The 1,011,337-nt window shown below is 38.4% G+C and overlaps 13 protein-coding genes and 1 long non-coding RNA gene across 52 annotated transcripts; 7 read left to right on the forward strand and 7 right to left on the reverse strand.

The window, feature by feature from the left end:
- Positions 1-160,699: 160,699 nt before the first annotated feature.
- Positions 160,700-236,424, forward strand: ADGRL4 (adhesion G protein-coupled receptor L4). 5 transcript variants are annotated; one of them, XM_048312988.1, is made up of 17 exons: positions 162,811-162,901; positions 163,181-163,342; positions 198,204-198,303; positions 198,400-198,552; positions 204,500-204,655; positions 205,161-205,231; positions 206,900-207,067; positions 207,157-207,340; positions 209,587-209,703; positions 210,782-210,975; positions 212,237-212,404; positions 213,919-214,122; positions 215,127-215,347; positions 215,442-215,508; positions 232,446-232,537; positions 234,107-234,275; positions 234,719-236,424. In XM_048312988.1, exons 3-17 carry the CDS (start codon positions 198,261-198,263, stop codon positions 234,779-234,781), a joined length of 2,070 nt encoding a protein of 689 aa, XP_048168945.1. In that variant the 5' UTR covers positions 162,811-162,901; positions 163,181-163,342; positions 198,204-198,260; the 3' UTR covers positions 234,782-236,424. The 5 variants fall into 5 exon arrangements, with proteins under 5 accessions (XP_048168943.1, XP_048168944.1, XP_048168942.1 ...); XM_048312985.1 differs by lacking the exons at positions 163,181-163,342; positions 198,204-198,303 and adding an exon at positions 160,702-161,330 and having other exon boundaries at positions 162,752-162,901; XM_048312989.1 differs by lacking the exon at positions 163,181-163,342 and having other exon boundaries at positions 162,819-162,901.
- Positions 236,425-269,903: 33,479 nt separating this feature from the next.
- Positions 269,904-314,291, forward strand: LOC125330263 (vitellogenin-1-like). The gene is made up of 36 exons (XM_048313232.1): positions 269,904-269,943; positions 270,250-270,270; positions 270,496-270,647; positions 273,088-273,339; positions 275,494-275,655; positions 276,347-276,498; positions 279,197-279,347; positions 279,446-279,603; positions 279,703-279,868; positions 280,956-281,078; positions 282,637-282,855; positions 284,903-285,120; positions 285,201-285,298; positions 289,620-289,744; positions 289,831-289,932; positions 290,015-290,134; positions 290,386-290,575; positions 290,664-290,757; positions 290,870-291,055; positions 297,301-297,445; positions 298,977-299,196; positions 300,091-300,260; positions 300,903-301,341; positions 301,510-301,769; positions 301,852-301,908; positions 302,744-302,944; positions 303,966-304,172; positions 305,340-305,482; positions 306,006-306,144; positions 307,327-307,462; positions 308,167-308,353; positions 308,756-308,853; positions 309,432-309,526; positions 309,632-309,791; positions 310,978-311,139; positions 314,110-314,291. The coding sequence occupies exons 1-36, from the start codon at positions 269,904-269,906 to the stop codon at positions 314,226-314,228; spliced, it is 5,667 nt and encodes a 1,888-aa protein (XP_048169189.1). The 3' UTR covers positions 314,229-314,291.
- Positions 314,292-378,722: 64,431 nt separating this feature from the next.
- On the reverse strand, positions 378,723-399,388 carry PTGFR (prostaglandin F receptor). 4 transcript variants are annotated; one of them, XM_048313443.1, is made up of 3 exons: positions 399,180-399,388; positions 396,946-397,793; positions 378,723-380,922 (listed from the first exon to the last, which is right to left on the reverse strand). In XM_048313443.1, exons 2-3 carry the CDS (start codon positions 397,732-397,734, stop codon positions 380,617-380,619), a joined length of 1,095 nt encoding a protein of 364 aa, XP_048169400.1. In that variant the 5' UTR covers positions 397,735-397,793; positions 399,180-399,388; the 3' UTR covers positions 378,723-380,616. The 4 variants fall into 4 exon arrangements, with proteins under 4 accessions (XP_048169400.1, XP_048169402.1, XP_048169399.1 ...); XM_048313445.1 differs by lacking the exon at positions 399,180-399,388 and adding an exon at positions 398,890-398,997 and having other exon boundaries at positions 397,267-397,793; XM_048313442.1 differs by lacking the exon at positions 399,180-399,388 and adding an exon at positions 398,890-398,997.
- Positions 399,389-470,863: 71,475 nt separating this feature from the next.
- Positions 470,864-500,242, reverse strand: GIPC2 (GIPC PDZ domain containing family member 2). 3 transcript variants are annotated; one of them, XM_048312300.1, is made up of 6 exons: positions 497,174-500,242; positions 487,719-487,904; positions 484,109-484,289; positions 480,731-480,840; positions 479,942-480,023; positions 470,864-472,198 (listed from the first exon to the last, which is right to left on the reverse strand). In XM_048312300.1, exons 2-6 carry the CDS (start codon positions 487,899-487,901, stop codon positions 472,044-472,046), a joined length of 711 nt encoding a protein of 236 aa, XP_048168257.1. In that variant the 5' UTR covers positions 487,902-487,904; positions 497,174-500,242; the 3' UTR covers positions 470,864-472,043. The 3 variants fall into 3 exon arrangements, with proteins under 3 accessions (XP_048168257.1, XP_048168255.1, XP_048168256.1); XM_048312298.1 differs by lacking the exon at positions 497,174-500,242 and adding an exon at positions 496,338-496,663; XM_048312299.1 differs by lacking the exon at positions 497,174-500,242 and adding an exon at positions 496,172-496,316.
- An 89-nt stretch (positions 500,243-500,331) lies between these two features.
- Positions 500,332-525,048, reverse strand: DNAJB4 (DnaJ heat shock protein family (Hsp40) member B4). Its single transcript, XM_048312297.1, has 4 exons — positions 524,952-525,048; positions 508,900-509,185; positions 505,977-506,551; positions 500,332-504,417 (listed from the first exon to the last, which is right to left on the reverse strand). The coding sequence occupies exons 2-4, from the start codon at positions 509,108-509,110 to the stop codon at positions 504,184-504,186; spliced, it is 1,020 nt and encodes a 339-aa protein (XP_048168254.1). The 5' UTR covers positions 509,111-509,185; positions 524,952-525,048; the 3' UTR covers positions 500,332-504,183.
- Positions 525,049-525,349: 301 nt separating this feature from the next.
- On the forward strand, positions 525,350-568,329 carry FUBP1 (far upstream element binding protein 1). Of its 15 annotated transcripts, XR_007205510.1 has the most exons (24): positions 525,351-525,547; positions 526,521-526,611; positions 527,598-527,660; positions 528,497-528,535; positions 528,870-528,909; positions 529,713-529,762; positions 529,857-529,928; positions 530,222-530,279; positions 530,734-530,896; positions 530,976-531,074; positions 531,158-531,259; positions 531,941-532,043; positions 532,128-532,228; positions 532,819-532,960; positions 533,753-533,913; positions 534,697-534,851; positions 534,939-535,018; positions 537,825-537,953; positions 538,550-538,624; positions 543,486-543,631; positions 545,167-545,264; positions 546,130-546,177; positions 547,080-547,219; positions 558,660-559,606. XR_007205510.1 is itself a non-coding variant. In XM_048313516.1 (22 exons), the coding sequence occupies exons 1-22, from the start codon at positions 525,434-525,436 to the stop codon at positions 558,675-558,677; spliced, it is 2,001 nt and encodes a 666-aa protein (XP_048169473.1). In that variant the 5' UTR covers positions 525,350-525,433; the 3' UTR covers positions 558,678-559,606. The 15 variants fall into 15 exon arrangements, 6 of the variants coding, with proteins under 6 accessions (XP_048169473.1, XP_048169471.1, XP_048169472.1 ...); XR_007205505.1 differs by lacking the exons at positions 545,167-545,264; positions 547,080-547,219 and adding an exon at positions 563,982-568,329 and having other exon boundaries at positions 558,660-558,890; XR_007205509.1 differs by having other exon boundaries at positions 545,167-546,177.
- NEXN (nexilin F-actin binding protein) lies at positions 549,508-565,253 on the reverse strand. 8 transcript variants are annotated; one of them, XM_048313509.1, is made up of 13 exons: positions 565,178-565,253; positions 563,911-564,102; positions 563,688-563,769; positions 563,453-563,601; positions 562,034-562,075; positions 560,722-560,916; positions 560,469-560,642; positions 557,948-558,133; positions 553,828-554,028; positions 552,301-552,522; positions 551,031-551,216; positions 550,098-550,455; positions 549,508-549,989 (listed from the first exon to the last, which is right to left on the reverse strand). In XM_048313509.1, exons 1-13 carry the CDS (start codon positions 565,202-565,204, stop codon positions 549,976-549,978), a joined length of 2,028 nt encoding a protein of 675 aa, XP_048169466.1. In that variant the 5' UTR covers positions 565,205-565,253; the 3' UTR covers positions 549,508-549,975. The 8 variants fall into 8 exon arrangements, with proteins under 8 accessions (XP_048169466.1, XP_048169462.1, XP_048169469.1 ...); XM_048313505.1 differs by having other exon boundaries at positions 553,828-554,025; positions 565,178-565,249; XM_048313512.1 differs by lacking the exon at positions 563,911-564,102.
- Positions 568,330-573,787: 5,458 nt separating the features above from the next.
- Positions 573,788-609,642, reverse strand: MIGA1 (mitoguardin 1). The gene is made up of 16 exons (XM_048313520.1): positions 609,534-609,642; positions 608,628-608,797; positions 606,698-606,875; positions 605,561-605,697; positions 605,179-605,305; positions 604,603-604,739; positions 603,733-603,856; positions 587,373-587,473; positions 579,193-579,311; positions 578,928-579,000; positions 578,507-578,593; positions 578,288-578,386; positions 577,836-577,970; positions 576,608-576,661; positions 575,843-575,959; positions 573,788-575,504 (listed from the first exon to the last, which is right to left on the reverse strand). The coding sequence occupies exons 2-16, from the start codon at positions 608,748-608,750 to the stop codon at positions 575,286-575,288; spliced, it is 1,830 nt and encodes a 609-aa protein (XP_048169477.1). The 5' UTR covers positions 608,751-608,797; positions 609,534-609,642; the 3' UTR covers positions 573,788-575,285.
- Positions 609,643-609,870: 228 nt separating this feature from the next.
- On the forward strand, positions 609,871-648,314 carry USP33 (ubiquitin specific peptidase 33). Of its 3 annotated transcripts, none has more exons than XM_048313502.1 (24): positions 609,871-610,052; positions 615,590-615,728; positions 616,743-616,796; positions 618,881-618,943; positions 620,840-620,992; positions 622,195-622,294; positions 625,265-625,334; positions 626,617-626,730; positions 627,403-627,481; positions 629,571-629,991; positions 630,389-630,529; positions 632,015-632,127; positions 633,886-634,058; positions 634,161-634,264; positions 634,849-634,882; positions 635,674-635,719; positions 636,386-636,566; positions 637,823-637,949; positions 639,272-639,441; positions 640,810-640,891; positions 642,192-642,300; positions 643,922-644,024; positions 644,757-644,825; positions 647,128-648,314. In XM_048313502.1, exons 2-24 carry the CDS (start codon positions 615,648-615,650, stop codon positions 647,283-647,285), a joined length of 2,745 nt encoding a protein of 914 aa, XP_048169459.1. In that variant the 5' UTR covers positions 609,871-610,052; positions 615,590-615,647; the 3' UTR covers positions 647,286-648,314. The 3 variants fall into 3 exon arrangements, with proteins under 3 accessions (XP_048169459.1, XP_048169460.1, XP_048169461.1); XM_048313503.1 differs by having other exon boundaries at positions 634,170-634,264; XM_048313504.1 differs by having other exon boundaries at positions 634,194-634,264.
- Positions 648,315-659,438: 11,124 nt separating this feature from the next.
- ZZZ3 (zinc finger ZZ-type containing 3) lies at positions 659,439-716,597 on the forward strand. 4 transcript variants are annotated; one of them, XM_048313358.1, is made up of 13 exons: positions 659,439-659,523; positions 683,262-683,415; positions 685,838-687,399; positions 701,348-701,486; positions 702,861-703,008; positions 703,093-703,208; positions 703,511-703,582; positions 703,755-703,856; positions 704,890-704,985; positions 709,104-709,256; positions 712,086-712,220; positions 714,799-714,899; positions 715,269-716,597. In XM_048313358.1, the coding sequence occupies exons 3-13, from the start codon at positions 685,889-685,891 to the stop codon at positions 715,411-715,413; spliced, it is 2,718 nt and encodes a 905-aa protein (XP_048169315.1). In that variant the 5' UTR covers positions 659,439-659,523; positions 683,262-683,415; positions 685,838-685,888; the 3' UTR covers positions 715,414-716,597. The 4 variants fall into 4 exon arrangements, with proteins under 4 accessions (XP_048169315.1, XP_048169316.1, XP_048169313.1 ...); XM_048313356.1 differs by having other exon boundaries at positions 659,440-659,523; positions 703,090-703,208; XM_048313357.1 differs by lacking the exon at positions 659,439-659,523 and adding an exon at positions 659,936-659,982 and having other exon boundaries at positions 703,090-703,208.
- Positions 716,598-718,460: 1,863 nt separating this feature from the next.
- Positions 718,461-818,539, reverse strand: AK5 (adenylate kinase 5). 2 transcript variants are annotated; one of them, XM_048313362.1, is made up of 14 exons: positions 818,136-818,539; positions 800,683-800,869; positions 799,528-799,695; positions 793,916-794,085; positions 793,683-793,796; positions 782,682-782,873; positions 762,456-762,546; positions 756,175-756,251; positions 742,501-742,543; positions 741,345-741,389; positions 732,894-733,057; positions 731,761-731,877; positions 727,737-727,925; positions 718,461-719,857 (listed from the first exon to the last, which is right to left on the reverse strand). In XM_048313362.1, exons 2-14 carry the CDS (start codon positions 800,849-800,851, stop codon positions 719,747-719,749), a joined length of 1,650 nt encoding a protein of 549 aa, XP_048169319.1. In that variant the 5' UTR covers positions 800,852-800,869; positions 818,136-818,539; the 3' UTR covers positions 718,461-719,746. The 2 variants fall into 2 exon arrangements, with proteins under 2 accessions (XP_048169319.1, XP_048169318.1); XM_048313361.1 differs by lacking the exon at positions 818,136-818,539 and adding an exon at positions 802,596-802,748.
- On the forward strand, positions 818,539-883,736 carry PIGK (phosphatidylinositol glycan anchor biosynthesis class K). Of its 2 annotated transcripts, none has more exons than XM_048313364.1 (11): positions 818,539-818,809; positions 820,312-820,365; positions 822,374-822,465; positions 824,479-824,614; positions 825,850-825,961; positions 826,307-826,403; positions 826,748-826,865; positions 827,615-827,725; positions 832,235-832,407; positions 860,626-860,701; positions 861,348-863,784. In XM_048313364.1, the coding sequence occupies exons 1-11, from the start codon at positions 818,711-818,713 to the stop codon at positions 861,588-861,590; spliced, it is 1,311 nt and encodes a 436-aa protein (XP_048169321.1). In that variant the 5' UTR covers positions 818,539-818,710; the 3' UTR covers positions 861,591-863,784. The 2 variants fall into 2 exon arrangements, with proteins under 2 accessions (XP_048169321.1, XP_048169320.1); XM_048313363.1 differs by lacking the exon at positions 861,348-863,784 and adding an exon at positions 882,509-883,736 and having other exon boundaries at positions 818,685-818,809.
- An 8,541-nt stretch (positions 883,737-892,277) lies between these two features.
- Positions 892,278-962,167, reverse strand: ST6GALNAC5 (ST6 N-acetylgalactosaminide alpha-2,6-sialyltransferase 5). 2 transcript variants are annotated; one of them, XM_048313365.1, is made up of 5 exons: positions 961,877-962,162; positions 961,037-961,258; positions 906,565-906,974; positions 901,375-901,482; positions 892,278-894,621 (listed from the first exon to the last, which is right to left on the reverse strand). In XM_048313365.1, exons 1-5 carry the CDS (start codon positions 961,940-961,942, stop codon positions 894,390-894,392), a joined length of 1,038 nt encoding a protein of 345 aa, XP_048169322.1. In that variant the 5' UTR covers positions 961,943-962,162; the 3' UTR covers positions 892,278-894,389. The 2 variants fall into 2 exon arrangements, with proteins under 2 accessions (XP_048169322.1, XP_048169323.1); XM_048313366.1 differs by lacking the exon at positions 901,375-901,482 and having other exon boundaries at positions 961,877-962,167.
- On the forward strand, positions 894,620-906,188 carry LOC125330344. Its single transcript, XR_007205471.1, has 2 exons — positions 894,620-900,023; positions 904,482-906,188. It is a non-coding gene; the product is annotated as an uncharacterized LOC125330344 (long non-coding RNA).
- Positions 962,168-1,011,337: the final 49,170 nt, after the last annotated feature.

Here is a 1,011,337-nt window from a genome sequence, read left to right on the forward strand (position 1 = left end):
CAGCCCTAAACTGTGTGAATTGGAACCAAAATGGTGATTTCACAGTTCAATTATTGGCAAATATAATATATCTAAAAAATGTCCCAAATAATCATTATCTGGCACAAAACCTTGACCAGGGTATCTGTAGACTAGTTCTCCATCAGTACAATGTTTTTATCATCATCCATGTCTGTAAATTCTTGTTTTCAAGGGCTTTTTCAGTTAGTAGAGCATCCCAGACTGGCAAATGTCTTCTTGTATTATTGCTACATAATATTATTTAATCTTTTGAAATCTTACTGACATGGAGAAAAATTCTTATTCTTGTCCTGGTACCTACCTAGCATCTATCTTTTAAACAATAATACCAATATATGGTTGAGAGTGCTGCATGGATACCAGATTTACCAAGCTACTTAATAACAGTAGTGAAGAAAAGAACCAGACTGAACAGACGGCAACTTTCTCTGAAAACCTTGTTAAACTTTCCATGATTAAACTCTCTCCACTGTAAACTTCCTGTAAGGTCAGGTTTTGAAGAATAAGGAGCTGTTTCATTACTAAAATTTCCAGTAAAAAGTTAAACGTCAGAAAACTGACAGCAGTTTTTCTTGAAAACTGTAAGAATGTTTCTCATAATGGTACTTCAGTCTAACTTAAAATAATAATAATAATAATAAATTAAAATCTACCCTTTGAGACTTAAATTTGGATTTCAAGTTTCTTGAACAGCTCAGGTTTACTGGTATACCTAGAATATTCAAGACAACCTACTTTAATTTGAACCCTTCTAGTTCCATCTTTTCAGTGGCCATTAGTGGAATTTTTATGTGTTATTCAAGTGTTGGAGCTTGAAAACTTCTATTTTAAATTAACACATTTCATAAAATTAAATTATGCAAAGCTCAAGGTTCAATTATTTGTGTAGTCTATTGGTTTGTGAAAACTAAAAGTGGGACCTGCAAGTCATTGGATTTAATCTTCACTATAGAGGCATTCAATTGTTTTGAATATAAAAAGCAGGACAGTCAGCTTATTGTATATACTGGTATGAAAAGAGAGGGGAAAATGTATGCTCACTAAAGGTTTAATTCTCTTTTACTTGAAATATAGGTCAGATTTGACCCTATACTCTTCTGATATATATTTCATGTTGAGATAAATTTTTTTCATAGTTCTACTTAAAAAAACAATTTTGGAGAAAAGATGAGTGGTTATGAATGCCAATTACATGCCAATTAACATTTTCGTCTCCAGATCAATCCACCTTTGAAGGTTCTTGGTATTCCTTGTCTTTTTAAAAGCTTTAGTTTGCTTGTAAGAATGTGCAGTTGGATTCTTCAATAAACATGTATTTGCATGTATAAATATTCCTAATTCCTGCTTTCAACAAGCACTTAACTTCCTTTTGTGTAAATATTACCATTTATTTTGCATGCAGTTGCACATTTTTTGAATACTTTTAAAATATAGTTTCTATTTAAAACTGTCCACTGGAAGGAAAATTCCATGTTATGTTTCAGAATGTTGGTGAGTTAAAATCCTGAAATGTTCTATATTTATAAAAATATAATAATTGCTTTTCTCTTTTAAAATCATATTTGCTGACATTTATATATGCTGCTAATGTATCTCTTAACATTGCAGTTTCTGATATATTTGAAATCTACGAGAATGAATCTCTGTGACTTTTAAAATACCATCAAGCCAATTCTATTCTTCTCTTAAAAGGCTTTTCAAAATATGAATGTTCCAATATTTGATTGGAAACATCTGGACTTTCCACATAGATTTAAAAATTAGCCAATCCCATCTTTTATCCCAGTCCTAACTGTATATTTTTTGTCTCCTTTTTCTTTGTTTACAGTGCTCATCAGACTGCTGAAATTGCCCAGTTTCATTGAGGTTTAGACTTTACAAAGAGAAAAGTACCAAAATATGCAAAGAAAAGCATGGCAGATACAGGACTACAGGGTTTGAAAAAGCCAATGATTTGAGGAATCTTCACCTGCACAAGAGCAGGAGTGTGGTTAAAGAAAATGGTATTCTGTCCTGTGCAAAACACAATCAAGGAAACTTTGGAATATTCATCTGCCTTTCATATGTTGCACAGAACTGGTATATCTTCCTTCAAACATCTCTTAAATGGTTTGTGCAAAGAAGTTTAGGTGTCTGTTGACTAAATAATCATCTGGGAATCCTACGTAGCATCTCAACACAGTTGCAATTGTGGTACATATGGATACATTTACAGACTAATCCCACTCTTGAATTTTTTTGTTTCTGGGATAAAAAGCAGGTAAAATCACAGCTTTTTATCTGCTATTTCTGATTATACACAACCATACAAGAGGAGCACACAGGAAAATTCAAATTCTTAACACTGAACAGTATGGAATGATTCTTTTATATAGGTGTAAATCCTAACTCTGAAAGACAGAAATATTGTATGTGCTATTCTTAAACAACAACCTAATTTAACTGCAGCTGCAATTGAACTGCAGTTGCATTTTAAACGCAACTACATTTTTAACATTCTTTTGAAAATCCTAAGCCAACTCAAAGCCACTTGAGCTGATGAACTTTTTATACATGGATTTGCACTTCGCAAGCCCTAAGAATCCTTGCAAGGACAATGTTTAAAGAGTAATTAAGTGCCACTCGCCACTTGTGGATCTCTGCACCATTATGCACACTCTTTGACACACAGTAAAACTTTTTTCACATCAAATTTAAATTGTAAGCAGTTGTGCTCTCTGTCTTACACATGATAGGATATGGTACCCAGAACAGTACACGGGCTGCTGCACATCTCACTGTTCTGCTGTTGTTGCAAACTATTGCTCTTGGGAACAATATGAACAATTTCATATCGTTACATGGCATTCTTTGTTCTAAACAAGTACTGCATTTCCATTGTCCAGGAACTGACACCTGTTGAAAGGTTTAATTTACTGGCACTGGAACATCAGTTTTTACTGTTGCTGCCAACCTTAGTTTGGAAACATGCAAGAAATATCCACCATGAAACATGTCAAAACAAAGTTTCTCACAAGATGGTTTGTCCAAAAACATGCTAGAAGAATGGAAGTCTTTTTCAGTTCAGTCCTGTGTGCTGTGCAATACTAGTTTATATATAGCATTAATTCAGAATATGCTATCCATCTGTTTCCTGTAATTGTTCTAGGATGCTTGGTTTTGGAAAAGTGCCAACTGTTGCAGCAGCTTGATAACATATGAACATAAGTGTATTCCCAGACTGAAGGTACTTCAGGTACTTGATTGTGATCAAATAACTTTTAATTTGTCAAGTAATCAGTGGCAGAGACAGAAATAAAATGAGGGATTCTGTGATTCTAACACCCTACTGCAACTTCTGAAATGCATTCTTGAAAATGAAACCTTACTGGCAGGATATTTTCTTGTATAAGTTCATAAAGTAAATTGCTTCACCATCTTTAAAAACACACAGTTTATATGTCAGGTATTTGCTGCTCATCTTTCCACAGATCACTAAGATGTGAATTGAAAGAAGTCCTCCTTTCCTTAACTTTGCTTTTCTTTTCTCTATCCCAACTCCCCTTCTTTGATGATTAACTTTTGAGATTGTCTCTGGAGGGATCATGTGGAATGTAGTTTTTGTAAAGTTCCTAGAAAATTAATGAAAGCATTCTGCAATCTGCAGAACTCTAGACATACTTTGAAACGTTTTTATAACTTGTTTTTCTTTTGAATACTCATGACTTTGATTGTTGGCACTGACATGAAGAAATAGACTTTATAGGTCTCTAGATCCCATGTCTCTAAATTGCGCTTTCTGAAAAACTGGCAATTTCTGTACACAACACAAAGATTGAATGCAAGGCTGTAATTCAGCTTTGGTTTTCTGCTGATGATATAAACCACAAAATCTTGTTGGTTTATGAACAGCAGCAACGACAATACAGAGACACTATATTATTGCCTGTGTATTCAATTAGATATAAAGAGGCATTGCCCACAATCCAAAATAATATGCATTTGCAATTTCCAATTTAATTACAAACAGATAAATGGAGACTACTTAAAGTGTAATAAATGAATGAAAATGGCTGACTAGTCTGTGACATGCTGCCTAAAACGTGGCTAATTTAGACCAAAAAAAAAAAAATCAATTTATATTTAATAAATTTCTGTTGGCACCTTTTTTCCTTCTGTTCTGTCTTCAGCTAGAAGAGACATTTCCAGACCAGGGACTCCATTATAACAGACTAGCACTGTATATGGCTGGTGCTGAGGTATCCTTCCCCTAAATGTCTTTGAGACAATTGGTGACATCACAGCAGCACTAGCTAAATTTAGAGCCATCTCTGTAAGTGCATGTGATATAATATAGCACCTCCTTGGGAATACTCTTTTCCAAGTCCTTCATGTTCCTGCACAGATTTCTGAACCAGTAGGTAGGAAATAAGTGACATTTGCCAAATACAAACAAACTTTTAACCAAGTTTTCTTTTATACATCCTGGCAGCAGTGAGGAGGAAAAAAAACACCTTTTTTTGATTGAATCTTATTATCTTCTACTTAGGTGACAAGTCTGCAACGGGCTTAGCAGAGTGGCCCTAGCAGAAAATCATCTTGTAGAAGAATTTCAGTGGAAAAATGGTTTTTATGTGATTAGTGCGTCTTATCCATTAATTCTCTCAGTATGTGACTGTTACTATAGTCCCTATTTGGGTGTGAAAGTCTCTTCTTTCATCATTATTTGCTTGACAACACAGTAAAAAAAGCCTTTAAATATTCTTTCATAAAATGCCATTTATATTTTATATGCTACAGTGCTCATTTGCCACTAGTGCCTATCATATTAACTACTAAACAAGCAACGAAATTTGTCTGGGAACCTTTAACCAGCCAGAATATATGCTGAAGGAACTGAGCACCTCAGTCACCAGAACACAGGTTCAGCACATGCTCGATTACTAATGCCAGGAGGTTATCTGGTTGTATTGAACCCCACCGCTACTCAAATCATTACATGGAAATAATGCATTTATTTATAAGATGTAGAATATACCATAAGCTAAGAAAAATTTATGAAAGCTAATTGAAGAAATAAATAAAAACAAACACACAAAACAAACCATGCTGTTACCACTTAAGTATACGTCTGTAGTGCTCTCTTTACTCCTTTTGTCAAGCTGACTTTTCTGCAGAATCCAGACACATGATCCCATATTCTGTGTTTTTTCCTGCCCACATTGCGTGCTTTAGAGAAGGGCATCTTCTGTAGAAACCCTTTCACTTTTATAACTAACGATCTTCTGGGACTCCTCCAGGAAGTCTGAATTTCTTCCCTCTAAAGTTATTCATTTCTTTATTATTCAGCTAGTAGTCTGGAAACTTAAATAAACATTCTCTTCACTGCTGGGTGCTGCAAACCACATTTTGCTACACAAGTTGTCATGTCATGAATCTGACCATTTATAACTTTCCTCAAAGGGCAGGAGTACTCTCCCTGCATGCCCTGATGAGTCATGATAAAGTGTCTCTCTCAGTTTGACATTTGATATCAACTGTTACATTAACAGACACAGTTGAAAGGAATATCTAAATGGAATAATGCATATAGTTCACTCTTCACTGAAAGTAGACATGACAGTAATCAACAACTTCTGAGTCAGCCACAAGCTTTAAGTGCTTTGCCCTCAGAGACCTTTCTTCTGGGCATTGTAACACCTATAAGCCACAGCCATGAAGAAGGCGGTGTGTGAGAAGCTATAAACATCAGCAAAGAAGGATAGCAATCTAAATAGAAATTATTATCTTGGATGCTGACAGGAAGATGTGCTCAATGGAACAGGGCTATAGCTCTTCAGGATAGGAAGTGTTATAGTTAATAAAAGCTACTGAGAGTGTTTGATGTCTCAGAATCTAAGAGATTTAGGGATTACAGTGAGGTGCTTTGGTTTGATAGCTTTTTGGGATTTTGCAGAAAGTGAGGAACAGCAAAGTAGACAGCTATCAAGGTAGAAAGTCTGAAAGTGAAATTTAAAAAACTAGTGATGGAGGTAAGCATGTTATAATGAGGGCAGGAAGGTAAGCAGAGAAAGGGAGGTAGTGGAAGTATGGTAAGAGAGCTGACGTGGTCAGAGTGGCAAAACATTAAAACGATCTTCATACTACATGAATGGGACAAGATTGTATTTTTCAAGAGTCCAGGGAAAAGGATAATGCTGTAATTGAGATGAAAAGTGTTGAATGTCTGAATGGAAGTATTGCCTGTTTAAATTGAAAGGCCATACCTTAAAAATGTTATGCAGAAAACATAGCCTAGCTATTCCGCTGACAGACAATATTGTGCAGTTATAATTGAAAAGACAGGGAGTGGGGAAGGGAAGTGAGTTTGAGTGGCAGAGAAAAGTACAGAGGGTTTGAAAGTTTTTTGTTTATGCACAAGGATACAGCCCAGTGAAGGTGGGGAAAGATGTGTGTAGTTGTTAACAGCACCACATAACAGGGGAAAGCACTGTGCTTGAAGAAGGCTCTTCTTTTCCAGGCTGCCTCTCCTTCATTAAATTTACATGTGAGAAGAACAGGTGCATTAAAATGAGCTTTTTAGCATTATATAAACTAATTATGTGGGCAGGTTTGTAGACCAACCAAAAATATTACATGAAAAAGGTAACAGATAAATAGGAATGTATCTATGTAGGAGAGAGAGGGGTACATGTCCTCTGTAAACTGTAAGGTGAATATGTTCCCTGGGGTAAAAAAGCTGCTTCATTCTTCCTGAGATTTCAGGTAATAATCATGTAACATTAATTTAAGGTCATACTTGCCAAAAAACCAAAAATTTATTAGATTGGAAAAGATTTTCCTCTCTTTTCTTTTTCTGTAATGGTTGCGTTATTTTACTGTATTTGGAACATCAGTCTCTACCTAGAAAGCTGTGAAATACTTTCTGCTTCTGTTAATGTCATTCTGAAGAAATTAGAACCAGAATTTGAGACGAGGATGCTTAGAATACTGTGGTTGTAATTTAAAAATTAAGTCATTAAAGTCACATTTTCCCCAACATTCCCCATCAAATGTAACTTGCTGGAAGTGACTCTTGAATTAAATTACTCAAAAGAATTTTAAAAATTGAGAAAACATTATCTGATTAAGAGTGAACTACGTCACTGTCTTACAAAAAGCTGCAACACACAAGAGACATAGCTTACAGAGAAAGAAGGGTTAGGGCCACAGCGCCTAAAATCTGAGAGAAATAGCATGCCTCATTTTTATTTGAAAACTTTTAAATAGACTTTCTCATGGCACTTACACTAATTTTACTAAATGCGGAGTTTGGTAGCATTATCTTGATGATCTTTGCACAAATGGATGAATTCATATAATTGTGAGTCCAACAAAATTTTCCCAATGTATTTCAATCAGTGTTAGCTCTCTATCTCATATTAGTGGTTACACCAATTCATAGCTAATTAATAACATTTCCACAATGTATAGAGAATCAAAAAATAGTTTTGTTGGTTTGGTTTGTTGTTTGCTCAGACTGTTTTTTTTAGTGTGGAACCTTTAGAAAATACTGGACTTATTTGAAACAGCTTTCATTATTTCTTTTTAAGAAATCTGTAGTTTTGGCACTGATCTCTTTAGTATTTAACAAGACAGCTTATTTACAGGGCCTGTAAATTAGAGATTTTGGAAATGTCAAAATACACTTGCAAATGAGCCCAGATTGGTTCCTGCTAGAAATTATGAGAATAATCAAGAAACACTCAGATTTAACTTTTTTTGTAAGAAAATGATCTGAATTAGTTCTCAGAAAAAGCTGTGGTTTCCTGGTGCAGCACTCACTTGTAAGGTAAATCCTACCTTTGCAGAATTTGCAAGTGCTTAGCTTACCTTTTTATGTAAAGGCATTTTGGTGAGCATGCCGTTTCCCTTGAGATTCCTCTAAGCACTCAAGGGGCAACTGCTCAATCTTCTCTTCCATCAAGAGCCAGTCATAGAAGAGTGTTTTAGACATAAACACAAATAACAGAAAGAACAATATTAACTCTCAATGGGTATTATTGAACTGCAATTCCTTCCAAGGCTCATACAAAGTCATATGTTATAGGAGCCAGTTCAAGAAGTTTGGTCATAAGAATTCTGACTTGAAATGATGAAATGGTGAAATGACAGGCTTTATAATCTAAAAGGATTTTCTTTTTGTATTGTAGGGATACAGCATTTTAGCCATTTCCTTCCTTTTATCCCACATCAGGAAATCTCAGTGCTATTAGAAAACTGAAAAACATTATGCAAGGGTTTGGAAAATGTATGAAAAACAGGGAAGGAAAAAACCTGATATTATACCAAAGCTATCATAGCATCAGCTAGGCAAGGTACTTTTGATCAAGTCTGGACTTAAAGTAAATGCTTTCATAATCTGAACCATGAGATAGCTTTTTGGAAGAGTGAATAAAAAGCTTCTAAAACACAGATTAGTAGAACCTAGTCATCATCCCCTTAAGTATGTGGTAGACCTTTCTAACTAGATGTATAAGATATATTTCTTGTATTAAATGTCACAGTAGCTAAACAAGCTAATGCAACTGAATAACAGAGAATAAAAGTAAATGCCAGGGGATCCTGTAAAACTGCTATTTATTTTTTTCCCAGGGCTTCTGTAATGTCATAATTAAAGTAAAAGTAAAAGTAAACTAGAGAAGTTAGTTGATAAAAACCCTACAGAAAATAAGAGCTCTGACAATATTCTTTAGTGTGTATGAATTATATTCAACACACTATTGTCCTTTAGCCTAAAATAACTTGAAATAACCTATCATTAAAATCTTGAAAACTACCACAGAATTTTGGTTCTATTTTTCCTCCTAAAAATCTAATATTTTATATTAATTGTACAGATTATATTGTTACACATTGGCATTTACATGAATGTTCTGTATCAGGTGACTGTGGCTAAAAAACACCTGCAGTGAACATTTTATAGGTTGTTTATAGGGTAATCTTCACAATAGAGTCCTAAAACAATTGTTAGATTAATATTTGCAAGAAATAGCATTTTAAAAAGTGGCTTTCTTCTTCTACTCATTCTGTAAATATTAATTGATGAAGACATATATTTATGATGAATGCTGTTGAGTCTGGTTGACTGTTTCCTCACTATAGAAGAGTTTTCTTATCGTTGGATATGCCATACTAACAAGTTGCCACAGTTGAACAGAAATTCTCTTCAAAAGCAACCTAATTTGGCTTATATATGTATTTATATATTTCAAGATTTGATCTTATAGAAGTAGCAGTTGTTGGAAACATCTTTTGCCTTGAATTTTGATTAAATTTTTTACTCCATGTATTTCAGTTGTCTGCAGTTAATTAACAGCTGACCGAACGACCACTAAATCCACTGGATTGATATTTAGAATCCGTCTGTTTCAGTGCTATCAGAAATCTTGAATCTTTGTCTAACATCAAGAAGATGGTGTACGTACTGCATCCTCAAATTGCTGAGTGCAAGACACAGCTTTGTGGAACAGACATGCAATGTCAGATATATCTGCAACGAGCATAACTATGAAAGGAAGAAATTGGGCAAAGTGCTATTCTAGGGGTTAATGTTTTTCATTTTAGGAGACCTAAAGGTTTTTCTTTTTTTGTGAGAAATATGATGGATCATAGAAATAACAGTTATTCCTCCTACACTGGCATAAGATTTAAATGCTTTCCCATGTGTTATATTCCTACGCAATTTTTCATTGATCAGTTTTCTTTCAAATATTTGAAATGTTAGCAATTGTTTTAATAAATCTGTTTTGAATTGTTTATTTAGGGTTTGACGCAGTGTCATTATATCACTGATGTTATATGAAGTGTTCGCTGCAAAAGGATGGAAAGATGTTTTTCTGTCAAAGATTTTAAGGTATTGAAGGTAATTAGCTGACAACACTATGATATACTGTAATGGAAACTCAGTTGCCCTTTCTGAGGCAGATCTATTTTAAAGTTCATGCTGAACTAATGTTTCTATTTGTCTTTGTGGCCATTACTCACCGCATTGGCATTAGCAAATATGCTGTAGATCTGCCAGTCATTGCTCCAATAGTAAAAAACTAAAAAATTACTAACAATCTGCAGATCAGCGAAAGGATAATTATTATCCACAAAACATCCAGTAGTAAACTTCCTTCTTCTTAAAGAATTGCATGCATAATTAAAATGCAATTAAAAAGGTAAAATTGTTATAAAGATTTTCATTTACCCAATGCTAAAAAAAGAAAAAGAGCATTTCAAGGCTGCTTGGACAAAGGACTTATTTCATCACTGCTTTAATTTTCACTGGCAAGTGTTAACCAGAAATCAGTATTTTCACTGCAGCTTCCAAAGGTATTAAACAAACAGCAATTGAATTGCTACTTCCTAGTTTGCTGCAAGGACTCCAGCAATACAAATCAAAATCTGTTGGGCCAGAAATATAATACATCATCAGAGCATTTCTAAAATCATTTGAGAGGACTGATCCAGATAATGGTGGGATAAAATAAGGAATTTCTTTTTGTACAAGCTCTATATGAAACGCATATGGTTCAATATTTTGAATCCGCAAGTTACTTAAGCACGTGAATAACTTCAGCTACAGTCATATGTATTTAATAAATTAATATGCTTCCTTCAACTGGTTTATGTAGCTGACCACCTCCTATGGAATAAAAATTTTAAAGGAAGTTGTAATGTCCTGGAAATACACAACCTTCTCTTATACTTATGGAAATTCATATTGATTTATGAATAATGGGGCACCAGTACATCTAATTCATTGTGATCTATTTCTTATTTTCTATAAATTATGGATTTAATATAGTAATTCTGGTTTTGCCTATTGCAAAATCTGGTTTCCTGTTGGTGTTAATTTCCAAACTGCTAATTTTCTGAGATCAGAGGAAAACACTCAATAAGACAGATGCTAAAATGAAGGTGTTCATTGGCTTATACTACAGTACTAAAGATTTCATTTATTTATAGTTCATAAAGGTTTACTATATGATACATAGGAGTTTAAGTAGTAGACAAACAAATAGTACGTACTACAAAATGCAGGGAAATTACAGGGAATAACTGATTCAAATATGGTTATAACTGATTTACACTGGGATACTAAAAAATAAAAAATACATAAATAAAATTAAGAAAGGTATATTGTGTTTAGTAGAAAGAGTTTTATTCAAATGATCAATTGAATGATAGAGAGTTAAATTCTCTAAATTACTACAGTGGTCACATATATCTAATATTATCTACTCCAAAGATAACCTTAACTTATTAATCCTTTCTCAAAGACAAAATATATTCCTTTTTTTCTCCCTGAATAACACTGTGTTAGATGCTTTCAGACTGGGAATACTACTTTCTTCACTGCATTCATTTTTGTCCTTGTATACCCTTCAGGTTCCAGACAGATTATTGCTTCCATCAGAAAAGGGATTTGATTAATCACCAGATCATATGTTTTATTCAAAGCCAGTGCCCTCCATCCTTCATTCAGAGTAAATTAATGAAAAATTCACATAATTTGTGCAGAATATTTTATTAACTGCTGGGTTGTTTTTTTTTTTAGTTTTGTTTGCAGCTTCAGAATAAAATATAAAAATCAGGAAAGAAGAGAACTACATTTAGGATCTTGATTTTTAGAGTGAGTTGAAATGAAGTTATATTTCATCAGATTCTCTTAGATAATTAACTGACTACATAAATTAGCCTTCACTAGCAAAGCACTTGGGGATTTGAAACGCCCCTTACTTGATTTTTCCATCCCACATACCACTGTGTTTTACTGAACAATCTGTCTTTTGGGGTGCAAGGATTATACACTAACAAGCTGGTGAAGCACGGCATTGAGATTTCAAGCCCCAGTGTTATGGATGTTTCCATCTTATAAGTGCAAAAAGTATGACTTTGGAGTCCTTAGCAGGTTATATGTTGAACATTAGGACAAATATAGCAAAAGGCAAAAATTCTCCTTTGTAGCTATGTGTTTCTTCTCAGTTAATGTAACATACTGACTTTGTAATTTAGAAATGTTAAGAGACATCTCCTACCATAGAGAAAAACTAAATATTACTGTAAATATCTAAGATAAAAAATTGCTCCTAAATAACAACAGTCTCTCATCTTAATTTCTCATAATTTTTCCTTTTGATAATTATTGAGACAGATATTTAATCTGTCCATGTTCAATTTATCTGCATCCTGAAGTGAAGAAATTCAATTGTATTTTGACATCTGAAAGAGCCAGCAACCTGTCTTAAAAGGAGCAAAAAGGGTTTAATGTGTCACTGCTCTTAATATCCACCTTCAAACTGCATCTATCCAACACAATGAACACCGAATATCTGTGCAGGAGAAACTCAAGGCTGAGTCTTTTTGGGCCAAATCCATTTGATTTGCTCCTAGACAGTCAAATAAGCCATAGCTTTTAAGATCATCCACAATTTGCTAAGGTGTGTATATGCTAAATGCCCAGGATACAAGGCCAGCCAAAAAAGGGGAACTGCCCAAAGCTATCAGTCTCTTCAAAAATCTGTTAAAGACGTTCCTGAGTGGACAGATACAGTTTACCAGAGAAAAAAAAAGGTGACTCTTGCAATATGAACATGACTGAATGTTGTTTGAAAAAAAAAGTAGTAGATTGATTATTGCTCATCACAGATGATTTTGAACAAAGCAGCTTCATTGGGCTACATTACAGTTCTGTCTATCATTGAATAAGAAAATAATTGTTCCTATATAAAATATTGCCAATCATGAGTTAAAAGAAATTTTATGAAAAAATTGTAAATCAATGTTTAGCATCTTGACTTTCCAAATACTATCTCCCTAACTTGGAATTTATTCAGCCTTTTGTCTAGAACATATACCTATTGTGAACAGAATGATTGCTCTTAGTGTTGTAACTTAAGATAGTGAAGGAAATTTATGTCCCACCCATAGAAGAGGAACTGTGACCCCAAGAAGTGGTTTGTTCACATTTGCACAGCTGCAGTTGGTCAGTTGCATTAAGTGTCATGGAATCATGGAATATTCTGAGTCAGAAGGGACCCTCAGGGGTCATCAAAGTGTCACCATGCTTTGTCTTAAAATGAGTATCATCTTTACCCTTGTGTCTGCTTTTGAAATAATAACTTTTTCAAAGTGGAAAACTATGAGCAAATCTTTTGAATATGATCAGCCAGTACAGGTCACTAGTGATACTGAATGTGTAATAACGATATTTTTTTGAATGATTTATGAAAGGCTGTAAATTATTTTCCAAATTTGTTGGACTGGAGCTATTTCCTTGACTGAAGTATTGAATGGTTAATAAGAGTTACTGACAAAATTTTCTTCACATTACACAGTCGTCTTGAGACTGAGAAGAAAAAAAATGTCCCTGAAACTAGTTACGGATCGCCCCACCAAGAGCTATGGATTGAAGGGATTGTTTGATATTATAAGCTAGAATAACTGGAAAGACACCTTCGTGGGGAAGTATGATATGACAGGCATATCAAAAGAGCTGATTTCTGGTTTGGGCTTGAAAGATAGGGCCTAGGGGAAGGAGAAAAAGACAGAAAAGAGTGAGAAGGGAGAAGCAATCTCTGGGTGTGCTGACAAAGGAGGGTCAAAAATTGATTGATTTCAGGAGACAGATGTTTTCCTTTTCATTTTAATGTAATTAAATATTATCTGTTATTGATTATATTGTTTGAATTTATGATTTTTACCCAAGTGGTTTTTATTATTTCTGCATTTTCTGTATTGTTTTAAAGACTTTGATATGTGCATTTTTGAAGAGTATATACTAAAAGAAAGAGAAACACTTCCCATGTCCTGAGAACAGATGAAAAAAAATTATATTTTAATACAAGATCTCAATTTACCAAGTTGAAGGGAATCAGAGAAGACTTAACTGAAAATAGGAAGCTAAAATGATGATGTCCATTCTGAGGAATATTAGGGCCCATTTTCTGTGAACATTTGTAGGTGAATAGCAGAAAATGGAAGTGTATTGAACTAAAATTCTGTTTAGATGGTTAATATTCCTTGGTTAAGGTTTTTTTAAATATCTTTTTAAAATAGCACAATAAGATGCAAACTAAACTGTGTATAGTAACACTCCTATGCTGAAAATGAAAGTTCTACTTGATAATAATTTTTAAATGGATCTGTATCCAAACTGAAAGAAAAGTTTTCTTCAAAATACAGATGAATATCTGTGGTCTTTACATTTGAGGGTTTGAATTATCACATATAAAGATATGAAGATTTTTAAAACTCGAATTTAAAAGTCATTTTTAAATTTAAAAATTAGACATTATATTTAGTCAGTGTCTGAAATCAGTGTGTCAACATTATCATTATTTGGAGTCCTATTTTAAAGGAAAATATCAAAGAAAATGTACTAATCTTGCCATGGAGTTTCATTTCAATATAATTTAGTAATATTAGATATGGTGACAATTTCTCTTATTGCTATTTACTCACTATGGTTGCATTGCTTTGAATGTTCTTAAGCATTTCCAAAACTGATCTAAAGGAATCTGTGTGACAGTTTTGTAAATTGAAGCAAAAAGAATGGAAGACTTTCGGGAACCAACACCAAGAGGAAGGTTTATACTGAACACGGTGTCCTTCTTGGGAAAGAGACCAGGCATGCAGAGCCAGTCCTACAGTATTTCTATGCAGAGATATTGTGAATGTCATCCAGCAGTCACTCTCCAGACTCTAAGTTGGCCTTTCCACCCTTCAGGCAAGTCACTTTTCTCTTCTGTCAGTACATATTAGTAAGACAGAAAAAAAAAACAGTAATTGAAATGAACACGGCACTGACCAATTAGTAACTTAAGGATAAAATTATAATGTGACGCAAATTCACTCCATCAGTTCTGCCAAATCATTTCTATCCTGATTGCTCTGAATGATATGACCACAAGTCTCCTTTTATTACTAAGAGTCAGAATTATGAGCAGCCAGAGGGACTAGGTACCAGAGAAATATCTCTTGTTCTCTAAAGCTTGTTATAATTAGTACCCCAATGATAGAGACCAAAGAAATCAGTTAGTAGAGATTTCCTCCAGAATATACAAAGGATGCTTGTCTGCAAGGCTATCAACAATTTTCTCTAAAAACAGCCCTAAATTTGAAAACTCCTTAATAAAATTAATAAATATTTAGTGACTACTCTTCATAATGGAAGTAAATTGTTCTATTTCTTCTATTCCTGGGGTGTCAATTTTTCCTGAGTCTTTAGAACCCGTCAGCAAAGCCTGTCCACCCATGGATTCGTGTGTGTTTTCTCAAGGACTTAGAAACTATGGCTGCAAATGCAATATTGTTTATTTTTTTTGTTGTGTTGTGGTTTGGTGGTGTTGGTGTGTATATGTGTGTAGTTTGTTGGTTTTCTTTGAAGAAAAGTCCTAAGTCACGTGAAGAAAAATAATGGTTTGCTAAATACATATGCTTTTTATTTTCATTAGTTAAGTTTGCATCTTCAACCTTTAAAAGTTATTTAGCTAAGAAAAGATACCGTTTCAGGCAAGGAGAGGTGCTGTTGTTCTCACCAAATTAGCAATAAGATTGTATTTGGTTTCATGAATGCAGAAGTAGATCCATGTTTATCCAGCTGATCAGCCAAAAAACTGCTAGCACCCACACAGATAATAGGTCAGATGGAGATTAAACTCTTCTATCTGTTAGCAAACCATAGAAAAATTACAACATCAAATCTTTGCTCTCCATCCTAAGTACTTCTGTATTCATTTATCTGAGCACAACCACCTATTCTGCCTCCATGAGCCCTTCACACCCAATGACAAGTCACTCTGCCTAATAGTGACAAATGAAGCAATATTGAAGAGTGTATACTAAAAGACTAAATTTTATATATATATATATGTATATGTATACTAAAATGATATTATTGTTAGTTAAAAATTAAGCTAAAAAGGCCCTGGCATTTCAAACCAGTGGAAGCTGACAAAGTGCTTTGATCTGGAGTGCTTTTTTAACTCTTTAAATTCAAACAAGGTGTAAAAAAAAAAAATAAATTCAAATCTTTCAAATAAAAAATAGTAATAATAGTACCCAAATCCATCATTTAGAATATGTTAGAATTAATATTTCATCCAAAGAAGATACAATATGGGAACACAACACACGTGCGAATCATTTCAGTGCTGCCTAGTCTTGAGCAGCGTGTTAAAAGCTTTGCCCTGTTTTATTCTGAGATCCCCTCCACAAATAATATTCCCCTATTCCCTCACTCTTACTATATCTTTACTCAAATGCTTACTCTCTTTCACTTTGAATAGGTTTCCTAGACTGATCTTCATATTCTCACCCATTAATGAAAAGTTGGCAAACCTGCAACTTTGAGAAGCTAAAAGAAGACAGAAACTTAGTATTTTCTACAGCTCTTAAAGAAAAAAAAGATAAAGTCTAGGGCTTATTCTTTGTCCATCTGCAAAGGAGCACAGAAACAGGGGTTTGCAGGACACCCTTCTCCCTTTTGCATGTCTCCTCTCCCAGGGGAGACTATGTGCAATTTATCAGTGTTGCACAGGCAGGAAAATACAAGACTCTCAGAAGCTGTGGATCATTTTGGCCTGAAGTAGTTTTGAGGAATTCTGTCTGTACTCAATCAGAATGAATTCTAAATATGCCGGCTTGTTATTGTGTTTCTGCTGAGCACAACTCTGTGTCAGATAGGAAATACCATTTGGAGTTCAACAATATTTTATGTATTATATTTATGTATAAAATATTACACTGATTTTTTTTTTAAGGAAGGGTTTAAGAATGTAGCTGTAAAACCTCTTCTTTATGGCAGTTAGGGTAGGTTGCCTTAATAAATTTTCATTTTTAATTCTTATCTAGAGTTTCACAGAACTTATCCCAACGAAATGGCGCTTCTAAACAAGTAATTCAGTTATTTATGAGAGTCTGGTACTTTTCCAAAGTGAAATTATTTTTAAAAATATTCTTGACTTCTCTTGTTTTGTATCTTTTAATTTTTCCAGGCTTCTCCACATGTCTGTCATTAAAATAATGTCAAAAATATTAATCTGGTAGCAAGGAAGAACCCTATTCACAACAGAGGTAAGATATATCCCACAAAATTATACATGGAAGTTTGCATCTGTGCAAGGCAGCATCTTCCCATTCTGCTTGAATGCAGAGCTGCAAGTGCTCTGTCTGCACAGCAAGGTGCAGCAGATGAGCTGTACAAGATACTTCCCATGCAAATCCTTGCAGTTTGCCACCCTGGTGACATCACGGCTGCATGTCAGCCTCAATATCTGGTTAAATATAAATATATTGCCAGGAAGGAAAATTTGAGTACATTTCTGCACTTTTCCCCAGCATGTAAAAACATTTTAAGCAACTTTCTGAAAACTTGGATGAACCATGACAAAAACCATCTTCATGTAAATCTGTTTTGATTATCCTGCTACACTCCAGCTCTACCTTCCTAAACTGAAGTTTTGGTATAATGATTCTTTTCTTGAAATAAGTAAGGAAACCACTTTTTACTCCTAATCTACTCTTCCAGTTCCTTTGTTTCCCTGGTTTGGTGCTTTCCCTTGATTTTCACTGCTTGTTCTTCCAGCTTGCTATCTCCTTGTTTGGAACCATGGTGGTTTTATTCATGGCAAGGCTTCTTTGATGTGTACAGTGGAAGTTAATGAGCTCTCCCAGTACATGCTGGTCTTCTGTGAAATCTTTGTAGAGTATGAGGAAGCTGATTTTACTTAAAAGTCCAGCCACATGTAGAGTGAGAATCTTCTGAAGACATAAAACAAACATTATGTATATGTCTTCCTTTTGCTGTTCGTAACCTTGGAAACTGTTATACAGCATTATCTTTTGAAAGTGGCATTTCTACACACGCAGTTCTGTACAGTAGTTTCTTCTCTGTCACTATCTGAGGCTGGCAGAATACATACCTTTGGTCCATGCCAAGGAACTGAAGTTTTTTCTTCACAGAAAAGGAATTTTTCTTTGATTTCACCATGATCTTCCTTATCTTCTCATAGCTGTTGTTTTTCCTGGCTTACTTTAGTATAAATGCTACTTTTCATTATCTAAAGTCTTTTACTGGTTAACTTTCCTCAGTTCCTGTTCCCCTGTCTTATTCTTGGTTTACTACTGTTTTGCTGCTATGTTTCCTGCGGCTTAGCTTTTCTAGCAGTTGGTTTTCTAACTTACTCTTGTCTCACTGCTATTTGTGAATTTTCTTGAAAGTATCCTACTGTTTAACTTTTTCAAGCAATTTTTTCTAGGTTTGTTTTTCCACTTCTTGAATTTGTTTTAAAAGCCACCTGCTATTTGTGATCTTCCAAGTATTGGCTCTGTAGAGCATTCTCTTCTCCCAAACATTCAGTACATTCTATTTCCACACCAGATTCAGGTTTGAATTCAGAGGAATTCTATATAGCCAGGTTGATCTGAGCATGAGGAAGAGAGAGATCATATGTGATCCTTATGTGTTTTCTTGCAACTATGTTTTTAAATTTAATACAAATAACTTCAAGTTAATTCCCTGCAATTGAAAGTAGCCATTCTTCAGCTTCAAGGTTAGTCTAGAAAATAATTTTCCATTTATAGGCTTTTCATCCTTAATAAAGTAGAATGCTTACTCTTTCTAAAATATCTTAGGTATGAGTTTTCAAGATAGGAATCAGAAGCTTTCAGAATTTCAAATCACAACTGATGTTTTATTTCTGATAATTAAAATAATTCTGAACTCTCACTGATACTTAACAGAAGAACATTCATGCAGGGTCAAATGTGGACTCATCACTTTGCCAGGGCACTGAAGAGAGGCAGTGAGAGTGAGACTTTATTAAAAACTCTTTCTGGTGTTATTCCATCTTTAGTAACTTACTCAATTGGCCAAAGACAGCAGCAGTATTCAATAGACAATATTCAAGGCACTCACTTGGAAAGAGGAAGTCAGTAGTTCATATCTTTGCTCTAATAAACATTTAATTATTGATATGAAGTGGAACAGCTCCAGATGGAAATGGTGAGAAATATTCATCTCAAAATACCTTGTAACCCACTACCTTATGAAGTGCAGCTTGAAATTCACCCAGAGTTTTCACATCTGAAGCAATTAACAACTCAGTTATTCTGAATTGGGCTTTATTGTTGTCATTTATTTTGCAAAGTATTTCAAAAAGTCCTGACTCAATCCCAGTAGGTAATGAGGCATGAAAAATATCCAGATTTTCATAGAATATTTCATACTCACTCCAGTTGGCCTTATTATAAATTCTAGTGTCTTCTTGACCTAGCTGGCTTACAGTTAGTTTGTTATGTGGCTTGTAAAAATCTAATTTCTCAATGAGCACTTGACTAGTTTGATACTAAACTACTAAATTAAGGACCAGTTGGAATGTCTTATATTCCAAGGATCTTTATGGATCTTTAATGAAAGGAAGTGCTTTATGTGACAGTATTTTTTTCTTGCATCTTTATGGTATGAATAACAATCTTTTGCCTAACACATTATAAAATCCTTATTCTAAGAAAGATTCCAAAACTTATTTTTATAATAGTCACGTACACTACAAAATAGTTGCAGAAGTTGCTAAATACTTCTGCAAATTAATGTAACCACATGATTATAATATAAAAGTGAAAAAGTTATTAAATGCTTTTGAAAGTAATACAAGAAAATATAGTATTCTCCTTATACACAATTTTTATTATTAAAACATTCTCTCTGCAGCCCTAAAAATCATTTTTTGTCATCACTAGAATTTCCATAACTGGAAGACACTGAACTGAGTGAAATGGTACTTCCTGCTTGGTACCTTCCATGCAGTACCAGACACTGACTCAATTTTAAGACGTGTTAGCTGAGCAGAACTATTTTCACCCCCATGCCATTTCAGCTTTGAGGTGCAAACCTGGCCTCAGCAAGCACCTGCTGCTTTTGCAAATGACCAATTTTTTGAGTTATGGACCTTTAACATTTCAGTCTCTCACAGTATAGTTTCTAAATTCCACTCAGTAGCTCCCTGCCTTAAAATTTGTAAAGATACAGCTTGCTTTTCTTACAGGGAAATTTATAGTAGTTCATTAATCTTTTTTCCCTAAGGTGTATTTTAGTTTTGTTAGCAAAGCCTTTATTTGTTCTCCCAAAGAAACCACCTTTAGAGCCTGACATTTCTGGAAGACCAGTAATGAAGCAAGAGAAGTTCCATAGCAGAAGCAATAGCTTGGATAGCATCATCCTCATGAGAGCTGACCAGAAGCAGCTCGTTTTGGTGTCTTTTTATTTTTTTATTTTCCCCACATTAATCTCCAAGTTCTCTGACCTTTCTTTGTTTATCAGAATAGAAAATAGAAAACTGAGGTACTGTTGGGGTAGTGAAGAACAGAAAGAGAGGTATTCAGGACAAGTATTTTATGTTTTTAATCAAATCTTTTCAACACAGTCAGTTCAGTTATGTTTTTTGTTTCCTTGTTTGTTTTTAATTAAAATGAGTATTTTTTCCCATAGGGAACAATAGCTTTTAAATTAAAAAATGCCATCTCACAGTATGAACACTGTTAACATGCCTCTTCTGTAAAGACAATCTGTATTTAAGACCACTTGAGCCAGTTGCACCTTGTAGAAGGAGAGTGGGAACAGGTTTCACAGAATCAGAGTGTCATAGAATGGTTTTGGTTAGAAGGGACCTTAAATATCATCCAGTTCCAACTCACTGCCATGGGCAGGGACACCTTCCACTAGACCACGTTGCACAGAGGCCCCCATCAACCTGGCCTTGAACCCATCAGGGATAGCCCTGGGCAACCTCATCCATTCTCTCAGCACCCTCACAGTGAAGAATTCCTTCCTGATATCTAATCTAAATCTACCCTCTTTCAGTTTAAAGCCATTACTCCTTGTCCTATAACTACATGACCTTGTCAAAATTCTCTCTTTGGTTTTCCTGTAGCCCCTTTTAGGTACAGGAACGCTGTTACAAGTCCTCCTCCGAGACCTTTGTCAGTAGCTTTTTTCTCAGTAGCTTATAATTTACTAATGCCAGAATGTAAGAACAACTCATTGGTTTCAAAATTCAGGCCTGCCTTCCAAGATACTTGCCTTCCAATTCCAGCAATGAATGCCTGAGGCATTCACAAAGGCTATTTGCATAATCAATGTGGCACTGGATCCAACCTATAAAAGGGAGGCTTTTACTCACTTGTAACTAACAGCAGAAATGAATCTACACTTCCAAAGATGAATTCTTTAGCTGTCAAGATTTTAGACAGCATCACAAACAAAATGTGTATATATTTTTTTGACAAAGGCACAACCACACATCCTGATACAGTTATGGCTTGAAAGCATATTCTTAACTATTGAAAAGGTCTTTGAACAAGAAAATTGTGAAGCTTTCAGTTTTAATAATGCCTTGGTAAAGAATGAAGCAAGAAACTAAAATATCTCAAAAAAACTCATTTCTTATAGCCTTAAGTGTCAAGGGCATTCATTGTGTTCTTGATAACCACAAACATTGATATCACTGGTGTTCCAGATCAACAGCAGTATATTTACTTGGTATGATATTTCCTCTCATATGAGTGAAAGCAGAGTGAAAAGGTCATATAAAGTAAGCTGCAGCGGATGTTGACTATTTTTTTGGTTTCAGAAAACTAGAAAAAGTCTCCTTTTTTATTCCCATTGCTTCCAATGTTTTTTTTCTATTTCAGTACTAAGAAAAAAAATTGTCCAAAGGAAATGGAGCTTAAAGTTATGGGAAGAGAGAATGAAATGACATAAAAAAGGTCAAGGACCCAACTTCTATGGACTTTGAATAGTAACTGGATCCTCAATTGCCCTTACTTGCCTTGAATATCTCTCAGTTCACTTACTGTAGTATTTCTGTGATTTTAATGAGTGAGGAATAATAGGAATGTCATCATGTTGAGCAGGAGGATAAATTAGAATGGGGGTAGAAGTTGTAAAGGAAGCTGAAGATGAATAGGGTGGGGCTTAAAAGTTGTCTTAGGGCAGGAAAGAAAATCTTGCAACTGTCTAAATTTGTGTTCTGAGTCCAAAAATGTTAACCAGACTATTTTGGGTAACTTCAGAATTCCTTATTTCTAGTTACCAATGTTCATTTAGCATTTCTGGTCTGGCCATGCATGTTCCTGATATCTTTTATCTACTTCAAGTAATTAGCAAGGAAAAGGAGCAAGTTCAAATTTAAAGAAATATCTTCTTAACACCACTGTAAGCCCTGACCTCAAAAAAACTGGAGACTTTCTGAAGCTCAGCAGACCACAACTCAAAAATTGAATGGAATTCAAAAAAAAAAAAAAAAAACCAAACCAAGAAGCTGCATCAACAGGAATAAATTAAAAATACAGCTGAATTCTGCATTTTTAAGTCTGCTTTGCTGAATTTAGCTGAGCAGCTACTGGACCACCTGGTTGCTTTTCCCCCTTCTGCAGCAACATCTTACTCACAGCATGCAATTGTCAAATCTGGAGGTCTTGTCACTTTTCCTGCTGGGTGGCAATGCACAGTTCCAGCTGCCACTGATCTTGTAAAATCAGCTGTTTCCTCATTTCACTAGCCATTCATTGCCCTGCTTCATTAGAGCACTGTTTTTTAAAGTTTTGATCATTTCATCTTTTATGATTAGTTCATGGTGAAAACTAACACAGTTTTGAGATTCTTAAGATATTTCTTCATCCCACCACATAATAAAATCCTCTTAAAGTATTTTTCCTTTGTTTCTAGGTCTTACCTTTGCAGTGTGAGGTTGAGGTTCTTGGATATAGCAACCATTCAGCCTAGATGTAGACTTACTCTTACAATTTTTTTGCTTTTTTTCATGCCTCTTGCCTTCAGTTGAAATGCTTCCCCAACACAACCAGTTAACAATATCACAACAGTAGAAATTTCCAGTGGCTCCTCTTGGAGCCACCTTCTTATGAGTGGTTACAAGTCTTACAAAACCTACTCTCTAGATTCTGTAAAGTGTCAGCAATTCAAACACATCTCTCATTTTTGAAATAGAGGCATAACTATTAGCCAACAATAAAAGAACTATGAGTGGAGATACCTCCAAGGCCCCTTCTTAAAACTAAGGAGCTCTACAACTGAGCATGAAATGTTTCACCACCTAGGGAAGCGAGTCAAATTCCCTAACCTAAATGTTAAATTATTTATCCAGAAAAGCTTTATTTCTGGTTTGGAAGATTCCTTATTCATCTTCCATTAGATGGATATTTAATATGAAATCCAAACTAGACAGCTAACAGCAGCCAGCTCTCCCCTCTTCCGTAAGGTCAAGTAACAAAGTAGCCACCTGAGATGAGAGACCTTGTTCCAACTGGTATGAGTTTACACTAACTGTAAGAGTTTTAGCAGTAGAATTTCACTATTAGCTGCAATAATTTCTCAGGAAGAGAGAGGCCTGGATATGTCCAGATCACGGAGAATGAGAATCCAAAAGGCATCTGACAATATTTCAAGTCAGCTTTTCAAGATCTGAAGTATCAGAGGGACTTTTCCCCTGGGATGAGGATGGGAATGATTTAATGTTCAGAAGAGCTAAATGCTCTCAATGAGCAGAGTCAGGTGCCTTACAGAGTTTGATATTAGCTTGGCTTTTCAGCTTTTGAAGTCTGTTTAGAGATATTTCCTCTCTTCATGTAATTTTTGAGCCTTCCTGTGGGTCTGATTATCAGGAAAGTGACATAAAGCATAAGTATTCCCATGTAAAATTCCTCAGGGTATACAGTACCTGTATATCTTTAAAACTCTGGCCCAAGTGTGTGTCTGCAAGATCTGCAGGGATCTTTTGGAATTAATATAACATGTTATACAAGCTGTGGGCTATCTTGTTTTCTTCCTGTGATTATAAAAGCTTCCCTCATGTATAGAGGCAGTGTTAGCTGAAGTTTTATTTTAGAGAGCTACGTGCTAGGGGCACTTTTGTCAAGAGCTTTTTCTTGAGAAATATTGCTTCATCTATATTATACTATATTATACTATATGTAATATACTATATTGTGACTTGCATAGATTCGATCTATGGAAATGGTCTTTAGTGGCTTTAAAAATCTACATGGGTTGCAACTAATCTTATGACCATGAAAAGTAAGAAATTATAGATAATCCCTACCACAGCAAAATTGCTGTTCACCAGAGTGACTAACAATACCACTCACAGTTTTGGACGTGCTTAGTTTAACAGCAACTTTTAAACTTAAGGAGAACTTAAACTTGCCTAACCTGTCGAACACATAACACAGTCTTTGGAGTTTTCTTGGTGTTTTTTTTCCCTTTTCTCTAAGAATTAAGAGCAATTACTAAATATTTATTTTTATTGAAAATTCTGTCTCTATTCAGTAAAATCAACCCTAGTCTTTTTAACGTCTCCAGCTCAAGTAATCCATAGCATGTGGAGTTTAGTCTTTTCTTTATTGTAAACAAAGTCATTTACTGAAGTCCAGTTAGTTACACTGTGATTGTCTGGGGATTCTGATATCAACATAAACTGATGCATATAAATCTTTTTTAAAAGTCATTTTTACCAATGTTTTTCTTGAAAATCATACTTTAAACACCAGAACTTTCAAATCTAATAGGCTAATAACCAAATAATAAAAATTAATTAAATACAAATGGAATATAATTTCTTTCCCTATCTGGCAGTTCATTAAATAACATTAGTCCATAACTGAAACAGATATATCTGAGATCTGTGCTTCTGTACAACTCCTTTATTATTTGTTTTAGGCTATCATTTCTGCAACTAAACATTTAGTTAAACATTTTTATATGGCTGAAAAAGAAGACCTGCCTCAGAAAATGCATGTTAGAGTGGAGATACAACCATAAGTTAAGATTCATCAGGTATGTAAAGTTAAATTTGTTCTAGTGCACAGAAAAAGAAAAAAGCTGCGGTGTTTGGTTTTGTTTAGTTTTTGTTGTTATTATTGTTGTTGTTTGTGGGGTTTTTTAGGGGGGTTTTGGGTTTTTTTGAGATTCAGGAGTGAAAATGTATTTTTAAAGTGCTTGAAAAGAGCTATGCCTGGAATATATTTCCTTTTGGTTTCTACTATTACAGTGCTACTATGAAGTTTAGTTGATGTATTTAAGCCATCCTTCTAGGAAAGAATCTATGAAAAAATAATCACCTCTCAGGAGAAAAACCATCAGCACTTTGATTGGCATTTCTATTTTGTCTTAAAAGAGCTTGCAACTCTGCCCTTGAGGGTTATCCTTCACATTGTCTTCTGAAAAAGATGCTACTCCAAAATATGTTCACACTGCAGAGAGTACACATAAGCTTCAAAATACTTTCTGCTTACAAGTACCCAAAGTTAACTAGCTTATAACTGACTTTTATTTTTTTAATGAAATTAATTTCTTTTTTTTTTTCTTTTTTCTTTTTTCTTTTTTTTCTTTATTTTTTTTTGCTAGTCATCTACTGGAGAATCTGGTTCTTAATAAGAAAATTATTTGCATAAGCCTGGATGTTATTTTAGTTTGATTAATCCTTGCTTAGACAAGTCTCATACTGCTCAGAGAACTCACTAAGGCTGTTTTGGTTATGGTATGTTCCAAGTAAACTATTCATAGCAACTTCTCATTATATGAGGTAATGTTGGCTACTGACCACTTAAACCCAGATGCTTTTCAAAGACTGATAGATTTATGTTTAAATCTGATCCTGAGAAGTGTAAGATTGTTAAAAGCCACCCCAGTTCTCCTCGACTGCGTGGCATTGGGAAGTAGCTCAGTTGCTTTGTCATGTGAATGAATGTTCAGGGACAGCACAAGAGCTTAAAGCAACCTTGTCTTTTGGTGAAGGTGGCATTGATGAGGGAGGTTAGACTAAAGCAAAGATGGAAGGATGCATTACTGGGGCCTGACAGTCAAATTGCTCTGAATCCACAGCACAGCCATTCTGTCTAAAGAATCTTGGGCCTTTTCCTCACTTATTAGCATGATCAAGATAGGTCCTTAGGTCAAAGACCATAAAACTGTTTTATAAGGCAGATCATTTTGTTGCATGGCCACAATAAGATGATTTTAGTTCTTTGAAAATTTTTTGAATCAGCGAACATGCCGATAAAAAATCCTTGATATTGCCGCAGGGTGAAATAAGAACTTCTAGCCTTTAAAGTGAATTCAATAAGCAAGCTCATGCTTTTAGGTTTTATCAAAATAGACCTTAGAGAAAACTTCCTTACAAGTTTATTTGTAACACATATATTAGGACAGTTGCATAAGTATATGTAACAGACACTGCAGGAAAAAAGAAAATTGTGAAAATTTTCATATTGCAGCATATATATAAAGCAGTAACTTTTTTATTCTTCTTATTTCTACTGAAAAGACAGGCACAATCAGCATAGCCAGTGCTGTGTGATTCCTCTAGTATGCCTTTTAAAAGACAATTGATTTTTGCATGTGCACATCCCTAATCTGATTAGTGAACACCCTAGCCAAATTAATGCAGATTGATTACCCATAAAAAGTGGATTAATTGAATAATAGACATTGATATAAATGGCTAGTAGATATTTTACTACATGTATGTATGAAGTTGACATATTTTGCTGTTAAATAAAATATAGTGAAAACAAGAATATTGATTCACATTAAAGTTGATTAATCTTTTCATTAGTGTAATTTAATTGTCTGTAAAAATAGTGGCTAAACAGTAGGGAAAAAATCTGTTATTATAATTTTCTGTGTTACAGTAAAGGAATGATTTTATTGAGTGTTACACAAATAAATCCAAATTTCCCAACTATATGTATTAGAACAAAGGATGGTGTCATTGCAATTACAGGAAATTCTATGAAATTATAACAAACAGCTATTCACATTATCAGCTTAGTTACTTGTCAGACTCACTGTATTGAGCAGTCCACGTTATAGAGCAGCTTAAAGTGAAAGCCACATAAAAGAATTCATTATCAATAGGAAAAAAGAGGACCTAATTGAGGAATGTCAGCCACTGTTTGCATCCTCAATAGAAGAAAAATGGACTCTATCACAAAATGCCAACTGTGGCCATGTTCTCCAATTTTCTTTTCGAGGACACGAAGCAGTAGATCGGATTAAAAAGGAACTGCCAAACCCATTATCTTTAACTTTCAATATAAGTGCACTGTGTCCAAATGAAAAATGCCAGACATCATCCCTCCTTTCTTGAGGAAAATAGTGGAACCAATTAAAAAAATCCTGGTCTATAAATCTTTTACATTTTAAGCTTTCTAGGAAAGAGCAATAGAACACTATGTCATTTAACAACTGCAGTAGGAAAAGAAAATTCTCATGAACTGCAAATGAAAAATGAGATGGGAGAACAGGACATCAAAACAAAATTAAAGGTTGGAAATATGGCCACCCTTTAGGTCTGATTTGACTAGGTTTGGTATTCCTCATAGATGTAAAACGCCATTTTAGTTCTGGGAGGGAGGATCTTTAAGAAATGTCTGCACTGAAACCTAAAATAGCTATTTTGTTTCACTGGATTTCAAAATAGGAATAGCCATATGCTAAAATTCCATAAACCAAACAAAAGTGTTTAATCCTACCACATGTGGATTACTTGCACTCTCTCAACAAAAAATGACATATTAAGGACATTTATATTCTTATTCAGGAAAATCCAGAAGCCTTTGCTAACCATAAGTTATAAATGCAACAGTATCCAAGTAGGAAAGTTTTATCAACAGTGCTCATCACAGTTACTTTCCTTTCAAAGAGATTCCTAAAACCAACCCCTAATATTCTGTTGTCAGGTTAAAAATTGTGTCTATTTTATTTCTGATTTTAATTTGTGCTGGATAGAAGAAACTCCCAGTTCCTGGTCATCATTTGGGAGAAGAATGAGCTAACTTCATCTTTTGTTATCCATTGACTCAAGCAGTTTCCTTTTTGCCTTGGGATTTCATGCAGGAAGAGGAATGTCATGGTGTTTCAGGCCCTGTATAATCTTGCAGCTCCAGAATAGCTTCCGTGTGTACCCAGGAACATTCACAGTCAGCTGCTGACTTCACTTTACCAGGTGGTATGTTCTGCATGAATTTCATTTTGCACTTCAGTTTAGAAGTATCTATATGAAGACTTCCCTTTATCACTTTGCAGTCTCGCTACTAAGGTGGAAGTTGTAAAAACACAATTCATGTCTGAAAGATATGTCGCAAGTTCATTGGCTACACATCATAAAATAAAGGCCACACTCTTCTCTGTGCTCCTCCAAGATCAGCTGGGAAGCAGGGCATTTGCAGACTGAAAAGGTAAGAGAAGTTATTCTCTATCTGAGAAGTTATTCAGTAGATGCTGCGTTTAAAAAAACTCCCTTTTGTGATCTCAGCAGTCTGCCACTCCCTCTTACAGAGAAAACAAAACCTAGCTAAGTATGCCTGCAGCTATTCTCTGCCATTCTGCAGCAGAGCAGACTAGGAGAGAATTACAGTTTGCTTTTGACCTCATTATGTCTCATAATGACCTTGATTCCTTGTCTCCGTCCTTTTCTTAAGTAACTTTTTGTGCACAAATCCACAAAGGATTTGAAAAATACTATCACTGAAAGGGAAGGTTTGTGCTGGCACGAATTCCTGTAAAACAATGCCATACCTCTGCTGAACAGATGCTTTCCCCTTTTCTGAGCCCTCAAAATAGCAATTTGGTAATGAAAGTTTTGAAGTACCAACCCTGAGACATCCATTCATGCCACTGCTAAATCACACTATCTGTCACTTGTTGACAATAAGTCACAGCAACAGCACCAGGTCTCACTAACGGCAGATAGCCATGCACTGCTTACACTCCAGCACTCATGACTCTCAGAACAGCTGCTCTTCACTCCTAAGGGGATAAATAAATAAATAAACAAATACATATATAAAGCCTTTTTGTTGGTGATAATTAATCAGTAATATCCATTTTCTGTGCAATTGTGGTAATATTCGCTTAGTAGGTTTCTTGAGGGTTTTTTTTAATGCTAGTCATTCACTTGGTGATTCTCAGGCATTTATCACCAGCCAGCCAGAGTTCAAGAAGTGTTTGGACAGTGCTCTGAGGTATATGGTGTGACTCTTGGGGATGTCCTGTGCAGGGCTGGGGCTGGACTCGATGATTCTTGTTGGTCCCTTCCAAACTGGGATGTTCTATGATAATGTAAATCCTCTTCAGTTAGTTATTGTTGCTGTGGATTTTGTGAGATGATAACTTTATGAAATAAAAAAAAGCAGAAAAAGAGGTACTTTCCTGGATCTCACAAACATTTCTCACACGTGCCATTTTTCTCTTCTCAGCATATTTATCTGAATATCTATTTTCAAAACTTATATTCTCTACAGAAAAACTGCTGGATATAAAGGTCTAGTATCCTTCTATTAATCTTTTCATAGGTTTCTAATGTTGGGTGGGTGGCTTGTGTGTAAGAGAGAATTCATGCTGACTTACTCAAAGACTACTTGTTCCCAGACAGTTCTTTTTTTGATCCACATATACAATAAACACAGAAGAAAGGAATTTTTGAAGTTCAAATTTCTCTCGGAACTGACAGTTTAAGAAGAAACCGTGGTTCTCAGTTACCACCCAATTATAATTTATACAATATAAGTCTTTGAAAAAAGGACTGAAAAGCACAGGTACGCTTCATACTAGGAGACTATCATCTTCATTTAATCAATACTACAAAGAAAATACATCACAAAAATTGTATTCTGCAAATGCCCCTGTAGAGTGCTATAATAATTTTCTTCAATGAAGGTCATTACACACACATGTTTGTTTGGATAATTGATAATAAGATGAGTTAGTACATATTAGGGCGGAATTTTTTGTTGCTGGGGGAAGGTAGCAGTGTTTTGCTTTCCACAGAATTTATACACTTGGTTACTCAACTAATAATTGATTCATTAGCCATCTATTAGACTTTACTTTTGTACTTTACTTTCCAGAAAGTTAAATAATCTTGTTCGTGGCAGTGATGGTTCAGTCAGTTTCAGAAACATTGTCATCTGAGGAGAGCTATAAAGAGTGGCAGGTTATTTTTTATGAACCTTTACAATGAGTATCATAAATATCTGATGATTTTAATTGAGTCTTATTAAGATATTTAATCTCTCCTGATTACATGACAAATAATAAAATTGTATCTATTTAACACCTGTGAAAGTCAAAGTAGGTAATTTATTACATATATTTTAACATTAAGTAAATACATGCAGTAACACCTTGGGGGTTATGTATTTAAAACACAGTTGTTGCATTTTTTATGCTTTTCACCAGCCCAAAAACCTTAGAACAGATATTTCAAACAGCTGCATGGTACAGTATTGGTTAAAAATCAACTGAATACCCAAAATATATTAAATGAGATTTTGAACCCATCACATTGGTATGTGTCTGTTATGTAGCCACTTATCATCAGTAAGTGGTTTATTTAAATATTGCTAATCATGAACATTTAGTATTCAATATAAGGGTGCTGTCTCAATGAAAAATTAAATTCTTTGGGAGACTGTATTCAGCACAAAGATTTACTACAACATTCTTATAAGCTTATAAACATCTGTGTTAATATAGAGGAGAGAACAGTATTGCAAGTAACCAGTTATCTTCATCTTGAGCCTTCTCAAGTTCACATCAGGAAAATGCTGGTGATTTTAGATTGGTTATCCATAAAAATTAAAGTTCTGTAAATCTAAAGTTTGCATAAACTTCAGTCAAGCATAAATGTTGAATGCAATTTACTGGATAAAGCTCTGGTATGCCTTACAAATGTGGAGAGCAAATATAGCAGATTGACCCCAAAATTTTTCAGGTTCATTCTCTGAGACCCCATTCTTTCTCATGCCATCTCTTCCCTATGACCTAGGTATCCGCTCCTTTTCTCTGGAACACACAGTCCATTTCTTTTTTAGCAACACTTAGTTTTCATTTACAAATACCAAAAGCAAAGCTCGTTACTTCCTTGCTGGAGAGGAGTACTAACCTGTATGGAACAGAGTGCATTGCCCCAGCTCTCAAGGTGTTGTGTTTCAGGAGTGAGAATAGACTTGGCTACTTTCCTGGTAGCCCCAGTACTAATAATGAGATCTTTCACACTTCAGGCCAAAGACAGAGGAGGGAGCACCCATGTGGAACTCCTGTAGGATTAGGTGCTCATAGGACTGGGGGCTAAGAACACAGTCTGCCTTGATTGAAGCTTGTTAGGGATTCAAAGTAACATTTTTAATGGAGTGCTTCATGATACAGGGATTTAGGGAGTGCTTCAGTTAACTACCACTTATTTCTTATTCTCTTCTCTAAAATATTCTCTTGGTTCAAGGGAGACATCTCTCTTTGATCACCTGTGCTAGGTGGCTTATATATCAAGCACAGCATAGGTTAATAAATATGATTTCTGAAATGATTGCAAAGTTTCCTGGTGTTTGAAGCCAGAAGGGATCCTCAGATCATCTATACCAGGTCATTAAGGTTTACCAAGGCTTCATTCTAGACTTAAAGGTGTTCATTAGAACAAAGAATTTTAGACCTCATGAGGTTTAACCACACTATAGGCAAAGACTGGAACTAATCCCTAATGTCCTTGCAATGGTAGGAAATTAATTAGATTAAATATGCCTCGATAAGCCGAGAAAATAATCTCGATAATGGTGCTGAGGAAGGCAAAAAAAAAAAAGGGTCCAGCTTCAACCTCTAATCCTTGGATTTTGTTACATCTTGATAATTAAAGATAGATAGCAGTCGATTACTGGAAATCTTCTCCTTCTGTAACTACATATAAAAAGTAATCCCACTGCCTTAATTTTTTTTTTTTTAAACCAACTGAATACATCAAATTTAGTCTTGCATAACAAAATTTATTTTCTAGTGTAAGGGTCATTTTGGTAACTCCTTTATAAGTTTTATCTGTGATTTCTACCTGCCTTATGAACTAGATTTTTATTGAGATCTTACAAGACTCAGTTCCAGTACCTTGCCTCCAGTACCTACAAAGAAAATAAAACTTTGCTATTTTTACTTTATGTATGACTTTTGGATCAAACTTGTTATATGACACCACTGCACCAATGGGATCATTATCCTGGATGATTCCTAAATACATATTGAAGACACAAACAGGGGTAAGCATTTATCTAGGGAAACTTCTCCAGTAATAACTTTAAATTCTATAATGAAGGAAACAAACATAATCTTCATTGCCAAGACAACCGTACTGGTGACAAATGCAACAGCACTAAGCAGCTGACATTTGTAGATACTTTAGAAATGGACTTAGTTTAAGACATTTTAGCCCTACATTTGTCAGTGGATTTCTTGTTTGATATATTCTGGTAATTATTAATGTTTCTTGGGTTTGCATTACAGTTTTTAGTTCAGGTAGCTTTCCCTGGTGCCTGAGCATTTGATGTCAGCCACATGCTGATTGACTTAATATTTTTTAAAAATGTCTCTTATTTACTTGATTTGCCTCGTATCATTCACAATTGTAAACCATATTTCATAGGCTTTGCTATTTTTGTGAATGTATGGGCATTTAAGTTTTATTTTGGGCTTTTTCTAGATGTCATAAGGATTTTGTCCTTTAATGTAGGTGTTTAGCTGCCTCTTAATGTTAATTACTTGTTTCATTGTCACCATTTAAATGCATGCACTCCTTTCTGTTTCCCACTGGGATCAGAATATATTTCTAAAGATTCAGTCTGTCTTTTAAGATCTTTGTGAAAGGGGAAAGTAGAGAGGAGCTGCTGATACTCCTACTGAATTAAAAGTTCAGAAGAAATTCTGAATAAACCTGAAATGAAGCCAAGGCTGAAACACACTCTAAACACATTCATATGCATGTACCAGGCTCCAAGTATTCTGCAGCAGTCTCAGTCTAAGGTCTGGTGCCTTTGGTTTTTTTTCCTTTGTTTACCACATGTTTACTTGGAGATATAACATCAGGAGCAGAATGTCATTTGATCCCCTAAGATAAGCAATATCCAGTTAGGTTGGTGTGTGAAAAGATGGTGTCCCTGGGAAATCTCAGCTGTTTGTTGAAAGTAGCATATTTCAGTATGTGCCATTCTTGCTGAAAATTGAACTCAGCTTTGGTCATATATTTTAAAAAATTGATCTGAATTTGAATTCCTGGAGTTTTTTTGTCCAGGTGAGTCTCATGGGAGTGGGAATTCTGAGATGCATAGTTCTGTGCTCAGTAGGGCAATATCCTGGAGTTAGTTCAGGGAGTGTCAGCGTCAGTCACACTCTGATTGATGCTGGCATTGGATAACTGCATGTGTACCCAATTTTGATTAGCTTTGAAGCAGAATTAGAAGGCATACTGCCTTTGATAATCCTTCTAATCCACTCAGACTTCATGTGAGTGACAAGGCAGCTGTTAAGAGTGTGAGAAGCAAACTTAAAATGGTGATAGAAACTTTCTCCTGCATCTCAGTCTTTGTTCATTTCACTTAGGATCCTCACCACTGCGTTCTAATTGCATTCTTAGTATTTCTAAGCTGCAGCCCTTTGCAAATGCCACTTGAAGGAGATTTTTGGTCAATGAGCCTATTTGTACAAGCTGGAATTCTTCTCTTTTTGTGCTTCAGCCTCTTCATCACAAACAATGAAATATTTCTTAAAATAAAAAAGATTCAACTCCATCCATTTGATTTTCAGAAAAGACAGTAGCTCTCTGTAAAACAATACATATATTTGCCCATAGGATGGTTCAGTGAGAGTCAGCTTCCATAGCCCTCACACAGGTTTACACGTGGATGTGTAAACTTCATACCACATAGCGTGCTTGTTTCAGTGAATGGCTTACTGATTTTGGTTTTTTGCTTTTTATGCTTTGTTAGTATCTATATGTTTTATTAAACCTTTCAAGCTAAGAACTATTGGAAAGAGCACTGTTTCAAAAAAGATATAAGACTTGGGCGCAGTAAAGGGAAATGAGAAGCCCTGGGTTTGTGAAGTCATTTTCACTGTTGTTAAATAGAGAGTGCACTGGAGTACAAGACACCCGGTTTCACTTTCGTCTACAAGAACTTCACCTATATGCAATTTCAAACATGGATGTGTTGATTGTACTGAAAAATCTGTTAGAAAACTGTTTAGAAAAAACAATTGACCTCTTTGCTCCAGTTGGTAGGCAAGGGTGAAAAATAATCAAAACTCCAGCTCCAATTGTGAAGTTTTTCATCCATGATAAAATTGACCCTTTTGATCTTTGGGTATAGGCCTGTTCTGTCAAGGTGGCATGCAAGAGATCACAAACATGCCCTGAGGGCAAAAATCCATCCTGAATTGCCAAGGTAAACAGACAAACAAGACATACTGATCCTGCTTCCTTTTGTCAGAAAACTGTAAATTTTATCAAGTTTAAATTAAATTAAATTAAATTTTAAATTAAATATGTGTGATTAACATAGGGACCTACAGGGAGCTGCCTCAAAACAGGATTATCATCTTGATTTTTCATTCATTTTTCAGTATTGTTAAGAGATAATGTGCTAGACAAGGTGTTACTCCTATTAGTGAAACATTATTTAGATATCAAAGGTAAAACAATTTTTAAGCCTATAAGTGAAAAGAAAGAGGTTTACATCAGGTGTACTTTTGGTTGTTGAAATCAGGAATGAAAAAATAGTGGGTGAGGCATTTATGATTTACAGTGTTCAAAAATCCACACAAACTTAATGTGACAATAAATAAAAACCAGAAATATAGTTCCACTTTCACACATCTTCACTATCTTCATAAGCCAGGTTTCTGAATCTCCAGTTTCACGTTTATGGCTGTAGGAATAAAATTCAGTATGAAAGTGTTTTTGTCTCAGGTGAGTGAGTTTTCTATACCAAGTGAAATAATAGTATAGAATTTCAAGCCATTGACAAGGAGAGGGCTTAACCTACTGACTTAATTGTCGATGAAGAAGCAAAATTTGTAAATCATTATTAATGCTGAGGTAATGCTTTGAGCATATTGCTGGTCCTTAGAGTTTATATAATAAAAGCTGTGTCTATTTAGAAGTTCAGAAAACAGTTAATTACTCTCACTATGTAGTTTACTTGTTAAGCATGCTTCCAGATTACATTGTCCAATTTGAAAAATTATCCTGAGTATTAAAGTGTTCAATATCTTCCTCTTTACGCAATTATTCTGTATTTCATTCAAGTAATGGTAAAGATCTTTTCTCCGTCATTAATTAATAAACTTGTTGGTGCACCCTCTTCAGAACCACAGCCCCCTTCATTACCTAACCATGATGGGAATATAGAAAAATGACTTGGATTGCACAGAGCCTTACAAACCCCTTCCCATCTTAAGGATTACAACATGGAAATGAGCTATCCATAAATATTAAAAATTATCTGCTTCTCACAGATGTTCCTTCTGCCTATTATCTGCAAAATTTCTGGATCAAGTGTTCAATATGAATATGTTAGTATCCACTAAAGATTGCTTTTGGCAGCATATGTGTTGATATCAGCAGGAAATAAATAGGAAAACATTAAAAGGTATAAAACTTTAAAACAATAGCTTAAAGGTGTTTTATAAACTGCAGATGTCTTATATCGTTCAAGTGGATGTCTGGTGTAGAATTAGAAACAGAGAAGACTGGAAGAAAACTTGAAAATGACTGGAAATAATGGGTCCCATGCAATATGTTGTATTTAAAGTAGAGATAAGCAAAATGAAAATTGCTGCTCTTTTCTTGTACAGATAGTGAGGCCATGCTAGCAGTTGTGAATGAGTGGTCCACCATTTTTTAATATCATGTTCTATAGCATGGTACTTGTCACTCTGGATCCTGTCCAAAAAGGCGATGCTATCAACACTGGATTGATCCTTTTTCTGTTCTCACTCACAAGTCTCAGCCATTGAATTTACATAAAGAAATTGTTCATCCCATGTAGAAGAACTGTCAATATCTATACATAAAATGGGAGCTAGATGAAGCAGACTTCCTTTTGTCAAATTATTAGTATTCTCTGTAATACCAGTGCTACTCTCTGTCTCTAAGCTTGAGACAATCAGTGAAGTCTCTTTGCAGAAGAGCCATTTGGAAGTGTTTATGGTTGAACATGGATCAAGCTTACAGGTTGCAACATTTGTCTCCTAAAATACCCCGGCACTGTGAGCTCATCGCACTGCAGGCAGCAAGAATGAGGAAGGAATTAGCACACACAGAGAAAAAGAATATCACTGAAAGAGCAAGGGGAAAGCAAGCTAGTTGTGTTTTTACAGGCTGGTGTGAGCAGAATGGGAAGGCTGAGTAGGCACAGTGTGGATAACTGACAGCCAGAAGCTGCAAAACAAGCCATACAGAGTAGGCACTGTTAATAAGGCAATATACATATAAGAAAATATTGTGTGATAGTGAGACATTTCACTCTGGAAAAACTTTACTGATGCTCCAAAATAAAAGAGAAAAAGTTCGTTTTGGTTGGGGCTTTTTTAATGATTAAAAAAAGATATTCACGTGTTTGGTCATTAAACCTCTGCCATCTATCTAGAGAATAAAGAGCCTCTTTCTCCTGATGAAATTGCAGCACTGATAATTAGCATCTTGATACTTTTCTTATTTTCTTTTCCTTTCTGTAAACCATTGTGCTGCTTATAACAGCTGTTTTGTTGCACTGTATTAAGTGAGATGCAGTGTGTGAAGTGTGGGGTCTGCATTTTGTATACGATTACGCTGATTAAAAGGCACTGCAGAGAGGTGCAGTGACCGATAGCATGGATGTCGATCATCACTGAACTTCACAGAATCACAGAATAAACTCAGTTGGAAGGGACCCACAAAGATCATGGAGTCCAGTTCCTGGCCCTGCACATCACCATTCCCAAGAGCCACACCGTGTACTGGAATCTATTGTCCAAACACTTCTTGAACTCTGTCAGGCAGTTTGCATTAGGATTTAATGTGAATTCTGCACCCTAGACATAACTTTTTTTTTTTTATTTTTGCATTTAGGTCAAATACCACTTCTATGGAAGGTCTAAATGAAGTCTGTACACAGAGTGCAGTAGCAACCCTTTTCCTTGCTGTCCTCAAAGACCTGGCACTTGTATATAACTTGTGGAGACCACACTTGTCTGCTGAGTGCTTCTCCAGTGCAAACAAAATACTAGAATCTGAGCTGTGGATTTTGATATTTTATAACCACTTGCCTGAGACTTCTGAACAAGGTTTTTCCATTTATTCAGCATTCTTTGAATACAACCTTACAAGCAGAGGCAGCTGAGGTGTCTCAGTAGTGGTTACGTTGGCAGGATTGATTGCATTTACCTCAGTAGAAAATCCTCTAGCAGCTGCACTGAGGGAAAATTTCGTTTAATGGCTGACAGTAAGTCATGTCCCCTGATCACCAGTTCCTACAGAGAGACAAGAGTTTACTTTCCTCACTTTAACAAAATATTCTGTTCTAACTAAATATGACACCCATTTAGCCTTTTATATGTGCCAGAGAAGACATTTTTTATCCAAAGCAGAAGGCCAGTGTAAGAACATGGCCAGAATCAGTCATTCATGTGCCACTGAAGTCTCACTGTGCCAAAAAAAATAGCATTTACCTTAACTCTAATAGTTCCTGCCTGTTGGGAATCAGTCTCACCATAAGACCTCTTTTCAAATGCTGTGCAATCTACTCACCTTCCTACATCAATGGTTTCACCAGCTTGTGGGATCACTTGAAAAAAAACTCAAAAGGAGCCTATGCATATATATATATATATATTTATATATATGTATATGCGCATATACATATATATATGTATATATACTATATATATATATATATTATAGCATATATAGCATATATGCTATAATATAGAGTCCTCACACTCTGATAAGTGGGTGTTGGGACAGTCTTTTCAGACTGAAGCATCTTACTCCAAGGCTTCATCACAGAAATGCCAGAAAGTAACCAAGCTGCACACTCAACACAAGAGCAATTGTTACTTGGACATTAACAACCACAGAGGTTCATTTCCAACCTAAAGGCTCAAATAAGGTCCCGAAATTAGGAATTGTGCTGTAGGTGTTCAAGAGAGACACACTGAGATATACACAGGATGTGATTCTGTTTCTAGAAGATGATCAAAATTGCAGCTTCAAAGAAACAAACATGCTCAAAACACTTTATCTTTAGTTATGCTTTGGACAGATGATATAATTTCAAAGGTGAAATTGTTATTTACCAGAACCTGTGTCCAAATGGTAGGTTTAATAAATTTGACAGGTAGAAACAGTACAAGAAAAAAAGTGTTTGTCAATTTAAGGCTTTTGAAAATGTTCTCCAGAGAAAGGCCTTTGGGTCAGGTTAGTCAGGCAAAGCAGTCAGTGGATTTGATAGAAAGGTTCTAAACTTCATGTTTTACCATTGTGAAAAAAAGCCACAAACAACCCCACAATATTTAGGGTCAGACAAAGATGCAAATGGGAGGCACAGAAAAGGAGCTTAATTTTTAAAATATTGTAAAAATATTGTTAGTACTGCTTCGAAAATTACTTTAGGGGGAAGTGCCCCGCACTTTCTTTTAAAAATCCTAAATTATTTGGCTGTGACTATATACTGGAAGTCAGGTGCTTTCTAGTAACTCCCTATCCCAGTGTCCCCATAGAACAGACAAATACACCTACTGAAGAGAGCCATGATTGCTTTATGGTTTTTATGTCTGCATTCACTGTTGAAGGAAAACCATGGTGTGGTAGATAGACAATATCCTATGTCTATGTCTCAGTCCCCTTTGCAGTTAAAACACAGCTGGAATTGCACATCTGGACTCAGAAATTTATGAGCTCTCTCTGCACCACAGTTTAGGCTGAGTGAGTCAAACAGCAACAGTTAAAACTATTTTTGTATATTCATAGCTTTGATATAATCCATGAGTGACAAAAATCACACAATACTACACTTAGAGTTGTACAATATGGTTTGTTTTCCCATGCTACTCAAAAATCAGAACTCTCCACATGTAATTGTGCTATAAGTATATGGCAAATATACGGTAGGAAAATATTCAGGTCCTTGTCAAAGGCAAGATATGCAATAGGCTGGTTAAAACCTTTGATCTTTGGAACAAAAATAGTTTTATACCATTACTTACATTTTCAACATTCTGAATAAAACAGACAAGTTAACAAGAAATCATATACAAGTTATGTCACATTATTTCATTCTCTTAGCAATGCCACGCTTACAGCCAATTCAAAGCATCATACTAAATTCACTGAAATGTTTTCCATGGAATTCATTCTAAGGCTTATGAATGCATTGTTTGAATGGCAATTAGTGCTGTATTATCCATGGCTTTTCCTTTTATCATCTGGGTTCCTGTTTTCTAACTTCAATTTCTACAAGCACAGAGCTGTGGCTCCTTAAACATTACAAAATAATAAGAAAAAAATGTAAAAGGCTTTCATTTAAGTAGAAAGAAGGTTAGAGAGATCTATTTCTGTAACAAGAACAAGTGGAAGATGCAGACTTTGTAGACTGACCTTGCTTATTCAAAATAAGCATAGACCTGTAGACAAAGAACTAGAGCATCTCATGGTAAATACCTCTGCTCTGGGATTTTTTTTTACTGTCAGTCATTACTTTTCTATTTTTAGCTTCAAGGCACCTTCTGCCTCCAGGCACTTAACGGAGAATCTTGATGTCCCAGAGTCTGTGACCATCATTGACTTCACTACCCCACAGAGCAAAGCTTAAAACATAACATAGATACTTTCTCGTACAGCTTTTGATTCATACTTTAAAACAAAGCTTCCTCTTATTTATTGATTGTTAGGACTTTTGGGAACAGGTTATCAACCTTTTCCCTGCCTGCAGCACTGCTTTAGCAGAATAAAGGACAAGGAAATCTCTCCCTATTAAACTGTAGGGCAAAGACCCATCAGAGCTGTGTTTAGCCTTTGAACTGGACCTGTTTTCGGTGTCATTACCATCCTTGCAGCCGGTGAGGAGATAGGGATGCCTCCAAAGATCCATTCAAATCCAGAGAATGCAATCTGAAGCCCTTGATAACATCTCCATCTACTCACCGATTTTAGAGGCACACTGATTTTAGTGGCAAAATGCTAATTTAGGAGACTGCAGTTTAAGCTATACCTACCTATGTCTAGTGTGATGAGACATGAGGGAAGAAACATCATAGCACATTAACTGCAAAAGTCTTTGCAGAGCAATCATAGTCACTACCATTTGAAACAGCCCAGGATGCTTCCTATGCGAAAGCATTTCATCCCTCAGCCAGATTCGGGAGCACATTTTAAAATTTCAATATCCTGGAGCACAAATGCAACATTTATCACATGAATGTAATTTGATCCTATCTCAGCTGTGAAGAGGGTCACATTTCTTCTGAAAATATCAAAAAACTTTCATTCAAAGTCTTCTAAAAGTTTTCAATTGAGTTTATTCACTTTTAGTCATATTAAAACCTTGCCAAAAATAGCTCAGTGCACATTGTAGTACCATGAAATCTGATAAATCTCATTGTCATGATATTTTAACAGTGCTATGAAGACAGAGTAGGAACATCTGTGATTATTAAATTGTGTTATTTTTGAAGGCGTTCTGGATAACATTTACAAATGTTACAGAACTGCACCAAATCAAAACACCCTCGAGCTGAAAAATTGATTTCCTTGGAGCTACTGCACGGAAACATGAGACTATAGCATATTAAATGTTGACTTTCATGTATTAGACTGTTTTGTAGGGCTTCAGAGGATTCTGATAATAGCTGATGCTTCCTTATAAATACATTTGGATTTTTAAAATGGAACACTTTAAATGTGATTTTTCATCTGTATTGTAATCAAAAATTTCTTGTGTTCTCCAAAATAAGGTACCCAAAGAGAATTTCACTGTCAAAACACAAATTATAGCATACTGTGTCCCATGTACAATTAACCCATCCATTTCACTGGGTTTTTTTATTAATGCACAATTCAGAAAACATCATAGTAACAGGCATTTCAGTAGCTTCAGAATCAATTTGAAATTCACATTAATTGGACAAATACTTTACACTCCTTTTATATAAGTGATACATTTTTTTCTAGATAGAGTTGGAAGAAAGTATGTGTCTTAAAATACTCTGATTAGATGTAAACTCAAGAGTTCAGCTAATTTCTGTCTCCTGATCCAGAAGATACCATGCTAAAAGAGTTAAAACAAGCAGCCCATTGTAGCGCTGCTTTTGCAGATTGAAGCTGAAAGTGAGACTGCTGAACTGTGAGCTTGCTAAGGAGCCTGATAACTTGAACTGCTAATTCAGTGGGAAGTTGCCCCTCTAAATTTCAGAATTCCAGGAGAAAATAATTGGATTTGACTTTAAAAATGGAACTTAACAATATGCTAGCAATTGTCATCACCTCAGTCGAAATACTTTGGATAGCTTGATAAGTTCAGTTTGCCTTTAACATTTCTAATTTTTCATTTTTTTCTTTATGGAATATATTTACATTAAAAAAGAAAAGAAACTGAGCTATTGTTTAACTTGTAACAGAAATAAAGCTTTCAAATAACTATGTTGCTTCAGTTTTTCCCTGAGTAAATTTATGTACATATGTGTAAGGACAACAAAAAGTTTGATCTTTAAAAAATGCAGAGCAGACAAAACCATCATAAAGTTATACTGGCAGGCTTGGGTAATTTTTTTCTAATCCTATAACAAATTGTCAAATGTTCTTTTTCACTGCTATAGAAATGGTGATATAAAAGATGGCTATGTTTCAGCAGAAGGAGGGAGAGCGTGCTGAACATTCAGTCTGAAGAACACTCAGTAGATTAAGATATATACTTTGTGATGAATACATTTGTAAAAATAATATTACATTATCTGTGCTTTTCCCATGTTGTTTGGAGAGCAACCTGATATTTTTAAATAGTAATCTGCAGCAAGGCAATTCTACTCAGTTTCTGAAAACACAGTTTCTGATATCAGAATCCCAGAGTTACATTAATAACCATAATGGAAAGAAAAGCATTGCTCATTCTCCTTCCATAGTAATGAAAATTCACATCTAGTGCGTTTGGTGAATTTAACAGTAGTGTCCTTAAATTATGCCCTTTAAAATAGTCTAAACTCATGCATGTCCAAAATTATTCTTTAATTAAATTCAGGAAAAGGAGAGACATTACTTACCATTTTCTATTCCATCTCCATCTGGATTCACCCCAAGACATTATCATATATCGCTGCTGTCCCAATCATACTTTCAAAAACGGGCTTTTTATAACAACTTAAACCTAAACATCTGTTCATCAGCCAGTATGGAACAGTGTCCTTGACATGCTTTTGTGTTTTGTGATAAACAAATACATTGGGGTTGCCTGCAAGCATTGCAGAGACAAGCTTTGCTTTGGTCCTTTCACAGAAGCATTGACAAAGTTTTGAGTGTAATGTACAGATCAAGAACAGCTGAAATGTACAACAGAGAACATAATTCCCTCTCACTTTACAGCATTTCCTCCTGTGAAGCAAGATACCTGTTGTGCCCAGATTCCTCTTGCCTCACTGAATTTTGGTTTATTTTAGCAGGATAATAAGGCAGCACACTTGGCTAGAAAGACAAACACACTTGCAAATTTGTGGCTCTCTTGATCTGATACAATTCTATAAATCCTGAGGCAGAAGAGGTTGGCTGTTTGCTTCTGAAATTGTTCAACAGAGAATGAGAGAAGCATGGATGTTTCTGGTGACTCAGAATTGTATTGGCTCATCTAACTAGCAAATAGTGCTGACTTTCATCCTGAGAGTGGGACATCTTTTTCTTTCAAAATGTGAAAACAGGACACATGATGTTACGTGTAAATGAGTGTAAAGGGTGATAACAGTCGTATTGCAAGGTGGTGAAATTAACCATGTAAGAAATTATACAGTATGGCATAAAATTTTGCAAATAATTTTTTATTCGTCCTAATCTCCTGATCTGGTCCCTGTGTTAACCCAGTTGTCTTGGAATTTATTGTAAGATTGCAACTTTTTAGTTACTTAGTTACAATTTAAAGTTACTTTTTTAAACAGTCAGTGTCTTTCTCCACCTTTTCCACAAATTTGAAATCTTGAAAAAATGTGTGCATATTCAAGGACACAAGCAGATTATGCTGTGGGATGATCTAAAGCCTCCTTATCTTAAAACCCTGCAGGTCTAAAATGGCATCTTTCCACCTCTGAAAAGGATCATTACCAGGACTTCACTGGGTATATTGCACTCTGAAAATGCATTTTTGATGCACAGAAGTTATTTTAGGTCTCATTTAGTGTCTTTTTTCATGACTACTTCCTTACCCTGCATAAAAGTAGAACAATTATAACTTTGATATTAGGGGTCAGGAACTTTAAAAATGTGTTTCAATTTAAATTAAAGTAGCAAGTTCCTTCTCCCTAAAACAGTAGTGAAAAAACATTATCATTATGTTTTATAGGGTTTTATTGCATTTATTAAGTATGGTCTCCTTCAGAACAGGTACACATCAAATAAAATTTGTGTCACTAAAAGACTCCATATTGCCAGAAAAATTATAGATTTTTTACTATTGATATCCTTATGATAAATTGTGAAGTGATTAATTTGATTAATACTGTCCCATTTTCTATATTTAATACTTATACTCTGTTCAGTATTATTTTCTGAATTAGAGCTCAGAAATGGACAGTGGTTTAGTGGTATTTCATGATTTTCCATCATTCGTTTTGGATATTTGAAGATTATGAAGAGAAATAATTACACAGTCCGTTAAAAAGTAGTCCAAATGGAGAGTGTTGCTAGAGAAATAGGTGAGGCTACCTAGGTGCAGATTCTTAAGTAGCTGCTGATAGCTAACATAAAGTTTATTATTAAGGATTCTATGGCACCACACCCTGAAGACAGAAAACTTTATCCCTACATGAGCTTTCATATCACAGAATCATTTCAGTTGGAAAAGACCCCTACGACCACCAAGTCTAACCCTTCATCCAGGACAGCTGCTACCCTTTAAACACCTCCAGTGATGGCGACTCAATCACTTCCCTGGCAGCCTGTTCCAGTGCTTGACAGTCCTTTTGGTGATGAAATTTTACCTAATATTCAATCTAAACCTCCCGTGGTGAAGCTTGAGGCCATTTCCTCTTTCCTATCACTTGTTACCTGGAAGAGGCCAACCCCCACCTGGCTGCACCATCCTTTAGGGTGCTGCAGAGAGTGATAAGGTCCCTCCTGAGCTTCCTTTTCTCCAGGCTAAACATCCCCAGGTTCCCCAGCTGTTCCTCGTGGGACTTGTGTTCCAGGCCCTTCACCGGATCCATTGTCCTCCTCTGGACTCACTCCAGCTCCTCAATGTCTGTCTTGTAGTGAGGGTCCAGAACTGATCACAAGATTCAAGGTGTGGCCTCACCAGTGCCAAGTACCTTGGAATGATCATTTCCATTGGAAAATATCTTTCCCTTCGCTGTGGAGTTGGTGCTTAATATAAGAATTGCTTAAAACATGATGTCTGATAGAATATCTGTGGGTGGAGATATTAACATTCTTAGTATCAAGGTTCCCATACTAAATATGACATTTAGGGAAAAATTCAATTCCTTGTTACAATGAAATTAAGACAAGGCAGGAGAAAGAGGGAAGAAGGAGAGAGAAAATTATTAAGAACCACAAAACGGCAGTTACTCAAAATAGTTAGAAAATTCCCGTGGGACATAATGATTCAATGTCTTTTTCTGTTTAAATCAGGAACTACTTCAATTTTTCAGTCTCACATGAGTCACATCACTGCTGTATATCATATATTCTGGTCCAAGTATAGGGCCAGAAAAAGAAAGTCTTTTTTCTATTTATGGCTGATACATTTAAATTCATCTAACTTCACACTTTGTGTCAATGTAGGGATGTTTCCCACTGAAGAATTTCAAGCAAGGTCTATGCAGGCTTATACTCAGTAAAATACAACTCAGCAGTTTATCTTAGAAATGGGTGACCTGACCTTTACATTGGTGGTCATATGTCTAAAAACTGCACAACAACTTAATGACTTCAATTTAAAGTCTGTAGCCAGTGGTGCAAAAAGCAGAGAAGTAAAAGAGCTTGTGGAATGCTATGATAGGACAATACCAGCCTACAGAGAAAGGCTGAAAGTGAAAGAACAGTAAAAGTAAGCTGAAAGCTTATCCACAAGCCCAATTAGGAGAGAAGAAGAAAAAATTTTTTAAAGGAAGTGAAAAAAATTTTAAAAAAGACAGATGGAGTTATGGAGTTCAGTTGGCTAATTTTCTACCTGACTGCCTGGATGAAAAACAGAAGTGTACTGACCTTGTCCATCTGTATTTCTGAGAAGCTCAAATAGTCAATCTGCTTCAGTTAACCAAAAAGCCTAGGTTGAATAGTTACTAACTGAACCCTAATCACTCATAAAATGTTTCTTAGTACTACAAAAAGGTCAGAATTGTTCCTTGCATGTATGTTCTACTATTCATCCTGAAAATATCACTTTCCAATATCAGATGGCTGAATGGCTTTAGCGAAAATAAGGACAGAATCTAAACTGCCACTAAAAGCTAACAGTAAATCTTTTTTTTTCTTAATTTTCCCCCAAATTTCAAAAGAAATTTGTACCTCACTGACTTGTTTTTCACTTTCCCTTTTTGCTTCCTACTTCTGGCCAGGGCCAGAGGACAAGGTTGTTTTTTAGATTAGAATAATTCAGATAAATGAAGCCCTCAGCTCCTCTTGACTATGACTTTCTAATCTAATTAGAAAAGAAAATTACTAAAAATATTAAACTCTTATATGCATCCAAAAGAAGAACACAAGGATGGTGAAGGGTCTGGAAGAGAAGCCAGATGAGGAGCAGCTGAGGTCACTTGGTTTGTTCAGCCTGGAGAAGAGGAGACTGATGGGAGACCTCACTGCAGTTACAACTTCCTCGTGAGGGGAAGAGGAGGGGCAGGCACTGATCTGTTCTCTGTGGTGGCCAGTGACAGGACCCGAGGGAATGGCCTGAAGTTGTGTCAGGGGAGGTTTAGGTTGGATATCAGGAAAAGGTTCTTCACCCAGGGGGAGGTTGGGCACTGGAACAGCTCCCCAGGGCAGTGGTCCCAGCACCAGCCTGACAGAGCTCAAGGAGAATTTGGCCAATGTTTTCAGGCACATGGTGTGACTCTTGGGGTGTCCTGTGCATGGTAATTGGGCTCAATGACCCTGATAGGTCCCTTCCAACTCAGCATGTTCTATGTTTCTATGATTCTATTATATTTGCAGTTCATTTTTTTCTATTTTACCACAATTAAATAAAACTTACTTATTTTTATCAATATTTTAAATAATTTTAAGTTCCTCCATCCTTTAAAAGTGTTAATAATGGTTTGTGTAATGTTAAGCTTAATGATCTCTCTTCTTCCAATAAAAATAGTGTCTGAATTACAATGGGATTGACAGACTGAAAATTACTATAGATGGACTGGACGAATGTTGCACCTAATATTCTGCACAAAGTTCTCTGGTGCTTTTCCATTTTTCTTTTTCTGAGCATCATTGCAGGGACCTGGAAATGTCCATTTCTGAGATATTGAGCAAGTTCCCAAAAGTGTTATTTTCTAGAGCTGCTAGTTTATGAAGTAGAGATAGAGGATGGACACGTAGACTCAATTTCAAACTGTACCCACATATTTCCAGGTTAGTTTGTTTTAGTATGTTTCCAGGTTTTTTCCTCTAACGTATACTTGCAAGAATAAATTTTCCATGCCAATTAATTTCTTCCTAATGCTAAAGTAAAGTTTACAAGCCCCTTGTTAAGGATTTGGAAAGAGTTTTAATGTCATTTGTCGAGAAACCAAACACCTATCAAGAGTTTAATTTTGCTTCAGTTCATACAGGTGACCCTAATTTTAATCACAAGATCAGTGATTTATAGAACAGGTGCCAAAGAGGTTTTTCTGAATCTCAGGCGGGTTTGGGACTGGCAGCACAAAGAGTCATCTTCCTCATTACTGCTTATTCCTGAGTTCTACAGGAATGGAATCTCCTAATTTATGATGAGGAAAGGTACTGGAAATGCATTATGGCACCTCTGAGAGGCACTTCGTGTCTTCATATGACGTGAGCATAAATTATGAATCATTTATGGTAGATGTAAACCCATTATATTATCCTGTAGTAAATATCTACATCATGCAAAACTCTTAAACTCCAGCCACTTTCGAGAGCACGGACTTTTTTCCTAATTTTTAAAAATAAAATATAGTGGGGTTTTTCTAATTTATTTCAGCCAAATTAAAAAAAAAAATTTAAAAATTCAGACTTTATTCCATAAATATCAAGAGACAGCCCCAGTAAGTCTACCTGATTGCCAGTAAGGAAAACAGAAGTACTTCTCACCATTTGGGTGGTTTTTTTCTAGGAGTTTGAGTAGTCCTGACAGTTTTAGTTTCCTCTGAACCTCTCAGTTGTTCTAGGACAACTAACAGTATTTGGATCATTCTTTTATCACATGCTCCTACACTTGCCTCTGCTCTTCTCAGTGCCCCAAACTGCCCATGCTTTCTTGCTGTGCCTTAAATTGTTATGTGGTGCCTTGGTAATTCAAGTATTAACCACATACCAATCACTCCTGCTTTAGAGATTTATTCCTCTGAGCTATTTACATCTTGGATTTGTTAAAGGGTTGGGAACAGCCTGATTCCAGCTGCTACTGCTCACGTTCACAAGTTGTTTATTTTCTACTATGCTTTCCTGTTTAGGATTCTTGGCCATTTCTTGGATTGAAGGACAGGTCTATGTGTCTTGGCCACCCATGAAGTTATTCCCTATTTTTTCCCTTGAATAGGATTGGTCTGACTAAAGTATTGCCATTTTTTTTCTATTTCTCCCAGGGGAAACCTATTTTTGTTGTTTGGCTTTTTATTTTATTTGATGCTTCCCAATCCTGATATATATCTTTTAACTTTACTGTCAACTTTAACCTTCTCTGTCTTTTTTATGTTCTATCTTGCATAAGTAATTTTTTTATTAAATTTCACCAGTTCTGTGCATGTTCTGTGGCATTTCAAAAGGAGCCAATGTACCAAAAGAGTAAAATGTCACCTTCCTCCAAAAGTAAATGACTGTTCCTGTTGTTGCTGCTCTGTTTGACATTTTTGGCAGTGAGATAGTTAACATTACTGATAAAAAAGGGGGATTTGGATGGTCATGGCCATGTTATACCTTATCATGTGTTCTTAATACAGAAGTGATGAGGTCCACAGTGCCTAAACCTAGGAAATGGACTTCTGAGAAATGTAGTCTTGCATATAATGTTGTGCTCCCAACTGAGAAAATGTAACTGCTCTGTGCTGAAAAGTGGGCAGCCTACTGTGTGTCTGAGACAGGCAGTGCAGCAGCAGTAAATTCCATCATGCTTAGTGTGTGACCATATTTATAGATCCTCACAATTTATCATGTTGTAAACCAACATTTGCCTTGTCTCTGAGGAAAGACTTAAAAGACAAAAAAACGAACCAACAAAGAAGTTAGTCAGAATATTTTAAAATATTTAATATGTTTTTCTTCTTTCATTTTCCACTTATTTCCTTTTGGTCTATCTCTACTTGTGACAAGCATGACTGATCTGTTTTAATAAAGGCAGTAGCATTTTGCTCAGTATAGGCAGATGATTTAAACTGAGACCATTTGGGAATTCTTAGTCCTAAAATGACTGTGGATCATCACGGCTTACTGTAATGTAGAAGGAAAGAAAGTCCTAATCAGCGTTGCTGTTGATGCTTGTGGTAGTGAACTGCAAGTTCTTTGAGCATCTTTTCCTATAGACTTGAAACTGGCTGATGGCCATTTCCAGAAAACACTTTGAATTTAACCTGCCAACAGGGGATTTTGTTTCCCCCTTTCTTATTTTGTAACATATATTTGAATTATGTGCAGTAGAAATTAAACTTAAAACCACCATGACATAATGATTATAAATGTTAAAGCATCAGCAGGTTTAGTATGAAAATATGTTTAAAAATAATATTAAATGATTCTTTTGGAGTTACATACTCAGAAACACAGCAGTAATGCTGATAACAGTGAGATTTTTCATTCTGCTCATTGAAAAATGAGTCTTTTCACCAGCACTCCTTTGGATTCCCAAGAGTTGTAGAACTTACAGGCTGATTTCAGTGATGTTTAACAAAGAGACAATTTTTAAAAGTTCCCACAAGCATAAAGGTAAGCAAGATCCACATTATTCCTCTACAGGAAAAGTTGTTCTATTTGGTGTTCTAAGAAAATCAGTGTCATCCTAATAGGCACATGTCAGTTTGAAGTGAGGAAAAAGGTAAACTGCCTCTAGTCTAACCAATAAAAAGGGAATCCAGCATACTGACAGAGAGAGAAGACAGTTTTGAAGAGCTGCTCTAAGTATGGAAAATACAGAGTCACTGAAAAATGTAAGATGTCTGTAAGAAAAGAGACATCATTGGTCCTACTGCTCGTTGAATAACTCTATCCCTTCCTTTTTTTTTTTCCCATTTTAGTCCACTTATTTGTTTTGGCTATAGCTAACTACCAAATGAACTCAGTAAGTACACTTCAACCATTCTAGAAAAAACAGTTTGAAACCTCCTTTAGACGTTCTTTAAAATCCATCTACTAAGGAGAAAAACTGAACAATGAACAGTGATAGAAAGACACCATGATCAAGTAAAAGTTACTTTAGTGACCCCCGGAAAGGTTTCTAAATAGCAGTGTCTGTTATGAGCCATGTGTGTCTAGAAGGGTACACAAAGTGCAGTAGGGACCTAGATGTTGTGTGTGGGATTTGGAACTGTATTAGATGCCAGTTCTTACAGATTATAGTTAAATGTATGCACTGATGCTTTTTAAAGCATTATATAAAAATAAATTAAGCAGTTGTCCGTCTCCCATGAAAGGGAAGGTTAATTGATCATCCAAATTCCCGAGCAACTTTGAAAACATCAAAGCCATTCCTATTTATAAAAAAAAGTGCAATGGTATCTACAAAGTATAACTGTTTGAGTTCTAATAGTGCAGGGGGCTAAATTGAGCAGAATTTGGTTAAGTACAGGACAAGTATGATGTTTTTATAAAAGAGAAGGAATTTTTATTTCATTTAAATGTTGGAAGAAAAACAGTTTTGAAATATATTGATGCTGTCATAAATTAGGGCCAGGAACCAGGTAACTAATTCACTACATATTTACATTTTCATCTTAATTCAAACTACAAGAATCGTACATATAGCGAAAAAAAAAGCAACAACAACAAAACAACAACAACAACAAACCAACCAGAACTCAGTCACTCTTCTCATTAAAAGCCTGGGTCATGTTATCTGGCTTAATATGGATTTCCTGTAGCTATTTCTCACTGGTTTCACATACAGTTTTGCTTGAGCCATCTGCCAAGCTGCTGAGAGCTCTGGAGTCAGTTTTGAAGTAAATTCTAATCAGAACCATGTCAAGGATTGAATCTATTGCACTTCCCTTTCCTTGCATTAATGGGGGCAAAGAAGTGGTTCATGGTTAGTCTGTGAAAGGTGCAAGACTCCACAGGCTAATTTCATTACAATCGGTATCAGTCTGATGCCACTTTTCCTTCAGAGTCCTCTGACTACTAAATTAAATGCAGTAAAGCTTACTTCTTTTTTGCCTTTCCCTTTTCCTTATTTCAGCCTTCACTCTTCACTCTCACAGGGGAGACGCTTATGAAATGAAGGAAAAATATACTTTCTTTTTTCATATACAGAAGGTCTGGAATCCAGAATTTTAGTTGATCTGGGACAGTGAAAGAAAACAAAAATTAGAGGTTAAAAAAAATCTCATGAGATATTTTAAGGTAAACAGAAAAGAAGTGTGAAATGGGGAAATATGGCAGTGAAATATTAGAACTGAAAATAGAAAATGAAAGGTTGATGGAAGACAGGAAAAGACAGGAAACAGCATTTAAATGTGAGAGAAAAAAGAAATGTGAAGAAAAGGCAAAATCTGGAGGGCGACAAAGAGGTTTGATGGATCATGTTATTTAATCAAACAATAGTTCCAAACATTCTTGCAAGTTGCTGGAGAATACAGCATTTCTTTCATGATGCTGCACGGGTCTGAGCTCCAATGAAATATCAGGTATTCAAGTGGCAGCAAGGGTTTAGACATGCAAGAAGGAAATAAATAAGAGAAGCCATTATAATACTTCTGAACTATTTTTTGTCAATCAACATTCTGGGAGGAACAAGTGAAAGGTTTAAAGAATTTAGTTCCCACTTATATTGGAAAATTATTCTCCGTAGTCCTCCTCTCTCTAAAAACCCCAGATGAGACTGAGGCAAACTCATGCTCTGTCTTATCAAGAGAAAAAAAATTAACAGTGGGTTGAAGGGATTGAATTAGAATTCAGGTGTAATGAGAAAAATTTATTATGGGGGAAAAAAAGAAAATAAAAAGGAAAATAATTTAATACATTTGTAATAAGAAAAATGAAAGATGAGAAAAATTCAGTGGTTTATTTTACAACATAATATATATGAAAATGGATGGAACCATCAAAGCACAGTATCTTGAAGAACTAATTTAAAAAAGGCCTTGGAGAATTTGAAATTTTATGAACAGCTATTCAGCACTACTGGAAACTTTGAAAAGTCTCTGAAACCACAAACAGCTGAAAGAAGGAGCCATGCACAGGCTAGAGATTAGCACACATATAACAGCAGAAATGAGGAAACAGTATAAGTTCATATTTGGTTTATTGCATGTAAGATTTGGTGCCAAATAATTACAATAAAATGCAGAATGTTTAAATGCGGTATATAAACTTGAGAAGTTGGGAATGTGAGGCAACATTTACTGTGTTCTTTTTTGCATGTAGTAAATTATAATTCTGCAGTCCTAGCAGAGCACATGCAGTCACTTCTAAAAATATTTTAGTATTTTTATATGCTCAGAATTATGCATAATTGCCTCAGTGAAAAGAATTGCACATATATTTGCTAATAAAGCAAAGGCCACTTCTACTCCAAGACATAAAAGAAATGTCGCCAACCTAATACTTAACGCCATTGTCCCACTTAAGGGTCTGTATCTATCCATGAAAATGTGTCAGTAGTGATTTACATTAAATCAGTGTGTTCTGTTCAGAATCCTATTTTGTACTTTGCACTCGGTCAGTGCAAGCAGCAGAGCAGGGCAGAACATGATTTTGCAGATTTCCTTCGACTCTTCTCTGCTTTGAGCCTGCCTTGTACCTGGGCCTGTGCTTTCTTGTGGCTCAGGAAAGGAGGAATCAGGATTTGATGCTCACTGTTCTTTCCTCCCAGTTCCTGTTCTTAGAGTTTTCTGTAGGAATTTGGGGGGTTTTTCCATAAAGCAGTGTAGGACAGAGAGAGAGAGAGAACCATCTAAAATTATCCTGAGTTGCATTGCAATTATTTTGTAAACTCATTCCAGTGAACACTTTTATCAGAATTTTCAAGTAAAAAGGTTAAACCAAGCAATGTGCACTTACTCTGGTGACTTTAAAAGTGAACATCCAGAAAAGTACAGCAAAATTAGAGACATTAAAGAGTTTTCTAGCAGCAAACAGATTTTAGCCAAATTGATGACAATAACTATTTTAGCTTTTGTTTGAGGAGTAAGAATGATACTAACATGATTCTGTAAGTAGTAGCACAGTGACCCAGAAGATGTAGGATGTTAAGGGCTTTTAATGCCCTCCTAAAAGGAATAAAGTACCAGAAATACAGTGGTTGCAGTGAAGGGAAGGGAAGGAGTTGCTACCATATTAATGAGTTTTCCCATAAACACAAAAATGAATTTGCACACAGATCATCCAGTTTCTTGAATTTCACACGGCTGTTTCTGTTTTGACCAGATGGATTTGGCCTTTTAAAAATCTCTTTTCTACATGCATATTCTAATTTTTCCCAGCCTTTCAAGGAGTAGTCATATTAAGAAATACCTGAAAATATTAGCTGAGAGAACAATTTAGCCAGAGGGAAATAAATTCAAAGAGGATGTCTGGAGCATCAGAAAGTTAATCTAACTTTCACCCTGAAGATTTCAAAGCTTTTAACTTTATCACCTGTGGCAACCACATTTGCGATGGCTTTTAGAGTTTTGACGTCACTTTGCTTTTTCTGTAGCTTTTCTAGGTTGTGGGTAATAGTGAGGGTATTTTGCCTCCTTTGCAATACATTCCTAGGTCCCTCTTGGAAATAATATTCCAGGTACCCAATGTGTAAAATTTCATCTGACAAAATCAATTCTCTGTAATTATTGCTGAAAACACTGCAGCTATAACTCGCTGATTGTGCCTTCTGCTCTCACCTGCCAAGCCACATTACACTGGTGCCTGTTGCCACTCCAGCCAAAAGAACCCAAGGGAAAAATTTTTGGAGCCTAATCAACAAAGCTGTGAGACTAGACACAGGTAAGGTTTGAATGTGGTATTTAAATACACAACAGAATGTGCTGCTTTCATAATATTGGCTTGATCCCCATTGCAAGTAGGATTAAAATTCTGTTTCTGACCTGTGGCTTTCATTACTTTTAAGGGTTTGTCTGAGGTTATTAACATAATTTTATTGCAGTACTACTATGTAAATTATAGAAAAAGTGTAATATGCCAGATACTATGTAATTACTCCTCCACATTCACAATAAAGCACAATTGAACATATGGCAGACGTGGTTAACTGTACTTTATGCTAATCTCTGCATACTATTTAGTTCACCTAATTAACTATACGTGGTATACTACACACTGCCTCGCAGCAGAAAATCAAGGAGGAACCTTCTGGATGAAGCACTAAATGCCTAAGAGAAGAGGCAAATCAATATTATACTCTATTATGACTTCCCTTTCTTCCACCTAACTGTCTGTTTCTTTATTTTTAAACATCTATTCTTTCTTCAGTGGCCAAGACAAAGAAAATTTTGACTAGACCTGGCCTTTTTTATCCATAGAATACTGTCAGCTCCTCTAATATTCATATTATTGGAGAATGCTCAGGAAAAACAAATGTTGAAGTACTTAAACATTCTTATCAGAATGTTCACTTCCAGTAAGGGAACCACAATCAGTTCCAATTGACTTATACATGCAATAAAACCAAGTAACTGCTTTTTTTTAATGGCAAGTCTGGTTTTGAACTAGATTCAAATCTTAACATGTAAATTGCAAATTTATTATAGGAAATCACTGAATTCAAAATATATGGTCATTGAGAATTTCTGCTTACTTAGTTGTCAGAGGTTATTAAGAAGCAAAAATTTTCCAGAAGAATATACCTTATTTATTTGAATGTAGATAAAGGTCAAATAAAAAAAAAAATTATTCATAGTCTCAAAATTCTTAGTATGGTTACCAATATACAAATAGCAAATAGTACCCAACTGTCCTTAGAATGCAGAGTACAATCTGTTGCAAGGAACACAGTAGACTCCATGGATAACTATACACCTGCTGACCACTTTCAAAAGTGTTGCAGAAAAAAACATCTAGCAATGATGGACCAAGCTGGGGAAGAGGTGTCCTGGCTAACAGAGGTGGGAAAGTAGCTCCAGAACTAGGGGGACCCACTGTGGCCTGTTCCCACGTACACAACTGCTCTTAGCTTGAGCTGCCCCCTGAATCGTGTTCTGTAGTTTGGTTATGGGAAAAAGCCCCCTTTTTGGTAGCCTCCTTCACATGCTGGTGGTTTAAATTGTTGACAGCAAGTTCAGAGCCCACCTTGAATGCATTTGCAGGCTCATCAAGTATATATTACTCTTCTCATTAATTTTATTTTCTCAAGTCTCCAAACTTAACCTTTATCTAGAGATTGTTGCAGAAACACTATTTTTGAGGTATCAAGGATGTTCTCAGCCAGTGAGAGCAATCACAGGCCTCTGTCTCTTGATAGAATATATCTATCAAGTTAGATATATTGATATATATCTATATATCAATATATATATATCTATATATATATATAGATATATATATCTATATATATATATATAGATATATATATCTATATATATATATATAGATATATATATCTATATATCATATATATATATAGAATATATCTATCAAGTTGCCTGTTGCCACTGTCTGACCTTGCACTGTAACAGTCACACCCCATAGGGCAATCTTGACAAGTCAATGATCAATATATCCATGCAATTAAAGGAGCAAGTATTGCCTTTACCATTTCCTCCAGCCGGCTTCAATTGCTTCAGTCTTGTCTAGGGGATGACTTTCCATCTTGTACTAAAACACACACCGGTGTTGGACCCTTTCACCAATTCACCAACACTATTTCCTTGAGAAACCTTAGATAAAATACCAAGCATTATAGAAATCAGACTGGCAAAAGCTTCTGGGAAAACATAAAACATGCAAGAAAAGGCTTTTTTTTTCTTGTTTGGGCTTTTTGTTTGGTTTTGGGGTTGGCTTTCCTATTGGTAGTGCTTACAATTCAGATTTCTGCCATGGAGTTCCAAACAGTCTTCACAACAGCATGGTTGGCTACAGAAACCCTTCGACTAACACAGGGTTTGTGTGCTTGCTGTATAACAGTGATAGCCTCGTGGAAACCTCACACTACCAAGATACAGCATTGTTTGATTTAACAAACAGCTTTTCTTCCCTTTGTTGTCTGTGTGCTGAATGTGCTTGCTTCTTCATGAACTTTATGCTGCTGCGGTAGAGGGTTATGACTTAATTAAATGTCTCTTCCTCTTTTGTTAAGGTTTTATTTCAGGACTTTTAAAAGAAAAGATAAAATAAATAAAGGCAGTCAACTGCTTGCCTCTGATTCACTTTTATCCCTCTCATTTACAATCTGAGGGAAAATGAGCACACTGGATACCTCCTAGTGAGTGGCTGACAACTAAAGATGAGCAAAAACTAATACTTTGTTATTATCTAGCCTAGAGAAAAGTTTACAGGATAACCAGCTATTGACCTTTTCAAGTAAACATATTTAAGAATTCAGTGGTTGTGGGGAGCTTAGACAAGACACAGCATGAACCCTTCAGAAAAATGTCCAAATGTTTGTACTTGAAGTTTAAGTGTATCACTGAAACAAGTCTTCTTTTTTACAGTTTGTCTAACATTTCAGACAAAAGCAATGAAGCTGAGGTTCCATTTTCACATTATATATATGATGAACCAGGTATACAGTTTGAACATTTCTCAAATGCCAACGAGTCCGCTTTAAACACTACCCTTCACTCCCTACACTTGCAGAAATGATGCTGTAGTGCTATCTGAAAGTACACACTAGTGAGGAAATTATGATCGCTTTGAAGTGTAACACCAATAGACCTCCCCTGGTCTCCTTCCTTCCATTCGCTCTGGATTGCTTTCTTTTTCTTTCTTTCTCTCCCTATATCTTCTTTTTATTTTGTTTTTTCTTCATTCTCTTTGTCATCTACGTTTCTTTTTCTTTATCTCCCTTTCTCTCTTTTATTTAATTTATTTCTCTTGTAAAAGGAAGAGCATTTCCAAATTAACTCATTTAAATTAGGTTTCCATTAAATTGACTATAGCCAAGATTAAAGTAGGGGTTTTATTTTTACAAAGTGAAAAAAGAGAAAAAAGAGTGGTTTTGTCAATTGCTGCCCATTTGCCATGGTGAGTTCTTTGGCACATGTTGATTTAGAGAGAGCAAGGAATTGTTTTCTGACATGAGTAACCAGAACAGATGAGCTTTTCAAGGTTGCTGCTTTCCTTAACTCTTCAGGAAAAAAAAATGGTTGAAAATTCGCACAAATCTCATTAACTGTGAATAACTTTGATTTATATAAGCTTCTATCAGTTGCCTTGAAGTTTTTCCATACCTCTCTATTCATATATGTAAATATACATCCAAATTGAGGATACCGACATTGTTTTCTTTCTCTCTAGAATGTTGCACTTTAGTTGTTCTCTTAAATTCCTGAGGACAGCAGCACACAATGAGATGTTTTATGTCTGATTGCATTACTTTATGTGTTCTGGTACTCCTTATTCCTGCAGATTGGGATTTGGTTATTTGGGGATCTTTTGTTTTAAAAATAAACAAGCTACCTTGTTTATTTTTATGCTAGCTACACCGTAGTGTATCATTCCTAGTTAATGTTTGCAAGCTGAAGCATACATGTGTCACAAATCCTGACAGTAAATAATTAAAGTATTTAAATAAACGTGTGTTTGTGTGGTAGGTTTGTGGTTGTACAGATTTGTAGAGCAAGATCTTATACTGATCTATAATTATAACTGCCACTGACTAGCATGATCCTTACTGAGTCAGATTAATTTACACATTAAGCAGCCATCTGTAGAAATTTTCATAGTACCTTGTTTGCAATGCCAGGGCTCACATGGGGATTTAAAAACTAACTTGGCCTCTAGGGATTTTTTTTAGCACTGCTATTGGATGCATTTGCTGTGAACACATTTTTCTAGGCACTGACACCTTGTACTCTTTGTCACTGTTTTATATCAGCAGAGGCTTTTTAATATTTTGCATATATAATAACATAAAAATTGGTAATCTAAGAACAGTATTTTATATATACATACATGTATATTTATATTTTTTAAAGTCTTTGACTCTGTGTTAAAACTCTTTGCAATACTTCTGAACCAGAACAGATTTGCCATCATCTGTAGTCATAAAATATAAAAACACAACGTATTTTGGCTACAGTAAGAAACATATTGCAAGCGTGTTGATGCTAATTCTCTAAAAAAAGGATAATAACTGCAATGTACTGTGTAAAAGTCTTCTTATGCATGAGTGTTTTGTAAGTAAGCACAACTTGTGTGCTATAAAGGGGATATAGCAAAACTTATTTTACCTGATACAAAAATAAATTGTAAGAAGTATAAATACAGTTTGTAAACCCAGTTTTCAAAGATGAACACTGTATTCTGTTATATTCAATCAAATGGGTGAATAAAAAAGAGCTGATGGAGTTAGCAAATCATAGAATCATAGAACATGCTGAGTTGGAAGGAATTCATCAGGATCATTGAGCCCAACTCCAGGGCCTGCACAGGACACCCCAAGAGTCACACCATGTGCCTGAAAACATTGGCCAAATTCTCCTTGAGCTCTGTCAGGCTGGTGCTGGGACCACTGCCCTGGGGAGCTGTTCCAGTGCCCAACCTCCCCCTGGGTGAAGAACCTTTTCCTGATATCCAACCTAAACCTCCCCTGACACAACTTCAGGCCATTCCATTGGGTCCTGTCACTGGCCACCACAGAGAACAGATCAGTGCCTGCCCCTCCTCTTCCCCTCACGAGGAAGTTGTAACTGCAGTGAGGTCTCCCCTCAGTCTCCTCCTCTCCAGGCTGAACAGACCCAGTGCCCTCAGACCCTCCTCATACAGTTTCTCTTCCAGACCCTTCACCACCTTTCTTACCCTCCTTTGGACACTCTCCAATAGTTTCATGTCTTTCTTACTTTGTGGCCCCCAAAACCGCCCCCAGGACTCAAGGTGAGGCAGCCCCAGTGCAGAGCAGAGCAGGACAATCCCCCCCCTTGCCCAGCTGGCAATGCTGTGCCTGATGTCCCCAGGACATAGTTGCCCCTCCCTGCTGCCAGGGCATTGCTGACCCAACTTGTCATCAACCAGGACCCACAGGTTCCTTTCCACAGTTGCCCTCCAGCATCTAATTTCCCAGTCTATGCAGGCTTACCCAGGTGCCAAATCTGGCACTTGCCCTTGTTAAAATTCATACAGTTGGTGATTGACCATCTCTAATTTGTCGAGGTATCTCTGCAGGGCCTACATGCCTTTGAGAGAGTCAACAGCTCTTCCCAATTTAGTGTCATAGGCAAACTTACTTATTATTCCTTTGAGTCCTGCATCCAAGCCATTAATGAAAATGCTGCCATGGTTATTCAACTGTGGGCCAGACGTTTTGTCCAGAAAGATACTGTGAGAAATGGTATCAAAAGCTTTGCTAAAGTCCAAAATGATTACAACTACTGTAATTTCTATCATCAACATGCCCTGTAATGGTGAGCAAGTCAGTTCATTGCTCTGCTATGCTTTGCCTTTCTCACTTTTGTCTGTTTTACCTGTTTGGACCACCAGTGCTTTCAGACAGCAAAGAGTCTTCTAGTTCTGCTAAAGCATCTACCACCAAAGGGGTTCAGCCCACAGGGGGGTTCTGAGCATTATTGTAACACTAGTAAAAATAACTGTAATGAAACAGCAAAAGCACAATCATCTGCCAAATTCAGTCACAAAAATGGGCTCACTAATATATAGAGAGTGTTCTGCTATGCAATAAAATATTCATGGTACTGAGACCAAGAAAGTCATGGATATTCATGGAACAGATCCAATAATAATAGATTAAGTCATTTTCCATGACTTAGAACAGGGCTTTTAAACAGAGGTAGAATGATTTAGGGTAACTCTATAATATTTAGGAGGTTCTACCCATGGCAACACTGAATCCACTATGCCCACTTTCTGACTCAACAGTATATGAAAAGTGGTAGCAGGAGTCCATCCAAGACAATTAAATCTGATTAACAAATAAACTGGAAGAAATCAAGATAATCTGTACACACATGCACACACAGGAGAGCTTAATGCCAGTGAATAATTGTCTAGCTTTTGTTAGTATTTCCAAAAAACGTCAGCTAATCAGAGGCCTAAGGATAGTAACAGAGGTCCCAGTTACTACAGTGAGTAGAGGGATCAGACCAAATCAACCAGAAGCTTATTCCCAGCCACTGGTGGTCAGATGCAGATTTTTAGGGAAAAGAACAGGACAAACGATCTACCCCTCCACTATGGCTTTCTAGGTTGTGATTCATTGGTTTTGGACTTTCTGAGCCTCCCATCTAACATGCTTAATGGAACCAGCAGGGATTTTCTTTAAAATAATTCACATCCCTTTCTGAATTAATTTTAATCTTGCTGTCTCCAGCAGCCCGTCTTAGTGGATCCACAATCGCAAGCTATGTGAAAAAGTACTCTCTTTGTTGATTTATTTTTTTTGTTTAAAGTCTATCATCTGATCATTTAATTAAAATACTTCAATTCTTATTTAATTAGAAATATTGAATAATATTATTTTCTACTTATTTTCTCACCATCTATGGCTGTATGGGCATCTCAGTCATATTTTACAGAGCAAATTCTAAAACTAAATTTTCTAATTTTCTCCTCATAGAGAGACCCACCCAGCCCTTCAATAATTCTGTTCTTTAACCAAGAAATCTTCCATTCCACACATGTTCTTTATGCAGACAGAATGGCCAGAATGGCACACAGTATTTGAGAGGAGTAAGACCTGTAAAATGACATGACTATCTTTTCTGGTTTGCAGCCTTCCAACAATTCCTAACCTTCCAATTATTTTTAACATAATGTTTTTCTTTCAGAGTGCTCATGAGCACAGCTTTGAAATTTTTGAAGGACCATCCACAGCATTGTCCACTTTGGATGCTTTTATTCCTACATGAATTGAATGCTCTCCTGGTAGTCAGTTTTCAGTATATTTTCTGAGTGATATCATCAGGAAAACGTTTTTTGCTTTGCTATTCATCCACCTTTCCAGATGATGTAAAAATTTGTTGAATAACTCATGTTCCAGTATCAGTCCCTAGAGGATCCACTTAGAAAACTCTCTCTGTTATTAAAAGCACTCCTGCACCTCGCTTCTCCCCTTTGAACCAGTATATGAAAACATTCCTTTCTATTCCATAGCACCTTATTTTCTTTGGGAAGATCTTGTGAGAGAACGGTTGTGGAGAGAATAAGCAGGCCATTCCTTTTCTTACGGATTCTCAATTAATTCTGCCTGGCTACATAAAGCAGGACTTTTTCTATTGGTCTTCCTAGATCTACTAACTCTGTGTTATTTGTTTTGGCAGAAAAAGTCAGATATAGCTAACAAACCTGTAGTTGTACTAGTCACACCTGGAACCTGGATACTGACATCAGCACTGATTTAAGCAGCAGGTTAGGCACCGCAGTTTACTGAGCAGCTATTTCATATTTGTAGCCCTTTAAAACTCACAAAGAACATCTGGAAATGTGCTGTCATTTGCTTCAATGGTTTGTTCTTAAAATTCTTCTTCACATACTTCCCTCTGAGGCTCGACCTCTCCTTACCATTCTTTATTGCCCCATTTCCTGGGGTTCCTTTTTTATTTCAGTCTTGTATAAAGTCTGATAGACATTCCATAAAATTGTATTTGTGTTAATATTAATCATGACAATATTTAGCTTTTGTTATTATTGCTTTCTTCATCTGATAATTGCTTTCACTTTTGATTTCTAAGAAATTCTACTATGAAGAAATTCCTTTACTCTATGGTTTTACCAGGTTAATTTTATCAAGATTTGTTTCAGTCTTATTTTTTTCTTTTTAGTGATGCGTACTTTACTGACGGCCCCTTGATGCTGAAAACCATGAAATAAAGTTGGTGAACAAAAAATGCATCTTGCAATACAGCTTATGTTGAGAATTATGTCCTGTTAATGTCATGAAACCTTCAGAACTCTGCTTGATAATTATAAATTGATACCACAGAAGCATTTTACCAGGGAGCACAGCGATGGCTAATGCACTGTCACCCGTGTTTTGCATATTCAGGGCACTGCAGACTCTCTGCCTCCCAAACAGTTCCCTCCATGCCTTAGCATTTTGTTTGTAACCAAAAAAAGGGGGTTTTTATTTTTTCTTGGACTAATCCTACTCACAAATCTCAGCAGAATCTTTGAGAAAAATCTCCCTATTAGATGGAACAAGACGTTTGTGGAATTTTCTTCTCATCAACACCGATATCAAGGCTTACAGTGGGTGTGCTAGGATCACAGAACATTTTTTGCAGTATTCAATTTATTCCAAAGCATTTGGCCATATTACTCTTTTGTTGGATGAGATGATGACTGTACACGTTAAATATGGTGCTAATTTAGAAACAGACTGGGTCTAAGCAAAGAAACTAAGGTTCATAAGGGTAATATATACTGGTTATTATAATAAAAATTGATTAGATTATTAGGAAATAGTATAGTATAGTATAGTACAGTATAGCATAGTATAGTACAGTATATCTTCCTTGAAAATTAACTTAGTAGAAAATATCTGCTTTGGAAATAAAAATCTAATAAGGCAATTTAGCCTAGGCTATAGGAAATGGTAAATAGATAAAAGATAAAAAATGCAGTGTGAAATTCTGTGCATGGAAACAAGAACAACTGACTGGTAAAGGAGAGCTTTGTTTCAATTTGAAGAAATTTGGGACAAAAGCCTAGAGATTACATAAAAATTCTAATTGAAATCTACTTTTCTGACCAACTCCATGAGTTAAAACAGAATATAAGGGACCGTACGCAAGATTACCTTTTCTTCATGGGAAGAGCTATAAAGCAAGAACTACAATAGCCTTATGAATAGGGAACATAGGAAACCTCAACATAGTGATCTGACAAGACCAATTTTCTCAACAGTCAGTGTGGTATCCCAGTATATGTAATTCTAAATAACTTGGGAAGGTGAAACCCTCTTGAGATATGTGCACAAATAAGGTTAACACACAAAACTGTACTTTGTCATTACAAGACTGACAATTACCATCACACTTTGAATACAATTTCCAAAAAATTCTACACTAATTCCAGCTACAGGAATAATATCACTACAGGGTATTCCTACTGTATGATCATTCTATTCTGCATTGCTGGTTTGCTATGCCCGCTATGATGATTTCAAAATATTCATGTACGTGCTCTAATCATGTATTTCTACACTTGAACAAGAGAATGTTAATAAAAATGTGCATAGCAACATGAAAACCTTAATGGCTGCCTGGAGAGTTAAGGAACACATTTCCAAATGTACATTAGCCTTTGCTTAGGCTGCTTTCCTAAAATACAATTTGTCACACAGGATTCAGAGAAGCCATAATTTCCAAGACCTTCTTCTAACATATGGAATAACTATCTACACAGTTCCCAGTCCAAAGCTATCAACGGTTTAGTCTCAGATTTCTCAGAAGAAATAGATTGTGGCAGGATCAAGCAATTGACCCAGGAACTAAACAGGATTTAAGTTCATCTAAAATTACAGCCCCCAAGGCCTGTACTCCAACTCACCTTATCTAAGAAATACCTAAAATTTACTATGTGCTTCCTTAGGGCATTGCATCAAAGCCTGCCTTCCAGATCTAACTGCTGTGCATTGGGAATGACAGTCAGAGTGTGCAAAAGCAGGGCAGGCAGCACCTCTGTGCAGGCAGACCTGCAGGCAGCACAAGAACCTGCCAGGCAAAGCTGTAACGTGAGTGAGTTCAGGTGATTCTTAGATGTCTTGTTGAGGTTTTGCATTTTGCCTTTTTGGACCCATAATCTTGGTTTCACTGAGAGTATCCTTTCTTGCAATCTGATCTAAAGCCAATTTCTGCACACTGAAATCCTGGAAAACTCAAAATCAAGTGTGCACAAGTATGTCCCCAAAAAATTACTTAAATAGAGAACAGCAGAGTTTATAGTGTTACCTGTATTAAGCATGGCCGAGAGCAAGGAAATATTGCAGATGCAGGTGAGTTATCCTCTGTCTGGTGGAAAATTAGTAAGATTTGAAAGGTCATTTCTGGGCTCCTTTGCCTGGCAAATATCCTTCATGTGATAATATTTGAAACCATGATTTCAGGATTATTAACCACCTCATATGCCAATAACCATTACTCTTACTGGAAAGTTAAAATATAGGGAATGTTTGAAGAGTAAAACTAGAAAAGGTGGTCCTAATCTAGGTCAATTGGGAAGACAAACTAAAATTTAAAAATCTATACGATCTGAAAACCAGATGGCTCAGAGGGGGATTTAATTTTAATACATAAAATCTAATATGCTGCAGACACAGTCAATCCCAGTTACTATTTTTCCCCTAAAATAAATATTGCAGTAAGAGGAAATACTGTAAATTGAAATTACAGAAGTACTCTAAGACACAGGGAAGCAATTTTTTCCTTAACTAAAAAATATTCTGCAAGACAAATGCACAAAAAAATCCTACTGCAGACTTCTAGAAATAATCAAATGTTATTATAAGGGAAAGCTGGGTTAGAAAAGTATGCCTAGATTTGTCAGCTGTTTTGCATTAAATCCAAGTTTTTAAGCCATTATATTTTTTTCATACTGTGCACACACATAAACAGGGAAGTTCAATTGTATGACAGTTTGGAGATTCTATAAAGAATTGCAATAAAAAGGGAAAATATAAAAGGTTGTGTGAGAGAGATGATATTTATTTATTTTCTGTAATAAAATTTATTTGAGGAACCCAAGAACATGGAAATGTGCAGACAGTCACAACCTTACTCAGCCGGTTCCCTAAGGTAGCAGGGAACGTGCCAGATTTGATCCAGCACTGTATGACCATCCAGTGTGCTTGAGGTAAAAAGTTCTGCTGCAAGATCTGTCTGCATCCATCTTTGTAGATATGTCCTAAGTAAAAAAAAAACGAACAAAAAAATTCCAGTGTGATATACTCTGAAAAATTCCTTGAGTTTGGCAGTGAAACTCTCCAATGATTCTTCAGCATTAGACAAGTGCTATTCTTGGGCTGAGTGGGACTCACTACAATTTTCTCTGCATCTATAGCAGTAAGAGACACCTGTGGGGAGCCTGAGCTCTGCTGCCTGTGCTGGTGAAAGGACAGGCAGCAGGGTGTGCCAAGGCCAGCGCTCTGGGGCACACAGAGCCCAGCGCTGCGCTGAGCACACTCGCTGCGGAGGGCAGAAAGGCCACGTCTGGGTACCACAGCAGGGAACACATTTGGCCACACTGCTCAGATCCATGCACCCCAGGGAGCTCAGTCCAGACTCTTGAGTATTACTGAGCCACCAGAAGTAGGCTCTGAAACTTCCTGGGGGCTTTCTGCCCCTTGCCCCCCCATGCCAGGCAGGCAGTGGCATTATCCTGCTCAAAGCTGTTCTCCTTGCTTAGGAACAGGCGCAATTGCAGGGGACCCACAGACCTTACAGCACCTGCCTGGCCTCCCTGGAGCTCCCAGGGCCCAGGACCCATCTGCAACCCTCAGGGACATCTGTCTCTGCCCCAGCCATGCCACAGCAGTACCCACCAGCCATGGGACCACATCCCAGGGAGATAGCTGCTGCCCAGGGCTGCAGCTGCCCCATCCTGCCTGCTGCCTTGCAGGGCCATGGGACCGACCCAAGGACCCCTGTGACCCCAGCCCCCATGGCTGTTCTGTGCACGGGCAGGGATTGAGTCTAAACCCCCTGCACCATGACCCTGCTTGCAGTAGGGACTGAGCAGGGCTTTGCAGTGTTGCTGGTGGGTGCTTCAGCTTTTCAGCATTTTCTGGTGTTCCTGGTGTACCCTGCCATTGAAGTGTGCACCCAGGTCATACCTGCTCATGAATTGCCCTGTAAATCCTTCAGCCAGTCCTAAGCAGTGAGCTCGGCTCAGCACAGAGCATCTCAAAACATCAGCACCAAGACCACAGGCACTACAGCCACAGACTTTCCCCCAGACTACAGCCAGCATTATAGTGAAGAAACAGCCATTGCTGGAGTGTTTAACCTTCTTTCTGCTTACATTGTATAAAGAAACCTAAATAGAAAATAAATATCTCATTTTCAAGTATTTGTCTCTATTAATGTAATTTCTAAGAATCACAGTCATTACCAGAAAAGAAAGAAAAAAAAAGACCAAACTTTTAAGGATTTTAAATCCTTTGTAGCATCATCCATACACTACTGTTTAGGGAGATGAGGCTCCATTGAAGTAATGAACTTATTTAGAGAAGAAAAGATCAGACAGTTTCTTCTTCAAAACTCTATAGAAAGGAAATGTTTTTCCAACTATTTAATTGATGGCATTTTATTGTTAACATCTGGTAAGTAGAAATTTAACAGAAATTTCCATTTAACTGTTTGTCCTAAATGTCTCATGAACTGTTGCCTGAGAAACAAGGACAAATTGATGGAAATGCATGGAAAAGCATTCAAGAAGAGCCTGGAAGAAAAGAGCAAAGACCTAAGATTTTACTCATACATTTCAGGCAGAAGGGATTGAGTAACACTATTTTCAAGTCCATTTGTGGACACCAGCAAAAATTTTAAAATCCCATTCCAGAAATTGTCTGCAATAATAATAATGATACTTTCTAAAGAGTCACGAACTAAAACATGGACACGTGTGAGGTGTAAAGGGATTCAAATCAATCCTGTCAGACCTTGAGTCAAAGTACCTCTTTTCCCATTCTCATTGCATTCTTTAGGTATGAAGAATGTCAAACAAGCACTGTTTGCCACTAGTAGGAAGGGAATTTGAGGGTTTGAGTCCATATGCACAGATGTTTAACTTTTGCTTAGGTGACTACCCCCGTGTCCATCGGTGGGATGAAGCTATGGGTATAGATTTTGGCTGTCCTGCTTGTGCAAACGCAGCCGTGATGTGCCACGTGGACACACACAGAAGTGCAAGTTTAGCTAGCTGGGATTCCTCTGCCTGTGCACCCTTCTAGCTGCTTTGAGGCCTTCAGGGGCTCCTAGCCAGTCAGAAACGTCAGATTAAGGAGCCTATGCTGAGTTGAAGCCATCCAAATCTGCTCCAAAGTCTCATCATTACTACACCTGTAGAAGCGCAGATCAGGAAATTCACTCTAGCTATTCATTTTATTCAGCCGTTTTCATCATTTCTGTGCACTTTTTCATTCCCCAAATTGCCAATAATGTGTATCAACCACAAAGGCAGCATGGTAAATCACAGCAATGTAGCACAGATCAAGCCTTCAAAATCCAGCACATTCATTAGAAATCTTGACAGTATGTTATGCTGGTAAAGCCAGTAAGGTGGTGCTGCTTGCAGCAACGTGGCTAATCAATGCACACACATCTCTTCCTGCAAGGTTGCTCAAATTATCAACAGTGATACAGGGAACTAGAAAGCAAAACTGAAAAATAATGTGTATCAGCTACAAACCAGTCAAACATAAGGACAGCAGGGTACAGAAAATTCTTGGCTAGAAGACTCTTTCTTCATGGGGGATTTTAGCTGCTCATAAATCTGTTGGGAAACAGATACATCCAAGCATGCTGTGTCAAAGAGGGAATTTCATCACTTGCAAAAAGAGGCAAAACTGCCCTAGGTCTAATTCTTACTGTGAGGATGGATTTGCCTAAAGACATGAAAATAAAGGAATATGCTGGAGCCAAATTCCATAAGCTTTTTAAATTAAGTATGGCAAATGATGGATCCATTGCAGAACACAAAGACAAATGAGAAATTTTTTATTCGGACATCTAAGCTAAGTTCTTGGTCATTTCAAAGTCCATATCAATGTTGTCATTGACTCCAGGGGATCTAGAATTTGATTTCTGATTAATAAAATGCATTGAAGATGCAGATGAGGGATAATAAAATCTCCGTATTTTCTACAGATCTTAATCAAAGAATCAACTGAGGTGTCTTCACAAGAAAAGAACTGGTACAACATAAAAATTCTACTGAAATTAGAAGGTAACTAGATTAGATTACTCTGTAACCAACAGATCATCCTCTATCAGTGTAGGATAAAAGTTGTAAAATAAAAGAATAAAAAAGAAATGTTTAGGGGCTGTGAGAACAAAAAAGATTTAAAGTGTTCCTAAAATTTCTAAAGAGAAAGAAAGTCCTTTCAATAGAAAAGGAAGATTATGTTAATAGCAATTCAGAATTATAACAGTGATGAACTATTATTTAAAAATACACCCTTAACAATAATAAAAATGAAAAAGAATGGAAGACAGTAAAGATAAATGTGAACAATTAATAAAAAGGGCTTCATATTAATTGACTTTTACAAAAGAGCAGATAAGAACATGTTTTACAGATTTGAACACAGTTGAGTCAGCCCTCCTTAATCTTACTATCCTCTGATATTAAGAGATTCTACAAACATGTTTTGTATCATTGACAAATATTTGTTGAAAAGCTACTGGAAGAAAGGAGGAAGTTTGTCTACAAGAAAATTGCAGGAAGCCTAGCAATTACCTTCTACTTAGATTAATCACTGAAGTTTTTGTCCTGGAAGTCATGGCTCAGTTTATTCAGAGGCAGGTATATGTCTTCCTGAGGGCCAAGACTTCCAAAAAACCAAACCAAACCAGTAACAATAACAAAATTAAACAGTAAATAAATAAATAAATCTCTTATTCAGGCACAAACAGTTAAGAGAATGACTGTAAAGAATCAAACTTGCCAGAGTATTTAATGTAAGTTGGAATTGCTAGGTATCTCAGTGTGTTAAATTTAGGCTCAAATAGAGAATAAGAAGGATTCAGTCATAAAAAAGAGCAAAATCAGGAAGGAAAGTAGCCAGTTAAATAGAGTTCAATAAAAATGTGTAATTCCTCCACTGACACAACGATGATGCTGAAATCTCTCTGCTGTCTTTATGCCTGTAAAAAATTTTGGTCCCAGCCTTTTTTCAGCAGGAACTACTCCTCTCCTTGATTTCTAACAGCCTCTTTTTCCTTATCACTTTAGGCATTAACAGTCAGGAATCTGTTAATCTGCAGAGCAATGATTCCACTTGATCAACATTAACAATGTATCACCACTTCTTACTGGTTGAGTTTCTGACAAGGGAAATTTAATGACTCCTCACCTGGCTTTGTTATCCACCTTTTGTTTCAGTTTAAAATGTAATGAAAAGTGCACAAAATGTTCTTTCACTTTTACAAATGAGGAGGTTCCTCAGCTCAGCATGATCAGATGTCCCTGTCACAGGAGTGATGTCAAGCTGGAATGGCAGCAGCTCCCAGTCTTTAGGAAAGACACCATAGGCTCCAAAGGGAAGCTCTGTGCTTTCTATACCCTGCTTAACCTTTTCCCCAAGGCCATAACAGGACGATAACTGTGTGACATGGGAAGAGACTGGTATTAATGTATTTTTATATACATATATATATTATCGACACCTACTCTCTTGCTCTTGCATTCCTCCAGGCCAGTCCCTTCCAGTGGCACCATGAATCTCACATTTGGGAACAGCTGCTGTAATTTCACTGCAGACTGAGAAAAAAGAAGCACTCTTTCAACTTGAACTTTTGAAATACTGAGGTCTGCAAACACAGTAAACAATTGCGACAAATTCATAGTCCTCTTCAAGGTAAGTTCATACAATCCAAACTGTAATTACCTGTAGGCTGTACCTATATTAACTCAGACTGATCTTGCAAAATAATTCTCATAGAAACACAAATGCTCAGCATGTTTGTTAATATGAAGATGCACGGAAGGTATTCTGATAAATAGCCCTGGGATGCAAGTAGGACTTTTCCAGAAATAATCTACGCTATGACAAAATGAAGGCTACAGAGTTGTTGTGATATTAAATATGAAAGACCTTTCCAATTTACTTACAGCATCCAGTATAAGGGATTTATTAGCAGCTCCTAACTTTATGGTAAATGATGCATATATGATGGCAAAGGTGTACAAGACAACTGTATAAAGACTCTTGCAGTGTGAGTAAGTTGGTTGAGTGCCAGCTCTTCTAAGGGTGAATGGTTCCACTGACTTGTCTAGGGCATATCATGCAATGATGGATGTAAAATTACAGCATTTTAGAATGGCAACAGTTCAAGGGAAAATTCCAATTTTATGAGGGACAACACTCTTATTCGAATAAACCAAACACGTGGCCTGAGCCTCTCCCTGAAGCAGAATAATTTTTCTGTTCTAAGGCAGGAGAGGTGGAACAAAGCACTTTGTATGCACAAGAACTCAATTTTATTGCATAAAGCTGAAGACCAGACAAAGACTTATTTTCTGGGGTTTTTTCATAGCTATACCTGCGTATTTAAGGCAATCATGTCCACGTGTAACAATGTCTTTTTGAAATGAGACCAGCATTCCAGTAAGCTTTCTGCAAAATTCACAGGGTTTTTTGCACCATAGTCCATTGCCATTTCCACAGGGCTTTTATAATATACATAAGGAAAGCGTCAATTCAAATTCAAAGACAGAGAATACCTTTTTTGATGAAGCATCCTGTATATCATGTACTAGCTGGAGGTGTTCTCTGCTGCCTGACGGGGAACAATGACATGACAAGCAGGGAGAGAAGGAGCTTTTAACCAGTTTAATGTACAGAGAGTTGGCACTCACTGAAAAGTCATTTGCCTGTTTCCTTTTTTTTTTTAAGTATGTCTCTTTCCTTTGACTTGTCATTACTCCTGTAATATACAATTTTGTTTTCTGTTTGTAATTTTCTGCTGCAGTGATTTCAAAGGCTCAAAATAATCTCTATCTTACTAGAAAAAAGATAAGGAAATATGTATCTTAATAGTTTGCTTATTTCAAAACCTAGATGAAGTCCCATTTAGTATACCTTTCATTGCCAGGCTTTTCTTACTGCTGCTGCAGACGCCTTGCAAGAGTATTACAGAGCTTGTGCTCTATGCTTTTCATACTACCTGGAAGTCATTTGAGCAAAAGGCATTTTTCATAAAAGAAAATGGTCAAGATTTCTTCTAAATGGCATTCTGTTAAGCACTGTTCTGTGGACAAAAAAAATAAAAGTCAGAAAGTCATTGCCCTTTTCTTCTGGGAGAGAAAATTAGTCTATTAAATGTGAGGCAACTCAGAATTCTACTTGAAGCTAAATAACATATTTTGAACAGTTATCAGGCACATTACGTGGCATTAAAGATAAAATTTAAGAATTGGTGAATTTTTACCATGCAGTTTATTTTTCAAGTTAAGCTTTCAAATATTGAAAGTTCACATTCAGTGCCTTGATCAAAAATGATAAATGAACTACTGAATTAGAAGAAGATGCTGCTATTATTTTAACCAGTAAACTAACTCAGGGTTAATCTGGGTGCTATTCAGCCTATTGAAAGTGTTTTGAGTGAACATATGGTTTCTATTGTGAAATCAAGGCACAGTTTTAACTATGAATATAGATAATTACCCTTTGGACTTTAAACATTTATATGTGTCACGTTATGTTGGAGCATTTTTCATGGTCAATAGGTTGAAAGGTTACAGAGTCGAATATGTAAATTGAGTGTGTTTCACTAAAACTAGCCAGTGTAATGATAGTACAATTCACTACTGCTCTCTCTTGGAAAGAGGTAGCAATAACACTCCGTGAGCATGAGCAATGTAACAGGCTATTTATTTAAATACCGATTGTTATGGTAAAAGATTTTAATATGAGAATTACAGGAATTCAACCGTGGCATATATTGCTAGAACATCCCTGGTTACTGGAGCTTCATTTGATATATACACACGGGATGTTTGGGGACCTAATTGCAATGCTAAAAATAAAACTTTTAAATAAACTCTGCGTGCACGTACAAACGTGTGTGTGAGTGCACGCGCCTCAGAGCCAGGGGCATTGCTTCAACCCACTCTTGATTTAGTCTTGAAAATCTGTTTAGTTTTACTGCCTGAGTGTAGCCCTTGGCAACATCCCCTTCCAAGGAGCCAGGTGTTGTGTCTGCACTGAGGGTGAGGGAAGGACCCAGCGAGTAGGTGCAAGGAGCACTCGAGTCCAGACTGTGCCGAGGCTGAGCTGCAGCAGCCCCACCTCCACCACACATCCCCTTCAGCCCAGGACACCAATTCATCAGGGCTCTAACACCTCTTAGTAAACCATTCAGAGTGAGGGAAAGTCAAAGTGCTCTGGTCTGGGCAGAGGGAGGTTCAGTTTCACCCTGCCTTAACAGATGGAGTCATTTTGGGTGAGGTGAGCAGCTTCTTGCTTTGCCTCATGGGTCGCTAAAATGCTGAGCACTATGGCTACACTTCTCAGCAAGCCAGCTCCTGAACATGAACTTACTTCTTCAGGACTAGCATGCACTTATCTGGACACCAGTGCCCACTCCAGCAGGGATGTACCTTACTGTTAACTGCCTGTACTACCTCTGTGGAACTTCCAGCCATGGACAATCCGAGAAATGCATCACCAAAACCAGATCAATCAAAATCAGCTAATTTCTTATTAATAATTAAGATTTTCAGAATATCTAATGTGCATCATCAAACACAGAGTAAGGCATTAGATCACAAAGAGTTGCTACAAGGACTTCCAAAAAAACCCCACAAGTGAAATTTTTGTTGTTGTGATTTCTCTTCTATATATGTTAATTGTCTTTTATTATATTTTAAATATGTATTTCTATGAATTGCATTAGATTTTAAAAGAGAATACAGCCTTTCTCCAGGCACACTAAAGAAAAATTAAATCCCTTTTTTCCCTGCCCACATATGCTTTATGGAGCCATTTACTGAGTCATTTTAATTACAGCACAGTTCTATTTTTGCTATTTCCCATTTCCAGAAATACACACTCAAAGAAATATTTTTTAGTCATTTCTAGAAGTATGCATATTGAAAATATCCTTTGCTTACTCTTTACACCATTGAACTGCACCAAAATCTGCTTCACCTATTACTTTCCTGTTTTTTAGTACTTTCCAACATTGCTTTCTAACTTCTGAAGAATTACTTCTCTCCCTTCTTCCTTACCACAGTAGGTGGTCACTCCCTGTCACTTTCAGTGTAGGAACTACAGAATTAGGTTATTGCTACTATGTAATAATGGTTCCTCAGTAAGGGCAATTAGCAAAAATTAATTACTCTGTGAAAATCCCTAGTAGCTACCTTTTGGGTTGTTATCTTGAAGCAAAATAAAATGTTACTTTTTTTTTTCATAGATTTTTAGAGGTAGGGAATTTTTCTTCATTGGAAAAGATAGGGTTTCAGGATTTATATGGAGATATATATATATATATATATATATATATATATAGTTTAAAGTCAGCTCAATACTCAACTGTGTGGCCCTAAACAGTTGTTCTTTTGGAGTCTAACAGACAGTCTAGCTGGACTTCAACTTCAAATAAGCCCAAGCTGCTGAGTGGCAAATGGATTATGCTATTTAAAAGATGAATTCCCATGAATCCATGTGTAGGTTATGAAATGCAGCTTCTGAAGTGTTTGGGATCAGTTCAGGTAGAAAGCATTTTTATTTTGGATGAATTGGGATTTAAGATGGTTTTCTCTTCCAGTTTTCCTGACAGCAAAATTGAATATCATTGGCCTAGTTGAACTGTGTCAGTGTCACAGAACTGCCATTTGCTGTTAAAAATGTTAAGGTGAAAAATTATTGAGCAGCTTTTCCAACTGTTGCCATTACTGCTCTTCACTGTTTGTGCTACAGTAATATAAAGAGGCACAAACAGAGAGAAAGACTCTATTTTGCTAGACATTGCAAAAATATATAATAAGAGATCTTTCCCAAGAGAGTTGAGAGTACTTATAGAGAAGGTAAGATTGAGGACGGGGAGCAGAAGAAATTGAAAAGTGGAGCAGATATGTCGCAGTACAAGAAATGGAAACTTTTATTTTACTTTGCTTTATTTTTAAACCTCAATTTGGTATTCCTTCAAAATCAGCCTTTTTGGTACTTTAAAAAATGCATTTTGTGTATTGTCTGTCTGTGTGTCACATTGCCTTTTTTTGTGTCACTCCTTTTATTCTTTTACTTTCCCTCTCCTTTCTCAATTGCATCATCTGATAATTGTTTCCCTAAAACATTCAGTTGTACCATACCATTTAATCTATTCTCCTTTTTTATATCAACTCTTGGACCAGTGTATATACCTCCTCTCTAAGGAAGTCAGTCTTTGTTGTTCCACTCCCTTACAAAATTTTTTGGTTTTGCCTGCTGTTTTTATCATTGTTATTTTTGTGCAGACAGGGCTTTTAGATTCCTTGATTAGAGATGTGCAAACTCTTGGGGAAAAAGAGAAAAAGGGCCCCTGAAGATTTTATAACCCAATGGGAGAGAAAACAGATTACCATACTTTTCTTTTAATGGGAAAAAGAAAGAAAGGATCTACCAGTACTCAACAGAAGTTGTGTCTTCCCACTAGCTGGCACTGGAGGTGAGCCTGAAAAGAAATGACGATTGCCTTTTGTCTCTGCACTTTGAATGGATTTCTGGTGAATACTGCAATTACATCAAAACAACTCCTGCATGGAAAGATACTTTCAAATACACAGGAAATTTTTTGGTTGTGAATTTTCAAGATGCTGAAATGACCAGTGTATTTTAGATAATATCAGAATAGGAAGTTTCCCAGAAGTTGGCCCTGGCCTGTCTGTCACTGTTTGTGGTTCTCTGTGACACCATAAGGTGCAGCTGAAAAAATTCTGAAAATGGGGCCAATACAGGTTTTAATCCCTCCCTCTTCCTCCCACTGGAAAGATCTATTTTTTTGCCATGCAAATATTCATTCCTATTTCTCTCCTAATAAGCTTATCTTCCTGATAGTTTGACTAAGCTCATGTTGTATTCAAAACTCAAAGTTTCCTAATTAAAGACCAATTCCAGTATTCCTCCTTACATATTCAGTGCTTCTGCATACTGTGAAGAAAGATATTTTTAGAAAATATGGGCCACTTAATTCCCGTTAAGTTTTCTGTAACAGATGGTATAGTTATTTGATTTATGCATTCACCTTCACGTGGCCCTGCTGACTGCCAGGTTTTTTTAAACCTCCAAAATTCTTTTTTGTTATGCACTGAAACTTCACCCTTTCCCCTGCATGAAATATTAGTTTTACTTAGAAAATCTAACTGCGTGCAATTTTCATGTTACTGAAATTGTGCATGGTCTGGTGATTAATTGTATTGTCTTGATCACAGCCTCAGCCTGATGTTCAGGGCTCATTACAGCTGGAGGAATTCAGCAGAAAAAGAATCTTAACCAGGTGTGGCTTATTAAAGTGGCAGTGCCCAATTTAAAGACCATAAAGGATTTGTATCAAAATTGATGCTTTTAGCTACATTCCCCTCCCAGGATCCTAGAGCTGTAATACTATAAGGACACTGTAGCTTGCTCATGAAAATCATTCACATCCATCATGTGAAAAGGCAGCTCAGGTCTGTTCCTCCCTTGAGTGGGAAGAGTTGCACTACATTTTTAGTACAGCACGCTCATACCAAGCATCTTCAAAACTTTCCTTAGTTTGACACAGATTAGAGTTCTGAATGTACAAGTTGCATTTTGTAGTGAATTGTGCATTTCTCATCTCTGAGGAAAATGTTTTCCTTTCCTCTGAAGATGCCCTTACAGCATCAGGACAAAAACTGAGAGGAGGCAAACTTTGTAGGAAGCTATCAACAGCGTTTATCTGGAATTCAACCCGCACTTCATAATTTTATTCCATTTTTCAGATAGTCTAATCTGACGTGGGAAAAAACAGTGCAGGGAGGGGGAGTGGGAAGGGAGAGGAAAGAAAAGAAAACTTTTTATTACAGGATGAACCTATATTCATCGCAAGTGTGAGAGCTGGTCCCTCACAGCTGACATGAGTAAGCTGGTGATAAGCTGCCAGGTGGCCAGCAAGGCTCATTACCTACCAGAGAAGCCAGACACCTTGCTGTTTACTCAAATTTTGGGAAACTTGCAGGACAGAGAAGGTTTAAGTGGGAGTGTTGCCCCCTCTCACGAGCTTTGGATGAGTGATGTGAGTTGGATGTGCTTTTGCTGCTACTGTTGTGGGAAACAATAGCCTGACACTTCTCTACCTCAGAAATGTGAGTAAAACTTTACACTTCCCCATAAGTAAAAAAAAAAAAACAAAATCTGCGTAAATTCAAAATTTTAGTTTGTTGCCATTTCATTGTGCTCTGTTGGTGTCAGGTGAAAGTTTCAAATGCAGCCATTCATTCATCAGTTGTTGTGTTTGAAGTAGCTGTTCCTCATAGGGCAGTTCTGGTTTGTGCTTTCTTAAATCTAATAAGTGTTTTCCTACCATCAAGAATGGGACTGGGCATGTTGTAAGGGTTGCAAAAGAAAGAGACTTCTGGGACTTTGTTTATGACTATAAATTATTTCAACAGGTGACTTCATATGCATTTTCTCAACATATATGCCTCCGAAGTGCTTACAAGCAGAAAACAGTCTGGGACCTCCATAATCTTAGTGTAAATATTCTGTGTTTAAGGACAGTGACTAATAAATGACTTGTTTCCTTGTTACAAGGGAAAGCCAAGTGTTCTGGTTTGGAACGGGACAGAGTTGACTTTCTCCCTAGTAGCTAGTATGGGGCTGTGTTTGGGATTTGTGTTGGAAGCAGCATTGATAACACAGGGATGTTTCAGTAATTGCTGAGCAGGGCTTACACAGCAACAAGGCTTTTTGTGCTCCTCACACCACCCCACTAGTGGAGGGGCTGGGAGGGCACAAGGAGCTGTGAGAGGACACAGCCAGGACAGCTGACCCCAGCTGACAACAAGGATATTCCATAACATCATACTCAGCATATAAAGATGGGAGAAATAGGAGGAAGGGGCTGGCACATCCAGACTGGTGACATCTTTGTGTTTTCAAGTAACCATGCGTGATGAGGCCCTACTTTCTTGGGGATGGCTGAACCTCTGCCCCCATGGAAAGTGCTGAATGAATGCCTTTTTTTTTGTTTGTTTTGCTTGTGTTTTCTGGATTAAACTGTCTTTGTATCATCTCACTTTTTTTTTCTTTTACCCTTCTGATTCTCCCCCCAGCTCAGTGAGAGGCAGGGGGTGGTGAGCAAGATGCTCTGTGGTGCTTAGTCACCAGCTGAGGTTAAACCATGACACAAGGAAAGAAGCAAAACATCTTTGAAATGTGGTTGAGGCTTAATCCTCAACAAATCCGGAACTTTACACAAGGTGATGCATTCCTTTTTCTGTATTCTGCGTGTTTTAGCACTAGACCTAAATGAGCTGCAGACAAGCAAAGAGGACTACTGTGTTCCACAGCCATGAGAAGAGTGATCTGATATGCATTCGCTAGTCAGTGAAAGGAAGATGATTATGAGAAGCAACCAGTTACATTAAAGCTATTGGAGATATATCACCTCAATGCCTTCTTTACTTTCAGAAGGATTGCATTGAAATTCTCCTTAAAACTTAAAAATTAAGGATGGAGTGCATACATTTTTTTGAAGGTGGTTCATTACTCAGGTCGTGTATGTGACAAATGCTTTGATCCATTAATTACACGTGTCTGACCAAGAATTTTGGCAACAGATACTGCTTCTCTGAAAAGGAGTAAGCTGTTGAGTGGAAAATCAACCTTGCCAACAGTTGTTGTCATGGGAAGCTCAAATAAGGAAGAGGGAGAAGGGCAACGCCTGTTGAGAACAGTGAGATCTGACGTGGGCTGGTGAGAAAGGGAATTCCCAGGCAGCAAAGGCTGAAACAAAGCGAAGGTGCATGTCCTGGCAGGCTTTAAATACAGCAGAGTACAACTGAAAGCTTACACAGCTTCAGTGGAAGCAGGGCCTAAGGAATTAGTGAGTCAGTCCAAAGCAGATCCCAGAGGAAAAGCAGAGCTGTTTCAAAGCATAAGAGAATTATCTCAGTGGGCAAGGAGGGAAATGCTGGCAAGATTGTATGGAGAGCTGCCCTAAGGTGCAGCAATGCACTGCACACATGCATTACACTGCTGGGCTCCCACATGGAGTTGGTAACTGTACAGTAAGATTACCCATCCTTCTCTCAAGCCTGTAATTCCAAAATCTTGTATGGGCTGTTCATTTTAGTGCCTCTAAGTGAGTGTGGAAATCTAGACTGTGGCTGGTGCTATGGTATATGTTTCTTTAAGAAGGTGCTCTATAGAGATATCTTAGAATTAGCATGTGTATTGTGAGACATAGAGGTTGCCATGGTAAGTACACATTTTTTAATTGAATAGCAGACTAATAGGCACATAAAACCTCCATAACTTGTTGGCACATAAATTACCTCTCCTGGGGCTGTAGGCAATTAAACATACCTCTTTGCTGAAATTCTTTCCAAGTCTTTTTCTCTGTTTTTGTTTAGACTGAGGCCTCTCATTTCTTTCCCATTTTCCCTCAACAATGCTTCTTGTTTTACTTTTGTCCCTTCTAGATTATCTGTCTCTCTCTCCAGCCTTCTCTTGAATGTCATATGCTTCATGGAGCAGGGAAATTAAGAGGATATAGAGATATAAAAGTGGGCTGGTTGGTTGGGGGTTTTTTTTAATTATTCTTATTTTTTAAAGCATAATTTGGTATATTTCATATTTGTGGAATTCTCTGAGTGTTTTGTAGTGTGAGGCTTGTACAATATTACTTGTTGGGACAAATATCTAGAAGTATCCATCCAATCCCAAAAGGTGTGTTCAAATCAAATATATCCGTTAATATGCTACAATTTAAGTAGGTATTTTAATAATCTTCTTTATGCAGCTCTTCTAAAGGCACATGCTCTCCTCAGAACACAAGTTCCTGACATTTTGTAACTAGAAAACTGTAAATCTTGTCTGTTTTGTATTATTTGAACTATTCTGACCTGGACTTGCTGGCCCAGAGATCTTTTGATGTTATTCTCTTTCCTGACAATACTTTCCTCATTGAGCATGGTTTATTTGGTTCTTCCAGTGGTGTAATGAATACATCATTTGACTATGTGCGTTGTTTCAAAAGTGGGTATTGTCTCTAATCTCTTCAGCAATACAATAAATCACAAGCTGAGGCGCTGCCTTCTCACTCCAGTTTTTAAAGATTATTTTTTCTTTTTTCCAGTTACACAGTTGTTATAGAGAAGTAAATCAAGAGAAGGTTATTTGTACTTGCTCATACCTCAGTTATTTTTAGAACCCCTATTGACAAATTTTCAAATGGCATTGTATTCCATAAAGAGTGCTGCCCTGAAATCACTGTGGCTTGAACAATAAGAAAATCCAGGACTCTAGGAGGCCAACACAACAGGATATCCATAAGCAGCAACGCCTACTTATCAACAAGGGGTGAGCTTAACAGACCTGTTCCTGGCTGTGACAAACAGTGAGCAGAATTCCTAGTGAGCCGGAGAGCAGCGAATAAATGCACAAGATAACTCTGAAGAAAGATTAAGCGTGCCTGACTTGGCCTGTTCCTTTGCACAAATCAAGAGCAATTTAAAACAATAATGACTGATACTTTTCCACAAACATCATGACTTTTATCCTATTGCAGTACAGAGTTCATCCACCTTTGGTTTTTTGCTTTGATTTCGGTGTTCATTTTTTATGATGTTCATTTTTTATGATGAAAGTGGTCTTGTCTTGAAGGAATAGATGAGTAGTCTTTGTTTTTTGGTTGGGTTTTTGTCTGTCTTTCCCCTGAGTAGTTCAAAGATACCTGTAACAGCTTGGAACAAAAGGAAATTACTGTACAGATCAAGGGATTACAAAGCAATGTTTTTACAGATTTAAAATAAAATATAAACAGATGTTGAGAGATGAATGGCACAGAGACAGTTGTTGCCAATTCATTAATAATGCCAACACAAATCCACTCTGTTTATTATGTTTTTAACCCATATTTGTCAATAGGGAAAACAGTCATAGCTTGAACTTGTAAAAGTAATGAATGTGTACCAGACAAGCTCATTTGCCATCTATGTATGTGTAATCAATATTTTCTAACACTGTAATGAGAAACAGCTCATTTATATCCTGGCCCCTTTGGCCCAAACAATTAGTCACTGTTTGTAGCCATGTAGGTTTGCCTGCATCAGGAAGGAAGCAGAGAATATCTCAGTCACATATGTGAGTGCAGCCTGTCTCTAGCCGGAAGGAATTTCCGCAAAGTCTGTTTCCTCAAGTGTGACAGAAACAAAGACATCACTAGCCCTCCCGGGACATGGGAAGCTTTGAGGCAGAGCTCAGGTGCTCTGCTCTCTCTGGACTATTCACTCAACTTTTCTCCTTGCTACTTTCTCTTCCAGTAGTTTACAGGGTGCCAAAGTGTCCGTCCTCACCACCATTTCATCATGGAGCTCCCTGACTGCCACAGTGGCCCAAGCAGCCCAGCGCCCTCTGCTCCCTTTGGCTGCGGGAAGGCAGTGAAGTCCTCCCCCTGCACTCAGAAGGATGTTTAACACTCTCGTGGGTGTCCTCAAAGCTGTGCCGTTCAATGGGAAATTGGGTAGCTTCTATTAAAACTTTACCATAGCAGAATTTCCTTGATGTAGTCTCTCCACCACACTACAAATACTGCTTTCTTATGAAAGCATGGCAGTGTGGTCCAGCTGGAGTTCTTTGAGGCTTTAAGAGCAAAGAGAAGGGACCTGAGTCACACAGGAATTGCTTCCTCGTCTCTTCCTAAGGGCATTGTCATTGTGTAATAACTTGTAGCTAAACAAGTTCCTGTAGGACTCTGAATATAGAACACAGATTTTGTAATGGAATGATAAATTACATCAGGCCCTAATCTCACAGCTCTGTAACAGCTCTCTCGCATAGAAAACACTTAATTTCAGTGTATGTTTATAGCATTTTTCAGGCTATAAACTGCAGGAATTAGGTTCTCAAATAGATGAGAATTTGATTTTTTTGTCCATGGAGGTCTTGCTATCTCTGTATCTGTAAGGCATGTAACAAAAAGATAAACTACAATCTCTGAATGATAAGTACAGTACGTAACAATCCATACTGCAGAGTTCTTTCTCTTTGAAAAATAGCTTTCTATAATTGAATAGATTTATATAAAGCTTTCTATAAAATTTCTAAATTGCCCTTATCTGTATACTAGAGAATTACAACTTTCAGTTTTGGACAATCAATTCTGAAGATTTTTCAGATTTTATTGGCTAATGTTGAAATCATACAGGTCTTAAGGTTTTAGTAAGCAATGGTTTGGGCTGATGTTAATTGTCTGCTGCTCTTTTCCTGGAATGCCATTAAATCAGTTCATATATTTTCTAAATAACCTCCCAAGTGTCAATGTTCTTGTTTCTTGAAGTGACACTTACCAGATAAATGTATTTAAGGGATCCAACAATATGTGAAAGGTAGATAGGATGCACTGGGGTTTTGCTTGTTTTGAATTTCTTGTTGATATTAAGACCACCTTCCTGAGGAAGCCTTGCTGAGTTCTTAATACTTGTCACTGGCTATCAGATCCCTCCATTGCTGGCAGCAATCAGCACAAAGGTGGCATGTGCTATTCATGCAGGTTTACTTGGTGGAGAGTAGCAATGAAAATTGCATGTATTCGGGTTGAGCCAATTTGTTCAGAACTGCTGACAGGGTATGTATGTGATGTACATATGTGAGCCAAGGCAAGAAGTGCAAATTATCATCAAGGAAACTGATGTCCATGCTGAGATTCCCAAAGGGATGTAAAAAGGAACATTAACTGCTCAAATATGAACAAAATCTTGCTGTACCAATTAAGATATTTGCATCCTTTGGTGGATGCAGATAGATGTCTAGACACCAAAGGACAATGACCATCTCTGTTTGGAATGAGATAACAGATGGGAAGTGTAGAAAGAGGTAGTTAATTCTTGGCAAGCTGGATGATGCTTTCATTTTATTTATTAACTAAGTATTCCAGGCTTTATACTGCTACTATTTATAGTCTTAACAGTTCCTTTTCTCTAAGTAATTCTGTTGTCCCCAGTGCAAGAGAGGACAGTAAACAGAGCTTCAGCACTTCCTCAAAATTCCTTTTCCATCACCACTCAGCACTTCACTTAAATAAGCCATATTAAAGTGCCATGGGAGACTTAAAAAGCAGTTTTCTCCCCTTACCCCCAGGTGTTTCTTCTACTATAAAATAATTTAGCCATGTTTTATCAGCAACATTAATAGTAAATGCTTACTCAGTAATCCTTCCTGGGAGCATATATTTAGTATATCTACTAGCATGCAATTATGACTGATGGAAAGGGATCTTATCTCTGATAAGATATCTGAGAAAATCAAAGTTTTTCTTTCTCTTACAGTGGCCTAAAACCCTCTACAACTACTAAAATGGATAAATTTACAGTAAATATGTTCTTGGACACGTGCTCAATTTAACCTCTTCCATTTACAATACCAATATATAAAAGTGCCTTGGTTTTGCAATATTTACTTCAGGCCTATTAAATGGAGCTAATTGATGGGAAATACAGAACCTATCCAGAAACCTACAACCCCTGTAAATGTTTTATCTTGGATACCAATACAATCTCTTGAAACTTTTCCTCTTTTGGAAGCCTAAGCTGCTCAGAGTTTAATGAATGCTGCATAAACCAAAGTTGTGTGACTGTTTCTCCTGCTGTGCCAGTAATGAAATTTGTAACCAATTTTCTTACCTGGCAAGTACCTGAAGAACACATCTGAACAGCACAGATACATCTAGTTTTCCACTGTAATGTAAGGAAAATGGTTTGCAAAGACTCAGTTTCATTTGGCTGTTATCTATACGTTTTTCTGTCTCATCTAGTGACCTCTTGCTTCAGATACTGAAGCATAAGCACTAAAACAACAACAAAAAAATTAACTAATATATATATCTGCTCTCAATTTTCTGGGTACTCGTATTCAGTACTTAAATGTTGGTTTGCATGCTGGATTTCTCTAGGCAGTTTTTGTAAGTTTCTCTCTTTAGAATAATTATTTGTGAAAGGTCTCTGTTTCATAACTGCACCAAAGGACACATTTGTGCCATCTCTTGCACTTGGCACCGATCCATTCTGAAGTGTGTGAATAAAAGTTGCTGCCCAGGAGTGCAGGAATTCTTAACACTGGATATAAGATGGTGCTCATATGAACAAGTTTGGGGGGATTTTTCCTTAATGAATGTACCCCACACGTGATTTCTATGTACCCTGATCTCTTCTGAACCCAGACCTGCTGCTGTGCCAAAAGAGGCAGTTAGTATTTCTCCATCATGGAAAAGTGATGCTGATCATCCTACCCAAAGAACCTCTTGTACCAAGTTTGGGGTGTGAATGACTCTCAGGCAGCAGAACAGTCCTGTTAGGTCTTGCACATAGAGGTCGTGCCAGGTTGGCATTTGGGCAGCTATTTACCAGTTGCCTAAACAGCTACAAACTTCTTTTTTTCCTCATAGCTTTTATTTCCAGGCACTTTAAGCCCCTTAAACTCATCTCACCCCTACTATTTGTCAAATTATCTAGGGACAGTTGTGGGGATGGATTGGGTTTCACTTTTCTGACACTCTAGATGCTTTGGGTTTTTAAGAAATCTGAAAATATCTTGTTCAACACCATCACAACCAGTGTCTTTATGTAATATGACTTCTAGTCTGTCAGTTTGTCATAAAGTGACAAATATGACAAATACTTGCTCTAAATATTTTAATATAATTAATTTAAGCACAGTAAGTGCAGTTTCATAACAGATTATGTTTATTGATAGAAAGTGAAAATTTGTAGCATTTGATGTGAAATGACAACTCTTGTCACATAGCCACTGATTAATATTTTTAATGAGGTTTATTTTTTCAGAAATATTCACTGCTCAAATAGAACACACAATCTTCTGACACTGACAGTTGGTCTATTTTAAAGCAACTTTTATTCCAAACTAATAAACATATACCTTTTTGATGAATTTTATGGAGCTGGGTCCTTCTCTCTAATGAGCTTTGTCATTATTTTTCAGAGCTCAGTTCACTGAACTATGGCAGTGCAGTATAGTGGCCACATTCCTTCTTAGGGTCTTAGGGTTTGTGTTGTTCTTGTCCTTTCTCTGCATATATGGATAGATCCTAATAGAAGAAAAGTATTAAGTGCAGGCCTCGGGGGAATGTGAAGTGCAATATATATGCCAAGAGCAGATGTAAGGTTGCCCAGAGGAAGGTGTGGGTGGCAGCCACACATGTAGAGGCGATCCCAGGTGTCCCCTCCAAAAAAAGAAAGGAACCTACCATCTCCTCTGCCCTGAAGGATTACATTATTATCTCTGATATATTATAAGAGAAAGTAATTAACTCCCAGTACCTCTGAGGGTAACTTTCTCAAGGCTACTTAACCAATTTGTGTGCTCTGACTCTGTATTATCCAAGTGAATTTAAGACCCATTGTGCAACACCAAGCACAGGATTTGTTCACAAAGTGCCACAGTCTGAGAAGTGTGAGGCTGGCTACAAACTGCAACATGTCAGACAACTTAAATTGCACAAATTAGTCAACAGCTGCTTCAAGGAGTCTTGATTGTACAGCTGGTCTGTGTATTTCCATTTCTCCAAAACTTCCAGGATTAAGACAGATCCTCATTCTGCAATGACACCTTTAATGGCATAGTTATAGGAGATGTCTCTGACTAGGGTTTTTGTGCCTTTGGTGCATGACCCTCTCAGGCTCCAATCCCTCTTAAGCACAAGATAATCCTTTTCCTTATGACAGGTTTCTCATTTCTGTTGCTTTCAGCATAACAACCCAGAATTTCTTCCTTGCCATCTTCTGAATCAATAACTTTAAAATAATATTGCTGTTCCCATCTGAACGCAGGTCTGGAAATGTGATCCAGTGAAAGATGAATATTGAGGACCAAAAAGGGGTAAAGAGAGGCCTAATTTTCATCAGATTAATTCACTGAAATTGTAACCTGGACTTCTCTTGGTATAATTTAAAAATGCTGCCAAATATATGGTGTGACCTTTACTGTATAAGAGATATTAAAAAAGGCAAAGAAGAAGGAAAAACTTTTTCTCTGAAGATTTATAGAAGCCTACTTCTTAATCTCCTTCTCAGCCTTCTCTTTTTGGGATGAGTTCTTCATTCTGGGGCACTTTACAGATTCACTTAAAAATAAGTTTTAAAAAAAATAATCCAGAGAGATTGTCTAAACTCCTAGCCAGCTTTTACCATCGTGCACGCAAGATACTGTGCACTTTAAAATCTCAAACTGATGTCACCACACTTAGAAGCAGTTACAGAGGTGGCATTCTCATGGCAAAGGTCATCTGCTGTTTTGCAAAACAGGTTAGTACTCAGGGAATTTTTTATGAGATTTTTAGAACAGAGCACATCAGCAAAGCTCTCTAAAACACATCAAGGAATATTAACTTTTCACTAAAGCAAGAAGAGCAACAGGTTTCCATGTTCTGGCACAGCTGATGAGAGCCAGTGTCCATCAGCAGTGATGCTGTGAATAAACATTTACCCTACACAACAGAAAGTTTTCCCTAGGGAATATTCCCCAAAAACCACCATATTTCACCATTTGTTTTGATTTCATACTCTGTTCAAGACAAAACATGTTGTTGCAATGAGTTACAGCTTCAGTACCTACATTTTTATCGTGAGCTAGGGATTACAATTAGTGGGATCTGGACAGTAGTAGACTAAATGTGGGTCAAATGCACTTACCTATGACAATGCACCACTTGCATTTGTGTGTGCATACACATTTTATATACTCGTGCTGTTTCCTGCTGCCTACAAAAGAGCCCTACTGACTGGTGGTTGCCCTGTAGCTGTCAACTCCTCCCAGTCAAGCAGAAGACAAAGTGAAATGAGGAATGACAGACAGGAGCAGGTTCTTTTGGAATTATGGTAGTATTACTAAGCACATCTCAACCGGAAAGACAAAATTCTGTAATACTCTTTACTTAATCTTTTTTCTTACTCAAAAAGTGGATACAAACCCACTTTATATTTTACAGTTTTACATGGCTATATTATGAATTTTCTCTGTAATGGTAATTTTAATTTTTCCAGCAGTTTTTTCCATTTTGCAATTCATGCAAATTCAACTGTCATACAAATGCCATCAAAAGTTAGTGCATGCTTCATGTCAGCATTGACTGTGACTCTGTGGTATTTGGAAAGTAGTGCTAAGTGCAGCCATATCAGAGAATGTTTAGGAGGAAGGAATGTTCTCATTAAAACAAAACTAGATTTCCTTTTTTAAAGGTTTTAGTACAGGAAAGAATAATCTTTACTTTCCCGCCCCAAAAATGCTTTAGTTTGTTGACCATTTTGTTACATGCTCCAGGGTTTTACCCTTCAAGTTTTAATTTAAAAACTATTTTAAGCAATAAAAATAAGATTTTGAAAGGAATATTTCCATTAAGCATACTTGTATAAAGTTTTCTCTTGAAAAATCGTCCAGTGTGTGGATTTAGGGTTTTTTGGATGGGGATGAGGGAAAATAGAAAGGAATAGATTTTCCTCTGAAATATGAGTGTCTTTCAACTAAATTATTAGAATCATAGAATAGGTTGGAAAGAACCCTAAAGATCACCTAGTTCCAACCCCCTGCCATGGGCAGGAGCACCTTTCACTAGACCAGGTTCCTCCAAGCCCCATCCAACCTGACCTGGAACACCTCCAAGGATGGAGCACCCACGGCTTCTCTGGGCAACCCATTCCAGTGCCTCACCACCCTCACAGTGAAGAATTGCTTCCTAATATCTAATCCAAGCCAGCTTTCAGTTTGAAGCCATTCCCCCTTGTCCTCCCACTACAGGCCTTGTGAAAAGTCCCGCTCCAGCTTTCTTATAGGCCCAGTTTAGGTACTGAAATGTTGCTATAAGGTCTCCCCAGAGCCTTCTCAAGCCTGGACAATCCTAGTTATCTCAGCCTTTCCTTGGAGGAATCCCTCTAATCATCTTCATGGCCTCCTCTGTACTTACTCCAACAGGTCCATGTCTTTCCTGCTCTGGGGACCCCAGAGTGGGATGTAGCACTCCTGGTGTGGTCTCACGAGAGGGGAGCAGAGGGAGTGGAGTTTGGTCACATCAACTGAGCCATTTGCCCTCATGCTGTACCTGGAAGGTTTTGCTGTGATCTCTGTAGGGCTCTCATCCCATGTACCTACTGATGAGAGAGACTGAGGCAGACAGCATGGTAAAAGTCTGTGTTACGTGACCGTGTCTTTATTGAGACATCTGGGAGAAAGCTGTCCAGAGATGAGAGATGGAGTTAGCTGCAGGGATGAATCAAAGTGTGTTGAATCATGGTGTCTAACCCTCATTTCTTCAATACCCGTGTCCGGCACTGACAGCTCTCTGCTCCTGTTACAGGGATAGGATGTAAAGCCAAAGTGCCAGAACAACAACAAAAAAAAAAACTCTTCAAGTGACTAGAATCCAGCCAAAAATTCAGCCAGTGGTGCTGTCATTCAATGCAGAAAAAATACCCAAATTATTTGTACAGTCCAATGAATGACAGATAAAGTCCTTCTGGGGTGTTCCATATCTTTTTAACATACAGGCTGGGAAAAGCTGGTTCTCTTGCCAGTGCCTTGGGGACCAGGGCTGAGCCCACCACTGCTGTGCCCACCACTGCTGTACCCATCACTGCTGCACCTCCTGTCCCTGGGGCTGCTCAGGGCTGGGATGGGTCTGGGTGCTGGGGAGGGTAACTGCCAACAGCCAAAGTGCAGGAGTGTTTCAAATACATCTTTACTCCAGTAGTGACTCTATATAAGATGTACCTGCAGGCAAAAGGGTGGCATGCAGCCAGGTATGTCAGTATTAATCCCTTTAGGGATTTCTCTGTATCAAAGTTCCTCAGGTGTGACAGGTTTACATGTACTCTGCATCACCAAAGAGATCAGTATCTGTCCTAAAATGCACCTTGCTGTTAGAAAAGCCAAATGAGTTACTGCAAAGTAATGTTGCATTAATTAAAAGAACATAATTGTCTGTTCCTAAAATGTGTCTTTCGGTTCTAGCTTATTTCAGATTAACTGGTTTACCTCAGTACTCTTCAGACCATTAGAGGAAAGAAGCAAATTACAGCAATAGAGTGTAACCAAATATAATTCTCCAAATTACTCTTATTACATGCAGTTGGGCCGCAGGTTAGTGGAGAGAGAGAGATGAGTTTACAATTGGCAAAGTTTATAGAAATGTGGAACCCCTTATGTTCACAAAAAAAAAAAAAAAAGAGTGAAACATATGTTTTTAATTACAAGTCTTCCAGATAGTAAATTATAGTAAGATGTGACATTCAGGGGAAAAATCTGACTGCTACTACAGCTGAAATGCAGGCCATGCCATTGCACCGCATCTTGTTACAGGAGATATAACTTGATATATCCATATCCTAGAATCCTGTAACTGATTTTATTTGGTCATGTTTTCTCATAAATGAAAGAGGTCGAGATTAGTGATGGTTGAACCTCCAATAGTTTAGAAGTTTGGATCAGCAAACCTTAATCCTAAATTTCTTACTGCTTACCTGAACCCCTTGATGTATTTTTCCTTCTTTCCTATTCCATGCAGTGCCCACCACAAAGCTGAGGCTTTGCCCTTTCTTTCTGCTCATCCAGCCTAATCCTCCCACCCATCAGTTTTATTGTTTCCAGGTTCTTACAGAAAGCATTATATGCCCACCTACATTCCCAAATCGGGGTGCCTGCCCCATTTGCTTATCCCACCTGTACTGCTTTTCCCTCTTTCTTTTGGCCTGTTGTATGGTGGTTTCAAGCAGTCTGGTCTGGATTTCCCAGCTGTCTTCCTGGCAACTCCTGAGCAAAGAAAGGGCTACAGTTGATCAAGAGTACAGTCCATGGAAAAGAATTATCACTAGAAATCATTCTTTTGGGTGGAAAACATTGGCCAAGTGGATAAAGTTGGAAAACTGAAGAGGAAACTCAGAGCAGAGGCAAAAAGCAATTGATATGTAGGGGAATGAGGAGGAAAAATGTCTGAGGCACAGACAATGAAATGGTGGCCAAGAAAAGGGGCTTTTATTATATGAACTAGAAAGTGATTAATTATCCTGTGTATCATGCAGGTCATGTTGAACAAATGCCTTTGTGAGTTTGATTTGAAAATACATCAGTATAAAGTAATATAAATATTAGTAGCTCTGGTAAAAAACAAACTACTTACATAGCAGATTCTGCAGGAAAATTTATATTTTGTCAAAGCATAGAGGACGGATTTGGGGTTCTTCAAACTACAAGATTCCTAATTTACACTGTGACCACAATTCTCTACACTAAGTGCAGTTTATCAGTTTAATGGCATAAAGTTTACCCTAGCCTGTGCCCAGGACAAAGGCAGTCTGTCTGTAATGCTGACACAACTGCCCTAAATCCTCTGTACCACAATGTGGTACAACCATGCTTACATTTTGGGAAGGGTTCATTTGAGGTTGGGAGTTTTGCTTCCTTGTTTGCCTTTTCTTCTGCTGTTATACCAGAGAAGCTGAGACTTTGACCAATGTGGTATGACAAGTATTTGTTATCACATTTCATTGCCCTGCAATGATAGTTCAAATAAAATCCAGGTTTTGCATGCTCAGCCCATCCAGGCTGAACGATTCCGTCTGTGACATCCTTCCACCACAGTCAGTGTGGTGCATCAGGAGAGTCAGTGTCTATATGAAGAGTCAGACTTTTGCAAGGAAGTCTTATATTTTCAGTTAAAGATGTCTGTCATACCCGAAAAACACTAACCTAAGACCACCCCACACCACAGCAACCCACTGCTCACAGCCTAACCCAAACTCGAGCAAACTTCATTCAGTCCAAACATTTGAGATGGGCATCCAAGTCCTTTTGTTTTTATTTCTCATCACAAACAACAAATGGTTGCTACATGACAGGTAGTCTCAATAGCAGAAATGCAATAAGAAATATTAAAGAAAACTTTTGATTGTCTGTCAGCATGTCCCCTTAGGAAAAACTGACACATAATAGTTGACACTGGTCCTGGCTCCACACACTTGTGCCATTTGTTTTGATGTGAAGGATGTGAAGCACAGCGAGTTGCAGCTGGCAGATGTTATTGCAATATTGAAGTATTTCACAGAATAAAGGCACATACAGGCAGCATGGCATATTCCTAAGAGTTTCTGTGTACTTTAAGTTCAGATATATGGTTCCAAATACAGATACTGAAGTGCTCTCTGCATTTAATTGACAAGATCTGTGCAGTGATACAGTATGTTATTTTCCTTAACACTGCTCAGGTAAGCTGACAGTGGAAGTATAATAAGTATAAATAAGCTATAGACCATATAGGCCATATGAAAACCTGCAGAAGTATGTGGAGCAAGACTAAAAGCCTGAAATTTCATGAGAGAATCTTAGTGGAATTTTTTGGGGCAGGCTGTGGAGGTATTCTGCATGCAGCCAGTTGCTCAGTATTTCAGTTTTGGAAAAAAGCAGAAACTATGAAGCCAAAGAACAATGAAGTTTAACAAACCCTGAGTTGATTTAACCCATGTTTCTTAGCATACCTTTCTTGAACTTAAATCCCTTTTGTCACTCAGAACCAGCAGTGTCATGTACCAGCAAAGAGGCCTAGCTGCAGAGAAGGTTTTATCTCAAGATAAGTCAAGCATTGTGGCTTTCAAAGGTCAGTCTTTTAATGGAGATTATTTTGTTCTGCTGTTTTAAAATAGAAATGAATTAGGGTTACATTTAACATCCAGCATTTAATGCATTCATGCAGTGTTTGTTTGGGTAAGCTGCTTGCCAAATCTGAGAGCTAGAAAACCTGTGAGAGAAAAGAGAGGAAAAAATAATCTAGAGAATCTGTCCTACAGAAAGGTCAATAATACTTTTTAAGAGGCCAAGGGAACTGAACACCCTCAGTGCTTGTGGATGAGTGTATGAGGAGTAACTACCTATTTGCAACATTCTGAAGTCTTAAAGTTTAGAATTTTTCCCAAACTTGGAGCAACAGAACAGCTCAAATATGTTTTTCTAGCTTGGGCAGGATGAAAAAATATCCAGACATCAGTGCTTCACAGTCTATGCACCCACACACACACACACTGCCCCCTCATTCGGTATCAAGTGAATGTTTGGAAACCCTGGAGAAGGGGTGAGAGCTGCTGAGGAAACTCTCTGCCATCCTCCAGCAGATTGCCGGAGCACCATGAGGCCTCGAGGCAGGGGGCAGTGGTCCTTCCACGAGAGCTGCTGATGCAATAAAAAGTTTCCTTTTACCCTCAGAAAGAAGGAATGTTGAAATTTTAATGTTTAGGTTCCTTACAAAACTTCAAGAAATAAAAATTTGAAACACTTTCTATCAACTCTTGTTACATTAAAACAAGTGGAAATACTAGCTCAGCAAGTTGTCTCAATCATGATCCATCTGGAATTTACAAGAAATCGATGTACAGCTGTGAATAGTTTCAAATGTATCAAATTATCATTTTCTGGTGGAAAAACTGTTTCACTGGAAAAACTTCTGCAAGCTTCAGAACAGAATTCCCCGGACAATTATACAGTCCAATAGCTCAGCAAGAGTATCTCTCTTGCCTTTTTATATTCTTTTGATGAAAGCTTCTACCTCCTATGGTTTTTGCAATGTGCTCTTCTACTTTCTCAGTGTATCTAGTCAATAGAAGTGCTCTTTCCAAACACTAGAGAATATTCCAAAATAAGAAAGCTGTGGGTATCTGTTTCAGTTGTGCATGAAGTTGCTTTGGGCTAATGCCTTTCTTTGCGTTATCCCATAGGAAGGCAAGTTTTAAGGCCAAATGTTTATGTATTACACGAGAAGGTGCTTGTAGGGAGAGTACAGATTCACTCCCTGCCTCACTGCAGAGAACAGACTCCCCTCACACAGCTGAGTGACCACAAATAACCAGTGCCATTGAGATTCAATATATATTATCATATTTTTGAGTAGTTTGCTATTAGACTGTAAAAAGGGGGAAAATAACTTGAATAAATCAAGGGAAACAGACTGTCTTAGAATGTAGGGGGGGAGAAAAACCCACCAGATAGGATGGGTAAATAGACCATTATGAACTACTAGCTAACATTTGGAGTTCTTATACAAGTGTTTATTAAGGATGTTTAAACTTTACAGTGGATTAATAGCTTAATCACAATGTTAATGTGATTGTAGATATTTGTCCATTGGTTTGCCAAGTGCCTGCTTGCTACCTTTCTCATGAAAATGATTCTTTGGCTCTTTTACTAAGAAACAAAAGTAGTTAATGGTTTTATTCATTAATTGTTCAATTGATTTTTTGTATGTCTGTAGAGGAATGGAAGGTTTTTAAATGCAGCAGTTTTGTCGAATTTTCTCCTCCAAATAACCTTTAAATATGCATTAATTTATATGCTTTTTTCAGCAAAAGTGGCTATTCTACTGAATGTGAGAATTTGTTTTAGAAACGGCTCTTTCTTCTGAAAAAAACCAAAAAACTAGCAGAAGTGGAGAAAATTCAAATATCAGAAGCTCCTTCCTTGGTCTAACAGAGAAAAACACCATCAAAGAGAGTACATTTATCCTGTGGATGTCATAAGTTCTAGGTTTAGGTCTGCATAATTCTGGAGAGGGGCTTTAATTTTTTACCTCTAATTTTTTTCTTTGTTACTTCAGTTTCTGTAGATAAGTAGCTGAAATTCAGGGAGAAAGGGCCTCTGCAACCCCTCTGCGATGTGGAAGACCTTGCTCAAAGCAAGTATGTGCAGAAGAGATTCATACAGAGCAGAGCTTCCTCCCAGCAAGGAAGGAGGCTCACTTGCAAGATCCAGCTGCATTAGGAGAGGTCAAGGGGCAGGCTCAAAAAAGCAGATCTGCTGATCTGGAAAGCCAGGATGCCTCAGGACTCCTATTCACACCTGACAGCACAGGCACCCTGGGCAAGACTTCATCATCTCAAAGAACTGGGAGCAACTGGAAAGCTCTGAGACCGTAGGCATTGTGCCATATAAGTCTCACCAATCTCTGAGGAGGCTGAAAAGATAAAATTTAAATCCCTACCAGTAAATACAGATCTGCCAAAGAGATCAGTCTGGCTTTGGGTTATGGGGTGTACCACAGGGAAGTAGAGAAAATATGGATTTCTCAGGGGCTTGCTCCTTGCTGTAAAGTAGGATGGAAGGAGCTATTCAGTGTATATCACTTGACAGTTTGTCATGATCATTTTTCATGTAATAGTGCTATTTGTCAAGAAGAAAGATGGCAGGTGCTCTGGGACTGGAGATGAATTCAGGGGGGTGATGTGTTTGAGGGGCCAAGCCCTGTAGAGGTATGGAGCAGCAGTTAGACCAGAACCAAAAACCTCAAGGCTGTTATTGCAAGCAGTGGAAAGCACAGGAAAGTCAGCCTGAATGGTAAGTACCAGTCCCAAATCAAGCTCCAGGGCAAAGTCTTTCAAATGGCAGCAACTGCGGGGAAATCCCTCCTGGAGGTCAGGCACTGTATGTGAGAACTCTCCAATGTCCCCAGGGATAAGAAGTCTGGATGTGGTTGAAGAGGGAACTATATTTTCTCAAATTAATTTGCTTTAATAGCTCCTAAGTGTCTGCTCAGAAGGCATTAAAAGGTTTCAATAAGCATGAGAAATTTAAAATGTCATCTTCATTCTTCACAAAAGCATGTACTTTTGGTTCCCCAACACCCAGATGAATAAAGCACTTGCTATGTACACGTATTATAATTTGCTATTTGGTCCAACAACCTTCACATTGAACACTTTTACACTTTTGATGTGCTGCTAAACATCATAAAATTAAAAGGACCACATAAGCTTAGTACCCTTGGAGTGAAAAAGGTAATAAATAGTGCAGTGTGTAGTATCTTATATTTTCAGTGGAGAATTATAAAAAAACCTTAATTTTTATGCTTGGATTCATGGCAGCTGCACACATATGCCCTGTTGGCTCCATAAATACTAACCTGGCTTGTGCTTCATTGAGAGGGACTGTTAAAACAGGCACTACAGTTTCATTGACAGTCATGCAAGACGCTGTAGAATGAGTTAAAGGGTACTTGACCATCACAGCTGATTCCACATATTCACTTCCCATCCCTCTGTCTTTCCCAGATGCTCCCTACTTGGTTTTGAATTGTCATATTTAACCTCGACAAGCTGTCAGTGTTGATTGTACAGGTTCACTGCACTGCTCAGGGCTGCTCAGCTCAGGAGGGAGCAAATAGGGTAGGAGGGGGTGCAGAGAAAAGATAAAGAAAAACAAATTAAAAACCCAAATTAAAAGACCTTTTCCATATGAAGTGAGGATGTGTGTTTCTTGTAAAGTGTTCTTTTGACAAGAGTTATAATAAACTCTGAGAGAAATAAATCTTTCTTGTAAGAGAAACCACTACCACTTGATATTAATACGTGTATGTGTAATAAGCAACTAGGAATTTATTGATATTTCCAATAATTTAAGATGGGTTATCCTGTAGGTTTTAGTTCAATTTCTTTTGGATGTACTCTTGCAATTATGCCTTGCAACAGAAATCCGTGCTTGAAGCCCCAGGAAGGCTTCTACTGTGTCTCCTGTCTTAGAATCTGTGTGCCTGGATAAGTTCTCCAAATGATCTGTGGGGCAGACATTTCCATCAGCCTACCTCCTACATCTAGTGAAAAGATCATGAGAAGAGAGAAATAATTTCTGACTTAATCATTTTCACACCAGTCTATGGCCATTAATCTTTGCCTCCAAGTTTCTTATGGTATGCTACTCCTCCACATGTGCTGACCTGTGGACAGAGGAAGCCAAATCCTATTTTAAAATCAGACAATCAGAACCATATGCTTAATAGAATACTAAGCAGAAGTCAGTTTGTATCTGCCATTCCAACACCTTTACATTTTTACTCCCACTGGGTATCTCTCTCCTGGGTTTATTGCATTGCAGGTATTTTGAGTGCTCCCTGGATGGTCTTAGTTGTTCCTTCTCTCCTTTTCAAAATACCTTGTCAAACTAGGAGCTTTTTTCTACATCTGTGGCTGGAGAAATCTTCTCCAAAAAATATCTTAAAACTAGAATGAAAAAATGAGTATTTCTAAGATAAAAATTAGCTTCTCTTGAGGGCATGTTATGTCCATCTTAAGACAGTTGTTGAACTGCCAATTTCTATGCTCTGACTGTAATGAACTCTAGGTAAACATTTCAAACATAGAAGGCTATGCTTTACACTGAGACACCATTTAGCCATTGTACTAAGTTTTATCTGCCGGGGAAGAACTCTTATTTGTGAACTTTCAAGATGTTTATAAACCTTATTTCAGATCCTTTGTATGGACAAAGTTTACAGTCCTACAATCTCTGCAAAAATCTCAGCCTCTTCTCATCCAGTTTGTGTACTGCAGTTTTTCTCTTCGCCACTTCTTTTTCACTTTTTTTTTTTGCTTTTGAACATATTCATGTTTTATAATTATCAGCAAGAAAAAAAAACAAAACCATGAAGTGTGTGTGTGTGAAATAAAATGGTCTAGAGAAAAGCCAAGAGGAAAATATTTGTAAATAGACAATGACCTGGCAGCTCTGGAGTCAAAAGAGCTTCAGACTGGAAGACAAGAAAGGCCATATCCATGAGTATACAAAGTAGGGACCTGAAAGAGAAAAGAGGGACCCCATCATGGCAGCAAAAAAAGAACAAAATGATAGGGCTACTTTAATTTTTTTTTTTTTCCTTGCACATTTAAAAAACTTGTCTTGAGCTAGAAAATGCAATTTCTTTCTTAGCATTTCTGTCCTTCATTCAGCAAATATTTTGTCTGGCTGCCTTATGTTTGCTTCTCTCTTGAGCAATCAGAAACTCTGCCATCAGCTCTGGAAACAGTAGCAGTCACTTTCCTGACCCATCAGCTGACATTTAGGTCACGAGTTTTGAGGATCTCAGATTCAGGGGGTGGATAACATTCAGTCCACTCTGACTTTACCACTCACTTTTGTAGGTAGTTATTTATAATTCACCTTTCTGCAGAGGAGAGGGGTTTTCATTATGAAAACAAGCTGATGGAAATGTGTCCATTTAACCTGAGCAATCTGACACTTTTTCATATTAACCAGGCTCTTCTGAGGGTGTGATATCAGTGTCTGTAACAACACAGTAAGAAAAAATATCATGAGAGTGATGTGATGGATTTGGTTGTTAAAATAGATACATTTGATTTATCATATGCATGTCTAAACCTCGTGTGATGCTGCTGCCCAGCTGAAAACCCTCTTGGAAACTAATCTGCTATGAAAGTGAGTATATTCTTAGCAGCCTGGGTGTCACACACCAGGGCTCACACTTCAGGGCCTGCACACCTGTAAGAACTGGCTGAGTCTCTGTAGAGGGAGAAGACTGAAAAACCTTCACTAGAAAAGAGATGCAAAATGTCATCAACTGTTTAAAGAAATATAGGAATGACCCCAGGAGAAGAAGCTCCTCAAATTTAAATCCAGTATGTAGATGTGAAACTAGTCCAGGTATGACCTGACAGTTTGCCTTCATATCATGCAGAATTGGGACCAAACTACCCAATTTTTGTGCTAGCATGCCAAGGTAAATACAGTCAGAGGCAGAAAGGAGAATTGGGACTGAAGTGCAGTGAATGCAAAGAAGTCATCAGGTATTTTTTTAATTGAAATTATTTTCCTCTGCAATTTAGGGGAACTGTATTTCTCTGAGTAAATGGCATTCTACAGAAATCTTTGTTTATTAGTAGAAAAAAAGTGATACATTTTTTCAAACTAATTATTCCAATAGATCAAAACTGAGGGAAACAAAACAACCAAAACCCAGAAACATTTGGTTTTCATCAAGCTGACACAGCTGTCAGTTTGAGTTACCACAATATCTTACGTAAGTTAAATTGCAACATTTTAATGTTACCATATTTTGTATATTGGTTTTTGGTGTGTCATCCTGAAAAAGGAAAATGGAATGATAAACCATTTGTGTGCTAATGATGTGCATAACACTTCAGTGACACAGATTTGTACTGAAATGACCCCATTTTGCTTAGTTTAATTGATTCTTAACATTTTGATGCTGGAATATGACATTACGGTTTTTTGAAAAGAAAGAACCCAAAAATATCATTTCTGAATTTCCATTTTTCATTTTAAATATAAATATGCTTTCAGAAAGAAAGCAAATTTTCATTCTGATTCAGGGAGAAAAGTCAGAAATTTCCCATGAACCTGAAATTCAGATCTTTATTAATATTTGTCTTTGAGCTGCATGAATCAAGATCCCCTTCTTGCCGGATAATACAGTGGTTAGATACTGGCATTGCTTTTACTTAGTGGAGTCCGTGTTAAGTGATTGGAGTTTTTGCTTGGTTTGGTTTTTCTCAGTGTTGTGTGTTGGGGAGGGTACTCTGACATAAATGACGATACTTGACATTTCTAACCCTTTTAACTGTGAAAGACTGAATCAAATTTTAGAGGGTTATTACTCTGGAGGAGATAAGATTGTAGTATGCCCTTTTTTTAGGCCACCCAGAGTCTACGTCCTACAGAGTTTACACTATAGAATATACTTCTTATCCCTCTGCCTCTAAGCTGACTTCTACATCCAGCCTGAAACAGTTTATACTGTTCAAAAACAAAAGAGGCCAGAAAGTTTGAAGAAGAGGAGCTAATAACCATCTCAAATGTTGCTAAAAGTGAACATATATTAATACTTTCAATAACGGAATATATTGCAAGTTCTGAAGAATTAAAACCAGTTTTAAAGGTTCTAAAGATCAAATTAATTTCTTGACTAGAACTAGAAATGTCCCTTTCAGGATAAAAAGCCACTGGAAAATCTCCTTGATACTTTTCGAATTTTCCTCAATACTTTTCTTATTCTTTTCTTTTACTATAAAAGATTTATCTCTTATTTAAATAGCACTAGATTCATTTCATATAGAAAACCAGCTTCAAAAGTGTGAACCTTTCTTCTTACCAGCAATTATTAAAGCCCTGCAAGTGTTTAGTCTTCTACAAAATTACAGAAAACTCCTTAGGTTTTTTACAGATGCAGGGGTCTTATTTACCCAAGAAATTCACCTTCAATCTCAAAAGACCTATCTGCTCATGGCAGGGTGATTTTTAGTTTAACTGTCCTCCTTCCCTGAGGTTTATAATCCCTATGTAGTTGTGTATAAACCAGGAATTTTTTAAGGTTCTGTAAATATCTAAATGAGGACCATTGACTTATTTTCCTGAAATTATGTCATGACATAGACCTTTTACAAATGGAAAATGTAAGTATTTTCCTAATGATCTTTAAAGGATGTAGGATTTGTTGCCCTCATTGCAACCAGGCTCCAGGACCAGCTGGTACTCACTGCTCCCCCACAGACAGCCTGACCAAATACTGGGGGGATAAATGCAGGTGGCTTCTGAGAGATGAAGGCTTGTAGCACTGCTGCAAACATGAAGCCTTTGAAAATCAATTCAGACTTGTGTTTCTTCTACTCTCTCTCTTTCTGAGATTTATTTCAGCTGAATGCTGTCAGTGCTCTCAGTATTACTGGCTCTTGGAGCCTAGAGTTGCTTTAGCAAACCAACTCTGTCTGACTCTGTCTTCAGTATGTTTTGAAGTTGTTTTGGCTGAAGGAGGAACTGGTGATTGCAGAAAAAGCCCCTTTTTCTCCAAGCCATTGCTGGGCTTTACATTTTCTAATGCTGGAAACAGATCAGAAAAGAGGAGGGGAGGCAAGCTCCTCAAAGCCCTTCTGTAGGACTGCTCTGCTCCCACCCTCAGGACAGGCTATCTGTGAAGATCAGCTCACATCTGAGATGCTGCAGCTTCTCAACACGTGCCAGCAGAATCCGCAGAGTCCTGGCAGAAGCATGCTAATGTCTTTGGGGTAGCTACTTTATGTTCATTTAAAATGCAATTAAACAGAACAAATACTGTGAGGAAATGGACAAGATTTTACATTTACATACAAAAATTAGGGGGAAGATCTTTTCATCACATTATAAATTTTATATAAACATTTTGGAAGGGAAATAATATGTGGCGATAATATAGACTGATATAATGAAATAACTAGAATGATGGTATTGTCGTCCATGGGGTCAAAAATTGTTCCCAGGAAAGAATTAATAATTTATGGAAATGTTTATCTCTGTAATTAAATGCTGGAATTGGGAGCCACATCCTGCCAAGTTGTTTTAAATCCACAAAATTTAACTCTAAACTCTAGAAATAGAGACTTGTATGAAAAAATAACTTTAGAATGTTATTGTACTTTTGTCTAAAAAGGCTCCTTTGCTCTGATTTATAATGGGATGCACCTTATTTTCAGACAAAATGCAGGATGTAAGCAAGTGAAACCATGGGATTTGTCTTGGAAAGGAAATTGAAAATGAGCTACGAATCTACGCTTTTGTACATGTAGTGCAGTTGTACCAAATGGTAATTACATATTTCAACATATTTATTAACAAGTTTATGGTCTGTAGGGCTAGACACTGTCAGCTGGAGCACACCTGCCCACCCACTGATATACATGACAAAGTTCCTGGTTAGGTGTTCTTGAGCTTGAACAAGGAATTTTCTTTATAAGGTCACAGAACTAAAATTGTAATAAAGCATTTATGTTGATTACTACTTTTCTTCAAGAATCTTCTGAGCCAGTATGGCTTGTACAGCTCTTTGAATACACCAGGAGTTCAATTCTAATCCAGACTAAAGGGATGAATTCCCATTTCAATGAACTTTACTGAATGAATGAAAAAGTGAAGGCTTAGTTTTTGGCAGGCTACCTCCTGTATTTTTTTCTGAATAATGTTAATGAATTTGATATTATCATTATGTAACCACTGCATTTCATTTTTAATCTGAATAATTGAAAAAAAAAAAAAAAATCTGGAGGCAGAGGGAGAATGGGGGAAGGGGAAAGTTACTTGAAATGCAATCTGCCTTGGTTGCAACTCGTAGGTACTAATCTTTCTTGGCAAGTAGAATGCACTGAATTTGTGGCGTTGAATATAAGTGGGAGAGAGCAGAGGTGAGTGGGAGAAAAACACGAATTCCCACTTGCCCTTGAACAACTTGGCCAAAAAGTTCAGCCCTAATATTCCTTATGCCCCATAAATCCACACAAAGGTAGGCACAGGGGAAAGCTGTTTCTCTAAATAGCCAAGAAATATTACTAGCAAGAGGGTTTGGAAACACTGTGTGCCTGTGGGAGCAATGAGGAAATGCTGAAGGACCAAATCCCTCATGCTTCCTCTGCGTTTGGAAGGCCGTGAGGTTGAATATGATACTGTGGGAGTCACACTTACCCAGAAAATATCTGCCTGGATCCCCCAAACCCTCAAGCCCTCAATGAGCCTGGTAAAAGTCCCATCTTTCCTCATTATCACCACAGAAACACACGATTACAAGTGTCACAACTGGGCACTATTAAAAAAATCCCTTTTTGTCCAGTGAGCACTGACTGATACAGCTATGGGGTCATCATACAAAAGCAATCCATTATTTTGATTAGTGTAACACTTAAAGGCCAGCTTCCACATTAACTATTTTAATTGTCAACTACAACAGCACTGTGGTGTAACATTAAAGGTGCTCTAAAGTTTGCTGCTTGCTGACAGTGCAAGACAGTTCTGCAAACCATAACACTTTCACAAATGCTCTGAGGCAGGCAATATATATTTTATTTTTTTGCCTGTGTAGTTTGATTTAACATGAGTTTGTCTGAGAAAAGTCCAGATGGCTGGATTGTTATTAGTCACCCACACACACTGTTCTCTTGTAGAATGAAAATTTAAATTCTGAAAAAATAAGGATGAGGTTGTTTTGTGTTCAAGTCTTTTGTTGATTTGCTTTTTAAATAAGATTACATCAATTCCTTGATGAAAATGTTATTTTTCTTTAATTTGAATGAAATTTCAAGGAAGCTGCTCTAAATTTATTCAGTAGAGGACCAGTCCCCTCCCTCATAAATGGTCATACGTCTGGTCTCCTCAGCTGCCTTTAGATGTTTCTCTGAATAAGTCCTATATTTTGATATTCCCTTAACCCTTAAAGGTTAGAGTGAATTTTCCAAGGAGTCTCTTGCTTGTTTTCCTGCCCTCAGGCAATGGTCTGCCTCTGACACCTTTATCATCTTCCTGCATCACCACCTGGGACAACACGAAGTGGCCTTGTTTCCTTAAAGCACGGAATAAATACTAATGATGGATTTTTCTCTCTGAATCCCACCACTGTCCTCTGAGGCAGCCTTCTTCCCTCAGGTCTCTTTCATCCTTTTTTTTTTCTTTTTCTAGCCTATAGTCAGATAATTTATTTTTTAAACATCATTATGAGGTCAAACAGGCCAGTCAGTATCTGCTGGAGCTGCTGGCTGCCCCTGCAGTCAAATCAAGTCTTCTGCCATCACATATCCTCTAAACTCTTATTTCTTTGATGCCAGCATTTGAATTCAGAGTTTATTTTGTAGTTTTTTAGTCTTGATGAGATTATGGAAGAGATTTTTCAAAGGCATAAACAAGACTTACATGACCAAGTCCCTTTGGCTTCCAGCAGGACTAGTCAGTGCCAGAAGCATTTTGTGCCCTTGACAATCTTCCCCTATTTATCAAACAAAGATGGGACAAATAAAAGGTTCTTTCATTTTAAAGGAATTTGTAGAGATCATAAATTGAGGCTTAGATAGATAAACAATTCAAATCCAGTGTGCTTTGTAGTGGAACTATGCCCCAGAGTGCACTGCATACAAAGACCCAGAGCATGTCGGATGCAACAGCAGTCAGGGCCTCTGCTGGTTGAATGCCAAATGTGCCAGACCCACAGGATCTCCAAATGCAGGGAGTGGGGTGAGAGAGGATGTTGCTGGGGTGGGACAGTGGCAACCAGTGAGGGACTGGGAGGAGGGAGGTGTCCAGTGTGAGGAAATGGAATATTTATGGAGAAAACAGATGGAGTAAGGATCTCTATTCCTATCTTGCTTCTCTCTTAATTTGGGAAGGTCTCTCTCTGCAATACGGCATGACACAAAATTTGGCATTTGTGGTGACTACTGAAGGAGGAGACTGCTAATAATATGAAGCTTCCAGCAGAGGAAAAAGCAATTGGATATGAGCTGCTTTCTCCACCTCTCACCTCCACAGATCGAAGTACTTAAGTGTATACCATTCATTAAGTAAAATCCCACTGCTGAATACTGTTTACCTGATAAAGAGTCTTTTTTGTCACTGTTCCAACTAATCAGTGTTTCCTGTGCAAATGGAAAGAATCTCTAAGCTCTGAATCATCTAGTGAGTCCCCTGCTGTTGCAGATAATAGCAGGGTGTGGGTGGGCATGGCTGAATAATATGCCTTTAAATTCCCTTTGGGTTATAAGCTCTTGAGGCATAATGACTTTTTAGGTACTCTCTCATATGTCATAATGTCACATCATATAAGGTAAATATGACTCATGTAATCCAGTTTGATACATTGCCATTAGAATATGCTGAAGGGTTTTTTATGCAGTGAATTACTCCATGGGAAGGGTTCTTCCCCTGCATTTTACTGTTTCAGGTGGCAGTGTTTGCAGGAATGCAACCAATTCCTCCCATTAACCCTCAGACAGAGGAATCTCAAGAGCCTTTTCAGAGTCTCTTGATGTGGCAGAGCACAGCACAGTTAAAAAGACCTGCTGAAAACGGTGTAAAAGTCGCAAGTTTTGACCCTCAGGAAGAGAAAAATATGGCTATTTTAAGCGACAGACCCTCTTAAATCTCTCTGGTAAACAGCAGGATCTGCAGTCTGTCAGTGTCTCGAACTCTCTGAAATCTGCTGAACCATTTGGCACTGCCTTATAGTTGAAAATGTTTTTTCTTCATATGATAACAGGAAAAGGAGAGATTTTGTTTCTTGTTTTTTTTGTTTTGTGTTTGCTTTTATTTGTTTTGTATGTAACATCGAGGAGATGCCTCAGAGTAGTAAAAAACTGTCCCAAGTAGGTATTTTTTTCTATATTTGCTTGCCAGGTAATCACAGCAGTGATTTGGCATTCTAGCTAACAGGAGGTAAACACAGAAATAAGGAAGCATTTAGGCAAGCAGGTCACAGCTCTCTCTTAAAAGAACTGTCTAAAATAAATTTAAAAAAAAAAAAGTTCTTCCATAAGCCCCTGGAACAATAGATCATTATTTTCTCACCCGTTTTGGTGGGGGTGGAGTTGCTGAGATGGAGCCGATTACGCCAGCTGCAGGGCAGTGTGGCATTGCACAAACAGCAGAGCACAGGCTGTGCTTTCCAAGGAGAACCTTTGGATTGTTTGGAGTCCACCAGGAAGTCAACTCTGCCCTGGTTTCCGATGTGATTCAATAGGTTATTTTCCAGAGATGTCTGGAGCCAGAATAAAACCCGTCTAACAGGGCCATCCAGAATATTCCCATGATTATAAAACCACAGAGGGACAACTTGTTTTGGGAGGGGTACTGACAACGAACAACAAACAGGGTATGCATTATCAAGCAGATATTGTGTTCTTGAATAAAAGACTGATAATGCCTGGACACAAAGGGCTGCTTTCTGCTCACAGCTATAAACAGACTACTTCTACTGACTTCAGACAGCTGTATGTAACTCAGAGGAGAAACTCAAAGTTTTTTGTCTGAGGTGTACTTTATTATTAATTCTCTCTGCACCCTCCACATTTCATGACTCACTTCTGCAATGCATTCACTTCTTTGATCTGGGCTGTAGCCTCATGCACCTCCAAGAAGAGGGGTATGACGTGAAGAGGTTTGGCTTCTGAACTGTTAACTGATGTAGTCACAGGAGAGACAGTGATACTTGTCCTTTTGGCACCGGTTTTCCCTTTCCTACCTACTTCCCCTATAATGGTGACACAAGTTATTGGGGCACCACTGCCCTCTGCCCCGCCCCTTCTCACAGGTGCCTTTGACACACAGGGTAGTCACAGTCTCCCTTCTCACTTGCTGTCCTGCCCTGTAAATTCATACTAACCTCTGAATATCTGGGATGCTTGTGGCTGTGCTTTTCTTCTCTCCCCTGGTGTTTATTTCTTTGGTTTATGATGCTTCCTGCCAGGTACATGTTATTGCAGTCAAAAGGGCCTTGCAGATATGAATATGTAGCCCTTGTCTCGAGTGAACCTTTGTTACAGTCATTGCCACAGAGGCATCTGGATGTGCACAGATCCATCTGACTCAAGTGGAGCAGTCACAGTACCTTTTACTTTGTTCACCTACTTAACACCACTGAGTGATGCTTGTTAAGAGCTCCTCCTTTGGGGTGAGGCTGAGTAAGTCCAAGTATGTAGCATGTTTTCCTTGTGGAGGTATTAATGTATCCTGAAATCCTACTCCTTCCCCTTTGGGCACAAAAGGACTTAACAACTGCAGATTCTTCTGTGCATGATGGCTGAGAGAGAGAGACAGTGATACAGGAACATTTAGGAACAGTATTCAGTGTTATTTTGTAATGATGCTGAACAGGAAGAACAAGGGTATTCAGTTCATCTGGTAATTTGGAGACAGACTTCCTTGCAGTGGGATGGACCAGGATTGCTTAAGTATCTGGAATATTAATTTGTGTCTGTGAAATAACTTGAGAAAATAATGGTAACAATTGAAACTATTCTAAATTTCAAGTCTTGTCAAGGACATATGCACAACTCCCACTCTGAATAGTGGCTATGGAAACAAAATAAGCATCTGGAGCACTCATGTCCTTTATTGTGTATGATGCTGAACAAAGAGCAAAGAAAAAATCCTGCACCACTGAAAGCAAACGATGCAATTCTGATAGACTTGCTGGAGATATTGTACTCACTGTTTATTATTATTTCCCCATCTAATATCCTTTTTATCAAATACCTTCGCAGCAAAATGTTAGACTGTTTCACTCTGTCAGTTTTTAATTGGGAGAATGTGATCAGCAGTAGTATCAGTTCCAAGAAACACAGATAGCAGTTTAAGAACTTGTCTGTTGCTTCTGCCAAGTACTTCTTTCAGAGAGGAGAAAGATGTTTCGTCTTTCACTGAAAGCAATGGGAATCAGAGCAGCTCTCCTGAGATCACCTTCCTGTCTGTTGCAATGATCAGCAGCAGAGAAAGAGTGGCTTTTAAAAAGACTACTGGCACATGGGCAACACAAAGGAAGCTGCACATTGTGACATTCCTAAAGAAAGAAGCAAGAGGTTCAATGGTTGCTTTATGAATCTCACAGCTGGATCACTAAGGTAGGAAACATAAGCAAGCTATCATGTCACTCTTACAGGAGTGGAGAAAAGATGTTCCTCTCACTGCCTAGAGAAGCTGAGCTGCTGCAGTACTTTTCTAATCCATGCAAGTCATATGCATATTTCCGAGCTTCAGCTTTAAAAAATAAAACCATAAAAATGCAGTGTGCTGCAGCATGAGTGAGTTTGTGTTTGGATTGCAAAAGAATTTTAGATGAGTTTTTTCTGTTAGCACACAACCTTGCTGCTGTGCAGCTAGACTGACGGGAGTATTTAAAGGGGAAAAATTTAAAAATTGCTTAAGGGTTTAAAGATTAATAAGCATGGCAAAATCTTCCATAACTAGGCAACAGTTGCTGGCCTTGGTGCTCGCATGTCTTTTCTGATTCTTTTCTCTAATCCTATTTCACTGCATATGGATGTGGGGTGGAAAAACAGTGTATGATGTCAGGACAGAGATTATCAGTAGAAATTAGTTAAACTTTCTGTGTTCTCACAAAGCAACCATTTCCATTCTGCAACAGAAGACTCCCTTGCTGTTATTCCCATGGCATGATGATGAGCATTACCAGCTGCTCTGTTCTGAGTGATGGAGATACACAAACTGTAGAAGAGAAATACCACTATATTTTTTCCGGAGATTTCAGACTGAGCAGTGTTTTCCAAGTAGCATCTCTCACTAAAGCCTTTGGATTTTGTGTTACTTGAGAACAGAAATGACTCCTCTTTCCCTTTATGACTTGTATATACGGGCTTGCACACAAGCACACAAACACACTTCTCTCTCTTTCACTTGCCAACCAGTAATATACTTGACAATTAAAATGTTTCTCTCTCAAATTACTCAATGACACATGGTCCTCCAGTATCTTTCTGTTCACATTCAGAAGAGGAGCGATGCCTTGGAACTTCCGAAGAAACAAAGAAAAAAATTGGCATTTTTGATTTTTTATAATGAAGGAGAGAGTGGTTTACTAAAATTCAGATGTACTTTTTTTTCCCATGAAAATACAAAACTTCTAAAATGGAAAAATTATTTTAAACATCTCCTTAAACCATTCCTCATGGCATGTCTTTCAGAGTTTTGTATCTAAGAGCTTTGCTTTTTTTAACCAAATACAAAAAGCCACATTGAACAGTCATAATACTAGTACTCAGCTTATGTCTCTGAATGCTGAAATTAATTCTGTTCAGGATTTAGCAAACATCCACCTTCAAAGAAATCAGTCTGTTTGAACTCAATTTAGGCTACAGTAAATGCACAGGGCTAATGCATGTGGAAGAAAAGGCTATGCTTCTCCACATCTAAAACTGTATAATGTGTAAAGGCCCAGAGGCTTTTATGGGCCGATACTTTCAAAATATTCAATTGCCAATCAAAAATGTAGAGGAAATCATGTCCTAAAGAGGTGTAAATCTTTAGTGAGTTAAACTCACGATACTGAATGGGAAGCATAATTTCTGGATCTGGTCAGAGTTAGGTATATATTCATGTTGGGAATATGTACACTAAAGTGCTCATGAAGAGAAGTAAGAGTAAAAATACAGCTTGAAGGTTAAGTGAAAAGCAGTGGTGTTAACTTCTCTGACTGACCTTAAAATTCTGTGAGAAGGATATATAAAGTCTCCTAATGCAGGGAATGGTTGCATAGGGAAATGAGAAGGAGATTAATGATGGTGTGGAAGGGTGAATGAGTTCAACAAATGCCAAACAGTGATTTTTAAGTATATTTATAGTTCTACAGAACTCACTTTTTAGAATTCCCAGGGATTAATGAATTTGTTACATTGATGTGTCTGTTCTACTGAAATAATATTACTTATGTAGGTAGTTTTTGTTGGGCTTTTCGTTTGGTCTTTTTTTATCAGGGTGGTTAAGACAGATCCTAAGACTGACTCACCCAAAGGAGTTCTGGGTGGATTGGTAGAAAAATGCACTTCAGTATTTATTATGATGACATTTTTTGTGTGGGGCAACATACATGGCATAACCACTGAAAAGCCCGTGCAGGAGAGAGAAAACAGCTATGATTTCCTGAGGAAGGTGGGAATGAAAATAATGTTTTCTGTAGAAGTTATGAAAATAAATCTTTTGTGGGAATGGTGTCCAGGAGAAGGTTGTGTAGGGAGCCAGGCTGCAGACAGAGGCAGGATGTTCTGCAGTCAGTGCCCAATCTCCCAAAGGGCCCATGGCGGTGCAAGGGGATTCCACTGCAGCCTGGGCAATTTTTGCAACCTCTTCCACAAACTGCCTGTTTAACAGAAGATTGTTTTACGTAGGGATTTTTATCAGCTCTTTTCATGCAACTTCCATACCTATTAGATTAGGTTCAAGTTTCACTTGCATTCACACTGTATCCAGACAACATGGATAAACTGTCCAGGCCTTCTGCTGTTCTGCACATTAATTAAGATCCACAGTGGCCTAACGGAGCATGTGGCTGCCTGGCTCCCACTTCCTACCACTTTCTCAGCATCACTATGAGCCATAAAGGGGAACACATCTGTTAAAAGGTACCTTTTGCTAATTGAGGGTGAAGTGTCCCAGCCACAAAGGACAGATGTTACTGTACAGAGGCTCTGTCTCTAGACCTAGATTATTCAGCAGAGCATTTGTTCCTGCATTGTTATTTTTTCTTAAACTTTGAAATCCCGCACTCATTCAAGAAACTCAAAGTGTTAGGAAAATCCTTCATGTTTCAGTAAATGTACAAGAGGTTCAGGGAACTGGCTACCACATTAAACAGTTACCCTGTGGCCTGCACTGTAAATGAAGAGGAATAACAGCAGTTATTGAAAGTTGTTCTACTTTGTCACAGAGCTACTGGAGTTGCCTGAGCAGCATTGCTTGCTTTTTTGAAACCCTAGAGGAGAATATGACCTAGGAACAGTCATACCTTTGTAGTCCAATTGTTCCCATGCTTTAAAAAAAAAAAATTGTGAAGGGAAAAGTGATCAGGGTAGCAATATTGTGCAATGTGGCTATGTTTTAAAGTTACTCAGAAAGTCTATATACTGTTACATTGCTTTCAGACACAATAAAAGGCCAGTTATTAATCCTGCAATTACCTAGCCTTATCACTGCTATCCACACAGGCTGACTGAGGCTGGACTTCTAGATGATACTGTTTTCATTACAGTAACCAAAGTGAAATTTAATTAGAGACCCATCTCTCAAACTGACAATTAAAAAATATAAGGATTAGGAAATTAATATTCATACTTAATTACAATGAGATATTTTGCCATTCTGGATTGGGGATTTTTGATAGTCTGGGTAGGTCTTCTATCAGAAGACCTTCTATCAGAACACCCTCTTTAGTGGCTGTAAAGCATGATTATGGGGATGGGAAGAAATGCTGTTCATGACATTAAAAAGCATATCCTTCTTGTCAGCTCTGAGCATGGAACAGGAATATCTAATCAAAAGGGTTTGCACTGGATCATATCACTTCCTGACTGAAAACTCTAAATCCACATTGTAGGAGCAAGACAAAATGTTCTACAGGTAACAGAAATGGAAAAAATGAATTGATAGGGAGATCAGACTGTGACTAAATGGAAGCAGGGAGGCTGAAAGGCAGTATTTTAATAAGGAAGGCTTTTGTACGGTTTTCAGGTACAATTGGGCAGATTTGTATAAAACAAAATTTCATCCTGGAGACCATTTAAATTTCATTGATAAGAATGGACTTCATTGCTTCATTTAGAAACTTCCATTCTGGCTTTTTCCCCCTTATTTCTTTGTATAAAAATAAGAACCATCTGTAGAAAAAAAAAAAACCCACCACACAACTTGTTTGTGTGACTGCTTTGCTGTTGTTGTTTAGATTTCTAGGAAACAGATGCATGTTTCTCATTTGGGGAAAGCATACATCTGTTCTGCCAAATTCTCTCCAGAAATTCTTAATTTTCCAGTAAGAGTGTATTCAAATACATTTGAAAATAAGAAACTTTCCCTCCATCATCAGTGTGCACACAGATGTGTTACAAGGAAAGATGGTCATTTTGACATGGTAAGGAATTGTTTTCTCAACAAATCCATAAGTGTTTGCAAAATGCTATATAATAATTTAGATTAGAAGAACAAAAGAGAGGGTAGCAACTAATTTACTTCTGTAATATGTGAAAGAATATTTGCACAGTAGGAGCTCTTACAGTCTCATATTGAAGAGTGACATACAATTCAAAAAAGCCAAAACGAATAAAAATTCATGTGCAAGGTTTAATAAAGATGTAATTATGTCTACAAATTACTTAAACCATTGAGTGGAATTCTATAGTAGCGTTATTATGTTCTTTCATGGCTTAAATATTTTGTAGGGAGGTTATCACTCTCTGTTACATTTACAGCTCTTCTCCAGAAAAGGGAAAAGGGGAAATAATTTCAAGAGTTCTAAATGTTAGTCTACTTTTGGATCTACTTCAAAACATTACATTGTATATTTTTCCATTGTTTCTTGTTTTGAAAAGAAAAAAGGACTACAACATAGTTGTAGTCTGGTAACAGCACAGGACTCATGTTCATATGTGCCCATTTCAGGGTTTGGATTAAAGTGCCTTGCATTAAGGTATCTTCCTTTGCCTAGGGGATTTTTATCTTCAGCTTAGAAATAGAAGATGAAAAAATGCATAATCAGTAGTCAAATCCTAGTGCAGAAGGAATCTCTGAGTACATCAAGTAGAGCAGACCTATTAACTTGTTCACCTTCAGGGAGAAGATCCTACAGCAGCAATGCATTTTGGAAATAAATTTGAAGCAGGTGGACAGAGCAGCAGGAGGGCAGTATCAGGCTAATACAGCAGGAAGGCAACACCAGCCAGTTAGAAAAAAGTGAATCATATGGACTGTGGGGAGCTGCACATTAAAATTGCCAAACCGACTATTTCCTACTGCAGGTCTTAAATAAATTAGACCTGCACAGAAATGCAGGCAGTGATATCTCCCCACATGGCACAAATAACAGTGGAAATGAAAGCAGCCCATGTATGCTCCAGTAAAGCCCTGAATGCTCAGGTGGGGTGTTGCTTCAGTCCCATTCAAGCCTGTCACTGTAAGTGAAGCTTGTGGCCGGATGTAAATGTCCCCATAGGTATTTCTTAATGTTGCTGGTATTGGCTACATAGCAGTGAATTTCTTTCAGTGCAACAAATACAGCTCCTTTTGCTTTATATTCCTGTCTAAATCCAGTACTGGTGCTGTCAGGTGGTGGTGGTGTGGGACTGGTAGGAGACAAGTGCTCAGCAGGGAGGTCACAGCTTCCTGAAGGAATGACAGGAATGGAGAGGCATCTCTGAATACACTAGAGAGTGAGAAAGCTGTGCTAAGCTGCTGCTGCAGCATGTCCAGCCGAGGCACCCTGCAGCCTCCAGAAATCCTTTCCCAGGTCACCACAGGGACTCTGTTTTCCCTTGAGCAGCAGATATAAAGAGCTGCCTTGAGTTAAAAGTGAGTCTTCAAGTGGCAATACAGGGCTGGAGACTTCTGTGCAGGGCCACAGAAAGAAACTTCACGCTTCAGAAAGGGGTGGAAGGGGTGGCTTTGTTCAGACACTCTAATAGACTTAAAATGGCCCTTGAGTGTACTACCCAGGATGCCACTTGAAGCAGGACAGATCCACTCATCCTCAACCTTCATCTTGCCAGAATAGCCCCCGACTGCCTTGATTTGTCACGCTAGTTAATGTGTGGCTGCTTGCACTGAAGTGCATCAGTTTGTTCATGTATCCACACCTCTGCTGCTCTGCTTCTGGAGGTCTGTGCTGTTGGCTGGTGCTCCTCGGGCTGCTGTTGGCAGTAGCTCTGCCTGGATGTTGCCCACCTGCCTGTCTGTCCAGAGATGGCTGATATTCCGCCTGCTGTCACTCTGGCTGTATCTTTTTTTTTTGTCTGTGGCAGCTGGCCTGGTTGCAGGTTGATTTGTTGCATGCAGTGTTTTTTCTCCCCTGACTGCATACCTTAGGCTACAAATTATACTCTGAATTTTCCATCCCACAAGGTTGCAATGGAAAGACAGTTGTATGCAGAATAAATCTCCTGCTGACTTCAATGGGACAGTAATCATATCCCAAATCACCAGTGCTACAGGGTTCATCATGAAGTTTAGCTCTTTCCTCAAAATAATGCACATTTGAGAATAGTTTCCAGCAAATTATATTTTTGTGGAAATGTCCCTGCTCCCTTATAGAGGCTTCTTAGCATTTGTGCTTCTAGGCCTCACCTCTTCTTAAGAAGCACTCTTGAGAATGTGTCTTTAGCAATTTCAGTCTGCAGAAAGTTCCTCCTAAAGAGTATTGGTCTGCATTTCATTTCATTCAACCAGTGAAAATGATTTCTTGCTGCTGAAGGAAGTATTCTTTCAAGGCTGACATTGTCCCTTTAGTCTCCTGAGAAGGGAGCTGAATTTTTGAAAGAGCAAACTTCTCTGCTGCACATTTTGAGAGTCATTGGAGTTTGCCTGAGGTTCCTCTTCATTCTCCCAGCAAACTACACAAATTAATGAGACAGCATTTGGAACTCTGTCCTCTTTATTTCACTACTTTACAGAGAAGCTTGAGATACTGGGAGGGTCTGCCCACAGATGAGTCCCCAGCAAACAGAGGTCCCTTAACAGTATTTCATAGTTACAGGATTTGATTATGCAATGTTGTACCATGGGTCCATTTACAATGACCTTCTTGTGAAATTCTTTCCACTGTAATTACTGGAACATCAATGTTTGTCATCTAACCATGGTTTTAGAAAAGGTTTAACACTCAGCTATAAATCATCGTCTGAAAACTGGCAAGTATGTTAGTGCAGAAACATGTTTCTAAAACTTTGATGTGATGAGTTTGCTGTGATTAGTTTAAAGAAGGATGGAAATAGAGGCATCAAACAGATTTAGGTGGGGTTTTTTTCTATTTTGATAAAGAAAAAAACTTAAGATCAAAGTTAATTCACCATAATGCTAACCTTGGAGCTTTTGGGATGTCTTGTGGTAATGAAATGAGATGTCAGAATGGAGCCTCAGGACAAGTGTGCTGGGGGCTATCCAGCCACGTAGGTTGGGTAGTGCAGCTTGTGATTCAGGTGCCCTGTGCGGACCCCATCTACTCCCACCTGCAGCACCACAGACCATGCAGAAAGCAAAAACCCTTGCAAAATTGAGGTTATTATGTCATACTCTCAATTGTGATGACATCACTTCCCAGAAGTCTCTACTTTCAGACCACCTAAGGAATAAAATAATTTCCCTAATGAAAAAAGGGAAGATCTCCTTTGCAAATAATTGTAATGAGGTTTGAGATTTTCAGTTCTTACAAGTAAAAAAATTATATAGCCATTGTACATAACAAAGGTGATCTATGCTAATTCAATTTTATGTTCATAAAAGCCATTAGTGGACAGTCATCATTAATCTTCCAGCAAAAAATGGCTTTTGGCTTCTGCTCCATGATCTGCTTTATTTCTTGGGGTACACACCTTGTCTCAAGGTCATAAGCTTTAAAAGTTTTCAAGGGGCTTGTGCTGATTGTCCTTCACAAGGTCTGGTTGTTCACAAGGTCTGTACTGAATGTGTCAATATTAATTTATTTCTTATCATGCTAAGGTTTAGTTAAGGATTTTTTTGCTTGAGAGTTTGGGTTGCAGTTTATTTGCACAGGATAGTTTGGCTGACATCATTATTAACTTAAAAAAAAATGTGGTAGTGACTATGGTGTCAGGTAAAAGTCCCAACTTACAGCCAATTAATAAGGTAGAAACTACATTAAAAAATGAAACTTCTACAGTTGGTCTATTGTGAAGCTAATCTGGAGCATAAAGTTTACCTACAGGATGGAGCTACTGTTGTCAATAATTACTGGAGGTTCTGCACAGTAAGTGACTGCTTTGGCAGGTTAAACAGTTTGAATGTATTATCTCAGGAGCAAAGGGTCAGCTCTGCCAGTTCTGTGAAAGACTTTTGCTGGGAATCCTGTGGACACAAGCTCTAGTTTCATCCATGCCAGTCAAGAGAAAAATTTGGTGGTACACTCCTCAGACTAGGCTAAGGAAATAGGATGAAGATGGAGTTAAAAACAGAATTTAATGAGTTAAAAACAACAAAACCCCAAAAGAGTTTAAGTTGAATCTATTCCTTTTCATAGCACTCCTAAAGTGTGGTGGGTGACTGAGGGATAGAAAATCAAAGTCCCTTTCTTCAGCAATAGGTTGATTTTATCACTTGAAAAATATACAAATTTCAAACCTGGAGTCAGGATTAAAATAGTTATTGTGGGTGTGCTAATAGGAAATCAAACTTTCTGAAATTGTTCTTTTTTAAAAGCAAACTCCCTCCAAAATATTGATTTTAGGGAATTGACTTTAGGGAAAATATGGAATTCTGAAAAGATGAACAGATTCAAAGTCTGTTTTAACCAATGGGGTCAGGTATTCCCCTTGTTTTCTAGATATTCACACAATGAAAAGAGTAGAAAACAGAAGTGCAGTACAATCACTGATGAATGAGAAAGAAAATCAAAAGCAGGGCAAAAAGTCTCATACACAAATGATAAAAAATTTACCTGCTTCACCTGACACTTCACTATTGACTTTACATAATGTGGAAAACAATCATAACAGAAATAATAATATACAGTGTTGGTAACTGAAAGCAGCACAAATTGAGTGCAAACAACACGAAAAGAGAAAGTCACCAGTCCAGTTAGTCAATAAAGATCACAATTTTCAAGGGCCATGTTTGAATCCCTGTTGTTAATCAGGCTCCCAATTTACAACAGATGATATTGTGCAGCTGGTGATTGATAATCCTTTCGGGCCTAATGTCGGTTCTTCCTTGAACCATGAAGACACAGCTTGTGTGTGTTTGAGAACTCATAGATTGGTGAGCTCCACAGTTCACCAGCTGCCCAAATTACTTTCTATTGAAAAAAATGTGTTTATATGGGGGAAGGGGAGGAATGAATTTTAATATTTCTCTGGGTTTTTTGAGGTATGGAGGAAAATTTGCAACACTTTGAACATAAAAGTGAAAGCTATTAGAAGCAATAATATTGCTAGAACACAAACATCTGTCACTCATGCAGACATCATCCTGTAAACCCACCTATGTATCTCTGTTTTCCCTTATGATTGTATTGGGGTAGCTTGTGGCATGACAGTGATTTGAGTGACAGATGTCCAACCTGGAACAGAGCTATGCATATTTATATTTGTTTACAGGGCCTCCTCACTCCTGAAAGATGTAAATTTTAAAATTTGCTTTTATTGAGAAAAGGAATGGTGAGGAAAAGGTTGTTACCTTGGAATGCAGAGTCAAAGTTATTGTAGGGCTCCGGCTTTCATAAAAATTTTACCAAGTTTTTAAATTGACTAATGAAAATAAGCATGAATAATTTAAATGGAGACCGCATTTTCTATATTAGAACCATACTATACCAATACAACAGAAGAGACAACACTTGAGACACAGCTTAACTTAATCCTCTTCCTCCCAGACTTTGATTACAATCTTCAAAACTGCTACAGAACCTCTATATTAAAGGCAGATTTTCCCCTATCTTCATGCTAAATTATTGTTAGATTACTGGAATGCAACCTTAATAAGTTTAATCAATGAGATTTTAATTTTTGTATGTGGCCTCAATGATAAAATGAAAATTGGATAATTATTTAAACTTTTAGATATAGACCACTGGAGACTTTTGCGTTTCAAGATATTAAAACCTTTCCATGAAATTTTTTGTTGTTGTTGTTATATATCAACTATAACAAATTAATTCCCAATTCCGACAGGTCTATGAAGAATCAGGCAGGTTTTTTGTTGGCATGGGCATGACAATCCAAATACTTAAACTTTTAGTCCTATTTGACCATATCTGTTTTTTCTTTACTGTGTACCAGATGTAATGGGTCACATATCCCATATAAACTAAGCTTTCTGCCCAGAGATCTTAAATGTGGGCAAAATACGGTCCTTTGCCAGTAAAACCATGCTCCCTCTTTAATGATACCAATCTGTAAAGTTGGCATTTTGCATTATGTGCTTATTTGTCAAGTAGTAAATTGATTTGTTCAAGAGAGAAAGAGAATAATGTGCAACCTAATAATCCTGAACTACTGTAGTATATGACAGAAAGGTTTAGGTGCTTATTTTCCAAAGGCCACGCTCGCATTTTAAATCGGTGCTCTTTGACCTGAGACAAGAAAGAAGGGGAAAGAAAGGTAATTTCTACCTGATCAGTGCTACCCTATCCTGGGCCCTCTAATCTGGTGTCCATCAGGCAATCAGCACAGTCAGCTGGCCTCTTTCAAAACTGCATCCATTTTCTCTTTCTTGCCTGTGGGTTTTTGCATAGGTAGCCTGTGAAGAGCAGAGAGAAGAAGGTGAAGTGCAGGTCAATATCTTGCAAGGGGTCTCTAGATGAAGTTTTTCACAAGGCAGGAGAGAAAGCTGTCTCAATTAAAATTATTAGGAAAAAATTTAACTAAATGAAAGTAATATTTAATCAATTTTAGCGATTAGTTTTAAATTAGAGATGCAATCTTTATACAGTGAGCCAGAATATATAATCTTAAATATTTGCCCAGGATACTGGACCAACAAATATTTATAACTATAGCTGGCTATACTTTTTGTGATAACCACTGATTCTGTGATAACAATGCTTGTTTTCACAGAAATGAAAAGCTTCTGTCTTGAACAGTTTTTCATTCTGAAGCCTGTGTTACCTTAAATCAGGTACTAAATGACTAGTGTCTGATTTTCCCACAGTAATAGTGAAGCAGCCTTCCCCAGCGGCTTCCTTCTCCCCAGACGTCGCTGATTTATGGCCAGTTCTGGAGCACCAGTTTCTGTCATGTCTATTGCTTATTTTATTTCTTTTAAATTATTGTTACTGTTGTGATAGAGCACAGAGTATCTTGTTGCAAACCCTATGGGCACTGGTTAAAAAAATAGAACACTTCCCTTTCTTTATCAAGTTTAAAATTACTCCATCTGAAGATAGAAACTGTGTGAGAAAAACTAAAGCTATTGCAAGAAATAACAGCGTAATAGTGAAATGATTATGCTTCCCATCACAGAGGTGGTCCGAAATGTGAAAATGTCATCAAGTGTCTTGGAAAAGACATTTTTTGAAATTACAGCCAGATCTACACTTCAGCCAACAGAACAGGCAAAATGAGATGTACTCTGACTCTTTATACAGAGAAAAATTGAGGTCTCTTAAATATCTGTTAGTCTGAGGTAGAAATTTTGGAGCTGCAATTTTGTGCTTGAATTAAACTGTTCCCATTCCTAATTTTATTATAGGCTTTGTAAGAGGAATGGCTAAATGTCTGCTCATTAGTACTGATCTCAATCTTTATCTCAGGAGACTTTTATCATAATTAGTGTTAATTCTATTAAATTAATTGAGAGGTTGTTATTTTCATCTCTAAATGGTGTGTATTTTTGATTGACTGGTCAATGACAAGTCTCTTTTCATTTTCCACTATAATAAGGCTACGAAAAAGAAAAGAAGTGGAATGGTTGGCCAATTAAATTATACAATAATGACAAGGTCAGGCCAAAGAAGGCACATTGTGGTAGTTTACAAATTACTAAGGCATTTGAGTTTTTCATGTTCCTTACAGAAATTGTAATGAAAATAAAATGTGACACATGAATTCATTGACATGACAGCACAATAAAAGGGAGGAGAAATAATTTTAAGCCTACAAGTATACATCAAAATAGTTTGAAGGGATCAGAGACAAAACCACAAGAGAATTCTGATTCTTTCCAAATAAGACAATACACCACAGAATATATACATTCTTCATCCCGTCCTAAATCCATGTCTTTCCCAGTTAGTTTCCTGTATTTCAGGAATGTTTTTCCTTGCTTTATCTCTGTGATCTGGCCTACCTCTGAGTAAGACCTCTGAGTCATCCAAAGATGGTTCTATTCATTGAAATCTAGATGTTGGTGTAATGAATATGTTGCTTTGCCAAGGAAAGAGCATCTCTCATAAAAAATGTGTGAAGCTGTGCCAGTAAAAAGTGACACATTTATAAATATGGAACAATGTAGTCATATTAAACCTATGCCTGCAAACATCCTGCATATTACATCACCCTGATTGAACTGCTTTACCCAATAGACTTATGGAATTCATTTGCTGAAAAAGAAAGAGCTGAGCTCCTGTCTTAAAGTTTAGCAGAGATAAAAAAGTTTTGAGGAGGAGAGTTGTACCATTAGCTGTTTGCAGCATTTTTTGTGGCTAAGGTGCAAGCACATTGTATTACAAAACAATCATGAAGGATTTGTTCTGGTTTACTTTTATGAAATAAGACAAAAATATTACTTCATCTGAACATCTCATCAAATGATGTAAATGACCTCTTCAAACATCTGGGATAGTCTAGGCTTTCTAACATTAAATTTAGTATTGTCCATCATTTATCTTGCATGGTACCTGCACAGGAAGATCATGTGAATGGATTACAAGGATCTCTCCTTATTGTACTAAGGGCAGAAAAGATAAAAGGTGGGCTTCATGCTGACTTTCCCTGAGATCTTTGCTTCAAATGAAGGTGATCCCTAAAATACATAGGGAAGTTAAGAAATCTTTTAAAGTCTGCTGAATGGGGGAGATCCTTCTGAGTCTGCTGTGCTCTAACAGCACAGCTCACTCTGCCCCTGGCCAGAGCCTTTCTTGTGAGCCGACCTTGCAATGTTCCCAACGACTGTGGGTGGCATAGCCCTGCCTACATCAAAGAAATCCCCAGCTCTCCTGTTAAAATAGCTCTTCATTCTCTTGGCACTGATGGCAGAGTAGAAAGGAGATAGTCAGGGTCAAACCTCAACCCTTCATTGAAGAATATTCTCACACTGATGCTCAGTTTATGCAGGTACAGCAGATTTATCTGGGGCCCTTAGATTATTTTGCAAATATAGAGTAAAACAAACTGTGTATTTGCAGATCTTGACTCCATCTGATGCAAGCAAGTGCTGCCCAAGGTCAAGATCCTGAAGGGATCTTATGTCTGCTTTTGCCAGGGAACATGTATGGTCTTGCAGAGAGCATGGTGACTGCTCCAAACCATTGTTTTACAAATACTCTAGACTAATACAATCATTTTCCCAGCACCATTGCTCTCTTTGGATGCCTTATGTAAATGCAACAAATTAGCCTTGCTGCTACTGTTGCAGTGTTCTAAAATAACAGAACGCACAGCTTTCTGCAAGCTGAGTCTGTAGCACATCCCATCCAAGCTGACACTTAGGGTGTCAGGTTTCAGACTGTTCAGCTATCTCCTGTTCTTGTGATAGCAAATTTTGTGGGATTTTGACACCTTGTCTTTCAGTCTCTCTCTCACTCATCCTTTCTTGCCTTTTGGGAATGAAGAAGAAACTTTCCATCCTGTGTCTCTGTGCAGAACAGAGCAGATCTCTGAGTGATTCCCCCAAGACAGCTCACGAGTTCTCTGGCAAAGGAAGAATGAATAAATGTGGAATTTTTTTCCTGTCTTAATATTAAAAGGGAAAAACTACATCTATTTATGTATCATCAGCAAAATTCATTGACTACATTCAGATTTTGTGTGTCTTTTCACTGAACACAGCTGCTATCTCCAAACAATATTTGATAAATCTGTTCTTGCAGTAGATGGTATTATCTCTTAGAAAAAGATATTAATGTGCTGGTTTTGTCGCTCATTATGAATTTGAGAACCTGGTAAGGGTAAAGATCATCAAGTATCTGAGCTGCAATAAATCTATTGGTTTTTTTCCCCTAGGAAGTTTCTGTGAGGTTTTAAAAAATTCATGGTAAGCTCTGGCCTCTTAATCATAGAGTAGTTAAGGTGGGCAGAGATGCCCCTCTGGAGATCACCTACTGCAAATACCTGCCCAAAGCAGGGTCAGTGAGAGCATGTTGCTCCGGGCATGGTCAGGTGGATTTTGAATATCTGCACAGATGGAGACTCTTAACTTTCTCTGTTTAACCTGTTCCTACTTTTGATCATCTGCACAGGAGAAAAATACTATTTTTTTCTTATATTTGAATGGAATATCCAGTATTTCAGTTCATTTGTCCTGTAGACACCATGAAGAAGACTCTGACTACCTCTTCTTTACTCCCTCCCATCAGGTGTTTTTTACACATTGGTGAGAGCCCCTTGAGCCATTTGTTCTCCAGGCTGAAGAGCCCCAGTGTCTCTTCACATAGTGATGTACATAGGATGCCCCAGTTCATCTGCCATCTTCATGCCTCCTTGCAAATATTTATTAATGTTAGGGATCTGTGTGTCACCAAATTAGACACCAGTTAAGATCACATCCCAGACAAGCTCATGTCTTCTCTGGAGAGAAAGGGGCATCCCTGGAGCTTTTTGATTGCAGAGGATGGAATTCTACATTGAAATAGATAAGCTTTTTTCTGGTAACAATCTCCATGTAAATGCTATTCTTAGGAAACTGTGATCTATAATCTGATAAATGAATTTACCTGTGTTTTCCTCAGAATAAAGAAGCACAGATTAGGTAGTATTTTTACAAGTACCTTATTTGATTGTACTTTAGAAGAACATAAATAATTTTCACTCCAAACACTGGAAGAATAAGAGATGGATGGTAAAGTCAGCTTGCAGGGTTAAAATATGACTCAGCTGACAAAAGAGTTGGTTTGCAGTGTTCCTATCTAAATCATATACTGATGGCAATAACGATCTGTCAAAACATATATCTTTATAGTAATTTCCCCCCTACTCATTCAGATGTCAGGAACCTAACACAGAAAGAGAAGGTATGACTAGAACAATAGGTGACAGAATCACTTACACAGCCCAAGCTTTCTGACCCTTAGTCTTCCAGATGGACATTGTCCTCTTGTAAACATTCTTTGAGTTATTTTTTCATAAATAATGTTGGGTAGATGCTTACTGAATACTCAGTTGTGTTTTCACAGCTTCTGGACTGCAGTAAAAAATATTCTTTCTCCCAGGCAAGGATGATAAAGAATGCAAAAAGGCAGCACATCTCAATTCTCTGTCACTACTGGCTTCTTGAGCATGAGCTCACACACACCACGGACTTTGAAGATTGAATCTGTGCAGAGTGGAGGGAAAAGATATTTGAATTCTATAACTTAACATTGTTTTTATCAGGGACTAATATAGGACATTAAAATTCACCATGGATGAAAACCCATGGTTAAATGTGTTAAAGCCTTTTTTCTCTAAAGTGTGTTTTATAGGATTTTTTTTCATAAATAATAACAGAATAGAGCATAAAACAATGATGCAAGCCAGTGTCACTGTATGGTGTGAAGTATAATTGATGCACTGTGACAGAGAAAGCAAAAAAGTATGCCCAAGGATAAATTTCTCACTAAATTGACTAAAGGACAGCAAAAGCCATGGAAAAGAGAAGCTAGAAAAAATGTTTATGAGAAATATTTTATTTATATTCAAATATGCTGCCACTTTTGTACTCTCACTAAGCCTAACACACACAATATTTGCAAAAACATGTTTCTACCATACTTTAGCTCAATATTCTATATTGCTATTTTCTTGTCCCCCATACAATCAGTAATTTTAATTATTTCCATTATCATGTACTCAGCTAATAGTTTAGTTTCACTAGATTAGACTGAATCAGTTTGCTTTCATTATTTGTTATTTGTTCCACTTACTGCAAATTGTTCTCTTTGGTTGTTATTATTTGTGGAAGGTATCTTTTCAACTTTATACCGGCTAGCGCTTATATTTCAATGCCTTAGAAAGCCTCGAGCAGCCTTGAGAGGTAGCAAGGGCGATCTAGCACTTTAGTAGCTCTAAAATCGGTACCTGAATCAGCTGCAGAGCAAATACCATCAGCAGAAGCAAAGAGGGAGAAATATAGCTCCCTGCTCGCTCAATTCCCTGCAGTTAGAAGCCTTCAAATGAGACAGACGACCAGAGATGTTTACAGGAAGGTAGCTGAGCTGAGAGAGGGCGTTTGCCTCCCCTCGACCATCTTTTATTCGGAGAAGGGGAAAGGGGATGACTGGGGGCGGACCCGGGGTGAGCAGCCAATCAGACACTGCTGAAGAGTCTGAGTTACATTTGGCTTTGCCCGCGCTTGGAACAAAGGAACTCGGAGCACATGTCTTTGGGAGGGGGGATGGGAAGCTCAAAACAGGCAGCAACAATTATTTTTCATTAAGTTCTTTGAAGTCTTTGAATCCTTTCTTGGAATACCCAGAAATGCACATATTTAAACTAAGTCTGTTTTCAAAAGTTATTTTATGTTTTTAGTTTTCACTGCAAGAAAGCCAGAAACGAAATGACAACGTTACTTAATTCCTCTATTCTAAAATCTAACACCCAGTATCCTGGGGGGAGAAAGTCACTTTCCTTCCTCATGCAACTGTTCCAGCATAGTTATGTTTTTTCTTCTCCTCTACTACAATATGATTTCTTAATACTGGAGATGTTGTCTTCTCTTTTAGCCTCCTGATGCAAAGTTTATGTATGTATTACCTTTCTCTTTCTTACAACGTGGAGTGAGACTCAAGATATTCATCTAGTTTCCTCAGCAGGGAAAAGTACGTGAGGCTCAGCCAAAGGCAACAAAAAGGCAACAGAAGACCCTCAAGCAAAGTAACACCTCTTCTGAGCCCACGACATGGCATGTCCAACAAAAAAAAATGTAGAAACAGCCATGTATCTTCTGCTTTTCCCCAGGTTTGTGAGATACAGAAACCTCCATGGCTGTTGCAACTGTCCTCCTCCTGTACGTGACTGCGTTCTGAGCTCTGGTAGCTGAGTGGCTCTGTCTCTACAGCCTGCTCCAGCTGCTTCTGAAGTACAGGGGGCCTCTGCAAAGGTCTGTGTCTCAGCAAACTTTGATTTGTAGAGCTTGATGTCTCACCTTCTTGAAGCACCTCAGGACAAGGGTGCTGGCAGTCCCTGCATTGTGAGATGCAGCTGTAACTCACAGCCTAAGCCGGAGTCTCTCCAGACCAGGCTGCATTCACATGAGAGTTGGTTCCTCAAATCAAATATCTGTAAACAAATTACTAACTATTGCAACTCCCTTGTCAATCTTACAAAAGATCAAGATTCCCAGCTTAGCTGGCAGTGTTTTTTCTTCGCACAATCAATTTCTTTTGGTTCAGTCTGTTTTATCACAAGTTTTACATCTACTATTTACAAGAGAATTTAAACTATATAGGTTATTTGCTTATAAAATACTTTTTGCAAAGATGGATCCAGGAAGGTTTTGGAGATAGATACTGGATCATTGCTTATTCTCATTCTGTAAGCACTGAAATTTTCTGTAAAGTACAAAACTTTTTGCCACAGTTGTCGTGGATTTCTGTCATCCCATGCAATAGTAATTTAATATCTGTAACAAGAAATAAGAGGCAAAGATGCACTGAATGAGCATGTAGTCAAAAACACCTCAGAAATAACTGACTTAAGTGATTAAAGAAGTTGAAAGTATGCAGTAGACTATAGCTTTATCTGGCTTTAGAGCAGAGGCAACATTGACTGGCTGGGCATAGCACAGCACAAGTCATCTCAAGTATATAAATAACGAATGTCACTGTTAAAAAATTATTTTCTGTGTGACTGTCAACAAAGTATGAAAGAAAAGATAGAAGAGAGCAGATTCAACAGCAGAGAGGCATCTCCATGTGGAAATACTAACATTTTGGTGTGAGGTAATTTCAAGCAACAAGTCCTGGATGTGCTTGTAATGATTCAACTCAGTCCGTTTCCTATCACACTGAAAAAATGTGACAAGGAATGAAAAAATGGCAGAACTTCTCTGCAAATACCAGTGAATCTTGGTTGTGCTTTCAGCTCAAGGCACAGCTGAACCTGTGAATGGAGCAAGTCCTTGAAGACATCTCAACATAGCAGACACATGCAGAACTGCCCAGGAGCTTCAGTGAGGTGGATGGGGGGAGGAACCGAATTCCACAGGTTGGCTTTTTATTAACACACATGAAGAATAAATGTACAAATTTTTATACTTTTTTCAGATATCTTAACATTACATTGATATTCAGTCATTAATATTAAGAGTCTAAAATTTGGAAACAGTGTGCTTTTTCAAGCAATACTTTTTTTTTAAAGCACATGGCTGTCATGTTTTTCTGATCCTATTCTTCCTCCCTGAAATCCTGCTGTTTCTTTCTCATTACCTTTTTAATTGTCTTCATCTATTGGTTCAAAAGCTGAGCCTGTAAAACCCTGGTCTTTAAGTGTACAATACCTAACACGAAAATTCGTACTAATTGCAACAGAAAAATAATGTAATCATAGTATAGAACTAGCAAATTTGCATTAATCCAGTCAGACCAATGCTGCATAGCTGCACACAACACTGTCTCACAAATTCACATCACTTCTCCCAGGAATTACTCCTTTGTTTGCAGCAACTTGCACACGAGAAAAACTGATGGGCACGTGTTTATTTAAGCCAGGTGTGCCATCACACTGCAACAGTGTGCTGCTGAGGAGAATTGGATGGGTCAGTATTGTCTGAAGGACGAGGCATAAACATTAACCTGCACGTTTCCTAAGTGAGACAAACCAGTTTGTGATGTGTTAATTTACAAATGTGAGTTTTTGACAAGGCATTCAACTTATATCCCATAAGCTGGGCCATTGGGCAAGAAGAGAAACAGATGAGAAAGGGCAGGAGGGAGTGTTTAAGTTTCTATGACTCTATAAAGGGGAGGAAAGGGCAATTTAACTTTGAGAGTGTGCTAAGAGGGTTAATTCAGGAGAAGTTCTGCAATTTATTCTCTTTCTCCATAACGTTGGACCTTTGGGCTTAATGTAATGGAATGTGATTTAGAGTTCTGAACGTGCTAATTTTGTAATTCAGGTGTCCTGTGGAGAGGCTGTGTTCATGCCAGCTGTCTGGGGACTTAAATGCAGCTGATTTGTGTTGGGGAAAATGTGCGGTTTGCTTCAGGCCAAAATTGTTGTAAAATTTAAACCAGTGTATTTTTCTCTCTCCTTAATTTAAAGTATGGGATATAGGTGGGCCTGAGGGGACTTACCAAGGGCTCCCACATACTTCCTGATGTTTAGTATAGAAAATTCTCATATTGCAAATTGCAGCTCTTGATAACCAGCACAAACCAGTTTTATTTAGAACACTGCTCTTCTGTTTTCCTTTTCTCTTGCTCTGCTTTTGGTGTTCCATCTTCATCAAAGACTAATTACAGTAGAATTTTTGAGTCTCATGCTCTCTGCAAGAATGAGATGTCTATCTAATGGCCAATTTCTTCAGAAGAAACTCTTGTACTAAGCAGCAATTTGATATTCCTCCATGATAGAGATCTGGGGTGGCAAAGTGGTTTCCATAATATTCTTGAGTCAAACTGGATATTTATTGATACTGCTGTGAAATTGTGAGTTAATGGCGCCTGTCAACTGTAAGGGCTGTGCTCGAGTGTTGGCTCAGCACAGCAAGTTGAGCTTGCCAGGTGAACAACGCAGCCCTGAATTATTTATTTATTTCAAATCATATCCTCGGGATATTAGGAAATGTGGTTCTGGAAACACGGGACCGTGTTTTCAGTTTATGTAAATCAGAGTTGCTCCATTTGGTTCAGTGCAACTGCACTGATTTATGCCAGCTGAAGAGCTGGGCCTCTGTTCCTTGGGCTATGAAAATGCTTGTTGCTTTAGAAATGACTCTGCAACTGAATGGCATGATCACACCATAACACCTGACCTGAGAGGTGAAATTGGTTACTTTTATTGAAATCAAAACAATTATATGTCTATCTTTACTGCTTTCTTTGAGCTGCCTCAGGAGAACATTTTAGGAAAGCAGGAAGATGAAGTTGCCTCTCTCTATGTTTTTGCAAGAGTACTGATTTTTGGAAATACAGAAAAGACCTCTTAAATAGAAAAGTTGGTGAACAGAAAGTAAAAGGTGTTTGCTTTGGCTTTTTCTTTACCTCCATCTTAGTCTCTTTATCGTGTCTTTGTGCAGATAGGCATGAGTAAAATCTCTTGATATTAAAAGCAAAATGCTGGGAGAACAGAAAACTCAAAGATGCTAATAGCAAAGCACAGTGAATAAAAACATCTACCCAAACCAGCATCTGGAAGTATGGCAATTCAGACATCTAGTACATGATACCTATGTCCATCGGACATGTTTTATGATGTGCTTTTAAGCAGCAATATTCTATATTTGATGATTTTGCTAGAGGGGAGATGGAGATTGCAGAAAATACAAAGGAAGCAGTGTGCAGAAGTGATGTATATGCTCCAAAGTAACATTAAAATCAATGTCTGTTATACAGAGAATATATATGAGCTGATTTTATTTTGTTCTGTTTAAGCACGACTTAAAATATCTTCTTCACAAAATCATTTTAAGATGCCAGTGTGTGAGAATGTGGGCACATACTAATATTCCACTAATAGCTGACAGATAAAATTTCATTTCTAAAAGGGCAACACCTGACACCATGGTACAAACACCTTATTTCAGAGTGGATAAAATAAAAGATGAAAGGGTCCCTTAATGGAAATCAAAATTGTTTAAAATTGAAAAATTTTCGCGCTCTGACTTGACCGTGTTTCAAAGCTCTGCATGTTGATACATTTAGTCCCTGCCTTTACATTCATTCAAAATTCAAGAAATTTGTGATAATTCACCCACTTCCTTTTATATTGCCAATGACTGTTGAACTTAGTATTGGTTTTAAGTAATCTGGATGTAATCCTCTTCTTGTCACTGCCTAGTTAAATTATCCAGTCAATAGCTTAAGCAGGTTTCTTCCCGTGTCACTTTTGTAAAGAACACCTTTCCCTGTTTTTAAATTGTCAATGAAATGCTTCCCCAGAAGTGAGAGGTCAGTTAGTCACTATTGAATAAGACCTTATCTGCATGACTACGAGAAAATTAATCTGAATTAGCCATTTAAATAGTGGAGCTAAATCACTTTAACATCTTATTGTGGACAGTTGTATTCAAAATTAAATTGGTGTTAATTTGATTTTATTTCCTTCACATATGACAATATGACAACACTTTGTTACACCACTTTCTACTGTAATCCTATCAGACTTTTTAAATGGGCAGAAAAATATGCTGTAGGAAGGGGCACAAGTTATTCAATGCACATCATTTCAGCATCCAGTTGTAATTAAATTAAAGATGAAGAAAAGTATTTGGGGTAATAAGCTATTGAATGTGAAAATGCTAAATGTGAAATTGAGGTCTTGACCACTTTGCATAAAAGTATGTCCAGACTACATCTCCTAAGTGCTATTGCTGTTTCCACTGGAGAATAGTCTTCCCACCTGATTAAACTTCTGTGGATTGTTTTTGAGTTTCTCACCAGGGCAGTTTTATTTCAGCTTGTAATTATCTACTCTCCATTGTTTGCATAAGTGAAATCATGTTTGTAAGTCATTCTGGTGTCTTCAGAAAAAGCAGCTACCGAAGAACAAACTCTTACTTACCTCATCCAAGACAGACACTGGGCATCATGACAAAATATTCTGGGCTTTTTCTCACATGTGAGTTTATCAGAATATAATTGTGTTAGATGCTTCATCTGCAGATCAGATCATAAATTTAATCCAAGCCTTTTTTATTAGTGCTAACATATTTCACCTTCAGTCAGAAATTTGCTGTTGCTACCACTGGTTATGCCCAAGGATTATTAATATTTGGAGTCAAGTTCAATTTTATTTGGTGACTGTAACAGAGATCAACCTTGTTTGATCTCTTGCTTTTTCTTCAGTGAAATTAATTCCAAATGATGCAGCTGAATTGAAGAACTGAGAATTTAAATTTATCTTCTCTGCTGGGTGAAGGAGGATGCATATTTATAACATGAATAGCAAACTCTATATCTTGGCTTCCAGTATTTTATTACTTACCACCAGTAGCAAAACTTCAATGCTCTCAGCAACCTCATTTCTAGTAGGTATTTAGGGGGGTTTGTAAACTCTCATATCTAAGAGCTAATAGTTCAGTCAGAGAATTTGATAAAGGAATATTCTTCTGCTTTTCTTAATTGATTTAATCTTTGTCTTGAATTTTGTCGTAGATGGGTGAAAAAGAAATGTTCTGTCCCCCATTATTTCTATCTGTTCTTCCTGCCTTGTTCAAAGAGTGTCCAGGTTCTTCAAGTGTAGTTCAGATACTGTTTCTTTGCTCTGTCTGCATGTCAGATACTGACACAGAATTCATTTGTAAATCTCTTTGAAGGTTACTAATGAAAAAAGACAACACTGAAAATTAGTTGACAGTATTAATATTGTTTCATTTGGCCTAAATATGAAAAGTAATTTGTTCGAGCCGTTTTACAACCTCCCCCACCAAAGAACATTTTCTTGTGAGCTGCACCAGTCGCCTTTGGGTATGAGACTGATGGGCTCTTCCTCTTCAACCCTAGAGAGCCCCCACCTTTTCTCTTGCCTGTCAGCTTGAGTGATAGAGCAGACATATGCTCTCATCTTCCTACATCAATGTAATTAGCTTTTTTACTTGGGTTTTTTGTACCTCCTTCACAACTCTTTTCCTTCATCCCCTGGTCCATGGTAGGGCATATAGTAAACCTCACTGTTTTACCTTCATGTCACCTCTCCTACAAACACAGCTTCCGGAAAAGTCCTGGAAATGTGTCTAGTGAGAAAAATGGGCTTAGTCAGAAAATCCCTTCCTTCTAGTCTATCTAGACTTGTATTTTCTTTCCCACAATGACTCCCATGTTGAAAACAGGATTAGTCATAGAGGTAAGAGGCAAAGTTCTTGAACACAGCAGGACGGGTGCCTTGAGCTTTTCCTGGGTATGATGGTTCTACACAAATCCCCTGCTGATGGGTGGTAATTAGTGTAGCTGGTAGAGATGGGGCATAATCCCTACAAAAAATTCATCCATGCAAAAGGAGGAAGAGGAGAGCCAGCACCCTGATGTGTGCTGCATGTTGGTGAAGGAATTCTGTCTGATGCCAGCTCCCTTAGGATACTCCTTATGTTTTAATCTTAAATTCAGTAAATGCAACAATCTGTCCTGTCCTGACTCACCATAATTAGCTGGGCCAGCAACGGATACCAGCAATGAATTTAGGGACAAAGTTGTTACTAATGATTAGAATACGTTCTGCCACGTTTTGCTTTCTTGGCAGCATCATAGGGAGAAATGTATGGTTATTTCAAGGCCTTTTGACACTGAGCTTCCACAAGACATTCAAGCATTCTGAGCAACAGACCCCAATTGTGCTTTTTTTTCTGCTTACAGAGCCAGTTTTGGTAATAACTACAAAACATTTAAAATGTCTATAAAATTGATAGGACATTAAAATGACATGGTTCCAAGGTGTCTTTTTATTACTGCTCTGAGTCGCCCATGGCCATGCCCACTATGTTATAGAACAATTCGGCAGATCTGCCCAGATGATGATGATGTTTTTTCAAAAATCACTTTGGATTTAGAATAATAACCACAATCTGCTACAAGACAAATGTTGATGAAAAGAGAATGCCAGCAACAGAAAATGTGACAGAGCTGGAATTTCTATTAGCAAAGCTGTGTGTGCAGAAGTGTTATTCACACTTCGAAATGCAATCTCCCTCAGATAGCACTGCCTTCTGATATGCAGTGTGGGCCTGATCTAAAGCTTATTTAGTTCAGTGGACTGATTCTCAATGACTTTAATGGGCTTTGGATTACACTCTAATTGCACTGATGTTCCTTTTAGTAAAGCTCTTAGTTATAATGAAGCTCAACAATGCTGTTTGTTTTTCCCTCATTTCCAGGTGTTAATATTTTCCCTCTCTCTCCATCTAAGCAAAGTGTCAATTATCAGGGAGGAGAGGAAAAAGCCCACATTTTTCATCAACTGCAGTGGTCTGCTGCACATAGATCACTAATGCTCAGTGCTGAGTCACAGCAAGCAAGGTGATGATTATCATGTAAAGGCACTTAATAAAAGCAAAAGCACAGTGGCATTTCAAGCCTGATTTGACAAGAAATGTCTCCATGCGTGAATGGCCCACTCTAGTGAGAGAACCCAAAGTACCTGTGAAATAGGAAATGACCGAATATGAAATGGGACCAGAGTTCAGGGGGAGGAAAGATCTTAAGAGAATCAATGAGGGAATTTCTCCTTTGCTCATAAAAACATAAAGAAAACAACTCATAGTTCGCAGAGGCACTGACAGTTTCTGGAACTTTTCTCTAAAAAGTATAAGCAACAAAAATCCTGCCCTGCTATGCCTTTTTTGAACAGGTCTTGCATATGTTGGGGTAAATTGCCCTTCCCGCTCTGGTGGGCAGCTCCCATGAGGATAGGGCTGTATCCTTCCACTATAAACAAAAGCTAGATAAAATGTCCTGTGCCTATTCCCATGATGTAAAGCAGGATTTCTGACAAAATACCAACATTTACAGCACTAAATTCTCATCTGACAACTAAAAATCATCGTCCCACTAGTCCCTGGCTGCCTCGACTTCTTTAGTAAGATGGGATACTCCTGTGACAGCTACTTGCTAACTAAACATATTGACACAAGCTGCCTATAAATTAATTAACTGCTTAAGCAAATTAAACAGATGGAAAATAGGGAATCGGCTATGAGGGAGGGAGGGATGGATGGACAGTCAGGGACACTCATAGGCACGCTGCTGATGACAGCATTCCCCATCCTCTTCCTGTGGTCTTTTCCTTTCTAAACAGAGAATATAGAGTTTTGTTCATTCAATAAACACTGTGGTCCAGCTGAAGTAAAGCGGTAAAGACCAATGAATGTGAGTGTTTCTTGTTTAAATTTTTCAGCTTACAGGGTAGCACAGTTGTTCTTGTAAAACAAAAAATGTATTTATCAGTAATATTGTATAAAACTGTGATAAATGACATCTAAACATTTGTTTAGTTTTTAAGTAATTTATAAGAGACACTGACTGTCCTGTTTTTCATAGGGAATTTCCTATCTCCTCCTAGGTTTTTGCTGTATATACTGTGCAATAGCTGGGTAAGACGTGCACATCTCAGTGAAATGTATTTCAGACTTAAAATCCCACACATGGCACCTTGATCTCTTAGATTCATATTACTTAACTAGTTGTGTATGCCACACCCTTTACATACCTAACCCTTCAATATTAAAGCAACCATGCAGTATTTACTAATTTTAGGTTCTCTTCGGTATATGATGCAGGACAGGAATTAAATTGTGAGCCCTAGCTTAATAAAGGCCACAAGACAAACCTATAGTTCAATTTCTGTTGCAGCCAAAATAACTTTCAAATGTTTCCATAAAAAAAAAAAATTTAATTAAGTTACCATGGAAATATTTAAGTCCTGTATCTAAATATTCGTTCCTTCAATTGTCTCCTACTTTGCCTATACTGCATCACCGGGCATTTTTCTGACAGTCACTTGCTTTCCCTTCCATGACCTGCAGCACTTCATTGTCATTTGCACTCAAAGTGCACCAGTGGTGTCTCTTTTGCAGCCAGTTAGGGCTTCTGAATAGGTAATTTACGTGTTCCTTTGGTCTATGCTTGGCCTGGCAGGTTTTCTCTTTAAATTCTGCTGCATCAGTGGAAGCTACAACAAATAATCAAATGCTTTTTATATTAGGGATAACTGAAATCTTAAAATTTCCGTTTGATTTTAAAATCATGCAAATATTTAAGTTACTTAACATTGATAAGCTGTAATTCCAGTAACACCGAAATGAGTAAAGGGCCCATGGTGAACCACACACTGTTTAGTATGGGTTTTGTTTGATCTTGGTCATAGATGTATTATTTTCTTCTGAAGTCTAAATGTAATTTACTTGTCAGGTTGAATGGTCAGAAAGAAAGTTGTTCATTGACCCAAAGAAATGTATGGTGTCTTCATGATGATGAAGAACATAAAAGAGACTCCTTCTTGGGAAATATTAGAGTTGATAGGGAGTGTTTGAAGAATAATGTGTCAAAGAGACTGACAGCAACACGGACAAAAGGAGGAAGTGAAATAGAAGATGAGAGGCTGAATTTGTTCTCTTTAGGCTTTCACATTTAGGAATTTTAACAAAGAAAGGGTCATTATCTGGGCAGCATAACTTCCTGGACCCATCTTTTATCTCTTCTTGTCCTTTTATGTAATTGATAAAAAAGGGTCTTTCACACAGACAAACAGTAGAGGAACTGGAGGAAACATGATGGACAGAGGAGAAAATCCCTGTGGAACAGCTTTTCAGTGCTTCTCATGGGGCGGGATGTGGCGACCTCTCACTTGCACCCAAGGTTCATTGCTCTTTGGAGTCTCCCTGCCCTTCTAAAGCTGGGAACTATTTGTTGCGCTCGTTTAATGTTCTTCTCTCTCTGTTTGGTTTTTTTTTTTTTTTGCTAACTGCTAGGCTTCTCAAGAACTGTACTAGTTCTTTCCACAAGCTGTTTGATCTGGGGCTACTCGTTTACCAATCCAGCACTACTTATCAAAGAGAAAATCCACCCATTAGTCATAATCCAATTGTAATATTATACATTGAATCAAATATTTCCTATACTGTGTGAAGTCCATACAGGTTTGTTGTTTGCTTTCTTTTCGATGGATGGAGTTATTGGATTGCACATCCCGATAATACCAGCTGTGAAAGGCAAATAAGCTCTGAAGTTACATGATATTCTGCTGGCATTTGATTTATTATTTCCCTCCTTGGCCTCTTTTTTAACCCTACCCACCTTAAACCTAGTCTAATACAAATCCTTACCTCTTGCCTGGCTTCAATCTGGTGAATTTTCTGGCTTAGTACAAAAGAAACAACTCACATCAGAGTGGTGAAGTGGTTTGGGGCTGTCGTGCAGCAGGGAGTTCAGCCCTTGGAATAAAAAAGGTGAGGAAGTGAAGGAATTATGAGGCTAACAGGAGATTTGCAATGAAAATATTCAATGTAGGAATGAAGAACTGCATACTTACTCAGATCCTATCCAATTTTCAATTTCACAACCCACTTTTCCAGTCCTTATGATTCGCTGTGGGTCAGTTCTCTAATTCTCTTACATTGTTATTCATCTCTAAAACAAAACAGTGTTATTTTCCCATAACAGTTATCATGTCATTTTTATGGACCAAAGTGTGCAATCATAAAAATCCATGATTTTAACAACAAGTTTTAATACAAAAGTTACGATATTATATATGTGATGAGCTGCTCAGCTCCATACAGGGAAAAAGGACGAGTGAACCCAAGGAACAAGGGACCTATTTTAAACTCAAGCTCCTGGATGAAGGGTCTCCTCTACATGCAGCTCCAGTAGGCTGGTTGGCTGGTTTGGCAAAACAGCAGTTTGTGCTTCATCCAGAATTTCCAGAGTGTCTATGTTGGCAGTAAATTACCAGGTAAAAAATACCTGAAGGGCTGTAAGGTGTGCACATACACATATATGTACTTAGGTATTTCTGAAGTTTGCTGGACTTGAGGACTGTAAAATCCAAGAAAATGAGACACAAAAAGAAAGCTGTTTCCTTTGCAACTTTCCTTTGCAAATATTTAATAACTGTGTAGTAAATATTTACTAAAGAAAATAGCAAACAAAATTCTTCTCTGAAGTTTACTGTGCCAAATTTAGAGACTACTCAGCCATTAAAGTGTGAAACAAGGGTGTTTCAGCCTTGATTTGAATGCAAATCTCAACCCAATCTTAACTAGGGAGTCATTAGTAATGCACCATTATAAAAGAAATCATTCAGTGTATTTACAGTGCTGCTTTCATGCCATCCTCCCTCCCTCAGGGTACCATTCACGAGGAAGGAGAGGTTTCTACCTGATAAGGCATTGGAAAAAAGATGCTACTGGCCAAAATCCAATCCTTCTGGTTATAAAGGTTTTACATGAAATTCTCCTGTTTCTTCCAGATATATTTTTAACTTTTATATATGACTGATGACACAATTCATGTTGAAAAGTATGTAACATTTATATCTCCTGTGTACCTTTGTAATGACCAATGTTCATGCAAAAAGTAATACACTTTTTTTGAGTGTGTGTGTGAAATACACAACAGATTTGCTACAACATGTTAATTCATAAATGCTCACAGACAATCAGATGTTTAGCCCTTTCTCTTGTCTGAGGTTTTGGCTGCCGACTGTTTAGGGCAGTATTTTGTTTTATGGAGTGTTTAAATTCAGCTCTACACTACTGAGGAAATTCGGCATTTTAGTTTCTGGTCCAGGTAAACAAGATGTGTAAGAACTACTCTTGTTTTAGACTTGCACTTACAGATCTTTTTTCTCACCTTAGCTGGTCAATGGAGTGCAAACTCTTCCAACTGACTTGCAAGTTTCCATTTATACAATGGTCCATCATACCATTTCTGATGGTCTTGACTATTTGTTGTCAGTCCAGTTGTAAAGCCAGCTTGCATGAAGGCAAGACTTTAAACATAGATTTTTCAGTTTAATGCCCAATCAATTTCATATGACAGCTTAATTGGCTCTACTATAGTTTTTTAGTGGGTAAAGGAGCAGTTTCAAGGACTGTTCATGAAATAAAAAAGAAATACTTTGATGTTATGAGAGAAAGGATCTTGATCATCAATCTACAGATTCCAGCCCTGATCTGATGTACATGAATGCTCAAAGGTCTTCCATGAAAGTGTTTCTGAGTCTTAATTATCTCTTACAAGGAGCTAAAAATGGTATCAAAGCAGGAGGGTCCCAGGCAAGACAGGTATAAGCACTTAACCTCTCTCTCAGTTTAACACCTGGGATTCAGCTCCTGAGAAATGCCATTCATTGAAAACTCTGGGATGAGGTAATTCAATCTCCCAGGCTGCAGGCCTGGGGCCTGAATCAGAGTTAAGTTTACAGAAGAAATGCTAGGACTAGTATTTATGTGTCATAATGCATACATATATACATACCTATATATGCACATATATAAGGGAAAGAGAATGAAAGGTGTGTCATCAGAATTTCAGTGTTACTGGGAATTGCTGTCAGTAGAATGAAATAGAAACTTAAGGTAAACATGTGATCCTCATACATTGCCTACATTGGAATGTAGATTTTGGCTTATTTTATAGTCTTTCATTATTTGAATATATTTATTCATTTTTAATCAGTGTGCTTCATTTTGGAATAGCTTTGTACTTTTCCTCCATGCTAACACTTTATTTAAAAGTGCTTGATAGAAGTGAATATCTGATTATGGAAACCCATTGCAAAACACTGCCTGCTTACTCATTGTAAAAACAAATCAAACATCCAAACATGATTTTTAATACAAGCTTGAGATCAAAGGACAAAGTGGCTATGTTCTTAAGAATACAGCAATGAATACTTATTTTAATGTATTTGAATAGGGCAGGTGGCACCAGCAAATTACATTACAGTCCCTGGGTAATACAACAGGGAAAATAAGCAATAAAATACGCCTTATTTGAACCCAAATCTACAGTGAAGAGTTGGTTTTGTTTTAAAAAGCTCTGTCCTTGTCAGTGTATTGTCACTAAAGACAAAAATTTCTTGGGACTTGCTCACATCTTACAACCTTTTCTTTTCAAGTAAGGATCCTGCACAGCTATATCTTAGCTAGATCTTATTTAAAGATTTATTAGCAAGGCTTTCAGGTAGTAAGTAGATCACAGGTAACAGTTTCTTATGGGCCCCCTAATTTGTTTAGGGTGTGATTTTTGAGATGTAGGGCTCCAGAGAGTTTGGAATAATTCTAATGGGATGTATGATCCACCAAAGCAATGCTCAGAGGAAGTGTACCACCTGCATCCCCAGAAATTTTGAGCCCACAAGAGTGGACCAGACATCAGAGAAGCAGACAGGGGAAGGTAAAGCAACCACCAGGTTAAAAATAGCCTGAGTTGTTGGTCTTGACAGCGTGCAAGTAGGAAATCTGGGGAAAGAACAGAAGCTAGGGTGGTATCTGCAGAGACAGAAACCTACCACAGTTTATGTTCATGATAGGGAAAGAAATCTTGTTCAATTTGTTGTAGGAAGAGTTCTGCTGGGAGCCTGAAGTAAAAGACTAAATTATATCTGATCATTTCTTTCTCCAGAACTCTAAATTCTTCATGCATTGGAGAGAAAATGGCTCCAAATAACTGCCAGAAATCACTGGTTTTTGGGGAAGGGAGAAGTGGGGAGGTTAGGAAGGCATTTCAGAGTTTCATAACATTTCTATAGCTTTTACTGGAAATATTAATGTATATTGCTTTATTCCTGATCTAAAACTCACCCATATATGTAAGATGTGCCATAAAAGACTGAGCCATAAAAATAGATAAATAAATAAATGGCATTGAAATTGTACTTGATAAAAAATGAATTAAATCCAGTAAAATTTAACTTGACTCAGAGCCAAAACACTTCTTTTCTTTGGATTCGGCTCCTAGCTGAAGATGAAAACAAAACAGATGCTAGAAATGTCAGTTAAACACATTTTTCAATATGTTTTTTTATAGTTTTTATCTCTTTATACATGGACAGACTTCTGCTTTCAAATCAGACACTAGCCCTTTTTATTTTTTTTTATATAAAAGGAATCATTTCTCCCATGCAACATGACTCAGTGTATATACAATTAGCTTGCTCCCACAAGACTATTTTGCATATCATTTTCCAGCATTCAATAATTTTTTCTATTTAATCATAAGTCTGTTAGAGCTATCACTTGTATTTCCACAATGTCTAGTGCAAATTACTGCTACCTCTACTGTTCACCTGCTTCCTGCTGTACTATAAATATGAATTATAGAGTTAGATCCCTATAATATCTGCTCTGAAGACTCATTGTAAGATGAGAATCTGAAGAAATTATACCTAAAAGACTTCAAAATTTTCATTCACTTTTCACTTCTTATTCTATTGGTGTCAGTTTTCTTGAAGTAAACAGTACGACCTCAGAAGTCTAGTTTATTGTTTACTTCCCTGTTACATGTGTCTTGTGAGGAAGATTTGACAGAGTTTTCTAAAGAATTAGTACATCAAAAGCTTAGAAAATATATACAAATTGCTTTTTTTGATTTTGGGGGTTGTTTTAAAAAGGACTCTTGCAAAGTGTCAATCAGGATCTGTATTTGATCTCTCTATTTTTCTAAAGGCATGGTTAATTCTTTGGTAGAGTGGTTTGAAAGGTTTGACATTTAAACTTCTAACAGTCTGGCAGGTGATTGTGTAAAGAGGCAGCTGAATTTGGTGCTGAATTTTGTGCATGTTCTGTAGTGGTACAGGGAGGGGAGGAGAGGCTGCACCTCCTTCCTTCCACCGCTCCTGTGGGCAAAACTCATTGCAGTCACATAGCAATCCACCACAACGCGTTGTAGCTCTGGGGAGAATTGGCCCGGAACCTCAAACCATTATTTGCAACTTGACTATTCACAGCTGGAATAGCTATGGGTTTGTTATTTGTAAAACATCCATGAATTTCACCACAAGCCTTTCTAGCAATACAGAAGCATCTGTGAGTCAAACTGTTCCCCAGCTGTTCGCTCCCTACGCGCGGCTGCTCCGGCTCTGCAGCCGGTTCATGCCGATGGTTCCACCGCGCTCCCGGAGCGCTCCTGCCGCACGCCCCCGCTCGCTCCGCAAATTCCCAGTGGGAAGGAGACTCTTGCTTCTTCCAATAAAAAATTCTTGCCAATGGTTTGACTCCTTGCCGGTGTTTGCTGGCAGCTATTGATGTTTAAGTGTCAGCCATTGTCTCAGTCTAGTCTTTGCAAGCCACTCAGAAGCACACAAGGTGATTTTCTGTCTTAAAAAGAAGAAGAAAAAGAAAAAAAAAACCTGTTTCCATTAGGAAAGGGGGAAATGAAAAGAGGCTGTGGAGAATTGAATGAATATCCAACAAATGTTTTTCAAAGCTTATCTTCAAATGAGCAAATCAGCTCTGAAGTCCTTAATAAATGGTGTTATCAATAAACCTCAGAAATTACAATTTCTTTTTACAATGTGGATATATTTTAGTTTTTATTTAAAAGCTTTTACTGATAACTAAATCATAGTAATCGGTTACTTATTTTTAAGAAACACATCACAATTACAGATTGGTGAAAACTGTTTGAAGCTTTATTTAGTTGGTTCACTGTTAGACAAGGGCAATGGAAAAAAAGATCAGAGACAAACCAGTGACTTCACACTTGAAGAGAATTCCTTGACTTTTCAAGAGTACCTATTGTTATTTTAAATTACTAGCACAGGATATCTGAAGACTGTCATGTTCAGATAGGGATTCAGAGACTTAAGAACTTTTCTAGCTTTCATTGGAGTCTGCCTAAGATCAAATCTGACCATGAATGTTTTAGGTTTCATCCTGCAAGACACAGGGAAGTGCTTTTATTTAGAAAACTTAAACAAAATTAATTAGTCTGTTCTGTTGATCAGAGAAATATGTGGTCTTCCTCTTTGTGATGGAGAAGTTCTAGTTCCTCCATGCACTGGAACAGAAACCTGTAATTTTATGATGAGAACTGCCAGGCCTGAAGTGTAATAGGTTCTTACTGGCTTTAAGGGATTTTGTATTTGATGATGTCATCATTTTCTTTACTCGCAAGAGATCTGCAGATTTTTTCCAAGGCAGGAAGTCACATCCTAAATGTTAGTTCATGATTTAAAATACATTAAACTTCTCAGGTGGCAGTGACAGTGTAAAAGCAATTAGTGAATTAAAAGCTGGGATTGTTCTTTCATATTTTTTTAATCTTGTTTTTTTAGAGGTAATTTTGTCATGGGAGGTAGCAGAATTCTCTTGCTATTCTTCTGTCTCCCTGGGCAGGAGGTAGAAAGCTGAGATAACACATACACCATGTCTGACACAGCCTTTGAAAAGAGCCATCAAATGCTGGCAACATGCACCCTCTGTGAGACATATTTGCCTGGAAACTGAAGTAAAACGGATTGATATTTGCCCAAACACTTAGCTAGGAAAGAGCTTTTTGCTTGTTGTACAGAGAAACTGTGCCACTGATGTGAAGAGTTAGAATTTCCCGCATTAACGTGTGTGACTTTCTTCTCTTTTCATACGTGACCAAACGTATAATTTTTTTTTTACTAATAGTAGTAGTAGTATTATGTTCTTATTTGGGGGGGACAAGTTTACAAAAATACTATGTTATTCACTTTACTGTGGGCAGTGATCATCAAGTTCTCATTGAGGGAACCTTCACACAGTCTTCAGTGATTACACTGCATGTATTGGTTCTCTACTTCTTAAGATACATACTAAGTATCTTCTCTGTGAATGTTTGGTATCAGCAGGAAACACCACTGCTTTAAAAAAAAATTAAAATCCACTGTGTCACAGTTTTGGAACTCTGTTCTTGGTGATAGCATATGACCCAAGAAAAGGCTTTAGTCCTTAAAATTCAGAGAGAAGAAAATGACCAGCTGAGTAAACCTGCCATGGTTTCGTTTTAGTTTTAAATTTAAAAACAAACAAATAAGTCAAACAGAAACCCTCAGTCAGTGTTTGTTGTTTTATTCTAGTTTTGCTGTAATTTTTCTTTGGTATTAGGATACCTAGATTGATTAGATCATCTCAGATCATTTAACAGTGAAGGGGATCTATTTATTTATTTTGAAGCGGTCATTTACTTCCTTTTTTTTCTGTTCTTCAGATTTGTGTTCTGACCTTCCTCAGCTAAAGGTGTTGGATGCTTTTTCTTAAGTTCTCTGAGGAATTTTTTTATATTAGTTTTTGTATCAAAGGCAATGCCAGAGAATTCAAATCACTTTTATTTCAAAGACTTTTAACCTAACTAAAACATTACATTAGGTACATGAGAACACATGGCATTCATGTGTTTGTCCCTCTTCTCCTCCCTCCCCAGGTAATATTTCTGTTATACTGATATAAATGAAGATACACTGTAAACATATAAAGATATATTTTTTGTACCATTGTCTCACAATGCACTTTAATGTATAGATTTAGCAGAGAAAATGGGAACAAAATAGCTGGGTGGTCATCATTCTTTCTGCCATTAGCAGAGTACCTTTGCACAGGTCTCAAACACAACTGCCTCACCCCCCAGCTTGGGTGCTGCAGCCCCATGCACACCCTGCTGCTGGACCAGCTCCGAGTGCTGCAATGGTTTTCCCAGGGCAAAGCCCTCTCCAGGCTCAGCTAACAACCATTAATGACTGTGCACAGCTGTGTGACTGCAGCTCTTGTCTTAAGAAAATGTCTGGGAAAAGTTTTTCATTTTTCTCAATGAATCAGTGATCATTTTTGTTCCCTCCATTTAGAAAACGAGGATTAAGAGGAACATCATACCACAGTAATTATTAGACAAAAACAATGGATATTAAGCCATTGTTTGTGCATTAGCAAATTTTCCCCAGGTAGGCTCTATCATTTCAAGACATTTTGTTTTGTGTTGTTCTTCTTTTTTTTGTCTAATCACCTCTAAAATTATGAACACTCCAAGAATAAAACATCCTGAATAGTAAAGCAGTTTGAAATATTCATAACTAAGAATGCAACTGGTAATGCTCATAAACAAAGTTGTTTGGAGACCCCTTTATTAATTTTTAATTTATTTTCAGTCAATTCCTTATTACTTCCAAATTCCTGTAGGGGATTCTGTTAATTAGTCATGTGTAAAATATTCATTAAAAACAGCTTCCTATTTTCTTCTTTTATTGCAAATTTACATTTCTAATCTTATAACCAAAATAAATGCCATTGGGTAGAGAGACCACATTAATTTTGATCAAACTGTTGAAACAGAAACCCAGAGAACAAAAGATATGGTAATAAAATCATAGTTATATTGTGCTTTCAACTCACTAGAACAGGTATGCATATTTTAAACTGGTGTCTTCTTCAGATGTAAACAACAGATATTTTAGATTATTTTAGGAATTCTTGTTAGGGGAGAAAAAAAACATCAAAAAGCAAATGGGAAATCACAGTCTTCCACTGGCACTTTCCATGGGCACTTACCTTTCTGAATTTGATAAAGGTACTGTTTTTGAAATCTGGCCCCAAAATGGAAGGAAAAACATTTTCAAACAAATTGAAGTTTTTCTTCAATCTCACTTTTTATCTAATGATTAAATAGAGGAAATGTGCTCTTGTAATTTAGTTGGATCTCAGAGGTCTGAAATCAATTTTTTTTCTGATATATAGTCACTGCCTGGCAACTGCATCCCTCTGGACCTCAATTCTCTCCATGTAAACCCTGACTCATATTTCTGGCCTTGTGAGTTCTTAGGTCTTATACTCAACTTTAAATATGCGATGAGTGGAAAGGTTTGATTACTGTTAGCAGTAGGAGTTAAACCTGTGCACAAATGTTTCTGGGTCTTTGTGCTCTGTTCCAATGGGTAGGAAAAGGAGATGTTTGTCTTTAAACTGTATCAAGAAATGTGAACTCCACGTGTTTGAACCATGATCTTGTAATATTGTGTTTCTATTACATTATTGCATTTACATTATGGTATGCTATGATATAGGTCCCTTTTGTGGAAGTAAGGCTAAACCAATATTTCTTCTTTTTCCCATCTACTTTGGTGTCTGTCAGCATAAGCATAGAGGAATAATTCCAACAAACCTGTGAGCATCGATAAATGTTCTGTGTGCAGATCAGAAGCCAAGCCCATAGCCTGGCATAGATGTCCATAAAATCAGGGACTATTATTTCCTCTCAATGGGGCACATCTCCCACTGATATAAGGCATATGGTTAATTTACTAAAATAAAGCCAACTTGGTTTCTTTCTCTTTTGTTGTCAGGATGTCTGACACTCCAAAAAAAATGTTAGTATTTTTCTTCATTTTCCTGGCAAATAGACACTAAAAAAGCAGGGAAAAATACTCTGGAAACAGTACCTACTGTTGAGAAGAAAACTCTGTGAGATAAATAATGGCAAAATATTGTCCAAAGTCACTGTCTTGACTCTTTAATCTCTTTTCTACACTAAACACAGAGAGGCTGATGCAGTTTCCTGCCAGGAAGTGGACTCAGGAAAAAGTAAAAACACATCCTGCTAGAGGTGTGGGAATACAAAATTTTGTATATATAAAGGAAAAATCAAGAAAACATTGAACAACAAAGATTATTATTCCAGTTCCAGCAGATCTGGACTGGAACTGAAATGACTGATTTCTGAATGAGCATACTGACGCAAATCAGCATAACTGCTACTGCCAGCATTTCTGGGTTTGAAATCTTTCTTCCCCCATGAAACCAATCCAGTGGTAAGAAAGTAGGGCTGATACAGAGCGTTCATAAGGTGATCAGTGTCTCTCGAGCTGTTATCCATTCTTCTACAAGTATCCTGAACACCTGAAAGGTGACTAGCGTGGGAAATAGAAAGACAAATAGTCCAGAGGCTGTTCCCTACCTGTGGAGAAGCAGCTAAGTCTCAGTGCAGCACTAAATATGCCAGGGCTGTTGAACCTTCCCCCTACCCAACTGCAAATTAATTATTTCAATCTCCAAGTAGTAATGTACTTTCCTCTTCTCTAAATCCTAGCCTGGGCAATAAAGTGGAGGACAAAGAATAGGGCTGTGTGGAATGGTGCTGCTGGCATGCAAAGTGGAGCCTTTGTAAGACTGTTGTGGAGAAGGAGGCTCAATGGCATCTGGACTAGGGAAATCTGCATTTCATGTTAAATTTCCATTTCATGAACCACTTCTCCCATGTGATGTCATTCACAAAAAATCTACTGGACATAGAATGCATATTTTATGGTATTCTAAATGTAATTGAGGCCATTTAGAATTGCTTTGAAGCTTCTTTCTGAATTGGGAATGCTGCTGACCTGAATTCTCTGCTCAGTACCACACACAGTCTGTCACACTCCTGGAAGCAGTGAGGAACTGCAAGCGCTTCTGCTTGGTGGTGTTTTGTACTCAGCTCAAGCTGAGAACACATTACTATGCAAGAAGCATAGCTTACGTCCTTCTGTACTGATCCCAGGAGGAAACTGGCTTTTCAATGGCGATTTCATGTGTATTCTTTCCCTTCTTTATTCACTGCTTTTCCCCCATCACTATATTTGTAATCATTTTCTAAGTAACACTTAAAAAATTGTTTTATAAACTGTGACTCACCATCTCTTCCATTCCTTGACATAAGAGTTCATAACTGCTGCTCCATCAATACCCAGGGTCCCTCTCAGATGCTTTTAATGTATAAAACAGTAACTCTAAGGAAATATTTATTGCTGCTCCCAATTCCAGCAATAGATTTGACCAAGACCAAATTAATCACTGCTTTAAAATCACTAGAGATTATGTAGTACGTTGCTGGCTGAGCTGAACCATGACTCCACCTGATAATACTCTATCTGAAAACTAATCACTATCCACCATATCATCATCTTGAGCCAGAAATTCATCTCCATTATCTCAGTGGCTCTTCTGATTGCAACTAGATCAAAACATCTTGCTTCAGTCCAGATTAATTTTACCTCATTCTTTTTTGCTCAATTCAGTATGTGGAAAAAGTCGATCGGTAATGTTAGCCTGAGTTCAGCAAACACAAGCTGATTCTGCTGAGATGCTTTCTACTCCATCAGTTCTCATAAATTAATTCCTCTGTGATCCTTTCAAGTTCTTCACCTGGAACAAAAGCCAGGTTAAAAGTTTACATGTCCCGGTCACTCATTATTTCCTCTCTGTTTAAACTCAAGAGCTACATTTTGTTTCACTTTTGGGTGGTGGAGCCTGATCTGCCCCCTGCTATCGTCTCTGCTAGTTGCTTGTCCCCAAGTAGCAAACCCCTTCAGATCCTGAAATCTCCTTTGGTTAACTTAAATATATGTTTACATTCCCTTCACTGAAGATCAGTTTTATCTTTTTCCTTTGTTTTCTTCGATTTTGCATCCAATACTTCTTTGCTTCTGATTAATTCCTATTATAAGTGTGAAGAGAAGTGTTTACACAGTAGTTTTGCCATGCCTAAGTCCTTGGTGATAGTTTCTCCTTCTCTGTTATCCAAAAATCTTACCCAGTCTTTTGTTTTTCTTTCCCCTGAACATTTTTGAAAATTCTGTTCTTTTTTCTTTAATATTAGAGCACAGGAGTTCATCATATTTTGAAGCATGTCATTTTCCTCCTTCAGTTCTTGACTGCTAGCAGGTATTTTAGGTGTTGTGGGGGCATTTTTAATCATGCTCTCTCTCTAAGAAGTCTTATGCAAATCTGTTCTGTACTTAATACTCTTCTATTCTGAAGGAGAAGCTTTTTAATGTTTCAGTTGAAATTCTTCAAATACAAAATCTACAATACAAAAATGTTAAATAATAAAAAGTGTGACTTTACATCTCAGCAAAAGTTTTAACAAGGGACTTCCATAGGTCTAAATGAAATAATTAAGAAAGGAGCCATGAAATATATTATTCCTTTGGCAAAGTTGCAAAGTACATCTCTTTGGAGACATTGTGTACGTATTTGCACAGAAACCAAGACAAGTTCCAATTAGGCTCACATTTTGATTCCTTTGCCCTTTTAATCTGGTCAGCCAGTACAGGGACAATTTGGTAGGGTTGAGAGCAAGAATGGCTGTTTTAATTCTCTGTTTGGGGTTTGGTGAAGATTTTCTATTTTTCAGTGTTTTCTCTGTATTGATGTTTCCTTTTACCTACCTCTTTATTTATTCTTGATTTCATACTAGTGTGCTAGGAGGATAATTGTGCTGGGAATTTTATACAAAACACATGTTAATTTTTTCAAGGATATTGTGCATATGCTGTAGGCTATAATTGTTTTGGAAGATTGCACTGAATTAGAAAGAGTACTTCGATTCAAAATGAGACAATATTGTGCCCTCTAGGACTCTCAAGATGTATATTTAGATCCTGCCTTCACAAAGACTTTGTACATAACCTTGGCATGTCCTCTCATCTCTCTGTTCTTCATGTTTCCAGCTACCCAGCCAAGACAGAAACACCCCCCACCTCTCATATCTTTGGGATAGACTGTAGCATGCTTTGGTGTTTTGCACAATTTTTTCCCCAGAACAATCATTTTGATTTTAGTGGGATATCTTCAGTGCATGAAAGCTCTGCCAAAGGCATTTTTTTTTTCTAGCACTGGACCTCATCAGATGCTTAAGAGGTTTATAAAGCTTTATCCAAAATAATTTTAGTGCTATATGACATATGCTCTCTCCAAGAAAACATTAAATAAATTTGTAACTAATGTGTCTTAATTAAAAGCTTTAATTTAATGATGTTACACTCTGAAATGAAAACTATCCAACAATTTTCTTATGAAAAGGCATAAATTTTGAGCTTTTCCCGTGTAAGCTTGAATCCTTTCCCTTAGCTCATAACATCACTGTCCAGTTGTTTTCTTTCACAAGTGTATATCCCTGTCATGAGAAGGCATGTTATTTCTATCCAAAGTGCTTAATATACCATATTGTAAAAACTTTCCCAAAAGAATCAATCTTCAGCCTTAAAGGTTATTTCACTTTAGTGTGCAATATACCCCAATTTCTGCTGTTTGATCTGTTTGAGCCAGGGAGTTGGTAAGATTATACATGGTTTGTACTGCATGGATTTTTAATGTTTCACACATTAGCTTTTAAAAATTGCCTTCATATTCCCTGTATTGATTTTTGTGGCTCCCAACATACAGCACCTGCTGAGTGGCTTTGCCAAACTCTCCTGATGAAAAGATGATATAGGAATCCTCAGCAGGGGCAAAGACAACCATAGATTAAAAAACCTAGCATCCAGTTGACCATTTTTCTTAAGCCTCATTGTAAGCTTTTTCTATTTTTTTTTCTTCTTTTTATGATGGCATGCACACTATAACTGCCTAAGGGCACACTTATTATAGACTGTATTTTAAAGCTGATTAAAAATAAATTCTCCATGCCTGTCTGAAACTTATTCCACAGAGAATCTTGTTTCATATCGGACGAGTAAAAGGATCTGTTGCTTATGTTCACCTTTTACCTCAGCCCACATTTAAAAACTGATATCAAGTTTCCATTACACTTTATTATCCAGTCTTTCTACTTTTATCAGAGAAAGCATTATAATGACTGTGACTTTGAAAACTTTTATAATTAATGTGCGCATGTGTACATATATATTTATATATTATTATATTTTATTTATACTCCATACAAAAATTAGGCTATCAAGTCTGACAGAAAGATCTCGGTACCATAATAAACAGACCTCTCTTCACAATCATTCTGCAGCACACAGGACTTGGCAAACTGTCAGATGGCAGGATGAAGAGGTAAAGCACAGAATCTGCAAATTCTGGCTGTGCACATGGGAATAGGTTCTGGGCTTTCCAAGAACTTGTGGAGAAAATGAAACTTGGCAGGATCAATTCGGAAATTCATTTCATCTGTTTTCATTTTACACTGTCTGTCATCTAGTTTTTGATCACTAAATGAAAAAGAAAAATGAAGTTCTGCCATATGCATTCTATAAATTTCAATTTAGCTATCAGGTGTCACACCTGCCACAATTTTGCTTTTTGCTGCGTTTCAGACAACAGACATAATCATTTGTTTGTGTTACCGATGTTGGTTCAGGAAAGTTTATTTATGGTGGTATTTGCAGTAAATCTGCTCATTTCCAACCATTGCTGTATAAAACTACCACTTGAAATATAGACAGTTATGTCAGCCTGTATAGGAAACATATTGTACAGTGTTAATTAAAGGGCATGATTTGTGATCTCTGCTCCTCCACTGAAATGCCCTGAACCCTGAAACTGGCTGCTATGACATTTTGAACAAAGCCACACTCTACAAGTTTCAGACCCATTTCCTCTGCACGGGGAGGAGTGGTTCACATGTCCTGCGTCTGGCCTGTCTGTCTGCACCAAGCATGCATTGCCCTGCAAGGACAGGCGGCAGCCAGGTTTGCTGCCCTCCAGGGGACTCCTTTTCCCTGACCCCACAGGGTTTGTTTGGGTGAGGTCAGTGATGGGCTCTTGGGTGCGGCCATTCCAAATTTCATGTTGCTGCAGTTGCTCTGCAGAAACGTTGGCTGGAGCCTTTCCCACATCATCCCTCTCAGGTGCCACAGCCCCACCATGGCTTCAGTCTCTGCTCCCTGTGATGCTGCCCACACCCACCCCACACCCACAAAGCCTCAATGCACCTGCATTGTAGCAAGTCACTCACTTTTTATTTAATATATCCAAACTTGACTGTTCATACCTTAGAAGGAGGACTCTGTGCAGGGTAAATTTATTCTGTTATTAGCCAGCAGGATTAATAGCAGCAAGTTATCTCTGCATGAGCTGTCTAATATATTTGTGCTGGAACTTCTTGACCAGTTGTGGTTACTTTTTTTCTATAGAAAAACGTAAAAACTAAAGTTGAAAAATTCATAAATAAATTAATCTCCTTGCCAAGTATCAGGAGAAAGCTAGGGGCAGGTCAAATTTTGTTGGAAAACACTGATTGGGTGGCAATGAATTTTTCCTTGGCTCCATTTCAATTTCTCTGAATTGTTAGGGTCAAGAAGAGATTGATGGAAATTTAAATAAAAACTGAAATAGAAGTTAAAGTGCTTTGCTCTGATTCAATATCTTGATATTCCAGTATTCCAAATTGAAAGGATTTTCTACTTGAAGATTTTTTTCTTTACCATTTTAATTTTTAAACTGCTATCTTATGTTTTCAGGTAGTTCATGCTTTCTCATTCTGACTCGGGTGGTTTGGAACTGTTTCGGGCTTTTTGGAATTGCTGGAAAATCAGAAAGGGTTCAAATGGTTCTACACAGAGTAGAAACATAAGCCTATTGATTTAACTTTTTTATTTCCTCTTTTCATATTCTCTTCTTTAAAGAATAAATATATGAGCCATAATGTGAGATCAGGTATGCAATGCAAAATGCAAGATCTATTAAATATTATTCCAGTAATAAAACACGAGCCATATAGCTGTCTTATTAATGAAACAGTGTGATACCATGTGTCATGATGTACACCTGAGTATTGTTATGTTGGACTGTAGGACCATGAAGTTTTTGTTTTTTGGGGTTTTTTTTTAAGTTTGGGTATAGGAGGGAAGATTAACAAAAGCATTCTAGTTCAGCTTTAATTTATACCATAATTTTTAATAACATTTCACTGCAGGGTTTTATACTTTCCCTTGGATAGGTAAGGAATATAAAAACCCTCAGTTAACTACAGTAATTTTGCAAAGTTCCAATTTATGTTCTGATAAATTTTGGTCCAGGATTTCAGAAAAATAGAATGCACATTGAGGAAATAAGACAGAGGATTCGTAGGGTGACAGTGAATATCTGTAGGGTGACTTACTGGATATATAATTTTGAAACTAACCTACTTGAGTTATAATGAGAAAGCAGCTGTGGGGGAAGTTGGCACATTAAGCTTGAGCATACTGATAAGCAGAGGGGCCGACACCCTCCTCACACACATACACCCATACATTCTGTCATACTCATCAAAAGGGGAGCACACCTCTCAGTGCAGGATTTATAAATCTGTTAGCTTCTTAGAGCAGAAATTTGGGAAAATGGTGATGAAATTAAAACAGCAATTAGCCTAAGGGAGTGGCATTTTTTTTCTTATTCCTTCTCTAATTTCGTGGTATTTTACAGCCTGTGTTTATTACAATTTATTGTAATTTCTTTCATAGAGCAATGGCAGACCTCTACATGTCGCTGGTATTGAGTGACTGTCAGCCCCAGTGCTGCTGCTGCCCAGCTCTGCAGCCTCGGCAGCTCAGCTGTGCCGGCAGTGCCAGCGCCCCACGGGCAGGCACGTTCCTGCTCACCTTGTGAGTCACAGGAAATCTGCTCAAGTGTAAAAATATACAGTGTGTTATACCTGCACCTCTAAGGAAGCTGGGGCACCATATAGCTATTAATAAAACTGTTGGGAGTCAAGTATATCAGAGCATGTTTCTCTGGCTTTTTTAGAAACTGACAGATTTAATCAATTAAACTCCAATGCTCTATTCATAGCTCAGGTTTTTTATGGTACAAAGATTTGCATTCCAATTAGTGCTTGCAAGAAGTTTTCATGTTAACCTGATCAGTAATATTTTCCCCTCCCTGGTGTCTATCTTATTCCATTGAGACTGCAGCGATGTGTCAGACAGAGCATCTCTGTTACCTTCTGATTGAACAAAACTCTCTTAGGGTTCCTTTGAAATCTTGAGGGCTTGTCACTTGAGGCATTATTTTTTTAAGCATGAACAAATCTTGTCAGACTAAGCTGAGAAATCAGCTGTATTTTATCAGTACTTTGGGATCAAACTTCATGTTCAGTATTCAGCACTGGGTGCTGTGTGTGAGACAAAACTAGAGGTTACACTATGCTTTAGAAAGACCACCTCTGGTGACAGGGGGATCAGTTTATTACTGTTTCCAGAACACGTTTACAAAAAAAATAACTCAGGTACTTTTGCTAGTGTGCTATATAATGTGCTTAATATCTTTCAACACTTGCTTATTTATGTAGGCATATTATGTTGAATTAGCTACAGCTTCTTTGACTTAAAGTGCCTTGAATCTACACACAACTTTTTAAAGAGAATTAATTGGCATCATAGGTCTCTTGTAATTAATCCTCCTTAAGACTGAGGTAATGCTGCTTTGCAGCAGGTCTATCACTTACCCAATTACTCACTGATTGCTGTGCACTCTAGTCTTCCATCTGGACATCTGGAGAGCTCTGGGACTCAAATAGATGCTTGTTCAGTCCCATCTGGAAGGGTGTCACAAAAGCAAATGTCTACAAGATGTTGTTGGAGTAAATAAAACTGAGATGGTAATTCCTGCTCCTAGTCCATGTGCCAAGTCAAAGGAAAAATATTCTGTGGTAGTGACTGAAGACAAGATAGGACCAAGCCTCAGTCAGTGCTCCAACACCTTCCTGTTTTCTTGGAAAACAGAGAGCACTTTGGCAAGGTGTTCTATCACTGTACACTTCCAGTGTGCTTACCAACATGCTGGAAAGTTTCTCAAAAATTGTTGTAGCCAAACAGGAACCCAAGAAAAGGTGACCAATTCCCAAGATACCATAATGAGAGAAAAGCATCCTTTCTACATAAATGCTGAGATCTGACCAGGAGGAAACTTTCCACAGTGATCATAAGCTATATGACCTTGCAGACAAGTGAGAGCTCTTCATGCACATCATTTCTGTGTCTGTGTTGTGATGTTTGTAAATGTCAGGGCTGGAATTTCACTTCCAAGACTGAGCTGTGAATCAGTGCTATAGTGCAGAGAGAGAGCACTGGGGCTGAAACTCTGCATTGATGGGCTAGTGTTTGAAGTAGGAGCACTTCTTGAGAAATTGTAATAATTTTAAAACATTCTCTATACTGAGGGTTCAAAGTGAGATGTGTAGGAGTGGGTGTCATGAAGGACAGCTCATGGCAAAACAGAGAGTCTGTTTTAGCATACTCATTTCAAGACAGGTGTTGTGCATTGTCCAGGTCTTCCTCCATTTCTGAGGAAGTCATTTCTCACCCAGGGGCAGCACAACATATTACAGACCTAGGCAAATGTCCTTAATGTCTGTAGGGGACATCCATGATACCCAGTACGTTCCCCAGTTGTTGCTGCTGCTTTTCAAGCTTTTCCTTTTTCAGTATTTTAGGCAAGAACGGTATTAAACTATAAGGAGATAAAGGTTTTCATGTGGATATTCTGTACCTTCTAATGAGCAACAAACAGCTTAGTGGGATCATCACCTTCTCCGGCATAAAATACTTCAGCAGTGCTTTTCCTCCCAGGAATTCATCTTACCAGACATTGACAGCTTGCCAAGGAAAGCAGCAACGTTGCAGTTTCTGAAGGTACTTGCAGAGAGAGGCCTCCAAAGAAAAAATGAAAAAACAAAAGACAAAAAACAAAAGCAAAAACAAAAACACAAACAAACAAAACCCAAACCCAAAACTACCAAAAACACAACAAACCGCGCATTGCTTTTTAGTTCATCCTCCAGAGCTCTTCCTTCTGAAATCACAATGTTGCTCCTCCAAAGCTACAAAGCCAAATCCATCTGACTGCATGAGTGCCAGTACAAGACATTATCTTGTTTATATTAAAGACTGCTGTAAGTGAGCAGTGTGTCTTCCAGGCTGCTCTCATGGCAGTTTAGAAATGGAGCTGGCAAAACACAGCTGAGTTATGGGAAAAGCATCATGGCAGTTTAACACAGTCAGTCTCAGGCCTACTGCCAGTTGTAGGAGGCATCTCATAAAGCACGGTGAGAAAAATCACAAAGCTGACATGCAAAAGTTTGCACTGGGTTCCTAGCCAAAATTGCCAACTATGAAGTCAAAAAAACAGAATCTGTAAATGAAATGGTTAACATGGTAATTTCTGTAAATCAGCTCTAGGAAGTGGAGTGGAAGCCCCGCTTCCATTTAACATAGTCTAGCACTGACTTCTTTGCCTCGTTCTAAAATTCCCATGTAGGCAAACCCAACATGCTAAAAAAATACCAAGATAGCTTAAAGTTTAGAAGGCATTATTTTTATGTAGAGTAGCTTAAATCAGTTTCTTTTGGCCTTCTATACCTTACACCAGAGGGCAAGAAATAACAAAAAATTGTTATTTCATCTAGTGTCTTGAACACACAGATAAATATATATTTTAAATATATGCTTAAAACATTTTTTTCTTACAATGTAGATCATTGTGAGAACCCTGAGAAAAGAATAAATTACAAGCATGCGTAACAACCACATGTCAGTTTAAAAACCATGCAATAGTCAAGCATGAAGGGGGGAATTAAAGGATTATATGTAGAAGAAGTAACTCTAAAATTGATATTATTCTAGGTTTAAGTCCCACCATTATAATTGTTTTTAGTGGTGTTTTTATATGCCATTGAGTAATAGTTTGTCCACACCCTGGCTTTTATCTAAGGAACTGCTTGCAGAGCGATTGTGCTGATAATAACGTCTAATACAGCTGTGGTCACTTAATTAAACGATTTGGAAGCTTATTTTAGGTGACATTTAAAATTGAAATTTCAAGTACGTTATTCTATCATGTTCTCTCTTGGTATTGTTCAGTAAAATACTGTATTCAAGGAAATCCATGAAATTACAATTCAAAGACTGTGATAAGAGTGGATTATTTTTGTACCATTTTTAGCTCTCATTACAATTTTTGTTGCAAGACTAAGTCTACAGATCGAGTATAAAGTATATCAAGCTTTAAATTCAGTGATAAGTCATTGTTAGGACAGAGAATTTTGTGATAACACAGGCAGTAGATTAATCCACTCTGATGACAGGCTTGCTAGTCTATGAGGAACGGAACACAGAGCAAGATTTATCCATTGCATTGACAAGGACAGTGAGGGGAATGGGAAATGGAACAAAATTAGTCCATTTGCATGACAGCCTAAGACTATAATCATATGGTTCCACTCAAATCCTACAGTAATGGAACATAAAGAAAAAAGCATGAACAAGGCACATCATTTTAAACTATATTGTACTCATCAACCTTTCCAGTGTCTGCAGAAAACATAATCAGGGAAGAAAAATTAATTTCATTCTGCTAAATTGCACTGTAAATACAAATGGGATACAACAGAATTGTTCAAACTTATTCATGTGGCTTTCATACGTTTGGATAAATGCTTTCTGCTCTGTATTCACTAAGATGAGACTATCAGACTAAATCCCCAGCTTGCATAAAGCAGCATAGTTCCCTTGACTTCAGTGAACTCAAAATCTCAAAATCTCCAAGGAAACCCTCTTCTTGATAGGGAGGCTTCAAAAATACTGAAATAAAAGATAGTTCAAGATACCTAGGGGAGAATTTTTTAAAATGAAGATTGACAAACAATGTGAAATATAGAATAGCAAATGTATATGTTCATCTTCCACAACCCTGTAGCTCTCTGAAACACACTGAAACTTCTCACGGTCATCTATTTATGCAACCAGATGTTTCTAGGATCATGGCTTTGAGGCTGTAGGAAAGGGCTTTGTGAGCTGAAGTCCAGCATATCATCATTTGAACTAATTAAAGCAACTGTGATGAGTGTAAGGGTTATAACATATCTACTATATAATGCATGTAGCATAAATCTATAGTTGGTTTATTCTTTAAGAAATTAAACTGCAAACTAAAGCATAGGCACCAAGTAATTATGATGTCATTACTGGAAAGCTCTTAAATGCTTTGGCTGAAGGTCAAAGTCACAATTACATTAATTTAGTCATGAACCTTTGCACTTTCTCATCTAAACAATGGAATCTCATTTTAATTTCCTTTCTTTTTCCACTTTAAATACAGGCATTTCTGTGAAGGAAGTTGCATATCTGCACGTCTCCTTTCCTGCAATCTTATGAAAAAAGCTGTATCATATGGTGGAATCAGCACTGACTGTGCCACATACATACAGCAGCAGTGTGTTTTGAAAATATTTTAAATATTTAATCTGAAAACATCTGATTTAGTAAGCAAAGACTTCAGTGTATTGGTGAAAGCAGTTCATGAATAGACTTATCGTATTCCAGTTCTTTTAAAGAACAACTCCTATAGCCATGCATGAGCAAAATTTCCACTAAATTTAGCTTGCAGGCAGGAGTTTATTCAGGAAATGCCTGCCACACCTGGGTGTTCACACACAGAACTGCATATGACTAAGACAAACACATATTTCTTGCTCTTTAAGTACTGCAAACTATTCCATCCTGGTTTTGTCATTATACTAATGTGTGGAGCAGACCTTCAAACAGTTTAGGCTAATCACCCAAAAGGCCAAATTGTCCACTGTGAGTGTGTGTGTGTGACACTGTGTTCACGTGAAGCTAAATATGGAACATGGATTTGAATTTACTGAAGAGACTCTTTTCCTTATATGTACATTTAACAGAGTATTGATACCATTTTAAAAGAATAAGGAATAAAGGATGGGGGCAATCAAATTAAACTGCTCACTAGATACCTCCATTCTACCTCCTCTTGGCATTTGGCAGAAAAATCAATTTAACCACTTGGCTACAACATTTCTCATGCACTGTGTCACAGTACTGTAGATTCCCTGCCTCATTCACAAGCCTTGCTTCTGTTTCTCTCTTTTTAGCATCTACATGGATTCCAAAGATAACCTTGATCTAGGTTAGTGCTGCTGTGCAACCCATAACAGAATTTCTAACAGACTGGATGGGTTCTTAACTGCTATTATAAAAATAGCTCATTGTTTTATGGTCTTGATTTATGATAACATCTCATTATGTTGTTTCAGAAATGCACAGGGTAATGTTTAAAAAGGAGCTGTGCTTGATGCAAGCAGTGCAACCTCTGCTGTACGGGTGAGGGAGGCTCTTGCTTCTTGAAATGGTGAAGGTGGCCAGGGACCCACGAGGGATGGTGACCTGCCCAAAGCTTTGTCTGGGTGTGCAGCTGCAGAGCAGAGCAGGGCCCATGGCCAGCAGCCTGCACATGGCTCAGCTGACCATGGCCAGGCAGGACCAATGCTGGCAGCGAGTCCATGATGCCCTACCAGACAGGACTGGACCAGGATGCCAGGATGCATGGAATAGCCAATCCATAAGCCGAACTAGCTGAAAATATGGTCAGGAGCCCATGCAGATGGCAACAGAAGGCTGGTCGGGTTTGCAGGTCTTTGCTTGTAGTTGGGTGAATGCCAGTGCAGATGTTGGAGGGGATATGTCAGAAATGCAGTTCTCTCCTCATTTGCCTTGTGTCAGATTGTCTCTTCATGAGAAAGGGATAGGTCTTTCAAAATATACTCTTAGCTTCTGGGATTCTGTCCCCTCTCCAGAGATATCTCCTCTACTCCTGAAACATGAGTTTTGTCTAGAAATATGCAGGTGGAGATTTTTGGAGGGATTATTTGCATATGGGAATAAAACGTGAATCTTCTGTATGCATTCACACTAGTAAAGCTTTAGCACTCAGTTGTTTGCAAAAAGTGAACAAGGGCTAGTCACGAATGCTGTGGAAATGGAATTTGCTTTTAACTTCAAATGAATATTCATGAATAATTTCCTCCGCTATTTGCTCACCAGTCATATTTAATGATATGGGAAATTGAATGAATAACAAGGTGCTGAAATTTGCTGACAATACACAATTATCTAAGTTAATATAAACCAAGGAGCAAAGTAAGGAATTTCAGGAGGAGCTAGTAGAACCTGAGTGACTGACTAACAAGACACCAGATGAAGTTCACTGCAGACAGGTACAAGATAATGAGCACTGTAAGAAATCATTTAAACTACTTATATGTATTGATGGGGTCTGAATTAGCTCTAACCTCTGGGTTAGGATGGATGCACAATCCAGCAGCAGTGAGGAAGGAAAAGTGCTGTAAGCCAGGGGGGAGGGTAAGTCCAGATCAGAAATATCTCTTCAGTCTTACTGCAGCCATGAGCAGGGCTCATGTAAAATAGAAATAGTGACCTCTAGATGTGTATGAAGAATTCCAAGCTAAGAAAAAAATAATAATGGCTATGATTATTTATAATTGTTTATTTATAATTAATTTCTCATTTTGGGGAGGAAATTACATCAATTTAAGCTAAAAGGCAACTCTGAAAGGACAGAGACAAACAACTCCAGATGAAATGGCAGGCACATGTGAGAAAGGGTCTGAAGGATGCAAGTTAAACTTGCAAGTTTACTTTCAAAGTCAAGAGAGCATCAAGAGCACCAGTGTGCTCAAAATACACGATTCTGTGAGGGGCCTATTTTGAGTTTCTTCAAGACATGCCACGATCCAATGCCTAGCACGAGAGAACAGACAGAGAGGTTTAGCAATGAGTTATTAGGCTTATATTAAGGTGTTAACCATTTCAGCATACTTCAGGCTTTAATTTTAAACTGCTTCAACAGGACTTGCCAGTGCTCAGCCATCAGTGCCCCAATACCAGAGAAATGTGACCTTGTACCATGAGTGAGGGAGAACATGGCTCTAAGCCACTGGCTCAAACAAAAAAGTCTGAACTTTTCCATTGCTGTTACTAACTCTCTGCTGTGAGTACTGGGGTCCAGAGAAAGCCCTTTCTGGAGTCAGTTCACATGAAGAACATACCTAATCAAGTGACTGGTAAGACAGAAAAGCAGGGTTGCCTGAGGACCTGTTCCTCCTGTTCATGCTCTCTCTCAAAGCATTATCTATGCTGTCATTGAATGGAGAGGCTTCACTTACACTCTGTGTGCTACAGCCAACTTTTCTCCAAACATTACAACTTCCCAGCAAATTCCCATGTTCCTGAAGGCTTCAAGGAAGGAGATGATATCACAGAGAAGGACTGTTACAGAATAATTGTTTTATTGGCCCATGCACCACAGAGTACTTTCTGCCTAGGAAGGGGTAATGCAAAAAGTCAGTGATTATATGATTGTTGTTTGTAATGCAGATGTTTGGGTTTGACTTAAAGCACTCTTGGCAGCTCATAGGATGAACTTTTCACTCTCAGTCCTAAATGATCATTCATTATTTTCCTCTTCTGAGTATTATTTCATCTCCTGTCATGGTCCTCAAGCATTTTTCCTTCTGCAAGGGTTCTCAGATAGGAAATGCACAAATTCTTGAGGAGTCACTGGGAGAAAGGATGAAGGGATGCAGCTGGAGTAAAGTGGTAAGGAAGGAAAGAGGGCAGGGGGAAGAGGGTCCTGGCCTTGGCAGGACTGGGAGAAGTGAGGCAGAACATGATAGCAGCAGAGCGCCAGAAATTTTATGAGCTGTTATCCAGGACATCTGTAACTGTGAGGGACTGAGAGGATGGAAAAGAGCATCTTCTTTCCAGTATTGAGAATACCTCATTTTGACCACAGTCCTGTCCATCCCTGTGGCCAGATCTAGCTGGCCACACCTCCTCCTCCGGTCCCTTTGACCCTCATTTCTGCAAGATACAACCCCAAGGCACACCAAGGTTCCTGGGAAGTGCAGGACCAAATCCTGATATCCTCTTTTAGACTCTAGTCATTCTTCAATAGACATGGAGGTTAATTGGTAAGGACCCAAACCCGTGTCATAATTTAAACATTTTTCAGAGTGTTACATGAAGAGAAAAAATTCAATGTGTCTTTTGTGGGATATTGCTCTGCTGGGAGATTGACTGTAGTGTTTTGAGGGTAAACACCTGGACAGATCAGGACAGGGACTGCCAGTCTAGGACTCTGTGGTAGGCAAACGAGAAGTGTCAGAACTCTTCTCCAATGTGAAAAACACAAAGATGTAATTGTGGGCCTGTAGGACCCAGTCTGGTTTCCCGCTGGTTAAGATGTTATCCCTGTAAGAGCCCTTCACTTCTGATGCTCTGGTATAAAATGAGTTTGTTAAAAGAAACTGGTAGTCTGGCATTTCATTGGTGTAATTATTCATGGAGTTCACTCTACCCCTCCTGCAGAGATGTGACTATTGTTACAATTTCACTGTAGCATGACCAGGAGAACACAAACAGACATGGAAACTGAATTACTTTATCCATTTTAGCTGTGGGGATCTTTATACTCAATGTGTATATCTCTGCTGTATTTTAGCAGATGCAGAAACGGAGCCCAATTTCAGGGCAGTTAATCTGGCTTTCAGAAACAATGTATTCACTTTAAATTCCCTTATTTCATGACTTCATCCAAGGTGAAACAAAAAGAAGAAAGGAACTGGCTCTGAGCACTGAAATGTGCCATTTCCTTCAGATGGACCTAGCTACGCAGATTTAGGAGGATGTGTGCATGCATATGTTTATGTGAGTTTGTGTGTTTATTGCTTCAGAATTGCCTAGAGTTACATCATCCCAAGAGATCTATTCAGCCCTGTATGCTCAGATGGAATATGATGTTTGCACATAAAATGATAAGGATTTGTAAAGCACTCAGACAGGAAGGTGAGGTAAGACAGTTATAAAACAGATGCTGACACTACTTTTGAGCTGGAGTCCTCTGAGATAGGCTGCCCTGTGATTGACTAGTCTGTGTTTGACAAATACTTTCCATGGATTTTTTTTATTTGAAAATAATTTTAACCAATAATGGAAATTCATTATTTTGCTCTGACATTTAAGTACATTTTCAATTGTATCCAGATTTAAGTGACTAGAAGAAAAAACCCTATAATTGTTCTAGTGACAAGGATAAATGAAACATTTCTGAAGTATTATAAAGACCATCTAAATTCTTGAAGTGATAGGACTTGATTTGAAACCAATAAATAAATTTGATATAAAAAAAACACAGCAAGCATGAGAGGAAAAGCTTTATCCAATGCATTTGTGCATCTTCTGTCTGTTTTACATCATAGTTTTCTTTTGGCAGAAAACTTGATGACTGAAGAGAACAGTCATTTGTCAAAAAAAAAGCAAAGACTGAAAGATCATGATCATAATTTTATTATTGGCATTAAATATTTATTATCCCAATTCAGTAACTGATACATGTACGTGCTTATGTGATAGAGATAAATATGTGTGTGCATGTACATGCCTTTGGCTGTTCTGCACATACAGGGTGGATTATACCACAGCACACTGTGATGGGTGAGATACCGGCATTTGAGGGTGCTGAAAATACACAGAACACACCACCAAGGAGGCTGAAGATGTATAAACCCTATCTGGAGCATTCAGGATGTCTCAATCTGATACACCCTCTCACCATCTCCTTTAGGATGACCTGTTGTGGTCTGAAAGTGGGGCCAGCAACCTACGGCAAACTGCAAATTTGGTGAGATTCTTTCTTGTGTATTCAGCTAGCAGTCCAAATTTGATCACATCAAACTAATCAATATCTTTAATACAGTAGATCATGCTTCTGCTCATTTAAGAAAACACACCCAATACTAGTACTGTTCAGTTTTTGCTCCTTTGTTGGCACTATAGGCAGTTTCTGGAATGAAAGCAGTGCTCTGTATTTATCTATATTTATCTTTTGAAAGCTACCTAAGACTGAGCTCTAGGAAGCCATCAGCTGTGCATATTAGTTTCATAACATTGTTTGCACAATCAACATCCCAATTACCTTTAAAAAATGAACAAATATGTTTTTTCATGATGCAAAGCTTGGAAAATATCCAATAATTTATAAAAGCAGGCTGATGTCTTCCTATCAGGTCACCAGCAAAAAAACAAACTTGAGAATTCTACAGTCACACATAAGATGTTGTAATCACAGTGATCAATAATCAGAAATGTGGGGTTTGAAGTTAAGCATGTTAACCTGTGTTATTCATTTACTTATATCCATTTACTTATGCCTTCTTAACTCAGTCTTGCAAAGATAAATGAGCTCATTTATAAAATGAGCAGCACATTTAAGTATAGAACTGGGGCTTTGCTCTCCATATATAAGAATGGAAAGACTGCCTTTTGAAATATTTCCACAAACTATTTATTTTTACTGTTTCTTAATGAGGGATTCTGCAGTACTGACATTCCACATCCTGGTCCCCATTTTACTTAGTTTAGACATATTCTCCACTCTCTCAGGAATATGCACATTTGTGCATATCCCTCCTTCCTGCCTATAAAGACGGGCACCCATCAATACTTCAGTTTTGTGACACCTCAATATTTTTTTCTCAGCATTTTTTGAAATTTTTGACAGCACAAATTTGAAAGTGTCTGCTTTTTCATGTGTTCACCTGCTCATCTCCACTTGTTTAACTCCCATCCCTGTATGCCAATAGATATTATCAGTAAATCCTTCTGGTTTAATCTCCAAAATGTTTCAGAAATCTCTTCGTTCCTCTTCATTCTCCCCATAAAATCTTTGTCAAGTCCATCCTTCTTCACATCCATTCCTATTGCGACCTTGCTGTCTTCAGCCTCTGACACTCACATTAGCCAGTTTTTAAAGTAGTGTAATGCAAAAGTAATCCACTGCTCCCAGTATTGAGATCTCATTAAGATATTCCTAAATCCCTCTTCTTCACTGTCTCCCTATTGCCTTCTAAATCTGATCGAAGCTGCTCTTATCACCCAGAGTTGCTCTTCACCTAGCCTACCTTCTCCTGTCCTTGCTCTGTTCTTCCACATCTTTCTTCCTTATGTGCTCCCTCCTCACCCATTGCCAGTCACAGTGTAAACCACTTGCCAATTAGACCTGTGCACTGCCTTCCATGTCATCCATTATACCTGTGAGTGCAGTGAGCAGTTCAACAACACCATTCCAGATGGAAAATATCCTGATGTGATTGGCATAGACCCCTTTATAAGTTTGAATCAATGACTAGTGAAAAGATGTTATTGAGTGCTTTTCTAAAAAAAGAAAAGGAGGCATTTGTCTTCCAATAGTAAGATTATGCTGTTTCTTTCTGAGTCATGCACAATTTTTTCTGTGTCCTTAGGCCTTGAATCAGAAAAGGAATTAAAGTTGTTACGATAAATTTACTTTCACTGAGGTTGCGAAATTGCTCTCCAACCAGCCTATCTGGACACCCCTCGCAGAAAGCTGATGTTTAGACAAATTTGAAATATATATCTCTGACGTTTAAAAAATATGTTTCCTGCTCTTAAGACCTGAATCTTAGGTTGTAACTTCTTGCTTTCTTGCTTAATGTTAAAATGTTTTTGTGGCTTTTGTCGAGGCGGACATAAAAGCACACGCTAGTTGTAATCCATAGTCAAGAGAGGTAGAAAGATTTTTTATTTTCTCTACTCCTATACCTCTTCACAATGACTGTGGCCTAATTGAGATTGGCTGCTTAGCAAACAATGACAAGGATGTCTAAGAAACAATGACCACTCAAGCAGTAAAACAATCAGCTCTGCAAGCAAAAGTATAGTTGCTACATATTATCCACAAGTTCTTCCTTGTGCACTCTTAATGTCCCATAACAAGAACATCCTCCCCTTGTGTCAAGAACATCTTCTCTTGTTGATTATCTTGGCTTCCTCTGTGGGTTTCACTGAAGCTGCAAAATGTCACTGTAACATTCTCACAGGTAAATTCTGACTGGTTTCGGGTCTGACTGTGAGACCCCCAGACCAGCTGTCAGTCTCATCACCTTTTATCTTGATTTTGGGGAGTAAAAAGACATGGAACAATGACATATTTTCTGCATTATAGGTTTTCAGCCCCTATTAGTCCACTGAAGTTTAGCAGCAGGATCTGTAAGTTAGTACACACCAGCTGAGCTTACAGTACAGCACATGCCAGCACAAGGGCAGGATGTGCAGATCAAAGTTGTCCTCAGGTCAGCTGATTTTCTGTTCCTCTGTGTCTCCATGCATTAGATTACGGGAAAACGTAACAAAACAAACTGATTCCTGGTCCCTTCCTCTCTTACCCTTTAAGTTCTCCCCCCATCACAAAGTCAAACAGAAGGGAAAAAGGTCTTCCTACACCTGGACCCTTTGTTCATTATTCTGCAGTTCATCAGAAATTAACATCCGGTTCCTGGAGCTTCCTCTCTCTTTGCCAAGGTGCTCCAGAGGTACTTTGTGCCAACCAGACACCTATGTGCTATTTCTACATGCCTCACACCTCCCTGGCTTGAGTAGATTAACCCACTGAACTTCAGCCAGCAGTGATCATGAGGCTGGAAAATGGTGGTGAGCAAATAGATACTAAAAAGTTTACAAAAAAATGTTGCCACATCTAGAGATAATTCCCAAGAGCAGACTGACGCTTTCCCATCACCAAAATCCCAGCCTCAAAACTTTTTAGTCAGACATGATATGTTTTGTCACAGTGACATTCCACAGCCTCATGTGTTTTACTTACCTTAGAGGGATTCTCCACTCTCCCAGCAGCATGGCTGTTTGTGCATGTCCCTCAGCTTGCATCTATAAGGACAGGCACATTTCATTGTTTGTTTTACAATGCTTCAACATGAGAGTCATCACCTCCAGGAAGCTGGGAAAAGGCTGTAGGCACATTGTCCATGGCAAGATTAGAGAAAATATTGCCATATCAAGCATGATATAAGTACATGCTGAAGTGTCATTAGGATGTCTTAATGAGAACAAAACTGCTCTCATGTCAAGCACAAAGACATGCCAAACGCTATATTGAATATGTCCTATTACGCAACCCATGAACTCATAGAAATTTGGTCTCCTTCAGTTCCCGAGTTTCCTGCCTCTTTCCTCCCTGTCTATGTCTTTGTTTTCCTCACAAAGCCGAGTTCAGAGATTTCCTGTACCTCCCTCACATTCCATTAACCTTAAAGCAACATTGCTTGACTGTAGTAAAGATCCATCTCAAAACTGAAGACAGCAGTAAGAGCAACAGAAGTTAGCCAAGACTGATTCCAAACAAAGAGTCTCAGGGCTAACATATACTCATGTCAGCAGGAAAAAGGTGGAAGGAAACATGTAGACCGTTACCTCTGAGCTCATAAACACTGAGCAAGTTACTATTCTCCTCCACCTCCTCCTCACCCTCCCTCATCTGCTCCACCTGCTCCATTCTGCTGCTGCTGCTCCTGTACTGCCAGCAGGCTGAAGTCACCCCTTCCAGCTGCACCCTCCCCCTGCCCCAGCCACTTCCCAAACAGCTCCATGCTCCTCTAACCTCCTCACCCCTCTGATATCCTCTGCAAGACGCAGCCTCTTGCTTCCCTTTTACTTTCTCATTGTTTTCCCATTTGCCAGAAGACCAGGTCCTCAGCCTCTCCTGACCCTTCCTGTCCTACCTGTGAGCCTCAGGAACTTTTGGAAGCGTGAGGCTTGGGACGAAAGCCAGTGTCAGGGCTGCCCCTGCACCAGGACACCACTTTCCTGATAGGCATATGTGCGTATTTTGCACACGGTCAGATATTTTAAAGCGGGAAGGTTTTTCTGTGACACAGGGGCTCTGCACCAGGCACGGCACAGCAACAGCATCACCAATGAAACTGCTTCCATTCCTAGGTAGGTGAAATCTCTGTCTCTGGGGAGCGTGTGGCGGGTGAGAATGGAGTGGGATCTGGCAAGGAGAAATTATTATATCGGGGATGGTTGAAAGCTGCTGGATACACAGGACTGGAAGTCCCTGTAGCTTTGATCAGTTCTGCTACTGGATTTGGTAATTGTATGGTTAGTACCATCCCACAGCCAAACCCCAAAACACCTGTCTATCTCACTGTGGCTTTTGTACTGAAAAAGACAGGAACTTTGTGGGTTTCTGTGCATTTGGTTTTGGGTTTTTTTTTCCTTATCTCTCTCCATCTGCTTGGGAAATTTTCGGATTTCACATGCTGAAAACAGTAAAATGACAACAGAATCCCACAGGTTTCTGTTTTAATCCCTGTGGAAGAAGATCTCTCTTCTCAGAAACATAGAGCAAATGTGAAATTTGTTGACCACTAAGTTGACTTGGATTATATATAATTATTTTAAAATTGTCTGTAATTTTCAGTCTTTTGAATTTTTCATGAAGTCTTAATTTGTCTAAGAAAACAGCATCTCAGTGAGATTTCATGAGGCAATGAAACTGTAACATTAGGCTAGCAAATATCCAGAATAACATTTAGGTAGGGAAAAGCAGAACTGCAGGGGAAGATAGCATTCAGTAGGATCTCTGTGTTCTGCAACTTTCACTACGTTCTGCTAAAAATTTATAAACTACAAAGTAAAAAACTTACTTTCCCTTCTGAGTTAAATGCCTCATATCTTATCTGTTGGGTGTGTGTGATAGTACGGTGATCTGTAAGCTTTCTCAAAATAAGAGATTCCTTTTTTTCTTTGTATTGAAAACCATATACATTCATACAATGGGAAAGTAGTTATGGTATTTTAAGAGATTAAATTTAAATAATTTGCCACACCATAAATAACTTTTGAACTGCGCTGTCATAATGCTGTAAATATGTGATATTTCATCTTGATCTACCAGACCATGCCTATGTGTTAGCTACAGAAGTATGGGAGTGTTTATAAAAATAAGAAGTCTGCTATGGGGAACCCTCTTTGGTATTTTTCCCTCGGAGGTGTAGGGCAGTTTGGATTATGCTCAATACATAATTCAGAGTGCAAATAAATGCTTGTGCTTTACTGGAAACTACTAGAGAGCTTTGAAAGCCATCCAAATGTTTCCCCTAGATCACTGAGTAACTTCTAAGCTGTTTACCAATTTTATACTGGTTAAGAACACACTAGAGTTCTTTATCTACCGTGTCTGGTGTTTTACCACAGAAACCCCTGTAGCTGGTGGCTCTTCCCTATCATGCAGTACAGCTGAGTCTGTGATGTTAAGTTTACTGGAATACACCCATTTTGTGGAAACCTTTGGCTCAGAGCTCAGAATAAAGTTTTTAGACAATGAAAATAAGTCTGATTTTCCTTTGTTCCAGTTCTGATTTCCAGTCTGCTGGACTATGGCTGCACTTCTCCAAGCTGCAACATGACGTGCCACAAAGACGCCAGGTGTGAAGTTCAGGGTGGGACAACAGGCTGCTATTGTTCCCAAGGATACACAGGAAATGGCATAACAGTGTGTAAAGGTAAACAGATTTTACCTATATGTTTTTTTGTTATATGCTCACTTGGAAAACTTACTCAAGAGCCCACTAGTTCAAGGATTAAACTTTATGTCACAACAGTGTCGTACACTAACATGCTTTCAAAGACAAAAACGTTACCCTTTTTTGAGAAATTGTCCCATTTACGCTCAGCCTAGTGTTTTGATACAGCATGCTATGCATCTCAGTTGTGTATGACCTGTTTTCCAGCTTTCCTTTTCCATGAGAGTTGATAATGCATCTTTGCTGATTTACCTTCAGCAATTTCCCCTGTGACTCAGGATTTCTGAAGCTTACGGCTGTTGTGGTGGCTACTGCACAGCCCTCAGCTCCCTGCCCCACACACACAGCACTTGGCCACTCTTCCCAGCAGCTGATCACCATCAAATAACAGCTCCTGGACTGCTCTAGAAAACCAAGGAGGTGTGTATGCCACAGAGACATGCCAGTGTTGATTTTTCTACTACAGCTTCTTGCAAGAGAAATATGCCAGAAATCCTATTAAGGGATCTGCTTTTGGATGACTCTATCTTTCATCCAAAGAAAAGGATGTTTTTCCTGCCTTCATTTTTGAGTTTTCTTCTACTATGAATGTCTCTAATACTTATTTTCACTGTTAGGTATGGTTATGTCCAGCTGCAGATAGGCTGAAATTCATATGAATCTTGTCACTTTTCAGTACCCTGAGAAGTAGTTATGAGTAGCAACCATCTACCAGGTCAGTTTTTGTGTTTCAAGCGTTTTGGGAAATTTAGCAGTTACTGCTTAGCAGGAACATTTTGGTTTGGTATGAGTACAGGAAAGCAGCCCACAGGTATTTTGGATTTTTATAGCTCATTTGCCATGCTGTGCTTGGAAGTATGTTTAGGAAAATTTAGAAATGCAAAGGCATTTTTCTAAGAAACATGTCTACGCTTTTATGAGGTGGTAATGTTTAAACAGAAGTATAGATAGCTAAAATAATAAAAAATAAATCGAAAAATCATAAAATAATTTAGTTTGGAAGAGACTTCTGGAGGTCATCTCATCCAGCTCCCCTCTCAGAGCAGATTAAACTTAGAGCAGGTGTCTTAGAGCTTTGGCCAGCTGAGTTTTGAGTATCTCCAAGGATGAAACCTGCACATCTCTGGGCCATTGTTTCAGTTTCTGACCACCATAATTGTGAAAACATTTTTTCTGATGTCTGGTTGAGGTTTTTTGTTTGCAGCTTGTAAATGTTCCTTCCCATGTGCACTTACCACATTTCTAATAATAGTTTAGCTTCATCTCCTCCATAAGCCCTCGTGACCTCCCATTAGATAGTGTAGGCAGCATTATTATTTGCCCTTTGCCTTCCCTTCTAAAGTCTGAACAAACATTGTTCTGTCAGTTTCTTATTTGCATCAAGTTTGATGTAGTTTCTAAACATATTTCTTGAATTTAGTGTTATCTTTGCCCTGATAGGTTAATCATTATTTGTCTATCAAGCTGTTCAAAAGAAATTAAGAAATGGCCTTCACAACACTGGTTTTGCTCTTGCACTAGTTCAGTTTTAGTACCATGAAAAAGTCAGCTGATTTGAACGATAAGTGCACATCATGTTTGCAGAGTCAAGGGCCTACATTTGTGAATAATGCAGAGAAAGAAGAAAACCAAGTCAATTTTAGCAATACTACCTGGAATAAATCAAACTAGCATTTACTTACCTAGTAGCATCTGGCACCCACTACATTGTCTGTACTGGTCTAGAAAGTCTTTGATCATGAATCATCAATGAAATTTGCAGTAAATATACCTGGTTTTCTCACTGCCATGACTGATGTTCTTAAATCCCTCCATTATATATGTACCCATTATAATGTTATTAAATCCAAATTTGTGAGCACAGATTTATCTTACCTTCCATGCTTTTTTTCCTCATACAGTACCTTTTCTTACTTTCTCTTTTATCTGTCTTTTCTTACAGAAATCTACATTCAAATTTCATAAAAACATTTATTGAGCATTTAAAGAAAATTCAGTGCAGTGAAATATGCATTCACAAATCTTGTTAATCCATTAATTTTTTATTAAGAATTATACCCAGTGTTTGAAAACTCAGTCTTTAAAATAAAATTTCCAATGTCAGTCCAGGCAAACAAGATACTAGATGTATTTGTGGCGCTTTGCAGTTAAGTGGCAATGGTTTGAAGCAAGCCTCATGTCAGGAGACCAACATTTTCTCTGGTAAAATACCTCAACAGCCACAAAAGTCACTTACCCTCCAGCAAAGCAGCAAAGTTTATATCAGAACTGTGTGGCTGCTGGCCCTGAAAGAGAGACAATGTTTCTCTAGGGCAGCATGTAACACGGTGCATTATTAATATTGTGCAGTAGTCCTCTAATGGCATAAAAAAGTAACCAGAATTTTAATTGGGTAGGTTCTATAAAGGATTAGAAATATAGGCTACACCCTATCATAAATAGTTTAAAGCTGTGAAAACGTAAAGCAAAGCCTCAGTTGTTTAATGATGTATGAGATCTTGCTGTTCTGTGTGGCGAAAGCAGCAGGTGTATCTGCTGTTCTAGAGATAGCTACCCATTTTTATTCAGTTAATAATCTTGGGCTTTTACAATGATAGTGCAGTCACCTTCAAAGGAGATCATCAATTATGTGCTAATACAGGCATTTTCTAAAGAGCCTATATAGTGCATTGTGTTTACATATTTGCCCTTTTAGTTATTTAGCTGGGTTGTCAGAGTCATAATTGCTGCCAAAAACATTAGTAATTTTGCATAACTTAGATCCAGCTTCTTCATTGTGCTTATCCTGGTAGACAATTAAAGCAGAACAGTCATTGTTTTGAGACTTTATTCTGAAACAAGCAATTCAAATTCTTTCTCCTTATAAACGTGTTGAACAGAAAGTGTTAGTTTTCAGGTTAGTCCTCTTAAACTTTCATAGCTGAGAAACTCTTCATTTTTATTTATAGCTACATTCTTACAGTTTTTGAAAGGTTTACATTTGTTTCTCTATTTTCACTTGCTTGTAACACCTCTTAAATACTTGTAAAAGTTATTTCTTTGCTAGCCCTGTCTTTTCAATGTGACACACTTAGACATTTTCCCTTGGGTTTTCTGTGCTGCAAAAGGCAATAATGCCCTCTTACATTTATTTCCTAGCACCATTATTGATGAATCATGAATCACTGATGTCAACATACCTTAGGAATGGGGTTTGTTAGTTTTGACTTTGCTCCCTTTGCCAGCTGGCTAAGTGACTGCAGAGAGCTCAAGATTATTGGATTTGCTGTGTATAGATAAAAACACATAGATATGAATTTAATTTCCTGGTGTCAAAGTCATGGCTTTTAAAATAATTATCCTCTTACAATCTTTCCCACAAGATTTCAACCACTTTAAATTAGGTCATGTTTTGGACTTTCTGAAGGCATACTTTGGCCACTCTAACAAAAAGCTAATCCTCTTCATAATCTCATTGTCTTCAGCAAGAATATGTGCAGGAATGCACATAGTCAGGAGAATAACTGATTGTGGTATCTGGCCTCTTTTATATATTGGAATTATAGCCTACATAGCAATAAATTCCCTCTGTACAGGATCTTCCAGAAAGCCATAAATGAGTCACCTTGTCAAGCTTTACACCTCTGAGGTACAAAATACTATCCCAGTCTTTTTACATTTTCTTTTGTATTTATATTCCTTGCTTTATGTAGTATTAGATGAGAGAGAATGACCTCTGATAGCACATCTATTTGCTTTTTAGGACTGTTCTTGGGCAGATGTGTATTCTGTACGTAATGCATGAGGCTTTAGCTTGACAGTACCACACACCTAATTGAAGTAACATGGGCTAAAGCTCTTGGCATAAAAAATAAAGATATACCCAGAAACAACTGATTTATAGACAAGTTAACTTCCTTTCATGCAAAAATGCCACAGATTTTTTACAGATAAATAGAATATATTTGCCATAGTTGTAAATGCATTTCTTTATATAAAAAGAGTTGGACATATAAATTAGGTGTTGTTCATAATTCCAGCTTTCTTCCAAAAGAAAATTAAAGGAAACAAACAAAATTTCAGATCCTTTAGAAAAGATAGGGGTAGAAGTAAAACTTCATAGAAGCCAATATTTTATTTTTAAAACAAAGGGGAAAATGAGTTGGCATCAGTGATGCTTTCCTAAGCAGCTCTGCTGTTTCAATGCTGGCTGCTTCTTGATTGCTGACTGCCAATTTGCTGCTTTGCTGGCACACTGCAGGAAATTAAAGTAAACAGTGTGATCACAGTGTTTACTTTAACTTTGTAAAATACGGAAGGAAAATGAAGCAGTGCTGTTTGTTCCAGGAGGGTAGGCAGGCAAGCAGGAAAAGCCTGAACACAATATCCCTCCCAGATATCCCTACACAATATTCCCTTGTAAATGTCACTTGCAAATTACACTGCAAGATTAATCAGTCTTACTTGTAAAATAGTTACAGCTCTTCCAGAAATATTGAGCGGGGTCTTAGGCTGTCAGGGAAACTTTCTGTTGGAGTAAGGCAGTAGCTCTGTTTCTGAAGTGCAGTGTGGGAGGATTTATCATTGTACAGAGGTAAAAAATACCTCAGTGAAAAGTGGTGTTTTGTATCAAAATACAAAATCCCTGTTAGAACACAGGGCAATTTGTATAAATCCAGCTGAATCAAATTGAAAGCATGCTCAATATCTGAACACAAACATATTTTCTTGTTTTATGGAGGATCAGACAACCAACTCTCTGGCTTTTGCCAGCTATAAAAAGGAGTTTTCCTGTAAGACCTCAGTTCCTTGTTCTAACGTGATATTGCTGAGTCCCACCATTGACTTTTATTGCAGTCACTGAATTTGTTTGGATTCACTGGTGTCACTGTTACCATCCTGCAGCACCCAATTTGTGTATTGTTTTGAGGGATTTTTGCTTTCAAATTAAAATGACCCTGTAAAGCCACTGTGTATAATCATTTTATTCTACCCAGAAGTGCTCTTCAATAGAAAATTATCTAATTCAAGTGCTGGTTCACTAAAGGAGAATTTTTTTTTTTTTTTTTTTTGTTACCAGCAGGCATACATCACTGGATGTCACTTCTGTGTTTACCAAATAGTCTGAAATCACTGATATGGAAGATCCAATCCACACACTTCCTAAATTTATTTCACCGCTATCAGTTACCACAAGCTATAAAAAGGCAAATTGCAGCTGCTCTAACATAGCACAGCAGGAGAAAGATATGCCTTAGCCAAATGCTAATAACAGGGCTCAACTCAGCGTGTGACAGCTTGGAAAACTTGGAATGTGCTATACAGGGGGCCAAAGATGACCACTAATTCCCAGCCCTTCTGACATACTCCTTACCATTTTTCCTTTCCCCTTCTCCTCCTGCATCTCCTAATCTCTGCTGCTTTGCCTCTATATTCTGCTGGAGCTTTTACATGGTTTCGGGGTGGAGCATGGTAAAAACAGTGTGGGCTGTGTGAAAGAGCAGGAGTCACCTTTGAATTCAGAATTCCTACTGCAGGTTTAGGTGTCTGGCATTTTGGTTATCCCAAGATTTGTTAGGAGGCACCTCCCTGTTTGTTGCATATTTAGGTATTATATTTAACTAAGCCTGTGGCCTCAGGGTTCCTCTTCAGGGGACAGAATGTTTTCTTCCCTTATGTCTTCTTTGGTGATAATGTAGCTGGATGTTTTTTCACTTCTCTTGAAGTGCAGAGATTGACTGCTGAGCTGTGAGATGTTACCCAGCTGAGTTATCTCAATTTCACATTCCAGATTAAAACTGTAGGCAAATCATGCAATTGAAATTCTGGACAAATTAACTGGGAGGATTTGATTTGCTGGTGCATGACAGTCCACTTGCCCAGGAAAGTGCTGGTGTTAATGTTAACTCAGCAGGTTCCTGGCCATTTGGGGACCTACAGCTTTATGTATGGCTTTTGCCTTTTCATGTGCAAGATGTCACACTTTTCTTGGAATTTGGGAAGGGCTTGATGTCTGTGATGTCTGTAGGTTGCAGGGGACTAACCAGCTGCTGTATGGTTGCCTTCCAGCCACAAAGGATGGAGTTATGTTTATGTTCCTGAAAATAGCCATACCCTTGGCTAATAGCATTAGTCAAAACAGCTTCTGTAGCCTTGAATTTACTTTTGATAGCTACTATTTAAATTATATTTTAGTTGAATTTTTTTGAGAGTAGTTCAGGCCTTTGAAAGGGGAGCATGTGTTACAAGAGTGCCTGGTGATGCATGAGAACATGAGTCAGAAAGAAAGCAGTGCAGGATGTCTGCAGTCATACAACCCTGTTGAATAAGGCATGGTGGAGGCTGTCTCACTCCAATTGTCTTACCTCTGTACATGGCTGAGTCCAAGACATTTTGACTCAAAACATTTTTTGCATCCAAAGTGTCAAATCCGGTTTTCTCTCTCATATGAAAAAAATCCCTCCCTGTTTCCCACCCGAATGAGAGAGGGTCTTCAGAGGGTTAGCTCTTCTCCCTACTGCCAGAAAACACAGTTCACCTGGGCCGAAGACACAGCCCACAATAACCATTTGTAAGATTGACACTAACTTTAAGAAGCCTTAGACAAAGTCCATTTCAGGGACTTTTTAGATAGACTCATTACATCCACAGATTGGAGCCAAAAAAAAAAAAAGGCCCCTCTATTTTTTCCATGTCTTTTGTTTACATTTTCTTGAAATGGTACTTTGAGCATGACTAAAATGCAGTAATGCATTTTTGAAAGGACCAGAAAGAAACAAAACTTCCTTTTGTTATATCTTTAATCATATCCAGACTCTCTTTTCAATTAGTCCTGTTAGTATCTAAAAAGAGTTTTTAAAATGTGTGTAGATGATGTGGTAGAAAAAAGTTATTTATCTCTCTCAAAAATTTACCCAAACTTTTAGGCTGATCATCTGCACTTGGATGGTTTCTTACTTGTTTAATTCAAAATGTGTTTTAACCCTTGCCAAATAATGCTAATTTCCTTTCTTGAGAAAATACTCCTTTCATCCTGCTTTATGTACTAGGAATCAATATGTTACAAGTTTAGAGGATGTGGGAAAATTCATTTAAGGAGCTTTAAACTTATTATGTCAGAGTTTGCTTACTCTCTGTTTACCAGAGATATGATTCCCTTCCTGTGTCTCTAACATCTGAAGTAGTCCCAGGAGATCCAACAGTAACAATATGTTCTTCTCACTTACTGGTTTGAAGTAAAAGGATGAAAAGTATTTCCTGAACATGTCTACTCATACATGTGTATTAAATACACAAGGCCATGTACACAGGGAGCTGTGTATAGGTAGGCATGTGAATAAAAAGCAGACTTTTCTATGAAAAAAATGTAAGGCAATCTCAAAATTGTCAGTTTTACTCATTCTGTGGTTGTATAGACAAAATTAGCTTTTGCTAAGGAAAGACCAGGACTTATTGTAAAGAAATTGCTTCCATGCATTCCATTTCCTTGAGACTTCTCAATCCAGACTTGCCCATGGTAGGGGCTGCTGCAGCCATCAGGCTCTGAGCTGCCTTTGGGGCTATGAAGTCAGTGTCACCCACAGAAGAAGGGATGTATCATCAGGAATTACACACATAAAAGATTATGTCATTTCTGCACAGCTATGCTGATTTACGTATAATATCCCACTAATCTTGTACACTCATTTAACTTTTTTCTCTCTGACTCTATACTGAACTCATAGAGTTCAATTGCAGAAAAGTGTTCCACTTAGGATTTTGGGGTTTTTGCCTTTTTTTAAATTGTTGGGTTTTATTTTCTTCTGCCAGAACATACTGGTCAAGAGTGGTGAAGTTGTATGTAACCACATTTGAAATGTGTAATTTATCCAGGATGATATGCTGGTGCACAATTTTTCTGTGTATGACTGTGAAAAATTGCCGACTGAGCTGTTGGCAGACAGAATATCAAACCCAGCTCAGCCCTGTGTGTATGAAAGAGTTTAAGAAAGTAATTGACACTTTGGGCCTCTATTTGCCAAAGAAAGAGATAATGACGTTCTCCAAGAAGATTAGAATCTAACCAAACATTGTGCTCTAAATATAGAGCACAAAGACAGGTGATGTTTGTGAAAATGCTGCTGGGCTGCAGGAGAAGGAGGGGGATGAAGGACTTCAATTTTGTACTGTATATTTTTTAGGTACACAGATTTAATTTAGAGATTGTGGCTTGAAAATGAAATTTACAGTATGTGTGTTTTTTGGTGATAAGAAATTGATTTTGTGACCTTGGTACACACTAATTGAAATATCTGGCACTGTGTTTTGCTGAGGTTAAAGAAAGCCATACATGCCTGGAACCACATTCTTCTTTCACCTTGAACTGTGCGGTTAATCACAGCCCCAATCACAGGCAGGAAGGAAGCTGCAGTTCCACTGGGGTACAAGGAAGCTGAATAATCTCTGCTCATTGTCTAAGGGATAGCTTGTTGTGTGATTACTTCTGGCTGGGTTTAGGAGATTCACAATTGCTTTAAAATGGAGAATTCTGGTGGAATTAACATTCAGGGAGCACCAGAGGCCAGAGCCTCACCAGCTGCGGTACCACAGCCAGAGCAGACACACTGAGGCTCAGGGGGTTCTCCTTCCACCTGCCCATCACAAACCTGGCTGCTCCTTTAGGGCTGAGACAGCTCTGTCCTGTGCTCTTTGCCACTGTGCCAGGATGGGAAACAGGGGAAAGCTTCTCTGGCTGTGCTCTGCTGTGTGCTGTTCCAGCAGCAGGGACCGCTCTGCCCCCGGACTGCTCCTCCTGTGTATCCTCCTGCTCAAAAGGCGGGTTGCAACATTAAGGAACAGCAGCGATGTCCCAAGGGACTCCACTGGTGGAGTTTTAATATGTCTGCTTCATTTAACTGGGTTTCTGTCTTAGCTTGGACATGTACAGCTGTGACACTCTGAGGTTGTCTATAAACTAGTCTGGCAGGGTGTCCCTTTATTTTGCTTACTACTTAATGTTACACATTTGTTAGGTTGGCACAGGACCTTGTTTTTCAAAAGGGAAAATGAAAGCTCCTGAAAAGCCTTGACAATAAACGGTTATTTGTTCAGAACAGCCAAGTCTAATCTTTGTTTATGTTACTAGGCTTCGTGTAATGTTGTTGCAATAAAGAAAAATAGTTCTTCAGGATATGCACCGGCTTTTATGTTTTATTTGTAATGAAAGCTATGCACATAGGCAGCAATCTACATAAGTTACAGTGAGGGAGAGCATAAGCTTGGGTGGTGACTTGCATGTTTATATATTTACATTTTATTTGCAGCAAAGTGTCTGAATCTCAATTTTAAAAAATGTGAAATTAGTCTGAGGTATTGCAGGTTTCATTCCCAGAATTTTACCAGTGGAAGACTAAGAGAAAAGGTGAGTTCATCCTGCACTAGGAGACCACTGCTTCTCTCCTGCCCCATCTGTGCAGATGAGCTGTGGGTCCATTCCCACAACCATTGTCCTGTCTTCTCATGTTCAGTACCCAGCTGGGACAAGGTACAGTAATCTTCACTGCCCTCCAACATTATAGTGGGTTTTGGGTATCCCCAAAGCTCAAAAGGGCTGAGGGTAACACAGCTTTGTCTCACAGTTTGCATTGGGAGTGTCATGGGGGGCAGGGAGCTATGGCAGCAATAATCTATGCATCACATGGCAGTCTTCATCACTGATCCCTGTAACATCAGAGGCCCTAAAGACATGCCAGAGAAACTTCAGGATGTTGGCATGGACTGAAAGAGAAGTTCAGCTAAGCTCTGCAGGCCGAAATAGGAACTCTGAGTCCTGCATTTGTTCCTTGTGGTGATGGGAAAGGAGTAGGTGGAAAATTGTATTATGATGAAGGCTTTGCCTTACTTTTTCTCTTGAATAAATCATTTTCATGGGTAGTATTGATCCTGAGGAAGCTCTACCTTTCCGAAATCAGCCCGTAAGGAGTTCAGAAGGGAGAGGAAGCTGGAGGTACTCAGACGAACAGTTTCAGGCCCTTTGTTCCTATCCAAAGTGTTCCATTATTTAGAGCTATGATGAAGCATGCATCAATTCATAAATATGACCACTGTGCAATACAAAAATATCAGTATTTCTCTCCCATTGTGTAAGGGATATCTGGTGCATACAGAAAGACTTTCGTCTCCTTAGCTACCACAGAGAAAATGGGAAAGGCAAATAGCCTTCAAAAGTGACTTGAAAACAGAGATGAGAAGTTTCTAAAACTTAACACAGCTTTTCATCTGAGCAGATCAAAATAGAAACTGTGCAGGGTGACAGTTGTAAACAATGCAGAACTACAATTTGGCTTCTTTTTCAGTGTTGTCATGCAAATCTTGGTATGGTGATTCCGTAACTCTTTCATCATACTCAGCTCCATGGTTAAGACCTAGGAAACTCTTAGTAAAGCTGTCTTTAGAAAATGAGGTCACTTCAGGGATGTATTATATGACACCACTGGTCTCACAGAAGTCAAATATTTAGTCCTAGGTGTGTCAGGACACAGCAGTGGGGTACACAAGTGTTGAGCTCCATTGGTATCATTTTGCACACAAGGCCTGAGATTTAAGTGGATGTCAAAGGAGAGACTGGGATAATATTTACACAGCTGTAGACTGCAGAAAAAAAGAACTGCTAACTGAACTTTTTGTATTTCCTCTTGAATAAACAGGTAGTATGTTAATACCACCAAATGCTTCTTGTTTGAGTGGAGGGATGTGCTAAAAAACCTCTGGGCTTTATTCTCTGTTCTCAGAGAAAGATAGTGCAGCTTCATTAGCTCCAAACTGCTCTTGAAACTCAAGTTTTGGTCTTAGACTGATGACCATTAAGAAAACATTTAGCCTGGCAATGGCATGTTACCCTCAAGGAATGCCATGCAGACAGCAACATTCCATTTTGAGCTTGATATTCGAGCTAGTAAGGAGTCTGTGCCGCAATATGGACATCTGGCTTCGAGTGCTGCAAGAGAAATCCAAGAGCACAGCTATTGCTGCTTTCACTGGCAGCATGGTAAAAATAGACCTGCTGCCTGTGTTCTTGCAGCAGCAAGCAGTGGCAAGAGCACAGATGAGTACAGTAAGGTATTTTATTATAGCTTCCTGCAGAAGGGGTGATGCTGATGACATTCCTCCAGCAGGGAGGTAGGTGACTTACGTTTGGGTCTTGCTAGTCACAATGGCTGTAGGACACAAAGCCACAGTTAGGGATGGATTTTCCAAAGAAATATATGTTGAGCACTTTTGAACTGTCTGGCTCTATCGGAGGTGCCTAAAGGAGGACTGGGTTGTTTCAAAAGAATACTCCCAGCTGTGGATGCCAAGCAATTGAAAATCTGTCCCTGAAGTGCCTTTTATTTTCCTATCATCTGATGGCAGTTTGGGCTTTTGATTGATTTATTTCTTTATTTTTAACTGTAAAGACCTTTTAATTAGGGAGAGGAGCTATGTGAATGAGCTGGAGCTGCTGGTGGTAGCAGCTCCTTGCCATTAGAGATTGGGTCATTAAATAAGTAGATAATATCCTCCTTATTGAGAAGATTTAGAAAATCATAAGGACTTTGCATTATTACAGTGTTTAGCATTCACAAATGGACTAAAAAACCCCATAATGGCAATTTTCATTAGCTGCAATGCATGTGGAGGCTTCTTTTCTTTCTTTGAACAGCCAAGCACTAAACAATTCCTAAATCCCTCCTTGTTACTTATGTTTTCTTCTTGGTGGTTAAAAACCCCATAAAGCAGAAATTGAAGACTTGCTATTAAAATACTTGCTGACAGCTCCATTCAAAACATCCTTTCAAATAGTGCTATATCACATTGTGATTCATCTGCTATTCTGATAGAGTTGCTTTAACTAGTACCTTCCTTCTTAGTTAGGGCCCATCTCTTTTTACTGGAAAATTCTTCCTTTAAACACTTTACTGACTCTCTGCTGTAAACAAGCCTCTTTTTGGTGCAGCACTGTTTGTGCTGCAGAACACATGTAACCCCTAAAAAACACGGTGACAGGCTTATTGGGGATGAAAAAGGACAAAACAATAAGAGAAAGAAACCCTTTTTCCCCTCCTCACCTGTGTTGTATGGGTGTGAGCACCCTGTGCAATTAGCACAAATCAGGGTTTCTGGCTCAGCATCATGTCCCCACATCCCTGTGTCCCCAGGAGGGCACACGGCCCTGCAGGGCTGCCACATCTCCTGGCACTGCCTCTGCCAGGGCCAGACCCTGCAAAGCAGCACCCCTGCAGCACCAGTAGGCAGCCTCCACCAGCTGAAGACCAAACCCAGGAGCATCCTGGGGATAAGTGGTCCCCAGTGAAGCGGGGTGAATTTCACTGTTGAAGTTAGAATTATTTACAGTCACTTTAACAGGACAACAGCTGCTCTTTACCTAGAGATGAGCCAAGAGCACTGAAAGAATTTGGATCTGAATTGCAGATGGATGGATTTCAATTTGATTCAAGTAGCTGGACTGCACGATTCTGTACTGTAAGCTCTCAAAGTCAGAGCTTGAGAGAAAAATCATTAATTTGGAAGCTGATACCCTGAAAGACTTTTATGAAGCAATATATTTTCATAGCAGACACAGATCAATTTAAAAGTAGTAATCAAGAGCCATGTGCTACGTGTTCACAGACAAAAAATGTAGGGAATCCAGCCAGATCCAGACACTTAACATTCAGAGCATTCAGACTAGCACTGAAGATATTGCCTCTATGGAAAATAGTAGGGTTCAGAATTAAAGTATTGTGAATTTGTGAGATAATCACAATGCTGTGCAGATATAAAGATGCTGCTGGATTGCTGCCAGAAACTAGCTCAACGTAACTTTTCTAGGCAAATTTGGGTTTAACTTCTGTAGAAACTTTGGAGCAAGGAAGAATCTCTGCAAATATTCCACTGAAAAGATGTGTTAAACTCTCGAGACGAGAGAAAATTATAACAGGACCCATTAAAAAAACTTTTTATCATATTTGAAAGGCCTTCTCTAAATTCAAAGTTACTACACAAGCTTTCACCAAATGAGATTTAGGCCCAGGGATTTTTCCCTTGCCAGTCCTAAGAATTTTTAGGTGTAACATTCCATTAAAAAATAAAGCATCCACACATTAGTGCTTTGTGTCACACAAGTAATTGCATTGTACAAAATCAAAAATTTATATTTACTTGGATAGTACTACAACTAAACTCCTCCTGGAAATTTTTAACCTTGCTTCCTAAGTAGTCTCTTTGGCAATACTTACAGGAAAAAAATAGTAGCCACTAGCAGTAGTAGGTATTTCAAAAGGTGGATTAAAATGATCTCTTATCAGATTTTCAAACATTCAGGATTTGTACTTGGAGCCAGGCATGGTTTTCACTCCTCTGCTGAAATCATCCTCTGTCATGACTTAACGCAATCTGAAGAGACTTTCGTGTGTGTTACATACACTTTCTTAGGTTGATTTGGCTCCAGTTTACCATGTCAGTCGTTACCAGTCAGGAAGTAAAGTAGGGAATAACTTAATCTTTAATGGACACCTTTGTTTTAGCTGACACGTTAAGGCTTTTTGTGTGTCATGGTTTAACTCCAGCCAGTGACTCAGCCCCACACAGCTGCTGCTTTGCTTTCCCCAGTGGGGTGGGGGAGAGAATCAGAAAAGTAAAAGTACAGCAAAAGCTGTGCACACAAGAAAAGAAAAACAGGGCTTTCATTCACCACTGCCATGAGCAGGCAGGTATTCAGCCATTCCAGGACAGCAGGGCTTCATCATCTGTAACTAGTGAAAACAAAAGCCATCACTCAGAATGGCCCTTCTTCCTCCTTCTTCCTCCAGCTATATGTGCTGAGCAAGACACAATCTGGTATGGAAAAGTATGGTGTAGTTAAGCACTCTGCACATATTGCCATTAAACTAGATAAGGACAGTGGCATATTTTCATGGGTGTTTCCATAGCACACAGAGCACAGTGCTTGGAAAAAACCTTATTTTTCATGAGGAGCCTGGTCTAGTGAAAGGTACCCCTGCTCATCGCTGAGCCGTTCGAACTAGATCCTTATGGTCCCTTCAAATCCGAACCATTCTCTGATGGTTCTATGATTCTGTAACATAAGACCTATTGGGCACATGCAGAATTTATTTTTGCTTTTATATCTCTAGACAGATTCCATTTAGGTGTATTGTTTTGCTTGTGGAGAGTGAAATTCCTAAAAGGGCTTATTGCTTCTGTCAATTTTTATTACTTCTGTTCTCATCATGTTGATAGTACATTCAAAGAAGTCATGAAAAGAAAATGGTGAGATTTTTACCACTGGTTTCTCCCCAGAAAAGAGACATTATAAATTGATATGAGACACATGGCTTTGTATTACATTGCTACATGCCACTTTGTAGTATGAAACTACACAAAATCTTAGAAAACCCCAAACATTGAAATTTATTGAGACTAGAAAATGAGATATCTGGGATCTTTGGGAGAAATATTATAATTAATAATTACCTCCTAGCTGATTTTAATGTTATTTCTCTGCTTCAGCCTTTGACAGACCAGAGGCAAACTGATTTTGGCTGGGCTTACAGTGGCCTCCCATTATTATGAGTTGGGACATAAAACCCCTCCTCACATATTTGTATAGGTGAGTCTGGTCACAGACTCTTCCTGTTCCCATCCTCTCTGCTTTCCCTCTATAGAATAACTCTGTCCTAATTGATATGAAAAGCATCTAGTAATTTAGTATCACCCATGAATTTAATTCTCAGAATGGTCATCTCTTTTTCCAGGGCATCAATAAATATGTTAAATGAAACTGGGCTTAAAAGGAGCTCCTGGGGAACCCCAACTGGATACCCCTTCACAGCTCAGTGGAGTGCAGTTTGTCATGACCCACTATCCTCTGTTTACATTCCTGCAGCCAGTTTGCAATCCCCATGACAGCACTCTTATCCAAGACATTATAAGATATTTTTCTAATAAGATTTTGTGAGCCACTGTATCAAATGCTATGCTACATCCCAGATATATCATGTTCTCAGCCATTGCTGAGGTTCACAGCTAAGGTTTTCAGGCAAAGGGGGTGGTAAATCCCAACTCATACTTCAGCAATGGTAATTTCATATGGGCAGTGCCACCTGAAAATGAGGAAAGGCAGAGAGATGGGACTAGCTACAATTTAGGAGATGCAGTCAGAAGGAAAGGACAGAAAGATATGGTGTAGCTGATAGCAGGGGGAGGTCTGAACAGAAGAAAGGAGAAGGGCAAGCCAAAGAGAGTCTCAAAACTGAGAATCAACTTGATGGGGGAATTCTGGACCTGTCAGCTCTAAAGGAGGATCTCTAAGCTGTCATTAATTCAGTGTTTTTGTTTGATTCTGTTCAAACCAGGAGCCATGCCTTACTCTCTTTCATAGTGATTCTTCTGATGCTGCTGTTTGCATCACATGCCACTTGTGGATTTGGGAAACAATTTGAAAAGTATCCAGCAATTCTCTGCATGAATTCAGATGGAGGCATCCTTTGTGTGCATTGTGCAGTTTGTATCTGTAGGACATCTCATGCCATCGAGGCCATGTGGATTGGTGGGGACAGGAGGTTTTGCTCTCATAGCCCCATGTTTGGGGCTTGTCCCTTACTCAAAACAGAAATACATGGACAGACCTAGCACAGGCTTTACCAAGAGCTATTCCTGCCTGAAAATGGCAAGATCACACTGAGGATCAAATCCTCTTTCTGAAGGGATTACACTTCCTGCCAAATATGTGACATGGTTCAGTTTCAAGCACATACAAAATATATCTCCATCAAGACAGACATTTAACAGTGGCTTAGTATCCAGGACTGTCATGGGAGACAGCTCTCAGCATCCAGTCTAACAGGATCTTCTGGCCAATGTCTGCAAGACCTTGGGCTCTACCTCTCTTAAATAATTTATAGAGATAGTAGCTAATTAAGCTTTTGTATTAATTTATATGTACTGCACAAATGTGGATAAGAAGAGTTAAATTTTTGGGGGAGATGACTTCTGAGAAGCCACTTCAAAAGACACTAGTTTTCCTTCCTGTCAATTCTTGTCACTGCTTGCAAATCTTCACTCTCTTTGTGTCACTTACCCATGTTCATCCTTGGACTTTAAAATGCATTCATCAAAGAGATAACAGGTTTCATTTTGTACATCACAAGGATTATCCTGTGAAAACAATGCTACTGACAATATGTGATGGCTGATTTTTAAGGAATGTGCGGCAGCTTTGTGCATATTACAAAAATTTCAGTCCAGCTCCTGGAAAAAAAAAGAAGCAGTATAATCTTGCTCAAGAGATTCCTGTTTCTGGCAGTGCTGGGTGCCTGTTCTGAGAGCTCCCAAAAGTCATACTTCCTGTGCTGGGACAATCAGAGGCAGATGTTGTTATTTCCACTCTGGAAACTAACTGCTAATATCATTAATACCCTGCTCAGAATACTCACTTAGGAAAGTATGGGTAGTAGTTTAATGAGATTTTTTTCCTTATGAAAATATGCAAAAACAAAAGAAGAAAGAAAAAAAAATATAAGGATGTTTTAAACCAGATATGGCAGCCTTTAAAATTTTGCACCACCTTCTTCCTCTCAAAATAAAGAATGTGTAAAGCAGACTAACTTGAGGTGTGTTGGCATGTCTATGTGATCCCAAGATCCAATCCATACTTCAGGATTGCACTGATTGGAAAAATGCTCTCATGAATAAAATAATGCAGGATAAAGTGTTGTTTATGATTTCTTTTCTCAGCAGATTAGCTATGTACATCTTGTAACACAGGCTGGCTCTGTGGAACATCAAACACTTCAAGAAACCTGTTAAAAAATGAATTACGTTATCCAGCCAAAGCAATATCAGAAACGTCCCAGAGTCTACACTATCTTAATGTTGATTTAAAATCATATATTCATATTACCTTTTTATGTCTAGTAAAGCAATGTGATGGAGCCTTTCTTTTGCCAAAGTTGTATTATCTCATTTCTCTGAGTTAGGTAAACTGTAATGTGTCTGCTTTACAGATGGGTAAACTTAGCATAAAGAGAGGGAAGGCACTGTTTTGAGTCAAGAAAGCCTAAATGTAAGCACTTTCATCTATATTGGTCAGCCATAGTGGCAGTGGCTCCTAAAATGAGCCTCTTTCCATTCATTCATTTATATGACAGATTATTTTACTTTAAACAATTCTTGGATAAAATACATTAGGCATCCCTAGGGCAGGAACGTGAAATCAAGACTGGCACAGGAGACATTAACTGCCTAGCTGGAGAGATGCACTCCTGTGCTCAGGGTGATTGAACTGCTCTTGCCAACTGAACTAGCCTCAACAGGAGGGATTGGGTGAAATTCTGCCTGCAGCTGGCTGATTGGGGTGTTTTTCAGGACTAGGGGAGGGCAGGTTTGTTTAGGACTGCCTCGAAACTCCTTCATGCTAAAACACAGTCACTGAAGAGCACATTGCCACTACCTACATGTCTCTTCTTTTCTTCTTCCTGTGTTTCAATAGAAGTGACTGCAGCTGTGTTGATCATAGCACAAGCTCCCATAGGTGTTTATAGGACCTCAACCCCTTGTCAAAGAGCTCCCAGTGGAACTGAGGCATCATTACAAAATAAAGACTGACCCCCCTTATTGTTGGCAGGGTCAAGACAGTCCTGAGCATATCAAGAAGCACAACACAGGCATTTGTCAAAGTTCTTTTGGTGCCAAAATCATTTTTTCAAGTTGTGATTAAAGAAGTAGTCACAGAGAAAGGAATTAGAGTACCCCAGTCAGTAGCCAGTCTTTTCCAGCCAGCATTTTGAGAAATGTTGTATAAATTATAGTATAGTATAAATTATAGGCATGTAAATTACAACTAGTATTATGAAACATTGGACCTGCTGGGGGTTTTAGCCTGCATATATGGAATAGTCAACATACTGTTTCCATCATTTTAATAACCTATATGGAGCAGGTGGCTGATGCAGTTAATGCTGGCATCATTTTTCTTTCCCTATGTGATGACAGTTCTGTCATTTCATTTTGACTATTTAAGGCTATTAGGAAGCATTTTTAGGCAATCATCTAGCATAGTTATTTTCAAGCATGCCTAAAGCATATAGGGTGTCACCACCTTTCCCACTGCATATTTCTAAATAAGTATATAATATATTCTGTGTTAATCTATGAAAAAACTATGGACAAGATCACCAGCTGTGATAAACTGCCTTGCTTCATTTAGTTAGATGGAGTTAATTCCAGATGGAGATCAAGTCCAACATTGTACAATTGCAGATTTCAAAGCAGTGAAATATTTCTAAGATCATTGAAATATATATTTTGCATTTCAAAGATAAAATACCAATATGTCATCAAACCATTTAATTTTCTTCCAAGTCTGAAAGTAAATTGACGAGAGATCAGCAATTGGCAGGAAAACAAATGAAACATATTGAAAGAGCCAATTTGGTGGTGTCGAGGGAGGCAGATGCATCAGTTTTACATCTGCTTGAGCAAAGTCCTTGTTGTTGTTTTTCTCCCTCCACCTTTCAAAAAATATTTCATTACCTAAAGGTTTCATTATTAGATAATTGAATAATCCTTGATAAGTGGCCAAGTAGCACTCTGTTCATTTAAGAGCCCCTTTCATTGCCATGCTGTGACTCAGGCAGTTGCAGTTCATTTGTGGAAGTTTCTGATTTTTTTTCTCAGAACTCATCACACCTGACACACACGAGATTTCAATTGCAGGTGAGCAGTTTCCTGAGCCCCAATATTCCAGATACCAATCTACTACCTCTTTCCTGAACTAGTTATTAAATGAGAAGGAAGTGGAAACAGCACTGAGATTTCCACTGACAGTCTGTTTCAGGGTATAGGCAGAAAGCATGGCAGGGAGCAGCAGCAGCAGCAGCAGAAGGAACAAAAAAAGCAGGAAGGGTAAGTGCTTCCATGTTTTTAAATACAGACAGCAAGGTGGGACCCTTAGACTGTTATTTTCTCTGTGAAGCAGGTAGACAGACATGAGCTAAGCCTGTCAGTAGGTGTTAGTCAGAGCTGCAAGTTTGAAGTGTGTCAGAAGCTGTTTGAAGAAATATGTACGGATAATGAAATGAGTGATTCCCTGCCACTGACTTTTGCTCGATTATTTTCTGGTCTCTGCCTTCTTTATTGTTAGTTTATAATTTGTTACATTCTTTTGAGGAGGCTTTCAAAAATGCATCAACAAAAAAAGGAGGCATTATTTAACTCAATATTTTATTAATTTTCAAGAGACCTGATAGGTGGTATGCCCAGGGTGTGTCTGCAAAATTGAAAAACCAAATTTCATGAGACAAATGGTAGGACCACTGGATTTGTAGAACCTTTTCGTAGAACCAAGTTATGTATCTGTGAATCAGACCTCATGTATGCATTATCCTACAAAACAGGAAAGTGGAACCATGAAAATACTTGACTTTCTTTTACGTAGATTAAAATTTCTGTTGCCAGGAGCTGATGATACTTTTAAGTATTAGAGTTGTTAATGTGATTTCAGGAGCTAAAGCTTTAAGTAAAAAAAAAATACTGACTATTGTAAAAGTATTCATTTCATATACTGGAGGCATTTCTAAAGACTGAGCACTTTGGCCTTGAGGTGCCCATTGATGCATAAAAATAACAAGAAATTCTGCTCAAAACAGACTATCACAACCCTCTTTTTGTCTGAAATTTTGACCTTGAATTCTACATTAGAACATTTTTTTCCATAGGAGAAGGAACTTTTCTTTAGAGTAGGGTTTAATCTGCTTGAGAAGGTTACTACAGGGAGGGCATCTGTTGACTGGGCTAGAGGACCTCACCTCTGTGTCTGCAGATCATCTCCAGTGCTCAACAAGGGAAACAACAGTACAGGGCTTAGAGACAAGCATGGGCAACGTGTAACTTCTCTGCAATATCAAAAGGGTATTCAAGGTTAAACCTCCCAGCCACTCAAATCCATGACAGAATATCTTTTTTAGCTCTGCTTTTTAATGGGGTAATAAGGTACATTTCTAACTATGCAACTTAATCTTGTACCATCCTTTGCTCAAAGTAAAAACATTCTGGAGAGCAGTGTTTGAAAGGAAGTTTCAGTTTGTTTCATTTCTTAGGATTCATTATGTGGTTTAGGCTTACCCAAACAAGATCAAGGTGCCAAATGAGTTCATATTGCTATCAAAGCAAATGTGACCTTTAAGGGTTTGAGCTTGTTTTGTTTAAATCAAAACAGACAAGGTAAATGAAAGGATTTTGTAGGTGGGGAACTGAGACAAAGGCAGATTAAGTGATTCCACAGCCTTCCACAGGCTTCCACCCACAGTCTATAGGAAAGTCAATAAATTAAAATGAAATCTGTAAGTCTCTTAAGGTCACACAATCAAGGGCGCAACCAGCTCACAACCTCCGGTTGTGGAGGTGGCTTCAGGAGGATGTATGGAGGTTGAAAATATGGAAAGGAGACTGCTGTGTGAAGGAAGTAATGTACCTTTTGCATCTGGGAATTACTTAGGGGCTGGAGGTTGGGGAGGTGGAGGCATAGCAGGGAGAGGTGTCATTATGTCAGGGCTGTTGGACTGAGCATCAGTGGAAATGCCTCGACTCCCTAGTGGCGCATGACATGTGTGGAATTATGAAGCTCAACAGAGATGCTGGTATTTGCCAGAACAGTTTACACCTGCTTACTTTGCTCTTTGTTATCAGGGGCAACCCCTTGCTGAGTAGCCACCAAAGATGAGATTTCCCGATGGGTTAATGACTTTTAATTTTGCTGTTCCTTTTATCATTCCAACAACATCCCCCATCACAAAGCGGTGTACTAGAGCCCTGCTGGCGTAAAAGATGTGGACAGTATTTGTCATGCAGTCCACTGGAGAGTCCAGAGCACTTCCCTGTGCTTAGTATAGATGGGAAATCTTCAGTAGCAGTAGGAAAATGTTGAATTATTAAATTATGTCTACAGCACTTCATATAATTTTTGCCCAAGTGATAGTACAGCGAGATAAGCCTGGTGTCGACAAGCAGACTTTTCCACCTTCGGAGTTTGGTTAACAGGCTGGCTATTTTAAAATTCAAGAAAAGTCCACTCTCTCAGGAAGAATTTAAATAGAAAATTAAATGGGTTTGCATATTGCTCTGCATGTCAGATTCTTTAGCTAGCCTTCAAAGTCTGCATGATCTAACCAAGCATGTGGAAGCAAGATACATATTTCTGAGTGCTATAATTGTTGTTATTGTGAAAAATTATTAAAGGTAAGCAGTTACCCCAAATGTTATTTTAATTCACTAAATATTCTGTGGATTAATAATACTGTATGTGGAATGGCTGAAATCATTTTTGGGTGGCTTCTCAGCTGGCTGCTTTCAGAGGCAATTCACTCTCTGGTGATCTTTCCTTCCTCAAGGAAAACTATTTAGACATGAGATGACTCCACAATTATGTCTTGGCTAGAAATTACTGTGGCAGAAACTCTGTTTGCTCTTCCCATTCCTTTCTGATAAAGTGCCGTTAGTACATCCCTTGGCTCACTCTGTGAGATGTTTGTGGGCAGGGGTGTTGTGAGGGAACATAAGCTGCTACCACAGCCATTCTCTAAACATGCAGTTGGAAACGACAGCTCTGCCCTGGTGACAGAAAACATCAAAGCAACAAAACATGCTGTTTTATCTGATGGGGGTAACAATATCTCAGTTAATAAAATGGCTGTCATCCCTGTCTATTGTATAGATAAGGAAGCTGAGGACTTTGGGATGCTCTTTGTTGGTATGCCAAGTTGCAATTATCCTATGACAGAGCCCTTCTGGGCTATGATTGATGAAACATTTTGAGGGGGAAAGCACCTCAATAAGTGAATTTCATTGGATTTGATGATGACATTGCTTGCACAATGGCTGGCAAAAACAAAAACATTTTGAGTGGAACTAGGAAAATGTGGCCTTATTTAATCTGCCTGAGATGTCCTTGCCACATTCATTTATTTGTATTTTATGTTGGATGTAAACAAGTCTAATTCTGAAGTTCTTATGTTGACCTTTTCTGGCATTGAGATCAAAGTACTGTCTGCAATAAAGATGAGAAGACTTTAAAGACTTTGGTGGCTTGTCAGAGTAGGGTACGTTTAAACATAAAATATCACAACACAGCAGCCGTTGGCTAAAACAGGCACCAAATGAAGTTCTAAAGAAATTTGTTGCTCCTCAAAAAACCCATCGTTATCTTGCAGTTTAACGGCCTAAAAGTGGGGCCTGCTTAGAAAACAGTTTTTCCTTCTTGCCTGAGCCTTAACTCACAGCGTGACTCTGCCAGTTGTCTCTAGCAGCTGTAACATGGATGTCACCAGTTAAGAGGAAAAGCATGCCCTTTCTTTACTCAAATTCCTACCTAGATTTTAGGACTCCTCTGAACAATAGTCAGCCCTCTGTAAAATATCAGCCTTCCCAAAGCATGGCATGCTGTCCAATCCCCAGCATGCCCTTTTCCCTGGCTCCAGCTGTTCTGTATCCCAGATCTTTCAGTGAGTCTCTGGAAGAGGTCCTGGAGGTTAACTTTACAGTGGCTGATCTGGAGCCAAGGCAGCTGGTGTAAGAATTTGAACTCTAATACATTATTTTCTTATATAACAGCTTGACCATTTGAAAATAAATGTCTTTTTAAAAACTGCTTTTTGTGTCCATAGTCTGAATTTAGATTTGAGGTATAAACCTACTCCAAGTGAAATGTTTAATGCTTACAATAACATAAAATTTGCAAAAATTCCAAGCACCGAGAACCTTTCCCAGCAAATTGAAACTGGGATTTTCAGTACTTTGACTGTGCTAGGACTTTTGGAGCAAAATTGAGGATATCCTATAGAACTGCCTGTGCTGGTGCATTCACACACAGGTGCAGAGGACCAAAGGCAATGACTTCTTTTGATGAATAAAACATTTGATAGATTATATAACAGTTTTCCTGGACTAAAAACAAAGTAACCATCTTTACTGCAGCTTGCAGCACTGTGCCACATTTCTAATAGATGGCCCAATTTTCAGGAATACTTAACATGCTGTAGAAATCTACCCAATGCTTCCACAAGTTCAGTCGATTCGGTAATTGAAATATTTATCTTGATTATTTTTGCTTGAACTTAGTTTTAGGCACTTACTTTAACGGGTTTATTTCAATATGCAAAGTATTTTTGAGTGATTTTCTTGGCTAGCAAGTTTTTAGCCTCTCCAACTGAGAACTTTGCAGCTGCATAATACTCAATGAACAATACTAGCGAAAGTTTCTGCAGTGCCTCCCTCTCGGATGGAACCTCAGCATGGCAGTCTGTGGAAATCTGTTGTGTTCTACATGCATTTATTCAGCACCTTATGACAATCCTCCTTTTGTGTCATCTTAGCATGTAAATTATACCCCTCACCTTACTCAGTGGCAGCAGTGTTTTCTCTGTGCTTTGTAACTGGGACTTTGTCTCCGACTGTCTGCTGTGCTGACAGAGTGCAGTGCTGGATAAACCAAGTCAAGCGACAGCGAGCAGTGGTGTGGCTGTGCTGCAATGGCGCGGCTAACAGAGACTGGATTTCAGGGGCTAATTAACCTGGCTAGACAGTGGCATTACTGTAGCGTCACTGCCTGCAGTAGGACACACCTCTGAGCTCTTGAAGCCCTTCAGTGTGGCATACAGCTTATCTCCTGTTGCCAAAAGATACACAGCATTTATGCAACACATTCACACCCTCCTGCCTGTCTGTATTCCCAGACACAAAATGCACATAACAACACTTTATGTGGGAGGTTGTATTATGGCAGACAAACTTAAAAGTGTTTTCATCTCTGACTTGTGCCACATTTCAACTTTATTCCATGGTATAAGTATTACTTCTGTCCAAACTAGATATGTTTTTAATGGAACGTTGTATTTTTGCCTACTAAGTGTTTTGTTTCTTTGGGATAACAAAGTCCTTAACCCCTGTTTCTAAGAATAAAAACCTTCACTAGAAAATGACAAATTTATGCAGACAACAGTGATTATGAATAAACAGAATATTTCAACCTAGGATGTATTAACTAATGAAGAGTAGGGTTGTTGGTGTAGTCAGCAAGGGAGAAGCCGCTTTAGATTGATTTAGGATGCTATGTACTCCCCTCACACTCAAAATTCATTAAGAGACCTGAGTAGGTTAACTCATTCTGCTGTTTGACATGAAACTAAAGTTTTACAGAAAAAAGGGTCCAGAAAGAGCTACCCAGACTATTTGGCATGAGGAGACTATGGGTTCCATCACTTCAAAGCTGTAAGTTTCAGGAGGGAGAGATGAAAGAGGAAATTTGGCCTTAAGACTAGTCTGGTTTTTGGAAGAGGTTGCTGCAGAAAGGAGGAGGGTTAGATGCTTTTCAAATTAACAAATTCCACTAAGATGATATTTGGCTAATATATGGTAAAACTATTATAATCATCCAAAAACCTGGAACTTTTCAACTGAGCCAAGCAGCACCACAGACCTAACTTCTGAGTTTTATAACCTCCCGTTCCACTTGCATCATTACATTTAGCTTTAATTCACATCAGAAGATAAAAAAAGGGGGGGCAGTGGGGAGTACACAACATCAAAACCTGTATGATTTTATAGTGATCCCCTGGGGTCAGTCTCTGAGAATATCACTGTCAGTAGTTAAGAGGTTTTCACCATGGAGTTAAATACTTGCAGCATTGACAGTAGCTGGAAATACTTCAGTGGTTATTGTTGTAGTCGTTAGTCCAGCTGAAATAATGCTGGCATGTTTTCCCTCTGGGTAGAATTCCTCAGCCTAATTGTCTCCTCCTTGCCAGACCATATTTGATATCTTCAGGTTTGGAGACTGGATGTTTTCCAGCAATTAATGGCTTTTCTCTGTTATAGATTGAAATTATTTCCTTTTGTGATTTAGTCTATTATCCAGAAGTGAAGCTATTGAATTCCAGAACATTTAAATGGGATAACTCACAAATAGGGCTAATATAAAAAGCACAGTCATCAAGCCACATGAAAGCTGTGTGGGACACTGTAGAAGATGGATATTTCACATGTAATTTTTTACTTTAAAAATAAAATAAATAAATCCATTCTTTACTATTGCGGTATCTTCTTCTAATGACTTAACCTTAGTATTAGCTTAGAGCAGTATAGGTTCAAGTGTCTCATAGGGCAGGATTATTAGGTCACCTCATCTAACCTCCTGAAGTGTACTGGCAATCAAATTTCATTGAGATACTTCTGTCTTTAGTACTGTAACTTGGGTTTGACAAAAGTACAGAGTGATCTCTGTGTCTCTGATGCCCAGACCAGACTCCTTAAGGTACTTTGTCCACTCAGAGCATAATTAGCCTGTGGTTTCAGAAATCAATGAACACTGTTCCACAATGGAAAAAAAAAAAAAATAGCTTCTGTAGTCACTGTTTTATGGCTTTCCATGTTATTTGAGCTATTACTTCTCTCAAAGAAATTTTACCACATCTTTTATTGTATTTTTCTTTTTAGATCCAAAATGGAACATACTACACATCTCAAAAGCAAGAAATGTTTTTAATACTGTTTCAGATATGTTACAGGAAATTATCTGCAATAAATTTGTCCTTTGGAAAATAATGTAACACAAATGACACCTGAGCTTCATAAAGTACTACCTGTTTTTAAGCAGCAGATTCAAAAGCATAAAGAGGAACTTTTAGCTGAACACCGAGGAGCCCAGTTGTTCTTTCTACATGTCTAGCTGTCCTTGTAGCCCAAATAAAGTCTTCATGCTACGGTTCTCGAATTAGGATTTAACAAAAACCTTCTCAGTAAAATTCAGTTCTTTTCTCTTCCAAAAATGTTGGTAAAATGGTAAATGTAAACTGACAGAGTTTATCTCCCCAGGGCCAGGAAGGTAATCTGGAAATGTGAGATGCAGGAATTCGTGTTCACCCCAACCTCCAGCTTTGTGTTTCACTTGATGTTAGATGGGCCATTGTTGAGGAAGCTAGAGAGATCTCTGCCTATGACTGATACCCTCGTATAACTGTCCATAGGAGACATCCATCTAGTAGCTTTTGGGATTTAGATGTGAACAGAGTAATCCTGATATGGTTATACTGTCTTTCTTTAAATGCATTTAACATCTGTTGCGTGCAGATCGGATAGATCACAAGATTTGGTGCATGGTAATGTACAACATCTTTGCAGCTACTGGAGAGCTATGTCCTCTACAAGAGTGTTTATGGTTCTGATGTATCATGCAAAAAATTGTGTCATACTGTTTATGTGTTTCAGAAAGTTCTGTAACAGAGTTTTGAGAAATTAGTGTTGGAAATAACAAGAACCAGGTGCATTGGTAATTTAACAACTTTGAGACTTATTTTTGTTAATACTAGTATACAGTGGCTGCTGGAGTATTGGACATATATGTGTACACAGAATAAATAAACACATATTATTTATATGAACTGAAGAAAGGTAATGTAATCAAGACTGCACTCGCACATTCTGATACATCAACTTTCATGGGTGGTGCTGATTCTATGCCATCATTATAGGAAATGGAAAACGCAATGGGAAATCTGCAAGAAATTACAATGCAGATATTGTCTGGCTGTAGTTTGTTTGGAGTTTGGTTGGATTTCTGGTTTTGTTTGTTAGTTCTTTTAATGCAGTTTTATTTGCAGTGCTGAAACAGAACTTCTACCTGGGCTTCCATTTAGTTCCACAGCGGGGGCATAGCTATATGCTGGCAAATCCCTCTTAGTAGGGGACTGCTGTGTGCTGCTCACTTTCCTTTAAGCAAAAATATTTTGATTGTGCATGTGCTGTTTTACTCTTCAGTTAAAGGATGATTTTCAGTGAAAACAAGCAAATTAGCAACAAAAATGAAAGCTAGATTGGAAATCATGTAATTTAATAACAGTGAAGTTTCTAAAACACTTCTGCTAGTAGTGCTCAGAAAAACATTGACACCTGCACACTGCCAGCAGTTCAAATCCAGCATATCCCCATTCAACTGCATTTCACCTTGTGTTAATTCCTTGTTTTTGAAGGAGAAAAACCAAGAAACTAATGACATGTCTCAATTGCATTCTGTCTAATCCTGAAGCAGCAAGCTTGACACAGGGTGTCTGCCAGGATGTTGAGGTTGGGTTCTGTAATTAGATCAGTGTGGGGTGAGGAAAGGAAGAGCAACGTGATCTTTATTCTTGACTTCTGCTCTTGGCAGGTTTTGCCCCTTTGCTCCTATAACAGCAAAGGTGTGGGTTAATGGGAGTCACTCCTTGGGCATTCATGTGTTTGAGGTCAGGCTCTTTTATGGAAACAGACTTTTCACACACACGAGCATGTTCACTTGGAAATAAATGCAGAAACAGTCCTGGTACTTCGGAGCCTGCCACAAGGAGCAATGGAGCAAGTCAGCTAGGGGAAAGCCTGCTTCAGAATTAGATACGAACCTGAGCTTGTGCTTCACTTCAAACACACCTGTCTGCCCACTCCAGGGAGGAAGTCAGCAACCGGGTCTTAACTTCTGGCTCCCAAACATATAATATGAACCACCCCAAACAAATGACAGTCAAGGAATCCCATCAGCTCCAATTAAAAGTACCTTTAACAACTAGCTCTGTGCTTCAGCAGTTATTTCATGAATCATTGCAGAGCTCCACATACTTACTCATTTTTGTCCATCACTGTGTGCTACCTGTGCAATGAGCTCACATGCCTTGCAGGGTCACTGACATTAAATATTTGATACTGCCTTTGTGCTTTGCACTGGCTCCCAGGGCAGCACAGTTGCATCTGGGTTCTGCTTCCAGCCCCAGCTGCCTGGCACCGAGGGAACACAGTGCTGCTGCTTCCATATGACATTCCAGACCCCAGGATGTAGTTGTGTGTGACTGAAGGATGATAAGCCCATACCCTGACATAGAACAGCACCATTTCTTATCATAGCCTTTGCTGCATGTTTGTAGTGAGTTTGATAAAGCTCATCAGATAATGCTCGGTTTTCCCCTACCTCAGTCAAGCTGCATTGTCTCTCACTTACACCTTCTCCACATCTTGCTCACCCATACCATGATGGCCCCACTCTGGATTTCATATATAACATGTAAAGTGCTGATGCATTTCCTGGCTGTGTTTTCCGAATAAATATCTTCCTTTTCTTGTTTTGAAATTTAGGAAAGTGTTGCCTGGAAGCCTTTCTTCCCCCTTAATCAGACTGTTTCCTAAGCTGTTTTCCTTCTGTCTAATCTCTTGCATGGGACCAAAATGTTTAGATTTGAATGGCGACATCTCACTCATTCACATCCTGTCAGATGGGAGCATTGCGTTGTTTGAGTTCACAGTATAGCCAACCAGGAGCTGCATGTGACTGGTACTGAAATTTGGATGATTTTTTATCCACTCCTATTCAGTATCTATTAGCTAATTTTCCAAATAATTCACCTAGTCACAACTTCTCACCTCAAAAGGCAGTCTTGGAACTCCAACAGACCATCTTCAGCCTGTTTTGGGGTTTTTTCCTGCCGTACTATCTCTGACATTACTCTGCTACAATCTCTCTCCTTCTTTAGCTTTACATTTTAACAGCTCAGCTGGTAAATTAATGCCATGTTCTTGGGAGAAAGGCAGAAGGGGATCCTGGAGTGCTCCAGATACAGGGAGGTCATGGTCTGCTACCCTGAAAAGTGAGTGGAAGCTTCTCGTCCGTTGTGCCTGAACTGCCACTTGGGCTGGGCTCTACACCCACACACTGACAGGCACCTGGGACTCTGCTCTCCACAGTCAGGGGTTGCCTGACCAGCTCTGAGGATTACCTGCCGCAGAAAGGATGAATCTTCATAGCACTCCCAGGTCTTCCCCTCATGACCTGGTCAGGGAAGGGGTGTCAGTCAAATAATAAATCACTAATTTTTGGTTTAGGCACCCAAACTGATGCTCTCCACTTGCAGCACTGAAGCTTTCTTGCTGAGTTGCTGTTGGTCAAGGCAGCAATAAGGTCTCTTCTGGGACAGTGGTGGGGGGGTGTTGATGCACTGCACATAGACCTCTGTTCTCCAGAGGTGCAGGGGAGGCAGTGATGGGGAAAAGGTGGGACAAGAGCACTCAATATTTTTGCCCTCCTTCAATTATTTATTCTCCCCTTTTACTTTTGTTTCACTAATTTAAGCACCTTGTTCCTTTTTATTCTCAAATTCTTGCACATGCCTCTCTGGGTAAATGGTTCGTTGCCAGTCAAGGACTAGTAACTTTAATGATATATACCCCACCACAACCCCGTTCTTCACATATGAGTGATCACAAATTATATATTTCCTTTTTCTGATATTTCACAAGTGTTGAAAAGGCAGGACATTCTGTGTGGCTAAACAAATGACAATTTCATCACTCGCTCTTACCCGATAATAAATGCTGTTCATGTTTAATTTATAATGTCTGGAAATATCAGCAAGAGATGAGGGAAACAGTTTAGATAATATATTAACCTCTCCAAACCTTTTCAGTTCTCTGAAACTCAACCTGAGGGTGACTTTAATATGTAGGAAACTTTCCTTTCCTTCTTCTTTTAGACTGTTCTGTCCTGTTCCTTAAACTGAGACCAAGAGAATTTTTCTTTTGTGAGGCCCTTTAGTTCCTCCAGACATGAAAGAAATGCTGATCTGAAATCATCTCTGCATATACAGATAGCCTGTGAAGAATGTGAGAGAGAGTATTTGTATGCTGTGCTAAGACTTTATAGCAGACCAGCTAATTGCAGAGCCACCAAGTTAAAACCAGTTAAAAATTCCTGCCAAGCTACAAAAACAGCCTGAGAAGGCATTGTGAAAAGCTCTTGAAGAGGGTAGGGAAATGTGAAATTTTAACAAAGCAGAGTTTGCAGTGGCAAGATTTCCTATGCAGCAACTGCATGGTTCCCTGCCCAGGTGTAGGACAAAGATGAATCAGGCCCATTATGAAAGCAATTCATATTTAAATGAGATTTCCAGCCCAGTTTCTACAGTGTCGAGTGGTTATTCTAAGCATCTGCTCTTTCATGCTGATTTAGACCAAGCTCGAATGCTGAATCTTTGGAGAATCATAAACAAATTGTGTTAAATTGCCATTAACAGAAACAAATCGCAAGAAAGGAAAGGCAAGGTTGTTAATGGTATCGCTGTTCTTAGCTCAGGCTTTGATGGCAGTAGATGCAGTCCTGCAGCACAGAAATAATGTATGTAAGATCACCCACTGCTCTGAGACCTCCAGACAAGCTAAGCACAGCAGGGTGAGTAGCACTGGAATTTGTTTTACAGGAAGCCTTTCATTTCCTTGCTTTTGAGGGGTTAAGTGAGGCACTTCAAGCCCTGCTTTCCCATGAGGGTTACACTAGGGAAGGGTAGTTTTCGTTTCCCCAGGGGCTCCATAGCAGCTCTAGCAGAAGAGGCTACTGTCAGAAGAGAACAGCTGGATGCAATGAATCAATGTATTCCCCAGCCGCCCCGGCTGCATTTCCTTCCTACCCACTGCTCCCCACCTCTAAGACTGCTCTGTCCGAGAAATAAAGTGTCCATCTTGACAGATGGGTATGCCCCAGAGGCCTCCAACTTTGGTTTCCACAGACAGGCCTGGATTGGGGCAAAATTAACTGTTGATATTTTAATTGCATTAACTTTATTTCATACGGGGAATGCACTAAATAGGATGTGCATATATTACACAAAGTGTAGGGTAAGAGATGCTTGTAGTCCTTAGTAACATCAGGCTTCATTAAACTTATGAAAATCACACTATTGGGCCTATGCTTGTTCCAGTGTGCTTTTGGGAAAACTTAGGTTATCAAATTCAAGCTCTGGTTAGGAATCCTTAATTCAATAAAATTCTTCTATTCTCTTCACTTCTACAAAAATCTCATTTTGCACGGATTGGGGAGGACTGAAAGTGCACAAATCATTCTGTTTAACTTTGGGGACTTCCACCTCGTTTGTTTGTTACTTGAAGTGAAGGGAGGAACAATTTATTTCAAAATTTGTAAGAAGGAAAACAAGAAAAACTTCTGTGTGTTTGTGAATCAATATGACACCCCAAAACTAGCTCTTCATATTATATGTCATCATAATATCAAAAGTCTATCACGGAGATGTGCCATGAAAATGCAATGAAATTAATGCAATGAAAGTCTTTCATAGCTGTTTGATAAATCCACTACCATAAGACTTTTCCTTGTGACATTTTTCATGTAAAATACACAAACAGCATTACAAAAATCTTCTATCCAAAACTGATAACTCAAAGAACTTTCCAGTGCTTGTCACAAAAATAACAAATTTTGTAATTTTGTAGCTCTTTTCCAATTGTAGGTTATAATTTCATAACCACACATTATTAAAATACCATAAATGACTTGGTAAATCTTGCACTTTAATAGGGATACGGAATACAACAAAAGAAATGTTCCAGGTTGGTTTTTTTCCCCCTATAGTCTTATCAGATTCCTCTATCTTCCAACTGCATCATGGCCCTAAAGTCCACAAATCATTCTTCCTGTCTGTGTTGTGTTTTAAAGTTTCTAAAAGAATTGAATTCTCTCTATACAAAAATGTATTCATATTAATGAGCACAAGTGTTTTAATAGAGTATTATCTCAAATCAAGCTCAAATTATTAGCTCAAATCAAAATGGAGCTCTATTGGGGTATATGTTTTCTACTTTTTTTTCTTTTTTTTTTGCTTTTGAAAATCCTTAATACATTCTCAAGAGACTAGTAGAGGTATGATTACATGTGGCTTCTAGTTGATTCTATCTAACCATAATGACATTTATGTACAGCAAAATACATGCTAGCTGTAATTTTAAGGTAAAAATGGAAAATAGATTTTATTATACTGTACCATATAAACACCCTACCAGTATTCAGGTACACATTCCTATATCCTCCACATATCTTTGAGTTACTTAACACAAATTTCCTTGGAAATTATTTATAACCTTCCTTACATTTTGGTTGGTAATGACAAGATTTTAGAGCAAACCAAATCATAGAACTGCTGTGTAAAAAATAACTAACCAAAAATGGAAGGCAACCCAAAAAAAACAACCAAGCCTACCATCCCAAACAACCTGCTCCCCACTGGCATCTCTCAAGATAGTGAAGCTGTTCAGGAAATGCCTTGTGTATCAAGGAGTCTTGAATGTAGCATTACTATTTAGCCATGATAATTAACCTTGTCATTTGGCCAGTCCTGTCTCTAAAGTCTCCAAATTTGTCATAATTTACTAGAGACAAAAAATCTTTAAAGAAATGTTTATTCCCAACATAGTGCCTGCAGTGTTCAATGAGTATCTATGCAGCATTGAACGCACATGCTGTAATTAAATTAGGTAGCAACAAAGCAGGTGGATTATATGAGTGCTGTCATTTAAAGTATCCTTTCTGCATAGGCAGAAAATTTTGTTAAAAAAACAACATTTTTTCATCTATAAATCCCATTGTTTTTTTCCTGGCATCCTTTAAATCACAAATTCAATGATATTATAAATCATGTAAAATTTGGAATATTACTTTAAGCCCCTGGGCTTCTCATTGGAGTGCTGTCTGAACAAAAAATTCAGGTTGTTTACACAGAGAACTCGATAATATTTTTGCCATCATTTTTTATCTTGTAGGATATTTTGTGTAAAAAAATACATTTAGATAAACTGTACATGAAAATCCTTTCTGTTTTTTTCAAACCTCTTCTCTTGCCTTTCTCATTAACCTAGTAGTTTTCCATAGCCTACTTACGTCAGTAACTTTTTCATCATTAATTTCAATGGAAGCAGGATGTGGTCCAGTAAATTATCCCCCAGCATGGTCTGCTCAGTATTACATTAGACCATGGGAATAGTGAAAAGAAACTCCATATGAATTTAACCCTTTAAAATATTCATTCTTGTGTTTCCAATGTAAGTTACTGCTGCTTTTCAATGTTCAAAATTTTTCTCTAATGATCTGAAAGATCCCTCAATAAGCAAGCTCACTAAGGCCATATAGTCACCGTTAAATCCCTTGCAGACATCATAAATATTGAGGAAAAACACTAATAATCCAGTGAAGTTATTTTAGCATAATTGTAGAGAATTTATTGATAACCACTGTATGAGTCATTTTAATATTGTTTATAAATCCTTTGGACCACCTGAAAAAGGTAATATTGTTGGATATCGAGGACTATAGCTGAACTCCTAGAAAAAAAATCCCAAAGTTCTTGCATGTAGCCTTTAGACTCCTTAGCTCTGTTATTCCTCTGCTTTAAATCAAGTTGTGCCATCATCAGTGACCTTCTACTTCTCATCTTCCAAGACTACTATCCCATGAGCTTTCCAAAGTCAACACATAGTCTTTTCTAGAATCTGTAATATTTTCCCAAGACCAAATTTACTTTACAACTATAATAGGGTAGTCCACTCTTTTTTCATTGTCATTAAATGCTAGAGTCTGGGAGCAAATTTGGGTTACAAAGGAGTCAGACACACACAAATTACATTAGAAGTGGACCTTGTGATCAAGATTTGCTAAGTTTTCTGGGACCTGGTCTCTGCGATGCTACGTGACAAACCAGATTTTTCATATTCTCATGCTTTTGAACTTGGATCAACACCACACTTTTTCCTCCCTATCATAATTCCACTTAGGCTAATTAGGTTTTACTTTGGCATTCTTTAAGATCCAAAGCATACACATTCTCTGCTGTATTCTCATGAATACCAAAGCTGTAGAATAAATATTGTTGACGTGAGTTGGAAAAGTGCTTTTATACTTGGATTCCTCATTAAATTACAATAAATTCTAGTTTTAATGAGCATAATCCATTTTATAGTGTTGACCCAAATTCCCCTGAGGAAAAATGCAGCTCTGAATTGATATTTGCATGTTTGAGTCAACTGAGTCACATTCAAAATCATGTCAGAATTTAAATCTAAAAAGTATCCTGTTCGAGTTATGCTGGGGCTTGTGACTCAGTTATATTCCAGAAATGTATTCCTACAAGGCTTTATGGCTCTTGCTGTACTTTAATCTTGTCACTGCCCCAGCTTACGTGACACTTTCCTTATCTGCACCCTATCTCTGTAAACAGCTTATGAGAACACTGGCCATCAGGAAGCAGGAGCACCTTTCTAAAGCTCATCCTTGGCTGTCTTTTCTGAAATCATATTTCTTCTCCCTGTCATGCTCCTTAATCATTTCTCTTCTGCAATAAATTGTTATTTCTCTCCCTGTTAGAATTCTTTCCTGTCATTCATCATGTTAGGAGTACATTTTGCTTGAGAACAGGAACAAAATCCCAGTACACTTCAGGAAGTCTTTAACTCTTTTCCTTTCTCATGATGCAGAAAATGGAGAATTCCACTCAGAGAGTCTCCTTCTTTGGGAGACTTTCATTGATTTCTTTGTTTCAAAGTTTTGAGGTACTTTAAAAGAAATGGGCTATTGGAAAGATGGATTTATCAGTGTTGTGAGTTTCTCTCAGTTTGATAAGTAGTGTGCCTGGATAAGAAAGCTTTTGAAATTTTTTTCAAGTTTGGTCTGAAATTTATTATTTAATAAACAACAGAAACCTTGAAGATTTTGAAGAGGAAATGGTTTTATTGAGTCATTGCAGGACATCAACTGTGCAGTTCAAAGCACGAGCTTATGATTTTGTTTGACCTTTGATTAAGACAGCTGGATCCCCATGCCCATAATGACAGCACATGCTGAGGCTCTGCAGAGATTACATAGTCTCAAACTTGTGTATGTCATTCCTTTTCACTGTATCATTGGAGGCCTGGGATTAGCCCTACAAAATTGTTTGTGTGAATTTCCAGGTACAAAAATGATGATTTGCAGAGCAATTGCTGAAAAGTAAGGCTCAAGACATGAATCTTTCTCATCTCTTTGTCAAGATCTTTGAGATAACTAAGAAAAAACAATATGCTTGAAAACTCAGCCCAGTCATTAGGATGAATTTGCAAATTTTTTTTCCCAGTAATGCTGAGAAATACCACATTATGTCTTTAAAAACAGGCCATAAAAAATGTGCATTTAGCTATAGTGGTTCTGCTTTGATGTTAGAGAATGAAAGGGGTGATGTCTTTATATCCTTTTGACCTCCGTTTTTTATAATTCTGAATTCCCAGACACATCCTCAGAGTGACTTTCCACCTGTAGATTTTTGGATAGGAAAAATCTGTTATTTATTACAACCATGGCAGAACAAGAACATGCGTTTGTCTCAATCCTTTATTCCAAGTGTATATCCAATTAAACCATTCATTTCAGTATCCCACTGATTCTCTCACTTGTTGATTCACACAGGACGAGGACAGAGTGCTGCTGAACACCTGATTACATCCTTGGCAATGGGAAAACTATATGGACAAACACCAAGAGTGCCAGCTCAGCATTCCAAACTTATACAAGTGAAATACCAGAGCCAAATTAAGCTTATACGATACTGTTTTCTTCAATCGTCAAATGTAAATATATTTCTCCATAATTTATGTCTTGGCAGATGATAATGAGTGTGAAAATGCTACTCAGCCTTGTGGAGAGCATGCCAATTGCACAAACACAGAGGGAAGTTATTACTGCACGTGTATGCCTGGTTTCAAACCCAGCAATGGTCAACAAATTTTTGTTCCTAATGATGGAACCTCCTGCGTGGGTAAGTTATTACTGTCTGCCAGATATCTTTACATTGTCACTCTTTTCCTATTGCTTCTCTTAATTATAGAAATCTTGCAAAATGCATTCATAATTGTGAAGTTTGGAGTCTGGGTATAAAATTCCTACAATTTGGACTGAACAAGCTTACTTAATGTTCAGGCCCACACTTCTCCCTGACAACAGAGCAGCTGCCATTGCTTTCAGTAACACTTCAACCTTGACTCTGCTTGCAATACATTTAAACCCACATGTCACAGATTTACACAATAAATATATATTTAAGGCAACATTGGAAATCACCAATTCACCCACTTATGCCACTGTTTCACTGATCTGTGAGCAAGGTGGTGATATTCTCAAAAAAAAATGACAAAATAGTCTGCAGTCAGATCTGGATCAACAAAATTCTCTTTACATTTGACCTAGTATACTTCAAATATCTTTTGTTTTGAAACTTGGTTGGGATATTTTGGTAATTTTTCAAGTCTTATCAAAAACAATGAGCAAGATCAGTGGTTCTCCTACCCCCTGTGCCATTCATCAGCCTCTGTTTCTGAACATGTTCAAGATTACAGGGGAGGAAAAGTTCTCTGGAAAAATGTTATTTCTGAACAACCATGCAATCCTTTAGGATTTCCTCTGAATGGAAGAACTTTAACTATTTCTCTTTTTTTCAAACTCCTGGTAATTTTCTCTGTATGTTGCAAAAGTCCTCAGGGAATGGGAAAATGAAAAATAAATCTATTGCCCTCTACACCTTTATGCTGACTGTGTCTCATTCTAGGTATGTCTCCTGTGAGTCTGTGAGTCCTGACAACCTTTCTTCTTACTGCTCTTAATATCAGCAGAGTGGTTGCATATTAAGCCAGAAAGTGATCTAATCGACATTTCTTGCCCATTGCTCACATCCATCTAAAAGTGCTCTGCTTTATCCAGCTGCTATGAATCATTCTTAAATTAGCTGGGATGGAGACAGTTAGCACATTGAGCTGTAAATATTCGCACCATTTCTGCTCCAGGTTTTGATTTTTACGTTATGATATTTCCTCAGCTTCAGAAGTTTGTCTTCAAAGTTATTTCTCTGACTAGTTTTGTGTCACTTTAACTTCTTATCATTAGCTTGATAATTTCTCTTTTTTTTCCCTCTTTACTGGGCATATTGATCTTTTTTTATCCTCTACTAGGGTTTAGTTTAGTACTTCTTTTTGAAAATCCACATGGAGGAGCCAAGAGCTTTCAAAACTCACACTGAAATAAAATAATTACCTGTGGGCACCTTTTCTCATTAAACAAGTGTACCAATTACTTTACCAAGATGTGAGTCCTAAAGACAACCTTTTGATCCACAATTAATTTTTGGCTTTATCCATCGGGGAAACTATAATAGGGTATTTTGTACCCAATGGACCTGCTGCTGCGGGTAGCAGATATGACTTGCACAAAAGCAGCTGAGAGTTGTGTATTCAGGGTGACAGCTGAAGCAAATGCCAACATTTCATCATAAATACAGTGCAAGTTATTTAGTACAAATCACAGGACAGAACTACCAGGCACCCATCCTACACAAGTTTATAGGACCCCACAATATATTTTCAGATTCTGCAAAGTCTTAAATCTTCTTTTTAATGTATGTATCTATGTACATCGCAGTAACTTTAAAAAAACAATGTTTGAATTTTGGAGAGTATGCCATTATGAACCCTCTTTGTTTATTCCCTCAAACCTATCTGGATTTTCCAGTAGTGCAAGTGTGGTACACAACTCTGTGTGTGAGAGTCCCTTTCAAAGTCCATGCACATACATGCATGTTCTCTTTTTGGAAACTACAGTAAGCTCCCAAGTAAAAAGTGATAATGTTCCTCAAGGCAGTAGATTAAAAGAAAGCTTGGGACAATGGCTTTGAGAAAGGTTGGTTCACCCTTAATCCAGTCAGAATGCTGAGTTTTGAGTTGAGGGTCAAAAGTATTTCACGCATGTTATCAGGTAGAATTGGTGAAGAGCTGACAAAGAAACATGCAGACAGAGAAGGAACTGGAGGGAAGGAAGGGAAAAAGAGGAGAATAGAAGGATAAAGGAAATGGAGAAGAAAAAATAGGAATGCAGAAATGTTACATTTCTGAAGACATTTTTCTGCTGTCCTGAAAGCGAGTTATTAAAATCTACTGTTTGATTTGTGTAAAAGCCATACTTTTCCCTAGACTTCACATTTTATTGAATGTTCAGCTGCAGATAAAAAACTGAAATATAAACCTACTTTTTTCACCCCAGTCAACAGAGTAAAAATGTGAAAATGACCATCTGTGAAATGAAAGTGACATCCACGCCACTCTGCCTTTTCTGGGAACATGCTATTAGTTCTCTTCAGGTATTTCTGAGAGCACTGGGAAGGCACCCATTCTCCATCTCATCCTTTGCTGTGACAAGGGAGCTGTACAGTGGATGGAATCTGGTGTTGGGCCACATTGCTAACTTTTCTTTTACCTTTGCCATTCATAGCCTTTTTCATTTCTACTTTGTGTGTGCTGCTGCCTTCCACAGTATGGAGACACGGGGAGGGAACATCTAGTCCTTTGCAATTGGACTTTTCAATCACTTGCAAGCTACTAATGAGCAGAAGGTATAATGTAGACATCAAGCTGTCTTGACTGGCTGGTGAAGAATCAAAGCGATGTAGGTACAATCCTGTAATTGGCAAGACTGAACATAATAACTGTTCTCAGTACTTTTAATTTAATTGGAATTTCCTTGCCTGCTGCAGTAAATGAGGAGTGACAAAGCACAGAAATAAAATAAAAGGTTATAAATCTATTTTCACACTAGCCTAAGTGGTGTTGTACATACTATTTTTCTGATCGCACCTTTTATAAAAGCATCAAAGTTCAGCTCCAGGATTTGTTTTGAATATTTACTGAAGGGCCAGAGATTTTTTTACAGAGGTATGGCAAATGCTCATCTGTTTAAAAAGCTGCTGTTCCTCAACCTTTGCTCAGGAATGCTGTCTGTAAAGACTGCTCACACAAGCCTTGGCACCCCACTCCTGTTCCCACAGCACATCGAGTAGGAGAGTTTGGGACCTCACCCCAAAGCTCCACTAAAATTGGATTGCTGAAAGCACTAGCAAGCTGTTGTCCATGTGTGGTCCAAGAATTGCATATTTGGTTAAAAAGGCATAGCTACAAAATATAAAGAAACAAAAGCCTACAGCTACTGCACACAGCATTTCAAAGCAGGAACTTAAAAGCTGCATCCTTGCAACTGTCACAAACTGTTGGCTGCCCCTGAAAATCTCATTGATTTAAAAGGGATAGGAAGCTGATTAGTACCTTGCAAGATCAGGCATATTGCCTTTTAATTTTGTTATCCAGGAGTTGTTTTTTTCTTCTGGAAACAGTAAATTAAATAGGCGTGATATGGACTCATTCCATATGGACAACTCAACTGCAGAAAATCTATTTGCATATACTCAACAGGGTGTCTCTATCAGACTTTAAATAGCAGTTCTGCTGCCAGAGATGTGCCAAAATACTTGAATTTCTGCTGTTGTTTTGGATAATCCTGTCTTCTCATTAAAATCTCCATTACGCTTAATATCTGATATAATTACAAAAGGAATTTGCATGACTGCCCAATAATAACAAAGGAATGATTTACTGATCTAAAAGTCTATGATAAGAAAAATGGCATTACAATTTTGAAATACTTGTATCAGTAAACCATATGGAAACCTGATACCTAGTAACAGTATTCTGAAAAGCATTCAAATATTATTTTTTTTGTTTATAGGTTATTGTAAGTTTTGGCAAAGACTGTTGTCAATTCCTGGTGTTTTAGCACTCCATTACACGATGAATGGCTTGTTCAGATGTACATGTCTTCCATGTAGTTGACAAGGCCAAAGAAATCTTTTGTCTAAGGGTGATGTGTTTTCTTGTTAGACAAACTGGCTTTGTCATGATTTTCACCCTTGCCACTTCAATTCATTCAAAGTCTCTCATACAGAGTCACACAACAAGGCACTGACAGACACCCACTTGTTTCAAACAGCTTTATAATTTACTGATGTGAGAGGTTATTTAAATGCCAAGAGTAAGAACTTTAGCCTTATTTCTTTAAATGACAGCATTTAATTATGAGGTATCCTGTGTGCAGCACTACATCACACTATTTTCCTTCCCTTTTGCCAGGTTGGTTCATGTATAAGGTGGTTAGCTCCGTGACTATGAATACTGAGGTCACAGAAACCATACAAATACCGACAATGCAGAACTCAGTTCCTTAAAGAGACACATTTGGGTCATTAAATATGGAAATAAACTATTGCCCTAATGCAGACAATCATAATTTAACCTTCTGCTTTAAACTTCCATGCTGGCACCAAGCCATTCAAACACATTGCTTTCTTGGTGGCTCTTCCTGCAGAGCAGCGGTGGTTGTGCTGGGGAAGGCAAATGCACCTCCAGCCCCACATCTCCTTCCTGTCTGTGTAGGAGTCTGAACAGCTTTTCTGTGGGAGCTTTTGAACCTCAGGCTTAAAACACAGCCTATCAGAGCTGATGGCTCATTGAGAAAAATAGATATATGAGTGAGGTGGGACTTCAGCCTTGAATCCCAGGGAGACCTCTGTCCAAATAGACACATGGCCCCCCAGGTATCCTTCAGGTATTTTTTTGAGTTCCCTCGATATATCTATATACATGCAGTATAGCTTTCCGTTTTTTAATAATGACCTTATTTCACAGGCATTATTGATCCTTTTTGTGCTCCTTTTTGAAAAGCACCAAGATTCTTGTATCAAAAGCAGAGTGCAAAACTAGTTCCTATATGCTAATAGTGTATTTCCAGCCACCCCATATCTGCTTTCTGTTTGTTCTTAACACCCATCTGGCTGAGACGAGGCTTCCTATCAATTCAGATAGCTCTTCTCATCCACCGATCAATTAATCACTGTTCTTTTTTCCACCAATTTCTTTCCAAAATTAAGCATCATACCAGTTCTTGACAGGAGTTGTCATCCTCTCTCCTCCATTCCCTCTGCCATCTTTCCTTTCCTTCAGGTTGGTTCTCAGGCTGTTACTTTAAACCTGCTCATGTACCACTTCATTTTTCAGATATGCCTGTCCCAAAGCTGTTCACTTTTTTCTCCTTTCCAGCACTTCACAGTCCATTACTTCATTCTCCAGAATTATTTGGTATACTTCCCAGTTTGCTTTCTCCACTGAGTTATTTGATCTTTATCCTTAGCCAACCAAATAATGCAAAATAATCTGTACTTTAGCCAGGGAGTTAGTACCCAGCTCTCCTAAATTAATCAATTCATGGATTCCCTTACTGGAACTCATTGGTTTTACTTTTGGACTGTGCCCCACCCAGTTACTGAACTTGTCTACCTAATGGCAATTTATTTAGAAGCACAAAAGACATTTTAGGCAAATGTAATTTAAATGTGGATTTAAAAAAAAAGGTTATGCCAAGCACTTTAAAGGGCACAGAGTTTAATTCTTAGATTAACAAGATGGACAGAGTGAGTTTTGCAGCATCTTTTTCAAAGCTGCAATTTAAAAGACAAGTCTGTAGGTTGTTTTTTTCTTTTTCTAACTGAGCTGAGAAAATCTATTTAGTCTAATCTCTGAAAAATAGATTTCAGATGATTTGCATCATGCCAACCATTTTGTTATGATAGAATTAATATGGTTTTAAAACACAAGCAATGTAGTATTATATAGTAATAAAAGTGGTGGTATAAAAATATGATCAATTATGATTTAGCCTTCTAATCCCTAAGCATTATAATTGGCAGGGGATTGCAGGTCTATTTTTTGCTTTTTTTTATTATATGAAATTTTATTATGAAACTGCTTGTAGTGTGTGGGGCTATTATCAACAAAGCAGCAAGGTGTTAGTCTGTAAATACTTAATAAAAATTCAATTTCTCACGATATTTGCAGATGTAGATGAGTGCAGCAATGAAGGAACTCTTGCCTGTGGAGATCATGCAAAATGTGAAAACGTGGATGGAGGCTTTAACTGCTCCTGTAAGGAAGGTTATCAACCATCCACAGGAAAATTGCAGTTTAAGCCAAATGATGGCACTTCCTGCCAAGGTACATGATATTATAAAGGTTTATGTGTTATTATAGAGATATATCTTCTGAGAAACCCACCAGTGCCTATTTATCTTCAGTTAGAATAATCAGCAAGACATGAAAAAGAGGCAAGGCTGTGGCATCTACAATTCCTGAGAATAGAATAATTTTGTAAATATATTTTTGTTAAACAGTGTGATGAAATCCATTTGAAATAATGATTACCCCCTCATAGTTGTCAGATCTGTTCTCCTCTCTGTAAATTCAAGCTGTCTCTACTCCACCTGTGGAAGTCCCATAAAAGGGACCAAACTCTCCACCTGAATAAAACAGCTCATTCAATGCTATAACCTTGACCAAGATAAAGCCTTTGAAGTTTGGCAACGGTGTGCTGTGATTTATGTGCATAAATTCAGAATGCTGGGGGTTTGGAGAATGACCTAGACAAGAGATTTTGCTATTAGTATATATTGAATATTGATTGAACTGCAATGTAGAATTAGTTTCCTTTTTATTTCTACAGAAAATCCAAAGGCCAAGTGCGAGTTATTCAGAGACTGTATAGCTGAACATATTAATAGAACTTTAGCCAGAGTAAGTAACATTGGTTTGTAGATTAATTTTCAAACCTTTTAATTGTTTCTGTTTGAAACTGCTATTTCAATTATAATAGTTCTTAAACAGCTTTTAACAAAGGCTTGAAGCATACAATTGAACTTAAGCATGTTTACAGAAGTCATTTTAATAATTTCAAATTATTTGAACTGGATTGTATGTTCTAATCATGATAATAACTTGCTGGGAATCTACGTGTTCTCTTTCCAGCAAAGTGAGTCATGATGCATGAAAAATTCAGAAGTGTGGTAATCACTCAGATGTTTCTGTAATTTCTGGAGTTACACACTGCTGCATTTACTGATGTGCAATTATTTGCTTGTTCAGAAGGAAAGGCAGTAAGATAGCTTACAAAAGTAATGTCAACAAGTGACTAAATAGAAAACGGAGCCATGACATCTTGGTACGCTGGTTTATTTACTCCTCAAAGGAGAGTGTGTAAAGTGATACAGGATTTATAGAAACAAATACTCTGGACTCCATTTTTTTTCACCAGAAACAGAGATTCCTGAAGAAAATTACAAATATGTTAATGAATGCACTATTCATTATTCTACAGCTACGGTATTGTCTAATTTTAAAGGATAAATGAAGCACAAGCATAAATAAATTAAAAGCAATTGTATATGTTTGCATCTGATATTAAGCAGTTTGATTGTTACTAGATCAAAATTTAAAGAATCCTATTAACCTAGTGTTATATATACATTGTGTTAACATACTTTTTATGTTTACCTGCAATGTAATACATTGTATCAAATATAATACCTGCTTATCACACTTAGGTGCAAATGTTACAGTAGAATCTTAGAGTGAGATTTTTTTAAATATGTACTCAAACTAAAATTAAAAAGTCAAAATACTTTCATGTAAATAACTGTCAGACTTTTAGCCTGTTTTCCAGTTCTACTCAGTTGCAGTCAAAGACAAAGTAAGCCCCATAAAAGCTGTTCAACAGTAGAGAGTAGAGATCATACAAAATCAAATGTTGGGTGTTTTCTTAATTAGATTTCAATATTGTGAAGCAAGAATTCTTTTCTTATTCAGCCATGAGACTGAAATGTGGAAGCTCAATCTTCATGTCAGCCTCTCCTGCCTATATTTTTAAACTAGCTGTTTTATGTAAGTGCATTTAGCAGTTTATAAGCTGAAGCACTGAAGGAGAAATAGGCAGTACAGTTCACTCAACTACATGCTATATAATTTGCATTTGAGAAAAAACAACTTAAAAATATACAAATACTTCCCATCTGTTCCCACCTCTTCAGATAAAATTTAAAAGAGAAGTCAATAGATTAATACAGAAGCAGAATAATCATAACACTGAAACTTAATTAGTTTTGTGGAATATTTACTAGTTCACTTTGGATCATCAGGATAAATAAAACTGAGCTGCTGTAGGGAAAAAATGCGTAATGATAGCACATGACTTCTTTTAATTATGGTTGCTTGTTAAGGTTATACTAGACATGTTTAACATCAATACTTTATAGGTCAACCAGTTGATTGAGTAGGGGTGTTTATGCACAAGTGTCTTATAAACCAGTATGTTAATTAGCAGAAATCAGTGGTTTGTATTGGATTGATTTTCACCTGCAGAAATATGTCTTTACTTGTTTCATTAAGATGAGTTCTGGCATTTTTCAGATTAGTCATTTAAAAACACCTCTGGAGAAGTTGCAAGAAGTTAATAAAAATACTTTGGGGCCACTTTTACCTGTAGAAGTTGTTTCATATGTTGAAGCACTGTCCTATTCATCGTGGAATGCCATGAGTGACTCTGACAATGAAGCCCTTCAAAACACCACCATTAACGTGAGTGGATCAAGCCTTGGAGTTGTGGTGTTTATCCTTATTCCAAAGACAGCATATGACTCTTCTCAAGCACGTGCTTTTACTTACAGGTCTTGGTCAACACTGTGAACAATTTTTTACAAAAAGACAAAATTACAGTCTGGGAAGCTTTACCTGTAGATAACCAAAGGCAGAGCCTGACTAAGCTGCTGCACACTGCAGAGCAGGCGACACTTGTCATGTCACAGAGCTTCAAAAAGACAACCCAGCTGGATGCTAATGCAAGTGACATAGGTAAGATAAAGAATATTAATCTAAGATATACTTTAGATGTGGATTAAACTGAGGAATTTTTCAGCACAATTATGAAGATTAGAAATTGTGTTATGTGAAAGACACAGGTGTTAATTTGTATGATTTTCATAACTAACACCTGACTTTCAGTGTAGGTATCATAATTTTCAGAGACTAAACACTTGAGTCTAGAGCACAAAAATAAATTGAAAGTCTGTGGGAACTTGTTTTCAGATTCTCTTTAAATCTCTCATTATGGCCATACTCACACAATCTGGATTCACTTTATAAGCACAAAATTATCCTATTCATCTTATGTGCATAAAAAACACCAGTGGAACAAAATATGGACTTGCTCTCTACAGATTTTTTTTTATCTCTTTTAGATTCAGTGAAGTTATTATAAATGAACTTGGAATAAGAATTGTTCCTAGTGAATTCAGTCTTGAGTGGCTTTAACTCAACAGGAATTTCTCATTTTAAGAGGAATTCCCCAGGAGGACAATTGGTTAGTCTCAGCTGTCCCATTTTGCTCTCCTACCTTCTCCCTGTGTCCTGGTGTCTTCCCACTAATACCTGCTGATTTTACTGTGGTAATAACAGTTTTACTATTCCTTCACTGAGAGTAGAGTAAGGCTAACATCAGCCACTTTTGAAAATCCCAATAAAGCATGGCTGATTCCTTTGTCAATGGCCACCCTTTCATCTTTATTTTTCTAAATGTCCCCAAACTGCATGTGATCTGATTTCTTATTTTAGATTTAGTACAGTCCTTCAGTATTGCACCCTGGCTTGTTGTTTCATATGATGACATGATGTGAAAGATTCCTACTGTGGTCTCAAGGCAGGTCAAACTTCCTGTTCTTCCCCCACCTTTCTTAAAGTAAATTAGACAGAGTGATGGAAAAGTAGGGAGGGATTTGTTCTATGACCTAGACTCTGTAGGATCACTTACATTATTGCAGAGCACCTCTGGGTCTGCAGCAGGTCCAGAGCAGTGCCAGGTGCTGGCTATAAAGCCCCTGTGCCCCACTCCTCATACGTCCCTTGCTTGAAAGCAGAGGCTCTCATGGCCACAGAGCTGAGGCCATGAAAGTCAAGAAGAGAGGATTTGGGTGCAGTCTCCAGTGGAACTGCAGATATCAGTCACCAAGGTGACAGAAAAAGCTGATAAAGAGAACAGGGAGGAATTCCCATGTTGAAAGGTTAATGATTATATTCCTTGGTTTTGTTCTAAAATGGTAAACTGTACGAGCTCATTTCCAGATTGGACCCAAACACTAACATTTTTTGTTATTGTTTCTCAGCATGAATAAATTTTTCACAGGTCTCACATGTGCCACACACAACTATTTTGGGACAAGACCTACAACATCATCCCTCTCTCTCTACTGCTTCTTTTGGTGCAAGCTCTTGAACTATGAGCTTTTCAGAACTCTAGCCAAAGAAAACTATTTCTTATGCCCTGACAAATATTTTCTGACAGCTGGTCTATTGAATAGCTTATATTATTTTTGTGTGCTGTGCTATAAGCAATGCAGATGGTCTAGCTTAGTGATATTCCTCCATCAGTCAAGTTTTACATTTGTTTGCTCTTGTTTTGTTTTGTTTTTTTAAAAAGGCCTGATTGACTTATTTTTGTTCCCATCCTGGGTGATTGAAACTCAGCACCGTAATGAAGCAAGTAAAGAGCTCAATAGACTCTAATGTAGTTTTTGTCCTAAGGGGTGATGCTTGTTTGTTTGCTTTTTGACAAGACACATCATTAGTTCATAGTGCAATGTATATTTGGTAGTGTGGATAGATAACCATAAAATATATACTTTTCAAAAATTGGCTTTTATCAAATGTTACTATTCAGTGGAGAATTTTATGCTCTTCTTTTTATAATTGTGATTTGTTGCCCCTTTCAGAAATACATTTTTAATAAAGCAATAGCTCTTCCCAAAGTAAACTACATTGTTTTTCCCAGTACCTAATTTAAGGCAAGGTAAATAAGAGACTATATTTTTCATGGAAAGAGTAGAAAGTATGAAAGCAAAATGTATGCATGAAAATAACAAAACATAGACATTTAAACAAACATGTTATATTAATGACATCTTTCTTGAAATATTTTGCCTGATGGTAGAGTCTTAAAATTCACAGTAATTATGCAATCCAATAGCACATTTATTAACCCCATTCTAAATTGTGGTAGGCCATAATGGAGCTGCGATTTGTACAGTATTTTTCTTCTTTTACAGCACTCAAGGTTTTTGCTTTTGATTCACACCACATGAAACACATCCACCCTCATGTATACACAGGGGGAGATTACATAAAGATCTCTCCGAAGAAGAGAAGGGAACCTCATCCAAATGGTAAGAAACAAAGGTTGGAGAGTAGGTGGGTTAATAAACACCTTGGATAGACTTGTACCCACTAGAACACAACCAAATGTGAAGTTTATCAAGGCTGAATTTCCACACTGCTAACTACAAAGGATCAAGGTATTTTATCACCCTTTCCCCTTTATTGTCCCAAGACTGATATTTGTAACATATCCGGCGGCACAGTGAGTATCCAATGAGTTTTCACATTGGATATTGGTACCACAGACCTGAGCTTTATCCTTTTCTAAGACACAGGTCTGCTTTATGACTTTGGACTGGCCCTTTCAACCCTTTGTGCTACTTCAAAAACTGGCGCATCTTTTCCATTCAGAGAGTAGCTCACTGGGGCAAGAACATGAAATCTTTAGTACCAAAACCAGGACCCAAATGTACCTGAGAGTGCTACAGAAAGGACTTAAAGTACTATCATCACTAAGTAGAGACGTGTATAAACAGCTCTGGAATTAAACCACATAATTTAATAAACATGGAAAAGATTTTTTAAATCCTCACCTTCCATCTAGTCTGTATCTCACCGCCTATCAGTATCTAAAAATTTGGTTTATTTTGGTACCAGGGAGAAAGTCACTACATTTTTAAGATCAGCACTGTATCCTAAAATACCTTTTTCTTTTTCCCTACTTGTATTCCATCCTGGGTCTGCTGTAATGGAAATCAAAGCAAGCCAGGTACTTCAGAAAGGCCCAGTATTTACTTCAGGTCTGACACATTTTACTTTATGACTTGACACCACGTGTGTAACCAGTTGCAGAACAGCAGCAAGCATATATTATTCTAGGAAAAATATATATGTAAATATCTAATTAATATTGCCAGTGCGAACACACATTTTTATTTCTAATTCCAGTTACATTATTTTAAATAAAGCTATATTTCATTGTCTCTAAAACATTTTTTATAAGTATTCCACAAAGATTCCATCTGCTTTGCATATTTTATACAATAGCAGCAATAATGTCTATTGTTTATTGTTTCCTTAATGTCTTCAATTTTGTTCTCCCATAAAAACCCCCAAACTCCTAACCATGGCCTGTTTGATTGATAGGCACTGTTGCAGTTGTCTTTCTGCGGTACAGCAATATCGGTTCTCTTCTTTCATCGCCCAAAAACCGCTCCTCCAAAGATCCTTCAGAGCAGAGGCAGACAGTAAGCTCAGCAGTTATAGCTGTTGCAATTAGCTCAAATCCACCTACACTCTATGAGCTTGAGAAAATAACATTTACCCTAAAGTATGCCAAGGTAAGGGGGTTTTTTATTATCAACTTCAAGTAAAACAAAACCTTAGCTAATCATTTTATGTGATGTAAGCATACCTGCAGCATATGATAAACTAAGACATAATTCTGTTGTTTGCTGATGTGAGGTTACCATTTATTACTCTAATAAGATTAATCTCATATGTGACATCTTAAGTGCAATATACTAAATATGATACAGAGGAAAATTGCTGTGGGACTAAAACAAGGGCAATAATGCCATCTTTGCTGGGTTGTAGCATGGATAAAATGTAGATGCCTGAACCAGAGCATATTACAGGATCTTGATTGTTTTGTACTTAGGTGGGGGTTTTTCTGGAAGTTTATCAGACAGTTAAGCATGTATACTGGGAAGAGAAGAAATGCTTCAAGGTTAATGTGAAAAGGTGACCTGGAATTAGGGGATAATAGCAGAACCTATAGTTTTGAAGCTTTGTTATTTCTGAAATCTGAACACATTTATTTAAAACTGAGGTTTACTTCCAGCAAATACAGATTTTTGCTGGCTACACTCATATGTAGACAATCACCTTACTTGGCACAAAGAATCATCAGAAACACAACAAGAAAGCAGCTCTGTAGAGAGGTGAGCAATGGGACAAGGTTCTAACCTGGGTTACATAGCTTTTAAATTTGTTACTTCCTTTCTGAGTTAGAAATCACCTTTATATAAATTTCGATATATTTAAAAAGCCTATAGTACAGTGGAGACTTAATCTTTGACTAGATTTAGTAAGCATTAACTGTACTAAATAATACTAACAGTCTTACTCTTCACTGTTGTGTAGCAGGTGATATAGCAGGTGTGATATGACCTTGGCTTTATCCCAGATTGCTTTGTAAAATGCACAGAATAAGTCGCAGTTTTTGAACTGCTCATTTGGAATGGATAAGCAATGTGGCTGTAACCTTGGAGTCTATTCCATGTTCAGCAGGTGCAAGTGTATATATAACAATGTTTTCAATAGGTAAAAATTCCAACATCTTTGCAAGTGCCAAAAGGGTTCAGTAATCTGATTAGACTACATGTTTGGTGGGGTTTTAGCTGTGTGGATAAATTGCTTCCATCCTCAGCCATGTTTTAATTGCTTGGAAAAGGCCTTGCAGAATGTGTTTTTCATTTCTCAACCTTCCAAAGATAACAAGCAATTTTTAATGAATTGCGCAGTCTAGCGTAAGAAAGGTCTCTTGATGGGAAATATCCTGCCTTTTGCCATCAGTAAAACATCTTGTTTCTGTTCCAGACTGCAGATAAAGACATTAAATGTGCATTTTGGAACTACTCAGACACAATGAATGGCAACTGGGCTACAGAAGGCTGTGAGCTGACACATTCCAACTCCACTCATATCTCATGCAAATGTAATCATCTGACTCATTTTGCTGTTTTGATGTCCTCAGGTGGCTCTGTTGTAAGTGCTATTTTAATTTAGTGTTTTACCTGATACTTTCTTCTGTTTTCATTCCTTATGTTCCTATTTTAGTGCAAACTACACGCATTACCCTCCTTTAGGTTGTCCTGGTTTTGTTCAGCAAACACACAATTTATTGTGCACAAAGCAAACAAAATTCCTCCCATATGTGTTTGAATTTCCTTATGTCCTTTCTGCAGTATTACAGAGCAGTGATGCAGCAAAGTATCTTGTTCCAAAAACACAGTCTGTTGTGCTTATTTTTGGAGCATTGCTTTTCATTTTAAATCTCACTTTAAGACTGCTGTGGGATTTATCTGCCATTCATTGGTGGTCAGTAAACATATGGCCCTGAATTTCTGTCTCACAATACTTTGCCACCCATTTGTCTAACCTTGGCATCTAAAAATCTGCTTTAAATTCTCTCTGGAGAGTTTGAAGCAGCATAATCAATCTGAAGTTTATGACTATTAAACATGGACACTCACGACCAGCACAAAACTGGGAGAATGGACATTCAATTTATGTCCTTCTTATATTAAGAAGTCCCATAGATTTCCAGGGTCTCAGTGGGGATCTGCAGGAGCTCAGGTCCTGCCTCAGGAGGCAGCTTTATAAGGTATCAGAACTGACAGCAAGCAGAATATTAGCATGAATATACTGTATTGAGACAGTTCTCTCACACTGTGAATTTCACGCTGATAGAGGCTGTTTCCTGGTTGCTAAATAGCATCCTAAGTCTTCAGTTCAAATTTAAAACCTTTGCAGATACTTATATAGTTATTTTGAAAAGAAAGGCTGGGAGATGAATAATGTCTTATCCTTTATTTAGTAAAAAAATACTTAGATACATTTTATGGTCAGCTGAATACTATCCTTTTGCTGATGTACAGTCATCTATTTCAGAGTTACTTTGTTCAAATAGCAAACAGCAAAAGAAATTGTATTCTTACACAGAAAATATTCACATCCGGTATTGAAATATCTTGTGTTTCTTTGAAGAAAGTTCATGTTACATATCTGGAATAGCATTTGCTTGAAGTGATTGTTATTTCAGAGTCTTGTTTTGATCATGTTGCAAATTCAGTAAGACAGTTATTCAGTTTTGCTTATCTAAGTCACTGCTGTGATAAGTCCTTTTATATTAGAAAATGTTCATGTCATATTAATATATGTCCTACTGCCAGTGTATTTGTCATTCACTAAAATAATCTGATTTTGAAAATCTCATTAGGAGATACTGATGTTAATAAAAAGTTTTGTTAAGACATATCAGAAAATGCAGGAGCAGGAATATATAGAGTTTATTACTAATTTCCCCTAGAATTATATCTGTCTCACAAAAACCCAATACTTTTTAGATTATCCAAAGTGTACATTTCTAGTGAAACTCTACAAACATTTTTGATTAATATTTTGTCTAAAAGAAGAAAAGAGCTGTATTATAGAATGAGGTTTTTCTTGAGAAGGTACAAAGCTGTTTTTTTAAATACTATATTATAATTTTCCCCCAGGGTGTTACAAATTATAGCATTCTTACAAGAATCACTCAGCTAGGAATAATTATTTCGTTGATTTGCCTCTCCATGTGCATTTTCACATTCTGGTTCTTCAGTGAAATTCAAAGCACTAGAACAACAATTCACAAAAACCTCTGCTGCAGCCTTTTCCTGGCGGAACTTATTTTTCTGATTGGAATTAATATGAACAATAATAAGGTGGGTAGCTTTCACTTGTGTCTTGATTTTGTATTGCAAAGTAAATATGCAGTGTAAGATACGATCTTCCTTCTACTCCCCACATATCCTACCTACAATAGTGACCCTGACTTCCCAGTACAGTTAGAGGAAATACAAAATGGTCGTTTAAAGAAGCAGGGCCTTCGTCTGAGCTGGTGTGTATTGACTTTGCTCCATGGGTTTCATTTAAAATTTGTCACCTTTATCAAGACTGTGATCCCAATGTGTTTAGCATTTTCACTTCTCAAATCCCTTAGGAAGCTGTACAAAGCCACATTGGTGGCTCCCAGGGTAACAGTTTTCCCTAAAATCCAGGCCAGAGCTGCTATCTCAAGCTGACATCTGAGACGCTGAGCTGCTAGCTGCAGGACTACATTGCTTCCTGTATGTGAGGTCTTCACCTGTCCCTTTTGCTTTTCAGAAAGCTAAGCTTGCAAATTTTGCATCTCAGATTAGTTTTAGGAAATAAAATTATGCATAAATTATCAAAATAGCCTACTATAATAGCTGAATAGGATTTAAAATCACTTGAAAAAGTATGAGCTGCTCTCCCTGAGGTAGCACTCCAGTACTGACAGATTGAAAAATATCATTTTGCAAACACTTTGTATAACAAAAGCTATTTCAAAAATGATTCCTCATGATGCCTAATTACAATGTTATCAAAAACATAAAAATGTAGATCAAGCATGTAGACTACTCAGCTATAACAATAGGACCAACTTTGTCAAACCATTTATACAGTTTTTCTGGGAAGACACACACCAATTTTAAAAGTTGAATGTAGTCTATTTTACCATTTGCTACAGAAAACACTAATGAATGAATGTGCAAATGGGTGCTGTTAACTAACATTACAGCTAGGCTGAATCACCACTTGAGAGTCACTCAGTTGCTGTGCATGTACTGTTATATTATAATATATATAGAAGAAGGCCTATTAATAGAATTATGACTACTGCTTTCTCTGCTTGAATTTCTAGCTCTTCTGTTCAATTACTGCTGGACTACTCCATTATTTCCTTCTAGCTGCTTTTGCATGGATGTGCATTGAAGGTATTCACCTCTACCTTATAGTTGTGGGAGTCATCTACAACAAGGGTTTCTTGCACAAGAATTTCTATGTCTTTGGCTATGTCAGCCCAGCCGTGGTCGTTGGAATCTCTGCTGCACTGGGATACAAGTACTATGGCACCACAGAAGTGTAAGTCACTATTTCTGTGTCCAAATCATAGTACAGAAGGAGACAGTAATTGAAAAAGCACATTTCAAGGCATTTTCTGCTGTTTAATTTTCAGATGTTGGCTCAGCACTAAGAATAACTTTATATGGAGTTTTATAGGACCAGCATGTCTAATAATTCTTGTAAGTATAATTTTAATTTTTTATTGTAGTACATAAAGCCAATAATAAAAGGGATTTAATAATCACCCACCCACTGCCAGCATAGCTGTGAGTGCTAATTATAGGGCAGAATCGACTAATTTAGACCTTTTTATAGTACCTCTAAATTATTTATATGCTGTACATCTAAATACTTTACTAGTCTGAAAAATGAATGTTTGACAAAAAAAGTTCAATATACTATCAGAGGGGTTTTTTCTTACTCTCCTTCTTTTATCCCAATGGTTTGAGAAATTCTGTGAAGCATTTCTGGTTTTTACAAAGCATCTCTGTATGTCACTGGCATCTCAGCATGGCTCAGCAGGAGGTGTACACAGACACCATCCTAGCAGACAGATAATCTGGTTTTTCAAATGTTGTGTGACTTAATCTCTTATCAGTGATCGGTCATCTTTGTAAGATTAGACTGTCATCTTTGTGGTTTTATCATTCGCATGTACCCTGTCATCATCAAAGCCATTTTAAACTAAATTGCGACGTCAGAGAAAAGAACCCGCTATTTCACATGGGCAGACAAGTCAAGTATTGATAGCCCTATTTCAGCTGTGAAGAGGGCCTTTTTAATTCTTATTGGAAGTGGTTTCAAACCACAAATTTGGCAGGTATTATATGTTCAATGCTGAATCGAAATGGTTTTGGTGTCTCAAGAGCATTTCTAAGTGCTATAAAGTTTAAGGAACCATTCTAGCTGTAATGGGGCTTTATTGTGTATGACTGTGTTGACAGTGATAGCTGGAGCTAACAGAAGGAGAAGGTGCAATAGTGAGGCCTCACAACATCTATGGTCAAGTCAGTTACAACTGTGTTGCTTTTTAAGCTGTTTGGTAATGATGTGAGGATTTGTAAAAAAGAAGTGGAAGATCGTAACACATAAAACTTGGTAGTGGAACAGTTTTATTTCAAGGCATTATCCATTTCAAAACTTAATAAACTATCAGGTATAATTCTAGTCAAATTCCACCCCAAAATCCCGCTGCATATTGGGTACAGCTGGAAACAACCTGCCAGATAGGTGATGCCTCCCATCTCACCCTTCTTGTGAGCACAGCAGATTTTGAGAAGCAAAGCACCATGACCTCCCTTCACGCAGTGCTTCTGGGGTCAGATAGCCCTGGTGTCTGACAGGTTACCAAGATGGAACAAAATCATGGGGAGACATCATCCTTTACTAGGAAATTCTTACAATTCTTAGGTATAAGTTTACAATTTCCTATTTCCTCTTTGGACCTTATCTCTTTCTTTCATGGAGGCAGCACAGCTGGGGTTTTGTTGTTGTTTCTCTCATACCTGTTCCTCATCTGCCTTCAAGTAAAGATTTATGCACAGTGGTGTATCTCTACACTGTTAGCACATGAAAATCTCATTATCAAAACATACAAAATGCTCCAAGTGTAGGTATCTGTGACCTTGTTTTCAGCTCCAGCTGCGCTGTACCTAATGGGGATCTCAGGTACACAGCGCGGAGGCAGAGCAGGTCTGCAGTGGCTTTGCTGTAAATCTGGCTGGCTGCAGAAGCAAATCCTGCAAGCTGGGCTCTGAGGCCTGTAGACATTCTTTGAGCACTCCAGATCTTCCATCATTCCCTGCAAATTAAAAGGAAAAAGGGAGGTGCTAGAAGTTGATCCAGGCCTGCGTGCCAGGGCAGCCCTCCTACGGATGAGGAAAGCAGCCAGCGAGTTTCTTTTCCTCTCACTCATTTGCCTAAGTGAAGCCATGCCAAAGACCTGTAGCTGGACAGCAAAGAACCCCGTGGTTGTTCAGCTACTTTTTGTGTGTTATAGGAATATTTTGTGCTAACTTGTTTTCACAGTATTCACATACCTTTATTTAGTGTCTCTTCATAATCATGCTCCACTAGACCGGGGGGCAAAGACAACCCACTGTCAGCAAGGTGCTTCAGCTGCTCCAGGGTTTTTTTGAGGGTTTGGACAGCTTGCTTTGATGAAGTGATAGCAAACTGAAGCATGAACTGCAAGAGGGTTTTCTAAGGGTGCAGGGAGCTAAGTAATTTGCTTATGCTCTATCTAGATAATAAAGGGAAATACGGAAAGCCTATGAAAATAGGCACTGACACTAGAAGATGAAGTTGGTGTCAAATGTCTTCACCGTGGAAGGCACATTGGTGGTGGTAATTCTGTTTCCATTGTCCAACCTTCCTCTTGAGAGCAGTGCATGGGCTCCAACATGACAAAGATTAAACTCTTTCCAAAGTAGTGCCACCCAGGAAGTCCTTTTAATTGCAGGAGCCAATCTTTTCCCAATATTTCCATTCTGCCTACAGCTAATTAAAGAGAAAGAGGGGAAAAAATGCTAATTAAGGACTCTGACGAGGAAATGTCACTTTTGTTCTGGAATAACCAGATAGGGCACTACAACCCTCATACTGAAAGCTGAAAAATCTGGCAGCTTCAAGTTTACCTTTAATCCTGAGCTTCATCTACAAATAGCATTGAATTTGCAGGTTTTCAAAGATAGTCTGGAGAGTGTGGATAGCAATTCTCTGGAGGGCTACTCACCACAAAATTCTTGCACAAAAGCATTAAAGTTATTGTCATGACAAATGCCCACGTACCCAATGGTGTTTTCCATTTCTGTGAGTGGGGGCCCAGGAGATTTGTGGTTTGGATTATACTGTAATCCGCCTTTGAGACAGCATGTAAATGATGAGAACAGAACCATTCCTGTACCAGTGGGTTATCTGTCTCAGGGCACATTGTTTCAAACGTGCTCTTGGGCTGTAAATCTGCAGTAATAATGAAGCATAGGGAGCTCAAGTGTTTTTATCAGGAGTACAAATTAAGTTCTCCTCTGATTGCCTAAGCACAAACACTGCTTCTGAAGGTGTTTGCTTATTAAAATTAAGGTTCTATTAGAAGTCTTAAGTGCAAAGCAATGGCCTTATTGATCCCATCTAAAAATTATTATTATTATTATTATATTGGTGACTGTACATGAAAAGAAATGGGTCAGAAGCTCTTTAGATGGACTTAGCCAAGAAAGAGCATTTTAAACCTTTAAAAAGCAGGCTGCAAACTGAAGATAATTTCTACAACTTATTTCTTCCTCCTAATATTTGTAATCTTTAGAACCACAACCATTTTAACTAAAACTATGCAGTAGATTAGATCAAAGCATACAAGTATGGAGAAATTATTTATAACTAGTATTTAAACTTTTTAATAGAAAAGTGAGTTTATCTCAAGCTTTAAGGGACAAACATTAACACACACCGCAACCCAAGCCTGATTGAGGCAAAGACAAATATAAACCCCAGAGATAAAAGTATGAAAAGGGGGGGGGGGGGGGAGAGAAGAGAATAAAAAGAAGCCCTAGAAGGCTTTCTTTTCTATTGTAATACGGTCTTAAAATAATAATCTCCCTGTAATAAGTGTGCAGAATGGAAATGACTATTTGCCGCGGGGGTGACGTGGCTGCAGTTTTGATTAGCATGTAATGTCAGTCAATAACAAACTCCTTCCCATTGAGGAGGATCTCAGCATGGCTTTCCCCACCTCTGGCATCATAGCTTTTTGAGTGGGAGCTGACCTATGTAAGGGCTTTATTCTGCATCCCTGGTGTTTTTGGAAACTTCACCTTTTAAATTCTGTGGACACAGCACAAGTCCTTCCACTTGTACCTATTTTGAGGGCCAGCTGTATATTAGTTATCCAAGTGGGAGTAGAAATGATGTCTGGAAGGGTTAGCCAAAGGCTATTAACACTGTAGTTATAAAAATGTACGAGACATTAAAAGGAAAATTTGGAAAATAATCACTGCTACTCCAAGTGCAGCTATAGCCAACCCTCTAATATACCTGTCTCCCACAATGTTCTCCCATCAAATCTATTCAGCTGAGCTTTGTGCAGCAAGTTCAAAGTCACCCATGAAAACATGATTTGTACCTTTACAGTATCGACAGAGTCATGCAAACTTGACTGTTGTACCTACTGCCACTGCCACAATAAATTGGCACACCTCTGTGAGGAACCAGGACTCAGAAGTGTGACGTGTTGTAACTTTAATAGGTGCAATTTGCCATTTGACAGTATAAATCTATCAGTATCATTTGTTGAGAACACCTCCGTAATAACAAAATACAGACTTGCTCTTTGACGTTGGAACATTTCCAAAATTGAACATCATCCAGATAATCCTCTCTGTGTCTTTTATCCAAACATCCCAGCGCCATGCAGTGAGAAGGTAGCTCCTGTATGCTATTCCTTGTTTTACTCTTCTAATGAATGTTTTTAGGGACATCGAAGGTTTCTGGCTTGGCTTCAAGTTCCAGTTTCTTGAAACAATTGGTAATTGTAGTGTTTACAACTACAATGGCTTAAACACAAACCCTGCAATTTTCAGAGCATTCTTGTGCACTTGACTTGGAACATACAAGCCAAGAATAATTCTTGGGAGCGGTGTCCCCAGAAAATCCAAGCCCTTTTTAAAAAATGTAATGGATAATCAACTGTAAAGCAAAAATATTCTAAGAACTTCAGTGATTGATTAACCATACTGTTTTGAACCTTTCTTGTGTAAATGAATGGGTAAATGAATAAAATATACAGATTGCAGTTGCAAAATACAAAAAAGTGACATATGAGTGATGAAAGCAGGCTAACAGTAGAGTAATGCTTTTCATTAAGGAACTGCCTGTATATTCATTAGAGCTAGTCGATTACTTAAAAAATACATTCATCAGGTAATTTATTTGATGGATTTTACCATTATTTGTCAAATAATTTATTCAACAAAAAAAGGTAAAATTAATGGAGTAGTGCATTTATCAAATCTTAATGGACAGCTCTAATACTTATTCAGTTCTGTACATTTAGGTTGATTCAGGATTAGTAATACTGCTGCAATCAATGCAGAAAAATTTCTTGGCAAATCCATTACTCTGTTGTTTTCTCATATACACACAAATTTCATGTACTTCATCTAGGCTATTCAAACTGAACATCTTATAGAAAAAAAATTCAAAGAATCTAAGATAAAGAACGTGGTCTGACAGATCATTGTTACCATTTAAAAATAAAAATTAAAAAAAAAAAAGAAAGAAAAAGGAAAAAGCAGTCCCTCTGAGGTGAGTCACATCACACTGGTGTCAAGTCCACTGCCTATTTGGGTTCCTCACTTTATTATCCCTGCTCTTCAGTGAAATGTTCAATGCATGTTCAGTATTCCTGACATTTCTTGATATTCTAAGAATTTTTATCAAAAAATTGCTTGACCTCTGACTTCTACCACAACAAAACATAACACCACCTCACTTTTTTTTTTGTGAATATTTATGCTTTGAAAAGCTCTGTGGGTTTTTTATAACTAAGCAAATGCTTAGTTATGCTTCTTAGATAGATGTGAAAGATATACTCTACCATCTACTGTATGTTTTTCAGAAAATAGCTGTTTTAAACAATTTTTACATCTACTGTTATTCCTCAGTCTGCCTTTTTAGTGGAAATAAATTCCTACAGGGACTAGAAATGCCTTTATTATTCTTTATTAAAGAGTAATAGTCCCCTTTTCATTAGCCCCTCTGTGGCTTCAGTTGAAGGTGTCTCCATGGCATTTCTTATGCCATAGTGGATAAAGTGGAGAGAATTAATTATATAGCAGCATTAAAGACTGAGTCTGCAAATTTGCTTGAAACAGATTAGTTCAAAGCACAGTGCTGTTCAGCAACAACAATACCTGCTGTGCTAAATAATAACTGAGTCACAAAATACTTGCCCTGTTCAGTGGACAGGATCAGCTTAAATCTCCAAGCCACAGCTTCCATATTGCCATACTCAGTGGATGTAATTTCTCAGCAAGACCAGAGCTTTCACATGAATTAAGGTTTTATCTTCCTTTTCTCTGCCATTAAAGCTCCAATTCTAAGGTCCCTGGAAATACTTTGAAAAAAGAGGGTGTGGCCATTAGTCTACAACGTGAAAATTGCTAGATCCTATGTTATTGCAGAGTAACAAATTCATCACATAAGGCTGAAGGGTCCTTGAAGGATGTTCCAAATAAAAGTGGGGTTTTTTTAAAAAAAACCAACTTAGTAGTTCTGTAATAAAAAGTATATTAAGTTCTCCCTTTCAGTCACTGAAAGGACATTAGACTTGAAACTCAAGCATGTCCTCTGTCACCCAGAGTGAACCAAGCAGAAACAGCAGGTGAGGGAGTACAGGTGGATGTCGGGGGAAAGAGGGAGAACACCTGCCTGTGCCAGCTGGCTGTGCAGATTTCCTGAGGTGTTCCACAGCTCAGTGCAGATTAATGTCTCACACATCCTCCTTCAATTCTAGGAAGATAAACAGTGCCCATTCTTTTAACGGATCCATGTATAATCAGCTTCTATGGATGGTTTTTTCAGGAAAGCCACACAACTGACTGAAATAGGTTGGCGTTTTTGTTTTTTATTTTTAGGGTTTTTTAATTGTTTAATATCTTCTTGGTGATTATGTACATTTCCTTGTTACAAGCACATTTACTATAAACATATATGCTTACCCTAAATTGTTCATTGAAAGGACAACATAGGTTTGCTTTAGGCAGTAAACATGGACTGATGATGTCTTTTGGACTTTCTTAGCAATTACGTAGTGACTTCATCCACATGACATATTTTCTCACTCGAATCAGATTTTCTTCCACTATTCTACTGCCCTTTTGATTCATCCCTGACAGCCATTTAGAGAGGCGAATTTAAATTCACAGTAGTAATAGCACAGGAATACTTTGCTTGGAAATCTCACTTGGTCACTGAAAGAAGCTTTTGTGGTTTTGAATAAATCACACCATGGGATTTTGCGACCATGTCCACAGCAGAATTGTGGATATTTCTGAAAAAGCAAAAAGCCAAATCCTCAAGAGCATTTGGCAAATTGTGGAAGGTATGGATATCTTTCTGCCAAGTATTCACGCCTCCAAAATGGCAAATACAGCTTGTTCTCAGACTTGACATCTCAGTCATGCTCCTGATACTTTCTCCTTCCAGGTAGCTCATCCATTCACTGAAGCTAGTTGTGTTAAAAGATAATACTCAACTATGTCACTCCTCTTTGCCATGCAAAACTCCTTCTGCAGGGCTCCTGTATAAGGCTCCAGATGCACCCTAAGAAAGGTTTCCATCTATGCAAAGAAACCATAGGACAGGAGCAAGGTGTAGTCTGAACTTTTTGATGCACCTTGAATCAGTTCATTAAACAGCCTGATTTACGTCACTCCTAACACGCTTTCCCAAAAGCTTCTTGGAAAAGGAGAAGAGTAAACCTAGTAATTATTCACACTGCAAGCAGAATAGACCCCAGTCCTACCACTGGATCTAATTGGGCTAATAATTCTGGCTGAGGTCAGGTGCAGATCAATTGGTTCATTCTTCCTGCCCTTGGCTGCAGAACTGAGGGTGAATAATGTGTTTAGTTTTGCAATCCAGTAAGAAACACTGAATCCGTAAGTCTGCAAAGCTATTTACCCTGATGAAAAGCATAGAAACCTCATTTATTTATTTATTTACATCTTCTTTTAAGTGATATAAAGTGACATAAAGGAAACACTTAATTGAGTCTAAATCTATAGCTTGAAGTATGCAAAGGAAATCTTTGAAGTATTCATAAATAAAAAGCAATCCTATGTGAACATTTTTTATTTCCTGAGTCAGGATTTGAAATAAACCCATTTGGCTGTGTTTTAACTTTTAAAACAAGGGAAATCATTAAAGTCTTAGAACTATAAGATTCTACCCCTGAATAATGGAAAATATTTCCCAAAAATAGAGCCTAAAGGGGGTTCATTAAGGTTTTTGTTCCATTTCCTACTCCCAGATAAGACTCCTGTTGTATACTTAAAGCATTCAAGAAGATATATTCACTGGGGACATGGTAATGAGATAAATCAGTCAGGAGACAAACCCTGACTGTTTGACTGCCAGCTTGTGTCCAATTTTATGCAATTAATATAGCATACATTTTCATTTTGAAGCTTAAACTGTTGTATTGTTAATAGCTTAATTCCGTTCTCCCCTGACTGAAATAATGATGACCCACTGAATGTTGTCATTTTACCCAGCCATTAGCCATCCAGCCAGAAAGACAGAAATGTATTGCTCTCTGTGGCAGAACTCAGACCATCACAAGCTCATTAATTCAAACGCTCATAATGAGGGTCATTGTACAGACTGATACAGATACAGCTGCTCTGAACTTCAGACATTTTTTGAAAGAGCCAAATTCAATATGATATATGTAAAAAATTCAAGTATATGCCTAAGAGAGCAGCAGGAGAAATTTTCTCATTCTTTTTTGTGAGATCTGACATCAGCATATAGATGGTTTCATCAATTATTGAGCCAGAGACTAAGAAAGGAAAAGGGAATGATTTGGGGGTTTCATTTTTGAAGTTTGAATGTAAAGTGCTCAGACTGAATCAGAACTAGTATGTCTGAGTCTTTAGAATTAGCTACCTCTTTCTTATACCTTCTCTTCTTTGTAACACTAGAGAGCCTTTAAAGGCTGGTATTTGAAATGTTTTAATAACTTTTGAAAGGCTGGGGTGTATCTTTTGCGCAAAGATATCCTACATGAAATTACCAATTCCTTTTTCATTCTATAAATAATGTGTATTGGAAATAGCCTCAAAACCTCAGTCTCGTATTAAACAATTACAGCAGTGTTTAAAAAACAAAACTGTCTTTAGATAATTCCTGGATGAGGAACTGGGGGGTGAGGGAAATCCAGGTCTCTCTGCTCCAGTGAATATTTAATTATTTATATGGCATGGAATAGATCCATCAGTAGCAGGGAATGGAGAGAATTCAGAGCCTGGAGAAACCAAGGGTCATAGCCTAGTCTGAATATTAAGGAAAACAGAAAACTGTGCCCCATGTCTCCAACATCCTATACAAATGCACAGTCCACCGGGATTTTCATTGTTCAGGAGTGTCCTTTCTGGTTTTATTCAGAAAAGCTATCCTAGTCAGGAAGCGTTTCCTGGTGAAAACATAGTCTAAAACAGTAAATGTCTTTTAGTGCTAATGAACTGACATTTTTCAAGAAAAAAAGTATTAGACAAAATTTTTTTGAATGCCCTGTCCTGATCCATTTCATTTCACCAGAAGTCCAGGTGCTAACTGAGCTACCGCCATGAAAGACACACCATTCCCCTCTGAGCTTTCAAGTGCTCTTTGTCTTGCTTTAAAAAAGGAAGCAGGGCGGGAGGAGAAGGAAAAAAGACGTCTTAGTTGTCAAATTTGACAGCTGTCAGCTATCTTGATGGGGCAAAATGATGATAGATCACTTCACTCAGTGTCTTACAATTTAATTGTAATTAATTATGAAAGAAATTACAGCTCTTCAACTTGAGTGCAAATATTTTTATTTGCAAGTTTTATTAAATTTTGTGTAGTTCATCCTATTCAGTGTTCAACTAACAATAACTATCATTCTGTATCTACACAGAGGGAGTTCCATGCAGTGTGAAGCACTAACATGGTATTTACTTGAGGGCAGAACACTGTGTTACTCTTCCAGTATGTCAAATGCGCACCTTTAAGACTGGAACTAAGGACCTATTTTAAATATAGCAATTGCTAGGCATTGTGCCATTAGCAGAACTCCAGCAGCCTGGAGCACTTAGGATTTTAGGACCTATATGCTCATTTTTATATTATTACTAACTTTCCAAAATACAGTTAACAATCAGCAGAGAAGTTTGTAATTTGCTTAGACAATAGATGAGATTGTTCCTCAGTGCTCTCTGCTGGGGCAGTCCCAGACCTGGGAGGAGTAGAAGCCAGAGCAGCAGTGTCTTGCTCTGCCCATGCCCAGCTTTCCTTCCTTGCAGAAGCACCTGTTCAGGTAACCATGGCAGTAGGGACAGAGAGGGGGGGATGCAAATCTGCAAACAGATTTCCAGAGCCATCCAAGATGTAGGTGAAGGTAGGTTAACTCCACACACTGCTTTTCCCATCTTATTCTAAGACACATATGATTGGTTGAACAGACCTCCCCAGGCTAATTCCTTTGGCAAAGCCTCCTTATTGTTGACAAGATGATTAGGAGAGCACCAGGAAATTTCTTTGAATTCTCAATTACTTTTTCTCTCCTACAAGAGGAAATTATCAAGAGCAATGCTGTGGGTCAGATCTGGTCCTAGGACTTGTACCACTCCAGATAGCTCTGAACTCTTCCTTGTGTGCCTGCTGGACCTAACCCACCAACATCACAATTCTGAACATGGGAACTGTATCATGGAGATCCCCAAAACAGCTGCAGGGCAATTTCACTGTCCTGCTCTATACTACAGTGTGCATCCATGACACACCTAAGTGCTAATCTGCAGAGCAAAACCTGCACCAGTGTCCACTGTTGCCTGTGAATCCCTTGGGATTGCCATTCTCTGTGGTGTGTAGTGATAAAGCTTTGACAATCCTGGTGACAGTGGGAGTTTTACTATTTAACTGGAGTTCTGCATATTGGCTTAATGGGGCCAGAAGCCACTCCAAAACCTTAAATGTTGCAGTGGGGATACTGCAACACGCATATATCAAACCAGGAGTCCCGTGGAAAGGAAATATATATGGACAGACAGATTCTTGATAGCTGTTTCAGAGAGATGTTTATTTCTCCAGCCGCATGGCCGGAGCTCTGCCCAGGAACTGTTCCAGTCACGGGACCAAGGGTCCTTCTGCCCGCGCAGGGAACACAAACCAACCAATGGGAACGAGGCTGAGCAGGGGCAGGGAAGCCCCGTGCCTGTGCCCTCAGGGCCCCTCTCCCAGGGCTACACGGCGGGGGAGGGACCCCAACACCTCACCCGTTTTATTTTAATAAAAGGAGAATGAAAACAGCTGGATAAACATAACAAGAACAGTTTCAAGACAAAACAAGCCACCCTCCTGAGTCTTTAAATGTCCAAACAGATTCTGTGGAACATCTTAGGGCTGACAGAAGGGAGACAGAATTCTCTGAGCATGCTTTGTGGGGAAACTGAGGCAGGAGAGGGTTTAACTTCTTCCCTCCCCCTTTTCATCCCCCACTCGGCATTGGAAAGGGATTTTTGGGGAAACAATTGGCAAAAGCATGGTTTTGTGAGGGAAACCATGGGTGAAAAAACGGATTGGGAATACACTGGGGGTAATAGGACATAGGGTAAAAGGGAAAGGTGGGATTAGGAAAGGGAAACTGTAGGGGGGGCTTACAATGGAGATACTGTCTAACATGACTACGATTTTTTGCATATATACTGCCTTTTACAGGAACACCATCAGGCCCAGTGACCTGCAATGCTTGTAACCCTTTTCTCCCTAGCACAATATTAAATTCCACCACCTCTCCATCTCCCAAGCTTGGGATGCATTTTTCAGGGTTATTCTTTTTAATAGCAGTTCTATGCACGAATATGTCTTGCTGGTTGTCACACCTTGTTATAAAACCATAATTTTGCTTAACATTATACCATTTTACTATCCCTAAGATCTTAGTTACTATGATCTTTTCCTTTTTCCGAGTGGCTGCTGTTTTCTGTCTCGCTGCGTCTTTGCTCTCTCTTTCGGTCGCTCCCGTGTTGGAATTGTCGGGGCTGCTGGTGCCTGCGCGCTCTTCCCGGGGTCGCGTTCGCGGCTGCGCGGGCCGGGCCGGGCCGCGCCGCTCAGTTCTCCGTGCGTCGCCTCCTCTGGTCGCAGCTTCGCTGCCGCTGCCGGGCGCTGCACCCACATCTCGGCCGGGCCCCCGAGCGATGACTCCCCCGCGCCCCGCTCCAGCGCACGTCTCGGCTGGGTGCGGCTCCGCTCCACCGCCATCGCCGCCAGCCGCTGCCCGCGCGCCGCCCCTCTCGGTCGGGCATTCACGGGGCTCGCTCCACCACGCGCTGCGCCGTGGGGGCACCGCCGGGTCCCACCGCTCCCGCCGCGCCTCTCTCCGCCACCGACACTGCGGCTCGCGTGGCTCCGCCCGCACGCGGGAACTGCCTCGCTGCTGCTCTCAGAGCGCTCGGTGCACGTGGCCTGGGCCGCACGGTCCCTGCGCCAGGCTTCCCTTCGCCAGGACACAGCTGACATTGCTCAACAGTCTCGGTAACTAAATAATATTCACGAAAATATTCTTCCATCGGCATATATTTTGACTCCAGTATTAACTGTGTCCAAACAGTTTTCCAAAAGCCCTTGGTAAGAATTAAATCCCAAGAAACATAGAAAAAGTTCTTAAACAACCATGCCAGGAAGTGTTTCAGTTCTTTTTGAGCTTGAATCAAGCTAAAATTTACAAATCGTTGTTCAAGAATCATTTTAAGTTTAAGATAAATGTCCATATGCGGCTCTGAGAGCCAAGAGTCTTCCCACCGTTCCTCCATAGTTTAGATATGGAATAGCAAAGCAAAACCAAGAAGAGGAATCCAAAGTTTCCAGGGTTTACTCACACAAATCAGTCGCTTAGGGATCGGGGATCGTTCTGCTCTCAATTCTCCACCATTTGTTGCAGTGGTGATCCTGCAACACGCATATATCAAACCAGGAGTCCCGTGGAAAGGAAATATATACGGACAGACAGATTCTTGATAGCTGTTTCAGAGAGATGTTTATTTCTCCAGCCGCATGGCCGGAGCTCTGCCCAGGAACTGTTCCAGTCACGGGACCAAGGGTCCTTCTGCCCGCGCAGGGAACACAAACCAACCAACGGGAACGAGGCTGAGCAGGGGCAGGGAAGCCCCGTGTCTGTGCCCTCAGGGCCCCTCTCCCAGGGCTACACGGCGGGGGAGGGACCCCAACACTTAAATCCTTCTGACCCTTTTCATATGTGATCTCCCAGAGAGAGATGTACCAAACACTTACCATCCTTTCTCTAAACTCCTTCTCGGGTGTACAATAAAACTCAGCTCATGCAGATTTGTGTCTCCTCAGAGATTATCCAGAGTTATACAGCTACATAAATGTAGTTGCCCATATCTACAGAGTCCTGATTTCATGGCATCCTAATAATTGCTCTTATTCAATGTCTATTTCACAGAAATATATTTTAAGTTTTTCATTTGTTCATAAATATACCACAACATTTCAAGAATTTAAGAAGGCTAAAAATACTTTTACAAATATCTTTAAGGAGACTTGATTCCCTGAAGATGTTGTGAGTGGAGGCTTTTTCTGTATCAGTCCTTGACTTTGATTAACCACTTAAAAAAAAAAAAAAAAGGAATAGATTAATTATTAAAATTAGTCCTGTAGTGCACCTGAGCAATGATGAGTGAAACATGATTCCCACTGAATTGCAGAGGAGGCAGGGTTGAGGATGCTCAGCACTTCAGAGAATTGGGCTGGTGGGGAGAAAGTCAGAGGTTTCCTTTGTAAAATGGTGAGGACTGAGTGCACTGTTTGCCCAATAGCAGTTTGGGGTGGTTTGTTAAATAAATAAAATACAAAAAATTATTCAGTTCAGGGCTTGGAATCAATGCAATTCCCCTCTAGTATATTAGACTTGCCAAGAAGCCCCTCTCAGGACATGCAGCAGTTTCTCTGACTGCTCAACCATGTAATAGCACTGAAAACAAAGGCACCAGAACTTGCTGTGTCACACTGTAACATCGTTATTCACTTGATAAAACTGTGGCCATGCCACAGCATTTCACGCTCTGGGTTTGCCCCAAGCTGCAGTGTAACTCTGCTCATTATTCAGGTAACTCGTCCCCAGGCTGGCCCTTCCCAGCCCTGTGCAGAGCCTGTCCTGGCTCGGCTTCACAGCTGCCTGCACATCCTGCTCTGCTCCAGCTTGCTCCCTCTCCGGAGACAGCATGCCTTATGCTTGCCATTTCATTCTCATTCACCTTGCCTGTCACCTTAAGGCAGTCTTAATTATAATATCATTGAAGGTTTATTCAACAAGATCTTAAGACCGTGGTTTAATTACAAAAATGAAAACACATGATTACAACTAAAGCAAGAATAAAACAATATTTGGCTGTAAGTAGCTGTTGAAACTTTTTAGATGTTTCAGTGTCTCTCATCCAGAAGCCCCTCTGTTTGATCCAGGATTTCTTGTGTACATCTATATTTTAGATTACTTTTACAGCCTACCACCTCCATTTCTGCTCATTTGAAACTCAGTTTTGGATACAAATTCAAATGCCTTAAATGTTTGTATCTTTGGCCAGGCATTTTAAGTGATTTGACTTCCCATATCATTTGCTGGAACACATATGGCTCTTTGGGGATATCAGTTCTATTTCCTCTTTAGTCCTAATAAATCCAACTTATTAGTGTTCCTAACTCAGTCCTGCCATCCAACATGAACTTTTTACTTTCTGTTTCCCAGAAATAGTTGAGGCCATTGGTATGTTCATAGCAAAGAACATGCAGAGTATCAGGTTGAAGCAGAATGCATCAATTTTAGGATACCTTTTGGGATTCCTTTTGGATTACCATTTTTCTCCAAAGGCCACACTTGACATGTTGTTTACATTAGCTGTTTTTTTCTCTGGGATTTACCCATGAATTCATGCTGTTGTTTTCCTGCAAGTTTTGCTTCACTTCCATGTCTCAGGATAGTTACTAATACTTTGGTTTTATCCATTTCATCCCCCTCAAAGGACAAAATGCTGTTCCAGAGGCTTCCAGCTTTGGTTGAAGCATTATGTAAAGCCAGACTATGCACTTCTGCTTCCCTATAGAAATTTTTTTATTAATGGAGTGCTTCAAAATGGGGCAAAGACTGACTTAAGATTTTATAAATCTTGGAAATGAGCAGGTGTTTTAGAAGTTAAGTTCACCCTCATTACCCTGTAACACTACCTCCTGTGAGGCTACCTGAGACATATTGTACAGTAATTGTGTTCTGGCAGCTGACTCTGAGAAGCCAGTGTTAACCTCTCCCGTTCCCCTGATACATACAGATTATTCCCATTAGAATGGGCTGCTGAATGAAAAGATCATAGTTAATGGGTATTACTTTAATGCAGAAGGCCAAATCCTATTATCCTGTGCAACGGACAGTGCAAATAGTATTTGTGTAAAGGAGCTCCACTGGGACAAGGAGAAATGGAGCCTGCTGCCTGCGCCATCCTTGCTCAGCAAAGCCTTGCCAGTTCTGCAGCTGTTATTGTGAGTAAGGGGGGGTTGGCCCATAGAGCTTCTCACAGAACCTATTTCTGGCAATAGGAAGGTGCTCACTGACATTAGTAATCCTACTGAGGGGCTGGCACAGAGGAAGGTTGGCTGCATGGTTTGTGCTGCCATCTCCAATGCAGTTTCTGAAGAAGTAGCAGTGTGCACTCCATGCTCACGGTACTTTGATCACATTTCCCGCTACCTTTTTCAAATTAATAAGTACATTAGCTGGGTTATGCAGATTAAAGTGTGTGCACAAACTTATTTGATATATTACTCACCAACAAATATAAGATAAAAAGTAAGTCTGCATATAATTATCCACAACTGCTGACTGACTTATAATTAACTTTGAAAAATTGCTGGTTTAGGAGATACCATAGATTACAATTTTAAATATAAGGAGCTTCAGAATAGCTCTCACGATCAGCACTAGTACAAGGTATTCAATGAAGGACTAATTCCCTAAACTGCTAATCAACTCTATCTCCTGTCCTTATCAAATTGTAAATATATTATGCTTCATTAAACTATGAGCATGTAGCTAATTAAAGCAGAGCCTGCTTTAATATCAGATACTCCCCCCTTGACACAACAAAAATGTTCTAAGGACATACCTAATGAGTGTTAACAAATGAAAATTATTCCTTTTCAAGTGATGCTGTGCTCCAACAGCTTTTAGTTTTCATTTCAGAGATTTTTGTTTTAGTTTGGTTTGGATTTTGTGTTTGGTTTGGTTTTTTTAAATAAAAAGAAGCAGGGGAAAAACCATACAGTCTTTCTGGAGAAACAGCTTGGGGAAGGCATTAATTCTATTCATTCTACAGCTGGAAGCCCACAGGAACTGACCAAGGGATCGCAACCAAAAGTTTACAAACAGTACCTCAATGACACAGAGCTAAAATTTAGTACATTCACTGACATTTTAAATAGATTCTGATGTTAAGTGCTACAAAGTAAGAGAGCAACCATCCACATTTTTAAAGGAATGCAGTATAAATTTAAATGAAAGATCAGTGAAGCCTAGCCAAGCAAAGAGAGGATCAGAACCACAATTGAGCATCATTTGCAAAACTGCTTCTTTTAGTCACTTTTCTTCGTTTCAAACTCAAATAAAGCAATGCCATTTTACAAAAATCAAGGAAAAAAATACCAAAATTATTCATCTGTGACGAAAAACCATAAAATATAAGAGAGAATATGCAGCAAGGAGCCTTTCAACAGAAGCTAGATTTTTTTTAATTATTTGTGTAAGCCTCTAAGATTTTTGTGTCACTTGAAAGTCTTCACACCCCAAAGTCCTCATAACGAATGATGTTATTAATGTTATTCAGCAACAAAAGACACACGTTTCAAGATCAACATGATACAGTACAACAGAAAACCCATAGGGTACAGGGTTTTTCAGCAGTTTCTCCATTTCCCTTTCCATTTTTTTAATTCTTTCCCTTTCCCTTTCCTTTTCCTTTTCATTCCTTTCCTTTCCGTTCCTCCATCTCTACTTAGGAAAAATAATCTCAGCAGGAAATCGAAGAGATTTACCGATAAAATCAATAAACATTTGCAGACTGTTGGTAGTGATACTGTTGAGATAAGGTAGGGTTACATCCCTGTTTGATCAGTGTTTATTTCAGGGCTCATATTTTTTAATAGAAGTGAATCAGAACAGGGTGGGTTTTTTCCCCTCCTGGCACGGGATTCCATAAGTTTCAGATACCCAGAAACTCTATCTGACTTGTTTCATTTAAAAGTTTAACAGTTATTGGCATTCAAGAGTATCCTTGTTTGAACTAAAAGTTCCTTTCTTTGCTCCCCTCAGGTTAATTTGTTGGCTTTTGGAGTGATTATTTATAAAGTATTTCGACACACTGCAATGTTAAAGCCAGAAGTCAGTTGTTATGAAAATATAAGGTAAGTTTGCCATTCAATACAAATTCTACCTTCTGTAGGTTTAAATACCAACAGAGATGATAGTGACTATTCAAAAATAACTGTTTAATCTCCTGAGATTTGTATAAAAATAAAGATTTTTTTTTCTGTTATTACCCTTACCTATATTTAGACATAAATTTTGCAATCATTATTCCCATTGAGCAATACCTTGTATGCTGGGGTGTGTGTGAGAGGTGTACAAGGAAAACAAGTGGGCCATATCAACCAGAGGGTGAAGGCTGACGGCAAAGTTAAAGAAGAGATTGTCCTTTTTTCTTAAGTATTTTCCACAGCCTCTATGCAAGCCAAAACAGATTTCAAAACTTACTCCTGAAATGGGACCAAAATATTTGCCTTGAAGTAACAAGTAATTCAGTGATAAGAGATTGGAGGCATTCGTGTTGCTTGGGAAAAGTCTGCAGTAGGACGTTGTGTTTCTGTGGCACTGGGGGAATGGAGCGGATTCTCTCCAGGATTTCACTTTGCATGCTGCTATGATTTTTCCATCAACTCACTCTCTTTAAAACTGATTTATAGGGACCTTGAAAACCGTTTGTGCAGGAAAAGCTGAAGTGTACTACAGGGAACATTGAAAACAACTTACTGTTTGTGTTGCTTAGGAACACTCCTGCAGTTTCAATGCATTGAACTAGATTTATAGTCAGGATTTAGCAATTGTTTGATTGATTACTTTCTCTTATTCCTCACCTTTCATAGCTTCATGTGGTGACCTGTTTCTAATGAAGTTGAAAATTATTCATTTTCAGGGGAACAGTACTAAAAATTTCTGCTGTACAAAGGAAGTCCTGCAATGACTGAGCTGAGAATGAATAAGAAAGTAATCAGTGGCTTCATTTCCAAGACAACATGCTGTAATTTGCTCAAGCCTGTGTACAGTGCTCTACAGCATCTTGGAAAAAAAATTTTAGCCCATCAGTTCCTACAATTTTAGTGCATCAATATGCTGACCCAGGAACTATTTGAGAGTACTTGTGCTCTAAAAACAATTTCTTGGGGTTTTTTTAAGAGAAAGAATTTTAAAAGAATCTGATTTTACAACTGGCACCATCATCTGCAGTGAACCTGAGAGGCAGCCTGGGAATCCTTTGATGTCATGCACATGCACTGACCTAAGAGCATACTGAACATTTTTCTGGGTTATTTTTTTGAGGAAGATAAGGGGGAGGAGGAAAATTGGGGGAATGCTTCATAACAGACATATGTTTTTCCTTGGGGAATTACACTAACAGTAGATTTAAATCAAATCATATGGTGCTGCAGTACACTAGAGAAAACATATTTGAAGATTAAAGAAGCCAGTGTTTTAAGGCCCTCCAGTTTTACTCCTTTGCTCTTCCATAGTGATTATGTGAGTTTGTTCATGCTAAAGTGCTACAGCACACCCTGAAGAGCAGTCCTTGCATTTGCACTTCTCAGGCCTTTGCAGCTCTGAAAAACTTTCCAAGGCAGCATTCACCACCCAAAGTGGAGAAGAAAGGGGAATAGCATGTGCCTGCATGTTGGTCACAACGTTTTCTTCCTGTCTAGATCCTGTGCCCGAGGTGCCCTTGCTCTCCTGTTTCTCCTTGGAGCTACCTGGATTTTTGGGGTCCTCCATGTGGTCCAGGGATCCGTGGTTACTGCCTATCTTTTTACAATCTTCAATGCCTTCCAGGGGATGTTCATCTTCATATTTCTTTGTGTATTGTCTAGGAAGGTAAGTGTCCTACTTCTTGTGGGAAATGACTCAGTCTCATGTCCCTACACAGTCAGGTGCCCAGCCCTGAAATTGAGATTTTGCCTTCAGTGGTGGCAGAACCACTTTCCAGCTTTTGTGTTCTCACATATTACCTCCAGTTTTGAAACTGAGGCATGAAACATGGAAAAATGGGGCTTTTTAACTGTAAAACTGGTTATAGTGTCATTAACCTGATGAAATAATACAATGTGTGTAATAAAATTTCCTTCCAGTCTTTTCAATGAGCAGCAAGATTCACCCACACTACCCTTGGATGATACTTTCTTCAGTGTTCTGTCCTAAAGAAAAATTCAGCCCCACCTTAAAACATCTAGTGATGGGAGCAGTACAAAATGAATTCAAATACATATAGATCTATCAATAAATCTATTTCATAAATACATTCAATCTTTTTATTTCAGATTCAGGAGGAGTATTACAGATTGTTCAAAAATGTTCCTTGCTGTTTCGGCTGCTTGAGATAAAGGGAACGAAAACACCCAAAAGCATCTCAGCAGAAGAAGGAAGCAACCTACATGCTATTGTTATGGATAATACTGCAAAATATGGTATTGTGAAAGTATGAAATGACCCAGTGAGCAGGCATATCTCTTAGCTGAATTACTGGTTTTGTACATACATTTGTGCATTTGTGCAGAACATCTATTTTATTCTGTATAAAAACAGTATACAAAACAAACTGGATCACTGCAAAACAAATATTAATAAAGACAAGGGAAAGCAGCAAATTTCTAAAGAACCTCAAGACTTTGTGACTGAGGTTTTGTTTCTAATATTAAAAATATCTGCAGTTCTTGAAAGCAAGATACCAAGAACCAACTGGCACAGCAGATTTTATGAAGTGCTTTGCTAGTGGAAACATGTTCACCATCCTTTTGTAGTAATGAACTTCTTACATTAAGTTGTATGTGACCATCTGCAGGGAATGGGTTCCATTAAAGAGTCAATAGATAAAGATCTGCTTCAGCCTAGTCTTTTGAAAACATTTCTTTTAATTTAAAGTAGATTAAAAAAGGGATTTGTTTAATATTATTCTCTTATCACTCTGAAATATATATTTGTATATTAATCAATCCTTTATTTTTATAACTTCTAAAGAATTGTTTAGATCTAAAGAGCTGAGGTCAGATCTGATACAAGAATGGTGGGACAGTCATTTTATTACTGAAAGATTATTTTGTGAATACTTTGAAACAGATCTGGTTCTTGTTTTATTTAATTGCCAAAAAGACTGAGATCTGCTTAACTGGCACTATGATTTTGGAGGCTGTGGGAAGAAGATGCTTTCACAGGTTTGTCACTTCATAGAGATACTTGGAATCCAGGCCTTGTAAGACCAAATTAAAATGATAGGAATCACCCACACAGAAGGATACAGATTTAAATTCAAGGTAATTTGCCTCTACATTGTGTAAAATTGCAATTACAACAGTTTTCTCTACTCTTGACTCTACTGAGTCAAGCTGTTGTCTTCCTCTGAGGCTCCTGGGTTTTAAATAATCCTGCACTTAACCTTAGGAGTATGTACAGAACTACTGAAATCAAAGGGAGGATCGAGGTGCAAGTTTGGCAGAGCATAAACACATTGCATCAACCATTCCACCTATGGCATCTGACTTATTTGAAAAGTATGCTTTAATTTCACCCTTTTAGCACCTAAATTGTGTGAAGTGCTGAGCAATCTCCTGTCCATGTTGCTTTCTCAGGAAGTGTCTAGGATCTCAGATGAAGCCCAGTATTTTTACCAGTGAGACACTGTAAATATGTAGTTGTTAATAAATCCCACTGTTGTGTTGTCTGTTAAAATAAAGCACTACTCAGAATTTTATTTATATTACAGGAAATCTGGTTTTAGTAATGGTCAACTTTGGTTTTTATCTTTTTTCCATGTACACAAGGTTTTCATTGTATGCACTGCAATGACAGGCTTCATTAAGTATATTCCATGGCTCTGTCAAGTTTTTTGAAAAAAGAGGAGTCTATTTTTCAAAAAAATACTAAAGAAATCTCCTGATCTTTTGAATGTAAAATATGTGAATAAACTGGAGTGCTTTGCTTCCACATTTTGACATTTCCATTCATTTAAATAAATACAGTGGTAAAAGTTCTCATTGTTACATATCATTTGCCCTCAATTATTTGCTGTATTTCCTTTGCTGTTGTATATTTTGTTCTAAGGTTGGGACATGCAGACACATATTACTTAAAAGAGTATTTTTAGAAGGATATCTACCAGCCCATCATTTTTAATCTCCTGCAGAACTGTAACCTATAGTAAGCTGATCTGGACAAAGCATCTCTAGTAACTATATAATGACTTCAGCATGCTCAGGGAGATTGAAAAAATTTCCTTGGAAAGAAAATATATCATAAATGTTTAGCTTACAATAGTCTTTGTAATGAAAGAACATCTTTTATAGGAATACTGCTCTACTGTCTCTGGGTCAGATCTTCATTGAAACTCTGTTTTCCTTACATGCAAGGATGAGTTTTCATCTTTTAAAACAGCACATAAAGAGCAGAAATTTTTTTTTAGATTCCCTGCCTCAGACCCTGAAGGATATTGCAATTGTCCTTCCTAGTGCATGCAGATGTACTGACAAGAAATTAAAGCATTTATTTGTCACAGCCCTTAGTTACACAAGCCCCAACCCAGCAGAGTGAGGAGAGACATTGGACTTAAATTGAAAAAGAGAGGTTTCAGCAAGATGTGAGGAAAAACCTTTTCACTATGAGGACAGTCAAGTATTGGAAAGGGTTGCCCAGAGATCTTGTGTGGTTGTGTCAAAATCTTTGGAGGTTTTTAAGACTGGATAAAGTTCTCAGCAACCTGATCTCATGCCTGACCCTGCCTTGAGCAGGAAGGTGGATGAGATGACCCTCTGAGATCCCTTCCATCCTTGATTGTTCTAGGACTCAATGGTATCAAATCAGAAAAATAATAATCAGGCATTAGTTACAATTTTGTTATGCAAACTTGCACTCAAGTGCTATGCAAACTGTTTTTCCAAAAGTAAATTAATGTAATCTAATTATCAGATAAACTAGCTGACTGGTTTGAAAACTAAGAATTCTGTTCAACACTTTTTAAGATTACACACTTTTTGGAGGCATATGACATGTCCAGTGGGGCCAACAGGAAAAATAAAAAAGTAAAAACATCAGGGATTGACCAGCAAGATAAAAAGCAAAATGTTATGGTTTCACTCTGAAAGTAAATGCCTGATGAAGAAATTTTTTCCATTAAACCAAACAGAAACACGTGTTCAGTGTTGCATTTCAAGGTGTACTTCAGAATACAACAAATAAGGTAAAGACTCATCTATTCTGAAATAAATATTCCCTCAAAGAATTAGAGTTGTATTTCAAAGAAACTGCAATATTATCACCATAGCCTTTGGGAGGTTCAGTCTGCTGAAGCTGTGCTAATAAACAGATCATCTGTTTACCTATGGAATGAAGCAGGTAGTCATTTAAAACAAGATAAATACAGTGCAAATTTATCTCAGACTTTTCTCTAGCCTCCTGTTGTCACAGACCTTCAACTCAGAACATGGTGATGCTCTGAAGCCAGGAATTTGGAGACTTGTGCACCTTGTTGACCACACATATAAAACAACTCTGCACATGATTATGTGAAGCAGAACAAATATTTTCAGGGCTGATTCCTCCAGCTGCTACACCTACAGCATCACTTTTCTCATCAATAATATCACTTTTTATATCTTTATCATAATAGTTCCTTAAAGCCCAGTTCATAATCACACTCTTGCAATGTGCCAGTTAATCCCAGGAGAAGCCCTACCTCCTTCTTTGAAATCTGTGGAGATGAGATAAAAAAGTCAAAACCCATGAAGAAAATTAAAACTTTCTTTCCTCTGGGAAAAGAGGTGGTAGGAGGAGGGCCCGGCCAACAACCTGCTCCAGCCTGTGTCATTCTCTTCCCTTTGTTCTCATACATTCAGTGCTGCGCTGTGAGATTACAGGAGTGACGATGCCACCTCACCAAAGTCACCCCCCATGCAATTTTTATATAAAATTAAGCCTTTAAGATGGATGCAGACTTGAAAACAGCTGATCATCAATGCATTGATAGTCCATTTAAACACAACCAAATTGTCAATTGCAAATGTGCTGAAGCATTTTCACAAGTTGCCTGGCTCCCTGCCAGCTCAGCCCTCACGGCCATTGCTGTGGGCAGCCTGTCCACGGAGATGCAGTCACAGAAGGACAGGACTGCTGTTTTAAAACCCTGTATTTCCATGACAACCTGCCTGAACAACCTTAAGGAGAGGCAAGAGCCCTTGACATATCCAGACGTTGCCAGGAGTCAGATCTACGGCCACACATGGAACCTGGAGGCCCTGGAACTGCTGTTTCAAAACAAGCTGCAAGATGTGACTCATATGAAGTACAATAATTCCATCAGCTTTACTGCTACACAGCAATATTGACAGCAGCAATCCTACGGGGTCAGAAGAACAGAAAGTATGAAAAAAAATCCATACCCAACAAAAAGTAACAGTAAAACTGACTGTTGAGAATGAACTCTTTTTTTCCAAGTGGAACAAAAAAAAAATGCTTAAAAAGCACACTGAAATTAAGCTGAAACATAAACATAAATTATGACTGATTCTATTTATGATAACAATTACGTTTTGTAGAGGCCTTATTTTACATCTTCCCAATGCAGGGTTGCACTTTTCCCAGAATTCCTTTTCCAGAACTATCCCTTTAAAAGTGGAAGAAGCTTTACTTCTACAGATGTTGTTTTACAGCTTTTTGGTTTTTTCTTGTCTTGCTGGTAAGTACTTAAATTTTATTGTATTTACTCTTCTGGATTCCCAAGGAAAAATTGTATTTTCATCAAATTTCATAACATAGGGGAGCTCCTCTGTTTCCCGAAGCATTGCCAAATATTCTAATTAAAACTAGCTCCAAGACTGACCATCAGTCTTCAGTGCAGTGCAATAGGCACCTCCCTCCAATGTAAGCCTTTGTATTTATTGTAACTATTTATATAAATGCTGCAGTCAGCTCTGAATCCCCATAAACCTAACGCCATTTAAATTAATTTTGTAAGACTTTTGTGAGACACTGCTGAATAATTTTGCTGAATCCAAGTTGATTATAAACTGTTCTTCTTTATAATAACTAAGTTTGAAAACCATATTTTTAAGAGACAATCCAGTTTACTTTGTTAAAATCAGTTCTCTTTTAATCTGGGCAGGGACATTTTCCTCCTATGCCTGGCCCACCATTATTTAGTCTAATGGATTGAGTTAAAGGCAACAATCTTCAAAATCCCTTTCCTCTCTCTCTTTGAATGTTTCTGCACTATGCAGACTTCTGGCATCACCTTGGCTTCTGTTGGGTTTCAGAAATAATTGTTGATGATACAGTAAATTTGTTTTCTCTCCCTTGTGTTTAAATCCCAGTCTTACAAACACTCATGTATTTGCTCAGTTTTATGCACGACTAAGTCTTTGGCGTTAATGAGGCTGCTCATGTGCATAAAGTTAAGCATATGTGCAAGTGTTGTATGATCAGGGTCTTAGGATGCCAATTTGCAGTAATAACAGATTTGCATAAACTCACGATCCCAAGCACTGGGCTTCCTGCTCATTATCAGTAGTGGAATTCATTTAGCTGTTTTTCATTCCATGATGTTTATGAGCCTTTTCTTTTTTTTTTAGTGAACTTCAAGTTGTTTTTCTTACCACTCCTCAGCCATTTTTAATTTTGTCTGTCACTTAATATATGTGGGCTTTTTCCCTCCACTTACAAATACCCACCTTAGGTGTGTTAGTATGAGCTCATTTATGCTCAAGATGAAAGATTGGGTCACATTCCTTAAGCTGAAAATATGCTCCTCACTGTGTAAGAGAGCTGAAGAAATACCAATTGCAAATACCCAGGTAGGACTCATCAAAATCCTGTGCACAAGTCATGGCTTCTGTTGTCAAGGGGTTAGGCCCTAAATGAGTTGAGTAGCAGCTGTAACCCATTTAATATAGATGCCAGCTAAGGGAGAGGCAGCTTGTACTCCTCTCTGGCAGGTGGGTCGCATTGAAGCAGAAAAAAGACAAGTATATCCTCACTGAAATTACAAGGCCTGTCCTACTGAAGGATAATCTCTCTTCTGATGCTCAGCTCTGCTTTGTCTTCATCACAATTGACACTTAATACCTATAATATAACTCGTAAAGACTCTGGGGTTTGATGCCTTGTTCTCAGAAGCAGTGGTGCATACACTCTCTGTCCAAATGGATGGGGCAGGACCAGGTGTCCATCCTCCCCTGGCAGGTACTGATGAGGACACGCCTACCCAGAGACCTTCCCTCTGGAATGCACCCAGCACCCACAGCTGACGTTCAGTTGCCTTCCAGTCTAAGCCACCAGCACAGCTGAGAAGGCTTGAGTGTGATATTTGGTTTTGGAGTGAGCAAGGGATATCAGTGCTGCAATAGGAAAACAAGGGTAAAAACAGTGATATTTGGTGAGTAGCAAAACAAAGGCATGAATGTATCCTAACCCTAATATATAAGGTTTTCAAAGCCAGGAAAAAAAGATGAAAGAATAATTTCTGGGACAAAATTGATAGTTGAGAGCTATCATTTAAAGAACATCATGGTTCCCTCCATGAATAATTGTATTTGCCAAAAGGAAAGGGGAATAGTGCTGGGGGAGAGGAGGTGTTAGCACTCAAGGGAGGCTCAGGGTCTGGGGGCAACACAGGTTATGGATTATTGGGAAAATGAGAGTAGTATCAAATGGTAATTTTGCAAGGATGTCTTCTCTGAAGCTAAAAATGTGAAAAAAAAAAAGAAACTGATTCTTGGAGAAACTTTGAACTATATCCTATATGTAATCTTTTTAATGAATGACTTGTGTGCAACATTTCTAGACTAAAAATATTACACATTACTGAATCAGACAGCATAATCTTGCAGGAACATCACGAAGACGTTTACAGTAAGAGAGAAAAAGGGAAAGACCCTGTGGTTCTGCATGGCTTTCATGAGACCACGTGAGCCTGTGAGATCTGCTTATACTGTTGCACGGTGTGAATGGTCTTGTTTAGTTGTTTTTTCTCCTTTAAAACTACTGTTTTCTTCAGAAAGACATTGTGTGCATGGAATACATGTTCTGTGAGCTACAAATGAGTAGCATCCCTCTGGATCTGGCAACCCTAGGCTGCATCCATCGTTGGATCATTGTATGTCTGTGCAGAAAAGATGGACAGAAACGTGCTCTCTGGTCATGCACAGGGTACAATAGTTACATAAAACCATGTTTTAAAGTAAGCTATCCTTTCAAGTGGTCAGTGTTATCTTAACTACTTGAATGACCAAAAAGTTAGATTCTCTTTACTATATACCCTCTACTTCAAGCCTATTCACAAATATTTCTATGTTTTGCATTGGTTTTGGTCTGAGAGGAGGCCTGAAGTAGCCACAATACTAATGGAGGATGGTACAAGTGACAAGTCTCTTCTATGCACAAAAGACGCTGGTGAAGAGCTGTGTGTGATGACAATGAAGCAATAATCTCTTCTCCAAGCCCTGTATAGTGCCAGTGCAGGCTGACCTCAGAGGCTTTACCTGTCAGGTTCTGCATACAAGTGGTATGGGCTGGTTGACAAAGCAAATGTCCTATCCAGGAGTGCAGCCACGTTTCAGGTCTCCCCTTTCTATATCAGGAAAAGAAGAAGGGAGTTTGTAACAAAGGCATGCTTCAGAGGTGGTTCTCAAGTGTGCTGCATGGAGAGGATGAAAAATTCTGTCCACTTTCAAGACAAAAGCAGTGGCTGAGATGTGTTCTGTTTCAGGTTACTTTAGATGCCTGTTGTAATAATTGTACTGGAATAGGAGGGCTGATTCCAGGAAAGAATCAGTGCCTGGCTCTGGCTGGGGCTGTGCCATCAGGACAGAGGGAAGCCTGTGGGATGCAGCTCAGGGGACAGTGCTGCCAGGCCCGTTCCCAGCGAGCAGTGAGGCACCATGCTGTGGGGCTCTGGGGGAGCTGCAAAAGTCAAGAGGGAGGCTCCCAGGAAAAGCTGCGCTGGAACTCTGTGACAAAGTGGAGAGGGGAAAGGAAAGTAGTGTTGGCTTTATTAAGCCTCGTGTTCAGCATTACATGAGGGCGTGTTTTCTGTGATCTGTACCCTGGCACGGTTAAGAGTGCTTCTGTGGGTTCCTAGGATTTCACAATTCTTTACTTCAGGGACCCTACATTTCAAATTGTAACTCCCACATCTGTCACTAATGAGGACAGCAAAACTTTGGAGATTTCTGAAAGCCAGCTGGAGCCACAGAGAGCAGTATCTCTGGAGGCCAGCCCAGGAGGAAGGTATTAACCCTCTTAGTGCTGGTGGAGAAGCAGGAAAGCCAGGTAATGGTACTAAATAAATGAGTCTCTGTGTGTCTCAAAGTCTTAACTGCAATTATTTTCAGTACAGCATGCTTTCTTTACCAGCCCAGGGCCCTTGAACACACAGTCACAAGGAGAGTGCACAAAGAGGCTTCGCTGTCTCTTTGCAGCTGCTGCAGAGTGGAGGGTCTGGAGCACAGGTCTGCCAGGGCCAGAAACGGCAGCAAGGAGCATCCCATTGTGTCCTGTCTTTTGCCAGGCAGGAACTCCCCTTTCTTAAACAGCTTTGTTCCCCTACCAGGGGATGCTCTCTGAGGGTGCAACTGATTGTAGTTTCCAAGTTCTGGCTTGACTCTTGCAGACGCTATTCCTGTAACAGACAAGCCTGCTACTCAGCCACGTATTTGTTTAAACGGGTTCAAAAGTTCTCAGCTTCCTGACAGCTTTTTTTTCTGCCTTTGTTTTATACCAATCAGTTAATTTGCTAACATCACCCTCCATATCTTCTGATCTTAGGCAAGCTGGCTGGGTTTACTGGTGCTTTATCGCCACATTACAGCCAGCAGTGAGGAATGCAGGTCAGAAGGGAAATAAGAAGGGACGGCTCTTTTGAAATGGGGAGGAACAAGGTCAGGGTTGTGGGGCAAACAGGAGAGGGTGAAAGTGTAGAAAAGGGATGTACTTTAAAAACAAACTCATGCTGCACTAATCCGACTGCTATTCAGCTTTATCCCCCTCTGCTTATACATTGCTAGAAATCTCTTTTTATCTTTGCCTCTTTTTCTTATTCTATTATAAAGTCTTCACAAAACCACCTATTTTTCTTATACATTTTATAAAATGCTCTGAGTATTTCACAACACACTTTTATTAACTTCTGATCAAAAAGTCTGTTTCAAACGAAAACATTAGAACTGATCAGAAATGGAAACATTTTTCACAAAAGATGATGGTTTTTGTTTTGAGAACACTTTACTTTTTAGTCAGAATTTTTGTCCTAGCCAACAAAGAGCTTTTTTATCTCTTTTCCAGTTACTCCAGATTTACAAGAGTGAGAATGAAAACAGACTGCAATTTTAGTCCTCATTACAAAAGGAACAGAGATTTAGAAGAAAAAGATTCATTGAGCAGTTATATTAAAATAAAATTGTGCTGTTTGGTAGCTTTGTGCTTGTTTATATCAGTGCAATGATCAGAGACACTCATATTTTGTTTTTTCCACTGCTCTGCATGTCCTTGATGAACAGGACAGTCCTGCTTTATCTCTCACAATGTTCTTCCAGGTCATGGTTGAGCACAGAGGCATGACCACAAGGAAACTTGCCTTTACTTCTGCCAATCACATACCAGTCGATAAAGAGAAATCCATTTTCTTTCTACCTAGCACTAAAGTGAGAGAAGAAAGAAAGGTTCTCTCTTCTTTTTTCCTTTTTTTTGTGTGTGTGTGTGTGTGTGTGCAGCAAAGCAAACAAAAGCTTAAAGTAAACTTTTTCAAATAACTCTTTTTCCTGGCAGAACTTTCTCTGCCTTCTGCTGGCTGAAGGGCATTGTAATTCATGCAATAAAAGGGGAAAAGATCTGCTGCTAGAGATTGTTTACTTTAAACTCCTGTTTGTTTTGCCTCCACTCTGGGAAAGAATGCAATATTCCTATGAAGCTCTGTTAATTTTTTTTTCTTCCTTTGACTGACTTGAGCACTGGAGAAAGCACCCGATCAACAAACAGGAAACCAAAGGACTTTCCATCCCTGTAGGACAGAGACAGCATGAACTGTTGCACCGCAAGCTGCTTTTAACCGATCCTCTTTGTGAGTGAATGGATGTTACCTGGTAATAACCCATATATTTGGGTCAAAATTTTCAAACCAGTCTCCTAAGCTCAAGCACCCCACTGAAATCTGTGGTGGAGCTACTAAACCACTTCAGATAATAATTTTTAAGTAAAATAAGGTACATAAGCACCAAACTGTGGGTGTAATTAGCAGGTCACCATTGGTGGAAATACTGTCAGTTTGAAAGCTGGGTTTCAGGTCCGGTTTCCAGGCTGACAGACCAGACGTGCAGATCTAGGAGCTGCTCCTCACACAGGAGCAGATGTCCATCAGAGGCCAAAGTCCCACGGTGGTTGCAGACCTCTAGCATTGGTTTGAGGTGCCTCATCCCTTTGAGGGCAGCAGCTCACAAGTTGCCCACCCTAAAGCAACCAGAAACTGAGTTTCCCTTTCCCCTTGTCACTTGCTGTGGACTCTGTGTGTGGGTGTTTTCTTTCCTCCTTACTGAAAGACGTTGAGGCTGAGAACATGGAAAGGGTCATGTGGATAAAATGCTCAGTCCAGAGTGATGTTTTTCAGGGTGGTGTGGTATCTGATACATTGTATTTTTTTCTCATATATACCAACTAGTTTAGAAAAAGAGGATCACAGGGTTAGTCTGTCTTTTTAACACAAATGTGAATACCAGGAAGGCAATTGCTGGCATTGTGTGCTAGATCCAGCATTTCTGGGAGATGTAACCTACATCCAGTTGCATAATAACAGAGAAAGGGTTGTTTTTATATTCATAGCCAGCTGCAATGGTGACACTGATCCACTTATCCTGAAGTGCCTAGCAACTGGGAGCAGTGGGTCCGGGTAGTATATGCTCCAGCTCCTGTTAGGGTTCAAATCTACATCTCTGACTTTTTGGGAGTGTTTGCCAGAAACCTGCCCATGAGCTGCTACTCAGCACAGTAGGGGTATGTTTTCCTGACAAATGTCAGCTGCTGAAGCAAGAAATCGTGGGCCCAAGAGGGGCCCGAATGTCTCTCCCTTTGGAAGTGCCTGAGACAGTAGGTGGAAGCCAGTGCTCTGACAGCTCCTTCCAAAACTTCCCCCACCCCACCCCCACCTCCTCATTTATCACTGCTACGAGTGAGCAGGAAAAGAGCAGGAAGAGCAACCGAACAAAAATAGCCCTGAGACTGGAGACCAGGAGTCAGGGCTCCTTCTTGCTGCTTTCTCATCTGTGCAGCTTTACTGACAGTAAGGTGCTCTGGCTTTCTTACCCACAAAGATGTGTCAGGGAAGGGACAAGCAATTCTTCTGCTTCCCTTTCTCTTTCTGCTAGAAGGGTAAAGTTGACACTATGATGTTTTTGAGGCACTCTGTGGTCATGGTCAGAGGTGTTCACTGGCCTCCCCCCTCAAACAGTGCCAGGCAGGAGACTTGAGCGTCACTCAGTCACACATCCCCATTTACCTGCTCCTCTCTGTGCAAATGCATGCCTGCACAGCTTGGATTCAGGCAGGGAGATACCTGGGGTTGCAAGAAGAATGTTGAGAGCAGATTTGGTGGTCTTACTGCCCATATTGGCAGTTGGTCTTTAAAAATCTTGATTTGCCTAAAGCTTCTGTAAGATCTGACCCTGAAAATTGATCTAGAAAGTGTCAGATTTATTTCAGCAATATGGGCTCCATCCCCAGGATGTTCAGGAACATAGATCTTCAGAGCCAGAAAGGATTAAAAATTTCAACTCCTGTGTAATGAAAAACTAAGAACCTTATCCAAAAATGTCTGCCTCGAGCTTGCAGCTTGTGACAAGATATTGCAAGACTCTTAAAATTCCAGGATCTCAAGAACTCTTGCCCATTCAGCCTCTTTCTCTTTCTCCAGTCTGCCGCAGTTCTTGAATAAAAAGCTCCTGAAAATATGTATGTAAATGCAGGGCATTTTACAACATGCTTGCAAGGCAGGCAAACGGGTCAGGCCTTCGAGGAAGCATGAATAGGTTAGGATTATAATTCATTGTAATGTCATGGCAAGATGCAGTTTCAAAGGCCTAAGTTCTCCAATTTTAGTCAATAAAAAATTTAAAGGGACAAAAACCCAATTTGCTTTATAATCCATAAAATGTACAACTTCTTTATCTTTTTCGAAGAGGCTGTCAGTTGCAGTCAACCATTGTCAACAGGCTGTTTGATCTATCAGTAAAACAAATCATTACAAGGAACACAGCACTGCTGCTGTGGCTTTTGTGGTGTTTTTAATGAGGACTGGCAATACTTCTATTTCATTACAAGATTTGAAAGTGAATTTGTTGGAGACACACCCAGGCTTAAGGTATGAGCGTGAGGTTTAAAAATAATTAACTCTGCTGTTCCAAATAACTTGATAGATTAAGGATTCGTTCACAATAAAGCAATTCCCTGTCTCTATGATTGGTATTTAAATCTGGGATGGCATTAAGTGCTGGTCTGCTTCAGCCTAACCTTGGGACTGCACAGGATTAGAGGGCACGCATGGCTGCTCTCGCATGGGGTAGCTGAGAGGAATGAAGTGTCTGAGCACTGAACAAAATGAGAAAGGAAAGAGGAGAAAATGTGACTGAATGGGAGGGGCTGAGGGGCTGTTTGGCAGTTGTTTCACACCACGGTTGTGGCCATGCCTGTACACAGTGGCCCTGGAGCTCATGCTGTCACCCAGCACCATCGCATCCCTGAGGTGTGTAAGCTGGACACCCCTGGAAAGGGGACCCTTCCCTGCCATGCATGTATTGCTGCCTCAGGCCCTCCACAGCTGTCCTCTGTGTTTCTCTGTTCTCCTCCCTGTAGGTGCTGGGTCATATAATAAGGTGGTGAAGGTAAGATAGGGCAGGCTGAAGCCATGGACATGGCTTCTTTAGACATGTTTCCCCATTAGGATCTCCCCCAACTCCATGGCATCCCTCCTATGGCACCATGGCTACTCACCACATCCAGCTGCTGACACATGAGGGTCAGGACAGGATTTCCTTCCTTTCAGACCTGAGGGAAAATGTGCAGCCTTGAGAGAAGGGATACCTTGGGATTAAAACAGATCTGAGGCTGAGATGATAAATGTGGGACAAAAGCTCCTGTGAAAGGCACCTTCCTAATTCGAAGGTAATGCTAATGGAAGTCATACCCTTAGGTCACGTAATTCCTGAAATAATCTACAGAGTAGCCCAGTAAGTCAAGGAGAACTGATTTGAAGCTTCTCTTCCACCTCAGACTGCTTTTTTAGGCACTTAACTCATAAGAAAAAATCTCATCCACCTGGCAACATGCAGGGGGCTGGGAACAGCAGCACCTCTGACGAGTCTCGCCTGTAGTCTTTGCTTTGGGGTGGGAGTGCACCCCAAACAGAACAGATAACTCTGCCCCCAGGAAAAGGGATGCCCTGGGAAGTGACTGTGGACAGTCAGCAATGCCCTGGCCACGTCTTCCTGAATAGCCAGGTTTAGGATCCCCCTCTGAAGCCTTCAGAAGCTGCTTGAAGCTGGATGGGACCCAGAATCGTCAACAAGCTGAGTAGCCTCTCACAGTCCTGCTGTGAGCTGATTATCACATCTAACAAAATAATGTGCTGGAACAAATAACACTTCAGGCTCTATTGTTTCAGGTGAAACTCAGTCCTACTAAATATAAATTTATAGTAAGAGCCACAGCACTATGAGTTTCCCAACAGTCAGATTTAATTCAAATGCATAATTCAGACCCTTACGGGGACGCTCTCATCTTTGTATGCTGGAATTTGGGGATTTACACACATAATTCCCATTAACACGAGTAGGAGTTACAGTATGCATATATATATTCCCCTCTCGATGCAGGCATTTCCTCCTGGGGATAATAACAGTGCTTTAAATTCCCCTTCCGTGAGGGTTTGCAGTGATGCCGCATATGCTCAGCCGTGAGCCTCCGCTCCCTCCGGGAAGGGCGCACCCGCCTCGGGCTGTCCCCGGCAGCGTGGCGTGACCTCCCCCCCAACACGGCCGGCTCGCCCGCGGGACACTCCCGACAGATGCTGCTGTCGGCGATTTAAGCCCAGAAGGCGCCGCTCCGCCCCGTCCCGGCGCTGCAGAGCGCGTCCGCCCGCGCCCCGTCCCTGCGCCCCGAGGCGCGGAGCCCGAGTGCCACCTGCCGGGGACCGCCGCAGCTGGAAACCGCTGGCACAGCGGGGCGCGGGGGCCCGGCGGAAAACCGAGACCGAGGGCCGTAATGGGGCTGGAGCAATGGAAGAGGGGTAGCATCGGGAGGATGCTTGGTGGATGAGGAAGAAGAATTCCCTCTAATTCCAGGCAGAGTTCATGCGCGTGGAAAAAAAACTGGGAATAGGTTTTTTTGGAGTAGTTAGCTGAAAGAAAATGAGAGCTGACCTTATTCTGTTTCCTGACAATTTTTTTTTGCAGTCATTAAGAGCACTGCTGCAAAACCTCTACAAGGCACTTCACTTAAAAAGGATTTAACCTGATGTTTAAACAAGCTGCCCAATCAAGGCCTGGAGCATCCCAGAATATCCTCTCTGGAAGTGTACTCATTACACTCTGTTGCATTTGTAATGTTTTGCAAATGCCTGCTTGTCTAACGAGATCTACTCACATAAAATGAATCTGTAGCATAACTGTGGTGGGGAAGAAAGGCCATAAATATTGTACCGTGCCTGACCAAAATATATTCATTGTGTTCTGTTCCCTTTTTAGTAAGTTTGAAGTTGACTCTGTTGAATTTAATAGGCTGATGCCCTTACAAAGCATGCGTGACAGATAAACTGGATTATGCAGAGGTTGACGGGGCAGTTGCTTTTGAGAGAGTTTTTGGGGTTGTTTTTTGATGCTGAAAGCTTCAGTGATATTCACTGCACTGGTAGCTGCAGTGCTCCTCTCGCAGGCCCACTTTGCTGTCAGAGCAGGCTGGTCCCAGCTTGCACAGCATGGAAGAGCTGAAGGCAGAGTCTCACTGATCCAGACAGCCCTGCGTTGTGCGTAAAGCTGAGATGATGACATAAACTTTGTAGCACTCTGATTGCTGAACTAGTCTTAGCCACAGCTCTTTCATGAACTCAGAAATATAATTCTGTTGTGTGTATGGATTACTAATAAGAATTTACCATAACTCCGTATGTAAAAGGCATGACCCAAATTTATCTGGCAACAGAATGTGGAATGCCCATATCGCCTTTTTTAATAGTTGTGCTTTAACCTAAACAGAACTGTAAAGCTACAACCATTTTGTCAGGTTTTTCTGGCACCTTTGAAGATCTGTTCTCATAGAACTACCAAGTGGTACATGGAAAAGATGTGTCCCCATGTGCAGACACACCCCACCCCAGAATTCACCCCTTCTTCATACACTAGGCTTCACTTCTTCATGAAAGCTAAAAATTTGGCTTTCTGTATAATTCTCTATCTGCAAACAGAAAATCTTTGTTAATAAATTTCTTCTATATGCTATGAAATGCTGGAAGATCTCACAGCTCATTGCAATTATGTGTATTTTAGATCAGAGAAGTGATGGCTTATACTTAGAGGCTCTGCAGAGAGTGTTGCATGTTATGCTAGCAACACAGCTTTGGCCACAGGCCCTGATCCAAAGCCAGTTGCAATCAAACGGTCAAAGGTCATGCCTCCACAACAGAAAGAAGTTGTAATTGTAGCTTGCCCCAGGATTACCCTTGGTAGTTTAAGCCTGCCAGCCTGAGAAGTAATAACACAAGCAAATGTGTAGCTGAGAGCTACCAGAATACAAAGGTCTCTAATGTGGGTTGGTGGTGCCTCCTGGAGCCCATCTCCCTACACTTGCAGAAACAGTTCAGGTCTGTGACCAGTGCTGGCCACCAGCGCACCCTGGCACCTCCACCCCCACGTGGCAGCCCTGGTCACAGGGACATCAGGACCTCCTGCCACCACCCTGCTTCCAGGACACTGTGGCCAGGACCCACCTCCTCCCTGCCCCAGCTTCCACTGCAATCCCCTGTGAATCACACAAGGCCATGAGTGCCAGAACAGGTGTACCAACTGCCCTTTGCCCCCAGATCAGGATAAGGTTGTCCACATACTAGCAGGGTAGCTGCTGAAATGTGATGATTGGTGCCAGCTGCCATTTGAGGGGAAAAAAGTCTAATCTCCATAGGCTGGGGGAGGGTCAGAGCTTGAGAACGTGAATGAATTTTCAGAAAAAGACAAAGCAGGTCCTTAAAAAGAATTTTAAAATGTATTATTCATATAAAGATATATGTGTAATATATATAGATGTCTCTATAAATATTTTGCAGAATTTGAATGATTTTTTTAATGTCCATAATTTAGGGTTCCAAGTCATTATTTCAAACACACCTAGTTTTAACAGGATGGGATGTCTTTTTCCAATAGTGAGAAGTAGAAAAAAAAAGTTGGTGAGCTACACTCTTCCCATTCCAGTGTCCAAACTTTTCCTCTTGAAAGAAAGTTTCTTACTACCATATCTCTAAGTAGTTGATGTTCAGAGTGTATTTTATTGCAATATATTAAGAAAATGGCCATGGATCTTTATATCATTATGCAAAAGCAAGGGGATCTCATACTTCTACTTTAAAAATGCAGAAAAAACATATATTTCTGCAGTATCTGCCTTAGAAATGGTTTGCTATGAACAAAGTCACTGACTATTTTAGCTCAATATCTATTAATGCTGATGGGTCACCCTGAAATTTAGGAGAGTGATGGGAAGGAAAGAAAACAAAGGTAGAAGAAAAGAAAGGGAAAGAAGCTTTGCATTGCTGCCCTTTCTTGAAAGCAGACATTCAGCAGATCACTTTGACCTGTCTGCTGTCTACCTGTCAAAATGATTATTTGTTCTTTCACAGTGCCTAGAACAACTGCAGGGTAAGGGTTTGTTTACTCTTTTGCATCATATTGAAATCATTTACTTTTATAATTGTGGACAGCTGGAAAAGGAGTTAGGGAATAAGATAGGGACAAAAATTAAGAGGACTGGCAAGAAGGTGAAGGATTTTAAGACAGGGCACCAACCAATTTTAATGCTTGAGATGACATAACAAAACTCTTATTGAACACCAAAGACCAACATACAACTTCCGTAGCTGAAAAGCGAATGACAGTTTTAATCAAATATCTTTCTCTCACTAGAATAGTAATAAACATGAGCAGATATGTTTATCTTTTACCCACACCTTTATCAGAATCAAAAAACTTAGAGCAAGGAAAGTTACTATCATCTGTCCTTGATGTAAAACATGTATCTATTAAGTAAACTTCTGAAAAGCTCATTTAAATGCTCTGGTCTCTGCTCTTAGCCATTATGTGTGTTCAGCCCCATGTAAACCCTTGCAAAGCAAAACAAGAGCTCCTTTGCAAAGCCTCCTCTCCATTTCCCAGAGTTGGTTTTTTCTAAAGCCATTGTTTTTTCTCCTGCGTATGATATCATTGTTTTTATCTTGTTGCACTGTTTCTTAGCAGATGTTTTAAGAACAATAACAAAACACTTAGGAATAATAACTCCCCTATCTCACGTTGGCACTGCTGTTCTTACTCACAAAGCCACACATACTGTCTGTAACTAGAATACAATACCTTAGAATGAACTTCAGAAAATAGCAGGTATTTATATTTTGTCAGGGTTGTCACCGGGGGCATTGGGTCTTTTTTGGTCCAAGTGGGAATAGCTCTGTATTAGCCTTAGTAGCAATTTGTTTCAGAAGATTTCCAATTATTCATGGAAATTTTTCCATGTTGTGCTTAGTGATACACTCAGTACAGAGGAATCTCCTTTTGTTTTGAAACTGCTGTTTGCACTTTTGTTTGATTTGCCCCAGTTTTCTTACTAGAATACAAAGTGAGCCATTGTTTCCGATTGGTACCTAATCTGTCCATAATTACAAAATAGTCAGGTTGGTTAATGGTTTCGTTTTTTACTGGAAAAACAAAATTCCCCCATAATATCCTTACAATTAGAATGCCAAGAGAACTTTTTTTCACAATTTTCTATGCCAGTATAGATAGAGCTGGGATATATGCTTATATTTGAACAGTTGTCTATAATGCTTCTTTAGTTTAATCAGAATTACCTGCTCACAAGGGTCCAGCATCAGAGAGTGCAATACTAACTTATGCCAAATTAATCTTTCAAGATTTTTTATAAGTGTTCATTGATATTTAGGTTGATTTTCCTTTTCCTCCCCTTAGAAGAGAGGACTTTGCAGCTCCTATGCATACAATGCTGCTTGTCTGTAGTCCCCTCCTTAGAGCTCCTGACATGTTCCGATTTCTGGTTGGGCCCTTTAAAAAGGATCACAAAAGTCTGTGAAACTATTTCATTTTCTTTATTCACAGAGCAGGTATATGAGAACACTAAAGCTATATGCCCTTATTGATTGGGGTTTAGTGAAATCAGAGTAGAAACTCATGTACCAGCTGATTTTCAGACAGCCACTACCACAGAGCAATTCACTGATGGATGTCGCCAAACAGGAGGTCACACCACAGCACATGCACTTGGTTGTGCTGTGCAGTGACTTCATTTGTATTCAGCAGGGACAGTGAAGCATGGGGCTGCCTCTGGAGGGAACAGTCAATTCTGCAAACATTTATGACACTGCAGACTAGTCCAGGGAAGTTTACCTTGCCCTTGTCTTTGTAAAATGTTTTGTCGATCAAGGTTATCTGGTCAGAGCTTTCCAGGAGTCTCAGCACAACCAGTTCAAGGAGCAAAGGGGTGGAGGGACATTAGAGAGAGTCTTTATAGTGTGTCTGGTGGAATATTTTTCAGAAAAGCCACTGTAGCAGGACTTGGGATTTCTGATCCCATTTTCCAGGGATTGCTTTGGACAAACAAGAAAACTTTAGCTTTTCTGTGTCTTTCCACATCTTAAGAACAGGATGCAGATCTTCTCTCTCCACCATGTAAGGTCACCTCATTAATTCTTCCTGGTGTGCGTGGGACCCTGATTGTAACTTGGGTCTATAGATATAATTTTATATCATGTTGAATAATGAACATGTAAATAAACTCTTATTGAATGTTTGTCTGAATAAATTGCATGAGGACAGGAAAGGAAAGGTAGATTCATGTCTGAACTGCAGCTTTGGTAGAGGGGAAATCTAAGCCGTGGTTTCCCACAACCCAGATTTTTTTCCTGCTCCATTTTGTGAAAGGTGCCAACATTATTTGTTCTTCTCTTTCTTCTATTTTAGTAGTGCTGCTTAAATGCCTATCAGTCAATCCCTTTATTTTCAAGCACTTATTTTATTTTCTAAGATCTCAGAGAATACCTCAAATCAAAGCTTAAAAAATAATTCAGATAAAACAAACATTTTTATTTAATCCCAGGCAATATTTGTTTCAATTGTGGATAATTCTAGGGAAAAAAAATTAGGTTCAGGTGAACATCCAACTTGTTGGGGACTTTTAAGAAATTTCATTGGTGAATCAGAAAAATGAGTTCTTTTCACAACTCTTTTCTTAGATCTTTATTCATACAACCTACAGGTCTGTCATTCATTTCTCTGCCTCTTTCCTTTTTTTTTCTTTTTTTGTACTTCTTCATCTTCTCCAGGATCATTTGTGAGAAGAGTCATCTCAGGTTTGCATTTTCATATGTATTGCTTGTTATCTTACAATCTGCAAGCAAATAGTCTTTTGTATCTCCTCTATCCCACTGAGGTCAAATGTTAAAGAAACGAGGCCACAGCAGCTTCTCTTAAATATAGTTTCAATGGCAAAGGGGGATCTAACTATTTGCCTTTTCATTTATTGTTTTCCTGAGGAAATAAAGAAACCGTTTGTTAAGTTTCACTGGGTTTTGGTCACAAAAAATGGCTTTTTTTAATGAAAGACATTCAGATTTTGTTGGTTGGTTGGTTGGTTGGTTGGTGAGTTTTTCATAAGCCAGCAATATTTTTGTTGTTGTTGTACAAGGTGTTATAACCAGACACACCGAGTACCATGATGAAACTGAGATAGAAATAAGTGTGTCCAGAGAGCCCAGGGGGTTCACCCAAGCCATTCCTGGGTGAAGCCTGCTCTTGTCCAACCTGGGGTGTGCAGAGCTGTGTGTGGGTACAGGTGGCTGCATACAGAGACAAGAAAATTGGCTGGAGAGGAACCAAAACAGCAAAAGGCACATGCATATCCATGCTTATGTGGAGAGTTGGAGACAAAATAAAAGCTGGTAAAGAAGGAAAACGTCCTTAAGGACAGGTGGCTTTCAAGAGAGGAGTCAGCAGCAGTGAAGAGAAGGACATGCCAGTGAGAAGTTTCATTAGTGATTGAGGGCCAGCCAGGACAACAGAGTTTGATGAGTTTTCCTCCACAACAGCTCTGGCTTCACAAGTTAGGCTGAAGTCCACATTCACAGCTTTCATTTTCTCCCTATGAATCTTGTGGGCACACAGTTACCCTGAGTCTGGGCATTTGGATGTCTGCCTGACCAGTGCTGTGTGCTTATTTCTCATGTGGGAATAGAAGCACAGGGTTTGCTCATGGAAAGAAGTGAATGAACTCATTTGCAGGTGCAAACTTAATGTATTCTTAAAGTGCTGGCCTCTTTGCCTTTCCCAGTTCATTTTTATAGGGCTGGACTGGGGTTGGTTTTTTTTTGCTTGGGTTATTTAACAAAAATAGTCCAAAATGTTTCCTAACAGAAATCTCTTTAATCTCCCAGAATCTTTTTAACTGGACTGGCCCAATGCTTAACAGTGATAGAGAAAAGAGGAGTGCAGAGAAGAAAGGTGCACAGGATCATTAGACCATTGGCATTTGGTTCTGAACTTCAGAGTAAATGTCTATATTCTTTCTGGTAACATAACTTTCCAATCATGTAAAGTACAGCACGCCAGAAAACTTTGCAGCAGTTAATTCATTTCTGTGGAGTTCCCTACTGCCAAAAGTCAAGGGAGCAAACAAGAACATAGTGTAAGCCACAGTTCACATGGCTGTGCTATAGACCACAGAGACAGCTGATTGATGCAGTGTGAGTTTACCCTCCAGGATACAGCTGAGGTTATTGGTGGGACAAGGAACTGAAGATTGTGTTGCAGCTATTGGCTTCATTCATGAATTGTTAATGTAGAAGAATAAAAGAATTCACTCAAGGCAATCAATTTCCCTTTAAAAATACAACAATTCACCCCAAAAGAGTGAAAGAAGGCTTAAGTGATAAATTGCAGGAATATTGCTTTCACATTTGACACCCATTAGACCTGTTTTATATTGGGAAAGTAGCATCATTAAGCAAAGTAGACAGTGCTTTACAACTATTAGCTTATGAAAAGATACAGCTACTACATAAAGATAACTGTTATTAAATAAGAACATTTTGCAAAACCTTTAAAGAATAAGAAGCGAGAAGAGTTGTCTTTGGTAGTATAAGTCTTTTCCTACATGCTTTCACCAAAAAAAAAAAGGCAGAACAATTGGAACTATTTGAGTTGAGAGGCACTTAATGGGAAGCTAGATTCCCTTAGCAATAAATACAAGTGCAGGTATAAACTAAAGGAAGTTTCTGTCATCCTCCAAAAACACTAGAGTGAAGTAATCACTGTGTGCTGAAATCCCCCCAAGGAGTGGTAGCAACTACTGCTCCTCCCCAGGGGAGCCATGGAGCAGATGTAGGGTGGTCAGCATCCATTTCTCCAGGGTTCAGAGCCCTAAACAGTGCCTCCTTCATCGTTGCCAGCCTTTCAGACATAAGCTGAAACCATTCACCAGCAACTTACATCCCATAGTCCTTTTCCAACACAGATTATAAACACTCACTCAATCTTATAATACACTATCTTGTAAACTGTTAAACAAAAATATGTGACTGAGTTTCAAATACCCTGCCAAACAAACTTTCCTCCTAATGTCCAGAAACTGCTGTCCTTTCTGTCTCCATGTCTAATTTGAGGCAGATAAAACCAACTTCTCACTGTGTTTTAACCATCTGTAACATGTCTTCCCACCACATTATACCCCAAATGTCCCTTAGAGAAGCAAGAATATAACACTGATAGAGAGGGGGCAGTTCATTTTCTAATTTACGCCATCTCTCTTCAGAACAAAAAGCATACATATCTTCTGAAACCATTAGTCCTCATCCCATGTGCCAGGTTATGTCCTAGAAGCAATTCACAGTGATACTGCAGATGGAGGGATTTTTGAAAGGAAAGGATGAGAGAAGTAAGATGGCGAGGTCTGCATGAAGCATCAAGCACAGGAACAAGGTGATGGGAATTCAAAGCAAGGGTTAGTTTTTGCCCTGAATGTTGGCTAGATAAAAGAGAGCCTTAGAGCTCTCATCCTTGATTGCTTATGCTCTCTCCACGCTTCCTGAACTCTGGATACTTCTGTACATACCAAGCTGGTTTTTTTCCCTTAATAATTAGCCCTATATTTGGGTTATTTTTGAGGTGAAAGCAACATTTTCTAATTCCCTGAGAACTTTCTGTTCTAGCTAGTACCAGATGGTAAAGTGGAAAGCACTTGGGATAAGCCCTTCACCATCTGCAGACCAGAATATCTCCACCAGTTCATTTTCTTCCATCAGCTCCTCCTCCTTTCTGTTTTCCCTCACATCTCTGGTTCATTTTCTTCTTTGATCTTTATCAGCAAGCAGGAGCTGTCTGCCCCCAACGCAGCTAAGTGCAGAAGAAAATCTGTGTACCCAATCTCACATCTGAGATAAGCTCCAGCAACTAGGGGAGGTTGGGAAGAGACAGAAATATTTGGTTTTGTTATTGATCAGTATTTCTAATATAGGAATACTTCAGCCTCTCAGTCAAAGATAGATATTTCTTTGAGGTAGATGCCGAATCTTCACCTAGTGAGAGATTTTCCCTGCCTTAAAATGTTTATAGTCCAACAGGCATGACATACTACCCACATTTCGTATTAACTGTGATTTGCTCCAAGACCGACATGGATCCATAAATTGAAACCAGTTCTTCTCAGGCTTTATCTACTGCCTCAACCACAAAACCAAGTTTTCTGACTCCTGCAGGCCATTTAGCAATTGGAACTCAGAAGTATTTCACAGTTTCTTTTTCTTAATAGCTGTAAACTGGGTCTCACTGAAGTCAAAAGTGTTGTTTCATTCTAGTGATGTTTGTAGCTTGGCTGTGTTTTGCCATGTTTGAATCAAAGCTTATATACCACTCTAACTTTTCTGTGATAAATAAGAATGCCATTTTTCATCAGTACCAAACTATTAAAAATGTTTAAAAAATTAGGTCCAGAAATGCACTTCTCCTTAAACTGTGCTGCACCAAGTAACTCCAATATATTTTGTTTGCCTTATCTTCAAATCTGCATCAGAAAATTTTAGGCTGGATATCAGGAAAAAGTTCACCTAGAGGGTGGTCAGGCACTGGAACAGCTCCCCAGGGCAGTGGTCCCAGCACCAGCCTGACAGTTCAAGAAGCTTTTGGACAATGGTCTCGGGAACATGGGGTTACTCTTGGGGATGGTGCTGTGCAGGGCCAGGAGTGGGACTCTATGATCCTTGAGGGTACCTTCCAACACAGCTTATTCAGTGATTCTGTGATGTCACTCTTTTGCATGAAGCTTTGCATTAGAGCTTCTGGGTAATCAGGAAAGGTGCTGCTTGGACCTTCAGATACCTGTCATATGCATATCCAAGTGATCCAAACTGTACCTCTGTATACTACAATTACTCTGTTCTACCCCATATATTTCATTCTGGCCTCAAGCAAATGAGCAGCTCTTTTCCCCCAACCAAGCATTTGTATTGTTGTGCTGTAAATCTGAACTCATACCTTCATCATTTTCTTCTACATCTTGCCCAAGTTTTATTCAAGTTATGCCTCGTTCTCTTCTTTCCACATCAAGGGCATATATTATACTTGCAGTTCCATGTGATTGACAGCAAGGATGCTATTATGCACTAAGCAATCTGAAAAAGTAGGTCGCATAAATTTTCAGAGTGTAGTTTGCTGAAAACCTGTGGAGATTTACATATAGCATATTGTATGGATTTGTTCTGAGCATCCTTTGTCCGTGTTGTGCTTTAGAATGATGTGGTGGATGGGAATGTTCTTCTAGCCAAACACCCTTCATACTTTCTATAGGATTGTCCTGATGCCAGAGCTAGTGTGCCTTGAAATTTGAACATGAGCTGGGAAGTGAGTATAAATGGCATAAAGTGATTTGAGGGCCAAGAATATAATAAAGATTTTGGAAACAAATACAAAAAACCTATAGGAAAAAAGAGATTTCTGACTTAATTTATGCAAATTTTTGTCAAATATAATTAAATGGAAGAGAAAACTCTCATCTCATCCTCTAATACTTCTGTAGCTCTCACAGTGCATCCATGTGAGCAGTATAGAGGGCCAAACTGAAACTCAGCCTAACACCACTGATGTAACTCTGAATTATCAAGTTAGATAGAGGAAACATTGTGCAGAAATCTAAAAAAGCCTGTGTTGCTGAGGCCCCCAGTTAGGTACCATAATGGTTTCTTTTGGCCTGTGAACCTTTGAAACGATCGTTTTGCTTTTTAAAGACTCTTAAACATCTAGAGGTCATTGCATTGGGTTACAATTGCAGGTATAAAATGACCAGTAACAAACCAAACACATTTCTTTTCACTTTTCTGAAACATGCTTCTTATGCTGCAGACGCTGCTTCTCTCACTCATTATAGTGAGATCCCTTATTGCCCAGCATTGTACTAACTCTGTCTGGTCTATTGTATTGTGATGACACTCCTTTGCCCATTGTATTAGGTTAGCACCTCCTTGGCTATAATAAGTATGAAAAAAAAATTCAAGGTTTGGCTTGTCAAATGGAACTTTTCAGTGACTTATTAAAAGAACCCCTGCGGTATTACAAAATGCAGGTTTTCTGTCATCTAACCAAAAGATGCCTTTAGAAACCTTCATTTTTTATGTGTGTAAAGACAATTTCTTCTAGTGAAACTCTTTGATTCTTCCCTGAATGAAATCAAGTGTTTTAAAACTTTTTGAGTTGCCCCGAAGGCTCACTTCTATACTATGGAACGTGAAAGTCTGTGAACCACTCACATAATCATCACATAGACACTTTGCAGTGTGCTCCTGGCAGCAGCCATTCATTACATACTGCAGACTTTCATAAAAAAAAAAAAAACCACCAACCAAAAAAAAATGAAGAAAATCAGGGAGAAGAAAACTGTGAAATGTGTCTTTCTTCATCATAAGAATTGAGGGAAAGCAAAGCTGGAGAGAAAGCAGTTGTCAGAGATTGCTAATGAGGTTATGATAAATTGTTGCTGGAGAGATCTTACCTAATGAAATAGAATGAGAAACAGAAATGTGAGGGGAGATGGCATTCCTGTTAACCTCCTTCAAGCAGATACACCTCAAGTAGTGTTGTCTCTGGTACTTTACAAGCAAACAGTAATGTATTTGGAGGAGTGGAGCTCATAAGTCAGAATTCTACTCTCTGTCCTTACACCCCTGCAAAGAGCATCTTCCTCCCACTGCAACACATGAATTACCACGAGCAAATGAATCAGGTCTTTGGACTCTCTTCTTATATATTTGCTATTTCTCACTTTCTGTTTACCCCTTGTGCTATAATGCTGAGGTGAAGTTGGGGTTTTTTGCCTTTTGGCATCCCTGTGGCAGCTATTAACATCCATGGTAATCAACACAGCACACACACAAGGAAGGCAACTCTGCTTTGGTCTTTCTGGGGTTCTTTGGTTGAGTTTTTAGGTCTGGTTTTGAGGGGGTTTGGGGTTTTTTTTGCTTATTCATTTGTTAGCGATGCCTATGATGAGCACAAGTCATTTTGTGAGCAGGCTGGGAAGACAGAGTTCCCGCATCTTGTGTGAGCTCAAAAAGGAGGGAGGGGAAGTGGCAAGGTCAGTGTCCAACTCTGTAACAAAATAGTCAGAGCACCACAAAAGGAGGCAGCAACACCTAAAGGATTACTTAAATGGAACTCCTCTTCCACTCTCTGGATATCTAACAGGAGCACCTATCTCTCTCTAATTTTATTCAGTTTTCCTTGAAGACCCCATGAAGCAATGTATATTAGTGAGAGGTTTAGAGAACTGCAGAATGGGCTGCTTAAGAGAGAAAAAAGCTGTCTGAGGAATACTGTTGGTCTCATTTGACTTTGAGTTTGAGACAGAGTCACTGTGTATAGAGTGCAACAAAGCAAGAGACAAGCTAAAAATGGTGGCAGATGTTAAAATACATTTTCTAGATAAGAAAGAAAAGCTAACTGGAAAAAACAGAATATATAAAATTCAGGGGTCTTCCAGAAGTGCAAGACTAAGAAAAAGAAAATATCTGACACTCTCTTATATTGTTCTGAAGGATCTGTGAAGGGGTCAAAGAGAAAAATAAAGGGAGTTTTCTGGTTCCTTTTTTTCTGCATTGTACACTTGCTCCTGGCTTCAGATAAGAGACTGAAGTAGACATCTTTTCCCAGCCTTCTAATCTGAAGTATATTAAATGGACTTCAAAATGGAAAAGTAGAATTTTCTATATATCTCTATCTTTTTTATTGTGTAGCTTCAAATTTTTCTCATTTGCTTCCAGAGTAATTTTTACTGTGTATTTATCTAAACTGTTTAAAGCCTCTCTATTGTCTTTCATATTCAAGGGCAAATCCAAATCGTTTTTCCCCAAGACAGAGAGACAAAAATAAACTACTTAATACTGAGGTAATAACATGGACAAAATGTCACCTGTGTCTTTCAGTTTAAATCCCTTTTTACCTCATGCTATTTTGATCCACCTATTGAGGAGACCTAAGAGTCTCTCTGCAAAAACAATAGGTTTCCAATTAAGTATCATTAGTGAGACAAAACTACCTGCTTTGGGTTAAAGATCTTATAAGGCTCCAGAGCAAAATGAGTGACAGTGAGGGTGAAGTGCTCTGATGAGAAATCGAACAACTCCTTCCCTGAGAAGTCCATCGTCCCTTCCCGCTCTCCAGATCAATCTGAAGCTGCTGTCAGCATCTTGTGTGTCTCATGCTTTTTAGCACCATACACTCCTCTTATATCTTGGGGTCAGGGAATGCCCTCATGAAAAAACTGGCTGCTTCTCTGAAGCTGCACTTCCATAGAGTTGTCACAAATCTTCTCCTCACACCTTTTTCCACCTTTCGCCACCTTTCATGGCAGACAGCTCAAGCCTATTTCAGAATTATTCTTCCCGCTGCTTCTGTAGAAGCACATTGCCTCCTTTTGGCTTTGGTTGTGGTCCTTGCACCTTATTTCTCATAGCTGGAGGTTCATCAGCTCAGTCCAGGTCCATTTTAAAGGATCTGTCCACAAGTCTAACTGTTCTTACAAGAGAAAATTCACCCATTAAATGGCAATGAACTCTTATTTGGTGTAACTTCAGGATGGAAAGGCAGACAGTTTCAAACCCATTGCTAAACTGCTCCTTGGAGTCAGAGAACTGTATCTAGAAATGCCTATAATGGTCTTCATTTCAATGTGCTTTGAACCTCCTGCTCCAATAATCTTCAATGATAAGGTTGGCTCACATATCTGTGGTTCCATGTGTGCTATAGAGAGTTCTATAATTTTAGAGCCTATTAACCACTAACTTAAAAGTCTATGGTACTTTTATTTTATGAATGCTTTGTGAGGCTTAGACTGATAGCCTACTTTCTTGGTTTGCCTTTTTTTCTTGTTTGCCAGGTGACTGGCCTGGCTTTTCAAAGTGTACTGTGAGATTTGTTTCTATTCTTTGCTTCATTAAGACAGAACATTTGTTACCCTCTCTTCAGACATTGCCTAAGTCTGGGTACATGCACTGTTGTCACTCCCTTTTATCTTTTTCTATACATTTCCCAGCACGTTGAGTGAGTGGAAATTTAGGGAGGGAGCTGCTGATGTGCTTTCATGGAGAGAGTATTTTCTTTTACAGATGTATGTCTCATATTTTAATTTTCCTTTGTTGATACCAGCAGTTACTTTTATGCCTGGAAGACAAGCCGTTCCCACACTCCTCCATAGTTTCTCCTAGCAACATTTCTTCGTAGATTGGTTGGTGAGGAGAGCTGAAAGGTTATAGGGTTGCTACCATCCAGAAAGACACTGAATTATTTAGTATCACCACTTCTACCTAAAATGATAGCATCTTTAACTCCAAGTTCAACAGTGGCGTTGCCATGATCTTCTGAAGCACTCTGTTGCTAGAGAAAGCCCAGGAGCCGTCTAGAGAGGCTAAACATGGGCAGATTTGAAAAAATCTGTAATGCTTATAAGTAATAGTTACACTAAGAAAGATAGTTGAGCTTTATAAACACGAAAATCTTGTGTTAAGTGTCTTGGCTGTGTTAATAGGCAGTTCTGCTGTGACTCTGTGTGAGGTGGCAGCCACTGGCACCTGCACTGAAGAGTAAAAGCCTGTGGTGGCTGGACCAAAAACACAAGTGGTATACAATGTTTGTAAAACTAATCTGGAGTTAAAAAAATATATATGCTTAAATGCACATATTTATTACACCTGATAGTGGTATATGCTGCATATATTTAGAAGTGCACAAGTACAGAATGGAGTGGAAAATAAACATTCACTTCTGAAAACTCACAGACATATGAATCCAAATAGTTTTATTTGCTGTAGGAAAGATCTTAAATCAATCTTTAAATCAAGAGGAAGACAAATTTCCATTCACTTGTGTCACAGTGTCCAGAAATTCTGGGAAAATGAATAGGAATGCTTGAATCATTTACTAGATAGTACTTATGGTTCTTTGTATTTTGCAGTATAAATCCTCAATTAGAGGGTTTATGCACTAATAATCAGTTCCAGGGAACTTAGTTGGCTCTTAGAAAGTCTCTAGAAAAACAAGTAGTATCAACCAACATTTTCCTGTGTTGAAAACTGTAAAATACTAAATACACAGCTGGAGTAAACTGACCCAATTCCATTTAATTGGAGCTACATCAATTTATTCCAGAAGAAATTCAGCCAGTGAATGAACGAATAAATTTTCAGAGGGGAAAGGAAAGCCAACAAGACAAAACCACAGAAAATATCCATGGGATCTCTCTGGCTTCATTCTATTGCCTTCTCTGAAGAATTAAAAAATGGATAATTATGTCCAATTTAAGTTTTGAGAGATATTGTTTGTTGATCAGTGCAGTTCTTGAAAATTTAATTCAAAAGTTTCTTTCTCAGTCATTTGTCTTTGAAAACCAAGAAAACAACAATGTTCCTAGTGTTTTCTCCAAAGATGAGCATAACAAAATTAATTTAGGTATTATTATAAAAAAAATAATTGAACAGTTTTAAAATTGGATGGTTTCTGAAATAAAGTCTCATGGAACATTTTTAATGTTCTGAGACATACCTATGCTAGAGCAGACTTTCAAGCCCTATTCATACTGAGAACTATTTTATTCCTTGACTGTTTGCACTGAAGTTACAGTGAATTCTCAAAGAGCAAATTAGTGTCAGCATACACTAGATATAGCTCCAGTTAAACTCCATTAACAGATACCATTAACTTCAGTGCAGGGTAGAGAGAGTAGAGAGCAGGGGCCTGCCTTTAACTTTTTCCTATATTCATATTTAAAAGTCTTGAAAATAGAATTTGAGTAGTTACACATCAGGGCTGCACATTCCACACTGGAGAAGAGCGTTTTAGTGATGTATGTTCTTCTTGGGGGAAAAGTCTTTATTATAAGTGTTAGAATTGTTCCCCATCAAATGGTTAAGAGACTTTCTGCATGATGGGAGAAAATGCAGTTGTGTGTGTAAGACAGCAAGCCTGGATCTGCACTCAGATCCCACTTCCCCTGGATATACAAATTTGTTCAGCCTTCATTCTTTATACTAGGGGGATTAAATTAAATCTTCATGGTTTTAGCCAAAGGTGTGTTCAAGAGTTAGTTTGTCCTCTGATTTTTATGGGCAATGTTGAACCATAGTGCTGCAGTCCTTGATAAGCAGATATGAATATCAGTGCTCCATTTAGAGTTTAAAATATTAACTGTCATATACAGAAAATATTACGATGATTAATACATATTGTTGTGGGAATAACCATGTAACAACTTTCTTTTAAAGTGATGAAACATGATGCTCAATTTATTACTGAACTAGCTTTCACACTAACTTAAAAACAAAATGTGGTCCTATTTGTATATGAATAGGCCTTTTATACTTTAGAAGTCATAGTCATTCATTAAATACTGGTAGATGATTTTGCCTTTTTTACCTTTTGTTGTGAGGGTAAAGTCAATGCCTGTTGTTTGAACTGGCTGGGTATTATCTGCTCCTTCCTCAGGAATAATACACTGCTTATCTTATCTGACCCATGACCTAATGTCACAGTGACCCAGTGCTCTGAAACTAAGGTATCACACACCTCATATATTCTGTACTGAGGGTAAGTTCATACTGAGCTTCCTCCTGACACCATAAATCTTTCTGTTACTCTGACTCTAGAAAGGGATGATCCAGACCTGTCCTGTTCTTGCAGTGGTTCTGTGATGTAACAGAATAAATTACATAGATGAAGGTCTATGAAACAAACAAATAATCATCATTATACATAATATAAGTAGCAATGCTGAGAAATTATTATATATTTTTATAACTCCACACTTTGAAAAAAAAACAATAAGCCCAATTCCTTTTTTGGGAGAATCTGAAGTTTTGCAATGTAATACACTTGGACTGTTGTAAAGAAAAAAGCCTTGGGAATTTTCTTCTTTTTAAAATTCTTCCACCACTGACTTGGTCATTGTTCCTCCAGGGATAGAAAGGCATCCTGATGCAATGTGACAGAGGATCATGGGTTGTTTTCTGAAGTAGCAGCTGTTTTGTGTGTTCACAGTGCTTCCTGAAAAAGGGTTGGGATGCTGAGTCCGCTAAACCAGGTGTGTTCCCTCTTCCTGCTTTCAATCCTGAGGCACGTGGGGTGGTCTGGGTTCTCCTCACCTCCCTGCAGCAGTGCCCACACTTTATACAGTCATAGTTCATCAAAATAAACATTAGACAAGTATTCTCCCCTTCAGATAAGTTAGCAACCATGACAGCTGTAGCCAAGCATGCAATCACCAGCAGTACCTCAGCCTACAGAACAAGGCCTAATCAGTGCAGGGCACAGAGCTCTCCATGTCCTATCTGTGGTGTCACCATGTCATCCCCAAACTGACTGAGCTGGAGTCATGACACAGCTAAATTTCAGGGCTACCTGGTTTCCTGTCAGCACCAACGCCACAGGAGCTAATCACTCTGTGACCGTGAAGTCTAAGGGTTAAGATAAACTTATTAGTTATCTTCTAGTGCAATGGAATTACATAGTAAACACCAGTCCTCAAATATGAAGTGACTCAAATCTCAGATGCAAGTTGTCTAACATTTAACCCTACTGAATGACTTGGGAAATAGTATGTCCTCAAAGGGAAGGGGAAATCCTGAAGCCACTGAAAACAGTATGCTGGCTGATGAGCCAATGATTATAGCTGCAGTGGTGGACTGTAAGGCTTCAGAATGTGTTTTCCATATCTGAATACAAATAAAACCCTTTGAGCTTCTTAGTAAAACTAAGTTGTGTCAAAACAATCTGTTTTCAGATTGAGAATGTCAGATTCCACACTCCTCTTCTTAATTTCATTCTTTTATCTGGAAATGACAGGCAATGCACATGACACATTAGGAAGAGTCCCACCAACTACTTCACAAAATGCACAAAGATGTGGCTTTATCTTAACAGCATATAATAGCAAAAATAAAATTTATATACAGCTATTCTATAAATCTAGACCAACAGTATCTTTCAAAACATGCATACACCAAAAGCTAGACAATATATAAATAGCATTCCTACCTGTTTTAGGTTTCAAACCTTGTATCCAATTCCCACAGTTATCACTCCATTGGTGGTGTGCCAACATCAAACTGGGATAACATTCAAAAAAAACCAAAAAGTACCTTTTAAAGCAATCTAATGTTTAAAAAATCCCTTTGTGAATGTACTAGAATAAGCATATGGCAATTTAGCCCAACCTAGAACACATTCTTATTCATTAGACAATGTCTCTGGAGAGAATATCAAACATTATCTTGGAGGCTATGCCACACTTACAGATGCTGAATGTTTTGAGCAAAACATTCAAGGAGTGAATGTTAAATATGAAATAGGTGTGAAGCTTTCTTTTAAAAATCTTTTGAAATGAGGAAAACTGAAGGCTAAAAATCACTTTGCTTAGCCAACTGATTATATCTATTTTATCCTGCTACGGTTGCTTGGGAGCTGTTTGGCTAATCTCTGCTTTGTAGTTAGGCTATCCATTAGCAGGATGGAAATGGCATCACTGCACCATAATTCAGCAATGTGAATACAGAACAAGGAGAGTGCAGAGCTATCTGTGGCAGTACAGCAGCAGGTAATAAGACTCTGTTACTCAAGCAGAATGTGTTATGTAAAGACAATTGCTGTGTAAAAGCTCTAATCAGGTTAATTAGGCTGTATTCATGTTTCATCTATGGTGCAAGTGCCCTGTAAATTCAAAGCAGTCTACCTCCTCTTACTGCACTCCTTATACAGCCATCACATTCTCCATAACACTCAACACCATATATTTTCTTCTTAAAAAGAAAAAAATCCGAAGATATTCCCCATTGCTTTTTAACAATTCCTTTTCTACATTGTTTATGCCTAAAAGAAGAAAAAAGGAAAAGACACTGGTTATGTATAAAGCCTATGCCCACATTAAATTGCCTTCCTCTGCAACCAAATTAGGCACTTGGAAGTTGTTTGTGGAGGGTCTGTTTAATTGTGGTTTATTTATTTTTCGCATATTTTCTTGTTCATTAACATGACCTGTTGAATGTGTAAGAAAAATTGTATTTCTTTTAAAATGTATGGCTCTTACCTTTCCTCCTTTTGTCCATTTCCTTAAAGTGATAAATCTCCTGTTTATTCCCTCAGAACTAGCTGGAATGAGGTGTCCACTTTGAAGAAAAGATTAGAGCCCAGTGCTGTGACCCTCAAACTCTAGCTGTGTCTCCTCTATACTTACTGAATTTATTAGGTAGTTCCTTTAAAGTAATAATGGGTAAAACAGTTCTGAGATCACTTTCTCTTCTCCCCCAAGAAAAAAAGCCTGGGTAGAGAGGAGTTATTTAAAAGAGAGAGTACATCCTGCAGATGAAGAGAAAATGGCAGCCTGCACCATCTTAATTATTGTAGTTGTTATTTTAGCAATCGGGTATCCACATGCTGATTGTAAGCTTGGACTCAGTGTGCTTCATTAGAAAAAAGAAATGCAGTATTTTCACTACCCATTTGGAACAAATCTATTCATGTTACACCTTAATTATAAAACCTTTTATTAGACTTGAAAAATGCTGTAGTTCTGTTTTAATATGTATGTGTCCCTCACACGGTATTTCAACGTGCTATTAATAACAATGCTTAAGTAAATATTCTCTCTCATACAGTTCTGTATAAAATAAAAACTTATATATTCTGTCCTGTGGAATTGAGCTAGTTGAGCTCAGTATGATAGCACAATATTACTGCAGAGGTCAAGCTGTGGCATTGATGAGCAGTGTCATAAAAGCAGGGTGATCGAAGCAGGAGTTTTGCATGTTACCACTTACAGTATTACTTTGCTGCTGTGCATTTACTTCCATTCTGGCTGCAAAAAATGTAACTGTTTGTAAGGAATTTCTGACTACATCTGACAGCACCAAGGTGTGCTGCTGGATTTCACAGGGCTCGCTAACATGGTGTGTCTTGTCACAGCTCACAGAACTCAGCACCCTAGGAGAAAACATCGAGGCAAATCTGTGTGCACTTAATTTTCACCACCTGAGCTCACATTGAACCAACAACACAATTATTAATCTCTTGAATTGGTTCATATGTCTACCATATATTTTAATATTTTACTAGAGAAATTTAATTTCAGGGAAGGTCTGACTACCCATCCAGTTCTGTATCATTCCCTTCATGAAGGAAACCTGTGATATTAAAATCCTCAGGATTTCAAGAGGTTTCGGTAGTGAAGGAGCCTAAGAAAGGGAGCCCTCACTTGACTCCTGGTGGAGCAATGATGGAGTAGAGGGACCATGCAGCTCCATCCCTCGCTCCAGCTCAGGTGCCCTGGCACCACAATAATGAACTTCATTATTCCTCAGTCAGGTGGCACCACTCCAAGTAAATGAAGAAATCACGTAAAGGACTGTTTGATGGGGCCTGCAGTAAATGTACCTTCAGGCCTAAAGGTGAAGACCTTAGTACCTGAGTTTAGGTTTCACCTTTCTCCTCCCTGAAGAACAATACTAGCAGAGAAATCATTGTTCTCCTCCTGGAAGATAAAGTCTGGTTGCCTGACTTAATGCAGTATTTGCTGTGTTGCACCTTCCACAGCCTCAAGGAAATACCAGGTATACATTCCTGAGCTCTCCTTCCTGTCCCCTCCGTAACCTTTGTAAGCAGGTGGTTTTTTACATGATATTTAATTTATCATTTGACCAAAAGACAAGCTTAAATTCAAAGTAAATGTTAAACACTTGCAAAAATTATGTATAACTGAAGTTAGGGAGCAAACTCCCTCCTGACATAATTTTGCTAAGGATTGATCTAAATGTTATTGCTGCAAGTGGGAAATTCTGGATATATCTCCCCAAGAGTGACAGCGGCAAAAACCCCATGAGAACCTACTGAGAAGCTTCCAATGCTCCCAACTCACTGAGGTCCTGCTGGAAACGTAACTCACTTTTTATTAGATTCTCCTTAAAAACAAAGAGATTAATTTCCCTCCTGTTTTCATAGTATAAGCTTCCACTATTAGCCACAGGCTAATGTGATGGTTGTACTGACAAGCTTTGTCTTTCCAGGTGTGGGTAATAAGATATGCTTGCAAAGACAGACATGGTAGATACCATGGAAAGGCAGTTTCTCGTTGCATGGCTATGAGCTCTAAGGGGTCTCAAGCCTACATCTATAAATCAACCGGAAATTCTCCTCTAAAAGTAGAGTTTCAATATGAGCAAGGTTTGTCTCCAAAGCAGTGACCCTTATGAAGAGTAAAATATCAGGAGATTGAAGACATGACTGGAAAAAAAGCTAAATTATTTCAGTTATGATGGAGGAACTATATTTGCATAATTTAAATTTTAGGGGATTTTTACTGTGTAAATAAAATGTAGAGAAATGGGGAAAAGTAGGAAGCAGGATATTTTGAAAATAAAACCTGTTTTCAGCACATACCTGCCAAGGTATGCTGCTGAATTTCACGGGGCTTGCAAACATGGTGAACTACACAGAAAGTAAGGTAGCTGAAATCATGAGGTGATTTGAAGTTGTCAGCATTCATGACCTCAGAAATGTTTATTTTTTGATTGATCAATATGTATTCTAGAATACACTTATTTGTCAAACTAATGTGCCAAAAGAAACATGTGATATCACATGCCTTTATAAAAGAAAAACCCATCACGTTCACCTTTACTTTATCCCCATCATGAGGGGCTTGATATTAGCCCTGGTTTTAACCCTGGTGGGTAAGTATGCAACTTATCTGCTTTGATGAATTTAAAATTGTATATTCAGGAAAAGGTTTCAGAATCTGAATACAGTTCACTTGCAGACATGAACTTTAAAATGTTGTAGGAAAAACACTTTATTAATTCTTTTGTTGTTTAGGGAACAAAAGGCATTTAGCTAGTGCTGAAATAGAAGTTAATTAGAAAGGGTTATGCTATATGTGCAAGATGAGATCTAGCCTTTTATACCACAATACGTTAATATTTTGGAGTTGGTTTGGGTTTGTTTTGTCATTTCATGCCTCTATTTTTTTTCTCTTTCAGGGAGCCAGCATCTTAATTACCGTAAGTAATTTTCCTATCAACTAATATAATTATAATGAGTGAAATTAAAAATAGAATCTGAAAAGTATATCAATGTTTAATATAGCTTTACAACAGCTAATTTTGTTCAGGTGCAATGCAAAAATGAACAAATTCATCTTTTTTTGTTCCATACATTCTAATACAGGTAGTTTAATATGTTCTGTACCTTCTGTATAATATTTTATGGGAACCATTTCTTTGCAGAACCCGATTTCAGTGAAAACAAGGTTTATACATTTAATTATGAAACCATGCTTCTCAGTGGACTTCCAGAGAAAAGACTTGCAAGAGCTGGAATAAGAATAAAAAGTAAAGTGGAAATTAGTGGTATTGGGCCAAAACTTTGTCTTATTAGGGTAAGAAAATGTATTCAATTTGAAAGGTAAAATTCTCATCATACTTAGCTTCTTTTTTAAGCTTTTGTGAAGTAATTAGGTTTCATCGTGTGTTATGCTTACGAAGGGATAATGTAACTAACACTGTTATTTTTTTATACAGTGCCCTAAATTCTATTTGCACTTTGCCAGGTAATTCTCAGCTCAAGCCAGCCTTGGGCTTGAAGGATTTCTTCTGCTTTGTGGTCAGGGAGACAATGGAATGTAATTTGAAATGCACAATAATTTATTACTGGATCAATCAAATTGTTCCGAACTATACAACCTAGGATTATTTAATCAACTGATTTCATAACCAGCAGACAAAAGTCAATAAAACATGCCACAGTAGTTGCATGTGATTCAATATTTAGCATAATTAGTGTCATCTGGTAGCTTCTTTTTCTGAAGGGTCCTGAGTGACATTCTTTTCATCCTCAGTTGTATATTTTTACTGCATGCAGAGTAGTTACTAAGGGTTTTGATTATGTGAAATTTACTTTTGCCTTTAATAGGAGCCTATCCCCACTTATAATGAGTGTATAGAAATGCACACCTCAACTGCTTTACACAAACTCCACTTAGTCTTCTGTATACAGGGAAGAAAAATGATCATTCTAAAAGCTTTAATTTGGCAAATTGAAAACTTTAGATTAAAAAGTGCAGTGACTGTCTCATAAATGCTTGTAAATGTTGTAGCCTTCCAGCCTGAATTAGCCTGCTGTTACTAGGTATTTTTGTAAGCTCAAATTATAATAGATCTAGATGGGAAACAGTTTTTCCATGACATTTGTAAGGGGATGGATTTCAAAACATAAAAAACAAGGAAATAAGAGTCATACATATGAAGTGGTGACTAGAAAGCTTCCCCATCAGAAAAGAGGAAGAAGCAGTCTTGTCCTTACCCCAGATCCTCCTTCATTCCTGCTTAAACAGCTCTTGGTGTGCCAGGGTGAGTCTTCACCGAAAATTGACTCCTGTTCTCTAAAACCTGCTAACATGATTTTACTGGCCCTACTGCATTTGTGAAAAGTTTCCATTTCAGAAATAATTTCGGGCAAGAAAAAGAGAAAAGACAAAAAACCACAACAACTTTCGGGGCAAGTTCTAAGCTAAAGGTAATAGTACATTTATTCCCTTCTTCTCTGGGAAAAGTTTATTTTGCTGCTGTTATATTTAAATTAGACAGTTTGGAAGGATGGTTCAGGGAATTAAACTTTCATCTGCAGCCTACTAGTTCACATTCAGCCCAAACAAAAAGCTCTGTTCCCTGGGCAGTTTCCAGCTGACAATTTTTTCATCACAAACCTACAAGTAAGAATTGCCAGCTGTGTTCAAAACCAAGCACACAGCCTAAGTCCTGCCTGGGCCCCGAGGGCTGGGGAAAACTACCTCGCCCTGACCCTGCAGAGCAGTCCCAAACCTGCCTGTATGCAATATGCCAGAAGCATGTCCAAGAGGCAGCATGAGGGATTTGCTCTGTAACAGCCTTCCCTGTAAGCTTCAGTTACTGGGGTTGGCAGTGATCTCCACCAACAATAACAAAAATAAATATGACAGTGCCGTCTCCAGTGATTTGCTGTATGAGAATTTAGTTTGTGTGGCTTTTTGAGAAACTAATCCACATCTTGCACCACATTGCCAGCCAGAGGTGTCAGAGAAAAGTCTCTTTAAATTGTCAAAATGTATAGAAGGGAAGGGTCCTCTGAGAAACTAAGCTAAACATGCCTGTTCCCATGGGGTAGGAATTATTCAAGTTATGCATAGTTTAGCACAACTTTCTACTTGTTTGGATGTGCCCCAGTTTGAGGCTGGAGCATGAAGTGCAGAGTGGGGTTGGAGACAGTGCCTCAGCCTCTGGTTCCACAGCAAAATGTGTAGGGAAGTACAATTTCTGTAGCCTGCTGTCCGCTGCTCAAACTAATTCCGTGTGTCTGGCTGGTCTAGAGGCCGCGTGTTTATTAGTTTCAGGTTGCTGCCTGTGCTCTGTGACCTCAGTGAGGGAAATGGCAGAGTTCACAACAGGAGTTAATGATGCATTATGCAACATTAACTTTCTCCTGCAATTTCCTGCAGACCTTCCACACCGCTTTTGGGTAGCAGCCTGCTTCATGTGGTTCTTCTCTGGCTCATTTCTTTGTACAAGTCAACCTTTGGCAATACGGATTGTCTATGAAACAGAATAGAGTGCAGTGGCTGTAGAAATACAGCCTGTAGAAATACTTCCTTTCATATATGGAAATACGTGTATTAACACTAGTTATGCTAAATGACAACTTCTAAGTTTCCCCTTTGAAGAGTTTTTGTGTTCTATAAACATGTATTTTTAATGTGATTAAAGCTCTAGATGCTTATTTATAATGAAAAAAAGTTAACTGGGGAAAAGAAATGAAAGAGGAATTGTATTTCCCCTTTGTTCTAGATTCACTCAATCGAAGCTGCAGAGTACAATGGTGTCTGGCCCACGAGCTCATTCTCTCGATCACTCAAACTGACCCAGGCCCTGACTGGGCTGCTCAGTATCCCCGTCAAGTTTGAGTACAGCAATGGCCACGTGGGAAACATTATGGCTCCTGATTCTGTCTCGGATGATGGGCTGAACATCTACAGAGGGATTATGAACGTGCTGGAGTTGAGCATAAAGAAGATGCAGAATTCATACAGTTTACAGGAGGTGAGTTTGGGGTTTGGCCATGGTGGCGGATCTGTAAATGCATAAAATTTCACTTCAGAGTCTTCTACCGCATTTTCTGAATTCATCCTTGATATGAACCTCAATTATAAGAAAGACCTAAGTGTGGGAAATCATGATTAATTTTCATATGGGACAACATTTGATAGAGATGTGATTAAACAGGACAACAGAACAGCAGATTTTTAAACTGGTTGATGAAAGTATTTCAGAAAATGCATTTGCAGAATTAAACCCTTAGAAAATCTGGCTTCTAATTTCAGAGAAAGTAAAATGTGAAAGATGAAGCCTACATAAAATGTGAACACTGTATAAAACAAGCTTAACAATACAGTTTAATATTAACTTTAAAATAACAGTAATTTGACTTTTTCTACCAATCATATATACTTTAATCTCTTCTAGCTCCTCTTTTAGGAAGAAAATAGTATATATGTCATAACATTACTGTAACAGCTTTGACAGTTGCAGTTGATGCTCTGTTCGAATTTCCACTGTTTTTCAAGTTTTAATATATTAGTCAAGGTTAATCATCTGATATTACTATTCACCACAGAAATTGCAATGTGTTTAGTTTCTGTGAAACCATATTTACATTGATTAGACTACATTCAATTCAGAGATCAGCAAAAACCTTGAAATTATTATACTTTTATGTACTTTTATTGAAACTGTAGACCAGAGTAACCCTAAATTTTTTTAATTTATTTTTATGTAAGTAGAGTTGTTTCTGGGAAACGAAATGTATGATTTAATTTTTTTCACGCTGTTTGCCGCACATAAAAATCTGTGTGGTGTTGTTGGATATTCTGTGGCACTATTTTCTCATATCTAGTTTCGCATCTTAATTCTTTCTAATTCAGTTAGCAGTATATACTACTCTCACTGCTAGGCAATAGATGTGACTTCATCTCCTAGAATAATTTCCAAGTTTTCTTTGCTTTTCTCAGACAACTGATTAATGAGTTTTGGCAGCCTTGCTTGACAATCTCGAGTCACTCTGCAAAGGAAGATCAACATTAGAAGTCCCAAAAATCTGAGCTGCAGAAAGGTTTAAAGGACAAAGCTGGGAAAGTGTACATCCCATCCTGTGGGTTCAGGGTTAGCCTATCTGAGCCAGCCATAAACTGCAGCCAGGAAGTTCACTTAGGCAGGAGTGTGCTTCATCCCACTAAATTCTCTGGGCTGGACATTCCCATTTGAAGTCTGGATGTCTCTACCACACCCTGCAGTGTGCAGAGCCCCACACTTGTATTTGCAGAGTACAAGTCTTTCAGAAAGCTTGGGCAATTCCTATTTCTAGCCTTTACTAAAGACACAGTGTCTCAGGGAATTCTGTTAAGCTGAAGATGAAGTGGGTATGTCTTGCCTCCTAAACACCACGTGACCATTTCACTGCTCTCACATAGCCCAGAGCTGGTCTCTGCACTAGCTATGCTATCCATAACAATAAAAAAAAACCAGGAAAATAACTCTTCCTCCTAAAATGCAATCAAGCATTTTTTCTCTACAAAAATCTCACTGACTGTAGAAACTTAAAAGCTCTTATAAATGTATATTCTAAAAATATTATCGAAGAGCTCAGCTGAAACTGTGAACTCAAGAAAACCCACAATCAAAACGCTGTTATCCTGAAATTCTTTTTAATTATTGCTGGTCATATTGTGACAGATCACCTGATATTGCAAGGCCTGTTCCATAGGCATTTGTAAGCTGTCTATGAAAGCAAGTTTGGAGGGCAGAATGTCATCTCCAACCTTGAAATACTTTGCTGTTAAGATTTCATTCTGACTGGTCAAATTATTTTGGCACTTTTTTATTAATATTCCTCAAATCATATTTCATAATCAACAGCTCTAACTGAAAACTGTTACTCCCCTTTCCTGAGGCTCCAAGTGAAACTTTGGGGAGATTTAGTTCTCTCAGTGGGACTCTGATTTGGCTTACTGAAAACCTGTACATGTAAAAAAAAAGATGAAAGTAATGATCATCATGATTTTGCTTCTGGAGAGTATAATGAAAAAAAAGGTATTCATTTCTACTGGTGATTTTGAAAATGCAGAATTAAACAGGAAATTTCATGTGGTGAAGTGAAGCTTTGCATAACTTCTCTGATCCTGTTCTCGTTTTTGCCAGGCTGGGATTGGAGGTATTTGTAATACAACATATGCAATTCAGGAAAACAAGAGAGCAAACCTAGTCTATGTGACCAAATCCAAGGACCTGAACAGCTGTGAAAAGAAAGTTCAAGTTGTCACAGGTTCAGCATACACTCATCCATGCAAGACCTGCCAGGAGGTAAATCAGAGTGGTATTATGTACATGTATTTTATATTCTTAGGCAGAACACCATTTGATATCCACATAATCTCTTCATTTGAAATACTAAAAATGAGGGAAGAATCAGATCTGCTGTATCCAGTTGTCAATATTTTCTTTCTGTATGAACATGATCCCACAGAGAAGCAGAGGTCTCTGCTGCACACTGTCATGTACTGCAAGCACACTTGAGCTAGCTCAGACTAGCTGGCTTGGAAACTGTTAATTATCAGCATGAGTTAATTCACCTATTCTGTTGAGTGAAAAAAATACTCACAATGTCCACTTTCTGCTATTCAAGACAGGTACTGCTGCATTTTACTATAATCCTGTCTTTGAAATAAAAAAATGTGTGGTTTATGCAGCTGCTCTCCTCCTTAGAAAATGTGTCTCCTTCTCAAGGGAATGAACAATTACTTATATTTGGGAAAAGGAAAAAGCAGCTAACACTTCTTAGCAGTAGAAGTAATGGAGAAAGGCAGCATGCCTGACCTCTCCCATGGAAGTGAGTGTGAAGAATTCACATTGATTGCTCTTATGGCCAATGAACAAAACAGCCCTGGATAATAAATGGGTTGAAGTGGGTGAGGTAACATCCTCTAGTCACAGAATTTCGAAGCTCAATAACTTTTTATTTTCTTTGTTTCTTTCCTTTTTTTATATTGTAAAGAGGAACAAGAATTCCCAGGCAACTGCTACTTACAATTACAAAATTAAATATGCACGTAGTGAAGCTGTAATTATACAAGCTGATGTCGAAGAAATCCACCAGTTTGCACCCTTCAATGAGATAACAGGAGGGAATGCTATTGTAGAAGCAAGGTACCATACATATTCCTTTAATTCAGCAACTAATTCAGCAACCCAGTAATCTGAGTAAAACTCCATAAGTGAAATAAATCCTTTACTTCCGCAGCCTATTGTTTGCCAGTATTTAATTACATAAAATCCCAAACAGCTCATAAAAACAACCTTCACTGTTAGTTATAAACCTGAAACATGCACATCACTATCCAAAGTTTGTTAGCTAAACTTGGCAGGACTTGACTATTTTATTTCTCAGGGAAATTTGATTTATGCCGTAAAAGCCAAAACAAATGTAATTCCATCTGAGAAATTGTGAACTAATATATTTGAAGTAAAATACTTTGAAAGACAGTTACTCAAGAAAGAGAATTCCCTGGAAAACAATAATGCAGTAAGAGGTCCTTGGAGACTAGTTCACAAGAAACCTAGATAGGACTTTGGATTCCTAAATACCATGGGCTGCTTGCAAATCTGCCATCAAAATGGTTTCTTGATAGGAAATTGGGTTTTATTGCAAAACAATTGGGCACAAAGCATGTTAAATGCATTTGCTTTTTTACAGCAAATTTTGCATATTTCATAAAGAAATTTGGGGCAAAACAAGAATATGGTTGTCTATGAAATTGTGCTCCTAGCTCAAGCACTCAAACATTTAGTATTTGAAAATTTTTTCATCTATAAAATTCATCTACTGAAAAAAATTTCAGCTACCCATTTAATTGTGAGCTCTGTAAATAGGAGTGCCCTACTGAAGGGAGAGGTTTTTGCATAAATGTCACTGTGAAGAAGGTGTTCTTCAATCCTACCCTACAGCTGCTGTAATCTTCATTGCTCCATTATCTTCTGCAAGGATCTGTTGGTATAATATATGGTTTTGGAAACAGCAACATCAGAAAGTTCATGTCAATAACTCCCTGAATAACTTCATTTATATAATGATCATGTTCAATTTGGCTAACCAAGCAAAGAAAAAAACAAACAGAACAGTGAAAGTGGCTTTTTTATCTTTTGCAATCAAGGTGTAGATAGACACAACTGCAGTGCTCTTACTGAATTATAGGTTGTTGTGAGTCACCTACAGTCTGGAGACAATGGACTTATGACGTTTTACACTCCCCTTCTGCAGCCTGTAGAGAATGTCTTCCTTAAGTTCTTTCTCAGCTCTCAGAAGGGTAGTACCTTTACTTTTCCCATTTTCTCTGCATTTTTATCATTACCCAGCTGAAGGGGACAAATATAAGATAGTTGGAAAGATGTGAATATCTCACTCAAGTCTTCAGGAGTTATTTCCACAATGCATTCTCTGTTTTAAAAAAAAAAAAAACCTATCAAGGCCTTAAAACACCTGGATCTGAGTTTTCAGGCCTGTTCAGCATAAGACTCTTGTAGCACATTTCAAGGCCAAGAGAGGTTTTGCTATTGTTTCACCACTTTAATCCTATCTTTAGCACTCACTTTCTCTTCTCTTCAGAATATAACATTTTCCCATCTATTCTAGGCAGCTATATCACTTCCCAAAACAATGAAAATGAAGACATAATAGATGCATCATGATTTGAAGGGGAAGTTAAATCTGAACAAGTGTACCTGATGTTATACTTTCTGACCCAAATGCCCTTTCAATAATATTGTACAAAATGTCAAGAGATAAAAAATCTCTGCTGATTCTGTAGCGATTTCTATTCAAATTCTTGAATTCTTGAAAGCTGCTTGTCTGTAAAGCAGCTATATGCTATTTTTCTGCAGCCGTTCTCTGCAATCCATATGGAAGGAGCGAATAGAAATGATACAGAAGATCATAGAGATTCCAAAATAAACACACCAATTTTCTGCAGAGATTTTGAGATACTCTGTAGTACAGCAATATTGCTTTTGGAATGTTTTCAGTTGTTCAGTACAAATGCCTGACTTTATTATAGTGTCCTAAATGACCCATTTTAAACATAATTGGTAGGATAGGTTGCATATCTTTAGCTGAAAATGTAAAAAGATAGCAAATATTTGTAGAGACAGTCTCTCAATGAAATTATCCTTAATAACAAATGATGAAGGTTTGTTGCTTCTTAAAAAGTTTTCAGAAGGTTGAGCACTTTTCGAAAGACTAATCCTGAATGTATGTGGCCCTTTTTGTTTGGTAAATCCAATTTAAAGCTTCAGGAGAACCTTCTTTTGTAGTCCCGAGGATATTCAGCTTACCAAACAAAATGGGGAGGGAATTGTAATAGTGCAAGTAAAACTATTGTAGCATTTCTTATTGTATCTAAAAACTTTCCATTTGAAGCTTCCAGGAGACACAGACACATAACAGCTTTTATGAACTTCTTAAAATATTTAAATTAAATTATAATTTCTGAGCAAGTTTCCCATCTGTGTTTTTCTACAGTCCATAATTTACTCCTTAAGACGCAACACATCCTTCCTGTGATATTCTTCAGGCCACAGCTTCTCACCTCCCTCTTCTTCCATAAACTCTCAAGCCAGGTTATTCCCAAAGGAAGGCAAAGGCTGGCTCTGATCGGAGCCCCGCTGTGCAAGTGCATACCTCCTCAGAGTATGGTTCTGAGCATCGCATCCAAATGCATCTCTTTGTAAATATCTTTGCCCTGACAATAACAAAACCTTTTGCAGTTGTGGGGAAGTACAATTACTGGGGTTTTTTTTAGTTTGTACCCTGCATCTTGTGATGTTTTCTTTCTGGGGTTCTCCATTCCAGGCAGAGACTTGCTTTGACTGATGTGCAGAAGCAGAGGGCAGAGGTCCCACCAAAAGAGTACCAGAATCGTGGGTCCCTTCAGTACCAGTTTGGCAGTGAACTGCTTCAGCTTCCTGTCCACTTATTCAAAATAAAAGATGTGGAAAGCCAGGTAAACTCAGCCACTGGACAGATTCTTTGTTGGAGGTTAAAATCTGTGCATGTGGGATACAATGCATGTGAGCTTCCTGCATTTTCATCTTTCTGCAGATAGAGGAAAGCCTGCAAGAATTAGTAGAGGTGACCTCTGACCAGCTTCCCAGTGATGCACCCGCAAAAGCCCTCAAGCTTCTGCACCTCTTCCGTGCAGCAAATGAGGAGAATTACGAGTCGGTGTGGAAGCAATTCTCCAGTCGGCCAGCATACAGGTACAGGCAACAAAGGTGGTGCTTTTCTGCCGGAGAACCTCTGGAAAGCCTGCCTCCAGAGGCAGATCTGGAAAATGCTGCTTGTCTTTCCCATTACAGGCGCCACATTTTGGATATAATTCCTGCAGTGGCCAGTCACCGTGCACTCAGGTTCCTGCGGCATAAAATGGAGAGGCAAGAGCTCACCAACTGGGAAGTGACTCAAGCAGTGCTTGTGGCTCTGCACTCCAGCACTCCAACTCAGGATGTGATGGAGGAAGCAACGGTAGGATTCTCTAAACACTCTCTATCCACTCTTTGCTGATTCTAACATCTGTTGTATTTATTCCTTTGACAAGATAGTAAAGGCTTTGAAAGTATAAAGGTTTTATATCCTCTAGTGAGGTTGAAAGGGCTTTGTTTCCTGGCTGTCTTAAGGGGAGGAGAATGCAAATCAAAAGGGCAAAAATTACTCCAGAATGAAACAGGAAATAAAGAGCCAAATAACCCCTGTCTCTGAGGGGTATTGCTGCATGCAGTGGACTCTAGTTGCTCTTTTTCCAAATGTGCTTTATAGTTACATCAAATTAGTTCTCTGACTGTCTACAAAGACAAGGGAGCAAGAAATACATATTTGTTATATCCGTGTGTTTGTCCTAATTGACCTAGAAGGATGGGTATGAATTTGAGAAGATCTGTCAAAACCAAGGGAATTATGTCAATGTGAAGGCCACGTAGGAGAAAGTGTAATTATTTTTGCAATTTTTTCTATATGAAACCCTATATGCAGGGTTTCATCCCAGTCTCAGATGCAAGAATTTATCTTTGCCTACCCTAGGTAGAGACAAGGAACCTCAGACCAGGGTTTTACCCTCAGCGAAAGCCATGACAGCCTGGTTGTTACTGTGTGGTGGTGCTCAGCTTCCCACACGAGAAAGCAGCGGGCTGATGCCTCCTGTCAGCTCCTACATTTATACAAAGTATTCCTGTCTGCCCAAAGCACTGAGGTCCATTCACAACAAATCTCAAATTCATTGTATCTACAGCTGAGGCAATCATAAAACATGATGAATGTTTCTTCAATAATGTGCATTTTTCTGTTCCATAACGGGGTGATTTCCTCCCTTTGGATTATAGCCTATGCCAAATTTAAATCTGAAACACTATAAAGGCAACAGATCTGCCTTCCAGATGTTACTTGGAATTGCTTTACAATTACACTATCAAATACAGTACTATCCACTGATTAACAGAAAATCCATCAACAAAAAAAATATCAAAAGCCTGGTTTTGTCTTTCATTGGGCAGAAACATATTTTTCAATAATGTTTCTCTTCATTAATGGGGGTAATAAACAACTGCCTTCTCCCCAGCTCATTGTAAAAAAGCATTGCCCGCGCTCGACCTCTGTGCTTGGGAAGGTTTGCCATCTCAGCTACGCCTCACTGTGCCACAAACAGTGTTCCTCATCTGACTCCTGCTCCGAGTGTCTCCAGGTAATCACACTGTTATTTATCATTTAAAAGAAAAGTTAAGCCTTGAGTTCTTTCTTCATTATTCAGAAAGCTGTATTTCACTTCACTGCAGTGTTTCCTTTGGGGAAAGGAACCCCAGTTGGTTAAATACAACATTTTTATCTTTAGATTAGCACACAAAAGAGAGTGAGAGGAAGAAGCAAACAATTCATAACACTTTTTATCTGAGTATCTCTGAGTGCTTTATTGCCAATTATTAATGAAGTCCCATGACATTGCTCAAAAATACTTTAAATACAGGTATTATGCATATTTCTAAATTAACTAAGTGACACAAAAGTCTAGGTTTTTGTCAGAATTAATGTATCCCAGCCAGAAACAGAGCCCAGTCATCAACACAGACTATAAGGTTGTTACAACAGTAATACCCTCCCTGTTCTGCACTGCTTTTAATCAGCAGGCCTCAAAACAATTTGAGTAGTCATTAAATAGCATTTCCCAGTTCTAAAAACGCATGTCGTGGTTCACAGAGGCCAACCACTCAGCCAGTAACAAGAAAGGAAAGAGAAATGTGTGTTCAGTCTTTGGCACCCATCAATCCACCATCCCCAGTGAGAGCAGGGTGTTCCAGAAACACTGTGTGCCTGACATGATTTTTTTTTCCTGTAGTACATAGGCATGGGCAACCTTCCTACACGTTGCCTGTGTTACAACTGCCACCAGTGCTCTTGAGCTAATTAAATCTGAGAAGCCCTATGTAAGAGAATGAAAATCCTTTCCCGAAGCAAGTGATTGTATAGGCTTATTCAATGAATTCAAATGTCCCTTCATTTGATTAGCTATATCAAGTAGACTGTTTCTGCACCATCAAGGGATCTCAAATGTGTTCTTTTAAAGTACAGAATCTGTATTTAAATTATTCTCTAATATCTCAGTTTCTTTTTTAGAGCCATTTGTTATCATTTTAAACTGTTATCTATCAGGATTTAGTTCTTTTCTCTTATTCAGCTTTCAGACAACTACTTCTAATCTTGCCACGCTAATGGAAGTGTGATCCAGTTGCTTACAATGAAGGCTGTAAAAAGATTTTTTGGCAATGATCTCATTTTCCAGCTATTAATCCACACTGAAAAGAGGCTGTCATAGCTGGTTAAGGGCACCACCACTAGCCATATATTCAGGGATCTTTTTTAAGGGTCTGAAGATTTAATTGTATCTGTATTTTTGCACCTGTCTTCAACCATGAGACAGAGATGCTCAACCATCATTGTTTCAGGGTTCCCAATTAACCCTGAGAGGCAGTGGGAACTAGGTCCTAGCCATTATTTTTTCTTTTAAAAATCTTAACTGATAACTTTAAGGTAGAGTGATGAAGAAGCTGTTCATTGCAGCTGTCTTGGCTATACTTGTTCTATGAATAAAATGTTCTATTCATGAGGGAAAAAAAGACTTTGAAAATACTTAAAATAAATGAATTGAACAAACTGAAATTATGGAAGTCAAACCCCTGAATAGGCTGGTGGATGGAATATAGATAAGAGCTGGAATTGAACTCAACATATTTGTTTTCATTTTTCAGCTTCTTCATGGCTTTGCAGGAGAGGCGTTGAGCAAGTCTAGCACAGAAGAAATTTCCCTGGCTTTGAAAGCCCTTGGGAATGTAGGACATCCAGCCAGCATCAAGCACATCAAGAAGTTTTTGCCAGGATATGCAACTGGTGCCTCGGATTTGCCACTCAGGGTCCATGCGACTGCTGTGATGGCCCTGAAAAACATAGGCCTAAAAGACCCCAAAATGGTAAGAAAACAAAGCTTCCTCCTTTGCCCTTGTGACTTGCACTCACAAGGCTGCTAATAATGGGTGATGAAGGAAAAACAGGTCTTTTTTTCAAATATTGCATTATTTTTCAAAAAAAAAATACTTAGCCATTCCTTGTTTGGCATGCCTTGTTTCTTTTGACATTAACCTCCAATATTTCAGACTGCAACAAAAAAATCCCATTAAAAGGATACATTCATTGTTGATGAAGACAAATCAGCATTTCCATTGCAAACATTTCGTTTCCAAGGACATTAGACAGAAAACTAAATTATTGATCCAGATGTGTTTAGTACTACTTCACCTTTGGTATGTGAGAGAACCACAAAACAAGGTTTTCAGGGAATTGACATTGAATGCTGAGTGCCACATCTAATCGTAATTCAAGACCAGATTTTATTGTAAATAGACACCAAGGGCTTGCATCCTAATTACAAATTTACAGACATTGTGCGGGTTTAAGTCATAAACAGAGCATTTACTAAATGTGACTTGTGTCCCTCACTGGGATAATTATTAGATCCCACATACAATGGCTACACCAGCATACTCTCATCTACCACAGACATCACTTTACAATCATTTTCACTTTAAAGCAGTCTGCTTTTAAAAGGAAACCTTTTCAAGGTTTCCAAGATTTTGGTCCTGATGTTGAAATTTTTTGTTTTATATAAGTAAAATCTTAATATAAAAAGTAAAATAAAAGCTTTCATTAACTATTCACCCACTAATCAGTATCAGGGTTTCCATTACACTCATTTTTTGCATGTGACTCCCAGTTTGAGTGCACATATTGATCCACAGACAATAGTGCGCCAGGATATGCTTTTAACAAAAAGAATAAAGAAACAATTTAGTAGAGTGCAGGAGCTGGATGGGGAAATGCAGGGGAGGAAGGGAGAGAATTGCAAGGGTAGGAGTTAAGGTGTTTGCTGGGGAAGAAAAAAAAAACCAATTTGGTGTTTGAGAACAACACTGCATCTCTGATTGCTCTTTGGCCTGGCTTTCCACATGTGCCCCAGACCACTCAGTTTCATTTTCTATGCATTTTCTTTGGAGAAAATTGATCTGCAGCAAGTTAATGATTGTGACCACTTTTTTCATTGTTCAAAAAGCAGTCTAATACCTGGTTTGTAGCTAGGTACACACCAGTATTTGGATTAAGCATACTTAATTCATGGCCTTTTTTACTGTTTTTTTTGAAAAGCCTCGTTTAGGAAGAGGCCTACTGCATCTTTGTCACCTCTTATACATTGGTATTTGATCACCATATTCAAATTAATAAAACCAATCAGGGTTTTTCCAAAGTTTGCTGAAGTTTTCTGGATCATTCTTCATTACAGCTCATGGACGTGCACTCTCCCTGGCAGGATGGTTTGCCAGAACAGTGGCGCATCATCCACACCCATTTTAAAGCTTAGGACCAAAGGCCTCAGTCCCCGCCCTGGAAACTGCAAATATTCCAGTTCAAAATTAGTCTTGGTAGTGAATATTGCTGAGGTCAAACACATCAACCACAAGTAGTACTGAGGAACTTATATTTATTGCATTAAATTTTGGTTTAAGCTGCCGATATGGCATAGAGATTTCTGGTAATAAATCAGGTTTTGTTTGTTTCATTCTAATTCTATTATTTAGCAGAAGATTCCCCAGAAGATCAAATTATTAGAAATAAGTTATACCTTTATGAGTAGGGATAAGTGATCACTGAAATCACTTCTCAGGTACGGAATGGATTCATGAAATCTTTTACCTAGAGTCAGATAGCTCAAAGAGGTGTAAAAGACTTGATGTAGAAGTTATCCAGTGAAGTTCCTCAGCTTTGATTGTATAGGAAGTCAGACTACATTACCATAATGTCGCTTCCAGCCCTCAGACTATGAAACCAGGAACAGTGTTGCCATAATAATTAAATAATCCAAATTTTTACTGCGCTAGTGATGAAACAGATCATTCATTGGTGTTGAGTGGTTATCAGCAAAATGTTCAAACATACAGTAAAACTGAATATATCTATTGTTTTCAGGTCCAGGCTATTACCCTTGAGATTTTCCTGAATCACAAAATTCATCCTCGAATCCGAATGTTAGCTGCAGTGGTTTTGCTTGAAACCAAGCCAGGTCTTCCAATAGTGATGACATTAGCTGATGCTGTGCTGAAGGAGCCTAGCATGCAAGTGGCAAGTTTCATCTACTCTCACTTGAGGGCCCTGGGTAGAAGCACAGCTCCAGATCTTCAAGTGATGTAAGGAAAATTCCTTTCCTAGAAGAAAAACCTTGTTGCAAACTAATTGAAACGTTAATGTGCTCACTAAACTTTTTCAGGGCTTCTGCCTGCAGAATGGCTATCAGAGCACTAAGTCCCAAATTTGACAGATCTGGGTATCAGTTCAGCAAGGTTTTCCGCTTCAGTATCTTTAAAGGTAAGATCCAGAAGATTTTGTAGAGAAATATATACTGGTGAATGTGTGAAAAAAAAAAATTGTATAGTATGAGAGCCCAGTTCTCCTATCCAGCTGTTAGGCTGCATGCTGTTCCTCCATATTTACCTATCTTCAGTGAAAAAACTATAATCTCAGGCTCTCCATTTGAAGAGTGTTTAGGTCCCTGTGTGTTTTGCATTGTACACTGCCAGCATGAAATTACCAGAGGGGTTGTGGGGCTCTAACCCTCTGTTTTCATTAGTCGGGGAGGCACATGCTCCTGTATCAAACACCATAGTCTCAGTGGTGCTTAACAATTTCATACTATTGTTCAGCACCAAACAAACAGAAGGGACCTAAATTACTGCTGAAGTGGATTAATTTCTGCAGGTGTTGAACACCTACAACTTCTGCTGCATTCAAATGTGATGCTAAATACTCTTCACCCTAACTGTGCCCAGTGAAACAGACAACTCTGAAAACATTCAGATGTGACAATTCATTGCACCCATGAGCAGCTACGTCAGGCTTACTGTCTAAAGATTTTTCTTGCATCTTCCTACCAAGATTCTTTACTAGAATGAGCAGATCCATGTGTGATATCTGGAGACTGGCCAGCTACATCAGAGGGAGTTGCACATAAAAATGTAGTGAAAGCAGGGAAGGACCAGATTAGAAGACAGATCCTTGCTGGGCCACATTGTAGTTTTTGCTATTTTCCGTGTGTGTTATTTTTCTCAGTAGATTTTTTAAGCAACTCCCTTATGTAAATGACCACGACAGCCTCAGAGATTTGGCATATGTATCTGGCAGACTAGGGAGATTAAATCTCCAAACACAGTTTCCTTACACATGCTGTTTATCTATCAGGACTTGGATTTTTTTAGCACTTTTGTTATTCACTGGTATGTGTTAAGATTCTTTTCAAAGTAATCGATATTAAGAGACTCTGAAACATCTGAAATCCACAGGGCTTGAGTGTACAAGTACTTCTGCCTTCTTTTTAGAGACAGGGGTGTGGTTTGAAGGACTTTTGTAAATCTTATTATTGTCCTGCCCCAGTTTTGTGGGTTTTACTTGACAATTTAATGTGCTCTATAATAGAAATAAATATAATTCATACTGCAAGTAGCACAGTAAAATGCTATACACATGCTTGCTGCCTCAGTGATGGAGACAGCAAGTGCCCAAAGAAATACAGTCACTAATATACACCATGTGAATTTTGTACTACTTAGAATACATTCAGGGATAGATACATTTTCCATTAATATGAAGATACTTGTTTCTTGGTTTAGGTACTCATTTTGTGTTCTTATTTTTGCTTTTAAAATTAAGCCATCTAAATTTTCACACAGTGAGAAAGAAGGGTGCAATATGCATGAGGGATGCCGGCGGGGGGCTATGTGAAATGGAATACTTTATTCTGGCTGTAGCCTGGAAATGCAGTACATCAGGGAATTGCTGTTACTTCCTGGTGAAGCCCATTGTCAGAAATTTGGCTACCACACCTAGGTAGGTCCTCATCCTGAAGAAAAAAAACAAGATCTTTTTCTCACACATGCTAAACTTAGACTTGGATAACTCAGCTAAATTAAGTCAATCTCCTACTACACTGGTATGGGAAGAGGACCCATCCTCCAGCTTTCTGATTTGATTTGTTTCCACTAGCCACAGGTAAAACGTGTTTCAGTGAGTCCATTCTGGAGGAGTTACCATAGTGATGGCTGTAATGCAGTACCTACCTCCTTGATAAAAACAAAAATCTGCCCTCAGCATCACAGATCTTTGTGGTACTAGATGCTGAATTTTTAATCACAGGCAATAATGTCAGCTGAATCTACCTCTAATCTGGAATTTGTCACACACGACCACCACAAATAGTGCTTCATGCTCTACACATTGCTACTGAAATCAAAGGGGTGACCCAGGTTCTTCTCAGTGTGAGGACTGAGAGAATCTGACTCTCAGTATGCACAGATTCATATATTTAAATGTGGACTAATGCTTATATTTACAAAAGACTGCTTTCTTTGCTCACTAAGTTTTCTTTCCCTCATCTTTGGGGCAAGACACTTAATCAGATATATGCAGGTGTCATCAAACTCTCACAGTGATGCAGCAAATATATTCTTAGATCATTAGCACTGTGTAATGCCTGAGGTATGGAAAATATTGCTGCTGTCTTCAAGTCAATGAATTCTATACAATCATTTAATCATTTATAAGCAGTACTTCTTATTAAGTATCAGGAAGTACCACGGAGTTTTTAACTAACAGTTTTTGTGGTTAGAACATAAAAGATAGCTTTAACAACTTCAGTAAAAGTATTGTGCCTTAGTTTTAGTGTCCTGTCCATGAAGCATCTACGATTGCTCTGGCTAAGCTCATTCAGAGAAAAACTAGTCTTCACATTGCCAAGTTTCCTGTCAACTCACTAGTAATGTCCCAGTGTGGCATCATTTTTCTTTTTTATTTTTTATAGGATCACCATTACTATCTACTGAATGTTCTCCACTTATTCCTCTGTCCAAAGTGGGGTGGCATAAATACCTGTGTCTTGATTGCATGAGCTGTTTCTGAACCTCACATGTTGTAGGTAGATAGTGCCCAGCGTTTTGGATAGACCAGCAGATTCCTACAGCAAAACAGTGAAGGCACTGTAGTAAAATTACAGTTCATACATACTTCCTTATCCTCCAAATGGTGTAGGAACAGGGGAGGAGGGCTAGAAGGAAGCACAGCAAGGGTGCCTACATTTCCTGTCAGCCTTGTTCCTCTTGAAACCTAAGGAATCTTAGAAAAGCTGTAGGATTACTTTAACTCATAAAACAGGACAGGATATAACTGTGCCAAGACCCAGAAGAATTCCCGACTGTGCTCTGCACTGATTATCGGTACCTAAGAACATTATAGATGATAAATCTAAGTAGAGACATAAAGAGAAACAAATTGTTTGCTCAAAGTTCACTCAATAGTTAACAATAATTTAACAATTGGTGCATTTCATGTGAGGGTTACAGCATTTGGAACTAGATGTATTAAATTGCTTCTGAGTCATTTGAGAGACAAATCTATAGCTCACCATCTGTCCTTACAGGACATCTGTATCACTTTCCCTAAACTATTAGCAAAGGATGGCAAATCTGTTTTCATTTCTCATCTCCTTTGTCAAGGTGCCCTAAATGATGTCTCATAAAAGCATTTCATAAGCTGATTTTACAGAGTGTGACGGGATGTAAATGATATGGACGGGCATATTTTCTGTACTTGGATAAGCTCAAGAGGTGGGTCCATAGGAATCTCTGGAGGTTTAACAAGACCAAGTGCAAGATGCTGCACGTGGGTCAGGGCAGCCCTCCACATAAATCCAGGCTGAGAATGAACAGATCAAAAGAGCCTTGCCAAGAAGGACTCAAGGTGCTGGAGAGGGAGAGTCTGGACCTGAGCCAGCATGTGCACTTGCAGCCCAGAACGGCAATCATGTCCTGGGTTTCAGCAAAAGAAGCCTGACAAGGGAGGAGATTCCGCACTTCTCCTCCGTTCTTGTGAGACCCCACCTGCAGTGCTGCATCCAGCTCTGGGGTCCCCAGCACAGCAAGGACATAAACCTGTTGGAGCAAGTCTTAAGGAGGACCAGCATGATGATCAGATGGATTGAACACCTCTCCTATGAGAAAGGCTAAGAGAACTGGGATTGTTCAGTCTGGAGAAGAGGCAGCTTTGGGGTGACCTAACTGTGGCCTTCCAGCACCTGAAGGGAGCATGCAAGAGACCTGGAGAGAGGCTTTACACAGAGGCATGGAGTGACAGGATAAGGGGGAATGGATTCAAACTCAAAGGGAGTAGGTTTATATTAGATATTAGGAAAAAATTCTTTACTGTGAGGGTTATGAGACACTGGCAGAGGTTGCCCAGAGAAGTTGTGGACACCCCAGTTCTGGAACTGTTCAAGACCAGGTTGGATTCAGCTTTGAGCAAATTGGTTTACTGGAGGGAGCCCATGCCCATGGCAGGGGGTTGGAACTAGATTATCCTTGAGGTCCCTTTCAACCCAAACCGTAATAAGATTCTATGATATAGCAGAAGCAACTGGAAAATGGCATAACCACCATACAATCAGTGAGATTATAGCTTTGCCCATTATTAGTTAAAAAATGCAGAATATTCTGTTTATAACTGTTATATAACATCAGTTTTATAGCTGGGTTTTCTGGCCTTGCTCATATGATGCTGATTATTAAATTAGTAAACAGATATGATCTGCACACTCTGACCTAGAAACTAACTGTGCTGTGTCTTACTGCCTATTTATCTGCAGATTTCCTTATGAGTGGGCTGGCAGCTAAATATTTGGTATTGAATAATGCGGGTACCTTAATTCCAACTGTGGCAATGTCTCAGCTGAGGACACATTTCCTTGGAAGAGTGGCTGATCCTTGGGAGGTAATTCAGCCTACCCACAGTTTGCCCTCTAATCCCTTTTTACAACCATCATCCAACTGGTATTTGTACTTTACTTCTTCCCACAGGTGGGAATAACAGTTGAAGGACTGCAGGAGATATTTGCTAAAGGTTACTCTCCTGAGAGGGACTGGGAGACAGACTATGACTTCAAGAAAATCCTGAAAACGGTAAATTCTGAGGGAAAATAAAATCTTATATTGCTTTCTCAAATGCTATGAAGAATCAGGCTTTTTTCATCTTTTCACACAGCTCTCTGACTGGAAGGCATTCTCCAGTGACAAACCTTTTGCATCAGGTTACTTGAAGATGTTTGGCCAAGAGTTGTTTTTTGGTGGACTTGATAAAAACGCCATCCAAAATGCACTGCAGGTATCATTTTTAAAGCACCACTACCCAAGCATCAAAAGCTCTAAAATACTGTTACTTCCATACATTCTCTCCTTTTTTAAATTCATGGTTGAGTTTTTGTCTCTAGTATTAATCAAGGCAAATAAGGTCAAGCTTTGATCAGGGTTATTTACAATCATTGCTGGCAGAATTTCCCCTGAGGCATAGTTAATGACACGGATCATGATATTCAAGTTCTGCTTATTTAGACATGTTGAACTCTGTAATTGCAGGCATGGTATGGATCTGATGAAAAAATCCCTTCACTAAGGAGAATAATCAGTAGCCTCCAAAGTGGTGTAGGGAGGCAGTGGACCAAAGCTCTCCTGTCCTCTGAGATCCGTCGCATTGTGCCCACCTGCACCGGCTTCCCAACAGAGACCAGCTTCTATTACTCTTCTATCACAAAAGTGGCAGGAAATGGTAACATATCTCATTGCTTGAGCAATACAAATGTACTTTCTAGGACCAGAGGGCATTTTTAATGCTTTCTTTGCTTTCTTTGTAATAGTTCAGGCACAGATTACACCTTCTCCAAAGTCTGATTTCAGATTAACTGAGTTACTAAACGCCAACATTAGGCTGAGATCAAAACTGAGTCTAAGGTAAGTATTTAGTATAAAATAAAAGAATAATATTTTCAAGTGACAGAGGCCATAAAAATTCAGCAGCTGTTCACTGCGTGAACATAATTATACCCTCACTCTACCTTTTCAGCATGGCCAAGGAGATGACCTTTGTAATGGGAATCAACACACGCGCAGTCCAGGCAGGCCTGGAAGCACACACCAAAATGAATGGTCATGTACCTGTGAATGTTGTTGCCACTATCCAGATGAGGGAAAAAAAAGTCAAAATTGAAATGCCACCATGTAAAGATGAGACAAACATAATTAGCATAAGGTAAGACATAGCACTTAGTATCTTTCTATGTAGCAAAGCAGAGTCTTCTAAGTAAACTGAAATATATTTAGGAATCTTGTCTTTGACTTACAGCTTGGATAAGTGGTGTTGATTGGTATAGTTTATGTTTCTTTTAAATGAAGTGACATGCACTAAAGCTTTGCTTGAAAATATGTGTTACTTTCTGTGGTCTTCACCTGAAAATCCTCCTTTGGGCTATATCTCAGTTGTGGAGACCCATAAGCTATCTGAAACACAAATGACATAAAATTTCTATCTTGATACAATTATTTGAACTGGAAACACTAGGTAAGATATAAGCCAGCTGAATCCTATCAGTTAGAACAGTTAACCCGTCTATATTTGCATTTGATGCGTGTAGTGGTTTAGTCCAAAATACTCATTACTGTTTATCTTCTGTGACATAAGAATTAGGAGAAACACAAAGCAGGCACCAAACTTGAAAGAATATAAAGAAATTTATAAAGAAGAAAAAAAATCATACCACACCTTCAAAACTCTTCTCCTCCCCCTACCTTTCTCCCTTCTCCCACTGACAATGTAAAAAGACAACCCTTGAGATGTTCCGTCTGTTTACCACTTCCATAATAACCTTGTTCAGTCCATTTAGGAAGAGGAGTCTCTCTGCTCGCATGTGAGTCCCTTCCCCCAACTTGCAGCTTTTCCCACAACTGCTTTCGAGGGTCCACTCTTGAAGGTTTTTGGGGTACAATTTTAAGGTTGAGCTGTTCAGAAACAAAAGTTCTCTTCACCCATCTCTGGGAGCATTTCATCTCTAAGAACAGAAGCCTTTCTCCTTCCCTGGGAGCAAAGGGTCTTCCTCATCTTCATCTTTAGGACTATCTCTGGGAGCATCTCTAGGAACTGAGGTTTTCTCCTTTCCCATTTGGAGCAAAAGTCCTCATCACTTCCATCTCTCCCCATCCAAACTTCTCATGAAATTACAGCTGCTTCAGCATCTGCCTATCTCAGCACAGGTGCTTTTGCTCACAAGCACGAGTTGAACCTCCCCCTCCCCCATGCCTTCATGAAATTACAACGGGTACTCTGACATATCATAGCTTCACAACAGAATTTCAGCTTTAAGCATCTCCTCTTTCTCTTCCCTCAGGTTTTCAGCTCTTCACAGCACTAAAAGGGTTAATCTCACCCAGGCCTTGCAGCTGGAATGTGGCTTATTGCAGTGGGGATGGGGAGAGCCGAGCTGCTCCGGCTGCCCACCGCAGAGCTGTGGGGGGTTCCGTGGGTGGAACAGGGCCCATCGGCTCCAGGATGGCCGTGGCCCGGCCCGGCCTGGCCCAAACAGAGCCTGGGTTGGGCCCACTGGCCCCCACACGGGGCCCCCAGCCACCTGTCCCAGCACCAGAAAAACGAGACAGACCCTCTGCCTCGGGGTTTCTATTCTTAAGTGTGGATCACAGAGGCAGTCACAATTTTAAGTGGCTCAAAGAATTGTCCATATTCAAACTGGCCAGCTGATAGGTTCTGTCAGGTCATAGAGGAAGCTGTAAGCACCCCTTTGCAAGCCGGGACTATGCCTGCTAACCTATGACAATGCCTTGAAGCATAGAGGGTTTGGTGTTTCTTATGGTTTTACCTTGTTCCCCTGTGGCTGCCATTTGGTTTTCTTATCTGTTAGGTCTCCTTGATTTATTATCAGTGCATGCAATTACAATACACTCTGGAAAACTGTTGTAGCCAGATGCCAAACAAATGAAAACAGATGGAAATACAAGTGCAAAGAGTGGGAGGAAACAGAAAGTCCAAGGAATCAAAGCAGTAGACCAAACTTAGAAAACCTTTACACGCCCATACATGAAAAAAAACCTGAGAAAGAGAAGCTGAAAATTCATCACCAAGGAAAAAGCTTCACTGACAACAGAAATCGGCGATTATACAAACCACTGAAATGTTAACAAGTTTCTACTCTAGGAATACAGCTGTAACAAAAGAGCTCAGTTGCTTGATCCAGCTGCAATTAGCATTCATGGCTGCTGGCCCAGAGATGCTCTGCAGGTCTCCTCAATTTAGCCACCAGTTAGGCTAATCATTATTTTCCCTTGCCCTTTGATAGTCACAGACCATTTGACGTGCATTTGACATCTCATCCTCCTCCCTAGACAATTCCTCCACTCTGTCAAGTGTGATTGTAATCAGGTCCTCTCCGTGCAGAGTAGGGAGTGTCTCAGCATTTCAGAGATCAAAAGTTAGCTGCATGGGTTTTTTGGTTCAGTTTCTTATGGAGGCCAGGACAGTCTGCTTCTAAGGTCATCAGGGACAGCAGGCACCAACTCTCACTAGTTCTCACTGTTAGAGAGGGTGAGGCAGATATTAATGAACTCAATAAGGACACTGAACTGAAATGAGAATATTGAATACTGATAGGGAGTTTAGAGCCTCAAGCAGAGCTAGAAATATTAGAAGGAGGATCTTCCCTGCAAACAAATAAAAAATATTTTCCTCCTTTGACTTAAGGGGAGATCAAATGAGACACAAAAAAGGGTTAAATGCATTGCCATAAAGCAGAAAGCAAGTCAGTATCAGAAACAAGCTATTACAGCAGAAAAGCCCATGAGTTCCAGCACAAGCCCTGCTCTAGACCCTGCAGCATTACCATTTATAAAGCGAAGTAGTCACTTGGAAATAGCTCCATAATGCCAAGTATATGAGAAAGCTAATACTCCCTAGATGACTTCTAGCACCATCAATTTCTCTCCAAAAAGCATTCCCATTCACTGTTACAAAACAAATGGCCAGTGGAAACCACACAGAGCAATGAAACAGCAATGAGTGCAAGTGAAGGCAAAGCAATAACTAGAGAATGTAACATCAAAGCACATCACTGAGAAGGTCAAAGACCAAGCAAAGTAAAATCTTAAAGGTGTGAAGGCACGGTAGAGAGAAAGGAGATAGAGAGAGAGAGAGAGACAGAGGGATGTGCTGTATAGAGTGGATTAAAAATTTTAGTGTAACATAGTCTTTTTCTTCCTTTTGCGTAGATCTAACAAATAATAAAGATCCAATTGAAGTCAATGTTTTAGAGATATTGTGACACTTTCCCTTGTTAGCTTTAATTTCACCATTTAAAGAAATAGTTCTAGAAAGCTATTGATCTTTCATGTGTTTGTGAGCTCTGTTCACAATACTTTAGTATTGGGCACTGTCTTGATGGTCAGCGGGTTACCTTCTACAGTCCCATGTCATTAAAGCTAGGTAGGATGTGATATTATTTTCCCCATCATCTCTCACATTCAGACACAGGAAGCAAACAGTTTTCAATAGCATTAAGTTCATTTATATCCTACACACCATACAGGTTATAACCCGTCACAGCAGTGGGATTTATATAAATTTTCAAGAGCCAAAGAGAAATTCAGGTAAGTAATCACAGACTCAAAAGGAAAAAAAAAGAAAACTTTGGTGATAGAGAGATTGCATTCCCAAGACAAATCAGCACATTATGGGCTCAACTCTCTCTGTAGCAAAAATCAGAGCAAAGTAATTAATCGTACTATGGAGAGAATATATAGCATGTGTTTCAATTCAATCCTATCAAAGTTAAATTTAATTAAAAATAATGGTTATTTTTAAGACTCTTTTAACATAATTATTTAGTATATTACAGATGGTTACTTCAACATACTTTTAAACAAAATTTACAAAAAGTAAAAATCAAATAAATTTCAGGGGAAATTAGAGCTTTGTGATTAAAGTATAAATATGGAGAAAGAATGCACTTTGCTAGTATTCATAATGACATATGCACATATTCATAATGACAGACTATGGAAGTATATGCATAATCTTGAATAGAGCTTGTATCATAAGGTTTTTTGCTTGTTTTAACTGTAGGATAACCAGAAATTGCTTCACATAGGCATCTTATAAATAAGATGAACCAGGAAATTAGAAAATTCTTTGTCCAACATGTTTACACCACGTGTAGCAGAAAATGCAGAAGAGGCAGTGTACATTGTGATATTGTGAGGCAGCAAGGTGTGTTTGGGGGGCAGAAAAGGGAAACACCTGGGCCTCCAAGTCTCTGTTTTCGTAACACCTTTGCACTAAAGTTGGAAGGAAGATGCGTAGGAAAGGCAGAAGGTTTTGTTTCACCACAGCAGAAAGAGAGCTAAAGATCTGGCTGGCTGATTTTCTCTTGCATCTCACTTATTTAGATGTGATGTCATGCTGTGTTTTAAAACCTGGGAAAATAGTTTTTTGTTGATTTTTTTTTTGTATTAAACAGACATTTGAACTCTTCTGTCCCCATGTTAGGGAGTGTGGCATGTAAGGCCACACTCTCTGAAACATCAGTGGGTCCAACGTAGCTGAGTTGCTTGTCCCTTACCCCTGCAGTGAGTTTGGCTTATATTATAGCACAGCTTCTTCTCTCATCCAAAAAATACACTAATACATATTGGAAAATCTTCTTTTTATTTTTTCTCCCTTGTGCGGGATCAGAGAGAACAGATTCTTTCATACCATAGCTTTAGGCCTTCTTTGTGACTGTTTTTTCTTGTTAAAGCACCAGAGCAGGCACTTGTAGCCTATTTTTACTGTTCCATGTGATTCTGACATGTGTCACCTGTGATGCAGCTACATTTGTCGGCTCTCTGTGCTCAACAGGGAGGAATCGATCCTCCACTTTCATTAGGTGGCAGGAGTAGACTATTGGCATAAAAATACTAAAAAAAATTGGAAGAGAAACCCCAGGGCTTTCTGCTTGGGGATCCAGCCCACAGTTCAGTGGTCATTTGAATTATTGAATGGTATTAAAATAAAACCATTTCCCTTTTTGTCTCTTTACCCAGATGAACCACCTGAAATGCAAGTTGATTTGTATTTTCTTTTATCCCTCAGCTTGTTAGGGAGAATATTTTATTTCAGATTCCATTCTTCAAGGTTCTCCTATCACCCAGCGCGGAGCATTGCTGTCATGTCCTTATCTAAAAAAAGAGAGAGATGGAAAAGAAAACAAAGCCCACAGGTGACACACGTTTTATTGAGGTGTTCCACATGAAGAGCAATTGTGCGCTTTACACTGCACACAGCACGGTAGGAGCCTTCAAGAGGAAGAGAGGGCTATCAAATGAATACAAATTCATCTTTCAAATAGGTTAGATCGGAATTGCTCAGGCTAGTACAGTGTGGACCGTATTAAAATAGAGACCATTTTGAGACCATCTTTCCATTCACTGTCACATCAGCCACCTCCATTGGCAGACCACAAAAGCCCCAGGGCAAAGAGATCAGCTTCATCCTTGAGAAAGAGCACATGGGGAATTTCGAGATGGACGTTAACTGATAAATGGCTAATAAGATAGAGCTAGCACAGTGTTAATAGCTGAGAGAAATAGGCTTTCGTCTCTCAAAAGCACACAGCATTCGAGATGTTTCTCTGTCCCAAAACAAAACTCATAGTTCACAGCACTGGAACAAGTTCCATGAAGAATGTGGGTATGAAGCCAGGGGCTCAGGATATTTTGCTGTGAGAGCCTCGGTCTCATGCTGCACTTTTTATCACTTATCCTGGATCCTGACTAATACAATTGGAGTTTACAACACTGGAAACAATGTACTGAATGTATTTACATAAAATAGGCTCTTTAACCTTCCTGCACAACTCTCCATGATGTCTTGCCAAGTCATGGCCAAGCCATGAGTACCAGTGAATTTAAATCAAGCTGGAGACACTTAATGATTACATGCTCCTTTCTTCAATAAAAATTATACAGGAAACAGCTTTGAGTAGCCACCAGTCCCCAGACTGTTTTTGAAGTTACGGTAGTATTTTTCCAAATATAATGTTAAATTAGAACTAAGGCTAGTGCAGCGAACACACAGAAGATGAGTTTAAAAATTTAAAAGTCCAGGAGATCAAAATAGGAGACTCAAAAATTTAATAATGTAATCCATAGCCAGGCTTCTAAGTGTGCTGTTTTTCATGGAATTAGGGTATGAAGATCTGACCAACTGCAATGTTTTTAACCTGTACGCATGGTTCTAAAAGCCTAACTGAGCTATCTGCCCCTGAGATTGGTCTGGGTCTTTATTTACTCTTAGCAGTCCTTGAAACCACAGCTAACAGGAAGGATGCTGTAAATATCTGTAATGCAATTTGCAAGGTATGATACTTTGTGCTGAGTGCAGGCTACAAGGCATTATTCAGGTCTTTTCCTCAGCAGTGCTTTATCAACACGTTTCCTCTAATGTTTATTCTGCAGGTCTAAGACATTTGCTGTTACACGAAATATTGGGGATTTGACTGCTAGTAAGATGACTGCAGTTCTTTTACCTGAAGCAGTGCCCGACATAATGAAGACGTCCTTCAATTCAGATTCTGCATCAGACGAGACTGATAACATCAGGGTAACTGATGTAGTGTTTGACTACTCTTTTTTGGGCTTTTAAACAGGAGGGAACCATTTCTTTTCTCTTTGGGAAAGGGCACAATTCATCTCTGACCAATGCTGCTTCACTCAAAATAAGTCAAGTTCAATCTAATAACACAAATAGCCCTATAGTAACATTATTTTAAAATCTGGAGTGTAATACATCAGACTTACAACACTTTTTCTAGAGCAAAAGTATTTTCTTTGGTAATTAATTTTGCACTGCCATCTACAGGCTCACGATCTTTAAAGGACTTTGCAACCATTATGCAAGTATCACATTCCTGCAACAGTCACAAATGTTCCACAAGATGCTCCACTGCTCAACTTGTACAGCTGAATTTAATGCTTATAAGTATCCTGATTCAAGGACAGATTGCAGTTTGTGTCACAACTTCCTGAGCCAGGTTTCCATAAAAGTTAGGATAGGCTTTCTAAGATGGGCAGCGTTGTGAAGGCGTCGTGTGACCATTCGTTCAGTGAAAGACTGACAGAAGCGAGGAATACACTGTCTTGTTCTGGTTTTGTTGTCGTCCTGCAACTCTGAAGGGTTTTCAGATAAAATAAGAGATGCACAGAGGACAAGAGCAGCACTTTCCTATGAAGAAGTCAATAGACAAATGTGCTATCAGTGATAGCAGTTTCCAATATCCTGGAACAAGCTTTCTCCTGCTTTGTGTCTCTGTGCTGCCCTTCCTGAAAACTCAGCACTCCGCAGTTATTCTTAAATGAACAGCAACTGAAAAATGGCACTGAGTGGAGAATTCCCAATATCACTAGAAATTACAGGGGTTTTGGTAGGGCTCATGCAAGGCTGGAATCTTGAGAGACATTATAAACTGCATAAAAAATTAATTGCAAACCTGAATTACATGTGAAATGAAAGCTTATGATTATGTGTCTTTAGGTATTTGCTTCATTGCTTCAGGAAATCATAGTTTTCATTTCATGGATTTGATTCCGATTTTAATTAATTTCAATTTGTTCTTCTGCAAGCATTGCTTAGTACATGTAAATTACATAGTTTTTAGAGGAAAGTTTTAATATATGATATGTTTTGACCGTTTAATTGATACAGTATCACATTCATGTCAGACCTCATCTGAGTCAGAATTTTTGTGGATGTAGTCGAAAGTTGTCTGACACATTAAAAATCAAAAGAAAGACTCCAGTCAGTCTAAAGCACACTCAGTTTTTTCAAGAACATGTTAACACTGTCTAATATTCCAGGAAAACAAAATTAAATATTTAGAATTAATTTGTGATATAATTTTCCATTCTTATAGCCTGAAGCTCTTTTTACAGTAGGTAGTCTAATTGACCCGTTCAGATGATAATTTTGTCCAATTTAAAACCAAATTGTCCTATGTCATGGCCTTGCTATCTCGAATAAACTGGTTAATTCCCCCTGCAGAATACATATAATGATTACCAAAATATGATGCATAACATCCAGGTATTCCTCTCACTGTTGTCTGAGTTAACTTGACATATGTGCTACCTAACAGGACAGACAGTCTGCAGCAGATGTGTCATCAGGAAATCTTTTTTCTTCTGGACACTCTTCTTCCCGAAAAGAGCCATTTGTTCAGTCCGTGTGCTTCAATGCAAGTACATTTGGAATTCAAGTGTGCATTGAGAAGAAAAGTGTACACGCAGCATTTATCAAAAATGTGCCTCTTTATTACCTAGTTGGAGAGCATGCCCTGAAAGTGAGCTTCAAGCCAGGTAAATACAACTGGGCACAAAAAAGAAAATAATGTGTGGGTGGTAGAAGCGTGTGTATATACACACAGATATATATAGATAGATAGATATAGATGTATATATACATATGTATTTTTTTGCATCTTAAGTACCACTAAATCTACCATTGGAAGTACCAGGCCTGCCAGTATTGGCCAACAGACTATGTTCACAGCAGAAATCCATTTCTCCCCCACTTGCCTGAGCAGCAATTTCCCAGCTCTCCCAGCAATGTCGCTCAGCATGGCCAGCGTCAAGCAGAGCTGATCTGTGCCTGCAGAGTGTGTCTGATGCATCCTGAATCATCGGATTTGGGATGCAAGCATGAAGCAATTGGACATGGGCAACAGATCTGATGCAGTGTCCTGTAGCTACATTCTAAAACCCAGACTCTAAAAGGGAATTATGGATTAACCCTGCCAGGATCTAGTCCTTAATGTCTTAATCCAAGATCATAAGAAATAAAAGCACAGCAGGCCACTGAATCTGGGTCTCCTAAGTATCAAACTAACGGCCTAACCATTGGGCCATTCTTTAGAGCTCAAGTGTTGAGCCTCAATTCCTCTCTGACGTTTACTTCTCTAACCCATGGTTTATCTCTTTAAGCAATCCAATTCGGTCAACTTAAATCTGCAAGATTATTCTGTTTATTGATTTGAAAAGAATCCAGTATCATGGTAATATTTTAAAATTTGGTTGTCAGTATGTGCTTTAGCTATTAGAGAAAATTTTATAACAAAGTTGCTCAATACCAATAATAATCATTGAACACTTATATTTGAGGAAAAAATGGCTAAATAAATGCTGGTAAAATTGTCTTATTCTCTCATTCAGTTGCTAATAGTAACAGTAATATTAATTGTCATGCAATTTCAGTTTACACAGAGGCACCTGTTGAAAAAATACAAGTCACAATTCAAGCAGGAGACCAAGCTCCTACAAAAATGGTACGTCTAGTAACATTTGAAGATCCAGAGACACAAGCATCTTCCAGAAAAGAAGCAATTAAAAAAGTGAAGAAAATCCTTGGTGACACTGATGATCAGGTACTGCTGCAAAATTCCACTTCTGGATTTGTGGGAGACATTACACAAAGTTTATTTATATTTCTTTTACTAAGTAGCTTCCTTTGTTTAGGTATTATGCCAAAATGGAAAATAAAGACAGGGTTTTGGGCACACAAGTCTTTCTGCAGGTCTTTTGTTTGCACTCATCCTTTCTGCAAGTGAAAGACATTAGAAAGAGCAGGTTGGTTTTGTATGCTTTTCTGAAAATCTCTTGTAAGAGATTAAATAGCTGTTGTGTGGCCAAAAAGTAGTCTGTTATTTCCAGCTACTGCAGCTGCAGCAAAATGCTCTGACACCAGCTATACAACCTGCCCTGAGACAGTGACAGCTACAACATTGTCATTACTGATACCAGTTACATGTACTTGTGCAGTCAACAACTGCTGCATGTGCTTCTTTTCACAAAAGTGTTTGGGGTATTGGTCTGCTTATGTGTGGGTTTAACACATTATTATGAAATTGCCTTTGAGTGATTGTGATGTGTTGCAAGAAGATTATCAAGCATACACCTTGTCTTCTAAGGCAGCAGAGATTCAGAGGTGTCTGCATCTGATTTTACTTATGCCGTTCTGCAGGAACACAAGAAAATAATTTTGTTTTTCCAATGTTACCCTTGACTAGAGGACAAGAAAATACAGAAGCTCGTCCAGTGCCAGCAGCGCTAGTGGAAGTGCCGAGAGTACAAAGAGCAGCCCTTCCAGCAGCGACTCTGATGACAGAGCATCACAGGGAGGCACCCAGATAAATCTGAAAACAGGGCAGTCCAAAGCCAAAGAAAAGAAGTTCTACCCTTTTGGGGACAGTGGCAGTAGCAGCAGTAGTGGTAGTAGCAGCAGTAGCAGCAGCAAAAGCAGTAGCAGTGGCAGTAGTAGTGATAGTAGTAGTAGTAGCAGTGGCAGTAGTAGTGGTAGTAGTAGCAGCAAGGGCAGCAGTAGTAGCAGCAAGGGCAGCAGTAGTAGTAGTAAGAGCAGTAGTAGTAACAGTAAGAGCAGCAGCAGTAGTAGTAAGAGCAGCAGTAGTAGCAGTAAGAGCAGCAGCAGTAGCAGTAAGAGCAGTAGTAGTAGCAGTAGCAAAAGCAGTAGTAGTAGCAGTAGCAAAAGCAGTAGTAGTAAGAATAGCAGCAGCAAGCATAGCAGCAGTAGGAGCAGCAGAAGCAGGAGTGACAGCAGCCAGGGCAGCAGCAGCAGCAGTAATAGCAGCAGCAAAGGCAGTACTAGAGGCAGTGCAGGTAGCAGCAGCAAAGCATCTGGTATAAAGCATAAAGCTAAGAAGCAGTCCAAGACCACATCATTTCCACTTACCAGTGCTGCTGAAGGAGAGAGAAGTGTCCGTGAGCAGAAGCCTAAAACACAGAGTAGCAGCAGGAGCAGCAGCAGCGAATGCTCTGGTGCTTCCCATCATCACAGCAAATCTGACAAACGAGCTGAGACAAAACACATCAAGTCCCAAGTGAACAGTGGCAGCGGTCAGGACATTTCTACAGAATGGGTAAAATGCCTAATACTTTGACTTCTACTAGGAGGTGATCTTGACTGAGCTGTAGGTAATAACTTCTTTTGGAATTTTGCAGGACATTCACCTTCCAAAAGTCTACAGTCTCCGCTTCAGGTCTGCTCACATCCATTGGGTAGGTGCCTAATTCAAGTGCACATTGCCATGGTAGCTACAGTTGATGTGATCAAGCCTGTTGCTGAAGGGCTTTGTTTGGGCCATTTCCCTTGACCACTCCATAATGACCAATAACAATATTGATGATGAACAAAAAAAGCAGATTTATTACTAAAATGCTATTACACTACATTTTTTTGGTGTTGCAGCACTTGCAATCCTCAACTTTGGGTCAGGACACGCAAAAGTTCAATGCAGCCAAAGCTAGGTTAACAAAGACGATGGGGAAATGATAAAACAGCTGGACCTTCCAATGCAAACAGTTATGTCCACAGTTCTTAGGCAACCATGGCAAAATCATTACATGGATTTTTTTCAGAAACCAGGTTCAGTATGCATTATGGCACAAGTTATTTTCAGCATATATTAGAAGGGTGATAATGGAGTGGCTTTTGTACGTGTTACCTGTTACATCTATTACATATCCTGCTTGTGAAAGAGGAAGATGATGATTTATAGTGTTTTTCATAAATTGTAGTATCTTTTTTTTCTGGGTATGGATATATTTGACCACTTATTGAATGCCACTTTTCACTGTCCCTAGCATTAGACCTGAACAGTGTGATGTTGCCGTCTGCAATCAGTGTCTATGCAGTCTTTCTTTCAGCAGAAATGTCGAGGTGGATCCGAGGCACATTCCAAGCCAACATATTTCATGTTTATATATGAAAATAAAAGTAACACTCTAGATATGTCTGTCACCTATAAAGGGAGGCTGACATCTCTGATTTTGATAGTTACACTGTAAAACTAGAGGCCATCTCATACATTTTTAACCTATTTTTATTTCATAGCATCCAGATCATAAAGGATCAAGCAGTTCATCATCATCTTCCTCTGAGTCAGGAAGCAGCCAGAGAAACAGCAGCAGTAGCAGTAGCAGCAGCAGTAGCAGCAGCAGCTACCATCATGGAGAAAATTCTGCCCACAACTCGAGGAGGAGCAAAAGAGTCAGCATCCACCACCACAGACATGGCTCCAGCCTGACACACGAGGTACAGCTCTGTGTGTGGTAGCCAAGAGTAGCCAGGCTTAGCTGGCTGCTGAGCGGGAGCTGTAGATGTGCTGGCACTAACCAGCTGAGGGGGTTAGGCTCAGGAGGGACACTAAAAGTCAAGTCTGTAAATTGAAAGTCAAAGTTCATTGAGATATTTCCTCTCCCCCCAAAAAAATTTTCAAGTTCCCTTGTGTTCAGGTTTTTGTTTGCTGGTTTCTTTTCCTTCATTTCTGAAGGTGTTTGCAGTATGTGAAAGCCTGGATTTGGAAATTATAAAAGTTGAAGGGAATGTAGCTGTGAGGGAAAAGAATGTTCTTTTTCCCATGAAAGCCCAGAATGCAAAATCAGTTGCTTTAGGTAAAAAGGAGGAGGAAATAAATAAGTCTGCCTAATTATTTCTAAATGTAGATTGGGGGTCATGAGTGCATGCAGAGTATAACTAAAATCAGATTTTCCATGGACATTACTGGTTGGTAAATGTGAAGGCCCATTATGCACAGATCATCTTTACCTTTTGTCACCCCAAGACAATTATGCACTTAGTATTCTATAATTGTACTGCATAAAGGTATCTACATAATAATAGAACAAATAGCTCTGCAAATGCAGGCAATGTCTAGGGGAATTCTGGTACTAAGAAGGATTTCAAAATATTTGATTGGCTTGAAGAAACTGTAGTATAGTAAAATAAGCTGTGAATGTGTATACTGCTCTGAATGTCTCTAGTAGACACTGTAGGCAGCTATTTGAAACAATAGAATAATGAACAAAATCTTACTATGCATAAAGATAGCTTAGAAGAGTCTTGGATCCCTCATCAAAATAACCATATCTTTAAATAATTAAGTTTCCAACCATATTTATCCTTAACTGTTGGGGATATGGAAATATGTGCTGCAAACTAAACTGATGAAGGACAAGGGCTGCTGCCTGCGATCAGCACACATTAACTGGACTGCAGGCTCTCCAGTGAATACACAGAAATACTTAAGCACAGATGGTTGGGGGCTGTTTTTCAGCGCAGCTTCCTGGGAGATGTAATTCCACCCGGCATTACGATTGTGGCACAGGCAGTAAGGAGTGACAACAGAAATCAAGGTTATCAAGCTACAGCATATGTTCGTTCTGATGCTGCCAAAGTTGATGTGCAACTAGTTGTGGTTCAGCTGGCTGAAACCAATTGGAAAGCGTGTGCTGATGCTGTGATACTGCCTCTGAAAGCACAGGTAAGTGCACAGGCAGCTTTGCACAGAAAGACATCTACAAAGCCCAGAGTAAGCACAGAGAACCTGCTGATTAGGAGTATTAAACAGGAAAGGCATACTTATTTTTAAATGTTTCACAAAGTTGGTGAAGTTTCAGAAAATGTTCCTCGCTTTCACCATTCTTTTGAATTAGAAATAGATTAAGAGTAAAAAAAAATTTACTCAGACACTTTAAAATCTGGCAAAAAATATTGATTTTCAAGATAAATCAAAATATAACCAGTAGAAGCATAAAAATATTTGAAAAATTGACTTCTTCACCACTATTTATTATTTGCTCTACTATGAGTTTTCTTGTCCAGGAATCTGCCTGTTTTTCTGTATATAATTTATTGACCCCTGGATTAGCTCAGCTGGTTAGAGCATGGTATTAATAACAAGGACCCTGGATTTGATCCCTGTATGGGCCGTTCACTTAGTAGTTTAACTCCTTCTGGATGGAGTTTTATGATCCTTCTCAGTCCCTTCCAAGTCAGACTATACTGTGATTTCAAAAGACTCATAATGCAAATGCATTTACAGTGTTGTATTTCTTAGGATTTCTATGAAAAGATGGAAAAAGCAAAGCTGGATAATGGGTTGATGCCTGAGAGAGCATCATAAATGAAGGAACAGGTCTTTCCTTTTTTTGCATATCCCTGTGTTTCCCATGACCCTTTTAGAGTAAGAGATCTTTGTGCAGAAATTTACAAACCTTTGCTCTTTGCAGCTGTAATTAACAAATTCAGCATGATATTCAGTATTGAAGAAAGTGGGGTGGGCTCAAATCAGGAGGTCTTGGGGAAGGTGAAGAGAAATTTTAGGGCAGCTCTCTTCTAGGAAAAAGTACATATTGATTAAGAAGTTACCACATCTAAGGAAATCTCACCATGTTTCAGTGGCTGTTTTGAGACAGGAACATGTACATGTACTTCTGCACAGACCACAAAACCTTTTTCCTACTATGCCTCAGATTTTGCATGAAGAAGTCAAAATTTCTCTGTCAGCCTGTTTTGAGCAAAAGAAAGATTGGAAATATTAAGCATCAATGCACAAATTGGTGAAAGAAAATTTTGTGGTTTGAAATGGTCAAGGTGTGTTCTGGGATTCTTTTCTGAAATTTGGCTGACTGTTTCCCTGTTTATAAAGGCCAGACTGAGGTGGGGCAAGGAGTGCCGGGATTACAGGATAGCAGCCGTGGCTACTACAGGACAACTGGCAAGGAAGCCAGCTGCACAGCTGAAGGTGCAATGGGAAAAGCTTCCATCCTGGATAAAAAAGACAAGCTCAGTGTATGTAATTCATTCTTTCATAAGTGTTTATTTTACTTTTTTACTGTATTTGGCATTTGAAAAAACACTGAAAGAATGGGATGAAATTTCTTAACCCAAACATACTTGTCCGGGCAGTGTTTGGATGGAAACCACAAGTTCAGTGGCACACAAGTCTTTTATGAATGTGTTCTACTTTGTCCACATGTTTCATATTAAATGATAGCCTCCAAATATTTAAAAGCTTAGTATGCTTGATTTCATTTTCCTTATTTAATCATTTCATATTTCAGTTCAAAATGCCTTTTTGTTTTAAAAAGTTCTTCTATTCAATCTCAAAAAATAACCATTTTAAACAGGCAAAATAAAACCAATGTATTTCTTCTGGATAAAATCAACCACTTAATTTGACCCAAAGTATTATTTCCTTGACTTTTCAGTTCTTCCATTTTTTCCTGATTTTTCAGATCTGTCAGTAGTTCTTACCATCCCATGTGTGCTTTTGTTCATGTACTTGAGTTTGTCACATCTTGTTTATCTCTAGATTCATGCAATACGTTCCTGGTGCAGCACTCGTGTTGGGCTTCTCAGAAATACATCAGAGAAATCCATCTCATGAATTTGTAGTAAGAGCAGCTGCAACATCTCCACGAACAATTGATACAGTAATTAAAGCTCCTGCGGTACCTTAAATTTATGTTTTCCTATTCTTACCTTGAATTATTTTCAACTTAGAATGTTTTGACACTTAATGTAAAGAAACAAAAAGCAAAATACTCCCTTTTAGAGAAGCTGCTATATACCTGACTACATTAGGTGGGTGTTGAAATACATACAACAGTTCTCTTGATTTTGTGCTGCTTTGGTCCAGTGTAGTAGTGAGCTGAAAATCAGACTCTGTAGTCAAATACTTTATTTGCGTTCTGAGAACAGCAGTGAGGCCCAAATTGTCTCAAGTATGACTGCTCTGTACTCACACCTGTATGCATTTTACCCAGCGTGACTAGTTCTTGAATGAGGGTCTCAGAGCAGATGGTGGGGGCCTTGAGAACACTTTACACTCTGCTGCACCCACAAACAGCATCTGTGTGTGTTGGCACTCCAGTCCCACATTTGCAGTAACCATGCCTGATGTGACTGGTCTGAGAAAGCCACAAATACAAATCTGCCCTAACCAAACTGGAGTAGTTACCCACCCTCTCAGAGCAGCTTGCACAGGCAGGGTCTGAAGACTCCCACTGATTAATTGGTCTTTCTCCACCAAATCCCTCTGCGCTTCTTTGAAAAATTTCCCCTATGGATCTCTGGTAAATTAATAACAGCTAGCTATTCACACACAGAAATTAGTGTGTCTTTAACCCTCCATGGTGCTTCAGTATTGCAGGATCTTTAATGTGTGATAATGAAGAGGTAGGCACATTAGGCATTCATTTGATTCTCTTGGCAAATATAATTTGTAGCTACAGTGAAGGATCTTACCCCAGTGCTGAACATGCTGGTTTTCAGCCCTTAATCGATGATATTCATTTTTCCAAACACATCCATCATCTCAGTTACTCAACTTATTACCTTATTTTTTAAGTCACTCAAATATCACTTAAACTCATCTCCATCAGTTACTCTTCAATGTTCTTAACAATTTCTCAAAAAGTCAGGAAGTATGACTAGAAGAGATGATAATGATTCCTCACAAAAGGTGAAGGTTTGGTTGCATTCTGCAGAGACTAACACAACTGCAATCATAGAAATACATCTTCAAGAATTTTTTTTTTTTTTTTTCAAGAAAAGAGTAGGGCTTTTTTGCAGTCATATCTTGAGCATATGGTTCAATTTATCTTAATGTATTTTCATTTCTGCTTTTTCAGGTAACACTTTATTGTCAGGGATTCCGATTGCCATTCACTCTGCCTTTAGGCCCATCTTCAGCTTACGAGACTCGAGATATCACTGCCTGGAATTTATTTCCTGAAATAGCTTCACAAATAGCACAAGAAGATCAATGTAAATGTTACTTATATGTTTGTCTCATGAATAAGCAATGTGTGTAGATCCATACTCTGCCATGGCTGGGCCTTGCCTTTTCTTGTGATGGTCTTTCAGGGAAGTATAGCATCTCTAGCCCTGCTTTCAGCAGTGCATTCCCTCATGGAGAAGCAGGTTTTCTGGCAGGTGAATGAAGAGACTTCAAACTGCTGTAAACATGCAGAGTTTGGAAGTCACTCCTGTCTTCAAGGACTATAGGTTGTTTTTTGCCTCTCCTGAGAAGGTGCCAACTCTGCATTGAGAGGCATGAGATGATGGGTACAGGAGAGTCCCTGTAGTTTTCTGCCCAGTTGATTTTATTCAAAAAGGAGGCAGCTGTGTGAGTCTTACCTGGTTGGTGCCTACACTCCTGTGGGAAATGGGGAGTTTTTATCACAGTTTGCTATGGCTTCCAGTTTCTCAAGAATTTCGTACATTTTAGTCCCTGTTAGATGGAGTTTTGCGTTTGGCACATAATCAAAATCAATACTAGTATAGCCTATGGCAGGTAGTTATTTTGTAGTGCTCTCATGTCCTTGCAGACTCTGGCTTCCGCCAAGAAGGTGAGGGAGTTTCCTTCCTGTTTGCTGGCTAGTTCAGCCTCATAGGGGTGTCTTTCAATAGTTCACAGCAGCATAAACAGTGGCCATATCTGCCATTTCTTTTCTGGTTTTGTTTTGCAGCTACTTGTGAAATCAGGGGGAGAGATTTCAAAACATTTGATCATGTGAGCCATTCATATTCTTTCAATAAAAGCTGTAACCTGGTGGTGGTTCAAGACTGTACTGAACACCCAAAATTCATCATTACTACAAGAAAGGTTGATCCTCAGTCTTTCTCAAGAGAGGTTCACATAAATACAACATCAGCGTAAGTGTGGTTTATACTGAAGGCTCAGAAATGAAGTATAAAGTTTCAGGGAGTTAGTCTGGGAGTGGGAGATTTCTAGTTCCAAGGTGAAGCTGATTTTCAATGAGACATCTGGGGAAAGACAGAATTTCCAGAAGGGATCCTCATCTGAGGCTCTTTGGTGTAGTTGCTCTTGTCTTGAATTCCACAGCCACCAATATCTGATAACTTGCTCACTAAGTCCTCCTGCTGTCTTTTTTTAAAAGGTTGAATATTAAAGCCCAAAGTACCAATGAATTTTGCACTTTGGAAAGAAAACTGCTTGTTCTTCCATTCAAAATTCAGATAGTCACAAATATCTGTACTTTTCACATTTTAAATTAACCACTAATTTAACCTCTTTGATTTTTGCTTTTTCTGAAGGAACATCACAATTTGTCCTGCCTCAAATTCATCTCTCCTTGTGGCATGCAATGAAGAACGAGTTCTATCATACAGTGGAGGTTCTGAGTATGAAAAAGGTAAGCTGTGATACCCAGTTTTCCAAGACTGACCTGGGAACTAAATATCAAGTTTTTATAAATTTCACAGAAAAATCTCAGTGTAAAGAAAACACAATTGGAATTAATTTGAAGAAAAACTAAAGACTACTTTCTTAAGATTTGTATTGACTTACGTTCATGTTTCCTGTGGTATATACACTCTTACCTTCCTCCAGCATAAGTGACAGGTGAATAAATCAAGCCCTTTCTTATCATATACCCAGGCTGGTGATTGTTCAGAAAAAATGTTCATGTTTAGTCACAGAGAGATGCTTTGGTTCAGACATTTAGCTGGAGCACCACCATTGTCATCATCATTTCAAAATTTAGCACACTGGATACAGAAGTCAGTTCCAACTATAGGTAACAGCAGTAGAATATATTTGAAAATATGTTATTTCTTCTATTTTTGGTTTTCCTCTCCATTTATATATATATATTTAACTGTAGCAGCAAAATGATCATTGTGAAGGAAAACACTTTGTGGTGAGTTTTGTGCTACACAGTTTCTCCATTAATTTAAGATGATCACTGTATGTTTCACCATCTTTTTACAGACAATGTTAAAATTTATAAAAATGGAGCAACCGTTACTGTGGAAGTTCCAGCACTGGGACTGAAGAAGGTGACTTTTGATGGTGTAAATCTTAAGGTACTGCACTCACTTTCAAGGTTACCACTTTCTTTCTGCCCAGTACCTTGCCAGTGTGATAGACCAGCACTACAGCATTCACGAAAAAGATGTGCTATTTTGCAGGTTACTGTTGCTTCATGGATGAGAGGAAAGACCTGTGGAGTTTGTGGTAATAATGACAGGGAAAAGGCCAATGAACTCCTCATGCCAAACCATAGGCTGGCACACAGCTGTTCTGCATTTGTTCATTCGTGGGTACTGCTAGAAGAAACCTGTTCTGGTGGTGAGTGTATCTGGAAAAACTTCATGCTTGGATAGATTATAATTTCACTTTTCCTCTGCTCAAAGCTAGAAAATAGGGGTTTTTTTAAGGAGCAGATATCTTTTACTTAGAAATTTCAATAGCAATATGTATCCATTTTAGCTTTATTAACCACTGACTGTTTAAAACACAGCTTGTGAATATATACTCCAGCAAAAGTCTTTGTCTCTTGTGCAATTCAATGTTAAATACTTTATTTTTATTTCTTACACTGAGTAGCTTTTTTCTTGAGAGGCAAAATCAGCCCTAATCCTGCTCCCACTGAAAAAAAGTACAATTTTCACCACTGTATCAAAACTGTTTCAGCTGTTGCCTGCAGACTTAATTTAACCACACAAGTTGCAAACTATGAATGCAGTGTCAGATCATACATTACTGTAAATTTCCAAAGCACAAAAATTTTCACTTTTGTTCTGCACCACATGAGGAAATGTGGTGCAGAACAAAATCTCAGGAAAATATTTAGAACTACTCCTTCAGTAAAGAGCTTCATCTCACATGTAGATGGAAAAACAATGTTAGACTCCCATAAGATCAATACAGTTTTGTTTGGTAGGTCTCCATTTACCTTGGACCTGAAATAATTTTATTGAAGTTAATGGTTGCTTTCTCCTTGACTTCAGTGGCAGCAGAATTGTACTTATCTGTGTGTCAGGAAACAGTCATAGCTGAATCCTGTTAAGTTACATTATACCTTTCTAGTGAGATAATTGCAGCATTATAAAAATCATCCAATACAAAAATTATTCTTGATGTTATTATATAAATGCTGCCTTTTTTTTAATCCATTCACTACGGTTGACATTTTTCCTAATGCAATGAAGTAGCCATTGTGCTTGCAGTATCTATTCTTAATAGCTTTCAGACATGAGAGGTTATTTTCTGTGTATTATGTAGTTCTAAAAAACTGAGTATACATGATTCCATTTGGGTTATATTGTGCAATTAGATTTTAAAAATAGCTCCCCTTTCAGACTCTTTCCTCAACTTATTATTGTCCTATCTTGATAACCTCACTACTGTGAAAATGGTTTGTCAGATACCTGTGTTTTAATAAAAGCTGAGGAGAAAATATGGACCTTTATTATTGCAAGGATCGATTAGGATTTATTTCTACAATTTTAACTACCTTTCCTTTTCCTCTTAGGGTGCAAGCTGCAGCGCAGCTATGTGAAGCTGAATCGAAATCCCACTATTGATGGTGAGGAATCCACGTGCTACTCTGTTGACCCAGTACTGAAATGTATAAAAGACTGTACTCCAATCGAAAAAGCTTCAGTAAAGGTTGGCTTCCACTGCTTCCCAAAAGGTATGGTATTTTTCTCCCTCTGCATGTCACGTACTGCAGGAGCTGTCAGAGCACTCAAAAGAACAAAACACAGCACAGCCATGCACAGACCTGTATTGCTCCAGCTCCTCTCCAAGCTGCTGTTTTTAATCCCATTAGTATTTGCTATAACTGCTGACAGTGCTGGCCAGCTAAAAGCTGGGTTAGGTGATGGCAGGTAGCATCATCTGAGAAAAACACTTGAGCTGGTAGAAGGGGCAGCAGCGATCAATAAAATCACAAAATAAAATTTGTCATGTCTTCAGGACCTCCATAAAGTTGAGATAAGCAACACTGAGTCCTTTTATGCACATTACAGCCTGCAATTTTGTGTAGACCAGGGCAAGCAAAGCAATCCAAAGTCAGTCAAGTAGTGTGACATGACTGCTGTGATTGGACTGCCATGCTATGCCACTGTGCAATACATCAGCAAAAACACATTGCTGGAAGTTTCTCTAGCTTGTTCTAAAAAAATGGTTTGTATTTTAAGGTACTTTATACACACACTCTCATACCTTTAAAAAAAAAAAAACACCACAGGCCTTTTTCTCCTTTCATTTATATCAGGATATGAGGCACTGTCTAACACAGGTTCACACTGAAGTTATATAATCATGGAAGGAGAGTCCAGCCTGGAACCTACAGATATTTCTGGTGCATTCTTTCCAAATCTTTCAATTAAATACCTATATAGCTTAGAGCAAAACCTACCATTAGGAAGTATCTAGCAAAGTGGTTTCTTCTCTGTTAACCATTGTTGGCGAAATCCATTGTTAGCTGGGATAATCCAGTGTAGTTTCGCTGGAGCCAATGCACCCCTCTGTTGAGTAGTACTGGAGAGGACAGGGTATTTTATGTCTGAATTTAAACATCTGTGTAGAACTTTGCACTTTGCTTGTGTTATTAATACCTGCAATGTGCTGAATCAGCAGCCATAACAGCAGAGAGAATCTCTCTATAATAGTCATCTGCAACAGCCTATTCAACAAGTAGCACAGTGATAGTGTTAATAGTTTTCTGATGGCTCCCTGAAATGAGAATAGATGCATTCTTTCATGAATAGAAAAACCCACCCTCAACAAAAAAAAACCCTTCCAAAATCTTGTTATATCCATGTTTCACAGATTTCTATTGTGTATCCCAGTCTGTATCTCTGAAGTGTCATAACCCTAGACCACTCACTGCCTCAGAATATTAGGCTATAATAAAGCTGTCTCATTCTCTCACAAAACTGTTTGAGAAAAGAGGAAAATCAGAAAAAAAGATGTTAGTTGTTGCAGCCAGTCCTGCTTTTAGAGGAACTGCAGGCTTCTCTGGTTCATTTACCAAAGCAGAGACTGGGAAGTCTGCTATCAACACTTCTAATCAAGGGCTTATTTATTTATTTATTTGTCTCTTTATCCTGAGGAGGAGATAGAAAAAGAGGAGAAGGGAGAGAAGGAAGAAGAAGGATGCCATTTATTGTTCTTTAGCTTGGTAAATCGATTGCTTTTTCTTAGGCTAAGGATCAATAGAAATACAAGGCCAGCACTTAAAAACTGTTCTGTCTTTGCCTGATGATTTGGAGAAGCAGTAGAAGCAGTAGAAGTCCTCATCTTTCTCACTCTAGGAACATACATACACTGGACGAAGAATTTTTCTCTGCTCTTTATATGAGAACTCAGACATGATAGTTTGATGTTTCAAAATAGAAGCACCCCATCACTGCCACCAGCAGAGAAAGGATAAAATGAACTACAAGGATGCAGAATTTCTCCTGTTGTACTCAAATCAGCAAGACTGTAGCCTTAGGAACTTGACTGAGGCAGGCATCACTCCAAGTTTAAGTCCACATATTGGTTTATATTTCAAACATGCCACAAGGCCTACCCATGGGGATCACAGCTACTTAGCCATGATCCAGTTTGTGAGGAAACTATTTCTACATGGATATGAATGTGCTGAGACCCACAGTGTGCCCAAGAGAAAGAGACATAATGTATATCAAAAACAGAATTCAGACATTTTATAGCATTTCTCATCTCACAGCCTGAAAATATAATATATATCTTTTAAAAGCATCTCCAGCATCTTTCTGGGAAATATTTATTATCCATTTTATTATTCAAAACCCGTGCTTAATGTTGGACAGTAATTTAGCCAAGGAGAGTGTTAACCTTTCAGAAGATAAGTGACTGATACAACCTGAACTCATACAGCAGTCTCCATATTTCCCTGTGATGAGAGATGGCATGTTATAAATGTACTGTCCAACTAAGGAATAAAACAAATGGAAGTAAAATTATGAAAGCTTTATGCATTCTCATTATACAAACTTAATCTAAATGGATGTCCTAATATTCTTTCAGATGCAATGATAAACCTCCAACTAGCTAGGAATATTTATTGGGAGGATGAATATCATTATTCCATTTAGATTATTTGAGCATTAAGGGATATGGCTTGTTCAAGCTGCTGTTGATAAAGCAGTGTGGTAAGGTTAATACTGCAACTGACAATGCTCTGCCAGATTTCACAGTATATGGAAAACTTTAATTAGAAGCTTATGAACCTCTGAAAATTCTCCAAAGGGCTTACCCTTCAGAAGTGAACTTCGACAAATAGTCAGCTGAAATACCTGGTGATATGCAGCACTAACATAAAAAGCGATTGCTGATGTGGATTGGTACGTGGTGGTCTTACATTGACAGGGGCTACCTCCAGCACTTTCACAGCCTCCTGTTGTCTTTGTGCTTCATGAAATGTAATTCATTTTGGTTTTAGGGAAGTATTACAGTAATTATATCATGGATGAAAATCTTGTTCCAAGTCAATGAGTCAGTTAGATGTCAGTCGTGAGGGCAGGATTTCATTCTTTACTTGATGAGGGAGTTGACAGCCATCAAAACTGTATTTTTTGAAATGTGTTAATTTGCTTGATGTTAGTTAACAATGGCTTCACTCCTCTGACAGAAACTGCTGTAAGCCTGTTGGAATGGCAGAAAAGCAGCGATAAGAAATCTGCATTTGAGGATGTTGTGGAGTCTGTGGATGCTGACATTGATTGTACCTGCACTGGCGGCTGTAGTTAAGCTAAACTCTTTGGCGTTGTGCTATAGACATACCACACAAATAATTGAATAGCTGGACAGATAAGAAGGGAACATAATAGCTGTAGTAAAATATTAAGAAAGGTGCTTGAAGAGAATAAGCCTATTGCAAAGTCAAATGCATTATGTACAGTCTGCACTGCTTAATAAATATGTTCATTAAATAAGTATTCATGTGGTCTCTCTATTTTTCCCTATCAACAAAACAATCAGGCCGACTCTAATATTATACAGAAATTCTGCTCCCTTTTATCTGTGATATAATTACAGCAGTCCTCTCTTAAAATTACATTCACTAGGTGATGAAAGGAAAACATGATTATGGCTACTGCTAACATTCCATTGTGCAAAGAATTTCATATTTAGCATACTAAAGACACAGTAAGCATTTGTTTTCTTTTATGTTTTCTGGTAAAGAGCAACGTCTGTTCCTGGCACCGTTCTGCAAAAAAGTATATTTTACTCCCAGCAAGACCATTAGCCTTAGTACATTCTACAAAGGAATGAATTGGACTGCTAGACTCCCACTGTAGCTTTCCAGAGAGCTATAGTGTGTGACACAGTCCCCATTTTCATTTAAATTTCAATGGATGTGCTGTTGCTTCGTGAACTAACTGAAAGTGTGAATAGGAACTTTTTTTTTGCTTTACCATCTCCTATTGTATATTTATGAAAATGATGGCTTCAAAAACTTCAGGGAACAATAATGCATCAAGTAGCATTCCAAATACTCCAAAAAGCAATATATAGAAAGATATGTAAGATCAATAGCATCATAAAGCTAAAATAAAATACAAGCAGGACAGTCAGACTGTGTTTAACCTGTAAAGAGTCAATCTGCTAGCTTTCACTGTGCAGAAAGGTAATTCCCTCCCACCCCAGGGGACTAGGAATAGGTGGCACCTTCAAACCCCGAGCAATGGCACAATATCTCTTCACCCTGTGTCACAAATCAGCCTTGCACCAAACCCTGGTATGTGTTCCATAACAGGCAATAGCAGCCAGCACACTCTTCCAAGAGAAGCCTTAGCATGGGCAAGGTACAGCTGAACCCAAACCCTGGCAGGAAACTGTCATTAAAGAAAATAAATTTCTTTCTAACTAAAAACTGATCTATCAGAAAGATGATTGAAGACTAAATAGTTGAACAATTACAGCATAACATTTCACAGTGCTGTTCTTTTAAGAGCAGAAACATGAGTAATGTATGGTGGTACTCCTTTTACTCTCTCTCAAGTTGCAGCTTGCCACCAACTTCAAGTCAGAAAAGGCCCGGTTTTTCTCCATGTACAGCCACAACATCATTACTTCCAGAAGTAAGCTATTACAAGTTTGTTCAAACCAGATGGCTGGTGCACACCCTGGGGCAAGCGCATTTGCCTCTGCCCCAAACCTTTCTCCTGAGGATAACCTACAAAAGGCAAAAGGTGGTTACCTGCCTCTTTCTCTTGCCCCAGCCTTAATTTAGCCTATATATTGTATTTGAAAATATATGCAAATAGCCAGCACTGTATTCAATAGCTTTTTTCATGCATGTATCTTTAAACTAAGTCCAGTAACATGAATTCTTGCCCTGTGCTTTTATTTGTTATAAAGCATTCACAAATTCCCTGTACAAAAGCTGTGTTTTACTAGCTCATCAGAAGTGCCAGACTGCAAAACAGATAGCCTCAAACACAAGGGGAGATGAAGAATATTGCATTCCGCTTTCTTTTAAACTCATACTAGTCTTTTCTTCCTGGTATTGTTTTCACTGTGGCTTATGGGAGATTTGACATTGACTTTCATAGGATCAGACTGTCATCTTTAATCCAACACCTTTCTCTTTAATCCGTTTGTTTACAAAAGAGAAACTTTTGCCAGTCAACCACTTCAGATAAGACAAAGGTAGTAGGGAGAGAAGAAAAATGAAGTTTCATGCTCAACTACTAGAACAGGAATTTAGTAACAGCAAAGAGCCATCTTTAAGAGAAGAAATTCTGCTCACAGGGCAGGGAATTCCCCCACCATCACCCCACCAGCACTGCAGCCTGAGCTGCAGTGCAGGCTCAGCCAGGAGGAGAGCAGTCACAGGCACAGACCTTTCTCTGGTCTGCACAGGGCACAGGTGGGACACAGCTCTCGTTATTTCCATTTTGTAGGGGCAGCTTTCCTTTCTCTCCAGCTCCTGTTCGTTAGTGCCCTCTTGCTGAGACAGCTGAATGCCTTTGACTGACTGAAAGGCTTCACTGCAGCTGTAAAATCACAACGTAATGAACGTTGGTAAAGCCTGAGGTTGGCAGTGAGCACAGCAAAGCAAAAGACTTAGAACCAGCTCATTTTGCCAAAGGAATTAAGAACATTAGCAGTACAAGTGTGAAAAAGCCCTTCTGGAATTTCTAATGCACCACACAGACATTTCCAATCCATCTGGGAGAATATCTGCAGTCCAGACTTAAATCTCATTTGGAAATCATGCCTGTCCTATCTTATAAAGCAAACCAAAGCTATGTACCCAACTGAGTATTAAAATGTGTACTACATGGACTGAGCTTTTATGCATTCTACTTTTCATTCCTAGTGCTTCTCAATGATATGTATTAATGAATTCTGGACTTCACTGCAGTGACCAAGTAATATAATCTTGCAATTATGGTACTCTAGTATTGTTTAAATAAAAGTGTCAGAAAAAAGATGCAGACCTAAGCACAAGCCAGGCTTGTGTCCTAATCCTGCCCTTGCAGCTCTGTAATGTGGTTTTGCAGGAGCCTGGGGACTTCTGTGTCTCATTTTCTACATCAGAAAGATATGACTACTTGCCTACTTGATGGAGTCAGAAATGCTTATGAATTTATAGTCCCATATGTCTTTTGCAAGTTCTTCAGTGATTCTAGAAATGAAAAGTAAATTTTTCCACTAGATCTCCTAACCACATGAGTATATTTTATTGCTAAGTTGAAGGTTTTCATTTTCAGATTCATCCAACTGTAAAATAAATATACATTTGGAAAAAAATCAAAACAATATTCTTAATTTGTTCACGGTCAGCTTTGGTTAAACCTTAGTGGATTATTCATAAAAGCCTAGAATTGGATGGTGCTATTACAGAGAGATAGGCAAAAGGCTATTGGAGAGACAGCCTTTTGTATCCTAGACAAAGAAAACAAACCTTTTGTCCATCAGACCTGGCTCTTTTGATTCACTAATTTTAAAAGACACAGTGACTCTCAGGAAAGCATGATCATTCTGCTCCAGAGAAAGGAGCTGCAGTGTGATAGGAAAGGACAAAACCACTAATACCAGACCCCTCCTGGAAATGAAATACCAGCTCCGCAGTGTGAGCATTAAAAAAAAATAGCATCTACAATTCTAACCCCACTGAAGCCAATGGTTAAACTCAACAGAGCTAGGCTTTTACTCAGCATGTTTGAATGAGTTATTAAATGAACTTTAGTTGTCCCTAAAAATAAATGTACTGTGTGGATCTAAGTGCAGCTGATGAATAAGAAACCTCAGGAATCTAGCAAATACGATAGTTAGGGCTAAAACCAGAGACAGCTCAGAAGGTTGCAGAAGTGAGTAGCTATTAGCGGCCAGCTGAGCTTTATGTCGAATCTCAAGGTCTCTCATGCCATCTACTGGCGCTTTTATTTAGTTACAATGGTTTAAACCTTTTTCCTTTAGGTTTATTTATAGGTTTGATACATTCCAGGTAGTTTTACATAAAGTCCAATCAAGCTTTGGGGTGGGGTGTTTTTCCTTCTAATCTCCACACTTGATTACTTTGTGGTTTTTTTCCTGCAAGTACATAACAGTTTGGTACCATTCTGAATACCATTTCACATTGTCCCCAGAGGAAAAAGACATTGCAGAAGACATTCTTATTTCTGTTATTGCTGGCTAGGCAATAATTATACTGCAAGCAGTACTGGAAGAACAGTTTACTAAGAAAATCCAGAGCTTTTCAAAAATAGTACTTACAGTTCATCCTGAATCAATATGAGAAAGTTGTTATTTTGGTACCTGAAAATGCTTAATGTACAAAAAAATCTGGTTATCACTCTTTTTTGCTTGCAGCTCACTCTAGCTGTAATTCACAGCAAACGCTTCTGTACTAACATTACTAAGTTGCCTTTCAGATGGGGTTTGGGCAGCAGGAATTAATTATCTATATCAACAGATCTGACACAGAGCTTTCCCTTCATTATCTGTAGCCTGTTTCTTCCTGCCATCCCAGCTTTCCTTCCCTATTTATGTGTCCACTGGTCTGGTCAGGACAAAAGCAGGCACCTCAACACACCCTCACCTGCTCCTGGGAGAGCAGGCAGTGCTACAGCTGTGCACAGTGCCCCATCTGTTCAGGCATCTTCAGAATTCACAATGTACCCCAGGTTAAAATATCAATGAGCTGAAGATTTTGGAGCTTTACAGACTTGATCCCTCTCCTCTCTGGACTTTCTTTCTGCAGTGTCTTCCACTGATCTGTGATCACAAACAGGCTGAGTCAAGGGCACTTGTGACACAGTAGTTGTTGTAAAGGTGATGTTGATGTAATGCAAGGTTGGAGTTCAGGCCCCAGAACACCCAAGTTTGAACATCCAAAATTTCTGTGGATTACTGTGGATGACACCAATTGCCATCTGCATACCATAGGCAAAATTAACTCAAAATCTTTACAGTAGCAGCTAACCCAAGTATATTTGGGTCCTCTTACTGAAAAGCCATATTCTCCACCATCTTTGATGTATTTGGTCTTTTTGAGAGTGCTTTGGAGAAAAATACTAATTGGATACTTGCACCATCAAACCCCAAGTCCTGCATAAACTCTGCAAGGGTCACTGTAACAGCCATAGTGCTAAACTAGGGTGCTGAAATAATAATCCTCAGGCTTTTGCCACGTCTGTTTTGTTTCACTTGGAAAAATGATCTTTTCATACTAAAGTGTCAGGACATTTGCGTGACTCTTAAAATCTTCTTGGGAATGAAATTAATTTCAAAACAGAGTAAATGGTGAGAAACACATTAAATGTTGTAACTAGCTCCTCTCAAACTTATCTCCATTTTTTTTTTACATTATTTCCTCCATGTATCTTTTTAACTTTCACAAGTAGAAGCAACTCAACATTCCTTATACACATTATATGAAACAATCTTTAAATGCCTTGTGTAACCATGGTCATATCTGTCTCTTATATGGTTGAGAATTTACTCTAATTAGAGCTGCTTTGATGCTTTGTTTTTGCCAGCTGATAAAAAAGATAATTACAGCAAAAGAAACAAAGCCAAGAATTTGAGCTGAATAAGCTAACATGCTAGAATTCTACTCAGATTCCTGCTTCTGTGGTCAAAACAAAACTATTAATATTCAAGATCTGTTCATGGTTTGGGGGATGATATACAGATTAGATTCACTATGGGCATGAGAGATTAACAGAGGCTCAGGCTGGGGCTAGAACTGGCAGACAAATGCTTGTCTCACCATGACATTAACCTGCCTACATTACTGCAGACTCAATGCAGATACATCAGTACCTCTGAACTTCATTTCACCTTTGAGAAATACCACCACTTCCTTTTGATCTACACCATGAGTCACCACTGTCTCTGGCACTGGGAGTCACTGTATTACGAGACCCGATTTTCATGTGTCTGAAGCCAGAGCTCAGGGTTGTCCCCAGAGCAATGTACTGAATTCTGTTATTAAGGACAGTTAAGCACTTAAGGTGGGATCCAAGGTACCGTCCCCTCCAGCCTGACACCTACCAAGACTTCAGTAGGAAATGCTGAAGGTGTTGTCATACACATCCCATTTCACAGGGTCCTGGGCTCCCTGGGAACAGGTTTCCATACCTGACATCACCTTCCAGGTTTTGGCACCTACATTGCCCATTCTGAAACAGAGCCAGGGGATGGTGGGCCAGGGAAGGAGGCTCACATCTCGGATGATTGTTCAACCTGTTAAATCATTGAATGAAAATAGGCAGGAACACTGAATAAGCATAATCACAGGTGCTCTGCTTTAGAGGGGTTTACTGGTAGAAATTAAGGGGTACAGAGAGAAGAGCAAGTTGTGTGGTCCTTTTCATGGCTTACATGTGAGAAGGGGCTGAGCCCTGCAGATTTTCCACCATTTCTGAGCAGAGGCAAGGCTCCTTTTTAGGGTGCTGGAGAGCTCTACAGCTTGTGAAAGTTAGGCACTAAAAGAATTTGCTATTTAAAGGTATAGAAGGGAGTATTAAGGATTTCAGTCTTGAGTATAAGCACCTGCATCGTACCTAAGTCTTTTTCTTTCCTCTGTGAAGCTGGGCATCAATCTCTACAACACTACAGCTTCACATTGGAAAATCCTAATGCAACCAAAATGAAATGCTCCAGAGGAATTAATTGGTGACCTTGCCTGACAGACCAAAATAAATCTGGCAGGCAGGTTGCCCCCTTTGCCAAGTCCTCAGATCCCCAGCTGCAGCCATACGGATTACACTGCTCCCTGGGCCGGGTAAGCTTGCCAACTCCAAGTCCAGCTACCAGCCAACTCCCCCGCGCTGCCTCCTGCCTTCAGCTTGGCTCTGCAGGCTCCTAAGCATGCCCAGGGCCAGCTGGTTAGCACCAGGCAGACAGGGAACCTGGCACTGCCCCCATCCTTTGGCCAGCTGGTAGATCGACAAAATGGATTGCTCCACTCATGAGAAATGCTGGGATGCCGATGTCCCCCTCCTGCACAGAGCGAGGCACAATGTGACAGCCCCAAACTGCCCTGGGAAGAGGATTCTTTCTGCAGCACCTGCAGGCTGCTCTCTGCCTCACCTTCTTCACTCAGGCAGGGGACAGAGGAACTTTTCAAGGGTGCTGAGATGAAGTTATTTCATTTACATTTCTCAAAGGAACTGAAGCACTCAAAGCACTAAATTTTTGCACAATGTTTGGCAATTCAGCTTTCTCTTAATGAGTAGGCACAGACTGGCTGAATTAAAGGTCATGGTTTAGGTTATAGGCACAGGCAAAGCTCTGTGCTCTGTGTTCTACCAAATCTGCAGCTTTACATGAACAAGCATCTACAGAGAGAACCCTGTCCTGGCCGAGCAGAATCATAGCTCAGACTAGAGTACGGCTCTATATCATGTCAATATAAATATAAAAATAATTAAGGAGGATTTCTCATTGCTTTCACAGCTTCTATTATCAATTCTAAGGGTAAATCCTTTATGGTACAAACATTTGAATGTCACTTTCACTCACCTGCCTCATGTTTTCAGCGTGGTGCTGAAGAATAGTTGAAATGTGTAAGTTTTGCTCCTCCTGAGCTTGTTCCTCCTTAAAAGTTTCATTTTAAAATAAGTTTTTTAATTATTTATATATGCATCTGATTTTTTTTGAGATTAGATGATCGGGACTCTATGCCTGAATGGCCCCGTAAGAGCAATAGAAATATTTCCTGTAATTGTGTCCATCCCTTCACCATTGTTCCAGTCATCAAGTCCCCTTTTAACTGCAGCTCCATATGGAGCAGAAGAAGCAAGCAGTGCCACAACAGCTTACATTTGCATAACCTCTGGGCTGTAGACAGTGTGAGATTTTCACAACTGCTGGCTGGAAACGTATTTGTTTAGCCAAGCTGCCAAAACTCATATTTTAGCTTGGGAAGTCTCTCATCCAATAAGGCTCTCATTACACTTCCACTGCTCTACAAGCACTTCATCCTAAGGCAATCAAGGCAGTAATAAATAGTGCTTTTTAAGAACCAATGGCCCTGAGTCATGGGTGTCTGGAATACAGATGGAGTGGGATCACCCAGAGTCAGCCCCCTCAGGAAGATACCTGGTAATTTCCTCATTACATCATCCTTAAATGTCAACCATTTCCTCTATAGTTGCACTAACACTGAAAACATGAGCCTTGCTGTTTACCTCCACATCAATATGCACTTAAGGAAAAAAGGAGAAAAAGTTTCTTCTGCTGCAAAAATGTTGCTAGATATTTTAAAGCAGTATGTGAGGAATAAAATGTGTGGCATAGTCTGCCTTGCTATACTAATGTCTCAAGACTGAAAACTGCAATAATTTTTCTGAATGACAAACCAAGCGGTTTTCTTGCTTGGTGATCAACACAGCAATTTCACAGCTACTAGGTTTCATCACCCTCTTCCCTCCCCAGAAGATTTCATTCATATGAAAAGACCTTTCCCACTTTAAGTTCTTCTCTTTGCCCGAATTCTGCATTATGCTATTTGCAGGGCTTGTTTTTCCCTTGTTAGTTTTTAAGTAGGGTTGTCAGGAAAGCACTACAAAATCAAGTGCATCTCAACAAGCTGAACCGATTCCTACAGCAAACCCTCAGGAAACCAAACAGCAGCCCCCTCTGCTCCTACCAGCTGCTGCTGCTTTTACCTTCTAGATAAGCGATTCGGTGATCTCCTCTACGGTTTTACCCTTGAGGGAATGGAGCAGCAGGAAATAGGTTTACTCACACTTCACCCTGACCTCTAGGTGAGAGGAAGCCTTCTCTATACAGTTATATGCTCACAGTAGAGGCTGATAAATAGACAGAACCATAAAACAAACAACAGAGTTAAATAAAATCCATTAGTGATATTCTGAGTTCCTCTTGGCTGCTTCCTGGGGGTCCCTCAGCTGCAAACTCACTGCCACTAGAGGGCAAACCAAGCATTTAACAAAATTAATCCCTGTACATTAATATATAATCAGTTTTCATTATGGCTAATTTTGCCTACCTGTACCTTCAGAAAAGATACAGTGATGGTATCTTCTACCAGAGATGCTGATGTCAGACACACTAAAAATATTCATGGTTGGAACTCTCCCAAAACACATTGACACTTCATTACATGTGTCCCTAAAAAATTTTATAACTGCAAGCAAGCCAAACACTCTCCTCAAATACTCAAGTAAAAATGTGGTATATGTATTAATGTTCTTCAAACCAAAGCAAATGAAAACAAACTATATATTGTACATCCTATGGAAGATAATTATTCTGAAAAAATATAGTCACAGTAACTAGTCAGAAACCTTCCAGAAAATTGTTGAGATCCCATTCTAAGTGTTTCCTATTAATGTAAGGGGTGATACAATGAGACATCCAGACTGACTCACTCTACAAGGCACTTGTCTGGCTTTTATCTCATTCTGAATGAGCACATAGGCAGCTCAAGTCTTGTTCAATAACTCTTCATAATGGCTTCAGGGTCTGTATGTGGAGTTATTCATTATCACATAATATGGGCATTTAGCTATTCAACTATTAGAGATACAGAGGGTAGTTTCTGGTGCAGCAAAGTGAAAGGAAGAAAGTAAAGAACACTGTGTAGGGAATCATTCAAGACGTAATTTAAACTATGAAGAGGAAGCAGTATTTGTTTGATAATTTCTTGAAAGATTTGTGCAGGTGATTTTTCTAATGGAAAGAAATGATAGGTTTAGAAAGATCCTGCAGAATTGGTATCAGAGTTCAGAAGCTGGTGACTCTGTTTTCCCTTTAATGCAAGCAAGGCAATATTTTTTGTTAACAGGAGGTCCAGCTCCCTAACTACAATGAGATTCAGGCTCTGGAGTTGCATTTGCCTCTGGTATCAGTAAGTGACCCACCAACATCAGAATTTTACAAAGATTAGCCCTGGAAGCACATAAAATGTCAAAAGCAACAGAAATTTTCAGCATTTTCCTCCAGCTTCTCAGAAGGAAAGTTGTCAAAGTAGCTGTCTGCTAAACATATCATCTGACTTACTATAGAAAGAAGGATGTCAACACTGTATGTCAAATCCAACACTGAGATATATTTTTTAATGGGCAGGATCTGACTTAGACAGATCCCAAATCTCTCTGCAATTACCTGCATCTGCAGGAAAGGCACAAAAGGACTTATCTTAAAGAGCTCTCAAACTATCTTCTAGCTGTTCTTTTTGTGGAAAAAGCAAAGTAAAAATCTTAGGAAAATATTTTCAAAGGCACTGTTTGAGGAGACTGTGTTAGCTGCTCCCTTGCCCTCACACCAGCAATGGTGCCACTTGGATGCAGTTTGGCTGATGACATTTGCTCTCAACCACCACCCCTTTCCTGGGGGTCTGGAGACCCTACCCACATAAGCTCCAGCCCTTTGTCAGCACCCAGACACCAGGACACATGGCAGCTTTCAGGAAACAGGCTGCTCACAGGTGGGTTAATGCCACCAGAACTATTCACCTACTACAGCAGCCAATAACCTTCAGAGAAATTGTTTGGGATAATGCAATGAGAATTGAAATTATTCTCTCTGAACCGTCCCTTAGCCCTCCCTCCAAACATAGGCACAGAAATGCGAGAATATTAAAAATAAAAGCTGGGCACTTTCAAAGTATTTCAGCTTGATGAGTGTAACCTGTTGAGTGTGTCAGTGGTCCCCTGACATGGCCACCAAGGACATGCCACAGCAGTGGGAACAGACACTGCTTCCTGAAGCCAGTGTTCACACAAGTGTAAGAAGCAAATTGATTCATTCCTGCCAACATGGACTATCATCTGCTCCCTGCTAGGTTTTCTTCCTGTTCAAAAGCAAGCAGTAATGTGACCTGAAGTCTAAACTGTGCTACAAGGACAGTCATGGCAGCCAGATGTGAGAGACACCATGTTTCACAGCTGGTGTCTCAGCTATCCCCCTGTAGACGGTCACTCCAGAGCTGTATCCAGCCACTACAACTAATTAATCACCCAGTATTAGCCCAAGAGCAGGTCTAGAGATGCAAAGCACTAATGAGGGCACTTTAGGATTATGACAAGTGATCATTTACATCCTTCTTTTTGTGTGTCATTTTTACACCCACACAAGGTATGTACCGAGCCCTAATGTGTCTTTTTACAAAAACTTCATGAATGTACACAGAAGGGAAAAAGAGAAGACACAAGCCCTTCAGGTTCAAGCAAAATCTTTGCCTTGGTAACTAACACTCTCCTGGATTAGATTCACCCAGCATACAAAATGTGTTTTGGTGGCCCAAGAAAGAAAAGCTCTAGACAGGTTTTGCAAGGACCCCTAATGAATCTTAAGTGGAACATGAGGGAATGCTCATATTTAAGCCAGCAGTGTGCAGATGTTAGGCAATGAGACAGTACATCATCTAAGAGCCAGCACACCTCACTCCCTTTCTCCTTCTTTCCTTAATTATACATGAGAATTAAAAAAAAAAAAAAAAAAAAAAAAAAAAAAGAAAGGAAAAAGTAGAGGGAGTTTTTTAGAATGTGATTGTCCAAAAACATATTAACAAGATTTTGTTCATTCTAGGGAAATCCTCAGCTGGATGGGTAAATTCCTGCCATTCTTGATTGGGCTGGATGCAGCAAGACATGCTAGCCTTTACTTTTCCTAAGCTTGTCTTTTTCTCTGCTACCAGAAGACAATTTATTCTTTAAGGAATATGCATCATTTCAGCATATCTTAATTTTTTAGAAGGTGAGAAAAGACTTTGAATTGTCACATGACTTATGTATTCAGAGTATGGTGATGATCACTAATGAGACAAAAGTATGGCAGAAATAGAGTACAACTGCATTGTCCTTCTCAGCTGATGTGCTTGAGTATGTGGTCTGAGCACCTTCATCAAAAGAAGGAAATGTTTTCCTCATTCTAAAGGAAAGCATGCTCTGGCACCAAACAAATGGGCAACCTTCTAGGAACTGCTCCCCAGGAAGCCTCTCAGCAATTGCTTCTGGTTGAAGATCACACAAGAATTCAGTTTTTCACAAAGGCATTAGTTAGAAAAGCTTTAATTATTAAAAGAGTGTGAATTAAGCAGCCACTGTGCTGCACCTACAGTGCCTTGGTGAGAAGGCGCTCTGTAAACAGAATTATTATTTCATCAACACAGTAGACTCCTCACTTAATGGCTCACTAACTGGGCCAGAGATGAGATTCGATGTGAAGAAATCAATGATTCAAAGCAAGAGATTCAGCAAATATGAAACACCTAGCACTTAGCTCTTAGGATTGCATATTGTCTCCTGTGGAAGTGACTTGTATCATGCAGGGAGAAAATAACACTCCTGCTGCTGCATGCAACTGTATCCATAGGAGATAAGACTGAACTGGTGCTTGCTAGCACTACAGTCCCATACTTTAGAGGGGGGTTATTTGCTTTTAGGTGTTCTTCTTCTGTGCTATATCTGCTAAATTAGTAAGCATTGCTACTTCATGTTTTCAAAATGGTCTTACTGCTTTCTTTCTTCTTTTTGTAATTCATGACATCAAAGTCAGTATTTCTTAGTAATGGTAGCCTTATTTTGGTGTCCACCAGATGTATACATCAATCAGAATGACTCTGCTGTACCGCAGAGCCAAAGCACCAAAGGGCATCCTGCAAAATTAAATGGGGAGAATAATGAAAGTCCTTCACAATTCCTCTCTGTTCTAACCATTATAACAACTTGAGAGAGCAGAGGAGATATTTTCAACATGTGGCTATAGGTGCATGACTCTTCTTCAGACAGCTGGCTAGAGGGTAAATGGCAAGAGCAATAAGTATCTATCTCTCCTCCCCAGGAGTGAGCATGATTCATGGATGAAGAATACTTTATTTTCCTACTCACCAGCACACTGAAGCTTTACTGTGAAATTACTTCTTAAGTTTTCCCCTTTTCTCCAGTGCTAATTTAGGGATATAAAACTCACCATGCCAGCTAACTTCTCACTGAAGTGATTTCAGCTTCGCTTCCAGATTCTCAGGGAAAATCTCAGCTTTACATTCATCAGCTCCTAATGAAAAACAGCAAATCTGACTCTGTAAAGAAAGGTTCCTGGTGTAGTGAGGAGTGTCTGTGCAAAGAGGGAGAGATGAGTTAAACTGCATAGGAAATCCTACATTAATAGTACCAAAGGACTGCAAAAACCCAACTAATTCTCTGAACGAAAGAAGGATTAATATCCCATTTTATAGGAAAGGAAGTGAGATAACAGAGCAAACACCCAGAAAAATTAACAGACAGGATCACTGCGGCTTCAGTTCCACATCCATTCCCGTGGGTGGAGAGCCAAATTTGGGCAGAATCTCTTCTATTGGTACGGCAGTTTGTTTATTTGTTGCACTAGAAGGAACAGCCCAGCAAAATTTCTCACAAGCAATTTTTTTCAGAAAATCCTGCCATTTCTTGTTTGAAGTTTTTAACTATCAACATGTGTCTTTACCAAACAGGAGAGTTAACAGTTAATGTGACAGAAAACAATTATAAATTGCGCAAAACTGTGTTGAAATCAGACTGACACCTTTCATGTGTTTTTGAAGATAATGTCTTTCTGACACACCTTTCTGTCTGCTTTTTGTAGGGAGGAATAATACAGCACAGAAATACAGCACTGAAAAATGGCAGCTTACAGTGCCTTCCTCAAAAAAAGCAATAACCTTTTTCTACACGTAATTGCACTAAATTCACCAAGAGCACATAATGGACAGGAATACAAAATGAATCACAGCATTTCTATATGAAACAGATGTTCCATGAACTGGCCATGTTCCATGAAATGATGATTTTTGACTATATGACTGCATCTGTAGTTTGGAAACAATTAGCCAGGAGCAATTATTTATCTTGAGTTGTCACATTTGTTTTATCAGCTCTTTAGGGGGTTCTCTTGTAATCATAGAACTTGGAGAGCTGAAAAAGCAGCCTTTTCCTACTGCAGTTGGACCAAGAAATAAAATGCAAATCAATGACAGCGTGTTTAAATAAAATTTGTGACATCCAATTTCATCCATCATTTTCTTCCTTTCCTTGTTAAAACAAAAAAAATATTACATTCTCACTAAGACTCAGGGGATCTCAAAATATATTTAGTAGTCACACCAGCATACTGGAATCAGGAGAATGCAAATAAATCCTATCCTTCATTGCCTCATACTTTCCACTCCTCTAATTTGCAGTGGTAAATTTGAAATCCGAATAGTGTCATTTTTCAGCAAGCACTGAGCACTCCTGGGTGCCTTTTGCTGCCACTGGGACATGCAGCTGTGACATCCAACACCTATGCAAATCTGGGCTGAGTTATCTGCAGTGAGACAACTAATGCAGCTGAGAAAAAGAGTTGCTTTACCATCTCACAAGGGAATGAAATCTCAGTAGTGAGCTGCTGGCTCTGTTAGAGGTAACTCAACAACTTTACAATAACGTAAGCAGCCTCAGGAATAGGCTAAAAGTCATTAGGAGGTTGGTTTTCAGAGCATATCAGGAGACGATACAGGGCATTGGCACGCATTCAGGAAATCATGTTCAGGTTTTATAAACCACATATGTAAATAAGGCCTGGCAATCCTCATGCTATGAACACATTAATAGATTTAGTATGTGTAAACCATTGTGTAACTCAGTTGCAGAATTAATACTGTCTGGGAAAAGATGCCAGAATAGTAAGAAGTTTCTGAGTACCCAGGACAGATATATCAGGCTTTCTAATTCCACATGTCTGAGACAAGAACCAAGACACAAATGTTGTTGGCATTAGACATCATTTCCCAGGACATGGGGAGCAGTTAGCCAAGTGCAGCATAGCTGCACAAAAGAACTTGCTGTTGCTTGTTATTATCTGGCTGCTTAGGTATGGGCCACAGCCTCTGGACAGTCACTCTTAGTGTGTAAGCAATAAGCATCACTTTTCAGGAAACTAACAAGGGTGAGACGTTAACTGCCCAAGTGTGTATTAAAAGGCTGTTTCCTTTCACAACTGAATTAAAATTTGGGCTTATACAGTTTTTTCAAAATTAACCTCTTTGTTCTATCTATAACCTTTTTTCTCCTTTTTTTTTTTTTTTTTTTTTTTTAGAAGCAGCTTTTGAACATGTCAGCAGACTGGGAATCTGTTTGTGCTTTCCGTCTTGATACATTCACCAGTCTCCCGTTCTGAATATTGATTCACTGGGTGCGGTCCTCTGCCAGGCTTGTGCCCTCTAACAGTCCAGCACTACTCCTGCTCTCACTGCACTGCTGCTCTTTGGCCACAAATCCTTTTACAGGAAAGGGGCCCTGGGTGCAGCTGCTATAGGTGCACAGGACAGGCAAAGAACCTCATCCTGAATGCCAAACACGAATACTCCGCCTCACAGCTCAGGGGGTAATGAAAACTGAAGACACAAAGGGATTTTGCACTAGATTTCTGAAAAATCCAAGCTGAGCTGACAATCTAAGCACTTCTCTGTCAACAAAGGCTGCTTGGGATTTACAAACTAGCTGTCCCTCCTGAAGAGCCTGATTTATTTGGTATGCTTTGAGCAATCTTAATGTATACCAAGTTTTTATTCACAGACGTGGCCTTTTACATAATACCCGAATAGAGTGTTTGCTCAGGAAGTGGTAGACCTGAATTCCAGGCTTTTCCCTGCTGAGGAGAGCTGAAACTACTGCTTCTACTTCCTGGGTGAAAATGCAGAGCCTGCAAAGAAGGACAAACCTGGATTTGAGTATAAGAGACCTGGGACCCAGTTTCTGCTCCCTCGGATGTTCAAATATCTAACATTAGATGGCATCTGGATTAAAAAACAGATACAAGCCAGAAATAATCAAGGACATAGAGACTGGGACCAGGAATACCTCACTCTTGGCCAAGCTCCATAATCACTAGGTTAGATAATGATGCCAATCCTCTTGGCAGACCTTATTTGCAACGTGCTAGTACAATTATATTATTTCAGTTCTGCAGCAGCTTGAATGTCTCTGCATTGCCCCTCCATGGCACAGTGCAGACGTACTTTCTTCTCTTCCACTGAAGTAGTTTGGTACAAGCTATTATATTTCCTGGGTCAGAGAGAAGTTATGTGTAATAGTAACATTAATGTAACTACTGCAGCCTCACTACCGTTAGGCATTCCTTTTGGGGACAGTACATATCCTTGGTATCCGTGGTACTGCCAGCACCTGGAACAGGAATCCTTTCCATTAAATTTAAAAAATGTTCTATCGTTACAGCAGTCATCCATTTAATTGGGGCATCATACCCCCCATTTCAAGTAATATTTAATTAGGTTGCAGTAAAAGGAAAGCAAAATTGATAATCCCCTATCCAGGAATGAATAACCTAAAGGATTTTAGAAAAAATATCCTCGAGTATTTTAGAGTAAAGATGATTTGACAAGGAATAATATGCTATAACTCACCTGCCCTTATCTTTTCTAACACACCTTACCCTCCCTAAAATGGGGATGAGATTTTCTGGACAGCTGCATTTCCAGGTCAGCATCCCAAGATCAGAGAGCATGAGGCACTGCTTCATTCGTCCTCCTCCCTGGGTGGAGCTTGTGGTGTACAAAGATTTCCGCCTCTCACTCAAAGTGCCTATGTGGGGGAAAGGAGATTTCCTCCTGGCCTACTGAAGTGGCTCTGAGTACACCAGCTTCCAAGAATTCCACCCTCAAGCCCTACTGATCCTGTGGGGTATCAGGACAATCAAGAGTTACATGTCTCGACTGCAAGCATAAGAACTCTTGTATGTCCTTAGAGAATTAGCCCCCATTTTCACTCTGCAATATCCCATCTAACTGAAGCAGTTTGGGCATAGAGGCACTCAGCCTTCAAGGCACTTGGATTTCATATGAATGGACAAGCAACTAAAATTCAAGTATCAAAGACAACTAAACGACCTCCTAGGAGAACATGAATGTACTTTAGTTAGTTCCCAAGAGAAGCCACTTTCCCAGCCACAGTCAAGAGTAGCTGCTGCAAGGACTATCTGCCATGCAATTTGTGTCCATGTCAGACACTTGTCAGGAGACAGAGCAGTGAAACATTCAAAGTGGATCACCAGAGTTTTTTAAGTTAGCCTGCCTTTGACTCACATTCCACCAGATTTAGGTCATTTCCAAAGAAGTCTGTCACACTGAATGTGCAGTTTTTTAAACCTGATGTTATGGCTATGCTATTATTGCGCAGCATGTGTTGCTTGCACAGCAAGATTAGAGATTCATTTCCAAAATGAGGGTCAAATTTATAATCCTGCATACCGTGCATTGTCTTTAATAGGCTATTTTTCCTTTGCACTCTTTCCTGTTTAATGCAAAGTGAAACTCCATTTCATCTTCAGCAAACCTTTCAGCTGGAATATAATTTTTACCAATAAAACAACTATAAACACCATCACTTTTATTATGCATGGCTGTACCTTGATAACAACACTTGGCATGACTGACAGCAGCGAGGTAACCATGGACACTGCTCTTATTAAGAAGAGATAAAAAATTACATTCCAGTAATTTAGAAATACTTCTTTTCTCTTGAAAGGGAAAGTGAAAAAAAGTATTTCCAGATATATTTCCCATTTCAGATGCCTTGCCTATTACTGATAATATTAATATTGTTATAGTTTTAACTGCAGTGCTTCGAAACACCAGCCTGAGGTCTGGGCTACTGAGGTCAGAGAGATGCCTGAACAGAAATTATGGTCCTTGAAATTCAAGGCCCAGGGTTGGAACAAACAAGGCACACAAGAGTAAAGGAAACTGTTTTATGTCCATTTTTAAGATAAAGGAAAAGAAACACAAGAAGACAAATCTTTACCTAGTCTCAAGGACTTTGTCATCTTTGGAATGACTTTTTCTGTATCTATTAAGCATAACAAAGGCATCAAAAAGTGCTAGACTAGTCAGTCCTGAACAAGTAAAATCATATCCATGTCCTCGCTAATATTTTGCATTACTTATAAACTTTTTATAGACATATTTTAAATAACAGTTTCTATAAAGACTGATCATGCAGCAGACTGTTGTGCTGACATTTTTATGGTCTACAAAAAGCTCTTGAGATCTGGAATTTCAGCAAGCTGCAGCCCCTAGGGAGCACATCAATTTTATCTGTGCATTTTTCTAGCCAACTTGCATTTTCCTCTTTGTGCATGGGTGTCAAAAACTAGAATATGGGTTGACCCAGCTCAAACCAGTTGTAAGTTTTCTTGTTTGAATTATTTTTCTATCACACCCTGCTTTTGCCCTTTGCCCTTCTCCATACTGACAGCTTTGCCAAATAAATCTTCGCTGTTCAGCCAGATGAGGAAACAGCCAGCAAACAAGGTTATTGTCCTTTTTTGCCCAGGTATGAATAGCCCAGACTGCTAAGTCCTGATCAGTGGTTCAGGCTGTTTTCATATCTATTATTCTGTGTTATCAAAAGTTGTCTTTGAGTCATCTACCTCTAAGTAAACCAAAATTTTGATAAAGATGCTAAAAAATAAATCTTCACGTGGCAGGATGTTTTGTCTCAAATACGTACAACGTTATCTCCTCTCAGTCCCAGATAATTTAAAATAATCTTTCCAAGATTCCCTGAGTAACCTAAATCCAGGCAGAATAAAAATGATACAAAAGATATAAAAGGTAATAAACCTGTAGTTCATCGTAGCCCACGGAGTGCTCCCTAACACTTGTTGTTTTGAAATTACTTCTGTCACAGTGGCGAGCAAGTGTCTGTGCTTTCATCTGGAAACAAAGACTGAATTATTGTCTCTGATGTCAAGGGAATGTTTTAATTTCTTGTGCTACTGTTGCTTGAAAGTGTGTCCCCTAGCCTGCAGACAGAGAGAAAGGGCTGGGGTTACACACTCAGTAGTGTTCCCCACGGAGATTTGTGGCTGCTCTCTGTCTGAAACGCATCACTCTGGTTCTCACAGATAAAGCATGATTTCATAAATACAAGCGTTGGGTTCAGCTATTCAGTGATAGACCTCACTGTGTGTTTCTTGAAAATGTTCCTTATAGGGGCTATTTCTTTGGAAAATTATATTTCTTCATGCAGTATTTGCTTCTAAAGAGGTGTCTTCTTCCACTCTGCACAAACCGTGAGATACCAGTTTCGTTATGTCGCATGCCTTCTTAAAACTATCACTGGAGAAAGGATGGGATTTCCACTAAGATTTTAGCTGATCAGAGAATGGGATGCAGAAAAGCCCTCCCTGAGATGGCTGAAAATGTCTAGCAGTAATATTAAGGCCCCAGTCACCAATTCTATGTATATATACACACTAAAACACATAAATAGATTCTGAACCAATGGAAGTCAAGGGTTCATAGCCCATTCTTTTGTATTTATAACAGCATTTAACCAGTATGAAATTTAAATGCAACTCTTTCCACATCTATATAATATCTATGTAGACATGGCTCATCCATTTCATTTTTAAAGACATCAGGTTTGCTGAGACTCCCTTGCCTTTCCTCTCACACATACCTTGCAGTCCCCTTTATAAAGAGGATTGTGAAGTTCCTCTGGATGCCACTTGGTTTCTTTCATCTCTGTGTTGAAAAAAATGTACGCAGCTAAGAGTGAATACTCTCAGTCTGGTCTGCAGCTTTGGACTCTGAAGCAATTTGCGGTTAATATTTTTTGTTACAGGGTACTTTTTTCACTGTGGAGGCTTGGATTTCCTTAAACCTCAAATCCACAGCTCTATAGCATTTATCTACGTCTTTCAGTGAGCAGGAGTGAGTCAGTGAGGGTTGGGCTCTGTCCTGGACATCCCCATGGTCTGTAAGTTTCAACACAGAAATGAAAACACCAGCAGCTTGAAGGGGCAGAAAACAACAGAATGAATAGCAGGATGCCAAAATGAGATGGCTTTCACTGTTACCAGCTGCAAAGAAAGAAGATTCATTAACCTGGTTCCTCAGTTTGGTAGCTGGGTGACAATGTGTTTACATACAGCCCGGTCCAGGCAGGCAATATTTTGTTCCAGTAGCTCAAACCTAATGAGGATCTCCCTTCACAGTATATGTAGGCTTTAGAAACAGAAGAGGGTGACAACATTTGTACTGACTCTTTTGCTGGCACAATGCTATTTAAATAGACATCAGTATTATCTGTAAAGTCATTTTGTAATAAAACATGCACCACAGCAAATGTTCTCAGGTTGTATAAGAAAACCTTACATAAGAACACCTGACACTAAGAAACATCTTCTTCCTCGATATATATAGAACACAGAAAGTCCCTTTACATGTTCATCAACACCTCACTTACAAGTAAGTAGCTATGTAAGCATAGGTAGCAAAGTACTAACACCTCAAAAGTCTAGACACCCTCAGGAGGATGGGGAGCCCCATCCATCTCTCCCAGCAAAGGGGACAGCATAGCAGATCAACAAATGGGCAAATTCAAAGTGCTCGCAGCAAAACCGTGTTTTGCTACAGTTGTGTGCTCAACAACAAATACATTCTTGTCTCTGTCCTCTGCAGGTGCCTTGTTCCCAGAAAACAACTCTTGCTGCAACAGGGCTCAGAAAACAGAGATCACAGTCCTTTGTCTTCCCAAACTAATGTTCAAAGTGAGAAATAACAGGAAAGTTAGAAGCCAAAAATTCATGCAAATGTATTCTATGGAATTCAGGGAATTCAATGCCACAGGATATCAACAAACTGAGATACTGCAGATAGTTCCACTGCTTACACAACATACAGGCAAAAGCTCATCAGAACTCCTGCAAAATCTAAGGGATGAGAAAATGAGGTTCCTTTCTCTTCTGTAGTGTGGTGGTGGGTGCAGTGCTGGGCACACAAATGCTGCTTGCCCTGAAGCACTGCAGTGGTCACCTCCCGATGTTCCCAGGTCTGTGGTTTGAACAGGCATAGAAGTTCCTGTGACCCACAGCTCTCCAGAGACAAATCATTGATACAAATTGTAAAGTTCAAATGTTTGTTCCTCAAACTTTGTTTTCACTTCCACCGTGTTCCATTTAAGTATTTTGCCAGCACACATTGTACCTCACATCTCTAACGCTTTTTTTCTGGTTTGGAGCATGTCTTTTAACCTAAGCACATAAAAGTTACATTGCTATTAATAGACTATGAACCACTAATGCAATTATCATTTTAAGCAAAAAATAAAATCATTTTTTTAAGTTACTAATCCACCATATGTACTATTAGAAAGAACAATATAATTTCCTGCATATTTAAAAAAATTAATTAGAACTTCACTTCTTCAATTCTTACTAATTAAAAAAAAATCCCACAGATTAAAAATGGGGAATATAAAGATATTTTAATATCTTTATTGCCTTCAAGGCACTGTAATTTTAGATAATGTTATTCTCCTGAACTTTAAGTTGTACTAATTCTTCTCTCTCTACTTCCATATTATTCTCCTCGGGCACAGATCATGCATTTCCTCCATCTTATGCTTCTACTTCAAGTTTGATTTTTCCTAGGGAATGCTTTGTTCAGCAGCAAGCAGGCAGTCATTTTAGCGTCTTTATTCCCCTTATCCCCCATTCTCTTTTGTGGATCTAAATGATACACCTAAGGTGAGTTGAGACACTATTTGTGAGATCTTTCTGTCCACCCCCACCCCAAGAACAATAATCACAGACAAGGTGTCCTTGTTCTTTCCTTGCTACCAGAACATTCAAGATTGACAACTCTATACCAAGTTGCTCAGTTAATCATACATGTTCTGGTGGAAATTATCACCTTTATTGCAAAGCTGTGTATAGATAGAATTAAATGCTCATCGTTGCAATAAAGAATGTGCTCTTCTGTAAAATAATTACTCCATTATCAGGTCTGCTCTAAGTATTGTGAAGTTGCTAGTAATTTTTCTCATTCTGTGAGGATTATAAAGACAACCTGAATTTCCAAAGTACAGGATTTAAGACTATCAATTATTTCCTTCATGGATCCCTCCCTTTCCAAAAGAAAATAATCTCCTCTGAAGAAGGTGTCATTCTTATGACAACAGAAGGATTGCAATATCACACTTTCAATGAGAATGTTAGACCTGATTCAAAGTCCAAAAATCCGAACTACATGAAAAGTGTCCTATTAACATCAGTGAGCTGTTCATCAGCTCTACTGAACAAAAGCTTCCCCTCACTTAAGGTCCTGCTGATAGCTGTCAGGCCCTTGAAAGTTTTGACATCCTGGTTCCAGTTACATCACCTCCCCCAGTAAGATTTATGCAGATTTTCTGCCCATCTTCACTGGTTAGGTATATTCCTCTTTCCTCGCTTCAGAAGCATGTTTTATACAGCTTAACTTTTAAAAGTCTATTAAAATGACAAGCATTATAAGAGACTGTGCTAGCAGTAATACCCAAAGTCATAGCCCTTTTAAGATATATAAATTTTTGAAACCAATGTTTCCCCCATGCCTTGCAATACATGTGATAGTAAAACTTGAAAGAAATTACTGCTGTATAATTATCATTTTCTGAAAAAAAATACCACTAAAATAACTTACAATTGTGAATATTAGGTGTGGCTGAACATATTTACGCCTTCAGAAACATCAGGAAGTTTTTTTTATTCTATAAACACCTTTGAGAACTGATGGGCTAAACAAGGCTTCCCTGCCAGGTGTACTCTTTTATGAAATAAAGCATCACAGGAGCATGTCAAGAAAAAACACAATTAAGACACTTACAAGTACTGGGTGCAGACAAAAGAGAAATAAATACTCTGGCACAAGAACACAAAACAGGAAATCCAGCCAGGAAAATGACAGTTAGGTAACAGGCCTTACAAGTAAAGCAGATAAAGGAAAGAAAATAACATATGCACGTTGTCATGATATCCAATCCCCCACAAACCAATTACTTCCATTCTTTTGCATCCAGAATCATTGTTGCAAAATTTTGTGATTTAGAAATGGAAGGGAAAACAGAAATCATGCTGAAAACAAAACTGCACTGGAAAACGTCCCTATCCAACTGAGCACTAAATATTTATCCCCCAGAGGAGAAAAAAGGCCTTAATCAAAGCTAGTCCAAAACCCACAAACTTTCAATCCTCTCTGCTGAAAGGCAGCAAACAGCAATAATTCAACCCACATGAACCAAAGCTGAAACATTGTCCCTGCCTGTTCCCAAAAAGAAGAATCACAGTATGAGATACCCAGGACTTTTCACAAAGGGTTGATTTTTGGTTCACCATAATCTGTAACACCACCACAGGCTTCCCCCCACCACCCTCACAGCCACTGCAGCACCACAGAAATTCTGTCAGAGCCAGGATAGAGCGGGTAATGCCAGCTGAACCCAGAAAAGCCAAGCCATAAAACCAGCAGCAGCTGCAGCATTCAGCCCCCAGCCAGGCTTGCTGACCTTGCCAGGGCAGCGGCTGAGCCCCTGCGGTCACAGCCTGACCACCTCCAGCTCCCATGTGTGCTCCCTGGTGCTGCACAGGAGGAGCAATGGGTACCTTGGGATGACACTGCAGACAGCAGGAAACTCTCCCATGGTTTGTGTTGGGAAAGATGAAACAGGAAAGCCTTATAAATATGATTGCCTGACAAAAGATTTTGGGAATATGAAAACTACGGGCGACATCGAAATGAAAGCCACTTTTGAAATACCAAATCTTAGTTACTGAACAACTGGAAAACAATGGTATGGCCGACTGAAGGTAATCCCCTCTTGATTGAACAATACCCTCTGCTTGCAGGCAGGTCCAAGGGTCAGAGCAGACCCTACTAGCTCAGCAGAAGGGGTCCAAAGAGTAGTTTTTAGAAGTTAAGATGTAACACTCTATGGTAATATAAGAACTCTTATAGGCTGTATGTAAATGCTATAGGATTTGTATCTTGTATTAGATTGGTTAGTGACAATTAGAATATTCAGTACAGAAGATGATTTATTGTATTGTAACCAAGACTTCACCATTCCACTCTTACTCACACTCTTACTACACTCTCTCTCACTTCTTCACTCTCATTCCTCTCTCTCGTTACTTACCTGCTCACTCTCTTGCTCTCTTGGGCCTGCTCAGAGCTGCCAGCTGCAGCTCTAAGCAGTGCCCCTATACCCACGCCCTTTGCAATAAACCGCATGTTCCAAGATCTGACTATAGAGATCTCTCGTCACCGACCATCCAAGCCACCCCAGCTCCTACAGTTTGGAGCACAGGGTCTTTCTGGACATGTTGGCCATAGTGTTTTCTGGATAGTCACCATCCCCTTGAAGGACATGCTGGTATTTTGATCCCAGATGGATGCATTCTGCTCCTCCAGCTCATTAATGCCAATCTCTTCTACAATAAATAAGCTCAGTATCTGGTCTTCTCTGGCCTCTCCTGCATGATTTATGTCATGGGCTTGCAATAAGTCATGCTGAAGTTTCTCTGACCTAGATTCACTCCAATGTTGTACCTAGTTTGGTGACTTCTTTCCAGTCTTTCAAATCCATTATTCAGCAAGCTGGTGCTGATGATGCACTTTCAGCCAGGTTGCTTTCATCTTTCATTTTATTAAATGCAAATTGGATTTGAAAATGAAGGCGGACACTGCTGTAATCATACTGGCAGGTAACAGTGTTACTCAGCTGTCAACAGAATTCAGCCTAAATAGATCATGGCACAAGAAAGAAATTGTATCAGTGACTTTGCTTTGCTTGTATTTAAATGTTACATCAAACCTATACTGTCACAGGGGACAAAAAAGTGAACACAAGCTGCAAAAATAGCACTCATTCTATATCCTTTCTCTTTTCCCTTCCTCCTTCTCCTTAGCTAATCTAAGGGGAGTTATTGCAGCGTGAAATTTGTGTATTGCTTGCCAAAAAGGTAGCAGGATAATAATAAACTAGACAGCACCAATGCCATGGGTTCCACTTTCTATCACTGGTTTAGATAAACTAATTAATTAAAATACCAAGAGTGTGTTTTACACATGAATATTCTTGAGTTCCGGAGAGCTAAAAGTAAATCAATATAAAACACTAGCTACAGATATACACTGCTAACACTGATTTGCTTGCCCGTATGTTATTTTGTAATAAATAACATTATGGTCTGCTTTTGTAAAAGTAACTATTAATAATTAATTAATTGCATTAACACCTTCTGAGCAATATCCTTATGTAAAATAAGAGACAGCTGTGGCACAGTCAAAAATATCAATGAGTATTAACCAGATTTCAGCAATTAATTTGATGAGGCCTCATTCATGAATTGGACTGTGTTAATTTTTCCTATCTTTGCTAACATTTTAATACTAAGGAACATGTCAGTGCTCATTGTTCTTTGCTATTGATATGAAAATATACTGAGACTTTTGTTAGAGAGCGTAGTATATAATAGTACATAGATGTTTGACTGTATTTTTTTGCAAAAGGGCAATTATTCCCTAGAAGGAGGCAGGCAATGCAACTACAATGCCCCCAAAGAACAGACCAAACACTCTGAAACGTCTCAGCACAGGACACAGCATTTAGCACAGTCCCAGATGGGAAAAACCCCATATTTTCTTTAAGTGGGGACATTTTATTAACAAGTGGCAATATCATAAGAAGATGGGAGGGTAAACATCTGCTCTGAGGTCTGGCAAGATTGTCCTAAAGCTTTAGATATGTTGTCAGAATAATTCCTGACATGTCTCATTTATTCTGTTCTTCACAGCACCAAAGTCTGCTGTCAAGAGTCTGTCTCACTTTGATTGCAGCAAGCAGCTTTCTCACCCACTACAGAGCTATAATTTTGTGTGCTCACCACTTACTACAAATGCTCTCAGGAATGGAAATGAAATGAAGTACTTACATTCTGCCATCCTTCCAGTGCAATGAAAAAGCAGAAGGGAGTAAACAATCCTGTTGGTATGGTGAGAAAGGGGACTCAGACTCTTGCCTTGACTTTCTCCTGGCCAAGACACAAAACCCAGCAGCACAGTCCATTCACAACAAGCTCCCCCCATACCCAAAGGGTTTCAGAGGTGGCTGCTGCCCTAAGCAGGGTCATTGATTCCTCATTCCTCTGCACAATTTCCCTGAGAAAACTGAAATCAGGTTTCTCCATCTTCTGGGGAAAACTTCAACTAGCTTAAAAAAAGTCATGAAGCCAAGCTGCACAAATTTACCTCAGAGTCAAGTACCTTTTCCCTTCCAAAAGCTGCAGAAATGTGTCAAAATGCCCCCTTAAGTCCTCACATACACCTGTGCTGACAGAGTCCCAAGCGAGTTTGGACCCAGGTGTCTTGCAGTTGAAGGATCTTGATTGTTACAGGGGTAAAGAAAGAAATAGATATGCATATATGCAAAGTTGATCGATCTAAATATTTGTTCTTTCATCTGAAGAAAATTTTTATTTATTTGAAACAGTTCTAATCTGAATTTCTTAAGGGTTCCTTTTCTTTATTTTAATTCCTTACCAGACCATTCAAAAACATAAGAAAGTGTGCTGTGTACACAAATTATATACATATATCCAGTGCACTTTCTACACGGCTCTGTACTCCATCTCTGAGGGCCTCAGTGATTCAGCATTACAAGAAAAATCACAATATCTCTATTAAGTATTCTATACTTGTGTAATTCTATACTCTGACAGGTAGATGCAAGAAATCCTTCTGGCTTCTTAAAAAATACAAATTCTTAAATACATTTTAATGCCACAACTCACTCAGCTCACAATCCCTCTACTGTGTCAGGGATTTCTTTGCACATGGACACACTTCAGTGCTGTGGTCTGGCTCCCTGAGCAGTACCTACTTTCCCAGCTGATGCAGAGCAGACCGAGGGCTCTGCTGTGATTCGAATCAAGAGCCTGCAGCAGAGGGCACTGTGAAAGCACCAGAGCTGCAGCGCTGCACAGAAAGAGCTGGAAAGGGAGAAGGGACATCCCCTCCAGGGGACACGTGTACCATTCTAACCGATGCTGCTCTCATTTCCCCTCCAGGAAAGCTGATGGTCATTCCTCTGAGCAGGTGTCCAGGAGCCAGGCTGTGTTATCACACCATGATACAAGGCCAGCTGAGCATTGACTGAAAGGCTGCTTTGCTGAAAGCTTATCCCAGGTGAGGTCTCTCCTGGTCTGGTTCATGCCTAGTGCAGACAGCCTCTCTCCAGAGCAGGCAGTTCACCTGAGAAGGTGGGCAGAGAGCTATAAAACTGTGACTCTGGGAGCTGGTACCCACACTACCAGTGAGTGACATGTGCCTGTACAACCCATGGATGTGCCTGGTCCATAAAATCTGTTTGGGACTTTGCTGACTTAACTTCCAAATGTTCGTGGGAGAGACAATGCCATTAAAATACAGATTTTATAATCAGTCATTTTCATTTGGAAGTTGAAGGCAGCTCTCCCCTGTTCTGCTTTTATACTCTGCACTATCAGATATTCCCAAACACTCTACAAAGAGGCTAAGCCTGCAGAGCTGAGATAGTGAATATTTACAGCAGTGCTCAGCAGCCAGCATCTCTGAATCTATCAGCAGCTCCTTGCAGGAGGAATCAACCTTGTCTTTCCCCATCTGCACAAGTACTTTAAAGAATAATTTTAGGAAGCAAATGAACCATTGCAGAGCCATTAAAAGAATTAAATAACCCATAAGCAGCAGTTAAACAGTACAATAAGGAACACTTAATGTTATTAGAAAAGTCAGTTGTGTGTGGACAAAGGCTGACTGACAAATGAGAAAAATATTTGTTCACTGTAAGTGATCTACAGCAGACCTGCAGCCAATGGTACCAGATGGTGGGGCTGGTATTTTGTAAACGCACCTCTTCTAGAACCAAAAAAGCCTGGTTAATTGACCATGGATCATAGTCCCACATAAAATAAGCAAAGCTGTGCCTGTCCAGCACCATTGGCAGACGGTTCCCATTAGGAAAGCAGTAAAGTTCCTGGGTTCTTTGGGAGGCATCTGGATTTACTGGGAAGCACACAAAAAAAGGAAATGGAGTCATTCTGAATAGATCAGGTGATACAGAGAAGATCATATTCAACTGCCCGTGTCTGTGTTGGATAATACATTTAATTTGAATGGACAGTCTTCCTTTTAATTCATCATTTTTAGTCTTTCATCAAGAACACAGGGATACAGAAATAAAGAGGTGTGCAGCTGAGAACTCCATCTCACACAGACTGGGTTCATTGTGACAACCATGCAAAGGATGTTGGTTCTCGGTTTGAACTGTTATTTGACAACAAATAATAGCATTCTTAACTCTAGCACTGTGATGGTATTTAATCCGTGGATTTCAAAAAAGCTTTTATACAATTTAGAGGATGAAAGAAATTTCCAAAGCAAATAGTTATAAAATATTCATCAAGGGAAAACTCTGAATCTAGTTACTAATCTACAACAGCCTTCCCAGCACGTGGAACATCTTATTTTGTTTACTGGCATGGGATCACAGCTAATCATGCTGTCACTTGAGTATTAATGATCCAATTAATGACCAGCAGCAGAGCAGCTCTATCTGTTACAGCATATCACAATCAATTTCTAATTTTGACCCTCTGGAGGAAAGGGATGCCATCCAGAGTGACCTTGACAAGCTGGAGAGGTGGGTCTGTGTAACCTTCAAAGAAGCTGAGCAAGGCCAAGCGCAAGGTGATGCATCTGGGTCAGGGCAATCCCAAGCCCAAACACAGGTGGGGCAGACAATGGATCAAGTGCAGCCTTGGGAGAGGAACTTGGGGTTGTTGGTGGATGAGAAGCTCAACATGATCCATCAATGTGCATTTGCAGCCCAGAAAGCCAACTGTGTCCTGAGCTGCGTCAAAGGCAGCGCGGGCAGCAGGCTGAGGGAGCGGATTCTACCTCTCTACCCTGCCCTTGTGGGACCCCACCTGGAGCCCCAGCTCTGGGGCCCCAGCATAAGCACAGGGGCTTGCTGGAGTGAGTCCAGAGGAGTCCCCAAAGTACCTCTCCTAAGAAAACAGGAGAGAGTTGTGGTTGTTCAGCCTGGAGAAAATAAAAAAGCACTGAAGAGACCTTAACATCAGTTTCCAGTTCATAAAGGAGGCTACAAGAGAGCTGAAAAGAGACTTTTCACGAGGTCCTGTAGTGATGGAACAAAGGGGAATGGCTTTAAACTGAAATAGTAGGTTTAGAGATTAGAAAGAAATTTGTTACTGTGAGGGTGTTGAGGCACTGGAATTGTTTACCCAGAGAAACTTTGATGCCCTATCCCTGGAAGAGTTCAAGGCCAGGTTGGATGGGGCTTTGAGTAACCTGGTCTAGTAGAAGGTGTCCCTTTCCATGGCAGGGAGGTCGGAGCTATGTGGCCTTTAAGGTCCCTTCCAACCCAAACCATTCTGAGGTTCTAAGAATTACAATGTAGCTGACAGTATCTTCAAGTACATAAAAAAATTTCTGGGAATTTTTTTTTTTTGCTGTGCTCACAGAGAATAAACTGTCTCTGACCACAAGATGGCCCTCAAGGTATATTGTCTGTGCCGTGGTACACAATATGCTTGCCTTATTCATCATGCATAGCTTGCAATATTCTAGTTTCACTTCATTTATATATATGTATAGTCTATTTCTCCCTGCTACCTTCTGTTAGCAGAAGAAAAAGCAAAATTCCTGAATCTGTCAGATTAATTCACACGCTCTGGGGCCAGTCAGGCCAAGTTTGTGGCTGTGCTGTCCCAACATCCTGGCCCCAGCACAGTCACGAGCACACGCTGTCACTCCCCACTTCAACCTCCACATGGGCACACAGCCCACAGCGTAACTACTGCACACCCATGGCCACTGGGAGAGAGAGCTGGAGAAGAGTCCTTTCCCATCACAAGGGCTGTCTGCCACCACATCAGATGCGGGGTAAGCAGCGCTCCTCCTCACTCTCCCATCATGATGTTTTGCATCTCCTACTTGTCACTGTTTTCTTAAGGATTCTTGGTATTGCTTGGCATATTTGACCTGGCATTGTTTCATTTCCTGTGTTTTCTCCCCCAAATGCCACGTGATTGGGCACAGTGATGTCAAGCAAGGAAAAGAAATTGTTTCGTTCCGTCTCTGGCTTACACTTCAGCTGTAGTGACAGGGCTAGGGGATATCTCTTTTTAAGGCTTCTGCTGGTCTAAAATTGGGGAATTTCCATAACATTTCCTGAAAGGTTAGATTAAGGTGATTCAAAGCAGGCCAAGCAATTAAATATATTGCCTCCTGCCTAGAAACCTACTAGTTTCCTGACTGTGTGTGTTCAACATTGTAACATGCTACAACAAGGAGTGCCAGCAGGATGAAGGACAGCCCTGTCTCAGCCCAGCTGAGCTGGGATCATTTCAGGACAACATGATGCTGATTTGGTAAAGCGTAGGAATATCCTAGAATAGGATGGGGTACCAATCACACTTCAAATGTGTCTCTTGAACAAAAGATCAGCAATAACTTATGGTCCATATGTCAGGCATGCCTGTTTCCCGTGGGCCTCCAGTGGTCCAAAATGGTGACAACAAGAACAGTTGAAAAAAAACAAAGAAACCACTACAAATTTCACTAGAGAATGTTTTGTTGTTTCTAATTCCACACTGTGGCGACAATCTTTAGGACTTGTCTGTTACACATGGCAAGAAAATAAACTGCAGGTCTTTCCATCCTTTTTAGAAATTGACTTGAGTGCTGAGGTTTTGGGGATGCCAAACCTGCCAGGTTCACCCTCTCCAACTTCAGTCTGTAACTCATCTCTGATCTGTGCCTGCAGCTAAAATGTAGATAATTCAGCCAGTAATGGTAATCTTTGCCAGTATATTTTTTACCAATATCTGCATGGCTGACTGCTGATCATGAATCATTCAGTATAATGAAAAGCTTGTGAGAGTATAAGAAAACAGCAGTTCTTTAAAGGATGCATCCTTGAGCAGTTCCAGAAAACTTAGCAGAAGTATTGAAGACACACTGAAACAATTATTTCTTGATTATCACCCCAAAACATAACTTGAATACAAAAGCAAAGCACTGTATTCTGTTAAAGAGCAATAAATTTTAGATCTGTAAAACTAGAATAAATTCTTTGTAGATAGATAACCTGCCAAAACCAGTTATAGTTAAACAGCACAGTTATCATTTAATGCAATCAGTGTATTTTTACATCCCTTTCAGACAGCTGAGGATGTTGACTGATGCCAGTAATGCAAACTAGGAGTTCTCTATAAGGAATAAAATCTAATTCCCTCCTTCCCTAAGGAAAAAAAATTTACTTGTTCAGCTTTGAGGAGCCAAGTTATGATATTTTCATGGCATATCAGCTCTTAAATTTCTGACCTGTAAAAGAGTTTGGAATACCAAGAGAAGCCAAGCATTAAATGTCCATATATCAGACCAAAGTCAATTTAGCTCTGTACTCTCTCTTGGGTTAGTGACCATCCAACAAAGGGTGGAAGAAGGGAGGAAGCATCCTCCCCTGCAGCTCTCTCCTGGCACTGTTAATGCTGCTACTGGGCCTGCTGAACTCTGCCAGTACTGAGTTCAAACCTAAAGGCTGCATATTTCTCTCAGCATTATTAGTTCACACACACATCAGTAGGAGGCTTCTACAGTCCTAAGCACAGGATGATTTATAAAGTGCAAGTCTCTTGCACTTTATAGATCACAAGTATTGCACAAGGAAATCTAGGTCTAAAAGAAATTTTCCTTTGTTTCATGGCAAATCTGAAAATTAGCCTTGGGTTTTTTCATTGTTTTTCTTTCTTCCTTTTTTTTTTTTTTTTTTTTTTTTAAAGAGTTCTTGAAGGTCTCCCATGAATTTGTAAGTCACAATGAATCAAGCTGCGTGTTTACATGAACTTAGAGTACACTCAGCACCCTTATATGCTTACAATCAGTAACCTGGCTTCATGTCTTCAGTTTGTTAGAGACTGAGTTTGAGCTTTTAGGTCACTCTGAATGTAAACCATGGAGGGGAGAAAATTCAAAGCAAAAAACAAATCAGCAAATCCCCACAGAAGATGTGCTTCATTGGTTCATTCCAATGCCAGCAAAACATGTCTGGATCTAGATCTGAACTGAGATTATTCACTATTGCAAAGAAAATTCATTGATGACACTTTCTCACCAAGTGTAATAAACCAAGGGTAGCTACAGAGAACTATAGAATAAACATTAAAATGGCACCATATAATTTTTGCACTACTTCAGAAAGAAAAGATGCAATTAAATCACTTCAGGCTTTTCTTGAAAAAAGAGCCCATAAAGGTACCAGTAACAGGAATTAAACACCTGTTCTTTAAAACCCCTTTTTTTTTTTTTTCTTTTAAAGAAAAAAATATGTTTTCAATTTCAGGTTATTCTGAAGTGAGCTTCAATTTTTAGTGGGAAAGCTGGCTGACCTGAAAGAATTTGTTTAGAGAACATATTATGTTATTTTCTACCTGTTTGAGACATGGGTTTCAACCACAAATTAAATTCCATTCTCAGGAGCTTTGATTTGAAAAAAAAATTCCAGAAAACTCCAAGACAGCCACTGCCATTACTAGCAGCTTTCAGCATTCCAGCTCCCACAGCTCTCTTCTACTGCTGAAATAAGACTGTGAGTTATCCAAAATGATTGTGTAATACTGGCAGCTAGAATAAACATTGCACTGAAACCACTGAAACTAATTCCTTTCCGTGATGTCTTGAATGATACAAGACATTGTATCACATTGCACCCACCAATATTTTGCAGACCATTTCTCTTAGTGATGATATTTTATCACAGGTCTTCTGTTGAGAGGATAATATCTGTCAACAGAGACTCTCTCTCTGCACACCAACAGAGAACCACAGCACAAGGGTGCATCTGAGAGGAAGAAGGCTGGAGAATGCCCTGAATGCACACCTTGCACCAGAGTACCATGGCACAGTGTAGTACACCCTCATCTCGATCAACATTAGATGGAAACACTTTTTGACTAATCCATTATGGTTAATGCACTAGCTCTCCTTAGTCTTGTGATAGTACAAATCAAGAGTAATGGTCCAAAAAATAATATTAGTACACAACCAAGAAATTAACATAAGCTGGTGAAAATCAGAACGAAAACTGAGCAGCTTGACTGAGTCTTCAGTGAAGATCAGCCTGTCAAAATATTATATATTATCAATTATTATTACTTTGTTCTGCTGTGATTATTCTGCTTTCTTGCAAAAAATATCACAGCTTTTCAGAAACACTGAAACATGTTAAAACTACAGTCTGCCTTTTAAAAATCCACATCCTCAAAATTTTACTTGTTCAGTCTGCCAGTTTGAAGCAATACTTCTTTGAGAACACCTTTAAGGTCAGCTCTTGTAGAATGACTGGCTATTTGGGGATTCTTGAAAATCATTTGCTCTGTTATTCCCATATTCACTTCTCTGAAGAAATGTAATATTCATACCCACGTGTATATATAAAATCTATACTCACATATGTATACTTATTTATATAAACATCCTCATACTCTGGCTTTGTTTGATGGTCTTTTGTGGCTTGTGTCCATGGAAATGAACAGTTGCATTTGTTCCAGCAACATCCATCACAGAAATCCTTCTTGATGCTGGGAACAAATAAACCAGCAGCAGCTCCCAGTTCCTGTGCCCTTGCACCTGGGACAGGTGTGGGAAGCAGCTGACTGTAGCAGTTACACGATTTACACTCTGTACAAGGGCCATGAAAGCCTCTTCAGCACCTGTAGTACAGGCGAGCAGAGCTTAGGCACTGCTGGGGTACTTAGATTTTGAGGGTTTTGAACAAAACTGGGGACAGATTTGGGTACTTGTTGAAACAATTTGCTCCACTAAGCCCCAGAAAGGTGGTTCTCAGGGGAGGGCAGAGGGAAACATGTTATGGCAGAAAGGGAGGGGTATGGAGTACACAGAGCACCCTCTAGCAGAAATGTCCTTTTGAGACAGCCATCCCTTTGAGCTGCAGCCAGGAGCCCTTGACTATCTCAAATTAACAATGAAAGCATGCAGAAGCCTGCACCAAGTGTTAGATTATGACATGTGAAGGTTAAAAAATAAAATCTTGGAGATATATACATCTCTCTATGAAGAATAGTTTCTTTTTCAGTATTTCTGCAGCATCATACTTATCAGTTATTTCCCTAATCTTTGCCTTAAGAAACATAGCCATACCACTTCACTGTAGCCCTAAGACCATTTCCTATTCCACTGAGTATCAGCCTTTTCCTCCTCCAGGGTATCTATTATTCTGCAGTGCTGCCTGGTAGCAGCCCAGTTTTGCTCCTGTTTTGATGCTACCAGACCATCAGAAAAGGTTACACACTTTTGTGGGAGCATAATTTGACCTGATGACCACTTATTACTGGTAATGAAATAAAGAACACGATTTTACTTCCACGGCGAAAAATTAATTTGCTAGGCTGGCAGTTACAGGAAAAAAAAATATTTCCATTTATGTACTGAAGATTTTTTTCTTTAGTTCCTGGCACATCATTTTAATAGACCTCTGAAACATATTTGAGATTGAAATAGGCCTTTAATGTAGATCAAATATGGGAGACAAGGAACTCTCTGGTTTCAATATTTCAAAGTTATCCTTCCTAAGTTGCAATAAATGTCCTTACTCTCTTTCCAGACTCACTTTGCCCAGTGTTCTGGTGTTAACCTATTTAGCTGCCTGTCTGACAGTGATTAGAGAAAAGGCATCGTTTTTGTGGATGTTTGATTGAACAAAATCTTGGGCAATGTCCTTTGACAAGAACTTCAAGAAAGGAAAGAATAAAACTTTGTAGAGCTTAGAGTCCAAGGACAATACACCCTACTCCATCACAGCAGGTTTTCCTAGGGCATGCTGAGCATTTCCTCACTGCCCCTGAGGGAACCTGCACATGACCGTGCAATTTTGATTGCCAGTGCTGAGAAGTAAAAGACAAACCAGCCCAATTTCAGACACGAAGCAAACATGTCAAAAGTGAGCTTACGTTTTCTTCTTGGATACTCTGAATTGGTGTGACTAAAAGAATGAGGGTGAGCCATGATTAAACTCATTTCTACTGTTAAATCTGTTTGATCTGGCTGTGTGAGGTGCCTAAGACCTATCTATATCCACATATTATTCCCCTTGCCAACCATGAGGTTCAGTCTCTGACTGCTTTTTGTTCTGTCAAATATATTTATAGTCAAGAAGACTGAAAGAAACTGAACTTCAACAAGACATCAGAAATTCACAGCATACTACTAATACTACTACTAGTAGTAATAATAATAAAAATAATAAAGGATATAATACTATGAGTTGTGTTTGGAAAGCTCGGTGGAAACTCCAGTACTGCCATGATTTACTTTGCTGGGATCCAGTATTCATAGCCAAATGCACAGCACTTTATTGTAGGACTCCTCTATAGAAAGGAAGCTTCTCACTTGTTCAGAAATATGACTTAATTATGCCAGAGAAACAAAAAAGCACTTTGAGAATCCAATAGCTTGAAACACACTGTTGCTTTTTCCAGCTCTAGGTTCATTATAGCTAGAGACCAGAGTTTTAAAGTGAAATGTTTTGGGGTCAATATTTGGAGAAGCACATGCCTCTGCTCCTGGCTCACTTTTTGAGTATTCACTGTACCATTCCTCACAGCTAAACAGCTGCCCAAGAAGGATCATCACTACATCTATTTAATCACATTATTCAAAAACATGTGCTTTCCAGATATCTTATGGAATGAAGAACTTCAGAACATTGTTAAGTTCTAAATGTGTCTTCTCAGTCCTTCCATTTATATCACCAAATGCTAACTCCATAGATTCCCTCCTTAACTTCCCAAACTTCCCTAATAGCAATCCTTTTTATAAAGGCTACTCTAGCTAGACTGCAGCCTTGGATCCGGTTTCTCCTCACTTCCTCAAGGATATGTGGATTTTCTGGTGAAAGCAGCACATCAGCACTTCTAATGTGTTATCATTTGCCTTAGTTCTTTTATAAAAGATAAATTATCATATCTTAGTTTAGGAGAACTGTATGCATTAGTGGATATTTAAGGTAACTTAGAAATAGACTTATTAAACCCAAATATCCTACATGCATCTTCCATCTGGCTACATAGGCAATTCATAGGTTTAATCTATAGCATAAAATCTCATTTTTTTCTACAATGAAACTGTCTAATTCTCGGTGGATAGTATGAGTTTTATTCCCTTCTTTAAATATTCCTACATAAAACAGTAAGTTGAAATTTTGTTGAAGCCACTTACTTTGCCCTAATCCCTTACATAAGCCATCTTTTGGAAGAGTATTCAAGTAGAGTATCAATTCCTCACCTGCATGGGGTGTTTTAGGCAATACTTTTCCTTTGTGTTACACCAGTGAGTGCTACAATGCCAGTCCCAGCAAGCTCATTTTCCTTTTTAACTTCATTTTTCTAGTTGTACTTTTTGTGGCAAGTTCCCTGATGCTAACCAACGTGTCTCACATCACACGTGGTGGAAAAATCATCCTTCCTCCCTGCTCAGTGTACACTTTACCACTATATTCAATACTATTAGGTTCTCACTCAGAGATAGCACAAAGAGCCCATTCACCCTTTCTCCTCAAGGTGCAGAGGGAAAGGACTTCATGAGTACATCTCAGTTCTAAACATTTCCAAGATGACAGAGGAGTTCATGGTTTCTTTTTTCTCATTTAAACACTTTAAAAAGGGCCATAGGTCAGATTCGTATTAAGGTCCTTTTCTTTGGAAATGCTCTGGTTCCTACAGGAAGCACAATGGCTCATATGACTTAATTCTACCTCAAAAACTAACAAGTAAATGAACAGAGAATACCTGAATAGCTTTTCAGTGATCAAATTGAGTCTTTTACCAGACAGGGTCTAACTTATGCAGCTTTCTTTTGTGTGTGAAAAATCCATTTTTCTTTGCTCATTTAACAGTGAAAGTCACCAGTCCCAGGCGGTCACTGAGGCAGTTATTACTTGCTCTGGGTTTTAAAGCAGTGCTCTTAACAACGTTATGAAACTGCACTACCTCAAAGAAGCTTTCCCACTTTCCTAGGAAGGGCCAAACAAATTATGGGGGTAGAAGAAAAGAAAAATAAGCACAGCTGGTGAGTGACAAGAGTATCATTCAAAATGGAATTTAAGGTTTTGACACTTATTAATGTCAAATCCCTTCTCCTAAAAGACAGAGACTCCTGATAAGACAGATTTATATATTCCACTTTGTAATTTGTTCATATAGAGTGGAAGAGATCCACATTTAAGGGCCTGCTCTGTTCTTCAGGACTGGAATCTCATTCTCGCATAAACTCCATAGCTGTCCCATTAGAGGAGCTTTGGCACCCCTCTCTGTTCTCTAAAAATTATTAACTACTCCTATCAAGCCTTTACATGGAAAATATTCTCAAATATTTATGTGCGTATGCATAAAGTGAGGCTGTAAAAGTACGAAATTATTGAAAACAGCAAAAACATAATAAATATTTTTAAAAGGGGGGGGACCGGAGAAGGGAGGCAGGTTTCTTGGCTTGCTGAACACTTTTAATTGAAAATTTGGCAAAAACAAGAACGAGAAAAGGTACATTTCCAGATGAATCTGCTCTTCCTAAATCTGGTTTGGGAGGAAGCCAGCAGAACAGAGAAATTAGAAAAGCAATATGACTACACATTTCCCACACTACAGGTCACAGGAAAATTGAATGGTTTTCCTGATATTAGATGCTCAGTCCCACTCCTCACTGGTACCCTGGTGATGTAAAGTTCTATGAGGAGAAAAATGTTGAGAAATAAGTTTGTTTCCACAGAACCCTGTCCACTGCTAAAAAGAGCATCTGAAAACAATGAACCCCAAAACAGACATGAGAAAGTAAAATTTGTGTTTTACCTTTGAAATATCATCTCAGATGTATGCTGTGATTTTGAAAGAACAAAGATCTCACCAAATATATATATTATTAACTTTTTTAAAATTAGATTCCATGTCTGAAGTAGTTTTGCCATCTCTTGCTTTACTGCAGCATAGAAGAAGCAAAGCAACATTTCCAATGTGTTATCTTTTGCCTTAGTTCTTCTATAAAAGATATATTATCATAGCTTAGTTTAGGAGAACTGTATACATTAATGGAAATTTACAGTAACTTAGTAGAAATAGATTTATTAAATGAAATATCCTATATGCATCTGTACACTAGATAGACACTAGCATTTATAGAGCTAAAATGTGTGTTGAAAGAATTTCAGATGTGTAAACATAGCTAGTAGAAATAAACTCTGAACAGATAACTGCACTGAGATCTTTCCAGATGTGCACAACCAGTATACACTCTACCAAAAATAAAAAAGAACAAAAGCACATCCTAGTGCTTTAATCCTTCAGTATTATATGCCAGTGTCTTATTATTCAATCCATTTAACCTTATTTTTGAGGTTAATTTCTGTCAGTAAAAAGACAGACATATTGAGACTCTCTTCAAACTTACAGCAATATCCCTCCGAAACCAAAGTCCCCAAAGTTCAAACACGAAATAGAACACAGTTTTACAGAGATGTGCATCAAAATTGGCTTGTCAGGATAATTTGAAGTTAGTGGACTACACAGCAGCAATACTGATGAGATATTTACTAGTGATTAAATTATTCAATACTGATTGTTTCTTTACATGAAAACATCCCTTGAGTCCTGACTACTACTTTTTCATCATGCCATTCGAGGCTACACAGCTTTGAAAATCCAACTTCTTATTGAGGTCTTTCCCAAGCCACTGATTCATCACAGCAATCTCAACTCTGGTAACCACCTGAAAGTTGAGTGTTAGACTGGTTTTTCTCCTAAAATACATCCAGCCCTAGCTCTGCACCACAGAAATCAAAGAGCATTTTTCACTGATGTTACAATTTCCATCCTTGAGGATAATCAGAATTTGACTGTGCAAGGCCCTAAGCAACCAGATCTAAAGTTAGACCTACTTAGACTGATGGTTTGGAACAAGCAACTTCCTGAGGTCTCTTCCTACCTACATTATTTTCTGATTCCCTAGAAAAAGAAAAAACAGTAGCTGAAATGAAAAGTTGCAGAAGCAGAACATGAGAGGTTTTCACAGTGTACAACAGAAATGTTGAATAATATTGCTAGAAATAAAATTTTTAAGTGAAGGGACAGAAATAACAGCTGGAAAATATTTTGTTGAAGTGTTACTCGAGAGTTACTTAAAATGGTCAAGTGAGCCTTTCAAGGCACATGGTAACACAGACTTTATACACGTAAATTCCTCTCTTTCTCCAGCATTTTAAAACAGATGTTTTGATGTTCTACTTTTTCCCCTTTCCACATACATGAAAGACAGGACTGCCCAGGTTACCTGAGTTAACTTCTATTTCTTTTTTTTATGTTCTGATTATAATCAAGCAGCAAAATATCTAAAGGGTACATTACAAATTCTTTGAACTCAAGGGGGTTGAAAATATTGGAACACACTAAATACCTTTTTTCTTAGCTGAGCACTAGGATGTGTGCAACAATTCCAGGACTTTGCATTTCAAATTTAAAAATTTGAATTTAAAAATTCGAAGTTCACAGGGGAATGGTAAGGAAAGTGCATGGACATTTCTGGTTCAAATATGTCAATCTTGGTAGTTTCACTGACAAGCACAACAAAGAGCAATAACGTGAAGTTCACTTCTTCACAGGGCAATGCCTACAAGTCTCAGAGCAGAAAATATTGGAATATTTATCAGCAAGAAATACTGCGCTCTAAAGCAGATAGTTAAGGATAATTTACATGCCAATATAAGAGCAACATTTTTTTCAGGAATTGCCAGTGAGAATTTTTACTTATGGGGGAAAAAAAAGATCTATTGAAGACTTAGATGTGAACTGATAGAAAAAGAATCATCAACAATTGGGAAATGAGATTGAGTTGTGGAAGTTCTGATTAAAGAGACAGGCTGAATATTGGATTTTTCTACAGAAATCCAGCTCTCCTGCAACAAAAAAGAAGCTTGAACTGAGAACATACGATTAAAAAGAGAACTCTACTCTCACCTTTAATTTTTGGCAAGATACTTTTGTTCCTTTGTCATAGTTTCCTGGCTCATTAAAAGTTTTAAACTGGTTTATTTTTCCATGTCCCACTCTGTCTCACCAAGGTTTGGTGTTCAGGTGCTCACACCTATGTTTAGAAGCTCATCACATATTGCTGCCAAAACAAAGTCCAGAAGGGATGTCAGCAGCACCTTCCTCTCCCAGGCTCCAGCAAACCACCACTGAAGCACCTGAGCAGCAGAACCAAGCACAGTAAAAGCCTCAGCTGCACCCAAGACAAGGCAGAAACAATCACAGCCAAAAGGGAGAAAGAGCAACTCCATGACTCTGACTTTTGGTTACAGTGACCAGAATGGAAAACTAAACACGCAGAAACAAGGACAAGATACGTGACTGTGAGGCAAGACAGAACTTCCCAGCAGATCCATACCCACCTGTGGGAGGGGGCTGGGTACTCCCCCCTCTGCAGCTGCCTTGCATGCACCTCTCACTTCAGCCAGACAAAAAAACCCCTCACTCTCTTCATTCCCACCCATGCCTTATCAGCTGAAACTCCTGATTAACTTGCATGCCAGATTGTAGCCCAGAGCTCATGCTCTCTTAGAGAGCATCTCAATTATGCCAACTGAATACAAAGCAGTCCTGCTTAATTACAGCAAATCACAGTCACATGTTATGGCTTTGATATGACTCTAGAGCCCTTCAAAATGAAAAGAAAACCACAGAATACTGGAGGAAATCCAAAGGGCCTTCTCTTGACCAAGGATAAAACATCACTATGAAATGAAATTATCATCTGATAGTACACTGCCACCACTTCTAATCATGCATTTCAAGCAGGCTTCTAAAAATGTTTTCATGTTAAAAAGAAATTCCCTACCCGAGTAACAGTGGCTTAAGAGTTTACTAGACATTCATAAGTTAGAAAGCAGGAAAATGACAAATGCTCTTTATAAAGATCAAGTATGGCAACATCACCCAAAAGAGAGAATAGTCCCACGTAAAATTCAGATTAAACCCATTCCATCAGGATCCTAAGGTCAGAGTTCATGGCAATGTTTGTTTACTCTTGGTCCCTCACAGCCCTTGCCACATCTTTACATAGTCATAAATAGCAGATTCTCACTCAAATTTTTGAGAGAAATATGCCACACCTTGCTGCAATATGCAGCCTGTCCTCCAAGGAAGTTTTCTGCTTCAGATCCTGAGTGGACCATTATGCCAACTACCATCAAAACTGAAGGTTTAGTGCTCTCCTCCACACTTGTGTCAAAATCCCAGAATGTTGTCTGCTGAGCATGGAATGCAAGTATGTCACAGCACAGAGTGCAGTAAATTTTATTTTTTTTTTTAAAAGACATCTTCGCAGAAATTTAAATTAGCATTTCCTGACTATTGTGCTAATTTTTGAGATAGTATTTTGGTAAGTTATATTTGTAGTTCCTCTTATGTCTACTTAAGAAAGGTTATGAAGAACACAAATTATCTGATTTACTCTGAGAGTTTTGGTAGAGGATTTAATAGTTGATGAAGATGCAAGAATTGTGGAGGTTATTTATTTACTTCTGATTTCTTCAAGATCTTCCCAAGGCTCTGCACAGATGCCCCAAAACTATGTCCACTCATCTTTTTATATAAATGACAGCCTGGCAGGGAACTGGGGAATTTTCTGCTATCCTTCTTCCTGAGGATGCTCACCAAACAAGATAATTTTCCTGTTCAAAATCTATTTCTCAATTTTCAGAATTAAAAACATCTGGGTTTTCCATGTCAACTTGTGACGTTTTGAAACTGTTCTGAAATAAATGAAAGATCATTTTTCCACTGCTGAATATTCTGACCAAGGCTGAAGAGTAATTTTGCAGTAATTGGAAACCAAATATTATTGATTGTAAAACAAGAATTTGAAATTGAATTGGCTTATTAAGTCAACATGTTTTTCAGCAGCAATCCATAATATTAGTTTCAGTAATGCTCCTAGAAAAGGTCAGTGAGTGTAACTGGGCTATTTCTGCCCAGGGCACAGGACTAGGCCCCAGTAGAACCATGTTCTATTTCCCATTTAAGGTGACTGACCTTCAGCACATCAGTGTCTCCCTGAGGAACAGGGATGCTGACTTGCAAAGGGCTTTGTGATGAGCAGGTGAAAAACACTTTATCACCCCTTAGTCTAATCCTTACTAATTAATGACATAATAATTAGTTTGGTCTTGTTGCTCATTAAGTCTTGATGTGTTTTATAGTGATGGCTTTATTGAATAGAGCACTTCCATGAGATGAATTTCCCATCAATGAATAATACACAACCCATTTTCTTACAGCCATGTAAAGCATGTGTGTAAGGCTGTATGACACTGGCTTTATGAGTACAGTCTGAAGTACTACAAAACCAAATTTGATCTTCATCCAGTTAGTTCTTTCAGACACAAGATGTGTGAACCTTGTTATATTAATTCACTGACAGAGTGGAGGTTTCTCCACCCATGACAAATCCTATCTTCCAATTCTCAAGCCAGTAATAAGGCATAAAATTCAGTAAAAGAGCCTAGTTTCTTTACTGTGAGTCCTCTGAATCCTTCCTGAAACTCTACTGTTCTAAAATTTTCCTCCTGCATAAGTGATCCTAAATCAATGTTATGCAAAGATGTAGGAATTTCCTTCACAACATGTAAAAGAAAACACCTCTAAGGTACAGAAACTGTTATTTTACTAATAAATTAATTGCCCTTTTCCCAAAAACATTATTTTAAAATACTGCTCTGATCCTAAGAAAGAGAATATAAAACATGAAAAGTGATATCCTTCAGCTGAACTTCCTTTCTGAAATGATTCTCTATTTTTAAGTGGATATCAGATATGACTCACAGTATTAAGATATGCAGTTTGTCTGAGACTTTGAAGAACAAGAGATACCATTAATTTCTCTTCAGACTGAGATAATTCATACAGGGCTTTGTGCATGACAAATAGAAACTGCTTTTCCAGTCTAAAGCAAGCAGGAGATACTCAAATGAGTGTACTGTAGCCAGGGCTGAGAAGAGCAAACAAATTTGAATTCCAAATAAATACTGGGTCCTCCTGATGTTTTTTCCTTGCCCACCTCCCCATGTCAGTCAGCACACAGCCACCACAGAAGCCAGAGCACCAGAGCTCTCTCGATCCTTGCCCTCCTACACAGCCCTGACACAGCTCTACTCTCTCCCCTAGGCCTTTCCCTGCCTCAACTCTTCTTTGGTAAGGACAGAAATAGCAACGAGCCAGGCAAAAGCACGCAATTATATTTCTGCTGGGTCTTTTGATGCTCCCTGATTCCCAGCAATTTATAGGTTTCTCCTCATATTTTACTCTATTTTTTCTTACTACAACAGTTGGAATGCACTAGACTCGTTTTTTGTGTCTGCTCCCCACTTACATTTCTGGCTGTTCAAGTGGATTGCAGATGGTCCTAGAAATTTTCTCCACGCTTTTTTCATCTATATAATCTTGAATTTGTCCCAATTCTTTTTAATTCATAGCAAAGACAAAAGACTACTTGGAGATGTTCTGAAGCAATTTTCAATCATTTTGAAAGTATCTACTCTAACATACTGAACCACTGCCAGGCCAGAGCATTGAAATCAAAGATTAAAAAACAAAATAACTCATGCTTTTTTCATAATTAGGAGGAAGCAGTGTTTGCATTGTTTCAGGACATTATTTCAACACAGCACTATATTGCCCCATGTTCTCTATTACAGCATTACCATGTAACTATCCATCGTGTCCATTAGAAATAAAAAATACACCAGTAATTAATTATAGTCAATATATTATTAACTCTAATATTTAATACATAGGAATTATGCCTAATTAGCATGAAGAAATGAATGCCAAAACCCAGAGAGTGCACTAACACCCAGGGAAACATGGATCTTAATCAGGGCAGAGCAAAAGTGAGAACTTGCCATCAAGCTCCTATCTTTATCATGAGTAAGACAGTGTCCTAGCAGCCACTGTGTGTTTAAACACAAACACGGTATCAAACAACTGAAAACCCACTCTATCTTCTGTATTTATGTAATACATAAATTACCTTTTTTTTTTTCTGTTGCCCAGGAAAAGGAAAAGTGAAAAATTAAAAATTTGTAGATATATATATATATATAACATGCAAAAGTTATAGCATCTTTTTCCCCCTTTTTTGTAGATATTCATTGGTTCTGAAGGATAATACCACCATAGCTTTTACTGTAACACCTAAGAACAAGAGGAAATGAAAATGAAGCAGGGAAGAGCTGAGAGAGAGAGAGTATGAAACAGAAGAAAAGGCAGACTTAGAGAAGAGAGAAAATTAAACAGAAGGAAAAAATAGTTTGTCTTGACACTTTTTTCATTGCAGTTTCATTTCATTCTGGTCTCTACACTAAAGAGAGAGATGCTAGCTGAGGATAGTATCTTCACAGCTGATTGGAAGAATCAACCATTTTTAGTTTACTAAGAGGAGCAAATATATTTACTGAACCAGCCACAGCACACACATGAAATGTGCTATTGTGAAAAGGCACTCAGTGCAACTGGTGGCATAGAGAAGCTCTCAAGAGAGATCTATGAAAGTTCTTGCACAAAATATAAATCACATCACCAAAGCAAAGCAAGCAAAGAGCAATTGTTCCAGACACCTGCATTCTGCTCATCAGTTCGCTGATCACGGCCTCGTGATTCAGTTTTGTTAGAAACCTGATGATCTCCACGACAGCCTCTCATTAAGCACTAAAACCTCCACACCCAAATTTGTTCAAGCATTAGAAAACATATGGCACAAATTTGTAATTTGAGTTTTGTGCCTTTGCTGTTGCTGTTAGAGGCCACCTTTCTCCTCTAACCCCAGATGGAGAAAAGAAGTAAACACAGACCCAGTGATTTCCTGCTGGGATTGCCTTGTTATGGGTTTTCTAGTTTATTTTGTCATGTAAACACTTTCACACGTCTGACCACCTCCTCTAGTTCCATTATATTCCTCTTCTCAGCAGCAGATTCTTTGTGCTGGGGATTGCTTACTTGGGGTGAATGTTTGCTCCTTTTTGCATGGAGCACTCACAGATGTTGAGGTTGTTATAGATTTGTGTCTTAAAGGCCAAGTTCTCTCCCCATATGGCCATGCCACCCCATCTCCTGCGCATGGTGAGCAAAAACAAAATCACAGGCAGAAAACAAAACAGAAGAAAGCAGCAGAAGACTGAAAGAGCAAGTGTCAAGTGACATAGAAACTTAGAAATCCTTTGAAGCAAGTCTACATCAGACTGTGTGAAACTGTGGAAAAACAAATCACAGTAGGCAAGAGCAAGCTAAGACTTTTTAAAAATGTCCCAACAGAGTAAAAGTAACATAAAATGTGGGAACAGCAGAAGCAGAGGCTTTCAGCAAGCAATGGGAGTGAGTGAGAAAAAAGATAAGCAGAAGGTAGTTTTATTCCTGGAGATTTCTATTTCTGAAACTGTTTTCTCTAAGCCTTGCTCTGGTTAGATGGACAATTAACTGAGATACTATGTACTGACACATGACATCTACCACACTCAAACTTACAAGATATCCTTTTAGAAAGTATAAAATGGAAGTAAACTGTGACTATTTTAAAAGTGAAGACTCTGAGCTCTTTCAGACTGTATTACATTTTGGGTCTACCATAGGAGATTCAGAAGGACTAGAAATCTTAGGAATTATTTGCTGGCAAGCAAAAGTTAGTCAAGTTTAAAGCTGAATATATCTTGACACCAAGAACAAGAAAGAATTAAAAATAATGTGGGAGATAAAGAGAGAAATTTGAACTTCAATCCTCAAGACAGCGAAACAAAACAGAAGGGTAAAACATCACTAAACAAATTGCTGTATTTGGGGGAAGATGCAAAAACTTCAAAGGATTCTATCGCTTTGCAAGAATTTGGGAATATCAACAGAGTTTTCACAGCATAAACAGAAAGGATAACCAGAGCAACAGTAACTCCAAGGAATTTTTCAGTAACTGGTGAATAATATTACAGCAGAAGACAAATGGACTACAATCTGAAAGGCAGTACAACGTTTAAATTTAAAGGCATACATTCTTGGCTTCACAGTAAGCAGGCTCAAAAGCCAAGCCAAAGGAACACTCCAAAGTGCCAAAAAGCTTCCAGATCAAACTGATCTTTGCACATTTCTACTGCTTCTCATTATCTGGAATTTATCATATTCTTCCTGCACAATAAATATAAAAACTAAGTTTTCCTCCAATTTATTCTAGCAGATGCTTTTTTTCAGGCACCTTAAAGCCTCAGTTAAAAATAGATTCAAATCTGGAAGAAGCTATAATGAAGTGCTTGCCAGATCTGATAGCACACTGTCACGCAGTGGCATGAATTTAAGCAGCTCTCAGCATAGTGTCATTTCAGATGTGTTACTCCAGTTCTCTGACAGAATTAGATGAACCATCTTTATCAATGTTTTTCAAACTGCAAAAACTACAAAGCTCTATCTCAAAGCGAACAATGTCATTAACTAAGTTTTATTTAACTAAAACCTCAAAATATCTGGTCACATTACTGAGAAAATGCAAATACAGAATAAAAGGAATGCAAAAATAAAATCCACATGACAGGGGTCTGCACTTAAAGCTAATACTACTGTTGTGGATATACAACAGCAAACAGTATTTTCAAATACACTTACTAATATACTCCTTGGTCTTTAAATTCACCCTTAAAAACGTAAGCTATTTAGTTGGTGAACAAAATAGAGCAGGTACCTCCCAGATGACAAAATTTCCATGTGCTGTTGCATGTGCAATGATTATGGGATACCCAAATATGCCCAAAGAGGAACCTTTTGTAATTTATTTCACAAATTATTATAGCTATAACATTAAAATTCAGCTGCAGAGCATTTCCAAATGCCTACCAACAAACCTATATTTCACATACCACAGAGAACACACACACCCAAGAAATCTGACAGGGAAAAATAAGAAAAACATGTGACATCCCCCAGTAAGATTTGTTTAATAATCTTTGTGACTAGAGTTATCCTCTAAAATGTGAAACTGGAAGACTTACACAGGCAGCAAAGTTTTAGGCCCTATCTGGTTTGTATTTTCCAGGAACATTATTATATAGACACTGTACAAAGGCAGCATTATATTGGACACATAGTTTCCAGGCAATGCAAAAGAATCCCAAAATAAAATTAGGTTAAAGTTACTTCACACTGGATTTTGCCATTCTCTTTCAAAAATGATGAAGAAAGTATTTCCTTACCATCTGCCCTGGTACAACTCTGTTTATACATCATGTCAAATTTACAAACCTCCCTTCATTTGATTTGTTGACACAGGGTCCAGTAAAATATTCTGGATCATTAACCAGACCTAAATATTTTTTTCTGTTTTGTTTTACATAAACATGTGGTTGGTTGGTTGGTTTTAATTCAGAATTTTTCAGTCATTCTAAAAATGATACAATATGCTTAAGGCATGCTTGAGAATAATTTTACAAATAGGGATTTTCCTGTTTTACACATTAAACCTGTGGATCAGATGGAAAGTATGACCAACAGCTTGTTTCTTGTTCTGCTCTAGACATTTTCAGGACTTAGGAAAAAGAAGCTGATTTTCTCTTTTTAAATATCTGAGACACACAGCATATCTCCAGCTGTTCCTGCCATCACCCAGACAGACTTTGGCTGTTCCTCTCCACATGAGGAATTTTATCACTGATGCAAAGCGAACAAGATGAACTGATGGTCCCACAAGAGCAGCAATTCATGATTCCATCTTTCTTCATGGGCAACAGGTTTCCACTGCCTCTCTACAGTTACCCATTGGGCTCTGGCTTCATAACTGTTTGTGTCTTCCTTGCTGAGAGCTGGGCTTTAGGCACCCTGTCATAATTTCAAAATCTAACAGATATAGTGATAGTTTCTAGTGACTCCATCTGTTCAGCTATGAGCTTCATCCTACTGGGATTGTAAATGCAGATGGGAAAGAAAATTACACTCAATTGCTTTGGGTTTGGGATTTTTATCTGTACAATCTCCTGAGTGCAAGTGCACTCCCTTCAAGGTCCTTTAGGGTACCACAATGGAGAGCTGGACACACCAGTACTTTGCTAATTGGTCCTATTGTCTGAAGCCACTTCTCACAACATTAAAAGGAAAACCAATGTCATCTGGTTAGGGATAGCTAGAAATTTATCATATTAGGAAATATTGACTCAGAAAGAAGAAAAAGAACAGTATTTTTAATAAAATATTTTTCAAAAAAATCCCAGTTGAAATCATCATCCCTCTTTAGTCAAAAAGAGGTAAAACACATTCAGACTTACTGTTCCTGGTCCAAGTTATTTGTCTATGGGCTTACCTGAAAAACAACACACAGCTGAAGGAATTACAGAATTACGCACAATAATTCAAAATGCATCAAAATTCCTGTAATACAAAGGCTTTGGGTTTTCAGCTGCAGCATTTTAAAGGTCAGGGTTTTTTCTCTGACAGTAACCAGCAAAACAGAAAACAAACAATTTCATTTAGAAATAACAGTAGCAAAATTAATAGAGATCAGACTGCAGGAAAGAATAAATATATCTTCATCTTTTTCTGTGTTTAAAACTGACTTAGAACAGTGCAATGCCTTGCACTTCTATAGGCAAAGTATCACATTTCCCATGTGATTTCCTAATCATAACTGAGTAAAAAGATGGTCAAAATTGCATACAATGAAATTATTTATTAGGTAAATTGAAATCAGTGCAGAGTCAAAACAACCTTCCAAGATGAACTTACAACATAAGTAATAAAAGTATTCCAGACGAGGATAAAAATACGTCAGGCTAAAATGATGCAAATAAGAATCCTTTTTACAGAGAACAGAAAAGTTTTGTTCTTCCCTCTGCAGCAATAAAAGTTCCAGATGGCTTGTACATTGATGTATTTTATTTACACAGATTGTTTTCACATAATTAATTGTTCCACACAGAATGTGTCCCTTCTCTTGACACACAAGCCATTTTAATAATTATAAATGGGAGGGCAAGGCTTAGATCTTTCTTCAATTCTTTTAAATTTAAACTTTTATGCTGTGTTATACATACCTATCTCTGTGTGTTCACATTTGTTTATGTACAGACACACTCCATTCAGGAGAAAAAAAATGTTTAAATAATTTGTCTCTTTCACTACTTGAATAGCAATATTAATTAATAGCAATTAATAAATAGCAATTAATAGCTATTATTAGTAGCAATAACATTGGTATTAATTTTTAACATTGCATATACATTATCATTTGGTGTATGATCCCAAGAAAGTATATATATCTGTGATAAAAATATGAACATCTAGAAATAGTTAGATGTGATTAGTTTGCTGCTGGTAGTTATGGGACTAGCAGTACCTTATTTGAAAGCAGATAAAAGGTGGGGGGAGGGGGGGATGGATAATTGGAAGCAATATTTTTTCTCAAATCAAAGTTTTCTATATAGTCTTAATTTTTTCTTTATGTATAATCTGATTAAAATTTATTCTGTAGAACTAGGAAACAGAGGAAGCAGGAAAACGGTTATTTTTTAAGAACTAAAAATATTTCCTTTCCAACAAAGAATGCTAGAAGTTTTATGAGCTTTTAATATTTTTTTGTGCTCAAAAGTAAATTTTATTTCCAAAAAAAACCCCTGTCCTTTTGACTTAAAAATTTTGTCTCCTAAAATATAGAAGATAAGAATTTACCTCTTCATCATAACTGCATCAATGGAGTAATTCAGTGATGGAGGTTCTCCTGTCAAAAAGGTGTTTTTACACCACAGCCTCCATTTTTACACCAAGCCTGAAGTTCAGGCTGCCAGCAAGCAGCACTCCAAGGACCAGGACCTGTGTGGTGCTCCTTAACCTGAGTCCCAAACCTCCTCATTTCCCACACAACCCTGTGTGCTATCTACCACAGCCTGTCCCTTCCACAGGAACTTCCTACATTGTTCCCTTCATGAAAGGCACAAACGTGTTGCAATTCCAGAGCAATTCAGAATGGATACAGCCCAAAGAAAGACTATCTACTTTCTGTCTGGTGAACACCTCAGATAATTTCTGATGGGGTTTTATGTTAATCAAGTTTTTTTATGAAGGCAAGTTTTTTATCACATTTACAACTAATTTAAAACTTCGTTAAAGACATGAAGATTTTAAAATTAAGCTCTCAGAAGTTAGAAAATTCCTAATAATTTAGACAGCCTTTGCAGCCAAACTTCATGGTTCACGTACATATGCACCACAAAACAATCCTTCGCTTTTTTTCCCACCGGCTGTGAGCCAAATAACATATCATTCCCCAGTCCTGTCTTCACAGACAGCTGAACCACTTTAGCTGATTTTTTTCCCAAAAAGACTCCCTTCAGGACGCCATCCAACACAACTATTTCAAGCAAAAGGTTAAAGTTTCAAACTTCAGCAAGTGCAACTGCTGGTTGTATTTGGAGTTCTCACGAGGTCTCCCAGATGGGCTCATTGCCACCTCCTTGCAAACACGTAGACAACAAACATCCTTTGTGAGAATTCAGGGACAGAGAATTCATTAGAAGAGAAAAGGGTCCAGCCAGTGCCCCGCTCACCCACTCTCCCCTGCCATACCCGGAGCAGGAAGGGGCTGGGATAGGTGATTAGGGACATTACACTCGGGCCACTGAGTTCCTTCAGGACTGAGATCACGTTGCCTGAGCCTGATCCATGCAGATGCTCATGACAACACCTTGAATGACTCTGAGCCACCTGCCCGTTTTGAGATCTGCCTCAGCTGCTATGAGTCCTTACTCAGTTGTGCTAACCTGTCCCACACTGTCCTGTTTCGTGCCTGCTATCAAGACAGACTACATGTATGTGCTCAGCAAGCCTGGCTGCCACTGTTTATAAACCATATTTCTGCTTGCTCTCTCTGTTCAAGTCAACATTATACTGCTATTTCATATTTGTAGCAAAAAAATAACCAAAGACAGGCAGGTTTCTTCTGCCATTTGAACTAGAAATCGTATCAGAATTCCTGCCCCATATAATCCAACCTAATAAGAGGTCTGTATTAAATTTCATAAAAAGGACTTGCAAATAAATCTTATCTCTCTTGTAATTATTAAATCTACTACTAAGTAATATGATTGTGTATCATTTGTATGATGTGACTTAGATTACCTATTAACTCCATAATTTCAATTCAGCTAGAACATAGAACCAAATGAGTCAATTTTACAGCATACTAATTTCTTTCATGTTCATTTAAACCATGTACATTTATTATGAGCCAATTTCCTGAATAAATTCAAGGCCATCTCTTGGATTCCATTACAAAATGCCTGCCTGCCTTGCAAGGCTTCATACTGCACAGGCACTGTTCCTGATACTCCTGCTACATTATTTGAACTGAGATAAGGTATCACTCCACTGCACACTGGAGCACAAAGTGTTGGCATATCCTTAAATTGCTTGGTGTGGTTTCTTTTTCCATTAAATGCTTTTTATTTCCATCACTATGAGAAGAGAATCAAATCCAAGACTGAATCTTTCTGCAGATTTAATCATGCCTCCCTCATTTTAATAGCCATTTAAAAGCATATTAATACCTATTTACATACCTATCTTTATTGTACCAGCTCAAATAAGTAATTTCCTGCCTTCAACAAATTATTCCAAGGCAGATAAAAGAAGTACAAGTCAATGCTTTAGAAAGTGCAGATGTGGCTGAAGTGCTCACACACTGCTGGTAGCAGTCAGAATTTCCTAATGGCATCTAGATAAGGGATTCACTTCTAGCTCCTTATTGTTCTCACAATTTGGACTCTGAACTTTTATAGTCTGCTCTTACACAAATGGGGCTGTTCCTCCCAAGTAAACACAACTTAAGTGATGGAGACCAAGGTCTCTTTCAGTTTACTTTCAGGGGGTTTTTTTATTTCAAGTTGTTTTCCTTTCAAGGCATGAGAGATAAATACTGCTCTATTCACCACACATACTGACTGTATAGTGTTGCAGTGGGGATCCTGCAACACGCATATATCAAACCAGGAGTCCCGTGGAAAGGAAATATATATACGGACAGACAGATTCTTGCTAGCTGTTTCAGAGAGATGTTTATTTCTCCAGCCGCATGGCCGGAGCTCTGCTCAGGAACTGTTCCAGTCACGGGACCAAGGGTCCTTCTCCCGCGCAGGGAACACAAACCAACCAATGGGAACGAGGCTGAGCAGGGACAGGGAACCCCGTGTCTGTGCCCTCAGGGCCCCTCTCCCAGGGCTACACGGCAGGGGAGGGACCCCAACACCTCACCCGTTTTATTTTAATAAAAGGAGAATGAAAACAACTGGATAAACATAACAAGAACAGTTTCAAAACAAAACAAGCCACCCTCCTGAGTCTTTAAATGTCCAAACAGATTCTCTGGAACATCTTAGGGCTGACAGAAGGGAGACAGAATTCTCTGAGCATGCTTTGTGGGGAAACTGAGGCAGGAGAGGGTTTAACTTCTTCCCTCCCCCTTTTCATCCCCCACTCGGCATTGGAAAGGGATTTTTGGGGACACAATTGGCAAAAGCATGGTTTTGTGAGGGAAACCATGGATGAAAAAGCGGATTGGGAATACACTGGGGGTAATAGGACATAGGGTAAAAGGGAAAGGTGGGATTAGGAAAGGGAAACTGTAGGGGGGACTTACAATGGAGATACTGTCTAACATGACTACGATTTTTTGCATATATACTGCCTTTTACAGGAACACCATCAGGCCCAGTGACCTGCAATGCTTGTAACCCTTTTCTCCCTAGTACAATATTAAATTCCACCACCTCTCCATCTCCCAAGCTTGGGATGCATTTTTCAGGGTTATTCTTTTTAATAGCAGTTCTATGCACGAATATGTCTTGCTGGTTGTCACACCTTGTTATAAAACCATAATTTTGCTTAACATTATACCATTTTACTATCCCTAAGGTCTTAGTTGCTATGATCTTTTCCTTTTTCCGAGTGGCTGCTGTTTTCTGTCTCGCTGCGTCTTTGCTCTCTCCTTCGGTCGCTCCCGTGTTGGAATTGTCGGGGCTGCTCGTGCCTGCGCGCTCTTCCCGGGGTCGCGTTCGGGGCTGCGCGGGCCGGGCCGGGCCGTGCCGCTCAGTTCTCCGTGCGTCGCCTCCTCTGGTCGCAGCTTCGCTGCCGCTGCCGGGCGCTGCACCCACGTCTCGGCCGGGCCCCCGAGCGAGGACTCCCCCGCGCCCCGCTCCAGCGCGCGTCTCGGCTGGGCGCGGCTCCGTTCCACCGCCATCGCCGCCAGCCGCTGCCCGCGTGCCGCCCCTCTCGGTCGGGCGTTCACGGGGCTCGCTCCACCACGCGCTGTGCTGCGCCGTGCGGGTCCCGCCGGGTCCCGCCGCGCCTCACTCCGCCACCGACACTGCGGCTCGCGTGGCTCCGCCCGCGCGCGGGAACTGCCTCGCTGCTGCTCGCAGAGCGCTCGGTGCACGTGGCCTGGGCCGCACGGTCCCTGCGCCAGGATTCCTTTCACCAGGACACAGCTGACATTGCTCAACAGTCTCGGTAACTAAATAATATTCACGAAAATATTCTTCCATCGGCATATATTTTGACTCTAGTATTAACTGTGTCCAAACGGTTTTCCAAAAGCCCTTGGTAAGAATTAAATCCCAAGAAACATAGAAAAAGTTCTTAAACAACCATGCCAGGAAGTGTTTCAGTTCTTTTTGAGCTTGAATCAAGCTAAAATTTACAAATCGTTGTTCAAGAATCATTTTAAGTTTAAGATAAATGTCCATATGCGGCTCTGAGAGCCAAGAGTCTTCCCACGGTTCCTCCATAGTTCAGATATGGAATAGCAAAGCAAAACCAAGAAGAGGAATCCAAAGTTTCCAGGGTTTACTCACACAAATCAGTCGCTTAGGGATCGGGGATCGTTCTGCTCACAAATCTCCACCATTTGTTGCAGTGGGGATACTGCAACACGCATATATCAAACCAGGAGTCCCGTGGAAAGGAAATATATATGGACAGACAGATTCTTGCTAGATGTTTCAGAGAGATGTTTATTTCTCCAGCCGCATGGCCGGAGCTCTGCCGAGGAACTGTCCCAGTCACGGGACCAAGGGTCCTCCTGCCCGCGCAGGGGACACAAACCAACCAATGGGAACGAGGCTGAGCAGGGACAGGGAAACCCCGTGTCTGTGCCCTCAGGGCCCCTCTCCCAGGGCTACACGGCAGGGGAGGGACCCCAACAGTATAGCACACAGAGTCCACAGCTTGTGATGGTAACAAGGAGATCAGCTTACTTTGATAGAAGGTGGATGTGAAAGTTCTCTTGCCTTCTGAGACTTAAAAATACAGCCCTCCATTTCCTCAGGACTTTTGCTTTTCAAATATAAAAGCTCATAGGGCTTTTTGTGGCTGAGTTTGAATAATATTTTTTAAATTAAAATCCTGTGAGCCTCTTTGCCTGTTTTGACTGCTGTATCATTAAGCATCTGTTGATTTACTGACATATAACTGAAAGGAAATCCCTTTATCTTCTCACTGAGAATAATGAAATTAAGATAAGGTGAATGTCATTAAAAAATATCTCCATGGCTTCAGTGCCCAAATATATTCCTAAACATTCAAGAGAATCAAAAGCCTTATTTCTTGGTACATTAAAAAAAGAAAAAGAAAATTTAAAAATCAACTATGGCACCAACACAAAGGACAGCACTTGAATTTCCACACCAAATAAGTGAAAAAGTAAAATAAATTGTGTTTCCGCCATTTCTGAATTCTGAAGTGTAATGGGAAGTTGAACTTCACATAAATCTTTATCACACCTTTCCGGTTATTTCAAGAAACATTTTCTATTAAAATAGAATACAAATGAAATGAAAACTAGGTGTTAGTAAAAGGAATTCTCACTAGTGCCTTCAGAACTCTGTGTCTCATTCTACATTTACTGAGAATGCCAAGATCCCACAAGCCAAAAACAGTGTGGATAGTTAGGGAACATCTTACCCTTGGCATTTCACCCTGAGTGCTCCAGTGATACAACATACAGGTTATATGGCCATTAAAAACAGTAATACATGACATTTTCCAGCTTCCAATGAACATGGACTCTTATTATATACTACTCAGTTGGGACTGAATAGCAATTTGTGCCCATTACTAATATTTTGAAAATAAAAAAAGTGGGTTTTTTAATAAAAATGTTAATTTTCATTAGCTTTCAAAATCTCTTAAAGCTGCCTAAAGAAAATCTTCATTCTGTCTTGCTTTTCTTACCCAATCCCAGCTTTTTCCTTCTGCTTAGAGTCCCACAACACTTTTAACTTGAAAGATTCAAGTTAGTTACAATTATCATGCAAAGAGTTTTGAATAAATTAGGAAAACATGCACTCTGGAGGAATGAAGCTGGCTGGAAGATTTGGATGTTGGCATTACAACATCCAGTTTGGGCCCCAAAGAAGGCATCTGTGTTTTGTTGTTGGATGAAAGACAATAAAGTCTTCTAATGGGCTCATTTACAGCCTTGGGATATTTTTAAAGACTCAAGGATCTATTTTTGTGTTTTGTCATGTTGTGTCAAAAGGATACCTGTCAGATTAGTCTTTTAGTGCACATGGGATTTTGTTCAGAGATTAATAAATTTAGAGTAATTGCAAAGATTTTGATAAATATTTGTCAGATCCCTGCCGCTGTAGGGAATTTTTAATTAAAAATTATTTTAAATATAAATAAGTTGTGCTCTATCCAATCAAAAAAAAAAAAGAGCAGAGTCAAAGAAAGAGACAGAAATGTACATTTTTAGTGGTGCAAAAACAGCCAGAAACCTGTGGAGCCTGTGTTCTGTAACTGCATTTTTTCTTGCATCCCCCAAATTGTTTTGGTGAAGAGTAGAATAGTGGCATGTTGCCTCACACATACAGAGCTATTAGCAAATACTGAACAAGTGTATGTCTACTTATGCATCTTCCCTAGACAAGCAGAAACTTCCCTCATAACCACAACTGAAGAACTCACTCAGACCCTCCTTTCCTCTGGATGGAAAAACTTGAACATACTGTCTTCAGCACAAGAGACATTACTGAGCATCATTGTTTTAACCCTACTCAGGCATTTATTTTTATCTTAGGCAGGCTATGCAGTTGTGGACTGTCGTGTTTACTTGAGGCATTAAAGAGGCGAGCAGACACGAGGCACTCATGAAAGATTGTGATGTGAATCATCATGGGTTAGTAGCAGTGGAATCCATCACAGTAAATATAACTCATCCCCAACGCAGAATAAGCCACTTGAAACTGGTAGCAGAGTTTATGGCAACTTGAAAAGACACTGGAGAACCCATTTTCAGAGCATGACCACCGTCATCTCCCATTTTGTCTGCAAGCAGTAATAAATGTTTGTTAATACAGGGGAAGAAAAAAAAGGAATTAGCAAGCACAGCTCATAAAAGTAATTTAATTAGTGGCACAGTCCTCATTTCCCCTCATGTTCTCACCGTTGTTCCTGGTGGAAAAAGCAGGGGAAACACAGCAAAGCTGTTGGGATTCCTCTGGCCAAGCAGACCCTCCTAGTGAGGGGATGGGACTACAGGCACTGTTCATGCCCCCCCAGGTGAGACTTAGTTCTGTCCAGCATGTGCCCTCCAAGGAGAAATATTCTCAAAAAGGTGACAGTCACAACACTGGTCCTTGCACTCCTTGATCTGCACAGCAGATAGGCTCAGAGGACAGCAACTGTGAATGTACAGTACAAAGAACTGTAACATCATGTTGCACTCAGTCCTCTGCCATGTGTGTTTGACTGATGGTGGTTCTCAGTTTGTTTATTCTGTTGTAACTCAGTGTTTTTACATCACTTCTTATTCTGAAAGACACTGTACACTGAGTTTGCTGGTAGCTGCTTATGAAAAAAATGGTGGAGGAGATGAGCATTTCATCATCCCAAAGATAAGCAGTAGAGATGGACAGCTGGGAAAGGAACTAGGACACAAAAGCGTACCAGAAGGGTAACAGGGTCAGTTCTCATTACACCTGCCATAAATCCCCACCAAAGACAATGAAAATACAAAGCACTTAAAACAGAGAAGAGGCATAAAAATAGAAGAAAGATGAAAAATAGAAATTACAAGACAGCTTGGCAATAGGAGTGCTGAATGAAGTGCTAGGGGTAGCTTTTCCTCTTTCTAATGGATTGCTTTGGTGGTCGTTTCTTCTGTAGTAGACTATGATTACCAATTACTGTTTTTCCATGTGAGTAAAAATGATTCAGTCCCAATTGGGCAACATTTGCATTTAATAAACCTGAATTTGAAGGGACATTGTTACTGTATGTGGATTTATAGAACCTGAGGTCTCCTCAGAAATGAGTCCCACTTTCATAACAAATGAAATGAAAAAGAATATTTCTCTCCTATCAGGTATAATACAACAGAAGAAAGACCATCACAAAATCACCCAGACTCTCTTTAATTTCTCTTCAAATTCACAAAAGTAGTAGTACTTTCCACAGAAAATGCTAATGTCCCTTGAATTTATGTAGACTTTTTACTCGTGTCTACTCACCTCTCTCTGACATTGCTACACTCCAGGTGAACACCTTGACAAGAAATACTGACCACATTGCAGAATGATTTTATTAAGTCATCTGGGGCAGGAAAACCAAGTGCATCAAGTAAATAAGGAACTCCTGTTCTGCTCCCAAGAGCTGCCCCTACCTTCCACACAGGCTTGTTTGAGAAATTTCTTTGTTCTGACTGCACATAGTCAGTAAGACTTGAGATAAGTAGGAACATTTATAATTTTTTATTACTCTCAAGTGGCCTCAGTCTCCCTGAGGAATGAGTACCTTACCAGTGCTGCCCCCTGGGTAGCAGGTTCTTACAGAACTGTATTTCAAATGAAATGTTCTACTATTTTTAAAAAATCTACTACAGGAGTGACTTTTTCCCCTCCTTTTTCACAATCATCTCACCATCCCGGCTTTAGGCCAATGTTTCTCATCCTGGCTGAGCATAAGAGATTTCACCCACCATGCAAGTTGCAGAGTGGATCTGCAGATGTCGGAGGCTGGCAGGACTTTCTGCTGCCTCACCCAGCCTCCCGAGGATGCTCACACGTCACAGCAGCTGTGCTCAGCAATGTCCCTCAGCCCCAAAGGGCTTCCTTGGCGTCCTGCCACTGCTGAAGCATCACATCCCGACCCCTGCAGCATCACTCAGAAGGCCGTGGGGAGTGCTGACATGTGGGATTTATCTGGGGGCTCTGTGAAGCAACCTGCAGCATGAAACAGATGGGAAACGCTGCCACACGGCCTTGACTCCTGGCCAGAGCACAGGCACAAACAGGGGCTCCTCTGATGGGGCTCGGCTGCCATGTGTGTGACACCATCATTTAACCTGCTTTAGACAACTTTCCTTGTCCCCAGCCAAGTTTTTCCTTGTTTGGAGATATGGGTTAAGATATGAAGATAGGGACTAAGCTCATCCATTCAGGTCAGGGCACTGGACTCTCTCAAAAGCTGGTTTGAAATGCAGGGTAGCTACAGCTGTAACTTTCCCCATCTGTTCTTTGCATAATTCTTCTGAAAACAAGTATACCAGACAACAACACACTTGAGAGTTTTTTTACCTTGTATGAAGTCTTATTGGCTTAGTTTTGTCATCCAGGATTTTTCCAGATGTTCTGTGATCTCACTCACAATTAACATATCCAGGATCCAAGTCTCACACTAGCACTGAGATCAGACTTAGACATGTACTTTCTAGAGTATGACATGATTCTTGATTTGATTTACATTTCCTAAGCCTTTTCTAAGTAAGAAAATTTTCTATGTAAGAAAATTAAAGAGGCATGCAAATAATGACTTTGAATATCATTGGCAACTCCTAATCTATTTCACTGCTGAACCTTTACACTACAAAATTATCATAATTCTGTATTTCTTTGGAAAACATGCTGTGCACAGACACATTCATCCTGGGTTGAGTCACCTGTTATTCACAGCTCTAAGATTAAAATGGCATTTCTAATTTTTATATCTGAGAAAGAAAAATGAACTAAGCAAAACATAGTATGCATGACCTTACAACACTAATTACTCACTGGCAGGAGCCACCAGCACTCACATATAGCTATAACAAGGCTTTGACTCAGGATGTTATTTTTCTGCAGATTACCACCCTAAACTCAGACCATTTATCATGAACTGCTGACATTTCAGCACTAGCACAACAATACACAGCACAAACTGCTGACCAAAAACGAGCACAGCTTTTTGATGCAGTAGATGATAGTTCATTATTGGGATATCCCCATAATAATAATTCATTTTCCCTTGACAAAAATATCATCCTCTAAAATTAGTTACAGTGAGTTGGATAATTCTTAATAAAGAAGAGGCATGCAAGTTAGAAGAACCACCCCTGCTTAATTACAGCAAAAAGCAGAGTTCCTGCTTGATGACCTGAAGTGCTTTAAGAACAAAAGCAAATTTTAAAATATGAATGATGCTAATTTTCACTTGGCTTTTTTTTTTTACTTTCTTTGAAATCAGAACTTTTTGAAACAGCTTGCAAAGGCTCCATGGAGAAACCTGGTTGTCCTCTATGTATTTGCAAACCATATAGTGCATTCCTTTTAGATCACCGGAAGCATGTAAACTATTTCTTGGGAAATAAATTGTTTTCCAAGATGACACTTAGGAGAGCAAAACCCAGCAGCCAAACATGGTGAAATGTGAACATTTGTTTGGGAGTGAAATGAAGCAGTGAGTGATATTTTATGGAATTATCTTGTGTCAAGTTTTCAGTTATTTGGTAGAAGGAAGTAATTTCAAAACATATCAGTATTTCTTCAAGCAGGGAATGTTTTGCTACAGCTCTGTCAAATCTTCTAGAACTGAAAACCATTCCATCAAAGTCAATGTGAACTCTGACAGTGGTTACAAGAGGAATAGGCTTGCAGTAAGCATACCACATAAAATGTAATTTTTAACAAAATAATTTTACTTTAAAAGGGATTGCATTTCTTTCTTGAAGATTTTGCTACATTTCTCAAGAATCCTCACTATTTGCACAACATGAGTCCTTGCATGATGGTTGTAAATGAGGGAGGCAGAGGACCAGTAAGGCACCATATGTAAGATTAAGATTCAGACGCCTTAGATTATTTTCTAAATCACTCAGAAAGAAAATGTTTTTCATTTCAGCTTTACCCAAAAAGACTTTTACATTGTTCTTCCATATGCTATTAATCTGCAAGTTTCGATTCTACAGACTGCTGTAGAGCAGTAAAAAGTATCTCCAGGTTAAACGTATTTGCAAAGAATCAGGTAACACATGGGTGCATTTGGAGGAGACAAATCTGAAGGAGATATTTTATTTTACACTGTGTAAAATTTGATACTGCCATTGCATTCTCATAAAAGTGATTATTCTCTTCTAGGAAATGATGTAAAACAATAAAGGAGTGGTGTTAATGTGCTCTGTTAAATGTTTCAGGATGTGCAATCAAAGAGGTTGTTTGGTTTGCGCTGCACAAAGCTGAAACTAAAGGGGATCACTGCTGAAGTCCCATGGTTGCAGGCAACACAGCTGCAAGAAGGGTAACCACAAAGAATTTCACTTATCAGAAATACAGAGTGCACCTGTCAGAAGGCACAAGTGTGTCCAAAAGTAAGCACAGCAACAAGAAATCCTGTTCTATCAACCACAAATACGGATTAGAATTAGCTGCACTGAAAACAAGTCTGATTTGGGACACGTGGCTAAGAATTTGTGCAAGAAACATAAAATAATTTAGAAACATAACCCCCTGCCCACCTTCCACTAGACCAGGTTTCTCAGAGCCCTATCCAGTCTGATCCCAAACACTTCCAAGAATGGGGCATCCACAAATTCTCTGGGCAACCTGTGCCAGTGCCTCACCGCCCTCACAGGAAAGAACTTCTTCCCAATATCTAATCTAAATCTACCCTCTTTCAGTTTAAAGACAAAACAAAATATCTTCCACAGAGATGAAAAATGCCAAATTACTCTTTTAGGAAGCAGGGGTTGAATTCCTTCAGGCAATCATGGAGTAAAGTTCTGTGTTCTTCATCTTCCTCTTGTGCCTGTGTTACATAGACCAGGAGCGGCAGATAGCACATGGTGTTTCAGGCACTTGGGGAACTTCATGGATAAAAATTAAGGCATCCTAGAAATTACTAGATGTCACTGCTGGTCAGGAATTATAAAAATAAATTTGAATCCTGAAATTAAACTTAGACTTTCTCATTTGGCCAAGTGTCATTGCAAAAGTTCCACTCTAGGCTACCAGGCTGCTTTGGTGTGGAGTGTTCTACTGCTGGAGCCCTCACTTCCACACAGCTCTGCCTTCAGCATGTCTGAAGCAAAAATAGGACTGAAAGATGCAATCCAATTAAGAAATTGTTTCAGATGATAAATATCTTATTTATAATTTACAACAGAATTTAAAGTATTTTTCTGCTGCTGCCTTTAGAAGAAAGTAAATACACACACATAAACTTCTGCTGGGAAGGATAGCTGCTTTGTAGAGATGTTTTACTGTAACAATTTTTTGCCTCAAGTATTTTAACTTGTCAACCTCCTACTGAAAGTATGTTGGTTTTTTAAAAAAAATTGAAATGGATTAATTTTCATAAACTTCTGTAGAAAGTATTTATTTTGCAACCATGGTGCTGAAATTAAACAGCTAGATAGATACATGTTTATATTCCTGCAACCACAGGACTTCTTTTTAAAGCCTCCATGAATGTGTTGCTAAGAAACCAAGTCTTTCGTATATCTATGTCACTCTTTAACTTACCCTAATTATAAACAGTTTTTTAAATTGCATTTGAAATTATATTTTTAATATCTAGCCATTGTCCAATCACTTCAGATGTCAATTTATTTACAGGAGGCAGCAGAAAGGGACAAGTGAAGTAAATAGGGTTTTTCTTAAAGTTTACTTAAAGTTTTCTTGGAGTTGCTGAAGTGTTTACAGGAAGCCTTTCCCCCACACGAGGAGGGTCAGATCTATTACAGCAAACAGTTGTGATTGACTCGACCTTTGGCATTTTTGTGTTATTAATTCTTCCTGTAACTTGCTGCAAATATTACGTTTGTTTGTTTTCTGTTTCTTATGAATAAATTGTACTGAGTAAGAACCTAATGGTTTAGGGCTTGCACAATTTTCAGGCTCTCTGCTCAAATCCCTGTTTCCGCCAGCAGATCTATTCCTCGATTGCACTGCCTACCTCTTCTAAACATAAATCACTTCTGCATTTCTCCAGAGCTGGATGGAACTTTTTCCTATGGCATCCCTTAAGGGAACAAAAGAAACTAAAAAAAACTAACAAACTTTGTACTCAGAGGTAGCATTCAAGACACTTGAACCAGAAACTGTAGACCACATATGTGTATTGCATCCATCTGCATAAAAGCAGAGCACCAGCTACAAAAGGTTCTGTTTTGATTTCCCAGACACTATTAAAGTGAACTGGAAACCAGAAAAAGTACGGATTACTACTTACCAAAGACAAGCCAATAACAGACAATAAAGACCTGCAACTGTCATTGCCTTTCAGCCTTCACCATAAAAAACTGAGAGCTAATTAAATAACCAGGAAAGCTTGGAAAGCCTAAAGAAAGTACGAGCCAAAGAATCTGTGAGTTACATTTAAGGATCTCTAATGATAAGCAAGTGTAGGTCCTGCTCACTAGCTGGACCTCTTCCCACCAAGGGCATGGGGTCCCAAAACAACTGAGTAAAAATAACAGCAAACATTTTGGTGTAGAGAGAGCAGTTTACTTGATAGTCTGAATTGTTCTGTTTAGAACATAAAAATGTCTGCCTCCAAATTATCCATCTGGATGTATTAATGGTCACCAGAAAGCAAGCTGTGATAGTGGCTGTTCCATGCAGACAATCAAATATGATATTTTACATGTTGTTTGCCCAGCTCCAGTGTCCAAGACAAGAAGCTGTGTGACACACAACACCTGTCACCACCAATCCCCACACTGCTGCAGCCACTGGTAAGGAGCAAAACACCTTTAAAAAGTCGTTTTTATGAGAATACAAAGCATGTTGCTACTGAACCAATCAACACAGCACCAATGGGCAACATTTTCCACCTGAGATACACCCTCAATACGAGCTGATGGCCAAGGAGTACTGGAACTCATGATGGGTTTTTTTTCCTTGCAGCTATTCCTCACCATAGCAGTAAATTTGGGGTTATCTCAAGAACACAAAATGCATTTTAAACAGCCCCTCTTTTATCTCACTTTTGAAACAGCATTACACTATTAGTATTTTAAAATTTCCTAGTACCAAAATTAACTGACATTCAGCAGGAAAACATTGTCTGTTCAAGGAGTAAATACTTCCATCAATATAATGCAGGAACCCTTAACAGAAAGTCATTGTTTGCTGGAATGAAAGACCAGTTTTGCCATTTTTAATGGTGGCAGATTGCAGAAGTTAAAATTGAAAAGCATCTGGGGTTTTTCAAGGAAGCAATAAAAGTCACCATGGGCATTGTAAATTCCCTTGGCATTTGAGCACTTTTCCCAAGAAAATCAAATCTCATTCCAATCTATGCCATTACTCAGTGAAGTGCTGTGTTACCTGGAACATCCTGGAGCAGTGCATTGGCAGATAAGGCACATCTGAAAGGTCCCAACATCTTGTCCTAAAGTATCACCATGGCTACAGAACTGGTACATATTGCTCTTCCTGAAATTGTTGCTAATGCATCAGACTAAACTAATAAAAACACTTAATATACAGATATCTGAAAATAAACACACAAGGTGGACCCTTTGTCTCAAGAATCACATCTAAAAGATCTTGAACCTTGCTCTCCATCTTTGTATCCAGGTAACAAACTACAGGTATTTGCATAATAGTGATGAGCATAACCAGTGATGAGCAACTGGTTACTGATGATTTCTTTCCTTCAGCAGGCTGATTCAGGCCAGGCCAGGACCTCATTTTAGGATAACGTGCCTCCTTATATAGCTTGCCGTTGCTTAAAATCCCAATTAGATTAAAATATTCTCCCACCCTGAGGATTTCCTCAGTCATTAGTCAGAAATGAGATTCACTTTCGTCCCACCAGAGCACTTATTGCCCCGGCGTGCTCTGGAGGCACTAAATATTGCCAGCAGTAAATCGGCAGCTCATGACTGCTCACATCGTTAGCCACCCTCTAAGGAGATCATCAGCACATCACTGAGCAGCCTGTCCTTTGCTCCCTGTCTGGCCAATACTCAGATCCTAATGTGAAGCCATCCCACTGTTTTTTTAATAAACTCATATTCCATAAAACATATAACTTGCTAATCATACAACACAGCACATTGCTGGCTCTCCTGTGAGATGAAATGAAATGATAATCCAATCACTTTCAGTGGTAACAGGTCCTTGGGTGATTGTATCCTGAGCTGCCTCTGCAGGTTCTCACATCACTGAGAAAGGCAAAATATTAACAGCAAAACTCATATTTTTTTCAGGATTCATAGTATATGTGAAACACAGGCAGATATTTGGATAAAAATACTTTCATCCCAAGCACTAAACTGCCTCAGTTCTGCTTTTATTTGCATTTTCTAAGCATGGGTCATCAGAACGTGACCTTGTCTGCCTCAGACCACCAACTGCCCTGAGCTGCTCGTGTGAGAGCTGTGTACAAACACTGGTACCTCTTACCTGAATTCTCCCTGGCTTCCTCTCTGCCTCCACAACTGATAGCACATGTGGAAATGTTAGTGGTTGGCTGTAATCAAGTGTGAGGTTTTTTGTCATAAGGATTATTTTTAATAACTTGGGATCTTTTTTGTTACACAAAAACACCGTAACAGCATACAGTTTGATAACTTTAATGAGGCTTTGCAATTTACATTCAATGTGTATTAGTACACAAAATATAAGAAATCACATATACACATAAACTTTGCTTTGTTGTTTTACAAACCAACCAGAATGAACTACACAAGCTACATCTATTCACATAACAAAATGGAACATTTTCAAGCTTTCTTCACCGATCAAATATCTCAACAACTTATGGACCAACATTATTTTTCAGCTGCTAAAACAACAATCTGCCATAAGGAACAAATAATTTATGTCAACAGATACACTGACATCGCATTCTACGAAATCAAAAGCCAAGCTGAGCACTGACTGAATGCTTCCAGATTTCAGCAGAACTCACGTGAAGCAATAGTGCAGAACTTACACTAACATCAAATCTCTCCACAGTTTATCAGCCCTATGACTGAGAAAAAAAAAAAATCACATACAGAAATTCTTTAGGGTAAATGAAGCCATTTCATTACAGGGTTATTTAACCCACTTATTTTTCAACCTTTTTAAAACAAAAAGGAAATAGCTTTAAAAAAATTTTTTTAAAAAGAAATACTTAAACCTTTTGGGTTTTCATTTGCTGACTTATAAACTATATTCACATACAACATGAATTTGTACCTTGTGAATAGTTTTGGTCCCTCAGACTGTCTTATTAGTGAATCTGTTTTTAACTACTTTGTTCAAATATACCAACACTTCACTAATATAGTTATTTAAAGTTAAGTAGGTAAAAATAACATAGACCTATCTTAAAACAGTATCTCTCATTTTTGGCTTCTGAACAGCACACAGTCACAAAAACCAAAGCTTCTTTTAGCAGCATTAAAGGTGAAGTGTGAACTTCTGTGTGAAGCTGTCCTAAAAATTTTCTGGTACTTTCAAATATATTGAATGCGCTCAGCTCTTCAGACACAGACCCTGCAAAACCTGAGCATCCAGCTTGCTTTCACAAACAAAACCCTGCTCCCAGAGCAGTTCCCTGCAGAGGTGCTCATTTGGTCACACACATTTTCACGACACACATGTGACTTTTTACAAATGAAACCAATGTACCACATGAGTATTTCAGTACATGCACTAGGGGAACGCTTCCAGAATCATCCTTCAGTTTGGTAAGGAGGGGAAAACTACAATTTTCACAGACTAACCACTGCTTTATTCCTGCTAGTTTCAACAAAATGTGTTGAAAGGACTAAAAGCTCACCAATACATCTCAAAATATAACTGTAAGGCAGCTGAGCTCCTCTGCTTCTGTGTTCCCACAGGGAACCTCAGGTTTTGTCAGTGATTTGAAAGGAACACTAACACTGATGAAGTTTGCAGCTCTCCCAAAAATTCATAGAACAGTAAATAATTAAGAGGCCAAGTCAATGAACCAAGCAGAGTGGACCATTTAATAAACTGGGCATAAGCAAAGTGTCTTTCATACACACTATTGGTAAATTCAATGCCTAGAAGTATAGAATACCCTTATGGAAAGGATGCTTGACTTTGTTCTAGAAAACAGTGGCTCTGCAAAGGATTTGGGGGTATCTCTGGCAGAAAAAAATCTACGCCTTTCAAAAATCACCCTGGAGATCACTTTTGCACTTGTACAAGTCTGTTAAGGTGAAAGGCTTGGTGGGGAGTGTTGTAAGGGGCCTCTTCACTTTAGCACATGGAAGAGAAAAAATATAGATGATTTAACATTCCACTACCAGTTTTGGAAGTGAATTAAAACATTCAAGGGCATCTTTTGGAGCAGCAATATCAAACTGGTAAGCAACAATAACAAACCACTCACAATTTAAAACAAATGCCAAACCACTGAGCCTTGGAACTCATTTTAAGGTACTGCCCACGTAGGAGCGTTGCCTCCATCATCTCTTCGTAGACTGAGCTAAACTTTATTGTCCCATAGAGCTGAGAGGCTGTTGGTTTATCTGTTTGGAACTTACTGGTGACTCTGATATTGCTGCAACCTTCAGAGAATTCTTGATGGAGCTGAGTTCCCACATGTGTAAGTTTATGACGTGCACACCACAACATCCACTTGTGATCTTGTACAGGTTTTTAAGAACAGCCTTCCGGAGAAGAATGTACACCCAGGGATCTAAAATCTGATTCCACGTGGCCATTCGGAGAGCAAAAAGTATCGTCTCACAGGTCTCCTTTGAGCGACCCTCGTTAATCCCAATTCTGGCCATTGTCACCTGAAAAGGCAGTATTTTAGAATTATGCATCAAAAAATACACCAAGAGAGCATTTAAATTACCTGAAAATCACGTATTTTAAAACCATATATTAAAAAATATACCAAGAGAGCATGAGTGAAATTGTTTCAACGTTGTCTCTAACTTCACACCTTCACAGCACCAGTGCATCCCAAATTGCAATGTAAATACTTTCAGGCATATAACATTTATCACCCTAGAAATCCTCTAAAATGTTTTACAAAGGACATACATGTGCCTCTGCTGAATTACTTCTGCAGAACTTTGAGCAGAGGATGGCAACCAGGGATTGATCTGAGCAACAAGTAAAAATTTAATCCAGAATTTGATCTAACAAAGCATGCCAATATTGTTCCAGAAATGGATTTTCTCAAGGGCAGAATCCACTTGTAGGTCAGCACGTTTTTTATAAAAGCTATTTATTTTTTCACATTTTCCTAATTAAAGGCTGCATAAGGAACACAGTACCTTGATTTCAACAAGAAGATTCATGTTTTACACTGCAGCAGAACACAATTTATTGACACCAGAAGATTTAGAGGTCTGAAGGAAAATTTAAGCCATGGTGACAAAAGCCACTGATACCCCTCCACTTGTCAATGGAGATGCAGAGGGTTTCATTCACCTCTGGAGGTGCTGCACATGGACAGACCTCCACCAGCAACAACACTACCAGAGACAATAATTCCACATGGTGGAATTCCAGAATGGCTCAGCAGGACAGCATCTGGCAGAGGATACCCAAGGGCTACAGCAGCCCAGCAAGCTGTGGCTCTGGCCTCCCTGCTCTGCAGAGCAGCAAGCTGGGCTGTGAGACACAGCCCCAGTGAAACTCAGGCCACTGGGACTCCTGCCCTGCAGAGACCTCCTTTACAGGCTGGCTGCCACTGGGGGTTTGTAACCTAAGTTCCTGTGTGAAGAAAGCCTGATCTGCCAAGCCAGGAATCTGCCAGAAGATGGTAAATTATCTCTCCCTGTTATTAATGTTAAAACCACATGAAGACTTTTTTGGTAGAAAGATGAAACACTGCAATGCTTTTAGTTCCAAAGCCTTTAAAGTGCTGCAGTTATTTAACTAAGAAACGGGATATTTTACAACTGATGCTGTGAGTACACTGATTTATTGAGCAATGAGAGGTAGGGTCAGTCTGTCTAAGTGCAGGGTCGTAGTTTCAAAAAGAGGCACTGAAAAAAAAACTCAACAGAAAAACTAAAAAATAATAATGAAGGAAGAGAAAACTAAAGCTCAGCATTCCAGCAAACCTATTTCACTCCTTTTTAAATGCTTCTCTGTATTTCCAGACCCTACCTATAGCTTGCAGGTCACCACATCTGAGTATAAACTTGAATGGCACAAAGTGAATGCATAAAAGGACACTGAACTTGTTTGGCGAAGCATTTGATCCAGTGTTTCTGTATGGCTTCTATGGGAGCAGCAGAGGAAGCCCCTCGGAACATTGCTAAGGAAGCTGGTAGGGCTGGCAGGAGCACAGCTGGGAACTGGTGTGGAAAGGAGGAGGAATGTCTGAGCACCAAGCCAACACAAACACAAGCCAGTTCCCTGAATCTGCTCTTCACCCCACAACCACCGGGCACATTCCTCTGACATCAGCAGCCCACCCAAACTTGAACGGCTCCTTTGGCTTCGCATGGGATGTTTTTCAGGACAGTCTACATTTTATTTATTAGAGGTCTAATACCACAAGGCAAACTCAGACAGTATACTCTTTACTCTGCAAATAGGACTAGGCAACAAATGACAGCTCAACAACGCCCACAAGACCAATGTCCTTATCCCATACAGCATGTTTGACTTAACACAGACATTCAGGTTCCTAATCCGCCTCTTGATGTACTTAAAAATTCATTTGCTGTTCCTCTCTCACATTCTCTAGAGTTAATAAATGCCAAATCCAACGCAATGTCATGTCCAGAAAAACAAGCAGTAGATGTTGCTAATAAGTAGCTCTATCCAGATTTTGTAAAACTTATTTTCTCATGTTACCTAGAACACTTGTGAGATTCCCTTGCATTTAGAAGCAATCACCTCTAAGTGAATCTATTCATTTGCTGTTCAACATAAACATACCTCTGCTTTGATTACAGATTTGCATGAAGTAAATCAGGACAACAAGGAAAACTGATACATAATTTATGGATTCTGACACTTGGGGGAGAAGCTTCATCCAGAACATTTCAGTTGCCTCTTCTGAACATCGGACATGCAAAAAATAATACATCTGAACTCAGGCAGAGCAAGTAGAGCTTATATACACAGTCACATGTTTAAGCAATTCAGCTGTGGGTCCCTGGATTTGAAATAATAAGATAAAATCTAATTATCTTCAAATTTTGTTTTATAAAATAAGATTTTCCTAACCATATTACTTACATTATTTGGGAGTATTACGCAGAAATTAAAAAATATTTTCTTTCTTGTATCTCAAAAAGTAATGTAAAATAATATCCAGCTTTTTGAAGTTCTGAGAGGCCGAGATTTCCATACAGAAAGACTGAGAATCTCATTGCAGCCCTCAGCATGAGCATTTTTATCCTAAAATACTTGTGGCAGAGCAGCAGAACATGTTGCCATCACTTTGAGTATGAAGTGAGAGAGTTTCTCACTCCTCCAAAGGGACTGCCCTGCCCTGGGGGCTTTCACATTTTCTGAAAAATCTTGGAAGAAAACTGCAAGCAACTGAATCAACTGCACCAACACTGCAATGAGGAGACTGTGTCCTGGAGCCTTTCTAAAATCATCTGCTGATTCCCAGAACAAGACCTAAACTTCAGTGGAAGAGGGGTGGAATGGAATAAATTATTATTTCTATCACATTTTCATAGTCAATTTGTTCTATTTAAATTTAAATTCTTAAAATACTGTTCCAAAATCAGTTTGAAAACATAAATTCTTAAAAGGACTAATACACTAGCAGCTGTTAAATAAAGGATTTCATTGAAGCAATGCATGCAGACAGTCTGTATTTGCTCCCTGGGTGTGAGAAATTCGTGTCACTGAAATGGTTCAAGTCATCAGCTCAGAAATTGCCACCAGAACTTGGTGCAGTGCCAAGTGGACTTTTGAGAGCGGGACCACCTCGACAGGCACAAAAAGAACATTTCTTTTCTTCTTATTTGAGTATTAGTGGTCAATAATTGGTTCAAAGTCAGGAAACCAACTCAAACACTTTTTGCCATTCCCTGTAGGCCCAGCAGGCAGGTAGGACAAAGGAATTCTGTTCTCTGTAGCCAGCAACACACAAGTGGGCAGGAGGCAGCACTATTGCATCATATCTAACCATCTTTGATCTCCACAACTAAAGTTAATATTCATGCAGATTCAGCAGTGTGACTCAAAAAATTAATCCCCAGCTGGTAAATAAAAAACGTAACTCATGACATTTTCTAACTTATCTAGAAATGTAAGAATCCAAGTAGCACTTTGCTGATTTATACACTGTTTATATGAAGACAGCTGTAGTATGTCTCCCTGGTTTGCAAAAAAAGAAAAAGTATCACGTGATGTAACTATGACAATTCAAACTTTCTTTAGAAAAGGTACTACAAAAGGATAACTGTAAAAGCCATTTTAAACCAAGGGTACCTGTTTGTAAGATATAAAGTTACTCTGACTCCTACTAGTCCTTACTGGTTTAAGAAAAGACCAGAGAATTCCGTGTCCCTAAAAATAGATAGAGAGAAATCAAATTTGTGTCAAGAAAGGACTTGACACAATACATTAAACTTCTACATACTTTTTGTCCAATTTTAAGCTTCATTAAAGCCAAAGCTCATTTTGCAAGATCCAGAAAGTCTGACGGAAAATTTTTTAAAACAATTTAAAATTGTTGACTTCTTCAATTTTGCACCTAGCAGACAGCATCAGAGAATTACCATTTCCCTTCAGGACAAACCTCAGTGCAATAAACAAAAAAGTTGCTCCAAGGCTTCACACCACTCACCAAACATAAACAGCACTAATTTAATTTTCTTTCCAATTGGGTCTACACAAGAACAACCAATAGGCTAAAAAGCTCTGCTGCTTACTCACATTCCTGTTAGTACTCAAGGACAGCCAGCCAAAACAAGAAGCAGACTTTAGAGCTAGTTAAGAAGAAAGACAAAAATGCAACTTTGATGCATTTCACCTCACAGGCTCTAAATCCAGGTTCTATCCTTGACTTCAGGAAACTAGATAAAAACCAGTCACCAAGAGATTGACATGGAAGGCAGAGTAGACAAATATCGGAAATTCTTGTCTTCTGCAGCTCAGCCTTTGGACTCCATTTCCCTGTGGGAACCTTGCAGACCCTCCCAAGCCTCTTCCTCTTCCTTTGGATTTCCTTTAGTTCTGAGGATTTCCATTAATGGAAGAAAGCCCATGGATTTTTCAGTATTTGCGGAACACTTATGTTTTGTCACTACTGCCTATGCTGAACCCTGAGGTGCAAATCCCCTTCTCCTACACCACAGAGGTTTCAAGGCAGAACTTTACTGATTACGTGCCAAACCATGGAAACAAAAAATATACACTTATTTTGAATTTCTAGAGTTTTTGGAACTTTCACTTTTTGTGTCAAAAAAGCAGCTTCAGTCTAAGAGGCAAGGGATCATACAAGATGCCACTTTGTTGTACTCTATAGACTTTAAGAAAATAAATTTGCAAAATAGTGGGAGAAAGAAATAAAAATGCATAAATCTGCACATTTTATGTACCATTTTACATCTCCCAAGTAGAGCTAATAAAAAAGAAACAGACAGCAAATTGCCTCTACCATTGCTATATTGATCTTGCAGTATACAAGCCAAGCAATTGTTGCAACAAAGTTGAGTATGCTTCATTTTATTTTTTATGTGATTCTGCAAGTCAGTTTAAAAACAAGAGCTTCCAAGAACAATATGCAGTGCACCACTTCTGCCATCAAAATGTTAGTACACACACTGTTCTACTTATGCCACATAATGCTTTTTATGTTCTAGATCTGCAACATGTTTTTCCCCTAATGCTTTCCTTTCCCTTTCTAAAACAAAAACATTAACTATATCTTCAACTTTTATATACCAGATGATCACTTAGCTCAGCAATTAAATTTTAACTGAACATAGCGATTTTATAAAAAAAGTCAATTTAAAAAGGAATTGTAGACAACAAAATACATGAGCCAGCTTTCCATCACATTAAAGTCCAGAGGGTACTTTTAAGGGCACATGTAATAATTCCTTACGTAAAATTTTGCAGGACCAGCCCTTGAGAAGTAGCAGCAGAATAAGGGAGTCTCCTTTTGTCTCGTGTATTTCTGTGATAAAATAAGAATGCCACTAAAAATTAAGAGTGGATCCACTGGCTCACTATTTTCCCCCCTTAAAAAGGAATTGCATAAACATTTTGAAGGTATTGTTGAGCTAAAGGTGCTCAGGGGTGTAGAAAGTCCAAAAAGAATAGAGAAAATAGGAAAAACACAGTTTTTTGCAAAGCAAATAAACATATTTTCTCATATTTCTTTCTCAGACACAGCTTAGTCTGTGACCAGGGAATTTCTCACTGAAGTTTACAGGAATGAAATTATGAAGCAAGCCTGCTTCACTTTATTACCAGCAGGGAGGTGTGGGGGGTGTGTGCACATGAACTTGCAAACATTAACTGAAAGTGAAGTTTTTATTTTCTGTCATCTTTCCCCTTAGACACTACCTATTTTGCATCAGTTTTGCAGTAGCATAAATTCCTGTTGGGCTTGAATAAAACATTCCAGGTCACCTCTTTGTTTCTCCTAAATAATCCAAATATTTCTATCTTGGATTGACAGCCTCTTTCTTTATTTCCTTTCCTTGCCAGCAAAATAAGAAATACTTTAGTTCAACTAGATGGCAATGTCATTACTCTCACAGCTTAATTGATAACTCATTTGAAAGGAAAGCATTGTGGATATGGATAGAAAAGATTCTAGCATTGGAAACAGTAGATGACTCACTTCATAATGAAAAGACATAGCGTCCATACCAAAGTCAAATAAACAACCTGTTTCCTGAGCTACATGTTTTAAAGCTACAAGAAAGCCTGTTTCCACAGTGTGAGGAATGTATTCCTGCCTAAGAACAAGGCCTATAACAAAAAATCTCTTGCACAAAATAATTAATTTTATAGATAAAATCCATATATTCTTTAACCAGCAGTGCTAGAGAAGCTTTACAGGACAATTTTAAGGACCAGAAAACAATAGAATATTTCTAATATGTATAATAAGGACCATCTTTAGGGAGGCAAGGACTGTAAGTATTTGGGATTCTTCTTCCATTAGGGTCAGTTGGGTAAAGCTTCAAATCCTGGAAATGACCTATTACTTCTCTATTGTTGCTTTGCTTTTCCAGGTTTTCACACCCATTTGGAAAAAAAAAAAAATCACATTTTTAATGGTTAAATAAATATTCTAATTTATTTAGGAACAACAGAAGTTCTCTCACTAATACCCTACAAATATCCAAAGGAAGAATCACAAATAACACTTGATACTGGGGAGGAAGAGAACTGTCTGAATGAAGAAAAAAAGAGACAATATACAGACAGCCTGGGGGGAAGAGGAGCTGCAGAGGTCCACAGCTATAGAACAGGCTGAAAAGATTGGAAGAGACCTCTACGGTCATCAAGTCCAACCATTAACCCAGCACCACCATGCTCACTACTAAAGTTTTCCATATGCCCAAGTGCCACACCCACATGCCTTTTGAACACTTCCAGGGACGGTGATTCCAGCACTTCCCTGGGCAGCCTATTCCAATGCTTGATCACCCTTTCAATGAAGATATGTTTTCCTAATTTCTATTTAAAACTCTCCTGGCGATCCTGTCCTTATTGAAGATGGACTGGAGTCACAGTCACCTAATCACTTGGTGCTACCTCATTTGCAGTGTTTGAAAAATCTGACTGGAGGCAAAAAAAGACATGATGCATTGCTTTTACATTATTCTTTTTAGATCACCTTTGTTAAAGTGACTTATTCTATGTATCATTCTGGAGGAGTAAACTAAGCAGCTATGATCAGAAATATCAAGACTAATGAATTAGCAATGTATCTACCAAGTTGGGATATACAATTTGCAGTCACTTTTTCTCTTTTATGTTGGCAAATAAACTGAAAGGGCCTGCAGCTCAACCACCTTTCAGGAGGAGGATGGAAGAGAAAAATCAAGTCTCCATTTAAAAGTGATTTATTTCTCATTATTTCTGCAAATGCACACTTCTGGTAAAACATGGATTCAAGTTTATTACCAATTCACTAATGAACTGTAAATCCTAAACCAAATTGCTACCACTTACAGGGATCCTCACCTCCTTTCTGCTTCACTTTTGTCTTTCCCCATGCAGTGAAGCAGATGGGCATATAGCTGGTCACATCCTTCTCAGCACAAGAATCTTCCTCCCCACATACTCATGCCCTGATGTCAGCCGTAACATGGGTCATGAGGTCACTCTTGAGCAGATTCACTACATCCTTTTCATCCTACCCCACTCCTTTAACTTCGGGACCCCAAACCTCCTCAGGGGCAGCACAAAGGTCCAGCACAAGAGGAGGGGAACCAGCTGGAGAGCAGTCATAAACTTCCAATACTCCAGTGACAATCTTTTGTTTCTGCGAGTTTAGTATTGAGGCCCAACTATCTTAAAAACCTCAGTTCAGGACATCCCTTACACAAAGGTTAATTTTCAGCCTTCTTTGGGCAATCATGCAGAAGCACAGCTCTCATGCCACTCAAACCTGCCCTTCAGCCCATGGCTCTGACTGAAGAGCTAAGAGCAAGTTTAGGAGCTGCTCTCCACTCCTGCTCTGCCTGGACATTAATCCTTGAGGAGAGGGTACAGTACCTACAAAGCAGCTCCAGTTCATTCCACCATTCCTCTATTTCACCTCATCCAATACAAAAATGAATCCCAAAGACTGAGTCACGATTACTACAACTTCACTGTCACCCCCGGTGTAAACCCTTTCTGCAGTGTTCTGCTCCCTGCCCATTGCTGTTCCTAAAAGCACACCCACAGAAGCTGTGATGGGACCATGCTCTGCACTGCCGGGCACTGGGCACATAGGGAATCTCTGTCCTCAGGGAGCTTGCAACCTAAACTGCAACTCAGCAATTCCTCCCAGACATTAACAAATTCCACAGCACTAGTGAGACAAGTAACTTACACCAGAAAGCACCATGCCACACCTCAAATTGTGAATTACACCATAATAATTATCGCACAGAATATATGAATGTATATTACACCCTGATGTCTGTCATTAAACCTGGTGAGGATGAAGGACTTTCTGGAGTTTTTCCATGTGAGTGTATTACTCCCCGAGATTTTTCAGCAACAACTTTACCATTTAAAGTGTTTAGATAGTCAGGAAAGACAGCTTTCCTAAAATAACCATCCAAAAATGGTTATACCATGTATGATATTTCCCAAAGATGGTTATGACATTTTCAAGTAAGAAATGCCTGAATAAGTGTAATATCTAGGAAATAGGAAGAATTCTCTTATATCAAACAACAGAATGAATGTCAAACTGACTTACTTTTTAATATCAAACACAGAATCCAAAAACCTACCCAAGTGAAATAAACAAGGAAAGGTTATGAATGGCAAATTTATTTCGGTGAAGTTTTTAGAATTTGATTTCTTGAGATGGCAACTTCAAAATTGAAAAAAAATTTCTGTGAAAGTCACTGGCATCCATTTGAAACAAAATATTGTGTTTCAATTTATAGATCTTCATGGTTTAATTCTGTATAAAGCATCTAAATTTAAAAATCAAGAAGCAAACAATTATGAAAGAAAACCAGAACCACATTATTCTGAAAATGCCACGTTCTCACACGACTGGAAACCTACCTTTCCTACTTTTTCTCTCCAAAATAAACAATCTTATTGTATTCTGATAGCACTGCATTTTCAAAAAAGGCTTTACGTACATTTTTCCGAACAGCACAAGTAAACACAGATAACAAAAACTATATTTATGCTTCCCTGAAAGCCTCTGGTAAAGGGCAGTATGTCAATATCAGCCCTCCTTCCTTCCCTGCTTTATATCACTACCACTGCCCAGTTCTTCTCCAGCACTGTGCTGTTGGAAGAGCATCTCAGCCCCCTGACTTCTGTGAGAGGGAGGTAAACACTTGAATTACAAATATAGCCACGATTAATATACAGTTTCTAAGTACTCTATGATAAACTACGCCCTGGCCCACACTTATAAACATTTTTGTTAAAATGATTCCTATTTCTCAGAAAGGACAAGGCCTGTAAGATCTCTATGTACTGTAAAAGATGAAAATAGGAACAGACCAATTCTAAACACCAGAACAGTATCTTTAAAATTCAGTATCATTTTAGGTAGGTATAGTCAAAAATTAATCTCATTCCTTTTCTCATCTAACCTGGTGGAATTAGGCAGTTGTGCCACTTAAGAATACTAAATAAAAGAAAGTTCTCTACAACCAATAGTAAAAGCATGAACATCTAATCCAAAGGTTTCTAGTATCATAGAAACACATCTGAATAGGTGGATTGGACTTTTAAATGCATTGTATTAAACTGTTACTCACACGTGCAAATTCTCTCCAGGAGTATTTTCATGGGGACAAAGAAAAGCACACTCAAATTGTCTGAGCTGCTGAATAAACTTTATTCCATGGGGAGCTAAGCTGGAAAGAAACTTCTGTCTAACAAATTAACTAACTTCTGAGACTAATATAAACCTCAATCAAAAATGAGTGTTCTCTTTCCTCCTAACCTATAAAATGAGTTATGTATTTTAAAATAACTTTAGGGCCATAATATTAGCAATGACAGTAATCTTTCAGCAATTTAACCTTGAGTTATCAAACACTAGGAGAAACTCAAGCAAGAACAGTAATTGAATTTGCACAGAGTTAATGGATGTATTGAGAAACTCAGCAAACAATCAAAGGACCGTGACAGGAGGGAGAGCTCTTTCTCTAATGTAGCTCAAAAAGACAATCAAACACGAGAATTTTTCCTTTTCAGAGGAATTTAGGGAGCATTTTATTCATTCAAACTGACACTCCTGATCTCCTCTGACACAGCAAAGTCTGGAAGAGAAATAACTACCTACAGTCAGCAATAACTATCACTGTATTGATGCTTCGGACTAGAGATAAAGAGGTGTAGCTAGCAGGCCTGCTGCTGGCAAAAAGCTTTTTTTCCTTTCCCCATGAAACTGGTTCATTTATTAAAATCATTGTGACAGAAGTGGGCTCCTAAAATGGGTTTGCACCCACCCTCAAATATGCACAGACAGCGTCCAAGGAGTTCTCCCATGGGAGACTTGCCGCAGGTCACCTCCCCTACCACAGGCAGGGTGTGAGGTGTTCCAGACCCAACACAAACCACTCTGCTGACAGTGCATCCTGTCTTTGTGTGGTGTCAGCAGACAAACGTTCTAGCAAGAACTCAATGGCAAAAGCCAGCACAAGCATAGGAATTATCACTGATTATCTTCTTTAAAATCTGAGCTCTGAAAAGGACAGGTAAGTGTCATATTTCCCACTGAAAGTTTACAGCAGCATTCAAAGCTGCAAGGTTAGCTGAACATATTCAAGAGTATCTCCTCCTTCACTCTTCAGAAACACAGGACTGGAAACTAAAAGCCTAATTTATTCTATTTCAAAAGAAAAGATCACTCTCCCTGTTGACTGTGCCTGTGCAGGCAAAACAAGCTCACGGTGGCTGCAGCTTTGACTAATAAAGAGTAAGACAATAATAGGCTTCTGCCGAGCAGCCCCCCATGAGAGATGAGTCCTCAGTGGCAGAGCATGGACCTGCATCTTGGGACATCTCCCTGCTTCTCCTCAGCTGCACTTTCTGATTATGAGAAATCACCAGTCATAAGAGCACAAGGGATAAATTTTTCAGTAACTCTTCTGTTGTAGGGACAATACAACCAGCAATGAAGGCATACAAACAGCATTAATAAAGCAACAAGCCCATATACATGATGCCCATCACACACATAAGCATAAGGTAGTGTAACAGAACCATAAACTACCAGCTTATTAAAGACAGAAAACAAGAATGGAGGGAGAGACTTCAAGAGTAACACAGATATGAACTCCTGGCAAAGTGTGTACATGGCTACACATGCAAAAATACTCAAATGAGATGCACAGAGGATTGCCTTGTACATCAAACTACCTTATACTGTACCCAACGATGTGGCCCAGAACTTACTTAGTGTAAAACCTGCAACAAACTGACCTCCTTCAGCACACACCAACCGTGAGCCTGTCTCTGCACCCAAAACAGCTGGTGGAGCAACTAGGGTAGGATGGGGCAAGGGTATTCCAACAAAAGCCTCCCTGTTAGTACATCACTGCCCTTCTCACCAGTTCCAGAGCACATTCTCTGAAAGGACCACTCAGACCAGCACCAGCAGCTTCTGAGTTGAAGTGATTCAGTAAATTGCAAGCCCTAGGTGCAGGAAAAGCAGTCATCAAGCCTCACTGCGTGAGACAATCTGAGGACAAGAAAAAGTCAGAGCAAGTTCAGAGAGACACAATTAGCATAACAAATTGGAAAGAGAAGAATTACATGAGAAGGGACTGATAAAAATTAATCTAAGCAGTAAAAAAAAAAAAAACTGAATAAGAGTTGATTTATTCATATGAAATAAACAGAGCTCTTTCCAAAAAAAACAGGAATGGCTATTTTCTGCAGTAGAGGGGAGGTAAAGCTGGAATGAAATTAATCAGTTAACTGCATGGAAAAAGATCTTAACAAGAATAATTTGAATGTAGAAGTATTTTTCTCAGGCTGTGTTTCACACATGAAAAAGTTTAGAAATTTTTCCAGATCATAATTTGTTCCTGTAAATAAATTCACTCTGAAATAACTCTCTCCTGTCCATAGTTACAGGAAGTTCTCTTTGCTACTCCAAAAAAACAAATTTTATAAGAGGTTTATCCCTTGAGTCCTACAGAATACGACATACCGATGTCAGAATCTGCTCATACAAACACAGCTCCAAACCAAGCTGTTTCATGACACGCCAGATGTCAAGTCACAGCCAAGAAACAGCTTTATATAACAATGCATTTCATCAGAGGTGCTTGTCACAAAATGCTCCCATCCAACTATTTGCTTTGGGAATCCAATCCCTGGGGACCAAATTCATCCAACAAAATTGACATACCCTTAAGCAAAGGGCTAAGGCTCTCGCAAGGATGAGAACTACACAGAGAAGATGATGTTACTATCTTCAGAACATATTTACCTGGAATTACCCATCACAAAGCAAAATTATTTGAACCATCAGAACAAATGTGCCTCTGCAACTCATTGACTACATATATTATTATAAAAATCATGAATTTCACTTGTTTGGGGTTTTTTGTGAATTTTCTCTCGCTCTCAACTCCTCAAAAGGAGATCAGTGTTCCCCCTTAAGGGAAGGAGCAGGGAGCACCTCTCATTCCCATACTTCATTAAGGAAAGATTCTCTCACAGTGGCAGAAAAGTTGAAAAAGCTGCTTATTTTCCAAAAACAGATGAGATGGAGCTTTGGGGAAAAAATCAAAAGGCAAAAAAAAGAAATCAGAAGGAGTTCCCTGTCCAAGAGCTCCAGGCAGAGCTCTACAAGAGCCATGCCATGGGCTCTGCTTTTGAAAAACACCCCATACCTTCAGGAATCTTAAGACAGAGGTGGTTATTGATTACAATAATATATATTATTATTTATAATATTAAGTGTTAGTTATATATACATTTAAACACATATATAAATAGGCATCAAAACAACTTCACTACCACTGAGCAGATGCAGAAGTCAAGCTCAGTTCCACACCAGACACTATAAAGGACAATCCAGGGTCTTGTGACTTTAATGACATCTGAAAGTGATATTATCACAGGACAGTGACAATGTCTGAATATTAACTCCACTTGGAAAAGAAATAAAATTAATTTAAAATCTAATAGTGAAGTGAATCTGCAGTTGGATTACAGTATTGGACAGACTGATTATGGTAGCCATACACATATGTCAATGGACATACCAGACTAGATTGAAAACAGATGGGGAATAAACAAAGTAAACCCCCCATCAGATGGAGAATCACACAAATGAATCCAAACTCTTGTATCTGCAAACCACATGTGGTATAAAACGCATTGCCTTCCTCCACTTTCTCTTCCAGAAGTTTGTTTGGTTTCTAATTGCTTTGGTTTACTTTGAGGCAATTGACTCCCACGAAACATTTTGTTCTGTATACTCTTTGGGATAGAGAACATAGGTAGAACTCACAATTCAAAGTCTAGACTTCAAATTCTGACTTTTAGATTTAGCTTGGAGAAAAAAAAGTAAAGAAGCAAATGACTGCAGAACAAGCATGTATTTATGTCCTTTTCCAGATAATTTCACCTATGAACACCTGCTCGTACATACGTCAAGAACTTATTTTGGTAGATGCTGATTATATTATAGAATGTAAACCATTCTTTTCACAAATTAAAAGCCCTGAGACCTTTCAGATACATCAGACAAGTAGGTTTGAATCAGCAATTAATCATAAAGCATACAATTTGATAAACCCTGGATCAATTTAATGTAGCACTTCAGCAGTACATTCCTGACAAGACTTTACTCAACTGCAGGCCAAAAAATCTTGCTAAATTAACGCCACACTTGTAATTTTGTTTGTGTTCTGTTGCTATCAAAACAAGGAATGGGTACATAACTCAGCAAATTAACTGATATAAACTCTATGATCATAACAGCTGAGAAAGGAAATACCAATAGAAGACCCCATCCCATTTCCCAGTGAAACTCTCTGGCTAAAACAGTAATTGTTCACTTCCTTGAAACTTTGTCTCAAGAATTCAATCCCACTTTACACCAACTTTTTTTTTTTTTTTTAACTCTTCCTTTCTAACTTAAATTTATCCATATTGCAGAACTACTTTCCATAGCACCAGGCTGATTACAGTGTAAGTTTGCCTTATCTCATTTCAAAAGAGGCAAAGCAGCACAAGCCTGGATCAGACAGAGAGCATCAGCAGATTTGCCACCCCGTGAACCAGAATTCCTTGATTACCAGCTCCCCTCTGCAACACAGTCCCAAAAAATACCAAGTACAAAATTAAGCAAGAAGTCATTCACTGGCCTGTATTGTAAGCTGAAGCAAACACCAAACTCCAAAAAGGGTCTGAAAAAAATTCCTTCTATAATAATAATTCATCTTCAACTACAACTCAGATGAAGTTAAATACTTTAACAAAACCGCTGCTGTGATTTCACTAGATTGCCTGCCATGATTTCTAAAATTATCATTTTATCTATATTTAATATATAGCAATATTAAAATTGAATGGTATAACAAAATTACCAACATCGAAAGAACAACCATAGTAGTTGCAATTTAGTGCTCCTTAATGCATTAAATAAATTAAGTATCTCCGTTGAACTAAAAAAGTTTACAGTTCTTCTGACACCCAAGGGTTTATAAAAACCAAATTAATCCCTACTTTTAAGAACAATTATTTTAAATCAAAATAAATGCCACCAGAGGATAATAATGCTGCTTTTTCATGGAAAGTAAAGTCATCACCTGAGATGCTTTTCTTGAAAACCATTCTGTGGCTTGCCCCAAACTTCAGATGGTGTCTAAACTGTAAAGAAGTTCCCTACAAAACTTGCTATACTGCTCTGACAACTTGGTTTATGCTCCACACACTACAGCCAGGACACGGACAGAAGCCAACATGAATTCAAACTACACTGCAGAGCAAGACTAGAAGAATTCTCTGTGATTTGAACAGAAGTGAAAGAGTTTTTGTGCATTTCAGTGATTGCAGACATTTATATACAGACTTTCTCCTTGAAGCCTGAGATACTGGATTAATTAAATGCTACCTGCCAGATATACCAAACTGCTGCAGCTAGGCTGGTATCAGTATCTAATCTAGAACTAACTCAGGTAACTTCAGAATCTACCATAAGCAGTGAGCAGATGAGATATAGCTGTATCTAATACAGATATCAGATTTAAATGTCAGTATTTGTTACCTCGAACCAAAATTGCCCCTCATTTTTAACACTGGAAAACTACAGGACCCTGTTTCTAGGGAAGAAACTAAGATTTCATATGACTTGTGATTTTAACCCTCTGACCCTAGCAAAAAAACTAAATTTCTTCAGGCACGTTTACAACACTAAAAGGAGACAAAGCTAGTATGAGCTTTATAATGCCATGATACAGTAGGATCTGTCAAATTCTTTCCCATATCACAATCCCACTTCCTTTGATCCTGCTCACTGACAGAGCACGTGCTAACAGCAGTGGCACTGACCTTCTGGGAGTCACAGCAGGGACAGTCCTACACCACCTGCCCACAGCAGCTCTGCTGCTCATCTGTCCACATTACAAACCCAGCTTGCTTAGGTCTAAACCCAACGTTGATTTCAACCCACGGCCAATCACTGCTTTTCAACACGACTCTAAAGCAAAACCCTTAACACCCTGTTAATAGAGGGGAGGATTTTTAGGTTCTTAACTGCCCTAACACAGCTCACAAATAGCAGTAAACTGTTAAAATAACAGCAATCAGACTGCCATGAATAAAAAAATTATTTACACTGTACAGAGTAAAAAGACTTCCCAATCCTAAATTCCCAAATTCACTGAATTTTTGGAACAGCTCAATATTTGTTCTGAATTATTCTAGCAATGATTCTGCTACCACTGTCTGCTTTACAGCATTGGAATTACAATCCTCACAACCCCTATATATTTAGCATAATGTAATATTGATCAGAAGTGGAGAATAGCTACCAGTTTTTATAGACGCATAGGTACATACATTATGGGCAATATGCTATAAAATTATTATTATTGAGTGAGTGGAGCTGTTATCACAGTTTAAGTGCTTTAAAACCTGGAGATAAAAAAGTATAACTTTTATACAGTGATGTGCATTAAACATTGGCAAACACATTAGGCTCTTACCAGGAATGGACTCCAGCAAATGCAAGAAACACACATTATAGCCAAGAGCTGAATGATCATTTCAAAATGATGAGATCTGCCTTGTCTTTGTTGACTTTTAAATTTGACTCTTAAGAGGGTAATTCCTGTGACAGCATTGCACAGGAATGAAATAGCAAGGGCCAGGAACCCAAGGCAAGAAAAAAGTAAGAGATAAAATCTGTCTTCCCAGTCCTCAACATGTTCTGTTTTATAGAAGCACCAGGTCCTCGATGCTTGAATTTGGTAGGCTCTAAACCTAAGAATAGGTAGCAAAGCTATAAGAACAGCAAACAGACATACCATAGTCAACATCATTTTCACATGTCTAGAAGTCATTTTTGTAGAGTGAAATATTGGCTTAGTGACTCCAATGCACCGTTCAACAGCCATCACACTGCCCAGGAAGAGCGGGCACAAACCAAAGAAAACCATGCAGATGCCAAAAACACTGCAAAGAATGTTGGACTGGTTAAATCGAATCCAGTCTTTATCTGATGCATACACAAACACTGCAATGGCTCCATTGATGAGGTGACCAAAGAGATCTGTGACAACCAAACCACTGGCAAGGAGCAAAAAGGAAGCTTTTGATTTCTGTCTGAATCTCTGGTATGCCTTCATGAGAATTACTATTGCAAGACTGTTGGACAAAATTCCCACTGTCATGAAGATTATTGAAAAGAAAACTGAAATCTTTTTCTCCGTGTGGCACGTTGTGTTTTTCAAGACTCCAAATCCAGCCAGCCCTTGTGATTTTGAACTGTTCATGATTAGGAAAGGAGATGCAGCCCTCAAAGCATTTCAGCAGTCTTGCAGTCAAAAGGCATCTGCAATATTAAAAACAAATATACACAATGCTGTAAAAGGCATACCACTGTTCAAATGGCATTTGAAGCAGAAATTCCACAATATTAGTACAAATCTAATTTCTGGTCTTCTGAGTGATATGATATGGCATCACATTTTAAGCCCATCACTCAAAGGGTAAAACAATTATCTGCATGCATTACACAATGCAAACGTAGCCTACAGGAAATTTAGAGTCTCTGCATGGATAATATATACAAAATAATGTATAAAATACATAATGGTTATGTACATATAGTAACAGAAACAATACAAACAATTCTGGTGGTTAAACTACGCTAAACGTTTTTGTAACAAACTCCTAGAATGACAATATTTAGCCAGCCCATCTACAGTGAAAAGGGAAATACTGAAACTGAAGCATTTAGAGATCATAATCACACTCCATTTCAAAACATTTATTCTCAAAACAATGTCTTAGCATCTTCTAAACAATTCTTCTCCCACAACTTCATGTTTCAAAGCTTTAACCTAACCAGCACTGAAGCCTTCAACTTCCCAGCGCCCTCGCTGAAGCACAAACTTTGTTTTTAGATGCGCCATAATTCAGAAACCAATTCCTCAAGTTACTTTACAGCTTATCTCCCATCTCTACTCCAAGGACATTCCTAATAGCAAAACCTTCCCAGGCAGGAAAACGAAAAAAAGGGAAAAAAAGATAGGAAAAAAAAAAAAAAGGCAAGCGTTAATAAGCCGTATTACGAACGGCCGCTGAAGCCTCTCGGTTCCTGAGCTACATCGGGAACGGGGCACGCCGGAGCCAGAGGCACCTCTACCGTTCGGGAGCGCTCAGCGGAGCGCAGCCGGCGACGTCCTCAGACGGAGCCGCGCACCGCAACCTCCCTGCGCGGCTCCCCGCGCTCCGCGGGCACAGACAGGCGGGCACAGACAGGCGGGCACACGCAGGTGAGCAGCCCCGGTGCCGGGGGAGCAGCGCCCCGCTCGCCCTTAAGCGCTGCCCCCGCCGGGGGCGGGGCGAGCCCGGCTCGCCGGGCACAAGTGCCACGCTCCCCACCGGCCCGGACCAGCCCCACCGCGCCACCGCTCCTTCCCTACCCCGGTCTCGGTGTCCGTCCCGGCCCCGCCGCCGCTCCCGTCCGCTTCGCCCCGCGGGGCCGGAGAGAGGCGCAGCGCGGAGCTCCGCCGGCCGCCACCGCTGCCGAGCCCCACTCCCGCCGGCACCGCCCGCGCCCGCCCTCCCTCCGCCTTCCCACCCGGCCTCCCGTCCTCCCTCCCCGCCCGCCGCCCCCGGCACGCGGTCCGGCTCCGTCCCGGGACCCGGGCAGCGGCGCTGCCCGCCCGTGTCGCCGCCAGGGCCGCGGTTCCGACGCCCCGGGCACGCTCACCTCGCCCCGCTGTCCCGGGAGGCGCAGCCCCTGCGCTCGTCTTTACCCCCGTGGGAGCAGGAGCGCTGCGGGAGCGCGGAGCGGCTGCCCGGCTCTGCCAGGGTGCGGCGGTGTCTCCGGAAAGGAGAGCCAGGCTGCCGTGTCCCATCACATCACAGCGACGGGCGACAGGGCCACCCCACCCAGGCAGGGCGAGTTCGTGCCCACCAGGCTGCAGCCAAGAGGCCACATCTGTCCTCAGCCACAGCTTCACCTCTTCTTCACTTCCCACGTGCTTCTTCCCAACTACGCACTTCTGCAGAACGCAGGGAGCTCGGGAAGGGGTAGCCCCAGGAAAACTGTCAGGGATGCAGCTGGGCACATCATTAGACACACAGCCCCTTGCACCTACCTCCCTGGTCAAGCAGAGCTAATAGTGCTCTACTTGGAGCATTTCTCCACTGAAGAAATACAGTGAGAACACATCCAGATGAGGCATTAATGATAGATAAGTCCGGATATTCAAAGGTTCTTTTTTTCCCATTATGCACTCAAGCCGTTACAACTTGAAGTTATATAGATGACTTTTAAGTTCTTTCATCCATCAATGTCCAGGACTGCCAAACGGGCCTGAATGGGAACTTTTATTAATAACTCTTACAATAGAAATAAGCCAAAATATAAAATCAACATCAAATTATAAAACAAAACTGTAAAATATTATGGAATTTTTCATGGGCTACAATGATGAAGATCTTAAACTTGTTTTCATTGACATACAGCCTTGACCTGTACTACTCCTGGCACCACAAGACAATTACTTAAAAATTAAAATTCTCAAATATACTACAGTTTTTGCTTACCTTCATACCTTGGATACTATGGGTACAAATTTCCTCTCTCTAATCCACCAGTGAGGAAATACAGGCCAGCTAAATCTATTTCTTCAAGTAGTATTTAAAGTCACTTGCATAAACAGTTAAAAGCACCACATGATGGCCTTCTTCTTCAAAATGCTTGTCAGATTTTGGCATTTTATCATACAATGAGCAAAAATGCTCAATGTGGTCTGATTGGGACCTATAAATTCCCATAAGTTCTTTTTTAAGACAACAGTAAAACATAAAAACATTTCAAAATACATTATTGCCTGTTGAAGTTCAGAGAAAGAGAGTTTATTTTATGTTCCCCTGACCAGGAATAAATGGAGATGGAGATCTCAAACTACAAAAGGCTTGCTCCATGCCCTTCTTCCCTAGCCAGGTTTCCTCACCCAAAGATCCTGAAAAGGGGAGCAATTTTGCTTGAAAAGAAGCAATGAAGTTGATATTTCAAGACTGCAGTGTGGGTGGTAAAAGCTAAGACAGCATTATCAGGTAGATCAAGACGAAGGAAAGAACAGAAAAACCTCAAGACAGCTGTTTCAGTGTGCTTGTAAAACTGTAGTTAGGGAAAGGAAGGGAAAGGCAGGCTTGTAGAGTGCATCCTGAGTAAAGCAGTAGTCTGCCAAAAGGAGGGAGTGGCATTTCAGCTGCTGCAAAGATGGAGAAAAAAGGCAAGAAATAGCATTAGGAAAGTAAATGTAAGCTTCCATCTCGCTTTTCAGACGAGAGGTATTGAAGAGTGCTCCTGCACCTGTACAGCTCAAAGAGCACAAAGAGCCACATCCCAGTTTTGTGCTGTGAGCAAGGCAGCAGCTTGTATGCATCAGCATAAGCAGGACAGCTATGTCTGGGACTCAGCCCTCTACACATTTGTGTGCTCCTGGTACAAGAATAACTTAAATAATGCCTTCTCTGGAATGGGCTGGGTTTGTATGTGGGATTATGGCTAAGTAGGATGGAGATTTCAGAAGGTGTTGGAGGGGTGAAAACTGGCAGTGACACCAGCAGAAGTAAGTTTTTCATACTGACCAATGGTCAGCTCCTTTCATTTCCTATTATTGGTGAAAACAGAAGGAGTGGCCAAAATTGTCCCATCACAGCCTCTGCTGTGGGTCCTGAATGGGCAGCCACTGCTTTCTTAGGGGGGAGCAGTCTTTTCACAGGTCAAAACCTGGGCAAGAGCTGTGGGAAAGGAAAGGAAGGATTAATGTCCTCTTTCTCAGGGCAGTGGCTCCTCCTTTCATCAACAGTTTGACAGTCAACCATTATGGAGCTGGGTTTGATTGAGGTCATTTTCATGTCTGAGAAGAAAAGCTGTAGGTGCAGGAGCCACAGTGGAGTGTTTTCTAAAGCCTTTGTTGCTCTGGTTGTTCAAAGACTGCAAAAGGCTGAAGAACTGAGGTGGTGCCTTGGCTTAGCTCACTGACTTCAGCAGTTCTTAATGTGTTGGGCTGCTTGTGTTTGTTGCAAAATCCTGACTCCCAGATACTCCAAGAATCAAGAAGATAAATACTCTTTTTGCTGCAAGTATCAACCAGCATTCCCTGCTCACATTCAATAGGTTTAAATTCAAGAGCAATAGTTTAATATGCAGAGAGAGAAAGAGATACAGATATAAAAAGACATCTCTTGTCCTGTGACAATTGGAGTCCACCCATTGGTTACCAAACAGTGGAAAGAAAATGTAAAAAAAACTTCTGGATGGAGAGGCATGTTGCTGGTTGCCAAATGAAGTGTACAGTAATCAAATCCTCAAAGCCTTCTGTTACAAATCCAGGAACATACTCAAATGTTGCACTAATTTTTTGCTAAATACCAGCTCCAAACAACCTTGCTGTAAATGAACAGGTAGGCATTTCAGCAGCAACAACAGAGTTGGTAGAATGCAAATAAAAACAATATCTCTTCCTCCTTTTTCATCCACTCATAAATTTCTTGTGCAGCCTTCAGTAACAGTTACTATATATGTTTAGTGTATTCACAGTTCTTGCTGCAAAACATTGGAAACCTTTTCCTTTTTGTACATAACAACAGTAAGTGTCATCTTTCCATTTAGTGAAATAGCAGTGATATAAAAGCCTCTATATTTCGGAGACAAAAGTAGTAAATCAAAATAGCTATAGAGGGAAATTATTAATATAGGATCAGATCTGGGGCACCTCAGTCAGATAAAACTGTCAGTGAAAATCCATCTGTTAAATGCCATGTTGTTCAGCCCATAATCGTTTGAGACAAAAAAGACTTCTGAGGCCACAGGCACTGACAATGAGTCCTACAGTACCTGTCCCATGGAGGGTTAGAGTTACTGCCTTCCACTTCTTCAAAATTAGCAATCCTTCAGGACTTCCTTCTTCTGTAGAATTAGTGTTATCCCTGCCACCCTAAAGAGAAACTTCTGTCAAAGGTCCAACTGTACAAGATGAATGAGCTATTCAAGTGAAAAAGCTGATATCCAGATGAACGTACAAAAGGAGATTTAGAGTAGATGGGATTTACATCAGAAAGATATACATTTTTTGATGCATACATACCATTCTAAGTATTATTTGGCTGAGAAAAAAAATTAAATTAATGCAAATGATGAGTTTCAAAAAGTCAATAACCAGTGCTGAGAGGTTGAGCAGAGGTTTGCTCTGTTCTGAAGTAAGCAATAGTCAGACAGCAGAAACACGGAGATGAAAAATTATAGTCTTGGAAAATCTGAGTCATTTGTTAAGAACTCCAGCATTACTAATTCTTCTTGTATTTTTAGTGGTGTTTTTTAGTATTCTCATTATGAAACAAAGAATTATTTCCATGTCTTTTTTAAGGTTGTTAATTTGGTTTTACAGCAGATTTTCAAAGAGACTGATTTTAAATTACATATAAGTGAAGGACAGTTTGCAATCTCATTTCATTAAACAGTTAAGACTGATAAGGACTAATTTTGCATTAGATATTAATTACACCTCCTGTGTGGAAAATGCAATCAGAAAATTAGGTCAGTAATGTGGAAGGTGATCATGTACATAGTAAAATGGCAGTAAGTGCACAATAAAGGATGTCACAAATTCTTAGGTTTTTGAAGGCTCATCTAAATTAGCAAATAAAGCTTTCTTAAAAGCATTATGTGACTGTTGTGTATCCTCAGGGTCCTGGCTTGATAGTGTTAAGACAAAACAGTAAGTTCCTGCCCAAGCTAGGAAATAGATTTTGGAAGAACACATGCACGGTCATACTGGTGTGCAGTTAGACCGTGTAGGTATCTGAACAAGTAATGGAAGTCAGAATATGTCTCCTTAAAGATCTGGTCTCAGGATCCTGGGTTTGCTTGATTCTTGAGAAGGGTGGATAAAATACTTGCTGTATCCTGTCATATTCAAAATACACATTTTAAAATACGTTAAGACAATTCACCAAGTTAAAAAAAGTGTGGTTCAGCAGAATGCAGACAACTCAGCCATGGCTTTGTCATTCCTATAACCACCACTCTGACCTTCATACCTCACCACGAAGCAGTAAAACAGTCACAAATTGTGGCTTATGTACTGCCTGAATTGGGACACTGGCCAGTGCAGCTAAAGGAGGAAATTCCTAGGTAGTTAAACATAAATAAAATGGTGTTTTGCAACAAGCCCCAGATCAGTTCAGGAGTTTAAAACCACCAACATGCCAGTAAGCATTCACTATCAGAGTGAAATAAAACCAAGAATGGTCATCAGGAATCATAACAACAAACATGCATCTTTCTGCTGAGATTTCCACCTGCCGATATCTAACAAGGGACTGTTTGCTCTTACTGGAAGTACAGCTGTGAATAATGGCATTTTATTTTCTAAACATCCCTATCATCAAGGAAGTTAAATTCTTTGCTTCTTGATAATGAGACACAGCTCCTGGCAAATGAGGTAAGAGTTCCTGCATACAGAACAAAGAGGAATTATTCTCAATTTCCCTGGTGAGGTTTTGAGGCGGGAAGGGGACACAGAGGTTTGCTATAATTTGTGACATTCATATTTGCATTGCAGTTCTTTTCAATAGAAAGAGCAAAGACAGATTTTCTGTTTTAATGTGATCTCACAAGAAGAATCCAAGAAGTCCATTCAGAGGCAACTTTAACCAAGGAATTGATCATCAGATGGCTGATGGTGTTGATACGAAGCAAACGGATTGTTTCTGAGATACCAGCAGACCTGCAAAGCAATTCCTTGATAGGCAAATCCAAAACTAAACTGCTAAACTGCTGAAACAGCTAAATTTGACTGAGTCATCATTGCCAACTGTGTTAGCAGAGGAGGAGAGAGCTCAAGTATCCATCATCCAGCTATCAAAGACACAGACAAAACTTCCAAATGGAAAAAAATTACTAATTGCAGAAATTTCCAGTCTAAGTCAGAATATTTGCAATCTTCCAGGATATTCAATACAACAACAACAAAAAAAATTGATTCTATGCTGCCTTATTCACATTTGTTCAGAGCAATGTTTACACAAGCATAAAAATTAAGATGTTGCATATTAGTCAAATGATTCCATAATGGAGCATGACAACCAATGCTAAATATTAGCAGCGGCTACTGAAACCTCTCATTACATCAGTTTACTGATTTGCATTTATTCCTGCTTAGAGATACACTTTCATCTTAATCACACTGTTACCCTAAAATTATCTGATTGCTACAAATAGTGACTAATTTGGCTGTGTCAGAAAGAACTGCAGGACAATAATTCCCCTTTTTTCTTCATTTGCAAACCTTGTATATCTGGTACTTTCTTGAACTCTTTTTTTTCTGGTATCATGCTACAAGGCATACATGGGAGATGATTAGGATCCTTCTGAGTGTGGTTTGATTCTTTTTTATGTGCAGTTTTATGCAATACTTTGTACAAGTATAGCCCTTAGAAATGGGGGAAGAGGAATAGAGTAGTAGCAATGTGATTATGTAGCAGGTGTATCACTGAGGATGTTCCTCCTATAAACCTATGAATTTGAAAGCGTTCCCTTCAAGAATTTATAAGAAGTTTCATGTAGTAGCTCTGTATCCATCTATCTGACTAATGAATAGCAGATCAAACATTTTTAACATATTTTTTAAAGTTCCATTTCACATTTCAGAACCAAGGGTTGCCTCCTTTATGATTATATAAAGCGTACATTTTTTGTACTACTACAGACACAAATTTTTAAAAGGCCTGAGGAGACATATGTTGCCATTACTGACTGAATCTTGCCTGTTCAGGCTGGGATAATTTGTAGTAAGTGGGCTTAATCAGGAGTGGAAGTACAGTTCTACGCATAACAATAAAAATGTAATTTTCTTTTATTTTAAATATGTGGGACAAAATGTTCTCTTTTATGACTCACCTCTTTAGTATTTGGAGACATAAGAACAAACATCCTACAAAATGATACTAAATTAACTTCTTTTAACTTCATAGTATCTCTTTTTCTCTTCTTCCATTCTCCAGGATGGAGACACTGCAAAAACAAGCCAGAAGAAGTCTTTCATCAAGTATTCTTTTCAATCAGTCTGCTCATGTGAAATTAAATAAATAATTTCCTTCAAATTGTCCCAACCTATTATATTTAATTACTCCTCAAGCAATGGTTGATACCCCAAGCTTGTCAATATTTAAGAGTCATTTGGAAACATCGGTAAAAACATGCTTGAACTTGGTCAGTCCTGAAGTGATCAGGCAGTTTGACTAGATGATCACTTTATATCCCTTCTAGCTTCTGTTCCATTCTCTTCTATTCTCTTGAAATATTCTATGCTATCCTATTCTAATATATCCTGCTGTGCAGGAAGGTTCATTTGGTTTTCTGGTGGTTTTTTTCCCTCTGATTGTCCTCTTATCATTTTTCATGTTTCAAAGTAAAACTACTTCAGTGTTGTTCTTTAAGTATATCATAAAATATAAATTCAAAGTCCATTAAAAAGCAGTAAGAAGATTTCAAGTAACATCACGAGGCTCTAGGCTACAAACAAAGTAAATGGCAGTTGCTTAGCAGAAAAAGCAGCCCCAGAATAGCCAGTGATTACATTTCAAATTAACAGTTCCCTCCCTGAGCAATGTCACCACAGCTAGAGATTGCTAGGGTTGCAAAAATATGTGATTTCTCCAGATAGATAATAAAAAGTTATCTGAGTGTCTTATCATCTAAAAGTGAGGAGAAATAAATTTTTATGATATACCAAAGTAAACTAAAGGAACTTAGAGTAAGACAACAGCTTAGGCAAGCAAATCTAATTTTAGAAAAAAGCTTCATGTTTTCACAACATTATTTTTTCCCTAGAATCATACTTATCTTAAAACAAAGTAGGAGCTTTAGACTCAACAACAAACCACAACCAGAAGCAGCCTCAAGGCTTTCAACTAAGTGAAAGTGTTTGAATTTCCTGGCAGAAGATAATTTTTTGATGAAGAAATAAATTCATCCTAATGAAAAGAAAGAGCACTCATTTATGATGTGGAGAGATCTCTCTGTGGAGGGATTTAATTAAGAATTATCTAATTTTTTTATAAGTAGTTCTCACAGTGTTGGCTTACTTCAAGTAAAATCTGTGCTACAGAAAGCTGGTAAACAAGTTTATATCCTTAATTAGAATATATTAATGTGATAGGCAGCCATGTAACCATTGAGCTCTTACTAAATTAATACAATCTGCATAGTTATAGCCTTAAGCCAAGCAGAAAAATTACCTATGAAATCTCAGTAAGCCAGTTACTCTTGATAAACAGGATTTGATAAGTAGAGAGCTAATGAAAGATAATGGTATTTTCAATAATTGCATTAATGGAGTTTCACTGGAGAGAAGAGAGAAGAACAAGAAGGTATTTGGAGAGGAACAAAAGAGTCAAAGCCTGAGAGCTTATTGTGAAGGAGGAGAGCAAAGGGGACTTCACGTGCAGTACATGTCAACACACTGGTTTTCTTTGGCTCATGTCCTGGGGTGAGGTTATGAAGCCGCTTTATTCCTGAACCGTCCGCTCAATGCCCAAGGACGCTGTGCCTTTAGGATGGCCCCGGGGGGCGGGGCCGCAGGACCGAGTGCGGGGCGGTTCAACGGCTCAGCCCAACGGCTCGGCTCGGAGCTCTGGGGGCTCTGGAGGGAGTGTGCTGGGAGCACTGTGCTGCTTTTTGCTTTCTTTTGTGTTCCAGCTAGTTGGGAAAAGGTTCTGTTGGTTTTTCTTGTTCTTTTTTCCCTTTCCTTCCTCTTGCATCACTGGCTCCCTTCCCTCCTTGCCGGTGCGGGAGGCCCGCGGGGTGGCCCCGGCTGGTCCAAGCCCACGTGTGTGTTCCCTCTCCGGGAATTTGTTGTGTTTTGAGGGGGTTTTTTTTATCCTGTTTTACCCTGTTTTGTTTGTGTGTTAATAAACAGTTTGGTTTCTTTTTCCCACTTTCACTCCTTGTGACCCATTTGTCTCATTGACGGAGGAAAAGGGGAGGAACGCTCATTCCAGAGTGTTTGTTTTCTCCTGAAGTTTTGTCTCAAAAACCGGGACAGCTTTCTTTTCTGAAGGGCAGAGGGCCGAATTTCTAGGACAAAGGAAATGTTCCAGTTCAGTAAGGAACCTCTACATGACCAGATTGACCGAGCAAGTTTCACATGCAAGGATTTAGTAATCAGTAGGGCCCATGTGCCTCTGAAGGTCCAGGGGCAGAGGCTAAACATCTGTGAGCCACAGATTTTCAACCACACTCTCCAGGTACAGGTGCTTGATGAGAAAGTTTGACTTTATGGACTCAGAACAAAAAGTGTCCTAGAGGTTCTTAGGGGCCAGCAACATTTGTTTATACATAGATATAAGTGAGAGAAGCACAGAAAGAGTGAGTCTGACTTCTGACTTTTAAAGAGTTAATAACTGGGCTTTCTTCAGCAGCTGTGAATCCATGAGTAACACTACAAGTTGTAAAAACATGAGAAGGACTTATTTTTTCTTAATCTCTAATTAGGAACAAAACAATTAATAGCATTTTAACATTCTGATTGCCTGGGGTCATAGCTAGTTAATAGTAAGCCAAGAAATTATGCATCAGAGTTCTACTTTCTAGCTCAGGAAACTGAACTAGGCAGGGCTGTTTACTGTAGAACAGTAAAAAACATTTTACTTGCAGTAGTAAAATGAAAAAAAGGTACAAAATTAATCCATAATAGTAGCACTATGTAGCACTGGAGTGAAAACAAGACAGCCATTGAGTAGCCTGATTTGGGTTAGAAAAGTACTAAATGGATGAGTCTGTAAGGCTGCTGGACAAGTACCATTTCTGCTGAAATTTGCCTAAATAATCAACTATCAAGACATTTATAAGAGGACGTTTCATCCCAACCCGAGTAACAGCTTTGATTCTTCTACTTTCCTTTTTAACTTTAATTTGCTAGTATGAGATCAGAGTTATTTCCTTCTGACAGTAACTTAGCCCTTAGGATGAAGGGTAAACATTGAGCCCTTACTGTTTCAGGTCCTGGTGCACCTGAGCTGTATTTGAGGAGTGAAAACTGACAGTGAGTCTCCATGTTTCATTTTGAATGGCTCTCAGCCTTTGATTTAATTTTCAAGATGATCAGTCTTTCCTATGTTTTTTTGTTAGCTTTCACAGCTAATTATGCACTCTCCTCTGAGGTCTTCTGAAGGTCTTCCGTTATGTCTGATAAAAGCTGATAAAAAAGGAATTATTTACGAAAATGTGTTACTGTTTCCTCACAGCTAGAAAAATTTAAATTGCTCTGTCTTGCTACTACAGATGACCAAGAGACTGGAAATAATTAAATAAGGGTAAGGATTAAGGGGTTGGAATGAAAAATGTGAATTTTGAGGGAATGCTGTAAATAAATCAAGCCTGGCTAAGCAGAAATTAAGTGGGAGAAGAAATTATATTCTACAGCAGCATAAATACCAAAACCAAGGAAGAAAATGCTAAGGGTGAAGCCCAAGCAGACAAAACTAGTGCTAACTGGACTAAATTGGGCAATGAAAAATATCAGAAGAATGTAGTAAAGATGAGAGGTGAGCAGCTGTGATGTGTTCTGGTAAGATACTGATGCAGTACTGAACAGGAGAGCCAAACCTGACAGCCCAGTTCAACCACACAAATTTCATTTCAGTTTTTTTTCAATTTATGAAATTAATTATTTTTTACCCTGGGACAGGTTGTTTGTTGTTTGGTTGGGATTTTTTTTATTTTGCTTTTTTTGCATTTATATGATTCTTTTCATCTGGAAGGCCAGGAATAAAAAAAAGACTGAATCATGGCAGGTAAGACTTGCATGAGTAGATTTGGTTTCATATGAGAATGGAAAGGTAAAATTTATAGAAAGACATTGTGGTTCACAGTGGTAACACAGGCCACTGGAGTTTTTGGGAAGACACTTGCAAGCTATGAAAGACAAGAAAAGAAATTTCAATGCTTGAAAAGAAAATATTTTTACTTAATATTTCCTACTTTCTGAAAATAAACACTATCAGTTTTTAAAAAAACTGGTTCTTAAATAATAACAGCTACATCCTAAATTAGGAATATAAAATCACCCATAACAATATTACACTTTTAGACTGATTACAGAACTTCTATTTTTTCTAAGAGCATATCAATTTAAAATTGGCTATTTTTTGTTTATTGAGTATATTATGTGAAATGTATTTCCTTGGCAGCTCTATTTTTCAGACGTATTGATTGACTGATCAGAATGAATGAAATCATGGGGTTTTACTTTTACTGAACTATTAAGTCCCAAGTTAATGTGGGACTGAACATCCCATGAAAACATCATACTTTATACAGATCAATGAATAGTAATTCTTTTAAAAATTCCATACTTGAATGAAATGAATACAAATGGAGAACTTGTGGCCTCCTGAAACCACTGACTCTTTTATGATACTTTCAATGACCACAGACCAGGAAAAGTTACCATTTTCAAATCTCATGTTTCCATGTTTTTCTTTGAAAAAATTTTTTTCACTGTTTGAGTGTGAAAACAGAGTATTCCAGCAAGGCCGGTACCCACAGTAAATGTCACAGGCAGAGGAGCACATATCATAAGCAATGTACAGTATTAAAAAGGAATAGGCCAAAGTGACTCAGAGGTTTGTAAGATCATTGAGCACAATGTCCTTTGTTTGCCAGAACCTTCTCTTGGATGAAATTCATTATGATCTGATATTTTTCATCACCTGTTTACAGCAAGTATTATTTAATGTTTTGCTTAAATTCTCTGTCCTTATGTTTGATGAGGCATACTGACAACAGAATAAAATCTGGAGGTAAATTGCTGGGGCCCTGATTAGTTGTGTAGCAGTTTAGCTATATTCAGAGTCACCTGTGGATGGAGTGCATCAATATCCATGAGTTGTTAATACCTTCATAAGATGTATGGTATCTTTTTTGGGAGCAGATAAATTGTAGCTGAATCCATGAAGAGAGAAAAGTTTTTCTAACTGAGCTGACATTTAAAAAAAAAATCAAACAAAAAAAAAACTAGCAAAAACCAAACCCTAAAACAACAACAACAACAAAAACCCTAATAGTAATAGGCTGTGGGACAATCTTCTTTTTAAAAATTCAGTAATGACCCAAAACATAATGATCCAAACAAATGGCCCTGCTATTGCCTCATCATCTTGAGCAAACAGCAAATTAGTCTGCACTCTCTATAAAGAGAGCTCCCAATTGCACACAGGATTTGGTGCCAATCTTCTGTTGTGTATGGCACAATCCTCTTGTCACAAACTGTCACACTGTCACACGGCTGAGTCAGGTTTTCAGGTTAGCCACTGCAGTTTTAAACATGCTAATAGAAAAAGAAAAAATCTATTTAAAATACTAAAGTCTGTTAAAGAACTATTTTCCTTAGAATTAGTGGCTGTCTGAGTCAGAGGGAAAATGAGTTGCAGATTGGAGCACAGAGTATAAGCATGCAGCAGCATCACATTGATTTAGGCTTTGCTAACCGAGTAATTAAGTTATTCACCATTGCACAATTAAGGCTTTACTAAAACAGAGGAAAATCATGTTACATTCCCGAAAATGTTTCTTCGGACAAGCTGTACCCAAGGGTCTTGCTGGTGCAGAAGGCAAAAGAGAGAAGCAGTAGTTAAAATTTTCTTCGTAGAAATACTAGCAAGGAAGTCAGCCATGCTACTGAATTTCAGGTGTGGATACAGACAATAAAATGAGGCCTACATAAATAATTTGGTTTAACAATACAGGACATCAACAACAACTTTCTAATAAATAATAATTATTTAGGCAGTGAATCAATGAAGTAATAAAAATATTAAAGCTTGTGGACCATATTCATTTAAATGAGAAATTATGGGCATGCAGAATCTCCATTTCACTTTATTTTTGAAAGAAAAAAAATTGCGTGACATTTCTGTACAGAGTTCAAGAACTTAATCAGCTGTTCTCTAGAAAAATCCTATTCCAAACTAATGGAGATGGGGTAAAGAGAACAATTCTGTAGCAGAGTATTTTTTTACATTTTTTCACATTTTTTCATGCTTTCATGCATAATCACAATGAGGTGGCCATTTGGTAGTGACCTGATAAACTACAGGATTGAAGTATATAATTTTTTGGCTAGATCTACAGCCAGGGTTTTCCCAAGAAAAGTGTTCCAGCTGTGCAGTTCAATTGCTCCTTCCCTGGGCTGACATTCATCTCTGGGTAGGTTTCACTCACTAATTCCAGTGGTGCTAGTTCAATACCATCATTTCCAACACCAGTTCTGACTCTCATTTATTAATGAGAGTATTTTTTTAAATGCAACCTTCTAGGATCAGGAAAAAAGAAAACTCTTTTATATGCTTTGCAGCATGAGAATACTTAGCAACAGGGCAGGAGAGTGCAGGAATAGAAAATCAGGAGTGATACAAGTGTGGGAACTGCACCTTGCTGCTTGATTTGAATGCCTGTAGTGCAACAGGGTTCTGTGCAGACTCAGCATATAGATCATCCAGGTCACATTTAGCTATAAACCAGAACTGCCTCTAGATCTCTTCCTCTGGATGCTAAGGTTGTACACTTTTAACCACTTAGGACCATGCTTAAGTTCTCCTGGTGACCACTTAGGCAAAGTGGAAAGACAAGTTACTGAATTTGGGGAAAACTGTAATACTAAGAAACAATTTGGGTTTTGTTTTGTAGGAGAATTCAGGCTTGAACATCAGAAAAAAAAAAGAACCTAAAAATCACTTATACCAAGCAATACACCAAAATCCCTCCCCTGTTCAGAAAACTGATCTAAAAATAGGGGTAGAAAATATATTACCTGTTTTAGTAAACTGTAAGGGACATTTCTTCATTAAATATTATACCTAAATCCGCTCATATTTGCAATTATGCTGAAATATAGTTAATTAAAGGTCAAATTCATGCTACTACATATTTTTCCCATGTGTATGATGTTGACAGGAGCATATCCGCATCAGAAATTTAATTTCTGCCTTCTTTTTTCCAGTAGGCCTGAATTTGACTGAGTTCAGGAAGGAATTCACTCAGGAATAATTTGCCTGTAAATTATTGCCCTGAGTAAATAATTCACTCAGGAAGGAATTAAAATTCTAACACAGTGTTACTTTTTCTACAACCAGGCACTGTTACAGCTGACATTTATATTTCATGCTCCTTGTTTTCTCATACTTCACACAAAACCTATCCTTAGAATGCAAGGGACCTAAACACTTGAATCACATTGAGGATGTTGCGAATCAGACTCTCAGCAGAGAGCCTGATTGCATTTGGAAAAGAGTAATTCCAACAGGTTTGAACAGCTGTAGTCTACATCTCATCCCTTTCCCTGAAATTTTGATTGAATGTCATCGAGTGCATTATCACTGGTGTTCTGTATTGACCATAACATTAACCTCCATGAAGGTTCACAGCTCGGCAGGCTGAGGTTTTGCTGTCTCAACCACTTTATCATGACACATGAAAACCAGGATCAGGACCCTTCACCAATAAATGTAAATAGTGCTCACCTACTGCTTCTGAACCGTCTGCCAAAGGAACTGCAGAGGAGCTGCAGGTCATCTGGATCAGACATTTGTCTGGTTTTGTCCTTTTTGCAGGGAAAGAAGTTGCATCCAATGCTTTACCTTGGCCATAGAGTAACAGTTCCCAGGGATCGCCTGATTCAAACATTTTTATTTTGTTCAAATGTCCAGATTGCCTCCTTGTGATCACTTCAGACATAGTCATCGAGACAGCCTCAGAATAAATACTGCACTTCATATTTAAAAAATTCCTTTACTTGACTATTCTTTGTTACAGTTCAGTACTAGACACACTATCCATCTTTACCTGATTTTTTTTCTTAAAAATTTTCTCCCTTGGAGAACAGTAACAATCAAATGTTGAGGCATGAAAGGATTCCTGATTCTCCTTCAATATATATTTCAATAGATATTAAATGGTTCTGATCATCACCTGCCTACTGAAGTAATCAGTGTCACCACTGGATCTAGTTTGGCTGGCTGAATCTTACAGAAATTAAATTATTGCTTTAAAATAATGTGTGCCTATCCAAATAACTTGCTTATCCAAATCTAAAATGTTCTTTCTAATGAAATCTACATAGTTTCTTGGGTGAGCAAAGAAATGGTACATGTAATAGCTAAAGTAGCCTTTTTTAGGATGGAGTTCATTCTTCCACTAACTCTTCTGTCTCCATAAATGGTACCTAATTCTGCTAAGAGCTGATGAGAAGTTTGTCTTCTGTGAAATTATTTCTGACCAGGAATTTTTTTTTTTTTTTAAAGGAGAAGAGAATAAAATCCTTAATAACAGCCTCAGTGAAGCCTCTTTTCCCCTGAAGGTTCTTTAGAGTACAAAAGAATACACAGCTACTGAGACATCATCTGCAAACTGCCTGTATTGTGGTGTGGATTTCTTGTTTCTGTGGCAATCACTTATAGATTCCTAATTTATTAATGTAGTTCTTCGAGGAGGAAATAATCCAAACTGACTATTCACTATCTACTTGAAAACTGTGCACCAGAAAATTCTGAAAGGTTAGTCATGAGCTCAACCTTACTTTTACTATACCTAAGCAGAATGTCCAATTCTCCATCAGCAGCACCGGACCAAGCAAAAGACACAAAATCTCCAAAGCAGTCTTACCAGAAAAATTGAGAGTAGTCTCATTTTCAAAAGTGGTCAAGTAAACCAAGGACCTGGCTTTCATCATAGTTGATAGCAATAAAGCAGTGAAATCATTGAAACATTTGAAAACAAAGCGAGTAGTCTGCCAACCCCATTCTAGGGAGAAAAATCCTATCTACTTATCAAAACAGAATTTGCACTATGTGCTCCCATTATCCCTATTCCCAATTCTGAGAAGTCAAATTGCAATACATTGTGTGGGAACTCACTGAGAGGAAGAGCACAAGGGAGGTCACTGGTGGGAAGATACTTTGTTAGCCAACAAAAATTGCAGCTTTTGGATTCCAGCCCAACCTGTTTGGAGCCAGTGTTGCTTTACAGGTTCCATAGAGCAGAGCCCTTGTATGAGCTGAGATTTCCTGCCACAACTGAAAACAGACTATGCATTACAATATCAACATCTTATCTGATAATTTATCTTTGCAATGAGCACGTGTTTTGACCTTGTCAACAACATAGAGAAAAATCTGATAAAAGAAAAGGTATAGAGATTGGACATAGTTTTGGGGTTTGTTTTTTTCCGCCAAAAAATGCACATCATTTTCAAGCAGATATTAGAAATATCACCTTTAAACGCAGCAGAACACTCATCCTGACAGATGCAGCTGCACCATAAATTATTGGCAAGATTCATATAAAGCAGGATGATGGGTAAAATTGAGAAATAATATTCTGGTATTGGAGCCTATATTAGTCTTGGAGATAAATGATGCATGTCAAGAATTCTTGTGCTATGTTGAAGGGCTGGGAGAGAGAAATTGTGTAGGTACCAAAACTGTTGATAAGGAAATAGGGAAAAGAGCTGGCCTAGAATAATCACCACTCACCTGCCAGAAGACAAAACAGTGTATACCTTGGCCAAATACATCATCCTGCCCTTCCCAAAGGATTTGTGAGAACAGCTTTAGGATACTGTTCACCTGTGATGTGTTCTGTGTAAATATATTTTTTAAAATAGTTACATGAGGTGATAAGCCTGACAAAGAAAAGAAATCATTGCCAAAGAAAAGAGAAGAGGGAGTGAAGGGCAAGTGGACACATTAATAAGATAGGAGGGATGCAGGTGTTGTTTTACTGAAGAGTAACAGAGATCAGGAAGGTTACAGAATTTTGGGGAGGCAATAAAGTGGGAGGCTTACTCCCTTGCCTTCACTCCTTCACTCTTCCCTATATTCCAATGTTAGAGTAGAAAGAAATGTATGCAAGTCTAAAATTTCTATATCTGTATTTACCTGACAGACATTAAACAAACATTTAATGTTCTTTTGGGAAGCAAGAGAAATTTAGACATTTATATTTAAAAAGACACAAGTTTTCATGATTATGAAATACCAGAAAGGGCTCAGGTGAAGTACTTTCAAATGTTTCTTTATTCCTATATTTTGGCTGCTGAATAACACCAAAAAAAAAAAAAAAAGAACAAAAAATTTATAAATTGTTTAGATGAAGAATATTGTCTTCCATTGTAGTCAATTCATGGACAGTCCTGCATTTGGACACATGTGGATGTGGCTGCCATTGGACACCAGAAGACACGTTCAACTCTCTCATCACATAAGCAGAGCTGGCTGAATTACCAGCAATGCCAGTTTTGCAGACAGATTTAATCAAATCCATGGCTTTAGCTGCTGTCGCTGGGGACTTTCTGACACTGGTTTGAGGCATAGGCTGAAAGTCAAGTCATGGAAGTCAAAGACAGAACCCTTATTGACTTCAGCAGGATTTCACTCAAGCAAATAAATGAATGGTTATTAACCCACAGGCAAAACACAGACCAGTCTGTGCATCCGTCACTACAGCAGAGCCATGGAAGGAATAATGCTGGCAACATGTAGGCCTAAATTTAGTGCAGCTAAGAAAACCTTCATTGAAAACTGAGGAAAAAAGCAGAAATTGTTTTGGAATTAATCTGATGGTAACTGAAGTATATAAGTACCTAAGGAAAAAAAGAAGATGGAAGACAAATTGTGTCTGTACAGTCACTGTACTGAAGCCATATCCTGACTGATGTCCAGGAGCTGTTTGTCCTGGAACCAAGGTGAGGAATGCACTGTCACTGTAAAAATTAAGAGTATCACTACAGTGTATTCAAGGTGTTAAACAATACTTACAATCTAGTAAGGATCCATAATACTCAGCATAAACAGTTTGATTTGACTTGATTTTTGATTTTTAAGCACAGTTTTTTCCCATTACTTACTTGAGCAACATCCTTTGCAGACGATAGCAGCTCGGCGACACTTGGCTCTTGCAACAGGACACTCTTTGTAAGTTTAAGAATGTTGCACAAAAGTGGTTTTCTTTCTTTTTCTTTTATTTTTTCCTCAAGAAAGAACTGGGAAGTGAAGGAAGTGAGTAAAATTTTTAACATTAGCAGATTGTTTGCTTTTATGTAAACAGCCTCAGGGGATTAGTTGAGATGCAGTATTCAAACAAGCAGATTTTGTTTCATCATAAATGAGCTTTTAAATTATTCTGACATATTCAATCACACAAACAAGTTTTCCCCAATTCAGAAAAACTTCTCCTTACATCTTACATCTCTTACATCTTCGTTTTCCTTACATCAGCAAATAACCTCACTTTTCTCCTCAGATAACTTACTTGATTTTGTCCTGAGTCTTGTGATCTCACTTTCATTTACATCAACCAATCCTATCCTTAGGATTTAGAGATTTATAAACATTTCATGGTAATCTTGATAATGTATTTGTGATGTATTGAATCCAGTCCTAATGAAGGTTTGTTTTAAAGAAATGTAAACAAGAGGGACTTGTTCTCATCTAATGCAATTTGGCAGCAGAGTCTCCTACAGAGAGGAAATGAGCTGTCCCACGGTTAGCATCCTGGTCTGGAACTCAGAAATTCCTGATTTAGTTCTCTCTTCTGCTGTAGACTTCCTGAATGACCTTAAATAAATTTCTCTCTACTTCTGATCCCCCCGTGTAAAATGAAATAATAATAATATTTGTTTCCTGGTTAACAGATGAGAGAAGATGAAACACAGCTGAAAAGTGCTCAATGTCTGTCAGCCCAGTAGAGCTCTTCTTATTCAGATTGTGTGTTTGCTCATCCTTTCACCTCATCTCTATCTGCAGTTTTCATGTATGAACAAACCTTTAACAATGCAGCAAATGCCTTTCTTGTCTTTTTTCCACCCCAGTAATCTTTTCTGGTCTTTCCTCTGTTCTCTATATATCTTTGACTGCCTTATCCTCCGCCTGTTGCAATGAGTTTGCCTTCATCCTTGAACAAGCAGCCATCACTGACATCAGTTTTCAGGTACAAAACCAGGTAATTTTATAGTCTAATAGAGCCAAATGGTTCACTCTGTTCTTCTTCATAAGCTTCTGGAAACTAAAACATATATAAGACAAGATTAAACCCTTTAAACCAGTCTTGTAAATTCTACCTAACCTAACATGCATTTCATCCTGGATGCTGGAATGGGGGTGTTCTTTCAGAGGCAGAGTACTGGACAGAGTACTTAGAAATCTTCAGTTCACAATGTTCCATAATCAGAGGTACACCACACAGTGTTTGCCTTTAGAGATATTTCTTTTTAAACACTATTAACCATATATATGCCATTAATAAATATAGAACATTTTATAATATAACGTAAAAATATGCATGTAAAGTGTCAACATCAAGAGAAGATGTAATAAATATCCAGACTAATTAATGCTTTCAAAAGTATTCTTTGAGAGAAATTGAAGGAACTTTGATAACTCAAACTATTGAAAACCAGACTGTTGGTTTCTTAAAAATAATATTTCCATTGTAACCACATGTAAAGCTACTCTTTATAAACTCAGCTACCTTCAGTCTGAGATTACTAGGGAAATAAAACACAGATTCTCCAACATCTATTTTGTAAAAAAAAAAAATAAAAACCAACCATATTGGAAATCCAATCTTGAGAGAGACACATATTTTGTTCCATTCTAGACTTTGGTCCATGTGCATGTATGACTAGCTTTTTGGGATGTTTTTAACATTCCTAATCCCAGCTTCAAAGTCTTTGAATCTGTTAGATCTGTTAGCCATGTACCAAAGGCTGTGTATATGGTTACTGCTAATGGAGTTCACAATTACAGAGGAAAGAAGCGACTCAGACCAAAGGTTAATATTCCGATCATAGAATGCCAAGCAGGAAGGGATTTTAAGGATCATCTGGTCCAACCTTTCTTGGCAAAAACACAGTAGAGACAAGATGGCCCAGCACCCTGTCCTGTTAATCTTAAACTATCCAAATTTAATTAAAAGTCCTACGTAATTATTTCTATTGCTTGCCCTTTAAGCTGTTACCTAGTTTAGGTAAAGGCAATTAGACAGAGTAGGAAGATAGAAATTTATACTGTTTCCTGTTACGTGCACTGGGAAAAAAATCGACTTCTACGAGAATAGTTATGATAGAATAGTCAAATTATTCTCTTGACATTTTGTGAAAAATAATATTGGACCAGTTAAAGAAAAGACACTGGAAATATATTGAAAACAATATCATATGTTTGTTCCCACTGTATCCTGTTTGGCTTCCCAGTCATGATTTCACTTCTGTCTAACAGTGAAAATAGGAAATAAAGCAGACTGATAGACTTCATTGAGCTACAGTAGCAGGACTGCAGGAAAAAAATAAATAATTGCATCATTTACTTTGAGGATAGAAAGTTTGGGAAGTAGAACTGAGGAAATCGTAACTGAGGAAGAAGTGATAAATTGGTATTACTACATTGCCCTGCCAGTGTATATTAATCCTAATCTTATCATCTGTAGAGAGGGGAGCTGAGCCCAATCCTTGCTATCTTTTATAAAAAGTACAGTAAAGGTGTAGGTAGAACTAAGGCTAGTGGAGAGTATTGGCAACTGATGACCTGAGTGCAATAATCAAATGGAGGCCATTATGCTGCACTCATATCCCAACTCTTGTTGGCATTATCATTCTAAGATCAATTGATTGACTGGAGGGAAAAAAACACCACAACTTCACCAAATAACTGACCCAACTTTTCCCCAATCATTTATTTTCCTTGATTCTCTTTACATAGTGACATTTCATCTACCAAGAGTTAGAGAAAGTAATATATATAGTACCTGTAAAGTCAGGCAATGTGACATTTCGTGAGCCAGGCTTTCTTTTTTTTTTTTTTTTTCATATACCTGGGTTTAGAGGCAACTAAAACAGTAAAACTTGGAGAAAAATTATCAACTCAAGCTCTTAAGACTATCTTTTCTCTGTAATAAGTAGCTTACAGTATAAAGCTTAAGTGGAGATTAGTTTGCAGGCAGGTTTGGAGGAGAAAAAGTTGTAGTTCCCTCTCGCCATACCTCCAGTATAAATGTTGCAACATTTTGTAGCAAAACTATGGGAATGGGAAGACAGATGGACAGTGGATAATGCTGCTTCAGGACCTCTTATCTTACAAACCAAGTGTATACACAACTAGAGCTGTGAAACCAAGGCCTGCCAGAGTTTAGCTCTGCACCCAGATTAGCAAACCCATCCGGACAGGCAGTGCAGTGCCCATGGTCTGAGGGCACATCAGACACAAGCAGTACCTGCAAACATTTCTATTTGATCGTCAAACCAGCATCACAAACATGCCTGCTTAGAGAAATTTCCTTTCCCTACAGTATAAGATTCTTTTAGCTGAATAATTTCTCCTTCTTCTTTCATTTATGAAAGCTTTCCCAGAAAGTGCAGCTAGTCACTTATTCACTATTTTCCACAGAACTTGGTTTTTTTCTTTCAGTGACATTCCAAGCCCTGCTTGCTGTTAAGAAAACCTCAATGTGATCCAACACTGAACTTGGAGAAGGACATAAGTAGGTCTGATGGGAACTCTTCCAAAGTGTAATTGAGACTGCTAAGTTTTTCAGTTTAGCCTTTTCAAAGATATGCAGCATCTATTAAAAAAAAAAAAAAAGGAAAAAAAAATTATAATTTACTAAAAGGGATCCCTGGATTGACCCTAATTACATATCTAGCCTGCCCAAAACATCACATTCTAACTTTACTCCACATTCTTTACCACAACTGTGTTTCACCTAATCAAAGCTGTATTTACTGGATAACTGCTTTAACATTGTTCCTGTGACTACAATGCAAAATAACTGTAGTTGTACATGTTTCACTTGGTGGTCAACATATCAAATGACAGCTTGAAATAACAGAGTGCTTGAAGAGGAGGGGAAAGAAGAGAGCAAGAGTGCCTTCATAACCAGCACCTAAGTGAGCTATTTCCATTTCCTCAATGCCACAGCAGATAAAGCAAATTATAGTTATTTAATTTGTGCTTGGACAAACAAGAATGGAATTTTTTAAATTCTTATTTTCCATCTGAGAGTCAAACAGTTCTGACATAGATGCAGCAGAAACCACAGCCTTTGCTTGGCTCTACAGGAGAGGCAACATGGGTTTTCAATCGTACCTCAGACTCCTTTCTGCAGCAAGATACAGCCAAAGCTCTTGTTCATCTCTCTAAACCCTGTTTGTGTTGGGTAGTTTCTAACAGCATTATTTCCATTTCTATTCTGTACTACATTATTTTGAGACAAACATGAAAGATTATTTTCCTGTCTTTCTTTCTGTCTCCTTCTCCACATTGTATTTTATCTTCACTAGAGACATAGCAGATCTGGAGATCCCAGGTGAAGATTTCAAAGCTCACACTGTCTGGAAATTGTAATTCTGATGAGGACTTAAATTATGAAGTCCTGGTCCAGAAAAACCACTGATTTTTAACAAGTTTAAAACCTGTCATAATGTCCTGATCTAAACCAGCTGCTCACATTATATAGTGACAAGTGAACACTATCCTGAAATAGAATGTGTGCATCACCTATAGCTCTATTTCCACACCAAGTCAAAGGAAAACATGAATCCCAAAATAATATCAACTTTAAAGAGAATCCAATATTAATTTAGTTTGAATTCAAGTTTGTCAGAAAGAAAGAAATACATCTAAAACAGCAAAATACCCTGTCTTCTCTATCATGGTTGTTTCTCTGAGCCTGCTTTGATTTTGATCATATTTCACATTGATTTTGATCATATTTCACATTGATTTTCAGGTTCAAGTAAAGGCATAATCCTACTGACTTCCTCTGCAGCTGATGTTAAAACAGAAAACATGCAAATAATTAATTGTTTTTGTTGTTGTTCAGTAGCCAACAGGGAAAAAAAAAACAAAACAAAACCAACAACAACCAAAAAGAACAAGTTAGTGGTTATTGTTTTGGGTCTGCCCCAAACTGAAATGTTTCCACATACTCAGCCAATTAAGACAGATCATTTGCGATTAAACAAAACATTTCATTCAAACAGAAATAAATCAGACATACTTAGTAATACCAGCAAGCCAGAGTCAGAAAGCATTAAGGAAAAAACCTGCATGTGCCTCTGTGTACCAGAGGTGGTGATCCTATGGCTCTCGGATCACAGACGACCTGCAGGCAGTTCAGGGATCATTCCCATGCCAGGCCTGGGTATGTAAAGCAGCAGGGTTGGGTTTTGTGGGAACATGCTGGCTGTGTCCTCTGAACCCTTCTCTAAAAGAAAGGAGCCAGCTGTGGCCAATACTCTTTGCCTGGATCAGTGACAATTGACATGTTCAGCCTCAGGGGGCTGTTGTCACCTCCCGCCTATGACTTTTCAGAGTCTCCTCTCCTCATCTTTTGAGTTACAGCATTTTGCTCCTTGATCATGTGAAATAAGAAACACCATTCACAACAAGTTTCACCTTTCTCTGTTGGAAAATCATCCAAAATATGGGTTATTTGAGCATTAACACTGCCCTGCACACTCCAAGAAGAAATTACGCTCATCCCACGAGTAGACCAGAGCAGTAGATTGGGACATCACAGGAACAAACCCTGGTCAGCCTATGTCCTAGGACATATTTTTCTTCATCTTGTATTGCCTGAAGTAGTATACTTTGAGAAGTAAATTGTTCACCTAAAAACAGTAGGTCAAAAGTATTAAAGAAAAATTCACCTATATCTTGAACTCCTTTGGGGTTTGGTGTAGACCAATGTGATAGTCCAGATTTCCTCAGAAGTTATTTAAATTTCTAAATAATGTCATGCTTTTGCTTTTTTTGAAAAAAAAATGTTCATGTTGTAACTCCTTCTGAAAAAATAAACAATTTTTAAGCTTTAGGATAACTGATCCTCTTCCTATGCAGCTTTTTCTTGACAAGAAAAGCCTTGAATTTTAAGATATAAATTAATTACCACATAGACAAAAAGTAACACACTTATTAAGACCAGTAATGGAACCACCATCCACATGAAGGGTACATGTGTGAGTCACCAAAAAAAGATAAACTTTAGTACACCTGTTTTTTCAATGTAATAAAGAACACCATTCTTTACTGGTCACTTCTTTTAAAAGTACTTTTGACAGCCAAGTTTTCTCACACTGTTGAATTTAATAAAAACAGAGGGTATTGCATTTTCAAAGTTCACTTAATGCTTGAAGCGAAATGCAGGTGTTTAACTCACTGCAAACATCAATATTTTGTTTATTTAACAAAGAGGTTGAGGAATTCATGTGCCTCTTCTAGAGCCACATTGCATGCTGCTTTCTGAGACTGCTCCTGCTCATGTCAAACCCTCTTGACTTGTAAATATGGGTCAACACTATCTGCAGTGCAGTAATTGCAAGGAGGACTGGGAAGTTGCAGGCCTGTGAACAAAACAAGGCCTGTCTTTACAGCTATAGGTAGCAGCTGCCTAAAAAAAACCCAGCAGGGACATGAAGGAAAAAACCTGAATTTATGCAAGAGGTTAAACAGAATTAATTCACTTTCCCCTCTCAGGAATAAAATTCAGCAGCAATTCAGAGTTGTATAATTAGGAATTATCTAATATCAGGGTAAGTTAAAAGTCACAAAGAAAAGATTACAGTTTTAAAAAGCAGGCAAATTTTCCATTACATTTCAGCTGTTGAAGTCTTTTTTACCCTTTTCTCCTGTAGCTTTTCTCTTAAAAACTTATGTAGGAAAAAGCAAATCCTAATCACCCTGCTTCCATTGGACAAACTGCTTCTGTTCAGAGGACAAAAGTATGTAAATTGCATATCATGAAATGGCTGACCTCAACCTGGAATCTTGAGCTACCAGAAATAAATACTAAGTCGAAGGAAAATGTTAGTGGGATCGTCATCATTTAAAATAAGTGTTGGCCCCTGATCAGGATGGCCTTCAACGACCCAAAGTACTTCTGCAGTGAGGTACCACACTGGTTGAATAGCAGGGCATTAGTGCTGCTGAAATGTATGAAAAACCTTAATAAGGTGATAATGCCACTTCCCAAGTGTGAGGATCAGTCACCAGGATTGTGTCCCTAATTCATATTCACCCTACAGAGCAGTAACCTCGCTCAGCTACACCAGCAAGTGAATGCACTCTGGAACACTACATGCTTTTGTGTTGGCCTTGCACATAATGGAAATGTTGCTTAAGAGTTGTTGAGCAATCTCCTGTACGGAAATTTGTAATTATGAGAAACCTTTTCCTAAGGGATTTTCTGTTTTGAAAGATGTTATATGCTATGATTTGTGAGGTGTTTGAACTTCAAAATCCTTGGGGTTGGGAGTCAAGGCTCTTTGTTTGAGAGCTTGGTTATTTGAGGGTTTGTTGTTTGGGAATATTTCTGCACTGTAAGCCCAACAAACAGTTAATTCCCCATTTTTCCCCCAAACTGTCTTTGTAGCTTCTGTTTTGTTATCACCTCCCTGACTGCACTGATTATCCAAACCCAGCATAAGGTGCATATTAGTACATTGCACAATTTCAGGCCCTTTTGGCATGCCACCAGACAGCAGCTGATTCAGACACAAATGGAGTCACTGGGAACCTTTTCCTTGACCTCACAGAGCTTCAGGAAGGCCTGAGAAGATCAGCTCATTACTCTACTCATTTCCATTGTGAATCTCACCAGGAAAGTTGAAGCACACAGTTATTAAGGTTATACACTAGAAATCATTACAGGTTCACTATTAAAGGGTAAAGAAATTTGCCTCTTTCTGGTTGTCTCTCCAGTTCCTTGTGTTTTAGGAAGCTAATTCTTTATTGGGGGTCTGGTTGGGTTTTTGTCGCTTTAGGGTGAAGTCCCATCTGGGAATTATCCAACATGAAAGCATTTAAACAAAGATATTGCTTCTTGGTCTGGCAAATGCTTCGTCTCAATGTAGTTTATTCTCTGCTTTGGTCTTTTACATTTACAAAAAAACTGCAGGGTATTTTTTACATCTCAAATTGTTTTAATTGCTTCCTTTCCAATAGGAAATAGAATCCATAGCACCTTTCCCTTCCAATAACACTGCAGAGTTCATAAAACTGTAAATAAATTGTCTCGTCTGCTTGGTAGAAAAAAATATTGGATTGCTGCCATCTTTTGGTTACACTCTAAGATAATTGCTGCCAATTAGATGTTGTTTTTCTAAGCCAAACACAAGAATAAAGTATTCTAAAGACATTTGTGACTTTGTAGTAATAAAGGGAACTCCCTAGATGAGTACAAATCCAGGAACATTTTCTCTGTTGTCACTAAAGTTTTAGAAGCAACTTTAGTACATTTGTACAAGGATCTATGGGAAGGCCTGCTTGAGGCAACAGAACTTCAGGATGCTTGGAAACAGTACACTTTAGATTTTTTTCTAATTACAGACTATCATTAGATAACTTGTAATCTTTATTTTTTGAATTTCATTCTTTGCTTTCAGAAGTTATTTTCTATTTCACCACTGCCATGAATATACATAGCTGCATTTTCTGGATTCTACCAAATTTTTCTTATAATGTTTGGGATTTAATATGCCCTCACAGACCTGAATTATCAGAAGTTTTGAATGATGAGTTGTCTGATCCATCCAAATTAAATGGCAACACATGGGCATAGTTAGAGACTAGAGAGAGAGTAAACACATGCTCCCCATTGGTTTTGCCTTTACGTCAGCTGATGAGCAATGACTAAAACTGCATACTTCCATCACTGCTGCAGCTTACTCAGACTGTAAATACATTCACAGCTGTTTCATTTAAGAGACCAGAACACTATGAATGCATAGAATACAGTTGACAAACAATTTAGCAGCTGAATTTCAGACAAGCTGAATAGCTCGCAAATTATCATGCCAGATGGAATGTTTCAGAAACTGTTCAGGAAGACGTACACAAACTACTTTTCTTAATTTCAGTGAGAAATCAAGATGAGAGCCTCCTACTTCTTGGCAGTCATTTGGTAAACAGCAGAAGAGATAAAAAATAAATATTGCAATGAAGCTGTGGTTTCTTGATATTGTGTGTAATTCTTCTAGTCCACACTATCTGCAGCTGGAATTTCACAATATAGGGATAGAACATGTTTGTCATGCTCAAGGTGTGGAATATTTCCCACTTAGCCCTTAGTAATACATAGTCCACCATGCACCCAGCAGACAGCTCTGATTAACCCAGAAAGTTGTGTATGTGGTACTTCTATCCCAGGTAGCCAGCTGAGATATTAATGATAATGACCCCAGATAAATGTAGGCATGCATGGCCACCAGACACACCATTTGCACTCAAAATCAGCAAGACAAGTAAGTTAACATTATTCAGTGCATAAAACCTTTTCTACCATGGAGCAGTTCAAAAGAACTGATCAATGCCAAAAGTATTTCCAAGCTAGCTCTTTAGTGTGCCTGGAATATGATGGAGCTAGTTTTATCACTGATGTCAAATATTTATGTTAAGTTAGTGCCCAAAGGTACTAATCTAATCAGTAGCAGAGATGTTTGTGTTTGGTAGTGCATAAACACAGGTTACCTATATCCTATATCCTGCCAGGCTAACAGTCCTTCGGATTAGGACATTTTTATTTCATTCATGAAGCTATAAAATTTATATTAACTAAGCTTTTATGTCACTAATGGACAACCTGTGGCACACAGATCAGAAATGACAAACAGTACTACAGTCAGTGGTACACAAGCACAAATAAAATGTCTATAGCTGTGAAAAAGCTTCTGAATGCCAAAAGGAGCAAAGGCACAGAAAATGACCTGGAGGAATTAGGGTAAGAGGTAGGGGTATATTTTACACAGACATAAAAAGTCTTTTCCGTCTCCAACTAATTCTCTTCCATCTATCTGGAAGCTTTCCCAAAAATGGCATTTAATTTCAAGGCTCAGAAATTATGTTTCTTTCTAGGTAATTACTTTCTCTAGTAATAAATTTAATAGTAATAAAATTAAACACAGCAAAAGATCTTTAAATATCACAAAAAGTTAGTAGGAAGCAGGCTTTCATATCTGGCACTGCTCTATCCCAGCCTGTGTGGAGACACGGAACTCACTCAAAGAAAGGCGTTGCACAGAAAATGCCAACATGCCCTTAGGAAGACACAGACTGAAAATATTTGCAAAATATATTACAGTCCTGTCATGTGTTACTTGTACAGTTATTTCAGTGTACATGAACTCATGTATTTAAAATGCAAAATCTACCTGACCCATTTAATGGCTCCACAAGTTTACAGGCAATATGCCCCAGCCAGACCGAGGTGGATGGTGATGACACACAAACAGGAGAGAACTCCAGATCCAGATGTTCATGCCTAGCAGCAACACCAGCTGTTTAGAAAACAACATCTTTGCCCCTTTGAACTGGACAAAATATGTTGTACAGTGATCAAGGACATGAAATAAACATATTTGCAGTGGAGTTTTCAGTGTCACTTCTCAGGGGATAACTGTGATTTATAGAGTTGAAGAAAGTTTGGCTAGTGGAAGAACAGCTTTTGTCGTGGCAGCTCTTGATGCTACAAAGGAATAAACAATCCACACTCACTGCCAAATGCAAAATGTTATTGCATCACATTGAAAAAGCAGAAAGCAGACTTGCTACTAATTTCAAACTTAAAGAAGGAGGAGTTAAATTTATCTCAATGTGGAATTAAGGTTTTGATGATTTTCCTCTTTAATTTCAAGGTTCTAAGAAAGACTTATTTGAATTTTCATATAATAGAAAAGAAGTGTTTTGATATCAAAGTGGCACTTAATTTGAAGTATTATCTAATTGAAAGCATTCCTCAGCCAGCACCGCAGAGGTTACATTTGCTTCAATACAAGAGTGTGTGTGAATTTACCAGATTATGTTGTGGGTTTCCTCAGTGCACACCCACAAGGCTCACTGGCCACAGCTGGTGCAATGGACTATGCCTTCAGCATGGAAATAAGTTTGATGTGTTGTTACATGTGTTGAATACTAAAAATTAGATGGTTTATAATACAATTTTCACTACTTTAGACTGTTCAAGTATTGCCTACAACTTCATAGGTCTAAAATCAGTCACTGGGCCAATAAAACAGAGTGGCTTTGTGGCCTGCCTGTGAACAGGGCAGGCTTACCCACTGTTTCAAGTAATCACAGCTGACATTGATGGCATTACTGTGAAGGAAAGCCACCCAGACCCACAGATGCAGGAAATGCTGAACACAGCTCAGGATAAAATGGGGAAAACAGGAGACCTAGTTGCAGCTCTCAAATCTTTAATGTGGTCTACAGCCTGATTTGAAATAATGGCTGCATTCCTCTCCCTTTCCCACAGACTGAATTCAGGAAAAATATGGTTTAGGGCAAATTAATTTTGTTATTATTGTGTTAATTACCTGTTATGTCTTTTTAAAGCTGAAGGTCTTCCAGCTCTGGAAACCAGGTACATCAGAAAAAAATAGGAATGATGCCACATGAGTGCTAGTGAGCACAGCACGCAGCCCATTCACAGAGTCAAAGTTGTTCCTTCCATCAGCTTAAGTGAACACAGGGTTTTTTACATATTAATATAAGCAGACTATACTGAAAACCTCAAAATATCACAGAGAGCACCTCAGTTTCTAAAGGAGGCCAGTAATATGGCATTATGAGAGTAAAAAAAAAAGGAAGACAATTAAGAAATACAAGTGCAAAAGAAACAACAAAGAAATATGGAAGAAAATTACTGTCAGGGGATGAAGCATTTTGTATTAATAGATCATATTTGTTCCCACTTGCTTCTGAGCAAATCAACGTCTTCTGTGCACCTTTCCAGTGCTGCCTACAGAACTGTGATGCATTTTCCAGAGTCAGGCTGCTTGGAGCTCTTCAGTGTTTTGAGTGGAAACACAGCACAGCAGAGGGGGATCAGGGGCCTGACCAGGCATCCTGCACTCCAGCAGACCAAGGCTCTGAGCAATCCCAGGCTAAGCTTCATCTCAGACCGAAGGCTGCAGCAGTCTCTGGAGCAGAGCATGGGCACTCAGAAACACCACAGTTTTGTCACTATTGCAAAGGATTATCCCACATGTTCCAAAGGCACATGTGGGGCTGCTGCTCTCTCTCAGCACTGGTTAGCAGACCTTGCTGGTAATGTGCCATGAAAGGGAACTGCTCTGGAAACAGAACATTGCACAACAACATTCCACTTCTGTGGTACTGATGGTGTGCCAGTTATGTATCATTAATATTGTGTTTGGATGGCAAATCAGGCAGACTCAGCTAAAATAACACAGCTTGTTTTAGTAAGTCTTTGTGTAAATAAAACTATTGTAGTGTTCATATTCCATACTTATTGCTTCTCCCTATGGGCCTGATTCTGCTTTTCCTCTACTCAGTAAAAACCAATTCCAGAAGTTTTTCATTAGTTTCACAATGTATATTTCACAACATACAATAGTCACAAATTTGACCTTTCTCCAGCCATTTTCTGCAAAAGGTCTCTCATTTTGTGCAAGATACAAGCATTTGTTCATCACTTTCCTTGAAGGCTGAATAAAAAAGACAGAGATCATATGTAATTTACTTCTGGATATATAAAATCCCTCCCCAACTCCTAAAAACAATGCCATAACACACCAGGGATCTGGAAGGACTAGTGGTGCTGTTGTGGTCTATGAAGGTGCAAATGGAGTCCAAAGTCAGTACAAGATGAAGATCTATGATATCCCAACCAATTTGTAACTGAACAACTAGACATCAACGGGAAACAAAATTAAATAAATTTGAATTACGAAGTCACTCACTAGTAACTGTTATCAAACCAAGAACTTCCTCATTGCTAAAAAATCAACAGACATGGGTATCTAATGTCTGTATTGACCATTTACCCCAAAATCTGGACTGAGTAATGAGCATAGCTGGCTTTTTGGAGGGGCTACCTGGAGGTCAGTAGGCTGGATCAGCCAACCAGCATAGAAAATATCTTTTGACCATGAAACCTGCCTGTGCAAATTTCAGTAAGTAGTGTCTACAGACAGTTAAGAAAGTGTGCATTATTCTTACAGAATTCCAAAAGGGAACAAGGAACTCAGTGTAAAGAAATCTAATATCAACTGACTCCAATCACATGGTTTGCACACTCAGTAACCATGAAGAACTGGTGACTTGAATATATTTCAAAAATATATTTTAAACAGACACAGGAGAAATAAACAAACATTGGAGAAACAGTTTGCCTTTCTTACAGCACACAGAGCGTTGCTGAACATGTCCCCACCTAGAGATTTGGTAACTGTTATGGCAAGAGGTGATTTACTTCTCCCTGCATGGGCACTGCCTTCCAAAGGGAGAGCTTGCTTTAAGGAGTTTAACGATGGAAATGTTGGAGACTGACCACAAAGCACACAGTAAAATCCTTCAGCACAAGCATAAACTCAAAATTGTGAACCGAGTGACCACTCTAGGGAGTGAATGGGACTTGCAAGAGTAATATTTATAGCTGTGATATGAAATTAGACCCCAGGCAGACTCTGCTTTGTATCAAGAATCATTTGTTCCATTTTTTCCACTGACAAAAATTGAAACATAAGCATTGAGTTAGGCTTTCTCAGTCTACTCCCAAATCTCATGATATACAAAAAACCAGAAAAAAATCACATTAAATCAAAAACATTTGAGAGTTATATTGAGATGTCTCCAATACTCTTGGAAGTACTTGGATGTACTCTTCTAGCAGGAACATGGGGTTGCATCCTGCCTAAATATGATTAATGAACAGTAATGGAATCTCCCAAAAAACAGCCAATACACAAAGTTGGTCAGACTCAATGGACACGAGTTCAGAAAAGAAATAGATGAAGAAAATAAATGTCATAATTTTTAAAATACCAAATTCCAGATCATTGTGCATCTGTTCAGATTTAGCATTACACAGGTAAAAGGTAAAATTACTTTAACCCCTATTTCCTTCTGCATGTTTCTGTCTCAAACACTTCCCCCTGTCCTGACCACCAAATCTCCAGGTTTTTTTCTCTCAAACTCCTCCATATAATTAATTTTCAAATAGCTTTCCATATAGTTTTGAGGTTTTTTTTACTTCTCTTTACCACTAACCAGCCTCTGATTCCTTTTTTTTCCCATGCATTACAAAAAAGCTATACCATGCCACCTGTAAGACAGTAAACTCATGCACCAAATTCAACTTGAAAAGGAATAAAAAAACTTCACTCCCTATTAAAATTAAACTTTTGAACAAAACAATCTCTCCTGAGAACATATTGCATTATGAATCAAATCTTTAGTTCTCAGTCAAAGACCTTAAATTTGTGACTCTCTTCTAGTCACGTTTATATCAAGCTGGAATCTTGCACCATATTCAGGTACAATTTGCTACATTTTTTCTCTAGACCGCAATGCTGGTAGAGGAAGTGTAATGATTCTCTATTTCACTCATGCTATGTCAGGCATAAAGACTGTCTTCTGGAGAGCTGCTCACACTTCTAGAGCAATTACAACAACTCATAATGAGCAAAAATCGATGTTTTTCAAACTGTTCTTAGTGCAATTTGGCAGTTAGGAAGTATTTCCAGATCATTTCAGGGATTTCACACCTAATAGACACACCTAATTCTGGGTTACTGCTGGAGGTTTCAGCATACCCCATGCTCAGATGTTGTATTTCTAGCAGAGATGATGAAATTTTTCCATTTGAAAATATAATATTTCTGCATTTGGTAATCTGAACCATATTAAAGTGGAACATATGTTTTATACAGAATTTGATTAACGTGGTTGTTTCAAGAAGAGTAAATACTCATACATCTTTCAAAATCTTTTCATAAACAATGAAGAAAATGATTGTTCCTAACTGCAGGATGAAAAATGAGAAAAAAATTATGAAGTAGCAGAAAGGTTAAATTTAAAAGCATCTAAAAAGAAGTCGAAAGAAAGTTTTCACAGCCATTTATGGCTACTGGATGGGAAAGCATAGGATACATTGGTAATTATTACAGAACAATTTTTTCTGTAAATACTCACCTGTATGTGACAGGAATTAAGCTTGTTTCCTGACACACCATCCTGAGCAACGTCCTGAGTAGACATAAAAAAAATCTATCTAAAGTTTAGTCAAAAGCATGTTGAATTTGTCTCCTGTATCATAAAATTTATTCCAGGACCCTACAGAGCACTGGAGAAGTCTGTTCTTTAAATATGCTTTAATTTTGTTAGACAAACATAATCCTCCTGCAGGGATGTGTTGTAACACACAAATGCAACTAGTGAAGCAGAAGGAGGCTCTTTTCATTAGGAAACATGGAAAAAAAGTTCAGCTGAAAAAATACTCAGACAGCATATCTAAACTCTTATTCAAAGGAAAAATAAGACCAAGGAACAGAAAATATTAAAATGAAGTTAAAATCTAGCAGGAAAATTCAGCATCTCTACCTTCAGGACATGTGTTAAATATATATGAAATTCAATTGCATTTTTTTAATGGCTATATTAACTGCATGTGAGGAAATTTTAATTTTTTTTTTTTGGAGTGGAACATTTGTAAACAAAATCCCAGACTCAGCAAAAAGATCCATCTGGACCCAATGCTGCCCAAGGCTGTATGCTCATGGTTGTGTAGGTTTACACAGAACAGAAGTTGCCAGACAGCAACTGTATCCCTGAATTGGCCTACTCAAATTAGACATTTGCTTCTAATCACAGTTGTTAAGCTGTAATAAAAACAGAAAAATAAGAGCTTTTAAACAATGCTATGCCCATGTAAGGATTTTCTTTTACCTATAGAACCTTGCCTTCATATCCTCCCAGGTAAGGAAAATGAACCAGGACAACCCAGAGTTTTTAGCAGCCTCTCAGAATAACCAGTTGTGTAAGTTTTCTCCCACACAAGTTAATTTTTAAATTTGTGCCTCTGTTCCCCAAGTTGTAACACCCTCACATGACATTTGTGACACATCTGATGGGTTTTGTTAGCTTTGTGTTATTTAGAGTTAGGCTTGATCAATAGAGGAAAGGCATAAGACCAACAAGCCCCATCCATACACAAGAACAGGATGCAGCAGTGAATGGAGCTCTTTAATGGCCATGAAGAAGTACATATAAAGGAAATCATATAAAGGAAATTATAACTTCAGACTGAGCTACTCTTTTTCTTTGCATGTCTCTTGCAATGAGAAGAACAAGTGTAGCTTGGGATCTTGACATTCTGTCATGCTCTAGGAAAAAAAAAAGGCACAAAATTATGTAAAAGGAATTAAAATATTAGATACAGGGCTGAAAAAAATCATGTTAATATTTCTCAGAAAGGCACTTGTAGCCCAGGAGAAGTCAGACTAGAGTTCATTTCCTTCCTTTTTTGTTGTTCGCTTCCATGGCATGTATGGTAGAAGGATTCAATCTACTGGACACATATCCTAAAATATGCAACTTCTCACAGTATCCTTACTACAGCCACCTGAGGAAAAAGCAGCAATTTCCTTGAACGTGGAACAATTGTAAATTAACATATAGTAGCCAAGCACAGCAGTAACACAGTAATAACTAGCTGCTTCCCTGTCCCGGTTAATGAACTCCTGAGGGCAAGCAAAATAGCTTACAGCTGATGGAGTTCTGAAGGCTGAATATGAAACATCCCCTGCCTCGTCAGCATCCTGACTCATCTTCATTGTGCACAAAACAATGTTATTTATTTATTGCCCATCGCTGTTGCATGTGGGTTCCAGTTTACAATCAGTGTGCTGGCAGGCAGACCCGTACAGCACAGGCTCTAGACCATGTCAGATAGCTGTTAGATGTCATTGTTGGTAGCACCAGCTTTTTTTGCTTTCCTTTGTCTTTTCCTTCTGCTGCTGTCACTCTGGCAGTTGCAGAAAGTGGCTGAATTTGTCATTGCTTTCCCATTGTTCAAGATTCTGGATGAAGTCAGTAACGATGCAGAACTGGGAGCCCAGCCTTGCAGATAAGCAGCAGGCAAGAGGGAAAATGGTATGGGACGTGTTGGTAACACAGCTCCAAATGCTCTCATTGTTATCAGCTCCCATTTTTGTATCATCAAAGCCATTTCTAGTTTCTTTTGTTTCTAGGTGTATCATTCACATGTATTTTAATGGGGACTGAGCTTCTGAGCATTTCCAATGCATTTACCTTTCACCAGATAATTGCATTCCGCATTAAATCATTCACATAATTATATGAGTAGTTAGAGAGCTGCTTTTTCTCTTACAAATCCTTTTGAATTTCCTTTGGCAATGCTCCTCTCCTATGTAAAGAAAGATATCCATGAAGAGAACATTTTACTTACTAAAAACTGGGCAACACACCATACCAAGGCTGGATTTCAGGCCTTTTCTACAATTTAGCATGTTATTAATTTTTTTTCTTTGAGTTAAGCTTCTCAGCCTTCATATTTCTAATCAGTTGAGATATATACATCAAGGTAGAGAGGTGTTGAATAAACATGATAAGTATCTGAAAAAAAGAAAGCCAACAAAAACAGGCAGCAAAGAACAATAGGAATAATAGAATCATGTAGGTTGGGAAAGACCTTTAAGATCATTGAGTCCAACCATTAACTGAGAACTGCCACATCCACCACTAAAACATGTCCCTAAGTGCCAAATCTACACATCTTACAACAAGTCACCCTCCAGGGATGGTACATAAACCACTTCCATATGCAGCCTGTTCCAATGCTTGACAGCCCTTTCAGTTAAGAAATTTTTCCTAATATCCAATCGGAAATTCTTCTGTCAGCTTTGTGTAGCTTATATTCTTGGGGTATCTGAATTTTGGAGTGCTCTGTATAAATAGTTCTGATTTGTTTCTAGAACTGCTAAATCCTGCTGAGCTTATTGGAAATCTGTAAGTATCACATTCAAACATGTCAACAGATACTGTAGTTAGCCACACATATGCACTTTTAAAAACTCAATACACTCCAGACTGGAGGACACTCAAAAAAATTGGACATAAAGTCATCCAGTCCTTAGAAGAAACACTGACAACCCACAAATATGAGGTCACTGGAAATGGTGTATATGCAAGTAATTATTTCCCACATAGAAAATGCAAGAAATCCTACTGATTGTTCTCTGTGATTTTGAAGCCTGGAAATCAAGCAACTATTTAAAACTGTTGAAAAAAACCAAAATTTCAACAACAAAAGAAAGAATCCTGTAAGATTCACTGTGTGAATTTTTTGCATTCTTTTCTTTTAATTTTCTTTTCTCCTTACTTACTTGCTTTAAACAGCATGGCCTCCATTCTCATGTTTTATTACAAAAACCTAAGACCCGAAGGATTATTCTAGTTATCTCAGTTAAAAGATTTAAAAGGGCACCCAGAAAAATCACAGCTGGAGGAGCCCTGAAATTCCTGTGGCTAAAAGGCAGCAATCTGGAAAGGGACTGCATTGGCAGGCAGCTCTGGTCCCCCATGAATACATCATTGTCTAATTTCTCCCACAGAGGGGAGTACAAGGCTCTAGATGTGGAATTTATTTGTTTTAAGAATGGCTTCTGTCTGCATTTAATTACTTTAGCACACAAAATGTCCTGTCACCTGGATAGTGTCACTCTATCTGTTGGTCCTAAAGGCAATACAGGGATAGCTGTTTGGAAATAAACTTTTCTGTTTATTTCTCTTTATTATTAAAGACATGAGAAATAGAGGATTCTCAGGGTCACAGGTAGGTTATACAGTCTCTTACACCCTTTCATCCACGTGAAGGTAAAACAATAAAAAGGGAGCACATCAAATGTATACAACTCCACAAGAACCTTCTGACTTATAACAATTCACACAGTGAGTTCTCACTTACTTTCAGGCACCAAAGCAAGGGATACCACTGGGACCCTAATGCAAGAATTTATAGAGCAAATTTCTTTGCAGCCTTTTCGCTGTGTTTCAATACTTGAGATATATCCCCAATACTACCTGATACTTTGGAACAAACAGAAACTGAGCAGGAAGTTTTCTGACCAAAATTCACAGTTACAAACAATTTAAAGGCAATCTTGTGATAAAAGTTGAACCTACTCCTTTTCAGCAGGAGGAAGACTCAATTCTCTCCCATTCAAACCACTGGCAAAATTCAGAAGAAACCTGACCAATTATATATTATTTACTAGTGTGTAATTTTTTCTTCTCTTTAATATTTTTTTTACTGTTTTTACTATAATATTTTGGGTATAAGAACACCACAGTGCACAGAAAAAAAAATATACAGCTATATCAATTTAAATTTACCTATTGAGTTACTATAGGTTCAGAGCTATATCATATTCTATCATATACACAGTAGCAGAAAAAACTTGAACCCAGTAATCCTGTGTAGTCTTCAGACACTGGGAAAAGTAATAGATCTCTTTTGAACTGAATCAACAGTTCAAAATCTATTTTTCATTCAATTTCAAGTTAAGGAAACCTCCTACCAGGGACATCATAAAGTAAATTTTATTCTTCATGAGTAAAGAACTTCCTGTACATATTAGACTATGCCAAACCTCTCATAACTCATATATCCTGTTCCTGCAGTTTGGAGAATTTTTTTTTTTACTGTCATTTACAAATGTGTTTTCTTTCAATTGTTTAATTGCAACCAGAGGAACCACATTTTAGCAATTTTAATTCCCTGGTTTCTGAAGTAATTTCTTATATGACATACCAGTGAAGAGGAAAAAAAATTTTAAAAAAGCTAACACACCATTATCTGACAGAAGGTAATGCAAAGTAAAGGGACAGAATTGCTGTGTGTATAAGTGAACTCAAACAAAGGCACAGACAGGGAAGTTAATGTAATGAGACATTATTAAAAAATACAGATGGTCTTCAAGAGCTTAAAGACAATTGACAGCTCTTACCAATCTGAGGTGAATCTTCAAATGAAGCTTTATTGGGCAGTTTCTTGGTGAAAAAATTCCAAGGGCCAGAGAATTTATGCCAATTTGTGAAGATAAACAAATGATTGGCCAAAAAAGTAATTTTCCAATCAGGTGAAACATGCTAAAGTATTCTAAGAAGAGACAAAGAGGTAAAACAATTGTATTATCTTGCAGAATAATATTTTAATGTTTGGGGTTGATCTAAAATTTTCAGTTTCATTTTCATCCATTTGTACTTGGTAATAAAGATATTCCTATTAGCTGACAAAAACAAATTTAGAATTTCCCTTTTTTCAAATGCTAAAAAGGTGACAAGCATCTACATTTCAGACTGTGAATGTCACCAGATTTTAATTGCATGTGAATAAATGCAAAAATACTTCATTATCTGCAGCTTTGAGGAGAGAGTGTGTTTCTGAGACTGTGTGTGTGCAGTAACTGCCCACAGAAACCATCAGAGCTAAGCAGCTCTAGGTTAGGGTGCTCAATTACTCACTGAAAACGTGTGATGTAAATTGGGCTGCACGAGCCGCGGGTACCAAGAGCTTGGCTCAAAGCGCTTCTCCTGCTCAGGACTGTTTGTACTGGCACATAATTAGTTTGTTATATTGGTCCTCATCTTAACACTGTGTGTCTGCTGCAGAGTTATGCCCTCTACACTCAGTGTTTTCTTATCTGCTGTGCTCTTGTCCCTTATTACCGAGTCCTGAGCACTCTATTCCATCTGCCAGCACTAAATATTATTTGTGTTATGTAGACCATAAGAGCAGGTTCAGTCCCTTCTGCATTCACTTTCTGCATTCACCTCATGTTCTATGGTTCCACTCAGAAGTGAATTGCTACTGGATAGGTTCCTGGCTTGTGCTGTAGCACCTATAAATATACATTTAGCTATATATGTGCACTCTCTCTATATATATATCCATATATCACCTACCTTTCAGGGTATCTGGATGGATATACCAGTATATCATTTGCAAATATACATTATGATAAATTATGTAAGATTAATATTTCTTTTAAAAAGGAATTTAAAGAAAGAGTATTCAAATGAAAAAAATTATAAACAGCTATTTATATTTTAGCCATTAGTGGACAACTAAAAAAGTTTAAGCATAAAGTGCTGGAAGCATTTAATCCATAGAATTTTAGCATTCTATATAAAAGATCATCTTATTACAGGATGTGACTTTAAATTGTTTAGAAAAATTAAATCTTTTTTTACTTTTTAATCACTGAATATTTTCAAAATTATTATTCTTTGTTTTTGTGTGAAAAGGACAATTTTGACATAGTAACATTAAAAACTTGATCAACGGCTTAGTAATGTAAAGGAAAGCATGCTTAGGATTTTGTACTTTTTATCTTTAATACTGTGGATTTGAAATTGCAAAATCAACTTAAAAAAAAGGTCAGCAAAAAACAGAATAATGTGTATAGAAAAAAAAGTAATACAAGGTCACATTTCCACTTGATTTGTTCAGACCATCTTTAAAAGTCACTTGACTTTCAGTTAACAAGTGCAGGCAGTGTATGCTCACTTAATTGCACAGGAACTAAGCAGATTAGCACTGGCAGTACTTGATTATGAAACCAAGTCATGAAATAGCATTAACCCTTATTAAGCGCTCTTAAAGAAGAATAGTGGAAAAACAGGTAGTTTAGCAACAAGGTAAATGCTGCCAGAGGGAGCCCAGACAAGAATTCCAATAGTCCATCATCAGCCGTTACATTATCAGGACTGTGCTATCCAGGAAGAGTAGCCAGTACTAGAAAAAAACAATAAATAAAGGTTTATACCCCTATATAACACTGTTCTGCAGCACCTCTTTAGACATCTGCAAATAAAAGCCAAATAATCATGAAAAGTTGCCACAAGTATATTTTTGAAGTTTGGCTGGAGCTGATTCCGTAGCAACTGAGGTGACCAAGGCAACTAAGAAAGCAATAAAAAAGGCTATGAACGCGTTTAGAAAGTGTATCAAAATTAAAATTATTAATTAAAAACCATAGATTTCTCTGTATGTTTCCTAATTTAGTCAGAAGAATTTATAGTAGAAGGAAATCTGCATGATGATTCCCTGGCAGTTAGAGGCTGCAAATAACACTCTGATACTGTTGCCCATCCTGCGCTTCATTTTGCATTATTTCAGTTTAAATGCACAAGTCATTAAGAATGATGAAAAGATGTCTCTAAATTTTAATATGCTTCCCTTTAATCGAAAAATTCCATCCTCAAGTTTAGCAAACCACACTCTGAAGGCCAGCTGCCCTGCAGCACCCTCCCCAGTCAGTCAGCACATCTGGCTCTTACTCATACTTAGTAGTTATTCATTTTAGGGAGGTTTTTTTCACTCTGATGAAAAAAGTGCTCCCGCACTTAGCAGGCATCCCCCCAAACAGAATTCTGTTAGAAGAAAGGGACCAAGCTTTGGTTTTTGTGCCAATCCTCTTCCACAGCTCTGTCACAGTGTCTGGGCTGCTCTGCGATCAGAGTGCACCAGTTCTCCCACCCATGGAGTCTGCTACACTGCACCACCCAGCCCTTCCTCAGAGCTGGTTCCCCAAATTCTGCAACTACATTGTCACAAATGAGTACAGCAAACCAGTGCTGACTGAGTACAGCAAACCAGTGCTGACTACTGCAGTGGCCAGAGAATGCAGGAAAGAATAGATCTACAGCTGAGGATCCAGAGGAGGAGCTGTACCAGCACTATTCTGTGCCTCCCAGCTCCTAGTACCCTTAGAACCAGTAAGGACCATCTGATGGGATGCCTACAGCATTGTACTGCACTGCTGGCCACTGTAAATCCACAAACTCCCTCAAATCCACAGTTCTCTCCCATACGTATCAACTTACAGCCAAACATTTTAATTTGGACAGACCTTAGGAAGGAATTACATCCAGAGACTATGCAGGATGAACAATTACAGATTTCTTGGCTATTTACGCTGTTCTGCACCCAGGAATTCTCTGCAGGAATAGACAATTTAAACCAGTGTTTAATGAATAAAACTGAACACAAGGAAAGCAAAAACAAAACCACAAGAAGGATAGAAAATCTTTGCTAGCCTAAAATTGCATGTATCCCAGACTGACTGGTTAAACCTTCTTTTTCTCAGCTTCTGGTGTATCATTAAATGAAAAAGCATCAATCAGTCTTTTTGTGTTATAAGGAGGATTGTCATCAGGAGAAGCCATCTATCACATCCCTGAAGATGTAGCCATAGACATCAACGTGTGCTAGCAACTCTTATACAATATAAGCTCTCCAAGAGTAATGAATACACAACCTTGGTACTGGATACATGACAAAACCTGGGTTACCACACCTCTGCTCTTACTTTGTAAGCTGTGCTAATTAGATGAAACTACTTTGTGTACACAAAGCCTTTCTACCTCACATCATTGTTTTACTGGGTAGACAGCTCAGATTATCTGTGGTTACACTGCCTGAAACAAGAACTGTCAGGTATTCCTTCCTTTTTCCCTGGGACAGATCCCAAGTACCCTCCTGGTACTCCTGCTAACAACCACAAACCGGACAGTGGAAAATAACTAAATTTTTTACTGTTGTATCTCAACAAGGACTTGTTGGCTGTGTTTTGGTTGTAAAAAAGAGAATTGCCTGATCCAGACACAACTTGTCATTATTTTATTTTACACACAAGCTGTGTATGTCAGAAAATCAAAGACTTTTGAAAACCCCAACCAGAGCTACCATCTGATCAGAGCAGCTTAGTCATCCCTCTGGGCAACTTCCTTCACAACACTTGGCATGAAGACCACAAAGGATAAGGATTTTACTTGCCACATTTTGGTCATATTAGCAAGTCTTTTAAGTAACAGATTCAGCTTCCACCCACAAATGATAGTCTGAAAATGGAACAGGTGTAGTTTTACCACTTTATAATGTCTCTGGGAGAAGGATGATAACAGAGACATTTGCTCTGCACAGATGCCACCTCCTGTAACAGAAGGGCAATGATGGGATGGTAACCACAAGGCTGATATATGTCCCATGAAGTCCATTAACAGCTACACAGCATATTTAGGAGGTGTTGCACTATTTTCTGGAATGGGCCCCAATCTCCACATGTAGTTTTTTAACAAATGGAGCTACATAAAATCTGTGGAGTGAATTCAACAACTGAAAACACTGTCCTCAGAGTGACATGAAGTATTATGTACTTCAGCTTTCCAGAAATATCACTCAGCATTTCTCATTCTGAGTGATAAGGTTTAGTGGTTTAGGGGTTACAGTGATAGTGCTGGGTTGTTGGCTGGACTTGATCTTAAAGGTCTCTTCCAAACTCATAATTCTATAATGCTATGATTCTCTCCTCACCTTTATGTTTGATTCTTTTAATTTCTGGACAATTTGCCTGTCTAGGTACAAATCAGATTACATCTCTCTGCCACAGCAGTTTCCCATCCTCTATCTGAAGCACAAATATTTCTTTTAGCCTTCAAAATTTTATAGAAACATCTTCCTTTGATGCCTGAAAATTCACATGACGTAACACAGTGCCCACCTTTCCCAAACAAAGATGAAGTTTTCACTGAAAAGACACCCCACAAAACTGCTATTTTCAATACAATTGGGGATCTGAAATAACAAGATAAATACACCAGATTAAACTACAAGTTACTACACAGCTTCAGCAAACTACACAGCTTTAGATCTCTACACAGCAAACCATATGTTCAGCATCAGCAGTACTAGGGTGCACTATGCAGACTCAGAGGAGGCAAATCAGCAACTCAAATAACTCTTGGGTACTGTTCCTAAGGAGCTGGCATTACAGAACAGCCTGTGGTTACTATCCTGCACAAATTTTACACACAGGATATTTTCCAACAAAGGCTTATTAAGAAAACCTCAAAAATTATTCTAGCTTTCACCAATTGAGGACTTCATTTATATAGCTAATTTGTCTTGCACAATGTAATAATAATGGCCATAAATTAAGTTGGAAGCAGGTTAAAGATAGAAATATCACACTGTATATGAAATATTGAGAGAATATATTTATTACTACAGACTGGAAGTCTAGACAGCAGTAAAGATAGAGTCAAATAGCACATCTCTCAAAGAATAACAGTGTGGTCATAAAACCTATACAACCGAGGAACAAAGGTCTTTGAAAGAGTTACAGAACGTAGCTACCAATAAATTTCACACAACAAAAATAGAACAAGATTTCAAATCACTATGGCCACTAAAAGTAACAAATAAAGAAAAAATAAAGAAATGTAACTATATTCTCAAGCAAAATTGCCACTTAAATCAGTGTAGAATTTCTCTAGGGAAAGACTTGAAGCATTGTAACAAGTTCAGTGGGTTTTTTTGAAAAGCTCATTGAGAAAGCAAGAAGAAATTAGTTGGCATGTTCAAGGTACCAACAGTATCCTTATAAAGAATTGGTTTAAAACTTCAAATTACTGGGTTTTTTCCCTCATTGCACAGTTTGCACAAGGACTTAGGAAAATGAAGGGCATAATGACTCATTAAGTGAAGATGGAAGAATAAAAACAGGCTGCAAAAACCTATTATTCCCAGTCTAAGCAGTAATTTAAAACAAGGACTCACATCCAAATTAAAGTGGTATTAAGGTAAAGGGCATTCCTTTGAGGCAGATCTTTATAATAAATTTGGCCCTGAAAAAGGCTTGTGAAGTAAATTGAGTGTTTCTCTGAAGTCCAACAGAGTACAGTTATTTACATTGCTTTTGAACCACCCACTCCAACTACAGTTGTGGTAGAATTCCCACTTTAATACAGACAGACATTTACCCTGCATGATGCCTCTCTTTGTCCTGTATGGCTTGACCTTCCAGAAAATCACTAGGGTCTGCAGTGCAGGGAATTGCTGCTACTCATAGCCTAACCCAAACATGAGATTCAACTTTTATTTTACATGTGGCACAATTATTTTGTGTAACTAACCTCTGGAAGGCATCATAAATAGAAGGAGACGAGCAAGCCACACCAGTACATTAATAAGGTACATGAAGTGAAAGTTTTGAGCACAGACACTGCCAAAGAGAATATAAAGATTCCAAAGTCATCCCTACGTCTTCAAGACATAGTTGAATTAAATGTCTGGTGTGCAGCACTTTACTCTTGCAGGATCTCAGTGTGATGAAACTATGATTCCTCATCCTCTTCAGTAAGTGATTTTTAAATTGAAGTCTTTCCTACTTTTCCGTTAAAAAACCCATGGGGGAAAAAAAAACCAACTGCAAAAATGTTTACAAACTGGTCCATCTTCAAGCTATTAAAAGTTCCTTATATGCCTGGGGTTAAATATGTACGAAATATTTGCAGGACTAGGGATTCAGAGAACTGCTGAATAGCTATAAAACTGTTTTAGCTCTTACTGAAAAATGAGCTTTAAAAACAAGGTGAAAAAGAACATTCTAGATAATGGCTTGCTTTTTTGAAATAAGAGAAGATATTTCCCATTCACATTTTATGAGGCAATTATCTGATTTTTGAGCAAGGGTTTGACATTCTAAATCTGCATCATAAAGCCTCACTGTTATGGCTGAGGATTTGCTTTCATTTCTTTTCCATTCACATGTTTTTTAAGAAGAAAGGATTCTTACTTTATCAAAAGGACTACAGTATAAAATTAAAAATGCTCAGCTATTAGACCATGTTAACAGCAAATCACTTTTTATCTTTTAATTTTTCCATGGAGCTGCAGTTTGATGGATGCAGAATTTTTCTCCTGGGACATCTCAGAAGTACCAGGGAAAAGAATTACTGGATTCTTCAAGGACTTAATAAATAACTAGTGAATTCAGTTTTTAAATGGTGATCTATCCAAACCAACTGCTCAGGCTGAGACAAAGTACATCTTCTCAGCCTAGTGGTGAACATTCAAAATTACATTTGAATTATAATAACCCAATGTTTAATCTGTAAAATTTATACTCTATTAAACAGATACAGCTCACATGTGGAGTCATTTTAATCATGAATTGTTGTAAAGTAATATACAGACTACCTAAGTCCATAAGTCAATGAAAGGCATTTTTACCAATTTAAAAAATTAAATATCTGATAGCTTTGTATGGATACACAAGTTTACACAAGTTTAGCTACAACTAAAATGTATTTCCATAGTCAATGATTAACAAAAATAAAACCAACAAACAAGAACACCAAATAATCAAGCAAACAAAAACAAACTCCACAACCAAAAAATCAGTCAAGTATCTGTCTAGGGAGCTGGTTAAAACAATTGAGGATATTGCTCCAAGCTCTTCTCCATTCCAGCACATCCTGACCTGCAATAGCAGGGTGGGTGAACATTTCTTAGCTACTTCACCACAAAGATACCACTGCTTAAACAATCTGAAGATGAACTTAAAGGCTGCTGAAGGCAAATTTAAGCAAAGCCAACTAAATTTGCACAGTACCAGGTGAGAAGCTTTCACACAATCCCCTTGCCAAGATCCAGTTAATAAGGGCAGTGATCTCCATCTGGCCACTTCATACCATGGCAGATGCTTGAAAGCAATTGCTTTTTGTAGTTCCCCTTAACAAACTTACACCAAAATACTGTAACTACAGCAGCTATAATTTATACATTCTATTTTCCCAATGCAAATCTGCAGATAAATATTTAATTCACATTAACTTTTTCCAGTCCTTGTCCAGTTTAGTTTAGTGCATTCAAAAACTACATTACTATAGAATCAGATAGTACACACAGACTTAGCCCAAAATAAGAAAATGAATGAATTATAATTGAATACATTAATCTAGTAAAAGTTTTCAAGGAGGACAATTACAAACTTTTCAGACAGTAATGATGTTGAGAATAGCAAAACCAGCAACTGCTTGAAGATACCAACCTAACAACTCCTCCTCAGAACTGAAAATTATAAATTACACTTGTAGGAAACAGAATTGTTTGAGCATCATTCTCCTTCTCCTATCTGTTTGCAATACCAGATACAGATTCATTGGAGATTAAGGGATAGCAAGAGTAAGGGACAAACTAAGGAGAAAGTGGGTAAAATTACATTTTAAATACCAATAACATAGCTACAGGCTGAACAGCTCATAGTAGACAACAAGCAGTGAACAAGTATGTAACAAATAATTATAGCAGTAAAAGCAGAATGCAGTATAAAAATAGGCAACGTGGTTCTCCACATAATAGCTTTGTTGTTGAAAAAAGCTAAATGCTTCAGAAGAGTATTTCCCCTCAATGGAGTTGAATTCAAACTTCAAGAATACACAGATCACAGCTGCAGACCTGATCCAGCCAGAAGAACAAAATTAATCATTGCAGCAATAACTATCATCATCTCCTTTACAGAGTTCATTAAGTTCCAAAAAACTGGGGTCTGATAATATTTTAAATAATGCTATTTTAAAACTTCTGCTTCACTTGTATTAACCATAGCCTAGCTTTCTCCTTACTCAACCAGATAGCTGAGATTGTTTCCCAGTCTCTCATTTATTTCATAAACAAAACCTAATTATTTATACTCTGACTAGGAGTTGTACCTCTGACATCCTGCTGCCCATCCCAGTGCAGTGGGGTTCCCACCATTTCACACCCAGACCTGTGATGCACGGGCTGTCTTTCTGTGGCTACAGAGGTGTAGGAAGGCAGGGGATGGATGACTCCATGTGCACAGAGAATGTCCCCTAACACAAGGACAGAGGCAAGAAAACAGTGCCCACACAAACCCAGGAAACAGATGAGGGGACCACACCAGGTCTAACCATAGTTAATATGTGCTTTCATGAACCTTGCTGAGCCTTTCTGAGTTCAGGAAGCATTTGGACAATGCTCTCAGGCACATGGTGTGATTCTTGGTGTGTCCTGTGCGGGGCAAGGAGTCGGACTTGATAATCCTCACGGGTGCCTTCCAACTCAGCATATTCTGTGACTCTGATTTCTTAATCAAAGCATCAAGTATATATTAATTTTAAAATACAGTCAAAAGTAAGCATATACTTCACTGAATTAAGTTCATAATACATAAAACAAGACTTTGCAACACTGTTCCCCAAGTTATCGGTCAAGTTATCCACAATCATGGAAAGAATTAGACCCATCAGAGTGGATCCAAAGCAACCAGCAAACTATGAGACTGGCTTCTTGTGTAGCCAGGATGAGTTCTGGGAAAGAGCCTTCAGAAAACCTCCCCACACATGGGTTGAATAATAAAATCCATTCAAAGGAAAGGAATTCCGAGCAACTGATGGCACTAAGACTCAGACCTTTGGAAAACAGTATAAGGAGATGCAAATGAATCCATCACCTTTTAGAACACCCCTATCTCTCCTCCAACACTGTTGCTGAGGACAAGGCACAACCAGGAGGGTTGTGTCAGGACTCTGTGCAGGCTGTGACCATGAAAGAACAAGTTGTGTTGAGAAAGCAGAGACTGTCACACCCTGAGGAACAGGAGGTGCAGCAAGGTGAAGGCTGAGGTGACTGCTGGTCTGAGGAGAACAGCACATGAGGTGCATACTCCTTTTACACAGGCTCAGATTTCTGTCAGACATCAGCTTTGGTAAATTCTCCCAGAAGCTGCCCCAACTCAAATTCCAGGACACATCAGTAATGTCCTGCATTTGATGCAGCCAAGGTCCCTTGGAGCCATGCCCTGAAGTTACTCCACATGTTATCTATCTAGTTTCGTAACCTGGAGGAGAAACAGCACTACTTTATCTGTGGCTAATCAAACAATCTTGTTCCAGAAATAATGGTCACCAGAAATAGACCTAGTGTGGAACAGCCCATGCTTCCTGTCTTATCAACGAACCCTTGAGAGGAGGAAATTAAAAGATGCAGGTATAACCATTTGCAGGGTTCTGAAGAAGGCACTTATAGTCCACCTCAGTCTCATTTTAGACAAGCCTCTGTGGGGACGCAGCTGTACTCCCTAAAAGATCGTAAAATATACATGATACTCCCCAACAAGCTCAGCAGGAGTGTTCAATCAGGCTTCTCCCAGACCAAAGCCAGCCATCCTCCTGTGGCAGTCTGAAAATGCTGAACATGTTCATGAAGAGTCTTCCCTTCAAGTCAGCACACTGCCCCAGATAGCACATGGGCCTTGTCCAGATGTGTGAAAATATTATGTATTTGACACAACAACATTGTACTTCGGCATCCTAAGCAGTGCTTTATAAAAACACTAGTTTTATACATGTTTTTTCAGCAGAGCTTAGATATAAACTGTGCTGCACAGGACAATATGCACACTAACTTGGCGCTGGTTTCCAATAATCCATGAAATTAACAGAATTATCATCCATCTCAAAGAAAGTGAAATCTTGGTCATAAAACATTACTTTAAACTGAAAGTCTCTAGGCAAAAACTTCACTGAACCTTAAAGTTTTCATGGGCAAACATGCACAGTATTTGTAACACGGGTTAGTTACAGCTTCTTAAAGCTAAACCCAGGCTCTCTCAGCACCACAGCAGAGCTCTTCCTCTCTCAGTAGTTCTTAGACTAGATCAGATTCCAGCAGCTCTGAGCTTTTCAGATTGCAACATGGTGGCTAAGAAAATGCCAAAAATCTCTATACACCCTTCGCTTAAGTGAAATCATGTCATGAATATGAAGGTCCAGCTGATGTGCTACCCACTCAAAATGTCAGGAACAAAAATGCTAGTAGATAGTACAGTACATTTTTAGACTAGACCCCAATTAATTTCTCTAAATGGAGGAGAGATAGGGCCTCTCTGAAAGGAGAGGATCCATTTGCATCTCCTTATCCTGTTTTCTAAAAGTCTGTGTTTGCCCCATATATTTAATCAACATTTTGGCTAGGCTGCTCTTCCCCAGACAAGTTTATTCTTTTCCTACCACTCAGATGCATTTATCACCTAAGATAACATCTGAGTTTTACAGCAGAATGTTGCAACGTCACTGAGGTCACATCTGATAGAAACCCCTGCTTGCTCATTGAAGATCCCCATGCTGGCCTCACAGTGTAAGTCCAGAAATGTATTTTAATTATAAGTTTAAACCATTTTAAAAATGCAGATGTTATTCTGATAAAGCTGCCTCTCAAGAATAACTTGTTTACCTTCATTCAGCAATCTATTTTCTTTTCAAAGCAGACCTCAAGATTAAAAGAGTAAAGTAAAATACAGTTTGGAGGGAGCAGGTTTTATTAAGCATTTTGCTAAGACCTAAGGAAAAAATAGAAAAAAATCTCAACACAGTAAATTTAGTCATTTACCTTGCTCAGAGATACTGACAGAGACCAGCCACCTCTGCTGTGACTCCTGTATTATGTGATGCTTACAGTGACATGAAAATGGAATTTAACAACCTGTTCTGGTAATGCAGTGGCAGAAAGCCACTACAAATATTCTTTAATTATTTTTATTTTTAAACTTTGCATTTTACAGTGCTGTCTACTTGCTGCTTTTTTAGCTCAGCTGAACTGATTTTATACCCCTTTGTTAGAAACTTATTACAACTCATCCATCTGTCATTGCAAATTGTGCTTTTTGAGAATTCTGCAGCGAGGCCATTCTATTGTTTTCAATACACAGTTACATTTTGGTCTGAGCATTTAACATGAACTTACTCTTCATATTTTATTGGGACACTCACAAAACTTTTATCATACTCACCTAAACACAGCTTGATATCTAAAATACTGGATCAATCCTTGGGCTAACACATCTTTTAACTGGGCACAGTAGGAATGATTTGGAAGAATGGGACAAACCTCGTTAGAGAAGCACAGTATAATTAGACATAAGATAATGTTAAGCTATCATCATAACAAATAAACCAAGTTTTTTCTCCCTTTGAGATGTTGTTAACAAGCCCTTGTTACACTAACTGCAGTAGCCAAGGCTCGGAGCTGCCCACACTGAACTGCAGAGCACTGTCTCTCTACCCTGGGTTGAAGAAGGCTGGAAATTCAGTTAGCTCTTTTTACAGCACCAGTCATGATTCCAAAGGCAAAGGGGAGAAGAAGACTAGAAAGTCTCTTCCCTGCCTAGGTACTGGAGAAGAACAGGAATAATCCAGCCATGAAGCAGCAGCACTGACTTTACCATAGACCTGGGTTCTGATGATCCTTCCTGCAGCTCCTCTCCTGCTGGCTAACCCACAGCTCCAGGGAGGGCTCTTCCTCAGCACTGGGCTCTGACCATGAATATCAGCACACCTTTAAATCTCCACTCTCTTATCCATCTCTGTCCTACAAGGAGTTTATTTCCTACGATGCAGATTAGGTCCCCAGAGGATAAGGGGAAAGATTTTTCCCTTGTGAACACACTCTTTACAAGTTGTTACCTTGCTGAAAAATTTAAAGCTGAAAACATGCCCCTTTCTTCATTCCCAGACACCCCACATACAAAATTTTATGAAAAAAGCAACAACCTACTGCATTCCACATTTCTCATCTGTTTTTTCTTTAAAAAAATTTAAAGGCACATACTGTGGCATTGAGGATTGAAGGATACTGTTAGTAATAACCATGCACAGGGTTATATCCAAGAATTAGCCCATTTGAGGCTTTATCAGGAAACTACATGATAATTAACTGGCCACACTGTGGAGTTTTGAAACAGAGGTGGGGTCATGTTACAAGAAGGAAAGCAGTTAGTTACTGCTCCAGAGAGCTCTTAAGTCAGCAGGAGACTTTAGATCCTTATTCCTTTAACATAAAACTGATTTCCCACAAGTTTTACATGGAGACTGTTCTGTGAAATTAGCAGACAGTATTTATTTGTTACACTGATATATTCCAGATGTAGATTTTGATATTCCCAAGTAAAAAAAAAGACAACCTAGCTAATTCAGGGGATCCTCAAAGTAAGCCTTAGTGATGTTTATTTTCCCTCATCATATTCCTTTTGGCAGTGCTAACTTGAACTCATAAACAACAGGGCTGTAACCCTGAGAATGCAGCATGCCCTCAACCACAACTGAAAGCAATAGGAGTGGAGCACAATGAGCACCTGGCAAGGAAGTCCTTCATTAGCACCATTTGGAAAATCATACATGAGATCACTCACTCCTGGCTCTTAACAAAGAATATGAGGTGGTCCAGAGCAGAAAATGTACCCAAATCAAACACATGTGTTGACATATACCATTACCCTGCTGGTTTTAATAAAAAGGGTAAGAATTTATTCCTAAAACCATTCTAGAACTGTCCTGTATTTTGGGTATAATTCACTGCTTGTGTTTGATTGTATGGATTAGAATCATGAAAAAAACCTGTAACTAGGTCTTGTCCTAAAAAACCCGCAGTTAATTTGGCATGACTGTCCTTTTAAAGTTAATGGCACTGCTTAGGCTCCTATGCAAATAAGAGCAAGAAATAAAGAATCGTTTGCAGAGTCACTCTTTGCATAAATGAAATGACCCTTTCTTTTTTAAAAAAGAGAAATATAATTTGAAAGGAAGAAGCAGTTTGAGGTAAACCATAAACAGTCAATGTCTCGAATTTCTTCCTCATAATCAGTTTGTAATTGAAAGCTTTAGAAAGAGGACAGGCTGCCTATATTCTGAAGAGACTGCCATCTTCTCTTTAGTCCATGGCATATAATTCAGTGAAAGAAAATACCATTTTTCTTTCTGACAGTCTCTGATCCTTTCTTCTACCACTTCATCTTTGGTTGTATTTTATTTGCATTGAGTAGCCACTTTCCATCCATTTGCTGAGGCATTTTATCTCTCCTTTTACTCAGAGCTCTAATTCTCTGCCAGGAATGCAGCACACCACAACTCAGAAGTTACATGCCAGCATTCATCATGCTAGTTTAAGTGTCCAGTGTTCAGTTCCAGCTGGGAAAATCCTACCATTCATTCAACTTATTAATGCACATATGTTGTATAAAAAACAGTTACTGTTTCTTCCAGACTAACAAAACTTACATGATTCTAAAATCCTGGAAGAGGAAGGAGGAATGCTGTGATTGCCTACAGCTTTAAAAAAAAGCTAATCTGAAGTATATGTAATTAATAACACCTCTCACTGGCCAGGGGTTTTTTTAAGGGAAAAATAAAATTCATGTAGTTTTTTTAAATTGCATTTTCTAAGAGGATATAGAGGAGAAAACAAAGTCACTCTAGCTGCAATTTTGTCTCCCTCATACCTTAAATACAACCATTCTACTATGCCATGTTTCTGTTTCCTACTGTAACCATTATCACATGGATAATAAAACAATGTTACTTGAAGTAATGAGGTAATTTTTCCAAGATGCTGCTTATTTGGACCAACAGACTGCAGTAAGGCCAGTTCCTCTATATGCTATATGATGACTGGTTTTGTGCAATAATTAAATGATTCACTGTCTCTCTTCCTGAAGCAGTTAAATAAAAAATAGAAAATAAATTTTAAAACCCACTCATTTTCATGAATGTTCATTTACCAAAATAACTGTTTCTATGCCATATAATATATTTCATATTACTATATCATTTAAGATTATAAATCTGGCAAAGGGCATCGGCCATCTTTTGTAAATGCAGCCAAATCCTCCTGCTGAAAAATGTTCTCTTACACCATCATACTCTGCAACAGCATCAGCAGATCCAACCTCACACCTAAGCTTTTATCAGCTCTTCTCATTAATGTTGACCAGTGTCCATTTTGTTGGTAATACTATGGAAAGACACTATAAATGCATACAGGGCCATTTTTAAAAATAAAACTGCATGTAACTTAGTTCAGCAAATAATAATTTCAAATTATAAAATGTAACAATCATAACAAGCAGCCCACTCCTGTAAAACTCTCAGTCTATTCAACCTTCAGGACATCACTAAAAAATGCCATCTTAAAGATCCCAGCAGAGTCTCCACACTCCCATTCAAATGGTTGGGGGTTTTTTATTTTGGTTTGTGTTTGATTTGGGGGGTTTTGAAAGAAAATTATCAATAATCAAATGTAGCATATTCCAATTCCAGTCAAGAATACTGTTGTCACAGGATTGTTGAATCCAGTGTGGGAAGTTACTTTTCATACAAATGAAATTTTATTTATCATTGCCTTACTCATTAACTCAGCTGACATTTATTGCATCAACTGCTACAAAAGCAAGAATAAAGCAGGACACTCGACATCATCATCATCTTGGAAATTTCTATACTGCTTCACCAATTTACTATGATGAGCTAGTCACAGACCTACCTAAGAGTCAGCTCAATACTGAACATCCTAGAAACAGCTGACAAAACAGATTTAATTCTGAAGACTATGCAAGGAGGAGAGAAAAGGAGAGAGAATGGTACATATCAAATCTTATGTCATGAAAGAAAACAGTTACCTATATTACAGTTATCTATAAACAGATCTTACTGTAGAAGCAAGGACACACTGTATTCACTTGATCTCTTCCACAGGAAGAGTACGTAGGAAACAGAGTAAATAACTGGTTTATAAGAATTCTTCACATTACACCCAAATAAAAAAAAAGTGGAAGAGATGAGAATGGTAGAGAAGTTTGTGTGTTAGTTATGCTGCTGGACAGCTATGATTCATCCAGGACCCTCCAGGCTATTTACTGAGCAATCCATTAACTGCTGCTAATTTTTGTCTTGGAAATCATTTATTTTCTTATATAAAACAGGGAGGCAGTTGTTCTTCACACTGGAAAGTATAACACACACACCCCAGTTGGCTCTGTTAGTGATTTACTTACATGGCCCCCATGATCTGACACTACTGTCACAGCAGAGTTCTATCAACCCCACACAAGGACCTCCCCAGACTGTTTCCACCCTTGCACTCACAGTGTTCCACTCTCAGTCATCACAATGGGGCCTTTTCTGGTCCGAGAAGGGAGAATTACCGCAAATGAGATCATGGTAACACAGCCACAGAGCCATGCCAGCACTCCTCTGCTGTTAGGACATCTTGGGCTAGGATGGATGTTTTCAGATTTCAGAACTGTGGGCACTCAACTCAACTGGCCAGATGTTTCACGATTCCTTTTGGATAAGCTCCCCGGTCAAACCTAGACAGCCAAAAACAAGAAACCTTTTCTTTCTCTTTCCTTCTTTTGTTCTTTGTTTTTTCTCTTTTTTTTTTTTTAATAAGTGAAATGTCCTTTAACTGTGTACCCCTTTTCCTAACTGGCTTTCTCATGATGAAGGTAGTTGGTCCTAGTGCATATAAACTGTGGTCAAAAGCCTCCCATCTATTTTAACCAACTTGGTCCTCATATTCCTGCTGTGGAAATCTTAGTAAATGTCCTGTTGTTGATTATCTGACTTCCACCATTCATGTGCCCAGGAGGAGGTTTCAGCCATTTCTACCCACATGTTTTTCTTTTAATTATTTTGTTTCAGCTGTTCTCCTCTCCTGCAATAAACAGTTCTGAAACACTGGTGGCCTAGATGTGAAAGGTGTGGAGGGAGCAGTGTTACTGCAGTGCAGTGCTCACCTTGGCAAGCCTATTGCAGCCCGTGTCCCTGTAGCTGTAGGTTTTGTGCTCCCTGAACCCTAAGCCTTTGAGCCAGCTGCTCACCCATCACAGGAGGTGTTTATCCAGCTGTGTGCTGGACATTTAGTCCAGAAAGATCCTGTGAGAGACAGTATTGAAAGCTTTACTTAAAAATGGACACATAGCAATTTATCCAGCAGAGAATTCACGCTTAATTTGTTAATTTCCATTCAGTCTTCAGAACATGTGTTTTTAACAGAAATATCAAGAAAGAAGTTAGCTGAGAGCATTGGAAGGAAATCAGCAAACAGTGTAGGTAAGAAAGAGGACAATACAGACACAGGCATTTTGTGCTGGATATTACCATAATTTAGCTTTTCTTTACTTCAGTCAGCTTTACTGGAAGGAACCCTGGACTTCATTCAGGTTAAACATCTGTTGTATCATAATTCTCTCCTTGTTAGGTGACAACAGGAGGTGAGCTACACACAGAGGTTGCAAACTCTCAAAAGTTAAGAAATGCCAGATTCAAGTTGCCTAATACAGCTTCTGTATTGTGATACATGCTGTAACTATGCAATTGCTTTTTTTTCCCCAGACCTCATGCACATCACAGCACAGATAGTTCTTCTGTCAGAATTTCTTCAATACTATTTTTTATACTTTTTTTTTTCCAATATCTGGCCTCATGACTTTACTCAATTATAATGCCTTCAAATATTTCATAAAACAACCTTTACTGGACTCTAAAAAGAGATGTCATTCTACAAAGACAGACACATTAAGAAAGAGGAAATGTTAAACAACAACAGCCAGACCTGCAAAGCAGTTTCGCTCATTTAAATAAATAGGAATTTAAGCAAGTAAAGTAAGTAACTCAAATTTAAATAAAGAAATTATTTATTAAACAACAACAACTTCAGAGTATTTGGGGACTTAAAAAATTAAAGTTAAGAATTATGCTGTTACTTAAGGTGTTTTATTCTGTGTTTTTCACACAGCCCAAATGGCCCTGTGACAAAATAAAAACCACTCTGCCTTTGAGTTGGGATTTTGAATTGTCTTTCTTTTTACCAGTGCTCAATGTAGCCATATCTTGAACAAAGTTTTGTACCTTCAACATGTAAATCACAGTAGCCTTTCAAGAGAAAGCCCAATGAGGCAAGAAGAGAGTCAATATTAGCATTTGTTGATCCAGAGTTTCCAGCTGAGAACAGCCCAGCTGGTCAAACACCACGAAGTTGAGCCAGAGTGAGTGAGCATGAAGCAGCAAGGCATTTGTCTCCTGAAAATGCACATTAGACCCTGTCTCCATCCATCATTTTGAGATCCATCTTGCTTTCCACTTAAAAAAAGCTTAGCAGAAGCAATTAAATACTATTATATTGAGCATTTATGGCAAAAAAATAACTCTTCAGAAAGTTATGCCACCTGCCGAGTTCTGATCTTTTCACTGGTCATGGACGGTGAAGCAATGAAAGAAGTTTGTGTTCCCTGGAAGGTAAACAAATCATTTGCCTTTCACAGTAGATGCTCCAATGGTAACTATATCTGCAGTTTTGCTTTCAGTTCTAAAAGCTTCATATCTTATTAATAAATCAATGGAAAGGAATAAAGCAAGAAAATGTAACTGGGAAAATAACTTGGATGCATAGAATACAACAATTTGTGGCTATGCTCTGCTTTTGTAGGAATAAAATCAGAGGTAGTTTTGCCATTGCAGTACTGCACGCATGGGGAAAATGAGAAGAAATCTTCCTGCAGTGAGTCAGCTCATCCACTGTGTCCCTTTCTTTGTTCTTCTGGTAAATAAAGTATATTTGCACACCTAAATAAATAGGAAGGTCTGATTTATTGACTTCATTGCTATCTGAAGTAGCACCATTAGAGGAGGAAACTAAGAAAGTTGTTAAAAGAAGAGCTATGATAGGACCAAGGAAGTTTCAGTGATATAAACAGGGCCATTTTCTTTAGAATAGCAAATTTTGTGCTATTTAAAGGATGTGACACTATGGTTCCATATCATTGCCAAATTGGAATGATTATGCTGTGAATCACCCATTTCAAAACATAATTCCTACTTACCTTGATATGGAAAAAATGGAAAATCTAAACAAATAGAGGCGTGTGGTTTCCTGGCATTTTTTCCATAACATCTAATGCATTGGTAATCAAAGACATGACAAATCACAGGAACACAGAATTTAACCCTGAGCCAAATTTCAAACAGGTGTGGAGGGTGCAGTCTGCCAGCTGCAGCCACTTAGAACAAACTTTCCTAACAAAAGGCCTCCAAAATCACAATCTGATGCAATATTAACAATTCTACCAATTAATTTTGCATGTTATGGAGTTCTACACAGATTGCAAGTGCATAGGCAGAAGATGAGGTAGTCACTGTGAGCAGATTAGAGTTTCCACCCACCTTGTACCAGGAAGACAAGGAAAAAAAACCCCCAAAAACTACAACAAGAACAGCAGAGTTCATAAGAAATAACAAATACTATTTTTAGTATTAGAGTATTGTTACATAAACCCTTTATATTCATTATATATGCCATTATGTGAAACATTAGAAGGCATTATCATCTAGTATCTGGGTTTCTCAAAATGAAAGATGTTTCTTTAAGTCAGTTATCTGTTTAAAAAGGGTCTTAATAAGGTCTAGAAAGAACAGATATTTACTAAGAGCACAGGAACATAGGGAGTAAATAAGACAGGATGGAAATCAGAAGAGATAACAATCCCTCACATCTTGCTCAAATTACAATGAAAGTAACGAATAAGTTTGTTTCATTTCAGTGACACTGGGACCAAGATGCAAAGCACAGATGAGTCACCACTAAATCACAGAGGATTTCTTGACAATGTGTTGGGAACAACTTTACTGAACTCTTTCACCTTCCCATGTTTCCTTTTGTTTGCTTTACTGTCCGACAGTTTTTGTTAAATTCACCTCTAACTGGTGTGTGTTTCATGACAGCATTTGTTTTCACTTGGAGCGAGCTTAAATGAAATAGCAAACATTATTTCTAACCAAACCACATGTATGACAATCAGACTTCCTAAGCAAAGGACCAAGTGGTAAATCCCACATTGAAACAGTGCTATTAAAAGAGTGATTCAGACATGCTGATCAAGTCTAGCTCCAGAACATTTTTGCTTTCTAAACACAGTGATGTTCAATCCATGTTTCACATTGCCTCAACTCACTGAGGAGGCATACAATCATTTTCATTGACAGTAAAATTTGCTAAAAGAGTTCAAGAATTGCTTTGTCTTTCTTATTGCCATGTAGTTGCCTTTTAAGATCTATGTGCAACATCAAAACACATTATAATCCATTGGATTTAGTAACTAATTCACATGACACACAATTAAAACAAACTCAATATATTTCTAGAAATCTAAGTTAGGATTCCTGCTGCTTTTCATTATGAAAATTTGAGTCACAGTCTGAAAAAGGTTCAGAAGATCCATATTAACACCTACATACTTTATGTCTGCTAAATAAACTACTTCATAAGAACTACGACAGATTTGTTGCAGTCTCTACAAAGGGACAAGAAGATGCCTCTGCTCTAATTCTTGCTTGACTCAGAACATTTCTATTAAAACATTGGTTTTAAAGTCCAGTCTTGATTTTTAAATGTAGAAGGGAGATTCCACTAACAGAGTTTCTTTATGTCATTAGTGTTAATTAACCTCAAAACTGCCAAGATACAATTTTCTTTGGACCTGAACTGACTTTGATTAACTTTATTCTTCTCTCACTGAGTTTTTCTATGTATACAAACCAGGCTAGGAAATCTCAGGGTTTTGTGATCAAATTAAAGGGTCTCCACTTCCTCTTTGATTTGCTGAGTAGGAATTCCTAAACCTTTTGAATGGAGTAATGGAAGACAGACATTCTCTTCTCAGATATTTGACAATCTCTAAAGTACTGAGAAAAGTAAACATATAGTCCATGAATAATTTAACATTTCTTTTCAAAGGAGCTAAAGATTATCTAAATAGAAATAAAGTATTCAATGAAAAAATTTTTATTGCCAACAATTGGAAATTCTGCAAACTTACAGCATGTGCACTCATGGGGTTCTCAGAAAACCTATGAATTTAATGTAACACAAACAGTTACATCAAAAGAGGCAGCATTATAATAAACTCATGAAAAACATACTTCTCTTTTCAAGCACTCACACTCTGTAGCCTTTATAGATCACGAATTAACAAGTAACAATGATCTAAGAAATCTCTGTCCATTTCATATCCATTGAAATGGAAACAACTAGATCAATGTCATATTTTGTGAGATTGCTTCTGCTGCTTAATTAGGACGAGCAAATTTTAAGGGGCAGGTGGGTACTCCAGCTTTGGCAGAGGCCATCCAGAGGAACAAGGCAGCCTCAGTGTTACTGGACCTGACTTCACTGAACACCATAGGACTGAACGCTGAACCCAGTTCAAGAAAATGAAACTTGAGATGTTGGATGAAAAAATAATGAAGACTGTGGTCACACAATCTGCTCCAGGTATGGCAGCACGGAAGGTTAGCACTCTGCCTCTTTATTTAGGAAGCAAAGGCTACAAGCTTGTGTCCCAAAATCAGCTGTGCACAGCTGGACAATCAAACCAATGATCCCATAAGCAGGCATGGAGGAGCTAGACTGCATTATATTCACATCTGCAATTGTTCCTGTATTCTTTACAACATGTCTATGTTTAGGTCTAAACAAATGTTACAAAAGGAAAGGGGCAGGTAAAGCAAGTACCTAAATCAAGGATGAAGCCTGTGGTCAGGAATAGAGAAACAGGGCACCTAGTTGCAATAAAACACAAAGCAGCAGTGTTCCCAGCATCTGCAGAGAACAGCAATCTTCATTGGAAGGAATTCAGGGGTATAGAGAAGACCACAGGCTTCTGGTACCGAGCTGCAGAACAGTGAGCAGGAAAGGAACAGCTTTATTGGAAGAGAAATAAAGAACTCCCTCTAGGTGTGAAATGCCTGGCAGCCATGTATCCTACTCACTGAAACACATCTAAATCAGAAAATTTAGGAATATGCAAATGAGTGAGGATCAGTAATATTAAATATTAGCTCTTAAAGCACCATGGAATATTGTTGATCTTTCAGAATTTCACTAACTGTGCTTGAAGTATCAAATCAAATGTATTTCAAGTAACTAAATTATATATACTTTTAACACTAATTAGCCCATTCTAAATGACATTTCTCCAGTTAAACTGTCCTTAATATTTATTTAGCATAACCATCTCTTTTCCAAATTTGCTACAGTTTCCTCTGTTTTGAGGACATTTCCCTAGTATCACCTCCATTTGAACTCTGCAATAGCACAGCTTTATTTTATTAGCCACCTAGTCTCTATATTCCAAAAGAGAAACCAAGCAGAGAGGAGCAGTAATGATTAAGGAAGGGTGAAATACTGTGTATATCTGCATTTCTGCCACAGCAGCAACCTGTTCTTTCCCTATGACTTTGCAGTCAGAAAGAGCTCACAGACCAGCAATTACTTTTATTCACAAATCAGCTGTATGAAGCCTGATTTATACTGCCTCAAATCAAAAGCACAACAGTCCCACTGCTGTAGATTTTTAAAACTGGAAAATAAAACTAGTAATTGCCTTTTTCGTTATTGCCTCATGCTGGCTCAAGATACATGAGCAACATTAAACACATTAGCAGCTGTTAGTCTGATTAACTAACTCAAGGCAACAAAACCAAAGGAATTATGGCCACCATTCCTTCTAGGACAAAAGCCAAAGTCTCAAAAGTGGACTTGAGAGCTCTCTGTTAAATTGAGATAGCTTGGGTCTGCTAGAGAAATAATCCTTTCATATGATGTAAGTGCACAGACTGACCACTGACCAATTTCTTTTGCACAATAGAAGGACAGACTAGATAGTTACAATCTTCCAGTGTGACCCCTGGAATAAATTGTACTATAAGACTTATGTATTCATCTTGTCTGAACTGGAGCATTTCCTTCCGAAAAGCATCCAGTTCTGATTTTAGAATGTCCAATAAGGGGAAATTTATTACAATCTTTATTAAATCATTCCACTGGTAAATCACTCACAGTGTTTAAGATATGCCTGCTTGGAATCTAAACTGCCTAGTCTCAAATTTAATTGCATGGTTCTCTTTTTACCTCTTCCAGCCAGACAGGAGAGCCGCTGTTATCAAATCTATGCATCACATATGGGCAAGCTGCTCCTTTATCTTCTCTTTAATAAACTTTGCTGAACCCTGCTGCAAAGAAAGGCTTCCAAATCTCAGAGATCCTCTCTTACACCTCCCTGACTAACAAACTCCCAAATCTGAATGTGATATTCCAGTAACCATTGTACCATGAGCTGTTACAGCTTGAACAACTTCCTACTCCTTTGTTCAGACCGGGAAAGAATCACCTTCATAATGTTGCACTGGGAGCTCCCTCATCCCCAGAGTCCTTTTCCGAGTCATTGCTTCCCAAAATACCCTTCCCTCACAGAAAAACACTTCCCTGTTTAGTTTCCAGCAGCATGGTTTTAGCTCCAGCTAAGCGTGTTCTGATTAATGAATTCTCACAAAGAACATAGTCCTGATATATTTATGAAATAGCCGAATACCCAGTCCCCTTCCATTGAGTTAATGTCCAATATATTTGTCATTATAGGTAAAACTGCACTGCATGTTAATGTATTTCTATGTAGTTTGGTGTATTAACATTTCTTTAAAAAAAGACGAGAAAAAAGATTGAAAATAGAAAATACAAGATTTATTGTCTTTAAACATTTAGGAAGGATATATGAAATGGGCCTAAGAAGTAATTGGAAATTTCTGCAGAATGAAATATCTGGAACATGAAGAGACTCTCAGTCTCCTCTACCATTTAAATTAGCTTTTATATATTCATTGTTTTGTAGATATCCACAACGTGATTTTAAGACCTGACAAGCACTGAGACCTAAGCCACTCTTCATGAGTAATGGAAAGGAACAGAAATACAGCTCCAATAATAATGTTAATGCTCTTTAAATTCTTTAAGTATTGCTTCTGAGAGAAAATATTTAAAATATTTTAAAATATTTAAAATCCTTAGTCTTTCAAATATGTCCAGATTTTACATATAGACTCTTGTGCTAAAAAAATAACAGGGATACGCATATCTGTGAGTATTCCTTCTGAGGACAGAGCAGGGGTTGATATCTATAGTAAACAGAACAGCTGTGGCCTTGACATGATCACACAAAAATGTACATCAGGACATACATCCTCCCACAAAGCAGCCTCCAGCTCGCCAGGAGCAGCCCTGCACCCAGCGTGCTGCTCTCCAGCTCTCCCGACTCCCCCAGCACACATCCCTCCAAGGCAGAGCACCCTTCTGCCCCTCCTGTATTCCTCAGTGCCAGGAGGAATAGAGGGGAACATTCAAAACAAGCATCAGCCACTTTTCCCAAGTAGAGTATCACAGCCAGCACACAAAAAGGTATAAACCCCATTGTGTCTGAGAAAGGTATTGACTAATGCCTGCAAACAGAGGGGATCTGAACTTAATCAAGATTAACTGTTATTCAACTGCCACATCAGAATTAAGAGCTTCCACTAAGAATCACTTTGCTGTTTTTCTTCCTTTCCCTTTCCTTTTATTTACATTTGGACTGTGTGGAGTATACATCTTATCTTGTTTTACTTATACAAGGCCAAGAACAAAGGCGTAGTAGAAGCATCACAGATGTAGGTAAAAACACTCCATTCACATGTTCTGTTGAAAGGAGCTATAGTTATACTTCAGGGATACAAGAACACAGATACATAAATGTAAGGCACCAAAATAGTAGGAGCACTATTAGCTTTAAATCATGAGACTTATATCAGCTTATGTGGGAAGATCAAACAGGGGAAGATATTTCTCATAACAGGAAGAGCTCCTTGAAAGCTCATGTTTAGGTCAAGAAATGGCACTTCTCTTATTTGAGGCATTTTTTCTACTTAAGAATATTCACCCGTTAGAGCACTTTACCTGCCAACATAACAGACCCTGCATCACCTGTAGCCCTTTATATTCCTATCCACACATTTCAGAGATATGCTAAGACCTCAGATGGAAATTATATTGATATGGAAATTACCAGACCAGTACGAAGGTGTTATGCAAGGGGTTAAAATTGTCCAGCTTTCAAAAGTGACTGAAAGTCATTATGTTGCTCTGACTGCACCTGTATTGCAATGAAGTGGTTTGCTGTTCTCTGGCTGAAGGAGTGCCCAACTTCCTGTATAACAGAATAGCTAGCAAACGGAATCAAATGCATTAAGAAAAGATTCAATTTGGACAAATCAGATTTTTCAGCTTAAAGAAAAACTGTACAATTTATTAGACTAGATTTCTCAAAAGAATAAATCTAGCTTACCTTTAAACATCTCAACTATTATCATTTCAGACAGAGTGCATTGCAGCACTTAAATATGTTTCAGATATCTTTCCAAATAGGTATTGCCTCTTAAGAATATAGGGAATTTTACTGACTGTACACAGTAGTTACCTGCATGCATTTTAAATATTCTGCTGCCTTCACATTTATAATCTATTTATAATCTATTTTGCTTTCATATTTCTAGAAATATGTTAATAATTTGGCAGTAAAATTAATGTTTTACCTGCATAGAGTAAAAGTTGCTTTGCCTCTGTAAGATTGTTAACAGAGTATTCACTCCTTCTCTGCCTCAGCTGCATGTGTAAAATAATGAGTGTATAACAAGATTTCCTATGGAACAAAACCTTATAATGTAACATTATGCTTTTCAGGCCACATGACAGCCAAAACCACATCATTTGGAACTCTCATTATGAATAAAAAAGTATTCCAAAGGATCTGAGCAGATTAACCTAGTAGAGAAGGCTCAAGACTGTTTTTTTCTTCAGAAAAACAGATGTCATTGGCTTCTCAGTTTCATAAGCCATGCTGAAAATAGGTTCAGGCAAAGAGGTAAAAAAGTTTTATTCTTGTGAGGATGAACTCCCAAAGAATAAGTAAATCCACAGAGAAACTACAAGTAGGAGTGATCCCAAGAAAGGCACGAAAGGGCAAATGAAGACACTGTGGAAAATACCAATGCTTCTTGCACTGAGCCTAGAGCACAGGGGAAACATTCACACAGGGGCATACCTTATTTTAGCTATTTTTGTACTTTTTCACACAGGCTTGCTGAAGAAAAAAGAAAGGCCAATTTTATTTTTTTCAATTTTTTTATTTCCTTTTAATAATACTTCTTTATTCCTTTGCTCTGCCTCAAAGCAAGACAGACATTCCACTGCAAATAAAAGGACACAAAAAATAAAAAAGAGAGGTGAGATCTCAGATCAAGGTTAGAGTAAATGAGGCCCAGCGACTCAGTGGAGAGACCAGCCAAGTGATAACTGCAGATCAGCTCTAATGAGCTGAGATCTTTTCCTGCAGGGTATGAGTTACTCTGTGAGTCAAAGGAATATTTTTAAGTGACAAATAAAATGCCACAGAGGAATTAATTGTTGCATTGTTAACTACTGATTAGTCACACATATCACAATATGTGTCTGAGTGATGTCCTCTTTTAAACTCCCATCCCACACGAACATAATGGGGAGATAATTGGAAGAAGCTGGTTGGAATTAATCCAAGGGAAGGAGCAGGAAGCAGAAACTGCTGGAAAGCTTGTTTTAATCTTGACAGAGAAGTGTCATTCCACATTTTCCAGGAGAAATCCTTACTCGCTTCTCCCTGAACTCTGACAAAGCAGAACTCATGGCTTTGTTCCCACATGCTTGCAAACAAATATAAAACTTTTTTTCTTGTAAATCCCACTAAGTTGATGATACACATGACTTTATCTATACTTAACTAGTCCTTGCCTAGATGAGATGCTTTTCAGGACATATGCTTGAGAGTAGATTTATGTACTTCCTCAGACAGTGAAAACCTGATATGAAAATGCAGGTTTATTACATGCAGTCAATAAAGAATCCTTTTTCCAGACAAAGGAAATACATTCCTGTTCATAAATTGAAGTGTGTAAATAGAAATAATTTTTCTCCTTACTTAACCCTCTCATCAATCATGACCCCCTTATAAATCATTCACAGCGATGGGCTGTAGGAAATAAACCTCTTAAATTCATGAGATCTGCACTGTCCACTTAAATGTATCACAGGACTTGTTTTCTATCTATACAATGACAGTACCAGATATAAATAATTTTGGTTTGTTTTTTAAGGCTTTTGAGCCAGTTGCCATGGGTTCTAAAGAACTTTCTGGGATGATTTTGAGGATAATGTTTTGAGAACTGTTTAAGATAGATGAGGGTCCCTTGCCACAATTCAACACTCAGAAATTTCTGTTACCCACCTCTGTTTCTGTGTAAATTAGCAAACACCAATTTGGTAAACAGGAAAGCCCAGGAATCTTGGGTATGAGATCATGGGAGATAGAGGGGAATTGAAAGAAAACTGCAATCCTGCAAGTTCACAGTCCAACTGGTTCAAGGTTATTCATTATTTTACTCAGGTGTTCTTAGTAATAGAAGATTAAAATCCTTCTGCAGTGAAACAATTCAATAAAATGAGTTTAGTGCTAAAAGTAAAATGACTGAATATGCACATAACACTACTTGTCTCATACTAATCCTAGTGGGCGTTTTAGGTGTTAGGCTTTATTACTGGCTCTGGATAAGGGAATGAAGATTTAGAAAACTTCTTAAACTCCTACTTGCTCTAGAGCTGAAGTAAATAATACAGCAGGATGGTAATTTTAGGGGGTTTTTTTAATCAGTCAACTTCTATGCTACAAAGTCAAGGTGATTTTTGCCATCGCATTTTTTTATGGTGGAAATATTAATAAGCACCAGGCAGTCTATTAGTCACACATAAGGAATAAGATCTGTAGAAGAATGTGATAAGATCATTCTTTCAGACTCATTGGCAGGAACATGAGGACCCAAATACAAGATACAGCTGGGAAGAATAGAAGAATGAGCTGGAGTGCAAAGTCTGACAAAAGCTGAGCTGGGTGGAAAAGTGACTCCCTTATTGTTCAGTGTTGTTTGGCAAAGCTTACAGGCACAAAGGAGAAGAATGAAAGCTGTAAGCAGACTAAAGTGTCAAAGGCATCAGTCTGACATGGAGCAAAGACGAAAATAAAGCATATTGGAGAAAGCAGTTTAGAAACCATGGGTGAAGCAACTGCCCCCAACTCTCAAACCATCAGAAAAAAACATGCTTCACTCATGCCACCAAAAATTCTTTTACACATAATTCTGCAAAGCTGTAAATACACATTTAGGACCTTTTGCAAGCATTAACCATCTTCTTATTAAACCAGGCACTGACTACAGGCTTGTTCATCAAGTAATAAAGCCTGATTTTTATGCAATGAAAATTGTCGTCATTAAGAAGTGTTGCAAAGGGCTGATTATCACACATTCCACTTGCAAGTAATAAAGCAGCATGCCTGCAATTCCACTCTCATATTTCCAAATGCCATATAAAAAAAAGGCATAATAATGATTCGCCACAAATCTTGAAAAATATTCTCTTCCCTATAAATACTATTGAGACAGGCTATTTTCTTGCATATGTATTAATGCATTTAATTGAAAACCCAAGGCAGCTGTTACACTGCTACTCATTTTATTATAATCATAAAAATAATGGATGTTCAACACAGAGCTGAATACAGATTAATGCCAAAGCTATTTACTAATCCCTTTTCCCCTGATCATTCAAGAGACTAACCACAAATTTGAACGGCCAGAAATACAGGGGCAGAGAGAGTATTGTAGTGAGTTTAGCAGGGTACAAATTGCAGGCATTTTTTAATTTACTAGGGACTAGAAATCTAGACAATGGAGAAAATAGCGTCCCAAGCAACAGTCTCCAGCATAACCCACAGACACCATTTTGTCTTTCTTCATTCGAGCATAGCTAGAAGATAAACAGAACTTAGCTCTGCCCCCTCCTATGTCCTGGGCAATTCAGGGCCTACACCTAATTCTAGATGAAGACTAGAACTTCTCTCACCTGTTCCTGGGGATAGGACGAAACCTTGGCAGCCTCCTTCCCCACACTCAAAAGTTGTAGTGATGGCTTTACACACAGTTCAAGGATAGAAAAATTAGTGTAGTGCACCAAACCCACACAAAAACCAGGATGCATCTTGTAACACCAAAGGAAAAGTGCAGGAGCTGTTGATGGAAATTTTCTTCTTGACTTCCAGCAGCAGTAGCAAGCTCAGCATCCCAGAGACATCTCCTCCCCTGACACAGCTTCCCTACTTTCAGCACACAAAAGAAAAGCCATGTCCCTCTGCACCTTTAGAGCAGCAACATCCAAAACCACCTACCCTGTTGAGAGACCTCAGGAGGGCTTTGGCATTGCATTTCAGTCAAAAAGGCAAGTTCCTTCATTCCAGTTTAAAAAAACTCCCTACAATCCTACCTGCCTTTTCCAAATCTGTCCACATTTAAATTCAAACTGTGAGAGTTCAAAACACCTGGCAATTAAACACAGATAAAACAATTCTTGGGACCAAAAGGAACCTACTGGGGGATCACACCTTGTTTGCTGATGCTCCAGCAACCATATCATACAGCCTCTCTTCATAAAGGTTAAAGCTCTGCCCTAAAATCAGCCCAGTTTTTGTCCTCATACTCTTCCCTTGTACTGTTCCATTTGGGTTAGAAATCCTCTTTAGTGTTTCCAGATTGAAGGCAGCTTGTGGCCACACCTGTATTCTTGGCAGTGCAGTTGGTTACCTTGAAGAAGTCCCCTCTCCAAGATTTTTGCCATCATAACAAACTTTTTTTAGCTATCCCAAAGAATGCAGGATCTTCAGTTTGATGTTTAAAGACTCCCATGATCATTTTATTAGGCCTTTTTTCCAAGTCTGTCCAGTGTTTAAACAACAGGGGAAGCCTGCACTGAGCACAGAGTTGAAAATAAAAATCTCACCATTGCTCTGTGTTGCAGCATTACCTCCCAATTTCTCCTGGTCTTCCTCCCTGTGATGTGCACCAGTCATTTTTTCCCCAGATGTAGCCCTCTGGTGGGTTACAGTCATTCAATGAATGACTAGTGCATCAAGGTATTTTCCATCTAGCATCTCAAATTAAGAACTTCCCTCCATCATTAGTCCCTGAAGTTTGAAGTTACGACCTTTCATTTTAAACTATTAAAATACTATTAGTCAAGTTTTAAAGGACTTCTTGTTGGACAGTATTCCACTATTCTTTTTAGTCATGTCATCTTTCCCAGTTTGTGTCCTCAGCAATCTCATCAACATAAGCCTATCTTTGTGCCATGGTCTTTTTTTTTCCTATTTAGAAAAGAAATCATCCCCCAGGTCAATTCTTCAGAAAGTCTTCTGGTAAACTCACTAGCTCAATAGTTTGGCAATTAGCACAGCTCAAGAAAAGAGCTGGTTCCCTCACAGGCAATGTATTATTATGAGCCAAACCACCAATCTGAGCTGTTTCGTGAATCTTTCCCTTGCAGCAATTCACTCTAACCAAGAACTTTGCCAAGAAAATTGCACATTCAGTTGGTAGCACACAGTTCTCTATATTTGAACAGACAAGTAATGTTAAAGCTATATTCACTTATCCTTGATATTGAAAGGTATTACCTTATTCTTTACTAAAAGAAAAAGTAGTGACAGCATATTTATCTAGAGCTTCACCTCAATTCACATTGCTCCTGTTCCTGGGAAGAGGTCATACTTCTAATTCTGTAGCATTTATTCTGATAATAGTTGGTCCCCTTCTTTCCTGGTTTGCTTTATAGATAATGAAAACATATCAACCATGAAACAACATGCAATTTTAGTTTGTTAACATAGAAAGGACAAGGTTAACCTCCACTTCTGTAGTCCTGCAATTAGGATTTTTTCACTACCAAATTTGTACATGCTAACATCCATTGGGCATTTCAGCTATTGTTACCAACAGAGCTGAGATTTATGTCATTCTGTTGATCAGTTTCTGTAACTGATAATTAAAAATTTAGCTTACCTAGAGATACTTCTAAAAAGGCTTACTGGTTTCAAAACTTAAGCTCAGCAAATAAAATTATCTGTTAAAACACTCATTGGAAACAAAATCCACATTGTAAAAATAAGAATGTTTGGAAAGTATGTGTGAAGGATTTTAAAAGAGATTTCACTACTATGATATGAATGCCTGGAGACTGTGACTGGCAATAGATTTACCATGCTTTTTCCCATTTCAAGCCAGAGAAGGTTTATATATATAAAGTACAAATTTGTGCCTTTACTGGAAGAGCTGTCAAGTGAAAGGATTACACAAATCGTTGTCAGGTCATCTGTGTTACAAGCACAACTTGTAACTCCAAGTCTATCATTGAAGGCTTTTTCCGCTAAACTAAGAGTTCTCCTCCCTGACCATTCACCATTATTTCCCTGTTAAAAGCACAAAGAAAAGATTTGGGAAAACTTAATAATAAAAACTTAATCTTTTTAGTAAGCAGAAACTTGTGTTATTAGATATTGTGGTGCAATATGTTTCTCCAATTAGAGCTCATCTGAAATTCAAATACCTTATTGCTTTCATATAGTTAATTAATACAGTTCATGTTAAAAAAAGAAAAAAAATTACAATAAAGTATTTTATTATTTATCCCAAAAGAAAACAGGAAAAAAGCAAGTCAACATAAAGCCAATTTAGTCATCAAATTCTTATATTTAAGAGTGAATCTTATTTTCATTCTTTCTGCCTACGTGAAAAGTTCAGACATGCAATGGTTAGAAAACAGAATAGAGAAACACAACAGAAAAGCTTTGGGGACCATTGTTCATAACCTTTAGGTTTGGACAAACCTATGTCGCTCCAAGGAGAAAAAAATCACAGTTAATTTCCAAGATAAAATACACAGGCTCACAAAACTCATTAGGCAATAACTTCTAGATTACATTCATGAGCCCCCGTTCCTATTAAAGATTAGCAGGGCAAAATAGTTCCTTGGCAAACTTCCAAAGAACCACAGCAGCTGTTCTGCTGACCAAAACCACTGGGGCCATGTACCCAACATCCACACTAACCCTCTGTCAGGGATTTACATTGCACTACCTCTAGTCTGACCTGCCAGGTACCTTTTCATTTCAAAGAAAAGCAGATGTTTCTTCCTCCCTGATTTTTCCCCTCTTTCAAATACTATAGTAAAATTAGTTTATGACAACTTGAAAATCTGCATTAGTTCTCAGGGGACTGGGAGAACCCCACAAAATAATGATTCAGGTACAAAACCTGTTTTTTTCTGAAAGAGCTCAGATATTGCAATAGAGATTTAGGTAAGGAGTGCCATTAAAGAAAACTGAAAAAGTTGTTCACAACCTCTCTGTTTACAAGCAACAAAAGAGGAGAGATAAGACAATATGAATATATCAGGAGATTGGTTTTGTTCAATCTACAGACTCTTTGTTGTTGTATTTAGACTCTGTGTTGTTCTATTTAATGGCAGTGCATGTTTCAATAGGAAAAAAAAGATATTTTCTGCACATTTATGCAGTCTCAGTCTATTTTAGTTGTCAGTGTCTGAATCTCACACATTAAACATACCTTTTCTGAGGACAAAATCTGTGCTGCAGGCTGCATGCTTTTTACCCAAAAGTTGTTACTATTTAGAAGTATCCTCACGAAATGTTGAGAATTTTCTCTTTGACTTCCGAGTCTGTAAATTTGTTCATATTTTCATAAATTGAATCAGAGATCTTTCAATGCATAACATATAAGTGCAAAATGCCTTACAAACATATTGAGTCTGAGAATTGGAAAAGAAAACAATACTGAATATAAATTTCAGATGAAGCTCTTATTGCTAGAGTTGAGTTCTGAAATTCATAGCAAAGATGCCTTTGATTTCAAAAGGGGAAAGAGTCAACACCCTGATTTCTAATTGTTCTGAAATATCTCCTGGCAAAAAAGAAAAAATAAAGGAAAACTAAAAAGCACAATATATCATCTTACCACAATACTCAGACTTTGGAAAACACATTCTCAAAGCTGTTTTTATCAAAAACAATATTTAATTTGAAAAATAGCAGAACTTCTCATTAAAAAGCAGGAAGAAAAACATCTTACAAAATAGTACAAATTAGCTTAATTTTAACATTAATATTGCACTCTCAAATTCACAAAAACCAAGATTTTCAAAGCTTTATGTAACATTTATCTCAAAAAAAAAAAAAAGGAAAATAGACAAATTGTGAAGAAAATAATATACAGAAATAAGAGTACATGCACTAATCAAATCTGAGTAACAGATGAGATTTTCCTAAATAGACTGATTATATTAATAGCTCTTTGAATAACAGCTGTATGAATACGGTTGCATAAAATCAGATTTAACTGAAGTATAATTTGGCATATTAAAGGTGTCACAAAAGATACATCCGTAATTTGCAAAATTTGTTCCTTTAAAAGCGTAAAATATTCATCACTCATCACATTTTTAAGATTATGAGCTCAGAACTTTATGAACACCAGATTTCATTAAATCCCCTTGTTGCACCTAAAGACTCTGCAAAAAGTAGAAAAAAAAATAGTGGTGTGTTTTCCATTGTCTTGAACATAGCAGTAAGTCTGGAAGCAAAGACACAAATTGCATTTGTCTGCCAGCTCTCTGCTGGCTCTGCACCAAATTGTAAAAGTAAGGAATCAGTCACTTTTGGAATAGCATTCGGGCTGAGTTACAGCTTTGTGTCATTCCACCTCAGATTTTGAGCAGACTGTTCACCAACATTCACCTCCATGTGCAACACACACTATCAAAGTGTTTATAGTCCTACTCTGATCAGCACTTCAATAAAACTAGTATGTCTAAGTAACTTGGGAGATTTTTGTAGTGACATTTAATGACATTTTCACTGTACACAGCATCTAAAGGCATTAGTGTCATTATTGACTAGGTTTTAAAGGCTGTATGTCATTAGTAAGACAACATTAATTTACTACACAAATCATTACAAAGAGAGAGAAGTATTTATCATGCTTTATAAGGCAGTGCAATTTTCATGTAACAATTTAATCATGCATAGCTGGAAAATGCAAATAATCTGCTAAATTAGGTAGTGGCACCATTATGTCACAGGTGCTAGAAATCATGTATGCTTTGAGAAAACAGAAAAAGATATATTGACATGCTTTATTGCAGTAAATGCTAGTAAAATTGCAATCCCTATTTAAATCTTAGGCCTGAGATAAACTCCACAAAAACAGGCCACTGTGACAAGAGGCAGCTCTCTGCAGAATTAGAGCTTCAGAGATTATTTTTACCTTACTATTTTATCAGTGGAATGAGACAAATTATCCTCTGAGTATAAATTGACTGAACAACATTAATTTCTCAAAATAAAATGAATGGCCAAAACACAAGGGGTTATCTGCTACAGGCAACATTTCATGCATTATCCACAGTACTTTTTCTCTTTTTTTTAAAGAAGGAACTCTAAATTTTAATATATTTTATAATCAGTGGCATGTTAGTTACTAACACTAGTGTACATAAACACTTCCACAAAATTTGACATTTGAGTTTTATGATTTGAAACCAACAAGGAATTCTTGGCATTTCCTTTTTGCTTTTCACCTAGAAGTTTAAAGAACAAATTATATGGCCCACAACACTTTAGCCCTTCATTACCATGAGTAAATCAGCTAAAGTAATCCTGTACAAGACAGAGAGCATGCTCAGCTGCAACAGAAGGTTGCGGGCTCAGATCTGCAATTATTAAAAAAGAAGAAATGCTATCAAACTCCTTTTGCAAAGTAATATATCCTTGAGGGTCAAATGAGCAAAGAGATGTACAAAATTTTACCACCTCCTTACAGTTTCTTTAATTTTATTTTCAAATTTTACAGAAATTTGCTGAAGTGGAGTTTCAAATCCTTCCTCAATAACCTAGTAAAGAGAACAAGAACCTATTCTCTCAATGATACTTCAAAGTGTCATGGTTTTAGACCAAAAAAAAAAATCACTGACATAGAACATGTAAAATTATTGGCATAGTCTTTATTTTAAAGATATCTCTGCAAGACAGTGAAAGACATTTTCTTCAGGTAGTGATTTAGAAAAAAACTTTTGTAATAATTATTATTTTATATTCTTATGCAAATATAAAAATACTAAAGAGCTATGACACCACCCACATTCTTGTTCAATTTCCTTTTCAACACTCTGAGATTTCTTAGTAAAAAATTAGCACTTAAAATAAACATTTATGTACAATATAATTGAAAATCCTAACATCTAAAATTAGTTTAGCATTTTTTTCAGGGTCTAGGCATGCTTTGTCATCCAAACTACAATTCTTTGTGACTTTATAATATCTTTTGGATTTGAACACCTTCAATGTCTATCTTGTGTTGTCGTGTTGAAAAAAAAACACAGACAAGAGGGGAACTCCACGGGCTCTCAAAAAGTTGTTTAGCATATGCAAAGATCAGTTAAGCACTTAGTCATACACTGTAGTCTCCAGTGCCAAATCACAGATATTATTCAAATGCATTAATAGTAATCAAAATTAACATATATTTCTTCCTATTCAGTTCCTATTGCAATAATATGGCATCTGAATAAAGCAGCAGCTTCCTGGTTTAAGCATTTGTACTCACCTCAGTAATACCCAGACAGAGCATATTATGACTCAAATGCAAGCAAGTCTTTCTCATTCAAAGATCTTAGTTCTCATGTTTCAGCAGAATTCTTTTCCTGAATTTGGGTTCTAAAGAAACAGGGTAGCTTCTTCCCAGCTTTGCCTACAGTAAAGACAATGTCCAGACCAAACTGTAAGAAAACCTAAGGCTTTAGGTAAATACATAGGAACAGCAGAAAACCAGGGAACTGCTGCATGAAGCTAGGTAGTTTCTCAACAACTTTATAAACCTCTCCAAAGTAATAAAATAATCCTAACTTCTTGTTGCATATGTCTAACACTTTTCAGAATATTGGTATCAAAGTGTATGTACAATAAAAATTACCTAATTTTCATAAAATTTCTGTATAAATATATCACCTCTCTCTACATATATACTCTCCTTACAGTGATTTCTGTAAGTAAACTGTTTTAAATTGCATTTGTCAGAAGTTTGGGTTTATCTTCATTTCTATTAGAAACCTTCCTTTGCACAGGCAAGTCTCAGGTCAGAATACTTGTGCAGAGCACCCTGAAATTACACCAATAAAGTTATTAAAATTCTGATGTACATATTTGCAAATCATCTTGTATTTTCAAACAGGGATTGATAAACTGCACAGTTCTCATTCCAGTCGTCCTTGCTTAGCATCACCTATTGCTCCCCATACATCAAATACAAACTCATCTGGAAAGGCAAAGTCTCCAAGAGCTTCATCCAATGCCACTGCAAATTCATCTGGGTTTTTCTTGTCTCTTCCAGCTTCCAAAATTGTTGCAGCTAAAGAGCAACAAAACAAAATAATGTAATTATCATGAAAGTGACAGCTAACACATAGGGCCAAGACAGCTTTGGGATGTCTATTTTCAAAACCTGGTAAGGTCAGCTTAGGGAGATGCAAAGTCTACCAGCTGAATTTAGGATTCAACAGGATAAAGTTTGTGCTTATGCCTCATGAAAGTGAAAAAGTTATTTCTGAAAATCTCAGCCAGGTGGTTCAAACTGTGCAGAAGCAAGAGAAAGGCCTTGCTGCTGTGCACGATGAACTGGAGCCACCAAACACTAGGAACATCTTGGTATCCAGGAAAATAAAAGCAGAGGTGTGATACAACAGAAGTAAACTCTGGTATCTTCTATACCAGTACTGTCCAGCATTTTCTTTTATTTAACAAACAAGTACCAGAATTTATCAAGTGTCACATCTGCTTTGAAACAGCTACACTGGGGCTGCTGCTTGATACTCACTCCTTGGCTGCTGTGCTCATCCCTCACCTTTTGCTACTGCAGTTTCTCAGATTCTAGGACAACTTAGAAGTCTATCCCAAACAACACTGGATGCTGGCAACCCATGGATATTAGAGCAAATGAAAACTGTGAGGGCTCAAACCTCTCTTGATCACGACACCTGCACCTCCATGAGGAGTGAAGAGTCGGTGTACATGTTTCTCCTGGTTAAGCTGGGCCCAGAGAACCACTGGCAGCAAGCTACCACGGTTTGAGGGATGCAGAATGCTCTGCAAGACACAATCGGCACAAACAGCACTGCTGAATACAGTTTATTTTCTGACCTGTATTTCTGTTCCACAGCCTCTGTTCAAATTCACAGGAAAATGATGGTATTATATGAGATGAAACCTCAAAATCTGCTTCATTTTGTGATTACTTTACACACCTGCCTTAAACTGCAAGATGTCCTCCATCTTTTGTTAAATATCAAATAACCACCACTTTCTCCTTAAGCATATCAAATTCAAGCATCATAGTGAAGGATTTGATAGCTTCTAGCCTTTTCTCAAAGGAATATCCAAACGCAAAACACATAATACAGTGCCTGAGAAAGGGAAGGAAGTTTTAAAGTCACAGAAAAACATCTTCACTGGGGCAGTCTGCCATCTACCACGTGCACTGTATTGAATCAACATGGCAAAATCTCTCTGATAAAAACAAAAATAAATTTTCCCTACTCTGAACCTTTACTAAATTTATTTAATTTTATTTTGTTGACCTAAAACTCAGCTCAAATTTATTGACAGTTATGAACTTCTGGCAAATAGTACTTGCTGTTGTGCAAACATGTAACAAGCTGTAAGCAAGCTTGAGCCATATTCCACATTGTAAACGTCAACAACAGTAATTTTGAGGAAACTTGATGTTTTGGTTTTAACTGTGTTCAGATGTGAGGCTCCAAACACAATAAAAGTGTGTCAAACTACACAAAGTTGTCCAAGGAAAATTTATGCAAATCTTGACAAATAAACTGCTGTGATGGAGACAGTTCAAGGGTAACCAAGCTTTCCAGGCACCACCAGTGGTTCTCAAGGGCACTCAAGACCAGTTTCCTGCCAGAAGAAACCCTATCCCTGTTGCGCTGATTCTCTCTGTGTCCCCCATGAAGTTCCTGGGACTCTGATTCAGACAAGTCTGGATGGGAAATGGGCATTAAAGAGGGGACTCTTTCCTGACAGGTGGAACACAAGGATTTGTCCTATCAGTGCCACTCTATATTCCCTGTCATTGTGGCATAAGAAGGTACTTACAGGGGTGGAACCCTGGAGGTAAAGAGGTGAAGGGTACAATTGACACTTCACAGATTTCTGGATTTGAAGCAGGGTATGAATGTACTTTTTACAGACACTGGGAGAAGGGTGGAGAGAAAAGAGCTGTGTAAGGTGATGTAAGAGCAAATATGTCAAGATATTGTTATACCAGATATTTAGAGAAAGCTGCCATCAAGAAAGTAAGGATCTACACAAGTGTTCAAACAGTGTGGGAGTGAGGAATTTAGCTATTTTTGAGATAAATTGGCCAAGAGATATGGAAGAACCATATGACACAGACAGCAGCAATAAAACAAGACAACACAGCATATCACAATCCAGCTCCCTAGCTGAAGGTTCAGAATTGCATGTAACAAACTGTCATTAACAGAAGGTGTAACTTCAAACACAACTTTCTTTAAAGATTTAGCTTCCCAAATAATGAAATAGAATCTAAAAACTAGTTTATTACAGATTTACAAAACTTGAAAACAAAATCCACTAAACTTAGCTGATCAACTTTCAACCCAGTCAATCAGGAATCAGAACATCACTGTCGTGCTAAAGCAGCCTCAAAAAAAACTGTCTTCATCTGTATTGAGTAAGTCTAATCAGCACTGCCAGGGCACATTTAATGTACTGTATTTATTAAGGCACATTCGCATTCCCAGATCCACCCGATGGAATGAAACAGGCTTCTCGGAAAGCCGGAGGGACCGGGCGCTTTCGGCAGCGCGGTGCTGACCTCCAGTGCCAGCGCGGCTGTACTGCCGCGCACCGGGCGCCGGCCTTCCCTGCGGATTTCCGCGCAGCACCTGCGCCACCCGCGTGTCCGACAGCGCGAAGCCGAGCCCTGCTTCACTACTTCCATCCAGAAATACTAAAGCTGGCCAGCCTTCTCTGCCACCCGTGAACACATTCCTGTTTCCCCAGGTAGCTGCCACAGCCGCGGGACGGCATCCCCAGGGCGGCACAGCTGTGTTCACACAGTGACACACTGCAACGTGGAATTCCCAAGGCAAATCAAAGCCTACTGATTTGCCAAGGCATTTAGCAGATACTTGCCAGCTAGAAGAAAACTTTACTGGTTCTCAGAGGGTGACAGCTTCGTGCCAAATTGTCTCCACTCCCCTCCCCTTTCCCCACTGCTTCTTGTAAGAGCTGCACAATAAGTGATTACAGGAATTTTATTCCAATAGAATATTTTTCCACAGTCAAAAGAGCCTCAATTGTTTTTAGATTTTCCTTTATTCATTTCACTTCAGGCAATGTGAATATCTGATAAGTTTTTGCATAAAATGTGAAAAGTTCAGCAATCTTAAAAGTGATGAAAGGAATTAGAAGTCTTGTCAACTTTAACTGAGCAGCTCAATATCAGACTTCCCAGAATATGAACAAAGTAGTATGTTGGCTTTTTAAATATAGATCCTTTAAAATAACTTCAAAGATCTTTCACAAAATCCTTATTTTCACTTTTAATAGACACATGGGGCACAAGCCATGAAAGCTACTTTCTGCCTGCCATTCTTATTATCTACCTTACATAGTGGTTTTGCTACCTATATCCTACACTGTAACTTCTGAAAAAGCTTTTTTCAGATGTCTTGACAGAAACCTCCATATTTATTTAGCTGTAATGCTATTAGAAGCTTTGCCTTCATCAAAAGGTAACAAATATTATTATCCAGTCCTGTCACTCTAAAGCAGAAAATGAAGCATGCTATTGCAGTTTCCAGTATTTAAGATTGTTTTAAGTTTCATGTTGAATACTGTCAGATCTGGTACTCAAGAACTATTAGAAATATTTCTTCTTGCTCCTTTTTCTTAAGTACTAATTCTTCTTGAAGTGGAGAAGTTTGGGGTTTTTTTGTTTAACTGGACTTTCTGTCCTTCCTTTTTTCAAAAAACTCCCATTATTCTTTCAGAGTAAATGAATAGCCATAAACAATATACCCCAGCATGTATGCAATAAAATCCTTTGGGAAAGGAAGTCTGGTGAAAGGAGGAGAAGAAAACAACAGATTCAGGGAGAGTATCACTTCAGTTAAAGCATTTAGAGATAAAAACATCTACTGAATATTGATGGTTTGGATTTGTGAGCCAAGAGAAGAAGCTTCGGTAACAAAACAGTTTTAAACCTGTTAAGATATTTTGACTAGATGGTAAGTTTGAAAAATGAAGCCAAAGTGTAGAAAAGTAGTTTTTAAATTTTTTAAACAAAGACAGAATATGCAAGGATATTTCAGCCTGATCTCAGTGATGGAAGGTTATGAAACAGACTATCTTGTGTGTCATCACACAGCATGTACAGGACAAACAGGGAATCAGGCTCAGCCAGCATGGCTTTAGGAAAGACAGGTCCTGCCTGACCAACCTGATCTCCTTTTATGACCAGATGACCCCCCCATGGATGAGGGAAAGGCTGTGGATGTTTCTACCTGGACCTCAGTAAAGCCTCTGATACTGTCCCCCACAGCTTTCTCCTGGAGAAGCTGGCAGCCCATGACAACACCAGGGGATGTTCAGGTTGGACATCAGGAAAAATTTCTTCCCTGAAAGGGTGGTTAAGCATGGGAATGGGCTGCACAGGGAAATGGTGGAGTCACCATCGCTGCAAGTGCTCAAGAAATGACTGGGTGTGGCACTTAGTCTACGTTTAGTTGGCATGGTGGTGTCCGGGCAAAGCCTGAACTCGATGATATCAGAGGTCTTTTCCAACCCTAATGATTCTATGATATGTCATGTCTGATAATATTATAGGGAGCAACAGAGAGGAAGTAATCATCCAAAAGTAGAAAAGTAGAACAAAGGAGAACAAAGTATCAGTGGATGAAGCCAAAAGATGCTGAAAAATATTTGGACAGGAAGCCCTTTTTGCCATCATTTACAATTGGTAGCATCCTGGGGTTAGATCCAGGCTTCCTCCCACCACGAACTTTTGGGATTAAATACAGTCCATAACAATTCAAGTCTTACTGATTTAAAAAAATAAATGCCAATATTTTTCACTAGCACTGTTTCCTGAGTCACTCCTATTAATCAGCTGTTCAAATTCCTTTATCAGAAAGCACACATAGAATTTAAAATAACCTGAATTATCTTTCAGCTGTGCATTTATGTTTTAAAGAATGCTGAAGTCAAGCCTTGGCCCAGTTTCTAATGTGCCCATAAAATGGCTGAGGAATAAATTTCAGAGCCAACTGTCCCTTCGGTGGATTAAGTCCAGTTTTCAGTAAAAAAAGAGCAAGGAAGTAAAAAGGTAAAAATGCATCCAAAAGCAGGTATGTAAATCTCAACAGCATTTAGAGCTCTCAAAATAAAAAACTGTGCCAGAAAAAAAGATCATGCATTTTCTTTAACAATTTCCAAGTATTTTGCTCCAGCTCAGGGATTTGTGTGTAGATTTAGTCAGCCATTCTTGAAACTGTCAAGATACTTAACCATGCAAAAATTAAGGGCTTTATCTCACCTTTAATTCTGTCTGTAATTTAACATCAGTTTTTCTTTCCTTTCTTTCCAACTTATGTCTTAAAACTGGGGCACTGTTTTAGAATTCAATCACACCATGGAAGTGTCATTTTAATCGAGATGAAAGAGCAACATTAACTGACATCCAAAGATTCTGACAAACAGAAGTGCATGGAAGTGAGCAATGATTGAGATCTTAATCACTTGTCAGCTGCACATTGTGATGACTTGCATTTTCAACTAATCTGGCTTGAGTAATGAGTGAAATTTCAAGCTAAGTGATGATTGGCATTCTCTGAATGAATCTTTTCCTCATATTTCATTTTCATGGGTGACTGATCACATCCAGTATGTGAAAAACTGACATGTGTTAATTGAACAGATTTGTGACAGGTGATTAGCTCTCCTTTCCTAAAGAATCCTAGAGCTGTTTAATTGTTTTTAAATTATAAAGTTGGGGGGGGTTTTGTCATCACCGTTGGCTGTTGACTCTCAGATTTGAACTTCAGGATACTGCTTCAAAGGAGCAAACTAAAGCTACTAAACTAAAACTATGAAACCTATAGTCTGTGATTTCTGACAGCTTCTCTTGGTTTCACTACCTTTTGGGGAGGAAAAAAAGAGGTGAGGGACAAAACCACCCAGCCGGGAAGAAGAGAGCCTCTCTACGAACAAAGACCTCTTCCTTCTTTAAGTATTCTTTTAAGGCATTTTTTAAATTTCCGAACTACATACTGAAAGATGAAAGATGAAGGGTGTTAGATCTTTTGGGGGGGGGGGCAGAAATTCAAGGAATTAATGGGAAAACTCTACCAGGTGCTTGGCTATTAACTCAGCCATATGTCTTGAAAGCTGAACTTCTCAGTCTACTGTGCAAGAGCCATCCTGTTTACAGTACTGAGAGCCAAAAACACAGGGAACACCAGTTCCCACAGGACTGCTCCCATGGACACCAAAAGCAGACCACCTTAGCTGCTTATTCCTGTAGGGCAAGGAGCCTGGGGACCTTGGAAGTAACCTGCAAGGACAGCAGCTTCCAGAAGCCCAGCCTGAGCCAGGATTGCAACAGCTGCAGGACAAAAACAGCTCCCAGAGGGACAGATGGCACGAGACTCAGAGCTTTGAAGCCTGAGCCAGAGATGGACTGAGGCACAGAGGTTACAGGAGTGAGACAGGCCACGGAATCCTCCCTAACCTAAACATGGATCAGCACCACGCAGGCCTCCCAGGAGCATATTACATGGCAGAGCATCACATATTAGAGTTGCTGGGAACAGAATTTTTGAGAACTTCTAGTTTGCTGGGAACAGGAAAGTTTAGATAGAACCAACAAAACAGAACTCAAGTTTTCGGCAGCTCTGCCCTCTCTTCTATGCCAGGAAGCCCACTTCTGCCTTAGACTGAGGGACAAATACTGTTTTACCTACCATTTTTCTTTCGAGAAAACTAGTAGAATCTGCCAATCAGATGCTTGCTGGTAGGAGCAGCCAGCAAAAGCCTTTTGGCTATTCAAATAACCACCTTTTGTTCTCATTCCTCTGTGCTAACTGCTGCCCCTCCAGCCCTGCTGCTTTGCTCTCTGGAGCTTCATGCCAGACTTATTTTCTCTTCTGCTTTGCCTTCTCCACTTCTCTCTCATGAAAGCTTTCTTTTCAAGATCACATTTAGCTTATCCTTTCTTAATTCTTGGCTGATTTTTTTTTTAAGATATTACCATAACAATAAATACCTTCCTCTTTGTCTCAGTATGAGCAGTTCCACAAGATCCTAGGAGGACTACACCAGCCACAGCTGGCTACAACAGCTAGACTGCAGCTTCTTCCCACACAGGCAGAAATTCCTATTTAGTTGTTGTCAGAATAACAAAAAAAAGCAACAGCTACAAGGACAAGTTTGGTGCATCTTTAAGGAACTTATGACACTGGGGTTAAGTAGTTTCTTTCATTATAAATCGATGGTTCTAACAACTAGTAAATATTCTACAAGTTTTCTCATGTTCTTCAGAACACAGGTTTTAGAGAATTTGATCAATTTGTGCAATTATTCTGTCAGTTCCCCTGCTATTATAGTTGCTTGTTCACTGATGAAGATCTCAGGTTCAAACCTTAGCAATCAACTTTGGTGTGTCTATGCCAAGAGGCAAAAAAGCAAATAAACATACTTATCCTTAGGAATCCTTAATCATGGCATACACGAGATCCACTAAGAAAATATAAGTCAGAAAGAATACAGTGGTGACAGTTATAGCAAACAACTAAAAAATTCATGCAAAAGTGTATAGATAATGTGCAGGAAGAATAGAGGATTGATTAATTAATTACATCACAAGGATTGAAGTGGGAGGGAGATTCTTTTATCAGACAAACACATTTGTAGAAATACAGGCAAGTTTTTGAGACCGCATGCTGGACAAATTTTGTTTCACTTACATCCAGAGACTTAAGTACTCAATAAATTTTAGACTAGAGAAAATGAGAAATTATTTAGTTTTGTAGTAATGTATCTGCTAAAAACTCACCTAATTCAACGTCTCTTATGCCCATGTATGTTTCAAGAAGCTCATCCACTTTTTTAATTGCTTTTTCTTCAACTTCAGTTGGCTTTGTTGGAATAAAGGGAGAAAAGTGCAGAAGTATGATTATATCCATGCAGATTTCAAAATAATCAGCGATGTGCCAGTGATTATCCCTACTCCCATCTTGGCCACCAAGACTTACAAAATCTACAAATAAAACACACTATTCCACTCTCTTTCCCTCCTCTCACAAACATGAGCTTTCCTCCTAATATCAAGTCGCACAGCTCACATGTTCAAACTGAGCAGAGGCCTTATATCTCCTGTTAATACAGATCTTCATCAAATCCTCATCAGCTTTAGAAGAGCCCAGAACAAATAACATTTATTCACCAAACTCTAAACCTGGTTTTGCACAAATTCATATCAATGTATCTAATTAGCCTCTCCTAACAACAACCCTTACAATAACCACATACACTTCACAGTGTCAGAAACGGAACCAAGTCTTCAACCATCCCACCTCTTTTTTCATCCCCTTCCCTCTTTTCAGCCCTCCTTGGTCTACTCTACCTTGAATTCATCCATGTAATCCACGACATCTAAATATAGGTTCTCTGCTTCCAGGTTCCTCAGCCCCATCCTATCCCTGCTAGTCATCAACTTTAGTTGCTCTCTTTTGTCCCACAAGCTTTGTAACATCCAGATTTTCCATCCTACTTATCAGCCTTGGGGAAGAATAAATCAGAAGCTAGGTGATTAAACTACTGAAGGGCATACACCACACCATACCATTTCCTCCACAGTAGCAGGGCCTTTGGCTCTCAGGCGAAGTGTTTCTCTCCCTTTGGAGATCTTAGCCTCTGACAGAGTTCTACCTTTGGTCCTTGGTTCCAGCTTTTCTAAAGACAAAAAAATAACAAAAGTAAAATACCAAACAGAACTAAGTATATAGTACAACAGAATATGATGTATCTGCTTTGGTTATTACATTATCTTCACATTTTATTCTAATCAAGATCTAGACTATGTAAAAGTTTAACTATAAATTAAGGGTTTTCTAAGTATAGCTTTGCTGACATTTTGTTGTCTTTAAATTCTGATCTGCTCAACTGCACTGAGGCTAGGACTTCCACTGACCAATATATCTAAGCAGGCCTATGGCATTTACTTCATATGTGCACCATGTGTAATTTTATTTCCTCATTCTACAGAAAAGTGTAAGTATTTACACCTTAGTATTAGATAACAGCTGAAGTCACCAGCCAACTGCTGATTTATTCTGGTCTTTACAGGCAGAACACATAGCAGGTTTAGCATTGCAACATTTCCATCTTTCTCTGATGCAATGGTGCAAACACTCCTGCTAAGCAGGTGATGATGAGCCACACTGAGCTGAGCTAACAATTTGCTTATCAGCAGTCACAGAGGTGAAATGTCCATAAGCAGACCAGCAGGAGTTTTTCCACTGGCTTCACCAAAATTATTTCACAGCTGATAAATCTCTACGAAGAGTATCTGGGTTTACACAGAGTTTTTTACCTGAATTCAGCCTTTCTTGTTTAATGCTGGGCAAGGGCACCCCAGTTAGCAAAATGGAGTGTGGAATCATGTAAGTTTTGGGTTTCTTGTTTCAGGACACAATTTTACATTCAAGAGTGGCAAGGCTTTAATTTACTCACTGACATGGGAGTTACATAGTGAATCTGGAAAGTGCTAGAAGAGAGTTGATAATTTTGCAGAGCTGCTTTTAATTGTCCTGTTTTCTCTAACAGATTATTCTTCCTCTTAATAGCAGGCCTTTCTAATAAGCTCTTCTTGAAGGCAAGGCTTTAAGATGTTATATTAATTTTGCTCAGATAGATTTCAACTCATCATTCTTGCATAAGCAGTCACAAATCTAGGTTATTATGCTGAATAGGTCTTGAAAAGTAAATTTTATTAGCTTTTATTTTACAAATAGGTATGTCACAGTCTCTTTATATATATTCTTAGGATCAACACTTTTTCTTAATCCTTTTATTGCTTCAAGGACAGTTTAAAACATCCTTAAGATTGTCATCATTTCTGCTAGATTTGTTTCGAAAAGTCATTCCTGATAAAAAACCCCATATTTTTCAAATTCTGTCACCATTATCACCTTAGAGGTCATGATTTGACACAATCTTTATTTGCAGTACTTCAGACCAAAGCACTCTGGCTATCACAGAAACTATTTTTCATGTTGACATAATTAAAGTGCAGAGTTTGTGTTATGCTGCCTTTACTTTGTTTCTATTAATTATTCACAATTCATAGAGGGCCAGCTTGTGACTGGTACAAATCTTTAATTCTGTGCTATAAGCCTTGCCTAGAGTAGCTGAGAGAGCCTGCATGTCCATAGTAGAAAGATATCCAATCACTAAATTACACTTCTTTCACATTCTGTTGAGAGGATGAAAAATGAAAATAATTTCACACAGAGGCTTGTGTCTCATTTCTGTACCCTCACCAAATTCCACTGAAATTAACAGGAATTCAGCACCTACTTGTCCAGCAGGATCTTGTTTGTCATGTCCTCTGGGGCTATTCTTAGTGCTTAAGCTGCAGCTTAAGCACTATCTTGAATAAATTTGTGCCTAAAGCCCAACTGTACCTAAGGCTATAGGCAGGATCTTCTAACCTACTGAGGACTGCAACTTACAAGGTAATTTCTGTAGGGTAAAAAATAACATGCATCTTCCAAAAATCATTTCACAAAACTCTGGTTGCCTCTTAATATCAGAAAAAAGATATTGCCATGAAATTAGTGCATTTTCTTCTCTACATCTCAGGCAGACTAAAAGGTATCTTAGTCACCTGATTAAAGTAAATACTACTAAATAATGGCTGAAGTCATCAATCAAATGCTGATTTACCCTGCTCTTTACAAACAGACTGTGTAACACTTTAAGCATTGGACACAAATTATAGGCCCATATTAAAGAAAAGGTATGGCTGCATTACTAATTTTGATAGACTACTTATGCAATCCTTTAGCATAATGTATAACATACACGTTTACTTAACAGGAGTATTGGCTTATACACAAACACATTCGAGATCAGCTCATAACCCTATTCTTCACAGAAGCACCAAAAGCAAAAAGAAATCTTTGCATTTCTCTCATTTTCAATTCCTGCTGCTATTCTGACACCAAGTGTCAAGACTGGTGTATGACAGTAGCTGTAAACTACCAACACATAAAAAACCATTTGAAAAATAAACATTCAGAATTTTTGCTGCTGTCATGAAGACAGTGATATTGAATTGACTGTTATTGCAGATGTGCAGAAGAACTCATACAAATTTATGATTTAGCACTATTTTGAGGTTTTTATTACAGGATAATGCTACATGGTTTGGGGGAGATACAAAAAATAGAGACAATAAAAATTGTAACTCGGTCTCTGTTTTGACTGCCTGAGCAAAACCAACCTTGTTTGTTTGCTTGCTACATTGATAGAATTAACATATACAAGAATTCGCAGTAGGTATGCATTCATCCTATTTAAGCAGCACTTGCTCACAGCATGCAGGTGGCAAGTAAAGACAGAGCTTTGCCATTCTGCTTTCTTCCAATTCTGAGTACACCTGCTGCATGATTGGAGATCCAAAAAAAAGCTGGGGAGAGGGAGAACAGGCAGGCAGGCAGCAAAGGAGGTGCTCTGGGGAATCCCAGACAGTGTTTTCTGCAGCCTCCTTCAGCATTAGAAAGCACAGACCCCAGTAAAGGGCACAGAAATAGAAAAGTCTGACACACAGAACAACAGGGATTATGAATCAATAGATGAAAAAAGGAGTTTCAAGAACCAGGACATTAGTGAAATAATCTATGCCTTAAAACTGTACCTATGAAACCATTCCTGTACTTATTTTGCAACATCGTGTAGTGGCAAAAGAGACTGAGACAAAGGCTCAGGCTGAGGTAACCCACACCCAGATGAATGCTGGAGAAAGCAAGATGGAAGAAAATCCATTCATAAATCTTCCACTTCAAAGGAAAAAACCAAATGTACTTCCTTGTAGTCATTATGTTACCTTAGGTGGACACCTGTCTGCACTCTGAAAACAAACTTACAATGTAATGCAATGTTGGGATTTTACTATCAAGGTGTTTTACTGAACAAGGTGGAGAGTCAGGTCACTCACCAAATGCTTTCAAAGGCTCTACCAACTCCAGCTTAAACTTCTGACCTTTCTCCAGATCTTTTAGCATTTTGGCAACTTCATAATGGCGACGCTCTGACACATTTTTTCCATTTATGGTCTCTATGTGATCACCCACGCAGACCATTTTGGTTTGGTCCATAAGGCTGCCTTCTTTGATTCGCTATTGTTTAAAAAAAAACACCACCAGAATTAGAAACATTTCTTTAAAAGGTGATAGTTTTTAAGAGGTGACACCACGGAGTTTCATGAATCTCAGTTAACAATATCAATACCACTGAGCATATTACTCCAGCAATGTGTTTTGTCTGTAAGACTATCATAAAACATATTTTGAAAGCATTATTTTTCAAACAAAGTATTTTAATAAGCATTGAATATAAAATCAGCCGGGGGAAAAAAAGAATGCAACCATACTTCAGAAATTAAGGTTCTGAATAACCTAGCATTTTTTGTGCTTTAAAACTGATCACAGACATCTCAGTAATGTGAATGTTTATTCAAGTTTTGGGGTTTTTTTTATTTAATAGCTTGACAAGCATAGGAGCAGAATTTTTCTCTTCTCAAGTATGGTCCAGGGACTTAAAAATGTGTTATATAGTAAAATATTACATACTGTAAAGGGCTGATCTTAATAAGACCCATCCCCAGTGGTGAAACTACTATTTTTCTCATCAAGCTATACAGCTGTATATTAAAGGATTTCCTCTGAAATAATAAAGAATAAGAAAATCTTCTAACTGCCATATCATGGAAAATACAAATAGTCTAAATGTCATAAAAGAAGTTACAGCTTTTGTGAAGTGTAATTTAAAAATTATGGGGAAAAACCTTTAAAATATCTCTATGATTTATCACACTTTCAATTTCAGTGATTCTGCTTATTGTTGTTACATACTGTCATATTTGTTCATCATGTGCTTACATCACATAAACCATTATTATATGGCTATTAAACAGAAAAGCTGTGACATAGTAAAATACCTTATATTTAGCAGAGATACAAATTTCCTTCTAATGTGTTCCTGATTAACAATCATTTCAACAACGACTGACGTTGTTCAGGCTAACTTTGAGTGAGGTAACAGTGAGACAAGGCAGATGAACATATTGCCACCTCCTACTGTAACAGCCAGCCTAGCTGTGCAAGCCTCCCAGAAGCTGCTTCCAGCCCCTGCGCGCATGTCTGAGCCCACACATGTGCCTCCATCAGAGTCAGTGGGAAGTGTGAGAGTGCTCAGTGTCCTACAGTGCACTGCAATGATTTTAAGCTTCAGGCTGAGTTTAACTCTTTATAGCACCAAACAGAAGCCTCGTGGTGAATGCAGATGTGGGTATCGTGCACACCAGAAATCAGGTGCCAAATGAGTTTTCTGTTACTGGGACTTGAAACTGTCCCACCAGGCTTCAGTTAATGTTTAGTCTTCATGTTGAATTCATATTCATTTAGCTTTTCTTCTGCACTTGGATCCCAACACTAAAACTGTTTAAATAATATTCGCTGACTGTTACTTGTGTCACTTTTTATCATCACTCCAAGTTAACTGCCTGAGACAGACAAGCTACATTGTCACAGTAATTAAGAGGCAATTGCCTGTATTTCAAGCGCTCTACAGTCCATTGAAAAGCTATGAGGATCTATATTTCCTACGCAATGCCTACCCCCTTTGATAATGTCTCCTTGTACACCACTCAGTCATACTTCAAGTTCTACTGCTGTTCTTTGAATACTAATTTGACTCCTTTTCCCCACCTGCCCATGTACCCCAAAAACAAATTTGTGAAAGCAGAATGACACCAAACTTTGTTCTTGGTAAGGCAAAACAAGATTAAGTTTCATAGGAAAAAAACCTGCAGTTCAGCATCAGGTTTAAAATTGGTTGGGTTACCACATCAAGCCTAGAAACCTCTCTGTTATTCAAAGTGCAGTAAAATTACTGCAACCCATAGCAACCTTCAACAACCCACCAATCAGTAAATTTAGTATTAATTTTTAATTAGGAATGGGACATAATTACAACTTTTCAAGGAAAATACATGTATATAAGCAAAAACAGTTCTATAAAACTTTAGAGACAGTCTCTGCTTAGCCATTTACCTAGACAACCAGTAAAAAAATATGCAGCTTTTACTTTTGTAAATGTGTTTTCTATGCTGGTTTAAAAGATTCATTAGCTAAATATGCAGCAACAACAACAAACAAAGTAAGCTCTTAGAAACTTCTTAAAATTGGTGCATTCCCATGAAGATCACACCATTTTCATTACAATGCTTATTATTAGACCAGTACAAGGAAAAATATATTTTTGTTCAGAGGAGTTTTACCCTATTTACTGGAAATTACAGCTTGTCTGGCTAACGTGGTGAGGGTTTTCCAGTGTGCTCCAATTGTGCAGTAGTCTATGTGATGGCTGTTCTCTGCCTGTTACCAACCAAGCACAAAGGGAGTGTCACTGCACAGTGCTGCACTCGTGGATGCTGGTCACTGAAGCACTGCTTTCAATGCCTTCTTTTAAAATGCCACATAAGCATCAGCATGACTGAATGTTATGGGCTGCATAGATGCCATCACTGGAAGTTCACAGTTGTCTACAAACATAAAAGTTAGGCTATGATTTTGCCAAAATGCTTAGTGAAACCTTCACTGCATCTTGACTTTCACAAACATGACCTCAGTCACGTTTCTCCATGACAAAGACAAGCAAATAGATTTCTAAATCATGTCTTGCTTTATACCCATGGTAGCTAAGGAATGAACAGAAAATACAACCTCTCCATACAAGAAGCTATGTTTACAATGAGAACAGTGATTGGGGCAGCAGTAATCAAAGATAATTACTAATGCCTCACTAATAAAGGGTAATTGGAGTATATTAGAGCAAAGAATCTAAAAAAGGCAGAAAATGTGATTAAGGTTCCTAATACCTAGTCTAGCAAGAAGAGTAGCATCATTTCCTCAGCCTCTGCTTGTCTCAAAACATACTACCTCTAGGTCATATAGAAGAGAAGAAGGAAAGCAATTATGATTAATATATTGTGTATGTTACTGCCCATACTTGCTACTCAAGTTAATTGTGGTAAACTATGTTAATCCATATCCTTGTAATTCACCCTATCTAAGGCAACAATACTGGAAAACTGAAAAACCACTGTATTTGCCCCTACTCTTCTGCCCTGGGAACAGCCAAAGACTGAAAGAACATGATCTCATTATCACATGAGTGACAGAAGTTTTATAAGCATTTAATAAATGACATCAGAAAATCATTTTAAAACAGGAGGGGGCAGATGCAAGCAGTATCTAACACCTACCACCTCAGAGTAGCTCAGGAGATACAATAGTTGCATTGTAAAGCTGATACACATTACAGAAGCAATGAACAAATGAACTAATTTTGAATGACATGCAGTACAGAATAGCTAAACTAATTTTGAATTATATACCTAAAGAAAAGAGACTTTATTCTTTAGTTACCATATATATGATAATAAAGGATTTTATAGTTCTAAAGGATCATTAAAGCAATAATTAACCTATTCTAGTAACAGGAGCTTCTATAGAATGAAGTATTTCACTGGTAATTAAGTTTACCTTTATAAAGGCACAGCCAGTTCCATTGTCTGTAATGGTAAGCCCCAGCAAATCATCAGTTTTAAGAACTTCCACTTCTTTTCGCTGTCCTTTCACATGGGCAAATATGAAATCTTCAAGGCCAATTTGTGCACCTAAGAGCTTGTCCATATCAACTTTATGAGTATTCAAAGTGCAAAACATGATCTGTGCAGAAGGAAAGCAAACACATTAACAGTGTATTAGGTTTGGTGAGCTTGATAGGAAGATAAAATGAGAGCACGGTTCAGGCATCCGTGACAGGTCCATAGACAAAATGATACCTCTTCTTCTCCAGGAGAGGGGATACTCTCCATCCACACACAACAGAAAGCATCAGTAGCTCAAACTGCAGATAAGAGTTGGCAGGGAACATAGGAAAGAGACCTACCTGTGTGAGTAGCCTCATCTCAACACACCAACCCTGAGAGAGGCATCTTGAGCTGGTACAGCTTGCACCAGAGGTTAGAGTAAGCAAACTGAAGAGCCATCACCATCTTTTGCTTCATCACTCACCCACCTCAAATTCCACACGATTCAAAGATCACTAGGGACTACTTTAAAACTTGATTGGTTGAAAGCAGTTTAATGGGAAAAAAAAGAAAGCTTATCAAAACAAAATAGTCGTGAGAGAGCATGAAATGTTTTGTATTGCTCCATGTGTTCCTCCATTAGCTCAGAGCACAGTGTCTCCAATGGCCTTGCTTAGTTCCTACCCTTCCCCAGCATGAGTTGCGGCCATGCCTGTTCCAGCTTAGTAAAAGCAAGGCTTAATAAAAAGATCAAATTGCTTCTTTATAAATCAGCTTTTCCGAGGGATTTCCCTTCAGCACTGGGTATCAGACACTCCTTTTTCTCCCTACACTTATGCCAGTTCTTCAGCAGGGAGGTTTGTCATCCTGGGCATAGGCAGGATGAAAGTTATCAGCTGTACTGCCTGGGCACAGAGCTGCTTTTGCCACCTTTGAGCTGCACGGAGGAATTCGGCCAAGCCCAACACACTCCGTCCCAGCTACAGTAACTACACTTCCCTTAGGCTTTCCAAGCTGTAGCAGGAGAGGAGTGAGGGCCAAGGGAACCACACAGCTTCCTCCTGGGCAGCACCCGAGAGAACAGGGCAGCAGCCAAACCACAGAAACTCTGTGCTCCAAGAGAACTTGGAGAATCCCTAGAATCTACTTCACTGAGGAAACGACTCAGGTTTTCCACACCACAACACCACACATGCCTCCTCTTTCCTTCTGGCATCATTGGACGAAAGCAGAAAAATTGAAATGCAAGTCACCAACCTGTTTAAATTGATTCCAGCTAAACAAAGGGTGGATACTTTTACTAATTATTTCACAGAGAGCATTCAAGTTTCTAGAGCTTTCTAGAACTTAGATTCTGTAACTATGGGGGTTTTAATCTTAAAGACTGAAAGTTAATATAGAAATTGTGTTTCTTGCTAGAGGTCTTGTTTAGTTGTTGTTTTTAAAAACAAAACATACAAACCCCCCCCACCAAACAGCCTTACTTCAATGGCTACTTGCTTATCTCATCTAATCCATCAAACATCCACTGCAATCTAACACCTTATTTAACAATGAAAGTCGTAACAGCACACCCTTAACAGATATTAGTTTTATTTGCTCAGGTAATGCAAAGGTTTTCAGTTAAACAGTACTCCAGCAGTAACAATACCTAGAGAAATTAATCTGGTTTTAAGTAGAAAATTGAATTTTATTTTATAAATAAGAGTAATAGTCTCTAATGACAAGCTCTTTTTTTAAACCAAGAAATTAAAACAGATGTTATCAAGTTCACATACACATTTTCAGCTCTCTCAAGCTACATAACTTTGCCAGTTTAAAATGGCAACTCTGTTCCTTGTTCCTGTGATGAATAACAAGCACTGTCTTTACCTTTTAGACATTAGCATCCTTCATCTGACCTTGTCAAACAGACAATCATCTAATAAATACTGTCACACCTTTGAATAGATAAAATTGGCAACAGAGCAGAAATGTGATATTTAGAAACTTGATCCAGAGTTTCTCTTTATAGATCTTCATCTGGATGGCATTCCTACTACAGCCTATAAGTCTGCAGGATTTTTTGTGAGTCAGTTCTGTGCTAACCACAAGGCTCTGAGAGCATCAGCCAGTCAAAAATAAAACTTAAATCATTCTTCATCCTCTTTAGTGAACAACTGCTTTTTCTCAGAACAGATATATGCAAAGAGTAATGTACTAAAGATGTATCTACCCAGAAAGATATACCACTACACCATCTACCAGCATAGCTTTTTTTTTTATCTATAGCATAGCTTTATTTGTACACAACGGAGACCTATTGATTCAAAAATTATATTTTTTCATAGATTTTACATAAGTTTAATATTGGCACCTAATGACAGATTATATACTTGAATACTTAAACAACAGCTTCCACTTACTCAAACTTTTGAATATTTTTAATAGTAATTTATTTATCCAAAATTGAAGCAAGAAAAAAATTCAATGTGCATTTCTCATTGTTAAGTCTTTTCTGTCCTTACCCTAAACCTTCATAGGCATTTGGTCTTTAACTCAGCATACCAGTGCTGTGATATTTCATGCCAACTTTAGCAAGATATTATAAATCAGAACTGTTACATCAGTCACAAAGTATCTAGGATACCTCCTTCACCAAGAGTTATCTTCTACAGCACTCAGAACAAGGGAGTTCCATGTGGCTGGAGACTAGGGCCTTATGCACAACTTTATGAAATAGATTTGTCCAATAAGATTACTAACAGATTATTCCCTGCATCCATATTTTCAGTTGGAAGAGACCACACTACCCAACAAAACCAGGGCTATACTGTGTGTTATATAAAGAAATGGTATTAGCTAAGAAAAAGTGGGTTACATTATGTGTTATATAAAGTATATATGCAGTACCATATTGCATATTAATGTATATTAATTATACTCTTATCTTCTATATTGAGCTCACACCTTGAGAAGGACTCAACAATAAGTTGATTGATAGACTACATACACAGAAGCTATTGAAAATGTATTAAAAATCTCAGGTAACTTTACAGAGGAGATCATAATCCCTTTCTGTTTAAGAGGCAGGGAACTCGGAATTTTAATTCTGAGCAAGATGTAACACCCACTGACATATTTCCCTATATATGTAGATGTCATCATATCAAGAAATCACCAACGCATTTTCTACGTAACTTACTCACTTTATCTTCTCCGAGGAAAATGTAGGAGCCTTGACCAGCTTCAGCAAAAGGAAGAATAACCAGCTCCTCCAAGTTCTAATGTGCTTTTGGTGCTGTCAGGTATGCAACTTGGTCAATACATTCAAAGTCTTATAAAATAAACAGTGTTTTACTGTTCGTTTTGGATTTTTCTTTTTTTAACCGAAAGTACACCAGTATTACAGCATAAGTCCTTCCATGTAATTATTTCCATACTAATATTTCAAATTTCAGCTTTCAATTAAAGTATTTGAAAAAGACACAGAAAGCATCACATGCAATACGGGTGTGACATTTAAGCACTGCTTAGGGAAACAATTCTTGCCATAGGGTTGGGAGGAGGTGGTTTGTAGGGAGTGTTAAGTTTGCTCACTTAAAGTATGCAATCTGTAGGCGAGATTGTGAGCAATTTGTTTCAACAGATAAGCATAACAACAAAACTTCCAGCATTTTGGTGACGACAATTTCACAAGCTGACCCTTTTCTCTAAAACCCAAGTTTTAAGTTCAGATTTTTTTATTGTTAAAAGGACAGTTTTGTTCAGAAACACAAGTTTCAGCAGTGGCTTATTTGTCAGCAGTCTTCCATAAAAGTTTAAACTGAACAGGTTTAAATCAAGTACTTCTATGAAAGTTTAATGTGGCACAGCCTCACGGTATACTTGACTGCTAAGCATGAGGAGGCAAGGCCTGTGGAACAACAGCCCACACACAAGCTCAGCAGCTGAACTCTTGTTTCTGGAAGAGAAAGAGGGAGCTGCATTTCTGCCCTTACTGCTGCCAGAAAGGTATCTCTTTTCCTGAGTTATCCTTGTGATGCAAAATTCCTTCCACTGTGAAAGAAACCCTAACCTCCAAGGGCTCTGGACAGATACACCCACTGAGCATTAAGTTTACTTCACCAGCCCCACCATATGTCACCTCTCAAAGCAAACAAAATAATCAAAAGTGCAAATTACGAGTAGACAAACCAAAAGTCCATAGAGCTTCTATGGGTTACCATTCCCTTCTCATCTGATCAAGAAATATCCCTGCTACAGCTGGACTTTAATAGCCACGTTCTCAGCGCCTGATTAGCTACCCTGAATACTTTAAAGCCCTACCATGTGCTCTCACAGGAGCACACCACCACCAAATGCTTTAACAGACCCACATTGTCCTTCAGTCAGTGCTTATTTATTTATCATACAGGCTGCACTCAGCACTTTCACCCTTACAGGGAACATAACATTCCCTGTTACATTCTTAACATAGAGGAGTAGTAATCCTAAATGGCCAAAGCTACAGATAAATACTTTTTCCAACTACTTTTCCTACTTCAACCTCCATAGAAAAAATAAGGGTAGATATTTTTATTATTTATGCAAAGAGAAACACACACGTAACTGTGTGTGGGTTGTGTTGTTAGTTAAGAGTTGCATCTATCTATATTTTTTTTAGCTCTGTGCCTTCTTGTTGAAAGCCTGTTGAAGTAAGCAAATTAAAAGTCAACAACGTGATCTACCTCAAACAACACTCATAATAACGATGTTGGAAATGATCCAACTTTTAAAATTTTTTATGTAACTTTAGTCAGAACAAACCCTTTGCCCAAGGGGAGAGGAATTGAAGATTCTCTTAACAAGACTCTTCATCGGGAGAGGCCCGATGAGTTTAACATCCACAGATTGGGAGTAACCAAAAGATACACAGGAGATAAGCGAACATTAATGATGATTAAGGGACATTATCCCCCAACATCACCCCCTGGCACGGTCAGAGACACCTGGTCTGGGAAAAGACTGATAAGAGAACTGAAGAATGAGGACCAAATTAGCATTGAATGCAAACGGATCAATAACCAGTAGGAGATCGAATACTAAGAACTGTGTAATTTAAGACCAATGAAGAAGAATTTGTTTGGGTTTTGTCTGTATAAATGTGTGAAAAGTTCTGATAGAGGATTATGTGTGATAGAATGATTTTCACTACACAACCCGGACACGTGTAGATGAAATGATTTCTATTGCACATCCTGGCCAGAATAAAGCAATGCCTTAACTCTCTAACATAAAAAGATGTTGTTGGAGAGTTTTTATTTTTCCCAGAATTTCAGTGACAATGACAATCAACTGCTAGTAGCCATATTCACTCCTCCTCCCTGTGGAAAGAACAGTGACGTTGGACCAGTAAAAGAGGAAATGGTGGCCATGGTAAAAGTCAGAGAGATAGGCAGAAAGGGAGGCTTCTGCCTACCCCTCAGCTTCAAAAGGGGGAACAGATACATATTCATCGAGGAAGTGATTTACCAAGATATGAATATCAATCTAATATCGATATCCAACTGAGACGGACAAAAACTCTCTAACAGTTTAGAGTTAGAAAGTGCATGTTTATTTGGCGCCAGGCTCTGCGTGGGATAGCTCCCTAAGATGCAGGCCCCGATACAAGCAAACATAATACCTTTTATTTCCAAAAATTATGAATATCCAAAATACAAATGCATATTCATAACATTAACACCTCCCATTCTCCGCTTCATATGGAAATGAGTTTAAATGTCATTAAGCATGCGTAGTGTGTGTCCTGAATTGAGTCGGTGGTCTCGAATTGGGTCAGTGGTCCCAAAAAAGATGAAGTAACTCATCTTTCTCATTTTGACCTTTTTGCCTTTCTGAGTTTTAACAATCCTAATTACTTTAGTGACCTCTAAGTTTCTTCTTGCATGACTTTTGGATGGGTTCCCACAAAGGGAGGAAATTGGTAATTGTCCTTGTTCCATACACCAACTTATCCATGTTTCTACTCCTCATTCTAAGCACAGCTAAGCAAACATGCAAATGACAGATCATCAGTTATTTGGTAATCAGTTACTAACATCTAAAACCCTATTTCAGGTCCAGCTCTCCTAACTACTTTAATTAACTCTCACGGGGCCCAAATTCTTTCCTATTCCACCCATTCCACACAGCTAGCCTATAACTAAAATCTTTTTGTTTCTTCTAAATCCATGTTTCAGAAGATGGGTGAAGAATAAAATATCTACAAGAAACGATGAGCACAGGAAAAGCCTCAGAAAGCTGCTGTTATGTCTCACTCCTTCATAGACACCTAGCAAAGATCCCCTTTGAAGCTATACCCATCTTGTCCTGTCCCCGTCCTACACTACTCATGATCCAGGTCTGTACAGAAGTTTCTGCCAATGTCTGTCCAACAAATACTGTGTTTTGTATAAACTTCTCCCTGTCACTGTTGGCAGTCAATCACAGAACCTGGAAAGGATTCTCTAGCAGAAGCTAAACTCAGCTGGTCCTGTGAGATGTAATCCAAGGAGGAAACGAGGTGCTGTAACCATGTGGAGTCAAAAGGAGAAGTGACAGATTACAAGTATAGCTCATTCAGAATCTTATTAAAACACTTGGGCAGGAACTTATCCAAGAATCCATACTCTTGCCTACCCTGCGGTAAACTCACATATCATATTAAATGCATTCACTTCTGCAAAAGTTATCTGAATGCTCTCTACACGGAGCTCTTTCCCACCACTCCCCTCCAACTATTTTCCACCTCAGCCCCTACAGGGTAGAGATCGCTGTGATAGGAGCTGTTTCCAAAGGCAGTCAGGTATCACGCTGCCCACAGGCTTCAGCAGAGCTGGGTCACTGAAACTTTCCTAGACAGGTAACACCTACAAATGGCATTGGAGTACCTCAGCGTCTTTCAGTGTGCTGAGATGTAGCTTCTGGCATTATTCTTTACACCAGATTATCTGTCCAAAAGCAGCTTTAATTAATAGATAATACCATTTAAAATAAATTCTAAATTCATTCATTTCTTGGCTGTTCACTGATCTTTCTTGTCTATCCAAAATTCTATTGCATGACCCTCTGGTCTATGTTCTTCACTCTGCTATGCCACCTTCACACCAGGAAATATTTTTGATCACTACTTTAATTTCACACAATTTTCTTAAGGCCAACTGAATTTCTAGAGTAAAAGATTTTAAGTTCAGTGCCTCTAGCAATAATTCTCTATCCATTTTTAGCAATAAGCCACATTAAAAAAAAAAATTAAAAAAAGGAATGGAACATTAGGGAGAAAAAGAAAATAAGAAACTTCTCTAGTCTGGCACAAGGCTGGCAATATGTGCCCATGATATGTGGTGCTTCCTCTAAAACCTCTGAGGGTGTCAGATTATACATCTAGCAGGAGAAACAGGATCACACCATTCATACAAAATTAAGTTTCTCTGTGAATGCTGTTCTTTCTCAAGTCAGTGGAGCCAAAAGTTCAACAGTGAAAAGAAGAAAACTAAAATAGAAGACAATCTGGTAATTATGAGAATTTGAGAATAAAAGGTATGCCTGAGATGGAACAGAACAAAGGGGAACAGCAGCTCAGGATGAAAAGAAAACAAAGGAGCAAAAGGTCAGAAAGCAGGTGGGAAGGTCTGGGACATGGGTGCATTGCCTCTTAATTACTTAATGCAACAGTGACTGGTTAAACTGTATTCACTACTACTGCCACTTTCCCTTTACAATTTACTGTTTGAAATGCTACATCAGGCCACAGCAAACTCTCAGAACAAAGCCTGTTGTAGTAGTAGTCTTTACAACTTCTAAAAAAGTCATCTACAAAGAACAAAACAAGTAAAGCTGTACAGCCACACGTAGGCATAATGAAACGTTAGCCCTTTGTTTCAATTTGCCACTCAGAGGTTAAGGTTCACAGCACCACATAGGAAGAACTTGATATGGCCACTACCTTTTAACTAAGAGAAAACAATGCCTTTAAAAACACAAATGAGTCATTATCCAAATAAATGTTTAGAACATGGCTCAGGAAAAAAAAAAAAAAGATCAAAAAGGCAGCCGAGTTAAAAAAAAAATCCTGTTACAGACTTAAATAACTCCACCTGAACAGTGAGCCTTTTAAAAATAATTACCTGACAAAGCAGAAAACTTTCCAAATACCACATTCGGCCGAAAATTTAAAACGTAGTATGATTTAGGGCATTTATACCACATCCCCTCCCCTTCCAGTGCCTTCATTCTGGGTATTTACCCTCATAGATCCGTTGTCCCTTTTTAAACTGGAATGAAGCAGTCCCTAAGAGCTGTGTCAAACAGCAGCTGGCAACAGGTTAACCGAGACACTGCAGTTTTGGTCAAGAGGACCATTGCTTTTACCATGGAAGAGTTAAACGCAGTCACACTTACATCTTTTCTCGTATGTTAACGCTCATTTGGAATAAAAAAGGGAGTTTTTATCTCCCAAGCAGTGTAAAGTAGGCACGTCCACACAAGCCCACGACAGAGGATGCCCACGGGCAGGGCGGGCGGCAACAGGCCCGGCGGGGCGCGCCCGCGGCGGTGCCGGCCCTACCTGGGCGGGGTGGATGCCGAAGGCCTCGCCGATCCGGGCGTACAGCTCGCGGGCGCTGCCGAAGCCCTCCACGCGGCCCGTGGGGCTGCCGTGAGCCAGCTGCGTGTGGAACTGCAGCCGCGACGCGCCGGCGGACGGGGCCGGGGCCGCCGCGGGGGCCGGGGCCGCCGCCTCGCTCTCCACCAGCTTGAAGGTCTCCTTGGACTTGTCCTTCTTCTTGCTCCTCAGCCCCAGCGGCATCTTCCACACCGGCCCCACGCTCCTGCGGCCGCCCGTGCTGGACTCTGCCCCCGGCGCGGCACCGCCCCGGCCCCGCGGCCATCGCAGCCGCCAGGTGCGGCCCGACCCCGCCCCGCCCCGCCGCGGCTGCCGAGGGCCGGGGAGCGCCCGGCCGCCCCCGCCCCTACCCCCTCCCGGGCAGCCCGAGGCCGCCGGCGCTGCCCCGCCTGAGCTCAGACCCTTCGCGGGGTCCTTCGCCGGCTTTCCACTCACTCACTAGTTCAGGAATTTCTGCTAATAGCGAAGTACTGAATACTGATCAGTATAGATTTATATCCAGTATATAAAAGAAAACCTGGAGTATACAAGGACTTCAGGCAACTCTTTCTCATTTATCACAACTATAAATCTTTAAGGGTTACTACGGCAACAGTCATATAACCAAAGTTTAAGAGCCTTCCTATTGTAGTGGCAACAGCTTTGAAATACTTTTCAAGTTATTTTTAACATTGAATGGATTCAAAACGTTTCCTTCTCTACCGTGAAATAGAGCTACATACTGTACAGTTAGATGTTCACATTATGGGAGACATCTGGGCTCCAAAGTAACTACTCACCTCAGTGGAACTGCTCCATTTTCAGTAGCGTACTGAATCCACCCAAGATGTGAAGAATACAAAATTCATGAGGCAACATTCAGCACTTCTAAAGGAAACTGCTCTAAAGCCGCAGAGAGAAGCAGCACTGCCTTACCACATCTTCTAACTTTCAGAATAAAAAAGACAAACCGTGCAGAGAAAAAGGATTCTGCCACATGGAGTCAGATCAGGCAGGCAGAGACAATGAATTATGGTGAGGCAGCCCAGAGTCAAAGTTCTCAGCAGATCTAACCAGAGCATTTCTGATTACATGAAATTACATACAGATTTTAAACTGCTTATGCTCTGAGGTAAAAAAGGTTTGAAGCCAATTTGACTTCAGCTTTTTCAAGATAGCATGTGGTAGATTTTAATGAATGCTCAAAAATGGCTTGTATCTAATTCTAGTAGGAGACAATTGGATTCAATATTGTTACTAATTTTGTAGGAATTTCCACCAATAAAAAACCCAACAAAACTGCACCATAGTGCAGTTACCCCCAGACTTTAATAGCTGACTTTCCAGTTTAGTTTTAAAACACAAAACTTAAACTGAAGGTTTCTCTGAACTTGCAGAACTGTATGTACCTTTTCCCATTACTGCAATGCAATTCAGACAGCATGTTGGCATTCACTGGATGACATTGCAGTGAGATGAAACAGAGATTAACTAACAGTACCAAACTGTTCATCTTAATATTTAGGGGGTTTTGCTGCTTTTCAATTTTAAATAAAAAGCTTATTTTAAAAGAAGCCTTTTCCCATTTACTAAAATGTATTATAAAGGAATTGGTGACAAGTCTTGTCTCTACTCATTCCTTTTCTTGTGAAAAGATAATGGAACCTTAAAACCCAGTAAACATTGTTTACAGTCATACTGATTTTAATAATTTTGTTAATGAGATTTACTAAATGAACACAGTCAAGTTTCCACATATACAGAGGTTGCGCAGATTTATTTTAAAAAAACTCAAGGACATTAACAGTCCTAATTTCTGTATCCATTGCAAAACTTTCTTCAGTGGAAGTGTGAATGTTTCCATGTTTCATAGGGAGGTGGATGGAGAAAAACAGCTGAAGTTGGCAAAAACTATGCTGATCCTACCTGCAGCTCGGAGCAATAGCATCAACTTTTAACTATGGAAAGAAAAAATGACAAGGCCAGTGCAGCTGACCAACAAACTGAAGATACAAGAAGTATGGAGCACGTATATGCCATCATTAGTTACATGATGTAACAAGTGAAATGAAACCTTTTTTGTGTCATTTAAATTGGAGGAAGATGACATTGCACACATCCTAAATTATTTTCAAAACCCAAACCTAGAGAAGCATCTACATGAAACTGCCCTAGTAGTCCCCAGCTTTGGAAGGAAATGTAAAGAAGTATTCAACACCCAGTTTCATCTCTCTGTTACTGAAGAGGTACATTACCATGGACTTCTTTTCTCCTAATCTACAAGTACTATTTATTAATATGGCTAAGATCATGGATTAGCAGTTTCAATGATTTACATTTGACCAGCACAGCACAGTGCAGACTGGGTGATCTGTAGAGCTGTAAATGAATGAGTCAGACTGCTGAGACGCTCAGTGAAAAGAAGGCTGTAATGGACAGAAGACACTTTCTTCAACTACAACAAATCCTGTTTTCAGACTCCCTTGAATGTGCACCCTCTAGGGAAATACCTGCCAACACAGTAAAACTAGATCATCAATACAAATGAGTCTCCAGCAACTCAAGACAATAAGGATCCAAAAATTACTTCAAATTAACTTTTTGAAGTTGTTAACAACTTAAATAAAACTGCTATTAGCCTTGGTTTTAGAAAGAAAAATAAACTATGTATTAAAAAAAAAAAAAAAGAAAAATGGGTTTGATCATTTTATCCCAAGTATATTGCACACTACAGGCTACCCCATTCTTCACTTTCTCACACATAATACTTGGGATTCAAGACTTGTGGCATGTAACAGCCATAAAGTTTGTGGGGAATGTATGTGGAACAAAGTCACATACCTGGATATGAAATGCCACTATCAGTGAGTGTTTCACTACCCATGGGGTACCTGTCCTTATTCAGGGAAATGCTATATGGTATTTTAGGTGCTGGTTGGGTGGGGTTTGGGGGTTTTTGAATGCAGGGCAGCAGGGCTGTGAACATGGCAATTTGTTATTGATAAAGCAATCAGGCATGACTAACAAGATTGTTGTTACATACCTCCTCCCTTGGGTAAGCCACTAACTCCAGGGCAATAAGCACAGGGCACTGATACCTTCTACACCCAAGGGGATCAACAGCAGGTCTCTATTTTCACTGTTTAAATAATAGGACAATTAATTGGAGAAGCCTGAAGGAAACAAATCATGGCATCCAATAGTCCATTGCTGAGCAAACTGACAAATGAAGAGTTGAGATTCTGCACCTCATGAGATTAGTTATTTGCTATTTGCTCAGATTGGGAGCTGAACAGGAAGTGGCTGTATGACAAATTCCCTGGTTCTAACAGGGTGTGTTCAGTAAGTTATATAGGAAGAACTACTCATGCCAGCTGCAAAAGAGGACTAGCATTTACTGACTGGAAAAGTAAAATTGTTTCTTAATTATATTTACAATAGCATGTTCATGACCCATATTTTTTAGGGTCTAGTACATGAATTCAAGGGCACAGAATTCCACCCTAAGTTATAGCAAATTTCACTGCTAAAGGAAAACCTATTTGACTCCAAAAAAGTCTGCTCCCAGTGAGTCAGACTAGCACATAAGATGCACATACTAGAAAAGAATGGAGTGCATTTGTCCAGTGCACCACAGGCTTCAGGAAGCTTTCAGCACAGCTAATACAAAAACGGCTGAGTGAAAGAATGGAATGCTAACCCCCTCACGACAGCAGAAAGCTGTGCAGCAAGCAGAGTACCACTGCGTGGCAGGAAGCAGAAAGGGTTGTAATGCAGCTCCACTACTCTTCCAACAGCTTGAGGTTATCCTAAGGCTTGATGTTGCTGAGATTAAAAAAGGATCTCTAGAAGCAGAGGTTTTCAGACTTGCTAGATGAGTTCCAAAGCAACTAAATGACTTGTACTTTCTGTGGTACCTAAGCAACCTTCAAGACATCAAAAACCCTTCTCGTCCCAATTTCATGAATGACCATTTTATTTTCATGTATTTCAGTAGTTACAAATATAGTAGTTGACTGAGTATTTGCTTCCTTCTCCCAAGTAACTTTATTAAATAATCAAGTGGGTTTTAAAACATAGCTTTTGAGCACTTTTTTGATTAGAAAAATATTTTTTGGTGAATCCTGGATTAGATAGATATTAATGCTTCCTCATATTTTGAAGTAATTCTACATGCTGGTTTCTGAAACATATACTTTGTTACCTCTCCATAAGAAAAGAAATACAAGCATTTATTTCATACCAGTCCTTTAAGTTTTATATTTTCAGCTTGAAAACAGTTGGAAAAGTTTAGTTTGCTATACACATATATATATATATATATACACTTCTAAATACACAAGATACTGCGATTCCTCAATTTAACACTACTCCTCTTACCTGAAGATGGTTACAAAAAAATAGTCCTAGTTGCTGTAACTTTTTTTTTTTTTACAAGTTGGATATGGTTACAAGAGTCTGGATTACAAAATGCTTGATTCCATTAGCTTTTAAACTGACAAATAGGTATTTTAGGTTGATATGCTTTAAAGTTGTGTAGCTTGTAGCATTTGCCATCATAACAAAATATAAGAGAAAGTTAAAAACCAACTTCACACTTTTTACTTAAAAACCACATAAGAAATGCAATACGGAACATACTGAAATGGAAATTTTTTCAACAAACAATATATAGTAATAACAATATGCAGAAGCACGAAGCAGCAATTTTTTTTTCTTTGTGATACTGCTCCAGCAATTGTTTACTTCCTGTAGATTTAGGACTACAACTAACTGATACTGCGTGAAGAGATCTGCAGCTGAAAAATTGACTTGAACAATACCCCACAGAAATTCTTTTTCTTTAAGTAACAGAAATGGGATTCTTCTTACACTCATTAAAAAATTATTGTAAATTAAATCCCAACTTCCATATGATTTACTTTCCTGCAGAGAGTCACATATATAACACTGCTATTTCTTAGGCTACCTAACAGAGCAGGTAACTTCTAAATTTCCACAGGCAAAAGCCTGACAGCAAATCTTAAGATCTTTTCTTATGAAAAACAACAACAAAAAAAAAATCCCAAACCCTTTTAAAGTGTTGTTAAAGCACTGCATTATGGTTTTAAACTCAAGTAATAAAGCATGCCTACAAGGCATGTCTTTCACCAATACCATGCTGCAATCAAGGGAACCAGCCCTATTACTGTATTATAAAACTAGACTATTATAGAGGGCTCTCCATCTCTCTATGCATCTTTTAACTCTTAAGATAACTAACTCATATTTGAATTAAAAAAGAAAAAACAACAACAACTGAATTCAAGCATATGAAAGTTTCTGGGCAACCCCTATCCCACACTGTGTCTTAAGCAAACTTTGCTTTAGCTAGGACCTAGGTTCTTCCTTCTTCTTCATGGGAGTAAAGTTTGGCCTTTGAAAATAATGAATACTTGAGATCAGCATGATCTTTAGATAACTGCCCTAGCCAAATGCTTTTACAGGGCTCTTTGTGCATCTTTCCAACCCAGCACAGACCTGCTCCCTAGGGAGTTGTCACATGAGCACCACCATCTTTGGGCTAAGCCTCATTTACAGAACAGGGCCCATAGCACTGTCTAGCAAAAAGTGCCAAGTCCGAGTTCACACAATCATTTTGCTTACAAGAAACCTCTTGGCATCATGAAGTCCAACACCCCTGCTCACACACGGTCAGCTGGAGCAGGCTGCCCTGCACAATGTCCAGTCAGGCTATGAGTATCCAGGGCTAGCAACTCTTCAACCTCTCTAGGAAACCTGTTCCAGTGTTTTGATCATCCTCTCAGTAAAAAGGTGTTTCCTTGTGTTCAGATGGAATCCCTAACTAACTAGCATCTAACTTGTGTCCATTTAGTCCTGTCACTGAGAGCTACTGAGAAGAGCCTGGCTCCTCCATTTTCATTCCCTCCTGTCAGGTGCCAAGATCTCCCCCAAGTCTTTTCTTCCCCAGGCTGGCAAGTTGCAGCTCTCTCAGCCTCTCATACATGGTCCTGTGTTGGAGCTGTTCCACTAAGTTTACACCCTTCAAGTACCAGCGAGTGCAGTACTCCAGATGTATCCTCATGAGTGCTGAGGGTAACGAGGAAGAATCACCTCCCCTTATCTGCTAGCAAAGCTTTGGCCTCTGTTGCCACAAGGCTGCACTGGCAGCTCACAGTCAGTTTATTGACAGTTTGCTGGTCAATTACTCCCCAACGGAGCAAGACTTTGCACTCCCTCTTACTGAACTTTGTGAGAATCCTCTGTCCAGTTCTTCAGCCCGTTGAGGTCCCTTTGAAAGGCAGTACATCAGCTGGCAGCACCAGCTACTCCTCCCAGTTTATACTCCATCCCGTAATTCAGGTCATTAATGATGCTGACTGGAACTGGCCCCAGTACTGAGCCAAAGGGTACACCACTATTGACTTGCCTCCAGCTGGACTTTGTGCCAGTGATTAAACCTCCTGTGCTCCCTCATTTAGCCAGCTTTTAACCCATCTCACTTTCTAGTTATCTAACCTGTACTTCACCAGTCTGTCTACTGATGTAAAAGGTAAACAACACAGATTGTTCCCCAACACCCCTAAAACTCACTGTAGATGGCAGTAAGATTGGTCAAGCAAGATTTCCCTGTTGTACATCTATGTTGACTACCCTGTATCACCTTTTAGAAATGCTTTCCAGGAGGATTCTTTTCCATCACATTACCAAGGGCTTAGGTGAAGCTATTAGCCTGTAGATTCCCAAATCTTCCTTCTTGGTTTTCTTCAAGAGTGGTATTTTCTTTTTTCCAGTCTACTGGAACATCTCTCCATCTCCCTGACCATTCAAAGATAAGTAAGAGTGGCCCTGCAATGGCATTAGCCAGCTCCCTCAACACTTGGGTGCAATCTGTGAGGCTCACAGACTTCCAGTTAAAGTGCACCCTAACCCGGTCTTCCACCACCGAGGTTCCAGATTTGCCCTCTAGTCTCAGGGGCCTGGAATTCCTGCATGGTTTTACTGGTAGTGTCTGATGCAAGGGCAGCACAGAGTACCTCAGCCTTCTGCATGTCATTGGTCACCAGCCTCCCTGCCCCAGTTGACAGCAGGCTCACCCTTTGCTGTTCATGTCCTTCAGGAATCCCTTCTTGTTGCTCTGCCTGAGGGCTGAGGAGCTATCCCACAGCAAATGGGTACTCTGGCTCCTCAGGCCATGTGTCCTTTGCCAGACTCACAATGCAGTCCTGACACTTTCTGGGGCAATAAAGAGAAGGCTTTCATTGCACAGGGGGGCAGTTCAGGAGTCCAAGCTGATTTTTCCAGCCTATGCTTTGCGCAGTGGAAGGCAACATACTGAAATGATCTCTGTCATGTTTTGCTTTTTAAAATATTTATACCTTTGTGTATTCCTACTACTGTCTCAAATTTCTGTACAAATGTGTAATGTTATAGACAGGGTAAGGATATAACAAATGAAGTACTTGGAGGCTCAAGTACTGTATCAGAAATATGCACTGACTTTGTAAAAAAATTACTGCATTTTATATTAAGCAAAATAATGACTAAATTTTGCTGATTAGGAATATGTAAAACAAAATGAGTGGTTTTCCCTGTAATTTTTACTGCAGAATTCACCTGTATGACTTCTACTTAAACCCTTTTCTTTTCATGCAGCATTACAGTATTTTCCCCCCACCCATCCCACAAAACAAAAAAAACCCAAAGATTCCACTAGGTGTTACAGATTGCACTTTTAAAGCACAGACTTGCTAGTCTTCTGCATTTCCAGTGTCCTATTTTAATTTGTTGACATACACAGTCTTCCGTTTTATGAAACTGGAAGATTTCGCCTAAGTACTTCCTTTGATGCTGGAGAAATGTTATCTGGGAAAATTACTTCAAACTCTATAATTAAGTCTCCACGTTGGTCAGGATTTTTGGGAAATGGCAAACCATATCCTATAATTCTTCTTCTCATCCCAGGCTTTACCACTTCATTTACTGTCATAGGTATGGTTCTTCCTTCTATCGTTGGCACATTGAAAGAGCTGCCACACAAAGCCTAAAGAAAGATTGCAATATGAGAAAAAGAAATTGGTCAGTACTTTTCTGTACCTACAAATGAATCTGGATTATTTAAAAGTGACTAGAATTCTAAACAGTATTTCTCCTGTGCACTACTGAGATGTCAAAATTTAGATACAATGTTCCTCTCTTAAAAAGAGAAAGCTTCAATTTGTCATTGAATATCACTGAATTTATGAATCTTATTAAATGGCCACTGGAGGGTAATTGAGCTGCTATGTCCTTCAAAGACTTTATCAAATAATAAGGGAGCTGAGCAGAACTCCTCATTCATACTTCTCTACAGATGTCAGTCTGTAAGTTTCCACTGGAAATTTAAAATCCCATTTCACTTTTTGTTTTTTCACATTGCACAGGAGCTTTATTCTAATACATTACCAAACTGTATTATATCGAATTTCAGAACATTTAAGTGTCTATAAGCAGAGCCATATCAGATTTCACAGCTGTCTTACGTGAGTACTTGTGGTGCCTAAAGAAAAGCAAACAATAATTTTGTTGCACCAAAATTATAACATTACAGACCTTCTGCTTTATCCAGTTTATTTTCATTACTAGGATCTCTGGTAATAGGATTTTGATTCCTGCAACTTCACCTGAATCAGAACACTTAGTCTACACTGATAATGTCCAATTTACATAACAATGCAACGAGTCTAAATAGGCTTTTATCTGAACTGTATTACCCACATTAACATTAAACATTGTCTTTTCTCCCTCCCTCACTACACTTTAGGTGCTTCACCTCACTTCACACTTATTTTAGTTCAGAATCCTTTAAGGTAGCTTAATTTACACAAAGAGCTTATAATTACAGCAAGAGTTTATTTCTCCACCTGATATTAATTAGGAAGAAAAAATACATTACACACACTCAGCTACATTATCTTTTAAGTGATGATTATGTTGAGGCTTCAGACTCTCAAGAACTCTGGGAAGTTGTCTTTCTGACTTTTCTTTCTGAAAGTCAGTATGTTTTGACTTGGAATGGAATTTTAAAAAGCTATACCATTTTTGTTGTTATATATAGCTCCTCTTACACCTGTTCACAATTATTTATCTTCATGCAATCAATCTCTATGTAGCTTAAAATCACACCACAGTAACTTATGAGCTAAAAAGGGAGACTTATAATTTGTTGGCAGTGAAAATACTTAGGACATTTCTACCTTGTCCTACAGAAGTAGCTACCTTATCACAGCAGCAAGGAGCATACTATATAGGATGTATTTGTTAGTTTGCATTTGTCACTTCAGTCTAATACATCATTTGCTAGAAAGGTTATGTACAAAGATTTAAGATATCTCAACCCTTATTCTTACCCTTCCACCCTTATCCTCTTCCACCTCTATAGTAAACAGCTAGAACTAATATTCCATTTTTATCAAAACAGCTATTGTTTCCACTATAAATGACTCTGCTCTTCAGCCACACACTGACAAAAGTTGAAGTATTTAAAAAAAACCAGCCACAATGCCATTGTATCATATTGTAATAATGTCAAACATTTAGAGTTCTACCACAAGAGAAACTTACCTCCCTTAAGCTTATCTTAACAGGATAGACAATATTTGATCCATCTCTCTTGAAATGAGAGTGAGGTTTATCTTTAATGATAAAAACAATATCAGCTGGAATTGTGTTGGGTGTTTCATCACCTTCTTTCGGAAAAGTGATCTTGGTGCCTTCTTTCCATCCTCTTTTTATCTCAATAGTAAGAATTTTGTCCTCTGTTCGGACACTTCTACCATCTGGGTTAAGCCTTTTACGTGAAATCCTCATTCTTTTTGTGCAGCCGTGGTAGATCTCTTCCAGAGACACTTTAAGTTCATGGATTACAGGGGGGTCTTGTTTACGACGTAATTGGCTACCAACTGTATTCCTTTCCCTTGGAAAACCATTCATACTGAAACTAGTGAAGGATCCAAAGGGATCACCATCCACTTCCATGTCTTCAGTGTCTCTGCCACCAGGCATCCTCCTTCCAAAGAAGATCTCAAAAGGATTTGTGCCACCGAAGAAAGCTGCAAATGTAGCATGTGGGTCACCATGGAAGGAGTACCGGAAGGTACCACCCTGGCCATCAGATCCTCCAGCTCCTCCCTTAAGACCTAAATAAGACAAATAAGCAAAGTTAAAAACAAATTGCGTATTAGTATAAGCTTTCCTACTGTAGAGTGTAATGGTATCAGGACTGATGAGTCAAAAACATATTTGCAGTACAGTGAAAGGTCTGCTTTTCAAGGAGGATTCACCAGGAGAACACACAGTACTGACTAGCAATTCAATAGCTTGAACAGCAACAAAGTTTCTGATGCTCTAGAATGACTTTTACTTCAAAAGAACAGGTTATTCTGACAGTGCCAATTTTATTTCATATGACTGAAACCAGTTATTTCAATGAATTAGCATCTTAGAGCAGAAGACAGGTTTGCGTGACTTGATCTCTTCTTGTTCTACAAAGTCTTTTGGGAATTGCATCCTTCTACAATGTCACTTCTGGGGAAAATTATTCACTATCATATGCAACATATTCTATAGTCTCTACAGCTCAGCTGTAACTCTGTTAATTAGTTTACCCATTTTCCTGCAATTTGTTTAGAGTAAAAGGTAACATGCCAGGAGTCAAGCACATATATGCTTCCTAGATACTCAATTTAGCATTCCAAATGTATCACAGCTTGTGTTCCTATGATATAAACCAGGTACAAATCCTGGGAACTCTCTTCAATGCAGCCACAAATAAAAATACCTTGGAACTTACTCCATCTGGGTACAAAAACCTTGTATACACTATCACTGTCTCTGTGCAAAAAATCAGAAGGTTCTCAATAGCTTTGTTCTGCCTTTCACATGAAGAGATCTAAATCTCATTTCCTCCAGCTACGATTTCCCTTACGATTCTCACTGAAAACTCCCTTGTACTTCCTGTGCTCCCATTCCAAACCAAGTTAAAATCTATTTTCTTCAATGCCTCTTTCCCAACAGGTGATCAAGTAGTTCCTTGTAATAGTTCTTTTCTGCACTGACCATTTCAGGATACTATCTCAAACTATTAAAAGACTGAGAATCTTCTTAAGAGACTTTTATGTCCAAACTTAGAGTGCTTGTTTTTTTAATTTTTTTTTTTCAGTCTTAGACCAATTCTGAGCCACAGCTGCTATCATACTTTTATAACCATAAAAAATTGAAGGCTTACATTATGAGGCAGGCATTCTGTAAATTTCAAAGAGGGGTTTGTTGGGGGTTGTTTTAGCTCAGTGTTCTCATGCATAAGCTTAGTGTTGGGTACCGACACTAACCAACTAAGACATTAGAATGCTTTCCCCATTTCAACACCAGACCAGACAAAAAGTACTTAGCAACCTATAGTACATCCTTTTGTCACACTACTGTTAATGCCAAACAAGAAGATCAGGGGATTCAATCTGTGATAGCAGAAGGACACCTCCTGGAATAGCTAGCCAGAAGCTACTGAAGGTACATCAAGTTCCTGGCTGTAAAAACACTGAAGTTTCCTCCTTCCTACAAACCCCAACCCTGCATTTGCTTTACAACAACTAATTACACTCTTAGAAGAGCTTAGAAAGCAACTGAGGCATCAGGAGGTATTCCCAGATTCAACATTCTAAAAGTTCATACTTTACATCTTTGCCCAAAATACTAAATACTGCTATTTAAATGTCCTCCTTTATAAAAGTAAAAAACATGGCCCCGAGCGAATAGCAATGAGCAGGCCTACTTGTCACAACGGAAGTAATTCTTTCATATGGAATTCCTGGTACCATACATTTATGGGAAGGGATGTTAATGACTTCCTCTGTTGCTCAACCATAAGACTGAAAGTCATGTTGGTCAAAAATGAAGACAAAAAAAAAATTCATCCTCTCCAGATAACCATTTTAGGATAAATGTGACATTTCTGAGGCCTCATTCTCTTGGCATGTTATCACTGTTTACAATTAAAGCTAAAAAATTGTTCTGGTATTTCATGACATCAGCCAAATTCTTTCCTCTCCAGGCATGAAGCCAAAGACAGCTACAGGCTGGACACCTGGGCTCCTGCTCAGAAGAACTGCCTTGCCTAGATCAAGCAGTTTGCCCTTAAGCAAAAATTAAAGAAAAGAATACATGCGTTTTGAACTGCATCTCAAAAACTGCTCTGGCAAGGGAAGGCAGCAGTAAAGAGATCACAGAAAGCTATTTATGGGTGATCGAAACTTTTTCTGTTCAGTAACTTTTTGCCTGTCAAGTATCTGGGGTTTATAAAAAACCCTGTTAAAGTAAGAAATTAAAACTTTACCAGCATTAAAGCCCAGCAATGCATTTTCTATTTAAAATCTGATGAGCCAAACAAACGTATTGCCTGAAGATGAACACATACCATGTTTTCATAAGTTTCTTTTGCTTCATTCAACATAATGAAAGTGACCAAACAAAGTATAAGAGACATACATACCTTCCTCCCCAAACTGATCATAAATGTCTCTCTTTTTGGGATCACTCAGCACTTCATAAGCTTCTGCAACCTCTTTGAATTTTTCTTCTGCATGGGGAGATTTGTTCTTATCTGGATGCCATTTCAGTGCTTGTTTTCTGTAAGCCTTTTTGATATCCTCATCAGAAGCCCCTTTTTCAATTCCCAGGATAGAATAGTAATCTTTCCCCATCCTAAGTGTTGGAGAAATTCAGATTTTCCTTGCTGTAAAGAAAGCAGCGTCCAGTGTCTTAGAAAGGTGGAGACGCTAGAGAAGGAAAAATAAAAATCAAACTCTGAATTGAAACAAACAGAGCAGCTACAAAACAACAAACTCTACGATACATTAAAGAAAGACTAGACAGCTTCTCCGTATTTCATTGCTGCCCCCGTTGTTCGTTTATAAACGATGACACACGGGGCACGCCACAGCCCTCCGCAGAGCCCTCCCACCGAAGGACGTGTCTGCGCTCTTTCTAGAACGCTGAACAGCAGCGGACGTCACTTCCCCGCCAGCCCAGCCCGCACAGCTTTCGCTCTCACGCGCCTGCGCACCCAGCGCTCAACTTCTCTGCGTCTCTGCCCCAGCAACTCAAGTTTAAAGGTTAAAACAGCGTGGTAACAGTGCCTTTCACCGACAGGGCAGGATCCAGTCAGCTCTGAAGGCTTATCTGTCCCAAGAGACACGCAGAAGCCCATCTAGAGTAATTATAGCATTTTACTTCACTGTTTCTATAGAGACAGCTGTACATAACTCTTTTCCAAATATATCAACACAGATCTGTACCCTTTCCAGCAAAGGCTATGAAGAATTTTACACCCAAATCAACTACAAAGCTTCAGAAGGCAAAACTTCATTTCTTTAAAAATAAAATTTTTATTATTACCACAGCTGACCGTAGCCATGTACTATTAAGCAGTAGGAATGAATCCGAGCAAAACATACCACTTTGTTTACCACAACTCAAGCCACTAAATTAAAGCAGACCAAAATGTAAATCCTGTCTCAGCCTTCTTCTGTGGAATAGGAAATATCAAGATTATTATACAAGTATGAAAATATTCCAAGCAAATAGCTTTCATCTGATGAGATGCTAATAACAGAAAAATACTTGGTTCTTACACATTTGTTTTAAAATATATAAAACAAATTCTACTACTGAAGTATTTCTCATGCTCCATAGAGAAAATGTTACGAAGTTTTAGCCTGCAAGATTTCTTTTGTACCTTTGTCAAGAGCTATAGGTCAAGAAATTAGCTATGCTTACCAGTACGGCAGTGAACTACAAGACAGATTAATACAACTGAAAAATTACTCCTCCCTGGAACAAAGTATTAAATAAAATACACCACTTTTCATCATATCTAGATGTTGTCTGTATGAAGACAATTCTAGGCTGAATTATCAAGTTACTATTATGGAGGTAATTAAGCTCAGCTGCCTTCCTTCTAACAATAAAACCCACTAATCCTCTGACTCAGGGAGCATTATGTTTGAAGCTGCTTTCTAGAACCTGCTCAAACTTGCAAGAGACTGATCAGAAAATGCTTCCTTAACCAGAAAGTACTAGAAAAAGATCTGGGACTTTTCTTTCACTTTCTTAACTTGCATCATCGTCCTAATCCTCACACCATTATCTTTCCCAATTTCTGCCACAGAATTTACTAGATTCCTTCGAGTGTATACAGGATTTGCCTAATTATTTATCTGGGTTTTTTTACATTCTCCTTAGAATATGTGTGGAAAAGGTAAAGTGCAAATAAAGTCAAAATTTCACCAGAGTATTTTAGAGAGCGAGAACTTTTAGCATATATGTAGTTATTATTTCAAAGGCCAAAGGGTATCAAAAGAAGGAATTTGCTCCCTTTGCCACCAAATCTCTCAGAACTCACTTGCATTTTTGGCACAGTGGAAGTCACAGGGTTATAGAATGAATTACCTTTACAGCTGAAGCAAGAAGTTGTTGCTGAGCTCCACCTGAAATAAAGCTAGTTTTTTACTAGATCGCCCTTTTCTTTTTATCTTTCTTTTAAAAGTGCTCTTTTAGTTAATTTAAGATTAGTATTTCAAATAAATTATTTGAAACCCACATCCCAAATGCAACATTTTCTCCACTACAAATACTGCATTAAGCACATATGTTTCCTTTCAAGTATCTCAAAAATACTCAAGCAGTGCAATTAACAAGGCTTAGCGATAGATTCTCTGCACCATCCTCCCCCCCCCCTTTTGTAACAACATAGTAATTAATTTCAAGGATTTCATTAAAAGCCACAATAATCAGGACTTCTCCTTAAATAAAAAGTTTCTTCGCCTTAACTATTAAAACTTACAGAACAAACTCTGGTAACAACCAAGTTACACTCAGACTTTCTGCCCAATATCACAGTGACTAAGCGTTCAAGCATCCTTTCTCTCCCTACAGAGGGGGACGTGCTATTCTGGCCAAAGTGCCAAGTTATACCCCAATTATGTAAGTTACTCCCCAAAAATTAAATTACTTAAGATTCTGAGTGGGATGTACAGCAATGACTACATAACTTCTACTTCCTGCCCTGTATGAGATCTTCATGTCAGAATGAATTTATAGCCTGGAATCTCGTATTTTTAAAGAGTCGATTCCAGAAAGCGTGTCCCTTCTTCTCCATGTTGAGACCTTCCTTTCATCATACAGAGACCTTTCAAAAATACACATAGCCTACAGTTCCTCTCACATGCTTATTTAGCTCTTTAAACAATTTCTAACAGACAGAGATACTCTCTTAAAAGCAGTGAGAACTTTTAATATTATTATTAAAAGACTAGTGTGTGTAAGATGGACATCTGATAATCATGCTAATAACAATTTGGGTACATCCAATCATACCAGAACTACTTCAGACAGTGAAATCCATCTGCTAAGTGTGGTAAGCTTTTATATCTTCCAATTTTGTCGTATTAGAGCTGCCAGATTTTCAGAACTCCAGTACCTGATATTTGCAATTCTTTGCTGCTTTTTGTTATTTTATCCCATATTCCTCTCCAGAATTATTATCAGAAGAAAAGAAAGGAAAATCCTTCATGTACTGTCCTCAAGGACTTCTGGCCCTGCAGTCCCTTCACACAAGCACAGATAAACAGAAAACAAAATAGCCTTAAAAAAGCACAAGTAAATATTTTGTTTTACTGCTACAGTCCTATCTTCCCTGTTACCAAATACACCTTGAAAAACACTCTTCTAGACTATGAGAAGATTTTGCTTCCCATATGCTTCAGTATCTTTTGTTTAAACACCTGAGTAATTGTCCCCTAAAAAAACAGATAACGTCATTACCTACTGCGTGACACATGAACTCCTTTATGGGATTATTTTGTTCTTCACAAGTTTCTGCATTTCTACCTTGATGTCTTCCCCTTTTGTAGCAGAACCTGGAAACATCACAGGGCATTCTGTCAGTGTGCCCATTTCCCAGAGTTCTAGCATTTCAGTCACCTCTTACTTCAGAAACTGACACTCTCTCCAAGTACTAGGGGCACCTGCAGTGTTTGCACACCTGCTCACGCCCCGTTCTGTGGCACACTGAGATGTGAGCTCACCTTCTATGTGGACTTTCACCTTAAGCTTGAAGGAGTGGTTCTGCGATTTGGTTGGATTTGTTTAGGTAGCATTAAGAGCACACAGCCCAAGAGATCCTACATAGCCAAGGCTGACCTCAGCTGTGACAAGCCAGAAGTAGTGAGTCCTGGAACTCACTCAAGCCTTCCAGAAGCAAGTCACTAAACTATATATCTATAAAATCAGTAAGGCCATAATCTAAGACTTGATTAAGCATGCTCGTGAAAGAAAGCTAAGGAAATTCTCAGACATGTAAGTCCAGTAATGTACTTGGCTGAGGAGCCACTTGAAAAATATAACAGATAAAATCCCCTCACCATCAGTAAGCTTTCTTCCTCTCTCCACCATGTTAATTCTCTGACTGATATATTACAATATGACTCAACCATCTGTATCATCAGTTCTTTGTTTATACAGTCTTCAAATACAACAACTACATTCCATTTCAGGCATACACAGAAAAAAGTTATCATCATTCCAGTATCAAGTGATATTTATGAAGCTTTTGGTTACAGTCAATTCTGTAAAACAATTTTCTGCCAAACTAGGCAGTCTCAGACGTGTCCTTCTGCTCTTTTAAGCTACTTCAGCGTAATGTCATGGTACTCCTATAATGCACTGAGAAAGTTAACAGCCTGTATTTGTCCAGTGCTTCTTTACATCACTGATTCTTGCTACAGTACAGATTTGAAAAAAAAAAAAAAGGGGAATTTCAGTTCAAGCTTTTTAATGTTGACTGGGGGGAAAAAAGATACATCTTCAAATGTAACAAATTACTAAAACGCCAAATAGACTACTAAAAAATTTTACTGTCAGGAAAACCGAATAAAATTCTGAACACATCCAAAACTTGCCTTATATAAGCAATCTCTCACCTAGAGGATTTTCCATGTTCTTTGATCAAAAACAATTATGTTCACTTTTGTAATACCAGACTTCCTTTTTTCATCTAAAAACGTGTATAAAATACACACTGGAAAGCTGAAAATTGTTCCTTCAACAGCTCTACTTCGAAGACAGAGTCTGACCACTGCATTCCACTTGAGTTAGTATTTCAGTAAAGAATTGATGCTTAAAATGTCTTTTCCATTATTCTCTCAGAACAACCATAGTTTAACTCACATATCTATGGCCAAGAGCTATATATCCTGTTTGGCAGAAAGTGGGGGCAAGGTCATGCCACTTCCAGGTCTTAGAAGAGTTGCACTGACAATATTAGCTTTGAATCAGTTGCTTTCTTTAAAGAAGCCTTCACAACAACTAAAGATAAGTTATGGTAACATTCATAATAACAACATACTGAACTCAAATTATAGATTAATCATAAATTAGCACCAGTATGTTATTTTAAGGAAAAGCTTCTAAGCAGAACAGTGTCAATATTCCCTGAAGTTGAATAAAAATGCTCATTATTTCCTTTAAATTAAGCCGTTTCTTCTGTACTCCTTGCTTATTAAACCATAGAAACAGAACTGAGAAAGACAGGACTAGATCACAGAACAAATTAAAGAGCAAACAAAACCACAAAGGCAAATTCCAGACAGATCACAACTATAAATACACATGTGCACATAAATGTCAAGGCAGAGGAGCCAAATCCCTCCCCAGGAAAAGCTTTCACAATTAAGTATCATAATATTTGCAAACCCACATTAATGAATGGAATAAATTTATACTTCTCTACAATGATTTGAAGAAAGCACACCCATATTAAAAAAAAAAAAAATTCCTGTAGCATCATCCATTGTTTTCCCAGAAAAAAAAATTTGACAACTCTTCTCCCCACCATCTTTAACTGGATGTAGTTGTTGACTGAGCTATGTTTGTACTTTATATACACTTTATACTGTGAATAAGACCTGTACATGCAAACCCCATTCATTAATTCTATTATTAAAAAGAGTTTAACCACAGAACTATTCAGTAGCAGTAACAGAAATAAATTTCAGAGTTAACAACAGAAGCAACAATTAGTTGACTTTTAAAACATATATCTAACAGAAAATGCAAAGTGAAACCTGCAGAACATAAAAGTTTTTTCTAATTGATGGCCCTAAAAGAAAAGCTTTATTTAGTCACATACTTCACACCCCAGTAACCACCAAAATTATCAAATTTTTCTCTGTGGAAACTACTACTGTGACAGAAGTAAAAAGTTAACGGCACATAAGGATTCTGGGACTGATTTTACATCTAAATGAATAATCATAAAAGCAAAGTGAAATACCACACAACTTAAAATTAATTCATTATATTTAAGTTATACCAGTCCTAGCATCAACAAAAATGTTTTCTATTTTTTATTGGCAATATGTATTTTATTATGTCTATAGGATTACTGGAACATACATGAAATTCTGCCAACAGGCCAAAGGACATATTTTTAAGGTATTTTGTGGAAAAGCTTACTTTAAATATACATTTCAGAATTTACAGCTCTAGTGTAAAATCTCAAACCAGAGATACACTGTTACCAACTTCTGAATCGCCAAAATGCATTTTTAAGAGTGTGATGCACATAGTCTTCAATTTTATTTGGAAAAGATTATATGACAAGATGGCTGTTAGCAATTTTTTAAGTTAGTTTTTATTTTCTTATTACTTTTTGTAACAATAGACCAAAAGTTAAAAATTAAATGCACAACTGAAAATGTTCATCATACTTTAGAACTTACTGTAGTTTATCATATGCCAATTCATGGGTTGGGTTCTTCTCTTCAGGAAATTGTTATTTCCATTACATATGCATTATGACCTATTCAGAACTACATAAAATACTAGAAAAAAGAAAAAGAAAAACTAATTTCAAGTTGATTTCCTATTGCATACAGGAACAACTATCTTCAAGAACGTGACTAGGACACTAATAACACATACACGCTGATCAGAACATAGCAAACTTGTATCTCATACCTGATTCTTGTCTACTAAGTCACAATCCCTACTATAGCTGAAAAACAAAAATACTCTTGGAATAACCTTCCACATTTTAACTTTTCACCACTAAGAGGGAATGAACAACTATTTGAAAGTAGGCAGAGGTCAGATTCAGCAATGATGCACTGATTGATGACAATGCAACTAACTCCCTCTCGGGAGCGTGATTAACTACTTCAGCCAAGTACCAGACAGCACTTACAAACTCAAATGGAAACATCCAAAGCATGGCCACACAAAGCAACACAAAGTATTTTCACCTACAGATTAAGTCTTCCCTCTTCTGAAAGAATACAGATTCCACAGGTGCTTTTCAATTCCTTACTTAGATTCTGTGTCCATTTCGATTTCCACCCACATATTTCTGCCAAGGGGTTCTTACTCAATTTGAGTGGTCGACCAGAAAAAATGCCAATCATGCAAAACATTTAACAGGTTCTCTCACATTACTGACTACGCCTATTTAACACACTAGTACGAACTTCAAGTAGTTAAGAAGTAGTTGTCATACATACTTTTGTAAATATCTGTATGGAAAAGTACACTGCCTTGGTAAGGAGAAGTATCTCCTGTTATTACCAAAAAAACCCCCACATTCACAATGAAGCTGAAGTTCTGTTTCCTCCAAGGAAATGTTCGATTTTAACAAGTTCTGCAGAATTCACTACTTAAGTTATCAGTCTGGGGCAAAGAAAGCAGAAAAACACCATAGCCAAGCTTCTTTCTTCCATTTTTTCATATAAAATCCTGGATTTTTGTCCTAACCACCTCCTGCTCTGATGGTTATCACTCAGGAATTTACCCTTCCTCAAGAAATTCTGTCCTGAAATAGCCCATATGTAAACGAAGAGTTAGACTTAATCACATATTTATCCCACTGTACTAGTCAGGTTTCTGACTCACATGTCATCAACCTCCTTGTGTTGGTTACATAACAAGTAAAGATATTTAATATGATGAACAGCTTAATGCTTTGTGTATGTTCAGTTTCCCTCCAAGACTAGCTGCTTTTTATCTGATTGTGCAAAGTTTTATAGCCCTTCTGGTACCTGTTTTAAGCAAAAACAAGTGCCAACACAATCAGGCCCTGAATGTTATCAATAAGGTCACATAAGGCTAATTGACTGGATGTACATATACTTTATAGATGGGCTTCCATGTTACGCTGTTTTCTCAGCATGAAGAGTACACATAATAAAATATACGTTGTTTACAAAAGGTTAAAAAAGTACTGATTAGTTCTACTCAGTGTCAAAAAGAATACAAGACTGCTTGGTAGCCAGAAAAAAAAGCGAAGTATTAGGAGCTACTAGGACACAAAAAACCCAGGAAACATTACTCTAGTATCATGTGAACGCCAATAGTACATCCACACAGTAACACTCAGCTATTCTGCCTCCTTCAGCTCCCCCAAACCATGTGTATTATTTAAAATCAAAAATGTTCAGAGAACCGTAACAGATAATTAAAAAAATACAAATATTCCCACATGAGAAACAACTGGAGAGGATTGAATTCTTCACTCTCCAAAAACAACACAGATATCCCAAAGGTCTACAAGGTCTACAAATGATGGAGAAAGGAGGAGATGAATCGTTCACAGTCTACGCCCATTCAAGCCAGAGCCAGAGTGTAATCAGCAGAAGCCAGTTTAAACAATAAAATGGAGCTGTTTTACAAGTGATAGAATTCTCTGCCAAAGGACACTGGAAACCCAACAATGGTGTCAGTGGGACACTGAAAAAATGCTATGGAAGAGATGCACTGCAAGTTTCTTAACAAAGAAACCAGAGCAGGAATGTCAGACAATAAAAAAAATACTGAAAAAATGTGTGGACCTCTACTTGTTTGTCCTGCAGATGTGTTTATTATACAAACTTTAGAAAATAAACAATGAATATTAAGTGTATCTGTACTGTTTTCCACCTAAGTGAAACAGAGGGGTGTTATTTACAACAAATACACTTTTTAGAAACAGGTATTTAGTAACACTTGTAAAGATATTTCCAGTATTCCTGTTTTTAGTAAAAGTGAGGCTTAATTTGACATTCACAGACAATGGATTCAGCCCACTCCTGCAGCACAAAAGGGGCAGAAATCTCTCTAAAAATATAAGGACAGAATGGCCAGCTCACAGACTACCTCCTTCTGCAGTCCAGCATTCCCCACCCCAGACACCAGGGCCAGCTGGCACAAACCAAAGTAACATTTGCTCTGGGCTGGCTGAGACCGGACACAAGGCCAGGCAGCTCAGGCCCTGAGAACTGTGATTGGCTCCCTACCAGATCTTCCACCAATGAATCCTGGTGTAGGAGAACTTCTGTGACCTAATACTAGTGCTATGTACTGATTAACAGGAAAAGGACAATGGAAAACTCAGCACTAGTTTCCACAGTAACCCTTGCTGACTTTCCCTTCAAGAAACTGGAATTGAAGAAGGTGTTTTAAAGGCATTTTAAATGCATTTATTTCAACACCCTACATAAATTCTGACCACCCAGAAAACAGGATGGGCAGTATGTTTTATTTCATATCTGTTTTAATTACTGCAGTATAGTGCAGCTCCTCTTTTAGCCTTTCATCTGTAGAAAAAGGAGGGTATCTACCACCTATAACAACTTACTGCTGTTTACCTTAACCACAGTAGCAATTCCATCCATAACAAAGTAACCCTATAGGGTTTTTTCCACCAAACAATAGAATTAACAACCTGCTGTCTTAGCAAAGATCTAGCAACACAGAATCAGGGCACCTGTAGAATGAAGATATCTCACAGGTTAGCTCTTGCAAAAAAATCTCTGTGATGCTGGCACTGACACAACTCAGATGTGACCTGATCTGAACCTGCAGTCTGTCTTTCCAATGGTTCTCAACCTATCATTAGGCATTTGGATTTCTTCTATTTAAAAAAAAAAACCGCTGCACCAACACACTGCCACTCTGGAACATTCATTACTGAAACATAACACATTATAGAAATACGATGAATATGCTCTACAGGTTTACACTGAAGGCTGACAGACTCATCTAGGATTTTATCACTACTTCGATCATGTTCCATAACTAAGGAACAGACAGAAGTCATGTCTGCACGTTAGTTTTTCTTCTTCCAAAAGTATTAGATTTTTTTTCCTGACATAATTAAGAAGCTGTCAATGAGACACAACTGAATAAACATGATAGCAATCATCATTACAGGTCACACACAAAAGGGGGGAGGGTGAAGGATAGGTGGAAGATGCTTGCACAACCCCTATCCAAACTCTGCTTGTGGTTTCTTGGGGTTTTTTTCGCCCTGTAATAATGACAGAAGTTACTAGTTTCCAGCAGAAAATAAACTATTTTTTCAGCCTTGATGAAGAGAAGAACTGCAAACACAACAAATCCACTTGGAAAAGCAACTCAACTATACTGTATTGTTTGAATTGCTGTTACACTCACGCAAGATCAAGGTTATTAATGCACTACCAAATAAGGAACTGCCCACATTTTTGCTGTGGACGTGATCCCACTGTTCTTACATAAGCAAAAGGAGGTGGTCACACGAGATGCTTTTTCCAGAGTGTGCCCACCCAGCTGCTCTGATTCATGCAGCCAGTTTTACATGCAAGGCTGAAAACACACGCACTGAACTGTGGTACAAAGGCAGGAACTTGAAAAGGAGATGTCAGCACAATGCCGTTCAACCTGAAAGGGGAACAGATGTCAGTAAAATGTACTTCACCTAAGGAGACAGAAAGACTGGCAGTCCTAGTTGTATTTACTACAATCTGCTGTAGTAGAAGTCAAAATAGTTGCTCATTAGTCTTTCCAATGTTTCAACCACATCCCATAGCTAAATTATGTTTCACAGTTGGTTTCTCCCTTCTTAGTCAGCCTAGAAGTTTTGAGAAAAGATAGAAGGCAGGAGTTTAATAGATCTACTTGGCAATTAGTATATTACTTTATTCCTCTAGATTAAATAGTGCATACCTGGCTAAGAGGTAAAGAAGGTACAACCTGGAAAGATAAACAACTCAGCAGAAAAATATCTAGGTGTTCTGAAGTGATAGCATATCTCAGTATCTATTCTACTAAGAAACTATCACAAATCTACAGTTCCATGAAAGTTTTCCCTCATCCATAATAAAGTTCAAACTTCACACGGGAGCAAGTCCTACAGAAAAATGTCACTATAAAAAATGACGTATTTTTTTCTTAGCTTTTCCCTGCCCCTTCCAAAAAACATCAGTACAAAAACCAGCAATGAATCAGAGTACAAATGCAAATACATAGTCATGAAAACAATAAAGTTTAATGAAAATATTACACAGAATCAGTTCGCTCACAGGGAGTAATGCTAACAGATGACAACCTGTAAGAAGGAAGTAAAGGATCTCCTTTATATTCTCTGCAGAAAATACCAATCCATACTGAACAGACTTACAGGTACTTTTTTGTTGTTGTTGTTTCATTAAGCTTAACTTACAAAATCTCCTGTTCTCTTGCACTTCACATCAAGTCAAATCATGAATCCACTGATTTTTTGAGTGGTATTTGAGATTAAGCATGCAACATTCATCACTTTCTAAGTCTATGGAGCATTGCTATTGATTTATTAAAGAAGAAATATCCTGATACATTCACAAACTTCACTGCAAACATTTATTTTTCATGAAATATGTAGGTGTCCCTTACAATAAAGTTCAAGAGGATTTTCAGGTCAGACAAGCTTGTTATAATCATGGTTTTATGGACTGAAGGGATTAGACATGTAAAGCTTCTAAACCATCTCTTTCATTTTTCTTTCCTCAGACTCACAAAATATTTACCTTTGTATGTTTGGGTTTTTCTTAAAATTTACACTATGGCACATGCAATATTTGTTTAAAAATAAGATCCTCTGACTCACAAATTAACAAATATAATTGTTAGCTTAATTAAACAGTATCAGAAAGAATACTGCTAGAGATCAGGCCTACGTAATAGGGAAGCAAACCAATCCCTTTAGACCAATCAGCTTTTCCCGCTTCAAGATAAGAATTCTGAATATTAATTCTGCCTTAAATAAGAGAAGTATTTACTCACTAATTAACAGGACTTGAATGCACATTCTTCAGTGCATTGCTGATAGAGGGATGTATTAAGACACTTCCATCCTCTACAGATACTACTGCATTAATCATTTGTTCTCCTTTCAGTCTCTCAGTGCCCATCTCCACATTTCTTAATCCCTATTCATAGGCAACTGTCACACCTAACTCCATTGCCCAACTTATTTCAAGCAAGACCTTTCACTCTTCTCCCCCAACAAGAATTTTGCAGATGCTAACAGCAAATTCTCTGTGCTCTCAAAGCTTTCCCTCCCATGACATCGCCACAAAAACATCCAACCCCCTCAAACAAGTCAGTGGCTGAGCGCTGATGACGCGATCATGCTGACTAATATTATCCAGCTGCCTTTTGCACTACATTCTTTCTATACAGTGATCCAGTCTCTTTGCACACTGCAGCTGTATCTAAGGAAGAAGTGAGTGCTCGCTGACTTATCCTTCTATATCTGACACACCCAATGCAACGGTGGCTTAATACAATTTGATAGCCGCCTATAAGCTAGTCAAAATTTTAAATCAAATACCTATGAAATGAGATTCACAAGAATAAAACATGCAAGGGAAGAGCTCTAAAGATTCTATATTTATACAGCTTCTCTTTAAAGTTTTAATACACTGAAACTTTTTTCTAAGAAAGGCAGCATGACTAAATGTAAGCCAAAACCACCAGACATTACTTTTTTTTCAAACTCGCTATATAAAAGTTATCCAAATACTATCCAAATTGTGGATCTGGAAATTTTAATTACTACTTCAGTGCACATGTAATTAATATGAAAACTCATGACAGATCAACAGTCGTTTGGATGGAGCACATGCTCAATCTTCTCTCAGTAGTTATCTAAAGGAGTTTTCTACCGATAATGTTGCAGATCCCAAACACACTTTGCTAGTGCAGGAGTAGCAGCTGACAGGATCTGAATCAATTGATCTACATCTCCCAAAGTAATGAAATCATCAGAAAGCAATTGCAGACGTCAGCACAGCAGCAATGACTTGCAGAAAGCATGGCAAGTACAGGTACAGCTGTGACAGTGGCTATTCTTCTCTCATAGAGAACATAAGCACTTCTCCTATACAGGTGTTCAGTGTACTGAGGCAAAGCTAAACAGAACATGCTACTCAGAGGGTTGCAGAGGCAACTTCATAAGAAATGTAATCCTTTACTTATTGACCTTGTGAGACATCTCCTTAGTTCTACCAGAGAACTTCTTTCAGGAGCGCCTTACCTTTTGGTCTGGTCACCACAGAGCAAACTTGAAGTGAATTGTAAATGGAAAAAAAACCCCACACAACCGACCCAGCAGAACTCAATGCATGCATGCACTGAAGTAGCTTTGGCTATGCAGAGGATTTGTTCCAGTTCTGCACTTTTACACTGATGCTTTTACAATACCTGAACTAACTAACATAGAAATACCCTGAGGACCTCTTGATAAAAGTAAGGATTCTTTCATACACAGTATTTGATTAATATTTTTTTCTTCAGAACCATCCATTACTTAACTCTGTGACAACCCAGACAAATAAAAAGTTTTCTGACTTGTCAGATATTTACACTAGCTGTTTCTCAGTAAACACATCTAGTAGAATACTCTACTGCAAAAAACAGCCATTATGGCCTCAAGACCACAAGAGATGTCATAATCTAGTAAATTCAGTTAAGGGAGACATCTTCCTCCAATCTCTAAAAGAAACTGTGAAGAGACCTTTTAAAGTTCCATATTCTGCTATTTCTTATATTGCCTACTATCTAATTATTAAGATTCTGAAAGGTAAGTGGTACATTTCTCTACTATTCACCCTTCTTTAGTAAGAATGAGTTACTGTATGAAGTGAACCTTATTTTACACAACAAATCTGAAGTTCTTCTGCTCTAGCAGCCCAGTGCAAACTACTCACATCAAGCACATTTAATTTCATAGAAGGCAGACTTGATTGAGAAAACAGGCAGTGCAGGTAACTTTTTGGATGTGAGAAAGGAGGACATCCTGGTGTATGCTGCTGTAAAATGTCAGCAAAGTACTTGAACAAATACTGTAGTTAGCACGGTTCAGGGGTTAGATCCTCACCCCACTACATTAACAGATTAAATAGAAGGAATTAATCCCATAGGGATAATTTTATTAACAGAAATATAATTTAATAAAGGGAAATGAAGATAGAGTGCTTAAGAGATGTGGTTTTCTAGCAGATAGGTTCCAAGTGCCATCATGGGAAATACAGAGAGAAGCAACTGTTAATGAAGTTCATTAGATCAACTTAGGAATAGTGAAAGTAAAGGTAAAATATTTATATACTGTGAGATCTTTATCCTCTTCAATTTGCTAAATCTCATGTTCTGACTGTAAAGCCTACAGTCACTTCAAGAACTGTGCAGATTGAGGAATAATAGATATGCTAAATATCATTCTCAGCTTTCAAATAAAGCATCACCTCAAAGAGCAGTAAAAAGCTGATAAGAAACCCCTCAAAATTAACATTCACTTATCATCAATTGTTTAGGAATTCAACTAGAACACTTACACAGTACCAGACAAGAGTGTTGTTATTAGCCCAAGGCATTACGACTGCTTAAAAATCATCAGCATTACATGGCTACTGGCTTGTCTCACAGAACTTAGCAAGGACACACCAGCACATTGTGTAACAATAAAAACCAAAGCACACCGACGCTCCCCTTCATCCAGTAAGTGGAGAGCCATAAAAAACACAGCCAGTGGCCAGGAGTGGTTTCAATGCATCACAGTCAACCACTACTGCTCAAGTAGTATTATACAAGCCAATGTCTGCTATACACACAAACTCTTAGTAACTAAGAGAATGGAAAAATATTGTTTAGCAATAGCAGCAGAGAGTCAAGCATAAGAACTAAACTCTCCCAGCCTAATTTCACTTTCTTTCCCCAGCCCCTCCAGCTACATTAATGGAAAGTATAAGCTAATTGTTATAAACATCCTTTCTTAGCAAAAGTACCACAGCAGCAAGTTTCACCTGGCTGTAGCAATACACTGTCATCTGTCTAGAAGCATACAGGAATTTTAACTTTGTGGAATATATTACTCTCATAACCCTTCTTAGCTATACTACCTCAAAAGTGTTCCAGGAGCTAAAAATCTAGCATTTTTTTAACTTCCTTTGGTGAAGTTACCTGTACTGGAGAACGCAGGATAATCTGAGCTCAACAGCACTGTAACTTGTGGTCTATTAAACTGACCCCAATTACCATCGTCTTAAGGCAGCATGGAACTACAAGACTACCCTGAACGACAGGGAAAGGAAAACACTGAGAGGCATTTTCTTATGCGAATCCAAGAGTCCCTGCACATAGCCCCAAACCAGGCGAAGTCCAAAACAACAGTTTCTCAAGCAAAACCACTGACAACAAAGAAACACACTCAAGGCTGGAAGAGACTTGCCACGCTTCAATTGAAAAGCATATACGTTTAAAAAAAAAAAAAGTATGACATTTATGTAAACCAGGAGCCCTTTAAGAAGAAACAGTTCAATGCATATAAATATTCTTTTAAAATTGCAAGGTATCTCCTCAGAATGGTACAGAACGCAGTCGTACAGTAGTTGCCCTCTAGCATTATCCAGTCGCTACCGCTATGATTCCTAAATAGGTGTTTTATGACCTTATCCTGATGTGAAGCCTCGTACAACACCGTCATCCGTATTCAGCATGACAGTTCATCCCCACCAGGTCACAGGACCTTAACATGGCCCAGATTAAAGCATTACAGACTCCAGTTTTTCATTAAAGCCTGTCCTTGCGCAGCCAAGAAAAAAAATCCACCAGCTGTAAAAATCGTACATTAGCAATAAACATCTTCAGCTAGGAAATAAACAACCATGGACACTGCAGGAGGAAGCAAGCGAAGCTCCATAAGAAGAGAGACACGATCCCGTTTCACGGGGCTGTGGAACGACCTAAAAATCCGTTCGAAACGAGCGGCCGCGCCCGCAAGATCGCAGCGGGCAGAGGGCCGCGAGCAGCGGCGGGACGGGCCGGGCCGGGCCGGGCCGGCTGCCGCCTCTGACCTCGGCCCAACGGCTCTGCCGCTCCGCGGGCTCGGCACCGGCCGGCGAGCCGCCCCTCGCGCCTCCCGCTGCGGACCAGGCTGCCCCGCCAGGCTCCCCCAGAAACGGCGCTCGCGTTATTGTCTGTGACAACGCCCGGCGGCCGCGCACCGCGGGAGCCTCTCCCCAGAGCACCGTCACGCTCACGCGGGAAGAAAGAGAGGCCCCCCTCGGCTCAGGGCAGCGTCGCTACCACCGCCAGTGCCCGCTCCTCAGCCCGCCCGGGCACCAGCTGGAAAGGCAGAGCACCCCCAAAGCGCAGTCCGGCGCGGGCAGGCAGAGCTGCCGCAGCCCCGGGCCCGTCCCGTGCCCCTCCCGCACTCACCGAGCGCCGCCGCCGCCTCAGACCCGGCCCGGCCCGGCCCGACCGCGCTCCCGACAGCCCCCGCAGCGCAGCCGCCGCTCCCACGCGCGCACCCGCGGCTCCAAACCAAATGACGCGAGAGCTGCGCGCTGCCTCCCCCCCGGGCCCGCGCGCTCCCCCCCGCCCCACGTGACTCTCCCGGCCCTATCAGCGGCGTCTCCAATTGCTCGCGCTGCACGGAGAAACATCGCGATCTCACCGCCCCCTGCAGGGCGGCCCCGGAGACCCCGTGGGCCTGGCTGGGCGGGGCCGGGCGAAACGCCGCGAGGCTTCTCCGACGTTCTTCGGCGCCCGCAATGAAATCCCGCCCGAGATCTCGCGAGCTTTCGGCGCGCTCCCCCCGAGCACGATGCCGCGCAGGAATGTGAAAGGCGCGCGCCCGCCGCCATTTTCTCTCTTTCTTGGCAGGCGGCGGCAGCGGCCGGAGCGGCGCTGGGGTGGCCATGGCGGACTATTCCACCGTGCCCCCTCCTGCTGCGGGCGCGCCCGGGGGAGGCGGCGGCGGGGCTGGAGGAGTGAACGATGCCTTTAAAGACGCGCTGCAGAGGGCTAGGCAGGTGTGTGTGTGTGGGGCTCTATCGAATCAATGGGGTCCCAGGGCCTAGAGGCCGCCGTATCAGAGCCGTGGAACAAGGAGCGGGCTGCGCCCTCACCGTGCTCGGCTGTGGAGAGTGGGGGTCCCTCCGCAAGTGTGTGTGTATTGGGGGGAGCTTCGTCCTATCTATACGCCTTCTTTGCGCTACCTGCCCGCTCTGGGCCGCGAGGTATTTGTGGCCCCGCTCCGCCATCGCCCGCGAGCAGCGCCGGGCTCGGCCCGAGGGGATTTGGCGGTGAGAGGAGCGGCAACGCGGGCTCCCTCCCGACGGCAGGGAGGCGAAATCTCGGCGGGCGAGTAGCGGCGCGTTATCGGGCCCGGCCCGGCGGAGGGACAGGAGGGCGGCGGCTCCGCGGGCGGGCCGTGTTGTGGTGCCCGCGGCGCCCGCAGCCTGCTCGGACCGGTTGGGCAGCGCCGCGGCCTGCGGAGCGAGGGCCCTTGCGGAAGCTCTTTATCCCGCAGTTTTATTTGTAGCTTCTGCACCACGGGCAATGTTTTCATCGCTTCTTGGGCGAAATGTTCGCCTCGCTTCTTAATAAGCGGTGGCGGTTTTGGCAGTATTTTATAACCCGGTGTAGTCGGATTTTGAGGTTGTTTAGTCGGTGAGGCGCTGCTGTGAGACACCACAATGTTTCGCGTAGAACGCGTAGAGAAAGAAAATCCTCGTTTAGGAAAAAGTGTTGGTGTTCAAAGGCTAAATTCTCGTTGGTTTTTTTTTTTAATGGGTGAGGAAAATTTGGGAGGCTCTACTGTTGAAGGATGAGCGCAAGTCTTTAAAAACAGAAAACCTCTATGAACATAACTGCTTTTGGCTTTTAATTATTTAGGGCCATTTTAATGTGCATTATTTAAATCCCTGAAATCTTTAGAGGACGTGGAATAAATATGGGCCGAATTAATTTTTTTTTCTCGGCTCACATCTGCCTTTTGTTTAGATTGCAGCGAAAATTGGAGGAGATGCTGGCACGTCAATGAATTCAAACGACTACGGTTATGGAGGGCAGAAAAGACCTCTTGAGGATGGAGGTACGCACTCGTTCTTGCTGCATTTATTTTTGTGGAGTATGGCCACTGTGCCAGAAAGACTGCAGGTGGTGTTTTTGTTTGTGGATTCGTGGGGTTTTTTTTTCCATAGCACAGCATTAAAATACTTCGTTCCCTTCATAGATCATTACATACTTTCTCATCGTCAGTTTAGTGGGAAAGTTTGTTTTAAACCGTTGTGCTCTAACCTGAAGTGAATGTAAGCCTGTTTTACAATATTTTATATGTAGTTTAAATGCTGCAAATAGAAAAATGTATGCTGGGGAAAGGGACAGAAACATTCAGGCTGCAAAATGACTGTGCAGGTGTCATTGAAGTCTTTCATGGTTGCGTGGGATTGATTACCGCTTGTAAATTACAATTAGAGCAGGAAGTGCTCCAGGAGCTTGATTGTTTCATTAACTTTATTACTGCACTGTTTCAAATAAAAGTATTAATGCATTTCATTGTAAAAGCATAGGACTTTAAAAAAACACTGGAAAGTAAATTTTCTACCCTGAAGACACTTCTGTGTTGTCTAATATTTCAGCCTACAGTGTGTGTGAGCCCTGATAAGATCATACTTAAATCTTACGACTTGTTGCAGCTTTTTGGATTTGCCTTACACTGCAGTAAAGTTTTCTCCTGAAACGTGTGTGTCGTCTTCTGTCTCTTACAGAGCAGCCACTTCGAACTTAACAGGGTTTGATATGTTTAATATACACACAAAGTGCTAGCTAAATTACAGGAAGAAATCTCTGAGCTTGCTGAAATGTTCTTATAGGTCTCACAAAAGAGAAATGCCTTTTTTTTCCTTTAAAAGGATTGAAACTCAGTCTACAGAATGTAACTAAGGCTTTATGTCAGGAGCTCTTGTGTCCTACAGTAAAGTTTTTTTTTCTATGAAAGGTGAGGTTTTTAATATACAAAAATGAGCTAATGATGCTTCAGATGATATATGTAATGTATTCTTTTTATTTTATGTGTAGATGGCTCTTGGACAAGTCCGAGCAGTACAACACACTGGGAGGGAATGCCCTCTCCTTTTAAAGGCAGGAATTTTTATTTATTACCTGTGTTTAGTATGTAAACATGACATAAACTAGTGGATCTTTCTGGATTGACACAAATATTTCTTGGAATATGTGTCTGAGTTTTTGCTGCACATAAATTATGGTGGTTCATATAGCGTTTATTTTGGGGTGGGAAGGAAGCATCTGAAGTCTTATCTTTTCAGATACAGGTTAATGATGCCTTTTATTTCTCTACTGTACAGACAGGATTTGGACGATAGTGATGTAGTTGCTTTGAATCTGCTTTTTTTCTGTGAAGTTTTATGCTATGAAATGCTTGATATTTGGATAGGGATTTCATATCAACATTCAGATTGAGATTGCATTGCCATGTGATACTGTTGTATTTTCAGATGTTTGGTCTAGATTTGTGGTCATTGTCAGAATTATTTTTTTTAAGTCATTGTTGATTTTTTTATGGATTTGATTTTTTTTTTCTTTTTTACTATAGAAGCATCATTAGCTTGAGCAGCCAACAAAGCTCAACTTTGTTCCTTATCTTAGTTGGGTTTCAGTGACTGGGTATCTGTGAGCTATCTACATACAGTGCGTTCTGAAAGCTGCCTTTTGTTAAACTGAATAGATACATGGAAAAATCTAACATCTTTTCAGCTATACTAACCAAGTGCTGAGTGTTCGTGAGATTTTTTCTTTTATTCAGATGATCAACTCCCTGAAATTGGAGGAGAAAAAAGAAAGGGGAAAAAAAAAAAGGGGGGGCTAAAATACACTGGAAATTTACAATTCACACTAAAAGGTTTAAGCACTTCTTGAATTTCTTGGCAAAAAAATTTTTAAAAATCTTAATTTTGCAGATCAACCAGATGCTAAGAAAGTTGCTCCCCAGAATGACTGTAAGTAATTTTTATTTTGTTGCCAAAAAAAACCTAAACAAGTGTAACATTGTCAGACCAACAGTTTGAAAGTGTTATGGTAGGTGACACTTGAATAAATGAGATCCAAAAAAATGGCTGGGGATTTGTGTCTTGTTGAAGCAGTGGGAGTCAGCTTTGTAAAACTGACAGGGGTGGTAGCAACAGATGAGTCTTTATCATTTTTTAACCTTTTGATAACACCTTTTAAAAGTGAACAAAAATTTGATCCAATTGAGTTTTGTTATCAAGGGAGAAGCTTAATTGTAAATTATACCACTTGTTTGAATTTAATTTTAACAATGTTTGTTTATAGCTTTTGGAAATCAGCTACCACCGATGCATCAGCAGCAAAGGTAAGAGTTAGATTACATCTTATGTAGGATTTTTATTGGAATAAAGTGGTTTCAAGCAATTTTTCTGAAAAAGTGGTATCAACACATGAAGCATTTATTCTGCCTTTGTGTGATCTGTTGAAATTTAGTTTCAGCAAGTCCCAAGTTAGACACTTAAAGTGTACCTACATTGCTGTCTCTTCCTTTCTCCACAGCCTAGGCTGTGGATCAAGGTTAATGAAAGGAAAATGTGTTGGCTGGTTTTTACTACTTCAGCATAGGCAGCATAGCTAGAAGTTCGAAGCAGATCTGAAGAGAAAGGGGGTGATGCCATCTTGTAAACAAAAAGCAAACCTGGATGACCTAAGACCAAATAATTCAAACTTTATGTAGAGTATTTCTCACCTGTGTTTGTTACAACTTCATGGTTTTCTTCACTTGTTTCTTACCTAAACAGTCATATCCAACTATTAATATGCTGTGGACAGTTCTGAGATACCAAAATTTTCAGCATCCTTTGATGGATATAAAGATGACACTTAAAATGCTACAGTAGCCTTTTCTGTATTGCACATCTGTTAATAAAGAGGGTGAAGGAAAACTTCTGACTGATTTGTATGACACATAAACCTTTTGTGTTGTTTCTGTGTATTGTCACCTTATGTAGAACTATGCTTGCATAATCACTTCCAAAGGTAGTGGGAGGCAAGTAAGCCAGGGTGATGATGGGGGCAGTAGCTTGCTTTAGTTTAATGGGACAATATGTATAAATGTAATGCTGGTTTGGTCTCTGGATGGTCATTGTCTTTTGTTTAACATTGTAGGTCTGTGATGACAGAGGAGTACAAAGTTCCAGATGGGATGGTTGGATTCAGTAAGTAGTATGGGTGTGTGGTCTTGTAGTACAGTGAGGGATGGTAGCAGATGCTGATAATACAAATAATCTTTCTATATTTTCTTTCTCCAAGTAATTGGCAGAGGCGGAGAGCAGATCTCACGCATACAGCAGGAGTCTGGCTGTAAAATACAGATTGCACCTGGTAACTACTGGGGGGGGGGTTAACCTGTCTGTTTGGGGAAATGGAGGGGGCGGTTGGTAGGAAGTCCAGAAGATTGCTCATGGCTTCTAATTGCCTCAACCTTCATTTAAGGTGTAGTTTAATTTTTTTTTACTAATCTTAACTATGATGAGTGAAAGAAATGCAAAATGGGGTGCATAGATTATTCTACTTCAGTGAATGTGAAGTTGCAGTAGTTTGTGTATTATGATTAATTTCATAAACTCTTTCTGACTTAACACTACTGATAAATTGGTTTAATTTTATGATTGCAGATAGTGGAGGCCTGCCTGAAAGATCATGTATGCTAACTGGAACACCAGAGTCTGTTCAGTAAGTATTTTTAACTGATGTCAGGACTGTAATCATGATTTTATTCTGATGGCAGCTAACATAACGCATGGTGAATATATACTTGCTTTTGTCCACTGTTGTGGCGGTAGTTCCAAGTACGAATGTCCTTACTTTGCATGCTGAATCAAGCAGCAGCTTTTGTTCTGAGTTAAGCTTTGTGTGTAACTATAGTGAGGGTCCTTGAGGAGGTAACTTTGTTAAATGTGTTTGGTAAAGGACCACCTTTTGCATTCCAATATTGGGATGGTTTTATTATTTTGCAGTTAGTTTCTTAAGTTATTTTTGCAGATTGATTGAGTTTGCTTCATATTTCTTAGTGATAGTAATCATAATTATTTTGCAGAAACTTTTTAAATTAAGACTATTTCCAATACTTATTCCTCCAAGATACTTGGAGGAATAAGTATTTATAAACGTGTATTTTCTTTCACAGGTCAGCAAAAAGATTACTTGACCAGATAGTTGAAAAGGGAAGACCTGCACCTGGATTTCATCATGGTGATGGACCTGGAAATGCAGTCCAAGAAATTATGATTCCAGCAAGTAAAGCAGGATTAGTTATTGGGAAAGGTGGAGAGACAATTAAACAATTACAGGTATATCTGTATCTTCTTTTAAATATGATAGTACTGAATCTGGATTTGAGTGGGTATTGACCTCCCTTTTGTCAAATAGGAGCGGGCAGGTGTCAAAATGGTCATGATTCAAGATGGTCCGCAGAACACTGGTGCAGACAAGCCCCTTAGGATAACTGGAGACCCTTATAAAGTTCAGGTAAGGAGTGCTTCACAATTCAGAGCATTTTCTAATCTGTTCTGATGTTGCAGTACCTAAACAACCTTTCATTCTTCTTTTAGCAAGCCAAGGAAATGGTGCTGGAGTTAATTCGTGATCAAGGTGGCTTTAGAGAGGTGCGCAACGAATATGGGTCAAGAATAGGAGGAAATGAAGGGATAGACGTAAGCATGGTTGAAAAACTTGTTCACTGTATTTTGAGATGTTAACTTTAAAATGTTAAGTGGGGTAATACCAATGAAAGCATTTAACCAGATTTCAGAAGTGATTATGGCATGTAAGTATTACTCGATCATTTCTGAATTCGCAACACTAAATGATGTGCGGCATTCACTTCGCATTTCCAGCAGTTACAAACAATGTCAAGTAGCTGGAGTTTTTTATCAAATGTGCAAGTAAATTTTATGGCCGAGTATATAATACTATAATGTTACTGAAATTGGACTTTGGCCTTTACAGAAGGATGTTCAAGTCCACCTGTTAATGCAAGTCACAGCCTAGTAACTGTTCATCAGGGGAGAGGCTTAAAGTTTCATCTCCTAGAATTTTAGACACTTCATAAATTCTTTTTTTCTTTTTTTTTTTTATTTTGAGAAGTATAGTATCCACTGGAATTGCTACCACTATGAGAACTTGTAAAACATAGAATCACTTTCTGTTTGATACTTTGGTCCAGTATGTGCTAGGCTTGTGACTTGATATTAAAAAATACCATTTCAAAAAAGCCTGAAGTGGCATTGATCTTGCCCTAGTTTACAATTATAATTAATTCTAACCCTTTCATTGTGTGGATTTTTTGGGAATATCTGTGTCATCAGCATCTTGGTTTGGTTTTTTTTCCCCAGGTTCCAATACCACGATTTGCTGTAGGTATTGTAATTGGAAGAAATGGAGAGATGATAAAAAAGATCCAGAATGATGCTGGTGTTAGGATCCAGTTTAAGCCAGGTTTGTAAAACGTTCATAACTCTCTGTGAATTAAGTGTAAATTTACTGAATTGCGTATACTGGAATAGTTCATTTTTATTCCAGATGATGGAACAACTCCCGATAGAATAGCCCAGATCACAGGGCCTCCAGACAGATGTCAGCATGCTGCAGAAATTATTACAGATCTCCTTCGCAGTGTTCAGGTTGGGTAACGTCATTCAGTTTTTAAAATCTCCTGCCCATGCTTTGGAAAGACCCAAAATTTTCAAAAAGTGTGTATAATTAAAGAAAATAATTTAGTTACGCCATTTGAATCTACTTCAAAGTTTGGTCTGGAATATGAATGTTTACTTCTACAGTTACAGTTTTGCAAGTGACAGTACTGATTCAAAGTCATGGCATTTCTCTATATGGCTGGTTTTTAGAGCTGCTGCTTGTCTTTTGTGTTGAAAGCTAATATGCTCTGACTTTTGGTTGTAATCAGTGTTTAAAAGCTCATTGTTAGATAAGCCCCACTGCTGCATTTACAGAAGGCAGACAAAAATTACATCTCTGTACATGTGAAACTTTCTGCTTTCTTCTATATCCTTCCTTCATCTTTCATACACAGAATTATACAGAACATATTCTAAAATGTAATTTAGGCCTTCTGTAAAAGGTACTGCTTTAACTACCAAAACTGTCTGAGTAGAGAATCAGTTTTTTCTTAACAAAGGATGTCATGTAACCTGTTTGCATTATTTGTTTGCAGTAATTTTATAGCACATGGTCATTTGTTGCTGCTTCTTTTTAGGCTGGTAACCCTGGTGGACCAGGACCTGGTGGTCGAGGAAGGGGTAGAGGCCAAGGCAACTGGAACATGGGGCCTCCTGGTGGATTACAGGAGTTCAATTTTATTGTCCCTACTGGCAAAACTGGATTAATCATTGGAAAAGGCAATATATCTTATATATGTACATTTATATGTTATTTTAAAACCACTCAGCTTTTCTGTTTGGACAAATGCCATGCTACAGAGGTGTGTGATTAGCATGATGCTAATAATGCAGATGTTGTATGTTCAATCCCTGTATGGGCCTTTCACATAAGAGTTGGACTCCATCATCTTTGTGGGTGCCTTCCAACTCAGAGTATTTTGTGATTCCGTCATTTTTTAAAAATTTTTAATTGCTAAATTACCTCTGTTTTGAAGACTTTGTGTATACTAATGGTACATATAACTTTTCTGGATCCTGTAGGAGGAGGAGCCAGTTCAGGGAATTTAACTTTCTGGTTTTGGTGCACTGCAAGAAATTGTGGACTTAAATAGCATGTCAGCCTCTGTGGGGCTTTTTTGTCATTTGGGCTTCCTTCCCTTTATAGGGAGGTTGGGTTTTAAGTGTATTTACTAATAACCATGTGTGTCAGTTGTTACTCATGTCTGATATTAAATGTTGACATGAATGGAAAAAAACAGACAAGGTTGTCGGAATTCTTTGCTGTTGTTTCTGAGTGACATTTTTGTGGTCTTTAAAATAAAAAAATAACTTGTTTTACTAATTTATTGCCATTAAATCTCTGTATTACACTGAAGAGTTTTTTTTTAAATTGCTGGAATGTTCTTGATTGGCTTTTAAGAATAGGTGCCTTTTCATGTCTTTTCAGCTTCCACGCAGTTGACTTTCTCTGATTCGAATCAGTATTTTTTGCTTTAATGCACGTCATAACAACTCTATGTTGCATTGTAGGTGGTGAAACTATTAAAAGTATAAGCCAACAGTCTGGTGCTAGAATAGAACTTCAAAGAAATCCTCCACCTAATGCGGATCCGAACATGAAGATGTTTACTATCCGTGGAACACCCCAGCAAATAGATTATGCACGACAACTAATAGAAGAAAAGATTGGAGTGAGTGTATAACTGCTTTTTTGTTTACTATTGGAGCTAAATAGAGGTGAAAGCAAGTCTCCTTTGTGGATGCTTCTCTATCCTTTCACTTCCCAGATAATAAATTGATAATAATGGCTATCTGAATTTAAAGTACTATAAACATAACAAAATCTTGAAATGGAAACAGTTGATCTCTTCAACATCCTATGGTGTGTTCTTGATAATGCCAGTTTTGTGCATATGAGAAATTTGATACATTCACAGAATATTAGATATCAGTGATACTAAATTGTGTGTTTTGCTTTTCAGTCTCAGTATATTTGGGTAAAGTTCTAATCCAAGTTACGCCTTCGGTTCCACTGCACTTTCGTTTGCATATGTGGGCATGTAATCAAATTCACTAGTGGCTTTTTGTTCCTGATCTTACAAGCAGTTTTAGTTAGTCAGATTTAGGTGTATTGATTTATTTTAAAACCGATAATGTTGTTAGAGTGTGGGGCTTTTAGTGCAACTTGTGGAAAAATCCATGGGTTTTTTGTAAAATCCTTCACTTCCTCAAGACAGGACTGAAATAAATGCAGTTTTTTAGTTGTTATTACTGCCACAGCTGCCTTTAACTGTAACTAGTCCTAAGCTTAATCAAACTTTAAAAAGCCTGTTTTCTGCAGGTAACTGTCTTTATTTAAAACCAATCAAACCTGTTAGACGATTCACTTAGAGTGTTCAGATAAATGTTTTTAAATTGCTGAAAAATTGAGAACCTCAAGGTGTATTTTTATGTCTGTGCTACCTTTGTTACAGGGTCCGGTGAATCCATTGGGTCCACCTGTTCCCCATGGTCCCCATGGTGTTGTTCCTGGCCCGCATGGACCTCCTGGGCCACCAGGTCCTGGTGCTCCCATGGGACCATATAATCCAGCTCCTTATAATCCAGGCCCTCCTGGTCCTGCGCCTCAGTAAGTATTGCTTCAGCTGACTTCCTTCTTTGTAAAGTGACCCTGGGACCAGCTTTCACTGTGTGTGTATGGCTTGGTCTTTTGCAGTGGTCCTCCAGCTCCATATGCTCCACAGGGATGGGGAAATGCTTATCCGCACTGGCAGCCACCTAACCCACCAGATCCAGGTAAGAAATGCACAGCTGTACTGTAGGGTGGGTATGTTTCAAGTACATCCATTCTGTCCTTACAAGTATATGCATTATACAGTTCACTTGTGTTACACTCATAAAGCTGAAAAACTCCTATTTTTCTGGATTTTTCTTCACTGATTGTCATTTTACTTATGTTTTGCATTTTACCTATGTGGCTTGTGAGATGTTGAAAGTTAATTGTTACAGTTGGAATATGCTTTTTTACAAGTGTTATTGATACTGCATCCCTATTTATGATACTTTTTGCAAGTCTTGGTTCACTGATTTTGTGCAGTTCAGTTTTCTTACAATTGATGTTTTTGCTAAAGTTCTTTATTGAGGATGTCTTTTTTTCTCTAGTAGTAGATGACTTCTGATTTTAAACAGTCTTCACTGCTCTGTCTTTTTACAGTTAATGCTATAATGTTTCTAGGTTTTGTTCTATTAGAATTACTTTTAAGAGTCTGATATACACAAATGTATTTTGTTGAGTCCTTTTTGAGGGCTAAAACCTTGGTAATTTGCTGTTAATACAGTAAAACTAGTTAGGGTTGTGTATTTTGAGCTTTTGCTTTTAATAGTTTTGTATATTCTTCTGAAACCCGTCTTTGTAGAATCTGTTTCTTCTATTTCTGTTTATCTTTGTCAAGACTGGGAGTTCTTACTTAATTACAACTTCCAAAGTTGTAGTATCCTGCTTTTCTTTAAGTTTACATCCTTTGGTTGGACTAGAGGATATGGGGAAATGGAACATCAGCCACAGAAGGCATGGTAAGGCTAGATGCTTGAGTCTGTTGTACCTCATTTGTTTGAGGTTGAGTTTTCTCAGAACTTGAGCCAAAAGATCTCAATATCATTTTTGTTATAAATGACAAATATTTTCTGATAGTCACTCATCCTGACATAGGATCCATTAGTGGAGAAGGGGACTATATGTATGTGTCAGGTTGTATCTTTGCAAAGAACCATTGCTGGGTTTAGTTCCCAAACTTCCATGCAAGGTAGTTCTGCATGTATTCAGTTCAGTATTTAAAAATGCCTGCTGACATTATTTAGAAGTAGAATAATTCAAAGTGACTTGGTCTCAGCATAGCAAAACCACTATTAAAATGTTACAGCCTTTTTCACACCACCTTCTTTATTATTTTATGAAGTTACTTATCTACACAAAGGCTGTGTAAGAAAAAATGGCAAATACTCCCTTGATGTCATCCTGATGATTCTGTAACTGCTTTTTTGATAAATACTTCTCTTAAAAATCTAATGAAGTTGTCATATATGCAGTTGAAGTTGGTGTTTCTTTTGACTAGCATTTCTTTGGATTAATTTTCTACAGTTTTCTCTTAGTTACTCACTCCAGTGTAACAAATGGGTTATTTTAGTATTTTTTTCAGAGGTGCTTTCTCCAGACCTGTGCTTGCCCTTGTCACATGAAAGTGGAGCTAGTTACTACAGTCAGATTTCTTTGGAAATTTAATGAATCCAGCTCTGTGTTCTTCTACTCTAGAGAAGTAGCTAAGGGGAAGGAGATGGGGAATTGAGCAATGGCTTATTTGATATTTGCAGGTAACCTTAGAATATAGTCTGTGTTAGTTTAAATCCACTATTATTGATGGAAGCAGTGTAATTTAAAACAGGAAGTAGTGTGTTAACATTTTTTTCTGTATTCTGATACTGTGTGCATTTGAAGTGGTTACATCTGACTTGTCACAGGATTTCATTTAGCATTAATTTGTTGTTGTGGGTTTCTTCTTGAATGTCTTTTTCAAGGGATTTCTTCATCTTCCATTATTCACTGCCCTACCTGTTTCCTGTTTAGGGAGGATTATATTTCCGTTCCCATGTACAGTTATTCTAAAGTATCAGTTGTCTTCATATCCTTTTGTGAAATTCTCTCCTCAGTTGGCTGCATTTCTTTGCAGATACTTTTACTCTTTTAAGACTGCAAATACTGTTTGCAAATATATGCTGGTTGTGTAAAACATACTATGTTCTCTAATAATAGATTTTCAGGTATTGTGGATTGCCAATCTGGTAATGTAATCAATCTGTGACTCAGCAAGAATAATCCATTCCTAAAGGCTATATGTGAAAAACAGAGAAATAAAACTCTAGGAAACAGCATCATTGGCCTGCCTAGATGTAGATAAAAATAAGGAACCATGGAGATAGATGCAGAAGATGCAACTGTTTCTATTTTTTTTTATACTAAAAAGCTGTAAGTAAACAGTGATGCTTAATAGCCATGTATGGGGATTCAGGTTCCTAAAATGCTGTGTGTTTCTCTATTTTACTGTTACCTTAAAGTTAAACTGACAAGCATTGCAAATGCCTAGTAAGTCTTGTATTCTTCTGTTTCAGAAATATGTATTGGCACGCCTCCTCCACCGTTGCCAGTGTCATTAGCGTGAGGTTCTAACAAAAGTAAAACCCTGAAATTGTTTGGTGCTAGAATGATTCATTGCTGTTTCCATTTATTAACGTGACTGTTTAAATAAACTTGAAAAATCTGTTTCTGTTTATCACACGTAAGATTAATAAGTGGCGTTGTAGTAGAAAGGGTTCTAAAATTATTTTATCTCACCAGCTTTATGAAAGTACACTTTGTACAGTACATTAGTCTGAAACCTGATCAAAAGTTTATGCTAGAAAGAAAGAATACTTAAAGGATGTACATGGATATTTTGTTGAGATGGATTTTTCTTTGGAGGAAAATAAGAATGCCTAGGACAGGATTAATTGAGGACAGCATTCTGTTCATAGTAGTACTATTATAAATGTTTATATTCTGTTTTCATAGGTAAGCCAGGAACAGATCCCAATTCAGCAGCGTGGGCAGCTTATTATGCTCACTATTATCAACAGCAAGCACAGCCACCACCTGCAGCCCCTCCTGGTGGACCAGCTACAACACAAACTAATGGACAAGGTAGCTATTGAGTGAAATGGACATATTTCTCGTTGCTGGAGGTGTAAATACCCCATTATTTTTTATTGTTGTCTTCATATATGGTGTAAACTTATTTTAGGTAGCTGGTTTTCTTGGGAAACTATTGCTTATAGCCTTCAATATTGCTTTTATTAATTTCAGCAGTAATGAGAGTAATGTATTTAAGAGAATTTTGCTGCAACATGGGCTGACTTAACGACTACATAGAGCAGTCATAAATAAAAATGTAATGAGCTAAGCTGTTGATTGCCATTTGCTTAAATGGTCACATTACTTCCAGTGGGTTTAGGACAATTACAGTTGTGGTATTTAGTTGTGTTATTTTAATTTTTGTGCCTGGCTGAGGCTTACCACTTGAATTTTGGTGTTTCGTATTGCTAGTGGTATGCACTTCCTGAATCTTGAAAACATGTCTTTTTCACTAGTAGTATATTTGTGCTTGTACCACAAAGGTTTATAGTGTCAGATTTGAGTGATGTCATGTGGGACCATTACTGAAAACTTCTGTTGATTATTTGGATTATACATGAAACAAACCCCAGTAGTTTAGTTTGACTGTTTTTAATATAATTCAGGAGATCAGCCAAATCCAGCACCAGCAGGGCAGGTTGACTATACCAAGGCCTGGGAGGAGTACTACAAAAAAATGGGTAAGTGTGCAGGGGGGTTTTTTGTTGTTTTTTTTCTCTTCCATATTCACAGTGGAATGTTTTAGGAGACTTGCATATTTTGCTGGATGAGATGGGGTTTTTACCCCAAAAAAATAAAAATCCACAGTCACATGTGTTCTGAATCAAATACTGCTGAGAAACAGACTTCAATTTTGTGTTGTTTTTAGGGATTTCATGGTACTGAGGGTAGTAATCAGCTTTACAAAAATGCTTCAAACTTAAGGAGATGTCTTTGATTGTTGGGAAACAACATCTTTTAAATATTTCAATCTGAGTGTTTAAAAGTATATTTCCCAAGTTTTGAAGTTCAGCTTTGATCTCCTTTATGTAGCTGTTGTTTTTAGAGTTTGATAGTTGTTTCCCAATTCTCTTCAGATTACATATAATTTTCTTTTCTTGTAACTTGTTTTCTGTGTTTCAGGTTACTAAAGTATCATAATTAGCTTCCATTATACTGTGCCCTTTTTTAAATAGCATTTGCTTTGCAGCACTTGAGCTGTGTTTAAACTGCAGGTTACATGTTGTTGGTAGCTTTTTTTATAAAAATGAAATGAATATGCTGGTTAAGTTGATTATTTCATTGTTTTCTGTATAAGGAAAGAGTGTGTGAGTTTTATGTACTGGCAGAAGGTGCCATTACTGTTTAAATCATGGTGATGTTGTGTAGGTCATGTTCTGTCCATGGTGTCCGGCTGTGGACCGCCGTAGGTGGTGGAGCTCTGGATACTGAGCCCCAGTGGGCTTAGGAATGCCAGTGCTTTCCCAGATATCTCTGACCAGAAATACAGCAACATCCTGTTAGGGATGCGTCTTTGTTTGCATGGGAGGGTTTGGTGGCTGTTTTGCCATCTTCCAACTGCACTCAGTTTCCTCATGGAATATTAAAAGCATTCAGATTTAAGATTAATAACATGCTTAATTCCTCTTACAAACCTTCCACTGTATTGGTAATTAGTTGCCAAGACATAACTACCTTTATTCTTTATTTTGGCACAGCATAAGTGATGAATTGAACAGAAAATATATAATGATTATTTAGTTCAATAATAGTGTATCAGACTAAAACAGTTACAACTCCCAAACATAAGATTTTTAAGATGATAGGCCTTTCCATTTTTCTTCTTCCTGCTTCATTTAGCTATTTCTTCTCAATTCACTGTCTGTTAGTTTTGCTCACATTTTAAAATGCAAAGTTGTGGGTGGTTTTTACTGTTTTTTAAATAATGTAGTTTGTTGGCAGGGGCTCAGCCATCTTTCTAATTTGCTATCTTGGAAAGGGAAGTCTGGCTTGCACTAGTCTTGCACTTGCTCAGATTAACTAATAGCTAGTTACAAGGTGCTAGGATAGAGTTTATGGGAACAATTTCAAAGAGGAATGTGAGCCAAAAAAATACATTGGGAGATAAAAATAGTTGCTCTTAAAATGCAAAATGTAAAAAGTGCCAAGACAATCAACTAAGAGGAAAAACACAAGGTCAGTTCTCATCTTAATTTCTTTTTCTAGTTTGGATTGAGTTCTTTGCCTGAAGGAGAGTTCTTGATGGCTGGACCTATATAACTTGACTGTGTAAATCATGAGAACTTTCTGCTGCAGAATCTTGATGTGGTAGATAGCATTTCTCTTAGAAAAGAGGAATTCAGTTGGATGTAATGCTAAATGGTGGTGGTTTTCCCCACCTCGGTAACTATGTTAAGAAGCAGTGGAAGATCTGATGGGCAGGAAGGTTGTCCAACAGCAAGTTCATGGGCTCTCCAGGCTCTCCAGTACCATTTGTACTGTAATTTTCTGTCCCCATTAACTTGTGCCAAAGGATGGGAATTACAAGTCCTCTTTGATGACTGAGATTTTTCACAGCACAGATAATTTCACTAAACTTTGTTAGAGAGAACTGAACTGAAATTCAGAGTTGTTGAGCCCAACCAGTTCTGCTGTTTTGCTGGTTTTGCTATTGAAAACTCTTTTGATAATCCTTTTGGCAAGCCTCTGAGGGTAAACAGTACTGAGCTGAACAAGTTTCCTGTGATATTGCAATTGGTGTTTTGAATTTTCTCATACTTAGTCAAGTATGAGTGATCTGAAAATGATAAAACACTCCTGAATATGCCCATCCAAACAGTGTTTTCAAAGTGGCTTCCTTCTGGTGTGATATGACTCTGCTAATCACAGAGAACACTTCACTGTATTTTTTAGTGAACAGTGATTTGAAAGTGAACCTGTTTTCTGACTCAGAAATACAGTGGCAAAGTCCATGTCCTTTTTCAGACCCTTGTTTCAGGGGCTACTCCTTTGAGTAGCAAATACTCCAAAAAGTCTCTTATGGATAACAGTTCCCTTTAAACATGAAGACATTTTTTAGTAAATGATCTGTATGCCACTATTGAAATTAGAAAATTTATTATTTAAAGTCATTCCCATATACTGTGGGCTTGACATACAGTTAAAGGATTCCATAATAAAGTAGTGGAAGTGTTTTTAAAAGATTGCTCAGCATTGTAGTGGGAAAGAAGAAACAAAACAGTTTGCTCTTACTAGAATCACTCTTGATAATGTTGAACGGTAAAATCTGCTGGTGTTTCCTTTCTCAGCCCTCCTTAAACAGGAGGTGTTCTGTGTTTCTCATATTTACCAGTCTTACCCATAAGTGTTCCCTTTGAATTTTGATATTAACAAGCAGGTGCAGCTTCTACACTGAAGGGAAGCTTTGACTAAATTGCTGAATTCCATGTGTAAGTTCAGAACTACTTGCAGTTAGGGAAATGGTGCACCTAAAATACCCATTTCAGGACAGAAGTCCAGTTTGACATCTTTGAGTAGATGTTAAATTTTCTATATTTGATTTATTACTTGAATTTCAGTGCTGCCTTGACATAGTTGGCTAAATGTCCAAAGGTTCTTGGGTCATAATGTGCAAAAAAATCCCTTTTCTTTGACGTTCAGTTGTGTTGACAATAATTTGTACGTACAGTTATTATCTCAAAGTAATGGTGAACTTGGGAAGAGAGTATCCTTGGATAATTTGTAACCATATTAAAGATAATTTTTATTAAAAGAACTGATCAGAAGTGTAAATTGTAAGTTGTAATTCACCACATTTTTAAAGTTGTAAAATGTGATTACAACTCTAAAGCGTTGAAGAAATTTAAGTTTTTGTAGAAATTCCTTTACTGTATAAGCTCAAATAAAGATGGATGGACTTCCAGAGCTTACCTACAGTGTAAGTAGAAAAACTAAGTTGTAAAGGCAGTTGGAAAATGGAAGGTTGTATTTCAATGGCTTCCAGGCTAGTGCTTTGCCAAATACTCACATTCTCTGCTTATAAGTCATGTTTTTGAGAGGATTAGAAGACTATACATGTGTAGGAGTAGTGTGAAATAGCTAGGATTCTTTATGTGAGTTTTCTTTGTTAAAGTATTTTCAAAAAACCCAACCAGACAAAATCAACCTTCTGTCTGACATCCTAGAAAACACTTCATTAGAATTTTTGATATTCGTGTTTCTCAGAAGGTTGCTCAGTGGTTTTGTATTCTAGTAAAAGGTGAGGTGGTTTCAGGTAGGATTGAAAACTTCCAGCCCTCATCCAGTGGAAGCTGCCCCTTTTTGTTCATAGCAGAAGAGACAGTTGGGTGCACAAGGAATTGTACAGGGGGCAGACTTGCATTTTGCTTGGGTTTATTTCCTGCAGGGTGATGGGATGTGGTGGTTTGTTTTTGTTGGGTTTGGGTTTTTTTTTTTTCCTAGTATCTTAGAAAAAGCTTGCAGAGGTGGTGGTTTTTAGTAGTATCCTAATTCTGACTTTTGATTTGAAAAATAATGGATTAAGAATGTAAATCAAAAGTGTCATAGCAGAGTAATAAAAGTTCTGGTTTGGAAGTTCAGGAAACTTCAAATGAAGCAGTAAGTATAAAACCCTTCTGTCTGGGTGCCTGCGATGTTTAGTGCTTAGAGTGTGTTACTTTGCTTAGAGTCCTGTACATTTTGTAGTGGTAACTGCAAAAACACCTCTCAGAAATTATAAAGAAGGTTGTGGTACTAAGAGGGCTGTACTTGATGTTTCTGAAGTTGGGGGGGAAAAGGAAGTAAAGATGTCTGTGACAAATCTCCTGTGGAAGAACAGCATGACTGAACGGTTGGTGGTAATTTTCTTTGATTGTTTTGCTTGGTTTTTTAATAAGCTGAAGAGTCCTTGTGTATCAGTCTGTCACTGTTAGGGATTTTAGTCTGTCAGTTGATTTTGTTGAAAGGAGCAGTAATTCTGAGCTGTCTGAGAGAGTGTGTTTGCACACGCTCTTGTTTGTAGAGGATTGGAACTTCTGCGAGGTGTGGAAGCAGGTTTTAGGACTGTGGTGGAGTAAAGGTTTACAAAAATTACTGCCTTTTTGAAAAATATAACCTGCAATAACTTTGTAATTGCACAAAGGATGCCAGAATTGGGGAAGTGTATGAACTGGCATCTGCTGAGCTAATGAATGCAGTCTGTGAAATAAGATAAAATTAGTCTAGGTGTGGATTACAAAGTGTTTTGCCTCTTGGTGTGTATTCAAATACTGCTGTATTAATCATGCTTAAAGCCTGCTGTTTAGGTCAGCAGGCTTTAAACATGATTCGTTATTATGAATCAAAAGGCAGAAAAAACTGTCTTCATTGTTCCTCAGTTTTGATTTACATGGGAATCACTACATTAAAATAATAGAATGAGTGTTCAGGCTGAAAAAGCCCACCACAAGTTTATTCAAAAGCCTTGGAGGTATATTGCTAGGTGATGTTTGTCAGGTGCTGAGATCTTGACGTTTTCTCATTTCTATTGCAACAACAAAGCTGTGTAATTGTAATTACTTGCAGGTCAAGCTGTTCCTGCCCCTGCTGGGGCTCCTCCGGGCGGTCAGCCAGATTACAGCGCAGCGTGGGCTGAGTACTACAGGCAGCAGGCAGCATACTACGCTCAGACAAGTCCACAGGGAATGCCACAGCATCCTCCAGCACCACAGGTACAGTCTTAAAGTGGTTTTTGCCTGGCTTCTGTCTCAGTGGTTGTAGATATTTTTTTGCATGTCTCCTGCTTTGTTCCTTTGGAGTATGCATCTTTTTTTCTAGCAAAATAGCTATCAGAATAATTAGTAGATGACTGTTTACCTGATAACTTGAGTTCTGTATCTATCCATATGTTTGGTGATTGTTTTTTTTTTTTTTAAAAAGAAGAAAAACTTTCTCCTCCCAGGGTTTTGAAAATCATGCAAGAAGCCACCACCATTTACATTAACCAATTTTTCTTTCTTAAAGGCTTCACTCCTGAGTTAGCTCAATTTAAAGGATTTTCTTTAACTTTTTGTGTATCTCTTATGTATCTCTTCTGCACAGGGCCAATAATAAGAAGTGGACAATACAGTATTTGCTTCATTGTGTGGGGGAAAAAACCTTTGTTAAATGTATGGATGCAGACGCCTTGATGAAGATCTTAATTTTGGTTAAAAAAATAGTGTTTTTGAAAATGTACAAAATATCTATCACTACTGATAGGAGGTAATATTTCTGTGTAGAAATGAAAAAAATGGTTTGTTTTTAGTATTAGTGTAGATGTACACATTCCAGCAAATGTATTTGCAATTATGTGGTCAATGCTTTGTGATATAAATGTACTTTTTCAATGTATACTTTATCACTTTTAAAATGCCTGTTTTGTGCTTTACAATAAATAATATGAAACCTCCTGTGTCGGTAAGTTGGATATGTGGGTATATGCAGAATTATAGGATTGATTTGCAACGCTGAATCAAGGTACCTGTACACAAATGAGTTGGGTTTTTTTCCCCCCCCCCATAAACTTTGTTGAGTTTAAAATCTTGTGATTAGCATGTTTTTCCCCTCTTGCAGAATAGCTGTAGAAGGAGGATCTCTTTCATTCATTGTATTTTGCTGCCTAGCACCAGTAATCTTGATACCTTAATTTTCTTTCTACTTGATTAAAACTGCATGTGTTTAAGAAGATGATCTTTTGGCATACTTCCATTGCATTAACAGTGAAATTTCCTTTTATACATGACCACTGTTTCAGACCTGTGCAGCTGCTATAACAGATAACTTTTGTTTTTAATTGAGTACTTCAAAACTGTTCCTGCATAATTATTTTATGGATTTTTTCAGACTAGTTATAAAACTTGAAAGTGTAATGTGCTTAAGCCTTCAGTTTAAAGTAGTCCACTTCAAAATTCAGTGTAGAAAAGTAAATGTGGTAATGCATAGTAGTTACAAAAATTGCATCTGTCCTTAAAACGCTGTTTTGTTTGAGTGGTGGGACTGGTTGAGAACTTCCTGCAGAGCAGATATCTTCTCTTTTTGTAAATATTCAAGTATTTGAATCAACTGATTATTTTTTTATATATACTTGAAACTTCTTATTGCTCTAATGCTCATACTAAAAAGCTGATTCTCTTGAAATCCTGTGTTTGCTCTTTGCATATTTATTGGCTCTTTGCATATATTAGACTACATGCACTACAGTCTGTCTTGCCATTGTCTGTTGAAGTGCAGGTTTGATCCAGCCAGTATAGAACTAGCTCTATAGGGGTGAGGAGGACTGTGCTGTGTATCATCCTTGATTGTTCCTTCAAGGAGCATTGCACTGTAAGTACATCAGAATGACAAATTGATGAACTGCAACAGTATCTTTTTGTCAATGTTCCACATAATGCAAATGCTGTACTTGTGTGATATTATGTTGGAATACAGTGCTGGTATCTTAGGAAATCGTAATTGCTTCTTAATTCAGCAACGTAGGTTTGCTTATATATACATACACATAATCTGAGTTTTGTGGGTAAGTATTCCTGAAACTTTTAGCAATAGCTAAAGAAAATCATGTTTCTGTTTATCTGAGTAAGAGTTTCTTTCATTAGTACTCCTGAGACAGCTGTCATTCAGTGTTTTAAAGTATGCATATCGTAACATTGAAGTCCTTGGAACCACTTGTTAGACAGAGTTGTCTTTGTCTTCAGATAGTTTGTGGATATGTAGTGATGTAGGTATGTTTTAAATAATTCTATGACTGTTAATTGCTTTAATTTTTGGAACACCGTGTTGTTGCTTTGAGAACAAATTTTTTTAGGGTGGCTGCACAGAGAAGTAAAAGTTAAGGCTTGAAAACTGAAGTAGTTTTTTCAGGTAATCAGCAATGTATGTATTGTGCTGTAGAAATAGAAGGAATTATTTTTATCCCTTTTAAAATTAGGACTTATGCTGGTAGCTTGCAAAAGGCTAGGACAGTATTTGCTATCTTTAGTGTAGGGTATTAAGTTTAATAGTTCAGGTATTTTGCATGGTATTTTGTAGATAACCTTACAGAATGGTGCATTTATTATGTACTAAACTGAGCAAAATTAAATTCACTGGATTCTTTATCATTCACAAAATGGAGGCTGTTGATTTTGATTCATTTTAAGGTATAAAATCTTTATTAATTGCAAACAGTGCAATTATTTATACTTCACAGTGCCTTCCCAGACCTTCCACCTTAGGTTCTGCTGCAAAAAAGCAACAGGTAAGCACAACCTAAGGAAGTATATAAATTAATATATTTCAGTACATTAATGTTGTCCCTGTGAGATCTTTGTGGTTGTGTATTGAAAAGCAATCTGCTGCTTCCCCAAATGCATTGTTACTCACGGTTCCATTTGAGTGGAAAATCATAAGTTTTTAAACAACTGTTTCTATTTCTAGGTAAATATGTATTTTTCCTTTTTCTTTTTTTTTAAGAGAAGATTATTAGATTGCAGTAATTGAACTTGATCAGAATAAGTAATTTTTGTTATTTTACCTCACGTAGATAATTGTTGCAATTAAAGAATCAAACGCTTTCAAATATGCAGGAATTGCTTCGGTTAGAAATGTCAACAGCCTTCACAAATGTTTTTTTATACTAGGGCACTATTCCCACTTAAACCATAAGACCTAAATGTAAAGAATGACTTCTTGTTGTTATCACTGAACTTGATAACTTGTCTTACAGTTCTAGTGTGTTAGTGGAATCTTTAGATAACTTAGTTTGCTTATTCATACTTGACATGGTAGGAAAAGAGGTTTTGGAGTTTGAGATGAGTATGTTTTAACTGAAAAAGCATGAGCACCAGTTAAATCTTAACAGTACAGCAAATAATATTTTATCGCTATAGCAGTCAGTGTATCCTGTTTCTTGATACTTTTAACTGAATTGCTGAATATTTTGATAGTATAAAATGTTAAATGTCTTACAGATGATCTGGTACAGGTTTTTGTTCTGAGCTTTTCTTGTTGGTTTTTTTTAGCTTAACATAAAGCAGCATCTATTTGGTTTTTTTGTTCATTATTCTGTTTCTGAAATGTGCTGCTCCTCTTTCAAAAGTCCTGCTTATCTGTACATCAAAGAAAAATATTCAAAAATACTGCCTTCATTTTCACACACAGTGCTGAAGATGCTGCAAGCACCAAATCATAGCTCATAGAATCAGGTCCTGAGATAGTTACTACCAGTAAAGAGGAATCCTTTGAGTGTATGCCATTGGTGAGCCGATGAGCATGGACCATAGAAGGGCTCCATGTAGAAGGTAAAATTGGCAAAAGCATAACAGATTTGAAATGTATCCCATACATAATGATGTAGGGTATAATTTTTGTTTTGATCACTCTTCATTCTTTTAAGTATTCTTTGTTTGACCATAAATGTTCCATAATCTGTTAAGTTTTTTAAACTGTGATTTAATAATATAAACCATATATTTTACTTTATATTCTTCTAAACAGCCAAGCTAATTTTTGAACTGAATTAATAGTTGTGCTTCAGTTTCTCAAGCCACTTAGTATTTCATCTGTAGCTTAACATGTAACTTCATTTTTGACATGAGAAAAGGGTAGGTTTGTACCATTTGGATTTTGATACTATGAATTTAGTGTGGGGGTGAGTCATTTGTTCACTTCCTTTTTACATGGTACTTTTTCCTTCAACTGTTACTCCTAAAATATCCTGAACAGTCTTTCAATTGTTAATTTAGCCTGTGGGAGGAGATAAGAGAAGAAAAAGCAGTGTATTGGGATGTTGCTAGTGTGTGGAAGGTGAGATGTTCTTGTGTGTAGCACTTGAGGTGTATTGGCTTCCAGCTTTCTCACTGCGGGGCTTACAGGCATGCTGATTTGTGCAGAGCATAGTGTTTATTTTCCAACTCTGTTTCCAAACTCATAGATCCTGGGCCAACAGTAGATTATTGGAGTTACCCCAGTAGCCAGAAGGTAACAGGTCTTCCATAGAAATGCAGTGAACTTTTCCAAAAGGTGTCTTGAAATGCTTCCTGCTTACCCCACCCTCACCCCTTAGTGTCCCACAGGGAATGTGAAGAGTAAGAGAAGTTTTGAAGGGAAGCATAATGTTCCAAGTAGGAAAAGCATTTTCTTATGCTTTCTGCAGGCTATACTTCACTAGGACATGGAATAAAATACCAGGTGGATATTTTTTAGTGTAGCTAAATTATAAGTCATCTGTTTCACTTGTCCAGGCAGACAGGATCACGATTCACTTGCACAGCCTATCTTGAAGTATTTCATCTTTTTACTAGTGGTGTTTTATTGGATGGTAGAAACTGTTTCTCCCCTGTTCTCTTCGGAAGTAATTCTTCAGTTTTCCATTGCATGCTAAAAGCTTTTCCATTTTGCTTTTTTTTCTGGAAGTGGGGGGAGGAAGGGAGGACTGGGCTTTTCAGAAAGCATACAATTGACAGGATTCCCTCTTCCCTAGTAATAGCTTATGAAACTCTTGTGTATGCACAAATATTTCTCTTGCGTGCATGTGAAATGCCTTTTCGTCCTGAGAAAAGTGTTCTCTGCAGAAACTACCCGTGTGTAAACAGAAGATTGGCTTTAAAAGGCAACTGTGATGGGAACAGTGTCTTAGGGAGATGCAGCTTGGACTTGAGGTAAATTGAATGCTTTACAAAAATGTGGTTTTGAGCTTGCATTGACATTGTATGTAATATGGGTACACATTAACTGTATAATGGTTTTTGTATGGTTTTTCTCAATAAATGTAAACTGATGAATAATAATAGCAATGGTTTTGTCTTTTTTTGCTCCTATCCCTGCCTTTGTTATTTTGAAATAACAGCTTCAGAGGAAAAATATTGTAGCAACCTGTACTTTGTGAATGAATATCACCCACAAGAAATTAAGTAAAATATTTATATGGTTATTAGGGTAAATACTAGTTCAAAGCATCATGCAGCTTGTTGCCATTTTTTTATTGAGGCAGAAGAGTGACTTTGAGTAGGTAACAGTACAAAGAAAGTCAGCAGATTTAACCACAGGAAGATTTCTTTTTGAAAAGACTGCATACATTTAACTTACTGCAGCTTAGCTTGCCTTTATGTCAAGGCCTATACACATGTACTTTAATTTAAAATGTGACTATTTTTTTGTAAAGTTACTCCTCCGGAAGCTTAATCTGAATGGTTCAGATGGTGTTAGCAGAGTGACATGAATGTTGATGTCAGGAGGTGTTAGAGAAAAATAGTAGCCTTAAGAAGACAGTGTTTAGAGATGTGGCAGTAAATTTACTGCGTTAAGATTGAGAAAACAGGCACTTTATGAAAATAATTTTCTTAAAGCTTGTTTTTTACCACCTTAAAATATGAGCCAATCATAGATGTCACCACCTGTTCCCATGCCATTTAATCAATGAAAAAACCCCAAGTTTTACAAGCAAGTGTTGGTACTTTGAAGACTACTACAAACCTAAGGGAGATATGTTTTTATTTGAGATGATCAGCTGCATAGGTCTATCAGAGCAGAACAGTTTCAATGCAAGCCCATTTTAAAACAAAAGAAGTAATGCTCCTTGAAGCAGTGATGAGCAGTTATGTCATCTTTTATTCTTCAAAAATAGTACACTTGGGTTTTTGAAAATCATCAGTAAGTATTTCCTTTGCCAGTTCAGCGCCTCTGGGATAAAGTAAAACAGCTTAAACATTCAGTGCTCATGCAAGATACACCAGTAGATTGACACTACTACACAAGTTTCCAGATCATGTATTCAGCTTTATTCTGTTACACAACAGTTGGTCTTCAAATGCTGGAGCACTATGGTAATTCAGCTTTTTCCTTTAGTTGATCTTTCATACATTGATTTCTTCTTTTTAGCCTTTGATACTAATTTTCGCATTTAGTAGGGAACTCTCACAATTTGAAGGGTGTTCTTATCTGATGCAGGAATGACAAATCAATGCACATCCTTGCTTTCTTTAGTTGGCCCCATCAGAGAAAGAGATAATGCAGTAAGAAAGTTGAGGGGAAGAAAGATTCCAGCTAAAGTAGAGCATTAGTAGTCATCAGCTAGGAGACAGAAAAAGGGTTAAGAGAGACAGGTAGTTAGATTTTCATAACAGGAAAGATGCAAGAAGACTATTTGGGAATTAAGCAAATTAAAATGCTAGCTCTTACTTTCAATGGTGAGAATACAGGTGCTAGCAGCTGAGCCTCTGTTGTTGACTGCTTTACACATATATTCTCCTTCATCTTCTGGGAAGGTTTCTGGCAAGTAAAGGCAGTAGGTTTCTCCTCTTTCAATGTATTGATAGTCCTCAGAGTCCTGCAACATTTCCCCTTCAAACCACCATGTAACTTCAGGTTTTGGTTCTCCAGTAATTTTAACTGTAAATCTCACTGGCTCGCCATCAACTACTGATGTGTTTTTCAGTGACTTCTTGAACCAAGGAGCTCCAGATCGAGCTTGATCCTCATCTTCACAAGTAGAACCATTAACAATGCTTCCCTCTTCTTCTTCTTCCTCTTCCCTTTTCTGTTTTAAAATAAGTTGATTTAGAGCATATAAAGTGGCAATAGCACTATGACTGCTAGTGGTAACATACTTGATTACAAGTTACTGTGTTTCTGAGAAGGGGAAATTCCACATCTGTCCTCACTATGTAACAATGCACCCAATCTGGATATGCCACAGACAGTAAAATGCATTTTAATGAGGCTGGAATGTTAGTGTAGAATACAGGCATGAATGTCAATTCCATCTTCACGTTATTCAAGGGATGACATGACCTTTCTTCGCAGTGTCTCATACTCTTCTGCAAGTGTTCAGGCCAGGTTGGATGGAGCTTTGAGCAACCTGATCTAATGGGAGGTGTCCCTGGCTACATCAGGGGATGTAGATGATCTTTAAGGTTCCTTCAACCCAAACCATTCCTCCTTATTATGGGGAGTATGTGAAAACACCAAAAGCAATTTTATATTATTGCAACAATTCCTAGCACCTGCTAGAAGGAGTAAAACATTCCTTTTTGTATCTGGTAGTGTTGCCAACAGTGGTAAGCTAAGTTAAATGACACTTATGACTGGAGAATATTATTTTGCAATTTATACCTTCTGTAATGCTGCGTCAATTTCTTTTTGTTCAAACTGCATGCGTAGTAATTTCTGTTCCTCAATCCTCCTCTGCTCCTCTTCTTCTCTGGCTCTTGCCATTTGCTCAAAACGAGCCTTCATGTTTACTTTGTGAGTAAATGGAGCCTCAGATTTCTTGGCTGGTGTCACGTCTACGTCATCATCCTTGGGGGAAAAAAATAATTAAAAACAGGACTTAACTGTTACTTATTACCTTTATCATATATATGATAATAAAACTGGTTTTGTGTTCCCAGAGGTTTTTTTAACTGAGCAAAGCCACACAGAAACGTGGGTTTTTTTCAGAAGTTTGTTTAATGAGTGTAGGGTAAGTCTCGTAATAGTTCATCTCAGGGATAGGACAAGATTTTGGCAAAAGAATTTCAAAAATCATAGGTAAAAAAAATATTCCTAAAGTTTTATTGATACAGAAATTGAGCACTTCCTGGCAATTGTAAATCCTCAGTGACTGGAGTTTTATGCCATTGATATGAGCATAGGTTCAACACCTAACATGGTTGACCTCATGAAAACAATTCGTGTCAATCACTAAGTTAAAAGCTCAAAAATAGGACAGGCTTTGAGCTGATGCTGAACTGACTGTTGTGGAAAAGAGCCAGAATGGGGCTCAGATCAGGCTTGGTACCGTTAAAATTTTATGCTCCGTCTACAAAAGTTCACACTGGGCTCATGGATCACAGGCCAGTTTGTCGATGGGCTACACTGACAGCTCCATTTCTTGGGGTTTCCCCTCTGAAAAACTCAAGGTTCTGGTCTGAAGTGTAGGGAATGAGTATACATGACAGAGACTTGATCTTCAAATGGTATCATTTGAGTTTGGTAATTGAATTTTTTATTCAATTCATGCAGTAGAGAATGAATTAGGACTTCAGAAGGAGAAGCAATTCAAGTGATGATTAATAGGTAATTCTCAGATACAGATGTTTTAAACCCTCAGACTGGCAGGTTTCAGATTAAGATGCTGAATTGAGGGCTTTGAGCAGAAAAGCAGATCTCTGCTTGACCAATGACTGATAATAAACTGGTGCTGTTTCTTTTAGGGATGCTGAGGTGTGATATCCTTAAGCATCCAAAGGAGGGAAGAGGAAAGAAGGGAAAACATAATTTTGGAAACAGCAAAATTTGATGAAAGCAGCAGCATTGCCTACTCCTGGATCATTAGTGTGCTGTCCTGGATCATTAGTGTGCTGGTTAAGTGTATCATTAACATACACAGAATGGAACTTACCTCTTGAAATTTTTCAGCTTCCCTTTCTCTTATTTCTTCATCCATTGCTCTTCTCTTTGCTCGCTCTTCTTCAATCTTCTTCTGTATTTCTTCTTGAGACAATTGTCCTATTTTTTCAAACTTGCTTTTTAAGTTCTTTGCCTGAATAGAACCACTTCTTTTTAGCTTCATTAATTCTTCATATTCTTTGCTTAGCTCAAAAGTTTCAGACTCTTCTTCCAGCTGTTAAGAAATTACAGAATGTTTAAGATGGAAAATGCCCTCGTTATTTTTATTACCTGTTCTCCCCACAGATGGTATAATTCAATACATTACAGTTCTCTTAGTTATTTGAAATCAGTACAGAGACCTTTCCCCTCTAATTTATTTTTTCCTTGCTATCTCATGATGAATGCGTTTGTATCATAACTAGATAGAGTTTAAAGTATCTTGCTTGAATATGCCCTTTGTTCAAGGGTGGCTGTCAATAAACTGCCCTTCGCAGACTCAGAAAACCAGACACTGACCAATACAAAAAACTTGCTTACCCAGAATACAGAATTCACTTCTATTTACTTGCAATATGAAGTAATCCTCTAAAATACAGCTGTTTTGTTAAATAAAAAAATACTGCCTTTTAAATCTTTTTTTAATTCAATAAAAAGTAAATGACATTTCAGGATGTCGTGGCTGGAAAAGAAAGGGCAGTTGTGGGTCCTGCAGTCAAACCACATCTGAAGTTAAAATTACTGATATTTTTCTCCCTCCTTTTATGACCTCTGACTGATTGTAAAGATGTACATGCATTTTAGCTGGATGTCCCTGTCCCTGCTTCCCCAGGATTACTTGAGAACATCACAAGCTAGAGACTTTATTACTTGCTCAAGCTTTGCAACAAACAAATTAATGCAGTTCCTTAACATTCAAAAGGGAATAATAAAGAATTGCCACCCACAGCCAAACTGAAGTGTAGAGTTCATGAATGTGATGTTTTGAACATTGGGGATGTAAAGCAGATTTTGTGTGTGATTTTTAAAATCATCTGTGACAGTCTTCAAACCCTTGATACCAATCATAAAAAAGTTGAGCACATTGTATTTCTTTTCTCATTAGATAGCACAGTATTTCCCTGTAGAAAAGCAAGAATTTTTCACTTTCCTACTTTTATTTTTGTATTGTCTTTTGGGAACTAGATATTTCTGTTATCCCAATATCATAAATACTATCTAACCATTTTAGTAATACTCCAGAATTTTCAGAAATTACTGCAAAACCAAGTTACACATTTGTAACTGTAGTTACTTCTAAGGTGGCAAGGGATAAACACATTTTCCTGGTAGATTAGTGATAAAAATATCCGTATATACAATGTTTTAAAAGTAAGGCTTTCTATTTTTCTTATCCTTTTTCATAATGTTGAATGTATTAATTTAAAATTCCTTTTAAAGGAATTTTTATTTACAGTCTCAAACTTTGAGATTTTAGTAATAAACTGATCTATTTTATTTTTATTCAGAGCATGCTTAACATATCGTTTGATGTACAAACCTGTCCCATTTCTTGTCTCAGCTGTTGAAATTCTTGCCTTTCCATTTCCAACTTTTGCCTACGCTCTTCTTCTGTGCGCCTCTTTTCTTCTTCCATTTTTTGTCTCAGCAACTCCTCAAAATTAATTTCCAGTTTACCAGGTATGAGAGATTCTTGAGAAAAGGTTTTAAACATTTCTGGTGATTCATCATCCAGCACCTGCTGGAAATTCAGAGCATTAATTATATCTGTGATGAAATCACAGCACTATTCAGATACTTCTGGTACTTAAAGATAAGGGACTGCTTTGTTACATCTGCTCCAGTACAGAAAGGTGCACTGTGCCAATGTGGGTATTCCTCTAATGTTGTGGGAGGGAGTGATTTGGGGGGGGTTGTGTTTGACTTTAACTAAATGCTAAACTTTTATAATGAAGATGAAGGTGGTTTTTTAAAAAGCGGTATTTTCCCTCTGCGTGGGAGGATGCCCTCTGAATGGACCTTTAGGACCTGAAGCAATTCATTCTTGTTTACTTCAGACTATCATTAGACAAAATGTTTGTGTTAAAATGTCATTGCTCTTAATGCTGAAGTACATTTATCTGTAATCTTTTTTTAAGCATTCTGAATTACATTCCTGTTCTAAAGCAGTATTAGTATTCCCATTAAGGATAACTGAACAGAACATTCAGAAGAAGCTCTTCTTTGTGCACAAATTGTTATGCTAAGTTTTGTGGTCAGTTTATTGGTTTATACACCCACCTGCAAGGGTTTCCTCCTTTCCCTGTCCTTGTCTGGCTTCAGAGCAGGGTTAGGCTTGGTTGGCATTAGGAGCAGCTGGCCTATCTTTTAGAGTAATTCATAAGATAGTAGGGCCTAGGAAAGGCAGTTTTCATTACTTCCAAAGCAGGAAGTATAAGAACTAGTATTTTATCAGATGGAATGTGTTGAAGTACTAAAATACGAAGCTCAAAACTACAAAAGCAGCCAGTAGTGACAGTGAGTTATGCAGGAATTTTTAAAGTAAGTTTGTGATAAAACTTAAATTAACATATGTTTGTGCATGTAACTATATAAACTTATTAACAGAGATTGTCTCAACAGGAATGTTCTGTAGGTAAAGGTGAAGTGTACTGATCAGGAGGGTGATACGGCTTATGGCACTATTTAATCATGTTTGAAAAGCCTTGTGGCAAACCTGGAAAAGCTCAATGTGCCCTAAGTTGTAGGCATTTCCAACAGCAGTAATCAGTTGAATGCTGAAGTAATTAAAGGGGCAGCATTTCCATTTGAGAAAGTGTTCTGACTATAAAGGGACAGAAAATAGACATTTGGCACTACTATTTATTGCTACTTACTGCCATTGTAACCCACACTTTTTAGTGCTATTGGTGTCATCTTGGTTCATACCACCCTCTTGACTTACTTTGGCCCATATCTTTATTTGCCATAGTTCTTTCAGTAGTTTTTTAGCCCAATTGCACTCAAATTCTATTCACTACAGCTGTTACTCAGATTTTCCCTCTGAGTAAGCTTACAATTGGACTTCAGCACCACCATTCCTTCCATTCTTCATCTGTTTTGTGTAATACGAGCATATTTGTTGAAATTGTGTTGTGGAGAAGTGAAGTCAAAAAACAAAGCTGTGAACTCTTCCCTCAAGTGAAAACTTTAGTGATGCTGCATAGTTTTTAGAAGCTACCTGTCACTAAGTTAGCAAAGAAACATGAAAGGCTCTTGCTGGTGATGCATTAGTTCATGAGCTCATCACTTCAAGAACATACTGAACCTGAGTGACCAGGAGAAGCATCAATTCAGAATTTGCCCATAAGTGCTTGAAAGCTGTGCTTGTGAGCAAGCACTAGCAGCTGTCTCTGTATTTCTGACTTAGTTATGAAAAGACAGTGAGCCACCATCTCCCTGGCTAAAAACCCAAAGATTCAGCTGAGTTGTGTGATGTACAAAACCCCTGTGATTAGGTCAGTAAATATTTTAGCCATGCTTTTTTTTCCTGCAAAGTGGAAATGGTTGGTTGTGAGAACCATTCCTGTAACAACCATGGTTTGCAACACAGTCAGCAAATATTCAGAGGGCAAACGGGGAAATAATTTTTTTTATTTGTGCTAAGACAGGTTGTTTTTGCAGTCTCTATTAGAAAAGTACTGTTGGGGAAGAAAGATGATTGCATCAGTGTAAAAGTGATCACACTAGTCCTGGGGAGCATGGAAATAGCACAAGGAAATGTGAAATAGGGAGATCCAAAAGGAGGTGGCATTTGTGTTTTCCAGCCACAATACTACCATTTCTCTGTGTGTATACTTCCAAAACTAAATTAAAATGAAGGAACAGTAAAAAGTTCCTAGAATAACAGCTTAATGTACATTTTTTACTGTCTTTAAAAGAGAGGACTATTACATTTTTAAACATTTTAGGACGTATCTGCATTGCTGCTACATTTTGTAGCCATGGAAAATAAGGAAAACTGTTACAAGTAGTAGAAAATGTAGTATTTGTATTCAGGATGCTACTTAACAGAGAACTTTCAAGTACATAAATGCTGAAAATGTATTTCAGTAATTTTTTCAATTACAAGCCACTTTCACTGTCTGCAGGTAGAGTAGTCACAGTCACAGTCACAGTCTCTGTGCTGCATCTGATGGATTGAACCCTGTTTCTTTCCTGGACAGTTGAGTTTAGTTTCTTGCTACACTGAGGCCAAAAAAGACTTTCTCAAGAAAGCAGGAAAAAACAGAAGCAGCACATACTTTCTGTGCTTCCTTTAGTGCTCTACTGCCTTTTCATAAAAATTGTAGTGGCAGAAGTCTCCAGTAGTATTCTTTTGTTTTGGGGGTATTTTTAAATGTTTTTAGGTTCTATTTTCTTTCTTTGGAGATACAGACAGACACTATTTTTCTGTACAGTATAAAATTAAATTTACATTGTAGCTTCTCTAGGTAGTCTTTCAGCAAACAGGTCTTATCTTTGGCCCAGTTTCCAGGCAGAGGGAGCCCTGCCAGCAACATGAGTACTCATACAAAGTTTTCATCTCTCTCACAAGTATTGCTTTGAGTGATTAAGAAAATGTTATTGGGCATGCAGTTGGTCTTTCCCAATTCAATCACAGAGGGCAATGGAGAGAGATGCTACCAGATGACTGGGTTATTCCACAGTTCTAGATTGGCACATCCTGCCTTGCCTTTTGAAACAAGCGCTACTTAGTTCTAGTTTATATTTCTGTCATTTAATACTGTATTTGCTGATGTCCACCAAGAAGTAACTGGCTTATACCCAAAAGCCTGCTGAATCTTGGAGGGGTTGGAGTAAGTATGAAGACCACAGTTTAAAGCACTGTGGCTATTTTTTTTTTAAATATAAATAATAGTTGCCACCCTCTGAAACTGGGCATCTCTCTCTGCTTTCAGGTAGTGTATGTGAGTCCTAAGCCCCTGAAAATTTGTCTCCAGTACAATCCTAACTCACACTTTAGAAGTCCTTGCATATGACAGAAATCTGTATTTGTCAAGGGAAGATAGTATTGCAAAGTGTTCTAATGGTAAACACCACAAGTTATTTTTTGTTTTTCTCTGAACAAGCATTAAAAACATCAAGGAGCTGGGTTCAACCTTCTTAATTTTTCCTCCCTAAAGAGCCACAGATTTGTGGCTCTTGCAGTGAGCATTGTACTTGCAGATTTGTACTTGCAGTGAGCATTTTTCTACTATGCCATTAATTGTGATGTAGCAGTGAGAGATGATTGGTGGACACTGTCTAAAGGTAGGGAGATAAACATGGAGATATAAAAGAATTTGCTCTCCCAGAAAAACCCGAACCAACAAACCCTTCTTGTGAAAACATTTCACTTCCCAAGTTTGTTTCATCTAGCATAATAATACTCACTGGATATAATACCTGGTTTTGACTAAATTATCTGAAATTCTCTCTAGGCTTTCTGTGAGGAGGGATTGTTCTCTGATGGTTTTGGGTAGTTTACCCTATTACCTTCTAATAAATAGTAAGGTGAACTAATTAATGAAGGAGTGGAAGCATGTATTCCTAACCTTTATTTAAAGCTTTTTCCCAGCTTCTTTCCAGTTTGCGATTTAGGTAAAAATTAAAGTTTGTGCTAAACCAAAATACCATACCATGTTCTTCCTTGCTTCAGCAAATGCTCTTTTCTCCTCTTCTATGCGTCGTCGTGCATCCTCTTCTGCTTTCCTCTTTTCCTCTTCTCTCCTCTGTCTTTCTATCTCCTCAAAACTGAGTCTGAGTTTACCAGGGCGGAATTCTTTAACAGCGTTTTCAGATTCTTCATCACCACCTTCATTTATCTTAAAGAGAATAGGGAGAGGAAAACATAAAAAGCATTTACCCGAACAAAAAGATATCCTTTACAGTAAATAAATACTCTATTCCTTTCTGATCTTTTATAAATACTGCTTTCTCCTTGGGGGAAAAAAATGTATCAAGAGTTAGGTTCCTATGAGAAACATTTTAATCTTTGTTTTAGCTGGGCGGGGAGAAAAGAAATTTTCAGTGTCCTACATGCAGCTTTTATAATTTAAAAAAAATCTGTTGAGTGTGTAATTCAAAGAAAAATGTGTTACCAGGAAGAGGCTGGACAATTAAGTACATACTTTATGGTCTCATTGTTGGATCATTTACTGTAAATCACTCTCTATTCACTTCATTTACATCACTTTCATAGACATTTATACCATCAAGTCTTTTTGTTTGTATAGAAATTGTTTTCATCAGTGCACCAGTTAAAGAAATGCTGTAGAGTCATAGCAAAACTGAATCAATTAGTATTTTGCTGTTATTCCAGACTGAGATTTTTGTTTCTTTTCCTTTTAGACATTTAATCATCACTGAAGGAAAGGAATTGAGAAACTCTGATCTCTTCACTATAGCTTCTGTCCAGTGAACACTCACCTGCTAAGAGAAGCCTGTGGTTTGCAAACTGCAATCAAGAACCCCTTTCAGAGGACATCCCAGAGTACTTTATCTGTTAGTGGAGGAAGTAGACTGGGAACTGTCAGAGTACTGATAATCCAGATCTCTATACTGTGAGCAGCCCTGGGACTGGTAGGTGGGGTAGCCCATTAGGGAATTAGAGAAATCTTTTATTTTATTTGAAATTCATAAGGGAAAAAAATTAAAGAATTGAAGAAAATTAACTGCTGAATTCTTAAGAAAAATGTTTACTTCAAATTTTGACAGCCACTGGTCGGCAAGTACAGCTGCATGTTAGAAAATTTCTTTTGATGTGGAGAATTTGTACATTATTTCACATTACTTGATAAATAAATGTATTAACATAAGGAAGAGAGATGTGAACTAATGTTCAGTTAGAACACCTAAGTGACTTCATGAAGTTCACTCTCCTTCAGTTTCTTCCCTCTTCTACTTCACTAGAATCCTTTGCCCGACCCCAAACAAAAAGGAAAAAAGTGCATTATTGACATAATGGCAAAGTTATTGGTGTGAAACAACAGTGATTTATTGGAGGTGGAGATGAAGAAGTAAACAATTTGGGCATCTGCCTAAACCTAGAACTCTCTCAATATGGACCACTTGGGAATTTGTTTGTTTCAGCTTTCTAGAAGTTCTGTGGTGTTGGTTTGGTTTGTTTCTGTAGAATATAAATGTTTTGAATGTTTTTGAAATATAATCAAAACAGTCATCTAGAGCTGTTTTTCCAAGACTGTTCATGCATAATTATACTCTGTTGAAGCTAGCAAATTCCTATAAATAATATTTTCCAAGTTTTTATGTAAGATTAAAATCTCATTTCTTGTTAATCTTGTTTGTATGTGAATTTTGTATGTGAATTAACAAAGTCATAGTGATCATGACTGAACAGGGGAAAAGTATTCAAATACTTCAAAAACGCTATTGGAACTGGAGTATGGTAAAGTGAGGAAATACAGAACTAAACTGTCTGGTTATCTTAGGTTAATACAAAGTGTATGATTCCTTCAGTATGATCAAAGAACAAACTATAGTGAGGTCTTTTTATAGCTGATCTAATACAACTCTGACTTATGATAAAGAACACATATGGAGGCAGTTTTCCAAGTAATATAAAACAGGATCTGTGAGCTGCATTTCTGACAATTGGGGGGAATTTATCTAGTAATTTATAGTATGTTGTTGTTTATGTCAGTACATACAAGAGAGCTGATCTTTTTTAGCCTTTCTTCATAAGAGGAGAGTTGTAATTGATGTATATCTTTATCACATTTACAAATAAATATGGGGATAAGAAATAGCATTCTGTTACTATGGAACATTTGCATCAAAAACTGGTTACTGAACCACCTGCAGCACTACTTCAGAACAAAACAGCCAGCTACTCATCTCCTTGAAGGCTTATAGCTTAAGATATTAGAGAGTGTAGATAGAAAACCTACTACGTTGCTGACAAAATCAAAACACCTGTATTTCTTGGGTTTACTGAAAGAATCTCTAAAGTATTATGCCAGTGTGGTTACTGAGTTAGAGCACAGGTCAAAAATGTCTTTCAAAAATTCATTTTTGGACTCTTAACAGTTGGAAATAAAGTTAAGGAATAAGAAAAATGAAAAATCCCATACAGGAAAGAATGCAAAAGCATATCCTATGTGCAAATTCTGTACCAACATGAGCATAACTTGTACTTACCATTCGCTGTCTGGCTTCTTCAAAGGCCCGTTTTTCCTCTTCCAAACGCTGCCTTGCTTCTTCCTCTGCTTGCCGCCTTTGATTCTCCTGTCTTTGTCTTTCCAGTTCTTCAAATGTGACTTTCAGCTTACCAGGAGACAGAGGCTCTTGAGTTTCACTGTTTTCATTTTCACCCTGTGTAAGAAAAATGAAATGGTCGTATCTTAAGCCAATAAATATCTATTATATAGGTGGTTGTGGATGACTGGTTTACCTTGACAAATGAAAGGCACTTGGATTCCTTAAGGAATTGGTTTTGTTCCTCATATTTTAGCTTCATCTCTTCATCCTGTGTCTTTCTTTGTTCTGCTCTCTCCTTCCCTGTGTTCTCAGAGTTTATTTTCGTCTTCCCAGGTGTCCTGGTGCTTTTTACAGGCACTACTGTAACTAGCAGTGAATCATCCCCTTCCTGTCCAAAAAGATATTTATTATATTTTCATGAAACTTGACTTCTAGATAAACTCATTTCTTAATGAAATTGATGTTTTAACCTGTGTGCACAAAGCTTCCAAAAGATTTACTTGTGTTGAGTATTAACCACAAGAATAAATCTATCTGTCTGTGGCAGTCACTAGTTTTCTTCTAATAGCTGAAGGGTATCAAGACTGAATTATATTTTAAACATAACTCCTGGCAAATTCCTTGACTTCTTTATAGATTTTCATTAACAGTTAGCTATAAAAACTCAAGGTTTGGAAAAGAACAACTTTGAATAGACAGCAATTGTAACCACACTCTACTTCCAGTCTTTACATTTATTATGTAAATGATAATAAACTGCGGCTGGAATAAGCCAATACTTCAAATAGAGAAATATATAATTTTTAATTTCTAATATACAATTTGTCAGGTAGAGTAATTGTTTTTTGAAGGATGTTGCTGCTTCACATCTATTTTTACAACTTATTTGCCAAAATATATTTTACCCATATTTTTTCATACTGTTGAGTAAGTTAAAACTGATGAAATTGGGGGTTTAAGTTTTTTCTTTCCAAAACTGTAGTAGGAGTGTGATTTTCTTGTGTTAGTGAAAGACAATAGGACCTTTGGTCCCAGCTTTTGAAATTGAACATTTATTTGCAAGACTTAAAACCCATATGGTAAATTAGTAAAAAAATTAAAAAGGTTACTGAGTGAGGTGTCTAAACATCTGCATATTGTCAGAATCCCCCTTTAATTTCAAGTTTAAGGCAAAGAGCTTTTAAGATAATTCTTTGCAAAGCCAGAGGACTTAAAAGTATCATTCTCAACAGATATCAAATAATTCTGGTGGCTTTGAATATTTACATTTTAGATGTTTTTAACTAACCACAAAGTATTCATAGTCCAGGCTCTGTTTCAGACTTCAAGATACTAATTTCAAGTACAGATATAGTTCCATAAACATTAAAAATTTGTTAGCTCCTTGGTTGAACTTTAATTAGGTATTTATGTGCTGTTTTCTAAGTTTTCCCAACCCAAATTACAATAATAGAACAAAGTGAATAAAAATGTAGGTGAACATTTCTTTAAAAAAATCTGATTACCTCAGCTGCTGATTCAGTTCCCGTATTGTTAAAGTCATCAATCTATTAAATGAGAATTTCATAGGATTACATTAATTTGGCTCTTTGCCTTAGAGTTGCAAGCATAGAACTGGAAATGCTTTTTGTATCAGTGATATGTATGTAGCACGTAAATTCACAGAGATGGTAATGACAGAACCTCTGTTGGAATACTTCAGATAGGTCAGCTTGTCGAGGAAGAGGCAACAAGACATAAAACATCCCACACAAAGTCTGCTAAAGCATTCCCAACACAGTGTTGAACCAAGAACAGTACTTGAGTTGTCCATTCTTCATTTAAATATTGCAGAATTGTGTAAAAAAAAGAAATGTTTTAAAAAAATCTAAAGCAAAGGTATTGATTATTTCTGATTCAAGTGACATTGTCTTCCCCTCAACTTCTGAAAAAAGCCTAATGCTGTGCTTACTTCCTATGGTGTGTCTATGTTATGGTCTAAAACTCACACAGTTTTAAAAATTCTATGTGTATGTACTTCTGCCTTGCAGGTTAGGTTAAATATATGCTAGATGCAATGCCAATTAAAGTACAGTTTTAACAATGTTAGAAATCCTAGTAGAAAACACTGTCCAAGAACTGACTTCTCCTATAGCACTGTTTTTCATTTCTTACAACAAATTCACACCTGAATGAAGTACTACTATAATTTGGTTAAATAGAAATTTGCCTATGTATTTAGTCTGTCATTTAAATGTTTACTCTTACTGCAGTATTTGCAGCACTGAAGAAAACTTGCAAAAGGAATTAAGTTTGATATCCGTTCACAAAATTCTACAAAAGACAGAATTTGCTTTACTGGCATCAATGAAAGTTGGGAGTCTGTTCATATATATATATATATATGTATATATATGCAATGATGATTCACAAAATGGCAAAGGAATAAAACATGATCTGGATCTTCATGATTTATGATTTTTACTGCATTAGTACTGCATTAGTGTCTTCTCATTTTTGCCTGCCAGTGGCATTTTCTACTACTTCTTGCTTGCCTTAGTTCATGTATCACTGAACTGTATTCACTAATTTATAAGCAAAGGTTGTCTAAAGTAAGAGTTGATAAAATCCAAGAAACATTTTTAAATTAATTTAGTAAACTCACATGCATATGACAACAAAATTTGTGCCTGGTTCCTACCAGGTTTATGCCTGCCCAGTTTCATCTGTAACTCAATTTTAGAGCTTAAAAGAAATTTGGTACTGTAAAGAAATGAAGACTCTCTGAACATTATAGCTCACTTCCACCCCACTGAGCATCTCCCATGTAAATCATGGAAATCACTACTATCAGAAATCTTAAGGTCTAATCTTTCTGATCAATACAAAACATTTTTCACGTTTTTTGTAATTACATCCTGACTGTTGTGATCAGATGAACGTACCTCCTGTGCCTTTTTTGCTAATTCTCTTTGAATTTTTCTTTTCTCAATCATATCTTGTTCAATTCTGCGCTTTCTTTCTTCTTCCGTTCTTTTTCTTTCTTCTTCTTGCCTTTGCTTCTCCATTTCTTCAAACTTGCCTTTAACAGTTCCTGTGGACATGAAATGCACAGCTGAGCAGTTCCATCTCATACTTACCCAGTGAACTCTGTGGCCTTGAAAGTCAGGCCTCTCTTACCTATTAGCTTTGGAACATAACCCTTTTCTATTTTAGATAGTTTGGTGTCATCGTCTTCATCAGATCCAAGCAGTTCTTTCATCTAGTTGATGAAACACAGAAAGAAAACCGTCTTTATAACTTAAATGAAACCCCAATATTACTGTCTTAAAATAATGTAAATAGATTTTCGGATATAATATTAAGTATTAAAATAACATAAAATATTAGCAAAGAAAATAACCTCCTGCTTTCTCCTGTTCCATTCTCTCTCTCTAACATATTGTTCTTTTCTTCTTTGCTTTTCATCTCTAGATCTCCTTTGATTTCTTTCTTCCCTTGCTTTCTGCATAGCTTCAAATTTATCCTTTACATCACCCTTGTGAAGCTTGGGCACATAGGACTTTTGGACGGGTTTAGATGAAGAAAGCAGAATCTTGGTGAAGATATAGAAGAAATGAAGATAAGAAAAAGAAAGTTGAAACAGATGGATAGAAATAATCTGATAGTTGGATTAGAAAGAATGTAAGAACATAAAACAGAAATGCAATTGATATTTTGAACTTTGTGCCACAAGCCATCATCAGTTAAGCATCATTGTATTTGTTCATAAACAGTCATAAATACTAAAATATCCAAAACAATATTCAGCATTATATTAAACTATTAAATTAGATACAGATTTATATTGTTGCTTTCAATCTTAAGCAAACACCAAAGAGATTCTCTGCCCCTAACATTTGAAAGAGATATAAAGACATAGATGTATAATACAATATGTATGGGAGTTTTTCTGCAACACGTCACCAGCCGTCTGTAGTTTTTAAATAAGCAGTAATATTTCTTAAGTTAAAACTTCCAATACATTATATGCTTACTTTTTTACTATTTAGAGAAAACCAGAAGCCCAGTGATTTTATGTTACTAAGTGCAAAGATCACTGGACTATCAGGGCTCTGATGCTGATATAACAAATGGACACTGCTTTGCCAGTGATTACTCTGTGGGTGTCCAAACACCAAAGGTTCCCGCTTTCAGAACTACTGTGAAGTTTTCTCTTTTTACAGTGATGACAACGGGAATGTTCTCAATAAAGTAATACTGAGAAAACTGGCTAAAAACGTTCCATGTTTCATATTTTTCCACCTACACCAGAAGTTTTTGTTCCTGCTACTCAGTAAGTCTATATAGAAGAAGAAAGTAGCCTTGTATATTTACATTTTAGAATCATGCAAATGTTACCCAGAATTTCGCCACCAACATTTAAAGCTTCTTCATATTTCGTTGCCTTTATTTTGCCCTCCTCCTTCATGTTTTTCTAATAAGAACATAATTCACATATTCCATCAATCTTACGCTACTTACAAGTCCCCTTTCATTGTCTAAAAATAGTGGCAATACCAGCAGACTTCCAGAATAATTGTCTATTACAATTATTTCTAATTCTTATTTTTGCAAGCATCAGTTGTAAATTATTACATTGCCTTGATTACTTTAAAATTGGTACATACCTCAGTTTTCTGTGCAATGTCATTCATGGTTACTGTATTGTGCTCTGCACCTGGTGTGTTTAAGATGGCTTTCAGTTTCTACCTGAAAGAAACAGTTGTCATTATATTCCTTTCTTTTCCTTTTAAATGATGCTTTAACCATCTTCCTGTAAATAAGTTTGCATAGGCTGAAATTGATGTATCACAATTTCACTTGGTCCTCTGAGGCTTTTGAAGACATGAATAGGTTCTAAGTATGCCACAGTAATTAAAAGAACAAGCTTATGATTCACTATTCATGCTCATAACTCCTCTGTATAGTCCTAGGTATTGGGTTTTAATTTCCATTTAAAAAAACTAACAACTTGGAGCCAAACTCTGGCTGCCCTGGCTGGTTGTTGCAAAACTGCTGTTCCCGGTGCTCAGGGCAGCAGAAGGAATGTCCCCGCAGCTCCGGGCCGAGCTGTGAGCCGGGGCTGCGACTGCAGGAGCTTTGCCAGAGCTCAGGCCAGGAGCCCCCGGCCTCCCCGCGCTGCTGCTTCGCCCTTGTGCGGCTGCAGGAGGAGAGATGGGCCGGGGGAGCCACCTGCGTGTCACTGCCGCAGCCGCATCTCCGGCCCGCGGCAAGGCTCTGCCCTTCACCCAACGCACGGCTACAAAGTAATGCTTTCCCTTCCCCGAGGGCTGTTCTCCAGGGAAAAGTAGTGCTAAAAACTATGAAATGGGATAGGTAAGCCACATACAGATAAAGTATTTATATAATTTGTGATCTGGAAATTGCATAGCATTTTTTAAAGGAAAATTGTTAGAAATTTTAAAGTACACTCTTTACTAGGAAACTAACAGAAAGGCACTTTTTCTTCTTTTTTCTTTTCTTTTAAACTTCAGATCTATCAGAGCTTGCGAGAGGAAGGAAATCATGACATGACTCCAGTGCTACTGCTGTCCGTATTGTATCGATCCTCTGAGTCCCAGGAAAGCCTAAAAACTCAGTGTGCCAAACATGGTAAAAATAAGGGCTCAAAGATTCGAAGGAAAAATGCTGCAAAAGTAGCTTACCACTGGAAGGGACTTCTCACTTGTCGTTTAGAGGAACTGAAGTCAGGGATTTTCATGATATGGAAAGCTAAACTCTTATTCTTCAAATTCTCTAATTCTTAATTGCAAACAGATTATGAACACAGAAACATTTATGTGGTTTTAAAAATAATTAATATTAAGAGTTGTTTTCATGTAAACTCTTCAAAAATACACCAACATCACCAATGGTCACCAGCACTGCTGTAGCTTCGCAGATAGAATGGGATTCTAAGATATCTTGGGATGTTTTTCCCAATGAAAGCAGTCACAACATATGAAGCAAGAGCATTTAGCTGCCAACGCTTGCCCTGATTTACAAATTCTAAACTCTTCAAATTTGGCTTCAACAGGGATGTTCTGGAGAGCACTTTGGTGTTCCCTTTCAACAAGTTAGTATGGAAAGTCACACCACCCCCACCCCACTCCCTCATTTGTAGACTGATAGGAATCCAAGGCATCTCAGTTTCTCACTTGTGAACACATGAACATATAATCACTAAGTGGCAGTTCCTATTGAGATTGTTTCAGGTCAGCAATAGCATGTTAGAATTGTGTGGAGTCTAGAAAGGCAAGTAATTGCATCAGCATTCTGTAGCCTCAGGGTCCCTATAGGCTTTACCATACACTTGTACACTGTGCAGGATTTGCACATCTTTATAAGCTTTAGCTGATTTCTATGCATATAAGTAAAATCTCCACTGTGATCAGTATAACCTTAAAACTACTTAAAATCTTTTGACTTCTGTATTTTCATAAGCAGGTCTTAGAGACAGTTCTCTGATTTCTTCTTTTGCTACTCCGTTCTTTTAATGGCTCCTTCCCTACTTGGGGCTGGCAACCTTTAGCCTTGTACTTTACAAACAGCAGCTGACTCAAAGGTTTACTGCAGGAACCCATCAGAAAACAAAGGATTGTCATGAGCTGGTGCAATCCTTGCTCTGAAGTAGCCTGGGACATAGAGACCTTTTACCCTTGACATGGGGCTGGAGCAGAGAAGGAAGACTCAAAGATAATCTGTCACAAGAAATTCTGTTTCACCTCAACACCTCAAGGTAAGGTTACCACTAATCTTGACCACAGCAGTGTACCCCATAGACAGGGCTACATCCTAAAGTCATTTGAAAACTGACTATTCCAAAGTCTGGTTTATTACGTGCAATTAATTGTAAGAAGATTATATTCATGAGTCAAGACTTTGTCTTGAACCTTTCTGATAGCTCCAATTACCTGAACCTCTTAACAGTGGGATAACAAATCTCAAATTTTCCCTAAAAGTGTGAATGTTGGAAGAAATTTTCTTTGCAAATTCCTGCTGTCTGAACTTCCAAAATAGTGCCAGTCCAACAGGTTGTGGGCCTTCAAGATGGCAGATATATTTCTGCCATTTGGAATATTGCCCTATCTGCTATTACTTTAGGCTGCTTTCCAGTTCATTGGCATCACTAACTCTTAATATGTTTGAAGGTTAGCCAGCTGGCTCTAAGGCATTTTGCCTCTACAGGTCATCCTACCTCCACCTCTGATGCTAAAAGATATTGATACAAAGCACCAGCGCATTGCTAAACATGATACCACCCATGTTTCACTTTCATCCCTCTCCATGGCCACTAAACCTTGAGCAGGACCAGCAGCTGGACCCTGCCTCAGGCACCCCTCAGGGCAGATGAGTCATTTCCGATAAAGACGATACAAAATCTTTAAGAAAAAAAGAAGCACTCCTTGAGTTTTGGGTTGGGTCTGTGAGGGAGTGGCCACAGCTTCGGGAAAAACCATTGTGGACTGAAGCTCCTTTGTATCTGCCTCACCATCAGGAGAGGAGCACAGTCAATGAATTGGTGCTGAGAAAACCCAAGTGGCTACATCAGAAGTCCTGATACCTACAAATCGTGGAAGAACAGTGCCTTCCTCATCTGCCAATAGCTTTGCAAAAGTATGCAGTAATAGATTTTCCAACCCAAGAAACCTTGACCTACTAATTCTCTTTTAGATGAACTAGTTATATTTTTAAGTTGTGCATTTATATACGTATGTATTCTTGTTTTGTATTTTCCCAGAGTTCAACTAATAAAAGCAATTCTTATTTTTTGAGACAACACAAGTCTTCCTGTTTAGTTTCTTACTTCAGAAACTATTTCTCCTATTACAAAGCTGTCCAATCTTAATATTCAGTCTCATCTTTTATTTCCCACCATCAACATACCTCAGCAGAAGCTGTAAGAGCTCTTCACTGAGGCTTCCCACTCAAAAAAAACCCCAGACTACAATTTTGAACATGACCATGATCAAAAAATGAGTTCAGCTTGTTACCCTTTGCACACCCAGTCTCATCTGACATCCAGCATTCACCTGACGGTAGCGTAATTTCTTTTCTCTCCACATTTTACCTTTCCTACAATTAAATGACACATCATTGATAATGTTGGTCTGGTGTTAAAATGTTTATACTGAAAGTACCAGACTACAGGGCCCCTTTGAAACGTCCACTCCTCAAGAAAAATTTGACTTGCATCCAGTGACCGATGGTTGTACCTCTGGAATTGGAATGAAGAGAAAATGCCATTAGACTTGACTGGCTGTAATGCAGAGAGGGATCTCTAAGTTCAAGTGAAAATTTAATACAAACCAGTAATGCATAGGACACTAGGCAGCAGATTAGAAATATTCTGTAAAAAGATAAATTACTGTTTTCAAACATCTTACTCATTTACAGTAAATAGACAAGCGATCACTTCTGATATGTCTTGACCTGTTACAATCATAGCACTTTTTCAACTTTTCATGCAGCCTCCCTAAAATTTTACTTCAGGCAAAAAAAAGTCAAAAAAGAAAACCATTCAGGGGACACAGAAAGTCTGATGGCTCACAAGTCCCAAAATCCATCTCCTTAAATTTAATTAATTTCCATTTCTGAAAGCAGGTCAGAGTCCTCAATTGATCAAAAAAAGTTGTGCAGCTTTAACCAGATTAAAAAAAAACCTTCCCATAAATAATAAAATTCCCTTTCTTTTAAAATATTCTTGTTTTTCAGGGGCATGATAAACATCCTCACATGAGACACCAAAAAATACCAGCACTTCCCTGAACTGAACACCACTCTTTACAATAGGAGTATGAAGTCAGGACTTTAGAAAAAGGTCCTGTTCCTCTGTGATTTCTCCTTTCGGGAGGCCCCCTGCTCTCCTACTGGGTACTGTGAGTTATAAATAAGCCCTTCATGGCACAGTCTAAGTTACATTTACCATCTGTCTCCTCTTTGTGATCTACTTGCAGGGAAGACTCCATCATACGAGAAAACCATACTGTGAGAGTTGGAAACGCACTACTTGCAGCCAAAGCACCAAGGAGAGGCAAACAGTCCACAGCATTGAAATAGTTAACAAAATATTAAACAGAACTGGAAAGAGGAGGCGAAATGGGCATCATTTATGTCCTCCCTGTAACTGGTCTGGAATGACACTACCAGTTGTTGTACCAAATTACAGATACTGAAGGAGATACTAAAATTATCATGCATAGGGGAAGATCCTGAGCTGGCATCAACCATCAGCTCCACTGAAGCCAGTGAGTTATGACAATCAATACCAGCTGTCTAAACTTCACAGTTTGTATAAATACAAAATGCAAAACTACTTCCACTCACTAGTATTTCCTTCATTAAGTCTTTGCAATTAAAGACCAGAATGCTTACCAACAAGTGACCCAGATAATTTAATTTCGAACACAATGTTTTCCTCAATCTTTGAATTTATCACACTTCAATATTTATTGAGAGTCCCATTTTGTTGTAGAGCAGTCCTTGCAGGTAGGGTGTCATTTATAAAAACACACTTCTTATGAAGGATGCCTAAGTTTTATATAGCTATAAACACTCCTAATGCAACAGTGCCATTCAGCCCGACTGTTAAAAGAATGTAATCACCCTTCTCTGGACAAATGGTCTGTTGATTCCTTACTCTCTTCACATGCTATTATGGGGTACACAGGCTCCAGAGCAAATGTGGTGGGAGTTCAGAGACTGCTCTGGTAATGGGGAAGTCCTGCTGGGATCTTCTGGCCCATGATTTCATGTGCCATGGTACCTGCTGATCCTAATTGCAAGTGGCATTAAATTGTGAACTGAGGTCTCCAGGACAAAAATCAGTATATTCTGCCCCACACCACAGTTCCTCCATTCCCTGCTGTGTCACGGCAGCTGAAGATGAACCATTTGCTTTGTTGACTTCACTGACAGGACTTCAAAGATCAAGGTAATCCAAATACTGGACATGAGGCGCTATTGCAATTTGTATCTTCCCTGCTGACAGGACACAGCCTTTCTGCCTCTTCTCAGAAATGCTCTTGGCCAGCCCAGACTGAAGCCAGGGTGGTCACCCAGAGTGGTCATGGCCCGAGCTCTGCCTCCACCACAAAGGAGAGGTCTCCAGGGCTTCCTAGAGATACGCTGCTGCTTCCCCTTGAGCAACCCCACCCTGCTGGTGTTGCTGATGCCTGTAAAAGCTGGATCATGTGTACCACCTTCACCTGAGCAGGTATGGGTGCCTTTGGTGCAGGGGTCACTTCCATTGCCTCCTGCACTGCTCTCCCAATGCCAGGAGCTTTCCCCACTGCCTCCCCACAGCCAGTCTGACCACAAGTATTCCTTACTAATGTCTTAAACCATCTACACAGCTTTCATAGTTCACCAGACTGTGCTTTTTACATATACCAGTCATATTCACATACTTCTGCATGCTCCTTAATTGATGCAGTTGGCCCTCCTATGACTAATTATAATTCATAATTTCATTTCAGTGCACAATTTTCTAGGAGATCTAATGTCTCTTAAGACCTGAGATCTAAGGTTGAGTACTATGTTTTCTACCATACTTTCTGATTAATCTTTGAAATTCTGACATGCTTCATTAAACACGCTTTTTTCGACATTTGTTGGCTAAAAAGAAGCCCTTATTTACCGAAAACAAACGTGATAATAAATAGTTTGCAAGCTGTCCCAGAAGCCGAATATTTTCTTCCAAGCCACTCTGTTTTACCGCCATCACTTCAGGGTGAAGCAGAACCAATGGACGCACTCAGCGTGCCCTCGCTGCTGAAGACCACACCAACAAAACTGAACTCCTCCGCATGTCGACACGCGGTTTATGAAAATCGGGGATTTATGGGATTTTAAACTAATTTTTATGAGCCGCACATCACCCACCGCGGGTCCCGCACGCCAGGGCGGGACGGCCCTCCCGGGCTCCGCGTCCCCGGGGCCGCCTCAGCGGGGCGGCGGCGGGCAGAGCCCCGCGCACGGCGGCGGCTTCGGTTAAACCGCTGCACAGGCGCCCGGCCCCGGCCCCTGCCGGCACCGCTCCCGCTCGGCTGCGGCTACACCGCCCCCGGGCGCTGCCCCTCCCGGGCCCTCCCCGCCGCCGCCCGGCTCCCGGCGGAGAGAGGACACGGCGCTCCCGCCGAGGGTCCGGCCGAGGGGCGCCGCGGGCAGCGGGGCCGGGCAGGCGGCCCCATCCCCATCCCCAGCCCCGCCGCACGCCGGGGCAGCGGGGCCGGCGGCGGGGAGGGGAGCGGGGCGGGGGGGGGCCGAGCCCCGTTGTGCCCCTCGGCGGCGGAGCTGCTCTTACCTGTGCGCTGCCCGCGCTGCGGCTCGGGGCGCTCCGGCGGCGGGCGGGCTGCGCTGCCGAGCGCCCCTTGGCTGCGGCCGCCGCTCCGCCGCTGCAACTTTCCATAAAAGTCGCGACGCGCGCCCGGCGCCCGCATTCCAGGCGAGCCCCGCGCCGCGGCAGCTGGCCCGGCCCGGCCCGGCTCGTCCCCGGCCCTGCGGCTCAGCGCGCCGTGCCTGGCCCCTCGTTGGCCGCGTGGGGGGGGGCAGCCAGCCAGCCAGCCCCCCTCCCCGCGGGCAGCAGCCCGGCCAACAGGCTAATTTTGGGCTGGAAGCAGCACCGAGCTATAAATAACCGGGCCGGCGAAGCCGCCGTTTTGCTGCGCGTCCCTGGCCGCGCCGGCCCTGCCGCAGGGCAGCGGGCGAGCGGCGGCTCCGCGGGACGCACGGGGGACACCGAGACCCACCGCCCGCAGCCGCCGCCCGCCATCGCCCTGCCCGCGCTGCTCCCGATCACCGCGGCTTTTCCCGGCCACGGCCCGGAGCTCCCCGGCCCGGTACCGGCGGGGCTGCCCCGGCCCGGCAGCCGCGGGTCAGCCCCACTCACCGCCGCCGCAGCCCCGGCGCGTCGCTCCCCCCGGCCCCGCACGCAGGGAGCGCTCCGCTGCGCTGGCTCTGCCGGCCCGCGGGGTTTTATACCTACGGCGGTCCGGTGCCGGGTCGGTTAATGGCACATGGAGAGCGATCAACTAATAATAGTAATGTGACAGTTCGCTGATGGAGCGGGGAGGAATCTCCCTAGTGCCAGACGGCGAGAGGCAGAGCGCGGTGGCTCAAAGCAGCGCCTGTCGCTGGGAACTTCACAAAGCAGAGGCAGAAACGTGATTTTATTACATCTGAATATATTCCTTTTCCTGCTTAAAGATGACTTGTTTCCTACATGTTCAGTTGCAAGGTTTCCAGTGCAGAATTTTCTTCCTATCTCCTTCCAAGGAGAGAACCATCTCCCATTTAAACTTCCATCTCTGTCTCTGGAGTTAGTTACACATTCAGAATAGATGAATGTGCTTTAGAGAAAGATCAAAAAAGATCCAGAGATCAAAAGCCTACCCACCTATACCTGCACATTTCCCTATCTCTCTCCTCCCTTCTTTACTGTTTCTCAATTGTTTGTTGGTGGCATCTTATAACAACCAAATCCTGTATTTCTTATTTTGGATGGGAAATACATCAGTTCCATTTCCAATCCAATCCTGTGGACTTTTGAGAGCTCTATGAGTGTACGGAAGTGCTCCTGTTTTAAAGGGACACACACGTTTAAGTCAGGTATTATGAAGTTCTTGCCCATTTTCTAAATATTTTGGTGTTTGATTAGGCCCTGCTTATTCTTCTGTTTAAAAAAATCCTTTCATTTTCGACAGAAGACCAAGTTTCCAGCTTTTACTTTTTTCCAAGTGTCTGGAAACATTTATAATCTCATGTGCAACTCTGGTTTTTCACAGGGTTTTTGTAAATAATATGAAAATCTCAATATGCCTTTAATTCTGTGAAAAAGTTCACTTCTGTTTCTCTGTAATGTATGTTAAAGTATAATTTTCTTCATATCATTTTATTAGACCAGATAAATCACAGCAGACGCTTTCCTTTGTTACCTACAGGTCATACATTTGCTGTAGAATATGCCACTTACTCTCTTCCTTCTAATTCCAGCTATTCTTATTGATTCTCAACCCAACAAGACACCTTTACTGTACCACATAATTTCTTTCATAACTTGCAAAAAGCTGCCAAAATACAGATAGCTTAAACATACTTATCTGCTCAAAAGTTAAGTGAGATGGGTGAAAAAAACGTCACATGCCTGTATCGAAGACACATTGCAGGGGAAAAAAAAAAGCACAGCATGGAGGATGGTGCCAAGCTCAGCAAGTTAAATGGTGGAAATAGGCCAAGAATAGCATTTGGAATTTCTGTTTTATTACATATAGAGTATACTCTTTTCTGTTAAATAAACTATAATCAGTTGGCATTTCACACAAGTAATATGACACATTTTCATCATTTTTGTATTTATAAAATGAGTACAACAAAGGAGCAAAATGTTGGCTTCAGTAAAATCTGTGAATTACACAGGCCCTCCTTTTGAATAGCATCCTTTTGGGTTGTGTTTGCAACAGAAGTTGAAATGTTTCTAGTCAAAGTTTGTTTTGATATCTTAGATTTTAACAACATGCTTCTCAAGTATCTGAATATTTGGAATTACTCTGTAATTACTCTGTATTTCTTGTCACAGGATAGATTCTTGTGGGCTGGCTTTGTGTGGCAAAGCATATGTAAGTGCAATTTTAGAGCCTAAACTAACTGTGAAGCATTGCTTCAGTTTACAGATATTCAAAGACTACAGCTCATCACTATTTATTACCTCTGGAACAGGAAAAGCCATTACTGCAAGGTCCCTCATGCCTTCTGAAGGTGCTGTACTCCTAGCTGAAGTTCAGGGTTCCATGGCCTGAGCCACAGTTTTACACTGCACACTCCTCTTAAACAGACACCTGATGTCCCACAAGGAAGGGAGGAAGACACAAATAATTTAATTATAAAACACTGCCTTCAATTCTGTTTCATGATTAATAAATCTTATCATACATACTTATTTAAAAATATATTTTGAAATGCTACATATGAACTGAGAATAATATTGGTTCATTTACCACCATATTGCGTAGTAATGGTTTTAGAACAAGGAAGTTTTAAATTAATTGGTGAAGCTAGCATAGCTTTTCAAATATAAATAAGTATTTTAAAACACCTTAGTGATATTTTAAACCAAAATAAAGTAAAAATTGCATACTGGCAGTCATTGCTGCCCAAATGGTGCTTACATTTCCTGCACTGCTCCATTACACTGTAGTACAAAATGGCTGCTTACACCCACACAAATGGAATTCTAGGGCAGGGGCAACATGTTCACTTCTGTGAGTGTGATTACTTTATTGCACGTGTCACATGAATCAGAGACTGCAGATACCCCAGTCAAAACACCTTCTAGATCTAGACACCTAATGATTTGGAGACTCTGCAATGAACATTTTGTACTATAAGCTTTTAAAGGAAACAACTCCATCAGCTTCACTTACAAATTATTTGTGCAAAAGTACAGTATCTCATAAATTAACTTTACCCAAATATTACAGAAAAAAGCTTTGGGATACATGAAATATAAATACAGTGACAGCTGAGCTGCAAAATTAATTTAGGTATATACAGTAATACACTCCCCAGTTCTTCTCACAGATGTACATTTAACCTCCCTGAGTCCTTTTCCATACTTAGTGACACAATGCACTCCCAGATGCTTGCTCAGTAACAGCCACAGTAGCTTCAGCATTAGAGAAAAGGCAGGACAAGAGCACATCTATGTGCCCTCCCTGTCTTTTGCCAGGGGTTTTAAGTTTACTGTACTTTTGCTTCTAGAAGCCCACTGGCCATGACGGGCCCGTGGCCACTCACACAAGCGCCGACGTGTCTCAGGGAGTCTGCCCCAAGATAGGCCAGCAGCAGCTCCGTGTGGCGGATCAGCAGCTGGGTGAGGTCTTCAGCCAGGCTCTCCATAGTTGAGTATCTCACCTTTTCAAAATCAAAAATGTCTTTGAGGAAGAAAAGCACTTGATCCTAGTGGGGGGGTGAAAAAAGGAAAAACTCGTATTCAGTTACAAGAAGGAAAAAAAGTATGCAATGCTAACAGCTCTTTCTTTCACATGTTCCCTAAAAGCATCCAATTATGTATTATTGTGGTGCTAAGACAGAAGTGTGCTAAAACAGGCTTTGCAAAACAGTTCCTGGCTTAAAACACTTATATGAAATTACTTATTTCTCATGGTTTCTTACCGTTAGCCTTAATTTTAGGAAAATGCAAATGTATGTTAATGAATAAGATCTTAATTTATTTTAATCAGAAAGAATTTTTTTTTTTAATTTAGAAAAGTGGTAATTAAAAGAAAGTTGCAAACCTTGAAGAAGCAGCATAGGTCATACAGGGAATTTCTAGGGCCCAAAAAGCCCCAGGCCAAAACAGGGCTGATATGTTCACATATAGCATAGAAATGTGCAAAAAATCCATCAGGCACCTAGTGATGTAAAAATTGTAGACAAAAGTCACACAGTAAATTTAGTATAAAGCTCTACTACTTAGCATTAAGTCTTCATAAAATCCTAACACTTCCCTCCTTGGTCTAATAAAATCTTCCAAAGGTAAGGTGCTGTAGCACAGAGGATTTCCACTGAGCCCCTTCACAGAGAGGTCAGGATGCAGAAGAGGCTGAGGGGAGGCTGCAGCAGAATTCCTGCTGCTGGTGAGGAACACGGTGCTTCAGGCAGGTAACAGGGCAGGACTGAACGTGATTTAGGTTTGGGGATCATGCAGGGAGATGGGGCTGAGAATCCCAGCACAAGCAGGTGAGATACAAGACTCATGACCTTGGTGTGCAGAAGTCTGAGATCTGTGTGTGGGGCGGGAAGTCAGAGAAGGGAATGACACCACCACTGACTGGACCTCAACTAGGTTGGAAATCTTTCCGTTAAGACTTTTTGCTAAAAAAAAGGTATTAGGGCCCAGGAGCTAAACTTCTACAACTGGCAAACCTCTTGTCTAAACTAACAAGTCCACAGGACTGAGGGTTGATCATTCATTTATTTTGCCAAAGCTACAAAAAGAACTTAAAATTCTTAGGAGACAATCAGTATCTTTGTTCCATATAATTTGAAGGGCAACTTACCTTCATTTGCTGTCTTTTTTGTTTCAGTACTGACCAACAGCTTGAAGCCACAGCCTAATTGTAAAAGGAAAAAACAAAGCAAGCCCCAAATCATTTTCCATCTCAAAAGAACTCATCTGCAGAATACTGTACTTCTATATTCTGTATTTTTGGGACATGTATTTTCTTCAGTTTCAATCCTGTGATAACACAAAGTTTAAAACTATAAAACAACAGCTGATATAAATAACCAAATTTATATGTAGTTCATACTTGCTATTCCAGATCCATCTTTGCAACATTTCCGTTAGTTAAATCCAAAGGCAATTTGGCATCTGCTTTTACAGCTACCACAGTTAGCAACACTCCTTGGGTTTAAGTGAGGACCAGTCTCATATACTAAAGTGTGTGCTCAGACATAAGAAACTATTTTAGATATTAAGTGGCATGTGAAAACACTGAAATGTACTTTTTCATTTTAGCAAAAACATTCTTGCAATAGCTTCAGATTCAGCTATGGAGTTTTGTCCAAATATGGACCTGTGAAATACAATATACCAATATCAGTACTGGGCTTTTTCCCCTCCAAGCCTCTAACTATCCTCATCTGATCCTCCCTCAGTACTGCAAAGAGAGTTTAATACAGACAAAGCACAATGTTCCATATAACTACAAAAATATATTAATGTTACCTTTTTTTTTCCTCTAGAGGGGATATTTCAATTGAAAAATAAAAATAAAAGAAAATCTGGCAGTTTACAGATAAAAATGGATGAAATTACAGTAGTTTCTGTACCAGCTGACCATGGCAGTAGCCTGTGTCTCTAACAGAGGGACAAGATCTATTTGGCAAATAAACAGGCACATGTGAAAAATCATCAATTGTAATCAACAGTTGAATGTCTGCACTGTATTAATTTACTTTTGTTTCCTTGCAACTTTGTCCCTTATTGCTAAATCTCTGGTCTATGAACCAAAACCTGGATCTGATGTCTAAGATGTGGCTAACAGAAACTTCCATTTTAAAATTCTACTTCCTCAGAGAAAGGAAGGACAAGTTAAAGTATTTTCTCCAATACATTCAATCATTCTCTGGTTTGGGCCCAGACTTGTACCTTTTAAATTGCTATTATGAAAAACCTGATAATACACTCTGTTAAATTTTTTTGAGGAAGATCTCATGTACATACTCAGTACATTGCAATGTACTCCAGATCAATTAGTATGATAATTACACATGAATACTTACTGTTTCTTTGAAAGAGGAATTTAACCAGCGGTTATTTACTACATTCTGTATAGATATTGGTGGATTTTCTAAATCTTCAAATGAATCCATTAATATGAAGTCCAGAACAACATCATAAAAATTCAGATTTTTCACCTATGTTAAATGAGAACATGATTTAAGTAACCTAGTTTCTCTTTCAGTAGTGGAATTCAGCATGCATCATATTCTAATGCTGTATTAACATGTAGATTTGTAATTGTTTTTAATGAATATTAAAAATACTTTGTCACTAAAGGAGAAGTTTAAAAAAAAGTGTGGTTTCTGGTACTAAACTAGTGAATGCCATTTCTCTAAACCAGCAATATAAACAATTAAGAGTTGCCTTTCCCACAATTCTGAACTGTAAAAATTTATTTTTAGATCCTGTGGCATTAGTAAGGGTAAAAGCACTTTTCAGAAATGCAACTCACTCCTCTAGCAGCAAGTTCCATTTCAGTATTATCCCAGTGATCTGTTTGTTCCAAAAAATATATCATTTCATCAAAGACATCTTCAAATTTCTTTGGATTCTGTAAAGTAAAAGCAATGAGTATCAAGCAAATGTAAAGAGATATAGTTTATTTTCCCTGGACAGTGAAGTCTGGTAGAAGTTACATAAACAACAAAACGTTGGTAATAAAGGCTTTTACCTTTCGTGCTTTCACAATTAAAGCAGACAAAATTTTCCTTCCACTTTCAGCAAGAAATATTCTGTTTGCTGTTTCTGAAAGAATTATCTAGAAAAGGGTTCAAAACACATAGACATGTTCATTCACAGGTTATACTAAGTGACCTTAAACATTTCAGTCAAATTCCATATAATTATCACCTCTAGTATAGTTGGCAAGTTCCTAGTAAGCCTTGGGTGCAAAGGTTCCAAAGCTAATCATAAAATTGGGACTCCTGCAAATACATCTCATTTTAGAAGTATAAAAATGTAAAAGCAACAAGAAAATATTTAAATACAGATTACCTTATAAAAGTGCTTGCACAACAAGTAACATTCAGTTTCAATGCCAGGTACTTTAGTTTAGGCTTAGCAAGACAGATAAATCATTCCTTACTGTTTACCTGAAAAGCTTGTCGAATACAATGAAGCTTAGCAAGGAAGTCACTGTCTCCTAAACATTCAAACATTTCGGTCCTATGTAAAATAGAAAAGCTTTTAAAGACCTTTAAAAAAAGAAGCACAAGAATATCCATCTAAGTCTAATTCCTAGAAAAAATACCTAGAAAAGTAACTTCTAAAAAGTGATTTCTAGATAGAATAGTTAACTTTAATTCTTGCTTTTCTTGTAAATAGCAAGTCTATTCTTAAATAGACATAAATTGATACCTTAACACCCGTGAATAAATTTTGCCTTCTTCTGCCAAGTGCATGGCTTCTTCATACAAGGGGCAGTGGCAAAGGGAATCCAGACCATATGTGCTACGAACCTCTCTGTGCTCTGAAAGCTGAAAAAAATTTTTTTTGAAGTTCATTAAAGAGCCTGCTGACAAAATTTTTGTAAAGATAAAATTCAAGAAGTTTTCCTGATGTTCTACTGAAAGATGCATCCTTTTCTGCATCTGCTTAAAACAAAGGGGTAAAATTCAACAAGTGAACAGAACAGATACACCAGGTCATAAGACTTAACTTTATAACTCTTAAAATCTGAAAGCTACAGTTTAAAGCTTCAAAACTTTAGTTAACAAAATAAAGGCAGCTTACTTTTGTGTTTAATTTGCCTAGCTAAGTTTTTGAATTGTCTAGTTAAATCTATTGGGTGTCAAAGCTGTTAAAAGAAAATAATTGCTAAGAGACAAAGTACAGAACGATTACACCATGCAAATCTTTAGGAAGCTGGAAATAGTTACATCCTCCTCCCCTGTTTGTAAATAAGTCTGCCAGTTACCAAAGCACATTGTATAAACCACGAGCATTCAGCATTTTATATTACAGGCTCCCTAAAAGGTTTTCATTATTGGCACTTTTAATTCTATGGTTATCATATAAATAAACATGAACTTGTAGACATTTTTAAAGAAAGAAAAAACCAAAACCAGATCAATAAATCAAAGCATATAAATAATAAAGAGAACTCCTGTTTACAGGGTATCGTATTTAATTCACAAAACAATGTCTAGCTACAAGTTCACTATAAACATTACATCATATTACTAAGGATCAGAAAAAAAAATCTGATGTTTACACAGTTTAGTTAATGACCAGAAAATTAATTCTAGCTTTTTGGTTGGTTTTGTTTTTTTGTTTTTTTCCAAAATCCTGCATGGGACAAACAAACCTGTGTTTCTAGGCTATTAAAACTGAGCATAGAAACATCTTTAAAAATAACTCTCAAGGTAATGGAACTATGTAAAAGGTTAATCTCTATCTTAGAATGATTTTAAAAAGTCATATTGAAGTATTAGTTTATGTTAAACCTCCATTAAAATTTTCAAGTAAATACATGCTGAGCAGCTTTTCCTGGCACTGAGGCCATACAGCCAAGTGCTGGCTGAGACTCCATAAAGCCACGAATCCATATAATCCCAGTGTGCCTTCTCCACACACTCCAACTGAGCCCATTGTAGCCACAAATGTTTGGCCAGGTCGGTTTTCCTGCTAAAGGAGAGTATAAACACTTGCCAATACCTGCTTTTGTCCATGGAAACATTTAAGCACACAAAAAAGTTCGAGATTTCAGTACAGAGCTGGTGTTCTGAAGTATCACACACTGTTAGATAATGTTTATTTGCTGGAACTTTCACTGGGGTTTTTTTAATCACTCATACCAGTATCCTTTTACTGTTGGCAAATACATACAATTCCTTCCATAAATTGTCAGGTTCCATTTTAAATTGATTTTTTTGGCTAAAAGCACCTACCAAAACCGAGCCAACCCCTCCTCTCCCCCCGTATTTCTGTAAAGATTTCTATAGGCTGCTTGAATTCAGACTCGAATAACAAGACCACAGCTAGAGAGTAAGTGAAAAGAACTTTTAAGGTCAACAAAATATACTTAAATGAGTAATGTCCACTTTCAGAATTCATCTAGTTTGGAAGTATTTCCAATCTAAAAGTATGTGTTTGCTTATAAGCTGTTTTATTGGAAGAACAGGGTAGAAAAGCTGAATTCCTGAAGGAGACCTACAGCTATTAAGACCAAAGATTTTTTTTCAGTTTAACAATATTAATCATAGCATCTAAATGTGTTTTGGATTTGCTAATTTAAAAAGTCCACCTGAAAATTTCTGTTCTTATTAAACAAAGAAAGCTACACAGCTTTTAACTGAAAATACACAGGATGCAATAATTTAACCAACTGGAAGAAGCAGGAGTATATTGATTTATTTCAGATGTAAAACATGAATACACACACAGACACACACATATAAATACATAGTGTAATAGCTAGAACAGGTATAAACAAAAAAACGTGAAAAACCTTTACTCCAGAATTCCTTTTTCTATGTTATGGTTAAGGAAGTATTAACTGTGGAACAATACATACATATTTTCCAAAGCAAAGACCAAACCAGAACACAACACATATGCTAATTTATTTACCTGATCCAGCTATTACTGAAGCCATAAAACATTCCATATACACTATTTCATTTGCAAATAATGAGAAGAAACAGGTTGTGAACACATGTGCACTATGTAAACAGCTGCCCCTCTCTTGGAGGTTATAATTTCTGTGGTAAAAGGGATTACATTAAGTTTTTACTAATGAACTTCAGGCAAATCACCTTTTTCAGATATTTAGGAAACTGACTGAGTGTGACTGAATTAGGACTGGTGATTTCTACAGTTAGATGCAGGTAACCTTCATCTGCTGCCAGCACCTAAGCTGATGACACCTTTATACATGAAGATGGCTGATCATTGCCTTTGTGGTCACAGATTAGCACAGGGACCCCATACCTGGGAATTGCGTGAGGCCCTGGATTGTATTTAGCTTTTTAAAAAAAAACCCAGCAATTCCTCTTATGCTAACAGATGAAATAAAATAGCTGTGTTACTGCTGTGCTGTGTATTATTGAGCTCAAATGAAGAAAGCAGTTAAATCAACCGGCTGCTAAGCAGGAGAGAACTAACTGTTCTTCCCCTGAGAAGATGATTTTGATTACAGGTTGAAGTTCCAACAAATAATATTTGCAAAGGGGGAGAAAATTCCTCTACCACTGACTTCTCTTTGCATGCAAAAAGTGAAGGGGAGGAAAAAGCAAACAAACTGAAAACCAGAAACTAAAAAGACCTCTTAAATTTAACTAGAAAAGGTAATTCCAGACAAGCTCTGAAGTTGCACCATTAATGCTCCTGGAGTCATAATGGAATTTCTTTTGATGCTTTCTAGTATTTAAAAATATTTCTCTATATGAATATTTTACATGTAGACATAAACAGTATATAGATGTAACAATATATAGATGTAACATAGATTATTATGCTTTAAATGGTCTTTCAACCAGTAATGGCCATTCTTTGAGATTAAATAAGGTGAAAGCTTGCCTACATGAACACCCTGCTTCAAAATAAAACTAGTTAAAGATGATCTGTAAAGATACATCCATATTTCTAACATAGAAGAGTTCAGCTATTAGGAAAATTCACAAATCATATTCAATGTTTAACAAAATGCAAAGCACATATTTTCTAGATAGAAAATGATAGAAGATGACTCTCTGTTGTAAAAGTCTCTGAGGACATGCTACCTTTAAGGAAAGAGGTGGGCAGAAAGCTTAGTTTTCAATTAGATGGCTCACTGTAAGTACCTTATATAAATTGGCATGTGTTCATGATGTTTATTCAGGTACCTGCTTTTTATCCCACTATGTACCCCTAAGCACCATGTAACTTTCCTCTACAGGGCTTCAGCATTGCTCAGAGTTATGAGAAAGCTCCAGCATTCCACATCTTGGCATCACAGGTAAGTTGGACACTTGAAAGCTCCCCGAGTCCTTTCCTGCCATTCTGTAGTGGTCACTTCTGTGCACAGCCACTGCCACTTTGAGACTCTTTACACATCTCTAGGGATGACAAGGAGCTCCATCACAGCTACCAACAGTGCTGGCAGCTGCCAGGAACACAGAGGCTTGTGATGATGGACCAGATGCGCCAGCCCCTAAATGTCTGTCACTTCCTCAGTGTCATGGGAGGTACACAGTAATATGAAAATACAGACAAAGAAGACATAAAAGATGATTGACACTATAGCAGCAATCTCATCTTGTAAGGCTTTCTTTCTATCCATTCCAGGCTCAAGAAAGAGAGAGAAGTAGGTGACCACCACAAGGACATTTATGATGACCTGCAGTGGATACCTAAATTCATTATGTTGAAATAACATGTACGTCTTCAAAACTCCAAAGCTTGAAATTCTAATTTGTGTCTAAGCTTGCAGGGCTGCAGAGCAGCCTCTGAAGATTACAGCATGGATATTGTTCAGATGCTAATCAGTTTTCTCTGGACAGTTCAGCTTTAGGGCTGTACCTGCAGTAAAGAGATGCTGAAATCATTGCTCTAAAGCATTAAACCTTTGCCACTTGCATTCGTTTTTAAGTCTGGGATTCCCTGACTGCTTTGGTTTAACAAACAGGCTCAGTACTCTTATTTGCCACCCACAAGTTGTTTCTTAATAAATAGAAAAAATTCTCAGCTGTGCATCAAGACCTTGTTGACTACCAAAATAACCACCTACATGAATGTAACAAAAATAAACAATGCTAGATCTTTTAGGAATTCTTGCTTGTTTCCCCTAATAGAGAGGTCACTTTACTGGCACATTCAGCATTCCTTACATTCTGAGAAATTATGTTTACCCTATATTAAAAAAGTAGATGATGGTCTCTTTAAAAGACAAAGACATTCAGAGAAAATATTTCCTTAAAAAATGTAAGTAGCTTCAGGACGAAAGTGAAACATGTTCTGGGAGTTGGAAGATGTGATGGTGATTAGTAACTAAAATGTTTGAGATGGCATTTTAATAAACTGAAATGATGAAGTGGTGTGTTCCACCTAAGGTTTGGAAGAAAACAGGAAGGCTGTTACTGATATAAAGCAGCTAAGTCTTTATTCACAAATCTAAAAATATCCCACGCTTTGGACTGAGTTAACATTTTAACAAGGAAAGCAGTTTATTTGATAATAGACCTACAGATTCAGTACTAGTCAACATAAGAAAATAAGACATGATAAATGCATGTGCACTGACAACAAAGAGGCAGCAACAAAGCTCACTGCCAGGGAGAGCAGGAAAGAGGTTCTGTTAGGAAGATGGAAAAGAAGCCAGAAAAGAGAGGGCAGAGGCCTTTATCTGGCACACTCACTGCTGTATTGTTGCCAAAGGTGGCAGCTATTTTGATCACAGTAAATGGGAAAGCAAGACTATGAAAAGTATACTAACCCTCATCAACACAAGCTGATGGCAGCCGGGTTCAAATGGGGAATACCATTATTTATCACAGTAGTAGTATTAATAACTTAATTAGGGCAAATAGTTGTGTTTACCATCCCTTCTTGCAGTGCTTCTAGAGCCTAAGTGTGTTTAAGAATAGAAGTCTGTCTGGTCATGGGGATGGCAACTGTGACTAAATTGTCTTCATAAGGATTCAGGCACCTGTGTATTGTAGGTGTCCAGACAGGCACAACTCTGTATGGGAAGTCATCAAATGAGTGATCCCCAGCATCCTCTTGATCACCAGCCATAGCCAAGATGAAGTTTTGGCACACCCTCCTGCTATCCTGTAGAACTCATCAAAAGGGCACGTGATGCAAACCCCACCAACTGTCCCAGTTTTGTACAGCTCTTTCCTATATTTTGGTCTAATATAACACAGCATGACAATTTTGTTGCCTCCTAATCAGTATCCCTATCAATTTCCATTCAAGTATCTATCTGTGTCTTGTTTTATGACCATTCTCTCTCCTGCAGGCAGGGAGCTAAATTTGACCTGTGTGTCAGCATTGAAACACGAACAGTTTCCAGTCTCCAAAAATCAGAGTCACACAGAATACTTAGTCCTGCTCCTTGGGACAGGATGCAGTGTAGAAGGAAGCCAAGGAACTGTCAACACACAGCTTGCAGTGTGATGAGGCCACAAAAAATGGTGCCACGTTCTAATTTCCTGGAAGGTGAAATTACTAATTCCAGTAGGGCATAATCACAGAGCAGTATAAACACACATATGAATTTCAGATTTAAAAACTTTGCTAAATGTTTCTATCAGGCAATGGAGTTTAGGACAGTTACTAATATTGTCACTGCAATCAGGGAACTTGATGAAAGAACAACTGCCTTATCTGGCCCTTAGGTGAGACAAATCCAAAGCTGGAAAAGCCTCAGACTTCTTAGCCTAAATTAAAACATTCCACTATTTTCCTAGTGCAAGAACAAAAGAAAAGACAAAAGTAGATAAGCAAGAGGAAGCTACTCAATATCATCATGTCTAGAATAAAAGAATCTGTTTTGTCAATTCTAATCCAGTTAAAGCAATTACTGTTCTCTACTAACAGCTGAATACACTGGGAAGTAGTTGTTGCTCCTTCTCATTGCCATAACGTGAAGCATTTCCCCACCACACATCCTCCTGAGGATGGACAAAATATTAAATCAAGGTAAGAGTGTTTTTGTACGAGAACACCAATTCACAGCTTTCTTTACCCTGCACTACACAATGATGCCCTGTAGCTACAACTACAGAGTTAACTGATCCTGTAGTTTAAGCCTAGTGGATCCTATTTAATCCAGAACACTGACGGTGCTCTGATTCTAACACCAAACTGCAAATTGTTCATGTTCTATTAATCTTCAGGACTTCTGTCACCTAAAAATTTCACTAGATTATTTAATAAAATCTGAGAAAAGAGAGTTTGTTCTATTGGCAAAGGATAGAACAGCTGGAAAGGAAGAGAAAATCTTCATAACTTTGTCCTGGAAGAACAAGTTGACAGAAGTGGCTTTGAGGTATTAAAATGTGGAGAATATCTCCAGGATACTTAAAGACAATTACATTTCCAATTTTGACTCAAATATTTTTTAGCAGATATTGGGACAACATAGCTTCAGGAGAGGATGATGATTTCACTGAGGTAGTACATCCTGGGGCTTTCTGTTTGCTTGGTTGGTTGGTTGGTTTCACCTTTTTTTTAAGCCAAGCAGCACAAATGAGCACAAGGGATTGTTCCCATCTTCACATACTTGCAAAAACACTATGAAAGTTCATTGGGGAAAAAAAGAAAGATAAAAAGTGTACAAACTATAACGGTTTACAGCTCCTCTCATGAGCTGGTAGAGTTGAAGCAAGCTTGAATTGTGGTCTTGTCCAAATTACAGCAAAGAGTAACCAGTCTCTATGGATACAATCCTTGTCAGGAATGGATGCTAGGCATCACAATTTAATGTGAAATAGTAAATCAAGGTAATTGTGTTATGAAAAAACAAACCCTATAATAGACAGTCAAAACAATTGCAAAGAATGTGTGTGCAATTCTCTCTTTTTGCAACTGACTTCAGTAGCTTAGTTGTAGTGCATACATGAGAGCAATATCTGTGACAAAATGGATCTATTGAGGCCAACTGCCTCTCCTGTTTTTTGGAGAAGAGTATTTTCAAGATCACTTTAGCTCCTCAGAGACTAGAGAAGGAGATATTCCTCATTCAAGTAAGTGTGTCACTGCTTATGAGTCTCTTTCAAATACTTCAAGGGAGCTGTAGCAGACTTCAGCCAAAAGGCAATGTCCTGTTACCCAGAGATTATTATGCATCCTTTGTGCTCTTATCCCAGAGGATTAGATCAAGTTACAGGAAGTATATTATGTTGTTAAAGGAGCTTCCCACTGTGGAGTCAGGAGGCTCCCAGGCAGTCCCACTCCACCTCCAGGGACTGTCACAGCTGGGACTGAGGCCCCTTCCCAGTGGTGGCTCCAGGGAGCTGTGGGGTCCCCGCTCGACTCCCCGCACACCCACACAGCCAGACAAGCTTTCCCCACCAGCCCGGCCCAGGGCTCCCAGAACAGAGTCTCAGACCTCTGGTTCCTGCTAAGTGATTTAATCATGGTGCAACAACAGAGTAACAGCTCAAACTGGTGCCTCCATATTGTGCATGAAACATGCTAAAACAGGTAGCTGTCAATTTCTAATAATTTCCTCTCAAAAAAACCCCCCATGTCCAAACAATACAAAGCCTTCTTCATACATCTTTATAGTATGGCAAAGCAATAGGAAAAAAGAACAGGAAGATATAATCATGGTGGAAAGAACTACTACAGCCTTAAGTGACTGCTTTTTCACTCATGAAAATGTGATATATTTTTCAAAAGCACCTTCCATGTAGGAGGAGTTGGGGATGCATTGTGCCAGTGCACCAAAAAAAAAAAAAAAGCTGGTTCCAGCTAAGCCTGAAAAGCTCCTTTTTTCCCGTAAGAGAAATATATTTTGCTTATAATGATTAGCAAAAAAATAGGATTCTTCTGTTCACTGTTCAAATAGATCAATAAATCTTTACAAAAGCAATCTTTAAGAGTCTTACCTCAGCTGTGGAAACAAAGGAGTCCGTGGACGCAATGCTTAATGTATCTCGAAGGCAGAAATCATCCGCATTATCCTTTACAGTAATGTCTGTATTTTTATCTTTAAAATTAAAAAAATGAGTTTATTAGACTATCAGAACATTCCCTTTATGTCTTGAAAATGTGTTTCATGTATACTTTAACAAAGTATCTCATTTAGAAGGCACAACATTATACTACTATAAGAGTAAATTCTTTTATGACCCACTAATACATGTAAAGGTGACGGGGTTTTTCTGTCTTTAAAGTAGATTTTAAAATATCATCCACAATGAACTGGAAGAAGAAAAAAAAGACTTGGCCAAGGTTTTTGCCTTTTCTTTTACAGACCTCTGAAGATGTCTCTATCTTATGATATTACTTTGCTATATTGATCTAGACCCTCTGTTAAGCTTTTGACTTGGCTGTGTTATGTAACACTACTCGGTGTCCTTGTCATCAAGAAATAGTGTTCTAAATAAAAGTTCATTAATAAAAACAACATCCCCAAGTTTTAGTTTCACTTGAACTTGTTTCACTTTCTACGTCTCATGCCTTTTTTCACTTGCTGGTTCTTCAGGAGAGCAAGTGAAGCTTTTAATCTTCACTACATCCTCTTTCCTCAAAAAGCTTCTCCCTTGAAATAACATATCCAGAAGGATTTCCTACAGTACCACAATTCTTAAATAACTGATTTTTTTCTTAAAATCATCTGCAATACAGTTTCTCTCAGTTCTGCTTTATTTTATTGTCAGATTTCAACTGTTGCACTTCTTAGATCGTTTGGTTTTCACCGTATAGAAACACTTTTCACAGAAGGATTAAATTCATAAGTCAGTAAGTCAGACTTTGGCTTGATGTTACCCATCCTATGTTCCCAGTAGAACAGATGCATTTATTTTCGGTTACTTTACCTTCAGACATTACACATGTGTTCCTAAAAGTCTGTTTTATCTCAAAGAGTCAGCAGCAACCAGCTACCCAATGTCATCCAGACCTGTTGCTAGGGCAATACTTCATTAAAAACACCATTACATAGTGAAGTGGCCAAATGCCAATTTACTGGGACGGTTTACTCATCACTTGAAATGCTACAAAGCCACATTGCTTAACTATTACTTTGGTGGTTTTTATGATTTTATTAGTTACAGACTTGGAATGACAGCTCAAAAACTGCACAGAACAAATATCTGTCTTTGGGAATATTCACTGAGGGAAAAAATTATTCAAAGTTTGGACAAAGCTTTTACTAGAGTGAGTTAGGCAAATTGTAATCATGACTTCACCAATATTCACATGAAGTCTGATTTTTTCAGTTCATTCTTACTAGTTCTTTCTTTTGACCTCTTAAAACCAAGAGGAAAAGTACTGCAGCTTCCAAGTCGGTTGAGAAACAATCACACATTGGAATCTGAAATGCTGGAACAGAAAACTAAACTGTGGTTTGTAAAGCACTAGCTTGAGGTCTGCTTAAGAGTAGATGGGTAACATGATGTTTCTTTTTTCTAGCTCATGATTTGCATTACCTCTCTTCTAATATTACATCAGATGATTTTCCAATATCACTTTTTCACATAAAAGTTGCTGAAACTGCAATAATACTGTTAGACCCAGGGTAGTACAGGAATCTATAGTCTGGCTGCAGATTTTTAGGCTCTCCTTTTTTCAGCCTCTCCTTTTGCCTAAGCTGCTTTTACTGTTATATGTGAGTTTACAGCTCAATAACAAGAACATATCCCCAGACTGATTCTAAATTATTTAACTCTGGGTTATGTGGTTGATTACATATAAATGGGTATAATGCTATTTAACTAAAATTTATTCCACACACATTAAAAAAAAAAATTTAAATTCGTGTAAACAAAGGAACCACAGCCCAGAACACAGAATCAGGGGTTCTTCCAGAGATCTTGCATTCAGCCTGTTATAGACTACATGAAGGTCTAGAGTTAATGAAATTTTGACTAAATCTATCTTTGTTGAAAAATTCATACTTCCAAGTTTTCTAAGAGGGCCTAAAACTATCACCAAGCCAGTATGTTTTTAACATTTTAGTTAGTTAAATATGGAATATCTGTGGTTTTTACTCAAAGAAAATTCTCACTGCTACAGAAAAAGACATGAAATTTGCATGTTATGAGGAAAAAAAAAGATTAAAAACAAGGTTGGTAATGCTGAGTGAAATAATGCCTTTGGTAAGTAATATGTGCACACAAAGTACAGCCTCCCTAAAGAAAACACAACAGCCTTGTCAGCTATTTCTGACTCTGGCCACCACCACCCTAATACCCTAAAATATCCTTAGCCAAGCAGGTGCTTATCAATACCCATGCTGTGAAGAGAGCACGCTATTACGAAAATTCACTATGGAATTTCACTAGGGTGAAAATTAAGTTACAGCTGGAGTACATACCATGCAAGTACCAGCAGAACATTCTTAGACACAAGAACATGAAAAAAAGAGACAGTGGCACAAAGAGACTCCTGGAATGAACAGCTGCAAGAGGAACTCACCCACCAGTGCCTGCAACTGCTCACACACTCACCCCCAGTTCTTAGAGATTGTAATAACTTCAGGAAGGGAATACTACCAAGTATGTGAGCTTCAAATATACTTTACTTATTTGAGGAGCCAAGGAGTTATTTTGGGTTCACTTATATTTGTAAAGAGGATGAAGTAGAGTTTCAGATGTTACCATCATGGCTCTTGGTTGTAGCGCCTTAAAATGCATATGTGGTCCTTAAATTAAAGTATTAAAAAAATGGAACAATATGTAGGACTGCTAAAGCTTATTAAATTAATCCTAGCTTTATAAGGTTTTGCAAACAACTATCTATTAAACAAGACTAAAAATAATAAAAAAAAAATACCAGAACCAAGATATTTTCACATCTATCCACAAAGTACTGATCTAGAATAATTATTTGTCTTTGCTCTGGTAGGTTTTCACAGTAAGACAGAGCACAAAGCTAAACCCCTAAACTCTCAGAGCAAAATCTGACCTTCATAACTGCACACAAATTAACTTTTTAGTATTCAAATGGGAAGCATTCACCTTCACATAATGTTTTAAAACTCTGAAAACCGTTTATATGTTATCTTCCTGCCAACCCTGAATGAAACATGGCAGGAGTTCACAAGTGAGTTTGGCACTTAGCTGACACATTTAAAAAAGGAAAGCACTTACCCACTAGTAAAGAACTCACTGGAGTTACAGATTTTAGTTCCAAGCACCACCATTAAAGTCATGGTTACCTATTCTGCCCAGCCCTCCCACTTCAGTGGAAAATCAGTGCAGTTAATCCATCACAAGCAGGAAAGCAGGATGAAAAAGGACAAACTTTATAGACTCTGAAGAGGAAAAAACCTTGCAAAGGAATCCACTTATGTAAAGTCACGGCACCCTAAGAGCAGCAGGGGCCCAGTGTTCTGCCAGCCCACGCTGTGTGCTCAGGTCCCTTCGATGTGTGGCTTCATGCCCAGTAAAAGGAATTACAATAATTCAGTTCAGACAGTACAGCAGCATGAATCAACATGGTTCAGTTCCATGAGAGCTTGTCACAGTCTTCTAGCTAGTTACAAGTGGCACAGTGGTTTGTCACCCCTGTTGCTGAAACATCCAAAAGCAGCTTCATTTACATTTATAAATAGTTGTAATTCTGAGAGTGATGATCATCAGTTCTACCAAGTAGCTGCTGCAGTATTACATGAAATTTTACAGGACACACCTAGAAAGCAGTGAATTTTATGTCATTTCATATTTATAAAAATATTTTATTTTATGTATTTATAAAAAGAAAACAATCCCAGCCTTCAGGTGGCCCCTTTCCATGACTGGGTCGTACAGCCACAGGTTAAAAAAGGCAAACCAAGAATGGAGCGGGGTACCCCCACGAATCACTGTGGATCTGGTGTTAAATTATGTGTTTACATTCTCCAGTAACACAAATATCTGTGATAGCTGGAGGCACCTCATCTAACTGCACAAAACCAAAGCTGTTACTGACTTCAGCATGAAAATGTATTTCAGGTCAGGGTATTTTAAAAATATCTAACCAAATCTTGTACTCTACCAGTACATCAGCATGTATCACAAGTTCAACGTGTCTCATGGTTCTTTGTTGGGACTGCTCTGATGCAAACTGAAGTGACAGATTCCTTTAGAACACAAAGCAACGGTCGTCCCACGCCCACCAAACCCACAGAAGAAACTCCAGCCTGGCTCTCAGTGGGTGCTCAAACCTCCAGCAGGGCCCTGTTGTGAACTCACAGCTTCTGCTCACCAGTGTGAGACCAGGAACTCAGCAACCAAATGTCTAATGGGGAAGAAGAACAGGGGAAAACAGAGCACAGGACAGCAGCAGGTAATTAGTGTTTGCAATTTCACCTTCCTCCTAGTACACACAGGCCTTTTTCAAGGTGAGCTTCGGCTGAGCTTCCTGCTGAGCCTTCAAATTACATCCTTAACAGAAACCTCAGTAGTTTTCATGCAGGGAATGATCTTCTGCTTATGTGTGAATAGAGAGCCAAATCTTACTTCCTCGGAAAAAGTTGACTCAACAGAGCTTTCGTAATTGTTTCCAAGCACAGATACAATATTCAGGGTTCACATAAAAGCTTTCTACCTACAACACACTCATACAGGTATAAAAAGGTCCACTTTCCAAGACACTGGGTTCTCACCTAATTATCATCATGCAAACCCCAAGATGTTCTTCAGTCACTGTTCTGTATTACTTTGATTTTATTCTTAAGACAAAAGTGGTACAACTGATTAAAAGCTGAATTAAAAGCATGTGTATAGATGACAGTAATATATTCTTCATAAGTAGAGAATGCTTATAAAAATTTAATAGTACAATCCATTCAGTTTACACACATAAGCAATAAAATCCACCTGAAAACTGTGAGGTACTGATTTGCAGTATCTGTCCTCTGGAAAAAGATGCAATTTGCCTAAAATATTCTCACAATCTTCAAGAGATTTACCAAATACTTTGGAAAGAAATAATAACAATTTTTGCAAAGTTGATAATAATTTGGCTGTTTTCAGACATTCAAGATGCTGACTTTGTCCATAAAGTTACATTGGTACTGCAGAGTAGCACATGTTTAATGGTGTGTAAAACAAAGCAACATCGCTACTGCTCTTACATCCTATTGCTCTCATCTTGCAAAGGTAAATAAACAGCAGAAAATTACACAAGTAATCATTTTAGTCTCTCCATGTAAAAATCAAGTGTACCTGAGAAAGGAATGTAATTTCAATTTATTTCCTGTAATCCATGCACACTGGTACATTAAATTACAAAAAATATTAGGAAATACCATTTAAATTTGATATTCTGGAACTGTGATAAAGGATTCTTTCAAGATTTAAACCTGCTAAAAAATTCTTCCATAAATTGATAATGGAGTTGGAATATTTTCTGATTGTTGCAATTTTTTTAAAGCAAAGAAATTATCAGAAGGCTAAAAATACCATTTCATTACAGAGGATATGACCTGTGAAAGCTGTGTCTGAATCATTGTAGCATGCTTTATTGTAAAACCAAAATCTCAAAATAGAAAGACCTCACCATGAGAAACTCTATGATCTCAAGGAAGAGGCAGAGTAAACACACGTGGTGCTGCATTGCTGAAATCTGAATTTTAAGAAGATAAAGCAGCATCTGATGTGTATTTTATAACCTGAATTAACACATCATGTGTGCTGACAGCTGAGAAATCAGCTTAATAAACACTAATAGATGTATGCATGTGTTCACTTCTCTGTTTTACTTCTCTGACTCTCTGCTTTACAGACATATGATCCTGAAATAGATTTGAGAGTGTATCTCGTGTAAACTACATGTCACTATAAGGTCTCTCCCTATCACACAGTCTTTCATTTCTTGGAAAATGTAAACATTGATTCATAACTGCACATTATAAGGTTCTACACTTACACAGGGTTACCATTTTTCACAACTTCTTTACCTTGAAGCTAAAAATCAGTGGATCTTCCCCGATTTTAAGGTTTAAATCCCTATCCTTTACAGAAAAGTTCCGCTTCTGACCACTCTTCTGTTTCCAAGTCAACTAGTTTAGGTAACAGTTTCTGTGCTTGTATTTGATTTGAGACAGAAGATCTGGCAACCAAGCAAAGTTTGCTCAGCTGTCTAATCTGGACAGAATCTGTTTAGATGGATGTGCAGAACAAAGTTGTCACTCCTCTTCATGGGGGTACTCCATTCTCCTGTAGTTCAGAAAGCATCACATCTCTATTGTCCTCAGCAAAGACCAGTTTGAATACCAGTGCTGCTTACTTCAAAGCTGAGACTTTGAAGCCCCAGGCTATACAGCACAGCCCCGAGGAGCCTGCCAGACACCTCAGTCATCAGATTTGAACGTCACTGCCTTTTCTCAGTTCTTCACATCTCAAAACCAAGTGCAACCTACTGCTATTTTTGCACAGACACTTTCTAGTGACAAAGGAATGGTCTGTTCAACCCCATTCAGTGTGACAGTACATTAACTCATGGGGATGAAGAGCAGATTCAAAATGCAGTATCATATTTACAGAAGATGAAAGTACAAGGTTAACTTTCAAGCTTCCACATCTAGAAATTAGTACCTTTAGTACCTTTCCTATGCCAGAGGCCTCCATAAGCACGTTAGGTAGAAAAGTCTTCTCACCAGACTGAGAGAGAAGTCTCAAAAGTGAATTTCTCCCTTTGGCCTCAGTTCTTCTACACCCGTAAGTCAGTGGGTACTCAAAAGCAGGATGTTTATGCCAGTCCATTACTAAGAGTATCCCTTGCTTCTTTCCAAGGCAATTCATTGCCACCTTCTTGGCTTTCCCACCATGCATTTCTTCACAGAGCAGATATTAGCACATGCAGTGATGGAAAGGGACAATATAATAACCAGCAACTGTTGCTCAGCTCCTGAAACTTGTTGTGTTTCTAAGTATTTCTTCAATTTTTTTTTCAAATTAGTTTCCCGACTTGTTATATAAAACCCAAAAGAGTAAACAGTTTAGTATTTTGGCAAAAAACCTACTTTGCTGGACACAGCATAAGGCTATGGTCCAAGATGTTCTTGTCAAAGTAAGATTTCTGGGAAGGTTTTTCTTTAGCCAGTACACCATGCTATAGGGATGTTGACATTTCAAAACAAGTAAGACAGCCTGACAGAAGGAACCCACATAGTCATTTGTTCTTCCATTAAAAGAAACATATGCTGTCCAGCAGTTGATAATTCCACTTACCTGTATGAAGACAGTATCAGAAAAAAATGATACCTTCTCTCCCCTGAATTATCAGACAAAGATAGAACCAGCTATACAACTGGTGATCCTCAGTGAAATAAAAATCAAAAGATGCAGACATACATGTGTGTTTTGGGCTACCACTTGGACTCTCTATTCAGAATGGAGCATTTTTGACACAGAAAAACTCTGTAAGAACAGCCTAATAATCTCAGTCTTCCCTTCAGTTTCAGGGCAGAACTATTTTACAGAATGCTGCGAACTCCAGTGACACTACTCAGGAATGTGACTGGCTTCTGCAAACCCAGCTGCGCACAGATACAGTTTAAGAACCTAAATTACTAAGATACATGCTTAACTTTAAGCAATAAGACTTAAAGAATATCTTAAGTGCCCCACTGACTGGGGCCTGCTTGCATTCCCCTTGCCCTTGAGAATGGGAAAGAATGAGATAAGAATACTTATAAAGTTGTACTCTATGAAGAGTTCTTCCAAATCTTCAGTTTACTAAATAAGACCAATTATCACACTTAATCTAAAAAACCAAGTTAATAACACTGTAAGGTTGCTAAATGCATTAGTAACAACATATTAATACTTGAATCATAAGCAAGTAATGATTAGAGTAACCTGACCACCGGAGATCACCTAAATTATGTACATTCTTTATTATTCAAGTCTTGCTTTATTTCACCTTACTCTGGCTTACCACAGGTAACAAATATATTGACTAGATGGCAACTTTAACTACGAGCAGCTGCTAATCAGTGCCAAGCCATGTGGAAATATGCATACATTCACCTTTAAATACTCACAGCATTTCTCCATGTAGAACAAGGGCAGCTTTAAATAGCAGGAGAGAGAATAAAGCCTGGTGTGATCGACATGTGGTCTTGAATCAGTTACACCACAGCACTTCGCCACAAACTGGATTATTAGGTAAGGTGGGACATGTGCACAGTCCAGATAGCTCACAGAGAATCAGAGACAGTAATTTATTTTAAAAAATACCTTTAGTTTGAACCATCAAAATCCCAGTTATTTTTTCTAAGAGTTTGAGCAATTAACTGCACAAATACATGCATGTGAGAAAAATGACACATAAATAATATCTTTTACTCCCTCCATTGTTACTGTTCACTTTTGCTATAACTTCCCACAAAAATATGTTTACTCCCACATATAGTTTCAACTTTGAAACATTTCAAGCTGAAACAGAAGTTACAGAAAATTGTAAGATACTAAAAGGTCGTTAGAAATGAAATGCTTACACAAGCTACTTGAGCCTTCCAGCTATAGGGTAAACAACTAAAAAAACATCCCCTAACTATATGCTTGGCAAATAAATGTGCAGAAGGGGGCATGGCAAGTGCTAAATAGCAAGTCCTGTTAATAGTAATCCTTGAAGACTGTGCTGTGTGGATACACCACAACCATTTATGCCAGCCTGATGTGTCAGAGTCTTCTACTTAAAGGGCAGCAAGATTTAAACATAGTAGACACATCCATTAAGAAAAGTTCTTAGCTTTTGGTTATGTCTACATACAAGCAATGTTTTAATTTCATTTTAAGTCCTCAAAAATAATAGATACAGAAGTGTATCTATTTTAGTTCTAACTACTGAATTAATAAAACTGCAGTGCAGAGATCTGTATTTGCTGATTTTATGGTTCTGTCAATATTCCATTTTGATACTGCACTCCAAAGCAATTGGAAAGCTCAAAGCATTGTTTCTGCACTTCCAAGACTAAGGGACCAAGCCAAGAGAGTTGATTACCTTGGAAGTCTTTTCGAATTCTAAACTATCGCTGTCTGTGTCTCCCTCAACCTATTCTGGCTCACCTTTCTTCATTTTGCCCAAAAATGTTTCAGACAAGCCTCTCTTAAAAGTAGACTGCAATGCAAGAAGAGATTGTTTCCAGAGAAGTTCTAAAAGAGGAATTGGCCCTATGGGCCAAAATATGTTCTTGATCATCAGTTTATATAACCTCACACTGCCAGTACTCCAGCCACAAAAATAAACACTTATCCCACCTTCACTCATTGCAATCTGTCTGGTATGATTTTTCCTACCTCTAGCACATTTATACTCACAAGATATACAAACAAATAGAAGTTAAGTGCATGTACACCTTTTAGTAAGAAAAAGAACCTGCAAACTATAACTTGTTAAGAATGTATCACAAGAGCATGAGAGAGGAGAAATAAAAAAAAACAACTTCCTGCATTTGGAGGCCTTTTTCCACTTATATATAACTTTTCAAAATGCGAAGCAGCTATTAATTCAAATCCCGACACATGGGGAAAATGATCACTTTTTCTTTACACAAAAAGAAAGTACATATGTACTATTTTTTTTTTAATGGACTAAGAGACAGTTGCAGCTGCTCACATATTGTAAGGAATGAGCAGAATTAGCTGAGACGCATTTCATGTTAGGAGGCCTGAGCAGGGATGCACAGGAACAGCTAACTGAACAAAGTCTGGGAAATAAAACCATGTTGGTGGATTGTGGCTCCATTATAAGCAGCTTTTAGTGCTAAAAGGAGGACTTTCATTTGAAGAGAAGCTCCCAAGGGACAGAGACTTCTTAAGAGAGAGGAATAATCTGGTCAGAAAAATGAGCAAAGGTGATTTTTATAAACAACAGTTAAGTCCATGTCAGACAAGCAAGTTTTAAATGGACAAGGCAAGACAAAACATGTTAGGAGTCAAGAAGTGAGAGAGACAAGGGTTTAGACAGGAGTTTTGGTGTGGACAGAAAGAAGACAGGGCTCAGGGATGCCATTTAAGGGAAAGCAATGAGGTTATAAATAGCCCACACAGTTGGATCTAATGGCAAAGCTGTTGGGCAAACAGTAACAAAAGTCCTCAAAAACCAGAAACAGACTCTTTCTGATCTTACTGGAAGTGTTTTTGGAAAAACCTCCAAGCTAAGCGACCATAGTAAGTGACCTTGACTTCTCCAGTGCTGGGTCATTGACCAGTAAAATAGATATTCTTGAGCCACTGTTGAAAAGATTTCAGCTTTTAAGATAAACAGTGATACAAATAAGATAACAGATACACTCCATGTTAGCAAATAGCAACAAAACAATACAGATTGTGAATAGCAATATTTTTCAGCACCAGTAACTTCACTGCATGTCTATGCAAAGCTGCTTTGCATTTTTAGTAGAGTATTGCCAAAACTAAAAGTATCACTGAGAAAGCCAAGCATTATAATCTTTTCATAGACAAGATTTTTGAAGAAATATTTTTGCTTACGCTAAGTTGAACTTCTAACTACCAATCTTACTCTACTATCAAGCATTGTACATAGGTGGTTTCTGATAAGGAATTTTATGGACAGCAATTTAGAAAGGAAGTGTTATTAATATTGGACAACATGCCTTTAAAGGACAGATTTAAATATTACTGATTAGGGAAGACATACTATCCAATTCAAACATCTGCACTTTGAGTATCTGCTGGGAGTCAGAAATAAGGAGTTGCAGCAGGAAGTTGCAATATGAGAGACCTCATGCTTTTAGCAGTTACTGAACTTCAACAAACCGCAATAGCTAAAAATTATGTACAAAATATGTATTATTATTTTTTTTAAATAGGATTGGATAACTTCTCTGGGCTTTTCCTCAGACTTAGAAATATTTTTTTCTTTCCTTTTCCCTCCATTTGCTGGGATGAATACATTTCCACACTTAGAGAAAAAGCTGCTGTTTTCTTTTGTTTCGATTTCAATCCTGTTTGAGCCACTAGAAAAATGTTTAGGCCTCCTCTAAGAAATTAGGAAATTATTTAATGTAAATTTATCTTGAAGGAACAAAGTAAGCAAAAGTTTTCAAGCTAACATAAAAAGTTATATGCTTTTAAATTATGTCATAGTATGTATTACTAAAGCTCACCTAAGTGAAGTTTTACAAACTGCTCCTCATTGGAGACTAGGAATTATATCTAGAAACATTTGTTGTACATAGTCAAATAATACATAATACACTCAAACTAAAATTTTTCCAATAACACATCAGAGGCAGGAAGGATAAATACAGGCTGTAAATATTAATCCACAGACAGGAAGACATTATAGAAGTCTGTGTTAATAAATTACATAAAAATGAGGTTTCAACGCTTCACTGATTATGCAAAGATTTTGTTTGTTTTAAGATCAGCTGAAGAAAAGGTTTCTAATATGTAAATCAGTTCTCCAAACAGTTTTGCCACTAGGTTAAAGGCTGTGCTTATTCTCTCCAAAATGCCAGACATATCTTTGAGTGTGAGAAGAAAATTAAAAAAAGAAACAGACAAACCTTTCAACAAAATCATCCAACAACACAGACCTTTGTGAGAGATCTTACTGCAGTAGCTCAAACACTTCATTTGTTTTAAACTGTATAACTGAGACACAATTAAAAGGAAATATTTTAAAAATTAAAACATATTAACATTAAAGCATTTTAATACTGTCAAAAGTTTAACGACCAATGTACACAAGTCACCATCAGTTTGAATGCCAGCATTCCTTTTAACAGCAGTAATCAAAATAATAATATGAAGTATTAGGAATTTAGTACTGACAAGGAACCCTACAATTTGAGAATTTTCCCCTCTGACCTGCAACTCTGCTTGTAAGTAAAGCTATTGTTTCTCTCCCAACTCTTTGCATTCCTCCCAAGTTAACTCGACTAACATTTCAGTCTGCTAGAAAAAGATCTAAACAGGAAAAAAAAAAGAACTTTCTTCAAGGGCAGACTACAGAAAGTACTGGAAGCTTTTAACGGTCTACACGCCTTTACATTCATCACTCAGAAATAACAAGATGAATATTTTGTTTCATAGTTTTCTGCCAATTGCCTCCTTTCTGATGGAGTGCAGCCTTATGCCTGTTTGTAGGCTTCCCATGCTGGTTCACAGTACTGAGAGGCACAGCATACAAACAATCACAGTTTAGCCCTACATGTTTCTTTTAATTTCATCCAGAAGTACTTTTTCTACAGAAATCCTATTATAGCTTACTGATTTATATGATAATTCTGAAAGTCCAGTGGAGAATGCAACAACAGTGAACATAATGGCATTCCATTATTTCATCTATTTAAAATGCAAGTCTTTTCCAGGGTTGTATTAATAATTTATAACTCAACAACAGCTTACAGGTTGACAATTATTATTTGCAATTATTTTTATTATTACTCTTAATAGTATTTTACCCACAGGGAGAAAATATATTTATTTATACCTCTATCTTCTGCACTGCTGAAAGTTGAATATTTAGAAATATTGGAAGTAGCTGTCCTAGCAGGCAGAACAGAAGCACTTCAGACACAGCACATGAGGGAAGACAGTGGTTGCAGTGATAAGCTCTTGTATTCCAACAGGCCCCCAGGTAACTCATTCCTGACTCTCCCATGTGACACATTACCACAGTCTCCTCCACAGGGCTGCTGCTTGGCAAATTGTTTATCATGCACAAACAACTTTAAATAGTAAGTGGGATCACGAAGTGAAAAGCAAATCTGTGGTATGATTCACCAATGGCAGCACTAAGATCTTAATTTGATTAGGTAGAGGGAAATGCTGATCAGGGAAAAATAACATTTAAAGGTTTTGGTAAGGAGCAACATCTGTGAACAGAAGGTAAGTAGGGGAGAGAGAGGTTTCAGGAGCTCCAGAAGTTTGATAGACGAATTTACTGAAATTGAGAAATTGATAGAATTTTTTACCTTTGTAATTTTCCTTCTGAACAAATTGGGACTTCTTTATAAACCATATAGAAACAACTTATAAATAAGAATAAGAAGTGCCTGTCAGGCATTTATGTAGCACTTGATAGCATCTGCCCAACTGTCAGAGCCTCAACTTCAGCTGTGGCTGATCACAAGAACTTCAGGTAGAGAAAACGGAAGAAAAATCCACAAACCATATCTACCCTTCCCATGTATCAGAGAAAAAAAAAACAAAGCTAAACATTTTCTGATTACTGCTGTGGGTCAACAGTTGAAACCCTGAAGCACAAGAGCTGGTTATAAGCATTTTAACAACCAGCTGCAAGTGTCACCACAGAATGGTTTGGGTTGGAAGGGACCTTAAAGATCATCAACTTCCAACCCCCGGCCACCACTAGATCAAGTAGCTCACAGCCCTGTCCAGCCTAGTCTTGAGCACTTCCATGGATGGGGCAATACAAATTTATTCAGGACAAAGGCTTGTTCTTGTTCATTCCAAGGCCCATAGAAGAAGAAAAACAGTAGTGAGGGGAAATGCCAGAAAGACTACACTGACCATTTAACCCCAGGTTTGTATCTTCCTCTCAAAGAATGAAAATGTCCCTCAAAACAGCACTAGAAAAAAATAATCTTGCCTCTGAAGTGTGTTGAGGGTAGCTTACTTCAGAACTTAAGTTGTTTCACTTGAACAACTAGAAATTCGATCTAGTTATGACTCTGACAACAAGGTCTACTAATCCCCCAGCACCACATGCCTTTTCCATGTGTAAGCAGCTATTCAGAACAAGTCAGTCACCTCTCAGTATTTTCTTCAATAAGAAGCTGACATGCCCAACTTGAACCACAGATTAGCTTGTTTTTCCAAAACATGGAAAATTTTTATGGTTTGTTTTGAGCTGTCTAGAATCTCCAATCTTCTGAAATATGAACAACAGAACTGGACACAGTATTCTAAAACCACACAAACCCAAGACTGCATGTCTGCCTCTGTGCTGGTACTGCCCTTTGCACATAGCAAAAGGTTACAAATGGGCTTTTTCTACAGCAGCATGCCACGAACTTACACTGATTATGATGTGTAACTTTCCTAGAGTGTTTCTTCATGATTTTTCTTTTAAAATCTCTCACTTATATATATAATTCATACCTACCTGGATTAAATGGAGTTTGTTACATTAAAACTATTTAGAGAGATAACTCAGATCTTTATTACTAATCCTTGCTTTTTATTAATTCAATGCTTTAAATGCCCTAAATTATAAATTTTTATCAATTTCCAGCTCTACAAATGATTTTATAATCAACTCTATAGCTAATAAAATTACAGCATTTGACCAAATAACTTCCCTAAAAGGTAAATCTTTCCCTTAACAGCAGGCAAAAATATAAATAAATGTTCACATCAGTGAGCTAAATATTATAATCTAATTTATGCTAGACTAATTCACCAAACTGCAGATCTCTCAAAAAACTACAGCTCAAGAAAACCTACCTACTATGAAACTGTATCAACTGGCACAAGTTAAATTTTATTATTTTGTCTGTAGTAACAGAACTGCAAACTCTGCAACTCTGTTTCACAGGCATGACACACTGGAGATTGTTCCAAATGATTAGGAAGTTACCAATTTACCTCAAAATCTTAAAAAACAAACAACACCCATTCTCATTTTCCAAGATTACTGAATAGTAAATGATAGATTAGGATCTTTCTTTATCTAATTTCTTTAAGAAGTTTTAGGTATAAGGCATCCAGAAAAACATCTGAGCTGCCTCTTTTGCCACAAATTATATTCATTCCTACACAGCATAGGACCCTTCATCTCTGTTTCTGTTCAGAACTGTAGTTTGTATTTTGCAGTAGGGTATTATTCTTATTCTTAGTAGTGCAAAGAAGTCTGTAGTCTCTTTATTTCTTTTGACCACTGGGATTTCATGATTTTCTTGGACCTGCTTATTCTTGTGACTCTTGAAGCCTTCCATTCCTGTCGTTAATATATCAAATATTGAACAAAAATCTTCCATGCATCACAAGCACTTAAAAGGAAATTATTTCCTTCTGATTTTTTATTAAAACATTCTGAAAAAGTGAAGCATCCTTTAACACACTTGCTGTTCAAGTCAAAAATTCAAGGAAGATAATGATGAAAAGCCCCAAATCCTGAACATAGAAAACAGTATTCACTAAACAAGTTCATCACTTTTTCCCTCACTCATCTGGGCCAGCACAAATAAAATTTAAATAATAAAGTAACAGACATCTACTCAAGAGATCACAAATTATTTCTATAAAGAACATTTGAAAGGAATGAAATTCTCAGAACATTCTTGGTAAACAAGAATTTAGTTATCACATCTAAAAAATGAAATATTAAACATAAATAATCCCAGGATAACTAAGCAAAACAATAACTAAACACATTGAGCATTCACATGAAGTCCTTTGAGTACCATTTTATTAATTTGGCCTGAAGACAGAAATCACAAACTTCTAATTATAACGGATATACAGTGCAACTTGACTGATGCTTTCAGATACCAAAATGAAACATTCAAATGCTTTTTTGCTTTAAGGATTACATATGCAGATGTGTCAGAAAGCCAGCTCTGACCTAAATCTAACTCCCCCCTTAGTCAGGGCTGTGTTCAGTCGATGCAGGGTAAGGAGGGCCAAGAGAGGACAGCACAGCACTGCCACCTCGTGCCAGGCAAGCCGGAGCCCGGCACACGGCTCCTGACGGGCTAATCCCAGAACGTGCTCTGCCTTTAAACTCTGACAGGTATTTGAGACCAGATGCTTCATCTTGAATTATGAAAGGCTGCAACTGCATCCGTCTCTAAGAACATCCAAAACTAATTCTTTAAATAAAAATAATCAATCTGAACTTAATCAGCATGTCAGGCAGCAACTACTCATTATATTTGCCATTATAACAGCTTAGTCACTCATAACTGTGAGAAATTTCACTCACTAGAGATAAGACCTTTGCTAATGGCTATCTGCTTGAGATTATGTCTTTCTAGTTTCATTTTCCTTTTTAGTAAGAAATTATGACAAACCATACACAGTTTCACGGTTACGTAAAAGATGCGTAAAATTTCTGAAACACCTTTGCTATAAAAAGGGTCATATAGTCTTGCTGTATAAATGTTTAAATACTGACAAGCTACAAAGAAAAACATTTCCTTTCAATCCAGTGTTATCTAAAATACAAGCACTTCATCAAACAACATAATAATGTAAAGAATGTGATTTTTTGTTGTTGTTGATGTACTGATAAATATAATTCTGCTCACTGGATATTTCAGTCCTCTCCCAAGAGCCATCATTACAAGCAAAAAAGATGTAAAATAGCAGTACTCACCAATATCATTAGCTAGGGCAGCAGGATCAGAGACCCCAAGGGTAGCTTCAAACTCTTCCTGAAGACGATAAGCTCTTTGAAGAAGAGATTCAAGCTTATGAATGAATTCAGCACTAATGATATCCTGCAAGAAGACAGACATTACAAGATTTTCTATTTGGTTACAGCCTGTAAGATTCCTTTGTAAAATCCAAAGATATTCAGCCTTCACAGAGCAAACCATGCCACATGAGTTTCCTACAAACCACACAGGAACACTGTCAGATGAAAACTTCAACATCCAAAATATATACACTTTTCTGAACACACACATAATTTTAGTGTAATAAAAATAAAATCTAAATTTTAAAGTACTTTAGAATTATCTGTGATGTTTGCTGCACTAGAAATAATGAAAGTCACACATACCTGTTTATTTCAAAATATTTTTAGCATTTTGTTCATAAGAAAGGAGGAAAACAAAGTTCAAGCACATTGTTTGTGCATATGCACAAATTGATTGTTCTTCCCCAATACATTTATCTTTGCCAAGCAGATACCCTCTCACATAATCATAAAAGAAAAAGAGGATCCAGGGCATTATGTGCAGGGAAGTTGTCTGCTTGATAGCTCGATAATACTGTCCAGAAGCAAACACTGATGTATCAGCAATTGCCAAAAGATAAATAATGCTAATTCCCTCCCCATGCCCTGCTCCAACCAAAAAAAACTCAGAAGGAATGAATTCAGATCTCCTTTAAATGCAGTACCACTAAATTGGAAATGGAATCAATTGTCAAGTTTGGTAACTGAATTTGAATTTGGAAAGATTCAGGTAATAACAGAACAAATTGTCAGGGCAGCATCAGATTACAGACTCAATATACTCACTTCTACACTTTCTTCTGCAATTGCATCTCCTGCTCCCAGCTTAATGGAACCGCAGATGGCTTCATCTTCAACTTGTCTGTTACGAAAAGTTAGTGCCTGTTCCCAGCGCCTCAGTGCTTCTTCAAACAGCTCCATACCTAGGGGAGAGCAGGAACACCTCCACTTCCATGACACAGCTTCAGCTGCCTTCACATTTTAGAGACACGGGAAAATATGTAGCTAAAACAAGCATAACTATCACAGAGATGTAAGTTGAAACAACATCAATTTCCAGCTTATACCACTATATTCCAAGTACATATTTACTTTCTTTTTGTGTAAAGAAAAGTGATCATTTTCTCCATGTGTCGGGGCCTGATTTTAAGGATTACTACTACCAATAATGGAATAAAGAGTATTCTGAAAAACTAACTTTAGATCAAGTATGATTTCATTATTTTATGGAAATGTTCTCAGACTCTTTCCAACAGGACACTGAGAAAGAACACAACAATATTGTGTGTCACTTTACCATCAATCCAAGAAATTATTTACATTCATTGTAGGTAAATGCTGAATATTCTTATTATGACTTACCCATCAAATATAAATTTTCAGGTGTAGTGACAGGAATATTGACAAGCTTAATGTCATCTTCATCTGCTTTATCCCAGGAATTAGAATTGGCACAAGCACAACTGTGACAAGAGGTGGCACTCTGAACCTTAAAAAACATAAACAGATTTTGAAGTGTTGCTATAGTGAGTATCCTTAAAACCACATTCCTGCCAGAGTACATTACATCCAAGCCATCTGCCTAGAAACTGTTTTTACTCTGTGGTAAGGACAGTGGCTTCTCAGCATCTCTAGCTGCCTGTGCAGTCTGTTCAGCTAAGTTCATTCAGCTCAGTGAAGCCTTTAGATGCATATTCAATGCAAGTTAATAGATATTCAAGAGCCTTAAAACATTTTTACTTACCGAAGTCAGGCTTTGAACTGAACCAGAGTATTTACTGAAAAGTCCTCCATTTGCATAGATACAGGACTGAGATCCTTTTTCCTTGGCAGAGCTCAGAGAAAGAGTCAAGTTTTGTCGACTACTGGAACAACTAGAACCTAAGAGATACACTTATTTTAAAGCTCTTGCAAACTCAAAATATTGCTTCTTTTGCAATTCTATCAAGAATTGCATTTACTCTTTTCAATAAAATCCAGTTTAGAAGCAAACCACAATTATTCTTTTATTTACTTCAGAAATGACACATTTGAATTCACTATCTATAACAATAACTATGCGTTTTAGCTTAATTATTCTCCTATTCTACAAAAAATCAGATCTGAATTTCTCAGTATTGAGATACACATACAAGAACGGCAAAACCCATTGCTAAAACACTATTGATAAAAAGGGGTTTAATCCTGGTTTGTGATTAAAACTTCACCTTTGAGAAGAAGCCCAGCTTCTTTATAAGATACTGTAATTTTGTTTCTCATTTGACAAATTCAAAATTTAAAGTCTAACAATTCAAACCCACTCAGGTGTTCCATCCTATGGAGATGATTAGAGGGATGGAGCACCTCTCCTATGAGGACAGGCTGAGAGTTGGGGTTGTTCAGCCTGGAGAAGGCTCCAGGGAGACCTTACTGCAGCCTTTCAGTACTTGAAGGGGGCCTGTGAGAAAGATGGCAACAGACTTTTCAGCAGGGCCTGCTGCAATAGGACAAGGGATAATGGCATTAAAACTAAAAGAGGGTCGATTTACATTCAATAAGGATATTGAATAAGGATAACAAGGAAGAAGGTTTTTACAATGAGGGTGCAAAACACTGGGATGGATTCCCCAGAGAGGTCATGGATGCCCCATCCCTGGAAACATTCAAGGCCAGGTTGGATGGGTCTATGATCAACTTGGTCTAGCTGAAGATATCCCTGCTTAATGCAGGGGTTGGACTGGACGAATTTTAAAGGTCTCTTTCAACCCAAAATGTTCCATGATCAAAGGAAAATAGTTTTTTTTACTACTACAGTTATGCACACCCATCCCCTCATACCCCTTTTTTTTCCTTTCTAAGAAAACAACAAAGAAACCCCTAACTTGGGGGTTCCATGACATACCTTTTTCTGAAGCAGCTGCTTTAGTACACTCTAATACAAGATGAGTTGGTTCCCATGGTGGCACTTTCTTGTTTTTCTTTCCACGTCTTCTTTTAAAGTGATGGGCCAGAAAAATCACAGATATTGCACTCACTGCTGTTACTGTGAAAAGCTTCTTTAACCCTGGGGAAAGCTTTATCTGGAAATAAAAGTGTGACTTAATTGCAAATATATATACTGAGAGACAGACTGCAGCACCAAGAACTATAAAGTATACTGCAAATCCACAGACTATGGGGATCTAAGCAAATGACTTTCAAACAAAGATTTGGGTTTTTTAATTTCTTCTTAATGCCAGGGCAATGCAGGGCTTCAATTAAATCTCTAACAGCAAAAAAATACTGAGAAGGAACTCACCTTTCACAACAACACTATTTCTTGCACTGTGAAAGAACGGGGAAGATCCTAATGCCAACACTCGTGTGATGTTTTAATTTGAGCAGAATGTATTCTCAATTTGAGAATGTATTTAAGTACATTTCTCTAAATAAACGGTTTAAAATTTTTTTATATTTTATTTTGGATATAGAGAAGTCATAGGTTCACAGGTGTTTCAATTAGTAAATAAGAACCACATATACAAGCAACTTGTATCAAAAGCCTTTAACAAAGTTTGTAACATACAAAGTAGCAAGATATACAAAGAAGGAAAGTGCCATTTAACTGGAAACCACAGCTCACAAAAATCTTTGGAAACTCACGCTGCTTGAGGAACTGACTGCTGGGAGAAAACCAGATCCACAGTCCTCAGGCCTCATATGGTGTTTCTGTAATATGATTCCTCATACCAGAGAGAGCACACAGAGCACCACTGCACTCTGGCACTCCTGATTGCTATGCAGTTGTTTAATACTATCAGCACCGTGCAATTTGAAGAAGCATTGAAAGCTTCTCTCTGCACTGAGTTTACAATCAACAAGTCAAGCACCTTTGACTTGAGAACCCTGCCCTTCCTGGTACCATGCCTTGACTGAAGTCTACAACTACCACTGGACTCCGTGAGGAAAAGGCAGTGCATCAAACACCAACACAAACTTACACAAGACTACTGTATTTCAGAGAAAAGAGTTAACAACCAAACATCTGAGATTAAGACTTCTAAGATCACAAAATTAAATGTTAAAATGAACGTTTCAAAGAACCACAAAGAGATTTTTTTTTAATTTGTATGTGCCTACAAACATGATCATAAGTTGATTAACAGTGACATGAAAACCTCTAAAAAGAGGAAAGTTAATAGTTGCACATAATGGAGTTGCACATGGTATTTAAAAAGGATACGAATATGCTGCAACATAAAAAAGAAATCAGTGATCTTGCACTGAGAGGTTTAAAGTACTTAAATATAGAAAAAATGTGAAAATGAGCATATACTGTTAAGACTGAGAATACTTCATCCTGGTTTTATATGCAGTAAAAGAAAAGTATTTACAGGGAAATGTGAAATTTTACATAGCTTTTGCTGATAAGCTTCCAATTCAATAAAAATAAAACACAGTCATATTAAAGTCCTGGGCTTTAAAAGAAGAACTCAATACTATTATTCAAAATTTAATGACAGTTATGCTTAGCTTTTAAATACTAAAAAAAATTCTACAAGAAAAAAAAAGGCAACTTGAGAATTTTGATATTTTGAGAATCATTGCACTGTTACAAAATGGAGATATATAGACACTGCAGGTAAAGCAGATGTATGCTGATGCACTAAGCATTTATTAGCAGAAAAAGACAAAAAGACATGCTTATTTTAGTTCAGTGTGGCAAACAAACTAAACTCCAAGGTATTCTGTACAAATTAAATTCACACTAAGATCACAAGAGCACGCACAACACTGCAATAAACTTCTAAATGTATAACAAAGTAACAATATTTAGATAATGTATTTATTACCTGGTTAAGAGAATAATACCAAGAAAGGGGAAGATGAAACACCCGTAAAGCTACTGTCTTCAGAGAAAGTCGTGTCTCAGCAACAGCTTCTTCTGACATGGCTCCTTCTCTCCCATACCTCATTAAGCGAAACTATCTTGAAAACAATCACAGATGGTCTCTAGAATACTCTGTCAAATGAAGGACACATACTAAGTTATGCAACAGAAGCCCAGGACGATTTTCTTCCACAAGCTCAAATCTCTTTCATCACAGGTACATGACTTGTTTGATTGATGTTTTGGAGTAGAGGCAAGCCGTAATGTGGAGACAGCAAATTTGCTGGTTCAGCTTAGGCCCCATTTGTCCAACTGCTGTGTGCAGACGTGCAGATGTACAACCAGGACTAGAGAGGGCTCGGTCTGCTTTGATTAGCCGGCCGTTCACTTACTATATTCTCTAAATCAAGCACAGCAACAACACTGCCTCTGAAACCACGACTGTTGGAAGAACATTTTTGCCAGCTGAAAGAGTTAAAATATTTGACAGCAGCCAGAAAAAGTTTATCTCATTCAGCGCTTCGATTATTTTGCAGACACACCGTGAGAAAAAACCGCTATAGCCTGACGTAATCTCCACGATCCAGGCGCACCCCTCTCACTCCCTGATGCTGAACGCAGGGCGAAGCCTCCGAACCGCGACTCCGGCACCGCAGCCGCGGCACGGCGGGAGGCGACGGAGGCCGTGGGGCAGAAATCACCTCCGCCCGGCCCTGCTGAGCCCTCCCCAGCCCGGGCAGCCCCGGCATCGCGGGCGGGCAGCGGACAGAACCGGGTGCCCCGCGCGCCCCTCAGCCCCCTCCCCGCAGCCTCCCGGGCCAAGGCGCGGCTCTGCCCAGGCCGGGTCGCTACAGCCGCGCTCAGCTACCTGCCGAGCACCGGGGCCGCGGGCAGCTCCCTCCGCTCCCGCCCCGGCGCTGCCCGGAGACCGGCGGGATCCGCTTCCGGCACAGGGACAAGCGGCCGCTGTCGGTCGGGCGGAGCCGCTGCCACGTGAGAGAGACCCGTGGCGTCCGGAGGCCGCGCTCGCCATCTTTGCTCCGGGCAGCTCCCGCCGCGGGCGGCCGGGCGGGGGCGGGGTGAGCCCCTGCGCCGCCATCTTTGTGCGGGGCAGCGCTGATATGAGCGGCTGAGGCGCTCGGCGCCGCCATCTTTGTGCGGGGCGCGTCCCGCGGCGGCGTCGCGGCACCGCGCCCGCCCGTCCGCGCGTGTGCGGGGCGGCACCGGCGGAGCTGCGGCCCGGGCGCGCCCAGCTCCGCCACGGCAGCCCCGCTGCAGCGCCGCTGTCCTCGCAGGCAAGGGCGAGCCGTCGGGGCGAGACGCGGAGCTGATCGCGGCCCGGCTGAGCTCCGGGATCCGTGCGCGGCGCATCCTCCCGGCTGCTCCGGTAAGAGAGGAACGGCCCGCTTGGGCAGCGGCGGAGCGGTGTTGCGGAGGGCGGGAGCGCGGCGGGCCGTGTGTCCGGCCGGTCTCACAGCCCAGGGGGTGTTGGCGCGGCGATGGCGGCCGCCCCGGGAGCCGTCCCGGCGGCCAGGGCACCGCGGTCCCGCAGGGCTGGGCGGGGACCGGAGGTCGGCGGTGCCCGGTCCGGGGCAGCGGGGCCGTGTGGGGCGGGACCGCGCTCTCGCCGGCTGGAAGCGGCCACAGACCTCCGCAGGTCTCTGCTGAAGTTGCAGCTGTGCGGCAGCGGTACCGTGGATACCGCCCAATCCCTAAAAACAGTAATTTACCGATAAATGGCCCTGTTCGCTGCCCGAGTTATCCATGCGCATGGATCACCGGGTATGAGCGGTGGAACAGCCTGGGGGAAAAGTCCGGGGTATCACCTAGTGGAAAATCACTGTAGGCTTCTCCTGCGCTTAGGCAAAGCCCGAGTTAGGAAAATCCTCTTAGAAATATAGAGGTCAGCTAATAGGTTTCATAGTTAGGATTTAGCGTGGTGGAAGAAAGAAACGAAAGAGTGGCCTGTATGCCCTGAAAGCCAATATAAAATGAAAACTGTCTAACCCTGTAAGAGGATATATCTTCAACGCCAGCATTTTTTAAAATGTCCTTTCTCTGTGGGAGCAGTACTTAAGGGCAGAAAATAAATGTAATGGAAGTGACTTACCAATTTGTGTCTTGCTTGAGTGGTTAGCTCTTGGTGCCTGAGGAGAACGACCAGGTGTCTCTGACCAGGTTATTGAGCATACTTTTGTTATTTAGTGGGAAAATATCAGGTTTTATACTAAATAGATAAAGTAAATTCTCTACCAGAGCCAGGATTGGTGTCATTTTTTTCAAGAAAATGGGATGTGCTTGTTTATTGTTAGTAGATTTTAAAAAAGATAAAAATATGGAGGGGTGGGAGATAAAATTCAAAACTACCTATTTCTTGGCAAAATGTGAAAGAACTTAGGTCAAGAAATAAGAAAAATGAACCTTAATTTCACACGCTAAGAAGACTAGTTTCAAGTTTGGTAAAAATATCTTTTATGTACAAAGTGGTGCTGAAGTAATTTCTGTAAAGTTTATAAAAAATCCACACATTTTTAGAAAAGCGATAAAAAACATGTCTTAAAAATCTGAATATGCCTAAGGCTATAGCGTCAGTGGGCTTTTATGGCTTAGAGCGAACACTGGTGGGTTTTTTCTGAAGTGTGAAGAATATCAGTATGGCAAGTAATTACTGAACTTCCAGACCTCCTTAGTATTCTAAGCAATTAAGTGTTCAAGTACAAAGTTGCACCCTGTGTCACTCTTGCTTTGTTGCTGTAGAACGAAAATAAATGTTAAATGAAATTGTTCCAATGCATCACTGGTAAAATAACTATGAGTGCAGCTAAGGAGCCTGAACTTAGAGATTACTGGTTTGAGATGCTGTTATTCAGAGCTGTACCGACAAAATAATAAAAGCCTGTAATGAGGACACAATTTCTGCTTCATGTAATTGATGTCTTCAAAATAATCGTTTTATTCTTAAAATCTTCCATCAGCATTCCCTTACTGAACTCCGTAAAATGATCTGTTAAAATGACTCCATATTTAGAACATCAGTGGAATACATAACACATATAATTGTTTATTTCAGTATCTGTTGAAGTGTTAACTACTGTAACTAGGCAGATGAAATCATTAATTCAAAAATTTTGGAAAGAATTTAAAGTCTGTTTTGTTTCTGTAGGCAATACTGGGTTCCTTACACAAGCCAAAGATAATTTTCGAGATCAGTTGAATTCTCTTACTGTTTGGTGGAATTTTTCTGGGGGTGCGATAGGTCTTCCATGGTAGGCACCACACAAGTCGGTGGTGCTGTGGAATTCTACTGAATAATAACTAGGTTGCTGGTCATGATGCTTTGCATTATGGTTCATATTTCTCTGATGGCTCAAATTTTTTTTCTTGGTGAATGAAAAGCCTTGTCAGGAACACAAAAAAAATCCCAAGACTGGAGTTCAAGATACTTTTTTCTTTGAATATAACTGTGCATGCTCTAAGCACAAGCATTTTGATAATTCCTGCTTTGGAACATTAATTGGTTCACTTGATGGGATGCTGTAGTATGAAGCATTGAGATAGGTGAACTGAAACCTCTGAAGAAAAGCAATGGAGAGAGCTGGCAGTAGACTGCAAAGTTCCTCCCAGATATTTGGGAAGCATTTGATGAGAAGCTTATTGCGTGAGTGTGATCAGGAACAGTTAGTGTGGAAACAGGCTGAGGGAGTTGGGGCTGTTCAGCCAGGAGAAGAGAGGAGAGGGACACATTATATAACCTCCAGTGCCTAAAGGGGCTGTAAGAGAATTGGAGCAGGACTTTTCACAAGGGCCTGTAGTGATAGGACAAGGGGGAATGACTTTGAACTCAGAGGGCAGGATTGTTAGATTAGATACTAGGAAGAAATTCTTTGCTGTGAGGGTGGTGAGGCACTGGAACAGGTTGTTCAGAGAAGTTGTGGATGCCCCATCCCTGGAAGTGTCCGAGGCCAGGCTGGTTGGGGCCCTGAGCAACCTGATCTAGTCAGTGGCATCCCTGCCCATGGCAGAGGGTTTTGATACAGATGATCTCTAAGGTTTCTTTCAACCCAAGCCATTCTGTGATTCTATGATCTCACTGGGATCATGAAATGGAGATATACTCCAGCTTTGGAACAGGAGTATAAAATGGAATGCAAGAGAAACTACGGAAGTAGGCTTGTTGGATTGTTTTGGGGTTTTTTTCAATTACTGAAAATGCAGAAAAACAATTTTTGGATGAGATCAGCGCAATGCAGAAGCTGGTGTAAAAGCAGATGTGATAATGAGCTGCAGGGGAAGAAATGCAATCTCTTCAGACAGAGTAGGAAGTGGTGACATGGAGGAAGGTCAGTGAGTGAGGGAGGGGCTACCCTGGGCTTGCTAGGACTTAGGGAGGTGAAGGATGAGTCATGGTTTTGAATTAATTTTACAGTTTTAGACTTTAACATAAAAATTTACAGAATGTGTTTCTGCAGCTATGTATATTGAGCTACCGAGGTTATGGCAGTACAGTGAGTTATCACAGTGCTTCAAGATGGAAGGAGGTGTGTAAAAAATTTGTTAACAAAACATGAAAGAAAGGCCATTCAGCTTTGCTCGTATAATGGCACGTGAAGAATTTGTAACATTAAGTACACTTCCACAAGAGATGCTCTCCATATGGACAAGGAATAGGGACCATATCTACAGGGACCTGAGTTTGAACAGCTTTGGCCTTTCTGATGATTATTAGAAAAAGAGAGGTGCAGACCAAGAAACAGAAACTGGCATGAGCAGAACTCCTGGGTTTGGGTTTGTTCAGGACTGCAGGTTTCGATTTGTGCAATTCCGTGTATGAAAAGTTAAATACATTAAATACAAATCTGGCAGCATGAGGTGAAGTCTCCATTCATTGCTTTGTATTACTTGGAATAATGCATTTAGAAAGCTTCTTTCATAAAAAAATTAGGCCTAAAGCTTTACCTAATCCATTATATCAGTCTTTCTAAAGCATTTGTATTAAATAATCTCACTGCATTTAATGTTCTCAGGGCTTTATTTGAAACTCACTTGTCCTTTTTTAACATTTGAACAGACTTTGCAAACTGTGGAAGATGTAATATGCATTTGTGTTGCCATTTCTGTTCTGAAAGGGAACTTTACAGTTCAAAGAGGAATTGCTAATATGATGGAAGTTGAGGAGATTTGGCTTGAAAAACTGTTGCCTTATTTAAAGTGTCTTTGAGTAACAGTGTATATAGATTACAGACAGTCTGTCACTGAACTGAGGAAGTACTTCTCCAGCTGGAGCTTATGTTTTAGAATAATGCATTTTAAATGTCATGTCACTGGTCCAGGAAGAGAATTTAGATCTCATCTAGAAAAAAAATCCTAAATGATTAATTTACTGTGGTATTTTCAGTCTTGTGAGATAAGTTCTGAAATACTTTGTTGAACAACTGTTAACATGATATTAAAAAAGACTGAAACATACACACTCATTTTTGAATCTATTTATACAATTATATGTATAATAAATACATTATTTGTATATAAGTAATTGCTTATATGTAAAGAAAATGTATTTGAGTGTATATATGCAGGTATATACATATGTTCATATAATATGTGACATGAAGTATCACATTATTTCAAAACAAATAATATGTAATACTTTAATAATATTATTTGTGTAACAATGTTTATAGTAATAAAACAGACTATTTATACACATACACACACATACATAGAAAAATGACCAAAGGGAGCTGAAATGGCTCTTGATTCAAAGGGATCTTATTGCAAGGCAATGGAATTAAAAAACAAGTCAGACATAATAAGCTGAGAGTTTACCAGAGAGTGTGTCTGAGATGCCCATTATGCAAGGTTTGTTTTCCCTCACTCTGTCAAAGCTGTAGGGTGCTTAATATTCAAAGGAGTGATTGGTCCTATAAGAGGAAGGAACAAACCTAAAGATGCCAAAGCACACAGGCAAAGTGGAAAGAGGTATTGATAACAGTTCCAAAGGCTGCAAACTGATCAAGGAGAGTACATCACTGAGTTGAAGTTTAGTTGCAAGTATTGATAAAGGAGCACTACATTGGACAGATAATAATTGGACAAAAAAAGTTAATTTTTTCTTGGCCTTTAGAGAGATTGAGTCATCAATAATAGTTGTTTAAATGACGAAACTGAAATGAAGTTATTGGATGGTCCCTGTCTGAATGAGTCAGTTGGAGTATTTTTATAAAAAGAACATTACAGAGTTAATTTTTTTATTTTCTTTCTGTTGCTTTCCATGCAGCTATTGGAATAATAATGTGATTGTATTTAGCATTTTTTATTTCTGATAAGTTTCTGTGTCCGCACCAGAGACCTTGGAGTGGCAAAGAGAACAAGATAAAAGTTTGCTGAGTGTTTAGTGCTACGTGTGAGTCACAAGTTGCAGTTTCCTTTTGCTATATAATATGTCTGAATCTAGAATGCGTCTTTGTAAATAAATAAAACCAAGATAGTTTCTTTATCCTGTGATAAATGAGTCTTGTGTTCCTGCAGTTTAGCCTTCACAGCTTCAGCACACTTCAGCAGTGTTGCAAAGATCCTGTTCCAGAGTATACAGTCAAAGCCACTGTCAGTTCTAGGTAGGCTTGAAAACTAATGTTAATGTCATTTCGGTGCCATGACAGAGTCCAGGAAGTTAAATAATTTACCCAAATCAGCTCTGCCACATTCAGGATTCTTTTAGTTTATGACCTGGAAGTCATTGGATTTCATTTTAGAAGTCAGCAGGTTTAGTTTGGGCTATTGGAGTATCTTAATAATGTTATTTATACTAACTTAGTCTAAAAGGCACATTGTTTTAAAAGTTATGTATATGTTGCATGTTAGATATCTAATATTGCTGTCTATTTTAAGGAATTGGGTTTTACTCATTCTTACTTCTGTTGACAGGTGATTCCCTGGTGTTGGAAATTCCAGCTACAGGATCTTGGAAAATACAGCTTCAGCAATGTCATCACCCAGCAGCAATTGCCCACACTTGGAATCAGTTGGTGAGATAACAAAGGAGGAATTAATACAGAAATCTCATGTGAGTTGTAGCAATTCACTTTCTTCCTATCACTGTTAACTGGTCAGGTTTTTTAGGTCCACATTTTAGTGTATTATTAGTTATAAGATGCATTTAAGTGTCAAGCATGGGTAAAAGCTCCTCTACTGGAATAGTAAGGTTTAAATAAAGTATGAGAAGAATTATGGACTTGATGAAGCTGAAAAACTATTTTTCAGCACTTAAAGAGAACCTTTGCCACAAGTGATGTTTTAATGGAATCATTAGTTAAAAGAGTTAGCATAGCCCCAAGCTGAACTTTATTTTCATTGCCATTGTAGCATTTAGTTACTTGGAATGTCAATGTAGCATAGTCCAACTGACTTCAAGTAGAAACTGGAACAAAGAAATTTATGCTTGAGTTTACTTGGGTAACAGTTCTCTTTCTGATAGAGAAGCCACAGTTTGAGAAACCTCCCCTCCCTGATCTCTTGGTTTCAAGCTAATGTTAATAAATGTAACAAAGGAGGATCTTGTAACTCATTTTAGCTGGGAGGTGATGAAAAGTGAAACCTTTTCTGTCCATGGTGCTAAATTTCTATAACCGTTAATTTGCTACTGAGGAGTACAGCATTTTTCTAGTGTTGCATCTTTTTTGTGTAAACCTTTGCAGGTGGTGTCTGCAAGAAGGAATGTGAATTTATTAAAAGTTCTATCACTTTTATTTCTATGTTAAATTTATAGGAAAGACCAATTATGAAGATTATTATAATTATGTGATATGGTACATAATTGTGCCTTACATAGAAAAGCGATTTTTGGTTTAAGATGGAAAGTCAGAGAGAAATCTGAGCTTTTGGTAGAAAAATATGCTGATCTTGAGATTATGGGAAGCAAAAAACTAGGTTGGTTATCAACATATCCTTTCATGTCTTATTCATCAGTATTTTTGTCTTGAAGTTATTCAACAGTATTTTTTCTGGTTTTGTCTTGAAGCTGTGTTATACTGGTGAAAGTAAGTGAAATAATGCTTGCTTTTGTGTTGAACTCCAATAGGGCACTTGTCAGGACTGTAAAGTCAGAGGACCCAACCTTTGGGCATGCTTAGAGGTAAGTTGTTCTGTTGTTCCATAGTAGAGTCATTTTCTAGTAAAGTTAAAGTTGATAGTATTTTTTTTTTTAAGAAGCATCTGTAATGAAGTTTTTTAAATTAGTTTAACTTACCATTTAAAAACAAAGCTTCTTCTGCAGTTTATTTTTTAAATTATTTACCATCTATTGGGTACATATTTCTTGTCATTTAAGAATAATATGCTTAAAATGAGATTTTCTTTTTTATAAGAGGGAAGGTAGCATATTAGTGGTTTTATGTCAGTTGTGATACTTTTTAGCTCTTAAGTTCTGAAAGTTTTTTTAATCTTTTTCTGGGTCTGTAGATCTAAAAAATAATTTATTATTCCTGAATTAACTAAATTACTTTTTGTAAGCCTTTCTTAGCATTTGTAGTAGTAACATCTAGTAGTAAATGCAGACATTTTACATAATAATGCATACTCTGAATTTTTTATTCTTAAGCAAAACAAAGAAAAAAACCCCTTATTTTGGAACTTGCAGAAGCTTATATGAACATTCTCCTTTGTGCAGATTTCATCCAGTCTTTACCTTGGGTTTAGCTGTGTCATAAATATGCTTTTGCCTGACTCTTCTTGCTTTCTACAAAAAGCCATAATTTTCACTGTATTTAAAAAAATACAGAAAACTCAAATATGTTGCTTCTGACTGATCTATGATCCCAATTGGAAAGCATACAGCTAACTTAGTTTTTAAAATGTCTTGTGTCTTTGGACTTACAGCTGTTTACAGAGATTGAAATGTTGCCCTGTAGGCTTGACTTCATTTCATGGCAACTTTTCTTTAAGTACTGTCAGAAGGATCTCTAGGCTAATGCCACCTTTTAGGTGTATCTATGAGCATTTTTTAAAATCCCCTTCATTTGTGTCCTTTTTGGTGGGTGGTGGTAACAATTAAGAGATCAGATTATTTTGCTCCTTCTGTCAATAGCAGAGATGAAGGGGGAAAAACAGTGTTTAATGTCTTGTTAGCTGGCCTGAAGTTTTAATTACATATAAAAAAACCTCTTGGGAGTAGGGAAGAGGTGTTCAGGGATGCATCAACCTGGCAGGTGGGAAAATGCTGTCAAGCTTAAAACATATTTTTTATTTCTCACATAGAGCTCTTAGACTGTTACTGAAAAACTAAATTTTATACCAACATTTCCATAGGAGAGTCTTGTAGTGGCAGTAGGACACTTAATGTCATGCTGTGATGTTTCTCCTCTTGGATGAATTGGCATCTTGTCTTCACCTTTTTCAGTAGAAAAACCTGGTGAGATCCCAGCATGAAAACTATCTGTAACCTAACAAATATCTGTGATTATTTAATATTGTAAATTGGCCATGTTCAGCTACTATTTGATTGTATAAATTAACATGCTTAGAGAGTTATACAGATAACCTGCTATACCCTCCTGTGTGATTGGCCTGACTCATGCAAATGAGGAATTAACAAAAATTGCTTGAAGATTGGCAGCTGCAAGATTCCACACTCGACTCAGCCAAATATATTTTGCAATGAGCATGATTAAAATTGACAATTATTTTGCATGTTATAACTAGAATGTGGCAAGTTCTTAGCCATATAGTGCTGGAAACCCTTATGTAAAGGTGAAGAAACTAATCAGTTGTGAAGCAATGCTCTGATGAATAGGCACTGCAGATAGGGGCAGGCCGGGATTTTTGTATAAACATGTCATGGTCCGAGGCTGTTGCCATTCAGTATTTCACCACTCAGACACTGGATTAACTTTGTGTTTTCTGTAACAATCTTCACCAAATAAGGAATTGTAAAAAATATATGTTGACAGTAATATGAATAAATATATAAAAATGGCCAAAAAATTGTATTCCAAATGTTGCCCATCAGTGAGAGAAGTTGAGTTAAATCTTGCAGCATTCTTTTTTACTTTAGGTGATATTTATTTTATTGCTTACTGTGCATGTCTCTTGGTTTGAGTAGGACCCTGAAGGTTTGAAATTTGAGTGAATTTTAAAGGGACTGGCAGTATATTCCTATTCTGTAAACCTGTTTGAGACCACTTTTTAATTCTGTATACTTCTGTGTATCTTGCCCAACAGAACAGATGTACATATGTTGGCTGTGGTGAATCCCATGTTGATCACAGTACCACCCATTCCCAGGTATGTGTGTTTGCTGGTAACAGTTTCTTGAAGCACTGAAGTAGAGAACTTTTATTTCAGTAAAGTCAATAGCCTATGTTTGCTAACTATGGAGGTTTGATTAGCTGTAATTGTTTTTCATGTTACAGAAGCAGGTCTTGCTAAGTAGGAGCATGTGAGCTTATAGTTCATGTGCAGCTGCATACTTAGTTATGCAATTCTTCTAAAAAACATGGTGGAAATGAAAATAAAAAGAAGAAAAATTACTGCTGATTTTCAAGATGCACAGAGGACTTATTGAGTACCTCAGCTTATGTGTATTACTTCACTACTTCAGTGTAAATTTCTGTGGCTGCCTGATACAAGGGTTTTACAAGGAGTGGTCTTATGACTGCATTTTACCACCACTCCTGAATTCTTTGGTTTTGTTTTGAAGCAGGACCTTGAGAAGAGTGAGTATATATTTATACAAATAGATAGTGCATTAATATAAATCTATATAAATACTTTCAGAGTTTTTTTATCAGCTGTTAAAGCTGAATCACAGTTCTAAAGCCTTAACAATAGACTCAGAGATGAGGTGTTTCTAGAGTAGTTGGGGAACAGATGGTCCCTGAATTTCTTGCCTACAGTTTTATACCTCTTGGCTTCTTACAGTAGTTTATTCCTGCTTTGCGTGCTGCCTTAGCAATGTTATGTACTCGCCAGGTAGGAGAAAGCAGGCAAACTATTAATTCTGTGTCTGTGACATCCTTGTCTTGATTTTCTTATTACTTAATTTTAATTTGAGGATAGTAAGCACTTTTCTGGATTCTTCTTTAATAAAAATATCAATAAACTTATTAAAATGAGAGAAGTGAGGTTGGCATGACCCAACTTCTGCTTACTCCAGTTTACACCAGCAAGGCTCCCTGTACTGCAAACAGTCATGTTCATTGCATCCACTCCAAGAAAATTACTAAGCTATTGCTCTGAAGTCTTGTAATTATGTATGGATCTGAAGCTGCAGAATTAAGCATATTCTCATGTTTGAAATTGTTTGAGTTATTTATGTAAGTCTGATATTTTTAGTGGGGGGAGGGCTACCTGATGAGTTTTTAGCCCACTTTCCATTAAAAACATTGTTCTTGTACAAGGTTTTACTAAGTGAAGAGAGAAGGAACTTGCCCGTCCTGTAGCAGTTGTAGTATTTTCCTAATTTCTAGCAAATCCCCTCATTGTCTATAAACCTGGCTGATGCTGACATATAAGGAAGAAATACAGGGAGGATTTATGAAAATATTTGGAGGAAGCTAGCAGTTGTGTACCCAATCTTACATTAAGCGAGGAGGCTAAAAAAACCTTAAGATTTGAACAAAAAAATATTCTTCATCTGTCAAGTTTTCATATTGCTTCACAGCGTGAAGCTGTCAACAGAAGAACTATTTGAGTCTAGAATGTTTGGTTTGATCTGAGCACCTCTTACTGTAACTGAACTAAAAATTTTATCTTAGTCTTTAGATTGCTGCACACAGCCTGAATTTCTTACAGCAAACCAGTAGAAATAAACATTGCAGAGGAGGTAGCTCCCATTACGGCCAGTTACAGATATTCCTTGAAAACTGGTTTGTTGTGAATTGTAGCACTTCTAACAAGAGTTTTTCTTCTTATTTTTTTAATTACAGAGAAGCATGTCAGATATGACAATGTCTTGGATTCTGATTGCATCTTGTTGCTAATTTGAGTGATTTGTACTGAAAACGAATGTTTGTGCTAAAATGTCAGTAATTGAATTGCTCTTTTTTAATATTCTAACACACATACTTGTTTCATTGTTGAAAAACCTAGAATTTTAATGTAGCTATTCTAGCTTGTATTTAGCAGTATTTAGTTTTTCCCAATTTCTGAATCCCAGTTGTGGTTTTTGTTCTGTTTTAGGAGACAAAGCACTGTCTGACTGTCAACCTTACTACTCTCCGTGTTTGGTGTTACGCCTGTAGTAAGGAAGTATTCCTGGATAGAAAACTAGGATCTCATTCTCCATTACCAAGTGCAAGATTGTCTCACCAAGCACAAGAAAACAGTGTGCAGGTATTTTTTAACCCAATGGAACAAAGGCAGCTGTAGCTTTGCAGTAAACATTGTGTTTTCTCTTAAGTGAGAGACTGACTTTTCCTCCATTCTTGTGGCTTTATTCCTCTCTATTTTCATAAAGTTTTTTTGGCTTTACTGGCATCAGTACTGCTCACTCTGATCTTTTTTTTCTTAGATAAGTGTTGTCTTGGAGAAAGTTGCACTGCAATTTCTTAAGTAAAATTGTTTGGAATAATGCTTGTAGCTGAAGAAGGAAGTGTTATTTCTTTATTGCACATGTAATGTAGTTACATAAAAATGACAGGTAACTTGGTTAAAACAGTCACAAGTAGAAATACAGTATTTCTAAATGTGTTTTGCTTGAGATGTAGAGCTGTAAAAGAGAGACCATCATGCACAGGTTGAACAGAAAGATGGGCAATTTTTCAGTCTATGTAATGAAGAAGTACTTTTACTTCAAAATTTAGTATTTAATATGAATGTTATCTGGTCATTTTCTCATAAAATGCCAGCAGCTCAATTGGAATATCACCATTGGAATTTTCTAAAAATTTCTGTTGTCTAGAAATTCTTGTCACTTGATATAAAGCTGAGTTCAGTCTTCTGGACTTCTGTTATATTTAACCTGCTTTAATCTTCCAAGGAAACAGGTATAATACAAAGAAAAATGAGTAGAATGTACAAAGTCTATGAAACATTTTGTTGAGGGTTTTTATTTATGTGCTCACAAAAAGAGCCTGTCATACAATAAATGCCTGCCTGTCTACTACTTTGTTTCTCTATCTGTACATTTTTCTTTCAAGACCTTAATTTGTCTTCATTAACTGTAGTGAGCCATCTGCTGGCACATCAGAAACACCTTCACTGGCTTAGGTGATGGCTCCTGCCTTAGCTCTTCCTCTTAGCCTCTTCAAGGCTGCTTTGTTACCCAGGGGAAAGAGATGCCATCCCTGGCTTTGTTTTGGTTCTTCAGTTGTTGTTAGAAAAGCATGCAGCGACCTGAAAACAAAAACATGGGGGGTTCTTAGTATTTCTCAGGGTACCTGTGGAGCCCTGATGTTCTCACTTCATGTGCAGTGAGATTTCAAAATGCATTCACATCATTTTCTGGTTCTAGATTTGTTGGTAAAATTACACATAAGCTTAATTAAGTGGAAAAGTGATTAATAGAAGTAAGTAATTCTTTTTCTCCTTTTAAGGATTTTAAAATACCCAGTAATCCCACACTAAAGATTCCATTAGCAGCTGTATTTGATGACTTAGATATAGAAGTGGAAGAAGATGAATTGAAGACCAGAGGTAATAAAAGCAAAACCCTGTGCATTATTGCATGAGTATGTTTTCAAGTCTGTTTTCCAGCTGTATACTAATTCTCTTCTAAGTGGAACTGTTTCCTTTTCTGCTCCAACTCAGATGTTTATTTTATTTTCATCTTCCTTGCGGCAATCTGACTTACCTTCAGAGCAGAGGCTGTGGTGGTAAATTGTAGTGCACCCGGTACACCTGTGCAAGCAGCAACAAAAATAAGAAAGGATGTTGGAGTAATGTTTAGTTCAGTTGGTGTTGTAGACACTCTGGGTAAAGGCTTTTTTAAAATCTGTTCTACTGTTTTTGCCTGCCCTAAAAGCCTCCTGATTTGAATGCTTTTCTGCATTTTGAATAATGCTTTTCTGAGCCTGTAATATCCTAGTGTGGGGTTTTGGTTATTTGTTTTCTCCTTGACATGATTGATTTCATGCACTGCCAACCTTTCTCATATCAAGGACTACCCCACCCTCATACTAAATCTAGTGTAAAGATGAAAATAAGAGTGATGAAATCCCAAACAGTGAAGCTAATCCCCAACAGTGAAGCTTTAATCTTTCATTTCATAAGAGAACATAATAATTACTATTTTTTTTAAGTCTCAGATTATTATTGATCATTCCAAAAAGGATGGGTGTATTTGATGGTAAAGAAAATGTTTCTAAGTACCATTTTTTTCAGAAAAATATGACCAGCAGATCGATGAGCTGTTGTTTTTGAGATACATTGCATATGTCAAGGCAGTTTGTTTTCCATCAGTGATGGGAGAAAAGTTACTCTGATTTATGAATGTGCCAGTTTTGGCTGGGCAAGAGTTAATTTTCTTCACAGCAGCTGCTGTGGGGCTGTGTTTTTAGATTTGTGCTGAAAACAGGTTGATAAGGTAGAGATGTTTCAGTTATTTCTGAGCAGGGCTTACAGTCAACCTCTGTTTCTCACACCACCCACCAGGGAGCGGGTTGAGGGTGCACAAGAAGTTGGGAAGGGTCATAACTGGGACAGCTGACCCCAACTGATCACTGGGATATTCCATAACATATGGTATCCTGGGAGAAGAAGGAGGAAGATGGGGACTTTTAGAGTTAGGGTATTTGTCTTCCCAAGTAACAATTATTCATGACGGAGCCCTGCTTCCCTGGGGATGGCAGAATACCTGCCTGCCCATGGGAAGTGGTGAGTGAATGCCTTGTTTTGCTTTGCTTGTGCAAACAGCTTTTGCTTCACCTATTAAATTGTCTTTATCTCAACCCATGAGTTTTCTCACTTCTACAATTCCCCCCCATCCCACTGTGAAGGAGTGAGTGAGTGGCTCTGGGGGGTTGAGCTGCTGGCTAGAGTTAGACCACAGCATGGGTCTCCTTCACTACCAGCTTTCCCTCTCTAAGTCTGCTGGCATTGGTCAGAAAACCTGCCTTGTCCCTTCTGTTGTCTGGCACAGTCTTAGAGGATATGACACCACTCCACTAATTTGCCATCTGCCCTTAAATCGTTACGCCATGTGTTTTATCCCTAGTTAGTTTCTCCAACCAATGCGTGTATTTGTTTATTTTTATCTCTTCTTGTGTTATTAAGATTTTGGGGAATGTCGCTTACATTGCAATAATATACAATTAGAATTGCATTAAAGTTCTCAGTAATGATGATATGACTATGTTAAGACACCAAATTGAAAGGAAGAAACTTCTTTAGCTTTGTTCTAACTTTGCTCTTAAAATTTCTTTTGAAATGCTTTTGGTGAAGCAAACATTAGCATATATCTTCACCAGTAAAGAAGTCTGTTTAAAAACTTTCCTTGCAATACTACAGGCTGGAAAAATGCAGTGAGAGTATATTTCTGAAATATCTGCTGCCTCTAAAAAAATGAAATAAAATTAAAATCCTCTGACTGCTCTTGCTTTCCAATTTCAGTAAGAATGATTGTTCTCTTTGTAGCAGAATTTGGAATGCATGTTCTAGTGCGGGAAGCAGGACTGTATTTCCATTCAGACAGATAGAAGGACATTTTAAAACTCAATTTTTAAGTCCTGTCTATTAGAAATTGTAACTGAAGTAACCCAAGTGGTTTTCAGGTGTAGAAAGATTTTTCTAAGTAACTTATTTTTCTGCCACAGACTAAAACTACTGGGTTAGTTCCTACACTTCAAGAGTCATAGTGCATAGAGTCATCAGCATTGGTTGCTGAATGTTTGTTAAGTTTTTTAAATTTTTGAGTTTTACTGATTCTTTGCTTAGAAATGTTACTGTTCCCTCATACAAAAGCAATTTTATTTTGAAATATTACTTCATTAATGTAACACTTTAGTAGCCATGAATAGCATAATTCATAATAATGGAAAGAATATATGTTATTATAACTTTCATGTGTGTGGAAAAAGTATATGTGACTATCTGTAAAAAACGTAAAGAGTGTGGGTTAGGAAATAAACTGTGTGGGGAAGTCTGAGCTGAGCAGTCTGTTTGTAAAAGTAAAGGTGTATCATTGAAATAAAAAAAGACTAATTGCAGGACTAGTCTGGGATAATCACATGCTGAGTACATTTTGAATATTGAGTGTAATCTGACTTAGTATGAACTTGGGACAGAAGAATGAAATCTTTGAGAAGCTTTTGGTAATGTGATTAGTTACAAGTGCAGCATAGCAACACTTTAACTGACCAGATAAGTCATTAGCTGAAGTAAAACTTTTAAATTAAATTATTTTAAATTAAAATCTGCAGGTATCATAAACTGTGAAAAGTTAGTAAGATGAAATACAGTCCACTTGTCTGAAGTGTTTTAGTCAATCAAGATCAAAACACTTAATTACTACTTCTAGTTAGATTGGTATTCCTTTAGGAGTCCTGTGTTTCTTTTAGTTGCAATTCTGCATTATAATTGGCGTGCCAAGTGTTACGAGTGTTTTGATTAATATGTATTTTCTAGGAATTATTGGATTAACAGACTTGTATTTATTCTGTTTTTCAGGTCTAACAGGATTAAAAAATATTGGAAACACTTGTTACATGAATGCAGCTTTACAAGCTCTTTCCAACTGGTAAGGAAAATGATAGTTAATGCAATTTTATATTTGCTTATGCATGCATTTTTTCCAGATGGTCTTAAGGGGTTTGAAGAGCTGCACTACCATGGAAGAGGACATATATTTCATGACTCTCAGTCTTGTATCCTGCAAACAATTTATTATGGTATATGGGCCGCTCAGCTTTTTCCCTGTTTCATTCTAATGCCTCCTACATGAAAATATATGCAGTTTTAGAAATTAGAAGAAAATCTGAAAAAAGCTACTGGATTTGTGGATTGGTCTTTGTATTTTTTTTTTTCCTTTGCTACAGTAAAATCAAAGGAAATGCATAAGAATAAACTCTAATTCAAAAAGAGAGATACTAGGATCAGAATTCAGTTGTTACAAACAATGTGTCTGGAACATTCTGTGCTAAATCAGGGTAGGGATAGATGGAATGCAAAATCCCATGTCATCCCATGGGAATACTAGACAAGTTCACAAGGGAGGAATCTGCAGAAGTTGAACAGATAGAAACAGTATCCCGGCTGTAAAGTTTCATGCAGCAGGAGTGGCGGGGCGGTGGCAGGTCCTGAGCAGGTGTCACACAGGGTCACTGTGAGTGGCCACAGGCCAAGAGCGGGCAGGGCTAAGGACCTCGCTGAGGCTCTTTGATGAGGGAGAGGAGAACTGAGGCAGATCTCTTTGGAAGATAAAGAAGTGGAAAAGGCACCATGAGGAAAGTATTACGTTGAGAAACGCCAAATTTTGTGAGTTTGCTGTGATGTCTCCTTTCTTGGAGGGAAATGGGTCCAGTGTGTATGAGGGGTTGTGACTTCAGAAAGGAGGTTTAAGGGAGAGGAAAGAATATGTGAGTTGGCAACACTGCATGGAAGAAACATAAATAATCATTTAAGTAGAAATTATTTGCCTACACAGATCTTGTGGCACTGTTGGATTCTAGAGAAAAGATTTGTTTGGGATGCTGTTGTGGACTAGGCTCATGGTGATTGTTGCTGGAGTGGTACATATGTACTTCTGTGACAGCTAGTAGGAGTCGCCTTGAATTTGAATCCCATTAGACAATTCTGGTGCTTTGAGAAATGTCAGAGCTCGTTTGAGGAGCAGTGTGGCTGTACTGCTGAAGTTGTCCTACCAGGAAATGTTTGGTCGCAGCATTTAAGAACGTAGGAAGTGGAATTGTTCAATTATAGAATAGTATTACTCTTCTTATTTTATAATCCTGTATGAAATGCAAATTTCCTCTTGTATTTTAACAACCTGAAAAAATTACTGTTTTCTTCTTTTTATTCAGCCCACCTTTGACACACTTTTTTCTTGACTGTGGAGGCTTAGCCCGAACAGATAAGAAACCTGCAATTTGTAAAAGTTACCTCAAGCTGATGACAGAACTCTGGCACAAAAGCAGGTATTAAATCATTTGGGTGATGAAATGATAATAAATAGATTCCAGAGTCGTGAGGGTGCATTAATTTGTCCTAAGTTTCTAATTTTTATTTCATATGTTCACAGAATTCTTCTTAAAAAAAAATAAGGAAGGAAAGGCTGACTTGCAGGACTCAAGTACTCCTTATAACCTGTTCTTTTCTGTATATACCAAAGATAGGACAAGAAAGAGATTAGATGAGCACTGTGCAAGCATTAAGCTCTTAAAAATGTTTACATTTGCCAGAAATACATCTGAAATGTTTAACTCCGTGTTCTTCATTCTGTATCAATGTTTTATCAATTTCTCTTATTTCCTTATATGGAATTTGTGTTAGATCTAAGAAAATACTTCAAAATATAAATACAAAGGTAAAGAAACAGTAATTGTGCACAGTGCTGAGAGTATGTCTGATCTGTCATCTGATTGTCTGACAAGAAATGTGCCATGAAAGGCCTGATACAGTCACTGTTTCAGTTGGATGACAGGTTTTTAAAAATTGTGTAGTTAATAATTCAATACCAATATTATGTTTTGTTAAGATTAATATTATTGGTGTTCAGTTGCAGGTAACATTATGATCCCAGCAAAGATAAAAAAATCCACTTCAATGCTTTCTTTTTCAGTGTTTATATATTTAAAACTTTTTTTTAGGCCTGGATCTGTTGTTCCTACTGGTTTATTTCAAGGAATTAAAACTGTTAATCCAATGTTTCGAGGCTACTCTCAACAGGTAAAACTTTCTGATGTCTTTTAAATCTGCCTGAGCCATAAAGTTATCTCTTAATTAGAAATCAAATGCTTAAGATACCATACTTCCTGTATTTGTTTAAAGCAAATGCAACATAAACTTTAGTTAATATGACTTGAATGTAGATCATCTGAAATTGAATAATCAGTAGTTAAGTCATGTTTTATATTTATTTATATCAAATTCTCAAAAGGCCTTCAATTTAGAATAACTCTTTTTCTTTGAGGAAAATTTAACTAATAATATCTGAACTTCTCCTTTGTGTGAAATAATGCTGCTAATGTTTGAGCAGTCCCAGAAAACAAAACAAAGATATTCAAAAATAAAGAATATAACAGATTTTTAATATATTTCTCTACCAACGTTTAAAAAAAAATACACAGTATGCATTTCCATTTGGTATCTTGGAAGAAAGCCCCACCATTTGTGTGTTATGGGAACCACAAGTTGGTGGCTTGATAAATAGGTAGGGATTATTAAATAGCAAAGGCATTCTTCAGTTGCTCCTTCATACAATATCTTGGTGCATCCATACAGTTTGGATCACTTCATTAAAAGCTTTAGGACTAGGTGAGAAATTTAAACCTCATAATTAGGAAAGCTTAGTAGTATCTTCCAGGAATCTGCATTTATTAAAAGGAGTTTTGCTGTTTCCATTATGTTTCATATTTGTGGAGTGAAGATTAGGACACATGTTTTAATGTTCAATTGCTGCATGTAGCTGTAAAGTCACTGTTTAAATATTAATCTTAGTGTTCTGTAATCTGCTCAAGAATTTCTAAAGTGCCACGTGGATTTCTGAAAAAGTAGAAATTCAGCCTTGATAGCCAAAAAGAAACTGTATGGAAACTTAATTCTTGCAGCTCTGAACACTGATGAAAATGTCTTTTTCCATGCAGAGTTACACTTAATGAGACCTTTTTAGGTTAGGCCTGGATCATAGTTCAGTTGTATGTTCAGCAGGTTTTATGGCAACAATTACAGCACAGCAGGGCTTTCATAACCAATGCTCTCCTAGCTCTCAGCCTTGCAAGTTGGGCAGCCATGTCCAATCTTCAGGGAGAAAATTACATTGATCAATGAAGAATGTTTATTCATTGATCTGTATCTTGATGTTTTTGTTAATTTTGGCTTTTTATGAAAGGATTGCCAGCAAGTAGGCATACTGGGTTTTTTTTTTCATTACCCAAATCCAAACTTAGTTCTGTAAGTTGCAATTTTTAAGAAAATAAATGTTTTGTAGTCAGCAGTTTTGAGCTTAGTAAGTAATTGCTCTGATGGATGGGAATGTTGAGCAGCAAAAATTAGTATTATGAACAACCAGAATACAAAAAGGAAAATAGAAGAAAATAAAAGCAGTAGTAGTTGCCAGCAAGAGGCTTTTGTTTTCTCGCCTGCGTGCTTTATTAGATACTTTCTATTGCCAAGGACCAGGCAGCTGTGCTGATTGATGAAATTTGGTGGCTTTTAAGATGTTTCCAAACACAGATTAGACTTTCAGTAATACTTTACAGCTTTGTGGGAACACATTTGGGGAATCTTGTTGAGGCTTTAGAAGAAGAATTGGAATATTGTTGGCAGTGTGATGCATTGGAAAGACAGACTAAGTAGCATCATAGCACTTTTTAATAAAAGTACTTCATGCCCAGTGAAAGCAAGGCTCTGGTTGCTTTGCTGGATAAGGCTTACAAAAACTGTCTCTAAAATGTTCCATTACAAGCAAAGCTGGAGTCTCACGACGCTGCTGGTAGTTGTTTGAGTTACGTTTATCATTCCAGTAAGCTATGGCAGCACAGCTGCCATATGTTAAAGTAATGTTGTTAAAGTAATTTATTTTGCAAGTTGGAATGTTTTGGAGGAAGCTTGTATAAGATTGTGACATGCAAGAAATGTATGCAGGAAACATACATGGTCCAGAAGTGAAAGTCATTTTGAACATTAGACCTGGGACAGAGGGATTTTCTTTATTCTTCTTTAATAGCCAGCTTTTTTAGTTATCTGTATCTTTTCCTGATATGAATATCTTCCAGATAAAATAGAGTAATATGGTAAAACTTGTTTAAAATTCTAGGACGCACAAGAATTTTTGCGTTGTCTAATGGATTTGCTTCATGAGGAACTTAAAGAACCAGTTGTAGAACTGGAAGATGCCCAGCCTATGAGTGTTGAAGAGAGTATGGAAGAAGATAAGAGCCAGTCAGAATTAGGCTTTCAGCCCTGTGAATCCTGTGGTAACTGTGATAAAACAGAAAATGACACAATTTTCAAACCTGTCTTAGAGGATCCTGCAGAAACAACCATGTTAATTCAGGATGATGATAACAACTCAGTCACATCCAAAGACTGGCAGAAAGAGAAAATATCAAACAACAAACTTAAACGAGCAAATTCTATGGAAGACTTGGAAAAAGATACGAACACTGTTTCAGAGACCACTGAATTTTTAAATAACCAGGGAACTGTCAAAGTACAGATACACAGCCGATTCTCAGGTAATGCATTGCTAAAGCACAATTGAAATAGTCAAGATCTTAGCCAGAATATCTGTGGGAGTGGAAGTGGGTTGTAGAATATAGTAGAGGTATAGGTCAAATAGGGTAGGTGGTTTTACGTGTAAACAATGTACTTTCTTAGTTTATTTTTTCAGTTTAGGTGTTCTGAATCCAATTTTAATTCCCTTAAAAGTTAACTGTTTGTACTGGGTCAGGTTTCAGATAACCAGAAGAGTGAGATTTTTTTATTTTGCTCTTAACTTAAGAGGAACTGAAATGGTGTTACGTTCCTAAATGTCTAGTGGCCTGACAGTGTGGGAAATAAGTTACATGACCATTGTGTCTGTTCATTCTGCAGTAATTTTTTTCATAAAATTTGTGCAAATCTTAATTTCAGAATACATCAATGACGTCCACATGAATGACGTATCTGCAGCCCAAACACCATCATCAATTGAAGGGATGAACACACGCTTATCAAACAGCCCTCCAAAATCATTCCCATCGTGCTCTTCACTGGCACAAGTCCACAAAAAAGGTAGAGGCTCTTTATTTCCTTCCTGGTATTGAATTACTCTGTATTGTAGTTTTCATTGTGTTTCTTATGTCTTGTGTAACAATGCAGTGTTGTTTCTAAGGGGGTTTTATCCCTGTTTCTGGTAGGAAGAGGGAGTGTTGTGTGTAAGCTGGACATGCAAGATCATTCCCTGTATTTCTGTAATCTTCTGATTCTTTTGAAGCATGAATAGTATTTGCCTCTATTTTGGGAGGACAGAGTATTATTTTTAGACAGTGTTCTCAATTGCACTGGTTTGGAGAGAGGAGAAAGGTGTAAGAAGTTAGTACCCCCAAAGGTAATGCTCTCTGGAAAATGAGCTCATTGGTTCTTCAGCAGAAGTTCAGTAAATCAGCATTTTAGTCAATTAAGGTTTAAGGTGCCTTGTATAATTGTACTGTAGATAGACCTGTGAATGCTGGCTGCTTTATGGTTGTTAATGTCCCTGCAGTGCAGAGTATTTCTTTTGGCACTGCAGCACAATGCATTTATGAGCATCCAGAATATTTCTACTTTTACTTGCCTTTACATATGAGACAGTGCTGCTTTAGGGCATGAGGAATAATACATGATTTTTTTTTTCCCTGATTTTTCTAACAGTAGATTACTTTAAGCAAAGCTTGTCTTTTGGAGCATGCTTTTAAGGCATTGCACCAAACCCAAACCAAAAAGCAGTACAACTTTAATGTTGTAATCCTGCTTCATTCAAAAGCCCGTCCAGATAAGTCCTGAACTTCTGAACATTCATGTTATCTTTTTCATGCTTTAGCATCGGTGTTGCATGACAGTGATTTAATGGGCTTAAGTCATTGACCTCGTTGGTTCATTTGTTCAGCAGCTTTGACACTGCATCTCTACTACTGTCTCCAGTTTTGGCTTCACCATTACAGGAGGGTTTTAGATAACCTGAACTGAGTCTGTCAGAAGGGGTACTTGGTCACTGGTGCTTGTCATGCCCAAGGAGAGGTTGAGAGACCTGGGGTTTTTTAATAAGCGACTCCAGTAGTACCTTTAGTCTACTTCAATCCACTGTCATCAGTGTTGTGATACAGTAACCTTGTGTGTGAGCTCTTCAGCCCAGTGTGGTTTAAGCTTCCCAGGAAGATTGATCAAATTAAGTGTCAAATAGAATGTTCCTTTTTATACCTTGGGGGATTCCTGTCAGGATAAATCAACCATGTAGCAATAGGCTGTAGATTTCAAGACTGGCAGTTTGAGTTTTACTTAGAGAGGCAAAAGTTTCTGTTGGTTGTCCCCAGCTGCTTGAGGAACCCACATGAATTGCCTGTACTGGCAGTAACGTGATCTTGCAATTCTTAAGAAATATTTAGTAAATAGAAAACAGGGCTTGGCTCATAATTTAACCCTGAATATATGAGACTTCTAATTATATTACACAAAGTTGAAGGAAATCAGAATCCACTGGGTTTTGGCTTACTGCAGCATTTTATTTTTGTCATGTTATAGTTTCAACAGTATCATCACCAAAAAGGAAGAAGCGCAAGAAGTACAGGAGTGTTATCTCTGATATATTTGATGGGACTATAATAAGTTCAGTCCAGTGCTTGACTTGTGATCGGGTAAGGAGAGAAAGTTCTAGCTTTTAATATGTTCTTCTCTTACTGCTTTATGAATATCGTCATTCTCTGGTAACTTGAAATTCTTTTGTGGCAGATTTCCTCAGAAGGTTGAGTTGTTTCATGTTAGTTTTCTTAAATTGTAGTAGTGGGTACTACCAGCACTTTGTGATGAGAATAGCTTGTATTCATTGAGCTGGATATTTACTCAGAGCTGAAAAATAACATTTTGAGAATTGGTTTACAGCAAGTGGAGAAAGAAGCTTGCTCTTCAACTTCATTTAGGTCTGATTAGTTTTTAGTAGTGTTCTGAATATCCTAACGCATACCTGCTACTATCCTAAGTTCTCAGGTCTCTAATGTTTCAAAGAAAAGACAGTAATCTAATATTATGCTGTAACAGTCTTATCAGATAGATTGAGGCTAACAAAATTAAGGTCTTTCAAAAAATCCAAGTAAAGACACTAACTTTTGCAGTGATATGAATCATTAGCTGCTTTCTGAAGTTGTTTTCTACTGCAAAAGGAGGTGAAACATAGGAAGGGTTGATTTTTTTCCCTGTACTATTTGCTCAGACAATTACATGATTATTTTTTAAAAAGTCAGTTATCTAAATATGCCTAGTGGACTGCTTTAGTTTCAAAGCAATCGTATCAAATACTGGATAACCAAATCTTTATGTTGGGGACAACTTTCTCAACATAAGGCTTAAACCTAACCCTGGTGTACTTGCATGCCTTTAATACTTCTCGTGTTGATTTTCTCTATTTCCATTTTGCCTCTGAATCACGAGCTCTTTTACTCAGAGTTCAGATTGAAACGCAGGAGACGCCAGGCTTTTCTTCTAATTGCTGTTATTATTTTCTTACCTATAACGCAGCTGCACAGATTGTGCCTCCAAGTTAACAAGGTGGAAAATGGCCCTGAGTTCTAACTTTCAAGGCCTTTTAAGGTCCAAATCAACCAATTATGAAATACCAAGTAATACGTTTTTATTTATAATCCAATAACTGTCTATTCATGACCCGCAGTGTGGGTTTTTTGACCCAATACCAGAACAGCCAGATTTGTGAAGAAGGAGAAAAGATGAAGAACAAATCCACACCCCAAATCCTCCATATTGTTACATATATATTATTATATCCCAGAAACCTAAATTCTCTAAACCCGGGGTTCCAACACTCTTGGTTTAGATCTAAGAATACAGAGACCTCAGGGTAATCTGGTGAACAAGTCGAAAAAGCAAACAAGAATTCCTAAAACGTGTTTGACGTGTGACTCTGTGTGACTATATGATCACTATGATCACTAAGTGAAGTACAGGAGCAAGAAAAGGCACAGCTGGGTCTCCCTTGCAGCGAGTCCAGTTACATCAGGTCAAGATAATGTCAGAGTAAAATACTGTGGAAACAATGGACTGAAGCTTTCTGAAACTACTTTGTATAACACAGCCTGAGGCAAAAATCATAGTGCTTTGTATGACTGATATGGAGGCAAATAATAATGACCTACAAAAATGTTTCAGTGATAACAATGTGCGAGTTCATGCCTAAATGTTACTTTTTTTTGGTTCCTCTAAAAATCCGTTTTTTAGAAAATGTCTTCTTATTAAGCTGCTTTTTTTATGATTAATTTGGTACCTAGTGGAATTTTCAGTTATGCAGTGTCTTGGTAGTTACTCGTGAACTTTACAGAATTCAGTTTAATTGCTGTTTGTCTTCAAGCTTAACTCCATTGTGTTTCATTTATTTTCTTCCTCAGCTGTCTGTAACCCTGGAGACCTTTCAGGATCTGTCCTTGCCTATTCCAGGTAAGGAAGATCTCGCTAAACTCCATTCTGCAAGTCATCAGACATCTCTAGTCAAGGCAGGGTCATGTGGAGAAGCATATGCCCCCCAGGGATGGATAGCCTTTTTTATGGAATACTTCAAAAGGTAAATAATACTTATCTTGTTTTATTTAATTGTCTATTTTGAAATTCTAGTTTCTGCTCTTCTGGCAGAACATATGTTGGTTTTCTTTCTTTTCTGTCAATGATGTTTCAGGTTTGTTGTCTCATGTGTTCCTAGCTGGTTTTGGGGTCCAGTTGTAACCTTACAAGATTGTCTTGCTGCCTTTTTCGCCAGAGATGAGCTCAAGGGTAAGAGGTTCATTACCTGAACATGTTCCTTCTGTGGTTTTTTTCCTCCTGTCACAATGAGATGATTTAATATCTTCTTAGCTTAATGCAATTAAGCAGAGGCCACCTGTTAGAGTGTAATACAGTCAATCCTTGTTCTTTTGGGATCATTCGTTTCAGAAAGGTAAGCTTCTCATTCAGCTGAATATTTGAGATAAGAAATGCCTATGAAAGCTGCTTTAGAAATGTCAAGTCAGTCTGAATTTGGTTTAGTGAAATTGTATCAACTGAAGGTTCATAAAAATTTCAAACCCACTATATTAATATTCATTCTCATAACCTCAATTTGGACGCAGTAAATTATTTCCCTTTTAAATTATATAGCATCATCTCTTCAGATTATACTGTACTGCTTCATAGTTGAAGACATAAAACCTAAGAACCTTTCCTGTAGTTTCTATGTCAACACTATTATGACTTAAATATTGGACGCAACCTAAAGATAAATCCCCTTGAAACTTTTATATACCAAATGTGCACACGTAAAGGATAACTGCTCGGATTTGGAGAATAATGGCTGGTTTTCTTCTCCCTGGTGTTTGCAGGTGATAACATGTACAGCTGTGGAAGGTGTAAAAAGTAAGCTGGCTTTTACCTTTGTTTTACCTTGTCTTAATTTGAGGTTTTACTGCTTCCATTAGTCCAGAGACATTTATTTCTGTTGGGTATGTCCGAATACTGTTCATCTTTCGATATGACCCTGTGTTCTGGCTGTCAGAAATTCAGTATTACCAAGGTGCAGGGGTCAGGAAACACCGACTTACCCTACCACATGTGCTTAATTCTTTCTCATCCCCTTACACCTTTAGATCTAAGTTGGTTTTGTTCGACAAAATAAAAGCTCTTAGCCCTCTCTAATACTAGCAGCTTTCCCCTAATACGCGGTAGGTCACTAAGGTGTGTTAAATAAATAAACTATGGCTTTAAATACTAAAGAACCAAGAAACAGAAGTGGTTTGAAGAAGACTGCTTGAAGCCCTTCATGGTACCAGGAGTGTTATTCCTTCTTGTATGTGCCATAGATAATTTCTTAGAAGTAAACTTAGTTCATTTCTTTTTTGTCTTTTGCTGGATAATCAGCTTTCATGAAGCTTCAAGTTCCTTCCTTTATGTTAAGAGAAACAGTTAGCAATCAAGTAGGGACTTGATTGTACTTGTTGTTTTGAATTTTTCAGCAGTACAGATTGTCTTGTCTTATGAACCATCAGTTTGTATCTTTTTGGCTACTCCATGTCTAGTCTACATTCCAGAAATATTTTGGGTTTACTAATGCAATGTTCAGCTTAGGCTTTTGCTGATCTAGCACAATAAAGTAAAACCTTTTCAGAATAAATTATTGATTGTTTCGGTTTGGTTTTTTCTTTGCTTAGGTTAAGAAATGGAGTGAAATTCTGCAAAGTGCAAAAATTTCCTGAGGTACTGTTGCAATATGCACTTTAAAACACTTTTTCTGGGTGATTAGGAATGTAAGACTAATGAGTTGCATGGAGTAAATTGTGTTTATAATGTTGTGTGATGAAAGTCTACCTTCATACTGCCATTTGTTTAAGAATGTGAGCAACGTGGTTATTCACCCTGTAAGAAAATTAATCTTGTACATGACAGGTATAGGAATGGGATTTCCCTCTGTTACTACTGTTGGTCTGGAGACAGTAACACAACGTTTCTATTCTATGTTATTATATATACTACTATTTATACTGTAGGTCATAGAATTAAACACCACAGCCAGACTGGAAAGCTTGTCTATAAGAAACATTTGTAACTTTACATTTAAAAGGTAATCCAGTCTTACACTTCAAAGCATGAGTTGATGGCTTCAAGAATCAGGAAGAATTAATGTCCCTCATGGCAAGATTGTGCAATGTGTGCTCTGAGGAAGAGAAAAAGTACATTTTTCAGTGCTGCATCTGTGTTAGTAGCCACAGCTGATTAAAATGCAGAGCTTGTGAGTATGCTTCAGGTCATAGGGAAAACTTCTTTTTGGGCTGATAAAAGGAAAAGATGGCACACACTGTTCAGGTATTTAATATCAAATAGCACATATAGTTCTTTGACTGAGTCCGTCAATCCTTCTTACAGATTCTGTGCATTCATCTCAAAAGATTTAGACATGAGCTTATGTTTTCGACAAAAATTGGGACCCATGTGTCCTTCCCCTTGGAAGGCCTTGACCTTCAGCCTTTCCTTGCGAAGGACAGTCCAGCTCAAATCGTGACTTACGATCTCCTGTCTGTCATCTGCCATCATGGAACTGCCAGCAGTGAGTATGAGCTTGATTGTTTTGTCTTTGCAGTTGGTACATCAGCACTTTTCTTTAAGGGTGATGACTATATACTGAAGGGTAAATAGATAAACAATGATAATTTTAATGTGGAAGATGAATGCCATGATTTTTACCTTGACCCAAAAGATTTAAGGCTTGTTCTGGAAGAGTTGGCACATCTTTGAAATTATATGGCATACCTAAATAAAATTGAAGGTGGAAAAATATTAGCAGGTCCTGGAGTATTAAGTAAGAAAACTATATCTACTGTTGAACAACATAGAAGTGTACAAATAATGTTGCCAGCAGATGACCAGTTGATCAGCTGCTCTACACAACTGCTGTTCATGTCAATGCTTTGTGTGCCTTAATTTTTTGGAAACTGTTTACAAAGCATCACAGAGATCCCAATCATTTTTTCAAATATGTTCTCTTGGATGATTGCTACCATTTAACCCCAAAACAGGTGATAACTGCTATTTATGGGTAGTGATGAGCAGGTGAGTAAACATCTTGCTGCTATATGTTGAGGTAATTTCTGCCTAGACAATTTCATATTAAGATTTGGAAAAAAGGAGAAACAAAAGTTTTAAGACAGAAACTTCATCGATTTTTATAGAAGTTAGTCCCTCATATTCCTCAAACTTGAGGTAGCCACTGTTTGAATTGGTTTTTCTCCGTTCTTTTTTTTTTTTTCTGGATGCTTTTTCAACTTCCACTTAGTGCCGCTAAGTGGTGCTTCACATAATCAGTTTAATGGATAGTTGATTATTTACTTATTAGCAGTTAAATATGTTTTTAAAAATAGTAATAATTTAAAATATCTTATGAATAGTCTTCGAAACATAGTTAATTATGGTTGTGATATCATGTAGCTTTTCCACATCTATGCTACTTTCTATTATAAAGCATACAAAGATTTGAAAAGAGTTCATTACAGGAACTGATAAGGGTAAATTGTTCAGTCTTATTCTGAATGTCATGGTTCAGGACTGCATTAAACAACACGCTGCTTGAAGAGTGCAGGAACATGCTGAGATTGGTGTTCAACTCACCACTAGCTAATAGAAATTCAGAAAAAAAGCTGATGCTGAGTTTGACAAGTTAATTTCAAAGTCATGTCTGCTAATGATCCTGTTTCTCCCATTTAAAACTTGAGGGGTTTTTTTAGGACTTACTTCCTTTTCATATGTTGCTGAGTAAAATGGACAGCTCTAGACATTTTTCAATAATTCTTGCTTCTTACACCCTAGGTGGACATTACATAGCTTATTGTCGCAACAATTTAAATAATTTGTGGTATGAATTTGATGACCAGAGTGTCACAGAAGTATCAGAATCCACAGTGCAAAATGCAGAAGCCTATGTTCTCTTCTACAGGTAAGACATTAAAAGTACAATCATATCCCTGTAAGTCATGTATGTAAATTACTTTTTAAGCAGTTGGCCAGCTTTCAGAATTAGCTGCCCCATGAGAATTATAATGGAAGAATTTGACCAACGAGAAAAGCCTGTGCTGGAGAAAAACTTAATCCTTCAATTATGTCCTTAACACTTGCTCTGTCAGAGCTAAAGCATTTATATTAAAATGAAAATGGAATCTGTGTAGTAGGAGAACTTTAAGCAACAGTTAAGAACTAGATATCTTATTTTCAATTAGAGGAAGGGAATTCTGCACACAGGGAGGTTTTGCACACAGAAGGTTTTTTAACTGAGATCTAACTGGAATTGTGCAAAGTCTTTATCAGAGGGGATGAAGGACTGCAGAGGTTTTACTGTGTTATAATTTCATCCATTGTGTTATACATTTTATTATACATTTAATTTAATACAATTGATAGGCTAGTCTCTTCCTGAGAATTGAAATGAAAGGTGAGACGTCATGTTATTGTCATCTTCAGTCTAGGGAACTGTTGTACTTGAGATAATAAAAGCAACTCAGTGTTCAGATTTTAAACTTCTGGTACTAAGATCAAATTTCCACTGAAAGTTAGCTGCAAAATACATCGTGTCAGAGTTGCATAAAAAAGAGATGTGTTCTGAGAATGTTTTAACATTTAACATGGACACTCCCACCTGCCACTGTTCAAGCTGAGCCCATGAATCTGACTTAGTAGGCCTTTTAAAAGGAATTTGGAAGTCCTGCTTTATTGCCAAGAAAGAGCACTAGATCTTTGATTGTGGGTGAACATATTCAAATAAATAATAAAAGAATAAGAATAGCGTTCATAAAATATGGCTTTAAAAAAGAATATATCCACAAAAGACTAGTACTGGTTTGGAGAAGAGATTCTGTTGTATCTAAACCAGGAGAGCAGAGTTACTTCCAGTTGTACAATGAGAAAAGTAGGAGGATACAGGAAAAGTAGGGGAATTAGCTGGTGTATTTACTGTGTAACCTTACTTGTGAAGGTAAGGAAGGAGCATCTGTCCAAGAAGCACAGCTTGCAAAGCTTTATCTCAAATGCTGCAGAGAGGAAATGAGCAGATGGGCGCAGCCCTTTGGTGCTTTACCACCTCTGCAGCATAATCAGCTTCTGTCTTGCAGCCCAACTGCTTGCTTTCTTAGGCTGTGTAAACTGGGAAGTGCAGACAAGGCCCAGGTAATTTACTTGAAGGCAGAGTTTTCTTTTCACAAAATAAGTTATCTGCACTGTACGCAAGGATCTATATTTGTTTAATGATTTCTATTTCTGTAATAGAAAGAGCAGTGAAGAAGCACAGAGAGAGAGACGGAGAATATCAGGGCTGCTGAATATGATGGAACCAAGTCTTCTGCAGTTCTATGTTTCCAGGCAGTGGTTAAATAAATTCAAGACTTTTGCAGAGCCAGGACCAATTTCAAATAATGACTTTCTCTGTATGCATGGAGGTGAGACTCTAACTGTGAATCATTTGAAAATAATTAGTCAACTTCTATCTATAACAGTGGTGTATACTTGTTTTAATTAAAGGAATTTGATTATACTAGGTTCATGTTATAACTTGTTAGGTAAATTATAACGTCTAAGTAAACTCTTTCTTATTTTAGTAGCTGACTAATTAAAAATGATACTGTGTGAAGTTATCCTATTTTTTTTCTTTTCTCTGCACATTTGATTTTGTTCATAAACTGTCTTCATTCTTAAAGGGGAACAATTCCTCTTATCTGCTTGCTTCTTAAACATGTATATTCACATTTTAAAAAATCCTGTCACTATATCATCATCCTTAATACTTTCATCTGCAAATTGAATGTTTTTCTCTGCTGTTGACTGTAAGCAGTGAGAAGGTTTGAAAACTGCTTCAGAAGAAATTGATCTGATACAGAGTATCCAGTGCCTAACAGTGTGAAAATCAAGTAGTAGTTCTGTGTACTTGGTATAGGAGCATAAAAATTTTACCTTGTGCTATATGTTAATAAAAATACGAGCATTACAGTAAGCAAAATATATTTGGGGAAATACCCATATTTGAGTGCTGACATTCCAAGAAATCATTACTATGTGGTACTTATTTTCTAATAAAAAATACAGTTGTATTAGATTACAAGATAGAGGTGCTGCCCCCGTTGCAGAACCAAAATTTTAACACAGGACTATTGTGTCCCTGTAGCAATCTGCAGAGTACCTGTGAGCTCCTTGGCTTTCCCTCTGCAGGGCTACAGCAGACAACTCTTGATGTACGAGTGCCCAAGTACTGGATTTTCCCTGTTCCCAAGAATTCCTGCATAGTCCACTGTTGCTTACCATGTGCTTCAACTCAACACTGTTAATTCTGCAAGCCCCTCCATTTTTGCCTTCCTCAAAATTTCTCTGCTTTCAAGTATTCATGTTGTTTGAAATAATTCCAAATGGTCTGCAGCAAATAAGTGAATTTTGAATAGACAGTTTGTTAATGTGTTTACATGCATAATCAAAATATTTAATCATCCTGACATTTTAACTGGATGCCATAGGAAGCTTTTTGACATCAGTATCTAAAATGGATTCTAGCCCTTTAGCTTTAGCCATTCATTTTAGCTTTTTATAAGCTTTTCAGGCTCACAGAAGTCATTTTAGTCAGGGAAGACTAAAATTAGAGTGGTGTCTCTAAATACAGTGATAGATTATACTGAGGTAAAACTTGTTTCATATAATTTCTCTGAATTCATTGAAAGGTTCCATTTTTTATTTATTTAGGGACTTCTAACATAGTGTCCTCCCCCCACTAAAATCCACAAGTCTTTTTTTATTGTTTGAGGTTTTTGTTGCTTCTGCAGGTGTTCCTCCACACAAAGCTAACTTCATAGAGGACCTAGTTGTAATGCTACCTCAAAATATATGGGATAATCTGTATAGCAGGTAAGTTTTAAACTGTAAGTGGAAAAAATCCAGTGATAAAATTTGAGAGCCAAGCAGCAACATCAGACTTTAGAATTAGTGGCTCAGGAAAAAGACAGCCCTCTGGGCACACAGCTGAGTGAAGGGATTGCAAACAGCTGATTTTTATTATTTTCTTGTGCAAAGTAAAAGACTGCATAGAGTAGTGTGTTATTGGGGTAATGTTTCAATATTAAACCAATAAACATGTATGGTATGTATGAAATAACACAAAGTAGGTCAGCAAAAGTACACTTTGCAAGAGTTTTTTGAAAGAGCTCTCTGTATCAGCTTCCTGTTCTCTTGTTGGCTGGAGACAGCTTTTCTTTTATGTTGGCTTTGAATCCATAGCCTCAGCTGCCAGTACTGCTTCAAAATTACTTATATCTGAGTGTTCTGTGTTACTGCCCCACACTTTAATGTCCGTCAGGTTTGAGTGCTTGCTTATAAAGGAGGAATTCTTACAAACTATGCCTTGTTCTAAAGTAACAAAAAGCTGCAGAAGAGCTTTGCTGATGGCTTTGAACCCTCTGTACTGCACTTCCATTAAATATTTTAGCTGGTAATTTCCTGCCACCTAAACAATACATCTAAGGGTTTAAGGCGTTTTTTATTGATGTTTTAAAGTTTTGGTGCACACAAGTGAAAAATAAAAGCAATGCTATTTCCAGTTTATTTCCCTTTTCCTATATGTATTGGATTTTTCTTCCATTATCCATTTTCTGTATGCAAAAATGTCCTCAGAAGGAGTGCCCCTGCAGACTTCCATGGATACAGTTTCACACAAGGAAAATGTGAGGGAAGGGTCAAGAATAACCTATTAAGAGCAAAACAATAAATAAGTTTAGAGGCTGGAGTCAGGGAGGTAGCAAAACTGATGAAGAGTCTCCAGTGGGATGGAGGAACACATTTAAGACAGAACTGGCTGGAATGTTTCCGTAGGCTGTTTCTTAAAGGTCTTTGATAAAATCACACCTGGTGTATATATAACAATATTTGCTCACTGACATGTTCTAACCATAGTAACTCCTTCTGAAGTCTGAGATGCAGCAGAATTTGAGGTGGTTTGTACTGACATGAGGCAATCAGAACTTGCAAGATGGTCTTAGGATGGAGTACAGAATATTACTAGGAAAATAAATGGTGGCTTTTCTGGATCACTGTGACTGGCACATGTCAGCCTTCTGTTCATACTGACACTTGCCATGTCTATAGGTGCAAGGTCTTTTTACATTATATTTTCCACAAGGCTGATTGTTTTGGTTTTTTACTTTTACTGCAGATATGGGGGAGGACCAGCTGTGAACCATCTGTATGTTTGTCACACCTGCCAAATAGAGTCTGAAAGAATTGAAAAAAGAAGGAAAAATGAATTGGAAATGTTTATACGGGTAAAAAAGTAAACACTTATCCATTCTGCTACTGCACGACACTTGATATTCATTACTAGACCTAAGGGATTACCAGAATTGCGCAGGGGATTCCTGTAACAAATCTACTTTGTTAAATATCTCTATACCTATATACCACGCCATCTTTCCTAATGGCAGCAATAATGTTCTTGTGAAATCCCAGATAACTGTTTACATGAAAATGTACTTAGACAATATTTTTAATATGTTTCTTAAGTTGCTTTTTTGTAATATCAAAACAGTGCAGCCACATGAGCAGTTGTTCTTTATACACTGCCAGTGGTCTGTTCTGTGCATTCTGATAAGGTTTAAGTGCAATAATACTGTGCCAAGAAAAATTTAATGATAATCATTAGTTCTAATTTTTTAAAAAGGCATTAGAAACATAAACAAATGTAAGTGAAGTAAATACGTTAGTATTGTAATGGATATGTATAATTAATATCAAGAAGCCACTGTATTCAACCTGGGTTAGAGGATCATATGCTTGAGTCTGAATGGTAAATTAACTAGTGGTAATGATTCTGAAGTTCTTAAACCAAAAATGTGTTTTGAAGTTTGCAGTGAAAATAAATGCAGAGACATTGGATTCCCATTTCTGCTATCTCAACCCATGAAAGGGAGAAAAATAGAACTGACTCTGTTTTTTCAGTTCTGTGTGTTCTTTAATCACACTTCAGAGATTGTCGGCTTTTCCATGTTTTTTGAAAATTTTAGGAATTTTCATTACTCGGGGTTGCCACTGGTTAGTAGTTATTAATAACAACATTGAGTCAACCTCATTTGCTTTAGCAGTCAGTATCTTTCCAGTAAAAATGGTGATTATATGTGCACTGTTGTGCAAGTATTGTTACTGGTTAGTACACAGAAAATTCTGTTATCCTCTATAAAGATGGCTTTAGGGAATGATGGCAAAATTTAGTCTATATGAAACCTTAAGAAGTTGTGTTGATGCGTTAGGTTTATGACTTAAAAGGGAAAGTATAGCTCTGTTATTACAGAGCTAAAAAGATAATGGTTTTAAAGGTTTAAGTGACTTTTTGCTTGTTTCTTAATAACTTTGTAAAAAGATCCGTAAGTCATGAAAAGTCCCAATGTATTAGTTCACTGTGCCTTGCTTGGAACTGTGCTACCATCTGCTCAAAATACTAGGGGAAAAACAAACACAGATGAAGATACAGTTCATCACACAAAAAACTTTCCCTAAAATTATGGAGAAAAATTTTCAAAACACTATTTTATTTTACAAAAATAAGATCTCTGCTTTTTTGCTACTTGAAAGTTCAGCCTTCACAGTAATTAGCCATTCATGTTTGATGAGTAAGCACTTGTGCTTCAGAAGAACTTGTTGCTGTTTTCAGGAAATACAAATTATTTCTCAACTAAATAGTAAATGAGCTTTTAATATGAAGGCTACCACTGCATCAGAATCTCACCTTGGGTATTCACCAGGTGTTCACTGTTCTTATGGTCAGAGGTTCTTTAAAATGTTCTGTTACAGTGTAATGTTTTGGTGTTAATTATTACAGTGGTTAAAAGAATTCAGTAGTTTAAAGAAATAAAAGGGCAGAAAACCACATATTTTTTTTTCCCCTTGTAGCTTAATAGAGCATTCCAAGAAGAAGAATCTCCATCAACATTTTACTGCATCAGCATGCACTGGTTCAGAGAATGGGAAGGATTTGTAAAGGGTAAAGACAGTGGTAAGTTCTGCCCCATTTCAAAATATACGTAATCTTTTGTTGTATTGTTGTTTAAGTTGTTTCTGGTTTGGTAGAAGACTGTAGGCAGATAGCAAAGACAGCGAAAGCTCTTAAACATCTAAGACACAGGTTTTGTAGGTTACAAGTACATCCAGGATACAGAACGTAGTAAAATAATTCACAGCAATGGGGTAATGGGATAGTGTTGGAAAGAATGTTGCTTGTTTGCAGGATGTTTGCTGTTAGCAGCAGCAGAAAAATTGGATCTACATACAAGGGGGGATGGATTTTTGTTGTGCAAACTGATAGATGATGCTGCAGCTTCTGGAGGAAAGGTGACCTCATCACAATCTAAACTCAGCTAGCTCAGTAACAACTGTACTAATGTCAGTTAGGTGACTTCAGATGCCTCTAAAGTTTTGAAATGGAAACTGATAAAATGTTCTGCAGTCTTGTCAGAGTCTGCTCTAGGACAACTTTGGTAAGGATAAGAATTAGGATTAATTTATGTTTTGAGTTGCTTCAAGATTTAACTGTAATCATGAATGCTTTGGAAACTTTGCTCTTAATTAAAAATGTGATTAGTTTTTACCCACTTAGAATGTACTGTTAAGCAGTACAAGAACAAGTGGTAAACAAATGAGCTGTTTCTCCTTCCATTTGGAAATAGAACCTCCAACCTGCTGTTTGTTTTCAGCTCTCCCAATTTTAATAATTTTTCTGTTGCACTAGATCCTCCTGGCCCCATTGATAATGCCAAGATTGCAGTAACAAAATGTGGCAGTGCTGTGCTAAAACAAGGTAGGTGTACAACATTGCTGCAGCTTTGTGCCTCTTATGCATTTGCTGAAGTTTGGAACTTTTTTTTTTTTTAAATTTATTTATTGTTACCGTAAAATGAATGGCAGTTTCTAATGAATCTGTGTTGTGCCCATTTTCGGGGAATCGTTTTATTCTTAAAAAGAAGAATTAGTATCTGTAATAGACTAATCCAAGTGCAGTTGAGAGTGTAGGAGGGGCAGAGTAACTTGAAAATGGTGAAAGTGTGCTTTGGCTTTGTATCACATGGTTTGATGGGGGTTTTCTGAACAAAATTGGGAGACTGTTCTATATCTGTATGTAGGCTCTTGAAACCTAATTTGAATAGAAAAACATCTTTTCACAGAGGAAGAAAACCATTGTAAATAAAATCTTGCTCATTTTTCTGCAAGTCATTTGAAACTGTACATTGCACATTGAAGTTTTTGCAAAGATATAGGTTTCTTTGTTATTCTTCCCAGTTAAACGCTAAATACCATTTATTTGGAATTCATAGGTACAGAGAAAAACATTCTTATATGACCTGCTTTATGAAGGCTTTAGACTTTCTAGGAAGCTTTAAATTCATTGCAGCTCAGCCTAAAAGAAGAATTTGCGTCATTAAGATTAACATTTATTTAACTGGATTTTTTCCCAATTTTGCTTAATGCCTCAGCGTACAGTGGATGCACCAATAAACCTACCATAAACCTCACCAATTGTAGAATGCCAAGAATTTATTTTTTAAAAAATTAGTTTTGGCACTCATGAGTTTTTTAGTGAGTTTTAATGATTTAAGTGCTGATGATATAATTAAAATACAAGGTATAAAGCCTGATAAAATAAAAAAATCACTTTAGAATCAGTAATTGATAGCAAATGATCCAGTTGTTGGTTTACTTTCAGCTATGTTGATACAAATTAGAACTTAGGTAGAAATAAAGATTAATAGGATGTGGAAAATTTGTCTCTTAAGTCATAAGAGGTGGGAACGCACTAGATAGTGTCCAGAATTACATATTTCTGTGATCCAGTGGTCCTGATTCCAGTGCCTTAGTTCACTGTGCCTGTTCAGTTTAACCTGACTGGCTGGAATCTGGATAAGGGAGTGAAGATCCACTCCTGTGCCTACAGAGATGGAGTTGTTTCTTGAGAGCCTAAACGTAAAAGAGTGAAACTGAGGCATAACATCATTAGTACTGGCATGGGATCTGCATGATGACTTCCAGATGAAGCTTTGCATAGTTGAGTTAGTGTAGGTAAACAAATGTGCAGCTCTTTGTACCCTTCCCCTGTGGAAATTCTTAACTGGTAAAGCACAACAGTAGGCACCACTGCAGCAGGTGATGAAGACAGAAAAGTACAGGAGGTAACGGGAGAAATCTCCTGCTTATGATGCCAACTTCCTTTTTTTTAAGTATGAGGGTGCTGAAACAAGGCTTGACAAGACAAATTAATAATGTCTAGTAAGGATATCAGGGGAAACTTGCTGTAGGGTAGGGTTTTGATTTGCTTAAAGAAGAGGAGGCTTATTCTGGTAGAACAGAAATGTGACCTCTCTGCGTGGGTTAATGTGAGGAAGTCACTCAGTATCAGACAGGATCCTTGTATTGAAACCTAGAGGAGATGTGCTGATGCATTTTGTCTTTGCCACTGTAAAAAGTTGTGGAAAATCAGAAATGCTTGTTGGATGCTGACTTGAAACAGGAGACATACCTCTAGCCAGAGCAATGGAATCATAAGCAAAGACTTCAATCAGTGAACAAAATCAGGCTGATCCATCAGTGCTACAGGAGCATTACTGGAGCTGTTATTATCCTAATAATAGTCCTTTCTCTCTAGGAATTTCATTGTGGTTCTCATACTTTTATTCTTTACTATCAATTTCTCTGATGAAACAAGAATCTTGATTCCTTGAACTTTACTGTGTAATTGATGTGACTGCATGTTCTTATAATAATATGAATCACTGTTTTCTGAGTACCAAGAGCTACTGGCTGTCAGCTTGATTGGTAGATATTAGATAAGATGTTTATCATTTTCATGTGTTTTCTGCAAGTACTGCATAATTTAGACCAGGTAGTTGTAAGAATCAAGAAATACAAAACTAACACAAAACAGATAATTTGGTTTGGCAGCTGATGCAAGATAAAGCAAAAATGAAGCTTATGGTGTTAAATTTGAATCTGAATTCTTACAGTTTTAAATTTTAATCTGGATTCATTTTTTTCTTTTTGTATCTGTTATGGACTTAAATCAAGAAAGAATTATTCTAAATACTAATTACATTTTTTAAATTTTTCAGGAGCAGATTCTGGACAAATATCAGAAGAAACATGGAATTTTCTTCAGTCAATCTATGGTGGAGGTCCAGAGATTATACTCAGACCACCTGTTCCTCCAGTAGAACCTGATACATTGCAAACAGAAGAGAAGATTGAATTAGAAACTCATGGTCTGTAGCTATTGAGAAAAAGATGAACTTGTAAGGAATCCATCTTCCTTACAAAATGCCCAAAACACATTCCTAAAACTTTTATTCTCTTATGTCTGTTGGAGGCACAGCTCACTGGGCATTACATTAACTACAGAATAGTAAGTTGAAATATGTATTGCAATTTGTTCAAATAGTGGCTGTTTCTCTGTTTTGGAAGGCATGTGGTTTGTACATTTTGGAATGTTTCATCAATGGGAAAAATGTAATTTCTGAATTTTTTGCTATTAGACAAAATCCTATTATATCCTTAGACTTGAAAAACAGGGACAAATTTTAGAGATGTTCAGTAACCCTTCCAATTCCTGACTGGGCTTCTGATATCTACAAATTTTTGCCTGTCTTAATTGTACAGTCTTGACAAGCTTAGGTATGTGAGGAGTATATTTTAAATGGACTGTAATCAAAGCTAAAGAAAAAGGATTTTCATTTCCTAAATGCTCAGGAAAAAAATTGTCTCTTACTTTGCACTGTAAGTATATGAAATGGGTAGTATATAACATCCAAATACTTACTGTATTTGAGTGGATCAAACATTAGTGTAGACTGAATAATGTTTTAGTCAGCAAATGTCATAACTTATTACTACTAAATTTTACATCTTATTATAGTCTTCTGTAACTCTATAAACCTGGCTAGTGTCTTTAATAGTATATGTGGCAAAAAGATTTAGTCTTCTCTAGGGTAACATTTGAGAGCATGAAGTGTGAAATGTAAAATTATTATGGACATGAGTGATATAAATTTCAGAAAACTGAATTGTCTGGTCTCTTGAATTATATTCATTAGCATTTGAAGGATTTTATTGTATTGTTAAAAATTTTCATTGGCATGATGACCTTTAATGTCAGAAACTGGATAAAATGTATATATTGCAAACCTTTATTGAATTATTCATATTGGAATGCAGAATGGCACTTGCTCATGTTTTTGCCTGATATTGTTACCAAATAAGCAGCATTATTCAAGACTGGATCAATAAAAAAAACCAAAATTAACTGTGGAATAGGTGGGGGGATCTTTCCTAAATGTTTTTCATTTATTATATAAATAGAAAAACTTTTGAAGTAATGCTGTGGTAGTGCTCTCACACCCATACAATTATATGTTTTTGACTATTTTAAGTTTAGACAGTTCTAGCTCTAAAGTAAGAAAACGGTGACATAACATTCCTCTGGATAATTTTATATGTGGTTTAAAAACATATTGGTTTGTAGGACTTCAAGTTATTCTAGTTAAAAAGCCACCTGTAACAACCCTAGAAAAAGTGTCCTCTAACCATAAGTATCTGTTTATGTGATTTTATGTTCGTAGATAAAGCAACTTAAAGATATCACATTAGCCCTGTAATGCATCAATTGCTTACTACAGACTTGTCTTACTGATTAAGGTAAAGTTAACTTGCTTATGAACTGTCATTAGTAACTTCCTGATGTTGGCCTGTGAACTACTGTCTTATTTAAAGTTGGGGTTTTTTTGCTAAAGTTTTCTAGTTTTCTTTGATTTAAGGTTAACGTACTAAAGCTAAAGATCAATGAATAGAAGAATTTTTCCTACATGATGTTCTTAATTGGAAACTTGGGAAGTATTTCCTTGGTTAAAGCACTGTACAGGGATCAAGTTTACGAATTTATTCAATGTGTTCATTAATAGTCTGGATGGTAGAACAGACTGGCCCTGTAAAATTTGCAAGAGAAAAATGGATTGAATGTTAGGGGCATCAGATTGTCAGGGAATGAAGTAGTTCTGTGCCAAGTATTCTGGGTATTATAGTAGATCAGACTAAGAGTTAAAACCCAGCGATACCAAAACAAAACCTGTTGTGGGTAATAGTAACAAAAGCATGAGATGTGAGGCACAGGAGGTAATTATTCTGCTCTACTTGGTGCTGTGCTTGTTGTGAGATCTCGTCTGTACTGTTCCCAATTTTGAATGCTATATGATGATAAATACAAGTTGAGGTTATTTTAGGGAAAAGCAACAAGACTCAGTGTTGAAAAATAAGTTGTTTTCTCGCTTAAAATAATGCTGAAAATGCAAGACTTCCAATGTGTAAATAATTGCTGGATAATACTGAACAATTTTTTCTGAGACAAGCAAAGATATTTGCCTCAGCTTTAGCAGTGGGGACTTGTGCTGGGTTTAGGAAGCTTATTTCAGAAATCTAGAAGTCTTCTAGTCAGTCTTTTCTGCTGGGTGTCTGGGAATCCATAGTCAATCTGTGATGCACACAGATCAGTAAGGAGACACTTTACACCAGCAGTTTGTGAAATGCCTTTGTCACTGTGGAAAAAGGCATCTTCACACTGGAACTGATTGTCATGCTTAGAAAAAAACAAACCCCTGAGTTTGCAGAGATAAATAGATGTGTTTTAAGACTGTTCCATAGGGGATGACTGTCTTGCTTTTAGCCTTTTGAGAGCTCTGCAGGGGATATTATGTCACAGAAATTGAAGTAGTCTTTTAAAGGAAGGCAGTGTGGGAGAGCTCCAGATGGATGGCTTGTGTATGCTGGAGGGAAGGCAGTAATTCAGAGAGTAGGTAAAGGAGAGGCCTTTGCTGTGAAAAGCTGTCATGGTTTGTAGCAAAGAAAGAATGCATCTCAGGAAGGGCCTGTGGAAATTATTTTTTTCCATAAGCCTTTCACCAGACTATTTGGATTCTTTGTTCATTTGTTTCCAGTTGAGGAAACACAGCAATGTGTTTGGGTGCCAGAGAAACTGTTGCTTCAAGAAGGGAAGAATCCAGTGGACTTCTTGTTGTAGGCCTGGAAATCTAGATATGAGCTGTTAAAGGCCTGCAGTTCAGTCTGGTAACTTTAATCCTCTCTTCTGGGAAAAACTGTATGGGGGTGTCAGGGAGTTAGCCAGCTCAAAGCTTGATTCCTCTAAATTTCTGAAGGTTTTTTGCAAGTAATATAACTAATTGTTCATCTGAACACCCAGCATCAAGGAGAGTGCTTCAGATACTGTGTAATGTAGCTGAACAGTATCACTGGAGGGAAAAAGAAAAGCGAAGAGCTACTGAAGTACTCAGTAGTAAAATAATGCAGTTTTATAATGTGTTTCAGAGGGGAGAGCTAAATAGTCTGGATACTTGTGGAGGGCTGTGAGCGCTTGCAGAGGGCTCTTGTGCCAAGGGCTCACAGCCCTCCACGGATACTCAATGAAGCAAATGAAACTGACCTGCTTGTTAGCTGTAAAATTATCTCATGTTATACTTCTACTGACTTAAAGGCCAGTCTCTTCCTGTGCTGTCACTACAACATCCAGAAAAGAAGGAAGTTCTGAAGACAATTTTGTGATACAGATTCATCATTTAAACTGAGGAGTCCAGAAAGCTGTTTCTGAAAGTATCATCTAAGTTTGTCCTGTGTATAGGGATACATATGTACATATATACTTACGTATATTAATATAAGTATATTGTACTTGTACATATATATTTATATACATAGACATGTATTTTATATATGTATGTAAAAATGTACATAATCTACATCTCCACTATCTTACCTGACCTATGGCTAGCAGCACTACAATAATGATTTTGGGGTTTATGCTGGAGCAGTGACCTTGAGTAGCTACATTTGATAAAGGTTGTTTGGTTTTTTTTAAATAGATAAATGAAACTCAGTGTACTGCTGTAATGGGTGTCAGCCTTCCCATCAGTAATGGCCTGTTTCAAGATAAGATAAAAAAGCATAAAGTGTTAGAAATGTGTTTGGCTATATTACAGTGTGGATGAAGAGGTTTTCATTTGTGGAACAAAAGTTCAATATGCCCACAGTTCAATAGTCCTGAATTTTTCTTATGAAATTTGTGTAATTTGATGTGCTATGCTAATGCATTATTTAAGAATTCTCCTTCTCAGATTCAAAACTTACATAGTGACTGGCTTTTTCCAGCACTACATATCCTACTTCTCCTAAAAGGACTGAAGTCAGTAAGTTTCTTTCATATTAGTATTACAGGCATTTATTTATAATGATACGGCTAACATTTGACTTTTTTTTTTTTTTTTTTTTTGAGTATCCTGTTATTTATAATATAAGTTCATTTGAAAAAGCAAGCCTGGGATTTGTAAATTTTACTGGAAAACTTACATATTATCTGCTTGAAAGGACCAAGTGCTTTCCTCATTTGCCGTACAACTATTTTATACTGAGCTAAGAAAATTCTTTCATTTATTCCTTTTGAATTCCCATTATACATCTGGCTTAGTGCAGTCTAAGCAGTTTTCTCACTGAAAACCTTTCAGTCTTCATTTTGCTCAGGAAATGAGTAAAACAACTAGGCTTTCTCATTCTTCCTAACAGATGGCTTTTCTGGCTTCCCTCTATACTTAAGCCATCTAGAGCTGACAGTTAATAGGAGGAAGCAAAATAAGACTTCTGGGTTTCTGAAGTGTCACGAAGACAAATCACTTTCAGTATTAATTCACAGAGATTAATCCAGTTACAAACCAAATTGGTTTATATTATGCTTCAAAATCTTAGTAGATTAGAAAATAGCCTTGTTCAGTAAAATTTTAGAAGTGCTATTCTCACTAGCAATGAAAAGTGTAACTGGTTTTCTTGAATATTTTCTATTTTATATATATATGTTTAAAACTTATGACTTGTCTTAGGTTAAGCTTCAGGCTAGCTTTAAGCCATTCAACAAGGTGACAAGTCTGCTTCTCCATAGAAACGAGTGAACACTGCCACACAGTAAGATAAAATATGCTTATAATACATCTAATGTTCCACATGTTTGCTTACAAGAGCAGAGTCATGGTTTTCACAGAAAGCTGGAATTATTTATTCTATCTCAAAACTTTTTTTCTCTTCTAAATGTGTGTCAGCTCAGATATACAGCTAGAAAAAGAAGGTCCATTTGTGAGAAACATCAGTGATGTGTCCAGTAGGTTTTCTGCACTTGGACTGATAGTGATACAACATACAAAGTCACTTGATGGCAAGTTTCCATGTAGGGTGCACATGGGTGTATGCGTGGGCTTTAAAAAATGCAATAGGAACTTGATCACTGAAATAGGATGTTTATAAGATGAATAAGCAAGTAAATTCATTTTCTGTTCAGACTTGTTCAAGATTGAGTTGATTAACTAAAATTTCAAGTTCTGATTGTTGAATGGACATGTAAAAATACAGCTGACACTTGACTTGCTGATTTATATACGAGTATAAAATGAACAATCAGTAAAAGGGTAAAGCTGGCATAATAGGAATACACTGGTTCTTTATGCAGTTTTGAGATGCCTTTATGCAATGCTAGTGAATCTTAGAGCACTTTTATTACTAGTCATTGGGAGCATGGGAGGTACAAAAATAACGCAGTCATCATCCACAAAATATTTTCATAATACAAATCAAGTTGAGAAGATTTTGTTTCCAGATAAGTTCCTCCTTCCTCACTTGGAACTCACAATTTATTATACATTGAAATTTTTAGTAAGATCTGTTTTTGGAATAACTTAGCACATGAGAAAGTAAATCTAAAAGTACTTTGTTGAGAAGAGTAAAGAGGGCAGAAGAGAGGAGGCATTTGATTCATAGGCGTAGGAAAAAGCTTAGAATAAATTGTCAGCTGCCAAAAATGAAAAATAGCAATTTTTGTTCCATATCTCACAGGACACTGCCAAGAGCTTTTCATTTTCATTGTTCATGAATAGTTTTGCCCAGAAATGAATCTTTTTATAGGTGACTAATTTTTTTCTGTCTGGTGTGTTTAATGTTAAACACGTTAAACATTATAAAACAAAATGTCCTGGTTACCATGGGGATACACTGCTTCTCCCCCACCACCACTTCCCCTGGGTGTCTGTTAAAATGCCAAACCCAAATGAACATGCAGCACTTGCTCACACTGTGAATGCATGTTTGTTTCCACCAGTGCACACACTGTCTCTTTAGCACCAGAAGTAAGGTTACTCTGAGATTTTCAGTTATAACAAAAGAAATTCGCTCATGCACGCCAAAGTGCTAATGAATTGGCAGCTGTTAATTCAGTTAGACAGTATTTTCAATTAAGTGTTTCATGTAGTACCAAGGTTTACAATTTAACTGTAGAAGCAAGAAATAAAACATGTATTAGCTATGAACTCTTTGAGTGACATGTCTTCTGAATAATTTTTAATAAGGGAAATATGCCCTCTTTTACCTCGTTTGCTTGTAGTATAATTCATTTGCTGTCCAACCAAGCAGGGTAGTGGAGATAATCTGTCTTTTGAATTTGATCAGTAGGAATCTGAGCTTCATATGTAACCTTAACTTGGCACATTCAAGTGCAGAGACTGGTCTTCCTGGGCTCTTTCTGTAGATGTTGAAAAGATACAGGTAATGAAGGCAGTTTCTGGGCTTCTGCTCTGCTTTTAAGTTAAATCTGGAAAGTGTCTACCATCATTCTGGATTTGAGCCCTGAGCAGGAATCTCAAACTGTCAGTGGTGCTGGTGTTCACTCCTATGTGATGGCAATTTGTTTGAAATTTTATTTAAATCTTTCACATCCTGTATGAGAGGGCCCTAATTACAAGCCAGGCTTGTCCTTGAAAAGCTTTTCTGTTTGGAAAAAATGTGCCTAAGTCTAGGCAGAAGCGTGCCAGGTCTTTTTATTTATTTATTTTCTTTAGACAGCTGCATCTTACTTGAAAACTGCTAATTTATGTTTTTCTGGTTTATGTTGAACATTCTGCGTGCTGTTCAGTTTGGAGTAACAATAGAGCCCTTTATTGTGGTGTAGAACCTGAAGGAATAGGCAAGGTAGTCAAAACAGTAACAGGCATATTCTGTGACCTGATGCCCCTTCATGTAGGTTATACATAATTCAAAATATTAATGCAGAGCCACTAATACCTGAGAGTGCTCCAAACATGTGACAAAGGGATGTTTGTGAAGGAGAGAGGAAAGATAAAAGGGATTGTTTGGACAGGAGTTCATAACATCTGTAAGGGCTAAAACTCCCTGACAAAGGTGACTCACTCTTACAGTCCGTGCTGATGTGAAAACCTCCATTTACCTTCCTTCCTGGAGTGATGTGGACTTCAGGGTTTTAGTAGCCTTAGGCAAAACTACTGTGGCCATATGGGTCCAGCTCACCCTCTCATCCCATTTCATCAAAACTTCCCTGATTCACATATGTGAAATGTCCCAGAACCTGGAAGTCTCTGGATTATTGTTTTCTTGAAGCCCAAGTCAAATTTTATACACTAGAATAATAACATCCTTGAAGAATTTGCAATAAAGCAAATTTTAAAAAATACAGTTGGCTGAAATAGGTAGCAGTATTTCCATCTTGAAATATAAAACCCTATTCTTGAGTAGTAAAAACTAAGAAGAATAATACGTTCTGAAAAACAAAGATCTTCCTTCTTGGTGTGCCGCTTTTATGTTTAATGAGTTCTAATCTGGAATGGTTTTTTAATAATGCTACTACAATCTAGCTATCATTTCATATTGACTTGACTTTGAAGCCTCTATAGCCATTAGAAAAAGCCATTTAAATGGGAATACCTCATATGTGAGGAGTGTTTATACATGGTACTGAATATAGTCTAATTAATTCAATTATTAAAAATAAGTATCAGATTACTTCACTGCAGATTCTTAGACCAGTTTGGATTAGATTGTCCCTATAAATTCATAACTTCCAAAATTCATTTAACTTTTGTGATTGGTAACTTGCTCTTTCAACATGGAGTATGACTAATTTCAGTAACTAAAGTCAAATCTGCAATAATCTGTGTGTGTTGTAAGACTCCTGAATTGTCTAATGTACTTACCCTTTATCAGTGTCTGGAGATCGTTCTCTTTAATGAAGAGCTAAAACTTTTATTTCCCCCTACCTTGTTCCTACCAAAAAAAAAAAAAAAAAAGGCTTAAAACCCAGGCATTCTAAACTTATGGCTGAAGTGGATTTATTTTAGTAGATATTAGACCTGATGACTACATAGAATTGTGTGAAATTTACCACTATTACATTTTTTAAATTATTTGTTTAGTAGTATCTTATTATTGTTTTTGATATGCTGACTTCCATACAACTATAAAGTCTTTGTCCAAGTAGTATTTGAAGTAGTAAAAATAATATTAAAAGTATGCATTTTGTTATTATGGCACTGAATTGATAATACTGTAAAAATTTAATGGAAGTTGTGCCAAAAAGCCAGAACAGCCTCATGTAAACTGGCTACTGAAACCACACCTAAATGAGTCAGTAGAGTATGTCTCCAGGCAGAATTCTTTTTGTTTAAGGTTAGGCACGAAACAGAATTGTTTCTCTAAAGGATTTTGCTTCAGGTAAAACCAGTGAAAACACTTTGCTGAGGGCAATCTAGCCTTTCTCATATTTATTCTTTATATATGGTAGCATTAATGGAAAAAAAAATCAGAATGTAGAGCTCTCCAGGGAATACAGCAGGCAGAACTGAGCAAAACAGAGGACCTATAACAATACATGAAGTGATTGTGTAAGGATGTGTAATGTATCCAAGCAGAAAGTGGTTTTAACACTGTTAAATTTTTTTTGTTTCCTTTTGTCTCAACAAAAGCTATCCTTTTATAACTTTATCTTCTGTAACTGTCTACAAGAATACAAATACTTTTCTTTCAAAAATATGTAAATACAAGATTCAAAGTACCACCTTCTAAGTATCTACAGACAAAATTATTGAGATGGTAACGTAATTAATGCAGAGGTCTCTAACAGTTGTGCTGAGCCAACTCTCATCCAGTCAAGGATGGTTTATTACGTTTGGGCCATGGAAGTTGACCCCACAGAACCTAATCTGACTTTAGAAAAATTCTCACTGTCCATGGCTTAACTGCACAGCCACTAGAGTGATTCCACACACCCAGCCAGTCCAGTACAGTTTCCCTTGAGTCAGATCAAATAAGCCTCTGGAGCTGAATTCAGCTGTAATCCCCCTTGTCCTGCATGCCCTTTTGAAAAGCCAGTGTAGATCTAGAGCTGTAGCCAAGGATATAAGCCCAGTTTAACCAGAGCTGGGGCAGGAAGCAGTAATAGCTTGTTAATGCTGTTCCAGGGGCATGGTGTAAAGAGAGCAGAGCAGCTGTCACTGAACTAACCTAGATGTCCTTAGGATCAACTTCTCAGTTGTGCTGAGTTCTAATGAGTGAACTTTGTTAATATTTTGTCAGGGGAAAAAATCACATATTATTTGCTCTAATAATAGGAGAAGCAATTAAGCAATTTCATGGATTGAGATGGGTGGGAACAGTGATGTTGCTGCTGAAAGCAGGAGCTGTGTCACGGCTTCGTCAAAGCTGGAACTTGCGGTCTTGGCAATTCTCCATGCACAAACATAAGCTGAGGCATCCCACAAACATGGAGGGATATAAAGCTTCTGCTCTTGTAGAAAGTACTGACTTGGGAGGGGCTCGATCTACTAATTTTTGGCTTTTCCCACTGTAACTTGCTGAAAAGTTGTCATTAACACTATTATCCCCTGATCAGAATAGGAGGTGGTTTTGTTGTGGTTCGGTTTTTGTGGTTGGGTTTGTTTTTTTCTTTCCCACTACCAACACTGATGAAGCCTGAGAATTTGTTACTGCCCTATAAATGAGCAATATGTAAGGCTGCCCATAATAAATACAACTACCAGTTACTGGTACAAGAGAGATGCTGTAGCACAGAGGAAGCTGCAGCCACAAGAATTAGAGATGTGATATAATTGGGTAGAGTATATGAGGAACAAGGGCCACCAACTGGAAGTGAAAATGTGTGGGAGAAAGCAGTGTGGTGCTGCTAGGCAGGAGTATATTCCTTTACACTTTGGAATTATTTCAAAGCTGCTATAGGATACTGCAGGGTAGGGGCTGCAGGCTAGCACAAGTGGGTAAAAAAGATTTTGAGCTGTGGGGATATCAGCATGGACATAGAGCCTCAACCAGCTTCAAACAAAGCAGGTTTCTCCAGGTTTTAATGTAAATCCTCTTGGGTGGTGTTAGTGAACCTGCTTGATCTCAGTCATTACTACACGTGGGCTGCTCTTTTCTTCTTTGCATATTGTTAATTTTCCTCTGGAAGGTTAACAGAGCCAAACTACACAGTAGGTACACAATGGCTGGATGAAATCCAGAGAAAAGCAGGGAGCGTGCAGAGGTGGGGCAAGAGCCTCAGGAGTATCTCTTTCGTGAGCAGGAACCATGACCTGAAACATCACACCATTAACTCTCTTTGTTAACTTTCCATCACTAGACATCACTGCTTCTTAAGCAAGATGGCAGAACTTAATATCTAAATCCTCCTCTGTGAATTCAAGGCAAATCCTGGTATAGGGTGTGGTTACAGTAAACCAGTCAAACTATAATCTTGTTGCCAAAAAGTTACCGCTGCCAGAGGAGGATTGCCTTGTTCCTCCCCTCTACTGGCAGCACTCCCTCCCCCCATCTCACATGCTGGCTCTCCTCAGCCCCATGGTGAGCCAATGCAGTTTAATTTTTACATGAAAACGAGCACACCAGAAATAGGAACAGCTTATTGGTGGTTTAGGAAATCCAACTGGTTTACCATGGGTGTAGATGAGCAGCAGGGTGGGCAGTAGGAAAGACTGTGGGGCAGGGATGGGGGGGGGGGGGGGGAAGTGCTGCTTCCCGTGTCAGCAGCCGCTGGATTTGGTCAGGTCTGTTGCTCAACTGCGTCTTTGCAGCGCCATGGGAATCTGAAAAAAAACCCCACCATCAAAGCACCCAGTCGATTTTGCTCCGAAGCAGCTGAGCAGAACCTTCAGTTCTCCTGTGAAAGTACTGACGCTTGTCTGCAGTGCAATAATAGCCTCAGCCATTGCAGCTGTTCAGCTAAGTGAGCATATTTCTAAATGGATTGCAAGGCACAGTGCTTTAGTGCACACAGGTGCTCCTGCAGCAGTGAGAACACCGCTCTTGCTCGGATCCAGGGACATGCAGAACAGGCCTGCAGGAGAGCAGTGGCATGGAGTCGAGAGAAATTTTCCCTCTCTCTCTCTCTCTTGTGGGATTTCAGTTGTTTTGAATCTGATCACAGAAGACTTCCAAGTCAGCAAGATGTAGGGAAAAGTGAGAACTGCTTGGGAAAGTGGAAAAGCTGCTGAGGTTTTTCTGCAGACTCTGCAGAAGGAGTGTCTGTATGACTAGACTTGCAGTTTGGGCAATTAGGATTTTATTAAATCTGCTTTCTTTACAAAAGTATCAATCACTTGAATTATGATACTGGCACTAACTACTTGTAAAAGCAACTGAAAATACTCTTCAATACTTTGTTACAGAGAACTGTTTAACCTAAGGATTTTCCAGCAATCTGGAAATGTTGTTACTAACAAAAAGGTTTTTTGAATTTCATTAGCATTTAACAGAAAACGTGAGTCTCTGTGGTTTTGGTCTACACGAAACTCTTCCAGATGCGTTATAACTGTGGTGTTTCAGGAAGAAAACAATGAGACGTTCAAGAATAATCAGAGCCAGACAGTAGTTTTGTTGTCTCTGTAGGAGTAGAGGTAAATGATGTATTAGAGCAGGCTGCGGGCGGTAGGTAGTAGTAACTCTTGGTGATCGCACAGTAACTCTTGGTGAGCTGAGAACCAGGCAGCACCACAGTAAGAAATTTGAAAGCGTAATCGATTAATTTTTAGTCATAAGCCAGAGGGCTGGAGTACCCCACGGAGCCTGTTCTTGCGGCACCGCTTGAGCTAAGTCAGGAGAGAGCACTGGAAATTGCTCAGGAGCTGCGAACCAAACAGCCCCGCTTTGGGGGCACGAAACTGGCAGCGGGGGCAGGAGCACCTCCAGCCGGCAGAGCGCTGCCCCCGAGCCGCGCTCCCCCGTGCCCTGCCCAGCCCAGCAACCCTGGAGTGTTCCCGCGCTGCCGGGGGCTCGGCCGGGGCGCCCAGAGCCTCCCGCCCTCCCGCTGCTGCCGCCCGCGCAGGCGGAGCTGTCCCCGTCCCTCAGGGCGCCCCGCCAGACACCTGCTCGGCCGCGCTGCGCTCCCGGCCCCGCGCCGCCGCCGCGCTCCGCCGGCAGGGGGAGCTGCAGGGAGCGGGTCCCGCCGCAGAGCAGGGGGGAGGGGAAGGAAGCGGAAGGAGCCGCCGCCGCGCTGAGGGGAGCAGGCGCTGTGCGGAGCCGCCGCCGCCGCCGCCGCCTGGTGCGGGCGGCACGGAGGGAGCGAGCGGCGCGCGGGGCTGCGCGGGCCGGCCGCGCCGAGGAGCGGGCGCCAGGTGAGGGCCGGGCCCGGGAGAGGGAATGGGGGGGGGGACCCGGGCGGTGCCGAGTTCGGAGCCCGCGCGGGGAGGGGGAAGGAGGAGGAGGGAGCGAGCGGGGGAAGCCCCCACGTGACCAGCGCGTGCGGGGAGGAGGTGGCGGCTCGCGCGCCCTGTTCGAATCAGCTGGCCCGCGGTGGCGCCTCGCGCGCGTGCGCGGCAGCCCCGCCTCCCCCCGGCTTTACGTGTGCGCGCGCCCGCCGCGGCGGGCCCGGGGCACGTGCGCGGCGCCGCGGCCGCCATGTTGTGTCTGAGCCCCGCGCGGGCACTGTGCGCGCGCGCGCGCGCGCGCGGGCTGGGCCGCGTGAGGCGGGGGAAGGGGGCGGGCGGCGAAGGAAGGCGGGAAGTCTCGCGAGGTCGCGCGGCCCCCGCGGGAGCGGGCCGGGTGCGGGATGGCGGCGGCGCTGGGCGCGCTGGGTAATGGTACCGGGCCGGGGGCGGGACCGGGACCCGCCGCCCCTCCCGCCGGGGAACGGGCACTCGGGAGCGGGCGGGGCGCGCGCCCCGGGGAGCGCCACTGGCTCCGCGCCGCCGCCTCCTCCCCCCGCCCCGGCCCTGCCCCTCCTCACCTCACATCACCCCGTGCCTGCCCCGCGGCCGCCCCCCTCCCCCCCCTTCCCTCCCCCGCCTCGGGCTCTCCCCGTCCCGCCGCTTCCCCCGCGCTGCTCCGCTCCCGTCCGCGCGCCCGGGGCCCGCCAGCCGCGGATGCCCGGCAGAGCCCCTCGGGTTGCCCCCGCTGTGCCCCCCCCGGCACCGGGTGTCCCGAGTTCCCAGCGCTGCGCCGGCCGTGCGGCGCTCGCAGCTGCCGGCCCGTGTTCACACCCTGAGCTCCCGGGCCCTTCCTCGGCCACCCCGCGGCCGCGGCCCCCCGGCAGTGTCCTGCCGGCTCTGCCTGCCCTGCCGCCCTGGCCCGGGCTGTTGCCGCTGCCCTCAGTCGGGTTTCTGCCGTGGAACCCAAGCGGCGCCTGCCCCGCAGGGACAGGGGCGCTGATGTTTAAGGATGCAGGGGTCCAGAAGAGCTATTTAACATCCCAAGTCTGCTCGCGATGGAGGCTGTGATATATGTCCCGTTATACCACAAACTTGTAACATACAGTTCTGTTTTCTCTTGTATTCAGAAAAATCGTTTCAGTAGTATCCGAGTGTCCCAGCTCAGCAATATTCCCTTTGTCTCCTAATCCTGATCTCTCTTCAGGGAGAGCATATGGTTCTGTTTCTTCCTTATGGTGTTTTGTATTCCATCCCTGATTATCCAGTAACGTTGGCAGTTTTTGTAGTCTTGGAGTATTTGACTAATCTGGTTCTAGGCTAACACATAACAGATACTTAAGTTTTTATAAAAGAATATGTTCTTGAGGCTTTGACGTTCCAAATTTTATTTTGTAAATATGTTTCCAGTAATTATTAAACAAACCAGTAGCTCTTCCATGGTTGTACATATATTTTTATGTTTACCGTTGATATTGTCGTTATGCTGTACTAATCACTATGTAGTGATTGTTTACTGAGGCCTTTAAGTGAAGCTCTAAGTGTACCCTGTATTTTACATTAAATACTGACTTGTGCAATCTTTTAAGGACATGCTTTTTGGGTGTGTTTCCAACCTGTGGTTAGATACTAGCTTCCTGTCCTAGCTGCTCCAAGGACTGGTGATCTAGTAGGGACTGGTAGATTTGGGATTACCACAGTGTGATTCCTTACATAAGCAAGTGTAACTTTCCAGAAAAGAAGTTGACAAGGCACTGTTGTAGTTTGTTTTCAAGCATCTTTTAATTTTACTGTACTGTCTTTTGGATTAATGGTATTAAGTTTGCTTAATCAGAAGTGGAAAAAAGTGTAAGGGAAAAACATGGTGTGTGTTAAACAGCAGGGGAGAAAAATGCATCTCTTTAAAGTGTATGTGGGAAAATGTTAAAAAAAAATAGCTATCAGGTGAAAATTTTCACTCAACTGAGGAAACGTCCCTTTGCCTCAGAAGGGCTTAGCAGTTAAGTTAGTTTGACATGTGACTTGTAGCAAGTCATTAAGAACCTAAACAACTTTGGTTTCAAGCTTTTTCCAGCACTGTCATGTTTATTCCATAAAAAATTCTATGCCTTGAGTTTACAGACTTGAATTTAAAAGCTTTTTGTGAAGGAGTGTTACGCAGTGCAACCATGTGTATTAGTAAGGAGCAGCAATGAATGACCTTACATTGAAATACTGCTGATAATTTATATTTCTGGTTGTTTAGTTTATCATAGGTAGTTGTTGCAATTCTCAGTTGTACCACTGTTAAATGAAATTATTTTTCCTTGGCCTTGCATACTCTAAGTGTATAATTACTAAGAGAGATGCTGTATTAAATAGCTTCGTTATTTAGGTATTTAGTGATGGAGTTCAATCATATGTCTTGTCTCCTAATTTGTAACATTTCTGGATAAAGAGAGCGAATAGGATTCTTTGGCTCAGTGTTATTATGGATTTAATGTGCAAAAATAACTAGATCTTTATTTCACAGAATTTGGGAATATATCCTAATAAGGGCTTTTGTTCTACAGCTGAACAGCATGTGACTGCTCTGATGTTTATCATTGTCTCTAACATACTTGTGTAGTGAGATTACATAGTGAGATATGCTGTCCATAGTCTCATACAGAATGAAGGTTTTACACTCCCAGTATTTTCAGGAGACTTAAAGTTTTTGTTGTTTGTTTGTTTGGGGTTTTTTTTTTTTGGTCCATTTTGTCTGGATCTGGTTCTTCAGATCATTTTAGGTACTTAAGTTGACTTCTGGTCAGTAATAGTTGTGTGGTTGTTACAAAGTGGAAGGACTTGTACTCTGCTCTTTTACCATAAGGGAAATAAGAAATGTGTTAACATTCCTAAAAGTACTGGGGAAGTTGGAACAGAAGTCATTGCAGTCTGCCCTGCTTCCAATTGTGCTTTTTTTCTTGTTTCGTTTTTTTTCTTTTAAATTACCTTTCATATTTCTAAATCCCTCTTTAAGGTCTCTAGAGCTAATCTGTGGAGGTTTGCTTTGTCTTGATTTTCCCAAAAATGTAAGTGTTTGCATTGTGTGGGAACTGATGATACAGGTCATAAGGAACCAGATTTGCAAGAGAGAATTTATTCATCAAGTATTTGGCACTTACATCCATAGATACAGGTTGCGCTCACAGTTCTAGAAATGCAGTACTGTAGGACGTATTGTTCCCTTTCTCTCAGGTTGGTTTAAAACTACTTGGATTATTCCAGACGGATATTTGTAGATTTTGTCCTTAAAAACCTTGAAGAAGAAAAATTCTGCCACTTCCGTAGGCGGGAGTGAAGTTGCAGAAAGTGAGAAACCTTCTCACTTCTGTAGTGAGGGTTGTTTTTTTAGTTTCCAAATTAAGTGTTGTTTGCTGGAAGTCAAGCTGCTGCTAAGAATTTGCTCCTGGTAAACTTCAACACTTAAGGGTGTATTCTTCTAGTTTTAAGAACACTGTAAATATGGTTTATGGTTGTAGAAGAGCCATCATGGGAGTTTTAGTTTTCTGAAAACCTTCCTTCTGTTTGAGTAACTCTAAAAGACACTTCAGACATGTAGAGCTGAACATTAAATGGTGTGTTCTTATTGGACACTTGTGTTTCAAACAAAAAGACCTTTAAAAAGATTCCCTTAAGGAGTGCAGCTTTGTAATCAAAATACTTGGGGTTTGTAGTGTCATAGGTTGATAATTTATATGGTTTGTGTTCAGAATTTGAGTATTAGTTAACAGTTTGTGTTTAATTACTTTCCCTTATACAGGCAGTTGGTTGTATCTTCAGTCCAAAAGCTTAGTAGCTTAACTTACAATAACTGCTCTTTAAAGTTACTTCAGTGTTTTGATGCTTACAATGTATTCAGGTAAACATAGAAATACAGAAAGCTCAGCAAGTCCAATCCTCTGCCCTTTGGAAGCATAGTGAGGTCATTCCCTCTGATGGCAGAGTTCCTCATTGTGTTGCTTGTTTCAGCAGCTCCATCACCCACCCCATGGTTAAAGTTTTACCTGATACTCAATTTAAATATTTTTGCTTTGCATACAGCTGATTGCTTTGTCTCTTGTTGCTTCAGAAAAGAGTTGATTCTCCTTGTAGCAGTGTTTTAGATTGCTGTTAGCTGCTCTCCAGTTTTTCTGGTCTTTTGAACTTCATCACAGGACATAGAAATATGGATGTTGGCAAGAGAGATAGTTTGATTGTCTAAGATTTTACAAATGTTTTTAGTAGTTCAGATTTAAATATAATATTAAAACACAAGTATTTGTTTTGATTGAGGGTGAACATGTGCCTGACAAAGTATCAGTAAGAAGTGTAAAAGCTCATCTTTACAAGTATATGTCAGTAGTAGAGAAGTGGGGTTTTTGTCTTAAAAGGATGATTCTAACTTTGTTTACAACACTTCAGTTAGAAAATTTAAAAGTCAGAAAGGAAAGGAGTGTTTGTGAGAGTTTACCTTTTGGTACATAAATTATAACATCCTGCTTTTTCTTGATGTTTTTGTTTTATTAGCATATATATATGTACATGAGATCTGAATTTTTCAGAGCTCGTGGTGCGGGGTTTTTTGTGTGAATTGAAGCGTCTCTGAAGTATCTCTAGTTTAGGAAGGAAAAACTGGGAGATAGCCCACATTTCAAATTGGAAGAGCTGTGCAACTGGGTTACTGTGCCACACAGAAATGAATTAAAGAGGGAAGAGAGTGACAGAACCTCCCCTGTATGTTTGTGTTTTAAACATACTCTGCGTGTACAGTGGTGTGGAAGTTAGCAATGTTATCTCCACAGCCAAGGAATCTAGAAACACCAAAGATAGATACTGTCAGATAAGTTTTGCCATGCTGCTTAATTACTTATTAAATAAATGCTTCAAGAACATTTCAGATTGAAGGCATGGGTGTGTTGTGCAGGTGTATTTTCTGAATTTATTCTTGTTTATTTTTTCGTTTTGTGGCCTGGGTTATAGAACAGAGCAGATTTACTAATTGCCTGGACAGGACAAGTCTGGGAGGGAGTACAAGCATTAGAGTGTGAAATAGTCTTGGAAAACTGAATGAATGACCTGAGGTGTATGGGATGCAGTTCAGTAAAAAGAAACACAAAATAATGCCTTTGGGTAGAAATAATAAATTTAAATATGAGAAACACTTGGCTGGGTAACAGTTCTGTAAATAAGCAGCTGGCTGTATCACAAAATGAACACAGTCGTGACAGTTCTGTGAAAACCCGGCAGTCTTACCGGGGTGTATGAACAGGATTGTTGTGAGAGGGAAGTTGCTCTGCAGTACTCAGTGTAAGGCCTCAGATAATGCAGTGTCTCTGTTACTCTGCTTCAAACAGATTTGGACCAGCTGAGAGTATTTAGGGAAGAGTTGCAATAATGACCTTTATGGAAGGACTGAAAGAATTGTACTTGTTTAGTCTTTAGCAGAGACGGGGAGACATAATAATAGGTTTCAAATACGGTAAAGTTTGCAACAGACAATAATGTAATAAACTGTTCTCTCTAGGTGGTATAAGAAATAATAGTCCTGAAGAGCACAAAAGGAGATTTTGATATCAGGAAAACCTTTCCAGCTCCAGGAAAGATTATCCAGGACAGATAATTAGAGGGTTATATATCTGAGGGAAGTAATGGGATAGCTATTGCTGAAAGTACTCTAGAAAAGGTTAAATAACCTCCTTTTAGAGGTGATTGAGATGTAATTTTCTGTCCTTGGCTTAGGGGGTAAGATAACTTTTTAGTATTAGATCTCTCCTCATTTTTAGAATTTTGTAATATTGCTGGCCATGATTTAAAAAATAAAACAACAAAACAACATGGTGGAGAAAAAAATTAGTGACGTAACAGTTGTAAGATTCAGTAAAAAAATTCATTAAATATATTCATTAAAGGTTTTTTATAAAATATTTATTAAAGCCATCTGTAATGTAATATTGAAGATAACTTTCATAGAGTCTTCATTGTAGATTTAATATCTTTGACTTGCCTTTATGTGGTTTTAGTGATCCAAAAGAAATAAACTGAGCTAGAGTCGAAGTCTTTCAGAAGACTTCATTCAAGAGAAGCAAATCTCAGAATATAAATTCTAATGAGCCAGGGAGTCGGGTGCATTCCAGCCTCTGAAGTAGAGCGCACCCTGCAGCTTCACCTTCTCTTCGTAAAAAAGGAGATTACAGTTAATATCTGAGACATGTATTTTGAGGGATAATCTTCACTGATAAAGTCTTCAAGTTCCTGAAGAGTTTGTTATATAAATATATATTTGATTAAACTGGAAGAGCTAACCTTGACACAAATATGTTTTTAAAAGCTTTTTAGAGTTAAAAATACTGAACAATTTGATAAAACTGTTTTGAACCAAATTCAGTTTAATGCCTTATTCTGCATTTTTTTCTATTCAAAATCAACTGCCTACATCTCATGTGACCTTGTTCAAGCATTTCTGATTTTTGAAATTTGACAAAGCTGCCTCAGGGTTAAGGGCAAGTGAAGGATAGGCTTTATGTCACATACGTCTATGCTCTGGAATTAGGGAAAGGGTTAAAGTGAAACAAATTCTGTCACATTTCCAGTGTTTTAAAAAGAGTGTAGAGGATTTACATAAAACAGTGCTTTCAATCTATTATAGCCTAACTGTAATTAGACTTTTAGTACGTTTTTCCATCTCACCAATTACATGGATTAAACTTTATGTGTACTTCCACTTCACAGGCTATGAGCATTCTCTTTGATGTAATTGTTGGGAAATTGTGACGAAACCATTGAGAAACAAAGTGTTGGTAACTGACAAGGCACTGGGTTTAGATCCTGGTGTAGTGTTTGCTTACATAAACCTGAAAATCAATAATGAGAGAATGCAAACACTGTTCACTGTATTAGACTGATGTCAGAAAAGGAATTTGTTCCCTTCCTCAAATATTTTAAGTCTTCCAGGGATTTTCCTTCTATGTATCACTGCAGTACAGAGGCTTTTTTGTAACCTATTTTAAAGGGATCATGGTATCTCATGTAGTAAGGGCACAAAGGCTTAAGTCTTAGGCAGAGACAGATGCACGTATTCCCTAAGCTCCACCTGGAGAGGTGAAACTGAGATGCAATTGTCAGAACTGTCTGGAAAAGGCTGCTTTGACCTGGAGTTTGGAGCAGCAGTTGCTGCAGAGTTGCCTGGGGCAGTGTATAGGTGGTGCCTGACTAAAGACTTGGAGTAGAAAGATGTTAACATTACAACAGATGCTGTGGTTTGTTTGCTTTGAGTTATTTTCCTATTTCTAATGTAAAAAAAATTTGCAACCTCAAAAATTGTATCTTATTAATAATTTAAAAATTAGAATATATTGGTATATGTTTTCCACCCACTACCTTCTTTTCTTTTACTTGAGCTTTCTATGTACATGTCTCTGAAAGTCAGAGTATAACTAGCAGCAGGTTTTAGTGGTTAGGGATACATGATCGTATTGCTTTTGTTAGTAACTAATCTGTATAATTGTCAGTTGAAAAGATTTGTCAGTATTTCTGTGCCTTGCTATGGTGCCAGCACTGTTCTTTGGGGATTTCCTCAAAAGCTAGACTTCAGGAAAAAGAAAGCTAACTAGATGTTCTCAGGTCTTCTCAGTCCTCACTTGTCAACATTTCTGGTTTTTTTGGTTCAGGTCTATTTATTTAGCCTTGGGAAAATAGGCAAAATGAGAAGCCACTAGAGCTTATGGAATTTTTTTATTTTTAACTAGTGTTCTATTTTCAGTGGAATCATGGTGTTTATTCCATCAGTTTTCTGAAAATTCTGCTATATTCAGTGCATTGTAAAAAAGGCAGAAAGGCTGAAAAAAATATTCACAGTATCATTGTAGAGGCTGCTATAGTGCACTTACTTTTCATATGTGCGTGGATAGTTTTAAATCCATCTCTGAGGAAGTGGTTTATAACAGAACAAAGTGTAGTTACATAATTTCTCTTAAGTGAGGTCAGGTGAGAATTTTTCTGCATCATGGGAATTCAGTGATACTTTGTTAAGAGCATTCCTAAAATACTTCAGATGAAAAAGGTTCTTCACGTATCTGCCATTTCACAGCCAGTGCCGAAAAGGACAATGAGAAACATTCACTCTGTGTGTGATGTCCTACTGCAAATAAAGCTTCCCACACTTCTGCCATCCCAAAGTGAAGTCTGTCTTTTTCGGATTTCTTGCCATGTATTTTGGAGGTCTGAATTGTTGAACCAAAGTGAATTTTGCAAATCCTTGAGAATGCTCTATACTTATTCTCATAAATGGATTGGTTTTTGGAGTACAGTTTGCTGTCAGGGCCATTCAGATTATACAAGTGTACAGGAACAGATTTGTTGTGCAGTCTTTGGGTTTTGTTCTATGACTGCACCTCAAAAAAAAACCCTCACGCCAACAATGTAGGTAACTAATATCTTGTTAATATTGATGAGTTTTAAGTTATGTCTCTCATGATCTGAAAATATCTCTGGTTAATTCCAGCTCAGAAGCAGTTTTATTGGAAATTCCCATGTTGCATGAAGGGTTATTTTTCCTTCAGTCAGAATTCTGAGTATAGAGAGGGAATGTTTTCCTCTCAGGTTCTGGAGGTAAAGGCAGGCCAGTTACTGTCATTTATCCAGTGTGACTCGTGTCTCATTGATTTTCCACTTGAGAGTTAACTCTGGTGATCAGACCTTTGTGTCCTGCTTTTAGGGTGTATCTCATAATTGAATTAGTTGCAGTTAGATCAGCTATCCTTTTAAAAAACTTTTTAGATTGTTGTATGTCTGTATTTACTTGGCCAAAGAAATTCCCTCAAAGAAACCATCCGGAAAGGTCAGGAGACTCTCAGTGAGGAGAGCTCTGGAGAAGCTTACTGTGTAAAATTCTTGGTACCATTTTCAGTTTTGATTCATGTGTCACTACAGCTTTGTTATATGACTTGTACCAAATAATCATGTGGACGTTTCTTCTCATCCTGTCTGTTCTGTCAGCAGGCCTGATTTGCAGACGTGGCGTGAGCTCCAATCCCTTAAATGTGCCCTTCCTATGTGTGGGCTGTAGTGTGGCTTCCCTGGTTGGTTCACTCTTGTAACTGCCTTGAAATGAAAGTTTGCTTTTCTAATACTTAGACATTAGCTTCTCTTGAAGTATGGACAACTGTTGCTTTTTTGACCTTCACTGACCATATTTTCCATTGGGAGAAGAAGTCAAAATGAGCCCAGGGGTTTGAATCAGTAACAAATAAGAATACAGAAAATTTGCAGGTGTTTTTCCCCCTCAAATGCCTCTTTTTGTGCTTCAGATTCTGTTATTGACGACTTGGATCAGCTAGATTTCAGTTAAGTTTTCAACAGAATTTTAACAGTTTTATATTAAAGTGAACAGTAAACCAGAGTGAAAATAAAGTAAAACATGATGCTATGACCCCTGCTCTGTGGAAGCAGACATGAAGAATGTCTCCCCAGCATTCACAATTCCAGAATACTACAGGTTATAGCTGGGGAATACAGATAGATGGAAACAATAACATGGTGGAGTTAGTTCCTGTGCATCAGTTGTAAAGTATTTTTATCCTCGGCATGGAAGTTTCGAGTTCCAAGATAAGAGAAGTAACTGTGCTACTTAGGCTTACAAAGCGTAAAGGAGAGCCTGAGAGAAGGGCTTCACATTACAGCAAACCTGATCCAAGGACTGTCTGTCACCAAAATGCAAAGTCGTGGGCCCTGTTTTCCACCGGCACCTGTGCTCATTTCACCATTACAGTGAGCCTGTCTAGGAAGCTAAACTAGAAGAAAAATGACTCTTTTGTAAGGACTTGTATTTTCTATATTAGCTCACTGTGAGATTGGATTGAATACAAAAGCAAATACATGGAAAAAATAGGGATGATGTGCCTGAAAGTTACAGGGGAGTGGGATTGCTCCTGTTTGTAGATTAAATCACTTAACGGTAAATAAAACCTCACCTGGGAAGTCTTGTTGCAAAATTAAAGAGAATGATTGAAAGCTCACCAACCTGTGAATCCACTCTGTTGATAAAGGAGTGGGAGCACAGATGGGTGTGGCTTTGATTGCTGTGATAGGAAGGTGGAGGGAAAGTGGTGTCTTGGACAAAACAGTAAAGAAGGAAGTGCTCTTTTGGGAAGCTTCTAAATGAATGTAACTGAGCAGGGGCACAGAAAAGACCATTGCAATAGTTCAGGTGCAAAATGATGAGATTGTTATGAGAGTTACCCACTTGGAGCGACAGTGAAAACCTTTGGACATCAAGCCACCTACTGAAAGAGTGTTCAGTCTCTAAAAAAAGCTGTTTGCTGTTTCTGTAACCTTAATTGTCAGTGAATGGGTAACCTTTGACGTAGGCCTCTGGATCTGCCAACATATTTTTAATTATGATGCTGTTAACTCACACATGGATTTACGTTTTATTTTCTTAGTGGCTTTTAAATACACATACTTTGCAGAGTTGCTCCTTTCTTACCACTTAGAGCCAATAAAAAAAATGTTTTAGTGTTTTCCTCAGTGGAGCAAGGATAATCCAAACTGTGTGCATGCAGAACTCAGAAAGGAAGCAGTGCCCACCTTAGCTGGCATGGGATTTAAGAGGGGCATTTTAAGTCAAAATGGGCAGATGTTTAGAAGATGGTCATTTCAATGTTGATAAATACCTGTAGTGATATTTCAATAAAATTATTTCAGTGACTGCAGAAAAAAACCCTCCTCTAGTTTAGTGATGATACAAATCTGGTGACTCTTTATTTCACCACTGTCTTGAGTCAGAAGGATCTCACAAAACTGAGCAAATGGGTATTAAAATAGAAACTCATTGTTAGGAATGTGAAGTAATGCATAAGAGTAAAAGAACTTTATGCAAAAAAGCCCAACCCTGACTTGAAATCAGCTATTAGTGCTCAGGAAAGTCTTCTGATAGACGTTTCTGTAAAGCCATCAAGTCAGTTTTCACTAGGTGTTAAAAAAGTAAATAGAGTTGAGTATTAATAGAAAGGGGTCATGACATAAAGTATTAACTATTCTGTGGTAAAAATCTATGACATACATAGGCCATGCTTTGAATATGATTATCCCACACTGATCTGTCTGCTAGACTTAGTACAGAAAAGGGCAATAAGAATAATCAAAACTTGGGATAGCTTCTTTATGCAGAACACCAAGGAGGTAAACCAGATAAAGTAACCATTAATTCTAGGATCTTACAGCAAAGGTATGTCCTCAGATGCTGTGAAACTTAATTTTTAAAGGTATGAGAGTTTAATGTTGGTTTTTTTTCCTACTGTTATCAAGGAAGGAATGTGTTTAATTGCTTATTGCCCTAGGAGAGATAATATATCACTGAGTTATGAGGGCTTTGTATGTTCAAGATACAGCAAAGGCAGCCTAGGAGATATATTCTTACTGTATTTTTTTTTCTTCTTCTATGGCTACAGCATTGTGCTGAAATACAGTTGTTCACAGCTGAATAATTTTGTATTTTTTTACAGAAATTTTAGATGTTCTCCAAGATAACTGGCAATCAGGGTTGGGGTTTTTTCAATAATACTTTTTAAAAGCTTAAGCAGTTTTATGGATGGTATATAAACTACATTTGTCGAGTTAATCCTTACTTAATATTTCATGTCCGCTCTTCAGAGGTACTAAGTAAGGAATAAGCGCAGCATTTGTTTTGATATAGTGCTGTTAAATTCCTTAGAATACTTTGTAAAAACTGTGCCTTAGAAAGAGTCAGTAAGGCTTTTTTAGGACATCACTGGCAAACTGTAAGTGTTTTATTATTAAAAAGAACCATATATAGAGTCTTCTGCTTGATATCTTTATAAATGTGAATGTGCAAAAGTGAACCATTATGATTTCTAACTTTGTGACTGCTTTTATTGATTATTTTCAAATTCATACTCTAAAGATTCCAAACTATCTATGGCATATTCAGAAAGCTACTGGTCATACTGGTTTTGGTCTTGTAAGACATAACCATTGCAGTAATTACATCTCTGTAGCTGAATGTTTCAGAGGGATGAAGTAGGAAAAAAGTCAGTTTTACATTGTATTTGTGTCAGTGTCTAAACCCCTAGTAAATAATGTAACTGTTTAGTCTACACTTTATCTAATTTCTTCAAATGAGAAGTTTCTAAATGTGTTGTCATTTGATACAGTGTGTGAGCAATCCTGGTGTGCAGCTCAGAAACAAAGCAAGAACGTAACTGCAAGTGCAGGTTTTTTACTGCTGTGATGGGTTGGCCATTTAGGGAAATGTCTGAACCCTGGCAATCTGCTCATGTTTGCTCAGGATAGGTATGGAAACTACATAATTCACACTCTCTGACACACCTTCTGGCAGCTTCTTCCTGCTTCCTGAATCTGTGATAAAATGTGCTGAAGGTAGATGGTATCTCTTTTTTTTTCCTTTGTTCTTGTGCTCTGAGAAATTCTCTAGTGGCTGAACCTGGAACTTGAATACCCTTTAATGTTTCTTCAGTCCTTTAACCTGATGTTACGGGTTAATTGCAAGGAATGGTAAAATGAGTGTCTCCTTTTATTTATGGGAATAGATACTATCGAGAATTTTAGATACCATAACCAGACTTGTATTTTTATATAAAAGGTTAAATTGCTATTCTACTAAAATGTGGTCAGAGTTTTCCCTGAATTATTGAATTAATAACTGTTGAAGTATAAAATCCATTAAATACTTCCACAGTCATGAATCCTATTGTCTTGAGACAAAAGAGGAAAGTCAAATCTGTGAGAAATTACTTCAGTTTCAGAAAATTAAAATGAGAAGAGGCAAGATGCTGTTTAAAGCCTTGAAGTCTCATGTATTCTATTAGGGTAGATATAGCTGCAAACATACACCTTTGTTTCTAGTGCTGAGTGTATGTATTTGCAATATCTATGACATTACAGTTGCAAAGGCATGCTTTATGCATGCAGTAGCTTCCCATCCTTGATAATACCACAAGGTGGTTTTTTGTTTTATCCCTGAAAAACGTATCTAGGCAAAGTCAGAAAAACTGAAGTGGAAGGGGAAGCTGTGAGTAGAACACAAAAAATTTATTCTGCCGATAAAAAATAGACAAAGCAAAACAGAAAAAAGCCAGTTGAAGGCAGAACGGAGAAAGAGTTAAAATGAAGTTGCTGTGAGAGCTGCAATTGGTATCTAACCTTGTAGCCTTTCCTTTTTTGCCAGGTCTTTATACCCATTTGTAAAAATGAAAATACAGAATTCTCTTTTTACAAAAACATCAGTGGGATAGCCTGAACGCTAAAAATTTATGGGAGCTCAAGGGAAGACAAGGAAAATTCATGGGAGAGAAATTCACTGCAGTTTAGAAAATAGATAGAATTCACATATGACTTATGAGGACTCTGAGCTAAAAATATTTGGAAGCTAGAATGGTATTATACACAGCAGCTCTTGCTTAACCATCTGCTTATCGCGGCTGTTGGAGACAAAGTACTGACTGCAGAGACGTGTGGCTTTACTCTGTGTGAGAAAAGAGGCTTGAAGTTAATAATGTTGAGCATAATTGATTTGCATTTAAATTTAATGAGGAAGAAGTTTTGAAAGTGAATAGTCAATTAACATGCAAAGGGAATCAAGTGTCTGTGCATAGGTGACAGATATGCTCATGTGCTTAGGCAGTAATAAGTACGTCCCTTTTGCTCTGGAAATGTAGTGCAACATCTCAATATCAAGAGAGATCTTTACAAAGTCATTGGTATAGTATTCAGCTGGTGGAACAGGATAATAGAATCAGAATGAATTTTTCACTTCATAGGCAGTCTTTCATTTTATACTTGAACTGTGAGCATAGTTTTGAAAGTAAATTGTCTCAGGTAGTTGCAAGAAGTCATAAACTGAGTGTTGCAAAACAAAACCCTGAAGAACAATAAATTCAAAGCAGAATATCTGGGTATTCCTTATATCACAAAGTTGAATAAAGGAAGCCAAAAGAAAAGCATATGTAGGGTAAACTGTAGTTGTATTTCAGCAGTGTGTTGACAGGTTAATGGTAGGTTTAGAGTAACAGTGTAAAGTCTTAGAAATGCTTTCAAATACATTTTGAATCTATAAAATACTTATATTTAGCACATTAATAAGATACCTGGAGAAGAAACAGCCGATGCATTGTGGTACCGTATGAAAAGTTGTACTCTCCTGGCTTAATCTTTCAAGGGAATAAATTTGTGACTGTGAAAGATCAAGGAACTGTGAATCAGACTATCCTGAATTTTTACTGTGCGAGGGCTGTAGGAACTGCAAATCCTATGAGCAAGCCGGCATCTGGATAAAAAATGAAAGTGGAGCAAACCTAAAGGTTCTTTGTCAGTGGTCACAGGAAAAGCAAAGACCTGTAGGAAAAGAACAAACAAATCCCTGCATTCTTACATGGCAATTACATTGGCAATTAATTAAATTTAATGCCAAAATGTTCAAATAAAAAAAATGTTCATACTGAGAAAGTAAGAGTAACTAAAAGGCTGAAATTTTAAACGTAAATGTAGGCTAGGCAGAACTTCTTTTGTATTTCCAATTGGAACTGTAAGCATAGGCCAGACAAAACACAGAAATTGTAGGAAATAAAAAGCAGCATATTGTTTATCAGTGAATGTACTGGCCTACAAAGGCCTTCTGAGCACAGCAAGAGAGGAAAGCAGAATGGCAAGTAAAACAAAATTACATGTGATGCAGTCATAGTTCTATTTGAATTTCATATCTTAGACTGAAAAAGTAAACAAGGCTACCGATGTACTGTTAAATCAAGGAAATTGTGGCCAGCTATCCTACCTGGAAGTAGCTGGATATAAACAGAAACAGCTAGAAATAGGTGATGTACTAGTTGAACTGGGAGCAGTCTTACAATAAAGTCAGTGCTTTTTTAAATAAAGGCCTCTATTAGCAGTAGATGTGCTGTGATTAAAAGGAAGGTGTATATGATAATGTTTGTATTGCAGGTTTTGTTTCCTGTGCCTGAAGACAGGACAGCAGCAAAACAGAAAGCAGCTGCTCACTATTCCTTTAAAAGCTTTTACAAAACACAGTTCCTGATGCACTTAAAACACCTTCAGTACTTGCCAGGGGAAACTCCCAAGCCAAGTAGACTGAAATATACATAACAGTCTTCTTACTTAGAAAACTTAAATACAGACTGAGCATACAGTGGGAACGCCAGGCTGTAGGGGGTTATTGAAACCTCTCTGCTTAACAAGCTCAGTGTTAGTTACAAAGCAGAATTCAGAAAGTTTCTAAGAATAAATTGTAAAACATTTTTAAGTTCCAATATCTGCAGTTTTGTCAGGATGCCCAAGCACTAGGAGAAAATTTGTCTGCCTTCAAATACTTCTGGGGAAAAAGGCGTATTCTTGGTGTAGATGATGCTGACATCCAGCTCACAGAGCAGGAATGTGCTCAAAACTCCTTTGGAAGACTGTCTGCAATGGCAGAGCTGTCACGTATGGCTAAATATGGCTGTAGCAGTTGTGCTGTGTATTAGACCAAACTGCAGCACGAGGCAATGAAAAGAAACCGTCTCCTATATGGAAGGCAAAGGAGGAATAGCTTTTTACTGCAGATCACTATTTTGAGAACTGCCACAGTGTTGAAGTTCTAGCATAGAGTACAGTACTGAAACATGTCAACAGCTGTAGCATCTCAGACAGTTTCTTTAGATAATAGATGTTTCTCTGGCTGTTCACCAGTGAAACGACTTGGTGTAAATACAATTTTATTGATATGTCAAAGTCAGTTGTAATAGAGCCAAATGAGCATTTAAGAGAGCTGGGGCTCTTAAAAATAACTGCCAGTCAAAAAGTGACATAAGGCAAGTTATTTACAATTGGATACAATAATCTTAAGGGTCTTTTCCAGCCTAAATGATTCTGTGATTCTATGGTAGCAGGCTGTGTTTAAATTCAAGTTTAAAGCATACTTGGCTTATGAGCTTATTCATTACTTTGCTGAGCCCCTTGCATGTGAGAGCTCATCTGTGTGGTGGTGGTGACTGGTGCTATGATTATACACTCAGTATCAGCTGGTGTACCAAGGGATGCCTGTGATTCTGGGAGCATGAAAATGCATCTGGTGAAAAGACACAGCAGGGCCATAGCATAGCAGTGACAGGCTGCTTTTTTGTTTTTCTTCATGGATTTCAGGATAGTTCTGGGTGCCTTCCTGCCCCCAGTCTGTCCTGAATGTGTTTTAAGCATTTAGAATGTGATTTAGATCAGCCATTTTGGTGTCCCTCTATTTGTTTACTGTTTTCACTAAGTAATATTTGAATCCTTAGGCCAATGTAACAACTCGCCCTAAGTTTAGCTGAGAGTAGACATCTCAGAACTGTAGAGAGCTTGCAGCTTTCACAAAAACTGTAGTCCCCTTTTTAAGGGGGATTTGAGCCCAGTAGTTACTTGCTATACATGGTTTGCAAGCAGTCTGGTCAGTGCATGTATAGGTTGGAATTCGCTACACCATCCTTGAGGTTTGGATATGACCAGAGGGAGGAACATGGAATTTTTCAAAATGTTGGAGGTTTGATGGGATGTGTGGCAGAATGGTGCCATGTTTAGGACTACAAAGCCAGCCCATTGCTGATTTGCTTACAGAATAATGTGTATTCCCTAGATTGAGGCAAAAGCATTATCAGATGGAAAAGAAGCGGTTAAAACAGTTTTCGTGAATGGAGATAGCTGGGAAAAACAGCCTTCTCACTTTTTTTTCTTTGCGGAGAGAGGGTGTATTTTAAATTTTGAAGAAAAAATTAGAACGAAAACATTTTAATTCTGAAACAACGTTCAAAATGTTTTACAGGAACTGTTGCATGCCTCGTGTGTCCCTTTTAAACTCTGGGTTTGGATTTGCTTTAGTACAATGCAGCAGCACTTCCAAGCACAGCCCACGCAGAGCACCTGGTTGTGTGTGTGTGGTGCTGCTCTGAGTTGTACATCAGTTTGTCATTGGGAGAGCCTTCTGGGGCTTATGGAGCTGATGCTGTAATTTTGCATATAAAAAGCTGTATTAGCTGGTGCATTTCAAATGCATGCCCTTGACTGAAAATCATCTGGGATAAAAATATGTTCTAGACAGTATTTCATACAATATGCACTTTACAGTGTACTTCATAAGGTAGCATGTTTGTAGTCACTGCTCCAAAAGTAAATCAGACAGAGTAGTAATTTCCAGTGTAATATTCTACAAAAATGAGCAAACTGGTTTATCCTGAGGCTTTTAAGAAAAAGTAAAGGAGCACTGATTTTCTCCATCACGTTCCTTTTCATCTGTAAACTGCTAGCAGGATTATTAAGTACTTGACAACCTCTTACAATTGCAACCTACCTATAGGAAAAAGCAATGTCTTTTTATGCTAGGTATCTTCTGTGCATTGTAATAATAACTTCTTCAGGAAATAAATAGTATTTTTTCTATTTATATGAAACTGTGTTCTGTGTTTAAAAGATTAAATACAATTGGAGTCTTCTGCTAGAGTAACAGTTTGATAAATGGTTACTGTAATTAAGTTAGTGTAATTAATTTTATAATGAGCTTTTCAAGAACCTGTGTGATTTAATGTATCTCAAAGATGTTAGTCACATGTTTTGGTAATCTTGCACAGGAGATATTCTTTGGATAACAGGACAGCTAATTAGCAATTGAATGGTTTCACATGAAAAAAGCATATTATAATTTAGAGTGGGACTTTCACCTAGGATGATAAAGTGGATTGGGTAGGTGTGGTGATAAGGATACAGAGGGATGACCACTAAGTGAGGCTAAGCATAGTTTTTTTAATTGGGACATGGTATATACATAGTCTGGTTTTAATTTTCTTGTTAATTGTATCAGACAGCAGTGACTTTATTGACTATAGATGAGTCAGTAAAGTAGGGTGTTTACTTAAAGCTGCTGTCTTTATTCAGGACAAGTGCAATTTGTATTAAATGATCATTTTTTGCGTTTTTCTGTTAAGATGACATGGTTAAGATGAACACACCAGGTGATGTGTTGAAGTGTGGAATGTGGTTTGTTGTTCCAAGGGGCTGTGGTACCACCTTACAAAGTTCACAACTTCACCTTTTGTTGTGGCCACGTGATCCCATGCTTGTGCTGAGCACATTGTTCTTTAATAGACCCACAGGAAAAATTTATTCATCTGGAGCCATCTGAAAGGAAAAGAAGAAAAGATGGTATTTTCAACTCTGACCTATTTGTGGATTGTTATTTCAGAGTACAGTTCCACAAATAGTTGTGTTGACAGAGTTGCCCCAGGTATTTGTGACAAATAATTGGGATGAGTGCGGTGTGATGCATTTAGGTGAGTTGGGACTAGGTAAAATCACAGATTCTGCCTTTTCCTTGCAGTTATTCCCAGTTCCGGTTTTCCTTCTTCACAGTTGTGATCTTTCTGTCTTCTAGTAGTTCTTCAGGATTTCCAGTCTGTCTCTTTTTCCAGTCAGCATCCACTTATTTTGCTAGTGTAGCTGCTGTCCTTACCTGTGGATTCACATTTAGCATTCCCCTCAGCCTGCCTTCATCACAGCTCCACGAGGATTTTTTTTTCTCAGGCAAACACTTCTCTATGCTGAATTCCAATTTCTTACTCCAAAATATGGAGGAAGAAAACCTTCTTGAAGAAACAGTTAGATGTGTCTTAAGCAGTAAGAAGGATTTAAAATAATTTCCATATTTGTGCACAGAAATGAGTAATTATTTTGACTGAGAATTCAGGAGAGAGACAGCAGGGTGGGAATATCAGTCTGAGACAGATGCCTCAATGTATAATTTCAGCACAAACTCTAATTTGGCCAAGATACAAGAAACTGGAAGCAGTTTAAGTGTTTCAGGCTTTAAAGAGAAGAAATTTGATATAGTGGTTGCTTTTCTAGAGTTCTGCTGTAAAGTCACACTTGTGTAATTCATATTTAATTTTATGTGAAGTAATTTTGCAATCTTATCCTGGAATGTCTGGCTGGAAGAGGGGTGATGCCTATATCATACCCATCCTCCCAGTAAGTTTCCTCATATAGGCATCCCAGAAGAGTGAGAAATACCAGTGCTGTCAGCAGTTTTGATAATACTGCTGAGTGGAAGGGGTGCAAAGGAACAGATGTACGTTGCTGGTCATTGTCATATAACTTTCTGGTTCAACCTTTTTCTTATATTTTGTGATTTTAGAGAAAGAATAAGACAGTGTTGGAGAGGAGGAGGATGAGCTTTTGTTTGTTTTCATATATCCTATTATTTAAGTACCAATTAATTTTACCTGGCCATTACGGGGTTTTTTTCTTCCAGAAAGAAGTAGAAATAGCTTTCCACAAGAAGATTCTTTCTGAAGAATTTTTTTCCTCTTACGTAAGAATGGGTTTGTCTAGCCTAGTGAACTCATCTATTTTAAAGAAGAAAAATAGCATATTGAACTACCCATTCTGGTTCTTCACAGTTTTAGTTTTGAGTAAAACATTTCCTTTGCTAGTTTGCTAGCTTTAAAAACCTGTTGATAATTTTTTCATGCTATTCTACTTTTGTTTCTTTTACTTTATCTTACTTGCCTTTTATGTATAAGATTAATATAAGTAGTCCCATTCTGACAGACTATATTTTGACCATATGTAATATAATCTTACTGTGTCAGAGACAGCTGAAATCTCAGAATAGTTCCGTTAATGTTTATTTATTTTTATTGCATTTAAGCTTTCATTATAGCTTTAGGCTGCTTATTGTTATATATTATTTTGGGTAACATCTTCATAATGTCTTTTGGTGGAGGTTATTTCTATCATTTGAAAGTACTGCTTGTTTTGATGTAATGTAGAATCAGAAAGATAAAATGCTGTTTCCAGAAAACTGATTTCTTGCTAATGCAGTTATGTGAAGCTCAGTATGTGTGGGAAGAGATGCTGGCATACTCTAGATGTGATAGACTGCTGAATATAATTTGTTAAATGAAATTCGTCCCTAATTTAGTAATACTATGTTAGGAAGTGATGTATTTTCTATGTGGAGATAATCCAAAATCTTGATAATCTCGTGTCTGTGTAGATTCTCATCTTTTCAGAGGTGCTAATTTTTTTGTCTTGGGCAAATGAGGGATTAGATTCTGTTTGCATAAATATCTTTTGCTTTCAATTTTTAAAAATGTACTGTTTTAAGTAACATTCCATTGCTCTGCAGAGAACTGAAGAACTGCTATTTTATACCACAGAGATCCATCAGTTTTATTTATTACTTTGAGCAATTCTATATGTGTGTCACATTTGCTCTTGTAAATGGTAACTTTGCCAATAGCAGATGTTGTCTCTGAAGTAATTTGGGGATTTACTGAAGTATGGTACTAGAGAGTGCTCCTGCTATCAGATATCCACAGATGCAATATCTGAACACTGGGAAGAGCTGGAATCTTTATCATTGCAGTATTATCACTGGGCATGCTGATTGATAGATGAGACTCAGAAGAACAAGAAGAGAATAAATTATTTCTCTTCAGTATGAAGATGATTTGTTATACTCTAGATCAGATGAACACACTGTTCTGTTTTCTAGGGTTGAATTGTTGTGGAAGACTTCAGAATACTGCCCATTATCATGAAATAGTGACATCAAATAACCATTGGAGACTTCTTTTGTTGCAAGAGTCTGTTCTCCCCCACCCCCAGTACACGGTTATTTTTTTATTTGTTTGATGTTGTGTGTAATGTTATTTTATCCATCTTAAGTTCCAAATACTTAATTCCACCACAGGTACAGTAGAGGCTTCGGTTGCTTTGCTGCTTTCAGGTCTGGTATACACCCAGTGCGTTCAGGTATTGACTGAGTCTTTTCACTGTCTCTTTTCTAGCTTAGGGTCACATGGAACATACTTTTAACTGTATCCATGTTTCTGGATTCCTTAAACAATTGGGCTCATACTTGACTCTCAGATAGACAGTACCAGTGTAATGCAGTAAAAAAATCAGTTATTCTGCATATTTAGGAAGGGTTTTCCTCATTCTGCTGTCTTTAACTGGGGTTTCATCTCTATGTAAATGTTTGTTGCTAGAAGTTTCATGCACACAGTTCAGCATTCAGTAACTTTACTAAATAGGCTTGTGGTTAAGTTAAATAAAAATTCTAGGATAATGTGAATATGGTGTGTTTTGGTAGAGTTTGCCTAAAGCTGAGTAAGTTTAAGGGTTCTTAATGCAAAAATGCATACCCTGAAATACATCCTATGTTGTCATGAAATTCTTGATTGCATGTAAGATGTACAGACAATTTCTGCAAGCGGTTGAACTTCAGTCTCACTCTGAAGATTGTCCCTACTGATTAGTGTGTGACCATTTCTGGTATGGTTTCAGCAGCAACATTTGCTCACTGGCTTCTTACAGAGGTCCTTTCCCACAAGAGACAAATTCAGAGTCCCTTACTTATTTCACAGCTCTGTCTGCATTACACTCTGTTTAACCTGTAACTTCTTAATTTTTAGTGGGCTCTGCAAACCATAGTGTGTTGTTTCTTGGCTGATTATCACTCGTCAAACTTGCAGTCTTTATTGCAGTATTCCAGTATTCTTCCTTAAATGTTGATATGGTTCCCTGAAGAAAGGCTTTTAGAGCTAAAAGCTTATTTAGTTTCCCTTGCACTCCTAATTCCAGCTCATAAATAGTTTCTAAAATGAGTGATGTCCGAAACATTAAATTACTCTTCCATTGAATTTCTCTGCCACAGAAGATGTGGTTGTTCTAAGTGAAAAATGTCATTGTAATTGGTTATGCAATGTAAAGGAATAATAGTTAATTTTCAAGACAGTTTTTCCATGGAAACTTTTGGGAAAAATTATATAATTGTTCACTTGTTAAGCCCCTGTGAATGTTGTTTTCTAGGTTTTAAGCATAATTGAGGTGCAGTCATTTCACTGTATCCTGATTAAAGTTTCCTGGTTTTTTTTAAATTATTATTCCCTCCTCCATCCCTGCCAACTGTTACCAAACAAAAAATCCTGACTAGGTAAAACTTTTCTTACCCACTTTGGTTTCTCCTCTTTGATATTTACACAATGTTCTTGCTGTGTCTAAAATGCTTTAGCTGTCCCCAAAGGCACATAGACACAGCAGGGATTGTGTCTTTCCTACTGTGAGTAAAAAAGGGTTGTTTTGGGCAAAAGAAAATCAGGAGAGATGAGATGTACAAATCTGACAAAATACTGACATCACAATTCCAGCCATTCCTGAAACAACTTATTCATATGTTCTTTACTTAGGACTGGTAAAAGTAATTAAAAATGTTGAGATTAGGCTACCTTCTGATTGACTCACTTATATTTTAAGTGTTTTGTTTGGATGATTTTTTGTTTAAATGTATTTCGTATTTTTACCAAAGTTACAGAGCTTTAGTATTTTTTGAGGTATGTTGTTCTTTTGCAAAAATTGGTCAAAATCTGTCATAGTTTTGGTGTCTCTAGACAATGTGGATTTAGAGTAACATGCTTTTTCAAGTGGTTGTCTTTGCCTTCTTGTTCTTCCATTCTTTATTTGTGTTATTATGATGTTAGTTCTCTGTTTGTTAAATTGAGAAATCCCACTGCATAAATGAAACCTGATTTGATTTAGTTATCTACATAATAGAATTTATGGTACTTCATGTAGCATCACCGTAGAAACATCTTCTGTTACTGAATTTCACCGCAATTAGACGTAATTAATCTCTTCTCCTCTTACGTAGCTCAGTTTGTATTTTGAATTGGCCACTTAATGGTGAATTAATTTGCTGTTCTTAGCAGTATGAAATCCTAACTAGGTTGAAAGTAAAGACAATTTCCAGTAATCTAAATATAAAAACTGTGTAGAATGAAGAATACTGAGGAACCTGTCAGCTTGTGTTTTGCATCATGAAGTTTTGAGCTGTCAAGATGAAAATAAGCTCACTTTTATTATGTCAATAGAATATGAAGAAAGCTTCAATAACCACTATTCTTTAGTGAATTATGGTGCCTTCATAGTACTAGATGTTCTGAAATTAAAGGTGATTGCTGGTATGTTTTTTCAAGTAGTAACTTGGTCATTGGCGCAAATGCCTAACGTGGAGATGACTGAAAGCATTGTGTGACTTTTGGGTCTCTAGATGTATTTCTGTCTTTCAGTATCCAAAATACTTCACTTCCACTACAAAGGAGGTGCTATACATTGTTTTCCTTGGATGAAGGATAGGTTTAATGTGAACTCTAGAAAGTGTTTTAGTCCTGTTGTATAGATGGAGGTTATTCAAGGATTTGGAGCCAATATAAGTTTAGAGTTCTGCTCAGTTAATTAAAATTAACTGTGTATCTAATTATAAAATACATTGGACAATGCATTTCATAATTCATTAGTTGTAGTAATACCTTTCACTATTTGTTTTCTTGTGTCTCTTCAAATACCGTCTGAAATTTGAACACTCTAACACGACTCTGGTGAATTCATTTGCTTGCACGTTTAGTGTATGATACAGTGAATCACTTAGAAACTACCACAAAAGGTATTTTACATTTGAAACCTAAATTAGCATTTCACATACTTAATTACTTTATAGCATATTGTTCTTTCCTTATGTAGGACACTTTTAAAATTGATAATTTCTTCTTTAAAAAGCTGTTATTCTTTGTATGTCCTGTTGCATTCTTCTTTGTTTTCAGTGTAGTAATTTAAATGTTTTATTGATATCTTTGTCTTTTTCTCAACAGTTTTCAAAATCTTGTTAATGTGATGGCATAAACTAGTAAAGCATTTGGATTACATGATGGATATCAGAAATGTTGACTGATATTATTTGAGTGGTACAGTAAGAGTCTGCTGCATGAAATGCCAGAAGTTTATATTTCTTCTAGTTTTGAAGTGGTAAGTTTTTTTACATTTGTACTAAGGAAATAATAACTTTTTATCTTGTCATGTAGGGTATATTTCTTTAGAAAGTATCATATCAGCAAATCAGTAAAGATTTCTCTCTTGCATAAGATTTCTAAAGTCTGCTGAGTTCAGCAGTAATTACTAACCAAAGTATACATTTGTATTTGGTTTAGGTTATTTTGTTGGTATTGATTTGAAATGTCAGTTACTCACCCCTAATGTGTGCTAGCTTTAATTAGAACAACCATGGGGAAATGGAATATGTAAATAAACACTGTTTTTCATGTTTGGGTTCAACCCCAAATGAGATCACTCTCCAGATGGTATTGAGCTTGTGTGCAAAGAGGGAGAATATGCAGGCGAGTTTATCCATGTGGAAAATAGGTATGAAAACCATTATAGAAAACACATAGTGTTTTGCTGTCTTCAATCAGCTGCTGATGTTTGACCATTTTCTGCTTGATGTATTATTTATATTTTCTCTTAAGGCAGAGTGTGTTGGAGAGCTCTCACTTATTTAATTTTAAGTGGACAGAATGAAAGTCCTGCAGCATCTCTTTAGATGTACTTTCAGGAATACAGACTGCATTCATGTAAGGCAGCAGGAATAGCTAACAAGTAGGAGGGTTGTAGCAGCACAAATAAATTGCAGTTTTGAGAACATTTGAAATTTTCACTTTATAATTGTTTTTTTCTTTGTTGCACAAAATGATGTGCTGTTGTACACAGTTGTGTATAGAGCTATACCACGTGTACACAAAATTACGTGCTTTCTTCTACGGTTCTGTCCAGAACTACACCAAGCAATACTTTTAAGATACATTGCTTTCCTTAAGAAATACTGCTTGCATTATGAATTCCTAAACATACAATATAGTAAATATTGCTAATTGTTAAACAGAATTGTATTGGTTGAGAGTGTACTGGTCTTGTCCAATTCTCTTTTCTTTTCTAGGACTATCCAACACTTAAAATAGTAGATATGGGAGAATTTATGTTCTTTTTTTTTTTCCTTCTTTGCTGAAAATAAAAAACACTTCTTGAAACAGTTTTCTACATTTATTATTTTCAGCATTTCTTAGTAATGTGTGAAAGGTTTGATTCCATATTTTAAATTTGTAGTCTTCACATCACATCACAGTTGTACGGGTATGTGTAATCTGGAATTAGGGTAGATGAAAAAGGGAAGGTATGCCATTATGCACAAATGTGAATCTATTCAATTAACATGGCTATTATGACAGATCTGTGGTGATAAGCAGTTTGACACATTAAACTTCTAAAGATTAAATGAATAGAAGGGTAAGACTGAAATAATTTCTCTTAAAAATTATTTTGAGATACTGGGCAGGTCAAGTACTCCTGCATTTCACTCTGAAATGTGAAATACAGACACTCTGAAATGGGACGTTTCATAGTTACCTTTGAACCTGAATTTACTTAAATCTGATGTGAGTGATGATTCATCTCACCAACTAAGAGACTTGGGAAACAGCCTTCCAGTACCTCAGAGGAGATGACTGATAGAACCAGGCTTCTTGTTGTCATAAGTGATACAGAAATAGGAGAGGCCCCACCTGGGTATAAGAAAAAATGTTTTTGATTTAAGGACAGTTAAATACTGGAACAGGTTGCCCAGAGAAGTTGTGGAATATCTGTACTCAGTGTTTTTCAATACCCAGCTGGATAATGTCCCATGTAACTAAATCTGAATTTAGGCCTCGTGTTCATTTGAATGGGAGGTTGGATAGGATTGCCTTCCAAAGCCCTTTCCAGCTGGAATGATTTCATGATTCTGATACAGAAATTTTATTTCATTTTTACTAATAATAACTGTAAGTATTTTTTAATGGTGTGCTTTATTTTTTTTCAATTCCCTGATAAATTAGAATTGCAGTTCTGTTTTCTTATTTATGAGAGATTTGTTTTTGCTTTAAGCAACAACTGAGTAAGCAAATGCAATTTTAATGGTTTACTTCTTAGTCTGTGAAACCATGTAACTGGAAACTGTGGGATATTGAGAAGACAATCTCATACTTTTTACTAGAACAGACAAATTTAAATAATAATACCAATACATTGTAACATATGTACAATGCATAAAAACAGTGTGTTTTACTAACTAGAGACTAACTGGGACATTCCAGCCTTACATAAGGCAAAAATATGAGCAACACTCACACAAGTACTAAAGCCAGAATAACCACAAATACAAGTCAGCTGCTTTGTAGCTGAGATGGAAAAATTTAATGCACTAAAGAAATACCACAGAAAGAAGCAGTGTGAATACATTGAATGGGCTTATTCAGTTTTGCATTGGTGTATTTGAGACAATACATTCTTCAGATTTGCTGTGTGTCTAGGTGTTTTTTAAGTATTTTTTCTGACTGTTTTGTTTACATTTTTTTTGAAGGTTTCCCAGTGAGTGGATCACGATGAACATACTTTAGGGACTCGCCATAGTATGGCTGCTTCTCGATCTACTCGTGTTACAAGATCTACAGTGGGTTTAAATGGTTTGGATGAAAATTTTTGTGGTAGAACATTAAGGAACCGTAGTATTGCTCATCCGGAGGAAGTCTCACCCCATCCTCAAATCCGATCCAGGTCACCAAAGAAGAGGCCAGAGTCTGTGCAAACTCAGAAGGGCAGCAACGGTGGCAGAACTACTGATCTGAAACAACAGAGTGCTCGGGAGTCATGGGTGAGCCCTAGAAAGAGAGGGCTGTCTACTTCAGAAAAAGATAATGGTGATAAGCAGACTGTGGAAAATAGTGAAAAAAAACAAGCAGAACCTGTTTCACCAGTTTTGAAAAGAATTAAGCGCTGTCTACGTTCAGAGGCACCCAACAGTTCTGAAGAAGACTTGCCCACTAAAGCAGAGAAGGAGTCATTGGAGCATAAAAGCTTAGTGTCAGACAGTGATGCAGCCTCCACAGGGACTAAGCGAGCTTGTCGATGTCTTATATTGGATGATTGTGAGAAAAGGGAAGTTAAAAAGGTGAATGTCTGTGCAGAAGGGTTTAATAATTCTGCAGTAGTTGAAGAGGTTGCAGGTTATCAGACTGTCAATGGAGTTGGTGAGAGAGACTCAAATTCTCTTAACTGTGATGACTGTCAGCTTGATGGGAATGCTAAGCAAAACAGTGCTGGTTCCCGTACGCCCAAGGACAAAACAGTAGCAGAAAATGGAAACTCATTTGCCCATTCTTCGTTGTTGCTTAATAGCAGCAAAGAGGACAGTGTTGTAGACCATTATGTGCCTTGCACAAACTCTCAAGAACAGGTAAAGTTAGAGGACCACAAAACAATAAATGACTGTTTGCCTGAGGAGCATGCTAATCAGGCATATGAGCCAGCCACAGGGTCCTTTTCTGAAATCCAGTCATCTTTGTTAAGGGATTCGGAGGAGGAGGTGGATGTTGTGGGAGATAGCAGTGCCTCTAAGGAACAGTGTGCTGAAAACACCAATAGCAACCTGAATACTCACCAGGACAGTGCATCAATCTCAGGTGAACCTGAACCACATTCTTCAGTGCTGAACTGTGTTTCAGCTCAGATGACAAATATGTTGGAACTTCAAGAACACAGATACACGTTGAGAACTTCACCACGAAGGGCTGCCCCTGCCAGAAGCAGCCCTACTAAAAATAACTCTCCTTGTAGAGAAAACGGACAGGTTGAGGAAAATAATCTTAGTCCTACTGAAAAGAATGTACCTGTAGGTATTAATAATATCAATGGATCTCCCAAAAAGTCTGAAGAAATCAAACAGAATGAAAAAGAGAGAAATAGTAATACAGGGGATCATGGGAGTGATGGACTAAGAAAGCCACTGTCTGAGTCTAGACTTGTTGCTGGATATGTACCATCTGCCAAAGACAGTGCCAACATCCACACTGCAGAGGAGGATGAGGAAGAGCCTGATGTGTATTACTTTGAATCAGATCATGTGGCATTGAAACACAACAAAGAGTATGTGTAACTATGGTAACCATGAATTCTGCTTTTGTTTCTTACCAAAAATATATTATTATTACTAAAATCATAAAGTATTTAACATACTTCCACAAAAATTTAAGTGCTTTATAATTTTCATACTCTTCAGTCTTCATTTTTCTTGTTTCTACCTCAGACAAAATTAAACTATTTAATATGCAGTATGGTACAGCAATGTGGTTTATACATTTCTAGCAATTGGAATTCTTGAGCCAGAACTTGAGTTTTTTGAGTTTTTTCGGGTTTTTTGTTTGTTTAAAAGTGCATCTGTTATTTATTTTCTCTTAAAAACTAGCTGGAAGGAAAACCAAAGGAAACCAAACTTTAAATTAGATTGCAGTCATTTGTCAGTATATCCAGTAGACACTGCAGATACAGCTTATACAATTATTCTGCTGTACATAGAAGTTGAAGTTAAATACTTTTTTCAGAGTGTCATGGGAAAGAACTCAGCATTATTGTGTTCAGGAAGATGAATTGATCAAATGCAGCAACTTTTTCCAAAGTAAATTATGTCTACATTGCTATTTTTATTCTTTATATGTAAATATATACATGTACAAATGATGATGATTATTACTATTATAAAAGAGCTTTAACTTGTTTTTATGTTTATCATCTGAATGTCTGTAAGTAGAACTATGGTAATTATACCTTGTGCAAGAGATTTTTGAAACAAAAGGGCCATTCACTGAAGAAAGTTTACATGGAGAAAATTTGTCTTCAAGCAGTAGATCAGGACACAGTTTTTTATTTCATAGCATAGTCTTTGTAATGCTGTTTTGACTCCTCTGTTTTGCTGTTTAGTAGGTGTTCTCTATGTTGTTGTGAGTTCTGAAAGGCCAAGTGCAAATGATCTTCAGTTTGCTTCATATGAAGGGCTGAAGCACTGGTAGTAGTTCAGTGTAAATGTAGTGAATGTTCACGGCACAGTTACTGTGAATATGGGCACAGGGCACAGATGGTTGTTTAATCCAGTATGACTGGATTTTTTTATATTACAGTTGCATTATTTATATAGTGAAGTTTTGTTCAGTATTAGATATGAATAAATAATTTTAATCAGAAAATTCTGAATTTGAGCATTGGTTGGACAAACTATGATTTCAAAGTAATGATCAAGTATTTGCAGCTTCAGCCAACAGTCCAAAGTGGACACTTTTCCCAGTAGATAGAAAGAAAATTGCTTTTCCTTAAATTATAAATGGGAAGAATGGACTGTTGTCTTTTGACTCCTTAGGATGATTTTGGATCTGTATGTAATCTGTATGTCATATCAGACTTCATCTGATACTAGTACACAGATGCATTAGTAATGTGATATGGGGGTTGTATTTTTTAGGAAAAATACTGTAAAAATAACAGTAGTTTTTTTCTATTCTTAAACACAGATCTAAATTGTCCTTGAAAATTTCAGGTGTGTGCCCTAGTGTTAGCTTTTGAACATACACAATTCTGAAGAAATGGGTAGTTGTTGTTCAGGTTGGCAGCCTGTTGTGAGAACTTGTTGGGGAGCTTTTGAAATTGCAAGTAAGACTTGGTAGCTTGCTACCAGCTTGTTGCCTGAATGCAGAATTCCAAAAGAAATGGTTATTGGTTTTATCCTGTCTTATATTTCTACTTTCCCAAAGGGAAGCATGCTACTGGAGGGAGGGAGTGTTAGCCATATCTTTTCTTCATTTAAAAAAATTTTGATAGAGCTGGAAAATTACGGGCCATCCTTTTTTGTTGTTTACATTTGTAATAAAGTACGTGTGGTATTCTGATGGTTCTGCATGGTAATAGGATCCTTCTAAAGAACTTAAGTCAATGTTTTGACATATGAGTGCAGTCATCATTTATGCAGAATTTCATTGTTCAAGAATAAATCAAGTGCAGTGCACTATATCCTCTACCCAGTTTTAAAAATAGCAAAGTTCATTAGAGGATACTCTTAATTCATGTGTGACAGTTTTTGAATAGTGTCTTAATTATACCCTTGTTTAATCTCATTTGGTACTTATTTTCTAAAATGTTGAACTAAAAAAAAATAAAACAGCCAGTTTTAGCAGAAGTGTATTCGCTGATAGGTCAGATGCAAAGAATTCCGGGGTTCCCATGCTATTAAGGTAGGTTTAGCTGGAGGTAGAGGGTATTCACTTTCTTTGTGGTAGTTCTGCCTAAGCCAAATGTTCTGGTGTTCTGCATATCAGATCTTCAAATGGTACAGTTTTGTTTTTCTCTCCTTCATCAGTTTGGGATTATTATGGGTGACTTTTTCCTCTAGTTCATGTTTCTGTTCTCTTTTAAAAGCCAGTTCAGAGAGACATTAGCATCTTGGCTAGGTTGAGGAGGCAGATTTCTCCAAGAAGTCATTAGTATAATTCTTTGGATGTTCCTTGGCAGAAAAAAACCACATTCCTCTGTGTCATAGAAGCAATTTTATATGGCTGTAAACTTCTATTATTTCTGGTTACATTACATAGCTTGATGACATACACATTCATACAGTTGATTTTCACTCTTCAAGAAATTGTTGTGACATTGATAAAATATGAATATACCAAAACCTTTAAGAGCTGTTGATAAGACTTGCTATAAGAAAGAAACCTAAATGTATATTTTCATATTTCTGTATGAATTTTGTTGCCTTTTTAATCTTGACATGTTTAAACAACATTCATATATTAATATTCCTGGGAAAACTGGATGATATAATAGGAAAAATAGCCATCACAGGTTATGGAATATTATTATTCAGAGAGAAGGCTGAAATGATGGATGTTCCCACAACTTCTTTATTAAAATAGATCTGTCCTACAAAGACAGAGATGAGTTCTCTAAGTATAAATTTTATCACAACATAGACATTTTTGTAGATAACAGGCTGATCTGGGGGTTGTATAGTTGTAAAGTGTTAATGTTTTCTGTTGCTACACACATAATTGGAATTTTTGTGTATTGTAATTGCTCCTGGAAAAGTATGGTTTGGTGCATATTTGAGAATTTTTCTGTGTTCTAGCTCAGAAACATTTGCATTTTCTCTTGAGATACTTTCACCAAGACTGAACATCCTGATTTAAAACTTTCTACACTGCTGAATTTTATATGCTGTGCTTAGTATTTTGCATATGTCTTTCCTCAGGCATTTTTCATCTCTCTTTGCTGTATCTTTTTGTACTGTAATTCTATCTCATACTGCTGTAGCTTACTTTAATTTTCTGTCTTGTGCAGCATTTTATTCTCAGTGCTTTTTGCCTTTGCCCAGTGTTTCATTTAGTGCCCTTTTTTGGTTTTATTTTTTATTTTCTTCTTCCTCTCTACTTCCTTTGGAGATTTGCAGTGTTTGGCAGGTATTAGGTTGCACGAAGGGAAAATCTTTGTTTGACTCTCAGTCCTGGATTCTAGAAGAAAATGTAATTGAGGAATTGAGGTTTCACATGCATATAACGTGTTACAGAATGCATTTCTAGGATTCTGTAAACTGCAGTTTGCTTTACAGGAACCACTTAGATCTGGAGGTAAGATGGCTGAAATAGAATCATTATGCACGAGCAATTCCAAGAGTTAGGACCTTGTTCAGTAGATAGATATTTTCATGTATCTTTATTACTTGATAATATTTAAAATCATAACAGCTGTACTGCCATTTAAAGTGAAGACAGATTAAATGAAAGATTTTAGTACATCTCTTAAAACCCAGTCTTGTGGATTCTTACCTAGGGTAGGTTGTGTTGTTGCAGAGGTCTTGGAAGCACAGACGACCATGCAGGATCATGCAGTCAGATTTACATATGCTCAACAATTTATGATATTAAGGTTTATGTCTTTGGATCCACTTCTAATATTATATGAATGTGAGAAAGGAAAGAAACATTTGTAGCATTTCCTGTGGCATAGGTTTTGTGTTTTATTCAGTCACAAATTTTCTGCCTAAAGAATCCAGTTAAAGTAGTTCTGTATAAAAGTTCATCTTACTGCACTTGAATTGTTAGAATAGGACTTGGTGCACCTTGCTATGCCAGTTGTTTGAGAAGTGCCTTGAACACAATCGTCTTAAAGTAACTGTAATATCATCTTTCTAAATTTCTAATTTTCTAATTTTACCTGCACCATGTTTTTTCCTTAAATGGAAAAGATAAAAATATCCATGTCTGTCTTCAAATATATTGGCTACTAATAATACTAATAGATGATTTTTATAAATAATCCCTGTATATCCAGCTGTATGTCTCTGAATTAAAGTTAAATTGATCACACAGTAGGGATTTATTTCAATGTGCAGATAAATCTTAACATTCCATGTAATGATGTCATGTAGCAATGAATAGCTAATAATTCATTTTCCTGAATGTCAGTTTTAGTCTGTGGGGACTTTGTTTCTGACTTCCTTTCATCTTAAAGAATAGAGGGAATTGGTATAAATCAAGTTAATTTCATAGTAGCAGTTTTAATTCATACCTCTGAGTTATTTGTAGACTATATCACCAGTATAAAAGAACTGATGAAGGGTATACAATTTTAGTGAAGAAAAAGAGAAGTTAGTAATTGTGAAAAACCAAACATAAATGCCATGTGTATTAGATTGCAATGTGTTTTAATTCATCCTTTGTTCCACAGAACTGGTGTGGCATACAGTGATATTTTTCTTAAACTACCTATTAATGTCAAACTAAAACATGAAAAGTTGGTGTTTTTTCAGAGAGTTGATTTCTACTTTCTAGTAGATTGGTCTATGTAAGTAACCAAACCCAAGACTGGCTTTAAGTAAAGTCATATAAAATTTGGATGCTGCAGCTAGTTGATCCACAAAATAGAAATACAGTGGAAATCAATTAGAAACTTCTAGTACAGCTTTCTGATCAACTTCAGTTTGGTTTTGCAGGTAATTGTGTTACTAAAATGTGACAGTGTAACAGGCATGCAACCACATTTATTAATTAAATCCTTGTATTTTACTACAGCTTAAAATATGAAGTATTTTGAGAATTTTTGCTGCCAGCATTACTATTTTATCATGGTCCATAAGATAATTCTGTCTATAAATACTTGTCAATGGAAAAGTTATGTGACACAAAATTTTTGCAGGACTAAAGATTAAGGTTAAGACTACTGTAATCATAGAATCATGTTTTATATTACATAAACTATTCAGTAAAGACTAGAGCTCTTACTTTGCAAGAGATAATGCCTTGGGCATGTGCTGCATCAGCTTTTTGCTCCCTAGGAATGGGCACACTCTGGGACCCATTAAATGTCAAGTACATTTGTCACATTCATTTTTCCTCCCTGAACAGAGGCATCTTGCTGCCAGCCACAGCACAATCCCATGAACAGCGCTAGCAAACACAGCGCAGTCCTCACTTAAATAGTGCATCCCGTGGAAAGCAAAGCTTGATTTCTTTTGGATTTGTGTCCTTTACCTCTTGAATTCCCTCCTGATTTGCCTGCTTTTCTTCTTCTGTCTACATCTATGTTCTCACCTCCAAGAGTCCTCTATTGCAGCAATTCACTCCTGGAAGAAAGAGAGAGTGAACTCTCCAGTGCAGAGATGTTCCCTGTTGGCTGCCTTGATGTGGTACCTCTGGATGTGTGGGCTGATGGATTGATGGAGGAATGTGATGAGAAACAGTTGAATTCTGCCTACCTGACTCTTGTAGAGACAGTAGTTATGGTCTCACCTCCTTTCCAAGCTGCCAGTTTTTGGAGAATACACAAGAATTCAGTTTGTCTTTCCAATTTCTTTGGTCAACATGGACCAAAAATCATGGAGAGGAAAAATACACAAGTATAAAAAAAAAATCCAACCACAAGCAACAACAAACCTACTATTCTAATACAGAAAAATGTAGAAAATTGCTCTTCTGCCTGTTCATTTGGAAATGCTTACCATTTCTAAGGATGCTCATTAGTAAATTCATCTAAACTGGAAAAGGATCAATAAGTAATAAAAATTGTTTTGAGGTGTAGGAAATACTAGTTGGAAACAAATATCAAATGCCATAGGAATCATGGTCCTGATTTAAAACAAAGAGCAAGAAAGCCAGGAAAAGATGGGGCAGTAATGTATTGACCCAGCACAGCTGTGTGGAGAGTAAGGCTCTGGCTGTACTTTTGGCTGTGCACACAAGGACCCTTAAAAGCAGAAGCAGTAAATTGTGGTTATACCAGTTGTGTCAATGTAAAAGTTGTGTGGTGGAACAAGGAGTAAATTAGTGTCACCATAATTGCCTACTTGGTAGGGATCACTAAAACATTAGTGAGCATAATGATGCCACCAAGAAGACAAGAATAAAGTGAGTGCCATTTGCTTTGAGAATGTGGGTGTCTTTATTTGTCCATTTTAACTAACCCAGCTTGAAATTGCTTCATTACTAATTTTAAGTTTTTGTTCTGCTCTTTCATGAGTTTCAACAGCATCTCCAGCATGAACTGCAAAACTGACCAGTATCTTTTAAAAAGGAATTGCATGAGCAGTATGTATTGTACAAGCTTCATTCAGTCAGCAGTGAGTTCTAATCAATACAGTTGTTACTTTGGTACAAGAATACATGCATTTGAGGGTTAGAAAGGTCCTAGTTTTTGGATTCCTTTAAACTTTGTTCTCGGTAGGAATAGCCAGCTGATTTTTCATTTTTCATTATTGCACATCTTTATTTTGCTTTGGATAGCTCAAAGTAAAAATATTGCTGCTGTTTTGTGTAACAGCCTTTGATGGTTTTATGCTTCCTAAGCCAAGGACCAGCTGTGTTTGTCCATGATTTATCATAGAGAGTACTAATAAAAATATGTTTTTTACTAATTTTCTTCCTTATTTCTTACTTTTCTTCCCCTTTTTTAGCCAGAAAGTATTGATGTGTAATGCTTTGTATTGCTGTTAGAACTTTCAGCCACTCATGATTGTAGATCATATTCTTGTAATTCAGTTCTAATATTCAGATATCACAGTAACAGATAACTTGAGGGGAATGTGTTCATTTGTTCCTATGGCAAGAGTATGTACCTGAATAATTGAGTGTGTGTGTGTGTCTTGCTTGGATGAAAACCTGCAGAAATTAATTTAGAGTGAGTTGAAGGGGTTCAATAATCGCTGTTGTCAGCTTTCTCTGCTTGTTTTGTCAGAGGATTTCTGTGCAGTTGGATTGGTTTCATGGCAACATGGGTCGCTCTTACTTTGTCTCTGGAATAAAGCTCCGTCTGAACAGTTGCTTTCCCCAGCATCTCTTCTAGAGAAGAATATCCAAGTAATCATGCTGGAGGAATCTGTGTAATATTTTCCCTCAGTAAAGGAATTGGGACCGTTCTCGTTAGAGATGATGAGAGGGAAGGAGATGAAGTTTGGGATATGCTGTCAGTCTGTCTTTCTGTGCCCCTTGTGAAGAAAACAATTTTACTGTCATTATCTCATGTCAATTCAAGCCTGGAAGATAGAGGAATGACAGGAACTTGTATCTTTTTCCCTACTGAATGTCACTGTCCTGCAGACAAGCAGTTGAGAGTGCTGTCAAAAGAGTATCAAAAGGCTGTATTAAACTGTGTTAACACCAACTGGAGGACTGACAGATGCTGTTTTGTTGATGAGACTGAAACAACATCCATGTTTCTTTAGGGACACAGAGACCTAATTGCTACTAAAAAGTCTGAAAAGTTGTGGGTATTTGATAAGGGTGCTTTTGTACAGCTAATATTAAATCCTGCTGAGTGTGTTGGACAGCTCTTGACAAGAATGAAGCCTATAGAAATATATGAGTGGGTGCTCTGTTTCTGGGGAAGAGTTAAGAATTTAAGAAAGAAGGGGACATCACAAGTTGATAACCAATAAAATACTATTCAGATGCTTGAAACACAAATTCTGAAGCTGTGAAGGTTGAAAGAAAGGTAAAATTTGAGTGGAAGATGGTTCTTTTGCATCCAGGTAAATTACCGCAGTAGGATTTTCTGTTTTGCCTTGGGATTTGTTGGGTCTTTAAAAATGTGCTTTTTGGGTTAGTTCTGTTTTGTTTCAAATAGGTGTGAGGCTGACATTCAGAAATAGTGCTTTTTGTTCCATTCCTGGCACAGTAGACTTGGAGAAGCCATTTAATGTGTACTTTAGTTGTTTAATGTATAACATAGAGATGCAGTTTAATTATTTACTTATCTTTGAAATACTTCAAAAGGTCTGAAGTATGAATATTGAATATGCATAGTGAAAGTACAGTAAATGACAGTACATGTAAAGAGGTTAAGCCAGAGTAGAAAGCGATTTAATAGAGTTGCAGAAAAGGCTGTGTGTAAGTAGATTACCTTGGTCACAGTGTCTAAGCATTAGGTAAGTAAAAACCCACCATATGCTGCTTCCTCCGGGCAAAGGTGCTTTTACAAGTCCTGACAGGGGTTGATATATGTATGCTCTTATTGATTATGCCCTTAAACTCTTTGCTGTTTCTGAAGGGAGATCAAAGAAGGGCCATTCTGCATCAGTCTCTTGTGCTTTCTCATTGCTGTTGTGTGCTCTACTCATGCAGCATTGAATCCCAGACTCTTCCAGAGTGCATTTGGAGATTGTTTAAAAATCTTAGCTACGCATCAGAATAATTTGCAAGAAACTGCAGTGTCAAAATTAGTGTATTGTGACACTGGCAAAGATTTCAGCCCAAACTTAGGAGCTGGGAGCATTTTCTGTTACTTCTGAACTCAAAGAAACAAAGCCCGAACAAAAAAAACACTCTTCTTTGAAATGACAGGATTGTGTTTGATCTGATTCTCAGGTTTCTCCTGGGAGCCAATAATCTCTTAAACTACAGCTCCTTGGGTGACTTAGAAATTCTAAGTACAATTAATGTTTCCCTTTTCCTACATAATTTACAGTCTGATAAGATGTTTAATATCCAATACTTCCTCATCTTGGTGTTTAATAAGGGATTTTTTTTTTTTTTAATTGCTGTTAGTAGACCAAAATCCAGAGTAATAAATGACCTGGGTATGGGAGAGCAGGTTGTAATCTGTACTTTGCTGGAGTGCCAGCAGATGGCAATGAAACAAAGAATTGCTCAAATCCTCCCAGTGACTGATAACCAGTTTTGTGTCACAGCTCTTGGAAATACAACATAACAAGGTTTTTTCTATATATATTTTTGCTGTGTTTTATTATGGGATGTGTGTACACCCTCATGTAAAACAGTTCCTACCTGCATGAGAACTAATGAGTATTTCTGAATGATGGTACGCATTTTTAGTGTCAGAGCCTCCCAAAATTGATGATCCTGTACATTTTAACATACTGTGTAAACTATATATAACTGGAGAAGCGCAGTTAGTTTTGGGAGGGGAGATTGATGACCACCAACTGCACAGCATTTTAGAAGTCAAGAGGATAAATCACTTCTTTTTAATTAGTCATCAAAGTACATATCTTTGCAAGGTACTGAATGATGTAAGACAAGTGTAGCTGCCAAAGTAATTTCAAGTGACTTTGGATATTGATTTTGAGTTGATTGTTTTTTTGATTGGTGTGAATGTTATCTACAGCCACTTCATTTCACCCACTAATTTCATTTAGGTACCTAAAAGTTAAAAACCTTCATTTTGTAGTGTCAGTTGCTCATATCACTCATTCAACCAAGGCTTAAAGTACAGTATGTTCTTCTCTTCAAGGGAGGGGAAACCTGCAGAAACCATGGAGGGACTTTCTGACTGACAGACTCTTACTGTAAAAAATTAATTTATTTAAAAATGATGAATGATGTGGCCCCTTTTACACATCAGTACCAAGTCATTTTGTATAAAAAACAAGAGTTAACTTAAGAAACATGCAGTTGTTAAAGCAGATTGATTCCTATTCATATAGTGTTTTTTAAATGCTGCGGTTAGGTCCTGCTGCAGAGAAACTAAAATCTGTGATGTGACTGGGTACTCTGATTTGGAAATGTAAATCCTATTAGAATGGAAAGAATGGAGGGGAAAAGCATTTTGAATGTAAATCTCAGTAAACTGGATCAGAATGGACATAGGTCTCATTAAGGCAATAGATGCTATTCCCAAGTTTTGTCACAGGCAAGAGAGGAGGCTGCTGTGTCCCTAATTACTATTAGAACAAGATTCATGGAAATTAATTGTGTAAGAACTAATTGCTTATGGCACAACTTCTAGAAATCTGTCTCTGCTCTGTGATAATTTTTTCATGGAGCAGTCCAAAAGAGTGGAGTACTTACCACTGCAAAAGAAAAACTGAATCAGCAGAAGTTCCTGCTGATCAGTGTCAATCTGTAAGGAGTAGCTTTCCGTTTTTAAATATTGGTCCCTCAAAACCCAGTGTTAATCAAGATTTTTCAGCAGAGATAGTAAAGCTGTTTCTGTACTGTGCTGAATGATTCAAGTGTTCATCTGGAAGATTCCTGGCAATTAACGTGATTTAAGAACCTGCAAGAGTGTTTCAATACTGGGATTGTGGGAACAGAATTACATTCTCTGGAGTGAGAGTCTTCCTGCAGAGAGAACTGCTTTGGGTTTTGTATGTGCTAACAAGTTGGTATTTAGCACTGAGGAAAGTGTAACTTCAGTCAGTGGAGGGAACCTGTCTGTGAGTTTACTTGAGTGTGTTTGGTTTTGGCAAAGGATGTGAGATAATTTTCCTTGGTAATTCCTGACAGATCTTTCAGAGAAAATAATGTAACTAATTGTTGCTGGATGACGTAGAGGTGGTTGCTCTTTGAGTGCCTCATTGAAGGATGGAGGTGTTTTTGCAGCAGATTAATGAGCTACTTTCTCTTTTATTAGACTTTTTCCATTTTGGAGAATTTTAACACAACTGCAGGAGCTGGTTTGGGTCAGAATTGTGCTTACTTACAAAGAGCCTGGAAACATAGAGAGCAAAATTGTTTGCCACCTTTTTGTTGGTTTGTTTTGGTCTGTTTTGGGGTTTTTTTTTTTAAGTAGTCCTGGAAATTATTCACATGATCTCTTTTGTGTAGTGCAGCAGAAGCATTTTGGTAGCGTTTGAGATTAAGAGGCCAGAATAGACAGACGCTTCAAGAAGGAGCTCAGTGTGTGTGTTATTATTTAGCTTGCTGCTTTTTCATAGAAATACTTGGCTTTATAACAGTCATATAGGAGCAGAGAGCCTGTGGAAATAGTAGTTGTTCAAAACTTAAAAGAACATTTGCAGACATACAGCTCACTAAAAAGTCCTGTTGAAGTTGAAAGGAATGTGCAGTGGTTTGGGTAGAATGCAGTTCTGCAGCAAGTCTAAAGTACCAGAATATGGAGCAAACTATGTATTTCAGAACTAGAATTTTCAATTTTCTTTTCCTAGGCAATGGAAGATTCCCAAATTCTAGTTTTTGTGTATTTTAATACTTCTGATACTCACTTGATAAAACTGCAGTCTTATTTTTGGGCTTCAGAATATATTAATTCATAAAAACAGAATATGGAAGCTAAAGTAGATAGCTCCAAATTAATCCATTTCTTAGCAGAGAGACAAAAAAGTGCTGGGAAACCTTTTTGTCTGAACAATTGGTTCAAAAACCCCTTTTTTCTCTTCAATTATTTCATCATAATGTTACTCTAGTCACAGATCAGTATTATATGACATGTTTTTGAGTGATCCTGACATTTTTGTATTTTTACTTAATTCCACGAAGACCACTTCAGTGAGGTCACGTGAATGTTTTAATGAAGGAAGTAACTGAAGTTGAATATTCTTGGTTTTGTGTTATTTTTCCTCAAATGTAAATTCATCCTTCCATTCAGACTAAGTTATTGAAGGCTACCTCATTAAGGTGATTCCTTCCTTCCCTTTACACGTGAATCATCATTAAATTATCGCTTCATTTAAATCTCCAACATTTGGTTGCTTTTTACTTCTATGTATTTACGTGATTTAAATGTTATTACTTTCTTCCAATTTCATTTAGAAAATCAATTGCTTAAATACAATTTGAATAAATGAAGTAAAATGGCTCAAGAAAAAAATGTTAAATAAATACCTGTCTTTTTCTTAGATGCAAATTTGTGCACGCTGCTGAGCCTCTGTTACTGTGGCTCTGCTAACACGAGTTTGGGCACCTGCTGATGGAAACAGGCTTTTTGTTGTCTAGGGTAAATCCTCTCCCCAGGTATCCTTGAGCTCTTCTGTGTTGTTACAGCTGCATCTGCATGAGGATGTTGGCATCCTGCCTGTTTGATGTCCCTGGAGCCTCCAGGGCTCAGAGGTGCCACCAGCCCCTGAGTGCAGGCAGAGCTCCCCGAGCGCGTGCTGTGTGTAAGGGCTGAGTAGAGATCTTCATGCCATAGCTGATGGCTCCTGTAAGCCTGGAGCAACCTGAGCTGTGCTATTGCCTCAGGCCAGTTCTGATGCACTGTCACCACTTTTGTGAGCTGTTTCTGAAGTTTGTTTTTCACTTGTTGAAGAATAGTCACATTAATTATCTCGTTTTATGCAGAGTTATTTTGATTAGAAGAAACTGGAGCACTTTCCCAATAGTGAAAATATTCAGTACTGTTCAATATTAATGGCCTATTAAATGGGTGGTTTAGGTCTTAGTTCCATGTAAACCTGAATATGTGCAGACAAATGTACATAGTAATTCATAACAGAATCATGTCCTATTGTTTTTAAACAAGCTCAGTATTTTAGTTTCAAACTTCAGAAAGTATAGCTATATTTTATGTTTGCAAATGTTACATTTGAGTGGAAAGAAAATTGGAGAGGCAGCAGTTTAATGTCCAGGTAGAAACTTAAATATTTAAAGGTACAAAGCCTGTATTTTGCCTTAAGATTGTTTACTTCCCTCCACTTAAAACCTTACCCAATTATTAGTGCAATCAATTGAAAAACTTGAATTACCTCAGTAACCTCTGGATCTTTTCTGTTGTATCCATGGAATTCATTGTGCCAGGCTTGTCTTTGTTTTAGCGATAAGGGAACAGAAAGAAAATTTACTGAAATACTGTAGTAGTGAACAGCTCTTACCTGATTTTAGTAGGAGTACTTTGTGCTGAACTAAATTACAGTTGTAATATTAAATGTCAGAAAATATTTTCATGAAGAAAGTTTATACATAATAATTTGCAACAATAGGGGCCATGGGTAACTATGGGATTTCAGAAACTGAAGTGGGGAACTGTAACTTTAAAGCTAATAAAAGGTGTGAAGTGTAGTTAACAGTTTTCTAAAGGCTGTGTTAAAATGTCATATGATTTCCTGAGTATGCATTAACTGTATCAAACACAGTTTGGAAAGCACATGTTACTGGGTACAGGCATGACAGTCACATCAGTGAGACTCAAGTGTCTCTGTTAAATAGACAGTCCAAATTGTCTGTGAATCTGGGGTGGCACGTCTGAGGGAACACTGACATTTTCATTCAGCTTCTGTATTCTTAGGGGAATCTGGTTTGAATTTATTTTGCAAATTACTTATTCCTTGGTTTGTTGTTACATTTCAAAAATTATTCTCATGTTCTGCTCTAAGGTGGGGCTTCTACAAAATGCTGTGTTTCTAAACCATTCCTGTCCAGCATTTGGATGGTTGAGTGAAATGTTAAAATTCTGTGGTAGTCACTTGTATTGGGGTAGAAGGAAGCTGATGTTGAAGTGGGAGAGAAATTAGCTCATTTTGTTTGTGGTATTTTTAACTTTATAAACAAAGCTTGTTGGTTACAGCTATTGAGAATATGAATATAGGTTTTCCCTGAGACCATATTGTTTCAGCTACTATAGAATTTGCATTTAAAGGAAACCACTGGAGAGTTAAATATTTTTTTATGGGTTTATATAAATTCATCTACTCTTAAAATAAATTTAATACATTTTTGCTAGAATTCAGTAAAAATGTTTATGAAATGGTTGAGATAAGCTATGAAATCTGGTAGGTACTGGTAGATAACCATGGCTAGTGTTTAGGTGGGGGGTGTCACTTTTAAAGGCAAATGGAGTGAGATGTTTTCCTTTGTCTCTGTAGTTATCAGAGACTGTTACAGACGATTGCTGTACTCGAGGCTCAACGTACTCAAGCAGTTCAAGATCTTGAAAGTTTAGGCAGACACCAGAGAGAAGCACTGAAAGATCCTATTGGATTTGTGGAAAGACTCCAGAAGAAGGTATTTCTATGGACTTTTCCTAAGTCTTACTTGGAATTTTTTTTTTTAATAACTAGTAACTCACCATCTATAGAAATTGGAGAATAGATATATATACTTGGCATAAAAATTACGAGTTTAAATCTTGTAACGGCTGAGCAAAAATACCTCTTTGCTTTCTTATTGGATCTGTAAGAAATAGGTCTCTTCAATGATTTTATCAGATATGCTTCCTTTCCTTTGTTTTTGGTACACAGAAGTGCAATTTTAAAATTTCTACTTGTAGTATCTTGAAATCTACAGGTGACTGGAAGTACCAGGTGAAAAATTTCTAATCTTTCTCATTTGAGAACTGAAATGTGCTTTGAGTGAATTTGATAGGGTATGTTTAAAGAGCATGAAATGTAGTCTACATCCCAAACCCAAAGTGAACACTAGAACACATAACTGAGTCACAGATGACAGAATATTGGCTGATAGAGGAGAATCCATTTCTATAAGGAAACATTTTCTTTTCAAGTTTTAAAAAAATCTTGTCATAACAGGAGTACTGAAAATATGTTTTCAGCTTGAATCCTTTATCACTGCAGCATCTACCACTGGCAAACACAGTTACCTTCTAGTCTGATAGCAACTTGTATTTCAGTGAAGAATGGAGTTATGGTTCTCTTTTCCTAGTTTTGTAGACACCTAGGTCAGATGTAAGCTGCTTGGTTTCAGTAGTTGTCTTTCTGTTAAGTGTTGAGAGGAGTTAATAGCATGCATGATGTAAGAGTGTTGCATTTGGTATTCATTTTTTGGGGAAATACTAAGGACAGTTTGAAGTACTCCGGTGTATTTTTGTCCAGAAAGGACCAAAGGAATAATAGTCTTGCAGTTGACCTTTAAATAAAAAGGTGAGCTTTGCCACAGTATCGTTCCAGGCAGAACACAGCAAAATCAGTACAAAATGTGCAGAGATTGCTCTGATGGGAGGAGTTGAGGTTTATCAAGTGATAAAACTGTGAATCTTTTGGATTCTTGGGTTAAGAAAGGTACAGATCCTGAGCTAACAGTATGTTTAATAAGGACAGTCAGAAACAGGTTATTGAAGTGTCAAACACCTGATTTCAGCTGTGAAATGCACCCTTTAAAGTTTTATGCTCAATAAGCCATCATTGACCGTGCCTCTGCATATTTTATATGCACTGTTGTGTATTATTCTTGAAAGATCTCACCTTCTCTTTAAAAAAACTGTGCGCTGCATGGCACTTCAAAAATTCTGGTTTTCCATTCTTCCTGTCAAATAAAAAGCAGCACTGGGTTTTGTAGCATTTCAGTATTTGTAGGTTTTTGTTTGGATATAAAGTGATTGCATTAAATATTGCTTTTTACTTTTCATTCTTGTTTTTTCAGGTTGATATGGGTCTTCCATTTCCTCAGAGAGTTGTTCAGCTCCCTGAGATTGCCTGGGACCAATACACCACTAGCCTTGGAAACTTTGAGAGAGAATTCAAAAACCGGAAACGAAACAGTAGGAGAGTGAAGCTGATTTTTGACAAAGGTAAAAGAAAGTGGGCATATGTTACAAGAAAGAAATGACCAGTGGGGAAGTTTAATAATTCTTCCTTTGTGTTGCTTACAGTAGGTATACCTGCAAGACCAAAAAGTCCTTTGGATCCCAAGAAGGATGGAGAGTCTGTTTCGTACTCTGTCTTGCCTTTAAGTGATGGTCCAGAAGGCTCCACCAACAGTCGTCCACAGGTAGTTGTTCAAAAGGAAAGAAAAAAAATTACAAAATAATGATTTTTAAATTTTTTTCTTCTTTTCAGTATAGAATGTGAATATCTTAACTGTTTCTTCAAATGTTCATGTTTGTGATGGGCGACATGCCATTCCTGTACTCAAATCCCAGAAATAAACTTTGGATTAGGCAAATTTTGTTTTGAAGTCTCATGCTTTGGTTTGGTTTTGGTTTAACTTAAGTAGGAAGAGGATTCTAATCAATTATGCCAGCTATAATTTTTCTAAACACGTATTCCATTTTATTTCCTGTATTTGAGCAGATGATAAGAGGGCGACTTTGCGATGAGACCAAACCTGAAACTTTTAACCAGCTGTGGACTGTAGAGGAACAGGTAATGGGAAGCTCTTTAATTTTGTAGCTATGGTAACATACTTGAGCATAAAAGCAAATTGTGTAATAATGTTTATAGTACTTGGGAGATCAGAGTCACATGTATTTAGATACTTGACAACTCATACCTGTACTAGGAAAAATGTATTTATTCCTTTTCACTGTTGATTTAGAAAAAGCTCGAGCAATTGCTTTTGAAGTATCCACCAGAGGAAGTAGAGTCCCGACGGTGGCAGAAGATAGCAGATGAACTGGGAAATAGAACAGCAAAGCAGGTAACATGTAAAACACTTGGAGAAGAATTCCCTTGTCTTTACTTTTTTTTTTTTTTTAATATCAGTAAAGAAAATTCAGTGTATTTTTGGTAATCACTTAGTCTTAAAAATGTAACAGCAGGACCTGCATTTAACCAGTAACTGTGTAACACTTACACTGGATCTCAAATACAGAATGTTAAATGTGCCCCAAAGCCCATGGCAAAGTTGCCAGACCTAGCTGTTCATGAGATTTTGACAGCACACATTTAATTCTATAGTGAACATAGTTTAGTTCTGTAGTGAACACCAGCTGTGCTCAGACTGAGTTACACTGGAGTGCTGAATTTCCTGCACCTCAGTACTGTACAATGGGCAGACATGTAAATATCACAGACAGAAGAATTAGTTCTGTACTGGGGCTGAGATCCACAAAAGGACATAGATGAGGAGACACCAAGTATTTTTGCATCTAACTTGTTGGAATTTTTCCCCCGAAATAAATTTTCTCCGTTTTGACCAGAAGTAAAAAATGCTGATGTTCTGTGTTTACAGTATTTTAATTTCTTTTATTTCAGTTGGTGCTTTCAGATAAAAGTATGATTAAGTACTTCAGTATACAGAATTAGCTCATTTCTGATCATACCTATATTTCTCCATAATTTCTCAAAAATAGGCATGCTTGCTTATATCATTAATGGAGACCTACTTCCTGTATGCTAACTGTGGATAACATAGCTGGCATTGTTAAGAATGAGTTTAGCTGCAGCAGGAAGCAAACTACTAAAGTTCTTTCTATCACAATTTTTGCAAGATTTTCTGTGTATGTTTAAAGAAGGGTAATTTTTTTCTCTGAAAACTGTCAGAGCATCTGGAAATAGTACAAATGCAGCACTGCAAGATAGGTAGCAGTTAGAGTAGTTGTCACAGAGTAGAATCTAGAGGATTTTTCTCCTAATGTTCTTAATCAATGTAGTAATCCTGGCAAAACTTTGGAGTGAAGACCAGTTACATTTCATTTGACATTGAGTTGTTGCATCTTGGTTTTTTCCAGGTTGCCAGTAGAGTGCAAAAATATTTTATTAAACTGACTAAAGCTGGTATTCCAGTTCCAGGAAGAACTCCAAACTTATATTTATATTCCAAAAAGGTGAGACTGTTTTACAGATTTCTGTCTTTCTGTTTCATTTATGTGCAAGTTGAGTCAGAATCATTATAATACTTTTAATAAAGTTACTTGATGCAGTAATGTTCTTTTGTCAGTAGCATTATGGAGTGAATTAGATGATAATTCTTGTTTCACATTGACAACTCTTGGGGATATGAAGTGTTCAGATTGCAGGCTGAACTAACAGGGTAGAATGATGGTCTTGGGGTACTTCTTCCTCATTTGTAAGTTTATTATAGCTGATCAGGAAGTGGTAATGAAAACTCTGTTGAAGAAGATAAGGCCTATAATTCATATTGCACAGTAATGTTCTAATTAATGAAACCATAGAAAATTATGTATAACTGAGCCTGCTGAATTAGCTCAAGCATAGGGTTAAGACTGAAATGTCCATTAAAATATAGTGCTGTTTCTGATCTTGGATGAGAAAAAAATATGGTCCCAAAAATCTTAATTTGCAAGAGAAAAGACTAAATTTCTATGCAGATCAGTCACATATTTTGATTTAAATAATCTATAAGGTGCTCTTGGGTACTAATAAGGGCCATAGGTAGTAGGAGAGGGCAGTCTCAGATGTCATGGGGGTTTTATTTGTTGGGTTTGGGGGTTTTTTTGTTTCCACAGTATTTATAAAACTTCTTCAAAACCCCTTTACAGTGGCATTTTGTGGAGTAACATTACTGGTTTACATCCAGGTGTCTATGATGTTTTCTGATAAAGAATAGAGTAAACTTTATATTGATTATACAAAAAGGCAGACTTGCAGATTCAGTTCTTTGAAAGGTTGGAAACAAAAGTTGCTGTCCATGGTTTGATACAAAGGTATACCACAGTTCCTGTGTAATGATTTAAAGTGTTACACACCCTTAGTTGTCTCCTGGTATTCTCTGAAGTTATGCAAACAGTAAGTGGTTGTATTGGAGGCTTTCCAGTTTGCCATCCATCATGGTAATATCATTTTACTTTCACCAGGATTTTAATCTACTATTGTGCTCTATAAACAGAGGCAGGGAAGGTGCAGACGTGACTCTGTCTGCCTCTTTGTCTATTGGAAAAGTGCTTTCTGGCAGAAGAACAAAAAAACCAGCTGGAAACATTGATACCTTAAATGCTGTGGAGATTCATCTGTCAGAATTCCAAATTACTTACACAGTTGGGGCTAATTTCTGTAGTATGATAATATGGTGTGGCTGATTTCAAGAGGCACTGAAAATTTAGTTCTGAAAATTATAGTTGTTTGAGTTCTTTATGCCAGTGTACCTTGGTTTAAATTACCTTGGTCACACCTTTTGTTGTTTCCTGTTAATTGTGTTTGGAAAGACCATCATTACAGAATGTGTGCAATGCTGCCAGGCAGCAGATCACTGGATTTGATAAACAGTGGGAGTACTTAATCAGTTGATGTGGGACATTTTAACTGTATTTTTCACTCATTTGAACAGTGACCCCACTGTGGACAAACCCAGTATAACCAAGACTGAAACATATTTTCTATAAAATTCTTAACATTCTCATACTGCAGCAGTAATGGTCCCATCATATAGATTTTTCTTAGGCTTCTATCTAGAACGTATCTAATACTTACATCAGTTTTTGCAGTGTGACTCACATCCTTATTGCAAGGTCATAAGAGTAAGGTCGTTGTGCCCTGGTTTGTATTAAGCAGCATCCATGTGTTCTATTTGTATCCTGTGTAAGAAATACAGCAGATGAAAAAATCAAACCAATAGTGTATGTGGAGAAATGGAGCTCTCAGTCTGCTAACAGAGCACAGATTGACAGCACCATACCAGGTTAGTTACTCCCAGGTCTCCAGTGCAGATAACAGCAGAAAGGAATTGCAAGGGCTATTGGAAGCCTGGGTCATGCTTGTGCTATGCTTGTCCTAATTTTGGCATGGAGTGTACATGTACACTGTAACTGCAGTGTGTCTGCTTTATTACCAGTAACAGAAGTATGAAAAGTGGATGCTAATACTTTAAGCACGTACCTATGGGAAAATAAGACACATAGATATATTTAATGTAAAGATTTGTGTCAAAAGGGACGCTTCACAAGAACACACATTTCTCTATGGGGATTGTCCAAGATGCTTTTTTAAAATGGTTACTGGAGAGGTGAGAAGCCTGTTCAGTTCTTGAACATCTTGTTGAAGTTACCTTGTATGTCTACTCATATGACATAGGTCTCTTCTAACAAATGATGCAGGAAATTAAGCAGGATGTATCAGTTTATTTTCTTGTATAACCATTACCTACTGCTGGTGAAAATAAAACTGGATCTGAGATTTAGGAACTCTAGTATTCAGTTCTTCAATTATGGCTTATCATTTTCCATTTAATCCTTATATAATATCATTAGTGCACCTGCTTTTAAGCTTAATCTAGAGATATATTTCCCACAGGGAAAATGATCTTTAACTATCTGCTTTTAAGTAGTATTTTAGTTCATTCTTCACCAGAAGAAGAGAATTCAAATCCTCAGTTCACTTTGTAGGTCGCAACACTGTTATGCACGGCAGTGCTGCTGTATAAGCATAGGCACAGTTTTCCTTTCCTGACTCCAGATCTCATATTGAATGCAGATCTGTTTTCTGTTAACAGAAAATGTAAATCACTGTGTCAGCTCAAGGTGAAATACCACCTATGCATGGAAGTATTTTAGAGAGGTTTGAAGTCCTAAGGGAAACCATAAAAGCACCAAAACACAGGTAGCTGGTGATCATAAGGCAGAAAGTGGAACATTTCAACACAGTGGGTATAGTGCGTCAGTCTTAGAAGAAATTCTTTTCTTTTTTGCGCTGTAGTAGTTCTGCAGATCAGAAGTACCACCTTCCAGTTGTTACTACAGACTTCATCTCTTCCCTAAGACTGAACAGAGCTAATCGCAGTTCCTTGTGGTACTTCTGTCTGCATCAATGCATACCATCTAAATAATCTGTGTCATCTGTGCCTTTACTTTTTAAACTGCACAACTATAGAATGATGCTACATGCCTCTTTAGAGATTGAATCCCTCTTTAGAGATAAAGGGTTGTACTATAATATTACAGGTTTGTAACTGATATAGGAACCTTTTGGGATAAAAACTCCTGCTAAAAAAGGAGAAAGTACTAACTATTCCAAGTATTCCTTTTGCTTTAGCTGTATGAGCAGCTAGGCACAGTGCAAAACAATCCTCTCTTTTATGATTGTTAGGAAAAACACTTTTCATGCTTACGTTTTTGGTTCACACTCTTGAGTTATTTTAAAGCTGAGGAATGTAAGTTTTGACATTAAATGTCAAAATGCTGGTCTGGAAAGTAGCTAAGTAAGGGGTTGAGTCAGTTTCATTCACCCCAAATTATTCCTTTTGATATTTAATATTCTTGCACTGGGGACTAAGTAATACAGGCTGAGTGCCTTTTAAAACTGGCATGCTTTCTTACCCTCAGACACCGTTAAAGTTGAAAGTTTCTAGATGTGCACTAATGGAGTAATTTATTTCACCTAATGTGTTTTAGGTTTCTTTTTCATGCAGTGGCAACAAAAAAGAACCTTCAGAGAGCAGTTCTTTCTAACTCTTAGAATTCTCTTTTTGGTGCGATGAATTGCTTTCTCTCTCCTGCACCAGGACAGTAGGTCTAGACTCGGATTTTTTTCTAAGCCACAAATACAGGAAGTTGATGATGAGTGTTGAGCATGGATCTTTTGGCTCTTGGACCTGTGCAAAATTACTTCCTTGCTGAGTGTCACACACCATGGGAAGTTTTTCAATATTTTTGCTCTCTGGTCCTCGGTCTTCAAAATTGTAACAGCCTTACTTTCTGTTTTACTCTTGCTGTCAGTCCCACCTGTTTAGAGAGTAGGGGCTTTATGGTAAGGGCTCTTCCTTGCTGCATTTTTACCAAAGTATTGCACTGTTCATTTGATTCCCTCTGTTACGAAAGAGAAGAACTCCAGCTGTGGGAGGCTATGATACAGAGATATAAGTAAAAGTAATTGGAAATATGATAGATTATTTAATGTAAAAGAACAAATTCCAGGCAAGGTTTTATCAATGAAAATTTTTTAAATAATAGCCAAGGAATGTTTTTAAAAATATACCATTTTTTCACTGTAGTCATCAAGTAGACGGCAACATCCTTTAAATAAACATCTTTTCAAACCTTCAACTTTCATGACATCTCATGAACCTCCAGTTTATATGGATGAAGATGATGACAGATGCAGTTTTCACAGCCATATGGATACTGCAGCAGAAGAGGAAGTATCGGTATGTAATTTAAATCAAGGAGAGAATGTCTTGCTTGCTGTCACTTTGACCTTGTTTAGTGTTTAGAGGATTAGGCATCTTCACCATAAAATACCATCAAGTAAGTATTAAATTGTAATAAGATTCATGAGCCATTTTGAATTATAAATACATCATTAATATAACAGCCTCCAACAGCAAAAAATTCAGACCAAATCAGGAAGGAAGTCTGTAAGTCATAAACAGTCTTGTCCTGAAATAGCTCGAAGAAGTTTTAGTTGCATATTTTTTTAAAATGATCTGGCATGAGAGAGGTTTGAAAATCTTGTAAATTATATAGTTGGAATTCTGGTTAAAGATGTGTTTTAGAAAGGTTACATAGAGCCCTGGTAAAATTCAAATGCTATTGGCATCACTGCTTTTTTTTATCTTTTACTGGCTGAATTAATTATGGATTTTGTAAAATCCACTTCAAAGTGTGAACTAAGAGACTGAATTGTCAATCAACAAGCATATTTATGTATTCTTAAAGGCAAATTCTAGTAGACATCCTAACCCAGTGAATTGCTACATCATGGTGTGTGCTACTTTCCAAATTTAACCCATGCAATAATACAGCAAGAATTTAGACATATGTCGTTCCCATTTCCATATAGAATCAAAGAGGGACTATATCCTACTGCTTGGGAGCTGGGCAAGTTTCACAGCTGGTGTGAATCACTGTGGTTTTCCTGTGCTTAGACTGAAGAACCCGACTTGTTAATTCTATTTTTTTTTTGTGAGCCTAGTGACATCTTGTGTGTGAAAAGCTTGTTGCATAACACAAGCATTGAGGCCACCCACTATAAGTCCATTCATTTTCTTTACTGACTTTTTTTACCTGCACTGCATAGCCTTCCTTAATTATTAAATTTACTTATCTATTTCCCAGTCTTAAATTCTGTCTTCACTCATATTCTGTATTCTCTCTCTCTGATGATCTTTCAGCTCACCCACAGACATTCCTGATAACTTTGCGTATTCCAATAAGAGTCTTAAAAGGTGTGGAAAGCAAAATGCATATTAGAAGAGATGCAATGCAGCTGGTTTTGAGCTAACATGCTTTTGTTCTGTATTGTTTTTAAATACATATTTTCTAATTGTTCTGAACAGTTTTCTGAAACATTTTGGTTTTGCCATGGTGTCCTGACTAATAATTAATATAGGCACCATAAATCAACTGGGCTTTATTTTTATTTAGGCAGAAGTTACTGTTTCACATTTTTGCAGTGATAACAGTGGACATGTGCCACACACACTGGAGCACCATTTCCAGATAGATACAGTCCTGGCTTTCAGTAAGGTAGAAGGACACACGGGAGCTCAGTTACCAAAAAGATTCCCACAATCAGTGCAAAATAAAAGCAGTTTGGAAGCAAAAAGGGATTGTAAACTATATTCAGAATGAACATACAGGATTCTGTTCTAGTGTTAAAAGTCAGACCTCTTGGTGACAATCGCTGTCTTGGAGAAAAATACTTTGCATCGTGGTGCAGAAGAAAAGCAGTGTAGCAGGAAAATTATGTTTTCTTTGACTTCACAGTGGAATTACCACATGCTTTTCCTGTGTAAAGACAAAAAAATTTTGCCTGATTATTACCAGTCATAACTATTCCTGAAAAATTATATTTTGGTATAAATGAGTTATTTCCAAGTGAGGACCCACTATTTCTAACAGAGTTAATTTACTTTCCAGGTATGATTTCTTAATTTTGTGAGTAGTCTAATTATTCTAGAACACAGCTACTTACTATTCCAGAATGAATTGTCCACCGAGGGAGCTATTAAAGCTTACTTTATTCAGTATACAGTTACTTCGTGATAGGCAGTTTTTCTCAGAAAAACTTTTGAGATTTGCATGGAAGGTGAATCCCTGGTGAGTGAATTCCCTTACATTTAAGAGAATGTAGCTTATCACTACACAACTGAATCGTGTCATTCAACCATAACTTTCTGAATATTTGCAGTCTAATCCTTTATATAGGCTCATAATTACAATTAAATAATTGATAAGGCTTTTCAGAAATGTAATAAAGCCTCTTCTCTTCACTTCCTTTAATAAACTTACTAAATAATACAGAATCTTCAGTCTTCACAGATTCATAAAAAGGAATGGAAATTACATATTTAGGCTAGATTAGAAGAATTTTAATCACTACCTTGTAGTTGCAATTGTTTTCCCTACCTGAATGTTCCTGTTGGTGCAGGATGTGAAAACTGCTCTACATCAGTACAGAATTGGCATCTTTGGAAACAGGTGACATCTACCAACTACAGCTGCTACAATAAAATCATTACCTTGAAATGAGCATCTGAACTAGAATTAGGGCTTCTGTCCTTTCATAACAGATCCTCAACCTTTGGTGAAGGAAATGGCATGAGAAAAAGCAGAAATTGCGTGTGTTTGAAAAAGAGAGAACCATTTGTTGTACATCTCTGGCAAAGATGTCTGCACTGGCCTGTAGGGAGACAAACTGCTTCATAATTTATGAAAAATAGCAGTCTGTTTTTATAAGCTCTTAAGACACAGTAAAGGGATAAAGGAGTTGGATAACTCTGAAAGTTTTACTCTTTCAGTCATGGCATGGTGCTTCTCATCACATTTTATTCTTACCAGTAAAGGTGAGAAGTTAAGACTGGGTATGGCTGTTACATTTTTTAAAATATTTTCCCAGAATGTTAGAATATATTGCCATCATTTTCTTAAACATTATTAATCATACATCGTGATTTATGGAACAAATATATATCTTACTAGTTACTCTATTCCTACAGTAAGAATGTTTTTCTGGGGTTTTTTACCTCGAACAGGATGAAGAGAGTATTCCAGTAACATATCGAGAGTTACCTGAATACAAAGAACTGTTAGAGTTTAAAAAATTGAAGAAACAGAAACTCCAGCAGATGCATGCAGAAAGTGGGTTTGTGCAGCATGTGGGATTTAAGGTGAGTGCAAGAGATGTTCTTCTGTTACTCAGTGGAATTTAGAAGTCTTCCAAGAGAACGTGGTTTGAATTTCCTGAAGAGATTTTGTTTAATACAGCAAGTTTGGTTCCTTAGTTCTTGTTCACTGTGTCTGTTTTCTGTCATTTTCTTTAGGAAAAACAGCCCACGTCATTCACTCCTTCTGGTAGCTCAGCTTTCACTGAATGCTGATGTTATATGGAAATTAATAAACATTCTGTCTTTTTCTCACCACATTATAAAAATACAGCTTGTATTAGAGCCTTGTTAAATCATGATAGAATTCCATTTTACACTGCATTCTGTTTTGACAGTGATTCATTAATGATAATTTTCTGATTATGAATTTGGAGTAATTTTGGCTCCACCTGAGGCAAAAGAAGGGACAGAGATTTTGGATAAGAGTAATAGATTAATAATTTTTTTTTGTTTTGTACGACGTCACAATCTCATCAAGTGATAACTGACAGAAGTTGAAGCAAGGACATAAAACAGTATTCATGTAAAATTAAGAAAATAAACATTAAGTTAAACTGATGTGTTGCCCCAGTAAGAACTATTAATGGGCAATATGAAAGAAAAGGCATTGTCAAAATCTTATTTTCTGGTTTGCAAGGGATTTTGTGTCTAACTGGTTGGTGTAAGTGTTGGAACAGGGTTTTTTTGTGTTACAGAGCTAGATATATTTTCTAATACCCATTTACATAAGAATGCAAGGATAGTTCAAGGTTCAGTTCAAGTTGGCTGTAAAATTAAGACAGCCTCGTCAGTAGATACTGACAGATTTAAGTTATTAGATCACCAAAGGGCTTTTTATTTTTGTTGGGTTTAGTTAGCATGGTGTGTTTGGCATTTCATTTTGTGGGATTTTTTAAATTAGCATTTTCTTCCCCCCAAAATTTGAAACTTTAATCAGGCAGACCAGACTTTAACAAACTGCTTTTTCTACATAAAATTATCCTGAGAAGTAAATTGGCGTTACACAGTGTCAAGCATTTGAAGTTTGAAAGTTTCTTTGCATTTGAGTTTGAGTGTATTATGCATTACAGTAAGCTGTGAAATCAGGTGATGATGTACTGTTTTCCCTCAGGAAATTCAGTTCATGGGCTGGACAGACCTCACCTAATAAGCAGCTGTTGAGAGCCGTTTTGGTTCTGCACAGCCTTCAGCCTCATTTACTACACATTATTCAACCTGTGCTTTAAATATTGAATTATTGAATCCCATGTGGGCTCTTTATGGCTTTCACTGCTATAATATCCGAGCAATTTGCAAATACTTCTTTTCTTCATTATGAAATGAAAGGCATAGTATTATTTCTGTTTCACAGGGCAGAGAGGAGCTGGAACACAAAAATTAAGGTCAGGGCTTTCCACTGTCTTGGTTCTCAAATTCAGATGACTGGAGCCAATTTTTAAGTTCTAGCATTATTCTGAACTTGATGTTTTCAAAGAACAGCTCCTGGTACGCTTAGTCCCTCCTCATTATCAACGCTCAAACTTGGAGAGCCATCTGTGGAAGGGAGGGATGCAGCTGTGGCAGATCTGTGTGAAAGGTGTTTGTAACCCTGGGTGCCTTAATGGTGGTGACAGGAGCAGGTGCTGTACCAGTGGGTTTCACAGATGCTGAGAGAGAACTTCAGGTTCTGATAGATGGGTAGAGGATGAGCAATGGGAGCAGAGTCTTGTTTCCCACATTTCTTTTTTGTTTTCAGTCCTATCTCTGCAGCACTCTTCATAGAGAGCTTTTCAAAAACCTAAACTTTGTCTGCAAGTCTCATTTTCTTGGTTTCTTTTTTTTGATCAAATATTTTTCCATTTCTGCCCCTATTCTATACCACTGTGAATGTTTCATCTAGTCTTTCATGTTTTGTTTTTACTTTGGCTTTTTCTCTTCATGCCACACGCACTTAGCTTTTGTGTTGTCTCTGATCTTCTTGGGATTAGTTCTTGTCTTGCTCAGTTTTAGTTCTAGACCTCTGTTTCCTTCTCTGAACATACTACTCCCCTTCCTTCCCAGCCACCTGGCTTTTAGTTCCAGGCCACCCGTGATGTGTTACTCCATTTCCCGAGCTGGAAAGTGCATCAGTGTGCCCTGATCTGCAGCCCCCCAGCAGCCCCCCAACAAGCTCTGCTGGTCTGGTCTTACTGCTTCCTTCTGCCACGAAGAGTCTGACATTCCATGTGGCTGGACTTGCGTGAAACATCACGTTCTTGTGCTGTGTCACAGCAGTTCTTAGAGCCAGCTGAGGCTGAGCAGTGTCTGCAGGCAGGGCTGGGCTGCTGGTCTTGAGCAGGATAATGCCAAGATGGAGCATCTGGGGAGTGGGAAGCAAAGCAAAAGCTTGATGGATTCTCAGGGCTCTGGAGGGTCTCTCCTGGAGAATGTGGACTTTTATCCACAAATACGTTGTGGCCCGCGGTGAGGGGAGTTCAGCTGTGTGGGCTGGCAGTAACACACGGACACACAGAGATTCCCATGTGGTGAATTGGTGTGCACTGGTAGCCATGGAAGTGCCTCCAGCTGCTGTTTTCTCAGTGCTCTTCCATCTGCTCCACAGTGTGATAACTGCGGGATTGAACCTATCCAGGGTGTTCGGTGGCACTGCCAAGACTGCCCTCAAGAAATGTCCTTGGATTTCTGTGATTCGTGTTCTGACTGGTGAGCAGCAGCCTGTGCTTCTACTTACTTGTTATTAGATTGAATCTCTCTACTGCATAATTCCTATGTAGGGTGGAAATCTTTGCTCCAGCACAAGGCACATATCCTGTGTTGGGTAAAGTAGAAGATAATTTGGCATCTATTTGTGGGAGATACATGTTGTAAGCAGATTCTGGATGTACAATTTTATTTTTTTAATATAGTGGACAGATAGGTTTGGTACAGTTAAATAGAGGGGGGAATTAGACTTTATTGAATGAATTGCTATCCAATTTGGTATGAATCTGTTCATATGATCACTGTTTCTGAAAGTTAAAGATAAGGAAAATATTTGACTTTTAAACTGTTATCTTTTTCTTTCCCTTGCAGTCTGCATGAAACAGAGATTCATAAGGAAGATCACCAGTTAGAACCTATTTACAGAGCAGAGACATTTTTAGACAGAGACTACTGCATGTCCCAGGGCACCAGTTACAATTATCTTGACCCAAACTACTTTCCAGCAAATAGATGACATGGGAAGCAGATCTACCATCTTGGGTTTACTATCCTCTTTGAAAAATAACAATGGCACCATTGTTAATTCTGTGCACATTTTGGAAAGACTCTGCTTTCCCTGAAATGTCACTCACAGCATGACAGCTTCCTGGGTGTACTTGTCAAACTACAGCTTTGAGCTGTCATGGTTCTAGATCACTGAACAGCAGCTGAACATTCCTAGTGTGCAGAAGGTTTCACTGGGAGACTTTTCTATCACCACATTAGTCACTTTTAGGTGGTGAATCTAAACAAAAGAAAAACATACAAAAGGGTGAGCCAGAAATGAGAGCACACATTAAAGATAGAGTAAATTCCAAAGGCTTTGAAGAACTTGGTTATAATGAGATCCAGAGGAGATGAAGTATTTATATAAAAACAGTTTAGTAGCTTGCAGTTTTGTTGTGAAATAGTTTTCAGCACAGTAACTGACTTCTTTAGGCAAGGTTTTAACCAATGACAGTGTTTGCTTCTAGGCTGTACTCTAAAAATACTCACTGTCTCAGCGATGGCTGGCTACAGGCCTTTATTCAATCGGAGCTGCTTAATCATGTTGACCTTCAATTTTTAAATTTTTTTTTAAAACCACAATGAACTCTATTTACCAACAGTGAAGCACTACAGGGGGCAACTGTGGCATTGCTTCCTTAACCAGCTCATGGTGTGTGAATGTTATAAAATTGTCACTCAGATATATTTTTTACATGTAATGTTATATAAGATGATCATGTGATGTGTACAAAATATGGTGAAAAGTGCCAGTGCTAGTAACTGTGTAAAGTCTCTAATACTCAACATTAACTCCTTTAAAATAAAATACACAGCCTTCTGCCTCTGTATTTGGAGTTGTTAGTGCAACTCATCAAAGAAAACTGCCTAATATAAATCATATATATGGTAATAATTTTTCCTCTTTTGTAGTCTGCACAAGATCCATGAAAGATTGTATTTTTATTACTATTTAAACAGTGATTAAATTTAGCCTGAGCAGTGAGCAAGGGTTCACATGCATTCTTTTATACTGCTGGATTTTGTTGTGCATCATTTAAAACATTTTGTATGTTTCTTCTTATCTGTGTATACAGTATGTTCTTAAATAATGTTCAATTGTCAGGAGAACTGTGAGAAATAAACTATGTGGGTACAGTCTGTTTATATATAGAATGCTTGCTGTGACTTCCTTTCTGTGTAGTTCTGACTCTTTAATCAAGATGGAAATCGTGTACAGGACGCTTGGATCGGTCACCCAGCCCTCACTGCGCAGCCCCGCGAGACGCCCGGCCCCGCCTCCGCTGCTCTCTGCGAGGGGCTGCGGCTGCTCGGCGCTGCTCAGCCCGCTCTGGCCCTGGCAGGGTTAGCATTCCAGTTCTCTCCTTCCTCACTCACAGACTTCTTTGTCAGATCACAGAAAATCCAGATTTTAGTAGCCTTGGTACAGTGTATACCATTGTCTGAGAAGCTTTGTAATTATTGTGACATATTTTACTTAATATATTTTTTATTGAAATGTATAGCTTGTGATTCAGAAACACTTGATTATTTTATAACTGTAATAGACTTCTAGTTGCTTTGAAACTAGAATACTCAGAGCAATTAGCTAGAAAACAAACGAATTTGACTTTAAAAGATGGCAATAAGAAGGGTAATTGGCTGGCTGCACCTGGTAACTCTAATTATAAATTGATCAGTATTAATTTTTGCAATAACTTTAGGTGTAGCTATTTTTTGCTTCAGAAAAAAAAAATTTAGGCATTTAATCTATTTAGTAAGTAATACAATACAGTTGCTGAAACACTGAGCAAGTATCATATGTAAACATATCTCACGTATCTCGTATACTTAGATAAATTTAATAAACCTTAAAAAAACACAACACAAAACTCACATGATGTATTTTAGTTTTAATTGGAAAAGATACTGCTCTGAGAGGCCTCCTAATACCATAAAAATGTGCTTTCCACATCATTCGTGCTCTTTATAGGAAACTAGAGTTGGTGAAGATGTATTATCGGGAAGAGGATCTGTGGTAACATTCATTTTCTGTTTATATCCTGAAAAAAATTATGGGAATAAAATAAGAAAAGTAAATTAAAGAAAATAGTCATCAATTTAGGATAGCTTGGAAAGAACAAAAGATCTTGGTATCCTTGGAACAAGGTTGGAAGCCAAAGTGTAATTTCGAGTCTGAATCACCCAAGAAAGAAGTGTCTTGGATAAGTCCTCTTTTATTGAATATGTATAAATATTAATGTTTCCCTATGCATGCATATACAGCTGTTTCTCCTGCATACATTATGAACGTATGCAAATGGGTATCTAATGCACATACACCAAATCAAGCATGGAGGTTTTTTGGTTTTTTCCACAGAAAAGACAGAAGAAACAGAAAGAAAAATTAAAGTGAAAGTGTATGGTAAATAATTGTAATTTGATTTAAAAAAAACCCCAACAAAATAGCAGCTGACTGTTGCCTTTGCTCCCATCTTGCACAAGTATGAGACTCCACACTTTATAACTTCTACTGTAATTAAAGATCATAGAAAATACTCCAGAAAACCTACCCAGATGAATTTGCAACTTTATGGTAACTGCAGAGTATCCTACTTCTAAAAAGAACCGCCGGCAGCAGCACCTGCTGGTGCGTCAGGGCTCGTGTAGCCAGAGCTGCCCTCTGGAGCTGGTGTGGTACTGCAGGCGCTGCTGCTGCTGCTCAATGGCACTGGCTGGAGCTGGAGAAGCACTTCTTAGAGCATCAGAGGTAAAATGTAGGCTATAGAAGGACCCAGGAAAGAAGGAACATCCAGGATATGAAGGATAAGAACATGTGTAAAACAGACCCTAAAAATTAATTGAATTAGCATCTACAGGGCAAATGCTAAGGAAGAAAAGGAAACAGAAGAATCTGCCCTGATTGGAAAAAGGACATACTCTGTAAGCATGCTGATTTGAGCTATATTTTCAAGTCATGTACTGTGCTTTGAAAAGGATTAAACCCACATGTACTGTAACAGAAATCACTACTCCTCATTTTTGTACATGTTTTATTTGTATTATGTCTCCATTACAAGAAAGGTAACTTTAAAAATGCAAATCTGCTGCATAAAGTACACCTTTGACAGTACAAGCAATCATGCAACCCACTTTCACTGTGAATTCATCCAGTAGTTCCAGTAAAAGGATGCAGTTACTTTACAGGAATGTCAAACAAGCTTCTATTTAGCTGTCAGTATACCAAAGAAACTCCACAATATTTTGGTTAACCTAATGGAAATACGCTATGACTTTTACAGACTTTTTTGCAGATTACAGATAAATGGCTTACTAAAGGTGCAAGCAACATGAATCAAATAATCCCTGACATGTTCCTTTTTTGTTGGTTTCCCACCCCACCACACCCCCCCCAAGTTTTGGCAATGCCAGTACAAGACAATAGATAATGATCTGAATTTTGCATTTGAAATACTTCCAAAGTGTAATTTAAAGATGACATGAGATGTTCTGGCTCATAATCAACTTTACATATAGACTTTAATAGCTATAGTACAACTGCTGTTGACATGGATCATTACTGGATTGCACACTTGACTATACAATACAATCATCATTCTCAGCTCACAAAACTGGGAAGTCAGTTATAAAATCATAACATTCCCAGCAGAAGACAAGACTGTCTCAAAAATGGTGTCTGCTCCCCAATAATGGATTGACAGACTTCCACAACATTCAACTGTATCTTCAATTAATTTTTCTCCTTGCAATAGTGTTCTGGGGATGTGTGAAAAGTTTATTTTAACTTCTAGCTTGACTAATTCCAGCTCTCTTACAGCTACATGCTACAGAGAACAGGTTTTAGTCACTAAAGCCCAAGAACAAGCTAAGTGACACCACAAAAGTTAATACTGTTAGTTAAAAGAAAATAACCAGTGGGAAACCTGTATGCAATAACCCTAATGTCAGTCTGCTGGACAGTGACTGGGGTGGGTGGAGAGCTCCCTGCTGGCCAGGCACTGTCCCATTTCCCATGGAATGTGTGTGACCATGAAATACAAAGCACAGCTGCTGCTCACCTCGCTGCTTTTCGCCCGTGAAGAGCAAACACCCAAGAAAACAAAATACAGTTCTTAGAGTGGGGTTAGCATACAGAGCACTTTCTGTTGAGTGTATTGTCAGAACAAAGATTTCATCTAGAGTAACACACCACATGCACAAATTCCAGATACCTCTCAAGAAAGCAGCACTGCTTTGACCAGCAAATCGTGGCTGTGGGGGGGTGCACGTGGGCGAGGCTGTGTACACACCAGTACACACCATTACTGCATTTCTGGTGAGAAAGAAAATGCTGCCTCTTCCTTTTTCAGAAAAGAGTCAATTGTCTTGCAGATTTCCAGAAAAACATCTTCCTGTGTTCCTTCTGCATCAACCTGTGAAGCAGGAAAAAACAAGTTTTGATTAAATTACAAATTATTATCTCACAATCTAAACATTGGCACAAAAAACCAGGTCTAATATAAAATGAAAGTCATTCTGCTTCGTGGTAGAAGCATTCTCATGGAGAGGAGCAGCTTCAATAAACCAGATTACTCATTTTGTTTCCACAGATTTACGTAAGAAGGTTCCACAGGCTTGATTGTCTATAGCAAAGTACATTAGTCAAGTGAAGGAGCTTAAAATCTTAAGTACTCAGGTTTTGAAGTAAAGTTACACCTTTGATACAGAACAGTTGCCAAGGGCTCTTTGCCCATCGCTCCAGCCTGTTGAGGTCCTTCTGAAGGGCTGCACAGCACTCTGGGTTTTGGCTGCTCCACAGTAACTTAGCAAATCCCTGTGTTTCTGTGCATTTATATTTGAAAGCTTGGTGAACTGGTTCTGGTTTTATGACATCCTTTGCCCCTGTCTTCTATAGGGGCACTGCTTTTGTGGTAGAACTCAACTTTCATCGAAGCAATTTTTTTCTTTAACACCCCAAAGATTCAGTTTTCTGATCAAGTTATTTTTCATTACTGTACTTGACAAAAACAAGACCAATTTACTTTCCTATGCTGAGGAAGAGAAAGCTGCATTTTGGCAGTGAGGAATGACGTTTGCAGCCAGTAATATTTTTCTGTATTCCCTGGAAAATGTGAGGCAGAACTGAGCTGTTCTGAGCAATGAGTTTCACGTCCATCCCATGCTGTGTCACTTGAGGAAGCAGAGCTGTCTTTTGCCCTCACAGCAGTGACAGAAGCAGTTTTCACACTGGCTGTGTACACCACACAGATGCATCTGCTGATTATTCCTTTCCTCAAATGCCTGCTGAGAGCTTTGGTCTTTACTCAAAAGCAAGCTTCTTCTCTGCTTTGCCATGCTTAGTTTTTCATGTATGCATGACATGGAGTTTGCACAAAATTAAATGGACCCATGATAACTTTGCCAAGGGATCTTTTTCTGAACTGCTGCATTTTCATCTCCAAGTTGCTGGCTAGAATGCCAGACAATTGTAGTGTTTGAAGGGGACATTTCTGACCATAATACTTTCTGCCATCTCTTTGGTCTGCAGGAGAATTAAAGGAGTTTCATATTCAAATAAATGTATTTTTAAATAGGCCAAGAAATTCTGCTCAGATATGGTGTTGTCTTGCAGCCAGCTCCTGTACAGCTTACTGCACTCCATGTACATCTAAGTCCCTTGGTGCAGAGTCCTGTGTGGGAGTCAGCAGCTGCTCCTTGCAGAGATCCAGCAGGGACTGCAGGCACTCTCCATTGCTTGGTGTCGCTCTTGGTGGCATCCACAGATGCTGCGAAGTCTGCTCCCTGGTGCATCCTGTTGGAAGTGCTGGCACATCTCACCAGCCCATTCCACACCCAGAGCTGCAGCAGTGGATACCCAGCCTGGCCTGACTGAGCCCAGTCCCCTCGGGCCCACTGCAGGGGTATGTGACAGTGGGAGCTGAGCTGCCCTCGGCCCCCGGGCCAGCTCCCAGGCCATGGTTCCCTTGCCTCCTTCACTGTCCCTCGTGGTGGCATTTGCTGCTGCTGCTGCTGCCACTTTTTGCAGAGCTGAGGCAGGAGCAGGCACGTGCTGGTGCCTTAGAAGGGGCAGTTCTCCCTCAAGGGCTGCACATCTTCCAGAAGTGTTTAGAACTGGGGGGGTACTTACTATTAGCAAAGACCAAATGGGAGCGCTGAACCATTCTGGACCAAATGTCTACCTCCTCCAGTTACAACCAGCAACTCTCATCTCAGCTGCTATAAAACACCTTGTTTTGCCTGTCTCCAGTGCCAAGACAACTACTTTCATATGGCTATCCCACAGGAAGTACACCACACTCAGGGTGAAGGCCACAGCCATTTCAAAGCTCTTGTCTTAGTATGTATTTTTATTACCTCTTTACTTCATAAATACTTCTTCACAGTCCAACTGATCTAATCTAACAGCACAGCTGATTGCCACTGGATTTTTGGTGACCTCTTTAGAACTGGGACTGATACTCAGGTCTAGATCTAGGGAGTTGTGATGAAGAATCAGTTCTGCAAGCATGGAAATTGCTGCCCTTTATGATGGGCTGGAACGCTGACTTCCTAACAGTAGCAGTAAAATATGGATGGGCCTAACAACAGCCCCAGTGCTTCCCATGCTGGCCTCCTAAGTAACAAAGGCCCAATTCATAAAACTAACTTAACATCGTGGCACAGAACTAACTTAATGTGCCAATAATTCACATCTAGTACTACAGTAACTTAACAATACTCTCAGCAGCTCCAGAGAGAAAACTTTGTATTTCTCTTTCCCAGAATATAACAAACCTCATAAATTAGGCCTGTTTTCAAGGCTATTTAAGGCTGGCTTCTCATAAAACAAGATCCATATACAGTTTTCCACAGATTTGAAATGTAGCTATGGCTTTTGGTAACTTCAGAGAAATTTAATGAGCTCATATGAAAAATTATTGGAGTAACCATCCCTATAGTACAATGTTGTTCGTTTTATCATTAAAATCAGCCAATTAAGTTTTCTGTCAACAAATTTCCATTTGTTGTAGGTTTTGAAATTTAGAACCCTAAACATGTACTGCCACTGAGAAGAACCTGACTGTCTGTAGAGAGGATGGCTGAGGACAGACTCTGGAATAAACTCACTAGTTAGAACCTTCTTACTGAAGGTCAGTCAAGTTTAGCTTTGTTGTCACTAACATTTATGTCTTCATCATTAAAGTGTGTTAGAAAACCAATGAGAGACTGTGCAGCACCTGGTTCTCAGAGCAATGGATCAAGCTGTCTGTAAATCCACTGAAAACACACTGCCCTGAGACCGATTCACATTAGGCATGAATTTTCTGCTGTTTTATCTATAAGCCCCTGCCAATGTTTCTGATGTATCTTTCTAGATCAGTGTCTCATCTAATGGGCCACAAATCACCAAGGAGGGAATAGAGAATCACTTGTTCCTTTGTTCCCCACATCCTTATCTATCAGGGTTAATGGGTCTCTGAGAACCTTTCAAAAGATGGAAATAAACCACATACCTGCTCTCACTATTACCATTGATTGCCCCTTCTTGGAAGGGGGAACTTGTCCCTCCCCACACACACTTCTAATGGGATCACAAGGGAAGGCTCACAAGTGGAAGACTGGGAGAGGGTAGATGGTCACATGTTCTTTCATGATGGTTATGGAAAATGTGACTTCAACTGATTTTAGAAAGAAATAGTAGAACAACACTGAGGAAAAAAAAAAAAGAAAGGAAATAAGCACAGAAAAACGAACTTCTGTTGGACTTTGTAGGCTAAGCTTTCACAGCATGTGATCTGAAATAGTCAAAGTTTTTGGACATCCTTAATCCTCTGCTCTGGCCTGCTTAGCTTATTTGTTAGACTACTGCCCTTTTCCTCAGGTGACTTTGAACAGGAAACTTGTATTTAAGACACCTACCAGGTGTCTTATGTTAGCTAGGTAGGATCAGGGCTGTCTTGCTTGACTACCAATGCATTGCTCTTCTCTTTTACTTACTACCCTCCTACATACTGTCACTTCAAAAAAGCTTTAAAGGATGAGTCAGATATTAAAAACAATCTCTTTTTTTCTCCCTTTCTTCGCAGTTGTCAGAGGGCCATATATTGGAAGGGATTTACATTTAGCCATGTCAAAACACAAGTAGGTGTCTACTAAATTTTCAGATACACTTTTCTGTCCAGCTGCCTTGGAAATCACTGAGAAATAGATTTAAAACCAACGGTATCGACCTGCTTACTACTACTATAATACATTCAGTTTCATTTAATTTAATTTCGTTAATCTGAAGCACCTGATTCCCACAGAATCAGTCAGTTTGCAGGCAATGTTTTTGAGAGTAGTGCTTTCAGCCCTTGCATTTCCAGTACCAGGTCTTTACTGAAAAGCAATCACTTGCTGTCCTTAGCAGCAGGTGGGTGTTCTGTAACTGACTACGAAAGAAATTATGGCATATTAAACTAAATCCCCAGAACATGATTTTTTTAAAAAATTATTTGAAAAATTTCTATATTATTAATCACAACTACTTTACCTTCCAGAACACAATTTAGAAACGTAATGCCTCAGCAGAAAAGTGAGAACACTGTTGCCTTTGCCCTTCATTCTTCAGTTAATTTTCCCTTGAAAATACATACAGTTCTTCATCTCAGCAGGGTGCTGGAAGGATTGTTGTTATTTATTATTGTCAGGTTCACAGGTGTTTCATCTGCACCCACAGCCTTGACCCTCTGTCCATGCCTCAAACCTCCACTGCTGAGCAGAAACATGAAGAGGTAATCTTGGCCAAAGGGAAATTTCCAACACAATCCTGATCTTTTGTCAGCTTCACCAGGTCACTGTTGTTGTTCAGAGGTCAGCAGAATGGAAAAATGTTCCAGTTCCAAATAGCATATTAGTTAGTTAAGAATGTACCTATGCACAATAACTCCAGGTTGGAGAAGGTCATAAAATCCTCAAGGATTAAAGTGGGAATGCTGTTACAACCATATACCTTTGTCTCTTCTGTGCAAGTAAAGCAAGGAGAGAATTCCCAATGAGTTCAGAGGAAGCCAGGTCAGACCTGAGCTTTTCTGTCTGCACGGTGTTCGTCAGGCTCCATCCAACCATGCCTTAACGCCTGTTCCAGTGCACAGAGCAAGAAAGCTCCTTCGACACTGTACTCTCACCACACCTTGATGTGGTGTGACAGATCAGTTCCTGCTCTGCTGAGTGCTCACCCAACATTAATTCCCACACCAGACCTTCTGCTGGCCTTCTGCCCAGGACCAAATTCTACATTTGCATATTTAATCAGCCTGTTTCAGGACTGAAAACCTTTGGAGTGGATAGGACAAGTTAAATACATACCACTGTTGTCATGTACTGTTCCCAGTCTCTGGAAAACTTTGTCCAACCCTAAATACACTTAAACTGGAGAAATTAAACAACACCAGTATGCCAACCCATTTTCTTGTTAAACAAGTCTATTTCTGATTTTCTTTTCTGTGGCCAAGTGGGGCTGGGTGCTAAAGTCAAGCCCTATAAAACATGATCACTTATACAATTAATATTTAGAATTTAGTGGTCCTTAGCCACATGCTCCAGTAAGCTGACTAGAAAAGGTTAATACCAAGTCTTCATGGAAGTTAGTGGGATTTAGACTCTAATATTCCTCTAGAATCTCAACACCCACTCCTCTGTATGCTTAAGAAAGTGCATTGCTGCAATCTCAAGGGACATAAAGCTCACGTGGGCCTTTACTGAAGAGCTGCTCCTGTTGAAAAACCAAACCTAGGCAGGAATCAAAGATTCTTTTAGACCCTTCTTCTCTTCCTCTCTTAAACAGCTTCTCTTCAGATGCTTTGGCCACTGCTTATCCTGGGATCACAGACTGATCTGGATCTCCAAATAGCACCTTTAGGAAGGCATCACTTCCCTGAAGCTGTTGGATCCCACCAGCTTTGACTAAGAAAAAGAGTGCACAACCTCTGATCTGTAGTTACATGGAGGTCCATGGGTGATTTAAAATAAATCCATGAATGTAGGTGAGAATTTATTTTAAGGGGTCTTCAAATCATCACTGGTAAATTAATGTTGGTAGCTTTGTCTGAAATGGATAGGAAACACACACAGTTCTTCCAGGAAACAGAGTTCTAGAGGCAGCAGCATCTCCATGGGAGCATTAACATCTTCAGCCAGCACTGGTCTGTGTTGGAGAGTGATAAAACCCACTTAGGAATGGACAGCTTCCCAAGGCTGAAAACATGTGATATTTTAATTAAAATCAGCAAGAAAAATATTAAACATGTTAGACTGCCTCTAGGTAAAGTCTCAGTCTTCTCTATGTGTGTATGATATTACAAATAACAAAATCAAGGACTATTTTAGCCCAGCCTGCACCAAAAAAAAATTGCAGTCAGAAGTTGTACTTGATATATTTGATCAGAAGTTATTAGAGTCAATTGTTCTGCTTTCCACCTGAATTTCCTTTCATCATTCAGAGAACACCCAGTGGCTGCTGATGTCAATGCTTGGCTGTTAGTAGAATCTGTTGCTATGAATAAGAAGCTAACCCCGTGTCCTGGGAATTGCAAACTTCCCCTTGACTCTTGCTTTCTTCAACACATGTAGCTTAAACATATCCACCTCTAAAATAGGTTTAAAAGACATTTTCCATGGTAATGTTGATAAAGCTGGTTTTACAAAGCATTCATACCCAATGGTTCCACCTGGAAGATGGATGTATGGTAAACACTATATTCACCAGAAGCAAGTTCAGACAACGTACAGACATTGTGAGGAAAGCAGTGTAGGCACTGTTCAACCAAAGCACGGGTATTTTCTAACATGCAAACATACAATGTCAGCTTCCCCAAAACTAATGGTATGAGTACAAATCACATATCCAGCTCTGACCCACAGATTAGGCAAGTTCCTTAAGGAGCTAATGAGCTACCAGCTTTCAAAGAAAGACTGCATGTTTTGCCATTACATAGGAGATGGAGCAGGAACTTGCAGCAGAAGCATTAAGGGAGGGCAAGGAAAGTCTATGTCAAGTGAAATGAGGCAGATCATGAATGCAAAATCTGTGTGAAAGTATTAAGTGCAGTTTCACTCTCTTTGGGGCTGTCACTTCCCTGATGCTTCAAAAAGGGAAACACTGTGGTAGGCACAGCTCCCTGCAATAGTATACTGAGACAGAGAGCTCTGTTTTCCTTTGCATTGTGCTGTGTTGGTGTATTGTGTATTGTACTGAATTCTTAATTAGGCACATCCTTGCAATTTTGGCAAGATAGCTCCTCAAAGAAAAAACAAATAAACCACATAATTTTTTGTAAGCTTAAAGATGAAAAGTAAGCGGGAACATTTTTCTGCCACTGAGACTTTGTTTTATGTGCACTTATTGTTGGGGTTAGGAGAGGCCACAAATAAGGACTCTTCCTTTGAGTATCATTTTTCTCAGCTTTGTGTCCTTTACCCTGTTCTCAGGTCAGGATATTGGTGCATAAATTAGCTGCTTCTTTTTCTTTTGGGAACTTTGCAGAGGAGAATAGTTTGGGGCATGTGTTTTGCATGTTTGCTACAGCCTCTAGAAAAAAACCCCATAATAGTTCCAGAAACTATTATTGAATTCTTTCGCTTTTAGGACAAGATAGAGCAGTAGGACTAGATCTTTCTGTAGCTGAACTAAGGGACAGTTTGCTATAACAGAGCAGAGAAATAAAGAAAAAAACCCTGAACATCCTATGTAAATGAGTGCCAGCTAAGTTCACTGATGGAATTTTTCTTGCTTCTCTGTAAAGTATTGATTACAGAATAAAAAGAAGGCTTTAAATATCACATCCTGAGCAGGTGTAAATTGAGGTAATTTACTGAAATTAATATATTATTTATGCCAGCAAAAAAGATCTTTCTTGTATGCAGGTCTGTTTTATTTCAGGATATACACTGTCAGATTTGAAAATTTTACTAAAGGGCTTTGGATTAACATAATCTTTCTTCCTAATTCTGAAAGCCCTTATAGAGTAATAAATCCTAATACTTAAAGAAAAGCTTTCCAGAATTTATGTTTAATAAGAGATTCTCTGCAGATGAGTTATTGATTCAGGATATGTTCTCAGACTAAGGATAAATCCGTGGTTTTATTCTTTCAAACAGTGCTGTGGGACACAGAAGTTTGCAGAAGTTGCAAACAAACCAGGGAACTGTAAAATGAGAACAACTGGAAAATGCAGAAACCGTTCATAAATGGTGTTGTGTCAGTGTTTTCCAAATACAGCATGTAATTGAAGTAAAAAGCAAAAATTTAATTTAAAAGGTCAAGTAATTTACCTTGCATAACTGTGTCTTGCTTTCATAGTATGCGATCAGAGGGTTTGATGCTTGGTAGTAGCTTTCAATTCTTTCCTCAGTGGTTTCAATGTTATCAGAGTTCTGACTGCTCTGATTCCTCATCAGAAGGCGACTGCTCATGGTTTCTGCAGAGCAGTCCAGGCAGAGCACAAGCTTTGGTTCCCCAATCTAGAGACAAAGGAAAACAACAAACATTCAAAGTACTGGCCTGGTAAAACAGATTTTGTTTGGATAATACCAAAACAGTCATCAAGGAATTTATTAGCAAATAGTACTTGTCTGTGCAGAAATTATGCTTATTAACAAACACTTCCCATTGCAGCAGCACTCAGAGATGCCAGAATTGAGGATCAAGGCTGTGCTTGCCTGGGCTCTACACAGAGAGATAAAGAGTCAGGATCTGACAAATTCTGGCTGCTTGGACTGAAGAGCATCAGTTCATTATTTGCATGATGCAAAGAGTACAGGACTTATGGAATACTTGACACAGTTATATTTGTAGCCTTTTCTTCGTTCAATGCGTGAAATGGGAGTGGTAAATTATAGCTTAGAATTTCAAGATGCAGTAGCAGGAAATGTCCCCATAAAAGTGTGCCCACTTACAATGGAAATGAGGAACAACAGACAGGCTCAGGGACACCATCAAATATTCACAGGAATACATTCTGTGAATTACTTTATGTCACACGGTATTTTATGTCCTCATTTGCAGTGTACCCACATAATTCCTACCCATGGTGTAAAGGAAGAATGTGATACACTTCTCTACATTTTCAAATTTCAAATTCAAGTAATTTCTAAATTCTATGAGAAGCTGACCATTTAATGTTGTTTGGCTAGTGCCAAACTAGTCAGGAGGGAGAGTCTATCCTTTCCCATAATAAAAATAAATATGGATTTATTTATTTTTATTCTTAGGCCTGGCAAAGATCATAAATAATTGTCTCTCTCTACATTCGATCATAGATACTGCAGTAGTTTATGGGAAAAAAAGAAATGGCAAGAAAGAGCAAAATGCTCTTTATGGTATTTCAGGAGAGAGCCAAAAGTTCTAAACACAAATCTTCATCATTCTTACCCTGAAACACTGAAAAATATGTGCGTCATTTAGCATAAATCTTAGAATGCACTGTCATGCACCCTGCTCAGGCACTCTCTGACACAAGATTTTGTATGAGCAAATACTGCTGGGCTGAGTCCAAAGGGAAACACTCCCTATTTTGCTCTCTCAAGCAAAATAAAAGTGTTACAGGTTCAGTGAAAAAAAAAAGGTAATTCTTCCATGCAGTTATGTATTTAATCCTTCAATGACATTCTCGGTATTTTTCTCATTCCTTCCCTTTCCAGCAGAGATCTGGAGAACAGTTCTTAGGAAAAAGTGAGAAATCTTGAAAAAAGATGACTGCTCTTCACACTAGTGACCATTACAAAATTATATTTTTACCATGGCTACAGCAAAGAAAGTCTAAATGGTTGATATGTGGAAATTGGCATTGTTATCTTTGTTGACAGCCCTTAAAGGAAAAAATATTCTAAAGGTAAATATTTCATGTCAGGCCTTCTGCACTTGACTGAGGATGTCTGGATTGTGTTGACCTTTCTACTACCCTTAATGAATTCCTAAGAGAAGCTGAAGCCAAGGGATTATGTCGGACAGTTCAATGACAGGCTTTTATCTTCCCATTTTTCCCACACAGCCCAGAAAACATTAATGCTATTAGCTGTAGTAGCACTGGGTTTGGAGATTTAAAAAGCCAACAAAGCAGTTTTAATAGTGCAAGAGACAGAGAATTAAAAAAAAGATGTGGACTTAATCAATGATTTAAACAAATGCCCTTTTTGCATAACGGGACTAGGATGGTGAGAAGTTATTTCCTCCCAGTTTCACATGAGGAGTTCTATGCTCTGTTCTAAATTATAATAGAATAAGTGGGAAATAATTCCTTCATCAGTTATATTCATATCATCATCTTACAATGAGGACAGGAAGGAGTCTACTGACTGATAGGATCAGATAACAAGATCTTGCTTGATAGACTCAGTCTGATCTGCTTTTGAAAAATATACATGGTTTTCTTAAAAGTTGTAGCATTGTTATCTGGAATTCAAAACACCAGAATTATCTTTCTTCCAAACTAAACCCCACAAAAAGTGAAAGCAATCCCTTATCAGGTATTACAGCAATTTTGGCTGCTTTTTTTTCTTTTGTTAAATTACTATTTTCCTGACACAATTTAGCTTAAATGATACATACCAAACAAGTCTAATGTTTTGGGTCTTTAACTTGTCCTACTGGGTATTTCCCACCTGGTGCTGGGGAATATATAATTTAATAATGTTTCCTCACCTTGCAGAAGGGAGGGAACAGAGGGAGGGAGGGAACAGAACATAATTCTCTAGAATTACGGCTGGATAAAAGTACAATTGTATCATAGAAGGGAATTGGGCAAAACTGGCAGGAGAATAAGCTGTTTCTACATAGCTCATTCTGTTTATGAGTCAAGCTTTGAAATACAAGCATTATTCTTGATGTCTTGTAAATAGAACAGGTCTTCGTTAACAATTATAAAGCTTTTTACATATCATGTAGATATATAGCATTATTCATCTTCACTTTGCTGCCATTAATTAATAAGGCCTGATGTGCATCTCTTTTCATTCAATTATAATTTGAGAACTTCTCATTGCCCTTTGGAAAGAACTGCAAGCATTATCTCAAAAATGACTCATTTAAAAAATCTTCTCAGTCTTACTGAGCAGCTCACAGCCAGCCAAGCTCACCCTGTGAAGAGTGGATACAAGGCACAGCAGGGGTGACTTAGCACATTCAAAATGGTCACTTGAGGCCCTTGTCTTTTACTCCAAATACCAAATGCAGTTCAGGACTACAGGACCTTCTGTTGCTTTCAGGGAAATGTGAGGGGCTCTGCTTCAGCACTGGATGCATTGAGAGTTATTTGGCTGGCAATACCTCAGTCCAGGACACTCCAATCTCTAAATCCCACTTCATAACACAGACCAGTGTCCACAGGACACGAACGTGTATGCCTGCCAGAGAAACAGCACTGCTGAAATCGTTTTTCCTTAGACATAAAATGAAAGAAATCCCCAACATCTCTTTAATAGTCTACAGCATTTTATTAAAGGGACTAATAAGTCAACATTTCCATGAATGGCTTCTATAGCAAATCACATTGCCCATTATTTTGTCTGGCTGCTGACGTCTAAATCTTGCTAGGCGCTTTTGTGGTAATCAACTAAATAAAGCAGCTAAAGGTTCAGTGAGAAAACAGGGGATTCGTTGAAGTTTTATTACCTTGCAAACTTGTTTAGGACGTTTGTGGAGTGTAATATGATGTAACATATACTAACTATTTTCTCTAGTTCATGACTTCTCCTAAACCCTGGCAGATTCATTCATAGGCTTAGACAGAGTATTTTCTGCAGACTGAGAAATGCATGGCTGAGACTTCTCACTAGGTCTTAGCACATACTGAGGAAATCGATAACTCTCGGAACTGCCACGCAGGCACTTGCAGAACGCTCTTTTTATGGCTGTGCCACCTGTTACTCATCACCAAAATTAAATCTGTGTTTGGCTGTTTCAAGTGGCAGCAAGCTTAAGCAGAGCTGGCTCACTGTTAATAAATATTAACTGTGAAGATACATACTTTTATGAACCTATATCAGATAGTGCTTGATCAGTTTTTCATAAGAAACAGCACCATCATTCTAAAATGATGCTTTCCCCTAAATGTGAATTGTTTCTGGTTTACATTAAATTTAGGTAAAATCAGCCTTTACTTCTTGTATTCTAGAGTCTGTGTAGGTAAGGGGAAAAGCTAGATTTGCTATACTGATGGGGTGCCAAAATTTCAGTGATCAGCAGCACAGCTCTACTGGATTGGCTTTTTACATGTCCCTGCTGCAATCAGCTGAAGAGAGGGACCCAAGCAGCACCAGAGTTACAGGAGTTATAACACCATTACAATTGTATGGTCACCTTGCTCTCAAACTCTTCTGCATCTTTCAGCTCTTGGGGATACCCATCGATCAGGAATCCTTTTGTGTCCCCTAGCTTGGAAACCATGGCTTCCTTCAGTAGCTCTAGAACAATACCCTGTAAAGGAAAGAGAGGGAATTAGTTGGTTAATTAGTAAGGTTGATACCTTACTTTGTTACACTGACTTTAGTCCTACACCCTTGAAAATGGCCCTGTTTGGCTATAAGTAAGTCCTGTAAATGAAGGTGTTTTTCTTGTCCTGCTGGTAGCAGGGCACCCTGCTTTTTCTTCTCTCAGGACCAGCTATGCCACACAAATCTAGTGTTGCAATCCATCCAGGATTTCCCGAAGTGCCCTCTAGATAGCTCAGAACATTTCCTAGTTTCAAAATGAATGTTAATATCTAGAATGAATGTGAAACTCCAGAGTACCGTTGCAGCATTTTCCAATCTGATTGCATTTTGCTATGTCACTGGTGTAATTACATTACATGGAAAGTGACCCCATCTGACCAAACACACTGAAGAGCAAAGCAATCAAAATCAAGCCTGAGCACAGATTTTAGTTTCCCCTGAGCAGCATTTTCCAGTATCTTTCATTAACAAACACATCCTCTGACCTAGCTGCACTTGCTGAAGAGCCATCAAGAGTTGGGACTGTGGACCTGCCATGTAAAATCAGGTCCATCTGAGAATGACACCCTCTGCCTTCACAATCTCCATTAAGCTGCAGTCCAGCTACTCTGGGATGTCAGCCAGCTCTGCAGGGAACTGCTGCAGGTACTGTAATTTAAAATAGCTGCCAGGACAACCAACTCTGAATCTGAAATGTAACACTATAAAAAGGACATAAAGTTTCTGTTTTCTGTACTTATACTTACATTTTGCAGTGCATCTGTCTCACTGTATTTCATGTCTAATTTATTGCCTATGTGAAACATAAAGAAATACTAGCACTGAAAGGGGAAACAAGTGCCACAGGTTTGGCAATGAGGAAATGTCCCCCTCAGGTTACAGATTAATTTTACTGAAACGGGAATTACCAGCTCCAGTATCTATTTCCACTGTTTTAGACAATATACCTACCACGGCCTTTGTTTAACCATTAGGACCCCAAATAAAACCATCACTTACACCAGGCACAGGTTCACCAGACTCCACGATGTCTTTGATCAATTTACTTCTCTCTGATAATGACAATAACTCACTTTGCAGAAGGTCACTAGTGGACAGGTGAGTAAATCCGTATTTCTTGGCTAACTGTTCACATTGGCTGCCTTTGCCAGAGCCAGGCCCACCTTTGTGAGGGAAAAAATAACTAGAATCAGAAAAGAACAAAAATTTTCCAATTCTCACACTGTAGCCATCATGAAAATGGGAGGAAATTGATGAAACTGACTATTTTGCAGGGGTTTTTTTCTAGAGAAAGTCTCTACAGTTGAACAAGTCGTATACTTCCCTTCTGATACAACTACACTGATGACTCAAAAATGTGTATTGAGTTTGAAGGAGTCACAACAGTGTGAAATCTCTCTCACAGAGGAGAACCTGTTCCTAAAACACCATCAGCATGTTAAGAAAAACATGGAACAGCCTGTGGAAAAGGGTGTTTGACTCAGTACACATCCATTTCGACAGCTCAACAAATAGTAGCAAAATAATGTTCATTGCACCACTGCGAGGGAAATAATGATCTCCCACTTGCTCATTATTTCCCTCATCCTGGCCCCCATCCTGCTCACAGGAGCTGTGGGAGACAGTGGGCAGGAGAGGCAGGGCAATCAGCCAGGGGAATGCTGCGGGTGTCCTCCTGGCAGGAATGGCACCTCGAACCTCCTGCTTCCTTTGGCCGCCGAGCAGCCTCCACCTCAGAGCCCCAGAGCCCGGCCTGAGCCGCTCTGCAGGCGCAGCCCTGTCCCAGCTCCGCCATGGAGGCGGCTGCTTCTCCCTCCGCTCCGAGGCCGATGGCATGAAAAGCCAAAGGCCTCTTCAGGCTCCTGGTGAGGCTTTGCAGCCACCCCCACCCGGCTGGAGAGAAGGACAGTCCATGGAACCTGCTGGAAGCCGCTTGCCAGGCATCCCACTGCGGTGACCTCCAGCACTGCTGGCGGAACTGAGGTGAGGCCCCTGAGGCGCCATAGCGGTGCCAGGGTGTGGGAGGCGGGAGAGCAAATTGCTGCTGTGAATTTGTGGAGAAAATCTCACTGCGTGCAGTAGCAATTTTGCAGCCTTTGATGGATCTATTCAGAAGATCTACTGCAGCAGGAGGTAATTATAGCCTTGGAGGCAGACAATGCTCAAACTCTTTTCAGTAAAGTTTTTTCAGCAGGTGACCTGTGTATTTATCAAGTGTTGGGACTTGCAGGTAGGGCTACACAGCTCTGCTACGTGCATTTAAGACGCTAGAAAATACGTGGCTTTCCTGTTTGCTTATCTTTCCACAAACAATAAAGGATTAACACGTTCACAGTAGAGCGAATTTAGCACCATCTCCGCCTCACTTGAACTTTCTTCTAACTTTTGCATTCAATGTAAGAAATAATTGCTCTGAGCATATAATTTTCAGAGAAATTACAGTACTGTAGCTAGGACTAAAAATTGGGTCATAAAGGAGTAGTATCAAAGGAAGGGGTTTGTTTTCTATGATCTGCAGTCTTTTACTTCAGCTGCTTCTCTCAAGGAGGATTACCAGCCTGTGGTGTGAGAATCACACCTGTGCTAAAATTTGTCTAGAACTATCTTTGTTGCAGGCTTCTCTTCTGGCCAGTGTGGGTTGCATGTTGTTTTTCTATTGCTATAATATGAAGAACATTATTGTTTTGTAAAAACACTAGCTGAAAGAAAACAAGGAAAAAATAGGAGTGGCTATAAAGAAACAGATGTAGAGAAATTACAAGCAAATTACCAGTAATGAGTCCCTTAAATATCTGAGTGGCAATTAGTTGTATTTCTGGCCTGTTTGGGGGGTTTTTAGATCAGTAAGTTTGTGCATGCATGTGCTTGTTTACACATTCTGTCTCCTGGCCTTGAATATGCTAACAGTTCAGTAATTTAATCCTATTTATTTGGTGTATGTGTACAGTATTAAAAATTCCCAGCTATAAAGATTATTGTATTCTTCTATTTATATAATTGTTTCTCTTCTGAATGCAGAGCCCAACCAGAAATTTCATAATTTCTCCTCACATACAAAATAAACTAGATCTCTCCTTAGAAAAAACATTGCAAGGACATTTTTGGGTTTTTAGCAGGTAAATATTCAGAAAACTTGATGTGTTTCTAATACCTTTGTGTGTTAGTATTTTAAAAGAGAACACTGTCAGAATGGCACAATATGCAGGGCATACACCATAATGAGTGTGTCTCCAAAACATTTATTAAAATGACCATTTTTTTCATTAAAAGAGTTTCAACAAACCAGAAATTAACATGGTGAGATCTTTAAAGAGTAAAAACATGTTTGAGTAAGTTATGTGCTGAAAATAGTAGTTTTTACGGCCACTGGTATTAATTTAGATTCATTTGATGAGTAGCAAAGCATCCTGCTGCTTGACAAATGCATATGACCCACTTTATTCAGTCTTGTGCTTTCTTATCCATGAATAAAACCACAGTTCTTGCTTGGCATGATCTGAGAAGAGACTGAATTCCCCAGGAAATTCAGCATTGAGGGCTGAGTACAATTTGGCCTTTACACCAGTATTAATTTACGTGTCTGAAATGAAAGTATTATCTTGTCTCCCTCTGAAGTTCCTTAATGTGACTAAAATAGAGCTATTCAGGTAGGAAAGGATGTGAAAGTGCATTTTGTTACTACTAAGGTGTTTCCTTCTTGCTCAGAGTTTATACTTAAAAGACTGCTACATAAGCAGCTTTAACAGCAAATCAATCCTGCAGCCATGAAGCTCATGATCAATTTGTAGTCTTACAAAAATTGTACCAGTTTTTTTAGTGGGTGTTTTTATTAAATCTATTAATTTTTCTAAAGAAAAAAAAATTACTTGAAAAAAGTTTATCTGGAATAACAGCTGCATATGAAACATAACAAAAGCTAGCAGAAAGATTTTTTCAGAAGACTTCACTGCAGCTTGTTATGCTGGTTTTCATATGGAAAATACTTGAGGCATTGGAGAAGGTAATCAAGTTTTCCCCATGGCTCAATTGTTAGGAGAAAAATATGTCCCCACTTTTGTTGTGAAGGCGTAAGATTCTTTGTGAACACTGTCATTTTTTCTGTATGCTGTCATCTTGTACTCTGCCTACGTATACTTTGATTAAAAAAGTGTTGGTTCATGATAACTTGTAATTCAGATTAATCATGTTGTCTTCTGATTTCTACATATGACACGAAGAGGAAAAGCTAAAGCCTAGAAAACAGCCAGAGGAATTATGTGTGTGATGTGACCGGTAGGACAATACAGAACTACCAGCAGTTCTTCAATGTTAGCATGCTTTTGTATTTTCCTAATATTGCTCACTGCAGCACATCTTGCTTTAAAGCTCATTTGGTAACTTAATAAAAATCAAAAATTGCAGATGAAGAAATTAAGAGCATTGTATAAAGCAGTGAGGTTATTCTTGGAAACAGAACGTCTTTGAGTGTCCCTTTGTGCTTTTTGTTACAAATAGTAAGCAAGAATGTGGAACCAGAGTACTAACACAGAAATTAAATGCAGTTCTCTATATTGCTTTTCTGTAGACAAGGCCAGATTAAAAGGTCTGTGCAATGCCTTAGAGCAGGATTCCTTTCCATTATGTTGATTCATCGGCCTGCGTGAGGGGATCTTCTGGTAAATAAGTTTCTGGCAGCACTGCTGACTTAGGTGGTTACTTTTACCCGTTTAATTATTGACTGCAGAAATGCTCCACAGAGAGCCCTTCAAGGGGAGAAAAAGAATGGTCTCAGTGAGTGGGGTGACGTGACCAATTGCCCAAGCAGCACTTCTGAATGTTCAACTGCAGTCAGCCCTAGATCAGTCAAAGGTCTCAGTTCTCCTCCCTCCTACCCAAATCTTCCCCAGACTGGTAAAGACCACGAGCCTGGGCATGTGACTCAGATGTACTGCTCCTTAATGATGATAGAGGGGGCTGGGACTGCTGCTGCGAGTGAGCAGGGACAGGAACAAGCAATATGAGCAGTTCATGGACCAGCTTTGCTGTCAGAAATACTGATAGAGCAGAAGTGTCATACAGACAGACTGAGATGCCTCTATTTTAAATCTTACAAGTTTATCATATACTAAAATATCATGAGCATTTATATAAAATGCCAGCAGTAGGATTTACAACACAGTCCCACCATTTATTTTAAAATGTTTCAATTTCAAGACCTTGTTATCATAATGAGTATCATCCCTATATCGTGGAGAAGTGCCTGCAGGGGAAACCTAGCTGCACAAGGGAGCCTCATAATTTTGAATTGAAACCAAAATAACCTCAGTTATTCTGTCCCTAAATTCAAGCAAAAATATTGGAGGACTTGATCAGTTTGGCCATTTTATCAATGTTACTTGGATTATACACACAAGTAAAAATAAGCCTTAACTTAAGAATATGGCATTTGAAGTTTTCTCAATAACACCTCATCTGTTGTTCACAAATGATTTTAGTGTAAGTGACACCATAGAGGAATTATGCTTTTATATAACAAAAACAACAAAAAAGCCCTCAACGCTTTCTTTGTATTTCTTTTTTCTAAGAAATTATTTTCATCAGGAAACAACTTGTGGCACATGTTGGCAGAGTGATGCAATATCCTGGGACATGACTGAGTTTTCATCCTTCTTAAAGAAAATGTGAAGTTTATTTCACGGAAAGTCAGGGAAATCAGCCTTCTGCAGCTTCTACAGTTAGCCTGGATTGACTGGGGTTTAATTATCAGTACTGCTCATCCTGTACCTCTCTGATTGTAGAAGGAGCTGCAATACAGGTACTGTAGCACACTTTAGGTTGGCAGTGACCTCATCTGGTTAAACTTTACACTCAAAGCAGGCCTAAATTAATGATAAATTGAATTAGATTAAGTTGTTCAAGGTCTGACATACCTAGGACAAATAAAGAGTTTGAGGTTTGCAATATATTTATTTATTTTATTTTGGTGTGAACGCAAGAAGCTCCTGTCTGCAGCTGATAATGTCTTACTTCTTGGTGAGAATATCATCAAGTGTCAGCTAAAAACTGGTCTTTCTTACACTGAGTTCAAGCCATTACCAGCTTTAGCTCATCAGCAAGAATATAACAAAGATTCTGTAAAGGAAAGTGGTTACATTAGCTATGCTTTAAACACCTCATTTACAAGTCAGCGGGGAGTTTGTTTCTGATCCAAGGTGCAGAAAGATTCCCGAAACCTCCTGTTTCACATCCAGCCTCAACCAAAGGCAAATGTTTTCTGAACCTCCTGCAGAGGACAGGGAGGGGTAATGGCCCCAGTAACTGTGTTATGTGTGACAGTTTCATGGATGCAATATGGAATATTGCAATAGTTAAGAATTAGAAGATCATACATCATTCATTGTGGTTAAAATTGATGAAATAGGAGGTTTTGTTTGCTTTTTTTCTTTGATTTTTAATGACTGGCAATAATTACTTTTGAATATTAATTAGAGCATCACCCAATTTTATATTCACCCCTCTTTGTATTTTTTTTCTCTTGAATTTTACTTTACTGGCCAAATTTGTCTTGGTTTTGCCTCTTTTATTATCCTGCTGCTATCTCCTATATTTTTTACTTGCTGGTACTATTTCTCTGGTTTACAATACGGATAGAACATTGACATTGTTGCTTAATTAATCTGACTTGACTGTTATTCCAATTAATTCCTACATTACCTCTAATGTAAACTTTTGCTAATTAGATTGTTTCTTTTTCTTTCCCTTTTTGGACAGTTTTCAAGGGTAATTAGTGGGGGAGGGAACTGCCTGTTTCTTTCCCTTTGTCTTATAAACAGTGTCTGTTTGTCAGCTATGGCAGATGGTGCATTTATTTGATTAGTTTATAAACTACTTCAAATGTACATCTTTAAAATTCTAGCTTTAAAACACCTTTATAAATATCTTATTATTTCCTCATGAATACACACACCTATGTAATAAGGTGTCATCCCTAATAACACCTGAGCCCAAGACAGTTTTTCCCGTTCCAGTATCCTACGGCAGCCTGCTCCAACCCATCTTCTCTGCTCTCTCTTTAGTCAAGGTATCATGGGCTGAACATCTCTAGAACTGCCCACCACAACAGAGTACGTAGCCACTGACATTTGGGGCTTTTTTTCCTTCTCCCCATCCCCAGCAGTTTTGTTCTGCTCCTGTGAGATTTCTTCAGATTTTTCTTTCACTCTTGTACCATTCACAATGATCACATTTCAGCTCTTGACTGACTTGTAAGATAACTTCCTTCCTGCACAAATGGTGTTCATTTGGGTAGTGTGTATAATGCTAAACCTGGAGTGCTTGTGGATCAACAAGTGATCCAGGCAGATTTACCTGCCTGAAAAGGGGGATGGTGGTATTTTGGGAAAAAGTATAAATCATTCTAGGTAATTTTTTGAAAATTAACCCATGTTTGGACTTAGTAAAACTTTTCATTACAACCTTTTCAACAAAGAAAAACAGAGTTTTGATTAAGCATAATTTACCTCTGTTCCCAGAAAGCATTTACTAGAAAGTCTGAGATGGATTTAAGAGCAGGAATAAATAGGAAAAATGTGTGGTTTCAATTTTAAGCTTCAAGATGACTAATAGATGCCCTATAAAAAATTATAAATAAAAATTTAAAATCACTCTTTGTAAAATAAAAAGATTCCCAGAGGCAAATTAAAAAAATGCTTTGCCATGGACAATTTCAGAGACAAAATTCCTTGAGTATGTAAACTTTTCTTTCCTTACAAATCTGTTTGTACAAACCTAAACATTATTTTTCAATAAGATATGCAAGACAGAGAGAATTAAAATTTTTCACTGTAGTGAACAGCAGGAAGGTGTACTTCAGTAAGCATAGATTACAGTTTGCTTAAAGGCTGAAAATTCGGTGTTAGACACCTTTCCCTTAAGAAAAGTCTCCAGTGAACTCTTCAGTAACCTCACTTTACTTTTTCAAACACGTAACATCCATCATAGGCTTGCAATAAATTGAGTCAACTTGTATTTGGTATAAGAGAGTGTGAGATAAAATTACAACATGAGAAGACTCTTCATAGAATCTTTTAGGTTGCAAGGCACTTCTTGGAATCATTTAGTCAGACAACTCTGTTACACCAGGATCAGCTACAGCAGGTTGATCTGAGCTCTGTCAGGTTGGGGTTTGAACATCTCTAAGGATGGAGACTCTACAGTTTCTGGGCAACTTGTTCCAGTGTTTGACTACCCTCATAGTAAATAAGTGGGTTTTGTGTTCAGGTGAAATTTAATGCATTTTAAGGTGTCCCCATTTTCTCTTGTCCTGTCACTGGGCACTACTGAGAAGATTCAGGTATTTATACTTAATGGTAAAATCCTCTAGAGCCTTCTCTTCTCCAGGCTGAATAGTCCCAGTTCTCTCAGCCTCTCCTCAAATGAAAGATGCTCCTATTCCTCAAACATCTTCATGGTCCTCCACCACACTCACTCCAGTAAGTCATTATCTTTCTCGTACTGGGAGCCCAGACTGGATACAGTACTCCAGACGCAGTGCTGAATAAGGAGAAAAGATCACCTCCCTCAACCTGCTAGTGTTGGAACGTTTTTTGATGCTTCCTGAATTATGAATGAAACTTCCATTCACTTATTATTAATTTTGGAAGTCCTTTTGTTTTTCCCCAGGAAAAACAATGCACAGATTGATGTAGTTTTATGTAAAACCACCCATGTTCTGGTATCTGTCCTTGGGTCCCTGGAAACGGGTGTTCCTGCTCTGTATTGTAAAGCAGTTCTAAAAACTGCTCAATACAAAAGCAATTATTCTTTCCAAGTAATTAGAACCAAGCTTTAAGATCAATCTTCTGGTTATAATTTGTTTTAAAAGACTGCTCAAAGTTTATGCAAATTATATTAGTCACATTCATATGATAAAGGGCATTAACGTGGTGGATGTGGATTTCTGAAAGCAGTATAAAGTAAACCCTGAACCTGCAAATCTTCAGTGCTAAGCATCATGCCTGGTGCGTGCTGAGCACAGGCAGAACTGAAACCTGTATTTAACAGAAGTTGCTTCACAAATAAGGAGGGGAAGAGACCTGATATTTTTCAGCCAAATCTCAAACTTCTGAGTTATAATCCAATTTAGTAAAATTTCAATTAGTGCTGGTGAGGCAGCTTTGGTTTGGGAAGTCACACAACTCGACTGTAACTGCAAAAGAACTAAGGTTATTTTGAAGATGTTCACACTTAAATGAGCTGCCTGCTCTGAGCTTTACACAACTGTTGATAGCATGGTCAGATTCAAGCTAATTAAATGTTATTAAATCCTAACTCCCTTTCAAAAGACTAAACCACCACTGTAGAATAAATATTCCCAACCAATCTATTTTGCTAAATAAATAAATCATATAATCAAAGCTAAATAACATGGGAATACTCAAATGTAGCAGTTAAATTAGGAATCCTACTTACCAACAACAAAAATGATGTTTGATTTCCTCAGATCTTCTGAAAAATCTAAAATGAAAATAAACATTCTTTAGTGGCAAGAGCTACTAATTTTAATGTCAGCTACTTACCACACCAAATTGTGTAACAGTCATGCAAGGGGATGTGATTTTACTAGATTTACTTTCTGCTATAATGCTCTCCATTCCAAAAGGACCTATTGTCCACAAGCCTATTAATCTCTCAGTTTCATAGTTGTCATTGCAGATATGATAAAGACATTTTACCTGAAAATAGACCTTACACATACTCATCAGTTCTTTAAAAAAAAAGGAAGACGAAAAAAGAGAGAAGCAGATTCATCTTGATGTAATAACATGATGTAATTCCTCCTCAGCCACTGCAGTTTTCATCGAGTATGTTATTACATTATGATTGCTATAGAAGCTTTTCCACTTCCCATTTAGATTTTATACTCTCTGAAATGTAGTTCTAAATTCCTCTGAGCCTCAAATTCAGCCAAATAATAACCATCTTAGCTGAAATCCAGGCAATACTCTCACCAAACTATAGTTTATACTATCTCACTACTGTATGCATTACAGCTTTGCCTTTTACTGAAATGGTATCTTTTGAAAAAGCAATTCCTTCTGGTCTGAGTCCCATCACTTCACTGATTGTACCAGAACAGAAGGTGATCTTGCACCATGTGAGCCTCCTGAAATGTTATTGTCTTTGAGTTAATCACTTACAAGACACATTAATTTACCTCATACAATTTTGGGGTCTATTTTGAGGTGTCTAGATCTCTTATTACAAAAAATCATTAGCCATGAAAAGTTTGGCTTTATCCTTTCAGTCCTCTTAGACTCTTAGCACCTCATACTTTCCAAGGAGACTTTCATAACTGCCAATTTCTGAAAACACCTATAAGATTCAATGCTGATTAACAGTAGTATTTTCTAATAATTTTGAATCCACTGGCCTAAAGAGTATAAAAATGTCTTTTACAAACTTTAATTTCCATTCAAAGAGAATTCACATGATAAAAATCCTTTGAGACATAAAGTTCACTATATAAATAACCCAAATTCACTTTACTTTCTAAGTAAGTATTTAAATAACGGGAAATCAAAGGTTTCAAAATTAAATGGCAAGTGACACTGAAAAAGAAACTCACCTCCTGTGCTCTCATAACCAGAAAAACTTGACTGATCCTCCTCCTGTTAATTAAGCAATTGACAAATTCAAATGGATATTCTGCATAGTTTGCATTTTTCTTATATCTGCCTATCCATATATCATAATATATATCTCTCTAAGCTCTCAGTTTTAATCTGTGTTGAGATATGGTTTACAATGCTACAGAAACGCTGCTAGTGCTGTTTCAGTTGCTAGAACATAAGCACAGAGAACCCAAGATATCATGAGATGATTCACTATCCCATATAATGGGTGGAGTTCCTCAGGGTTCGGAATGGTGACAGTGCTGTTTAACATCTTTGTTGGTGACACGGACAGTAGGACCAAGTGCACCCTCAGCAAGTTTTTCAGCGACACCAAGCTGTGCTTGAGGGAAGGGATGCCATCCAGAGGGACCTGGACATGCCTGAGAGGTGGGCCCATGTGATCCTTGAGAAGTTCAGGGCCAAGTACTAGTTACTGCTCCTCTGTCAGGGCAATCCCAGTACAGATGCAGGATGGGTAGAGAATGGATCCAGTGCAGTCCTGGGGAAAAGGACTTGGGGTTGTTGGTGGATGAGAAGCTCAACATGATCCATCAATGTGCATTTGCAGCCCAGAAAGCCAACTGTGTCCTGAGCTGCGTCAAAGGCAGCGCGGGCAGCAGGCTGAGGGAGCGGATTCTACCTCTCTACCCTGCCCTTGTGAGACCCCACCTGGAGCCCCAGCTCTGGGGCCCCAGCATAAGCACAGGGGCTTGCTGGAGTGAGTCCAGAGGAGTCCCCAAAGATGCTCCAAAGGCTAGAGCACCTCTCCGAGGAAGACAGGCTGAGAGAGTTGTGATTGTTCAAATTGGATAGGTCTCAGGGGAAACTTTATAGCAGCCTCCAGGACCTGAAAGGAGCCTGCAAGGACAATTTCCAATTTCCAATGACATGGAGTGGCAGGACAAGGGGAAATGGCTTTAAACTGAAAGACAGTAGGTTTAGATCAGATCTTGGGAAGAAATTCTTCACCGTGAGAATGGAGAGGCACTGGAACACATTTCCCAGAGAAGTTATAGATTACTCATCCCTGGAAGTGTTCAAGGCCAGGCTGGACGGGACTTTGAGCAACCTGGTCTAGTGGAACATATCCCTGCCTGCTGAGGGCTTGGAGCAAAATGATCTTCAAGGTCCCTTCCAGCCCAGGCCATTCTCTGCTATAATACTGATTTTGTGAGGAACAACTCTTCAGTGTCCAAATGCACAGAAACCACATGATATATAAGCAACCAATGTGCATCCTGAATTGCTTCCAAAGTAACTATGGTATGATCAGCTGTTAATAGTGAGAAAGCAATATTGGAGAAACTCCTAGAGGTGAACTATAATATAAAGATGGGATTAGTCTTTGATTTCAAATAACTTAAATGTGTTTACCTTGTGAATCCGACACAAGCTACAAGTTGTTATAAAGGCTGCTGAACTACAAGGAGGGACTATACCAGGGAAACAGGGGATGTGGTATATTTTTTCTCCTGAGATTTAACCACTTAAAATTATTTCGTCATTTTTTGTCTATTATAATCGATGAGAAATTACAAATACTGGCCAGCAAGACTGTCAGAATGGGAATTCTTTGTTGTTCTGATAAATGAGAATTATGTATATGCTGGACATAGTCTAGGTTATGTGGTGTCAATATACTCGCAGCAATACTTTAGCCTGTCTGTAAAATATCAGTAGTAGCATTGACAGTAACGTGTCGCATCCTCATGTGACAGTATTACATCATCAGTGCATAACATCAGCAAGAAACACATTATGTGAGTCATCTGAGTAGCATATGGTTACCAAGCCATAGTTTCTGACAGCACAGCTCTCAGAAATAGCCACCTTTAAATGTGTGGAGCTGCAGGAGCAGATGAAGTGAGATGAACTGCAAGGTGACTGGAATGGGTAAACTGCTGCCCACTGTAGTTTGCAGGGCTCCTGCACTACCCTTGCAGGTTCCTCCTTGTGTTCCCATCATCATTGAAACTGAAGTACTCTTCATTAGGTTGAAGTACCATTGCATTGGTTGCACAGAGTATTTTTATTTTTTGATTCACAATAATTCCCAGCCTATTACACTGCAGCAGGAGAACTGCCATCTCAAAAAAAAAAAAAAAAAGGCAACATTTTCAAATGAGAGATTAATCTCTTTCCTACATTCCAAGTGACAATATTAACCCTATGTCATTTATTTTTGCATGTAAAAATACAATAAAATAATTGGCCCTGCAAAGGATATATTGCATACAAAAGGCTTCATTTTAGATTCTACTTCTTATAATGCCTTTGAAAGTTATGGATCAAAATCATTTTAGGCACAATGTTTAGAGTAAAATTCCTTTAAAAATCAGGATCAGAATTCCAAGCTTACAATCAAATCAAAGAACTGAAACCGGCATTACTTCTTTCAAGTTTTACTCTTGTTCTCCGCTATAATTGCAGACTGAAACTGCCTCCAACCAGTTTTTGTGCTGATCTGGGTGAGGAGCTAGATGTGCTGTCTGGTTTGAGGTCCTTTGCAAAGAGTGACAGTCTAGCACCCTGTTTAATGCAGTCCCCTCGTGTTTGTAGTTGACAATATCCATTTCTGATTTCGTCTTTCTAGCAAGTAGGTCTCTAAACTGTGAATGGCTTGACCTGTATCAGGCTGAAAACACTGTTCTGCCTTGTTACCAGAGTGCTTTGGAAAATAACTGTGGGATTTAGCAAGAGATCACATAAGGCCAAGTCCCTCCAGTTAGATAGCAAATGGTATTTGACACCACATTGCCATCAGCAACACAGTGATTTAGCAGCAGTCTCTGTATTCTCAGTATAGCTGTTTCCATGTACTTGAAAGCAAAGTGAGGAAGATCACATCTTATACATAATGAGCTCCGAAGAAAGATGGCTAGTCTGTAATTTCAGATGCCTTTACAGTCAAGTTATATCTACAAATATTATCTGGAAACATGTTCATTAGTGGAGCATAGCTGTCTGTGTAACTACTTAACCAATATCAACGGTTTGTTAAAATAATTGCTAAATAGAGAAGTTTGCTACCTGTAAAGAATCTCTTATCTGACATTTGTCTTTAGAGTTGGAAAATGCAGGCTTTTGACTGCCATTTGACTTGTCATTTAGCTACTAATTAGTAAACATGTGACTGGTAGTAGATACTTCACTGGTTAATGAGTTTTCAGTTACTACCTGTCATTGCTAGGTTGTGAAGTCCACAGAATCATAGAAAGGTTTGGGTTGGAAGATCATCTACTTCCAACCCACCTAATTTCCATAATAACAAACTATGACAGTAAGTCTCGACAAATAATAAAGGAATGATACAGAATTCTTCAGAAGTTTCAATTTTGCTGCTAATGAAGCAGTACCTTCAAGGCATATCAATAAAGTAGATTTAATTTTTTTATCTAATGAAGGGACATTTTCTTCATTAGGACTTAGTGACAGCTATTTTGAATGTGATGAAGCGAGAAAGGTTTTCTGTTACCCATTAATAACCACTTCTCCAGTCCCTGCAGGTTTTAGTTGGGGTTTTGGTTTTTTTACATGGAAAAGAAAAAAGTTCTCCCTTATCACCTCATTGTTGTTTGAAATGCTTCTAGAAAGTAGTGGTGAAAAGTGCCTGAATCATTTTATTCAGATTTCTAACAGATATAACAGGAGTTTCTGCTCCGAATTTACCGAAGATGATAAATAATCATGGATAAAGGAGAAAAAAGACAATAGAATAAGACTGAATTACAAATACAGCTTGACTGCTGCTTAAAATTATGCTCAATTTTCAAGCTTGAATTTGAGAATGTAAATATTCCAAGGAACGTGTCAGACACAAATTATTTAAACAAGTAAAAATTACATGTTTCTTTGCTGGTTTTATGCCAGGGCAGTGCTCCCTAGGAATGGATTTTATGAGCCATACCATTAAATTTGATTTATACTTCAAATCAATTTTGAGCCTGAGCTGCTTTCTGCAAGCTAGGTGTTAAAGTATGCCTCTAGAAAGCAGAGGTGGCTGTGCTCTGACCTCCTCTGCTCCAGAACTAATAAATAAGGTAAGACTCAGTAGGAATACCTTCACACTTCAAGGCTTTTTTTTTCCCCGAAGGACAAATTTTCTTATATATTTCATGCTGCTTAGCAGAGTGAAGTTATTTGTGTCAAAAAGGACTAATAGTAATTAAGATGAGGGTACAGTGCTAATGTTTTTCGAGGTGATTTTTGTTTGTTCAGAATGCATACAACTGCAAAAACATCGGTGTTCATAATAGCATCTAAAAAATGCTGACAGGTGAGATCACTGTGATTCCAATTTTGTTCTGGGTTTCTAGCAAAGACAAAACTCTCTGCCATTATCTCTCGTGAGGACAGGCTGAGGGGGCTAGGCATGTTCAGCCTCGAGAAGAGAAGACTGAGAAAGGACCTAATCAATATCTATCAGTCTCTGAAGGGAGGTGTCAGAGGATGGACCAGGTTCTGCTCAGTGTTGCTGCGCAATGGGACAAGAGGAAACAGCAAAAAAATGATGCACAGGAAGTTCCACCTGAAGAGGAGGAAGAACTTCGTCACTGTGCAGGTGACCAAGCACTGGCACAGATTGCCCAGAGAGGTTTTGGAGTCTCCCTCACTGGAGATACTCAAGAGCCATCGGATGCAATCCTGTGCCATGGGCTGTAGGATGACCCTCCCTGAGCAGGAAGGTTGGACCAGGTGACCCACTGTGGTCCTTCTTCCCACCTTCCCCATTCTGTGATTCTGTGATTATTCTTTTAAAACAAAACTTATTTTCAGTTCTAAAAATAATAATAAAAAATTATACCTATACAGAGTTGGAGATTAACCCATTTTTAACACTTGCAAGCCAAGATCAAATTATCTAGCTTTTAAATTTGTTTGTTTGGGTTTTTTTCAGATTTTGTATTCATGTTCTTCACGGACATCAAGAATATCTGTAGGTAGTTCAGAGAGGAAAAAGTCACAATGTGTTTGCTATTGTTTGTGGGGGTTGGTATTTGTTAACTTCTGTGCCTACTTATAGTGACAAAAATACATATGATTACTAAGCATGAAAAAGAAAGCAAAATCTATTTAGTTTCATATTGATTTCCAGACACTGGAAAAAATTTCCAAGAAATTACCTCTTAAGGGCAAACTTACCAGCAAGGAGTGCAATCAGACCACCCCTCCCAGGAGAGTATCAGCAGTTTGCATCATCAGAGCAGTGTAAGAGTGTTCTGGTAAACCAAACACCGCATTTGCAATTTTAATATTAATTTGATTTAAAAGGCTGAACTAGAGGGGTCAGTATCTAACTTGAAGAACTTGAGCTTGATTTAAAAATATATTTGTGTTTTAAAGACATTAGAGACATTCAATAACTGTATTATCTATACATAGTTACTATCTACCACTTACTTTAAAATAGTTCTGTCACACATAGTATTCAGTTAGTTTTCAGTTTGGTCTGTATTTATAGAAAGCTGCCAGTGCCTACAAAATTCTTTCTGGAAGTTATCACTATTTTTCCTTTAGTATTCTTTCTTTCTGTAAATCACCATCACTCCTTAAATGATTCTTCTCTATGTGCAGCATTTATGCTATTTGGTATAAATTCTTCCAGGGATAATTTTTTTTTTTTTTTTCCACATCAAACCACTGCAGCAGAGAAGTGTAGCAGGACACCTCCCTCTGCACCTGAACTGCAGACTTGGTGCTGTTCAGGTCCTTTTTTTAGACAGCTGACGACAATCCTAAAGAATGGATCCCTCACATCATACACCTCAGCACTATATGTAGAACCTCTCTGCCGTGAGAGCTGCCTTCTGAGACCTGAAATTCAGTGCTTTGGTTTTTTTGTTGTTAATGGTTTGGTTTGGGGTTTTTTAAATGTATATGCGTTTTGTGGGTTTTTGGGGTTTTTAACTTTAGATAAGAAAGGCTTTTCTGCAGGCCTGTCTTGACTCAGTTTTCAAAAAGAAAAAGATCTTGGCATGGAGAAGGACAAGAACAGGGTGTAGCAAAAACCTCCAAACCTAGCGTGTGACCTCAGATCCTATGATTTGCTGCTATTCAGATAAAAATTGACAGTTGTAGTCAAATTTTGCCTCTCAAAAACCTTTTCTGCTTAACATTGGACAAGCATATTCAAGGTTTACTAAAACATCTTCTTATGTATTATTAGGTAGTTTTGTGACTTTCAACTTCTGCAGTATTTATAAAGGACTTCTGTGTTAAGAAGGAATTGAACTATCTGAAGAAACAGTCCACTGATTTGAGATGCACTGCTGTGAAGGAGTTCTAAAACTAGGCCACTTTTCACTCTTTGTGACTGGTATTTAAGCCCAAAATGACTAACGTTGACTGCACAATCCTGGGATACATAAGGAATAAAAAAAACCAAATAGGAAACATATGGCTTTCTGAAAATACATGGGGGATTTTTTTCTATTTTCCAGTGTACCCAGAGAAGCCACTCTTCTGCTTCAATAAAATACAAATAAGTGATTTAAAGAGCAGTTACGTATCCCATAGAGTAAAACAGCATCTTTGCAATCACTGCAGTTTTATATGTGTATGTAAAAATATATAGCATGTACTTTGACAGTGATTAAGAAATATAAAAGAAATAAAAAGGCACTTCCTTCTGCAGTGCTTTAAAATATAGGAATTGTTACTACAAACGTTTTCAAGAAAGGGTTTTGGTAGCCATCTTTAGGGATGCTGGGCTTCATGAACAGAACCAATCCACAGCCCTGAATAAGGCCTCTAAATCTAGGTGGCAGAGAGGGTTTAAAATACACCTCTACATTTCTTTATCAACTTTTGGTAGAATATGAAAAGTTCTGCTATGGATCCTATTTGCATCAACTGTGTGGGATGCCTAATTTTCCCCACGAGTTATGCAAGTTCTCTGGACTGTAAAGGTAGAACTCACAAATTTAGCTGTGAAGTTGTATTTTGTTCATGAAGGCATAGGGCCTCAGTTTGCCAGTGGAGGGGCAAGCTGGTGTGAGTAAAGGTACAACATCCTACTGTTATGCCTAAAGAAATGATGGTGAGATACTGTAAATTGTAATGCTTTTACTACAGACACTTCCACAAGCCACAGAGAAGGACTTCATAATTTACTGCAAAATTATTCAGTGAGGCATAAATGCAGCACCTCTTGAAGAATAATGCTGTCACTGTTGTTTAAATCTCCAGTAACTCACTTGAGCTCACCATCATCGTAACTGAATCCTTATGCCCTGTACAGCCCACCAGAGCTGCAGGCAGCAACTTTAGGTTCAAAATTAGGAAAGAATTGGAATGCAAAGACTTCAACTAACCTTGGCAGTTCAGTCTCCCCTAATATATGTACCACCAGAAAGTAAGTTCAAATAACATCTGTGAAAGAAGAAGCAAACAACTGTTTCTGGCATTTCACAGAAAAAAATGCAGATTGGCGCTATTTTTTGCCCATTTTGCCATGGTTTTCATGGGGGAAAATAGAGCGGGAGACTTTCTCACACATATCTTTATTACAGTGTACAATGGTGATTTTGAAAGAGAAAAAAATTTCTTCGTGGTTACAAAATTGTTTAGGAGCACCAAAATACACATGGTTTGAGCTTATTCAGGAAACATTTTGTAAGGCAAACTGTAGTACTTTGTTTCTAGAACTGGTTTTTTTAAAGCATTTAATAGGATAGTTTCCATGGCAACTTGAACTGAACAGATTGTTCACTGACTTCAGTACATTTCTATTAAATATCTTTTCTCTGTAGTTAGGCCTGCCTTTCCAGCTCTTCCATGTCTTTGGATGCTTATTCATTACGCCTTTTTGCAGATATCCTTAAACTAGATTGGACTCCACCTTTAACAAAAACAAGTGTTGAGAGAACAGAGTTCCACAACCATTCTGAGTTTCCTCTCATTTTCTTTTCTATCCCACTGTTTTAATCAGTTTCTCTGTAAAACCAGAATCTGTAATTCAAATTGATACCACTGACTATCAGCAAAAGAGTAATGGACACTGCAGAAATGTTCACTATTAAAAGCCCAAATGGCTTCTGGATACTTTTGGTCATTTTACTAAGACCTGTAATGTTCAATGCTGCACAGCATATATGAATAAAACTGCTGTTACACCAAAAGTTCCTTAAGTTCTCAAGTAAAAAGAAAGCACATGATTAATATATGACATTCTAATCTGACTTCTTGAAGAATTTAATTAATGTTTATCTAATTTTGAAAGGTACCTTTAGAAGTCTGAATGAAAATTTCTCCTCCTAATGGAGGTGTGCCATTTGCTCTCTGTAGTATTGTAATGCTAACCCCAGAGTACTGTGTCTGAAGGATCAAATAAATCAGTTGGACTGAATCTTCAGAGTAGAGAAAAGGGAGTCAAAACACAGTGACAACTGATAGGAAACACAGTAAATGGAGAAAAATGGTCTTTGGTTTAATCCACAGAGCTTCGGTTAAATGAGGCTTTCAATTTGCTGTTGCCCATCAGTTTTATTAATATTTGTATTCTGCCTCGGCATTGAAAAGACTCTCAGGAACTTTTCATTATGTCTCTTGAATATTTAAGTTTCAAGCTATGCTAATCAGTCAGGCCAGAAATATTGTTATAGTCTTGGTAGCAATGGAGTCTATTTTGCATCAGTTCACTGAAAGTTTTTCTCCTGCTCGCCTAAAGCCTGGACTCCTCCTATGTGCTTCGGAGAGGAAACTACACCAAGCTGTAAAGTGAATTGTTACTACATGGTGAAAACTTTTAATCAAGAGCTTGTTTCCTCTTGTTAGAATGAGAGTAAATCTTTATCAGGGCTTTTTTCCTCAACTTGATTTTGGTTTTGCTTGTGAATTTTTCAAGTAAGCTGTCACATTTCTAATTATAAAACATTCCAAACTTTGCAGCAAAGATTGGGTTATTCATTTTTTTAAATTCAGTTGATTGCTTGTCATTGCTGAACAGAAATGCTTTTTTTTTTTTTTTTTTACATCTACCTTTCCTAGGTCTTTGATACATTTGGGGGGGGGCAAAAAAAAAAAAAGGCTGTCTCTTCTTTGCACATACTATTGCATTTATCTAATTGCATCAGTAAATGCAGTTGTGACACTGCAAGGATGTGGAAATGTCTCAATTATGAGCTGGAAACTCCCTTGAAGGCACAAAAATGTGTTTCCATGTTTTGTAGATGTGAGGGTGGTGAGGCACTGGAACAGGTTGTCCAGAGAAATTGTGGATGCCTCATCTCTGGAAGTGTTCAAGGCCAGGTTGAATCAGTCTCTGAGCAACCTGGTCTAGTGGAAGGTGTTTCTGGCCACGGCAGGGAAGTTGGGACTAGATGATCTTTAAGGTCCCTTCCAACACAAACCATTCTATGAAATCTATGACCTCCTGTTCCAAATATTAGAAAAGGCTAAATATACTTTTGAGGCTTTCAACTTGAAGTTGACCTGATTTTCACATTTCCCAAATTCTGAAGTTCTGTAAGCACTTGTACAGAAGTGTATTCATTCTACAGTCACCTGACAGTGTGTTTTAACTTTTTCTTTAATTACTCTAAATATTCCTCAGGCTAGCTAAGGTTGTCTTGAAAGGCATGTTTTCATGAGAAAATAATTGGATGCTCTTTTCTTCTGGAACTCTTTGATAGGATTCACTGATGCCAATTCTTCAGTACTCCCTTTTGGCCTGAATGCACTTGAAATAAGCCAAATGGTGGGTTTCTAATTAAAAATCCAATTGTTAAAAATAAAAACTTTCTGATCTCCAGAAACAAGTGGCATTATATTGACAGTCTCTCTGGCAAAGTTGAGAAATTGAATGGCAAGTATAAATGAGCACAGTGACCATTAAAAACATTTATCTCACTTGAGACCATTCCAGCAGCAAAGAACAATCCTTATTAAACCAGACACTAGTCAGAACAGGTTCTACAAATCGAGAATACTCTTTAAAGCTGTGGCACTCAAAAATGACTGGCCCAAAATATATTCCTGAAGTCTTAATATGGGTGAAAATCACATTACTTTGCTTTTATGTTTTCCAATCAAGTCATGCGTAGTGTAATCATTATTCCAGAAAAGGCTATAGAGATTGCTAAGACATGAAACCTTGTCTGGTTCTTCCAAAAGGCATTCTCAACGAGAGGCACTTTCTGCCTTATTTATTTATTTATTTATTTCTATTTTTTGGAATAATGTATTTTTAAGTAATTCTAAAAACCTCTATTATTTTTTCTGTAATACAGGATCTGACAGATCTGAGACAAAACCAGAAAAACAGCTATTAATGATTTGGAGAAAAGATTGTCTGTTTGTTTGGGGTTTTTTTTAAAAAAAGGGAATTTTCCTCCTGCCTTTCAGTGCTGTAGGGACTTAGTGATTACAAGTGTTCTAGTTCTTGTAGTATTCATGCATAGCCAGTAGAAAACAATCAGCTTGCTTTTAATTTAGTTTCATGAATTTAATTGAATGATCATTTATAAAATGTACAATTCAAAGCTTAAGCTTTTTCTGAGTTGTTTATAATTCAATTTCCCATTCATACTCTTCCAGAAAAGCCAGATCTTAATTTGCACTAGTGTTGCTTTGCGCTGTTTCAACAAGAGGCATCAGGTGTTTCTCGAAGCACTTGGCTGTATTTTGGGGCACTCCTACATGAGCGAATGACTACATCAGTAGTTGGAACCACACCACTCGTTCTCCTTGCTCCTGCCTACCAGTAAGAGACATTATTCTGGAAGAAGTAATGTACATCTGAAGAACTCACATACTTTTTTGGCTTAGTTTACACTGGAGATTTTCCCAACTTATTCCAAGAATGAGAAAATGCAAAAGTATCTGTGTAAGTCCATTTCAGGTGCACCAAGACACCCATTGCCAGCTGTGGCTTTGTCTTCTGTGTGATCCCCCCAACTCCCCTTGTCAGTGACTACCAAGATGTTCCCCTAAAATTCAGCCATTTTTAGCAGCTCAGCTGTGTAAGGTTGCTTGGAAACCAGCCTTCTTATCCCCCACATGCTTATGACAGATTTCCTATGCAATAACATCACTGCATGACACATTTGTATCCAGACACGCATTCTTTTTCCACTTGAGATTCTCTGAGTAAAGGTTGTTGATGCTTCACACAATTCGTAAACAGCATGTGGTAAATCACTGGAGTATTAAATCACTGTCACAGTCAAAATGAGCTCAAGTTTTGAATGTGAGCAGTTCCTCATTCCTGAATTTAGTTATTGATCTTTCCTTCCTGAGAGTAATTTCTCATTCTGTTTTTCAGACTAGGCAGCTAGGTGGTATTATGACTTCATGGTAATCTCCACTCCCTTTTTTGCTTCTGTATAAAATACTTGCTTTCATAATTTCAAATTGGTTGCAATTGCTTTCTCCTTTATATTTTCTTTATATTTGTACAAGGCATCTCATATAAACTCCGTATAAATTTATTTATTAGTGACATAAATATTTCTATTTTTTTTAATGTTGCAAAATGTTGCAAAAAAAAGTATCAAGATATCAACTTGCAATTGAAGTGAGTCAGTGTCAGCCACTTCATATTTATATATCTGTCCTTGACTGATGGGATTTTAGCACTGTTTTAGCTTCATTTCTCCTTCTTTGTTTGATAACAGTATTGCACTCTTGCCAGAATGGCAATGTGTTGGTTTAGCAAAATAATGAGAAAATCTAAGTGCCACATCTGGCAGAAGGAATATTTGCCATTGACAAAGACAATAAGGTCCCATCATAGTCTTGTTTAATCTCATGTGAGAACCACATGCATTCAAAACTGCAGTCAGCGCTTTTATGGACTGTGTAATGTATCATCAATGAATGATATAGTTCGAAATTATTACAATATCAGAGTAATTTTCATGTTTCTGTTAATTTTATTTTATAACTATAAAACTTGTGCTTATTATGTAAACATTATGAGCCAAAAGTATAATTTCTTTAGTGTACATACTCTTCCAAAAGAACCTATTTTATATGTCATTAAAATGCAAAACTTAACATCAAAATCGCCAAACATAATATAAATATAGATTCTGCTTTATAGGCCTAAAACCTTCAATAACAAAGTACATAAAAGACAAACATAATAGGAAATGTAAGGGTTTCCTGGGCAGGGAATGTTTTAAGAAGGGTTTATGAAAGAATGGGATTTAAAAGGGGATGTGGAGACAGAGGCAAGCTGCCTCCTTGAAAAACAGCCAAATTGAAATAACTGAGCCAAAAAGAACAGTAAAGGGATCTATAAATTAAAAGAAATGAATAGGGCTAGAACCTGTAACATGTTGCAGGTGAGGATAAAGTGTTGCATTGAATACTGTGAAAGAAAACCAATGAATGATCCAATGATAAAGAAAATTCAGTTTTGTTGGCCCTCATTTTGTCACTAGCTTTAAAATGTCACAAGAAAAGATATCTTTTGCAAGTAATGAGAAAAGAGGTGAGAACATTTGCAACTGCATTTAGTTGAATGACAACAGAAACACAAATTAACATCCTTTGCCAAGCTGCTCACAAATCTAGAGAAATGTTTGTGGTACTCATGAAGAAAATACAAGCAGAGCCATGCAAAAGTGGAAGACAGGAAGCAAAACATACAAAAACACCACCCTTAAGTATGGTGGTGTGATAGGCAGATGGCTTTAAATTTTCTTTTTTTAAATTCTAAGTCATTCTTTTAATGCCTACCCACAGCACAATAACAAGCACACAACACTTATCCCTAGTGCAGCACCAAAGCCACAGGAACCTCCCATGTTTCAGTTTGTGCCCACTGCCTCTTGTCCAGTCACTGGGCACCACTAAAAATTCCTGGATCCATTTTCTCTGCATCCTCCCTTCAGAGTTCTGTACACTTTGGTGAGATGCCCCTGAGCCTTCTCTTTTCCAGGCTGAACACTCAGGTCTCTCAGCCTTACCTTGTAAGAGAGATGATCCAGTCCCTTAATTATCTTAGTGGTCCTTTGCTGGACTTTTTAAGTATCTCCATATGATGTATTAGTAAATCCAAAACTGAACACTATTCCAGATGTGACCCTACCATTGTGGATGTGAAAATTATAGGGGAAAGATATATACAACCTTTTTTTTCCTCTCTCTGGCATTCTTCCTATATACAATGAAAACTCTTAACAAAATTTGGGTTTTAAATGTGGATTGAATAGGATCAGTAGAATGGCTGGTACACACTGTAAGGATTTTTTCTTTTTTATTCTCAAAAATATTTTTTCATAGGAAGAATGTTTGATTTGTTTATAGTTATGTTTCACACTTTTGTAATTCCATACTGCTCTTTTGAAAAGTGTTTTACTTCTTAAATATATGGCAGACTTAAAATGCGTTTTAGCAATTTTATTTGCTCCATTTGCCAACATTTTTAAATCTATGGAGGAAACTTAGCAATGCACAGTAATGGAAGAAACAGGCTCTTAATGCTACAATAATATTCATTCTCTTTTCCTAACTAGAAAGCGACTTCTGTGTATCACGAATTTACTTATGTTGCACTTAAAAATCCCTTTCCTTATCTATCCTTAAGTTCCATGACCTTGTTCAGACAAGTTTTATAGTGCAGGGTGTACATAAACTAGAAAACTGTCTAGAGAAAAGCCATATATAAAGAAAATTACCTGGTCTTCAAATTCAAATTCTGTATAAACAGTATCTCCAGAATCCATAATCAGACTGCAATCAAGTTCATTTGGCCCTAAAATATGAAAGAAAATAATTCAGAAATGGATTGAAAATTTTCATTTTATGTGGTGGAACACTATAATATTTCCAGTTGTCTGTATCTGTGCAAAAACCATGATCCAAGGAACAATTCAGGTTTGCTAGAGTACCCAGGTGAACAGTATTTCATTAGCAAAGCCTTCAAAGCATCCATAAAAGCTTCCACAAATCTTCACAAGGAAGGGCTATGCTAAATGGTGAATTGTTTTAGCTAGATTACATATTTATTGGGCAGGGTGTTCTGCGTGCCATGACTTGCAATTATAAAATTGCCACACTCAAGGGAGAATAGAGACCAGTTTAAGAAAGAGAAAGGAAATACTAATTTCTGATTAGCACATAAGGATCCTTAAGTGGTGTTGATAGGGGACCAAAGCGGCATGCTGCCAGCAGCAGTAGCTTCCATTTCTATCCCATTCTACCCCTTCCCAAGGAGACTGTGTGGCTGTGCCCCTTCTCCTTGTCATCTTCCTGTGGCAGGACCAGGAAGAATGCAGTCCCTTGCAAAGTTCAATTGTCGAGAAGCCTTGGCCTGGCTGAGCTTTACAGTTTAGCCTCAGCTGAACTGCTGAAGGTGCAGGACAACAGAAACTCTGCTTGATATTTCAAGAAGTCATGTGGGGGGGCGTCATTGCTAAACCACAATGGGAGGATAAACCACCAATAATGTTTCTATACAAACACAAGAAGGCTACAACATGGACATCCTATTCTGGCACTGTCACCCCATTTGGATTAGGTCAATCCTGGGCAATAAAGAAGGAAATTGTCTCCTGGGTCCTCCAAATGGTGCAGCCCTAAACCAAATTCTGCACACATTCTAAACACATTAAAATGTCAATAGGCATGAGACTATAGAAGTCGTTTTCACAGCATTAGTAAAATGAGAATAACAAAAATACTGTAATGATACACAAAAACATAAAGATTATAACTAGCTGGCAGCCACAGATGAGTCCAACCACCCACTTCATGTGCGGAGCAACAGGTAACACCAGGGGAAGTATAAGCTGTGTTTTGTTTTGTGCCCTCATGTCCCCAGTCAAACAAGATCACTAATGAAGAAAGCAATCCCCACCTTCCTGGGCTACAGGTGTCTCTACCAGGTAAGATGTTCCTGCAAGCACTGGCACTGAGGGTACATAGTTTTAAGCCTATTGCTGACCTGGAGTTGTTGTCTCACCATTAGAGTTGTTTGTATGGGTGGCTTGCTCTAACAAGCACTATCAATAACAGATTTTGCAGTTCAATTTGTGCCAGATGCATTTATATACTATCGGGGTTTTTTTGCTTTTAAAGTTTACATAGTAATAATCTATGTAGGTGGTGAAGTATATATCCCTGACAGAGAGAACAGAGGAGAGGAACTGGATGTCATGATGACCAAACTGTAACTGCTTGGAACAGATGATGATTCCAGGATGTCTTAGTTTGCCATCCTTATCACAATTACTGCCAAATTAATCTTCAATTTAACTTTCTGGACTACATAAGATATACCAGGGAAAGACCTGCATCTACCATCTGATGTTGCTTCTGTTTTGGTTCCCTCGCTCCCCTGCCCCCACCCCCAATGCTCATGTATAGTTCATCAAATTGCCATAAAAGAATTACAGAGAGGAATTATATTCCTGGTGCCACAGTGTCACCATGTACAAATGCAGCATGTTCTCTGGTATGTACACTTTATGGTCTTTTGAAAATACCTGTCTCTAGAAGCTATATGCAAGGAAATAGATTTCCATCTGCTGAGAGAATCTTAATTTTTGATTTATTTTACACAGCTGACATCTCACTCTTAACACCGTGTCATTGTTAATAATATAATTTAACTAAGCCTCAGTTGTCACTGGAACGGGCCTACCCTGATACATCAATCACTTCTAAAGGCACTTGTTGGCACTTTATTAAAGGCACTTGATTAACTGTCACTTAACTACCAAGAGCAGTACGTATTCTTAGCTAGAAACATTAGTATGAAATATGATGCTGCAAACTTATATGTAAAGGTCAGGCTGAAAATGAATACTCATGCATAATGTATCTTAAGTGATAAAAGCCATAATGGTTATACAATTTTAATATGGTCAAGCATCTTAAAGCCTTTTTTACTTGAACTAGAACACTGGTGTCCTTGGAAAAACATCGCTTCTTCCTAGGGTATATTCAAGAAAAATTGAAAATCACTCTTTCATGGTTTAATGAAAACTAACAAAGCCTATAACCATCTATCACTGAACAGTGCTCAGACTTCTCTACCCTTCTCAAATTGCCTAAAGACAAACCCATCAGAAATGAATTGAAGCAAATGGCTACTCCCAGGACAAGATAAAGTAATTAAGGGACATATAAGAGTACTTGCGATATCCCTGGTGCAGCATGAGTAGTTTCCTATGCTCTAGCTTGGTTTCTTGTTGGAGGGAGCATATTTTGCTAAGGTTGGACTAAATCTTCCTAAAACAGGTCTTCCAGGAGAGAACAATGAGCTCATTAACTATTGCCTGTACGTGCGGCAGCAGAGGCACACCAGGGAGCCCCTTGGCAAGGTACTGGCAGTCGGGAATCCTGCTGTAGGCAGATGCCCAGACAAGGCTAAAGGCAAAAGGAGAGCCTTAGAAAGTGGATGATGCAAAACTCAGCTGAGGTTTTCTAAACCCAAGTTTAAATTAGCAACATTTTACGTAAAACCTGTGGCAATGTTTATCTGTCAAAGGTGAAATGCAAAATGTTGGCTTAAGGAAAAGAGGAGGACTGGTTCAGGTGTTTGGAAGCAAACATGCACTGCTACTTTCAATGAGACTGCAGGCTGCACATCTCATGTCTGACAACAGAACAGTTGATCATAAATAAGTTTCATTGCCTTTTCTGAGCAAGTTGCATTATTTTTCTTTTGCTAAGTTAGTACCATGAGACCAAGCTATAAAAACAATTAATACTTGTCTACTATTAGGAGGAAAGGCTAACAGTCTGATTAATCTTAGTTCTTTCAAAGGGGTGTCCCATTCCAGCAAATAATCTCTTGGCTCAAATAAGCTCTTGGTTAACTTGGAGCCTTCCTGTGCTTGTATGAACCTATAGGAAGTGATCCGGGTAACTTTATCAATTGCAAAAGGGGAAACTCAAGTTAAAAAATATCAATTAAGAAAGCCCATGAAAGTTCTACCACCATGGAGAAATAACTTGCAAGCGCCTGATATGAAAAGGTACCCTTAGGGCTTAAAATATGCTTCCTGAACTGCATGAATAAAGTTAAGGCAAGGGGGACCTGGTCATTTTCATGGGCCCTGTGTTTTCCTTAGAGAAAAAAAGAGAAGGTTTTATTAGGTACAGTACTGCACAATTAAAAAATAAAGCAGTTGAAAGTTTTTATTAAATTCCTGTTAACTGAATAATCAGGTCTCCAGGGAGGAACAGGCTGAAATAAGAAAAAGCACAGAGCTAGAATGCATTCCCCTTTTTTGCCATGTTTTGTATATTGACACTGAAGGCATCTTTCATAAAGATATGTCTTGTGAGGAATCCAACAGGATCCAATGGCACAGCACTGAGGGACGAGGTGAATTAAAGGTGGCTGCAGCTGTACAAGGATGTGCTGACAGGTGCTACCCCTGCCAGGTCTGACAGTCAGGGACAGTGATACCCCTGCACCAGAGGGATGCACAACTGTGCTCAGTCACCTCCTTCACCAAGAAGCTGTATTTTACATTTTATGCTGTATTTTACATATTGTTTGTTGCTCCTAAGCTGAATTGTGTAAGATTGATCATGGAAAGCTGAGAGAGTGTGATTGTTACAGGCAAGTGTGTAATTCCTATGACAGAAATGCACCCCAAAGCCCAGGGGATCATGGCTGTAAATGTCTCTGGTCCTACAAAACATTTCAGTGTTTTAAGCCAGGGTTCATGACACTTTCTCTGAAAATGTGTTCATCCTTAAGTTGTCAGGAATGCAAATGTCAAGCATTGCTTTTTCATGGTTCATTAAATTCATTTATGCAATGAACATAAACTGTACTGATCTGTCTAAATTTATCTGCAGTTGTAGATCTGCAGTTGTACTTCACTTCCCATCACAAGGTAGCTATGACCCATCATGCAAATTAATTAAATCGGCTCCTTGGACAATTTGCATTTTGGCAAATCAGCTAATGAATTTCCAATCCTTGCTTAAAGGCATTACTTACTTTGAATCCTGCTAGCAATTCTATTCAATATGGTTCATTGGCTCAAATATGCTTATACTCGTATTTTAACAATGATAGTATTCACACACTTCAACGCCGAGTGTCATAAAAGTAATCTAAGCCTATCCTGTGAAACTTACTGCTTCTCTTACTAACATGTTTAAGCTCAATAAAATAAAAATGCCTTTTTATGTTACGGAACATGCTCTGAAGCGCCGTCTAATAACTCAATTAATACATGTTACCTATAAGCACTTGGGCAAGACAAATGCTTAGAAGATAAATTTCAAGTGGAATATTATAGAAATAATTTGTTGAAGCACTGATTAGCATTAGAATGATTACATTTTAATTTTCCTCTCAGTAAGATGCTTCCCATACAAATTTTATTGCAACCTTACACTGTTGAGTTTCATGACAGGTTGTTGCTCTTGGCAACGGTCTTAATATGTTGTAGAAGACAACAATGAGAAAATTGTATTTTCATCTATAAACATTTCAGTTGTTTTCTTTCAGCACATATTGTTACAAAGTTGATTACAACTGGGTTTTACAGGTATAACATGAATTAGATTGATGTGGAGGCATGAAAATATTAGAAATCCTATGTTTATGTTAGCTACAAGGAACTAGAGTATATTGCAATATCACTAATAAGATTAGAAGACAAAAAGTGAGATCAAGACATGCTGGAATAGCAACCTCTAGAAATTAAACACCTGATCTCATAGACATCCTACTTCAAATCTCCTTACTATTATCAGTGCTCAGATTAGGCACTAATTAGGTGATTGTGGCATGGCATCTGCTCATGGCTATCCAATTATTTTGGTGAGGGATTTATTAAATAGATCAGATTTTTGAGGAACTGACTGGAACTCATCCAGAATCACAACCAATTTGTGCAAATTGTTTAACTCATCAAGCTGTTTGTCAGAGCTTGAACCTTTACGACACTTCTTTCCTCTTCTTCCTGTCCAGCTCTTAAATCAATTAGGGAATCCAGATGCAATTATCAACACAATGTTGTACAGTGGAAATGCCATTTTAGGTTTGGGATCAACCTCTTGCCTCTATGAATAAGGCTAAATAGAAAAGAAATCTGTGCCACTTAACAGAAAAAGAGAGTCATTATTCTTGTGTGCATTTTATCTCAAGGGTGACCACTAGAAACCTGTGGGGTTTTTAGCTGATGAACTTTTCATAATTCTCAACCTCCTTCCCAACCCCGCTTGCATTCACTGCCCTCCCCCTCCCCACCTTGGTACTTCATCTTTGTCTCATTTAGAACATTATCAAAAATTTCTTTTTGCATACTGGTTCAGAAGACATTTATGACATCATCTACCTGTGTAACTCTCACAGTTTATTTGGAAACCATTACAAAAGGAAGAAGTTGTGAAGGTACCAAGGAACACTTTTCTGCTGCCCTCAAGCAAAATATTTCTGACAGATATTATGGATTTTCAGTGCTTTGATTTTTAGCTTCAATTCTTTTGCAGTCCTTTGTCTCTCAAAGGCTTTTCTTTGAAGACATTCGAGCCTCAGTAAGCACAAATAATAAATAGACAAATAAATAAAATCCCCAAACACATGACTTATATTCACACACCATTTCAGAATTAGTACCAATTATTAGGGAGGAAGTATGATCATTAATCTCACAGGACTGGTTTTCTGGTGAACACCAAGGTGGAACTGAAACAGCCGACAACTGTAATTGAAAACTTACATGATTTTTGTATTAATACTATAGCTTAGTGGACTTCCATAGTACTTTAAGATTAACTTGTAGATAAAAAAGTTGTTGGATGGGCTATATGAAGTTTCCAAATATAAAGAGATTTTTTTTGTCCTTGATTGTGCAAATGTTTGAGGTTGGTCAAGACTCTGCTATAGTACCTACATCCAATCTTGAAGAATATGAAAAAGGCATCCCACCAATGTCAAGTGCAGTATAGTAAATATGGTTCTTGAAATCTTACATCAACTCACCTGCTGCAGCCTCTTTGTTTGCGAATAGTTTATTGTCAACTGCTGAACTTATGTCAGAGAACACTTCTTCTTCATCTCTGTCTGCATCAAACTAAAAGAAAAAGAAAAAAAAAAAAGAAAAAGAAAAAGAAAAAGAAAAAAAAAGAAAAAGAAAAAGAAAAAGAAAAAGGAAAAGTTGGCAATCAGATGGTGCTTACTACTTGGCTGAACATCAACATGTACTGTGACTTCTCACCCCAAGCCTTCCTGATAGGAACCTTTCTATTTTAATGTGTGCTGTCCATTGTTTTAGGTATGAATCATTTAAATTTTGACTTTAATTTTGTAAATCATTTTGCCTATTTTTAAAATTGACTTATTCTCAGAGAATGAAGTTTCAAAGCAGAAGATAAAACTAGTAATGCACATTACTTCTTCAGTCATTGGATGGTTGAAAAAAATGTCAGCAGAGACACCAGAAATGGGATTACTTTACTGTCACTTCTTTTTGGTGATTAGCATAATTAACTTCTTTAATTTGCAAGTGAAAAACTTTCAGCAATTTCTGAATTGTCTGAAACAAATTTTTGTGACATGTACAATTTCTTCAAGTAGTTGAGCAAAACTCTTAGGAAAGAGTAAGTAATTTTGAAAATCCCCCACTTATAGAAAAGAAAGCTTTCCTCTCACTTAGTATCAGAAAGTGTAATGACTTAGTGATTAATTAAATCAGGAAAGAAAAGCTGATTTAAAATGGCAAATAATTAATTTCTTATGATTTTAACCTTCTTTTTCATTTATTCTATCTTTTGCCTGAATTCTGATACTGATTTTCCCAAGTTTTTTCCAGGCTCTGTCTGACAGGTTTCTTTTTACGGCCAGGTGACTGTGGCAGGGGGGAAGTCCTGCTACAGTGACATGCTTGACAGTGGGTTTGTGATTTTCCTTATTGTATTTATCCAGCTTCATTTATTTAGATCATCACTTTTTCAGATAGATGAAACTACTATAAATATCAATACATGGAGTTTTCTGACTGGCTCTTGAAATGGAGTTTGAAGGTCTGAGCCTGAGGGCCACTTAGAAGTTCATCCTGCAGCAGTCACCATCTGTGTGGGCAGACCTTTATCTAATCTCAAGAAATTTTTTTGCCATTTAGTGTTTGTCATAACTCAAAGCAGTTTAAAAAAATTTCTAAAGCAGAAATTTGTTTACGTATTAGAGGGATTACGTTTTAACTTCCATCAAAACCAAGGCTTGTGGAAGAACAGGTCTTAAATAAAGCTGTTGGGCTACTGTTGGGCAATTTATTATCGATACACAAAGAGCAGCTTTGGAATGTCCTTGTTGATAGGAAAAGAGTCCTCCTAACATAGACATATATCATCTTTGTGTGTATGTGTATGCATAAAACCCAGTAAATTGTAACCAGGTTGTGTCTGATCATTATTGTGTAGGTCATACCACACTTGGTGAGATGACAGGCTTGCTTTCTTATTAGCAGCATTCCTCTGAATAATCCAGTTCACCGTGAAAAAAACCACATGATCAATCTCAAAATGTTCTGAAGGTTCCAGGAATTTGAAATACCAACTTTCCTATTCAAAGAACACCAGCTGTGCTTCAGCATTCTGAAAAGTCTGGCTTTGTAATGAAAGCTTATATTGTCACCCCAAAAAAACCAATTATTTGAAGCTTGCACGTAGACTCAGTTTTCCCATCACAAAATAAGAATTGTAATACCCTGAGCCACAGGAAGGCAAGGTAGCTTCCATGGAGAAATTATTTTTGAAAGAAACTAAGTAACCTTGTGAGTTCTGTACTTCACTGAATTGTTAAATATTTTAAAATTAAATCCTTTGATAATTATTGGAAGCTTGTATAAAAGATAAATGGTACTCAAACAACCCTGGCCACACAGAACAAACACCAGTAAACCTTGTATTTTTAGCAGAACCTGTCTAAATCCACAGGTTGCTGAAAACAAATCCCTACTTGCTTCAATACATAGCTCTTTGCAACTAAGTCATGTTGGAGTATCTTTATGGATGTCTCAGTTTAATTATAGTCAAGGCCTATGTTTTATAGAAGTGTAATTTTATTAAATATTAACTCTATTGTTGGCTGCATTGATACAGTCTTTACCAGTGATGCAGGAAGAAGCAAGATGTTTCTTCCCTGTGTGGCCAAAGGGGTTTGAGGTCTGACCTTACTCTATGGCATTTCCCTCCGTGAGGCACTAATGGTGTTTTTGTTCTATGCTGTCTCTGTTTTGTTGGGGCAGGACAAGATTAGGGAGGACCTCAGCAGACAAGAGCATCACATTTCTTTAAGAAGCCAATCAAAATCTCTGAAAGGTTTCACAAACCTTCTTAAAGCATGTTTTGGGGCTATGGTTGGTTTTATTACTTTTAAAAGTAAATGATGACTGGCGTAATGATGAATTTTCGTGAAAGTTTATCTCATTTTCACATGAGTGTTGTTGAATCACAGAATTTGTTGCTGGCACAGTGTTATATAAAAATGATGAAAAATATTTTCTTGATCTTCTGCACTGTAAATAATTGCCCTAGGGAATGCAGGTGGTTGTTGCTGCTCGCAGACAGAAAATTATTAGTGTTTCTAAATAAGCGCCCAATAAATCCCAGCCAACAGAAGGAGCTTCACAGAAAAATTGTCTGAGTTACTGAAAATTGCAAATCTCACTGGTCCATGATGATAAATGAAAGTTTGGTAATACCATGTACATGTTAAAGAAAAAGGTGCAGAGATTTTTCCTCACAACAGTCAGGGGACAAACATCAAGGAAACTGCAGTTAACTAGAATTGTGGGTGAGGGTGTCATTCAGCCTCGCGCTGTCCCCTACGACCTGATTCACCTCCAATGAAACTGCTGGTTTTTGCAGGTGGTTTATCTAAAACATTCCCAAAATAGGGGGAGATCACACCAGCCTTTCAGACTTGAGTACAGGAAAGCTAGAAGGAAATCTGAGTGCAGCAGATTTGCAGGGAATTCTTATTTGTGCAGCTTGAAATACAGTTAGAAATGAAGAAAGCATGTAAAAACCCCAAACAAATTTACAGTTAAATAACATTTACAACAGTAGATGAAAATGTCCTCTATTTTAGAACATGATGGATCTCAGTGAAAAGAAAATAAGCCTTGTCCAAATTAAACATAACATAACACTGTGGTGTTTGGCACAGGGGTGAAAGCTCCTGGATGGTCAATGCAGTGCCAGTATCCATAGCTGATAAACTGGAGGGACTTCCAGACAGGCTATGAGAATGATCTGTTTCCTGTACCTTTCCATGGGAAAGAGAAATTTTAGAAGTTATTTTATCCAGAAGACCAAACTGTGAGTTGCGAGGATGAAGAAGCTCTTGCATGTGAGACAAATTCAGAATGGAAGCAAGCAGCAAAATTTATTCTGACATCACTGTCTTTACTGCTTAATTTATCACTATTTGCAGTGGTTTGAAAATTTTTTTATTGAAAATTTTTTATTTGAAAATTTTAGATTATTCCTAAAAAGAAAAATATTTTTAAAATTCAAATAAGAATTAATTCAGGGAAGTCTGCTCTACATAGCCAGAGCTGTCACTTCAGCTTTGTAATCCATTAACTAGATCCACGGAAGTGAAACACAATCATTGTTTAGGAAGTAGACAAATTACCCATATATTATCACCTGCAGCGAGGAACAATTTCTTCTTAAATAAAAAAAAGAGGTTTATCCATGGAGAAGAGAACATGGTTTCTTATATCATGGTTTTCCCATGCTTTTAAAAGAGATACCTAGTTTAGAAGGCAGATTGCACCACTGTCCCTTAAGTGTTGGTATTTTTGGTTGAAAAGTCGACAATTCTAGTAAAATAAAGAGATTCATAAGATTGAGCAAGTTACAAAAATTTTCAGGAGGCAGCAGCTACAAATGTAACAAGAACACACTGTTATTATGCATACTGATTTAGGCAGGGATTTGCTCCTGAAGGATGGAAAACAAGTAAGAACTAGTTCTATTTTACCCTTGGTAATACTAAAAGGTGAAATGAGACTTGAGGTATAGGTATTGCTTTACCATTTTTGGACACCCCCACAAAAATCTCTTCATTATTGTTGTTCCATCCCTAGTTTGCTTCTCTTAATAATTACAACTGACTTGTGCAGTTACTTCTGGAGAAAGCGGAAAAATCAAAAGAAAAACCCCAGCAACATGGGAAAACAGCAAAGAAATATATGAGGAAAAATATATAAGGTAGGATAATAACCATTGGGATGGGGGGTGAGAAAAATTAGTTGAAGCCTTGTATGGGAAAACCAATAAGCAGAGGCACTGAAATGAAGCTGGAATGTGCAGACTGGGAGTTCAGGGAACATCTCCTTATTACAAAGTATTTTTAATGATACACTTAAACAAAACCAAAAAAACATTCAAAACACCACAAAATGGTAGGGTGAGGACATAGGGGAGAGATATCTCTCTTTAACTTGTTCTCTATTTCTAATATTTTCATTCTTTTACATCAAATACTCTGAAATCTCAGATTAATTTTTATATTATATTTTTACCACATACGGAAGAAAAACTACAACTGAAATTACGCTACAGGTCATCAGTGATTTTTCAAATATTATGCAATTAGTAGAGGTCAAAAATTAGTATCAGAAATTTAGAAAAAAACTGAACTGGGGATATTAACACCATTATTAATATCCTAATATTCTGAGTTATCTAAAATAAACCTCTTACCACCTTATTTTTTTTACCACAGGAGTTCCAAAGAGGATTCATAAATAATTGCAGAGTCCTCCTACGTCTATCGTTAGTTTCTCAAGTTCCCCTTGTATCTAAGGATCTCTTGCTGTGAGTGCTACTTGTAAACAAGCGTGAGGGTGAATGTTCTCCAGCCCTGAGTGGAGCTGACAGTTCTGCAGCAGCTGCTGGTAGCTTTTCTGTATCCCAAACTCATTTACTCAAAATAGGTGCAATTCAAAACCACTAATTATGTGATTTTTGAACACATTAGGTGCATACACAGGCTCTTGTATGGTAAGAAAAAAAAAATTATTCCGTCAAATTCAAGTAACATCTTCGAGTAACATTAATGGTACTGAAATGACCCTCAAAAAAGACATGGTTATAACAGAAACTATCAGTTAATTTAACTGCCTTATACCACAAAATGTGAAAATATGAATGTGCACACTGATGCACCCAGACATTTTCCATTGTTTCTATTTTTCTGTTCACAGACCCTCTTCTATTAATTTGGCAGTGCATGAACAATGGAATTACTACAAAGGACAGGCTTGGGGATTTTTTCTTCTTAAAGCAATTTTCTCTTATTTCAAGCTAAACTGAAGAACTTAATGCCATGGCACACAAGTGTGGAGATGCTCTGCCAGTTTCCCTCCCTTCACAGTAAAACTGCTAAACCAGCTTTCATACTTGGAATATTGAACAGAGCAACAGCAAGGAAATGGTAACTCTCACCTGAAGAAACAATTAACAGTAGTAGAAGTAATAGCTTGTCTTTGTACATTTATGTGGAGTAACAGCTTTTGATAGGCAGACAGAGGGAGAACTTCTGTCTTTATGCTGTGATCCTTTCAGCAACACCCTGACTTACGTCAGTTTTCAGCTGATAATAATGAGCGCCTCGGGCAGTGTGGTGGCAAGAGATGATGGGAAAGACACCATGCAATTATAGGCCCTTGTAGAGCAGAAAGCAGACAAACTGAAGGAGGGTTGGATTTGATTGGGGGTGAGGGGAGAAATCCATAATTTGGTGGCATGGTAACAGAAAATTAATGGACTTGAGAGGATAAAGCAATTGCTTGTTTAATAGGGAAGCTGATGGTGCCACAGAGTGGGTTTGGAACATACATATTTTTCATAACACTAAGATGCAAAGCCTTTCTGCCTGTGCAGATATTAAAGAGCACTGGTTGGTTAATTTTTTTTCCCAATAAGGATATTCATCTGGAAGGCTGGTAACTATTATATGGAAAGCAAATATATTGCTCTTTTATTAATAAAATCATTTTTGCATCATGTTCTCCATTCCTTAGAGGGACTCTGAGCTTCCAGTAGGCATTATCCTCCACCATTTTTGTATCTCTAACTTTTTAAACCTGAAGTCAGTTTAACACAGTCAGTAATAAACAATTCAAAATGTTTCAGCCATTTCTCTATGCTACTATGACCCCTACCATAAATATTCTATTTATCTTGGAAATTTTCATCAGGAATCAGAACCAAATTAGGCAGCATATGCATTATTTTACATAGCATTTAAAAGGACATGATTTGCATGTGTTTGTTCTGGGTTATCTGACTTGTCAGATAATTTACTTATAGCAGGAACTTTTCAAGCTATAAATACAGCCAGCATCTCTGCATATAAACTCTGTGTGCCTATTCACTTTGCAAATCATTGAAAACTTGCACCCTGACATGTATTACATCTGTTCAGCAGCTTCTATAGCAAAGTCAACTATATTAATTATTTTTGAAGATTAACTGAAGTGAAAGAAATGCTTTAGTATATGCACGTATAGAGATCTTTTCTACCTTGGAAGCACAAACACTTACTTTTCATTATTTAAAAAAATATCCATTCCACTGTTGGAGTAATCTTCATTATGTGTTTACTTTTTAAAGGAAATTGCTTTTAAAGAGTCAAATGGTATTACAGAGAAACAGAACAGTGGTGCTGAGCATCCAGACAGATCACTTCTGAAGAGCTTGAATGGAAAACTTAATTATGGTCTGAGTTAGGAGATGCTCCATGAATTATTTTTTACTCTTTTCCTGTAGAACCCAGGAAAACATTCAGCCGGAGGGAGAAATCATCTTACTCTCTACCTCCACTGGGTCTAGAATAAATTGTTTGATTTTTTACTTTAATGTGCCTAACCCCAAAGGAAGGGGAAAGACATTACTGATTACAGAGAGTCAGATATGACTTGAAGCTGTCCAAATCCTCACACAGCTTTAACAGCCCTCTGCAAAATCTTTTCGTATTTACCAGAGCTCAGTGATGCTGCAATAATGAAGCATTAATGTAAAATTCAGTATTTTGAAACGTAGGCAAAGGGCAGAGAGGTACAAACAAGTGGCATGAAGCTCAGTCAGTAACAGCTGTAATTGTCACTTTGCTTTCTACAGCTCAGTGACATTACAGAAAGATCTAGAATTACCCAGCTCTTCCCCAAATGCCTTTGGTTTTTCTTTCCACAATAATAATGCTTGTCTTCCAGTAGTTTTTCTTCCACCTTTATCTATGAGGACTTCTATGAGGCTTGGATGTGCCCTTGTTCTTCAGATTGAACTCTTTGGGAGCAAACCAGTTAAGGATCAGTTTCTATAGCACAATTCCCTTATTTCTTCCTGTACCCTCTGAGGTGAGTACTGGAATGTTCTCATTCCCAGAGCACCTAGCTCAGTGAAACAGCTCTGACCACCAATATGTTCAAATAAATTCTTTCCTCATTACCCTTTTTTTTTTTAATACTGAGTGCAACAACACTTCTCAGGCAGAATGAGTCCTATAACTACATTACAATAACCAGTACTTTTGTGTGTAGAGAGACTTTTCTTGATTAAAGATTTAAAAAATATGTTTTCCCCTGCCTGCAGAGCTCCTGTGTCACTCTTCCTTTCGTTTTAAACAAAATCAAATAATTTTCTAACATCAGCTCCCACAGCATGTACAAATCAAAGACAGGCACCCTGAATAAATATACAGAGACACTGGCTTCCCCAAAAGGCCCAACAAGCAACAACTGTAATTCAAATAAGAAAACAACAACAACAACAACAAAATTAGAAAAACTCAGAAATAAAAGACATTTCTTCCTATAAATACTATTTTCTTCTATTGACAGCTTGCAATTTATTTCAAAGAAAAACACGGATGCTGCTGCCAAATATAGCCAAATATTTCCCTTTCAAGATCAATAGCATTTCTCCTGTTGGCTTTTGTGGAAGAGATTCTGAATGCAAAATACTAAAATATTGTTGTCTGGTCTTTTACTGTTAGTGGATTTCATAACAATTATTATGAAAAATATAATTTTTGCCTATGTATCATCATAATTTTCTAAGGAAGAATGTTACCATCTGAAAGCTAACAAAAAGAGTCCTGAGTTAATTTCAGCTGCAAATTTAGCCAGTTATTCAAGCACGAGGACTAATGACTCAGCTGCAAGAACAAGCATAGGGTAACCCATAGGCTTAAACACCAGAGGATGTGGGTGTTCCATATGCAAAATCTGCATTTAATTCAAGAAATAATGTGACATTTTTAGTCATCTACGACCTTAGCAACACAAATAATTTAATATCCAATAGTTGTAGATTTTCAAAATGGAATTTCACACTGTAAGAAAAGGAACATTTGAAAATTTTTGGCTTTTCTATTTTCCTCGGAAGACAAACATAAATTTTAACTCCCAGCTGCACGGTTCCTGTGTATTTAACTAAATTCTGAACCCAGGATAAGCAGCATTTCCACTGGTGGTCTCTATATGAACAAACATTGTAAATGGTTTTGGAATCCTTGATAATAAGCCCTCCCTTGGTCATTTTCAGCTGAAAAGTACTAAATTTTCATGAAATAAATTATTTCTCTCTAGAAGTAGGACTTGTATCAAAGAGGATAATATTCAGCAGATGTCAGTCTGGGTCCAGGATGGGCTCATAAAGCCAACTTCCAATTCTGCTGCTGCAGGAAGAACATGAGTTTGTTTCCTGCAGCAAGAAGTGAGCCACTTCTATTTTAATTTCTGTACCAGAAAGTTCTGTTTTGACATCTAAATTATTGGAGCATGTTGTTTCAGAGCAAAAAGGAGACTACTTGATTTATAAATGAAAGCTGGCAAGCTAAGGAGATACTGACAGAAACTATTGCTTTAGTCATCACGGAATATGACATTCTCGCATCTAGCATGTATTTTTTGGAAATAAATGTAGGACAAAATCCCACATGATTATGTAGGCTGAAAGCATTTTTTAAATATCATAAAAAATGTGGATGAAGTGGAACTGATTGACATAATTTATTTAACTTTTTTAAAGCTTTTGACAATATTTCTTCCCAGAGGCTATTAAATGAAATATAATTTTAGGGAAGCCCTAAATAATAGAATTAATTTATTTTTAAAAGCATGATAAATGTCCAATGGATGTCTTGGCACAGACAATGGCCAATATATTGATCAGAAAAATGGAAAGTACAAATCAGAGAACTCACCTTCACTATGGAAATGAAGTCTGAGAAGGGATAGGGATGTGGAAAAGAAAGGCATGTAATCCGACAATGATGTGTGTTGCAGGAGAAAAATGAAAAAAAAGACCCAGGAAAGATCAAAATGAAGCCTCTGGAATCTTTCCTTTATTAGAATTTCATAACTTTCCCTTGGGTTGTTTGTTTGAGCTAAGTGCTTTACAGAATACCCGAAACTCTAACACTTGGGGTCTAATACCATAGTACTAATACATTGTTAAAGTATAAATTATTTATTGCGAAAGCAAGCTAAGCAACCTATATGGAGTATTCATAAATTTTATCTATAAAAACTGCTATAACTGATCTTTCCTTCAATTGACGCAGAAAATTAGAGCTTTTGATATTCTAAACCAGAATCCACCACTTTACATTCACTTAACAGTAATTATTTTATAATTGGGGGTTTTCTCTGTATTAAAATAGTTTTGGCTACTGCTCTCCATCACTGCAGCTCCTTCACCATTGCTCTGTTTTTCTCTTGGATGAGATAGATCATGGTGTTCCTCATACTGTGGTTGTTTGGCTGTTTTCAATGTCAGCTGGTAAAAGAGTAGTCAGAGAAATATCTGTGAAGTGTCCACCTTTCCATTTGCTGCCTAGTGCTAGAATGGGTAGTTCTCACTGTTTCAACCCTTGACTGCTTTAGCAGAATAAGCTCAATCTTACAGCTGTATAGTGGTATTAATTTCTACTGGGATCCTGGCAAAACATGGGCAACGAATTACAAAATTAAGTGCATTCAAAGTGTTTGTTTTTGTAATATAAACCAGCTAAAAGTACACGGAAGGTCTGCCTCTCTCTGTCAACCTTCCCCAGTATTGTAGTAATGACTAGAAATAATAGCTATTTAGAAAATTTAGCAACCTTATGTTGTTTTTTATTTACCTTAAGATAACAAATGTGTGATTTATGTTTGCCTTTATTATTAAAATTTTACCACTGCTAAAAAAATTATTAAAACCATTCATGTGATCCAGCGTGAATGCATAGGCTCTGGACCCTGGCACTTACAGACCTTGGAAAACAGGAACTTAGTCTTCAGTTTTAATATATTCAGCAAATGTAAGAAGTGCTAAAAGCAATTTGTAGGGGTAGAACAAGTTTGTTATTAAGTTTTTTGATGTTTAGTTTTGATCATTTATGAAGGCTTAAAGATATCTTCTACTGCTCTTTTTTTCCTGTTTACAGTTCTAATGAAATAGAATACATTACAGAAATTGAAGATTTGTTTACTTTTGCAGTGAAACTACTTAAAGTGGAAGAAAAGACAGTGTGAATACATCCCAATTTTTTTTGAATGTGAAAGGGATTGGGGGGGGATTTTCTGATCCTACTCTCCTACCTGGTTTAAGCTGCAGTGAGAGAGACAACTAAATATTTTGAATGTTCCTTTCTCTTTCTATAATTTTTTTGCTTTAATTTCAAATAAAATTACTTGGATCATCTGACAGCAAAAATATGTTTCAACAAAAAAATGTTTAAATGGAGTCCCATGGAAAATATCTTAATTAGTAATCATTAATACAATTCAAATTATCTCCTTTTGCATATCATAAATCTTATTAGATCTTGCAATTCTTACAGAGTATTATATCAAAGATTAATAATTTTTTTCAGTCTAAGAGTCACCATCTTCTCCAATAAGCATCATAAATATTAAGCAGGAAGTACCAATACTCATTCAATCTAAAAGTGGACTTGTGATAATTTATAGAACCAAAACCAAGATTTGCAGAGTTTTCAAGACAATTCAGGTATGCTAGTTCTTAAAATTAGTTTTCAAAAACTTTAGTTCAAACAATGACTACATTTCATACAGCCATTATTGCTACAAAGGAAATAAAATTTCCTTTAGTTTGTACTATAGTGTTCTAGCTCCCAGAAACTTCTGGAAGTCAGTGTCCGAACTCCCAGAAAACTGTAGTCTCTTATTTGATTCTATTAGTTCTGAGAGTAGTCTCTACTAAAAAGGAAGAAAAATAATTTGGGGGCAGATCCTAATTATTTGTAAAGCTTACTCCCTATTAAAATTATGCCAAGGGAGATGGGGAACTGACTAAATGCAAATACTTCATAAAACAAAAGATCTTGTAGACCTTTCTACACTGAACAGAATAGCCCCCATTTCCTTCAAAAGCCCTTCAGCAGATCTTAGCATGTTGCTGCCCTCCTCCTCCCTCCGGTGTGGGAGTCAAGAGCCTGCAGAGAGCCCATTAGCTGCTGGCTCTGCAAGCACTTGCTGTTGCACAGCAGCTAATTGAGCTCAACACTCTCCTGCCCTGTGTAATGAGAGCCTTGGTACCCGCCTGTATTTCATTTATAGTGGGTTCCCTACATGCCCTCCTCTCAGACCAGCACAACTTCTGTAAATACAGAAATAGTCATTGGAGTTTGGTGAGACACTCTCTACATGCTTATTCTCATCCCTACTCCAGTGAAGAAGTTCTCACAAGCTTCTATTCCTGCTTAAGACTTTTTTATTTGTCCTTTTTCATCCTCAAGCCAAATTATGTTCTCTCAAAAAGGTTAGATTTAGACCTTGTTTCATATGTCAAATATCAGTTATCTTCCAGTAAATCTTTTTCCAAGGCACTTTTTTTTTTTAAATCAGAAAGTTGCTTGTACAATTCATGGGGAAAAAGGGAATCTTGCAGTTTTGTTTGAACTTTGCTCAATGTAAAAAGAGCAACTGTAACCTTTAACCCTAAAGAATAATTAATATTTACAAGGTATGTTATCAGATTGGGGCTGTAAAAAATTGTTGTGCAGCCTTAACAAGAAGCTATGAAATAAATTCTTTCAGAAGTCCCCACTAACATGAGTGGTTGTTAAGCTAAGTGTTGCAGCACAGACATCTTCCCAAGAAAACTGATGTGGTTTCTGTTGCCAAGTGCTGACCTAACCTATGAGCGAATACTCAGATTTGTTTAACTTACTCTCTATTACACTCACCCTACTAAATTTAGTGATTTTTCTGAGGAGTGGTCTCCTGGCTGTAGTTCAAGGATATAATGAATAGTTCTTAAAACCAAACTCATTTCAGAATTCACATGGCTCCTGACCCTCTTTCTAAAGATCAAAAGATATGAGGGAACATTAAATGCATAAATGAAGAAAACCCTCTGTTCACAGTACTGGAATTGAGCTCATTTGTGTCTTGCACCCCATGAACAGGGTCAGAGATGAAAGCTAAAGTACCCACAAAACCTTTAATGGCCATTACAGCAGACTGAGGCGACATACAGAGCCTGACAGAGAGCGGAGAGAAAGTTCTTGTAAAAGAAACAGATATGACCTGTCTTGGGGTTATGTGAATCTGTATTATGTAGAATCCATTCAGTGAAATTCTTGCAGTAAGGTGCAGATACAAAGAAGATTGCTGGATATTTTTTTCAGTGTCTTATGGATCAATAAATTTAATAAGCAACTTGACTAAAAGCTGTATTGCCCACATTCTAGGTTCCCTTTTAGAAAGGACTCCACCTTTACAGAGAGGTCTGTTCTTTTCAGTAGAGCAGACCAAAAAAAGCCTAGAAGGCAGGACATGGCAGGAAACTAGGAAAGTGTATTTTCAAATTGCCTAATTGGCATCTTGCAGTGGTAGGAGAGGGAGACGACCTTGGCATTAGAAAAACTATAGTATTACCAAAATACAATGGATGGTATAATATAAGAAAAGACAAGACCTGGCATGCTAGACAGAGCAGAGAATTTTGAAGTACTGCTATTGAAAACATGAATGTGAAGCTTCAATTTGACATTCTGATTAAAGACAGGAGGAGAAATTCAGAGGAGTACATAATGAAAAAATGTTCAGATTTGCCTAAAAACAATGCAGTTTTAGCAATTTTATTTTTAACAAAACAGATCAAGGGGTAGCATATATATGAACAGTCCTAGATATAAATAACTGATCGTAGCAAGTTACAGTGAAAAGATGCCACATTTTATGCATTAAGTTCTTTATTTCTTTTACCATGATTGGTATGACTGACTGTTGGCACAAAAAGAGATGAACAGTTGAGAATGGAGACAACAGTTTTTCCTTCACAGAAAATGCCAATAATTTTGACTTCAGTGTCATAGTTATGTCTTGTGAGGCTTCTTTTCCTGTTTCATTATTTAAGTAGATTACTGAATTTCAGAATGTGATATGGTGACAACAAAGTAAATAGGTAATTTTATTCACTGGCTATTAATGAAACAAACTGCAATACTATATAAGATAGAAAGATACAAATGTCAACCCTGGAAGTAGGAAAGATGATAACTGAGCCAAAGGATACAGAAGCATATATGGTTATAGCAAAGACAAACTACACAGGATTCACCAGAGAGTCTTTGCCAAGAATTTTAGGTTACGTCTACATGGTAAAAAGCGATGCAGTGTCGAGATGTTCATACTAACACTACATGATGTACCACAGTTATAAGCAACACAAAATAGCCATGTACGTGGTTATCTGACGTGTAAGTATCAGTGAATGTAAGGAGCGAGGATATATTACTTCAGTCAAGTGCTGAGTTAACACAGTAGTGGTGTTTTCCTAATTATGAAGAATTTCATGCAGTTCTTCAAGGCACTGTTTGGTAGATACTCTTTAGCCGCATTAGGAAAAATAAAAAGTCCTCCAAACAGCTATCAGAAATGATCAAAAGGATATTCTGCAATGGGGAAAATGCCCTAGGGGAAGGCTGTAGTTCTCACTTCAGTGCTGTCTAGTGCAGTGTGTACCCTGAGTCACACAATGGATGAGTAACTTTTCAGCTTTCTCAGTTCTCCACCAACACTGTAGCTGCATCTAACCCTGTTAAGCCTAAATAAGACTCCAGAATGCTGGAGAAAAATGACAGAAGCCCATAATGTCAAGAACATCAGACTTTCTGCTGACAGTTTTGACATTTAAATGGCTTCCATCGTTACAATATATGAGCATTCACAAATCTGAATAAATGTATCTTTATGATGCATTAAAAAATAAGAAAGTGGAATCTTTTAGGTCTCCCTTCTATTCCAGGATACATCTGCAGGAGAGAAGGAACAGGAGCAAATGTTCAAATACTTCCAAAATGGTACTGGATTGGATTACTAGAAGCCAGTTCACTCAGTCTCATTTTGCCCTTTGAATCAAAGTTGAGAATAGCATGGCAGGAAAAACGTTCAGTTGCCACTTGCATAAGGAAACAAAAGTAGTTAATAACAGATAAAGACAGCTACTTCGATGCTATAAGCAATGATAGGTTCAGGAAATAAGGATGTTAAATACTGGGACTGTAGAGCACAAGCTCCCAGATGTAGTAACATTTTAATAGGACTGTGAGTGTGAGAGCTGAAAGACCACCTTGATTCTACTGAAGTAGCAACTTTCATGAGTTAATATGCAAATTTTCTCCGCCAAATGGCAGCAAAGTGGTTTTGCCATAAAATCAAGAAGTCACTGACTATAAACTTTTCACAGGGAAGATGCACCGGTGGCAATTAGAGCTGGAAATCATTTATGGGACTTTGGGTAAGAAATTGCTATTTTATTGTTTACAGCAATGCAGGGCTGAAATGAAGCTTTGGTTCTTCAGTTGGATGTTCACAAAATCAGCTGTGGTTTAGGACAGAAAAATTTGCTTATGGATGATAGATATTTTTGATTCAATACAAAAGGTCTTCCCAGAGAAAAGATATTTTTTCCAAGTGGGTTTCTTAATATATCTCATCTAAATAAGAAAAATTAATCTTCTTTAAGCATCACTTTAACTACAAGAACGAAATTAGAAGCTGCTATTTACCCAAGGGACACAGCTTAATTACCTTAAGATGAACTGTTTAAAATAACTTGAAGAATATTTAGGACATGTTATTTTAAATATCTCTTACAGTTCATTCCTCTGCATGATAACTTCACTTAATTACTTATCTCAGCTTTAGTTTCAGATCTGTAAAAAACCCCTCTGTTAATTTTAAACATGTATCAGCTTTCACAGTGCCAGAAATGGATAAAATCTGGGATAGTATGGCTGTCAAAACCAGCACTCCCTCTGTCTTTCTGGAGTTCCTCCATCCCCTTAGCTCAGGCACTCATCACTGCCTAATTCTATAGCCAGACTGGTCAAAGTTTATTCCTTTTTTTCAAAGTCATTTACTTCATTCAAGCCACTGGGTGTACAAAAGGCAGGGTTTCAGAAAGCTGGTACCTATTCAAATCATCATACTTCTAAAGTTAGAAAAGAACACAGTGTTGCACTGATTCTATTCACCTCAGCAAAGAATTTCTACCCTCAAGGTTTCTCTGCATGCTTCTATGTACACAGATGGCAAGTTTCCAGCCTTGGTCATTCTCTGGCAGACACTGGTATTTCTGATATACTTGTTGACATAAACCATAAAATGGGAGCCTGAAAATATTTTGAAGCTTGGAAGTGTTTATGATGCACATGCTTCTATATATGCACAAATTACTCATCTATAGTTCCCATATAAAATGTGCATATATTTACAAACTGTTTACACTCATTTCTAGATAAAATTTATGTACCTTCTTGGTGTGTTCTTCAAGATCTCACAAAACAATAACACATAAATAGTGTTGAGATGCAGTGTAAAACCTAGCAGAGATTAGAACATGTGTAAACTTTCTCTAGTTCAGCAGTGTTACAGGAAACAGAGGTTCTTTCTCATAGCCCAGTTTTTCTGCAAAAGAGCTATCAAATATAAGAGAGACACAGAAAACCTTAATTTTCAGTAGCAGTTTTCCATGACTGCAGAGCTCTGGTTAGTTGTTCTAGGCTTCAACTTATCTTTCACTGCTTTGAATCACCAAAAAATGAAAAAGCGACAGTCATTATTTCCCATCCCACCTCTAATTTTCCTGTACAGCAATTTAAAAATTATCATATAACCATATACATTCATGGAGCCAGATAAAGACTTACCATACTGTAAACCAGAGGAAGACTCCTGACTCTCAAACAAAATGTCTGGTCTCAAGGTTCCCACAAACAGCTGCCTACATTCCTTGTTAGATTTGAAAATTTCCTAAAACTTTGAAGGTTTGCTCCAGATGCTCAAGACTATCTGGGCTCCTCTTCGCACATCCACTTGGTCATGCCCAAGAAGCCAGAAGTACCCTGAAGGTCCTGTGTAGTAGTCAGGTTAAAAACATATCTAAAATGTTCCTGAAAGACTGTGCTTATGGCTGCTGTATTTTTAAAACTAATGAGAGGCATCTGAAAATATTTTGGTGGCATTGGGCCAATCAATAGGGAATCTCAGCTCAGTACCCTCTAGAAAACAAAGCCAGTTCAAATCCCCATCTCCGACCCGTGGGGAGAAAGGCCATGCTCAGATACCAATGAGGATACATTTGAGGGAAACCATTCCTGCCAAGTCTGTATCACTTTGCAGCCGAGGATCCAAGATCCAGGCATCAGATGGCACGTAAATGAGATTCTTAGGGAATCTGCAGCAGGGAGGTGAGAGCACACGGGGGAGGTGGTGGCTAACAGTCCCTATTCCTAGCATCACTTCAGGGAAGGAGGAGTGGGATTTTTAAAATTTTGTTTTTAACGATTTTTTAATGCAAAAACTGCATGGACGCGCGCAAATATCACCACCATGAAAACAAAGGCATCCGGTGTTCTGCCAGCATCTGCCACCAGATGCACGTTCCTCCACTGAGGAGAAGATTCTCTGAGTTGGGTTGTGGTCTGGGAGACATCCCTGGCAGAGGCTGCCTAAAGGACTGCAGGACCCACATTTCTCCAGGGACAAGCCCAAAATTAAAGAAAGAATGAGTAAGTGCAAATCTTTTGGAATGAGCATTCAGAAGCAGATAAATAAAAAGCCCAAACCAACACCTCAAGTTGGGCAGATGTATGACAACAGAGAAACTTTAGAAATGAACTATAACTGGTATTTTTGTCAGCATTTTGGTAAGTCACAGCCTTTAGATAAAGTTCATGTCAATGTGCAAGTTCTATAGCAAAACTTCTTTTTTAAACAAAACGAGAAAAAATTTATATAACACAGTTCTGTGGGGAATTTTTCTGTGACAGTTGACAGCCATTAGGCTTGTTTGATGCTTATGAGGGCAGACAGCTACTTGCCTCACCCGCAACTGTTTAACTTCTAAATTCGTACTCAAAATCCATTTCCAGCTTCAGCTACTTTTTCTGGGTTCTCTTCACTTCTCTGACTAATCTGAATGTCATTTTAATGTTTTCATAAGCATGGTAAATTCCCTAAAAGGACAAGTGGGACAATGAAGATATCAGAGAAATATGCATTTCAAGGATGCCACAGGATGCTGTCCTGTTCTGGCTGTTTAAATAAGGACCAGAACCTTCTTCTAATGCTTCGTATTTTTGTCTCACTACAGCCAGTCTTTTATTTTTTCCCCTTAAAAGAACATAGACTTATTAACGTAACAAGGTTGACACTGCAGCTCTAAGATTATGTAGAATCATTGTCAATAAGGCAGACTGGACAAAATCCTGCCTCCAGTAAGAGAAACTTCTACTGCTGTGACGATGAGCTCTGTAAACTTTTTTCTCTAGACCAAGGGATATGTTCTACAAAGAACAGCTAAGCTCTCTGAGAGCAGCTTTAATACCTGTTGACCAAAAGATTTTTGTAACCCAATGATGTCTTCTCCAAGAATTACACCATCATCTATAGTGGATTACAGTCCACGCAAACAGGAGATTTGGAAATTTCAGTGTCCTGAAAAGAACTGAAGTCCTCTGCTAAACATTAGAGTACGTGAGGTCACCTATGTACTTACATGCTCTCCCTCCTATAACTTAATCTAACTAATATCTCCCCACCACCACCACCAGGTAATTTGTATGCAGTTATTGTCTAGGTAAACAGTACATAGCGTTTTAATATTTGTTAAAAGTTACTGAAACAGTAAATGGCAGCATATGCATCTATTTACATACTCCCTGTCCAATATTGTGTTATTATAGTCTTGATACCTTCTGAATTTAAATTTGAGTTAAGTTAGGTTCTGATTTGTTAGACTACTGGCAGATTGCTAAAATGAATTTTAAACACAGACTTTGTGTTCATGAAAATATCGCATATTTACTTCTGTTAATTGTAATGAACTTTACAAATCATTATTCCAAAGAGGGAGTTTTTCAGAAAGGACAGAATTGTATTTCCCTATTTCTTAGAGGTACAGAAGGGGGGGGCCTCACTTCTTTCCTTAAAAACAGACACCAGGATCAGACTGTGAGAGCAGGTACACCATCCACAGACTAGGAACATAAGGCATACAGAGCACCAAACAAGTACAACCTGGGTACTGTAGAAAATTCTCAAAGGTCATGTGAAAAAAAAAGATTAAGGGAAAGAATCATACCTAAGGAACCTAACCAGTAAGATCTGAAATGAAAAATGTGGCTTGTAATTTTATTAACCAAAGTATGTTAAAAGCAGTATGAAATAACTGGTGGAGCATGAAAATGAATCTTCTTTGGGAATTCAAATATTTATTTCCTGCTCATAAAGTGTCTAACAGTAGATTATAATTATATATATATAGTGTTGGCTTATTAATCATAGTTATATTTCAGTGAATTTTTCTTTTCTCTTTTGGTCTGTTATTGATGAAGAACAACATATTTATTAAATAGAGGTATAAAATACGAGTTGTGACTCTAAAATTATAACAGTCTGTAAGACAAATGGTCCTTCTTCTCTCCCCTGAGTAGAATCGTGATGCTGGCTAGAAGTGTCTGAGATTTAGAGCTTTGAATAGCAGTGACAAGGTGCAGGCAGGGATTTAAGAAAAATGTAAATCTTTTTATTTCCTTCTAGTCAATGTTGACCTTGTCTGACCTTGCCTCAAGGATTCACTCCTCTAGGAATTAGGCTACTGTAATTCTATTTTATGCTGTTCTAGTTCTTACACTGCTCTCATCTGCATGGTATTTCTGTCTTCCAGGTTCAGCACTCTAAGCAGCAAGATGAAAGCTATTTTCTTGCTTCCTCCTTCTGTAGGGAAATAGCATGAATAAGTGCAATAATTTCTGTATATGCTATTTCCTTTGAGCTGTAGTAGAGTAATTTAATGTTCATATGCCATGTTGTCACTTCCATACCCATCACAAACATCTGCTTTCTTCAAAAAGAAAAGAGGATATCCAAGGTGAACATTGCAATTTAAATTATCTTCAGAACTCTCAAGAAACAGAGTTTAAAAGTAGAAGAAACCTCCATAAGAAAAAAAACCTCTGTTGTACAGGTCCCATCACAGAAATGCAGTTCTATCCAGATGCCCCACAAAGGCAAATCTTTCCTGAAGAGCTAAATATGCATTCTACAGGACCACTTGTAAAGGTTATAGGAACATCACAAAATACACACTTTGTCAATAATAAAAGAAAAACTTGCAAGAATCCTAGTTCTCTCATCCTTAAAAACAGAGTTAATCAAAATCCTAAACCAGAACACATACTCTCTGGAGAAGCTAATGTAATAATTTCCTGGGATTTTCATTTTGAAATTCAAAAAGATGCTGAAGTTCATCATTAAGGCTACTAATATCAATTGATGACTTTGCAATTAAGGATGCTTTGACCTGTCATGAGTCTGACCAGCCCACAGAATTAGTCACACTTGCTGTGAGGAGCATATACCAATGTGAACTACAGAGGTTACTTAGTCTATCAAAAGAAATGAAACAGGCCATCTGTGCTCTCATACCATATGTGGTACCAAGTTCTGTGTGTTATTACAACCAGACACAGTCTGTAACTTAGAATATGCCAATAATTCAACTATTGTCAACTTCTCCATGAATTAATTAACTTCATTAAACACTTAAGTAGTCATGCTATTAACCTAAAACAGAATTAGACTTGTTTAGTCTGTCTTAAAGGCAAAAGGTACAAGAAGCCAAGTATAGCCACAACAGTTAAGGTTTCAGAGGTATATACTAAAGGACTTACTGTGATAATTAGCCCTTTTTCCTGGAAATATTTAACCAGTGGGACTGCATTCTGCTTGAAATTCATTAGTCTTCTTTGAGTGGCTTTCAGGTTATCATCCGGTCTCCCTTGCTGTTCTGCACGCTTCAGTAACCTTTCTTTCAGCCTTTGACTGGAACATGCCAGAAACACCACCAAATCAGGGGTACAGATCTGTGGAAAAAGAAATTGAAGAAGTCTGATTAAGTTGATTATCCAGCACTACAGGACTCAGCAATTCCATTATTATGTGAGGCTCAGATGCGCTACGTTTATATAAGTTGGAACTTGACATAGTCATTAATTTTCTGTTGGGTTTTCACGAGAAGTTTGTAGGCTTAAGGAGGGGCTTGTTGATATTATGCGGAGGTTAAACTTGTTTCACCTCGTATGTAAGGAAGAAGTTTAATGAAAGAATTTTACCTCACAGCCTACCTTCTCTAGGCTATGTTTATCATTTGCATTACCAGAAGGCTCCCCTAGATAATTTTTTTTTAAAAGAGCAAAATAGAAATGTCTTATACTCTGCAGGAAAATGGCTGCATGGTTTCCATCTGAAAACTCTTTCAATAAGGTGGCATTTAAAATCCAGCAGCCACTATGAAGCTAACTGATGGCTAGGACCAGGTGAAAACAGACCTCTTCCAAGAGCCATGGTTTCTTACAACAATTTTTCTATTTTTCTAAATCTCACTAAAGCTTCAGTGCACTTTTCAAGAGGTTGGGTGGGGCAGCTAAAAGGATTTTTATTTCCCCTATCCTTTTTGGTCTGTGTGGTGAGCACTGCTATGTGTCACACCCATCCCTGCACTGCGGTTCAGGAAGTAAAGCCTTATGGTAACGAGATAAAGAAAAATGTTTGAACTCTGGCTCTTTCCCAGTTAAATCTTCTTTGTAAGTTGCTTTCAAACATTTAAGGAGGAGATGGTGCTTGATAGGGGGAAAGCAATGGTAGACCCACTTTCTTAGGAATACTGCTAAGTGTTCACAGGCAATCTTCGGAGGTCACTACTGCTTAGTACATATGGTGGAAAAAACAGAAGTCATAGAATCTCCACACATCTTCTAAATACTTGCAGGGATGGTGACTCAACCATTTCCATGTTCCAATGCTTGACAATCCTTTCCATAAAACAATTTTTCTTAATATTCAATCTAAACCTCCCCTGGTGCAACCTGAGACTGTTTTCTCTCACCCTAAAGTCACTCGGACATTTGAATTCACAGGATTTTAAAAATGCAGCTACAAATGTATATTAAATTTATTAATAAGATCTGATTTTGTTCTTTCCTCCATCTGGTTGCTGCAAAGAAATCTACCTCTCCTTAAAGTTTTCGCTAGCTTAGTGCTGTCTTTTAAAACATATTAGAATTCTCGGTAAGAAGGATTTAAGATAAAAACAGACTGTTCAAGTTTTTATCTGATTACAGATTAGAAAGGATTTATTCATTCTCACATTCTCCCAAAGCCATTTCTGCTGCTTTACTTACCTGAATAAAAAAGTTCATACTTTGATTTTAACTAATATTAGCAAAACCAGTGGTTTCTTATTCTAGAAATGATATAATCTAGTTACAATGCAAATGCTGGTGAATGCTCAAGAATGTTAAGCAGACATTTTTCTCATGATGTTTTCTATCTACAGAATAATTTTGTCTTTGTTCAGCTTGATGCGATGTAAATTTGACAGTCAAATTTGAGCTATAAGCCAGTATCACTAAATTATCTACATGTATTCTAACTACTACTGTGTAAAGAATAACTGATTTATATCTTCATGTTAATTATATAGTTGTTATAATATATTGTTGTTGAGGGCCAGAACAAACCAATTAAGCTTCTGAATACTCTCTGTGTCTTGGTCTCTCTACCCAAGGATGTTAAACTGCATAAAGACAACCGTATTTCTAGACTGAACAGTGAAAACTTCCCATGTGGACAATCTGGAAAATTAATAACTAAGTTTAAAAAAAAAAAATCCTGCCTAAGATGAGTTTCTGTCATTTGAGAGAATACAACATGAAGTATGGTCTGGCCTTTTTACTGGCAGTCTGAGTACAGAAAGGTTCTTAGGAAGTCAAAAGAAACTAATACAACTTCTCCAGCCTGAGGTGATGGTCATTAGCCTTTACAAACGAGATTGCTGATAGAATAGTATATGGATATGAGGAAGCAGAAAGTGGTGAAAAAGCAGAGCCATTTTCAAACAATAAAGTACAGTCTGAAAAGCACCACTAGAAAGATGGTGGCCTCTTTATCATTAAAGAAAATTAAATAGGATTTAAAAGAAAATCAAATTATTTTTTACACGCATTGTAGATGATTGGAGACATGAGCACACAAACTACTAAGATAATAGTTCTGGTAATTATTTATGAGTATCTATTAGATTTTGAAACAATTAACCTTATAACCTGTTTTTTTTTAATAACTGCCAGTGGGAGAGAAGCTCTCTCCTACCTCTATCACATGTACCTCAACGTCAACAAAACCAGAGTAACTTTCCCTTTCATTTTCAGACTATTGTAAATAGACAGTTATTCTGTCTGTTCATGGGATGAATTAAGTATGAAAGTTAATTTTACTACCACATTATAGCTTTAAGGCACATAATTATCCACATGAAAGACTATGGAAGTAAGTTTCTGTGTTAGACTTTCATGCAATATGAACATTATTAAAAGTAGCTCAGTTAAATTAAGGCTACTTCACTAGTAATAGAACAATAATGAGGAGTTTGGGAATTCAAAAAGCATACAGTACTAAAAAACCCAAATTATGACACAGATAGATTCTGAAAGAAAATGCTACAGATTTCAAAGCCTGTTAGTCATGGAACACTGTCTGATGAAAGGGAATGGCTGATGTACCTTGCAGCAGACTGAGCACAGAGACATCTCAAGTCCCTGTGTGGATATCCAGCTGATTGAAGCTTCCTAGCATACATTACACAGGGACTCAGAAACTACAACTGGCAATCAGGGATCTAGTAAAGCGGAGGACAAAAGGAGTTTATACAAGTGAGTAGTTTTATTTAGTACTTCCATTTCTGTGTATCCTAATACTAGTGGCAGAAAGATGGTGAGAAATCTTCAGATGTTCCAAGCCATAGCTGGCCTCACTTTCAATGCTCAGCACTTCAGGACAGCACCTACTCGGGCTGTGAGGTCATACCGGATCTCCTCAAGTGCAGGGCTGGAGCTTTTGTGTACCACAGGACTGCACATGGAGCATCAATCAAATCTCACAGACAGTACTTAGAATAAACAGAACAGTCATGAAATTATCAGCCCTGAAGGAAAAAGAGGGTCTCTCTCTGTCTCACACAAACACGAGAGTGCAGCTTACCACAATCAGTCTCAGTTCTCTAAAGAAACTGTGGCTGAGTAAGTGCAGTCCCACAGGAAGGAAAGGATCTGAATGCCACCATGGCTCCATCAGGTGTGAAAGTTCTCATCTGCTTTTAGTTCCCACAAACTGCACTGGCTGCAGAAGTCACTTACTGTTTAAGAAAATGGGAAAACACACCCTGGACTCCATTGCTTTCTTTTTTTTCTAATTGTAAAATGAGGATAATAACAAGGTATGACTTGGACAATTCATTAATTACGTTTAATTATTTCCTTTTGCTTTTGAAAATGGAAATTTCTCTACAGAATCTGAGTATTGTTGTTGTTGTTCTCAATTTTTTACAACAGCAATACAAAAGACACTATCAGAATCACAGGTACTAAGACTACCTTTTTTTCCGATACTGTGGGTTTTCTAATTTGAAATACATTTCACTCACAGAAATAAAATTTCAATGAAAACAATGTTTTAAAATTCTCAGGTCAAGAAGCCTAGTTTCAAATTAAGTATTGTCGGAAACATTTTTTGAAGTGTAAAAAAAAAAGTAATTCAAGAATATTTGAGGTAGGAATTCAAAACAGAATCTGATTATGTGATGTCTCTATGAATTCAACTTTTGCCTGCAGAATACGCATCTTTATCATCAGAAAGTAGTTGAAAACCGTTTAATAAACACAAGATGCATAAAAGGGTAACATCTCTGCTGTATGCATAGGCATACAGACCTAACAGAATTTAATATTATTATTTCTCCTACATTCATTTACAACCTTTAGGATACACCCTTGAAATGCTATTGATACTTCACTCCTGTTTTCATGAACCACTTGCTTCCACTTACTTCAAGAGTACCTGCTGTAAGACATGCTTATAAATACTTTTAGCTGGAATGTAACAGGGTAGTGTAAATATACGAACATCTGGGATTACTTCTCTAGAAACATATCTATTCTCCTATGTAAATATGAGTAAAAATTGCTTTTTTTTCTAACAAAGGAGAAGGGTTTTTATGGCTCACTTGAAAAGAAACCTTTTTTCAAAATCAGAACTAAGTGTTGTTGAGTTTTATGGCTAGGGAATAAGTTTTGTTCTGAGACTCAGCTTGTAGAAAAGTTGTACAGAACCAACGCAGACAGAAGAGCTGGATTCCTTCATGCTGATTTCTCCCAGTACACACATCCTGTGCTTAAGGCAGAGGGTTTTATTCATGTCCAGCAATGCATGAGAGCTAGGACTGTGGGGCCCAGGGAAGTGAATTTGACTATTTACTAACTAGAACTCAGCCGAAGGGAGAATCTTTGCCTGTGGGAACAGACAGGTTTCTGTTATTCATTCTAAATGAAATGAAGAGCATATGGCATCAACTCAGAATAAAACTGGTGGGTACATCCTCTCATTTTTTAGAATAATATTTACTAGTAAGTAAATCCTACTCTCATTTGGTCTGAATCTCCTTCCTAAACTGGAACCAGATGTAAATTGAGAGTAATTTTATGCAAGTTGATGGTGTTATTGACATTAAGCAGTGTAAATGGAAAGATGCTCTCTTTTCTCTGGGGATATTTTCTACATCTCCTCTCGTTAGTGAGAATAGTGTGGTTGTTTGCTAGAAATTAGATGATTACACACTCTCTCATTATTCCTCATCAGGGAAAAGATAAAAATGCTCTGTTTCTTAATTCCTGGTATGTTCTAGTAGATACTCCTGAGAAAACTGACAGCTCATGAACATTTGCCATTAATTTAACAGTGCATTTTATTCTTGTTGGTAAAGGTTACTAGCAAGCTGGTTTATGTCCTTTGTATATGTGCTCTCCCTTGTAATTCCTTATTTGCTTTTTATAGTTCCATCTTTGCCGGGTTACTAGACTGCTTGCATAGTTTTTTCTTGTTTTAGAAGTGCAAAACTGTGAATCAGGTTGTCAAAGAATGAATCCTGCTGATAGAATTTTTTCTGGTAGCTTCTTTTGAACCATATTCATACTGCCCAGAAAATAAGTTTCCAGCGAATTGCCTAGAGTATGTAATTAGGCAGACTGGTGTCTTCGGGGACAGGTGATTCAGCTTTTCACCTGGGTCAGGCAGCTAACTAATAAAAATCCCTATCTGTTAACACTGATGCTAGTGATACAAAGAAGGGACTGAGCAGACCTCTGCTTCAGAACTGCTCAGCAGGCACCTCCATCCACTCTGAATTCAGAACATCAGGTTCTGTCCTGAGGACCACCAATGGATGAGCTCTCCCTTGGTTACTCTGACAAGCAGAGAAGAGCCCTTGCCCAGAAAGACTGAAAACCTGATGCCTAGGGTTGCTTACCCAGCAGAAAATTGAACCACTGCTTGTGTTTCTCTGGAGAGTGCTCCAGTTTCCAGGGGACAAGAGGATAATGGTAAGACCATTCCACAGGCCTCCTGGTCAGGCTTGGCTTTAAGAGAGCAATGTAAAACTCATAGGGAAAAGACAGTGAACAAAAGGAACCACAGCAAAGCAGACTGCTGATGTGGTAGTCCTTCCACTGCTCAGAGATCTCTGGATACATGTTCAGTAGGGGATTGTACCTGGATCAATGAAGTAGACATCAGGGAGAAGGGAGATAGAAGTTTAGAGGGAGATGAAATAAAGAAGACACATTGGCAATGATACAGAAACAATACCTTTACTGGAACAAAAACCTATTGCAAAAAACAGGTTCTTTTCCCTTAAGAAGCTTCACCACAAGGTTGCATTCACCTCCCTGGTTGTTCTGGAGGCCATGCTCTTGGCCGGGGACAGCATGTTTTCTGTGAGAAGCTCTTTGCAGAGCTGGACTTGGCAGTCAGACCCTCAGACAGCAGGCTACAAACACCTGTGTCAAGCTTGGAGGGCACTGCAGCCATCGCTTCTGCTTGGAGGTCTAAGTGTCAGCCTTGGAGGAATAGTACTGCTGTCCTCGGCCTGTGAAAGTACCAAGGCATTTCTCACCATCCTATATTGTGCCACTTACACAGTTAGTTCTACTTTGTCACAGTTATTCTCATAATAATTTCCCTAAGGAATATGTCTGAGGGTTAAAAATTAGCTCAAGTTACAAGATGAGTAGTTATTCATTGGAGGTGAAGTGCATTTATGAATATTCCTAAGAGCATTTTAAACAAAGAATCAGATAAAATTTATGGCCTCTATTTATTATTTAAATTAAGATTTTACTCAAATAATGTCATGTCACACAGGCCATATAAGACAAAATATGTTTTTTATAAAAAAAAAAAATTACAAAAAATATGTTTTTTATAATTTCTACAAAAATACTTTCCTCTTTATCAAGAAATTAAATTATACTCATTAATGAACATCCACTGATTCTAATACCTGTTCTACATTTATTTCACCATTAAAAAAATTACAATTAATATATTTTAAGCAAACTACATCTGTACTTACTCTATTGATACTAACAAGGAAGGGAAGTTACACATGAATGACTGAAAGTGGGAGAAAAAAACAAACCAAAGCAGTAACTGAAATTAAGTGTAAAATACAGTTAATTGTTTCTCCCAGGAAGGATAAAAACCATGTGAGAGATTACACAGAAAGTCAAACTGCAGTTTCTTCACAAGCCATTGGAGTTCAATACACCAGGCAGAGGCATTTCATTACAGCATTGCAGGAGAGGAAGATATTTAACATGCTTCAGCATGCTGAGGCTGGAGGTGACTTGCTGAATTTCAACCTGACAGGTTAATGGTAAATAAACCATTTTCTCCTTGGCATTTTCAAATGTGTCCTTGAAACCTAAACACCTTTCTATTTGTACTCAGCAGAGATTATGGATACCTTAGAAATGTGTGGTTTAGGATAGCTTTATGCCTAGGCTCAAACTGAAAGGCTAAATATATCAGCATGAAATCTGCACTGCTAGGCAGAAGGATTTCAAACTGAGAAAAATGCAGAAATTGTCATATATTTAAAAGGAATATATAAACTGGAAGTCCTCCTTGATTTTAAGGCATTAAAACTCATGTTTTCATTTTTTCCCCACAACTATGACTGCTTGGAACTTCATAGCTTTATTAAAAGTACCCCTATCAAAAGTATTGGCAGGATTGACTCTGCTCTTTGGAATTAAGAAATGAGAGGGTCAGGACTTGGCAACAATCCAAGACTTCCAATAAGAGGAATTTACTCATTAAACTCAGTTTTCAAAGAGAAAAATGCAGGACTTTTTTCAACTTGGATAAAAAAATTCAAAGAAAACTGAGATAAACTCAAAGAATACTGCAGTGCTCCTGGCTGAGTTCTCCCAGGCTGCAAGAAGGCTACAATGAGCAGCTGAGCATTAAGAAATGAAGCTGGTGTAAGTGACCAGAATGGCCAATGTGGTGCTGGCTGGTAAGCACTGCTGAAAATCTGAAAACCTCATTGATGCCATCATAAAAACTTCTTTCCTGCTCAAAAGATATGGATGATAGGAACAGTGCTATTAACAAAACTCAGTAGAAAAGAAGGGGAGAAAACTTAAATTCAAATGTAAAATTCCTGTGATGTGTAAAGTGCTTTCTAATGCACTTATTCCAGATTGACATTACTGCATGGAAGCAGTGTTTGTTACTTCTGGTTTCTAGATCTGAGCAGAAAGAGAAATACTGTGCATGCTGCAAATGATACATTGCTTTATTTTAGGCACGATAGTCACTGAGATGCAATGTGTTTTAATACAATTCTGCCTAGCAACATGTTGAGAACTTAGTGTCCACACAGGAGTCTGGCAACATAATAAGGAAGAAATCATCATCTTTTAGCTATACCTATGTATGAGAATGTTAGCATAAGTTGGTTTGCTTTGACTAGTTTACTAAAAATAACATTTTTTCCCAGAGAAAAGTTCAGCTTCTGGATTAGTCAAAGGGATAAAAATGTGCTGGTAGTACCAAGAGCAATTACAAGCAAAGTTTATCAAGCAGTTGTATATTTCTATAATAGAATGTTATGCAGGACAGGTCCTGTAACTACAGTTCAGACATAAAATATCCATTTGATTTTTCCACAAGATAAAGAGATTATGAAAGCTCAGTGTCAAGTTTTAGTAACAGCTACATGAGCCATAAGACTGAAGGAATTAATTTAGCATAAGTAATTTGTTACATTAAAGATGACTGCAAACACAGCACAGTTAGATTTTACATGTGCTTTCAAGAGAAACCAGGGACCTCAGTTGTCTTTTTCCTGTTCCACTACTCCCCACAATTTATTTTTGGTATTACTACCTATACTCTTGGAGATTGTTTGTGTTTGTGTAAACAATGTTAAAGAATTTGTGTCATATAAATTTTTCTGCTGTTTTCAGGTACATAAGTGTGCAATGGTCTCAAAGGGACCATCTGTAGGAATAAGTATTTGCTCATGACAAAGCTAGTGATAGCAATAAGAACTAATTCTAATTCAGAACTTCTTATCAACAGATCTCAGTGTTCTACAGGGGGTGTCTTTGTAAGAATGTGGCATGTGTACAATTTGACCATTTGCATTTTGTGGGACTTCACCATTTTCTTCGAAGGATGTTCCATTGCTAAATAGATCTAATTAAAATTGTCTTACTATTTAAACAAAACTTTCTTTGCTGAAATTTCAACTATTTCTCACCTTGTCACTTTTGGATAATGAGAACAATTCTGTTCTGCTCTTCTAAACACTGGTAGAAAGAAAGCTGTAACATTTCTCAGCTGTGGAAAACCCCCTATTATCTCTAATTGCAGACCTAGACAAATTATCACAACAGTTAATTACTGAATTCTCCACAACTCAATTGCACTTCGCATTGAGGAATCTCTGAGTGCCTGGAAAATGTTTGCACGCTTAATGTAAATAACCTGACATGCCATGGGTGACTGTCAGCCTCATTCTGTGAAGGATGATCGGTACCATGACGGCTGATAGTCCCTTTTCCTTAACACAAAACCTTCCAACAATGTGTGTAACATTAGGGCTTATTAAACAGAGAATTTTAAAGAAACAACAAGTACATTCTATTTCTTTAAAATATAAATCCAAGATAAACCACTGAATATATCTCACGAGAGATGTTGATATAGGATGTTGAATGTTGAAATATGTGTATCTTTTGTACATTTATTTCCATGGCCTCAGGTATGTCAACTGCAATGAAAGATGAAAATGGAAGAGCCTAAAGAGACAGCCTATGCTCCTGTAAAAGGCCTGGGATTCCCTCTTTCCCATATATTTTTAGAACAGATAAGATTGAAAGGTTTTCCTATATGAAGTGCTCCTGGATTTTTTTAGAGACTTAGATAGTGATTTATCTTTCAGGCAGAATCAGGCCTTGAGGAGAATGATTTAGCAAATCCCAATTGACTGAGAATGAAGGAACTCTCTGTGAATATAGTCAAGTGTTGTTTAACCGGTTTTCCTCTGTAGAAAGAGAATCTGAGCCTAGGATAACTTAATTCCTGTCACTTCCTCCAGTTTCATATCCCCCACTCTTTCATCAAAAACAACATCAGCACAAAATTATGACACCAAGAAATGGGCTTAAGTCACACTATCACACTGGAAAAAAAAAAAGACACAAGGAAATGATCGTAAAGTCTACATTTCTGCTGTTTGACTTCTAAAATAGTCAATCTTCCCTTTTGTTAATTATAAGGAGATAATAGCTGGCAGCCACTGCTATTTCCTGTAATAACTATTTTGTCTGTTTCCTTTAATTTCCTCAATTCAGTTTTCTAAATTTTGCCCAGAATAATACCTTATAAAGCACACTAATGAAATGCTTCATTAGCTGCTTTGTTTTGTTACTTCTGCCTTGGTAATGCCACTTAGAATTCGAAGTACAGAAACAGCAGTACACTAGCAGTTGTGAAGGACTTTGAAACACTCTGCATGGAGGCATTCTAAGAATTCAGGTCTGAAACTGCAACCTCTTCTAGTGACCATAACTGTTATGTTAGCAGCACTTGATCAGAAAATGACATCAGCTGTTTGTTTTTCCACTCAATTAAAGTATTTTTAGATTCGTTTAAAATACACATGTGAAAACAACATGCCATTAGAACTCAGAAATACAGTTTTAGCTGACTAAACCTCAGAATTTTAGTTTATAATAACCAAAATGACCTAATTTTCTAAAAAAAGAGCATGCCTTCTGGTTTACAAAAACTTGCAAAGCATGGGTAGTTTTAACCTTTTTTTTATTCATCTTTTCAATGCACTGTAATAAACCTGATACTAAAAGCACTGTGAAGACATGCATTGCTTTAAGCATGTTTCTCTTAATGGAGATTATGTTGAACAAATAGATACGGGAATATAATATTTTTCCACTTTCTAAATCACTAAGATACAGAAAATATTCACTGTTAGACTTCACATGTTTTTCTTCTTCATCTTGAGAGGACTTTTGTTATGAGACAAGAGACTTGGATTACTGGTTATATTATCACATTGTCTTTTTACAAAATAGTCTGTCTTCAGGCAACAGAACACAATGTAACATAAATCTTTTGTGGACCTGTAATTATGTACTTGCAAAGATTTAAGGAGCAATGCTCTTTCTTGGAATCTGACCAATGATTTGAACAAGCTTAACTGTTGTAGAGCTATGTAAGTTATTTTAAGAATAAAAACAATCTCTTACTTGGTCCTCAAAGGAGATTGCCTGGGCAACATCTCTGGGAAATCCATCAATCACTATCCCCTCTTCATCAGGGATCTGCATTAATCTTTGCTTTATCTCAGTTATGGTTGTTTCCTTTAACAGAGAAAACAAGTTAGTTATTTAATATGGTGAAGGAAATTTTCTTGATGGTGCACATTAATACAGCATGTATAAACCCTTGAAAGTAAATATTGACATAGGAAATGCTGTACCTGAGGGGCCAGTTCTCCAGTAGTAATTATTTTGGCAATTAGGCTCCATTTCCTATTGCTGCTTGTGCTGTGGATCTTCTTCCTTAACAATTCACCAACTGATATGTAGTTAAATCCATAACGTCCTGCTATTTTCAAACTCTGTGTTCCTTTACCACTTCCTGGGCCACCTAGTGTGAATTATAAGCAAAACATTAAATTAACCTTTCATCAGAAGCACCCAATCACATGTGAAATCTTTGCTATTGGCACCAATTTTCCAAGCATTATTAGAGTAAATCTTGCAGTTGCATGACCTGTTACCAACCATTAGAAATGTGTCTCATCTACCAGATCATAAACATAACAGTTTGTAAAATGAAATTTTAAAAAAAGAATACAAATCCACTTGCAAAATAAAAATAAGTAGTCTTTGAGGCTTGACCTCATTCTAAAGCTGTTCCTGGAATGGAGTTTTTCTTGATCCACAGTAGAGGAGCAGACAAATGAACCATTCCCTTCTTGAACTCTTTGAATCCAGAGATAGAGCCAGATAGTCTGAAGTGTACTCATGTCAGAAAGAATCATACTTGGTTAAATAAGCCAATTAAATCAATGGACTAGTCATGAAATGGAACTAATAAAATCTGCTCCTAAACATGCTTGCAAGAGCTTCTGAGGTTTCCTGATTTTAAAATACAAAAAAACCCCCTTAAATAATCATCTGAGATGTTTCCATAGTGATTTGGTATAAGGACTTTTATTGAACCATGCAATACCAGCTTCTGGTATTGATGCTTGAAGCATCTGACAGTGAAGAAATTAGGTTCAGCTTGCTGGACAACTTGAAGAATAGAGAGACCCTTCAATATATATAGCACAGGCTGAGCGGGTATCAAAATCACAGAAAACAGCTACATTACATAGCAGGGAAAGCTGCAGGGAATGTCAGCTGGACAGCAGCAGCAAGAGTGCATGTAAAACAATCTGACCATGTCTGAACTAAAAGGACGTTATGATGTGATGAACAAAGAATCTCTAATCCAGTATGTAAGGCCAAGGAATTGTTTTGATAAAAATAAATGTTTATGTATAAAAAAGTGTATGGTACTGAACAGTACAACACAGCAAATCCAAACCAAATGTTTTGATAGTTCCCAATCCTAAGTAGCTATAGTTTGGGGAATTATTTGTGAGAACACTGAATTTTATTTCAACAGACAAAGAATAAAGATTTTTTTAAAATATAAATTTTTTATGAATTTGAAAAATACAGTAATGCCATGAAAGTAAATCTGAATACACTGAGCTTCTTGTTAGTAAACATGTAACCCTTTTTATATTATCTGTATTATTCCCATAAATAGCTTTTAAGCATTTTTATAATCAATACAGTTCTGGTTGCAGGATAAGCTTTACAATATTTGTACATGTGTGCTTAGGGAACTCTCTGTGTAACCAGGTTCCAACCTGCACCCCAATATCACTGTCACAGAGCTTTCAGTGTCACCAGCAGTCACTTGGAGCTCTCTGTGCCCTGATGCTGCGATGCTGATGCTCCACCTGCCCCTTGGAACTAAGACCAGGAGCCATTTCAAGAGAGTGCACAGACAAATGTGCCTATTGTTATCGTGTTCCCATACCCTGCCCACAGTTTAGTTATGCCCCTGCGGAAAAAAAAGGTTTTATCATTATCCAATTAGTTTAAATAATGTTTCGACAAGAATTTATCTGTAACATCCAACTAGACAACACAGCTACAGATGTTCATAAAACACATGTTAAAAAATGAAAGAAAAACTGTATCTTATCTTACACAGTAAGATCAAAACTGAAAAATACTTTTCTCTCATTCAGCTCACTTGCTGTTTCTGTTGTAAAAAGATGTAAGTTTCTCTCTTCTTTCAGCAGACTGCTTTAGGTTCTACAGCTATTCTTCCATTTCAGTAATTACAGGTGATCTAGATGTGCATAGTTTTTTCAGCTTGGACTGTTTCTTTCATAGACAGCTTAGCTATCCTCTTTGTTAGAATAAAGAATGTTCCCATTTTGTAGGTATGCAAGCGTCTGATACAGGAGGAATCGTCTTCTCCACTCAAGTGGCTATAAAGCACTTCTGCTCCAGTTCCCCCTGCCCCCTTTCATACTCAGCCTTCCCCATGACAAATGCATTTTACCAAACCTTACAAGTTTGAAACAGACTGTGTTGCACCCCAGCAATAATAAAAATGCAAACCATATATAGGTAATGTGCAGAAAATTAGAAACAGAAAAATTGGAAACAAGGAAAATAGTGCTTGTGTTCCAACAAAGATACAAAAGGTACCAGAAAACCAGAACGGATACTTGATAAAGCATCAGTCTGTAAAAGCATAAAATAGCTAAAACCCCCTGTTTGAAACAAGTAGATAGACTTGACACTCCTGTTAGGGAGAGCTTTGCTTTGCCAGTAAAGAAAAACAAACAAAAAATATAGTGTAGCTTGGCACTTCTGTTCTTTCAATTTGAATTGCAATCAGAAAATAGCTAATAAAGTATTTGGTTTAATATTCATAAACTTCTCACACATTTTGTTTTTACCAATCCAAACACATCCCTTTATATCAAGATGGTATTATCTGTTTACAATCTGAGGGGAAACATTCAGGTAACAAAATAAGGGAAAAGCAATAGGACAAAATTACTTCCCATAGCAGATCGTAATTTATTCAACTTTATATCCATTCCTGACTCTTTGATAAATCACACTGACAAACTGTTCACAAGAAAGGAAAATCAATTTGCTTTTGTTTTTTGTTGTTTTCACTTATTCTGAGATACATTATTCAAGAAAACTATGATTATTTTACATATTTCTAGAAGATGTCTAGACTAGGGAACTAAAATTGTTTGCTAACAGGTTTCAAGTGAAGATTTGTATGCCCAAGAAGTGTTACTAAAGCAGCTGTTTCAATTTAATTTTGTTCACTATTTCAATTTTGGATATATTGTTGTAAATTCAGAATAAATTCATCTAATAATACAATTTCTGAAATACTTCTGACTTTAAAATCTAACTATGGACTAGATTTAACAAATCAATAGGCAGCTGCCTGCTGACAGCACTGTATTTGATCTAGCCCTTACACTTTGATCTCAAAAGGAAAGCATAGCCTTTTAATATAAAGTAATATATTTTTTAAAGTGCAGCTTAAGAACATACTGAACTAAGGTGCTAATGACACCAGATAATCAATATTTTAAGATCTCTGAATTCAAGCTGCGTCAACAGTACAAATGTGTTTCTTAAAAGTATATTAGGATGCACATTTTTAAACATAATCTCATGTACTAGTGTTATAATGCCTTAGAAACTTGATTTTTCCAGTGATTCAGATGTGTGCCCTCCTGGCTGGTTCCGTCTGATTTTTCTAAAATCCAGTCATATACTTACTATGTAGCTTTATAGCTTTATCTTTCACCAGAGGTCTCTTCTGCAAACCCAGAAAAAGAACAAAGCCCCCACCTCTATAAGTGAGTTCTCTTTAGCCCTGGAGCTACCTGGCTCATTATAAGGATGATAGATTTCATAAAGCAAAGAAGTTGTAAAAACCTTTATGGAAGCATTAAAAAGATCTTGGGCTAATCCATTAATAAAGAAAAGATCACTGAATATGCGAAGCAGAAGACAGGTCTCCATTTCAGTCCCCTAACAATGACTGGGACCAGTACCACCTGAGAAAGGCAGGATGATTAGTTATTACTAATTAGACAGAAATACATTACTTAACTGATTTTTTTCCTTGTTGGCATTTTATGCAAACCGAAAATATGCAACACATTTTTTGTGTGCAATATGTCTTGAAATGAACAGTGTACTTTTATTCATTTTTTCTCTTTTATTCAGTTACTCTTTCCAATATGTGTTTTTATGTGCTTTCTCAATAGAAAGTTGAATTTCAGAGAAATTGTCTTGATACTGTACAAAAGCGGACAATAGCTGCTAAGCTGCATAGAGTATTGTGTTTCTATCAGATCACACTGTAATAGATTCAGAGAAACTCAGTGGGAATATGAACCTGAAATAGCCTTTGTGGAATGTTTACAGTGTTCCCTATTATAAATGGGAGAAAAGAAAAATCCATGTAAAATCCATGGTCTGTTAACTGCATGCTGGTGTTCAAGGATTTCACTTCAAATACACCCACACTCAGTTCCAGAGGTGAAAGCCAATCTCTCTTTATCTCACCTAAATCAAACCTCCATTCATCACTCTACTGCAATTGAGCTACATAGATTTCTCTGCATTAAGAGCCTTCTGTGGTCACTGAAAAGGAGACAGTTATTCTCCTTTATGAAAAGGAAGGGTAGCTAATTAATTAAGATGAAAGAAAAGTATGTGTTATTTCTCCATCTAATTGCAATCTACACTTTCAGCAATACATAGAGAAATTTGCATGTTGAAATCTGTAATCCTTAAACAAAAGATTAAGAAAATTCAAATGCCTTGAGCAATTGCTTTGGCATACCACAGACACTTAAAAAAATGCCTGGTCTTCTGTTTTCAATCTATTCCAATATCTCATTTCTGAGAGCTGCTGGATGCAGAGCCTAGAGGACACGCTGTTCCTAGAGATTCCACTCTGTAGTACAGAGAAGACATTTCTGTTCCCTTTACTGCATATATTCTCTCTTATGGAAGCAGTATCTCTCTTTAATATGAATAAAGCTTTATAGACTAAAAATGTAATTCTCCATCACCTGGCACCTGTGTTGTAACTCCTTAAACCATCCAGAGAATCAGAGAATTAGGCTTGATGGCAAAATTTCTAAAGACAACTGTCTAGATGATAAGGAAACTAATGCAAAGAACTTAAATTCAAGAACATAAAAAAATACTGATTTACACTTAACCTGCAGCTATTTTTTAATAACCTATGTTTGTCTGAGGCTGGAAAGTATGACCTGCTTAGAAAGGGCACTAAACAGCTCACAAGAGAGAACTTGGGGAGAGAGCACAGTTAACTATTGTGAACTGAGTGCTCACTCTCTGTGGAGTTGGAACAGGATTCATTTGCCAAATGGACCTGGGGATAACTTACCAATGCAATGAACTAGTGACTGTGTATTGTCACTCCAACTGGACATACCAATCATTTGACAAAGGTCTAAATATACAGGACAACAGCTCCCTATCACCTTTTTGAGATGGCTTACACAATATTTTCAAATACCTTTTTTTGTGATCAGCTTTGAGTATATCTACTGAGTGTTTTAGTTCAATCTGGAGCATGCTTTGGAAGAGCAGTTTGGTTCACGTGGTGCTGCTGCCTTGAAATGCCTGAACCAGGTTTAGTTAAGATGAAATCAAACTGGCAGATGTGCTCATAAGAAAATCATGAGCTCTCCAGCTGCTAAGAGGCATCCAGTATACAGAATATGAATGCAGGTGCTCACTGCAACTCCTAAAATTCTTGCAGTTGGGATGCTATTCCCAGCATTAACAATTTCACACTCTTAATTGGCCTGGACCACTCGCTATGGCAGATGGAAAAATTGTATTTAAATTCATATAAGCATTCAATGTATTTGCAGTACAAATCAAAAGGCCAAGTAGCAAACATAAAATCTTGTCAAAATGACTGCCTTCATACCTATGACAAGGATAATTTTTGGTCGAGGTCTTGCAGGGTCAAACACATCATACTCCTCAATTAGCTCAGCAGTTTCAGAGAGGTCAGTGTCACTTTCTATGGAAAACTGTTGGATGGGAGGCAGTCGGTCATAGCGTCGGTATGGGAAGTTAGAGTTATCAGGCATCACTGTAAAATAGTAAGATAAACTGGGAATTGTGGAAATAGACAGAAAACTCAAAATCTGTTCTGTACACAGATTTAAATAGGTATCATACATAAAGTATAAATATCTCATAATTTTACATTGTGTTTGCTGTTGCTATATTAAATATTTTTAGCCTCTATTTAATGGATTTATTACATCACAGCCACTCAGAGTCAGTTTTCTCTGGTGTTTCTTTACAAGCACAGCAAGTTTTCTGTGAACATCTGCCCATAGCACCCAGAGTTCAGCAGTGGCCTCTGAGAAGAAAAGCTTTATATTGTGCAGATGATCTCTACAATTAAGCAGGACTCTTTTAGTGATACATGTTGTACACAGAGACGGAGACAGTATTCTTGCTGATTAATTTAATGAAATGTTGGATGGCAAGGAAAAATAACTATGGCAACTGAAAGATGAGCTAATTACTCTTTGTTAACATTACAAATAAAATAATTACAGGTATTGGTATGACATCTGCTTAGATTTTATGAGGTGCACTTTTTTCTAAGAGTTTACAGTTTACATTTTATTTAGTAAATTAGCATACAGCTCCAATGTAAACTAGAAAAACCACGTAGTGTAACTGCACTGAGGTTGGTGTGTATGTCATCCATAAGGACCAACTGAAAATACAAGCCAAGTTCACTGTGTCAGATCTGCCCCTATCTTTGCAAGTGTTTTAGGTAGGATACAAGAAATCTCTCCACTGATGCGTTAAACATTTACACAGCAAACATCCATCATTTGGCTGGAAAGTGATCACAATTTCCTCTCCTGCATAGCATCCATTATGGCAGGAGAAAAACAAATTCCAAACAGCAAGGAAACAGAATTCGTAACTCCTTTGCCTACAGAAAATCAGAATGAGGCATGATCTGCTATAGCAGTATGTCTAAAATAATTCAGTAGTGGATGTGAAACTATACACAGTTGAAGAAATAGAATAATTTTTAAATTTAATACATTACCATTCCTGAAAAAAGACCTCCGGGATTGTCCTCCATTGAGTGGAGGCAGGGTCTTCTTTTCTGGGCTGACAAAAGTGTCCCATTTCACTTTTTCTGGCCCTCCAAGCTCTTTTACTTTCTGCAAACAGCTTTCCAAATATTCAATTGGGTCATCGGGTTTGTAACACATTAATCCATTCAACAGACTCTGAAATGTAAGATCAGAAATATAGACTATAATGACAGACACCAGTAAAAAACAACCACCTTTACTTTTCCTTTTACTTTGCACAGAGAAACACCACATTCCTTGATATTCAGACTCTCCATTTCAAGACAATGTGTAAAAGTGAGGCCTGCAAAAAATCAAACTGTTTTGTTTTGCCAATGTAATAAAAATTACTCGGAAACAAAGCTCCTGGCTATGACTTTATAGTTGTCTGTTTGCACTGAAATAAAACCTGAAAATAGCAAAAAAACCCTCTACGTTTTTCTCACAGCTATCACTGGCAAGTATACGCAGAGCAATGTGCAAGCTAGAGAGCCCCAAAATTTATATTCTTTGTAGTCTTCGACATCACTAAAATGTATCTTTTCCTTAAAGACCACTGCACCCACAAGTGCATCCATATTCTTGTCAACACTTACACAAGCAATGAAAAGAGGATTTTTAAAAATCATGAGAAATACTCAGATATCATCTTGATCAGTACTGGGGGAAAAAAAACCCCACAACCCCAAAATTCATAGGAGCTTTCTGATTTAATTGATCAGAGATTACAAGCCATTAAAAACCCCCTCTCTACGGTATTAATTCTTCACTCACTGTACTCATGAGCATTGTGGGGAGTGTGAAAGAAGGACTGCCAGGTCCTCTTCTGACACATTTCCTTGACAAAGTGATACATAAGTCATCATCTCACCTCTCCACAAGACTGCTGCATCCAACCTTCCCTTAACAATACATGTCTTTCAGGATGATTTCTCTTCTTTGTGCTTTTCCTAATTTTTGTATGAATAAACTTGAGGGTCATAGTTGGTATTAGTAAACATAAATAGCTCCAATTCAGGATTTGATTAGTTGTTATCTACAGTTTATAGAGCAATTGGTATTTACACACATTTGAGCTTATAAAATAGTATATAATTTCTATGCATCTGTACCCTTACTATACTACTTAGCAAGTAATGGTGTATTTTTGCAGAAGATATGCACCAATTTTTTAAAATCACTAGGTCAAGCTTTGAGCCTCAACACAAAACCAGTTTTGTCTGCATCTCTTGTTAAACCATTCACATTCTGTGTAATTAAAACATTAGCATGCTCCGTGTCCTGCAATTTTCAAATATATAGAAAAATGTCTAGCTTCAGCACAGACAACGGAAAATACGTGTGTGTGTGTGCGTGTGTGTGTGTGTGTGTGTGTGGTATATACAGATGGCAGGATGTCTGATCCGGGGGGGCAAAAATCCACATTGCACAGAGAAGTAATTATCAGCCATTAGCAGCAGGTAACTTGTAGGAAGCTAAACAAAACCTCGCTGAACAGTTGCGGCTTTTTTCTTCCCCTGCCCGATGAGAGATGCCCCTCGCCAGCATTCCTCGGCGCTCCTTTGCCCTGCGGACACCCAAGTTCGCTCGCCGCCGGCGGAGGGCGAGCAGCCGCGGCGGCCGCAGCGGGCGGAGGGGCGCGGCCGCGGGGGCTCCGCAGGTGGGCGGCGGGCAGCGCTGCCCCGGCCCCGCGCCGCCAGCGCCCACCCGGCCCGGGCTGGCCGCCGGCGCTCCGCGGCGCCGCTCCCCGCGCAAGCTACGCGAGCCGCAGCCTCCGGCTGCTCCGTCCTTCCAGCCACCTTCAGCCCTGCCCGCCGCGGGGTCCCAGAGCGGAGCATCCCCCGACGGGGCGGAAAACGCCTCCCCCCTGCGCCTCGCCTACCTCGAAAAGCTGCGGGATCTCCCTGCGGGCCAGATACTCCTTGGCCTCGCCGGCGCTCATTCCGCCAGCCGGGGCCGGGGGCGCCGGCGGGGCGGGTGGGCAGCCCGAGCCCCGCGCTCGGCTCGGCGCGGCGGTGCAATGCGGGAGCCTCGGCGAGGCTTCCGCGGGCGGGCGGGCGGGAGGAGGGAGGCAGCCGCCCGCCTCCCCGTGCCCGCTGCACGGAAGGAGCGAGAGTGAGCACGTTTTCCCTCGGCGGGGAGCGAGAGCGTGCGCAGGCTGCCGGGGAAAGTTTCGGGGGGTGCCTGCGGTGAGGCGCCGAGCGGAGGCGGTGAGGGGCTGTGCCTGGCGCCGAGCCGCGGGCAGGCTGCCCCGGCAGCGAGCGGACCGGCTCCCCCGGCTGCGCGGGGAGCGGCGGAGGGGAGGGTTGGGCACCGGTGCAGCGCAGAGGTGCTGGAAGCCTCCAGGTGTAACGCGGTCTCTGCCCTTGGCACGGTGTTTGGGCGTTTTGAGGAGCGAGACGTTTCATACACTTTAGGCTGGCAAAAAGCCACGAACTACGATCAGTCACAAGCATCTGTGATCGGCGAGTCACAGGAAGAGATCTGAAATCATCTCTGGTCTAGCCTTCTGCTCAAGGCAAGGGCAGCTCTTGAGGTCAGACCAGGTTGCCCAGGGTTTTATCCAGTCTCATCTTGCAAAATCTCTCAAGGATGGCGACCGCAGAGCTTCTCTGCGCAATCCATGCTTGTCCAGCCTCGACATTAAGAAGGGTTTTCTCCTATTCAGTATCACCTCCCATGTCTCAATTTGTTTCTTGCCCACCATTGTGAAGAGCCTGGCTCCATTTTCATGACAGTCTCCTGTCAAGCCTTGGAGAGCTGCTATTATGTGCCATCTAAGCCTGCCACAGGCTGAACAAGCCCAGTTCCCTCTGCTCATCTTCAAGAACAAGTGCTCTCATCCGTTACCGTCTTTGTGTCTGTCCACTCAACTCAGCATCACAGAATATATTGAGTCCAACTTGTAAGTGAATGACCTGTACAGGGATCAAACTCACTCCAGTTTGTCAGCATCGCTCTTAATGGGGAGCCCAAAACAGAGTGCATTATTCAAGATGTACTCTGGGGAGTGTTAAGTAGGGGGCAGCTTCTGAGAAACTCTGTGGCACACTGGAAGTCAGAGTAGAGTATTTCAGTTACTGAAGCGCCCCATATCAAGTCTGATTTTCAAATCAGTTTTTAACTTTATTATCTTTTCTAACACAATATCCTTATAGTTGCACCAAGGCACACCCTAACACATACAGGTTACATAATTGCAAGCTTATGAACAACACTGAACAACTGCTTTCCATATGTACATACCTATTTTTCAGACATAGGATAGGTCTTCCCAGGTGTCTTCTAAGAAGCTTCTCTGCCTTGTGTATGATTTGCGGATCAATATCAGTTTGACAAGCTTCTCTGTCTCAGCTGCAGCCATTTTCCTTGTTTCTGTAGTTGAACTACCCTCTTTTTCCTCAGCCCAGCCTCCAGCTTTTTATGTAGACACTTTCCTTTCTCCCAGAGAGGCTTCCAGTCCTTGTTCATTCCATGAACTGCTAAATGATAGCCCAGAAGGAAGTCCCATGATCTTCTAATGACAAATTGGACTGGTTGGTTTTCCAAGTCATCCAAATACTCCCAGCAGCTTCCACGTAAAGGGCAGCAACTAATGTCCCTTCACAGCACTCACAACTGATGGATGGCCCATAGAGTCATAGAATTGTTTGTGTTGGAAGGGACCTTAGAGATAATCTGGTTCTGACCCCCTGCCATGGGCAGGGATGCCACACAATAGATCAGATTGCTCAGGGCCCCTCCAACCTGGCCTTGGACACTTCCAGGGTTGGGGCACACACAATTCTCTGGGCAAACCTGTTTCAGGGCAAAGCTACTGGAAAACCACAGCTGAAGTGTCTCTGCAAAGTTTGGCTTAGACAATTAAGAGCCTTTCCAGCTCCAGTTTCTATGAATCCAGTGGTGTCTCCTCAGAGAAGCTGCAGTCACTGAATTGATGCTTCTCACATATGTTCAAGGAAGACTTTGGTCTTTGCTGGAGAGTTTAATCAGCATTCATCTGCAGTTTTTCGCATTCTCCCATAAAATCTGGATGTGGCTTTAACCCTACTTTCTTCTGATAAAATTTTAATCCATCCAAATGTAAATTCATTGAAAAGCATAGTGCCTTAATTTTGACTGAGTAAAATGAGTAGGCTCCAATGTCCTAATCAAAAGACATGAAATATAATTGCTTTTAAAAGACCTTAAATGAAGCTTGACAAGAGGAAGATGGAATTAAATTAAATAGATGTTTTCTTAAAATAAGATTTTGCTGAGGAAGGCTAATAGAAGATGCCATTCTATTTAGGAACACAGAGCTGTGGTTTTGATATTTTGTGGGTTTAGGTTTTTTTTAATTGTTTGTTGAGACAAAAAAAAATCATCTGTATTATCATTGTCTTGGATAAATTCCATTTATAGGCTTTCAGAATATATATTTTTATATGCTCAACATTTATGGGTAAATTAGTATCTCATCCAATGTCCTGGTTTGGCAAGAGAAAAATATTTCCTTTCACATGCTTTCCACAGCATCTTCCTCAGGAATGTGAAATATGTTTGTGTAAAGTCTTGTCCTACTTGTTGTTTTTTACTGTAGGCTTCCAGGCATTCTGCTCAGTTAGATAATGCTAACAGAAAATAAAATAACAGAAAGAACTGTCCTGCTATAAAACTATCCTCATTATGCACATCTTCATTATTGTTCAAAATGTTGTTTTGTTGCACAAAATCAAATTCTGTGTTGCAGAAATTACCACCTCAGAACAAATACAGCCATTTAGGAAATCTATCAGATGGAATGTGTGAAATGTATCTGGAAAGGATGTTTTTGGATCTAATAATATGGTACTTCCTTCTAGAAGCAATTTGTTATGTGTTTGCTGTCAGAAGAATCCCTGTATTGAAGCAGGGTCATGGGTAGAAGGCTCTGAAGAACATTGGCAGTGAAGGATTAAGCACAGATGAGCTAAAGGGGCACAAAAAGCTGGCTTATTTGTTGTGCAGGTAACAAAAGGAGCTGTTTGAAGGTGAGCTCTTTGTTGTGTAAGTGTCTGATCAAGAGTGCAGGTGGGAGTGAAGTGGTCTTACTGCCTTAGAAAATAACACAAGATGTAAAAATGCTCAAATGAATGGGAATTCATTTGAGCTCCAGGTCACTGCCCATTCCTGAAGGTACAGGCAGCTCTTTAGGGTACTGGGTGAGACAGAAGGATCACTTTGGTTATTTCTTACCTTTTCTGGAGGGGAAGAAGCTACAATAGAGAGAACAATGTTTTGCTATCAAAATGATAACATTTCTGAAAATTCCTCTTGAAAACTTCTTATGGATCCTATACCACTGGGCAAATTCCATTCTCATTCTTCTTGCTTCCTCCAGGAGCTACATGAAGCTGCACTAATAGGAAATTATTATTTCCAGGGATCAGCTGGATCAGGAATATCGTGTTCTGGGCCGCCTTCTTGGTTAAACCAGTTATGCAGCACCCATAGCCTTCAGTTAAACCTTAATTAGGTTCTGTGTTTTCAAAAATTGCTCTAGAATACCCCAGAATTTTACAAACATTTATTTTTTTTGTCTAGTCCCTGCTCTAGCACTAGTGGTTGGATTTGTCACACAAGTTGCTGCTCTGCTAGATGCCTTTATTAAATCAGAACCAATGTCCTTGGATTGATGTGCTTACACAGGCTGATATGTGGACAGTTTGAATTTGTAGATTCTGTAAGTAAACCAAATATGTGCAGCCTTTTAAATAGAATATGCTGAATTACACGCTTCTGATCCAGAAATGGTATGCATTTTCATGTAAATTCAGAATTTATTTGCAGCCCCATATTGCACTTAGTGTGGTATAAATTAATCCAAGATTGCTAAAATGATCTTTTCATTTTTATGAGAAATCCCTTTCTGAACTCTTTTGCTACAGTGTTGTTAACTTCTTTTTAAACCTGATGTTTCCCCCACCTTTCTTTTCCACTCTGATAGACCTTTTTTCCTACTGGTACCTGAACATGTTACTTAAGTGAATTAAATCACTAATTGAAAAGTAGTGAAAAATCAACCAAGAAAAATCTGATCTCTGGATCTAAATTTCATGAAGTCCCAGAATTAACATTTTATGTACATTTTGAGGACACCAAGATGAATAGAATATGGGAGGGAAGAAAGAAGATCGCGCCACTTACAAGTTTGAGGATGCACATTTCAATCTGCTCAGAAAAAAATGTTTAAAAGAAATGCTATGATCAAGTCCCTCTTTGTTATGATAAACTAAATAGCTGCACTTTTTATTTTCCAATTACAGTATAATCATTCTTGTGACACTTCCCTGAACTCTCCAATTTATTTACATGCATCTTGAGCGGCATACTGAGGCATCAAACAGGACACACTGTTCTGCTGTTCCCGCCTGCCTGTGACACCCTCACTGCCCTCATTCTGTTGTTTTCCTGCTGGTGGACTGAATTTGTGCCCTGCTGTGGTGTTGCAACAGGGCTCACCCTTAGCTGGGTACCTGGCATGCTCCCAGCAGCTCTGCTTTCCACTGTTTTCTCTCACAGATTCCTCCACTGGAGCATCAACACCTGCACTTTATACTTTGATGTATGACTTCATATATTTGCTTGCATCCAGTTTACCAAGAAATCAGAATGCTCAGTACCAGTGAGTTGTCCCCTCTGGGAGTTCCCACGTCCCAAGTCTTTGTTACCTGCCACTGGCACCAGCGATTTTCTTTGGTTTTGGAAATCAATGCAAAAATACAACACATGGCCAAAACACAGTTCCCATGGGACCAAAACAGAAACTCACTCAGTATTTCCCATTTACACTTCACTTTTGAGGCCAGTCAATTAGTCATTAAATATATATACACATTCATTTTGATTCACTCAGGTATCTTAAAGAAAATATCTTGCAGCAGTAAGTAAATGCCATCAGATCAGCACTTTGTTTCTTCATCAGCCAAAAGAAACCTTCTTGAACAAGTATCTGTGCACAGATCTGAGAGAATCTTTTTTTCAGAAACTGGCATTGACAGGCATTAGTTAAATTTCATATAAGCTATTTATATAACATATATATATATAACATTATATATATATATATGTTATATAAATATATATATATATATATATATATATATATAATATATATATATATATATATATATATATATATATAAACATATATATATATATAACAATATAACATATTCCAGTATGTTCTTATCAGTTGTGATTTTTCACTAAGTTCCATGTTAGTTGGTCAAGGCTATAACTCTCTATGGCACCACTCTTAGAAAGTACTAGTCTAGCATATTCCCAGAATGTAAATATTTCAAGAGTTCTTGGAGTCCCTTTCCAGTTTTTCCCTTTCCTGTCCTTTCCAGCTCTTTAAAAACTCCAATACAACTTATCCAAATATGCAGATTTACTCAGTTATTTTCAGTGACTACTATTTATAAAACTTACTTGACTACACTTCTAATGGAGAATGTTTCACTATCATGCTATGGTATAATTACATCATCCGATCATTTCTCTATATAAAGAATAGAAATATTTAGTGAAGTCTTTCAGTTGCTTTTGATAAATCTATGCAAGCATATTGCACTAGTATTGTAAGGATCCTTCTCTTTCTTTCTTCAGAAGAACAGCTCTTTTAAATGCTGTTGCGCCCCCCTGACCATTGGATTTTATGTCATTTTGTTTCCCTTCTCATTTTTTTAACAGTTCTTAAATCTCTCACATATATTTCTTGCAGCTTCTAGTATTTGCAACAGATGTTCTTCTTATTCTTATGTATCTTTTTTTTCAAGGCAAATTGCTGCTTTTTCTTCTGTCTTGTTAACATTTCTTAAATAACTCTCAGTTATAATGGATATTTTTCTATTTTTTATCCTTGATTTGGCTTATAATAATTAGACAGTATAAGGATATTTTACAGCATTATGTAACTTAATAAATTCAAGGTTACTACCTCAGAAAGTCCTTAAATCTCTGAGAGATGAAAAGCAGTAAATCCTGTAGAGTTTTTCCTTGCCCCTAAGACAGCTGATCACTACCGGGGAAAACACAGACTGAGGGCTTACACAGATTTTCCGTCTGATCCATTACAGCTTCTTGATGCTTTTTGCTTTTATTTTATGTCAGTTAAATTGAATCTCCCCTTTCCCCACAGTGTTATAGAAATTGTTCTTTGAGAGGATTATTTTATGTTCCTCAATTACCATTTTTCAGTAACTGATTAATAAATACTCCAAATCAGTGGATACTGAATTTTCGAAAAATTATAAATGTGTGATTTTTTTTCCAATAAAGTCCTAAGGAACCAATCACAGATTTTAAGGTTCTAATCTATGTGTTGTCCCCAGTTAATAATTTCTGTTCCTCCAGTTTACTCTTTATAAACTAAGGGAATATGTGTAGCTGTAGGAAAAAACACCTAAACAAAACACAAAAAAACCACAGCAAAATTCAGTCAATAAAACAGGGCTGAACTGAATAATGAGTTGTGGGTAGTGGTGGTGGGAATAGAAAGGAATTCAAGCACAGCTATAGACCTCATCTTGGGAACACTATGGAGCTCACGACTGTTAGAAAGTACAAGTCCCTGTTACTTAGCATTTGGGGTTTATTTCAGTGGCTAAATGGACCAGTGCCTTACAATATTATTTCTGTAACTTCTTATTCAGTCATACAGTGAAAATCTTCCTTACTTGAAAATCATCTTTCACAAAATACACCTCTTGAAAAGATAAGCATATTGACTATTTTTTTTTTAATAGAAAGCTAAACGAACTGCAAGTAATACCAATTTCCTGTATGAAGGGATTAGAAAAGTCACATCGTGATTTCAGGGATTGCTCACACTGAGAAATCTTCAACATTTTTTGATGTTTATATCTTTATAGTGACTCAAAACATTGTGATGTCAAGTCAAAGGGAAAAAAGTACAATTTAGTTTCATATAATTTGTTCTTACCTAGGGTCAAGAAGGATTCCTGGATGGGCTATTTTCCTGTATGAAAGGCATTTATAAATATAGGGGGTTTTGTCACTACTCAAACACAAGGACCATTAATTTTGGGGAAGGACATGCTTGGTACATGTATGCCAAAGAATAAAATAAATGTTAAGAAAAAAATAATCTTCTGTTACGACATGGCAAATTTTTATAATTAGGATTCACAATGGAATAATGTTGGCATGTTCTGTTGTTGAAAGTGGCCATGAAGTGTTCTGGTAAAAAGTAAAATTGCCTATTTTCATGTTCAGCATGTATCCAGTATTCAGTACAGAGCATTAGCTGTCAAAATGTTGGTCAGCCACTGGTGCTTACTTTTCTTTGTTAATTTTTCTAGAGCTAAAGCTCTCTTTGTTTTTTATATTCTATAATAAAGTGGGGAGTGACTGTCCAAACCCTCTTTTCTAGACTAAGGAAGGCTGTAACTTTGGCAGATATTGGCTCACAACTCTGAATTCTATTGTAAGGAACACATTTTGGAAGGGGGGAGGATTTTAATCTTGCCTAAGTCACTTTTTAATGATCTAATGTTCTTGAACTCATCCCTTTAACTTCTTGTTCTTACATTGCAATGAATAGAATGCAGAATCTAGAGATTAAAATATGCACATTATGTAATAATTAGATACAAACCAGAGCATAGAATGTAGGCAAGATAAAGAAATTGCACCTGAAGATACAATGGGATAAGTCGAAAGACGTGAGAGAAACTGGCAAATGTTTTAACCATAGAAATGTTTTAATGTTAATTTGAAATTCATCCTGTCTTTCTGCTGACGTACGAGAACATTGCCTGAATTTAGTCACCAACTTCAGTGAATGCTTTCTTGACAGTATAACAAATGAGAATTGGATCAAACACCTGTTTTCCATAGAAGCTGACACCCTGCCAGATGGCTTATTAGCAAAGATAACTGTTGATGGAACTATCACATGAGGGTTGAACTTGAACTCAGGGTCATCATAGCATGGGTTGAAAACTTTTGGTTAAATGGACGAAAAGAGTTTAGCCTAGTATTTGATAGAACCTAACACCATGTGGCTTATAACTTTTGAAATTGCTAATAATCTTCAGCACTTGTTGAATCACTAAGACCTTTCTTTTTCTTGTCATGCTACCCAAAAAAATGAAGTCGCTGTTGAACTGCAGGACCCTTGGCTCTGCCTTGCTAATACCTTGTAAGAGACTAGGCAGTTGTGCTCTGGAAAGCAAATCCACCTTGGCTGGATGTTGGAGTCATGACACAAGACAGGGCTCAGAAGTTGTTAATTAAGGATTGCTGTTCAGGAGAACTCCTTAAAAAGTTCTGCTCCCATGTGAGCTCCTTATCAGAAGAGGCAGGTTACTATAAAATGACACAGCTATACAAGTGAGAAACTCAGTGGCTGTGGTTTTATAATGTATTAAAAAATTATCAAGAATTTTAAAAAACCCTATTTTAACTCTTGTGTATCTGACAAAGTGATCATTGGCTTACAACTGAGTTGGTACTATTTGGACATGACTTGAATATTCAAGGATCCCTTAAATTACTTCTTCCTTTACAATATACAGCTAAATAACCTCTGAATCTGTTTTGGAAATAGTTTTTTGAATTACTCTGTAGTGTAGCTGACATTTTTCTGTATACATTGATTGAAAATTATTGATTACTGGCTTTCTACTGGAACCTTACTCTATCAGCCTCTGGGCTAGGGAAAAGGGAAACATGACCTGTAGGGGTTGAATGTACAGCTTCCCTAGCTGACTTCTTTTACTGAAATATGTGCAATTTCTGGAAAACATATCCTGTTTTTACCATTCTGTATTACACAGACAGACATGCTTCCTTTCCAAAACAAATTTTCGATTTATGAGCTTATGAGGATCTCCTATGAGAGACAAAATACATCTCTAGAATTCAGAGGAGATAAATAGCATAATCAAGGAAGATCAATTTATTTCACAAAAAGATTTGAAAACAAATATGGCAATTTTAGACCATCATAACTAGACACAGAATCACTGAAGAAAATGGAAAAGATAGTTCATATTGTTCTGGTTCGTAGGTGAGTATATAAAGGAGGCAAAATATGTTCAGTCTCCTTAATTCTATGTGACAAAAATCAATCCATGGAAAAGAATCTGTATTAAAAATGCTTCTTACAACATGGTCATATACAGGAATTAAAAAAATGAAACTGTTTTCCTAATCTTGTGGAAATATGCAGGCAAATAGAATCAGATGAAAGCAAAAATGATTCTAAATTAGCAACACCCCAAATTTTTGAATAGTGTTTGAAGTATCCAGGCTCAAGATGACATGAAATTAACACTGACTGCCTTGAGATCTTTCAGTAAGAGGTGCTGTACAGCTAAAAAGCATTAATTATTTTTACATTTAATAATGTCAAATGATTACCATCTTTATTCTAAAGCTAAGTAGCAAGTAAAGCTATGTACCCATGACCTCATATAATGATTTTGATGTCATTATTCTGAAAAGAATAGTCTTAATTTGTTCTGTTTGTGAAACTTAGATCTGGAATCCTTACCTTTCTGTACCTGGTAAAGATATGTATTATTATTTTTTGAGACATGTATTTAATATGCACATGCAGCTAAAATGCAAGGGGTTTTTTTAGCATTTACATAATATTATAAAGAGAGAAATTTTGTTTAAGGAAACCTTGGTAACTAAGAGAGGTCAAGTGCAAGAGGGTGATTTTTGCTGAGATAATACTTTTGCAAATGCATCCATTAAGGCACTGATTAATTTAAACTGATTGACTGATTGGTGCCTTTTCTCCATGTAAAAATCAATCACCTTGAATGAACATGTAAATTCAAATCCCTACCTTAAAATGTAAAAGGTCATTAACTGCAGTGAATGTAGCTTTTACATTTTCATGTAATATAGATATTTAGCAGCAAAAATAACTAGTTCAGGTCACAGAACAGATACACAGAAATGACAGGCACATATTCATATATTGGTAATTCCAATTATCACTAGGTCTTTTTCTTGACGGTCTCTTCCAGTTAGAAGAATCTCATCAGGATACACTCCTTAGCACAAAGATAAAAGGTAAAAAAGGAGGGGCTTGGATTCTTTATTCATGAGTTGTAAAACAATATAGAAAAACTTTCATAGATTTCATAACAATGCATTCTTGTGTGGGCAGCTCTCCTCAGTTTGCACAATATCCTCATTTACTTAGGCCACACAATTTGGATTTTAAGAAAGGAAGTATTTGGTGGGTTGACAAGTCACTGATTTGCTTCCTTGTTGAATATGCTATTTGTTCTGTTCCAGACTTTCTGCTAAGTAATAGCCCATTTAATTTTTAAACTAAAATTCTACCTTGCACTGAGTGCCAGCACTGTCATGGAGAAAAGGCCTTTTACTGACCTGCAAAGAAAGAAATTTCAAAAACCTTCATTTTTATAAATCATAGCAAAATCTGGCTGCCAAGCACTATGATTTCAATTTATGAAGTCATTCTGGCATTTCTGCTTTGGAAGAGTTTCCAGTAAATGAGCTCACAGAAACAGATACTTTTAATTTCCAAGAGCATGGAGTTAGAACTTATAGTTTGTTGAAGGATACTCCATGCTTAGCTCAGCATGAGCACCTTCCACCTGATCCACAGCAGCTTTTACAGTATCCTGGTAAATGAAGCTAAAGAGAGAACAAAATGCTCTCTCTGCTTTACACAGTTTGAGTAGACAGGGAAATTAGTAAGGTTTGCTGATCTACTGCTGAGCAGCTGCTCTAAAAAGTACAAGGAAGCTTTAGTCTAAAAATTTGTTGGGTTGTTTCAATCTACTCTTCCCCACAACTCCTGGGTAAAAATGCATAATCATCATCATCATCATCATCATCATGATGCATATTTGCATTTAAAAATATTAAAGTATTCCTTTCATTGAGAATATTTCTTTAAATTCTTTAATGGCCTATTTTTGGATTTGTCTTAAATTTTGCTTCTCAAGTGCACTCTTCCACTAATCAGGTCTAATAGCATTTCAGTACCCATCACACATTGATCTGCATAACCTTTCCTGGTAATATACTGGATTCAGTTTTAGTCACTGTACAAATATTTAATGTTAATCAATGTTATTGTACTTGGAATATGAGTAACCTTTTATAATATTGACACAGGGCTCACTGTAGATCTTATTTCTAATAAGATTTTCATAATATTAACTTTTTTCAGGTAAAGCTGATGTGCATTCAGCCTTTTTTTCCCAATGTTTTGTATTTGTTTTCTCATATAGCTGATGAGTAGTCCTCAATGGAATACAAAACCCCTTGCCTGCAAATGAAGACAATTACTTGAAAGACAAAAGGTTATATTTAGATTGCAGGCTGAAGAGTAGTTTGAATACACACAATAGCTTTAAGTATTGGTTTGGGAGCTAAAATGAGTCTATCAGCAACACTGCCCTTAATTTGAGTTAATTTAACCAGCAGAGCTGAATCTACTTCAGCTCAACCCCTACAGGGAGGACTTTCCTGAGACACTCAGGTACTTGGTGTGTTTGGGACACAGGAGAGATTTATCATAGAGATGTCAGAACTGGCAGTGGAATACAAGTGATGACTTCTTAATGATTCTAAACCACACAATGTTATATCCACATATAGGCAAGGGTAAAACTGGTTCTAAACTTAGCTTTATTTAGGGAAATTTAATTAAGATTCTTATCTTGTTCCTAATTAAGAAGCCCATGAATTTTCTATTTGAGAATGAACCCTTTGAAATATTAATGAAAAAATACAATGGGGAGGGTAATTTAAAATAATGTTTTAAATAGATAATCCATTTGGAGGGGTTGGGGGGATTTACTGCTGTCTTTTTCACATATTTTGCTCTTCTAATAAGGCTATGAGAAAATATTTTCAGCTTTTTCTATTGAGAAAAATACTGATGCACGAAGACTAAATGTGATGTACCTAATAAACTACCTCAGTAAGCTGCCACTGTTTTTCCATGTTTTGTTTTCTCATATTTTACTTTTTTTTTTTTTTTTTTAACCAACAGAATAAACTGTTGGAATGGTTGGTAACTTTATGTCTTCTGAAGATGAAATATTGGTTTGTTGCACAATTCAACAGTATGGAAATTCGATGCCTGGTAACGTTTACATCATTAATGACAGAACAGAACTGATGACAAGGTAGATGGTTAATTCATTAAGAACAAATGTCAACTGAATTTCATTGTAGGCTTCAAGCTTTTTGCCTGTGATGTAGAGTTAAGCCACTTGATGCTATGGATGGACAGAAGTGTATGGTCTACTGTGTTTCACCAGAGTACAAAGACAATCAAAGATAAACACCCTTGACTATAACTCTTTCAGCTCAGTAAAATTAGAAGCAATGCTTCTTTCAAATAGTTTTCCTTTGGAAGTTCTGTATCTATTGCTCTCACCATATTAATTTTCCCTATTTTTCATCAGTATCAATTTGGTATTGTAAATCTTTTCAAAGTACGAACATTCTGTAGTCAAGCCAGTCTTCCATTAACAGGAGAAAAAAAACCCAAAGGAGTAAGATCAATCAATAATTTAATTACTGTTGTTTCATTCAGGTTCCATATTTGAAGATAGCCATTTTATCAGCTGAGATACCAAACTACAGTAGACTTGTTTTGCCATTTTTTAATCTATTTTATTGACAGTCAAAATGAAAAAAGCAATAAATCTGCATTTTTAAGTGGGATAGTAGAGTCAAGCTATATTGATGATTCCTTAAGAATCACACTCTTGTTGACTTACGTCATTGCAAGAGCTTCTTTTAATTTTTCTTTTGGAAGCATAATAAATACAGATAAAGATACCTTTTTTCTCTTATACAGTAGACAATTATCAGACAGTACAGTCTGATACAAACAGGAAAGCAGATAGAGAACAGTGATCAAGAGTATAGAAGAAGAGATACACCATGATAAAAATAGGTAATATAATCAAGGTTAATACCAAAAAAATTATGGATATTTAATTGGCATTTTGGTATAGAAGAAAAACAAGTTTGTGATCAAAAAGTGTCAGGTGAACTCTAGTATCATAAATCCCTGTTTTAGGAGCTTATGGGGTTACACTTGGGATTGCTGCTCCTCTTCAGTGGAAGGCAAGGCTTGTTTGCTCCATGCTGGACAGAAGGAAACTGACAGATGGCTCATAAAGGGCAGTTTCTAGAGGGTATAGATTAGAGGATTAGGGCCTCAGCAACCTGCTGGAGGACAAAAGAATCTGGAAGGGCACCAAGATGTGCACCAATGTGAATACCAGCTGTAGTTACAGCAGCTTTTTAAACAATAGTTTTAATTACAAATCATTTTGGGATACACATTTGGTGTCCTTTCTAATTACTCACCGTGAAGTACAAGACACATTGTGGCAAAGGTCAAGCTAAAGACACTCAAAGCATGAAAAACACTGTCATTAGCATGGAAACAAAGCAGAATGAAGAAACAGAAGCAGACAGTATAGAGCTTTACTTCTAGACAAAAAAACCCCTGTACAGGCATGGAAACATGTACTGAGAGCTGCCTAAGGGAATAAAGATGAAAAAAATGAGGACAAGGCTGTTGGTACTGTCTTAGTGGAGAAAAAAAAAGAGAAGTGATACCACCTCCAGGAATAATGCCTGAAGTGCTGGCACACTCATGCATGTCTGATGAATACTGGAGCCCATGAAAGATTGAGCCTGTAAAGAAATAAAAGCCAGAAGTAGAAGGAGAAATAGGTCCATTAGAAAATACACTCAAGCAGGCTAAGGGAATTCAGAAGCAAACCAGAGACAGACCAAAGAAGGTGATGCACTGTATTTCACAGCACGTAAATCACAGGGAATCAAGGCCATTCTTTTAGAATATTTCAATGAGCTTGTGCAACTGAGTTTGCCTTAACTCAGTGCTGTCTCTGCCCTGGGATGGAAAGGCAGCAACGTGACCTGAACACCTACAATCAAAGGTGTGGCTGTGGTTGATCCAAACACTGCTCACACACTGCAGATGAGGCCACAGGACACAAGGAGTTTGCAGCTACGCTTTTATATCAGGAGCCAGCTGAACCTTCCTGGCGACTGCAAACCCAACTACATGTAACCATGAGAAATACAAGTGATCTTTCACGTAAAGAAAATTTGCTACAGTTCTTAGCTTGTTTATACCATTCCAATGCCACGTGAAGGTTTTTTCCACTTTTTCCATTTATTTTCTTAAGTAGCAAATCATACACAGTGACCTTTACAGAATGCTATTAAAACTATAAAGTCTAGCATTCCAGAGAACGAAAAAATTACAGTCACCTGGGATACAAATTTCAGGAGGTTCAGAGTTTGTAAGCCAACAATGATTTTAAATTTTATCCACAGAAAAGATAATCATTAATTCTCATGTCAAGAATGTTTCTTCGTAAGCCAAAAGTCACCTTTTGGCCATATTTGACATAACTTTTCACATGGTACAAACATCAGGACTTATATCTGGTTCAAAGATGCACTATCAGGATACAGCTGCTGGCATTATTTCTGTATGAAAAGGTGCATGTTACCAAAGGATTAATATTTGTAATAAATGCAGAGCAAGGAAGTAAGCTTAACTGAAAGAAGTTCAGTTAGAGGCTCAGACCTTCTGTCACATGTTTTCTGGCCAACTCCACATGGGAGCCGAAAGGTAATGAGGTGCTGAGTCAAAGCGCATGAAATCAACTCACCAGTCTATCAAACTGCATGAATACATGCTTGGAGAGATCCTTTAGAATTATCCTTGCCTATCCTTTAGAATTACTGACACATCTTGAGCACATCTGAGAATGATCAAGAGACCTAAGTGGAAGCATTTGAAGCAGCGAGAAAAAAGCTTAAGCTTGGCCATAAATTCAATTAGCTTTCTGGCACAAGAAGATAAAACAGTGCAGCTTAAAAGCAGGCACCAAGAGACACTGACAACTACAGCACTTCTCAGTAGGTTCACAGTAGGCTCACTCACACAGGAGATGGGTTCAGGCACAACAGGAGCTGGTGGCTATGGTATTCTGAAGGAAGTAAGTACGATTTAGTAACAGGTGATTATTTTTGTCAAGGAAACCAGTGATGCTTTAAAACAACAGAAGTGATGCTATTGACATTCCAACATCAATACATGGAAATATGCTCCTGTCTGAGAAAGTCATTACTGGTGACAAGTACACAGAGCAGGTAATAGCTGCCACGGTTCAGGGCAGATTCTGCATCTTCACTAATTGAAGGCATCAGGCAGTTGCACAAAGCAGTGACATGATGAGCTAGTGGAAATAAAAGAATCATACCCAGTGGTTCAATAGATTGAAATAAAAATTTGATGATGCGTCAGCTCTGAGGGATGCATGCACTGAAGGCAAAGCTATAGCAAGGCTTCATGACAAAAAAAAAAATCTACCTTTAGATCCCACTCCCTCCTCCTTTGCCAAAGGTGGTCCCTCTCCCGAGCTGCCTCTCCACCGTCCAAGGCAGCCCTGTGGCCTCCAAGACTGAGGACACCCTCGGCCCACAGCTCGCCAGGCCCTGCCCTCTTAGTGATCCCAACAGAGCCCAGGATTTCACGGAATTTTTGGAAGGCGGCTGAAAGAAACGTCTGCTGTTACACCCGCAGGAGCCAACCAAGCCAAAGGCGAGATGCGCCGCCGGTGCTTTCTAGCACCAGCTCACGACAGAGCCATGAAGAACTCGTGTGCCCAAGGCAATGGCCAGATCTGTTGCCATGACCGCCTCTGCTCTACCGAACCGGACTAGAGCGGGCTCTCCACAGCCGGGGAGCTCTGTACGTGACCAAGTGCCTGCCGTGCTCGCAGCAGGGCACTGCTCGTACAGGCACCGGGACGGCGACAGCGGGTAAAGGACAGTCCCGGGCCGGTCCCGGGCCAGCGGCGCTCCCGCCCCGCGGAACTTGCGCACAGGCCGCCGCCCCCTTTTCCGGCAGCCGCGGCGGCCAAGCCCCGCAGGAGGCGGGGTGAGATGGCGGCCGCCGGGCCCGGCGCCACCCGGGCCCGTATCGCCGCCGCCGTGCTGCTGCTGCTGGGCTGCTGCGGCCCAGCGCTGGCCGGCGGCCTCCAGGTACGGGGGCTGGGGGAGCAGCGGCGGAGCCGGAGAGCGAGCGAGCGGGCGGGCGGGCGGCGCCGCGGCTCGGTGCTGCCGGTGTCCCCGTTGCCTCCCCTCCGCAGGCAGGGACCGTGCCCGTGGGCTGCCCCTGGAGCCGTCCGGAGCCACTGGCGGCACGCAGGAAGGGCCGCGTCGGCAGGACAGGCGCCGATACTGAGACGCGGTCCCCAGCGCTGCCTCCCCGGCTGGCGCACCCCCTCCCCCGGCCCCGCCCGGCGCTGCCCGTGGGCGGAACCGCGGGGCTCTGTGTGCCGGGAGCGCCGGTGCCGGGTGGCCGGGGGGTTTTTGTGCTTTGTTCAAGTTGCTGAAAGTTACAAAACCTCAGACTTCTCATCCTCTTGCGAGTTTCTGAAACTCAGTTCTTCTTTGGCCACGCGCTGTAACTTCTAGAGGGTGTCTGATGCCCGTTCCCGGACGCGGCTGGCCGAGTTCGGGGTGCCCCGGGCTGGGTGCGGGCGCTCCCCGGCGTGGAGCCCATCCCGCAGGTGCGGGCCGCTTGCACACGGCAGGTGCCAGTGGGTTTGGCAGGTGGGAGTAATGTCATGTTTCAGCAATTAGCTTAATGCACTGTGCCCACGCTACATTTGGAGTGTTGTTTGCTTTTGAATTCTGCGTTATTAACAAGTTGTTATGCTTGAAATTAATTACAACTAGGACCAAACAACCCCCGCACCCTGAACAATAGAAATATTCTTACAATCTCTGGATGACTAATTAAACTGCAAGTTGTTTTCTGCTTGAGGTACAACACTACTTCTGTTACTGCGTGTTTTGTATAAGACCACAAGCATCATCCCGGAACTCCTCAGAGTTAATAGAGTCTGATTTAAGAGTCAGCAGGTTTGGATTGTTGCCCTGTGACAGACTTATTCCCATACCTCTGCAAAGTCTTAGCCCCTTTTTGTGTCCTGATTTATGTTCTCTTTTAAGGAGAAAGGGCCCTCTCACCTGCAAAGGAAAGTGGGAGCTATGGAGAACACAGATTATACAGAAGGTTGCTGTCATAGATCCCAATTTTGGAAGATAAATGTAACCACGTTGGATTTAAAGTGGGTTAAAACTGCAGGTTCACTCACCTGCTTTTGAAAATAGAATTGAATTGAATCTAAGCCTCTTTTCTCGTTAAGGATGAAACTGTAGGTCAATAAATCATATTATTTTGTTCTTGGAGTGTCCTTTGGAGTAGAGGTGTGCAGGTTTTTGGTTTTAACTGAGATGTAAGTGACTAATAGTTCCTCTTTGTTCTGTAGCAAGTTTCAGGGAAAGATTTGGAGGGGTTAATTCACATGAAATGTGCAAATACTAAGAAAAATACATCTCTTGTAGGTTTTCTAAGGTTTATTCAGTGTTAATATGTGGTAAACATATGCATTGAACGCTATGGTGGAAATAACAAAACTATGAGTGGTCGTTTCTTTCTTATTACTGAAAAATCTAAAATTTTGTTCATCTTTCAGGATCAAGCAGAACAGTTTCTTAGAAGTGGGCATACAAATAACTGGGCAGTTTTGGTAAGCATGGTCCAGGTTGTTTTCCTCCAGTAAAGTCGACAATTTTTCATCAGGAGCCATAATTGCAACAGTCATTTAAGAGTCCTGGTTATTTGAAATAAATGGAAAGATAAACATTTGGAAATTAATAAATATGAAATTGTGCCTGCAAATTTATTAGACTGTAATGAAATTATCTTTTCAATATGACTGAATTTCAAGCACTCAGTGTGACTGGCTACATAGCAGGATTCATAAAACAAAAGTTCTGAAAGCATTAAAATAGTTAAATTAGCATACTGCATGTTGAAAAAAAGATTTTGGGAATTTTGGTCTCTTTGACAAGAAAGGTAGAATTTATATCTCATTTTTGTTCTTTTTCAATATGTTAACTTGTGATAACAGGCTGGGAATAAAATCAATTCAGGCAACACAGTGTTTAGATCAACTGTTCTTACCCTAATTCTTTTTTTCTTTGCCATGTAACTTTTATTAGCTTTGAATCATGCTGCACAATTGGTTCTTAATCGCAATTCAGGTCTTAATGACTAATTTGTTTCAGAACACTATTGTAATTACTCAATAGCAGCTGTTTGTTTTCCATATACTAAAACTGAACAATAAAAAAAGGAAAGTTAACAGTAACTAATTGAATTAGAGAGAATAGTTTGTATATTCTACAATGTACAAACTTGAAATTATTAAAACATAGCATACTATTTTAATACTATTAACAAATAGATGCTCTTATTAGTACCCATAAAAACACACAAAGAAGGTGGAAAATTAGGTCCAAGGACCTATACTTTCTGTCCTGAACAGATTTTCTGCTTGTTTTATTTTCTCAGTGGTTTATCATTAAGTTTTGTAACAATTGCTACTAATTTCTAAGCAGTAAAACAGGGAGGGGTTTACTGCTGTCAGGCACTTCAAACCTGGGATCATACTGCAATCTCACCTCATCAATAGCTTGAATTAATGTGCTGCAGTGTGGATAACTATATTTGAAGCTTAGTCACATTTTCCATTGTATTGTAAGAGAGGTAATGGAGGCAAGGGGCAGATGATAGTACCTTGAAATGTCTCAGCTAAATTGGACAGTTTGTTTTCAGAACTTTAAATCTTGCTGAAAGGCAAATGTCCTCATGGACTGATTACTGTAGGCTTTTTGGGAATCTCTAACCGACAGGGTGATCAAATACAAGGGGATCCTTTCAGGCTGAATTTTTATTATTATTTAAGCTACAACTGAGTTCTTTTTATGAAAAGAGTAGAGAAAGAGATGCTATGTAGTGTAACTTACAGCTCTACATTTAGAGCTGAAAAATTAAAAAACTATCAAAATGCTTTTTCCAGCATCTCTGTTTTTGTGGTTTTAAAATCACCTCTTTTAGAAGCTTTTGAAACCTCTGAATCAGAACCTGATTTAGGGAGTGTTTAAGTAAAGGGAATGACTGAGCCCTGACCCCTTGCCTGTTAGAACAGTAGAAATTGGACTTGCATGAGGTTTCTGAGAATTTGTATTCAGATTTTGGCTGGAGCTCATTTTTCTCTTACTTTATTTGACTCCTTAAATGCAAATGTTCTCAGTGCATTTTCCCCTGTGTGTGGCTTCTGCATGAATTAATTCACTTGTGCCTTTGTGGAAGAATGCTCCCAGAATGGGTTTGCTATTGAGATGAGAACTCTTCCTTTGATTATTCTTCCATTTGATAAGGAGAAAGCAAATGAAAAAATTTATCCACCTACTGTTGCTGAATTATTCCCTAAAGTGCCACTTTCTATATTTAGTAATGGTTTATGACAATTTTTTCAGTCATCAGTATGCTAAGAGCTTTTTTTTTAACTTTTATTTTCAGTATTTTTTGCTTGGTACAACAAAGATTTATATAGCTTATATCATGAGTTTCTTGGTGTTACTATATCCTTTCTGAATAGTTACTATTTTTTTAATATTCCTGTAATCACGTTCTTCTGATGCAATGAGCTGGGCCAATTTGTATCTTTACACTTTTTGTTTCCTTTCAAGGTGTGTACCTCTCGCTTCTGGTTTAATTATCGTCATGTGGCAAATACTCTTTCAGTGTACAGAAGTGTCAAGAGACTGGGCATTCCTGATAGGTGAGGGAATCTTGGTGAATCCAATTCCTTGCAAATGTGCTGTTAAAGTTCTCATACTGTCTGAAGCAATGTAGAAATACATTTATCTTCCCAGTTTAACTGGATAAAAGTAAAAAGGAAGAATGCAATCACATCAATGTGGTGAAAAGTGCAGCAATGTTGTTCAAAAGGAAAAGCAACATGTTACATAATAAAATTTCCACTTGGAGCAGGCTAATTAGATCTGGCCACTAAAATGTACCACTTAGCAAATTGGTGAAAGTGTAATGTGAAAATTCCTAATTGCATTCAGCAGTGACAGCACTGCTGTGAGAGATGAGTCTTGCTGTACTTTAATTTCCTTTCAGTGTGGAGATGTTGGTAGCTGTGACTGTACTGAGATGTAAGGCTTCCACATCTGTAACTATACTGAGTCTTTAAAGGCTCTGAACAGAGCAACTTCTATATATTTTCAGTTGCCTTGAAAAAATCCATTTTGTATGATTTTTTTTTTAGAGAAATCAGGTTTTTTGTCCATACAAATTGTGTTTTAGCTCTAGTGACAGCACAAGGGTTAGAACAGTATCTCTTCTTTGACAACAGGAGTAGGAAGGTTCTGAAGTGTCTTTTCTTTGTGTTCCTACTGGAACTTCAAGGGGTGTTGGCACAGTTCCATCCAGCTGTTCCAGAATGTAATTTACTTCTGTCAGAACTGTGGAAGTGAATTTAAGGCACCACTGACGGTTGTGTAATAGGCTCTATGTACCATAGGCTCCTATGGAATTCCTGGTGGTCCTGGTTTTTAATGTAATTTAGAGGACTGGTAGTTTCTCCAGCATGTGTGCCTAAAGAAGTGTGGCCTGCTTCATCACTGAAAAATGCATATTCTGGGGGATTAAATTTGTATAGCATTTTTTTTGTCCAAGTCCAAAAGTGGACAATTGGAGTCCCCAGTTAGCTCCCACTCAGCTATTGTTACTGTATCCTGCAGCCATAGGGAGGAGAGGAGAGAGATCCAGCAGGCAGGAATTGTGCAGCAAGATTGATTTATTTAATCATTTTACAAACTCTTTAATAGACTTTTTTCTTCGTAGTCTAGTTGGACAAAGGATCAGCCACCCCCTGGGTGGATTGGCTATAATCCTAAAACATCCATTGTCAAAATATTTTTCTACTGTACCATAAACATAGTTCTACAAGGTCGCAGGTGTTCACAGTTTATAGAACTCTGCTAACATCTTCTGTGAGAGAGAAAAGTATCTCACGGAAAGGAGCAAGAGAAATTCTTGCTAGCTGTAGTTTTGTATCCACAAACTATGAGTGCAATGGCAGCATCATCCTGCTCCCTGTGTTTATTATAGAAAAAAAGAAAAAAAAAGAAAAAAAGGAGTGACTTTCTGGTTTTTGAAAGAGAGGATTTTGAAACTCAATTTTTAGATGGATTTTGAGGTTATAAATCCAAGGGAATGCATTGCGGAAGTGCTGTGGGCTGAAAGGCATACAAAGATGCCTTTTGTGCTTGCACATGTCATTCAGAAGCAGCTGTTCTCTCTCCTGTGCAGCTTTTGAAGCACAGGTGCCCTTGGCACTGCCTCAGAAACTCTGTCACTAGTCCTGCCCTTACCTGAGAGCTCTCATCTGCTTTGCATCTGTCTTCGCCATTAAAGTCAAAACAGGTGTCGGTTTTAGAAATGCTGCAAGAACTACGGTGTGACTGAGATTTCTGTTGTTCAGTAGCAAGATCCATTTCTTATCCATATCCAAAGATTTGGAATTAATCTCAAAAAGCCAGCGATGCTTTAGATTACAGTCAAGAATACTCTCCAAGACATTGGAGAAGACCTAGAGAGAGAGAGAGAGAGCGAGCCTGGAATCACATCTTAAAAATAAACATTTATCATGATTCTTGGGGTTGGTTGTTTTGGAGGGGTTTGAGCTATTGTCGTAATTGTTGAACAGTGTTGTTCTAATTTCTCTTTGACTGTTATGTGAAAGTAGAATGGCTGAAATGTTTTTTTTTCTTATTTTCCATAGTCACATTGTCTTGATGCTGGCAGATGATATGGCATGTAATCCCAGAAATCCCAAACCAGCTACTGTGTTTAGTCATAAAAACATGGAGCTAAATGTCTATGGAGATGATGTGGAAGTGGATTATAGAAGCTATGAGGTAACTGTGCTTTAATTAAAACACTGGGTCTTTATTTTTTAGTGTTGGTTTAAAGATTTATGCAGCATCTGTGAAGTCTGAGAAAGTCTTTCTGTTCATATTACTGGTTTTGGGCAGGGCTTTTATTATCAGCTGATGAGTTTAAAATGTATACTCCTCCCCTCCTTGATATTTGAGTTTGTATTTGAAGTTATTATACTAGAAACATGTTTAGTATACTGCCTATTTTAAATAATGGAGTAGAATCATATTACGGAAATTTCTTTGGGAATGACTGTTCAGTGTCTCATCTTGCCAACACAAAAATCACTGTGAAAATTTTGGTGTGCAAGTGAATTGTTTATTAGGTAAATTTACTTAAATTCCTAATCTTAAGCATATGATCTTAAAATAAAAGAAAAGCCATAACCTAATCATTAGTGGAAAGCAATTACTGTATAAAAATCTGCATTCCGTCACCTTTCTTTTCATGTAATATTCCTTCATACCAGGCAGTGTCTTTACCAGTTGAGATAAAATTACACATCAGTTTCTTGATTTAGTAGTGCTGTAGAATTATTGCTAAAGGTTTATTGGATTGCATTTAAGTATATAGTGGATGTTTTATTTCTCTGAAGCATTATACAAGGAAGTGAAGACACAGAACTGGAATAGAGCTACATTCTTTTAATCATATTTTTTCCTGAGTATGGATTTGTTGCTGGCATTTGAGCTGTGTACGTGTACTTAAAGAGGAGATGGTGTTTTATAGGATGTCTGCAGTCACCACTCAGATGGAGCTTATCTGATCACTCAGACTTATGTAATTGAATTAATCTTGTTTTTTCTTTCCTGAGTTGCAGAGGGAATTTAAACTTTTGTTTTTCCATGGTAACACACACTAACATTGGAGCATTTTGTGAGTACAGGAGCAGCTTTGGCACAATGAAGCTATATGCTGACGGGTTTTTAGATAAATGTAAATGTATTAAAATTATAATGGTGGTAGACTTACTGGATATAATTAAGCAACAGGCTGATGTTAGTGGAATAAAGTAAAAGCTGCCACATGATTCTTAACCTGAAGTAAAACCTTACACAGAAAATATCTGTTTATGCAGTTTATACCATGCCATACTATGTCTGGTTAGATACCCTGCATATTTTAGTGTTCCATTATTTAATTTCTGTAACCCAGCCAAAAGCTGATCAGTACTTTTATCTTAAAAAAAATTACTTTATGCTTCTATTCATAGGTTACTGTTGAAAATTTCTTGCGTGTTTTAACGGGAAGAATCCCACCAAGCACACCACGATCTAAACGTCTTCTTTCTGATGACAGAAGCAATATTCTAATATACATGACAGGTAATTGCAGGTTTCTGTGTACAATTTATTGATGCTTGCTCAGTTGGATGGGTTTGTTGAAAGCATCAGTAGTCCAAATGAACAAAAGGATCGACCAAAAGATTTTTTTCTGGTTTTAGCGTGTCATACTAATTAAGAAAAAATGCCTGTAAAGCAGTACTAGGGCAGTGTTGTTTCCAGTTGAAATGGTGTATGTGTACTGTGCTTACTGTACTAATATTTTATTTTGCTGGACTCTCTCTGGAGAAAGAGAATTGTGTTTACCTTGTTTGAGAAAAATGATCAACCAGGCTGAATATCTTCCTTTAACCTACATACTTGCCTAACTTCCGATTTTTCTGTCAGGCCATGGTGGAAATGGTTTCCTAAAATTTCAAGATTCTGAAGAAATTACAAATGTAGAACTTGCTGATGCCTTTGAACAAATGTGGCAGAAAAGGAGGTAAGAAATAAGCATTATTTAGATATTGAATACTGAATATCCTGAACATACTCTTTAAGTGTGTCTTACTGGTTGGCCTTGCTTACCTGCAGCAGTGATACTGTTTGTTGTCCCTAAAGCTGTGCAAGAGTTTGCATTCACAAAGCAGAATTTTAGTTTTTGCTTTCAGCTTCCTGCAGTTAGAGCTGCTCAAATGTATTGCTTTGGCCAAACTGGCATCTTAAAACTGATCAGGGTGAGCTCCTGTTCTTAGTTTCTGAGCAGCTGCCCTGGTAACTAAAAAGCAAAGTATGTATATGGTGTTTAAGCAGAAATGGGTAAGGAGGCTGTTTTATTTCTTTCAGGTACAATGAATTGTTGTTTATTATTGATACTTGTCAAGGAGCATCCATGTATGAACGGTTTTATTCACCCAATATAATGGCCTTGGCTAGCAGCCAAGTAGGAGAAGATTCTTTATCAGTAAGTAGATTTATGTGATCCTGAAGACAATTTTCAGAATGCCTTAGTTAAAAGCACAATTCCTACTGACTTTTAACTAAAAATTTCCCTTCTAATTGCTGAATGTATAAGGTATTTAGTGTGGGTTTGACAAAACTTGTAAGTGTACCGTTCCTGCTTGTTTTTGTGTGCTGTCCCAAAGAACCAGGCTAACAATGGATTTCTGTCCTTGGTGACCAGTTTATGCATTGCATAGGATAGCAAGGAATCTTATTGGAAGACTGCTCAGAGATGAGTGTGAGGAGTATTCAATTAGGACTTACTACACTTGATATAAAAGAAAACAAAACAGTAACTTTCACGTGCTGTAATTATATCCCAGCTGAATTACAGAAAGAGCAGTAGGAGAGATCCCAGCTAGACCAGAAGCAGCAAGTCAGGATTACCTGAACCCCTGCACTGCTGTAAGATACGCTGGCTCTCCCGGCCCTGTTTTCAAAGTCCACAAATCCATGCTGGACCATTCAGAAATGGTTCCCTGCTTTTTGGGAAACACAGATACTACCAGGATACAGTTTATAGATAAACTGCATCGTTCAGCGTATCAGGAGTAGGTTTCTTCACAGCTAGCTATTTTCTTTGCATAATTTGCCTAAGAACAAAAAAAATTGTGCATAACTTTTGTAACGTGTTATTGCATTCTGTTCCCTCTCCTGAATACTGAGTTCTCTCCTGCAAGTGCCCAATAACTGCTGTGTGTTGTTTTAAAGCATCAGCCTGACCTGGGGATTGGCGTTCATCTCATGGACAGATACACGTTCTATGTGTTAGAGTTCTTGGAAGAAATTCATCCTGCCAGTCAGACAAATATGAATGACCTAGTAAGTAGAATACTCAACATACATGAATATCCTAATGCATTTAATAGTTCCAAAACTAATCTATTTTGTCTGTAGGGTTCTTCAAATGCTTTTTATGCTCCTGCTGTTTCTCTTGGAAGCAGCTTTGGAGGGAGGGTTTTTTTGCCATTGTTAAATGTAGTTGTGTAACACTTCAAGGATTGTCCTCGTTTGAAAGTGCTTTGCTGGCTACAGAAAAAATTAACCAGAATTAGCCAGATTTTGTATTTTTCATTGAAAAAATAATAAAGTATTCATTAAATATTCATTTTAATAGAATGAAGCATTTGCACATGAAAAATTTTAGTAGGAAGCTTCTAAAACCAGCTTAATGGATAGCAGACACTTTGCAGATGTGGAAAAGCAGGCATTGGTGGTGTTTTGCAAAGGTGATTAAACAGTTAAAATTCTAACTGTGCACTTAAAAATGCCTGCAGAGACTGATTTATCTGTATATTTGCTTAGATTCCAGAGCAAGATATGTCCAAATCCATCAGTGTTTGGACTTAATTATAGCTGAGGCAAACATTATTGTAGATCTCAGGTACGAAGCAGAAGGAAAAGAAGAAGCCAACCAGATAACATGTGACAAAATTTATGAAAATGCCTCTCTAGCAGTGAGATGTATACACTGGTGAGGTGACATAAAAAGTAACTGTATTTTATTTGCTCTCTTAACCCTTTATACCTGTTTCAATGCTAGTTTCTTTGTAGTCATACATTATACTTTGGTACCTTGTACCTGTAAATCCTGCTGTGCCACATCAGTGATCTAAGAGCCACCACATACAGAACACATTGTCATATATTCATTTCTGTAAAAGGAGCAGCTGCCCAAAAGTTTTTTGCCACCCTCTGTCTACAGAGGATGGTGTTAGCCTGACTGCTGCATGTATGCTAGAATTCACTCTAAACAGCCCACACTTGGCAGATTTTATGTTGATAACAGAATTGATTCAGTGGCTAAGATTCAAGGTTCTTTTACTTCTATGGGAATGAAATTCTGTCCTATAATTTAATACCTTCTAATTATGGGATACAGACAACTTTAAAATAAATCTTGATAAAGAAAAATATGCAAGTTCTTTATTGATTAAGTATCTTTGTCTAGCCTGTTCATTCAAATGTCACTGTAAACCAGAAATTTAATTTGTGTTAATAATAAAAGGTCATAAAAAGGAACAGTGCTTTCTACTGTGTAAGACACTCTCTGGGAAGTGGTATAGCTGGTCTGGCCAGCAGAATGTTAATCTGATTATTGTGAAAAGTGTAGAAATTTTTTAGCTGGCCAAGTAGTTTACTTTTTGAACTCTTAGGAGAAGACACCTGACTGTGTTTTTGCTTATATGCCAAATAGTCAGGGAGAGCTGAGGAGAGTTATCCATGCTGGTAAATTCCTTACATCATTTAAGTCATCATCTATCGATCTGCTGATTGTTGCTCAGGGAGTGGAGGAGAAGGGACCCAAATATATCATGATTTGTGATAATTTGTTCAAGGCCAGCTTGGATGGGACTTTGAGGCCTGGTCTTGGGGGAAGTGTCCCTGCCCTTGGCAGGAAAGTGTAACTAGATGATCTTTAAGGTCTCTTCCAACGCAGACCTTTGTGTGATCATGTATTGCACACATTTCGGCAAATGTGACCACTTGACTTTGAGTGGGTGCTTTTCAAGGCTTCATCTAAGAGTTCCAAAGTGACATATGGTTAGTGCATGGTAAGGAGATAAACCTATTTTTTGCCAGCAGTTACAGGAGGTACTCTGGCACTGGAATACATTGTTAGTGTTAGCTGGCTTAAGAACAAAGACCTACTGCTTATACAATTCTGACTTTTTAAATTAATGCTTTCCAAGATCAGGGTAACTTACATTACTCACTACCTCGCTTTAAAATTAAATGATCTTTAGTTGTTTGATCCTCTGATATGTCAAATGTCTTCTCTTTTTGGAGTACTGTATGTTCGTTATACTACTTGTATCCCGTTACCTCTTTACTTTTCTCTAACCACTCTTGAAACAGCTTCTCTTCACATCCACCTAAGATTTGGATATTGCATTCCTGTAAAGAATGAGACATCATTTTTCATAATCCACTCCACCTACTCCCCACCTGTTCCATCTGTGTTGCTAAGGGATCGCATAAGCTGTGCAAATGACTGACTTTAGGTTTGATCACAATTCCCTGAAAATAAAGACTACATTGAAATGTCACACATTTGAACTTTAAAAATAAGATTCAAATAAATTTCTAAATGAGGTGTCATTTGTCATGAAATAGCTAAATTGTTGTTAAGAAAAGTCAAGATAACAAAATTGGGGGAGTTGTTTAGCTCTGTTTGAAAAAAAGTTTTAAAAAATATGGAAAAATTGATCTAGGAAAAAATGTGTTTAACTTACCCAGTGTTTGCCTTCTCCTTTTTTTGTTAGAAGACTTCGGTTATTAGTGTTAGTCTGCTGTGGTATAATTGGTTTGCAATCCTTTCTCACAGTGGTAGTGGATGGGTAGGTTTTTAACACTGAAGTCTTCTTCTCACTGCCATTGCATATTTTTGTTCAAATTCATACATGTTGTGGTAGTAAACTGTTGCAGGACAGGTTAGAATTAGTTGGGTGCAGTGTCAGTTTCCCACTTTCAGTGCTGATGTGGTTTTTTTGGACTCTCAAAACCTTGGCAGAGAGACTTACTTGTATAACTGCAGCATAAATTTATGCTTCAAATAGTGGGATTAAAACAAATGCTTACTTTTTATAGTTTACTTCAGAGACTTAGTTTTTATGTTTGTGCCCTTAATTGGAGCAGAGCTGGAGAAAATTGTCAGCATTTTGGTGAAAATGGAAACTTTAGAGGGTTTGTGTGCATTAACAAATGGCTTTTGTATGGGAAGTGTGATGCTGATGAGTCTAGTCCATTTTCACCACAGGGAGGATAACAAGGATTTGATTTGCCCTGTCTTTTCTTTAGCAGCTGTGTGATAGCAGCCAACAGGAGAGTTGGGAGCGTTAAAAAAAGAGCTCAGTGTCTATGTGTGCTTGTATGCTTCAGGTAAAGGTGAAAGTGAGCTGAGGTCTCCCTGGACAAGCAGCCTAATGCCATATGCTTACAGGCTTAAGATAAAAAGGGATCAAAGAGAAACTGGAATAGGGCAAAAGGGAGGAATGGGGAGATAGAATCTGTCCTCTATGAAGAAAAGCCAGGTAGATTGGTTCCTCTCTGGGAAACTTTTTGTAATGTAGGGCTCTATTGTCCAAAGCAACAAAAGCCTGTGCATTTTGTGTCAGGCTGAGCCCAAAATTTCTGCTGGGAAGTATGGCCCGAAACACAGGTTTTGTCAGTCATAATCTGGGATAATTCAAGTTGCATCTGCACTGAGCTGATTAAGACCTGTGGTTTTGTCATAAGAATGCAACCTTCTAAGAGCTGACCCATGATGTAATATAAACATATGAGCTCTAGATCCTGTGGCTGATGGACCTGTTTGTGAAAATCATTTGGAGAATTTAAGATTAAGACGAGCACCCACGTGGAGTGTGGCATTCTTAGTTCTGTATTAAACCTCTTGTGTTAAATGTTCTGGTGGCTGGAATGTGAAGAACTTACATAACCTGTGCTGTTACCAGGTGGTCTCTGTTGTGGCAAGTGTGGTAGGACTTGTGCAAAATGGCTTTGTCTCCAAAATGCATTTGTATTGCCTAGAGTGTCTGTTGGGTACATAACAAACTTGTTACTTAATAGGCTTCCTGTCTTGTCAAGTGTTCTAAATGCTGCAACAAATCTGTCACTGTTCCATCTGCTTTTGTTAGTGCTGGTTTTGTCTTTCAGGTGTTGCAGTGTGTGCGGGGTATAGGGGATCTGCTATGTAGACAAAATACATGGGTAAAATAATTAATACGGTTTATAGTTAATTTGTACATGTCACAGGATGTCTGTGAACTTAATGTAAATAAAGCACCTTTGATACTTGGAAGATCCTAATTCTGCATTAATTCTTAGGCTGTAAACTAGAAACAAGACTTATGGATTTTTCTTTTTGATTTTCAGTCAAAATGTAGATTCTTGCTTCTTTATGAAGCCTTCAACATAGCTACTTATCAAAGCTTGTTTAATTTTGCATGCCTCCCTTTGGTAAATATGAAGAATTTATGCCTACTTGTGACTTCTGGAAGGTTATAGCAGCATTGCTGTGTCTATATTCAGAAATATATTTGTGCATTTGTCAGTTAGACGTAATTGATGGTTGGCTTTCACAGGAGCATTTCTAAACTCAAGTGGCCTTGTAAGGAAAAAGGTTTTCAGAAATGCATAATCAAGATGTTTATGCATTTTAATGTGTTTGTTCAACCATTTTTTTCAGCTATGGAGCTTGTACTGAAATTAATGCAAGTTACATGTGTCATTTATCTTTTATTTTAACAGTAGTTTTGTTTTGGAAGGCGTGTGTAGAGACTGTTGATGAATGAGGGACAGGATGTGATTGTTCATCTTGGTTTGCAGTTTCAGGTCTGTCCAAAAAGCTTGTGTGTTTCCACCCCTGGGCACCGAACGGACCTGTTCCAGCGCGACCCTCAGAATGTTCTGATTACAGACTTTTTTGGCAGTGTCAGGAAGGTGGAGATCACCACAGAGACGGTTTCCTTGGACCGGGACGTGGCTGGATTTGAAAGCAAGTAAGTAGTCATTATTTAGACTTGATTTGTATAGCTTTGTGCCACAAAAGCAAAGTAGTTGTGTGACTTCCAAGGAAAAAGAACTCTGATTTTCTGTCATTTCTTACAAGGAATCAGGGAGTTAGTATGGACCTCCTACTGTGATAAAGTTGTCAGCTGAAAACATTCTTTAAAAGTACCCATTCCTTTCCTCACGCTTGTAAATAAATGCTGCTTAAGACCAAGGTGTGGATATCAACAACAAAAGTAGTTTAGAATCTTCTTTCTTCCTTGACATTTCTTCTTTAATGCTCAAATATTTTGTTACTGAAATTCCTGCTTATGGTAGTTTGCCCCCCCAGATAAGCTCTGGGTATAAGCCATTAGTTAGGTGTTCGATAACAATTAGCTTTCTATAAATCCTTTGTTTGAGTTCTTTGAATTCTCTGGCCTTTGGCATTATACTGTCCTGAGAATTTCTGTTCCTGAGATGCAGTGATTCATTTGATTGAAATTACTGGTGCAAGTTCATTGATTGAAGTTGTAACAGGGCTTCCGTTACTTTGTGCATGAAGAAGGAAGTATAAACTTCTTTGTATTTTTGGGATTGTGTTGCCACCTATTGGGAAGATGTAAAGGAAGATGTGCTTGTTCTGTAGGGTTTATTTAACGTTGTACTTCTGTTTCTGTTGTGTCTTTTGTGCTTGATGATACTGCCCTGTAGGAGGGGGAAACAAAGGATTGAAATATTGTGCTATGTCAGGGACTAAATACTTTTCAACACATAAATTTATGTAAATTCTTGTCTGCCTTGTTTACTGTTGCTCAAGCTAATGGATAGCAGTTTTATTTCTTTTAAAGATAACAGTAACTCTGGTCCTTGTAATTATAAATACCCTACAAGGTTTAGCATATTTTGTATTTTACCTTCATACTGTATGTATATCTGGATCATATGCGTTAGTACATACCATATACATCGAAAGCCAATTTTGTGATTCCTTAGTACAGAACAATACTTAGTGACACTAAATTTGTTTTTTCACTGACGAATAAAAAAAGCTCTTGGCAAGTAACAGACATTTTGCTAGTCAAAAACCATGAAAACTTACCTATGTGGGTTTCTAATTTGTGGACAATTGAAAGGAGAAATAGATTTTGAAGGACTTTACCATTCTGAAACAGGAAATGAATGGCTGGAATTTTCAGCTTTTTTGTGTGTGTGTGTTAGTTTGGTGCCAGTAGTGGAGGGATTTTGGTGCCTGACACTACTGGACTGGACTCATAGAAGCATGTTGAGAAATGGACACTCATGCACAGCGAGAAATATTATCCTTATGAAATGTTCTGATATTTAATGAAATCTGTATTATATTATCATGGTAATTTCACTTAAGTCTGTGAAATTGGAAGGGATGGGGGCATGCTGGTTTGATAGCTGAATAGTTCTCCTTTTTACAATTTTTTTAAAAAGTACTTAAGTTCTCAGTGTCTTGTTACCATTTGGAAAGAGTTTATAGACAATATGTTTTTAATGGAGGAGAAAGTATGGAGATTGTGAAAAAAGTACTGAAAAGTTGTAGAGCTTGTAATAGACAGTGATGTGGAGTCCTTAATAAATTCCTTAAACAGAGTTCTGAGGTCAGTACTTCTTGGCATGACAGCTCTGTTTAGCTACAACAAATTTAAGAATTACAGCTTGAAGTGAATTTATTAAATGAAAATGTTAATGCTTTTTAAAAATGCAGTTTTGGAGCATCTGATCTACAAGAACTAGTTACTCTGGGTTTTTTTAAAAGACTATTATGAACATTACACACATCCATTTCTGAGCATGTTGAGAAGGCAAAACAAAAATTACGTGATTTTTGAATGGGTACTACCACTGATTGTCCCAAATTAATGTAAGAATGATTCCTGAATGAAAGAATATTCTTAACCTTCTTAGTACCAGTTAAACCATTCTGTGCCTTTTGGGAATGTGACGACTGTTGGCACTCTCAAGTAAAACAGCTGGGGAAAGATGGGGCTATCACAGCCTGGTTTATTCTTTTTTGTTTCATTGGGAGAGAACTAAATCAAGCTTATTGAAAGTGAAATAATCCTTCCAAATTAGTTATGACTAACCTTTTTCATGCCCAACATTGTTTTAAAAGCCCTGATGAAGCAGAAGAAAGTAGTAAGAATTGAACTTGAGTCCTTAAGAGTTTATAAGAAGTATTTACCAAGAAGTATTTGGTAGATCACAAGTATATGCTACTAGTACATTAAAATTTGTATTGGTTACTGAGTGTGAAGATGTTACTGGTTTAATATTTGATGAAGTCTCGTGGCTTCATTCCTTTATGAGTCATGGCCTCTGTTTAGTCTTCCCTCAACGTTAGCTTGATACCTTTTTTCTTCTCCTTTTACATCCTGGTGGCAGTAGAATGTTACAGAATGTTTGTGTTACAGAGCATAACCAGAAAATGAAATCCAAACCTCAACTCTGACACAGTCCTAAGTAGTCTGAGTTAGATCTGATTTGTTTGTTTCAAAGCTGCAAGTGTCACACGTGCAGATAAGGACATTAAAAGCCAAATGAACAAAAGAGGTGAACCACTGATTACACAGATTATGGATAAAGAAGATGCTGTCATGTGAGGCATGAGCATGTATCAGGATTGTAGTGCTGGCAGACTGTTCAAGTTCTCATCTTGCCCACTGCTGTGACTTTGCCAAATCTTTTCAATAGAAGTTTGTTCTTTTGTTGCACAATTGCTTAGCAATTACTTGGTTGTACAGATCTGCTCACAAGCCCAGCGTGAGCCATAGCTGTGCAACCAGATCAGAACTGGCAGCTTCACGTGGAGCTCATGCCGAGACGCTTGACAAGTGAGGCCTTTGAAGTTTCCTCTGGCTTGGGCTGAGACTCATATAGAGAACAACTACTAATTAACCAAGAGAACAGGCTTTCTTTCTATCCACGTAGTGGTAGGTGAATATTTGCGAGTAAAAGCTTTAAAAAATAAAGAGAAGATTCCTCTGCTGTTTCCTTTCTTCATAGCAGTTTCAGTCTAAGCTGTATTCACTTCAAAGGGCTTGCAGCTGCCTCAGTCCTGACTGGATCTGTAGCTGCCAATTTTAGCAGAAAATCTGACAGTCTAGGGGTTCTGAGGCTTCAGATGGTTATGTTTTGTCTAAATCCCCATGGAAGTGCAAAAAGTCAACATTAAGGAGTAGAAGAAATCCTGCATCTTTGGAGGAGGAGCCTTGCAGGGTTTAGAACATGTAATAAATTAGGAGTGTGTCTCTTAAACTTGGATTGTAACTCTACAGCTAGCTGGAACACTTTCTCCTTTTCAGTTCTTGTCATGAGGAAAAGATCTGTATCAGCAGAAAGTGTTGGTAAAAATTAGGATGAATATTTCCCTTGAGGGTTGTAAGAAGTGAATTAAAGGCAGCATCACATAAAACCATCCTAGTTTCATTGCTGTTGAGAATTAGGCTTTGTATTTAATACTTCTGTTATGAAGAATTGTGATACTACTAGCAATGACTATTTTCCTAAAAATAAATAAATTGGCCACTTGTGTTAGCCTGTTACACAAGCATTCCTCCTAATTATGAGTAATTGGTTCATTTGGAGAATATTACTAGCTAATGTTCTCTCAATCTATTTCATGTGTGTGCGTGTGTTGGTGTCTCTTTCCTGTCCTTTCTTCTTTTCCACCAGCTATTTTCAATTTGATGTGCTTAAGAATTAAAGGTGCTCTTGTGTGGTCCTGAAGCCTTAGGGGATCCAGTTTATGAACCAATAGGTAATTTGTTTGTTTGGCAAGTAGATGCTGTTCAGCTCAGTGGGCTTTCCTTAAAATAAAGAGTGCCAGGGTTTGTTGCGAGATCCCCGTTCAGTCTGTACGAGGTGCAACATATTTGTAGTTATTTCAAGTTTCATAAGTCACTTTTAGGACTAATTCTGCCAGCTCACGTCGCCGGACAGCCTCCCGGTTCCTTGGCTTGGCAGGAGCAGTGGCGGCGCTGGGGCTGTCCCGCACTCCGCGGCTCGGGCAGGGCCCCGCGGCCGCTCCCGGCCGGCGCCGGCAGGTGGCGCCATCGCGCCGGAGCGGGAGCGCCGCGGGCGGAACCGGGACCGGGGCCGGGGGCTGGGAGCGGGGGCCGGGACCGGGGGCTGGGGCCGGGACCGGGCCGGGGGCTGGGACCGGGGGCTGGGGCCGGGACCGGGCCGGGGGCTGGGAGCGGGACCGGGAGCGGGCCGAGGGCTGGGACTGGGACGGGGGCTTGGGACCGGGACGGGGGGGCCCCGCCGTGCCCGCCCCGCCGTGCCCCCTCTGCGGGATCCCTTCGGAATCAGGGGGTCGTAGAACTTGGTCCTTGTTCGGTGGAAATTGACGGGATAATGGGAGGTTATCTTATTTTCCACTTTTCCTCCTGGGCGACAACCTGGTAGAGGTGTAACGTGTTTCAGTTTCCGAGTAATGTAAAAATAGAAAAAGAACTCAGAAATCAGCAGGTCTCTATACTCATCAGAATTGAATTTTCAGTGGGATTAAGAAGCTGTTAATTCTAGGTAGCATTGTTCTTCCACAAACATCTTCAGATGGGTTTCCTAATTCTTTTCGTGAAGAGCACTAATCAGTTACACGCATACTGTATTTTCCTCTAATGTCTTACAGATTTATTCTGTTTTAATGGTAAGTTTGGCTACAGTTTTGTAAAGGGTGCAATTCTGTAATCCATGTGGTTTTTAATAGCCTACAAATAATTAAAGAAGATAAGTGAACCAATACTTGCTGTTAAATATCACTGCTGTATTTCCTAAACTATTTAGTAAATATATTTGGGTTTTCTTTGCTTGCATACAGATAGGTCAATGTATACATAGGCATATATACATACACTCCTATACCTGCTAGTGTAGAAGAGCTTTTCAAGGTAATAAAACTGAAATTAGTATGAAGGCTATAGAAGGAAAAATTATATAGGAGGGAACAATTTCACTAGTATAATGTCAGTATAAAATAAATAAGGATGACTGTCAATATCTAAAGGAACAGCAGGTATAAATTGTGTTGGGAAGAGTTTAAATACACTAAAGTGCTATGTTTGATAATTACAGTCCCTATTTAGCAAGGTATTTTTAAAAGCAGCTTTGAACTATATATTTTTTGTTCCTTTGGAAAGATTTTTGACCATGCATTTTGACAGATTTTGGCGGTTTTTTGGTAAAAAAAAAAGTTTTGTTTCAAAACTATAGTTCTTAACTCAGATTTTCTTTGATGATTTTTCCCCCCTCCTCCTCCAAATTTTTGTGCGGCATCCTGCATTTTTTCTATGAGAAAACTTCAGCTGTTGGTTGAACTAGGTTGTGCTTCTATCATTTCACATTTTCAGTACAACACTGCTTTGTTGAACTTATATATAGTTCGTTATATCTATGTATAATTTTAATAGGCATTGACAGCAGAGAAACCTCTTGGTCTGTAGAGGTACAATGGAGCACAGGCAAGTCAATGGCAATATTTTATTGAATTCAGCTTTTGAATCAAGTTCAGAACTTTTACATTCTTCATAAGTACTTAGATATGCCAGCTGACTTGGGCACATATAGTGTTAGGCAGTGGCCAGGTAATGTCTAAAATTGTTGCATGGCAGATAAAGTGGGAGCTCTTAAGTATATCTAGTATATTTTAACATCATCTGCATAGCTTGAAAATATCCAGATATCACAGGATATTCCATTTAGGGTTTTTAATCTTGTTTTCCGTTATACATTTCTTTTTACACCTTTCCTATGTAACATTCTTATGTTGTTTCATTATTTCTTCTTCATCTCTTCTCCCCATGTGATCTTTACCTGCTGTTATTTTTGCAGTTGAGCAGGCTGCTTTATAATTGCAGTCTCCTGAAGTGCTTGTTATTCTTTCTAGTGCTATTTATATGGAGGTCCTGGCTTGATCTTCTTGCTTTGCTGCCCAGGTGCTAAATAAAAATTAATGTCTGTTCCTGGAGGTACTTCTGTAGCTGCGTACTCTGTGTTTCTGCTGAAGAAGACCATGACAACAGCTGTAGTATTTGGTATATGGCATGTTTTCAGCACAGTGAGATAACATGTGAGTTTCAATAAAACTGTATTACTATTATTTGCTTCCTGTCAGAAGTACCAGCACTGCTGTTGATGTTTGTTAGGATACTCTTCTTGTGTGATTTCTAGCAGAGTGAAAAAACTGGGGGTGAAGAGAAACAGGTGTCTGGAAGCAGTGATTGTGGGACTCTTAGGTCTTTGGAATTTAGTGGCCAAGCTCACACTGGCATTCTTTATGCCCTAGAAATTAATCTGGGCACATAACTATTAAATTTCCAAGGCTCAAGCAACATTACTGCTTTTTGAAAAATATGGTATTAAGCCATATGCAAATGCTTTCAGTCTTTGCCTGTTTCCATATTATGAAAAAGCTTACACTTGATTTTTTTGAGCGCCTGAGGGATGACCTTCTGGATGGTCAGAAATTTCTCCCTCTGAAAATTTGTGTCTTGCCCAAAGCTGTGGCAGGAAGGGTGCAGTCTGCCTTCACAACATATTTATATAATGATGGTTAAAAGACCATAAACTGGTCTCAGTTTACATCTTCCAGCCCTCCCAATAGGAGGGACCTTTCCTAAGTCAAGTGTTTGGTGGACCAAAGCTTGCATCATAGAGCTATTACATTTATTACTTAAATACAAGTCCCTGAAGCTCTGTTGTTGGTTTTGGTGAGCTGCATGATGGTCTGGAAGATTGAGATGTGTCCCTGCACTGCTTCTTTCTGAAGGCTCTGCTACACTCGGAGAAGTTAGGCTGCACAGTGGGCATACTGAGAGACCTAGTTCTTTAGCAAAGAAGTGAAATGGAAGTTGTGAAAGAAGAGCTGAACTCAAAAAAGAAGCATTGCATTATTGCTAGGCATCTCTTTTCTTTCCAGCTAGCTCTTTGAATAGACCAGTGCGAATTTCTGATATCAGGGGAGCAACAAAGTCACAATTGCATCAAAGGATGGAAAGAAAACTAGAGGTGATTACAAAAGGCAATTCCGATCACATAAAGCACTGGACTTACAGATGGCTTGCTGAGCACTATTTAATATTACTGTATAAAATGAGATTGTTTTATGTGTTTGGTCAAGAGTATCAGAAATCTATAGAAACAGATGCTGAATACATCTACCAAAGTGCCCAAGCTACTGCTAAGATTATTTTATAAAATTTGTAGGACAGCAAAATATTATATCTGTGGTGAGATTGATCTTTCAGGAAAAGATAGTAATACTGCAAACAAAAAATTTAGTGCAAAATGGGATTTATTCAGCATTTTTGCAGGCAGAAGACTGATTGCATGATGGGTTTGTTATTCATAAATACCAGGAGAAACAAACAAGAAGTAATGAAGCACAATGAAGTGTTTTGTATCCCCTGAAGTGGGGAAAAAAAAAAAAAAAAGACGAAAGCAGGATATATAGGGAGCTGGAGGAATACCTGTTCAAGGGTTGGATATGTCATGTCTTTTGAATCCTAGTAAACTTAATTCAGCTGGTTCCAGTTTACTATTTGGAGATTCCTGAGGTGGCAACTGTGGTTGTTCAGGTTTTACAGAATGGTGACAGCCCACCTCTGTTCTGCCAGTTAAATTGGGCACAAGTTTACATGATATTGAAAAAGAACTGAAAAGGTTGAAAACGCCTTACTCATCTGCCTAGACATCTGATCTCATTTGGAATATAAAGACAGACAGGATTTCTCTTTCACAAAATGAACTGGAAGTTGCTACTCTGCGTGTAAGCGTAGAAATGTGTTCATATTCTGTATTGTAGCACCAGAATTTATTGCAAACTGAAATTACTATTTTTTTATGTAACTAAAATATATTTATGTTTCTTATGGATGCGGGAATGGTTCAAAACAGTGGACTTCCAACATATATAAATTGAAACCACCAGATTATTTAGGGAATTCACCTTTCACTTTGTGCATACTACATAAAATTAGTGAGAGCACAGCATTACTTGAACAGCATTTTGGTGACAGGCAGGAATGAGAATTTAGAAGCAAGTTTGGGGAGGGAGAATGTGTCTTTTTCCCACCCCAGCCAAGTGTTGAGACATTAGTAGTTCAGTCCAGTAGTTCCCAAGAGAAGGCAAGACCACAGTGGAGGCTAGAATCTCCCCTTTCCTGTAGGGAAGGGAGGAATAGTTGTTGAGCACTGGTATCCACAGTTGCTTTAGCATAAATTCCTTAAATTATGTGATAGCCATTTCAAATGTCTCTTCCTACTGGTTAAAAAAGTTGCTGAAGTGTAGCTGATGTACAAGTTTATTCCTCTACTAAGGGAATGGTTTATCAGAAACGGAAACAATTAAAAATGTCGCACTTTCTTCCTGCCTTCTGTTGCTGTATTTTTAATTTTACAGTGGTATTTTCTGTATAATTCTCTGTGTAATTGCTATGTGAAAAACATACCAAAAGTCAATTCTGGAGGGACCAGATGCAGAGGAAGAGACTGAATAATACTGGCAATGTATTGGTATAATTTTAGACACTGATTGAAGGATAAGGAAAAGCTCTGCTTAATCTTTCAGGTTAATCTTCAACAGATGATAATCTTTAAATTGACGTTATGTTTTCACTATGTTTCTTACTGCAATATTTTTTTAAATGTTCATTAGATTGTTGGTTTTTCAGCAATGAGCAATAAATGACAGACATTTGGATTCATACAGCTTCAGAATGTATGGAGGGGTACTTTGTAGAAGTGGGTTACCTCTTGTACTTCGCAAAACGTTTGAATTCACATTTAACATGAGGAATCTGAGTACCCCCGTCAAGTTAACCATTACTGAACGTGGGTTTGCTGTCCTGGGACATTGAATGCTCTTAAGCCAAAGCTGGGTGCGTTTATCCTGCCTCGGAAAGCCAAACTGGCTGTCAGAGTATGCTACTGAAATGCATCTCCCAAATGCCGTAGCTGCACCGTAGCTGTTCCCAGGCACTCTGGGAGCCCGTTCCACTTGCCCTCCGCTGGCATGGCAGATCTGCTGGGAGGGGAACTGCAAGGAGAGAGCAGATGGTCTGTGTGCTCCTCACTGAGGGCACTGCGGCCCGGAGGGGCAGAGTTAATCTGTGCCGAGGGCTGTGGTGTCCTGCTGAACGGCGCCGTTTGCCTTGCAGTTTGCTCAGACCCCATCTGGGCTCTCAGAGGGACAGGAGGCTGGGGCTGCTTGGTGCCAATATGTTTTCCCTGTGGCTGCCTTCCTGGAGCTGCAGACCGGGGCCACTGCTCTGCTGGCAGAAGCTTCCCAAAACTGGGGCCAAATCTGGCTTGCAGATTATCCGTCTGAATTTCCTCCCAAGCAGCACAGTGCTCTGAAGGATAGGAATGGTTAGATCTTCTATGCAATCAGAAACACTACCTAAGTGTAAACTGTGTGAAAGGAGGAGATAAGAGTATGTTTTTCCTCTAGTTCCACAGTAGTTATCTAAATTTGACGGGTGGGGTAGTGCAGACAATATTATAGTTGTATTAAAATAATTTGAGTGAGATAAAAACCAGAAAGGGTTACTTGTATTCCTAGATGATTCCTGATCCTGTGTTATCTGCAAGTGAGACATGTTACCACAGACATGCTCTAGAATTCCAGTAACATTTTTCTGTTTGAAATACTAGGACAAAAGTAACACCTCTAAATAGTTAGCAATTTATAACTCTTTTTAGTTTGGGAGAATATAGTGAACCCTGTAGTTACTCTTAGGTTTATCTCAATTTAACTGTAACATAATATTTAAGCTTCATAGTTCCCCACTGGCTAGTATTTTTTTTCTGTTGGTTATTTAAGAGTCTGAACCATGACTCCCTGCTAGAATAAAATAGGAATGAAGACTTCTTGCTGTAGGTCTAAATTTTAACTGGGGAATTGGAGCAGAACAGCCACTAGGTGAAACTGCTCTAAATCTGAGCCATAGAGGATGTAACCTCTGTTTCTTCCTCAGCTGTCAAATAGAGTGCCCTAGTTCCTTTTTCCTTTGTGTGTGGTTCCCCTCTGATACAGTTTTTACTAACAGGTACTTTATTACAAAACATTCTGAGCTGACTTCTATCTTATTAGATGCTTAGAAGCTTTTACAAATGTCTCCATAAAAATATATGGCATATCTGTAAAATGGATAAATCTGCACTCTGCTGTAATGTTTTAAAACTGGAAACTGTGTGCACACAAAAAATGTGGTTAGATAGAAAATTGTCCTTAAATCAGAGTATTTCTATGTGGTTTGCAAATCTAATGGCATTACTGAAAAATACTAGACTATTTATTAATCTGTGTGTTTATAAAGTAATTTAGGAAGGACAAGAGAAAGTATTAGGTAGCTCTGGCAGGAAGACTTCTCGTGCCATAGATTCAAAGGTGGTTTACATCAGTGTCACTCTAAATATTTTATAGTAATAATCATTGTATTTATGTGATGTGTCTGTTCAGTTAATAACAAGTAGCTATGTCATGAAAACAGCTTCTCCAGTTGTCATTCTTGGGGATGCTTCCAGCAACACTGGAAGTTGTGGAAAGGTCAGGGAGGAGGACACACTTCCAGTTGGTGGAGTGTGGGAGAAAAAAATGTAGTTTTTTATGTAGCTGTACATATTCTGGAAACAGATTCCATTCAGGTCACAAAATTCTTATTATACTGCACTATTGAGGTTTTGCGCAAACATAATTATTTCTTTAACGCTATGGGAGAGTATGCATGAGTCAGTTGGTAATTCTGTGCCATATTATGACTGTTCTTAAATTCAGATAATAGTAAATATAAAACATAAAATTACAGTGCAGTCCTTAAAAGATTATCATTATCACTGCATTGAATTTTGTGTACATTTATGAGTTTTATGGATGAAAATAATAGATGCAAGAGATGTCTTAAGAATAATAGTGGTTAGTAGTTTGAGGTGGTGTTTATTTATGGTAGTACATCACCCAGGAGGTACTCAGTTGAGTTTTCAGATAGCCTAGGTAATTGTCTCTTACTGGTTTCTAACTGGTTTTTTCTGCTTTCTCTGGATGTAAAATGAAGGCCTTTAGAAGATACATTGAGACTAGAAAGAAAAAGTGGGGGGAGGGGAAGCTCATTTTATGTCTTGGTAATTATATCATAAAATGCAGCTATGGAAGAGCCCTAATTGCTCTGTGACTGTTGCCTGTATCTTGCTGTGAGCATAAGAGGAAGCTGTAGAATTTGTGGCTGATACAGATATCATTAGAAAGAAGATCCCACCTACTGAGGAAATCTAACCATCTTTAATGTGCCAAATGAATATGCAACCTGAACACGGTAACAAACTGAAGTCTCAGTAAAACTAGGGTAATGTAAATTGAAATAGGGAATAATTAATGTATTAATGCATTTTATGCCTACTGTGCTCATCTAGTAATCAGATTATTTTGTTAAATGTAATCAGAATTGTAAAAAGAATAATTATATAATAAAGCTAACTTCACCAGAAATTGGAAGAGAAACAAAAATTGCTGAAATGAAGTGATGGAAATTGTAGATTATTTATTTTCACCTGTCCTTGTAAAATAGAAGAGTAATTTTTAGATATGCTAAATAGAAAAATAGAATTGGAAAAAGTTAATAGGAGAGGAGGCAATCAGGAAATCAATATAATCAGAAATAACAGCAATATATGTGTTAGTCATCTACTCAAGTCAAAAAACATAATGCGCTTCTGATGATAAAACCTGAAATTAAGGCAAATTTCTGTAACTGTAATAAAAGACAAAAAGATGAATTATTACTGTTGAGGCAAATGGATATTGAATGCAAACCATCCCCAGAGAAAGTAATACAAAATCATTTTCGGAGTTGAATTCTATGAAACAATAATTTCCTTAGCTTGTAAAGCCTTTCTCTTTTTGCTCATGTTTTTGATATTGCTTAAGAAAATTACACCATTAAAGGTGAATTTATTTTAGCAAGGGTTATTTCAGTAGCCTACTCTGCTGAACTGAACCAAACTGTCTCCAATACGGCCCTGCCTGTAAATATTACAAAGTCAGGGGCCAGGTTCAGGTAATAATCTTGGAGGAAAATTTCAGTCCAGTAACGCTACTTTTGGACCTCGTTTAGTGAATGAAGCAGTTAATCTCTTTCTTGCTAAAAGTTTGGTGTGGATTTATTTTTTTGAATGTTCAGTCCTGTATGTTCATTTAATTTTGTGTCATTTAATCAGCTCAGTCTGATTGAATGGCTGTGTGTATTACTTTTGGTGAGTAAGGTGGTAAGTCCTCCTGAGAGGTTCTTCCTATCTAGAGCAGAAAAAGATAACCTTGTCCTGTAGAAAATATCAAGAGTGCATCTCCTTTGCATTAATACAAGGAGAAGCAAAACTTTAAGACCAAATCCACATTGAAAATTTTAGCCCTAAACTTAAATATTCTTGGAAAAATAGATTTAAACTAGAATCTTAGGGAAAAGTGTTTGGAAAGGGCTCAAATCTTTGCATATACATCATCTGTTTGTTGGCATATGCAGTTTGTTCCCTGTAGGCTATAGATCAACTTGGTAAGACTGTGTGCTGATCTTAAGAAATACTGTATTCAAGTGGCCAGAAGTACGTTTTTCCTGTGGCAGGGATATTTGGACCGATGTTAATCTGTAGTGGAAATGCAGTAAATAACACAGTTCTCATTTAGTTTAGTTGTGTCCTGCTTAGTCTGTGTGAAACAGCAGCGATTACTTGTCTTTTGAAAAGTTTCCACACAAGGTCTTCTGTTCCTCAAGCACTGCTATTTTTAAAAATCAGTTTTATCTTTTACCTGAATAATATGCAGATAAAAAGGAAGAAAGAAATATACTCAGACATTTAAAAACAAACAAACCAACCCCCTAAAACCTCCCACTTTAATTGCTAGTTTTCAGAATTTAGCAAAACTTACCATCTTTTCATTTGCTATTGTGAAATACAAGGATTCTCAACTGGTACAGTATCCAGCACCTTAGTCAAAGAACTATTGTTATAGAGCAGATAAGATTAAAAAAAAGTCATTGGGTTTGATGAAAACCTGCATGAACATTGAGGGGGAAAAAAGCCAGAGTTACCATAGCAACCACCAGTGCTTTAGAAAATAGCTGAGTAAAAAGAGCAGAAATGTAACAGAAAATGTGAGGGCCATTTCGTAAAGCATTAAAAATAAAAATGAAATTTAAGGCAAATATGATTACTGCTCAGCTTTTATCTTAGAAATCCCTGATAAGCGGCAGCTTGTCTTTGTTTAAAAACAGGACCACTGTTGATAAAGTTTTAGTGTTTAGTCCCCATTAGACCCTATGAAGGAGATACTTTTGTGAATTTGGTTAAAAATAATTGGAAGTTTTATGAGTTATTGTTTGTTTGGGTTTTTTTCTTGCCTTTTTTTTCTCTGCAAATGGTTTTCTGAACAACCACAGCCTTAATCTATGTAGTAGATTGGGCTCTGAAAATGTCCTTTATGATATAAGCATGACCGAAGTCCTACTAATAAATATGGTCCCACAGTGGCACTACTATGAGTTCTTCATGGGGTCAACTGACCACACAGCACTGTCCTTCAGGACAGGAGTGGCAAAGGCAGCTTTAAAATTCTTGGACATAAAAATTTCAGGAAAGAACATTGATAAGTTTAGGGGTGTGGGTTGCCCATTCATAGCGCCTTTACATAAAATAACAGGTACAGTCTGTTGCCTGTGCCTTTGTATCTGAACCTATATTCTGATATCAGTGGTTAGCTTAAAGGCTGAGCTTTGATACTTCTTTTGTCTTTTTTGTCTTTCTGACTGGAGTCAGCATTCTGCAGTGCACTGGTATTGGGTAAGAAGCCTGGTGTTTTGCCTATATATTGCTTCATAGTTGAGCAGGATTAGATTTTATGTGGGTGAGCATCAAATGTACATGGGATAAAATTGCAAGCATCGTTTCTTTCCTACTTCCTATGTGGCTGTTGTCTTAAATTTGATCTTAGTCCTCACAGAGCAAAATGGCCCATGTTGGAACCTTAACCAAGTAAGAAAACTGTGAAAAAAACCACTTGAATATTCTGTTCTGAAAAAATGCTTCCTATGAGGATTGAAACAATCTAAAAGTTTGAGTACTAAAACGGAAACAGCAAACACTTTATCCTTTCTTTTTAATGCAGTCTGATTCAATTCTTGCCTTGTCTTCAAACGACTGTGGTGTTGTGTGCTTGGCTGCAGCAGTTATCCTCTCCCATTGTTAGATGATTCTGTGTGTAGTAGTAGATGGTACTTAACTGTCCTAGACAGAGCTGTAGCCTGGGGCTTTGCGTGCATATCAGAGCAGTTGTTACTAGCATCTGTTTCTTCTGGAAAAAAAGGCATCATTTTTGAGCAAACAGATTTTGGTTTTTTTATAAACCACTGTGAAACAAAAATATTTTCCTCTCCTCTAGTCTCATATGGAAGTTTATAGAAGGGTAAAAAGTCTTGCATCATTCCCCAAAGTCTTCCTGTGCATCCAAATGAAACATTTGTGATGAGTTCCATATTGTAAAATGGGTACAGCATTTTTTCTCCTCTGCTATTGTCAGAGTTACAAATACACATCCGTATGGAAGTGAGAACTGAAGCTGATTAAGTTGAAATCATGAAATAATGAATTTTGTAAGAAAGAAAGGTGGTGTGAATTTCTGTAAATGCTTATGGTCCCATCTCTGCAAAATTCACGTGGAAGACCTAGAAACACTTTGGCACTGATCTCTTGTTTAATTGCCTCATCTAAAAACATTTTGTAGTGCCTCTATATAGCATGACTTCAGCTTCAGATCAAATGCAACAGACTTCTTACTCTAGTAGGTGAGTTCCTCCCTAGGAATAACTAGGAAAAGAATGTATTCTGGATATGATCAGTTTAGCGTTTCAGTACGAGCCCTAAGTGGCATATTTAATTAATTCTTGTCTACTATCAGGTTGGGGTTTGACCTGATAAACTTTTCCAGTGTGGCTGGACTTCATGTAGTAGTTTTGTGCTGGGGCAGTGGATTATAAAGCAGCCAGGTTATGAGCCCAAACTGGTGGAACAACCTGGAGCCAGGGCAGAGGCAGTGTAGGTGCTTGTTCTGCTGCAGGTGAACCACTGCAACAAGTGGTTGCTGCTGCCTGATGAGCCCTCATTCCTGCAGGCAGAACCCTTTGCACTGTGTGCCTGCCTCTGCCAGGGGTTTGATTCAAAAGGCCTGCAGAAGTCCTCCACATCTCAGTGTGTGGCCTTGTTACCACCTAACAATCTGTTCAGACTCTGGAGTTTGTGTGGTACACTCTGACAAGGTACTGTTGACACATACTTTGGCTTAGAAACTCATAAACACCACTTGATGAAACAGTTTTCTGTGACATCTCTTAAGTTCCTGCAGAACTTAATTCAAGCAAAACAGGTATTGTTGTCTTGCATTTTTTGTGCTGTGTTTTTATAGACGTGTGGAAACTTAGCAGTGTAATGCTGTTAGTGGGTCGTGGAGGCTTGAAACATTATGTTGTGAGAAAATGCTGTCTGTCACTAATGTCATGAGGTAGGAGCGCAACTGACCTCTGACTATTTTGGTAGATTAAACTAAACCCCACTAGGTGGTGCAAGCAAATAAACCACCTTGCAAAATACTTCTCTCCAGATGACTAAACTTGGGGAAAGGATGTCTTTCACCAAATGAAAATACTTTCTTTGATTGTTTGTTTGGGTTTTTTTAATTTATGGTTTTGTACAATAGTTACTAAAATTTAGTATTTAATACTGTCTTAGTCTGGTCTTTCCAGATACAGGTAAAAAAGCGTGTTCTGGTTTTGGCCGAGACTTGCATATCTCCCTTTGTTGCAGTGTGGGCCAGCACCACGATGGTGTATTCACAGGTGGGCTGGGGGCTTCCAGAGCAAGTAGTGGACAGAGGGCTTCCATTGTGTTTTTCTCTGCTATCAAAAGCGGCTGCTGTGAAATAACATCCTTCCTACGAGCTGACTGAGGCATTTCCAGACTTGGCATCTGCTTGGAATACTCCAATACTCTCTCAGGATCTGTATTGTTGCAGTTTATCCTATGCCAGTTTCACTTTGGGTTTGCTTACCTTTACAGCTCTACTGTCTACCTACAGTTAAAAGTATTTGTTTGTTCAAAGAACAAACATAGCAATAGTAATGTACCATCAATTTACAGTGGAGTGAATAAGGTTCCAGTAGAAAATAATTTTGACATATAATGTATGTGGTTAGTCTGTAAGAGTTAATGTGTATGTCAAAGAGATCAATAGTTATGTTTTATTTAGAAATAAACAAACAAACCAGAATGCCACAAAACAAAACTCCAGACCTTCATTATACTCTTTCATTGTACTCCTGAGCAGACTATAATATAACCTTACCATTTTGTGTTGTGCTTGGCTATGCCGTTGTCTGAAATTCAAGCTATATAACCTTTCAATATCCTCTGCTCTCCACTGAAAACACCTCTTGTGCAATGGTGGTTTTACTGAAGATGCAGTGGCCCATACACAGTCAACATATTTCTATAGCCATAAGATCAGTAGCAAAAAGTTCTTGAATAGCAGGAAACCACACATTCTTGAGATAAGTGGAAGACCCCAGGAATTTCTACCTGTGGAGAACCATCAGCACTCTCATTTTCTTGTCAGTAATCATATTTTACAGAGTTTATATGGCTTCCCTGTAGACTGCAAGCTGCCGGCTCTTCTGGGAAGGCAGCGGCGCTGCGGTGCTGCCCCGATCCTGAGCAGAGCCCCGCCTGTGCTAAAGGGCAAGTGCTGCAGTGAGCGTTGTTGGCTGCTTAGCAGTCAGCCCGGCAGAGCAGCGCTGCTGCCTGCTGCTGGTTCCCCCTCCGTGTCTGTGTGCCAGGCCTCGCTCGCTCCGTGAGCACCGTGCATCAGTAAATACCGTATTATCACCTTGCAGTCCAGGACTCTGTAATAAAACAGTAACTGCAGTCACTGAGCAGCTCTCTAGTGAAAGTTCAGTATATTACTGTGCAGTATAGTTACTGAAATGGAAATATTTCATTTCAAAGTGACTTAGGTATTCATCAGTTGGGATGGGTGAGTTTGCCGCTTTCATCCGAGTGTTGACAAATGCAGCAGAAGCGGGGTTTTGTTGGTATTTTGATTGGGGAATTTTTGGGTTGGTGTTTTGATTGGGGGTTTTTTGTGTTGGTTTTTGTTTGGGGATTTTGTGGGGTTTTTTTGTTTGGATTTTTTTTTAGGAAATAAGACATTAAAGTGTAAAAAGCTTACGCCCATGAAATCTCAGTTGACCAGCAGCCATAAAGAATATATACACTAACCACAAATAGTCAACACATACTATGAGTTTTGCAATAAGATTCTGTTGTACCGTATGGCCTCTACAGAGTACACACAGAAGAATTGCAACAGAGGTATTAGTCTTAAAATGCAGAAAGAAAATATTTTTTTATTGGTTTCCTTGGATCGAGAACTAGCATACTCAATTGCCATCGTGCACTTTTGGCTATTATTAACCCCAAAGCCAGAGTAGAACTATGTGGTGATGCAAGTAGAAGGGCTTTGTGGTATGTCTATTAAAATACTTTGATATTCCTGCTGTAAAAATGTAAATGTAAAAATAAATGTAAATGTAAAAATCCAGTGCCAATGGTTTTGGTTACTTACATTGTAGTTGTGTGTGGGAGTCCCACTTGTGAGTGAGGATCTACTGTAGCTGAGCAATGAACATATACAAGAAAGGTACACACCTTACACCATGCTGTTTCCATTCAAAGTACTCTAGCAGTTTTGGTGACAGGTACATTGAACAGTGATAAAAACATGAGAGAAAATGGGTGAATTAAAAAAGAAGTTAGTTTTCCATGAAATGTGTAAAATATGAAGTTAAAAGGCACAAGACAGCATGTAAACTCTTCACTAGACCTCATATATTTGATAATGTAGCATGTAAAATTCTTTAGAATGAAATCTTTTGGCTTTTGCCTGCTTTGTGCTTCTCTTAACTTGGAATTTTTTTCTTAAGCCTGTTACTGTGTAATTGGAGTTGTTCCATTGTTTCTATAACTGTTAATTACTCCATCTGAAGGTATTGGGAGAGAAATCTGGCTTCATTATCTGTGCTAAATGAACTAAGAAACTTTTAATTTTTGCCTTAAGTTCAAAGTTGCCTTTTACGCGTATGCATATACACACACAGACACACTCAAATATGTGTGGGATTGTGAAAGACCTTACCAGCACTGAAGAGTTTCTTCTTTTACATAAGGTGTACTGAGAGGCTGATGTTCTAAAAACTGAGTGACAGATTGGCATTTTGATCTTTTCTGCTTTACACTGTCTCTTGGTGCTGGTATCTACTGATAATGTACACTTAACATTCAGATTTACTGATGCAATGTTCTGTAAATTATAAACATTTGCAAAAATTTACTTTTAAATAATGGAAGAACCTACCATAAGAATGAGATAAAGACTGAGATTAGGTTAGTAATACTCAGCATTCAATCTGAGTTGAAGTCATAAATCATTTTTGTGTAAACCCTCGCATTTGTTTTAAAAGAAAAAACATGGAACAATCCTCTGACAAAAGAGTGAACTTTTTGGTTTTTTCTGTTTTGGTTTTGAAAGTAAAACCAGGTAAACCCATTTGCTGCATGTACTCTACTGTTGTAAGACAGTCTTAGAAAGACTTAGTCAGCTTAAGTTTGGACATGACTGAATACTGAAGGTTTAATTTTAAAAGTTTAAGTCCCATTTTAAAAATAACTATTTAATATTAGACGTCATTAGACATTTTTGTTAGTATAATAACTCTGCTAACATATTTTTACTGTTGGCCAAGTCCAACCCATATAGGTGTTGAAAAATGTGCTGATGAATTTTTTAGGAACATTTCATAGAAGTAGCTTTTGCTTTATTGCTTTATAAAGGTCTTTGATGATTACTTAAACATTGCTTGACATTTACCATGCTGCAGAGTTGATAAGTAAATAAAAGGAAACTTTGTAAATAAGATTTTCCCTATTAAATGGTTTTATCTCTTTACTCTTGCAGTAAGACAAATAAATCTGTACAGAGAATTTAAGGTAACTGAGAAGAAAGAAAGGGGAGGGACATGCCTGTAGCCCTCAGAGCTGTTTCTGTTCCTGCTCTAGCTGTGTCCCTTGGAGACTGCAGAGAGAAAGGGTGCTGACAGCCTGTGGCACGCTCTGAGCTACTGCATCTGTCCCTTCCCTGCAAGAAAAAGGTGAGGTAATTGGAACTCTGGACTTGGCAGGTGTCTGAGATGCCAGATTTTGTGTCCAGTATTTGGATAAGAAACCACCTGTGAGTATTAGAAGTTTGGTTTCTCCAGCCTATTGCTTGGCTTTGCAACTAAGAATAACTTGCAAATCAAGATATATGTCTTGTATAGGTACAGCTGACAGGTACTGGAATTAGTAGAGCCCTGAGCTGAACACAAGGACATAAAGTCCCTCTTTCTGTCCCACAGGCCTCAGACCTAGTGGCTTGCCTGGATAGGCAGGGGAGTTGCCACGTTTGTGTGCCTCTTGGGAGGTTGGCAAGTGGCGTGCCATGTACTTGACACAGGGATAGGTATGACTTGCTGCTTCTGCTTTTGTTCCTGGGACCACTTAAATTGTGTGAGGAACAGCACTGGTGAAAAAGGGGAAAACAGTTGATTAAGTTTTGTAGTACAGTGTTCTGCAATTCTTGGTGTATCTTGGTAGTTTGCTTTATGGAAATGTGTTACCGATCATGTTGTAGCAAAAAAGATCAAAAGCAACATCTAGTATTCAGGAGAGACATGATTGCACAGTAAACCATTTCTCAAAAGCCCAGAGCTGTAATTTTTACGATTAATTTTCTGAGTGCCTAGGGTATAGCATGTTTCAAGAAAATCTGGGTCTATTACAGGTACCTGTATATGCTCTTGTATACACTTGTGGATAGAAGTACAGTTGGTGTCTTCCCTTGTAACGTCCCACCCGTAGGGGCTGGGAATTGCCAGGCAGATCGGCAGCCCTGCTATAAAGGACCCTGGAGGTGGAGATGGGCACCAGTGCCATCACCATCAATAAGACAAGCTGCCTACTGAGCTACATGAGGAGTCTCATTAGCAGGTTGAGCAATACTGTTACCATTTCTCTTTGATGCTGCTGAAGCCCTACCTGAAACACTCTGTCTGGCATTTGGCCTTCCCCTTCAATAACAATGTTGAGAAGGGTTGCCAAGATACAACCTTGCCTAGGGTACACATCCTGTGAGAGGTGGTTGAGAGATTTGGGCTTGCTTGCCCTTAAAAGGCAGAAGTGTAATTGCAGGCTGCAGCTGTTTGGAATGCAGTCACAGAGGTGGTTAAGGTAAACTCTTGTAGTAGTAAGAGGTTCAGGTTGTGCATGAGGAGAAACGTTTGCAAAGAAGGGTGGGTTAGCACAGAGAGGTTGTGGAGGTTGTCAAGATTCAGCTGGACAGGGCTGTAGCTGACCTGAGCTGGTGTTGGGAGGCTGAAGTGGATGGTCTCTGAAAGTACCTTAGAAACAAGATTTCTGTATTTCTGTGTGGTTAGCTCCCTTGATTAATTGGAGTAAAGGGTCAAAAAAGCAAAATAGGAAGCTTGAAATGAGGGGAGTAAGGTAAAAGGTCTGAGGATGGTTTTGGGCAGAGAACACTGCTACTTTGACAGATTCTTGTACTGAACTAAGCAGTCTCATGAGAAATTACAGCTGGATGGTACATTATGTGACTCATGAACTGAAATAACAAAAATATGCACTGTAGGTGTAGAAATATTGGAACTTAAAATATGTGTATTATGGGGTTTTTAGAAGGTGTCTGTTGAAAAGTGTAACAATATGAACCAGTGCAGATATATTGTTTATTTGAATATGTCCAGGAAAGAACAGTAGTATTAAACTCAAGATGAACTTTGCTATAAAGACTAATTGTGGCCACTAAATAATGGCACATTCCCAGGTTAATTCTTTGATTTAAAAACATCTTCCTACTGATTTTCCTGACTTGCAGTGCACTGGCAGGTGGTATTGAATTGATCTACATAAAGATCAGGCACTGTGGATAAACTTTCAGTTATGAAAAATGAACAAGCTTGCTTTATCCTGCTGAAAGTATAATTTCAGCATGTACTGGTAGCAGTATTTAAATTGCATGTGTGATGTGGTGGCATGGGAGGATTTGGACTTTCTTCTTTGAGATTCCTGTGAAATTCAGTCATGACTTTCCAGACATAGAGTGATAATAACCTGTATGGTTTTTAACCACTCTTGGAAACATTTTCCCATGCAATTAGAGGGAATGGATTCAAGGGGGAAATTTGCAGCCTCAGTTCTTAAGGACAGCACATACGCACTTCAAACTGGATCAAAAGATTGCTCAGTGAGGTTGGCAGTGTTCTCTTTTGACTGGTTTGAACCATCAGTAGAAGCTCCTCTGGTATTGCTGGACTTGTCTTTATAAACGTGCCCCAAGTTTAGGAAATTTGACACTTGTTCTGTTCTTTTTTTTTCCCGTCACAAAACCTGCCTGTTGTGAGAATGAATTAGCATTAAGCAATGAGCACCTTCTTTTAGCCGTGGACTCAAGTGGTGATTTTCAGTGATAGAGGAGAGACTTAGTGGGTCTTTTTATCTCCAACTTTTGATTAGCATTTTGTGCTTCAGCAGCATCATCATGTGGAAGTTTTAAATTAATTCAAAAGAGATTTTCTAATTTACCTAAAATGTGGAATAGTTGAGATAACAAAATGAAGCCCTATAGGTCATGTGGTTTCCAGTAGCAGGAAAGCCAGTTCTGCTTACTTAAGCTAATATTCTTTTTAATTCCTTCCCTATGTCTTGGCTCAGAATAAAAATAGGAGCAGGCAGAACAGTGAATCCCTCCAGTGACGTTTTTTGACAAAAGTCATTGGCTAGAAAAGAGGAGAGAGACAATACTGGTCAACCTGTGTTAAAACACACTATAGATTTGTGTTACCTCTTTTTAGGATCTTAGGATGGCTAAGGGTATGTGGCTTGACAAAGGTTAATCACCTGAAATTCTTCAGATAAGAAATCATGTGGATCACAGAAAGACAGAGGAAACATTTGTTGCAGTCAATTTTTATCCAGTCTATGGACGCAATATGTCTGGCAGACTCTGGGAACACCAGCAGACCTTTTTTATTATCAGGTTCAAGAGAAAGTGCTGTGCATTCACAGATTTCAGGTATTTTTTAAACTCCAGGAATAAGTCTGTATGATTAGTTTGGGTCCAAATCTTTCACATTTATTTGAAAAGAAATTAACAGATCACAAAAAGTGTTTTGCATTTCTGAACTGTAAGATGTTTTGCTGCTTTATTCCACAGGAATATCTCTCTGTAAAGGCCAGCAAGCTGAAGTAGTTAATTTTTCTTCACAATGCAAATCAGTAGCTTCCTTCTTCAAAAAATTATAAAACTGATTGTGTCTAACACTGATTTAGCTTTTCATTGCATCAAAGATATTTTTGCTGTCAATTTATTTTTTTCCTTTATCTCCATATTCTATTGTTCATTTTTGTGCAATCTTCCTTTGAAGCTGTCTTTGATAGTCTGCCATCTGCTGCAGTAGGTGCTGCTAGCATTATTGAGTGGAAGTCACAGCATTTGTGGATGAGAATCTTGGTGGTTTTGGCTGTTCCTGTGAAATGCTTGTGTACCTTTCCACCACAGCTTCCTCCTCTCCTCATCTTTGAATATGCACAAATGGTTTTGCCATCCAAAGACATTCAGACTGCACAGCAATGAAGGGCATAGATGAGCATTAGCTTTGTGAGAAAGCCCTGAGAGGTCCCCCAAGGTCAGTCCCCAGCTGCCCAGCATCCCAGAGCTCAGGACTAGAGTAGTGAAGGAAGTTGTTTGCATTATTAGGTCTTTAGAGGGAGACATCCACACTCACCTGAGCAAAGGTTGCAGCAACAAAAAAACCACTGAGTTTTGACCCTTTAACTAAAGAAACTGTGCCAGGAAGGAGATGTTGTGAGGAAGTTCCCTGCAAAGATGATGCTCTCAAGTATTTGTTTCTCTTCTTTGTGACTATCCATGTGGTAAACATGAGTGTAGGCAAATCTGGCATTCCCTTATAAAGATAAGAAGAGCATTGATGAGCACACTTTTGGAGAAGAGCAGAGTTAAGTATGATCTCATCTTTTCAAGCACTGGTGTTTTCCATGTACCTTAGTGCTTTTGTTGTTTAAACATACCCAATTCTTAAATATGGGTGAAGTTAGGATTTAACAAATAGATCAAGTACCTGGCCTCAATCCAAGGTCTAATTCTTAATCTTCTGTACTATGGATATGGTAGATAAATTTCTCAATGGCCAATTTAAAAAACTATTCACTCAAACCCGATGTAGCCCATTTCAGCCTCTCTTTAATAGGAAAGCTAATAACTTTTTCTGATGTGGTGCATAAACCTCTGGTATTTTGTTTTCTTTTTATTGCCAAATGCAAGTGTGTTCATGTATTTACAGTCAATAAAGCTATCAGTGCTGTACACAGGTTTAGATAAATAATTTCAGCCTTTCAGTCTTGGGTATCAGATTTAGGCACTGCTGTGTTATTTGCATCCCTTGGTCTCATGCTGACTGTCCGAGCAGTTGCACTGTTTCTGCTCAGAGCTACTTCTACAAGTGGGACAGCCCATTCCAGTACTTTCATTCACGTTATTCAGAAGTCATGTCTCAAACAAGCCAGGCAGAACTTGAGCAGCACAAATCATTTGTGTCTACAGAAAAGAAAGAAGGTGATCCCCAAATGCCTTCTTCCCATGCATTTTTGTCTCTGATAGTCTTTTGTACACTGTTGATACTCTGACTTCCAGTTTGTATCGTTTCCAAGAGAGGTGGTTCCTTATTAGAACTTACCATCAAGGAGCAAGAGTTTCAAAGAGATGCAGTATTACCTGTGCATGGGTCATAGGCATGAAATTCTGTGACCTGTCCGGGCCATCAAGTCTAGGAAACATATAAGAAGGAGGAAATATTAACCTTAGTCCTGTTGCCTGTTAAAATTAGTGAATGTTTTTATTTACCCAGAGAGACAGGTTTTATGTTACCTAGACTTTTCTGTCTCTTGAATGCCTTAACAGCACATTTCTGCCATGAGCAACCCAGTTCATGATCACACGTTGTACTTTTTTTCCCCCGTGTTTTTGTAAAACTTGCACAAGGTAAAATACATCTCTGCCCTAAAGCCACTGCAGCTGTTCTGTGTAGAAGACCATGGGCTGGGTTAGCACTTGTTGCAGAACATGCCACCTTCTCATGCTCGGAATTTACTTTCCTTTAGCACATATTGACTTTCACAGGATTTCTCCCTTAAGAGAGAGCATGCAAATATAAATAACAAATAAGATATTTCACCAAATATCTTGACACATTTTACTGGATTTAGATTCACTTTCCACAGTTTCTGTTTCATGCTCACTTTCCTTCATCTAAGAGCAGTCACAGTGGCAGTATAAAAATAACTTTTAAATTGAATTTTTCGAGATCCTTCTCTTCTGCTATCTCTTACTGCTTCCCACTTCTCATCTGATTTTACATTTCCCTCTAGACTTCTCCCTGAAAATCAAGATCTCCTTATGCTTTGCATTACCAGCTGTCAGGCACGATGCCGTATTTGCTGATATGCCACTGTGTTAGCTTGCTTTGCCACTGTTGGCAGCACTCTGCTGTCATGCTCAATTCAGACAGAAGGGACTGTTTCTTACCGGAAAATTAATTCATGAAAAATTACCTTTGTTTCTGTAATAGAATTGTTTTGAAAGAAATGAAACATACAAAGGAAACTGTATTACAACAAATTAGCCCTTAATTTTATAAAGGTTTAAGTGTCGAATATGAATGAACTAAACACAGAGAGGCCAACTAATTTTGTGAAATTACAGCCTCAAATTGCCACACGTGATCCGAGCACAAATTCCATCAGCTGTATTTGGATTTTTTTCCTGACATAACTAGTTTTGAGCAAAAGTGAGTGCCTCCCCAGGCATCTGGAAATTATCTCTGGAAGGAGTAACCAATTTGCTTGTGTCCCTCTGTGAAAGGGAGAGACAAGGTCAGAAGAATAGTGATGATTATCTTTATCCTGACGTGTTCCCTTCTTCCACCTGCAAAGAGGAGGAAGTAGAAAATTCTCTTCAGTGTTGACCTGTTTCTCTTCTTTAGGCCTTTCTATCCCTTATGCTTTTTTGAAGAGGACTGCCTTTTACAGGTCATTCTGCCAGTCTAGGAGTGCTGGTGGGCTGCTATTCCTAGGGCTAGAATGAAGGAGCAGTTTTACAGCAGGTTTCTTTCTTCTTGTTACAAGCAGCCCTGATAGTGGCTTTCTTTGATCCACAGCAAAACTGACCAAGCTAACCAAGACAACTTCCTTAAAGACAGGCCGAGGCTGCATCTGTCCTTGTGAATTAGGCTGATGTCCTGTCTCGCATCACGGGCTGTGTCACTGTCAGTGTGGCCCCTGTTACCGTTGTGACTCATCCCAGCTGGACAATGTTTGTGAGTGGTTCAAGGCTTAACACGTGCCTGGAGGAGCCAGTTTGGGATGCAGCCTTTGGAGGAGAGAATTCAGCCATTTGTGAGCAGTATCATGGGGTTTGATCTCACTGGCCATGAGCTGTCTCTGTTCTTACATAAATGACTGGTTAAAATACATCCTTTGTGCTCACTTGCAGGGGATTTTAGGCTTATCTGCAGGAGAGAAGAATCAAAACTCTTTTGTAGACTTGACAGTTAGTACATCACTAAATAAGTATACAAAAAGTTCATGGTGTTACAGCAGAAATTTTGAGAAAACAGTTCTGAACTTCTCTTCCAAAATACCTGTGTGTGTGTGGGTATTAAATGTAGATGTGTATGTAAATACATTAGAATGTCCACCTACCTAATCTTTATCTTACAATTTATTTATATGTAAAATGTAGTGTAGTTCAAGTGACTTGATTTTTTTTTTAGAAAGTAAATTAGAAAAAATTAAAATGTCTTTCTTGATGTTGAAAGGCTCCTATCAGCATAATTTCAGTTTAAATCTAATTACTTTAAAATGCATGTTTATACTACTCTCCCCTTCCTCTTTTTTTTAGTTAAGCTTCCTAAGGCTTAAAATTATAATGATAATTTTTCTTTATCTTTTTTAATCCTGCTTCATTTGAAGAAAGGTCTTTTTTTCCTGCAGTTGACAAGGAGTGTGCTTGACAGTGCAAGGGAATGCTGATTCTCTCTAGACAGAAAAATTGCTAAATGTGCAAGGTCCTTGACAGAACAAGGCTCTTTTTTTTTTCCGTTTCTGCTAACATTCAGTTTATAGTAATTTTAGCTCTTACTTTCAGCTTCAAGTGTTTAATTTTGGGATTTCAGATACTTTTTTTTTTTCCCCCCCAGATTTGCAGTGTCCCTGTAAAGACTGTAGAGATAAGCGTTCAAGATACTGATGAATATTGTGTTGTGTACAGTTGTTTTGTATCTAGACCTGTGGCTAAAAAATGGATTTATGTTGCTGGTATCCATAAATCAAGGTGTTGTGTCAGCTAACAGGCTCCCAGCAGAACAGAAGTAATCTTCAATTCATACTGACTGTGGTATGTTTGCCGATCAGGACCAATGATAGAAAGTAGGGAGGAACTGAGTGGAAAAATTCCTTCTGCACACTGTGGTGGAGTTGCTGAACCCCCTCTAAGTTCCGATGGTTGTGTTGGACTGTAACAGCAGTATATTTCATGTTAAAAGTATGAATTCGTCATTGTCATAATAATCCAAAAACTCTAAAAACCGTATCAGTAAATGAGCTCTATCTGTGGACCAGCTTCAGTAGTTCAGAGCCTGCTTATTTAGTTTTTCTTAAGCACATTAAATGGTTCTAGGCAGACTGTCACTATGATCTTTGAAATATTGCTGTGTTTCTTTTGTTCTCTGCTTTTAAATTTCTTATGCAGTAAGGCTTTCATACTCTGTTCGTTACAAATTTCTGGATATTCAGACTCTTACTTGAGCTTAAAGCCTTTCAAACCACAGCAGAAATTTGGTAGTGGAAAAGGGAAGAGATGTGCACTTAATTGTCCTTCCTTTTTCTGCAGCCTGTTGACTCCCAGTGCAGGCACTAAGCTTGTAGTTTCTGGCTCTTACTTGTTAGCTGGTCTGCAGGTAAATTAACCCAGCAGGTGGGGATCCTTTTTGACTAGAATGGGTATAAGGTTTGAGCCTGGAAAATAATGTCTTGGTCACGGTTTTTGTCTGAAAATAATTCTGCATCAGCTTTAGAGAAGGGCCTTGTTTTTGTCAGGATCTTTTCTTTCCCCTTCATTTCTTGTCATAGTGCTCAAATTCCTATATTCAGAAGTCTTCAGAAAGATAGAGGAATGGCTGATGAAAAACTTGAGTGATACTTTGAAAATGTAGCACATGCTTTGCAGTTCCAGTAGATGAAAGCAGCATGGTCGAAGGGTTTAAAACATGCTTTCATATTAATTTACTATCATTTAAATATTCTTTTAAGAGACTGGTTATGGATTCAGAGTTTTCAGCTGCAACCACAGTTTATTCAAAGTTTAAAGGGCTATGATGTATATTCTTTGTGAAGTATTCACTCTTTTTCTTCACACTAGCTTTTTGGCTTTTTGGTAACCAGAAGTACACACTGCTGTGCTGGCAAATGCGTGAATATTTGTGGTGTTGAACTTCTACCACATCTAAACACTGCTGTGCACTTGCAGCAAAAATGGGAAATGGTGAATAATCCCTCCTGCCTTTTGAGATGGTCATATTTCAATTATGTTGACAGGACTGAGTGAAGAAGCTTGTATGGTTGACAGTGCTGAATCTGCTTTGCAAATGCATAAGACTTTTTTCCTTGGGGACTTCAATCCAGCTTTCACCACTCCTTGTTCACCTAAAAATAAATTTAAAGGTTTTCTTATGTTTCTGCTGCTAAATCTGTGCTTTATGTCAAGGAAAAAATCCTCAATGTAATGCACATTTCTGTTTACTATAAATTTGTTCTTTCACTCAACTTTATAAGAAATATATTCCATTACTGTCATAAAAAACACTTTTTTCTTCATCTTAAGCAAAACAATATCCCTGAAACACTTAATTTCAGTAATTTAATTAGGTAAACATTGTACTAACCTTGATAATGTGAACTTAATTTCTTCCCAGGTTTCCAGAGGAGGAGTTGGCAACAGAGCCACTAAAATATGCTGAACAACTTCCTGTAGCTCAGATAATACACCAGGTATGTCTTTCTATTTTAAAAATTCCTTTGAAAATAAAGAGCATGTGTAATACTTAAACTGCTTTTCTAGGTCACACAAAATTAATGTCCTCATGCTGGAAGTATGTATAAACAAGATACTCTTGTTCAGATGACAAGTATTAAATTATAAAAGTCTTATTCTGAACATAGCAATGAAAAGATGCTTGCTGTATGACATGGTTAACACTTCAGAGCTACTTGTTAAAATTGTTGTGTGTCTGCCGATAGAAAAGAAAAAAAAAATCCATTAATTTCTCCCAATTTGCATCTTGACCTCAATCATATTCCCCTTCCTGAAAAAGCAGTCAAAGTATGGAGTCATTATTGTGGAATAATTGTCATGACGAGTTGAGCAGGGAAAACAATCTCTCCTCCTAATACAGTTCTGAATTAGCACCATTTTTATTTCTAACTATAGCAGTGTCATCATACTTTCTGCTTTGAACAGGGTTTTTTTGTTTGCTTTTTGTTTTGCACAATTAAAAAAAATAGGTTTCTATTTTTCCTAGGTTGTGCCTTCTTTGTCTTTATTTAAATGGAATACTGTGCTATTGATTTAAGTAAACAAATGAGGGATATGAGCTGGGATTGAATAGAAGTTTTTATTGTAACATGTCTCCCCCAGTTAATGGCAAGGAGGAGGAAGAGATCTTTTCTGTGCAGAAGATTCTATATTCCCTTCTTGCTCTTCTCTCAGAGTTCAAGGTGTGATTTTCAATCCATCCTGCTGGTAGATCAGGTACCCAGTCTGCATTCAGGTGTCTCCTCATTCTTTTCTGTCAGCCACAGAGGACTCTGCCTGTTTGTGTGGAAAAGCTTATGGCCAAATAACATAAAACTTGTGTCAAACATGGCTGTGGAGATTTAGCATCCTTCTTCTTGGGGATGCCTTAAAGGGAGCAAAATGACCTATTGTGTTGCAGTCATTTGGAATTTTCACAGAATAAAATAAAAAATTTTTAAACTTTGTAGATACGATTCCTGCTTCAGGGACAAGTAACTATAGTTTTCTTAAGTCAGGACCAAACAGGTCACATTACTGTTTTCCTAATGGTATCTTGGCCATATGGAATCTTTCAGGTAATCAGGTATGCTCTGAAAAATTGACCTGAAATTTGGGGAAGATAATGACAGTTCATCATGGGAGACAAAATGGTGCAGTCCATTCACTGCTTTGAGATAAGGAAAACTTCCAGATTGAAAACTGGGACTTGGTACTGGTCAGAGTAGCACTAAGCCAGATGGGCAATATAAGATAAAGCTGTGGTTTCAGGATGAGCTGTTTTTAAATGCTTGAAGATCAACAGGAACAAATAAAAGTCCACTAAGTCCCTTAATAGAATTTTGTAAACAACTTCATGTGTATTATCGTAGATCTTCCCAAATACCTTTGTCAATAACTGTTTTTAAAGCGTTGAGTCTCATGCTGCAGGCAGTGCTGGTTTTACCTTAATGGAAACATAAGCTTTATTTTAAAACCTTAAAGTGTACAAGCCTTTCCTACAAGTTGTAAACACAATGGATTTAAAAACTTTTGGCTGAAATCTGCACCTTCGGGGAGAATTTCTGATGTGTTCCAAACATGGAAGATTGGAAATCAGGACCAGTTTGTATGTCAGGAACTCCCTGGTGTTGTCAGAGCTTCAAATGACCCAACAGCCTGCAAATGTCACATTTAAAATTCTGTCTTCATGCCTGACTCTCAGTATAAATGAATTAAACAGCAGAGCAGGCAGCCAGTCAATATGTTCTTAACAGTGAGAGTGAGCAATGAAACAGTTTGGTGGTTGTTTGGAATCAGTAAATAGAAAGTGCATGGAATGGCTCACCTAGAGGAAAATCTCAAATAGGAAACAGAATTAACCTTTAAAATGGTCAAGCAGACGAAATGCCATAGCAATATTTTTACAGCATTAGCTGGGTAATAACTACGGAGGGTTCATTTGGCTATTGTGTGTTACACTGCCATAGAATATTGCACTGTGGAGAGGCAAAAAGCTGGTTTGTGTACTCTTATCTGTTTGCTAAACTTGCCAGTAGTACAGAGCTGGGGTCTGCACAAGGCAGCAGAACAGATCCAACAGAACTGCAGATGTCTTGGATGCAGAGAAGCCAAATAAAAGGAGCGTTATTTAGCTGTGGTGACAGGGAGTTTGGCACCATGCCCTGGCTGTGTGTGAGGCTGGTGCCCTGCCTGAGCCTGTAGGAGCTGTAACCAGCTGAGCATCACTGCACCAGCATCCTCCTGAATTAGCTCTGCAGGAAACTCCTTATACCCTTTCTGAGGGACCTGGCACAACTGGAACAAGTTGTGCAGGGTCCATTTTGTATGAACAAGGGGTTTTTTGCTTTAAGGAAAAAGAAGGAAATTATAAGAAACTAAAGAGTAAGAACAGTGGATAGTATTTGTGGTGTTATGTATGTGTATGTTATGTATGTATTTGTGTATGTTATGTATCCAAATGGATACATACATACTCTAGACATACATAATAGCATCAGTGCTGTGTATTTATAGCATAAATATATATTAAAATTTCACAGTGGTGGACATGTATCCTAAATCAATATAATGTATAAAGTACATTTTAATTATACTTGTTAGCCACCATAGCCACTAGTGCTATCCAGCTTTCACTATAAATTTATTCTCTTGAACACTAATGAAATGCTCCTTGTGCTTTAACTGAAATAAAAAGCCACTAGTGCTTGGTAAAGGATTGCAGTCATTAATACAAACTTGTAAAAGTTGAGCTTTCGGAGTAATGCCCACATGAGACAACCTTTTTAATGAGATTCTCTCTGTACAGCCACGCATACAATGCTGCCACTTACAGTAAGTTTATGCTACTTAGAATAAGGCCAAAAAAACCCCAAATCAGGAAGGGGAGAAAAAGGAGAGATTACTTTAATTCTGCACTTGTCTTTTGTCAAAACAGGTCTGGTGGAAGAACGGGGCAAACTGCATTTGAGAAGATTGTTCCCATTTATCATAAATGATATTCATGCTGGCCTTGCAGTTCAGCAAGTCATTTTAATAAAAGTACCTAACTTTGGTGCCAGTGCTTGTGCTTGGAATGTCACTGTGTGTTAACATATTTGGCCTAACCAGGATTTAGGATATTGAAGAGACTTAAATTGTTACTGGTGTCTTACTGATGGAAGAATGTTTTACTGATGAAAGGCACATTTCAGCAGATAAACACCAGATCTCCTGATGGTGTTATAATTGAAAACAAAATGAAACAGCAAATTCAGACCACGATCAACTTGCATGCTTATTTTAGTCCATTTCAAACCATTAAGTAGATAAATGAACATGCTGTTAAAGCAGGGTGGTATTTCAGGAAAGTGACTTGCAGCCTGTAGTGGAAATTGCACAATTTACTTGAAATCTGACATGGTTTACAGTTGCAGATTTACTTAAAAATAAGGAGTTCCATTGCTATTTTATCGTGGGGGGGAATGCTACGTGTAATATCTAATTAAATTAGATTGGGTTTCCTTTTGGAGAAATGTGTTAAATTTGTTTGGTTTGTAGAAGTTTTAACCTGTGCTTTTCTGTTGCCTCTCCATAAGAAGCCTCAGTGGAAAATGTCTTCAGTAATTTCAGGAGATTCCTGGGAAGTTTTGCTAACCCTGTTGAGGAAGTGTCTCTGTTCCAGGGTCCAGTCGAGCAGGTCGTGGGAGCACCGGGAGCTTGGCTCAGTCCAGGCTCAGGGAGCGTTAGGGACTTGCTACATCCAGTCTGGTCTGAGGGTGTTGACTGCAGTCACCAGAAGGGAAATTAAATAGGAAATTTTAGGAAAGGTGATGGGAGGGGAATCTCCAGAGTTATCAATACAGAGACGGATGGCCATCAAAGAATACTGCAGGGTTGCAGTTCTGCAGTAAGTCTTGCAGGAAGGCCTTTGTTTCCATCATTTCTCTGTTTCTGTAACAAGTTTGCAGCCATGACCCACCCCACCCTTCCCCCAAATAGAATCTTTTTGCTTTGAAGATCAATTTTTTGTTCATTCTCAGGGCCTCATTCTCATGTTGTAGAGGGCTGTTAGTTTATTGCCTTTGTTGATGTTATTTTGGTTTCATGCTGATTTAATTGACAGAGATTTTCTTCAGTAGCATTTGCCAGAAATTGTTGAAACAGTATTAAGAAAATAGAACACACTATGTTGTATAGATTTTTTTTTTTAAGTATCTTTTTATTATCTATAACACAGCAATTTTAGCTCTCAGACTTAAAATGTTTTCACAAACATTAAATTAAAGTGGTTTTATGTGGCTTACGATCTTTGTGAAGCGCTCGATATGAAAAGTAACCCATCACATGCTGATACAGACTTGAAAACAAAACTTTAAAATTCAGGGATCACACTGGTGCCTTGCCCATTGCCTTGTAGCTGCCCTTTGGCAGTTTATACATTTCAGGAGTTCCCCTGACTCCCAGTCTGCTTCTGTCCTGATGGCAGCGTCTTGGTTCCTATAAATGTTTTATAAATCCATTAGTATTCAGAACTTTGGTTAAGCATGCAAGGTGTTTAACAGCACAACAGTAACCCAGATTTTTATTTTTGATGCAGACAGTAGTTTTTGTTTATTAATATTAATTTATTAAAAGTCTTAAAGTACTTTGATAAGTGATACTTGCATTTTACTGTCTTTACAGGCTAAGAGGTTCAAAAGCAACTTGTAATACTTAGATGTGTCAGGTTCGATGTGTAAAGTTTTAGACACAGCTATTTATACATTCTTTGAAAATCCATTCATGTAGCTGTGTTTGAAAATAACTTTGAAGCATAGCTTGCTTTTCAGAACTCTGGTCATGGTACTCAGCTGGATGATGTCAGAGATAAAATACAACCTTTCACCAAAAGGTCCAAGTTCTGCTGCACCTGCTGTCACAGACACAGGTCTGCTCAGGCAGGGATGCTTTTCTTTGTCAGAAATGGATTTTGTTAAGATGATTGAAAAGTGAATTTTTCATACCTAATATTAAAAAGTACACTGACTTCAGAGTCCAGTTTTATTTTAACAAAATACATCACTTGGCTTCCTACCAAAAAGCCTTGTGAGGTGTCAGCTTGCCTGGTCAGGCTTTACCGCTGCAGTTCTGAGCAATGTGCTGAAGACGGTATTGACCCCTTACCATGGCCACTTCTTGTGGCCACTTTGGAGTGTCTGGAGAACAGCAGCCTGTTCTGTCAGTGCTCACATCTGTCTGGTCCAGACTTCAGGTGAGAAAAGTTCATTCTGATGCACATCATGGAAATACATTGACATCCTCTTCCTCACCAACTCACCTAAAGTGGTTTTTGGGGCTCAGAAATTCTGTGCAGAGCTAAATCCAGGTGTGCTGTATGTATCCTTTGTGCTTAACCAGCCTTTCTTCATCTAGGGCACTTAGGATGTATGGTCTACGACGTTCAGGTTTTTTCCATTTCTTGTATGTATTAAACATATGTTTGTGAATTGTTTAACCTAGAGGTGGTTTGCCTACATTTTATAACTGTAGTGGAAGTGGTCTCAAGTGGAATCATGACTGGATGTTGTCCAGCAAGTAAGAACTTCCTTTTTTCCCTAAATTGTAAACAGTGTATAGACTTAATTTCTCTTACTGCTGCGTAAGTTAGAGATTATTGAAATCTTTTGGGCTTTCTTTACATTGAATGCTACCTAGTAGAAAACACAGTGCTCAAAAGGACCAAAAGAAAAAGAGCTATTACTGCACACTTTTGCCAACCAAACCAAGTATGTCATAGAGCAGAAGAGGTATTCCTGCCAATACCTTGTGCTACTTGGTGCATATAGGTGCTTTGAAGTTCATTCTCTAAGATTTCTTCTAATACTAAGTTTGATTTAAAAAGTTTAGTAGAATCTTGCTGTGTGTATGAGTCATGTAATATATTAAGAATGGCACAGTCCCCTGTTTCTCTGACTCACTGCAAGAAATCACCAAACACAGTCTTGACTTGGTTGTAGATGGTGCAGATCTTTTACTGGCAAACCATTAAACCAGAGATTTTTCAGGTTGGTTTTTTTTGTTTTGTTTTGTCTAACGAACTGCTACAGAGTCAGGAATGGTGCTCAGAACCTTCAAATGTAATCCAGTAGTCCACACAAACAGTAAAGTTGTCTCTCTTTTTTTCTCCTTCAGAAATTAAATAGCTCATTAGCCAAATGAAATTTCATCACATTCCTGAATGTGTATATAGCATAAAGTATTTTTCTAAAATAGAGAAAATGTAATTTTTAAAATTTGCTGTTGTTTTTCTCATCAGGTTTTTCCAATCACAGTTACCGTGATGTGGAGTTAGCATCAATTACTGATCATTTGGTTTTACTGACAAGACATGGCTGCTTCTGTTTTGTTATGTTTTTCATCTGATCATGATGATGAAGCAGAGATGCAGAAGCAGAGATGTAGTAAAGCAGTCTCTTCTCTTCCATCTTCCCATTAAAGGACTCTTGTGGGTGGTAACTCTCTGCCTACCCAGGACCATTATTTTACTGGTTCTCAGCCACAGGGGAAGTTCTGCTGGGTTATCTCTTTGTTAAGTTGAAATATTAGGTGGAATCTCTTCTTAGTCTTCAGCCAGAATAAAGATAAGTATCTTAGAAATATTTTTCTTTCAAATGCTGCTCCCCAAATCTTAAAAATGTAGTAGCAATTACGGGGAACTTCATTTCTGTAGGGATGGAGTGCCAAAGTATTAATGCATGGGAGAGCACTTCCTTTGTCTGCACACAACAGTGCTCAGCAGAGCCGGAAAAGAGCCATGAGCGCTTTTTGTTGCTGACCAAGCATTACAGGGGAACTGAATGTAGTATTAAAATTTTCCAATTATAGCTGAATATAATGGGTTGAATAACTAAATGCATTGAAAGGTATCTTGCATGAGGAACCTGAACAGTCAGTTGTGGGGCTCTTGTTTTTAACCATTTTGTACCAGAAATACCACACTGAACATTTTCTGTAAGCCAAGAAGGGGAAATTTTGCCTGTTCCAGCATGCCAGAGACATTTGGGATGATGTTTGGTAGCTTCTTCTTGCAAGAACTTTTGCATGCATGGTCCATCTTTTCTTCCCTGTTTATGCATTAAAGCATGCAACTTTACCTCATTCCTTGCATTTTTTAAAAATGAAACCAAAATATATTTTAAAACCAATAAAGGAATGACCTGTTTTTCCCTCTTACACACTCTATTAAGAACAGTTAATTGAGCAGTTATCAAAATGTTCTGTTTGATGTGCATGTGCATTATGAGCTCGTCTGGGCATCAGTAGAGTCCAGTCTCTGCTGTCACATATTGGAATGTGAATTTATCCCTTCTTCACAGAAATGGCTCCCAGCAAGGTGACAGTAACCCCCAGTCTATGCTCTCCTTCAAAACCTGTCTCCTCTTCAGGGAGTTGCAGTAACAGACATGGATGCAACAGATGCAGTGTTTTCAAAATGACTGAGGCTGTCCAGATCCTGCAGTTTGGACAAAGAAGTTTTAACTCTGATCTGTCAGTTTTCTGAGGTCATGCCTCTTTTCTCTTTCCCGACCTGTGAAAGCCTGACATGTATAGATAGGCATTTTATCTCCATTGTTCTTTGGCACAGGATGGGAGATCAGTTTGACAGACAGCTTGGAGCAATTTTAGGGGCTACCCCTCAAGTGGCCACACTCCACGCTCACCAGTCCTGCTTGAGTCCTGTGCTTATTAAGCACAGCAGTGGTGCAAACTACTGCTTGAAAAGAAAAGGGCATTTTTCATCCTGGCTGGGTATGTGACTACAAAATTTCTACAGCCAACTAGGATAGGTAGTATCAGCTAAAACTGATAAAATGTACTTGTATTCCGGAAGTTTTTGTTTATATTTCTCATGAGCAGATGAGAGTAAAAATAGCTGTTACTGTGGAAAGTTGAAATGGAAATAAATTTGAGGCTTTTATGCATATCATGGGAGTGCTCAGTTTGCCCTTGAGAATACTGCTAATATGAGGCTTTATATGTGACTGTAGCCTCATCCATTTTGTGGATTATGAGACATCAGTTTCATACCCACCAGAATATAGAATTGTCAGATGTACTATTAAAAAATATATTAAAAGATACCCTGGCTCTATAGTAGCTATACTTGTTAGAGGTGCTGCATTGGATTTGCAGCTTCTTTAAGAGGTAATTCCTGTAACCGTTTCTTTTTAATAAGCACTATTTAAGATGTAAAATGAAGAAAGATGTTCAGGAAATGACTCTAACATGACAGGCTTTATAGAGTGCTGTAGATCTCTGGGGTTTACCCATCTGAACTTCAAATAACTGCATTTCAAGGGTCGGTAGTAACAGTGTGGCCATGGACTTAAAAAATTATTATATTCCTAGTATTCAAAAAATTGATTTGCTTCTTTTCAGCTGAAGCAGCCATGTGTTTGAAGATCCTGTGTGCACAAACCTTTCAATAAGCACTATTGATGTTTCTGTGTCTTTGTTTTGGCATGGGACTGATTGTGCCATGATCCCCTTTTGTTGTTCTTCACGAGCTGCTCACAACTGTGATTTCAAGGCGATGGTTACTGTTTCTATTGTGCTTTATCTGTGCTCAGAGCTTTACAGAAAGAGACAGGTTCAAAAATGCTTACAGCTGAAAGTAAACGTCACATAGCAGGTTGGCAAAAAGCAAACCGAGGTGAACAGCAAGAGGTTCTGGTTTGCAGACTGAGGCTGTAAAGGACCGTTATGTTAATCTCTTCTGACTTTCTGCACAAAGCACATGGATACTTTATTTATATTCTCCTTTCTTTGTGGCTGTATTGACATCAGGAAGGATAAGTAGAAAAAGGAAGTGAGCAGTGGTTGGGAGATGTTTATTCAAAACATTGTAATTATGGGGAGACTAAAACCAAGGAGGACAATTAGGGCATGTTAGAATATATTTGTAATTACAGCAAATATTCACAGTATTGCAGCTGGTACTGAAGAACCAACATGTACGTGTCCCATGGGTCTCAGTTGCTGACATGATGTGAACTGTTGCACACTGCTATAGGTAAAACATCAATAGCTCTCTCACTTTGTTTTGGGCAGATGATATTAGAACCGCTGCTGTCACTGCAAATGTAAGGAGGGTATTTTTAAGTGAGTTCTCTGCTTTGAGATCCTGTGCTCTACTTTTTTGGTCATAATAGGCTTGGCTAATGTCACCTTTTTTGCTAAAATTAACTCTGCAGTGATTTTTGCTCTCAACATTTTAGTCCTCTTTTAAGCATATCATTCACTTTTTTCGTCATTCCTTGCTTCTGTGATAATTTTTTGTGATAAATTGGTCTGCATTCATTCACATTTGTCATTTATAAGCCAAAATTCTTAGATATTCTGAGTCTTTTTGGATTTGTCTACACTGGGTTCTATTTATTCGCTGTTCCTTCAAATATTGGAAAAGTGTATTCTGTTTAGGGCAGTGAGGTGAGTTGTCTCCAGCGAGGATAACTGAATAGGTTTTCAGTACATAATGGTATGCAAATAATATACCTCTGCCTCTCGTGGGAATAGACTAAGTATCTGCACAAGCTGTCTGTGACCTTAATAAGTTTGTAGGCATCAGAATACACCCTGTGCTGCTGAAGCACAGTACATGATGTACAAATACTTCAGGTGTGTTTCAGGGCTAAGCAGTGCTGTGAAATAACTGTGAATTTAGGATGTGGTCCATACAGCTTAGTGTGTATGGAAGTGTATCCCAGCAATACAATATAGCTGGTGCACCTTTGTAGCACAAGCAGTAGGTTTTACTAATAGTCACCATTAATAAAACAGATGATGCTTAAAATGTGCTAATACAATACATTGCAAGAGTGTCTTCATGCACGATGCAAGGTGAGGCTGCAAAACACAGTAAAATGAGAAGTAAGCTGTTCCATTAGTCTGTTTTTAGGTTTATGATGTTTCATATGTTAAAGTACCTTTTAAAAATTTTTCTTCTTTTTCGTTTATTTTTATTACAGGTTCTAGAGCAATTCAGGAAACAGATGCTGCATTTAAAAAAGCTTTGATTTAGTGAGGCTTTCTGTGCAAGAGAATGCCTTCTTCCTAAAACTTCATTTTACTTAAATTAACTTGTATTTCCACTGAGGATGGCTTATATAAAGCACAAAGGGAGGCTTAGCGATTTAGGCTTCCATCAAATAAACTGCATAACTAAAAAGAGAAGATGCCAAGCCTCACATACTTGTACTTGAAAGAGTTGTGTTCTCTCTCGTGGGAACTCGAGATTAGAGAAATTATAAAGGCATTGCATAAAAACAGGGAGTTAGAATTAATTTTTGCTTAAGCGGGGAAGTGTCAAAAGCCTATTATGGTAATTTTTCAATTTTGTCTTAACTGTTCACACATTTTAAAATAGTTGTACAACTGAGTGGAGGCATAATTGATGTGTTGTGGTTTCTTTTTCCTTTCCTTGGGCCATCATAAAACACATCTTAGGTGCACTTAGGCATGGAAGAAGTAGGTGTTCTAATTAAGTAGATGAAAATTTTCATATCATAGTGAGAAAATTTACCTAATGGGTTGGAATAGTACTCTAAGAATGGTTCCCCTATTCTTAATTACATCCAAGTACCAGATATCAATAATACATGAAGACAATTAAGCCACAAAAACCTTAGTGAGAAAGTATAATTCCTAGCAGTAGAAGTTTGGGGTTGTAGAGACTATCATGTTTATTATTATTTTTACTACTGTAAACAGTAGCATTAAAAGTCTACATTTAAAAGAAATTACTTTATTCATTGTCTTTTAATGTATAGTAAAAGCTGAAGATATCATGGAATGAAGAGTTACTGCTACATTTATTTTTTTAATCTTTCATAAATTAAAAAAATATAAATCTTGTCTGTATCGGAACAACCAATAAATTGCTATGGTGTAGTAATTCAAAATTTATGGTTGACCTAGAATAAATTTTAGGACTTACCTAGGTAACAGAAAACTGATTTATCAAATGCTTTTAATGGTGAATTAAATCACTTTTATTAAATACAGGATTAACAGCAGGAATACTGTTCCAGAATTACTTTCATTTTGGTGATCAGTTTTGCTGTTCCCTAGGAGGAGTCATTGGTGGACCAGGTGTTGCATTTGGAATGAGACTTACTGGCAAATGTAAAAGTGAGCAATGCTCCTTAGTGGTCATTGATTAATAAAACTTCAGTTTTTATATTGAGGGAAAGGGCCCCTTTCCTAGCTTGCAGCTGATTTCTCTGCAGAAGCCTGTTTGGGCTATGAAGATGCTGCCTTTGGCATCCCCAAATTATGCCCAGTTTGTTGAGAATTTTTCTGGCTTTGTCTGCAGTAGAAACTGGTGAAAGGATAGAGATTTGCTGTACTGCAGGAGTGAGGCACATTCTGCTTCAGCACTTTTCTGGTGCTGCTGAATGGCTTCTGTCAAAACCCACTTGCAGTGTCTCTTCACACGAACCTTAGAGTGGTCTGATTGTTCCTTAGCCCTTCTCTCCCCAAAGCTGTGTTTGGGAATTACCTGACTAAAAGTACAGTGTTGGTCATGAAGTTTTGGTGAGATGAGGCTTGGAGAGGAGAGTCAACAGCCACTGTGGCTGTTAAATGAGTTCTCTGGTTTCTGATGGGTTGTATTTGTGTCCCTGGAATAATAATGGTGGGAAGAAGATAGCCAAGTGTGAGCATGGATGTGTGTTGGGTAGAGGAAAGGAAAGGATGCTATAAGATCTTTAGGCAAAGGGAAATGTATCTTAGTCTTTATTCTTACTGTATTGCCTAATGTTGTACAACACTAGTTGTACATTAAGCATATGTGTATTTTGAGTGTAAGACTTAATTTTTGACCCAGTTTGTTACCTGTCACTAAATATATGTGGGATCAGGACCTTCCTATATAAAGCAGATTACTGAAGTATTTTATAGTAGGTTGTCCAAGATGCAAGATTTAATTCAATTTTCTGGTGTCTGTTCAGTGTTGTGTAACGTTTTCATTTCTCACATAACCTTGTACAGTTCTTATTAATCATTACTTTTTTATTGTTTACACACGAAATCTTCCCTGACAGACAGTGTTTATTTAAATGGTATTCCAATGAGTAGTAAAATTAGCAGTAGGAGCTTTGCTAGATTTTTTTCTTCTATCTACTGTATTTCTTCTGAGCTTATGCAGCATAAAAAGTAGCTGTTACCAATAAGCTTGCATTGATAAGGAAAAAGTCTAAATGTTATCAATCTTGATGTATTTTGCCATGCTGTGACAGCAAATACCTTTTCTGAACACTTCTCCTCAGGGGAAGGCACTAGCTCCAAATGTATTCGCACATTTATCCCACTTAACCATGTAATCCTAGGTGTTACTGGTGATTTTTTTGTGTTAATTATGTTTTGTTTACTCTTCAGTAGCATGCTGTGAGGAGCACAGAAATGTAACTCACGAGCTCTTGACAGGACTGATGAATGGCCACAGATAGAGATATTGGCAGACTGCTCTCCAGTGCTCAGTCTAGAATTGTTTTCCTAAATAATTCAGAGGGTTGAAATTTGATGAAATCATTTCCATTTGAAGAATGAGTGGAAGGGGTAAATGAATGAAGACTCCGGTAATGGAGCAGTTGTGTTCATACTGTTGGACAGACAAGAGAGCATCCTGCATCATCATTCCTGTGCAAATTCTTTGCATGGGCTTGTGATGCAGCCTTTTGCAAGTGATTCTGTCTGTAATGACCGCCGTTGCTGCTCAGTGTGTGGCACCTGCTTTAGGCAGCTCTCCCCAGGATGAGAGGCCTCAACACTGACATTGTGGTTCCCTGTTCCTGTGAATTAGCCAGTGATTGCATTATTTTCAGGAGTGCTTAACATAAAGCCCATCTACAAATGCATGGCTGACAAATGGGTGATGAGTGGTGCTTAGAGGGAACTGAGTGACAGCAGGACGTCAACAGAGCAATAACCTGTGGTTAGTGTAGATGGAGGCAGGAAAGGTGCAACTGGTTTGCCCCAGATAAAAATGTGTGTGGTTTCATCCTTTTTAAAGACCCTTTTGGAAGCTGTTGATTCTGCTCATGTTACATGTAGTCTGTGGGGGTGCTGGGAGGGTGTGTCCTCACCTACTCATTCATTCTTCCAGAAAGATGCTCTTTGTGGGCCCCACATAGTATTAGTGACCCATGTCATGCAAATGTCATGTGGGAACAGTGATTATTTATGATACCATAAATCTGCTGTTCTTTCTTAATGCCTACAAAACCTCTTTGCGGGAATGGATCTGCTCTCTGGGACTTGTGTCCTTTGACGTACCGAGTGTAACAGAAATGGCTTTTTTGTGTAGGTGTAATTATGTGCAGCCACTAAATAAGTGCCTGTATGATTGCCATGTCCACATTTTATGATTTGTTTTCTACAGCAGCTAGAGTACCCAAAAGTATTGGGTTGATGTTTCAGAACAGGTCTTTCTCCTTTTCTTCTTTTCCTGGTCCCATAAGCGAGTACATACAAAATAAACTTGGGTAAGAACACTTGTTTGGCTTATGAGTACAGAGCTACATAATCACCTGGGTGGTAGTGGAGAATAAACCAGCCTGTCAACAGCTGTTACTCACAGGTTTCTCACTGAAAATGTATTACAATAAAAGTACATCCATACTTGATCTTGCTCTTATGAGTGTGAAGGCATCTTTTGCCTCAGCCCTGCTTCTCCCTCCATTCATTTTGTCATGCCTGGCTCTTCAGTGTAATGCTGTTTCAAATTGTGCAAACTGGAGCTAGAAAATGTGGAGCTTAACTGCACATGCATATAATGCAGCAGAGAGCTTAGGGTAACGGAGACCTTTTTAAATTATAGCTGTAGAGATTTGAGAAATGTACATTAAAAACTATGTGAATAAGGAATACTTATTTGGATTTCAAATGTAGCTGTTGAAGTATTTGATTAGATCTTGTACTCAATATGGCATACTTAGTATGAGAGCTAATGCAGTCTAGCAGCTGTTGTTAATACAGCCTGTCACCTGGCAGTAAATTAATAGATACTTATGGGATGTGAAGAAAGAAAAGTGTGCTTGGAACCATCACTACTACTTTTAAAGAAACAGCATAATAATTTATGAACATCATAGTTTCTCTGTATAAATGGAAAAAACTTTGCTTGAATTTGAATGCTCAAAATTACGCTTCATAATGAAAGTTCTATGCATACAATTAATTTTATAAGATTAGGAATAAAACCTTCCTTAGAAAAATTGATTTAAAAGCATTTGAGTAGACTCACCTTGTGGTTCAGAGAGATGCTAAGGGGAAATCCAAGTGAGACTTCCTAAGAGGAAGCAGGAGTGCTGTGCTCCTCAGAAAGGCTGGGCTGGATGAGGCTGGTACTTGGAATAATGATCCCAGGTGAAACAGGTGAGAGCCCATGAGTGCATGTGGCCATGTGTGGGGGCCTTGGCTCTGCAGAGCTGAGAGTTTGGCTCTGGTGTGATCCCACTGGCAGTGCGATGTTGTATTTGTGTGAACAAGACCTGCACAGTAAAAGACTGAGCTAATCTTTTCCCAAGGGAAGGAGAGCAGTGCATGCTGTTGGAAAAACAGTGCTCTGATAATAGCTTGGCCCTATTTACACCAGTGTATTCTTGTGAATGCAAAATATCCTTGTCCCTCTAGCAGCCTTCACAACCTTTTCCACCTCCTTTGTTCTCTGCTATCTCTGTCTGCTTAACCCAAGGTTTCAGTAGCAGCAAGTGAGTTGCTTTTCTATCTGATCATTTTTAGAGGCTTCTCCCTGCTGAGATCTGCCTCACCGGTGTGTGTTTTTGTCATTTTCTGACTCCCTCCACTGAGAGGACCTCAAGGAGTTTATCTTTCCATTTGTGGCATGACACTGAGCACTAAAGTCTCACTTTTAGTCTTTTTTTTGCTAATAATCCTCCTCTTGTTTAAATTAATTAAATATAAGATTATTTAAAAAGGAGCATGCTTCTCTAAGTAGCGGTGACTGAGTTTGGAATACCAAGTCTACTTAATTAAGCTGCTCATCTGGTATTTTTGCATGCTTCAGTTGGCGTGAACCTTTGTGTTTGCAAATGCAATTCATATATTTGCTGTCGACTTAGGTGTCCTTTTGTGGAAAATCATGATCATGGCTTCATATGTGGGTATGAATTTGATTAAAATATAAAGAACAATTTGCTTAGCGTACCTTAAATAGAAGTAGTTGCACTTTTTTTTTTTCTAAATACAACTTTATACTATGACTTATCTCCTCTCTAAAGCATTTGTGAATTCCAATATGTAGCTCAGTGTCAGCAGAGCAGGTGAGAGCTCAGCCCTTTGCCAGGCTGTTGAGGACAGGTAGGAACGGTTCCTGCTGCCAGTCCAGAGACGTTTGTGTTCTCTCTGGGTGTAAAAAATCACACAACTGCGTTTGGAGTCCCCCTGGTGCAATCCCTGTTGTGTTTGCCGGGTGGGCATCGCTCACCTGAGCACTGGCTTCTCTGGGAATTCGACTGCCCTGAGTCCCAAGTGCTGGCAAGGCTCTCTTTGATTAGAAGTTGTATATTATGTATTGTATCACAGGTTGGAAGATTGGTGAATAATTGTTAAACCACTAAAAGCACTTTATAGTGCTGTGAAATGCTAAGAGATAACTCTGAAAGTAGGCAATAATAAGTAGAAGCTCATTTTAAAAAAGCCTTTATAGATTACAAATTTTAGAAGGAAATGAAAAAGTAAAGCTATCATACCAGTATTGTTCCTATTACAATGATTATACAAAGTAAATACTAAAATGCAGTTGTTGGTATTGATGTTAATTTAGTTTAGCTGCTGTTTTTTTCCCGTACCCTTTGTGAGTTTTTGTTGTTGATGAATGAACTTTCTTCATTATTTTATTAATATTGGAGATACCAGGAATCATGGCACTGTGTTTAATAAATACAAACTGAGAGATTAGACAAAAGTACTTTAAATTGTTTTGCAGATTAACAGGCACCATTTATGCTGGAGTTCTCTTACGACTTTAATCTTGCTGTGGGCACAGAAAGGATTAAACTATTACTTAATGGGTGGAGTTACTTGATTTCCTCCACTCCCATGCGAGGACCCCAAAATCCAAACTGTACCTTACAAATTAGAAGTGCAGACTTCCGCTGAAAGCTTTGAGGACATACTTTATGCTGTGATTTGCATATGATACATATAAATTCATTCTGAAAATAAACTTTGTTGTGTGCTTTGTCGTACGAATTGAAAGGATTACCCAGTTTGAAATTCTAAATTGCAAGTAAACCTGAGTTGTTAGAGTGCCTCTAGAAAATACTCAGTGTGCTTTTGGCACAGTGCACTGTGTGGAAGAATTTAGTTTATCCAAGGAATTTCCTTCAGTTTGAGATCAGTTTTCTGAGATGAGAAGCAGGTGGATTGTTCCAGTTTTGGATTTGAGACCTGTTTTGAGACGTGGATCTTTTTTTTAGATTTCAATACTGGTCTTTACAACAGATCCTCACATAAAATTTGGTATCTTGAGAAACAATGGAGAATGACCAAGAAGAAAATTCAGAAATTCACCCCCAAAAATGTATAAAATTCAGCCCAGTGACTGCAAGCACTTCACAGACAAGTGTGTTTCACTTCTCTGTGAGTGCTTGCTGACCCCCAGAAGTAGGGGAGGTGGAGAACCCCAGAGAGGATGTGCACAGCCTCCCTTCTGGGTAGTAGCTGCTGCTGTCTGCCAGGCAGCCCCAGAACCCTCCATGATGTTTTATACCACGTGAGCTGCAATAAATAGGCCAAAACTGGGTCTAGGACACTCAGTGCTGAAACTGCACTGAGAATTAAGCAGGGATTAATTTGAAATCCAATAGCTGCCACTTTAATGGGCTTGTTGGCACACAGTGCTTCTGATGTGTTATTTTTGTTCAGTTGCACAGGGATATTTTGCACTCCTGGTACAAACGCACACCATCTGCCTCACACTGGGGAGAACATCCCCTGCAACAAGGATGATGTGCACATTCATTTGTAAGCTTTTGCACCCTTCTTAAAGCCATCTTTAGAAAAAGATGCGGGAGGAGATTGAAGAATTTGTGTATCCCTGTTTCATTTGGGAATTACTTAATTCCTGACTGTTGCTTGGCTTTCTGTGCTGCCACTATCCAGATGTGGATTCTGAGTTTAACCCAAAGCTTACTGTACTAATATTTTTGTCCTTACTGAGAACACGAAGACAAGCAGAGTTCTCTTGGAAGACTGTTGGATAGTATAATCTGACAGTCATCCAGTGTGGAAAACACTGTTAAATGTATCCTTATAGATAAGTTTTACACAGTGTTGTCCACGTGAAATATTAATATGTGATGTTTTAAATCTTATTTCTGTTGTGATGTAACATTTTTATATTAAACCATTCCTCACCTAATTACCACTTCAGCTTTTTAAATTTTTTTTTTTCATAAAGCTCATTTTAATTGGAGTAACATATATTGCATGTTTTATGAAACACCTTTGCTGAAAGTCTTGGATACTTTCCATTCAGCTCCCTATAGACCCATCCAGTTTGAAAATACACTGTTTTATCCTCTCCTTAATTACAGTACTTGGAGCAACTCTATGTTAACTGTTTTTAAGTTCCACAGAATAATGAGTCTACCAGAACTAGAGAGCATACAACAGAAAACTGTTCACAGGAGGAAGCTTGCTGTTGCTTAGCTACCTATCTTTTTAATTTGGAACCTCCAGCAATTCCATAATGACAAGTCCTTAAGCTGTTAAATGTATTTGTTCATGACAGATTGTACCATTCTGAATGTGCATTTCACCTGTGTGTTACTGCTATTATTGTAGGGATAAAGAGGGTGTTTGTAATGGCATTGTATTGTGGTGTAAATCACAATACCTAAATGTCGGTTACAGAAGCAGTTCTTAGGTGGGTACTACAGCAGTGAAATTCAGAGTAACTTGAGCGAAGAGTGTTGCCTCTGCTCCTCCAGAGCAGTCCCAAATATGAACAAGTTTTGTGTAATTTGTAGGTAGTGCAACCAGTCTGTAGTCTTTTAACAGTACACATTGTGACATCAATTGGAACATAATAGTGATACATAATAAATTGCAGATCGAAATACTGTGACACTTAACATGGTTTTGGTCCATTTAGCATTTTCTTGTGAGAAAATGCCCGACTTGTAAAAATTGCCAGAATGTCACAGAAATTTGCTGAAATAAGACTCTGAACTAGGCAATGTTCATAGGAGAACTACTGATTTTCTTATTTTTTTAGGAATCTGTGAAGAACTTTACTTTCATTAATGCTTTCTGATTAATCCTAAAATTGATATAAAGAGATAGTTTATCTTCGCATTGCTTGCGGCCACAGAATTGGCGTAAGTGTAGAACGAAATTCTGTATTTTCTAAACCTTTTTCCATTTTGTGCATCTACGAAGGATTTTCATTTGCTATCAAAGTGATTCTTTCTTACTACAGCAGTCTTTCCCATTAGGAGAAGTCTCTGTGACTCTTCCCCTTTTGCCTACACAAAATAGCCACAGTAGCTTCTGCAGCAGCATGGTTGGGGCACTTGTGTGTTTATGGGAGGGTATCCCATCCTTCCTTGGCTTCCGGGCCGGTGGCAGCTCGGGGCGGTGGCAGCTCGGGGCGGTGACAGCCGGGGCGGTGGCAGCTCGGGGCGGTGGCAGCTCGGGGCGGTGGCAGCTCGGGCGGTGGCAGCTCGGGGCGGTGGCAGCTCGGGCGGTGACAGCCGGGGCGGTGGCAGCTCGGGGCGGTGGCAGCTCGGGGCGGTGGCAGCTCGGGGCGGTGACAGCCGGGGCGGTGGCAGCCGGGGCAGTGGCAGCCGGGGCGGTGGCAGCTCGGGGCGGTGGCAGCCCGGGCTGGTGCCGCGCTCTGTCAGCGCCACAGGTACCGGCAGCGCTCTGGGTGACCCAGCACTGCCCGGGGAAGGAGTTGTTGGCTCTGCGCTGGCAGGGGCGCAGCTGGAAGCGCCCGCCAGCCTGTGTGACAAGCACAGGTTGCTGGCACAGTTCACGGGAGCAGCGGCTCCATCTTCCGTGCAGATGGGGCCAAGCGCCGGTGCCAAAAGCACCTTTTAGTAAAGGAACTCCAGCACCCTTTGCTGCTGAGCTGACGTGCCCACCTGGGCAGAGTTTTGTTATTGGCGCTTTCTGTGTTGTATTTGCTAAGATTTTAGAAAGATGAACTTGTTAGTTTGACAACTAATTATATTTTTAATTCAGTGGTGAACTCTCTTGGGAATCTATGAGCAAGTTAATTTAAATGAAATCAGGTATTTCAGCTCTTGCAGGTATACTTTGTAGGTTTAAAGGTGAATCTGTGTAATCCCATTTTAGATATTCATAAGGTTTTGATGTCTTCGTGGAAAGTACTGGCCTATTTCTGTATGATTTTGTGCTCAATTAACCACTTACAGATATTGACTTACAGATATTCAACGGAGTTGCATCTTTTTGCCGTTTTATTGTGGTTTAGTATTTACATGTAGATTTCAGTTTCTGGGTCTGTAAATCTTTCTTATTAAGATAATTTATTTTTAAGATTACTGAGTATCTAGCTCTTGCACAGCCTCATAAAATTTTTGTCACGCCTTCATGGTTTCAATCCTTTACATTTTAACATTGCATCCCGTGACTTTAAACTGACTATATGTATATCCTTGATTTCCCAGTGCGGAGCCACTGCTGTACTGGCCTCTCTTCTCTTGCAGAATTCCATGGAGACTTCAGTACATGACATGACAAAATGTAAAACCATACTCATAGATCACCTTATAAATATTTATTCATATAAATTCTTTAAAGAAATTAAATTACATGTTCTATACAAAATAGGAAAGAGAGGCTTTTAGTGTCACTGGCTGCAAATTGAAGTCATTTGTCTAGAAGGGTCAGGTGCCACTTTGTGGTAAGATACTTGTCTGAGATCCAAGAAGGGAAAGATTGATAGTACAAAGAGATTGATGGAACAGGCACTGCAATATGCATACGAAGTTACGGGTTAATTAGGAAGATTTAAACAAGATAGTCCCTTTGTGTGGAGAAGTGTCATGTGCTGTTACTCTCAGAAGCGAGTTGTGCTGGCAGCCTTTTGAACAGGCAGAGTTGATTTTCAGAGATGTTTATGTGGAGATGTGCAGTTGTGAATATCAGCGAGGTGGCAGATCACCAGCAGCACACGCTGCAGCTGACGAGTGCTGCTCAGGGAGTTCAGTGGTTTGCATACAGAGACACCTGCTCTGCTCACATCTTTGGTTTTGTTGTGGTTGATGTAAATTATAATGCTAGTTTTGTGATTTCTGTATCAGAGTAAAATCATTAATATTTCAGGCTGCCAGGTTCTTTGGGTGTTTCAGGTGATGTGACTATTTGTTCTACTTTTTAATTGCAGGCAGAATACTTAAAGAAAAATCCTAAAGCTAATACTATGTGGTTTAGAAAGTGGGAGCTGAGCAATCAACAAACATTGTTTTTGTGTTGATAGGAAAGCTGTTTTGAAAGAACACACACTGCAAACTGTTCCTTCTTGCATTAAAGTTCACCAGCCTCCTGGTACATTTAGCAGAGAACAACAAGGTTCTCTCTGTGAATTGATGCTGAAGTTAAAACAGCAGCCACTTTTGTAACAGTTATTCACTTGGCAGAAAGAGAATTTAAAATTTTACTTAAATGCAACAAAACCTAAATGCTCTGTGCCCCTCGTGTCTCATTCTGCACAAGGACAAAATGGTGCAAATCTTTCAGCAAGGCAGGAATAAAAATCTCAGCAAGCACTTCAGTATTTATTATTGTAATAGTAAATCACCCCTGTCTGCCTAGAAGATCTGTAAAACATACCTGCTGAGGGCTAGAGTAGGCACAGGCTTGAGGGACTGAGTTACACTTCTAAATATTATAATTCTGGTATTTTTGTCATGATAGTCTTAACTAAAATTTTGCATGCATATAGTCACCTTATTCTTAGCCGCAGAGACAGATCTTGGGGTACATGGCAGCTCTTATCTTCTGCAATCCATTTCTCTATTCGCTGACTGTGGAGTATCTCAGTTTTTGGTTTAATAAGGGGAGGAAGAAGACAGGCAAGTTTTATCTTGTCTAGCTTCTATGTGTGAGACAGAAAAGACCTTCAATTGCAGTGTATGCCTTTTTACTGAAGATGAAAAATTTCTTGAAGAGGGACAGAAGTTAGAATTTCTACATTAGGGAAAGCCAGTTAGACTCAGTGAGACCCTTGGGAAATGTGATTGACATTGAAATCAGTTCTGTTTTGTTTTATGATATTCCTGAAATTATGAGTCTTCACTCCTTATGTGGTCAGGTATCTGTTTATTCACATAATTCTGAGTACAAAAGCAGCTGTAGAAAACAGGTAGTGGAAAAACAACACTTCTTTTCTCTTTCACGTTTTCACTTGTTGGAGCTGTTTTTCATACTTACAGAATTTTTTTCTTGTATTTACATGAGACCAAATATAAGAAAATCTGTCCAAACAAATGAGTTGGAACACGTCCCACAACACCAATACGCACAGGCACAGTTCCAGTGGCCTTTTTGTGGTACTTACCCTCCCTTGTCAGAAGTGGCAGATTGCCGCCCATTAGCCTCCCCATCACATCACAAAAATGCTTCTACTTCATGAAGAAATACAGCTTATTGGTATTTTGTTCCACTGCAAGGATTGGTTTTTTTGCATTTGATAAGCACTGTGCACTGCTTATTGTGAGAACTAAGTACAAATTTTCTTTCTCTTTTTGTTTTTTCTTTTTTTCCAGAAACCAAAACAAAAGGATTGGCATCCTCCTGGAGGGTTTATTTTAGGACTCTGGGCATTGATCATCATGGTTTTCTTCAAAACATATGGAATCAAGCACATGAAACATGTCTTCTGAAACTGGAGCAAACAAGATACTTGCATTGGCTGCTACTTTGGGTTCATGGGTATCACCTGTGTTCTCTGATGTGAATGATGTTTGTGTTGAAACACTGTGTTGACATCTTGCTTCTAAAGGTTCTTTTGAAGTCATCCCTTCTGCCCCTTTTTCTGGAAAGATTCTAACAAGTGGTTTTATTGTTACTGTTATTTCATATTGTCTTGATTTGAACATATTTTAATGTTTCTCTGAGCATTTTTTCTTTCTGCTTAAACTTAAAAAGGGGCAGGACCTAAACCCAGTAACAGGATTTCTGAGGTTGCTTCTGGATTGTAAATGGGCAAATTCTTTCCACCATACTTCAAAATAGATCTTAGAAGAAGTCACCTATTACTAAAGAACTGGACATTGTGCAGAATGTTATTTAAGATGTCATTTTGTCAATAAAAACTTAACCCACTTTGCAGACTTTGGCATGACGTATTGAAAGCTTTCTTCACAAAAATAAAATTACTCTGGAATATATTGATTTCTTTTTTTTTTTTTTATTCTTTTTTCTTTCCTGTTAAATGCAACCCTTAGATGAGTCTTCTCACCTTAGGCAGTTTTGAGTCTAGAATTCTGTGAGTTGGTGAAAGTGAAAAGAAAATTCTGACCTTGTTGAATCTACTTAAAAGATTCAGAAGGCCAAAAACCATGAAAGGACTTCACCATGTCCATTAGAAACCCTTCATAGGTGGTGTATTTTCACTGCATACAATATGGACTTGGATACTTACAGGATTTTCAATGCACTGGATTTTTGCACCAAAGAAAATCAACTCTGGCATCAGAATGAAAAACGTTATAAATTGTACTATTGTATTCTGTAGTTTCTGAGCCCTTAGAAAATGTGCTTTGTCACCTGTGTTTTGTAAATTCTGGTTTGGCATATTGATTTGTTCTTCCTGGAATTTACTGATGAATGTATGCTAAGAGGGTTTTGTCTGTATAATATATTGATATTTGTGAAGAAAAGAGCAAATTTGTGCATGTGTAGAAACACGTCTGTCAGCGAGGAGAAGCTTTTGCCCTATGCTTTTGGAAATTGTTCTCGACCTTAATCAAAATAAAGCTTACCTGATCCATCCATGGTGTAAGTACTAGACATGTATCTCTAGAAGTTATTAGGAATTATTTATAATCACACATAATATCAGAGTCAGTTTACTTTTCTTAGAATATGGTTCTGAGTGTTTTCCTATTGCACGGCACATACAAATCCAAGCGCATTACAGTTTTTGTCCTTTTTTCTTTTCTTCCAGTGTGATTGTGGCATCCCAGCCTCAGGTGAGGGGAGGTGAACTGTCAGAGCTGTGTGAGCCTTGGAGAGCTGCAGAGAAGCCATGGAGGCTTCCAGAGAACAGGGAAAACAGCAGTGTGGTGCAGCTTGAGTATTAAAGCCTTAGGTTTTTTCTTGAAAGATTTTCTAGGATTGGAGACGTTGAAGGTACAAAATGACCCATTATGGGAAGGTAAACATTTGCCTGCTCCACCTCTTTGTGGCACTTCTTGGTGAAGAGCTGGAATTGTTCTCAGTAGCAGGTGTAAGCACCAGGAATAGGGATTAAAACAAAAGCATTCCTACTGTCCTTACAGTTCTGTAAACTGATATCGTGGTAGACAATACGAGACATTCCCAGTCCCCCTGCCAACATCAATGCAACTTAAAGGGAAAGAGAAACAGCCTGTGAGATGGGTCTGAGCAGCATTCCTGGTGCTGGATGTCTGGATCTATGCACAATGTGTTGGGTTTGGGGGTTGTTCTTTTAGACAGTGTCCTTCAAAGCAGTGACTTTGTATCTGAAATCTGATATAATGGTGACTTTTCTTAAAATCAAAAAATGGGGTTTTTTCCCCTCAGCAATTTCTAATACAACAATCAAGTAAAATCTGTTATGCACAGACCATGTAGAAATGTGCAGACCCACTACAAAATAAATCCTACAGAATTCCTTAGAGGATTTCCTTAGTTTTCCTTTCTTAATCTAACTCTTTTTCAATTGTAGTAAATATTTTAATCAAATATTTATTTTATAGGCAAGTTTTGCCACACTTTTAAAAGTGTATAAAGTGAAGCTGATAGAGCTTTGTGCCTTGTTGCAGTTGCACTTATATGGACTCCTCAGGCCCTCAATTTTTTTCTTTCCCTCTTTCAGCCACCTTTTGCAGGAAGTGGCAGAAACATCTACAGAACTCAGCTGAATTTTGCCAGTGGCAGAAGATACAAAGATTCTGTCTTTTTAAAAGCTTATCTGCTATGGGAAAAGAAGGCAATCAGGTGGGTTATTAAAATGCAATTTGTGGATAGAGGCACTCAGTAAGTGTGCATGTGAAAGTGATTAAATTGAAGTGAGAACAACAGTTTGACTGGAATGTAGCAAACTATGCTTCAGGCATTTTTAACATTTTTGTATGCACAGAAGTGAAGAGTTGAAATGGATCATTCTGAGACACCTCAAAGTTGCCTGTGCTACACCTCTGAGACAGTATTTTCTATGCTGTGATAACGTTTACTCCTTGAACAGTTACAGTCTGAAAGCAAGTACAGAAATGTCACAGAATTGTCTGTAATTGTGTTTTGTATATTTATTTTTTTATTTAAAGTTAGTAATCTTTTCATTTTCCCTGGGAGGCCTTCAAGCTCAGTTTGGAATGTGGGCTCTGGAAACCAGCCATGCCACCCTCAGTCACAAACCATTTGTGTTTTGCAGGCCAAGTGTGCTTTGCAGTATAGATGCTTCCTCCAAGGTGCACAAATGATCTTTTAAATGGAATCCAGAAGACAAGCCAGATGGTAGTTTCTTGGTGTTTCTTTGCATGGGAACTTTTAGAGCAGAATTGAATTTCAGCATTTTGCGACTCTGCATGGTTAGGTCTGTGAACCAAGCATGCCCATGCTTGCAAAACTCAATGTATTCATGTCTGCACCCTGTACTGTGGAACTACATTGACAGGTCCTGCCATGGGGTTTTAAGACATTGTTTAGAACACTCATGGATGATAAAAATAGGAGTTGATCATTTCAGTTTTTCAGCTCTCTTTCAGGATCCCATGTTAAAATGCATTTTTATTATTGAACTGAAGAAATGGTAGGTCGTCTGTAGGGCTGTACTCACATCCAGGTGCTCTCCTGTCCCCTGGAGTGCCTGTGAGCAGGCCCAAGGGCTGACACCATGTGTGACTAAGCTGTGCTTCTGTTGCAGACTTAAAACTGAGGTTCCTACAAAAAATGAGTGGAGAAAGAAACCTGAGCAGGGGGGAGACAATCAGTGTTTCTTGGTCTATGCCAGCTGAATATTTTCATGTTTAATGACTGTTACCATGAAGTGCTGTTCTCTTGGCATAAGCAAATACCTGAGACTGTTCACAGGTATCTTCACAAACATCATGTGTGTCTCTTCTAGAGAGCGGAGGGTTTTTTCTTTTGGTTGGTTTTTCCCCCTGAAAGCTGGTGTCTGTTATTGATAAAAGAAAAGCAAATGGAATCTCAGTCTAATTTCCTTGCCTGCACATTGAGCCTATTTCCATCTCTTGTTTCAGGAGTCAGGGATTTTTATTCTCAGTTGTCACATCCACAGAATGTACTGGAAGTAAATGGAACTTGTGGTCCAGTCTGCCTTCAGATAGGCATCATTGCATGCTGGAGCAGGGCTGAGTTGCACTAAATCAGTGATTTGCAAAGGGGCTGAGGCCAGGTTCAGCTGTGAATTTATCCTGAGTGGAGAGGATTTGTGCAGTGATGAGGACAGGGAGGTGTTGCACTGTATTCCTGGGAGAGGGACTGGAAGGACCAGCTGAGGCAGGGCAAGGGAAGTCTGCAGCCCTGGCAATCCTGATACTGACAGCAAGTCAGTAAGGGGTTTTTTGATGTTAGAGAACTGCTGCTTTCTCTTCTCTGATGGATGCTTAGAGGGAAGGAATAAAAAGGAAGTTTCTGATCTGAAGGCTTCCCTAATTATCCACTCAATATAGCTGAGGAAATGAGATGCTGCTGGTTTCTGGTAAACAGTGAGGATTTGATCCAGTACTTTGCATTGTGGAGTGAAAAGCTTTTATGTGGTCAGGATTATTTGGACTTGATAAAAATAGACAAAGTGGAAGGCAATCCACAAAGTGATAATGGTGCATTTCAGAGAGTCTGTGGTATTTGGAGAGAAGACAATCTTGGTATATGGTAGAGTGTGGGGACAAGGATTGGGACAAGAAAGCTCAGTGTCCTCATGTACAGATCTTCAGCTCTGTCTGTTACAGAGCTCTGTGTGACCTGGTAGAATTTTATCATGCTTCCAGACTAATTCACCTTTAGATTGAGACAAGCATAAAATATTTCACCCAGGAGACTAATCTATCCATAAAGTTATGAACTGCAGGAAAAAGCAGTGTATATAATGAAAGTGTCTTCTCAACCATGTAAAGATCAAACGCAGGCTGTAGCTGACAGAGAGGAAAGTTGGGGCTCAGTAGCAGTAGTTGTCCTGCAGAAGTCTCTTTTCAGTATTCTACAAATGAATCACACATGCCACAAAAACTCTTCTAACCATCACTTCAGCACTTCTGTACAATAATGAACATAATAGTTTTTTGCTTTTCTTAAGTGGTGAAAGGCAAATTTTAAAAATGGAGAAAGTTTCTCATGGAAGAGAATCTCTGTACTCTAATTTATTTCTGCTTTCCCTCTTTCTGTAAACCTTTAAAAATAAAAAGCTTTCATGAAATGTATCTTGAAAGTGTCTGTGTTTTGGAATGAAAACTTGCATAGGCTGCATAAGATACTCTGAAATCAGCATTTCTTAGAACTCATTTCACGTGCAAGTTCTTTAAGACTGAGTTACTTTTTCTCCCCTAATGAGGATTTCTGCCTGATTTAGTGATTAAATTGATAATGTTTAAGGTTTCCATTCAAGGATGCACATCTATTAATGTTTGGTTGTGCCATGTCTTCTTCCTCATGCAGATTATAGATTTAACTTTTTTTCCTTTCTTTCTTTTCAGGTCTGTGAATAACACCAAAGCCTTGGCCAATACTAAGCCAGTTTGGCTGCTTTGGCCAACAGGCTTAATAGAGATGCAAATTGTATTGGCCTAAATTATTTTAGTGTTGTTTACAGCAATCCCTTGAACAAAACAAGCCCCATGAGCAGCAGACTGTTTGGACAGTGCAACAGCTGTGCTGGCAAAGCTCAGCCTAGGGGGTCTTCCCTATGAAAGTGGCATTTTTCACACTGCAGTTGACATGGCTTTGATGACAGCTCAGCAGAGACCAGGCCACCAGTCTGTGGTTTATTTGGGAGATTCATGGCATGTCACACTAGTCCCTGTGACAAAACTGACTAATCTGAAATAGCAAATAGATTTTCTTTCTTGTCCTGACTTACTGGAATAATGCTCTTATATTAAATGTTTGACTAGGCCCACTGGCTCTGCATGTAATGAGTATTCTAAACTTAGGCTCTGTCCTTTATGTCCAGCTCCAATATAATGGTACTTACTTCCTTTGTCAAATTCTTTGGTACTTAGCGACAAAGAGCCTCACTAAACATTAGATTATGTCTGATTTTCATTAAATTACATATTTTGTACTGGTTTTCCTGTCCAGGTTAAGTTTGTAGCTCAAAATATTATGGCTCAAATTGTGGTGAATTTAGGGTCCCCTTACCTCCCTTGGTCTTTATAGTGTATATGGGATGGTAAACAGGATCAATGGGGTCATCAGTGTATCATTGCAATGTATGTTTCTATTTTGTGCAGTTCTCTTACATACCCTTCTCTGCAGTGGTCCCTGTGTTTGTATTTTTTATATCTATAGAAGGCTTTCTGCACTTGCTGATGTTGCTTGTTTCTTTAATCTGCTCCTTCTCTGCAGCATCATTTGCAATGGAGGAATGAGGAAGAGCTTTTCAGTGTTTCATGTAATGCACATCTACACATGTACAGCTGCAGTAAAAAAATAATGGTGTGATGAGAATGTTCCAATTTTTTCCAACACAAATGGGCAGTCCCACTGAATACCACTTTCAGTTTTGGCCTTGTGTGCAGCAAGGATGCAATGGGGAAGCATATCCTCACAGGATATAAATCTGTTCACTCCTTTTGCCTTTGTGTTAAAACATAAGCCTAACCTAAGCTCTTGCCTTAAACGAAGCCACACCAAATGGTTCCCTTCAGAATTTCCTTTGTTTGCCATTAACAGACTCTCACCATGCTGTATGTTTGGATTCTAATAGACTCCAACTGGTCTGACAGCCAAAGTTAAGTCAGCAAAGTCCTAAAACCTTATACCTTGCTAAATACAAGTTGTTCCCTTTATCTTCCCTGTATTCAGGATGTAGCTGGTGTCCTAAAAGCTACTGATGTTATTTTAACACCTGTCTGGGCTGTGTGAAGAAACTGGCAAATTTAAATATCACTAGAGATCTCCTAAAGCAGACAAACCTGTTATCAGAAGTCAAATTATTAAGATGACTTTCTGTGTTTGTTAAAAGGGGTGTCCAGTTTTGCTCTCCATCTGTGCTGGATGCTTTGCATTGCTTTCAGTAAAATGAGAATGCAGTTCCTGTGTTAGATCTCGTGGTGGGCCCGGCACATGGAGAGTATGGCAAGGCTGGAACTGGGCTTTGTGATGTTCACTGGATACATTTTTTATATTTTTTATTTATCTATTTATTTAAATACAGTCTAGCACCTGCATCTAGGAATGGCCTATGGTAGATACCAAGGGAATAGCACAGAAAAATAGAGGAAAATATATTGTGACATTTTTCCTGTAGAATTCTGCTTGTACTCTTAAGCTATGCTGTATCCTCTTAGCCTTTTTTTCCTATGTTCAGGTAGGTTCCATAGGGTGAGGATCTCTCTTTTTTTTCTCTGTGTTAACTGTAACTTCTTTGGAAGTCTTTTGCAAACCTCGTTGTGGAATTCCAAGTGGATCCATCACTTAGATCTCTTCTTCCCCTTGCTTCAGAGAAGCTTGAAGAGCTCTAGATTTGCAAGGCAGGGTTTTGCTTACAAAAGCTGCATTTGCATCTTAGCCAGTGTATCTCCTTTATGACTCCTAGTTTTGTTCTTACAGTTTTCCATCTGTCTGGATTGCTGAGGTTGCGTGTAGTTTTCCTGTCTGTTCTGTTCTTCCTGACAACTCCTGGTCAAAGCATTCCATAGCAGACAGGGACACTGTGTGTTGATCATCTCTGTGCGCCAGGCAGGACAAAGAGATGTGTCCCTTTCTCCTGGCAGTCCTGGCAGCCATGTGCTCTCTGCTGGCACCCCTGGAGGGGGCCCAGCACCGAGGGGATTCTGTTTCAGGGCCTGGTTCCACACGTCTGCCTTTGCCATGGAGTCTGTTTCACAGCTGGCCAAGGTGAAATCACCAGCTTTGCTTCTGCTGTGATGCTGAATCTCCATCCACACGCTGGTCAAAGGGCATCATTTGACATTTCATGATTTGGTGTAATTTTCAGTGTGGAAAACATTTAACAGTCTAGTGGTTTGAAGGGTATTTAGCATAAGCAGTGCCATTTGACAGCCATTTTATAAAGGAGTCTTTGCATGTTATACTCTTCTGCTTCAGCACAGAGAAATTTCACACCACCTTAGACATTGGCCCTTTCATATTTCCTAGGGGTTTTTAAAGAATATTTCCTAGGTTTTTATTAAAGAAGATTGTCCTTCTTTTTTTTTCTTTCTCCTTACAAAATCATATGTTTGTGATATGCAAGGTGTGCTTTTGCAGCAGGCAGCTGGAAATTCAAAGTGATCAGCATGAACTGGTGGTCCAGGGAAGACAGAAGTACTGGTACCTGTAAGGTTTCTGTACTTTTTCGCTGTAACTTTTGCTGCCTTACTCTTTGACTCTTTAACTGCTTACTGGTTTTTTTAATCCCTAAGCTATGTTTTAAATTGAATTAGAAATTGCATCTCCTTGCATCAGATAAAATAATTAACTTTCATTACAGAAATTATTATCAGCATTTGTCAAAGAGTTTTTGTGGCACCTATGATCAACTTACAGAATACTGCAAAGAAATCTATGCAGGACATCCATTGCTATTGAGCCAGGACATTACACTCCATCAGCTCCAGCCTGAGTTTGATCTTCATATTCCAGGGGAATAAACTAGACAGCACAAGACACATTTTATTCCTTACTCTTTAGATTCCCCTCACCCCATTCCCCAATATTTTTCCAGCTATTTTTATATTACTGTTTCCTTGCGACCTTAGAGGTACTTTGGATAAAAATCACTTTGTTTCCTGTGAAGTTTGCCTGGAAAATACAGCAGGACAAGTCCCAGGTAAGCAGCTCCAGAAGGATTTTATTAATTTACTGCCGTGTTCATGTGTATGAATATGTACCACTGTGTGTTCTGCTGGATCAAGCCAGGGCTTCCATTTCCTCAGTTTCCTTACCAAGAATGAAGTGTTAACTTGTCTTTCTGAGGTGCTTTAGCACTTTGGGTGGAAGGTTTCTCCAAGTGCATCATGGTTTTGCTTTGTACCATGGTGCTGCCACCATTGAGCCAACAGAACACAAAGCAGCTGTGGTACTTTTTTCTTAGTTGCAGAAATGTTTACTTTATCATTCTCAATTCCAGTTGCACATATCATGGCATAAGAGCTACAGTTCTTCAAGATGAAAAATAGCTCCTCTGACAAAGCCAAGTGTAAAAGCCTAAAGGTATGCAAGAAGTTCAGAACTAAACTAACATAGATCTTAAAACTGCTGATGTCTGTAAACACTGTTTTGCAACAGCTTTTAATATGTGAAATGATGCGCTGCAGATCATGAATCGATCAAATTATGGTGAAGAGTGTGAGATGACAGCATAAAGCAGAGAATGGCAGCAATGCCTAGTTTGTACTACTTATCCCTGGGCTGACAGCATTTTCTGTCATAAATCTGTTTGGTTTATAACTAGGCCATAAAACCTTACATCAGGCTGAAATGCAGCAGGATTCTGTAGTTCAAAAATTGTGCATTTATAGAGAAATACATCAGTGATTTGTTAATTAAAATTGCAGTGCTTTAACAGTTATTTACATTTCTTTTGCACTCATAACTTGTGCTTTTTGGACTCGATTTATGTTCCATGTGAATCTGTGTGATCTATTTAAAACTTGCTGTCTCCTTCGCTTCATCAAATTCCTTTTTATATATACAGGTGTGACTTAGTCTTAGAAAATACACCTTCATACTTTTTGTAATTAGATGGGGGACCTTGCTGAATCTTCACAGGAGGTTGATGAGACTAAAGTGAGTTTGGGTTTGTTTTGTTTAAAAGATCTGTATGAGGGTAGCAAGAACACACAGTTGTTAACAGAAACTGAACAAGGAACGAGTTACAATGCTTAGCTTGGGTCTGTTAGGAGATTTAGTGTCAGTTTATTCCATGTTTCTTCATTTTCTTAATGCTTCCCCGTATCTACTTGACGCTGAGCAGTCTTGCAGACAGGGAGCAAGCCTGTGGAACACAATGGGGCCTGGCAAGTCCCTGTGTTCCTACAGAATACTAAAAGTATTTAAAGATAGTGTAGTCTATCTTTAAAGGATCTGGTTTTAACAATAACGTAGCTAAACACATAGCATACACATCCTGCAGCCCTTGACTGACAGAAAAACTAAGAGCTCTAGTTTAAAATGACAGGATCTTTTTATTATTGTATCAGTAATAAAACAAGGACGGTAGCATCAGAGGACCTACTGTGATCTGTACCATGTCTTTCAGTCACATTAGAAATGATCTGTAAATCAGTTTGACAGATTTCATCAGTTGGAGCAATATATGCTGGATACACACCCCAGTACACATGTTGAAAGGGATGTTCAAATTGCCATTAGTTCAAAACCCAGTCTGGTTTTTACAGAATGCAGTGAAATCAAGTGGAAGGAATAAAACACCATCAGTGAAAGAAGGAGAGTTAAACACCAGCTGACAAGAGAAAGGTAACAAGCACTTGGCATTCAGTTTGTAAGCTGAGTGGTGTGTACCAGGAAGAACACCAAAATAAAGCTTTTAAGGCAAAATACATTATACTTCCTTACTTTTTGATAGTGGGCAGGGCTGCAGCAGGACAGTGGCTCTTGGAGACCTACACTTCAGGTCCAGGCAGTGTCACAGAGGAGACACTGGTTTGCCCCTACCGGGACAGTTCACTTTGTCCCCAGAAAATCGGGGTATCTGTGGGCAGCTGCAGCTATTGCTATCCAGTTTTGGAAAGAGGAAGACCATGGGTTATAAGGGGGTTTAAATGAGAGTGTTTGGTCCCAGTTCTACATCTTGCCTCTGAGGTTCAGCTTCTTGGATTTAGGTGTTTAAAGGTAGTATCTTTGTTCTAGCTTTTGCACTTGTCTAATGAGAGACACCTTTCATCACCTGAGGTACGTTTCATGCAATAGTTACTGATTACTTTGAAGAAATTTGAGATTTGATATTTGTGAAGCAAAAGGAAAAGTAATACTGTAACTGAAATCTTCTTTATTCACAAGCCAAATGTACCCAGTAATTCCTTCCCACTGTGAGGTTCCATACACAGCGTGAGCATTGTCCTTCCCCTTGTCTTGCAGGGACTCACCATGTACATACAGGTACTTAATGGAAAAAAAAGCAGAGTTTAACTTTGCTCCTTTCAGGAGGACAATTTTGTACTCATGGAACTCTTTTCAAATCCCAGCTTCAATGTGATCCAGAATCTCTGAGATCAGTGGTGATCTTGGGACAGTGGAAGGCAGAGATTTTTGCAGGTGCAGTGCTGTGATCTCTCTGTCTCCTATGGCTGGTATTGTATTACTGGTAGTTGGCCTTCTGCATTCCAGAAGCTTGGTAACGTGGTGTTGAGCAGCTGTGGCCTGCTTCCTAGGCTGCTGCCTCAGGACGGTTGCTGGCAGACACTTGCAGGAATACAAGAGGCAGAACAGAACACAACTCCTGCAGCCTTAGCCTGTGTTCACTGAGAAGCTGCTGCCATGGCCAGTGGGGGGTTTGGCTTTTTTCAGATAAATTTTGTTTGCCCTCCTTCCTCCCACCCCTATTTAAAAAACAGCAACTTGATAGCACAGCAGCAAATGCACATTAATATCAAACAGAATTTTCACTACCGTTTTCGTATTAACATGCCATGTCAGAATGTAAAGTGAGCTGGATCTGCACATGGGACCACTCTTGCTGTTAAAGGCTTTAGGCTGGAACAGAGCCCAAAATTCTTAGAAGAAATCCAACATTTCCCAATCAAATATTAATTACATGCTATATAGAATTATATATTTCAAACAAGTTTTATAAATAAAAAGCTAGGCCTTTCAAACCATCACCAATATTAATTTTGGATTTAAAAGATTATGAAAGATAAACAACCACATAACTGTGAATTAGAAAAATACTGGCCTAGGTTGCATAAAAACCTCCATTAAATAAATATGGAAAGTTTTCACTATGAAAATTCAGTGGCGTCGTACTTAAAAAAGCCATAATGAATTAACCATCCCTTAATGACACTTAGGTTGTGTTTCACGAATCACAAACACACACAGGAAGTCAGATGGCCCCAAAAGGTGATGGACTGGGTTAATACAGTTTAACAGAAAGTACTCTTGGTGTGTGCTGCTCCTCCATGCCAACTCCCTGACTGCTGCTGCAGGTGCCAGCTGCAGACCCTGTTACTCTTCTCCTCCAGGCTGCCGTGCTGGCCCACAAGGTCCAAAGGCTGCTCCGGGAGGCGACTGTGACTGAGCCTGTGCATCCATCCCTCAGGCCATTGGTTTCACCTCGGGGTGGGTTACAGTGAGCGGTTCTGGTTTCCAGTCTGGCTGGAAGAAGTGGATGTCGAATGTCCGTGCCCAGTTCTCGAAGACGCGTTTCTCGGTGATGAAGCGGTGGTGGCTGCCCTTGCGGCCCCGCTCGTGGGAAATGTACATTGTGCACTCGTCAGGTCCCAGAGGTTCATAGTAATGATAAGGTACTGAAAGATGATTAGGATCCCTGTGGAAAAAAGAAAATAGATGGAAGCCTAAGATGTTCTTTTTTGTTGATTGAAAAGATGCTATCTTTAATGAACTGATGGGCTCAAATCCACTTTTTCTCCCAGTTAAACTAGGTAGCTGGTTTTTTTCTTGCATATCTAATACATCAGAATGGGGCAAAGGTGTTTTCTTTGCTTTTTCTTCTGCTCTCCTTTAATCCTCTTCCTCCCAGTTAAATGAAGGACAGCAGTAGCTCAGAAACAAGGGAGAGTGCTGCAGGGCTGTTATTACTATAAAATTTGAAGTAAACTGCTTAAAAGAGATTTAAATCTAGATTGTTATTTGTAAAAGGTCTTGCAGAGGTATTTACTGAACTGGGGGAAGAAAGAGAAGATGATAGATGGAGGTGGTTATCTGTGTCACATCAGCTTAGCTGAACATTCCCAGCACGCTGTGCGAGGTTCCGAGACCGCAACTTCAATGAGTGTCTGCACACCAGGTCAGTGGGACAGGCTGCTGTTGCTGGGATGAGTTCTGATGCACAAATGAGTTCTTTATTTTACAACAGCAGCTTTCATGTATCTAAGCTAAAAATTAAAACAGTTCACCCATGGTATCTGTCTGACCTTGTGAACCCATTCACATTTCCCAGCGGGAGATGAGTGACTTGTGACACACAGGATATGCCAAACACCAATTAGACACTTAGGATGAAGTTCATTTTAGCAGTTCTGACCTCAGTGTTTCCATGTAACATTCTGTAAATGGCACATTTGTATTATAATAAGCCAGAGCAATTCATTCTCCTTTTGTTTTAATCTCTACATTAACCTGTACCCATTATGGTTTTTTACCTTGGGCACAGGCATTTTGGCTGACACGAACTCACACAACTCTCTCTGTCATAAATTCAAAGAGAGCAAGCTGTACCAGACAGAATTACCCAGTTGTATCCCTCTCTCCCCAGTTGCTACCAACTATTTTGCTGTGGCAGAGAATTTCCCAATATCAGCATTTAGTGAAGCCTTGGAGCTGCTCTGTGTTAAAGCTTGAGCTGAACAGGACCCTAGCACAGAGCAAGAAAACTGATGCAGATTCAGGGCTATCAACTCTAATATACAGTGGATTATTTTCATTTTGAAGAGCTAATGTTTAAGCTCACTTTCAAATGAATGCATCCACAACCTGTCTGTAGTCTGTGCTGGTCATTATTTTTACTGTGTAATTCTGTCACCTACGCAATTTTCTGATTTTTCTTATTTTGCCATTATCCATATTGTATATGCAGAGGTAATGTATGATATTGCTGCTGCTTTCCATTTGTGCCTTAGATTAACGTTTTAGTTCAATCAATCTGGCTTCCTTGTAACACAACATCGTGATCAATCTTACAGGACCAGAATAACAATAAAATTACATTTCTAGAATAAGATGGATTCTAAACTTATTAAATATATCCTCACTGGAATACATAAGAATGAAACAAAATCCTTCATCACCTCACCTACAGAAGACATATTTGTAATCTAAAGCTGCCCTTCCTATTGAAATTTATTGCTTCTAAACTACAACTATTAGAACTCAATCTTCAATTAATTTTTCACTTTTTTCATACATTGGACCTCTTATTGTCACTTAAATGAATCATTTGTAAGGTTACTGTAAATCTAATAGGATACATTTCCATGTGATGTATTTTTGTTAAGAACTACTCAACAAGTAGGCCTCTGCCTCTTGTTTAGACTGCTCCTCCTTCTTGCTCTGAACCCAGATTTTACTCTTGGGTCATTGAGGGTAAACCTGTATTGTAAATTTACTGCTTTAAATTTAGGATTAATAAAGTTGAAATTGTATCTCCAACAGACTTGGGGAAAATGCTGCCCCAGTTAACAGGGCAAAGTGAGCCTGTGAGGCTACTGGTCCCAACACCTCCAGGTGAGGTGTTTTTGAAGCCAGGGATTCTGCATTCCACAGAAGGCTCTGAACTAACAGCAGTGTATCCTAAGTGCATGTTCTTAGCTCCTGCCAGGCTGGAACAGGTCACTGCATCCTGTGCACCATCCCACCAGAAACAGCCCAGAAGCAGCTGATGCACAGGGCCTGGCGGGTGAGAGAGGCAGGAGCTCAGTCCAGGCAGCCTGTGGGGCCCAGGCACCCCATGCTGGGAGCTGCCCAGCCTTGTGTGCAGGTCTGCTGGCTGAACTGGGGGTGAGATCAGTGCAGGAATGGGGGCTGGTGGCTAGAGACCTCTCTCTCTACGACTACTCTGCAGCTGACTGAGGTTTTAAGGCTAAATTCCAAAAGCTGTTCTTTGAATTTAGGAATTCTGAAAGACATTTAAATATGGAGGACCTTCTCATTTAATGGGAGTTCTGGATTCTCCTAGATTGCATGCTAGTAAGCTTTGGATTTGAACTCTGGCTTGAGTACACCATAACCCAAATTAACTGTGCTGTGTTATCTTCTAACTCTGCAATTAGCTTGTGTCACCAGCAAATGAAATGCATGAGTAATTTCTATACGGAAATTGCTTGCCACCTCATTTATTAACATTAAAACAGATGCTGTTTTATCACTGACTGATACTGGACATTAATCAGTATTTTGTCAGACTCTGCATGCATATTAATATCACAGCTGGGAGGAATCTGGGGAAGTTCCTCTGTAAAATATCCTGTACCTCCTGCCTGATCATCTGCCAGCACAGCACCCATGGAAGTGCTTGTACCCCTCTCAGGCAGCTACTGTTTACCCCTTGAGTGCACATTTTCCCACAGATGGTATCCACCTACAGCAAAAGCTGGAAGTACAGCACAAAAGAAACAAGGCAGGAAAACCAGGCCACCCTATACCACAGTCTGGTCAGCCTTTTTCCTTAGAAATGAAGAGCCATAATAAATCAACCCTCTAAAACTATAGGTGTTCCCACACTTTGTAAAGTAATTCATATCTTGATGGGTGAATAAAAAGTGTCATTTATATGTTGAGTGATGGGCAAGGTGGTGGGTCAGGACTATGAACATTTCTAGATAATTTTTTTGCTTTCTATTCCCAGGATCCCATTCCCATAATTACTCCTGTTTTCCAAACCATGTATGCATTTTGTTATTAAGGTAATGAGGTGAGGCATATGGACCAAAGAACAGGACTAGCTCACATACAGCTTACAGTCCTTTGGGCCTCTCTTCCCATCAAGCCCTGATAAGCTCCAGGAAATGTAACTAGCAACAACTGCTGCTTTGCATTTGATTTAAAGGAACTGAAGAGAGAGAGAGAGAGAGAGAGGTAAGAAAACACTAAAGTATTTCAAATACCAATTTTCAGGTGAATTATCATGGAAAATAGCCTGGCAGTCAAATGAGGATTCTTCTAGGAAAATTATCTGGTTCAAAAACTGGAACAAAAATTATTCGCATTAGTTAAAATAAGGCTCAGAATGAAGTGTTAAGCTTCTGGGAGCTCCAGAAGGCCCATGAGGAGGAGAAGAGTTAAAGAGGGTTCATCTCACTAACCCCTTGAGTCTTCCTTGTGTACATGAGTACCCTGAGACCTGCCAGGAACCAGCCTTTCTGTCTCTGCTGCCCATAATCCCACGGACAGGGGCTGGAATTCTTACTACCTCATTCAGGCTTGTCTTGTCCTTCCCAGCCCTGCTGCTGAGCAGTCACAAAGGGAAGCAGCAGCACTGCAGTGCCTTCAGGAATTGTCGTGGTATCTGGGCACACTGTCAGGCTGCTGCTGAAGGGAGGCAAGAGGACAATCCTGCATCTCCCAGTTCAGGAGTGAGTCCTGTGCATGCAATGGGCTGCCAAAGGGAGTTCTGAGAGGGAAATGCTTCCCATCTGGAGTGCTAATTTGCTCCAGCAAAGGCTAGGATTGGATCCTTGGGCACTGGAAAAAATACAGCAAGATGGCTTGTCTGTATTGGGACAAATGAGTGAGAGGTGTACACACTTGCCAAAAATGTTTGCAATGTGCACGGAAGCACAAGCTTTCATCTTGTTACAGAACGTACAGGTCTGAAGTATTTAGCAGCATGAGAGCAATATCAAGCCATTAACCCTTACTACAGCATAAATCTGTAGCGAGCAAAGGGGTTTGAAAGTACATATAATTTTGCTGTAAAGTGCTAGAAATTTATAATAATCAGGACACTAAGTCCAGCTCAGCTATAAAACCCAGTGTCCAGTGAAAGTAAATAGAAATGAATCTAAAGCACCTTGTTGCAATTAATAGTGACAAATCTTTTAGTCTGTGCTCCAGACTCCTGGACTATTTTTCCTGCACGGGTGCAAAGCAATTTGGTTAATGATCTTAAGCTAATAATTTGTAGCAGAATCAACAGCACGATATTCGCGGTACCTTTGAGGTGTCCTTCACGTTACAGATGTGACACTAATTTAGTTCCATGACAGTGATCACCACACTCATTACTTATTCCACAAATTAATACTTAAAAATGAATTGGTATCTATCTGCTGAAGTTATAAATTTGGTGATATTAATTCTGAATAGAAATAAGATTTTTTGGGGTTCATTTTTTTTTTTCAATCTTAATGATTCTGCAGTTGCACAGCAAGTAGGATATCCAAACCATCTAGTGCACACACATTTTTGTTGTTTTGTTGGGATTTTTTGTTTTGTTTTTTTTTTATTTCAATGGTAGATTCTTATTCTGTCTGACAGAAAACCAGGAAATATGGCTTACAATTACAGAATATTTCTTTCTTTCTGCTATTCTGTTCTGTTGTCTTATTTCTTTGAAAGGAAGCACTGTTTCAACTTCTTAATGAGTGGCTGAAGAGCAAGCTAAGAAGGTTAACTCTATTTATGGCAAGAAACTCCTTTCATAGATCTTCATGGACAGCTTCTTCCAGGCATGGCAACTACAGTTTTCCCCTTCACCACCTGGGGAATCAAGCTGAAGTAAAGACACTTCATATTACTTTGATTAAGAAATGACCTTTTCCCTTTTTACAACCAGGTGTGCATAGCTTTATGTTAAGATTTTTTTATGAAGACTGTAAGAATAATTACATCTATCACTGGTAGGATTGATCTACAGCCTTCCTTGTATTAGAATTTAAGTCCATTTGATTTCAGTGTATTGGTTCCATGAAAGCCTTTTATATTGTCTCAGTGACATTCTTCATCTCTCTTAAAACAGTTTGTTTGGGTTTAGTTGGGTTTTTTATATGTATCTAAATTATTCTGAATTTTTCTGAAAAGTCAGGATTACACATTATTTTGCAGTAAAATGCTGTATTCTGTATTTTTAGATAATCAATTTAAGAATTACTTCCATGTGCCACTGGAATACAGCCACATCCGGAGTAAGACAGACCAGCCACTTACAGAAACTGTAGTAGTATGTCTTGGCCAACTGAGATGACAAAGGAATGAGATGCTGTGCTGTAGAAGGTATTTGTGTTGTCTGGCATATCTGATCTAGTTTGCTATTTTCCTTGGAGAATTCATGATGAAGTCTGGCAGTACATCACAGCATTTATCATCAGTGTTTTGTTATAATTTGTAGAAATTCTCACAAAGTGGAGTTTAGCGTTGACATTTTATGCTGTGATTTCTTCAGGGATTTCTACAATGTGCCCAAGACAAATGCAGATTCCTGAGCAATCCTTTTATGTGCTCAGAGGAAAGTCAAAGCTGTCCCATTCTTTGAGACTAAGTCAGCACTGCTGCCTTGCCCTCCCTGCCCCTGAGAGGCATCTGGAATTACCCAATGAACCAGACTTGAGAGAGATCACTACATTTGCAATAGGAAATTTAAGCAAGTACTTCTTGGTGAAAGGGGTCTGTGAGCAGGTGATGAAACGTGGCACTGAGGCCTCATTCCAGACTGGTTCCAGCTCTTCATGGGTCACCCAGCAGGACAAATGGGATCAGCACTGGCTGTGGGCAGGAACCACTCAGTGCTGGGCTAGTGCCTGGGGGGGCAGGTGAGACTTATGTCAGCATCAAGATTGCTGATGTAATACAAGTATGTAATACAATACTGGTATCTTGTGGCTAGTGTAATTTTGGTCCAGCACTAGAAGTCCTGAGGACTTTCCCTGTGTCACTGATCTATAATGGGAAACCTTAACCAGGACCTGGGGTCTGCGTCCTGAACACGGCTGGAGGCGCAACCCTGCTGGAAAATGTGCACAAGCTGTTCCTTTACACAGCAGCTTCCACTGACAGAATTTGTGCTGCTTCTGCCTCCTGTGACCCAACCCCTGCCATGCCCAAAATGGGTGATTACAGGACTGATTCTCTGGGTCCAAATTCAGGGGGAGGGGTTTCGTGGGGATTATTTAGGAAGCTGCAAGATTAGCATTCATGTGACAGAGGTACAACAATCTTAATTTGAGTTGCAGAGAAAGTTCAATTTAGAAACTAGTCACTGTGAGAACACTGTTCCTCTATTAATTTGGGGGGAACTTGAAAAACAAAAGTAATGTTTTCCAGTACTTCTTTCTTCAGATTAATTTCATGCCAATTATTGCATTACTTTTAGCTGATAAATATTCAGAGACTAAAAGAAAGCAACAAGATGGATTAATTCTCCCACAGTACAAACAAAATTTTAAAATATTTTATATAACATAATTAAATGTCGTTTGTTGTTTTCAGAATGAGATCATGGGACATCTTAATTAATTGCTTTAAGACGACTGAAGACTTGTTGCAGAGCAAAAAAGATTAAAATATTCAGATATTTATCTGTAACATTAAATTTGTTGGCTAATAATGGTTCTAAAATAAATCCTACCTGCAGAAATCCGGTGGCACCATGCCATAAACATTTATCCTGTCACAGAGCTCTAATGCGATAGTCATTGTGAACCAGCCCGTGCTAAGCCAAGTGTTGGATATCTTCCTGAAAGCAAAAACATAATTAAGTTTCTAAGCTGGCAAATAATTCTTGAGATTTATTTATTTATTTATTCATTTATTCATTCTGAAGCAATTTCTCAGCATTTTCTTCATTCTCATAAAAAGCTTTGAAAATTGGGCAACCAAAACTACTGTGCTCTTCCATTTTTTAATGATTTTTCTGGTGCTTCCTGTCAGTGGAATAATCTAGGCAGAAGCTGCCCTTGCTGTAAGTAATTTTAGGCACAGCAACATTAATATTTAGCTGACCTTTTGACTTGGTTTCTAGAAGCTCCCAGCCCCTCACTGTGACTCCTGGTTGGAAACTCTTTAGAGTTGGTTGCAGCTATGACTGTTCCATGGCCAGCCTGGGAACTCTTCATCCTAGGAGCCACCCAGGTGCCATCCATCCCTGCCTGGGGGAACCTTTCAATGGGAATGACAGTGCTGGCAGGGAGCCCTCTAAGGCAGTGCCTCTCCTGCCTTCACTGCAGGCTGGGACATGGCTTTAAAAGAAGCTCAAGTGATCCCGGCATAAATTATGCAAAGTAGGAGATAACTCCATGCAAAGGGATTTACAAGTTGTGTTTAAATTTTGCTGTATCACAGGTTCTTATCTGCAAAGTGGCAACAATAATGTTTCCTGTTCCTCTCCTGTGCTTGGCAGTGCTGTTTAGTTTCTACGAGCTGGGTTCTGTGATGGCTATTGGATGCTTGGCACATGCACTGGAATTCCCAGTCCTGTGTTAAGTTCCTGTACTGGCTCTGTGTTGTGGCACTCTAGGAATGGGAGGATCAAGAAAATTCCAGCAAAGAAAACATCTTAGAGGTGTCACAAGGGCATGTGTAGGGGCTGGCACCTCTCTTAGACATGGACGCACATAAAATTGGGTGTTTGCTCCAAAGAAAACGAGTTCACTCAGAGGTCTCCTTTCAAATGCTGTTGAAGAATAAGACAGGAATTCTCCCTAATGGCTCCTCATCCAGCTAGGAAAGTCCCACAGGAAGAAGTTCAAGCTTGTGTTATCTTTAGCCCAAAGAGTCCTCAGATTCCTGCTGACAGCCTGTCACAGTGACAGGCTCTCCCTTCATCTCCTACTAAAGCTGAGGCACTGAGGGAGCAAGTGCAGGCTCTGGGAAGGCCTTGGCACTCTATCAGAATGTATTATGTGGGACCTACATTAATCCCATTCCCCCACACCTGTATCTGCCAGATACCTGTGAAACTTCGTCACAGCCCCCCCCCAAAAAAGCACAGCAGAAGACACGAGGGTCTCTTCAGAAAAGTCACCTGGGAATCCCAGGTCCTGGCCCAAGTTCCAAGGCCATCTTTTACAGTTTACCCAGTGATAGCAAGATGTGGAGCATCTTGGAAGCAGGGACCTGAGGCCACAAAAGCCACTGCAAGCAAGTGCCAGCAATCACTAACATCTAATTCAGAAGACAGGAGCCACCACCCAGCCTCCCAAGCTAATGCTAAGCAAGCTGGTTCCAAGTAGGTCACCTACAGGGCAGTAGGAGGAGATGTTTTGAGCACTGTCAGATTGAGGAATGCCTTGTAACAAGGTTTCCCATTTCCTCAGGGAATCAGACTACTACAAAGAAAAAAAAAAAGTGGTGGTGTCTGTGCCAGCAGCTTAAAAGACACTTCTAAACATAAGGGGATTCTTTAACTAAATATGCCTGGGGGGTGCTGGGGAGCCCACGTAATTTGTTCTGTCCTTAGTGGAACACCTGGTAATGTATAAACTCCTGAAACACATTTTTACTCCTCTTGACACACAGACTTTCAAGCTATGCTAGCATTTGGAGAATGACATGTTATAAGCATCTCATTATTTCCAATTATGGGGCCTTATTTATTTTCTAACTGTGCACTGAAGCTTGGGGGTGGTGGTGCCGTTTGTCACAATGTCATAGCTGGGTCATAAGTGCAGCAGAGGCCTTCAGGCACAGCAACAATATAAAACAGTAAGTAAGAATTTTTGGGTCAAAATTATTAGGAAAGAGAATGGTAGGGAAAAGCCTAAAAAACTTGCTTCTCTGTCACTTGAGCATTTCTGAGCTCTGAATCACTAGGTAATTCAGGAACACATTCAGGCTAAGAGTGCTCCGGAGCTTGCACAAGTCCACTGTTCCAGGTGCCCAACACTTACATTCCAAAACCAAGGGAGCAACTGCAGCCAGACCATGACCAAAGCTTTGCACAGGTCAGGACACCCAAGGCTCTCTGCTGGGTTAATCTTCTTTCTGCTTACACACACTTAGGTTGTCATTTACTGTTTTCAATAAACAGGAGAACATCTGAATATAAATAAACTAGCTTAGCAGCTAAATAATAAAGATTTAAAAATTCATTCAAGTACACTCTGCCCTCTTTAAATACCGTGTCTGTAGGACAGCAACACAGAAACAGGGTTATAGTGTCTTGCATTTCATAAAAGATCTGAGCAAGAGTCCAAGAAAAGAATACAGTTTTTATACTTAATCAGCAGTAATGAGAGAATATGAAGAACTGTCATGTGCTTATTAGGGGAAATTATCAGATATTCTTTTATATGATGAACTAACACACTGTGCTGATAATTCTGTAGTGCACACTAAATTACTATTAAAGGCCTTTCTGCTCCACCAAAATCTCATTTATAATCTCTATGGAAATACTCTTCCTGCAGTTATTTCATTTATGCTGCTTTTATCTAATTACTATAATATTGGTTCTGAGTCGTATTTTCTTAATGTACCCTTATTCAATTATAAAGTTATTTTCAAGTACAGTTACTTTATAATGCCAAGTATATTGCTCTGCAGCCTTTGTCTTTCACCATACTATTTAACTGGCAATGTTTTCTGAAGGTTTTTCTTCATTCCAAAATCTCTTTTTTCCAAAAAGCACAATACATCTAATGACCTTTTTTCTCATCATTTTCAAGACAGAAATGAATAGCCCGATTAATGCAACCTTGCAATCATGCTTCTCTCTCCCTCCTTTGTTTTTTGTAGGCACTAATGTCAAGAGCTCAGCAGAAACCTCCTGGGGAACAGCAGCATTCTGGACTATACAATGTTCTGCTCCTGCCCCCACAGGTACCTAAATTTTCTCCCTTACAGATTCTTTCCTACCCATGTTTCTTTTCATCTTCCCTTTCTTCTGTGCTGCTTATTCATTTATTTTCATCTCCCGTTTTAATCTTCTCAGCCCTTCAAGTATGCTGTCTGTGCCCTCTAAAGGAGTCGTTCATACACAGCAGAGCCTGCAGTTTATTAAAATCTACAGGGCCTGTTCCTCAGGCTGAATTTTGCTGGCATCTGAGTGCCTTTGATTCACACTGGGAGTTCAGGGTACCCATGACTGAGTTCACTATAAACTTGTTATAATGTCATTAATGGCTCAAATGCCTTGAGAATATTTCAGGAGCTGAGCCTGGTGCCTGTGCAGAAAAAGAAATGCTTCCATCACACACTCACTACCGGCCTCTGGCTCTGGATGGGTGCTGCAGAACCAGAAAGAGCAGCTTGCCTGAAATGGCACAGCATGTGTCACAAAAAGAACAGGATCCTGGCAATGTCAGGGAAGGAATGGAACCCTGGCTCCCTGTGGCAGAACTGAAGTTCTGAGACTGAAGCAGGGGAGGGAAACTGTTCCTCAGAACCGGGGACAGCACATGATCCTACCCTGGATCACCAAAAGCATAATCCAGGAAAGGAGGTGGCGGTGTGCATTCCTTGTGTCCAGGGCCTCCCCCTGGGGCTCATGATGGCCAGGTTACAGTGCAGTTACAGCTTTTTGACTTCTATGCCTTTGCAAATACTGAGCACACAGATATAACCCTCTGCACTTTTCTTGAAGGGCACGAACACTTAATTCACCTTGCATTACTCTGGAAAAGACATTCACATCACAACTGGCAGGGTATGTGCCCTTGTTATCCTTCCTTCTTGTTCTGGCAGAGACCAGAACACACCGACTGGAGATGAAGAAGAACCCTTAATGTTACAAAACTGACCAAGTTACTCTGTGCTCTGGTGTGAGCCTTAGTCAGCCAGGAACTCAGATCCACTGTAACTGAACAGAGCTCTGTAAGCAAACCATGTGGGGTGTGACAAAGGCAGCAAATGCCAAGCAAATGTTCCCTTCAGCTAAGAGGATACAACAGTTTCCTCTAACATTGGTTCTGCCTTTCTCATGTAGCCCAGAAAATGAAATCTGTGCTCGAGTCTTCCCTGTCCACAAGAGGATTGATCCCTGTTCCAAGCTTTGGTGTGTGTGTTTTTTATTTGTAGGCTAGCACATCTGACTCTGAGTTACTGCACAATAAACCTACCTCTTCATCTGCATCTAAGTGGGGACCCTGTGCCATTTTTACAGCAGCATATTTAATAAGTAAAAAACTTCATTAAAAATAAATGTCTTTCATGCTGGGAAGTCTTTGGTTTGAACGCCCATTTTCAAACATTATATGTGAAAATACTCAAGTACTGCAGTGGGTCACTTACTACAAATTTGATTTGAAGATCAGCCTACAAGTCTCATAAACAGTCTCATAAAGATGTAAGTATCATAATAACTTTCCATTTTCCACTTGCAAGTATAAGATTAACTGTTCTGAAGCACCTAATGTATGACTAATGTTTATTTGTTTTACAAGAAGCTTTACAGCTGCAACGTTCCAAAAATGCTTAAATTCAATAAACAGCTATTATAATTCACTGAATGGTGGCATTTCCTCTATAAGAAAACATAACCTATCCATTCTAATTTTTCAGATTCAGTGAAAAAACTTTAAGGTATATTACCCCAAAGTCAGATTTAAACAGCACCTGCCTCTTTGACTCTATAAACAGTACATCCAGACTCTGGCATTCTAGGCTGATGAGGCAATACTCCATACAAATCATTTTGATGCATATTTTTACTTATGTTACCAGTGATGTTATTTGGCATGTCATGCCACGTTACAACTCATGAGGCAGAGGATTTAATGGGCATGATTGTCCCTCTGAGCAGATCTGAAATTGGTATATATAAATTGCATCATTTTACTACTCTGTGACATCCCCTAGGTGTATCCATGTAAGTTCTCACCTGTCTTTTCCAGTCTCCCGTTTAAAAAGGTCATCAAATTGAAGCATCTTGTGGCGAGAAATCATATACACTTTTAACTGAGGCAGTATCTGGTTCATCAGCTGCAGGTTATTGTACACCAAGCCTTTGCCATCTCTCCTCATGTAGCTGCTCGGGCCCCAGAAGATGAACACAGCACCGTGGCTCATATTTAAGAGTTCGTTGCGATTGCGCAAAATCCTCTGAATGCTGGAGTGTGCAATGACCCGAAGACTCGTTTTGTTGCCGACATCTTTGCCATAACCCTGGGTGGGTGCATCGTTCATCCGTATGACGCACTCGCTCTCGTCGATCCTGTCACCTTGTCTGCTCCCCAGGAGGTGTCCCGAGCTGGTGACCAGCGCACAGCTCTTGCAGTGCATCTTTAACGGCTGCAGAGACAGAGACACTTCACAGTTAGCTGTAGACATCTTCCCTTTCACTGCATAGCTGTGGTTTACATGTTCATGGCATATTTTACAGCAAATACCTCAGAGCAATGTACATAAATCTCTCCCGGCAGTCTTCCCAAACAGCTGGGGACACATTACCTGTACATTTTTGGGGGGAATGTGGTATAAGTGTACAGCACTTAGAGTTCCTCTGTGGAGCTAAGCCCTTTGAGTAAATCCTCCTTTCCACTGCTGCCTCATAAAGAGAAATCACAACAGCTTCTCTACTCTTCCCAGCTACTTAGGACTGTACTTCTTGCACTTGCCATAACAGCTATAATTGGAGTATTTTTTATTCTTCCTCTTCCCTTTTTTTTCAGGAAATAATAAATCCTAAGGCCTCATAAGTTCATGTGTGAACAGCTTTTCAACCCTGGGGTCGGGACATTTTGCTATGGGAAGAGATTGATACCTTGGCCCAGTCCTTCCATGCTATTTGCAAATTGTGCCACAACCACTGCAGTGCTCTCGTACCTCCTTTATGGTTCAACAGTCAGAGCTGGTCAGTAATGTCTGTGTATATTTTACATGACAGTGAGTTAGTGCACTGAACCTTTGCTACCTTGTCAGGTCATGTTTAAAAGTTACACAGTAAAATGAAACGGGAGGTGCCTGTTCAGTGAGTGCTGACCTAATGGAAGCAGAAGAGTAAAACAAGTTTTCATGAAAATGAAAGTGCACAATAAATCATGTTACTGAAGTATGCCATCACCACAGGTATCAATTATAGAGGAGTATGTCACTATCTACTGCTCAGCATGAGAACTAAATGGAGCAAGGGTTAACGGAATCCCCAAAGTGCAACCTTCTAACAACAATACAATAAACTGTGAGGTAAATAAAGACTGTTTGAGGGTGTGCCTTGGTAGCCCTCCAGGAAATAGTATCTTGCAATTGGTGTGTATCTTAGTTTCTTTGAAAAACAACAAACAGCAACAAAGCAAACAAACAACAATGCCCACCCATGCCCCAAAAAAACACCAAACCAGCCCAACAAAAAAACCCACCACCAGAAAAACCCCCGGCACAGAGGCTGAACTGCGCTTGCTTGATCATTCCGATCTACACATATACAGGAATCCAATGACTAAATCAGCCTGTAGTGAGGTACAGCTTAAAACTCTAAAGCTGAAAAGGACACATGATGTAGGTTTGACATAATCTCGTGCCCCTGTTTGAAAATGCTTTCGCCCTGAGTACTTAATGTGAGTGTTTTACTACAGTAACTTAGTTTTAATTTTGAAGGTACTAAGTGGTTACAATTACAGTCTGAGATTCTTTCTATGAGACTAGCTAATGAATGCTTAATGCTTTTTAATTGCAGAAAAAAAACCAAACCAAAAATATACAATATGGACACCGATACAACCAGTAAACCTTGTATCTCCATCTCCCCCGATCAACAAAGTCCCTTTCACATCTATGAACTATAATCCAGAGCTAATGATATGGGTGAAAATGTGCCTTTGTGAGCCAAGGTTCCTAATGCAGTATTTACATGCATTTTCCTTTAAGCTTTCATCTGCCACTTTGATGAATTACCTAGTGAAAAGCTCTGAGGTGAGCTGGCTGCTCCACCACCATGCTTGGGAAGCAAGACGAGGTGCTAATGAGGTTAAAGGAAATGTAGTCAGCACCAATGTTAACTCACAGGTTTGAATATCCACATAGCAAGGCATTTTCACCTAAACAATCTCTGCTGGTTTCTGGCCTACTGAGCTACAACTTCCTTGTTTCTTTTAAAAAAGTGTGCCACAGAACCCATCAATTGTTAGGAAAAAAGGGCGGCCATCAGCAGAGCTGTGGAAAATTGGGGAGGGGGCTGAGGCTACATAATGAACATTAACACCCCCCAGAACATCTGTCCCAGATCTTGTTTGAAAAATGTTCCTTCTGGGAAGAAGTCTTTAGCCTGAAAGAGTCAGGTATTGCCTAGCCACTTCCTGAATGATGCATGGGGGCTGAGCCCTTGTAGCTGCTCTAGGCAAGTAATTTTCAGTTGCCTCACTCAGATTCTTTCAGCTGAAATCTACAAAACTTGCACCTAAAAATTGTCAGAGGAATTCACGGTGAACAGCCACAACATTCTCACACCAGCTGTTTATAATGCTCTGACAACAGTGAAAGCAAGGGGGGAAAAAAGCCATTGGCTGTAATACCATCTCACTGGGAGGCAGCAGTGTCACCAGAAATGTCATCTACTTAAGCAATAATAATGGAGGCAGAAGGCAGTTCTTTGGGATTGATGACCAGCTGGAAAAAGTTGATGGCCTGAGAATAACCAGGGGCCATTAAGCCAGAAGAACATTAACTCCACAGAAAACGCTGTTACAGTAATTATTACAGTGATATTTTGGAAAAAAAGCAAAGTGGAAAAAAAGCAAACCCCATGAAATACGAGTTATATTTCAGGAGCCTGGCTTCAAAAGGGATGGGGTGAGAGGTAGGCGAGTTTTATAGCATCTTTATTAATTACTTTGAAGTGTAAGATATCATGCATGTAAAAGCTGCTGACATTGAATCGTACCCATTGTTAATAAGCAGCCACAGTTTGTGTGTACCTGAACTCCATGGACAGCACCTCTGTGATAGGGCAGAGCATGTGGCTACTGCTACAACACAGGTCAGGCACTTGGACAGTACATGAGCCAAGCACTGTCCAAAAAAATATCCCAAATCACCTCTCAGTTCCAGTCACCTCAAGACACGTATGGAGAGAGGAAGAACAGAGGTTACAGTACAAGTTCACAATGTGGAGCCCCAGAAGATGGCAAATCAGCTGGTGCTTTTCAAAGACAGATGGGCTATCCCAAGGGAATGAAGGCAGCAGGGGAACTTTGTCATGGGGCAAACCCCATAACAGCACCTTTGTGGCCATAACGAGTAAGTGCAGCTTTGCACTGCTGCAAGTATTCCCACAGGCCAAACTGACTCCTGGCAGCTTCCACTTCCAGAGATCAGCCCAGAAGTGCTGCTGCTCTGTCACAAATGCCTGATTTAGTTAATGAAACAAAAAACAATGCCACAGGTTTTTTTGTATTTTCCAATTGAAGGCAATTTGCTCTGTTATTGACTTTAAAATCTATGTTGTTCAATGATTGAAAAATGTTATTTTCAGATACTTTAGTGCTCAAGTGCTCAAGAAGAATAAATATTCTCAGATAGAATTATTGTCTTCATGATGAAATCAAATGATCATTTTTTTTTACTTCTAGAAGCCTTTTGATTTTAAAGCCAAGATTTTAAAAAGAAGACAGCTCTCTCCAGTAAAATCACGAACACTGTGAAACACACTTGTTCTTATACTGAGTACTTAATGACCTACTTTCAAGGCCCCTGGGTTCAGATCACTCCATTATCAGTAGTGTAAAAATTTCTGTTCTATAAATAAAAGCCAGAGTGTTTTATCTTGGCAATGATGACCTGGCCACAACAACAATACCAAATCAAACCAAACAAGCAAACAACCATTCCAGAGCAGCCTTGCTTTCTCTTTTTGTTACAAAGCAGGTGATTTCATTGGATTTCATTTCATGTCCCCCCCCCCGGTGCCCATTGTGCCTGGCCTAAGGCACAACAGCTTGGGACACTCACTGTATGTCACCCCAGTATTTGCTTTTTATGTTCCTTGTCTTGTGCACAGAACTTAGTCAACATTTCCTACATGATGCTAATGAACCCTGAGTTCACACCATGTTCAAAACAATTTGTTACTTATGGCTTGCTCTTTATTGCTGGGTCATTACCCACCAGCAACAATAAATAATTAAGGCTTTGCCAGTGAAACAATATTTTGTCCTGGCAGCTTCAATTTTTTTTTCCTTTCTTGTAGCTTTGAGCAGCTCTGAGGTTTCTCACAGGCTGATGGCTTGGAACCACTGCTCCACCATCCTGACTGCTCCTTCCCAGTGCTCCTCTCCCAGAGGCTTGGAGGACAATCCCCCAGTCACAACTATATCCCAATTCTGCAGGAGTTCCAGCCATGCCCAGCCCATTGCTGGCACATCACGAACAGCTGAATGCTCCAGCTCTGGTGAGCCCCCGTCATTCAGCACTGCCCCAAGTGTAAAGCTTCTCATGCCATTAGGTCCATCCCTCATGACAAGATACATGTATTGCTTCTATTGGTGTGCCTCCTTCCTTAGTATTTTCCCTAAAAGACTGAAAACTGTAAGGCCAAGTCTGCTTTTCTTTGAGAGATTCCCAACAACCACCTTAAAGTAAAATAGAAACCCTGAGGCTTCACATTTGCCAAGAAACTTGTGTTCTGTAAGCCAATGTAGCAAGCTGTAGGGCTCAAGCTGTCTCATTAGTGAAGCACAGCTGTGCACTTCAGCAGTGATTTCCACAATGCAAGGACTCTGGGAGACATGATCCTGTGAAAATAATGCAGGTTCCCTGATTATTTTTGGTTTGTAAGATACTGATGGAACAGTGCTTTCATAATACTATGACAGGAATAAAAAATGAAAAAAAAACCCTAACCACATACAAGCTGAAAGAGTTTGCTGTTTTTCAAGTCTCATCTATGAAGTGATGCTATCAAGCCAGTCTTCTCTGAACAGTAAGTCATTCAGATGGATACTGGAATATTGTAGGTAACACATAGGTGTATAAAAAGCTGGAGGAAAAAAACCAAACTGAAACACCTAAAGCATGAGAAGAGTTTTGAACTTCAACTTGCTGTTGTAAATGCCACTTTAAAGTCTCTGGGAGTTTTGATTTTGTGGTGCCAAGTTCTGATCCAAGAGATTATTTTGCTTTGCCCATGACATTTTTACATATATGTTCATACAGGGAGTGTGGCTTAATGTCTACACTCTGCATGCCAGCTCAGACTTCCCCCTCAAGTTTCATAAATTTTGATTCTTTAAATCTTATGCCAGATAAGAGCATCTTATGCAGGTACAGAGAGCTGTCAAAGAGGGGGAAAAAATCCTCAGAGCAAATACATTTATAATTATTTTTGAAGTACACTTTTGGTACATTAGAGAATTTACCATGAAAACAAACGGCATTATCCACTGAACTAAAAGCATTGATTGCCTTGAAAACTATATCCTAGTGACTGATATCACACAAGTAAACAGAAAGGGTTAGAAGATACCACTTGCCCAACATTGTTAATCCTTATGCAAATCCAAATAACAAGCATTTGCAGCAAAATTTTGCAATTCAAAAAAGGTCTGGCAAGTCTGCTCATAAAGATAAATGCATGTCTGTTTAAAAAGATAAAAGATAAAACAAATGAATTTCTTATTACTTCTCTTTGTTTCTTGGGCTGTGGAGCTTGAATAGGCAAATGTTGTGGAAGCATTAGCATCTTCATTTCCCATTGATTCTTCTGAGTTAGTAATATAACTGGACTCTGCCTTCAGATACTGGATAAGACAGTGACATAGCCAAACTCCAGCACGTGCATTCCTTACACTAGTGATCACAGCACCTCATGTTTTATTCCTCCAAGGAATGGAATGTATTTTTTTTGCCATGATACCATACTGAGGGGCATCTGCAAAACCTGTAGGAAAAATACAATAATCCTATTTTCAAAAGGTCCTTAGACAGGTCTAATTAAATTCAGAACATGAGGCTATATGAAGAGGAAAAAAACCCAACAAATGCACTCCACAAGGCTTTCACTGGAGCAATTTTCTTAGAAAAAGTGCCGTTAAGCACACTAGTCAGTGAAGAGTCTTTTGCTTGTGTCAAGTGTTTTCCGGCACATTAACTCGTTTTCAGGGGACTGCTGGCTAGTCAAAGCTTCCATTAGATTAATTAAAATATGGCTTCTCTCACTGGAAAGAAAAGGCATGAGTTTGGTTACAGGACATTGACCACCTATAGAAGCTGAGCCCTTTCTAGTTACAGAAAATACACGAGCAGGAGCAGCAGCACAGCAGATGAACAACAGGGTAACTTTTGGTATATGGGGCACATTTCTCTTCTTATTTTAGAAGCATGATTACCAGGCGCTGATGTTTTCCCCTAAGCCACCTGAAGTGAATATAAGGTGCAACCTTGCAAATTGTCAGCACGTATAAAGCTAAGATTTAGAGAGCCGTTTCCATCCTGAATCCTATAAATGTGTCCCATGAGGAAGATTAGTATCAATCATAGGCTTATTGGAGAGGGAGATAGGATACAATGATAACCTGAAGCTATCAACTAGAGTAATGGTCTAAGAAGAAAAAGCAATCAGAGAAAGAAAAGAATATCCTCAGTGAAAGGCAGAACTGGAAAATCAGGCACAAATGTATCATGTTGATGAACATGAACTGTTATACAAGAGAGAGAGTCGTATGAACAATATATACAGGCTCTAATGAAATGGTTATTGCCTAATGTTTATCTTAAAAGGAGTGCAAATAGACATCCATATTACACCAAACTGCTTTACTTTTGTTCTGCAGCTGAAGTACTTGCACTAAAATGAAATAAAGCCACAGGTATGGTGTCTTAACTATGCAAATTGTTATCACTGAAGTGTCACAAAACCAGAAATTATAATGATCTCCAGAAAAGGTATTGGACAGTCTGGATTTTTGCTTCAGAATGTTTTCACATCAACTTCTCTCCTTTGCTTTGGTATCTTTTGGCAGTTCTTTCCAGTTTAAATACTTCATGTAAGTATGCCCTCAGATGCTCTCTCTGCACCTGTCATGGCCATGCAGGATTTTTTTTGAGCTTCAAGCTTCACAGGGTCCCTTTTTTTATCTAACCCAGCTTTAAAGCCAAGCATCACTGATCTTTAAGGTTTGTGCCTACATTTTCAAATTCAAGCACATTCTTTATTTCTGTGGCACTACCTGGCTCATCCAAACGCATCTAAACTCTCACTACAACTATTATCTCTACAAGGCAACAATGTGATGGGCATTGCAAGGACAAAGCAAGACTTTCCAATGGCATCCAGTTTTAACAGAACTGAATACAGCAGCAGAGTTCTAGCATGTAGAGCCCCTAGAATAGGCCATATGAAATGTAAGACCAAATCTCTAATTAGAAAGTTACTGATCCCACAGAGAATTTTTCTAAAATATATTTTGTCTTGTATTTCTCTATCTAGTTGAAGCAAAGTGAAAAAAAAAATAACACTCCTTATTCCCTTGAAAGGTTTTTGTTAAAAATTTTGTTCAAATGTCTTTCCTTCAAAGTCTGCCAAAAATATTCAGCCTCATGGTGTTTTGTTTTTCATGTGGTAGCTCCATGTAATCTTCATCGGCTTATTTTATGTAACACAGGCTGTTCTATATCCTCTTACTTCTGTCCCTCTGACTTAACAGCACACCAGAAACTAGCGAACAAAATGAAAGAAAGCAGATTTAAACCCTCCCCCCCGACCCCGCCGCAAAGATACTGCATCTGAGTTTAAAATGTTTTTCTGAGGATGTATCAGATCCAATAATACACAAAGCTGTACCACCTCCACAGCAGAATCCCAAGGCAGCCTCCATAATCACTGGCACACTGACACCAAAGACAGATGCTGGAAACAGGTACTGGCAGCTGAAGTGGCCAAAACATCCATTTAACTTAATAGTGACAGGTTGCCAGAACTCACTACAAATCTCTCCCATGCACATACGTAGAAAAGAATAAGAGAGAGCGTTTTGTGCTAAAGTATTTGTATCTTTAGTTTTGGACAAAAACTAGGTGAAAAGAAAACATCTTGAAGACAGACATATAAACATCTGTGTATCTGCAACTAGGTATCACTACACTGTTAACTGATTTTGGACAACAACTACATTTGAAAAATAAACATTTTCATTCAGGGATCAGCTCTTTCAGTTTTGGGGCTTTTTTTAAAAGGTCTCAAGCATTCAAAATATGTCTTTCCAATTGTTCACTATTACCACAGTCCTGGTCAGGAGACAAAAATAAACACATTTATCCAATCACGGTGTTTGTATTGAGTCTATTTGTCAGCATGCAGGTTAATATGAAATTAAACACTTTGTAGATGGAAACATTTAGCACTGAAATGAACCTGCCAGTGAGGGTTAATCAGACAATCAAGTACAAGAGCTGGCACTCTGTCTGCCAGCGTGGCATTGCTTCTGCATAGAGGTGCTCTTCAGTTTACAGCAGAATGTCAAAGCTGTGTTCTGTGGGGGTGAAAAGGATGAGGTTAACTGGAATCTCTGGAGGAACCACTGAAAAAGGCTGGCTGGAGAGAAAGGAAGGTCTCTCCCAGAGGAAGGTACCCTGAGCTGCAGGGCAATTGACAAGAGGGAGCCCTTAAAAAACTGTGCCGGGGAAGGGCTGATAGCAAGTCAGCTAATTACAGGGCAAGAGCAGGGGCTGACCTTGCTAGAAGTAAAGTCTATTTCCAGATCCGTGTATTTCACAGATATTTAGGACAGTGGCTTGTGGTTGTGGCACACTAATGCTTTTATTTATGCTTTACCATCAATAAATTTGAGTGAAGCATGATTCCCAGGCACTTGGCTAACACTCTTCAGTAATACTCTTCGCTTAAAGAATTAGCTGATCTGAAACTGGCAAAATTACATAACTTAAAATCACAGCTACCTGATGCATTTGGTCAAGGAATTTGAATTGTAGGAAGGTGTGCCAGAAAGAATGCAAGAAGTTGGTTTAAGACAGATACTACAGAAATCAAGAAACAACAAATCACCTCTTAGGAAGCAGCAGCAGAAACAAAACCTTCCTGCAAGGAGGTGAAATGTGGAGTCCCAGAGTCACAGGGGATTTCTGAGTGCTTTATACACTTTATCTGCTTTTTATTTTACATTATTATTCCTAAATGGTACTCCTTGGATGTGAGGTGTGTGTCATTTGAATGCATTTTACCTGGCAGTGGCATTAAACGATTCCTGCTCTCACTTCTTCCTGGGTTGGGGGGTGGAGTGTATTTCACTGGATCACTCCCTGCATCCATTTCACAATCAGAACAGGAGGCAAAGAGAAGTCACAAGAAGGGAGGAACAAAAAAGAAAAGGTAGGTGGATACACAGCACTGCTGTCTTTAGTGACACTGAATGTACATAAAATTCAGCCCAAATTGCTATGGTAAGATGGGTGACAGTGGTGGTGGTGATAGAAGAATGAAAAGGAGAACACGGCAGCATGACCAAGAAGTTCTACACTGCAGATACTTTTCCAAAGTACCTCTCAGTCTTTCATTGTTTAAAATCACCATTACTGAATGCCTTGACATCTAACTGATAACCTGTCAGCAGGAAGTTTTAAATTCTATAACTAATGTTTGATTTTCAGGGCTCTGTACCACACCTGGCTGCAGGATATTGTCTTCTTGTAAGGGAGAAACACTGGAGTGTCAACAGTTTTTTGTATGGGAATCTGCTGCCCACAGTCCCACTGCTCCCCACTCCTGGCACACCCTCGGAGCCCTGAGTCGTGCCCACCTTGCTGCACACGCCCTGCGCAGGTGGAACACCCGAGCCCGCAGGCTGGAGCACCCTCAGCAGGGCTCTGTGCAGCGTCCCTGTGCTTGCACCATCACCTCCCACCCCACAGAACCCTCTGGAGGCCACCTGCAGCCCCCTGGCTCTGAGGCTGATCTCGCCGGGCTGGCACACAGTGACAAACACATCTGCACAGGACAGGGCACGCCGGGGACAACCTGCCAGGAGATGGCACGAGAGCATAATCCTGGCTCAGTCACAGGCACGGGAGACCAGGAGTGTCCAGAGCGCTCGCGAGGGACAGCCATTGAGGACAGCTGGCAACCTGACATCCTAAAAACCAGTGTGGACAAAGTGGGAATTTCATCTCGGGCATGGCAGTGTCTGCACTGTTTCTGCCTATTTCCCAGATTTGCACATCTGAGGAGAAAAACAGGCATCCTCCCAGGAGAAAGCCCAGCTCCTGTCAGCACAGCACAGCCGGGAGGAGCCTCTGTCCTGGAAAACCACATTTGAAGAAACACAGCCAAACTCCACTGATGTGTCAGCACTTAATTACAGCTGGAGTGTGGTTCAAATCTTTCTCTTTCTGTCATGTGTTCTGCTTCCAGAAACACACACTCAGAAAAAAAAGCAACAGTGCAGGATTTCTACCGCTCAAAAATAATAATCACACGACAGCACTACTATTATAATTAAACAGAAATTAATTACATTTTAGAGAAGGGGACAGGTTCCGAAGGCTTAGCTGGTTTCCTTTTTAATTACTGTGTAATATTGTGAACATAGCAAAAATCTTCTTTTTAACATGCTAAATGTGCTGGGGGTTATGTTTGCTTTAACAGACAGCAAAGGATGCTACATTTGCATTTAATTAAAAAAATAAGTTATTAAAATAGTTTATTTTGGTTCAATGTATATTTATTTAGTATGTGGATGGTTTCACATCAGAAATAAGATTTTTTTTTTCAATTAGTATTAAGCAACAGACACCTGGGAGAGCAAATAAAAACAATGTATTTTCAAAGAAAGCTTATTAATGCAGACACATTTGGCCCTGTCACAACTAGATTATTTTTGAACATTCACTGTTTCCAAAGGAATCAATCTCTATCCCGAAAGCTAACCAGTATGTTACTTTTTTGACAGAAACAACATAACACAACCCCAGAAAGTGGAACACATGCAGAAACTCCACACCAAGTGTGAGCTACCCTCCAGCCCAGAGTGATCCGAAGAAACAGCTCCTGTGGGTAGATGGTATCGTCCCTTCCAGGTATGGAAGGGCATCAATGGCTGTGGGAATGCAGGGTGGATCTGCCAAACCTGGCAGAGCATTTGAGAGAAAGAAATTCTAATTTTCAGCTGATGCCATAAAGATTTTTTGCCTTTTCTTTTATACCCCTTTTATACCTTTTTACAACTTCTGTATTCCTAGTGCTTTTTGCCTACATTCTTGGACTTGTTTGTCAAGCTGAGAGACTCAACATTTCAGAAGCTTTGTAGCTAGGGATCAGTGTGCCTCAGACCCCAAGGTCCTCTCCAGAACACATTCTGTAAACTAAGATAGAACCGTCCAGGGAAAGGTTCCTTGGGGAGGGGGGCTCATTCAAGTCTCTCATTGGGGAATCTTTGGCGGATATGCTAATTAGTAAAACCTATAATGTTATACCAGATCTTTTAGGGGTGTGCATTGCAGTGGGCATTTCGGTGCACTTGACCTGGATGTGTGCACCTAAGGATCCTTAAAATAAATACCAAGGTAAAATCCCTTTCCCCTTCTAACCATGTTATACTCTTGATTTTAAGACCAGGAAAAGGCATCACAGCTCCTGAGCAGCCTTACACAGGAATCAGGCAAAGATTTTGGCAGATGCAGAAAAACAAATGTAGGCATCCAGTTCACTTGAAATTCAAATGAGGAAACAGCAAAGCTCATTTATGTGCTTTCAGGGTTAGTCAGCAGCTAAGCAAAGATTTTTTTAAACTGAAACTTTACATTTAGGTTTAGGAAAAGAGCTTTAACTGGGTTAAGTCCTGCTTTACACACCAAAGCTCTTCCTGGGATCTAACTCTGGGTTCCTGTATTAAATGAAAGTCTTAGGGAACCACTTCTTCGTACCCATATATCTGATTCATCACTCTTTGGAAGGCTACAATAAATCTGCCATGGAACCCTACTAATTGCTAGTAAATCACCAAAGTTGGAAGTGTCACAGCATATCCAAAAAGAGTAAAAGTGAAAAGCTGAACATTCAAAGAGCTCTGGGATGAAATTGTGTCACTTTACAGATGAACCTGTAATCTATGTGAAAATAAATGATGTATAATGATTATTAAATTTGAAATCAAATCTTCACATGGGGACAATTCAATAAGGTTAGGTGATTATAGGACTATGCAGCAGCATCATTTATGGAGACAGAAATAGTCTCACGTCCCTCAGAGGCTACAAAAACTCTGCATTGTTTTATTCACCAACATCAGAGGGCATTCACTTTCATCGAACAGTCTGGGGGGGGGGGGTGGGTCTCATCTAGAAGGAAAAAAAAAAAAAAATGGAAGGCATGAGCCCAAAAAATGACTGGCAATGATCCTAACTTATCATCCAAGCTACCATTTGCTCTGCCAATTGATGGGAAATGAAGTGTGATCAATTCTAGTGCACTGTACACCGTTCCCACTGACTGACCTGCCAACTCTTTGATTGAATAATTAGCTAAGATATCAATATCTGCCATTTTGCACAATGCTCACAAGACAAAGCCCTGAAGTTTTCAGAAAATGGACAATCGCCATGTTATCTGTAACTTTATACTTTCATATGTATGACTAAGCCTTGATATTGCCAAAATATGGAATAGAAACGTAACAGTACATGAGAAGTATTAGAATCCATGAGCATGAAATCTAGAGGTCGGTGCAACCCCTGAAGTAATTTTTAACCTTACAAATGAATAATAAGCCATATCAAAAAGGATTAGATCTGTGCTCCTCATTTACAATAGTTCACTGTAAGTAGCAACCCATTTTCCATTCTCACTACCAGGGGAAGCAGCGTTAACTCAGGTATTGGGTGGTGACTGACAGCAACGCTGACATTTTAATAGCAGCTACTGTTTAAGAGCACTTTCACCATCTTGTGATTCTTAAATAAAGATTTAATCTACTTTTGATGCAGCAGAGCTCTGCAGACCTGGCAATCCGCTGTTAGGGCACATGGAAAGGTGGGGGTTTCTTTAATCCCATCACCCAGTCCCACACCGGGTGTGTAACAAGCTGTTCCAAAGCCATAAATTAGGCTCGGCAAGGCACTGCCTGACATTATACTTTACATTACAGTCCCAAGCCTGAAGTGCTAGCAAACAGGGACACTGCATTTACTGTTCTATTTCAGACATAAATGGTGTTAACTGCAAAGACAAATCAGTTATTCAGTGCAAAAATGACACATGACTTGTAAATTGGGCCCTTTATAAGTATTTTGGCATTTCTATGTTTAGTTCACACATGGATGTAATTCCCAAGTATCCAGATGTCATAGTGACATCTAAAGACACCACTTCTCCCCAGACCATTCTGTTGTGTCTTTGGGCATGCTCACCACTTTTCTCCCTAACTCTCATATCTCTTCCCCTCCAATATACCAATGAAGAGCAAAACCAGAAAGGGAAATGCACAAACTGAAAATGCAAATGCATCCTCTAAACTGAAGGAAAGGGCCAGTGGCTTACAAGGCAGAAATGGAGAAACCATGTGAAGGAGTAAATCACAGAATCACACAATCCATTAGGTTAGAAAAGATCTATCCTACTCCTAGTCCTGGATGACTAATTTCTTTCCGTGCTATGTTGTAACCAATCCTAGCCTTTGCTATGTAAGAATAGCAAAGTTCTAATAAAGAGATCTGCTGCTTAGTGCTCACTTGAGTGTGCATAAACAGAAGACATTTCTGGTTTGACAGGTAGTGGCATCTCAAATAATCCAAAGAAAGCAGATTCATCTTTCCTTCTGGGCTGACAGCAGCTTAAGAGCATAATGCCATAACTTGGTATCAACAAAAGGCTTCTTCTGCACACTGTCCTAGGTCTTTATTTTTCAGTTGGCAGAAAATGCCATCCTAGTGCTGGCAGTTTGTTTGACTGATCACCACCCTGAATTGCTTCAACAGTGTCTACCCATGAAGTACAGGCTATGTAAGTGCTGTGCAGGCAACTCTTACTGTGAAAATGTGAATTACAGACATATTTACTATTTGCTGATTAATATAGTCTGAGACAACCTGGTTCTGTGCATCGCATGTTGAAACAGCTCCCTTGTATGTTCTGAATGATGCCTTTTAACTCTATTTGAAGACCCATTATCCAACATTATCTCACAATATTGTACAATGTGTTCAACCCTCCTGAATAAAAGACTGGAATGACCAACTCCAAGCCCATAGACAGACAAAATGCTGACAATCTTCATCAGAAATAACTGCATCCTTCCTGTGTTACTCATGGCAGCTGGTCAGCCTCTCTTCTTTTCATGAAAAAAACCAATAATCAACAACAGAACAAAATCCACCACAAAAAACTCACCAAATGAACCACTCCAACCCAAACCAAAAAAATCCAAACAAATTTATCTGCGTGTTCTTTACAGGGCTTAGCTCTGCTGAGTATTAATTAAGCACGTTGAGTATAACAGCAAAAAAATGCCTCCTTTCTCCCTACTAGCAAGACTAGCAGCAGGGGGGATACAAAATATAAAATATTCTATTCTTTCCACATTAGCCCAAAGCACAAATAACTACCAGCATTCTCTTTGTTCTTCTCACCCAGAGCAAATCCTACATGAAGTTTGAGAAAGACAGATGTAACTTGAGCAAATTAGCTCCAGGAATCAAACAACTTATCCAAGAAGAGTTAGGATAGCTAGACTTTTACATTTGTGGAAATGGTTAGTAGACACCAGTGATAATGATAACATGATGGACTGACAAGACTTTGTTTTTCTCCAAGACTGGAGAATTCTGATTCTGCTTGGCAATAAATGTAAATTATTTACAGTGTAGAGATTTGGTAGATACCATGCAGTCTGCTGCACATGGGCGTATGTAATCCTTTATACCGTAATTGTGCACTATACATGCATTGATAAAATTAACAGAACTGCAAGCAGAGTATTTCTATCTTGAAAAATATTTCCCATATTAACCATTCATCTTAGTACCATGCCTTTTCTTGTCTGATCGTTTTATTAAGTATTGATAGGGTTTTTCATTCAGCTAAAGCTCACTGAATGAAGGAAAATATGCAGTTCTTTAGCAGGTCAGGTCAAAGTGGATAAAGAAGCCTCAGGACTGCCTAATATGCGAGCACACCCTGCAAAATAACATTTACTAGGCAGATTTTCACAAGCAGCAATTTCTATTTAGTAAAGTGGTAAATGCCGTCTTGCAATATCTGAAAGAATCAAACATTTTCTGTGAAATTAGTCATACAGCATCACAGGAGGTTCCCCTTTATCCAGCATCAGTTAAATTTTGCTGTCTTCTAGGAAGGAGATTAAATTTCCCCTTTACAACTCTGTTTCCAACTGTCTAATGCACTTTGGCAAACTTTCAAAGGCAGGCTGGCACCACTGAACTCTCTTTCCAGTCCAGGCCACTTGCTTTGCACCAAGCTTCTCTACTCACTATTTTTTCTATGTTTGTTTCCTTTCTTTCTTGGCTCCTCACTCCCCAGTACATCTTTTTTTCCTAAGCTAACATCTCTATGCCACATACATGCCATTGCAGTGATACAACACAAATGAAGTGAATTTGTGGTAAATTAAGATGGTAAAGTAAGAACACGTTTGAAACATCCTGAAATTAATTTTGAAGTATGAAGGAAGCAGATCAAAAATTGACAATGTGAATGTGAATTTTAAGATGAAATAGAAATCACCTAATGGCTTAAATTTTTTTTGCTGTTTCTTGTGTATTTGCTATTTGACTTAAACCTAGAAATTACAGCATTTCTGGACCTCAGGAGACGACCTTCCTTCTAGCAACTACAAAAGGCTTTTTTTTTGACTCAGGTATCACCAACAGAGAAGAATTAATCGCTGCATATCATAGTCTTTGATGATTTTTGTAGTAGTCTTTGATGATTGATGATCTGTTTACTCTTCCTACCATACGGCCAATTATACAATTTTTTAATATATTTAATAATATTGTGTGTTTTTCTTAAATCTCCAGCACATGGGGTGACAGAATTAGAAAAGAACGATTTTCTCAGAAAGAATGAGATATGATATCTAGGGAATGTGTGAAGAATGGTCACATATACCCACTTCAGGCTTCTGTAGTTATCACAACTGAGATATTGCTGTTTAAACTGTATCTATTTTTTGTCCAGGAGTTTTTAAGTAGTCCTAACTGTGAAGTGTGCCACATTCTCCTTGTTAACCCTGTTAGTGTGAGGATTCCTGTCAGGGTTTTGGAGAACAGTGCTCTGCCTGCAATTAAGTCCAGCATTTCCTCTGCCTCAGTTTAATGAATTCTTCTCCCCAGAATCAGATCTGCAGCAAAACCTGAGAATATCCTGTATACTCAAAGCTTCTGCAGGGTAACATGACTTCTGCATCACAGCAACTCCTCTCTGCTTGCCCACCCTTCTGCTGGCTCCATCCCTAAGCTCCAGGACATGCCGCGTATGTTTCAGAAAATCTATCCCTATTCCATCCCTCTCAAACAGATGCACTGGAGCCTCTATTTGCTTTACTCTTCCCACTTTGGCAAAAGACTATTGTGCTGCTTCCCCTTCCGGAGAACTGGCCACTAATGAGTCACCTGGCACATGTCCTGGTAACAACAGTATGGTCATTTGGACCATTTTTGTCCTCTCTGCTCTTGCCTTCCTCCTCAGGAAAACCCAGCAAATCTTCAACTCATTCTCACAGGCAAAATTTCTTCTCACCCTGGGAGAGAAAATTTATCTGTTTCAGTCTCCTAGTTCAGTTCTTGGCAGTCATGTACAACTCAGAGTGACAATGTGAAAGGAAATTTTTTTTAACCTAATTTTGAGTGAGATGGTAACTGTCTGATTGAAACACTTGGCAAAATCCTTCATGCCAAATGAGAGCCATGTTACAAGCTGCCTTAGAAATTGATGGGGAATGAATGAGTTACCTTCTTAGACCTGGCAGGACTTATTTGCATCACAAAGCCACCACCGACTTTTGGCATCGTGAAGGTATAGTCAGGGAAAAAGCCAAGGACGGAACAGATAGGGATGCAGATGAGTCACTTACTCCTAGGCAGGCTTCAGCTGCAGAGGTAGCCTGAACTATGGCTCCCTACCACTCTCTTACCCCCACAAAAAAAGCCTGTGATCTGTCCCAAGGGATGCTTTCAGCTTGAGTACACATGGTGAGAGAGTGCAGGCTTGAGCCCTGAGCAGGCTGGCAAGCTCCCTGCTTACATGCAGCACAGAGGCACGTCCATCATACTGGCCACTGTTCCCCAAGCACTGCTGGACAGTCCATCTAGGATGAGATGCTGCTGTTCTCCAGCTCAAATCCTAAGCTATGATGAACCCTTATTTGGAGTTCCTGGAGCAAAGAAATGCCATGAGCAGACACCATGAATTTCATCCATGTAGCTTCACTTTGGCATAAAAAAAGAGCATCTTCTGAAAAGCTCTTCCCTGGTGAGCAGGAAATACATATTATTTTCATTTATCACCAACAAGCCCATTATTACACTGAAACTAACTCCATTTAAAGAACTTTCCACCCCTAAAGGGTTTAAAGCAATTCCCAGGAAATTTCCATGTCTAGATATGTCAATAAATTCAGTCTCTTAAGCAGCAAGAATAATCCACCATGGGAATTATCCTGCATTTACCAAATGTATGCAAATAAATTTGACTAACAAAAATATCAGTTTAAATACAAAAAGTCAAATACTATTTGTATTTATCAGTATTAAGCACAATTTTGCCTATGTTCTTTGTTTTGTACCAGAAAAACTGCAAAAGGGTGATTCCCTCACAGCCAATAATCCTGCTGAGCTTCACCTTTTACCCTGGTTTCTTCATGAAATTCGTTCCAGCTGCTGAGTGTGACAGGTATGCAGCAATATATGCTTGGTGATGAGCACTTGTGACAGCATTTAGGCTGACCTACTTTTCAAGGCAGTTCATATATCTTAGTGGGAAAAAAAAATCCATATAAATGAAAAGGATAGGATTGCTATTATCATACTATTGTCTCTACTGACCCCTCCCAAAGAGAAAGAGAGAGAATCTTCCTCTGCAGTCAGCCTTTCCTATTCTTAGGCAATTTTTACTCTAGACATGTTATTGTTATAGCAAAACAAGTATATTATGTTGGAAAAAAGCAATCTTAGCAGAGATTCAGCTATATGGTAAAGAAAATGCTTTTTACTACGCAAGTTGCATCACCCCTTCAACCACGCCAAATTCCACCAGATTTGCATTATAAATCCTCCTACATTACAGTCTCCTCTAAAACACCTGTGCCTGGCTGTGATCACATCTTTTCTCCTCTCTCAGCATCTACACGGCTCCTTAGCATAGGTCTGGGGTCCGATGTCCTTCCATCACCATCAAGAGTAGCACACAAGAAGTTATTCCCATAACTCACAGCCTACAGATGGCTGTAAGTTCCACTGCCATTTGGATGAGGCATTCCCCTCAAAAGCTCTAGAATTTCCTAATGCTTTGGTCTTTCTTTGCTGCAAACAACTACAACCAGTCCTTCCACTGACCAACTACAAAATCTGACTGACCAATAATGCTTTGAAAGCTTCCTTTATCCACTTCTCTGCTTAGCTGTCACATGAGAACAGCCTTGCTTGATTACTACTAAATAGGAATTTCATTTCACTATTTGAAGTTCTGCTTAAGTGGTTTTTACAAGAATAATGGTAGTTTATTGCTCTTGAACCAAGTAATTCTCTGGTCAAAACCAGAAAAGCAAATTAAGAAATCCCTCCTCCCTCTCTTCCACATCAGATTTGTTTAATAAAATGGCTGTATCTCTTAGAGCCTAGTTTTTCTCCTGTATCTCTTAGAGCCTAGCTCAATATTTGAATCCCAGGTGCTTTCTCTCTTCTATCACAGAGTGTAATTAGGATTCTAAACTCTCTGCCAGTTGGCCACTTGGTTGATGAGGAGTAAGGCAGAAAATGAATTTTAAGTTCAATACTCCTTTCCATTACTTAATGCAGAAATAAGCCAAAGAGTGAATAAGGAGAGGAGATGGTGAACAGAGTTTGCACAACACGCTTGCCTCGTGGCTCAAGAAGTTCATCAGTGCCCCAAGGGCTTGCAGGAGCTCTCTGTAAAATGGGCATTGGATAAGATGCAGACAGTGCAGTGGTTGAACCCAGCTCTTCCCAGCATTCAGCTCACACTCCCACTTGCTCAGATCTCTGTGCCTACAGGCACAGCTTCAACCAGAAGCACAAAGTAGTCTGACTCTCATATGAGTTTATAATTTAAAGATTAGGGCTATATCCTTGAGAAAGAATTGTAAATCACTTCTGACCAAGGAAGAATGAAGGTTTTGCCTCCTGCACTGTAGATAAGCACCCTAACCACCAGGCTACTCTCCATGGCAAAGCAGAGGACCTCCTCTTGATCTCTAATTTTTGAAAAAAGGGCAGAGGATCTTATTTCAGGACCAGCCTTTAGGACAGCGTGAAGGAAGGTGTTTCCTCAGAGCTATGAATAAGCATAAAGATAGATATTTAAGACAACCCCTCGCTCATTGTTTTCTATTATCTCTTGGTTTGTACTTAAGCTTTTTGGGGTTTTTCCCCCAGATAACTATAGTCTGCCTTATACCTATGTTAATGTATATATATTTACTGAATACTCCATAAACCAAGCAGATTTGGCATTTTATGTCCATACACAGTTACACCTCTAAGGCTTAAACAACATCAGTTGAAATACTTCAAGTATATTACTGTTTTACCCACTTTCACAGACCTTTCTGAATGTTACACAAACTCTTCATTTAAGAAGAGATGTTATTTCCTGCCATACAAGTCCAATGCAAAGCATTGCTCTACTTATGTAACATGTTTTTGTCTTCCTTTCATGCATCTTTATCTCCATCATTAATTTTGTAGTATCAAGTAAATCCCAATGTTTATCTCCTGTAAGAATATGAAACACTGTATTCCCTTCACACTAACAGGGAAGCATAAATACTGTACCTTTCTTCCTGAAGATGGATTTCAATGTGTTCTTGACAGAGAAGTGCCCACCTTATTGATACAAACAACATCTGAGAGGCACCAAAATTGCAGCAATAGTTAGGCTGCTAACATGAATCATGAACTCTTTCAGCACATGTGAACTGGGATCTTACTGCCCTAAACACTGATACATAAATACAGTTATTTGACATAATGCAATTTCAGAGCAAAATCACATCAGTGCATTGACTTAATACCAGGTTCTGTATGACAGTCTCACATTCTTGGTTGATTACTTAGAAAATGCAGCCTAAACCACCCTGTGCAAGTAAAAAATACGTAACCTATACAAAATAAGATTAATAACCTTGTTGGACAGATGCGCTCTGAGATTTTAATTCTGCTTCAATTCCTGTTTAGCAGAAGTTCATTAAACTCCTACATCATGAGTCTGACCTAGAAAAGTAAATAAGTACTCTGTTATTCCCTTTAGAGCCCTGAGTTACTAATAAGGAATTATAAATCTCCAGTCACTTTGTCAAGCAGCCAAATATATCCCAAGTGAAACACAACTGCAAAGTTCATAAAAATGAGACCCACTGAAATGCAAGACTAAAAATGTGATTTTGTTTTATAGACCATGAACTAATACCTCATTGTTTCTGCTTTTGTGAACTACGAATATGGACAAGTAAGAATGCAGTAAATACAACTAACTTTACCCACCTAAGTCAAGTCTTTCACTGGGCCTTGTTTGTCTCCTCCTTGAGCATCAAGGTACTGCACTTACATAGGACTATTCAACAGAGATGTTTAAGGTTTTTATAAAGACAGATTGGTAGTTTAGATGTGGAGAGACTAAGGAGCAAATAATCATAAAATATTCCCACGTTCCTCAGCCAAAGTCACCACACAAGTCAGAAATGGGTCTGGTAATGGGATCATAGATCCCTGGATCAAATTCCAGCTCTAAACTCCACAGAGTACCATGGGTATTGCTCCAGCAAAATGATAAGCAGATACATTACTAGAAATTTATGAATTATCACATTGAAGGTGTTTTCTGAAGCAAAGCCACAGCCTTTCTGTTCTAAAGGTGAAACCTGGGCTCTGCTGGAAAACCTGGCTCACTGGTAAAAGTCCTCTTGGCTTCAGTGGGTCTAGGACTTTCCCTTTTTTTCTAAATGTTTCCTGAAAATCTGCTTTGGATTTGTTGATTCTTTTGTTGGATGACCTCAGTTATACTATCCAGGCTATGTTAAATATAGTAACATGAATTGTCATTACCTACAGCAACTAAGCCTATAATTAGATCCCCTTCACTTTCTTGACATGTAAATGCATCCCTCTGACCTTCCTGATGCTGTTTTACATTTGACCCTGGAATTTCTTTGGTTGCTTTCCTAATACAATAGCTCCAAAGTTGTCTTTGAACTATCTGGCCAAAAAGCTGAGCCCTAGTTTTAATAGTATAGTGAGAATTATTTCTAATCATGTTTCCTCTCTCTAACTACAAAAGACCTAAGGTTTATTTACAAATCATCCTACTGCTGTTTATCCCACTGTTTTTGCAGCTGTCCATCATGCTTCGCAGAGCATTCGGTATGCTGTTGAAACTTCAAAATTTACAACTGTATGCATAAACATTGGTTTTGGTAGGAATTTGCTATATTGGTAAGACTGGTACGCTCAACCTTTCACCTTGCAAGGCTCACTCCATTTGTAATGAGGAAACCCTCCCAATAAGGCCATAAAAGCCCTGAAGTCCCGTCTGCTCCCAGAGATGAAGATGGCACGTCTGGTTCACAACAGTCATGTTCTGGCCATGACTAAACCTTCCCAAGTCAAATACTGCACATCTGACTGCTGCCTTCTGAGGGCAGAATGGTCTGTACAATGTACATTCTGTGTATACACTGTAAAGCAGTTTTGGACTCTGTAGTATGAAAATAACTTAAGGTAAGTTACAACATGGCTTCACAATTTGAATTATACCTGATGTATTCATCATGCTGATTTTTAATTCTCTATCCACCTCTAAAGCTGAGATGGCACCATTAATTACATAGCTGGGACACTGTACCTGTATAAAAATGTGAATGAAATCGCTAAATTAAGATTGCCTCCAAGAAACTGTTGCTTAGACTCATTAGCAATATAATAGTGCAGTAATTGAAATGCATGCAAGAAACTGTTTATTCAACTGGCCAAGAAATCTGATAGTTACTAAAGGCAAACTTTATCTATACAAAGAGAGGGTTAATTAAAAATATGCAAATAATTCATGTTCTTGTGTTTCAAACTAGGATGTGCCTAGTGTCCCATTCAAACAGTTAATGAGAAGACAATGGATCCTCTGGAAGATCACAATGAGATGTGAAATACATTGTACAAAAGGTGTTAAAAAATCAGGTGCTGAAATACAACGTATCAGGAAAACGGAAATTAAAATCTTGTGCACTTGGTCCCATTTGCATGTATTTTAGCATCCCACAGGGAAAATAAACATGTTTTGTAACTACTGACACCTTCACATCAAATTCAGAGACCAAGTCAATGAGGGGGTTTTCCAGCCTCACACAGTGTCTCAAAGACAGCATGCCACAGGCTTTCCAGCTCTGACAGAAAAAGACGGACATGGCTTTGGGCTGTGAGAGAGACAATGTTTGACTGTTATGTGGTTAAAACCAGCTAAAATTCCACCAATTATTCAGTAAACTGAATAGTAATGCTAGAAACTGGACACTCGGTGTCTCTACTTCAGGCAATTTAATGTCTCCTATCTTTTATTTTCCTTTTCTCTCTCTATTCCATAAAATGCCAATAAATTCTCTTTTTCTTTAATCTAAGCTTAATTGGGTTTTTGGCTGTTATCTGGGGAAATTACTTTTTCACATTCCTGAGGGAAACAGAACAGTGTCCTCAGGAGAGCTGAACACAACAGTCAGCCCGGTGGTCAAGGTCAGGGGAAAAACTGTTATCTTCTTTGAAGGAATTGCCTCAGAGGGGTCAGCCATGTCATTATGAACAGAGAGAGGACTAAATGACTTGAGGATACAATGCACCATCAGGGACTTAGATACACATAATAGACTGCTGGTACTGAGAGGTAGGATTATACACAAACATGTTAGGAATAAGATGGATATCTTAAAAAAACACTTCAAAAGCAATGTGTTCAATGAAATACGGTGCACGTGCAGAAGTCGTATCATTTAATTATAAAATTGTAATTAAAGTGGTACAATTGTCTTAACGTGGATGGAGACTTAGAAGTACAAAGGTGTTTGTTCCATGATAAGCGAGTCTTAGAAAGCAGGAATAAAGGACATCTCTTGGATAAGGTATCTTGACACTGTACATCTATGCCCATGGCAGAAGACAACTATTTCCTTTAGGGATGTGAACATAATGAGATGAAAAGTGCCTGTAGACCAGTCCCAACAAAAGAGGGCAAAATGGGGTTCTTGATTAAAAAAGCATTTTAAAAAAGCAGTTGTCTTTTGTTTGTACATCAAAGACATGCCATTATGAACACAAAAGGAACTCTGCATCTCAGTGATGTCCTCCTCAGGGTTTGTACAAACAGGCTTTCCATTAATAGTTCTCCACATTGTGTAATTATAGCAAACAGAAATACACCCACCACCACAAGGTGCTTTCAGTGGATTTATCACTTCGCAACACTGAGCCTAGCATTTTCATTATTTTCATTATTCTTGCATTGTATCACTGTGCTGCTTTGAATATTTATTCAAAGCATTTGTGTTCCAAATATTTCCATTTTCAGAATACAATTTAATGTATAGACAGAGCAGCAGACTGTCTGCTTCCTGACAGGGCTGATAAGAACCAAAATGTTTACAAGGCAAAGCTGTCTGAGAAGCAAAGCAATAGACCTCTGCAGGACAGCTGCTCAGACAGGAGTATCTGCTGCTAAATCTGAAATGACTCACACTGACAGAACCATCCTACCTGCTAAACACACATGTTCCTCTGAAATACCAATGCAACTCATGAGTACAATCAAAGCTGTTTTTATTGTGAAAATACTACACCTTCCCCTACTGGGGGCAGATGTAGATACAGTCCAGATATATTCCAGGCATCAACCTATTTGAAATACTTTGCTGCAGCACCTACAACTACATTACACGAGGTTTTTCTCCTCTTAGCTGTGATGTGCTGGGCTGAACACACAGAATGTCTTACTTTGCTTGGATCTCTTCACCCACTCTTATAGGGCGTGGAAACTCATGTCAGTGTTTGTGTTGTTTGTCCCTGGCACTGGGCACTGTTATCTCCAGCTGCATTCTTTGGCAATGCCTCCTGCAATCCTAACTTGCACCCACAATCTACTAAATCCCTGTCCAGGATCAAGTTGCTGCCATGGGACAACTGTACAAGTGATTCAAAAATATACATCAATATTCATAATTCTACTGTAGCCACTTTGTGAGAGGGCTTGGAAGGGAATACACAGCCCTGAAACAAAGCTTTATGAATTATTCTGATGCAAATTCATATTCTAAAGCATTCCTCTTGTGCTAGAAGAAATGCATATAAACAACTGTGAATATATTTTTATATTTGGATTTACAGGAATCATTATGAAAAAGTGATTAACTCCAACAAACCTCCAGACAAATACTGATTTAGAGAGTTAGGTGACAGTCACAGTAGTGATGGACAGCTAACCAATACATTCACCTAACACAGAGTGATAGTCAAAAAATGTTAAATTCCATTATTCCTATTTAATGGTGAAGATTTTAAAATATTTTGGCCTAGATCTTTAAAACAGATAGATGCTGAAATCTGTTTGAAATAAATGCAAATTTTCATCAAACTACTTTTGAAGAACTGACCCTCTGAATTGCTCAGGGTATTATCATCACAGTTAATGTATTCACACAGGAAAGAAATTGGCTTAGTCATGCAGTCTATCAGCTGAGATTTGCAGCACCCTCCTCAGTAAAGAAAATAATCTCATATTAGAATTTTGAACACTTTCAAACTGTTTCAAGGATTAATATTGTTCTGTGCATCTTGATCCCCTCCCATGGTGATGGCTAATATGCTGATATCACTGTAAAATCAGGGTCCTAAATCCATGAAATACTGAATTATATTAAAACTAGCAGGTACTGATCCTACCACGCTATTGTGGCACCTGTGTGCCAGTGAAATCCAGCAGCTCACTGGGATGTAGAAGCAGTGGGGGCTTCCCATGGAGCTGGCAGGGCACAGCCTCACCTTTCCAGGCAGGGAATAGGACAGCTGGGGGGCAGCCCCAGCCCTGGGCACAGGCAGCTCCCTGGGGACAGGGATGTGCTAAGGCCAGGCCAGGATGTCATCCTGTGGGTTGGGCCTGGCTGAGCAGAGCTGGGACACAGGTGGAGGTTGGCACTCCTAAAAGGTGGGTGCCAATGTCACTGGGCCTCAGGCTGGGCTCAAATGGGGCTCCTGGGCCACAGAAGTGGTGGGAAGAGCTGATCACATCCTTTTTCAAAGCAAAAGCAGAACTGCTGCATGACCCCTGCAAAAAGTGTCTTTACGTTTTGAGGGGAACACACATGAAGAGGATGATGTGTGAGGAAAGGGTCTTGTCCTAAAGGAAAGGCTGGGCAGGAAAGCCCCTGAAAATGCGCTGCAGCATGACATCCACAGCAACACAAGTTTCATATCCAGTGATCTGAAATTAGGCATCATATAAAGGACACAATGGTCAAATAGTATTTATAATATTTAGAGGTACCAGTCAAAACATTTAGATGGCACTGCATGTCACTCCTTAGTGCAATGAGTCTGTGATGGTAGGGCTACGCCAAGCTACACTAACCAAGTGGCATCATTTACAGTTTTACTAGTCTAAAGTATGTCAGGGTGAGTCAGCAGGTTACAATCTTTCTCCTGTATGTAAAATTTTGATGAGTTTTACAAAATGCCAAATTATAAACCTAGTATAATCTTTTTATAATCAAAAGTAAGATCTTTCCGGTTAAGAGCCTTAAATGTGAGATACCAAACTCAACACAAGAAGTATTCCACTAATAGCAATTTATGGCAGCTTGTGTCTGTCCAACCAACATAGATTTCATTGTCAATAATCCTCCTTTAACTTCTAAAAACAATTTGAGACCGGTCTTTCAAGAAAGTCACTACGTAATTCACTTTGGAGAATTTTTTTTTCATCTCTTCCTAATGCAGCTTTAAATTTACATGTTCAATAATGCAAGCAACACTCCAGCTCTAGGAGCCAAAACCAATCTTTACCCTTATTTTCTCTTAGCTGGAGATAATTACTTGATACTAATGTAGAGTGCCAAAGACATTCTAGAATTTCACTCAGTTATTATTAGACAGATTTTGGATCAAGTCACTCAGTATAACACTACATCAGTTTATTTTGTAGTATTCTTGCTTGCTTGCAAATGAAAGCCACAAACCTTAACTGTACTTTCAAATAAATCCACAGATTTTGGGGCCAATCCCGTAACCTGATATATGCGAGTAATCACATCAATTGGTTTGTACAAATCCTTCTCCAAGAGAAGGTTTCCCTGAACCACATTAAGTGCATTTATTACAGACCAAATGCATGGAATAGTATATTCCACATAGGGTATTGCATGTGTCATACACCAGCTACACAGCAAGCAGTCTCTGCTTTTTGTGCAGGTGTTACATGAGCACGTGTCAGACTGTGTCAAGCAATATCTTGAAATTCAGTTGTATCTCCATGGATGACTGGTTAATTTTATGGAGTCTAGACAGAAGTTTGAAAATTAACATGCATAAATTTGAATCAATCATTCCTCTACATTTAGCAGTCACTGCACTACTGATATCTATGGAAAAATGACCAGAGCTGTCTGGAATACCAATAAGAAACCCCCCAACCAGTCAGCAAATACTGAAGTATTTACATGATCACAATTCTAATGTTTGCAAGGATATAGGCTCTCTGTAATGAGGCGATCATGCCCTTAGCAGATATTAGCATTAAGTAATGGTCAGGCACAGTGCAAAATCTCCATGGTTCAGCCTTAGTACATAGAGCACAATGCTTATGTGCCACATGAGCAAAGACCAGCTAGATTTTCGCTACTCAGTTCTGAGAGAGCCAAAGGCTCACTGATTGTTTCATCAGCTCAGGTTTATTTCAAGTATAGCTCATCAGATTACAAGTCTGACAGATGCTGAAGTACCCCACAGTGTTACACAGCTGATGAGCAGTGTCATAACAGCAAACCCAAATGAGGCTGAACCTTTCTTTCAAAACTTATTCTAAATATTAAGCTTGCTCCTTCAGAACATACTTCAGAAATTAAATGTATCATGCCAAAATTCTTCAATATTCATATGTCACTAAAATGCATATTCCAAAAACTCCTACTCTCACTGTATGCCTGAAGTGATACCTCTACAGATGCTGGAGCAGAATGAAAAATATGGCCTTTTGTATTCTTAATGGATCACAACCAAATATAAGGACGCAAGATGGCTGATGTGAGAAAGCAACAGGCATACAGACATTAACTAAAAAATGTACCTGATATATGAAGTAATCCCCACAGTAGGTGTTTCACATGCATCAGACATGTTGCTTTGATATCCGTGCTCTAAAGAAGTATTTCAACATTCCTCTGCAGCCTAGTAAGTAGTTGATAATGTCATTTAGTATATTTCTAAATACTGTAAAACATTTTATTCTATCTACCACACCCAGTCTGCCTAACCAGGAGTGACACACACAGGCATGCATCCTCACACTTGTACTGAGAACCTCCTTTCTACTAACAAAACAAATCACCTTGGGTTATAGGAGTTTAGAACCTTCAGGACATTTTGCAGTACTGTAGGAACCTTTCATTGCAGAGACACATATAAGCAGCACAGACATTTGTAGGTAGTTCAGTTACTTATTTTATTCTCTGATGCCTCAACTTTCTTTTTCACTTCCCCCTCCCCCCCAGGTGTTTGATACAGTTACATTATTTAAACCACTATGTAACTGTATCAATATGAGATAACCAGTATCTATAATACTTCTAGCCCTTAGAAAAACTTCTCAGAGTTCAGCCACAAGTATATGTAACAGTCACCTGTTACTTTATGCCTTACCTTGCAACTTCTTGCCTTACCTAGTGTCTTTCATCTGACTTAGTCGTCAAATCCTTTAGGTCTGGCAATTGGTCTATATATTACATGTTTATAGACTACCCAGCACATTTGGGCTTGGTTCCCCACTTGTGCCTTAAAATAAATACACAGTAACAGAAAACGTTCTCTACTGCAATTCCCTAGGGACCCTACCTCACCAACAGCATCCCAAGGCTCATTTCTTTCCAGCTCTCCGGCCAAAGCAACGCTAATTTGTTCCACCTACAGCAATCTACTACAATACAGAAAGGGTAGTTCAGCCCAGCTTGACCCATGTGACCAAATATAATAAGTAGAATTTAACCATCCTTGAAAAAAAGCAAAACAAACCACTCTACAACCTGTACTTTGAAGGATTCACGGACTGTATGCTGATTTACACACAGTATCAATTGATCTCTCTGTTCCAAAAGATACTGTCCTTTATTCTGATCCTTCTCAAACAGACTTTGACCAGAAATGCAAAAAATGCATGCATTTTCATATCTTAAGGTACAACATGAAACTGAAAATGGGGGTGGGTTCAACTTTTGTATGGGCCTTGATGATCCTTTTGGGTTCCTTCCAACTCAGAATATCCTGTGACCTAGAAATAAAGATTAAATATTTGACTAAACATTACCACCCCCCACAAAAGGTTTTATGAAGCATCAGAAAGCCAAAGTCAGTTAGGTATTAAATAGGAATTAAATCAATTCTGAAGTCCCTTTTCCTAAAGTAATCCATACTGAGCAAAAAAAATGAATAAAATATTCATCCTAGTACATAACTAATGATAAACACAATCTTTGGAATTTGAACACATAATTAAATGCTGTCATCATTAAACATTTATCAAGTTGAAAATACAGTATACTTGAAAACACCCAATTTTTTAGTACAGAGAAATGTGACTTGCCCTGATTATTCATTGAACCCCCGACATAGTGTAACACTGGAACTTGAATTACTGCATCAGATGCTGTTCATAACAGAACATTACAGACTACAAAATAAGTTTTGGGTTTCTAGGAGTTTATTTTCATTCAAGAATCTGAAATTATACAATGAAGGCACTAAGAGTCAAGGAGAACTGTTTGGAAGGAGCTAGGTGAGTCCTGGCCTGAAATACTTAAGAGATGTAGGTAAATATTTCAGTTACATATATTTTATGGCCAAACTTAAAATATTTTAACAGGACTGTGAGAGGCAATGAATGATTTGCATGATGAATACAAGTTCTTAATGGCACATCTTTACCTCCCAAACTAATATCACATCATAGTCATTACTAACCAATTCATCTTCAAGAAAAGCAGAATACTGATGATGGTCACAATTTGAGCACAGATTCTCTTCACAGAAAATGCTTCAAAAACAATTCTGTTTTGAAAATTGTTAATTTAGAAAAGCAAGCAAAACCAAAGCCTCCTGGAAGCTGCTTTTCCCCTCAATATCAAGTCTACTTGGTTTTCCTAAGATGCTTTTTTTTTTTTTTTAGAAAAATTCCAGATATAAAACTATGTTATACGAAATATAAAAGTCTTGTTTTGAAATATCTACAATTTAAAAAAAACAACCCTTAGAACATTTTTTCAAATGTTTTTGCTTTCTGGCAGGTTTTCCCTACAAGAAGACATACTGATATAGAAGTATAGGGTTTTTAAGGCTAGTCCCTTTATACACACTATAGTATGGGAGGATGATGAAAGAAACTCATCCTCTCATTACTATTATAACATAGCTCACTGGTAAACACAAAGTGTATGAACCATATGCAACACTTTCAGATCCATTCCATTCACTTAAAAACAACTGAAGAAACACTCTTGCCATTCAAGTTATTTGACATTACATAAATAATTAAAATAAACTTAATTTCACTTGAGATTTCACTTTCTCTTAGAGCAAAATAGGTAAATAGATCCTATTTGTTTTCATGTTTGTGTTCTCTTTGATCTTCAAAACACACGGAAATCTACTGCGTATTAAAGTAATTTTGCATACTCAATATCGTTAATGTCTCCACAAACTAGAGGCACCAAACCACAGCCTCATTTTAGGACAACATACAGCAATACTCAAAGGGATTACCTCTCTCCCACAGGTTATTTATGAATGTCCATTAAAAAATTGCAAAAGTGCACACTATTAATTTATCCATTAAATAGCTAAAATAACATTTGTTATTCTGGACTATTCTTGACACTTAACTTCATTAGGATTTTAGAAGGCAAATTTTGTTCTCCAAGCAATCACGGACAAAGGAAAAACAAATGTTTACAGTTGTTAGAATATATCTACAACTGTAGTCAAACAAACAAGCTACCCATAAAAGCTCCTGATACATAATAACAAAGAATATTTACAGCTGCAAATAACTGACCATATAGAACAGCTTTAAATTAGTAACTAATATGAAGATTTGGGTACATGGCATCAAATTTAACTTTACTTGTATTACAGTGTAGTTTGTAATTAATCATAGATTTGTTCAATGCTTAAATTTAAACCCCCTCTTTTTTTAGGATTAAGACTTTCTATGACAAAATAAATGCACCTGCAGAAACACAATTTAAAGACAGACCTGTGTAATTAAATAGGATTGAGAAACTCTGTCCAGCTCCAGGCAGGATACCTGACTAGATTTACTCCAGGGAGGCCTGGCTTTTTCGAGCTCAGAGTTTTGGGTAATTTGACTGTGGTCACAGAGGAGCTACAGTCCTTCAAGTCTCCATCTGTTCCTGAACAGGAAAGCTGTCCTCAGTAGTTGGAATACAGATGTGATGTCTAGCATTAGCCAGAGTTATAGGGCTCAAACCTAATTCTTGTTTAAAGACATGGAGGTCTTAGGCAGAATCAAGCTGAGGTATTGATCCTTCTTATATGTAATAGGCAAAACAAGCATCATAAGCCCCGATTAGTGCCATAAGCCTCCAAGATGTACTTAGCACAAAGACACAACTGAAGTCTGGGAAAACTGAAAGGCAGAAGTAAAACAAAACATGAAACAGGATTATCTAAGCAAGCAGGAAGTAGAAAGTAGAAAGCAAAGAAGAAGACAGGGCTAAAAGCAAGAACGTGAAATTTCATGAAGAATGGTATTTATGGAGTAGACAAAATCCAGAAGTCTCAAAGACAGTACTAGAAAATACAATGGATACTGACATGAGATAATTTCTAAAGAGAATTTCTTCAATAAGTGGGAACACAACTCATGTTCCTTCAAACACATCTCCATGGAGAGGAGCAGAAAAAAACCATTCATCAGCTTTCTTCCTGACATCAAAACCTGGTTAAAAAAGGACGGTGATCAAAAGCTCACTCCACCTACCAGACAACCAAACCAGATAATACAGCATGAGGTGCTTACAGGAGAGAAAGCACGCGAGGGAGGGGGCTGGAGCATGAACTCCACACAGGGTAAACTCTGCTGAGCACAAACCCCACACAGGATGAACCCCACACAACACAAACCCCACACAGCACAAACCCCACACAGGATGACTCCAGGGTGAACTGCAGGCACAGCACCCAGCAGGATGAAAAGCGCCAAGGGCTGTGGCTGCTGCTGCTGCTGCTCTGACTTTCAAACTACTGCTCCAGGGAAGAAAATTTCAATCCCAATCTTCTACAATACAAAACCAGCAGTAGGTAAATGAGCTATTAGTGGTAACAAAACTACACTTGTTGATTAAGAAGTGCTTGGATTATACTCCTTTCCCCAGATTCGTGCAAAAAAAAAGACCCTGCCTCACACTTCTATCTTAAAACACAAGAAATAAGTTAATCCAAAGGCACACCAACTCTTCAGACACACTTGCAAAACACCAATGAAATCCTGCAGAGAACACAAAAGAACATGGAAAAGGACTTTTCTTACACCCAAAGTGAAAGACCTAACTTACAGAGGAAAGTATACGAACTGTGTTAGTTCCAGCCTCATGCAGACCGTAGGAATCATTTTACCAATATTTCAGAAGTGTTCAAAAGCCTGAATGATACTACATTGTGTTCAGAGCAGTTGAACTTAAACTGGAATCTTAAAAATAATTTTAGGAAAGCTGATAGAATTTTACTCCAAAAGGAAGGAAAACTACAAAGCTCAAAACACTTATTTATGATTTCAGAAAGTTAGAGGTTGTGCTAATCAATGTATAGGATGGGAGACAGGTGTTTAATCAGTTCAGCTTAAAAGCTGCAAGTAGATGGTGTATGAACAAGTCAAGTTTCTAGTTCAAGAACCCTGTTGCTCCAGCGTTGAGATTCATGACACAAGTTCCTCCTTATTTCAGTTTGTCTCATATCCCAGGAACCAAAATTGTTTCCAGTGTGCAGGTTACAATAATCTATTAGACGATCCCATTTTATACATCCATACATATATATACACACACACACACATATGGACTTGGCAGTGCTGGGTTAACAGTGTGACTTGATGATCCTAGAGGACTTTTCCAACCTAAAATATTCTACAATATCATTCTGCATATATCTCTCCAGTATAAATGCATTCTACCATAGATATCAGTCCATTACAGCTCAAGCTAGAACAACTCAGTCCTTTAGCATCCTTTGGTTTTAGTACTGCAGATCCACAGTACAGCCTCTCATGTCTGTCACATACATGACTAAACAAAATACTGATACAACTACAACTATTACAACAGCTCAACAGCCTATATGCTAGCAGGACTGTGGATTTCAACTCTACGGAACTGGAAGTTCTTGGGAAATGAAGCAAAAGGAAATATATCTCCCAGCTTGCTTGAAACAAGAGACTGTATGTCCCAAAGTAAAGAATATTTTTTCCCCTCAATAACAATAGAATCACTGAATATATTTCAGTATTTATTACTTAAGGTGCCTCACAGAAGCCAGTGATGAATTTGGTACTGACTCCAGGACATTAGTATCTAATGCAAAACATTTTCATTTAATAAATTCTAACCAAGTACAAGATCAAAGTTCTGTCTACATACTTGGAATGCCTAATGTTGTGTTCACCACATCAGGCTACCTGACATTCAGGATGAAAACCAAGATAACCCTAAGGAAGTACTAGTCATTAACATTCCAGAAGACACAATCAAAGGATGCACTACTGAGGGATGTGTTTGAGTGGAGAGTTTGGAAAAGCACTGAATTTCAGAGAATCCCCCTCCCAGGAGGTGGAGAAAGGGGCCAGAATATTGGTAATAAACCCTTAGCAGTTCTAAATAACCAAAACTTTACAATAAGTGAGCACAGTGAATAGTCACATATCTATTTCTCACCGATTTCAATGGGATTTAGTGTACCATATCTGATAACTTATACCGCACAGCTAATAAAACACATACCAAAATCACATGAATATTAATGGCCATTTCTCTTTTTTTTAACCTCATAATGCTATAAATAGTACTTTGTATTTTACATTGATTTTAGGGCACTTATATTATGTCCCATTCGAATCAATGAGGAGTGAAAATACAATTACTGAGAATAATTTGCATTAAGATAAATATGATTGACCTTTTAGCCTTTTTCCATGTTTTCAACAAAAGAGGCTGAGAAAAAAATGTAAGTTGACATTTACATTTAGGAATAGCACAAAGGAATAAGAGACTTATGACATCCAGAAGCATAGGATGGACCTACAAACAAGGGGAAAATTGCTCAGGTGAGTGACAAATACATGGAGAGTTCATCTGACAATTATTGTCTTACCACTTGCTTCTTGTCTGTCCCCTGCCAAACTTAATTTTCTATCTCAATCAAACACTGAAATCATCAGGAATTTTCTCACAAAACCCTGGAATTTAGATTCTATATCATATGCTTAATCTTCTGGAAAACAATATTAACACAAGCACAGACAATTATATCAAAATATCAAATAAATGAATTTAGGTCAAATTTAAAGGCTTGAATAAAATAATAATGCTATGTACTAAACATGTCTATGAAGACTTTCTAGATTCTGTAATTGCCAAGAATAACAAAACACACCTGAGAATAATCATGAACAAAACCGAACTTGCTAGCTTGCCTCTTTCAAAGTGATAACATAAAAAAAAATATTGACAGAAAGGCAAATTATGAATAGTAAAAGATATCAATATGCCATTTTGCAGTTATGTCACAAACATACTAATGTAAATACTACGTTTTTTCATGCAAGAGATGAGCATATTAACTTCAGAATCAGAGACTCTCCCCAGTCTTCCAAAATACTAATACTGAACTAATGTAAGTGTATTGTTACTGCAGAAGAAACATTTTTCTTACAATTTCTACAAATTTAATCATGCCTCTTCTACCTCCTGCTTCTTTAAAGCACACAAGTGCTATGGGGTGTTTTTTATAAACTAATGAGATTAGAGACTAATGTTATCACCATCTACTAGTAAAAGAGAAAATGTGTCTCACTGGACTTTAGAGCAGAGGATTTCAAGAATTATAGGTCTAAACAGTGAATTTCATTTGAATGCACAGCAACAGACCGCACTGAGGTGAGAAAATAACACACAGGAAAAAGAATTTAAAAAAAAAATCACACTGAGATGATTTATGAAGTACAATCGGGATTTTTAAAGCACTGTTCCCCAACACAGGGTTTAACCTTTACCAAAAGAAGACCAAGGAGAGAGTTTCTCTGACTTTACAATAAATGTTACATTGTGTTCCACTTTAGCACTGGTGTCTCAAAAATAATTTGAGGTAAACACAGCTACAATATGACTAAAAGCTGATATATATGTCATCATTGGCTTCAAAGCACAAGCCATTCCTTTTTTAAACCAAATCCACCACGTATCACAGTTTCACTACAGGTGAATTACAAATCCCATCTATATCCCACCCCATCCATACCCTCACTTTTACTGCAAATAAGAAGATGGACCATTCTGAAAGACAAATCTTGACTGGCACAACTGAGGAGTCTTTCCATAAGCATTACCTATGAGAGAATATTGAATCTGGTGTCCCCTCGCTCATACCTTCAAAAGTAGGGATTTCACAGATGTCACTGGATTAAATACCAAAGAATGCCTCCTACTTTTGCAGTTAAATATGCAAGGTAAGATAAAAATTAACAGCACCGAATCATTCCACAAAAAAGTACATGTCAACTTCCTGCAAAATACAGGTTGTGATGCCCTGTGTATAGTTTTCCAAGGATTTTGATGCTTCACCAGGTGCTGGACCTAAACAGTTTAGTTACACTACTTTGTAGGGCAATCATTTAATTCAAAAGTGGAAACATCTGTGGTGGGTTGACCCTGGCTGGACACCAGGTGCACACCAACATAGCTCCGTCACTCGCCTCTTCAGCAGCACAGGGAAGAGAAAATAGAACAAAAGGCTCCTGGGTTGAGGTAAGGACAGGGAGAGATTGATCACCAATTACCTTCTTGGGCAAAAAAGACCTGGCATGCATCTCTATCCCATTTCATGGCTGTAAGTCAGCCCCTTAAAACAAATAAGAATTTGTTGTAGTTCATCAAACAACCACAGCAGACATACAGCAGGTCCAGCAGCTGTGGGTACAGATGTGATCTGGGTAAGTCTTATGCCAACTAGCCAGGCCATACCTCTTGATCAGCTGCCAGGATCCTCCCAGCCAGCTATTGGCTAGGAAAGAGAGAATCCCCCTGCAAACAGCCCAGGCTGCCTTTCAGTCTAAGAAGCACCCCTGTGGATCACTCTGAACCCATAGGCTGCCTAGTTTATAGTGAAATTACCACTTTGAAATTCATCTTTAAAATGAGAGCCATAACACTGACCCATTTGTTACCATAAGGGCTCAAATCACTCAAGAAGGAGCTCTGCCGGTGTGAGGTACGTCATGGTCAAAGAACAATCAACAGAATGGGAGTGTCTCCTTGCCCCGTGTTTGAAAGCACCTGGCACCTCAGAGCCTGCTCTGCTAGAAGGCTTGAAGGAATAAGATTGACATAAATAAACACCTTATTCTCAAAGCCAACTAGTCCATTGCCAGGAAAAACAGCAAGTATTAAGAAAGCAAATGAACTGACAAATATCACTCACTAAAGCCAAATTATAATTTGCCTATCTTAAAAAACAAAGCCTATCTATTTCAAAACAAAGCACCAGGTAAACATCATTTCATGGGAGGTATCCTAGAAGAATATGTCCACAGTGTTTAGAACAATGCTTAACACAGGAAAATGTCCGTCCCCCCCCCACCCAGGCTCTTGAATTTGTGGTCAGATGATGGTGCTGATAGCAATTGTTTTGTATCTTCACTAGTTCTCAACAGCCTCTGTAGGAATGAGAGCTGAGTGTTGAAAAGTGGGAGTTTGAGCAAAGGTTAGGAGACATGGAGCTCTCACTCTCGTCTAAAACATGCTGCTAGTGCCTGAGACAAAGTTATCAACCTTATGCTCTAATATGGAAAGACTGTAGCACCTCATGACACAGAGCCTGAATTTTCTTGGCTAGGGGCACCCTCTCTGAAACCTGAGGCAAATCCAGACACAGAGAGATTCACTTGAAGGGCTGGGGTTTTAATCTAAAGATTCCAAACCAGGACTAGTTAGCCTGGTTCTATTTTACACGAAGTGCATTTCATACTTTTAAAATATTATATAGGAGCGTTCAAGCGGGCAGATATTGTGAAGTGTTCAAAAATGGTTTCACACCAATCTCTCCCTGAGCCATTAGTATAGACAGCAGGAAACAGTATAGAATTGAACTACTCTGTTTGCCATTGCAAATGATATTACCAAAAGGAGAGAATAAATTTAGAGATGGCATGGAGCTGCTCTAACTCTCAGTAAGGAACAAGAGTAATACAGTCTTACAGTTCCAGAAATACTCTGCTGTTTGAATTTCTCTTTCAGTCCCAGCTACAGGACAAAACCCAAAGTCATTTGCAGTGTAGTAATATTTACAAACAGGATTTATATTTAAAACAGTAAATCTCGGGAAAAAAAGCATGCAAAAGTATACAAAAGCACTTTAGTTTTGCACTTATAAACAGTTTCTGCATCTCTGGTTTCCAGTCATGTGACACATCCTTCAATCTCATCAGCCAAATGTTATTTTGTTTGTTTTTCTAGGCTTTTTAATACATGCAAGAGCTTTTCTCTGTTTCCTCATATTTAGAATGACATGTTTAAAAGGCATTCAGTACTCGCATTAACATCTAACCAGCAGCAAAATCTGTCACTTTATTTTATCCCTCTTTGCTCCCTGATTACAAAGTTCTATTAACTGAAAGACAGCACCAGTTCACAAAGATAATCAAGAAGAAAGGTCAGCGGTTTATGCAAGGAAGTCCTGTCCCTTCAGGGAACTCCTGGGACTTGAGCTCAGTGCCAGTTTCAAGAAGAAAAAGACAAAGATTCAGTGTCACTCATCACAAAACCATAGAATTATTAAGGTTGCAAAAGACCAATGAGAGTCCAACAAATAACCCAGCATGGTCACCCTTAACACTGAACCATGTCCCTGAGCACCATATTCACATGTGTTTTGAACCCTTCCGGGGATGGTAACTCCACCACTTCCCCAGGCAGCCTGTTCCAATGCTTGACCACCCTTTCAGCGAAGACATTTATTATCTAGAAGAAGTGACCAACTCTCACCTGTCTACAACCTCCTTTCAAAGCAGTACTGTCTCCTGAGCCTCCTTTTCCCCAGACTAAACAACTCGGCTCCTTCAGCCACCCTAGACTGCAACCTTACACTCTTTTTCCTAATCTCTGTGAACCTGACAGAGCTGGTCTGACCCTTGCCTTTTCTGTCTTCAAATTTTATTGATCTATAGACTTCAACAGTTCACAGCAGAATCAGGAAACCTCTATGTGCCAACATGGGAAAGGTGATCAGCATCTGATGCTTAACATCTTGCAGCCTGCACCTGCAGCACCGGCAGTGTCTGCTAATAACAATTGATTGGGCTGCAGACCAGGGCACTAATCCTGCTTCCACTGATTTCCAGGGGAGAATTCTACAGAGTTTTAGCAGAAGCAAGACTGGGTTCTTTGAATAATGATATTTCATTCATAGCATCTCCTGACCTTTTGTGTGTCTCGCCAGCTCTGCAAAGCAGCATGTGGGAATGGCCCCAGTTACCCAATGTTATGCTTTTGTTCTCCCAAGACATACAAAGGGAAAAAGAGTTACAAGAATGTCTGTCAATATAAGAGTGTTAGGAGACACACAACAAGAAGGGATGGATTATAACAAAGAAAAAAAAGTTACTTGAGGCTGCTTTCCCTGACAGAGTCTCAACATCACTTGATGGATGATTTGCCAGGGTTCACCATTTGCGAGTCATGTATCCGCCTTAAGCTACAACACTTTGGCAGGAGTATGTGTATCTCAGTGTCTAATCAGAATGGCCTGGTCTGTACACCCTCACTCTGAAAAGGGTGCACAACAGCTTTTATTGCAGTTTTGTTATCCATGATAACATGATTCACTACTTGCAGTTCTCTTCTCAAACTTTCCTAATTTAAATGAGAAGAATAGAACTGTCTTATCTTTATTTTTACCCTTTCGAAGGGAAGAGAAAAATATTTATTCCTAATCCATAGAAAGCAAAGAAAATGGAGGTCATTTAATCTTTAGCTGCATAATGTTAAGCCTGAAAGAAGACCTCAATTTTTTTTCAAAGGTCATACTTCATAAATCCTGTATTTCTGTACCCAGTTGCTCATACCTCACTACTGCTATACATAAAATAATTGAACTTTTTGTAGCTTCACTCTTGTATTTATAATTTCCAAACTTGTTCTTTAGACTTTGCAAATTTTAGGCAAAGAAAACTGAGGACTATCTAAAGACCAAGCATACAGTGGACGCCCTTACAGTCTACAGAACTTAAAGAGATCCACTGTTTTAATCTACTGGATCAAATACAGTCACAACCCAAGTGATTTTGCCACAACTCAGTGTCCAAGGAAACTCTGGGTCAGCATTTCTGGAGAGGTTAAGGACTCAGTTGGCAGCCTAAACACTACTTCTACCTTTGTGCTTAAAGGTGTTCTTTACAGGTATACAGCAGGATTTTTTTCCTGCTTCTCCCAAAATACTCTTGTTTCATAGGACAGTGTGATAGACTCCATACTCCAAAACCATCAGTCAGTTACTGGATACATTTATATTCAAATATCTTTTAAATCACCCTATTTGTTGGTCATCTTCTGGAGCCAGGAAAGGATTTTATTTTTGCCTTAAACTAAGATGGGACTATTGGAACATGCAAAAAGAAGTCTAAAACATGTTATCATGATTCTTCTCCCCATCACTGAAATTCACATATTTTATTTTTAAACATAATATATTTTTAATAAAATGTCATATAAGAAATACCAAATGCATGATACAGTACTGTATAAAATATACACCAAATATTTCAAGGCACAATAAATTAATGTCAAATAATTAGTTGGTGCCAGTATGATGAATAGACTGTTTCCCTAAGGACTCGAGGGTTCCTATTCAATGCTGTCCAGTGCCTGTGTGTGCATGCCCCATTTAAGTTAATTAGAGCTCAAAACACTGGGATGTGCAGCCCTGCTGTGCACATCAGCTATTATGCCTAAAGAGTTAACCTGCCCTAAACCACCAGAGTTGTTGCAAAGTGTGTGCATCTCAATATGCTCTAAAAATCAAGGCATTAATTTAAGTGCCTGTGTACTAATTTAGAATGAGATCTCAGTGTCTCAGACACAGCTGATGACACTTTGACAGAACCTGAAAGCCGGAACCTGAAATGTGGTCTACAAAAGCCTCATTCAGCCACCACCCAAATCTGCATTTAAAGAACTGTCCTTTCTGTGTGTTTGAAGGGTAAATCTGGCAGCCTCACAGGACATCCAACTTTGCCACCTACAATGAAGGAGGAGTTATACAGCTCCATAAAATAGATCAGAAAATTCTTTGGAAAGCTCCAAAGAGTTGTAATCTCCAACTCAAAATATGTGTTTTAACAGCTCCTGGAGAAGGAACTCAAACCCTCTAACACCATTTCCATGTAAGATCTGTGATTCAAAACCACAAATTGTGTTCTCTTTTGTAATCTCTTACCTGAGCTAGACCATCCCCCACCAGGCCCTGTACAAGCAGAAGGGGTGAACTGAAAGCACACGTTAGTGTTTTTCTGATGGGCAGCTCTGCACAGCAGAGCAGGTATCTCAAATCCATTTCAGGTGCATCACTCTCCCAATCCACTGCATACAACTTCAGTGCTACATTGAATGGAGGTCTGAAATTTAACTTCCAAGTCATGCATGAAAGTCAGGTATCTCAAAGCGATTGCTTGTGTGCCAATCCCGAGGTTGAGTCCCCTCGGTTTTCAACACTCCAGAGCTTTCCAAACTCCTACATTAAATTCCTCTTTAGACACTCAAGATCAAAACTATGGTTTGAACTTTTTTGTTCTGCTGTACTCCTATGTCATAAGGAATTAATACTCCGGTACTTTATGGTAGTAGTCTCCATTTAATGCTTCTATGGCACTTGGGGATCCTCAGAAGCAAGGTGAACGTAAGCAGAAAGAATTATTATTTATTGATTTGAGGAATCTTTTGTTTCAGAAAAATGGGACTGTTATATGTGCATAAAATGCAAAAAAAGCCACTTGAAGCTATACTTGAAGGAGTATGTAAAAAAAGTTGTATTTCTCAAGGACTTCTTTTCCTATTACTAAATATATATATATATATCCTGATTAGAAAAGTACAATTTAGGCATCTATCACACTCAAAAGCTTCTTTGCAGTATATTTTACCTACTAGTTCAACATACAACCTGTATCTCTTCATTGATGAATATTGTTACAAATTGCACTAGTTGGCTATTATCAGATAATTATTAAAAAATTCCTCTTCACAAATTGTAGTTAGAACAACATTGATTAAATGGTACACATATCCACAGTGAAACACAAACCTTTGATACATACAGCACAATACTGGGGTTCCTTACAACCAGTTTTGTACCCTTTTAGGGCTAAAATGTTAACTTTTATCTTTCAATATGAATTTAACTTTGCCTCCCAGCTTCACCTTCTTTTTCATACAGTTTTGTTTCAAGTGTTGTCATGTCTAAATATGCTGCAACAACACATTTCTTCTTTTGTGACTTAATGTTGTAACTTGAAAGGAAAATGTAAGAATAATTACTGATGTAATAATAAAACATGGACATATTGTAGATAAGTCTATGGAATTTTAACTAGGAAATGTAGGTTCACAAAATTATCCTCTGTGCTCCTTTCAATGAGCTGTCACCCTGTGCATATCTTACTTTCATGAATTTAGTATTTTGAACACTGCTAACTTTGTCTTCATATTTCACAATCATAAACATAAAGCAAATATGATGCTGCTAAATAACAGCTTGAAATACAATCTTCTTTTAGAAATATATATGTCTAAACCAGCTTCTCATTTTATTGATTGCTCTGTGCAAAAATATGAAAGCATAAATACTAGGAGTTGATTCGTTTTAATTTCTTTGCACTTAGCCATGGCCTCAGCTTAAAGAAGGATCTAACCAGCCTCTGACAGTTAAAGATTAACAGTCCTGCCATACCAACAGGCTTGACAAAGGAGCTTAACTTAATCCTTAAGGCAGTATAAGATGTCTTATGTGTATTACTGCAAAGGAGCACAACTTTAATAAACACAGTGTAATGTAATTTTCAGTAGTTTTACTGATGTCAAGTATGGGATATGAAGCAAAAAATAATTTGACAGATCTATTTGTTTTCCAAGGGAAACTATTTTTTAAAGATTACTTCTATTTTGAATTTCAGTCTCAGTGCTTTGCAAGGACTAGTATACAAAAAAAAAAACAACTAAAAAAAACCCAACCAAACAAAAAAAGAGACAAGCAGATGCAACCTCATCATTCACAATCACGAGGGACTCAATTTCAGCTAAACTGGCTTACACACTGCTCTGTTATAGCTGGTTTTACCTCTGATCTCAGTCACAAGGTTATCATCCACTTGCTGTGAACAACGCGCTCAATTTTAAGAAGTTTTGAGAACTTAAATAACTGTTAGTCCTCAGACTTAGTATGACATGGATGAGATCACCTCTTGCACCTTCAAAAAGAATTAATCTTCTTTTTTTATTTTCTATAGACCGTGAAAATTAACCATCATACCTGAAAGTTCAAACACTAGGACATTAATTTTCAGGTTAAATTTTTTTTTTCACATTATGCAGTACAAATATGATATGGCATCTTCATAACATGCTGAAAAATATCACTAGAAAGTGGCGTAATTAAAAGATATCACTTCTGAGAAACTTTTAATAAAGTTGATGCATCATATCATCAATCAATTTATTCTATATGTGTCTGAGAGCACTGATAGAAGCACAATGGCTCAGTCTCTTTTTAGCATACACTCTGCTCCTAGGTGCTCCGAGTGCAGCTGCCTCACTGTGCTCCTTAGCAATATGAAACCTCACAGGTCTTCAGCTCCTGTGAGGTGTCTCAAGTCTCGATTTGATCTGAAGATACATGCTATTACAGCTTATATGTATGTCTGTGCATGGGATATATTGCTATTCCATCCTGACAGCACTGAGAGCTCTGACAGAAAGACTGAGAGCCACCTGCACCTTCTACTGAAGCCCAGGATGCTGCACATCCAGTGTCTTTCATGAGAGCAGAAACATGATCCCTACACTTACAGGTGGGTAACAAGCTGTGCCAGTTTCAAATCAGCACAGCTGGGAGTGAAAGGTGATTCTAAAGCCTCATTTCACTTTCCAGGCCAAAATATCCACAGGCATAATTAAAGATACCCTGAAAGCTGTTCTGTATTACATAAACTGCTACAGATCAAAAGGGTTCACTGTGCTGGAAGAAATCAGACACATTAATACCAGAGATACCCTCCTGGCCCTGATATCCCTCCTCCACATCTACCAGCTGCATAAAGTACCTCAATTATGCCCTTAAGCCATCAGGGACACACCAACATCACCCCTGAGAAAGAATATTCAGCATATCTGTAACTAGGTTCATTGCTTCTTTGCACTGCTACTGAGACATAAAGCAGATACAGCAAAAGTGAAAAATGCAGCTCTAGTTTTGATTCTACTTGTAAAAAAACCAGAGCTTTTGTCTATTCATAAAAATTAAATCAAAAATAAAGCTATTAGTATGATAATTACATATGGAAGGAGTAACATTAAGGCTCAAAGGTGAAACAGTATCTTGTCAGTGAAGACATTACTAAATATCCTCTCAGCAACAATTCTTCACTGACCAAAATTAAGATACAGTTATCACTATTTCCTCAGAAATATATACATGGTAAGAATACCAGAAAAGACAAATGAAAACACAAACATTGCAAATTAAATAACTTGTGCATATAGAAATAGCCATGTTACAAGTGAAAAACAACATAGCTTCATTCTCAAACATGATTTTGTAAAGCAAAGAAATTAAAATGTTTTCTTCAGCAAGTATCTGCCCAGTGAAAACAGCAGATTTTGTTGTAAGTGGTGACTCAGATGACTAAATCATGCTCTGTGAACCTAATTTAGTGTCTCATTTCAAACTTTGAAAACCTGATCCACAACATCATCTCTCATATTAGGCTGTGGTGCAAGAAAAAAATTATGAAAAATAGTGTTTTTTGTTGAGTGTACTAAACATCTGGGAATCTAATGACCAAAATTTAAGCGACAAGAGTACTGTGAGTTATTTTCTCCAGTCATATAAGGTAGAAAATTCTTGGCAATGGGGCAGAGGACTGAAAATGCTCCTCTGGAGCAGGGTTAGGAAGCCATTAGGATATGGACTAGAAGTTTTTTGCTGGGAGATGCAAGCAAATCCTGACCATGCTCCATACAGCCAACAACACAAAAAGTACAGTGCAGAGCCAGCCCAGTGCTGCCTGTGAGTTGACTGTAGGACTCACAGAAGCTCCATGTGAAAGCTACATAACCACACCAGGTATGCTGAGCCCAGGACAATAAACCCCGCCTTTCAGTCAAGCTTATTAGTTCTGGCTTAGCAACAGGCAAACTGCAGTGGCTCTGCTGCCAGAGCTGAGCCTGTGCATCTCCAACCAGCTCAAAGAGAGGGCAGAGTGTGCTCCTGTTTGCTGGCAAAATCCCATCCTGACATATGCTTAGACATCATGTCAGCTGGCACTGGGAAAACCCTCACTGAAGGGCTGGGTATTATGTACAGTCCCATTCATGGCCGAGGTAGTTCTTGTGGATAATGCGAGCAATATTAGAACAAACTGTCTCAGTCTTTGTAAGGCTCATGAATCACTATTAAAAACTGAAAGAAATCTGGAGCGGTGTTACAAAGAGAATATGTAAGTAGGTGAACAAATGGGAATAGCAGTGACTTTGTCATAGGTGTTTTATTTGTAAAATGTATTTTGCATAGTCATCAATAACATCAACAATGACCATTTTACGGAATATAAGCTCTAAGAAAGAAATTACCTAAATAAAACATGAAGTGTTTTTTTACATTTGGTTTTTAAAAATAGGAGTTCACCTGCAGTTATCCAGGCACAGGCAGATGAGCTGAGCAAGGACAGGCAGTGCTAACTCCGCATTGCTTTGGCAGCTGCATTCAGACCACTAACTGTATTTTGAGGTGTATGTTCCTATTTTAGAGTCAACCAATATGCTGAGATGTGTAAAACTAACCCTTTTACAGTTGCATTAGGACTAAAATGGACAGCAACCAAATTTAGGAGCATGTGAAGTTATTTTAATCTCCATGGATGAAATTTAGCCAAGTGTCAGAAGGACTGACCCAAAGATACCACACGGAAAGCTGGAGGAGAGCAGGGAAGGGATAGCACAGGTTGTACAACAGCCCATATTCCCTATGAGCCACTGAGCTCTGCACAAAGACTGAGGATAAGCTGGGAAAGCACTGCTTCCATGCATTTGGCCAAAAGCTTTCTCATAAGGACCATGGACAAGTCTTGGAAACCATGTTTTCTAAACATGTCTTTGCTGTGGCCAAAGGTTCAGTCTCTTCAAATACAAGGTGTACATAATTTGGATGGCTAAAGTTAAAGAACAGCTAGAATAACAAATGCAATTTCAGTCCTTGGCACTGCACTTGAGAGTTGTCCAGATGTGTTGTTGGCATGTCTTTACCACTGTTCCCCGGGCACTCCATGTAGCTTCCAGCTATCTTGACCTTCAAATGCTACAGGAAGTACAGTGCAGAGCCAGCCCAGCTCCAGAAAAAATGTGCCTGCCAAAGATCAGGATTTACTTGCTTGGATAGAGCAGGACTATTCTGGTTTCAAGCTTACAAGGTTGTCTCAAACTACACTAGATAGACTTCCTTACCCAGCCTCTGCCAGCCTTGGAATCCCTGCATTATTTCATCAGCCCACAGCCACATGCTACCTTCCCGTCTGCTGTGTCAGCTGTGGTTGTTTAAAATATACTCTTAGATTACATCCCTCACTTTATTGAATCTGGTGTGCAGTATACATGAACTGAAGTAGAAAACATCGTATCCTATGACAAGAGGGAATGGCTTTGAACTGAAAGAGAATAGGTGTTGATTGGATATTAGGAGAAAAATCTTCACTATGAGTGTGGTGAGGCCCTGGCACAGGTTGCCCAGAGAAGCTGTGGTTGCCCCATCCCTGGAAGTGTTCAAGGCCAGGTACTACAAGGCTTGGAACAACCTGGGATAGTGAGAAATGTCCCTGTCCATTGCAGGGCAGGGAGTGGAACAAAATAATATTTAAGGTCCCTTCCAAGCCAAACCATTGTAGGATTCCATGATTCTGTAGTTATGTGTTTCCTCAGATGCTTATGTTTTGTACAAGTCACAAATGTGAAGTTCATTGAAATGGAACAAAAATGTCTATCCACAGCGAACAGTAATGCAGGCAAGAAAGTTTAGAACAGAATGAGCCTGGATGTCACTGCCTGTAAGACACTGCCTGGCATCTCAAACTGGGAGAAAAGGTTTTAACCTCATGAAGGCAAACTTGTAAGCAGCACATACTCAGTGATGAATTCAGTCTCTAGAACCCTGTTTCTCAGGCAGACATTTCTTAAACATAACAATAGTTCCTTCAACTTTCCTGTGCACAAGGCTTGGTACAGATGTACATTTGCACAAATCCGCACTGTGGAATTTTTCTTTTCTTTAGAGCTAACTTTTAGACTGATGCTCTGCTGAGTGTTATTACATCTACTTTTATGACCTGCTATAGCTGTGGGCAAGATATATTTTAACAGTACAAAATTTACAGAGTATTTTGTTTCTGCAATATTAACATCATGCCAATACCTGAAGATGCTAATAACACACTAAAATCAAAATATAATATTTGCTAAACAAAAATGCATATTCCAAATATACTGAATGTTTATTGAGAAACATTTTCTTCTTCCAGATTATTTTTAACTAAGCCATCCATTCTGTCATGGAAATTTTTCTACAGCTGCAATGAATTCCTAACATGTTGTATTCAACAACAAGACACACATTTATATATTCTTGTTCTGTGTTACTTACAACAGTCCAAATTATTAAATCTGAATTAAGAAAACCTGATCTATGCTGCCTGTATATCATATAAACCCATTACTGTTCCCTTATCTTGAACAATGAACAGTGTCATTGTGAAAAAATACTAATCTATTAAATATATTAGTTTTCCCTCTCTGTGTTTTAAAATAACCCAGTCTTATTCTGAAGTTCTCTCACAAGGTTTCAGTAAGGATTCAGTGTTCATTATTGCATGTAATAAACACATTGTGCTTCTCTTCCTTCCTGTGCCTCTCTGAATACAGCCCAGACACAGTGTCACCAGATTTGCCTAACCTCAGTTCAAATGTGCTGGATTCTCCATAGTAGTGCGTACATGTTTCTCAGTGCCCAGCTCTGTCTTTTATACAGACTATCAAGGGGCACCTCAGAGCTCCACTTCTCCATCTGTATTTTGCACTTCTGTTGCAAACAGACTCTCTGAAGGCAGAAAGTTTCAGCTTTGACTCGTTTCCTCACTTCCTATGTGACTCCTATTTTTAACTGCATTTGGCTATTTTCAGAATGACAATAGACAACATTTAATAGCAGTTTTTGAACTGAAAATACTTTCTTCTCCAGCTGACACCAAACTTTAGTAGTTAACCTACCTGGTCTTAGCACTTCAGGCTTTAACTATTAGAGAGAAAGAGTGATGACTGATGGAGATTGCTTAGGGATGAGGTGAAACAGAGTGAGGTTAAATACCATGATGCTTCACCTCACCTTCAAAGTAGCTTTTGTGCTGTCACATCTGCTTATATCAGCACCAAATGACTGCTGATTTGATCATAATTGCCCTAATTAGAAGTTCAATTAATGCACTGAGTTCTTCTATCAATGCCACCTCAGCATCAAGGATGTGCATACGGAGCGTTACTGAGCAATACAGCTTAAACTCACGAGGAAGGTCACTGGGAACAGGAAACTACCTGCAGCCTATGTTTTGAGGATATCACATAGTTAGGATGACACTCAATATCCACTTATGCCCCAGGACAAGCAGAAAGGGAGAATTTAAGGAACTCTATTGAGAGATATCCATCAGCTGTGAGCAAAAATTACATTTCCTGTCATTGAAAATCTCATTTAGTTCAGACTTGCTTCCACTAAGGATTAAAAACCTTCAAAAGAACACTTTGTCTTCACAGGAAGATGAAAATAGCCTAAAATGCTCACAGTGAAAGATCATGGGGAAAAAGAAGTGCATTATATAGCAACTTTAAATGGTTATCAAATATAATACACTTCAACACATACTAAAAATATAAATATGGTCATTGAAATTAATGCTGGAAGTAAAGAGAAAAAAAATTAAGGGGTTTTGCATGAGAGATGAACAAATTTCACCAGCAGACAAAGTGTCACCAATTCCCTGCCTGGAAGTATTTTGCATATCTATTGAATTAAGAATTTTGTATGTTCACAAAAGAAGAAAGGTAAGCAGATGAGAGAAACAGACAGTACCTACTTATTAAAATATGATGTGTATAATATTCATAAAACAGAAAAGAGCATATTTACTCATTCTTCACTTTTCACAAACCAGGATAATTTGTGAAAAATTCATATAATCCAGAATCGGCCAAAAAAAGAAGTGCAAAGATTAACTTCTTCATGCTTCTGCAATTTTTCTTTTACAAACAAAAAAAAGGAGAAAAAAACAAACAAACAAACAAACAAAAAAACCCCAAAACATTTTGTCTTGGTCAGTTGCAAAAATAAGATAACATATTATGACCAATATATGGTATCAGATGTGATATGTGTGATATCACAGATGTGACATCAGTCTGTGAGATGTAACTTTTTCAAAATGCGAGAAAATTAAAACACAATTCTGCATCAACTGTCAACCTGACTACCTACTATTAATGTTTGTACTGAAATAAATCATCGGTATCTTCTGATACAGTCTCTGAAATAACCTTTTTGCTTCAGTTGCTATGAAAGAATAAAGCTGTATCACAAAATGGCACAAGTTACATAGGGCAAGATCTTCACCTAGTATAAACTCCAAAACCTTCTCTTGTTTTCAGAATTACAACAAAGATTTTCTCTCCTTTATCTTCCCAATCACCAGGAAATGATCAGAACATGGCTAGCTTGTGGTTGGGTAGGTTTTTATGCATCATGCTACATTACTGGACATTTACAACATCATGTACTAGATGCATACCAAACATCTTTCAGTTTTCAGGGACATTTCAACATGTAATAGTATCTGTGCTCTTTTGAGACAATTTTATAAGCAACAGATTCCAACCTCTGCCTGGACCCACTACCCCTGCTAGTTAGATTTCATCTTTAACGGCACTTGTTTCAGAAAGAATTAGGCAATAGTGCTAACTGTAAAATACTATTTTTTTATTATCCTAGCTAACATTTCTCTCTCAAGTATACACTGGAGTCAGATGTGTCCAAAAAGATGTATCCAACTACACACAGCCTTTTTCATAAAACAAATGTATAAACTGCACAGCAACTGATACCTACATGTAAACATTTAAAAATATTTCAAGATATTCTAAGTAGGAGCAGTGCCACACTAGAACTACTGGTTCCTTGCAGAGAGGCCAAGCAACCTGGAAAACAGGAAAATGTACCTTAATTTGCTGTCATTGCTGTGTGCTCTGTATTGCCCTGTGTGAGCAGCTGGTACACACAGAAACTGCTAAAAATTTTAGACAAGGGTCATCAAAATGAATGTTAGCCTGAAAAAACACACCACTGCAGTAGCTCAAAAGTAAGAAATTGTAAAGCACAGGACAATCATTATTCAAAAGCTGGGTAAATCTGGAAAAACAATTGTCTCTGCTCTGTGTGCGTGGATATTTGGTTACATTCCCTGACTGTCATGGTCTTCTTTTTTTTTTTTTTTTTTTTTTTTTTTTCCAAGATGCCAACTTGATAAGGATTTAAATAAACCTACAGCTTATCAGTGGTAGATAACTGTGGTACCTAAAATTAAAAAAGCCAGGAAGCCAAGAGAGCACTGAGAAAAGGGCATTTGGACTCTCACCTTGCCTAGGTCTCAGACGGATGGAAGTGTCCCCAACAAGGTTATTCTAGAATAAAGTCTCCCCCTTGTGGATCTCTCACACAATAAAAACTCCATCAAATCCTTAATTGGATAATAAAGTTTGTGTTCCTTCCTTTGCAGGTAAGAATTTCAGGGGCAAATAGGAACATGTAATGAAATCATGGTACATGGTTTACTTAACTCTGCAAGCTTGATCTCACCTTAGGCAAGACAAGCTGTAATGCAGTAAGATGCATTATGGTTCTGTGATAAATTAATTTAAAAGACACCAAAACCCTCAAAATAATTTGATTCCTTCTCATCTCTACGCTTAGTTATGAAGGCTGGTTTAGCGAAGCCCCTCAAAACTATACAGCCCCAAATTGTCAATGGTTTAATGAGGTAAAAATTCAGATTCCAAACACATTTGATTTAATAATTAGTAAAAATAATATAAAACATGGCAAGATTCCCACCGGATTTTAAGTGCACAAAGTTTATTATCCTGAAAAAAATAGCTTCACCCAAGAGCAACTTTTTGCCACTCAGAGATTAAGGAGCTATAGCAGCACTATTTGCAGAATGACTCCTCCTCAAACACTTCATTAACTACACTATTCTCTGATCTGCATTAATTTAGAGGGATCACAAAGATTTCTTTGCATATGATAATTCACATTATCATAAATTAGGAAATCATTGTGATCACTTAAATTATCATGTCGATCTCAATGCTCTCTTCAGGTATTTAAAAGTGTTTTCAATAAATCATACATTTTGACTGCAGGATTGATTTCGATTTTTTTTATTTTCTAAGAAACAAAATCCTTGATGGTTTGAAATATTATTCAATTACATACGTGACAAACTCATATTTTATTTGCAGCACCAACTGTTGAGTCAATACTGGGAAAAAAGGTTTTTAACTATCCAGAGATATGTTTTCACATTCATTTCAGAATAGCAATATAATGGTCAAATATTTATTTCTTGCAAGTTCTGGAATAGTGCTAGGCTTCCTACTTTCATTAACATTCTCTTATTTGTACGCAATAATTGCTTTAAAAATACTAGCATTGTAATTTCTTGCTAGCATGATGATAAATCAACAGAAAGGCTTATCCCCATGCCTTCCCACAGAAGAGCATAATTCTGGCTTCCCTCAATGCCAGTGACAAAACCTCTTTAATTTCAGGATAACACTCAAAGAATTCATGAAAGATGTCACTTTGACAGCGTAGGACTCTTGTCCTTTCTAACTGGAGAGCAGATGCAGTAGCTAAGCAGTGCTACACTCAGTGTGCCTCTGTAGGATGCAACAGCTCCTTGAAGTAGAAGCTGCCACTTCTTCACTTTGTTTCAGTCCTTGACCTCTCAATAGCAACTACCAGCAAACCATATTTTCTGTTGAAAATGCAAGATTTTTTTAGGATACAACATCTGGCTATTGGGAACAAAAAGAGATACTATTTATTCATTTCAAACATCCATCAACCATGTCTGTCAAGGGCTGTTACTCTGGGACACGCAGAGGTGAAATGACAAGACTCCACTTGCATCTCTGAATCCACAGCATTTCTGATTTTTTTTATTCCAAGAATTCAGCTTGACAAAAATTAAGTATGTACTGCTAAACTGTGAAAGGCTACTAAAGCTAAGTACAGGGGTTCTGATCTCTGATGCTTTACTCATGGAAAAATGGGCTTGCAGAAACCATGAAGGCAAAGAATAGAAACTCCTGCAAAAAAACTCCTCAACCCAGTAAGAAAAATGACATATTTTACTGTATTCTCAGAGACTGCCTGCTAATCTTGACAGTATGGATGAGGAACTACAATTCTTACTGAATACAAAATTAAAGGAGAAAAATAATTGGTAATTACAGTATTGCAGGCTGTATTTCAAAATCATTGTTACTTTACTAAGTGCCCAGATTTTCTGGCAAATAGTCTCCATACATGATCATCCAGCACTACTAAATGAGCTGTATTGCTAGTAGTGACAGACATTTGTAATACATGATATTTCACATTGAGGAAAATTGTTAAATTTTATCCCTGAAGAGAAACATCTATACTACCACATACACAGCTTGTGTGTCAATACCCACATTGTGATTATGGATTAATAATAACTTCAGTACTTGTTGTGCATGTGCATACTTACTCTCATTAAATGCACCAGAATGTGCATTTAATGTACAACACCACAAACATGAAAGGAGATTTTCCTGTTAAAGCAAATTATGGGATCCAGCAACAAGGACAGAATGATCCAGACATTCAGTTTACTGCTAGCTGTCATTCAGGCATGAACATGGATGAATTTTGTATAACAGTCATTCAGCTTCAGGTCATTCAAGCTGCCAGATAATTCCAAGATTCTATATGGGAAATTAAGGAAGTTATACTGTGAAAAATCTACCATTCACTGTCATTTCACACCATCACCTCTGTGCTATCAAAATAACATGTACCATTGCTGAAGTCATTCCTGCCTCACCTTTGCAAGCCTGTTGTCCTCAAACAACAGATAGTTCTCATCTCCTTCCAGACCTCCCTGTCTCTTCAAATATCATGTCCTTCTCACAGCTACAGAATTTTACCTTGCTCTCTTCTTGCAGCTCTCTTTACATTCCTTAAAACTTCCCCAATTCCCTCATTTCACTTGCTATTCAAGCTGTCTTCTCTGCAGTTTCCAATGTCCTACTCAAACCACATGTTCTCTGAACATCTCACGATTTCTCAGCTCCTCGTATCTCTCTCCCTATTCTCACCATCACCAATCCTGCATCCCTCTTTTTCCAAACCATGAATGCCTGCAATCTTTTGCGTTCTCCATTTTTTACTATGTGTGAAACCTATGTCTTCTGGGATGTCAAGTACATGGATTACCGCATTAAATTACAAAAAGAAACACATTACTAAGAGACATAGCCCCTTTCTCCCCCATCTCCTTATGGTAATGCAGTGTCCTCACTGCTCTGTATACCACAGTGGCACAGCTTTCTGCATGATCTCATGTGCATTAAAATAAGACAAAGCAAGCTGGGAACACAGCAGGGATTGCACAACATCCTTTTTGACCCACAGAAGTTAGGCAGAAAAGTTATTAAACTTTCAGCAGATTATTACTGTGAGGCATGAGCTGTGTGAAATGAAATTCAGAAATGGAATATCTGTGGGGTTTGGGCCATATTATAATATATTAAAAAGCCAAAGGATCATATTTCTCCAAAACACAGGTAAACATTAAAATTACCCTGGAAAATACTAGAACAGTGATTTTAAGTATAGCCTGTTAACGAGGGATGTTTGTGAGTCTGGAGAAACCAGTGTGAAGTTTTAGCAGAATCAGAAGGCTACTCACACATGCATCCCAAAAGCCCACAGATGCCTTTTCAGTTACTGCTGTTTACAAAAATCATGTGCACATATATCTACACCTATCACTCCAGTCATGTTCAAGAAGAACAAAAGAATTACAAGAGTACACAACACACAGTAGGAAGCCCATGGCCAAACTTGCTTTTTCTATAGACATTACATTAGAAAATTTCCAGGAGAACCATGTAAGAAAGCAAATAAAGCCTACAAGGCACTATCATGTGCTATTTTTCTGTGTTAAGAGCCCCACAGACAACTCTTGCATAGGAAGTTATGCCAGAAGGAACAATAAAAATCTCTGTATATCAAAGTCACTAGTCTTCACACAGTACCTCTAAACTGAGCCCAGTAACTTGTTTGACAACATATCTTTCAGAAAGCTGTCAGTCTGGATGTGAAAACATAAGAAAGTTGAGAATCCTCACTTCCCTTGCTTATTTTTTACAGTAAATTTTTACTGCAAGATGTGTGTGTACTAAACATTATCTGGGGTTTTGGAAGAGGGAGACCTTGGAATTTCCAGGTGAAAGCAACAAACCAAACACCACACAAAAAGTAGAGGAATCTGCCTTCTGAGAAAATTACTGAAGCTCAAACATCTCTTTGGCATGGATGTGCCCCCTTGCTCACTTTATGTCACTACATCTGTCCTGTGAGCTATCAAAGCTTAGTCTGCCTGTCTCTGGTAAACAAGTATTATAGTCTGACAATACAGCCTGGTAATTCCTCTGTCAAGGGGAGGGACATCATTTTGTTCACCATTAAAGAAGTGCCCCCAATTTCTAGAATGGAAACTACGGTTGACAACTTCTGCTTCCCAGAAGGGGGATGAAAAGGTCATTTGTGCAGGAGACTTTTTTTTATTTTATTTTCCTATGACAAAATGAGCTAAGAATAAACACCTACCTATTGACTTTGCCTTCCAGTAAATAAAGTTCATTCTTTAACCCTTACTAATATAACCATAAACATACATTTGTACTCTACCTAGAGCATACAGCATTAGAAACAACACACTTCACCCTCCCGCCCCCCGCCTTCTAACGTGCAAGGGAAAAAAGAAGCGGCATTGCACAAATACCCAACAGCGGGCTGCAGCCCGGCTCCTGACCCCGCTAATTCCTGCCCTCGGGCCAGGCACGACGGCACTCGGAGGCCGCGTAAAACAACCCCGACAGCGAGGCAGGCAGGGCACGGCGGTCCCGCCGAGGGGAAGAGGGCATCTCACGGGCGGCGGGAGGGGGAGCTCGGCAGGTTTCTGGCTGGTGCCCCCCGAGGGAGGCCGGCAGGGAGGGGCGGTCCCGCGGCCGGCGGCTCACCTTGTGCTCCAGGACGCTGATGTAGCCCTCCAGGAGGCCGGCGCCGACGGGCAGAGCCGGGTGGCGCTGGCCGCGTTCCGGCGGGCGGCTGGGCACCGCCGCCACCTGCTGCTGCCGCCGCCGCGGCTCCGGGTGGCCCCCGCCGATGCCGATGCCGCCGTACATGAGCAACAAGCTGGTGCACATGGTGGTGAGCGCCAGGCAGACGGCCAGCCCGTGGCGCTGCGGGGGGCAGAAAGAGAGCCGGCTCAGCGGGCTCCCCCCTCCTCGGGGCCCAGCGGGGCGCGCCGCTTCCCCACCGACGCACCCGCAAGTTTCACCCGCCAGCCCCCCGGCAGAAGTGCGAGGAGTGAACTGGGGAAGCCCCTCCGTCCTCCTCCTGCCCCCTCGCCAGCCCGCTCCCGTGCCTCCCTCCTTCTCCCCCAGCCCTGCTTCCTCGCCTCTTCTCCCCTCCGTGCGCCCGGTACCCCGCGCCTCTCATTCCCGTGCCGCCGTCCCCTTTGGGCATCTCATTCGTGCATTTTAACGAGTGTCGGGGACTGTAGCGCTTCCCCCCACCCAGCTACCTCCAGCCTCGTCCTTTAAGCAGCTCCTTAAAACGCACACACACACAAAACCCCCAAACCACAAGCAACACGAATAAAAGAAAGCAGGCGGAAAGTTCTTGGTCGCCGCCACCGAGGTTTGGTCGCCTTCGCGCGATCCCGGAGAGCCGCGGGAGAGAGCCCGGGAAAGGCTGGAGCGTGTACAGGGTGCCCGGGGCAGCTCCGCTCCGCGCCTCTCCCCCGCTCTCCTCCCCGCCGCCGGAGCCGGGATGAGCCGTGCCAACAATGCACTTACCATCAGGGTCTTCATTTTGTGCGCCTCCCGGCCGCCAGTCCTCCCGCTCCCCGCTATGCTCGGCATGGCGGGGAAGCCGCAGACATGGCTCGGCCAGGGAAGCGCCGCCGTGGCGGGGATTAGGGGGGAATTACACTCGGCCGGACCCTCGGAGCCTGCCAGAGCCGGGTCCTCGGCTGCCCCGCCTGCCTCCGCCTCCGCCTCCGCCTCCTGCTGCCGGCGCAGCGGCGACTTCAGGGCAGGTGGAAGTTAACTTCTGCCTCCCGCTCGGGCGCTGCTCCGCCGGCGAGCCCGCGGCGCGGGGGGGCGGCAGCGGCGGGATCGCCGCGGGCACCGGGCGGGCACCGGGCGGGCACCGGGCGGGCGGCGCCTCTCCCGGCCCCGAGCGAGCAGGAGCAGGGACTGGAGCTCCTTCCCTTCTTCCCTCCCTCTGCCCAGGCCTCTGTCCTGCTTGTGGCACCGGGGCACGACCTTCACGTTACATTATTTATGTTTTTCCCCAGCGGAAAATTTATCGTTCTCCCACTGCTACCTGGGTTTCCTGGAGCTGGCAGCGATCAGGCAATACTTTAAATTCACGTTAGTAAAAAAATCGACGCCCTCAACTCCTTGTGCGGCGCTGACAATACCCTCTCATACAATCTTTCCTAAGCTCTAACAATCGGTTTCAAACCCTTTTGACAGAAGCTTTCTTCGTCTTCCAAAGCAAATCTCACAGACTTGCTCTCCATGCCATCTTTCTGGTTTCTGAAGGCGGACATTTTCCCACTCTCACAAGCAGCCTTCTAAAGTTTTTTATTCTTTCTTTGTAGTAATAGTTTTTTATTCTTTCTTTGTATTAATAGTGTTTGGTTCAGTTGTGAAAACTTTATCAGACCTCAAATTACATAGATCTTTTGCTCTGGGAATTCCACATTAATAAATGTGCCCCTTCTAAACAAGCCATTTTTAGGGTTGATCCCTTACGAAGTTATTAGACTGACAGCATTAAAAAAAAATCTATCTCCTAATCATGAAGTTATTTCACTTGAAACTACTCACCTAAATAGGAGTTTTAAAATATGGCTCACATCTAACCTACAGCTATGTAGTATTAAAAATTACATTAAGGAGAAAACTATCAGCAGGGTAACTCAACCACAGTCACAATAGCACCTTTCTCAAGGTTGGAATTGTCATTGAAATCCATTTTTTACGTTTGCTAATTCATTGGAGGACTAACAGTGAAACAAATGCCATCTCTAGCATGGGCACAGCATGCAGCAATTAGTGCCTTTTAAGAAAGGAAGAAGAAACATGAAGGTGTGGTACATGAGCGGATAACGCCGTAAACACGCTTTATCATTTCACAGAAGATGCCGTGTTGCACACACACTTGCTGTTTATGCAGGTTGTGCGGTTGGTTTCAACAGTACCAGTTGTTAAGACAAACAGAGCAATGTAAGAAGAATCTTATCAGGTCTTGGTAATTCTTTATTATGTGGTTGCACTTGACACTCAAATTAGTGAAACAAAGGGCCAACTTGATGAATCATTGAAAGCAAATTATCTGTGGCTCTCCAAGGCTTCCCATAAGAGATTACAAAAGGCAGCTCGTGCATTTTACAGTGCTGTTTCTCAACTACCAGCAAGCAGGTTGCTGGTGACTGACCTTTCTGAGTCTTTAATGTATATTTTGCTGTGCCAAAGTGAAGCATCATTTTTATGATTTAGGCTCATGGCTGTATGTTAGACATCTGTTACACAGTATGTCTGACCAAATTCATTAAACTTATGGGTTTTGGTAGAATAGGCTGATTTAAAAATCTACTGATGAAGGAGACAAACTAAATTTTCTAATTTAATGCTTGACTTGAATAATGTCCAGCTTTCTGCTTGTCAAATTTTTAATTAGATTGCCATTTTGGTCATAGACCGTATTCTTGGCAGTCAAATGCTCACTGAAACAAATACAGTAGTGTAATGTAAATCCTACGGAGTTTTGTGTAAGCACAGGAACTTTAGAAATCATCTGGAAAACAGCCCAGCTACTTAATTTAATTTTAAATTCCCATGAACTAATAGTTCTAGCTATCTGGAGGCTTGTTTTTTTTAACACTATTGGAATCTGCATACATGTAAATAAGAATCAGTATACCCAATAGCTAGATTTGCAAGGAGAAGAGAGCATGGGCTGCACTTATGAGCATTTAATCAGGTTGGAAATGAGTCAATATGGAAAACTTCTTAAAGTCCATTTGACTTTCTGCTTCAACCAATTTACTTTCTATATGCAAGGGATAAGGAATTATCCATGCATTTCTAGTCCTCCTTAGAGCTGGGGGTAAAGATAGATTAAAACATAAACAGCTGCTTCCCCTAGCCCAGGAGAAAAAGTGGCTGAGTGGTAGCAGGGCTTTTCAACCAAGTCTGACTGAGGAGAGCATTTCGTTTGCATGGAATGGATTGGGTTGTCTCCTCTTCCAACTTATCCTTCTCATTTTTATCTTTCTGGTAGTTACAGGCTGAAAAAATAGCCATATGGAATAAAAATCTGCTTGTGGCAGCTTCAGGAGGACCTAAGATGCTAATGACAGCATAAAAATCCATGCAGAGTGAGAAATCTGTGTAAGAAGTAGTGGTGCAGAGACAGGCAAACCTTTGAAAACTGACAACGGACTTGGAGCAACAGAGCTCTTTCACTGATTCCTAAATAAAACTGCTCAAACAGCAACTTCCCCTGAGATGTCTGGATGTATGAAATAACTACCTTTTTATAATACTTTTTAGCTCAAATTGTCTTTGAGAGATTTCCTTAGATAGATAAAAAATAACCCTTTCAAGCTATGGCTGATTTCTCATGAAGTTCGTATAGAGATTACATAGCATAATTTACATTTTAATATAAATGAACAATCATAAACATACTTTCCACATTATGGTTGGCCTGGAATGAGTACTCAAGAGGAGGAGCCTCTATGCCAGCGCACCTCAGCAACTGGTAGCCAAAATACTCAGTGGAAGTTGGGATGAGGGCAATGGTTGGTATTTCTGTTGATGATCCAGATGTTGTTTTCCCTAAGTGCACTGTCAGCTGTGTGACCTTGCTGTCCTTGTCTCCTTTCCACCAAGACCAGAAGCAGGGTGTTTGCACATGCAGACAACACACAGAATGCCTCTAAACTGGAAGCTGCAGCTACCCTCCAACCTTGTCCCTTCCTCAGAACAAAAGCCCAGACAGTCTTTAATGTTTAATTATTTTGTGACTCATTGATGGCAGCGTGGCTCCTTAGCTGAAAAAAAAAAATTTTAGAGAACTGATTTAAATCTGTGCCTAATTTTAAAGGGAATAAGAAAAAGGAAGTTTTTGTTTACCTACTACCCTTCAGAAAAGACTGTGAAGAAAAGGGATATGGTGTGATAGAAGTAGTTAAACTCTATGTGAGTTCTGCATGTCACTCTGCAGGAGTGCTGAAAGCACTTAAATACATTCCCATCACACTATGTGTATGAAGGTGTTTTTCAGAAAAATATTGGTGATAGAAGTGCTTAGAATAGATTGGAGGGGAGAGGTTAACTGTACTGGGACAACTTTGATGTCCTTATGCCTTTGAAATGCAGAATCTGAGTTACTAAGATTCTATAGGTGGGTAAACATGAGAAAAAATTTGTTAAAAATTTAAAATTAATGTAAAAGTGACTCCTGGTAAGTTGTATCGTTTTGTCATTTCCATTATATTCTGTGGTCTGTGAAGCCCTGGATCTGTCTCCTCAGGAGCTGGGCTTTCTGGCCCCACTGAAATAAACTCTTACAGCCATTTTATTCCTCTCTGCTTGCTGGGGCAAGGAGCTCACTCGGAAGTATAAAGCTCCCACTTCTGCAGCCTCATGAGGTTTGAGCTTAAACCATGATCACTAGCGTAGAACAGAATATTGCTTGTCCTGGGCCTGCAGCCAGTGACATTTGGGAGGATGGCTGGGAGTGCCACATTTCAGAGGAAAGAAGCAAGCTTTTTTTAACTGACTACCTAGAAAAGTGAGACTAAAGGTGCTAAGGAGGTTGGAATACGATGGAAGTTTGTGTGGATTAATGGGCAGCAGGGCAGTCAAAGGTATATAGGAAATGAAATACATCACACTGATATCACCTCCATGTGTTTTTTTATTATTTATGTGTATATGAAATTTTAACCTCTTTTTCCTGAGAGAAAGGGCTGCATTTTTGCCTTGCAACACAACCAATGGAAAACATTCAGCAGCCAGCAAAGTAATGAGCCTACACTATAGATTTTTCAAACTGCCCAGTGATTCATGAAATGCTTCTCAAAACTGAAAATATGCATTGAGGATTGGTCAAAAAAGGTAGAAACAATATTATAGATCAGTCAATACTGTCTCTCCTTTATGCAAGCAGGCTGCCTTTGAACTTCTGACAGGAGCAAACGGTGATAGATGCATAAAGAAATGAAATAATGCATGGAAATGGAAGTGAGAATGAAAACAGGAGGGGGAAATAGTGAGATAAGATCTGCTGAATCTGCTGGTTTTTTCCTTCTTATTTCTTAGTTTTCTCCCCAATCTAAATAAAGGTATTGGATGTTTCAGAAACAATGTCTAGCTCAACTGAACTGACTCATCTGCTTTAAAACCACACATGAAACACTGTGGTTCATCCTAATCACTTTTTTGGAGAAGTTAAACAAGACATATCCTGGACTGTAGAGTGCACTCAAAATTTGTCATCTAAACTCAGAAACTTTGAAGATTAAGAAATTAGCACAGGAGGCTTGAGATGGAGTGTACCCAGTACCACTGGTGGAAGCCAAACAGGCATGACCAGGAACATCTTCATGGCCTTTTGTTTTACCGTTCACTACCAAAACAAGAGAAGGAAGGCATATATCCTATAAACAGAGCACAGATTTAACACATGGACTAAAGCAACTGAGGACATAATTACTACAATTTAGTGAGAGATTGGATAAATTTAAATATGAGGATGTCTTTGCTGTAATATACAAGATCTCAAGACGATCCTGAATAGCTCAATTTTCAGTGTATGTATGTTTGTTCCTTTGGAGAGAAAAACTACCCCAACAGGAAGTCAAAATGTTGAATGAAACAGAATTTCTAAACTTAAAAAAAAAACTTACCAAGCAAATTTGACATGAAGCATTAGAGCAAAAAAGGAAGCAAAGAAGCATAAGTGCTCGTTATGGATTGGTTTGCAGTTCTTTATGTGTTATTAGAAAGTCAATAGAAAACTCTCCTGCTATTTCTAACACAAACACAAACATTGCTTATGATGACAGGCTGAGCAACAACTGTGGCAACAAGCAGATCCACTAGCATCCAACTGAAAAGGCACAGTCATGGAATCAAGTAAAGTACTTCAGTGATCAAGCTATACAGATCTTATGTTGGTAATAGCTACTGTTCTTACCTACAGGTTTGGAGAAATCATCTTTACTATTCACATAGTATATCACTATATTTTCATATGTGCTAATTCAGAGCAATATGTCTGTTAATGTACAGCGTGAGAGTAGCTGTCAGTGACTTCTGTCATTGCTCAGCAATTTCATGCTTGAGTCATGTGTGCTCCCAAAATGATGTAGTGGCCACCTTTATAATATTCAAATGTCTTCCATTTACCCAGCATGCTCCAGAGACAGACAAATGAAGTCTTGGCAGGCTCATCTTACTGTTGAGAGGTCCTTAGTACTCTTGTTTCCCAAGGAAGTTGACAGAGATTGAAGGAGGGTCTCTGCCTTCAGGTGAGCTGCCTGTTAAGACAGTGTTGGTTCTGGCCATTTGCAAAGTCAGATGGGGACAGACCTCTGCTACCAGACACCAGAGATCTCAGGCCAGGATGCAGATTTCAGTCATTTGAAAGGTATGGAGACAGTGTATGTAGCTTACTTGGTTAATTGCAATTGGACATGGAATCTGAACCTACAAGAGAGTACAGCACAGCTATACAATTATTTCTTGTGTCCAACTCAGGTCCTGCAAACCACTCTATACAACCCTTCTAGCCAGGATAAACGAGTATTGTAGAAACTAGCCTGAAACAGTGGGAGAGTTTTGTCACTTCCATAGATGCCTACCTGGATGCTTCAAACCAGCTGCTGAAATAGGTGGATTGTTTTCCTTTGCGATGTGCTGTGTCCTTATTTAAACATTCCTGCCATATTATTGGTATTTGTCACTCTTAAATACAGAAAACAAATCTTCTCTGTTCCATACAGGATAGATACCTTGGGTGTCTACTGGCATCCTCAAATCATGGATTAGAGCAAATCCATGGCTACGTACACCCATTTTTCTTTCTAACACTTCAGGGCAGAGGACCAAGTTCAGCTCAGCTACAGATCTGGATCCAACATTTCCTGCAGCAGCTGTACCTTTCTTTCTTTGAACTGCTATTAGTACATGTTATCACATTCCCTAGCCTTTGTCATCACCACCTGCCTCATGGTTTTTATTCAAGTGATAGAACTTCAAAAAATCCAGTCCTTTTCCCAGTCATGGTATATATTTTATTCAAGGTGATCATTATATGTCTATTCTCTCCCATAAACTACAGGGCCAGGAACATACTAAATCAAGTTTTGCCACAGTACTTCTACATCTGATTATTTCCTTGGCGGGAATTACATTTGGCCTCAAGCACTCATATTTATCTATTTTCTTTATTTTCCCTTTTTGTTTATGATTTAGTTTAGAAGGGATTAATTTGGTGTCTTTTCCTTTACAATAGTTTTACATGGTATCTAATTTTATTTGTTACCAAAAGTCCCCAAATTCCATAAGGTTTGTTCAGTTTTGCATGTGCTCGGTACTTGAAACGTGGAACTGAGCTCTGTAGAGCATGTGCTGTTTCTGTCCTGACTTCAAATAAATGAGGCCTTAAGCCATTTATGGTTTAGACCATAAATTCAGATGTCAAAGGAACAGGTGGTAACGTGACACAAGCTGTTCTTGCTCATTGTATGAGCTTCCTCTGCTCAGTCTCCTACCGCTTCATCTCTGTCACAATCCCGAGTCACTCTCCAGCAATGGTTCCTCCACTTTGGCGGGTTCAGTTTCTGTCCATTGATAAATGAGAGCTTCTCTGCTTCTAAGCAATATCAGTCTGGAAAATGCGGAGGTTGGAATCTGAAAGCACGTCTATTCTGGCACATTAACTCAGGCACAGAACCACATTACTGTGACTAAAGCCTTCTGGGATAAAGCTGGCTCACATCACCCAGTCTGGAGCCTGTGCAGAGGAGCTTGGGTCCATCTGCACATCAGCTCCAACTCACGAGCAGTCTGCTGGGTTGAAGGACTGTGGGAAGTGGTTCAAGAACTTGTGAACAGTAAAGAAGAACCAAAGATTAGCAGAGAAGTGAATAAATGAGCATGATGTATGAAATAATGTAATAGTTGCTCTATATTTGTTCAGTCACTGCTTTTGGAGATTTTTTTTGGTATATATTTTAATATCCTGCTGGTAAGCAAACATGGACAGTGTTTCTTCCTAAGTGAAGAGAGAAGGACTTACGTACCAGTGTTGTTTGTATAGCTGGCTCAATCATTTTAATCAAAGAAACTACTGACTTTGTAAATTTCTTTGGATCCTCAAAAATTTTTTCCTAAGCACTAGTCATATTCAAGGATTGTCTACACACTAGCTAGTCCTCACAACATCTATGTGGCTTCATCCCTGTTTCCAGAAGACTGTTGTGTAGTGAAGGTAAGGAATGTTGCTCACTCAACTCCAAGCTGTCACTTTATAGCTATGAAATTCAGTACCTTGGGTATTGAAACCCACAAAGCCTAAAGCTGGGCACTAAAAATTAGAAGGCTGTTTTGGAAATCTGAAACTCCTTGACTTCTCAAACCCAAGAATTCATATTTTTCAGCATCACCTGAGGATTGCTGCAATAGCAACATCTCCCATCTCAGCTTGAAAGAAGTTTCAAACAGAATTGGGTGGGAAGTGACCTCATAGAATGCTGGCTTAGAACATTACCTGACTCTGATTCTGCACATTTCTAGCTACCTAAGTTATGAAACCTCACAGTCTTTCCTGAATTACCATTAGCAATTATCAAAAGCTGATGAAACACATTGGAGACTAATGGGCATGGAAAAAACCTGCTTTCTTCACTCTCACCAGAAGACAAAAATGGGCTATGCACAGGCTCATTTCAAGAGAAACTGAGCCAGCCTCTATTAGCAAATGTTTGAGGCATATGGTCCAACTCCGGTTTGCAGTTTCCTTTCCTCAGCTTTTGCAAGGGCTCTGCTCAGACCTTTTTGCTTTGTATCGCCTCTCTACACATCAAGGCACAAGGACCTACAAGAAGCCATGCAGATCTGAACCAAAAATATCCAGGAGCCATGATCACTGCAGTACTTTCAAATTACCTGTATTGATTATTCCAATACATTACACCTACAACTAACACCCTACAGAAACCGTTCTCAAACCCCCCCACCCTCATCTTCAACTACAACCACTTATGCTCTTCCCTTTTTTTTTTTTTTTTTTTTTTTTTCAAACTTTCATTTGTCCAGCCATTGAGCAGCTGGACTATGTCCTCCCTGGCTAATCTTCCCCACCATCTGCTCTACCACGTATGTACCAAATCCACTCCATACAGAGCTCCATGATGTAATTGGCTAATGATTGGTCTGCTTGGCAAGTTGCTTTTCAACAGAGCCCTGGGTGATTGCTAGCAGAGCTTCTTTTCTGTAGCTGTATTATTACAGCATGTCCTTCTGATTAATTAGAGATGCAGTACTGTAAGTTTTAGTTTCACAGTCTGGATATTATAAACTAACATGCAGAAGAAAGACTGCTCTCTTCACAGCTTTACATATTTGAAGGGTGAGAGAGGAAGGGGAAGGGATTAGAGGAAGGCAGAAAGACAATATGCAGCAAATACAAAAACAGTGCAGGATGGGAAGTACTTTGAAGGGTGTGTCAGGGATAATCAATGTCTTAGCACCACAGACAGTCAAGAAGTCAATCAAAACATTATGAAAAGTATGTGTGATCTGCACAGTTTCACTCACACAAACAGAAGAAAAATCTTTGGGGCCTAAATCTGCCCATGGCTGCTGACATTTCAAGCCAGCTAATCAGGATATAGTAGAAGTTGAAGCTGGTATACAGAAAGTATGGTATGCAATGGATGCTCCCTGATCATACCTAATATAGGTGAAATATAATTTCTGAATCTTAATAAAGAAGTGGTGTAAAGGGAAATAACATCTTTGCTTCCCTCTGCCTGGAGCTCAAGATCCATGGAAAGGGAGACTGTTTATTAAAATCTATGGGATTAAAATATGTTCCTAAATTCAGACCTAAGTATTTCTGTATAAAGCTGTTACTGCTCAGCATGCTGGGCTGTCTTGAAAATACAGCTCTGGATCTAAGCCGGATCTTTGCCTTATCTTTTATCTCACCCAAAGCTGCTTAGTCTTTGTGTACACGTGGCCTGACCTATCACTTTTATAGTCTATTGCTATTGAATTGTTCATAAATCTTGTAATCATTAGAAAGGTTAGCCTTCACATTTCAAAAGGGGAACTTTTTTTTTGCCAGCTGATGTTGGCTGTTTTTTTCATCCTTGTAACACTACGTTATGCAAACCAGGTGCTGACCAGCAGATACTTTGCAGACTGCAGGGTGCTGATTCTGGCAACACTGAAACAGAATGAAACATATAGCAATATAGGTTGCATAGATCCATTTTATTCCTAAATGCAGGTATTAAAAAATTGGCAAAGTTATTGGCCAATTGACTCAAAGTATAAGCATTAAAATAATTCATCCTGAACAATGCATGGTTTTATTTTATGTTTAGTACAGTAGGCTCACCTGCACGAATTTGCTGTGCTTATTTAATATCCTCTTTAGGATGAAAAATGATGCCAGTCCTGTGGTAATAGCATCTTTTGACGCTGAGAAAGCATTTCAATGGATTGAATGACAGTTTCTCTTTACTATGATGGAAATTTTAAAATTTGCTGTAAATGTATTGCATCAGTTACACTGCTCTGAGCAAGGATACATACTAATGTCACAGTACTATCTCAATTTTGACTTTCGAGGGAGGCTAGTCAAGGGTGCCCACTTTCAGTGCTATTTTTGCAAATGGAAGCAAACCAATCTTTAAAAGATTGGGAAGATTGGGTGGCGACTCTAAAGTAGAATGCATTAGAGCTGAGAGCTTGTATTTGCTGAACTGCCCTTAAAATGGTGTCCCATTTTGTTATATATTAGTAACCCTTTGGAGACTCTAAAACAGTCTGCAGGGAACTACAGTTTCTAAACTACTTCCAAAATATGCAGTGGATTAGGGTTCAGCTAAAAGTTTTGGAGCTGAAGTCACAATACCTGTGGAACTTCTCTGAGTCCCTGACTAACTGCTAAACTGAAAACTCACAAGTCTGAGCACCTTCACAATGGCCTGCATGTGGTACAGTGGGGCTTCAAATGAAAAAATACTTCAGACTTGGATTTTCACATGATTTTATGAAGGAAGAATTCTTTAGAAGCATTATGGACTCTTCTCCCATGCTGTGATCACTGGGGGGGATGTAAGGAAAAGTGGCTCCTCCCCTTGCAGTAAAACATATCACCATGAAGATAAAGGACAAATCCTTATGAATTCTCAAAAGGCTAGACAATTTGTTTATTACATTTCTTCAGTGTTCTGAAAGAGTCAGAAGTACACCAGCAGTGTTAGGATGAATAAGCCTTTGACTTTACAAAGAAAATCCCTTCAGTCAAGCCAGGCATGATGTGAGCAACTGCAGTCCAGGTCCTTCCTCCATCCCTTGGCTTCCTGCTTCTCCACATTAAATATAAAAAACCTCTTCTGTAATATTTTAGACTATTTTTGTACTGCTTTCCTGCATTTTGTACTGCTTTCCTGCATCAATAATGCTGAGAAAACATCCTACCCCAAGGGTACTCTCCAGTGCACATCAACCCTTACCTTCTTTCCCATCCCTAGTTGCTTTTCCTGTTCTCTCATGCACCAGATAAGCTTGGAACTTCTTGCAGACAGGTGTTGGCAGAGATCCTTCCACTCTCAGCTCACTTACAGTCATAACCTGTAACCCCCACCAGTCTCAGTGCTACAGATTTGGGAAGCTAGAATTAGTCCCTATGGCAACAGGGAAATCTGCAAAGTCCAGGTGAAATGCTGAGAGGTACCTGAGGAAACTCACTAAGCAGCTGGTTCCCATTTATCACAGGCTTCTGCAATTAAGTGTAATCAGATCATCATTCCCACTATGAAAAAGATTGTTGGTAGCACTGCATGGCCAACGAAATACATTTCTTGGATGGAATGTAATCCTTATTATAGTACACAGGAGAACCAGATAAGGTGATGGGACATTTACTGGGCCCTGAAATTATCATTGTCTAACTGCCATTTGTTCTTGCTCTCCTTTGCCTTTCAGTAACATGGTAAACTGATGTATCCCGAAGAAAAACCAATCTAAAATGCTTAAATACTAGTCTTCCATTCTCATGCCATAAAGAAAGTGGCAACTGAAGGAAGACACTTTTTGAAAATTTGTTACTTTTACTCTCCTCTGAAGTTATTTGTATTTATGTATTTGTTACATGTTCAAATACAGGGTGATCTAAATTAAATACACATCAAGTAAAACATTTAGGAGTAAGGCACTCTAGTTGCAAAAACTGAGATTTCAGCAATTGCTTAGAAGTTAAATACAAAATCAGTAAATAAAATTCAACAAATGTAAATTGAAAGGCAAAATGAACTCATTCTGATGAGTTAATATAATTTCCTTATGGAATGCTGGTTTCCATACTATAATTAATTTTAAACACTAAACCAGTATGTCTGGGTTTTGATAATTATAAAAATGCATTCATCCATGTCCTTGAAAATTATTAATATTTATCATAAGAAATATCCTGTAGACATTAAGAATCAAGGGAGACAGTTTTCAGCATGTTCTTATACAGCTTTGCTAAAACAATAATGGAGTTTTAAATACTTGTGGGTCCAAACCAGAGAAACAGATAAGGCTAAATCCTCAAGCCTCCTTCCTAACATCTACCTCATAAATCACTCAGGCAGAACTTGCACTGAATCTCAAAATCAAAGATTTCAGGACTAAGTATCCCATGTGCTCACTTCATTCCTGTTCCACTCCAGGGAGCCAAGAGTATCAAGTAATCCAAAGGGATGAAGCCATAATGATTTTATAAAAAGATTATGGAAGCCCCTGTAGTTCTCTTTCCTTTCAGGGATAGTTTCAGTGATAAGGAAACTGCACCATGACACTTTTGAGTAACTTCTCTGACATTTCAGCAATGCTGATTATCTGTAGTTCTGTTCATGGATATTTTTAAGCTTCTCGGCACATTTGGACCTAAAGCTTCACACTTGTAGGAACTCAAACTCATCATCAGTAGCAATAAGATGCTTCCCTTAAGTCAGCAGGAGTCAGTGGGGAGTTTGCTTGCATAGAAGCTGCTGGATCAGATGCCTGCAATCTAGTTACATGTTGGCTTACCGGTTATGATAAACCTGAAAAGCAGAAACTGGAACCAAGTATGAGTCAAAGCATTTTTCAGTTTCAAAAAATTAGGTTTCATTTTAGTTTCTTTTCCATTAAAAAAACCCCAAGCCCACATATCTCACTAATTACTGAAATTAAATTTGACCAGAATGTTCCTTCCTTCAAAATATACCCCAATCCAAAGTCAAGAAATAGCAACTTCATGGAACAGATGATTCTAACATGCACACTAATGTATGTGTGTATATCTATGTATGCATACATATGTGAGTACAGATGTCAAAACTTCCTTGGTTGATAGGTTAGCTCTTAAACATTAGATAATTTGTTTGAGAGAGAAAGCAGTAACTCACCCACAGTAGCAGCAAGGATTACAATAACAATGATCATTGTCTCCTTCCAAAATTGTAGGCAAATATCAGTTTACATTTTCATGAATTGGTGGCAAACAATGATGATTCTCCACAACTTAGAAAAGGGAGTTGAATGTTGGTAGGAATGTTAGGAAATGTTTACAACATTTTTGTGGCTAGTTTCTGCAACAGACTGAAGGAGCTGGGTTTTCAGAACATACCCTGAGTTTTTCTTTTTTCATTTTGCTGAAGCTAAGCAGTTGAGCTCTGTTTGTGATGGGGACTGTGAAAATACAAAGGACCAGAGGAGATGGAGTTAGATAAGAAAAGGTGTGTATTCCTTGTCCTATCTCTACTCAATAACTAAAGGAGGCAGGAGCCACAGCAATGTCAGTACAGGCAGATGTGCATCACCCCCTGTGCTGTGATGATGCAGCAACCTGTGCTCCTACAATGCAAATTAACTTACTGCTGTTTCATGTACCAATGAAAAAACTCCAACCAGCAAGTTAGAGAACGTGCTAAATATAGGTGATCAAAAGAAAAGATGAGATTTACACTAATCCAGAAGTACTGAAGCTGTACAGGACTGCCATTGTGGTGTAAAACAAATGGAGCAGCTGACAATGTTTTAAGGATGAGTAGTTCTTACCTCTAAAAGTGAAGTTTTAACTGGTTTGCCCTCTCTCTTTGACATTCCAAATTTTGTTCACCTTACTGACCACTGAGAGAGGAGTGAAAAGACTTGGAGTGTGTGACTGTAGGGCGCTATTTTTTATGTCAGCATTCTTCATTATTGAGTTGGCTGTTTATGCTGCTGGTGTGTAATGTTGTGAAGCAGATGAGCTGGTAAAGTATGAAGGGTATTCTATAACCTTTGCTGTACTTTGAATTACCTTTCAGTAACTTACAATTCAGAAAGGCTGCTCTGAGCAAAATCAAAATACAATAAGATAAACTCCATTAGGAGCTGATGCACTAGGGTTGTTTTTGGAGGAGGGCAAAATGGTCTAATTAATAGCTGTTGCATTAAACTTGTGCTGCACTTGCGGTAATGACACTGATAATATTGATGGCATTGAAGATAGAGTTTAGTTTAGAATGGAAATGAGCAGAGTATTCATCTTGAACTGCATATTGCTGTAGGCAGTGGAAGGCCTCAGACCTTCTTTGTTTTGTTGCTCCACTGTTCAGCTGTTTTTCTTTGATAGTGCAGCTCCAAGCTATTAATATATATATTTACTCAGGACAGAGCTTGTTCATTTCACTGAAGCCCCACAGCTGACATTTGGCTGTACTGAAGAATAAGCATTTATTGGATTTTATTCCTGCTGTTTGGTGTTTCAGGGACAGCTACATGTAGGTGGATATTTATCTAAGGGGGTCTCCCAACTTCTTTATAATTTTTATAAAATGTTTCTCTCTCTTCTTTGGTTTTTGAAAGCTGTTGGCAGCAGGGAATGCCAGCTCCTGCATCCTGAGATAAGGTTTCCTTCTCATCAGTATTTGGTCTCCATTCAGACTCCTGTTGATATGTTATTCCTTTCCCTTTACTGATGTATCTGTTTGGCTTATGTTATTGTTCAGAAATAAACACATCACAAAGTCTTCCAGTAACCAAGCTGATTTATGTAGGTAGATGAGCTCTTCATCAAATGTCAGGGTCAGTAAAGCTCCTACCCACTCAGATATTAATGCCCACTGTCTCACAAACACCATTTATTAGTATGAAATGTCAAATCCAGGAACTGAAACAAAAATGACTGAATAGAACCAAAGCCTAGCAAGCAATCCAGTGCTTGGAGTATACCTTTGGAATTCATCACAATAACTGAGACCCAAAAGCACTTTGATTCTGAATGGGCAATGCCATACAACTAAGATCAAGACTGCCCTGTGATCAAAACTCAGATTTACATGTACTGGATAAAAACCTTTTCTGTACCATTGAATTCGATGGCAAAATTATTCTTGCCAAAGAAAGATTTATTAATCATGCCTTTATCCAGACTTCATTCACCTGCTATGTAAACTTCAAGGTTGCAAGTGCTATCCCAGGTGGAACCAAGAGTTGCAACTAAGCATCCTAGGAGTTTACTCAGATAAAAAATCTCTCAAATACCCAGATGGACAAGTTTACCACACAAAGAGTGTGCCAGGCCTCCAGAAACACTGTACAAAACAGCTAGAACATCCATTTAGCCAGACACGTGCAGATTCAGCTAATTAAAGGATAGTCCTCTGGTGAAGAACTGATGTAAAAGCTCTGCACTTCCCACTTCATAACAAGAAGAAATTGGTATCCACTTTAAATACCTCCCTGACTTCAGGAATGGTCTCTTGTGATAGAGGACAGACTTTCTGCTCCCTTAGTGGCAGTAAAATGCTGGGTAATTTGGTGTTGAAACTTCTGTGAGCGAGTCATATCTTTTGCCTCAGGAACATACTTATTACTTGCTTTGTTTATGTTTTAATTTATTTTCCCTAAAGATAACACTTCAAAGCAGCAATTAATATTCTTGTAACCTCTTTACTGGTTCATCTTAACACCTGTTCATACATTTACAAAGAGAAACTGCATAAGGAAGAGAGTAAATGTAGGAATTATTGTAGAGCCCTCAACATATTCCCAGCTTTTACCATTAATTTGTGTGTTTGGCATTAGGAATAATCGTAGGTTTTGGTTATTCTAAGGCAGGAATATGTATGACGACTTAAACAAATTATCTGCTTGGTCTTGATCTACATCCTAAAATCTCAGTCCAGAGCTGCTGATAGCACAGCTGACTGCTCCATTTCACCAGTTAAAATGTGCCACAGAGCCTGAAAATTCTCCTTTCCCAGGACCTTTCTGTTCTGTTCCCTGGATTTTGTCATGAAAATCTTTTCATGCATTTGCAAAGCGTGTCCAACTATTGCCATAGATCGAAAACAGTTCTGACTGTAGCTGAGAGCGCAGTAGAGCAGTAGAAGCAGAAGCACTGAAAACTTTCCTTTACAAATAGCCACGATTTCCATGGTTAGTTTGTAAGGTCCAGTCCCAAATTACTGTGTACAAGAGAGAATCTCTATCCCAGATTCTCAGCAAATATCAATCTACATATGGCCACCAACTCCAGAGCAGCTACCAAAGCAAGCCTTAGAGCTGATTCTGCTATTTGCTTTCCCCAGAATAGAGAAGGGTTGTTTTTCATTAGCATTTCTGTCAGTACCTCATCTCACTGTGTGCAGTCTTACACTGATATGTTAATATGTGGTCATTTGTTTGTGATTTGGATTAGGAATGGCTGGCAGCTGTTCAGCCTGGATTCACCTATTCCCACAGAGGAGCAGTTATCAGCTTTGCTTTTCCATTAGATTTATAGGATTACAGCTGAAATCAGACCTGGATCCAGGGAGCTGCATTATCTCTGATCAATAAGTAATGAACGGGGGTAATATTGTTCATGTAATAGGGACACGATATGTCCTTAGGATATTGGAATAGCATTCATACAAGGAATCACAAATCTAGCTTGTCGCGAGATACCATTTACTAACAGAATTTCTGTTCAATTCTTCAGTTTAACCAGACTGGGGATAAGTCCTCTCACCTGCCCTATATAAATGAGAATGATATTTTACTTGGTACAGGATTTACAGAATAATTATATTTTATACTAAGGCAAAGTTTATGAAAGTCAGAGAAGTATTTAACAGATAATGTTAGACCTTTAAGGACCTGTGTTCTGTCTCAAGATGGGTGTAGAAGAGGTGCTGAAATTTGACCTCCTGCTCTGACATGCTATGACTGAAATAATCTTCAGACTCACCAAAGCTTCGTCTTATGTGGGAATCAGAAGAAAAATATTCTTGCATTTTTAACAGAAAGCTTCATTACACTAATTTTGTTAATTGGTTGCTAAACAGCTTACCCTAACCCTTCATTTCAAGTCTACATCTGTTCTCGTTTTTTGCCATTTCTTAGTATTTTATACAGTATTTATTTTCTTCTTCTTTTTTTTTTTTTTTTTTAAGTGGGTATCAATTCACCTAAGGCTATTTTGCTGTATGTGCTCCTGCTTCACTGCTTTTTACCTTTCTGTGAACTACAGACCATTTGTTTGCAAAATAAGCTTCATGAGTCAGTTACTGCATTCAACAGTATTTTTCCCCCTTCTCTTCTGCTACCACATGCAGGGTGTCCATTCTGTCTGGCTGAAGTAAGCACAGCAAAGCCAAGGCTGCCAGATAGCAATTTGTGTTTCGTTTGACCTTGCTGGGACAAGTGGTGATCTATGTTATCTACATATTAAAAGCATTCTTCAGGGTCAAAAACTGGCTATTAGAAATTAAGGATAAGAATGCATAAAAGTTATCCCCAAATCAAATGCTTTCTAGAACTGCATCAGCTTTAACGAGAAATGGCAGCTTGCAGCACCACACGTATCTTTTTATACTGTCAAACATAAACACACAGGAATGTATAGGACATGATTGGCAAGTGTAACCACCAGATCTACCAAAAAATTTGTTCACCTTTCCAAATAAATGGCAGTCAGATTAGGCAGTACAGACACTAACTCTGGCCTTGGCACCTCTGAGCAGTAAACCTTTGCCCTGCTAATAAATGGTAAAACACGATTGCATTTTGGTTTACCAACATATGGTCAAAACAGCGTTGTCTCAGTCCTCAAAAATAAGAATAACTCTTCTTTTTACTTCCCCATTCTTTTGCATTTTTTTCCCCCAGTTTGTAGAAAAAGAATTTCATGTTCTCCTCCCTATCCAGCCAGAAGTATGCTCTTCTGTTACCAGTCACGAGTGATGTTCTGTGCACTGGAGTGCACAACCTGTTTTAATGAGTTCTGGCAGAATATCAGACTCATTCCCCCGCCCCCTGTCTAATTACAATGCGCCATTTGTGTGACTCTGGTTCAGGATCTATCAGCAGATCTATTGGATACACCTATTTCTAGGGATTTATAACTAAGAAATAATAATGAGTATAAAAATGACTGAAGAATGGCATGAGGCTGCAATATTTTTGGATCCTTGCTACACTGTTTACCCCATTGGCTTAAGATGTTTTTGAGGTCTATGTAAAGAGCAAAGTTTCCTGTAATACACATATGCTGTCAATTAATTCATTTTTGATACTTGAAGTAAAGTTGTGAAACAATTTGGTGACAAAACAATTTGTGAAGTTTCACCCATAGTTCAAAGCCCTCATCCTACAAGGACAAATACACATATTTTACTTTCTGCAATTTAGCAAACATGTTTATATCTAAAGGATGACTGATGTGCTTAAGAGTCAAGCCTGATGAAAGTCTTCAGCAGACCTTGATCTGCAGTAACAGGCGAAAGCTACTTTTGGCTCCCAAATATTGATAAATTAGTTTAAAACAAAGCATTTGAAAATTACTTTGAGTTCTACTCATTTGCCAACTATGATTTTTTCTGGACTCAGATCCTGGCAGAAAGATATAGGATATATCTCTAAGAATTTTCTATGTGGACCAGCCAGGGACATAAATTGCTACACAAAAATGCCATTCTGATGATTAAGGGCAGGTCTTTGCCATCCTTTTCTAATTTTTCCGAACTGAACAGGAATTTTTCTGGAATAAAAGCAGCATATGACCCAATCAAAAAGGTGCTCAAGTTGCTTTTCCATTTTCTAAGGTTTTATGGATAGAAATACATACACACATATGCCTGTACAAAAAAAAAAATGCTGGTTTGATTTTCTAAACTGTCAGTCATTTTCTAACAACTGTGGACTGTAATCCAGGACAAAATCAAAACATACCCTCCCCTCCTGCAGAGATGGATCATAAAGGTTTTAGGGTCATAAAGCCAACAGCTTAAACACTAATCAAATCTTAAAATATTTGCTGTCTGTTTAGTAAGTTTGACTTAGGGTTCACTCAAGAGATTTGGAAAATAAAGTTATCTATATTCAGAGTTGTTACCTTGCTTTAATACAGAAATGAGTAATTTACTTTGCTCATTCCTGTAGTAGGACACAGTTCAAATTTCCTACAAATCAATCTCAACTTCACCTGGTTACTAAGCAGTCAACTGCAGTATGTTTTTGTTAGCCCACTTTCTTGGTAATTCTGTGGTCTGAGCCCAAATCTGGGGCTGCCATCAGGCCCCAGGAAGAAAACGAAAGATGACTCAATGAGTAAAACACGTAAGAGCAAATGCAGATCTGCAGTTCCCACTACCCACTCATGTCTGGCTTGACTGAGGGGTCCAAGTGTCGCAGTGCAAAGGAAATTAAACGAAATATTTCATTTAAACACCTGAGACTTCCTTCTGAGGAAATACCATAAAGACCAAGAATATACAATAAAGATGGTACACTCTCTTTTTTCTTTCTACATAATTATCAATAGAGTATAATTGATAATGTGAAGAAAGATGAGCTTTATAGAAGGTCACAAAAATATTTTTTATTATTGCAAATGTCAATACTATCCATACAACTATTTAATATGCTTTTTGCTTTGTTTTTGTATTGCATTTTTGAGTCCCTGCTTTGTTCTCTGAACACTACATGCCATGGCTCATGGACTGATTTTATGTGTGCCCACTATCTCCTGCTTTCATCTACAGAGCTTTTTCTAGCTGTGTTATCTGGAACGTGTTTCTCAAGGGCTGGTTAAAAAGTGGATGATGGGGTATTACCTCCCTTATCCAACACACATGGATCTTCTTGTAAGATGATGCACAGGCAGTATCTGTCTTGTTTGTCAGTCTTCCGTTGCTTTTGTAAATCAAGAATGTAATCTAGTTAATATGTTTCCCCTTGTATGCCTATTTACATTTCCACAGCTTAATATATTCCATAAATTAAAAGATTGAAGAGGCATATTTCAAGTTCAAACTGTTGCTACTGTTTTACAAGTGAAGGATGCAATAGCTGTAAAATCCCAGTTTCCAGAGGTACTACATGTGTTAATTTTGCAGACAGTGGTATAATGGTAAACATGGATGTGATAAGAAATATTATCAAATTATTCTAAATTAAAAGCAGAGCAGTTCCATTTACCTTTGCATCTACCTGTGCATCTACCTATGACTGCATCAGTACCTGATGACATATACCTCTGCATGTTACGGTTTCATCTTTTTTGCTGCCTGACTTTCATGGATCCCTAGCACAAATAAAAACTTTACTCTTTAAACCACTCAGTCATGAACTTCTAAATCTACAGTCCCAACAAATTCCAGGTTTTATTAGCTGGGACTGCTATGTCCTGTTTTCTGCAGAACTGACTGGCATTGTTTCATTAAAGGGACTTCAGGTACTAAAAACGTGGTGTTTCAAATCTAAGTTGAGGAGGACATTCAGAATCTGTTGATCTTGTCAAACTTTATTTTCCGATTTTATTATACTTAGCAAAAGTCACTTGCTGCTCCTAGAGAAGTAGGATACATAGTGGCCACAGCCAATGATGATTTTTTAGTATTTAAAGGTTATTTCATTTCATTCCATCTTCAGGTATTTCTGTTCTCAATAACCTGAACCAACATGTAATGTTAGGGTTCCTATAGACCTGGGATTTGCCACAAGCCTTTATGACTTTAAACATGACTTTTACCTGGCACTCACTCTTCCTATGTAGAAAGAAGTAATAACTGTGGCTTTGTGGGAATGGTGTGTGGATAGACAAGTTTAATGGCTGTGAGACATTTCAGAACTGTTGAGAGGTGGCCACAGAAGAATTCAGGTAAAATCTGTAATACTAATGGAGTATCCAGTGAGGGTTATGGTAACCATATACAGAAACACTTCAAGCTGGCCAAACACTTTTGGATGGCCAGTGTGAATTAATGACCAACCTTGGTTCTCCATTTGGTTTTCTGATTGCTGTTCCCTTTAGAAATAGTGTGAAAAATGCAAAGGGGGGTTCACAGTTTCCCTGTTCGACAGCTGTCAAGGCACTAATTCTTCACATTACTTTTACTTGAATCCTATTACCCATGTCAACAAAACAGTGACAACTAAAATGAGCTCCAGTGTGGTTTTGGAGTGTCTCTGTCCTGACCTCTATATACAGGTAATAATTTCTAGGGCTGGTTATAGCTCCTGAATATATATAGAAGGCTGTATAAGAACTGGATATAGCTCCTTTGTACTTGCAAGGTGGCAAAATAATAGAGTTTAAATCTGAAAATTAAGGTATACAAGAGACAATTTCATGAGTCATAAAAGTAAAGATTCTAGACAAAGAACGTTCAACATGGATCTAACATTCATTACTGCAATTTTTCATACTATGAGCTGATTTTAAATAATAGTGATGCTCCCTGGTAGTGCCCATTAGTCCTTTGGTGCATGATAAAGAACGGATTCCTAGAGTGGTACATATTGAAGTTCAAGGATGCTGAGACTCCTGAAAGGCATCAGAATACAATATAATCCTTCTGATAAAGGAAGGAAAATGCCAAGCAGCCAGTAAAGCTTCCCAAATGTCTACTCAAAGAATGGAAGGCAGCAAGAATATCCTGGAAATTGAAAGAATAATATATAAATGAGCAGACCTGGAAAAAGATTAGAGCTGAATGTGCACTGAGGTAATTTTAGTTAAAGAAACAGTGAATGGAAGAATATTTGAAGATATCAAGAAGAAAAAGTACACTAATGAGAAATTAGACCTGGTAATAAATGATCAGGAGATTATCTTACTAATGATTCAAAGCATGACTGAGCTGCCTACACCATGGCTTTAGGTTTTCTCTTTTTTCTTTTATTTTCAAGTTTGGTCTGTAAAAAAAAGAGACAAGGAAAGGTGGTGTGGATAGTTAAGAAGCAAAGAAAATCTGAAGAATCTGAAGAAAAGCCCAAAGTTTTACCACCCTTTCCTGGGGCACACACACCTGGAGACAGGCACATTTTCCCCAGACCTCTACCTTCACCTCAGGGAAAGTTTGCTGAACCCAAAAAGTTTCAATGAACTGTTGTTATCAATGCAACTTGACTCCAGTGTATTTCTACAACAAGCTAGACTAACATTTGCAAGAGGGAGCCTGAGGTTGGCTGGGCCATAAAATAAGGAGTTTGTATCAAGTAAGTTCTCTCTGACTCAGTTTAATTCTGAGAGGTGGAAACAGAACTGTGCATGGAACTGTGCATGGAGATATATGACTATAGGGAGTTGTTAGACAAGGCTTTAAGAGGAGTTCTCCTTATTCTGAGACAGAACAGGTAATAGTTAGCCTATTTCCTTTTCCCAAAATCCTCTGCAAAAGCTTGCAAAACTTCCAGAGGTAGCCTGCTCCCAACTCTTTTCCTATAAATCAAAAGGATTTCCTAACATCAGAAAAACATCGTGTGCTTCAAGCAGATCAATTTCTTTCTTGTTATTGTCAGTAGAAACAGGGAAATAAAACCCCCATATAACTGTCTTTTTCATTACAACATTTCTTGCAGGTGATTATTACATTCAGCTGCTTTTTAGCAACAAATTCTGTCGACCTTTCATTTCTAAACCTTGTGTTCTTGCTGGCATTCTCTCAGCTTTCTCCAAACTGTCCGCACATTTAAGTGTGAAATTGCAAGTGGAGTACAGTGGTCCTGGAGAGCCCCAGAAGTACTAAAAATCATGGCATAATTAGATCACACTCCTGTTCCACGCTTCAGAATAGCATTTGCTTTCTTTTTCATCCAGCATCACATTTCTGGAGTGATTCCTATTCAGTTTATGGCCAGATAATTATCTGCAGTGATTTTGCACAGCTAATCAATTCACAGTGTCCTGGTGTTTCCATCTAGAGATCTGCCTCTATTGGATGTCACCTTACAGATTTCAGAATGTTATCCAACATTTGGCAATGTTTTGCCATCACCATTTTCAGCTTTAATCTCCCCCTTACAGACCCTCCCAACCTTTTGGTCTGATCTACATTGAAATTTTTTTTTTTTTTTTTATTCTCTGTTTCACAATCTCAACCAATAGGAAAATGCTTATAAAACCAGATGCAGGAAAGATCGCTCTGGGATTACACTTGTTTTGTCTTTAGAGTTTGATGTATCAACAGACTTTGTAAAATCTCTATCACAAAATCTTATTAAAAATGCATTGAAATTATCTCAGATGTGATCACTGCTTTAGCAACAGCAAGCAAAAATTGCCACAAACAGGAGGCCAGAATGCTTTAACTATGACAATTTAAAGGAAGTAGAAAATAAATATTTCATATGTTTCATATGTTTCATATATCAGCATATAATTTCATAATAAATTTGCCAGGTTTGTATTTTAGTCAAAGAGTAATCATACAAAAAACCCTCTTAAGTGATAGAAATATGAGTAAAAATAGTAAGAATTAAATCCTTCCTCCAAAGATCCAAGTCACAATTTGTTATGCACTGCAACTCCATGGAAAGGACATACTGGAAAGTCCAAAGAGAGAGCCAAGCATGGTGAATTAAACCTTACAGTGAAGATCTGAAGAAGCCAAAACAGCAACTGGCTCTGTGTTGTATAAATATTGTATCACAGCCCAATGAGGTGATAATCTTTCTCCCTGTGGCTTTAGTGAGACTGCACATGGAGTTCTGTACGCAGCTTTTGGCACTCTAATACTGGAAAGGTGTCTTTAAACTAAACAATTCAGAAAAAAACCTAAGAGGATGGGTGTAGATTAGAGAGGATGCTTTTGAAGAAGGATTAAAAGAGCTGTTAAGATTTGCTAAAGAAAGGCTATAGGGAATATTATAACATCTACAAACATCTACATTTGACAAGGAAGAAGTGAATTTTTTCAGTTATACAATGGATTGCAATAATGAATTACAAAATGAAGGCAAAAAACCAGACATAACCAGAATATTAGAAAGAGCTTCCTAAGTCTGTGGCCAAGGTATGTCTTTATTCTAAGTGAAGGAAACTCCCTTTGTCATCTGTAACAGAACTTGCTTGAGAAACTCAGTGAAAGTCAGTAAATGGATGTCATCTTAATGAACTTTCTGAGCATATCTGAGTGTCACCTAACTTCCATCTAACTTTCTATCTCACTTAATATTATCAGAAACTAGACTCCAGATTCAATTTGGAGTATGGAGTTTGAAAAATAGGATCTCTTAGTAAACCTTTCCAGAAGGCATTGAAAGATGATCAAGTCAGGCAAACTGCTATTAAAGATATTTCTCAGACTTAATAAATAATCATTGCTCACTATTGTTAAGAAGCAAATGGAATTTTAGTTTTGTTCTTGTCTGAGCAGCTGAGCAGCAAGGGAGGAAGTTACCAAAGGAAAAAAGTGTGTCCTGGTCACATGGATGACACAATTAGATTGGATTCAGTTAGTTTACTAGGAATCACAGAAAGATGCAACTTGAAATAAAAACATCCTACCAAATAGATGAGAAATGGACCTTTAATTCTATGCATATACCCCTTTCCTCCTCCCATAATTGATCCTGCATTATAAGTGAGATGGAGGTCAGCTGGGGCATTCCATGTATTTTGAGAGCTGTTATAGCTTTAATTATTGCACCCTAAGAGTGTCAGGTAAACAAAAAAGGGGACAAGGACCAAGGAACTGACAATCTATCCGGGTTACAAGGGTTAACATGAGCCCCAGCAAAGCAGCCTGAATAGCGAGGAATGGGCCACAGCTGATACAAGATAATTCTGCCACAGGGATTTTCAGAAGTGAGACAATGGGTCCCACACGAGCATGCCAAGATTTGGTATCACTGTTATTTTATTCTGGGTAACAGGGTGCAGCCTGTTGGGCCACTCTCACTGAGAGTAAAACATTTGCAAGTATTCCTTGCCTTGAAGATTTGGCCTTATTTAAAAGAAGCAATGACTTCAGTAACTGATGTAGGACTTAAACAGGAGGCTCAGAGACTGTCTTAAAATGATTAAACAAGAGAAAAGTACTAGTCCTTTGACTAATACACATAAATCCTCTTTTTCTATGAAAGAAATCACTTCTTAGTATTTCCGTTGTTTCTACCACAATGTTTCAAAAATACTGTTCAAATCTGGTTTTAATACCTAAATCAGAGTATGAAAAGGTGTATATTTAACTGAAGCCCATATATATTTATTGATTAAAAAAAAAAAAACAAAACAACTATGCTGTGATTTATTTTTAAATAACTAGCTTCAGTCATGGTTCTGTAGAAGCTCACACAATTTATTGAAAGATATTTTCCTGAAAAACCTAAACAAAGAAATATTAGGTACATGACTGTTTCTGTACTCCAACAACCACCATTGATAGAGAAAACAGTGGAAAAACCAGAGATAAAGAATGGAAGTTTTTTGTCTTGGCAGACAGATCTGCATTACCTTAGAAATTATTATTAATATTCATATTGTGCCCTGGGATACTCACAGAAAGCATCAAGAAAAATTTAAAAGGTGAAACTTATCAGTCTTTTAATCTGTTTCAGAGATTTTGTCAAGTTATATTAAATTGACAATATCAAAATCCAGAGATTGCTACCTGTCTCTGACAAAGCTATCAAAATCTGATGAAAGAAAGCTGTGCTACTATTATTAGTCAGGAAGCCTGGCCAGGTTTGCTTCCATACTTGCTGATGAAACAAAGTTCCAGCTTGTAGAGAACAACTGAATATTTCCATGTGTTGTGCCAGTAATAGCTTTCCCTGTAGAAGAGAAGTGTCTCTTGCTTCCAGCTACCAGCAACACTCGCTCCCTAAAATCTGACAAATGGACTATGTTCAAAGTTGGCTAATTGGCATCTCAGTGGTGTGGACGTGACTTCTGTTGCTTAAAGCTCTGACAGTTCATCTGTTCTCAATGGTAACTTCCAGAGAAAGCCCAGACTATTCTTTTATCATCCATGGCTATACAGTCACAAGTGCTTGCTGTCACAATTGTCAATATACCCTAAACAAAACTACTGTAAAAACAGTTTATATGCAGCCTTGAAGAATTTGAGCTGGTTCAAAAAAGCCTCATGAAGATAAAATAGTATGGTAAGACAGCTTCTAAAATATTCCCGAAGCCTATAAAGAAGATAAAATTGAATCCAATTTTGGGAAGTGTAGGATTGGGAATGTCAGAAGTATGCAATAATTTAAATTTTGGATTCTTAAAATAAATACATTTCTGGAAAAATTGTAAGATATGGAGGAGCCATACTTAATTACTCCATTTGATGTTGTCAATAACTGATAGTTTACACTGATTTTAGACTAGGTCAAATGTTCACTCCCCTGACTGCTTTAAGACTGGAATTTATAATGGCAAATTAGCAGATGGTACCCTCACCTGGACTATGCCTGTTGCCCAGGAGAAGGAATCCTCACTAACATTTGGGAAAAAGCATATTCACAGTCCTTACAGCCCAATAAACACTGAAAAAACACCCCAGTCTGCTCGATTGTTCTCACTATTACTTCAATTAAACAATGTACTTAGAGAGTACCTGTTTTAAACAGGTAAGTGAGACACATCTTTGATGTAAGGGCTCCATTTGAGTGCCTGCAGTTTGTTAATTGTTTACCCAGTCTTAAAGCAAGACTATGCAGGAAATCACACAGACAATATCTGGACTTCAGACAGTCTGATCAGTAATGAACTAACGATACGAGATCATGGATACGTGTGTTTTGAGGACCAGCATCTTTCTGTTGGTTAACTCCATTGAAATTAATAGAGTTGGAGTAACCAAAGTGAAAATATGAACTAGTGTTTTCCTCTTGTAGCTTAAATGGGTTTCTTTGGAAAACCTCAGTTGTCAGCCTATTAAATTCAGTGTTGAGAAAATGGATAAAAACCCTTTTTTTAAAAAATGCAGGTTTTACAACTATTTTAAGTGTTTTGTAAATTAGATATAGCAGCCTTCTCAAAATTCTGGAAGAAAACATGGCCAGACACTCCTTTATGTATGTTCAAAATGAGCTCCCACTCAGAGAGGTTTTCCATAAAAACGTTTTTATCCAATGCTCTGGCAAGTCATTGCTGACTGTATTAACAATTCCAGTAACCACTAACATACATGAAGTCTTTTTCATATGACTCATCACTATCAATAAAGCTCAAAAATGAAACAGAGAATAAGAAAGAAAGAAAATTATTTTTTTAAAGAAAAATCTTGGCAAGCAGTGACTAAATAAAATAACCTTATTTTACTAAGTCTTCACTATTTCAAGGCAGCTATTTCCACTCTATGCTCAGCCACCTCTGAGTGCAGGACTAGTCAAAAACAAATCAATGCAGGGATGTGAGAGAAAGGGCACAGCAGTATTTCCTACCATTTCTCTGAGCTGGTTTGCAGTAGTCTGAACTACTACTAAGTCCGAACGTGACCTAACCCATGACAAGGCAGACCTCTTTTTATCATATCTCCTTACTCCGCTTGCACACCCAGAGGAAACTAAGACTAAAGACTAGATTCACTTCCCTCAGCATCTCTCAAGAAGTCAAACCACTGGTGATCAGAAGGCCATTTGAGGCAGGGCACGATGCCTGGTGTCTGTGAGCGTGTTTGAGTCACGGGCTTGAGGAGTTTTGCAAAAGGTGGCAAAAGCTGCTGAAGATTATCATAACCCTTGTGCATCTCTGCTGGTTAAGCTCTGAACGGTACTGGTGTTTGCAGACAGTCCTGCGGGTATTTATAGGTGTGTATGTGTACATGGACAGTGATTCCTACCAGAGATCACTGCCATAAAAAATACAAGTTTCTAATAATACTCCACTCTCTTATGACATGGGTACATATTTACACCTGCATTACCAGGATCTAAAATAAAGGTGCATGAAAGTACTGGGTCTGATTATAATTTGCACTAACAAAACTGTACCTGCTTTTGGCATGGGTACATATTTACACCTGCATTACCAGGATCTAAAATAAAGGTGCATGAAAGTACTGGGTCTGATTATAATTTGCACTAACAAAACTGTACCTGCTTTTGGCCATGTTACGAAGCTGTAAATGGGGGGCAAATCTCAGCTGATCTTTTTAAATGCTCCTCTCCATTGCTCAACAGGTGTCAGATTCTTCATGTAAATTAGAATCAAACCCCACCAAAAACCAGCACAACATAAATTCAGATGGCTAATAACTACGGTTTCAATGGATACCAGCAACCATATGGAGATAAATTCATAATGTAATTAAAACAGTTCAGAAATTCAGAAAGTGAAACACTGTATTTGCAGTTTCATTCACAGCCAGATTAAATGGTGTTATTTTTCTCATTTCATAGAAAATTTTATTCATATTTTTTGAGGAAGTGTCTATATAAGCATCTTTTTTGTATGGCTCATGAAAATAACAGAGGAGTAAGACCGTTTATTAACTGGAACCTGGCAGCATGTACACATGTGGTCTTATTTGCATAATTCAATTTAACTTCTGTGGAACTACAGACATGAGCAAGCACCTCACGTCTTTAAAAGTTCATAAGATCAACCTGTGTCTGTTTTTCCTCCTTCAGTATTGTTAAATTTGGTCCAGTGTAACTACACGTGAGTACTGGGCTGCATAAGCATAAATTAAGGGCTGATGCTCCTTCACATACTGGTTTATATGGTAAAATAATATTTACCAACCTATAAAAATTGAAGAAAGAATTATCTTAGGCTTGATATTTTCATTACATTGAAAAATGTAACAAAAAAGAAACAAATCCATTTAAAAAGAGAGTAAGAATACGTAGTTAAATGCCACTGCATTGACTTGGCAAGGTAACGGAAAAAGCAGTGCTTTTGTTTGTAGGAGTTAGTATTCTTCAAGTAATTTTCACAATTTTAGCTATTATTTTTCTATTTATTCTCTAGAATTTAGATGAGAAAAATTAGCATTTTTATTCTTATACACTGTCCTAAAAAATCAAAAAGATATGTCTCCTGCACTGGAGATATACACAATATCCAGGACTTCTGTTTTCCTTTTTTTATTTAACATATACTATCACAGAAACTTTTTAGCATTGGGTGAAAAATCACATCTCAATGACTTTACAGAATGTCAAAAACAGTTAGGTTAATAGCAGATTTTTAGCTGCTTGCCTTTATTCTCCTGTGCATAGCTCTCACTACCCCTGTTTTCCTTCATTTGATCATAAGACTAGTAATAAAACTTCTTTTCACCTTAATAAAATGGAGTCAAAGCATATCATTTAATATATTTCTATTTTATTTTAAATAGACACTGATTACTGATCTGAAAACATATCATACTATACTGTTGTACTCTTCTGCCTCATTTTTCCATTTATATCTATTGTTGGCTGTGATGGAATTATACTAGCAAAACAATATGATCCCAGCCTTGAGAAAGTGTCTCTCTGCTAGGTCAAACAATTTGCCATAATGAAAATTGCAAAAAGGAAATAAGTGCATTCACTAAACAGTCAAGAGCGTTGGCCTTTCTTCTCCATGCCTCATGATAACAGATTGGCCTTGCCAACTTCCATCACAAAAACATTTTCATCTCTAGAAGATCTTATAATTCTTGTTTTGAGTGATTGCTTTTAGACGACACATAGCAATAAATATGAACTTTGTTTTATTTAGTGACCAGCGCTTCTGAAAGACTACAAGCCAACCAGAGCAGCAGAATATTGAATACATAAAACTGCTATTAAAGAAGGTTAAGGCTGTGTCATGAACTATCTAAAATGTTATTATTATTTCAAGCTCAAGCTGATATGCTGGTGTACTGTTGGAAGAAAAGAAAAGAATACAATAGCAGAAGTATTACAAAATACAAAAGCAGAGTTAGTCAGAAAAAGTCACTGTAATAATGACTCCAATACAAAAAAAGGGCACATCCACTGTGGGTTAGTCTACACCAATGATACCAAATCAAAGTCATTCTACTCCCAAACCACAGGAGATTTTCTTTCCAACTAATAGTCTAGAAGATGCAAGGATTGGTCTTGTTTGCAATTAATACAATGTGAACAAGAGCCATAATTTGGGAACTGAAAGTTAAACTACATTTCTTCCATATTTTGTTTCCACTGCTACTTTTACATCTGGAATGTAGTTGATGGTGTTCATGTAGAAGAGATAGAAAAAAGGTCCTGTTTTGTGTACAGACACTTCAGTTGGATGAACAAGCACAAGTTGTTATGGAACTTTACCATTTAAATAACATAATATCTATGTACACACGCACTCCTCTCCCACTCCCATGCAGCATTCTGGGGTGTGGGAACCTTTTTCAGGTTCTTTGGCTCTTTAAGCCTTAAAATGGTGTGGGGCATCCATCAGTGCCATAGAAACATGTTCCCAGATCACTGCTCTGCGTACCTTTATTTGCCCCCTAAAAGTAGGCTCAACTATGCCTTTCAATACTGATATCAGTGCTGCCTGGTAGGAAAAAACACATCATTTATCTCTTCCTCAAAGTTGAGGAGCAGCCTTTTCAACAGACAGAAGCCCTTATACTTTCACAGAGCTTGGCCAGAATAGAGCCTACCCCTGACATTACTTCTAGCACATTTTAAAGATCATGATATGTCCCAAATCCCCATCCAGCACTCAAGCCCCAGTGACACAGCACTCTGGCCCTCCCCTTAGGTAGCACTTTGCTTTCACATTTAGCTTATGGATGGTCCTAACTCTTTCAGTGAAACTTGACCTGTGAACATGAGCTGTAAACAACTTGAACTTTTAAACTCGTGTATGAAAAAACACTGCAAAAGCTTTGCCATACTGTTCAGATTATGCTGCAAACCATCCCTCCAGCCTCACAGGCCTACCCACACTTCCTATAGGTGTCAGGAATTGCCTAAGGAGCATGGGCAGGTTTGTAGGCTGCACAGCCAGCCAGGAGGAATTTCAGCATTTGCACCCTCCTCTTGATAGCACTGCTGAGTTGAACTGATGATTCCTGCACAACTGTGCTGTTGTAGCCATAATGGTTGGTGGGTAAAAGAGAGAAGATGATGATACTTGTAACAACTCTAATGAAAAATGTAAATGAGAATTATTTCTAGCCTGTGAGAATTATAAACTCTATTTATTAACTGTTACGGCTTTCAGAATGGCTTGTGATTTACTTGTGAATTGTACATCTGGTTAAAACATCTGAAATTCACAATCTGATAATCTGCTGACTGTGATACTCTTGGATTTTAAATCAGGAATATGTTTTTCTTCTACCCAGTGCCACAAAGAGCTAAAAACAGGGTGAAATTAATTAAATATTTTCCACTATCTATTTGCTTATATTAACCCTAATCCCATTGTAATTTTTTTTTTCAAATTACTAGCTGGTGGGTTTTTTTCTCTCAGCCTTTGTATCTCCTTGAATTTTATAATCCAGGGATCCTGGAAAGCGAAGTCTGTTCTGTAGCTGTAAAGCTAACAATTACAGTAGAAATTTGCTACATCTACTCTGCTCAAAAAGAACCCCTCCACAAGAGAACAGAACATCTGAATGGCATCTTCAACACCTTGGCGTATCTAGTATAACTGTAATCTGGTGCCAGACACTGAAAGAATTAATTACCTAGTACCTCAGCACTGGAAACATGATTATAACAAGCAGAAAAATGTCACGTACACAGACATGATGTGGTAACAACTTTCTACTTTGATAATGATGTAGATTTGAACTGCAATTTAGAAGTAGGGATCAGGAGGGTTTTTCTTTGCCCTCCTCTGTGGAAAGTCTAGCTCTGCACAGAAAAAAACAAGCTGATTTTCTTTGTGACCTCTTTTCTTTCTGTTTTTGTCTTCAGTACATGCTCTACAATATGGGAAGGAATTTGGATGGTAAAAACGTTTCTCTTTAAAAGTATTTAAATAAAAATCTATTTTTTTCTGTAAATCAAACATACTCCTTATCATATTATTTTTATTATAATGTGTTAAGGAGAAGATAGGAGATACTGCATATACTGATAGGAAATGCTGCAATTTTAGGTTAATCACTGAAAAAAATTATAGCTTGGTAACGAGGTTAAGAATGAAAATGTGGTCTATAAAAAAACCTTATGTGATATACATTTCAAATGCAGTTTTAATCAACCCCTTATGGAGGAGGATGAAATCTAAGTAATAAAAATGACATACCGCCTATGAAAATTTTTAAGTGACATGAAGTTATATCTTAAAACGAGGCTGGATAACCTCACGAACAGTTATTGGGTATCATGTATCAGCTTTCCCAGGAAACTGATTGGGGCTGACAGTGGTTGTTACCAGCAATTTCCAGGACAGCTTCTCCATGCTTGTCAGAAACAAAAATTAATGCAAGTGTTAATAGAGGTGTCTCAAAGCCATTTTTCAGTGTTATTATAATAAACCAAACTGTGACCAGATATCACACACAAACCAGACAGATGACAGTGTCTTACAAAAAAAAAAAAAGAGGATTCCTAATGATTTTTACTTTTTTTTTTAATAAAGATTCATTATCACATCTAAATGCAACATTTCAAATCAAGAAGTCCCTCTCACATAAATAAGAAGTTAACCCTAGCATACTTATTAACGTATCTAGAAATTCCAAGTAATGAAGCAAGGGGCATTGGAAAGGTTGGTTTATTACCACAACTGTAGCTAACACTAGGAGCTAGGCTTCTTTTACAACAAAGAAAAAGCCCAACAAATTTAACATGACAAAAGATAAATCAGCGCTCTCGAAAAGCTATTAAGCCATAAGTGTTAATTTGCCTTAGTTAAATCTTTGCTCCATCACCTTGTTATATATGAATCATTTCATAAAAGTGAAAAAATGGTGCTTTAGAAATATTAAAGTCATAGTTTTATGTCTTCTTGAATAGGTCAGGTTCTTAAACTTTCAGTAAAGGGTATCTAAATTCAGCTATCTTTATAAAAGCTAAAAAAAGATGACTGAGTGCAGCGGAGAGAATCTGTGAAAAATCAAGGATACAGACATATCTCAAATAGGTCTCATTCACTTTTAGAAACACTTTTGAACAACAGCTGTAGCCACTGGGGTGCTGTAATGACATAGCCCATTATAAAAAGTAACACTAAGTAAATGTAGGAGTGGAAATTTAACAATTGGACATTTAATGGCTGCAATTATGGCAAAAGAATAATGAACCTATTAGACAGAAGAACTGGCAATTACTCTAAGGCTTATTGCAATACAGCTGTGAAAAAAGTAATACAGAAGCATGCTCAAAAATGGTTATTAAAGGGGGATAATGCATTCTGTTTACCTTGACAGAAGCAATTTTTCTTCTGAAATGAAATGGAGCTTTTTGGCTATCAGACATGGGAGCTCAGATGTGATGGATCCCACTATTTAAAGGTAATGTATTTTCAGATATGCTTTTCTAGGTATAAATGATGTCTACACCAGGACTATAACATCTAGATTTATCAGTCAACAAACAGACAGAGGAAGATGTTTAAGAATGTACAGAAATGAAAAATAAATAGCATGCAAAAATTTAAGGTACCCTCTAAGCAGTCTAAGTAGCTACTCTTCATGATTGGAAATATTAAGTATTAGTTGTCTCTTACAAAGGCAGATTAGGTGCTAGACCCATTAGGCACCTTACAAAATTCCCACATTGGGATTCAGATGTAATTTATTTGGCTTGCTTCATTTTCAGCTGTATACATCCAAATGAGGGTGTAAGTGAATGGAAAGAAGTAAAGAGTGGTCCAGGTGAAACAAGGAAGGCTGCACAAGAAAGCCTTAATTGTCTTGTATGGAAGTGTAATGTTTGATTAAAGCAGTATATAATTTTCAAAACTATTTTCTTTTAGACAGCCAGCGTCAACAATTAAGGGTGGGAAGTCCATGAAAGTTTTGGTAAAAGATACAGGATGTATTGTTTGTCCACATATTTAGTGATCTGACAGGAATTCAGAGGACAGCCATGCCAACCTGGTCCAGGCCAATGATTTAACTGGTGACTGTGTTAAGCATTGTGGAAGTTAAACGTTCCACACCGCTCATGGAATTGTTTTTAAAACATATGTCCTAAGCCCAACTAATAATCAGTATGTGTTGTTCAGCTTTCTACTTCATTCAGTGCATCATGATTGATTTATTAAATACACTTCAGATCACAGCCGTTTCCACAGAAGTGCTTAAATATAGATTTAAGTTGGAATGGCAGAGAGTGTAACCAAAGAAAGAGCCTCAGGGCTCGTATTTTATCATTTGGTGCGGATGGCTAGAAAGGAACCAAGACTTGTCTTTAAAAGGCAAAGAAAATAGGATCAACTGATTGAGGAACAGAGTCTTAAAAGACACAAACCATAGTGCCTTATGAATGCCTTTTTAAGGTCAGGAACAAAGTAATCAAAACATTATGCACTAACAAAATTCTTGTCAAGGGCTTTGCTAAGATCACAGAAATGAATATGTACAAAAATAGGTTAAATCTTGGCTTAAACAGCATGATGACTAGCAATCTGTATGTATTTGGTTCAGGTTCTGGGACTAACTTTGCCTGTTTTATGTAGCTATGGCTGCTGAAAGCAGTTGAAAAACTGCTATGAGGGACCATAAAAATGTTCCAGTTTGCTCTAAATTATTCAGTAGGTGATTTAGGCCTAAGGCCAGTCTGTGAACATGGGTATGGAAAAGTTGCTTTGAGCTTTGGCTATCAGCTTCCTAGCCTGGGAATTAATTTTGAGAATGAAAGGGTGAGTTGAAGATTGACCTACTGACTTTAAAAGGTGTCTGTTTAAGAGCAACATGAAGTGAAAATCAAGCTATTCTTAATGTGCATCAAATGTGCCCCTTGCACTGTGGCACTTTTGTTACATGCTTTGGTTACTCTACAGAACTGGTTCAATATACACATACTCCCTGCATACTTTCCTCAGGAAGTGTCAGTTGCTGAAAATGAGTCCCCAGATCACTGAGAGCAGAAGGCTTTTTAAGCTTAGGAATGGGGACCATATAGGCTATGGAGAAACACGTTCTAGAGACAGCAGAGAAGACCACTAAGGAGTTCTGAGATATACATAACCCTGTATTACTTGTCCAGAGTCAGAACTCATTTACTGCTGAAATGCAGGCAGTTTATTTATTCCTAAAATATATAAATATATATATTTGCAGATGACTTGTGAGTGATAAACTGAGAAAATACAGTATGCTAATTCCCCTGAAAGAGAAACTATTTACCTTAAAGTATAGCCTGAAGTTAGTGACACTTATACCATCACTTCTCAAGCATGCCTGCCAGACAAAATGTCATGATTCTATAAATTATGTCTCTTTACCCACATATACTTCCTCCTTGTTTCCTTCATCTTCCCTAAGACACTGCTGTAGAGGTTTCAGACCATACTTACACTAGCAGTGTATTGCATCAGCATGCAAATTATACTTACATCTTTCAGTGTGCAAGTGGCTGTTTTGTCAGTGCCTCGATTATTAGAGTTCTCTCTAGACTGCAATGTATCAGTGGTGTCTCTGGCTGGGAATGTGGTGTTTTCACACATTCAACCCAAGCATGACTAAGATTGAAGCTTTAAAAGCATAGCCTGTTTGATTAGTGTTGATGTGCACATCAGAAACTAGTAAATAGAAAATACAAGAAGGGGAGTATGAAGAAAAGTGGAAAAAAACATACCATGAAAAAAGTGCCATTAAAGCAGGATGTTATCCTCAGTTGTCATCTGCTGAGAATATATTTGTTCACCAAGCAATAAATAAACATATCCTCAGGTTCTCTGCTTTGAAATGATGCTACAGAAAACCACATTGCTATTACAATTGAGTTTAGGCTCTCATTTGGTTTATGGCAAAGAGATGGCAATAGGTAACTATCTCTGGGAGGAATGATTCATTCAGAAGGAGGAACAGTATTTTGAAGACCTTCCTTCAAACTTTTCAGCTTCCCAGAGATGATGCATATTACACAAGACTACAGAAGAATAGACTCTGTCTTTGAAGAAGCATTAACATGCAGTGCCATCTTTTAAATGTTTTAATTGCCGGTATTCAGCATTTGTATGAGTCAGACAGTATGTTTATATCAATTTTCTCTCTCTTGGTAACTTCCTTTTTCCTTAGAAATTGCTGAGAGGAGTTTGTGCTTTTTTCTCTACAAGAAAAAATATATTTATTTTGTATATATTTATCTGGATGCCCCTCTACTCATTATCCTTCAGAGAGAAGCTCTTACACCTTCTGAAACTTCTTACAATATGTGTGTTTTTTGTAGCATGATTTTCTATCAAATAGTACAGAAAGCCATTGTTAAAAATATAAGGACTATAGCAAAGGATAAAGCAAGACTGGTTAGTTTTTAATCTTCTTGAATGTGGTGATAAAATTGATTCCTGAGTTCTAAAAATTGCCATTCGGATAGTCAATACACCAGGGACAGACACTCAAGATTATCCTATAAAGCTTCCCTTTTCTTTTTTTCTTCCTTTTTTTTTGTTTGTTTTATTCTCGTGCTACAGCAGACCTTTTTAAATGAGCTGTAGGTTTTCCTGGTTCATTTAGCTCCATCTGTCTGCTTCAAATATGGTCTTATTACGTGGTAGACTGTCTAGAAGCAAAAACTTTTAAATTAAATGTTACCAGAGTATGAGAGCTCGCTAACCAAGGATTTGCCGTGTTTTCCCAAGAGGTTCTTCTCAAAGAAACATTCTCTTTTCACAAAAAACTGGAAGGAATTCTACTTACTGTGTTGGGGCACCTGTGCAGAGAAATACAGGACAGTTCTGTGTATCAGTGCACTCCAAGGCTGGTACAGCACCATACAGACACCACAGCTCGGATCTTGAAGCAGGACAGTGTTGATCAAATGGCCCTGGGACCAAGCCAAGGATCTCTGCTGTGACACTGAGGGGATGTTTTGGATCCAAGCTGCTTTGTGTACACCTATGTAGGTGTTTCTAAGTTGGAAGATAGAAACTCTACAACGCAAGATATATCTGTCAACATGGCTAAAATTACATCCAAAGGTGTGTCTGTGAAGAACACAGCAGGTAGTGAAGAAAGGCTTTAAATGGGCTGAGCAGAATACCCATAATATTCCTGCCACTGGCTACTCAGTAAGATGAGTGGGAAACATCAGCTCCAGTGGCACTGACTGTGTGACAGACTCTCTCAGGTCTGGTCCATCAGAAATGAAACATTTCCTGTCACCAGACTACAGCATCAAGTTCCTAACTGAAATAACTTATAAACCTCCGAACACTCACTAAATTGGGGAAATAAATATGAATAATTAGCTCACATACTTTTAATGATTGTCTGTATTTTTTTTCAGACAGTAAAAGGCAACTCTATGCACGGTTGCGACTAGACTATATCATTTATAAGACAAGGGCATTACTTGCTTAGATTTCTTCTATGCTTTAGAACTGGACTGGCATCTTCATAGCCAGCACCAAGATGTTGTTTAAAAGAAAAAACAAATCATGCCTCCCAAAGTTTCACAAACTTAAAGTACATCTGCAAACATCAGAAAATGTTTAGAAAGTTTGGGTAAACTCAAATTTCATGAGAATTGTTTATCCCTAATTTGCATGCATGAGTCATGTAATTGCCAATGAGTGATGAAATAGGGAAGCAGGTGGTAATGTCTGCACACTGGGTTATGAGTGGAGTGTTCTAAGGCAGGATGCTTTTCAGAGTTACTGGAAAATGTGACAGACCAGGTTCTTTCAGTTCCTGGACAAACAGAATAGATTTGAAAAAGCAGTTTGACAGGCCAGCTAGAAAGCTACATTAGAGTCTGTTACAAAAGAAGAAAGATGATTTCTCAAATAAGCGATATGAAAGGCTTGAAAAATACAAAGGATTCTGAGGGCTCCTATTATAATCTAGCTCATCCAAAGATAAGAGAATAAGGAAGATCAGAGATACATTTGCAATGAGTAAAAACAAAAAGTCACACCCTTTTTGTTCTGCCCAATGGCCTCATTACAAACAACAAACCACCTTGTTATAAAACTGAGATCCACTGTCTGCGTTCTTCCACTCTAGCACAAGCTGTCGTATTGTGCGACATTTGCATATTCCCATAAAATATAGGCTGCTTGCACATCTTTCTAAGCAGCATTATACCACAAAAAGTAATGCTCTAAATATCCAGTAATACACCATCCTTTTAACTAAAGACAAGAAAAGGAAAGAAAAACAGGTACGTATTCTTCAAGACTAGTTTTGGAAACTGACTATATAACTATGTTGTATTTCTGAAATGTTTCTAACCAGTGATTTATATGAGCTGCTCTTTTGGCTGCTAAAAGAAAAAAAAAAAGAAAAAAAAATGAGACTAATGAGATGGAAGATCAGCTTCTTCAGTTCAGCTCAGGATCAGTTCAGAAATTACCAGCATCATAAGAACTAGACATGGATACATTTGTAAATCCTGGGAAAGGACTGCACAGTATTTACAGTGTAAAATTCTTCACCTATCATAAACCAAGCAATCCTGTAGGCTTGCTGACAGCCACAGCACACTTCAGATTACAATGGAAATAATTAAAGCTCTCTTTATTGCTGGGTCACTAAAGTAGAGTAATGAAATTCAGTAGAAGCATTGTTAACTGTAGAAAGCATTCAGAAGTGCTCTGCCATTGAGATCAGTATCTCTGACTTGCCCATTTTGAAAGATGATAGCTCTGTACTGAAAGCTAAAGGCAAAAGTTTTGTCATTGGCTTGTTGCATTACAAGCTCCATTTAGGACTAAAGCATCCTTACAGTGACAGGAGAGAGAAACCATGTAAACCACTACAAACTTGAGAGTCAGTGTGGGATCTCAACTGCATATGTCTCACCCTCAATGAAAGAGAGTTTCCAAGCAGTAAAGTCTTTGAATGGACTTTGGAAAGTAACCTGCATAGGAAAGAAGTGAAATTCTCCCACGGTTTGCTCTGAAGTCTGCAGTTTGTCTACCTGAACAGTGAGTTTGAGGAGCTGCCTGAAAAATGAGATCCATTTTATTGCAACTAGGAAGCAGAATTAGCTGGAAGAACAAAATGTAGGAGGGATCTATTTGGACCAAGGCTGTTTAGCAGAATGAGAATTGAAGGTGAAGCAAGATCAATCAAAAAGAATTTTCTTGTCTTCAGACTTTCAGTGCTCTAAAGTCTTTGAGAAAAAATGTCCCTAGGATTAAGAAATGCTTTGCCAAACATGTTTTGGCATTATTACCTCAGTACCAACTCAGGAACATACTGAAGTTCCTAGGCTTTCTGGTTGTGTCACGTCTTCCAGTGCATCAGCAGATCAGTGCAAAGCAAATTAATAGTCTTGTACTTTGCTTTACATCTTCTTATGTCTCTTAATGATCAGTTTAACAAAACCAATTCATATCCAACAAAAAACAGCCTAAAAAATTCTAGCATTTATGAAATGTCAAGTCGATTTGTGTGCTCACAGAATCCAGAGCACATTTCTAGACCTACAAGTCTGACCTACAAAATAATTTGGATGAAATGACAATTCATACAAACCACCAAATTACTAACCATCAGTGTTCAATAATCTGCTCATATACTGCATTTCCTGTATTTCTGATTCTTAGTGGATAGACGTCTGTGACAATGTGCATAAGGAGAAGCTATTGTAACTCTGTCTGCAGGAAGAGTGGCACTTGGCAAATAAAACATTCCTTGAGACAAGGTGGTTGTAAAATTGCATATAGGTCTATAGCCCTCTGCTCTTCACTACTGCTTGGAAATAGTTCTCTTTGGCTAAATTAGTTTCTTAATGACAATCAATTAGGATACTTGTTGCTGGTTTCTGTTATATTCTGCTGATTTCCAGTTTAGTGCCACTGAGATGTACACTTCCTGACCTTCAATACATTAAGCTAATGTATTACCACATTAAAGTAATCAGATGACCACAGCACTTTCCACCATCTGCAATTTACTTTTACAGTGATGAGTGCAGAAGCCGTCATGTTTGTGTTGTCCACAATAATAACAATCTCCTTGCTATGTAGCTTTTAGTTCATTATTATAACACAGTCACACTTTCCCAAAAAAAAAAAGGTGCTGGCTATGAGAAGATTTTACTTGCTGAATACAAAAGCAAGGTCAGCTTTTATGAAAATCTAAATTTGACACAATAGGGAGAGATGATATCTTTTATTACACAACTAAACACAGTAAGGACAAACAGCCCAGCTTTGGGTGCACAAAACCAAGTGAGGGGTTTTTTTTCCCATCAAAAATTGTACTAGATGTTGTAATTACATATATGACTTTTTCTTGAAAACATTGCCTTATCTGTATTCTTAGACCATCATAACAACAACAGTAATTTTTCCTGTGTATGTATACAAAACTGAAACCCTGGGGATCTCAAAATTCTTTGTAACTTTTCTCTGTGTTGCAGTGTTTATTCACCTTTACACCATAAACAATGCCTGCATAAAGACATGGGTGCGCAGCACTGAAATTGCATCACAATTTGATACTTGATCACAAGAAAATGAAGAAGTTTCCCTTGTTAGAACTAGCAGAAGGAATTAAGTTAGAATGCAATGATTACAAGAATTGAAAGCTTTGTATTTTTCCAGAAGTACGTATTAGGTCACACAGCAGAGGAAATCCTGAAGAGGGCTTGCAGCATGTGAGCAGCAAAATAGAATCAAGTTCTAGCTCCAAGAGGCATCTAGACTTGGTCCAGGGGCATGTGCTCCCTCCAGCCATGGAGGTGACGGAGCAATGCAAACAGAAAATGCATAATAAATCTGTATATGTTTTAAAACTTATAAGCTTATCTTACAAGCTGGTTACATGATATATTCTGTTTGAAAATATTATGGATAAACTTGTGCCAGCTACAGTCCATCAATTTTATGAAATGGTATTTAATGAATGCAGCCGATTCCCATAGCATAACTACAGAACCATCATGAATAATGAACATAATAAAAGAAATATACCTCCAAGCACAGAACAAGCTACTGACTACATCACTTAAAAAAAAAAAAAAGAAAAAAGAGGGCGACTTAAAGAGTTATCTGGAAATATCATTCTGTAAACAAATTTGAATATAAAAGCCATACAGAGTTTTTATCCTTCAAATTTGTATAAAGGATTTGTCATCTCTGAAATGACAATCCATTCAAAGTACAAAGGCAAGCATGCTGAAGGTGCCAGTTTGATTTACCAAAAATACCAGGAAATAGGGCAAAATACAGCTGAGCATAAATTCCTACGAAAAGTTATCCTCAAGTGAGTGATCACCAGGGAGCAAAATACCTGTGCCTCCACTTCATAGAGATATCAAGGAACAATAGTGCACTTATTACTAATCAGTATCATTGCCACTGTACTCCAGAAAATTGTATTTACAGAGGCTTATTGCTTCTTTCATTTTACTGTCCCCAAACATAAGACAGGCTTACATCAGAAATGGCCCTAAACTTCCCCTGAGCAGAAATAAAAATACACAAAAAAATCCCCAAATCACTTGCCTCTCCATTCAGACAACAGTTTGAAAATAAAAAGAAGTGTATTTCTCTGTGTTTCCCAGTGTACGGGCTACAACACTCAGGCCAGTATGACATACAGAAAGATCAGATAGCTGATAGTGTGATCACCTGACAGAGCCGGCACAAAGACAGCTCTAAAGCCTGCATTTCCTACCCAGCTCAGGTCATCTGCCTTGGGCACTGTTCAGTCTGAGCCTGAGAACAGGATGGGCTGAGACTGCACCTGCCAGCCCTGAGCCTCCTCAGCTCCTCTGCCATCTTGCTGCTTCGAGCATCTCTCCACCGCCTGCACGGCTCCTCATGGAAGGGGAATGCGAACTCACAGCGAGGAGGAGGAGGAAACAAACATCCCAAACAGTATTACAGCCTTCAAGATACTTTACAGATGGGGAAGAGGCAGCTCCCACAGCAGAGACTGGGTGAGAGCAACCCTTAAGCGAAGTCCATCCTGCATGTTAGCTGGGTAGCCACACCTTAGGGTCAATGTAAATAACAACCAAGAGAGGGCAGGTGAAAGGAATCTAGGTTTATCTCCTCCCTCCTCTGAACAGGAGCTGTGCTTCAGTGGGAACCTGCCCATCTGCATTATAATGTTATAAATAGCAATCCTTGGTATGTAAAAAATGCTCAGTAAGTCAGTGAAGACTTATGCTGAAAAATGCTGGATCTAACTGTACTTCTTAATGATCATTAGTAAAAACTTGGCAAAAGCAGAAAAGGCACACGTATGGTCCCACGTCTGGTATGGAGTTTAAAAGTCCAGAATCCAGAATTTTATACAGCGTGCTTACATCGCAGTTAACGAGTCTTTTGATTCAACTGGTGCACATGTTCTTAGTGCCAAAAGCACACCTCTTCTGGGTAGGGTAGTGTTACCTCCCCTACAGACAGAAAAGTTTTCAGCTGGCTATAGACATAGTAAGGGAAGAGAAACTGACTTTATCTGTCTGAAAGTTACTGTCTCCTACACATAAGAATTACCAAGGAGGAGGCATGAACTTCTACCAGCAAGTTAGAACAGGAAAAAAATTGGCAGAGAAGTGGAAGAAATATAAAGAGCAAAGTACTAAGTGAGTGATGTGGATGTTAATTTGAACACAGAAATGTTGTTTAGATTTTTAGGATGACTAAGATGTGTTTTAAGGGATCTCAGAATTAATCAGAGGCTTATTCATGCAAAGCAGTGGTATGCATGGGACCCTGCATCAGCAACTCTGCTTTTCACAGTTTCTTTTTTAATGTTTCAGGAAGCCAATTAAAAAACCACAATTATAAGCAATCTGGTTATGTCACTGCATTTCCTGGATGGTAAATCAGTAAAATGAGGTTTGGACTTTGTATAATTGTGCCCACAGATGTCTCCCTGAGGAACTGAAATGTACATGGAAAAGATACATGGGGTTTTGTTTGGGTTCATTTGGAATGAAAAAGCACAGCCCTACTGCAAAGCATATTTGTGACACTGGGAAAAAAATAAATGTGGTTGTTGCCATCTGGCTCTTTCAAAATGATCCCTTCAGAGATCTGTCTCTGCCTATTTATACCATAGCCATTGTCATCATATCTGACCATCCTGTGAGACAGCTCTCTGGGCAAGATGCATGTAGGATCTGAAAATTATGGAGATGGCTCTCAGTGAAAATCAGCATAGCAAGATTAATGAATGAAATATGTAGTTTATACCAATTGAGAATCTGCCCTCACAGATTAATCACCTGTTCTTAAGAGATTTTAGAAATACTCTTGTCATGGCTGTTCTGAGTGTGCTCATCCTGCCTCAGAGACTGGGGATAATGGAAAATGGCTTTTTGCTTTCATCTTCTGATGAGCATATCTCTTTCACACCAGTGTTCATGAACCCTCTCTAAGTGTATTCACACACAAATAGACCTTGTGTCAGAAAAGTTTATACTTTCATCTCTGAAATTCTCTATAAGGAGCAAGGCTAAGAGGAGCATGGAAGGGCACTGAAGAGGGAACAACTAAAATCAAATACAACTACTATAAGCTAACAGTGAGGTAGGCAGGCAGTGCTTGCTATTTCATGTGCAATATTCAGGAACACAAACAGAATATTGTGCCCTTCCCCTTTATAGATCCATCTAGCAATAATTGCCTAACAGGCCCTACCAAAATTCATTTTCTGATTAAAAGCATTGGGGGCATCCACTCAAGGAACAGGGGCAATACCATGTGATTAGGCATCCATTCACACCATTCAAATATTAATTATTCACAGTAAAAAGTCTATGAGGAATCCACAGAAATATTAATATCTTAACAACAAAGGTGTTAATAAAAGGTACTTACCTGATTTGTGGGAGGGACCTGGTTTCAAGAATTAAAAGTGGCCACATTCAGCCAATGAGTTGCTCCTTTCCTAATTTCATATCCCATCCAAATGATAAAACTATTAAAAATATTTGACCAGCCAAGAGGAAAACCCCAAATGAAGTCCACAGAGTTTCTTGGTACAGCAGAAGAAATGCTGTAAGCTTCAAATTGTACCATTAAGACTTACAAAGCACCCCCAAACCTGGCAAAATCTTTAAAACTAAAAATGGGTTCAGAAATTCTGTTTTCTTATCAAAACCAGTCTAATATACGGCAGGGAGCACTGACAGTTGCATTACTTACATACTTCTCCAGAACCCCCTGAAAGGGAGTCTCCCATCTTTTAACTGTTTAATGATTTCTGAAAGCTTTCAAACTGGTTTTCCATCCAGTATCACAGACCTAGCATTACTGTTCCTTAGGCACGTAAAGACCCCGTAAAAATTCTAAGTGTTCAGATATGAAGGAGCATCTGCAGCAATCCCACATATGTGGCTTAATCCTGTTCCTGTTTAACTCACCTGAGAGCAGCAGGGGGTAGTTCTGTGCTGCTTTAAGTTTCCTCAACATGCCCTAATCCCTGCTCACTGCTGCCCCAGCTCCATGACCGGTTGTTTTGGCAAAACACTGCTGTGGAAAGCCTTACAAAGATACAGGAATGACCGCTGGGAATGCAAACACCCAAATTTTGTCACTGGACCCTTCCTGGACTCCACATCACAGCAGATGGTCTGATTCTGATGCACTACTTAGTGTAAAAAGGTATGAAATTTGAATCAAAATCAGTCATAAGATTCACTCATAGTGGCAAATCCACTCAACCATATTTGAAATAGGAAGTATTCCTAATTGATCTGCCAGAATTTTCACACTAACCACAGCTGCCAATAAAAAATCAAACCAAAACAACCCAGTACGGAGAGTATGAAATAAGATAACAGTGACAACTTTTACAGGTGATCACCAGGTTAATGTTAAAATATTCACAGGAGCTACTCTTGCAAAGGCTGTGAAATGTGAATATTTATCTGAGCCTGAATACATACTACCCAGTAAGTCTCTGGTGTACTCATTTTTCTTCAGCATTTTGCTATGAATAACTCCTCTAGAGAGGCCTGGTAGTTGATTCTTTCACTGCTTTTCAGTCACCTCTTAGAAGAGTTTCTACTTTCCAGTCTTTAGGGATCACTTTTATATCTTTCTTCTAATCACATCTAGCTCCTTTGCTGGAGGTTGATTTTTCTTTCACATTTTTTCTTCAAGAAAAAAATATCATTTTTCCAACTACAACCTTTTATTCCTTTCTCTTCAAGTCACAGAATTATCATTCTGCAGCTCCCTCTAAAAAACTCCTTCTATTTTATATAATTACTCATAGATCAAAATAGCAAAGAATGTCTTTCCTAGCTTTTTAGTGTTTCTGATAATGGTATAATGAGAAAAGGCTTTGTGCTTCGCCTGTATCCTAGCTGGATATTACTTGTATTTTAGATCTTGAAAAACCAGAGTCTGAAATTAATTTTCATGAATATTTATTGTAAAAAGAGGACACATTTGAAACGATAATTTTTAGATTCTCTTACAGTGCAATTGACCAGCTTGCAGACAGAAGAAGAGAGGCTCAAAAAGAAATTACCTAAGATCCCTGTAGGACTCAAAATTCAGGCCAGATCATCCATTTTTCTTCAATGGAGCAATGCTGATGTACTCCCACACACAATATGACCTCGTTCTCTGTGGTACTGTTGCACCCAATACTTCTTTTTAACAGGTTTCCCTTTGTCTGATTCAAAGATTTTTTTTTTTTTTTTTTCCCATTTCTGATGCATCTCCTACAGAAGCATAATAATTCCTGGAAACTCTTCCAGAGATGAACATGCTGAAATTTCACCGTGTAGGGGCAAAATATTATATTACATAATATTGAATTTCAGTCTTACAGCAGAGATTTTCATATGGAGATATTAGAGCCCTCAAAATGTAATATTCCAACTTCTATATTCAAGCATCAAGTATTTAACTGTCAAATAAATGCACTTTCAGCTGGACAACTCAGGAACTCCAGTGATATCTGAAGCTCATCAGACAATCCTCAGGGTTTTTTTCCCCTTGATTTCTTGGGTAAGTATTTCAAGCTAGACTGCACCTATGTATGAGCAGCAGTCCTAAAGCAAAGCATGCATCCCACATGCTCAGATAAAATATCTTCACAGGTTTATTGTCCAGCGTTCTGCAGAAACAGATGTAAATGACACACAAACTCCAGAAATTAATAAGATCCTTTCATGCATGTGTCTATGGGGAATCTTCATTAACATTGAAGCTGAACCCCTAAAGAGCTGACTGGACATTTTTGCATGGCATCCTCCTGGCCCCTTGCCAAACGGGATTTTATTAGCATTGGCACTGAGGTGCTCTTTACGTAATCAGTTTACGACAGCACGAGCGCTTGTGTGAGAGGGCTGCACTCACATTAGAACGTATTTTCTGACATCGTGTGCTCTTCATTAACTTTTAAACATTTAACTAATTAGATTTCACTTTGTGAAATGGACACTAAGTAGGATGGCTTTTATCCTGGCTCCTACTCAGTGAAAAATCATGGGATTGTGAGCAGCAAATGTTAATCGAATATACAGCAGTAGCTGAGTTCTGCTGCTGCCCTTCTCTTCCTGCTGCCCTTTTTGAGACTGAAGGCTGCCATTATTGTTTCATCCCTCTGACCTCTTATAAGGGCACCACAGAAAGGCCAGGCTGCTCTTTTCTTTCATCTCCTCCACATTAGCTGGTAGTCCTCTCCAAATCTCTATCCATAGTTTTCTGTTACGCAACGTCTCCCTGCATACTTTGCTTCTATCCTTGCCTCTGATTTATTGTTCTAGTACTAATACATAAAATACAGACACCTCCAGTTCTCCAGGTACCAAGGCAACCTCTGAAAAAACAAATGACTGACACCTGTCATATGATCAAATAAGAACAAGAAAGACTTGTAAAACAAAATGTGATAAAACTCTCCAACCATTTCACCAAAATTCACTTGCTGCCTCCCCTTAAGCCCATTCGTGTCTGTGACCAAAGGGGAAACAAGCAATCTGCTTCATAACTGGTCCTGAAAGTTAGCAAAGATGTCCACAGGAATAATAAATCACTGCCTCCATCTTCCCATTTATTTTTGTGTAACGCTAATGTCCCAATGCAAACAAAGCTTATGTGATCACAGATACACTGCTTGCTTGCATGCCTGTCTACCTTCATTAGGTAACTTTGGATTACACTGGGTAATTTAAAACTAATTTCATAGAAAAAAAAAAGGTCTCAAATACAGGCACAAGTTTCATGAAGCTCAGCAGCCAGATAATAGAAGAGAGCCCCTACTAGAGCTTTAAATGAGGAAAGGCAGGAGCAGGTTAAATTGTCTCTTTTTTGTTCAGTTTGCTCAGAGGGAGGGAGCAGCAAACAGTGAGTGGGTACACATTTATTAACCGGACCAGAAGTCTACACATAACTTAAAACCAGCCAAAGTATGCTTTCTTTGGACCACCAGACAGGACAGAAGGTGGTAGAGAATATGAGAAGGAGCTCTGAAGCCACCTTCATTTACCGCAGTAGAAAATCTCTCTGAGAATTGGCATGGGATAGGCAAGAGAGGCATAGAGGCAATATGGAAAAAGACAGAGGACATAGGGATATCACAGCATATGGAGGTTTTTAAGGGACATGGGGAATGTGCAGCAAAATCAATGGAGAAATGCAGACTATTAAGGACAAATCATTACTAACCAGACTTCATTATTCCCAGAACTAGTAATAGGGCTATGGCTTATGTCCCTTCACTGAAATAAGTAGAGCAACCATATCAGACACAGCTTCTTCTAAGGATTCACTCAGATTTTTTAGCTTTCTAGATCAAAGAAAAAGCTTCAAATGAATCTGGGAGACAATGGCATGAATGGCCTTATGGGGTAACAAGAAACTTCAGCTCTTATTGATATCAGTGAAATGAGATCAATAAATGCAGTCACATAACCTTCAAAAGCTCAGGCAATTCTAGTTAATTCATTATAAATGAATGTATCAGCAGTTGCTCTGTTCAGGTGTCAACATTCTTAGGTTGAGATAATATACTGGTAAAAAACTTTACTGTGTTATCTTTCCAAATAGCCTGACTACAGTATTCATGCTGTTCCCTGAATTTGTAGGGTTTCCAGAGAACCCCTGGCCAGGCCAAATACAGGCATTTGTAAAATTGTCAATAGAAACCTCTGCATATGGAATCAGGTTGATCCTGAACAGCAAAGGCACTGTTTTTATTAATTCAAACATATTCTTATTAAGAGATTTTAGTACTCTCATTAACATTAACAGCACAAGAGCAATACCTTGTTAAGAGGAAATACAGTGGTGGAAGGAAGAATGCTCCAGAGAGGAAGGTTTTCATGAGGCTTAAAGATCTTTGGCACAGGATACAAATGAGAGAGACTTCTGTATCTCAGAAAAGTTACACCTCTGCCCAAAGGAGAAATATGTCTGACTCTGAGTCAATTAAATATTGCCCCCATGCTGGATTTCTATAGCCAGTAAGTTGGATTTTAACTATTCCTTATACATTACAAATTATGAATGTAATAATTTTTCATAACTTGGATGTGAGTAGCTCTGCTTTGGAAAATCCAAAGCAAACATAATATATGGGTTTCCCAACATCTGACTACAACTGGCAAATTTTTTCAGCAGAAATAAGTAAATTTGGAATAAAACTCAGGAAAAAGGATAGATTCCTTACTTGCTCATCTCCCAGTTGACATGCATTATCAAGCAAAACATTATTGAGTTAAATAATGCAAGCAAATTTGAATCACCAAAGTCAGAAGACAAGCCTAATCTATCCTGAATCATCTTTTTGTTCCCAGAAGTTTTAAACCTTTAATATTGAGGGAAAAAAAAGTAAACCAAACAGCTGGTATACTGGGGCCTGATGGCATCTGATCTAGTGCCTGTTGTGCCCCCTCAAACATGACTCTAGGCATACTCAAAGGTGGGACATGGGAGGAATAAAACTGATTCTTTCATGTATTCATAGCTAATAAATTTTATCAAGGTATCATGTAGACTGATCATGGGAAGGGAGTTTAAATACTTTAAATACTTGGTGACTTGTCACACTGGAGCCTTCAACTGTTTGAAACAGTAGATTATTTTCAGATAGTTGCTGCTGTTCAATTACGCACTTTTGGTCTGTGATGCATATAATCAGTCACCATATTCACAAACTCAAGATTTCCCAGTGGGATAAGTTTTAAAGATGGAACTTCTGTTGCTTTCCTGCCTTGTTAAAATGGCAGCAAGCAACACACACTTTCAGCCACAAATATCTTAGGAAATATCCTAAGATAGCAATCTAGTGTTCCAGACAGAAAACTGTTTTCGGGGCTATTAAATTCCAGAGCAAAAGGGTAATACATGTGTCAAAAAAAAAAACATTATGCAAAATAATGAACCTTAGGTTCTATTGTTCACACATTATCAACCATTTTGGTGACCAAAACAGGAACAAAAACCTGTAACCAGGGCTGAAAACTCTCCTCCCAAGTAGGAAAAGAACCTGTTCCCAGTCAGGAGGAATGGGCAGTGTTGCAATTGTCCTTTGTGGTACCTGCATATCCCAGCCTGTGACAGCCCATCAGCACCAGCTGCAGACACAACAATGGTCACACACCTCCTCTGGGAAACAACTGACCATGGCACCTGCACACACCTTCTTTTGACCCTCACAAATCCTTTCCGTTTTATATTAAATAAAAAGGAGACATGTACAGGAATTCCACCTAGAATTGTCCCATATATGTCACCAGGAGCTTAGATTCTTT

The sequence above is a fragment of the Corvus hawaiiensis genome, chromosome 9 (assembly GCF_020740725.1).
Source record: "Corvus hawaiiensis isolate bCorHaw1 chromosome 9, bCorHaw1.pri.cur, whole genome shotgun sequence".
Lineage (NCBI taxonomy): Eukaryota > Metazoa > Chordata > Aves > Passeriformes > Corvidae > Corvus > Corvus hawaiiensis.

What these genes read in the sequence shown, in the direction of transcription:
- DNAJB4 (XM_048312297.1), bottom strand. Translation starts at nt 509,110, where the DNA reads ATGGGGAAAGATTACTATTCTATCCTGGGAATTGAAAAAGGGGCTTCT. An exon ending in TGATCAGTTTGGGGAGGAAG is followed by an intron (nt 506,552 to 508,899) that starts GTATGTATGTCT and finishes TGTCTTATTTAG; the next exon opens with GTCTTAAGGGAGGAGCTGGA. An exon ending in TTAAGATAAGCTTAAGGGAG is followed by an intron (nt 504,418 to 505,976) that starts GTAAGTTTCTCT and finishes ATCTTTCTTTAG; the next exon opens with GCTTTGTGTGGCAGCTCTTT.
- FUBP1 (XM_048313514.1), top strand. Translation starts at nt 525,434, where the DNA reads ATGGCGGACTATTCCACCGTGCCCCCTCCTGCTGCGGGCGCGCCCGGG. An exon ending in GAGGAAATGAAGGGATAGAC is followed by an intron (nt 531,260 to 531,940) that starts GTAAGCATGGTT and finishes TTTTTTCCCCAG; the next exon opens with GTTCCAATACCACGATTTGC. An exon ending in AACACAAACTAATGGACAAG is followed by an intron (nt 537,954 to 538,549) that starts GTAGCTATTGAG and finishes AATATAATTCAG; the next exon opens with GAGATCAGCCAAATCCAGCA.
- AK5 (XM_048313361.1), bottom strand. Translation starts at nt 802,655, where the DNA reads ATGAGCGCCGGCGAGGCCAAGGAGTATCTGGCCCGCAGGGAGATCCCG. An exon ending in CTGGAGAACTGGCCCCTCAG is followed by an intron (nt 793,797 to 793,915) that starts GTACAGCATTTC and finishes TCTCTGTTAAAG; the next exon opens with GAAACAACCATAACTGAGAT. An exon ending in AAACATCATTTTTGTTGTTG is followed by an intron (nt 733,058 to 741,344) that starts GTAAGTAGGATT and finishes TCCCTCACAAAG; the next exon opens with GTGGGCCTGGCTCTGGCAAA.
- PIGK (XM_048313364.1), top strand. Translation starts at nt 818,711, where the DNA reads ATGGCGGCCGCCGGGCCCGGCGCCACCCGGGCCCGTATCGCCGCCGCC. An exon ending in AGACAAATATGAATGACCTA is followed by an intron (nt 827,726 to 832,234) that starts GTAAGTAGAATA and finishes CTTGGTTTGCAG; the next exon opens with TTTCAGGTCTGTCCAAAAAG. An exon ending in TAGCTCAGATAATACACCAG is followed by an intron (nt 860,702 to 861,347) that starts GTATGTCTTTCT and finishes TGTCTCCCCCAG; the next exon opens with TTAATGGCAAGGAGGAGGAA.
- ZZZ3 (XM_048313356.1), top strand. Translation starts at nt 685,889, where the DNA reads ATGGCTGCTTCTCGATCTACTCGTGTTACAAGATCTACAGTGGGTTTA. An exon ending in GCATTGAAACACAACAAAGA is followed by an intron (nt 687,400 to 701,347) that starts GTATGTGTAACT and finishes TTGTCTCTGTAG; the next exon opens with TTATCAGAGACTGTTACAGA. An exon ending in TGTGATTCGTGTTCTGACTG is followed by an intron (nt 714,900 to 715,268) that starts GTGAGCAGCAGC and finishes TTTCCCTTGCAG; the next exon opens with TCTGCATGAAACAGAGATTC.
- MIGA1 (XM_048313520.1), bottom strand. Translation starts at nt 608,750, where the DNA reads ATGAGGTATGGGAGAGAAGGAGCCATGTCAGAAGAAGCTGTTGCTGAG. An exon ending in TGAAAATTTATATTTGATGG is followed by an intron (nt 604,740 to 605,178) that starts GTAAGTCATAAT and finishes GCTCTCCCCTAG; the next exon opens with GTATGGAGCTGTTTGAAGAA. An exon ending in ATTCCTCTTTCAAAGAAACA is followed by an intron (nt 576,662 to 577,835) that starts GTAAGTATTCAT and finishes TTTTACAATTAG; the next exon opens with GCTGTGGCTTCAAGCTGTTG.
- PTGFR (XM_048313443.1), bottom strand. Translation starts at nt 397,734, where the DNA reads ATGAACAGTTCAAAATCACAAGGGCTGGCTGGATTTGGAGTCTTGAAA. An exon ending in TTTGCTGGAGTCCATTCCTG is followed by an intron (nt 380,923 to 396,945) that starts GTAAGAGCCTAA and finishes CTGCCTTTTCAG; the next exon opens with GTGACAATGGCCAGAATTGG.
- ADGRL4 (XM_048312985.1), top strand. Translation starts at nt 161,210, where the DNA reads ATGTGCGTATTTTGCACACGGTCAGATATTTTAAAGCGGGAAGGTTTT. An exon ending in AAGGGAACCTCATCCAAATG is followed by an intron (nt 209,704 to 210,781) that starts GTAAGAAACAAA and finishes TTTGATTGATAG; the next exon opens with GCACTGTTGCAGTTGTCTTT. An exon ending in AGTTGTTATGAAAATATAAG is followed by an intron (nt 232,538 to 234,106) that starts GTAAGTTTGCCA and finishes CTTCCTGTCTAG; the next exon opens with ATCCTGTGCCCGAGGTGCCC.
- LOC125330263 (XM_048313232.1), top strand. Translation starts at nt 269,904, where the DNA reads ATGAGGGGCTTGATATTAGCCCTGGTTTTAACCCTGGTGG. An exon ending in GAGCCAGCATCTTAATTACC is followed by an intron (nt 270,271 to 270,495) that starts GTAAGTAATTTT and finishes ATTTCTTTGCAG; the next exon opens with AACCCGATTTCAGTGAAAAC. An exon ending in CACATAAATACAACATCAGC is followed by an intron (nt 308,354 to 308,755) that starts GTAAGTGTGGTT and finishes CTTTTTCTGAAG; the next exon opens with GAACATCACAATTTGTCCTG.
- NEXN (XM_048313509.1), bottom strand. Translation starts at nt 565,204, where the DNA reads ATGAATGACATTGCACAGAAAACTGAG. An exon ending in TGAGACAAGAAATGGGACAG is followed by an intron (nt 552,523 to 553,827) that starts GTTTGTACATCA and finishes ATTTCTTAACAG; the next exon opens with CTGGAAGAAGAGTCTGAAAC. An exon ending in TTGACGCAGCATTACAGAAG is followed by an intron (nt 550,456 to 551,030) that starts GTATAAATTGCA and finishes ATTTTAAAACAG; the next exon opens with AAAAGGGAAGAGGAAGAAGA.
- USP33 (XM_048313502.1), top strand. Translation starts at nt 615,648, where the DNA reads ATGTCATCACCCAGCAGCAATTGCCCACACTTGGAATCAGTTGGTGAG. An exon ending in AATTAATACAGAAATCTCAT is followed by an intron (nt 615,729 to 616,742) that starts GTGAGTTGTAGC and finishes GAACTCCAATAG; the next exon opens with GGCACTTGTCAGGACTGTAA. An exon ending in CTTTCTCTGTATGCATGGAG is followed by an intron (nt 639,442 to 640,809) that starts GTGAGACTCTAA and finishes TTGCTTCTGCAG; the next exon opens with GTGTTCCTCCACACAAAGCT.
- ST6GALNAC5 (XM_048313365.1), bottom strand. Translation starts at nt 961,942, where the DNA reads ATGCCGAGCATAGCGGGGAGCGGGAGGACTGGCGGCCGGGAGGCGCAC. An exon ending in ACAAAATGAAGACCCTGATG is followed by an intron (nt 961,259 to 961,876) that starts GTAAGTGCATTG and finishes TGCCCCCCGCAG; the next exon opens with CGCCACGGGCTGGCCGTCTG. An exon ending in TCAGCGTCCTGGAGCACAAG is followed by an intron (nt 906,975 to 961,036) that starts GTGAGCCGCCGG and finishes CTGTCTCTGCAG; the next exon opens with CCGTTAAAGATGCACTGCAA.
- GIPC2 (XM_048312298.1), bottom strand. Translation starts at nt 496,577, where the DNA reads ATGCCGCTGGGGCTGAGGAGCAAGAAGAAGGACAAGTCCAAGGAGACC. An exon ending in TCGGCATCCACCCCGCCCAG is followed by an intron (nt 487,905 to 496,337) that starts GTAGGGCCGGCA and finishes CCTTCTGCACAG; the next exon opens with ATCATGTTTTGCACTTTGAA. An exon ending in AGAGCCTTTGAAAGCATTTG is followed by an intron (nt 480,841 to 484,108) that starts GTGAGTGACCTG and finishes TTTTGTCTTTAG; the next exon opens with AAAAGCTGGAACCAAGGACC.